General features: G+C 46.2%; 1 protein-coding gene across 1 annotated transcript; it reads right to left on the bottom strand.

Annotated features, from left to right (window-relative positions):
• Nucleotides 1-342,267: 342,267 nt before the first annotated feature.
• On the bottom strand, nucleotides 342,268-1,023,144 carry NFXL1 (nuclear transcription factor, X-box binding like 1). The gene is made up of 23 exons (XM_086962681.1): nucleotides 1,022,947-1,023,144; nucleotides 979,927-980,196; nucleotides 966,417-966,593; nucleotides 949,398-949,507; nucleotides 935,577-935,707; nucleotides 932,534-932,712; nucleotides 928,795-928,956; nucleotides 914,802-914,902; nucleotides 899,033-899,147; nucleotides 892,087-892,211; nucleotides 862,193-862,315; nucleotides 771,803-771,893; nucleotides 670,092-670,212; nucleotides 661,874-662,033; nucleotides 641,140-641,231; nucleotides 582,889-582,910; nucleotides 522,335-522,475; nucleotides 496,424-496,590; nucleotides 469,708-469,777; nucleotides 466,378-466,482; nucleotides 423,774-423,860; nucleotides 393,453-393,506; nucleotides 342,268-343,853 (listed from the first exon to the last, which is right to left on the bottom strand). The coding sequence occupies exons 2-23, from the start codon at nucleotides 980,165-980,167 to the stop codon at nucleotides 343,680-343,682; spliced, it is 2,748 nt and encodes a 915-aa protein (XP_086818807.1). The 5' UTR covers nucleotides 980,168-980,196; nucleotides 1,022,947-1,023,144; the 3' UTR covers nucleotides 342,268-343,679.
• Nucleotides 1,023,145-1,112,969: the final 89,825 nt, after the last annotated feature.

Here is a 1,112,969-nt window from a genome sequence, read left to right as displayed (position 1 = left end):
AGGTACGGAGCAGATTAGCCCTCCTAGAGAATTCTTGGAATTAGATTCCTGGTAGAAGAAACCCTAGACTTAAACTCCTCCTCTTATACTCCCTCCCTCGTACTAGACTTAGGTTAGGTACACCGGGGTAGGCGTATTTCAGAAGCACCAGTTGAGTACTTTTAGTCATCCTTTATTACTGTATGTATTTTATACATTTTATACCTTTTATGCACTTTATGGCTTAACACTCATATCATGCTTTTACAGTACTATATTATACTACTGTTCGTATTATATGCATTGCACTTCATAGTAAGCTTTACTATTGTAGCAGTTAATTTTCAATAATTGAGAAAGAAGACTGTTCAATAAATAACCTCTTTTATTGAAAACGCCCGTCTCTCTAATTTCTCAGCTGCTCTGGTGAAACGAAGCATGCACGATTGACTGAGTGAATTAGCTATCTATTGTTTCCGCGACTCTAGAGATTGCTTTCTTAATAATAGGAAACAAAGTTGTCATGTTTATGCGGTTGTCAGAAACTAATCCCTTCTTGTGAATTCGAGAAAGTTTCTAGTGATCTCTGAGCTAGCTGGCACTCACAATTAAGTCTAATATATTCGGTAAAGACCCATGCGTCTAAGCTACAGGATATATTATTCCAATGCGCAGAGCCTATTGGGAATATAGGAACTACACTACAGAATGAACAGTGCATTTTTTACAGTTATTCTGAATGGGATCTCTTATTGATTAGATGCAATATTCTTTTTCTTTACCTTAAATTCCTGGGTCTTTATTTTCCAACAACCTAGCTACTAAATGTAAGTTCCTTAATAAGAAATCATGATGACCCTATACAATGGTAGGAGAAGAAGTACACAAGTTGAGAGCTGAAAAAGACATGAACTCTCATGGAGTCCTTAAGAAACAGAAAACTTTAGTTTACTAAAAGTGAGCAGTGGAAGGATAGAGGCCAGCCAATCTACAACGGTAGGGGGAGGGGGGTACATCACACAAGGGAGAGAACTGGAAATCACATGCTTTCTCATGGAGTTGATGGAGCAAGGATTCACACAAAACACGACTTGCTTGTATTCATGAACCTCGAATAACCCTGACTATGTAATCAACATGTTTGTCTTACTAACTTGCCCATTTTTCATCATTATTGGGTATCCGAGTGAAGCTTGCTTATGTGCTTTCTAATCCTAATACGCTTGCAAATAAAATGGCTGCTGCTACGCGGGAATTTTTACTGCGCATACATCTGTCATACCCACGTGACATGACGTACTCGCAGCTTTGGAGGGAAATCTGTCGCATCTGCACACTAGTGCTAATATGGCTGCGAGAGGCTTGCACTGCTGCTTTTGCTAAGCTGTTCATTCTGCCTAATCCTAGTGCTATAGTCTATTATGAAGTAATGGGTATAGTGTAGAAATTCATGGTATACAGTGTATTCATTTATTCTGTGTTCTAAAACTGTTTCTTTTCCATTTAATGTTGCACTTTGAAACTTGGTCTGTCTGGTAACGCTGTACTCCATCTTTGTTGAAACTGAGGCTGCGCGAGATTCTCCAGTCTCAGGAACAAATGACCTTTGGACTTTAGCCAAGGAGCTGACTGACTGAGAAGATTCTCCTGGGAATCTGCCCCGATGAACTCAAAAGTTTACAATGTTTTTGTCAATAGAACATCCATTGTCATATGAAATGAAGACATCATGAGAACCTGAAATTGATGGGCGTGAACATAAATTTGAATAGGAGACGGCAAAATTCAAAATATTAGGTGGTGTGATGACACAGCCTCCTACTTTGTCCAATCGAAATTGGGGATCCTTACACTTGCAACATTTGGGGGGTGGTACACTGACCTGGAAAACAGTATAACTAGCGTAGGTTTAGCTAGAGATTTTGTCCGACTTGTCCGAATAGTTGACCTGTCACTGACCCAACGCACTCAATAGGTGATAAGAGCAGAGGGCTGTGGAGCACTCTGTCGGGAGGTTTTTTGACCCATTCGGGGTTCTGGAAAGTGGAAGTGCTGGCAAAGCACTTTGCTGGTGAAAGCTGTAACTCAATCTGGGTTTTGGCTGATTCCTTGCAGAAAGGGAGTAGCACAGGCATTGCAACCGAAACTGCGGGTGCTGGTTCTAACCTTTGATGGTCCGGTCCTGATCCAAAATTCTGGGGTTATCCTGTCCTGATTTCTGATCTGCACCTACTGGCCTACTGGTACTGAAATCTTTTGGGGTTCCTCTGTCCTTTCCAACTGACCAGTGGCCAGGGTTGGTCTTCACACCATTCTAGGTAAATATAAATCTGTGTGGGCAATTGTCAATATAAATTGTGTCCTTGGGGGAGGAGCCTAGCCAGCAGCCGAAATGGCCGCCTAGCTCTTCGGCTCCGCCGACCTTTGTGCCTTTTATCAACATCCTGCTTTCAATCCTGCACCTCCGTGCGCCACACTTACCTAGGAGACGCTCCTGTTCCCGCTGCTGCAAACCCCGGTGAAAGCGGCGCGATCCCGGTGGTGAAGAGCCTCTGTTTCTATCCCGGCCTCTCGAGTGGCCGCAGCCGGGTCCTTGAGTTACGGAGACGGCCGTCGGCGACAACAACAGCAGCGGCCGCTGCGGAGGGGGAGGAGCCGGTGGACTGTATCTGCAGACTGGCGCTGGGCTTTTTCATCGTAGCTTTCCTCGGCCCGGCTTCCCAGCGCGCCCTACCTGCAACACTGTATCGGCTCCCGCGCATTGTATCCCGGCCTTGCTGGAAGAGGGCCGGGATTGTTTCTTTGTTGCACTCCCCCGTGGCGGACGCCATTTTCCGCATCTGCAACCCAGTGCCTGCCAGAGGGGTTCCCTGCTCCGCCGGCTTCTTCTTTATTGAAGCTTCCCTGCTACCGGCTGCCTTCCTATCACTGTCCCAGCAGTGCCCTGCAGACATTTCACGGACTTATCGAGGGCGGCTGGCTGACGAGTGAAACTTGCTTTTCGTGGCGCTTTATAGCTGTGCGCACAAGATGGTGGCCAATGATGCATCCCCCATTCCGGATCCACCGCTGGGGCTTCGGGATATCCTGGATGCACTCGAGGACCTGCGTATGGCCTTTCAACACTCTGCTAACGGTTTGGGGGCCCGGCTCACTGAGGTCCTTCCAGCTGGTCACGATGGCCCCTCAGCGCTGCACACTACGCCACATCCTCCATTGTTCGACGGTGGATCATCCGCTCTGGAGTGTACGGAGGTGATGGATGAGCGCGCCTCAGTGTCTGCTGCAGTATTCTTCGGCTTTGACTTGGGGAAGTTCGGTGACACTGCTCCTTCGCGAGGGCCGGTGATTAAGGCTCAGACGCCATGTTGCCCTTCTCCTTTGTTCTCTGGAGACTTGCTTCTTTGCGTCCTTTTGGACTTGCTGTTTGTGCATCGTTTGACCGCTATGCTGGAACTCTCATCTGGTCTTGCTCCCCGTTGTGCTGTTTTCGGATTGGCAGTGAAAATTTCTTGGGCCCCCTGCTACCGACCTCCAAGCCAGTTTGCCTCGTCGCAGGCGCCTCGACTTCTGCATTGGATTCCACGGTGGCCCTTTCCGTCCATGTTAGCTGTTCTGGAACTGGACTCTGTTGTCACGCTGGTTCGAAGGGGACAGGGCTGATGATGCTTTTTCTTATGCTGCAACTTCCTACGTGCATGGCCGGGACTGTAAATGACAATTGTTGGAGGTACAGGTTGATTAGGTACTAGGTCGGGGCCTGGGGTTGGGCGGCCGTGGGTAACGTTATTGTCTGCTTTGTTAATATCCTGGGCCCTCCTCCGATCAAACGTGAATTTTTTCTTTCTCTTTCTTCTTCTTCTTCTCTCTTCTGCATTTCGGGCACTCCTTTGGGGCGACAGACACACTGCTAGGGGGGGGTAGGCCGTAGCCTCTGCATGCGTGTAGGGTGGGGGGGTAATTTTTGTCGATCGTTTTAGTTTCTATGGGCCTCTTTTTCTTCCTTTTTCTCTTTTTATCACTTTTATCCTTTATTCCTTTCCTTCCTTATTTTCTTGGGTCAGAGGGTGGATTGGGAACTGGTGGGTAGCGATTGGAGGTCACTAGGTGGCGGATTTATTTTCTATCCTGACTTACTTGCTTACAATTGATTGTTTTGTGGAAAATGCTTGCTGACTACTATGATGTTTATTGCCCACTTCGGTCCTCATCTTATTGTTCTGACTCGGATCCTTCTTGACTTTAATGCTATGGACTCATTTAAAAACTTTAAAATGAAACCTCATTATCCTGCCTCTCGGTGGCGCGATTATGTATAGCGTACTCTGGATTACTTGTGCCTGCTCTGATATGCTGCTGAGTCGCCTAATTGCATGCTGATGTGCCTTTTATTGTCGAGGCCGGCCTGAGGGTTGTAGGCCCGTATTTGTTTGCACATATTGTCCAATAAAGGTTTTCCAAAAAAAAAAATAATAAATAAATAAATTGTGTCCTTATCTTTACCTTCCCTGATTTTTCAAAGCTTTGATTGCATATGTTCCTTTTCTTTCCCTTCCCTTAGTAAATGATAAATTCATGTTCTGATGTTTATTAGCGTGTTCCATTTTCTTACCCACCTTATAGTCAAAGCTAAATGTTTTCTCTGAGATTGCATAATTGTTCGTTCCCTTTCTTTGCCCTCCCTATAAGGAGTTAAGCTTGATTAACTGAATTTCATAGTATTTTCCAATTCCAATTTTTACCTTCCCTATAGATATGACAAAGATTGGTAAGTCAATGGTATAGGAATTAGTGCAAATAAAATAAACTGGTAGTAGAGTGTGGGTTACCTGATTAAGGAAATGTGTAATTGAATTATGGGCCTAGGTGAGTAATGGTAAAATTATAGTCGGGTGACCTGCGCGCTCTAGCAGAGTCCTTAAGCAAAAAGAAAAAAAATAGCCCCTAAAAGTGAGGAGTGGAAGGATTGAAGCCAGACAGTCACAGATATGGTAAACCGATTATTTTCTAGGGGAAGGACGCATGCAAGATAGACAAAATGGGATAAGGAAAGCCATCAGATAACTTTCAAGCAAATAAATGACTAGAAAACAGCCAAGTGGTAAATAGTGGGTAGACGTTTGCAATCTGTTAGTATGTGCTGTCTGGTAGTTCTGACCTAAAACGATTCTATTAGGCAATGCTAATTAGTTTAATACTGAACTCAACAATGCTAAAAACAGACATAGTTAGGTGTTTTAAATGCCAAAAGCCATGCAATCAAGGGACAAAACAAGAAAATTGAACAGTTACATGTAATGCATTTGCCAAGTTCTTCAGCATAACATTAGTGTGATGTATGTATGTGGTATTTCATAGCGCAGCCCTGGCCAAAAGAAAGAGGAATGTTGTATAGTGTCAAAGACAAAGATACATTTAACAAGTGATTGGAGAGGTCGCACAGAACAACCATTAAGATCCCACAACTTAATTTCGCACAGGGGGGCTTAGGCTGTTCTAATTTTGAAATGTATTACCTTGCGGCTCAGATACAGGGGCTCCCTAAATAGCTTAGTGGGGGTAATGGCATGAACTGGGGCAACTAGAATCCTGGGTGACCGGGGGAAGGGTGTTTGGGACTGGTTGCTTGCCTCCTCAAACTTAAATGGAATGTCCCAGTGACAGTGCAGTCTTAATGCATGGGCACGCAGGCAGTTGCCCGGGGGCCCCACGAGCATAGGGGCCAGATGCAGACCAGAATTTCACACACATTTCCCATGAAACATTTTTATTTCTGCGAGTGGTTGTGTAGGCAGGGCCCAGTGCACATTTTGCCTGGAGGCCTATAATGCTGTTAAGACTGCCCTGCCCGGGAACACATTTTTTATTGACTGCGGCCCTTAGTGGATGGGCAAGATGTACTTGTATGGCAGCCCACTGCCCATAATACACTCCTAAAAGTTCCTGGATGGCTCAGGAATCCAGACTTCTTCTGACTTGTCCAGATGAACTGATCTTGGATTATTGACAGTGAGAGATCTGTTTATGGTCATATCCTTCCCATAGCCCTTCTGATTGATGAATGCCTCTCACCGCCGACTCGTCACCCCGGCTCAATTTTTAAAATACAGCCATCCTATTCTTTTCAACAGAAATTAGGAAAGGAGCTCACCAAACCTAACACTTATTAGGTTTTGCATTTGCCTTTTACAATGGGGAATATCCAACACTTCATATCCTGGCTTTATGAATCCCGACTGATTGTGATTTAATCCCCATTGTCACGCCTCAGAGAGAAATGGGTTCATATTTTTGATAACCCCCATTACTGACAAGGGCTCGGTAAGAGTCCTGATATATATATATGCCGCTATTTGCTCGTAACATGCGATTCAAGCATACCCAATACAACTACTTCATAGGACACTTATGACCCCAAAGTGACTCAACCTTATCTAGAGCAACAGGTGTCCGTTGCTCTTGATGTAACCATTCTGAGGTCGACTTTTTCCATATGGTGTGGTCATGTCTCTTTGATTATTCGTTTTTGATGAAAGTAACGCATTTCCTGGGGCAATTACTTAACAGGGAGCCGTTGCATGTACCTAAATTTTGTTTGTTGGGAGACTTTTTATAACCTAAACTAGAATATCTCTAAACAGATTACTTGATTTGGCAGTGGTTCTGGCTAAGAGATGCATTGCGATACATTGGAAATCCATGTCTGAGCCACCCCCTCCACCCCCCAGTAGCTAAATGATGCAGTGAGGTGTAACTTTGGGCTAAACTTGAAAGTATAGTACTTCATGCAAAAGAACAGAAACCCCGCACTAGTTATCCCTAGCTATTTTCTAGGATGGCATTTTGTTTGCATTGGTAAATCGTAATGCTGTTTTGCTCACGATGTTGCAGTGTGAGAATGAATATTGATTCTTTTCATTTTTTGTCTCTCCATATGGCATGTTTTTAAATATTGATGCATAGATGGTGTTATAATTTTGCCATAGACCATTTTTATCGGCTTTCACCAAGAGAGCTTTAGTGTTTTGCTATGGATACTTGTTTTGAGTGCAACATTCTCATCTTCAATGCATTGATAATTCTTAGTCTACTCCAGTCTCTCCTCAGAATTTGGGTATTTCTTTTAACTAACCTGTCTTTTTAAGAGCTTTGAATACGAGGTAATCTGGTCATTTCTCCAATGATACAGATATTGCATGTACCATAACAGAAATTAATTTGAATTGACATCTTTCATTGGATAACCATTTCTTTTCGTAACAAACTATTAATTGAAAAATGTGCTTAACAGATTTTTTTTTTTAAACGTGACTGCAGAGGTAGCTGGGTTGTGGAAGCAGAAGTGGAATGTTTCTGAATCTTTATTCATTGCTCTTTAAGGAAGTATTTCTTCAGTTCTTACCTAAATTGGAGCACGGTTGCAGTGATTTTGCTGTGTCTCTGAATTATAACATTGAGCTCAGTGGCTTTAATCCTATCTATATAATAAGTACTAATGCGTTAAATTAGCGAGTAGTCCAAACGCGTCTCGACTGACCGAACTTGACATTCAGCATCCCCTCTACTCGGCTGAGACCCAGTTTTACTTTCAAGTGACCACAGACTCCAAGTGAATAAAAACCTGAGCCGAATGAACTAAATGCAACAGTTCTTCTCCTCTCACTAAACCTTGACTTCATATCAGCGAAGACTGGATGATAGCAATCCAGACTGCTGGCTTTGAGCCTCAAATTCTTGAATCGCTAATGCTGTAGGAGGCACAATTGATCCCAACTTTGAAGCCCTTATTCAAAATATCTCAGTGGGGTTTTTGTACTTTAGTGCAAACCCTTTCTCCAGAGCTTTAGAAATGGCAGTGCAATCACATTCCTCTTCTGCCTTGATTAGAGCAACGCCCTTCTGAATTGTCTTCCAAAAAAGAGCTTAGCCTCTTTAACAGGTGTCCTCTATGCTGCGCATCAATTTCCTCAACTGTGATCCTATCACACCAGTCGTCTCCCCTAAAAATGGCTCGCAATCGAAGCAAGATGCATTTGTTATACTTACATTTACAATTTCCAAGGGTACCTGCATGATTAGGAGCAATGTTAAGCACTGCCTTCACACCCAGGAGCTTGAAGAAAAATCATCCCATCTCAGGCCATGCACCTAAACCATGGAACTCTTCACATGTCTCCACTAGAATGTGTGACTTCTTCATTCCATTACAAAGGTCCCAGGAACGGCTCCTGCTCTTGAAATACCTTAATAGCATGTACATCTATTTTGAAACAACCATGTCACCATGATTGCTCTCTTCAGAACAGATGCTCTCAATGGCTGTCAAAATGCAAACTTAGGAGAATGCAAAATTGCTATGCCTAATGAGAATTTTGCTGCATGTAATAACTCTGCCGGTATGGGATGCATTGATACTGCAAGCTCTTTAGTAATCTGTCAGTTGTTTTTGAGACCAGTACCTAAATCAAGGTATTTTTTCATACATTGTATTGTGAGTTGTCAACAAAATTGTAAGGTACCATGTTAACGTCACCACCGTTTACACCTGCATTAAACCTCAAGAATTATACCAAACAAAAATAAAGGTATCCACCCCATCCCCACAGTATAACATATCGGACTGGGTTGCAGATTTCTCTCCAGATTTGTTATCAGTTTAGGGTGTGTACACCCAAAGTAAAATGCCTGTGGCAATGTGTGCATGATCCACCTCTACCTCAGATTGCCAGTGGCAAGGGGCAGGAACATGGACATGGAACAAAGTGAATAGGCTGTTAGATGTGACATAGTCCAGAACAGGCATGATCTTTGGGGAGGGCTTGGTACAGAAGGGCGTGGCTAGAGAAGGCATCACATATTTATGGGGAGGGCCTAAGATTAGTAGTGTGTGTTGCCCTGTCAATTTGTGTTTGGGTTGTAAGCAAGTTATTAAGCATGTAGTTTAGCATTCTGTTACTGATATACTGCAATTTTCAGAGGTACTAGAGTTTCCAAACGTTGGGAGAAAAAATAAGTTTCAACAAACAAAAAGCAGGCTTCCTTTTCAACTACAGGGAGAAAGAAGCACTTAGAAATAAAAATGGGTTTGCCCATGTCCAAATCACTCTACAATATACAGACATTCACAGAGTCTTAACCAACCTCTGTTTTGGAGAGCGGATTGGCTTAGTATGTACACATGTGTATGAGTTAATTCGAGCCAATCCCGCACATCACCAAATATGTGAGTCTTCCTCAAAGATGGACTCAAAGGGGAGAGGGGCCAGTGAATACATAGCATGTGTCCTTTATCTCAGCCAACTTGTTTATCAAATTTTCCAAAAAGTGTTGGAGTCCCATGACAGCACACGTCAGTGGGCCAGCTAATAAGATGTCAGTGGTGCAAACAGTTCAGGCACCTGGGTTTCTATATAGTATGTGCATTGATTGTCTTATGTATTATGTCTCAGAACTCCCTGGTAGTAAATGTGCAGTAAAGGCCTCCCAAGTAACTAATATTGACACCCTCACACTGTAATGAACATTAAAGGCCTTGCCAGGAACAATTTTAACCCCTTGGCTGCTAAGCCTTTTCCTCCTTTGAATGCTAAGACCTTGTTTGGCCATTTTGGGAAATTCGTGCTTAGGCATCCATCATTTGTTTTCCACGTTAAGTATCCACACCAAATGTGCTACCTTTTTTCCCCAATATCCTGGGGAATAAAAAAGCACGCAGGGTTTGTGGCTTTTCTGGAGGGGAAAAATCGGCAAAATATAGCTATATTTTGAGTTTTTGGGGAAAAAGTGCTGTGGAAAAAAGTATGTTTTCCCCCCTAAAAATGGCATCAGCAAAAGGTTTACTGTGCTAAATAAATAATTGTTTATCAACAAGGGGTGGAACCTTGGGTGGACTATATTTAACGGGGTCCAGTGTACTCGTCCGAATGACTAGTAACACAAGAAGGGTACTGGCGCTGCAATGTCTGACGGGCACCCGTAAAGGGGCTCTTTATCGGAGATCTTTTGTTCCAGCCATATTGTGCATGCGTGTGAGTGGGCAAGTGAAAGTGTAGTCATGAAGTGGTGGTGAGTTAAAAAAGGTGGGTCAGTCCACAACGCCAGTCTGACGAGGAGCAGAACCCATATGATGAAGCAAGACACCTAGCTTGCTGGGTGTGTGAGGGTTTAAGTTCCAAAAAGGGAATTCCCCCTCCCTTTTTACTGTCCTCTACGCTACACACACACTCCTAATTTCACAGTCCCATCGGGGAACTTTGTACCCTTCTTGTGTTACAAATAAATAATTGTCCCATCTTTCTGGAACATGCAGAGCCAACTCAAAAAACAATTTTTTCGGCATTTTTCAAAGATGTAGCCCATTTTTCTTAATTTGTGTATATTAAACATCCTTCCAGTTTGTAGCGGAAACCACAGAGAAACTAATGGGTGATTCTGGAGAGCTATAGATATCTAAAAAGTAGACGGAATTCAAATTCAGCAAGGAGCCATTTGTGTAGATGCTCCAAGGTTTTCCTAAAGAAACTAACTGTTGAAATAAAAAAACATTTTCATTTGTAACTTCTTGTCACGATGGCCAATTTACAAAAGTATTATACCATTACATATGTGAGACGCTTCTGGTTGCCGTGATATACAGGGCTTGTGGATGTTTCTAGAACTCGAGGTACCCAGAGCCACTAACTGAGCTGAACCTTGCAATGGTTTTTTATTGGGTAGCCAATATAGAGCAATTTATATGGTAACATATAAAGAGTGAACAATGGGTATCTAGGAAACATATGTATTTCTGAAATAGGCACAACTTAGGGAGTTTAGAAGCAGTGATTATTTGCACACACCTGAATTTGTGGGTACCCATACTAGCATGTGAATTTGATGGCATTTCTCAAAATATCTTCTTTCTTACACACCAATACATTTAGAAGACACAAATGAAGTGAACTACAGTTGGTAATAACTACTATTCTGTGTTCCGCTAGGTCTCCTGATAAAAATGGTACCACACTTATGTGGGGAGGCCTAGTGCCCGCGATAAGAAAGGGTCCAAAACACAACATGGACACATCACATTTTTCCACTGAACATGTCCACTTTTATTATTTGTTTTGCACTTTGCTAGCTATGGGTCTTGGGCACTACCTCAGCAGGCACTTAGAGAAACCTAGTAAACCAGCACATGTTTGCAAACTGGACACCAGGGGAAATCAAGGGTGGGTTGACCTGTGTGGCTATCACCAGGTTTTCTAATCCAGAAGCCTTTGCAATCCTCAAACTTTGAGTAAAAAAACAATTTTTCCACAAATGTGTGTGATGGAAAGCTCTGGAATCTGCAGGGAGCAATGAATTTCCTACTATCTAACATTGCCCTAAGTCTATTGTTAAAAATAGAACCACAATTATATGGGTAGGGCAACTGGTTGCGACTGAAAAGGTGCCAAAACTCAAAATCAACACATCAAATTTTTCACTAAAAACGTTACCTTTTTTTCCAATGTGGCTAGCTCTGGATTTTTGGCCCTTGCCCAGCTGGGACTAGGGAAACCTAGAAAACTTTCATATTTTTACAAAATCCAAAGTCGGGTGACTTGCCTGGATCTCACCAGGTTTTCTTACCCAGAAACCCTTGCAAACCTCAAACGTTGACTGAAAAATTACGTTTTCCTCACATTTCTGTGATAGAAAGTTATGGAATCTGTATGGAGCGAAAAATGTTCTACCACCTATCATTCCCCCAAATCTTCTAATAAAAATGGTACCACACGTGTATGGGTAGGCCTAGTGCCCGAAACAGGAAGCAGCACAAAACTCAATGTGGACACATCATGTTTCCACTGAAAACGGACCCTATTTTGCAATGTGCCTAGCTTGGAGTTCGGGCCACAGCTCAGCAGGCACCAAGGGAAACCTAGCAAACCTGTAAATATTTTAAAACTAGACACCTGAGAAATCCAGGGTGGGGTGACTTGCGTGGCTCTCACTGGGTGTTCTTACCCAGAAGCCCTTGTAAAACTCACCAGGAAGCTCCACACACAAAGATTTCATTTCTAAATCACTCCCACAATAGATTACACACACAAAGCACAGATAGGGAAATAATAACACATCCAACTAAAAAGAGTACATATCTTTCAAATAGAACCAGCATATTGGTAGAATATCAAATAACACCTATGACTGCATACACAACAGGTATACCTAAGCACATCGAAGTACTGCAAATCAGTCATGGAAACAGAAAATATATAGCAGTTCGCTCAAAATACGGCCTGGGGGACGCTTGTGACCCTCCTGACCTCACATGTGGCCCCCAGATGAGCGACTGCACTGGGCTGCTGTTTGCACAGGAGAGCACTAACTTTCATAAAGATGTTAAATAAATGGGCAAGTGTTTATTTACAAGATAACTGAAGTAGACAAAAAATAAACATATAAGGTATCCTGCATCACTTAACTCTATGAACACATTCATTCTTTTAAAGATCTTGCAACAAACATGTATAAAAATGACAGTCTCTTCAAAATTCAAGAAAGTTAATTTTTGGTAACATACAGAAGCATTTCACCTCAGAGCATCAAATTATACCAGTCCATTGAGAAGTATTTTTTAAAAGTGATAGTTTAAAAAAATTAACATAGAAACAGTGCGCCCAATTCTCAGAACTAACTTAAGACAAAATCCTAAACTTACTACCATTTTGGTATTCACAGAAGGCACTTACTCATTTTGGTATTCACAGAAGGCACTTACTCATTTCGGTATTCACAGAAGTTAGGACTCCTAACTTTAGAACTCCTAAATGCCTTCTGTGAATACCGAAAGTCTTAAAATTAGGATTTTTCTCAGTTTAGGAGTACTAAAGTTAGGACTCATAACTTTAGGACTCCTAAATGCCTTCTGTGAATACCGAAAGTCTTAAAGTTAGGAGCAGAGGAAGCTGTGCAAGGAAAGGGGGCCACGACTGAGCAGAGAGTCCAAAATGGAAGATCCCCAGATTCTCCTTAGAGTTTGGGAAGAGCTCAGACTGCTACAATCTGCACCACAGGTGTATGAGATTATGTGGGAAGTCCTAAAATGAGGCACACAGGTTAATCCTGGGCCTACCAAGATGCAAACTTGGATGAAGGATTCATATCTTCCTCCAATCCTAACCACGTGCATGCCTGGCCAAAACCACCAGGGGCCTGGAGGGGCCAGGCACCCACATAATAATGATTGGACCCTCCAATTTACAACTGGCACCAGGAGTTCAAATCAAAGTTAAAACTATATCAGGAGATGATCAGCATGTAAAATAAAATCGAAGATTTGCGCTTTAAAGCAAACATCAACCATTTTCACCATTTTCAGGTGAGTGAAACAGCTTCTTCTTGATCATATCCAAAATTGGTGTCATTTTGGAGATAATCATAATGCTGCATGCATCTCTACAATGTATGCATTTGTGAAATGCATATTTTACTGTCCCTTTTTTGTAGTTTCTCTCTTTCTCATACACTGGGGCAGATTTACCTCTATTCCAAGTTACACAAAGTGGCCCTTTTCTTGGTGCACATTGCTCTATTCGCCACTTTGCATCATGGGTGTGCTACATGGGTGGTACTAGGATGTTACAGCACAAGAATCCCTGTTTTTTGATGCACTGGCCATTCAATAGGATAGCCAGATCATGCGTTGCATTAAAAAAATGACTCCTTGAAGCAGGCACAATGTTGAAGAAATGCTTTCATCTCTACAAACATTTATTTCTTTGCATGTGTGCTGCACTATTCAGTACAAATCCAAATAATGGAAATATCTAGGCATAAGGATTTTGTACTGGAAGGGTCGAGCTAGGGGATGTTTCGAAGACATTCTGTGGGTGACGTCAGTCAGAGGGAGGCTCCACTCTTGATGCAGATCTTAACGTTGGATGTAGGTGATGCAACCCACCCCCCCTTATTGTGCGAAGATCACATTATTGTAATGGTGATTGCAAGGATCTATCGGTATTGTCTTAAATTGGATTTGTCCTGATCCTCCTGAAGTGTGGCAACTGAGGACAAAATAAGTGGAATATTTCAAAGTGTATGGGGACCTTTGAATACTGCTTGTATTTATACTTCAGCTAATACATGTTTCTTAGCATTTCACGTTTATTGCTACTTACTGATACTAAGCACTATTGGCCAGACGTATAAAGCTTTAACCATTCCTAAATCAGTCACAAAATGGTTTGCGAATGAGAAAAGTTAAGTATGAAATGTATCAAAGTCATTTTTGGTTCCACTTGCAAAAATAGAGAAGCTAACCGAATCTTATTGATTTGCTATTTCAGTGACTGGAAATAGCGATTATCAATTTAAGCTGTCCTAATTGCATTTCCTAAATGGTATGTAATAACCTTTTGCAATTTGAGAATGATCGCAAAAATTGATTTTTGTAGGTGCAAATTAGAATCAGGTTGTAATCAGGTGCAAACTACAAAAGGAGAGGAAATGCCTTTTTTTCTACAAAGGCTGCTCTGTGAGGAGAATGAGGTTTTCTGCTCCTCACCAGTAGAGGAGAAGATAAAGACAGCGACGCAGTTTCAGAGTTACTTTATTCCAGCAGACTGAGAAGGAGATTTAAATATAAGAAAACACTGAACACCAATGTTATATTGGATCTCATTGCTGAAGCCGGCCCAATGTTGTTTAGGAACACACACAGTAATCTGTCTACCCCAGCACATATCCAAGTATTTTGCTGCCTTCATCTTTTAGCTCCACAGAGCTATCGGGGTGTAGTAGCCACAGCAGGAGGTGTTTCCAGAGCTCATTTTCTTAGTTTTTAAACAATCTTCTGAATGCCGTCCTGTTTAACATAAATAGACACATTACATTTCCACAGTTCTCAAGATTTGCATCAACTTAATTAGAGCACTGTCCAATAGCTCATTTCCCACAGGTTGTAGGCTGCCTGGTCGATAAACATGTTTTAATTTGTTCACCCAGTGCAACTGAGAATTTGTATAAAAATAGCAAAAAACAGCACTCTTTAAACATACAACTTGCATGCAATGCAGGCAGATAAATAACTGACCTTGTAGCAGAATTTTCGGGGGAGGTCAGTTTGAAGAAAATTAAGTTCATGGGCACAGTCCAAAAATGTCATCCTGCCAAAGGAATGAAAACACCCCACCGCTCCCCCCCCCCCCCCCAGGCTTTTGTCCCTTCTCTGGGAGCAGTTTTTACATGTCATTCAGGGCCATTCACTAGCTCTGTGGCAGTTGGGCGGCTCACGTGAATCATCCTTCAGGAGTTTTAGGCAGGGAAAGATAACTTTCTAAAGGTCACTTCTACCCAATATTTATTTTGAAAATCTGATTCACAATTGAGTTGAGCTTTTAATAAATATTAAAAAGAGTTGTTGAATCCTATTTCTAGCTGCATTATTAATAATGAATATTGTTTCCCAGTGTTTCTCTGTGGGTCAGTTAGCTGTCCTACAGTGAAAATTGCTTTTGGATGCTAGTTACTATAAGCACGGTAACATTAAATCTTTACATGTCTTACTTTTGAATATCATGCAGCATGTCAAGGCCTAAATAGAGGTGAGATATTAATATTTAAATATCAGGTTTTAACCTATCAGAAGGGGTTATTTTGACAGGCCAAACTGCAGTTTTAACACTGCTGCAGTCAGGCTACAATGGTATGCCTGATGCCAGGTTTGCAATGCTACTGTAGTGGATGGCACAATAGCTGCTGCATTCAACTAGTAGCATTTTACTTCCAGGCGTCAAGTACATTTTGTACCACATACTATTGAATTATACACAAGGTGAATATACCAATGAGCAGTATGCCAGTCAGACCGTGTTTAAAGGGGGAGCACAAACACGTTACTGCTGCTTAGCAGGGGTAAAATGCACAGAGCTCTAACGCCAGCAACCACAATTCCCAGCAAAGGGGAACATTCCATGGTGACCGTGCAGAAAAGGTGGACTTCCTACAATAATCTTGTATTCCTATTTCTTTAGTGTCCATGTACTTTTGCATCTGTATAGAGAAAAAGACGCTGACATATTTTGTGAAATGAGTATAGTTTTCTAATAAATTTGAAGTGTCTATTCATCTCAATATGCATGTTAACTTCCATGATTAGTAGACCTAGAAGACATTTTATTTGAGAGAGTACACTTGATCATTTCCTGCATCGTGTAGTAAAGCATAGCCTTGCATTTAATATTAGCAACCAGAAGTGTGATTTTAAGAAAATAGTGAAGTCAGCAGTGTATTAATTTATTGTATCTCTGCTTCAAAGACATCTCATTTTCGTCATGAGCAGATCATGTCACATGCTCATTAGATAAGATTATCTGAAAGTAACAAGTTTCTGTTATGTTTTTGCACACAATAAACTTGTATAAAACAAATGTTTATAAACAAACCAAATTTGCATGTATTTTACCATTATATTTTCCAACTGGCTATTTTGGGCTAGAGCTCTGGTCGGATGAAACAACAATTGTCTTTTGATTATTTGCAGTGCTTCTCTCTATTTTTGCATTAAAAGCATTAGGCTTTTGGCTTCCAGAGGTGTTGTGTTTTATTTCAACAAGGATAAATACTGGCCTCCTTAAACCCGTAACATGTACTTTATAAAATGTTGACCTTAATGAGAATATGTTTGCTGTAGGCCTGAATGTGCTGGCCGAGTCATTATTTTTTAATTTCTGTGAAGCATCCTTTTGCTATCACTTGAGAGGAAAAGGAGTGGAAAAAACATCAACAGGAGAAGCTGATCTTGACAGTCAGCAAGAGGTGCATAAGGTCTAGCTGACTGACCAATAAGTGTGATTGCCCAGGATCCATAAAAAGCCAACAGCCAGCTGGTCAGATCAAAGAAAAGAATCACTTGAGATCACGGTGCTGCAGCTTTTCTTTAGGGAAATACGCCCCTTATATCACTAGCTGCTAGTAACCACTTTTCACAAAACCCAAAGCAATACTGAGGTTTTTCCATGACTGTCATTGGTGGCAGTCAATCTCCCTGATTCCGAAAGGGCTTCAACAATCTCTCAAGAATGTACAGTTCGTGTTATTAATTCTTACATATGTAGCTGAACTGTGACCATAAATCACAGTTACTAGCAGAGGCTGGACTAGGCAGTAGATCAAGTGGATGCCCCAGTACAGTCTGTGCCCGGTCACAGGAAAATCATGTCAAGGAATGATCAATTCAATGATCTGGCCCCTACCGTTTAGTGTTCATGGGGAACTGCAAAATGGATGCTTCCGAGTAAAGCTCTTTTCTCCATTTCTCTTTTCAACTTAAAATTATTTGGGAGAGCTTTAGGCCCTAAATTGGTCTAAAAATGAAATGAACTCCATCCCTCTGGCTCCACTAGTACATGTTAAGAGACTAAGGGCCTGAATTTGAGTTTGGCGGTTCAGCGCCAGGTCCGCCTGGCCGCTGCATTGCCAAACCTGTGGCCGGGCCGCCTGCTAGATTACAAATGTTTTTAGTGTCTGGCGGATTTTTTTTATATATTCCCACTGCGATGCCTCTGAAAATGGGCATCGCAATTGGAATGCCAAAAACAGTTCCTGCATGGCATGGACTATGAAGTCCATGCCGTGCAGGAACTGGGGTGCATCGACACGGGGGGCACATGTTGTTCCCCTTGCATGTATCCTATGCCCCAGAGGCAACAGGGGGCCCTGGAGAGCCCCCGTTGTTTCTTCTCTGCTACGGTTTTCGTGAAGAGGAACCGCCGTGAAAACCGTGGCTGTGAGCAACTAGTAATTTGCTTGGCAGGACCATGGCAGTCCCGCCAAGCATATTGCTACCGCTGCACCACTGCACCACTGCCAGGGAACGGCAGTTCCCTGGGAGCTGTGGCAAGGCAACGGCAGTCTAACTGTCCTAATTGTACTAGGGCGGTTGGAGGGCCACCACCACCATGCCCCTGCGAGTCTGGCAGTTTCTGGATCGCCAGACTCTTAGTCGAGCCCCAAATGTTATGGGATTCGCCACAGATAAAGTCCCTCGCATGGGGATGGATATGCACCTTTGACTGAGGGCTCCAGCTTAAATGATTTCTGAATCCCTAATGTTGTTTTTTTTTGTCTCTGGCGAACATTGATCATGCATGTGTGAAATGACATTGGCCTGTCTCAGATTGCATTCTTTTTGGACCAGGATGGGTGCCCAAACTCTACTCTCACAGTGGTGAAAGGTGCTGCCTTTACCAAGTTGTGATCAGTAGGAGCAAATACATCCCTTTTACCTCTGTCACTGGAGTGAGGCCTACAGTCTCACTTATTCAAAGTTACACTGCTGTGTGCTCAACTCACCTTTGGCTTACATCAGTTTGATGTGGAATGCTGGCACTGGATGTGTGGTACATTGTGGATGGGTGGTTGTGCGCCTGTGGGTGGAATAATATGTGGAAGACTCTGCGTTCTCTTTTGGGGAAACCCAGGGTTGACTGGAGGAACATGAGAAGAGGAGGGAAAGGAACCCCACCACCTGGACAGATTTGTGGATTTCTGCATTCCTGTAGGAAGGGTGAGCAAGGCTTTTCAATACACTTCAAAGGGTCCTCTTTGATTCAGAGAGAGGTCACTGGGTAGCGGCCTCGGTACATCTCAGGAAGAAGATGGGCGGAAGAGAGAATCATAAGGAGTAGGGTTGAGACCCTGGGGTTACCTTTTAATACTCATCACTATGCCTGGCATCCAGGTGTGAACCTCTAGTCACCCTCATTGCGTGTGTCATGGTGCTATCAGATTTGAGTCACTCCTGCTGTGACAGACTGCTTTCTGGAGGAAGGGCAGATCAAAAGAGAAGGCCCTTCAAAAGAAAGCAGACCCTCAACATAAACGTTAAAGACTCTTTAAATCACATTTGGTATCTGGAAACGGACTATAAGAAAAGGAGCTCAGGGCTCTCAAAATTGTCAACTATCGAGCAGCCAGTCGGGCTGTGTGAGGAAGATAAGTACTGCAAGACTTCTGCCTGTGACCAGGACTGGGAGCCAAGGCCTGGCAGTCACATCACCCAGGGACTTCAAGATCACATGCCCTAATGCCTGGATCATCAGTTCCTGCCTGCTTGCCAGGACAAGTGACACATGTGAGGGAGAAGTGAGTGTTGGAGGATTTGAGGTCCATTATGCAATCCTGGTGATTGGATTCCTGTAATGGAAAATCGACGACTGCCATATGCCAGAGGAGGTATAGCGTGAAGTGAGCCGTGAATGTTACTGCACCGTATGGGCCATCGTCCATGTTGTAAGTCAGTGTCCCCCTGTGCCAGGTGGGGTCGCTGTGAAAACTGTGGTCATAACCCATGTTCAGAGAAAGAACGGTGAACCCCTTATGATAGGGAGGAGCAGTGAGAACAGATAAGGAACATGGTCTGGTCTAGAATGTCATCGGAGGTTGCCATGGTGACCAGAGCGACCCAAGCCACGACTGAGGACCGGCACCAGGATCATTGTCACCCCCACCTGTGCGGAGGAACCGAAAGAACTTACCAGCATTGGAGGAGCATCGAGAACTCCCTGACTGCTGCTGGACATCTAAGAATGAGTGTGTAAGTCTTACCAGAGGCAGTCACTGCAGCTTCAATGCCCACTACTTGGGTCCCAAACCACTGATGCGGAGGGGCAGTTACGCATTCCGCGTCCAGATTTTCTCTCTGTATCGGCCACTTTCTGTGGCTGCCTCCAGAGTGCTTCAACATCGACTGGGCAAATGGCCGGCAGTGTAATGTAAATGACAAAAAAGGTACAAAAAGCAAGGCAAAGAGGAGCCTCTTTTACCCTTCCCAACCTGATCCCATAAAACCAGTAACTGGATACTTCTATTACTAGAGTCATCTCTAATGTAATGGGAACTTCAAGCAACAAAATGCTAACGTTGGTGCCCCAATATGTCTCTTTAATGTAGTTTCTTTGGGCCATGTTTGGGGCTCTATTGCCAGTGACAATGTTTACTTGCTGTTACCATGGTGTTATTACTTCCTAGTATTAGTGTTGTAGCATCTTATCTCAGTGTCCCAATGCTGCTGCCCTCGTGTCAGAGTCTCAACTTTAATATTTGTGGACGTCTCAGTTCAGTATAATAAGGAGTGGTCCCAGTAATAGTACATCTAACAGTGTCAAACAAAGGATATATAATCACGTAAAAACAAAATCAAAAATAAGCGTATTTTTGCACAGTGTTATTTAATCACATATTTTACTTGAGAAGACTTTTAAAAAAAAATTATTTGAGTGCCCAGCTGGAAAAGGGAAAAGGAATAAGGAAAAGTCGATTATTTGGGTGAGAGTAGTGGGGTACGTGAAGTTATAGTCAGTGCTTTAAATGGGAAAAAATAAGTGCAGGTACTCATTAAAATGAGCTAGAGTTGTAGTGAGTGGGTGGGGCTAGGGGCGAGATAAGGGCAAGACATAATTATGCTTAACAATTTTCCATAATAGTTGCAGCACACACCAAAACACATGATAAATGTGTTTATATAAACAAAGCAGGTTAACTCATTACACACAATGAAAGAGAAATGCGATAATATGTTAACATTTCCTTTTTTTTGCAATAGTTGCACCTTCTTAATGCCATACTGTTAATTGAGGCTGTTTGGCACAATACTATATATTTTTGAGCACGTGAGTAGGAAAAAACTGAAAATACCCCCATATCAAACCGAAGCTCTTATGGCAACAAGCAAATGAAGCAAATCATCATGACCCTTCCCAGAAGATCTCTCTTGTCTCTTCCATCGATCTATCTATTCATCCTTTCATCCTACCATTTACCTGCTGATGTCCACCATTTACCCTTTACATTTTGTTGTCTATTCAATTTTTCATCCATCATTCAGTTTTTCACCATTCCGTCTGTCCACCCTTCATATCCAAACCTCTCCATCATCCATCCATCTTTAAACTTATCTATTCATCCTTTCACTCATCCATCTCTTTATCCACCATTTCACTCATCCATCAATACTTTCACTCATCTATCCATCAACCCTTTTACTCCTTTATACCATCCACCCTTTCACTCAATTCCTCCTTTCACTCATCCATCATCCACCTTTTCATCCATCCTCCTTCCCTTTCATTCATCCATCTAATCTTTCACTTACCCACCAATCATCCACCCTTTTATCCAATCGTCCACCCTCTTTCACCCATACATCCAGTCACTCATCCATCCATCCATTCACTCATCCATCCATTCACTCATCCATCCATCTATACATCCACCCTTGCTCACTCATCCATCCACTCACTGACTCACCCACCAAACCTCCCTACTACGTTATTCATGAACCTTTGTTGCCGCAGACATGTACACACAAAGTGCCACCCATTTTCTTTAAAATACCTCCTGAGAGTGTCTTGATTCTCTCTCTCTCTCTCTCTCTCTCGCTTTTTTCTTACAAAAAACAGGCATACAAATGCAGGTAGACACACAAACGTAAGCAGACACACAAAAGACTCTGGTATGTTAAAAGCCATGTTATACTCTTCACCATGGCTTTTTTAATTGCCACTGCCAGGGGACTGCCATGATTCCTGTGTTTGCGCAAATGCAGAGGATAGTGTGAATGTGGTTGATAGCACAGGGCCTGAATGGACCCCAGAGCTGCCAAGGTTTCAGATTGCTTATGTGTGACATTTTCATATTTTCATTGTAATTATGAGTGACATTTCAACGACTACGAGTGACACTTTCCTGCGAGCAAAATTAAGCAGTGAAGACGAGGTAATGATATAAATATAAGAAATACACTCATTTGAGTTTAGCTGCTAATTTTTCAGATTGCTTATGTGTGACATTTTCATAGATTCAGTGTATTTATGAGAGTCAGGCAACAACTAGATGTGCAACACTTAGAGTGGCACATTGTTGCTTCCAAAATCATGGAATGAAGTCAATGGAAATAGACAAATATCAGAAATCACAATCATTTGACCAACAAGGAAGTCAAACTCTGCAGCAGGTGCTTTTGAAGCTATTATTTAATTTTAAAAAAATCAGCACCCTCCACCAAACCTCAGATTCAGGTGCGGCCAAACCACATGAAACAAAGGAATCTCTGTAACAAAACAGCAACTCACTGAGCTATCCACATACAATACAGTACAATACAATATGCTTTTTTGAAGGAGGCATATTAACCCTCTACGCTACTTAATAGTGAGAGTGAAAACTGCCAGTAGAGAACATTCTGACCTCTCTCCAGCAGGAGCAATAATCACATGACATCTCTGACTTGGCAAGTCTAATAGTGCTGAGAAAATAAAGGGTGCTGCTTAGTAGTGTCACTGTCGAGCAGGGATGGTAAACACTTTGCACTACTAATAAATTAGCAAAATTGCTAGTTTAGACAAAACGTAGCGCATTTTCAGCACAGATGGACAATTCTAGTGTGCCCATTTGCAAGGCCCTCTGCCATGCTGAAGCCCCCTAATCATTTCTGTAACAAACATTTTAAATTTCGATCAGCAGCAGGAAATTATTAAATTAATATCTGACTTAGCTGAATCTCTTTACAGCTGTCAGAATGATCCACCAAGAGGAGCTGCTGGCACCGCTTGAATCGCTAGCCTGTCTCTTCTTCAGAGTCAGACAGCGAGCCCTGCTGCAGTGTCTCATCAGAGAAAGCCTTCTATGTACAGACCGGTCAATTGAGGCATTTGACGTTAGGAAGGTGGGTGCCTCAGTGCAGAAAGTAGTTATATTAGCGCTCAAGGAGCCTCTTCCATCGCATTGTCTGGACATTAACACTCCGATCTCGAGAAATCACGGGAAGTGTGAGAATCCGCCACCCATGCTCCCGATAAAATTTATGTTTAAAGAATTACCCTGCACTGACTTTTCACTACCTGAAGTGCAGTGCTTTAAAAATCACACGCGCACACTAGCAGGTAAAATGAATCTCCACCGTGCTCTGTCAAGCACAGCTTGACGGTGAGCACCACACATTATTCAAATGAGCCCTGCCGAATAGCTCAGTAGGGCTCAGATCGGGGCTACAGAAGTGGCGCCTTGGCTGCCAGACAGTTCCACTTATGCTCATTAGCACTCTCAGCCAGTGAGCCGACCTTTTAATGAGTACCTGTACTCTCCTCGGGCAGTAGAGAAGTGCCGGTACTCTGAGTGACAAATCCAAGAAGTGCCAGCACTCCGTACCGGTGAGTACCGGCCCATTTAAAGCATTGGTTATAGTATAGTGCGTGTCACAATTTTACTATTCACTTGGTACGTCATTTAGCCAAAAGATTTCACAATTAAAATGATTAATGCAGTGTATCACATAGCCATGTATGGGAAACAACACATCACAGTAAAGCAAGTACTGCCGATAATACTGGCAACAATGGAGTGTCGACGTTTCGACCCCTGAATGAGTGTAGGTCCTTGTAATCTTATACTAACGAGGTCTTCCTCAGGACTATAGTGGGTGTAGGCCAAGAAAGGTGGGGTGGGGCCCTCACAAGAATTAAAGATGAGACTGAACGGGCTCAGAGGCTCCAAGTAAATAGGAGCGGAAAACACTGGGTGGGTGAGTCAAGTCTTAATTATCCAATCCATGTCATTCGTATCAATCCATAACTCTAGTATTCCATTCGTATTAATCCATAGCTTGAGTATTACGAAGAGGGAACCCTGGTTGCCTCACAAGGGTTAAATCTGTCTGTACATCCAAAAAGGAATCAAACCCTTTTTCCACCACAATCGCGTTTATTGGAAAAACCATGTAAGCGATGGTAGTAGTGCAGTGCTGAATCGCTACTCGCTACGGAAGCTCCATACAATTGGAAAGGAAACCTTTGTCAGTGTCAGTGCATATGTTAAAGTGTACCTCTGTTTTCAGCTCTCAGTGCTCCAGGATCAAGGCCAGTGCCTATATTGCTCATCTACCCAGTATTAGTGCCCCTGTGTAAGTGTCCCAAATCAATGTCCTCATGTGAGTTCTTCTGTGTTATTGTCCATGCACCAATTGCAGCATTCCAATGTCAGTGTTTCTGTGTCTGTGTCCTCTTGCCCCAGTGCCATTGCATCCAAACAGTATCACTGTGGCTTTAAACGTTGGCACTCTTGCTGTGTTCGGTTTGCAGGTTAGTGTCCTAGTTTTAGTATCAATGCCTGTGTCCCTATATGAGTGTCCTTGGTTGCAGGGACCCATGTCAGTACCCCAAGTATTTTATCCATTCAGTCAGTGCCCTGTGTGAGTGTCCATGTGTCATTTCACTGTCCTGGTGCAGTGTGCAAGTGTCAATATTTTATGGTGAATCTCACAGTGTTACTGCCCGTTGCCGAGCATTGATTTTTGTGCCCCCTCTCAGTGTTCCAAAGTCACTGTTTCCATGTCAAAATCCCCTTGTCAGTGTTGTTCTCTGTGCATCAGCGTTCTAGTATATATAATAGAAGGGGGTTCCCCAGGGTTTTTTTTTATAGTGGACAGGAAAAAGGGGAATCAGTACATATAAAATAGAACAAGATTAACCCTGCCACACAGCTATAGGAGGTCCTATTACAGGATCCAATCAATAAACAAATGGGGTGAACATGAAAACCAGAGCCACAGATTTCACCGTTCCTTTTTTAGTACATGATATTTTTATTTCTTAAAAAATGATTTGTCTTTTCACAAAAGTGTTCTTAAGTAGAGATACTGTTGATACATAATACATGTTAAAATAATTACATCTGGGGGGAAGACATGTTCCGTCCAAGATATGGGGGAAATAGATATGCTACACAAAAAAGGTTCCTCACATTCCCAAACACTCAAAAGAATTTCATATATACATCATCACTCAAGATATTCATTCACTTCCTCATTCATTCAAATTCACTCATATACAAGTACATCCGTGCCTGCAACAACAGATGAAAAATGGTTGCATGGATTAAAGGTGGAAAGGGCGTGCAAAACTAGTGGGAAAAAGTTTTATAGGGACCCAGGAGTTGCTGTCCAATATATAGCGCCGACGCGCGTTTCGGTGTTGGCTCTATTAGGCAGCACCTTCTTCAGGGCGGGAGTGTACAGTCAGGGAGGGGAACAGTTAGGCTGTGAATAAAAAAATCAATTTTCAATATATCATTGATAATACATTTGATACAATCCATATAGTCGATCACATTTTGCTTTTTTTCAATTATCCTTTAGTTTAACATAGTGGTTCAGTCAAGGCTCTGTTATCAAAAAGGTCACTCCTCAAAGGTCAGACTTCCCTAAGATAGGGGAGTGAAAGGTCATTTTTTAGACCTAGGTTAAGTTGGACACATCCACATTCATTCAAGTCTGAAGTCAGTCATTCATATGGTCCATTCATTCTAACTCTTGGGGGTGGCACTCGTGAATTGTACTACAGAAGAGTATTTAAATGGGCAAAAGAGCAATCATGCCCATATAGTCTAGAGTGTTTATATGGCCATAGTGTGTGAAAAATATATGTAGAGACACAGACAAATGGCAGAGGTGCAATCATACCCATAGGGTCTAGGGTGTTTTAAAGGCCATGGGGTGAGAAAAGATAAAAATGCATAACCTAGGCACTACTTACAGGGTAAATCAAGGAGTTTCCAGTAACTTTATCATAAGATCTAAACGTTCTAACAAGCATACAATACAGTTTTTTTTAGACATGCTATTTAAAGGATTACTTGAGATGGGATCACTGTAATGTCCCTCTCGTCGTTTCACAGACTCAATGAATCCTAAGTCACATATAATCTGATGGGATAGAGGAGAGGATAATAAATGTACCCCATATACAGATTTTAGTGATTTTAGGGGTGATCGACGAAATGTTAGAAAACAGGAAATCAGTAAAAATACCTTAGGAAAAGATGAATCTGAACCTCTAATGGGGTTCTGCGGCTGGGAGGAGCTTGTTTAACGCTGCGTGGAGTCAATGAATAACAGCAGACTCGGCTTCGGTTTTTCAATCCATTAATAATGATTTTGTCTAAAAATGACAAGTGAAAAATGTATGGGGTCTATTAGGCAAATTCCGGCTAGGTGCTCATAAAACAAGCCCCAGAGAATACCAAGTTTGTAAAATAATCACCTGATTCAATGCGGTATATTAGTCAGTCAGGGAACCATCTCTATATGTCGGGTTTCCGAATGGGGTCCAGGGGTCTGGCGTTGGATTAGATGCTCCCGCGCGAGGCTCTAGGAAGTATGAGGTTTCTGTTAGTATTAGGGTTTCAATGAGCATTAGATTTCAGGGTATAGCGGATTTACGCTTTTTAGAACGCAATCGTTTTCTTTAAAAAAAACGTCTCTGCCAGGGCTTACCTCAATCTCTGTCTATATAGTTCCTTCCACGCAGCAGGGCAACGGTGCCGTCCTCGTACAGCCGGATCACGGGTGACAAAGAGGTCACGAAACAACTCCGTTTATATTGGAGAGATCCCGCCATCGGGATAGGGTTCACCTGGGTGGTGGTACATGATAGCGATAACGGACTAGATTTTAACTTTCTAAACAAGCGCCATCTTGGACAGGGACACCGGCGTTTTGAGCCATAGTTTTGCTCCTCTGAGACAAAATGTACAGGCTGTATTTTTCTCCATAAAGGAGATCGTTATAGCATAATAGCAATAACGGGCTAGATTTTATGTGTTTAAACCAGCACCGTCTTTGACAATGAAACCGGTATTTAGGACCATGGTTTAAATCCCCTGAGACGCAATTGACACACTGCATTTTACTCCATAGAGAGGGGAGTTGGTTCATATGCGAAGTATTCACAGTTCTGATAGAGGGCGGATCTCTAAGGGAGGCGTCGCCATGGGATACCAACAACAATAGTCCCTTCAGCCTTACTAAAGGGAGGGGTCCATAGCATAGCCCCATAATGCCTTTTTTATATGATAGCATTATGCCATGGGCATTCTTCATTCAAGCCCTTTGTCACAGAGTCCAGCATAAAAATCCAAAACACCTCCCATTTTTTGCGGAGGTTGACAGGATCTATACACAGTTTAGCTTGGATTTTTTCCAGAATGAACCACCTTAGGTCAGATTCACAATAGGATTGCTCGAGCCAGTGGTTCACTATAGGGGCAGATGTTATTTTTGTTTCGAATGTTGCATTTATGTTCCCCTATTCTGGTATGACATTCTCGTCCTGTTTCTCCAACATAGGGGAGGTCACAGGGACATAGAATCACATAGATTATATTAGATGATCGGCAGTTAGTCATTCTTTTGTTTCGCACTATACATATAGTGCGTTCCGTTGTTTTTATGGTCTCTCCAGTTATCGCTTGGGGGCAGGCGTGGCAAGTGCCACATCGATGGTTGCCATAGATGGGTTTAAAGTTGGTTATGGCAGTCAACGTGCTCTGTGGGTCTTCTGGCAACTTTCTTCTTACTAGGAAGTTTTTGAGGTTCTTGTTTTGTCTAAAGGCGAAAATAGGTCGATTGAGGGGGGTTCCATTTTTCTCTAGATTCAGCAAGTGCCAACTGGAGTTGATGGCTTGGCGGATTTTATGATTGAGGTTTGAATGGCGAGTGACACATACCAAGTTGTCATTTTTGTCAGTGGGTTTGGGTTGAAACATGACGTCCCTATTTAAGTATCTCGCCCTTTTGAAGGAATCCTTCACAAGTTTATAAGGATATCCTCAATGTAACAATTTCTCTTTTAGGATATCTGATTGAATCAAAAATTCCCGCATGTCCGTGCAGTTTCTTCGAATGCGGATGAATTGGCTATAAGGAATGCTTTCCTTCTGGCATCGCGGGTGGAAACTGGTATATTCCAGAAGTGTATTGCAGGCGGTAGGTTTCGTATATAGAGAAACACAGATCGTTTTGTCCTGATGTTGGATCCATATATCGAAAAATTCTATTTTGGAATTACTCGATTGGCTGGTAAATCGAATATTAGGATCAGCTGCATTGAGCCACAGTACAAATTCCTCCAGGGAGTCCTGATCCCCCTTCCATATAAAGAAAACGTTATCAATGAATATTTTCCAGTTTCTGACATTCTCATGGAAGGGGGCCATCTCATTGAAAATATTGATGCGCTCGAACTCCCCCATGTACAGACAGGCGATGCTGGGGGCACAACTTGCTCCCATGCTAACTCCCACCTTCTGTCTGTACATGTTTTGGTCGAACTCAAAGTAATTCTCATTTAAAACCACCTCAAGGCACTGGAGAATAAATTGGGTGTTATTAGCCTCGGGTCCCATGAGGAGAATTTTCCTGATGGTGTCATAGGCTCCTTTTTGGGGGATGTTGGAGTATAACGACTCCACATCCAGGGTCACCAACAATTCCCGGTCTTCATAAAATGGCAGGCCCTCCACCAGGCTGATGAAATGTCCGGTGTCTTTTACATAGGATTCTAATTTCATAACCAATGGGTTCAGGAATTTGTCTATGTATTTTGATAGGGGTTCTGTTGCAGAACCTATGGTGGAAACTATAGGTCTGAGGGGCGGGTCAGTACTGTTTTTATGTGTTTTGGGAACCCCGTATATGATGGGTACTCTCGTGGTAGTGGGGGTAAGGTATTCTGCTTCGGCCTCACAGATTGCATTCTTTTCCACAGCTTTGGTTACTAACCGGAGAATTCGTTGTTTAAGGGCATTCTCTGGATTGCGGGTAATTCGTCCATAATGTCCTGAGGATAAGAGTTCATTCATCTTATAGATGTAATTTGCTGTGTCAAAAAGGACGATGCCCCCCCCCCTTGTCACAGGGTTTGATGGTGATGTTTTTATTATCACTCATTTCCTTCATTTTCCAGTTCTGGTAGATTGTTCTTGGGTATGGGTACATATTTAATCAGTTTCTCAATCTTTCTCATTACAGCTTTCTCAAATATATTAACCTCCGGGCCCACCATATCCACGGAGGGAGTAAAACTGGAGGGAGGTTTACAGCCAGATATGTTGTTGATATCGCTGTTGGGAGGGCTGTCTAAAAAGAATTATTTTTTGAGACGGATCTTATGAAAAAACATTTGTAGTGTTTTTCTCTATACATCAGCGTTCTAATGTCCATGTCCCAGGGCAGTATCTCAGTGTCAGTGTCATCGTGTCGGTGTCTTTGGGTCAGTATATAATCGTCAAAGTCTCCCTAGTGGCAATATCCTTGTGTCCTAATGTCCTGTGTTAGTGTCCCAATAAAACTACTCCATGTCAGTGTCCCAGCATTAGTACATTTTTGCTCTATGTTGATACTCCAGTCTCTCTGTCTTCAAGACTTTATTGGTGCTCCTGTTTCAAAGACCCCTGTGCCAATGACCTAGTGTACATGGTGATTTGCATGTGTCATCTTGTTAGTGTCAGCCTTCTAATGTCATTGTACCCATGTCATGTTGGTGCTTATTTGGCAGCGAGCCATTGACATAGTTGGTGTCCCTTCTCTGGGGCCCTGTGTCATTGCAGGTACCCCTTTTGTCACTTTGAGGTCCTCCCGCGCCCCAGCCCCCACCCCGGTTTCAGTGTACCTACCAGTTGAGTCCCACATGATGTCACCGTTTGATTATAAATTGCTTCTTCCACTCAAACTAAACTTCAAAGCACAAGGGGGATTGCTGAGCACTGGTGGAGTTAAGGATACGATGCAGAGTTTTGGTGTACTGAAAAATGGACCTGGGTGATTACTATTTTGGAAGGATAGTTTGAAAAAAGTTGTCAAATAGTGGGGCATATTTACTGAATTTTAATACAACATATTGCAGCAGCCAAAGTTGCTCTGCTATGGTGCAAAAGGGGCGGAAAGCAGCGCAGAGATATGTTTTAGAAAAATGTCTTAGTGCTGCTCTCTTTGCCTGCACTAGCACACAAAAGGCAGCCTAGCGCCACACATACATTCCTGCACCATGATGCAAAGGAGTTTGTGTGATGTCCACCATAGATTTTGTACTGGAAGTGCAGTTTTTGATAAACAAAATCGTATGCATAGGCAATCTTATAACTGTCCATATTTTGTATTTAGTTTGAATAATGCAGCACACATACAATGTGAAAAAAGTTTGCAGAAATTAAAACATTTCTCCAATTTTGCTTCTGCTTCAAGGAGTAATTTTTGTATTCAAAGTGGAGTCTGGCTATCTTTCCAGATTTAGCATTGCTTCAAAAACAGGGCTGCTTGTGCTGTAATGCCCAAGTACCGCCCATGTAACACACCCTTTATACAAAGTAATACAAAGTACACTTTGCACCAATAAAGGGGCACCTTTTCAGAGCGAAATAACTTTTGCACTAGAAGTAAATCGTCTTCCCAGAATTTGTGGTGCTATGTGCTACTTTTTGTTACTTGCAGCAGTAGTAACAGTGTGTTAGTGATTGAGAGAGAGACTCTTCAAGAAAGAGATAATTAATTGTTATACTTGATCTATGTCTCTTTTCTCTGGCTGGGATTTCCCTGTGGCTTACATGGCGTGACTGCTGGAATGTTTGGTGACATTGTGGAATGTTGGATGCCTGGCCTGTGTGTGAACCGACAGATGATGGCAGGCAGGCTGAGCGACAGGGAGGTCACTCCTGGTGGGGTTTTACCTTTACATCTTAAGAACCTAACCTGCAACTCAACTTAAATATAGCTATCCTATTTATACACCTGGCTCAAGGATCTTTTGTGTATAACATTTTGGCGACGCTTGGACAAACTACAGACTACTAGAAAGAGCCTATATAGACAAGAACCTACAGCGTGCAAGAGAAAAGAAAGAAATAAGGAACCTACTAAGAGAAAAGAAACTGAAACTACGGAAAAGAACCCACAGCTGTGAAGTGAGACTGTGTTAAAGGAGCCTACTTTTATAGGAAAGAAACGCCTTGCTCAAACCCCACCAGTGTCCTATATCATTTGGACAGCCTGCTGCCCAAGGCGTTTGACCCCTACTTATTTTCGTGCCGATTGGGTGACTAAATTGAAGTAGCAACTGATTGATGTTCTGCTCGTGACTTCGTGACCTGTACCCTACAAGAGTCCACTTGGATGTGTGTCCTGTATGAGTAGAGGCACGCGTCTGTCATCAGCTGTGGGCAAGTGGATGCGCAATTTTATTTGCGGGTGGGGAGATCGGTGCCTGTGCACTGTTTATCACCACAGAGAATTGGCACTACAAGAGAGAGAGCAGGGCAGGGATAACACGTATCCCGGGTTTCATCGTACTTTCAAGAAAAGAAGTGCAGTTTTATTTTAGCCCCTGCGGGAGAAACAAGGATACTGGCGGTGGTGAACGGAGCACAACCGAGGGAGTACAGTGTCCTGCTGTGACATCGGAGGATCGTTGTCGTAGTAACTCTTGTTAGGATGAGTTTACTTTGCATTTATTTATTAAAATTTGATGGTGGACGACAGCGCATACTTTCAAAATTTAACGGGTGTGCAGACATTTAAAATTCAAAGAGTACACGCGGTACTCACTGTTTCACGCGCTACAGCCGGACAGTGACGTTCTTCATCGCTGCTGGTACACGTTTTCCTGCTACAGCGTGCGGAGAGCCACCCGGTACAGCGTCTGCTGCGTGCTGCCATTTTACTGTACTTCTACCCTGCAGTTGTCTATGTGGTGTTCAACTTCTGCCAGTAAAGTTTTCCTCAGCTTTGAAGTCCTCCGGTGGTTTCCAGTTTCGATTGACATTACCGTCTACTTTCATGCCTACTTTCGGACAGTGACATAACAGTGAGGACGGTGGGTGAGGAACCATAGTGCTTTTCTTTTGTGCCCCAGATAATGAAGTCTTCGGCAGTGAACTCAATGACCCGGCGTTTTGAGTGACATAATCTTCTAACTGTCTTCGGAAGGGAATTTGCTGTGCTGGTGCTTTGAGTGGCACAGCTTTGCTATTCATTAAAAAAAAACTCAATGTGGGAAGGACCTCAGGTGAGAGATCGCTCACCGGAACTTGTTTTTGTTCAATTTATTGTGACAAAATTGTTATGTGAGGGTGGTGGTGGGGGTTGAGATGTGTTTTTAGGAAGGAGTGTACATTTTATGTTGAAATTTTGCCCTAGTTATGTTTCTTAGGGTTATGAGTACTCTTTATCGGGAGGTGTGCCAGTGTTTTTGGTTCACAGGGTGATGTATACCTGTTACTTATAGGTTGTGGAGCGATAAGCGTTTCAATTTTGTTACACAGGGTGGTGTGTACCCTGTTACATGTTTGGAGGTGGAGCGATAGATGCTCGAATTTTGTTTCACAGGGTGATGTGTACCCTGTTACATGTTTAGAGGCGGAGCGATAAATGCTCCAATCTTGGTTCACGGGGTGGTGTGTACCCTGTTACATGTTTGGAGGCGGAGCGATGAGTACTCTGATTTTAGTTCACAGGGTGGTGTGTACCCTGTTACATGTGTGGTGATAGAGCAGAAAGTACTCCAATTTTAGTTCACGGGGTGGTGTGTACCCTGTTACATGTTTGGTGGCGGAGCAAAATGTACTCCGATTTTAGTTCACAGGGTGGTGTGTACCCTGTTACAAGTGTAATGATGGAGCAGAAAGTACTCCAATTTTTTTTTGGTTCACAGAAATGAAATGAAATGAAATGAAAAATTGCATTTGTATAGCGCATAACCGCCCTGGGGCCTCGCAGCTCTTGAAGATAAAATGGTTTTAGCGCAGGCTCGGGCCGATCAGAGAGATTTAGCAAACAAATGCGTTTTTAGGGCCTTTCTGAACGAGAGGAGGTTGCTGTTACCCCGGATGGCAAAGGGCAGGGCATTTCAGAGTCTGGTCGCCGAATGGGAAAAAGAGCGGCCACCCCAACGGGCTTTGTTAATTTTAGAGGAGGTGGCCAGCTGCAGGGTACCAGACCGAAGGGGGCGTGTTGGAACATAAGGCGTAACCAGAGGGTGCAGAATCGCTGGGCCTACACGGTGGAAGGATTTGTGCATGATGCACAGAGCTTTGAACTGCACTCTGGCAGCCATTGGGAGCCAATGAAGGTCCTTCAGAGCCTTCCTCGCTGACTGCCGACGGGACAGATTGAACAATAGGCAGGCCGCACTGTTTTGTGTGACCTGGAGCCTCTGAAGGACCGAAGCCGGTGCTCCCAGGTAGAGAGCGTTCCCGTAATCCAGGCGAGAGAGAATGAGGGCCTGGACCATGATCCTCCTCGCCTGGAAAGGGAGCAAAGGGAGCACCCGCCGGAGCATCTTCATTAGTCCGAAGCAAGTGGCAGCAGTCTTAGTAGCCTGGACAGAGAAATCAAGGGCAGTGTCAAGCCAGATCCCGAGGCTCTTTATCTGGGACTTGGGCGCAGGAGGAGCGCCAAGACATGGTGGCCAGACGGGTGCAAGAGCAGACGGGGAGGGATTTCCAAGGAGAATGATGTCTGTCTTCTCCCCGTTAAGCTTGAGACAGGAAGCTTGCATCCAACTGGCAACAGCCTCTAGACAGGGGCCTAAGGTGTTGGATGATCCATCTGCGTGGTCTAACGAGACCACCAGCTGCGTATCATCCGTGTAGGTGACTATACGCACACCAAAGGGATGGACTATCCTGTCCAGAGGTTCCATGTAGGCGTTAAAGAGGGTCGGGCTCAGGGAGGAGCCCTGAGGGACCCCACACCTGAGAGGATGTTTAGGAGAGACTGTCTCACCCTCAAAGACCCGGAAAAAGCGTTCACTCAAAAAGGAGGTGAGCCAATCCAGTGCTGCGCCCGACACGCCCATGCCCGCCAGTCGGTATACTAGCGTGGCATGGTTCACCGTGTCGAACGCGGCACTAAGGTCTAACAGGATAATGGCCACCTTTCCTCCCCGATCCAAAGTCGTTCTTGCTTCCTCTGTGACCGCCAACATGGCAGTTTCTGTGCCATGTTGAGGGCGAAAACCTGTCTGGGAGGCACGCAACAGACAGTTGGATTCCAGATAGTCTGTTAAGATATTGTTGGTGTGTACCCTGTTACATATAGGTTGTGGGGCATTCTTTGTCCCAATATTAGTCCACATGGTGGTTGTGTTGTGTTACCCAAGAAAGGGGGATGGGACTAATTATCTGAGAATGTAATGTCAATATTTTCTTTCGCAATGTAAATGCTTTATTTTCAGAAAGCATGGTGTACATTGATGTTGATGTGTACAATGATGTTGATGTTGCTCACTCTAATTTCAGATTTGTTATTTCCCTAAAGAAAGGAGATGTGTTATATTTGATCTATGTCTCTTTTCCCTGGCTGGGATTTCCCTGTGGCTTACATGGTGTGACTGTTGGAATGTTTGTTGACATCGTGGAATGTTGGATACCTGGCCTGTGTGTGAACTGACAGTTGATGGCAGGCAGGCTGAGCGACAGGGAGGTCACTCCTGGTGGGGTTTTACCTTTACATCTTAAGAACCTAACCTGCAACTCAACTTAAATAAAGCTATCCTATTTATACACCCGACTCAAGGATCTTTTGTGTATATCATTAATACATGCATTTCACTAATGAATGAAGTGTCTGATCCAACATTATGATTATCCCAAATATGGCACTCCTTTCTGTATATGGCCTTGAAGAACCAGCTTCATTTATCGTATGAAATAAAAAAATTGTTTTGAATGGTTTGAAGTGCAGGTCTTTGATTTTAGCTTGCATGTTGGACATGTTTCGAGATAAACAAAGTGTTAACCTGTGCACCCTTCCTGCTGCCAGTTGCATATTTGAGTGCCAAGCATCATTATGGGGTGGAATGGCCCCACCATGGCTACATCCCTGATACTCTATCTAACCACAGATTCCTCACCTTGTGAATTTCCCACAGACTAGATCTGGAAACTCTTACAATAGCTCCTGCAGGTCAACACGTCGTGCCATGGACCTCAGTTGCGACTCTGTCCTGCCAATAGACATGACAAAATGGAGCCAAATAAGGTGTTCATGCTAACTGAAGTCTGGTTGATCATTAGACCATTCTGCACCAAAGATCACAGAGCATATCTTACCATATTGATCTTTCACTAGCAGTGTGCAAAAGCTAACTTGGCTCTTTATTAATACCCAAAATTTCACTTCACAGAATAGGGAGCTGGGTGGTCAGTTAGAAATCTGTGGAAAGATAGTGTATTCACCAAGAAAGAACGTTGCTGTCAGCTAGTAGCGTATTCTACTGACTTATAACCACACATTTGTCACCTTGTGAATCAACAACCAAAGCAATACCCCTTCAAGAAGGTGAATCTGAATAGTACTTTTTACAAGAGGATGCCCTGCAGGACGGAGCATAGGAAAAAAACTCTATCTGCAGACTTGTGTTCTGATGTAGTAGTACCTGGTGAAACTTTGAAGAGATTCCCATGTGGCTGCCTGGCAAATGTCTAGAACAGGAACAACCTGATCTAGAGCAATAGTTGGAATTAACCCTAAGGATCTCGGTAGGATGCATTTTGATGCAGACGATTATTCATCAGGACAAAGTCCATTTCTAGACTCATTGCCTTTCTTCACCCTATCGAGCTCAATAAACCTCACCCAGTACTCCTTAGCCTTATCAATGCAAAAACTGAAGGTGTGCCATGGATCCAACCTGTGAAGCCTTTCCTCATCTTTAGATGCTTGTGGTAGAGAAAAAAAAGTAGAACGCATGATTGACTGGTCACGTGGAAAGGTGACACCCAGTGCTTTAAATGGGCCGGTACTTACCGGTACGGAGTACCGGCACTTCTTAGAATGATCACTTTGAGTACCGGCACTTCTCCACTGCCCTGGAGAGTACCGGTACTCATGAAAAGGTCGGCTCATTGGCTGTGCTGGTGAGCAGTAGATGAAGGTGTGTCTGGCAGCCAAGGCGCTGCTTCTGTAGCCCTGATCTGAGCCCCCGCTGAGCTATTCAGCGGGGCTCATTTGAATAATGTCCTGTGCTCACCCTCACGCTGTGATGTGTTTGATGGAGCAGGGTCCGTTCAGGCCCTGTGCTGTCAATCACATTGCAAAAACAAAGGTTGTGATTGCGCTCCTTTTATTATAAACAAGGGTAATGCCTGAAGTTGTTCCTGTCCTTCTGTTTAGGGTGCCTGTGGGTATTCCGTGCCATGTAATTGACACCACGTCCCGGCATTGCGACGTCTTCTATTTTAGGTGAAGCGGAGTTCACTTTATAAACTTCTGGGTTGCACCAGGTTCTCATTCACTTGGATTCTGATCTATGCCACAAGCACATTAAGTTCGGTATCACAATTAAGCAGGCACACTTTCTTTCTTACAGGGCACATTCTTGTGCCAGACACATGTTATTTATCTACAGTCACCCTTGGGGCTGCTGAGCCACTCTAATTATAAGCGTCATTTCACGTGGTCAGGATCATGAACGTATGATTGTGACATTAAGGCACCATTGTTAAGCGGTAAATAGGAACTACTAGAGCAGTACATCTTGTACTTTGTTTTTTTAATCAGTTTATACACACGTTGGTATCAATCGTTTGGATTATTACAGAGTGATCTTCTTGATTTTGGAATCGGGGCTTGAGCTAAAGCAATGTGAAGATGTATGCTAAGCAGAATGTGAAGTCAACATTAGTGCTGCATAACCAAGTTGATTTAAATGAAATTTCTAATAGAATTAAATACCAATTGGCCAAAACTGTTATTGAAAGAATTATTATTAAAAAAGCAACAGGGGAGAATGTCCTCTTTACACTGTCAATCACATTCACACTCTCCTGTGCATTTGTGCAAACACAGGAATCATGGCAGTCCCCTGGCAGTGGCAATCAGGCTACGGCCAGTCCGGCCCTGGTGGCAATTAACAAAGCCATGGTAGGTGAATAGTATTACATGGCTTTTATCATACCCGAGTCTTTTGTGTGTCTGCTTAAGTTTGTGTGTTTGCCTGCATTTCTATGCCTGAATTTGGAAGAGAAAAGTGAAAGAGAGAGAGAATCAAGACATTCTCAGGAGGTATTTTAAAGAGAATGTGTGCCACTTTGTTTGTACATGTCTGATCGGTGACAACGATTCATAAATAACGTAAAAGGGTTGGTTAATGGGTGAGTGGATGGATGGATGAGTGAGCAAGGGTGGATTTATAGATGGATGGATAGATGAATAGATGGATACATGAGTGAAAGCATACATTGGTGAAAGAGGGTGGATAATTGGATACAATGGTGGATAAGTGAAAGATTGGATGGATGAATGAAAGGTAGGGAGTATGGATGAAAGGGTGGGTGATGGATGAGTGAAAGGAGGGATTGAGTGAAAGGGTGGATGGAATAATGGAGTGAAAGGGTTGATTGCTGGTTGAGTGAAAGGGTGGGTAAAGAGATGGGTGAGTGAATGGATGAATGGATAGGTTTGGAGTTGGATGGATGGATAGGTTTAGATATGAAGGGTAAATAGACGGAATGGTGAAAAACTGAATGATTGATGAAAGACTGATTTGACGATAGAATGTAAAGGTTACATGGTGGACATCAGCAGGTAAGGGTGAAAGGATGAATGGATAGATTGATGGAAGAGACAAGAGATATCTTCTGGGGAGGGTCATGATGAGTTGTTTCACTTGCTTGGTGCCATAAGCGCCTTGGTGCGACGTGAGGGTATTTTCAGTCTCTTCCTACTCGTGTGCTCAAAAATATATAGTATGACATTAAGAAGGTGTAACTATTGCAAAAAAATGAAATGTTAACATATTATCGCATTTCTCTTTCATTTGTGTAATGAGTTAAACTGCTTTGTTTATATAAACACATTTCTCATGTGTTTTGGGATGTGCTGCAACTAATATAGAAGTTGTTAAGTTTCATCAAGTCTTGCCATTAGCCCCGCCCCTTGTCCCACCCCAGCCCCGTCCCCTCATTACACCTCTAGCTCATTTTAATGAGTACCTGCACTTATTTTTTTCCATTTAAAGCACTGGTGACACCACTATTTGGAGGCAGGATGCTCGTATCTGGAGCATCAGTCAGGAAAAAAGGCATTATATGGAGACTGAACTGATTAGGGCTGCCACATGTAGAGGAGATGGCAATGAGAAACATGATCTTCAGCCAAGAGTCTCAGAATACAACTATGAAGAGGCTTTAAAGGAGCATACATCAAGAATGTTAGGCCCACATTTAGGTCTCACAGCATAATGAAGGGATCAAGTGAAACATGTGAAAGTCCTATTAGAAAACACACCACAACTGGGGATTTGAATGATGAGAAGGAAGACTGAAAGGGCCAATAAGTAACCTTCAACAGTGCCCCAGCAAAGCCTTGAAGTGTCAATGATAACACAAGCAAAGATACATCAGAAAATCTAGCCTTTAGTGGGTCAATCTGCTTCACTTCACACTAAGCTACAAACTTGGACCAGTGGTCTGAATAACTTGATTTCGTTACTGGGCAACAAGCAGCCAAATTGAAGCCTAACCACCTTAGATATTAGAACTAAGCCCCTTAGTTTGTTCCACTCAGTTTACTCACATGAAGTTGTGGATTGTGGAGATTTGCACATAACACCCTACGTGCTTCTGGGATAGAAGAGGAAGTCAAAGTGTAGGGCAGATGCTAAGTAGTATGGAGTACCCGTCCCTGGGGCGTGGCTTGGATGCCGAGGAGTTAGGCAGCGTGAGCCCGGAGCTCCGCGCCCGGTCACGGATAAAATCCTGTTAAATTGAACGAATTCCGACAGAAAGCGATCGAACTATTGGCTGAAGGCACCGCTGAGGCATCGGCACCCTGGGTTCGCAGCTATTTGCCGTTACTCACCGCGAAAACTGACTTTGAAGAGTGCCTGCGGAACGAAACACCTAGATCTAAGATGGCGGCTCGAGACCTGACCCGGTGATGCCACGAACAAAGGAGGCCTGATGATCTTCACCTCCAAAAGCCCGGCAACAGCAGCGATGGCTGGAGGTGATGCCCAGGGTCAATAATTGAGGGGTAGCTCATGCCATCCTACTCTCCGCTTGGAGGAGACGACGACGGCCGAGTGGTGTTTTTCCTTAGGGCACACCCAAGATGGCGGCAGTCCCGAGAATCGAAAGCTGAAACCTTTGTGAACCCACCGGGGTTGCGGAGACCCCAATGACACTGCTTGGGCTGGAGAGGGCTGAACTATCCTCCTGATTACCCAGAAGAATGGTCCACGCAATGCTTTGCGCCCTGAGAGCAACCCGGAACAGCCGGTGCTGAAGCGCAGAAATTGAGAAGATCGAGAATTGGGCGCTAAGCGGAGAAGAGGTCGAGCGTGGAGAACTACCCGACGATCGAGGCCTACGGCTGCTCGCACCGTTAGCTGTTATCGAAGACGGGCCCTGCCCTTGGCTCTTGGCCCTGACCTGACGAGAACCCCCCACCCATTACCCATAGACCAAACCAAGATGGGGAAGATGAAGGGTAAGGGCGACGGGGCCGCTAGCTCTGAAACGTTGGACGGAGCAGATCAAGGCCACACCAAATGCAGGACCGCATTCTGGAAGCTATCTCAGCCGCGAAGGACGCCCTGCAGCAGGACATTGCCCAAGTAGCGCCAGGCTTGGGGCTTCTGAGAGCAGAACATGATAAGCTTAAGGATAGGGTCAAGAGCACGGAGATAACCCTGCAGGAACTGGCCCCGGCGCACAAAACTACGGAAGGGCGGTTGAATGATGCCCTGGACCGCATACAGGCGCACGAGCGGCGAGCGGAGGACGCTGAAAACTGCAGTAGACGCAACAACGTCCGTCTGGTGGGCCTTTCGGAAAAAACGGAGGTCGACGATATGGTGGGTTATCTTGATCAATGGCTGCGAACTGAAGTAGCAACGCAGGGGCTCTCCCCATTCTTTTCGCTGGAACGAGCACACAGAGTCCCGGCCCGGCCACCCGCCCCTGGCCTGCCTCCCCGTCCCGTGGTGATCAAACTTTTACATTACAAGGACCGGGACTGGCTATTGCAGAGAGCCAGGAAGGCAGGCCCCTTTCAGGTTGGCAACAACGAGGTGACCCTGTTCCCGGACTTCACGTTTGAGATACAGAAACTCAGAGCTAGCTTCCTGACGATTAAACAGGAGCTGCGTGTGGAGGGCATTAAATACTCACTCCTTCTCCCAGATAAGCTCAGAATAGTGGTGGATGATAAAACTCTTTTTTTCCCCACATCGACGGATGCCTGGGCATGTTGGGACACTTATAGGGCCGGGACTGATGGAGCCCGGTACAGGGCTGCGGAGGAACAACGGAAACAACAGACTAGGAAATCGCAGCGCCTCCGGAAGCGCCGACACAGGACTGGGAAACCAACAGCGTCGCAGACGGAGGACGAAAGGAAGGCCGCTCTTAAAGCGGTGGTGGACTTGTCAAGAACAGCACGCAGTCAGTCCGGCAAGGGCACAGACTCTGAGGAACAGGCTACTGGATCAGAAACGTACCTTTCGGAACTTGGTAGCGGTAGAGGACCAATTGTAACACCACAAACGTCGGAAGAGATACTAGAAGCCTGAGGAAAGAGACTTTGAGAAGCGGCGTGGCACATTGAACACGAGGGGCCGTGCCCGAAGGTGCCAAGTGTTAACAGGCAGAACTATGGAGACTCGTGAGTGATCATGGGGGGATTGTGGGGCGGAAGAGGCGGGAATATCCCAGTGTAACGAACACCCTTGAAATGGAGCCGTGCCCTACTGGCCCTTAAGGTCACCGCAGTGGAGACTGCGGACTTTAGTGAACATAACCAAGGGGGTTCTCCCAGTTGATAAAAGTTTGGATGGGAACTACTTTGGTTAAGATAGGACCTATCCTGGGGGGGGGGTTACCGAGAGTAGTTTGGGGGGCTCGAGGTGGGGTTGGTGGGGTTTGGGGGCTAGTTGTTGGGAGAGGGAGGGGGGCCAGAGATGTGCCAGTATATGCGCATGGATGAAGACTGTTATTGACATGTTCAAGAATGCAGGGGGCAATGGCTAATACGGGAGCTTTGAAATGTGTGACCTGGAACGTGCGGGGCCTACACACCATGGTGCGTAGGCACAAGATACATGCTTACTTGGTCCGTAGGGGGGCTCACATAGCGCTGCTCCAAGAAACACACCTTATGAAGCAGGAGGGCATAGCGCTGCAAAGGAGATGGAGAGGGCAGCTGTTCAATACGATGTACTCTGCATTTGCATTTCCAGGTGACTAAACAGGTGATAGACCCGGAGGGTAGATTTGTGGCCGTGGAGGGAAGGGTCAGAGGCCGGGTCGTATCACTGTGTAGCATGTACGCTCCAAATGTAGCTCTACCCGCCTTTCTGATGAAGCTCTCAGGCAAGCTGGCGAGCTATTTGACAGGCCCCATACTCATGGGAGGGGACTTTAATTCAGTAGCAGATATCACGTTGGATAGATCTCACCCACCACTGCCTACATCACCAGTGCATAGATTAGCAAAACGCAGATTTGAGTGGCAGGAGAGATGGCATTGCACCCCACGATGAGGGATTACTCATTTCACTCCAGTATACATGACCTACATGTCCGATTAGATGTGTTTCTGTGCTCTTCCCTCATACTCCCAGCAGTGGCGAACACGGAGTACCTGACCCGCACATTATCTGACCACAACCCCCTATTACTGTCCCTGAACTGGATGACGGATATATCACGAGTCCCGACCTGGCAACTACGACCAGATACCCTGGACGATTTACTATTCAGGGAAGCCTTGGGCGAGCAACTGATTTGCTATTTTGAGGAAAACAGTGGTACGGCGTCCTACAGGGCAACGGAGTGGGATGCCTTCAAAGTAGTGATCCGGGGTCATTGCATAGGAGCTACTGCGGGCGCCCGTAGGACGTTGTTGGATGATCTCGAACGAGCTGAAAGAGAGCTGCGGAAATTAGAACGAGAGCGCCCAAATCATCCAGAGCTTCAGGAAACTGTTGGTAGGGCTAAGGAAGCAGTGGCGGTGGAATTGGAACGGTTACGGAGCTTTGACCACAAGGTCTACTTGACTAAGGCGCATGCAGAGGGAGACAAGGAGGGACGATGCTGGCCTGGCTTGCCAATCCGAATAGGCGCAGCCACCCGATCTTGTCTATTGAGGAGGAAGGGGGTGCTGTCTATCACACCCAAACAGAGATCCTAGATAGGTTTCGGGCGTACTACGAAGGATTGTATGAGAGCGGGTTGGAGGGCAGAGAGGATGAACTTGATGTCTTTCTTGGAGGGTTGCAACCGCCACAATTGGAACAAGAAGAAGCAGATGCATTGGGCCGGAACATCACAATAGGGGAAATAGGGAGTGCGGTGAAACAGATGGCTCGGAATAAAACCCCGGGACTAGATGGTCTACCAATAGAGTTTTATAGTAAATACCTGGAGTTCCTAGCTCCGCAATTGCAAGAGGTATATAATGATGCGAAGACGAGAGGGAAATTGCCTCAATCCATGCGTGAGGCTCTAATGATCCCGTTGTTGAAGCCTGGACGGGAGAGCAGTAACCTGTCCTCATATCGCCCGCTGTCCATGGTGACGACGGATTATAAAACCCTGAGTAAAATACTAGCTAACAGGCTGCTGAGCCATATGACAGGCCTGATACATAAAGACCAATCGGGATTCATCCCCACACGGAATACTACGAACAACATCCGTAGACTAACTCGACTACTCGGAGACCAGCTGCCGAAGGCGTCGGTGCCCCTGGTGTTCTCAATTGATATTGAGAAAGCGTTTGACAGCCTGGAGTGGGAGTATCTCTACAGAGTGATGTGGCATTTTGGGCTGGGCGAAGGTTATATCGGTTGGACCAAAGTATTATACACGGCGGCCACGGCGAGAGTCCGAGTGGGCTCCTTCATTTTGAGCCAGTATCAGGTGGGCTGCGGAACTAGACAGGGTTGTTCGCTTTCCCCCCTGTTGTTTGCGTTGGCAATGGAACCCTTTGCGGCTGAGGCTCGGTCAGGGCGATATTATAAGGGCCTCATTTACAGAGCCAGACCTCAAGCCATTTCACTATACGCGGATGACCTTCTGTTGTTTTTAGCAAACGCGGAAGAGGAATTGGAGGGGGCGAAACGACTCCTCGGAATTTTCCGGAGACTGTCGGGCCTGAAGGTTAACTGGGCCAAGTCCTGCTTATTCCCGCTGCGGAAGGGGGAGGCGCAGCCTACCAACCTCCAGGCACTCAAGTGGGAGCCTTACCGTTTGCATAATTTGGGTGTATACATATACCATACGGCAACGGATATGCTGGACGGCAATGTCACCCGCTGTATTAATGCATTGAAAGGGAGCATGACCTTTTGGGCCACTCTTCCGCTCTCGATGACGGGCCGGGTGTCATTGTTAAAGATGATAGCGCTTCCAAGGCTGCTATACTACTTCCGCACGCTACCGGTGTGGATACCGAGCTCCATCTTCCAACGATTAAGGTCTATGGTGATAGCATTTCTATGGGGTGCAGGAAGACGCAGGGTAGCGCTCGACACTTTATTACGGCCCAAAGACGAAGGAGGCATGGCGGTGCCTGATTTTGAGTGCTACTACTTGGCGGCACAGTTGCAGTCCTTTACTCAAGAGACGAGGGCACTCCGCGCCATGTGCTTGCGTACATTACCCTCCCCCAAAAACTTCTCATTAGAGATTTATCCATGGAGGAGCAGACGTTTAGACTCTGTTGGAACCGAGCACGCCGAAGAGCAGGGACTCGGCGAATGTACGCACTGGAGATTCCGCTGGGGATGGTGACGGCACTTCCTCACGGCGGGGACTGGCCGAGACTGCAGGGATGGGAAGATGCAGGTCTACAGATGCTGGGTGACCTCTATGAGGACGGGGTGTTACTCCCGTTCCAGACCCTGCAGGAACGATTCGACCTGCCTAGAGGAGACTATTTGATGCACGCTGCTGTAACCGGAGCAATGCAGGAGCACTGGGGGGAGAGGTTGCAAGAACCTGCCACCTCTATGGCCTGTCAATATACGATGATGGCAGCTGGCACTTATAAGGCCGTGACCTGCCTATATTCCCTAATGCTGCGAGAAACCCTGCAGCCACTCACCGCCCTGAAAGCTAAATGGGAATTGGATCTCCAGATGGAGATCCCCGACACCACCTGGGGACAATTGCTGCGGAGGGCGAGGAAGAGCACGAGAAACGCCAGATTTCAACTGATACACTTTTACATCCTCCACAGGGCGTACCTCACCCCAGGGAAACTGAAGCAATACTTTGGAGTTGAGCAAGCGGCTTGCCCTAGATGCAATACAGTCGAGGCAGATCTGGGACATATGCTATGGGATTGTCCCCAATTGAGGGACTACTGGCAGGAGATCAGGGATGCACCGAATAATGCTACAGATAGAGAATTGCAATACACCAAAGCGGTAGGGGTACTACACTGGTTTCCTCACACGCCCAAGAATAAGACGACCAGTAAGTTCATAGACATGGGGTTGATACTTGCGAAGAGGGAAATCACTAGGAATTGGAAATCCAAGAGGGGGCCCACATATAAGCGGTGGTACAATGAATGCCTAAAATGGGCGGCGATCAAAAGCACCCTGCGATATCAACTGGCTAGACGCGCGGCAGACGAAAAGGCGTTAGAAAGGGCGACAGCATGGGAGTCACTAGTGCAGGCGCTCCGCGATGGTACTGGGGAGGAGGAGGGGGGACAAACAGACACCGATATGGAAGATCCCATTAGTGAACCGGGTGCACACTCTTAGCGAATGGTACATTCCTCCTTGCAAACACCAGAACATACGTTATCTAGTAATCCAATCATAGGCGCAGGCACGGGGGGAGGCGGAAGGGGGGGGCTTTTGGGAGTTCGGGGCGGGTTCGTTGTTAGGGAGAGGGGGAGGGGTGAAAATACAAAAGCGGACCACTGTTCTCCTGATATCCGGACTACAGGAAATTGGGGTAATTGCGAAGACTGAGTATATAACTGACGCCGCCCGGCCTTCGGGATGTGGGCTTATTGGCTGTGTAAATGATTTGCTCAGGCAGACTCTCCATTTAATTGCTGCATTGATGGCATACTGGAAACCGTACTGTATATGCAAAGATTTGGTACTGCAATAAAAACGTTTAAAAAAAAAATGGAGTACCCGTCCCTACTGATCCAATCTGGGCCACCAAAAGCATCTGTTCTCTGTTTCACCTGACTTTAATCAGACCCGCAGGGTCAGTGGAAGCCAACCAAAGGTAGCCACCCTTGAGGAGGAAACTCCGGAGCGCAACATCTGGACATGAAGTCTGGAATAAGTAATTTCAGAGTTAGCAAATAGGCCTATTGAGGGTGTGACCAACAGTGTGAAGATACCCCTGCCACTGCTGGATGCAGATCGCGTAAATAATAGACATATACTAAATAGTATATATGACCTCTGTCCAGCCGGACGGGTTTTTATTTTTCAATTATTGTACTGATTTTATATATATAACATTTATACAAAAGCGGGCACAGCCTGTGACCCACAGACAACAAGACAAAACAAGTGACAAAAACAATTATGTGAAAACGCACAAAAGCGGTCTGTATTTATTATTTGGTTTTGCAGACTGAAATTCAATCATAGCAACCCATTGTTGATCAAAATTCATGAAGTCAAACCAACATATGGTGCAGTTAAGTCGACGACGTTTCGATGCAATTGAGTAATACATGCATCATCATCAGGACAAGAAGATAATATGTCATGTTTGTCTACAGAGCCTGTTTCAATCACAGTGCCTCTATAGCGATTTACACAATATTACAACCACATTTGAAAGAGAAAATTAAAAGGAGGGAAAACATAGACAGGGTTAGACATGACTAGGCATGGGTGCATTTTAAATCACTGACTAACAGACTTTAAAATTCTGTATCCAATCTGAATTGGTGCAATTGGGCACATGCTGGTGATCAGAAAACCGGGACAAGTTTACTTAAAAAGCGGCGCAGTGAGCAGAGCAAGTGCTTATAGCCATATTCGACTGTATGTAGAAGGATTAGTGATTTCTCGCACATGCTTGTGGCCATGCTGCTCGGAGGAAATGGCGATTTGCAATATACATTGAAACTTAAAACCGGCGCAGTGAGTGGAGAGTGGGGGAGTTTTAATTCAGAAAACGTCGCGGTGTGGAGAGATTGTGATATTGACCAAACGGCGCAGTGTGTAGTTTAGGTGGAAAAACATTGCAGGTGCACATCGGCTGGGCGGGAAGTGTCGAATAAACAGAAGGAGCCTTAGTCTTGTAGTTACCTCGTTAAAAACTTATTTGTTGCTCTTTGACATATTTAAGAAATCCAACGTGGCCAAGCATCTATAGAAAATCGAAAAACGAAATTGCGCTATTGGAATAGGGACCGTGTCATTAATGCTACATGTAGCGCTTATGTGGGCAGAATTATACTCACGATAACTCCGTAGTAGAGAGGAAGAAACTGGGGAGAGATGAGATAATCAATTGGACGTTTACAGGGGGTAACAATAATACCGTGTAACAAGACAAAACTTGTTGGAGAACACCAGGCTGGACAGCAATGCAACTGTCTGTAAATGATCTGAAACCAGCAGAAATAGGTGAGCTCACCTTCAGCAGTCAGCCGCTGAGGTATGGAAATATGCGTATCTACTCAACTTGTGAACTTGTAAAGTAAACACTGACATGATCTTCATAAAAGTAGTATAATCCTATCACAAAGTTGAGGTATTTCCTTTGCGGTGGGAATGCAGGACAAGTACATGAAAGCATGCATCCTGTAGGTCTAGGGACACCAAACAGTACCCAGGGTCGTAGGCCTGCAGAACCTAAGCAAGGGTCAGGTTTGTGTGTATGTGGTATTTCTATAGAATGCAGTGGAGCGCTGTACAGCTCATCATTTTGAGCATAATTGTGTAGAAAAAAGAGTTTAACTGTCTAAAGTCTGGAATTGGTTTTAGTCCCCCCTCCTTCATGGGACCAGAATGTACTAGTAGTAGCATCCCAGTCCTCTCTCCTCTGGTACCAGTTCTGGAAAACTTTTGGCAAGCAACATTATCATTTCTATAGAGAGAATCAAGGTGTGATTCACCGACATCTGGGCGTAAACAATGGTGATTTGAGAAAGTGTGTCTAGAAACGGAAGGGCATAACCAACTTGGATAATTGGAAGGACCCACTGATCCAATGTAATGGTGTGCCAATGGGGCAGGCAATATAGATTTTGCAGCCCACTGGTCTTAATGCTAGATTAAAGAGTAAATGAGGATTAGCAATGGTGCCAAGTGAAGAGAACCAGGAGGAGTGTTGCTCTTGTTCCTTGGAACATCTCCTTCCTCTGTCACCATGAAAGCCTGTGTTTCTATATAGGCTAAGTAGTTTGTCACTAGTGATACACAAGACCCCTTGAGTATCCTCTGAATTTCCTCATTGTTGATGGAACTGGCACGTGGGGCAAAGTAAACCCAATGAGTGGGTTGGAGCTCTGCTGTTAAATTTCTCCAAGCTGTGTTAGTCTTCTCTGCAAATAATCTAGAGGGCAAAACTGTCAAATGGCATGCCCAGTAAGAAATCCTGGATGCCCAAGGAGAGTCCAGTATAATGTACCAGGTATGTAGTCTAAGGATGTCTCTGGTGCTCATTGCAAGGGCAAAGGAATTCATAGTGTCCAGTCAAGAATGTAAAACATACTCAGTGGCATCTTGGCCATCATTTACTGTCTGAGTGAAGGAGCAGCACATATACACTGAAAAGCTCAGCAACACCTCACATGCCACCTCCATCCCAAGGGTATGAGTGTAAAGATCAAGGAAAGAAATAAATCGCTCAGGGAGAATAAAGTTAAAGTGGCAGAAGAAAAGACTGTCTTGCCCATACCATCAATTCATTTTTATTTTCTAGCTGTCAAAAGTTTTAGATCACATTGTGCTGGCCTGTGAGGCTTTGCAATGGTGCAACTAGCAGCCAGTGACAAAAATGGTTGAGACCAACCATCGCAGACCATCTGAGTCAAGGAATCTTTGAAAAGTAGCAAAAATGCATAGGTTAACAGCTCGGTTTCAGAATTTCCAGGAAGAGGTTATCCTTAGTCTCTTCAGTGGGGAGCAGCAATTCCAGGACTTTCACTGCCCTTTATACTCCAACCTCAAAGGAGGCCCTTTCATCCCTATTAGCTCCCAAAGACAAAGCTAGGTTGGACTCCAGAGTGGTTTACAGGCCACTGGCATTTTGCAAACTAGATATAGGCTAACATCTGTTTAACTGGAAACAACTTATCTCTTAATCATAATTCTCATCAAGTGACTTGTTGAAGGCCTTGAACAGGGTCTGAATCTATTTACAAAATGTACTCCATCCTCCACGAGAGCTATTGTAGAGTCAGGGGAACTGGAGAAGAGCCCTCATTATTCCCAGCTGTTGATTTGGTAATTGTGTACATTAGCATTGGGTGGGCTTTAGCTGAAAATGGTTCTGGAGCGGGTACTGTTGAAATCATAGACAGGGCTGATGGAACCAGAAGCGGGTTAGCTTTGACTGGAGTCAGTAAACACAGGGGAAACTCGCCTACATTAGTCTGACTGGAGGCCCCAAAGGGCATGTGGGGTGATAAGATGGACCAGAGGAAGCCTAGATTAATATAAAGACCTGCATGATGGCCTCCTTGAAGTCTGCAACCTTCTGCAGAGTAGGTGATAGTCAGGGGAATCAGGGGCAGAGGCTCCCAATTCGGCATTGTTTTGAAGTTGTACACTGATAAACATGTTGACCATCATGGCCACCATATGCGCAACCTTCTCTTGCTTTCGGAGCACGTAGATATTGAGGACCTTCGTTTGTACATGTTGTGTGTTTTCAACGAATTGTCCTTGGACTTGTCTTTCAACTTTGCCATAGATCTACCCTATGAGGGCGACTGGGAAAGGCCTTGCTTCCTTTTTCTGCAATGTAGAGTGTGACTTCTCAGTCCCTACTGGTCTTTAGGTGCATTAAAGAAGATGTTGGGTCCGTCACCATTCTCTGTCTCCAAAACGCACACCACAGTTTGAAACCTGATATTTTTGGGGAAGCCATCCATGCACTTTGATAAAGTTTGATATTTAGGTAATTCAGTGAAAAATCGAAATAAGGAAAAGTTGAGCTTTGGCATGGGAAAAGAGGAACAGACATCAGTGCACAGGGGTGGTGCATGTATGCGGCTCCATGCCAATATGTCTGGAGGTGGGGTGGAGTCGCAGTAGAGATTAATGGCACCAAGAGTTTCCAGATTCAGGCTGGAGAAGGTCCATGGGGGAGGAATCTGAGGTTATAAGTATCCATCACATTCTAAATGGAGTGCAATAGTATTGATGGCCAGCAGTAAAAGATTATAATCACTTAGAATATTAGCCAGCATCCATTCAATTCCATGCCCAAGGATCCTTGGATAAGGAATTTCACACAGGCATAAATATGGTAATTATTAGAGCCTTGGAACTCGGGCACCTAAGAACACAATTGTTTAATAATATTGGCAGCATTTGTAGTTTGTATGCAGACATTCAAACCAGCTGTGTAGCAGAGGAATCCCACCAAATTCTGATTTGCTGCAATAGCAGGTGGTATTAAGACACAAGATACAAATATGTACAAAATGTTAGGTGTAAAAAAAGTTGAAACTCCTCCTAAAGGTGGCTCACTATATTAAAATGAGGTCTATATCCTTTTAAGGTGTATCTTATGTTCACTAGGAACCCACAAACACGATCCTAGTTAAGATAAAATGTGATAGTCATTAAAATGTCAGGCCTATTGGCTTTGACAGTGCATTTTTCAGACTAATCACATTAGGGCTACAGTTCTTAGCAATTACTGAATCTTTAAAATGCTATTTGTCTTACAGGTTTCACACAAACATATTTTTGTCGCGTGGTGGCCTCCATTAACACAAGAAGACCCACCTTGGAGGAAAACTCTGGTGACAGTTCCACCATCCCTCAAAGTGTAAGTTCATTGTCAGTACACACAATTCAAGTGTACTTGATGAGCAAGAGTTTCATACAGAACAACAGGGCACCTGAATGCATTCCTGAAACAGGCCACTGAGAAAAACAAAAAACAGATTGATGTAATGCTTGAATTAATTTCAAGAAGTGGTCATTAATCTGGACCATAATCAAGCCCTCGGTTTTGGGTGCTCCCTGCGAAACTACAGTCAGGGGCCAACAATATGCAAATCAGCCCTGACCCTGCCATGTTATGGACAGCCCAACCCCAAATGCTCGACTAAATCCCCACGGCGCGGAACACAAGTAATGTCAGAAAGAACCCTGTGGTGTCTGGGTGTCAAGCTTCGCTAAAGGAAATGGTTACACTGAAAGACCTAGGGGTATTTTTACAAAGAGCTAGTGCCGTTGCAGCGTAATTTTTCTTTTAGACAGTGGAGGTGCAATTAGTGCTCCACACTGCTTCATATTTACAAACTGATGCATTGGGCCAATGGGTCAGTTTGTAGAGGCCTGCTTCAATGAATTATACCTTCTCCAGGTATCATGTATGTAGAGTAGGCGTTCCCATGTCAAAAGCCACGTAGAACTAATGCAGTGAAATTCTCAACTTTTTCCTGCGGCACTCTACAACTTGACTGCATCAAAATCATTATTACCTTTCAAACCAGGCTTAAGGATTGAGGCAGGGCTTTTAACATGGGACTCGCCTCTGTGTTCTGGCTCATTGCTGGAGTTGCGCCAGTCTCACGACCAACTCTAGCAATTCAGCACTTTAGCGCCGAAATATGCATCAGAATTTCCGACGCATCTGTTAATCCTTGTGCCATGGAGCACTGTATTGTAAATATACCGCATTCATGGCATCGTTAGGATATTTGCGGCATTTCCGATCCAGCAAGTCTTGTAAATATGCCACCTAGTCCTTCACCTGCTCACTGGAAAAATATTCTTATTAACACAATGGTAACCCTATTTTCTAATCCAAGCTGAGAGGGAAGCAAGATAACTAAGTGGAGGGACGTGAAGCTTGCTAACAAACTAAATGGCAAGTGGAAAAACTATACAACAAACTGAAACACAGAAGCTTCCTACAGGGTTGAGGCGTTTAAATACTGGCACTACCAATGTCAACCCCATGTCCTATGTTCACAACTCTTTACACTACCAAACCTCTATGTGTGTGTGTGTGTATATATATATATATATATAAGATAAGTGCTCAAAAATACTGTTTCTTGTGGCGTTTAATAGCATCCTTCAATTTGACCCACTGAGGAACTCAAGTTGGGGACAAAATGCCTCTTTTAGCATGTGATTTTCAGGGTAGCAATGCAGAACAGTCCAAGACTTACTTGGGTAGGTAATGTGGGCTAGAAACTTAGAACTCGACAATGCAACAAATCATTGTTCAGTTTATTGTAAAAAGAAAAAGGACTTAAATATGCACACAAATATTAACCCCTTCCCTGCGGGGGTTATTTACCCGCTGTGCTGGGGGGGAGGGGGGCACGCACGGCGCCCGCATGCTCATGACGAGCTGAGCTCGTCATGAGGCACGGCGCTCCTGTGCTCATGACGAGCTCAACTCGTCATGACCACACCTGTTCCTGTGGAACGCTCAGCACAGCAGGGGAATTATCCCCGCATGCGAGCGTACCACGGCTCATGACGAGCTGAGCTCGTCATGAGCACCGGAGTGCCGTGGCTCATGACGAGCTCAGCTCGTCATGAGCATGGAAAGGGATTAAGACACAAGATACAAATATGCACAAAATGTTAGGTGTAAAAAAAGTTGAAACTCCTCCTAAAGGTGGCTCACTATATTAAAATGAGGTCTATATCCTTTTAAAGTGTATGTTATAATTACTAGGAACCCACAAACACTTTCCTAGTTAAGATAAAATGTGATAGTCTTTAAAATGTCAGGCCAATTGCCTTTGACAGTGCATTTTTCAAACCAAATCACATTAGGGCTACAGTTCTTTGCAATTACTGAATCTTTAAAATGCTATTTGTCTTACAGGTTTCACACAAAATTATTACATTGGTAAGTCATCATCAAATGCCAGATTGAGTGGCTTTGCTAACATTTGAATAAGAAATAAACTTCAATGAAAGCATATTTTTATGTTTTACACCAGGTTGCCTAGCAAGCCATCAGGACTCAATACACTTTCCGATTCCGGTCGGAGCCCTTCCAACTGCCTTGGAATGTGCTGTGAGATTCCTTTCCGACCGAGCCATTCTGACGGGCTCGGTCGGAATGGAACCAGGCATGGATTTCCGGATGGCCTACGATGGGCTCGGAGAGCCCGTCTGCCATCCGGAAATCCTTCAGTATTCCACCGGTCACCTCTTTACTTCAGTCGGAAACTGTCCCTGGGGGGCCCCAGCTGGGCCTCCATGGGTGCGAGGCCGCCAAATGGCAGCCTGGGGGCACCTATGGTACCCCTCTGTTGATCCCTGTACCCAGTGGCGGGCACCTTGGGTTACCGGCCACAGGGTGCAGGGATGAACTGCAACCTTGCCTTACACAATGCAGGCATGCAATCCACTCGGAATGCCTGCTTCCATTGTGAAGCATACGAATGCGACTGAACAGGGTTCAGTCGCATCGTACTGGCAGGGCCGTAACCAACGACAGCAGGTTGGTCTGTTACTGCTCCTGACCGATGTCGGACGGACTCTGTCCGACATCGGAATAGGCCCCAAACGATCCAACATTCCCAGGGCAACTCGCAAGTTTAGTCCAAAGAGCATCTTGCTGCAACATTCTGCCTGCTCATGGGGCGCTTGGTGGAAAGGTGCTGCTACTGCTCCTGGTGACCACCAGAATCAGTGATTTTTTTGTTTTTGTTTTACCTTATGGTCTCATGAGGCACTACTTTGTCCCAAACACCGCCCCAAAGACTTTTGCTTTAATATGGCCTCTGTAGCCAAATAATAGTTCCTTTGTGTTTTACTTTTTGGTGCGCCCACCCAGCAGTCACATCCAAGCAGGAGGTCCTGTTCTCGCGGGTATCCATTTTCCAGGGACCACATGGTGGTCCCAGGCCTCCTGATCCAGCTTGTCTTACCGCAGCCCAGAAATCTGCGGTCAGAGGTAGGAAGAGTATGCACTTCTGCTCCGCTGCACACCTCCTCCTTAGCACTGCAAGTGATGGAACAAGGTGGAAACAAACATTTTTGTATACCCCTTGTAAGATTAACTTTCCATAACAGTAATAAGTACTAAATGTGTGGTTTTGAAATTAACCAACATAGAGTAAAATGCACACACACAAATACACGTGGGATACTAATTTGCATGGATTTGCAAAGCATAATTTACTAATTTGTAGTAAATTGTGTCATAAAGAGTACGCATTTATTATAATCTATTTGAGAATTGCATGGCTGTGCTTTTGTCCATTTATTTGTGGCATATATCATGAAGATTGGTAAGTCACAGACATATGTTGCTTAAAGCTAGGTAAATACTAACCGGGTTATCATTAGAAAAGGGGGAGGTAAACAGAAAGGGCTTCATTTCGTAAATTTACATTTATTTGTGTTTGTTTTCATAATAGTTCCTAAATTGAGGCCTATGCGAGCAAATAAAGATGGACGCTGACTGAAATTCCGAGATGGCGATAGAAATGTGCAGGCGCCAGATCGGAGATGCGAACTGCCTGTGACTGAGCAGTATGGGTCACGAACAGCGTGGCCATTTTGTGGGGCCTAAGCCAAAAAACAGTGAAGTCAGTATTTGGTTCGTGGGAAAAATCTTACAAATAACAATTTAAAGGACATTTCGAAGGAAGTTAAAGTTTGGACAATAACACCACAGTTTGCCACAATGGGAAGATGACTATGCAGAAAATTATAATGAAAGACGATGAGGTGATGCTCGTCCGGATCTAAATTTACCAATCACGGACATTCTAGAACTTAAGAGTTACGAATTTAGATAGATAAGTTAGTGAAAAAGGGTATAAAAGAGGACATTTGGGACATTGAATGGAGCTCGCTTTTTGACTTGATCTTTGCACCCCGAGATGCTGTCGGTCTGCGCAATTTTCGTATGGCGCAGGGACTTTGACATTTTTCTTGACTTTAACTTTTGAATGGGTGCGAAGTCCTGAGAGAGAGAGAGAGAGAGAGAGAAAGACAGAAAGGTTTTTGTTTTGGAACTATTACATTCTATGCTGATGTCTTCGCTTTTATGTTTGGGTAATATGCCTTTTATTTTTCTTTAATGCTGTCATGCTAATAAATGAATGTTGTTGAACTTTAATTTTTCTTTCAGGATTTATTGCATAACTGAATTATTTTCATTCTAATAAAACGCAGAGGTCATGCTAGGAGACTAAATCTCTAAATAACAATTAAGTAAATGGAGAATTAAGCTGGTCTTGTTGTCCATAGTTAACTTTTACTAGCAGATCAAATAATATAAATGAATAGTGGGGTGTTTCTAAAATTTCTTCTTACAGAAACCATGGTATTAGAAATAAAACTGCAGTTGTACATAATGTATAAACTTAGTCTAGGCACTCCGCTATAGCACTGCGACTTCTTTTTGGATATTTACTGAACCCTCGGAGCAGATTAAGGGCCAGATGTAGGTAAATCTTATTTACCGATTCATAAATACCAAATTTTACCGATTCGGTATTTATGAATCGGTAAATAAGATGTAGGTAAAAATTCGGTAATTTTTACCGAATCGGTAGGATTCGTTTTTTTACCGATTCGGTAATTACCGAATCGGTATTGCCCATTGATTCCTATGGGCCTTAAAACCCATAGGAATCAATGGGCAATACCGATTCGGTATTTACCGAATTGGTAAATACCGAATCCTGCAAGGGTGCAGTGGGTGTCACTTTGACACCCTCTAGCACCCGAAGTACAGGCTTGTGTGCCATGTGGCACACATACATGCCCTAAGGGCATGTCTGTGTGTCACATGGCACAGGTGTACATGCACAGATGTGCATGTACACCTGAATTCGGTATTTTACGACCCAATAGTATTGTGTGGTAAAATACCGAATTTTGAAGGCCTGTAGCACTGTCAACAGTGCTACCTACATAGCAAATTACAGATTCGGTATTTTTAACGATCGGTAATTTTACCGAATCGGTACAATTTACAGAATCGGTAAATTTACCGATTCTGTAATTTTACCGATTTGATAAAATTACCGATTCGGTAAAATTACTGAATCTGTAAGTTTTTCTATCCCCTACATATCAATGTCCAAATACCGGTCAGAAACGGCCGAAAATCGAGATTTTCGGCCGTTTCCGACCGGTATTTGGACACCTACATCTGGCCCTAAATGTGTGAATGAATGTATGGTAAGAATGATGGGCCCAGTTGTTAGAGAATAGTGAGTAACTCTGTGAGATAAATTGATGGTTTTATGAAGAATGTTTGGATCCGCGCTGCACCAGTAATACTTGGTAGCAGAGCATTGGTCGCTATAGGTTAACTAGGATATATGATGTGTAGAATAGAATATATAGAATCGTGATGCAAAGAGTTTTTGGACTAACATCTGTTGAGTTCGTATTGTGTTATATGTAGTCTGGAAAAGGCTTCCGGATAGTGTTGGAAGCTGGTAATTCTGTCTGCAGGCAGAGGAAGTGTGGCAAGTGAAGTTGCACATCACATAGTCTGTTTCAAAGTGGTGAGATCGTCTTATGTTACAAGTTTAGGGACTTTTACGTGTAAAAGTGGTGAATGTATAGCCAGGGCAGCCTGTGAAATCTTGGGTTTTGAGTACAGGGATCATTGCGTATTCTGTCTTAAAACTCTACCTGAAATAGTAATAAAGTTTAACCTAAACTTTAGAGAAGGGTAAGGTAGAGGGAAGTGCTACTTGTTAGACCTGACATCATTGGCTTGAGTCCCTCCTCCGTTTTTTCTGTTTGCCTCCACTGTTTTTCGATGTTTTGCTGGTATATGCTTTTGGGCGCCGTGCCACTGCTGATCAGTGCCACAGCGCAAGTGCTCCCTATGTTAAATTGTTGTATCTATTGTATCCATCTTTGGCTTATTTGGTTTACTGTCAGTCCCTAGTCTAGTGCACCAGGAGTGCCAGGGCTTGTAAATACAAACGCCGCTCGTGGGCTTGCAGCACGTGTTGTGCCACCCACAAAGAGCGGCCTCGTAAAAGAATGTCTACGGGTCGGTCATTGCGAGACCCACGTGCAGCCTAGTGCTGTCACGCAGGCTGCGCAAGTATACCTACTCGCCAGCCCCTCAAACCTTCCCTTGACTTCATGTTAGTCACCCCTATGGTAGGCCCACGGGCAGGGTGCATTGTAAGTATAAGGTAGGACGCGCCTGACCAAGTTGGCATGTCCTAATAGTGAATTACAGCCATCTTCGTTCTTCACTATTGCGAGGTAGCCTGCTCTCCATTAGTTAGAATGGGCCGCCGGGATTATTAATACTATGATCCTAGTTGGCTCGGGGAGCATGGTGCAATGTCGAGTTTGGTATCCCTGAGCTCGGGGTTTAATTACGCATCCGTTGGTGTGGATGGTTTTTGGACTCTGGGTTTGAAAATAGCACTTTTAGAAAGTGTCTATTTTCTTGCCTAACCATATCTGGTTTCTGCTGGTCTTGCGTGTGTGTGACAGGAGCTGGGTGGCTCCCCAGGTCTGGATGAGTCAGTGTGGGATGAGTGGGACATTTACGTTGAGAGTAGGGGGAGAGTAGTTGTTGATAGCCTGCCCTGCCTGAGACAATGCTGGCTCCACCTCCTGCCAAGCGGCTGATGGCTCTGTGCCTACCATGGACGATCCTAGCCCCACCTCATGCCAGGAGGCCGATAGCTCTGCTCCTGCCAGTGTCAATGCTGGCTCCACCTCCTGCTGGGCGTCTGAGGGCCCAGCCCTGCGCAATGAATAGGCCAGGTGCTTCTGCCTGGCTCCACCCACAACAGACCCAGGATGTTGGGAAATTCCCCTGCATGGACAAAGGGATCAAAGCCGAAAAGGGGTTTAAGAGAAGGACCCCTGAACCAAGAATTTAGATCCCTTCTGACAAGGAACCCTGTAACCAAGGACAAGAGGCCTGCTGATCTGAGGACTTGCCTACCCCTTCTGCCAGTGTGCTGTTTGCTGGGGGGAATCCTGCAGTGCGTCTTTATTTTTGCCAAGGAACCAGGAGAGAGGAACTTTGTGTGTACTCTCACGCTTGCTAAGAAAATCTCCAAGGGCTGGAAGAGTGCCAGTCTCCTGCTGAAGTCACAGGGCTAAAAGACTTCATCTGCTTAAAGTGCTATTTGCTGGAACCTGTGAATCCGGCACCTCTGAACGAACCGAATCCAGCTCGACGTAGTGGGTAACGGCCCCAGTGTCCCGCTTCCTCGACGACCGGCCGCCGGGCCCGACCGACGCCAGCAGCAACGCCAGTGAGTGGGAGTACGGTTCTAGCTCCAGAGGACCTCGTGTCTGCACCGCTGCTGATTGCATCAACTGTGCGCCCTCTCGACGCCGTGAGCGCTGCTCACTCTGTGCAACCGCATCATCGACGACGCCTGCTGAGGCCTGATCGACACCGAAGACGCGACGCCGGATTGCTCGACACCGCTGATTGTCGTGTGCTTCATTTTCCGAAGGTACTGTGTTGTTGGGGGTCCGTGTGACTCCAGGCTCGACGTAGCGCTCCTCGCGGTCGACGCCGAACCTTTGGATTAACTTTGCCTCGACGTCGTGTAGCCCCCGTGTGGGTTACCCTGTTGCTAAAAACTGTATTTCCAAGAAGAAGATTTGCTTGATACTAAAGACTTTTTGTGCTAAAGAAGAAACTACCTTTGAACTATCCTATTTCCCTTCCCAGTGTATTTATTAAGATTGTGTACATTTTTGTCGTTATTGGGTCTTGTGCTAAGCCTTATATAAAAATACTTATTTTTATAATACTACTGTGTCGTGTCCATTTGTAGTGTATTCATGGTATTACTGTATGTGGTCATAAATGCTTAACACACAGCCTCTGAGATAAGCCTGTTCTGCTCTGCCAAGCTACCAAGGGGGTGAGCAGGGGTTCTCGAAGGGTGTGATCCCCTTGCCCTGACTGGAAAAGGTGTGTCCCTATTTGTCAGAGGTGTATACCTCTGCCAACTAGAGACAGCCGGTTCTAACATTGGATGCAGCGGTGAGGATTTGGACCTTGCATTTATGACTCATGTGCAGTGATTAGTGTACGCTACATAGTGAAAGCAGACCATAGCGCAGTCACAATCTAATTGGGAAGGATCCTATTTTTGGTTCTCCGCTTTTCTGAAACTTGATTTTTTTTAACACTGCCAGTTTTGACCATGAGTGACACCGGAGTCACTACCCCTGTTGTTGTCGTGGAGGAATTCGACAGAGCGAAGATAAACGTCTACAAACTGGAGGAGCTGAAATCCTTCTGCAAGAAATTTAAAGTTCCTACCAAGGGCCTCAAGATTAAGGAGGAATATCTCAAAGCATTGCAAGCCTGGTTAGAGGCCAGAGATCCCACTGATCCAGTGGTGGTACCGCCAGTGGAAGGGGATGAGGAGGCGCCAGCGAATGGGCCCGAGTCCTCTCCCGGAAGCAGTGTTTCCTCCAAAGGTCTTTCCCCCGAAGAACGAGAAGAAAGGGCGAAGGAGCGAGCATACAACATGGAAATGGCAAGGCTAAAGATAAATGGGCAGTTGGAGTTAGAAAATGCAAGAGGTAGAAGAGAAGCTGATTTGGAGATCAAAAAGTTAGAGTTTGAAAGAGAGAAGTTAGCTTTGGAGCGTGAAACCAAGTTGAGGGAGTTGGACATCCAAGCTAAGAAGTTAGAATTGAATCCCTCTGGTGGCAGCAACCCATCCGAGCCTGCAGGAAGTAAGTTTTACTTTCCCAAAGATGTGATAAAGGATTATCACAGAAACGAAGATATCGGTCAGTGGTTTAAAGCGTATGAGTTAGCATTGTTGGCCCACCAGGTCCCTGAGAAGAATTGGGGAGCGGGGTTGTGGGGTCGCTTTGTGAATGAGGGGAGGGATACCCTGTTAGACCTGCCTGTTGCGGATAGGATGTCGTATGCTCATATGAAGGATGCTTTAATGTTGCGGTATGGCCTAACCCCCGAGAAGTACAGACAAGCTTTTAGAGAATGTAAGAAGTTGCCTGGTACGACGTGGGTTGAATATGTGTCTTATTTTTGCAGAGCCATGGATGGTTGGGTAAAGGGCAGCAAAGTGGAAAGTTATGAAGCTCTTTATGATTTGTTTGCTTGGGAGCATTTGTCTAATAACTGTTTTCCAGAGCTGCGCCAGCACCTGATTGATAGCAAGATATCTAACCCTAGAAAACTTGCTGAGGAGGCGGACCGCTGGGTCAGTACCAGGGTCCACAAGGGTCCAGTGGGAGACTCAGCCAAAGGTGGGCAGGGTCCCCAGCAGAAGAGTGGGGGGGACAAGGGTAAACAGAAGGAGTCTCAGAAAGGGCCCCAAAGTAATCCCCAAGGGAACCAAGGGAAAGGTTCCCAGCCTCCCCCCTGAGAAGAAGCCAGGGGCCCGACGGGTAAACCTGTTCATAGGGGCCCCCTAACCTGCTACACTTGTGGGCAGGTGGGACACCAGTATTACGATCCCCAGTGTCCCATGAAGAAATCGAATGCACCGCTGAGTGCACCCCTCCGTCAGTTGGCGAGCGTAGCCCTGGGAGGGGAGGAGATGGTTGTCCATGGTGGGAGGGGTCCCGCAGAAATGTCCCTGGTCTCGCTAGGAGACATGCAAATGGTCCCTCCAACCCCTCTGCCTAGTAACACTAGTAAATATAGGCAGTGGGTGACCATTAATGGCCATAGAGTGGAAGCTCTCAGAGACACCGGAGCGAGTATGACCGCTGTCAAGTGTCACTTGGTGTCCAGAGAGCAGGTGGTTCCCCACGCATTCTACCCCGTGATAGCTGCCGACAACTCCCAGAAAGAGTGTGAGGTAGCTCAGGTTTCCTTTGAATGGGGGGGAGTTTCAGGTACTCTTCAGGTTGCTGTGAGGCCCGCCATGCCTGTCGATTACCTCCTGGGCAATGATTTAGAAGACTCCCCTTGGGCTAAGGTGGAGAGAGAGGCGCACTTGAAAATGTTGGGTGTGCCAGAGTGGGTGTGTGCAACCACTCGGTCAATGACAGCGAGTAAGGGTGTTGATGGGGTCCCGGAGCCTGGAAGTACGGCCTAGGACCCAGCTGTGAAGAGAAGAGGCAGGAGGCGCTGGAAACCGGCCCCCGTAGTTCCCGTGGTCCAGGAGGAGGTAGACCCTGAGGGGGATGCCCTGGAGCCCACAGGGGAACAAATTGCCGAACTGGGAGACCTGCCCGAGCTGACCCATTGGCAGCAGGATGGTGGTCCCTCCAGGGAGGAATTCTGTGCCGAACAGAAGGTGTGCCCTTCTCTTGTGGGCATGAGGCAGCAGGTCTCAGCCCAATCCTCAGGTGATCAGTCAGGGTCACATTTTGTGTACTGGGAGAACGACCTCCTGTATAGCGAGCCTAAGGCTGCTGAGCCTGGCTCAGCCCGTGTGCTGGTGGTACCCCAGCATTTCAGAGCCTTCCTACTGGGTTTGGCTCATGACGTTCCGTTAGCTGGACATCTGGGGCAGGACAAGACCTATGACAGGCTTGTCACCCATTTTTATTGGCCTCAGATGCGAAGGGATGTAGACATCCATTGCAAGACTTGTCACACTTGCCAGGCAAGTGGGAAAAGCAGAAGGAAGCAGAAGGCTCCCCTCCAACCTTTTCCAGTGGTCAGCACCCCCTTTGACCGGGTGGGTATTGACATTGTTGGGCCCCTGGACCCCAAGACAGCCCTGGGCAACAGGTTCATCCTGGTCTTGGTGGACCATGCCACACGGTACCCGGAAGCCATCCCTCTCAGAACAGTGACGGCCCCCGTGGTGGGACGGGCACTGATGGGTGTTTTCTCCCGGATGGGGTTCCCCAGAGAGGTGGTGTCAGACCGAGGCACCAACTTCATTTCAAACTATATGAAGTCTCTGTGGAAGGAGTGTGGGGTAACCTACAAGTTCACCACTCCTTACCACCCTCAAGGAAATGGGTTGGTTGAGAGATTCAACCGTACCCTTAAAGGCATGATCATGGGTCTTGAAGAACCAATGAGGCGGAAATGGGACGTCCTCTTGCCATGCCTGTTGTTTGCTTACCGAGAGGTGCCACAAAAGTCTCTAGGGTTCAGCCCCTTTGAGCTTTTGTACGGTCACCCGTTAAGAGGGCCTTTGAGTCTGGTCAAGGAAGGCTGGGAGCAATCTCCCAGGAAACCTCCCCAGGATGTATACAGCTACATGCTGGCCTTTCGGAACAAGACTCGGCGCTTCAGAGAACTTGCTCAGGCAAATCTGGAGGCCAGCCAGGAGGAGATGAAGCGTTGGTACGACCGGAATGCCACTCTGGTAGAGCTTCAGCCTGGTCAGGAAGTGTGGGTCATGTCCCCTGTGGAACCTTTTGCGCTCAAGGACAGGTGGACTGGACCGTTTAAGGTTGTGGAGAAGAAGTCACCTACTTGGTGGACTTGAAATCTCCCAGGAACCCCTTGCGGGTCCTGCATGTCAACCGTTTGAAGCCCCACTTAGAAAGGTCCGAAGTGGGCATGCTCCTAGCTACAGATGCTGGAATGGAGGAGGAGAGTGAGCCTCTTCCTGACCTCCTGTGTGCTAAAGAGCAAGACGGGTCAGTGGATGGTGTGGTCCTCTCTGACACACTGACCCTTGAGCAGAAACAGGATTGTCCCCACCTGTTGGGACAATGCCCGGATCTGTTTTCCTTGGTTCCGGGTGTCACTCATTGGTGTGTCCATGACGTTGACACCGGAGACAGCCCTCCTGTGAAGCACAAGGCTTACAGGGTGACTGACAAGGTTAGAGCATACATTAAGGAGGAGGTCTCCAAAATGTTTGCGTTAGGGGTGATTGAGTCCTCTAGCAGTCCTTGGGCCAGCCCAGTGGTCTTGGTCCCGAAGGCTGCAGCGCCTGGTGCTTCACCGGAACTCCGGTTCTGCGTGGATTACCGAGGACTCAATTCGGTCACGAAGACTGACGCGCACCCCAACCCCAGAGCTGATGAGCTCATCGATCGGTTGGGGGCTGCCCGGTACCTTAGTACGTTTGATCTAACGTCTGGGTACTGGCAGATCGCCTTAACTGATGGGGCAAAGGAGAGGTCCGCATTCTCCACACCAGATGGGCTGTACCAGTTCCGGGTAATGCCCTTTGGGATGAAGAATGCCCCTGCCACCTTCCAGAGGTTGGTCAACCAGGTCTTGGCTGGACTGGAGGATTTCAGTGCCGCCTACCTGGACGACATCGCAGTGTTCAGCGCCAGCTGGGAGGAACACTTGCGCCGCCTCCAGGAAGTGTTGTTGGCCCTGCGCGGAGCAGGCCTCACAATCAAAGCCAGTAAGTGCCAGATTGGGCAGGGTTCGGTGGTGTACTTGGGGCACCAAGTAGGGAGCGGCAAGGTTGCCCCCCTACAACCCAAGATTGATACCATCCTGGCTTGGGCGCCGCCCAAAACCCAAACTCAGGTGAGAGCCTTCTTAGGACTCACGGGTTCCTACAGGAGGTTTGTCAAGGATTACGGTAACATTGTGCACCCCTTGACTTCGCTGACTTCCAGGAAGCAGCCACGAAACGTGATCTGCACTGATGCCTGTCAAACGGCCTTCGACACCCTGAAAACTGCAATGTGCACAGCACCTATACTCCAGGTACCCGACTTTTCGAAAGAGTTTATTGTCCAGAAGGACGCTTCAGAGCATGGCGTGGGGGCTGTTCTAGCTCAGGTGAATGAAGAGGGCCGAGACTTGCCTGTAGCCTTCATCAGTAGGAGGTTACTTCCCAGGGAAACGAGGTGGAGTGCGATAGAGAGAGAAGCATTTGCTGTGGTCTGGGCGCTGAAGAAGCTAAGACCCTACCTGTTTGGGACTCACTTCCGGGTTCAGACAGACCACAGGCCCCTCAGATGGTTGATGCAGATGAGGGGTGAGAATCCGAAACTGTTGAGGTGGTCCATTTCCCTACAGGGGATGGACTTTACGGTGGAACATCGCCCCGGTACAGATCACGCCAATGCTGATGGTCTGTCCAGATTTTTCCGCCTTAGTGATGAGGACTCCCTAGGTCAAGGGTAGTTCTCCCCACATTTCAGCTGGAGGGGACACGTGTTAGACCTGACATCATTGGCTTGAGTCCCTCCTCCATTTTTTCTGTTTGCCTCCACTGTTTTTCGACGTTTTGCTGGTATATGCTTTTGGGCGCCGTGCCACTGCTGATCAGTGCCACAGCGCAAGTGCTCCCTATGTTAAATTGTTGTATCTATTGTATTCATGTTTGGCTTATTTGGTTTACTGTCAGTCCCTAGTCTAGTGCACCAGGAGTGCCGGGGCTTGTAAATACAAATGCCGCTCGTGGGCTTGCAGCACGTGTTGTGCCACCCACAAAGAGCGGCCTCGTAAAAGAATGTCTACGGGTCGGTCATTGCGAGACTCACGTGCAGCCTAGTGCTGTCACGCAGGCTGCGCAAGTATACCTACTTGCCAGCCCCTCAAACCTTCCCTTGACTTCATGTTAGTCACCCCTATGGTAGGCCCACGGGCAGGGTGCATTGTAAGTATAAGGTAGGACACGCCTGACCAAGTTGGCATGTCCTAATAGTGAATTACAGCCATCTTCGTTCTTCACTATTGCGAGGTAGCCTGCTCTCCATTAGTTAGAATGGGCCGCCGGGATTATTCATACTATGATCCTAGTTGGCTCGGGGAGCATGGTGCAATGTCGAGTTTGGTATCCCTGAGCTCAGGGTTTAATTACGCATCCGTTGGTGTGGATGGTTTTTGGACTCTGGGTTTGAAAATAGCACTTTTAGAAAGTGTCTATTTTCTTGCCTAACCATATCTGGTTTCTGCTGGTCTTGCGTGTGTGTGACAGGAGCTGGGTGGCTCCCCTGGTCTGGATGAGTCAGTGTGGGATGAGTGGGACATTTACGTTGAGAGTAAGGGGAGAGTAGTTGTTGATAGCCTGCCCTGCCTGAGACAATGCTGGCTCCACCTCCTGCCAAGCGGCTGATGGCTCTGTGCCTACCATGGACGATCCTAGCCCCACCTCCTGCCAGGAGGCCGATAGCTCTGCTCCTGCCAGTGTCAATGCTGGCTCCACCTCCTGCTGGGCGTCTGAGGGCCAAGCCCTTCGCAATGAATAGGCCAGGTGCTTCTGCCTGGCTCCACCCACAACAGACCCAGGATGTTGGGAAATTCCCCTGCATGGACAAAGGGATCAAAGCCGAAAAGGGGTATAAGAGAAGGACCCCTGAACCAAGAATTTAGATCCCTTCTGACAAGGAACCCTGTAACCAAGGACAAGAGGCCTGCTGATCTGAGGACTTGCCTACCCCTTCTGCCAGTGTGCTGTTTGCTGGGGGGAATCCTGCAGTGCTTCTTTATTTTTGCCAAGGAACCAGGAGAGAGGAACTTTGTGTGTACTCTCACGCTTGCTAAGAAAATCTCCAAGGGCTGGAAGAGTGCCAGTCTCCTGCTGAAGTCACAGGGCTAAAAGACTTCATCTGCTTAAAGTGCTATTTGCTGGAACCTGTGAATCCGGCACCTCTGAACGAACCAGCAATCTCGACGCCGACGGACGTCGCCGAATCCAGCTCGACATAGTGGGTAACGGCCCCAGTGTCCCGCTTCCTCGACGACCGGCCGCCGGGCCCGACCGACGCCAGCAGCAACGCCAGTGAGTGGGAGTACGGTTCTAGCTCCAGAGGACCTCGTGTCTGCACCGCTGCTGATCGCATCAACTGTGTGCCCTCTCAACGCTGTGAGCGCTGCTCACTCTGTGCAACCGCATCATCGACGACGCCTGCTGAGGCCTGATCGACACCGAAGACGCGACGCCGGATTGCTCGACGCCGCTGATCATCGTGTGCTTCATTTTCCGAAGGTACTGTGTTGTTGGGGGTCCGTGTGACTCCAGGCTCGACGTAGCGCTCCTCGCGGTCGACGCCGAACCTTTGGATTAACTTTGCCTCGACGTCCTGTAGCCCCCGTGTGGGTTACCCTGTTGCTAAGAACTGTATTTCCAAGAAGAAGATTTGCTTGATACTAAAGACTTTTTGTGCTAAAGAAGAAACTACCTTTGAACTATCCTATTTCCCTTCCCAGCGTATTTATTAAGATTGTGTACATTTTTGTCGTTATTGGGTCTTGTGCTAAGCCTTATATAAAAATACTTATTTTTATAATACTACTGTGTCGTGTCCATTTGTAGTGTATTCACTGTATTACTGTATGTGGTCATAAATGCTTAACACACAGCCTCTGAGATAAGCCTGTTCTGCTCTGCCAAGCTACCAAGGGGGTGAGCAGGGGTTATCGAAGGGTGTGATCCCCTTGCCCTGACTGGAAAAGGTGTGTCCCTATTTGTCGCAGAGGTCATGCTAGGAGACTAAATCTCTAAATAACAATTAAGTAAATGGAGATAAGCTGGTCTTGTTGTCCATAGTTAACTTTTACTAGCAGATCAAATAATATAAATGAATAGTGGGGTGTTTCTAAAATTTCTTCTTACAGAAACCATGGTATTAGAAATAAAACTGCAGTTGTACATAATGTATAAACTTAGTCTAGGCACTCCGCTATAGCACCGCGACTTCTCTTTTGGATATTTACTGAACCCTCGGAGCAGATTAAGGGCCAGATGTAGGTAAATCTTATTTACCGATTCATAAATACCAAATTTTACCGATTCGGTATTTATGAATCGGTAAATAAGATGTAGTTAAAAATTCGGTAATTTTTACCGAATCGGTAGGATTAGTTATTTACCGATTATGTTTGGGTAATATGCCTTTTATTTTTCTTTAATGCTGTCATGCTAATAAATGAATGTTGTTGAACTTTAATTTTTCTTTCAGGATTTATTGCATAACTGAATTATTTTCTTTCTAATAAAACGCAGAGGTCATGCTAGGAGACTAAATCTCTAAATAACAATTAAGTAAATGGAGAATTAAGCTGGTCTTGTTGTCCATAGTTAACTTTTACTAGCAGATCAAATAATATAATTGAATAGTGGGGTGTTTCTAAAATTTCTTCTTACAGAAACCATGGTATTAGAAATAAAACTGCAGTTGTACATAATGTATAAACTTAGTCTAGGCACTCCGCTATAGAACTGCGACTTCTCTTTTGGATATTTACTGAACCCTCGGAGCAGATTAAGGGCCAGATGTAGGTAAATCTTATTTACCGATTCATAAATACCAAATTTTACCGATTCGGTATTTATGAATCGGTAAATAAGATGTAGGTAAAAATTCGGTAATTTTTACCGAATCGGTAGGATTAGTTATTTACCGATTCGGTAATTACCGAATCGGTATTGCCCATTGATTCCTATGGGCCTTAAAACCCATAGGAATCAATGGGCAATACCGATTCGGTATTTACCGAATTGGTAAATACCGAATCCTGCAAGGGTGCAGTGGGTGTCACTTTGACACCCTCTAGCACCCGAAGTACAGGCTTGTGTGCCATGTGGCACACAGACATGCCCTAAGGGCATGTCTGTGTGTCACATGGCACAGGTGTACCTGCACAGATGTGCATGTACACCTGAATTCGGTATTTTACGACCCAATAGTATTGTGTGGTAAAATACCGAATTTTGAAGGCCTGTAGCACTGTCAACAGTGCTACCTACATAGCAAATTACAGATTCGGTATTTTTAACGATCGGTAATTTTACCGAATCGGTACAATTTACAGAATCGGTAAATTTACCGATTCTGTAATTTTACCGATTTGATAAAATTACCGATTCTGTAAAATTACTGAATCTGTAAGTTTTTCTATCCCCTACATATCAATGTCCAAATACCGGTCAGAAACGGCCGAAAATCGAGATTTTCGGCCGTTTCCGACCGGTATTTGGACACCTACATCTGGCCCTAAATGTGTGAATGAATGTATGGTAAGAATGATGGGCCCAGTTGTTAGAGAATAGTGAGTAACTCTGTGAGATAAATTGATGGTTTTATGAAGAATGTTTGGATCCGCGCTGCACCAGTAATACTTGGTAGCAGAGCATTGGTCGCTATAGGTTAACTAGGATATATGATGTGTAGAATAGAATATATAGAATCGTGATGCAAAGAGTTTTTGGACTAACATCTGTTGAGTTCGTATTGTGTTATATGTAGTCTGGAAAAGGCTTCCGGATAGTGTTGGAAGCTGGTAACTCTGTCTGCAGGCAGAGGAAGTGTGGCAAGTGAAGTCGCACATCACATAGTCTGTTTCAAAGTGGTGAGATCGTCTTATGTTACAAGTTTAGGGACTTTTACGTGTAAAAGTGGTGAATGTATAGCCAGGGCAGCCTGTGAAATCTTGTGTTTTGAGTACAGGGATCATTGCGTATTCTGTCTTAAAACTCTACCTGAAAGAGTAATAAAGTTTAACCTAAACTTTAGAGAAGGGTAAGGTAGAGGGAAGTGCTACTTTATCGACAAAAGAAAGAATTCTGTGGTAGAGAAGAGGTAAGCGCTGTCTACTGGAAATACAGAATTCTTGTATAATTGAGGAAACTATCCTTTTGGTTTTAGCGAAACAGATCAATGGAGTTGTTTTATGTGGTTACTAACTGATGTTGCTGTATAGAAGTGCAAATACAGTGTGCAATAAATTTTGTAAAGGAGGGGTCAGTCGAAGCTGCAGAAACCGGAGCAGGGCTGACGTCAAAAGTGTCGTGCTGGGATTGGCCCGCGTGATCAAGACAGAGTAAGGGCTGATTGGTGCATCAGCGAAAGCAGTGAAATAATTAGTTGAGCACTAATGAAACGTATCTTGTTCTAATTGGTGTGATTTTGTGAACTGCGCTGCGATAGGCTGGTGTTACGAAGCAGTTTACGGAAGAGAGAGCGATCTTTTGAAAAGACAGGTGAATTATAACAAAATGGAATTTTATTACGGAATGGAGAAAGAGAAACCTTCATGGTTCCAAAAATTGAAAACTGTATTAAAAAAAGACAAAGTAATTGAAACTAGAGAGGGAAAAATAATTCCTCCACCGAAAACGCCTGCATCATACATGATGACAAAATATGGCTATCATACATGTATATGGTTAGAGAATTGGGCAAGATATACCAGAAATGATGGTGCGTTAGCTTTCCCTATAGAAGGATCTTTTAGTCTTGCAATATTAAGAAACTTGAGAGACAAAATGATGAAGCTTGAACCAAGACCTAGACCAACACAGTTTGAAGCTTTGGCTGAGTGGGAAGATGAAATGCATGATTTAGAGCAAGAAAGGTTCGGAGACTACCTAGGACCAAGGAATAGAGGTCATAGATTTTGGAGAGAGACACATGAGACTAGAATGCTAAGATGGAGAGATGCTAACATGTGTGATGGGATGTATCCAGTTATATTGGTATATGAGGAAGGGGGGCGGAAATGTACAGAAAAGAGAAATAATATAGAAACAGGAAAAAGGAATTATGATGATTGTGGGTCTGAGGATGCAGTATTGGAAGAGATTCTAAATAGGAGACCACATCCATATCTAGCAAATTCTATAGGTACAACCCCAAGTGCTCCGCAGTTAGAGGATAGATTAGCAGAAAATCCTAAACGATTCTCAAATTTTAGAGATCTCCCAGAAAGAGTATAAATGAGATATGAACCAGATGTTCCATTAATTAAAACAAGATATACAGGGACACCTAAACAAGGAAACGGAATGGAAAGTATGGGAAATAGAGTAGAGCAACAAGTTGAAGCACAACAGAGTACTGCTGATTATATACGTTCAACAAAAGAATTAGCTTAAAAGATACAGGAGCTTACTAAAAATATAGAAGCTGTAACTGTTCCGGTAACAATAGGACCATTAATCCCAGTGTTTGAAAACCAGAAAATAAAAGAGCCATCTTTAACTATTCTTTTAAATCAGAATTTACTAAAAATAAAAGAAAAGGTTTATCCAGATTTGTCAGACATTAAACGTACTAACTAAATGACACCGCCAGATTTGACTTTTAATCAGAGTCTTCCGTATACATTTTCAACAGGAGCAGAGTCAGATTCGGTAACTCCTGAGAAGAATGTAGAGAAAATCGATTTAACACAAACTCCAGTAGGGCCAACAAAGCAGAAAATTAAGCGATTGGATCAAAACCTTAAAACTGAAAGAGACAGAATCAAAATTGGTAGATGTAGCTAGGTTAAAAGTTGATATGGAAGACCTAATAATTGGAACAATTGGTACAGATAGATTGAAAAATTATCAGGATGATGAGATCACGTTTATGTGTAAAAGTATTACGTGGAAAACAAAAAGCATGCATGAAAGTTTTGAAAGCCTAGCAAGTGAAATGCATGTGGATTTTACAAAATATAAAATTTTGCAAAAACCGTATAGAGTGGATTATACTGACAAAGATATAGAAAACATGAATACAGCAGGAAATAGTGTTTTTGAAAAATAAAATTCCACCAAAAGAAACAGATTGGGTAAAAATAGACAGGACAATACAGGAGGCCAAAGAGTCAGTTCATGCCAAGATGGCCGCTGAAGGGGAGCTCTAGTGAGGAGCTCCGGGGCTAGGGATCTCCAAGTATGGATTAAATCCCCGAACAACGCCTAATGCGACCCAGGACCAAGCGGAACCACTGCTAGCTGATCTGAGCAAACAGAAAGCCAAAAGGAACACAGGAGACGCAAGACGCTTGAGAGAATCCTGTACCTGGTCAGTGGACAAGGCTGCCTCCTCTCTTCGGACTCCTCGGACGACGGACCCCTCGTGATGCGAACAACCTGATGCGGAGCGGTCGTGGAGGACCCACAGCGGGCATTAAATATACGAGGGAGCCATCGGATGTCACCCTGGACTGCTCGGGTCTGGGGACTCGGAGGAATCATCGGCGGCAGCTCCGGTGCCTGTAGACACAGACTGGCCATCGCGTAAAGGCGGAGCTGAGAGACCTCGGCGACCGACGGGAAAGGTACGGTCATCCTCACCCCCGGCGCGGCCCCACCAGCTCGCAACTCCCCTGGTACAGGGAAAGGGGAAAAACGTGGGATATTGGAATGGAAGGGGGAATGAGAAGCGGCGCGCCTGTCCTTAAAATGGCGGCCGCGTAAGACGTCTACACTCACTCTATCCAAATGAATCTGCCGATCACCAACCCAGGGGCATAGACGGTGAAAGAGGACTGGCGACTCGAGAAAGGGAAGGGAGACATCCCAGACACCCCTAACCGACAAGGAAAAGTGAAAAGGGACCAACCAATTTCAGGAGTGGAAAGAGAGAAGGGGCGAGGAAAAGTGAAAAGGGACCAAACAATTTCAGGAGGGGAAAGAGAGAAAGTCCTCTCTGCCTCAGGAGATCATCAGGGACAGATTCGGCTGACATCTTGCACTGGTTAACTTATCACCAGGCAAATCTTTTCACAAATAAGGATAGTTAATTAATTAATTAATTACTGTTGATGGCACCATAATTACAAAGGATTAATTAGAATATGGTAACATAATTACAAAGGATTAATTAGAGGATACCCACTACAGAGAAACTATACCTAACACTACGAAACAGTAGTTCTGGAGTCACTTCAACCTCTTTATCTTCCACGATTAAAAAGGTATAATAAGAGTAAACCACACTACAAAGAAAACTACCTACCACCTCGAAACAGTAGTACTGGAGTTACTTAGATTTCTATATCTTCCACGATATATTAGCAGGGAACAACTCAGAACAAAATAGTCAAAAGGCTTCAGAAGACGCACAACGGGAAGCGGAAATGTATGGAACATACCGAGGGTCGACTGGTTCTAATGCAAAGAGTATAGAATATCCCTCTACTTTATCCAAAAATGCTGCCAAAAAACTCAAACATAACACCTTGAGAAAAAAAACGGACATTTTGTTCGTTGACCCATATTTCGATGGAGTTAAAGGCGTCATGATGAATGACCTGATATTCTACACAGACAAAACAGCTAAATGTCGCAATGCCTTTACAAAAATGCTGTTCACAAAAGCTATAAAAAACATTCCACATGGCACAAAAATAATGGCCTCACTAACTAAAAGATGTAATACAGAATTATGCATTACTATGTATAAAACGGGAATAGTGCTGATACAAGCAGCTAACAGAGAACTCGAGAAATTTGAGATAACTTTCCAAACCTTAAAGGAATCCATAGAAGGTCCAAGTTACCAACAACACATGACCCCACCAGATGTCACCCCTGACAACAACGACTCTATCACTAGAGACGCCAATCAAACGGACAGCCAGAACAATCAAACCTCTAACTCCGGAGATTTAACTGAAATTGCGATGGCAATACCGGAGAATGAGATAGAAAGGATAGCGAAGTCTACTAACCTTGGAAATAAAGAGAAGAATCAGGCCCCAAGGGAAGAGCCGTTGCCGCTATCACACGATGCCACTTCGCTTGAAGAGGGTACCTCAGCTCCAAGCGAGTCCCCCTATGAAGATAACCACGAAATGAACAAGGCAGAGGATATCTACCTTCCCCAACCTCCCTTGAATGCGAGACTTGAGTCCCATAGATCCCTATCCACAAATACACCCCTAACATCACAGAACATAGGAAACAATGGGGACACCTCTAATAGAGTCAGGAATGACAACCAAACGAAGGATACAAATGAAAGATCTGTGGCAATGAGAACAGATCAATCACGGAGAAGAGCAAAATGCAGAACCCAGACAGCCAGGTCTATCTCACATAAGAAATCATCCCGAACCCAGAAAGAAGTCAAGGAGCTCCAGAAATTAGTAGGCAACCTGGCACAAGACTCGATGAAAGTCTCACAGACAATTGGAAAAATCTGGGAGATGACGATAAGTACGCACACTAAGGTCTCACACATCCAGAATCTTGTACTCAGGCTCAACAGACCAAACAGGACCAATCCCTTGTCAAATGAAGAAGCCCTGGCCTTACTCCGATCTTATTAACAACCGGCCCGGGGAAGTGAGGAGAGTATAAAAATAGTACCTATTGACTCTAATAGAATGTCCAGAAAGAATGACAGGAAAGCAATCCACCACAACTTACAACATATCCAAGTAACTGCAACCGAATCTGAAAATGGAAACCTCGTTAACTCACAGAAACCCCTGAATTGCCTACTACTTAACTGTCGTTCGGCAACTAAACATGCATCAGACATAGCTGCCCTCATCATTAACAAGGAAATCGACCTGGCCATCCTCACGGAAACATGGCTCAGTGAATCATCATCTGCTACCATTGATCTCTTAGTACCACCACAATATAACATCGTCAGGTTAGACAGACCAAGGAAAGTGGAAGGAGGTATAGCTTGCATTCACCGATCAGAGATCGAGGTCAGCCAATTCCAATCCGACCCCCTAGAATCTTGTGAATACCTTGGTCTTAATATAAGATCACCAGATAATCAAAGATGCAACCTGCATGCGTTCTACCACCCACCAGGAGATAACGCAAAGTTCACAGAGCAACTAATAGAGATCATAACGGCCAACTCTAAATCGGATGCCAACAACATATTCCTAGGCGACTTTAACCTCCACTGGGACGACGGCAATGACAAACTGGTTAACTCGCTTAAAGACTTCCTCAGTGAGCTAAACCTTACACAAGCATGCACCCAACCCACTCACTCACAAGGAGCAACCTTAGACTGGATTATTTCAAGAAATAAAGAGGCATCAATCCTCGCTATAGACCCGTGTGATTGATCTGACCATCACGCCATAACATTTGCGATACCTACAATGAAAAAGGGCAGGACTGTGCAACCCCGCAAGTTCAAAAAACTGATCGAAGATACAAAAGAGGCTAATACTGAACTATTGGTTGAAAGATGTGAGGAAGACCTGAAGCCACCTAACAACAGGCAGAATGTCAATGAGTTGACGGATCACTACATAACCTCCATCGGAAATATCGTCAATGACACCATGCCACAAAAACTGAAAAGAGTCTCAGAGAAGCCAAAAAATCCTTGGTTTAATGAGTCACTGAACGAAGACAGGCGCAAACTGAGAATGGCCGAAAGGAAATGGCGACAACATCCCTCCTCTCCCGAGCTGAAAGCCCTCAGAAAAACCAGAAACCAATATAACAAAAAGATAATCAATTCCAAAAAAGAATTTATAAGAGCTGAACTGGACAATGCCATAAACAGACCACGAAAACTCTTCGAGATCCTAAAACAACAGTCAAATAAACTAGCCAAAACGGTTCAAGAGAACTCAAAAACTCCCATAAGCTGCGAGGAATTCTCCTCATTTTTCACGGAAAAAAACAAACTGCTAGAAGTTGAGCTCACAAGTGCCGCGGCTAACCTTCTGACCCTTCCTTCACCTAAAAATGAGGCCAATGTGACAACAGAGGGTTTTCAAACAAAAAATAAGGCAAATTGGGACCCATTTGAATTATACGACCAGGAAAAGATCGCCAAAACGCTAGTGGAACTTAGACCGAACAACCACTATCAAGACCCTCTACCGGCAAAGTGTGTAAGAGAAATCAGCCACACTCTAGTTACGATCTGGACCGAGATAATAAATGCTTCACTGGCACAAGGGACCCTCCCTGACTGCCTAAAAACAGGTCAGGTAGTGCCCATCATCAAAAAACCCACAGCGGATGCAACAGACCCGAATAACTATCGACCAGTGACCAACATCCCTTTACTCGCCAAACTTATTGAGAAATGCGTGCAGGGCCAACTGAGTCAACACATCGCTAAGTTCTCATTACTAGATGATTGCCAATCAGGATTCAGAACAGGGCATAGTACTGAAACTGCGATCCTGCATATTGTTGATGACGCCTTACAAGCCCTAGACCGAAATCAAGCATGCCTACTGATTCTCCTAGACATCAGCATTTGACACAGTAAATCACGAAGTACTAATGACCAGGCTACAAGACAGGATGGGTTTGTCCGGAAACGTGCTGAAATGGTTCAATTCTTTCCTACAGAACAGGACTCAACGATTCCTGGTCAACCAAGCAATCTCTTCCCCGCGCCCTAACGCAATTGGGGTCCCACAATGTTCAACGTTATCCCCAGTTCTATTCAACTTGTATGTAGAACCTCTCACGGAGATTCTTCGAAATCACAGATATCCTATCACATGTATGCAGACGACACGCAAATATACATAAAGATCGCCTCCCTTGATGACATTGACCTAATGAACGAGACACTAAAGAGAGCTTTGCAATGGTTAACCACTAATCATCTGAAACTAAATGCCCATAAAACAGAATTCCTGCTAATTTCACCGACAAGGAGCCAACCCGAGGTAAAGGAATGGACTAAATTGGTGACTGCGCTAAATTGCACCCCAACCCTAGTTAATTCAGCGAAATCACTAGGAATTACGTTAGATGAGAACCTCGACATGAAAGACCACATTAACTCAATGGCCAAGAGCGCCCGTTTCCACTTGAACTATTTAAGAAAACTGAAACCGTTTATCTCAGAGGCGGATCTAAAACTGGCTATCCAATCCCTAGTTATCTCGAGGATTGAATACGGTTGCACCACGTTAGCTGGCCTACCGAAAACATCCACAGCACCACTAAAAGCCTGTCTCAGCGCAGCAGCAAGACTCATCACGGGATCGAAGAAATTCAATCACATATCTCCTCACCTGAAAGCCCTAAACTGGCAACTTTTGAGGCCAGAATTGAAATGAAGATGGCCTGTATTACCCACAAAGCGGTTCACTACAACACGCCTAGATACCTAGCCAAGAAAATTAAGCTATCGGGAGGTAACAGACCAACTAGAAGCGCTAAGGAGTTGCTATTGCGACCAGCCTTTTTCCGTTAGAAAAAGACCTATGACCGAGCGTTCTCTGGAGCCGCCCCCAGAGTCTGGAACTCACTCCCTCCAAACATCAGGAAGATTCAAAATACTGTAACATTCAAACGGGAACTGAAGAGCCACATGATGAGTAAATACCCTACATAGAGAAGCCTACAGATCACTGGTATGAACATTTACGCCAAAAAGAAGGATGTTCTCGTCATGAATATTTTGAAGATCAATATCTGACAAATGACTGATTCCACATTCAAGCCTCACAGCCAAAACTATATAACCTCTACCTCACTTTTGTTTATCTAAATGCTCCTTGATACAAGCTAAGCCTTATTCAACTTGTAATGCTAATTGCACATGTAATTGCACTGGTAATGCTATATAACCCTACCTCACCGAGCTTGGCTATATGCCTATGACACAAGCTAAGCCTTATTCACCTCTTAATGCTAATTGCACAGGCATTAGGAATATATATATATATCTAATCACCCCCTTATAGCATATCGCCTTCTACCTCATATCTGTTTGTTGTTATAATTGCTATTATAATGTCAATCCGTAATCTACCTTCTATGTTAAGCGCTCTGATACCCACGGGTCTTGTCCGCCCTATACAAAACACTATAAATAAATAAATAAATAATACATAAAGACTGTTATTGGTATTTAAACAGTACAGTGGATATGAGGAATTGAATGAAAAAGATATGAGTCATTTTGTATATCGGTTTGTGTTTGGCTTGAGACCAGAGATAGGGGATATGATTAAACATAATTTAATGGGATAGCAGTCATGCTCTGTGGACGATGTCCTGAGACATGCTAAATATTGTAGTGATGAAATTGAGGTAAAAGAGAGAAAACTCAAAGAGAAAGCAATGTGGGCAGAACATCAAGTAGCTCAGTTAGAAAATAAGAATGCAGAAGGTAACCAAAATAGAGTGAAAGGAAATTCTAGCAAACCAAAGTTATCTGGAAATATAGAAGATTTAAAGAAGAAATATCCGTGTCATAATTGCGGTAGGATGGGACATTGGAGAAAAGAGTGTAAGTATCCGCCGAAAGTTAATCTGGAAAATACATCATTAAATCCACAGGTGCAGAATGAGATAATTCAGCAACCATCGCCACCGCAACAGGTAGTTAATCCACAGTGTCAGGTGCCACAACCTCCACTTATATCAGATTCCACATGATGCAGAATGGTATACAGTCATTGATCTATGTAATGTGTTCTTCATAGTTCCATTACACCCTGAAAGCCAGAAAATATTTGCGTTCCAATTCAAAAACTGTATTTTAGCATGGTTTCAAATTCCTCAGGGGTATACTGAAAGTCCCTCAATCTTTAATCAATTGTTAAAGAAATCATTAGAAGATCTGAGTTTACCTGGAGAATCAGTTCTAGTGCAGTGCATTGACGATCTGTTAGTGGCGTCAAAAACAAAAGAAGCATGTGCTACAGACACTGTTACCTTGTTAAATCATCTGGCAGATGAAGGACATAAAGTGTCACCGTCAAAATTACAGTTTTGTCAAAAGGAAGTACAATATTTGTGACACAAGATTGCTAAGGGAATTAGACAGGTCACCTTAGAAAGGATCAAAATGATACAGGGAATGAAACCTCCAAAAAAGCAGAGACAGGTGAGAATGTTTCTTGGAATGGTTGGATATTGTCGACAGTGGATTAGAGGATTTTCACTAATAGCCAAACCTTTGCAAAGGTTGACAAAAGCAGATGTAAAAGACCCAATAACTCTTAATAAGGCAGAACTGGAAGCTGTTGAGCAACTAAAAACAAGTCTATGTGACGCACCAGCTTTAGGAATGCCAAATTATGAAAAAGAGTTTGAGTTATATTGCAGTGAGAGGGAAGGATGTGCTTTATCAGTTTTAATACAGAGACATGGAAAGCTGAGAAAGCCAATTGCATACTTTTCTGCTGTTCTGGATCCAGTTGCAAAGGCATTGCCGGGATGTTTAAAGGCAGTAGCTGCTATAAGCAAGAGTATTGAACAAAGTGAAGCTATAGTGATGGGATTTCCGTTGAGAGTGTATGTACCTCACTCGGTGGAGATTCTCCTCACTAGAAGTAAGACACAGTGTCTTACCAATAACAAAATGACAAAATATGAGAAGAAAATTCTAGGTACAGACAATGTTACAATTTCAAGATGTGTAAATGTGAATCCATCTACTTTATTACCTGATGCCATGAATGTGGAAGTAAGATATGAAGTGGATCACAAATGTCTGGATGTACTAGAATATTGCACCAAACCAAGGTCTGACATCAAGGATGTACCTTTACCTGAATCCGGCTATGTGATGTTTGTGGATGGATCATGTTTGAGAACAGATGAGGGTGTATTGAGCGCTGCATATGCTGTTTGTACAGTTGCAGATGTCTTGGAAGCATTTTGTTTGGAAGGAATCCATTCAGCTCAAATTGCAGAATTGATTGCTTTGATTCGAGCATGTGAGTTGGGAAAATAAATCACGATCACCATAGTGACTGACAGTCAATATGGATTTGGGGGTGTCCATGACTATGGTCAACTGTGGTCCCAAAGAGCTTATATGACATTGGCAGGATCCCCCATCAGAAATGCTGAATTTGTGCAAATGTTGATTGATGCTATACAATTGCCAGATAAACTAGCAGTAGTTAAATGTGCAGCCCATAAGAAAGGAGATGATTATATAACAAGAGGTAATAAATATGTTGATTCAATTGCAAAATACTGTGCCAAAAATCAAGCATCCATTAATCGGGATAGACAAACTGAACATGTTTCAAGTCCTTTGATGCTAACAACTGTAGTGGAGATATGGCAGGAGGTAAAAAAAATGCAGGAAGAAGGTAGTGAAGAAGAAAAGGGTAACTGGTTAAAGGCAGTGTGTAGACAAAGAGAAGAGGATGAAATCTGGGTTTATAAGATGAACGACCAGTAATGCCAGATAACATGATTTCAAATATGGCCCGAATGTATCATGGTCAAGCCCATATTGGAAGAGACGCTATGATTAGGTTGTTTAGACAGACATGGTATAATCCAAAGTTTAGGATAATTGCTGAAAGCCTTTGTTAAAGATGCCTTGTATGTCAACAACTGAACCCAAGAACAAAAACTGTTGTGAGTCTGGAAACCATAGCACGGGAGGGAGGTCCATTCACTAGAAGGCAATTGGATTTCATTAAGCTTCCTCCATGTAACAGACTTAGATATGTGCTTGTGATCATGTGTCTATTCTCACGATGGGTTGAAGCATTCCCCACTAGGAGAAATGATGGAGTAACTGTTGCCAAACTCCTGTTATGTGACATAATACCACGCTACGGTTTCCCAGTAACTATTGAAACAGATCGTGGAACTCACTTCCACAATGAACTAATGCAAATGATTTGTGAAGCACGGGACATTCATCAAAAGTTGCATTGTGCTTACACACCAGAAGCTTCAGGGGTGGTTGAACAAATAAATGGAACAATAAAAAACAGAATCGCCAAAATGTGTTTGTCCACAGGACTAAAATGGCCTGATGCCCTGCCACTTGTTTTAATGAACCTGAGGAGTACTCCTGACAAAAGAAAACGATTAAGTCTACATGAGATTTTGATGGGAAGAGTAATGAGACAAGCATTTGTACCAGTTGATAAACTGTTGAGAATAAATGATGATAAAATACTGGATTACTTCAAAAATCAGTCTGACGTAGTAACTTTTGTGTTCCATCAGGTGGGAACTGAGTCACAAATGAAAGAAAAACATCCAGCTCATGATCTAGTTCCTGAAGATTGGGTACGGATAAAAGTTCACAGGAGGAGAAATTGTTTGGTACCTCGATGGCAAAGACCACGAAAAGTCATATTTGTTAGTACAACTGCAGTTAAGTGTGCTGGACTCAAAAGATGGGTGCACTCTAGTCACACTATTCGTGTACCAGAGCCTGAAAATCTGCAGGAAGAAAGTGAAAGCACCGCTGATTCAGATACTAAAGGTGAACCAGAAAGAGATCCAGATACTGAAGCTCGACAGGTCTGTCGACATCTGGAAATATCAGATACTCGCTCTGCATCCGAAGGAAAAAATGAAATTGTTGAAATACCAAATATTGAAGATCGACCTGTAAGTTGAGATTTGGTAGAGACTGATACCAGCAAGGAAAATTAGCAAAGTGGAAAGAAAGCTGGTAATTCGGAAAATACTGAAGGACAGTCTGAAAGCTCTGAAAGCAGGAACCAAAATCTGGAAACTGGTGAAAAGGAAATAACTCACGATGAGGATGAGCTTTCAGGTACCAGCTATGGAGAAGTTCCTAACAGAGTGAAAGAACTGACCAAAGACAGTTTAAATTCCGAAAAAGAATCAGATCCTATGAAATTCATTATAAATGAAACTATAGAAAGATCTGAAACAGAGACAGATGATAGTGATGATGAAACTGAATTGAGGAGAAGTTCGAGAAAACGAACTTGGAGAGTGGAACGAATCTCTACTGAACTTGAAATAAAAAGAGTAAGAAAAGAAGATAATTGGCCTAAAGAAATTGATGAGGTGAAAATTAAACTGGTTAATGAAGCAAAAGAGCAAGAGGATCAAGGAAATGAAATAACCAGTCAAAAGGAGTCGTTGGGAAAGAAAATAGAAGTTGTGCAAAGACTAAAAAGAGTGAGAAGACCAAATCAAAAACTACAAATCACCTGAGTGAACCTACATTGTGCTGCCTCCAATAAAAGAAGTAAACAGCAGCCAAGAGAACTTTTATAGCCAAGGTCTTGAAAAGGAAAGTGAGTAAACTATAACATAAAGAAAGCAAAAGGATTTTCTAAATGTAACAGTGAAAAGAAAGGGATATATATATCCAAACGAAAGCTGTAATTGAATTTGAAGGAACATTGTAAGTGAAATAAGGTTGTAAAGAAACAATTGAAAGTAAAAATATTAAAATATTTGCTGTGTAAAAAAAATGGCTACTAATGAAGTGACTAAATCTATTTGTACTGGAATATTGATGATGATATAGTTAATCCTTGCTATTTTTATTCCTTTTACTCCTGACAGTGAAAGACTGAAAACAAATGAGAGTTTGAAAGATAAAAATAATGATTTGAAAAATGAGAAATTACATGTATATAGGCCTGAAATCCATCAAGATAATTCAGTTAGCGACTTTTCTAAAAATACCTTTTCAAAATTGTTGTCTGAATATGTGAGAACTATGGATGCCAGCAGCTGTTATGTCTGTGTAAAGTTGCCTGCATCTGTGTCAGAAGGTGTTAGCTACCACCATTTGCCATTGACATATGGTGTGACCTGTAGTGATATATCAAGTCTATTTTATAGATCTGGAAAATTAGAATACTACTATTCTGATTCAGATGATGTATTTGTGAAATTGAAAATTGTAGCAGAACTAAACTAAATTAAGCCTGCTAAGGTTTTTGGTGAATATTTTTTGGAAACCCAAGAATTGACTCATTATTATGCTTTTAAACATAATTTGACTTGTAAAATGAGAAATGAACAAAAAGCTTTTTTGAACATGGTAGCGGAAAGGAGACAACAATATAAGAGACTGACTAAATCTACAAAATGGGTATTTTCAGATGATAATCCCAAATGCAAAAATAGCGCTCGCAAAGGGCCAGATTCTGGCCCTCTGCGAGCCGATTTCAGCTTGATGAATCTACCTGTATAATAATAGTGGTAATCTTAGTTTTCAGATTAAGTTATCAATGTAGACAGTGAAGAAATATCAAAAGGTCTTTGAAGAAAAAGATTGAAGAAAAACAAGACAGGGAGATGGAGCAGTATAAAGAAACGTTTTATCAAGATACAAATAAATTAGAAGAAACAGAAATGTAACAAGTACTAATTAAAAGAATTTGATACATGTTGAGTTAAAAATGTTCTAAATTTCGGGAGGTATTTGGTGATAAAATCACCAAAGGGGAAAGTTGATGGAGCAAGGTGGAAACAAACATTTTTGTATAGCCCTTGTAAGATTAACTTTCCATAACAGTAAAAAGTACTAAATGTGTGGTTTTGAAATGAACCAACATAGAGTAAAATGCACACACACAAAGACACGTGGGATACTAATTTGCATGGATTTGCAAAGATAACTCACCAATTTGTCATATATTGTGTCATAAAGAGTACGCATTTATTATAGTCTAATTGAGAATTGCATGGATGTGCTTTTGTCCGTTTATTTGAGGCATATATCATGAAGATTGGTAAGTCAAACTACGCATATATATTGCTTAAAGCTAGGTAAATACAAACCGGGTTATCATTAGAAAAGGGGGAGGTAAACAGAAAGGGCTTCATTTCGTAAATTTACATTTATTTGTGTTTGTTTTCATAATAGTTCCTAAATTGAGGCCTATGCGAGCAAATAAAGATGGACGCTGACTGAAATTCCGAGATGGCGATAGAAGTGCGCAGGCGCCAGATCGGAGATGCGAGCTGCCTGTGACTGAGCAGTATGGTTCAAGGACAGAAAAAAACAGTGAAGTCAGTATTTGGTTCGTGGGAAAAATCCTACAAATAACAATTTAAAGGACACTCGGAAGGAAGTTAAAGTTTGGACAATAACACCACAGTTTGCCGCACGGTGAAGATGACTATGCACAAACTTATAATGAAAGACGATGAGGTGATGCTCGTCCGGCTCTAAATTGACCAATCACGGACATTCTAGAACTTCAGAGTTACGAATTTAGATAGATAAGTTAGGGGAAAAGGGTATAAAAGAGGACATTTGGGACATTGAAGGGAGCTCGCTTCTTGACTTGATCTTTGCACCCTGAGATGCTGTAGGTCTGCGCAATTTTCCTATGGCGCAGGGACTTTGACATTTTTCTTCACTTTAACTTTTGAATGGGTGCGAAGTCCTGAGAGAGATAGAGAGAAAGACAGAGAGGTTTTCGTTTTGGAACTATTACATTCTATGCTGATGTCTTCGCTTCTATGTTTGGGTAATATGCCTTTTATTTTTCTTTAAAGCTGTCATGCTATTGATGGAGCAAGGTTGCACACGTAAGGTGACTTGCTTGTATTCAGCCCTCTGGAAAATAATATTAATGTACTAACTAACATGTTTTGTCATATTAATATTGCATTATACGACATTTAGATATCTAGGGGAAGCTTGTCAATGTGCTTTTACTAACTATAATCCGCTTGCATTAAAATGTCTGCTGCTACGCGGGATTTTTCTACTGCGCATGTGTCAGTCACACTCACATGTTATTTTGCTTGGTGGGAAACTTTTGCTTCTGCGCAATAGAACTAAGATGGATGTTCTGTGTCTTAACGTGCAAGAAGCTTGCATTGCTGCTTGGCTAAGCTGTTCGTTTTGCCTAACGTTTAATGCAATAGTTTAAATAAAATAATGGGAATAGAGTAGAAAGAAGTGGTATAAAGTGCATTCATTTTATTCTGTGTCTCTAAAACTGTTTCTTTTCTATTCTTGCATTTATCGTATTTGGGCCTAAATGTACCTCTGAACTCCATCTTGGAGAGACTGCGCCTGTGCGAAAGAAACCCCAAGCCACTGAAGCTGTGGCATTGAAACAGTGCCAAATCTGACATGGATTGTAAAAACTATGAGAAGAGTGAACTCCTCAACCTGCCAGAGGAAGCTGAATTGAACAAATTGTTCAAATGTCTTATTGTTACATTTACCACCAGGCGGAATAAAAGTACATGATAGGGGAACATCACTTACAACGCATTTTTTACAACGCACTACCATTACATCGCAACCATTACAACGCATACCATTACAACGCATTGCGCTGGGGGGCGCTCTAGGATAGGGAATATATTTAATTTACTATCCAACACCTTCCCTGCTATCCACGGGGACTGGAGTTGGAATAGTAAATTAAATAATTCACTATCCAGCGCCTAAAAGCATTATGCGTTGTAATGGACTGCGTGGTAAAAACCGCGTTGTAAAGGCATGCGATGTAAAAGCATGCGTTGTAGTGACACCAATCCACATGATAAGATAAAGTTATGGGAGGTAACATTTAAATACATGATTGACAAGTTACCTCATATTAATATGGTGTGATGACTACTCCTCGTCTTTTGTCCAATAAAATTGTGGGATTTCACACATTTGCAACATTTGGGGTTGGTACACTGACCTGGAAAATAGTATAACTAGGGTAGACTTAGCTAGTTAGATTTTCCGACTTGTCCGAATAGCTGACCTGTCACTGACCCAACGCACTCAATAGGTGATCGAGAGCAGAAGTGCTGGCGGAGCACTCAGTCAGATGATTCAATAACCCAATCAGGGTTCTGGAGAGGAGTTTGATTACCCAGTCGGGGTTCGGCTGTTAGCTGCAGAGAGAGTAATAACGCTAGTGTTACACTTTAGCTGTGGGTGCCTGTCTTAGCCTGTGGTGGTTCTGTCCTGATCCAATTTGGTCTGTAACCTGTCCTGATTCTGATCTGCACCTGTTCTTTCCTCCTGGCACCTGCACTTTGGGATTCTTATCCTTTGACTCAGCCCGTGGCCAGGGTTGGTCACCACACCATTCTAGGAAACTATAAAGTGTGGGCTCGTCATTGTACTGTTTCCCCTTTCTCTACCCACCCTTTGTCTAAATGCTTAATGATATTTTCCTTTCAAAAGTATTGCATATGTTGTTTTTAATCTTCATTATTCTAAAAGAATAAGAAATTATTGATTTCATGGTTTCAAACATTTAAAGATTTACTTAGATAAAAGAACTTTGTGGTTATTTATGAAATGCTAAATGTTATTATACTATCTATTTTCTTGCTAACTCCCTTGATCCTTTATGACTATAGGTATCGGTGGCTTGGATTGGTAAAACAAATGGTATAGATCCCGAATGGAAAAATAAAAATTGATTGAGTAAAGGTTTACCTGTTTAAAATATATATAGTTTATGGGCCCAGGTGAGTATGGTAAACTGAACAGGTGAGCCTGCACTCTATCACTAATAAATGAATGTTATTGAACTTTAATTTTTCTTTCAGGATTTATTGCATAACTGAATTATTTTCATTCTAATAAAACGTAGAGGTCATGCTAGAAGATTAAATCTCTAAATAGAAATTAAATAAATGGAGAATTAAGCTGGTCTTGTTGTCCATAGTTATCTTTTACTAGCAGATCAAATAAAATAAATGAATAGTAGGGTGTTTCTAAAATGTCTTCTTTCAGAAACCATGGTATTAGAAATAAAACTGCAGTTGTAAATAATGTATAAACTTAGTCTAGGCACTCCGCATTAGCACTGCGACTCCTCTTTTGGATCTTTACTGAACCCTCGGAGCAGATTAAATGTGTGAATGAATGTAAGGAAAGAATGATAGGCCCAGTTGTAAGAGAATAGTGAGTAACTCCGTGGGATAAAGTGATGGTTTTATGAAGAATTTTTGGAGCCGCGCTGCACCACAAGTAAGCAGAGGCACGTGAGGTGAGGGCCCTGCACGGTGCCTGTGAGCTCCACTCTCCACAACACAGGCCTGGAAGACCCAAAGGTGTAGATGTCACAAGTGATATTTCTCCACCTCTTTAAACCGTGCACTGCACTTTCAGCCCCCTGGGTGTTCCCAACCCTCGAGGCATTTACCAGATGATTTTCAAACTGCCTTTAAAAAGTAGTTCTAGGGGAGGAGCTTCGCAGGCAACCAAGATGGCCGCGTGAGCTCGGAGCTCCGAAGACCCTCCGATCCTCCGCATTGATCCTGCTATATATCCTGTCCCAAGGTGGTGGGAATCAGTTGCGGTGCTGTTGCTGATGCGGGGCCCGTTCTCCGATTGAAGATCCGGGCTTCCTGTGCCGAGTTACACCGTCGTGAAGTTTGGTGACGACGACGCCATAACAATCTGGCATTGAGAGGGGGACGGTGGTGCTTCTACACGGTGGCAGTCCGAGAGGGTATGAGCTGCCTTGCTCAGTGCCGGTGACCAGACTGGTCTGCCCGGAGGCCTGGCGTTCCGCTGGGACGGTGGAGGTGATTGTTGACTTCGACCGTCTGGTGGTGGTAGTGTTGGCTTGACCCCGCCTTGGGTCGCGCGATCCCCGTCGCCCATCATGGCGGGCAGAGGAGACCCGGACAAGGGGAAGCCCCCGAGAGTCAGCACGAAACCTTCCCTCTCGCAGACCACCATTTCTGAGCGCTTCTCCCTTCCTAAGGGCTCGCCTGGTGCTTCGGGCCGTACCAAGGACTCACACCAAGATGTGTCTCCGGAAGATGCTGAACCCACCCTCCGGGACGTAATGGGAGCCATTGCGGGCGTTAAGGCCGAAATGCATAAGCAGCACGAAGTGTTGTCGCACAAGGTTGATACCCTCACGATTGAACTCAACTTAATCAGAGCCGACCTCGGGAAAACGAACAACAGGGTCTAGTCGCTCGACATCAAGACGTCGAGCTTGACTACTGACATGTCTTATGTACAGTCGGAGGTTCAGGATCTGAAGGCCGCCAACTCGATGCTTGCCCGCCGGCTCGATGATTTTGAAGGACGGGCACGGCGCCAGAACGTCCGCATTATAGGTGTACCGGAGGGTGCGGAAGAGGACGCTGCCGATCTATTTGTTGAGGAACTGGTGGTGAAGCACTTGGCTCCCGGTGGCCTGAGTAAGTTCTTCTCGGTGGAGCGAGCGCATAGAATGCCTGGAGGCCAACCGAAATCGGGAGCGTCTCTGCGCCCCATCATTGCCAGACTTTTTAACTACAGAGACCGAGATGCGATCCTGCAGGCATCAAGGAGAGGCGGTCCGTTGAAATTTCAAAACGCAGATGTGAACTTCTTCCCTGACTTCACTCAAGCAGTACAGAAACGCTGACAAAGCTTCATGGGTGTTAAACGGAGACTGCGGGAGATGGGGTTGAAGTACTCCATGCTTTACCCAGCGAAGCTTCGTACAGAACATGGCGCTCGAGCGGTGTTTTTTGACTTGCCGGAGGCAGCTGGGGACTGGCTAGACACTTTGCCTCAACGTCGGACTACCCCTGAGGATCAGTCGGAAGAGGCGTCGGGTGGTCCTGGCTCTCAGGAATGAACTGTGTTTTACGGATTTCTTTCGGTGGAGGGCCCTGCGGATGCAAGCAGTCACTGACTTTTGTTTTCTTTTCTTATTTCTGCTGTTTTTCAACTTTGGAGGGTAACGGGGGGTGATAGGATGTCTCCTCTGGGGGCTTTTCGTAGGTTAGTTTATTAGGGGCGACAGGCACACTGCTAGTTGGGGGGGCTTCTTAGTCTAATGCAGGGGTGCAGGGTGGGGGGTGGTTGGTTTGTGTGTTTCTCCTTTGCTTTTCCTTTTTCTCTCTTCCTATGGCAAGGCTACTATTGTTCTGTTTGCAACGCTGCGGTCGCTGTTTTCTGGGGGTGGTGGTTGGGACGGTGCATCTTTGATGATGGGAGGTAGGACTTTAAATGTGTTGAGTTGGAACGTGAATGGGCTGGGGGATCGCATTAAACGTGGGGTTGTGTTACAAATGTTTAAACGTTGTGTACCCGATGTTATACTCTTGCAGGAGACGCATCTCATTGGCAATACTTGTCAGGCACTTAACAGAAAGGGGTTTAAGATGGTGGTTCTCTTCGGGGTCCCGAGGGGTTGGAATCATGGTGCGCATGTCTCTCCCCCTGGAGGTGGAGTCCAAAGTGATTGATGATAGGGGCCGATATGTTGCTGTGGTGGGCAGGTGGGAGGGGCGCACCCTGGTTTTGGTTTCAGTTTACGTCCCCCCGGGTTTGCAGACGACTACCTTTCAGGATCTCGGGGGCGCCATTTTGGGTGTCCCGGAGGTATTGCTTGTACTTGGTGGGGATTTTAATTCTGTGGTTTCGGGAACCCTTGACCGTTTTCCGTCCAGAGATCTTCACTGTGCGCAATCATGGCTCCCGAATTTCATGAGTACTATGGGCCTTATTGACTGTTGGCGGCTTCTACACCCTGCCCAGCGGCAGTACACCTTTCACTCGGGCGCACACGGTAGCCTTTCCAGAATTGACTACATCTTGACTCCGGCGGTTCAGGCATCGACCGTCTCTGGAGCCCGCCTTATGGCCAGAGGTATATCGGACCACTCCCCTGTCTGGGTATCCTTTGACTTTGGTACTGCGGCGACGACCAGGGTGGCGCCGGTCAACCCCTGGTACTTCCGCAACCCCAAAACTCGAGACCTCCTAGCTAAAGCCATCGACCTGTATTTCACTGAGAATACGGGTACGGTAACGTCGGCCTATCCCTCTGGGAGGCCTTTAAGACTGTCCTGAGAGGAGAAGCTTTCTCCCTGATAGCCGAGGTGCGCAGACGAAGGGATGAAGAAATGGTGCGGTTGGAGTCGGATATTGAGGGCCTGGACTCCCAGTTGGCGTTAGACCCGACGCCCGAACTGTTGCACGCTCTCTCCCTAAAGCAGTCGGAATATCGAGCCACTGCCACTGACGCTGCCAAGGCGATGGGCTGGGAACAGCAAGGGAGGATCTACGATGCGGGGGACAAGGCGGGCAAGCTCCTTGCCTGGTTGGATAGGAGGGAGTTGGCTTCCCGTGTAGTGCCTGAGATTTTGGACGAGGACGGGGTGGTTGTTACTGACCCCAGTGCTATCGCCTCAGCTTTTGCCGACTACTTCGAGACGGTTTACACCTCAGTCTCCACCTTGACTGAGTCGGACTCGGTCTCTTTTCTGGAAAGGGTTGAGCTTCCATGCCTGTCGGACACCGAGCGTGACGACATGGACCGGGGTATTACGGCAGACGAAGTGGATTAAAGCAGATACCGTCGCAGTGCCCCTGCGGCGTATGTTCTTGGAGGCCCGGGAGGTTGGCGAACTCCCACTGGACCAGCGCCTGGCCACCATCGTGGTCATTCATAAGGAGGGGAAGCCCAGAGACCTTTGTAGATCATATCGCCCGATCTCTCTGCTGAATGCCGAACCCAAGATCCTGGCTAAGTTGCTGGCTAATCGGCTTGTGGGTGTGATCGCAGACTTGGTCCATCCAGACCAGTCGGGCTTTATACCCCACTGCAATACCGCCCTTAACCTTCGGAGGCTTCACGCTGTCATGGCGCGGGCCGACTGTCCTGGCTTCACTGGACGCAACGATGGCGTTTGATTCCCTCGAATGGAACTGTCTCTGGGCGGTATTGTCCAAGTTTGGGTTTGGCCCCGACTTCATAAGTTGGGTCCGGCTTCTCTATGCCTCCCCGTTGGCCACTGTAACGGTCAATGGCCGGATGTCTACTTCCTTTGCCTTGCACAGGGGTACTAGACAGAGTTGTCCGCTATCACCGCTCCTTTTTGCCTTGGCGCTTGAGCCGCTTGCTGCCTGGATCCGCACTCGCCCTGACATCTGTGGGATCAAGTGGTCGCCTGGCTTTGAGGATCGAGTCTCGCTGTATGCGGACGATATTCTGCTCTACCTTACCTCCCCCTGTCGGTCTTTGATTGTGATGTTTGACGTACTGTGCACTTTTGGTGGGTACTCGGGCCTGGTTATCAACTGGTTCAAGTCTTACCTCTATGTGCTTAGCAGAGACACTCCACGTCTTCCCAGGGGCTGTGCGATACAGGTCTCGCAGCAGGGATTCAAGTACCTGGGTATCTACATATCAACGGATGCCCGGGCACGATACGCCAACAACTTGCTTCCCCCTCTTGCGCGCCTTAGGCGCGATGTGGAGGGCTGGAAAAGATTGCCACTGTCCCTGTTGGGCCGCGAGGCATTGTTCAAGATGATGTCCCTGCCGAGATTCTTATAGGCGCTTCAGAATACGCAGGACCCCGTCCCTTCCAAGTATTTCAGGGAAATTGAAGGTCTACAGCGGGCCCTTTTGTGGGAGGGTAGGCCGCGTATAGCCGTAGTTAAGCTGACCATTCCGACGGCGGTATTGCCTCGCCTGATGTCCGCCGGTACTACTGGGCCTCCCAATTGGCTGCTCTTAATCATGGCTTTTATGGACCGGCGGAAAGCCCGGGGTATGCCATGGATCGCTGGCTCATGAATGACGGGATGTACTACAGAGCGTTGTACTCTAGATCTCTGGACTGAAAATTGACTGGTCCCACCAAGATCGCTGTACATATATGGAGGGCCATTTCAAAGGCACTGGGGTGGAAGGGTAGGCTCACTATGGCCACTCCCCTCTATGACTCCGACTTGCTGGGTAGGTTGTGGCACTCGAAGGGGTTTGACCGGTGGGACCTCATTGGCATTTCCAAGGTAGCTGATGTTATGGCCAGAGGAGAAATTAAATCTTTTGAGACTCTGCAGACTTAATTCCAACTGGGTGCCACAGAATATTTTAGATATGCACAGTTGAGACATGCCCTTACGTCTACCCTGCCTGTTGGTGAGAAGGTCCCCGAGTTGTCCCCGCTGGAGGATAGGGTGCTGGACGGCCATATGCCGGACAGCGCCATTTCCCTGACTTATAAAAAGCTAATAAATGTTCGGACGGACCTGTTGTTGAAAGTGCGTGATCAGAGGGTGCGTGATGGGATTGAGTTGGATGATGAAGATTGGCAGTGTGTGGTGTTCTCCCCCAAGGAAGTAGCAATTTCAGCCAAGCTGCGCTTAGTTCAGCTGAAAATACTCCACAGGGTTTACGTCACTGGCCCCAGGTTTATTCACATGGGGCTTTCCCAGGATGGCCTTTGTAGGCGAGGATGCGGTGCACTGGCCACCTTTATGCATACCATTTGGGAATGCCAGGCCATTGCCTCCTATTGGGAACGGGTGCATGCGGTTATGCGTGACGTGACTGGTGTTGATTTGTCTGCAGAAGCTCGACGCTGTTTGTTGAACGTGTGGGGTCCGACTGACTACAATAATGCACAAACCCGCTGGGCCACGCTAGGGAACATGGTGGCCAAGCAAGATATTGCTAAAAAATGGGGCGCCCCGACCCCCCCCTCCGTGGGTCTCTGGAAAACTAATATGGACTGGTGCATGCTCCGTGAGAAAACTGTGTACCTAGCTAGGGGTAAGCCTAAGATGTGGGGGATGATCTGGGGGGCATGGAATGCATACAGAGGTGATATTTGTGTGCCCCCTGATGTAGGTCCGCTGGAGGTTCGTCTTTCACCCTAGCCATTCCCTCCGCCCAATGTTTCACTTAAACGTAATCCTGTTTCTTCTTCCCCCCACAACTGTATGCTCCTTTCAATATGTTTCGTTCAAAATGCTGACAGGTCCCACTCGCCCCCTGGATTTGTGCTTTACCGCTCCTATGTTCTGCCTTGCCGCCTTTTCCTTCCTCCCCCCCCCCCTTTTTCCTTCTTCTTGTTCCTTTTAGGTTTCTATCTTGTTCCTTAGGTTCATATTTATATTATAAAATTAAACCTGATTGCTCCTTGAATTGTTTTGTGCACACCTTTTCTCCGCTCTTATAATGCTGCCTAGCCTCAGGGATGTAAGGTTGAATAGCTGTGTGCTTTGTATCATCAATAAAGGTTTTCCACAAAAAAAAAAAAAAAGTAGTTCTAGTTGATCTTCGGCCTTGAGTTGGTGGTGGTCCACCCCAGCCATCAGGAGTACACTTGAGGGGCTTCTTGACGCCTAAAAGTTTAGGGTCTTCCTCTGGAGCCTTTCTTGCTACTCTTCTTCTTAGTGCTTCCCTGTGCTGGGGTTTAAAAATGAAGGTGGACTATTGTAGGACGTGGGAGTCACCAATCTAATTCAGAGATTCAACTTCACACCTCCTATCCTGAATATAGCTTCCATGGGTCGGGTACCTGGCTGCACAATCTATTGCACAGCATTCAAGGAAGAAAGAAAGTTTAAAGCACATCTCACTTGTAGCCCAAGTTGTTTCTTCCCTCCAAGATGTAGTGCAAGATGTAGTAGAAACTCACTGTTGTGACCAGAGCCAGAGTTCTGCCTATTCTCTGCTCGTCCCACAAAGCCTGCAATTACTTAACAGAGAGGTACTGTTAATCCTTTAATGACGATTTCAGTCACTCGCTTCCTCTGTCAGGGAAAATCTAATCTCCTCCGTGTAGGCTAGTGTTTCAGGGGGCTTTGATCTCCCAGCTCAGCGTCATAGTAATCGACTCTCCCTGCAGGGCAACTCAAAGCATAAATCCCGTTAAAGCTGGCTCAGGGAAATATGCCAACTTTACAAAGTACATGAATAAACTTTTGAAGAGTACAAGAGACTCTAAATGAATTTTTGACTCAGACATTAACTTAAAGGACAAGTCCATGAGCTTACAATTTAGACAGGCTTTGAAGAAAGCGCAAACCAGTTTAAACGCTACAAATGTACCCTGCAGACAGAAAGAAATGGGGCATTACTTTGTTGCATTCCCAGTTGAATAGAATGGGTTTAGCAGGCCACAATCAGTTCAATCTGTGTAAGGTTTAACTGTGTGTACATGCCTGGATGTGGCACCCAACAATCTTTGTCGCTCAGCCTGCATGTATGACACAGGTGTTCATAACAAAATATTAATTTGTGATATGTTCAGAGTCTCTTAACCCAGTTGTGCTGCAGTGAACCCCATTGAAGAAGCTGGGTACCAGGCATTACAGTTTGTGAGACTGCAATAGGGGGTCTCAAACAGCAACCAGAGGTCCAGAAGCAAGAACACTGGGGTCTTATCACAGGTATGAACCCAATTAATCACATACATACATGTCCAGACATTCTATTGAAATTTGGGACCTACTTTCTCCCACACAGCCTGAGCTTGGGTTCTTTACTGAAACCTGGCTAAACCCCCACTCCACACCTTCTCTCGCTCTAGCCATACCGGAAGGCTATAAGTTTATCAGGATGGACAGACCAACCAAGATGGGGGGAGAGATTCCCATCGCTCACAAAGACAGTATGAATGTTTCTTTATTGGATGAGTGTTGTAGTGTAAAGTTGGAACTTCTTATTTTTCTAATTGATTTTTCAAATCAAGTCAGTTAGAAGGGGGCCTTAGTCTATCGCCCGCCAGGCCCTTTAGTGGATTTTTCTCCTTCACTTACCGAATTAATAGCTTCTTATGTACTTGCAAGTAATAACATTTTACTATTAGGTGATTTTAACATCCATAGCGAATGTACCAACAATGCTGGGTCACTAGCTCTTTTGGATGACCTAGCACTCCTAATCCTAAATAAACAGAATGAAGGTACTACTCACATGGCCGGTCACACTTTGAATATTATCTTGTCTAACTCCCCTAATGTACGATGTGAGCCCCCATTACAACTAGTTTGGACAGACCATGCATTATTTGAATTTTCCATCAAGGGCCATAAGGAACATAGGGGTCAACACTTGGACACCTAAACGACTCGTAGGCAGTGGGAAAAGGTTACTCCAAAGAGTTTCCACGCCTCCTTAGAAGTACCATGTAACAATCCCTCAGATAATCTAGCACAGGCCCTAACCAAATATAACCTGGCACCAACTCAGACCATTGACCACCTTGCACCCCTGAAACGCCCCCCCCCCCCCCAATCACTCTAAACGCCCTCAGCTACGTATAAAAAAAAACTGTGCAAGAAATATGAGAGAAAATGGCGTATCACCCATGAGGAAAGTGATAAATCCAGTTCTTAGTCTCTTTGTCAAGTCAGCACAATAACATCAAGGGCCATATGTATCAAGCCTTTTTGGAATTGCAAATGCCGAAATTCGCAGAATTTCGGCCTTTGCGAATCTCAAACGGCCTTTTTGCATGTTTTGGGATGTATGAATTATTCACAAAATAAGGAATATCAAAGATTTGCGATTCCTTATTTTGCCATAGCATTTAAGGAATCGCAATTTTGCGATTCCTTAAATGCTATGTATGTAGCATTTTTGGGCTGTGAATTATGGTTAAGAATTCGCAAATTACCACCAACTTGTAGTTGATGGTAACTTGCAAATTCTTTGCAAAATGCGCAATTTGGCATTTTTGAAGGTGGCATGTGATGCACACACATGCCCATAGTGCATGTATGTGCGCCATATGCACACTCATGTACATTTCAGGGGTGCAGCAGGGTGTCTTTGAGACACCCCTGCACCCTTGAAATAATTCTCAAATTGCGATTAGCAAATTGCGAATTCGCAATTTGGGAATTATTTCGCAATCATTCCTATGGGCCTCCTGGCCCATAGGAATGCATTGGAAATTATTCCTTACTTGCAAATTCGCAAAATGTGAATTCGCAAATAAGGAAGATTAAGGAATCGCTAAAAAAAAGCGAATTTCTTCATACATACCATTTTGCGATTCCTAAATAGCGATTCCTTAAAAATCGCTATTTAGGAATTGCAAAAGGGTTTGTTGATACATATGGCCCCAAGGCTGCACGTAAAAATCACATTTCCACCCAACTTACATTGGCTGGCAATGCTCCGAAGGTTCTATACAACATTCTTCAGTCATTTATAAAACCTAAGGCCTGTGAGAATGTGGAAGCACCTTCACAAACATTATGCAATGACATTGCACAACATTTTTCGCACAAAATAGAGCAGATTTATGAAAAAATTGTTTCATCTGGAAATCAATATCAGACTTTCATGGCCACAGAAATTCCAGAACCAACTTCCCTCATGTTGCTTGAAAACTTTCCCCCATTAACTACAGCAGACGTAGCGGCTCTAATTCATAAAATGAAATCTGGTTCACCTTGCAATTTGATTCCTGCTAGAGTAGCCAGCATCAAAACAAAAATAACCAGGTTCCTAAAACTACAGAAATCTCTTCTATTGTATTTCTATTTGTAGTCCATGTAAAGCTTTGTAGTTTTCTACATAACCCTCACTCAACTTAAGTTTGTGGCAAATTTTAATTATCTTGCATAAAAACCCCTTTTAAACTTTGTTGACAGTTTTAGAGAAATTTGGGACTCCTAAAACATGTACTCATTAGAATCCTCGTTCTTTCAGTCCCACACACAACCGTTGTGAAAAAATTTGAAAAGGCAAAATGACCCCTCACGGGCGCACCACCAACAGGGTAACTGGCAGGTACTCACCAGATAAGCCCATTTTTCTCATCATTGGTGGTCATTTTGCCCAAAGAAAAAGTGTCCAAAATAAAATAAAAGTGTGTGCAGTGAAGTGACAACAAATCACACTCCACTAGAGTAGCCTGCACCCTAATCCCTCAATTACCTCCATTGATTGAACATCTTCTGAATCTGTCAATAAAGGAATGTTTTGTTCCATCGGAATGGAAAGCTGCGCAGATTATGCCGATTCATAAGAACACCAAGACACCTTTGACTGATCTGACTAATCTCCGCCCCATTTCACTCCTACCATTACAAACATCTCTCAAACCACGTCGAACTTTCAGGCTGTTTAGACTCTTCCCACTCAGGCTTTAGGCCCAAACATAGCACCGAATCAGACCTGCCAGTAGTCACCGATAACATCAGAATGAATCTAGACAAGGGCCATTCTATGATTCTGGTGCTATTGGACCTATATGCTGCGTTCGACGTGGTTTCCCATCAAATATTGCTCAGACGGTTGAAGGAAATTGGATTAAGAGACTCCGCTTTTCAGTGGATGTCAAGCTTCCTATCTGGCCAATCTCAGACGGTCAACCTAGGCCATATCGTTCGGCACCCATGGAACTGTCCAAGGGAGTACCACAGGGTTCCTGTCTGAGTCCTACTCTATTCAATATTTATGTAGCTCCTTGGCCAAAGTTCTAAGAACATACAGGTTTATTCCAATATCATATGCGACGATACACAGCTACTCTTCCCTTTCGATGAGTTCACTTCCACCGTACAAAAGACCTTCTCATTGGGTATGAGTGCCATCTCACACTGGATGAAAAATAACTTCCTCCAATGTAATGTTGTGAAAACTGAGATTTTACTTTTTGGAGACGCACCCTTACTTTGGTAACCCAACTGGTGGCCTACTAATCTTGGGATTTCCCCATATCCTAAAGCCTCAGTTTAGAACCTAGGAGTCTGTTTGGACCATGCCATCACTTTTAAGGAGCATATCGGTCAGACAGTGGGTACCTGTTTTCATACTTTGGGCCTACTTCGACAAGTCTTTCTCTTGCTCCCAGACTCTGTCCCGAGGACCCTGTCTCAGGCACTCATATTGATTCGCCTGTACTATTGTAACGGTCTGCTGCTCTCTGCCAATGAAGCCTCGATTAACAGACTTCAGGTGGTTCAGAACACAGAGGCACGACTAGTTCTGAATATGCTCCCTGCATCAGCGTCTCGCCCTCTTCTCTTGAAACTCCATTGGCTACCCATACGCCAACGGATACAATTTAAAATCTGCTAACTATCCACAAGGCACTGTTCAATCTTGGCCCCAGCTATCTCTCAGAAAAATGTATTCCTTATCAACCCTCAAGGTCCCTATGATCTAGCTCCAAACATCTGCTGAAGGTCCCTCGAAATTAGGAGAGCAAGGTTAGGAGGAAGGGCTCTCTCATATCTTGGCCCACGATATTGGAATACACTTCCTCTACACCTAAGAGTATGCTCTAATCATCTTAATTTTAGAAAGCTATTTAAAACTACCCTTTTTGCTTCTAATTTCTGTAGTTTCCTTGAATGTAAATGATACTTAGAGTCGATTCTGGCGCCATATAAAACCTAAAATAAATAAATAAATAAAATACATATTCTGCTCAGAGTGCTTAGATGGTAGAGCTAGACAAATTCACACAATCCCATATGGCAATGCTACTGTTAAATTGCACATGGATTTCATTCTCCAAGCTGTTACACTAATCTTACATGCCCACGTCTTGAACAGTAGTAGTAATGGAAAAAAAGCTTTAGCAGAACTAAAAAAGCTTTATCAATAATCAAGGCCTCCAAATAAGTTATGACCTAACAATCAAAGCAGTAAGGGCACTCTGGTGCCAAGGAATCACAATCACCAATAATATGGCTCCCAAAGTAAGCTTGAATAATCACTCAAATGTCAACTTTTCAAAAAGTCCCTTTGCCTGAAGCATCAGCTTGTCAGTTTCAGAAAATACAAGCTTCACCAAGAAATACAAAATGTATGAGTCACTGACATAATATCGATTACCAATACACAAATATCTACACAAACATATCGATAGCCAAAATATCGACATCTTATCTTTATAATGTAAATGGCTAAAATATCTGGAGAAAAAAAATTGATGTTAAAAATATCGATGTACAAAATATTGTTTTTTTCTATATATATAAAAATACACAATTAACATAATTAATGACCAATTAATTAATTAATTCATATTAATTAACAAACAACTGATAAATAATTAATAATACATTAATTCCCACAATTAACACTATAAATTATAAATTAAATAAATATGAATATATACAAATTATTAAATGTATTAACATTAAATTACTTCCCACCCTATTCCCCTATAAACCCACAACCCGATCATACAAAAATGATACAATTAACATAAATATCAATTAATTAATCATAATTAACAACTAATTAATAATTAAATAATAATAAACTTATTCCCACAGTTAATACTATAACATCTAAATTAAATACCTACTAATATATAAAAATATTAAATAATTTATTATGATTAAATTACTTCCCACCCTATTCCCTATAAACCCAAAATCCGCTCCTAAAAAACAAAAACACAATTAACATATTTAATTTATTAAAATTAACAACCAATAATAAAAAATAATAATAAATTAATTCCTAAAATTTACACTATAAAATCTAAATTAAATAAATACTGATATGTAATAAAATGTTATTATTTATTATAATTAAATTACTTCCCACCCTATCCCCCTATAACCCCACAACCCGCTCCTAAAAAAATAACACAATTAATATAATTACCAATTAGTTAATTAATAAAAATTAACCAATTAATAATTAATTAATAATACATTGATTCCCATAATTGACACTATAAAAATGGTAATTAAATAAATGCAATCTAAATAATTTATTATAACTAAATTACTTCCCACCCTATTCCCCTATAAACCCACAACCCGCTAAGAACTAAACACAAAATGTAATTAACATAAAATTAATCACTACTAAAAATGTAACAAATATTTTTTAAAAAGCAATACTTATACAAAAAATAGATCGCACACTTTCAAAATACATACTAAAATACATAACACTAATTTAATCATCGATATTTTAAACAACGATATTATTGCAAACAATATTACTGACTTCGATATTAACGATATTTCTTACCATAAAGTCTTTATTCTTTACCATGATATTCTTGCTGTCGATATTCCTGTATCATGCTATTTCCAACTCGATATTTGTGCATGTCGATATTTAAAACTCGATATTCTGACTGTGCACCTGTTAAATATATAGCGATTCTGCCTTTCATGCCCATTCCATTTATCATTATCAAATACCAGGAATGCCCATCATAAGGCAATTCATTTCACTATAATTATGCCAGAGATGACCAGTCAAGCAAGCATGGCCCCAGTAACTCAATGATGGGCTACTATCCTTGCAATGTCGGTCAGATTTTTACCAACAAATACATACCCTCAATGTAATGGATGGGTCACAATTATAAAGAAGCAGTCAGCATGATAAGAACGCCCAGAAATATGTACTCTGTAGAGCCCCATTATGTCCAGGATTACCAGCATTCTGTTAGAATATCCATAAATATGTAATTGATGGCCCACTATTTACAGGGATGGGCAGCAGGTCAAAAACACTGATGTCAGAGAAAGCCACCTTGTTGTCAAAATGCTCAGACATGTGTCCTGAAACGGCAATATATCAGTAGCTAGAATGTTGCCAAGAAAACCCATGAATATGACGCTCTGGAAACAAAATTAGAAAAGGATAATCAACATGACAACAAAAATTCTTATAATTGCCACTGATGGACCACTATTATATTAAGGATAGCCATCTTGTCTCCAATAATGCACAGACATATGTCACTTGTGCCCACCCTTATGTTGGTAGTGGCCACATGATCACTATTGTGCAAAGAAAGCCAGCGTGGCTCCAAAAATTCCAAGAATTTACAAGAATCAGTACCATACTACGCTTGACCCCATTTCATCCACCAACTGTGAAGCTGCAACCTTTGCAATCAACATTAATTGCAAACAAACTTTTAAAGGCATTTTGCTTTACCGACCTCCCGGACCTCGGAACTTCTTTCTTGGGTCCCTCTCTGAGCTAAATGACTACACTATAGGCTCCACTGATTACACAATACTGGGAGATTTCAACTTCCCTTTGGAAGAACAGGGAAATCACGACACCTCCCAACTTACTGCTGATTTCCTTACTCTAGGACTTCAGCAATTGGTAAAGGGAACTACTCACCAGGCGGGACACACACTAGACGGTGTGTTCACCAATAACTCTCTCATCACGATATTAGACACTCTACCCCTTACCTGGACTGATCATAGGGCCATTATATTTGGTATTGACACTCGCCCAGTTAACCTTCCCGCTTCCAGACCACCTAGCAGGGCAGCAATTCGTGCCTGGAAGAATGCTGACATCCCTCAGATGGCAAATATCCTGACATTATCCTCCCCTACTATAGGGTCCAACCCTGTCCCCTCAGCTTCTGACTTCCAAGACTGGATTAGGAACGCTGCTGATCAGGTCGCCCCGGAAAAGTCCATCCAACCTAACAGAAGGTCGCCATCGGCGGCATGGTACACAGAAGAGCTTAGACTTCACCGACAACATTGTCGGAATTTAGAAAGACGCTGGAGGAAATCCTATTGCCCCATAGCTAAGCAATCCTACAAAGATGCCTTAACTATATATAAAAAGGCCATCACCACTCGGAAAACGACTTTCTTTTCGACCCAAATAGACAATGCTAGGAATTAGGCCAGAGAACTGTTTTTAGTGGTCAATTCCCTATCTACACCTCCGTCGGGTTTCGGAGTAGAACCCTCCCAACTGTTCTGTAACGCACTGTCCACTTTCTTTACTTCTAAAGTGGCAGATATATATGCATCCTTTGGTGGAGATGCAGGGGCCAGATCCACTGCCAGCAGTAAGGAAACTCCCCATATTAACCATGACCCTCTCTCTTCATTTGCTGACACCTCAGAAGACCAAATTAGCAGACTTATTTCCATCACCAAGTCTGGATCCCCTTTGGACCCATGCCCCCCCTCAGTGATGGCTAATTTAAGTGAGGTGATTTCTCACCCACTTATGGAAATCTGCAACACTGCCTTTCAAACCGGCTGTTATCCAGCCCCGTGGAAGAAGGCACAGCGACGGCTCGTGGAGGGAGTTACGGTGGGGCAGGAGGGTGGGGAGGGGGAGGGGCAGGGTGGAGGTTGTAAAAACCGGCATATGGATAATTGCAGGTAGGTAAACAATTTAATTAATGAAACGAATTTCGTAGCTCGCACTGCATTGCATTTTGCGATGCAAGGCGCACTACGAAATTCGTTTTATTAATTAAATTGTTTACTTACCTGCAATTATCCATATGCCGGTTTTTAGCAACCTCTACCCTGCCCCTCCCCCTCCCCACCCTCCTGCCCCACCGTAACTCCCTCCACGAGCCATCGCTGAGAAGGCAGTGATTAAGCCTCTTTTGAAGAAGCCCTCCCTGGATCCCTCCGCCTTGGTCAGCTATAGACCCATTGCCTGTCTCCCCTTCCCGGCCAAAATTTGCGAAGCTCTGATGAATATACAGCTCTCAGAGTACGTCGATACTCACCAACTCTTAGACAAAACGCAGTTTGGCTTCAGGAAGGGACACAGGACGGAGACCGCTCTAATAAAAGCCTCTGATGAAATTAGAACCATCATGGATCAGGGAGGAGCGGCCATCCTAATTCTTCTGGATCTGTCCGCAGCATTCGACACGGTCGACCATGCTATTTTGGTCGACCGTGTCACAGCTCTGGGGATAGACGGTTCGGCTAGAGACCTCATTTCATCCTTCCTGGCCGACCGCACCCAGACAGTCAAGTTGGGTAATTTCTACTCTCCCGTCTCTGCACTACCATGTGGAGTACCACAAGGCTCCTCGCTAAGTCCCACGTTATTTAACATCTACGTAGCGGACTTAGCGAGGGTAATAAAGGCCTATGGGGTGCGATTAACTTCCTACGCAGACGATACCCAACTGGTGCTGGCGATCCACAAGAATGGCACAGCAGTGGCAGCCAATTTTCAGGAGGCCATGCTTGCTGTCAGTATGTGGATGTCCTCCAATTGCCTAAGGCTTAACTCGGATAAAACTGAGGTTATGACCTTTGGCAACCTCGCCCCAGAATGGTCCTCCATCTGGTGGCCCAACCAACTGGGCTCTCCACCCGTCCCAGTGGTAAAAGCGAGGAACTTGGGAGTCATCTTTGACAGCAAACTGACTTTCAACCTTCATGTCAACAAGGTTGTCTCCTCTGCTTTCTTCACTCTAAAGAAAATAAAGAAATTGCTGCCTTATCTCCCCACCTCTGCTGGGAAGACCCTAGTTACCACTCTGGTATTCTCCAAAATTGATTATGGAAATGCCCTCTTCCTCAACACCCAGAAACTTGTGCTGTCAAAGCTACAGTCTGTACAGAACGCGGCTGCCAGAATTCTCTTAAACATTCCTCGCCGCCAGCCTACTACCCTTGCTATTCGCCAGCTTCATTGGCTCAGAGTAGAGAGCCGTATTAAGTTCAAGGCCCTCTGCATTGCCTACAAGGCAGTGCATGGCATAGGACCTAAATTCTTGACTCAGGCACTCCAGCTGTACACCCCCAAAAGACTGCTGAGATCTGCTAACACTTGCCTTCTACCTGTACCTCGCACTAGAACGGCAACTTGGGGAGATCGTCGCTTTTTAGTGGCTGCACCAAAGCTTTGGAACCTTCTTCCACTAAATATCAAAAATGCCCCCAACCTGATGAGCTTCCGGAGGCTCGTAAAGACATGGCTGTTTGACCAGTGAACTCTATTATTGCGGTCCTGCTAGTTCACACATGCGCCGAGACACCCCTGGGTAATTGTTTGCGCAATAAAAATTTCAAAAATAAATAAATAAAGAAAGATGTCACTGGTGGGTCACTAGTATATGGATAGCCAGCATGTCACAAGAACAGCATTGATGACATCATTATATAACGGCGAGCTTACACTTCACCAAGAATGCCCACAAGGTTTCATGGAGGAGTTTCATTAGGCGCAGTGTTAGACCTGACAACCTTGAGGTGATCTTCCTCCAAATGTTTTGCCTTCTTCCTTCACTTTTCTGGTGTTGTGTTTGCTGGTATTAGGACTCTGCACAATTTGCCATTGCTAACCAGTGATAAAGTGTTTGTTCTTTTTACCCTACACATGGTAATATTGGCTCACCCCCAACTTGCATATTTAATTTACTTATAAGTCCCTAGCAAAGCGCACTACGTGTGCCCAGGGCCTGTAAATTAAATGCTACTTGTGGGCCTGCAGCACTGATTGCGCCACCCACTTAAATAGTCCCTATAACCATGCCTCAGGCCTGCTATTGCAGAGCCTGTGTGTGCAGTTTAAACGGCCATGTTGACCTGCCAAAATAAATCATTTGCCAGGCCAAAACCTTCTTTTTTTATACATATAAGTCACGCCTGAGGTAGGCCTTGGACAACCCAGAGGGCAGGGTGCAATGCATTTAAAGGGCGGGGCACGTACTTTTAAGTTTTATATGTCCTGGTAGTGAAAAACTCTTAAAGTCTTTTTTCACTATTGTAAGGCCTGTATCTCCCATAGGCTACCATTGAGGTTAACTTATTACATTTTATTAGTGTAGATACTCCATCAGCTACAGGAGGGGCGGACTCTAAGACCCACGCACCATCCTGGCAGCGCCATACGCAATCCGCCAATCCCTTTCATGCCAGGACACACAATGATAAGCCCACCAAGGCTCCCACTGTGCGGAATGCAGTCGGGCACGAGCCCGGCTGAAAACCAGGCCAATGGCTGGCCCATCTATGCCCATCCGCGGATGGATGAGGTTGTCGTGGGCCACCTCCTGATGGCTGTTGCCCGAAGATCTGCGATTGGAGCCAAGGGGGCCTGATATGGACCAGGCCAAGGATCCATAAGGTACTTTGCTTTGCCCTGCGTCACTGCCAGGCTCTACAAACCAAGCAAGCACTAGGGCAGTGTCTGGCTTTATTGCTGTGTGAGGGCGACCGAGTGGGCTGCCTTTCTGTTGTCTTTATGTTGGCTAGTACCATTCGGACACAGTGGTCACTGCTAAGCCCAAGCAAACCAGCAACAATGGAAAAACGAATTTGCAATGCAGAGACAAAAGGCAAGCAACCCCCACTCAAAACATACATCATCATTACCCCTAACCTCCATTGATAGGATGTGACAGAGGGATTTAGGTGTGGTTGCTACTGATATTGAACTTACCGAAAGACGGCTGTCTCTTACCCTTGATTAACATGTCTTCCCGATGGGCTCTGACTTCCCCGGTATCACCCTTGCCCTGTACATTAATCCTCCCATGGCTCCATTTACGGACCATGCAAAGGAGTTCAAAGTTTCTACCATGCTTCGTCGAAAAGGGGATGCCACCTTAGGCCCTGCCAACATGGGAAAACCAAGCAAGTAGTCAGGATGGGAGCCAAACGGTAAAAGCATGACGGTGGAACACCTGACAAGAGAGACCCCAGGAGGACCTGGACAGGGGATTTGCAGGCTGTGCACATGCCGCCTTGGATTACCCAGTATGGGTGACGAACATAGTGATGGATCTACAGGTCCAGTTCAGGTCCATTGTAAAGGGCGAGATTAATTCCCAGGTAGCATGGGCAAACAAGTTGAATGAACTACTTTAAGCAAGGGCAGTCAGCCCAGCTACAATCTCGGGGGTGGACTGGATGCTAGCTGCCAGGTAGACATTACATCTGCAACCTCTAGAGCAAGGCCGGAACTTCCTCATGCTCAAATTTCAACTTCTGCCACCAACTCCAACCAGGCCAAATTTGAGACAACAAACAGAGATAGGGAACTTCCTAATATGTCAACTGAGCCAAATTGGTCTAGGAGCAGGGATGGGGATTGTCCAGTATCCAGCATAGAGGCTAGGGAAGAGAGGACAGTCCTGCCCTTTATTAATCTACCTCCTGCCAATCCCTGTATGTCATTATTCTAGCAGGCGTACCCAAGCTTAAAATGGGGCAAAGGGACACTCACCTTGAACTCAGGAACAAAAGCATGTTCTGGCTGGCCAGCTAGAGGCAATTCACCTGTAGAGATGCAGGGGAGATGCTCATGACACGCAGGGTTAGCTGGGTGGGTAACAGACTGAAGATTGTCCTAGGGGACTGCATAGCGATGAACTTTAAACATCCAACGACTGTCCAAAGCCTTTTAGGCTGGAATCACTATAGGTAGGATGGGGGTATCAGCTCTCTACCATTAGGCTTCTTCTAGTCCCCAGGTCAAGTCCCAGCAAACAGAGCGCAAACTTGACAAGAACCGGGGGGGTGGAATCATAATTGCCAGTTAACCTGACTGTGGCAGGAACCCCAAGACCCTTGCTATTTAGCATACTGATAGCGAACATATTTGGGGCACTAGAGACAGTTGACTGACTCAAACTCTTGTGTCGTCAGGAAGAGAAATCGTCCTGTCAGGGGGAACCCCGGGAGTGAGCTGTCTCAACTAGGGAGCTCCATTATTTTAGTGTCTAACCCAGGTTGGGGATTGGTGGATGGAAGGCAAACCCTGACACAATGCAGGGGGAACTGACAGGGGGAAGTGTCCCAAGGTCGTAACAAAAAACCCACTCTGAAGATCCCCCCAAGGGGCAGTACGAACTAGCCACTACAGTGGTATCACATTCCACATCATCCACAGCTGAAAAAAGGGTCATTAGCATTAGATCCATGGTGAAGAGGGTACATGTCCCTCAGAGGAAAGCTAGACCACTGGAGAGAGACACCCAGACCCCAAAAGTAGGCAGACACCCGGATTCACTCAAGATGCAGGTCCTGTCTTGGAACGTGGAGGGACCTAGCTCCAAACTGGTTAATCCTGATTGGGGGGTATTTGTAGAGCAACATGACATTTACTTGTTCCAGGAAACTTGGGCCAGGAAGGACTCACACTGGCTGGGCTACCCGCCATTCAGAGTAGCTGCCACCACTAGGGGAAGGGCAGGCCCTCATGTGGGCTCTGCACAAGGGTAGGCTCTTATTTGGGTTGCATAGCCAAGCAGATGGAGTCCTCCTCAAACAATATATTGAGTATTCTCCTTACTTTTCCATCAAGGGTTAGAATTGCTTTGCTCAATGTCAACTCCTGGCTGGTAAGCAATAGTTAAGTATCATTGACCTTCGATCAATTGACAACCTTCATATCCAACATTCGTAACAATGTTTTTGTGATCATTGGTGGTGACTTCAACTGTCAGTTTGAGCCCATGAATGGAGGAACCCCCAGTGAAGAGGATTTCCACTGGGTAATCCCGAGCCAAACATCCCCCTAAACAAGGCCTGGACCCTGCTGGTGCTCCAAATTAAATCTTGTACTCCCTAAGGGCTTGTAATGGCCGCACAAAATCTGATTCACTTGGGAACCATACTTTTAATAGAACAGGGCATTCCTCCATTTTAGATTACATCTTGGTAGACAGGAGGTTCTGGCACAGGTCGTGCCCCGTGACAAATGTAAATGTAAATGTACAGGAATTTATATAGCGCAAATCACCGAACGGTTTCTAAGCGCTTGCTTAGGGAACCCGTCCTGGTATTCCCCTTTGAGATAACCCCGGCAGGGTATCCGCAAGGTGAAAGCCAGGCATCCCGCCGCGAGGGGCCGATGTGGAGATTAAGCAAGCTATTGCCCAGAGTCGCAGAGTGTGAACCCGTGAATCGAGTAGGCACCGGAGCGAGAATTGTCAAGTCCATGGACATTTTAAGACTCAAGACCCCGCCGAGCTGGGAATTGAACCCTGGTCTTGGGCTGACCTCTGCTTCCAGGTCTGCCTCCTCTAACCAGTGAGCCACACTTCTCCACAGCAATCATAATGCCCTGATCCTGGAGGCGGTGATGCCGATTTCTGAGACTGCCCGGTTTCAAAACCTATGCCTGATGACAGACTAACACTCACCAACTGTAGGAACTGGTGGGCAGCTATATCCCAATCTTGGGATGAGCTGTCCACTTTATATGAATCCATTATCCGGTTCCTAATGGATGCAGAACATTCTATTTCTAACAATGGCATATCCATCTCCATCATGCAAGTCGCTGAAACTCATGAAGCATTAACATCTACAATGGCTGATACTTTTTTCCAACCAGTAGAATAAGAAAGCATAAGAAGGCCCTACACTCCTGGCTTAGTGAGAGCTGCCGAATGGCCAAGCTTGCTCTCATCAACGCAATTAAAGTCAAGGATAGGCCATAATCAGAGAAAACAGGGCGCTATATAAAAGCACCATCACTGACACCAAGAAAACGTAGGAGATGGACAAATGGGACTCTCTGAGAAGGGCCTTATCCAACCACTACATGAAGGCTTTCTGAAATTTAGTAAACATGGGCTGCTGTGAAGGGAAACAGCCCATGGAACCCAACATTGTGGCAGATGTCTGGAAGAACCATTTCGAGGCCCTCTATTCAAGGTTGGAGGATGAGGGTGGCGTCATAGCCAATTCGATCCCCCCTCTACAGAAATCCAGCATTGAGGCCCCAGAGATAACTCTTAAAGAAATCACCTATGCCATAAGCAAAGTCGCCCTGTCCAAAGCTCCCGGGTTTGATAATACCCCGGGGGCCTCTTTCATAGTGAACCAAACGTCTGGGCCCCCTATCTGTGGACTCTGTTTAAAGCGATATTGCAGCGAATGGCAATTCTGGCAACTTGGGCTGGTTAGGAAATCCTGCTGATTTATATAAAAGCTCCCCAATTCTCCCCACAAACTATAGACCTATAAATCTAATTGACGTCAGTCAGAAAATATTTGCCCTTGTACTACTGGATTGACTCTAGACCTGGATGGATGAGCACAAAATCTTGAGCCCATTTCAAGCTGACTTAAGGGAAAAGACATTTACAATAGATCAAACCTTTAGGCGCCAACTGCTGTACTGGAAAATAGAGACTATAGAGAATGGCAGCCTCTTCCCAATCTTTGTGGACCTAAAATCCGTGTTTGATTTGGTACCAAGAGATACATTTTGAGTGGTCTTAAGAGATCTGGGGTCCCCAACCTGTCTATCCTTCCTGCTAAAGCGGCTTCTTGAAGGCAATTATGCCCAAATTGGGTTCAGCAAATACGGAGAACTCACTGCCCCAATACCCATAGACAGAGGAGTCTTAAGAAGGTTGTGTTCTAGTGCCCACCCTTTTCTACCTATTCATAAACGCACTCGTAGAGACACTGATCACCAGGAAGCACATTGATGCGCCCAAGATAGCGAAAGGTAAAGTGCCGGCGATGATGTTCACGTCGATACTCTTCTGCTTTCTAACTCACCTATGGGCATTCAGAGGTTCCTTGACAACTTTAATGCCTTTTGTAAATGCAGGGGTCTGGAGATCAACACCCAGAAGACCAAATATATGGGGGCAGATTTACAAGCCCCTTGCGCCTCTTTTACGCTGCTGTTGCGTCACTTTTATGGCGCAGCGGCAGCGCAAAAGATGCGCCATGGTGCGGGGTATTTGCAACGTGACGCATCTGGGAGATGCGTCACGTTGTAAAGCCCTGTGCCATAAGGAGGCGTTCCGGCGCAGGAACGCCTCCTAAAAGTGGCTGAGTGAAATCTACAAGATTTCACGCAGTCACTTTTAGGCCAATGCTGCGTCAACACCCTGCGCCTGCTTGAAGCAGGCGTAAGTATTGATGTAGCATTGGAAGAATAGGCCCCCCCTAGAGAATTGCTAGAGCTGCGTCGCAATTGCGACGCAACTCCAGCAATGCGCTGCTTTTACGGCACAGATGCGTGACGCATCTGTGCCGTTTTTGCTCCATGGTGCGCCGCATCGTAAATGCGGCGCACCATGGGTGGCGGAGCTGCGGCGCACAATTACTGGCGCATCCCTGCTAATTTGCAGGGATGTGCCAGTAATTGTAAATCTGACCCATGATCTTCAACACAGCTAGTTCAATACGACCAAACCCCTGTCTATAAGGCATTCCTCTGGAGAGGGTGTCTGTATTTGAGTACCTCAGGGTCACTTTAACAGAAAAAATGGACTGGGTTGCCAAATCAATAAAGCTAGCCTAAAGCTAGCTCAGACCACGGGGTCTGACTAAGTTATTTAGGAATGCCATTCACAAACCCGTTGGTCCATTCGAGGAAATATACAAAGTGCAAGCAAGGAGTGCTGCCTTGTATGGGGCAGAAATTTGGGGGCACTGTTCTCCTCGTAACATAACCAAGATCGAGAACACTTTTGTCAGGCAGCTATTTGGTCTTCCTCTCAGCTCCCCCCTTTCACCCCTCCACCTGTATCTTGGGGTAAGGGCAATTGCTGATGAAATTGCTTTAAGACCGCTTGCGTTGCCTATGGGCTACCCTGGAACAGGCTGAATTTAGGGTACAGCTGAGGGAGGTTCTGAGCCTCCAAGGTGCTGGTAAACTTCCATGGATAGTTCATGTCAGGGACACATTTTTGGGTATGGTATAACGCTGAGGTAGTTTGCCCTACAATTTCCAGGATGGAATTAGCATGGAGTTGCATGGAGTTACAGGGAGTGCAAACTCGCCTACCTGCAGGGGAGCTCACCAACTGGCTCTCTCACTACAGTGTTCCTGAGAATTAAAGATCAGTATAGCAGTGGATGATATTCAACCCGCCCCAGCTAGGAAGCGATATTTAAAATTCCGGTTTTGGGTTCCTCCTGTTGTGCACCTCTACAAATGGGCAGGTTGAATCCCTCTGGGCTGTCCGGCCTACAGCAATGCAGAGGAGTCAGAATAACATGTACTCTTTTTTTGTCCTGGCTAAAGGAAGGCTAGTCATCGCTGGTTGATTCAGCTATGCAGAAACCTGGGAACTCAGCACTGCGCAGAAGCATTTAGTTTATTAAAATATAACACCCAATTGCCCATAGTATTTGCAGTGTCACGCTTTCTATTCTCCATGTGGTGTGTACGCAGAATGCTTTTGAAAGACAACCCGCGTGACTAAGGTGACAACTCTAAAATGTTTTTACCCTATTTGTTCTATTTTTACCTATTTTTTATTATCTGCGGTTTTAAGTGCACTCACAGTGGTTGCAACATGTCACATACTATTTTTATTAATGTTTTATATTTCTTTACATCTGTCTCTTTTATGGGGTGCTGGCTCACGGAACGGCAATTTTAAACCAGGATTTTGGGCCCGAGCCCGTGCCCCTATGGATTGTTTTTAATGAAATGTTATTAAAATCCACCTGCACTTGTGTGCTCTATAGACCTAAATAAAGTTTTTTTTAAATTGAATTAGTGTAATTTCTAATTGGGAAGAGATAAACCCTTCAACTTTGGTGTCTCTAGACTCACAATTAAAATCTGGCTAAAATCGTCTAGTCCTTTGGATTTGAACTATTATCCCAAGCCGACGACATGCAGTTGGTCTTTTGCTTTTATGAGGATCTGGCCAAAGTAAAACAACAATTCTTAACTGGGATTACTGCTATTGCCATATGGATCCGCAATAACTGCCTTCAGTTGACGGCAAAAAAAAACCTAAAGTCATGTTTGGGAATAGCTGTGTCACCATATGGATGTAATAATACACACATTTGTATTACACATGTTAAAGGCCCTACTAGGCTTTGTGATAGTATTCTCATGAAGTGTCCCGTGTGAGCAAGGTCAGTGTTTCTTTGAAGTAGTCCAAGCGTCATGAATGCAAATTTGTGTCAAATGTCGATGTGGCAAAGAGAAAGTGGTAGACCCAGCTTCCTGGGCAACAGGGCACTCAGGGGTTACTGCGCTCCAATCGCTTCAAACGGAGTGCTCCCCAATGGTGTCCTGAGTCCGCGGTCCCTGGACATCACTCTCCCCGGCAGCTCCGTGGTGCTCAGCTCTGCCTTGAAACCAGGCAGCACCTCCACGCAGAGTTCAAGGCCGCCCTCGACCCGTTCTGGTAGTAGTGTTTTTGCTGTATCTGCTCAGATTTTTCTTCTCATTTCGCTCTGACCGCTGTGCTTTTCTTGTCACTGTTTTAGAGTTCTTGCCCCATTACGCTCTGACCACTGTGCTTCTTTGTATTCTCCTTTCTTTGTTACTGTACTTTTACCGTTCTTGCCCCCATTCCTGCTCCACTGTACTAGTCTATTTTCCCGCCGTTGCCACCCGACGATAACCCTCCCCTTCCGCCCCTCCTCCCAGCTGCTCCTCCCTCCCCCCTCCCCTACCAATGCAGACCGCTGCGGGGGAGCGAGAGTGAGTCCAAGACCTCGGTCCCTGGACTTCACTCTCCCGGGCAGCTCCGTGGTGCTCAGCTTCACCTTCAAGCCAGCCAGCATCTCCACGCAGGGTTCGAGGCTGCCCTCGACCCCGTTCTGGTAGTAATGTTTTTGCTGTATCTGCTCTGATTTTACTTCTCATTTCGCTCTGACCACTGTGCTTTTCTTGTCACTGTTTTACAGTTCTTGCCCCATTACGTTCTGACCACCGTGCTTTTTTGTATTCTTCTCCTTTCTATGTTACTGTACTTTTACATTCTTTTTTTAAAAAACATTTTTTTATGGAAAACCTTTATTGAAAATTCAAAGCACACAGCTATTCAGCCTTACATCCCTGAGGCTAGGCAGCAATATAAAGAGCGGAGAAAAGGTGCGCACAAAACATTTTAAGGAGCAAATCAGGTTTAGTTTATAATATAGTTAAGAACCTAAAATAACCATAGGAAAAGCGAGAAAGAAAAAACAAAGGGAATAAGGAAAAAGGGAGGTGGCAAGGTATGACATAGGAGCGGTAATGCACGATTCCAGGGGGCGAGTGGGACCTTTTAGCACTCTGCATTAACCATATCGAAAAAGCGTACAAGAGTGAGGGGGGAAAGGAACCAGGATTATGCTTAAGTGAAAAAGTTGGGCGGAAGGAAGGGCTAGGGAGAAAGACGAACCTCCAGCGGACCTGTATCGGGGTACTTTTACATTCTTGCCTCCATTCCTGCTCCGCTGTACCAGTCTATTTTCCCTCCGTTGCCACCTGACGATAACCCTCCCATTCCGCCTGCTCCCGCCTTCCAGCTGCTTCTCCCTCCCCCTCCCCTACAAATGCAGACTGCTGCGTGGTCGCGCCTAAGGCAAGCCCGTCTGCAACCGTCCGCGCCTGGACCGCGCCCACTGCTAGAAGCCCTGGCCACCGCGAACGCCACGACACCCGACTCCGCTGCGACGACAACACCCTCCACGCACTCAACACCGAACGAACGCACACCTGCTTCCTGGCTGCCCCGAAGCACACCCAAGGACCCTTCTCCTGCCGAAGATGCAGCTTCACCAGCCTCCGAGCCAACAAACGGCCCACTGTGACAGTACGCATCCACCTCAGATGCATTCTACTGAACATCCGCTCCGCACGCAAACACGCTGTCGAACTCTGGGACCTGCTCGACACATCCTGCCCAGACGTTGCCTTCCTGAGAGAGACCTGGCTGAATCCCTCCTTGGCACCCGACATCGCGATAGCCATCCCGGCGGCTACAAGATTCCCCGAAGGGACCACACCAACGGAGTAGGAGGTGGGATCGCCATCATCCACAAGAACACCCTCAGGGCCTCGACCAGCACCGACACCACCCTCAGCACCTCCGAACACCTGCCCTTCCAGATCCACACCGATCCCAACACCACCCTCAGAGGAACTCTCGTCTACAGAACCCTCCGGACCTCGGCCTCAGTTCAGCGACTCCATCACCGACTTCGTCAGCACGCACGCCCTCCATGGACTACAACCTCCTCGGAGACCTGAACTTCCATCTTGAGAACAACAACAACACCAACTCCACCACCCTGATTGACAACCTCGCCAACCTCTGACTCAGACAGCTCGTCACAACGCCCACCCACTCCGCCCACCACACGTTTGATCTCATCTTCTCCGCAAGCCCCCACGTCACCTTCAGCCACACCACCGAACTCCACTGGACCGACCATCGCGGCATCCACTTCACCTTTTGGAAACCCACCACACACCACCGCAGTCAACAGATCCCCGCCGCAGCTGGAGCAAAATCACCGAAGACCAGCTAAACACCACACTCGCCCGAAGCCCACCCGCCGACCCCACTGACGCCGACACCGCCGCCCACAACATCATACGTTGGATCGACAACTGCGCCAACACTCTTGCCCCGATCAAGAAACCGCCCAACAGACACACTAACAAGAAAGCCAGCTGGTTCACTGCAGACCTCCAGGCCTCCAAGCAAATCTGCTCTACACTAGAGAAAAATGGCACCGCAACATCTACGCAGCTCACAAGAGTGCCATCCGCAGACACCATCACCTCATCAGATCCGCCAAAAGGGACTCCTTCAAGGACCGACTCGACAACAACGCACACAACAGCAAAGAGCTCTTCAACATCCTGAAGGAACTCTCCAACCCCAGCTCCAACACCAACGACATCCCACCATCGCAAGACCTGTGCGACTCCCTCGCCACCTTCTTCAACCGCAAGATCACAGACATCCACGACAGATTCAACAACCTGACCGCCCCAACCACCACCAACACCTCAGATCCCGCGGCTACCACCCACATCGATCCCCTGCTCACCTGGACCAACATACACAACTACAACACCATCAAAATCATGAACACCATCCACTCTCCATGAGACCCATGCCCACACCACATCTTCAACAAAGCCAGCGCCACCATCTAACCCCATCTCCGCAAGGCCATCAACATCTCCTTCGAGGCTGCGACCTTCCCGGAGAGCTGGAAGCACACCGAGATCAATGCTTTACTGAAGAAACCCAAGGCGGATCTGAGGGACCTCAAGAACTTCCTGCCGATCTCCGTGCTCTCATTCCCGGCGAAGGTCATCGAGAAGACGTCACGTTCCAGGCAAGGTCATCAAGAAGACCGTCAACAGTCAGCTGAACCGCCACCTCGAGGAGACCAACATCCTGGACCCTTCCCAGTCCGGGTTCCGCAGTAACCACAGTACCGAGACTGCCCTCATCGACGACATCAGGGCCCTCTGGACAACGGCGAAACCGCTGCCCTCATCTTCTTGGACCTATCAGCCTCCTCCGACACTGTCTGCCACCGCACCCTACGCACACGCCTCCACAACGCAGGGATCCGAGGCAAGGCCCTGGAATGGACCACCTCCTTCCCCTCCGGCAGAACCCAGAGTGTCCTCCACCCCCCTTTCAGTTCTGAAACCTCCGAGATCATCTGCGGCATACCCCAAGGATCATCCCTCAGCCCGACACTGTTCAACGTATACAGGACACCACTCGCCGTCGTCGCCCGATTGCACGACCTCAACATCATCCCCTACACCGACGACACCCAGCTGATCCTCTCCCTCACTAAGGACCCCCTCACTGCCAAAACCAACCTCCAGGAAGGAATGAAAGCTGTTGCCGAGTGGATGAAGGTTTTGAGAAAAGAGGAGCTGTAGCAAATAAATTATACCTTATATGCCATATCCTATGGGGTGGATTTTTGTGTCAATATGATACATATAACAACATGAAAACAGCAATAATCATTAGATTTTGTAAAAATGTATATTCTGTTTATTTATATTTTTTAATTTCAAAATTTCATATTGTATCAAGTAGATCTGATCAACATTAAACAACATATACGCAGAAGAAACTACAAAAACAAATGACTAGTTGGTTTAAAGGACTAGAGAAGTTGGCAATGCGGTGGGTTGGAACACTACGCGTGTTTCGGTCACTGCCTTCATCAGGAGACCGTCATTTGCAACAAAAACAATGAACAACGACAACACAGTGTTTAAAGTTGCAGCAGACTGCGTGGTGCTGATGCATCAGATAAAAAAGGCACGACTTTAGAGCATACGGGAACGACCATCCAATTCTAATTTTCTTTGAATGGATATTTCTACAAAGAGTCGCAATTATTTAAACGTCTTTTAGCCTTGTATCAGGTCAATGGTTAAGGTAGGCGATAGAACAGCCCCCAGCTCACGTAAAGTACGATTATTGTATGCAAATTTCCTTGAATATTAGTTGATACTTAAAGAAGGGGATTTTTTCTCATGATTCTTTAGCGTCTGTCAGCAATGTGGGAGCCATCATGAATAATATGGCGTCCTCGTGAACTTTTTAATTATGCGAGTAATTCTAAATAGCTGGGGTTCTATAAAGTGGGCGCCGTCATCCGCTTTCCAGAGAAATAAGCCGAGTGGATGAAGAACAGCAATCTGAAGCTGAACTCGGACAAGACAGAGGTCCTCCTCCTCGGCTCCACCCCCTCATCCTTGGACGATTCCTGGTGGCAGTCTGCACTGGGAGCAGCACCGACAACCAACAACCACGCACGCAACCTGGTATTCATCCTCGTCCTCCTGCTTCAACACCTTCCGCATGCTCTGCAAGATCTCCAGGAGGATCCCCACTGAAACAAGAAGGACGGTGACCCAGGCCCTCTTCAGCAGCAGGCTGGACTACGGAAACAACCTCTACGCAGGAGCCTCTGCCAAACTCCTGAAACAACTACAACGCATATAGAATGCCTCTGCCCGCCTGATCCTCAACATCCCGTGCCACAGCCACATCACACCCCACCTGAGAGACCTGCACTGGCTCCCTGTCAACAAGAGGATCACCTTCAAGCTCCTAACACACGCACACAAGGGGCTCCACAACACCGGATCGGCATACCTCAACAGACGACTCACCTTCTATACCCCGAACCGACAACTCCGCTCCGCTCTGCCGACCTTGCCCTCGCCACCGTCCCTCACATCCAAATAGCGACCACCGGCGGCAGATCGTTCTCCCACCTCGCCGCCAAGACCTGGAACACCCTCCCCATCTTCCTATAGCAGACCCAGGACCTACTAACCTTCAGGAGGGTTCTCAAGACCTGGCTATTCGAGCAGTAGCAGCACCCCTCACCCCCACCACCCAGTGCCTTGAGACCCCCACAGGTGAGCAGTGCTCTTTACAAATGTATTGATTGATTGATTGATTAGTACTATTGAACCAAAAACTGGATAATCAAGAACTCCTCTACAGTGCTTAACTCCCTCAGGGGAGCAAGACAGAGCTGTCCATGGCTTTACTCAAGGAGTTGAGGTGGGATTAGACATTTAGAATACAGTGCACACCATACTACCCAATGATAAAATCAATGTCTAGTCAGTGATTTACTTTTTATAAAAGAAAAGTATTTTAATATACACAACACAATTATACTACACATAAAACTATGAGAAACAGTAAAACCCAGATGTCTCTATAACCCTCTGGGTCAGAGTTCTGACCCCAAACAGTATTATAGGGCCTAGAAGCTAAGCACTATAAAAACACAGTTAAAGTGAACACACACAATTAGCAATGCATCTAACAGACCATGTTGCACAGGGTTGCTCTCATTCGCTAGAGCCATGATACCAATCTTTATAATAAAAGGATATAGTTTTGGCATATGATGTAAAGTCAAAGGATCTTGATCAGCCCCATAAACTTCCACCCAAAGCAACAGAACTGCCCTCCCATCCTGAATGAGAACACTGCTCTAGTGGCGTTGGGGATCTGATCACCGGTGTCCGATGTCTTGGCACAGTTTACTGGAGCCACACTAGTCCAGTAGCCACTGGCTAGCTGTTTGAGCGTACTGGCTGGACAGTGTGCCAGTTCCCTCTTATAGCCCCAGATATCACAAAAAGAAAGGTGGGGGGGCCTGTTTCACTGGGCTCTATTCCCCAACTGCTGCTTGTAACCAGAAGTACCACACAGGCTACCACAGCACAGGGGAGGGGTCTGGGCAAAGCGATCTCACCTTCAAAGACTGGGATCAAGCTAACCCGTCTATGTCTCCCTCTCCCTTGATGTGCTGCAAGCTTCCTTTCCTTTTCTTGAGCAGCTGCCTGCAATTTCCTTGTTCAAAGTGCCAGCTCTACAAGCCTCACAGAAACAGCTGGTCATCTCCCTGATGCTGCTGATGCACTTGCTCCTCATCAAACTGGCACATTCCTTTGCAGCAGAATGTATCAGATAACGAGAAAAAATCTTCAAGTTCCAGACGCAGTGAGCAAGCTTCTTATTTTGGCTTCACACCGCAGGTCGTGGATGGCTTCCTTGGAAGGACCCGATGTGATTTGCTTCTTCAGACTCATGGACCAGCCTTGAACAACAACTGGCTGCTAAGGCCAGACTTTTAACACCTCTGATTGATAGGCTGACCCAATCAGAGGGTCTGCTACTTTTGAATCGTAGTTGCACTTCCAATCACATACCATTCATGGTGTGTTCACCATGTGTCCAAAGCATGCAAAGGCTGACATACTGTCTTCCCTTGTACCAGCCCATGCTGTTCCCTGAAGAGGAATTTTAATTAACTCCTGACCAAGAGGCACTGACTAGGAGTAGGATCCTTTTTAACAGAGTTAGTACAGCTAAAAACAGATAAGAGCTGAGTGTCTACCCCAGCCCATCATGCCTGTCGAAGGATTTGGGAGGTGCATGGGGGGAGCTGGTATGTCCAGCAGAACAGCTCGCATTACACACAATGGCTCAACTCACCATCTTTCCCTAATGCACGCACTGGTTCTCAAACACACGTCAGGTAGACAAAGGCAACAGGACAGCAGGCAAGGTGGAGACTGCACAGACTGGGAACCCACACCTCCTGCCTATAGATTTATTACTGCCACCACGGTCAGTGGACCATAGCCTGTGTAGAGAGGGCAGTAGCCACTGTCTGGAAAATAGGGGTATGCGAGGCATGCCCCCTCGACCTCTGACCTAGCTCTAGGGTCTCACTCCATGTAGACAGGTAGACCCTCAGTGGACATGCAGGATTGTCGGGTTCACTAAGGTAGGATCTAGAAAACATATAGTAACTTTTAAATGGCTTGCCTGGAGATCAAGGGAGTTTGTTCCACAAATATTTCAATGTTTTTAAGAATATTGCTATGAAGGACAATTAATGGTCCTAGTGGAGTTTAGTTCCGTCAAAAATTCATAAATGGCTGTTCGCACATAAATACATTCAACATAAAACAATGAACAAGGAAAACAATAACAAGAAGGTGTATATGCAAAATATTGGATTTTATCAAAAAGTAAGTCACAAGGGAATTAAAATACAAATATATATACAGGAATACAGGAAGAACATAAGAATCTCAGTTAGCTCCTCTGTAAAACCTGAGCACACCTATCCAATATGTAAATAGTATTAATTCTCATAGGATAAGGGTGAGGGTCGACGTTTCGGTCTCCTATGAATGTTTCTTTGAGACCATCTTCCGGACTGATCAATTAATATTTGTAAGGCCCTTAATTTCAGTTCTTTGTCACGGAAAAAAAGAACTTGAAAAGCGAGGTTAGGCAATCGTCTATCGATCTCGTATAAATCCAAACCGTTGTGTGGTGTAAACATCCACAATGCCTTAAGTCGCCAATATAAACGGGAAGCTTGAAGCCGGTGGGCTTTCGAATCATAGAATCTCGGGCTAGTACGATGCAATCTCAGTAAATGGGATGATCGTCTTATGTCGATCTGGAGTGGTGTCTCAGTCGTGCCGCAACGCAAAAACATTCAGACTGAGTGTTTGGATTTATACGAGATCGATAGACGATTGCCTAACCTCGCTTTTCAAGTTTCTTTTTTCCGTGACAAAGAACTGAAATTAAGGGCCTTACAAATATTAATTGATCAGTCCTGAAGATGGTCTCAAAAAAACATTCATAGTAGACCGAAACGTCGACCCTCACCCTTATCCTATGAGAATTAATAATATTTACATTTTGGATAGGTGTGCTCAGGTTTTACTGAGGAGCTAACTGAGATTCTTATGTTTTTCCTGTATTCCTGTATATATATTTGTATTTTAATTCACTTGTGACTTACTTCTTGATAAAATCCAATATTTTGCATATACACCTTCTTGTTATTGTTTTCCTTGTTCATTGTTTTATGTTGAATGTATTTATGTGCGAACAGCCATTTGTGAATTTTTGACTGAACTAAACTCCACTAGGACCATTAATTGTCTTTCATAGCAATATTCTTAAAAAACATTGAAATATTTGTGAAACAAACTCCCTTGGAGGCACTTCTTATCCATTTCATATCTTTACCCAAGCCCCCAAGGGTATATTGGGTTGCTCACTGTGTGTACCTTGCCTGGAGATCAGCATAAAGCAGGGGAAGTACTCTCTCCAGAGACATGCAGAAGACTTTCCGTCCCAACAAATGACCCCCCAGATCAGAATGGCCGTTACTTACTCTCCATTAGGAGAAGACATATCATCAGATTGGGTAAACCAATGGGAAATGCCATCTGCATTAATGTGCTGTAAGCCTGCTTTATGTTCCACAGTGAATTCTAGTCAGTGCAGAGATATGGCCCATGTGAGCAACTTTGCGTTCCCCCCCTTCATTGCCATGAGCCACTTGAGGGGCTTGTGATCTGTCTGTACTACAAAACTTGCGCCAAACAAGTATGACCCGAATATTCAAAGGGCCCACACTATAGCAAAGTATTCCTTTTCAACAGCAGACTAGTTATGCTTCCTGGAGAGAAGTCGGTGGCTGATAAAAGCCACTGGATGCCCCCTTCATTTCTCATTGAGATGAGCAAGAACTGCCCAAACTCTCTTGTCTGAAGCATCTGTCTACGCTATTAAGACCTGACTGTAATTTGAGTTCTTCAACACAGATGCATTGTATACTGCGGATTTTAATTCACCAAATGCCGTTTGACACTCTCCAGTCCAGATCACCTTCCTAGGCTGCTTCTTAGAGGTCAGAGCTGTCAATGGAGCAACTATGGTCCCATAGTTTTCTACAAAGTTCCAATAGTAACCAGTAAGGCCCAAAAAGGCCCTTACCTGGGTCTCAGTAGTGGGAATCTCTCAGTCCAACACCACCTGGACTTTTGCCTCCAGGGGGCGAACCTTCCCTTTACCCACCTGATGCCCAAAATAAACAACAGAGGACTGCCCAACTTGACACTTAGTTGCCTTGATGGACAGTTTGCCCCCCTGCATCCTCACCAACACCTGGTCCAGATGTCCCATGTGGTCCTCCCATGAGGTGCTGAATACAGAGATGTCATCCTGGTACGCCACAAAGAACGCTTCCAGGTCTGACAATACATGGTTGACTAGGCGCTGGAAAGTGGCGGGAGCATTCTCCAATTCAAAAGCCATAACTTTAAGTTGGTGGAGGCGCCCTGGGGTGGAAGAGGCTTTTTTCACCTTGGAATCAGGTGTCAACGCAATCTGTCAGTAACGGTTGGTTAGATCAAAAGTACGAAGGTACTTTACAGCACCCAACCTATCCACCAGCTAATCAGCTCGGGAATAGGATGGGCAACAATTTTTGTTACAGTAAGAAGACCACAATAGTACACACAGAAGTGCTGGTCAGCAACCCCTGCTTAGGAACTAACACCACTGAACTGGCCCAGGGACTACAGGAGCATTCAACAACCCCCAGGTCCAGCATCTTGGCCACTTCAGTCTTGATGCACTCTTGGACCTGGTCTAACATCCTGAGTGTCTGGCTCTTAACAGGCATGGTGTCCCCTGTGTCTATGTCATGCACATAGACAGGCATCAGCCCAGGTGAAGTGAAAGAGATGGGGAAATCTCCCCAGAAGCTTTTCACACTCCACCTGGTGTTTAGGTGTCAGTTCGAAGGCGAGCTTAACTCCCTCAACTGAACAATTCTTCTCATCACCTTGAAATAAGTCAGGGAGATACTCACTCTTCTCTTTCACCTCTTCAGCCATAGCAAGTAAAGAAACTGTGTCATCACTCTGAAGACATACCACCCTCTCCAAGGGTACGCCCACGACAGGTAGGGGTACCAAGGATGCCTTCATCTGGTCACTGGACATGCTGCTGGCCTGACAGATATGACAGGAATGGCATAACCTCTCCACATCCTGACCAACCCCTGGCCTGTCTTTTTGATGCCCAAATGACCAGCTAGCTGCGACAGGAAATTCCTATGCACCTGAGGAACCCCCAACCTTTTGCTGGCTCTTGGCCCTGGGTTAGTGGGCTCACTGTAAAGGAGTCCATCTTCCCAAGCCACCTTGTGCTTTCCGACTACTCCAGTAGAGAGCTGTTCCTGAGCAGTCTTCAGCAGGCCAACAAGTATAGGACACTCACCCTGTGCATTACAAAACTCCTCACAGGACGTTCCTCCTGCCAACACCAGTACCTACAGCTCTGGCAGGGACCCAGACTCCGAAACCTTATCTGCCTCTGGATGCTCCCACTCCTCTCCAACTGGAGAAAGAGGTGCAGACACCAGGACAGGTGCCTTAGAATATGCCCTTGGTTCTTGTTCTGGCCTGTTCCCCTCTAATCTCTCATCCACTAGAGTGGTTCCCACTTCACTAGGAGGCAGTTTTACAGTCTGTGCCCTAGTGAGCACAGCTAATGAAATCCATGCCATATAGACCTCGGGGCCTGGTACTAACCTAGGTCAACCAGATCATTTCCCAGAAAGCACCCAACACCCTGCTACTCTTACACACCCCCAATATCCTTCTTTCAATTCACCTCTACCTACACTCTAGCAAGAGGGCACTCCATGTCACCACCACTAGCTACAAGTCCATAACCCCTAGAACCAGGGAGGATCTCCGCAGGTTTGAGATATTTCCCTTCAACCATAGTCCTGTGGACACCGGTATACCTCATGGCAAGAACCTTCCTTCCATTAATACTTGCCACACTCATCTACCCCATGAGTTAGGGTGAATATGCTTAAGGGCTTCTGGGTCGAGTTCCCAGATGTCCCTGATGACTGAGTTAAATTCACTTGAGCCTCACTTCATTTCTGCCCCAATGAAAGCACACTTGCATCACAGGTACCACTAGCACCACGTCCTTCACTGGGCAGTATGGCGTTATGTGTCCCTCTCGGTGGGATGTATAGTATTTAATCACTTTGGAAGTGAAAGGACCCTTACTTCCTCTCCCCTTCTGGTGCTGACTAGAGGCCCCATTCCCCTTAGACTCCTGTCCTGGCTGAGAGCCTTGGGAACTGTTCTGGCCCTTCCCCTCTGCTTCAGGGCAAGCCTGATTGGAGTTCTTCTCAACCATGGGCTTGGAAGTGGTTTGCCTCTGCCCCCTGTTCACTCTGCTGGCAAGCCACTTATCTGTCAACTCTGCAGGTTTCTCAGGATCCCCCTCAGACAAATACTGTGAGTGGAATAGAGCACTTCTCCCAGATATACTCTGCTATCATCACCTGATTTAGGGACTGGTAATCATTTGCTTCCATCTCTCTCACCCACTCATTCCAGTCTCTCACTATGTCATGGACTCAATTCTCAAAAGGAACTCCCTCTGCCTTTTTGTTCTCACAGAATCTCTGCAAGTACGGGGCTGGGTCCAACCCAAACCGCTTAAGCATCCTTCATACACTCATTTGTCAGACTGTCTTTCTCAGGCATCCTTTCAATGACTTCAGTCCCTTCCAGAAGGAGACGCCTCAGTAAAATCACTGCTTTGGACTGACCATTAAGACGATGATCCTAAAATGCAAGATCAAAGGGATGCATCCAACTGAGAATATCAGTGCGTGGGACATACATGTCTATCAATTCCTTTGACACCTTGGCGATGTTTTTCTTGTTCTGGAACTTTGAAGTGGACTCACTATACACAGAGGTAAGCTCTCTATCAGCTGCTAACTTGAGCTTCTCTTTCTCCATGGCTATCCACTCTTTCTCCAATTCCCTATCCTTATCTTTCTCCTGCCTCTCCCTCTCCTTCTCCTTCCCCTCCCAAGCCCACTCTTCCTGTCTGACGCTTCGCATCTCCTCTTCTGCCTGATGTGCCATCTTTAGCTTCTCCCTCTCCAAATCCCTTGCTTTCTCCTCTGCTAAATCCTTAGATTTCTGGAGTTTCAGCTGAAGTTTCAGAATTTCTGCCAGCTCAGTCCCTCCTAAGGAGGTAAATCCTGGGGCAGGGGAAAAGTTAGCTAGGTGAAGGTGAAAGTCTTGGTGCAGGTCGAGGAGAAATGCTAGGGGAAAGCCTAGGGGCAGGTGTAGGGGAAGCCTGCACTGACTGACTTGGCAGGCTTGTGATAACAGTGCTCTCCACCTCCTGTACAACAGTGACCTCTTGCTCAAAGCATTTTGTCATGTGACGAATCAGTTGTTCCCTGTTCCTAGACCATGGGACCTTGCACCCCCTGTCAGCACACAATTGCTTTAATTCCTCCATGGTCAATTTCTGCAGTTTAAATTCCCCCCTATGTGAACTGCCATTTTACATATGGCTTATGGGTATCAGTTGTCCTTATCAACTGGCATTAGTGTCCACTGAGCTTGAAGTCTAGTGATCCTACCGCTGCCACCAATGTTAGACCCGGCGTCCTGGGCACGGTGGCACTCAGGGGTTACTGTGCTTCAATCGCATCGCATCAAATGGAGTGCTCCCCGCTGGTCTCCTGAGGCCTCATTACTACTGGACCGAAAGCTGAATAACCAAGTACTCATTTCTAAGTACTTGTTTATCTCAGGGGAGTGAGACAGAGCAATCCAAGGCTTTACTCAGGGAGGTGAGGTGGAGATAGACACCCAGAATACTACTGCACATAGAACTAGGATAAACAGTGAAACCCAGATGTCTCTACAACCCTCTGGGCCTTGATATCAGCATAAGGCAGGGGAAGAACTCTTTACAGAGAAAGGCAGAAGACTTCCCTTCCAAAAAGAAGGCAACTTTAGAAAAAAGGCTTGTGTAGATGTAAGAATGTCACTAATTCCTACTGGGCCAAACTCGGTCAAAAGGCAATCTGCGATGGCCAAAATGGAGTGATTATCACAAGAGTTAAATGTTCTCTCTTGAACTTGGACGGACGATCGGAGGCAAGGCAGATCCTGGTTTAAAGGTTGCAAGAAAGCTTGTGCTATAAGGGCTTATGGAACTGGCCTCCATCTGAAAAATAGTGGAAGTTGAGCAGTCAGTCTGCAGGGAAAGGAACAGATTGAAAAAGGACCCCACATTTAATGGAGCTCTTGGAAATCCTTGAGAAACTTGATGAACTAGGCTGAATTCATAGATTTATTTAGCTGGTGTCACAGGAACTTGTGAACCTAAATGATTGATGTACTTCACCGCTGTGAAAATGTCCATTCTCAGATGGAACAAAGAGAGTAATTTCTTTTTTGGGGTGAAGTCCTGAAGTAGCGTGCAAGAAGCTGTACATAGTTGATGTGCAGATTAACTCCTTCTCTGACCATGCACCCTTAGTAAAGAACTCGCTTCAGTGAGCCCCCCAATCAGATACACTGGTTTATTCGTTTAATAGAAGATCTAAGATGGAATTTGAAATGGCCATGTTGTTCAAGACTTGAAAATGCTCCAACCACCATGTTGATTCTTCTTTTTCTAGTATCGAAAAAATTGCTGCCTGAGTAATGAGACCGTTCATGAGATGTGTCCAGCATTTGAAGTGCCCTGTCATGTAAAGCGTTGGGCTGCCTGGATAGAAGAAGCCAAGAGCCACACTAACCTTGCAAGGTGACAAATTGAAATGTGGAAACAGGTTAGAAAATTAGATACTTCTGTTTGATGATGGCTAATTTGGAGTCAAGAACTTAAAGAGTGCAAGACAGCAAACCAAGAAATTCTGTAGACTAGGATGAGATCAAAAGTGATTTTGGTACATTTAACACAAAACCCAAAGTCTCTAGGAGAGAAAATGAAATCGGTAGATGTTATAATAACAGATATTTGTCCTGAGCTTTAAGAAGAATGTAATCTAATTATATCAGTCAAAAACCCTGAGATCCGAAAGGAGCCACTACCAGCTTGTGCAGTATTGATAAATCACCTAGGAGAGAGGAGAGATTGAAAGAAAGGATCTACAAGCAAGCATAAGTTGGAGATTAAAGGCCTGCTTCAAACAACTAGCTCTACTTTAATCTTCCTCACAGAAACATGGCCTACCCCCATCTCTGAACCTGATTGGGTGGCAGCATTACCTCCGGGCTATTCCCTTGCCTCAGTCCCCAGAGTGGACAAAATAGGTGGAGGAATAGGAATAATTTATAGAACAGTATACAAATTTAAATTTGATTCAATACCCTTTGCAGGTGCTGTAGCCATGTCATTTAACATCAAAATGAATAATAAAGTCAATTTTACTGGTTAGCTTCTCTATAGATAACCAGGTCCCAAACTTCCATTCTTACAAGGTCTTTTTGATTTTTATGGAGTCCTGTACAGACACCCCCTCCTTTACTGTAGTTGGAATTTCAATTTTCACCTTGAACTCCTCACGGATTCTATGACCCTGTCATCATTAAATAGATACTTTAGCGAGTGGTTGGCTCCACTCATAATGCATTACACACACTGGATGGAATTTTTACTAACTATCTCGCAATTCAAATCAATAAGATTCTGCCATTGACCTGGACAGTGGAGTGGAGAAGTGTTGCTCACTGGTTAGAAGCGGCAGACCCTGAAGCAGAAGTCGGCCCGGGACCAGGGTTCAATTCCCGACGCGGCAGGGTCTTGGGTCCTTGATAATTCTCGCCTAGGTGCCTATGCTAACCATGGGTCCCACTCTGCAACTCTGGGCAATAGCTTGCTTAATCTCCACAACGTCCCCAGCAGCGCCGGGGATGCCTGGCTTTACCTTGGGGGTGCCCTCTCACAGGGAAAGCCAGGACGGGTTCCCCAGCGGTATACAGCGCCAGGACGCCACGTAACGAGGTAACAGTGCGCTTTACAAGTATACATACATTACATTACATTACATTACATTACAGACTGTAGGGCAGTCATTTTTGATCTCCTTGTTGAAACCACTCCTCTTTCCCCGGCACAATGTCCACCTACAACTTTTGCACAGTCTTGGCGTAATTTTAATCATGAGACCCTCACTGAGAGGCTAACTAATACTGTTCCCATGCTTGCTTCTAATTCTAATGTGGATGCAGTTAATTACGACAATTGGATCAGAGATGTAATAGTCCAACTAGCTCCCTTAAGATCAGTTTCCCAACGCAGACACAAACCTACTGCCCCTTGGTATACTGCGGAGCAGAAAGATTTAAAATCAAAATGCAGGGGCATTGAACGTGAATGAAGGGTGCAATATACCAGAGAAGGCAAGCTTAGCTATAATAAGTCTCTTACAGAGTACAAAGAAGCTCTTTGTAGAGCCAAAACGGAGTTTTATACTGGCAAGATAGAGAAGGCAAAGAATTCTACCAGAGAACTCTTTAAGATCGCTTCCTCCCTATTTAAGCTCGAACAAGGAGACTTGTTTTACCCCAACAAGAATTTACGTGACCAAATGGCCGGGTTCATTCAGTCAAAAGAGCAACCAATTTACAATGAACTGGAGGGATCGGCTTCAGGCCCCTATACTCCACCCGCTCAGGTTGGTGAGGAAGGGTCAGTAAATTCTAACAATCTATCTAGTTTCTCCCTAGTTACACAGGACTCAGTAAATTATCTCCTTCTGCTGATTAAGTCTGGCTCACCAGAGGATCCCTGTCCACCAAATATAATTCATGAGTCCTCTAGACTAACAAGCTCTTTCCTGACCCCCCTCTTAAAACCCATTATAGGATCTTGATATTTCCCTACAGTTTGGAAGAAATCTTGCATTAGGCCCATTTTAAAGAAGCCCACCAGGGACCCTAGGGATGTAAGAGCTATAGACCTATCTCCTGCCTTCCTTTGGCGGCCAAGGTTTTGGAGAAAGCCATTAACCAGCAACTGAATGACTTTTTCATTTCCAATAGCACTCTGGATACCTCACAACAGGGTTTCCGTGCAGACCACTCTACAGAGTCTGCACTGGCTATGGCCATGGACGAACTTCGCATGCAAATTGACAGTGGTAGAAGGGCGGTCCTGATCCTACTTGACCTGTCGGCCTTGTTTGACATGGTGAATCATCTAATTCTAACACAACGGCTGAAGGCAAGTGGGATCAGGAACAAGGCGCTGGCTCTTTTCTCATCATTCCTGACAAACAGAGAGCATAAGGTTTGTTGGGAAAACCTTAAATCAGACATATTCCGTCTCCCTTGTGGAGTCCCACAAGGGTCGGCGCTATCACCCACCCTTTTCAATATTTATGTGACGTCACTGGCCAAACTAGTCAGAGACTTTGGCTTCTCCCTTGTGTCATATGCCAACAACACTAAAATCATAGTTCAATATCTTCAGTTAATGATGTGCAGTCTGCAAGGTTTCATAGTTGCCTTGATCGCATCATACATTGGATGCACACCAACTAATTGAACCTAAATACACAGAAGACCGAAATCATGGAGTTTGGTAATGGCCCTCCAATTTGGAACACAGCCTGGTGGCCAACGGGGGCAAGAGAGTTTCCGTCACCAGTGGACAAGATGAGAAATCTGGGTGTGGTCTGGGAAGCACAGCTTAATTTCTCTGCTCAGAATAATCAAGTTACTTCAGCCTATTATTTTACATTAAAGATCCTACGGAAGATCCTACCATTTCTTCCAATGGAGCTGAGAAAAACTGTGGTGGTCTCTCTTCTATTGTCTCGCATTGATTATTGTAATGCCTTCTGTTTAGGGGGTGACAAACGTCAGTTTACTAAGCTGCAATCCCTTCAGAATACTGCTGCTTGGACGTTACTCAACATACCTAAATACAATCATATTTCCAGGGCCATTAGGAGCCTTCATTGGCTCCCTGTTAAGCAGCATATTGAATTTAAGGCTTTTTGCCTAGTCCACAAAGCTTTGCATGGTGGCGGTCCTTTGGCGAACCGCAACTTATTGCAATGGTATTGTCCAGGGCGTTCACTATGGTCTGCCAATCAGGCCTTGGTTAAAATCCTAAAATGGAGGAAGGCCAGATGGGGTGGTATATGCCTCCCATACTTGACTCCTAAACTCTGGAATAGGCTGCCTTTGGATATCAGATCTCAACCAGCTCTTTCCAAATTCCATGGCCTATTAAAAACCTGGCTCTTCCAGGTCTAGCAGAGGATCTTGTACCTATGGACTCACCCTTCTTTCTATGTTTCTCCAGCGCCAAGACGCCTCGGCAATCGAGCGCTATATAAAACTCCTACTTACTTAGAATTGAACGTGATATCTTTGCCTTTTGATTTTGAGAAACTTTCTGTGTTTGGATCATATGATAACAGACAAATATGCATCTTTCAAAATGAAATTAACCACCCAGTCGTTTGTTCAAGACAATTCCAAAGATTAAAAAATCATCTCCATTTTGTAATGGTGGTAAATAACAAATGTGTTGAATGTCAGAGGTTTATAACTAATGGTAGTTGTTTGTTTATCTTTTTGAGCAGGAATATATTGCTTATGAATACATGAGGATGAGACAGAATCTTCAACTAGACCCTTTGGTAGGGGATCCAAAATTTCCTGATAAATAGGCAGATTGTATAGGAAATAAAAACGAGTTTAGAAACAAAGGCCCTTATTTATGAGGCCTTGCGTCAGTTTTGCTCCGCCGTTGCGTCACTTTTTGTGACGCACCAGCGGCGTACAAAATGCGCCTTGTTGCGCCATATTTAAAAAGTGACGCATCTAGGTAGATGTGTCACTTTTTAAACCCCTGCGCCACATTATACCTGCGTCAGGTATAATGTATGCAGAGGGGGCGTTCCCCCGCAAAAAGCCTCGTAATAGTGACGCAGTGAAATCTATGAGATTTCACTGAGTCACTTTTAGGATGCTGTTGCGTCAAAATCTTGCGCCTGCCTCACAGCAGGCGTAAGACTGACGGTGGCCCTTTCACATGGGGCTTTCCCCATGTGAAAGGACGCATTGCTGGAGTTGCGTCACTTTTGTGACACACTCCAGCAATGTGTCACTTTTGCGCTTACAGATGCGTCAGAAATACTGACGTATCTGTAAGTCCTTGCGACATGATGCGTCATACATTAAATATGACGCATCATTGGTGTCGCAAGGAGTGCGCAGTGAAAAGTGACGCATCGCTGTTTTCACGTAGCGATGCGTCACTTTTCATAAATGAGGCCCAAAGTTTACATGGCTTCGCCCTGTAACCCTGCATCATTTGGAGAACCCATCATATTGTATTCCAGTTTGCATGTCCTTTGCAAAATGACCTCCCAAAGAAGTACGGTCTGGGTGCGCGCTTACCATTGTAGATGCAGCCCTTGTCGGACCTCCTCTATATTGTTGATGGTAACATCTGCATCATAGTGGAAAGAAGATCAGTCTGGAGAGGTGAAAACCATAGTTTCATCCGTTTTTGGAAAATTGGGACCTATTAACCAATTGAAATTGGCTGGCAAAACGGCCCCTTTTCTGCTAGTCCTAGCAAAAACAAACAGAAAATCTTGTGCAATGATGCCTGTGCCTTTGCAAGAGGTTAAGGTGCTCATTTTTAAAAAATGTCTTTTATCCCAAAATAAGAGACCCTGTGCCACGCTATCCACTTCCGATGAAGTCAACTCCGCTAGCTTGAGAGCTATCTTAAGAAGCAGGGCTTCGCAGCATTTCAGTAAAATGGCTATGCTAGTGAACAATTTTCAATCTTCTAGACATACCAGGAAATTAAAGACAAAACCTCAGTGTGAATACTTATGGCATAAACAAAGTGAGAGAAACAGTTGGATATTAATCTTGTATATTGTTTTTTTGTCTTTTCTCTTCTTCCTCTCTTGTTGACCCAGGATGTGTAACCGGCCTGTTATGTGAACCCTATTTGATTCATTGTTTGTTTTATATTCCCATTTGACTCGTACTTAACTGTTACCTTCCTTTTCCTCAAATTGTAAAGCGCTCTGATATCCCTCGGGATCAAGTTTGCGCTATATAAAAAACTCTATAAATAAATATCTAACTGTTGGTCCAGCCGGAAAGATGAAGGTACGGCAAAGTTTGTTTTTTTATATGGACTTAATGACTACACCTGTGTATGTGATTCAGTCATTCCATCCCAGGATGTGCTTGGTTTTGTAGTTTCTCTCATTTCTAATCTACCTTTTAATGATAATATGTTGTGTTTTTCTGACTGCTATTGTATTAAATTGGCAAGAAAGTACGGGATAATATGAGCCTCTGGTCTTGACATTAAATGCCATTCTAAGCACTTAAGCTAGATTTGGGCATGCAAATAAAAATATTATTTGGAACAGTACAGCATATTGCTCTTCCTATCCTCCTCTGGCTGTCGCTCCAGCCTTACTTTCCATGCTATTTTGTATGGAGCCGGAGACAGTACGTTCTACTATCACAGTTTTCGTGTAAAACACTTTCAGATGCACAGGGATTTTGTGATGTTACAGATTAGAAATAAAAATGTCAAATTGCTTCCAGAAAAGCGCACTTAAAACATATAAATGCCTCGAAGCAAAAGATGAACTAAGCGTGGAAGTCTATCCGGAAAGAATTGCGTCTGTCTAAACTTGCTCGATGTACATAAACTTTAGGTTGCATATACTCCCCTTAAGCAATGTTATTGCTCATTGGAGCACAAAGCAGGATGATGTAAATTCAATTAACTGCAGCTGTTAAAGAGAATTAAAGGAAAACACAGTGCTTTTTTGACCTTTGTACAGAGGGCCACGAGCGAGGTGGCCACTTCCCTTTATTCATGAAGTCTGAATACAACCCCCGGGGTTATTGTGGCCTGGGTCAGCAAGCTTTGTGGAATGTTAACGGAAAGTTTGCCGTGAAAATAAAAACAAATGTACTGTCTTTTTGTAATAGGCACCACTTAAGGTAAAACTAATGGGACGACTGTTCTTTATTAGCATTGCTCTGCTGCTAGCCCAATAAAAAGAAGGGTGAGCACCAGGTAGGCTTGCTTGCTCTCTTGCCTGTGGGGAGTGCAGGCCCTTAGCCAGATGTATGGATTTTGGGGGGCCTGGCGCCACATAATGACAAGAAGTAGACTGGGTGTGAATGAATAGTTTCTATCTACAGAATCAGTTTGAAAAAAGTGTTTAATTTTGATGATATTTGAAAACAGGCAGTTTATTTGCATTTTGTTTATTTATATTTGGTATATTTGGCTACAGTATGATCCCGGGGAGTGTTTGGTGGAAATGGGTGACAAACTGTACATTTTAAAACATGCTAGTCAAAACCGAAGATAATATAAAGAGACTTTAACAGTGAGCTGGGGGTATTCCAAAAGATTGCTGAAATCATTTGGATCCAGTCTTACAACTTAAACACATTAGCTAACAATCTGTCACAAAAAGGAATAAGACTTAAAGCCAATTTTACAGGAGAATTGAGGGTCCTTCACAAGGGATCATTGTGATAGTCTGTGTGCATGCTGCATAAAACATATTGGAGCAATCGCATTAATCAAAATGGAATATAATTCAAATATGGCTTCACAGTAGATTTGGGGTCATTGCCATTACTTTTCTTTGGCAAAACTATGGCAAATGGCACATGTTTCAATAATATTCAATTTAAGCATTTTATTAAAGATAGCTTTGTAGGCAGGGTTGCTGTTGGTTCACTAAGCAATGTGATTGGCAGGAGTTATGCCAGTTAACCTCTCTGGATAGTAGAAGTAGTACAATTTAAAAGCTTGTCTGTCCAAAAGTATAAGTACACTATAACTGGATTTTAATATTAACACAATAAAATAATTGAACTTAGTAAACATAAATGGTTTCAACTGATACATAGAGGTGTCAATTCTGTGGAACCTAGTAGATATGCTTATACTCAATGGGTGTCCACCAATATTCTTCCAAAAATCCAACCATAACCAATTATTTCCAGTCCTCAAACAGCTCCAGAAATCTTTGCAAGTATGTTCAAATTACTAATATTATAAGCCTGAAAGAGATGTACCTTATCAGTAAATAAGAACCCTGCATTTACAAACACACACATCCACACACACATACCCTGACAGATGCAAAGCCTGTACGGAAATGGGCACATAATATGTAGACTGATTATTTATATGCTTTCAGAGCATTGTGTCTGTAATTTTAGCTCACTGATGCTCTTGCAGATTAGAAAGACCACTAAAAAAGTACTGCCTCCTAAACACCCTCCTATGTGCTCCCTATATATATATATTCACTGAAAAAACCATAGGTTTCAGGGGCGTTAAAATTAGCTGAACATTTCACTTGTATGAAACCATTGAAATCCTCCCGTTATAGTTAGTTCAGCTAACTATAACTCGCGCACCCGCAATGCACTGCTGATGAAGTCATATATTACAGTACTCATGACATGGTCAGTGACATCACCCACGACATCACTGATGACATCTCAAATGACATCTGCTTTTATGGCTATATTAGCCGAAATAAAGTTGAACTGACTGACTGTAAATGACATCTCTGATGACATCACTGATGACATCATCCAGTGAATGTGTGTCTTTCTGAAAATTAAATATTTTTTATATATGTATATCTCAAGGTCAATGGAAGAATAAATGGATAAAAACGTGTTTAAATGTATAGTTTTTTTGTAAAATTGATTGTATAACTGACTGAGTAAGTATATCTTAGTGAATACATGGGTTAGCGAGTAATGTTTAAATATGTAAATCTCTGTATCAGTCTCTCAATTTGTATATAAGTGGCTGAATGGGTTGGTGAGTACCTACATGAGTGGCTATATGGGTTATTAGTTGTTTTTTTGAGTATCAGTATGAGTGTCTGAGTGTCTGTATGGTTCGGTGGGGGTATTACTTAGCGCATAGATGCATGAATGAGTGACTCACTGTTTGTATGTGTTTTGAAGACAGCATGTGTGCAGGACTGTGTGGGTGGATGAGTGTGTCTGTGGGTGTGTTATTGAGTGAAGGACTGTCTCAATAGTGTATTTATGAGTAACTACATATGTTTTAAACTAGTATATGTGAGTATTGGTGTATATAAGTGAGTATATGTGAGAGTGAGAGATTGGAGAGAGTTCTTGTATAAATAAGTATGTGTTTCTATAAGTGATTGTTTACAAGAGTAAGTATGTGTACGTTTCTGTAGCAGTAAGTGTAGTGGTGAGAGTGTATAACTGTATATGCAAGTAAATGGATGTTTGATCAGCCCGAGTGACTATGTGTGTGAGTTACTCTATGAATGAGTGGCGGTGTGTAACAGGATGTATAGGTGAATGAGTACATATGATGAGTGAGTACATGTATGAGTGACTATATAGGACTGTAGGTGAATGAGTGGATGTGTTTGTAGATCTTGGAATTACTGAATAGGTTGTTGTAACTGGTATTGGTATGTCAATTTAAAAAAAAATGTAGTTTCTATTTATGAATGTGTGTATCAAATGTTATATTAGGGTGAGAGGATGTCTGCCACTCTATCACAAAGATGATGTCATCAGTGATGCCTCTTGAGATGTCATCAGTGATGTCATGAGTGATGTCAGTGACCATGTCATGACTGATGTAATATGTGACGTCATCAACAGTGCATTGCGGGCGCGGGAGTTATAGTTAGCTTAACTAACTATAACATGGGAATTTCAATGGTTTTGTACGAGTGAAATGTACAGCTAACTATAACGCCCCTGAAACCTATGTTTTTTTCAGTGAATTTCTAAGGTTTTTTAAATACTAATTTCTAACTTTAACGTACTGAAACCTTTGTTTTTTTAAGTGAATTTAAAACCTTTTTTAAATGCTAGTTTCTAACTATTCCTACAGAGGTAGGACATGAAAAAAAAGAAGAAAAAAACACAGAAAGAACAAAAAGAAATGCAGAAAGAAGCGACAGAAGTCCTCAAAGATTAAGAAAAGTGCAGGAAGAAGGAAGACGTGCAGTAAGAACAAACAGAGGAGCAGAAAGAGGCTTTGTTGCAAAATCATCCTGTACCCTCAACTTTTTCAGATGGGTACTGGTGGTAACTGACTCTGACTAACCAATCCTAGAGCCAATGCTATGCTAAAAGACACTTAGAATACAGTTAAAACACCTACATACACTAGGAAACACTATGCGTTGGGGTACCCCTGTTATTAGCATGACCTCCTCTGTAAGCCCCTAGTATATAATAGGGCAGGGGGATTCAAACGACCTCTTAAAACACGCCACAGGGCATGTTTGCACACTGGTGAAGGGAGTGGGGGCTGAGTTGGCGTGTGCAATCATGCCCTGTGTCCGTTTTAATTTGGGGATAAAGTCCCCTTGAATCCTGAGTGTCCCTTGGGTACAACTAGCCCACCAGGTATCTCCAGTTAGCACCAAAGAGCTGCGTTGCAGAGTGGTGTAAAAATGGGCACGGCCTGGACCACCTCTCTGCAACGCAGCACAGTGGCGCTTACTGTAAGCACCTGGTGGATGAGTTGGCCCCCATGGGCCCTCAGGATTGAAGGGGAATTATTTCCCTAACTTAAAACGAGCCATAGGGCGTGTTTGCACACGTCACCTCAGGCTCCGTCTCCTCCCTACCCCACTGTGTAAGCACGCCCTGTGGCCGTTTTAAGTTGGGAGATTGACTCCCCTTGAATCCTGAGGGTCTTTAGGGACAAATTGCCCACTAGGTACGTCCAGTAAGCATCATTGCAGAGAGGTTTAAAAAGGGGCACAGCCTGCACCACCTCTCTGCAATGCAGCGCAGTGGCTCTTACTGGAAGCACCTGGTGGGCTAGTTGGCCCCCATGGTCCCTCAGGATTGAAAGGGAATTATTTCACCAACGTGAAATGCGCCACAGGGCGTGTTTGCACACGTCACCTCAGGCCCCATCCCCTCCCTCCACCACTGTGTAAATGTGCCCTGTGGCCGTTCTAAATTGAGAGATTAAGTCCCCTTGAATCCTAAGGGTGCCTAGGGTCAAATTAGCCCACTAGGTACCTTCAGTAAGCACCACAGAGCTGCGCTCCAGAGAGGTGTAAAAAGGGGCGTAGCCTCTGAACACCTGTCTGCAACCCAGCTCCCTTACGCATACTGGAAATACCTGTTGGGCTAATTGGCCCTCAAGGACCCTCAGTATTAAAAGACAGTTAATCCCCCAACTTAAAACGCGCCACAGGCGCATTTGCACAGTGGTGAAGGAAGGGGGCGTGGCCTGAAGTGACATGTCTGCAAACACACCCTGTGGCACGGTTTAGGTTGGGGAATTAATTCCTCCTCAATCCTGAGGGTCCTTGGGGGCAACTAACCCACCAGGTACCTCCAGTATGCGCCAGAGAGCTGCATTGCAGAGAGATGTTCAGAGGCCATGCCCCTTTTTACAACACTCTGCAACACAGCTCCATGGTGCTTACTGGAGGTACCTGGTGGGCTAGTTGGCCCCCTCGGACCCCCAGGATTGAAGAGGAATCAATTCCCCAATGTATACCGTGCCACAGGGTGTGTTTGCACACATGTCAACTCAGGCCCGCCCCCTCCCTTCACCACTGTGCAAACGTGCCCCGTGGCACATTTTAAGTTGGGGGATTAACTCCCCTTGAATACTGAGGGTCCCTGGGCTTCAACTAGCCCACCAGGTACTTCCATTAAGCGCCACAGAGCTGCGTTGTAGAGAGGTGTAAAAAAGGGCATGGCCTCAGAACACCTCTCTGCAACCCAGCCCCCTGGCGCATACTGGAGGTTCCTGGTGGGCTAGTTGGACCCCAGGGACCCCCAGTATTCAAGGGGAATTCATTCCCCATCTGCAAATGCGCCGGGGGAGCATTTGCTGAGTGCTCAAAGGAGGGGGGGGTGGCCTCCGGCACAATGCCGGTCTTTCTTCTTTTTTTTAAGAACGGAGGCTGCCCCCAATTTTTCATTTTTTTTAAATTTTGGGAAGGGGGCTGCGTGGCCCCCCTCCCGATGCAAAAATCTGCCCCGGAGACCCCATCCGCTGGGGTCTGACCAGATTGTTTATTTATTTTTTTTGGAGGGAGGCTGCCTTGCCCCCCTCCTTCGGCCATCTATGGCCCCGGGGACCCCATCCCCTGGGGCCGGCCTTTGTTCTTTTTTTAAATTTTTTTATTTAGGGGAGGGGGCCGCGTGGCCGCCCTACAGGGCCACTTGTAGCCTCTGGGACCCCATTCCCCGGGGCTGGCCCCCTCCGTTGGGGACTGTGGCGGGGTCCCCAATCACCCCACTGTCCCGCCGGCTTCCTGCGTCCTTCGGGAGCCAGCATTGCTTTTCCACATGGGGAGCTGCTAAGATGCTGCTCCCTGTGTGGAAAAGAAATTTGATTTGAATTTTGAAAGACAGAGCAGGTTTTCCTGCTCTCTCTTTCAAAATTCAAACCAAGTTTCCTATGGCAGGGCGGGAGCCCCCCGCACATAATTGATTTATTTATTTATTTATTTTGAGATTTGTAAAGCGCCTGGTGACCCGAAGGCATCCCCGCGCTATAATACTGTAAAATCCGGGACGGGCGAGAACCAGGAACTATTTGGGGAAGAGGAGGGTTTTGAGTCTTTTGCGGAACACCGTGTGGCTAGGTTCCCAACGCAGCAGACGAGGGAGTGCGTTCCATGTGGAGGAGGCCTTGACCGAGAATCGTCGTCCACCGGTGCGCGCCTTCTTGAATCTTGGGACTGTGGCCAGATGTTCGTTGTCCGAGCGGAGATTTCTGTGGGCTTTATAAGGTGTGATCATATCTTTGAGGGTGGCAGGTCCAACCCCATTAATGAGTTTGTGCGTGATGCACAGGGCCTTAAACTCCACTCGCTGGCGGACCGGAAGCCAGTGCAGCGATTTGAGGGCTGGTGTTGTATGGGCTCTAGGGGGAAGTTTGAGAATGAGTCTCGCCGCGGCATTTTGTACGCGCTGAAGTTTGGTCAGGGTGGTTTCAGGTGCACCGAGATATGCGGCGTTCCCGTAGTCCAGGCGTGATAGTATGAGCCCTTGCACCAGAAGTTTCCTGGACAGGGGAGGCAGGAGGGGGAGGATCTTCCGAATTGAGCGGAGAAGACCAAAGCATGTGCCCGCGGTCTTGACTGCCTGGGTCTTCAAGGAAAGGTCCTGCTCCAGCCAGAAGCCCAGTGTTTTAATTTCAGTCTTGGGCGTGGGGATGTCACCGAAGGAGTCTGGCCAGGCTGAGGGAGGGACAGAAGACCATTTGTTGCCCAGCAGCATGATTTCTTTTTTTGTCCCGTTCAGTTTCAGCGCGGATTCACACATCCAGGTATGTATGTCTTGCAGACAGTTAAGTAAGATTTCCGGGTTCTTGTCTAACTGGGACAGGGAGACGACGAGTTGTGTGTCGTCGGCATAATTGACTATTTTTATCCCATAGCGGGTGACCACGTCCTCCAGCGGGGCCATGTAGACATTAAACAGGGTGGGACTGAGTGAGGACCCCTGGGGCACACCACGCGTGAGCGGGAGGGGGTCTGATCGGGAGTTACCGTCCCACACCTGAAATGAGCGTCCCGTGAGGAAGGATTTGATCCAAGCATGTGCGGCTCCCACAACTCCTGCCTTCGTCAGGCGGTGGAGCAGAACACGGTGGTCCACCGTGTCGAATGCGGCACTGAGGTCCAGGAGGATCACTGCCACTGATCCTCCTGAATCCAGGATACACCTAGCCTCCTCGATGACGGAGAGGAGAGCGGTGTCTGTGCCGTGGCCTGGCCGGAATCCGGTTTGTGACTGCCGTAGTATTTTATTCGACTCGAGGAATTGGGAGAGTCGCACATTGACCAGTTTCTCCGCCACCTTGCTGAAACAGGGAAGGAGCGAAATGGGTCTATAATTGGCCAAGTCGTCCGGGTTGAGGTTGGGTTTTTTCAGCAGGGCTTTGACGATTGCGCCCTTCCAGGAGGAGGGCACTATGCCTTGGGCCAGAGAGGTGTTTATAAGATCCCTAATGATAGGTGAGGTGCTGAGAGACACAGTTTTTAAGAATCTGACGGGTGCTGGGTCCAGGGGGGATCCACTTCTCATTTTAGCCAGCGTGTTAGTAACCTCATCGAGGGAGACTTCTCTAAAGGAGGACAGCCGCGGGCTGGTAGAGTGGGCGTCTAACTCCACCGGGATGGGGGGGCTGATTGGGGGGAGGGATTCCAAGATCCGCGTGATTTTGGAGTCAAAAAATGAGGCTAAGTCCTTACATCTGTCCGGTGGGGGGGGAGAGGCTGCGGGAGCAGAGGGGATGTTAAGTAGTTCCTTAACTATCAGGAAGGATTCCTTAGTAGAGTTGGACGCGTTTTTAATTCTATTATCGTAAAATGTGGACTTGGCTAGTTTGATGGCCGATTTATAGCGTCTTACTGCTGTGTTGTAGGTGTCTTTTTTACTATGCAGCCAGTCTTTCCTCCACGATCTTTCCGCTTTTTTACATTCCTTGCGGAGGTCACGGAGTTCAGGAGTGTACCACAGAGCATGACCTATTGGCCTGACTTTGATCTCCCGATTTTTTAGGGGAATGAGGCTATCAAGGGAGGCGTGGAGCCAGCCTCTTACTTGGGTGTCGGCCTCGGACGGGTCAGTCGAAAGGCTCGGGGTAGAAGATTCCAGCGCTGTAGCCCAGTCCCCTGTTGAGAGTTTGGCCCATGATCTGTTCGTGGAGAAGGTGGGGGCTTTATGGGGTTTCCTGATAGCTCCAGGAATGTTGAAAGTGACAACAAAATGGTCCGTCCATGGGAGAGGTTGGGAGTTGGTAAATTGGAGGGAAGGGATGTTTGAGAACACAGGGTCGAGAAGATGTCCTTTGATATGTGTAGGACCTGAGTTGGCGAGAAGAAGGTCGTGGGAAGCCAGGTCGCTGATAAGGTCGGCGGCGCCTGTGTCCAACGGGTCATCAAAGTGAATGTTGAGGTCCCCTGTTAGGAGAAAGTTTGATGAAAGGTGGGCTGAGGAGGAAACAATTTCCAGAAGGGAGGCTGCGAAGGGGGCGAAGTGGCCAGGAGGCCGGTACACCAGAAGGCCTGAGAGGGAACTGGTCGGAGTAAGCTGAAAGGTAAAGAGACAGCTCTCTGCGTCCGGGGTTGTCATTGTGTTAATACGGCCGGATAGGTGTTCCCTGAAAATGATGGCAATTCCACCTCCTCTACCTAAAGGACGAGGTTGGGACAGGATGATAAAGCCGGGGGGGAGAGCCGCTACCATATCGGCATTGGAATGGCCCGTGATCCAAGTTTCTGTCAAGAAGAGTATGTCCAGGTTTAGGTCGTCAATCAGGTGATTAATATGCAGGGCATGCTTCGGGAGCGATCTGCAATTGATTGTCGCCATTTTGATGACCGGCGGTGGGATCGGGGATTTAGGGAGGTGTAGCTTCGTCGGTTTGCAAATGGTGCAGCTGACGTAGGGGGTGTTAAGGTCTTGCTGGACGTGGCATGCGCTGGTTTTCTTGGGTCTGAGGCTGAGTAGCTCCTTGCGGGAGTAGCTCAACTTTGTGGGTGACGGGACTGGCATAGAGTCTGGCCCTAGGCCGGGTCGTGCGCGGACGGGCGCAGACGGGCTTGCCTTAGGCGCGCCTTCGGCGCGCAAACGGCGCTCCCGCTGCGCTCGTCCGCTGCACGTCCTGTGGTTGCACATTTTATGGGCGGGGAAGGGGGCGTGGCCTCAATGTGGGCGTGGCCTCACTTCCTCGCCGGGAATGGCGGTGCAATGTAGATTTTTCGAGCGTTTAGGTCGGTGCAGCGAAGGAGTCGCTGTTCAGGAGCGTCTCTACCCGCTGGAGGAGCTAGCAGCCGGGTGAGTGCACAGTTAAAATTACAGGAGGATTAAGGGTGACACACAAGTGAAAATAAAAATTTTTTAAAAAATGGGCGTCTCCCGGCTTCCGCCTCAGGAGATTAGCAGTTTCTGGCTAGTTGGCGCTGATGGCAGCGCTTAAATACTGTGGCGGGTGGGCGTGGCCTCAATGTGGGCGTGGCCTCACTTCCTCGCCGGGAATGGCGGTGCAATGTAGATTTTTCGAGCGTTTAGGTCGGTGCAGCGAAGGAGTCGCTGTTCAGGAGCGTCTCTACCCGCTGGAGGAGCTAGCAGCCGGGTGAGTGCACAGTTAAAATTACAGGAGGATTAAGGGTGACACACAAGTGAAAATACAATTTTTTTTAAAAAATGGACGTCTCCCGGCTTCCGCCTCAGGAGATTAGCAGTTTCTGGCTAGTTGGCGCTGATGGCAGCGCTTAAATACTGTGGCGGGTGGGCGTGGCCTCAATGTGGGCGTGGCCTCACTTCCTCGCCGGGAATGGCGGTGCAATGTAGATTTTTCGAGCGTTTAGGTCGGTGCAGCGAAGGAGTCGCTGTTCAGGAGCGTCTCTACCCGCTGGAGGAGCTAGCAGCCGGGTGAGTGCACAGTTAAAATTACAGGAGGATTGAGGGTGACACACAAGTGAAAATACAATTTTTTTTAAAAATGGACGTCTCCCGGCTTCCGCCTCAGGAGATTAGCAGTTTCTGGCTAGTTGGCGCTGATGGCAGCGCTTAAATACTGTGGCGGGTGGGCGTGGCCTCAATGTGGGCGTGGCCTCACTTCCTCGCCGGGAATGGCGGTGCAATGTAGATTTTTCGAGCGTTTAGGTCGGTGCAGCGAAGGAGTCGCTGTTCAGGAGCGTCTCTACCCGCTGGAGGAGCTAGCAGCCGGGTGAGTGCACAGTTAAAATTACAGGAGGATTAAGGGTGACACACAAGTGAAAATACAATTTTTTTTTAAAAATGGACGTCTCCCGGCTTCCGCCTCAGGAGATTAGCAGGGGGCTAATTACCAAGGAAGCGCGGGAGTACGCGCTTCATTTTTTATTTATCAGCAGGATCCGTGCACCCTGCTCGGATTTTGCCGATTTTTAAAAATGTAGATGTTTTTTTTTGGCCCTGCCGGTCCTTATGGGGCCCCCTAAGCAGGCCTAGGGGGTCAGGGTGTTTCTACGCTGCCCCCTTTTTGCGTTTATCACGTTATTTTTCTGCTTTCTTGTGCCTCGGTTCTACTGAGGCATAAGATGGCTGCCAACACTTCCTGGTTTGGAGTGTTGACAGCCTATTAGCATACAGCTTGTCATCGGGAGGGTGCGCGGATCCTGCACGGCCATACATATATGTGATTTTACTTTCGATTTTCTCAGGAACTACTGAATGGATTTACACCATTTAACAAAAAGGCACGAGTCTGAACCAAGGACTACATCTTGGCCAAATTTGGTGTAATTCCGTTCAGCAGTTCGGGCTGTAGCTGCGGCTAAATGTTCCCATGGAAAATTGCATGGGGAAAACACGTTTTGGGACCCCCCTTTTTTCTTTGCCCCCACTTGACGAATCACCCCGAGACTTCCAGGATAGGAGCGGACCGAAGCGGGCCATACGTTTTGAACATTTCGCGGAGATTCGTCGACTGGTGCCAAAGTTATTGTGAATAGAATGTTGCAGATTTCCTATGGAAAATAGTTCCTAATAATAACTACCTACTGGCGACCGCCAGTAGGCAATATGTATAAGGGGTTATATGTCATGAATGATGTAATATGTGACATCATCAGCAGTGGATTGCGGGCGCGCGAGTTACAGTGAGTCCAACTAACTAAAACGTGGGGATTTCAATGGTTTTGTATGAGTAAAATGTCCAGCTAACTATAACTGGTGTGAAACCTATGGTTTTTTCAGTGAATTTCAATGGTTTTTTAAATGCTAATTCCTAACTATAACGAGTGTTAAACCTATGGTTTTTTCAGTGAATTTCAAAGGTTTTTTAAAAGCGAATTCCTTACTATAACGAGTTTGTAACCTACGATTTTTAAAGTGAATTATATTTTTTTTTAAATAGTTTTTTTTATAACTATTAATTATAATATTTTTTCTAAAATTATTATTTTTAATTTTTTTCTAAAATACATTTTTCAATTTATTTTTCCTGTTTTTTTTTTTTTTTTACCATTTTACCTCGGAGCGCTCAGGGTGCGCGCACCCGTAAACGCACCCGTACACGTAGCGAGAGCGCTATTCCCGGGTGCAAAAAATATATAATTATGTATTTAAAGTAGAAAATAATGCAAGACATTCAGTGGCATACTCATAAAAGTACTAATTTTCATTTTTAATAACCGAATTTCACCTTTGAAAGCATTTCTTAAAATCTAACAAAACGTCATTCAGGCGTGCCGCGTAAGCACCCCCGGAAGCGCCTACGTACGTGCCGCGTTAGCGCCCCCGGAAGCGCTCCGGAGCGCGTAGCGTAAGCGCGTCAAGTCATGTGACCTTAAAATAACACTTTTCATTGGTTGTTAACAGTTTTTTTACAACTAATGAAAACCCCACCCATTTCCTTCACCACCTCTTTCACTTTGGAGAGAGCAAGACCTATTCCCTTCTTCTCTTCAATTCTTTGCAAAGAATGGCTGCAAGACCACCAAGCAGCAGTTATGACTGATGAGTTTCTCCAGGAGGAACCTCCTCAGCCAGAAGTGAAGCAGCACTTCATCTGGAAGTTTTTTAGCATTCCAGAAGGGGAGAAGAAGGTAAATTCTCCTAAGGTGGAATGTAAGATCTGCAACACTATTCTGTCTCGTGGTGACCCCAGAAAAAAATACAGCTTTGGGAACTTCACCATGATCAGGCATGTGCAAAGAAGGCACCCCCAGAACTATGCCCGGTAGAGTGTCAGGGACCTGGCACGGAATGCACCAAGAGATGGCTCCTCGACTTCCACTGGAGGAGCAACATCATCGGGGAGAGGAAGAGCAGTCGAGCTGATACCAAACATTCAGCCTGTTTTTACTAACATTACCATTAGGTGTAAGCAGTGTGACGAACGCTTTGTTATGGGAGCACAGTATCCTACTAATTGTTTGAAAAAGAGAACACCGCTGCCCTCCCCAGCCCTAATTTTTCCCCTTTTATTTGCTCCTGTTGAGCAGTTTGGCATTCCCTACTTTTTTTTTGTTCTGAAAAAAAAAAAAATTTAAAAACGTTCGGAAAAAGTAAAAAAAAAAAAAGTAAAAAAGAAGAAAAAAAACAGTTCTTTTTAGAACTACCTCCAATTCTCCAAAAAGAGCTATATTCTTTATATATTGTAAAGGAGTGAGTGAAGTGGAGTACAGTGAGAGAGGAAAGGAAAATGAGTGAGGGAGCAAAGAAGCAAAGAAAGGGACGAGAGTCGAAGGGAAGTGAAGTAGGGGGATTGAAAGAAGGTGAGTGTGGGAGGTGAGTGAGGGGAAGGGGAGTGAACATGGGGAATGAGGATAAGTGAGGAAAGCGGAGTAAGGGAACGGGGGTGAGGAAGGGTAAGAGAAGGGCAGTGAGGTTGAGGAAAGACTGGTGATAGAGAGTGGATAAAGGCAAGTGAGCGTGAGACAAGGGGAGTGAGGGAGTGAGGAGACAGAGGAAGTGAAGGAAAGAGTGAGAGAGTGACGGAAGAGGAGTGAGAGAAGGAGGGGATGGAGGTAGTGAAGCTAAGAGAGAGGGAGTGAGGGAAGGAGAATGAGGATATGACAGGATAGAGGTAGTGAGAAAAGAGTGAGTGAAGTGGAGTAAGGTGAGTAAGGTAAGGGGAAAGAGTGAGTGAGCAAAAGAAGGGAAGAGAGGGGAAGAGGACTGAAGCATAGGTACTGAGAGAAGGTGAGTGGGGGATGAAAGTAAAGGGAAAAGGAGAGAAAGATATGGAATGAGGGGTAGTGAGGGAACCAGACTAAGAGAACGGGAGTGAAAGAATGGCAGAGAGCATGAGTAAAGAGGGATAAAAGAGGGTGGATAAAAGTGAGTGAGGGTAAGACAAAGGGAGTGAGGAAGTGAGGGATAGAGGTACTGAAGGAAAGAGTGACAGAAAGGGACTGAGTGAGGGAGCAAAGAAAGATAAGACATAATGGGGGTAAGAGAGAGAGAGTGGGGGAAGGGAAGTGAGTAAGTAAGAGGACAGAGGGAGTGAGAGAAGGAGTTACTGAAGTGGAGTAAGGAGAGTAACAGAAGGGAAAAGAGTGAAGGAGCGAAGGAAGGGAAGAGAGAGGAAGGGAAGTAAAACAGGAGAGCTGAAAGAAAGTGAGCATGGGAGTGTGGCTGAGTTATAGGGAGTGAGCATGACAGAAGAGGAGTGAGAGACTAAGAGGACGGAGAGAATGAGGCTAACAGAGAGAGAATGACGGAAGGGGAGTGTAGAAGTAAGAGGACAGAGGGAGTAAGAGAAGGAGTTAGTGAAGTGGAGTAAGGAGAGTAAAGGAAGGGAAAAGAGTGAAGAAGCAAAAGAAGGGAAGAGAAAGGAAGGGTAGTAAAACAGGAGATATGAAAGAAAGTGAGTGTGGAAGTGTGGCTGAGTTATAGGGAGTGAGCGTGACAGAAGAGGAGTGAGATACTAAGAGGACGGACAGATGAGGTTAACAGAGAGAGAATGAGGGAAGGGGAGTGTAGAAGTAAGAGACATAATAGGGGTAAGAGAGAGAGAGTGAGGGAAGGGGAATGAGTAAGTAAGAGGACAGAGGGAATAAGAGAAGGAGTTAGTGAAGTGGAGTAAGGAGAGTAAGGGAAGTAAAAAGAGTGAAGGAGCGAAGGAAGGGAAGAGAGAAAGGGAAGTAAAACAGGAGATCTGAAAGAAAATGAGTGTGGGAGTGTGGCTGAGTTATAGGGAGTGAGCGTGACAGAAGAGGAGTGAGAGACTAAGAGGACGGAGAGAATGAGGCTAACAGAGAGAGAATGAGGGAAGGGGAGTGTAGAAGTAAGAGTAAGTAAGAGGACAGAGGGAGTGAGAGAAGGAGTGAGTAGGTACAAAAAACACCCACATAACACAACAGCTCTTTTCAGAGCTACCCTACCTCTAGGCACTCGAAATTATTATTATTGTACTATAATTTTTTACACTGTTTTTCCCCGTGGTGCGCTCAGGGTGTGCGTACCGGGAAGCGCACATGGGAACGCACCCAGCGCTTACCCCGCGATTTAAAAAAAAAAAAAGTTTTTTTGCCCTTCAGGGTCCTTCTAGTCCCCCCTCAGAAAACCTAAGGGTCAGGGGGTGTCTACCCTGCCCTTTTTTAATAATTTCCCCCTTTTTATTTTCACCTCTTGTGTCTCGATTCTACTGAGACACAAGATGGCGGACTCTCCAGACTGTTTAGAATGTTGACAGACATCCGAGAGCCAATCAGTTTTCAGCTCGCGCACTCCCGTGGCGCGCCGGGTGCGCTCCCCGGTACGCGTACCGGAGAGCGCTCGGAGCGCGCCTATAGATATATATGTGTTTTTGAAGTTAATTTTAAAAAAAAAACACGAGCAATTTTCACCAAATATAGCAATGGCACATCTGCGTACCAGTCCCTACAATTTTGCAAAATTTGGTGTAATTCCGTTCAGGGGTTCGGGCTGTAGCCTTGTCAATTCGTCCTATGGAAATTAACATGGGGGAAACACGTTTTGGGACCCCCCTTTTTTCTTGGCCCCCACTTCACGAATCCCCCCGAAACTTTCAGGGAAGGAGCAGAGTTGAGCTGCCCTAAATTTTGGAAAATTACATGCAAATTCCTCAACCGGCGCCAAAGTTATTCCCAATAGAATGTTGCGGATTTCCTATGTAGCTAGGTCCTAACTATAACTACCTACTGGCGACCGCCAGTAGGTAATATATATATATATATCCAAAGTCTACCCCTCCAACGAAGAAGCAAGAGGGCACAGTGGGGAGCTTGGCGGGAGATCTTTAATTCAACAGTTTTGTATGGCATGATACATTTCAGCTCGTGTGAGCCTTCCTCAGATGGCGGAGCTAAAACAAGGTAAAACCAACTCCCTCCCTTATATTTCATAGGCCCTCCCAATGTCGTGAGGTCAGCTGGCTCTGCTACATTGGTTGCAGCTGCAGTCTGATGGTAAAGATTACAGCTCCCAGAATCCAATTCACCGGTGAATACGGCTTGCAGAGCCACGATGATGTCCTTCAATAGTTGCTGAAATGCCAGGTAAGGGAGGGGGTTTAATTGTGAGGTCAAACCCCGTACGCTAAATTCCTGAACTCCCTTAAGTCCCCAACATTCTGCCTCAAAACGCACCGTCGAGACGGGCTGTGAAGCGGTGATACAATGATCCCTCTTCCCCGTGAAGTCACGGGCTGTAGCTCACAGCAGCCACTTGCCAGGCCTGATCCCGAGGCGGACCCCCAACATCCGACACCTCGGAGGATATGTTTGCCACAATATATATATACACATACATACATACAAACATACACACGCACACACACAAAATCAGACATCTATGGAGAATTAAATAGAACAGCAGATGTTTAAACCCAGATCAGAGCAGTGGTGTCTGATGAAAAGTGCTGAGAATTGCACTGAGCTGTACTGTAGAACTTACCATGTTATGAGTCCTGCTCTGGATGCCTCAAAGTTCTCACTTGGTTCCTGTTCCTTGCCTGTGGGAAGCCCTGTATTTGTTACAGTGTGACTGACAGTGCCAGGGCATATAAAACAGCAAGCCGCATGTGGCTTGCTTGCAAAGCATGGTAAATGGTTGTGTAACACACTCTACACTGGTAATCACACTGTAAATGTGATGCAGGACTTGTAACTGCCTTTTGATCGGTGGCATACAATGATCTACTGGAGAACTGTCTGCTGGTGAGCTGCAGAATGCATTTTCAAGTCTCTCATCACTATTAGAGGCCAACCATGTCAGCAATCTATACAACACAAATAATGCATGTGTGATAGGCTGAGCACAGGCTGCCAGCTATTCACCCATGCAGTTTGTTGGTTTCTTCTCACTCTGAGGGTCAGGTGCTGAAGCAGTTCTGCACAAATTTAGACAATTAGAGTAAAATGGGAAGAATTCTAATGATGCACTGTATGGACACCCATGAAGCAAGACATCACTTCTCTGTTTTAGAACGTGTAGGTGGAGTAATTCAACAAGGATAGTGGACATATCTGGTTTATGTTGTGTGCTCCACTTGCAAGCCTGTTTCCTGATGCTGATGACAAGTTGTACTGTTAATAAACCCTAGGGTGCTCATTTTATAGACTTGGGATAGATAAAGGCTATGCCGAGGCAAAATTTAGTTTACGACGAAGAAATCTCACATAATTTCCTGCATTTCGCGTTACACTTCTAATACAAAATGCCTAAGTTTACAAAATTACACCACGTTGTGTAATTCAGATTTAATTTATGTAAACATGCGCTTGTAGGAGCACTGGAACAATGTGAACGAATAGAACATGAGTGGCTGTTGGACCCTCACATTTAAAATGAATTTAAGGACGCATTTCATGCTAAAAATAGTACAAAATTTTGCATAAGCATTTTGCAAACTTTTGTTTAATTTCAGCAAAGAAAATTATGCGAATTTCACACTGGTCTACTGAAAGAATGAGTGGATCCACTGGAATGTGACGCTACAGCTAGACAGAGGCTCTAATCTATCAAACAATCAGGGCTTTATATTGCGTGGTTACTCACCAGTGAGGGTCTCAAGGGAGTTTGCTGATCCATCTGGGTGTTGGGGTTCAGTTGCAGAGCCAGTTTTTGAGATACTTCCTGAATTGGGTTCATTATAATAGTGGATATACTACTGCACTGAACTACCAGACTAGGATCAACTCCATGATAATACCTTTTTTACATAGTGCCTTATGCTACAGTTTATAGTTTAGAAGGCTTGGGAAAAAGAGGTGTTACTATCAACTTATTAGATAATAATCAATTAATCAACCTCAAAAAGCTGTAAGGTTGAAATGGTCCTGTAGGGTTCAACACTAGGACCTGAAGATCACAGAACAGTTGAGGTGCTCAAGAAATATTGACTCACAGAAAGGGCAATAAAGACACAGGAATGTATTCCTCAAGAAATATCTCAAATATAGCCTAGTTAATTGGAAGCTCTTGCACCAGACTCTCTATCCTTCTCCCTTTCACTTGCCTCCCCATTTCTATCGCTCTTATTCAATCCATTAGCTTCTTTTCCTCAAGTTCACATTCTTCACACAACTTCTCAAGTTCTTTGCATTTTTTTCACATGACTTACTATAGTTCACAGTCCCTCCCACTAGATTATAAATGTGCAATTTAAATCCGTGGCAGCAGGTGAAATTATCTGTCGCAGTAGGTGAAATTGGACCCATCTTAACAGAGCAAGAATACCTGTTCTACTGAATAAGAGTCCCTGCTCTTTAGTGCAAAGGAACCAAGAACCCTTAAAATATGCTAAAGGCAAAGAGGGACCCTAAAGTAAATGAAAGAAGGAGGAGAATACTAAACTAGAGCTACGACTGGAGAGGGCTGAAAGAGAACAAAAAGCAGAGGAAACATCTAAAACGGAGCTGGCAGCATGGGTGGGATTAAATTAGACGTAAAGCATGGGCAACCCTTAACCCGACCTATCAACTTCAGGAAGGTATACAGATTCTTATTCTTTATTGATTTGCAGGGAATTCAAGAGTGCCTAATGCCTGAACTCTAATTTAATAAGTGGGACTACATGGTGTATTCTCCAACAATGTATTTGAAATGCATTGTTTAAAATCAAATTGTTTTTAAGGAAGTTGTAAATTATTCTGATTACTCCTCCACTCCACATTGCAGTCACCTGCTGGCTTCTGCACCACTCAACTCAGAGCCATTTTAATGATTTTTGGTGCCCCAGGCTAGCAGTTTTGGGGACAAATTTGAATTTTGTACCCATTTCACCTAACTCAAAGCCTGATGATAGCAAAACATACTAAGAGCCTGAAAACAATGTCGAGCTGAATCACTTCCCCCTGACACCACATCGGTCATGGGACCGACCTGACTGACATTCGGTCCCCAGTCACGATAGGGCCATTGGGATGCGACCAAACACTGTTCAGTCACATTCCTCAATTTTACAATAGGAGCAACACCATAAACCATCCGGAATGCATGCTGCCATTGTAAAATGTGAGGTGCAGTTCATCCCTGCACTCGTGGCAAGATGCCTCCCACAAGGTGCAGGGATCAACAGGCCTCCAACCAGAGGCTGTGTACGAAAGGGGGTCTGGCTGGAGGCCCCAAAGTCGCTTTCCGACATGGTTTCCATGTCGGACAGACCGGCATGGAAACCATGCTGGAAACCGTCATCGTAATCTCAAGGACGGAAGGCCCGCCCTTGAGATTACTTGACGCATTCTGACTTGCGGACAGGTTCTCTGAGCCTGTCAGAAGCCAGCTGGAATAACCGTCCGGATTCTATGGCAGGACTGGAGGCTTCTGATTATGCTTTCTCATTTCTTTACTGCACAAACAGCAGCCAATGAAAGTAAAACTACAATAGTAAAAAACAACATTTCCCATGAGGCTTTGAACCACGCCTCCAATAACAGTAACCAATCACAGTAGTAACAAGCATATAAAGTATAGAGACACTAATCTGGCCTCCTCTTTCTTTGCTGCTCCGCAGCCCAGATAAGTGCTCCTTACTTTTATATGCTTGTACGATTTAAAGTTACATATTTCGCCTCTGACGTATGCTTTTCATATTCAGATCATGATTGTTTATGCATTTGCTAATACGGTGTTCCGTTTTTTGTGATGCTTCTCTTGCCTGTTTGCATTTAACGCGCTGTGGCGCCCTGTCTGTTAAATTGCTCACGCCGCTGTCGGCGTCCCTTCTCCCCGATCTCGGAGCGGTGCTGCTCTGGCCCGTTCCTCCCCCCCCCCCGATCTCGGAGCGGTGCTGGTCTGGCCCGCTCCGTGTCCCAGTCTTCCTCAGTGGAGCGCGTGTAGCACCTGTAGGCTTACCTTGTCCCTGCTCGCTGCTCGTGGCGGTTGCCGCTGTTGATGGCGGTCGCGATTTGGAGGGACTTGGCCCCCCTCGGGGAAGGAGGTGCACGCAGGAGCCCGACTGAGGCCCGGCGTGCGTCTTCAGGGACTCGCGCACGCAGTGTGCGCGTGCAGCCCTTATTGTGCCGATCTAGACGCTTTAGCCCCGGCTGAAAGGTAACAACACGCAGTTTGGCCAGGAGCCGAGGGCCGTTTTTTGATCTAAAAGAGCAGCGTTTTCACCCCATTTAGCAATCGGAGTTCTGGTACCTTAACCCCTAGCTTCCCAGTGACAGAGGAAGTAGGGAAATTTTTGGAAACCCTTTTCATTCCTGATTTGGGTTGTTTTCCCTCCATTAGTCCTAGAATTGGACTTTATGCTGTATTAACTATTGGTATTTCTGGCTCCTGCGCCTGGCATTCCCCTGATTGACGCCCTTGCTTGGGCTGGCAATTCTGCTTGCCTCTGGGGATTTGGAGTGGGATTAAACAATCCCTTGTGAATATGGCAGAAACTGAGTACTGCGAAGAGGAGGGTGCTGCGTGCGATTACCAGGGCAATGATGAGTACTACGAAGAGGAGTCTATGGAGGATATCATTGACAAGAAGCTGGACGCTAAGCTTGATAAGGCCCTGTCCTCAGCCCTGCTTCCGTTAGCCAAATAATTGGAACTGCTGGTCCCTGGTAAGCCACTCCCCCTTCCTGGACAAGATCACTCACATCCCTCTCCACCTAAGAAGGTGGCTCTTGACCCGTCCTGGCCCCACGCCCAGTCCTATGAAAAAAATTATAAATCCAAGGAGTCCTCTGCTGGCGACAAAACCTTACCGTCCTGTCCCCCCCTCCCCCCGAAAGACACCACCACTGACACTGATACGGATACAGACTCCTCAGGTGCTGCTCCTCGCACGCGCTCTAAGAAACGCAAGCATGCCTCCTCTGCTGTCAACCCCTCGCCCTTCTCCTTTGACACATCGCACATTGTGTATCCTGGGTCCTCTGATTGGCTTCCCCCCCGGCTGTGGCTGAATATCTGGAAACTCACCTCCGTAAAGGCTTTGATAAAGAGATGAGAGCCCGCCTTAAGTCTGAGTGCCCCCGTCCCGACCTGGCCCACAAGGTGGCCGTCACTCCCGACATTGATCCCTCCATGACTACTTTCCTCAAGAAATATAAAAAAGACCCTAAGAAAGGGATTGATCGTGCGCTCACAGCGTGCCAAGATAAAGTCCTTGACCTTTCAGGGCCGTTGGCCAAGATCCTAGAACTTGCCCTTCAAGCTCAAGAGACGGGTGATGCCATCCATCCTGAGGTCCTAGCGGGCTGGGCACAACGTGCCATCTGCATGCTGGGGAACGCCAACTGCGCGTTAGCCTCTGAAAGGCGAAAGTCAGTCTTGCTCCTGATTGACCCTCAGTTGGTTGAACTGGCTTCATCAAAACCGGGTCCTTTGGCGGAAGGACAGTTGTTTGGGGACAATTTTGTGAAAGACATTGCCAAATTCGTTAATACCTTTGCGTCCCTTGATAAATCGCAGGCCTCCTTAAAGAGAGTGTTGCACCAAGTCTCTAATAGGGCCGGGCATGGCAGAGGACGCTCGACCGGCCGCTATTCGAATACCAGTCCTCAGAGGGGATACGCCCCTAGACGGGGCAGAGGCTACACACAAGAACCGGACCAGGCTGGTTTCTACCCATCAAGATCACGCGGCTTCAGAGGCCGCTATAATCGAGGTGTCAACAGAGGTTACAAGAACTTCAACAATCAGTCCTCTGGTAAGTCAGGTGTGCCCTGTGGTCCCTTTAGGGGGCAGATTGCGTCATTTTGTGATGAATTGGACATGTCTCACGTCGGATGCTTGGGTCCTACAGACCGTCCAGGGTTACCAGATAGAGATGTTAGAATGCCCCCTTCAGACCTCCGCCCCTCAGCCTCTCCTTTTTTCCCTTCTAGAACAGAGTTTTATCGACTCAGAGCTGGAAGAATTGTTAGCCAAAAGGGCTATTGCCGTAGGACCCTTCATGCCCGAAGGATTCTGCAGCAATGTCTTCCTGGTACAGAAAAAAGGAGGCGGCCAACGCTTGGTTCTAAATTTGAGAGACTTCAATCCCTTTGTCACTTACCGCCACTTCAAGATGGAGGGTTGTAGTATGTATTGCATTTATTATACTTGTTCGCTTTAAGGAATGTTATATGCGAGTTCTTATTGTGTGTTCTTAGAATGCCATGTTTGCTATGTCACGACCATTACGAGCCTGTTACTCATCTTTGCTGGTCGTGGGTTGATTTACTCTTGACATTAAACCTCTTATGGTAAATCCTCAACTCGGATTTCATCTCTTATTTCTACAACAAGCGTACTACATTTATTGGCGACGATTTGAAGCTTGTTAAGATCAAACCCACCGACGTGAGCAGATCGACTTTTGAACTTTAAAGCCACTGTGTCTTAACCGATTCAGGCAATTTGGATTTTGACTTTGAAACATCGTTCTAATTTAACGAGACTACAACAAAAACTGTAAGTTATTTCGTCTTTATCAAATTACCTGAAAGCGATCTTCAAAACTTTGGCCTTGCAACACAGTTTATTCAAACGCGAGAGGCGTTCTGGTCTCGCGAACCAAGCCGACTTGTTGTTTGTTCACGCGCCGCTTGCACACGGGCAGCACGTCGATTATTAAGACGTCACTTCTGAATGCGCTCAATAGCAACCTGAATGCGCTCCATAGCAACCTGCATTGTTTACGCTTCCAGCGCGCAGAGTCACCAGGATAAGCACGTCGACGGCCATTTTCTCATGTTGACGGTGAATTCTTTTTCAGATCTACGCGACTATTGAAATTATAGTCGGTTTTTGTCTAGACAAGAAGATTGTGTGAGCAGACAATACATATAGAGGCTGACAAGTAAGAATTTTCTTAAAATTGTTATTTAATTTTATTTTCTTATGGCAACTTCAGGAAATAACAACAATGGGATTGTGGCACCTCCTTCATTTTTAATTGCTCCTGGCAAGCCTCCAACACCATGGCACAAATGGTTACGAGTATTCACAAACTATTTGGAAGCTATAGATGCTTTGGATTATCCTGCATCGAGAAAAAGAGCTATTCTCTTCAACCATTTAGGAGACGCTGGTCAACAATTATTTGACAATTTAGCAGTTGTTCAAGCTCCAACTGATGATGACACTTGGAATGTTTATACTGAGGCATTAATGCGTCTTGGCAAACAGTTTAAAGATGATCCATCAGTCATGGTTGAGAGACATATGTTCTTCAAAAGGAAACAGTTACAAGAAGAGTCTATAGAAGACTATGTGGCAACCCTACGTGTTCTTGCATCAAAATGCGAGTTTGGTACCTATTTAGAAACTGCTCTGCGTGATCAGTTAGTCTTTAATTGTTTCAACAAAAAGATCCAGGAGCGGATTTTGACATGTAAAAATCCAACATTGGATGAAGTTATTGTAATTGCGAAAAGCATTGAGTGTTCCGTTGTTTCCTCAAAAATTTTAGCTGAGCATGCCTCTTCTTCAAATGTTTGTAATGTTTCACAGGCATCTAGTGATAATTGTAATGTTAATGCTGTTTCTAACCTCAATACTGGCAAAAAAGTTTATGAACCAAAATCTAATGTATTTTGTTACAGGTGCGGTTCAAAATTTCATGTGGGAAACAACCCTAAGTGTCCAGCACAAGGTAAAAGGTGTTCAAATTGTAAACGTATAGGTCATTTTGCTGCGTCATGTCGTTTACCTAGAGATAAGACTAAAGTTAATATGGTTTATTCTGAAGAAGAAATTTGCGATGCGTTAAATGTTTCTTCCATATCCTTCATTCAGATTAATGCTCTATGTGACTTCAGTATTAAGGGTCCTATTTGTAAAATTTCAATTGGTATACAAACAATACAAGTTATGGCTGATTCAGGATCTCCCATTACCATTTTAGATGAAAGTACTTTTCAGTGTTCTTGGAATAACAAAGAATTACTTGCTACTGATGTTAATCCCAAAGCCTTTGGGGGTTTTGATATAACCATGCGTGGTTATTTTCCTGATAACATAGATTTTAAAGGGCGAGTAATTTATACCAAAATTTATGTTGCACTGAATGGCAGGGATATTTTGGGTTGGCAAGATCAAGCCAGGCTTGGTATTATTTTAAAGCCTGGTCATCCCGAACCTGTTGCCTTGGGTGATCTACCTATTCTATCCGTCTTCGATTATTGTAATGATCCTATTCTCTGCAATGTTTTAGAAAAATACAAAGTTGTATTTGAAGACAGAATTGGTTTGGTAAAACATTTTGAGCATAATATTAAATTAAAAGACAACGCTTGTCCTGTTGTCCAGAAGGTACGTCCAGTTCCTCTATCTGTTAGAGAAGATTTAAGGAAGCACATTGAATCTCTTATTGCTCAAGACATTATTTGTCCAATTGAATCTTCAGAATGGGTTTCTGCTGCCGTCGTAGCACGAAAACCTTCTGGGGAAATTCGTTTATGTGCAGACCTTCGGGTGCTCAATCGCAACATTGTCATTGATGTGCATCCTTTGCCAAAAATCCATGATATGCTGGCCAATATCGGTAGTAGCAAATATTTTTCCACTATTGATTTGCGCTCAGCGTACCATCAAATTCCATTATCTAAAGAATCTCAGCCTCTTACAACATTTGTTACACCTTTTGGTGTGTATATGTATAAAAGGCTACCATTCGGGCTTGCTTCTGCAGCCAGTATATTTCAAAGATTAATGGATACCATTTTTAATAATTGTCCGGGAATTCAAGCGTTCCAAGATGACATTTTGGTACATTCTGAATCTCTGGATCAACATTACATATTAATGGAATATGTTTTAAAGTCATTACAAAGTCATGGTCTTACCATCAACAAGAAGAAGTGCAAATTCTTAGCAAATGAAGTTGATTATTTGGGCCACAACCTCTCAAAAGATGGAATTAAACCCAAATCTTCTCTGTTGGAAGCTATTAAAAATGCGCCTTCTCCTTTAGATAAAGACTCGTTGAGAGCATTCTTGGGATTAAGTGAATATTACGCTTGTTTTGTCAGGAGCTACGCACTAGTAGTCCAACCGCTTAGAGATCTGTTAAAAAAACATGCCAAATATGTATGGTCTACAGAATCTCAAGCTGCTTTTGACTCCATCAAAAATATGATTCTCTCTGCTCCTGCCATCAAGCCTTTTTCCCATGGTGTTCAGAGCATCATTACAGTGGATGCTAGTTCCCGTGGTCTAGGTGCGGTCCTTAGTCAAATGATTAATGGTGAAGAATGCACCATTGCATTTGCTTCACGTTCTTTGACTTCGGCTGAATTCAATTACAGTACTATAGAGCGAGAAGCTTTAGCATGTTCATGGTCAGTGGAAAAATTTAGAATGTATATTTGGGGAACTAGGTTTCTTTTGTACACAGACCATAAGCCTTTAATTTATATGCTTGGTGAAAGTTCCTCCAATAGAGCTTCTTCTCGTTTAGTTAGATTATTGGCACGACTCCAAGAATTCAATTTTGAGATAAAATATTTACCTGGTGGTAAAAACATCCGTGCGGATTGTTTATCACGCATTCCTTTGTCCACATGTAAGTCAGTTAATTCTGATCTAGAGTGTGTTTATGCAGTTGATGATGCTCTTCAAGGAAGTAAGATCACTAAACAAGATTGGTTAAATGGCATGGATAATGATTCTTGCCTACTGAATGTTAAGAGATTTTTGATTAAAGGTTGGCCCAGGGATAGAAGTATGTCAATGGAGGAGAAACATTATGCACAAGTTGCATCAGAGTTGTCTGTGTCAGGTGACATTTTGTTTAGGCAAGACAAATTTGTCCCACCTGTTAGCATCAGACAATCCATTATTTCTGTGGCACATGAAACTCATCCCGGGATTACTGGTACCACAAATAAAATTAAAACCACTTATTGGTGGCCTGGTATTGATAATCAGGTAAGATTATTTGTCAACCAATGTCCACAATGTTTATGCTCAGATAAACATTGGAAGTTGTCCAATTCACCACTTGTTCCAGTAGAATGGCCTGAGGCTCCTTGGCAGAAAATTGCCATAGATTTTTCTGGCCCATTTTCTATTTTTAATGATAACCTTAAATTCTTGATTGCGGCCATTGATTACTTTTCTAAATGGATTTATTTTTCTTTTGTTAAGAATCCAAATTCTGGTGCTGTGATTTCATTTTTAAAGCGTTTATTTGTCATTGATGGTACTCCACATGAAATTGTTTCCGATAACGGTTCACACTTTGTTTCACAGGAGGTGAATATGTTTTTAGAAAATTTAGACGTCAAGCATATTTTAGTTCCTCTTTACAGTCCTGCATCAAATGGTCTTGTAGAGAGAGCAAACCGTTTGTTGAAGGAAGCTGTTCAAACAGCTTGTGCTAATAAACTTGATATTTCTGAATTTCTTTGTGAGAAAATCTGGAACTATAATTGTACCCCGCACAGTACCACAGGAGTATCTCCTTTTGTTTTACTTCGGGGTAGGATTTCTACTTCTAGATTGAATCCTTCTTGGTTGATGAAGAGTTCTCTTGTCAATGTTGATTTAGCTAAGATTCGTGAACGTGTTAAGATGAAACAGGAGAGTTACAAAGGCAATTACGACAAACGTATGCATGTTACAGATAAGCCTCTTGTTACGGGTGATTGGGCTATCATTAAGAAACCTGTAAAAATCACTAAGGGTCAATCCAAATTTTCTGCTCCTGTCAAAGTGTTAAAAGTCTCTCGATCTGCAGCTCTTTTATTTGAAAGAGGTTGGTGGAACAAGAATGCTCTCATTAAGATTTCTGATCAACAAGCAAGGATTATTTCCTCTAACAAGCAGACTTCGGATTTATCCGATGATTTGAGTACTGATTGGTTTGGTGTTGGAGAGTCTTCAATGATTCCATCTGTTCCATCTGTTCCTGTCAATCGTTCTACAAATGTTGTTCCTGATTCTTCGTTATTAGCTTATGGTGATTCAAATAATCTTACTTCTCTTCTCGCTTTACAACCTGTTTCCAATACCATTGGTGCGGGGGATGGTAGGGTGGTCGGTCGCAGAATCAGATCTGTTCCTGTGAGACTCCATGATTATGTTTTGAATTAGTGTTTCTTTTTTCTTATGTAAGTGTATTTTATCTGTAACTGTATTTTTATCTGTAATTTAGGTTTATTTATTAGGGGAAGGATGTGTAGTATGTATTGCATTTATTATACTTGTTCGCTTTAAGGAATGTTATATGCGAGTTCTTATTGTGTGTTCTTAGAATGCCATGTTTGCTATGTCACGACCATTACGAGCCTGTTACTCATCTTTGCTGGTCGTGGGTTGATTTACTCTTGACATTAAACCTCTTATGGTAAATCCTCAACTCGGATTTCATCTCTTATTTCTACAACAAGCGTACTACAAGGGTATCCATCTTTTGCGAGACCTTTTGTTGGAGAACAACTGGATGGTCCATTTAGATTTAAAAGACGCCTATCTGACGGTCCCCATCTGCCCCTCTCATCAAAAATTCTTGCAGTTTCCCTGGAAGGGGCGATGGTACCGTTACAAGGTGCTTCCCTTTGGTCTATCCTCAGCCCCTTGGGTCTTCGCCAAGCTTCTCAAACCAGTGATATCTCGCCTTCAAGAGATGGGAGTGCGCCTCATCGTCTATCTAGACGACATGCTCATTCTAGCCCAAGATCGAGCCCTGCTTCTCTACCACTTAGAGTGGACAACGTCCCTGTTGCAGAATCTGGGGTTCGTTATCAATACCAAGAAATCGGTGATGATACCGAACCAGCAGATGGAATTCCTGGGGTTCCTGATAGACTCTGTGTCAGCTCAGTTGCTCCTCCCGCTTCACAAGATCAGGTCCATCAAGAGGGAAATAGTATCCACCCTGACCAAGGAGAAGATTTCCTTGCGTCTTCTAGCGAGGATTGTGGGCCTTCTGGCTTCGTCAATCCAAGCCATCTTCCCGGGCCCCCTACATTACAGAGCCCTTCAGAGACTGAAAATCTTTTACTTACATAGGAAATTTCATTACGATCACCTTATTCCTCTTTCACCAGAAGCCCAAGAGGAGCTTCAATGGTGGCTGGACCACATGTCAGCCTGGAATGGCCGAGCCATCTTCGGCGCAGCCCCGGATGTGGTAGTCGAATCAGACGCCAGTCAATGGGGCTGGGGTGCCCGCTGTGGGGACTTTACCACAGAAGGACGTTGGTCAGCAGATGAACTCTCTCTACACATAAATTGTCTAGAGTTGTTGGCAGGGTCTTTTGCCATCAGGTCTGTCTCACCACTGCAGAGCAATTGTTGTATTCTCCTTCGAATGGACAATGTCTCAGCGGTGAGATACATCAACCGATTAGGGGGGACAAAGTCCCGAATGCTGGTCCACATTGCGAAGGAATTTTGGCACTTCTGCCTGTCGCAAGATCTCTGTGATGGCGGAATATCTTACGGGGAAATTCAATCAGGTGGCGGATTGGAATTCCCGATTTCTCCGAGACTTCAGCGATTGGAGACTTCATCCATCGCTGTTTTCTCAGATCATGACTATGCGAGGCCCCTGTCAAGTAGACCTGTTTGCCTCTCGCCTCAATGCCCATCTCCCCCAGTTTTACAGTTGGAGACCGGATCCGATGGCGATGGGAACGGATGCGTTCCTTCACCATTGGGGGCAGCGGAGGAATTATGCCTTTCCCCCGTTTGCGCTGATTCCAAGAGTGGCGGCGTTGGTGCGCCGGCAGAGGGCGACAATAGTGTTGGTGACCCCGTTCTGGTCGACTCAGTCGTGGTTTCCCACACTGTTGGAGTTATCTGTGGATCTTCCCTTTCGGCTCCCAGTCTTCCCAACGCTTCTGCAGAACCCAGTAGGAGCTTGCCACCCCTTAATCCTGCAGAACCAGTTGACCTTAGTGGTGTGGACGCTCTCCGGAGACATGAATGCCTTGCAGGTCTTTCACGAGAAACTTCCGGCTTTATGCACCAGGCGTTGGCTCCTTCCACATGGAAACGATACTCTGCATCTTGGAAGAAGTGGGTGGGTTGGTGCCTTTCAAAACAGGTGGATCCCGTGGGATCAAATGTGACTGATGTACTGAATTTTTTGTCTGAACGTGCAGCTTCAGGCCTGGCTTACAGGTCAGTTAATAATTTCAGGTCTGTAATTTCGGCTGGTTACGACCACATCGAGGGTAAGCCTGTGGGGATGCATCCCTTGGTTTGTAAGTTGCTTAAAGGTGTGCGTGTGGCCAATCCTCCTCGGCCCAGGTATTCCACAATGTGGGATGTTACAAAGGTGCTTAATTTGTTGGAATCCTGGCCCAATAATGGTGATTTGTCTTTAAAACAGCTCTCTGCCAAGCTCACTATGCTATTGTGTCTCATTTCATGTCGCAGAGTTTCAGATGTTAGAGCTTTAGATTTGTCTGGTAGGATGTTTTCTCCTCAGGGTGTCTCCTTTGTCATCACATGACAAACCAAGACCATGTCACGCTCAGTTGAGTATCCCGCATTTCCACATAACAGCAAGCTATGTGTGTTGCAGTGTCTCAGATGTTATGAGGAGCGTTCTATTGCACACAGGGTTGATCCTTTAGGCCAGTTGCTAATCTCTGTTCAAAAACCCTTCAAACCAGTCGCTGCGGCTACTTTAGCCAGATGGGTTAGATGGATCATGTCTGGCATTGATATATCTGCTTATGGTGCTCATTCAGCTAGAGGTGCGATGGCTTCCAAAGCCTATTAACTAGGTTCCCGCTTGGAGGATATCCTAAAAGCGGCTGATTGGTCTTCGGATTCCATGTTTAAGGTGTTTTATTATAAACCTATTCCTCATGTTTCTGATGCTGTGATTGATGAGCTTTGATTGATGAGCTTTGAACCAGCATAATCAGAAGCCTCCGGTCCTGCCATAGAATACAACATTTTCTAGCTATCGCGACAAGAATTTTAGATTCTATTAAGGACACGGAGGCGAGGATTTTCCCACCCGTTGGGACAGTTATATAACTGTAAAGTTGTTTGAGATTGTGTTGTTTAACAACTTTGTACCCGCCCTCTGAGAAATGTAGTTCATGGGTTTCTTTTCTCAAACCTTCTTTTTCTGTTTCAGGAAATGACTCCAACAAGAGTTAATTGCCTTCTGTGGATTGTGCTGCTGTTCCTTCCTGGTGGAAGATGATACCTCGTGGTTATGGATCTTTTCTACGTTGAGAATTCCTAAGGAACTGTTCTCTCCGTTGAGAGTCAAAGACTTTGTTCACTATTACAAGACTGTTCGCGCAAAGAAAGAGGAGGCCAGATTAGTGTCTCTATACTTTATATGCTTGTTACTACTGTGATTAGTTATTGTTATTGGAGGCGTGGTTCAAAGCCTCATGGGAAATGTTGTTTTTTACCATTGTAGTTTTACTTTCATTGGCTGCTGTTTGTGCAGTAAAGAAATGAGAAAGCATAATCCTCGCCTCCGTGTCCTTAATAGAATCTACAATTCTTGTTGCAATAGCTAGAAAATGTTGTATTCCTTTCCGACCGCCTCCATAGTGATGAGGCGGTCGGAAAAGAATCCAAGTGGCACATTACGGTGCGATTCGGGTCGGAGCCTTCCGAATCACATTGTAATCAGCCCCTAAATGATGTGTTAACTTCCAGGAAAGGAGGTATGCAAACAGACAAAATCTAAAGGTGCCAGGAGCCCATCATCTAAATATTACCAAAGCAAAGCTTTAACAAGAATTGATAAATGCATTACTATTTACGTTTGGATTACGATTTGTTTTTGTTTCGCAATTCACTATTAGACCTTCAACCTCTTCCCCTCAGTGTAGCTAGCACAGATTAAATGTTGATGTGGACAATATTTAGGGGACAAGTGAACATTGTTTAAATAAGACATGCACAAACATATGTGCTAGATATACATAATCACAATTAAATACGCATTCTCACTTGGCATACTCGCTGCAATAGAATATATCAGAGCACTGCTCTGAGTATTTTCCTTATTCCATTGAATGAAATCTGATAATTGTCGCCTTAAATCTCTTCCCTTCCTGTCCTCAGTTTCAGTGTTACTTTTTTAGTAAGACAGCAACCGCCGATTCTGGTGAGTAGAGAAATTAGGACAGAAGAAAAAGGTAGAGTTAGAAGAATTGTGTAGCAATAGGGGCAAAGTAGAGGAAGAAGAAGACAACGAAGCATAACATATAGACGTAGGAGAGGTAAAGAGAAATATAAGGTAAATAGAGAAAGGCTGGGTAGCCAGAAAGATACATACCCATACAGGTAAAAAGAGGTGGTTACAGAATATACAGAATGAGAGGTGAAGCAATAGGCATGGTTTTACAGTGAGGTAGGCAAGTAGCTAGAGGTAGAGCTAGGGAAAGGGGAAATTGGATGGCGGCAGAGGGGTGGCTTACATCAAGAGGTGACAGACAGTGACTGAAGGAAAATGCAAAGATGGGTTACACATAAAGGCAGAAATAGATAAAGGTAGATAATAGATGAGGTAGTGAGAGATGTATCACAGAGATGCAAGGGAAAGAGAACAATGAGAAAAAACGAGGGGCAAAATGTTAAGAGGACTATGGAAAGACATATCAGGTAAAGAGAGCAGCGCGAGAGTGAATGGAAGAAAGGAAAGGCGTGAAGGGTAGAAAGTTAGATGGGGTGTTGAGATAAAACAGGTAAAGTAGGGAGACATCAGAGAGGCACAGAAGTGAGGTGAGGTTTATACAGTGATAGCGAGAGAGAGATACACAGAGGGTGAGAAATAGAGAGTGTTGTGTGATGAAGAAAGAGGATGAGATAGAGATGTATGTTAGAGAAGTGTACAAAGACCATGGTAGAGAGAGTGAGGTGAGGTAGGAAGGGTGGACTGGAAAAAAAAACTGTGCAGAGAAAGATGAGGCAGTGAGGAGGTGCTGATAGAAAAAAGACAGAGAAGGAAAGGTATCAAGGAAGAGTTAAGTATAGAGGGAACAGGGCTAGGAAGAAAGAGGAGAGGTGAAGGTGGGTATCGTGAGGTTTGGTAGTGGAAGACAGTGGGAATTTATATAGTGATAGATGAGATGGTGAGAGATATGAGACATAAATTAGGTACACTAAGATGGGTGAGAAAGTAAGTGGGTTAAAAGTGAAGGCAAAAAAGCTTCATATATAAAGAGACAGAGAGTGGCAGAGGCTAGGTAAAGAGAATGTTGCAGTTGAGAGAGACTTCAAGTAAATGGAGCAGAGACCTAGGATGTGAGATGGAAACAGAACAGTAGCTACAGAGAGCTGGTCAAGATATCTAGTTGAGTAAGATAAAGTGGTAAGGAAGTAGAGATCTAGAGGTAGGGGTAGAGATTGGCAGAGAGACAGAGGTGAGGTCATGAGAGAGAGCCAGACATACGTAGGGGTGACAGGTGTATTGATACTATTTTTAGTGAGGGTGGGTAAATCTAGCTGATGTGGAAAGTTCAAATAGAGTGAGAACTGTGACAGGTACATAAAGTTGTAGAATTTGGTAGAGAGAAAAAGAGAGTGTGATGAGATAGTAGAGGTGAGGTGATGATGGAAAGAGACAGAAAATGTATTCTTTAATTGACATAAAATGCCGAGAGCATAAGGGTTAAGGTTGGGCAGGTATGTATGTGCTCTTAAGATTCTGCAAAGTGTGCATGCCAAAGTAACAAAAAAGGAATCATATTTTTATGCACAATGTTTTTATGGCAGTCCTTCTGGTTATTTTGATCACTTTTACCAGCATGCAATTGGATGTTGGGTTTTTTGGGCAATTTCCAATTATGCCCATGTTTCAAAACGGTTCTGAAACAAGTGCCAGAAATGCACTAAAGATCAGAACTGTTCAGTTAATCACACAATGACATGGAACGTTTGCATCGATCAACATCAAGGTGCAAAAGTTATGTGCTTCAAAATAACAAGAGAGGGGCCACCATTAACCAAAGGGACAGGGCACCAAATTGACAACCAGTCAAAATCAAACAATTTACCTTTGGATATGTTAAATGAAGCCCAATAGCGAATCATACACCATTCATCCCAGATTCAACCAATATCACCAAAAAATACTGAATAATTGAATAATTCAGCATGTATTTTTATTCTTTAAAAAACAGTAAAAATTATCATATATGGAAAATATACATTCCATATGACAATACATATGTGCAAAGCACGTTATTCTATATGCAAATTCAAAAAGACCACATCAGAGTTATTTTAAAATCAAATAAATCTTTACATGAACTGACAATGAAAATTCATGTTGTTAAAAAAGGGAGAATACCATAGACATAACTTTTTTGTCGTTTTACCCCTAATCAAACAAAATCATTGGTCAAACCACTATATTAAAAAAAGTCTCTTGTTCAACCAAAGACTAGTCGAATCAGTGCTTTAGTAACTCGGCATCGACGCGTGTCAGTGGGTTTGAAAGAACCAACAACTTTCTTAAGGAAGAGACTTGATGTTTCCCACAACTTCAAATATATCTTAAAAACATTTTATAGAATGCAAAACGAAAACCGATTTAAAAATTAATAAAATCTTAACATCTCTGATGCACATAACAATTATGCATTTATTGTTTGCAAAGTAGATTACGGATATATAAAGAAAAGATATTGCTTAGTTCATCCATGTTTAAATCTATGCATATAGAGACAAACTGTGTGAAAGTTTGACTCATAATTTCTGTCAAAACATTGTTTGTAATACAAATAAAACTATTTAAAAAGAGACTTGGTGATATTGGAGAAAAACAAACTTACGTGCATCAGGGAAGAATAGGATGGCGTGCAACACAAGGTTAAACAATGATATGCGGTGATGGACTGCATGGTGTTTGGCAGGATGGAAGTGTAATAAAATGTGCTTCAGTTCAGGGAAGTACAGCTCGATGTACATCGGGAGCATTGAATGTTTATGCATCTGGGAGGAAAGGGTGATATACAGCTATGGTCACAGAGTGATCACTGTGGGTTACCTGCCTGTGTGCATTAGAGTGCATAGTGTGATGTGTAGCAGTGAGCATAGGCTCATTTGCACATTCTTGAAGTTCAGGGACATCTTAAGGATTTTGGGGGCCCTGCGCCAAACATATTTTGAGGGCCTCTGTTTGGAGCAGTTTTGAATTCATGATCCAACTTCAGCTCTGTTATGCCCTTTTTGGCCAGGTCACTGACGGTGCACCGGCACACACATACAAACTCTAAATGTGTTTACATCTAATATTCATGAATAGTGATGTGTGTTTTCAATATTGTAACACAGCAGCAGCTCACTAATATTACTTCAAATAAGCCCAAGGGTCGGCGAGTAATAAACCTCCTATCTTGGAACGTTGCAGGGTTAAAAAGGAAGTTAGATCTACCAGAGTGGCACTCGTTCATTGAGAGGTTCGATGTTTGCCTATTTCAGGAAACTTGGAGCCTATTACCCCTATATAAATCGGGGTATACCACCCATTTTTTACCTGCAGTAAGTAAAGGAAAGGGTAGACCAGCGGGTGGTCTCATGGTCTGGATTAAAATAGAGCTGGACTGGGTGGTGACACGCTACAACTTGGAGTGCAGGGACATACTCCACCTCTCCTCTAGAGGGAATACGGCGATTGGCAGGCTAGACCTCTTCAATGTTTATGCCAGAGGGACACCTGGGGACACCGCCTCCTCAACTTTAACAGCTTTGGACTCTGCCCTAGCTATCTGCCCTTTATCTGCAAAAATTATCGTGGGGGGAGATTTCAATTGTACGTTTGAACCTCTCCTTGGGGACGACCCCCTGGGTATTGAAGATGAAGGTTCAAACTGGTCCATCCCAACTTTAACCCTGCCCCCCATTAGGAAATGGACAGCTAGGGCAATCCAAATTAATGCACTAACTAGGGACCACAAGTTAAGAGCCCTCAATGGCAGGACCATATCTGACCAGGCAGGTGCACTGACCTTCAATAGACTTACTGGGCCGTCCCGAATCGACTACATCCTAATGGATGTTCGTTTTTGGGTAGACCTTATTGACATGGAAGTGCTTCCAAGTCAGGATAGCGACCATAATCCGCTGTGTTGTAAGTTCAATTGGGGCATCTCTAAAGAGAGTAGGGTGAATGCCCCATTAAAACATCTAAAGAGATTATCCCATATAACAACAATCGTAGACTAAAATGGGATAAGGCTAACCTGAAGGAGGGTGACCTAGGGGCAATTAAATCCCTGGTAGAGGGCCTGTCCTCTGATCTGGAGGCCTGGGTCTGTGAAAATGAGATTAGTACGTCGCCGCACTCCTCCCTTGACTCAGCTTATAAGGCTACAATAGATCATGTCAGCCAATTTTTCATCATGAAAAGTAAAAGCCACAGGAAATCGTTTACACCTCCCACTTCAAAAAAACCTTGGTATACAGATCAGTGTAAGGGCAAAAGGAAAAATCTGACAAAAGCCCTGCTTTTTGGGGATCCTTTGCTGGTTAGAGCGGCCAGGAAGGACTACCTAAAAGCACTATCGCTGGCTAAACGCGAGTGGGAGGAACAGCATTGGCAGGACCTAGCCAACGCTGTGAGCAGTAGGAACCCAAACCTTTTTTGGGATCTGATTAATAGAACTAGGCAGAGGAATTCGCAACCATTAGCAGCTCACATAACCAGCCAGCAATGGTTTAACCACTTCTCATCCCTATATGGAGGTAACGATGAACTAATCAGCCCCGGGACAATTCGTTTTGGCGCTGGGGATATTTTAGGGGTGGATGACCCCCAATTTTCGACCACCGAGGTAGTGACGGCGATTAAACATCTAACCCCAAAGAAGGCGGCTGGGCCAGATGGGATCCCTGGGGACCTGTTGATCGCAGAGCCGCAGGCTTGGGCCAAGTTAATTGCCACAATTATGAATTTGATATCCAGGGGTCATCAGGTGCCAGACTCTTGGAAGGGGGCAGAGGTGGTAACTGTGTTCAAGAAGGGGGCAAGAGATGATCCTGCGAACTACAGACCTATCAGCTTGATAGATATAATTTAGAAAGTGGTTGGCAGGGTCATCATTTCAAGGGTAGACGATTGGATGGAGGAAGCCAGCATTCTCTCCCACCTTCAAGCAGGCTTTAGAAGGAAGGTAGGCACGATGGACCAGGTCTTTCGCTTTTTTGCCATCTATTGGAAGGCAGTTACCATCAAGAAAGGCAGTTTATACATGGCCTTCATAGATCTCAAGACGGCTTTTGACCTGGTCCCACGGGCAAAATTATGGGAGATTCTTAGGTGAGATGGGATTTCCCAGTAGACTCCTGAGTCTGATCGTAAAGCTCCACGAGGGGAATTATGCGAGGGTCAGATGGGGATCCCAGGGACAATTAACAGACAGAGTCCCTGTGAGGAGAGGAGTACGCCAGGGCTGTGTTATGGCTCCGATCCTTTTCTCCCTATTCATGAATGGAGTGGTGGACCATCTGAAGGGGAGGAGACGGATGCCCCATCCCTGACGGGGGAAAGAGTCCCGACTCTACTCTTCGCCGACGACACCTTATTGATCTCCAAATCCCCAGTGGGTTTGCAAAAACTCTTGAACCGGTTTAGTTCTTTTTGTACCAATAGAGGCTTAACCATCAATACCTCGAAAACGAAACTAATGGCACTCTCCCCCTCTAAAAGATTTAAAAATAATTTCTTGCTTAATGGTGCGCCCCTGGAGTTGGTCAACTCATTTGATTATCTTGGTGTCCGGATAAATAGTCGAATGTCTTGGAAGGACCACTTGGCCAAAATGTTACTCAGCCACCAAAAAGCATCCGGGGTGACTCTGAGAGAGCTCCGTGAGTCAAGTAGCAAACCAGTATCCCCTGCCATGGCGATTTATGAGGGCCAGATTCTCCCGGCGGCATTATATGGCTCCGAACTCTGGGGGTTCGAAAACGTCTCAGACCTATTGACAGAGGAAAACAACTTTCTAAGGAAGGTGGTGGCTCTTCCTGCTTCCACCCCGCTGATCCCCCTGAGATTAGATTTGGGCAGAAGATCACTAAAGGACTTGGTAAGGTTACGCCCATTACTCTTTTGGACTCGTTTAAGAAGAACTGAGGAGCTTGCAAAATATGCTGAAGGGTTGGACGATCTCCTTTTGCTGGACACGGGGAAAAAAATAGGATGGCTGAAGAAATTGAGAGACATGGTTCTTAACTTGGGTCTAAGGGATGCTTGGGAGTCACAAACGCCGCCACCTAAGGAAGTGATTAAAAAGTTATATTGGGATTGGGTTCAGAGCAATGCACTGAGGGTCATGGATGGGGGCTCACTCACGGACCATTTTCTGTTAACCACATGGCTGCTAGGCGTTTTCCCCTCCTGTGCTGCAAATTATTGTTTTACATTATTTCATGACGAGCTGGCCTTGTCATCCGCGCACGGCAGGTGAGCGCCATGACGAGCCCAGCTCGTCATTAGCTTCGAAGGGGTTAATTAAATGGGTAAAAAAACTGGAACCCTTCCTTGACCTGATAACCAAACCTTTAGATCGAGCACTATATCTAAAATTGAGATATGGGACGCTTCCGGTGCATGACTTTACGGCGAGATGGTCGATCACTGGGGCCGCCCAGTATTCGTGCCCTGGATGTGCAGCACCAAAGGAATCTGTGGCCCACCTATTTTTTGCCTGCCCCGCTTACAAAGTGGCGTGGAAATTTTGGCTGAAACCTGTGTGTAGGGAATTGGGGCTGAGGTGCCATAGTCAGGCACTACGTATACTCTCTACTGACTCTTCTTCCTCCACCATGATTTGCGGGGTGGCAAAATTCCTGGGTAGTGCGTGGGTGACGCGCTCCCGTCTACTGAAATTGCACACGGGGGGACCGTTGGCCTGACGCTTGAAACAGCTTGTAGCAAACTAGTGACTGCGGTGCATTTCTTCCCTTTTATCCGTACTTTTTAAAGTTTTACTGGTGAATTAAAATGTTTTGTATATGTATGCTTTTATGGTGATCAATTTGCCGAATAAAGATATTTACACACTTCAAATAAGCTCTGTAACACCCTCTCATGTATCATATCTGTCTTGTTTGGATCTAAAATGAAAAAAAAAAATTATGGAAAATGCATGAAATATAAACACAACATTTCTCTGCAAAATGTCTGCAATACAGGCACGACCCATGAGAGGCGTGCCACCGGGCAGTGGCGTGGGGCGGGGCAGGGGGAGGTGGGGGGGGGGGGTTTGTAAAATGCGGGAAACGATGATTTAAGGTAAGTACCGGAAAAAAAAACGAATTTCGTTGCTCGCACTGCATCACCAAATGTGATGCAGCGCGCGCAACATTTTTTTTTTTTGGTACTCACCTTAAATTGTCAGTTTCCTGCATTTTACAACCCCCCCTCCCTTATATCCCCCCCCACGTCACCGCCCGGTGGCACGCCCATCACGGGCCGTGCCTGCTGCAATGGACTCTCCCACATCACCCATATTAAAAATAAATTAAAAGAAAGTGGTATTTAAAATGATGTGTTTAACAATTAGTCAAGGTCATCAGGGCAAACCTCTCTGCAGAATGGAGCTGGCTCCATCAGGGGGGCCCTTGAGAGGTTGGGGCCCTGGGCCCAGAACTCACTTTACCCAGCCTTAAAACTTCTCTGCATGGAAATACAATCAGGATAGGTTGGGAGCGAAGAGAGATTACAGTTACTACAGTATTAGGAAAGAAGGCCTGCTCTCAGACTAATATCTGCTTCCTCCACATCACTGTTTACATGAACACAGATCGACAGACTCCGCTTCAAATGTTTACTGTGGCTGGCAAAGCATGTTGAGCTGAGGTCTGCCACCCTACCCACCAACCAGACTGGGACCCTACTGCAGGCCCAGGGTGCCCTGCTGTTTTATGGTAGGACAGTCAGCATTATACCAATAGAGACATAATGCCCAGCCCAAATTGTTAACCCTTACGACGCTCTTGCAGCAAAGCAAGGCTCAGGCTGAGAGTACCAGTCATTTTATTTATTTATTTTATTTTACTTAATGATTTTTATAAAGCGCGGACTTTACCCAAGGTGTCAGAACACTGTACTATAGAACCAGTTACTTTACATGAGAGAACTGTTACAGGAATGGAACAAACAAAAATAGTATGCCATAGAATCAAAGAGACGCAGGCATAAGGCACACAATCTCAAGCACAGCAAGCACAGACTGTACAAGCAAAAATATGAATATATATGACACATTTTACAATGACTAAAGAACTTCGTGGCGAGAAATAGCAGGCCATAGAATCAAAACAACTCAGGCAAAAGGAACACAATATCAAACTCAAAAGCTCAGGATGTACAAGCAAAAATATAAATATATGTGACAAATTTACAATTACTAAAGAACTTCCTGGCGGGGTCTGAGAAGGAGGGAATTAGTTCTGAAAGTGTCTTTGGAATAAAAGAGATTTAAGGTTCGCTTTGAAGATCTAGATGGAGGTGATGGCATGGAGCGAAGGAGGAAGCGAGTTCCATGTTCTCACCGCATTACCTGAGAACGATTGTGCCATCAATTTTTCCCTTCTGAAGGAGGGGGGCTCAAGAAGGAACTTTTCCGCATTCCGAGAAGGTCTTGAGCCTCCAGACAATTTCAGTTTATTTGCCAGATAACGAGGGGAGGAAGAGTGCAAAGCTTTGTGGGTGATGCACACTGTTTTATAGATAGCTCTGGCCTCGATGGGAAGCCATCGGAGAGAAGACAGGATAAGAGTGATGTGGTCACTTCGTTTGGACCCTGAAATGAAGCGAGCTGCTGAATGGAGGACGGATTTGAGGGGGGAGAGGTGAGATTTGGGAAGGCCAGTCAGAAGAGAATTACAATAATCCAGTCTAGAGAGAACTAGCGATTGGACCAAGGTTTTTAGGTCATTCTCCGGGAAGAATCGACGAATCCCCCATAAAAGGCGCAGCTGATAACGTGCACTCTTGGCCATGGAATTGATGTGTGAGATTAGGTTGAGTCTTTTGTCAAGTATGACACCTAAGGATTTAGAGAAGTCCGCAATGATGGGTTTACTGTTGAGTAGATTCAACTGATCCATCCAGGATTGAACAGGAGGCGGGGCGAGAGAGCTAGATAAGAGGAGGAATTCCGTTTCGGAGGGATTGAGAATGAGTTAGTGCACTAATATCCAGTTGTGAATAGCGTTGAGAGTAGAGCTGAGTAGTGAGAGATTATGAGGGGAAAACACCTTGAGGTAGATTTGGGTGTCATCCGCATAGAGATGGTAGAAGATTCCAGATTTGCTTAGGAGGTTCCCTAATGGTTCCAGATAGAGATTAAACAGAGTGGGAGCAAGGATAGAACCTTGAGGGACGCCTTAACCAACCACCATTGGAGACAAGAGACTGTTCGCAATCTTAATCATTTGGAATCTGTCCGAGAGGAAAGAGGCAAACCATTTGAGTACTGTGCCTTTTACGCTCATTCTCTGTTGAAGAATGTTAAGGAGGGTGTTGTGATTAACAGTGTCAAAAGCTGCAGAGAGGTCAAGAAGAATCAGAAGGCACGATTCCCCGAATCGAGAATGTGCAGCGCATCATCGATCACTTGCAGCAGGCCTGTTTCAGTGCTGCAATTTTGAATAAAGCCCAACAGGAACATGTTGGGGAGATTATTGTCCATAATGTGTTGGGAAAGTTGTTTTGCAACACATTTTTCTGTGATCTTTGAAAGAAAAGGGAGATTGGTGATGGGGCGGAAGTTATTGAGGTCATTTGCATCTGCAGAGGTTTTTTTTAGAAGGGGGGTAACCTGTCCTGTTTTGAGGACAACTGGGAGGGATCCTTGACTGAGGAAGATATTGACTAGCCTGGTCCAGTAGGAGAGAGTGTTAGCATAGAAATCAATGGCGATGCCACTGGGTATGGGGTCAGAAGAACGGTTGGAGGGTTTGGTTATGCGGATGCATTTGAGGAGATCATCCTCCGAGAGGGCGGCAAAGTTCTGCCAAGTGACTAAGGATTTTTGCTCCTCGATGGGGGTGGGGTGGGGACCTGTTCCACCAGAGATTTTACCTTTTGGTCGAAGAATATATCAAACTCAGTTGCTTTCTTTGAAACATCCTCAGGCTTGATGGTTTGGGGAGAACAATTTGGGTTTTTGATGAGGTCTGAAAGTTTTTTGGGTCAGTTTTTAGCTGAATCGAGGAGGGTTCTGAAATGTGATGTTTTTTCTTGGAAGATGTGCTTGTGGTATTTGGATCTTGCTGAACGTAAAAGAAAGAGGTTGGGGGTGGATGGAGATTGTCTCCAGTGCTTCTCCAAGATTCTAAGGTTTTTCCTTTCGTCATAGAGAGCTTTGTTGAACCAAGGAGTTGATGGGGTGGGTCTTTTCCTTTTGCTTTGGAGTGGAGCAACCTTGTCGATTTCGACTGCAAGGATTGAGAGGTAAAGGGTAGGGAGATCATTGACATCCCTATTGGGTCTAGACTGGGAAGTGAACGCATAGAAGAATCACATAGAGTCTCAAGATCAATGTTTTTTGTGTTGCGGAACCACGTAGAGGCTCTTTTAGGTTGGTCGAGAGTTAAAATGTGAGAGAGGTGAAAACAGAAGGGAATGAGAAAATGGTCAGACCAGTCAACACGGATGGGTGAAGCACTGGTAATCTGGTCTGATTTGGATATCACAAGGTCCAGAATTGAGCCCTTGGCATGTGTAAGTTCCGAGCAGTGTTGGCCAGATCGTTAGCTGAGAGAAAGGTTGCAAGCTTGTTGGCAGCCAAGTCTTCCATGGAGTCCCAGTGGAGATTGAAATCACCTAGGAAGATCTGCTTGTCGCTTTGTGAATATTGGTCACTAATGAAGTCGATGAATTCCTCCATGAAGGAAGAGCAATTACCAGGCGGGTGGTAGATGGTATGGAACCTGAAGGGAGAGCCATGATGAACTTGGAGTTCTACGGAAAGGCATTCACAGGTGCGATAGAGGGTGGTGGGAAAGGCTTTGATTTGGAGGGTGTTTCTGTAGATAATCGCAACACCTCCCCTGATCTTGCCCGTTCTGTCGTTTCTGAGGATAGAGTAGTCAGTAGGTAAGAAAAGATCAAAAGTGTGAGAGGAGTCATTAAACCAGGTCTCAATGAGAAAGAGCATGTTGAGATTGTGGTGGGTGATCTTTTCAGAGATTTCCAGTTTGTGTTTGATTGCAGATCTGCAGTTATGGAGCATACAGTGTAGCTCTGACACAACTGATTTGGTAATGTGAGTGTCTGGACCGATGAGGGAGATAGGAATTAGATTCTTGAATGAGAGTGCACCTTGAGGGGGAGGCTAGTAAGTTCTGACAGAAGAGATGGTCTGAATGGCAAATTGAGTAGAGTTGTTAGGAGAGGCGAGTGGAGGGGAATTGATATTGATGGTCTTGTAGGTAGCCAATAAGTTGGTGATGTGTGTTGAGGACAGATTGTGGTTGGTTCTATTGGCGCGCGGGAGTGAGGAACTCCTTGGGAGGTTATTCGGGGCGGGGTATATCTTAGCACATAAGAGTGAAATGGAAGTTTCAAGCTGGGAAATGGAAGAGATGAGAGAATCAAGTTTAGTTTCCAGAGAGAGGTATGCTGAGCACGGAGTGAAGGGTGGCTCTATGGTTAAGGGAGAGAGTGGCCTAGGCAAAGGAGGACAGGAGGAAGTGGGGGTCCGGGGAGAGTGTTGGGGTGTGAGGGTCGAAGGTGGGAAGGGGAAGTGAAGTAGGTGAAGGAGGACAGTGGGCTGTGGGGGACTAGGAAGAGAGATGTGGTGCAAGGGTGTGAGGGGGGAGAAGGTGATATAAAGGAGTGAATGGAGTTACTGTGATATTTTTACTGGTGTTGAGCAGAGGTGAAGAATAGAGATCATGCATAGGAGGAGAAAGTTGAGAAGTAGAAATGGATGGCTGGAGGAGGGGGAAGGAGTGGGATTATGGGAAGGCCATGGATACGGTGAGATGAGAGGAGAAGGGGCTGAACAGGTAGAGGAGGGAGGGGGGTCAAAGGGAGGCCACAGGAGTGGGGAGAAGAGATAGGGTACAGGCCAGGTACCATCGGTAATGAAAGGTGAATGTAGGGGTAAAGGCACCAGGCAGAGTGGGGGGTCGAGCAAAGTGAAAGTTGTGGGAGGAGTGAGGGACTGTGCAGTCAAAGGGAGGGAAGAGGAAAGAATTACCAAGAGGGGAAACAGGATTGTGAAGCATAGGGGGGAATGTAAGATGTGGAGAGATAGGAGGTGTAAAATCAGTGGGAGGGAAGATGATGGGATTACCAATAGGGGAGGCTGGGATGTGAGGCATGGGATTAGGGAGAGAAGGTTGAAGAAAGATGGGAGATGCAAGAACAGAATTGAGGGTACGAGGAAAGGGGAAGAGCGGAGAGGGGTGAGGAGGAGAGGGGAGGGAGGGGGAGGGTACGGCGAGTTGATCGGTAGTTCAGATTGTAAGAAAGGTGGATTAAATAGGGGGAAATGGGAAGGAATAGGGGAATTAGGGGTGGGAGAAGGCAGTGGAATAATGAGGAGATGCAGGATGTAGAGGTGAAGTGGGGTGTAAAGCAGAAGAGTTAAGGGGGAGGTCCAGTTGGGAAGGTGGCAGAATGGGAGGGGAGGAAACGAGAGAAGGGGGGGAGAAAGGGTCGACTTGTGACTCCCGGGAGAGCGGTCTGATGGAATGTGTGGGGGGGGAAAAAGGGAGAAGGTAGACAAGCTAGAAGAAGAAGAGGAAGAAACTTGAGAGATAGTAGTCGCAGGGGTGGGACGAAGGGAGTGAAAGATGTAGTCAAAGAGAGAGAGACAGGAGTCAGAAGCTTGGATCATGACAGTGCCATTGTTATAAAGTGTAATGGTGAGATAGCCATTAAAGCGAGCGGAGGGAGACATTTTTAACCGCTTGCCATGCGGGAAAGAAGAGGAGGAGGAGACGTTGAAGGAATTGGAGAAGCTGGAGGACCAGGAAGGGATGTCATTGGTGAAGAAAATAAAGTCATTTGTAATCTTCCCTAGGCGCCCATTATGGAATTGGTCAACAAAGAGGGAATCTTGAAATTGTTCAATGATGTTATGCTTGAACCGTTTAGCTTGTGCTTTGGACATATAAGGTGAATACATTACTTTGAAGCAATTGATTCCAGACTTAATTCGACTGGAAGTCATGATAAGGAGATGAGGTGAAGACGTGGTGTGGTGGACAGAAAAAGGGGCCATTAGGGTAGTGATGGCGCAAAGAGGTAAAATAAGAGGGGTGCACAAATTCTGGAAATCAATGAGAATAAAACCAATAGGAGTGAGGTCAACTCAGGACCAAAGGTAGATACCCGACAAGGCTAGAAACAGGTAGAAAGGTACAGGGGAGAAGCAGCATGGAATCATGTGTGCATACCTCTTTTGTTTCTAATAGAGGAAGAGGAAGCACCAAAAGGGGGGTTGCCCAATCCAAGCTGGTCATCAAAGATTTGAAAGCGTTCCTCTTTCTATACTAAGCACTGCCTGGTGGAAAAGGCCGCCAAGCAAGGGTTTCTGGGCAAGGGGGGCCTGGGTGGGAGGAAATAACATGGATGGTTGGGGTGTGGAAGCACCACAGAGGGCACCTCAGAAAGTATGCGAGTAATCCACAATAATTCAGTTTAAAATCCCCAATCACCCCCTCTGTGAACACATTGTCGGAAAGAGACAATAGAGCGCTAAATCTTCCCAAAGTACGCAGCCGACCCCTCAAAAAAGAATGGAAAACAGCGCATTCCCATCCAGAAAAATATTAAGGCTCCTATGGATGATGTATCCAACTATCGCCCCATTTCTCTGCTCCCCCTTTTGGAAAAATATATTAACAAACATCTATCCGATTTGTCAAAGCCTCAAATTGTCTGGATGTCTCTCAATCCGGCTCCTGAGCCAGACACAGCATTGCATCTGCCCTGGTAGGTACTGTATTCATTCTCCAGCGGCAGCGCTCCCCTACGCCAGCCCCTATTGGCCCCACCAGCCGCAAGCACCTGCGCCGCCCAGATGGTGCAGTCAGAAGGAGCATGTTCCCTGTCCTGTATAGGCCGCGCCGTGTCCTTGGCCTACGCAAAACAACAGTTGATGGACAGAATGCAGAACAATGTCATACATTCACCCCAGTACAGGGATCTGGGCCTAAATCCATCGTTTTTTGCACTCCACACCACCATGGCCATGTTCAGACATGGCCATATGCAAATCAGCCTTGACCCTGCAATACGCCGCACTTACGTCATCGTCTACGGGGTACGGCAGGTCACCGCACTACACCAGTGCAATACAGAGACCGGCCGTACCTACGTCATCGACCACGGTGTACGGTACGTCACCGCAGTATACCAGTGCAATACGCCGCACGTACGTCATCGACCACGGGGTACGGCAGGTCACCGCACTACGCCTGTGCAATACGGAGACCGGCCGTACCTACGTCATCGACCACGGGGTACGGTACGTCACCGCACTACACCAGTGCAATATGCCGCACCTACGTCATCGTCCACGGGGTACGGCAGGTCACCGCACTACACCAGTGCAATACGGAGACCGGCCGTACCTACGTCATCGACCACGGGGTACGGTACGTCACCGCACTACACCAGTGCAATACGGAGACCGGCCGTACCTACGTCATCGACCACGGTGTACGGTACATCACCGCAGTACACCAGTGCAATACGCCGCACCTACGTCATCGACCACGGGGTACGGCAGGTCACCGCACTACACCTGTGCAATACGGAGACCGGCCGTACCTACGTCATCGACCATGGGGTACGGTACGTCACCCCACTACACCAGTGCAATAGATGTGTGGCACATACGCCTGCCATGTGATTATAAGTGTAAGTGGTGAGCAGAACACCCACCAGTGCCCAGCATCAGAGTGTGTGGCTAACACCCCCCCCCCAGTGCCCACCAGTGCCCAGCATCAGAGTGTGTGGCTAACACCCCCCCACCAGTGCCCACCAGTGCCCAGCATCAGAGTGTGTGGCTAAAACCCCCCCTCCAGTGCCCACCAGTGCCCAGCATCAGAGTGTGTGGCTAACACCCCCCCACCAGTGCCCATCAGTGCCCAGCATCAGAGTGTGTGGCTAACCCCCCCCCCAGTGCCCACCATCAGAGTGTGTGGCTAACACCACCCCCCCACCAGTGCCCACCAGTGCCCAGCATCAGAGTGTGTGCCTAACACCCCCCCCACCAGTGCCCACTGGTGCCCACCAGTGCCCAGCATCAGAGTGTGTGTGGCTAACACCTCCCCCCCCCACCAGTGCCCACCAGTGCCCAGCATCAGAGTGTGTGGCTAACACCCCCCAACCAGTGCCCACCAGTGCCCAGCATCAGAGTGTGTGGCTAACACCCCCCCCAGTGCCCACCAGTGCCCAGCATCAGAGTGTGTGCCTAACACCCCCCCCAGTGCCCACCAGTGCCCAGCATCAGAGTGTGTGCCTAACACCCCCCCACCAGTGCCCAGCATCAGAGTGTGTGCCTAACACCCCCCCACCAGTGCCCACCAGTGCCCAGCATCAGAGTGTGTGCCTAACACCCCCCCAGTGCCCACCAGTGCCCACCAGTGCCCAGCACCAGAGTGTGTGCCTAACAACCCCCCACCAGTGCCCACCAGTGCCTAACACCCCCCCAGTGCCCACCAGTGCCCACCAGTGCCCAGCATCAGAGTGTGTGCCTAACACCCCTCCACCAGTGCCCACCAGTGCCCAGCATCAGAGTGTGTGTCTAACACCCCCCACCAGTGCCCACCAGTGCCCACCAGTGCCCAGCATCAGAGTGTGTGCCTAACACCCCCCCACCAGTGCCCACCAGTGCCCAGCATCAGAGTGTGTGCCTAACACCCCCCCACCAGTGCCCACCAGTGCCCAGCATCAGAGTGTGTGTGGCTAACACCCCCCCCCCACCAGTGCCCACCAGTGCCCAGCATCAGAGTGTGTGGCTAACACCCCCCCACCAGTGCCCACCAGTGCCCAGCATCAGAGTGTGTGGCTAACACCCCCCCCCCAGTGCCCACCAGTGCCATCAGTGCCCAGCATCAGAGTGTGTGCCTAACACCCCCCCCCACCAGTGCCCACCAGTGCCCACCAGTGCCCAGCATCAGAGTGAGTGGCTAACACCACCCCCCAGTGCCCACCAGTGCCCAGCATCAGAGTGTGTGTGGCTAACACCCCCCCCCCCCCCACCAGTGCCCACCAGTGCCCAGCATCAGAGTGTGTGGCTAACACCCCCCCCCCCCCACCAGTGCCCAGCATCAGAGTGTGTGTGGCTAACATCCCCCCCATGCCCAGCTGTTACACAAAAACACATACCATTGTGAACCGCATTACCATCTGGAGATTGACACATATGAACATACCTAAATTACAACTTGACACCAGCTCCCAGGCACACAGCAGTCACAGACATTATCACACAAAGGCAACTTCAGAAAATAACAAGAATTGCTTTATTCAGCTGCTCCAAAAAAGAAACGCAAATAAGAGTCCCTGCTCATTAAAGGCCAATGTCCAGTCCAAAAAAGTCTGAGCAACAGTTTGTACCTCCATGGGTGTGGGCACACCCAAACTTGCCTGCAGATGGCGTTTAATCCGCAGTGGAAACAATGTGGCCACCATCTGTGGAATCCTCCGGCACCGCATGGACAGGAGAGGGAAGGACAGGCGGAGTGGGTGCAGGTGTAGTGGATTCAGCCACACTGGCTGGTGTATTGCCAAAAGTAGCTTCGAAAACCTGGCTGCACACCTCAGCCAGTGTGGAAAAACTACCACCTGAACCCGGGGACACATTGGGGGTGGAGGTAGAGGGCTGTGAATCTGTACTCCTGGGTGTGTGAATGCGTGTGTGCGTTGTGTCCCCTCTCCCTGTGGGTGTGCCTACATCCCCTTGAGATTGGGTGCGTGGAGCTTTGAGCTTTTTCTGACGTGTGGGTGTGCTGGGTGTGTGTGACCTGTGGCGTCTGCGTGTATGTTGTGTAGATATGGGAGAGGCAGAGGCGGATGGGTCTGAAAGATGGGGGGGGAGACAGATGCTGCTGGGAGTACATTGCTGCCGTCAGTGTTGACTCTATGGCAGCCACACTCCGACGTAGATCAGACATGGCCGATGACATGCCCTCCATGAACGACACCAACTGTGTAATCAGTTGTGTATGTCCATGGAGGACAGTCAGTATGGATGTCTGACCTACTGCAATCTGCCGGAGTAGGTCCACAGTCTCAGCACTGAGGGCAGCAGGGGACACAGGGGCAGGGGCTGTGGTGCCGGGAACAAAGGAGACACAGGTGCTAGCAAGGACCCTAGGGACACTAACGACTGGGAGGGTGGAGATGGTACTGGAGGAGGGGACGCCAGCCAAAGATGATGGAGAGACCATTGCTGCATATTCCCCCTCCTCCTGAGAGTCTGACTCGGAGTCGTCGGCATGGTAAGATGTGTCAGTCACATGTCGTCCGGCCTGCAGACTCTCATCACCCTCCGTGCCACTGCCTCCCTCTGACTCCTCAAAGCAGGTGGCACTGTCGGTGTGTCCCTCTTCCTGGTCCGCGCCTGTGTCCCCTCCAGATTCAGATGATGATGCTGTGGCCAAGGAGAAGAATAAAAACATATCAGTCACCTGTACACATCAGACATGTGAGCTACAATTCATTAGGCTTCATTTCTGAACATGGCATGCATCATGAGTCACATGAGACTGAACACTGCACAATAATAAGTCTAGTTGTGGCCAATTGCGAGAGACACTACGCATAATGTATAGTAGGATACAAGCAACAGTGAAGGGAAAAATCTATCATGAGCGACACAATGATGATTGACTGCCTGACAACAGGATAGCTGATGAAGCATCACAGCTCATTTACACACCCTGCCACCCAAACCCAGACCTGCACATGTTGAATTTTCCTTACACCTTGTGCCACATGGGAAAAGTCCTTCCTGAACTGACATGTGATGCCATCCTGGGACCTGAACCAAGTGTAACATCACCTCACACTGGCGTCACAGCTGTTGACACCCCAAGCCTCATTGTGTGACTGACCATCAATAGTAATTACAAAGAACATTCGACTTATTTGGCAACTATGCACACACGCACTGCCCAGTGTGAGTATGCATAAGACCAAAATATTGCACATGTACATTGCGCACCTGTAGCCAACACATGACTATTTGAAAGAGTACCATGGACAAAGGCCACTGAGGCTGACTCGTGCAGAAGACACATGTTTAGACTCAAGATCAGTGCCTAAATAGGAAGAACGGCAGACACAGTGCACATGTGGTGCCACATGTAAGGTTCCAACAGGTGTCACAGACCCCCCTCCAACATGATGATGTGCAAAGGAAGATGCATACAGAGACATTGCACCATAGGAGTACATGTGAAAAACAAACAACATCCAAAGCGCAGGTCAAATGTGGATTAGGGCAAGGCATGTAAAGAAGCAGCTGCAGAAACTGGGACATTCTGATGCCAATGCATGGAGTGCCTGTCTGACCACAACACTCAAACTATGGGAGTGTAACCATGCATTGGAACACTGCAGGGAGCATGTGACACACATCACAACAAACAGACATAAACCTACCCACTACTTGCTGCTGTCCCTCCTGCAACTGCCTATGGAGGTCTGGGAACACCACTTCCAGGACCCGGAGCATGTTGGGGGTGAGGTGGCGGGTGCCGCCATGCCGGCGTGGAGCTTCCAGCTTTAGCTGTACTCTGGCGATGCGGCGGCTCCAGCACCGGATGTCCTGCCACCTCTTCTTGATGTTCCGGAGCCTCCTGTCAGGTCTTTCGTTGTTGCTCCTCAGGATTGGATTGATGCTATAAAGGGGGCCCACCTCTAGATCATACCAAGTCTGGCTATCAAGGTCACAGACTATTAAGGAGATCAAGCGGGGGAAAAAGATAGGTCCGGAGGGGAACAGCTGGGCAACTGGAACCGGAAACCTGTAGATATAGAAAGCATGGGATGAGTGGAATGGTAACCCTCAGCTGGTAACTTAACTATACAATACGCTACGCTATTCCTCACCTGCAATATCCTACAGGTATGCAGAAACAAAGAGTGATATAAAGGGCTGCTTCTAAATCCCCTGGTTTTCCTACTTAAAGACACAACAAAAGAAAACATAAGTAAACCGCTGTCTTTTCCCCTTTCGGTAACATTAGTCAAATGAACAGAGGAGATGTAGGTACACCTACCCAAAATGGGGATGAAGTAAACCAGAATGCCCCAGGATACAAAATAAGTAAATATCACTCCTTTCCGGTATCTTCCTACAGTGATCGTAAGGTTTCCCCCTCCGAGGATATGTATGAACAGCAAGGTCAAGGGTCAGCGCAGGAAGCGAAAGAGTCAACCCCTACGCTATTCATACAACCCCTAAACGGAGTTCACCAAGTATGTTCCTGGTAAGCAACTAGCAACAGAAAATATGCCCAGCGCAAAGCAAAAAATGCAGTAAACACAGCGTCTATGCAGATACTTCTCTGCAGGCACCGACAGGGACGAAACGTTCATATATGAACATGCGGCACCTAAGCCTAGGTGTCCGGCAGGGATAGGAGATTCACACTCCCCGTAGTTTGTTGTTGAGCAGGTAAACGTACGCAGTGTTCCCCAGGAATGCACGCAAACACAAGCAACCCCCGACCAGTGGAAAACCTGTAACAGCGTTCTCCACTCTTGATGCGGGCGCTTCCTAAGCCCCTCCACAGTAATCCACAAGACTGGTGCTGAGAACACCGGTACTCCGCTCTCGTTGTGGGCGCTTCCTAAGCCCCTCCAACGTAATCCACGGATCCAGAGAATCAATAACGTGAGCTTACCTCAGCCCACCACGACAAACGCCAACTATAACACAGGAAACACGAGCAATCAATGTTGCTCGCCAGGAAGAATAATCGGCAGCGTTTCTCTCTGAGAACGCCAAGATATTCCTTCCGGTCGCATAGCGTCATTCCAGCGCGCTGCGCTAAGGATCATGGGAAATGTAGTTTTCGAGCCCATTACAGACTCGCACTGCAGGCAGTGATCTACCAGCGGCCGGGGAATCCTGACACCTCCTGCGAGGACCCCCTCACTCCTGACAGCCCTGGCGATGTCCAGCCAGATTTCACCCTTCTCATAGGCAGATACCTGTCACAAATGTAAAGTAAAACAGCATCAGTACGCCTGGTCCATGTTCCAAACACACACATATGTGCACAAAAAACCTGATGATAACAGGGCATTGTAAGCTAAACACATTAGCATTTTTGGCCACGAGTATGTGGCCTTTGAGCAAACACCACTGCATTACATGCCATTGAAAGGCTACAGATGACATGATGGGTGCTAAACACTCTCCGAGCATGGCACTCACTGAGCAATGTATGCTACATCTGGGTGCACTGCAGCACGTGACACGCTGTCACACACCCCACTGCAACAAAGAACCCTCTAGAAACAACACTGTACACCCTGGCACTTACTCCCAACAACATTGCATCTAGACACTATACATACACAGTGGCTATAATGTCGCACACACAACAGGTGCACACTCCAAGGTATTGCACACATCACTCACCTGATCCTCTGGTCTCCCATACAGCTTGCTGTAGTTAGGCAGGAGGGCATCCAGCAGGGCCTTGTTCTCACCATCAGTGAATGCAGGTGCCCTCTCCATGCTAAGCCAATCAGGGTCCAGAGGATTCAGAGACAGCAGCTGTGGTTACCACACCAATGTTGTGCAGGCAGGTGCCCTACTACAGCCACAAGCTGCCTTATATCTGTGCTGCAGAGGGGCTGTGAGTCCAAGGAGTAGTGTTTGATAGGCCACCATAGTTAGCATCCTACGTTCCATCCAATCACTTCACACATAAGGACATGACACACATATGCATGGTTTGAAAACTGAGCCTGAGCTGAACAACAACTTTTGCAACATTGTATACTTTTGCCCAACTGAATTTTCTAGAACACCTGTAGGAGGCTCAAAAAATTCTGTATCCATGTCAACCTGGTTGCATTTTGATCAGTCCACTGTTCCCCTAGATGTTCCCTATGTATTTAATCAAATACCCACACAAGTAAGGTGACATTGCCGTTGCCAATGCAACCCATTCAATGGTGTATCGAGGCGTACATACGCACGTACCATTGTGTTACGCTTTGCTCGCGTATGGCTGAAATGCAATAGGGAAACGAGGCGTAAACACGCACGTACCATTGGGGTACGCTTTGCTCGCGTATGGCTGAAATGCAATAGGGAAACGAGGCGTACACACGCACGTACCATTGGGGTACGCTTTGCTCGCGTATGGCTGAAATGCAATAGGGAAACGAGGCGTACACACGCACGTACCATTGGGGTACGCTTTGCTCTCGTAGGGCTGAAATGCAATAGGGAAACGAGGCGTACACACGCACGTACCATTGGGGTACGCTTTGCTCGCGTATGGCTGAAATGCAATAGGGAAACGAGGCGTACACACGCACGTACCATTGGGGTACGCTTTGCTCGCGTCGGGCTGAAATGCAATAGGGAAACGAGGCGTATGTACAGTGCGTCAGACATGCTCAAGTGAACGATTGTGTAGGCTGCGTTCCTGACCTCCTTCATGTCACCATTGGGAGAGTGACTCCAGGAAATCACATAGCAGGGATGTAGTCTACCCTCATGTTGACAATGTGGATGCATACATCAGCATGGCATCCTCACATCATCATGCCCAAGGTGTGGCAGACATTGAAGAAGCACAGGGACTGTGACCTAGTGCCTCAGTTGATGTGTGAAGAGCTGGCAAGACTTGTCATTACTCCTTTAGCACATGTGCATCACATGCATACAACACTTTGCACCGGCGTAACGTCTACAACATATTGCGATGCACATCAACACTGGACTGGCACACCATTCAGTACAGGGAACTGGCACATGATGACAGCAACATGCCCACTGTGACAGAGGTGTAATAGACGCACAGCATGACCCTGAGTCACCACGTCATGTGTGTGCCATATGTGACATTGTGCCTGCTGTTTGCATATGAAATGTTCAGGACAGTATCATATTACTCACCTTAGAATATCCCCACGTGTCATCCTGGACATGGCAATTTCCGCTCAGTAGTACACTTGTGTGTCGGTAGGCATGTCCTGCGGCTCACCGTGTGTTGTTGGCGTTGTGTGTGCCGTGATGACGTTGTCTGGGTACTCATACGTGACCTCAGCGTGCTCACGTCAGGTCCTCTGTATTAACAACACCTGCGCTGGTCCCGTATAAGTGTAACCTAACTCATTTTTGAAACAAGATCATAGTACGATCACTTCTGACCATTTCACTTGGATTGTCTGACTCAGGACGGTGCCAATAGGGATGTCCATTTCAAAGCCTGTGAGGATTGCAACCCTCTCATGTTGGTGACTGACCCTCACCGTCGGTGTCTCCACAGTGTTCACGTCAAGCAAGACAAGTAGAGCTGCTCCCACTGCCGGGACCAGACATATGAATCCAGGTGTGATTGGTCACACATGCCGCTCAGATTCCAGCAGTTGTCCCTGCACCACAATGGCTCATGGTCTGGACGTAGGAGGAGTGCCTGGGCGTGGGTGTTGAGACATCATAGCCCCTGGATTTGACATCAGTCCTCCAGGGCCAACTCCACAGGTAACCCATATATGTGAAAGAGATGTCATCACACTTCCAAATCAACACAATGCACGTGCAATGCTGCACTGGATTTGGGTGACACTGCCCACGCGGCTCTGTCAGATTTGCATCCGTCGTAGCCTGCACCACGACCTGTGGTCCTCATGTCCATGATGTCCCTCACACCACCAAAGGCCTACGCGGCGCATTCTGGCCCAGCGGACCCGTCTGGGGGCACCTGCGCATCTGGTGATTTGCCCGTGACGCCATCACTCACTTTGTCCCTGACGCAGGCGGCGCATTTGTGCCAGACCCGCTGGGACAGAAAGGATCTGAATGTTGATCCTGGTCCTCGCTGGTTCACCTCACAACCTCACTGGCAACTGTCCCCCAGGTGCCAGCCTTTGCGCCGTTCTCGGGTGGTGGTGTCCCCGATACCACACCCTGTACGGCACTGGCGTGGGAACTGTGCGGCAGTATACCCCCATTAATGCTGCAGGGGGGGGTTCAACTCCTACGAGCCGGGCACAGCTCATGACAAGCCTGATTATCAGGGAATGGGTGTCAATGAGTATTGGGAGGGTCTTGAAGACCCACTGACACATGAGTGTCGGTCCCAAGGTGACAGGACAGGTGGACTGGGGCATGCAAGTGGTCTGGACACCTAGCCAGACACTGGTGATGTCTCTACTCCAAACGTGTCAATGGATGAGCGGCCAACGTACAGTGTAATGTTTATGTGGGCGGCCAGAGCCTTGCCCATTCATTTCCCCGTTGCCGTGGTGAGGACCAACCTCCTCACTGAGGTCCTTCAAGTGCAGTCACGCTCCGCTGAGCCTCTGCAGGCCTATCCTGAGGAATGTACTGTATCTATATTGTTCTGCATGTACAGGCACGCTGCATGTTTGGCTGTAGATAGGCACGTTGTCAGACGACCACACCCCTCCCCGGACTGACCATGTGCCCTGTCCTCCCACCCCACCCCAGAGAGCATGGGCATCCAGCCCGCCAAATCACAGACCACATTCCCCGTAGCTCCGCTGTAGAGGGTATCCAAGAGGTCTGAGCAGTACGGACAGATGTCATCATCCTCCCTGAGTCTGGGACTGAGGTCTTCCAACTTCACATGCCTCTTTGTCCGCTTCCCACACTGTCTGTGGGACATGGTTGTGTAACTGCTGGCAGAGTGTGCGTTGTAGGTACGGGCAATACTTGACCAAGCACTTGTAGGATGCCAGTCAGCGACACCGTATTTCATCCAGTGATGGCTCAATATCCCCGACTCACATAGATGGCATCCAGGTAGGCAAATTTGTCTGAAGATTGGTATGTATTCAAAGTCAGGGACATGCTACTTACTACTGTTCCATTATGATATTTTGTTACGAAAGGTAAGTAACCAGTTCATACATTTCAGTACATCTTCTGTAGGAGCATCCATATTGTGTCCTTGCCGTGATTACAGGGTTTCTAATGTACGCACACCATGCCACTTGTGTTAATGAAGCGCTCATATGTGTGTTTGCATCACAGACCATTTGTGACTAATCAAACATTAATGCAGTATGATGATGTTCATGTAATAGTTAGGGAAATATCACACCGCAACATGACTATGTCAGAACTGTGCAAATGATACCACATGTGGTGTGGGTGTATTGCTGTAAGCTGTCTGGATGTGCAGACAACCTCCTACTGACATTCACATGCCGTGTGTCACTGACATGATACATTGTCATGCTCAATAAGACCTTTCCATCAGATATTTTGTATGCATGTCATATCCATTCCACAGACCACAGGTCTTTTACTGTTCACGGAGGAGTGGCTGGGAGTTGGAACATGTTACAACAGTGTGTCTCCCACGCCACACTCACACTTGTCTAGATTTGTTGAAGCAGTGTTGCTTGTGCCATGTACATTGTTATTATCTTAGTCAGACAGTTGAACACATTTTCTAATGTTTGTGCATTGCAGGGCACCCCCTCTGGAATGGCCGTTACCTGACTTGGAAGCCATGAGGGAACGCAATTGCATCCGTCGTTATCGCTTCACTAGACAGATGATCAAGGACCTGACGGACAGACTGGAGGCTCACCTGCAACCACGACACAGGTATCCAACGGCGCTGACACCCAAGGTAAAGGTGATGGCAGCTCTCCATTTCTATGCCACAGGTACGTTCCAATTGACCATAGCTGATGTGGGAGGGATTTATCAGACCATGTTCGGCCGTGTATTGACAGATGTTTTGGCAGCGATGTTGCTCCACCTTGATGAATTCATCACATTCCCTACTCCAGAACAGTTGACAGATGTCAAGGGGGAATTCTATGCCCTGGGACGCATGCCACATGTAATTGGTGCAATTGATGGTACACATGTTAGTCTGGTGCCCCCACATGCTCAGGAGCAAGCGTATCGCAACAGGAAACACTACCACTCAATAAATGCCCTGGTGGAGTGTCTTGCCAACATGATTATCTCACATGTCTCTGCACGTTTTCCAGGATCGTGCCACGATGCTTTCATCATGAGGCGTAGCAGGGTACCACAGATGATGCTGCAGCTGCACAACCACCGGGCATGTCTTGTTGGTGAGTATACTCTGTCAGCTATGTATGTCAGTATGTCACACCTTCTTCATCTGAATCATATTACACACTCATTTCCATGATGTGGATTTGCAGGAGACGCTGGATATCCAAACATGCCGTGGCTAATGACTCCACTACGCAACCCCAGGACAGCTGCAGACCAGCGGTACAACAATGCTCATGGGACGACCAGGCGGGTGATTGAGCAGACATTTGGGGTCCTGAAGAGCCGGTTCAGATGCCTGGACAAGACAGGCGGAGCCCTCCAATACAGCCCACGCAAGGTGTGTGACATCTTCACTGTGTGCTGCATGCTTCACAACATGGCAGTGGAGAAGGCTGTGCCGCTCTACCTAGACCCTGATGAGCTGGAACATCCGCCCGTAGAGGATGAAGGCCTTGCCCAGGATACCAGTGATGAGGAGGTAGAAGATGATATCCGGAGTCACCTCATACGCAACTTCTTCTCATAATGGTGAGTCATAGCTGCTTTTATGTAATACATGTACTACAGAGTTGCATGGGTAGCATGATGTGTATGCAGCAGACTGTATGCAATGTCACTTGGATGTCTGTAATGCTGTGTCACACAGGTGCAGATGTAATGCAACACACATACGTGTTATGTGTGTACTTGGAATGTACAGGTGTACTACAACATCTGGATATTCAACAGGACATTGTCTGAATGACATTGTACCGAACTTGACCCCTTGTGTGCCACTCTCATCCACAGCTCACCCTGCCTGTTGTCCGTTTGGGTCATCGTGGTCACCCTGCTATTGGTCATTATGATTGCAACATCAGCCTAATCAATGGAGCATGCATGGACATGTGGAGAAGTCATTTTGGGTAAGGACTCATACGAGGCTGTTTACCGTTGGTATGTGTTGAAACGTGTGGTACATGTTCATGTGCATGTAGTGCGACCATGAATACATGCAACAACAATATGTTACTTATTACATGTATGCCCACTCCCATGACAGGATAGTCACCCCATCTGACAGTCATCTGTTGTAGTTGTATACTCTGGTGGATGCATCAATGTGTGTAGACATTGACACTGCAACATTGCATATACCATGGTTTGACATTGTGTCAGAGGTCTCAAACACGGACTCTGTGGGGGATTGCAGCATCACTGTGTGCATTTGAATGTGACTGGATCCTCACCTCCACCTTGTGGGACAGTCCAGTTTGGTTGCCATTCTACCATGTCGTGTAGGTGTGCCCACTGTATGTTCCACATGTCCTGAGAACTATCCTGTGAATCTGTGGACATGGATGCATTGCCCCTTGTTGCACTATTTCATGTCACTGTCATGTCGTTACCTCTGTGCAGGTTGAAAATACTGCTCCACCAGCCTTCACAGTGAGTAGCACTTCTGTTTAGAATCACATGATGCCATGCATGTTTTGCTTGAGACATGACAATGTTGGGATGATGCATATGTTAATTATTGTGTTGCACCAGTGGAGTGCGGTCATTCACATGATTCTCGAGTGCCGTGCAGCATTTATGTGCAATGGTAGGGTATCATTTTGTGGTTTAGTTCAACTTCACTTGCAGTTGATATTTCTTCTAACAGCATCTCATGTTTAGCTTAGTAATGCTATGTTGATAGATCAAAAGACTGGCTACAGAGTGCCTTCATTGCATGTAGGTCATTAGCTTCCTCATCATATGTGATTCTTAAAGCTGTTGTGGGTGAAGTAAATTTTGCCTACATGGCCCTTATGGGTACACATGATCAAAAACAGATATTACAGTCTGCGTAAGTAGCATTGCCAACTGTTTTCATTTGTTTGTGAGGTCCACCTTATCTGAGCCAGTGAATGATTTTTTAACAACATAGGTCTCATTGCATGGTTGCTCACTTGTGAGCGTTTCACAATACTCTAATGGATCACAGACTGTCCTAGGTTTTATGTGTCCGTGTCATAGCATCGGATCTGATGTGATAGCATGATGACTAATGTAATGTTGTCTCCAGTCATTTTACTTCACAGGTGTGACTGGTACAGTGTATCACATGAGGTTTTTGTATTAGCAGTGACATGAGAATGTACTCCTAATGGTTATTTGCCTCTGTTTCAGGTCTCCCTCCCAGCAGTTCCCATCCTCTCCTTCCGTCGCCTGATCACCCTTTTGTGTCTGTCATTTGTACTCAGACCAAGGGGCTATTTGGAGGTGGAACCCTTTGAGCATCACACCACTCTGATGAAGAAAGGTAAGGCCAGTCCTTGACAGGCTTGTACCCAATATTACTGCTGCATTACAGGTGACATCATTAATAGTGTCATTTTGAGTCCTTGCCAATGCACATGTATGTTTGACAGTGCTCCATGGGCTCACAATGTAAAAAATTCATGTTGTGCATGACGTGTGTTTTTTTTTTAGATTCTGCCGCCTTCATGTCAATGGACATGTCCTTCTAATGTGCATGTTTAGTATTTGGCATGTAGTATGCTTATGCTTGTTATGTGTTGACGTGTCCAGCGGGCACATGCATGGTGTTTGGGAAGGCTGTAATACTATATTTTGTGTAAGGTCGATGGCTTTGTAGCAGCTGTTTAGCTTTCAACACACTAGCTGTAGTCTACACCTGCTGACGCTGTGTGTCCTGTGCACCACTTGTCTGTAAGGGCCCTGATACAGTGACTGTGATCTTTGGTCATTACTGTGCCATTTTATTTGCAGTGACCCCGAGTGAGTCAGACACTCCTGCCTTCACATTCACATGTAACTCTGTGGCTTGCAAATGCCCTTGCGGTATGTGCCCATTTGGCAAGTTGTCACACCCCTCCTGCCGTCATGTCTTCACTCATTGCTGCTGCTGCATGCACAGGCACGATGCAGCACACACGATCCAGGTACACAGACACCTACAGGATCACCCTCCTTCCATCCTTTTGTAGAGCATGCTCCTGCCACCCTACACACAGACAACACCAGACAATCACCCTCCTGGTATCACAATGCTTCTGACTCAGCCACTGCAGCTTATGTGTCTGTGTGTGCAGCACATACTGGCACAACTATGCAGATTTGCATGACATTGGGTCTACGTACCACCAGGTCATGTGCCGTGTACAGCACACACACACCTTCCATAGGCACAATATTGTACATTGTTACCTTGTCAACACCACAGCAGGAAAAATCATCTTGCTAACAGTCACGTGGCAGTACACAACCTGGTCACACCACTTCGACATAGCTGTCACAGTCAGCCAAGTTGCCACAGGGGACACACACCATGACCACGTCTCTTGGGTGTGGTGTGATTTACCCAGTCTGGTGTAGGTATGTGTCAGACGTGGGTAGTTGATCTGTATGCGTTGCTCCCATAACAGGAGTCTAGTACTTGTAGCTACATAGGGGTAGGTCACCTAGTCAGGTGTGCTTGTGTAGAGTGCAACAGCCCATTGCCCACAGTCTGTCCTGCCACCCTTGTCCTTTGCGCCATTCATGACATCCACAGTACTGCATCATGTTGATGATAGTTCACATAACCCTAGGACACAATTGTAGGTACTCCCTACGTGGACAACTAGTTTTGTCACAATGATCTCTACACCTCAATGTGACTCTCCTGGGCCTGGCTGTGATAGCAGTTTGGCATCCAAACCCCCCTCCAGCATTTACTATCCCACACAGGTGTGTCTTGCCATCCATGTATGTAGTTGTTAGTGATTTCTGACCGATGTGTGTCCTCACATGGAATCTGATACAAGTGTGTGGATTGCTGCTGTTTGTTGGATACCCTTGCATTGTATACATTTGCACACACATATCATTTTGTGCTGTGGTTCAAAGATAAATCGACAAATGCGTATGTGGTTCAGTGTATTTATTTGGTGATCTTGTGCAGGAAACGTGAATAGGTGCTGTACATAAAGGGGTTGAATCCAAAGTTCAGTGGTGGAGATGAGATGCCTTACAGTTACTGTCAACATAGTCCAGGCCACAGTGCTTGGCATCATCGGGTAGACTGTGACCAGCAAGTCTATGTGGGAGAGTCGCATAGGGGATACTGTTGCACCCAGGGGCAATATGCCAGTTCCTGGGAGTTGTGCATGGCCCACTGCCCCTCAACGTCTTAGCCGTGGACGACCCACCTTCTTTGGGGGACCCTCAGGTGCAGGCCTGGACGATGCATGGGATGCTAAGTCAGAGAGTTCCTCCTCCTCCGCCTCCCCCCTCCCTGCGGCTGGTGTCACACTTTGCCGTGATGTTGCTGGCCTTGTGACACAGGGAGGGTGCTGCATGTTGGCAGCTATCTGACGTAGCGATTGGCTCATTTCCCGATGCACCGTCAAGAGCTGAGCCAGACTTTCCTCCACCCGTCCATAATGTTGTTGTTGCCTGGCTATTTGCTCTGCCTGCTGTTCTTTCACCTGGTTGAGGACCTCCGCAAGCTGGCCTACCTCCTTGGTGTCCCGCTGGTATGCCTCCAGGATGTTAGTGAGTTCAGGCATACCGGGCCCTGCAGCTGGCTGGCCAGATTCCCGCCTCCGCCTTGCACCTCTGCCACCACCCTGACCCACATGTGCATCGCCTGCGCTTGTGGGCACATCCGGTCGACGGGCCCCCCGAGTGCTGGCAGAGTGGAGGTTGTCTGCCTCCTCAGGGGCGCCCGACAAAGGGTGTCCCTCATCTTCAGACAGGCCCTCTGATGGATCATGTGCAGGGCTCTGACCTGTCTGCTGTGATGTGTTGGGAATGGTTCCGGTGGTTGGCAGAGATGTAGCTGGTACAGTTGCCGCAGGTGTTTGGGATCCAGAGGTGCCAGGTTGGTTGGGGTCATCCACAGTGGGTTGAGTGGCGTGGCTGTCGGTGGGGTCTGTGTCCGGCTGAGCCTGGGACTGGGATCCTTCTCCCCCCTGGGGGGGGGTGGGCTCCACACGTTGCCCTGTGTGTGGGCGAGAGAGACACTGTTAAGGCACTATCAAGTGACATCTTGTTTATTTATCCATTATCTGCATCACAGTTCCACATGCTTTAGATTGTTGTCATTATTCAGTTGTGCATGTAGTGGTAGTAAATTGACATGTACTCAGGGGTATTTTCATTCTTCCATTCTCTTGACAATGACTGACACAGCCATTGCTGTGTCTTGTCTTGCCGGCACAACACATGTTAAGCATTGCTCAGGTTCACGCAACATCCAGGATATGGTGAAAATCCTTATGTCTGCGTCAAGCATGCACAGAGTTTAGATGCAGCATGTTGATGTAAGACACAGGGCATCATTAATTTGTATAACATCAACTACTTTGGATGTATTTTGCTGTTCCGTGATGGCCACACAATGCCAACACCCCTGGACCTGTACACACACTTATCGATCATGGCTTTTGAACGTGTCACTTCTGTAAGACGCATCACCTTGTCAAGACCCATGTCCATGTTGTTACTTACGTGCATCCACATCAGTCATGAGATGGGGCATGTGCATTGTTTGAGAGGCACAATGGACTGGAGCTTCTGCAATGTGCATGTATTACTTGTATGCGTATTCATATGAGTGAGTGTTTAGTTGTGATACATGACAATTGTGACATTGTTGCACTCCTATGCTTTTCCCCAGGGGATGAGTTTCTGTAAGGGGGGTGTATGACAGGCCATGTTAGTAGTTTGCGTGTGATTTGCAAGCGTCCATCGTTCATTATTTGGCTGCCCCCTGATGTGGCATGCTGGCATATTTGTGATTTTGGGTTCATGCACAGGATGTGTGACCTTGTCCAGGTGTTTGTGTTTGCAGTGATCACATGAGAGACTTGTGGTGCCTACACCTGTGCCCATTGTGTACTACAGAGCATTCCCAAATGTGTGTCCTGACACAGTACATTGTCCACTGCAAATGGTGGGTGTGTTGCAGGCAATTAGTAGATGACTGCTGTCCCTGGACATTCAGCTCTATGGTGTTTTGAAGGCCTGTGCAGTGCTTGGGTGCAACTGTCTGCGTGCCCAGGGGGCTGAGGTGAGGTGACTGAGGCAGGTAGACAGAGGGATGGAGGGAGACAGAGGGAGGGAGGGAGTGCAACAGGAGGAGGGGGCGACAGGGGGCGGGGGCGACAGAGGGAGAGGGCAACAGAGGGAGTGGGCGACAGTGGGAGTGGGAGGGAGAGGGAGACAGGGATGGAGCAAGGTTGTTTGTGCGTGCTTGCTCGCTACACTGCCTTACTGTGCCACAAAATGTTGCTTCTCTGGAAGGTGTGTCCACCACATGAAATTGTTTGGCAACTGTAGTATACTATCTTGTGTGATATTTCCCTATCCCTGTGCATTGGGCATGGTGCTTGGGTGTGTCCCTGGGACATATGGGATGGGAGTAGCCTCCTACCCTCCACCTTCCACCCTTTGTGCCTCCCCCTTGCATCAATCCCCATGTTGTTTAGTCATGCTGGGACTCATGGCCACCCACCCCATGCTGCTGGGCACTGTTGTAAGTCCACCCCTGTAACATGTTTTTCTTGTACACTCACCAGGCTCAACGGCTCTTCCTATTCCGTGTACTCCCACCGGTGCCAGCAGCTCCATGACTTTCTGCTCCCAGGGATGGTATACAGGAGGTCTGCGGGGACCACCACCTCCAGTGTAGTGTGCATTGGCGTAGTCCTGGTCCATCTTGTTCTTGACCATCCTCCGCAGATCATACCACCTGTTCTGGCATTCCCCCCTGGTGCGCCTGATGGGTGCAACAGCATTGACCCGGTCTACGATCCTCTCCCACAGGCGAGTTTTTTCTGCCATAATGGTCTGTCTGACCAATGCGCCAAACAGCTGTGGCTCGACTCTGATGATTTCATCTGTAAGGATCTCCATCTCGGGGTTAGTGAACTTTGGATTCTTGTGTGTGGTCATGGTGTGGGTGTATGTGATTGAGGGGGTGATGGTGTGTATGGATGAGGGTGTGTGGTTCTGATTGTGAAGGGGGTGGTGTGGGTGTAGATGTGATAGGGTGTATGTGTGAATGTATGTTGCTGCAATTGTTGGTGTGCTCTCAGTTTCTTCGCAATAATGGGTATGTTGCAAAGGATGATGGGTTGTATGTGTGGACCCTTTTATTGGAGAAGAAGTGGGTGTGGCTTATTTGGAATTGGTTGGGTGTGTCATATATGGGGTGGGTGTCAGTGTTGACCTCTGTTTAGCTGTGACCAGTACATTCTTACTCAATGGTGTGTACACAGGAGACATGTTTGGTGTTGTTGTGCTGGGTTGGCTGTTGGCGTTGTGTGTGTGCGGTACATGTGCGTGCGATCGAGTTGTACGGGCCGTTGGTGGGTGGGGGGCTCACGTACGCTTGTTGGGAGGGTGTGCGTGCGGTACTTGGGTGTGCGATCGAGTTGTACGGGCCGTTGGCGGGGGGGGGCTCACGTACGCTTGTTGGGGGTTGTGCGTGCGGTACTTGGGCGTGCGATCGAGTTGTACGGGCCGTTGGCGGGTGGGGGGCTCGCGTACGCTTGTTGGGGGGGTGTGCGTGCGGTACTTGGGCGTGCAATCAAGTTGTACGGGCCGTTGGCGGGGGGGGGCTCGCGTACGCTTGTTGGGGGGGTGTGCGTGCGGTACTTGTGCGTGCGAGCGAGTTGCTTGGGGTGGTGCGTGCGGTACATGTGCGTGCGATCGAGTTGTACGGGCCGTTGGCGGGGGACACTCGCGTACGCTTGTTGGAGGGGTGGTGCGTGCGGTACTTGGGCGTGCGATCAAGTTGTACGGCCTGTTGGCGGGTGTGGGGCTCGCGTACGCTTGTTGGGGGGGGTGTGCGTGCGGTACTTGGGCGTGCGATCGAGTTGTACGGGCCGTTGGCGGGTGGGGGGCTCGCGTACGCTTGTTGGGGGGGGTGCGTGCGGTACTTGGGCGTGCGATAGAGTTGTACGGGCCGTTGACGGGGGGCTCGCGTACGCTTGTTGGGGGGGTGTGCGTGCGGTACTTGGGCGTGCGATCGAGTTGTACGGGCCGTTGGCGGGGGGGGGGGCTCGCGTACGCTTGTTGGGGGGGTGGTGCGTGCGGTACTTGGGCATGCGATTGAGTTGTACGGCCCGTTGGCTGGTGGGGGGCTCGCGTATGCTTGTTGGGGGGGTGTGCGTGCGGTACTTGGGCGTGCGATCGAGTTGTACCGGCCGTTGGCGGGTGGGGGGTTCGCGTACGCTTGTTGGGGGGGTGTGCGTGCGGTACTTGGGCGTGCAATCGAGTTGTACGGGCCATTGGCGGGGGGGCTCGCGTACGCTTGTTGGGGGGGTGTGCGTGCGGTACTTGGGCATGCGATCGAGTTGTACAGGCCGTTGGCAGGGGGGGGGCTCGCGTACGCTTGTTGGGGGGGGTGCGTGCGGTACTTGGGCGTGCGATCAAGTTGTACGGGCCGTTGGTGGGTGGGGGGCTAGCGTAGGCTTGCGCGAGGGGTACACGTGTGGTATGTATTGATTGCGCTTGCTGTGAGGCATGGGATCCCGTACGAATCCATCTTCATGCACGACTACTTTGGCCCGTACGAATCGCGTACTGGGTTCCCAAACTGGATCGTAGTCGTGTGGTTGTACGGCAGGTTTACAAATCATACGGTTTGATTTCCGACGCTGAGTCGTACGGGGCTTCGACTGTTGTTCGTACGGATGGCTGATATTCGTACGGGAATAGGCGCAAAAGGATCGTACTATGCAGGTCGGATATTTTTTTTCTATTCGTACGGATTCGGCTACGAATACGAATCGTACAGGGGATTTTTTTACCGGATCGGAATCGAGCCCTGTTCGCAATCTTAATTATTTGGAATCTGTCCGAGAGGAAAGAGGCAAACCATTTGAGTACTGTGCCTTTCACGCTCATTCTCTGTTGAAGAATGTTAAGGAGGGTGTTGTGATTAACAGTGTCAAAAGCTGCAGAGAGGTCGAGAAGAATCAGAAGGCACGATTCCCCGAATCGAGAATGTGCAGCGCATCATCGATCACTTGCAGCAGGCCTGTTTCAGTGCTGCAATTTTGAATAAAGCCCGACTGGAACATGTCGGGGAGATTATTGTCCATAATGTGTTGGGAAAGTTGTTTTGCAACACATTTTTCTGTGATCTTTGAAAGAAAAGGGAGATTGGTGATGGGGTGGAAGTTATTGAGGTCATTTACATCTGCAGAGGGTTTTTTTAGAAGGGGGATAACCTGTCCCGTTTTGAGGACAACTGGGAGGGATCCTTGACTGAGGAAGATATTGACTAGCCTGGTCCAGTAGGAGAGAGTGTTAGCATAGAAATCAATGGCGATGCCACTGGGTATGGGGTCAGAAGAACGGTTGGAGGGTTTGGTTTTGCGGATGCATTTGAGGAGATCATCCTCCGAGAGGGCGGCAAAGTTCTGCCAAGAGACTAAGGATTTTTGCTCCTCGATGGGGGTGGGGTGGGTGACCTGTTCCACCAGAGATTTTACCTTTTGGTCGAAGAATATATCAAACTCAGTTGCTTTCTTTGAAACATCCTCAGGCTTGATGGTTTGGGGAGAACAATTTGGGTTTTTGATGAGGTCTAAAAGTTTTTTGGGTCTGTTTTTAGCTGAATCGAGGAGGGATCTGAAATGTGATGTTTTTTCTTGGAAGATGTGCTTGTGGTATTTGGATCTTGCTGAACGTAAAAGAAAGAGGTTGGGGGTGGATGGAGATTGTCTCCAGTGCTTCTCCAAGATTCTAAGGTTTTTCCTTTCGTCATAGAGAGCTTTGTTGAACCAAGGAGTTGATGGGGTGGGTCTTTTCCTTTTGCTTTGGAGTGGAGCAACCTTGTTGATTTCGACTGCAAGGATTGAGAGGTAAAGGGTAGGGAGATCATTGACATCCCTATTGGGGTCTAGACTGGGAAGTGAACGCATAGCAGAATCACATAGAGTCTCAAGATCAATGTTTTTTGTGTTGCGGAACCACGTAGAGGCTCTTTTAGGTTGGTCGAGAGTTAAAATGTGAGAGAGGTGAAAACAGAAGGAAATGAGAAAATGGTCAGACCAGTCAACATGGATGGGAGAAGCACTGGTAATCTGGTCTGATTTGGATATCACAAGGTCCAGAATTGAGCCCTTGGCATGTGTAATTTCCGAGCAGTGTGGGCCAGATCGTTATCGGAGAGAAAGGTTGCAAGCTTGTTGGCAGCCAAGTCTTCCATGGAGTCCCAGTGGAGATTGAAATCACCTAGGAAGATCTGCTTGTCGCTTTGTGAATATTGGTCACTAATGAAGTCGATGAATTCCTCCATGAAGGAAGAGCAATTACCAGGCGGGTGGTAGATGGTATGGAACCTGAAGGGAGAGCCATGATGAACTTGGAGTTCTAGGGAAAGGCATTCACAGGTGCAATAGAGGGTGGTGGGAAAGGCTTTGATTTGGAGGGTGTTTCTGTAGATAATCGCAACACCTCCCCTGATCTTGCCTGTTCTGTCGTTTCTGAGGATAGAGTAGCCAGTAGGTAAGAAAAGATCAAATGAAGTGTGAGAGGAGTCATTAAACCAGGTCTCAATGAGAAAGAGCATGTCGAGATTGTGGTGGGTGATCGTTTCAGAGATTTCCAGTTTGTGTTTGATTGCAGATCTGCAGTTTTGGAGCATACAGTGTAGCTCTGACACAACTGATTTGGTGATGTGAGTGTCTGGACTGATGAGGGAGATAGGAATTAGATTCTTGAATGAGAGTGCCCCTTGAGGGGGAGGCTAGTAAGTTCTGACAGAAGAGATGGTCTGAATGGCAAATTGAGTAGAGTTGTGAGGAGAGGCGAGTGGAGGGGAATTGATATTGATGGTCTTGTAGGTAGCCAATAAGTTGGTGATGTCTGTTGAGGACAAATTGTGGTTGGTTCTATTGGCGCGCGGGAGTGAGGAACTCCTTGGGAGGTTATTCGGGGAGGGGTATATCTTAGCACATAGGAGTGAAATGGAAGTTTCAAGCTGGGAAATGGAAGAGATGAGAGAATCAAGTTTAGTTTCCAGAGAGAGGTGTGCTGAGCACGGAGTGAAGGGTGGCTCAATGGTTAAGGGAGAGAGTGGCCTAGGCAAAGGAGGACAGGAGGAAGTGGGGGTCCAGGGAGAGTGTTGGGGTGTGAGGGTCGAAGGTGGGAGAGGAAGTGAAGTAGGTGAAGGAGGACAGTGGGCTGTGGGGGACTGGGAAGAGAGATGTGGTGCAAGGGTGTGAGGGGGGGAGAAGGTGATATAAAGGAGTGAATGGAGTTACTGTGATATTTTTACTGGTGTTGAGCAGAGGTGAAGAATAGAGATCATGCATAGGAGGAGAAAGTTGAGAAGTAGAAATGGATGGCTGGAGGAGGGGGAAGGAGTGGGATTATGGGACGGCCATGGATACGGTGAGATGAGAGGAGAAGGGGCTCAACAGGTAGAGGAGGGAGGGGGGTCAAAGGGAGGCCACAGGAAGGGGAGAAGAGAGAGGGTGCAGGCCAGGTACCATCAGTAATGAAAGGTGAATGTAGGGGTAAAGGCACCAGGCAGAGTGGGGGGTCGAGCAAAGTGAAAGTTGTGGGAGGAGTGAGGGACTGTGCAGTCAAAGGGAGGGAAGAGGAAAGAATTACCAAGAGGGGAAACAGGATTGTGAAGCATAGGGGGGAATGTAAGATGTGGAGAGATAGGAGGTGTGAGATCAGTGGGAGGGAAGATGATGGGATTACAAATAGGGGAGGCTTGGATGTGAGGCATGGGATTAGGGAGAGAAGGTTGAAGAAAGATGGGAGATGTAAGAACAGAATTGAGGGTACGAGTAAAGGGGAAGAGCAGAGAGGGGTGAGGAGGAGAGGGGAGGGAGGGGGAGGGTAAGGCGAGTTGATCGGTAGTTCAGATTGTAAGAAAGGTGGATTAAATAGGGGGAAATGGCAAGGAATAGGGGAATTAGGGGTGGGAGAAGGCAGTGTAATAATGAGGAGATGCAGGATGTAGAGGTGAAGTGGGGTGTAAAGCAGATGAGCTAAGGGGGAGGTCCAGTTGGGAAGGTGGCAGAATGGGAGGGGAGGAAACGAGAGAAGGGGGGGATAAAGGGTCGACTTGTGACTCCCGGGAGAGCGGTCTGAAGGAATGTGTGGGGGGGGGAAAAGGGAGAAGGTAGACAAGCTAGAAGAAGAAGAGGAAGAAACTTGAGAGATAGTAGTCGCAGGGGTGGGACGAAGGGAGTGAAAGATGTGGTCAAAGAGAGAGAGACAGGAGTCAGAAGCTTGGATCATGACAGTGCCATGTTATAAAGTGTAATGGTGAGATAGCCATTAAAGCGAGCAGAGGGAGACATTTTTAACCGCTTGCCATGCGGGAAAGAAGAGGAGGAGGAGGCGTTGAAGGAATTGGAGAAGCTGGAGGACCAGGAAGGGGTGTCATTGGTGAAGAAAATAAAGTCATTTGCAATCTTCCCTAGGCGCCCATTATGGAATTGGTCAACAAAGAGGGAATCTTGAAATTGTTCAATGATGTTATGCTTGAACCGTTTAGCTTGTGCTTTGGACATATAAGGTGAATACATTACTTTGAAGCAATTGATTCCAGCCTTAATTCGACTGGAAGTCATGATAAGGAGATGAGGTGAAGACATGGTGTGGTGGACAGAAAAAGGGGCCATTAGGGTAGTGATGGCGCAAAGAGGTAAAATAAGGGGGTGCACAAATTCTGGAAATCATTGAGAATAAAACCAATAGGAGTGAGGTCAACTCAGGACCAAAGGTAGATACCCGACAAGGCTAGAAACAGGTAGAAAGGTACAGGGGAGAAGCAGCATGGAATCATGTGTGCATACCTCTTTTGTTTCTAATAGAGGAAGAGGAAGCACCAAAAGGGGGGTTGCCCAATCCAAGCTGGTCATCAAAGATTTGAAAGCGTTCCTCTTTCTGTACTAAGCACTGCCTGGTGGAAAAGGCCGCCAAGCAAGGGTTTCTGGGCAAGGGGGGCCTAGGTGGGAGGAAATAACATGGATGGTTGGGGTGTGGAAGCACCACAGAGGGCACCTCAGAAAGTATGCGAGTAATCCACAATAATTCAGTTTAAAATCCCCAATCACCCCCTCTGTGAACACATTGTCTGAAGAGACAATAGAGCGCTAAATCTTCCCAAAGTACGCAGCCGACCCCTCAAAAAAGAATGGAAAGCAGCGCATTCCCATCCAGAAAAATATTAAGGCTCCTATGGATGATGTATCCAACTATCGCCCCATTTCTCTGCTCCCCCTTTTGGAAAAATATATTAACAAACATCTATCCGATTTGTCAAAGCCTCAAATTGTCTGGATGTCTCTCAATCCGGCTCCTGAGCCAGACACAGCACTGCATCTGCCCTGGTAGGTACTGTATTCATTCTCCAGCGGCAGCGCTCCCCTACGCCAGCCCCAATTGGCCCCACCAGCCGCAGGCACCTGCGCCACCCAGATGGTGCAGTCAGAAGGAGCATGTTCCCTGTCCTGTATAAGCCGCTCCGTGTCCTTCGCCTACGCAAAATCAACAGTTGATGGACAGAATGCAGAACAATGTCATACATTCACCCCAGTACAGGGATCTGGGCCTAAATCCATCATTTTTTTGCACTCCACACCACCCCAGTTCAGACATGGCCATATGCAAATCAGCCTTGACCCTGTGCCTCATGGGAACAGTCCAGCCCGAACTGCCAAGCCATGTCTTTCCTGGACCGGAATCAAGCATCCTAGGACCGGTTTCTGGCTATCAGCCGTCTTTAGCCAGAATAGCTTGACTCCAGTGGTGTGGAGAGCATGGGACTCACGTCTGAGCATACCCATCCCAACAGTTGATGGACAGAATGCAGAACAATGTCATCCCAGTACAGAGATCTGGGCCTAAATCCATAGTTTTTTTGCCCTCCACACCACCCTAGTTCAGACAGCGTGTTCCCTGTCCTGTATAGGCCGCGCCGTGTCCTTGGCCTACGGCGCTTCAAGTTGGCAGCTCTTGGAGGGGGAGGGGTGGCAATTCTCCTTCACCACGCCGGAGGCCCCCCAGGTGTCCCACGCCACAGTCGGGGGAGCGCCTCTCCCCCAACCCCTACGTCCAGGCGCCTCACTCACAAATGGAAGGGGATGAGAGCCACTGGTACACCAGCAGAAGTATCTCAGGCCAAATCGAATATGGGCCCTGCACTCCCCCACTCTAGGCCTCACATGCGGCCCCGGCGCCTCTCTCTCAATGTACAGCCGAAACTGGGTCCTCAGGGCTGAAGCCGTGTCTCCCGAGCGGGCCTGGCACCTCAGAGGGCGTCAGCCGGATCACAACGGTGCGGGCAGTCAAGCTGTTGGACTATGGCGAGTGCTGTAGGACGGTCCAGTAGTGCCTCAGGCCATGTGAATGGACACAATGGCGGATCTCAAGGCAGGGGGGAGGGACGGCAATGCCTCCACTCCGGGTCCGGATCCAGCGGTACGCTCTGCCAGCACCTCTCCGGTCACTTTAAGAGCTCTTCACCGATCCCGCCCCATCATGACCCCAATGGACAACCTTGACAATCTGCCTGCATCCCTCCGCATCCACATTACGAGCCCGTTAGAGTTCCCCCAACAGCAAGCAGGGCTCCTCTTCCCAGTGAGGCTCTCCCCTTCACTCCACAATGACCCCTGAATGGAGGCCCCCCCCCCCCCCCGGACACAGCTTCCTGCTACCTCCGCACCCCTGACCCCCCGCGTGGCTCACCTCCAGCCCGCATAGAGTACGGCGGGGCACCGGGTAAACGGGGGCATCTCCTGACATTCTATCAACCTATCGCACATCTGGGGGCACATGGAGCGTGGCACAGCCCCACGGTCAGCACATCCAAGCTCCGGTACTTCGTTAATAATTGGCAGCTCACCTACATCCGATTATTGCTCCGGGCGCAGCACGATGCTCACTATCTTCCCCAGCTGGAGTACACATGGGGCGCCGCCATCTTGCGAAGCTCCTGCCATCGCCTCGCGCGTCTCTTTCACCCACAGTTTTTTCGGCGGCAGACATACAACTGGCGGTTTTAATCCTCACCGAATGCAGCTGAGGTGTTGCGGTGCACTGGGCTGTGTGTACTTTACATCACAGTCTCCGCAATCTGCGTCTGTTTCTCTTTCCGTGGGAGCTCGGTTCGCCACTTCTGCAAACTTCTGCAAACGAACAGCTGTTAAATAGAAAACTGGTGCTCTGGGACTGTCCCAATCAAATATAGGGTGGCCCCAGGAAGGTGTGGGCTCTGGGCATGTGTCCATTTTGCTCATGTCAGAATGCCCTACTATCCCAGTACCTCGATTGTGCACAGATAAACTTGAGTAGAGGCCTAGAAGCAGTGTGTTCACACTTTATGTCATCTTGCTGTGGTTTCCTCCTTGTTGGTAGAAGGGCTCCAGCTTGAAGCTATCCATTCCAACCACAGGCACTCATGAGTCATTAGTACTATTCAGTGCCCCCGGCACCTCAACCCAGCCCCCTTGCCTCAGCCTCTCTCTGACCCTGCCTGCAGATGATAAATGGTTCTTTCGGTTTCACAATTGGTATAGCAGGCAGGGAAGAGGCAGCAGATAACATGCACTGTTTCGGATACAAAACAAAACTATATTTTAAATAACAAAAACTCAAAGGTCCCCTCTTTCAGAGGTCAGAGTGGATATCCCCCTATTTTCTTGGGATCCTGAGCTATGTGAGCGCAAAACTCACTGTCATATTTGATCTGCGCCTTTCTTATAACATCCATATACTTGAAGAGCGCCACAGACCTCTCTGGATACTTTTCACAATACACTTTGGCATAAATTAGAAAGGCCGCTTTTCAGTTTTCTATGGTCAAGGACACTTCTGGTCTCTTGGATCATTTATATTCTTCCTCCTTCGATCCCGCTTTGGCCCTCAACTCTCTTTGCAGCAGCTTTAGCATTTCAACGTACTCTACTTGCTATATTTTTTCTTTGGTTGAGATCATAAGGTGCGCCCACATAGACTTGGACACGCTTATTTAAGGCAGCTTTTTTATCTTCAAATCCTTCTTCTTTGGGTCATTGGCCTTCCTTTTAGCTTTCACCACCCTGCATCCCCTCTAAGGAAGCTCTTATTGGCCTCCTTGCACCTCATCTTTCCCTTTCTCTCCTTGAGGTCCCCATGTATTATAAACACATATCAATTGGTTAACTTGATCAATGTGCACTGAATGTAAAAAGTGACGACAATATTGATTTTGCTTTGTACTCTAATAATGTTTTGCAACAATTATTTTCGGAAGCCCTTTGGTGATTCAGTTTTTACACAACCACAGGCAGGGGGATGTTGTGAATTAGTTTGCACCCAATAGTCTACGGTAATACATTTTGATACCACTAATAAGGAATCCTAGAAGGTATATGGTTTAGGAACCCCCCCTTGCAAACCAATGTCAATCTCCCAAATATCTTCCCAGCCAAACCAATAAGGATATCGGATATAGTTTGCAGGATGATCTCTCTCCACTTCTTCTCTATTTTTTTTTTTAAGAACAGGGAATATTTTGACCCTTGTTGGACCTGGCCCTTTTTGCAAGGCCCACACTTTTTGCCTTCGTCCTCTTAATTTTCTGACCTTCTTTTTTGCTGGCTTTAGGACTCTGTGGACGTTACCACTGATAATCGGTTCTAAAGTGCATAAGCTCTCTCCTCTGAAACGTGGTATGATTGGGTTCTCCATAATGGGCTTTTTTGATTTGCTAGTATGTCCCTTGTGTAGTGCTCCGGGTGTGCCCAGGGCCTGTAAATCAAATGCTACTAGTGGGCCACCCACATGAGTAGTTCTGTAAACATGGCTCAGGCCTGCCACTGCAGAGCCTTTGTGTGAAGTTTTAAACTGCCATTTCGACCTGGCAACCGCACCCACATGCCGGGCCCAAATCTTCCCTTTTACTACATATGTCTCCCCTAAGGTAGTCCAAGGTTGAAGAATATCACTAAATTCTATTCAGATCTTTACACATCTCAACACAAGAATCAGCCTGAAAATATGAAAACCTACTTTGATTCGATAGAGCTGCTATGGCTGAGTAAAGCACATAGAGCATATCTGGACAAACCTTTCACGTTATCAATAGTTTGCCACCTGATAAAGCTCCAGGCCTGGATAGCCCGCCAGCTTCTTTCTATAAATGCTACTCTTCTATCCTCGTTCCTCACCTCATAGCGGTATACCAGGAGTCACTTGAAAATAACAGTGACTACCCCGTTCCCTCAAGGAAGCAAGCATATCGCTATTGCTTAAGCCTGATAAAGCACCAGATCTCTGTGACTCTTACCGTCCATTATCCCTAATCAACACGGATAATAATATTTACGGCAAATTACTAGCCAATCGAGTGCAGCCACTTCTGCCACTAATTGCATGACCAGATCAATCAGGTTTTATACCTGGGAGATCAACAGCGCATAACCTGCGAACTTTTTTCACTATCCTCCATTACCTCAACCCACAATTCCCTGAGGTTATGTCACTCCTTGATGCCACCACGGCTTTTTATTCCCTGGAGTGGCCATTTCTTTTTGCTGTCCTTGGAGACTGGGAATTAGCCCACTCTTTTAAAACAGATTTGATTGTTATATTCTGATCCCAAAGCACGACTGTTCGTAAATGGCCAAATATAAGACGCATTCACTATAACACATGGGAGGAGACAAGGGTGTCCCCTTTACCCCTACTATTTGCAATAGTGATGGAACCCCTCTAAGCGCGACTTGCCCAACACCATACAGCCAGAGGCTTGGGTTTCTCTTCTAGAGGGATAATTGGATCATCACAATATGCAGACGATATTAACTTATATATAAATAATTCCCGTACGAATCTGCTTCCGGCACTCCGAGAAATTACCAAATTTGGCAGTATGTCTGGCATACAGATAAACTGGAAGAAATCTACACTGTTTCCATTGACTAACAATACCCCCGTTAAAACTTGAGTACCAGCTCAGTTGGGCGGAAGGCCAGTCAAATATTTGGGGATCTGGCTGAGCAGGGAAACCCAGGAATTGTGGAACATGAACATAGGTCGTGTAATTACCTGGCTAGAGGGGAAAATTAAAGTTTGGTTCAAACTGCCATTGTCCCTAGCAGTACGTATAGCAATTGCTAAAATGATAGTCCTCCCTAAATTTCTGTATATTTTTGTAAATGTTCCTCTCATACTTACCCAAGCATTCTTTTATACTATACGTTCAATGCTGATATCATCAGTGTGGGATGGTGCAGTGAGCTAAAAAACGGTGTTGGATCTAGCCCTGATCTCTTGACTGGGTGAGAGTATTCTGCTTAATTCAGAAACTCTGTCCATCACCACCCCTTGTTGTTAAATATTTTGTCCACCCTAAGCGTGGAAGGGTATACTCAGATGTGAGTCCCTTGCTCATTGCACCATCAGGATTCAAGCAAGCCGGGCCGACGACGGCTGAAATGCCAGAAACCGGTCCCCGGAAGCTTGTTTCCTTCCCAGTGTAAGAATTGGCTTGGTAGTTTGGTTTGCCCTGTTCCCATCATGTACTGGGACAGGAACCGACTAATTTGCATATAGCCAGGTTCTGAGCTGGGATGGTGCAGTGAGCTAAAAAACGGTGTTGTATCTAGCCCTAATCTCTTGACTGGGTGAGAGTATTCTGCTTAATTCAGAAACTCTGTCCATCACCACCCCTTGTTGTTAAATATTTTGTCCACCCTAAGTGTGGAAGGGTATACTCAGATGTGAGTCCCTTGCTCATTGCACCATCATGATTCAAGCAAGCCGGGCCGACGATGGCTGAAATGCCAGAAACCGGTCCCCGGAAGCTTGTTTCCTTCCCAGTGTAAGAATTGGCTTGGTAGTTTGGTTTGCCCTGTTCCATCATGCACTGGGACAGGAACAGACTAATTTGCATAAAGCCAGGTTCTGAGCTGGGATGGTGCAGTGAGCTAAAAAACGGTGTTGGATCTAGCCCTGATCTCTTGACTGGGTGAGAGTATTCTGCTCAATTCAGAAACTCTGTCCATCACCACCCCTTGTTGTTAAATATTTTGTCCACCCTAAGCGTGGAAGGGTATACTCAGATGTGAGTCCCTTGCTCATTGCACCATCAGGATTCAAGCAAGCCGGGCCGACGACGGCTGAAATGCCAGAAACCAGTCCCCGGAAGCTTGTTTCCTTCCCAGTGTAAGAATTGGCTTGGTAGTTTGGTTTGCCCTGTTCCCATCATGCACTGGGACAGGAACAGACTAATTTGCATATAGCCAGGTTCTGAGCTGGGATGGTGCAGTGAGCTAAAAAACGGTGTTGGATCTAGCCCTGATCTCTTGACTGGGTGAGAGTATTCTGCTTAATTCAGAAACTCTGTCCATCACCACCCCTTGTTGTTAAATATTTTGTCCACCCTAAGCGTGGAAGGGTATACTCAGATGTGAGTCCCTTGCTCATTGCACCATCAGGATTCAAGCAAGCCGGGCCGACGACGGCTGAAATGCCAGAAACCGGTCCCCGGAAGCTTGTTTCCTTCCCAGTGTAAGAATTGGCTTGGTAGTTTGGTTTGCCCTGTTCCCATCATACACTGGGACAGGAACAGACTAATTTGCATATAGCCAGGTTCTGAGCTGGGATGGTGCAGTGAGCTAAAAAACGGTGTTGGATCTAGCCCTGATCTCTTGACTGGGTGAGAGTATTCTGCTTAATTCAGAAACTCTGTCCATCACCAGCCCTTGTTGTTAAATATTTTGTCAACCCTAAGCGTGGAAGGGTATACTCAGATGTGAGTCCCTTGCTCATTGCACCATCAGGATTCAAGCAAGCCGGGCCGACGACGGCTGAAATGCCAGAAACCGGTCCCCGGAAGCTTGTTTCCTTCCCAGTGTAAGAATTGGCTTGGTAGTTTGGTTTGCCCTGTTCCCATCATGCACTGGGACAGGAACAGACTAATTTGCATATAGCCAGGTTCTGTGCTGGGATGGTGCAGTGAGCTAAAAAACGGTGTTGGATCTAGCCCTGATCTCTTGACTTGGTGAGAGTATTCTGCTTAATTCAGAAACTCTCTCCATCACCACCCCTTGTTGTTAAATGATATCATCAGTGTGGGCGGGAGGGCAGGCCAGAGTAGTCTGGGAAATATTGACACTTCCGCAGAGCCAGGGAGGACTGGGTGTGCCTGACTTTCCACTATATGCATACTGCGCAAAAGAGCAATTCCTTCATTTCCGGGTGCACCCGACCCCCTTCCAGCCTCACGTGGCAGTCAAGTTTGACATAGTTGCACCCACCCCCTTAGAGGTGGCCCTATACCAACCATACAAACGCCCCCGCCATACCATTGACATCACAGAAACACTGAGAGGGGCCTCGGATGGTCAATGGAAAAGAGCCAAATTAGGAGATATTGTTTGCCTCCTCAATGGTCTTGGCCAAAAACCCACAAATGCAAGCCCACAGGCGTGGCATTAGCAGCTACACAGATTTATACCAAAAAAATAGGTTAATGGGACTGCCAGCCTGGCAGGCACGCCACCTCCTAACTTCTCTGACACACTGTTGTACCACCACATCTGGGCGGTCTACCGACAGATACACAGCATATTTCCGGATTCCCCTCAGGTACTACAGGCCCTAGAGCTCGTACTCACTGCTCCCTCAGCGCACAAGTTGATTACCAGACTCTACTCATCCATGCAAACACATTGTCCAGTGATAATACCAAAACACAATGAACAGTTGAACGCTGAGGTGAACCCCCAGATCACAGAAGAGGAATGGCAATTTTTATGTGCGCAAGTCGAGCAACTGTCCCCAAATTACAAACTCTGGCTAATCAATGTTAAGTTTATAAATCATCTGCCAGATTCCACCTGAGCTACCTATGGAAACTGAAACCCTTCCTTGACGCTCCCGACCTAAAAATGGCAGTCCAAGCATTATCATTTCTAGAGTGGATTATGGCTGTTCCACCCTCTCTGGTTTACCCAAGATCTCCCTAGAACCCTTAAAAGCCTGCCTCATTGCGGCCGCCAGACTACTAACCGGCACTAGGAAATTTGATCACATTTCTCCACACCAGAAAGCGCTGAACTGGCTTCCTCTTGAGGCCAGAATTCATCTTTAGCTGGCCAAGAAACCTGGGGCCTGTCTTCAGCAACTGTAATGTTAACTGTACTTTGTGTCCTTCCATCCCCCTTGTACTCAGCACCCCCCACCCTCCCAATCTATGGTATGCTCTCGTGATTACATGCCTTTTGTACAAATCTATGACTATGTAAAGCGCTCTGATACCCTAACGGGTCAAGTTCGCGCTCTATAAAACACAAAAATAAATAAATAAATAAATAAATATTACAGAACACTTATACAATTGTTTCGTATGTGCATCACGCCCAATGCAGAGTGTGGGAGATGTCATACAGACCAGGCAACTTTTCTGCACCTGGCATGGGAGTGCCCCCAGATTTCAGAATATTACAAAGAGATCTTTAACAAAATAAGCAAAATACTCATGATGCACATAGAGCCAAGGGTAATAGTGGGATTATTGAGGTACATTAAGGACGCACCAGTGGAGGTCCGCAGATTACTAGCTATGCTGTTACTATTGGCTAAACACAGGGTAGCCATGAGATGGGGCAGATCAAACCCTCCTCTACTCAAAGACTGGATCCATGATGTCACAACATGGTGTCAAGAGAAACTTACTGCTTTTTGGGAACAAATGCCCATTGCGTCTTGACCCAAGGACATTTGGGGTCCATTTGTCACCTGGCTGAGAGTGTCAGAACAAAACACACCAGAAACCGGTGAATTGTCTAATGTTAGTTAGATTGTCTAATGGATAAGCAGACTTAGGGGCCGATTAGGATGGCGGACGGAAACGTGCTCCGTCCGCCGTGGAAGGTGTCAAGATACTCCGGACCTGGCCGCGGAAAAACCGCATTAGCGATTAGGATCAAATGTGACCGAAACGCCGTCCGCGGCGGACGGAGCACAACAATCCCCGTCCGCGGCGGTCGAAGTACAGCTGATTCCGCGGCATGCGGACGGAACCCACAAAACACCGACCGCCGCGTACGCACATGACCAGGAGAACAACAACCTCCCCCGCGATACCTGCGTACATTCCGTGTCCGCAATTAGGATAACTCCGCAAGTACCCCGGTAGTCACCGCGATCAACGTCCGCGGCGGTAGCAATGCAATGAGAAACGGGGCTCCACAGCGGAAGTCCAACATCCCTACAGTCATTCAAATGGCATACATACCGACAGAATCCATCACCAAACACAGCAAAATGGACGACAACCCACCTGACACAACTAAACCAAACACAAGACACAATTACCCACCCCCAAAAACTGCATAGACCACACCTGACAACACACCCGCCCATCACCTGACTGCCAATCAACATTCACACAGGGCCAACACACAGACTATAAATTGACTCCCACCCACTCCCGAAATCCTCTGCATCCCAGCATAGCTGACAGCAGGAGACAATACTTGACTTGACAAACAGCAAACTATTTGATTCAGACACATAACCCACACCCAAACACACCCTGCACACAAACACCCACCACACCACACCCAAAGACACCCTGCACACAAACACCCACCACACCACACCCAAACAGCACACACCAGCACCTCCGCACTCCACACAAACACACCCCCCGAGCACCATGGCACCCAAAAAAAATCCTAAATTCTCCGACACCGAGCTCAAGGTAATGGTGGAAGAGATCCTTCGTGTGGAACCCCACATCTTCGGGTCCCTCGTGCAGCAGACGAGCATAGCTCGGAAGAACAGCCTGTGGGACCGCATCGTGACCAGGGTCAATGCCTCCGGGAGCGTTCCGCGAACCAAGGCAGACATCCAGAGGCGGTGGCACGACCTGAAGACCCGGGTGAAGTCTATAAGAGCCAAGAACTACGTCCGGGCCAACCATACCGGCGGTGGAACCCCCCCGGAGCCCCTACCATACACCGAGTGGGAGGAGAGGGTGCTGACCATCCTGCACCCTGACACCCTCGATGGACTTCCTGATGGAGAAGAGGCTGGTAAGTACCAACCAACCACCACAAACACAACAACACGGTGTGGGCCACACAACTCTGAAGACACATCCCACATACCCCAGCCTTGCATGCAGTCCACATACTCACCAACCTCCAAAGCACTCCTACAGGCCCCCATGTCCATAGAGAGGGTGGTGGTGGTGGGTGGGGTGTGTGAGGGGTCGGAACTACAACTTCCAACAGGCCCCCATGTCCATAGAGAGGGTGGTGGTGGTGGGTGGGGTGTGTGAGGGGTCACTAGTCCTACTTCCAACAGGCCCCCATGTCCATAGAGAGGGAGGTGGTGGTGGGTGGGGTGTGTGAGGGGTCGGAACTACAACTTCCAACAGGCCCCCATGTCCATAGAGAGGGTGGTGGTGGTGGGTGGGGTGTGTGAGGGGTCACTAGTCCTACTTCCAACAGGCCCCCATGTCCATAGAGAGGGAGGTGGTGGTGGGTGGGGTGTGTGAGGGGTCACTAGTCCTACTTCCAACAGGCCCCCATGTCCATAGAGAGGGTGGTGGTGGTGGGTGGGGTGTGTGAGGGGTCACTAGTCCTACTTCCAACAGGCCCCCATGTCCATAGAGAGGGAGGTGGTGGTGGGTGGGGTGTGTGAGGGGTCACTAGTCCTACTTCCAACAGGCCCCCATGTCCATAGAGAGGGTGGTGGTGGTGGGTGGGGTGTGTGAGGGGTCACTAGTCCTACTTCCAACAGGCCCCCATGTCCATAGAGAGGGAGGTGGTGGTGGGTGGGGTGTGTGAGGGGTCGGAACTACAACTTCCAACAGGCCCCCATGTCCATAGAGAGGGTGGGGGTGGTGGGTGGGGTGTGTGAGGGGTCACTAGTCCTACTTCCAACAGGCCCCCATGTCCATAGAGAGGGAGGTGGTGGTGGGTGGGGTGTGTGAGGGGTCACTAGTCCTACTTCCAACAGGCCCCCATGTCCATAGAGAGGGTGGTGGTGGTGGGTAGGGTGTGTGAGGGGTCACTAGTCCTACTTCCAACAGGCCCCCATGTCCATAGAGAGGGAGGTGGTGGTGGGTGGGGTGTGTGAGGGGTCACTAGTCCTACTTCCAACAGGCCCCCATGTCCATAGAGAGGGTGGTGGTGGTGGGTGGGGTGTGTGAGGGGTCACTAGTCCTACTTCCAACAGGCCCCCATGTCCATAGAGAGGGTGGTGGTGGTGGGTGGGGTGTGTGAGGGGTCACTAGTCCTACTTCCAACAGGCCCCCATGTCCATAGAGAGGGAGGTGCTGGTGGGTGGGGTGTGTGAGGGGTCGGAACTACAACTTCCAACAGGCCCCCATGTCCATAGAGAGGGTGGTGGTGGTGGGTGGGGTGTGTGAGGGGTCACTAGTCCTACTTCCAACAGGCCCCCATGTCCATAGAGAGGGTGGTGGTGGTGGGTGGGGTGTGTGAGGGGTCACTAGTCCTACTTCCAACAGGCCCCCATGTCCATAGAGAGGGAGGTGGTGGTGGGTGGGGTGTGTGAGGGGTCGGAACTACAACTTCCAACAGGCCCCCATGTCCATAGAGAGGGTGGTGGTGGTGGGTGGGGTGTGTGAGGGGTCACTAGTCCTACTTCCAACAGGCCCCCATGTCCATAGAGAGGGTGGTGGTGGTGGGTGGGGTGTGTGAGGGGTCGGAACTACAACTTCCAACAGGCCCCCATGTCCATAGAGAGGGTGGTGGTGGTGGGTGGGGTGTGTGAGGGGTCACTAGTCCTACTTCCAACAGGCCCCCATGTCCATAGAGAGGGTGGTGGTGGTGGGTGGGGTGTGTGAGGGGTCGGAACTACAACTTCCAACAGGCCCCCATGTCCATAGAGAGGGTGGTGGTGGTGGGTGGGGTGTGTGAGGGGTCACTAGTCCTACTTCCAACAGGCCCCCATGTCCATAGAGAGGGAGGTGGTGGTGGGTGGGGTGTGTGAGGGGTCGGAACTACAACTTCCAACAGGCCCCCATGTCCATAGAGAGGGTGGTGGTGGTGGGTGGGGTGTGTGAGGGGTCACTAGTCCTACTTCCAACAGGCCCCCATGTCCATAGAGAGGGAGGTGGTGGTGGGTGGGGTGTGTGAGGGGTCGGAACTACAACTTCCAACAGGCCCCCATGTCCATAGAGAGGGTGGTGGTGGTGGGTGGGGTGTGTGAGGGGTCACTAGTCCTACTTCCAACAGGCCCCCATGTCCATAGAGAGGGAGGTGGTGGTGGGTGGGGTGTGTGAGGGGTCACTAGTCCTACTTCCAACAGGCCCCCATGTCCATAGAGAGGGAGGTGGTGGTGGGTGGGGTGTGTGCCAATGCCGACTGAATTTCAACCATAAATACATGTACACGTATAGGCAACATTACTCATCATCACATTATTCTTTTGCAGGGGATCCTAATCTGAGTGCCGCCATTGACACCAGGCCTCCAGCATCCCCAAACTCCGAGCACTCATGGGACGATTGTGCAGCCAACTCCGGGGCAGAGGATGGTGCCGGATCGAGCAGCCAGCCAGGGACCTCTGGCACGCAGGTCACACCTGCAACTACAACGACTACGGGCACTGGCATCACAACAACACCGGCGACTCGGACCTGCACAGCTGCCTCCAGCACCACCTCCACCACCACCACTACTACCACCACTTCTGCCCCTGCCGCCCTGCCCAACCCCGCCGCCAACGCTGGGCCAGCGCCATCCCAGCCACGCAGGGAGACAGTCAGGCAACCCACCACTGCAAGGGCAGATCCTGCAGGCAGGAGCAGGGCGGAAAGAAGGGCTGAGGACACAACACTGATTGCTGTGCAACAGTGCCATGAAGCACTAGTCCGGGTGGAGGCGGGCTATGCACGTAGCCAGGAACATGCAGACCGGGCCCACCAGGACTTTGTGGACAACACCGCCATGTTGGGGGCCATCGAGAGGCGGCTTGGCCAACTGGTCGACATTTTCAGCGCCAGGGCATCCGCCAACACCACCCCCCCCCCCCTCAAACACCGGCACCGGCCACAACACCGCCACCGCCGACTGCGCCACTGGCGGCGGATGTGTTACCGAATCAGCCTGCGCCCCTAGCTGACCCCGTGCCGGCACAAAGACGGAGGGGCCGTCCGAGGCAGGAAGTGGCCGAGAGCAGTGTTGGAGCACATGACACACGCTCCAAGAGGAGCCGACAGTGACTCTTTGGAGTACCTCAGCCTCCGATCCAACCTGGAAAGTATCCGGACCCACCTGCCACAGGCCTGCTGCACTAGGCACACACCACCCTATGTGGTGTCTGCACGCCCATCTCATCTACCATTACCTTGGACTCTCACTCCCCCACCCCTTCACTCCTTTGTAAATATGCACCTACACCTATGCACAATCTGTAAATAAATACCACTTACTCACTCAATGATGTGTTGCCTCCATGTTTATTCACATGATTGCATCAGAAACAGACGTAACCAGGTTCAGGGATCCAACAGGTACAGAATAATGCCGCAACGGAGTGACCTAGGGAAACATAGAACCCGCAAACAGACGTTAGTAAACAGCATCACACTCATCCCAACTCACTGCAGTGCAACTTACAACAAACCACACACATCACTACACGAATGGCTGACACTACACACATCATGGAGAAGTGCATGTACTCATAAATGAAGACACACACACACATGCATACATCACATAACAAAACACATAGATGATCCCCAACACAATGACACCAGAGCAGCAAACCTACACAGGGCATACACAAGCAGCACAAGAGGGGCACACTTACAGTCAAGGGAAGTAGCGTGCTATGAGCTGGCGCCTCTGGTCCACACCTTCCTCCTCATCACTATCCTCATCAGTCGACATGGGTGGGTCGGGAGGGCGAGGAACTTGCTGTTCATCTGGGTCCAAGATCAGTGCAATGTTATTTCGCACAGCCAGGTTGTGGAGCATGCAGCAGGCCATCACAATCTTGCATACTTTGCCAGGTGCGTAAGGCAGGGCCCCTCCAGTCTTATCTAGGCACCGAAACCTAGACTTAAGCAGGCCAAATGTTCGTTCCACCACTCGACGTGTCCTACCATGGGCATCGTTATATCGCATTTCTCCTGCTGTGGTGGGATTGCGAATTGGACTCAGAAGCCAAGGCCTGTTTGGGTAAGCCGAGTCGCCTGTGTATGTGGGAATTAGAGAGAGACATCAGTACCTGAACATGTGGCCACACCAAGCCACCCAAATATCACTCCAGTCACCACAGCATACTCACCAACAAGCCAGGCTTGTGCCGGACGCAGATTTGCCATCAGTCGTGGGACTATGCTGCTCCGCATGATGTGGGCGTCATGTGCAGAGCCAGGAAATCTTGCACACACATGTGAGATAATGTTGTCGGCCTGGCACACCACCTGCACGTTAAGGGAGTGGAAGTGCTTCCGATTCCGAAACACCTGCTCACGTGCCCGTGGCGGGATGATCGCAATATGCGTGCCATCAATTGAACCCACAACGTGTGGAATGCCACCCAGTGCATAAAAGTCTGCCTTGACCGCTGCCAACTCTGCCGCCTGTGGAAAATGTATGTACTCATGCTTGTACAGCATCATGGCTGTCAGTACATCCTTGAGTACCGTGCTAAACATGGCCTGTGACATTCCCCCGGCATGTCCTATAGTGTACTGGAATGTGCCTGTAGCAAAAAAATGGAGTGCCGCCATCACCTTTTGGGTGGGTGAAATTGAGCCTGGATAAGTTCTCCGCGGCTGCAGGTGAGGAGACAACTTGTTCACAAGCTCCAGCAATCGACGTCGATCAAGCCTGAATTTCCGGACCACCTCCTCGTCCACCATGTCCTCCAGCACAGTATATGGGCGATGGACATTTTGAGCCCTCCTGTGTGGGAGTAAATGGAATGGAAGTCAATTCACATACAACGCATGTGTGTGCAACTCACTCACATGTCACCGCACTCTATCCAACATGTAATAGGCAGTGTTCGATTTGCTTATGTGTGACACCTCTGATTGTCACAACAACATGGATTGACGTAGCAATGTGCACCCACCAGCTACATGATGTGTTGCAACATGTCCAATGCACTCTGTTGCACCTCAACATCACTGCCAACAAGGCATGTGACATGACCCAAAAGTGACGGTCATTAGTGGCACACCGATGGGCATGGTATGGAAACCATGGGATAGAGCATGAAGTGTGGAGTCACGCAATCACGCACACAACCCTCAGCATGCAGCTGCAGACAATTAAACATAGTGCATCGTGCATCGTCAGCTGACATGCACTCATTGACGCCGCCATGGCGGTGCACTGCTTCCGCTGTTGACGTCTGGCCATACGCGGCCCGCGTTCAACATTCCAATTGTCTGCACGTGCTAGAGACCGGGACGGATGCATCATTTGCAACAAAGTTGTAAGAGTGGCGCCACCATGGCGGGGCACGTATTCGGCGGGGGAGGTGGAGGCCAATACAGCCATAAGCTGATGTGCATGCACATGCCAGTTCATGACCCCCTTACAGTGACATTGCATCAGGCAGCCTACACCGGCCGGCCCAGCTCTACCCACTACCGCCGTGCCAGACCTAGCCCTTGACCGCCGTTGCGGCCGTGCCAACTACCGCCGCTTCAGGCCCCCTCCACTACCGCCGTGCCAGACCTAGCCCTTGACCGCCGTTGCGGCCGTGCCAACTACCGCCGCTTCAGGCCCCCTCCACTACCGCCGTGCCAGACCTAGCCCTTGACCGCCGTTGCGGCCGTGCCAACTACCGCCGCTTCAGGCCCCCTCCACTACCGCCGTGCCAGACCTAGCCCTTGACCGCCGTTGCGGCCGTGCCAACTACCGCCGCTTCAGGCCCCCTCCACTACCGCCGTGCCCTGGCGGCCCTGGCACGGCGGTCATGGGCCTAGGTCTGGCACGGCGGTAGTGGAGGGGGCCTGAAGCGGCGGTAGTTGGCACGGCCGCAACGGCGGTCAAGGGCTAGGTCTGGCACGGCGGTAGTGGGTAGAGCTGGGCCGGCCGGTGTAGGCTGCCTGATGCAATGTCACTGTAAGGGGGTCATGAACTGGCATGTGCATGCACATCAGCTTATGGCTGTATTGGCCTCCACCTCCCCCACCGAATACGTGCCCCGCCATGGTGGCGCCACTCTTACAACTTTGTTGCAAATGATGCTTCCGTCCCGGTCTCTAGCACGTGCAGTTGCCGGTGTGTGAGCGTGACGGTCTGTGCAAGTGCAGCCAATGGGAGGTGTGGACATGGGCCACGGTTGGCCAATTGCAAGTACCGTATGGTGTTCACCGCAACACCAGGGCCAATCATTGGCCAAATTCCAAACACGCTCTCACGGCGGACCAATGGCTGGCGCCGTATGCCACTGACATGGCCACTGGGCCCTATATATGTGTGATGTGCAAAAGCAAACTTTCTACGATGACCACCGACTGCTGCCTGTGACCATCACCTCCACCTGCTGCTGCGGAGCTGACCACCGACTGCTGCCTGTGACCATCACCTCCACCTGCTGCTGCGGAGCTGACCACCGACTGCTGCCTGTGACCATCACCTCCACCTGCTGCTGCGGAGCTGACCACCGACTGCTGCCTGTGACCATCACCTCCACCTGCTGCTGCGGAGCTGACCACCGACTGCTGCCTGTGACCATCAACTCCACCTGCTGCTGCGGAGCGGACCACCGACTGCCGCTCTAGTGCCATACTCCGTGACCTTGCCATGTCGAGAGTCAAAGAGGTCCGGTCTCGTCCCTTCACCGCCGCGGAGCTGGATGTCCTCGTGGACGCTGTGCTCCGCAACTACGGATGCCTGTATGGCGCACCCGGACAGGCGGTAAGTGCAGTGGGGGATAAGTTGTAGTGCATGAGGTGTCAAATGGCACCTGGGCTCTGGAAACTTGGCGGTGTGATGTGTGACCAACTAAAGAATCGATATGTGCATGGCTGCTGAGAGTAATGTGTTGCTCCTATCTGTGTGACTGGCCAACTGTCCACTGACTTCCACCCTTTTGTCTCCCATCATGGTAGGTAAAGCTGCACCTTCGCAAGGACGTGTGGAGGAGCATTGCACGTGAAGTACGAGCAGCGGGGGTGTGCAATAGACGACATACACACTGCCACAAACGCTGGGACGACATTTCCAGACTGAGCAAGAATGTAGCGGAAGTGACACTAGGGCTGATTCCACGGACGGCACGTCTGGCCCGACGCTCAATGACCCCTCTCATGCACCGTATCATAGCTGTGACGCATCCTGACCTGTCCGAGCGGTTGCGTGTGGATGAACAGCACCGTGGCGGTAAGCTTACTGTCAGTGTATGTTGCTTGTGAGTGCAATGCATGTATGGTTGCGCACACACATTAGGGTCTTCCGTCTATCGTGAGTCTATTTCCAATGGCATGTTGGTGACATTGCCACAGTTAACTTTGCACTTGCACATGCGGAATGTTGAGCCGCCACCTGCTAAGCTGTTCAGTTGTCATGCACATGCTGTAGTGCTCCGTCACCCCTTGCCAACACTTGTGTGCTGATGTAGTTCCTCATGCCCAGTGTGCATGCTGTACATGTATTACGGCCAACGCCACAGAATTCCTGTGAGGATGACTGCTTGGGGTGGGCTGTGTGCAGGTTGGGGGATCGATGGACAGTGTCATCAGTGGCTTTAGGGATTCCGCAGCAGTACTGTACGTGTGTGTGCCCATTACTTACACCCATTTCCTGTACTTTTCATCATTGGCAGAGGGCACTCAGCCACATACGGCGGAGATTACAGAAGGCAATGCATCCGGATCAGACGTCGCGCACACGCAGACTGACACCGAAGGGGCCAGCGGCGGAGAGGGGGACAGGACCGTCCCGGAGGACTCGCATGTGGAGACAACATCGTCATCATCTTCCGACAGTGTTGGTGAGTCAGCACTGTTGTCACAGACTGGGAGTGGGCAACCAACACCTTCGGTCGGGACACAGCACACAGGGCCCACCCTGCCGGCAACTGCACCATGTACTGTACGTGCACGCAGGAGTAGGGGGAGCAGAGTGGCGTTCGGTGTCGGCACCGCTGCCCCAGCCTCGGTGACCCAAAATTCTCTTTGTGCAGAGGCTGTTGATCTGCTGCGACAGCTGTGTGTGGGCCAGACAAATATGATTAATGCATTCCAAGACCACGATAGGAAGTTGGGGCAGGTGGTGGCATTCATGGAAGGTATGCATGGTGATCTGGCTGGTGTACACAGGACACTGCAGTCATTGTCTAACAGTGTGTCGTCTGCCATTGCACAGTCGCATGGACTGGGTGGTACTTCTGTTCCACCATCTACAACTCTGGATGTGTCAGGGGGGAGAGAATTTTCTGATCTGGACTCTAATACAGGTTATTGCACTAGAAGCAGCGCCAGCCAGCACGTCAAGGCACGTAGGCCTCAGACCCCATCCCCTAGGTCAGGTAACTCTGTTCACAAGGACAACGTCAGATATAGTGGAGTACACACACGTGAGGCAAAAGAGGGGTTGGGTGTAATGGCTACACATGCTGCACAGCCATCCCACACACAAGGTACTACCAGGCCAAGACTCACTCCCGCTTCCATTGACACTACCCTGTACGAGGACAGTGAGAAGACGAATACATCTCTTGAGGGCTCGCATACTCCCAGTGCCAGGGACACTAGGAAGGAAGGTGCCACTCCCAAGGGCAGGGAAAGCAGGAAGGATGTAGGCACTCCCAAGGGCAGGGACAGCAGGAAGGATGTAGGCACTCCCAAGGGCAGGGAGACTACGAAGGAAGGTGCCACTCCCAAGGCCAGGGAAAGCAGGAAGGATGTAGGCACTCCCAAGGCCAGGGAAAGCAGGAAGGATGTAGGCACTCCCAAGGCCAGGGAAAGCAGGAAGGATGTAGGCACTCCCAAGGGCAGGGAAAGCAGGAAGGATGTAGGCACTCCCAAGGGCAGGGAAAGCAGGAAGGATGTAGGCACTCCCAAGGCCAGGGAAAGCAGGAAGGATGTAGGCACTCCCAAGGCCAGGGAGACTACGAAGGAAGGAGCCACTCCCAAGGGCAGGGACAAGAATAGTCACAAGACAAACGCACCTAAGAGGAGCACGGACAGTCCCAGGGGCAGGGACACACACGGGCAGAAGGGGTGTCCAGCTGATATGCACACCACAGACGACAAGTCTGCTGCCTGCAAGAGGGCACCATCCAGGGAACAGGGCAAGTCCACAGAGTACAGTACTCCTACGGAAATGGAACATCCAAGGACTCGCCCATGAATAGTGGCGCTGTCAGGGACAGGCATACATCACCCATAGTTGCTCTGAGACAGCTGTTTTCTGGCAAACGGAATACAGAAGACTCAGCAGTGGAGTCACCCCTTACATCCACTCCCATCATGGCCCGTCAGGGACGGATGCAGGTGGACCCTGTCGTGGCATCCCCCATGACACATGTTGCAGAGGCCACAAGGCAGCCACACAGCAAACGACAAGCAGGCTCCAGCACGTCCCCAGAGACCATTCCCCCCCCAGCACATGCACCTCCCATGGTGGGTGAAATTGCTTCTCAGTCCGGTCGACTTGTGGTTCCTGTCCTGTCCAGGGTGCAGGCACATGTCCAAAAGAAGCGTAGACACACAGCATTGACACATGCCCAATCCGATATCGGCCAATTGCAACTATCCCCCGCTCCCAGAGCCACCCTGCCTCCTGGACCATACAGTCCTGTGGCTCATCATTTCAGTGGTCACAGTGGCGCTGGTGCAGTTGACTCGCATGTGTCTGTTAGTGGCAGGGTATCCGTCGAGACAAATCCTGTATCAGGTGCTGGCAGTGTATCTGGGTCTATGGGCCATGTGTCAGTAACTCGGGCTGTGTCGGTGTGTCACACTCCTGTATCAGGTGCTGGCAGTGTATCTGGGTCTATGGGCCATGTGTCAGTAACTCGGGCTGTGTCGGTGTGTCACACTCCTGTATCAGGTGCTGGCAGTGTATCTGGGTCTATAGGCCATGTGTCAGTAACTCGGGCTGTGTCGGTGTGTCACACTCCTGTATCAGGTGCTGGCAGTGTATCTGGGTCTATAGGCCATGTGTCAGTAACTCGGGCTGTGTCGGTGTGTCCCACTCCTGTATCAGGTGCTGGCAGTGTATCTGGGTCTGTGGCTCACGTGTCAGTCACTACATCTGTGGCTGTGTGTCACACTCCGGTTTCTGGTGCTGCCAGTGTGTCCGATGCGGGTACTTCACGCAATCCACCTGATAGTGTGCTGTAAGTTGCTGTACTGTGCCCTCTGATGTACCTGCTCTGGTGTCCACACTGCCCTGTCGCTGTTCTGATACTGATGTATGCCCTCTGATGTACCTGCTCTGGTGTCCACACTGCCCTGTTGCTGTTCTGATACTGCATTGTGCCCTCTGATGTACCTGCTCTGGTGTCCACACTGCCCTGTTGCTGTTCTGATACTGCATTGTGCCCTCTGATGTACCTGCTCTGGTGTCCACACTGCCCTGTCGCTGTTCTGATACTGATGTATGCCCTCTGATGTACCTGCTCTGGTGTCCACACTGCCCTGTTGCTGTTCTGATACTGCATTGTGCCCTGTGATGTACCTGCTCTGGTGTCCACACTGCCCTGTTGCTGTTCTGATACTGATGTACTGCCTCTGATGTACCTGCTCTGGTGTCCACACTGCCCTGTTGCTGTTCTGATACTGCATTGTGCCCTGTGATGTACCTGCTCTGGTGTCCACACTGCCCTGTTGCTGTTCTGATACTGATGTATGCCCTCTGATGTACCTGCTCTGGTGTCCACACTGCCCTGTTGCTGTTCTGATACTGCATTGTGCCCTCTGATGTACCTGCTCTGGTGTCCACACTGCCCTGTTGCTGTTCTGATACTGATGTATGCCCTCTGATGTACCTGCTCTGGTGTCCACACTGCCCTGTTGCTGTTCTGATACTGCATTGTGCCCTCTGATGTACCTGCTCTGGTGTCCACACTGCCCTGTTGCTGTTCTGATACTGCATTGTGCCCTCTGATGTACCTGCTCTGGTGTCCACACTGCCCTGTCGCTGTTCTGATACTGATGTATGCCCTCTGATGTACCTGCTCTGGTGTCCACACTGCCCTGTTGCTGTTCTGATACTGCATTGTGCCCTCTGATGTACCTGCTCTGGTGTCCACACTGCCCTGTTGCTGTTCTGATACTGATGTATGCCCTCTGATGTACCTGCTCTGGTGTCCACTATGGGCATGCTCCATTCTAGACTGTGACTTTGCTCCGAATCAGCGTAAATAAAATAGCGATTCATGTGTCGTGCTTTGTCAGAGTCATTCTTGCGTGTGTGATGCTGGTGTGGATTGGTATTTTCTTGGGGGCGGTGGGTTCTGCTCAGGACCCAAGTCCTGCAACAAGAAGTGGGGTGACGCAGAAATCACGACAGGAAGTGACGACACATAGGGTGGCTTCCACTCAGTAGCAGTTTATAGTTATCATGCTCCCTGTTGAATTAGTGGGGGGACGCCGTCCACCCGCGTGGTACCCCGACTTGAGCCCTGGTTGTGCTACGTGTCACTCTCCCCTACCTGGGTCACGGCCCTTGGAGGCGTTGCCGTACACAGGCATTTGTGCATTTTGGGACATGTCACTCCCCCCTCCCTACGTCACCGCCCTGGCCGGTACTCCTCTCCAGACAGCGAATGCTTAGGTGCCTACCTGCGTCGTCGTCGATGGTGGGCCAAGACGAGGACGTACTGGATCGCGTAGAGTATCGGGTAAGCCTGTAGTGCAGGGTCCATGTCGGCGTGCGGCTCGTGGTGGGTATGGTCGCTGTGGAGCATCCGCCGTGTTCAGGCAGGTTGTTTATCCGCCGCGCTTTTATGTGTGTTTTCCGCCATCTTGATTTGGAGGACGGTCCTAGTCGTCAGTCCGTACGGCGGAGTCTCTGGAAAGGTTACGTCCGCTGCGTGGTTGGGTGTGGTGGTGCGGCGGACCGTGTTCTACCGCCGCGGACGGAATTTGCCACGTATTTCGTATCCTGATTTGGCGGACGGAGTGTCCGCGACGGGCGCACGGAAAATAGGCCTGTTCCGCATACTCAGGGTATGCGGAGGCACTTCCGTCCGCCATCCTAATGACCCCCTAAGTGTTCACGTAGCGGAACTGGCTATGCCTAATACAATGGTTCCCTATGATGACCTCTTATGTGAATATTATGTGATTTTTGTAGTCAATACGTTATTCATTTATGGCTTGTATAACTGTATAAAATGCCAAATAAGCAGCGCCCTCACCGTTTGCTATGCTATCCTGCGCAGCTCCGCAACTGGGGCAGCAGCACCGCGCCTCAGCCTCGATGTCTCCAGAGGGGTTACTTCTCCAGGCTAGCCAACCCGCTGCATACACCAGGAGCTCCGCTGAGTTTGTTACTCAGCGTTCTGCACAGCAGCAGGCAGCATCAGTCGCTAGGCCCCTCTCTCACCACAGGGTCCGCTCTAGTACAGCCATCTTGTCCGGGTTCAGCGCCCGCGGCCAGCGGTCTCTTTCTTGTCACTTTTAGGGGTGATCCGCCACTTAAAATCACATCAAGTGGGAGAGGCTGGGTTTCTTGTTCATTTCGCTTCGCTTAGTACCAAGGATGTGGCATTTTGCCCAGGATATTTGGCGGATGGCGACCCATACCGGCAGAGCTACACTAAAGTGTGGCCACCTTGCCACAAGATGTCCCACCATGGATATCTTCCCTTAAGCTGATCTCGAAACGAGGACTGCCAGATGCCACTGCAAGCACGCCATTGGAACTAGGTGGCAACCCAGAGCAGTAACAAGCAGTAACAGCACAAAGGAGAAAGGAAGGTGTATGAGGCAACCGAGAGGGAAGAAAACAACAAACATGAGGTGGGAACCGATAGGAAAATGCAGAGCCAAAACAACTCCTGGCCAGTTGGTAGGCAAAAGCTCATGCCATGAATGGTCTTAAACTCTGCTTTGTCACCAATTACCTGGTAGTGTACCCAAAACCAGGAAGTGAGTAAAATGAACAGCCTTTCAGAAGTTCCAACAAGCTCTTTCTCCACGGTCTCCAACCCCCTGCCTCTTGTGCCTAATTGTGAGTTTGTGCATTGTCTGAACCCTGACCCCTTAAAGTGTGACTGTTGGGGCAGGTTTCAAATGGCCAGACTCCTTTGCCAATTGAAGAGCATGAACAACTTCTGTAGGCTCCATGACTTGCAGAGGCATCATACTTCCTTCAAGCCGCTCGGGGCAGCAGTTGGCTTTGATGGAAATGTCATTCTAGGATCCCTACCTCATACTCCAGAGATTCACCCACCAAGACTGGTGGACGTTTACTGATCACATGTAAGACGGGGACCTACTCTGGATACTTTGATTAAGGGGTGAATGTGCCAGTGTGAGGGGATTATCACTGCACGCTGAAGTACCTGCTGTCCCTGTAGCATACATTGAATTGTAACTCTGTAATGAGAACAGGGAATGGTTAGATACTTGGTGACTAACCAAACCCTTAACTCTTCTGATCTGCAGATGTTTTCCTTTGGTGTTTGTCTGCAACATGTTTATATGCCCCTTTGGCTTGCAACAGATGTTGTTGTGCAGTGCAGCCTTTTGAGCCTTGTGAAGTCTTTGCAGAAGAAGGGCATTCAAGGGAATAATAGAGATAGGTATCTTCTGTGGCCACATCTGGAGATGGAATGTAAAGAATTGTTATACAAAACTTAGCTAATGCTTTCCACTGGTGCAGACATTAGTGGTCTGTGGATGGATTTGCTGCTTATGTTTTCATTTGGTTTGTAGGTGGTAGCCGGCAGACCTGAAATGCCTGGTGCCCATTTTTCTCATGAGTTCCTTCCAGGTAAGCACTGCAAATTGAGTCCCTCCATCTGTGATGATAGTTTCTTGAAGACAACACAAGTGGAAGATGTAAATGATGAAAATGCCAGAGTTTTTGACGGGAATGAGTTGCTTTATGTTAGAGACATCACAAGGTTCCCGGAAGGGTACCTATGCGAGTAGAACGTTCCTTATTCACTAGATTGGTGTGCATAGGGTCAAAACGTCACCTGCTTATACCAAACGAACCACATTTAAAGGCTTTGATTCAAAAGAGGGCTCAATTGTAATATTATTTACTGTAATTGGTTGTTTACATGTATTAGAAACCCTGCTGCTTTTTTTTAGTTGTTATTGTGTTTTGTCACTCCTGTGTTTTGCTGGCTCCTTTCATGTGGGACGCCCCACAAGGTCTACATGTATATGGTTAAAATACAGACTCGATACTCCTTTGCCAAAACAGTGCTGTCTCTTCCCTATGGTGCTCTTCCCTTTCAGCATCCAACTACGGGTACATTTTGCAATTGTGCCTTCAATTTATAAACTATGCATCTATTGTCCATGAAAAAAGTTTTTTTTCAAAATTTTGTTTAAATGCCCCGGATCTTTTTAAGTTGGGGTTACCTTTGTTGTCGGAGTCAAATTAGGTTGAAGCATATTTTTTTCACATGACCAGTCTGTGTAGCTGTAAATAGGCAGAAAGTCTCGTAGCAAACAGCTCTCGACGTTAAAGCTGTTCCACTGATTTCTTGATTTCTTCATGCAATGATTTTTTTGTGGAGGGAATCTGAACCTCCACCTGAATTTTATTATCCATAAAACAGACCCAGAAGCACCTGAATCCACTAATGCAAAAAACTGTAATCGACCAAAACTTGCAGGAAATATGCTCCTCCTTTTATTTAGGGACGAGCAAAGCTGTTTCTCAGCAGCTGTGCAAGTACTCAGTACTCATTTTATCACTCAGTTTGTGCAGGCTCATATAAAAGGCTGCAGCCACGGGTTCAACAGCCCAGTTGTTGAGAGTGATTAATATAGCCAACGAGCTCTTGATTGTCTTGCTTTTGTTTGCATTTCCAGACTGTCAGGAGCTGACGGAGTAGTGTGCCTTTTACCAAAGATCATTGTGAACTGAGTGATAAAAATGGTTAACCATGAATTGCAACTCAGAATTAAAAGTGTTGCACATATAAGCAAATCTTAGGTTAAATAAGGAAACACAAAGTTTACTTTCAACAAAATCCTGTGGTCTGGGCAAAAACATAGCTGGCATTGCACCCAAAAACCTCTGAGTTTGGCGCTCGGAGTAGTGTCCATTGGGATGGCTGAGGACATTACCTCCCTCACGTTGATAGTAATCCGTCTGCAAGTTTTATAGATGACCGCCGCCGGTGGTCCTCAGCCATGTCTATGTTGAGGTGAAACACCATCACTGTGGAACCAAAGATTTCATGAACGATCGCTGTTGGTTTTGAGGCTATCCACCAAACAATTTTTGTTTTTCAGAAGCAAACTCCCAAAGTGGGAATATTTTCGGAAAAACAAAGACATTCAAATTTCCCACACAAACTGGAGTTTTAACCCATTGACAAGCAGCCATTAGCTTTTCATGTCTTTTAGCTATAGCGGGTGCCCCTGTTTGAATGGGGTTCTGAGACAGGTCCATGGGTGGGCCTGATACACTCTCAGGTTCTGGAGGTTTGGCCCTGCTAGGGGTTCCTATCGTCCCTGAATGCACCAGTTGGAGGGAGGAGCAAGCAAAAGAGGGAGGTAGAAATAATGCAAGGTCGAAAGGTAGGCCTAATGAGTAAACTACCATCAGGGGACTGAGAGAAAAGTAAACAACAAACACGGGGGATGGATAACCCCTGCAAACTAGCAGAACAGCGGAAAGCCACAAGATATCACAGCACCTTGCCATGCGTCAGCTGGGTGTCGAGAATGGCCTTAAATACAGCTTTGCCACTGCTGACCCGGATGTGTACCCAAAACCAGAAGGTGATTCTAAGGAAAAGTCTGCCAGTTAAAGATCTGGTTTTCCCAACCTCTTCATTTTCAACTGGCCCGTTTTTCACAGTCTCGAACCCCTGTGCACCTTATGCCTGGATGTGTGTTTGTGCAGAGCCTGAATCCTGCCACTGGGATGCAATCTGCAGCATGGCCTCTGCAAGGCCTGGGGAACTCGGGGTACATTGGCTGCATATGCAGCTCAGGCCTCTGCTCTTCCAATGTTTCAACTTTAATTTGTATCTCAAATTCGTGTTACCAGAAAACTGTGATCTGGATCAGAATCAACTCTGTTGCTTGTGTTTAGTGATGCAGAGTTTGGCTTCCAACTTTAGGGGCTTTGAGGTTCATCTGGGAGCATTTGTCACAGGACATATTTGGTGCCAAGGCACGTTGGGCAAACGTTGAGCAGGTCCAAAACTGACATCTGTTCTGGGGGCGACTACCCCGAATATTGCCAAAGCGATTTGGGAAATGGAACGGCCTTGGTAAAAAGTAATGATTTTATGACAATAAAGAATGCATCGGAATAGATAGACAAGCTGAACAGTAAGACGAAGAGAATCCTATTTTCAATCTTCCTGTTGGTATTAATCTATATAAAATAACATGTATAAATTTTGAATATCCATAGTCAATGACCAAAAAAGATATATATGTACTGAATTAAAGGTTCTGTATTTATTTCATACGTTTTTGAAAGAAATTATCTATTTTTTTATATATTCAGAAAAAACATGTACACAAAACATTTCAACAATATATATATACATCACACCATATATATACATATATTTACACCTTATACATAGACCACAAAGACCCAATAACTGTCTTGTTGCTCTCTTCGCCCTTATTTCAACACAGGATGCACTTCACTTTATCTTCCCCAATATGCAATTCCTTCTCAACTAGATCACCACCTTAGAGTCACCTACAGGTTTTATCAATTTAAACCCCTCTTTTGTGTAGGTACTACCAATTTGTTCCAGATTATTTCGATTTATTGTGGTGTCTCCAAAATTCTGTCAACACGTTTCAGCCACTATTCATAGTTGGCCTCATCAGGACTAGGGCAGTCGAGTGCAAGAACATACAATTGCTCCAGTCTTCACCCAATTACAGCAAAAGACTATCAATAATTGCGAGTCGGACATATCTTTTCTTCCATCCTCTGCAATATCCTTTTAAGCTCACGCGGAGGCTAAAAAATTATTATATCCGCTTCTCCTCTTCGAGTGATTTTCGGTCTTCTTACTCCTACGTTCTCCATAATGAAAAACCAGGCGTGCAATTGTCACGTGTAAGGTGTAAATATATGTATACTAGCAGCCCGTCCCGACGTTGTCGGGGTATGAATTGCTGCCGGACAGTAGTATATTGTTTTGTAGGATTTCGTTTTGATAGCATTTCTTATCTGTGACAGGCCTGTGAAACGCTCCGATTCACAGTGCACTGCTGATGCACTTTAGAGTGCGCGTTCAGTAGTGTGTGAACTCGAGTTTCCCTACTTTATTTTTCCTTGCAATATTATATAGCGCGAACTCGACAACATGGCATGAGCACAATTTACATTACAGAAGAACACATTAATTTGTGGTAGGCACGGGGTGACAAAGCGATTTGCCTGGAATCACAGGATGTTGAGCTGATGCCGAGATTCGAACGTAGCTCCCCAGCTCTAAAGTTCGCAGTTCTAGAACTTGTGGCGGGAGGTGTGTCTAAAAGTGTATGTCGGTGCTGGCCATCAATGAGAGAGACCTGTGCATTTTTGAAATGGGTGGTGAAAAAATATGAGTATGTTGCTGGAGATGTGGGCCGCCAGCCACCAATGTACTTATCGGGGGAGGGTAAACACCCATTATTCCGCAACTTTCTTTCCGCAAACCATCACTCCGCATACTTTCGTTACAAATATACCATGACTCCGCAATGCCATTATAACGCAAGGCATTACATTTTTTTTTCGCTTTTACGAAATTCGTTGTAAATGCATGAATGGTAAAAGCATGTTTTTTTTAAATGTTTGGATAAGGTAAGTATGGGTATAGGGGTATATGTTTTTGGGGTACTGAGGTATATGTTTTGGGGTGTTTGGGTATTTTACGGGTTCAGATATAGTTTTGGGTTATGGGGTACAGGGGTAGTTTTAGGGTTTAGAGATAGGTATGGGTTTTGGGGTACAGGGGTATTTTTAGGGTTCAGGGCTAGGTTTGGGTTTTGGGGTATAGGAGTATTTTTAGGGTTATGGGGTAGATCTGGGTTTTGGGGTACAGGGGTATTTTAAGGGTTCAGGGCTAGGTTTGGGTTTTGGGGTGCAGGGGTATTTTTAGGGTTCAGGGCTAGGTTTGGGTTTTGGGGTACAGGGGTATTTTAGGGTTCAGGGGTAGGTTAGGAAGGGATTGATTCTTGGAAGATGGGCCTGGTGATGTTGGGTTCCTTGGTGAGGGAGAGGATGAGCTGGGTGTCATCGGCATAGGACACTATGTTGAGCCCATGGTTTCTGACGATGGTTGCAAGGGGGGCCATATTGACATTGAAGAGGGTGGGGCTGAGGGAGGATCCTTGGGGTACTCCACATCTGGTCTCTGTCGGTTCTGAGAGGAAAGGCAGGAGTCTTATTCACTGTGTTCTGCCGTGAGGATTGAGAATATCCAGCCAAGGGCCTTTCGTTAGATACCAGCGTTGTTTTCAAGGGGTGGGTACCCCCGTGGAAGCCACACACCTGGAGGTTGGCTAGGGAGCTCTGAGTGTCAAAAGAAGGCTCTCATCATGTTGGGAGTGAGCAGGGTGTCGCATTCTCAGATAGCCAGATGTCAACCTTCCCAGTAAGTGATGATCAGGAGGGATGCAACCTGGTAGCGCATTGGCTACCAACCTCATCCTAGCCTGAGGGCATTTTCCGAAGATAAATAGGGCACCCTGAACTCAGATCCCGACCAACTTGGAAGAAGGATTGAATAAGGACTGTCTTGCTGCATTGAGGGACCAGCAAAGAGAGGCTGCATAGAGAAGGACTGCACCTGCTGCACCTGGTGGCTAGCATAGAGAGGGACTGTGCTTGCCATATCCTGCTTGGGCAGAAGCTGCCTTCAGAGCCCAGGCAAGACAAAAGAACTCCAAGAGCCAGCCAAAGGGCCTTCTTTTCACTCGACAGGGACACAACAGCTGAATAAGCCAGCAAGTTGGTAGCCCAAAGACTTCAAGCAATACAACTGCCACCGTGCAGCACCGAGGACCAAGACCCGATGCACAGAGTTGCACCAGAGCTCGCTGAGCCCGGAAGTGCTGTCGGAGAGTTGTGGGACCCTCAGAAGGTGAAGTATCAATCCGGAAAGGATTGTCCTGTGATTGCAACAACATGTGACTGGTAGTCCAGTGTTAACTGGACTTTGACCATACGAGAAAGGACTTCATAGTATGTCGACCCTGCACCCAGGACCCCCTCACCATCTTTGTGAACTGAGGAATCCCTGGAGGAAGGCCCCTGTCAACCGCATCGCATCCACAGCATCCTTAGACCATCTTCAGCATCTTCATCACTTATACCAGGACCACTCTATAGGAATCGATTGTAACACAGATAAAGAGCTTAAAACTACTGAAGGACTAATCGATTGTAACACAGATAAAGAGCTTAAAACTACTGAAGGACTGCTTGCCCTGTGAAGGTAAGTGTTCTTGGGGACCATGCTGGTCCCCCTGACTAGCTCCCTGCCAGAGTTGGTTTCCCCAAGTGCTTCTAAACGGACACATTGTTTTCTTTGAAAAAGTTTGCAAGTGTCAAATTTGTTGACTTTGCAGAGCCTTGTTTGCAGTTGAGTGAAATTGCTCTAATTTGTTATTGCTTGTAACAGCTCTCCTGAACCCACCAGTGGATCTTTTTTCATTCTAGTGTGCAAACACATAAAAATACAGCATTTTTTAGGATATGCGCTGTCTGCAAGACCTGTTGTACTCAACAAACCCACTTTATTTCCGCCTGCTACTTATTATTGGTTCCCTCCTCCATCGCTCTTCTTTTTAAAAAAGGTTGCTTGATGCCTGTAGTTGCTTCCACCCTCCGAAACAAATTCAGCCCTCCTACACAAATGCATGTTCGGTATCTGCTGAAAAAAAATTCTGTTCTGGGGTAAATGTATTGTTTGAGCTGTTTCCAACACCCACAAATTCACGTTATCTCAGCTTAAACAACATAACTTGGTGGCGTGTAGTGTAGTGTCAGGAAATGTTTTTGAAGATGACGCTGCAAAATTATCTGCCCTCCCACCATCCTACGACACAAATCAGACTCATCAGCCTATACTCCAGACTCACTGCGGATTCAGCCCATACCAGTGCTTTAAACGGGCCGGTACTCACCGGTACTGAGTACCTGCACTTTTAAATTTTAGGGCCCTCAGTACCGGCACTTCTCATTAGCCAAGGGAGAGTACCGGTACCCTAATAGTTGCCACTGCAGGCTCCGGTTGTTTATCTCCTCTAACACAGGTTAGATGCCGCCCTGCCTCTCAGGAGCTTGTAAGGGCGCCAAGCCTCCTCCAGTCGCTGCTGGAGATTTCAGCCGCATCCATGTGAATGGCCCCAGACTGCAGGGGTCTAAGAGGGCTTGCTGTGCGTCACGCTATGCTTAACAGTGCAGGTGTTTATCTTTCCGAGGTCGATAATTGGCTTATGTGACTAAAACCCACAGCAAAACTTAGGCTGCAGAGCCAGTACTTTGCATTACCTCCTCGTCCGTCTTCCTCGCCACAGTAATCACCATTGAGCCTCCGACTCCCACAGAAACTCCAAGTAAAATTTAACATTCTAGTCTCCCTCTCCCTCTCCCTCTCCCAATATGGCCCCCGGTGGTGACAGCCAATCCCATAAAGAGACACAGAAACAGAAAAACAACCTTTTTTTTGTTTCTGCACTACTCTGAGTGCTGTGTGCCTGCGATGCGGGTAAGTGGGGCTGGGTCCTGCGTGGGCTGGACTCTGGGTCCTTATGGGGTTTGGTGTCGGGGAATGTTAGAATTTGTGTTTAATTTGTTTAATTTCTCCTCGTCCTGCTATAGCGGACTCGGAGTTTCAGGGGTGTTGGTTCGCTTGGTGATTCGACTTCCGTTGGGGGACTAGCGAGTCTTTGACCTGTTTTAGCGGACTTTTTTGACTCGTTTTTGCTGTTTTGCAAGTCGGCATCCAGGATGTATTTCACTGCGCGTCCTGCTTAGCGGACGTTGCGCGGTTCAGATGTTTGTTTTCCCCCCGTGGCTATGCGGAGTTGCTGAGCTTCTCCGTTTGCTCACCTTGTTTTTCCTCCGCTGCATGTTGTACTTTTGCGGTGGGTCTGGTGGCTTCATTGGGAGGTCGCGCCAGACTTCCTCTGCTTTTATCGTGGTTCATGGGCGTGCAGTGGGAGGGTTTGTCGGTTGCCTGGCAACATGAGGCCTTTTTTTACCGGTCATATTTGCCATGTACTACCTGTGTGGGTTCATCTGGATTTGCTGGTCATGGAGGGTGGTTCGTCTGCAGTGGATGCTCCTGGCTTCATGGATGTTGCTTCTGGTTCTATTTTGACGATTCCTTCTTTGGATGTCTTACAGAAAATGATTAATTCTGCGGTGGCTGCTGCTTTGCAGCTTTTTTAAGGTGGCTGTTCCTCCTAATAAAAAGGCATGGGCTGATGATACTCCTGCTCTTGATTCAGAGGCAGAGGAGGATGTGGACATCAAGGGACGTTTTGTGCAGGGTGCCAAACTTAAGGTGGTTCTTGGTCACATTCGCAAGAATTTGTTTTTTCCTGATTCTGTTGTGGATTTGGAGGATGATTTATTTGCACAGTATCAGCGTCTTGAGCCTGAATGTTTGCCCCTTCATTCTTCTGTTTTGAAGGTTTTGGAGACGGAGTGGAAGGATGTGGACAAGAGTTCTTTTCCACGTTTTTTAAATAAACGTTATCCTTTGCAAGACTTTTCTGTGAAGTTTCCTTCATCGGTTAAAGTTGATTCGTTGATGGCTAGTATGTCGTCTCTTGGAACTGTTGTTTCTGACGATTCATCTCCTGCTGACCCGGTGGATCGTAATGTTGATAATGCAGTGAAGCGCAGCACTAGCCTGGTTATCATCATATCTGGATAACAGACAACAGGCAGTAACATTACCACCGTTCCGCTCTGCCATACGCCAGGTGAACCAGGGTGTCCCCCAGGGTTCGGCGATAAGTCCGATTCTTTTTAATCTGTACCTCCGCCCCCTGATACAACTTATAAGATCTTTCGGTATTCAAGTCATCAACTACGCCGATGATACCCAATTGATTTTTTCTTTTGAGGGTTCAGAGGCAGTGTCGAGGGACACCTTCCATCAGTGTATGTCGGCCACAGCAAAGTGGTTGCAAGCCAATTCACTCCAATTCAATGGCACAAAGACGGAGATATTGCACTGCTCTTCTGACCGACTCCCTCGCCCATTGCCGGAAGATTTTTGGCCTAGCTCCATTCCAGGCTCGGTGGAGGTAGCAGACTCGGCCCGCAATCTGGGAGTTATGTTCGAGTCGAACCTACAATTGGATGTCTCGGTGAACAGGACTGTTGGGACATGTATGGGCCTGCTCCGTGCTCTACGGAAGATACTGCCGCTTCTCCCGCGGGATGCCAGAGTAGAAGTAGTGCGTAGTACCATCCTCAGTAGGTTAGACTACTGTAACGCACTACTTCTAGGTGCCCCAAAGGTTTTGATCCATAAATTACAGAGGGTTCAAAACATGGCGGCTAAACTAGCCCTATCCCTACCTCGCTCGGCGTCTTCTGCGGGAGCTCTGGCAATCTTACATTGGTTGCCGGTCCAGCAGAGAATCTCCTATAAGGCGTTGTGCCTGGTTTTTGGAGCACTGCATGGTCAAGGACCAATACCATTGCAAAATCTTTTTTCGTGGTATCAGGCTGCCAGACCTCTGAGATCCGCCTCAGCGTTCCTAGTGAAAGTCCCTAGAATAAACAGAGTGAGAATGGGCGGCCGCGCCTTCAGTTTCACGGCCGCCACAATGTGGAACACTCTACCTCTAACACTGAGGAGCAGTCAAAATTTGATTATATTTAAAAAGGACCTTAAAACCTTTCTCTTCCCTAGAGCAGAATAATTTGTAGAACTGATGGTGGAACTGATCTCAGCGCCAGGATACCCGCTGGGTGACAGCTGCGCTTAATAAGCATTAAAATACATACATACATACATACTAATTTTTCCATTCGGGCGGCGGCCTATTCTTCTAACGCCATCCAATCTTTGCTTAAAGATTTTCAAACATTGTCAGTATTAATGGACCAAGGGGAAGATGTGTCTTCTACGCTGGCTATGATGGAGCAGCAGGTTAGTCTACTTTCTGACGTGTCGTTTGATTCTTTGGGGGCGGATGCTTCTGCGGCGGGGTCTTCTATCGCTGCAAGGAGGCAGTTGTGGCTCCGCTCCTGGAAGGCTTATGCTGCGCAGAAGGGTCTGTTACTGGGGTTAAGCTGTTTGGTTCCCCGTTGGATGATATGGTTAAGAAGGATGCAGAGGACCGTAGGCTGCTTGCACCTAACAGTGCTGGTCGCTGCTGTGCTTTTGGGTCCCAGACAGCTTTTGGAACTTCACAGAGGGGCCGTGCACATCAGCCCTTTCGTGGGAGGGGGCGTGGCCGGGGTGCTCCTTCCTCTGACAAGTCCAGGTTCTCCGGCGCTTCTGCCTCCTCCTCTCCCGCTACAAAATCATGTCTGGGTTGCTCCTGGAGTGGGTCCGGTTGGGGGTCGTCTGTATTTCTTCCGGGACTCTTGGAACAAGACTGTTTCGGACCAATGGGTCCTTCAAGTGATTTCCGAAGATTTTCATCTTGGGTTTACCCAGACTCCCCCAGACTGTTTCAGGTCCACTCCTTGTCCCAGAGATGCTCTGAAGAGGGTGGCGCTTTTGGAAGGCATCGCTTCCCTGGTGCAAAAGAGAGCGGTGATTACCGTGCCAGGGGATCAGTTGGGTTGGGAGTTTATTCGATTCTGTTCCTGGTGTCCAAACGCACAGGGGATCTCAGACCTGTGATGGATTTGAAATGGGTAAATACTTTCATTCCTCATCAGAAATTCAAGATGGTTTCTCTCCAGGTGATCCTTCCCCTTATTTCTCAAGGGGATTTTCTGGCCTCAATAGACCTACGGGATGCGTATCTACATGTACCTGTACACCCGACTCTCAGAAGTTTCTGTGGTTCTGCGTCCAGGGTCGGCACTATCAGTTCCAGGTATTGCCTTTTGGACTCTGCTCTTCACCCAAGGTTTTTTACTAAGGTTCTGGCTCCTCTTGTTGGCCATTTACATGAGGAGGGCATTAGTGTTTTTCCTTATCTGGACGATATTTTGATTTCTGCTTCTTCTCTTTCTAAGGCAGAGTTGTATGTCCGGAGGGTGTGCCATGTCCTGGAAAATCACGGATTCCTGGTGAATGTCCCGAAGTCCTCCCTGGTTCCTGCACAGGAATTGACTTACATTAGAGCGCTTTTCAGGACTCAGTTGGGGATGGTGTTCCTGTCCCCTGCTCGGATTATGACTCTGATCGCTGCTGTTCGATCCCTGTTGTTGGGTCCTTCTCCTCCTCTGAGCCTGTGGTTGAGGGTGCAGGGTCTAATGTCAGCATCTTTGTTAATGGTACCGTGGGCTCGCCTACACATGTATCCGGTGGTGTCCCACATTTTATTGCATTGGGATCTCTGTTCCCTAGATATGAATGTTTTGATCCCTGTGTAATTCGAGGTTCGGGTGGTCCTGAGTTGGTGGTTGGAGGAGGTTCATCTGTCTCAGGGTCGCCCCTTTCTGATTCTTCCGTCTCGGATTCTCACTACCGATGCCAGCCTGCTGGGCTGGGGTGCTATTCTAGGGGATTCGACGACGCAAGGGGTTTGGTCCCACTCTGTGATATCCTGTTCGTCCAACAACAAAGAACTGAAGGGGAGCCAAGCTCGCGACCGTGATGGCCGCGTTGTAGCTCGGCTCCTTTGACCTTCTCGCCTGTTTTATTAATCCTATGCCCTATCCTGCCCCGAGAAGACGTATTCGAGGAAATATGGAAACATGACAGATTGCTGATACTTACCATCTGCTCCGGATGCTCCTGGGTGCGGCGGATCCTGAGCTGTGCCCTTGTTCGCTTCGGAGCCTGCGAGGTGGGCGGGCCTGGACTTGCCTGCGGCTCCCGACTGGAACGAAGTTCCTGCGCCGGCCCCTGGTGGAGGAGAGGGGTCGACCGAAGAGGCCACTTTGCGGTTGGACCGGTGGCGACTGACCGGACCCGGACTGGTGGTCCGGGGACCTGGTGGGACCTGGTGGCGGGGTGCCGCATCCCACGGACGGGGGTTGACCGCATGGGAGACGCGTCTCCCCTTTATCTCCCAACCGGCCATTTTGAAATCCTCCGCCCGGACTCGGCGGGCGGCACCCATGGGCCAGAGGCGCCGACTACCTCCAATGTTTTGGTGGCCCGCTTCCCTGCACCACTGGTGCGGTTGACTGTCCCCGGCTGGCTCTCGCTGAACCCCGCTGGCCACCGGATCGGGGCTGGAGTGTACAGTGGCCTCGCCGTGCTGACAAGATGGTGGCCAGCGCCCTGTATCTCAGACCCGTCGTCGACGGGAACACTGGCCTGTCGCACGGCACGTTTGCTGAATACTGTAGGGGTGATCCTACGATTGGCGACGTCCTCGCTGCCTTGAGTTCCTGGGGTGAGGCCATGATGTTGAATGCCGCTGGGCCGGATGATGATTTTCTTGACGGGCTCGCTGAGCCGCCCCCCACGGGTGCGGACCAACCGCTGAACTGTACTGCACGGACCTTCCTCGAGGTTGATGAGATTACGGCCGTCGCTTGTCTGGAGGTTTGGATGCCCGTTGCTCTGTTGTGTCGGGAGCGCTTCCAAGGAGTGGAAATGATGGAGGGACTCCGGCGGGGGTCCGTCCGGGCCTGCCTTGCTGTGACTCCCGGCGATTGTTCGCCTTGCCCTGCTGAGCCGGGATCCGATGTCTGTCCTATCGGAGCGAGTGCCCCTTCTTGGTCAGCGGGGCGTTGCTCGTGTTGCCTGCTGTTGCTTTTTCTTGCTGGTCCGATCCGAGGCCATCATGACTGGTGCCGTGTTTCGTGGCCTGGAGTTCTTGCGTTTCACTCCTGGCCCGTCCGCTTCTGGTTCAATGTGCACTCCGTGTCTATGGCCCTGGACAGACAGGGACAGGGTTGAGATAACTTGCATCGGCGGACTACTACTTCGTGCATGGATAAATGGCGTACTTTCGATTGGACAAGTATGATCGCTTCCTCATCATGTTCCTGTATTTGACTTTGCAGTGACTTCCTCTTCTCGTAGGTTCCAATTGTGCACAGATGGGGGGTGGGAGCAGATCGTTTTGATTGCATGTCTCCTCTCCCATCAGTTCTTAGTTCTTTTTTCTCCCTTCCCCTTTCTTCTTTTTCCTTTCCTTTTTCTCTTTTCTGAGTCTATATTTCGGGACTCGGTTTTTGGGCGACAGGCACACTGCTAGGGGGGGGGGGTAGGCCGTAGCCTCTGCATGCGTGCTGGGTGGGGGGTTTGGGGGTGGGTCTTTTGTTTCTTCTTGGTTCTATGGGCCTTATTTTTCTCCTTTCTCTCTTGACTCTTCTTACTCTTTCCTTTTTCCTTTGGGTCAGTTTGGTGGTTAGGTGTAGCGCTGCTTATTGTTTCTGCTGTTGGTCTCTCCACTACCGTTAGTCAAGATGTTCCACGATCATGGGGCGGGTACTGACCAGTATGTATTGTACTGTTTGTTCTTATCCTCAAGTTCTTCTGATGATCCTCTAATTATTGCCTAGTTTGTTGCTGATTCGCTGGGATCATTGCCCGCCATGTGTTCTCGATGAAGTGACTGCGTCTGATCCTTCTTACCTATAACTTTAAAAATTGACCTCACTTATACTGTACTCAGTGGTCCCCCCTTTTCTCCAGTATGTGATGCATCGGATAATTGCTGTTCCTCGTCTCAGGGACTGCTGAGCTGTTTTGATTTTGCCTAGAGTGCTACCACTTGATTCCGCGGCCCCGTACCTGTAAGCTTTTGTTGCACAATAAAGGTTTCCAAAAATTAAAAAAAAACAAAGAACTGAAGGCGGTTTAGTTGGGCCTGTTGGCCTTCTTGGATCTACTGTTGGGTCACCATGTGCAGGTCCGGACGGACAATCAGGTGGTGATGTTGTATATATATCAACCATCAGGGGGGTTGCAGGGTTCTTTCCCTCAGTTGCCTCAGTCGTTGGATTTGTTCTTGGGCGGAGTTGCACCTGGCGTCCCTGTCTGCGATTTATCTGCCTGGTCAGGAGAACACGGTGGCAGACTGTCTAAGCCGTGTGTTTCCCTCCATGGGTGTATTGTCCCTGACGCACTTGATGTTCAGGAAGTTGAGGCGGATGTTTGGGTATCCGATTGTAGACCTCTTTGCGTCCCAGTCCAATGCCAAGGTCCACTGCTTTTGCACGATTATGCCTTGCCAGGATGCTTGGAGGGTGGATGCTCTGTCATTCCATTGGCTGCGTGGCCTCCTGTATGCCTTTCCCCCTGTTCCACTGATTCCAGCTGTCTTGGAGAAAATCAAGAGGGAGGGGTCCTTTGTCCTTCTGATTGTTCCGGGGTGGTGTTGTCACCCTTGGTATCCCCTGTTATTGGAGTTGGCTGTGACACAGAGGTGGGCATTGCCGTTTGTGCCTTTCCCTCTGTTGGGCCCTCTGCTTCCGCTTCCTGTGTTTAGGTCCCTGGGTCTGCGGGCCTGGCTCTTGAGAGGGATTCCCTGATCCGTGGTGGTTGTTCGATGACTGTTGCTGGTGTTATTCAGCAGTCCCGGCGGCCTTCTACGTTAAAATCCTATGCTAAGCATTGGGACAACTTTGCTTCTTGGTGTCTTTGTCACCATTTGTCTGTGGATTCTGTGGAACCGGCTCGCATTCTTGATTTTTTGAATGAGGGTTTTGAATTGGGTTTGGCAATTTCCACTATTCGTGCTCAATGGGCCGCCATACGGGCATTTCATGTCCTTCCTTTGGTTTCGGTAGCTCCATTGGTGGCACGGCTTTTTCGGGCTCTGTCTTTCCGGCGACCGCGTCCTATCCTATATCCTCCTCCTTGGGACCTTCCTTTGGTCTTACGTTCTTTGTAATCGGCTCCTTTCGAGCCTTTAGAGGAGGTTGATTTGAAATTTTTGACGCTTAAGGTCATATTTCTTTTGGACAATTGCGTATTGGGGAGTAGGGGGCTTTCCTCCGGCCTGCTCCTTTTTTGGTTGTTTTGGTGGATTGTGTGATCTTACGCCCTCATCCTACGTTTGTGCCGAAGGTTGATTCCTTCTTTCATCGTTCTGCGGAGGTGGTTCTTCCTGTTCTTTGCCCGGATCCTTCCTCGGATGAGGAGGCTCTGTTACATCTTTTGGATGTTCGACGTGCCTTGTTGATTTATTTATCCCGCACGTCTTCCTTCTGTAGGGTGGACAATTTGTTTGTCAATTTTGGTTTGTCCCGTCAAGGTTTGAAGCCTTCCCTTTCCACGATCAGTCGTTGGATCAAGGAGACTATTTTGTTGGCATATGACTCTGTTTCCGAGGTTCCCTCTCTTCCTATTCAGGGACGATCCACCAGGTCTGTTGCAGTCTCCTGGGCGGCGTTTAAAGGGGTCTCCATGGAGGATGTTTTCCGGGTTGCCACTTGGTCGTCACCTCATACCTTCATGTCCCATTACCGTCTTCAGGTTGGGGATGGGGGCTTGGTCTCCTTTGCCTCTTCTGTGCTGACTGCTGGTGTTCCTTGGGGGTATTTCTTTTGTTTTCTGCCTATTGTTATTAAACTTGTTGTTATATTGCCTTCCTGGTGTGGGCTGTTTTTTCTTTCATGAAGCTGATGTGCTTTGGTATCGGCTCAATGGTGATTACTGTGGCGAGGAAGACGGACAAGGAGGTGATGCCCCGGTTACTTACCGGTAATCTTAATTACTCCGAGTCCTTGTCTTCCTCGCCACTGTATAGTTTCCCTTCCCTCTCGCCCCTCTTGGTAGCTTCATGTATGCGGCTTGGATTTCAGGTTGTTTTCCTGTTTCTGTTTCCCTTTATGGGATTAGCTGTCACCACCTGGGGCCATAGTGGAAGAGGGAGAGGGAGACTAGAATGTTAAATTTTACTTGGAGTTTCTGTGGGAGCCAGAGGCTCAATGGTGATTTCTGTGGCGAGGAAGACAAGGACTCGGAGTAATGAAGATTACCGGTAAGTAACCGGGGCATTACTTTAACTGGAACTGAACATGCAATTAAGGCAGTTTGTTTTAAGATCCTGGCAATTGTTTAAAATGTATTTAAACAACTGTCTGGCGATCCATCGGGTGTGAGGGCAGTTGAACGCATTAATCGATCAGAAGGGCAGCAACCAGGGAGGGAGGTGAAAGTGTGGGAGATCATCAGAAGATTCTTCTGAGAATATGCTTTAAAGAAATATAACTTAAAACATCAAGGGGGGTTGTGCCCTATTGAGCGCTGGGTAGGACACCATACTATTGTAAGTAATAATTGAGAATCCAGTCGCTTTTTAGTTCTGCCACTTTTTTCTTTCGAGCAGATTTTTTGTACACCACCGTATTTAATCAGTAGGTGTTGTAGTTGATTTTTTTGAATATACAAGTTGCATCACTTGTGTGGATTATTCTAATTGTCTGGGGATTTGCCTTGTCATGCACAAGTGGGTATATCTCTCTAACACTGAGTCAGTGCTCTTTGGATAGTTGCACATGATTTTACCTTTTCGCAGAAGGCAGTTCGTCTGTCTGTCTGTGAAAGCGCTTCTGGCTAGTAAGTTGTTCTGCAGAGGTAAAGGGCACATCATGTATCTGTTCTGTTTATTTGAACAGTGAGTCTCTTTGCATTTTTGCTAAAATTGGTTATAAAAATGTCAGGACATCGGCCTTCTACGAAAAGGTAAAATCATGTGCAACTATCCAAAGAGCACTGACTCAGTGTTAGAGAGAGGCTCCATTCTCAAACATTCCATGTTGTTTTTACACAGGTACCCACCTAACCTACGCCCTGAAGAAGAGCCTGACGATTAAACACACAGGCTTGGAAACGCGTCGGCGTTTTTTTGGTTCACCGGAATAAATGAACTTTAATTAGCGCAAAGTTTTTTTGAACATTACACTGTAAACCATGGCGAAAAACTAACAGTCATAAACTCACCTTTGCGCTACTAGACCTCAAATATAAAAAGTAGTCATGAATAAGGTCTAGTGTTGAAATTAGTTAGTAGGGTACAGTTCACACTTTCCCCGTGTAAATGTATATTGTGAAAATTGTGTAGTTTAAATGGGTGTTGTATATTTGTAACATAAATGTTTGTTTATGCTGTTTTATGTAAGTATTGTACATAGGATATACCCACTTGTGCATGACAAGGCAACTCCCCAGACAATTAGAATAATCCACACAAGTGATGCAACTTGTATATTCAAAAAAATCAACTACAACACCTACTGATTAAATACGGTGGTGTACAAAAAATCTGCTCAAAATAAAAAAGTGGCAGAACTAAAAAGCGATTGGATTCTCAATTATTACTTACAATTAAAGAAATATAAGGCGTGACAGGGAGGGGTGAGAGATGCAATGGTGTGATAATTCTTTTTTAAACAAACAGAACTCCCAGCGCATAAGCCTCAGCCTGCTCCCCAATGCCTTTAGATCCTCTTTGCAGCAGGTTTGTGTAATCAAAGTGTGCAGGCTTTCGTAACGAATTTAATAAGAAAAGCATGCCAGCTCCAGACAAGGAACATTTCTGTAAAGTCATAAAACTGGTGCATTTCTTGACTTTAATTTTCCAGACGTCAAATTTAGGGGATGAGTACAGCATGTAGGGGAGAACAGGAGACTTGTGTGTGTGCCTGTTTTCTATGAGAGAAAAGAGAGAGAATCGGGACACTCAGTAGATTTTAGAGAGAATGTGTAGAATGCTTGTGTATGTCTGCTTGTTTCTGTGTATGTGTGCGTGTGTGTGTGTGTGTGTGCACGCACACGCTTAAGTGTATCTAGTATTGTGCCAAACACCAACAAATAACAGTATGGCATTAAGAAGCAGCAAATATTACAAACGATGGAACTGTTCACATATCATCCAATTTGGGTTTCATTTTCTGTAATGAGTTAACCTGTTTCATTTATATAAACACATTTCTCATGTGTTTTTCATAGTTGCTGCAATTAATATAGAAGTCATTATGTATCATCATATGTCGCCATAAGCCCCACCCCTATCCCCGCCCACTAGGCACGCCTCTAGCTCATATTAATGAGTACCTGAACTTATTATTTTCCATTTAAAGCACTGGCCCATACTCCAAAATCAGCCCTAGACTGCAGGATGACGGAACCAGGGAAGGCACCAGAGACCCTTCACTATTCCATTGGGATCCTGTCCATCTCTGCAGGTATGACCCATACTGGCACATACGTTATGTTTGGTGCATTCATATAGTTCTAAAATCAGATTGAGGCAGGCAAGCGCTTTGTGAATAGCGGGTCCTGGGCTCTGTTTAGATGAGGTATTGATGAATCATATACGATCAGGTTACAGAAGCCAGGAGAGCAGTGACATGCTATCTTCACAACTCAGTGCGACTAACTGTTTCAGATCTACTGGTCTTCGGAGGCAGAAGCCTCTCACAAAGTCTCAGATCCCCTATAAACAACAACACAACTTGGTGACGTGTAGTGTCGGGCAAAATTAACCGCCCTCCCATCACCCTCCGACACAAATGCAGCCCTCCCACACAAATACATGAACCGTATTTACTGAATTATTTTTTTTGTTCTGGGGTAAATATATTGTTTGAGGTGTTTTACGTAAACTTGTCGCTTAAACAACAACACAATTTGGTTGCATGATTGTCGGGGCAATGTTTTTGAAGATGAAACTGCAAAATTAAACTAATCTACTCCAAATTTGGCATGAGGATTAATAAAGCAGAAAACATTTGAGTTTAAATCAAGTTGCACGCTTTAAATTAATAAACGTTGATACGCTTAGTGTATAAAAGTGCAATAGATTCCACAGTGTCATCTTTAGAAGAAGATTTTATACGGATTTAAATTCTGTGTCAAGCTGTTGCCGGTTCCTTCCATAATATCACAGATTTTCTTCTTCTTCAATTCTCTCTGTTCTTTTCAGTCTGTTTTGCTTCCATTGAATTTTATTTTTAATGGCACGTGGCGACACTTCCCTTAAACCACTGGCCCGCGAAATTGTGTCAGTTCTGAGGAGCGTGCATCACCTTCAGGCCAGGACCTGCCTTAAACACTAGAATCTGTGCCTGAGCAATACAAATTGAGTTGAAGTTAATGAATGAGTCGGTGCAGCAGTTGGTTTCGCAAACAATGCACCCATGCCCCCTCCTTTGCTCAGTTTATTCTGGAAATATTGCTTCCATATAGTAAATGGGGTAAAAAACAAGTGGAATGAAACCGGTTAGACAGCTTCTTGTGGCGGCAAAAGCTAGTAATCAGGTGGCATGAGCGCCACCCACCAGCAATGTTCTAGTAACAAGGACAAGGGACATCCGAGAGCCTAGCAGGTACAGACTAGACTGCCAGCACACGAGCAAAGCCACACTGGGTCCAAGAGGAGAACACTCTAGCTCGGCCACACAACGTAAGGGCAGCAGATTGGACAGCTACCTAGCCGGAAGGCGCCTTAGCGAGATGTCTAGCCAAGAAGGGAAAGTAGCCAATGAAGTAAAGAAATACAAAAACAATCCTGACTCGCCCTTGAAGCTCAACAAAAATGACACAACTCTGGACACAATTCTCAGGAAAGTCAATGAAGGCAACGAGGTTGCTAGATCCACCAAACAAACAATCGACAACATGCAACTAGAGCTAGCAGCCATTAGAGCAGACCAACACCATACAAACACCAGGATTGATACAGCGGAAGTGAGAATCAGCGAGATGGAGGACGCCAACACGCAATCTAGGAGAGACCTGCAGTCAGTGTCCAAAGCCACCTACAACCTACAGAAACAGCTGGCTGAGCAAGACAACCGCACAAGAAGAGGCAAGATAAGACTTCTCGGCGTACCAGAAGGGGAAGAGGACAAACCCGGATCCTGCGCAGCCCTTCTAGAGGAGCTCATCCCGCATATCACTGGTTTCAGCTTTGACAAACACTTCGAACTAGACAAGGCCTATCGTGTACCAGCGATGAAACTCCAAAGAGCACGAGGCCCCCGTCCGATTATTTGCAGACCCCTTAGATCGTAGCAGACCGAGGCAATATTTGCAGTGGCCAGGAAGAATCAAACACTAAAGTGGAAAGATACCAAAATAATAATCACCCAAGACTTCTCGCGCCAAACTGTCGAAACAAGGAAAGGCTTCCTAGCGCTGAGAGACAGAATGAGGAAGGACAATATCACCTTCAGCTTTGCAGGCCCGGCAAGGCTGAGAATCGTGGACAAGGGGCACCCACTGATCTTCGATGACCCGGGAGAACTGAGAAGACACGCGGCCCCCCGGTGGAGAACATGGAGTCGCAATGCACAGAGACTGCAAAGACAAGAGCATCATCGGATAACACAAGTGCGACGGACCAGGCCTGCAATGGGCAATAACCATGCACACAAAAGAACTCAAGCACATGATCAACGCTTCTACCTCAAATAACACTCTACCTCATGGTATAGCCTGTATCTGGAACATGAACTCACAAAGAAGACGTTCCCCTGTCCCGGGGTGGACCCTGTCACGGACTCTGCAAACTAACACTACCTCAAGGTAGCTCGCCTACCTCAGCCACCATGGGACGAGAGGGAGCCCAATACAGCATCATCTTCCGCTCTGACCAAATGTATATCCTTTACTGATGATCCTGGGTTAAGCCCGGGGCAAATATCATAGACAACTGGTAACCCTCGGGGGAGGAGTGGGGGGAGGGAACTTTGCTGTTGCACGCCCAAGTATCAAAATGCGGGGGGGGGAGGGTGGGAGGGGGTGGGGGGTTGGGGGGCAGGGGGGTAGGCCAGTACAGACCATGTCTTCCCTTTTCTTTCTTTCTCTACTTCTTACATTCGCAAGGGACACACATTCCCAGCCATCACACATTGCAGACAGTCCAGACGGGGCACGCGGGGGGGCACCAGGAGAGGGGCGGATGGGCCAAAAAGCAGAGCAGCCAATTCCTTACAGACAGCTTCAAACAAGAGCGATAATATACACTTACCATGACAACACACAGTGACCCCCAACTTCTATCAGACCTGAAAATAACCTCACTTAATGTCAAAGGGCTCAACCACCCGATAAAGAGGAGGAAGATAATGAACTATCTAACCAAACTAAAAAGCGATGTATATGTCCTGCAGGAAACAAAACTTTCCGAAGAGGACGCATAGCGCCTAAAGGCGAACTGGGTTGGACTAACCCTGTGCTCGCCAGCCATTCACAAAAAAAGAGGAGTAGTAACGCTAATAAACAAGAAAGCCAGACTGACCCTACTCGAGCACCAGGCGGACGAGGATGGACGCCTGCTAATAACCAGCCTGAAGCGGGGGGAAGAAAAAATACACATCGCCAACATCTACGGCCCCAACAGGGAGGACGAGTCCTTCTGGGGAGAAGTGGGAGACAAACTCGGCAGTCTCCCCCAAGAGGAACTACTGATAGTAGCAGGGGACCTTAACCAGGTATTGGACCAAGCTCTAGACAGACACCCGCAAATGACCAGCCACCAAACACAGCCCGAACACACACTTAGGAAACTATGCGCCAAACTCCACCTCAGAGATCCATGGAGACTCCAGAACCCAGACGCCAGAGACTACACCTTTTACTCCCATCCCCATAACTCGTACAGCAGGATTGACTACATCTTAATATCTACCACTCACACTCACCTCATAGAACACACAGAGATTGCGCCAAGAACAGTGTCTGACCACTCCCTCATTAGCCTAACACTTAGCGGTCGCCACAACGAACAAAGTAGCTGTAGATGGAGATTCAATAGCGATGTCATTAAGGATCCAACCAATGCAGCAGCCATAGAGGAAGCCATCAAAGAATATCTAGAAATTAACGACAAGCCAAACATAGATAAGGGTGTACTCTGGGATGCTATGAAGGCCACAATAAGAGGGAAAATAATAAGCATCAAGGCCAAAATGAACAGGGACAGGAACAAAACAATAGCAGAACTAGAGAGACAAATCAAAGACCTGGAGATGCACCACAGTGTCAACCTAGCCGACAGGAACACACTAACTACCCTGACAAGGAAAAAATACGAACTAAATAGGATTCTAAGCGAGAGAGAAGGCACATGGATCAACAGGTACAAAGCCATAAATCTCTGTTCAGCAAACAAAGCACGCAAGTCCCTGGCCTCCTACCTTAAAAGTAAGCAAAGACAAGTCGCCATAGCAGCCATGACCGACACCAACAAGAAATCTCAAACAACCAACAAAGAGATTCTCAGAGTTTTCTAAGAATTCTATGAGGAAATATACAAAGAGGACAAAGACCTCAACCCCGATGGGAGGGGCAACCCTCCTGGGCAAGCTTAACCTACCTAAACTAACAGAGTCACAATGTGCATCATTAGAGTCAGAAATAACAGGGGCCGAAATAGATATGGCAGTAGCGGCCCTAAAAGATAATAAGGCACTGGGGCCGGAAGGCTACACAGCCAAATTTTACAAACACTTCCTCCCCCAAATTAGAAACACTCTGAAAGAGGTTTTCGCACACTGCATCAAAGTATGGAAAATGACAAACTCAATGGCAGAGGCCAATATCATAGTCATCCCCAAAGGAGGCAAGGACACGCAATTTTCGCAGAACTATAGACCCATCTCTCTAATTAACGTAGACTGCAAAATATACGCAAAAATACTGGCGGGTAGACTTAACGCACAACTTCCAAACCTCATACACAAAACACAAGTGGGCTACCTTAAAAACAGACTATCCCAAGACAACACAAGACTCCTCTGCCACATAATTAACTGTGCCTCCTCCAACTCTTAACCAGGGGTGATGATCGCGCTAGACGCAGAAAAGGCCTTCAACAGAGTTTCATGGCCCTTCCTTGACCAGTGTATGCAGAAGTTCTGCCTAGGCGAGAAGTATAGGTCAATGGTCATGGCACTGTACAAGGCACCCAAAGCCCGAGTTGTGGTGAATGGAGGCACATCAGAGGCCCTATTTCTGGAAAGAGGAATCAGACAAGGCTGCCCACTATCCCCGGCCCTGTTCCTACTGACCTAGAATCCCTACTGACCATGATCAGGAACAATGCTGAGATCAAGGGGGTGGAGGTCAACGGGAACACGGTCAAATTAGCAGCATATGCCGATGACATACTTATCATGACAGAGAACCCCAAGCCCTCGATAGAAGCACTAATGAACACCATCGAAGTGTATGCCAATGCAGCAGGGTACAAGCTTAACAGAAGCAAGCCACTCAACGTCCACACCACCAGGGAAGGAATAGGAAATTCCGGCCTACTCTGGCAGAAGGGGGCACTAAAATACCTAGGTATCTACTTTGACAGGGACCTCAAGTCAACACTTGAGCAGAACGAAAAATCAATACTAAACAAAATAAAAGACAGACTAGACACGTGGTCCCCCAAGTACGTTAGTTGGTGGGGCAGAGTATAAACTATTAAAATGATGTTAACCCCCATGGTCAACTACCTGCTGAGTATGCTGCCACTGATTGTTATGGAAGAATTCCACAAAAAACTGAACACAATGATAAACTCGTTCTTCTGGAGGAGTAAAAAAGCCAGGATTAGCCTCCAGAAACTCAGGCTCAGCAAGCACCTAAGGGGGCTCAACGTCACAAACTTTAAGACTTTCCAAACAGCCTGCCTCGCCAGGCAAGGCATATACTGGCTCACGCAGGAACAGGGTTACACACCAGCTTGGCTGGAACTAGAGAAAGCTCTGCTGGCCCTCCTCACGGCTAACAAACACCCGAAGCAAACAACATAATCCTCAGAAACACTAAAAAAGCCCTCCTGCAAGTAGACAAAGGAATGGGCAAGAGTATAAAAAACACAAAACACGAATCCATTTGGTTCAATACAAAAATTAAATACAAGAACAGCGTACTTAATATAACCCCCTGGCTCCAGCGAGGTATCCACACCCCACCCCATCCCAACTAGAAGAACAAGGGTCCCCTTCCACCTTCTCCAACCTACAAAAAGCTTACGACCTCTCAGACATGGAACCATATAACTTCCTCAAAATCAAAGCGGCAATCAATAGAGCAGAATTAAGCAAGGAGGTGCCAACAATACACCAATACATGTCAAATCTCAACAAACTTGGGCACCAAACATCTTACCTATACAAATTACTTAGGGCCAAAACAACCAATTTAAACAGGAAAGCCATAGATCACTGGGAAACACTAAACACAGGGCGGTTTAGCGAAAAAGAAAAAGCCCTCCTCTGGGCCTCGGCAAGCAGGAACAAAGTCACCTCCACACTAGCACAAAAAAACTCTGGTTCCTACACAGAGCGTACTGGACCCCGGCACGCCTAGCAGCGTTCGGGCTCACTGACAACGACCTATGATGGAACTTTCAGAAAAAGAGAGGTGACCTAGAACACATGATAGTCCAATGCCCTAAAGTTAAAAATTTCTGGGGGAAAGTAACAGATTTCATCCACAATGTAACTGGGTACAGTCCAAAACTAGATCTCCTCAACATAGCAAACGCATTCACGGCGCCGGAGATTCAATCTGCCAACAATAGGAGCCTCATTGACCTGCTCCTCACGGCGGCAACCAAGACAATCCTGTCTAACTGGAAAGATTCAGGGAAGGCCACTTTCAAAGTATGGTTCAACTGGGTCACCTTCCTAAGGGGAGCAGACAACATAACAAAAAATCGAACACCACAAGTTGGACGCAGCAATGAGATGTGGCTCTCCCTGGACAAATACCTTGCCTCACAAAAACCACTGTGAATGCACCACTTGGCCCTACACAGACCCCCCCTCCCCCCCTGGCGTAACCCGTCTGAAAACTCTCTCGGTCCACACAAACCTCTATTCACCGCACCTGTGTCCGTCCATTCTCTCACTTCTTCTCATCTTCGTTCTACTTACCTCTATACACGATCTCTTCCGATCGTAGGGGGGCAATGCATATGACGGGTATGTAATGACAAGGACTCAAGCAGCTTATGTATAACCAGCACACAAGCGCCGTAACAAGCCCGTATGCACTATTACCTATACGTATCTTTACATTTACCAGTGTTGCCCTCGACCGGCTTACTCTGTACTGTTTTGTAAAAACTTCTTCTAATAAAATCTTTTGAAATCAAAAAAAAAAAAGAGGTGGCAGGTTATTGCAGCCCTCTGTGCCGCCTAGTGCTGTTTCATTGCCTCAACAAGCTTTCCTTATTTTTCAGAGAACGGATCTCACCCCGGTGGTCAGAGCTGTAATGAAGCAAGTTGATGATATCACTGTGGCTGTCTTTCTGGTGGGGGGGTGGCACTATCATCCCACCACTAGAGCATCGTCCACCACTACTCTCTCCAGTTACAGTGAACCATCCTCTGCCTGTGGGAAAAGCCCCATTTCTATTTTCCAACATTATATACAGCGCCCACCTTCCTTCTACCCCAGGTACAAGGAGTCCTGCCCTCAAACCTTTGCCACAGTGTCCTGCATTTTCCTAGCATAGGAGTAGGAATGGGCCCTGCTAGTCCTACTACAGATGTAATAGCTTTCTTCTTTGGCCAGCTAGAGTCTAGTGTGTTGTCATTCCTGAGGCAGACTGTTGCTGTCCTCTTACAACAGGTGCAGTGCCCGGCATCCTCCTACCTCAGGAACAGTGCCCAGTGCTTGTCCTCAACTAGTTAAAGTGCCCACCGTTCACCCTACTATGGAAGGAATGATGCACATCATGGTACTTCTCCTGGCAAGATATCCGTAACTATCCTCGCATATGAGATAGAGTACACAATATCTTTAAATGCCAGGTGCAATGACCTCGTACATCCTTCTGGGGACTTCCCCTCGCCGTGTCTCAACTATCACCAATAGATTGTGAACTCAAAAATCTGAAAAGATGGGTGTTTAAACATCTACAGAAAACACATTTGAACCAAAGCATCCCTCAGCACCACCTCAGTATCACTCAGCACCACCACCTCAATAACACCAGTGTAGCACCACTGCACTACAAAATTCCTTTACTCTTAATACCATTTAGTTACTATTCACACAATTCAACAACACACCATGCCACATATTTCCACTACACAAGTCCACGCCCCACAATTCCACAACAAACAATTCCAATGCAAACCATATCTCCCTCACACTTCCATCAATTCTGTCATCTCTCTACAACACACCCACTGCCCCTCTCATCTCTCCCTCACACTCCCACTACCCATTTTCATCTTGCAATCCCTCTGCCCCCTCTCATCCCTCCCTCACACTCTTCCCTCTATAATACCTGCTCACACATGCTACCTTCTGGTACCTCCTAGTGCCATGCACTAGTCCACCTCTCGCCTCCTCCTCCCCGGGGACCCCTCGCCTCTCTCTATCTATCTCTCTCTCTGTTTCTCGTACCATCTCTCATCCCTCTCTCTGTCACACACTCATGCGCAAACTACCTATCCCTCTCTATCTTCCTTTCTATCTATTTTATGTATTTCTCACCCCTACCTATTCACCATTCCACAAAATTCAATTACGCAAATACACTATACACCACACAATACCGCCCCACAAATAACAATTTCAATCCAAACCACATAATTCCACTCCACAATACATACATCCACAAGACTCCAAACAAAAACACAATGCTAAAAGACATTACCATTTACAATACCAATAGCTCTAACTCTCACAAATGCGACACCAATTGTATTAGCAACTGCTTATTATAAATTGGTGTCAGATTTCTTGACTGTCGAGTTGAGTTCTTCAATTGTTTTAGTGTTGTTTAAATACTTAACACTTGCTCCTCTGCGTAAGCCTTGCTGCTCAGTGTCACAGCCATTCAGGGTTGAGCTGAAAGTTTTACAGACAAAACCTACTGGGACCTAAAGGGGTTGGTAACTGTATTACATGGTGAGGCTGCACAACCAGACCATATAATACACTGCGTTTGCTCAGACTTGAATTGAGAAAAACCTACATAAACTGTCCTAAAATGTATGTGTATTAGAATTAAACTCAACTGACCCTTTTCTAGTGAAAGCGCTTCTCAGTTGAAATGATGATTGTCTTTTAATGATTTTGCTGTGCTGCTTGTTATTTTTCATTAAAGGCAAGTCAGACTTTGGCCTTTCCTATGTGTTTTGTTTTATTTCTAACAGATGGTGCATGTGGCATCGGGAATCGCCTGAACAGAAAGAAAGCAGGGGAGCGCTGGACCGAGCACCATGTGATGATCCCAGCAACTAGAGGACAGGGAGATGTTTCTCCAAATGAACTGGGGCGGCGAGCATCCCAGCTCTGGAGCTAGTTCATTGGGTAAAAGCCCAAACTGAAGCAAAACTTTAAACAAAGTCCTGCTGTTCTTGCTGTTTCTTTGCTGCTTGCTTGCATGGTTTAAAGTGTCTTTTGGTTATTGTATTGTCTAAAAGGGTCACACAGATGTCGTCTGGACAGGAGACAATGGAGAATATACAAACATTGGTAGAGTAGGAAGGAATGGGAGGGGTCCAGAGAACAGAAAATGAGTAAGAGGGTTAGCCCGTAGTAGAGAGCAAGCAGGTTCTAAAAATTGAGGCGTATGGGTGGCGCAACGGGGAAAATAACTTTATTTCTTCTTGTTTTTTTCTTTTTCTATGTGTGCTGCAGCACACCTAAAAAGAGGAAAAACCTCTTGTGATTATTTTTGTTCAGAGAGGTTTCCCTTCCTGTACAAAAATGTTCATCCCCGCAAGGCAGGCACCCTCGCTCCATGGTTCAAAGGTGCCTGCGTTGGCACTTGGCAGCCCACTGTGCGTACATGTCCCCCCTCCTTTCACAAGATCAGCTTGAAGAAACATAACTGAAGAGAACCCTACCTATCCCATTTTCCATTTCCTTCCCTACCTCCCTCCACTGGATGTGCTACTTGGCTCAAGGCCTGCAGAACCTTTCCCTGTTACAGACTGTGAGTGAACGTTAAAGAACAGTGAAGGGTGTAAGTCTTTCCCCGACATTTTACTTTAAACACATAGATGACTTATTGCTGGCATCTGCTTCTCTAGATCAGTGCAAAAGAGCCTCAGTCTACCTGCTCACTGAATGGGCTAACAAGGGACACAAGGCTTCAAAAGGCAGATTACAGTTCTGACTTCCCAAAGTAAAATATTTTGGACACGAAATCTCTGCTGTCAAGTGCAACCTGTACTTGAGTTGAAGCCATCCGTAAGTGGCAGCCCCCTGTAACTGTCTCCCCGGTACGTGCCTTTCTAGGAATAGCTGGGTACCACAGATGGTGTGTTTTGGGCTATATCAAAATAGCAAAACCCTTGCAAGAGTGTGGACAAAAAGATACTCCTGAACGCATGCAGTGGTATAGTGAAGTTGAAAATTCATTTATGAAAATTAAACAAGCTTTGATTCCTGAACCCACATTGGGACTCCATGAATACGCCAAACCTTTACATTACCTTTCATTCTGTATTTCCATGAACATAATGGATTTGCACTTGGAGTGTTGGCATGGTGTCATGGGGATCAGAGAAATCCCATTGCTTATTACTCTGCATCTCTGGACAGGGCCGGACTGGGAACCACAACTGGCCCTGGCAAAGTGCTCGGCCGGTAGCCCCCCCCCCCCCACTCGGAGGGGTTTAAGGTGCCACCGAGCTCTTTGCGGGGGCCTGTTTTTGGCCGATTTTGGTACAGGGCCGATTTTGCAGCTATGCTGCAAAAGCGGCCCTGTAACAAAACCTGCCCCTACCCATGCGGCGCACCGGGGGATTGCCCGGTGCCCGCTATGGCCAGTCCGGCCCTGGCTCTGGACCGAGTCTAGGCTGGGCTATCGCTTTGTTTACGGTTTGTGGCAGCTGCTGCAAATATTGTTGAAGCACTTGAAAATATAATTTTTAAACCCACCACCCTTGGTGTTGTCTTCTCACAAGCCTTTACCTTCACCCCTCCTGTTTTCTGAATGTCGTTTTTGTTGGCATTACGCCTCTGCATTTTACGACTGCTAGCCAGTGCAAAAGTGCTTGTGCTCTCTCCCTAAGACATAGATAACATTTTTGGCATATTTAATTTATCTATAAGACCCTAGTGGATCACTGAAATAATATCGAGGGACAAAATATCGACTTGCCAAAATATCGTGGACAAAATATCGACAGTCAAAATATCGAGTTTGTATCTACAAACAGGTAAGTACAAAAATATCGAGTACAAAATATCGTTAACAAAAATATAGATGTAAAAAATATCGACTTTATTAAAAACAGTGTTAAATTAAATTAATATTAAATTTTAATTACTAAAATATACTTAAAACGACTTAAATTAAATTATAATAATTAAATGATAAATGAAAATAATAAAAATATTTTTTTAAAATCTTATTTGTTGACCCTGAACCCTAAAAATACCCCTTTACCCAAAAACCCAAAACTGACCCTGAACCCTAAAAATACCCCTTTACCCAAAAACCCAAAACTGACCCTGAACCCTAAAAATACCCCTTTACCCAAAAACTGAAAACTGACCCTGAACCCTAAAAATGCCCCTTTACCCAAAAACTGAAAACTGACCCTGAACCCTAAAAATACCCCTTTACCCATGAACTGAAAACTGACCCTGAACCCTAAAAATACCCCTTTACCCATGAACTGAAAACTGACCCTGAACCCTAAAAATACCCCTTTACCCATGAACTGAAAACTGACCCTGAACCCTAAAAATACCCCTTTACCCATGAACTGAAAACTGACCCTGAACCCTAAAAATACCCCTTTACCCATGAACTGAAAACTGACCCTGAACCCTAAAAATACCCCTTTACCCATGAACTGAAAACTGACCCTGAACCCTAAAAATACCCCTTTACCCATGAACTGAAAACTGACCCTGAACCCTAAAAATACCCCTTTACCCATGAACTGAAAACTGACCCTGAACCCTAAAAATGCTCCTTTACCCAAAATTTATCAATATTATTTAATTACCAATTAATTATTAATTAACAATAACAATAAAGTAAATATATTAGAACATTAGCTGTAATTATTTTAATAATTAATATTATTTTTTCCAAATTAATTACTTAAAAATAACACAAAATTATATATATTAAAAATGTACTCTAATTAATGTAATTAACTAATTACAATTAATTAATTAACAATTATTTACTATTACAAAATATGTTCAAAATTATATTAATTAATTAACTAATTAATATTAATTAATTAGCAATTAATTATTAATTAAAAATATTAACAAACATATATTAATTAATTAATTATTATTAAATTACTTCCCACCCTATTCCCCTATAAACCCACAACCCGCTACAGAATTACATTACGCAATTATTATAAAAACAAAATTCATGTAATAAAATATTTTATAACATTAATACACACTATTCACACATATTATTACATAAAAATACACTATAAAATATTATATATTATTAAAAAATCGATATTTTTGCTATCTATATTTTATACAGTCGATATTACTTCACTTACCTGAAAAACGATATTTTTGTAGTCGATATTATGTCCAGTCGATATTTTGTCCAGTCTATATTTAAAACTCGATATTATGTCCAGTCGATATTTTGGAGTCGATATTTTGTCTCTATACCGACCCTAGTATATATAACTACATTTACCCTGGGTCTGCAAATTAAATGCTAATAGTGGGCCTGCAGCACTTATTGTACCGCCCACTTACATAGCACTTTAAAACATGCCTCAGACGTTGCAGCCTGCAGTGCAATTTTAAAATTGCCACTTTAACCTGGCAAAATAATCTTTTGCCAGGCATAAACCTTCCTTTTTATTAGATCTATATCACCCTTAGGCAAGACCCTAAAGGCTTATAGGGATGGGTGCATTATATATTTTTTAAATTTTGTTTTTAAGTTTCACATGCCTTACTAGTGAAAAACTCCTAAATTCGTTTTTGTACTTCTGTAAGGCATGTCTCTCTTATTGGATAACATAGTGTTTAATAAGTACTGACTTTTGTTTGGGAGCAGGGAGGAATGTCATGTTTAGACTCAAACTGTAATTTAAAATCCTCATTAATAGTAAAGTCAGAATTTAAGTCACAATTCGGAAAATGCCACTTTTAGAAAGTTGGCATTTTTTGCCCTAACAATTTGTTGTCTGCTGCCAGCTAATGGCTCTGCTGTTGGGGTTTGTGTATACCTGTCAGACAGTGAGACAAAGAGGATTGGATGTAGGCAGAGTGGGCGATCCTGCAAGGATAGTTGAGAGTGGAGCTGTTCCCTGCCCCACTTACACTTCAAAGGGCTGGCCTCAAACATATGCAAAGGAACTTGAGATCAGCCTTTTGTCACAACAGATGTCTTGGAGCCTTGAAAGGGGAAGGGAAGAACTTTCCAGAACCAGATGTGGGGGTAGCCCCGGATGTCCCGATGCTTCAAAGGCTGTTATCAGGTGTTAATAATGGACCTTTGGAACAACTCTTCAGTACACTCCTAGACCTGTGTAAGTTTTCAGAATGACTCCCTGGACACCCAGATCATTCCACTGCTACCAGAGGACTGCCTTTCTGTTTGAGGGCCTGCCTTGCTGCTTGAAGGAGTACTGGAACATCTCCTTGTACCCTGAAGGTACTCCAAGGGCTAGTTTGCCTGACTCTTGTCTACACTACAGTGACATAATAAACTTGAGAGACCTAAAACCCTGCACCTAGCATGAGCCTTAACTCCCCAAAGTGGTGTTTGGAAGAGGTGTTCCTCCTGCCTAACCCTAAAGCTTAGGACTTAGAAACTTTTTCTCCAAAAACTTCAGTGAGATCCAACAGAAGACCATGTCACACCTGCCAGCCGATCTGCCCAACATGCATAGCCAGTCGGCATGACTTCCTTGTAGCTCCCACTACGTTCTTCTCTGCAGCAGCAAATCCTGTTCAGTGAGACCTCTAAGCAAAGTATCAGGCCTCCTGCCACCCTCATTGGGTACAGTCTGCAGCTTCATCCCGCTGGAAATTATTGACTTCCTAAAAAGCGACAAAGTTTGAGTCAAAAATCTTCACAGTGACTCCACCCAGTGGCTACCTGATGACAACACTTTCTCCTTGTAACAAGCAGCACACAGTGTTGGCACTGTGTGCTGCTTGTTACTTATATAGGTTCTAGCCCCCACCACGTAAAGGACCTAACCCCTGTTGTTCCCAAAAAACCTTCTCCTTGGGCATTGTCTGCAGCCTTGTCCTGCTGAAGTCTACCTTCGCAGGAAATTTTCTTCAAAATGTTGTCTAAGTCCAAAGGTAGCAAAAGACACACAATTGATGGACAGAATGCAGAACAAATCAAAACATTCACCCCCAGCCAAGAGATCAGGGTTAAATACATCATTCATTTGCTCACCATGCCACCCCAGTTTAGACCTGGCCTTATTCAAATCAGTCTTGACCCTGTGCCTCCTGGGAACAGTCCAGCCCAAACTGCTAAGCCAGGTCCTCCCTGGACCGGAAACAAGCATCCTAGGACCGGTTTCGGGGTTTCACTCCTCTTCAGCCAGGATAGCTTGAATCCAGTGGCACAGTGAGCCCGGGACCCATGTCTGGGGATACCCGGCGCACTTAGGGCAAGGAAGCAAAAGACACACAATTGATGGACGGAATGCAGAACAAATCAAAACATTCATCCCCAGTCAAGAGATCTGTGTTAAATTCATCATTCATTTGCTCACCATGCCACCCCTGAAGACCCAGGTGTCTGCTGTTGGGGGAAGTTGCATCGGACTGATGCGTCAACTTCGGAAATTATGGATCCTGCTGTCATCTACCACCATGCGGGCGGTGGTTACTGCTTTAATACTATCATGCCTAGACTATGGCAATGCAGTCTACATTGGCCTCCCTGGTACATTTCTGAGGAAACTCCAGGTGGTCATGAATGATGCAGCAAGGTTGATATATAAACTGCCTCGTAGAGCGCATGCTACTCCCTTGCTGCGTCAACTGCATTGGCTGCCTATTAAACAAAGGGTAAGGTTTAAGGGCCTGTGCATTGCACACAAATCCCTGTGTGGTGAAGCCCCCAAATATATCAAAGACCGCTTGAAGCCCTATGTACCGGGCTGTCATCTTCGCTCATCACAGTCTCCTTGCCTGCCCGCGTTTCAGCATGACGACATTTGGAGGTAGGGCCTTTTCGGTCATTGTTCCCCAGATGTGGAGTAAGTTACCAGATGACATGCTCAAGGAAGATAGATTGCTCCCATTTCGGAGGAGACTCAAGACGTTGCTGTTCTTAGAGGCATTTGACCAGGCCTATCAGGATCAATGTTAAGCTTAGGGGCGCAACGGAATTTGGACTGGCGTCCCAGGATGCAGTGCTTAGAGACCTTTGGTGATTAGCACTTTATAAATGAAATACAACATTATTATCAATAGTTCTTTTTGCATTTGTCACCCCGAGTGGGACGGGTATGCTCAGATGTGAGTCCCGTGAGCTCCCTGTCACTGGAATCAAGCTATCCTGGCTGAAGAGGGATGAAACCCCGAAACCGGTCCTAGGATGCTTGTTTCCAGTCCAGGGCGGACCTGGCCTGGCAGTTCGGGCTGGACTTTTCCCATTGGGCGAAGGGTCAAGACTGATTTGCATATGGCTAGATCCAAACTGGAATGGCATGGTGAGCAAAAAAACTATGGGGCAGACTTATGATGCCCTTGCGCCGCAATTGCGTCACTTTATTTGACGCAACTGCGGCGCAAACAATGCTCCCTATTTACAACGTGACGCATCTAGGAGATGCGTCACGTTGTAAAGCCCTGCGCCATAAGGAGGCGTTCCTGCGCAGGGGGGGGCGTTCCTGCGCAGGAACGCCTCCTGAAAGTAGCTGAGTGAAATCTATGAGATTTCACTCAGTCACTTTCAGGCCAATGCTGCGTCAAAACCCTGCGCCTGCTTGAAGCAGGCGTAGGTCTTGATGCAGCATTGTGTAGATGGGGCACCCCCGAGCCTTGCTGGAGCTGCGTCGTGCTTGCGACGCAACTCCAGCAATGCGCCACATTTCCGGCACAGATGCGTCACGCATCTGTGCTGTTTTTTGCATCATGGTGCGCCGCATTATAAATGCGGCGCACCATGGGTGGCGGAGCTGTGGCGCACTGTGGCGCACGTTAACTGGCGCATCCCTGGGGATGCGCCAGTTAACATAAATCTGCCCCTATGGATTTAGGCCCAGATCTCTGTACTGTGGTGAATGTATGACATTGTTCTGCATTCTGTACATCAATAGTTATTTTTGTATAAGTCCAAAGGTAAGCTTAGACTGGGACTATTCCACCTTACATATCCGACCTGGGCACAATCGCTGTCGTCCATGAATTTTGACTTTGCCCTGGTCTCACCGGACAAGATACCCCCGGTAGGGGATTTGATCTTTTAGGTGCTATTTTACACAAAAGAAATCATAACTCCAATTCTACTGAGTTGAGTTGAGTTGAGTTGAGAGGGAATTTGTAGAGCGCTACTTTGCCCAGGGGCATCAAGGCGCTAGAGATGGAATAAAGAGCTGTTTGGTGAAAGAGGGGAGGGAAGATCAGTGATATGCCTGCCTGAAGAGCCAGGTCTTCAGAGCCTTTCGGAAGAGGGGGTGGGAGGTGAGTTTCTTAATCTCAGCCGGAAGAGTATTCCAAATTTTAGGAGCACAAAAGCTAAAGGCTCTGTCGCCCCATCTGACTTTGCTGGTTTTAGGAACAAGCAAAAGGTGTGTATTGGCTGACTGAAGTGCCCTGCCGGGGACATACGGAGTTACCAGGGGTTTAATGTCTTCAGAGCCATAGGGTGAGACATAAGACCTTGAATTCTATTCTGGCCTGGATAGGAAGCCAGTGAAGGTCGTTCCTCATAAGAGTAGCTGAGGCGAGTTTCGGGGCATCAATGACAAACCGAGCTGCTGCGTTTTGAACCATTTGCAAACGCTGTATCTGGGATTTGTTAATTCCCAGGTACAGTGAATTACAATAGTCTAGCCTTGAGGAGATTAGGGCCGTCGTAACCAGTTTACGGGCATCGATGGAAAGATAATAAACTAATCTCCTCAAGGTTCTGAGAACACCACAGCAGGTAGAGGTCATTCTGCTGACTTGTTTTTGAAAGGAGAGTTTGGTATCAAAGATGACGCCTAGGTTCCGGGCGGATTGAGAGGGCAATGGACAGGTTCCTAAAGAAGAAGGCCACCAATTCATTGACCAGATCTCCTCCTTGCCTCCGAAAACCAACACCTCCTTTTTTTCCCCATTCAATTTAAGGGAATTCCTCACCATCCAGTTTGCAACCGATTCCATGCAATTCCTGATGTTTCGAGATGTAATTTCAACCGTTTGAGAAAGGGAGACCATAATCTGAGTGTCGTCAACATAGGAGAGAACTTCCAGCCCAAACGATCTTACAAGCCTGGCAAGAGGTGTAACGTAGATATTAAAGAGCGTGGGGCTCAGGGACGAACCCTGAGGCACCCCGCACTGCACAGGCTTGGCTGGGGAAAGAAATTCACCCAGCTTGACCCTCTGTGCACGGCCATCCAGGAAAGATTTTAAGAGACTGAGTACAGGTCCGTCCACTCCTATCTCCTTGAGCCGTTCAACTAAGATGGAGGGGATAGGGTGTAGAAAGCGGCAGTAAGGTCGAGCAGGACCAGAAGTGTAGCCTGGCCACTGTCGACCTTAGCACGGATGTTATTGGTGACGACAGTCAGGGCGGACTCAGTGCTGTGAGACCTGCGAAAGCCGTGCTGAGAGGGATCGAGAAGGCTGGAGTTCTCCAGGAAGGCACTCAGATGGTGATTTAAGTCGGCCTCTAGCATTTTTGCGGGTGCTGGGAGTAGTGAGATAGGCCGAAAGTTTTTAAGGATCCTAGGATCAAGTGAGACCTTTTTAATGGCCATTTTCCAGAGGGTCGGGAAAACACCTTGATGGATGGCCAGATTGATGACTTCCAGGAACACAGGGAGTAGGACATCTCTGCAGTCTTTGAAGACCTTCAGAGGGCAGGGATCAAGAGGGGAGCCTGATTTAAGCCTATCCAAGTACCCGTTGAGTTGCTCTAATGTGATCGGGCGGAAAGTAAGAGAGCTACCCTGTAGTGACTCTGTGGGGTCTTCGGTGAGATGATAGGGCGGAGGGGTAGGGGGGATCCTAATGCTTGGTTGCAAGCTTCTAAGCTGGTGTAAATATCAGCTATCTTTGTGTGAAAGAAGGTTGATATCTGGTCACATGGCTCCTGAGATTCTGTTACCGGACTGGGGGCTTGCAGAACTGACAGAGAGTCAATATTTTGAATAGTTCCCTGGAGGAGGTGAGGGAAGCGGTCAGTTTAGAGAAATGTGATTTTTTTTTTCTGCGAGCACCGCAATTTTATAATCTTTAAGTAGGAGTTTGTGTTTGATCTTTTCATCTGGGTCTAGATTGACTCTCCAGAGCCTCTCTTGCCTCCTACATCCCTGCCTCAGAGATCTGAGAGAATCGGAGTACCAAGGGGCCGAGGGACGTTTTCTAGCGGAATAGGTCTGTTTAATAGGAGCAAGTTTATCCACCGCTTTTGAAATAGCGTTATGCAGATCGGAAGCTGCAGAGTCAATGTCATTTGTAAGAGATTGGGGTTGGGTGGGCAAAAGGGGGGCTAATAGGTGACTATTTAGCGCTCTGAAGTTTCTTTTGAATTCCGACTTGCAGGTACTTGCTAGGGATATGGGGAGGTTGGGATGTATAAAACCCAGGGGGATGGCCATGTGGTCTGACCAAGACAGAGGAAGGAGGGTCCCGGGTTCTACCCTGGGGTCATTAGTGAAGACCCCATCCAGGGTATGGCCGGCTGAGTGTGTGGGGCCTTTTACGATCTGGTTAAGACCGAAGGATGCCAAAGAATCCATCAAGGAGGCGGTATCAGTGGAGTCCTCTATGTCTAAGTGAAAGTTAAAATCTCCAAGAATGGTGAAATTAGGTCTGTCTATGTAGGGTTCAAGCAGCTTGAGAAGCTTCTGAATGAAAGGAGGCTGGGGGCCATGAGGCCTATATATCAAGATCCCCGCAAAAGAGATTGATGGGGAAGGGTTGAGTACAAAATAAAGAGCCTGAAAGGAATCGGATGGCAGGGAGTGGGGCTCAGTTCTGCATCTTATAGAAGATCTATGAAAGATGCCTAATCCTCCACCAATTCGCCCGACTCTATCCATTCTGGACAGTGAGTAATTCTCCGGGATCGCATCCAGGAGTTCAGGTCCAGAATGGTCTGCAGCCCAGGTCTCCGTAATGAAGACCCAGGGAGGTCTTTTATTGGAAGTAAAGTCTCTGAAGGCGAGATTATTTTTAATGAGGGATCTGGAGTTCATAAGGAACCCTGTCTCAATAGTGGGCTGGGGAAGCTTGTGCCTTCCCGATCTCGAGTGTCTACTTCGGGGGAGATGTGGGCGGTGGCTAGCCTTATTTCCCGAGCATGAGCAGTACATGCTTCCGCAAAGCCCTCTGGAGGGACCGAATGATGACAAGGCATCTCTGAGGGTTTGAAAGACAGCAGAGTATGTAATGGATAAGTGCATCTACCAGGGATGGGGGTACAGGCTGGCCAGCGTGGCCGGCTTCCGGTGTTTCCTCAGCGCTGATGGGTGCAGACGGGCAGGACTCTGGCACAACTCCGGCACAGGTCTGGCGCGTCCGCTGGTCACGTGGAGGCATGCCCACCCCCTCATGTACGCGACTAGAGCGCGTCACAAGCACTCCAGCACACCCAATATGTCTGCCGTGCAAATCCTGGCCGGGACCACCTCAACAGCGTCAACGCTCGGCTGCGAGTGGCCCGGGCAGCAGGGAGGAAAGGAAGGGGAGAAAAGGCTTTGCAATCAAGCCTGAGCCCTTGGAAATAAATTTAAAAATGTGTTCCTCAGTTTTAAAATACGTTCGTTTTAAGATCAGATCGTGGCTAACAACATGCACAATCTCCCGGCTTCCGCCTCAGGAGGATACACACACACACAAACAGCTATCAGGTGCTTGCCTCAGGGTAGACCCTTATGTACGCGACTAGAGCGCGTCACAAGCACTCCAGCACACCCAATATGTCTGCCGTGCAAATCCTGGCCGGGACCACCTCAACAGCGTCAACGCTCGGCTGCGAGTGGCCCGGGCAGCAGGGAGGAAAGGAAGGGGAGAAAAGGCTTTGCAATCAAGCCTGAGCCCTTGGAAATAAATTAAAAAATTCGTTCCTCAGTTTTTGTTTTTTTTAGTTTTTTTTTTAAAACACCTTTATTAACATAGTTCAAATCATACACAGCTTCCCGCCTACAACCCACTCGGGCCGGCGATGCGACAATGATTGATACAGTCGAGCACCAGGTAAGACGATGTACACAGCCTGACGCCGTCAACCCAGGGGTACGGCAGCGTAATATCACTGTACAACAAACAAGCTAATCATGAGTTATCACCAGGGCCGTTGCCGTCCACCTGCCGATGTACCCCGTTGGCATAGGAGGTAGGACACGTAGGACGGGTGCTGCAAAGTCAGAAATGTAGGTGTAATTGTTTTTAATAAGACCCCCAAACTCCCAGAAAGAACTCCCAGTCCCCCCCCCACCTCTCCCCTGTCCAACCTGTCCACAAACCCACTCAATATCAACTACCCCACGTCTAGGTCGTGTCGGTGCCCCCTCTCTAGCTCCCAAATGTGTCTCCCTTAGAGCGTTTCAGGTGAAACCCATACCCATCCCCCCTTCCTAGCTCGGATTCTGCCACTCGTCACTCGCCTTGTGACAGCCGGGTATCAATACTCCACCCGGCCATCTTACCGGCCCCTCAGGCATCATCATCTCTCCCGCAATTGGAATCCCAGGGGGGTTCCCTATAGTAAAGGCTATCATTGTGTATCCACCCTTTCGTCACCCTGCGTGTCCGCTACCTCCTCTCTAGCATATCTGAAGGTGTTATATAAACCCCAGAAGTTTTTCGGTCTACTAGTGGGGGGGAGGAGCTCGCTGTAGTGTTCAGCTTGCGTGCAACAGTACACCATGTCCCTGGCCCATCGTTTTTTGGTCAGGGTCGGCCCTCTCATCCAACACTGTGCCACCGTACGTCTCGCCAACAACAATCCCATATCTGCCAAACGCCTATACGCCACTGGCAGAGGTCTCGAGTAGCCCAACAGCGCTAAAGCTGGATCGACCGGAAGTTCGTGCTCTAGTATTTCACTGAGTTCGGAGAAGACCGCAGCCCAGAATTCTTGAATCTTGCGGCAGTCCCACGCCATATGTAGGATGTCCGCCACAGGTGCGTGACAACGTTCACATTCCGGAGACTGACGGAGGCCATATCGGTGTAACCGTTCGGGAGTGTAATACACTCGCTGCAGAAATTTAAAGTGAATCAGCCTGTGCCGTCCATTCAGAGACACTTTTTTGGTGTTGCTACAGCAGTATGTCCTCATTGCATCATCGATCTCCACTACCAGGTCCCTCTGCCACGCTAACCGGGCTGTGGAGGGTTCCTGCGCCCTGTATGAAATAATGCTCTTGTACAGATGCGTTGTCAAGTGCCGTGGGGAGGCGTGGGCTATGACGTAGGCGAGTTCCGGGATGTCCGGCGGCTCTGTCATATCTGGGCCCAGGACTTCCTTCAAGGCTCCTCGAAGCCTGTGAAATTGGAATCGCTGCAGCAGAGTCGGGTGCTCCACCTCTAGGGCCACCTGGTCCCATGTTTTGGCCTTTCCGTCCGCAAACAATGCGCCCGCCGTTTCAATCCCGAGGTCATGTAGCGCACGAATAACATTCCTGTCACCGATAGGGGCTAGCCACTGCAACCATTCCACCGCCATCGCGGGGGAGTATAACAGCACTTCCTCCCTAGCCTTCAACAACTCGTTCCAAGCATGTTTTGTGGCCGTTATCGAGTCCAGGATGCCCACTCGGCGGTCCGCAGGTGTGCAGACCGTGGCCGGGAGCGGAAGAGGGTCCGCAAATAGTCGCTCCATCCGAACGTGCGGGATGTTCCTGTCCCCATGTATCCACGTATGTAAGTGAGTGGCCTGGGCCACCCTATAGTACCGCTCCAGGTCGGGTGCACCTAGTCCTCCCAGTGCGTACGGCAGTGTGAGTGTGTTCCATCGCACACGCGGCTGTTTACCTCCCCAGGCCAATCGAGTCATAAGTTTCGTCACATTCCGAAAGAAGGTTCATGAAAGTATTATGGGCAGGGTGGCAAACAAGAACAAGAATCTCGGGAGGAGCACCATTTTCATGATGGCCACGCGGTCCATCAAGGAAAGCGGGAGCTTGCACCAGCGTTCCACATCGTCCTCACACTTACTAAAGGCCACCCCATAGTTTTCATTGAAGAGCACTTCCGGGTCCGTATGGATCATCACACCCAGGTAGCGTACCGGGTCCGTGGTCCAGTTTAGCGGGTAGTCCATTTCAAAGCGTTCATCACCGGGGTCAGGGGGAACACCGCCGATTTCTCCCAGTTCACTTTCAGACCCGAGTGGGCACCAAAACGCACCACCTCCCTGAGAACTGGGGCGAGGTTTGATTCCGGGTTTCGAACGTACAGCAACGTGTCGTCTGCATATGTCGAGATGACTATTTTGTAGGACGGAAAGCTAACCCCCCGGTACCAGTGGTATTCACGCAGAGCACACGCCAGTGGTTCTGCCACCAGGGCGTACAGCAGGGGGGACAGAGGGCATCCCTGTCTCGTTCCTCTGCTAATAGGAAAGGGCTCCGAAATTCGATCCCCCAGTCTCACCCTGGCTACCGGTTTCCAATACAGTGCGCCAATCATCTGTAAGAACTGCTCCCCCAGCACCATACGACGGAGGACCCGTATCATGAATGGCCATTCGACAGAGTCGAACGCCTTCTCCATGTCCAGGAAGATGGCCACCGCTTTCGCGTCTTGACGGACATGCTGCATCGTACCGAGCACCGTTCGTATATCATAGGACAGATTCCGTCCCGGGACGAAGCCGGCCTGTTCCGGGGCCACTATCTCCGGTGCAATGAGGGATAACCGGGCGGCCAGAACTTTGGCATAAAGTTTCACATCAACGTTTAAGAGGGATATTGGCCTGTACGAGCTGCAAAGATTAGGGGCTCTACCCGGTTTCAAGATGGTAACCAACTGGGCTTCCCTCATAGTTTCCGGCATACTGCCCTCCTCACCTATCTCAACAAATAAGGACAGCAAGTGTGGAATGAGTTTATCCTTGAATGCTTTATAAAACCCCACTGTCAGGCCATTGACGCCGGGAGCGTTGTGGGCCGGCATGGAAGCCAAGGCCTCAGAGATCTCGTCCGCTTGAATGGGTGCCATGAGGAACTCCCTGTCCGACTGCGCCAGAAACGGTAATTGTATATGTTCTAGATAGTCGTCCATGTCCGTTTCCATATCCTTGGATTTGGTAGCGTACAAGTCGGAGTAGTAGTCGTGGAAAGCAGATACGATGTCCACGTCCGACGTGACTGTGGACCCTCCCGGGGTATCCAGCCCCGTCAGTCTGGGGGCGCTTTTTTCATCGCGCAGTATTCTGGCCAGGAGCGAGCTGGGGCGTTCAGCCTCCCCGTAAGTCCTCGCCGAGGCGTATTTCCCCATGAAACAGACCTCCCTGTCCGCCTCCTCATTAAATTCCGAGACCAGAGTCCGTAGGGCGTCATTAACCGTGGGATCAGGGTCTGTCAGGAGTTGCGTCTCCAAGACGGCTAGCTGAGACTCTAAGGCATGAAGCCTCTGCCGAATAGCCTTTAGAACGCTGGAGTGTTTGGTCATGACTATCCCGCGAATGAAAACCTTGAATGCCTCCCAGATTGTGTGGAAGTCTTCCACGGAGCCTAAGTTCTTCTCAAATAAGAGGTCAATCTCTTCCACCACCTCTCCCCGGAATGTGTCATCCAGCAGGGCATACGGCGGAAAGCGCCAGGTAAACGGGGGGATCCTACGCCTCGGTGCCTCTAGAGCTAACAGTATTGGCGAGTGGTCAGACAGAGTTCGCGCGAGTACGGTGCACTCCACAATTTGATTAGTGATGGAATGAGAGGCCAGCCAATAGTCGATCCTAGTGTGGATGTCATGAAAGGAAGAGTAGTGTGTGGACCCACCCCTGCCCGCATTTCTAGTCCTCCACACATCGACCATATCTAGGGTCAACAGCTCAGCTGTAAGAGCCACCGCTGCCGCAGCAGGCCTCCGCACGGGGCCCGAAGACCTATCTAATCCGGGGTTCAGCACCAGGTTAAAGTCCCCCCCCAGAGCATGGGCGTTGAGACATACTGCCTACAACTTTGGGCTAGCCGGGTATAAAAGTCCGGGGAGTCGTAATTCGGACCATACACATTAACTACAGTTAGAGCATGTCCCTTCCCCTCACATCTTGATATGAGATAACGGCCTTCAGGGTCTGCTGTAATCAGTCGCAGAACCAGCTTGGAGCGAGGGTTGACCCACGTCAGCACACCCCTAGAATGTGTAGTGTAGCCCGCCGCGGTGGAGTTACCCAATAGGCCCTTGTGCTGAAGCATCTTGCTCGTGAGAGGTAAATGTGTCTCCTGAATCAAGGCAAGGTCCACGTGGTGTCTTTGTAAGTAATGGAGTACCTTCCTCAACTTTCTGTGGTCATTAAGACCCCATACATTCCAGGTTAACACTTTTAGGGTATCAACAGAGGAGGCCGAGGCCGTTACCTGGGCATCCGCCATTGGAGTTGACATAGGACAACATAACAGTACACTTCTGCAATGTCACCAACATTTCTCAAGTTGTCTGAGTGGTGCAGCAAACATTTTATGGACAGTCCCTCCCCTTTCGTGCCTCCCCCCTCCCCCCCCCCCCAGCACTCCCAAACACTTTAACCCCCAATGCGGCAAACCCCCGTTCCTCACCCATACCAAAACACTCCAGCCCCCCACCCACAGCAGACCCACCCCAACCTGGTCCGACAGCATCACCCCCACCCCGCACCCCAACAGACCCACCCCAACTAGGGTCAACAACCAAAACAGTGTGCTTAACGCGCAGGGCAGCAGGGAGCCGAGTGACATAGTCTCCACCCACATCTCAGATCGCTCGTGTGGCCCTCCACCCGCTCCCGCCATGCACAGCACCCAAGAGTTACGCAGCCGTCATAACCATAAAGAATGTTCATTACTCGCCTCGCCCCACCAGATCCTGCACACAGTTCCCAGGTCCGGATCCATTGCCATCAAGGGACCAACAACAAGATTCCTGCACCAGGCCCTAGCGCGCACCCAGGGCAGAAGAAGCATAAGCCTCCACCAAGGTGGTCCCCCCCGCCCCGCATATCTCTTAGCAATACCACTTATCTGTGCAATCAGCAATGGTCACATGTGTCCTCGAGCGCCGCAGCTCTCCTTCAGGAAGAAGAAACAGCACGCCCCTGTCCCGGAGTCTCCACTTCGGAGACATAGAATGCAATCCTTCGGACACAGTGTTCAGTCCTGGTCGTCCAGTCGGCTGTCGGCCCCTTCGTCCTCGGGCGTCTTTTCAGAGTTCGTTTTCTGTTCCTTCGCCCACCTCTTCATCGCCTGCTGTAGTGCCTTGGGATCTGTGAAAATATGAGAGTGTCCTCCCTTATTGACGCGAAGTTTGGCTGGGTACAGTAAGGCGTAGTCCAGGCCCATCTCTCGGAGTCGCTTCTTGTGGGGGATGAACTGTTTTCGCTCCTCCCGGACTTTTGCTGTGAAGTCCGGATACAGCGAGATGGCGGACCCCTCATATTGCAGGTGTTGTTTGGCTCTATCCCTGTAGTTGAGGTGTTTCGCTATAATAGGGCGCGGCGGCGCACCAGGTTGCGGCCGCGGGGCCAACGACCTGTGAGCCCTCTCAACCGTGAACATGGCCGAGAACACTCCGTCCCCCAGCAGTTTCGTGAGGAGATCCTCCACAAAGCGTTCCATGGGTCCAGTGGAAGTGCTCTCCGGAAGGCCCGTAATGCGTAGATTGCAGCGTCGCGAGCGCGCCTCCAAATCTTCCGTCTTATCACTCAGGGCCTGCATCATTCTTTCCATTTTTTTCTGTGCCGTGTCCAGGTCCGTTTGAGCCTCCTGGACCTCCGTCATCCGTCTTTCCGCCATGTGGTGTCTCTCTGCATGCTTATCTAACCGTTCCGCCATCCGGTCCATCCTATACGACATGGCGTCAATCTTGGACCCTAGGGCCGAAATACTGGTCTGTATTCCTTGTTCCATGGACAATAACATGGTTTTTATGTCCAAGTCACCGCTCTGAGCTTCCTCCGTATGCGTCGTGGGGCCGTCCTCCGTGGCCGGGCTTTGTTGGAGCAGCTGTTTTTGAGAGAAGGGCAGCTTGCTCTGTGTCCTACCCCCCTTGCCCATTTTCTCTCAGCGATCGTCTACAGTGCGCCGCAGAGTGTGGGGGCCCTCGAGGCAGTATGTAGCGCAATAGAATGGAGGGTCTTAGCACGGGCGTCCGCCTCCGGAACCCCAAGCCGCCGTCCGGGGGAGTCAGAAAGAAGAAAGATCACCAGGTCCACTCCACCCCCGCTGCTCTTCATGGTCCAGCTCAATCCACTAATCAGCGCCACCTGATACGTGTCCCCCGCCCTCACGTGGAGTGGCCCGATGGCCCAAGCCACAGCGCGGTCCAACTGAGAAACAGGGGGGGGGGGAGGGGAAGGAGATATGAGGCCCCAAGCGATGCTCGGCTGGCCGGGAGTCCTGTGTGAGCGCTATTCCGGGGGGCCCCCCCACCACTCGAGCGTGCCGGCCCAGCAGTCTCTGATGCGTCCCAAAGCCACACTGTGCTATGCGTGGGGCGCAAGGAAATGGCGTGGCACGGTCTAGGGGGCCGATCTCCTCGTCCCACGGGTCCGCTTTGACAGCGACTCTCGATGCGGTCCCCAATACAATCCTTATCGGGGGACGCCTCGCAGCAAGTCTTTCAGGGGGCACCAGTGGCTCGCCCACGCACCTCCGCCGTCACAAAGGGGGGGGACTCCGCGTCTCTCCGTCTCCCCGTGTCGGTCAGCGGCTCGGAGGCAGTCTCCAGGGGTCCCGCCGTGGTGGGTCTAACCACCGGAGCCGTGGCAGAGGGTCGCGGACCGTCCAGTATGCTCACCCCGCATGGGCGAGGGGGAGGGGCACCGGACCGGCAACAGGCGGAGTCCGCGGCCGCACGTCGCATGACGCCAGCCGGGTGCTGAGCTCACCTGAGCCCGCTGCTTGCGGCCTGGTCCCTCGGTGATGCGGGCTCCATCTCGCCCAGCCACGCCTCTCGTTCCCCAGCGCCGCCGGAGCTACCGCCGAATCCCCACTGGTTAGGGAGCTGGCGGGGGCCTAGAATCGGTGAGATATCGCTGCACAAGAAGGATCTTCAAGGATATTAAGGGCAGTGCACGGCGGAGCTGTGGAACTAGGCAGTCATTTCGCTTGCCGGCTAGCTCCGCCCCCCTCAGTTTTAAAATACGTTCGTTTTAAGATCAGATCGTGGCTAACAACATGTACAACCTCCCGGCTTCCGCCTCAGGAGGATACACACACACACACACACAGCTATCAGGTGCTTGCCTCAGGGGGAACCCTTATGTACGCGACTAGAGCGCGTCACAAGCACTCCAGCACACCCAATATGTCTGCCGTGCAAATCCTGGCCGGGACCACCGCGACAGCGTCAACGCTCGGCTGCGAGTGGCCCGGGCAGCAGGGAGGAAAGGAAGGGGAGAAAAGGCTTTGCAATCAAGCCTGAGCCCTTGGAAATAAATTTAAAAATTTGTTCCTCAGATTTAAAATACGTTCGTTTTAAGATCAGATCGTGGCTAACAACATGCACAACCTCCCGGCTTCCGCCTCAGGAGGATACACACACACACAAACAGCTATCAGGTGCTTGCCTCAGGGGGAACCCTTATATACGTGACTAGAGCGCGTCACAAGCACTCCAGCACACCCAATATGTCTGCCGTGCAAATCCTGGCCGGGACCACCTCGACAGCGTCAACGCTCGGCTGCGAGTGGCCCGGGCAGCAGGGAGGAAATGAAGGGGAGAAAAGGCTTTGCAATCAAGCCTGAGCCCTTGGAAATAAATTTAGTTTTAAAATACGTTCGTTTTAAGATCAGATCGTGGCTAACAACATGCACAACCTCCCGGCTTCCGCCTCAGGAGGATACACACACACACAAACAGCTATCAGGTGCTTGCCTCAGGGGGAACCCTTATGTACGCGACTAGAGCGCGTCACAAGCACTCCAGCACACCCAATATGTCTGCCGTGCAAATCCTGGCCGGGACCACCTCAACAGCGTCAACGCTCGGCTGCGAGTGGCCCAGGCAGCAGGGAGGAAAGGAAGGGGAGAAAAGGCTTTTGCAATCAAGCCTGAGCCCTTGGAAATAAATTTTAAAATTCGTTCCTCAGTTTTAAAATATGTTCGTTTTAAGATCAGATCGTGGCTAACAACATGCACAACCTCCCGGCTTCCGCCTCAGGTGGATACACACACACACAAACAGCTATCAGGTGCTTGCCTCAGGGGGAACCCTTATGTACGCGACTAGAGCTCGTCACAAGCACTCCAGCACACCCAATATGTCTGCCATGCAAATCCTGGCCGGGACCACCTCGACAGCGTCAACTCTCAGCTGCGAGTGGCCTGGGCAGCAGGGAGGAAAGGAAGGGGAGAAAAGGCTTTGCAATCAAGCCTGAGCCCTTGGAAATAAATTTAAAAATTCGTTCCTCAGTTTTAAAATAAATTTTTTTTAAGATCAGATCATGGCTAACAACATGCTCAACCTCCCGGCTTCCGCCTCAGGAGGATACACCTACACACAAACAGCTGAATGGATTTAATTCCTTTTGGTATCATATTATGTATTAAAATATTCTCCATTTTTATAAATTGGCTTGGGATTTTTCTTATGTTGTGTTTTCACTTTATTACTGTTTGTGCGCTGCATAAATACTTTGCACTTTGCCTCTAAGTTAAGCTTGACTTCTTTTGTGCCAAGCTACTAGAGTGTTAAGCATGTGTTAATTTAGTGACTTTTGAAGTACACCTTGAAAAGGATTGTGGTTGTTGCTTGCGTAGGGTTTTCACCCCCATCAATCAATAACCCAATTCGAACTGAAGTTCCTGGCTGGCTGAGGTATGCACTCAGGCCAGACAGGAACCACCACTTCAGTCATGGTAAGCCAGATACACAATAAGGTAACCCTTGCTCACCCTCTGGTAGCTTGGCACAGCACAGAGAAGTCATGCTTATCTACAAAGGCAATGTGTAAAGTATTTGTGCAACATTCACACACAGTAACACAATGAATGCACCACAAAAAGTCCCAACACAGATTTAGAAAAATAGAGAATATTTATCTGGGCAAAATCAGACCAAAACAACAAAAATCCAATCAGTATAAGTCGAGATATGAATTTTTAAATAATAAATCAAAAATAGTGCTTAGAAGTCACAAGCGGTCAAAAGGTTACTTGAGGTCGCGAGGGATGGGAGCAAATACAAAGTTCAGGCGCACCACAATCGACGGCAAGCTGGTTATAGGACCCAGACAGCTTCCGCTGAAGAAATACCTCGGATGGAGCTTTGGTCGACTTCAACAGCCTACTGAGTCATCGACGAGCCGCAAAAACAGGGGACTGTATCAAGCTCTGTTGAAGTGAATGCAATGCGAAGTCACCAAAAAACCTCAGAGCATCATTCTCAAGCCGTGCAGGGTGTGGAACTACTATCGTCAGGCAGCCTCTGCCTCGGCTTCGAAGGGCAATGCAGCAGAATGTTTCATGCAGTCGATGCAATGCGTCAGTGTTTGATGAAAGCAGCTGCAGAACCTAATTCTGAGGCCCAGACCTTGAAGGGGACAAACCAGGCAAGGGTAGGACTCACAGAAGGCAGAGTACAGGAGCACAAGCAGAATTGTAGGTAGTCTTTTGTGTCACTGAGACTTCAGAAAACAGGAGCAAGAAGCCCCTTGAGATCACATGGAGGGAAGGCAGAGTCCTTCCAGCAGAGTCAGGTAGCCGCAGACAGCAGGACAACAAGCAGAAAAGCAGTCCTTCCAGAAAAGTAGTCCAGTTGAGTCCTTGAAGCAGCACAACAGTCCTTCTGAGAAAGGTTCAGCTCAAGATCCGGAAGTGTCTGGTTTGATGGGGTCAGAGACCCAATACTTATACCCAAAAGTGCCTTTGATGTAGGGGGTGACTTCAAAGGAACTCTCTAAAATGCACAAGGATCCCTTTCAACCTAGTCCTGTCATCCAGGCTAACCCTGGGGGATAAATCAGTGCTTAGTGTGTGGACAGGACACTACCTATTGTGTGTGTGTCAGCCCCCCTCTCCATTCTACCCTGCTCAGGACGACCCATCAGAATGCAGATGAGTGTTCAGAATGCAGATTAACCTCACCTTCCTGCGCTTGTGGCTGTCTAGAGGAAATGCACAAAGTGTAGCTGTCACCCAACCTATACATGTATTGGAGACAGGCTGTCAGGCACCAAAAGCAGTGAGTACAGAGAAATGTCCACTTTCTAAAAGTGGCATTTCTAAAACAGCAAAGTTAAATCCAGCTTCACCAGTAAGAAGGCTTTATCATTACCATTCCAAACATAAAAAAGCTACCCCTCTCTGATTAGGAATTACAGTTTAAAAGTATTTTAAGGAATTCCCAGTGCTGGGCTATGCGAGGGGTAGGCCTCACAGAAGTGAAAAACAAAATAGGTTGTTTGACACTACCAGGACATGAAAAACATAAAGGCACATGTCCTATCATTTACTTACTTAGAACCGTGCCCTTAGGGTTACTTATGGCCTAACTTAGGGGTGACATATATGTAATAAAAGGGGAGTTTAAGGCTCGGCAACTAGTTTTAAATGTCAAGTCGAAGTGGCAGTAAACTGCATACACAGGCACTGCAGGGGCAGGCCTGAGACAGGTTTGAAAGGCTAGTTCTGTGGGTGGAACAATCAGTGTTGCAGCCCAATAGTAGCATTTGAAGTACAGGTGGTGGGTATATGGAATACCACTTTACAAAGGACTTACCAGCACAACAAACATGCCAGTCAGGGATACACAAATTTCATCCTGTTTAGGATAGAAGCACATGCACGTTAGAACTGGTTAGCAGTGGTACAGTGCTCAGAGTCCTAAGGCCAACAAAAAGAATCATCAAAAATGGGAGGCAAAAGGAAAAAAGATGGGGGAATGAACACCCAAAGGATGACAAATCTAACACCCAACTTCTTACAATCATGTTAAGTTCCTGCTTAACTGTTGCTGTGCCCCATTCCGTGGTTGTGTTCCTCCTCACTACGAAACCCCAGTATCTCTCCACAGCCTGACTGTTCAATACAAAATATTGATGTTGTTTGTTTCCCATATTATTCTGGTCCGTTCTTCCACTTCAAACCCTGCCTCTTTAATGCCCAACTGTGAGTATGGGAATCCCCACCATTGTATCCTTGAACCTGCCCACATTATGTAACCCTGAATTGATCTGACTGATCTACCACTTAATGACTGTGAGCTAATATACTTGTTAATGGGTCAAGTCTCAGAATAATGAAGGTGTTTTGTTTTCTGTTTGCGCTTTATGCACTGTGTAGCAAATTACTCAGTGTTGTCATCTACCAACTGTGAAATCAGCTAAAATTGTTAAGCTTATTGGTCTCACCCGAGCTTCCATCATTGTCTTAGAAATGATTGTCACTATCTACATGGACTCAAAGTACCTGTTTGGAGTGATGCACAACTTTGGGCTCCTATGAATAAGGATTTCTGTGTGTTTCCTATTTTTTTGCACCAATTTCGTAGAAGAGCTTAGAGGAGGAGGCATTCTCTTTCGAGGGGAAATCCTCTTCCTTCTGAGAAGATATAAGGTCGGCCTCCTTCTCTCTCCTTCAAGATTTTAGATGGAAGTGTTTTGCAGAGGTCACATCTGGAAGTTATATACCAAGGATATAGACATTAGATGCACTACAAGTGCGGACCATTAATTTAGGTCTTTCTTTGTCTGCATTCTAAACAAGCTTTGAAGCGAGATCTCTTCTTCTGTTCTGCTTTTATGGTAGTTGAAATTCTCCCCTCTGTAAGAACAAAATATGAAGAAAATACACCTAAAACAATTCAAAGTAAATGAGTGCTACAGCTAGGGTTGGCTACAGTCGCAGGATTTTCAGGTAGCTGGCAAAAGCCCAGAACAATGACCTGTAGGTAGCAAAGAGCAGACCTCTTTCCAGAGACTCCCTCACAAACTATGTACAGTAGAAATCTGGGTTTTGGTGATCTCAGCAAATCCACGCATTGGCTAAAGTTGGGGCTGTTTAAAATGAGGAAGATGTCCTACAAACCAAATACTGTTGTTGGGCCTATGGTCATTTCAACACTGCTTATTTCCACTTTCTATTTCTATTTCTATTTAGGGGGTTTTGTAAAGCACTTGGTGACGCACAGCGGCGTGTCCCCGCGCTGAGGAGCAGATACTTACTGGAACCTACAGAAGCGGAATACCTTACTGTACGAATAGTGCAGTTTTAAGCTTGGCTCTAAAGATTAGTTCTGATGGTTCTAGTCGCAATGCCATGGGTAGTTTGTTCCATCTAGAGGCTGCAAGGTACCTTAAGGATCTTCCGCCCATCCGTGCTCTAGACACCTTGGGAATAGCCAGGAGTCCTGAGCCGGAAGATCTCAGGGAGCGGGACGGCTCGTAAGACGTCAGCAGTCCTTTCAAAGGGAGAGGAGACCTCCCATTGATGATCCGATGGCACGTGCATAGTGCTTTGAATTCTACCCTGCTTCTGATCGGGAGCCAATGCAAAGACCGGAGGGCCGCTGAGGATGCGGCTCTTCTGGGTAGTCTAAGCACTAGTCGGGCAGCGGCATTCTGTAAGACCTGTAGGCGGCTCAAATTCTTCTCCAAGGTCCCTAAATAGAGAGGATTCCCATAGTCCATCTTTGATGTAACTAGTGCATGCACCAGGGTTTAAAAGTACTGTGGATTCCTAGCCTTATGAGGGGGACAGAATGATTCAAGCATGTGAAATGTTGCAAGATTCAGTGCTGTCAAAATTGATGATTACATTACATTAAGTATTTTGCAGTACCATAAAGGTTCATAAGTAATTAACAACACTAAATAAAAATCCAACACCAAAGTATATTTTTATGTACCTTTAGACACCAAAACGAACTAAATAGCAGACATATAATCAGAGTTATGGATTTTAAATGTATAAGAAAATAAATTCATTAAAATAGTACAGACATTTAACATTGCGGACAATAGGAAAATCTTCCTGTGACAATCGGTTACTTAGTGCTCGAGTTACGTTGTACCCTCGCAGGGTAGAGGTCTTTGGGGTTCCAGAACGAGGGTTTAACAGTCAGTTCAATTTTACCTGGCCTGTGGAGTCCAGGTGCAGTGGTTGTTCTGGCTGTCAGTGGTCATCAATCATGAGTAGCACCTGTGCTGCTTTTACCATAGAAACGATGCCACCAGAAAGGGGATGCAAATACACAAGAACGGGGTCATTGCTGACATAGGTCGCCTGTGTTGTGAAGTGCCTTTTTATTGCAGGGTCGAGTTAACGGGTCAGTTACCTGACTGCTAACCAACAAGCCATGGTAGCGATAAAAGTAACAAAAAGGAACTTCAACATATTGCCGTACAGGGGATAACGTTAGCAGCTGTTTTGGTGAAAGCCAAAGTACAACTCCCAGAGTGCTCTTCACCATTTACTTCAGGGCAATCCCTCGGAGGGCCTGATGGCCAGTGATTCTTTAGATACAGAGCGTTGTTTTACCTGCACTTTGAAGAGAACTGATACCACCAATCCCGGGGAGTCTGAGGGTGCTCCTGGCTTTCACAAGGTTCCCTCACTTTGGGAGTGTCAAGTTTTAGCCCAGGATAAGGGTTATTCTCTCAGTTCCAAGTCTGTTGCCTCAGGGACACAATGTCCCTCTTTTGCTTTGTGCTCGGGGGCAAAGTCCTGTTGTCGGTTCCCCTTTTGGTTCTTCTTTGAAGTAGATGGTTCAGATCTGTAGAGCTGGTGTCAGGGGGGTCCATTAAATCCTACATTTAGAGCAGTTAGGCCAGTAGCCAATGGGCAAGTAATCCCTGCATCTAGTCTGCCCCTGAGGTGACCACATCCGTTGGTGTAGGCCACCTTTTCTACCCAGAGACCAATATTTCTGCCCTCCTAAAGATGGCAGAGATTAACTTTAGGTGCACAGATCAGGCTGCTCACATTGGAGGTGTGACCAGCCTTCCGGGAGGTGTACACCCCCTGAATACCTAATTTCCCTCCTTTCCAGAGTCCAAACATGCCTGGGGGAAGGAGAGGGCTGTGTACTCCTCAGGGGAACAGCCCCGATGCATATCACCACTCTGATGTGTCACTTCACTATCCCACTTAGGGAGGGGTGGGAGGTGTGACCTCCTTCCTGCACAAACCTTTGTTCCGACTTCTCGGAATGCTAACACCACCTGGCAGGAGGTCAGAAACCTGTCTTGGTGGCATCTGCTTTGGGAAAACCCAGGCTGGCCAACCACAGCACATCAGCTAGGGTAACCAGGTGGGCAACCACTGGGTAGCCGCCTGGGTGCATGCCAGTTTTCCCTTGGCACCAGATTTGTGGTAGGGGAGAAATGGCATGCTGTTTGACACCAAACTCAACATATTTAGGTTGCTCCATAATGCAGCTAGCAACCCGGCTATGCATCTGGGCAAGCCCCATATTATCCTATGGACGGCTATCATTCATAGTGTACTTTAATGGTAAAGCCAATATAGAGACATGTACACTTGCACTTACTTATCTACACTTTTAATATACTGCACCCTGCCTCCTGGGCACAAAAGACCTTCTGTAATGGTGACTGACATTTACTTAAGAACAGTACTGTGACCCTGTCACACATGGTAATGACAAAGTAAAAATGAAGCAGTAAACACTATTCCTGCAGTCTGCAATGGCCGGCCTGCTTTCATCTGTTTACCTGGTTGCCTCAGGGCTGCACAACCAGTGCTGCAAGCCCTGAACACCTTTTTACCACCCATGCCCTGGGTACCACCGAACCGCTTACCAAGGACTTACAAGGGGAGTAGGGTTTCTGTCAAATGTGGATGCTAATGACACATCACATTTAGGGAGAGAGCACTGGCACTGGTGCCTGGTTAACAGGCTTCATTGCACTGTCAGAGTCGAAAACCAGCACCCAGTAGTCCAAATGGGGGCAAAAAGTGGGGGACATCTGCAAAAAGAAGCTTTTGTATTTTTCCTACTTTTCTCTAATATTCTTTCGTGTGTCGTTAAATGGTGTCATGATTATTCTTTAGACTCCATATTACTCTTTGGAGCTTCTAAACAGCCCTTTAATATGGCTACAGCTGTCTCTATATTTTTACAAATCCCTTTTCAATTTTAACTACCTTAGGCAGCGGCTGCAATGCCGAACACCTGCACTCCTGTGTGCCCTTTTTTGGTTTGCTTGTCTTCAAGGAGACTTGATAAACCCTTCCCTAGGCATACTGCTCATCTCTTAGGACAAACGCTGCTGTGCTTCATGATCCTAGCAGTATTCTTGTGGGGAAGCCATTCTAAACATGATGTGGCCTTCTGTGTCCGCGTGCTTTCCGTCAACAGGTATGAGCTTGAAAAATGTTTGTGTTCCCTGTGGTCATAGTATGGGATATTATGTTGGCTTTTACATTTTTCTAGATGTCCTAATGATACAGTTACATCACAGTCAGTCCTGGAGCCCATTATGACCTGTTTTTGCCCTGACAAGTTCCCATATTTGGGAATAACATATCACAATATGGCAAGTTAAAGCCTTATATTTTCGGGAATGCAGGACAGCAAGAAAGTTACTCCAACTGCACAGTCTTAAGCCAGACGTGTTTCGGGCGTCCTATCGCCCTTGTTCACTGGCAGAAAGGGAGAAGAGCAGCGAGTGCACCACCTGCGCATTAAACTACCCCGCCCCAGTGGACGTATGCGCACAGGAATGCTGGTAGTTGTAGTGCACTTGAAATATAGCCACAGTGGGTTGCTGCCATCACCCCAAATGTCGCAAAAATGTCCCAAGTGGGAAGCTTGAAGATCACAAGCCTGCCGTCCTGCCCATACACCTTCCAGAAATCGGCCCCGCCATCCAAGCAGCGTCTCTTGTCTTTGCCGCTGCGGGCCCGCTGTGATAACGGTGGGGCTCCATCGCGGTCCAGGCTGGCCGCGTATATGAAAAAGAACGAGTTGCCTCAGGTGATGGAGCCACAACATGGCAAGTTAAAGCCTTATATTTTCGGGAATGCAGGACAGCAAGAAAGTTACTCCAAATGCACAGTCTTAAGCCAGACACGTTTCGGGCGTCCTATCGCCCTTGTTCACTGGCAGAAAGGGAGAAGAGCAGCGAGTGCACCACCTGCGCATTAAAAAAATATATACATATATATATATACATATATGTATATACATATATATCTCTCTCTCTCTCCAAGGGCACTCGTGGGCATGTGTTCGGTCACGTGAGGGTGGACTCACAGGTATAAATGCTCCAACATCCAAAGATGACCAGCACTCTTGGGGCTGGTCAATCATTCATTTATTAGAACGCGTAGAAAAGCAGACACGTTTCGGCAAGCTCCTTTATCAATGCCAGCATTTTGTGCCGTGTAGTTAATTTCAAACGGGTATGCCCAGACGTGGGTCCCTTGTTCACTTTGCCACTGGATTCTAGCTAGCTTGGCTGATGAAGAGTTTTACCCAGAAACTGGTCCCGGGATGCTTGTTTCCGGTTCAGGGAAGACCTGGCTCGGCAGTTCGGGGTGGACTGTTCCCGTGAGGCACAGGGTCAATACTGATTTGCATATAGCTGGGTCTAAGCTGAGGTGGCGAAGTGAGCTAAAGAACGATGATGGATTCAACCCTGATCAGTGACTGGGGGTGAGTGTCTGAAAAGTTTCAGCGCTCCGTCCATCATCTCCTTGTGTTTGGTTCATTTAAGTATACCATTCAAACAAACTCATTTGATGAGGCTGAAAGCTCATAATCAAAGGACTACTCTCAAGGTGAGTCTCTTACTCCTTTACTGCAGTCGCCATCTTATAACATAAAAAGACATATAGAAATTCAATTTCATTCATTGCCGTGAGTACTATAGTTGGATTTCAAGTTCATTTAAACAATAAGTATCACACTCAATATCGTAACCATGATTCAACATATATTGAAAATTGGAAAATGATGGTGTAATGAATGTGTTGGCAACAATTACGTGATAGCAAATGAAAATCATAATGCTAGTTTCTTGTGACAATCACAATGCCTCTACATGGGTCCCGAATGACTTACTGAAACATTTACCCATACTGCAGCAGGTAAAGGCAAAAGGATATTGAGCTTCTTAAATCTATATATCTTGTGTGCTACTTTATTCAAAATACTTCTTGTGCTTTAAAATAGTGGCCTTTATACTTTCTGGTTCACCACTGTATTTACCGCTTGTGTGAAGAAAGCATTTTATTTCCTCACTTCCTGCTAGATGGTTAGCGAGGACAGTAGCCTAGCTGCTTACATCTGGCAGGTTACATAAAGCCGATGCCGAAGCACTGCCAGCAGGTCCATGCAAGAGGATATTGCACTTTTTAAATCTTTTTATCCTGTGTGCTACTTTATCCAAATACTTCCAGTGCTTTTAAATTACGGCGTTTATGCTTTCATGGTCCACCATGGGGGCACATTTATGAAAAGTGACGCATCGCTGCGTGAAAACAGCGATGCGTCACTTTTCACTGCGCACTCCTTGCGACATTCCTGATGCGTCATATTTAATGTATGACGCATCATGTCGCAAGGAGTTACAGATACGTCAGTATTTCTGACGTATCTTTAAGCGCAAAAGTGACGCATTGCTGGAGTGTGTCACAAAAGTGACGCAACTCCAGCAATGCGTCCTTTCACATGGGGAAAGCCCCATGTGAAAGGGCATGCGTCAGTCTTACGCCTGCTGTGAGGCAGGCGCAAGATTTTGACGCAACAGCGTCCTAAAAGTGACGCAGTGAAATCTCATAGATTTCACTGCGTCACTATTACAAGGCTTTTTGCGGGGGAACGCCCCCTCTGCATACATTATACCTGACGCAGGTATAATGTGGCGCAGGGGTTTAAAAAGTGACGCATCTACGTAGATGCTTCACTTTTTAAATATGGCGTAACAAGGCGCATTTTTTACACCGCCGGTGCGTCACAAAAAGTGACGCACCGGCGGCGCAAAACTGACGCAAGGCCTTCATAAATAAGGCCCATGGTATTTTCCGCTTGTGTGGAGAAAGCATTTTATTTCCTCACTTCCTGCTTGATTGTTATCGAGGACAGCAGCCTAGCTGCTTATATCCGGTAGGCTACATAAAGCTGATGCTTGCGCCAAAACTCAGCCGGTGCACTGATGGCACACCAAAGACAAGTCCATCTGCGCCTGTCAGTGCCTGATCATCGCCCGGACCCCTGCCTCTTTTACTACCGAACTAAGGATTACCTACTCTTCAGAAGCTCTATTTAAAGTTTAGAACTTCCATGAAACCCATGCTTCTGCAGCTACCTACTCCAATGGTACTTGACAAGATTTTGCCCTTAAAAGTCAGTGCTACTTCTAACCATAACTCACATGCGCCCTGAAACACTACAGAAGTAAGAATAAAAAATGCTATCTGCAAAAAACTGTTGAGACTCTGGCGTTGTACTAACAAATTACCAGACAAGGAGGCCTATAGAGCTTTGTTAATGGTGTATCATCAGCTCATAAGAAAAGCCTGCAAAATGCTAATTTCCAATCAAATTGAGCAGGCTGGGAACTCGGCTTAAGAGCTATTTAAAGTGCTTAATGCTTTCACTTGCCTGCCCAAGAAGTACATGCAAATAATCAAAATGGAGGGAGAAAGAAGAAGCTGTGATCCATTCAGCTTCCTTAATCTATATCCAAAAATCAGGTAGGGCATGGATCACTTGTCCTGCATAATCTGGGCTAGCAATTCTAAGGGGCCGATTAGGATGGCGGACGGAAACGTGTTCCGTCCGCCATGGTCGCGGTAAAAATACTCCCGACCGCTCAGCGGATAATCCGCGGTAGCGATTAGGATATAACTGACAGCAAACATCCGACCGCGGCGGACGGATAACATGAAAGTCCGCCACAGGTGGACGGTACTACATAAATTCTCACCGCCGCGGACGCAAACACTGCGGAAACATAGCCAACAGCCGCACGACCTGCGGAGGGTCCGGCCGCACGATTAGGATAACCCCGCAACCCCAACAGAACTCACCAGTTCCCACAACCGCCGTGGAATGATAGGAAAATGGAGCATGACTGTGGAAGGACCAAACGACCATCACCCCTGCCGTCAAACCGATTCTAAAATGGCAGACGGGAGTAAATACACAACACACAAAACAGGACACCCACCCACCTGAAACACCCACCACCAACAACTACACGCCCCAAGGCCCACCCCCCCCCAACACAAACAAGAACATCCAAGTCACCTATTCCACAGAACACCTGACTGACAACAACCATTGGGACACAAGAACCACACAGAGTATAAAAGGAATCCCTCCCATGACCACAATCCATTGCATCATAGCACACCTTGATGAAAGAGGCAGAATACCATGAACAGCAGAGACACACACACACACACATAGAACCTGCAAACCAGCACACCCACCACACAAACCTCCACAACAACATCCCTACATACCACACACCTGCACACCCACCCCACCCACACCTTGCACAACACACACCATGGCACCCAAGAAAAACCCCAAGTTCACAGACACTGAGTTGAAGGTCATGGTCGATGAAATCATCCGGGTGGAACCACATCTATTCGGCAACCTAGTCCAGCAGACCACCTTGGCAACCAAAACCAACATGTGGGACAGGATAGTGACCAGAGTCAATGCTTCAGGGACCGTGCCACGCACCAAACACGAGATCCAGAGGCGGTGGCATGAACTCAAGACAAGGGTGAAAGGCATCAGGGCCAAGAACCACCTGCGGGCACACCACACTGGCGGCGGCACTCCCCCGGAGCCCATACCATTCACAAAATGGGAGGAGAAGGTGCTGGGCATACTGCACCCAGAGAGCCTTGAAGGAATAGAAGATGGACTTGAGACTGGTAAGTACAAACCAATGACCACTATCACACAGCACTACAACTCGGGGGGGGTGGGGATTGCTCCAGCACTACAACTCCCAACAGGCACCCATGTTCACAGGGAGGGTGGTGGAGTGTTGGGGAGGTTGGGGGGTTTGGTCCAGCACTACAACTCTCAACAGGCACCCATGTTCACAGGGAGGGTGGTGGAGTGTAGGGGAGGTTGGGGGGGGGGGGTGCTCCAGCACTACAACTCCAACAGGCACTCATGTTCACAGGGAGGGTGGTGGAGTGTAGGGAAGGTGGGGGGGGGGGTTGGACCAGTACTACAACTCCCAACAGGCACCCATGTTCACAGGGAGGGTGGTGGAGTGTGGGGGTGGGTGGGGGGGATGGTCCAGCACTACAACTCTCAACAGGCACCCATGTTCACAGGGAGGGTGGTGGAGTGTGGGGAAGGTTGGGGGGGTTGCTCCAGCACAACAACTCCCAACAGGCACCCATGTTCACAGGGAGGGTGGTGGAGTGTGGGGGAGGTTGGGGGCGGGGGGGGGGGGTTGCTCCAGCACTACAACTCCCAACAGGCACCCATGTTCACAGGGAGGTTGGTGGTGGAGTGTGGGGGCGGGGGGGGGTTGCTCCAGCACTACAACTCCCAACAGGCACCCATGTTCACAGGGAGGTTGGTGGTGGAGTGTGGGGGAGGGTAGGTGGATTGGTCCAGCACTACAACTCCCAACCTACCACCATGTACAGTCCCACAGCAAGAACGAGTCCGCATACCATGTGCAGACCACTGCATCACCCTCTGCAAACTCATATGTAGGTAGCCTTCTTCACAGGGGCACCATCCAATAGCAGGACAGGCCCACACATATCCAAGTATTGTCTACCCACCTCCTCACCACCATAATGCCCAGTACTGTGGAACACTCCAATTTCAAGACACCAACAACCATGTCCTCATGCCCTACTAAATAGAAATGTCACAACAACAAACCTGTCATGTCCACAGCATTGATTTTCATATTCTTGTCCCTCAGGTGAATGTGAACTGACTGGAGAAAGCAGCAGCCGCCAGCACCATTCGCCCACCTCACAGCATGGACTCTCAGGTGATGATCCGGTGGACACCTTGGGTGCGGAGGACGATGCCGGGCCAACTACAATCCCAGGGCCATCATGCTCACAGGCCAACCCTGCCTCCACCGCCATCAACACTGCACCAACAGCAACTACTGCCACTGTGACCTGTACAGCTACCACCACCACCACCACTCCTGCCACGGATATCTTGCCTGACCCATCGGACGATGATGGACCTTCTACATCACAGCTTAGCAGGCAGAGTGGACGGGTGAGGGCACAAGTGACGGTGCAGCTTCAAGGCGAGGCCGTGAACAACACCCAGCCCATCCTGGGACAGAGACCCTGGATGCCATTGCCAGAGTGGAAGCCTCCTACGAACGGTCTCAGGCACATGCCGATCGTGCCCACCAAGACTCCATAGACACCTGCCAGCGGTTGCGGTCAGTGGACACCCGTTTGGGACAAATAGTTGACATCTTTGGCGAGCTAACAGCTCTTTGTAGGGAGTGGTTATCCCACACCACACCACCTCCCCCTTCCCCAAGTGGGCAGCGGGATAGGGCACCAAGCCCACCTCCCCCTTCCCCAAGTGGCTAGCGGGATAGGGCACCAACACCATCCACCCTCCCCCAAGTGGCCAGCGGGACAGGCCACCAACACCACCACCACCATCACCTGAGGCCACTGACAGGGAGGTTGTCCCTCAACAACCTGCCCCCACAGCTGGCACTGCTCCGGCTCCAAGACGGAGGGGTCGTCCTAGGCAAGATACAGCTCACAGCAGTGGCAATGCACCAAACACCCGCTCAAAGAGGGGCCGCCACTGACTTCACCCTTCCTTGAGCTTGGCATGCACTCTGCAAACTATCTTGCAACACAATGCCAAGCATTGGCACACGTCTGTTGGACTATGTGTAGATCACACAATATGGTGTCCCCACGGTGTTTTCATCTGATTTGACCTTCAACTCTCACTTCCCCAACAACACCTATCTGTAAATATGCACTAACAGTAATCCACACCCTACAAATAAACACCACGTAAACACTCAATGCTGTGTGACCTCCATGTTTCATTCAAAGGTTCATTTTAGTACTTGTCATTACCAGGTGCAGGTATCAATGTACTTGACAATCATGTCTCTGTGTGAGTGACCTAGGGAAAATGAGACAACAACAAGCACAGGTAAGGAAACTGATTCACAACCATCATACCACAACATACAGCAACATCCCACAAACCACACTCACCTCAAATTAAGCGGATCACAGGACACACATCAGGGACGTACACCATCTCCCACACCCATTTGCAAACAGAACATACCAGAACAGGCACCCTCCACAGACCACATCCAGACATCACCAGCTAACATACATCACGCTTTGAACACCAGCACAAGAGGAAGTTACTCACTTTTAACTAAAGTAGGGAGCAATGAGCTGAAGCCTCTGGTCCACACCTTCTTCCTCACCACTATCCTCATCACTGGACATGGGTGATATGGGAGGCGGAGCAACCTGTTGGTTTGCAGGGTCCATGATCAGTGCAATGTTGTTGCGTAAGGCCAGGTTGTGGAGCATGGAGCAGGCAACCACGATCTTGCATACTTTTCCGGGTGAGTATGGCAGGGCCACTCCGGTTTTATCAAGGCACCGAAACCTAGACTTCAGCATACCAAACGTACGTTCCACCACCCTACGTGTCCTCCGATGGGCTTCATTGTAGCGCATTTCTCCTGGGGTAGTTGGATTCCATAGGGGGCTCAGTAGCCACGGTCAGTTTGGTTACGCAGAGTCGCCTAGGTAGGGGGATGACAGACGCATACATTACTACCAGGATTGGTGGGAACAGCATGTCACACATACAACACAGTAGTCATCACAGTACACTCACCTACAAGCCACGCACGTTCTTGATGCAAATTAGCCATCAGTTGGGGGACATTGCTGCTCCGTAGGTTGTGGGTGTCATGTGGGGACCCTGGAAACCTTGCACACACATGTGAGATGATGTTGTCAGCCAGGCACACCACTTGCACATTTATAGAGTGGTAGTGCTTCCTACTACGATAGACAGCTTCACATGCCTGTGGTGGAATAAGAGCAATATGTGTCCCATCAATGGCACCCACTACGTGTGGGATCTGGGCCAGGGCATAGAAGTCACCCTTCACTGCAGGCAGCTCTGCCGGACGTGGGAAATGGGTGTATTCATCTTTGTAAGACATTATGGCATCCAGCACATCCCGCAGTACCATGCTGAACATGGATTGGGACATCCCCCCGGCATGTCCAACTGTGTACTGGAAAGTGCCAGTTGCAAAGAAGTGAAGTGCCGCCATCACCTTTGCTATGGGTGTAATTGATCCTGGATATGTCCTGCGTGGCTGAAGATGAGGCGACAATTGGCCCACAAGGTCCTGCAACCTCCATCTGTCCAGCCTGAATTTGCGGATCACCTCCTCGTCAACCATGTCCTCCAGCACAGTGTATGGGCGATGCACATTTTGAGCCCTCCTGTGTGGGATTAGATGGGAGCAGATGTCAATTCAAAAACAACGTACATCTGGGCCACACCATCACATCTTGACCAACACAATACAAATTATACATGTATAAGACACTGATTGTATGTGTTACGTGACAAAAATATAAGGCACTACAGCTGCCTACACACACAATTTACATCCTGAAACAACATCCGTTGTGCTAAAATGTCGAAGGTCACGTGCAGACATGTTGAAAGGACTGCCAACATAACATGACAGATAGCCCAAGTGTGGAGAAGCGTCGCCACAGACACACCATGACGTGCACACACAACACGAACATGGACCACACCCTCAATGTCATCATGCACCCATTAACCCACCTACAATGCTCTGCATCCTCACATGACAGGCATGGGCATACAACAAGCGACACACATATGCATACCCAGTAAGCATGTATTCCACCATCAATGCGACTTGCACACACAAACCACACACTCACAACAGCTTCTGGATGTGGGTACACAGCCGTGATGTACTGTGTAGATGTGCACCAATAGAAACGTGTGACCCCAAAACCAAGACGTAAACACATAGCCATGCACATGTGATGCAACTTGGGCGCACATCACGGGCCTATGTACAACACTGGCTAGGTCAAGAGTATGGCCACACATGTCAACAATGGACACAACTGATACACGTGTACACGTTCCATTGGCATGACATGGCGTATACTGTCGATTTACGGACATGTCGTGACACACATGTACAACTCTGAACATGACATGTGTGTGGCGACATGCCTTGTGTGGACACACGACATCCGGGTACGCCTTCCCCCAACACATGAGTTGATACTTGAAAGTGCAATAGTGCATTACATTTGCTGAGTTTGCAAGGACCATCACAGTCACACACTGCCAACTGCATGCGCGCACTACCGCGATGGTGCATCATTTGAAATTAAGCATTCAATGGCGTCGCAATGGCGGAGCACGCATTCCGCGGGGGCGGGGCAGGATAACACATATCCGCACCCGGCACCCGGCGGTCGGTGATTGGCCAGGCCCGGCGGTGTGCGGTGGGTGCTGGTATGTGACTGTAAGGGGGGGTTCCAACTGCCATTCCCACTTGCACATTCAAATGTATGCGTTATCCTGCCTGCCCCGCGGAATGCGTGCTCCGCCATTGCAACACTATTGAGTGCTTAATTTCAAATGATGCACCATCGCGGTAGTAAGCACATGCGGTTGCCGGTGTGTGACCGTGACGGTCCTTGGACATGTAGCCAATGGAAACAGGTTACGGGGGGCACGTAAGACATTTAAAAAAATAGCGGAAGCAGTGCACCGCCACAGCAGGGCCAGTCATTGGCTCTTTTTGAAAGAGGCAGCCCGGAAAAACCAATTGCAGCAGACGTGTGCCACTGATATCAGCTCAGGGCCCTATATATGCGTGAATCTCTGCAGCACACATCCACTGCTTCCAGACTCTGCTGCCTGCACCCATCACCTCTACCTGCTGCTGCTGACCAGTCCGCCAACTGGTGCCTGAAACCATCACCTCTACCTGCTGCTGCTGACCAGCCCGCCAACTGCTGCCTGCACCCATCACCTCGACCTGCTGCTGCTGACCAGTCCGCCAACTGCTGCCTGAAACCATCACCTCTACCTGCTGCTGCTGACCAGTCCGCCAATTGCTGCCTGCACCCATCACCTCTACCTGCTGCTGCTGACCAATCCTCCAACTGCTGCTGTTGTGCCACAGTCAGGGACCCTGCCATGTCGAGAGTGCGAGAGATCCGGTCTCGTCCCTTCACCGCAGTGGAGCTCGATGTACTTGTGGACGGTGTTCTCCGCAACTATGACCGCCTCTACGGTGCCCCCGGACAGTTGGTAGGTGCAGTGGGGGACATGTTGGTGTGCATGAGGTGGTCACTGACTCCTGGCTTCTGCAATCTTGGTGGTGTGCTGTGGGACCTTCACATGTGCTGTACTGTGCATGGCTGCTGCAGGATACGTGTTGCTCCTATCTGTGTGGCTGTCCATATGTCCACTGACTTTCCCATTTTGTCTCCCATAATGGTAGGTCAAGTTGCACCTTCGCAAGGCCGTGTGGAGGACCATAGCACGTGATGTACGGACAGTGGGGGTGTGCAATAGGCGACACACACTGCCACAAGCGCTGGGACGACATCTCCAGGCTCAGCAAGAATGTGGCTGAGATGACACTGGGCCAGATTCCACGGACATCCCGGCTTACACGACGCACCATGACCCCTCTGATGCTCCGTATCATTGCAGTGACGCATCCTGAGCTGTCCGCCCGTTTGAGAGGGGATCAGAAGCAAACTAGCGGTAAGCACACTGAATGTGTGTGTGACTTGTGAGTGCATGTATGTATTGATGCCACACGCTGTAGTGACATCCGTGGTGTGTATGTTGTGCTGCAATAGCATGTTGGTGCCATTGTCGGAGTGTGCGTTGGCACCCATGTCAGCCAGATGGACACACCAGTTGCATTGTAGTGCAGGAACACAGGACATGCCCTTGAGGTCTGTGTTCTCATTGCGACACATGTGTGGTGGTCGGCATGCACTTGCCCTGCTAGCTAGAAGTACATGTTTCACAGGCACCCCCGGTTCTTTGACATGAAGTTGTATGGTAGGGGTGGTTCTTGTGCAGGATGGGGGCTAGATGTTGGTCAGCAGTCAAGGTGTTTTGTGTTTAGAAAATTTCAGTTCGTGAGTGTGTCACTTACGTATACCTCTTCTATCTCTTTCAGCTTTGGCCGAGGGCACTGACCAACAAACGACAGAGCTCAGTGGTGGCAATGCATCAGAATCCGGAAACACACACCAAATCCAATGTCCCCAGGATTCGACTCACCCGCACAGGCGGCAGAGCATTTTCGTTCATAGCTCCAAAATACTGGAACTCGCTCCCACTGACGCTGCGGGAATCCACAAATTACATGTCCTTCAGGAGACAACTAAAGACTTGGTTGTTCTAATATTCCTCACACCACTAGTTTCTTTTCCCCCTCTGAGGTCTTCCCATTCAGGTAAAGCACTGAGATGCCCCTGGGTGAGTCATGCGCGATACAAGAACCATTAACATAACAACAACCGTTAACATAACACACACGCATACTGAGACTGAAGAGAGCAGCCCCGGAGAGGGGGACAGGACTGTCCCTGAGGACTCACATGTGGAGACTCCATCGTCCTCATCTTCAGACGGTGTTGGTGAGTCAGCACTGTTGGTAGACACAGGGAGTGGGCAATCTACACCTTCAGTCGGTACACAGCACACAGGGCCAACACTGCCAACAACTGCAACAAGTACTGCTCGTGCACGCCAGAGTAAGGGGAGCAGAGTGGCCTTCGGTGCAGGCACCGCTGCCCCTGCCCCTGTGACACAAAATGCACTTTGTGCTGAGGCGGTTGATCTGCTGCGACAGCTGTGTGTAGGGCAGACCAACATGATCAATGCATTCCTAGACCACGATAGGAAGTTGGGGCAGGAGGTAGCATTCATGGAGGGAATGCATGGCGATGTTGCTGGTCTACACAGAACAGTTCAGTCGTTAACCAGCACAGTGTCTACAGCCATTCCAAATTTGCAGGCACAAGTGTCGACTACAGTTACCCCATCCACACCACTTGATGTGTCAGCGGAGAGTGACAATACTGAGCAGGGCTCATTTTCGGAATATTGCACTAGAAGCAACCACAGGCAGCAAGGCAGGGTACGGAGGGCACAGACACCATACCCTAGGACAGGGAAATCTTTCACAGACGACGATATCAGCTACCCTGGAGTTGACACACAGGATGATCAAGGGTTGTTGGGCGACAGGGATTCACATGTAACACAGGCACCCCCCTCTAAAGGTACTCCCAAAGGAAGGGCATCTCCCAAGGCCAGGTACACTCCCAAGGACAAGTACACTGCAAAGGAAAGGGCACCTCCCAAGGCCAGGGACACACCCAAGTACAAGGACACTGCAAAGAAAAGGGCACCTCCCAAGGCCAGGGACACACCCAAGAACAAGGACACTGTAAAGGAAAGGGCACCTCCCAAGGCCAGGGACACTGCCAAGCACAAGGACACTGCAAAGGAAAGGGTACCTCCCAAGGCCAGGGACACTCCCAAGGACACGGACACTGCAAAGGAAAGGGCACCTCCCAAGGCCCGGGACACTCCCAAGGACAAGGACACTGCAAAGGAAAGGGCTCCTCCCAAGGCCAGGGACACTCCCAAGGACAAGGAAACTGCAAAGGAAAGGGCACCTCCCAAGGCCAGGGACACTCCCAAGGACAAGGAAACTGCAACGGGAAGGGCACCTCCCAAGGCCAGGGACACACCCAAGGACAAGGAAACTGCAAAGGAAAGGGCACCTCCCAAGGCCAGGGACACTCCCAAGGACAAGGAAACTGCAAAGGGAAGGGCACCTCCCAAGGCCAAGGACACACCCAAGGACAAGGACACTGCAAAGGAAAGGGCACCTCCCAAGGCCAGGGACACTCCCAAGGACAAGGACACTGCAAAGGAAAGGGACACTACAATGGACCAGGACACTACTAAGGACAAGCCAACTCCTAGGGACAGGGCACCGCCCACGGTTCAGGCACATTCCAGAGACAGGACACATCCTGCAGGCAAGGCACCTCCCAGGGACAAGGGTTCTCCCGTGGACACGAGCACCATCAAGGACAGGCATACATCACCCCTGGATGCCCTGAGGCTGATTTTGGAGAAGGAATGTAAAACAAATGTGTCAGCGGTGGAGTCCCCCCATACCTCTACTCCCATCCACACCCTGCAGAAGCAGAGGAAAGTGTACACTGTTGTTGCATCCCCCATTACACATGATGCAGAGGGCAGAAGGCAGGGCCACAGCAAGCGTCAAGCAGGGTCCAGCATGTCCCCAGAGAGCAGACCCACACCAGCACATGATCCACCTTTGTTGGGTGATGTTCATGATGAGGCCACACCACTCACCAGTCCAGTCATGTCCAGGGTGCCCTTCTATATCCCAAGGAAACGGAGACACACCCCTGTGACACCTGGCCACCCCAGTGTCGCTCAAGTACAGCTGTCCCCATCTCCCAGAGCCACCCTGCCTCCTGGCCCATACAGCCCTGTGGCTTATCATTTCAGTGGTCCTAGTGTGTCAGCTGCAGTTCACTCTCATGTGTCAGATAGTGGCACTGTGTCTGTTGTTCGCTGTCATGCCTCATGTAGTAGCACTGTGTCAGTTGTGCCCTCTCCTGTTTCAGGAACTATCAATGTGTGTGTCCGCCACTCTCATGTCTCAGAAGCTGGCATGGTATTTGTTGGTCACTGTGCACGGTCATGTCCTGGCAGTGTGTCTGGGTCTATGGCTCATGCATGTGTCAGTCACTAGAGCTGTGGCTATGTCTTACACTCTTTTATCTGGTGCTGCCAGTGTGTCTGGGTCTATTGGTCATGTGTCAGTCACTACATCTGTGGCTGTGTCCCACACTCCTGTTTCTGGTGCTGGCAGTGTGTCTGGGTCTTTGGCTCATGTGTCAGTCACTAGAGCTGTGGCTGTGTCCCACACTCCTGTTTCTGGTGCTGGAAGTGTGTCTGGGTCTATGGCTCATGTGTCAGTCACTAGAGCTGTGGCTATGTCCCACACTCCTGTTTCTGGTGCTGGCAGTGTGTCTGGGTCTATGGCTCATGTGTCAGTCACTAGAGCTGTGGCTGTGTCCCACACTCCTGTTTCTGGTGCTGGCAGTGTGTCTGGGTCTATGGCTCATGTGTCAGTCATTAGAGCTGTGGCTGTGTCCCACACTCCTGTTTCTGGTGCTGGCAGTGTGTCTGGGTCTATGGCTCATGTGGATGTCACTAGTGCTGTGGCTGTGTCTCACAATTCGGTATCAGACCCTGCCACTGTGTCCGAGGCTACTAGGTCAAGCACTCCACCAGATACAGTGCTGTGATGTGTAGTTCACATCACTCGCATGACATTTTACTTGGTGTGTAGATAGTCCTTTTTAAAAACCCTTGCATTATTTATGTCCATTGGACAGGCCGCTTGGCACACTTCCTTGTGCTGCCTCAGATGTACCTGCTCTGTGGCATGGACTGTTGATGCACTTGGCCCCTCTCATGTGCTGCCTCAGATGTACCTGCTCTGTTATGAACACTGCCCTGTTGCTGTTAGGATGCTGCATTGTGCCCTCTCACATGCTGCCTCTGATGTCCCTGCTCTGTGCCATGGACTGTTGATGCTCTGTGCCCCTCTCATGTGCTGCCTCTGATGTCCCTGATCTGTGCCATGGACTGTTGATGCTCTGTGTCCCTGTCATATGCTGGATCAGATGTACCTGCTCTGTGCCATGGACTGTTGATGCACTTGGCCCCTCTCATGTGCTGCCTCAGATGTACCTGCTCTGTGCCATGGACTGTTGATGCACTTGGCCCCTCTCATGTGCTGCCTCTGATGTACCTGCTCTGTTATAAACACTGCCCTTTTGCTGTTAGGATGCTGCATTGTGCCCTCTCATGATCTGCCTCAGATGTACCTGCTCTGTGCCATGGACTGTTGATGCTCAGTGCCCCTCTCATGTGCTGCCTCAGATGTACCTCTTCTTTGCCATGGACTGTTGATGCACTTATCCCCTCTCATGTGCTGCCTCAGATGTACCTGCTCTGTTCTGTACCATGGCCTGTTGATGCTCGTTGCCCCTCTCATGTGCTGCCTCAGATGTAGCTGTTCTTTGCCATGGACTGTTGATGCACTTGGCCCCTCTCATGTGCTGCCTCTGATGTACCTGCTCTGTGCCATGGACTGTTGATGCACTTGGCCCCTCTCATGTGCTGCCTCAGATGTACCTGCTCTGTGCCATGGACTGTTGATGCACTTGGCCCCTCTCATATGCTGCCTCAGATGTACCTGCTCTGTGCCATGGACTGATGATGCACTTGGCCCCTATCATATGCTGCCTCTGATGTACCTGCTCTGTTACAAACAGTGCCCTGTTGCTGTTAGGATGCTGCATTGTGCCCTCTCATGTGCTGCCTCTGATGTACCTGCTCTGTTATGAACACTGCCCTGTTGCTGTTAGGATGCTGCATTGTGCCCTCTCATGTGCTGCCTCTGAAGTCCCTGCTCTGTGCCATGGACTGTTGATCCTCTGTGCCCCTCTCATGTGCTGCCTCAGATGTACCTGCTCTGTGCCATGGACTGTTGATGCACTTGGCCCCTCTCATGTGCTGCCTCTGATGTACCTGCTCTGTTATGAACACTGCCCTGCTGCTGTTAGGATGCTGCATTGTGCCCTCTCATGTGCTGCCTCAGATGTACCTGCTCTGTGCCATGGACTGTTGATGCACTTGGCCCCTCTCATGTGCTGCCTCAGATGTACCTGCTCTGTGCCATGGGCTGTTGATGCACTTGGCCCCTCTCATATGCTGCCTCAGATGTACCTGCTCTGTGCCATGGACTGTTGATGCACTTGGCCCCTCTCATATGCTGCCTCTTGATGTACCTGCTCTGTTACGAACAGTGCCCTGTTGCTGTTAGGATGCTGCATTGTGCCCTCTCATGTGCTGCCTCTGATGTACCTGCTCTGTTATGAACACTGCCCTGTTGCTGTTAGGATGCTGCATTGTGCCCTCTCATGTGCTGCCTCTGATGTCCCTGCTCTGTTCCATGGACTGTTGATGCACTTGGCCCCTCTCATGTGCTGCCTCAGATGTACCTGCTCTGTGCCATGGACTGTTGATGCACTTGGCCCCTCTCATATGCTGCCTCTTGATGTACCTGCTCTGTTACGAACAGTGCCCTGTTGCTGTTAGGATGCTGCATTGTGCCCTCTCATGTGCTGCCTCTGATGTACCTGCTCTGTTATGAACACTGCCCTGTTGCTGTTAGGATGCTGCATTGTGCCCTCTCATGTGCTGACTCTGATGTACCTGCTCTGTTATGAACACTGCCCTGTTGCTGTTAGGATGCTGCATTGTGCCCTCTCATGTGCTGCCTCTGATGTAGCTGCTCTGTGCCATGGACTGTTGATGCACTTGGCCCCTCTCATGTGCTGCCTCAGATGTACCTGCTCTGTGCCATGGACTGTTGATGCACTTGGCCCCTCTCATGTGCTGCCTCTGATATACCTGCTCTGTTATGAACACTGCCCTGTTGCTGTTAGGATGCTGCATTGTGCCCTCTCATGTGCTGCCCCAGATGTACCTGCTCTGTGCCATGGACTGTTGATGCACTTGGCCCCTCTCATGTGCTGCCTCAGATGTACCTGCTCTGTGCCATGGACTGTTGATGCACTTGGCCCCTCTCATGTGCTGCCTCTGATATACCTGCTCTGTTATGAACACTGCCCTGTTGCTGTTAGGATGCTGCATTGTGCCCTCTCATGTGCTGCCCCAGATGTACCTGCTCTGTGCCATGGACTGTTGATGCACTTGGCCCCTCTCGTGTGCTGCCTCAGATGTACCTGCTCTGTGCCATCGACTGTTGATGCACTTGGACCCTCTCATATGCTGCCTCTGGTGTACCTGTTCTGTTATGAACACTGCCCTGTTGCTGTTAGGATACTGCATTGTGCCCTCTCATGTGCGACCTCAGATGTCCATTTTTTGTTGTGTGCAGTTCCCATGCTCCTGCCTACTCTAGGAGGTATTTAGTAATATGTGCAATAAACAATGTAATCGTGTGTAGTGGTTTCTGTGTGTCATTCCTGGTTGTCAACTTGCATTGTTGATATATTGGTGGTATCGTAAATGCTGTTTGCCCAACATGCACCTCCCCCCTCCCCACGTCACGGCCCCGGCAGGTACTTCCCTTCCGGCATTGATTGTTGTGTTTGCGTACCTGCGGAGTCGTCTGCGACGGTCCATGACTTGTTGGTGGTGGAGCACGAAGAGGATCGGAAATGCGTTCAGAGCTGGGTCCATGACGGAGATCTGCCGGTGGTGGGTATCTCTGCAATGTCTTGGCTTTCCGCTGAGGTGAATCCTCCGTGTTCAGGCTGGTGGTTTTTCCGCTGCGATTTGCTGGGTCTTATCCGCTATCGTAATTACGTGGACGGTCAGATACGTCATTCCGTACGGCAGTGTCTCTGGTTGGTTACGTTCGCCGTGGAGTCGGGTGTATTTCCGCAGCGGTGCTTGTTCTTCCGCGGCGTACATACTTTTGACAGTGATTCCCATCCTAATGTGGCGGACGGACAGAACGTGGCTGGCGGACGGAAAAAAGGCATTTTCCGCCTACTTTATGCCGGCGGACTTCCTTCCGTCCGCCATCCTAATGACCCCCTCAGTGTTCAATGTCCCAATAAAAAACCCTCATTCACATGCAGATGGTAGAAGTAGATATTAGTCAGCTTCCTACCAGTGCTGCCTTTGGTACGTATATTCTTATTAAGCAACAACATAAAAATGGCAATTCTTTATCGTTAGGACACTTGTGGTATCTTAGGCAAAACATCTCTCTCAGTTCTTTAAACAGAGATGGTCAAAGTTTTAATTCAAGAAAGTTTTGTCGTATATAACTCCTAACTCATAGTTATATATGTGGCAAAATGTCTCTCTATGTTCAGTGGTTCATGGTTGTATGGTTTCTCAAGTATATTGGTGCTGCCACCCACCTATATCTTCATATCCCCAATCCGGAAAGTTTCCAACTCTTATGAATATTCTGTACTTCTAGGCATTGGTATTTGTAAATAGGTGTATGATGTTCAGTGTAAAACTATGTTTATAATACTATGTAAATACTACCATAGTAATAGGCGTGTCCCATTTCATTATTTGAGCCACGCGACCTTACTGTTATTATTGGCGCGTTGTTTCGAGGAGTTCAAAGCGGCATATTTTGTGTCTGATCATAATTACTTCTAGGTACTCCATGTTCACTCGCTAAATACCCTTGATTTGGAAAGATGGCTCTCAATATGGTTATCTGTTAGGTCTTACGTTTACGTTTAAACACAGCGTGACAGTGGTACGCTTCTAAAATGAAGTTGAGGGCGGGGCGTATTTACGATGCGGCGTCTTTTGTGTCTGACCATAGTTATTTCTAGGTACCCCATCTTTTTCGCTAGATGTCCTTGATTAGAAAGATGATTTTAAATGCGGTTATCCAGTTACATTCGCGCTTCTATTTAAACAAACTGCGTAACAGTGGACCGTTTCTAAGGTAAAGTTCAGGGCGGAACGTTAAGTGATGGAATGCTCGGGTGCCCTCATTAGGACGAACAAACATACAGACATACCTTTTGTGGTTCACAAAGTTACTTCAACTGGTGGCCATCGAGTCTCTTGTCCTACTGAGTAAAGGACATGGCTCTAATTACATACAGTTGGACAGAGTATACATTACCGTTTGTGTTGAGTTGGCTCCATCAGGCTGATTCTACATTAGGCTCTTCGATAACACAACTTGTGCTGACTCTTCCGTTCTGCCCTGGATGCAATGTTTGATTACCGGGTCGATGTTAAGTGGTGTGTGAACAACATGGTGAACGAGGAAAGACTATGTGTGTAATGATAGTCTGTAGTTGAAGAGGTATTTTGAGGTATTTATCGGTCTCAATTACGTTGTCCCTCAAATTCTGAACATTTGTGTTGAATAATGAGGATAGTTTTTGTTACAGTATTGAGGGTAAGTATGTTATCTGTAATTTCTAAATAGAGGTGAAAAGAGTTCTGGAATATGTTTCACCTTTATTTTCAATATATAGTTCAATATCATCGTTGGTTAACCATAAATGTGTATTGCCCGGATATTTAGGCTAATAACTGTGTCAACAGCGAGTGCTAATGGTAGACAATATTTGTTGATCTAAATGTTTTGTTTCGTGGTCAGTGGTCCTCTGAGTGCCTCATGAAAGTACTTGTAATGCTTTTGGTGTGTGAGTGGCATAGTTTTTCGATGTGTTTTTTAATATTCTCGCAGCATTTACTATGGGCATTCAATAGTTGAGACTTAGTCACGGAATGTGGTCATTTAGTCCTTGGTTGTCAGTTTTCAGTCTGTGCACCCATCTTTGTTCCTTCTCATAAAGGATTCTTTGTGAATTGTGGGTTTTAGTTGTGAGGGTCTCTCGAACTATCCATTGTAAATCTTCCACCGTGTGTTTTGCTTCGATGTAATGGTTACTCATCTTGGTTGTATTCCTTTTGCATTTAACTTTGCTCCTGTTACTCCTGTGTTCGCATATTCTTTGCTTTACTTTAGGACAATATGTAGCGCATATTGCAAGGACATGTAATCATGTAGATAACATGTGTCGTATTGCAATTTGTATGGCTTTTTATGGTCCATTTGAACTCAAGGAGGAGTTGAATGACTTTGGTGGTTCTGGTCAACTCACAGACTGAACATGAACCACATGGGTAATGGCCCATGATGGGGGCATTGTTCCACAGTCGCAGTATTTCTTCCACTTGTTTTTTTGGGGGAGGTCTGGTGTGGACCAGCATGTCTTTAAAATTGCGTGTTTTTTTGTTGGCAAATCTAGGTTTTGGACAGTTTATAGAGGCGGACGTCAGAATTCTCCAATTCTTGTTGACTATCTTTTTTATATTGTTTGAAGCTATGTTATAGGTTGTAACACAAGTCAGTAGGTCTTTCTCCTGTGGTTTCTGTGTGGTTTCCAAGAGATTTTCTCTGTGTTTTTGTTCTTGCCCTCTTCTTGCATTTGTTAATGATTCTTTGTGGGTAGTCCCTAATTTTGAGTTTATCACAGAGATTGTCTGCTTGTCTTTTGTATTCTTGGGTTTTGCTGCAATTACGTCTTAGTCTAAAAAATTGGCTGTAAGGAAGGTTTTCTCTTAGGGGCCGGGGATGAAAGCTTTGGTAAGACAGCAGGCTGTTTTTTGCCGTTGGTTTGTAAAAAGTTTTTGTTTGTAGGGTGTTGTTCTCGGCATATATTGTTATATCCAGAATGTCAAGTTTCTTTTTGTTTGCAGTGTATGTGAATTTTAACCATTTGTCTCTGGTATTCACCCATCTGTGGAAATCTTTTAGACTTTCCAAATCACCCTCCCATATGAGGATGATATCGTCTATGTAGCGCTTCCAGAATAATATCCTATGATGGAAAGGATTAGTGATGTTCTGAATGAGTATAGACCGGCCACACTTGGGGCGAATGTGCTGCGCATGGAAGTTCCGTAGCATTGTTGGTATAGAGTGTTGTCATATTCAAAATCATTTTCGGTTAGAGCCAACCTGCAGCATTCCAGAATGAAATGCCTTGGAGTTTGGAAATCCCAACATGTACCGAATAGTAATGTTTCTAAAGTATCTAGGGTTTTCTGTTGGGGTAGGCTAGTGTAGAGGCTACATCTAGCTCCACTAATAATATCCTTTCCTCTGAATAAGTCTGGTCTTTCAGTAGATTCAGCAGATCCCTTGTGTCCTTCAGATATGTTGGTGTCTTCTGTGTCATGGGTTTTAGGTATTGGTCGGCAAATTCAGAGAGGGGTTCTAAGACAGAACCTATCCCCGAGACAATTGGTCTTTCTGGAGGTGGGTTACGCACTTTGTGGATCTTCGGGAGCAAATAGAAATATGGCACCCTTTGGTGTTTTGGTCTGTAGAAATTCTGTCTCATTCTTAGAGATCCAGTTATTTGCTTCCGCTTCTTCAACCATAAGTGCAATGGTCCTCTGTAATCTTAGTGTAGGATCCGTAGTTATTCTTTTGTGGAATTTTTGATCTGAAAGTAATTCCGTACACTGTAGTTGCTATCCTACCTTACTCGGCAAGACGATTCCTCCGCCTTTGTCTGCAGGCTTGATTATGCTTTCACCATCATTTTGTAACTCATCGAGGGCGTGTTGTTCTGTTTTCGAAATGTTCTTGTTTTTTTATGTGGTCGTTCAGGTTGTCTATTTCCTTCATAGTTGCCTGTTCAAACGCAAGTATTTCGATTGGGATTTGGTTATTCAGAGGGCAGAATCTTGATTTTCTGCGTAATGTTGTATCTCCCTCTTGGGTGCTCTCTTCCTGGTTGCTGAAGAAGGCTTTCAATTTTAATTTTCTGCAGTATTTTGCCATTTCACACTTCAGTTTAAAGATGTCCAAATTTGGTGTGGGGACATATCCTAGCCATTTGTTCAGGACTTTTTCTTGTTCATATGTGAGGGTTTTTTCTGTTACGTTTACAATGAGGGAGTCAAGCTTGTCTCTGGGTTTGCCCCTGTCATGTTCCTGGTGTGGACTTGTCGTTCCTGGTCTGTCCAGGAGACCCGTTTCCGTCGTGTTCTCTGGTTCATCTGGCCTCTCCCTAAAAAAGGAAGCCTTTGTGGGTAATTTGGTCCCATTTGTTGTTGCATGTGGGTCGCCATTGCTGGTGGTCCTTGAAAGTATGGGTTCATCCAGCCATGAAAATTGGGGTTGAATGGTTGGAAGGGCATCCCTTGTGGGAGATTACTATAGTTGGCTGCATGCCACATATTTGGTCTACGGCGGTTTGCCCTTCTGTTAGAGCCTCGATTTCTTCTTGGTGTTTGGAATTCATCCCCACTCCAATCTGATCCTTCTTTGGAATAACCTGTGTTTGAATTGATATCAGAAGCGTTATCGTGTGCTATGTAATCATCCGAGCTGTATGGGTGTATGCGTTCCAACGAGATTTTTTTCAGGTCCTTACTAGTTTTTGTATCTTGTTTTGTGTTTGGTATTCTTTCGTTTCGCTCATCTCTCAATTTATTTCTTCTAGTCTTTTTTATACACTGTGATGTGGACCATATTTTTGATTTTGGTTTCAATCACTTGTATTTTAATTGTAAGTTCATCTGTAAGTCTTGTAGCCGATTTTATGATTAAAACCAAGTAGTCTCTTGTACACTTCCAAGAAATGGCCGACCAGTCTTTCCTGAAGCGTATGACTTTAAGGAAAATGCGTGGTCACCCAGAGTTCTTTGGGTGCCGCGTTGGCTTGTAAATACTCAGTCATAATGATTCCATGGACATCCGTCCTTACTTGTTCTTTCTTGATTTCTTTTAGTTCTTCCCAGTCGTTGGTTTGGGCCAGGGTTTGGGTGAGATCCTTGTCTAATAGAAGTGGTGGCCGCGACAGAATTGCATCAATTTCTTCTCTTGAGCAGCTTAGTCCTAGGGGGCATATTACCAAGCAATAGCGATAATTATCGCTATTGCTTGGTTAGAGCCAAAAATTTACCGCTGAGCTGCGGCGATTTTTACCGCAAATAAACCTTGGTATTACCAAGGTTTATCGCAATGCGATAAAAATCGCCGCAATGCATGAATATCATCATGGGGTTAGTGCTCATGCTTCCTCCAACCGGACGTGTATCCCTGGTTAGTGCAGTAGTGATCAGGGATACTGGGGTCATAGGCTAAGGTGACTTAAAAAATACTCGTACAGCCAGGTGTAGGTTTAATAGATCTGGATTCGAGATATTATTTAAAAGTTGGTTGTAGTGCGTAATGAGGTTTAGTTACGGATCTCCCGCACATAAAATATTGTTAAAAATTGGTCGACATGTTTCAGCCCTTATGGTAGCTCTGTGGGTCAGTTGGGCTTTCTTCAGGACCGGTGTGGTAAGGTGTAGTGAGACTGTAGGTGTCTCTGTGTGTAACTTCCTCAGGAATATTTAGTTCTGGAATGCTACAGGTTGGCTCTAACCAAAAATTATTTCGAATACGACAACACTCTATACCAACAATGCCACGGAAATTCCATGGGCAGCACATTCGCCCCAAGTGTGGCTGGTCTATAGGTTAGCGACTTCGAAGAAACCTACATTCAGAACATCACTAATCCTTTCTTTTAATATCTCGACTCCAGATCTATTAAACCTACACCTGGCTGTACAAGTATTTTTTAAGTCATCTTAGCCTATGACCCCAGTATCCCTGATCACTACTGCACTAACCAGGGGTACACCTCCGGGTGGAGGAAGCATCAGCACTAACCCCATGATGATGCTGTCACGTGATTAACAGTAGAGAGGAGAATCAAGATATACCGCTACTTCTACCATCACAAGCCCTATGTGACTCTTTAGTTAATTTCTTTGATGACAAAAAGTATTGATTGACTTTCCTCCCACGGCACTTCCAGTTTTGGAAAGTTTTGCTATTTCTCCCCAGAGTCGATCCAGAAAGAGCTTGCCTCAGCCAAATCTGGCTCTCCTTTCGACATCTGTACCCCTAGAATCTGTGTAGTTCTTTCCAGTCTGCTTGCCCTGGTTATCTGCTTTCTTTTCAACCTATCAGCTAACACTGGGAAAATATCTCTGCTTGGAAAGTAGCACAGGTGATACTGATTCAGAAAAAGTCCAATATGGCACCCATAAACGTAACCAATTATCGGCCTATCTCGGTGATTCCACTGCTTGGCAAGCTATTAGAGGGATAAGTAAATCAACAATCAATGGAATATCTTGTGGCGAACAAACTTCTGGATCCATGACAATCTGGGTTCTGACATTTACATAGCACAGACACTAACCTGCTTGCATTTACTGACCACATCATATTTCTCTCGATGCAAATTATTCATCCATGTTGGTGCTCTTGGACTTGTCCGAAGCATTTGATACTGTCTCTCAGCCTAAGCTGCTCCTAAGACTGCTGCAGATTTGCATATAAAGGACTGCTTTACAAAGGTTTGGTGACTTCCTTACCAACAAAACCCAAACTATTACTCTTGGTCCTTGTAAATAACACACCATGCAATTGGATAAGTAGGTACCTCAGGGCTCGTGTTTAAGCCCTACACTTTTAAATATTTATGTTGCCCCTTTCGCCAAGCTTGCCCAAGGCTTTGAAATACTATCTTATGAACAGCTACTATTTTCCTTTGATAAAAAACTAACCCAAATTGAAAAATAGCTTCCCTGTCAGAATGAAAGCTTTTGCTGCATAAATGTCAGAGAATTATCTCCAGCTAAATACTAATAAAACAGAGATTATGCTGTTTGGTAAGGTCCAACAGCTCTGGGACTCTGATTGGTGGCCCATAGAGCTAGGCATGGCCCAACTCCTAAAGAGGTAGTCAAGAACTTGGTCATTCGTCTGGATCAATCGCTCACTCTGAAAGATCTTGCCCTATCTATTACAGCCATCTCCTTACACATGATGCAGCTGCTGAGGGGAAACCCTGGTCTAAGCTCTGGTGATTAGCCAACTGGATTAAAGTAATGTCCTGCCAGTAAATGTGACATTTCTATCCAAGCTGCAAGTTGTTTAGAACACAGCAGCCCATCTCATTTGCAATCTATCTGCTGGGACAACGTTTTCTCTCTTATTACGCTCTCTGCACTGGCTACCAGTCTGGAAAAGAATTATTTTAAAATTTGTTGTCTCACTCATAAAGCTCTGATGGGGAAAGGCCCAAGTTATCTATCTGTTAAACGTATCCCTCACTGCCCAGTCAGACTCCTAAAAACTTGTGTCAAAGCACCACTCACTGTTCCGTGGGTGAGAAAATCCCACACTGGAGGTAGGTCCTTCTCGTACCTTGCCCCGTTTTACTGGAATGAGTTCCCTTTACAGGTTTGCCTGTGCACTGATCATTATAAATTTAGGAAATTACTGAGAACAGTGCTTTTTAAATTCCTAACCTTTTGATGACCTGTATCCTGCCGGGAGTCGAGATACACCTCCCAGGTTGATTTGTGTTCAGTCTAAATGAAATTAACATAACATATCTGTGAGTTCGCTAAATTACAATCCTCCTCAGATTGAGCCCTGGATGGGCAAATACAGTGACATCCAATAGTCTATAGTGCGGGATTGTACTCTATATTTTGAGGGTGACGTTATGCGTCGTAGTTGTCATTTACATTGATATGCACATTATGCCGCTAATAATTCTGGGCTTATAGTGTGATTAGCTGAAGTCATCATGCAACATAATTGAGCCCTGAATGGGCAGCTTGTTCCATATTCTAAGATGTATATACGTCATTAGGCCCCAAGCAGTAATTTTGCCACCTAGCTTTAATTACACCTGCTTAACATGTTAAAAGAGTAAATACTTATGTGTGATAATACAGTAGCAGCAAGTGACAGGGCAGAGTAGTGGGGCATGGGGTATCGATGACGAAAAAAAAAAGTTCTACGCTTCTGCTCCCCTCTGGGTACACTGCAGCACAGGCTCCTAGGCTGGCAGCATAAGAACAGCATCAGAATTGGCCTGAGAGTCCTGGATTTGTGCTCCCAGAGAGACTGGGTGCCTGTGTCTGCTGTCTCGAAACCCAAAAACGCAGCCCAGGTTGGAGACATCTCAGTATGCATGTCAATTTGGCCGTCCTGAGACGGCCGTCCAAACCGACATGCACACTGACACCAGTGCCAACCACTTCCCCCTCCGTGACTGTGATCTCATGGCCGCCCGCCCCCAAGACTCAGCCCTTAGAATTTGAAAAAAAAAATGATAATAAACCTGTTTTGTTATAGTTTTATTTTTCATGTTCTGAGGCTGCTGACAGGGTGGGCGATGCTCCTCTGCCACAGCGGAGGAGCCTCCTCTGTGATAATATAGTGCACTCACTCACAGTGAAAAAAAAGCGAGAGAAAAGAAAAGGATGAATTTATAAGAATAAATACAAATCTAATGCAGAATGCGCCCAAAATTGGGTCCGACAATTATTCTTATTTTGTTTTACCTAAGGAAAACATACATTGCTCATTATGTTATCTCAATCAAAAGCCACAAGTAATTTGAAATTGGGGGAATAATACATGGTGGGTCAGTGATCTGGCATTCGTTGAGGATCATGTTGTGCTACAGAATCCTCTGTAGTGCGTCTGATCGCTACCCTAAGTCTACTGTAGTTCTTCCTCACTATTGAGTCCTGAGGGTGGCTTCATTTGGGGGTCTATGATATACCTTAATTCAAGACATCTTATCCTCTTAACTCTGTCTCCTCTCTTTCTACATGGGGTACGTGGTCTATGCAAAGCATCCTTAATAGGGTTCTGTCGCTTCCATGATGTCATTCAAAATGCTGTACTATGGGGTATGTGGGGTCCCAGTTCATGATCACCTTTATGTGTTCTGAGATGCGTCTTTGGGTCGGTGTATCATGCTGCCAATATATTTCAACTGGCAGTAACACACAAGGCAGTAGATAGTGAAAGCAGTATATCAGTTCATAAATTTAGTAATTTTCTTCAGTGCTCTACATTCTGGAATGTCGTATGCCAATACTCTTCCTCTACCCTTACACACCTTGCACTTATTGCAAGGAAAAAAGTCAGTGATCTCTTTAAAGGTAGATTCCTTGGGGTCCTGTGATAAGTGGATATGTACAAGCTGACCCTTTATGGCTTTACCCCTTCTGAATGTTAACTATGGGAATGGCTCTTGCATCACTAGAGAAGCTAAAAATCAATCTAAACTTGCCTGTGTCATCATTACTTTTGGTATTGTCTTGTAAAAGGTCCTGTCTTGTTTTCTCTTGGACCCTTTCTTCTGCCTGTTTAAAAACTTTTTTGGGGTACCCTCAGATTTATTAATGGCTTCTTTAGCTGCAGCCTGAAAGTCAGTTTCCCTGGTGCTATTACGTTTGATGTGAAGTAACTCCCTATAGGGGATACTCCACATTAGGTTAGTGTGGTGACTGGTACTCATGTGTAACAGTGAGTTTCCTGTAGTAGGTTTCCTAAAGAGGGCGCTACAATTTTTGTTATCAGAGTAAAGACTTTCAGATCTTGGAAGTTACCTGATTCAGAACTCATTTTCCATTGAGAATTGCAGATTGACTTCATTATTACTCAGTTCTGCTATATATTCTGAAGCAGAGTCTTTACATCCTCTCCAGTTTATCAGAAGGTCATTGCTGTCCCTTTTCCAACTGACAATTCTCTCGACCCATGAATCATCCGCCTCCGACCAGGCTACCTGCTACTCCCACCAGCCCAAAGAACAAACTTGTGTAGCTGGGGGCGAAGCAGGCACCTATGGCTGTTCCATGCGTTTGTCTATAAAGTTGACCCTAGAAGATAATGATGTTGTTTACTAGATAAAATCTTACAAAATCAATTAACATACTATTGTGTTCTACAAATTTCAGTGAACGTCCTTTAAAAAAAAATACTCAATCACTTTCAATCCATTATTGTGTGAGATGCTGGTATACAGACTGGTTATATCAAGTGCAATCATCAAATAATCTGGTTCCAACACAATGTTTTCAAGGTGACTGAAAAAGTCCTTAGTGCCCCTGGTATATGAAGTGAGATCACTTACAAATTGTAAGAGAAAGTGTTCTATATAAATGGACATATGTTCTGAGAGACTAAATTGTGAGGTAATGATTGGGCGTTCAGGTTTATTTACACTGTTCTTATGCATTTTCGATAGATGACAAAACGTCAGTGTCTGAGGGTGGGAGCAATGGAGCATCTAAAAAATTGATCCTCATCCATGTCCAACATACCCCTGTTGTTCTATACGATAATGAGATCATGGTAACCCATTGATACTTTTGATGTATTCTTCTTTAGGCAACGGCAGTTAGTATTTGGTATCTGATAATTGTCTTAATGCCTCTTTACAGTAGTCCTCCTTTGTTAAAAGAAGGACATTACCTCCTTTGTCTAAGGGTTTACAAATTATTTGTGTTTCCCCAGAGCAGATTTTTGTTCCCTACTCAGGTTTTTTGTTGTTTCTTTAGACGTTTGTGATTGTAAGTTCATTAATTCTTTGTTTACTAGGTCTTGGAAGATACCAGTGGCCTCAGTTGGTAGTGGAGGCAAAAAGGTTGATGTAGGTTTAAAGTTACTCCATGTACCTGTTTGTCGATGCCTAATTGCTCCACCGTGTCTAAGTCAGTTTGCGTTGATGTAAGTTGATTATCAAGTTCATTCCCTAAATTTCCTAGGATCATGAGAGTTTCTAAGTCCGTTCCTGTTAGTATATCAGTAGCATAGCTGGTCATTCTAGTTCTGTGCTTGTTGGTATCACCTTTCAATTTGAAGAATTTCTGTAGTTTAAGTTTCTGGAGAATTTAAAGATATCTATATGAGTTTGGGTATGCTCAAATCTATTTGTAGAACAGAAGGTTCAAGTTTAAGCATTGATTCTCCCAATTTAGTGTTCTCTGGGTAAGATTGACGATTGTCAGCATTTATCGGCGTCTTTTGCCCAGTTTTATTGACCTAATCATTGCGAGCTGCCATTTTCGCTGCTTTGATCTGTCCCTTCTCATTTGTCTGTTCACCTTTGATCTGGTTTTATTTTTTTTACGTTGCCATGATTGCCTTAACAGCCGATATTTCTTGTAAAAAGGGGTCTGTCCTTGTTTCAGTACTACAGTATTTGATCTTTCTTCCCCAAATTGTTCGGTGTCTGTACTGATGTCTGATTCAGATGTTTCTCTGCTGTCAAACGTAGCCAGATTCTTATTGCTATGGAGTTTCCTCCTCTGGATATAAAATGTTCTTGCAAAGGTTAGCACTCTGCCTTGTTCGTAATCCCGGGCATCTGGATAGAATTTACCCTGTTTTCTATGTTGATTTTTTCTTCGTAGTTGATAAGTCTCATTTTTCATTGATTCCTTGAGTTCCTCCATTTCACTTTTATTTTCTTCTCTGGATAAGTTGCTTTCCAATTCAGCTATTTCTTGCAAGGCTTTGTCCCTGTTGCTCCATGCAAACCTTAAAATGAGGCAAACAACTTTACTGCTACCCCTCACTCTTGCCTCTTGTACTTGAAAAAACATGCAGTGAAAAATAGAACACATTTACCCGTGGGAACTCATAAAGGGCTTGTGGATCCTCAAATTCTCCAATCCTTGTTGTCTGGCCACTGAGTTAATTTCCAAAGTCGCTGTAGCGGTTGGTGCAAATGGCAATTCCACAGAGTTCGCTCCCAAACCACCAAGGCCACATGCACTTGCGGGCAGGTGCTCAGTCACGTGAGGTTGGAGTCACAGGTATGCTTTTACTGCCAAAGACGACCAGCACTCTCAGGGTAGGTGAATCGGTAATTTATGATAATGTGTAGAAAAGCAGACACGTCTCAGCAAGCACCTTTATTAATGTTGGCATTTTGTGCCCCTAAGTTAATGTAAGTATACAATACAAACAAATTCATTGGATGAGGTTTAGAGTTTTTAATCAAAGAAGGACTACTCTCAAGGTGAGTCACTTACTCCTTTACTGCAGTTGCCATCTTATTATCAATGAAAACCACAAGGAAAATGAAATTGGGAAAATAATACTCACAGGATAGGTCAATGTTTCAGTTGGTCTTCCCGGACCCATGCAGAGACATTGTGATTGTCACAAGAAACTAGAATTATGATTTTCATTTGCTATCATATAATTGTTGACAACATATTCGTACTCCATAATTTCGTAATTTACAATGAATGTTGAACCATGGAACCAATGTTACAATATCGAGTGTGATATTTATTGTTTAAATGAACATGAAAACCAACCATAGTATTCGCTGCAATGAATGAAATTAAATTTCTCTGTGCCTTTTTATGTTATAAGATGGCGACTCAGTAAGGGAGTAAGTGACATATAGATATATATCTATATGTCACTTACTCCCTTGTAAGGGAGTAAGTGACATATAGATATATATGGGAGTAAGTGACATATAGATATATATCTATATGTCACTTACTCCCTTACTGAGTCGCCATCTTATAACATAAAAAGGCAACGATATATCTGTAAGAGACATATATTTTATAGATTCCTTACCTTAGAATTACCTCCGGGCATCAGACTGGATCCGAAGAATTTTTTTCATAGCAGTACCTTTGGGCGTCGATTGGTGGTGTCAGTCGACTCCACGTTCGTCGTCGGCATCGTGGTCGCCAGGATGCCGTGACGCCGCCCTCGGGTGCTGATGTTAGTTCTTTACACAACATTCCACGCCTGAAGCGTAGAACCATGCAAGACACTGACCACTGGTGCACAGAAACTAGGGCCTGAAAGGAAGTCCATAACCCTAAAAGTCAGTTTGCAGAATGGGGAGGATTGGTGGGGCGTTAAGGAATCTATAACTAATATATGTCTCTTACAGATATATCACTACTGAAGGTAAGTAACTTGTTAATCTGAAAGAGACTATTAGTTTAGATTCCTTACCTTAGAATAGATACCCCAACAATACCAACCCCAGAGGTGAGTATGCGAACTAAGTTCACACCAGGAAGTCCTGGAGAACAGAACAGCCAAATAAGCCGTCTCTCCGGACTTGAGAATCCAGGCAATAGTATTTGGTCAATGTGTGCAGTGATGCCCACGTTGCTGCCTGGCAGATATCATGAAGGGGAACTCCACGTTCCAAAGCAGTAGTGGCTGCCGTCTCCCTGCTGGAATGGGCACGCAATCCTACTGGAGGCTCCTTCTTTGCCAAAGAGTAACACATTTTAATGCAAAGAGCGACCCACTGAGAGATGGTCCGTTTTTGCAGGGCCCAACCTTTTTGGCGCCCACATAGCCAACAAAGAGTTGATCATCCACCAGGAATTGTCTTGTGCAATCCAGATAGAAAGATAGCACACATTTTGGATCCAGACGGTGGAGCATCTCTTTCTCTTTTAAAGAATGCGGAGGCAGAAAGAAGATGGCCAAAGTGATGGCTTGACCAATGTGGAAAGAAGTAACCACTTTGGGAAGAAAAGAAGGTCTGGTTCTGAGGACAACCTTGCCAGAATGAACAGCAAGAAAAGAAGGCTTAGAGGACAGAGCCTGAAGCTCATTCACCCTGTGAGCAGAGGTAATGGCCACTAGGAAAGTAGTCTTTAAAGTTAAAGTCTGAGAGGAAAGTTATGTAGTGGTTCAAAAGTAGCAAACATAAGGTATGTCAGAACTAAGTTCAAGTCCCATTGAGGCATTATGAAAGGAATAGGAGGAAAGAGGGGAGTAATACATTAAAGGAATCTATTTACAATGGGGGACTTGAAAAGAGAAGGCTGATCAGGCAGCCGAAGAAAGGCTGAGAAGGCTGAAAGGTAGCACTCAAATGTGCCCTGGGCAGAGCCCTGCTGGGCCAGCAAAAGGAGGAACAACAGAACTTCAGAAATAGGGGCAGAGAGGGGATGCACAGCCTTTGCTGTACACCATGCCACAAATGTGTTCTATCTACAGATGTACACCATCTTAGTGGAGGGACGCCTGGCTGCCAAGATAACATTACAGACTTCGGGAGGAAGGTCAAAAGCCGTCAGCAGTTGCCGCTCAATCTCCATGCAAGGAGGTGGAGGCTGGACAGGTTTGGGTGGAAGGCCGTCCCTTGCTGCTGTGTCAGAAGATCCTCCCGAAGAGGTAGTCGGATCGGTGAATCGATGGCCAGATGTAACAGCTCCGGATACCAGACTCTTCATGCCCAATCTGGAGCAACAAGAATGAATTGGGTCCGGTCACGCAGGATCTTCTTCAGCACTCTGGGCAGAAGTGGTATAGGCGGAGAGGCGTATAGAAGACTGCAACTCCACTCGCGACTAAAAGTGTCGCCGAGCGAGTGCCGCCTTGGGAATTCCAATGCACAGAACTACTGACATTGCACAGTCTCTTCGGTGGCGAATAGATCGAAGCAAGGCTCTCCCCACTGCTGAAAGAGACCTTGCACCACCTCAGAGTGAAGACGACATTCATGATCCATCACGCACCTGCGGCTGAGTTTGTCCGCCCTGGCGTTCAGTGAACCTGCCAGGTGTTGAACAATCAGGGATATGCCTTGATGTTCCAGCCATGTCCAGAGGCAAAGGGCCTCTTGACATAGGGTCCATGACCCCACCCTAGCCTGTTTGTTGCAGTACCACATGACGGTGGTGTTGTCCATGAACACCTGCATTACTCTTCCCCGGACAGAGGAAAGGAATGCCTTCAGTGCAGGACGAATCGCCCAGAGCTCCAGAAGGTTGATGTGGAGCCCGGACTCTGCCGGAGACCAGAAGCCTCTGATCTCCGCCTCACCCATGTGGCCGCCCCATCCCAGACGTGATGCATCTGTCGTCACCACTGGGAACTCTGGTTGGGGAAGGGAGAGGGATCTGCCATTGACCCAATCCTTGTTTGTTAGCCAACACTGCAGTTGGTGTGCAGTGCCCTCTGAGATCTGGACGCAATCGGAAACATTCCCCTGATGCTGTGCCCACTTGACCTTCAGGTCCCACTGCAGAGCCCACATATACCACCTGGCATGATCCACCAGCAGGATGCAGGAGGCCATGAGGCCCAGCAGCCTCAGGGTCATTCTGACTGAAACCCGGGATAGAGGCTGAAAGATTGGAATCATAGCCCGAATATCCCAGTCTCGCTGCTTGGGAGGATAGGCCCGAAACTGCGTTGTGTCCAGAACAGCTCCGATGAAGAGGAGCCTCTGAGAAGGACTCAGGTGTGACTTTGGCACGTTGATAGAGAACCCCAGCGAATACAGGAGGTCTGCCATATTCTGGAAGTGGGAGATGATAGCCTGGGGTGAGCCCGCCTTCAACAACCAGTCGTCAAGATAGGGGAAGACTGGAACTCCTGATCTGCACAGATGAGCTGCGACCACCGCCATCACTTTCATGAACACCCAAGGGGCGCTGTTAAGGCCAAAGGGGAGAACAGTGAACTGAAAATGGTAGTGGGTTACCGTGAACAGTAGGTAACGCCTGTGGGCTGGCAGGACGGGATGTGGGAATAGGCGTCCTGGAAGTCCAACGCTACTATCCAGTCTCCAGGGTCGAGAGCAGACAGAACCTGAGCCAAAGTGAACATCTTGAACTTCTCCTTCCAGAGGAAGCGGTTGACGTCCCTGAGGTCCAAGATAGAACGCAGGCCCTTGTCCTTCTTGGGTACCAGAAAGTAGTGGGAATAGCAACCACAACCTACTTCTGGCACTGGGACGTGCTCGATGGCTCTCTTGGCCAAGAGAGCCGCAACTTACTGGTGGAGAAGAGCCAAGTGATCCTCCGACATGCAATGAAATTGAGGTAGCATGGATGGAGGGGTAGTCTTGAAGGGGAGGGAGTGGTCCTTTCAGACTATCTGCAAAACCCACCTGTCCGACGTGATGTTTCGGCATTGGGGGAGGTGATGGCGAATCTTGCTGCCCACTGGCGATTGATGGGCCTGAAAGGCCAGACCACAGTCGAGGCTCCCACATTGGGGTGTGGGGGCATTGCCAAGTGCGAGAAGGCAGAAAAATAGATGGTAAAAACTACCATTTTATGTTTCTGCTTGTCGCACTGCGAGAAAGCAGAAGTGCCTGGTTGGGGGTGGTACTGCTCGAGGGCAGGGGGAGTGGCTTGCCTACTGTTGTGCATACTAACTGTATGGGGCCAACCAAACAGGCCCTCGAGCTGGACCACCCATTCTCCTTTTTTCTCTATGTAGGCTGGTACATGCAGCAGCCTACATAGAGAAAATGGCCCAGCTGGGGCGCTCTCCACTGCGCCTCACCAATCACAACGCTGCCATTGCAGGATTGTGATTGGGGGAGGGGAGGGAGGGAGGCTGGCTGCAATGATGACGATGAGAGCTGCAGCCAGTTATTGGAATAAGCAAGAAGGCGGAAGTCCGGAGTGGACCCATCCAGAAGCTGAGTTGGCGCGCGGGACGGTAAGTTTTATTTTATATATATATTTTAATTAAACCCCTCTTGCCAACCCCCCCCCCGCGAGGACCCCATTTCCACCTCCCCCCACCCACCCGTCATGCCTGCCGCGTTGCAGTGAGTGATTATCAGAAGTAAGGCACAGCATGTGTGTGCAGGAGACTGATCGTTGGAGGGCATTGATAGAAGTTGCCTCTGGGCCTATGCGGCTAGTGACGGCACTGCATGCTCCTGCGCTGCGCAGCTGACCAGTGGGAGCTGTACGGTGCGCTGGCTTCACCGATGGTAACCTAAGCAGTTGCCTATTTTGGGACTGTGCAGTAATTACTAAGTCTTCGTAGTGTGGGTCTGTGCAAGGGACCGGAAGCAGTTTCTCAAGCTGGATCAGTGCACATTGCATGGATTGCTGTAGTTGGCACATCCTGTAAACCGAAGGCGAGTGGTCGTACAGGTGACTGACATCATTTATTCTTACGTTACCCGGCTTGTAAAGTTGAGTGGGAGCAGTTGCACGTCTGTGCTTTGAACGAGGGTGGTGGCAGGTGTACTTCCTAGGCCTGTGCGCTGATATGCACAATAAGTTGGTGAGGCCGGCCCTTTCTGCAGACTGGCAGCAGTTGCAATTTCTGGGCCTGTGATTCCCGCGGGAGTCGGGCTGTGAGAGGTGTCTCATGTACTGCTTGAGGCCCAGGGGCGGCTCTTGTCATTCAGGGTAGCACAGGGCCCAGAAGACCAGCTCTGCTGAGAGAGAGTCGAGCACTGAAGACTTGCAAACCCACCCACCACTGGAGTAGTTCTTCTGCGTCGCACCTCAGGGCTGAGACCGGAGAGATGGTAAGCTTTCAAACGGCACACAAATGACATATACATAAGGTATGGGTCACTCTGACTCAGAGGCGCAACTAGAGCCAAGTTTCGGGGAGGGGGGGGGGGGGGGGGGGGGTGGGGAGTAAGAAAAAAATTCGGGGGGGGGGGCTGAACCTTTAATCAGTAGGCAGAGTGGAGCTGCAGGGGCTCTGAGAAGGGGTGAAACATCTGCAAGGCCTAATTAACGTTCAAATGGTCTTTTAAAGACCTGTTAAACGGTTGCGGCTCTGTGTGTGCCCGGGACCTGTCTCATCCCGGGCTGCCACACACGAGGTGGGTGGGGGGGGGGGGGGTGGACTGAAGCCCTGTGAGTCCAATGGGTGTTGCGTGCCTGCTCTGACTGTGCCCAGTCGTGTGCGTGTTTTAACCGAGAATGGGAGAGAATGTGGCACTACATGTGAACTATATAAAATAAGCATGGAATGGAAAATAACTCCGGGTGTCCCTCCCCACTCTTTGTAATCCCAACTGCCCAAGGCTACCTCAGCCAGGAAGTTCACTGCTGTGTTTTATAATGCGTGCAGGTATGAGGCCCTGGAGTGCGGGGCAAAAGAAATAAAAATAGAACTTGCCGCGTTTATCTGCTGCCACAACAGTGCCAGATATCCACGGAAGCGGAGACAGGGGAATGAGTTGTAGTGGTCGCATTTGCAATATAATCTAAAGCTTGTTTTTTGCCAGTCTTGGAAATCTAACTATTTTTGACTGAACTCTTGGAGCCCTGTTTAACTGGGCTCCAACATTTAGATGTAGGGGAAAGACGCGCAGGAAAGCGCCTTATAAATTCCGAGGGCATAGAGCGCTATGGGCTTGGCATGCTGAATTTATTCTAGTACATGAACTTCTACTTTTACAGAAAGAACAGATGATGCCTGTGAGTCTAAAATGTTAGAAGATGGGTTATTAGGATAACACTAGAACCGTCCCGAAGTACGGGAGTACCTTAATGTAGTGCTCTATCTGAAGTGATGCACTCTCAAATGGAAGGCATATTCGTGCAAACTGCTGTTTTAAGCTTGCCGTGGAATGTGGAAGGTTTGATTGATAAGTGTGAGTAGTGTTATGTTCTATTTGGCAATCAGTGCTTGCTAGAAAGTGGTTAAGCTCGGTGTTGTCAAGTTTCACAATTTCGAGAGCAGTTTTGAGCATTTTGTTGGTTCTCACATCAGCATTTGTAAGAGGAGCAAATGCCTAGACTCTCCCACACTCTCTAGATTGTGTACCCTGGCCTATTCACTCTCCTAAACACCCTCCCTCCGTGCCTCTAGGCAGATTCTGTTGTTCTGAGGGCAGGAGGGGGGCTGTGTTTATCTTTACATGTCATATGCTAGAAGACAAATAATTTCTGACAATATGATTGTTTGTGTGCTGGCAAACAGTAGCGTAGTCCATTAAATTCAGTTTCAGGCCTCTGCCTGCAGGAGTTTATTCCAGCAGGAGCTGAGCTTTGCAGTCTGCACTCAACTCTAGAAGGGAGGAAGTGTCATCATCTGCTCACCTTTGCACAGAAAGAAAGATGTGAGCCTTAAGGCACTGCAGGTAAACTGGCCTCCCTCCCCTCAACTGGGTAGTAAAGGACAGCCATAACTGGGATATAATGCCCCCACCCATTACAATCCTGGGCCATGATCCTATTGTATATGCTACACTATTGATTGCCAATGCACTGCTCCCACTTTAACCCCATGGGTGGGTTACCCAGTTTGTTGCTGTGGTGAATTCCATGTGACATTCCTTCTTATTTTATGGTTTATTATTAATTCATATCATTCTATTCTTTTTTCAGGCATTTCTATTTTATTTTATGAGTTCTCATATTATAGCAATATTGCTACATTCCTGGACACCATGTTTGTTCTTTAATTTTGCCCACTTCGCTTGCTACATAAGTCATGCCCAAATTGTACGCCCTACCACTTTCAATTGTCACCAGCCTCCACTGCCAAACTAGGAGGGTTTGGAGGCTGCTGCAGACGGGGCGCTGGTGTACTGACCCGCCTGCATGCCCCCTGGCCCACAGCGGTGGGATCCACGTTTCCGGCCGCGCAGAGGCTGGACACCTTGTGCAGGCCTGTGGCTCTGGGAGGAATGTGGTGGGGCACCCCTTCCGTAGGCACGAAAGGGGTGAAAAGCAGACTGCACTGGGCGAGAGGTGGAAGCGTGGCCTAAGGATCTGGCTGTAGCCCTAGAATCCTTAAATCGCTCGTGCGCATTGTCTGCCTTGTCGCAAAACAGACGACGGCCATCAAAGGGCAGGCCTAAAAGCGTAGCTTGGACATCATCTGAGAAGCCAGTGGACCTCAACCAGGCATAGCGTCTTAGTGCTACTGACGTGGAAATGGTCCTTCCCAGTGAGTCGGCAGTGTCCAGCCCACACAGGATGGCGAACTTCACTGTGTCTCTCCCTTTGGCAACAGCATGGGAGAGCACGGCCCGGGCCTCCTCGGGGCACTGTGGCAGCACCTGCACAACCATGCCCCACACCGAGTGGGAGTAATTGCCCAAGGCGGTCCAGCTTCTTGGATTCCCTATCAGGAGGTGCGTTAGGGAATGCACCTTTGGACGTGGAGGTTTGGACTACCAAGTTCTCAGGGGTAGGATGAGAAGAGAGGAAAATGGGGTCGCCCAGGCCTGGGCGGTGGCATTGGGCAATCATCCTGTCCACAGGAGCCCCTGTGTCAGGCTTGGACCAAGTGCCAAAAAGGATATCCGTAAGGGCCTCATTGAACAGCAGCAGGAGCTCCAAGGAGGCTGCCCCCTGCTGAAGAACCTTGGTCAGGTGGTTAATCCTGACGGCCACCATAGTAAGCTGGAGATTTAGGGCCTCGGCTGCCATACGGAACACCACTGCGTAAGACGCACCCTCCTCCATAGCCACGGTAGGAGGAGAAAGCATGCCAAGGTATGGGGATATATCCAGACCACTGGCGTCACCCAGCTCCTCTCTCCAGTCCGGTTCCCTCTCAACCGGGACCTCGCACGGCGCGGAGTGGATTGCTGACCCTCAAGAAGCTTTCAGGACCACTCCCGCAAAGACTTCGGGTTCATGGCCCAGCAGTAGGAACATGACTTCGGGTCGTGGTCGCGCCCCAGGCACCAAAGGCACACGGGGTGCGGGACCCTGACTGTCATCAATTTGTGACAGGAGTCACAAGCATTTAAGCCGGTCCGACGTGACATCCCGCCGTGCACCAGGAGTAGATGGATACAAAAAAGGTGGCGTCAAAAGTCGCAAAAGCGGAGTAAAAAAGTTACTCGAGGTACCGCTCTCTCCGGATCTGCGCTGGCTGGCGCAAAAAAAGAAAGAACTGAGGCCAGCGCGAGAGGGCGGTGTCTAAGTAGATACTGCGATGTCATCCCGGCGACCACGACGCCGATGACGAATGCGAAGTCTACCGACGCCACCTATCTCTGCACAGGGGTACTGCTACGAAACAATTTCTCCGGATCCAGTCTGACGCCGGGGGTAATTCTAAGGTAAGGAATCTACAACTAATAGTCTCTTTCAGATAAGAAAATCAATGAAAAATGCGCTAAGCCTAGCATATTTATTGTGCTAAGCATTTGTTAAAGCCATCAGGCCTTAACCAGTGAGTCATTATCACATTGTCACGGACTACACACTGGTATTTTGTTACCCATAATCTCACAGCTTACTGTAGTGGACAAGGGCTTCAGCACTCACTGACGAACCCTGAACGTTTTCACTGAGATTATTCTTGTAAGGCCCTATTAAGAGGAGTTTTGTATAGTCTTAAAAACTGTATTTTTCTATATATTTTTACTTTTATAACTGTACATGATGGTTGCCAGTTTATGTGCACTTGAACAGGCTTGTGTTGGTTATGGTGTCAAACAAATGTATTCAATGCGAGCGGCCACACTGCCACAGATTTATTCTGCGACACTCCAGACTCATCCCGGTCCGCAAGTTGTTACTTCGTGCCGAAGATTCCCAATACGACTCATTGACTGGTTTTGGAATCACCCCGAACCATGTGCCCTCCATGACCGTGTTTCATTCCGCCGGGCTCTCCCGTCTGCCGGCATCAACCCCAGGCAACCTCTGCAATCGGATCATAGTTGCAGGCTGCAACCCCACGACTTTAATTAATTTTGAAGCGTCCAACACAGATTCTACTTGCTCACACTACAGTCCTGATGATGATCTTCAGTTAACAAGATCGAAATGTCGGCCTTACAACCTAAACTCCTCCACTGTATTTAATTAGTTTGGAGTTTTGTGGTTTGTTGTCAATGTGATGTAAAGCTTTTAATGTCAATAAGCACTTTCACTTCACGCACTTGCACTTTTTGTGTGAGCACCAGAACTATTGTCGTTAAGAATTGAATGATAATCCATTTATGCTGCTAATAAATGTGATGTCATTCCGAACCCTATGTCCCGGCATACATTGCTTATTGAGTCCCGCTTGGACTCCCTATGAAAGTGTTTCTGTAGATTAATACTGCACTCATTAAAAGTAGCCTAGGCTACATGAAGACCTTTGAGGCCTCCCTGAGACCATTGTTCTTTTCAACTATACATACCACCCCTGGTCTTACTACTGGGGTCCCCTTGTTCTTTATACATATATACATAAACAAATGGTAAAGGCTGTAGACCTTATTGGGTCACTGGAGCAAGTTGTGCCATATTCCATAGGTTTGGTTGGTGTATAATGAAATGTTATGACAAAGTTTGTAGGCCTGACTTATTTTGACAATAGTGTTTTTCAAGAATGGATTTATATTACACTGTGCCAAAGCCTGTAGGCAGGTATTTTTTTTATATGCAGTGCTTAATTTCAAATGGTGGGTACAGGTGGGGCCCACCAGCACTCATATTTGGGGTCCTGCACTTATTTTTCATCATTTTTCATACTAAGAGTGAGAGAAGAGGATGAGAAAGATGGAAATATAGTTAGAAAACAGGGAAGAACAAGAACCCACAAAAGTGAGGTAAAGGGGCCATGGAGTTTCTGGTGCTGGACTATAGGGATATGAGATGAACCAAAGACTTGGTATTCAGCACTCCAGGCATTCAATAGCATTGGTCGTGGGATTCTGAGCCAAATTCTGGGCTCTCGCCTCTATTCCATAACAAATTAAGCAGATGTTACATGGAATCTGACAGATTACCACAAAACGCAAGGGTTTTGGTGTAGGTTACCTCTACTGACAAACAATGTACATAGAAGATTTGCACTGTGCAAATCATTGTTAGACCCTCATATGGAGAAACACAATTTTGCCTTGCCAACTATAATTTTGCAAATGTAATTTAATGACAGGATACCTAAATTGGTTATGGTGACAAGCCAACAGTAGTAGCTACAGGCTTGATTGGTACTCTGGGAAAAAGTATAGGTCTGGTCTTTCAGTTTTGAAAAGTTATGAGGAAGGTATTCGGGTAGGCTTCGTTTATTTATTGTGAAATGCATTTTTTATAGACAATAGGCCTCTAACAGTGGATTATTATTAGAAGCTGTAGGCAGGTATTATTTTGTTACATGTAATCTCATAAATTGCTGTAGTAGGCAAGATTTTTGGTGTTGGTCACCCACTTTGACAAACCCTTGGTGTAGAAGATTTTTTATTTTGGATTCTGTTGCAGTGAGAGCATAAGAACCAAATAAGAGATGCAGCATTAGCAGCAGCACAGATAAAATTGCACCAGAAACTGCATTGACTCAGATGTACACCTAAGTTGTATCCACTCAATCACACTTCCCCCAACTACCCCGTGGAGCAATTAATGAGTATCGAAGCAGATGCTATATACAAGGCATGGTCCCACAGTCGACCCCTGGGTCATGGAATGTAAAAGTGATTGTTCCAGGGTCCACATATGTTGATGTGCTTATTTGGGCAGTCCTTTGATCTACTGATTACTTCCTTGGCTATTGAACAATAGTTTATTCTCCTCAGCCTGTCCTGGAAAGGGGGGGGGGGGCATTCTGGACCTTCAGTATTTGGCTATATTTCGCTTAGCTAGTACTCACCTGATGCTCATCAGAATGTATTGCCCACCTAAGGCCATCCCAGTCCAGGAATACTCCAATAGCTGCATTTTGGGGTCACACCCATGGGAATACCTATGATGTGTTCCTGCGTAGAGAGAATTTCATTCAAGTAGGTGCATGTAACCAGGCGTTCTTATATGATGGAATTTAGGTACCTCTTGGGTCACTACATCTTAGTCACTCAAAACCCTGGGCCCTCCCCATCCTCAATAGCCTAATGTGCATAAGGGCGCTCCCTGGAAGTATTTGAAATTTATCAACTTTAACCATGCAGGAATCACCAGCTGCTTGGACCATCTTGATGTCTACCCAGTCCTCCTCATCCATTTCTACTAGGTTGGATTCTCAATGGTCCTGCAAGGATGCCTTGAGTTCAGGTGTGTTGATAACCAGGATCTTTTACAATTGTGAGATACCCTTCCCCCCATTTTCTCACATCATTGAATTTGGGTTCTAGTAGGCTATAGTCAGAGAGCGGGTTTGGGTCTTTCCCTAAGTGTTTTAAAGCACGTCTCAGTTGTTAGTAAAGGAAATAGAGAGTTCGTGGAGTTCTTAATCTGTGCTTGAATGAAAACAGGACAGTGGGCCCAGACATCGTAATTCTTGGTGATGCCCAATTTATGCAATTTGTGGAACTCCTTTAGTTGCACTGTGTGCCTCAACCAGGTCCCCAGCCATACAGGTGTTTCCGGGGTGATCCTTGCATACCGTCTCATCAATCTTAGAACTTAGTGCCAGCATTGGAAGGGAATAGCTATGACTGGAGACACATGTGAAGGGATACTCATGATATAGAGTCATGACTATCGAGCGGAGTCCCAAAAGTCAGCCACCTCAAAATGGGTGGCTGGGTCATCCCTGTCCCCAAATACCCAGACATTAATTGGAAGTATTTGGGCTGCCCATTAGTATAGTTGCACATCAATGGCTCCCAGTCCCCTGTCAAGTGGTGTCTGAAAACACTTTTGGGGGGAATTCCCCACCAGACATAGGGACTGATTTAGATCTAGTAGTAACAGAACAGTGGGTGACCCAAAAGACACTTGAAGGCTTGGGCATATGAGTTATTAATAGGTAGGGATGCCTACAAGGGAATTCATTCAATAATCTCAGTCAACAGTTTTACAAATTGATTTCTTATATGTTGGGCTCCAATAGGTAGCTCACCCTTGAATAAATCTAAACATAAATGAAAGAAATTAATATATAAAAAATATTTTTTTTTAAAACACGAGTGCATCTGTTTTTCTCAAAATTACTGATTTTTTATGTTAACCAAAAATGCGTAAGGGGTACAATCAGAAACAATAAAACACCATGATTGAGGATACATGAAGGAACCTATAGATCAATGATGTAAACATCTATTCCAAAAGATCAAGATAAGAAAATGAGTCTAAAACAATAGGGAACAATTCCTCAATAGCTAAACATGCTGGGGAAGTAGATGTGGTAGTCGACGTTTCGGTCTGTTTTGGTGGTATAGTCCGTCAGGCCATCTTCCCGACACACAATAAGTTGTTTTAAAAAAAGAGACCCCTGTATAAAAATAATGTATGTAATTATTCACAAATAGTCTAAAATGACATGATTAAAAGAGGAAAGAGAAGATAACCTGTGCATAGAAAAAGAAAAAGAAGATGGCACATACATACATTGGCCATACTGTGTCGCTTGCACCTTAAGAGTTTAAGGGTAGATAGAAAATATCCATTTGTGTAGATTAAAGAGATAGGTGACACAATTACACCCAGAGTGATTCTACTCTACTTACTTAAATCGTATTCGCTGTTCAAGTCAAACCAGATTGTTCAAGCTTAGAGTGATAAGACTTTTTGACTAGACTCATATGGACAAATGGGACAATGGTATATTGACTCATAATGTACCAACATTGTCACGTTTTAATAATCGAAAGAGAGGAGGATCAAACTTATTGTCAATCAGCTTCGGTATATCTAGTCCCCCTGGTTCAATTAAGACAAAACTGGCACAGGGCAGGCATCATCATCTATTTGAGATGTCCTGCATTGTTTATTCATCCAACTATACTAATGCTAGACAAAATACCTCCGTGCCCATATATACATACCCTTCATGGTATACGACCTTAGAATCTATTTAAGATGTTGTGCATATTTTATTCATGCAACTATTCAAATATTAGGCGTATCACCTCTACCCCTCTATATACATATCCTTAATGATACAAATATATTTAGAAAACAACCGTTGCATTGGATATAGGACCTGGGAATCGATTACGCCAGAGAAAGTGTCATCTTACTGCGTTTTATTTACACCGCAATATTGTCAGTGTTTTACTGTTCTTCCATGAAGTTAATCTTAACGGCCAAATTGGCAAAAAGTACATGATTCTGGGGTTCAAGGAAAATGTTGCTTACCTAAAATAACCAGATGGTTAAATGAAAATCTTACAGCCAGGCTGTGATTTGTATCCGTGTCAATGTCACGAAGATGTGGTGAAAAACATCCACTCTTCGGGAAGGCTAACAAAGAGACAGAGGATTAACGTTATATTTAGATAATGTTGTTATCGCATCTAGGTAATTCACAATTGCCGCAGGGGAGCTTCCATCCATAATGCGCCATATACCAACAAGACGTAGCTTGTGTATACAGGGCGCTCGATATGACGCATTTAAATAGCGTTGCATAATTCTAGAATCTAGAAGAGTGAAAACAGACTATCGCTCAAAAAGTATGGCGACCATATTGAAGTTTGCTAGATCCTGAGTGTCTATTGTAAGTAATAGAATTTCTATCGATCGATAAACGTGCCTGAAGCCCTTAGTGACAACTTTATTGAAGGATTAAGTTTGTTTATGTCATAGTCGAAAAGGCATGATTTCTGGTGGTTACAGGATTAAGGTGTACTTGGATGAACGCTTTTGGATTTAATTTAGAGATAGAACGTATGATCTTTTGGTCTAATTGATAAAAGAGTGCCCAAAGGAAGTTCAAAAGTGGAGACCCAGAATGTAAACACACAACGTAGAAACTGATGTAATACATTAATTGAGGGTCCCTAACCGAGCTCAAAACAAAATCAAAATCGCACAAATACCGATTCATATCACAAATGATACAAATCTAAACAGGTTAACAAGCATACAGATGGTTCCTATACTACATAAATCTGAAAGGTGATGTACATTGCTGTTTAATTGTATATATCAAATACATAGAAAATGTCATTGTGTAGTGAGACTTTCGGAATACAGACATGCCAAATCTAACATTTAGAGTGGCACACAATGAGCATTGACACCTCAAATACAATGTTATTCTGTTGTGTACATCACATACATACATACAGGAAAAATGTTCGGTTTCAGTCTGTTATTTAGAATAATACATAGACATGTCAAATAACATGTTAGTTATGATATATAAGTAATGTTGGGTGTAAAAACAAAAAGTAAGTCAAAATCACCTAATCTCCATAATATACAGACATGTTGGAAATAGAGTTTTTTTTAACAAATGCAGGCAAGGGACTGCCATTCATTGGCAGAATTCAAACCCTTAAAGATGCTGTCAGTACGACATATCCATTGATTTTCCTTGAGGGTAAGGATCCTGTCTACATTCGTCTGTCTAATGGATGGTTTAAGCACTTCCAACACCACCCATAGCATGTCCTTTTCATAGTGTTTTGCCTGTGTGAAATGTTCAATCAGAGGTGCATTCTGAGTTTTACAGCGAATCCTTGCTTGATGCTGCAAGATTTTTCTTCACTATTTGTGTGGTCTTACCTATATAATATAGGTTACAGGGACATTGTACACAGTAGAGTACATTGCTCGTGTTGTAATTGAGAAATGTTTGATGGCTGTCTTTTTTCCATTTACTTAAAAATGTTTTGTGGTCTTCGTCGTGTTACATGCTAAGCACATGTTACATTTAAAATGTCCCACTACAGGAATCAGTTGTCTCATATGTCTATGTATTTATTTTTGTATAGCACATAACTCACCGTTCGGTCTCAGAGCGATATTGTCAATAACATGTGTATCAGGTGTATCATATGCATGTACTAGGCAATCCTTCAGGTTAGTTCCTCTTTTAAAAGAAAAGAGTGGTTTCTGAGTCAATTCTGGTAATCCCGACAACAGTTACCAATGCTTATTGACTATCGTTTTGATGTTGTTAGTGGCTGTTCCAAATGTAGTCATGCATACCAATTGCGGTTGTGTTGGTCTGCTCTTGACTTCCAGTAAGGCATCGTGGTTGTAATACCATGCATGTTTAAGTGACTTCTTGAGAAGTTTGTCTGGATAACCACGAGATCTTAGTTTCTCTTTTAGATTTTTCGCTTCAAGAAAATAGTCTTCCATACAAGAACAGTTCCTGTCCAAAAAGGGAACCATCCTTGGGAGGTTGTGGATGATGACTATTGTATTGTAAGAGAGTATTCATAGCTGTAGGTTTGGTGTAAAGAGTTTTATATAGATGATTAGTGCTATCAACTCTAATTGAGATGTCAAGAAAATTCATTTTCATACTGTCAAATTCCAGAGAGAATTTGAGATGAGGATTCCTGGAATTGATCCAGGTATGGAATTCCAATAATAGAGCTTTGTCACCTTTCCAAATAAATAGAACATTGTCTATGTATCTGAGCCAACAAGAGATATTGGACATGAAAGGATTGCAGATATCATAGACAAACTTCTTCTCGAAGTCAGAGACCATAGATATTGGCTATGTCTGGGGTATAGACAGCCCCCACTGCCACTCCCTTCAGTTGTTGGTAAAACATTTTCTCAAACAAGAAGAAATTCACACATAGAGAGATTCTGACACAGTCAATGATAAAGATGGTGGGGACATTGTGTGGTCTGGTGCAACTTTCAAGTAGCTCTTAAATGATGTTAATGGTCTCCGACTGCGGAATATTGGTATAAAGACTTTCAATGTCCATAAATACCAATAGTTCACATGTGGGATCAAATGGATGATCTTCTATCACATTAATCACAGCTGTGGTATCCCTAATATACGTGGCTGACTCCGTTGCAAAAGGACGTATAAAGAAGTCAGCATATTGGGCTAACGGCTTGAGAATTTAATTGCAGTCTGAAAAAATGAGCCTCCCCGGTGGAGTCGTGGCATTCTTGTGTACTTTCGGTAAGATGTATATAACCGGTACAGTTGCTGATTTCTTTAGTAAGAAAGAGGCTTCTTTCTCGCTAAGCCACCCACCCTCTTGTTTCTCATGACTTAGAGACTTGATGATTTCAAACAGACAGTTAGATGGATTCCCTTTTAACTTTTTATAGTGTGATTCGACAGACAGTTGTTTCAATAACTCTTCTCTGTAGGCTTCCTTATCCCACAGGACAATTCCTCCACCACCAGGTCAGTGTGGGCACTCAACCCCCAGTTGGGCCAGGGAATCCAGCTTGGGTGGCCCCAACAGCACTCCACAGTCACCTGGCACAGTGGACGTGCCCTCAGTGTGCCTCCATAGCCCCCGATAGTCCAGTGCTCATCAGCAGACTTGCTGGAGGGGGGTATCTTGATCTCCCAGCTACCTCAGTCAGGCTCTCTTCAAGCAGTGCTCCGGGTCTCTTCTTGGGGCTATAGCGACTCTGCAAGCGGTGCAGGCTGCGAAGCAGAGGTACTCCAGCTGGCGCAGCAGGAGCCACTCCCGCAGCAATATGCGCCACCCCTGCAGTGCCTTCTATGCATCCTCTGGGAGGCCTCACCCGCTCAAGTGACACTCAGGAACCTCCCAAATGGCACGGGCAGCAGCGCGGAGACTCCCCAATCCCGGTAACAGGATTCTTACACGGGATTGCACAGGATGGGGCAGGATTAGTAGAGGATGTTTGTGTGCAGTGCAGAGCTCTCCCGATCCTTGACCACCATCTTTGTGTGAGTAGATTGAAACTGTAAATGGCCCTTTTGAGAGGGATTGTATATTTTGCTAACTGTAAAATTGTTCATATTTGAAATATTTTAAATGTATACATGATTGCCAATTTATGAGCACGCCAGTAGGCCTATTTTGATTATAGTGTCAAGCCAATCGTAAAGACTATCAGCCTATTGGTTCAATGGGAAAGGTTATGTGACATACCTTAAGTGTGATCTGTTTATAATGAAAAGTTATGCTAAGCAAGTAGGCCTGACTTACTTATTGGGAAAACCATGAGTTATAGGCAATAGGTTTTTAATGGGGTATTACTTTGTGCTAATGCCTGTAGGTGGATACTTTGTTACACACAATCTCACAAATGATCATATATTAGGCAAGAGATTTGGTGTTAGTGATCCACCTGCACAAACCATGGGGATACAAGATTTGCACTATGGCAATCCTTATTATGTACATATTGCAATGTAATTACTGGATACCTAATGTATGCCTTGTTGAAAAACGTATGCCCAACACAGTAGGTTTGAATTGGCTATGGCGACAAGGCAGTGATAAAGGTTACATGCCTGATTGTTTAATATGAAAATGTATGACAAAGGTATTATGCCAGAAATTTTGATTCTAAAAAGCATATACTATGGTCAATATGTATTTAATGGTGTATTGTTATTACTCTGCATTAAGCCTACAGATTGGAATTCATTGCATGGAGTCTCACGGATTAACATAGTATGCAAAGATTCTGATGGTTGGTTATCTCCTCTGATAAACCGTGGGTGTTGAAGATTTGCACTGCGAGTATCCTTGTTAGGCCCTTTTAGGGAGATGCTCTGCCAACTGCACATTTGTATACTTTATAATTCTATCACTGTTTGCTTGATGGTTGCCTTGTGAAAAAGCGTACACCCAATATAGTAGACTTGACACGGCTAAGGTGATAAGCCATTGCTAACAGCTGAAGGCTTGATTGGTTCACTTGGAAAGGGTTTTTCAGATGCCATGGCATCAGCTATCTTATTACAAAAAAAGTAATACGAATGCAATAGGCCTGATCTATTTAATATCTAACAGATGTGTTCAAGCCAATAAGCCTGAAATGGTGGATCTGTTTTTGCACCATGTTAAAGCATGCAATTGGGTATTTTGTAACATAGAATGTCAGATTACATTTGTAGGGAAGTATTTTGGTGTTGATCACCCCATTTAACACACCATAGGGGTAGAGGATTTGCTCTGTAATCCTGCTAGGACCTCTTTGGAATTTTGGACAGGCTTAGCTGTCTGCCAAAACCTTGTAACAAATTAATATTTGTTAATACATATATCCATACTTATATATCTATGCACATACTTTAGGGCAGTCCTTTTCTGCCATAGGTCTGTCTGAGTGTCATTTACACTCAGGTTCTATCCAGGACAGTATACGGCATAGGGTAATGGTTCAGTCCACATCAGTCATTGGCTCTCTTGCCCTGTAAATTACAGCATTTTCTGACCACATGTGCACATCCACTTGAAAAGGGGTGGACTTCAGGCTCAGGGCTGGGTGGCCAGTCCTTTAGTTTTCACTCTTCTCCTTTTTGTGTTACCCTTTCTTTTCTCGCCTACTCTTCCTTTTGTTTTACTTTTTCTTTAGAGGGTACGACATCTCTCCGAGTAGTGCTAATGTGCCACTTGCTTGCCACTCATTTTGTTTGCACTGCACAGCACCTAGCATGGCTATTTCCTCAAAATGAAGCACCCATTACGGAAATCTGTTGTCCATAGCGTATCATTGGTGTACCATTCCAAAATGGACTACATATTGGTTAATTAACATGGTGGTCATGCTGAACTTTTTTTTACTTGTTTTTATTTCGAATTTGCACAGGAAGTTGCATTCCATGTTGTCAGATATGAAAACAGTACAACATTAAGAAACATGTAGAATCCTACAGTTAGCAATACAATTAGAAATGCTTTACATAGAACCTGTGCTAAAGGCCAGGAATCCCAACTTCATAGTATCATGATAGAATATACAGTTCCACGTCAACATAGTAAGCATACAGTGCATTATATCTGGGAGTGACCCACCCAAATAAAAACGTAATAACAATTAACAGTGGTGGCAGCAAAGCGTTAAGAAGTGTGATCCCATGGCATTCAGGGGTCCAGTGTCTTCAAAAGAGGTCAACCGCCTCCCCCAGATGGGGAGCAATGGGGGGGGGGGGAGGGGGGAGGGCAGAGGGCACAGGTGGCTAGGAGACATAAAGCCAAACCCGTCTGTAGATGGCTGCCACTCATCCAGAATCGAGTAGCCCTAGCAGCCATAGGAAGCCATCCTATCCCAGGTAGGTCTTTTCAGACACCCAATGGGAGCGCAGCTGTTAACACCTGTATTGCCTTTGTGGGTGACCCCTCTGCCCACATACTTCCTAAGCTTGCAGACTCTGCTATTTAACATTCAGACATTCGAGGAATCAATCTCAAGTGGTACCAGAGACGTGGCGGATTCCACAGTATGTAAGGAATACATGGCGCAACCCCCGGCTTCTCATACATCATCAGCCTTTCCAACATATCCCCCCAAAAACCTAGGCCACGTTCCACATTCTCATCAGTGCGGACCAGGCAGAGTTGTTGCTTCTCTGCTACTTCCCATTCACTAAAAGCAGCCCTCCATTTATCCAGAGGTGGGAGGGGTGGAGAGGGTGGGGCACGGGTGTCCGATGTATTCCAAAGCTGCGTTTGGCCAACACAACCCCCAGCAGGGTGAATCTATGTCCTATTCAAGATCCAGTTTTTGAGGTCGGAAGTGCGCCCAATAGACAGTGCTTAACCGAGGGCTTAACATTGGTCCCTGCAACATCCGCAGCACCTGCAATACATGTGTCCAATAATCCTGCAATCTCGCGCAAGTCCAAGTCATATGAGGGAACATTGCTGGTTCCTGACCACATCAAGGACACGCCGAAGGGATATTCGCTGATGTGTTAGATATGTGCATTGTAAATAATGGAACTGGGCGAGTTTACAGCTGGCGTTGCTGGCAACCTCTTGGAGTTTGCGCAAATGCTTCCCCCTCTGTGAGCGTCAGCTGCAGTCTGCCAACCTTCTTTCCTGGCACTTCATCTCGTCGACCTTGTGGTCTGCATTCAGAGCTTTACATATGCGCAAAATCACCCCCTAGAGGAGCGCAATCGATTCAAGCCATAATTGCAATGACTGGCTCATCCGAAAAAGTCGCCCACAATTCATGGGCGTGTGTGAAATTTTCGCATATTGCAGAAGTTGACCAGATGGCAGTTGATAGCGTTGCCTCACATCCTCGAGTGAGGAAGAATTCATTAAAAAATAAATCCCGAGACATTGAACATGCCCCAGCATACCCCTCATAAGGTCCATCTTATTCTGTACCTGATGGAGCTGTGCAACCATCAAACAAGCTGGAACTCAAAAATAACAATAGTCTGTGTACAAATCAACTGCAAGAAGGACACCCACTGCTATGTTTAGTGTTGTTATTGAAAGCATATGCCTGCCGCGTTTAGATGGCAGCACATTTTTTTTCTTTCTATTTTTATTCTTTTAATTTATCTTGCATATGTTGTTGATTTTGTGGTCGTATCAGGGATGAATGCACGAATGAGTCAGTGGATGGAAGAATGGATGCATGAGTTCAAACATGGGTGACAAAGTGCATGAATGATGACTTATTGAGTGCCTAAACCCACCATTGACACGAAAGGGACTTTCGTTCATAAGCCTGACCTACTGACATTGCCAATGCTTGTCTTTTTTAAAAATGTTTTACATTTTAAACAGAAACCTTAAGGCTTTACAGTGGCTTCTACAACACATGTACATGTTTTCACAGACAATACCGTTTCCACTTTTTTTTTTTTTTTGTTAGTTCCTGGTCTGCTGTGTACACATTCCCTTGCCAGGAGGGTAAAGGAATGCGGCAGACTATTTACGAGCACAGCCAAATCTAGTCTTGATTTCTTAGTTTTCAGAGGAGAAGAACATTTTAATTAATGTGTAAATAAATGATAGAGGAACTAGCTTGTGTAGACAACTCTCTTTGGGCCAGATTTAAAGTTTGGCAGGCAGAGGACAGTTTGTGAGGGTGACACTGGCAGACGACATTACGTCTGCCACTGGGATGCAATAATGTACACCATGATTGGAGATCACCCCTCCCACAGCAAAAATGTATGTACCTTGATAGGTACCCAGTCATTATAGCTGCTATCAGGGTACAAAATGTTTGGCTGACGTCAGTTATGATGGCTGTTCACCTAATTTCTTTTTAAGTTCAAGTTTATTGAAACCAAGTACAAAAGGGTAGTACATCAGAAATCTGTTCACCTAATTTTAACAATGTTCTTTTTAAACAAACTCCCAAAGGTTTATCTCAGTTCGTTCAGCTGACATTTGTTGCTATTATGTTTGGATATGAGGCCCCTCTCGTTAGGGGGTGGCGGACCACTGAGACCACATCTGGGGTTTGGGAGGCGGAAGGGCGGTCTCGGGAGCGGGGTGGTGGGCCCTCCAGGTGATGACTATTGGGAATCACTTATGCAAGTACGGGTGATGCAATACTTAAGTGCTGCGGTGCGGCACAATTTTTCTATGCTTGGTGAGGCAGGGAGGATGCTCTATTGATAAGAGTCGTATTAAGAATATCACACTCCAGTGTACCAATAGGATATCACATGTGTAGAAAGTTCAAAAAGAACAAGAGTCAATCATTGGAAGGAGAAAGATACACGGAGAAAGTTAAAAGTATATTCATCAAAAAAATGTTTATGTAGATTTAGTAATATAAATTACAATTCAAGATGTGGGGAGACAAAATAAAATGCAAACAAGTAATGAACAGAGGTATAAATGATCGTTCCGTTGTTTTTTCTGGGAATCAATTTTCCTTGGGTTCCATTCTTTGGACCTCTTTCAACTGGTAGGATATATATCACCAGCGTAATCTCACACGCCACAGTCTAGATCTGTTTTCGGACACCTTCTTCCATTAACGGAAACTCTCAACCGGGAATCTTCAGGGGTTTTTTTACCTGCAATGAATGGTTTGGTCCTGATGATGGTCTTCATGACGGCAGCATTACAGACCGAAACGTCGACATTTACATCATCTCCATCTACGCTGCACGGGCACAAGCACACAACCATTGTTAATTAATTTTTCTGGTTGTCCTGCTCTAACTTATTGGAGTTGATGTTACAGTTTTGAACTGATGTGTTGATGTCATTTATACCTCTGTTCATTACTCGTTTGAATTTTATTTTGTCTCCCCACATCTTGAATTGTAATTTATATTACTAAATCTACATAACATTTTTTTTGATGAATATACTTTTAACTTTCTCCGTGTATCTTTCTCCTTCCAATGATTGACTCTTGTTCTTTTTGAACTTTCTACACATGTGATATCCTATTGGTACACTGGAGTATGATATTCTTAATACGACTCCCAACTGACTTATTATTTGCTCAAAATCAAGTCCCTTGTAGCACCTTTTGACCTGAATGATCTATTGCCCAAGCCTACAAGGGTTTATTGGGTTTCCCCTGGTATAATCACTATTGATAAGAGGAGAGTTTTTGCTTAATACGAGCTACCTCCACCCTCGCGTGAATTACACTGGTGAAATGTTTTTTGTTTCTGTGGGTTGTAGGGGGGGAGGGAGGGTGGTTATTGTTGGGCAGGGGAGGATTCCGCGGCCAAGTTGGGGTTAGGCAGGCGTGGGAGGGTTGGGGGGGAAAGTTGGTGCTGGGCAGATGTGGGAGGGCTCGGGAGGGTTGGGGGAATCGACTTCATGTCACATTGGGGGGACTGTTTCTTTTATGTTTTTATTGGCATTAGGGCACTACTAAGGCACGGCCTATACCAGACACCTATACTTGCGCTACCACACCATGACACAGACACTTCCTGCTGACCCATCGGCGGTCCCTAGTCTCTCTGGTTTTGTTAACATGGGATGTACGAGTTCTTAACAACCACCGCAGGGTCCGGAAAGTCCTGCATTACCTCACGAGGCATGACATAGACATGGCGCTTCTGCAAGAGACCCATCTCCGCCCAGACAGCCCAATTTTACGTACTAGGGGTCTCTTGGGTAACGTTCATTCGGCAGGATTTAACTCACATGCTAGAGGGGTGCTGATGTGGGTGAACCCAAAAGCCTCACTGACACATCTAGAGACAGACTGGGAGGGGCGCTTCACTATTTCCAAATGTTCTGGTAAAGGCCTGGAGATCTGTATATTGAATATTTATGGCCCTAACTTTGACCACCCTGCCTTCTATACATTACTGGCGGCCAAAGCTCAGCTACACACTCATGGCTCTATCCTTTGGGGGGATTTTAATTTGACTAGACGTCCAGAGATTGACAGATCGGATGGACCTGACAGACGCCCCTCGGCCTCGGCCAGAGTGCTCGAGCCGTCGATGGCGAGACTGGACCTGTGCGATGTGTGGAGACATAGACACCCTGCTCAGGGAGGCTATACACACTATTCCGCCCCACATGATATCCATACTAGGATTGACTATTGGCTGGCCTCTAATCATTTGCTTCAACATGTTCGTGCCTGTGTAATATTGCCTCGCACTTACTCTGACCACTCGTAGCTCCTACTGACTACAGATTCACCCAAGAAGCGTATTCCCCTGTTTATATGGCGCTTTCGCCCTTATTCCCTGCTTGACGTCACCTGTAGGAAGGAACTGGCCACATCCATATAGTCGTTTTTTTAAACAAACGTGGGTTCGGTTGACTCATACCAGACCGTATGGGAAGCCTTTAAGTCATAAATCAGAGGGATCTCCATCTCTAAACAAGCTGGGGTGCTTAAATCGATACAAGATCGGTTAAAGAGGTTGGAGGCAAAGCTCACGGAGTTGGAGGCCCGGAGATTAACCGACCGGAGTGAAGTGCTAACACAGGAGCTGGCACAGACGCTGCGCGAATTCCATGAGGAAGCGGATGCCGAAATAAAAAATCTTGGGAAATATGCCACGGCTAGAACTTATGGGGAGGGGGAACGTCCGGGGACGGTATTGGCTCAGTTAGCTGGTCAATGTCGGAGCAGAGCGGTAGTTCCGGATGTGAGAACTGCGCCGACAGATCCGCCGCACTCCGAAGCTCAGGTGGCTGGGAGGTTCCGGGATTACTATGCTGCTCTGTACGCCACCCGAGGTCCCGCCCCGGAGGAACGCATCCTAGACTGACCCACATAGAGCTACTGTGGTTAACGAACCTGAACCGGAAATTCTTGGCTCGACCGATTTGAACTAGAGGAGATTGTCTGGGCCCTGTCTGGTATGAAGGATGGCAGCGCTCCGGGTAGTGACGGCCTGACTGTCGCCTTTTATAAGGCCTTTTCTGACCTGAATACTTACATTATTTGAGGACATTTGTTCCTCAGGAGTGATGCCGCCTACTATGCGCAAGGCTATATTGGTAGCTATTCTCAAACCTGGGAAGCCCCCAGGGGAATGTGCCTCATACAGGCCTTTATCACTGCTGAATGTGGATGCAAAGATACTTGCAAAACTCATAGCCAACCGTCTTAGCCCTTTGGTAACCACATTGGTTGCTCCGGAGCAGGCCGGCTTTGTGCCCAGTCGCAATCTCACCTATAACCTCAGGACGGTGTTTGCAGCCATGCAGCACACGAGTCCGGAGGTCCCGGCGGTGGCTGTATTCCTCGACATGGAGAAGGCCTTCGACTCCGTCGAGTGGCCTTTTCCACGACAGGTCCTAGGCCGAATGGGGGTTGGGACGCTTTTCCACCAACTCCTGGCGACGTTGTATTCTGCTCCCACGGCCCGCATCCGGATTGGGACTTTGATCACTGACCCTATTCCTATCTGCAGGGGCACGAGACAAGGCTGCCCCCTATCCCCAATGCTTTATGCGCTGGCGGCGACCAACTTGCTTGCGCCTTGCGCAAATACCTCAGACACAGGGGCATACATACGGTTCCCAAACTCTCGTCTCATTGTATTCACATATGCAACGACACCCTCCTGTATGTTCGGGATCCTGAGGCCCAACTCTCACCAGTACTGTGAGAAGTGGTGCTGTTCAGCTCTCTATCAGGCATTAACGTCAATTGGAATACATCTATTGTGTTTCCACTCACGCCGGCTACAGCACGTGTGAACCCGGAGTATCCATTGCAATGGACCACTGACGCGGTGCAATACCTGGGGATCCAGTTACATACGGATTCTGAGGTAGTGCCGAAGGAGAACTACGGAGTTGCAATCTCCAAACTAGAAGACGACATGGAAAGGTGGATTACCCTACCACTGTTCTTGCTGGAGAGAGTTTCCCTGATGAAAATGGTGGTATTGCTACGTCTCCTCTTTCTATTTACTAATATACCCATGGTACTGTCCAAGACATTTTTTCAGCAGCCACACTCACTGATGATCCGATTAGCTTGGGCGGGCAAGCAGCCTAGGGTGGCCTGGAAAATAATGTCCGTACGCAACAGGAGGACTGGGCGCCCCTGATCTGGAACTCTATTATAGGGCGGCTCAGAGCGCACATGCATATCACTGAATACACGGTCCAGCCGAGATTCCACACCTCCGCATTGAAACTATTTTTGCGGATCCGGTTCCCCTACTAGCACTCCTGTTTTCTCCCTGTAATCGCCGCTCAGGTATAATGGACTCATTGAACTCGGTTACACATGTGTGGCATCATATTCTGAACGTACAAGCCGGCAGCTTACTATACGCTCCGCCAGTTCCTATCCATTGGTGCTCCTGGCTCGCCCCTTGCAGGGACAAGGGGGTAATAGCAGCGCTGAGAACGCTGGGAGTGCACACTATGGGGGACCTCTTTGCTGATGGTACTGCCTGATCCTGGGATCAGGTCGCGGTGGAGGGAGAGCCATCTCCACTAATGTCGCAATTTCAGTTTCATAGGGTGCAACATGCACTTAGGGACCTCTTGGGTGAGGACCTGATGGAACCTCCGGAGGTTGAGGCATTAACCTACATCATTCAGGCTAAGTCCCCCGCCAAGTTGGTATCCCGGTTATACCGCATAGCCATCTCTGAGAGTCACGCTGACTACTGCGACTGGCTTGGCAGAGAGATCTCGATGTGGAAATGACTGATGAGAAGTGGCTGTACTGATGCTCGACGACCAAACGTATATCGCTAAACGGACGCCATAGGCTGATCCATTTTAAATTTCTTAACAGGGTGTACTATACCCCCGAAAGACTTCATAGATACGGCCTGCGTGAGAACCCACAATGTGAAAGGTGCGGAGTGATGGTTGCAGATATAATACACGTCGCATCGTCCTACCCGGGGATTGCTAACTTCTGGCGCCAGGTGTATATAGAGGTGAATCGGGTCACTGACCTCACTCTGACTCCGGATCCGCTCCTGGCTATCCTAGGATATTCTAAACCTATCCTTAAGGGCCTCAGATAACTGGTAGATATGTCCTTCCTCCTCGCCAGGAGATGTGTTGCCCTTGCCTGGATGCGGGGCCCGACGCCCACCTTAGAGCAATGGACTAGGAAAATGCAGAACGCAGACAGAATTATATAGCTAATTAATGCCCCCCCGTAACAGGCCTAAGAAATGTTGGTCCCTATTCCTGAGCAGGAGACTTACACAGGACGCAACAGATGAGGAGGATGCGGCCACAACCACAGGGGTAGACCACACAGCGGCTAACACACAATGAATCTATTGTCGAGAATTGGGCCTGCGGTTCATATACCTTTCAGGGTAGAATGTACATCGGGGACATAGAGGGAATACCACTGGCTGGGTCACGCTATCTGTAGTGAAGCAGGTGATACTAGCGTGAAACAACACCACACACTAGATTATTTTGAAGCATAGCCGCTATGCTATGGTGGACTACTTTTTTTAAAGGTGTTACTGTAAATGTGTCATTTTATAATATTTGCCTTGGATTTCATACTCTGTATGTGACTATTCCTTGCTTTGTTAATTATTGCTTTCGGAAATGTGTCCTACTCTTTGAAATGCCAATAAATAAATGAATAAAAAAAAAAAAAGAATGCCTGTATGGTAACACAAGATTTAAAGTGCACTAATGAAGTGAACATGTTCTTACTTGTGCTTCATTATATCCAATTAAAGGTCCTGGAAGTGGGGAAGGTTGCGAGGATGGATAGAATGGAGTCACAAAAAAGATTTTATTTTATTTTATTTTTTTGCATCACAAGAAGAACTGCTGCTTATAGATCAGTGCTTGCACAACAATAGTAACAATGTGTCTGCTACAGTGATAAAGAAATGGAGAAGTGCCTTTACACACCACCACAAGGAGTTAAAGCTCTGGTGGAATGACCATGGTCGCCTCTAAAAAGGGGCATCGCTCATTAAGATACTGCTGGCCTTCAGTGCAGTCTTCGGCACCGTGAATGTAACATACAACTATCCACCCTTTGACCACTACTTAAACATGTATGTCCAAGGATAAAGATCAACAAATACCAGGTTATCTTATCTCTAATGCTGGTGGCACAAAGATATAGCTGTGTATTGCAGATAACAGTCATCAGTATGTAGTCTTGTTCTGAGTCATAGATAGCTAGGTACTAGTTTTCTCAAGCTGAAAGCATCTTAGAGGAACACACTCTTTACAGAATTCGGGACATTAGCATAGACAAGGGATGACCAAAACCATATTTCAAGTTCATATTCCACCATTGGATTTTTATAAATACCAAACCAAAAGCAGCATTCATGGTGATTTTCTGCATCTCTAGAAGGAATAATAAAGAGATCCACCAAAAATGGTTGAGACTAAATCTTCAGTGGGACCCACTTTGTGCACAGGCACTATTCTCTCACCAAGTGCCACCATCTTGTCTCTACACGTTTTCCAATAGGTATGGTTGAATCAGCTGAGCTGAGGAACATTATGTCCCTGGGCCTTGCATTTGTTCAGCAACAGTTATTTACAGACTAATACATACATTGTTTATTAATGAAGAGGCAGCTAATATGGATCCTCCTTGTTTTCTTGCAACCTACAGGATGTATTTTTTAAAGTCAGATAAATATCCTAGTGAAGTGATTGATTTTGGACCCACAAAATCTTCAGAATTGCCTTTGGGGCAAAGTAAGACGATGAACCTATATTATCAGTTACCATGTAAGCAATTTCCCTTAGTGGCACCCAACTTCCTAATCCTTCCCAGTCACTTTGAAATTGAATTTTGCTTTCATGAGAACATGTGGGGTTGGAGACCATGTATACCTCATCAGAGTTCCAGCAAATAGGTTGCCTACAAATTCCTGGCCAAAAGCTTCATCTTCCAACATTATATATTTAAAGAGTAATGACTGCAAAATCAATGAAGAGTGGTGCAAGGTGTTTCCTTACAGAGCTATGAACGGCCACCGATGTTGCTTTTACTCTTGCTCAAACACCATGCAGTATTTAAGGAGCTGGGACGCAACTCATTTTAAAACATGGATTACCCACTGGCAGTGGTGAAATTCATTGTTTACTGTGGATTTCCTCCTAGTCATGAAGCAATAAGTTACTTACCTTTGGTAATGCCTTTTCTTGCAGATACTACATCTACCTGCAGATTCCACATCGTTTGAATATCCCAGGCATCAGTCTGGATCCAGAAACTTTTCAATAGCTCTCCCATGCCGACAGGAGGCACCGGCTCCTTAACAAACTTACAGTCGGCCCGTGACGTCACATGAGCCATAAAGTGCCCCCGTCGTCATGCTGATGTCATTTTCCTTTTTTGGGGTTTCAAATATTGTTTATTGACACGTTCTAATGAAATGCAACATATCAGTGCAGCAGGTATTGTACAAAATATCTCCCTTTTTACTTCTCACTCCCACAAAAACCGAATAAACGTAATTTCTCCGATTCCCCTACCCACCTCCCTGCACACACAGGGCTAAACATCATGGACGTCCGCAGAAATATTTCCGGGGGTGGCAAAATGTTAACATCATCACCATCCTCCGACATGATGTGTGCCAGGTGGGGCACAAGAAACACTGGAGCGTAGGAGGAGCCATGGGGGACAGGAAGCAGGCTGCATATGATCTCATACACCATAGGGTTGTTGTGCCACAGCCATCTCTTTCTTTAATAAAGTAAGATTTCTCTGGTGGTTAATGCAAAGATGTGTTTGTCTACACCCAGTTAAGAATCATGAAGTTTACCATGCACATTTTAAATTTGTATTTTATGCATCAAGGTAAGCGGGTTACTGCTTTTGACATCCTCTTGTTACTTGCTGTTCATAACTTGCAATAATTCTAATATATCACAGAGAGCTATGGATTGGCACCAAGGAGCTACATGCAAGTGTTAAGGCATGGGTTTAGAACCTTATTGTTATTCTCAATATCTGTCTGTTAGCAAGATTGCTAAAAGAGGTCATTCAGAAGTAAGAAAGTCTAACGGGTTTTAAATCTTGACTTTGTGTTTTTCCTGACCAGGCACTCTTGACAATTTGTAATCCTCATTGTCTTATGTAACATACTGTAGATTGATTTGAACACTTATGATTTATTGTCTTTTTTTAGCGTGTGATGTAACATACTCTGACACCCTACACTGGGATGAGAAATGCTATGAAACAATTAAATAAAAAAAAGAGAACATTGTTAAAATCAGAATTCGTGTAATTACCCAGATCTGGCATATTTAAGGTGTGTGCTCATCTCTTATACAAAGAGGTTGAACAACGTGAAAAACCAGTCTCCAAATCATATTTTCCTTGTACAGATCAAAAGATGTGGGTCTTAGTTTCCCTCAATAGCATTTAGGTGTTAGGCTCCAAGTAGTTTCCACCATGGGGGATACTCAAACAAAAAGAGTGCTGATGGCCCTTTAAATTAGGCCATTGTTTTGGGGTCCACCAGGTGATACTCGAACAAAAGGTGGGCTGATGGCCATTTAAAGTAGTCCATTATTTTGGGTCCACCTGGAAGTGAAAATAAAAAAGCCCCTTCACCGCCTGCAGATAGATGCTCAGAATAAAGAGCTGTCAGTGGCGGGTGCTGCTGAATGTGTTATGGTGTTGGCAAATTACGTCAGGCCAAAATCAGCATTATCCTGGGAGGGCACCCTGGATCCTGGACCATGCTTAATAACAGCCCCGGGATCTGGCAGGAGCACCCTCATGTTCTGCACTGTACTGAGCACATGTATTACCCCACATGAGGTCATTCTCAATATACTGTAAAGGTGTGTGGTAAATCACCCGTTTTAAAGTGCACCAATCTCTGAAGGGTGTGGGTTTACCTCAAATAAATAATAACACTCACAAGCAAGTGGTAAATGCTTTCTACCCTCTATTAACAATGTGTGCCAGGACAGGCTGCCCAACAAATACGCAATTACACAAACAGTTACATTAGTTTGGTCTGGTTCTTACGCCGAGGGTTTAAGAGGAAACATCACCTTACAGGCCTAATTCTGAGGTGGGTGGAGAGAACAAAGGCAAAAGGTTATTTTGTTTGTTCTTACTCCTGTTATGAGCCGATCATACATGCCGTTTGCTCTTGTGTTTGCTCATGCAATTGTCAAAGGATCCTACCCGGAGGATATTTGATGTATATATCTGTACGCTAGGAGTAATAACATTCAAAACTTGCCACAGGAAACGATTACTCATGTTATTCCTTATTTCAGCAAAACAAACAAGATGATGGACGGAATGTAGCACAATGGCAAAACATTCACCCCAGTCACACATCGTTATTTTGCTCACCAAGCCACCCCAGTTCAGACATGGCCATATGCAAATCAGTCTTGACCCTGTGCCTCATGGGAACAGTCCAGCCCGAACTGCCAAGCCATGTCTTCCCTGGACCGGAATCAAGCATCCTAGGAGCGGTTTCTGGCTATCAGCCGTCTTCAGCCAGGATAGCTTGACTCCAGTGGCGCAGTGAGCACGGGACCCACGTCTGGGCATACCATTCCCACACAGGGTAAATAGCAAAACAAACAGGATGATGGACGGAATGTTGCACAATGGCAAAACATTCACCCCAGTCACAGATCTGGGTTTAATCCATTGTTATTTTGCTCACCAAGCCACCCCAGTACTGACATGGCCATATGCAAATCAGTCTTGACCCTGTGCCTCATGGGAACAGTCCAGCCCGAAATGCCAAGCCATGTCTTCCCTGGACCGGAATCAAGCATCCTAGGACCGGTTTCTGGCTATCAGCCGTCTTCAGCCAGGATAGCTTGACTCCAGTGGTGCAGTGAGCACGGGACCCACGTCTAGGCATACCCTTCCCATATAGGGTGAATAGCAAAACAAACAAGATGATGGACAGAATGTTGCACAATGGTGATGGATTGAACCCAGATCAGTTGACTGGGGGTGAGTGTTTGATTTGCTCAAACGCTCCGTCCATCATCCCCTTTGGTATCACTTTGTTCGCCCTAAGTTGGCAGGGTATGCCCAGACGTGGGTCCCTTGCTCACTCTACCACTGGATTCAAGATAGCCTGGCTGATAAGGATTATGAATCCGAAACCAGTCCCAGGATGCTTGTTTCTGGTCCAGGGAAGATATGGCTTGGCAGTTTGGGCTAGACTGTTCCCATGAGGCACAGGGTCAGACTGATTTGCATATGGCCATGTCTGAACTTGGGTGGTGGAGTGAGCTAAAGAATGATGATGGATTAAACCCAGATCTGTTGACTGGGTGTGAGTGTTTGATTTGCTCAAACGCTCCGTCCATCATCATCTTTGGTATCGCTTTGTTCGTCCTAAGTTGGCATGGTATGCCCAGACGTGGGTCCCTTGCTCACTCTACCACTGGATTCCAGATAGCCTGGCTGATGAGGATTATGAATCCGAAAACGGTCCAAGGATGCTTGTTTCTGGTCCAGGGAAGACATGGCTTGGCAGTTCGGGTTGGACTGTGTTCCCATGAGGCACAGGGTCAGACTGATTAGCATATGGGCGTTTCTGAACTGGGGTGGTGGAGGTGGAGTGAGCTAAAGAATGGGGATGGATTAAACCCAGATCAGTTGACTGGCGGTGAGTGTTTGATTTCCTCAAACGCTCCATCCATCATCCCCTTTGGTATTCCTTATTTCAGGGCACATGTAATTAGGTGCAAATACATACCGCCCATTGTAGCCCCGCCCCCCCCCCCTGTGTGTCGGCCCGGCTGAGACAGCTTCCCGGTCACACACACAGCTGCACCCGAGTATTTCACACATGTCTAGTTATGCCTCTGTTTAAAGTCGAGTTAGGGTGGAGATGATTTGGCGTGAAGTTTAAAAGAGGGATGAACAAGGGATTGACGCCGCCGCGTGATGATGGTCCAGGCGTTTGCTAAACATGCTACACATGTCTATCAAATTCGGGACTGTCATTCTACCTCCGGAGCTTTCCATCAGAGACAGTCCTGCTTCTGTAGTTTCCATGACCAGTTCCTTTAATAGTTGAGATCCAGAGCTCGAAGTCTACGAGGATGCATCAAATTCCCCTTGATCCCCATCATCTGATCTATTAGGGGCTTTTATAGTCTGTGCAAATTTGTCACAGCTACCATCTATGTCATACATTCTTCGTTCCATCACCACTAAATTCAATAGTATTGTGTACTATCTGTTTAAAGTGGGAGGATCCTGTGCCTTCCAATCTGTTGCGGCAGTCGTTAATTAGCTGATCAATATTCTGGTGTTCTTATTCGAATCTGAGTGCATGTCATCTGATTCTGTTCTGTAAAGTGAAAGTCTGTCTTACATTTTGCAAATGACTTGATCTCCCCCGTATCAAAGAGACAGCTTAGTACATTACAATTCTCCTTCCTCTATCTAAGATATCTGAGCTGGTATGAGTTCCAGGTTATCATGTATGGGAATGGTGTGATAAAAAGACCTAATTTAAGGGCATATTTACTAGTAAAGTGGCAATGCGTGTTGGTAAGCCAAGAAGGCGAACAAAACGCTCCATCACCTTACAAACGCAGGGCTGCACTGTATTTACAGGATACGGTGCAGCCCTGTGTTTCCCCTCGTGCTGGTGCTAAATTTAGCTGCCTAGCGCCAACGCAGGCACCCTTGTATCATAGTGCAAGGGTGTCTGCGTTGCAGGGGAAGATTGTTTGTGTGCAGGAAGGTGTCCATTCCTGCACATATTCAATCTTTAAATAGCGATTTGTAACTTCTGTGTGCTGCTCAATGCAGCACACATAGAAGTGGCAAAACGTAATTTTTTTAAAGGATTATTTATGCGCAAGAAAGGACACCTTCTTGCACATAAACAATCATTGGCGTTTTGCTGTCTCCATGTGTGCTGTGCAGCGCACATTGAAACAGGGTAAGACCACATTCGCCAGGATAAGACCAGGTTTTCCCTGGTCTTAATTTTGATGCTGCCCTTGTAAATATGGGGCAGAGTCAAAATCAATGGGTGTTGCAGTGGAACACCCATTACCCTCCCCTTTTACGCTAAATAAAGCGTGAAAGGGTGCCTTTAAGTGGCTTAACTCTGCCTTATAAATAAGGTGAAGCCCCAATCTCCTGAAAAAAGACGTTGCAGTGGTGAGAGGCTTGGAAATATGTGCCCTAGTGTCCACTGCATCCTATGTTGTCATGATGGTTCATTGCATGTCACATTATAAGTGAGTATTAATTATTTGGTCTCGCCTGCTGTAGGAGTCAAAGAACGTCCCAGAACAATTGACCGAGAGCTGCCTTGGAACTGAACACCCACTTTTTGTCAGTTTCCCTTATTGTCCAGGCCTGAAGAATGTGCAATGGGGCAGACTGATAATATCTCCAGAGGTCGGGAATGACATTCACCCATGCCCACCGAAGCCATTAAAATCTTCTGGAGATGCGGGCTCTCTGCCTTTGGGATTGGGTATGGGATAGCCTGAAATAGATAGACCTATGGCAGTATATTCATTTTAATTGTAGAAATCTTCAGCAACCATGATATTGGCAAAGTCATTTGTCTGTCCAGTTCGCACATCGCTTCATTTCTTTGACACTCCTACTTGGCCCACATCATATTTGGCACGGAGGGGGTAAAGTCAATGGCCAGATATCTTTTTACAATATGGCCCACCTATAGTGTAATCTCACCTTTAGATTGTTCATTTCATCTTTGCATACCGTCAAGTTGCGCATCTCAGATTTGTCATTGTTCACCTTGAACCCCACCACCAGCATGCCAGATGTCGAACTGTCGCCTCAAGCGACTCCTCCAGATTAGTCAAAGAAGGATATCAACTAAGAATGGGACGGTTTGTGGGTTTCTCCACCAAAGGAGATCGCATGAATGGTCAGATCAGCTCGCAACTCCAGCCAGAAGTATCATTGCTAAAGTCAGAAGGGTCAATAATGAACACTCATACCTGATTCCAGTTTGCAGGTGCATTGCACTGGAGACATTGCCATTGACCAGTAGGTTCACCTTGGGTGCTTCATAGTTCAGCATAATTTAATTTCTCATCCGTCCACCAAACCTAAGGTTGGACAATACCTGCTCTATAAAAGGACCAACAGACTCAATCAAACTCTTTTTCTGAATCTTACATGAGCAGAAAAGTCAGTATTTTATTCTTGGTGTTTTTCTCTACCAGGTGTGCCACTGTCTTGTGTTCATGAGTCTGCCTTCCTCTGATGAACCCGGATTTGTCTGCATCAACCATCCTGGGCATATATTTATCAAGTCTGTTCTCAAATGCTTTAGTGGATATATATATATTTTTTAAAACATTTCTTATTGAAAATAATACAGGACATTCGATAATCAAAGGGTACAGACATTGGGTGCAAAAGTTGATTATTACTTCGGTGCGACAATAAATCCCATAAAAACCAGCAGCTTGGTGTACACTTCACATGATGCATTGTTCCGACCCTTCCCTCCCCTCCTTCATTCTTCAGTTTCACTTCCCACATCCATTGTAGGTGGTTTACACAAATTACCCCTTTATTTAGTCCATGCCCCCCAGACTTTCTCCCATTTCCGAGGAAACCCCCTGTGCACATAAACCATCCTTTCTGCCATCATTGCTGCGTCTAGGTCCAAGCACCAATCCCTCAGTGTCGGCAACCCCTCTGCCCCCCAACATTTCGCTATATTACGTTTGGCGTACATCATACTTAGCGTTGCCCAATCCTGAGCGGGGTGTGAGAGGTCATTTGGTTCCCATAGGTTCAGAAGACAGCATCTGGGCTCCACGAGGAGCGTCTCCTCGACCACCTGAGATATAGTTCTCATAATTTTAATCCACTACCCTGCAATCTTGGGGCATTGCCATATAGAGTGATAGAATGTTCCCACCTCACCACAGCCCCGCTGACAGATTTAGTGGATATTTTAGCATCAAGATTCAGTAAGGCGATCAGGCAATAGGATTTACAGTCTTTGGGGTCTTTACCAGGTTTAGGAATTAATACCACTGTGGCTTCCCCAATTCACAAAATCAGTTGAAATGTTTTGTAAGGCGTGGAGTTAAAGCTCCACTCTAAAATGCCATTGTGTAACAATCGGGCCCAAGTACTTCTACCCTTTGAGGGGTTGACTACTTCAGCCCGATCGATGGAGCAATCTAAGTATTCCATTTGCTCTGCTGTTAGTCAGAAGATTACATTTCCACAAGTATTTGAGCCGCCTCTTACCTGTCCTTTAGACATCTATCTTCTGGCCCCTTATAGTCCCTGAAAGAACTGCCAAATCAGATTCTGTTTCCCCTTTGCATCTTTTATCATAGCCCTTGTGGGATCCTAAGATCAGTCATGTAGGCTGTATGAGCTGTGGCCTTCAGTTGAAGGCCTAGCATTTTCCCTGTTTTGTTCCCTGTGGAGTAAAACTTTGCCTGGGACAGTAACTGACATCTTACTGCCCTACTAGTGGAAATGACTGTACGTTGCACCCTTAGCCTAGTGATCCTCCATATTCTCCTGCTGATGTCTACTACTTATTCAGGTTCTCTATCTGCCTTAGTTGTTGCTTTATTTTATACATCGCTATCAGTGTGCCCCCAAGAAGTGCCTTCAGTACATTCCATTGATTTGAGGGGGGCGGGTCGTCCTCAGCAAGGGAGGCAGTAAACCCATTTATCTCATTTTTTATTTCTTGTATATTAACCTGATCTCTTAAGAGCTACTCCTTAAATCATCAGCGCCCCAGGCACTGTTCCAGTGGGCCCAGTGTCCACTGCAAATGGACTTGCTCCTTGTTGGAGAGGACAATATCTCCCATCTTGATTGCTTTAATTCTCCAAAACATTTTAATATCTACCATGATGTAATCAATTCTGTTACACATTCGGAGCTTGGATGAGGAATAGGAAAAGTTCCTCATTTCCATTTAGGCGCCGCCACAAATCCATCAACCCATATCCTCTATGAAGTTCTTAAGCCTCCTGTTGGCTACAGCATGCATCTGTTGATGAGGCGAGTTTGCTTCAAAGTCCCATCCCAAACTAAATTCAAATCCCCTCCACTAGGACTTATCCCTTTAGTAGGTGGCTCACATCCTGCAGCAAAGACCACAGATAGGATTCCGCATTTGAGTTTGGTGCATATATATTAAGCACGGTTATGTTTGTATCCTTTTGGTCCACTTTGGTTAGCATTTGTCTACCATCGTTGTCTTAGTTATTGGGAGCCGGACCTCCAATGTATGACTCATTAATGTTGCGACACCTGCTGTTTTAGTGCTTGCAGATTCCTGAATCTGTAAAGGATTGTGTTTGTGTGTTAGTCTCTTTGAACTGGACAGCTGTAAATGTGTTTCTCGTAACATAATATCATCAGGCCTGATTCTGTTGAGGTATTGCCATAACCTTTGTCAATTTGTCGGGGAGTTTAGCCCCCTTATAATTCATCAGTAAGAGATTCACCATCATTCTCTCTTGTGGACCTCTATCAATTTCGGGATGTATGCTCCAGCGTGTGCGTGCCCTTATGGTTGGAACCATCCCATCCCTGTGAACTTGAATCAAAAGAACTTTCTATTTTCTCCCCCTGCCACAGCCTATACATGTCCCTTGTTGTCCCACTGTCGTATAAAAGAGGACATTCTAAACCCTCCTCCAGGCCCCCTTCCAGCTGTCAGTACCACTGTAATACCAAAGGGGGACTTTGTTTCTTCTATTGCCCCTCTTCGCAAAGCTAAATGTATGTTCAGAATTCTTCCCCCCTCCCCCCAAAAAATTGTTTGTTTCAGCATTCATTAATGTCTCCCATCACTGGGTGTTTCTGTCATAGCAAAGGATCTCTCCTTACTGTGCCACCCTTAATGTTCACCAGTAATGTCCAAGTCCTCAGCTCATCTTACGTGCATTAATGTGTACTGACGCAAGCCGAAGGAACAAATGATGGACGGAATGCTGAACAATGCAAACATTCACATACAGTCACAAGGATCGGGGTTTAATCCATTGTTCTTTTGCTCACTACATCACCCCAGTTTGGACCTAGCCATGTGCAAATCAGTCTTGACCCTGTGCCTCATGGGAACCGTCCAGTCTAAACTGCCAAACTAGGTCTTTCCTGGAAAGTGCTGCATTTTACCTCTCACTTTGCAGAGTCACTTTTCCTCCTAATGAAGCCCTGACTGAGCCTATCTTGGCTATTTGGAAAAAGTCGACAACATCTGTAGCTGTATTCAGGCAAATAACTTGTTGTTACAAACCTGTCCCTGGGGACATGGTCAACCCATCCAGCCCCAGAAAGGCTGGTAATACTGGCTTCATGTTCTTCAAAATCTTTAACTCCTGGAGCGTTTGCACTCACACCATCTGACGTGGAGTAAAATAAAATGGAGCAATTCGAAAAGGTCTTTTAGGCTGGAAGTATGGCTCTCAAGTCCATAAATGCCACTTTCATTATGGGAAGATATGTGCTCAGGCTATCATTTCTAACCTGTCAAACAAGTTTCAGGCCCACTTCCAAGAGCTCATAAATGTTAGTTAGGCTGCTGCAAAGCAGGCCATATAACCCGGCCTTAACCCTGCACACTCTGTAGTTAGTGCTATCCCCCAAAGAAGAAGACATATTTAGGTATGAGAATCAGGCTTCTCAGGATGTCCAGACAACACACATGAACTTACCTTTTAATTGATCTTGTCTCGTTGGTGCTAAGGCGGACTCACCATCGAAAGATTCAAAGAGCGCAAAACCAAAGCTATATCCCTTGGTCTACAAACCCATCCTAATGATTACCAACAGTTTAAGAAGTCTCAGGAGTTTAGTAGAGGTTTCTCCTTTCAAAGGTGCCAGCAATATTGTGCTCAACAACAACAGCTGGCCAACCCCCTCTGCAGACATTACAAAGATGCCCCAAAACGTATCCCAGGATGCTTGTTTTCAGTCCAGGAAGGACCTGACCTGGCAGTTCGGTCAAGACTGATTTGCATAGGACTGGCGTCAAATTGGAAAGACATGGGGAGAAAAAAGTATGGATTTAGGCCCATATCTCTGTACTGCGGTGAATGTATGACATTGTTCTGCATTCTGTCCATCAATTGTTTTTGCTTCTAACTGGCACACAGCACATTTGCTATTAAACTGCACCACATATGGAGCTTCTTTTAATTATAGAGGATCTTCATCTGCCTGTAGATATGTCAGTGGTATTCTGTGAATACTCTGTTCCTTGTTATTCATATGCTGAAGGAAGCTTCACAGGAATAGTGGACCAATTACTGTACAAACTGAGCATCTTTGGAGGCAATTTACAATATCGTCTGTCTGCACATGAAGGGCCCAGTTCTTAGTCGATTGTGGATATCAAAAGATTGTATGAGGGCGTGATGATATCCTTAGACTTTCAAGCATCATCTGCTTTCAACAGTAAAAGAAGCTAAGAAAGTTTGACATTCAGTCCAGCGTATAGAATCCAGACACCGGCCTGGTCAGGTGAGTGTTTACCGTGATAAAAGCGAGCTCCAGCTACAAGCCAAATAGAAATTGGTGACTGCAGCACAAATGCCACGTGCAAGGAATGAGTAAAAAAAATATAAGAGTAGGCAGGACACATAAGAGATACACTGAGGCAATAGGGCACAAGCATGCAGTGGGGAAACCGTGCGCTTCCTACGCATTCGTTAGAAGAGCTTCTGTACAGTTCTGGTCTATGCCACATGATGGTGAGGCTGATATTATAGACAGGAAACGGAGAAGGCCGGCCTAAGAAAACTGTGTACTTTTTGGATTTACATCACCATTATGGTGTGAGGATCATCACAGTTTTACATCTACCGCCAATGATCACTAGTGCTGACCAACAAAAACAATTCTTACTTCAGTAGTGTGTTGACTTACAATACATTTGACCATATTGCATTTACCATATGCTGTTACAAACCTCGAATCCCAACTGAAACTTGTAATCATTGTGAAAATGTCATGACAAAAATCACAATTTAATGCAGCAAATGCTCATAAAATCCAAGATCATACATCAATGCTCTACGCACTTTATTGAGAGGGTTTAACAGCAATGTCTGCATTTCACAGACTTTCGCTACTATAACTACAAACTGAAGGAGTAAAATAATGTCTTCACATTTCTTGCTATCTCATATTAGAACATCAAGTTGTCGCCAGCCCAGGTATACTGGGTTAAAACATACGGCTCACTTTCTTGGCCTAGCAGGGTTCAAATACAGGAGCTCATGTTTTTCTTTTGGACAGTTTGCAATGGAAGCATCAAGTACGAAGAAGTTGGGGGCACAATCCAGAGGAACTAGAAGTAAATTCCGAGCACTTTTCTGGAGTTTATGGCAATCAATAAATACAACATTTGAGAGTCCCAAAGGTCATTCTTTTTAATATGACTGTACAAGTGTTACTGACATTTGGAAAGCGCTGAACGATTTTACATTATCTTTTTTCTTTTTGTAATAAAGAATTATAATGGCTACAGGATACATCTAAAAAATGACAGGTTATTTTGAGATGAGTTGCGTGTCACTACCGGTAATAAGAGGCCTGATGCTATTTAAGTATGAAATAGTAAAAGATGTACAAAACCCAAACATGTTGAATAATTATATATGGTGTGGAAATAAACTGTATTATGAGATTAATAGAGAAATATGAATAAAGAGTTTTACTACTGTGTAGACTACTATTTAGATAGTGAATAAATAATCTGTTTTCATATGATGGCCAATGAAGACGTATGTGGCACCACCCAAATCCGTGAATACAGCTAGGAATATGATTGCAAGGGATCCGAAGTATAATCCCATTAGAAGACAAAAATCTTTTTTAAAAAGGTCAGAACAACAGCTGGGGTTCTTACTATTTGGGTGAATTCAAGAAAAATTACTTAGTGTGGCCAACAATACAAACACATACTTATTAAGACACCAGCCAGCCCCCACCCGTCCACAAACTTTATTTTCTTCCATTTATAGTTCAATTTCACAGCAATGCCACTTATTTTTATGTTTTTTTTTTTAACTGATGACTTACTATCTTCCTTTACATCATTAAATCAGACAAATATACAACTAGAGCTGCAATCAACCCTTTTTCTTAACATGGATTTAAAATATTAATAAATGTTTAACTTTCCATTTTGTTTCAAACATGAAATCGCTAAAGAAACAATAGCAGTTCAATGCATTTAGAATTGCCCCAACTTCTAACAAAAATCTTTCCAAAACTGGTATTCTAAATTAGAAATGTCTCAATGGTTTTGGATTTGTTCAATAAACTTATAATAAAGGCAACTCTTTTGAAAGTTAGCTATACAGAATGGAAATATTAACATAATGTCCTTTTACAGAGTGCAGCTAAAAGTGGAAATAAAATAAAAACATTACACTACTACAGAAAGAAATGTAAAAATCAACGCAGTACATTTCAAACACTGTGAATGATATAGAAGGTGGCCATGGCAAAGGCAACAACACAGAGAGGCACCAGGATGTAATTCCTATACTTTTGCCAAATTGATGGTTCAACCTCAATTTCGTCCTTCCTTCTGTTCTTCTTCCGCCGGCCTCGCATCCTGTTCTCAAAGGCCTCTAATTCAGCCTACAATAAAATACACACAAAATTAAAAGCTTTCAAATAGCGACTATTTAATAGGCTTTTTTATTTTAGTAAATGTATTTTCGTTACTTTGAGGTACTGAACATGAATCAGAGAGGATGTCACTGACTTATTGTCTGCTTCATTATATTATTTCTAATGCAGTGCAAATGTGTAATGAATTGATGCTCAGCATGCATTATCTTATGGTTCCAGATAGGTCTGATAAAACTTTAGAGACAGGAATTGACATAAACTGTAATGACTTTTAGGAAAATATAAAGTCACCTTTTTCAAACATAATATTCTCGTCCTTCCAGTTGTCTAGTAAATGTATCTTTACCAGATTACAGTTTAAAGATTCGATGTCACTCACAATGGAAGTGTGCTAGCTCCTGTGCACATCAGGACACATCTCACATGCACTCAGCCACAAAGATAGAGCTTGATTAATAACCTCCAAACTTTTGCCAGCAGCGTGGAAAGAAGTCCCAAGGAGATGTTTGGCAAATGCCATTGCCTAAAGAGACTTACAGAAGTTCATTCTTCATGTGTGATAGGTGCTTTTCAGGAAGACTGGAGATGCTTCTCCATAAGCAGTGGTATAGACCAAAAAGACTACCAATTGTCAACTAAAGCAAGGTAGAATCGAAAGACTTAATGCCCATTAAATCCAATGTCAGGTGTGAACATGAGACACGTAGAGTTGCTCTGAAGTAGGGTATAGCTTCTTTCGGCTGCCCATTAATACTTAATGATTAGAAGGATTTTCTCTTAGGCTCCAATAGCCTTATAAGACTTACATCAAAAGCCTCTACTGGAAGTCGTTGTATATCACAATCTAAAGAGGCATTGCTGGGCTTGGCAATGTGCTTTTTAGATGGATGTAAAAACAAAGTAAAGCAACAGTTGTGGCACAACAATTATTTTTCAAACAAGCTTAAAATATTTAATTAGTCAAATCCCTTTTTATAGGCATAGTTAGCACATACACAGATTAAGTTAACCCAGAATCCAGACATGACTTATTACAGAAAATGGAGAAGCTCTTTTTTAAATGAATGAATCTTCTCATTAGCGAGCTTATTAGTCTCTTATTCTATAAAGTGGAGAGGAATAGATCTTTTTTTTTATATATTTCTTTTTATTATTAAAAGGAACAAACGAAACATTAGCATCAGGTGATCAACATATAACATCATTGCAGGGTTTGAATTGTCATTCGTACAGAATCATAAATTACAATCTGGCAGATGCATCAACGAAAATACCTCCCGGTAAAACACTGAATCGGTAAAACAGGCCGATACCGAACGCAATACCAGAAAATGCTATGCATCAAACAATAAATCGGTAAAAAATAAAGAATCGCTAAAACCCCCCCCGCGGTAATTTACCGAATCGCAAAACAGACAATCGGAATTACCGAACCCCAAAGCTGACTCGGAAATACCGAATCGCTATTAACGAATCGCAATGGTATGCATGAAAAGTCGCTAATACCGAAAATCCCAAAAATCGCAATTTAGCATGAGCAAAATAAGGGGAATCACAATCAGGAGGTAAAGTAAACTGAAGGACAGAAAAAATGTTTTAAACCCCATCAGCAGGTGCTGACAATCAGTAACCCTTCATAAATGCCCTGGGAAACCCCACATGTCAACCAAAATGGCTGCCCTCTACGTGCTTGCTAGGAGGAGGAGGATCAACGCCCAGGCCCAGCGCAGGAGGATGATCCAGGACAGGATCTTCAGGGTGTGCATCAATTTGCTGGGGCAGACCGAGGAACAGGTGTACGACAAGTATAGACTCAACCGTGCCATGATAATGCGCCTAATAGCAGACCTGGAACCATTACTGCAGCACGAGCCCCGTAGGACCATCGTTAACCGGCCCATGTGCAGGTCCTATGCTGCCTGCACCTGCTTGCGTCTGGAAGCTTCCAGGGGGTATTAGCTGAGACTGGAGGCGTGTCGCAAAGTGCTTTATCCGCTTCTTCCACCGGTTCCTAGAGGCCATGCTGACATTAATAAATCTCCACATCACCTTCCCCACAACCCCCCAGCAGCTGACCCGCACCAAACGGGAATTCTACCAGGTGGCACGCATGTCCCCATCTGTCCTCCATCAGCCACCGAATATATATTCCGCAACCGGAAGTCATACCATTCGATCAATGTGCAGGTGGTGTGCAATGCCAAGTACATCATTACGGACCTTGTAGCCCAATTCCCCGGGAGCACACACGACGCCTACATATTCCGTCACTGTGGCCTCCACAGGCGCCTGATCAACGGTGAATTTGGAGAGGGACACCTACTAGGTACATATAAATGCATCATCTTACTCTCCATCCACTCCATCCCCACATGTATATTTTCATTCATGCTGATTACCATTCTTTCCCCATCCTGCAGGTGACAGCGCATATGCATTGCGTGAATCTCTCCTCACTCCCTACCGCAACCCAGCTACACCGCAAGAGCAGCGCTACAACAGAGCACACATCAGCACAAGGAATGTGGTTGAGCGTACATTCGGCATCCTCAAGAGCCGCTTCCGAATACTTCACAAGACTGGAGGTGCCTTGCAGTTCGACCCAGTGACCTGCTGCCAGATCATTGCTGTGTGTGCCATCCTGCACAACATCGCCACACGCAGGGGGATACCCATAGAGGTGGACGGAGAGGATGCACTACGTGCGCAGCAACCACCCCCCCAACACCGACAGGCGCATGTGCCCAACACAGCTGAAGGGCAACGGAGGCGGACATACATCACACGGAATCATTTCTGAGACAGGTAAGAGAGTGACTTGACAACAGGATCAGATTTGCAAGGGTTTAATGGGCATGGACACCTGACTGGTGCAGATATACGTAACACAAACATGCTGCTGCTGCAGTTGAAGTCTAACTTAAATTGTCCCTTGTCAGAACGGGTGATGCGTGCGGCACTTTAGTCTGACCATGGTTACGTCACCAAGGACAGTGTGACTTTGTCACATGTTCACTTCCGTTTGCCGCGTACCCCCAGTCTCTTGTCCTGTGTCTCCTCGGCTTCTCCACGATGGGAGTCTGTGGCAGTTGCATTGCGCCCACTGCGCCTCCTCCCGCTGGTCTCCGACAGGGAGACGCCGCTGACACTGGAGGCTGCCCCACTCCCCTCTTCCGCTCCTAGACTGCTGACACTGGGTGACCCAAGCTGCAGTTGCTCCACTGCAGTGGTCCCCCTCTCAAGGGCCTTTGCCACATCCCCACAATAATGACCTAGGTCCACTTGCAGGGACACGGACCTGCGGGACAGCACAGCCGTGCTGTTGCACAGCTTATTAATGGCCTTGTTAGTTGAATTCACAGCCAGCATGATCTGCCTGTGACGCCGGCGCTCACTTTGTTGGCCTGCGACTACGGCACGTGTCAGTTCTTGTAGGCAAAGCTTGATTTCATTGTTGCCGGCAGCTACGGCAGTGGTGTGCTCACGCACAGCGTCAGTCATGTTGCCTAGTTTGTTGCAAAGTTTGGTCATGGAAAGTTTCATGGCACCCATGTGTCTCCCCTGCAGGCGCTGGACACGCGGCATCCGGGTCTCCACAACTCCGTACCCTTCGGACAGATCGACTGGTCTTGCAGCAGCCCGACCCGGGGGCACAGCCCTCTGCCTGATGCGCTGTCGTGCTGCAGTTTGGCTGGTTGGAGTGACGACAGCCTGGCGTGGAACATTTTGGGGTGCTGAACTGTGATCCGACTCCATCACGGGCAGGGAGGGAACATCTGCTCGGCGGCTCTGCGGAGTTGCCTGCACTGGTGGTGGTGGTGGTGGTGTCTTGGAGCGCGAGGATGGTGGTGGTGGTGGTAATGTCTTGGACCGCAGGGATGGTGGAGGTGTTGTCCGCCGTGGTGGTGAAGAGGAGGACATGGCTTCAGCTCCCTGTGAGCACTCCGCATCTGACAACACTGGCGTCTCAGAGATGACGAGGAGGGCACTTTCGTCAGAATCGATGGGGGATGCATCTGTGTGTGAAACAGTGCATAGTTAATATCATGGTATAGAATGTGAAAATAGCTGTGGCATCTCACAATAAATTACTTTTTTTGACTGACAATTGGCCCTTTGCTGCTGTATTCATCTCTGGGCTCTGGCATGCACCCATTCATGTATTGACTACAACTCCCATGGTGCAACACAGTGGTGAGGGTATGTGTTTAGGGCAACGCTACATGTGCACTGGGTCTGGCATGGGGATTGGGCAGGGACTTAGTACACGCTGCATTGTTACGCTGCCATGCTTCTTACCTTGTCCTCCTTCCGCAGCACCAGAGGTGTCCAGACGTGTGACCCCCACAACAGCTTCCGGTTCTATGGTGGACTCCACTAGATCCTCCAGGGCTGTGTTAGGCGTCACATTGGATGTGCCCCTCCTGTGCCAGCAGCATCCTTGACCCTCTGCGCAATCCTCTCCTTGGCCCTCTTACGCAGGTCATACCAGCGTTTTTTTAAGTTGTCGATGCTGCGGTGGGTGACTCCGCAGGCATTTACCTTGTCCTTGATGCGCAGCCACATCTTTCGTTTTTCAGCCTCTGGCACCTTCCCAAACAGTCGGTCATTGTTGCTGGTCACACACTCTATTAGGATTTCCAGCTCCTTATCAGAAAACTTGCGTTTTCGCTTTCGGTGTGTGTCCTTTCCCTGCTGGGGGGCCTCCTTCTCCATCTTGTCCTGCTTGCCTAGTCCTGGTTGCTACTGGTTCTGTGTGGGTCCTCAGCTCCTGTGCTCAGCCTCCTCCTCTGCACTACTCCGAACACAGAATGCAGCGTGGCTGTCCTACTTCCTGGTTGTGATGTCATCGGCCTGCTTTGCGTCGTGTAATTTTCCCGTTTTCGCTATTACCGAAATCGCAAATACCGGATTCACTAATACCGATTCGGTATCTGCTAACTCGGTATTTGCTACTCTCGCTGACGTACTTTCGCTATTTAATAGCGATTTTTACCGATTCTGTAATTTTTACCGATTAGTTTGATGCATCGCGGTTTGCATGTCCTTAATAGCGATTCCTTAATTTTCGCTGTTACCGACATGTATTACCGATTGTTGATGCATATGCCCCTCTAATCTTCCATTTTGGGATCACAGGGAGTCCTGTGTTTCGACTTCCCTTTGTCTCATCGGGGGTGTACATAAATCGCTGCGATGGCTATTCCAGGACCCCCAGATCTTCCCCCACTTCTCCGGACAACCCCTAGCCACATACACTGCCCTTTCCCTAAACATACACCAGTCTAGATCCTGGGCCCACTTGGTAGTCTGGGGTGACTGGCTGGCTCCCCACAACTGAGCAATGTTACGCTTCGCCACCATATATACCGACCTCACCCACTGTTTCTGATACCCATTCAAATCCCTGGGTTCCCATAAATTCAATATACATCTCCGAGCTTCTGGTCGTATCTCCTCCCCCAGCACTTCTTTGATCACATTGTGTACGTTCATCCAGTAATTTTGTATCTCTTCACAGTGCCATGGGATGTGTATGAAAGTGCCCAGTTCTCCACAACCTCAATAACAACAATAGTTCATTGTCATGCAGGCTGTATTGTTTTTGGAGAGATTCGAAAGTCTGCACACAGCCCTTCCCCCACACATCTTTAATCTGACTAATTCCGATAAGGTCCCACTTATCGAACCCTTTAGACTTCCACAAGCTTCCGAGCCTCTCTGAGCTAAACAGGGGGGTGGCCAATGTCAGTTTCCCTTTCCGTCCCAAACTTCTGGTAGCAGCATGCCAGATATGTACGGCATGCGCCATCGGGCCCGCCAACGTGAATCTTCCGGGCTTGGCATACAAGGCTTTAATGATATCTCCACCTGGTGCCTGCCCACGGCCCGTAGCATAGCCTGGTTCCCCGGGGGGGGGCCATAAATCATAGTTTCACCGCCACAAGATGTGAGGCCCAGTAATATTTCTTCAAGTCCGGGAGGCCAATGCCCCCGTCATACCACGGCAGAGTCAGCTTGATAAAAGCTATGCGGGGCCTGCCGTCCCAGAGGAGTTGCCGCTGAAGTGTCTCGATCTCCCTGAAGTAAGTAACAGGCACTGGATCCATTGTGTTGTGGAGTATGTATAGGAACCGAGGTAAGGCCATCATCTTAAACAACACCGCCCTCCCAAGTAATGACAGGGGGAGAACCCTCCAGCGTTCCACATCTTTTTTTAACCGACTCAAGGGGGGCTCTAAATTATTAGCATACCTCGCCTTCGGGTCCAGTGTTATTTATATGCCAAGATATTTAAATCCCACTAGTTCGGTCTTTATAGGGCATGACTGTGGGACCACAGGCGGCCCACCCGATATAACAAACAATACCGACTTTGTCCAATTTACCAGGAGTATCTACCAAATATGGCATGGACATCCAAGAAATTATTTTCAATCAAAAGGGGGAGGGGGGGATCACTTGTCCTGTATAACCTGGGTACAGTTCTAACTGGGATGTCCCTTGGTAAAAGACCCTCATTTACGTGTAACAGTGGTGGTATGGGCGGTATATGTTGATTCTCCGCCTTTGTTTACACGTCCGTGCAAAATCATAGGACCAATTGGTATGCACCCTCCACCAGGAGGAGAACACCCTAGGTTAAAAACAGTAGGGATTAGTGATAGTGGGTGGTATGTGAGTGAAATTATAAAAATAATTCAATCATTCCAGGAAAACTGCACTTTATTGTCCGGGATTGAATCATGGGTTGAGAATATTCCAGAATATGTTATTAGAAATAGTTAGGATTCATACATATTCAATTCTCTAGTGTATAAAAATGGTCGACATGTTTCAGCCACGTTTCGCCTCTTAGGGTCAGTGGGGCTTTCTTCAGGACCAGGTGAATGTGGTATATAGAGTGACGTAATGTCTACTCTTTTTTTGAGGGTCAATTTTGGTCCTGTGGGTAAAACAAAGATGTAAGATCTAGGGTTAGGGTCATGGGGACGCATATGTTATACTTAGCTCGAAAATTTGTTAAAAAAATTACTTGTGAGAAGGCTTCACCTCAAGACAACATACTTAGTGGCGGGCTATCACCACATACTCATCCTGACATAACAAACACAAATGGGATTTGAGGATTCATGAGGCCAGGTATATTTCTACTTTCAATTGCAATCAGTCACATCTAGCTTTAAAATAATACAAACGACATGCTGTTTATAAATGCTTGGTGGGTCAGGAGGCATGCATTTGTGTGCCTTTCATTTATAAGGTAGTTCGATTTTATCACCATAGTGTAAGGAGAATCACTAATAGGTGGAGTCTAAGGATATTTTGTACATTCGTAACAGATATGTTGTTTGCATGCATCTTAACGACTTGCACTTAAAGGGGGACCCTGAGGTGTTAATATAATGCGGCACCTCGCTTCCTGAGATAGCATTATTAAGCAGTTTGTGCTTAAAAGAAAACTGTTATTGTGACTCATAATGGCGTGGCCCTTTAATTATAATACTGGTACTGTGGCGGGATGATTACACGTACCTTTCACGCGTTGTATGGTAACGCCTCATTCAAGCTCCAGGAAGTTTTTAGGAGGGGCGCTTCTACAAAAATAGAAGCAATCATTTAGTTACGGGAGGGGCGTGTACTTATCTGTATCTTTTCCGATGTCGTTTCGTACGTGATCACCACACCTCGTCGCTCTCGTCTCCTAGGTGCAGCTTGTGCTGTCTCTACTTCTCTTGGGCCCGGAAACGGAAATTACTGTTTCTGCCGGGTTAAATACTGGTCTCTAATATAGATACTAACAAGAGACTACGGTAATCGGAGAAGTTCCGTAAATGATTTTAAAATTGTTCAAAGTGAACAGTTACCTAGTACGGACTTTTCAGTTGTTAATGCCATAATTTAGATTTAACATCGATATTAATTTGTTATTTAGAAAGAAAGGAAAGACTATTTCAGAAGAAAGACTGCTGTGTGTATTATTACAAAAATTGCAATAATTGCATTGTGAGTTGGGAGAAGGTCAATTAGTATTTGGGACACACAGCCTAATACCTATATACCCAAATCTTAGGGGGCTAAGAGTGTTTCATATTATTGGATATAAGGATATGTTAAATGTTCCAAGTGTTTTCTTTATACAATATGGACAGTAATGATAAGGCTAGTGTCGTGGGATTCCTGATGTTATCTCGTATGGATCGAGTGGCCTCAGGATGGTGTATTATTGTGCCTTATCTACCTTGTTACGTTTCCCTTTGGCAGTACTAGGTCTCCAGTTTAAGACTATATGTCTGATTGTCATGTTGTTTTGACAGGTGTGTTGATTACAGGTTTGCTGCGGACCTATTGCGGGTTCCATGAGGATTTCTCATCTATTCAGGCTTACCCATGGGATATTATCATTCAATCCCTGTCGATCTGTTCCCAAACGGTGGACCCACCTCTGTTCCTTTTCGAACAGGATGCGTTCAGCGTTATGATCTCTTGTGGTCAGAGTTTCAAGCATGACCCATCTGAGGTCCTCCACTGTGTGTCCTTTCTCCAAAAAATGGTTGGCCATCTTCGTAGTGGCCTTCCTGCACTTCACATTACTTCTATGCTCACAAATTCTTTGTTTTATTTTGCGACATGTCATTCCAATATATCGCATGTTGCACGGACATGTGATCATGTAAATCACATGACTGGAGTTGCAGTTGGTGTGGGCTTTCATATACCATTTCATGTTCGGTAACAGTTGGATTGTCTTCGTTACTTCTGTTAGATGACAAACCGAACAGGTTTCACAAGGGAAATTACCCTGGACAGGTGGGAGATCCCAGAGTTGTGTTTGTTTTGCTCCTTGTTCAGGTGCAGGTCTGGTGTGGACTAAGATGTCTTTAAGATTTTGTGTCCGCTTGTTGGAGAATCTTGGTTTGGGCCATGTAAGGTTGGCCGAGGTTAGGATCCGCCAATGTTTGTTCACAATTTTCTTAATTTGATTGGTGGCCGGGCTGTACGTTGTTACGCAAGTCATCAAGTCTTGTTCAGGACTCTTTGGGTTGGTTTCTAATAGGCGTTCCCGATTTTGGTTCCTAGCTCTTTTTTTGCAGTTCTTGATCACTCTCTTGGGGTAATCTCTTTCTGAGAGTTTCGTACACAAATCATCCGCTTGGCGTTGGTATTCCTCAGTCTTGCTGCAGTTTCTGCGAAGACGTAAAAACGGGCTATATGGGAGATTTTCCCTGAGGGGTCGTGGGTGATGGCTGTTAAAGGACAGTAAACTGTTCTTTGCCGTTGGTTTAAAAAATGTTTTTGTCTGTAGTGTATCTTGTTCCACATATATCGTTATATCTAGGAAATCTAGGCTTTTTTTACTTGATGTATACGTGAATTTCAGCCATTGGTCTTGAGCATTTAACCATTGATGAAACTTTATGAGGCTTCCAATACTTCCTTCCCAAATGAGGAGGATGTAATCTATATAACGCTTCCAGAAATGGATTTGTTTCTGGAAGGGATTGCACTCATTGTTGACATATGTTTCCTCAAACTTGCTCACATATAGTCCATCCAAGAAATTACTCAGGGACGCCCTGGGGTTAGTGAGATATAGCAGGATATCGTCCGCGTAAAGCGATATTTTATCCTCCCACTCTGGTGTCCACCGCAGGCCACGTATCGACCGGTCCCACCGGACCCAAGCCGCCAGAGGCTCCAACGCCAGTGCGAAGAGAAGTGGGGACAATGGGCATCCCTGTCTCGTGCCCCTCCAGAGGGTAAAGTCAGCTGATTTACAATTATTTACCATCACTCTAGCCAAGGGAGCGGCATACAACAATCAAACCTACCCGATAAATTCCGAGCCAAAGCCCATATTAGTCAAAACCGCAAATAGATAAGCCCGTTCAACTCTAGAAATGCCATAGTGGCATCCAAAGACACCAAAACCGCCGGTTCCAGTATCCTTCGGAAGCCATCCAGAATCCCGTGGAGTCTCCGCAAGTTCAGGGCTGTGTTACGACGGGGCATGAAGCCAGATTGATCGGGGTGTATCAGGGTTGTAATGACCTTGACCAGCCTAGTGGCGAGCAATGGGCTGATATGAGGAAGGGGATGTTATAGTCTTGCCTGCCTTATGAATAACCACAATATTCACCGCTGGTCGTACGGAAGTTGCCCGAACAATCTACTTTCTAGTAACATGGCACGGATATGCGGAGCGATTTTATGGGCATTCAATTTATATAGTTCTATAGGCACCCCATTAGGACCCGTTGCCTTCCCAGACTTTATGCTTCTAATTGCTTGCGTGATTTCATAATCTGTAATGGAGGAGTCTAAATATTTCCTATTGTCCTTCGAGAGGCTCGGCATGCCTATATCTCTGATCATTTCGCCATTCTCGGTCTCGGTAAAACCATTCGCCGAGGTATATACTTCTTTATAATACTCAGAAAAGACGTCTGCCACTGCCTGCGGATCAGTAATTCTATCAGGTCCCGACCCTTCTAGCTCAGGCACTAAACGAGAGGCCCGCTCTCCACGTTCTAACCAAGCGATTAACTTACCGGCCTTATCTCCATGTTTGTATACTCAACTTTGTATGACATTGTTATGAGAGACTGCCCTCTCCTTGGGAAGGCCCTTGTACTCATCTTGTTTCAATTTCAACAGATGCAGGTCTCCCTGAGCAGCAGGAGGATTAGATCTTTTAATTCCAATCTTTAACTAGACATCTAAAAAGGCTCAGAAATCCTGCTTCACTACTCTATATGACTAATATACTAGCATTAGAATCCCCTTTGAAAGCACCATAAACAGAATCCCTATTGGATGCACCTCAGACAACTTTTTTCGCGTGCAAAGGAAAGTAAGGCCATAAAGCCTCTTGAAGGGGAAGAATCGGGACTTGACATTATTCAGAAACAGGAAGGAAGGCATACTTAGAGATTCTGTACAACCAGTTCTGACGAAGACTGTGTGTACTGTGTTGGGCGTGGCCTTCTCTGCAGGGTCACCCCAAAACCTTTCTCTTCACCCCTCCTGTTTTCTGAATTTACTTTTTGTTGGCCTTAGGACTCTGCACACTTCACCACTGCTAACCACTGCTAAAGTGCTTGTGATCCCACCTTCAAACATGGTAATATAAGCTTAAACCCAATCTGCACATTTACTTACAAGCCCCTCGTAAAGTGGTGCAACCTGTGCTCAGGGCCTGTAATCGAATGCTAATAGTGGGACAGTAGCTCTTTATGTGCCATCCACTTATATAGTCCCATAAAACATGTCCTAGGCCTGCCATTGCAGACTGCGTGCCATTTTCAACTGCCAATTCGACTTGGCAAAATAAACCTTTTGGCAAGCCTAAAGAAAAAGTTACTTACATTTGGTAATGCTTATCTGGTAGAGATTTTATATAACTGCAGATTCCTTACCTTAGAATATTTCCCCGGTGCCAGACTGGATCTGAAAACCTTTTCAAGTAGTAAGTCTGTGCGCCGGTAGTTTGCATCGATTGGCTCTGCATCGGCCGCACCGGAAGTGATGTGCGCAGTGCGTATAAAATCGCCACCCCAGAATGCTGATATCAGTTACTTTTTGCTACATTTCTGCGCCAGAAGCATGGAGCCATGAAGGATGCTGATATACCAGTGTGCAGACACCAAGACATCATAGGGATCACCCTATATGGAGAAATCCATTCGCAGAGTGAGGAGGATGGGAAGGTCAGTAAGGGCCTGCGATAGAGTCTCTACCAGATAAGGCGTTGCTGAAGTTAGGTAACTTGTTCAGCTGATGGAGACTTCTGGCCAAAGATTCCTTACCTTAGAATAGATACCCACGCAGTACCTCTCCGACGTGCATCTGTGAACAGATTTAGACCAGGAAATCCAGGAGGACGGAATGGGCAAAGTGTCCGTCACAACTGACTTGACTGTCCAGGCAACAGTGTTTGGTGAATGTGTGCAGAGATGCCCAAAGGGCTGCCTGACAGATGTCCAGAACCGACATTCCGTGAGCTAGCACAGTGGTCACAGCTTGGCTCTGTTGGAGTGAGACCGCAAGCTCTCATGGGGTTGCTTCCTGGCCGTAACAGACTTTAATGCAGGGTACGATCCATCTTGAGATGGTCCTTTTATGCACAGCATTTCCTTTCTTTGCTCCAGTGTAACAAAGGAAGAATTGATCGTCCACCTGGTGTTCCTTAGTACGATCAATGTAGAAAGATAATTGCTCTTTTTGGGTTTAGGCAATGGAGTCTCTTCGCCTCTTTGGAAGGGTGCGGCGGAGCAAAAAAGGTCAGCAGTGTAAATGGTCTGGCCGACGTGGAAGAGTGTTACGGCTTTCAGCCTGAAAGAGGTACATGTCCTTAGAACCAGTTTGTCTAGAATGAATGTGATGTATGGCGAGTGCACGGATAGTGCCTGCAGTTCACCGACCCTCCTGGCTGATGTGATGGCCATTACAAAGCCAGTTTTGAAGGTTAGAAGATGTAAAAGACAGTTGTGCATAAGTTTGAGGGGCAAGCTCTTCAAGAATGTCAATACCAGATTCAAGTCCCAATGGGGCCTCATCAAGGGTGTTGAAGGTCACATATGGTGTAGTCCTTTTAGGAAACAAGTGACTTCAACGGAAAGGGCTCAACTGGCAATCACAAGAACGAAAATGTAGCTAAATAAAACCCCTTTAACTGTGCTGAAGTCAAAGCCTTGCGGGCAAGTGAGGGAGCAAAACCTCGAAAAAGGTGCAGGAAGGGGGATCAACATTTTTGAAGCACACCAATCCACAAATCTGTTTCAATAGCAGGCATACACTGTCTTGGTTGAGGGACACTTGACTGCCAGAATGACGTCAAAGACTTCTGTAGGGAAGTCCAAAACTGTCAACTGCTGCTGCTCGATCTCTATGTATGAAGGCCATCTGATCTCCAGCTCAACCATGTAGCTGCCCCAATCCAGAAGTAACGCATCTAAAACTACAGTCAACTCTGGGTGAGGAAGGGAGAGAGGGCTGCCGCTGACCGTATCTTGGTTCATAGCCACCACTGCAGATCTTTTGCAGTTCCCTCCAATATCTGGACCAGGTCAGAGAGACTCTTCTGATGCTGCGCTCACTAGGACTCCACTACAGACCTGCATATGCCAGCAAGCCTGTGTTACCAGCAGGATGCAGGAGCCCTTCAGGGTCAGCAGCCTCAGAGTCAGTCTCACTGAAATCCAGGACGAAGGTGAAACATTTGAATCATTGCCTGAGTATCCTGAACTTACCACTTCAGAGAATAGGCCCGAAAATACACTCGGTCTAGAATGGCTCTGATGAATGGGAGCATCTGAGAGGGAGTCAGCTGTGACTTCGGCATGTTGATAGTGAACTCCAGCGAATGCAGGTGGCCCGCCGTAGTCTGGAGGTGGGAAACAACTGCCTGGTTTGAACCCACCTTTAACAGTCAGTCATTGAGATAAGGAACGATTGGAAGACCTCAGCAGATGTGCTGCAACCACCATCATCACTTTGGTAAAAAACCTGAGGGGTAGTGGTGAGGCCAAAAAGGAGCACAGCAAACTGAAAATGGAAGTGCACAACTGTGAACCGCGAGTAAGTAATGTCTGTGGACAGGCAGGACAGGGATGTGGAAGTAGGCATCCTGTAAGTCTAGCGCTACCATCCTGTCTCCAGGAGCCCGGGCAGACAGAAAATGAGCCAATGTGAACATCTTGAATTTCTCCTTCTTCAGGAAGAAGTTGAGAGGGTGCAGGTCCAAAATAGAGCGGAGGGCTCTGTCATTCTTCTGCACTAGAAAATAGTGGGAATAGCAACCAGACCTACTTCTGCTGCAGGCACTTTCTTGATGGCTCCTTTGGCCAAAATAGCCTGTAAATCCTGATAAAGCAGGGAGAGGTGGTCCTCCGTCAGCTGGTTTGGGGATGGTAGCATGGGTGGTGGGTTTCTAAAAAAAAAAAAGTGATCGAAAAAGCCTCGCTGAACAATTTGAAGTACCCATTTGTCCGATGTTATGGACTGCCAGCGGGGCAAGTGTTGCTGGATCCTGTCGTCCACTGGGTGCCAGGGATGGTAAGAGAGCAAACTAAAGGAGTTTTGGGACCGCTGCTGCTGGAGGGTGGGTTATTGGGTGAGCCTCTGGCTGGGTGTCCCATAAGGTTTGGGATCCGTGGCCGCAAAAGGACTGGAGAGCCTGTGGGCCTTGGTGGCTGAGCGGGATTGATGCGGCTGGTAGCCCCAACCATAGCCACTGAAAGGGCAAAAAGCAGAATGGGGGTGACGTGAAGCCATGGAGAGACCAAGAGACTGGGAAGCGGCCTGGCTGTCCTTATAAGACTCGAATGTGTCTCCAGAGTTTCGAGACGCTAGACCCCACAGGAGCCCTCCTGCACCAAGAAAGGCATGTGTCCAGCATGGCGAGACTGACCTGCAAGACAAGGGTATACAATTACGCTGATGACCTCCAGCTCATTTTTCACCTGTCACACTCCCCTACCAGTATACTCAACTTCCAGTCGGTCATGCTGTTCATCAGCGATTGGATGAACGGTAACCATTTTAAATTAAATCCGGACAAGACGGAACTTGTTGTTACTGGTAGCACCCCCAGTCCCTGGTCCCCTAGTTTCTGACCCCCTTCCCTGGGTACTTCCCCCACCCCTTCTCTTTCTGTAAAAACCCTAGGGATCTCACTCAATAAGCACCTTACCCCTCACACTCAGATCAATTCTGTTGTTTCTTCTTATTTCTTTGCCCTTCGCACTATACGTAAAATCTCCCGGTTCTTCTCTGTCCCGGCCCTTAAACTTATTCTGATGGCAATGGTTCTGTCCCGGCTGGACTACGGGAACATTGTATACAATGGAGCTCCCGCCTATGCCTTCCACCATCTCCAGCTAGTCCAGAATCAGGTTGCTCACCTGATCCATGGCTTACCCAGATTCCATCATGTTACTCCCCTTCTCCAATCCCTTCATTGGCTCCCTATTAAAGTGCGGGCCCTCTTTAAACTGGGGTGCACTACCTTTCAGGCCTTGGCGGGGACTGCCCCTGATTTCATATCCTCCGCCATTAGTGCTTATTGCCCCAACAGAGAACTTCGCTCCTCCACTACATTTTTGCTCTCTGTTCCCCGGTTTAAGAAAAAGAAATCCGGGGGCATGAAATTCAGGGTCCTTGCCCCCACTCTTTGGAATTCTCTCCCCTTCCATATCAGATCCATCCCCTTCTATTGTGATTTCCGCAGAGCACTTAAGACTTTTCTTTTCTCCCGTGCCTTTCCATCCTAGCACCTTGCTTCCCCTTTTACTCACCCCTGGCTAAGCGTCCTCCTAGCGCCATGAAACCGCATGGTATAAGCGCGCTATACAAATTGCTGTAAATCCAAATAAATTCAAAGGGTCTTCAGGACTTATGTGACCCATGACAAGAGTAGCCTTGCTGTCTTGTTTTTGTTCCCATCTTCAGGTGACCCGAGTACTGTAAGACCCTCAAACACAGGTGGCCAGCCAGCCAAACATCTCTGCACCCGGGCCCCACAGCCTGGGTTCACGATTCCTGACCGGTTTCCCTTGGCATCCTCACGACCTGTATGATGGGAACCAATATATACTTTTGATTGTACTTTATACCATTAATAACTTCCATGGAGCAATACAATGCCAGACAGATATGCACAAAGACACAAATGTTAACACTTACATACATATACACAGATGCATGCACATACATATAGATGCATATTCCCAAATTCCCAAAATTGTAGGCTAGGCTTGGTCTGGTGACAACAAACAGGAGCCTAAAATGCATCTTTGATGGTAGCATCATCCACCTAAGCAGTGAAATGGTGATCTGAGAAAAAGTATAGTTGTTCATAGACAGTCCCTTTCTTCTTGAAATAAACTGCATTTCTTAATTCCTTTGTTAACTTGGCAGCGAGGAAGCACTATAATGGTCTAAGCTCTACATCTTTAGCTCTTCCCCAAACAGTAAAAGAATGGACTTGTAGGAAATGAGAGACACTAGTTGCACTGCTCTTGGAAGATATAACAGAGAATTGTGAAACTATTTAGACAGCTTTATTGAACTTCTCCCTACTGAGAATAGGAGTGATCTGAAGAAGGGGTCTTGGGTACATTAGGAGCTACTGGTTGCTCCACTGCATCCTAGAAGCAGCTTTGAAAAGTGTCACTTAGCCAATATATCATTCAGAGACTTTGGTTATGTTAAAGAAAACAACACTGCTTACCTTAAGACCCTCGGGTGACAACCAGTCAAAACAATGGCAGGGCTTCATGCTAACACAGAATAGCACACTGTCTACCTATTGGGCCTAGAATATGGCCATTTGTCCCAACTCTTTATCTAGTAAAGTCACAAGGATATTGGCCATGTTGCAGACTCCACTGCACCAGTCGCAATGTGTGTGTAAACAATGACCCAAGGGAGAAAAATCCCAGCATTAGCAAGAGCAGGAGCCAAAGTAGAGTCACTGAAGTGTGGGTCTGCAGGAGCCAGACAGAATGTGTGTGACTTGGCTGGATGATCATCCCAGGCCCTGAGGCGAGCAGAGGTTGGATCCAAAGCTCAGGCAATGAAGCGCCTTCATTTCTTTTAGGGGGATGGGTATGGCAAGCTGATGTTTGTGTACTGTGCATGTACTAAATTCAAGAACTGACATTTTTAGATAGAAATTATGTTTCAATCAGAAGGTTTTTCTTTGGGAAATTGAATGTGTTTGCCTAAATGAAAATATGTACTTGATATAAAAAATATGAAGTGTTTTAGAAACGGATATGCAGATGAAGAAAGAATAGTTACACATTCAAAACCTACTTAAAGCGATAGTTGAAACTGAAGCTGCCTTGGCAGGGACTTTTTGCTGTGGTTATGTTCTTTGTCCCAGAGGGCAGGTGAGTCTTTGGCTGTTATTACTTTAGCCATGTGCAGACCTTTCATATTGATATTGATTTTCTAAAATTACTGTTGGTAATCCTGCCAGAAATGTCTGTGGCACTGCATGGGGTGGTCACTACTGTAATGTTAAAGTTCTATGATTCTGCGACCTTTTCCACCAGTCATTAGTTAAAATTTGATTCCAATGCAGCAATTTTTTATTCACCCTCCTGTTTATATCAAAGTCTCCAGATGTGCAAGTACCAAACTCTTGCCCTACACAGCTGAAGTGAAAGGACTGCTGCCATCATCCCGCCTTGCCATAAAAAGGGCCATGTTGGGGCAAACAGAAGCAGAAAGGAAGTGTAGCCCACCTATGCAGACCACAGTGGAGATAAAAGGTCCTATGGGGTTCTTCACAATCAATAAAGCATGATATACTTAATGTTTATGCAAACCTCAATGGGAATAAAAAACATTCTGTGATTATTTTGGGGACCAACTTTTTCACCTGAGATGGAGGTTTCTGGATCATGCAGTTATAAGTACAAGGGGATTTCATTCTCGACCTATTTCATAATTAATTTGATAATGACTGTCCCTGTGTTTAGAATCATACATTGGTAATACTCGAACCATAGCTGCCACATCAATGCAAATATCAGGTAAATGTCTATTTACTAAACACTCTCCGCGGATTAGAGATCTACGAGTGCTGAATGGTAGACTCCCAGGTGATCAACCTGCTCAACACATACATTTTTCAAACAAGTGTAAATCAGTCACTGATGTATATACTTTTGTTTCTTAAGACCTGTTTAGAGACATACACGATTATACCATTTCTGTAAAGAGATCATAGAGCCGAATAATTTATTTAAATTACCCACACCTATCTCATTGAGAGTCAAGCAAATAGCATTGCTCTGTTTATTACAACAACTAAAGAACATTAGGTGGGGCCCTCTATCTGGAAACACTCTAGAGATCTGGAAGGCTTTCTCCTGCATTGGCAACAGCAATGAGTTTGCTCAGTGTCTGTTTCTCTCATGAAATGATTCTGGTCATATATAACTAACTTCGTATTACAAGCTTACATTGAGGCTACGCTGTAGCACAAAAAACAAGCATTTGCAATGCAATTGGTCTTGCATTTGTGAAAGTTAGAGCTCTTGGCATTGAAAATGACAATGTTTTTTACTTTTGTTTTTTGTGTGCAGTGGAGTGAGCATATTTGCATAGTGCTATTGCCGATTGTATGACCTCGCTGCGCTTGAGAACCAAAAAATGGGAAATAGGTTATGAGAGAGGAGAAACAAGAGTAATATGCAGGGGCATCTTAAGGATTCTGGGGGCCCTGGGTCAAATGTATTTAGGGGCCCCTGTTTGGAACAGCTTTTAATTTATGATCCAGTTTCAGATCTTTCATGCCCTTTTTGTCAAAGTCACTGACAGTTCACAGGCGCACTCCTCCAAACTCTAAATGTGTTTGCATCTAATTTTCATGGAGAGTGGAATGTATTCAATATTATAACAGCAGCAGCTCACTAATATTACTGTAAATAATCTCTGTAACACCCCCCTATTTTGCGTGTGTGAAGTCCTGTTTTGATCTAAAAGAAACATTTTTATGGATGTTGCATGAAACCTAAACACAACATTTCTCTGCAAAATGTCTTTAAATGTCTGTAAGGTATTCTCACACATCACCACGTTAAAAATAAATTAGAGCAAAATGGTATTTAAAACAATCTGTTTAAGAATTATTCAAGGCATCAGGGCAAGACTGAGCAGAACAGAGCAGGCTACATCTGGGGGGCTCTGAAATGCTGGGGCCTGGGCCAGAGCCCACTTTGCCTATGCCTTAAAACGTCTTTAATAATATACTGGCCAAAATAAAAAGCAATAAGATCCTGGAAAAAGCAAACGCTTATAGGGAATGCAAGATTGAGTAAAGCATGAGAAATGTAAGCAAGAACAACATGGTTACCTTAACGCTTTTTCACTTATTCAGAAATCAATAAGGGTTTTTGCCTGAAAAGTTAAGGACCCGGAATGGACCCGTTTCAATGTCCAGTGCTTATATCATTCCAAAACTTGTTCTTGAACTTGAAGGTAACTTGTTCATCTGAAAGAAACACGTTAGTGATAGATTCCTTACCTTAGAATACTTACCCCAGTAATACCAACCCCGGTGGTGGGTCTGCGAACCAAGATCACACCAGAAAGTCACAGAGAATAGAACGGCCAAAGAAGCTATCTCTCCAGATTTGACTGTCAAGGAATAAAGCTTAGTAAAAGTGTGCAGCGAGGCCCACGTGACTGCCTGACAGATGTCTTGCAGGGGGACACCACCTCCCAATGCCGTAGTAGCTGCTGTTGCCCAGGTAGAATGGGCGTGCAACCCCACCAGAGGATCCTTATTAGCCAGGGAATAACAGGCATTGATACACAAGACAACCCAGCGGGAGATAGTCCTCTTGTCTACCGCCCTGCCTTTCTTGGCGCCTACGTAGCCAACAAAGAGCGGGTCATCCACCCGGAACTGTTGTGCGCGATTCAGGTAGAATGAGAGCGCATGTTTTGGGTCCAGACAGTGGAGCCTCTCTTCCTCGCTGGAAGGGTGCAGAGGCGGAAAGAAAGTGGGCAAGGTGATATTCTGCCCGATGTGGAAGGCAGTGACAACCTTGGCGAGAAGGAAGGACAAGTGCGAAGCACAACCTTGTCCAGACAAACCAATAGAAAAGGAGGTTTACAGGAAAGAGCCTTGAGCTCACTCATGTGCCTAGCGGAGATGAAGGCAACCAGGAAAGCAGTCTTCAAAGGTAATAAACAAAGAAGACAGTTGTGAAGCGGCTCAAAGGGAGCGCACATCAAATAGGTAAGAACCAGATTCAAGTCCCACTGCGGCATCAGAAACGGAATAGGAGGGAAAAGGTGAGTAATGTTATGTTATGTTATGTTACTATTTGTTTTGTAGAGCGCTCAGCTGTTCCAAAGAGCGTCCCGGCGCTAAGATCATCACACCAAATACCAGCAACTAACACACAGCCATAACGGCACCAAAATTAACCATAACAGCATTACAGGGCAAAAAGATAAGTTTTAAGTCCCTTCCTAAAAACAGAGAGATTGGTGCATGTCCGCAACGTCAGGGGCAGTGTGTTCCAGAGACGGGGTGCAAGGTAACTAAAGGAACGACCTCCACAGAGAGCACGCTTCACTGTTGGGACGATAGCCTTGGCCTGGGCAGCAGATCTCAGAGGTCTAGATGGGAGATAGAAATTGACCCTTCTCTGCAGATATTCAGCGCCGAAATTGTGAAGCCTTTGAGAAATCTATTCACGACAGGGTACTTGAAAAGAGAGGGCTGATCCGGGAGCCTGAGAAAGGCCGAAATCGCAGAAAGATAGCCCTTAATAGTGACTAGAGAAGAGCACTGTTGGGCCAGAGAACAAAGGAACAAAAGGACTTGTGAAAGAGGAGCAGAAAGGGGATCAACAGCCTTTGCTGTGCACCATACCACAAATTTGTTCCACCAGCAGGTGTAGACCGATTTAGTGGAGGGACGCCTGGCTGCCAGAATGATATCACAGACTTCACAGGCAAGTCAAAAGGAATCAACAGTCGCCGCTCAGTCTCCAGGCATGTAGGTGAAGGCTAAACCGGTTCAGGTGGAGGATCGTCTCCTGCTGCTGCAACAGAAGATCCTACCGAAGAGGCAGTCGGATCGGGGGATCCATGCTCATACGAAGTAGCTCGGGATACCAAGCTCTTCGAGCCCAGTCCGGAGCCACAAGAATGACTTGGGCCCGGTCGCGCCTGATCTTCTTCAGCACTCAGGGTGGAAGTGGTATAAGCGGAAAGGCATACAATAGACTGCAGCTCCACTCGTGACGAAAAGCGTCGCCAAGCGAGTGCTGCTTTGGAAATTCCAACGCACAGAAGTGATTACGTTGGGCGTTCTCTTCGGTGGCGAATAGATCTAACCAAGGCTGTCCCCACTGTTGAAAGAGACCATGCGCCACTTCCGAGTGAAGATGCCATTCGTGATCCATCATGCACCTGCAGCTGAGTTTGTCCGCCCTGGCGTTCAAAGAACCTGCCAAGGAAATGCCTTGACGTTCCAGCCATGTCCAGAGACGTAGTGCCTCCTGACATAGGAAACGAGGTAGACGTGCGCATCACAAGGAACTCCGAACATATCCGGTTCGGTGTAACGCAGAAACAAGACGTCATACCTTGTTTGGATAATTTTAATTCAATACAAGAAGCACAACCACTGGAACAAAGATCAGGAGAGTGCATAGAAGACATCAATGGACGAATAGAAAGCAGTACATCTCTTAGGCAAGTCGCTCAAAGGCCAATCATAGAACTGCGAGATCGAAGAGAAGAGCGTGAAAGGCCGGATATTCAAGGCTGTCTATTTGCCAATGTTGCCCTGAATAAGAAAAGGGAGATCCATCAAACAGGAAGTTAATACCCTGATAGAAATCGATAATCGATTAATGAGCAGTGAGAGGAAGGAATTAAACATTGCCACCCTTCCTCTGATAAAGGAAATGTATAAACGATGAACCCCATGATTTTTGCTGTCCTGAAGAAGGTGTTACTATATCAATGAAATAACACCGAAACGCGTCGACGCACGGATAAATAGAAAACACCAAAAATCCAACAAGATAGCAGATATACCATGATTTTGGATACTGTAATCTTTACCTTCTTTAAAATCGTATGAGGTTATTGGGTCAGGATAATATAGTAGTAGGACATTTATTACACCTACAGGTTAAAGGGGTTGTTAATTGTGATTTATTATGCACTTAGAAACTGTGGTAGATTAATGGTAACAAGTTTATACTTTTTATATGATTTTGTTTTTTAACATTGTATATTTTATGCAACACTGTGATCAATTGGTTCAAATTTGACAATATTGTGTGTGTTTTTTAACAATGTCTTTCAGAAAGTGACCTGAATTTTAAACGAAGGAGAAAAAAAAATAACTTAATAAAATACAGAGTGTAAACGTCATATTTTCGTGTTGGCTTGATACATATTGAAAACTGTGTTGTTTTAAAGATCGGAGTGTATGAAAGACAAGAGTGTGGAGAAAAGCATATGTAGTCCAGGGATTCCTTCTTGGCTTAAATTGTAGACAGTACCCTGTTCCCTGGAACTTAGTGGGGTCTTCTCTTTTGTGAAATCACCTCCTGACATAGGGTCCAGGACCCCACCCTGCCTTGCTTGTTGCAGTACCACATGGAGGTGGTGTGGTCTGTGAACACCTGCACTACTACCCCTTTGACAGAGGGAAGGAATGCTTTCAGTGCAAGGAGGATCGCCCGGAGCTCCAGAATGTTGATATGGAGCATGGACTCCCCCGGTGACCAGAGGCCTCTGATCTCCGCCTCCTCCATGTGGCCGCCCCATACCAGGACAGAAGCATCCGTCACCACTGTGTGCTCCAGTTGGGGAAAGGAGAGGGATCTGCCGCTGACCCAACGTTGGTTTGTGAGCCACCACTGCAACTGTTGTGCAGTGCCCTCTGCGATCTGGACGGACTCGGACAGGTCCCCTTGATGCTGCGCCCACTGAAACTTCAGGTCCCACTGAGAGGCCGCATATGCAATCTGGCATGATTGGCCAGCAGGATGCAGGAGGCCATGAGGCCCAGCAGCCTCGATCGACACCGGTCTGGCACCGTCCCCTCGTGGGGGTGGAAGCCGGGGACGACGTCAGGGGTGGAAGCCGGGGACGGCATCGGTCAGAAAGCCTGCCAGCGGAAGCGCCATCGACGTCGGTGGAGGTCGTACTAGGCCAACCGACAAAGGATGGGATCCATGCATGGATCCATGGGGGTCTCTCTGCATCGAGATCGGAGTCGTCGACGACGTCGGGGCCGGAGGCGATGATGTAGAAGACAGGAGACCCCAAGTCGGGTCCGCGGGGCTCACAGGCGTGCCGACGGGGCCCGACGGGCCAAAGACGCAGGCCAAGGCTGACAGGAACTCCTGCAGAAGGGCCGGCTTCGCCAATGGACCCGGAAAGGGCGGGTAGGTCATCTGCAACTGCGGAGGCAGTGCCACCCGCATCCTCAGCCGTGTCGCGCGACAGGCTAGGCGAAAAGCGACGAGCTTCGAACGATGGTGATAGCGGCTCCACGAACGGTCCCTCGACCTTCCACAGGACCTTAAACTGTGTGGAGCCGACTCCCGGGCCTCCAGCAACTTTTGGGACCGCTCCCGCCAGGTTTTCGGAGCCATGGGAGTGTCTAAGTAGCTCCAGCGACCCCTCGGCAATGCCCGTGCCAGCAACGTATGCGGAGCCGTATGACGATGTCTACTGACGCGCAGGGGTACTGCTGACGAAAACTTTCCGGATCCAGTCTGACGCCTGGGGTAGTTTTCAGGTAAGGAGTCTATCACTAACAAGTTTCTTTCAGATCAATATTTCTAGAATAACCTCCAGAGAGTCAAACAGCCCCAAGACCCAGCATGAATAGAAGAGGAAAATAGAGCTAAACAGAACATGTTTAGTAATATTGATCATTTTATGCAGTTTTATCCACCAGTTTTTTTTTTTTAGAGTTGCGAAGGGGTTTAAATAAGTGTATTACTATTATCAGTTTACTGGAACTCAATTTATCGACCGCGCAAGATGAAAGTATGAGTTGGCCTTGATGAGATTTGACCACTTGATGTTCAAGTCACAGCAACAGCACTCAACTTGCTGAGCCATCTTGCTGCCTAATATTTCTTTATTATTGTGCTATTATCAGTAGTATGATATCATAACTGAGGATGTCCACTACTATTAGCTTGAAAGTGCAGAAGAATAAGGATTCCCACAAATAGGCATGCCTTCCACACCCACGGGGCATCTGAAAACTCACAAAGGAAGAGGCACTCTGAGGCTTCAGGTAACACACTGCTCTAGATAGCACCGGATAACAATTGGCACTGGCGGCAGGCATCAGACGTGATAACAGCAAGACCACAAGGCTTCCCTCCTCGGACATCAGGAAGCTCAAAGGTTAAACATTACACCAGGCCCCTCAAATGATTTACTGAATCAACTCTCGCATTGTTGTCAAACGAGGTCCTGAGGTATGCCAGGCAACTGCATACCAACTCAGCGCTGGAAGGACAGCAGCAATGACGGAAGGGAAGTCTGTCAGGAGGCTACAGAGGGCCAGAGAAGGCCAACAAAAAAGAACAATCAGTGAATTCCGATGGGAGGGAGCCAAGCACCCAAAGGTGAGAGAACTATTCACCAACCAGAGCAAATTAATTTGGAAAGTTAGGGCAAAAAACCAACCAAAACACTAGGGGTGTTGAAAGACCATAGATTGAATACAGCATGTCTTGCAGACAGCAGATGCGCACTGCCTAGCTCGACCTTAAAGCTGTGCACAGTTTGGGTGAAGAATCCCTGGTATTCCGAGGAATGTATTTTCTTGAAAAGTAGGATGTTCAGAGCAGCAAGACACCAAAAGGGACAATTAGGTGTTTTATTCACGTTGACTTTTATATCTTTGCTATAGAAATATAAAAAAAATCATCTGGGAGTTAAAAAGAGAGAATATTGCCTCGCAATGGGTAAACCCCATGAAATCTGCTGCACAAAAGATTCAAGAAACAAGCATTGGCATAGTCAAAAGGTCTCGCCTTTGCGGCCTTATAAGTATTTAGTTATGCAACACAATATCTTTCCTGCGAAAACATCAACTGTTGCATGGCTAAACACTTATAAGATCCAAAAGGCGAGACTTATTGGCTATGCAAATGATTGTTTGCCTTAGTTGCTATGCTAAATTGTTTGCTACAATGAAAGGAGTGGCTTAAATTTCCTTACTTTTGATACTTTCTTTAAAAAATGTCTACCAACTGAATGCAACCCTTTTAAGTTTAGGTTGAACTGTGCCTCTTGCTAGAGGGCGGGATCAAAAATAGGGGACAGTAAATAAGAAGGCTAAATGGATGTCGAAAAGATGATTAAGCCCGTTAATATGAAAATCAATGATTAAGAACATGAAGATGTGGACGGTACAGTGCCAGTGGGCGAGATGAAGTGCAAGTCGGTGCGGGGCAATAAGACAGTTTAAAGTAAAATTCAAGTAAAAGTGAAATCTGTGCTGGCTGTGTTTCGGGAATAAACGCTATAGGTACAATATAAACAGTGAAGGGAAGATTGTTGAGGTAGGTCACAGTAGCCGAGGTGGCTAACGCACAGCCTCACAGAAGTGCTCCACAAAAGAGCAGTATCATCACAAAATAACCACATAATCACAAGGTCAGAAGCGAGGGGAGCACACAAGTGACATGACAATTGAACTACTGAAGTTGTAGTGTGAAGGGTTGATGGTAGTCAAACAACCCGGGGTCATTTGGGCAGGGTACTCACAACAGCAGTGGCCTTCTTGGCTGCAGGCATGGGGGAGGGGAGCGGAACAGACATGGTATTGCCACACATGCACCGGACGGGACGAGGAGTACGGGGGTCAGGTTCTGGGCGGAGGTCCCGCTCCGGCAGAGCAAGACTCTAGCAGTGATGCAGCACGTCACGCCAACAGAATACAATCTCAGGATACAGTAGTGATATTTGGTAGTCAAGTGTGCCCTCTTGGATAAGAGTGCTTGACGAATTAGAGAACTACAGTACAAGGATAAATTGATAAGTGTGAAACATCAGACAGTAAGTAACATGCTTGGTGCTTTCAACAGATTGTAAAGGTTATGGGTAAAAGAGCTATGTGCATTCAGTGCGTTAGTGGTCCCATAACCCCGCTCACATCTGCAGCAGAAATTTGACGCTGCTGGTGCGGACCATCCCCGCGTATTTCACAAGGCGTGGGTAAGCAAATGTCTTGCAAATACTGGGAAGCACAAAAAAGTTAAGTAACGCAGTCAGGGAAAGAATCTGGTAAGGAAGCGGCATAGTCTGACATAATTTAAACCTCTGGGCAGACAAGCCCTCCGTTATATTGCGGAAGCGAGAAGCAGCTTTTCAAAAGTGAAAAAAGCACTGAAACACAAGCGCGGCCCAGTTGTGGGGAAGGGGGAGGAGCGTTGAAGTTCGTGCTTGGGGGAGCAAGCGAGAGGAAAGACAGATGGAGCCTGATCGAGCGATGCGAGGAATGCGCCTTATTGTGCGCATAACCGCACACTCTAGGCCACACAAAAAGCTGTGGTCGGCTTTTTAAAGCTCACTCACTAAATGTCTCGCCAGAACAACACATGCGCTGGCTCAGACGAGACCCAAAAAATGAAATCTGATGAACAGTTTTGGAGCTAGCCCCTGGAAACTAAATGAGATTCCTGTCAGCACCCAACAATGGGTTGATAATGTCCCGCATCTGTTGAATAAATCATTGAAGTTCCAACCAGGGCCCATCCTTAACAAGTCAGCAAATATAACAAGCTCTCAATTTGTATGCACTAAAGGGGGTGGGTACGAGCGATACAAGTGTTAAAAGGGGTAACATTAGTTTGGCAGAGTGCTTCCTGACCAAGAGCTGATCACCTAACCACTCTCAGTTTTTGCAATAAAGTCTGCAATAGGCCACCTAGGCTGCACTGGAAAAACATACAACATATAGCGGGAATGATGCAGTCTCTGGCCCAAATGGTCTGCCTTATTTAACCCTTTCAAAGCTCATGATTAGCTCAGCTCGTCATGAGGCACATTGTGGAGCTGTGATCGTCATAACAGCCGTGGAACGCCCACGCGGGGCTAATTCTCCTCATGTGCGGGGCGTTCCATTGAGTGGGCGGAGTCACAGGGATCCCCTCAATTATGTAAATTTTACATAATCGAGGGGAACAGCTCATCCTATAGATATTACATACTAAATATATCAAGGATTAGCCAGGAAACACTTTCAATCCTGATGTGGGACTACATGACAAAAAATAGTGTCTGTCTTTTGTCTCTCTGTGTTCTCTTGTCTGGTAGTATATATTTGGTGCAATTGAAGTATAGAATTATTGTTTTCTTTTGTTTGATAAAAGTACAGTGATTTGTTTTGAATTTCTGTACGGATGAGATAATGTCCTATGTAGTGTTAAATGATTGTACATGTTTTTATTGATAATGAAATTGATGGTTGTATGTAGGATGCTTATAATTTCTTTTTTTTAAACTAATAAAATATTAGTATTCATTTACCTTGGAATAAATATTGTTTTAATTATGAACCTGTAAGTTCTAACACACGGGCTGCAATTTATGTGATGGCACATAGACTAATCTATGGCTTTTTTGTCCACCAAGGGATCTTTCCTTCTTACTGGTTAAAAGTACTCTAAACCCCTGGCCTGGTGAAAAGGGGTCTCTCTCGTCTATTACCTACTTACATTTTGAGAGGCCAAGCAATGCCTGATACCAAAAAAAAGACTTGGATGGTTACCTGGGAAGCCATGGTAATATGTAACAAATGAAGGCCGAAAAACACATGCTATACTAACAAAATCATGAAAACTACAGGATGAGATATAAGGATTTAATAAGGATAAATGAAGAAAAAAGAAGAGCTACTAGGTATAGAATCAAATGACATGTATAGGGAGGCGGAACCTAAAGACACTGTAGAGTACGTAGATGGAGATGTGTATCAGGGTGTATATTCCCGGCAAGCCAGGAATCAAGCACTAGGATTTAGGAGGCATTGACATCTGTTGTTACTAAATAAGATAATTGTGCATACAGGGAGATTACAAATTTGAGAGGCTAAGTTCCAAACTTTTTGGGGCATTATTAGGACTTCACAGTTGTTTAGTGGTAGCAAAATAATTGCTGAGGGAGTTCCAAATAGAGGTGTTGCGCACTATCTGCGGGGAGCTTTGCAATGCAGCATTATCTGCGCCTCTCAGGAAGGTGAACCAGTTTAGCCAGGAGCGGACAGAGGTGGCCGCTGTGTTCTTCCAATTAGCTAGAACCTTTTTACAGGCAGCAGTAAAAAGCATGTCAATTAAGAGGCTATCGATACAGGATCTGATATTTGAGTCAAGGAAACCTTTGATTAAGGTTAAGAAGTTTTGTTCTAGTTTGACCCCGCAGGCGGAGTGAATAAAGCTGAATACAGAGTCCCAGAATGGAGATACTCCGCTACAGTAATAGAGGCGGTGGGGGAGATCTTCAGTAGGATGGAGTCTCTCTGAGGGAGAGTATGTGGAGACGGGCTGGAGTCCAAAAGGTCCTGTGTAGTAGCCAGAATTTTGTCTGTAAAAGGGAAGGAGAGGTTTTATATGAGAGCACTGATTTCCATATTAGGTGCCAGGACTCTATCATAACAGTCTCACTTTGTTTGGAGTCTTGAGGACAGGATAGAAGTCTTTGGAGATGGTAGAACTTGGAGGGCTGATGACCGGATTTATTAAAGGTTGGGATGGCTTTGGAAAGAGAAGGGTCGCTAGCTGGGACTTTTAGTTTAGATAGACCTACTTTAAGATTCAGGAAATCATAGAGGTCTAGGTTCTGTAAGTGAATGTGGCTTTGTAATTCCCTAAACAATAGTGGAGATTGTAAAGGCTCTAGATTTTTCAAGACGTGAATACCCCTAGTGGCCCTGTGGGGCTAACAGGCTGTAGAGCTTTGGATTATAATTTTAGGGTTGTTTCACAGGGAAGTAATATTCGAGTTGGAGATCGGCGTTTCCAGTATTCTGTCAGTTTTCAAGAGGGCCCTTTTGGTATTGTTGAACATTTATTTACCTGAGGCCGGGGGTTTGGCATTGCTGGTTAAAAGAGGGATTGGGTGAAATTCACATAGAAACTCCCTCTTAATTAATAGCCATGTGGGGGAAATAGTCCGGAGATTGAGCGAATCAAAGGGATGCCTGTCTGTCCAGAAAGGCGGTTTGATCATTTTTAAAGTCCGCCATATTAACCTCTTTGGTGCTCATGGCAGAATGGTATCATCTTGAGCACCAGTGCTCGTGTGCTCATGACTGGAATCGAAAAACGCAGTTGATTCCCTCACAAAACAAGGTATTTCTGTTATCGATAATTTTGAAGTCTCCGGAGTACGTTTTGGGACATTTTCTGTTGCGGGTATTAGCCCTACCCACAAAAGTGAGGTACAATTTTTATTTGGAGACTTGGGGGAATGTTGGGTGGGTGGAAGTTTGTGGCACCCCACAGATTGTAAAACTTTCCATCACAGAAATGTGAGGAAAATGTGTTTCTTTTTTCAAAGTTTGAGGTTTGCAAGGGATTCTGTGTAGCAGAACCTGGTAAGAGCCACATAAGTCACCCCATCCTGGCTTCCCCTGGATGTCTTATTTGCAAAAAGGTACAGGTTTACTAGGTTTCCCTAAGTGCCGGCTGAGCTAAGGTGCAAAATCCAAAGCTAGGCACATTGCGAAAAAAAGGTCAGTTTTCAGTGGAAAAATTTAATGTAGTATGTTGCGTTTTGGGACGTTTCCTGTCGGGGCAGTAGGCCTACCCACACAAGTGAGGTACGATTTTTACTGGGAGACTTGGGGGAATACTGGGTGGGTGGAAGTTTGTGGCTTCCCGCAGACTGTAAAACTTTCACAGAAATGTGAGGAAAATGTGTTTCTTTTTTATAAAGTTTGAGGTTTGCAGGGGATTCTGGGTAACAGAACCTGGTAAGAGCAACACAAATCGCCCCATCCTGGCTTCCCCTGGGCATCTAGTTTGTAAAAAGGTACAGGTTTACTAGGTTTCCCCAGGCTAAGCTAAGGTCCAAAATCCACAGCTAGGCACATTCGAAAAAAAGGTGAGTTTTCAGTGGACAAATGTGATGTGTCCACGTTGCGTTTTGGGACATTTCCTGTAACAGGCACTAGGCCTACCTACACAAGTGAGGTACCATTTTTATAGGGAGACTTTAGGGAATGCTGGGTGGCTGGCAGTTTGTGGCACCCCGCAGATTCCAGAACTTTCCATCACAGAAATGTGTGGAAATTGTTTTTTTTTAACAAAGTTTGAAGTTTGCAAGGGATTCTGGGTAACAGACCCTAGTGAGAGTCACATAAGTCACCCCATCCTGGATTCTCCTGGGCGTCCAGTTTAAAAAAATTATAGGTCTGCTATGTTTTGTCAGGTGCCGACTGAGCTAGGGTCCAAAATTCACAGCTAGGAATATTGCAAAAAATATTGCAAAAAAGGGTCAGTTTTCACTGGAAAAATTTGATGTGTCCACGTGCCTGTTGGGCTGTTTCCTGCGACCCACAAAAGTAGGTACTATTTTTATCGGGAGACTTAGGGGAACACAGAATAGTGGAACAAGAGTTATTACCAACTGACTTTCTTTACATTCCTGCCTTCCAAATGTAAGACAATGTGTAAAAAATAAGTCATTTCGAAAAAGGTCCTCTAATTCATTTGCTTGTATGGGTACCCACAATTTCGGAGATGTGCAAATTAGCACTGCTTCTAAACTCTATATTCTGTTCCCATTTCGGAAATATATAGGTTTCCTTGGAACCTATTATTCACGTTTTATATTTTATAAAATTAATTTCTATATACCCGGTATACAATGAAAAACCATTGCAAGATGCAGCTCAGTTATTGGCTCTGGATACGACAGGTCCCTGCTGAACCTACAAGTCCTATATATCCCCGCACCCAGAATGGTCCAGCGGAGGAAACGGTATATTGCTTTAAAACATCTGCAGTACTTAGAGGAAGTTACAGGTGAAAACATTGGCAAAAAATTGCAGTTTTTTCCAACTCAATTTCAATATTTTATTATTTCAATTTTTCGTTTCTATAGCAAAATCTTTAAGGATCTACACAAATGACCCCTTGCTGAATTCAGAATTTTGTCTACTGTTCAGAAATGTATCGCTCTCCGGGATCCATTATTGCTTTCAATCCAATTCTACCACTAACTGGAAGGAGGTTGAAAGCACACAAAGAAACAGGAAAAATAGGCTATGTCCCAGTAAAATGCCAAAACTATGGAGAACATTTTGGTTTTCTGGCAAAAGTCTGCCTGTTCCTGAAAGCTGGGCAGATGGTGATTTTAGCACCACAACCCCATTGTTGATACCTTTTGCAGGGAAAATACAGATGCTTTCTTCTGCAGCACTCTTTTGCATTTTCCCTAAAAAAACAAAACCATTTGCTGTATTTTGGCAAATTTCTCGGTCCCCTCCAGGGGGATCCACAAACCCTGGGTACCTTCAGAATCCTCTAGATGTTGGAATAAAAGGACGCACATTCTGTGTGGATACCTTAATTGGACAAAAAGTTACAGGGGCCTAAGCACAAACTACCCATAATAGCCAAGAAAAGGCTTAGCGTGGGGCCGGGTGGTGGAGGCCTAGCAGCGAAGGGGTTAATGCCTCCGAGGTGAACTAGCAGATGCAGTTTTCTGATAGAGATTCTGGGTCATTTATTTTGCCAAATGAATTTATTTATTAGTCTATCGGTCTTTTGTAGGGATTCAACTGATAGAGCTAATGGCAGCATGTTCGCAAGGTAATGGATTAAGTGTGTGATCATAATTTTGATGGTTTAGATGCAACCCCACCATGTGAGGATTTAGGGTTCCAGCTCTCCAGCAGAGCTTCTACCTTCCTCATCGTTTGGGCCTCATTATGGTGTAGGGATTTTAAGATATCTGAGTGGAACTCCAATCTCTAGTATTTAACAAACTTCGGTTGCCACAATAGACCAGTGTTGGTGAAGAGGGCGATTATTCAGTGCAAGAATTTCACACTTGTCTTTGTTAAGTTTATTCTTCGAATCTTGGGCATAACCTTCTAAAGTCTGACGTAAGGCAGGGAAGGATTGGATAGCCTTTTTGGTCATAGTTAAGATATCGTCAGCATAGGCTGCGACTTTCACTGTAGAGCTATTAAAGGAGACCCCATGGATGTGGAAAGGGGACTGCCTTGTATTGTCCCTCCTTCTTGATTAACTGCTGGAGAAAGTAGTCTGCTCCAGATCTAACTTTAGCCAGTGGGCCACTCTATAGAGCCATGATCATTTTGGTGAAAGATTCCCCTAAGTTAAATTTCTGAAGAGATTCGTGTAGAATAGTTCCCAAGACCCTATTGAATGTTTTTTTGTTCAAATCTGTTTTTATTGTGAACACAGCGATAAGCCTACAACCCCTTTCCGGAGCCGGCCGCGCATAGAAGAGCCAGTAGGTAGAACTAGACAGGGGAGATGGAGTTATTAACACAGCGCCCTGCCTACAACCCCCGGAGGGGGGGGGCGGCCGCGTGGCTTAGGGGAGCATAGCAAGAGGTGGTCATAAGCTGGCAATGCGTCGTTGTGTGGGGTAGGCACGTATGTGAGGAACAGCAATGGTGTCACATTTTCAACAGGCCCAACAGGGACCTAACTGCCCCAAAGAGGGGTGGAAGCCAGAGTGGCAAGTAGGAAGGAAGTAAAGTCAGGAAAGGAGCTAGCAGTGACAAGATGAAGAGGAGGTAGAGGGGCGCACCCGTGGCCACAAACAAGGAGTGCAAAGCACAAAGCGGCGCTGGGGTTAGCGGTCAAAAGTCTAGTCTGCTGGGGTCAGCAGGGATGAGGGCGTCCTCGAACAATTGCAGAGCGCGGAGCCTGGGAGGCATGTGGCGGGCATAGCTAACCGAGCACAAGAGGCGCACTAGGGGTTCCCACACTGCCTTGAAGCGCACCCCCCTAAATTGTATCCGCGCTGTGAGTAGTTCCATAGTCAGGACCTGCCAGAGGCGCACGAACCAGGATGCTATCGGCGGCGCCTCTGTTCGCTTCCAGTACAGGGCAATGAGCTGTTTGGCAGCACCTAACATGTGAAGGGTGAGGATCCAGTCGCTGCGCGTGAGGGCCCTAAGTGTGGGGGGTCGGATGCCCAGTAGGAGTGTGCAAATCTCTTCAGGGAGGGGGAAACCCAACACCTTCTTGATGTGACTGAGGACCTCCTTCCAAAAGACAGCTAGGGCAGGGCAGGACCACCAGATGTGTACGAAGTCGCCAGTCGCAGTGCCACACCTCCAGCACAACGGCGAGGAAGCGGGGAACATTTTGCTGAGTCGCAGGGGGGTGTAGTACCATTGCGTCAGCATTTTGTATGCGTTTTCCCTTTGCGGGATGCTGCGGTAGGTTTTGGGGATGTCGTTCCAAAGCCGAGTCCATTGAGAGGGCGTGATATCAGCGCCTGTCGCCGATTGCCACTGTTTCTGATAGGGGTGTACAGGTGGGGCGGTGGGGTGTTGCAAGATGTTGTAGATCTGGGAGATGAGCCGTTTCAGCCCCCCGAGGGATCGTGCCAATTTCTCAAAGGGGGTATATGGCCTAGTAGCAGCTTGGTACATGGCCTCCCTCGAGGTCCAGTGGCGCAGCTGTGTGTATTGTAAGTGGGCGGTGGGGGGGAGCCTAAATTCCTCCCTGCAGTCTAGCCATGTTTTAGGCGATCCGCCAAGAAAAAGGTCTCCCGCAACTCTGCAGTCGCCTTGCGTCCAGCTCTCAAAAGCTCGGGTCCGGGCGGCTGGAGGGAAGTGTGGGTTACCCGCAATGGGAGTATGCGAAGAGGGAAACGTAGTGAGACCCTTGGCCACTGCCACCCTGTCCCATACCTCAAGAACCGTCCTCGTGGGGACCGCAAGATATGCACTTCTGGAGCGCGCCACTCGCGGTAACCAAGGCAGGTCCCATATGGTGCGCCCCGTGACCGATCGGTCCATGTGGAACCAGTGCTTGTCGCTTTCGCGTGCACCCCATTCGATCACGTACCGGAGGTGTGACGCCCAATAGTAGTGGAGGAGATTCGGGCAGGCAAGACCGCCCCTGTCTCTCGGTTCCATCAGGACTTTCTGCGAGAACCGGGGTTTTTTGCCCCCCCATATGAAGGACGTGAGGTCGCGTTGAAGGTTTCTGATGCAGTGGATCGGGATCGGGGTGGGAAGGCACTGGAAAACATACAGAATGCGGGGAAGGACGGACATCTTGACAGCGTTGAGCCGCCCCAGCCAGGAGACCATCAAGGGTTTCCATTTCCGCAGGTCAGCCAGGACTTCCTTGCGGCAAGAGGCCCAATTCCTCGAGGACCACGAGTCAAGATGGGGCGCGAGATCCAGGCCCAGGTATTGAATATGGCTGTCCGCCCAGCGATAGGGCGTGACCCCCTGCAGGAAAGAGATCTCCTCGTCGGGGATGGTAAGGTTAAGCGCCCAAGACTTGGCATGATTGATCTTAAGGCCGGACGCTTGTTCAAACAGGGAAAGGGCTTCGTGCACCGCTGGGAAGGAAACCCGAGGGTTCGTAAGAGTAAGAATCAGGTCGTCGGCGAAGAGCGCTACCTTATTCGAGCGCCCTCCATGGGGGACACCATGAATATCGGGGGTACGCCTAATCAGCTCCGCCAGTGGCTCAACCGCAAGGGCGAACAAGAGCGGCGACAGTGGGCACCCCTGTCTCGTACCCCTGTGGACCGAAAGCGGTGATGTCAATTGGCCATTGACCCGAATTCGGGCACGCGGTCCTAGGTAGGGGGCCATGCACCTGGAGATCATGATAGGGCCAAGACCTAGTTTCTTGAGGACCGCCCGGAGGAAGGTCCAATCAATCCGGTCGAAGGCTTTTTCTGCGTCCAACGAGAGGAGACAGGCCGGTATTTTCCAATGGTGCACCTTTCCCACCAAGTGCGCCAGCCTGCGGACATTGTCAGCTCCCTGGCGGTCTCGGATAAATCCCACCTGGTCCGGGTTCACCAGGCCCGGCATGTGTGGGTCAAGTCGTTTGGCCAAAACCTTGGTATAAATCTTAAGATCAGTGTTAAGGAGGGCGATGGGGCGGTAGGAGGCGCACAGGTCCGGGTCTTTCCCAGGTTTGGGGATCAGGGCTATTTCCGCCAGACCCATGTCAGGGGAGGGGCCGACGGTGTCAGAAAAGGAGCTGTATAGTCGCAGCAGATGCGGGCGGAGCTGGGTCAAGAACAGACGATAGAAGGCCAACGGTAGGCCGTCTGGCCCCGGGGTTTTCCCCACGGGGAGATCCTTAACAGCCTCCGTTATTTCCTCCTCCTGTAAGGGGCTCTCCAGCGAGGCCGCACACGCCGGGGACAGGGTAGACCCCCCGTAGTCTGCGAGGACGGCCTCTCGGGCCTCCGGGGAGGTGGGCTCCTCGGCATATAGGGAGGAATAGTAAGCAACAAAGGCGGCCTGCTTGGCCTTCTCGGAGGTGGCGCAAGTGCCGTCCTGCTGCTTGACGTTGGCGATGTGGGCCCTAGCGGTACGTGCCCGCAGCCTGCCGGCCAGTAGTCGGCCAACCTTGTCCCCACCCTCGTAGTACCGTTGCTTGAGTGCTAGCAGGGAGTGTTCCGCCTTGTTGGTGCGCAGGGTGCGGAGTTGCCCCCGTAGGTTAGCTAGAGCTCTCTTCGACGCCCGCGAGGGGGAAGTCCGGTCCCGGGCCTCCGCAAGCTTGATTTCGCTAGCCAGGTCGGTTTCCATCTTGGACTCCGCCCTCCTCCGTGCCGCCGCCAGGGAGGTGATGTGACCCCGAATGGTGGCCTTGAAGGCGTCCCAGACCGTCTGAAACGGCAGGTCAGGGGTGTCGTTAACGGCGAAGTACGAGTCTATGGCGTCACGGATGCTGGCGACGTCGTCAGGGTCCCGAAGGGTCCTCGGGGGGAGCGTCCATCAGCGTTCACGAATGGCTTGGGACAAGGGGTCCTGCAGTAGGAGCTCCACGTGAGCGTGGTCTGACAGGGAGATGTCGGAGATAGCAGAAGCCAAGGAGTCTCGGGCCACCTCAAGGGAGGCGAAAAGATAGTCGATTCGGGAGTAGGTCCTATGAGAGTGTGAGTAGAAGGAGTAGTCCCGGGTCCCCGGATTGTGGTAGCGCCACACATCCACAAGTCCCAGGTCCCTTAGCTGTGTTTTAAGAGTGGAAGACATTGCTCCCGCTCCATTAAAGGGGGCTCCCGCCCGATCTAGCTCGGGGTCCCAAACAAGATTGAAATCGCCGCCCAGGATCACATTACTATCGCCCGATGGGAACTGCTCCCGCAGGAGTGTCTGGAGGTATTTGTCCTGCGACTGGTTGGGAGCATAGACACACCCAAGCGTGAACTGCGCACGGCCCAGCTGCACCGTGGCTCGGAGGAAGCGCCCGTCAGCACTTTTGAAAGGTTTCACGGATCCCCGCCTAATGCCAGCCCTGCATAGAATTGCCACCCCCGCTGTCTTGGTGTCAGTGGATGCCCAGAACTGTGTAGGGTATCTAGGGTGGGCCATGCGTTTGGTGTCTCCCCTGAGAAGATGCGTCTCCTGAAGGAGGATAATGTCAGGGGCGTGGTGTAGGAGGTAGCGCCATACCTGCTGCCGCTTGTTGGGGGAGTTGAGCCCTTTGACGTTGAGAGATAGGACTTTCAAGGGTGTAGGGATGTTCGCTGTCATAGCATTAAGGGGGAGTGAAGTCGCGCATAACCCAGTGTAGCAGACCCTCCCGTAGACAATACAGCGGCAGCCGCTTCTCGCCTCCAGCACGGCAGCCCCCGCAGGGCCCACCCCTCCACCCCACCGCAGGCGCGAGAGGGGTAGTATAAAAGTGAAGTAGGAAGAGAAAGGTGAGAAAAAAGAAGAAAGGCACAAAAAAGAGATCGAACCAAAACAGGCCAACAGGGCCAGCATACAATGTCCCAGGTACCGAACATCCTCTACCCGAGGGTTTGGATGAATCCAGGAATGTCACTTCCTACAGGACAAGGGGAGGAAGTGGAGATCTGGGCAAGTAGAGTGGAATCAAATCGTCTCAGAGCCCGTCCACCCCGCTGCCCAGAGGTAGTCCGGGGGTGTGTCAGGCTACGGGGCCACTCGGTCCGTTTAGGCGCCAGTGGGGCGCAGGGGCTCTGCGGTGAAGTCCATGACCTGAGGGAGGCAAAGGGCGTCGTCTTTTCCACGAACATTGGGGACAGGCCATCATGGAGCAGGGAGACACGCTGAAGTGTCTAGAAGGCGAGCGTGTGTACGGGGTAGCTGGAGGCACAATAGCAACGCTCAGTGGGCATCCGGAGTTGAGGGGCGATCCCCACCCTCAGATCCTGAAGCAGGGGGCTGGGAGGCTCGCTCCTCGCGGTCGCCCTCGAGGGAGCGGATGTGGGCAATGATGTCCTGCTTAGTTTGCGAGGTAGAGAGTGCGTCCACCGGGGGGGACCGCCGTCTTCTGCGCACAGTGGACCATTCAGAGCGTGGAGGAGCCTTCTCCGAGGGGGGAGGACGCGTCGGACTATGATCTGGTGACTCCGGCATGTCCAGCAGTTGTGCCGCCTCTCGGTAGGATCTAAGTGATCTGCGCTTGCCTTCCCATCTGAAGATGAGTGCAAAGGGATGCCCCCACTGGTAAGAGATGTTGAGGGTCCGGAGCTTCTCTGTGATCGGGCGGAAGACTCGCCGTCTGTGAAGTGTGGTGGGGGCCAGGTCCTGGAAGATCTGAATCTTGTGGCCCTCGTATCGCAGGTCCGGGTTATCCCTAGCTGCCTTCAAGATGGCCTCCTTCTCAGTGAAGTAGTGGAGCCTGGTGACGATGTCGGGCAGGAGACCCGCTTTTCCCCCCGCTCCGAAGACACGGTGCGCGCGGTCCAGGCGCGGTGGGGGGGCGTCCTCCTCGCCCCACACCGCTTGCAGGAGTAGGGCCACATAGGCCATGGTATTAGTCCCCTCTTCTCCGAGTGGCACACCCCGTATGCGGAGGTTGTTGCGTCGTCCCCTGTTTTCCAAATCTTCCTGCTTGATCTGGAGCTGGATATGTTGTTCCTCGAGGGTCGCCACTCTCCGCCAAATCTGTTCCAGGTCCTCCGTGCGGGAGTCGACCGTCCTTTCCAGACCGTCGACGCGATCGCCAAGGTCGGTGACTTCCTTGCGCATTTCTTTGACGCAGGTGTGGACCTCCGTCCTGAGGGACCCAATTTCAGTCTTCAGGTCGGCCATAAAGGAGGTCATGAAGGCCTGCGTTACCGGTGGGGAGTCGGGTGGCGGTGGGGGCTTCCCCCCTGACGATGCCGATGGTCCGCCGGAGGGTGATGGCGAGCCCGTCTTACCCCACATAGAGGCTACTGACGCCCCTCTGGGCGTCGTGGGCGTGGGGTCTGGTTTATTCCCCTTGCCGCGGGTCATGGTCCACGTGGGCCGCACTCAAATAGGGTAGGTCCAGGCCGTGGAGGGGCCGCCGGAGCTAGGGTGGGCAGCGCACCCGAGAAGATGGGGCAGTGCGGAGGCAGGAGAGGCGGCGGAGAGGTGAGGACTGTAGAAGGGTCACAGCAGGCCGGGCCGGTGTCCGCAGGCGGGCGGTCTCTCGCAGGCTCGTGGTGTGGCTCAGTACCCCGGCGCCGCCCAGGTCAGGGCCTCCTCTCAGCGTCGTGCCCAGCCGGTCCCACCGCAGCCGGCAAGGAGTGTCCAGGAGGGTCTCTGCCTCCCAGCGGCGGGGAGTTCAGTGTCAAGGGACAACAGGCAGCAGGGATCCCTGGGGTCCCCGCGCGAGCACAGCAGGGTCACCCAGTCCGGGGTCCGCCAGGCGCGGTAGGGTCGGGTCTTGGCGGCAAGGTGGCCAGGGGTCGGTTGCTGCAAGGCTGGGGCCCACCAAGGCTCAGGGGTCGCTAATGCACCGTGGTCAGCAGCGCGCCAGGCCGCAGTCCATGTGTCCAGGGCGGCTGGGGGCGCTCAGGCTGGGGCCGTCGGCGTGTGGGGGTCGACCCACCGTCAGAGGTGGGGAGTGGCGGGAAGAGCAAGCGTCGGGCCCCCTCGGGAGATGGCTGGCAGGGGGGGCAGCGCGTGCAGCTCACCGTCTGGGCCCAGGACGGGCGATGGAGTCTCGACCAGGACTCGGGGGCCGCCGGCAGTTCCACAGATCTGGGCCAGGCTGGGTCCGTCGGCGTGTGGGGGTCGACCCACCGTCAGAGGTGGGGAGTGGCGGGAAGAGCAAGCATCGGGCCCCCTCGGGAGATGGAAGGCAGGGGGGGCAGCGCGTGCAGCTCACCGTCTGGGCCCAGGACGGGCGATGGAGTCCCGACCAGGACTCGGGGGCCGCCGGCAGTTCCACAGGTCTGAGCCAGGCTGGGTCCGTCGGCGTGTGGGGGTCGACCCACCGTCAGAGGTGGGGAGTGGCGGGAAGAGCAAGCGTCGGGCCCCCTCGGGAGATGGCAGGCAGGGGGGGCAGCGCGTGCAGCTCACCGTCTGAGCCCAGGACGGGCGATGGAGTCCCGACCAGGACTCGGGGGCCGCCGGCAGTCCCACAGGCCTGGGCCTGGTTTTCCCGCCGAGACCGGGGGCTCAGGTAGGAGCGGCGTCCGGGCCGCCGCTGCGCCTCTCGCTGGTGGCAGCCCGGCAGTCCGGCTCCAGCAGCTCCGGCGCGGCTCCGCCGGCGATAGGCTGGGTCCGCTGCTCCCGCACGGCCACAAGTGAGGCCAGGAGTGTTCCGGTGTCCCCTCCGGGCCGCAGTGTCGGTCCCCTCCCCAGGGGCTCGTCCCGACACCACAGCAGCAGCCTCAGGGCAAGATGGCGGTCTGCGACCGTTGGTGGAGGTCCCGCCGGCTGGCGGTGCGGCTGCAGGAGCTTTCGCGGCCGCGTCTCTCTGTCAACGAGGGGCACCAGCAGGGACCTTGATGTGTGGGGGTCCCCCGGAGTGATCACCCCCCGAGAACTACGCTGAAGCAGGCGAATTAAAGCAGCGGGGCGACGGAGCTCAAGTGAGACACGTCTGCTCACATCGCCGCCGTAGCCACGCCCCTATTGAATGTTTTTTCAGCATTGATGGTAACTGCTACCGTTTCGGTGGAGCCTGTCTTGTCCTTTTCAATAGCGTGACAGAGGAGACGGGCATTATCGGATAACCTATGTTTCAGGATACTCACTTGTGAACGCTCAATTAGACGAGGGAGAAGAGGTGCTGGAAAAAGATCAAAAGCGCTGGGTCAAGTATATGAGCGAAAGCTTTGAAAAAGATAGCTGTGTATCCGGGTGAACCAGGGGCATTATGGGATTTTAGGGAGCAAACTGCCATGTCGATTTCTTTAGGAGTAAATGGGGAACTTAGATCAGTTTTTTCTTGTACCAAGATGGTTAGGAGAGGTATGCCCCTGAGATAATCTGCACAGGAGGATGCAGAAACCACAGAGTCATCTGTGTATAAAGATTGGTAGAAATCTTTGAGAATTTCCAGTATTTTCTGTGGCCTAGTGTGAGTGATACTAGCTTTGTCTGTGAGGGAGTCGATTCACTTGTGCTTCTGTTTGTGTTTTAGATAAGAGGCTAGTGTTTTCCCTGACTTGTTTTTTAAGCTTTTGTATTTGTTGACCCATACTCCCGCTCTTTCACTTAGGTTTCTGTTACAGTCATACTTTTTGTAGGTGAGATTTGAGAGGGTTTGGGGATTCAAGTCAGAAATGTGGGCTGTCTCCATTTATTTAATGTCTTTTTCTAGATTTAGCAGTTCTTTATTATGTACCTTATTATTATTGGTTTGGATGTTAATAAGGGTACCCCTTAATGCAGCCTTCAGGGTGTCCCTGTGATTGGAAGTGGAGGTATCAGAAATTAAGTTGTCTTTCAGGTAGTTTAGAATAGTTTTTTCAATTGCCTCCTTTGAGGCAGCGTACCTAATTGACTCGTCGTTGAATCTCCAGATCTTACTTGGGGTAGTCGCATTAGTACCAGAGAGAGAGAGTTACAGCCGAGTGATCTGAAATTAGTCTTGCCAGTATGTCTGTTTGATCAATTCGGTGGATATGGGGCTTGGATATCATCAGGTAATCTATTCTGGAGTAGGATTTATGGGGATTGGAGAAGAAGGTGTAATACCTGGTATCTGGGTGTTGAAGTCTCCAAGAATCGCACTGACCAAATCTGGCGCATAGATTGTGTAGTGATCTGTGTGCCTCAGATGATTTGAGAGAGGACCTGGACTGCCTGTCAATGGTTACATCCATGGGGAGGTTGAAATCGCCACTCAGGATAACGAGGACGTTGTTAGATATTTCGCTCCGTGGGAGGGTTAAAGAATGCCAGAATTCAGGGTCGTACATATTCGGGGCATATACATTGAGTACATGGAAATGCCCTGAGTTTTTGTAAACTCTGATAGGTCCCACCTTACATTATTATCAATCAAGTATGATTGGGCCTGAATGAATTGCCCCTTTCCAACGACAGTTAACGGTTGTCTAACCTCATGGTCCTCAGTAACAACTATCTGGTATGAGGTTCCCCAAGCCATCTCATTGCCCCTGGGGCTCAAGCGTATGCACTAGAATGAGATGATGTTGCAATATTTCTTTCAAATGTATGCAGATTCATTGAGAATTCAGAATGCATTCAGAATGTGAAATGATGCAGAGCACAATGACAGTATTATATACCTCTTAAAGAAGGAACAATCCTCTATCCAAATGGAAGTACTGAACAGTGGCGGCTGGTGATATTTCATAAAGTGGCGGGGCAGTATAGTTGGGAATGACTTGTGTAGCAAGCAACACAAGCAAGCTTAATGCAAAACGTTGAATCCAGAGTGGGTTCTCCTCCCGAGAAAAAAGTTTAAAAAGATTGGCAAATGGTGTGTTTTAAAGCAAATGACTTTAGTGATAAAGCATGGCTTATAAAGCAGTGGGAACGTATAGTCTTGAAATATTAAACACTTTAAAACTGCTCCATATTTTACTGCATTAATATGTTAAACAGTTACTGTAATGAGCAAATTGTACAACGCAACAACTTCAGCCCTTTAAAGTGTGTGCTTGCCCAGTGTCTTGCACTGCATGCTGCATCAACTTTGGAAGAACATGTTGTAACCAGGCTTTGGGAAGCACCCACCGCAGCTGCCTGCAAACAGTCATATAGAAATATGTGCAAGCAGGTCTTTAAGTGGGATGAAAATAGTGGGGGATTTCTAAAAGGGAACATGTAAAATAAATGTTTTATTCCCATAGTGTGCCCTCCCTACCGGTATTTTGGTTTCTCTCTGAGATGTAATTGCACCCAGATATATACAATACCTGGGATACACCCAAAACCTGCCAGTACGATTGGCTTTGTCAATTGTTGTTAGTTTTTTAAGATAAATGAGTAATAACAATGATTTGTTATAAATAATTAACAATGACATTTTTTCACTTATGAAATTGTGATTCTGTGAATTAATAGTATTGAGGCCTGTGGAAGGAGTTTTGGCCTCAGTTAAGGGAAATATGCTTGTAAAATGTTAGAACGCATTCCCAAATTCTGTCCTATGGGGCAACATAGCCTTCCAATAGTGAAAAACGGAATTGCCAGTATTTCACTATCAGGACATGATACACACACCAGTACATGTGTTACCTTTCCCATACACTGCACCCTGCCCAGGGGGGTACCTTGGGACTACAATAGGGGTGCCCTATATGTAAGAAAAGGGAAGGTTAGGGCCAGGTAAGTGGGGGCACTTGCCAAGTCGACATGGCAGTTAACAAACTGTGCACAGGCACCGCAGTGGCACGCCTGAGACATCTTTTCAGGGCTACTCTTGTGGGTGGCACAATCAGTGATGCAGACCCATCAGTAACAATCAATTTACCAGCCCTGGAACACATAGTGCACTTTACTAAGGACCTACTGGTAAAACAACCTACTGGTAAAACAAATATGCCAATCAGGTAGAACCAATCACAATATCAATTTACACAGGGAGCATATGCACTTTATTGAAGAATGCAAGTATCAAACGTGCGTCAGAGCGGGCCATGCAGGACCCCATCTTGAATATTAGCATTAGCATATGCATATGTACTTTAGAGCTGATCAGCAGTGGTAGAGTGTCTAGAGTCCTTTAGCCAACAACACAGGTTAGGAAAAAATAGGAGGAAGAAGCAAAACGTTTAGGAATAACCCTGCAAAAAGGGCAATTTCTAACAGTTTCATTTATGAAATTGTGAGTCTGTGAATTAGTATTATTGAGGCCTGTGGAAGGAGTTTCGGCCTCAGTTAAGTGCTCTTTATGTTAGACAAATATGCCTTTTTCTCTGCACATCTTGTCCATCTGCACGTCTCCCCCATATGCACTTCCTTGCATCTCCTTGACCTCACCACTTCCAAACAAATACAGCACTCACTGACATTTAAGCACTTTATTTACTTTTTCTTTTTCTTAGCGGGGCAATCACAAAAGCTACTGTTCCTAATAATTCTAAAGCCCTTCATCCCAGATAGATTCAATGGGCAATGTTTTTAACTGCCGTTGATGTCGACTTTGTCTTTGACCCTTCTTTACAGACGCAAGAATTTTTGCAATGTGAACATGTTTATCCTATGCCTTCTTCAGTTCTTCTGCTTGAAGAATACAAGTGTATTTACACTGATGGTTCAGCTCAACCTGCTATAGGTTTTAAGCAACAATATTCTGCTGCATGCACAGTCGTTTCAGGCACTGTGTTAGATGGCTTTTTTCACCCTACACTTAATCGCACTTAGTCTCTAGGAGACTGTACTGAGCAGGTGGCTGAACTGAAGGCTTTGCTTCCTGCACATGAACATACAATTCTCGATTTCCCCACACTCACACTCATTCGCTTCTAAAGCGTATTGTGATTCAATTAAGTCCATGGGTGTGCATGGGCATGTTCTTCCCGTTATAGGCTCAAGGGCAATTCTGTTCTGGAGAGAATGAACAGTGACTTAAAGCAGTCCTTAACGGCAAGAGTTTTAGGTACAGGGCGTGGTTTGTTGAACCATCTCCGTGGGGTTCAATGAGCATTAAACATTTTTCCTAAAAGATCTCTGGGTGGGAGAACCCTGTATGAAATGCACTTTGGCATCAAGATGTATGTTCCAGACCTTGATGGTCCAGACGTTGTGGCAACCGCAACGACCTTTGATGTAGATAACCACTATACTGTCTTACAGGATCTACAAAAGTGCAGTGACTCCCTGGCTCGTACACATTTACTGGCAACTCTCTTGTTGAGCCTGATACTCAAATTCCTGTATCTGGTTGGCTAACCAAATTTGGGGACCTTGTTGGTAAAAAAGTGGACATCAAGAAGGAATTCAGCCCGATGTACCTTGCTCCCGTTTCATTCCTTGGCATTCAGGGTACACAAACTGTGATTTTACCGCCACTTCTAGGATATAAAGAAAATCGCTTGGTCTCAATTGAACAAATCAAACTACACCATATGGCAATTCTTCATAGTATGCCCAAGAGTGGTCCCCCACAAGACTTTTCTCTGCAGCTCGTGAGCACCACCGTTCCTGCTTCTCCTCGGCTGTCAGGGAGGCCAAAACCTCAATTGACATAGTATCTGTTTCAACTTTTCCATCTTCTAGAATAGAGGTCGTTTATACTGATCCACCGTTGGACACCCCTTCTGAGTTACATTTTTTGAATCCGGACTGCTGAATCGCAGCTTTCTCTTTTCCAGTAGGGTTCCTCCGGATACTATATGGATCAAGACCATTTTTCTTCAGTGTCTTCGGTTTTGCATCTACCTACAGCACAGATTTGTGTTTTTATTTCTTGGCGGAAACGCACTTATCTGGCCCCTCCTTGTATATATGTCTGAATCGTATTTTCCTTGATTTTTTTATTAATGTGGATTGGATATGTGACTGTTTTATTTTACTTTGATCAATGGCCATTATCTCCCAGAATGTTCTACCACAGAGCTGGCCCACCCCATTCCTCCTCACATAAAACAAAAAGAGAGTTGTTCTTTGTCAACATTTCAGCCGTTCCAGTGACTGATGGAATTGTGTGGGATAAAGTTCTCTTTGATATATTTGGTCCTACAGAGACCCTGCAGATACCATGCATGTTCAAAGTTTCCATGGGTGATGTAATAGTACCAGGGTTACAGTCAGATGATTGGGATGTTGATACTGTGAATTCAATGCTTTCTGAATTAGATTATACTGTGTTTGAATCAGAAGATGTATATCTTAATCCTGCAAATTTTGCTTAGATGTTCTGCTATCACCATTATGGATATAATTTTCTACATAGGGCTAGTGGACAGTGTCCCCATTACAATTATACACAATGGGAACATTGTCCAACTTCCGAACTAGGAAGACAGACAGGCAAGCACACACATCTTATGAGCTATGACATTTCAGACCAAAAGTCATACTATTTCAAAATGGTTCCAACCCTGCCGAAAAAATAAATGCTTACTCAAACCAAGCTGATAAATGCGGCTTCATCTGATGAGCAGTTGGCCCTTAAAGGCTATTATTTTTGGAAAGACAATACTGACCTGAAATCAATTGGGATACAAGATCCTGGCAGGTCCAGGGCACAGATACTTTTTTTCGAGCCCGACTCATCCCCACACAAATTATTTTCTTAAACAAAACAATCCAAATGGGATTGGCAAAAGTTAAATAAATGAATGCCACACCCATTCCTTCAATTGGCCGCTTTGATGATTGGCAGTCGTGCACAAACTATACTGACGCTCAGTTAAATGGTATGATACAAAACGGTACATTTAACTCATCATTGTTGAATCTTGGTGGGTGGTTATTGTGGCCAGTGGACACAAATGGTTGTAATGCTTGTTTTCTTAAATACACACCCGGGTTCAAATTAAGTAGACCTGATTCATGGTATTCACAATCAGCCCATACGAACATAATTACCACCTATTCAGTGGGAAAGCTATGCCCACAATGGTTAGAAGATTCTACGTTATCTGCAGTGCAACAAATCTCTCTCTTTTGTCCAAGCACATGAAATTATCACATTTTTTGCTGGGTCCTAAGTCCCCTCGTCCAAAAAGATTTATATATGCGTCTTATAATGAAATTTGGAAACTATCACAAATGGAAGCTGCTGTACGTCTGAGACAAACTGATCAAGTTAATTTGAAAACAATGCTTGCTGTAGAAGACAAGAGTATTAATACGTTGTCATATCGTATTTATAATTTGAATAACATTGTGTTGTTAGTTATTGATATTGTGCAGAGTGATATGCCAACATTGCATCATGGTCAAAGACAGTTCAGATATATTATGCAGTTTAGCTGGGTGCTTCAAACTCTCAAAAATGGACGCGATCCTTGGCATTACCTGAACTGTACTGCTTTGTTTTTGCCATTCAACTTAACACACAAACAATGGTCATGAAAGACATTTAGAAAAGTTAGAACAAATCCCGTTCCCTATAGCCGAAATGCCTTCAGTGGTGTGGTTAATACACTGTTATTTTATTGCCCATCAAAACTTTTCAGTTTATAGCTCGCATGAAACACTTTCCAAAAGGTAGATATGAACCCCTTGGGAGTAGCTACATATGTGAGTTATGGCCCCTGCCCTTTAACTATTCCTGTGAACGTGCTGATGGGGAAGCGGGAGAGGAGTGTTACTCTACTGTCGGACATTCACTTGTTTGTCAGCACATTAAAATTCCCAGTGCATGTAATACTTCAGAACCCAATTTGGCTTCTTATTTAAAAGGAACTCTGGTTCCCGCCATTCTCTCCTTCCTTACAGAGCTTTTAAAAGGAAGCTATCTCATACTTAATAATCAAGACTGATGTGCTATGTGGGCAGACGTCCCATATATTGTATCCATTTCCCAGTCAGTCACTGTTGCAACAACGTCTTGTTTTCCCCGCCGCATGGGATTGTAGAAAGCTCATTGTGGCCTTTCATTCCAGCTCTGAAAGAAAACTTTAAAAAGCTAAGCAGACTCAAAGCATTATTGTTTCAACAAGAAGTGGCTCTCACATCTGCCTGCGAGACCTTCGAATTGCAGGTGGCTAGAACTTCCAGTGAAATACAATCATTGTTAAATAAAAATCTTCCCCTTCATTTCGGAGAACTGACACATCAAATATTCAATGCCTCTGATACAGCTGGACTAGTCCACTTTTTCAAAATGGTAGGGTTTGGCCTTGTGACATCTTTCCAAACTATCTTTGGAGTAATTCTGGGCTTTTATACACTCCATTTTTTCCAACGTGTCCAGCGGCTTCTCGTTGCTGCCGTTTCTCATTGGCGACACTCTCATTCTGCTGCCACTGTACCGTAAAGGATGCTCTTTCTGCAGATGCCCAGGAGCTGGTATTGCTTCAACACTACCACGAGCGTATGCTTCAGAACTTTCGGATACTTCCGCTGCAGGCATTGGGTGAGGATTGGTGTTTAACATTTCGATATACTTATTTCACCAGCATGCAACCTGTGTTTCACTGCATCCGGAGCCCCTTTCAATGGGCACTGGACAGATGCCTGGTTTGCAGATGCCCGCTGCCCTGGATTTTGAACTACTGATGAGTCCCTCAGTGGCCCATTATCAGGACTGTTCCTTAGGTGTGCTACTTCTACATCATCAGAGTCTGGAGCCAATGGCCAACGAGAATTCTTGTGCAATGACACAGCGATAACTGGATCAAAGCTTCATTGAAATCAACGAAGGTTGCCTGGAGTCTGTCTCCGCTTTAGCTGAGACTGAGAATCGTGTATACTCTTTAGAACTTCTGAATTGGGCAGTAGCCCTATCCTCCTATGCGGAGTCAGACTCCGCCATAGAGTCCTTAGCCTTTGCAATGGCTGGTCACATACTGGATGCCTCAGATACGCATTGATTGGATGTTTCTTTAACAAATTGTTCGTTATATGTCCGTCTTGATCATTGGTTCTTCAGAACTGCTTTGAGTTTGTTTATCTTCTTAATTCCGTAATTTTCTGTGCTACCTTCCTGAGGGGAGGGTGGCATGTGTTCAGGCATGGCCACTTTAGTTTTCCATAGGTTAGCCTAACTGTGCACATTACAGGCCGCATTTGCTTTACGCACGTTACTATATAAACATGTCCATCTTTGTGTCACATTGTATTTTCACACAGAACTTGCAGCTGTTTTCGTGTTCTGTTATTTCCTGGGATTTAGTCTGAACACAGCAGACAAGGTCAAACAACAATGCCCCTTGTTATTTTGTTCTGGTCAGGCACTAGCACCTAGACACAGCACATGAGTGCAGCTGTTGTTTATGAGCATATACGCCTTGTCATATAGGTATGCACAGTAATGTAATCAACAGAGAGAGAGAGAGAGAGAGAGAGAGAGAGACTTTCTGAGAGGAGATCACAGCTGTACCCGAGATGTAGAACATACACCTGTGTATACTAAGGTATGGGGCCTGCCAATAATCATTCCGCATCTGTAGAAGGGGAGGGGGATAAGACTAATCTGTTTTATAGTATGATGGGCTTATCATAATATATGGTTTACTGACTATGTAGACTGTATTTTGTTTTCTAATTGTGGTCCGAATACTGCATTGTAGAGCACAATAGTTTAAATAAACATTTCAAACTGCCTTCATGTCTCTGTTATATTTTACTGTGGACGAGTATGACTGTGAGAGCAAAAGGGGGTGTCCTGTTACCACAATCCCTGAGAGGGTTGGGAGTGTAGTGTTCTGGGGTGACAATTAACTTGTCTCTCTGGATAATGTTAGGAGGGCAAGTGAGACACTATAGCTAGTCAGACTCAGGCTAATGGGTACAGAGGTGGTAGGTGACTCAGTCCCTACCTACTGACGTTATATGGTCCCAAGCATAGTTCTGTTCCTGAGCAAAATCCCTCATCACAACAGGTGTTTTAAACAATGATGCTGGTCTGGTAAACATAAATAGGCCAAAAACTCAGGTAAATGACCTTTAAGTGTGGCCACAGCAAGGCCTTGTAGGGCCATAGAAAGCACAAACAGCAACACATCTGACAAATTGACTTGCAGCTGATATGTCCGCCGAGAGGTAGACCCAGCCGTAACTTTCTGCCAACGTCCAGCATAAAAGATTTTGTGGATGGACGCATGGTTGCTAAGATAACATCTACTACCTCGGAAGGAGGTTGAAAGCAGTCTGTTGTCACTGCTCAATCTCTATGCATGAAGATGTAGGTTGAGCAGGCCTGGATCCTTCCGAAGTGGGTGTTCAGGAGACAGATGTTCATGGCCAGAAGTTCTGGATACCACACTCTTCTGGCCAATCCAGAGCCACCAAAATGACTTGGGCCCGATCATTCCTGACCTTCTCAAGAGCTTTTGGAAGGAGAGGGAATACCAAGTTTCACTCTAAATGAAATGAGTCTCTGAGAAATGAAATGCCTAATATAACTGGGGTCTCTTTGTCAACACAAAACAAATATATGGATATAGACTGCAGTAGATAGTAGATAAGCTGATTTAACAGATGAGACTATAGTATCTGTTCATCAAATGTACTATAAAATAGCTTTTATAAGCAAGCATCAGCATTTTTGAGGCGACGTCTTCATGGTGCACATTTTGAAAGATACAGTATTTCTGAATTCTGTTTAAAAAAGGACAATTCCGCCTTTCAGAGAGCTGTAGTTTGTCTCATTTCTAAAGCTTATGCTGCCTCTGTGCAGTAGAATTCTTAAAGTAAAAACACAACTGTAGCTTGTAGGAACAGACTAACATGAGTACACAAGTTTGGTTACAGTGATAGTTACAGAGTTTATTTAATTTTGAGATTTTATATAGTGTGTTATCACCCAGAAGCAATACAGGATTAGGGTACATTTTGAAGCACTGAAATGAGCTATAAAATTCACCTCAACTATGATACCATACAAAACAAGAAATTTTGTAAAAAATTTTAAAATTCTCTGCCACGCAAAAATACAAATTTTTCTCACCTGGCTATGAATTAAGCACTTTCAATTTTTGGAAAGAAAGACTCTGTTAAAGCAACGTAACACCAGTTCTTTATGGAATTTATTCTGTTAACATTTAGTATATGATCAGCATTTTCCATACCTGTTGTCGACGTTTCTCGTCTTCCAAAGCCGCTTTTTCTTCGGCTGCTTTCATCTATTGGTAGATAAATAGAATCAAATGAGTTGCGATACAGATAGGAGTGTATGATACATGAAAACACAACATGTATATATATATTATATATATATATATCCTACTGGAGGTTTGTCAGTAGGTAGTTATAGTTAGGACCTAGATTACATAGGAAAAGCATTTTTTGATTTGGCTATAACTTAGGCGTTGTTTGACCAATCTTCATGAAATTTCCCCTAAAAAGTGTCAAAGTTGGTTCTGTGCATCATAGGTGTGGGGTGTTCCCGAACCGCTGAACGGACTTACACCAAATGTGGCAGGGAGATAGATGTTGGTTTAAGGAAGTGCCTCTTGCGTATTTGGTGTAAATCCGCTCAGTAGTTCTTGAGAAATTTAAGTTTAAAATTATAGTGGTATCTCTGCTCATGAATGCACTGCTCTGATTGGCTGCCAACACTTCAACCAGGAAGTGTTAGCAGCCATATTGGGACTCGGCTTCACAGAGTTTTCCCAAACAAAAGTGAAAATAAAGAAAAGGGGGCAGGTAGGAATACCCTGACCCCCAAGATATAGTCTTGGGGTCCCCCTGGGACCCCGCCACAATACATATATATATCATTTTATTTTAAATTGCAGCTGCAAAAAAAAGCGGCCAGGTCCAGGGGGCATACAATCTATATAGGAGGGGGGCGCACGGGGCGCCACTCCTAGGGTTTATTAAAGCCCCGGCTATTATTATTATTAATGCGGGCGGGCCCACTGGACCCGCCCGCAGCCCGAGGACCATCACTTTCCCGGGGCTAATTGAAACAATATGGAGGGACCTCGCGCACCCCCCGGCCCTGGGCCCGCCACCAACCCCATGCTAATTTCAATGGTATGGGCAGCTCATGGGCCCACCTGGCCCGGGGACCGCCATCTCTCCGGGGTACATGCATATATAAAAAAAAGTCCCTATAGCTAAAATAAATAAATAATGATGCATGGGGGGTGTCTGGCCCCCCACACAGCCCCGGGGACCACTACCTCCCCGGGGCACCAATACACTTATGAAGGTGGTCTGTTGTGTACCATCGGCCCTAGGGGCCATCACCTGCCTGGTGTGGTCTATATACAAGATGGGAGGGGGACCGTGCACTCCCCTCCTGGAGCTCTACATGATCCTGGGGACCGCTACACCCCAGGGCCAGCTCCAGCAATGTCCTGGGGTTCCCACCAACAGGACTTTGCAGTTTGCTATGGGATGGCGGGAGCGGTCCATTGCAAACAGTGTGCTCCGCTTTGAGCATTATGCTCACGCTAGCTCAAACTAGAGTACACTTTGTTTTTTACCCCAGGGAGCTGCATTTTATCAGCTTCTTGGGTGTAAAAAGCAATGCCGGCTCCCGCAGATGGTGGTAGCAGGCCAGGACTGCATGACCTTCAGGCTCCCCATGGTCCCCAACGAGATGGCCCTGCCCCAATGGTTAGGGTTCCCAGGGCCACAAATAACCGGGAGGGAACCGCACGGACCCCTCCCTGTTAAGAAAAGAAAACGGTCAGGCCCCGGGGGATGGGGTTCCCGGGCTTGAAATCAGCTAAAGAATGGATGGCTGTGCGGCACCCATCTCCTTTAAAATTTAAAAATATAAAGGCCTGGGGATGGGGTCTTCGGGGTCAAAATTGCCCTCCTTTCTTCTTTTATAAAAAAAAATCAATAATGTAAAAAGAGGCAGCCCTGGGGCAGAAAATGGCCCAGGGCTAGCAGGGGGTAAGCAGCCCCCTTCTTTTAATTAAACCAAAAAAAATGAAAGCCCGTGCCCCCCTCCAGTATCTCAAAGAGTCAGGCCCTGGGGGATGGGATCTATGGGGCCCAAAATGGTTTAGGGAAGGGGGGGCCATGCAGCCCCCGTTCCTAAAAAATAGCGAAAATAAAAAAAAATAATTGCAGAGGCCCCACCACCTTTGTTCACTACTCCGCAAACGCGCCTCCTGGCGCTCTCCTGGTTGGGGGATGTAAGTGGTTGTGTGAGTGGGTGTATGAGTGCTTCTATGGGTGAGTGACTGGTTGTGTTGAGAGGCTGTTTAGGTGGGTGAGTGGGTGTGTGTCTGTAGGTAAATAGGTGGGTGTGTGATTAGCTCTATAGGTGAGTGTGTGGTTATGTGCCTGGCTGTTTGGGTGAGTAACTGGTTTTATGAGTGGTTGTATGGGTGAGTGAATGGTTGTACGAGTAAGTGGGTGAGTGAGTAATGGTATAGGTCTGTGAATGGGTATGTCAGTTGTACGGGTGTGTGAGTGGGCGTACAATAGGCTGTATGAGGGTGCGAGTAGGTGTGTGAGTGGTTGTATGGATGATATCACCAGAGATGCCATTTGAGATGTCAGCAGTGAAGGCTCTGACCATGTCATGAGTGATGTAATATGTGAGATCATAAGCAGTGCACTGCAGGGGCGTATGTTCTAGTTAGCTCAGGTAACTATAGCTGCCAAATTTCACTGGTTTTGTATGAGTGAAATCTGACACTAACTATAACGTTCCTGTAACCTTTGTTTTTTTTCAGTGAATTTTTCAGTTTTTTTAAAAATTCAATTCCCTAACTAGAACGCCCCTGTAACCTTTGTTTTTTTTCAGTGAATTTCTGAGGTTTTTTAAATGGTAATTCCCAACTATAACTTACCTGCAACCTTTGTTTTTTTCAGTGAATTTCTAAGGTTTTTTAACTAGTAATTACGTTTTCAGAGTGGTAGCGAAAGGGGGTTTAGCCTCCAACCAGCTCTAAAGAATCCCGCTGAGTAGGACTAACAGTAGGTACCAGGAGGACTTCTTGGCTCCCAAGGTCCCTCAGGAGTAAAGTGGACTTCATCCCCCAATCAGTAGTGCACCACGAGCCGCGTTTGCGGAGTAGTGGAGAAAGGGGGCGTGTCCTCCGAACACCTGATGTAAATATATAATTTACCGTCTTAATTTCTATGCAGGTAAGTACTTAATCAATAATAACTCAGATCGGAAAGAAAAAACCAGAGTCCGTGGTGTTAGAGTTCTTAGGGGTTTTATTCCTCAAAAAGGAATGGTCAAGACCAGAATATCATGTTCTTCCCACCGCAGGGGTGGAAGAAGGGATAGAGCGCTAGATTTTATTGACAGTACATAGCTTATATACTTAATTCATGTCATAGGAAACAGTACAGTAGGCGTAACAGCTGAGAGAAGACAAGATAACAGTATCCACATGTTACTAGTACGTAATCAGAAGGCGTGGACTAGGCGTGAACTGGAGGTGTGTGCTAGAAACGTCACAGGTAGGTGTCACTAGGGGGTGGCACCAAACAGAAATGTTGCAATGTCAGCAGAAATCGGAAGCTTGGATGCGCGCGCAGCTGCATGACGTGTGATGGACGTGAAACTGGAGGGTGCAGGGGACTTGACATTTACACTGACGGAAAGAGACAGAAGTCTGGCATGTCAGATCAACTTGTACTTCTATCATATCTGATATCTGATGTTTGGGAACCATATTATCTGGACGGAAAGGTCTCTGGGGCAGAAGCTATTCTATACTAACTGTGGATGCGTGTATAAGCGCCTAAGTGTCTGCATGAGAAACGTGGGGCATGGTGCCTTCCATGGGAGCATGGTAACAGAGGCTGTGAATTACTTGCACGGAGACAGGTCGGCCCTTTGGCCCTGTAGCTGAGGGGGATGTTTACTGAAGCTAGTAGGCAGGAATGTATTTTCGAGGAGCGGAACAGATAACTCGAAGGTTATAGTCAGTCTTGGCAGGCAGCAGGCTGAGCTGAGCGCGGTGGGCCGCGCTGGAAGTAAGTCAGAGTTCACGGGTAGAGAGGCAGCCTGGGCTGAGGCTTTCAGAGTCAGAAGCCAGAAAAAGAGGCTCGATGGCAGAAATTCAGGGCCTACCTTGCCAGAGCTGAAAAACATGTAAGGTACACTACAAAAAGACGTTGGCATAGCATACTTAGGAACGGACTATTTAATCCATTCAGGGTGGATCTGAAAGAGGACATGTTAACGTTGGACGCAAATGTATTTGCGTCTTCATAGCTGACACAGGAGGGAAGTTACATGCACTTTAAGCTGGTACATGGAGACGGTGGGGTACGCGCTAGGGAACACAACTTGACCATAAAATTTATATTTCCTCATTCCCTCCTTGTTCCCTACGGACCCTTCATGATATATCGATCCTCATGAATCGATCAGTTTGTTCTTGTAACATCATTTGCTCTTCTTTCTTTCTTTTACGCTTTGAGAGAAAACTGGAATGTTCAATACAAGATGTGGCACACAGTCCACAAATCGCTGGCCCGCACTGCAGGCACAGGCAGCAACTGAATACTAGGACTAGGCCAATGCCTAGGAAGGATAGGATCTTCCATCCCCAAGCGGTTAACGTTGTCCAGAACCAACCGGACCAAGTCCAGGTGCCTGGATTCTGATGTATCTGATTTGCAATTTTATGGAGACGTGTAATAGCTTGATATACAGATGGTGCGTTTTGTGGAATGAAAACACAGCAACTTGACCCGATGACCTTACAGGCTCCGCCTCTATCTGCCAAGATGACGTCAATAACAAGACGGTTCTGAAGGACAACAACCCGCATGGCGGACTGCTCTTCTGTTAAGTTACCTAGGGCGGAGGCAGTTTCATTCACTACTGCTTCAAGTGTTCTAGTTAATCTGCGTATTAGCTTACTATTTTGAACAGGTCCTAAAAAGAAAAAGAATCCTTTATTAAAATCGGTGTACTGTTCCCATGCCGTTTCTGTGTAGTCGACAAGTGGGATATCTCTTCTGGGTCTATTCTTTACTAGATTTGTATTTCTGTGGTAATCAGGAGGAGCTAGGAAAACAGGTGGCAGAAGGAATGCAATGTAACAGGTACCATCCCAATCTGGAGGTAGGCGTATGTATGCGGTGTGACCACAAACAAAATAGGAATGACGAATAGCTTTAAAGGACGATTTACCATGATCACTGAATTCGACCACAGTAGTGCATTTACTATGACCTAAGTGTACTGAACCTTTCTTCCTGATACATAATTCACCAGTGACTGGTAATACTGACATAACAGGTAGAACTGGTGCGGCTTCGGATTCGACAGTAAGAATCATAAGGCTAATTGTGTAATTACCTAATCCATATACTTCATTTTCTAGATCAGTTCCTATTCTAGTGGGGAGTCCCTCCTTATCAGGGTAACAGACGTCGAGCAGGACCAAGTTCAAGTTTCCCCAAACCCAGCCCCCGTCGAAAACAGCAATATCAGGATCTAAGGAATTAATTATTTTAAACCATGCACCACAGGAACCATTGTGAGTGAACGGGTACGGAAAGAGGGGCAGAGCTCCCTTGTAATTCTGGTAGGGAGGGAGTCGGCCACATATCCAGCAGTCTGTAGCATTGTTAGTTTGATGGGAATGGTGTAGCATACTAATGAATGTGTTGTTGCGCAGCACAAGTCTGTAGGAGAGTTCATGTGGAGGTAACTCGATAAAAGTGTGCTCAGCAGAGGCATTGTAAGCAGATTGTTCACGCTTGAAAATAGGGTAGTAGATAGGGAGAAGTATACTTGCAACTATTATCAGAAGACTTAGAAAAAACATTATTAACAATGTCACTATACAGTGACTACGCAGTGATTTACAGTATGTACGTTTCTTGAATTCTCTCTCTCTATCTCGATCTAGGGGATACATGTCAGAAACTATTTAACCGATTCACCTAGGGGAGGACTTAAACAATTAAACTGTCTGACTTGCTAGATCGGAGTTTGAGTCTGTACTCCTCTTGGGGAGTTTTTTCTCGTTCGGAAGTTTTAAAGTCACTGGGCTCGATACAGTCTTTGGAAGGGGTGGATGAGCCTGGGTCGTGGCGTGTTAGGAGACCCCCGCACATCCATTTCTTCTGGGGTTGCATGTGTCTGAATATCGATAACATCTAGTGTGGGATCCCTGACTGTCATACAATGTGTCGGTCCTATTGTCTTTGTCATGTCAGTTGTCTGAGTGTGAGTCAATGCTGTATGTTTTGCTGTCTGGTCTGCCAGGTCGTTACCCTGGGAAACAGAATCTGTGACTTTAGTATGTGCTTTACACTTCATGACGGATATTCCTGAAGGCAGATGTATTGCTTCTAACAGTGCTTGAATGAGGGGACCATGTTGGATCTTGGCACCGTGAGAGGTCAGAAAACCTCGTTCTTGCCATAACATACCGAAGTCGTGTACAACTCCGAACGCATAACGGGAATCAGTGTATATGTTGACATTTCTGTTCTTGGCTAGTATACAGGCTCGGGTCAGAGCAATAAGTTCTGCCGCTTGAGCGGACAGTGTGTCAATACGATGTGTTTCTTTAACTTCGGTTTCAGTGGTCACGGCATATGCGGCCACTAATTCTCTTGTACTTGTTCGCATACATGAACCATCCACATAAAGTGTCAGGTCTGGATTTGTCAGTGGAACATCTGTTAAGTCTCGTCGGGGCTTTGTTACTGCATTAATGATCTCTATGCAATCATGCGGGGCTGGATCTGTCATAATTGTAGGTAATAGTGTTGCGGGGTTCAGAATGCTGCAGCGTCTGATCTCTATGTGTGGCTGGAATAGCGTTAATTCGTAACCTGTCAGTCGTGCTATAGTCAAGTGTTGGGTCTGAGTTCTGTTTAAAAGAACCTCTACAGAATGTGGAACTTGTACTGTTAACTGATGGCCTAAAACAATTGAATCGCTCTGTCTTATTGCTAACGCTGTTGCTGCTACTGACTTTAAGCACGCAGGGAGTGCCTGGGCTACTGAGTCCAATGTACTAGAAAAATAAGCGCAAGGCTTATGTGAACCTGCTTGATCTTGAGTGAGGACAGACAATGCTGTACCATCACGTTCTGTAACAAAAAGGGTAAACGGTTTGCTGTAACATGGTGTCGCTAAAACTGGTGCTTGACATAATGCTTTCTTTAATTCCTCAAAGGCTTGTGTATGTTCCTGAGTCCAAGGGAGGGCAGTCGAAGTTGCTGCCTCCTGCGTTGTTAACTGGATGAGTGGTTTAGCTAGAAATGCATATTGAGGAATCCATTGTCTGCAGTACGAGGTGAGGCCTATAAAGGCCCGCACTTCCTTTTGTGTCTGGGGTTGTGGCATATTTACAATTAACTGAATGCGATCGGGAGTGAGCTGTCTCCCCACTTTGGACAGCAAGTGACCCAAGTACACAACTTGCTGAACACAGAATTGTAACTTCGAAGGAGACACCTTGTGTCCCTTGTCTGCCAGAAAATGTAAAACTGTCAGTGATGCTTGTTCACATTCGGGTTCACTTCGTGCGGTGATCAGCAGATCATCGACGTATTGCAGTAAAGCGGTGTTAACTGGCATTTGAATACAGTCTAGTTGTCTTTTCAGTGCTTGACTATAGATGCTGGGGCTTTCTGTGAATCCTTGAGGTGCGCGGGAAAATTTGAAACTTCGTCCATTTAAACTGAATCCGAAGAGATATTGGCTCTCTGGATCAATAGGTACACTGAAGAAAGCGTTCTTGAGATCAATTACAGTAAAGAACGTTGCTTCTGAATCAACAGCAGTCAATAGGGAAGAGATATCGGGGACCACAGGGTACTGTGGTACAATACATTTATTCAGTTCTCGAAGATCAATCACCAGCCGATATACTGGCGGTGCATTGGGGTCAGTACGTTTAAGAATTGGAATGATAGGTGAATTACAGATATTGGAGTCAGTCTCTACGACCACTCCTTGTGCTATGAGCTCTTCAATGATTTCCAGTAAAGCCACTACAGCATCGGGTGGTAACTTGTATTGTCTGATTCGTGGTAGTACAACTCCTGTCTTGAGTGTAACACGGTATGGTGTGATATGCATACAACCTACATCAGTTGGGCCTTTTGCCCACAGGTGATCTGGTACATTTTTCAATCTGACATCGAATTCTCGCAACACATAATGACCCTTGAAATCCCGTAGAAAGAGTCTAACTCCCTCCGGGGAACAGCAGATTATAGCTCCTAGAGCCTTCAATGTTTTAATTCCTAACAGATTTTCTGGGCATGATTTTGTAAGTAACAAGTCCGTAATTCGTGATAATGGACCCACAGCCAAGGGTACTGGTTCTGATACTTCATTTACAATGGGCTGTCCTGAAAAACCAAGGGAAACATTCTGTGAGCCTGAGAGGGGTGCCCCTGGGACTTCATTATGACTGATTGTGGTGCGGCTTGCCCCTGTGTCAATTAAAAACTTTCTGTCTTTTCCCAATACTTGACTGTGTACATAAGGACCTTCTTGATCTACAGGAATTTCAATAAGAGGCAAGCCAAATTCCCTCTCTAGGCTGTTTCATGTGTATCGTTGATACTCAGGGTAAGCAGATTGGGCATACTGGTACATCTGTTGAGAAACTTGTTGAGTCGTGGCAGTGGGCTGCGGTACCGCTACCGTCTGTGCTGTATGAGATGAAGCATGCATAGGCTGTGTATTCTGCATGGGCTGTGCATTCTGTGAAGTCTGTTGCTGAACCTGATCTTGTCTAGGTGGATGCGGTCTCTCTTTAGTTTTACCTGTTGGTATGTTATGTTTCAGAACTGGACATTCATGTACGTAGTGACCTGGCTGCTTGCAATAGTTGCACGTCCCTTTAACGGGACCTGCGACGTGACCTGTCTGGTTCGTACCCTTTCTGTTTCCGTCGGTATGGACCGACTGGGCCACCAACATTTTCATTTTCGTGTCTTTCATACGTTTCTGTTCTTGATCCTGTTCTTCTCTAATTCTATTCTGATGGTATTGTAACATTTGTAACATCTGAGATGGCGTATTTGCTTGCCATGTACTCTCAACCTTGTATACACGATTCTTGACTGCTAACAGGGAATTCTCAACTAACTTTGATACAAAAAGATGCGGGTACGATTCGCGACTTAGTTTAAGACCACTATTAATAATAAAACATTTCTCGAATCTTGAATAAAAGTCACTAGTATCTTCGTCGGGTTTCTGTTTACATGCTGAGATTGCATCCCAGTCTTCTTTTCTAGTTGCCAATAATCTTGGCAGAACCTGTACTATTAAACCTGGTAATGCTTTAGTTTTGTCCCCAAGGCCTACCCCTGGGACACGTTTATTCTCTTCGTCTTCTATTTCTGCCCATACAATCTTTTTCTCTCCCACCTCCCATTCCTTTTCCTTTAGTTTCTCGTAGATGCCCGTGGGCAGCAGTACCTTTAACATTTTCATGATATCATCATATGTGTAATCCCCCATCAATAACATGTCTTTAAGCTCTCTGTGAAAACCTGCAGGGTCTTTGTCATGGCTCGGGACTAGTTTCTTCATTTCTAACAGTTCTAACTTGGTCAGTGGCGTGTGTACATATACACGTTTCAAAAGATTGTCCGCACCCATAACTGGGTGTACTTCTCGTAAGGGGTTCTGACTTTCAATGCCACTCAGGCATTGCATGTGATACGTTTTCCTTTCTGGGGGCGGAGCGGGAACATATTCAGAGCTTATGAAAGTGTTATATCTATGTCGTTGTTCTAGAATTATTTGTATTAATTTGGTACTTAAACCTCTCCATCTATCCATGAGTAGTGCTTCTAATGTTTCGTGTAAGGGACCTGGATCAGAATGTTGGTTTCTGTATTTCGTGAGGAGGTGCTGAATCATGTATACACCTGCTAGTTTCTGTTCGTCTGGGGAGAGGTTCAGAAATGTCTGCGCTAATGTATCATCATTATACATATCCGGATTTTCAGCCCATAATATGGCTGACCGGGCTAGTTCTTGTTCATCCATCGAATTGAGTATGTGGTACCCCACTCGGTCTCGGAGTCTTTTGTCGGTCTCCTGGAACTGGTGTTCAGAAGAATTCGGGTTTGTTAAGGCAGAGAGGAAAACTCTCTTGCTTTCTGGACGGATACCTTTCCTAAGGTAAGTTCCCTTACCTACATACGCTTTAGTATCTGTAGTCTTTTCTGGTTCTTCAAGTTCTTCTTCCTCCTCGGAGGAAGCCTTTTCTTTCTCTTTTTGGTGTATATCTATTACTGCCTTTCTAATTTTCTTGTACATACTGGCTATGCAAGTTCCCCTATCGTGTTTTCCTTCAGATATATTTTGACCCCACTTGTTTAGTGCATCTAATTCACTCTGATCTGTCCCAGGCCTGTCTCGTTCTCTTATTAGGCAATTTATGAAAAAACGTAGTATCTGTGCTTGAACGTCAACTTTCTGTTTCTCCATGGCCTCCTGAATACTGTCAGGATCTTTCCCTGTCTGAACAAACTCATATATTCTATCTAGGCGCTCCTTCATTCCTACATAGCATAGCAGAAAATCAGTAGCAGATCTTAACCGCAATGATGCCATCATCATTACATTGTCTTTACCGGGTACTGGATCATATCTGCAAACTGAAAGGTTTTCCTTGAATACATCAAGGCTGGGAGACTTGAACGTAAAAGGACTCCGCACGTCCTTGAGCTGTAACCTGCGTGTCAATGGCGGGGTGTGTAGACCCCCGGTCGCACCCCCTGAGGCGGAAGCTTGGGCATCATCTCTCGGCGGAGTCTGTATCTGAACTTGAACTTGTCTTTTAGTAGGATCAGGTAGAAGTGGTTTCGGTAGATCAACTTTAAGTGCGGGAAGTGGTGGAGGTGGTGGAACAGGAGCTTTCTGTTGTGGTACTGGCGGAATTTGATCTTGGGGCGGGTTACCACCCCCGTCCCTGTCGTTAGGCAGGGCGCGGACAGGCAGATTAGTGTAAGCGGGTGCTACATCCTCTAGATAGGAATTCAGGAATATGTCTTTAGTAGTCTTATGCATTACTTTAGTTGGAACTAATGGTGGCGGTAGGTTTTTCGGTATTTCAGAAATGGCCTCAGGCGAACCCTCAGCCGCGAGATACATACCGTTCACGAGGTTATGTCGTGCGCGGTCTACTTGCTCTGTTTTTACTCGGATCCCCTCGGTGACTAACTCGTTTTCTTGGGCCTTTTCTGATTCTTTAAGTCTGTCTTCTCTACGTAGTGCTTTTTCAGCACGCCTATGCGATTCCTTACGCCAAAACTCTATGGCGTCTTTCTGAGATTGTCTGGCTTTCTTTTTCCATAGTACTTCCTCCACCTTCATGATGCACTCAGCATCCCATGTTCCGTTCTCAGGCCATCTGTGTCTTTCGTCTAGGTGCTTAGTATAGTCGGCCCATAACTCTAGATATAATATGGCGTCAATGCCATGCTTGTGGTACATGAAGTTTCCTGGAGTGTCCCTAGGGGGGATAGGAATTGCTTCCTCTAGTATCCCTTTCCTAGTTCCTATCTGCTTTAATTTGTCGAAAAACGACATCTTGTTTACTTAATACTGAATGCTCAATCCTTACTACTTAATACTGAATACAGCTAGCTATACAAGAACACAATAAGGCACATTTAAAACGGTCACATTCATACCACGACATTAATCACAGGAAAAAGACATTTTGAAACATATATGACTACCCCCTATTACTGGATGTACCGCTAAACAGTACAGATACACTGCTAAACAGTGCAGAACTTCAGAAATACTAGATATACTGCTAAACAGTACAGATACACTGTCTAAAAACAGTGCAGACCGGACTTGTGTACCCAAACCCGTCTAGATACGTCCCAGCAATGGTACTCACCGGGAAGCACGGAAACAGAAGGCCTCGGAAAATTCGACTGGACTGGACTCGACTCGGCTCGACTTCGGAAAACTTCGGAAAACTGGTGGGCCTCTTGACACCTCGGACCTTGCTTCTTTCGGCTAGGCTCTGGTCGGGATCCTCCGCACTCCTCACCGCCTCGTCTGGGTACTGATCGCAGTCTTCGTCACCTCCGTGGGCCAGAGGGAGATGCAGGAAATCCTGCCGGTACGCGTAGTTTCCGTCTAACTGATGGCAGGGGACAGAGCTTGCAACGCACCAACCGGCGCGTGAGGTGGGGGAGGGGTCCCTATTCGGGCGCCAAAATGATGTAAATATATAATTTACCGTCTTAATTTCTATGCAGGTAAGTACTTAATCAATAATAACTCAGATCGGAAAGAAAAAACCAGAGTCCGTGGTGTTAGAGTTCTTAGGGGTTTTATTCCTCAAAAAGGAATGGTCAAGACCAGAATATCATGTTCTTCCCACCGCAGGGGTGGAAGAAGGGATAGAGCGCTACATTTTATTGACAGTACATAGCTTATATACTTAATTCATGTCATAGGAAACAGTACAGTAGGCGTAACAGCTGAGAGAAGACAAGATAACAGTATCCACATGTTACTAGTACGTAATCAGAAGGCGTGGACTAGGCGTGAACTGGAGGTGTGTGCTAGAAACGTCACAGGTAGGTGTCACTAGGGGGTGGCACCAAACAGAAATGTTGCAATGTCAGCAGAAATCGGAAGCTTGGATGCGTGCGCAGCTGCATGACGTGTGATGGACGTGAAACTGGAGGGTGCAGGGGACTTGACATTTACACTGACGGAAAGAGACAGAAGTCTGGCATGTCAGATCAACTTGTACTTCTATCATATCTGATATCTGATGTTTGGGAACCATATTATCTGGACGGAAAGGTCTCTGGGGCAGAAGCTATTCTATACTAACTGTGGATGCGTGTATAAGCGCCTAAGTGTCTGCATGAGAAACGTGGGGCATGGTGCCTTCCATGGGAGCATGGTAACAGAGGCTGTGAATTACTTGCACGGAGACAGGTCGGCCCTTTGGCCCTGTAGCTGAGGGGGATGTTTACTGAAGCTAGTAGGCAGGAATGTATTTTCGAGGAGCGGAACAGATAACTCGAAGGTTATAGTCAGTCTTGGCAGGCAGCAGGCTGAGCTGAGCGCGGTGGGCCGCGCTGGAAGTAAGTCAGAGTTCACGGGTAGAGAGGCAGCCTGGGCTGAGGCTTTCAGAGTCAGAAGCCAGAAAAAGAGGCTCGATGGCAGAAATTCAGGGCCTACCTTGCCAGAGCTGAAAAACATGTAAGGTACACTACAAAAAGACGTTGGCATAGCATACTTAGGAACGGACTATTTAATCCATTCAGGGTGGATCTGAAAGAGGACATGTTAACGTTGGACGCAAATGTATTTGCGTCTTCATAGCTGACACAGGAGGGAAGTTACATGCACTTTAAGCTGGTACATGGAGACGGTGGGGTACGCGCTAGGGAACACAACTTGACCATAACATTTATATTTCCTCACACCTCTTACCAGTCCTGCTGTGTGGGACTTACTGGAGGTAACAGGAAGGGTAGTTGGCTCCCAAGGACGTCCTTGGGCCCAACTACCCCTCCTGTTACCTCCAGTAAGTCCCACACAGCAGAATTGGTGAGAGGTGTTCGGAGGACACGCCCCCTTGCTTCACAACTCTACAAACGTGCCTCCAGGCGCACTACTAGTAGGCAGATTTAGACCCCATGGCTATTGAGGGTCCTTCAGGGCCAACTACCCCTCCTGCAACCTCCAGTAAGACCCACACAACTGGATTGCTAAAAGGTTGTTGGAGGCCACCCCCCCCTTTCTCCACCACTCTGCAAACCTGTCTCTTGGCGCACTACTGGTTAGGGAAAGAAATCCACTTTAGTCCTGAGGCCTTCAGGAGGCAAGTGGACCTCATCCCCCACCGGCAGTATGGTGAGAGGCGCGTTTGCAGAGTGGTGGAAAAAGGGGGCATGGCTTCAGACTACCTCTCAGTAATCCCACTATGTGGGACTTACTGGAGATAACAGGAGGTCTTATTGGCCCCCAAGGACCTTCAGCAGCCAAGGGGACTTTAACCCCCAACCAGCAGCGCGCCAGGAAGCACGATTGCAGAGTGGTGCAGTAAGGGGGCAAGGCCTCCGGTGTCTGCTGGTAGCTTTTTCTTTTTTTATTATAAAGGAATGGGGGCTGTGTGGCCTTCTTCCTTGGGCCGATTTTGGCCCGGAGACCCATCCCCCAGGGCACGGCCACAATGTTGGGTGCCCTGGTCCCACCCAGGATGCCAAATGCAAAAAGAACAATTGAAGGACAGAATACTGAAGAATGTCAAACATTCACCCCAGTAGAGATTTGGGCCTAAATCCATAGTTTTTTTGCTCCACATGCCATTCCAGTTTTGAACAGTCCAGGCCGAACTGCCAGGCCAGTTCCTCCCTGGACCAGTTTCGGGGCATCACCCTCTCATCAGCCAGGCTAGCTTGACACAGTGGCATGGATAGCACAAGACCCACGTCTGGGCATATCTGTCCCACTCGGGGTGACAAATGCAAAAGGAACAATTGATGGACAAAATGCTGAACAATGTCAAACATTTACCCCAGTACAAAAATATCTGGGCCTAAATCCATGACATTCCAATTTAAACTCAGGCATATGCAAATCAGTCTTGACGCTGCTCCCCATGGGAATAGTCCAGCCTGAACTGCCAGGGCTGGTCCTCCCAGTACCAGAAACAAGCATCCTGGGACTGGTTTCAGGGTACCACCCTTCATCAGCCAGGCTAGCTTGACCCCCAATGGCATGGAGAGCACGGACCCACATCTGGGCATACCCGTTCCACTCGGGGCGACAAATGCAAAAGGAACAATTGATGGACTGAATGCTGAACAATGTCAAACATTTACCCCAGTACTAAAATATCTGGGCCTAAATCCATGCCATTCCAATTTATACTCAGGCATATGCAAATCAGTCTTGACCCTGCTCCCCATGGAAGCAGTCTAGCACCCAGTTTCTCACATTGGGGACTGTGGGGGGAGCCTGAAGCCACCGCCAGAGCCAACCTACACGAAGGGATGACAGACGTAGCCGAGTGGATGATAAACAGCCGCCTGAAACTGAACTCAGACAAGACGGAAGTCCTCATCCTGGGCTCTTCGCCCTCCGCCTGGGACGACTCCTGGTGGCCCCCCGCCCTGGGCAGCGCACCCAGACCAACAGACCATGCATGCAACCTGGGCTTCATCCTGGACTCCTCCCTCTCCATAACCAGACAAGTCAATGCCGTCTCCTCGTCGTGCTTCAACATCCTGCGCATGCTACGTAAGATCTTCCGGTGGATCCCCACCGAGACCAGGAAGACGGTCACCCAGGCCCTCGTCACCAGCCGACTGGACTACGGCAACTCCCTCTACGCCGGAACCACTGCCAAACTCCAGAAGAGACTCCAGCGGATCCAGAACGCCTCAGCAAGACTCATCCTTGACATCCCCCGACACAGCCACATCTCCGGACACCTGAGAGACCTGCACTGGCTTCAGGTCAACAAGAGAATCACCTTCCGTCTCCTCACCCACGCACACAAAGCCCTACACAACCAAGGCCCAAGATACCTCAACAGCCGCCTCAACTTCTACACTCCCACACGCCAGCTTCGATCGACCAGCCACACCCTCGCCGCCGTCCCCCGCATCCGAAGAGCCACCACAGGAGGAAGGTCCTTCTCCTACCTGGCCGCCAAGACTTGGAACTCCCTCCCGACCCACCTCCGCCTGACCAAAGACCACCTCGCCTTCAGGAAGCAGCTCAAGACCTGGCTGTTCGAGCAGTAGCGGACCCCCCCCTCCCCAAGCGCCTTGAGAGCCTCCGGGTGAGTAGTGCGTTATATAAATGCATTGATTGATTGATTGATTGAAGGCCCTAATCCATGCCATACCAGTTTAAACTCAGCCATATGCAATTTTAATTTTCAGCTGGATCCGCTCTGAATATATATATATATATATATATATATATATATATATATTCAACAAATGCCCTGAAGCTTTAGGAGGTCACTCGGCATAGCCTGACGCGTTTCAATGTGCTGTACATCTTCATCAGAGGCTTGCTGCACAGGATGTGTGCTCTTTTAGTTGCATTTCAGCTCACCATTCCATTGTGTGAGCTCTCGCTTAGTGTGTATATGGAAAATGCTACTTACCAATATGCATCTGTTCTTGGCATGTAGAGCTGCAGAGTTACACACTCGGCAAAGATCGCCACCTAATGTTGGGCCCGGATGTTTGCAGTTTGTTTTTGCCCTGAAAAGTCTTTGGAAGTCACGGGATAGGTGACTCCTCCTTCGGACCACATTGCGCATGGGCATCGGCTCTATCCTCAGATTGTTTTTCGCCATTAGGGAAATTATGGAGCTTTGCAATAAAAGGAAGGATGACCATGTAAGCTGTATCTAATTAAGACAATACTGGAACAGACAAGGGTAGCCGGGGAGGCAGGTGGGCGTGTGTAACTCTGCAGCTCTACATGCCAAGAACAGATGCATACTGGTAAGTAGCATTTTCCGTTCAAGGCATATGAGCTACATATTACACACTGTGCATAGATTGTATAGCAGTACCCACTCTTAGCGGCGAACAGCCTGGCCCACATTAGGTTGTTGTTTGGTTTGCACATCTACACAATAGTGTTTTGTGAATGTGTGCGGTGTAGACCATGTAGCTGCTCTGCAGATGTCATCTAGGGGAACGTTCCCTAAAAATGCCATTGAAGCCCCGATTTTCCTTGTAGAGTGGGCTTTAGGAGGAACAGATAACGTATGTTTAGCTTTGTGGTAACAAATCTGTATGCATTTGACAATCCATCTAGCTATCCCAGATTTTGAAATGGGATTATCCTTATGTGGTGGTGAGAAAGACGAATTTGGGATTAGTACGGAGAACGAACTTATTATGATGGATTTGCAAGAAGGGTTCTTGAATGGTTAGTGCTTGTAGTTCACTAACTCTCCACAGAAAAGTAATAGCTACTAAAAACTCAACCTTGAATGTTAAAAATTGTAGTTCACATTTATGTAAGGGTTCGAAGGGAGGTCCCATTTGCCTTGTGAGAACAATGTTTAAATTCCATACAGGTGAAGGTGGTACTATGGGAGGAATTATTCTCTTAAGGCCTTCCATAAAGGCTTTAATAGCAGGCACTCTGAACAAAGAAAGATGCTGTCTGTTTTGCAGATATGCTGCTACTGCAACAAGATGCAGACTAATAAACGTGTAGGCTAAGTTACATCTTTGGAGGTGCAGTAAGTATCCTATGATGTTTTGAATAGACACGTCTAGGGGATTCATATTGTTGTTGTGACAATATATTAGAAAGCGTTTCCACTTAGCTGCATAACATGCTCTAGTGGTTGGACGTCTAGCTTCTTTTATGACATTCATGCAGTCTGGAGAAAGGTTAAGATATCCAAATTCTAGGATTTCAGGAGCCAGATCGCAAGGTTGAGCTGAGCTGGGTTCGGGTGTCTCATCTCTCCACGGTTCTGTGTTAAAAGGTGTGGAGACAGGTATAATTTTTGGTGCAGTACTACAGACAGTTGTAGCAGTGTGGTGTACCACAGCTGTCTGGCCCAAGTTGGAGCAACTAGGATGAGGGTCAGAGAATGCTGCTGTAGTTTGCGTACTACTAGTGGCATGAGTGGTAGAGGTGGAAAAGCATACGCAAATTTGTTTGACCAGTTCATCCATATCGCATTGCCTTTGGGCAGTGGTTGTGGAAATCTTGCGGCGAAGCTTAGGCATTTGGCGTTTTCGTGGGTGGCAAAGAGGTCTATCAGAGGTTGTCCCCACATCTGAAAGAATGGTTGAAGAACTTGCGTATGAAGTTCCCACTCGTGGGTCTGTTGTGTCTGATGACTTAACAGATCTGCTATGGTATTTTGTACTCCTGGAACATGCTGGGCTAGAAGGAATATGTTTTGAGGTATAGCCCACCTCCACATGTCCTGTGCTAGTTGAGAGAGTTGCAGGGAGTGTGTTCCGCCCTGTTTCTGTATGTAATACATGGCTGTCATGTTGTCCGTGCGGACTAACACAGCTTTGTTTGATACTTGCTTTTGGAAAGCTTTCAGTGCTAAGAATATAGCTAATAACTCCAGGTGATTGATATGGAGTAATTTTTGTTGTGATGTCCACCTGCCTTGCATGGTGCGTTGCGGTAGGTGGGCTCCCCAGCCGGAGAGCGATGCGTCCGCTGTCAAGACTATTTGAGGAACTGGCTCTAGGAACAGTCGTCCCTTGGAAAGGTTTTTGGTGTTCCATCACTGCAGAGAGCGATGAGTCCAACCGTCTACCAACACTAGGTTTGTTAATTGACCTTGAACTTGGTTCCATTGACATGATAAGCACTTTTGAAGAGGACGCATTTAAAGTCTTGCATGGGGCACTATGAAAATGCAAGAGGCCATCATCCCTATGAGTTGCATGAACACTCGTGCTGGAAGGGAGTGTTGTGGCTAAAACTTTGTGAAAAGAGCTTGCATGCTGGCTATCCTTACTGGAGTTGGATAAGCTAGCGATGTTGAGGTGTTTATTGTGGCACCGAGGTACTGTTGTACTTTGGATGGTTGCAGATGAGACTTGGTGTGGTTTATTGTGAACCCAAGTTGTGTAGAAGTTGGATCGTGGCATGGGTGTGTTCCACACACTGGTTGTATGAGCTGGCTTTTATGAGCCAGTTGTTTAAGTACGGGAAGACGTGGATGTGTCCTCTTCGTAAATGTGCCACCACTACCGCTAGGCACTTGGTGAATACCCTTGGTGCTGTTGTGACTCCGAATGGGAGTACTTTGAATTGACAGTGCTGCCCTTCTATTACAAATCTGAGGTACTTCCTGTGAGCTTTGTGAATGGGAAAGTGGAAGTATGCGTCCTTGAGATCTAGAGTAGCAAGGAAGTTGTTTTGTAACAGGATAGATGCTCTTGTGACATTGGACGTTGTTTGGGTGGTATGTTTGGGGGGGAAGATGTTAGTTCTAGACAGTAACCTGATTGAATAATTTGTTGCATCCACCTGTCTGATGTGATGTTGGTCCAGGCAGGAAGGAATTGTTGTAGTCTTCTCCCCACAGGAGTGGAATGGTGGGGGGGAAAGGGAGTAAAGTCATTGGATAGGGGTGGAGGCAGAGCGAGAGTTGTTAGTTTTGCCCCTGCCCTTGTTGTTGTTACCCCTATAACCTCCTCTTTGACAGCCCTTAGTGAATGTGGATTGACTAGGGGTTTTATAGGAAGTGGAGGGGCTATCGGAGGCGTAGCCTCTTGTGTTGCCTCTATATAATGAGCGATAAAAAAAAGGTCTGGGAGCTTGCAATTGCAAGGCTCCCATAGATTTGGTTGTGTCGGTGTCTTTTTTAATTTTCTCTAAAGATACATCGACATTAAGGCCAAATAGGTGTTTCTCATCAAATGGCTGATTGAGGATGGAATTCTGCATCTTCAGGTTTGAAACCTGAAATACGTAGCCAGGCATGCCTACGCAGAAGGACACCAGTATCAATTGCCCTTGAGGCAGTATGTGCGGCATCTAGGGCACAACAAATAGAAGTATTGGTGATATTTTTACCTTCCTGTATGAGTTCATTGACCCGGTTTTTATATTTATCTGGTAGATGCTGCATTATGGATTCTAGTTCATCATAATGTGCCCTGTCATATCTTGCCAATAGCGCTTGAGTATTAGCAATGCGCCATATGTTAGCTGCCTGTGATGCTGTGCGCTTACCAGATGCGTCAAGGAGTTTAGATTCCTTATCTGGTGGTTAGGCCTCACCTGATGTTTGTGAATGAGCACGTTTACGTGCATTAGATACTACTAAAGAATCTAGTGGTGCTGGACCTCTAATGTAAACTGGATCTGTAGGGGAGCTTTGTATCTTTTCTCAATGCGAGGGTTGAGGACCCGAGCCCTGACAGGATCTTTAAATACTTCTGTTACGTGCTTAATGACCCCTTTAAGCATTGGCAAAATGGCAGTGGACCTTTGTGTATTATCAAAAGTGTCCAATAGGAAATCTTCCTCCACAGTATCGGTGTGCAAGTCAACCCCATGGTACTGGGCAGCTCTCTGGACTAGTAGGTTAAAACCTATAGTGTCCTCTGGTGGGGAAGGGCTGGAAGGATATACATCGTCTTGGGAGACGTAAAGCACATCAGGGGTGTTATAATCATCCCATGGATTAGGTGACTGAGGGGGACTATTGGTCCCTATTGGGTTATGTGCACCCCCACCTTTGTTATCAGAGTCTGTATCTACATCATCATCTGGATTAGTGGATGGTGTAGGCGAATGATGTGGTGGAGGAGGTGCAGGAGGAGGAATAGTATGGGGAGGTGGTGGAGAAGGGACCCTTAAAGGAGAGGTTGCAATGTCTCTCTTCTTTGGAGGAGGGGAGGTGCAGGCGCCTCTAATGGTCTCTTCTTGGAGCTAAGAGCTAGTTGGCTAGTCTTAGGATCCTTTACAAGTCTTTTCAGTAGGATCTGGAGTAAAAAGCTCTTCTGTGTAGGGCAGATCCTTCGGCCTTGAAGTTTTCAGTTCCGGAGGTTTTTTCGCACCGACTTGGTAGCTGGTCTAGGGTCTTTTGGCTTAGAAGTATGACCTTTCGAAATGTCTTTTACCGGAACGTGTTATTTCGGTTCTGGTTGTTTTTTCAGCTCCGAAGCGTGTGAGTCGGGACCTTTAGGCGTTTTTTTACTCGGCTCCGAGTGCGGTTTTGGAATCGATGAGCCGGTGCCAATCTTCGGCGCCAAGTGCTTAGGTGTCGGAGCAGCGGTCGGCGTGGTTGAGGAAGATGGCTTCTTCTTCGGTGGCGGTATGGGATTGGCAAAGGAATAGGCTGACTCGAGCCCGATACGCCTGAAGGCTTAGTAGGTCTCTTTGCCAGGCCCAAAGGCAGGGCGTGGGAAGCAGTCTCTCGGTGTGCACCCGGGCCCGAAGGTGAGGGTGTGACCAAAGCCTTTTTTGAGGGTGTCGAGGAAGGGTTGGAGTCAACGGTCTTACTTACGACCCGTTGAGCTGGAGTGATGTCCTTGACATCTGAGTCTTCGACATCAGAGGAGCTGGCACTTTCTTCGGCCCGGTGGTGTTCTGGTACATCGACGCCCTCTTCAAGGATGTCATCGGGGATCGAAGCTGACGAGTGAGCCATGGTTCTTCGAGCTCATCGGTCCCAAATCGTCTTTTTGGAGCGGAAAGAGGCACAAGTGGAACAGTCTTTGGCTTTGTGCTCTGGTGAGAGGCAAAGTTTGCACACCTCATGTAGAGCTGTGTGGGGAAACTTCAACCCACATCGAGGACTCTTCTTGAATGGCGTCCTTTCCATGAGCCAGAGAGTAAGGCCCAGGTAGGCCCGAAGGCCTTCATCGACGACCTGAATCGAAGACTTCGAAGTGGTGAAGAATCGCGTCGATGGGGAGCGCGATCGAAACTATACTGTCGAACTGGGTGAGGATTGCGTGCCAAAGGAAATTCGGTTCCAAACAGGAGCGCAGGAAACACATCTGAGCCCGATGGCAGAAAAAAACAATCTGAGGATGGAGCCGATGCCCATGAGCAATGTGGTCCAAAGGAGGAGTCACCTATCCCGTGACTTTCAAAGGCTTTTCAGGACAAACACAAACTGCAAACATCCGGGCCCAACACTAGGTGGCGATCTATGCACAGTGTGGAATCTGCAGCTCATAAGCCTCGAATATATATATATATATATATATTTATATATATATATATATATTCACTGGAAAAAAACATAGGTTTCAGGCCTTATATAGTTAGGAATTAGCATTTAAAAAACCTTTGAAATTCACTGAAAAAGCCATAGGTTTCAGGCCTTATATAGTTAGGAATTAGCTTTTAAAAAACCTTTGAAATTCACTCAAAAAACTATACGTTTTAGGGGTGTTATAGTTAGCTGGACATTTCACTCATACAAAACCATTGAAATTAATCTTATATGGTTAGTTGTACTAACTATATTTCGCGCACCCGCAATCCACTGCTGATGATGTCACATATTACATCATTCATGACATGGTCAGTGACATCACTGATGACATCTCAAATGACATCAATGATGACATCACTGATGACATCATCCAGTGTGTGTGGTTTGCTTCGTTATTTAAATATGCATTATATATATAGGAATTTGCATTGAAGTATGAGTGGATATATAAAAATAAATATTTGGATGGAGGACTTTAACAATGTATAGTGTCTCACTAAATATAGTGGATAGTGACTAAACTGTGTGAATATCTGTATCACTTTGTCAGTTGTTGTGTAAACTGGTTCTCCAGTTGGTTACTAGCTATGTGAAAGTCTATATTAGTTATTGATTAGTTAATTGAGTATTTGTATGAGAGAGTGAATGTGTGTGTGGTTCGGTGGAGGGTGTGTGACTGCCCAAAGATGTGTGAATAGTTGATTCAGTAGATATATGAAGTTAAAACTACATGTTCTAACAGTTGTTTGGGTGAGTAAAAATCTTTATGGGTGTGGTGATGAGCAAATATATTTCTCAATGGTACATGTCCAACAAACTAGAAAAATAAAAGGCAGTGTATGTGTCAGTTGTTTTATATAAATAAGTATACATAAGACTCAATGATTGTGTCAGTGACTGTATGAATAACTGTATCGTTGTAATAATGATTTTATAATATACCAAATATGACTTACTATCTAAATGAATAGATGAAGTGGTGTTTGTATAAGTATGTAGCTAAGTAAGTATGATCCATTGTTTGAATAAGGGGGTAGGATAACATCATATGTGAATAGGTTGTGTGCTGGTGTGTAATGTCGATATAGGTGTATAATTATTTTTGATCGTGTTCTATTGTTCATTGACAGCATGTATGAGTGAATCTACAGGTAAGTGATTAGATGTGTGTTTACCTCTAGGAATCAATGAGTGGGTTTTTAGATACTTGTATTGCTGTGTCAATGGATTCAAATATGATACTCTGTATTTTACAAAGAGTGATGAAAGATTTTACTAGTGTATGAAAAGGTATATGTGATTGTCACGTGGATGATGTCATCAGTGATGTCATCATTGATGTCATTTGAGATGTCATCAGTGATGTCACTGACCATGTCATGAATGATGTAATATGTGACATCATCAGCAGTGGATTGCGGGTGCGCGAAATATAGTTAGTACAACTAACTATATAGGAGAAATTTCAATGGTTTTGTATGAGTGTAATGTCCAGCTAACTATAACAACCCTAAAACTTATAGTTTTTTGAGTGAATTTCAAAGGTTTTTTAAAAGCTAATTCCTAACTATATAAGGCCTGAAATCTATGGTTTTTTCAGTGAATTTGCAAGGTTTTTAAAATGCAAATTCCTAACTATATAAGGCCTGAAACCTATGTTTTTTTTAGTGAATTTGCAAGGTTTTTTAAATGCTAATTCCTAACTATATAAGGCCTGAAACCTATGGTTTTTTAATTGAATTTGCAAGGTTTTTTAAATGACAATTTTTAAATGTATTAATTTGTTTTTTTAAATAATTATTTACTACATTTTTGAAGGCAGGTGCTCAGAGGGCACACCCCCTTTTTACAACACTCTGCAGCGCAACTCCTGGCGCGTTTGCAGAGGAGGTACTAATTCCCCTTGCATACTGGGGGTCCCTGGGGGGCAACTAGGCCACCAGGAGCCTCCAGTATAAGCCAGGGGGCTGCATTGCAGAGAGGTGTAATGAGGCCACACCCTTTTTTACACCTCTCTGCAACGCAGCCCCCGGGCGTGTTTGTAGAGGGGGAACTAATTCCCCTTGCATACTGGGGGTCCCTGGGGGTCAACTAGCCCACCTGGAACCTGCAGTATGCGCCAGGGGGCTGCATTGCAGAGAGGTGCAATGAGGCCACACCCTTTTTTACACCTCTCTGCAGCGCAACCCCTGGCGTGTTTGCAGAGTAGGAACTAATCCCCCTTGCATACTGGGGGTCAACTAGCCCATCAGGAGCCTCCAGTATGCGCCAAGGGGCTGCATTGCTTTGCCCGCGGGGTTGCCGGCCCCCGGGGAAGTGTGGGGTGGATTGTGGACCCCCCACACTTCTTTATCACTATGCCCTCGAGATTTGGTCCCACCGGGAGGTAATTTTTTAAAAAACAGACCAGGTTTAAAAAAAAAAAAAAATGGATCCTTTTTTGTCCTTGTGGGACCACCTGGGCAGGCCTAGGGTGTCAGGGTGTATCTACCGTGCCCCCTTTTTGTGTTCTTCACATTTTTTTTTTGGTTTCTTTTGCCTTTGTCTATCGAGCACAAGATGGATGTCAACACTTCCTGGTTAGAAGTGTTGACAGCCAATGAGCATGCAGCTTTCTCGGGAAGGTATGCTGATTGGCTGCCACTGTCTGACAACACTAGCACAAGATGGATGCCAACATTTCCTGGTTAGAAGTGTTGACAGCCAATGAGCATGCAGCTTTCTCGGGAAGGCATGCTGATTGGCTGCCACTGTCTGTCAACACTCCAAACCAGAAAGTGTTGGCAGTCATCTTGTGCCTCAGTAGAACCAAGGCACAAGAAAGCAGTGAAACAAAGGTGCAAACCACGCAAAGGGAAGCACCCTGACCCCCTAGGCCTGCTCAGGGGGTCCCACAAGGACCCCCCAGGCCCCCAAAAAATTATTATTTCTTTTAAATCGCGGGGTACGCGCCCCCGTAACAAATACTACTTGTAGGTACTTAATTCACCCGGATAACTTTTCAGAGCTACCCTACCTCTAAACACTCTAAATTCATTATTTAAACTACATTTTTTTCTCTGTTTTTCCCCGTGGTACACGTACCTGTACGCGCACCCGGAGCACACTCCGCGAAAATTAAAAAAAAAAATCATTTTTTTTGCCCTTCGTGGTCCTTCTAGGCCCTCCTCAGAAAACCTAGGGGGTCAGGGGGTGTCTACCCTGCTCCCTTTTAATAATTTCCCCCTTTTTTTTCACCTCTTGTGTCTCGATTCTACCGAGACACAAGATGGCGGACTCTCCGGACTGTTTGGAATGTTGACAGACACCCGAGAGCCACGCACTTCCGTGGCGCGCCGGGTGCACTCCCCGGTACGCGTACAGGTAAGCGCTCGAAGCGCGCATATAGATATATATGTAAATGTAAATGTAAATGTATAGGCATTTATATAGCGCACTACTTAACCGTAGGGTCCCAAGGCGCTTCGACCGCTGCGAAACCCTTCCTGGCTTCCCTGAGAGATGGTCCCTTAATGGGTATCTCCAGGGTGAGACCAGGCATCCCCGGCGGTCTGGTGGGGCCGTTAGTGAAGATGAGGCAAGCTAATGCCCAGAGTTGCCGAGTGTGATCGCTGATCAGAGTGGGCACTGAGGCGAGAGAATTATCGAGTCCGCTGACCCTGGTCCAGAAACCTGCCGCGCCGGGAATCGAACCCTGGTCCCGGGCCGTCCTCTGCTCTCGGGTCTGCCGCCTCTAACCAGTGAGCCACACTACTATATGTGTTTTTGAAGTTACTTTTCATAAAAACCACTGGCGCAATTTCCACCAAATATAGAAAAGGCACTTCTGCGTACCAGTCCCAACAATTTTGCAAAGTTTGGTGCAATTCCATTCAGCGGTTCGGGCTGTACCCGTGTCTGAACGTCCTATGGAAATTAACCTGGGGAAAACACGTTTTGGGACCCCCCTTTTTTTTTGGCCCCAACTTGACGAATCCCCCCAAAACTATCAGGGAAGGAGCAGAACTGAGCTGGCCAAAATTTTGGAAAATTGCACGCAATTTCCTCAATCAACGTCAAAGTTATTCCCAATAGAATGTTGCGGATTTCCTATGGCAACTCGGTCCTAACTATATATACCTACGGGCGACCGCCAGTATATATATATATATATATATATGATCAAGAGTACACGTTACTCGAAACGCGTCGCCAGAAAGGTTACAAATAAAACGCAAAATCTTGCCTGAAGCCGTGGGGTCTGTCTCCTTCTTTCGCCACGCGGTGTGGAGGTTTGAGGATATATATATATATATATATATATATATATTCTGCCTGGAAAGGAAGAAGCAGGAACCCAGGGGGACAGGTAGAAGAGACTTTAATGATGAGGATTCTGCTCCAGTGGCGGCAAATGCATTTCGGACATTTCCTTCTTCAGCGCCCTGAATCGGACCCAAGAATCACAGAGAATGTCCTGCTGCTGTTAAGAATAGTTCCAACGGGTCCGCTCCTCCCCCTTGATGATCGCATTCACCTGTTGCAGTTTTTTCACATCTTGGAACTGCAACTCCCAAAATGCCGTTTAGCAGCAAGGTGAGTCGGTGAAAATAACGGGGATGGAAGGTAAGTTCTTTCTTGCGGTTCCCAGTAGCTGGCAGGCACGAGGACACCATCTGCCGAATCCTCTCACATCTGGTCTCCCCTCGAGTCCCCTTTACTGCTGCAGCCCCCAGTTTCAAGAGTCAATAAGGCAGGGACTCAAATGCGCAATGCAAAGAGAGGTAAATTACCTGAACTGCTTGCTTACTCCTTCAATTAGGGCGGGTGCCAGGAAACTCCTTATCCGGACAAGTAGAAAAGCTGTGAGGGCCCTACGAAGTTTGTTGAACATTGATGCAAAATCCAGATTCTCACAAAAGTATATTTCGGGTGTGACAATACTTTCACTAGATACTTGCATCTATATATATATATATATCAATATCAAAGTTGACGTATTTCAAGGGTGCATCAGATTTGGAATCTTTCCTTTTTTGTACTACCCTCTGAGGCATTATTTTTTAAATAGATACTTGCACTTTGATATGTATATATATATCAATCAAAGTGCAAGTATCTAGAGAAAGTATTGTCACACCCGAAAAATACTTTTGTGAGAATCTGGATTTTGCATCAATGTTCAGCAAAGAAATGGGACGACAGGACCCACACTCCGTAGGGTCCTTCGCTGGCTTGAGTAGCAACGATATCGAGACTTCCATCTTAGTATCCGTCAAGGTGCCAGTTTCAAGAAAAGAGTTAAATAAACAAGTCAGGAGGGGAGCTAACTCCGGACAGAACAATTTGTAGAAATTGTGCTGTGAACCCGTCAGGACCCGGGGGACTTGTGTAATTGAAGGTTTGCAATTGCTGAGATTACTTCCTCAGCACGGATTGGATGATCGAGCTGTGCAGAGATTGCCTCCATCAGCCTAGTGACTGTGACTTCATGCAAGTAGGCGCGGGCGTCAGCTCGGTGTGTATCCGTCTCAGAGTACAGGGCTTGGTCAATCTTTTTGAATGCCTCGCTATCTCCCATTTGTCCTGTATCTCTTCTCCAGAGGTTTTTTTAAATTCAGTGAATCCCTGCTGCCACCATCTTCGCTCGAAGCCTCTGTGCCAGTATTCTTCCGCACAGGTTACTGCTCAGAAAGAACTTTTGGTGTAGCCGGAGGAGGTCGTATTCTGCCTTATCTCGGTCTAACCTCTCCAGGAGGAGTCTCTTTCTCTAACTCTCTCCAGATTCTAGGTGCCCCCATTCGCTTATGTAATGTTTCTAACTCAACAACTTCTCGTTCTATAGTCTGACGCTTCTTGCGGCGCATTCTGTTATCCGCCGCTGAGATTGCGATGAACTCCCCTCTCATTACTAATTTTAGTGCTTCCCAGACGCCGCTAGGGACGTGGTCCCCACATCGTTAGTACCCAGATACTCTAGAATTTGTGTGCGAATATGTTCCACAGTCCCCTTGGAGTGCAGGAGTCCTTCCCGCAGACGCCACCCCTGTAGTGAGACTGCGATCTTGGCATGATCTGAGAGGGAGCGCGGTTCAATGGAGGAGTCGCAGATGTGCGGAACCAACGCAGTTCAAGCTAAGAAGTGGTCAATCTGTGCATAAGTTTTATGTGCCGTGGAGTAATATGTGTAATCCCTTGTACCCGGATGGGGATTGCGCAAGATATCCTGGACACCATGATCCGCGAACCAGTGCAAGCACTCCTCAGAAAAAGATCCCAATTGCGCAGACGACTGCCCAAGCGATTGAGAGCGGCATCCATCACCAGGTTGAGATCTCCCTCTATCAGAATACCTGCATCCAGGGAAGCCATTATGTCTCACAGGACATTGGAAATGAAAGTTTCTCGTTTTGGGTTCGGGCGTATATATTGACTAGAGTGACGTGAGAGGCCCTCCATTGAATTCTAAATGCCAGCAACCATCCCTTGATTTCAGCTTTAGATGAAAGTTCTTAACCGCTGAATCTCGCATTCAAGTGAATAGCCACACCGTTATTTTTTGAGGTGCGATAGGACCATAACTGGTAGGGAAATTTCTGGGAGAGCATGCGGTGGGTGTCTCGCTGCAGAAAGTGTGTTTCTTGAAGTAGGCAAATGTCCCCTCTTGAGCTCTGGAGTATAGACAAAAATCGCTGAGCGCTTTAAGGGGTGATTAAGGCCTTGGACGACGAGGCTTACAATCTTCAGGGCTCTACCCATAATCTATTCAGGTGCAGGGGTGAGCACTTTGCTCCAACTAAGCAATGTGATGTGTCAAAGCTGGTTGCACTGTGGTGATTCTGTCTCTGCCTGCCCACCCCACCTATCTGCCATTGGTGCGGAGTAGAGAAACAAATGTCGAAAACATATCAAAACATGTCCCCAACAAACCCCATGAAATTAAACAAACATTCAGTGTTCAGAAGGTGACACACTCGTTAGGAAAGGAAGCCCAAGGGAGTGTGAGCTTGCTGTCGTCGGAGTGTCCTCAGTGTCTCACCTCACCAGTATCTCTCCAGCAGCCACGAGGAGAAGAACTGGCTGGTTAGCTGGATGCCTCTCCGACGCCGTCCGTTCTAGAGACTCCCAGTGCCCAAGCAGGGCAAGTCAGGGGGAGGCAGATCGAGCGGGTGAGCCGGCTAGAGAGTGGATGAGTGCATTGCACTCCTTGGCAATTGTTTCAGAGTCCGGTTTGTGACTGGCTGGGGATCCTCCTACTTTTTGCCAGCGGAGTTCTTTGAGTGGAGGGTTTCTTGCATGATTGCTAGCCTTTTTATGTGGCGGCTCGCTGAGGCAGTAGCAGGGATGTTTTTTTAAGTCCCCCTCGTCACAACACAACCACTGGCACTGGGGCGCAATCACAATGCTAGATGTTGGGCGGCACCGGAAAGACTGGATTTCACGTCTCCTCCAGCCACCATCTTGGTCACGCCCCCTCTTCTTACATTTAAAGGACGAAAAAGCTCCCGACATTAAAGAAAATGTCTAGCTTGACACTTCCACTACATTAAAGAAACATTCTCACAAATTGGTTTCAAGTAAGGAACTCTCTTTTTCAATCAGAGCTTCCTTGACTCCAAGACTGGATCTGACAATCTGAGATTGAAAACAACTATAAGCTGGAGGGATGTCTAGCAGGTCACATGTAGAGGATGTGAAGGCATAATTTGCTTGCACGTACTGCAATGCTAGGGGTGTGCAGAATGAAGTACATGTAATGAAGTATCTGACAAAGTAATAGAATACCCAAACATGCATACAATTTCAAAGATGTTCTAAAGTCCTATCATAAGATACACAAATAATGGACAGAATGAGGAACAAACCAAACATTCAATCAAGAGATCTGGGTTAAATTCATTGTGATTTGCTCAGCATTCCGTCCATCATTTGTTCTTTTTGCAGTTCTAAAGTCCTAAGCATCTGTGGTCTGTAAAAGAGGAACTACATTCAAGGTGAGTACTAAGTGCAAATTCTACCCAGAGAACAAATACTTAAATAACACAATTCATGACCTAGAGAAATGCTGAGCTTCTCTAGCACATACATTTTGAAGAAGATTAAAAATCTACAGGATGGCACCAGCATCATATTTGGATGGCTGGTTTATATGCAGGTAGCCAAACTGTAAAATGTTCAAATGAATAAATCAGCCCTTCTTAAAAATTAAGTGAAAATTTTAGAGATAGAATACCACTAAATGGACATTCACGTTACCTACATAAATACTACGTCGTTGAGATTAAGATTTCCAAAATTATGTTGAGCAATGTTTATCGCCTTTGGACAATTCACACTCTTTTTATGCTTCTATTTAACTGGTTGGTTGGTCTCATGATTATTGATTCAGCTTTTCTGATTAAAATGGTTATTTCTGCCAGAAGTTAGTTGTGATTGTCCGATAGAAAAGGTCAATATAAAACGAATTAATTTTGCTAATGCACAAACGCTATCCTCACTAGAGGGTGAACTGCCATACACTTGATGTTATGTAGCAAAAATAAAACATTATAGTTCTAGTTATATTAGGTTCTAAATTAAGAAGTAGGTGAGACCATTATGTTAGTTTGAGCAACAAATCAGCAGTTGTTGTAGGAGGATCCGCATATTATTGCATGATTTTCGAAAACAAATTTGTATCACAAGCTATTACAAGGCGAATATCATTGTGGGCCAGAATGGCGATAAACGTTTTTCTATTTATATAAAATATATTGAAATCTTAAAAACATATAATTAAACCCGGTTGATAAATTTTACCTCAGAAGCCTTCCTTTTCATTTCCTTGCACACCTGGTCACAATCCAAGGCAGCCTGTCCTTCACGAACTTTATTACACAGCAGTTCCTGAAATGGTCAAAAGAATTTGTCAATTAAGTTTTGGTTTTCCTTTAGAATAGCTGCGCTATTTTCCTTTGTAAAGGCATAGGACATTTTGGTACTAACAAAAGTCGCCAATGTACCTAATGTATGGAAGCAAATAGAGTGGCCCATAAGCCCTCAATAAAAAGATGTAAGGAGACAGGAAATTCAGAGTAGAAAGAAGAGGTACACACTGTAGTGACTGTAGGAAAGTGATCTTTTTCGTGCTTCCCAAAACCCCAATAGTTTGACTGGAGTTGGAGATATTTTTTGACCCCGGAAACTGGTATCCATATGTACTGACCCATAAACAAAGTAAATAAATCGGTAGCCTTAATTAGCATATCTGATTTTAGATTAAGACAAGAGTAAAGTGGTGCAAGAATTGCATCAGTGGCATAAAAGTCTAAAGTCACACATGGCCTCTGCATCATCACTATGACAAGCTCTAAAACACGGGGATTGTACCTATGCCTCCGGGATGTATTACTAAATCACTCAGTAAGACAATAGATAAAGCTAAATGAATTAGTTTTACCAAGACAATTTATTTTGTCAGTATCTTTAGAATCAGTTTTTTAGATGATTATTTTTTAGGCAAGAGAATCAACATTATCAACTCAACCTCTAGCGACTGAATTTTCACAAAAGACTAATGTACAAATAACATACAAAAAACATTGAATTAATCATCAATAGACCTTAACAAAAAAGGACTAATGTACATGTGACATACAAAGAACATTAAATCAACATATATCATTTCATTCCAATTATCAAAAAACAGTTAATCATGGACAGAAAGAATTTGCCAATATTAAATATGCATTCAGTTTCCACAATGTGGTGCACTATTTCTTTTCAGAACCACATGAGTCAAAGTTTAAACATTCCTTTTAAACTTGAACATTCATATTACATGTATTAACAAGAATTTTATGCGAACTAGTGCCGTAGCCGACGCGTTTCGAGTCCTGTTAAGAAAGTCACAGGGCTCTCATCAGGGCAGCATTAAATGGATTCCACGGGGAACTGTTATCAATGAAAAAAATGAAGGATCTATGTTTAGTAAGGGTTCCTCCAAATCCATTAAAAACCAACAACACTAAGCTAAAAAAGCATCCACTGGATGTGTCGTACCTGATTGAGGGCTTGAGTGCGACCTTTTATTAATAGTAGTGTGGCCGCCACTGTGTGTCTCACACTGCAACAGAGAAGGAATATATTCAAATGATTGTCCTTTAAAAAGAAGGTGCCCGCACGCACGCCGTGCTACAAAATAGGGAGTGAAATTACCTTAAGTGAAAGTCTCAAGGGTGGTCTCTTGTCAAGGCATTGTTTATTGTTCCAAGGTGACCTAAAGTGTGGATAAACGCTTTTATCAGTGTCCGCAAACCATCTACCCTGAACATTGTACGATCTATCCCCGGCCTATGGCTGACAGGAATATTCAGGATGTTCTCAGAGCAATTTACCTCAAATTCCATCTGAGCAGAATGTTTGAATGAGCCTTGTATAAGTATGATTGGTTGTGATGTATGAAATTGTTGAAGTTTGAATGCTGGAAGGATGACGGGTTGTGTATATATATAGATGTTTTTACCTTATAATCATGAAATTTTTCAAAAAAACAAGTTTGTATAATTGTGTTATGTATAAAAATATATGAACTAATCAGGAATAAAAATGATATATTTTCTATAAAAGTGCTTCTGTTTAAATTGTATACGGTTCTGAGTTATTGGTGAGCGCTAAAATGGGTGACTTTTGAAAATTCTGGACTCTAACTGAGACTATACCTGATTAAATACGGGGCAGATCTACCTTTTCCTTCATGTAATTTATTCCTTTTTTGTTAAGGTCTATTGATGATTAATTCAATGTTTTTTGTATGTTATTTGTACATTACTCTTTTGTGAAAATTCAGTCGCTAGAGGTTGAGTTGATAATGTTGATTCTCTTGCCTAAAAAATAATCATCTAAAAACTGATTCTAAAGATACTGACAAAATAAATTGTCTTGGTAAAACTAATTCATTTAGCTTTATCTATTGTCTTACTGAGTGATTTAGTAATACATCCCGGAGGCATAGGTACAATCCCCTTGTTTTATATTATTATTGTGGCCCTACCTACCCTCCGTCCCCTAAGGGCCCACCCCTTCCTTTCAATTGAAGCTCTAAAACACGGCATTAGGGTTGACCTGCATCCATGACAGGATGCAGACCAAGCTTTAGCAAGCATATTGTGAAATAAGCCCTTTTGCAAAAAAATGCTTACTGCACAAGTTACTACTTGTGTAACGATATATCTGTAAGAGACATTAGTTAGTGGTAGATTCCTTACCTTAGAATATCCCCAGGCGTCAGAGTGGATCTGGAAACTTTTGCGTAGCAGTACCCTTGCGCGTCGGTAGGCATCGTCTGCGGCTCCGCGTCTGTCGTCGGCATCGTGGGTGCCGTGATGACGTCGTCGGAGTACTTAGACGCCGCCTCCGCGTGCTGACGTCAGTTGTTAGACACAGCTTTTCCGTGCCAGAAGCGCAGAGCCATGCCAAAAACCAACACTGGTGCCATGAAACTAGGGCCCTGAAAGGGGATGACCTTAACCCTAGATATCGGTTCGCAGAACGGGGAGGATGGGTGGGTCGGTAAGGAATCTATCACTAACTAATGTCTCTTACAGATATATCGTTACACTAGTAGTAACTTGTGCATCTGAAAGAGACACGTTAGTGATAGATTCCTTACCTTAGAATAGATACCCCAGCAATACCATCCCCGTGGTGGTGGGTCTGCGAACCAATAATCACACCAGAAAGTCCTGGAGGACGGAACGGCCGAAGTAGCCGTCCCTCCGGACTTGACTGTCCAGGCAATAGTGTCTTGCAAACGTGTGCAGCAAGGCCCACGTAGCCGCCTGGCAAATGTCCTGCAAGGGCACCACTCGGCCCAAGGCAGTTGTAGTGGCTGTGGCTCGAGTGGAATGAGCCCTCAGCCCAACAGGGGGTTCCTTCTTAGCCAAGGAGTAACACGCCTGGATGCACAAGATAATCAACGAGGAGATGGTCCGCTTGTGCACCGCTTTCCCTTTCTTAGCGCCCGCGTACCCAACAAAGAGTTGATCATCCACCCAGAACTGTTGTGTGCGATTCAGATAAAATGAGAGCGCACGTTTTGGGTCCAGACGATGGAGCCGCTCCTCCTCTCTCGAGGGGTGCGGAGGCGGAAAGAAGGTGGGCAATGTGAAGGATTGCCCAATGTGGAAGGCCGTGACTACCTTGGGTAGGAAGGAGGGCCTTGTCCGTAACACAACCTTGTCCGGATGGACTGAAAGGAAAGGAGGTTTACAAGATAGAGCCTGGAGCTCACTCACTCTCCTGGCAGAGGTGATGGCTACCAGGAAGGCAGTCTTCAAAGAAAGAAGGCGGAGAGGACAGTTGTGAAGTGGTTCAAAGGGAGCGCACATCAGAAACGTAAGAACCAGGTTCAAGTCCCACTGAGGCATCACGAAGGGAACAGGAGGAAAAATATGAGTGATGCCCTTCAGGAATCAATTAACGATAGGGGACTTGAACAAAGAAGGTTGGTCAGGCAGCCTCAGAAAGGCTGAAAGAGCTGAAGGATAGCCCTTGACAGTGCCCAGAACAGAGCCCTGCTGGGCAAGAGAGAGAAGAAAGAGGAGAACCTCAGAAAGAGGGGCATTGAGGGGATCCACAGCCTTTGCTGTGCACCATGCCACAAATCTGTTCCACCTGCAGGCGTATACCGACTTTGTGGAGGGACGCCTGGCTGCCAGAATGATGTTACAGACTTCAGAAGGCAAGTCAAATGGCCTCAACTGTCGCCGCTCAATCTCCAAGCATGGAGGTGGAGACTGGACAGGTTCGGGTAGAGGACCGTCCCCTGCTGCTGCGACAGAAGGTCCTCCTGAAGAGGCAGACGAACCGGGGGATCGACTGACATACTGAGTCGCTCGGGATACCAGTACCTTCGTGCCCAGTCCGGAGCCATTAGGATAACTTGTGCCCGGTCGCACTTGATCTTCTTCAGCACTCTGGGCAGAAGTGGTATAGGCGGAAATGCGTACAACAGACCGCAGCTCCACTCGCGACGAAAAGCGTCTCCGAGCGAGTGCCGCCTTGGAAATTCCAACACGCAGAACTGATGACATTGCTCGTTCTCTTCGGTGGCGAATAGATCTAACCAAGGCTCTCCCCACTGCTGAAAGAGGCCTTGCGCCACGTCCGAGTTCAGACGCCATTCATGATCCATCGAGCTCCGTCGGCTGAGTTTGTCCGCCCTGGCGTTCAGAGAACCTGCCAGGTGTTGAACCATCAGAGTCACGCCCTGATGTTCCAGCCATTGCCAGAGGCGCAGAGCCTCCTGGCAGAGGGTCCACGACCCCACTCCGCCCTGTTTGTTGCAGTACCACATGGCGGTGGTGTTGTCCATGAACACTTGCACTACACTCCCTCGGACAGACGGGAGGAATGTCTTGAGTGCTAGACGAATTGCCCGCAGCTCCAACAGATTGATATGGAGCCGGGACCCCGCCGGAGACCAGAGGCCTCTGATCTCCGCCTCTCCCAAGTGGCCTCCCCAGCCCTGGAGGGACGCGTCCGTCACAACTACGTGCTCCGGTTGGGGAAGGGAGAGGGATCTGCCGTTGACCCAATCGCGGTCCGTGAGCCACCACTGCAGCTGTCTCGCAGTGCCCTCCGAGATCAGGACATGGTCGGACAGGTTGCCCTGATGCTGGGCCCACTGAAGCTTCAGGTCCCACTGCAGAGCCCGCATCCGCCACTGTGCGTGATGCACCAGAAGGATGCAGGAGGCCATCAGCCCCAGAAGCCGCAGCGTCAACCTGACCGAAACTCGGGATAAAGGCCGGAAGATCGGAATCAGAGCCTGTATATCCCAAACCCGCTGTTCGGGCGGGTAAACCAAAAACTGCGCCGAGTCGAGAACCACTCCGATGAAAAGGAGCTTCTGAGAGGGGCACAGGTGTGACTTCGGCACATTGATGGAAAATCCCAGCTGGTGCAGGAGATCCGCCGTAGTCTGGCTGACCACTGTCTGGGGCGAGCCCGCCTTCAACAACCAGTCGTCTAGGTAGGGGAAGACTGACACCCCTAACCTGTGCAGATGAGCTGCGACCACCGCCATCACCTTCGTGAACACCCGCGGGGCGCTGGTAAGGCCGAAGGGGAGCATGGTAAACTGAAAATGCTCGTGGCCTACCGTGAACCGCAGGTAACGCCGGTGGTCCGGCAGGAAGGGGATGTGGAAATACGCGTCCTGCAAGTCCAACGCTACCATCCAGTCTCCTGGGTCTAGGGCAGCTAAGACCTGAGCCAGAGTCAGCATTTTGAACTTCTCCTTCCGGAGGAAGCCGTTGACGTTCCTCAGATCCAAGATAGGGCGTAGGCCCCCTTTGCCCTTCTTGGGTACCAGAAAGTAGTGGGAGTAGCAACCACGTTCTACTTCCGGCCCAGGAACGCTCTTGATGGCCCGCTTGGCCAAGAGGGCCGAAACTTCCTCCTGCAGGAGCCGCAAATGATCCCCCGATACGCGGTGGTGTTGCGGTGGCATGGCTTGAGGAGTCGTCTCGAAGGGGAGGGAGTAGCCCCTCCGGACGATCTGCAGCACCCACCTGTCCGAAGTGACAGTGCGCCAGTGAGAGTGGTGATGGCGAACCCTGCCTCTCACTGGTGTCACATGGGCCGAAAAGCACGGACTAGGAGGGTTTAGAAGTGGATGCCGCGGGGGCAGGTGTGGACTGACTCCGCCTGGTTCCCCGACCGCTGCCGCCGCGGTTCCCACGTCCGCCGCCGCGCTGGACGACAGTCTGCGGCGAGTGGCTGGCGGCACGTGTGGGGACGCCCCTTCCCTGGCCACGAAAGGAGCGAAAGGCACCCATTTGCTGGCGCGGGCCGAGAGGCCCAAGGACTTGGCCGTAGCCCTGGAGTCCTTAAAGCGTTCAAGCGCGTGGTCTGCCTTGTCGCCAAAGAGGCGACGACAATCGAACGGCATGTCCATAAGGGTGTTCTGAACATCTGCCGAAAAATTGGCGGATCTCAGCCAGGCATGGCGTCTCACCACCACTGTCGTAGCCATCGCTCTGCCCAGTGAGTCAGTAGTATCCAGCCCACACCTGATGGAATACTTGGCTGCGTCCCGGCCCTTTACAAGGGCTTGGCCGAGTTTGGCCCGTACCTCCAACGGGCACTCTGGCAGCACTTCCGCACCGTCTCCCACAGAGAGTGGGTGTAGCGGCCCAAGAGGCATGCGGTGTTGGAAGACCGCAGTCCCAAACTAAGGGATGAGAATATTTTCTTTCTATAATTCTCGTACCTCTTGGATTCCCTATCCGGCGGGGCCGTCGGGAATGCGGTCTGGGATTTAGAGGCCTGGATGACCAGACTCTCGGGGGTGGGGTGGGAGGACAGGAAACATGGGTCGCCCGGAGCCGGGCGGTGGCGTCTGGCCACGTTCCTATCTATGGGCGAACCCGTAGAGGGCCTGGACCAAGTGCCCAAAAGAACGTCGGTCAAGGCCTCATTAAATGGCAGCAGAGGCTCCATGGAGCATGACTGAGGCTTAAGGACCTCTGTGAGGAGGTAAGTCCTCACGGCCATGACGGGGAGCTCAAGGTTTAATGCCTTGGCAGCCCTCGTCAACACCACACCATAGGTAGCTCCCTCCTCCGAAGCCACGGTAGGAGGAGAGACAAATCCAGTGTCTGGAGAGGTGTCCAGGCCACTGGCCTCCCCAATGTCTCCTGCCCAGTCCATATTAGACTGACACTCCTTGGTCAGAGAGTCCTCAGACCCCTCCCAATCCTCCTCATCACCCATCTTCTGAGATTCAGGGTCGTAATTGCATGAGGTCGGTTCGTAGAAGTAAAAATCTCCAAACGGCGTCGGGTGCGGCGCCGATAGGCGCCATCCTGACGTCGGAACCGAAGCAAAGGAGGTATCGGGGACAGCGCCGCCCGAGGGCGGCGCCGGAGGTGACACCACACTGACCGACGCTGGGGGGGTCGTAAGGTCCACCGGTGACGATCCAGTGCCCGAGGAAGGTCCAGCGGCGCCAGGCCCGAAGGCGCCGGTGGCGCCGGGGCCGCTGTACCCTGCGGCGCCGGGCCCGAGGGCACCGGCGGTGTCGGGATCGTGGGGCCCTGCAGCGCCGGGCCAGAAGGCGTCGGCGGGGCCGAAGCACCCAACGGCGTCGGGGTCGAAGCTCCCGACCCACTAGGGCCCCCAGACGGGTTCGCTGGGCCCGAAGGCGCAGCGGAACCCGTCGGAGGAGAAAGGGACCTCATGGCCATGAGGAAACGCTCAATCTCCTCCGGCATCGCGTTCAGCCCAGGGACCCGAGGGTATGGGGCCGGACGCGACGCCCGCGACTCCCGAGGAGCCGCGTGAGCGGTGTCACCCGAACCCCCGGGCGCATTGCGCGAGCGTCGGGGGGGAGTCAGAAGAGCGATGAAGCCTCTTCGACTTCTTATGCTTCTTACCCGACGACTTGGACCCGGAGGAGTGGCGCCGACTCCCGGAGCTGTGACGGCTCTGTCCCCGCGACCTGTCCCTCGACCTCCCGTGGGACCGGGACCTCACACGGCGCGGGGCCGACTGCCGGAGTTCGAGCCGCCTCCGGGACCGCTCCCGCCTGGCTTTCCTCGAGAGGGCCCGACAGTCGGGGGAAGGCCTCGTCGTCATGGTCGACGCCCAAACACGTCAGGCACAGGCGGTGGGGATCCGTAACCGACATGGCACGGCCGTACTCGTCGCAATGCTTGAAGCCGGGCATCCCTACGGCACCGTCGTAGTCGTACAGACTTCGAAATGGATCAAAAAGATCAACAAAAACGTAGTAAAAAATTAACTAGGGTAACTGCTCTTTCCAGATCTGCGCTGGCTGGCGCGGAAAAAAAAAAGAACTGACGTCAGCACGCGGAGGCAGCGTCTAAGTACTCCGACGACGTCATCACGGCGCCCACGACGTCAACAACGGATGCGGAGCTGCAGACGACGCCTACCGACGCGCAAGGGTACTGCTACGCAAAAGTTTCCAGATCCAGTCTGACGCCTGGGGATATTCTAAGGTAAGGAATCTATCACTAACATGTCTCTTTCAGATTCTAATATTAGACAAGTCACTGTAGTTGGTGCATTGTAGATCTAGGTGTTTAATAAGAAGCAGGTAGATATAGCAAGCAGGAGGATGGTATGACAATAGGGGGAAATTATTCACAATGTTCCTCAGAAGGACTAGATAATCCATCTTCGCAGAATTTTGTTATTTATTTAAAAAAGCTCATTATCAGGTGACCTATGCTCTTTAATATAAATACTCCAAAAGTGATTTTTATGCAAGCTGCTCATCTATGCTAGGAAATAGAAGTCCTCCAAATTGGTCTGCCTGAATGCAAGCTGCCCATCTATGCTAGCAAATAGATGGCCTCCAAATTGGTCAGCCTGGCTCCCACTCCCTAAGCGGACGGTATTTTGGCTTCCACAGTCAAGAGCAGACATACATGTGGCACTCTTCAAAGACAAAAGGCCAATTGGGGCAGCTGCCCGCTTTAAGATTCCTGTAGAAAGAGATGTCAGGAAGGTTAATTACAAGGACATCCATGACAAGATGGATTAGAACAGTGAAACTAGATGGCATACACAGAAAGGTCAGACAGCAACTCGGATTGAAGGATGTTTATAATGTTCATTCTACATTATGGTTCTGTTTGAGACTGCATCTTCTGCAAACTCGGCCCTGTAACAAAATCGGCCGAAAACTGGCCCTGGCAAAGAGCTCGGCCGCACCCCCCCGGGTGATGGGGAGGGCGCCGGCCGAGCAGTTTGTCAGTGCTGGATTTTGTTCCCAGTCCGGCCTTGTGTTTAGCAGTCACCAGGAAAAAGATATTAAGCATCCTAAGACGTTTGGACTTAAAAGATTTTTTTGACCTCTGGAGGAAGGTGCAGAGGCTACTCAACACATATGCAACTTCAGGAGAGAAGATTTTCTGGTTTGTCCCACTAGGTGTGTTTTTTGCCAGAAGAAAACTAGCTTCAGTAGGACGTTTGGAGTAGGCATTCAGCCTTGTGGAAGCCAGCCTTGCCGTAGCTCATGGCCTTGCTTGGATGGAAGATTTTTAAAAGCGAAAAATTTCAAACAAAGCAAAATGGAGCAGTAGGAAGACTTCGCAAATTATGAATTTTATGTTGTCCCACTCAGAGCTTTTGGTGCCAAATCCCAGGCTTTCGTGGCATCTTAAATCACACATACCCAGCCTCATGGTGCTCCCCTCAGCCATTGTGTCTTGAATGTCCTAGTGGAAGACAGTCAACACAATTTCCTGAGCACCAACGTGTGAAGAAAAGATATGTCCAGTTCCGATTGCATTAAAATCGATTTATTTCTTCAAATTCTTCAGTTTCAATTTCCAAATATTCTCATCTTCAAATATAGCCTTCAAATTGAGCCAACACGTGTTTCATCAGAAAACGATGTTCTTACATCTCTGACTTCATCAGGGCTTCACAAATACAATAAACTATAGTTCATCAAATAGGCATCTTATTCATCCGGTAAAGTTGTAATTCAGACCAAAATATATATACGACGGTTCAGAGTGGAGAGTACTCCATTGACGGTTTGATGTGGCGTGGTAAAAGCGTGTTGACAAAACCGGACATATCTTTTCTTTACACGTTGGTGCTCGGGAAATTGTGTTGACTTTTTTTTGGACTGGGTTTTCCCAGTTCATTATTGTGGTCATTAGTGGCAGCCCACTTCCTTGGAGCATCTCTATTTGGAACTGTTCTTTTGTACATGAGAGAATAAATAACTGGTTTGCACAAGTGACCCTGCCACCTGTCCTTGTTGCAATGTTCTAATAGAAGTCAATAGGCTCTCGAAACTAGACTAACAGACTTATTTAGAGCCAAAGTAGTTTGAGATCTCCACCTGCCTCGAGATTATCTCTCTGCCTTCAAAGTAACAGCTCATGCAATGGTTGCTCTTAAGGCACAAGAACTTGCAGCACGGAAGTCATGCTGTTTTGGTCCAGCTCGGTAATTTTTTCATTTCTCAAGAACAAACTCTGCCATCAGAAACCATCATCATAACTTCTGACCCCATTTATCAATTTGAGTTAATCTGGTTTAGCTTTAATGAATCTATTTTTTTAATTATATTGGTTTGGAAATTTTACTGTTTGAATTCTTAACTTTAATGTTGTATTCTGCTTACATACTTCACCCGCATTTTTCTTTGAGAGAAACCCCCATTGTGTGAATCATTTGAGGGATCACAACCCTTGACCTCACCTTTATTACTAACCCAGATTCTTACAGTAGCTACAATGTATTTAGTGCAAAAGTCATAAGCTATACACTGTGTACTTTTCGTTCAATGGCCAGAAGCTTTTGTAAATTTTATGTGAAGAAGGAAGACAAATATGAATTTCTGTCACTAAATGTCATGAAGCGAGATCTAGCTTTAGTCACGAAGGGCTTTATTATGATGGTGGTTGGACGCATCATTGTAAGATGGATACGAGCTGACATGTAGTCGGCGGTTTCACCCGCCAAACATGGCGTTTTTTATTGCGGCTTGTGCAGCAGCCTGGTAAAGGGCTGCAGCACAAGCCACAATATAAAATGGCATGTTTTAAACATCCATGCCTGATGTGCCAGGCACCATAAGGTGCCTGGCACAGGGTCCATGGATGTTTGGGGGGCACTAAATGTGCCCCCAATCCGCATAGCGGAGGCCAACGGGGGAAGAGGGTAACTGCTAGGGGCCCCCAAATTCTCTTTCTGTCTGCCTGCACATGGTGGTCGGACTGCCATGTACAGGTCGAGGGAAAAGGACATTGTAATCCCTACGGCGGGGCCTCTGAAGGCACCACCCTTATTGTAGGAATTACAGTCCGACTGTTGCCCTGATGGGCTCTTTGAGCCTGTCCGAAAAGCAGCGGTCTGTCCCTACGACTGATGCCTCCGACCGCCGGATCATAATCCGGTGGTCGGACCGCTGTGTTTGGATGGAGGTGGGACCACCACCGACGGGCTGTCAGTGGCAGTCTCACAGCTATTATAATGAGGCCCTAAGTGCGAAAGAAACAGCTAGCCCAGTGGAGGTATCGTGTGAGTTACAAGCAAGTACATGCACATCATGGTGCGATTCCAAGTTAAACTCTATGGAATGGGGAATTACCGTATGGGGATGGTTTTTCTAGCTATAAGTGCACACTGAATTCCCAATTTTATGAGGCTTAATGCATTCAAACACCACTTGCCCTGAGGAAGTGGAAAATGTACGCTGCAGGCTCTCTATAGGATGGGAAAGGGTAAACATTTCTCTGTTAGTTAAAAAAAGAAGCATACATTCAATTGGTTAAATCTGACTCATAATAGGACCCTTAATCTTTAAATGTCCAATCACCCAGTTGATATTTCGGGTCTATTCACCAACTGTATTTTGTAGTACACTTAGTAGTATTACATTAGTGCTAATAAAGTACAACAACATTTAATTCACAAACCTACAGTATAAATCTCCATCCCACCTCTCCAATCTTTTCTATGAGAAGATCCTCACACATGTAAGTGCACTACTTAGTAGTAAATGTGGGAAGGATTGTGGGAGGGGCTGAAAAAACGGGCATATTGACTACTTATTGGGCAACTAGGCGTGTTTAAGGAAGATTAAGGAGTTTTTGAGGGAGAGACGTGGAGGGGTTTTGGGAGGGACATGCACCCTGTTCACAAACTGTACATCTAAATTTATTACAGCTAAAATGGGACCCAAAACAGTAGTAAATTACTCAAGCTAATAGCTGAAGTAAGTCCAGCACTACACATGGCCAACCACTGGTACTACAACACCCTGCCATAGATACTAATGAGGTAAGTCCATACAATAAAACCACTAGGAAATAATGTTAAATGAAATAATTCAAAATAGAAGAAAAAATATATATATAATTTAATGTTGAGAAATTAAAAATAAAGCATTAAAAATATTTAGCAACCTTTTTAGAATTTGTTAATTATTATAAATAATCTTTATTACAATTTTATTAAAATTACTTTTGAAAACTCATCTACGTCATTTTTTGTAATTATTAATGTATAATAAAAGAACAAGTTACTTACTTTTGGTGACGATGTATCTGTAAGAGACATAGGTTAGCTATAGATTCCTTACCTTAGAATTACCCCAGGCGTCAGGAGAATTTTCTCTTAGCAGTACCCCTGCGCGTCAGTAGGTGGCATTGGTCGACTCCGCATCTGTTGTCGTGGTCGTGTTTGCCGAGAAGAAATTGCAGTGCCTACTAAGACGCTGCCCCTGCTGACGTCAGTTTTGACACGACTTTCCAAGCCAGAAGCACAGAGCCATGCAGGGCACTGCCCACTGGTGCGCTAAAACTAGGGCCCTGCAAGGGAGTCCCTCTCCATAGAGGTCAGATCTCAGAGTGGGGGGATGGGTGGGGCGGTAAGGAATCTATAACTAACCTATGTCTTTTACAGATACATCATTAACGAAGGTAAGTAACTTGTTCATCTGAAAGAGACAGTTATAGAGTCCTTACCTTAGAATAGATACCCCAGCAATACCAACTCCGGAGGAGGGTCTGAGAGCCAAGTTCACACCAGAAAGTCCTGGAGGAAAGAACCGTCAAAATAGCTGTCCCTCCGGACTTGGCTGTCCAGGCAGTAATGTCTGGTAAACGTGTGCAATGATGCCCACGTGGCTGCCTGACAGATGTCAATAAGTGAAACTCCACATGCAAGGGCAGTGATGGCTGCCGTAGCTCTAGTGGAATGAGCTCGGAGACCCACCGGAGGTTTTCCTCTTAACACTTTAAAACAAAGGACAATCCATCTAGAGATTGTACGCGTTTGAACAGCCGACCTTTCTTGGCACCTACAAAGCCCTGATGTTTCAGCCACGTCCAGAGACGAAGAGCCTCTTGACAGAGGGTCCATGCACCAACCCCACCCTGTTTGTTGCAGTACCACATGGCGGTGGTGTTGTCTGTGAACACCTGCACCACTTTTTCCTTGAGAAAGGGAAGAAATGCCTTCAGTACCAGTCAGATCGCCAAGAGCTCCAGCAGGTTGATATGGAGCCCGGACTCCACCGGAGACCAGAGACCTCTGATGTCCACCTCTCCCAGATGGCCACCCCATCCCAGGAGTGACAAATCTGTCACTACTGTGATTTCTGGTAGGGGAAGGGAGAGGGATCTGCCTCTGACCCAAGCTTAGTTCGTTAACCACCAGTGCAGTTGTTGAACAGTTCCCTCCAAGATCTGAACGTAGTCAGAAAGAGTCCCCTGATTCAGCACCCACTGGAACTTCAGGTCTCCCTGCAGAGCCCACATATGCCATCTGGCATGATCCACCAGCAGGATGCAGGAGGCCATGAGGCACAGCAGCCTCTAGGTCAGTCTCACTGAAATCCGGGATAGAGGCTGATACATCGGTATCATAGCCCGAATATCCCAGACTCGCTGCTCGGGAGGATAGGCCCGAAACCACACTGTGCCCAGAACCGCCCGATGAAAGGGAGCGTATGAGAGGGAGTCAGATGTGAGTTCGACACATTGATAGTGAACCCCAGCAAATGCGGGAGGTCCGCCATAGTCTGGAGGTGGAAGACGTCAACCTGGGGCGAGTCCACCTTCAACAGCCAGTCGTCGAGACAGGGGAAGGCTGGAACCCTGTTCTGTGCAGATGAGCTGCGACCACCGCCATCACTTTCGTCACCACCCGAGGAGCACTGGTAAGGCCAAAGGAGAGCACGGTGTACTGAAAATGCTCGTGGCCTACCATAAACCGCAGGTAGCGTCTGTGGGCTCGCAGGACGGGGTTGTAAAAATAGGCATCCTGCAAGTCCAGCACCACCATCCAGTCTCCAGGGTTGAGGGCAAACAGGACCTGAGCCAATGTTAGCATTTTGAACTTCTCCTTAATAGTAAACACAACCAACTTTTATTTATTTACTTATTTGTGTTTTATCGAGTGCGAACTTGACCCGTTTATTTATTCATTTGTAGAGCACCTGGTTACACCACCGGTGTGTCCCCGCACTAAGACAGACTCTGAGAGGGTGCGACTACAATCTGCATGTCCTACAGAGTTACACTTATTCAGTTTTAGAGAACAGCCAGGTCTTTAGCTGTTTGCAAAATCTACTTTTGCATGGTTCTGCTCTTAGGGCAATCGGTAGGGTGTTCCATGTTTTTGCTGCAAGGTACCTGAATGAGCGTGCCCCCATTCTTGCTCTAAATATTCTCTGTACCGTCACCAGTGCATTCCCCATAGATCTTAAACTCCCTCCTGGGATGTACTGGGTTAGTAGTGGTTGAAGGTACCTTAGGCAGTTCTTTAATAGAATGCGGTGACAATGGCACATTGCCTTAAACATAACTCTCTTTTTCACTGGCAGCCAAGGCAGTACTGTCAGGGCTTTCTTCGTGTCAGCTCTTCCCTGGAGGCTAAGTACCAATCGAGCCGCCGCATTCTGCACCCTCTGTAGTTTGGATAGTCCTTTTTTTGTAGCGCCAAGATATAGTACATTCCTGTAATCCAATTGGGAGGTTATTCCTGCATGTACTATGGCTTTTCTGGCACTTGGTGGTAAAAGATCAATGACTTTCCTGAGGCTTTTCATGGCCCAGTAGCATTTACGCACTACCTTCCAAATCTAACTGTCGAATGTCAACCTGGAGTCAAACCAGATTCCGAGGTTTTTCACTTCTGCTTTTGGGGTAGGTAATTGGCATAATGATTCAGGCCACCCCGGGGAACGACCATATGGTTGGCGCCTTGCCTACAACCATTACCTCTGTTTTATTCCCAATTAACTTGAGGCAATGGTTCGACATCCAGTCTGCCACCTCTTCTAAACATTTGGAGAAGCGGATTGCTGCCTGATCCTTATCTTGAGATAGCAAAACAATTAGCTGCGTGTCATCTGCATAGGAAATGATAGACACCTTATGTTTCTCCACCCGTTCAGCCAGTGGTCCCACATAAAGGCTGAATAGAGTGGGGCTCCAAATTGAACCCTGTAGAACCCCCCTGGGGCAGGGGAATACTCTCAGATAAGTGTGTCTGTTGTGTGACTGGGAATCTCCATTCGGAAAGAAACAATGTCATCCAACTCAGAGAGCTTCGCCAGATGCCACAAGCCTCTAGTCTTTCGAGAAGCAGCTTGTGTGATACAGTGTCAAACGCTGCACTGAGATCCAGCAGGATCAGTGTGGCCGTTTGTCCTTCGTCTGCATATTTTCTCAGTGTTTCTGTGGCCATGAGTAGTGCTGACTCCATGAAGTGGACCATTCTAAAACCTGACTAAGAGGGGTGCAATAGGTCAATCATATTAATGTGGTCTACCAGTTGTTTATTGGTTATTTTCTCTGCAATCTTGGCCACAAACGGTAATAGTGAGATAGGGTGTAGATTTTCTTATACTGTATACTCTAATGATGGTTTCTTTTTGAGTGGCCTAGCCAGCTTCCATTTAGTGGGGACCACACCCTGGGTGAAAGAAGTGGAATTAAAATTGTTCCACTTCCTTGTTGTGATTTTCTTTATCGGTTGCTGTAACTTCTTTCTGTGGGAAGGCACTGTAAAAGGGACTAAATAGTGATCTGACCAAGGAACTGGCCATGGTGTTCCCACCTCTGTCAAGTTTGAGAAAATTGGATCGAGAATATGACCCCCTTGGTGCGTTTGTGTCCCTACTTTATGTGCTAGATTCAATGTCAATAGGTGCATATTGTGCGAATTACTTGGTTGTGCTTATCAAAGTGTATGTTTAGATCACCTAGCACCAAAACATTTTTATATCAGAGTGCTGGGTGCACTACTTTCTCTTCAAGGCTCACCATAAATTGTGTTACTGGACATGGTGGACGGTAAATTAGAAAGCCAGCTATGGTGTTATCTTCTGCCGCTGATAGGGTAAACAAGAGAGCCTCACAGTTTTCTAGGCGGGCTTGTTTAATCTCACACATCATTGTGGATTTATAAATTATAGCAATTCCGCCGCCTATTTCGCCTTCCCGGTCCTGCCTTACTAACATATACTCACTCGGGATCGCGTCCAGAAGATCTGGGGTGGAACTCTCAAAAAGCCAGGTGTCGGTCAGGAATAGAGCGTCCAATGATCTTTCCCTTAGTATGTCCTGGACCTCATATTTGTGTTCGACCAATGACCTGCAGTTTAGTAGTGCTAAGTGCAACTTGCCCTCATTGGTATTTTGGGTTTTAAACATTAAAACCTGCATATTAATTCTTTACTATCTACATTCATCTTATGTTTGCATAATTTGTCAGTGGGCTTTGATAGTCTTAGTAGCTCGTCTGCTGAGTACTTGATCCTCTCGTGTGACCCACATAACACCAGGGGTCCTGGCCCCTGGGCCCGGTCGGTCGCGGATGGGCGCAGACAGGCTTGCCTTGGGCGCACAAGCAGCGTGTCCGCTGCGCGGTCGCATACACATCGGTCCTTTGTAGGGAAGCAAGCGGGAAATTCCTCCTCCGCCTCCCAGACCGGAAGTGTTGCACGAATGCCCTACGACATGCTCTGCCATGCCCTCCCACAACGGCACTCAGCCGGGATGGACCGGGTGCGGGCTCAATGTACAAGGTAAAGAAACTGTGCAAGCTCGCAATGTAAACAGTACAAGTTGTATTTTAAAATAGTATTTGTTAAAATCATGCTAAAATTTCCATGCGACACCCGACAATATCACCAGAGTGTCTCTGTGCAGTCGCAAACACATCAGTCTTTTGTAGTGGAGCGGGCGAGAAGTTCCTCCTCTGCTTCCCGGACCAGAAGTGATGCATGAATGCCCTGCGGCGCACTCTGCTACGCCCTCCACACAACAGCACTCCGCCGGGATGGACCGGGGCGGGCTCAATGTACAAGATAAAAAACTGTTGAAGCTCGCAATTTAAACAGTACAAGTTGTATTTTAAAATAGGATTTGTTAAAACCACAATAAAATTTCCATGCACCCACCCAGCAATCTCACCAGAGTGTGTCTGTGCGGCCGCATACACATCAGCCTTTTGTAGGGGAGCGGGCAGGAAGTTCCTCCTCCGCCTCCCAGACCAGAAGTGTTGCACGAATGCCCTGCGACACGCTCTGCCATGCCCTCCACACAACAGCACAAGTTGTATTTTAAAATAGATTTTGTTAAAACCACGCTAACATTTCCATGCGTCCAACCGGCAATCTCACCAGAGTGTCTCTCGTTAGGGTATCAGAGCGCTTTACAGGATTCATAAGATGTATACAAGATACTTCGGGGGAGTGGAGGATACATATCAGAGCGCTTTATAGAATTCACAAATTGTAAACATGAGGATTAGTGGTGGTGGGGGGGGACATTTGGTATAAACACAGGAAAATACATTTTACGCGAAACAGAGTCCAAGATCCCAGGGTGGGGTGCCCGGAGGTGCTGGGTGGATGGCAACAGGATAGACCAGATGAGAGGTAGCAGTCGACAGTAAATGGAAGCGGGACAAGGTCGCTGAGGTGATTTCAAGTCAGTATTTAGGAGAGGAATTTGCCCATTAGGAAGGCTTTAGCATCCTTTTTAAAGCGAACCAGAGATGGAGTTCTTCTGATGGCGGGCGGTAGTGAGTTCCACATTCTTGGTGCAGCCTCAGAGAAGGCCCGATGGCACATTTTTTTCCCGCAAGCATGCTGGTTGGAACAAAAGGTCTCTGGCGGAACAGGAGTTTCTGGCTCCTCCGGATATCACGAGTTTCTGGGCAAGAAATGTCGGGGAGTTTGAGTAAAGGGCCTTGTGTGTGATGCATGCCAATTTAAGTTGGATTATGACCTCAAGAGGAAGCCAGTTCAGAGCTTTCAGGTGTAGAGAAATGTGGTTGAATTTCCTTGAGCCTGTTAGTAGTCTGGCAGCCGCATTAAAGCAGGCTTTCAGAGCGGCCAGAGAGGTCTTGGGTTAATCTGAGAGGGTACTTCTGGCATAGGAAACCTCTCGATAGCTCCCTTGAGACTTCTTGGTGGAGAAGAGCCAAATGCTCCTCCAACATGCGATCGAAAGATGGTGGCATGGAGAGGGGGGTAGTCTCGAAGGGGAGGGTGTAGCCCCATCGGACTATTTGCAAAACCCACCCGTCCAACGTGAGGGTTTGCCAGTGGGGGAGGGGATGGCGATTCCTGCCACCCACTGGCCTTTGGTGGCCCTGAAAGATCAGACTAGGAAGGCTTGGAGAATGCTGTAGGGAGGGAATGGGTGGACTGGCTCACACGCTGTCTCCCAGACATGCGTTGCTGCCTCCCACATCCGCGGCCACGCAGAGGCTGTGCAGCTTGCATGGCTGGACTGGGCCAGACGTGGTTGGGTGTCACTTCCGTAGCCACGAAAGTGGCGAAAAGCAGACTGAGGGGGACAGGACGATGCATCAAGGCCCAAGGATCTGGCCGTAGCTTGAAAATCCTTAAAGAGCTCCAGTGCCAAGTCTGCTTTGTCTCCAAAAAGGCGATGGCCATCGAAGGGCAAATCCAGCAATGTTGACTGGACATCCCCCGAAAAGCCAGACATCCTCCACCAGGTGTAGCGCCTAAGGGCTATCGACGTCGCAATCATTGTGCCCAATGAGTCGGTGGTATCCAGTGCTCATCGAATCGAGAATTTTGCTGCTGGAGGCAGTGGCTGATGGACTGTTTTTTGGGACGTGCCAGTCTCTGGAGTTGCCAAAAATCTCCCTACCTCTTTCCTAATGTGAGGAACATGCTCAGAGATCTGTAGATGGAGATATTACAGAAAAGTAATTGATGTACTTACTCTCTAAGGGTTGTGTTCTGTTCCAAGGCCAAGGCAAAGAATCCAAGATATACAGAGAGTAACGTTCTCCTGTAATGAGGAGGAGCAGCGTGATTGAAAGAGACTCTGCTAGGTACGAGTTAGACTGGAAGCAACGGTACAGGATTCCCACATTAGTTTTTGAGTGCGAATGCCCATTCTCTTGGCCTGAGGCAGAGAGATGCTCGGATGTGTCTGTGGTGTCAGTTTCTGCACCACTTGCATGCATGATGGTAAGGCATCACATACGTTAGCAGTGTAGCCTCAGTACTTTTAATCATCCAATCCACAGGTTGCATCGTTTTTATCTACGAGAAGGACCCAGGAGGGGTTTGTCCAGGGATGGCTTATCTACAAGCGAACTGCAGCAGGAGCATCATGCCTATTTACTCTCTTAAAGCAGAGTGGAAATACAATTTCTGTTACAAAAATGTCACATTGAATGATATCTAAGGCCAAAATCATTTTTAGATGTGGAACACATAACAGTGTAAAAGTAATAAGATCAAAATTATTTTTACGTTTCTGTGAGATTGCACTTAGTCGTTATTTCATCAAATACTGTGTATGTTAAGTACACACATGTTGGTGAAGTATAAGCATGATCTCAGACCTCTTGCACCATGTCAAGGTTTTTTACTGTGCCACAGTTAATTCATACTTGACTTTGAACGTCATTCCTGTTCTAAACTGGAGGAGGCCCAAATATAAATAGTAACATTAGGACCGAGTAGCTACATTATGAATTTCGACATGTATTATATTTAGTTATGCTTCAAGGGTATATGCATTTGTCTATTGTATTACACTGTACGAATGATTAAATGTTCATAAATACATAATTTACTCTTTATGTATACAAGCTTGTTACCTAAAACATTTACTGCTTTGCATTCAGAAAATCAATATATACATGTGTGATGGAATTAGATATGAACACTTACAAGGCATTTATACCTAGCATATAGAGTGTATCTTAGCCATGTTGCTTCTTACCCTCCCACCCCAGCCTTGTCAGATTAGCTTCTTACCCCCTCCTGCCCCCTCTGCTCTATGCTGCTTCTTCCCCTCCCACCCCCTGACCTCCTGTTGCTTCTTCTACTCCCACTCCAGTGTTCCTGTTGCTTCTTCCCCTCCCACCCCCATGTCCCTGTTGCTTCTTCCGCTCCATCCCCATGCTCCTGTAGCTTCATCCCTCCTACTCGCACCCTCCCATTGTCTGTGTTGCCTGCCACCACTGTACTTCACAAAAAAAGCATAAGGACTTAGCTGTATCATAGTGCTTTTTTTTACCTATACCATTCCCTCCCATTCACCCTGGACAACACCCTCCCTCCAGTTGTCCATCTAGTCCACCCGCCAAAAGAAAAAATAAGTGCTATGACGTGTCATAGCTCTTTTTTACTAACTTTACTTTTAGACATGCTGCACAGCAACTCTACCGTACAACATGGCTATAAGATATTGGCAAAGTCACTAGCTCTCGCATAGATGAAACCTCCTGGCTTTGCCAATACTTTTTTATCTAAGGGAGGGTGTTGCAGTTTTAGAGGTTGGCCATATCTGGTGCTACAGTATTTAGTGGGCAGCAGAAACCTACCCCTTTTTTCAGGTGGTGGAAAAAGTGTAAGTGTACACTTTTGACGAACTTTACACTCGGAATTTATGAATAGCTAAAAGTAAGAAAGTTACTCAAAAGTATAAGAGTAAATTACATATGTAAACTACTCTCAAGTGTAAGTTACCAATGTGACTAGCCCCCTTTGTCTTTCTTTACCATAAAGTTCAGGGAGGGATGACTATCCATGCAGACATAAACTGATATGACTCTTCCACATGTTTAAGAACTACAATTAGAGGTTACGTTAAAAATCATGTTGGTAACTAAAAATAATACACCCAACAGTGATGCAAGATTAAAAGCCTGAACTATTGCCACATAATTCTAGAGATGACAAATGATCCATCTTCTAACATCTACATCAACACTAACAAGAAGTAAAAATAAAATGTGTGCAATACATATCTTTCAGACATTGATTCCTCATGGACGGGCAAAATTAGTATTTCTTTCTCAAAATAAGCCTATTAAGATTCAAAAATATGGGGTCCTTCTAATGCTTCCTATGGTGGAGATCATTATTACAAGTAAATTAAATTTGATTCTTCATTACCATATTCAAAACCAACAAAAAAGTCAATAAAATACAGTTTCCATGTTTCTTTTAATTTTGTATTTCTTTTTACTGACACAAGTCAATGCTAAGGTGAGACTATTCATTTATTCCTAAAGACTTTCAAATACATATGCAAATGTGTTTTCCAGGATTGCATCTCTCATGAGTACATTCTGGGAGGCCAAATTCCTCACTGCAACAGCACTGTGGATCCACGCTGCAAATGCCCCATGGGTCTGTATTATGTAAACACAACAGGTGATGGACCGAATGTGGGTCAATGTCACACACTCACCCCAGTCCAAAGATCTGGGCCCAAATCCATCGTTTTTTTGCACTCCACACCACCCTGGGTTAGACAATGGCGATATGCAAATCAGCTCTGACCCTGTGCCCCATGGGAACAGTCCAGTCCGAACTACAAAAGCCATGTCCTTCCCAGAACGGAATCAAGCATCCGAGGACCGGACCGGTTTCGAGGTAACACCTCTCATCAGCCCGGCTAGCTTGACTCCAGTGGTGTGGAGTGCCTGGGACCCACGTCTGGGCATCCCCAGCGCACTTAGGGCGGAATATGCAAACACAACAGGTGATGGACCGAATGTGGATCAATGTCACACACTCACCCCAGTCCAAAGATCTGGGCCCAAATCCATTGTTTTTTTGTATTATGTGGCAAAGGCTGCACTGCAGTGATCCGCTGCTGCCCATGCGGTAACTGGACTACGACACAAAGGCGTTAGGTGGGTGTAATAAGTGTGCCAGCTCCCAAGTTCTGGCCTTTGATAGGAGTTGATCGTTTTAGAGGATAAGGCTACCTGTTCGAGTTACCAGCCCAGTGTGTCCTTTATTGCACGCTTCTGTAGCTCATTCCATGTTTGACACCACACAGTTTTTACCCCCTCAGTGGGTAGGCATTGGGTAGTTTTGTTACTCCTTTCTCCATAAAAGGCAGTGCTCACTGTAAGGCTGTTCAGCGAGTTACCAGTGTAAGCTATTCTGTTGCCATTATCAACTTTAAGATCTTTGTGCTGACTAGGACGCCTTGTATTACAGACCCAGCATCAGAGAGAAATTTGTGTTTGCGTGGCATTTATTTGGCTCCACATCAGATGGTGCGACAGATCAGTAAAAAAACTGACGTCGGCGCAGAGGTGGGACAGATATAGTGGCCCTAATCCCATGTCCGGGTCTGACACAGAGCCGAATGACCCCCACCTTCTGATGCGAGAGGGAAATGCTATTAAAAGTTTCCAGATCCAGTCTGGGGCCTAGGGAAATTCACATGGGGAGGAATCTGTGGTTAGAAGAACAAGTTACTTACCTTCGGTAACGATATATCTGTAAGAAACATTAGTTAGTATTAGATTCCTTACCTTAGAATATCCCCAGGCGTCAGTCCGGATCCGGAAACTTTTGCGTAGCAGTACCCCTGCGCGTCGGTAGGCGTCGTCTGCAGGCGTCGTCTGCAGGCGTCCCCTGCGGCTCCGCGTACGTCGTCGGCGGCGTGCACCGTGATGACGTCGCTGGAGTATATAGACGCCGCCTCCGCGCGCTGACGTCAGTTCTTTGTACACAGCTTTTCCGTGCCAGAACACGCAGAGCCATGTGAGAACCAACACTGGTGCCATTTGAAAGTAGGGCCCTGAAAGGGATGTCCTTAACCCTAGGTATCAGTTCGCAGAACGGGGAGGATGGGTGGGTTCGGTAAGGAATCTAATACTAACTAATGTTTCTTACAAATATATCGTTACCGAAGGTAAGTAACTTGTTCATCTGAAAGAAACACGTTAGTATTAGATTCCTTACCTTAGAATAGATACCCCAGCAATACCAACCCCGGTGGTGGGTCTGCGAACCAATACATTCCTACACCAGAAAGTCCTGGAGGATAGAACGGCCAAAGAAGCTATCCCTCCAGATTTTACTGTACAGGCAGTAATGCCTCGCAAAGGTGTGCAGCGAGGCCCACGTAGCCGCCTGGCAAATGTCCTGCAAGGGGACTCCCCGGCCCAGGGCAGTAGTAGCCGCCGTGGCCCGAGTGGAATGGGCCCTCAGCCCAACAGGAGGCTCCTTCCGAGCCAAAGAGTAGCACGCTTTGATGCACCGAACGACCCACCGAGAGATGGTCCGTTTATGTACCGCCCGTTCCTTCTTCGCACCCACGTAGCCAACAAACAGTTGGTCATCCACCCGGAACTGGCGTGTGCGATCCATATAAAATGAAAGTGCACGTTTTGGGTCCAGACGATGGAGCCGCTCTTCATCCTTTGAAGGATGCGGAGGCGGGAAGAAGGAGGGGAGGGTGATGGACTGCCCGATGTGAAAAGCAGAAACTACTTTGGGCAGGAAAGAAGGTCTAGTCCTTAGAACCACCTTGTCAGGATGAATGGACAGGAAAGGAGGTTTGACAGAAAGAGCCTGGAGCTCACTCACTCTCCTGGCAGAGGTGATGGCAACCAGGAAAGCCGTCTTTAAAGTCAGGAGACGGAGAGGACAAGAATGAAGGGGCTCAAAGGGAGCACACATCAAAAAGGTTAGAACCAGGTTCAAGTCCCACTGAGGCATCACAAACGGAACAGGTGCATACATGTGTGTGATGCCCTTCAAGAATCTCGTTACAATTGGGGACTTGAACAAAGAAGGCTGATCAGGAAGCCTTAGAAAGGCTGAAAGGGCCGAAAGGTAGCCCTTGATAGTGCCCAGAGCAGAGCCCTGCTGGGCAAGAGAGAGAAGAAAAAGAAGAACCTCGGAAAGAGGGGCAGAAAGAGGATCCACAGCCTTTGCTGTGCACCATGCCACAAATCTGTTCCACTGACAGGCGTATACCGACTTTGTGGAGGGACGCCTGGCTGCCAGAATTACATCACAGACTTCAGGAGGCAAGTCAAATGGCCTCAACTGCCGCCGCTCAATCTCCAAGCATGGAGGTGGAGACTGGACAGGTTCGGGTGGAGGACCGTCCCCTGCTTCTGAGACAGAAGGTCCTCCTGAAGGGGCAGGCGGATCGGGGGACCGACTGACATGCTGAGTAGCTCGGGATATCAGTACCTTCGAGCCCAGTCCGGAGTCACAAGGATAACTTGGGCCCGGTCGCGCCTGATCTTCTTCAGCACTCTGGGCAGAAGTGGTATAGGCAGAAAGGCGTATAACAGACCGCAACTCCACTCGCGCGAAAGGCGTCGCCGTGCGAGTGCCATCTTGGAAACTCCAATGCGCAGAACTGATGACATTGCGCGTTCTCTTCTGTGGCGAATAGATCTAACCAAGGCTCTCCCCATTGCAGAAAGAGGCCTTGCGCCACGTCCGAGTTCAGACGCCATTCGTGATCCATCGAGCACCGACGGCTGAGTTCGTCTGCCCTGGCGTTCAGAGAACCTGCTAGGTGTTGAACCGTCAAAGTCACGCCCTGACGTTCCAGCCACTGCCAGAGGCGCAGAGCCTCCTGGCAAAGGGTCCACGACCCCACCCCGCCCTGTTTGTTGCAGAACCACATGGCGGTGGTGTTGTCCGTGAACACCTGCACTACATTCCCGTTAACAAAGGGGAGGAATGCCTTCAGTGCTAGACGAATCGCCCGTAGCTCCAACAGGTTGATATGGAGCCGGGACTCCGCCGGAGACCAGATGCCTCTGATCTCCGCCTCTCCCAAGTGGCCTCCCCAGCCCTGGAGGGACGCGTCCGTCACGACAACGTGCTCCGGTTGGGGAAGGGAGAGGGATCTGCCTCTGACCCAATCGCGGTCCGTAAGCCACCACTGCAGTTGTCTCGCAGTGCCCTCCGAGATCAAGACGTGGTTGCCCTGATGCTGGGCCCACTGAAACTTCAGGTCCCACTGCAGAGCCCGCATCCGCCACCGGGCGTGATGCACCAGAAGGATGCAGGAAGCCATCAGCCCCAGCAGCCGCAGCGTCAACCTGACCGAAACCCGGGATAGCGGCTGAAAGATGGGAATTAAAGCCTGTATATCCCGGACCCGCCGTTCCGGAGGATAAACCCGAAACTGCGCCGAGTCCAGAACCGCTCCGATGAAAAGGAGCTTTTGAGAGGGACACAGGTGTGATTTCGGCACATTGATGGAGAACCCCAGCTCGTGCAAGAGGTCTGCCGTCATCTGAAGGTGGTGGACGACTGTCTGGGGCAAGCCCGCCTTCAACAACCAGTCGTCTAGGTAGGGGAAGACTGAAACCCCTAACCTGCGCAGATGGGCTGCGACCACCGCCAACACCTTTGTGAACACCCGTGGGGCGCTGGTAAGGCCGAAGGGGAGCACGATAAACTGAAAGTGCTCCTGGCCTACCGTGAACCGCAGGTAACGCCGGTGGGCCGGCAGGACGGGGATGTGAGAATACGCATCCTGCAAGTCCAACGCTACCATCCAGTCTTGCGGGTCTAGAGCAGCCAAGACCTGAGCTAATGTCAACATCTTGAACTTCTCCTTCCGGAGGAAGCCGTTGACGTTCCGTAGATCCAAGATAGGACATAGGCCCCCTTTGTCCTTCTTGGGCACCAGAAAGTAGTGGGAATAGCAACCACGCCCTACTTCTGGCCCAGGAACGCGCTCGATGGCCCCATTGGCCAAGAGGGCCGTAACTTCCTCCTGCAGAAGTGCCAAGTGGTCCCCCGACACACGGTGGTACTGCGGTGGCATGGCTGGAGGATTGGTCTCGAAGGGGAGGGAGTAGCCCCTTCGGACGAGTTGCAGCACCCACCTGTCCAATGTGATTGTGCGCCAGTGGTGTGGTGATGGCGAACCCTGCCACCCACTGGCGTCACATGGGCCTGAAAGCACAGACTAGGAGGATTTGGAGGCTGATGCTGCGGGGGGAGGTGTGGCCTGACCCCGCCGTTGACCCCGACCGCCTCCACGGCGGTTTCCACGGCCGCCACCGCGTTGATAAGATTGTTGCGGCGCGTGGCTGGAGGCACGTGTGGGGACGCCCCTTCTTCGGCCACAAAAGGAGCGAAACGAACCCGTTTGCTGGCGCTGGGTCGAGAGACCCAAGGACTTGGCCGTGACCCTGGAGTCCTTGAAGCGCTCCAGCGCGTGGTCCGCCTTGTCACCAAACAGGCGACAGCCATCAAACGGCATGTCCATCAAGGCATTCTGGACATCTGCCGAAAAGTTGGCGGATCTCAGCCAGGCGTGGCGACGAATCGCCACCGTCGTGGACATCGCTCTGCCCAGCGAGTCGGTTGTATCAAGACCACACCGTATGGAATATTTTGCTGCGTCTCGGCCCTCAGCCACAGCCTTGCCGAGCTTCGCCCGCACCTCCAACGGGCATTCTGGCAGCAGTTCCGCGACCGTATCCCACACAGAGTGGGTGTAGCGGCCCAAGAGGCAAGCGGTGTTGCAAGACCGCAGTCCCAAACTCAGGGACGAGAAACCTTCTTGCCATACTGGTCATACCTCTTAGATTCCCGGTCGGGCGGGGCGGACGGGAATGCGGTCTGGGAAGTCGAGGCCTGGATCACCAGACTCTCAGGGGTGGGATGGGTGGACAGGAACTTGGGGTCGTCCGGGCACGGACGGTGGCGTCTGGCCACGTTCCTATCAACAGGCGAACCTGAAGAGGGCCTGGACCACGTGCCCAAAAGAACGTCTGACAAGGCTTCGTTAAACGGCAGCAGTGGCTCCTGTGGGCATGACTGCGGTTTGAAGACCTCAGTGAGGATGTTAGGCCTCACGGCCGCGACGGGGAGCTCAAGGTGTAAGGCCTTGGCAGCCCTCATCAACACCACTGAATAAGCAGCCCCCTCCTCCGATGCCACGGAAGGAGGAGAGACAAAGCCAGGGTTAGGAGAGTCGTCCAGACCACTGGCATCACCCAAATCACCTGTCCAGTCCACGTCGTACTGACACTCACGTGACAGAGGGTCCTCAGACCCCTCCCAACCCTCTCCGTACTCTACATCATCTCCATATTCGGAGTCAACAATGTAGACCGGCTCCTCGGGGTTCACAGGCCCCATCGGCGTCGAGCCCGGCGTCGAGCGACGCCGGTCCGACTCCGCGTCCGGATTCGGGGAGGTCATGGGGACGACCCCGCCCGGAGCCGGCACCGGAGAACCGGCGTCACGCGGGGACGGCATCGGGGGTAACCCCGATGGAATCGGCGCCGGAGAGGCCGGTAGACCAGCCGGCGTCGACCCCGAAGGCCCCTGCGGCGCCGGGGTCGGAGCCGTCGGCGGCACCGGGGCCGGAGCACCCGATGGCGTCGAGGCAGGAACACCCGAACCGCTAGGGCCCCCGGACGGTAGCACTGGGCCCGAAGGCGCCGTAGGCCCCGTCGGAGGAGTGAGCGCTCTCATGGCCATGAGGAACGCCTCAATCTCCTCGGGCGTCGCGCCTAGCCCAGGGACCGGAGGGTATGGAGCAGGCCGCGCCGGCGACTCTCGCGGAGCCACGGGGGTGGGGTCACCCGAACCCCCGGCCGCGTCGCGCGAGCGTCGGGGGGAGTCGGAGGTACGATGACGACGCCCCGACTTCTTGTGCTTCCTACCTGAGGAACCAGACGAATGGTGACGACTTCCGGAGCGCTCGGCACGGCTCCGCGACCGCTCCCTCGAACGCTCCCTGGACCTCCGGCCGGACCGGGACCGCTCTCGACGCGGGGCCGACACCCGGAGCTCGAGCAGCTTGCGGGACCGCTCCCGTCTAGCTTTATTAGTCAAGGCCCGGCAATCGACGCAGGCGTCCACGTCGTGGTCGGGGCCCAGGCACCGGAGGCAGAGTCGGTGATGGTCCGTGACCGACATCGTGCGGTCACAACCGTCACAATTCTTGAAACCGGGCATCCTACCGGCACCAAAAAAGTTTACAAAACTTGGTCAAAAGACCGGAGTACTGCTCTTCGGATCTGCGCTTACTGGCGCGGAAAAAAGAAGAACTGACGTCAGCGCGCGGAGGCGGCGTCTATATACTCCAGCGACGTCATCACGGTGCATGACGCCGACGACGGACGCGGAGCCGCAGGGGACGCCTGCAGACGACGCCTACCGACGCGCAGTGGTACTGCTACGCAAAAGTTTCCGGATCCAGACTGACGCCTGGGGATATTCTAAGGTAAGGAATCTAATACTAACGTGTTTCTTTCAGATGTTTCTTTCAAAAGCATAGTGCATGTACTTTTTTATTAAAAAACACCAAATCTCGCCAGAGGGCGGAGGAAACAGTATATAAGAGCAGGGGGTGTGCTAAGAAATGGGAAAAGGTGTGGATGCCGTGGAGAAGGTGTAGAGGGCTGTGGGGGGCAGAATAGTGATATGAAGAAGGGTAACATGGGGGCCTGCTTAACCCGATAAAGTACTGATGATGATTCTCTGTACATGGCATTTAACGCACTCATGACATTGTCTCTGTATGATGTGGTCTCTCCAGCTTTTGTTATTAAAAGATTCCATTTTTTTATTTTTTTTAAACCACCAAATCTCCATAGCAGCAGTGATTCAAGTACACTGTCTTCCCAGCAGCAGAGAGAGAGGCAATGTGAAGGATCAGGTGAGTAGTGTTTCATTCTCTGAGTAACTCAGAAAGATGAGTGAGTCTGGTGCCCGTGCAAAGGAGTAGTGTTTCTCCGTCCAACCTTGACTGTGCATGCGTGGCATTGCGCACCTATAAAAAGGCCAGTATTCTTGACATTGACGTTTCAAAACAAAATACAAAACTGTAGTCAGTCTCCAGGCTCATCATGCAAATTTGCTGCTTGTGGCTCTGCTCCAGCTATCTTCTACTCAGGGCTTTCCTGCACCTTTTCTGCTTGCGTTCTGCTGTCATTCCTTTTCTGTTTCCAGTCCAGAGTTCTTCCTGGTCTCCTTGATTCAGAGTTTCTTGTGCTTTATTCTGAGAACCTCTTCATCCAGTAGTGAAGGTTGCCGGCTCACATCTGTTCTAACCCGAGGCAGATATTGTGTTCTTACTAATTATAGCTTTTTCAGACTGAAACTCTCACCCACCATTAATATGTGGATTCTGAGGGTTAAGTACATCTTTGCACTTCTGCATTGTCTTGACTGAACATTGCCCAAAGACAGAGGGCTGATGGATGAGTCCTTGCAAAGAAAGACACCTAGATCCCACTCTCCCGTTAGAAACAGTGCACTGGTGTTGTACCTAATCTTAGAAGTAGCAGAGGCTCTCCCTACTAGAGTAGGGAGAGCAGCAATCTCTTTATACCCCAGCAGGTTGTTTTTGAGGAGATGTTTTCTCACTGAACTAAGGATGCATTCTATTGAATTCTCTAGATGAGCACCCCCCTCAAGAAGGAAGTATTTTTGGCTATTGTAGCAATGACAAAAGGTGTCTGTTGCACAAAGTGTTCTTCTCTGATCCACTACTGCACCAATTGTGAGAATGTTAAGCGTATAAATGAATGGAATCTAATGATTTTAATATTTCTGGGTTTTGGGCTGTTTGCTCTTACGTGCATACAGGAGGAAAAGTACTCTTGTGCACTAAGAAAGATAAAGGACATCAGCAGAACTCGTAGAATAGATGAGGCTGACTACATCCTCCTGGGGGACCTCAACTTCCACCTGGAGAACAACAACGACCGCAACACCACCACCCTGCTCGGCAACCTCGCCAACCTTGGACTCAAGCAACTGGTGAGCACCCCCACCCACCTCGCCTGACACACACTCGACGCCGTCTTCTCATCCAGCAAAGACATCGCCTTCAGCCACGCCACAGAACTCCACTGGACGGACCACAGCTGTGTCCACTTCACCTTCGATAGAACGACGATCCACCACCACCAGCAACAGGTTGCCCGTAGAAGCTGGAACAAGATCACGGCCGACCAGCTCGCCGCCTCCCTGAGCCAGCACCCTCCTGCCAGCTCAGCGAACCCCAGCCAGGCCGCCGACAACCTCGCGAAGTGGATCAGCAACTGCGCGGACGAACTCGCCCCTCTGAGGACCCCGCCCAGCAGACCCGGCAGCAAGAAAGCCCCATGGTTCACTGACGAACTCAAGAGCTCCAAGAAGAACTGCCGAGCCCTCGAGAAAGCCTGGAGAAGGGAACCAACACCGGACAACATGACCACCCTCAAGCTCGCCACCCGGAAGCACCACCAACTGATCCGCACCGCCAAGAAAACTGCATTCAAGGACCGGCTGGACAACAACGCACACAACTGCAAGGAACTCTTCAACATCGTGAAAGAGCTCTCCAATCCCAACGCAGGAAGCAACGACATCACCCCTTTGCAAGACCTCTGCAACTCCCTCGCCTCCTACTTCCACAACAAGATCGCGGACATACACAACAGCTTCAGCATTCAACCGACGCACGCCACGACCGCAGCAACGCCGCCCACCACCACCCTCCGCGCCTGGACTCCGGTCAGCACCGAAGACACCGTCCGCATGATGAACTCCGTCCACTCCGGATCTCCGATCGACCCCTGCCCTCACCACGTCTTCAACAAGGCGGACGCTGTCATCGCACCCCACCTGCGGGACATTATCAACACCTCCTTCGACACCGCCACCTGCCCTGAGAGCTGGAAGCACGCCAAACTCAGCGCTCTACTCAAGAAACCCACAGCGGACCCCACCGAACTCAAGAATTACCGCCCCATCTCGCTCCTCCCGTTTCCAGCCAAAGTCATCGAGAAGACCGTCAACAAACAGCTAGCCGCCTTCCTCGAGACGAATGGATCCCTCGACCCCTCACAGTCTGGTTTCCGAGCCAACCATAGCACCGAGACCGCCCTCATCGCCACCACCGACGACATCCGAGCCCTGATGGACAACGGAGATACAGCGGCCCTCATCCTCCTAGACCTCTCCGCGGCATTCGACACTGTCTGCCATCGCACCCTAGTGCAGCGCCTCAGCATCTCCTTCCTCGACGGAAGAACACAGAGAGTCCGTCTACCACCGTTCAAGTCAGAGGCCACCGAAGTCATCTGCGGCGTCCCTCAAGGATCCTCGCTGAGCCCCACCCTCTTCAACGTCTACATGAGCCCCCTCGCGGCCATCGCACGCCAACACAACCTCAACATAATCTCCTACGCCGACGACACCCAGCTGATCCTCTCCCTGACCAACGACCCCGCCGCCGCCAGAGCCAATCTGCACGAAGGGATGAAAGATGTAGCCGAGTGGATGACGACCAGCCGCCTGAAACTGAACTCAGACAAGACGGAGGTCCTCATCCTGGGCTCCTCACCCTCCGCCTGGGACGACTCCTGGTGGCCCCCCGCCCTGGGCACCGCACCCAAACCGACAGACCACGCAAGCAACCTGGGCTTCATCCTGGACTCCTCCCTCTCCATGACCAGGCAAGTCAACGCCGTCTCCTCGTCGTGCATCAACATCCTACGCATGCTACGGAAGATCTTCTGGTGGATCCCCACCGAGACCAGGAAGACCGTCACCAGCCGACTGGACTACGGCAACGCCCTCTACGCCGGTACCACCGCCAAGCTCCAGAAGAGACTCCAGCGGATCCAGAACGCCTCAGCCAGACTCATCCTTGAGATCCCATGAACCAGCCACATCTCCGGACATCTGAGAGACCTGCACTGGCTCCCCGTCAACAAAAGAATCACCTTCCGTCTCCTCACCCACGCACACAAAGCCCTACACGATCAAGGCCCGAGCTACCTCAACAACCGAATCAACTTCTACGCTCCCAAACGCCACCTCCGATCAGCCAACCACGCCCTCGCCGCCGTCCCCCGCATCCGAAGAGCGACAACAGGAGGAAGGTCCTTCTCCTACCTGGCCGCCAAGACCTGGAACTCCCTCCCTCCCGACCTGCGCCTGACCCAAGACCACCTCTCCTTCAGGAAGAAGCTCAAGACCTGGCTGTTCGAGCAGTAACAGCACCCCCCCCCCCCCCCCCCCCCAAGCGCCTTGAGACCCTACGGGTAAGTAGTGCGCTCTATAAATGTCTTTGATTGATTGATTGATAGGCAGAACTGTGTCTCTACTTGTTTGTTGTTTTAGGTGGTGGGTAGCTGTGATGCATATCAAATATTAGAACAAAACTCAGAAAGGCATCTAGATGTCCAGGGAGAAACCTAATCTGTAGAGGTGCAGACTCTGGATGTAGAAAATGGGCTTCGATCTGTGAAAGGTTAAACCCAGAAAAACTTCAAGAAAAAAATATATTTTAAGTTATGTAGGTTTTTTGATAGCAAAAGAATTTCCTCAGTTAAATTCATCACCACCATGATAACGTATATTATTTTGCAATTGGGTTGATTAACTGCAGGATATTTTTTATAACTCATTTATACAAGAGGGCTCAGCGCTTCTCCTAGAGAGGTTTCTCTCAAGAGTTAATTATCCTTGGTCATGTTAAAGTTGATATCTTTCAAAAAAGTGACCCTTAGCATACATTTTGCTTGCGCACCAGCATATGATAATGTACTCAGAAACTGTTTGCTTGAATATACATTCATTTGAAGGGACATTATCACCTCCTGCGCAGACTGTCCTTGTTGGTGGTTGTACGTAAGGCAACTGCTCTAGGTCAGTAGAATAGACAATCACTGCCGAATCAGAGCACAGGCATTGACCAATGGGTCCAGTTTAATATTTATACTGTCCCAAGCCTTTGTTTAGGCAGATGAGCATTTTGATTGATTGTAAACAGCAACCCATGCCTGAATTCTAGCCCAGCTGAATCCCATCATTATGTTTGGAGGGATGGCTACCCTTTCTACACCAAAGCCTGGCTGTCAGATGATACACCAACCGAGGTAAATGAGGAGTTAGAGCATTTAAGGCATTCTGGAAGGTGAGCACACCCCATGCTTTCTAGGATAGGCAGCGGTAGGTAGGAGTACGATTACATGAATTCATATAATACAATGCAAATGTATGATGGTTGAATTGTTCATTCTGTTCACCATTCTTGCAACGCTGGTGACATTGTATTGCTTCAAACTATTAATCATTGCACCACATGTAATTTACACCAGAGTCCAATTGCCTCAGTAAATATTTGAAACGCCAATTTGTGCCCTCTTTGGGCATGCCTTAGTTACTAACGACAGGGTAGGATCTGTTTCCATGATCTCCTTGGGGGAAGTAAGGTTTATTTCTTTTTTATTTTTCAAAACCTTTATTATGTTATGTTATGTTATGTTATTTTTACTTATACGCACACAGCTGCCCCAGCAAAGGGGCGTCCTGGCGCTTTGACAAGGCAGACATAACACAACACTAAAAAGGGCTCAGAAAAGTAGAACGCAAAAGAAGAACTAGATAAATAAAAAGGTCTTAATGGCCCGTCTGAACTGGAAAAGCTCGTCAATGAGCTTGATATGCATGGGGAGAGAGTTCCACCAGTTTGCTGCTAAAACTCGAAAAGAGCGGCCACCAGCCCTACTCAATCTAAAGCGCGGGACCACTGCTAAATTCTGACCCTGAGATCTAAGGGCACGTTGAGGAGTGTATGGAGTAAGCAAATTCTCCAGGATTTTAGGAGACGAGCCCTTAAGGATTTTAAAGGCCAGACAGAGGACCTTGAATTTAATCCTCTTGCGGACAGGGAGCCAATGTAGGGAGTGAAGGGATTTAGATACTGAGCAGCGCCTTGGCAGGCCTATCACCACTCGGGCTGCAGCATTTTGGACTCGCTGCAATCGAGCGAGTTCCGCTTGATTAATCCCAGCCAGTAAAGAGCTGGCATATTCCAACCTAGACAACACTGATGCTTGAACCACCAGCTGTCTAGTGGATGCATCAAAGAATTTGATGATCGGTCTAAGTCCTCTGATAATGCCATAGCATGAAGCCGCCACCTTCTTGGTATGACAAACAAAACTAAGGGATGGATCAAGCCATACCCCCAGATTTTTGATCTCTGATGCTGGGGAAGGAGTCACACCCAATTCAGAAGGCCACCAACTGTCACCCCACAATTCTACCTGCTTACCCACCACCATAATCTCAGTCTTCTTGGTGTTTAGCTGGAGACAGTTGGAATTCATCCAGTTGGCCACTGCTCGTAGGCCGTCACAGAATCTGGGAGCCTCTAAATCTGAGTCCCCACTCAGTGTGACCGCCAGCTGCGTGTCGTCTGCATAAGAGACCATCGTCAGGCCCCACTGTTTGACGACCGCTGCCAGCGGTCTCACATAAAGATTGAAAATAGTGGGACTCAACGATGATCCCTGTGGGACCCCCAGATCCAGCGAATGAAATTTCGATTTACCGGGTGGGATCGCCACCTGGAATGACCTATCAGCAAGGAAAGATCGAAACCAGCATAAGGCGGAGCCCGAGACACCCACTTCCTCCAGCCGCTGCAGCAAAATCCTGTGCGAGACCGCGTCGAACGCGGCGCTAAGATCTAACAACAGTAGCGCCGCCGTCCGACCCGCATCAAGCACAGAGCGTAGATGCTCGACCATGGAAAGGAGGGCCATCTCCGTGCTGTGGCCTGCACGAAACCCATTCTGAGTAGGGTCAAGAATGTTAGCCCTAGATAGATGGTCTGAGAGAATGGCGTTTACATGGGCCTCCGCAACTTTCGTGGCCCAAGAAAGTAAAGAGATGGGGCGGTAGTTTTCAGGCTTAAGGGGGTCAAGAGTCGCCTTCTTTAAAATCGGTGTGACTACAGCCTGCTTCCATCTGACGGGAACTACTCCGGAGGAAAGAGACAAGTTAATCAAGGAGAGTACAGGCGTACGGCAGAGCGGCGCCAGAATCTTAAGTTGGGCCGGTTTCAGCGGATCTGCCAGTGATCCTGATTTGATTTTAATGCTAAGTGAGTCAAAGGCCTCCATAGATAGGGAGGGCAAGATGGTAAGACACTCACTATATTCCAAAGTGCAGCTGACCCGTTCCAGGGCTGAAGAACCCATTGGAAAAGTTCGATAAATGGCTTGCACTTTCTCACGGAAAAAGGAGGCTAATCCCTCACAATGGGAGTCCGAACATATATCGGCCGCAGATGCCCTCTTCGCCATCAGGTCCTTTAGCACCTTAAAAATGAGTTTTGAAGGGTTCGAGTTATTCTGAAACTCATGAGCATAAAAGGCTGCTCGTGTTTTACATACCGCCCTATGGTAGATTTTAATCTTAGCAACATAGCAAGCTTTTAATTCAGGAGTAAACGATTTCCTCCAAGATCTCTCAGCCTGTCTACAAGATCTTTTGAGGGATGCTAATGAATTATCATACCATGGACTAGGCTCCTTCCGACGACACTTGGACCAGCCCAAGGGGATCAGGGAATCGAGGGCCTCAGAGATCCACTCACAGAAGGAGTCATATCCACGATCAACCTCAGTGAAAGGAGCTAGAGGAGCCTCTTCAAGCAGATGATAAAAGTCCTCCAGTCTTAGTTTGTGCCAGTGTCGCTTGAGAACCAGTCTATCCTGAGGTATGAAAAGGGAATCAGACATAGGGCAGAGTATTTTCACCAACATATGGTCTGTCCAGACCAGCTGGGTAGGACCGAGAGCTCTAACTCCCTCTAAGTTTGTAAAAAAAGGATCAAGAATATGACCGCCTCGATGTGTGGGACTAGTAATCGGCTGGGAGAGCTGTAAGGCCTCAAGATCGGCCAGAAAGCTCCTGATCGAAGGCAAAGAGCTACAATCAAGATGCAGATTCAAGTCTCCAATGACATTGAAGTTGGCACAACCTAATGCCTCTGAGCTAATAAGATCAGGGAGAGCAGCCCTAAAGGCAGAGTCACACCCCGGAGGGCGGTAAATTAGCAGTTGTAAAAGAGGTTAAGTACATCAGTGCAATAAGTACATCCAATACAATGATAGTCAATCACAGAGGCTACAACGCACCTTCCTGCACGTGCTGATGATGTTAAGCGAAGGAACAAAAAACAAATTTAAATTACAACTCCCCCCCCCCCCATACTACGCGCATCATACCAAGGTGTCTCATGTTAACGGATGTTGATGCAGTTAATAACAATACGACAGGTGTGTATACATGCGAGGCTTATGTTACACAAATCTGATAAGGTTCACACCACAATGGCGCCATCCGGCTTCCCTCCAGCCTGGTCATCTCCTCTGTCTGGTCCCTATCCCCTTGCCATATAGTGGTACTCCCGGTGCAGACACTACATGTGGGCCAGTTCCAGTCCGGAAAGATGTGCGTGAAAGCGTTGCACCATTAAGTTAGTGATCAGCATTAGTGTCCCCGTCTAGCGCTCCTCCAGTCTCCCCTGCACCCTCAGACTCAGCCTCGTGCTGTCTTAAAAGATAGGCCGTGAACGGTCCCCAGACGTCTTTTGGTCGCAATTTCAGGGGGAGCAAGTCTGCGTATGCGTGAAGTTGGTCTTGCCACGTTGCCATGGTCGAGATCCATGTCTTGAATTTAGGGTCTCGCCCATCAGCATGCCACCTGACGTTTGGCTAGGAATAGGCTCAGTGCCAAAAACTTTTTGTGTATGGTCAAAGTGGTGTGTGTGAGGCCCAATAGTGCCATCAGCGGGCACGGTGTCATCACCACTCCCAGCATGTCTGACAACCCCGCAAAGACCTCCGTCCAGTAGAGGCCAACCCCGGGGCAGGTCCATGCTAGGTGGAAGAAGTCCGCTCCCTCCCCTCCACAGCGACTACAGCTATCATTCTCTCTGAGGCGGAACTTGTACAGTTTAGCAGGAGTATAATACAGTCTGTGGAGGAATTTGAAATGGAGCAGCCGCAGCCTGGCATTGCCCGTGACTGCATTAGTTTGTGTGCAACTGACCTCCCACTGCTCATCCGTTAGCGGCTCATCGAGATCCCCATCCCAGTCTGTGCGTGCTCTCAGTGTAATGGGCATTGGTGCGTTCTGTACGTGTTTGTAGAGTAGTGATACAACGTGATGTGGGGCACCTTTTTGCAGGAGAGCGTGCAAGGGTGCTAGGGTGTCCGGTTCGTCCGGGAAGCTGGGGGTGGCGGCTCGAATGCTCTGTCGGAGTCGGGTATACAGGAAGGTATCCATGGTGGGTGTATATTCCCCAAAGAATTGGGTTACAGTGCGGAACTGCCCTTGAACATACAGGTCTCCCCAGGTGTGATATACAAGTTTGGATAGCATCTTACGACAGATCTCCTCACATGTGACCTGCAGACGGGGGTCATTCATAAGGGTAATTCGTGGTGAATACATGAATGGGCTCCCCATGGCCTTCGCAAGGCGTTTCCACGCCGCCGCCGTACAGTCGACCGTAGACTGGTCTTGATCTCTCTTTCCCCAACACATGTGAATATATATCCAGTTGTTGTCACGGGGCCCATGTATCCGTCCTCCACTGCCAGGTGTGCCATATAGGGTGGCGGATGGAACCAGTAAGCGGCGAAGTGACCTGGTGCGCAGTCCTAGTACCGCTCAAAATTGGGGACCTCTAAGCCCCTGAGATGATACAGCAGCACTAAAGTAGAGAGACTGATCCTCGCTTGCTTTCCCTCCCAAATCAGCTGCGTCAACTGGGTTCTGAGTGCGCTAAAAAAGTGTCTCCCCAGGCTATATGGAATATTGGTGAATAAATATAATAGTTTGGGCAGTAACACCATCTTGATGACAGAAATGCGCCCTGCCATTCAACATTCTTCGCATGCTCAAAAAAACATTTCGCTGGATCCCCTCCGACACAAGGAAAACAGTCACCCACGCTCTGGTCACGAGCCGACTGGACTATGGAAACACCCTCTACGCAGGTACTACCGCAAAACTCCAGAAGAAACTCCAACGAATCCAAAACGCCTCAGCCAGACTCATATTAGACATCCCACGCAACGAACACATCTCTGGCCACCTTAAAGACCTCCACTGGCTTCCCGTCAATAAGAGAATCACTTTCAGACTGCTTACCCACGCACACAAATCACTCTACGACATCGGTCCAGAATGCCTCAACTCACGACTGTCCTTCTACACCCCCTCCCGCCATCTACGTTCTTCCAACCAAGCCCTCGCCACTGTACCTCGCATCAACAAGACCACCATGGGAGGCAGATCCTTTTCATACCTGGCTGCTAGAACATGGAACTCACTCCCCGCCTACCTTCGCCTTACCCAGAACCACCTAGCATTCAGAAAGCAACTTAAAACTTGGATATTCGACAAGTAATCCCCCCCCTTCCTAAGCGCCTTGAAACCCTCTGGGTATGTAGTGCGCTATACAAATTCTTTGACTTGACTTGACTTGTAGCCATTTGGTGATGGTATCAGTGATTTTATCCAGGGCTGTCCCGTAATTGGCTCTGATCTGGATGTCCTTTTGCCTAGTTATTCGGATACTTAGGTATTTCAACTCTTCTGTTTCCCAGACCAAGGGGAAGTCCAGTTGGTGTGGTTGCGTTTTTTCCGTCAGGGGGAACATCGCAGATTTGCTCCAGTTAATTTGTATTCCAGTAATGACTCCGAACTTCGTGATTTCGTGCAGGATGGGATTGAGATTCTCTTGGTGCTTCTTGACATAGAGCGTCATATCATCCGCGTAGAGCGAGATGAGTTGCTGGCGGGCGGGATAAATCAGCGCACAGTGATTATGGTGCTGTCTAAGCTTTGCTGCCAAGGGCTCGATGGCCAGAGCAAAAAGGACGGGGGACAACGGGCATTCCAAATGTGTGCCTCTGTTAATGCTGAAAGGGGTAGATCTGAACCCACTCAGTAACACCACCGCCGTTGGCTGGCAGTATAGTAACCATACCCAGTCCAAAAAACTGAAGGGCATTCACATACGTTCCAGAGGCCTAATAGGTCAGCCCATTCGAGCGAATCGAACGCCTTTGTGGCGTCTAGGAATATAGCAGCCGCCTCACAGTTACGGTCTATGTCTTGCAGCACCGCATGTAGCGTGCAAAAATTGTGCGATATTGCCCGATTTGGAACAAATACGGCCTGACCTGGTAGAACCAGACGCTCCATCAGGAGGTTAAGGCGCTTAGCGAGAACTTTTGCCAAAATTTTAGTGTCGCAATTTAGCAGAGACAGAGGGCGGTATGAATCACAGTGTGCAGGGGGCTTGCTAGGTGTTAATAGGGAGGTGATCAGAGCTTTGGGGGAAGTAGGGTTGTCATGATCTGAGGTTGCAGACACCATCCGGTGCCCTCTCAGTTTGGGGTTCCAGATGGCAGACTGTGAGCTAGCCAGGAATTAAGTCAACATGTTCTGATGGTATGAGTGGGCTCAGTCCCCATAGTTTTGAAGCTTATGTTGCCTAAACGTGCAGTCAAACTGCAAAAGTAAGATACATATGACACCTTGAACTGGTGTAACCACACTTCTCAAACATTAATTTTTACTGCTATACTATACTGAATATAGGAGGTCCTGAAGTTAGGAGGGGTGTTGATTTGATTCTAAAATCCACTAGGCAGAGTGTAAAAATGCTTGTGAGCTGGAAGAATGGTGATGTGAACCAGGACACCCAGAAGACAATAAAATCCATGTAATACATCTTCTTGAATTATTCTGTCTTCAAATAAATGCTAAGTACCCAATGAGCTAAAATGGACAATTTTTCAATTTTATTTTTAAAGATCAAAACCCGTGTTGAATACTAACCTCTGCCAGCCACACTTCCTTCAAGACCTGTTTTGAAAAACGTGATTACTCCTACAGAACGTTCTCGAAAATATTCTATGCTCCAGTGGGGAATAGCATTTGGAAGGGAGGCTGTACACCTTTGTCACACTATCCAGGATATGCTGGTCAATGGCCAACCTCGCCTATTCCATGTCTATTGCTGAAATCTAATATCAACTCCATCAGGCCAGTACAGAGTAGAGTGAGTGAACGTTTTGCTTTAGCAACCTGGATTCAACCTCAACACCAACCTCACTCTCAAAGAACACATTGACAAGAAAACAAAGTTGTCCCTCCCAAAAACAACTATTCAAGCTCTTGTACTACAGGCAGCACCACACTTCATCTAGGGATTCAAGAAGTATACCCACACCACAGCCATTCTAACAGAACTCCATTAGTTCCACTTACTAGCCCATACCATCTACAAAACCAGTGCTTCATTTACAGAGTCATTGTGCCTGAGCACCATGAGAAAGAAGGCAAAGATACATTTTAAAAAGTAGGCCAAAAGGCTACCTCCATCTTGCATTAAGGATCTGGAACAACATCCCCGTACCCATCAGGACTGACCCAACACTGGTCCTATTTATTAAAGAGGAATGCTGTGTTCTTAGGTCTACACCAGCTAGCTGCCTTGTGGCAAGAGTGATCCGTAAAATAGTTCTGATCATGTCCAACAGGCACACAACTGAGCAGAAGACTGTAGGAATCGTTGCATGCTTTTGCCAGATGGGTTTCTGCATAACCATCTAAATGGCAGAAACTGTAAAAGATAGCAATCACTTTAGCCAAAATTTACACATCTACATCTACATTACTAGTATCTTTCAAATCAAAAGTAGCTGACACTCTCTTTCACGGGGCAACAAAAGAGACATTGTTTTCTGATGAGAAAGGGATCTGTTCTTTTAAAATCATTCTGAGGCAAATGATCTAGATCGCTAGCATCCTTTTCTGAACTGCTACTTTGCTTAAATTGCCTTCAATAATTTATTAGACTCCTAATCAAAGTATAAAGTGATTAAATTAGTTTGAGAGTTGTTTCCCATTGCGGAGCTTAAGAAAATGTCAGTTCTTTAGTACCTCAGTACGGATTGGGCTGCAGAGGATTTAGGGCACACTAACATGGAAACAATGGTATTTGGAAAGCTACGATCTAAACCAAGGTAACATGTACAAGCGGCCTAAACCGTTGCATTCTATATTTGGGGATGGTGATGCAGTATCTGAGCTCCCAGCTTTGTTCAGGATATGCAATTCGTTATTGACGCAGGGGCGTAACTTCGGGGTAGAGGGGACTGGGGGAGGTGTTACGCTCCCCCCTAATAAGGAAAATGGTACTTACCAGTATGCATCTGTTCTTGGCATGTAGAGCTGCAGAGTTGTACACTGTGTACAATCTGCAGCTCAAATGCCCCGAACATGTATTTTCTGCAAAATAGTTAGGTACAGTTGCTTTCAGTCGGTATTGTGAAATGGCAATCTGATTTCACTGGTAATTTTTACATACACACAGTAAAAACACACACACTCTCCCCTACTCTGTTTTAAAAGTCCTCAAAATTTTTTATTTTTCAAAATATTTTGTTTTCTCTCTTAGTACTCCTACTAATTCCCATTCCAGTCCCTTTCCACTGCCCCTTAGGCCCCTCTCATGTACTCTGCTTGTTGTATATTGTATTTAAACATTGTATGCTAGCCTGGTTGTCGGAAAATCTGAAGTTCCCCTTTCCCCAGTTTTACTGACCAAGCTACGCCCCTGCATTGACGTGTAGACCACTCATATGCAATGAATTCAAAATTCATTCCAATCCAATGCACCAACTATGCAGCACATAATTCTATTTTCCATTATTCATTGACCCAAAGCAAGAGTTTGTAGGGACTGACGGAGGCTGAAGATGGATGCGTTTCAGATCGCCAAAGAAATCGCTTTTGTTATTGAAGCGAGCTATATCTTGAAATGTCATTGGTGCCAATGCCTACAAACATAACAAAGGTAACAATGGAACTATAAATATAACTGGGAAGGCATTTCAAATACACTGTGACAAGGGTAATTATGCAAAAGAATGGAGCAGGACTTCATGCCCCAAGCTCTTGCCTTTGGGGAAATGCTACTGATAGAAGTTGACTTTGTTGTGATCCTCAGGTTCAATATATTTATCTCTGATTGTTAAATAGTACGATCCCAATAACGTATGTGACAGGGTCCTGTTTCAGAGACTGTGCTCAGATTGTATCACTTAGTTTGTCTAAGATCTTGTAATTAACAGCCATCTTAGCAGGCATATATCACTCTTTAAACAATCAGAGACAGTCAACTTCCAGCTATCTTTTTAGATGTTACTGGACCTGCATCTGAAAGCTACCCCCACACAGTCAACACCCACGGTGCCCTAAAGTCTAAAAGAGGCATTAGAATGAGCTGCTATGGGGTGCCATATTTAACACCTTTGTAATGAAGGCATGGGAAGTGCAGGGTCCAGCTAAGCAACGATGGGCCTGTCTAGAGTCATTCAATGCAACGCTTACTCCTATCTGATTCACAGCCATGAGGAGAGAAGATGAAGCAGATTTTGGTTTCTCTTACAACATTCACGCTGGGATCTCTGTCTTTAATACTGACTGAAACTCTGCCTTCCAGTTTAAAAAATAGCTGAGGTTACATGATTCGATTACAGCTGCACCAGCGGCTAGGAGACTTAATTTGAACGAAATCGTGATACAGCATGGCCAAATTTCTCTGAGAAGCGGTTACAAATCAAACATCTTGTCAATTCCTAAAAGAACTACCATATTTAACTACTAAAATATGTTGGAGTATCAAGGAGAGAAACACATGCATCATTTAAAAAAAATCTACCAATAAAAACAATGGCTTTACAGACATATTTATCACATGAACAATGTTACAACGTGATTTACGTTACAACTAACCTTCTTAATTCTCTTACAGGGACAACGTAGTTTCACCTTTTGGTTACAGTTTCCAGAACAATCCCCTGGATGGCAAATTTCTTTACATCGATGACCACAAGGCAACTGAAAGGGAACAAAGGTTACTAACCCACATTCTCTGTTATAACATCAGCATTACTCAAATGACACACAATTTAAACAATTAACAAGTGAACCAACGTGTAAGACTTCTTACAGTGATCTCAACTTGATAATTTGCTTCTGGTTGTTTCAACAAATTTAGGGTTTGGAATTAAGCATTCACTGTATTTATCGAGTTTGTAAAAATATATACACCATCCTACATCTCAAGGCCGGCGGGGCCTAGTATTGAGGTTAAACACAGCAACGTTGCAGGTCATAGTAAATTCCACCGCCTACAACCATTATGAAGAAGTCATGATGGGTCCCTAATAAACGAGGCAAAATAAACAACCATAGCAATCCCTACCGTCCTCTCAACAAGATGACCCACCTACTTCATTCGGCATCATTTTCAGATGGGAACCCCAACGAATTTCTATTAATGCATTGAATAATCAGTAATTAAATTAGCCTGTGCCCTGATCTAAATCTGGCCCTTGTGGGCGGGCCTGCACAGATATCCATGATAATCATGATGTCCATACCTAATAAAACCGGTCCCTTTTGCCTGACCAGCCAGCCCCATTGATATTTTTTCCATGCCAATGATCTAAGGCTAGGTGTTTCCTTTTTATTCCGCAGACCTAAAATCTTATTTTTAGCAGCACTCAACAGTAGAGTGATCCGCGACCGTTTTGAGACGTTAATGGGTAGGAGAGATGCTCCATCACCCGAAGAATTATATACGCTGGGAGTCTAATTAGATTGACCTCAAAGATCTGGTCGACATCATCTAGGATATGTTTCCTACATCTCTGAGACAATGCTGCAAAACATGAGGAAGTGACTCGGAGTTGCCACAGTTTCTCCAGCAGAAGTCCCTTCGGCTAGCATCCCAAATGGGGATATAATACCAGTGCATCGCAATTTTCGTGTCTCCCTCACTCCTGCGCTAAACGTATTTAATCAAAGTCTGAAGAAAATCTCTCCACATTCCGTAGCCGTAACTGTCCGCACTAGTTCAGACTCCCATCTCATTTGACCGGCTGTTTGAGTGGTATTACAGTTAAGAGGCTTGTAGATTTCAGATATCAGGCGTTTATCATCAGATATGAGGAAAAGCAATTGTTTCAAATCTGATCAGATGCTTAGAAGCCAATTGATTTCACCGTTCTACTTGTCACTCAATGTCTCACTTGAAAACAGAATGTTTCAGACTCGGGGAGGCCATAGTCTAGCTTGACCTAGGTTCAAATGATTTGAGGCCTAGAGCGTTTAAGAAATCTCCCATTCTCTTACAATTGATAGTCTTTTGTATCAAATATTGGGCTACATTCATACCTGGGAAAAATTTTTGGATAACTAGTAAAGGGAGAGAGGAGAGATGACATCCCTTTTCTAGACATATCTGAATCCTAAGAGGATGACACAGCCCTCGTGACAGTGGAGGAATATAAGACCCAAGAGAGGTACCTCTTGGGCATGCAGGGTATCTTCCAAAAATGTTCTCCGGCATTTATCTGGTCTACCAAACAGCAAGCTTTTTTCCCCTGCTGCCCTCCACCATTCAATCATGTTCCTCATCTGGGCAGCATGGAAATAATTTGTGACATGGGAAACTCAGTGCAGTTCCCCCTCATTTGTTGGTGCATACATCATACGTTTTGGGAGCTGTGCTTTCTCTCCCGCTGTCCCCAATATGAAGCTGTTCAATCTGTGCTGAATGTCCACTAGAATGCCCTTTGGTGTTTGCAAGGGGAGCGTTTGACCCAGGTATAAAAATAGAGGGAGGGCCATCATTGTAAAAGCAGCAGCAATGGCTCTTAAACTCAATCTAGACATTACTGCTTACAGAAAAAGTTCTTTACAACCCTCTTTTTGCAGGAACACTTTTATGGGTCTTAAAATGTCTTTCCCCAGGTACAAATACCCTTCCCTCCGTGGGAACTGAATTTTATCTTGGGTTCACATTTAAACCTATTCACCAAGCTTTCTTGCAGCATCATTCTTGGGAAGCTGCTTTGCATTTGGTTATAACATCTGCACGCAGGTCCGGGAGATACAGGCATTATGTTCTCATTAGCTTTATACAGTGTTGCATAACAACAAAGAGACCATGAGGACTCATCCACAATGTCTCCCCATGGTGATTTTGGACTTCCATGTGAATCAGATAGTTACATTAACAAAGTTCTTTCAAAATCCCACTTCCTCCATAGAGAGATCTCTCCATACATTAGATGGCAGGAGAGTTATTATGTTTTATCCCAACATAACAAAATATAATGATATTCAAACAACTATTTGTGAATTATAGTCCCTTGCACACAGGACTGGCCACTTCCAAACACCCACTGTCCAGATTAATAATTTCTTACACTCTATTATGCTACCAAAAAGCAATTTTCTGGCAAACCAAGGGCACATTCTACCAGAGGTAAAGTAGCCTTTTCAGATAAAAGGTGAGGATGAATTACATATATTCTTGGAAAACGTGCTCCGGGATCCCGCATGTGGGCAGAACTATTCAGTGCTCCTCAATACCAATGGAGATCCCAAAAGGAGAATATTGGGCCACGTTCTATCAGCGTATTAAACCTATAAACACCTTAGTAGAAATCCTTGACTGTTCACATAAACTAGCACCAAAGAGTCATGAGTACAAACAGAATACTTGGTTAGGCACCTGGAGTGTACTTGCCCGTTAAAGTGTGCAGTCCCATAAAACGGTTTAAGGAAGATCCCAATAAAATTAATGAAGATTAGTTTATCATACACAGAGCATTACATCTGGAGATATGGTGACTAATAGTTCTTGTACATTAAATTCTAATATTTAAATGATGAACGTGTGGAAGATATGCATGTGATTATCTCTGCCTTTAAAATGAGGCCCTTCCAGTACCTGGTAAGACTTTTATTTGCTGTTGCCCCTGTACTCCTAGATATGCAGCACAAACCTTAATAAATACGTGAAAATCAAGCAATGTATCTGCTTCTTGTACTTTTGTTTTGTCATTGCAGCTACCAACAATATAGCTACATAGTTTTAGCAAAATGTTTTCGGCATTATAGTCAACGAGGAACATTCCAACTTAAAACACATTCTTACAAGTTGAGTTAGTTATTGATGTTTTCTGTTATTTGGGATCTATTGTATCATAGATGGTAATTGAAGTAAGCATGACTAATAATACAGTCCCATTTAAATTAATAAAAATGTACCTCTTTTGGACACTGATTCTTACAGGAACTTAGCATATCCTTTTGTTCTCCTACGGCAGCAACCATTGTCCTAATTAAAGAAAACACACACACACAATGCACTTAATAAAAGGGCCCGTTGAATAACATTCGATTATGTTAGAAACTGAAATCATTAAGGCATTCAATACTATATAATAAATTACATTCTTACTTAAGAACTATAGATGCTAAAGAAAAGTAAAAATGCCTTTCTTCACAGCTACAAATTAATGCTCCACCATATTTCACTTATTTCCAGGACCGCAATAGCAGCAGATTACTAGAGTCTTCTGATGCTTCAGTAAAAGGAGGTTGTGAAAGTGTATTGCTACAGACCACACCAGATTACGATGCTGGTGAAAATGAACACAGGGTGCATGTAGTCTGGCTTTTGGAAATTTGTTAGAAATGGGATCTCTAGTTGGCTAAGGCTTGTGCCAAAGCCAGGCAGAGACCACCATTCTAGTCAGGGCAAGGGAGTTACACGCCAAAGATAACCCCAGCTCACCCCCTTGGTATCTTGGCACAAGCAGTCAGGCTTATCCCAGAGGCAATGTGTAAAGCGTTTGTGCAACACACTCACTCAGCAGCAACACACTAGGCACACCACAAAAGGAACTCCACACAAGGTTATATATAAAAATAGCCTTTGTATTATCATAAACACATTAGAATAGTAATCACACCATATACACTGTGCCACCTGGCACTAGGCAATATTTACCGGGGATTATTTACACCTGACAGGGCCAATTGGGCCACTGTCAGAACCGTCACAAGCACAAATAGTAAATGTAGAACTAATAGTAAATATAGAACACAACCAGTAATTACTGGCAAAATACTGTACTCTGCATCATCTCCTGCAACATAAATCATATTATACAAGCAGCATCACATTAGGCGTGAAATACATTCTGCGCCAACCTCATAAGCATGAACGCATTATGCAGTAACCTCATAGGTCTAAACGCATTAGACAATAACCTCACACATAAGCACATTATGTATAAATCACGGTGCATAAATTACAGGACATAAATCACATTTCCTGAGCACCACATAAATCACATTAGGGCCTGGCGCCCTATTAATCTCACAGTCACCCTGGCCAACTGGCCTTCTTGGGGGGCTCAAATTCCCTATGTCCACAATGTCAGGGCGGCTGCCAATGCAGCTGAGTCTCAAAGAGCACAATTGCGCAAACCTAAACGATGCAGCTGTCACTAAGTGCTGTACAGATGGAAATCAAATAATGGCACTGGCACCACTGTGCCCTCTCTTGTCCCACTCAGGGACTTTTATGCCAATCTGCCCAAAACGTTGCAGCTGCCCGCGCTGTTGCGGTGCAGCTGGGAAGAAAGTAAAGGGGCCTGGCACCACTGTGCCTCCCTGTACCACTCAGGGACTTTGTAAAACAGATTGTGCCCAGGTTGCAGCTGCCCGCTACGGCGGTGCAGCTGTGAACAAATACAGGGGCCCTAGCACGGTGCTCTGGACTGGCACTAACCCCACCGAGTGACGAGAAATGCCCCCAAGCCTCCACGGAGACTTTGTAAAATGATGTGGCCACGTTGGAGCGGCCCGCTCTCTATCAGGCCCGCTCAGTTCACCAAGACAAGCACGGGCATCTCGGTGCCCTCTGGACCCCGCGGGGGCCCTATAAACCGATGTGGCCCAAAACTTAACTTTGTACTGGCACTCATAGTGCCTGAGGCACCCCATACACTGGGCTCCCCAGTGTGCCCCCTGCAGTCCCCCACTCACCGGGCTGGTCTGGGGAGGCTTTCCTGCCACTCAAGACAACGGGGCTGCCACTGTGAACCTCAACGACAGTCAGGCGGCGGCCCCACACACAGGGCTGCTGCTTGCAGACTCTGTCTCCCCTCTTCGCGCTGCTGACACCGCAGGGCTCTCTCTTTGCACACGGGAGCTCCGCTTTGCCGTCAGCCGTTCTCCTTTTCTTGGTGACAGAGTTCAACTGATGCCACACTAAGGGTTCAGGGCCTTAGGGGCACCTCTTGGGGATCAGGATATCACCCTAGCATAGGCTAGAAGGGTTCAGGCAGGTCCAGTTGCAGGTCAGCTGGACAGATGAAGTGAGGCTTCTGGAGCATATTATGACCCAGTAGATCAGAACAGAAGGTTAGTCAGGTAACCCTTGGAGTCACTTCAGCCTGGGATGAAGGGTTCCTTCTCAGCAAGTAGGGCAGCCTTGCAGTGGAGTAGCAGGGCAGCAGGATAGCAGGATAGCAGCCTTTCCGACAGCAAAGCAGCACAGTAGTCCTTCTTCCGTAGTATCCACAGGTGTACTAAAGAGCTGGGTATGAGGGTCTAATATTAATAAATGATTGGTGCCAGCTTTGAAGTAGAAGAAGGTCCTGAAGGTCCCCCCGCCCCTCAGAGGTGTTTGGAATTTCCTGCCTTCCTGCTCTGGCCCAAGCTTGTCAGGGCGCATATAAAACTAGTGTCAAACCCTTTGTGAATGTGCTCAGGCAGAAGCTTTGTGAGGTGCAAGTGTAGTAGATGGCAGCTCCGCCCCCTATCAAGATAGAGATGACTCATCCAGCCAACGCCTATTCCCCCTTTGTCTAATTATCTTTGGAGCAATACACAAAGTCAGCTTCCAGCTACAGCTAGTTATGTGACCCAGGATACAGGCACCAGGAACCAACTGTTTAGGACAGGAAAATGCCAACTTTCTAAAAGTGACACACTAAAGTATACAAAACAAGCATTGGAAATGCAATAGGTCTCACATTAGAAAAGTTGGAGCTAATGGTCTTGTAAATGACAAATATTTTATTTATTTGTTGGTTTTAAAAATAGCTAAATTGATAGATTTGTCATTTACAATGCCAATAGTTATAACTTTCGCGAATGTGACACCTATAGCATTTGGAATGCAACATGTTTTGTATTTACGTGACTTAGATGGCAGCTCTGGTCGTTAGGCCACATCTCTAGAGAGCAGGAGAGTGCAGCAGGGGAGAGAAGCACAGCAATGAAAAAGGTCTCGCATTAGGAAAGTTTGAGCTATTGGTAATGTAAAGGACACATTTTTTATGTATGTGCTTGTTTTTAAAATAGCGAAATTAATAGCTTTGTTATTTACAATGCCAATAGTTTTATCTTTCGCAAATGTGACACCTATTGTAACACAATATGTGTTGTAGCACTGAGTGGTGTGAGGGTGAGGGGTGTGAGGGTGAGGGGTGTGAGGGTGAGGGGGGTGAGGAGTGTGAGGGTGAGGGGGTGTGAGGGTGAGGGTGAGTGGGTGTGTGTGTGAGTGAGTGTGTGAGGGTGAGGGTGAATGAGGGTGTGTGAGGGTGAGGGTGTGATGCTGAGTGAGGGTGTGATGCTGAGTGAGGGTGAGACCTCAGCGGCATGAAATGCCAGCAGTGCACATGTTTTGTATTTGATCTTGATTGTAAAAAAGAAGGTATCATCCACTACAGGACGTATTAATTAACTCGGAGGAAGGTCGCAAAAGTAGCTCTTGGAATAGTGTGACTTTTTTCAAATAATTTTAGGAAATGGCTGCTAGGAATGGTCTGACAAATGTGCGTTCGTTTTAAAGGACTTAGCGCTGGTTATTCAAATAGATAGTGAGGAGAGGGGAGAGTGAGGACAGGGGAGAGTGAGGAGAGGGTAGAGGGAGGGGAGAAAGGGGGAGAGTGAGGAGAGAGAGGGGGTAGTGATGAGAGAGGGGGAGAGGATACACAGAGGAGAGTAGAGAGAGGAGAGTGTCAGAAAGGGGAGAGAGTGAGTATAGAGAGTTGAGAGAGAGAGTGAGGGGAGTGGGAGAAAATGCGAGTGAGGATAGAGGGTAGAGGTGAGGAATGAGGGAAGAGTGTGAGGGTGTAGAGGGAGGGGATAGAGAGAGGAGAGGGGATAAAGGGGAGAGAGTGAGAAGAGAGGAAAGAGGGGATGTTGAGGGGAGAGGGAAGATGGGAGGGGGAAGAGTTATTTTCCACTTTTCAAAAAGCCTTTAAAAAATAGTTTACAGGAATCTACAAAGATATGCGTGTCAGTGAAATCATTTAATAAAGTACACTGTGAGATTATTTTAAAATTCAGGTCATATATGTATAAACAGCCACGTATATGCAGTGTACAAAAAGTAATAAAACGTTGCAAAAAAACGTAAAAAAGCAATTATAGCGCAGGCTCAAAGAAGACAATTGTCCGATGCATGGAGGAGACTAAAATCTGTTTGGAAATGCCTAAGAATATATACTGTTTGTCGAGTGGATCCGTAGAGAATCAAAGAAGGAAGAGAAGGACCATAGGTTTCATATTCTTATAAATAAGACCCAAGTATTTACATTGGGAATGGGAATTAAATGATAGAAGTATCAACTGCCAAATACCTGAACCTAACTCGCTCGCTCTCATACTGTTTTTTTCTGGATTTTGGAAATGCAACAATTAACCTGCTGACAAAATAAAAGGTAAATGTGCTGATTTAAGTAATGCTGCATGAATGCTAGTGAGTGGGAAAGCTGCTTAAAGAGTTTAGAAGGGGGAGGAATGTTCCCAGTGCCTTGTCCTTATAGTTTAAACAGCTGCTGGGAGAGGAATTGGGGATGCACAGGCACGGCTTGTGGTTTCACTGCGTCTGTCGTGGGCTCTGTATGGGGTGGATCGACAAATTATTTAAAACTGTGGTGCACTTTAGCACAACGAAAAAATGGGTGGGTGGGGGTGTTGTCGATTATAGCATGTGCTATTATTCACTTATTGTCCCTGTGCTTTTCCTTAACTATACCATGTTGTACTTGGACATTATACGTGTGTATGGCACTGGAGAGAGTTGCTTATGTGCTGCTCTCAGTGTTCAGCTGGGGCATTACAGGCAATACAAAGCTTAACTTAGACTAGCGTGTGAGCGGAAATTATTACAATTAATGTTGATGAGCTGCTCAAGGCCTCTGCAATGGAACCCATGGTGTTGGATGAAAGGGTAAGGCACAGTGCAATTTTGAAGTACATACTTTTGTGAAGAATACCGAAGAAAATGAGATCCGTCCGAAACAGAAAATTTAAACAAGTGTTCGGTTGAAAACGAGGAACGTCCAAAACAGAAAATCGGTCAGAAAATTATAGTGCATGTTCGGATGCAGGCTTCTACTAAATAAACAATATTGGATGAACGTACATTGAATGGCAGTTAAATCCATGTGGCAGTTGATTCCATTCAGGAGAGAAGAGCCCCGTGCACAGAGTGAGTGAAAGAGCAAACCCTGTGACGTAGTTACTACGAGGCAAGTAACTGGAGGTGTCTCACGCATTGTTAAACAACGTGGAGGCCAGTTCGGAAGGAAAACAAGTTAAACAAGTTCAATAAGGAGACACGAAACTGAAAGCACGGCCGGCCGGCCGTGAAAGCCTTTGATGTAGCAGGGGGTGGAGCGGCACCAAGCTGGGCAACAGATGGCTGGCGATTTGATGCTGTGCACGCGCATTTTAGGTCAATGCGCTTGCGCATTGACCTAAAAGCGCACGGGCACAGCATCAAATCGCCAGTCTAGTTAAACCTCTGTTTAAGCCCCTATAGTCTCGCTCCGCTCAATGCGCATGCGCATTGAGAGGCGAGACCTAAAAAAGTATACAAAAAAAGTGATGGATGGAATGCTTGAATTAGTCTCAGCCCCTGGTAATTACCCGGGCTGCATCCCAATCCATTGTTATTTTGCACACCATGTCATCTCAGTTTGGACCCAACTATATGCAAATCAGTCTTGGCCCTGCTCCAATCGGAACAGTCCAGCCCAAACTGCCAAGCCAGGTCCTCCTTAAATCAGAACAGAAGCAACCCAGGCCCGGTTTTGCCATGCTAATGGGCCCATCAGCTGGGTACAGCTTGGTTCCAATGACACAGTGTGGACAGGATTCACATCTGGGCATACCCGTCCCACTTAGGGAGATACACTAAAGAATACAAAAAAGTGATGGATGGATTGGTTGAATTAACCTCAGCCACTGGTAATTTTTCAGGCAGTATTCCAATCCAGTGTTATTTTGCGCACCATGTGATCTCAGTATGGACCAAGCTATATGCAATTCAGTCTTTACCCTGCTCCAATATGAACAGTCCAGTAGCATTTTCAGAACTGTGACTTAAAAACCGACTTTACCATTAAAGAGGGTTGTACATTATAACTCTTTAGACACCAAACTCAACATTCCTACTTGCTCCCAAGTGAAAGTTAGCATTTATTAAATTTAATAAGATGACCGAATGTTATCGTGTGGGAGAGGTTGGCCTTGTAATAGTGTAAAACAAATGTAAGAGTTTTTCACTACCATGACATGTAAAACATAAAGTACATGTCCAACATTTTAAATACATCACAATCTGCCCTCTGAGTTGCTTAGAGCCTACCTTAGAGGTTACTTATATGTTTTGAAAAAGAAGGCTTGGGTCTGGAAAAAGGTATATTTTGTCAGGTCCAAATGACAGTTTAACACTGCACACACTGGTTACAATTGCAGTCCTGAGACATGTTTAAAGGCACTGCTTAAGTGGGTGGCATGATAAGTGCTGCAACCCCACTAGTAACATTTAATTTACAGGCCCTGGGTACATGTGGTACCACATTACTAGTAAACTAGCAGCCCGTCCCGACCTTGTCCGGGAGCAATCAGGCTTCCTGACCCCCGCCCGCCCCGACATTGTTCAGCAGCCCGGGACTCCACCCGCCCAACATTGTCCAGCAGCCCGGGCCCCTGCCAGCCCCGTCCCCCGCTTGCCACGTCCCCCGCCTGCCCCGACCCCCGCCTGCCACGACATTGTCCGTGGGTCCCCCGGAGCCTTACCTCAGCCACCGCTCCTCCCCCGCGCTCCTCAGTTCACTGCTCCGCCGCTCCTCCCGCCTGTCCGCCGGTCCTCGCTGCCTGTCCGCCGCTCATCACCGCTCCTCCCCCACACCATGTCCGCCGCTCCTCCTCGCGCTCCTGGACGCCGCTCCTCCCCGCGCTCCTGACGTCAGCACGCAGGTCGCGGCCGGCGCTACTTCGAAGGGACTACTTTTTTTTTTAAGGTACGTTTTTTAAAAACCCAATATTTTTATAGTTTATATAGCCTATGTCCATCTGCACACCCTGACGATTACAATGATGTATCGGGTGTGTGGATTGGTGCAGTGGTTCCCGAGTTTACCCGTCTCAAAGGTTCCAAGTTCTTGCTTTATAATAGTAGCATAGATTAAATGTGCCAATTAGTTGTAAGCCAATTTCACTATGTTTAAAGGAGAAAGCACAAGCACTTTACCACTGGTTAGCAGTGATATAGTGCAGTCAGTGTTATAGTGATATAGTGTGGAGTCTCCTAAAAGCCAACACTAAAGGGTTCAGAAAACAGGAGGGTGAAGACTAAAAGTTTGGGGATGCAGAAAGGGCAATGTCCAACAGTCTTCTTTTTCTGGGTCAAACCTCTTTCCCTACATAGATGCTGGCACATCATGATTTATTAATGCATCTCATATTATCAATCGATATTACTTTTAACAAGACTGATAATTTGGTCCTTTCAATGTCTCTTCCTTGAATATGGTATTTCATTTCTTGTTGCTGTCTGCATTTTTTTATGTACATTTCTAAATAATGCTATTAGGTATTAGATGTTTACCTAATGCTGTACGTCTGCTCTGCATATTTAATTTGATATAAATTAGCATTACATTGCATAATGTAATTATGGTTCAACTTCAAATGCGTTTTGCCTATTTACTCGTGATGGTGGACTTTAAAAGCATGTCTAAAATATTATGCACGGTCTACAACAGTAAGACTCTTATGAAGTGCCTCACCTCCATTCTTAACCTTAAGAGCCTTATAAGTCCAAATGGTCCAGTATCCTCTTTAGATTCAGCTAGTGAGGCATGTTCCACCACAGTGTGGTTTTCCCTTCAATATTGACATAGGCTGCAAATCACTGCTGTTCATGTAATATCTAAGTGGTGCAATGGATTATAGATTACATCTCCCCGGCTGTCTTCATACAAGCCTCGTATATACCAGTTGACCTCCCAGAATTAAATAAAGAATAAAATATACTACTTTTTTTTATTTTTTATCTTTTTATTGCAAAACATGCTCCAGTAAGATCACATAGTGGACGGCAGTGTTAATACATTGATACATAAAAGACCTCATCATATACATTGCATGTCACCATCACGGCCAGCAGGAAAAAGCCAAACCTCTCGTATCCCTCCCAACCCTGACCAGGAATGTCTGGGGCCCACACCGGTGAGTTTTCCATGAATGAACTTCACTACGCCTTGAAGTATCCCCCCTTCCCAAACCCGACCTGCGCCCTCCCGCGCCACCCATCCAACCTCATCCCCCTCAAGAAGGGAGCGGGACTCAGGGCCCTCTGCAGCTTTTAATCGGACTCAGAGTCTGCCTAGTATGCGGAGTGATGGTATGCGGAAAGAAAGTTGCGGAATAATGGGTGTTTTCCCTCCCCCGGTAAGTACATTGGTGGCACTGCGGCCCACATCTCCAGCAACATACTCATATTTTTTCACCACCCATCTGAAAAATGCACAGGTCTCTCTCATTGATGGCCAGCACCGACATACACTTTTAGACACACCTCCCGCCACAAGTTTTAGAATTGCGAACTTTAGAGCTGGTAGCTACGTTCGAATCTCAGCATCAGCTCAACATCCTGTGATTCCAGGCAAATCGCTTTGTCTCCCCGTTCCTACCACAAATGAAGGTGTTCTTCTGTAATGTAAATTGTGCTCATGCCATGTTGTCGAGTTCGCGCTATATAATTTTGCAAGGAAAAATAAAGTAGGGAAACTCGAGTTCACACTTTACTGAACGCGCACTCTTAAGTGCAGCAGCAGTGCACTGTGAATCGGAGCGTTTCACAGACCTGTCACAGATAGGAAATGCTATCAAAACAAAATCCTACAAAACAATATACTACTGGCCGGCAGCAATTCATACCCGGACAACGTCGGGACGGGCTGCTAGTCAGCGTATAAAGAAATACTCTCTTCCCAGCCACCACCCATATCTATTCCCCACACCAGTGGGTCTGCCCGCACCCAAGTCGCCAACGGTTCCAGGGCCAATGCAAAGAGGGTCAGGGAGAGCGGGCAGCCCTGCCGTGTGCCTCGCTCTAGTCGGAACTCTCTGGACAGCGAGCCATTTACCCTAACCCTCGCCAGGGGGTCGGTGTATAAGAATCGTACCCATGCTCGGAATTTGTCCCCAAACCCCATCCTGGCCAAGACCGCATTGATATAGCGCCATTCAATACTGTCGAAGGCCATGTGGGCGTCGAGTGACAACAGGGCCGCCGGGACATCCGTTCTGGCCGATGTCATCTGTATTACCCCGTAGAGGCGTCGTAGGTTTAGCCCGGTGTTCCTATGTGGCATAAAGCCCGACTGGTCGGGGTGTATCACGGATTGTATTACTGCTCCCAGCCTGGTAGCCAGGATCTTGCCCAGGACCTTTATCTCAAAGTTAAGGAGTGAGATGGGTCTGTATGAGCTACATAGGTCTTGTGGCTTCCCAGCCTTGTGGATCACCACAATCATCGCCGAGCGCAGGTCCTTTGTCAAGCGTCCAGCCTGGTGGGCCTCATTATACATACGCAGCATGTGGGGCGCTATTTTACTAGCAACACACCGAAACGCCTCAGCCAGGAACCCATTAGGCCCCGGTGCCTTCCCAACCTGTAGCTTGTTCTATTTCCGCCGCGGTAATGTCAGAGTCCAGGATATCTCTGTCTGCCTCTTCCAAGGAAGGCATCTGTAGGGGGGCTAGGAAATCCTCTCATTCTCGTTCCGTCCGCTGCGTGTGGGACCTGTAGACCATTTCATAGTAACTAGCGAACTCTTCCGCTATGCCTGCACTCGTGGTCTGTAGCTGACCCTCCTGTGTCCTAATCCCTGGTACCAAGTTGCGTTCCCTATCTCTCCTTTCCAGCCAAGCTATCATTTTGTTGGCCTTGTCCCCTCGATCATAGAGCTGCCGCTGGGTCACTAACGCTCTAGATCGCGCCTGATCCGCCAACACATCCTGCATTTCTTTCTCTAGCATTCGTAGTCTATGACGCCGTTCTTGCTGTTCCCGAGTTTCCTCCCTGTCCTTCTCCAATTCCAGATATTGCAATTCTAGTCTATCAATCTGCGCTATCTTTTCCTTCCTTCGCTTGCCCGCCTCCGCCTGTACGAAATCCCTCACTACTGTCTTGTAGGCCTCCCAGACTATGCTGTGTGACAGCACCGAGCCGACGTTGTCAGTGAAGTACTGAACTACCCTTTTACGAAACTGTGTCTGAAACCCCTGATCCCTGAATATAAAAGTGTCCAGTCTTGTGGGAGCACTCCAATCCGTCCCAGGGCCCAGGAGCTGTACTTCCACTGGGGAGTGGTCCGAAATGCCTCTGGCCTTATGGCTCCCGCCGCGAAAGGAGTTCATGCCCCCAACTTGGGTGAACAGGTGATTCAATCTAGAACTCGACCCATGCGCCGCAGATATATGTGTATACTGACGAGTGTGGGGGTTATATGCCCTCCAGAGGTCCATCAGACCCATCGCCTGCATAAAATCTCTTAGGTGGCTCACCTTCCCCCTGGACTTCGAATCCGATGACCTGTCCATATCTTCTTTCATTACCTCATTCATGTCTCCCCCCAGGAGCAGGATGCCCGCCGGCATGTCGAGGAGCAGTTTCCCAATGTCTGGAAGGGTAGTACCATGTAGTCGTGGAAGAACATAGAGCGAACAAATGTTAAGGGTCAGGCCCTCCCAATGTCCAGTGATAGCTGCATAGCGCCCTAGGGGGTCCACCCAATGTCGTCCAATCACCAGTGGTAGGGAATTTTTAACTAGTATCCCTGCCCCTCTCGAACCTGTGGTAAAGCCGGCGTGTGCTCTCAGCGTATAGCCAAATCTATTGAGGGCCTTATAGTGGTTCCCAATTAGATGTGTTTCCTGGAGTATGACATGGCCGGGGCCATGCCTAAGTAGGTACTGTAGAACCATAGTGTGTTTAATCTTATTCTGCAAGCTGTTAACCTTCCAGGATAAAACAGTAATCGTCTGTGCCTTTGACTTATGCATCATACATGTAAAGCAGTGCAACTCGCCCGGGAAGTATCCATACTCCTCCACTTCCCGCCACCCTCCCACCCACCACCTGTGTCCCTGGAGCTAAAAGAATATTACCAGAACTAAACTTTCCTGTTGCAAATAAACACTGAAACTTCCCCCCCCCCCCCCAACAGCCGGATCCCCCCCCTCCCTGCTACCCAGCTTCGCAGGCCAAATGGGCCCGACATACCCTAATAAGCAGAGCGCCTGTCGCCCAGGCAACAAAAAACTTGGGAGCAAAAGTGGCAACCAAAAAGCCAGTCCGTGGACATTGCCCGGCCCCAGTCTATTGATATAGTCCACCTCTCCATATCTGCAAGTCCAGATGGGAACAGTCTGTAGCGCTGCCCCCCCACTTGTGTCACCTCTCCCTCCCTCTGCCCCCCCCCCCCAATACATTACCACTTGTCCGCCATGGCGCCTCAGGTTCAGCACAGGTTCATGGCAGGTCTCAGCCTGGCCGTCTCCCAGGAACTTCCAATTTCAGGTATTGGTCCCACCACCTATTGCGATGTCCAGCTACATGTCTCTTGTTAGGCTGTGCTCTATCGAATCAACCCAGGTCTGGCGAGGCCGACAAACTGCGGGTACCCACGATGTCCGGGGAACACCACGATTCTTGAGGCTCACCTCTTCCTGAAACCTGCAACGACGCCGGAGACCGGGCTCCAGTATCTCTCCATCCCCCCTCTCCATGCGGGTCCCGAGAGGGTCGCTCTGATTCTTCGAGCCATGCCATGGCGTCTTCCAGGGATGTGAAAAAGAAGGATTTACCTCTAGCCAGGACCTTGAGGAGAGTCGGGAAGAACATCATGTACTTCAGGCCCCGCGAGCGGAGTTCCTTCTTGACCCCATCAAAGAAGCGACGTTCTTGTTGGACCTTCAGAGTGAAATTAGGGAAGAACCGGATCACTGCATTCTCCAGCCGAAGGTCCCCATGTTGACGGGCCGCCTGCAGAATGGCGTCCCGGTCCCTGAAATTTAGGATCTAGGTGATGATAGTCCTCGGGGGCCCCCGGGCGAGGCGGGGAACTTGACGAAGAACTTGGACAGTCTCTTAGGTTGAAGATGTTGTAGGATGAGGTTCTCCAAGAACAGGTCCATGCTCGGCTCTTCCATTTTTTCCAGAACACCCACCACCCGAATATTGTTCCTCCGGGCCCTCCCTTCCTGGTCCTCCAGCCGTGCGGTGGTGAGTTTCTGTTGGTGGGTGAGATGTTGGACCTGCTGCTGCAACTGTTTAGTGGCCCGTTGAAGCTCCCCTTTGTCTGTGGCGTTACGGGAGGCTTTCTCTGATGTCTTGTTGAGGTCTGCTCGCTGCAGGGCCAGCTCGATGGCCACCTTATCGATTTTAGCGTTGTGCCCAGGGACTGTATCGCCAGCATGATGGCAGACAAGGATGGTTCCGACCCCTCCACTGCCTTCCCAGGGGTGGCAGCACTCCCTCTGCCCGTCGGGGCCGTATATTTGTCGACTGTATTGCCCTGGGCAGTCTCGGAGGACTTTGTTTTGGCATTCTTTTGGGCTGCAGTCCAGAAGTGGCGGGAGTATCACCCCGGGCACCCGAGCCCCCCGCCTTACCTCCTACTGTCCGGCTTCGTGCTCCCGGCCCCATCGTGTCGGGCCCTCGTCGCCAACCCGCTGCACCACTCCAGTCCCTCAAGGGGTAACCAATCACTGTGTATCTTCTTACAGACCCCGCAGTCCTCCCCGCCTCAGTCGTCCATCCGGAGGAGCTCCAGAACCCCTCCCGCCTCACCGATTGCTAGCCTCTGCCGCAGGGTCTTCGCTACTGTAGGAGGTCTCCGCACCAGGATAGAGTTTTCCGAGCCAATCGACACCTGCACCCAGAGAATGGCAGGCCCCGGGCCTGCTTGGTGCCCCCACTGGCCGTCCACACCGACCGAAGGTGCTTCAGATGGTCTCCCCCCCCCTGCGAGGTCAGCAAGGGGGGGTCTCCAGCCAGCGGTCACCTCCGGTACCCCCCAGGCCCACACTTGGCTTCGTGCCCTTCACAGCCAGGGTGGCCACAAACACTTCAGTTGTTCAGCCCCCGCTGCAACGGTGGGCCAAACGGGGACTTCCGGTACGCAGCCCTCGCGGCCCGCCGTCAATTGCGGCCACTCGCCACCGATACTCCCGCCTCCAAGCCGGCCCCGCAGGTACGCGAGGTTGGGGTCGCACTTGCCGGTCCCAGCGGCTGTAGGCCGCAGCAAGGCCCCACACGCTGGATCCGTCCGCACCAGATCGCGGGGGCAGGGAAGGACCGAAGCGGGCTCTGCCAGCACCGGAGCTCGTCCGCTATCGGGTCCCGCAGCCAGGCAGGAAAGGTAGCAGGATTTAAGGGCGGATGTTGAGACCCCCGGACGAGCCCCGGGACTACGCGGCCATTTTCGCCGCCGTCCCCATCATCTAAATTCTTTGTTACAAACTACTCTTTTTAGACGTTACTGAGACCCCCAGTCCCCAACATTATTATTCCTAATATTTCCTTGTAAGGAAAAGAGTGAAACTGTACTACAATAGATTATTATTTGTTTTTATTTATTTTTTATTTAAGACGTTTTCTATAGCGTTGGCCTGTCCCTAGGGTATCGGAGCACTTTACAGCAGATACTAGCAGATACTCATCAGATACATAGCAGATAGTCACCATATACAAAAAAGAAGGGCGACATGTTAATAGAACAACGCACAATTGTGGCACCACCTGGAATGAATTGAGCGTCCTGGGTCTACACTAAGATCCTGGCACCAGTGGTTGCTTTTCTGCACTTTCAGAAGGTCCATTGTTTCCCCTAATTGGATGACTATCATAAAGTAGCTTTATCAAGACATGTAGAAGAGCCTAGCCCACCTTAACCGTCTGGATACATGTCTGAGAATTCAGACACCTTGTATCTGGATTGTCCTTTATGTCAAGCCCTACCTTTGCCCTCTGTATAGCCTGGACAAGCTTGTGCTGGTTCACCCATGTATAGTCTCAACTACAATATGCAAAGAGCATGATCAAAACCTTCTTGTGGGATGCCTCTTGTATGGATGAAAACGTGCAAACAATTATCATGGTTGACCGATAACAGTTGTGATGGCAGTTAGAGGTGGGCATACAGAGGATTTCTCCATCAGTTATTTGAGACACTGAGATCCTTCCCTCCACATAAACATAATGAACCTGAAAGCACTTTTTAGAGCTAAAACCTTCCTTTTTAGTAGCCAAACCCTGAGAGCTGATGAGTCACACAGACAATGCCACAGCCACCAAAATGTGATAGAAATGGGGTCCTTAGAAGTCTGCAGGTGGGCAATAAAGTTGTTGGGTGGACCATCAACAAAAAGGCATATGACAGTTCCAGTGAACATGTTCCGTCTAGTTAGGTGCCTCACAGTCTACTGAGAGTGGTTCTGGCTAATTTAGTGCACAGATTCCGCAGTCTTAGCATCCTGCCATTCGCAGCACCTTTCTTCCTAGTTGCAATACTTTCGGTGAGGCACATTAGTGAACTTCAGGCCCATGCAACTCTGAAACAATATCCATGCTCAATCGGGACAAAGTGGCGCTCATAACTAATCCAACATTTGCTCTCAATGTGTCACCAGTTTCAGATGAATAAGGGGATAAGTCTTCGAACATTTGTTGCACACACCATTGGTGCATGGATAGTTCACAAACTAAATGGCAGGTAGCTCTAGTGTTTTAAGTGGATACAATCAGAGCTCTACATTCTCCAGCTCAAGTACTAGTTACTTTTAAAAGAAGTGTTGGCAACGCAGGTGTGACTAAGACCACCGATGCCAGATGGATCACATCCTGTGTCTCCTCCTATACTGTGCTTGCGACAGCCCTCCAAATCATGCCTGAGCAAGCTCCAGGAGAGCTTCCAGACAAAAATGCAGGCAAGCTAGGTGGGCTACACTAAGCGATGAACAATTTGGACAGGATGTTCAATGTAACTTTTTTTTAGGGCTAAACTGTCTTGATGATGCTTTCTCATCCTCGCTTTGACGTTTTAATCAAAGACGTGGTATGGGAATAAACCCTGATACTGGAGAAAATTAATATTACCTTTATGTGACTCAATTATTCCAAGAACGTAGGCTCAATCAGGTTATCAACATCCTCCCATGAACCCATTAGCTATGGGACAGGAACATGCTGATTGGATCATTTTACCAGAAAGGAACTGGAGAGGCTGCACATCCACATATGGCATACACACTTGTAGACCAAACAGCTACCATGGTAGTTGCAAGTCCCTCCACACTCACGTCTGAGCATACCCTGCCACACTTATGGCGGCCAAAAGCGGCACAAAAGGGGTATGCTCAGACGTGAGTGTTTGTTTGATTCAGATGCTCCGTCCATCACCACCCCCCTTTTGTACCGCTTTTGGCCGCCATAAGTGTGGCAGGGTATACTCAGACGTGAGTCCCTTGCTCACTTTGCCACTGGATTCAAGCAAGCCGGGCTGAAGACGGCTGGAATGCCAGAAACCGGTCCTCGGAAGCTTGTTTCCGGTCCAGGGAAGACATGGCTTGGCAGTTCGGGCTGGACTGTTCCCATGAGGCACAGGGTCAGACTGATTTGCATATAGCCATGTCTGAACTGGGGTGTCAGAGTGGGCTAAAGAACGGTGATGGATTAAACCCAGATCTTTTGACTGGGTGTGAGTGTTTGATTGATTCAGATGCTCCGTCCATCACCACCCCCTTTTGTACTGCTTATTTAGACGTCAGCATAGGAGAGGTATTGCTAGAAGGCTTGCAGAAGTCCTCAGTTCCACTCTATTAGGAACGCATCTCTGAGCGAGAGACACCTTGGAAACCCAACACGCAATCATGCTGACATTGTGTGTTCTCGTCAGTGGAAAAGAGAGCAAGCCAGGGTTCTTGTTATTCACAGAGAAGACCCTGCAGCACCTCCTAATTCAAATGAGATTCATGATCCATTAGGCACCAATGGCTTAATTCGCCCACACAGGCATTCAAGGAAACCGCCTGGTGATGTGTCAGCAGACAAATTCCTTGGTGGTCTAGCAACATCCAGAGATTCAAAGTCTCATACCATCGGATCCACAGCCCATCACATGGAGGGCAGGAAAGCTTTTAAAAGCAAGCTGATGACTCTTAGTTTCAGGAGGTTGGTATGGAGCCTCAGTGGGTCACCAGATGCCTCTGATCTCCACCTCTCCTGGATGGTCTCCAAAAATGAAAAGCAATGCATCAGTCACCACTGTGAGCCCAGGTAGGGTAAGTAGAGGGGTCTGTCGCTGACTCTATCGCGGACCCTTAGCCACCGCTGCAGATCTTTTACAGTCTCCTCAGAAATATAGACCAGATCATAACAGTACCCCCTGGTACTCTGCCCACTTGGATTTCAGAACCCACATATGCCATCTGGCGTGCTTGACCAGCAGCATGTAGGAGGCCATCAGATCCAGCTTCTTCAGAGTCATCCTCACAGAGATCCAGGACAGAGGTTGAAACATTAAGATCATAACCTGAGTATCCAGAGAACTCTTCTCTGGGGGGATAGGTGTGAAACTGCACCATGTCCAGAATGGCTCAGATGAAGGGGAGCGTCTGTGTAGGAGTCAGGAGTGACTTTTGCAATTTAATAATGAACCCCAACGATATTAGGAGGCTTGCCGTAGTCTGGAGGTGGAAGACAACTACCTGGGGTAAACCTGCTTTCAGCAGCAAGTCGCTGAGGTGGAGGGATGGCTAGGACATCTGAAATCTGAAGATGTGCCGCAACCACCACCTTACTCTGAGGGGCGTTGGTAAGGCCAAAGGGAAGCGCATCCTTTTCAGCACCAGGAACGAGCGGGAATAACAACCACAGCCAAATTCTGTTGCCAAGACCCTTTCTATGGTTCTTTTTGCAAAAACTACTAAAATAGGGACATATGGTCCTCAAGCTTTCTATCAGACTCTCCATCCTCACCGTATCGTGCATTCCTCAGGTCGACTGCCTTGCACTCAGACTGGAATCTCCAGCGTCACCCCTTACTTGTGTCTTAGTCTACCGCCCCCCTCAGTCCATGCCTGACTTTCCGCCTATGTTCGGAGATCTTTTATCCCAGGTAGTCATCAACAACTCTAAAATTCTAGTCCTCAGAGACTTTAACTACTGGCCCCAGGACGAGAAGGAAAGTGTCGGTTCTGCGGCCTTCTCCGACCTGCTGCGCAGCTTGAACTGCTGTCAACATGTTAACACTGCCACGCATACGAAAGGCCACACATTGGATCAGGTCTGGACCTCCAATTTAGAGATCTCGGCCCCCCTCATACTGCTGTGTGCTTGGTCCGACCACTTCCTTATTTCCTTCTCCCTCAAAACTCCTACCTGTCCCAGCAGGCCCCTGGAAGCCAATTTCTCAGCCCGATACTGGAATAAAGCTGACATCCGCCAATTCATTGACCTACTCAGTACCTCCCTCCCCCCGGAAACCGACTCAATAGACACTCATGCCTCAAACTTAAGCCACTGGCTTGAGTCCGCCAGCGACGCGGTTGCCCCCCTCAAACGAATCAAAATCAGACGCCCTCATGACGCTCAGAAATGGTTCTCCGAGGACCTTAAAGTTTTAAAACTCTGACTCAGACAAGCCGAGAGCCGCTGGCGCAAAAACTACGCCCCCGAAGCTAGGCTAGAGTTCTTATCCCTAATCAAAGGGTATAAATCCTCCATTGCGCTAGCCAAAACCACGTACTTCTCCAATAAAATTGTGGAGTCAGCTAACAAAGCTAAAAACATATTTTCAATCGTGGAGGAGTTATCCCACCCCGACAGGGTCTCCATCAAACCCCTCCCTTCCCAGAAGCTCTGCGACTCTCTCAATCACTTCTTCGTTGAGAAGATCGCAAAAATCAAAAACAGCATCTCGGTGCCACCCCTATCTGACTCCTCTGGGCCCCTAACTAACCCCCACGCTGACCCTCTTAACCCCCACTCTCTCACTCAGATCCCCCTCATTTCGGAGGCGGACTTCCCCGCTCTCCTCAGCAAAGTCACCTCAGGATCTCCCACTGATTGCTGTCCCCCCAAGATCTTACGCAAGGCCTTTACTGCCTGCCCTGCTCCCCCCTTGGCACTACTGAACAACTCCCTCACCTCCAGCCTAGTCCCTAGTACTTTCAAGACAGCCGAGGTAGTACCAATCCTAAAAAAAACGACAGCTGATCCCACGATCATGAGCAAGTTTCGCCCCATCTCCCTCCTCCCTTACCTCTGTAAGGTGCTCGAGACCCATGTCACTAACATCCTGAGCTCGTTTGTTGAGCAGTCCCATTTTCTTGACTCCCAACAGGCCGGGTTCAGACCCGCCCACTCTACAGAGATGGTCATACTCTCTGTCATGGAAGAACTGCGCAGGGGAGCTGACTCTAACACCAGTCAGGCCCTGGTACTCCTGGATCTGTCGGCCGCCTTTGACACGGTCGACCACGTCATCTTGGTCGACCGTGTCAGGCAGGCCGGGATAGGGGGTACTGCCCTTGACTTGGTCCGCTCGTTCCTTACCAGTCGCCAACAAGCGGTCCGGCTATCCCAGTTCTCTGCGGACAGGGTTGGGTTGACTTGCGGCGTGCCACAGGGATCCTCTCTGTCCCCTCTCCTTTTTAACCTATACCTCACCCCTCTGATCAGTTCTCTCCGAGATAAAAATGTCTCCGCATTTAATTACGCGGACGACATCCAGCTAGTCTTTAACATCGACTCCTCGGACCAGTCAGTCTCCGACTTTCGAGCTACCCTCTGTCACATCAGCAACTGGATGGGGGCAAACCACTTGAAACTCAACCCCGACAAGACCGAATTGGTCCTTGTCGGAGGCCCTTCCAATCCCTGGAACTCCAACTTCTGGCCCACCAGCCTGGGCCTTCCCCCTGCCCTACTGATTCGACCAAAAGTCTGGGGGTTATCATCAGCAAAGATCTTTCGATGAAACCCCAGATAAATGCCACTGTCTCTTCTTGTTTCTTCCAACTCCGCAAAATCCAGAAAATCGCGCGTTTCATCACTACCGAAGCCCTTACCTTGGCCCTTTTGGCGTTAGTCATCTCCAGAATTGACTACGCCAACTCCTTGTACGTCGGCATCCCTGACTACCAGCTTAAACGTTTGCAGCTTGTTCAGAACCAGGCGGCTCGCTTCATCTTCCATCAACCGAGGCACCACCACACCCGCCCTCTGCTAAAATCCCTGCACTGGCTCCCTGTCTCTGAACGCTGCAAATTCAAGTTAGGCTGCCTCGTCTTTAAATCTCTAGCCGGCCTAGGCCCTACGCTCATCTCCTCTCTTATTCATCCGTATGTCCCCTCCCGCAATCTGCGCTCGGCTCACTTGGCTCTTCTCAAAGTCCCCAAAGTCAAGCGCAAGAAATGGGGCGGCCTAAGATTCTCGTTTCTAGCCCCATCTCTCTGTCCCCTTGGACATAAGGTCGGCCTCGCTTTACACCCACTTCGATCCCTCCTCAAGACTCACCTATTTCGCTCGGCGTACAATTAAATCACATTTTCTTCTCTTTCCCGGTCCCCCCCACTCCTCTTCGTCTTCACTCTTACCTCTACCCTCTTCTCCCTCTCACCCCTCAGGTAGTTGCTTTCTGTCCCTTGCCTCAGCGCCAAGAAACTGTATAGTGTATGCTGTGCTTTACAAATGCCTTTCACATCACATCACATCACCTCCATCAGCTGTAAGAGTTGTGGGATAAAAGAAAAGGTAAAGCGTAAACTTTTCAAACCATTTACAGGACCCACCTGTCCGAAGTGATCACCCACCATCCTGGTAGAAAGTGTCAGATCCTACCTCAGGCAGGGTGGCTGTGTGCGGATTTGCATATAGCCAGTGTCTAACCCAGGGTGGTGTGGAGTGCAAAAAAACGATGGATTTAGGCCCAGATCCTTGTACTGGGCTGAATGTATGACATTGTTCTACATTCTGTCCATCAACTGTGTTTTTTGCAATTTTCACCCCAAATGTGCTGGGTATACTCAGACGTGAGTCCCAGGCTCTCCACATCACTGGAGTCAAGCTATCCAGGCTGAAGAAGGCTGATAGCCAGAAACCGGTCCTTGGATGCTTGATTCCGGTCTGGGAAAGACATGGCTTGGTAGTTCGGACTGGACTGTTCCCATGAGGCACAGGGTCAGAGCTGATTTGCATATAGCCAGTGTCTAACCCAGGGTGGTGTGGAGTGCAAATAAACGATGGATTTAGGCCCAGATCCTTGTACTGGGTTGAATGTATGACATTGTTCTACATTCTGTCCATCAACTGTGTTTTTTGCAATTTTCACCCCAAGTGTGCTGGGTATACTCAGACGTGAGTCCCAGGCTCTCCACACCACTGGAGTCAAGCTATCCAGGCTGAAGAAGGCTGATAGCCAGAAACCGGTCCTTGGATGCTTGATTCCGGTCTGGGAAAGACATGGCTTGGTAGTTCGGACTGGACTGTTCCCATGAGGCACAGGGTCAGAGCTGATTTGCATATAGCCAGTGTCTAACCCAGGGTGGTGTGGAGTGCCAAAAAACGATGGATTTAGGCCCAGATCCTAGTACTGGGTTGAATATATGACATTGTTCTACATTCTGTCCATCAACTGTGTTTTTTGCAATTTTCACCCCGAGTGTACTGGGTATACTCAGACGTGAGTCCCAGGCTCTCCACACCACTGGAGTCAAGCTAGCCAGGCTGAAGAAGGCTGATAGCCAGAAACCGGTCCTTGGATGCTTGATTCCGGTCTGGGAAAGACATGGCTTGGTAGTTCGGACTGGACTGTTCCCATGAGGCACAGGGTCAGAGCTGATTTGCATATAGCCAGTGTCTAACCCAGGGTGGTGTGGAGTGCAAAGAAACGATGGATTTAGGCCCAGATCCTTGTACTGGGTTGAATGTATGACATTGTTCTACATTCTGTCCATCAACTGTGTTTTTTGCAATTTTCACCCCCTGTGTGCTGACAAAGGCACGCTTAAGAAGGCTTTTAGAAGTGGCAGATGGGAGTATGGAAGATTGGGCTGCCGGCTGTCCCTGTTGCCCTTTCCAATGGGTACAGCAGCCACGACAGGGATTCTTATACCTGTGGGAGCTGCTGGTGGTATTGACAGCCCCTACGAAAGCCTCTGAAGGTTGGAAACTGCTGGTGTGGCTGGCGTCAGGGAGCAGAAATCCCCAAGGAATTCGGTGTGGTTCTGCTAGCTGTGAACACTCCAGAGCAGAGATTGGAGTGGCGACGTCTTGATGCAAGACAGTACTATGGATTGGCCATCGTCATCCGAAGTGGACTATGCTGGCATTGGTGTTGGTGGAGCATGTTCAGGGCTTGGCGCTGGATGTAGGGCTGTGGGGACGCTGCAACACCACCAAACTAAACATGGTGGAGTTCAGAAGCTGAATGAGCAATAAAGATGCCTTTAAAACTGTGTTTTTATCTTGAGACAGAGGTCAAATGTTAGACTGTCCTTTGACAAATTGCTGCTTTTTCTTTTCACATGGAGATTTGTATTTACTTTTCTTTCTCTGAGATGACTTTGTAAAGTGAACTATGTGACAATCTTACTGAAAGTGAAAGAACAAGCTGTAGAAAGCAAATTTTGTTTTCCTAACACACAGCAAAACTTAGACAGTAGAATAATTTACAGCTAGAAAAGGACAAAGTACTTTCTTTTGTAATTAGAAGTGTGATGAAAACAATTATTTTAATAGGATCAAAACAAATCAAGACACTTTAGTTGATGATTCGCAAACGATAAATATTCACTAAAACACGATTTTCACACATTAGCCTTTGGGAGCAGTATGGTTTTAGCAGTTAAACGACATGCCTGTGCAAATGTAGTGGCCATTTCAGTGTAAAATGCACCATCTTTAAATGACAATGTGCTACCACACCATAGTTTAGTAATATATTTGTGACAGTGAGCTCCAAAATGCACCTCGGGCTACATACAACACCTTTCACACTCTCCTGCTGAATGGATGTAGCTCATTGCCACACTTTTTCTTTGTGTGCTGTTTTAATTTTTCACAATGTCTATGACTTCAGTGACGTAACACTGACGGCAGCACCCTCACTCTGCAAATTGTTCCTGCATCACTGCGTTCCGGCGTGGGCTGTGTGGGAAACAATACCGTAGTCCAGAGGGCTCAAGTGGCGCCGAGGGCAAACTTGCTGGCAGAACCCCAGATGGGAGGCCTCAGAACCCCAGATGGGAGGCCTCTCGGCTCTTTGGGGCCCATAGAAGTGCCAGCATCATACCATAAATGCACAACATAGGATTGTGGAATTACTCGATTAGCTGCTGTGTTGCCAACAGACCCGGAACTTCCAGTTGCCACTAGAACAGGGGCAGAATTGACTCAAAAGCAGATCAACTTCAGGGGGCGTGACCTGGAGGCATGATGATGCCCTCACAGCTTCTTGGGGGACCGACAGTGGTGGGATGGGGCCGAGTCTCGCTTTGACTTTTTGCGCTTTTTTTAGACCTTGCTAGAGGCCTGGAGAGCAAAGAAGATCGGTCACAGGAGCAGCAATGGAAGCGGGCTTAGGACCTTTCTTTAGACCTCGATCAATTCCGGTGCTGGGTCTTGTGGTACTTTGCCACAAGGAGCTCAGCTTCCCAATCTCAAACCGCCCTGGGTGCATCTAGGAGCAATCACTGCAGGCCTTAGAAATGGGATCCAACCCTAATCACCACATGCAAATCACATGTGGGTCAGTCACAGACATCTGCCTCAGAGTTTAAAATTTGCAGACTTGGGAGGTGACATAATTCTCTTGCATATTGAAGAGAACTTCTACAATTAAAAGTGACAATTAAAATGGTCAGTGTCAATTTTAAAACTATTGTTGCTTCTGCAACCTACCTGCCTTAGGAGGCATTACTGCGCTGGGATACCTGTCTCGATTTCATCCTTCCGCGCCCTGGTTCGACGCGGTGAATAGCACCGTTGCGCGGAGGGCGAGGAGGGATGGAGACAGGCACTTCCGGTTGGCTGGGGGGAACGGGATGGTTAGCGGTATAGTCGACAGCACAGGACTCAGCTTGGAGGGATTTAAGGACAATGCTTCAGCGTTCGCGCAGCGGACGCGCACAGCGGGCGCGCCGGCGAGGAAAGGGGCCACTAGCCCTGGTCAAGATAAGAGGTATGGACAATATGATAGAGCGGAATTGCTGGCCTTGTGCCCCCCCATGGTTAGGAGATTTAAACATAGTATGGTGGCTACCCAAAACAGTGGCTGTTTACTCTGCTCATTTAGCTTGGCTTTAATCCGTGCCAGGAAGGCTGGAGAAGTCAACTGTAGATCTCTCAGTAAACATAAAATTGAAATATTAGATCTACTTTTAGACAAAGAACTGGATCTGCTGTTCTTAACGGAAACGTGGTTGGGTATCAATTCCGACCCGGATATTGTCGAGGCACTCCCTCCAGGGTATACTATAGCGACATTGGAGAGAGCAGTCGGTAGAGGAGGGGGGATCGCAGTGATTCATAGGTCTTCCATTGAATGTGTGATTGAAAACCTCATTATTATCTGATTGTGATTGTGAGGCGGGGGCTTTTTTATTAAAGCTACGTCCAAACCTTACAGTGAAAGGGCTGTTGATTTACAGACCCCCTGGTCCCTCTACTCACTTTCTGATGAATCTATCGGAGAGCCTGGCCCATTTAGCACTAAGGCATGACAAGCTGTTGGTTCTGGGTGATCTGAACTTGCATTTTGAAGACCCCCTGAATAAGGAAGCTCTACATCTGCGCCATGATCTCCAGGCATTTCAGCTACAGCTAAAATACTTTGCCCCCACCCATCGATACGGACACCTGCTTGACCCGGTGTTCGCCAATTGGGAGGATGTTGTAGTTTCTAAGCTGCTCCCAGTCCCGTGGTCAGATCATTTTCTGGTTCCGGTGGTGATTAGACTACCGGAATGTGACAACCAAAGGGCAGGGATCGGTACCCACTCATTTCGGAAGTGGAAAACTTTAGATCAGGAGAGGTTCAACAAAGAGCTGTTAGAGAGTGGCCATCCAGGTGGGTTGGATAGGGACACTGCTTGTTTGAATTTGGAGAGGCGCATTACTAAGGCGTTCGATAAGGTGGCGCCGCTTCTCCTGAAAAAAAGAGGGGGGCAGGAAACGTAAAAATGCTCCTTGGTTCACCCAGATGTTGCAGTCCATAAAAACGGAATGTAAACGCTTCGAGAGGAAATGGAGTAAGGGCTTCCATAGTCAGGACAAATTGGTGTATAGGACTCACCAACGGAAATACCAAAAGTTGTTGAGACAATCTAAAGCCACTTACTATAAAACTAAAATTGACTTGGCCGAGAGCGCTACCAAGGAATTATTTAAAATATATAAAGAAATTTCCCAGCAGAGGTGACGTAGAGGAGTGTGATCGTATTGCTACCTATTTCTCTGAGAAGGTGGCGGCGATCTACTCGTCCTTCTCAGGAACGGTAAAAGGCGGGCTGACTTTGAAATTCAGATAACTGAGTCTGTAGTAGACCCTATACTCAGTTATTTCACTGTCCCCTCCCCGGAGATTCTCAAGAGGATATGCCTCGGTGTTAAATTATGGCTCACCCAGGGATCCTGCTCCGGTCACGGTAATGGCGGATAGCCTGGATGTGCTTGAACCTTTTATCAGACATGTGATAGAGATTTCATTTAGCTTGCATACGCTGCCAGAAAATTGGAAACGCGCAATAGTCCTTCCAGTTAGAAAGAAGCCTAACGTAAGCCCAGGCAAACTTGACAACCTTAGGCCAATTTCACTTCTGCCTTTTTTGGCAAAAGTGGCGGAGAAATTGGTGAACTGCCAACTGATGACGTATATGGAAAATTCTAGCCTCCTCCACCCGGCACAGTCTGGGTTTCGTGCAGGCTATTCAACTGAAACTGCCCTACCCTGGCACAGTCTGGGTTTCGTGCAGGCTATTCAACTGAAACTGCCCTACTAAGGGCCACAGAAACCATCAGGCAGGGGGCAGATGCGGGACACACTATGGCTCTAATAATGTTAGATCTGAGCGCAGCCTTTGACACTGTAGCACACTACACCTTGCCGCAGTGTCTAAATAAAGGTGGTGTCTAGGGGACTGCTCTAAAATGGCTAAAGTCTTTTCTGACAGGTCGTAGCTTCCAGGTCAGACCGGGTGCACACCACTCTAGAGATATTGAACTGCAGCAGGGGGTGCCTCAGGGCTCTGCCCTGAGCCCCACGCTGTTTAATCTATATATGGCCCCGCTCGCAGAAATAGTGCAGAGCTTTGGAGTTGGGGTCGTCTCTTATGCGGACGACACCCAGCTGTTGATCTCCCTATCACAAGCCCCGGAACTCGCTGCATCTAATTTCAGGGCTTATATGCAGGAGCTTGATTCATGGATGAACAGGAACTGCCTTAAACTGAATGGCAGCAAAACCGAGGTTTTGGTGGTGGCGGGCAGTAGCAAGAGCTGGTCTGCGGAGTGGTGGTCTTCGAGCCTGGGCCCAACGCCCATTCCGTGTAGCGAGGCGAAAAATCTGGGGGTGTGGGTTGACCCTGCCCTTTCCTATGAAGGACATATAAGAAGGGTAACTGGCAAGTGTTTTGGGGTGTTAAAGTCCCTGCGCAAAACTTTAAATCTGCTTCCGTTACAGGCACATAAGACCATGGTTCATGCACTTATAACCTCACGCCTCGACTAGGCTAATATTCTCTATCTTGGTGCCACGGAAAAGAGTCTCGGCCGACTGTAGGTACTGCAGAATGCCGCTGCACGGCTTGTTCTTAATCAGCCTAGGAGGGCGGCTTCAAAAAAAGACCTCAACACATTGCATTGGTTACCCGTGAGGCAAAGGGTGATGTTCAAGACTCTTTGCACTTGCCATCGCATCCTCAATAACGCTAGCCCATCCTATCTGAGTGACTTGGTCATCAGTTATGTGTCACAAAGGTCTTTGAGATCTATCGGCACCGGACTTGTGGTAATCCCCAAGGTCAAGAAGGCTAGGATGGGGGGCCGTTCTTTTAGGTTCCGGGGCGCTCAGTACTGGAACAAGCTTCCTCTAAAACTTAGGCTGGAAAGCTCTGAGACCAACTTTAGAAGGATGCTGAAAACTCACCTGTTTTCTTGCAGCATGTAATGGCGTAGAGAGGAGTTCGGCCTCCTCTGTATCTCACCCTGCCCGGGGACACGCCGAGATGGCGTAACCATTGCGTTTTATAAATGCCTTATATATATATATAATGAGATAGGGGTTAGCTCCGGATCTGCGGACTGACTCAGATACGTTGGCGCAGAAAGAAAGGAACTGATGTCAGCACACATGGGTGACGCCTGTATAAGAAAGATGTTGATGCAGAGCCCCTGGCACCACCTGCTGGCACTCCAGGGTACTGCTAGAAAACTTTCCGGATCCAATCTGATGCCTGGGGAATTATTCAAAAGGTGAAGAATCTACAGTTAAATGTCTCCATCAGACAAAACTGTTAAAGACACTTAAAAATGCTGTTGAATATATTTACTAAACACGGATGCCAAAACAGGGAACTTAATGAGTTATTGCTTACGCACATGCACTCCACATAAAGAGTTGAGATCTTGCAGTGACATTTCACTCTCATCATCTGAACACATGGCGGGCATTCCCCAGAATGACATCGCAAACTGCATGGGTGAGGGCAGCCGGGTGGACGAGGTCGAGTGCATCCTTCTTCACATACAGCACACTCCTTGCTGCACTGGAAAACAAAAATATTTTGAAAAGTACATTATACATCAGTCCATCTATTCATTCATCTTCTTCATAAAAATATTTTTCAAAGTATTGCAATTCTAGAAACATTGTTCTAAGGAGAGATTCTTACAGAAATAGCTGGAAATCTTACACTGGGAAATGTCTTCAGTATAATGGCACTTGTTCAATGTCCTGCATATTTCTGTTTTTATAATCCTTAGATTGCCTCCCACTGGTAGGATAGCTGTTGCATTCTGACTCGCTCTTATAACACACACAGACACACTCCACTCTTCGGTATACAAGTGGCATGCATCGTGTTTGGTTACAACCTCAATCCTACATCAATGGCTCAATGTAAACAGTAATAGTGAGACATGGCTATGTACTTTAACATAGCTGAATCTCCTGAAATCAACAGTAAGGGTTTGATTATAAAGATGTTTGCCAGTATAAAGGGTGTAGATGTAATCTATGTAACTTACTAGACCACGCCACAAAATTGTTGGAATAAACTGCAGTAAAACAGTTCCTGTCAATGTTTTAGGTTTAAATCATTTTTATTGAAGCAGCACAAAAAAACATAACATACATTGCATATGAGGAGCGGATCTGCAATGTCCAGAAGCGTGCGTGAGGCTCGGAAGCCCTCCTGATGACATTCCAAAATTGATCCAGCCAGCAGAGTTGCACCGATATAGGCAGTGCTGCGATAAAAGAATAAACTCCCTCCGTAAACCCCCCCTGAACCCCAAACTCCCCAATCCCCCCTGCCCCCCCCTCTCCGTCCAGTGCTCAGACCTACCCTACCTCATTTCTCCCTGCCACCACCCTGGGAGGACGTCCCATTCGGAGCCCGTTTAGGAATCCCCCCCTTCAGGTGCAGTGAGCCGTAATAGGCGAAGATATCTCGGGCAGGTCATTTCCCTAAATTCAGTGGCCAGCAGGGAGTGGAATGGCTGCTAAAGTTCATCAAACTGATCTATATCTCCAGCTAAGGTAAGTGACAATTTCTCCATCCCCAGCACGTGCCACAGCCTATGTAACCACCCTGTAAGGGAAGGGACCGTAGTAGTGCGCCAGTGTGTAAGGATATTCTGCACCGCAGAGCCCAGGGCGATAGCAATCTGACGTCCCCTGCGGGAGCGCAGGGGGTATGTACTGTCAATGTTTTAAGCAACTACTTAACAGCAATAAATGTTGATGAAGAAATCTAGGTTATTACCAGGAGGTCTTTTGTATTATTATTATTCAACTTCATGGTGTTACAGTGCTTTTAATAAGCAGGCACTGTCTGGTACTGTGTACCTACACTTATTTAATTTCCAAGGGAGAGTACCAGCACTTTTCAACACTGCGGCAAATCATTTAGGGGAAGAGTATCGGCACTTCCCAGAAGTAAATATGTACTGTGGGCAGTGCGTGCCAACGTTTTGATATGGCCATGTAAAGCAATGACCTTGCGAATCATGGTACTTATCGGTCATGCTGGTAATAACGAGGAGTAAAAGAAGTGCAACTTAACTGAATTACAGGAAATTGTTTCTTCTCTGCACTGCATGTTAAGAGCAGCCACTGCAAACCGAGAGCTTCCTTGGGGTACCCTGGTTTGGTGTTTCATTCTAGCCTGTAAATGAAGGATTTGATCTGGTAAAGTGGATAGATAGGTCATAAACATACATATAAGCTGTGTGGTGCCTGATCAAGGCAGTTCTCCTACTGTCACTTACTTATAATTTCCTTTCCTCAAAGGTACATACCTTGGAGGAAGACCTATATATAAAACACCGTAAGAGGCGATTTGTTTCTAAGGCGATTCCTTCTCAGATAATACGCCACCCGCATTCAACTGGATAACAAGCGCATGCCCTTTGGGCATGCAGTGCTTGCGTGGGGCACTTTACTTGGAAGAATGAATTCACTGCGTTTTGCCCTTTGCAGTTTCTTTGGCTCACAAGTCTTAATTTTAGCTCATATCAGTGATGTGAGGGACTGCCGGACATGGGTCAATTGGAGTTTGCTTGGTCAGTAGCCTCCGCAGGCCCTGTACAGTGATGCGGCTGCCCTCACCCTCATGCAGCAATAAGTAGATATAAGGTGCCTCACATCCAGGCCTGTTCTGCTGTCTGCTTCCCTCTTCACTGGAATAGTTCATCATCATCATCACCATCTTCATAGCGCAAAGCGTGCAGCTACCTAACCAACATCCTGGTGGTTTAAAGTCGGTGGGCGTTAGTCTAACAACAAAAAGGTTTTCATGCATTTCCTATAATTCGGGTCACCGAAGGCAGAAATAATGGCAAAGTATTTCCTTCAGGTAGAAGCTCCTCTACAATCCCTGCACCGTCACAGGACCGGCCCCAAATCGGATTGGCTGGGACAGCGCCCTAGGCGTAAAGAAAATATGGTATTTGTTGTGGTGGCGGGGAGTTGTTGTGGTGTGAGGAAGATGGGAGAAGGGCAGGGGGTTGATGGGGTGCTAACAATGACACTGACGTACATTAAAGGCTGATTACAAAGTCTCTAAAGGGATCCGATTGAGACCAAGTGGAATGGATGAGCTGCTGTTTGCAGGACATTACGCCAGGCAGCTCCCTGCAGCGCCCCTCGGAATATTGGCACCCCGGGCCTGGGCCCAGCTCGCTCCTGCCTAAGGCTGGCTCTGCGTGGATACAACATCACCAAGATACTGTTTCCACTTGCTCACTGGGACAAAAATCTGACGTGCATACGTCGCATGCTGGGTTCTGCCTTTGAGCCCAGGAGACTCCGCTGAAACTCAGAGCTTCACATCTAATCAAGGTATCAAGCACCCGCTACTAGCTCTTGGGATTCAAGCCACTAACACGGATAGCTTAAGAGGCCTGCTTCAGCGCTCTATGAAATGCACCCAAGCACCCCACCACCTCCGGGCGCAATCACAAAGCTCCAGAGGGAGATGGAAATGATCTACAAATAATAAGATGTCTCGAACGACTGACAGAGATTTCCACTTTCGCCAGTTATGCGCAACAACGCGTACGGCGCCATTTAAAACACCACAACTTTTCCGTGTACGGAAAATATTCCCCTGTGGAAACGCCCCTCTCCTACAGCCCCACTGAAAAATGCGTTGCTCAGATGTCCTTCGCACCCAATTAACACACCCAACTGCTGCTAGGTGTCTGGGTAAAACCACTGCAAAGGTTAGTGAATACACACACATGTATAACTTTGCAGGTGTTAGCTGGTTTTCGTTGTCTTCCATTCAATGACCAGCTCTCGGACCTCACTGGTGACTCTGATCTTCCCTTCTCGACCCCTGAATTAACCACTGCGGAAAGCCTGCTACACCGGTGCAGCAGGCTTTCCGCAGTGGTTAATTCAGGGGTCGAGAAGGGAAGATCAGAGTCACCAGTGAGGTCCGAGAGCTGATGTTTGAATGGAAGACAACGAAAACCAGCTAACACCTGCAAAGTTATACATGTGTGTGTATTCACTAACCTTTGCAGTGGTTTTACCCAGACACCTAGCAGCAGTTGGGTGTGTTAATTGGGTGCGAAGGACATCTGAGCAACGTATTATTAGCTACTGATTTCTTGCATCAGATCTCAAAAGCTTTCCTCACCGGTGCTTTTTTCTTCGTATCCAAGTTTACGTGACATGCCCAGAATGCGTTGAGAGCGCGTCAATGTTGTGTTTAACAAAGGCCCGAATCGTAACCGAGGTTTTACGTCATGCAGAAAACAACCATGAGACTAATACACTGGCTCCAAGACAAACATGGTATTGAGTATTTTGAACAGACAAGGGGGAAGGCCAGCCTCAATCAATAACGCTGATCTGAAGATTACTGTGCGATTTCAAAGAATCCTGATTTAAGTGCAGAGATTCAACCATTAAGACCTTATGGACTTCAAGAAAAATATTAGGATTTTTGCAATCTGCAATCATCTAGAGTATAACGGGGTTTAGTGCTTGATTTCTGGAAAACTATTCTAGGTATGGACTTCCCTAATTCAGCGTGGTCCAGAAATTTTCTAAACCATCTGTCGGGTAACTCACAATCGGGATCGGACCATAGATTAGATCTGGTTCTGGTGAAAAATGAAGAGTAAGCAGACTTAAAAAATATATATATTTTTATTGATGCATTTTCTATTTTAAAAGCATATCAAATTTATTCTTGGCACAAAAAAGAGCATAACAAAATACATGTCCATCGTCTGATCACAAGCACCTTGCATATTTAGCAACGTCTCAAGAAAGAGCGAGGGGCCCTTTAAAACCAAAGGAGTAGGGCATCAAGTAGACCAAAGTCATAAACAAATCCCCTTTGGGTAACACACTCCATAAAGGCTCAAAAGAGAATTTTCTATCACCAAAACACAAACAACGTGTAGGTTACAAATTAAAAAAAAAAACTAAAATAATTTAAAAAATGGGTCAATCGATCATAGCAAATTTATTATTCATAGATTTAAAAAACAAAAATATTGTATAGAGGAATTAATTCAGCAGTTTCTAAAAACAGATATCAATATGATTGTCCACATTTTTTACAAGCCACAACAACTCATAAAAACAATTCTTAAAAACATTTATTAAACAAAGACCTAAAAACATATACTCTGGGAAAAAAGTAACAACGCCATTTCTAATCATGAAAGCACCACACCAGTCTGGTACAGATCATTTATTACACATAGAAACAACAAATTATCTTATCCTTTGTTTTAGTGTAACAGTTGTCCTCAAGGATCTAGGGTGGGCTAAATCATCAATGCGTTTCGGTGGGTACTATAATTCGACCACCACATTCATCAGGACAAAACAATATCTCCCCAAGTGCAAATCCTGGTCTGTACTTCTACGACCGTCCTAGCCAATGAACGCCTCAAAATTGGAGTATAATAATAAGGTACCAATATCTTAAGGCCCCCACTGGAAAATGAAGGGCAATATAGCTCTCAGCTCCTTCCTCCAGTACTGATCTTTGCCCACCATTTAAGTGGCGATAATGGATTGTTCCCAAAGTTTGTGGTAAATTCTAAGGGTCCAATTTCTTCAGGCCTCAACTGAATAGTACAGGGCAATGTTGATCACTATTCCTTCCTCCAGCAAAGGTATTCACTAATAGTTCAGACAAGAGTCCTTCGTTTTTATCTTAATTAAGTTGTCGTAGCATGGAGTATTTGCCTCCGTGACTAAGTATTTAGCAATGTCAACATACTTCTTTCTTGGTTCATTGAAGTTGTATCACACTGGACATACGCCTTCCCCATCCCCCCAGGTGTGTGCGTGTTCGCATCTTTCTCTCCCCAGGTTGTGTTTGGAGGCTGCAAAGGTCCCTGTGTGCTGTTAAGTTCCAGCCCAGAGTACCTGAGCCAGGGACGTCAAATTCTAAAGAATTTTTGGGGACATCCTCTCATTTTGTCTGTCACTTGCTCTGCCCCATGTACATGTGCATCTCCGATTTCCACTCTCGCAGAGTTGGGGCGTGTGGCGCATACCAGTGTTTGGCTATGTCCCTCTTGGCCACCACCATCCCCAAGTGCCAAATGAGGAGGTTGCGTTTGAGTAAGTCTATTTCTGAAGGTATGCCCAACAGTACGTACTTAGCATCCCTTGGTAACTGTGTCCCTACTATCTTGCTTATCTACCTCGTTATTTTGGCCGAGTATCATTGTATGTGTGTGCACTCCCATAAGGTGTGGATGAATGTGCCACTCTCCATCGTACAGTGGAGGCAGCCAGGGGAATCCACCCGCAGACTTGCAGTCTTGATCATAATTTACCTATGGATCTGTATCAAACATCTCTCCTTTGGCATGCTGTAACTCACCCAAACATCCTTTAGGTGTGGATGAGGCTAAGCCCCTCATTAGGAGTCACCCTGAATTGTAGTACTGCACCCAGTAATCAAGGGTACGGGACCATCATGACCAGTTTTACTGGTGTGTTTCTTCTAACACCAGTAAAAACACCTGTGACATCGGAACAAGGTTGGAGGGTGAGGGGTTTGTGGGCGATAGGTAGCCTGGCCCCACCCGATCCGCTCAATCGCAAATTGGGGACTATACAAAGAAGTCCACTGCCAGAAGAGTGATGGCGTCCTGCTAGCCTACCCACACAACACAACTCGCAGTAACCCCCCTACTTCCAATTACCACATGCTCAGAGCACAGCCTCTGTAGAAAGAAGTGTTTCCCATCTCTTCCATCATCTTTTCCTTAGACGCCCTTATGTGCTTTCCCGCTCTTAAACTTCAATCCACCAAACTGATTTACACTCAGTCTTTGCTAAAGAACCCTGGCAAAAATAATTTTTACAACTTTGTGAGAGATAATTTTGTGTCTTTGTTTTGCAAAGAATACTTGCATTGGCATCACTATTTTTATTAAAAAGGCAGAGTGCCGAGGAGTTATAATAAAACTGAAACTAAGTCAAGGACACATTTAGAACTATTTAAGAAAAAAGGAGCTTGGAAGGGAAAGTTCATGGAAACGGGGAGGTTCTTACAATAAAATTATTCTCTAAATAGGACCGCTAAGATACACTAAGCGCAATGAATGGCCCGGAAGCAGACATGGGGGCTTTGTGTTAAATCAGTGAGTCAGGCTAACAAGGACACGTAACAGCCAGTGGGTCCAGCTAACAAAGGACACGCAACAGCCAGTGGTGGATTAGGTAGACTCTCTAGGGGGAAATCAGTACTGGAGGATCCAGGTGAATCCACTGAGAGCAGAGAACAGGAATGTGGTACAAGGAGGCGCAAGGCAGAGGTTGAGGTGTGGAGTATGATGTCTAGACCTGAGATACTATGCATGGTAATAACAGACACGCCACAGTTGGTTAACAAATTTGAACAGCTGGAGGAAGGCTCAGGTAAGCCAGAGGAAAGGAAGACCCAAGTGATGGAAAGCCTTTGTTGCCCCTCGCTGACCAGCTCTCTGAGGCCATCCATAAGTAACTGAGGACAATGGCAGGGCTGCCAGGTGAAGACAAAAAACTGCTGTCAGCACTTGATAAATGCACAAAAGAGAGCACAACGGCTAGGGCATGTCTGATAAGGAAACAGACTGGAGTGCAGTAAGGACCATTTTAGGTGCCACAGGACAGCCACTTCAAGTCCAGAGGTGCTATGATCATGCCTCAAAAGAGGCATCTGCACATGTCGCGTGAGGGTGCCTAGTGAAGGTGGAACACATCCTGACAAACTGGAGGACCCCAACGAAGGAGGCAGGTAATGCTTTAGGTCCCTCTCCTGGGCTACCAGACTGGCTGTGTGACTGTTTCCAAAAGGTCACATGAAGAAGTATACTGAGGTTTTTATAACAGAGGAAGCTTTATTTAACAGGTGATCCACAGAGATGTAGCACTGTCCTTTCCAGGTAGCCAGATAAGTGCTCTTCCACTTGTGTTTCTGGTCTAGTCACGCCCTCACCTCTCCTCCCATTCCGCAATTTTCTCCCTTTCCATTTTACTCTAAGATCATCTGTTGCTCGTCACCAACACCAAGGGTCCCTCTTAAAGAACTTACTCACTCTCTTTTACCTATTGTATGATCACCGCCTTACTAGGTTACCCTCCTTCACACCAACTCTCTCTTTTTGTCCGGCATATCATGTCTGGTCTATTCTGCATTCGACCCTCCACCTTATCATTCAAGTCTGAGGAACTCCTGTTACTCCAGCAAGAATTACACACTCCTCCCTTACAGAGCAGAGTGGCGTCCCTCGAGGACTTACCCACAACGATGACCCAGACACCGGTGGATATTGAGGAATCCAGGCTGGGGTGTACATGTTGTGTTTTGTTCAGTGCTTGATTCGTAAAAAAATATGTGCCAGGGTCCTCGTCAGGATGTCAGGGCAGCTTGTACAAACCATTGCCCCAGCCAGAGCTGCCAATTGCAGTACTAACACACTTACTCACAATCACACTCTTACAAGTGCCAGTCGCACCCTGTTAAAAACTTTGTTCCTCATACAAGGGACACAAACCTGCAAAGAGGCAACACGTTTGGTTTTGAACATAGTGGAGCCATGTGACTTGGAAAAATTCGGCAAATACATCTGTTACAAGTATTACTTAAAGACACTGACCTGTCTGTTTACTGCCCTAATTAAGGTCACCAACAACAATAGAATTTTCATGTTTTTAGGATTGGATTTTAATATTTATTCGGATGGACCTTCTAAATGATTTCTAAATGCTTTCTACTAGCCATTCTCTCGGGACATGATCAGAGAACCATTCTTTTGATGGTTTCCAGACCATATGCACTTGAAGCTCTGTTTTGCACACCTAAACTATCCTGCATAGGATTGAACAGACACCATCCTCGGGGATTACCTATGTATCCCATACTGTCACGGGATTATTTAAATGTGATCTCGTCTATGCTTGTATCCAAGACAATAAGCAGTATATGTATAGTTTGCACAGCCTTGCCATTTTTGCACACCAATTATCTGGTTTTTGGTTGGCTTCGCCCTCGAACTTGAAATTTTTTAATGGAATTTATTTAATGTAGATCAGTTTGTGGCGATATTTACGAGCTTGTTTATTATGCCCGTTAATGCAACTTTAACAGTCTTCATTCTCACCAGACAAAACTTTGATTTACATTTATGCTTCTGTATATACATTGTAATGATTTTATTTAATTATGCAATGAAGGAATTTGACTGACTGACACTCTTACACGTGTGTTAATTCAGACTACTCCATGCCCCCAAAGCTATAAGGATGGCTTGGGCGGCAGGTATTAGTCTGTTTTAATTTATATTGCATTAATAAACAACTGTTGATGTGCTCAGCTTTAAATTTGACAGCCACCGCTACCATATAGCAGGCTGTCATAAGTGCTGGTGTTAACAATTAAGTGCCGGTGCACAGCACCTGAAACCGCTGGCTTACATTAAACACTGGTTTTGCTCTATTGTGAATGATTCCTTTCAAGCTGGTAAAATCCGGGAAATTGCAGTAATGAGTGAATGAAAATAAAAGAAAACAAAACACAAATTAAAAAACCACACAAAACAAAGGTCTTGTGGGGGAAGTACCCCTCCCCCTCAAGGTTACGAATTCAAGAAACTGGAAATTACAACTTGAGATAGGGAAAGAGAAACATTTGAAAGCTTTTAAAAGTGTAATGAGTTTTGGTCCAGGTTTAAACATGGTCCATGGTTAAACATACAAAATATTCTCAAAAAAATGGCTAAATTGTGTTTAAAAGACAGAGGTGGATGTTGAAGGTGCCTGCACAGATGTATTTAATTTGTTGACTATATTGCAGAGCGGTACATTATTTTTAGACAGATATCTTTTGCAGAAGTAGTATGATCTTGGGAAAGAACTTGGGAGAATATAAGAAGATTATATTTACGAACCTATTACTAGTTTCCTATGCATGACCAGGTAGAGAAATATCTAGTTTCTTCAGAAAACTGATGATTAGTAAACTATTGCCATTGAATAACTGGACTATTTAAGTGAATCTCGCTGTGGTACTTCAGATGCAATTGATATTCAATTTGGCTGGTCTGGAAAAGCATTATTGCAGAAATAAGGGCCAGACACAGACCTTTGATGACATCTGGGGTTAATTCTTGTCTCCTCTGGGGCTCTTTAAATGTTTTATAGGTAAAAACAGTCGTGTCTATGTTGATACCAAATTAAAAATGCCTTTCATAATATGTTTCTATCTATATATATATATATATCTCTATCTATATCTATGTATATATGCACACACACATATTTGGTAGATTTGTGTTCTCAAAAGGGTTAACATTGATTCATAGTACTGATAGTAAAGCATGTGCTTTTGATTGTCTTTGAAGCTAATGAAAATGTTTAAAATAAAATCCAGTCCGCAGAAGTACATAATATATTTTGTTAAACCAGAAAGGGAAAAATGACTGACATAAGAGCTTATGTAAACGAGAGCTGTTATCAAAGTGAAGGAACTCTGTGAGGTGTAAGAGAGCATGTATCACCGTAGGCCTCATATAGGTAGGTACATTATATTGATAATTTGCCATTACCCCGCGATCCTCATTTCAGCATGACCATATTTTCATATTCAGGTTCTCTTCGCCTGCTGACGGGCAATGTTTGGATATTTCCCCATCTCCCCCATCAGAAAGCATATAAAGAAACTTTAAACTATGTTTGTTTGGAAAAAACACCCCTTTAAAAAGAATTTGAGAGCCTGGCAATAGTACAGTCTCTTGCCTAAGCGAAATCTGCAGAGTTGCTTTCTTCTCCCTTATATTTCTATTCTCTCAGTAGGAACATGAATCCTTTGGTCCTTGAATTTGGTTGATCGGACTCTTAGGCAAATAGCGCTACAAGACATGCTTCTAACCACAGCAGCATCATGAGGGGCTGTGGTAGGTTTCTTATAGCATAGTGCTCTGCCTGCATCCTCCCCGTTTCACTCCACTCGCATATCAACATCATTTAGTATAAAGGGGATGCAAAGTTTTGTCCACTCGGTTTGTACCGTACAGAATTCACAGGTGTGACGTCCTAGCAGCAATCTGTGATGTGTGCTGGGGTTAGTGACTTGCAGCTACTCAATAAGGACCTTAGCCGGACCTTCCATGGTTTTCTGAAAATGGAGTGGGTTTAGGACTTCTGCAAACTGATTCTTTAGATAGTTTTCAAAAACCTCACCAAGATGTTTTTATTGGCTGGTAATAGGACCTCAAGTTGTGGTGGCAAACAAGAATTTGTTAATTAAAGCAACTTCAGTTTCCTGCAAGTTGTCGAAACGATAATGCACCTGGCAGTGGAATGCCGGGGGGAAGCTGTCCTATAGCCTTCCTTCCGGCCTTCTCAAGGAAACAGAAGTAATGTTGTTGCTGAACAATACGAGGTGAGCAGCTTAACAGCCTTACGATAATAACAGTATAATATGCGCAGTAAGAAAGCAGAATACCGCAATTCTTGCAATACTACAAGAATAGGATATACTTTTTAATTAAAGACTGTGCTCTCATAAGCATTTATCCGCTCATCAAGAATATCCGCATTCATCAATGTGCAAACAAAAAGTAATCGCTTTGACAGTTTCAACTGTCATACATAAGGATCCTGAAATCATTCTTCTGTAATCTACCAAACTGAATGCAATTACTCATTAAAAGTTAATCCACAAAAACAATCCTTCTGCTATTCTGCTATTCTGACTGACAGTACTCTCCATGGTGGACCGCCCTCAGTCCTTTAGCCATCTACTCATCCCTGGTTCTTAGTTGCTTGGCTACATCATAGATAAACACTTCATCCTGAGCGACTACATCGTCAAACGAAGGAAATCAGTATACAATCGACTCCATCTGGCCAGAAAACTAACACCTACCATCCCCCGTACAAACTTCAAATCTGGAGAACAAACCCTCAAGCTCAGCCATGTAGATGGGAGAAATGCCATCTTAGTTGGCTTCCCCAAACCTACCCTCCTATTTGAGTTCTACCACCCCCCGAGGGTGCTTGATTAGCAACATAAGCAAAGAACTCGGAACATATTGCCCCATCCAATAGTACCTTTGCTGGTTACCACTCGGAGCTAGAGTCGACTTCAAGACGGCATACATCACACATTAAGCAATCCACAATGTCCTGCTGCTAAACCTGCTCCACCAACAAGGTTGTTACCACTCAACATAATTTCCTTCATTAGACACTGAATACATGCATGAGCATATCTTTTACATCCTGGTAAAAGAGAATCTCAACATTGTCCAGAAGCTTGAACAGCTACTCAATATTCTTATAAACTTAAGTGAAAATTGACATTTTGATTTATCTCACCTGGGGCCATTGACTCCGCTGATCCAATGGGGGACAGTAACCAAGAGGGAGGACCCCAAGCCCCAACTACACCATAAATTGGGTCGAACAGAACCCACATAGGGACCTCATTTCCGTCTGATAGAAATAACGAGGCCACAACTCTAACTATGGTCTCGTACTCGAATATCCAACACCATGGTGGGACGCAAGTCACCAGCTTTACGGATAGGGTCCCTTTACGGATTCCCTGGAGAGACTCCCTGTTGTATATTTATCCTTCTTCTATTTCCTTTACTCCACCACAATTCTTACCTGTGTCACCCATTCCAGAATGTATATGGCTCTGTCTCCTTCTAGTGTTCTAGCTGGTGACAGTTTGTGCCTGGCCAGCTTGTGTTGAGGTGACTCCTTCTGTTTCCTGCAATAAACCTCAATTGCTGCTCCTGTGGTCTCCTGATTATTTACTACAATTTTGGCGACGTTACCTGCTGGCCAGTACCATTGAAGACCTCATCTTGATGCCTTTTTCAAGATTTTCAGCGGAAAGCAGGAGTTTTCCTCAACAAGAAACGAATCTACGGCGTGCAGATCTTGCCAAGGCTCTCCTCTTCAGTTTCCAGTGAAGGCGCCCATCTGTGGCAATCCTACCATTTATTTTGGTAATCCTACCATTTATTTTGGGACTGGAAAGCGGAGCGGAGCTCGAGCTCTACCAGCGCTGACGTCACCCAAACAACGGAGCTGGTGAGTCATTGCTGAGCGAGCGCAGCGCGTGTGTGAGCCACGCTCGAGACACCGTCTTCGGTTGCCGTGGAGACGCATCAGACTCGTCAGTCATTGCGCAGTGAGTACAGCGCGTGCGCGAGCAACGCTCGAGACACCGCTTCCTGTTGCCCTGGAGACGCACCAGCTGTCGTCAGAGAGGCTGAGCGCGAGTCAGCCGAGGCGAGCGCAACGTGTTTCCTTGGTGCTAATGAGAGACGCTCCCTGTGAGTTCCAAGCCTCGTTCCAGAACAGATTCAAGCCTCGTTTTCGCCGGCGGCCATCTTTCCTTCAGGCCTTTGTCCTCCAAGCCTCATTTCAGCCGAAATCCAAGCCTCGTTTTCAGCGGCGGCCATTTTTTTTGTCGTCTAGTGTTTACATTACAAGCTTCACTTCGTCTTCCAGCCGTTTTTGGTGATTTTGAATCGGAATTTACTCGTTTTGTCCTAAAACTTCTGCCTGGCTCTGTCGCAGTACTTCAATATTGTTTGGACACTTTATGAATGGTAAGAGCTGTTACTACAATCTCTTAGTTTTTTGTTGTGCAAAACTTGTGGTTATTTTGTTTTCACTCTACAATCAGTGAACATGGCACAACAATTTGTGGTAACTTTGCCTCCCCAGTTCTTACCTGAACCTGGTGTACCTGAAATACCTTGGGAAGACTGGTATATCATGTTTGACAATTACCTAGAAGCACTTGATGGACAGGAATTTTCACCCAAAAGGAAAAAAGCTATCCTTTTGAGCACTTTGGGCAAAGAAGGGCAGAGGGTCTTTAGATTCCTACCTATCACACTTGGAGCTGGTGGGCATGACATTGATGAGTTTAAGGAAGCGGTTGATCGCTTGGAGATCAGATTTGCAAAGGAAGAGAATCTGATTATGAACCGCTATAAGTTCTATACACAACGCCAAAAAGAGTCAGAAACCATAGATGATTTTGTGGCCAGACTCAGAGAGCTTTCTATAAAGTGTAAGTTCGGTTCTATGAATGACGAGCTCATAAGAGATCAATTAGTCGTCCAGTGCTCAAGTAAGAAAATCCAAGAGACGCTATGGGCAGCCAAAAATCCTACCTTGAAAGACGCAATTGATCTGGCCAAAGTAATTGAGGAGTCTAGTAAGTGCATGAAGGTCCTTGATTCGCACAAGTCTACTCCTCACCAAGAAGTTTCTGTGGTTACCGACAAAGGTAGCGTTGTGGGGTGTGAGCATTGTTCTGGAGACAGTGTTGCGGTAGTAAAAAACAGACCCAGACCCACTGTCAAGAAAACTTCAGTAAGCAAAGTCTGCAACAGGTGTGGCAGTAGCAGTCACTCTTCCGACGCCAGGTTTTGCTTTGCATCAAACAAAGAGTGTTTGAAGTGTGGGAAAGTCGGACATTTTTCCAAGATGTGCAAGGGCAAAGCTAGACAGAGAGTGAATATTGTTGATGACTACTACGCGGATGATTCTGGAGTTGAACCTGACAGGCTTTTGGTCATTGACGATGTTGATGTCATCTGTGATGATCCGAGACAAACCAGACCCAAAGCCATCTTCAAGATTGACTCCCACGAGGTGTTGTTGATGGTTGACACGGGTTCTCGACATACCATTATACCCAAGTCTACTTTCGATGCCTTTTGGGAAGGGGTGAATTTACAGCGTAGTGATATTTCACCTAAGGGTTTCAATGGCCAGAAAATTGAAATCCTGGGTTTCTTTGAATCTGAGATTGCTTTTGAGAAAAGGTCTATTTTTGGGAAAGTTTATGTTTCCATTGATGGCCCGCCTATTCTAGGGTGGGTACATCAATATGACCTCTACATCGTCATCAATCCTAGGGCAAAGAACCAAATTATGGTTGTTGACGATGACTCTATTGAATCCATTTTGTCTGAATTTGGGTCTGTGTTCAGGGAGGAGTTGGGTGAACTTCGGGGGTATGCCCATCTCATTAAGTTAAAGAAGGGTAGTCTGCCAGTGCAGCATCGGGTAAGGAGGATTCCTATCTCAATCCGGAGTGAGGTAAAACTTTTAATTGAAGAGATGCTTCAGTCTGGTGTAATTGAGCCTACAGAAGCTTCAGCATGGGTTTCGCCCGTCGTGATTTCTAAAAAATCAGACGGAAAATTGAGATTCTGTGTGGACCTCAGGTCCCTAAACAAGTGTGTCGTTGCGGACACCTTCCCTTTGCCCAACATCACGGAGATGGTTTCCACTCTTCAGGGGGCGAGATATTTCTCAAAACTCGACCTGAAGAGCGCCTACCATCAGGTTAAGCTCCATGAGTCCTCGAAGCATCTTACCGCCTTCATCACCCCAGAGGGTATCTTTCAATTTACTCGTCTTCCCTTTGGGCTGATTTCGGCGGCGAGTGTCTTTCAAAGATTGGTCAGCGAAATCTTTAAGGGGCTCAGAAATGTGGTATTCTTTCAAGATGACATCTTGGTCTTTGGAGAGTCTGTGACTGACCACAACCTTGTTCTCAGGAATGTCCTACACAGAATCTAGGACACTGGCCTTACACTACGTAGGGAGAAGTGTTCTTTTCTTGTGGAGAACATTGAGTACTTGGGACATGAGATTTCAGTCAATGGCGTCAGACCCAAGAAGAACCTTCTTGATGCAATACGCTTAGCCCCTTGCCCGTCTGACAAGGACCAGTTGCGGTCATTCATGGGTTTGATCGAATACTACTCCAAATTTGTGGAGAAATTCTCAGAGAAGACCTTGCCTCTGAGAACCTTATTGAAGAAGGGTTGCAAATTTTCATGGGGTCCTGAAATGGAAACTTGTTTCAATGAGATTAAGGAGGCTATCTGCAGTGCTAAGGTTCTGGCACCCTTTGATACTGCCAAGCCCTCCACTTTGTTGGTGGATGCCAGTGCCTGTGGCCTCGGTGCAGTTTTGCTTCAGTCCCACAAGGATGGTGACAGACCTGTTGCCTTTGCCTCACGTACCCTTTCAAAATGTGAACAGAACTATTCTGTTATCGAGAAAGAGGCTTTGGCTGCTGCGTGGGGTGCTCATCATTTTCGACCATATCTATGGGGCACCCGCTTCAACCTTAAGACTGACCATAAACCTCTCATCCGCATTCTTTCTCCTGGGGGTGGGGCATTTGGTTCTCCGAGGTTGGCAAGGTTAGCCTCTAAACTCCAGGAATACCACTTTGACATTTCTCACATCTCTGGGTGGAGGAACTTCCAGGCCGACTGTCTGTCTAGGTTGGCTGTTCCGTCTGGTTCTGATGTTGGCTTCAGTCTGGAGGGATGTGATGCGAATGTTGCTTGGATCGACGATGTGCTTCTTCTTTCTGAGAGCTCCTTTTCTCGCTCTGAGTGGGTTGATGCCATGTCTAGAGATAGTGTGTTACAGGAAGTCATCCAGCTCATCAAATTGGGTTCACGCAGAGAGAGCTGTCTCCATGTCTCTGTCCGTCCTTTTCTCAAAGTCATTGATGATTTGTCTGTTTGCAATGACAATGTCATATTGCGTGGTGACAAATTTGTGCCTCCTGCTGATTTGAGACCGAAGCTCATCTCCTTAGCACATGAGGGTCACCTTGGCCAAACCCTGACGCAACAGCGTCTCAAGCTCAACTTCTGGTGGCCCGGTGTGGACTCCATGGTCTCCTCATGGGTCGAGGATTGTCCTACCTGCAAGGTGGGTGAGAAGAGACTTAAGGTTTCAGTGGGTTCTGAAATGGGTGCGTTGCAGTTCCCGGAAATTCCGTGGCACTCCATCTGCTTAGATTTTATAGGTCCCATTGCCGAACTGCCTATTTCCCAGAGGTTTGCTGTTGTCATTGTCGACTGCCATTCTAAGTGGTTGTCTGTGGAGTTTCTCAAGGACATCACCACGGCTACTACCATTAATCACCTTAAGTCTCTGTTTTTTAGAGAAGGTTTCCCTAATGTTCTTATAACTGACAATGGCACACAGTTGGTTTCGCATGAGATGCAAGCCTTTTTGTCTGATTGCGGTATTTCCCACCATAGGACCTCCCTCTACAACCCTCAGGGTAATGGCCTCTGTGAACGCCTTAATAGATTGGTGAAAGGCACCGTTCAAATGGCCCTCTCCAGTGGTTCTTCTGTCTCTTCCCTTGTTAGTGAAATGGTTTATGCGTATTGTACCACTCTTCATGGTTCCCACTCCAGATCCCCTTTTGAGATGATGAGGGGTAGGGTTCCCAGCACCAAACTCATTCCCTCTTGGCTCAAAGATTTGGTCTGTCAGTCTCTTTTAGGTGATGGTTCCAGAGTGGTCCCCAAGCTTTCTCGTAAGGGCTCTGTGTTTCCTTCCGGTAAGGGCGCTTCTAGTTGTAGTTCTGTAGGTCTGCTTCCTAGGGTCTCCTCTCGCAAACCTCGTGAAGGTGATGGGCCCTCCACCAAGGTTGTTGCTGGTAAAATTGCGAGAGGTGACCTTGTCAAGGTAAAGTCTGGTCGTGTTTCTGGCGGGTTGTCCAAGTTCCGTGGTCCTTTTCTCGTTTAGATGGTCTATCCCCACTATGTTGTCCTCTCCAATGGGGAGAAGTGGAACTTAAGGAGGGTTGCCCTCTATCAGAAAGGTAGCGTTAGTTCTGTAGTTGGTTCTAGTTCTGTTCCTGTCCCTTCTCCTGTCCAAGATCTTCCCTCCTCAGGCTTCATGCTTGTTCCTTCTCCGGATCCGGGTCCTGTGGTTCCTGCTCCTGTTAATGTCTTGGCTAGGGGTGATGGTGGAGGGGATGCTCCTGATCCCGCTGTGTCTCTTCCCAATTCCATTACTGATCTCGTTCCCAACTCCTTTACTGATTCTAACCCCATTGCTTCTTCAAGTCCTTCTTTGCCTGCCATCAGACCTCAAAGGAGCCACAGACCTCCTGCTCATTTGAATGATTTCTGTTGTGATTAGTTCTTTTAGAGGGGTGACGTGTGTCCCTTTCAATGCTTATTAATTTTGATGTTTTCACCGCTTATAATTACTTGTGTATTAATTATATGATGTTCTCTTTGCTTATAATTATTTGTGTTTGAATGCTTATCATTCTATGATGTCTTTTGCCTTTACTTCAGGAATTCTTCTTTAGTCTTGTGCTAAGTTTCCTTTCAATGACATGTCTACTCTTTTGTGTTAAGTTTCCTTTTATTCCTTTTGTTTTATTCTATGAGAGGAGATGTGTTGTATATTTATCCTTCTTCTATTTCCTTTACTCCACCACAATTCTTACCTGTGTCACCCATTCCAGAATGTATATGGCTCTGTCTCCTTCTAGTGTTCTAGCTGGTGACAGTTTGTGCCTGGCCAGCTTGTGTTGAGGTGACTCCTTCTGTTTCCTGCAATAAACCTCAATTGCTGCTCCTGTGGTCTCCTGATTATTTACTACACTCCCCAAAGAAAACTAGTGAGGAACAGCCTGGTTTATCTCCCATGGTGGATTTCATTTGGCTATTTGATAATGAATCCACCCCGGTAGATAGAGGTTACATTCTTAGCTTATTCTCGGAACTAAAGTCATTAAAGCTGATAGCTAGCAAGGATATTTTAAATGTGATGATTAATGTACATGACACTGTTCCGTACTCTAGGGTCACCTTTTGTTCCCTGATAGTAGACAACCTGGTTTTATAGAACTGTGACTATTTCTTTAAACGAAGGCTCGATATAACTCCTGTTAATGAATATGAGGAAAATCAAATTGCGTGCCCCAAAAGCCAACATCTGAAAGTTCCTAAGGCTTCTAATTTAGTGGTGCTAGATGAATTGGGCCCGATACAGAGTATTCTGTGGGAAATCCTAAAGATATAGTGGTTTCCGTGGACTAGAGGGGGGAGTTTAATAAATGTTGTGCCCAATGTGGCAGTTGCCCCTCAGACTCCAGACATATAAGATGAATTCGCCTAGTGGATTTGGGTTGCAAGAGCCCTGAATAACACTCATGCGGAAGCAGTAAGGAGTGCTCCATTGAGGTCGCCTGAGTGGGCTACTCTTGTCTTGGAACATCGCCGGTCTGGGATCCAATAAAATAAAATTAAATTCCATAAAAGTTATGAATCCTATAATTATTTGCTTACAAGAAACGTGATCCTGTAAAGAGTTGGAATGTGATGGCTATTTTGTATACTCTTGCTATGCTAATCGATCGCAAAGGGGACATGCTGGTGGGGGGTTTCTACTTTGCTTAAAAACTCCATTAATTGGAATCAGAAGGTTTTCTCCCACCCCTCAAACCTCTGTATATGCGTGAAGTTGGCATGTCTGGGAGATTCCGACACGCCCACTTCCGTCCTTGTGGCAAACTTTTATATCCCCCCCGGGAAAAATTTTGATCATCTTTTGCCTGTATTTTTTCTTTTATTCAGGATATAGCTATCAGGGAAGATTGCCCCCTAGTGATATTAGTGGGGGACTTAAATGCTAAAATTTTGAACTCTGCCTCTGGGATTAATGCCAATACTGACAAAGAGGAAATTTGGCACATTCCCGAGATTTTATTACCAAATAAAGTAAAAACAGATAAGCAGGGATTTCTTTTGCTTGATAGCATTAGAAGTCTAGATCTTGTTATCCTAAATGGGAGAGTGCCCATTGATAAAATAGCCCATTTTACCTTTCATTCTCAACATACTCGGAGCCTTTTAGATTATGTGATTGTTTCCTACCAAATGTTTGGGGCCTGTGATAATTTTTTTTAAGCTCGTCGATATGGAGCGACCATAGTATAGTGGACAGAGGCCTTTGATCTACCCTCACTGGACTTGGGGAACGCCGGTCAGGGCACGGCCACTTTTAATAAAGCAAATGGTCGGTCCTTTTGGACGCAAAAAAACATCGCTGAAGTAGGCTCCATTGTGAAGACGGCTTATGTAGAAAAGCAGGGTATTACTCATTCCAACATTATACTCTTTGTTGAGGCTCAAATGAAGAAGATTTGGAATCTAAGCTACACATCTTCTGAACCTCGCCTGTATAAACAAGATATGTCCCATATGATATCTTTAAAAAAAGCAAATAACCCTCTTGTTCGAAAACAGCATATACATTTCCTCTTTGGCCGGCAGCAGGAAATCAATCGCCTTAAGCGTGTGAGAAGATACCTCATGCTCAGTGAAAAAAGAAGGGAACTTGATGCTAAGTGGATAGGGCTGAGGGAAGCCGCAGGGATTCAAGAAAATATTGGTACTTGATCGCTGAATATTGCGATTCAAGGCAGAGAGCTACACCCATACAGATTCCAGAAAAGGACTGGGTGGATTACATCTCCCTATTATATGGAAATAATAGTCCAGTTTTTCCCCTGACGACTGATGGGGTTAAATTCGTGTCTACTGAAATTACTGAATTTGGTCCCCTACCAGGAAAGGAGTTGGTAAAGTCTATAAAGATTGCTAGAAACTCCGGCGCACGAGGGCCGGATGGAATCCCAATTGCAGTAATCAAAAAGGAGCCAAAAGCATGGGGTGATTTTTTAGAGCCACTTTTTAAATATTGTTTCTTTATGAATAAAATCCCCCTCTCTTAGAAGGGAGGGATTATAGTTCCCCTGTATGAAAAAGGATCGAAAACAGTGCTGACTAGTTTTAGACAGATTGCTCTTCTGGATGCCTCAGGCAAACTATTTGCAAAAAGCATATTATGCCATTTACAACAATGTGTTTGTGATCAGGATATTCTTCCACCGGAACAAGCTGGCTTTAGAAAGAACCATGGCACCCTGGATAACATTGCGGTTGTTCAGACAATTGTAGAGAAATATGTTTTCTCCCTGGGGATGCCAATTTATACAGTTTTTATCGATTTCCCCACAGCATTCGACAAGGTGGACCGTCGGACACTGTGGAGAAAATTGTCTTCCTTGGCATACCTAATCATCTTTTAGGTCTGGTTATGGAATTGCACACAGACACCTGGTGCCAGGTTCTGATGGGAGGTTCGCGGGTGTTATCATGTAAAATTAGAATGCACAATGGGCTTAAGGAGGGTTGTCTATTGGCACCACTTTTACTTTCTTTGTATATCGCTGATCTCCCTAGCGCTCTGAGCTCTGTAAGGGGGGATGCCCCCAAAATTGGTACAATGTCCATTGGCTCTCTATTACATGCAGACGATGTTGCAATATTTGATCTAACGCCTATTAGCCTGCAACGTCGTCTGGATGCTTCAAGTAAATATGCAGAGGCTCACTTCTTGAAAATTAAAATTGCTAAAAGCAAGATTTTGGTTTTTCGTAAGAAGGGGCTTAGAGTAAAGAGATGTCTAAGATGGATGCTTGGTTCTGAAAAACTGGAACTGGTTGACTCGTATGTTTACTTAGGGAAAGTTTTTTCCAAAACAGGTCGAGACTTGGAGCATACAAAACATTGTGTTAGTAAAGCGGTCTCCCAGGCAAGTGCATTAAACAGATTTTATAAAAACTTGCGGGAGGCACCACTTTAGCCATGTCTCATCTGTTTTTAAGGTCAAAATCCCTCCCTCGTTAATATATGCTGCCGAATTGTTGGACATGAATTATTGGTTCTTGTTTGATAAGGCGGAAGGACGAATCAAGCGTCAAATTTGTAATTTAAACTCTTCGGCTGGCCCACTTGTACTGCGCCTTGAATTTGGATTAGTCTCGTCCTTCATTTTAGCCCAGGCAGCGGTTCTCAGATGTGGTAACTCCCTCCTTCTGGGGGAAGAGGGTACACTTAGGGCCGCCCTAAGAATGGAAATATTTGGCACACTAAAAGAACAATCAACGTTTTTTAGGTCTTTTGTATGTGCAAATGATACTTTAGGTCTTAGTTTAAATCCCGTTTCTTTTATGCCTAAATCTGTTTTGAAACAGTTCTTAAAGAAGTTTAGATCCCCTATCAGTTTGACGAGAGACGCTGCTGTAAGCCAGTCCAGGTCCAGTATTGTGGTGGTCAGTGGGAGCACTTGGGGGAATAAACCATAGCCTTATTTAACTTGGAATATCCCTCATGGGATTAGAAGGCTGATACTCATACTGAGACTCAATCTGCTGCCTCTAAGAGATGTTACTGGCTGCTGGGATAAAACACCTCGAGGGAAGAGAATTTGTGAATTAAGCCAGTTGCAAATTCAAGATCTAAATCATGTTTTATTTGTATGTTCAAAGCTGCAAAGTGCCAGGCGAGTGTTCTTAAAACCAGTTTTTATCAGATTTAATATTCACTTTGCTTAGGATGCACGATCTTTGGTCTTGTCCCATCCGAATGAAATGGTTTGTTTTAAGATATTTCCAATTTTTTTTTTTTGAAAACCCTTTATTGCAGCATTCATATAATACAAGTATGGGCCTACAACCGCAGGGGCCGGCCGCTAAACATAATTAGAACCCATTATATCGCGGTACAACACAGCTTATCAGCCGACAACCCTGATGTCCGGCAGCGATTCAGGATAGAACTTGTATTAGAACGCATAATAAGTCACAGGATGTAATAGAGGTTTTATTTTATATTATCTAAATAAACGGATCAGGTGCCATACAATCAAACAAAAGGATACGGGGACAGACCAAGAGACAGGATATGCATCTAGAAACAGCCATGTTTGGAACTCTGGCGCCAAAGCTAATGATTCGGAGTAAACAACAATACAATATACATTTTCGTGAGCGCCAGTTCTCAGGGCCTGCCCACCCGGAAGTCCGACTAACATAAGAAGCATGAGCACTAAATTCCAGAACACAGTGAAATCAGAATAAATCACAAACTATACTGATCCTAAAGGAAAGAAAGGAAAGGGAGAAAAAGGCCATAGAAAATAAAAAAGGCAAAATAAAAAACCCCCTCCAACATCCCCACCCTGCACCCCTGCCGATGGCTATAGCCTAACCCCACTAGCAGCGTGCCTGTCACCCCAAGTAACTAAAACCCTAAAAGAAGTAAAAAGAAGAATGGAGGAGGGCATATTCGTATGTGCTCCCAGCCCCTTAGTCCTCCCGCCAGAAACAGACACCCCCTGTCGCAACTAGACGGATGTAGAGCGACCCTTATAAAAGAAAGTAGGGGGCACCGTGATACACCGCCCAGCCTCTAAATCAAACAATTGCAGATCGAACGTCCATAATAGCCATTCCAAACCGTCCCGTTCTAATTGATCTTAACCTTGGCCCTTTCGAACCAGCACACGAACCCTCCCGGCGAGACCCAAAAGTACACAAACGAGTCATAGAGGAGAAGGAGGTTATCGAGAGTCAATCCGTTACCACTTGTAGCTAGAAAGTCCACGAGAAGTTCAGGCGCAGAAAGTCTCCCTCTCCTATCTGGACAGTTCCTTGCCCCGGGGTCGTAAAATCTCCAAAAGGGAGAAGACAACCACAAGATGAGAGAAGATTCTACATGGTTTTCAAAGGGAGGGAGGCGAAAGGACACTATTTACCACTCAAGGTGGTGGAAGGTCCAGTAGCAGCTCAGTGTCCGTACTAAGTACTAGAGATACCAACAAAAGGAGGGGGTGCTGCACTGTTCCTGGAAAGAGATGAGAATTTAAGGAAGGTTTTTTAAGAAAAGATTTACCTGGCGTGGCCAAGGGTGTTACAATGGTACCCTGGGGCATCCATTATGTTGGATGTAATTGCCTCACACACCCCGAAGAGTGTCATGCTTCATCATCGGCGGTTGCTCCTCGTCGGGGAGGCGGTGCAACCCCCGACGGGCTCACCTCAAAGAGGGGCTCTTTGGCGGAGATCTTTTTCCAACTGCCTTTTGGTGAAGTGGGGGTATGTGGGCAGGATGGTATATTCCTATTGAACTGATTAAAAATGTAGCAAGGGGTACCTGAATTACCTTTATTCTGGGGGTCCTCTGGCTACAATTAAAAGGTGGGGCTAGCTTCCTAGGTGTCTACTAGTTAGGGTTGTGTGACCCTAGAAAAGGCTAGAGGTGCATGTGGTCAACATGTTTCTCGCTAGGACTCAGAGCGCTGAAGCCATATTTTAAGGGCTCATCTCTGGTGTACCAGACCGCCGATCCCTCATGTGGCCTCTTATAGAAGACCATTAGGCATAGGAGGATCCACTAAGGTAACTAATACAACACATATGAGATTAGCATGTTGTTGTTTTCACTTTGGTCCTGAAGAATCGCGGTGACTATAGCCCTAGCGAGAAACATGTTGACCACATGCACCTCTAGAAAAAGATCTCCGCCAAAGAGCCCCTCTTTGAGGTGAGCCCGTCGGGGGTTGCACCGCCTCCCCGACGAGGAGCAACCGCCGATGATGAAGCATGACACTCTTCGGGGTGTGTGAGGCAATTACATCCAACATAATGGATGCCCCAGGGTACCATTGTAACACCCTTGGCCACGCCAGGTAAATCTTTTCTTAAAAAACCTTCCTTAAATTCTCATCTCTTTCCAGGAACAGTGCAGCACCCCCTCCTTTTGTTGGTATCACTAGAAGATTCTACATCACAAGTCTCCGGGGGGGGAACGCCATTCGATACCTCCAAAGTCAATAGTGATTGAATGTGCGGTGGTACACTCACGACCTCGGGGACACCATCTTCCAGGGCACCATCTGATGGTTTCAATACTTGTTCCCCCACGGGATCCTCGCACGGAGTCAAAATGGCCTCGGCTTGAATGGCTGCAGATTGCTGTTCAAACAGTGGGGCAGGGTCCGGTACCACAAGTAGCATCCCAGATAGGCTAGCATCCATTTTATTCAATAAAACATCCACTTGTGAGTGAAACGCTCAAAGTTCTGCCAATATTGACCTCAGCGATGGCTCAGACACCGTTCGATCCATAGTCTCACGCCCGATACCGATCAGAATCACCTCCCTGGCTGAATCTGGCATTTCCGGGGGGGACAAACAGGATCTTGAAAGGGCAGACGTGGACGGTGACCCGTCGTTCTCTACAGCCGCGTTCACTTGGCTTAACGCGGCAGGGAGGGGCCCGACCCGCCGAACCCCGGCGGGGACCAACACCGGGTCCGTAGGATAGGGACCCCCACCCACAGTCAGTAGCAAGCACGGTCACCTCTCCATCAATGCTGAGCAAAGAAAACAATCGCCGCCAAAGTCGGGCGCAAAAGAAGCCTCCACTACGATTGACCGGACCCTGCCCGGGTATCTCAGCCGATGTTGTTGCGCTGCAGCCTGGCCTTGCAGATACTCGAGGCCCCGGCTTTACCGCTGGAACAGGCCACAATCTTCAACTCGATGTAACTTCGTCAAACCAGCCGATAAAATTTTTCGGATTTCACCATCGGAATGAGGAATAGTTCATTCACGCAGGGGCTGGGCGTGAAATCAGGATATTGTACAGGATCTTGTGGCGGGATACGGAGATCGGCGGAGCCGGGAGCCTAAGCAGCCATCTTGTTTGCCGTCGTAGCTCCTCTCAGATATTTCAATTTTAAAACATTTTTGCCTATTTACTAGAACATTTTCCAACAGTAGCCTTCTGGTTATGGTTTAATACCAACTGGTTGGTTATTTGATTTTTTCATGTATTCATAGCATTATTTGCACATCTTATAGTATGTTTGATATAAAAAAAAAATATTGGTTGGTTATTTGTTTATGTATTTATAGCATTATCTGCACATCGCTCAGTATGTTTGATATCATATATGAGGAAGACTTTTGTATTGTATGTAAGGTTTGTCCTTTTAATTATTGGTGTGCTTTTGCGAACCTCCGTAGAAGTTCCAAAGCAAAATGAATAAATAAATTGTGAAATTGTGAATTGTGATTTATCTCACCTCTCTTGATATTACTTGACTACATACATAAATGGCTCAAAATTATACTTTAGAATCCCTGAGCATATTTAAACCCAAGAAACTGCCATTGCTGCAAATGAAGCATGAATGTACCCCTATATAAAGGAGTCAAAAATATTTTTCTTCAGTTAACTCTATATCCAGACACTAATATAGATTTTTCTCAGTTGAAAATGAATTGCTGCATATGATTTGGTTATACAGAAAATCATGCCCTCTGCGTATGCCGAAAGCTATGCCTTGAACAGTAATTGCCTTCCCTTTCACGTATACACACACAGACCTAACTAAAAGTTCAAAAGCCAACTGAAACGCATGAATTCTTTTTGAAATACCTATCCAAAATTCAGTGATATCATGAGAAAGAAAGATGTAAGAATTTGTTGACAGTTCTGGAAATAATCCATTGGTATACTACTGTTTTTTTATTTAAAATGAACAACAAAACACACAATAAGCTGTTCCGCTCAAGGCAGTCATACCTTTTTTGGCCCACTACAATCATTAACTTCAGTGACGCGGTGGCATTCCTTCATACAAGTGTGATTTTCACAATCCAGCAACCGCCCGCACCGTCTCTTACATGAGAAAGGGCCAACCCGATGACAGTATAATGGGCTCACCTGAAAAAGGAAGGTTAAAAGAAATGTTGACGTTGACAGTCAGTCACACAAAACCTTGATATAAATACATTTAACAGTTATATTTTATTTTTCCCTGAATTAACAGTGGAAATCATATTCTTGGGGGACCAGTGGAAGTAGAATATTGGGACAAGCATTTTAAAAAAATGTGTGTGTGAATTGCTTTAGATTTCCTCTGTTTAGCTACCATTCCACATCAACATAATATTCAACACAAAAATTCATAGAATGCCTCCGTTTTGACTCTCTGTCTTAATACCCCTTATTCAATGACATGCTAAATCTCCTTTCCTTTCTTCTTGTCTTTCCTTTCCATATTTCCAGGAAAGAGTGGTATCATCGGATAGCTGAAAGGAGGTGGGTCGCAACCCAGAAACAAAGCCACCAGACTGCATATTGTACCTGTATCCCTAACGATAATAACCCCCGCCTACAACTGTAATGGTGTGCACTTCCACAGTGAGCTGCAGGCATGGAAATGTTCAGCGCTGCAAACTACACATATATTCTATCTCCTTTCAGTGCATCGTTTTGACTGTTGCCCAGGATATTTTAAAGGCATCCATTCACTTACTTAAATCACAACTCTAATTAATCCACTCATTGTTTGCAATCTGATTCTCTAGTGGCTCTCTGCCCACATTCGACCATACATTTACTACTTCTGTCTTATGCATCTTGCACAACATTTTTCTACAGCTTGCATCTCCATCCTTCACCTATGTATCATCAACCTACCACCTGCCCTTGCAAGCCTCAGTGGACAAAATAAAATGTATATCACACCAATGTATAATTAACCACAAATGTTGCAGAATTCCCTTAATCTCTACTACCTTAAATTTGCTTCTTTAACATTACACTAAAGATCCTCTGCTATTCTATGTTGTCCTGCTGCTGTCTTTCATGCCTCTACCTTTCTAATGTATCTCCTCTAATCTTTTATCATGCATTCCACATCTTTATTCCTCTCCCTCTAATCCTACCTAGTCCATATCTTTGACCACCTTTTCAATGTCTGTTAATCCATTTATTTTCAAAACAGTCTCCCTTCTCACTCCTTGCTAATTCATCTCTGTTAGAAATTGGGTTACCGGTTGACTGGGGTGTGAGCCCTGGTCAAGCAGCAACCACAGTCCTATTCGGGTAAAGTCACAAGCAAACCCCCAATTAGCCTGTGCTCAACCTCTGGTAGCTTGGCACAGATCAGTCAGGCTTAACTCCAAGTCAATGTGTAAAGAATTTGTGCAACACTTCAAACAGTAAAACAGTGGAAACACCACACAAAACACTCCCACAACATGTTAGAAAAAGAGATCTCAATTTAATAAATAAAACAAGACAAGAACGACCAAAAATCCAATTAGTAGAACCAGAGATACTGAATTTCTAAATGTTTAAGTAAAATAGCACCAAAAAGCAATAGGAGCCAACTGCGGGTATCTAGTCGCACCGGACCAGGACAAAGTCACAAGTTCAGGCCCACCGTGATGGAGCACGGGTCGGCTACAGGGACCCAGTTAGAACAAAAATACTGTTATTCCTAGTTTGCAGAGTGGAGCATGGATCTGGGTCAAGGGTGTGTTGCGCAGCCAAGGCGATGAGTCGGTTCAGACATGCGAAGGGCCTGTGGCTTAGCTCCTGTTGTGTCAACGTCAGGTTTCCAATCGATGGAGCTTGCGAAGTAACCAACCGGGGGTCGAGGATGCGATGCAGAGTTGAGGCGATGCGTCGATTCTGATGAGCGGAAAAGCTGCAATGCAGAGTTTCATCTTAGTGCCTGCATTCGAAGGGTGATGCGAGGATCTGCATTGGGGAAAGAGTTGCACAGCGACAGTTCTGAAGGCGATGAGTCAGTTTCAATATGCGGGGTGCAGTGGCGATGTAAGTCTTTTGCGAAGGGTTCAATCCATGCAGTGTTTGTCAATGCGTTGGTTCTGCTTGGAGTTGCGCCTCACTGCAAAGCGGATGCATCGGTTCTGTAGGGCTTACAGAAGGGCAAAGCACCTTAAGCCCACTTTCAAGGATCCAGGCCTGGTGTTGCAATGCTTAGTAGGGAAGACTCACAGATGACAGAGTACAGGTGCAGAAGCAGGGCTGTTGAAGTCTGCTATGTCCCTGAGACTTCAGATCAGGAGGTCAGACAACTAGACTTAGAGCCAATCAGGAGATGCAGGTCCAGAAATTCTCACCCAGGCAAGAGGGCAGCAGATTAGCACAGCAGAACAGGAGTCCAGCAGAGAGCAGTGCAGCAAAGTGGCAGTCTTTCACCAGCACAGCAGTCCTTCCTCGCAGAGTACCCACAGGTACAGAAGTGTACCAAAGTGATGGTGTCTGAGGACCAGTCTTTATACCCAGTGGTGCCTTTTTAAGTAGGGGGACTTCTAAAGACATGCCTTTGAAGTGTCATAATGTTCTGCCTTCCCTGTCCTGGTTCCAGACTAACTAGAGGGGGTATGCAGCCCTTTCTGTGGGGACAGGACACAGCCTATTCAGATGTAAGTGAGGAAGGGCCCAGCTCCTTTCTACCATCCTGCCAGAGATGCCCCCTAAGCTCCCACTGTGTGTGGCTGTTTAGGAGGAAAACATAAAGCCCCACTGCCAACTATACCTGGTCATGTAACCATAGACAGGCAGCAGGCACCAAATGGCTACGGAAATAAAATGCCAACGTTCTAAAAGTAAAAGACACACAGATGATGGGCGGAATACAGAGCAAATCAAACATTCACCCCAGTCAAAAGATCTGGGTTTAATCCATTGTTCTTTTGCTCACCATGCCACCCAAGTTTAGACCCAGCCATATGCAAATCAGTCCCGACCCTGTGCCTCATGGGAACGGTCCAGCCCAAACTGCAAAGCCAGGTCCTCCCTGGACCGGAAACCAGCATCCTTGGACCGGTGGCATTTTCAAAATTGTAATTTCAAATCCAACTTCACCATAAGTTATGATTTTATAAGTAGGATTCCAGAGACACCAAATTTGAACAAGCTATACTTTCTATTTGGAATTATGTTTATAAAAATGAATAAGGTAACTCCAATGTTATCCCATGCGAGATATAGGCCTTTCTGCAGTGAAAAATGAATATAAGAGTTTTTCACTACCAGGACATGCGAAACTTAAAAGTACATGTCCTGCTTTTTAAATACAGGACACCCTGCTCCATGGGCTGTCTAGGGCCTACCCTAGTGGTGACTTATATGTGTTAAACAGGAACGGTTGGGCCTACCAAAAGGTTTATTTTGCCAGGTCAAATGGCAGTTTAGACAGCAATGCAGGCTGTAAATTGGCAGCCAGAGATATTTAAAGGGCTATTTAAGTGGGTGGCACAACCAGTACTGCAGACCCACTGGAAGCATTACATTTACTGGCCCTGGGTACACATAGTATCACTTTACTAGGATCTTATATGTAAATTAAATAATGGCAATTGCGCATAAGCCAATATTACCATGTTTAGCATTGATTAGCAGTGGTAAAGTGCTCAGAGTTTTAAGGCCAACAAAAATAAATTCATCAAACAAGCATTTGCAATGCAATAGGTCTCGCATTAGGAAAGTGTGAGCTATTGGTATTGTAAATGACCATTTTTTTAATATGTGTTGGCTTTGAAAATATATAAATTAATAGCATTGATATTTACAAAGCCAATAGCTTACACTTTCCTAATGTGAGTTCTATTGGCTATGGCAATGCTTGTTGGTAGAAAGCAAGGACAGTGCTGTTGTGGTGCTGAGTGATGCTGTTGTGGTGCTGAGTGATGATGTGGTTGGGCTGAGTGATGTGGTGGTGTCTCAGAGTGATGTGGTGGTGTCCCAGAGTGATGTGGTGGTGTCCCAGAGTGATGTGGCAGTGTCCCAGAGTGATGTGGCGGTGTCCCAGAGTGATGTGGCGGTGTCCCAGAGTGATGTGGCGGTGTCCCAGAGTGATGTGGTGGTGGTGTTCGTGAGTGAATGTGGTGGTGTTCGTGAGTGAATGTGGTGGTGTTCGTGAGTGAATGTGGTGGTGTTCGTGAGTGAATGTGGTGGTGCCTCTGAGTGATGCCCCTGAGTGATGTGGTGGTGTCCCAGAGTGATGTGGTGGTGTCCCAGAGTGATGCGGTGTCCCAGAGTGATGTGGTGGTGTCTCAGAGTAATGTGGTGGTGTTCGTGAGTGATGTGGTGGTGTTCGTGAGTGAATGTGGTGGTGTTCCTGAGAGATGTTGTGGTGTCTTTGAGTGATTTGGTGGTTCCCCCTGAGTGATGTGGTGGTGCCCCTGAGTGATGTGGTGGTACCCCTGAGAGATGTGGTGGTGTCCCAGAGTGATGTGGTGGTGTCCCAGAGTGATGTGGTGGTGTCCCAGAGTGATGTGGTGGTGTCCTAGAGTGATGTGGTGGTGTCCCAGAGTGATGTGGCGGTGTCCCAGAGTGATGTGGCGGTGTCCCAGAGTGATGTGGCGGTGTCCCAGAGTGATGTGGCGGTGTCCCAGAGTGATGTGGCGGTGGTGTTCGTGAGTGATGTGGTGGTGTTCGTGAGTGAATGTGGTGGTGTTCGTGAGTGAATGTGGTGGTGTTCGTGAGTGAATGTGGTGGTGCCTCTGAGTGATGCCCCTGAGTGATGTGGTGGTGCCCCTGAGTGATGTGGTGCTGTCCCAGAGTGATGTGGTGGTGTCCGAGAGTGAGGTGGTGGTGTCCCAGAGCGATGTGGTGGTGTCCCAGAGTGATGTGGTACTGCTTGCCTTGTTTCTTTAAGTTATTACTCCACTTAAAAAACATAACTAAAAACATTGGCATTTACAAATTTCAATAGCTCCAACTCCAACAAATGATAGACCTATTGCATAGCTTTTTTTTTTTAGTGAATTGGCCTATGGCTCGTCAAATGTGCGGTTTACAGTCATTTATGATGAAATACAGAAAGCAGACGTTTATCCTGCATTCAAAATATGATTACAAGGCAGAAAGAAAATGAATGTGGTTGACGGAATCATATCACATATGGGGTTGCAATTCATGAATGAATTCATTAATTCGAGGTGAGGTAAATTCTCAGCATTCGTATGCAATGACGGTACGTGACTGAAAATTAATGCATCTGATCTGGCTACATCAGTGACTACGATAACAGACTTTAACAACGTCCTTGTGCATCTTAGCAAATGCACGTGCATGCTCGAAGTAGCAAACGCAGGCAAGCCCACAGCGTGGCTCTCTGAGCTGAATGCTGGTCCTAACACTTGCGGCGATTAAAGGCGTCCGAATTCTGGCTGGGCCAAAGCGAGCGGAAATGAGGAGCATTATCCGTGTTGTATGTCTTTGGCTTTTGTTCCACAGCTACAGTTGCTCTCCTGTCGAGTGCAGCCTTACGATTGACCTCACGAAGAACACCTCCCGCTGTTAGGCGCTTCATAGATATTCTGCAAAATTCATGAAATGGTTTCATTTATTTTAATATTTGTGGCAGACCCCGTGCACAAGACGAGCTGTCAGCAATTTAACCTCTCCCTGTTTCAAGTAAACCGTAATCGAAAGAGCTCTTGTCGTCCCCTTTAACTGAGTCAGTCACATTTACAGTAGTTATTCCCAATAACCTGGGAAAGTAGGATGTGCTTTTAACATACTGTTTGTTGAAGAGATTGCAGCAGAAACAAAACCGCATTGCAAAAGACTGACGGCATTGTTGGCAGCTGATGATATTGCAACAAAAGCGCCCCTGTCGCCATATATGTGAAAGCGCCGCCGGGGGACTAATAAGCACAGTAAACGGGGAAGGCAGATAGAACCTATGAACCGCCCCCCACCCCGCCCCCGGCAGCGAATTCAGCTGAGAGGAGAGGCGGCCTGATGTGACAGCGGCGGCTGGGACAGTGCACGCACAGCTAGTAGCCAGAAGGAGGCGTGCTCGCGACAGGCTGGGGAGCGAGCGCACATGTTCCAGGCAGCCACAGAGGCCTGGCGTGCACCGCCTCCCTGTGCCGTGTTGCGCGTCGTGGGTCTCGTCCCTTTTTCCTCTTCCGTTTGGAAGACTCCACTCCTGCTAGTGCCCCCCGCCCTGTGTGTGCACCGCGGGGCCTGTTTCGTACGCTGGGGGCCTGCAACCGCCGCTCCCTGCGATGTTGGCGGAGGCTGGCGGGGATGCGCCCCCGGTCTGGGGGAAGCTGCCGGTTTTGCAGCCACTCTCGCCACCTTCTTCCCCAGCGGGAGATGATCCTATCGGTCCTTCCCCTGAAGCCGGGCCCGCCTTCCCACCACTACCTCCTCCACCCGGAGCCTCCGGAGCTGCAGAGGAGCCTGACTCTCTAGACGGCCGGAGTACAAGGAGGAAGAGGCGGAGATTCCGCTGACCGCTCCGGCGCCTAACCAGTATGTACCGATTCGGGAGTATGGCAGATCTCCCGGTGCATGGGCGGGGTGTGTGTGTGTGTGTGTGTGCAGGGGGGGTAGGGGGCGGCGGCGTGTGTATGCGTGCGTGTCTGTGTGTGTGCGTGTCTGTATGTGTGTGTGTGTGTGTGCAGGGGGGTGGGGGGGCGGCTGCGTGTGTATGTGTGCGTGCACCTGTGTGTCTGTGTGTGCAGGGGGGTGGGGGCTGGCTGTGTGTGTGCGCCGTTAGTGCATGCGATTCAGAAAAGGGGGTGGTGATGAACAGAGTGTCTGAATTAAGCAGACCACTCTTACCCAGTCCAAAGATCAGGGCTTGATCCATCACCGTTTTTTAGCTCACTGCACCATCCCAGCTCAGAACCTGGCTACATGCAAATTAGTCTGTTCCTGTCCCAGTGCATGATGGGAACAGGGCAAACCAAACTACCAAGCCAATTCTTATACTGGGAAGGAAACAAGCTTCGGGGGACCGGTTTCTGGCATTTCAGCCGTCGTCGGCCCGGCTTGCTTGAATCCTGATGGTGCAATGAGCAAGGGACTCACATCTGAGTATACCCTTCCACGCTTATGGTGGACAAAATGATTCAGAAAAGGGGGTGGTGATGAACAGCCCCTTTTCTGAATCGTTAGTGCATGCGAGGCAAGCAAAAGCAGGGGCTGTGTGTGCGTCTGCGCAAGCGCGTCTCAGAAGCGCGCTCCCGCGGTCAAATCTGAGAACGGAAAAGCGCGTCTGACTCGTGCCTACATTCCCAGAAACGGGTGACAATAGTTGTCGAGCAGACTAAGCAAATGCTTCGCATTTACTTGCGTCTAGGCTCGACCTAAAGACTAAGCAAATACTTCGCATTTGCTTGCGTCTAGGCTCGACCTAAAAAAGGAGGGTATTTGCAAAATGTGACCCTGCAAAAAAGGCAATTTGCAACAATCTCACATCTCAGTATGAAGTTGAACATCAGACTTGAAACAAGGTATAATAAGCTAGGAGTGCACACTGAGTGTAATGGAAGTATTTACTCCTGTGGCTGCATTGTAAGTGGATTTGAAGGAACAATGTACAGCGGCATGAGGGTTGTTTAGGCATCTGAGTCTATCTCCTACCCCTGTTTGCTCAATTATTGAGGGCACAGGGCCCTTCATCTGATTTGACTAGGCCCTGTCGGAGCGGGACAGCAGACTGACTGTAATGGTGATGCGCCAACAGGTAGGGGCAGGAGGCCGACTGTAATGGTTATGCGCCAATGGGTAGAGAACCCAACTGCACCCTGCTTTTCCACTGTGTATGCTCTGGCTCTAATTGTCAGGTGGGGGAACATTGCCTGTCGCTTGTGCAGCCACATGCCTGTGGGCAGTATTTACCACCAGAAAGTATGGGAGAGTGGGGGTACATGACTTTTAACGCATGTGAGAAGGCCTTTCTATCCTGGGTGTAACCACCAGTGCGTTTACCGGATCCTTAAAAGTGGCACAGGAGGTTTTAATCATCCCCCTAAGCATTGGGAGGAACTGGACGGAGTGCTCTGTCCTAGAGAGTGTCTCCACTAGGAAGTCGTTGTCCTCTGGCGTAGTGCGCATATCTACCTCATGGTTTGTGGCCACCCGCTGTATAATCTCATGGTATGTTGCAGTGTCTTCAGGGGAGGAAGCCCTCTCTGTGACGTGCTCTAATTCTGGATCTTCAGAAGAATCCATGTCATAGTCTTCTTTGGGCTATGGGTAAAGAGGGTACTCTGATGGACAGTAGGGACTAGGACTGCCAGTATATCAGTAGAAATGGGGTGACCAATGTGGGAATCTGTAGGAGGTGGGAATGGAGGAGGTGGCAGAGTGAGAGGCAAAGGCTGAGGAGGTAGATTATGAGGAGTAGTAGCCTATCTCTAAGCCTTTTAAGTGGCACAGGCTGAGGAGCGTCCTCTGGTACCGGCATGTCCTCAAAAGCCAGCATCCTTTTCTTGGGCACAGTCTCTGTGGTGCCTGAAGAGATATTCCCCACATGGGGATGGATGAAAATCTACCTTTGCCTATAGTCAGGCTCCTTATTGAACCCCTGGCGGATGGGTTGGTTGGAATCCTCAGAGCCAGCTGTGGAAGGAGATCTTGGTGCCATTGGTGGCTTTGGCACCAAATGAGGACCCACCACTGATGTGTCTTGTGGCCTCAAAGCATGGAGACCTGTACGCGGCAGCGACTTATGCAAGGGACGAGACGCCTGACCAACTGGAGGGTGATGCTCTGCCTTGGTGTGGGGTCTGGAGCAAGGTTTGTGTGCTTCGGTCATAGTCACGGCTCTCGTGGGCAACTTCGTGCGAGGGCCGTGGTCAAGTGAACTAGATGGAACATCTTTGTCCCCTTCTTCCTCTTTCTTGTTCAGAGGAACCTGAGTTAATCTGGGCTGGACTAATGAGCAGTGGATGCCAGATGACCTTGTATACTCCTCTTCCTCAGTTCTGAGGGGATTGGTTTCACCAAGGAAGACCAATGTCTCTTCAGTGAAACCCCCTCATCCTGATGTTGGCTCATCGTTTGTCTCTCAGTTGACGAAGGGCCTTCTATCCCCAGAAAGCCAAGCAAATGGTGCATGCGACACTGTTACGGTTGGGGAGAGACCAGGATTACAGACCTTGTGGAGGTCAGCCCTGGGGTATTTGGTGACCTGAGTGGAAGATTTGACTCTGTGGGCCAGAAGAAACTAGCGGCGAGGCATTGAGTCTGGGAGCCCTAATGGACACACCCGAACCCAATGGCTGAGAAAAACAGTCAAACAATAGAGTTGGTGTTCATGTGTATTACCAACTAAGGGAGGAGTTACATAGTGCCCGTGACTCTAAAGACTTCTTCGAACAAAAGCAAGCTACAACAGTACAAGCTCAACACTAGATGGCAGGAGTATATAAAGCATGTGTATCTACAGCCACAAATGCTACAAACATATCGTTACACTAGTCTGTTTCTGATTGTAGTTGTTTGGCACAGTATTGGCTAATAATACAATGCATTCAGGAAAAACTGACTGTTCAGAAATGTGGGTACTGATTCTTCCCTCTCTGGTCGCCATTAAGAGTCTTATACTAAAGTTTGAATAATCTGTCTGCTGAGGGCAGCGACGATACCCACGGCAAAGTGGTATGTAATCCAACCAGTCAATTCAGAGATATTGGTACCGATTTATACCCTTCTGGTCCATACTGACTACAACCTCCCCACAGGCTGGTAGTGGGCAATTAGGCAACACAAAGATGGGTTCTTCCCCTTTATGCTGTCAATAAGGCACTATTTATCCTGAAAAAGCTTGTTTTGTTTAGAAACATAACATGCATAGAATCTGCCTGGAGAGCTTGTTTGACAACTTGTTTTGATTCACTTGATATAAAATCCCTTTAGGGTCTAATTGATGTGTATGCGCCACACTACGAATATAAAGTGGGGACAATGAAGCACATACATTTTACTATTTTTAAAGAATGAATGGCTCATGTGGCCGCATAGGCCTCTTAATGAGATAGCTACAGCTACATCATGTGCATTAACAGTGAGTATTCTCACCAATTAACAAGCCATGTTTTTAAGACACTGAGTCTCACATTGACTCGTGAAGCAATAATATCCACTACCATGTACTTTTTGGCTTGATGCACAAGTTATTTACCTTCAGTAACAATATATCTGTAAGAAAAAGCAGTTAGTATTAGATTCCTTACCTTAGAATACCCCCAGGCGTCAGACTGGATCCGGAAACTTTTGAGTAGCAGTACCCTTGCGCGTCGGTAGGCGTCGTCTGCGGCTCCGCGTCCGTCGTGGGAGCCTGGATGACGTTGCCAGAGTACTTAGACGCCACCCTCGTGCGCTGACGTCATTTCTTATACAAAGCTTTTTCCGCCCCAGAATCGCAGAGCCATGATCAGAACCAACACTGGTGCCATGAAACTAGGGCCCTGAAAGGGGATGACCTTAACCCTAGATATCGGTTCGCAAAACGGGGAGGATGGGTGGGGCGGTAAGGAATCTAATACTAACTACTGTTTCCTACAGATGTATCGTTAACGAAGGTAAGTAACTTGTGCATCTGAAAGAAACAGGTTAGTATTAGATTCCTTACCTTAGAATAGATACCCCAGCAATACCAACCCCGGTGGTGGGTCTGCGAACCAATGATCACACCAGAAAGTCCTGGAGAACGGAACGGCCAAAGAAGCCATCTCTCCGGACTTGGCTGTCCAGGCAGTAGTGTCTTGTGAACGTGTGCAGCGAGGCCCACGTAGCTGCCTGACAGATGTCCTGCAAGGGTACTCCCCAGCCCAGGGCAGTAGTAGCCGCCGTGGCCTGTGTGGAATGAGCACGAAGCCCAACAGGAGGCTCCTTTCGAGCCAAAGAGTAACAAGCCTTGATGCACAAGACAACCTATCGAGAAATGGTTCGTTTGTGCACCGCCGATCCCTTCTTAGCGCCCACGTAACCAACAAAGAGTTGGTCATCCACCCGGAACTGGTGTGTGCGATCCAGAAGAAGGAGAGCACACGTTTTGGGTCCAGACGGTGGAGCCTCTCTTCCTCTTTCGAGGGATACGGAAGTGGAAAGAAGGCGGGCAAAGTGATGGACTGCCCGACGTGGAAGGCTGTGACTACCTTGGGCAGGAAAGAGGGTTGCGTCCGCAACACAACTTTGTCCGGATGGACTGAAAGGAAAGGAGGCTTAGAATAAAGGGCCGGGAGCTCACTCACTCTCCTGGCAGAGGTAATGGCAACCAGGAAAGCAGTCTTCGGAGTAAGGAGGCGAAGAGGACAGTTATGAAGTGGCTCAAAGGGAGCGCACATCAGAAAAGTTAGAACAAGGTTCAAGTCCCACTGAGGCATCACGAAAGGAACTGAAGGACACATATGAGTGATGCCCTTCAAAAACCTATTTACAACTGGGGACTTGAACAAAAAAGGCTGATCAGGGAGCCTTAAGAAGGCGGAAATTGTAGAAAGATAGCCCTTTAGAGTGCCCAGAGCAGAGCCCTGCTGGGCAAGAGAAAGAAGAAAGAGGAGAACCTCTGAAAGAAGGGCAGAAAGGGGATCCATAGCCTTTGCTGTGCACCATGCCACAAATTTGTTCCACCTGCAGGCGTATACCGATTTTGTGGAGGGTCGCCTGGCTGCCAGAATGACATTATAGACTTCAGGAGGAAAGTCAAATGGCCTCAACTGCTGCCGCTCAATCTCCACTCATGTAAGTGGAAACTGGACAGGTTCGGGTGGAGGACCGTCCCCTGCTGCTGCGACAGAAGGTCCTCCCGAAGGGGCAGACGAATCGGGGGATCGACAGAGTAGCTCAGGATACCAGAACCTCCATGCCCAGTCCGGAGCCACAAGGATGACTTGGGCCCGGTCGCGCCTGATCTTCTTCAGCACTCTGGGCAGAAGTGGTATAGGCGGAAAGGCGTACAACAGACCGCAACTCCACTCACGACGAAAAGCGTCTCCGAGCGAGTGCCACCTTGGAAATTCCAACGCGCAGAACTGATGACATTGCACGGTCTCTTCTGTGGCGAATAGATCTAACCAAGGCTCTCCCCACTGCTGAAAGAGGCCTTGCGCCACGTACGAGTTCAGATGCCATTTGTGATCCATCATGCACCGACGGCTGAGTTTGTCCGCCCTTGCATTTAGGGAACCTGCCAGGTGTTAAACCACCTGGTGTTCCAGCCACTGCCAGAGGTGCAGAGCCTCCTGGCATAGGGTCCACGACCCCACCCCGCCCTGTTTGTTGCAGTACCACATGGCGGTGGTGTTGTCCGTGAACACCTGCACTACACTCCCCTGGAAAGAGGGGAGAATTGCCTTCAGTGCAAGCCGGATCGCCCTCAGCTCCAGAAGGTTGATATGGAGCCGGGACTCTGCCGGAGACCAGAGGCCTCTGATCTCAGCCTCTCCCATGTGGCCTCCCCAGCCCTGAAGGGACGCGTCCGTCACAACTACGTGCTCCGGTTGGGGTAGGGAGACGAATCTGCCGCTGACCCAATCGCAGTCCGAGAGCCACCACTGCAACTGACTTGCAGTGCCCTCCGAGATCAAGACATGGTCGAACAAGTTGCCCTGATGCTGGGCCCACTGAAACTTCAGGTCCCACTGCAGAGCCCCCATCCGCCACCTGGCGTGATGCACCAGAAGGATGCAGGAGGCCATCAGCCCCAGCAGCCGCAGCGTCAACCTGACCGAAACTCAGGATAACGGCTGGAAGATCGGAATCAGAGCCTGAATATCCCGAACCCGCTGTTCGGGAGGATAAACCCGAAACTGCGCCGAGTCTAGAACTGCTCCGATGAAGAGGAGCTTCTGAGAGGGACACAGGTGTGACTTCGGCACATTAATGGAGAACCCCAGCAGGTGCAGGAGGTCGGCCGTAGTCTGGAGGTGGCTGACTACTGTCTGGTGCGAGCCCGCCTTTAACAAGCAGTCGTCGAGGTAGGGGAAGACTGAAACCCCTAACCTGCGCAGATGAGCTGCGACCACCGCCATCACTTTCGTGCACACCGGTGGGGCGCTGGTAAGGCCGAAGGAGAGCACGGTAAACTGAAAGTGCTTGTGGCCTACCGTGAACCGCAGGTAGCGCCGGTGGGCCGGCAGGACGGGGATGTGGAAATAAGCGTCGTGCAAGTCCAACGCTACCATCCAGTCTCCCAGGTCCAGGGCAGCTAAGACCTGAGCCAGTGTCAGCATCTTGAACCTCTCCTTCCGGAGGAAGCCGTTGACGTTCCGCAGGTCCAAGATAGGGTGTAGGCCCCCTTTGCCCTTCTTGGGACCCAGAAAGTAGTGGGAGTAACAACCACACCCTACTTCTGGCCCAGGAATGCGCTCAATGGCCCCCTTGGCCAAGAGGGCCGTAACTTCCTCTTGCAGAAGATTCAAGTGACCCCCTACACGCGGTGGTACTGCGGTGGCATGGCTGGAGGGGTCGCCTCGAAGGGGAGAGAGTAGCCCCTTCGGATGATTTGCAGCACCCACCTGTCAGATGTGATGTTGCGCCTGTGGAGGAGGTGATGGCGAACCCTTCCCCCCACTGGCGTCTCGTGGGCCTGAAAGCTCGGACTAGGAGGGCTTTGAGGCGGATGCTGCGGGGGTGGATGTGGACTGGCCTTGCCGCTGTCCCCGGGCACCGCCACGGCAGTTACCACGTATGCCACCGCGCTGGATGTTAGTCTGCGGCCTGTGGCTGGCAGGACGTGTGGGGGCGCCCCTTCCTTGGCAACGAAAGGAGCGAAAGGCAGCAGGTTGCTGGCGCGGGCCTACAGGCTCAAAGACTTGGCCGTAGCCCTGGAGTCCTTAAAGCTCTCAAGCGCACTGTCTGCCTTGTCGCCAAAAAGGCGACGGGCATCAAACGGCATGTCCATAAGGGTGTTTTGGACATCAGCCTAAAAGTTGGCGGACCTCAGCCAGGCGTGGCGACGAATCGCTACCGTTGTTGCCATCGCTCTACCTAGCGAGTCCGTTGTATCCAGCCCACATCGGATGGAATACCGTGAAGCATCTCGACCCTCCGCAAGGGTTTGGGCGAGTTTAGTCCGGGCCTCCTCCGGACATTGTGGCAGCAGGTCTGCGACCGTGTCCCACAGATAGTGGGTATAACGGCCCAAGAGGCACACTGTGTTAATGGACCGCAACCCCAAACTCAAGGAGGAGAACATCTTTTTGCCATACTGTTACTGCCTTTGATCCCACGTTAAAATCGCTGTACTTTGCCCAGCTTAAGTCCTAACACAGAGCTATTTGTCAAACCCGGGCCGCATATTATGCAGCTGAGTTCTCCAACAGCCCCAACCCCTCTAAGTTAATCTTCAAGGTACTTAAAGACCTGATGGGGAAACGGGCCACCTCGCAAGAAATCTGTACGGACTCGCACTGTGAAAGCTTGGCATCCTTTTTCGTGGAGAAAGTGCAGAAAATCTACCGAGGATTCACACCAGCTGCCCCCGGGGATGCTCTTAGCGATGTAGAGGTCTTGGTGTCCGAAACCCTGTCAACCCTACCGACCATGTCTAATGAGGTATTCGACACTCTGAGCCTCAAAATTAAATCAGGCTCCCCCTTAGACCCTCTGAAGCCGGAGCTTTTCGCCTCTCTCCCGCCTCTCTGTCGTGAGCCCATTCTGGAGTTGATCAATCTCTCCCTCAGTGAGGGCGTGGTCCCGCCATCCTGGAAGCAAGCTGTGGTCAAGCCCATTCTGAAGAAATCTAATTCTGACCCATTGCTCCCGGAGAACTATCGGCCCATCTCCCTCCTGCCTTGGACCGCCAAGGTCATGGAGGCGCACGTGAACACCATTCTGTCTGCCCACCTCTCGCGTAATAATATTCTTGACGAGAGTCAAAATGGGTTTCGTGCTCAACACAGCACTGAAACTGCTCTGCTCTTCATGATCGAGCACTTGCGGTCAGTGCTAGATGCGGGGCAGACCGCGGCGCTCCTATTGTTAGACCTGAGCGCCGCGTTTGACACGGTGTCTCATGACATTTTGCTGCGGCGTCTGGAGGAGGTGGGGATCGTAGGGAAGGCTCTTCAGTGGTTCCGCTCATTCCTCTCGGACCGGTTTTTTAAAGTAGCCATTCCACCTGGCCAGTCCTCGTACCATTCTCCGAAACTGGGAGTCCCTCAGGGCTCTGCCCTTAGCCCCACATTATTTAACTTGTATGTGAAACCGCTGGCTGCCGTCGTCAGGCAATATGGCCTTACTATGACATCGTATGCCGACGACACGCAGCTGGCGGTGACACTCAGTGGGGACCCTGAGGTGACTGCGCCCAGATTCCGGGCAGGACTTATAGCTGTGGCTAGCTGGATGCGTAACAACTGCCTACAGCTTAATGCCAAGAAAACCGAGGTCCTGATTGTAGGGAAGCAGGCGGAACTCTGGGGAGACCAGTGGTGGCCTCTCGAATTGGGGGCGATGCCCATTCCAGTGGCCGAAGTCAAAAATCTGGGGGTATGACTGGATTCCAATCTTTCTTTTACCAGCCACACAAAGAAGACAGCAGCTACCTGCTATGGTATTCTGCGAGGACTCAGACCAGTCCTCAAATGTTTCGACCCTCCCACGCGACAACTGGTGGTTCGGCCTCTATCCTTTCCCGGATAGACTACGGGAGTGCCTTGCTCCTTGGAGTCAACCAGGCTGAGGCGACTAGGCTTCAGAGGGTGCAGAACGCTGCTGCACGGGCCATTGTAGGTCTTCCGAGACGATGTTCTGTCTCTCCTGTCCTGGCCTCTCTGCACTGGCTTCCGGTCAGACAGAGAATCAAATTTAAGGCTCTCTGTCTGACATTCAAGATTCTGAAGCTTTCTTCTCCACCGGCCTTGACGGGCCTTATTTCTTCGTATGTCCCCACGCGGTCCCTCAGATCCGAAAATCAGCATCTGGCGAACAAGCCTAGGTTCAGGCTTAGCAAGATGGGAGGACGTTCCTTCCGTGTTCTGGCGGCGGATCTATGGAATTCCCTTCCTGTACACATTCGCGCCCTCAACAGCTTGACTCTCTGCAGACGGGCCATCAAAACCCACCTGTTCATCTCTGCTATTTAATGTCCCCACTTCTCAGCTCTGATCTGTTGTGTTGTACATGTGATCAGGCGCCAGGACGCCCCTTCGCTGGGGCAGCTGTTGCGCCTAATAAATGTTATTAACATAACATAACATAACTGTTCGTACCTCTTGGATTCCCGATCAGGGGGAGCCGCCGGGAATACGGTCTGGGAGTTGGAGGCCTTGATGACCAGGCTCTCGGGGTGGGGTGGGTGGACAGAAAGCAAGGGTCGCCCGGAGCTGGGCGGTGGTGTCTGGCCACGTTCCTATCTACAGGGGGACCTGTAGAGGGCCTGGACCAGGTGCCCAAAAGAACGTCAGATAAGGCATCATTAAACGGCAACAGAGGCTCCGAAGAGTTTGTTTGCGGTTTAAGGACCTCAGTGAGGAGGTAAGTCCTCACGGGCGCGACGGGGAGTTCAAGGAATAAGGCCTTGGCCGCCCGCGTCAACACCACACTATAGGCAGCTCCCTCCTCCGAAGCCATGGTAGGAGGGGAGACCAAACCAGTGTCTGGCGAGGTGTCCAGACCACTGGCGTCCCCTAGCTCACCTGCCCAGTCCTGATAAGGCTGGCACTCAGATGCCAGAGGGCCCTCAGACCCCTCCCAATTCGCCTCGCCAGCCATCTCCTGGTACTCAGGGTCAAATGATGGGGCCGGGTCATAGAAGTAGAAATCTCCCAATGGCGTCGAGAGCGGCGTCGAGCGACACCACACCGGTGCCGGACCCAGATCGAGGGGAGGACCGGGGACGACGTTGTCCTGGGACGGCATCGGGCTGGGGGCCGGCGCCGGCGAGGTCGTGAGGTCGACCGGCGACGACCCGCATCCGGAATCGGATCCGGCGGGGCCCTGTGTTGTCGGGACCGAAGTCGCCGCCGGGGCCGAAGCACCCGACGGCGCCGGGGCCAAAGCACCCGGCCCGCTTGGGCTCCCAGTCGGGGCCGCTTGGCCCGAAGGCGCTGCGGAACCAGACGGAGGAGTGAGCGACCTCATGGCCTTGAGGAACGCCTCAATCTCCTCCGGCGTCACGTGCTGCCCAGGGACCGGTGGGTATGGAGCAGGCCGCGACGCCTGCGGCTCAGGCGGAGCCGTGTCGGCGGTGTCGGCCGAACCCCCGGCCGCATCACGCGAACGTCGGGGGAAGTCGGAAGAGCGATGTCACCTCTTCGACTTCTTGTGCCTCTTACCTGAGGACTTGGAGCTCGAAGAGTGGTGACGATCCTCCGAGCCGTGATGACACCGGTCCCTCAACCTCCTTCCGTACAGGGACCTTGAACTGCGCGGGGCTGACTGTCGGAGCTCGAGGCGCTTGCGGGAACGCTCCCGTCTAGCCTTCGACGTCAAGGCCCGGCAGTCGGGGCACGACTTGTCATCGTAGTCGGGCCCGAGGCAAAGAAGACACCGGCGATGGGGGGTCGGTAACCGACATCAGTCGGTTGCAGTCGACGCCAGGTTTAAACCCGGGCATCCCTACTGTCTGAGTCGTTCAACTTCGAAAAATGATCAGAAATGATCCAAAAGGTTAAGTCAAAAAGTGACTAAGGGTACAACTGTTCCCGGATCGGCGCTTGCTGGCGCAGAAAAAATAGGAACTGATGTCAGAGCGCGAGGGCCGTGTCTAAGTACTCCGGGGACGTCATCCCGCCGCCCATGACGCCAACGATGGGCGCGCAGCCGCAGACGACGCTGTACCGACAGGATTTTTGGACCAGATGGGATCAGCTCCTGAGAGCCCCTCTAACCCGGTCGGAACGTAACCATCTCCCTCCTCAGGACCATCTATCCAGGCACCTGGGTACCTACCGGAGGATGGGGAACTCGCAATATACAAGCTCATATTATCAGAAACACCACTAAATCTATAGGGATACTAAGAATACTCACTGATTACTAAGGATATCCATGCCCTACACCACACTCATACCTTATAGTCTCGCGACCACATGGGTCCAGACTAATCTACCCTGGGGCAGGTCTGATTATCTACCATTACACAACAACCTCAGTCAGTGTTCTCATTAACGCCTCTTTCTCTAGAGACGATCTCATTACACACCAGTGTCCTCCCTGGTGTTCTCATTACACACATGGGTCTGCAGCCCCAGTGCTCTCATTTACACACGGTCCGCAATCCGGCAGACCTACACACCCCTCTGTCTTAGGTGCTCTCATTTACACACGGCCCGCAATCTGGCAGGCCTCCACGCTGGTTTCCTCCCCAGCGCTCTCATTAACGCCACTTACCAATGACGACCACTTTCCTATGAATACCTTCAGCTCTCTGTCTCTCTATGTTGGGAAGTCTCTCTCTCTATTCACTAAGGGCTCGCTACTACAATAATAGGTCAATATGTATACACTTTATCCCTTAGTTGCAGGTCTCCTATCTCCCTAATTACTCACTATTACTTACCTGATCAGGGGTAACATCTGTTCAAACAGTAATACCTGACTAGGAAAACAAGGCTACCCCCACTGTATGGGGACAAAGGATCTACACACTATGTGATTGAGTTATTCCCTGATTTAAGCGCTCCTACTCCCTTCTGATCCGTCAGTGGCTCAACAGCAACTGGTTAGAAGACAGGCTAGCTTTATCATAAAAAAAACTCATGCACACTAGTTCACTAATTAAATGGGGTCACTTTTATTTCAACAATGATAAAATACACATACACAAATCTATGGGGTCTCTATGACTAGCAGTAACTTTAACACACTGCTGAAAGAAAAGGATTAGACATACAATTTATCTGCGGGGTAACAGGAACTTTTAACACACCGCTGAAAGGAAAGGATTAGACATACAATAGCCTAGGGAATAAGAACAATATTAAGGTGTAATTGTAAAGGGGACTAGTTCAGACTACCTCACCTATTAGAAGGAAGATTTCTCTCTGACTCTGGTGGGATCAGGGCTCTCTCTGTCTCTCCCTCCGTCACCACATCACCACACCTCTGGTTCAATTGCTCCAGCTGACAGCCTTCTTTGATGCTCTCTGCACTGCTCTCTCTCTCTTCATCTTCAGCAATCATCTGCCTTCTTTCTCCATTCCAGAACTGCACTCTATTCTGCAGCTCCAGCAGACATCCTGTTCTCTCCTCTGCAAGAACCACACTGCTCTGACTCCAAGCTGAACTGACCTCCAAGCTGAACTGCACACAAGCTGGGCTGAACTCCAAGCTGGACTGAGCACAAGCTGAACTGACCACTCCTCCTCTGCTGCAGTTCGCTAATATGGAAGCTTGTCCTTTCATGGAAAGTTACGGCCAGTAACCTGCTGCCCACCAAATTCTTGTACCTCCCCGTACCAAGGACACGTTCCCAGCTGGCCAGCCTGATGTTGTGTCTTCGGAATGGAGAAAAATACAGTCTTTCGATAAGGGCCAGCCTGAGCCGGTTCTCTCCAAGCGAACAACAGCTTTAACTATAAACTTTACCTTTACCCTTGAAGCCTCTCAGCTCCATCAAGATGGAGTCCCTCTAGTTCTGGGCCTATACGCCTGAGAAGGATGAAATAACCCTTAGCTCTGTCAGAGTACCTACATAAACCATACCAATGTGTAATATACAGTCAGGACCACAGGATCCAACCTCTACTATAAGCAATAATGACAGGCCAAAGCCAATAGGCAATAGATGGCCTCTTCTAGATCTAGAAGAAAGGGCTTAAAAGGGCCAACACAAGCTAAGAATACATATCCTAGATGTGAGCAAGATCAAAGTCTATATCACTGCTAAATAGAGCCAAAAACCCTGTCAAGACAGACGCCTACCGACGCGCATGGGTACTGCTACGCAAAAGTTTCCGGATCCAGTCTGACGCCTGGGGGTATTCTAAAGTAAGGAATCTAATACTAACCTGTTTCTTTCAGATTCACAAAGTTCTTTGTCCGTATAAGTGGGACTTGCATGTGGGAAAAGAGGTGCATGGATGGAAGTTTCCCTGATTACGATTCCCAGAATCAGTTATCAGTAAGAAAGTTTTGCCTCAGGTCAGTCTTATTAATGTGGACAATGTGGCTGCAAAGCAGGTTGTCAGCAGGAGCGCTCATAATGAAAGGGAGAATAATGAGCATTCCAGTGGGAAGAGGAGAGCGGTAAATTTCAGTGGATAACCACAATGTTCATTTGTGTAGTCATTCCCAAATAGCATGCAGTTAATTTCTCATCTTGGAACTGCGTGATGCATATTTACTCATAATGCTTTCCAGGCTGAGAAAGCGGTACACATCCAGTTTTTTAGAAGGGTACAAAGGAACGTTTTTCAACAAGGAAAAATAATTTCCCCTATCTGAATAAAAACCTTAGGGAAGTAAATGCCATTTTGCACCTTGATGGATTATCCCCCATGAAGATAATGCAGTCCCAGCAACGGTGATGTGTAGAACACTCCTCTCAAAAATATATGAGCCCTGTTACTTATTTTTTATAACTTTATTTTTTTGTATATTAAGCACTGGACAGGGTCACCACACTATGAATATTTGTTAAAATTATTTTTTGATACCTGCCCTTGTTACAACAACCCTGTGGTAGCTATGGCACATAGCAGGTATCCTTAACTTAGGGCAAGGTGTAAAGTATTTATGCACTACCAAAATAGTAATTTAGTCGAAATGCAAGACAATAAAAAAACAAAACTGAATGAGAAAAATAGAGTACAAAGGAATAAATAAAATGACACAACAATCCAAAAAGGTAAACGGAAGATACAAACTTGTAAAGTTTTTAGTAGGAGTAGTGCCTGAAAGCATAAACTGTCAATAGTCATGGTGGACGCATATTGATGCGGACTGCCACGGAGTGCAGGTCAGATACATCAACTAGGTTTGTACCGGTAAAAGATTTTACCTTCTGACTTTAGTCCTTTAAGTAGCAATCCACCACAGGAGCATACTTCTAAAGCCCACCAGGAACTCATGGGAGAAACTTTGAGACTCAGAGGGTGTCAGGAAGAGGCCATACAGCATGGTACAGGACAGATCCAGTTGCACTGGTCAATTGCAGGAAAAGGCCTCTTGTGGCTCGTTGTGTCCCTGTAGCTTTAACAGGAGGTCATCCTTATGATCTGTATACTTCACTTCTTTCCATTGGGTACAAGAGAAAGAAGGTCCAGCCCTTTCATGACTCTTCTCAGTTGCAGGCAGCAGGTTCAGTCCTCTTCTGATTTCCTCAGGACAGGGGATGCACAGAAGTTGGTGCCTGGAAATGCAAGATGTATGCCTGGCACAAGCTAGTGGGTGGGCATGACTCCTGAGCACGCCCTAACTAATGGGGTAAATAGACCCGGACCCAACTCTACGCAATTTGGGCATTTTCAAGATGGCTGAAGTCTTCAACCACACTAAACATGAGATTGACGGGCTAGGGGCACAATGGTAATCCTATTGCCCTCCCACATCTAACACTAAAATCCAGTTTGGACAGTCACTATTCTCCCAATAAACACAGACACAGAAGTATGGGAGAACAAAGCAGGGGGTTGCAGCAACCATACAGTGGATACACATGAATTGCTATGGCATCCTGGTTCAATCCCTTCCAAGTGTGCCTCGAGTGTTATATGTAAAACACAGACGACCTGTCAAGTAAGGATTTTTTTTTACAATCAAATAGGAGTGGACACTGTAATGTCAAAAAGGATGCTCATAACCCCACACTGCATACTCTGTAAGAGTCATCTCTGCCCATTTTGGTCATCCTTTTGTTAGCTACTGGGAAACACCCATTCTCACCTATCTAAATGCTAAATACAGGCTGGCAGAAGTGGGACAACAAATGCAAATAGGCCTCCAGAGTCCTTAGCCTTCTAAAAGTACATTTTCCTTGATATTTATCAAAAAACAACTTCACCATTGAATTGGATTTTTAATACGTATTAAAAATAGTTCCCTAATTATTTTTTTAGCTGTTTCCTAACTGAATTAGTAGTATGAAATGTAATAATGCAACCCATGTTTTCTAAGGAAAAGCCAGCCTTATAGTGAACAAAGCTTTTGAGGCTCTCTTCCTGTAAAAACATGTTTAACATTAAATTCCTGCATGTGCAACTTTTAAATAGGGGTGGGAAGAGAACTACGCTCGGCTAGCGGAGTGTGCAGAAATTTGCCTACTCTGCGGAGTTTAGGCCAAAACTTCTACTCCCGCACCCCGGCGTCCGCCGGACGGAGGTCAAGCCCCGGGCCTGGTCCCAGCTTCCACACCCTAGGCCAGGCCGATGATAGCCTACCCGGGCTCCGATGGACCCCTCGTTCCCAAGCGCTAGGACCCTCAACCTAGTTTGCAAGACGGGTGGATCCCACACCGCAGGGCCCGCCGGACGGAGCTCAATCCCCGGGCCCGGTCCCAACTTCCAAACCCTATCCAGGCCGGGGAGAGCCTCCCCAGGCCCCGACGGGACACCCCCTCCTCCCCAACGCCCAGACCCTCTGCTGGCTTGCAGGACAGGGGGCTCCCTCACCCTGGGGCCCGCCGGACAGAGTTCTAGCCCCGGGCCCTGTCCCAGCTTCCAAACCCCAGCCAGGCCGGGGAGAGCCTCCCCGGGCCCCCCCACCCCCAACGCCCGGACCCTCTGCTGGCTTGCAGGACAGGGGACTCCCTCACCCTGGGACCCGCCGGACAGAGTTCTAGCCCCGGGCCCTGTCCCAGCTTCCAAACCCTAGCCAGGCTGGGAAGAACCTCCCCGGGCCCCAATGTAGCTCAAGCCTGGTCACAGCTTCCGAACCCTAGCCAGGCCAGGGAAAACCTCCCCAGGCCCCAATGGACCCCCGTCCCCAGCGTCTAGACCCTCGGCTGGCTTGCAGGACGGGGGGCTCCCGCCCCCCGGGGCACGGAGCTCAAGCCCCAGGCCCGGTCCCTGCTTCCAAACCCAGCCAGGCCGAGGAAAGCCTCCCCGGGCTTCAATAGACCCAGGTGCCCAGCACCCTGACCCTCAGCTGGCTTGCAGGACCGAGGGGCTCCTGCACCTCAGGGCCTGCCGGACAGGGTTTAAGCCCCGGGCGCCGCTTCCGAACCCAGCCAGGATGGTGAGAGCCTCCCAGGGCCCCGGTCGACCCCCTTGTCCCCAGCACCCGGGCCCTCGGTTGGCTTGCAGGACCAGGTGGCTCCTGCACCCCAAGCCTGCCAGAGAGAGCTCAAGCCCTGGGCCCAGTCCCTGCTTCCAAATCCAGCCAGGCAGGGGAGAGCCTTCCCGGGCCCAATTGACCCCCCTTCCCGAGCACCCTGACCCTCGGCTGGCTGGCAGGACCGCGGGCTCCCGCACCCAAAGGCCCTGCGGATGGAGCTCAAGCCCCGGGCCTGGTGCCTGGCTACTGAACCCAGCCAGACCAGGGAGAGTCTCCCCGTGCCCCAGTGGACCCCCCTGGGCAGAAATCAAATTGCGTCAACACCAGCCTCGAGCATCGCGATGCTTGTCGCCGGCTGAGAGCCCCCAGCCCGCGAGATTCTCCACTGTACCCTGTCCCTAGTAATCCGGAGGAAGGGTACCCCCTTTTCTGGTAACCTGTGCGGGCCCAGAGGTGCAGGGGAAGCCTTTCCGGGTCCGCGAGACCCCGTCCCGGGCACCCTGCCACACGGCAGGCCCAAGGATGGAGCCTGGGGTGGGGAGGCTGCCCTCTCCAGGGCCCGCTTGAACTCAGCCAAGCATGGGGAGGCTCCCGGGGCATGACAGAACCCTAGTCTTGGGCCTTTGGCAGAGCGGCAGGCCGGGGGACTGGGCCCAGGGCTGGAGCACCCGACCCAGGTCCTGGTGGGGTCCCTGGACCAAAGCCGGGGCTCCCAGAGGCGCAGGGAAAGACTCCCCAGGCGCGCAGGACCCCGTCCTGGGCACCCTGCCTTGTGGCGGGCCCGAGGACGGAGCCCGGGATGAGGAGGCCCCGTCGGGGCTACCCGGCACAGGTGAGGCCTCCCTGGGTCCACGAGCCCCCATCCCAGGGACCACGCCACATGTTGGGCCGGGGAACGGAGCCCAAGGCTGGGGGGGGGGGGGGCGTCCTGGCCCGTCCGGCTGCGGACCGCTTGGCCGAGAGGAGTTCCGGAGTACCCGATCCCTAGTAATCCAGAGGAAGGATACCCCTCTTTCTGGTAACCCGTGTGCACCGTGAGACTGGAGGGACCCAAGGCGCAAATGCGCCCGACCTCTTTGAGCACTGGATGGTATCGGGGAGGCAAACGAGCCCTCACCGGGACTTCCAGGGCAGCCCGGCCATTTGGTCGCCCCATTGGAAAGCATTGCGCACGACCAGATGGCCGAGAGGAAAGGCGAGAGCAGATGGCCAGGCCCGAAGGACGCCAATCTGCCCGCCCCAAGCCTTCTAGGGAGGGCTCCCGTCTGCCCTTTGGAGGGCTCGGGGGCTCTGCGTTCCGGGGTCTCGGAGACCCCGGCTGGGCCTCTGGCCTGGGCATGTGGATAGGGGTCCAAGATGGACCTCCGACCCGCGGTCCCCCAGGCACCTTGACAGGCGGGCGAAGCTGGAGGAATGCTTGCCCGGGCACCATGGTGGAGCAGGGGGTCACAGCCCGGTCACCTGGGCCCAGCCGGAGGTTCCGGGCCAGCACGCGCAGAGGTGATTCCCCAAGGCTTGCGTCCCAGGCGCCCTGCCATGCGGTAGGCCTGACGACGGAGCCCGGTGTGGGGAGGGCACCCTCCACCCCAGGGCCACCAAGAAGCTCCTGAATCTAAGACGAGCTGGGCTCCGGGCACATGGCGGAGTGGAGGACAGAGTCCAGTGTGGGGAGCACCTGACCAGATATCTCGGGCAGGGACACCCAAGGGAGGACGGCCTGGTCCCGATCGAGCCAGTCTGGGGCACTTTGCCACACAGTGGGTCAGAGGAGGGAGCCCCGGACATAGGGGGGGGGAAGTTTTTACCCGGCCCTAGCCTATCTGGTCGCCGGGTGAGAGCCCCCAGCCCGCAAGAGTTTCCGGTGTACCCTGTCCCTACTAATCCGGAGGAAGGGTACCCCCTTTTCTGGTAACCTGTGAGCACTGAGTGACGGAGGTGACCCAAGGCGCGGGCGCGCCTGACCTCCTGGAACCCTGCATGGGATTGGGGAGGTAAACGAGCCCTCATCAGGACTTCCAGGGAAGTTCGACCATCTGGTCACCCCATTGGAAAGCATTGTGGACGATGAGATGGCCGGGCCCGAAGGACGCCCATCAGCCCTTCTTGCGCCTTAAAGGAAGGGCTCCCAACTGCCCTTAGAGGGCTCGGTGCTATGCTTCCCGGGGGCTTATCAGAGCCCTTAGCTAGGTCTCGAGGACGGGGCTGCGTGGGGGGCACCCAACAGAACTCTGACTCAGGGCCTGCAGGCACCTTGACATGCAGGTGAAGCCTTCCCTGGCCCTATGGACCCTCGGCTAGCCGCAGGACGTGGGCTCCCACACCCCAGGGCCCGCAAGAGCCCAAGCCCCAGAACTGGTCCCTGCTTCTGAACCCAGCCATGCCGAGGAAGGGGGGAGCCTCCCCAGGCACCAGGAACCCTCGTCCCGGGCAGACGGACCCTCTGCAGGCCACAGGCTCCCGCACCCCAAGCCCTGCCCGAAGCCCAGGCCCCGGGCCCTGCTTCTCAACCCAGCCAGGCTGGGGGGATCTGGGAGCCTGCCACGAGGTACCCCTGTCCTGGGCACACGGTCCCTCGGCTGGCCGTATGAAGTGGGCTCCTGCACCCTAGTCGGAGCCCAGGCCTCGGTTCTGTGGAGGCAGGTGGCGGAGCAGAGCGGTGTTCCACAGAGTTTTTTGATAACTCTGTGAAAATCCACGTAGTGGCACTACGCCAGCTCCGCCCAGGGTTACTTTTAAATACCATGCACTCTGCCTTATGGGCAATAAGGCCTACATAGGAGTGACTTATAAATACAGGCTACAAATGGTAAGTCTGCAGTTATATTTCCACTGTCACTGTAGCATATAGCACAATGGTTGCTGCAGTCTACTGGAGACATTTAATTTACAGACCCTGAGTACACCTTGTACCATGTTCCAAGGACTTACAGGTAAGTTAAATAAATAAATCCAGGGTATGGCAATTGCATCACATTGAAAGGGGGAGCAGAGGAACTTTATCACTGTTAGCAGGAGTAATGTGCAAAGAGTTCTACTGCCAGCTTAAATATAGGACCTAGCAAAGGGTGATAAACCCAGGGTGACCCTGCAGATAAGGCACATTTCCTACAACTACTTTAAATAAAATACAGGTGTAGGAAAGTGATGGGAATGGATATCATCTGTGGATCAACTAGAAAGCAATGTATTTTGTCTGCATGACTGAGGAGCATGTGAATTCCTTAGGTAATTTGATATGTGATGTGTAAAGAGTTCCTGCAATTCCCAGATTAGAATGTTTTGTGCATATATGCTCTTCCTGAGTGAGAGCATGAGAGGGCACTGTTTTACATTCAGTAGAAGTTTTCATTATATTTTGTTCCTCCAAACTATGTACGTTACCATAGAAAATCTTTTTTTTTAAATTAATCAAAGCACTTGCATAAAACAAAAATATGCTTTATGATTTGCTTGGGACAAAATATGCAGACATTGGATGTTATCAGTTGTTAGCAACGGACATCAATTTTTCCGACATTTTTGAGGTTTGGAATAAAACTCACAGGAGGGATAACGATCTTAAGTGCAACATTAGATACCAAGTCCTGCTACATATTCATGTTCCTGAATTTTGTGAAATTTGCAGGCTTGCTTCCTCTCTTACAGGCAATCTCCGGGGTCAAAGATGTTTAACAAAGCGGTCTAGGTGCTGTAGCAGGCCAGGAATTTTGTAACAATTTAAAGTGCCATACAAAAAAATATGCTGGGCATGATATGTGGCTTGCAAGTCAATATAACCAAGGAAAGGACAAACTAAAAGACTAAATACTGGTCCTTTTGTAACCATGGCAAACCTGACTGTTAAGGGATCTTTAAAGCTCTGAAAAGCAAAGATTGTACAAAGTTCCCCAAGAAGTAATGGATAGAGGAGTATCTCTCTCACTGAAAGTTGTGTGTGGTTGAGTCAGGGAATTCAAGTAATCCCTTATCGGAACTTAGGATGCCTCACACAACTAAAAAGCCGGACGACTGTTGTCATCCTACCTGATGGTTGTTTTGTATCATCATTGGCTTCCTGCTCCAGCGACAGGCTGGCGGTGCAATGCCTGACGGGTAGCACGGGGTGCTACTCTTTAGTGGAGTTCTTTTGTTCCTGGCCAATAGATGCGTGTGTGTGAGGGGCCTGGGGGGTGAAGTAGTGAGCGTGAAGGAATGGTTAAAAAAGGTAAGTATAGTCCACTTCAGGCTACTTTATTCTTGTGGCTAACTGCCTTATTAAAATAGTGAAGGGAGGGGTACCGAAGCTCAAAAATAGGGTGGTTTGGCTTCGTTCAACCCTCGCCTATGGTGTGGTCAACATGTTTCATGCCGATTCGGCAATTCTTCAGGACCTAAGTGTGCTGTCCTGCGATCCCGTATCGCCGCCGTGGTAGGGGTCGGTGCATATCAGCTTGTGCGTCGAGCTTATCAGGTAACTACCTAACAGCTCAGGCCACACAAGGACAGTCTGTGGGGACCATCCACCAGGGATTAGGGGGCGGGAACCCACGCAGGACTCCTTCCTGCCTTGATACATCCACCACGCAGGTTGTATGTGAAACATCTTTCAATTCTGATAGATTTTTCGTACCAGTTGATGAGCACACTTAGGTCCTGAAGAATTGCCGAACCGGCATGAAACATGTTGACCACACCATAGGCGAGGGTTGAACGAAGCCAAACCACCTTATTTTTGAGCTTCGGTACCCCTCCCTTTATTATTATTATAGGAGTTTATAAAGCGCCTGGTGACGCCTCCCGGCGTGTCCCCGCGCTGTGGAGAGAGTGTTGCATGGGTGGATAGGCAGCAGGCGGTGGCTAGATAGTGAAAAGGTAAGTTTTTAGTTGTTTCCTAAAGGATGTTTCGTTTTCTTCCTGTCTGATGTTCATGGGGAGGGTGTTCCACTTCTTGGCTGCCAGAGTACGAAAAGACCTGCCTCCAAGTCTAGCCTTTTTTGGACGCGTTGTTACAAGCAGACCAGTTCACTATTTTAATAAGGCAGTTAGCCACAAGAATAAAGTAGCCTGAAGTGGACTATACTTACCTTTTTTAACCATTCCTTCACGCTCACTACTTCACCCCCCAGGCCCCTCACACACATGCATCTATTGGCCAGGAACAAAAGAACTCCACTAAAGAGTAGCACCCCGTGCTACCCGTCAGGCATTGCACCGCCAGCCTGTCGCTGGGGCAGGAAGCCAATGATGATACAAAACAACCATCAGGTAGGATGACAACAATCGTCCGGCTTTTTAGTTGTGTGAGGCATCCTAAGTTCCGATAAGGGATTACTTGAATTCCCTGACTCAACCACACACAACTTTCAGTGAGAGAGATACTCCTCTATCCATTACTTCTTGGGGAACTTTGTACAATCTTTGGTTTTCAGTTTAGTAGGACACGTACACTGGACCCCGGTAAATATTGTCCTCAACCTGTCCCTCCTTGTTGTTAAATAAATCTTTAAAGCTCTCCCATAGCAAGTCAACAAAACTCTGCTGAAGTTTTTGGGGAACAATGCGGTACAAAAGGGGGTGGTGATGGACGGAGCATCTGAACCAATCAAACACTCACACCCAGTCAACAGATCTGTGTTTAATCCATCACCGTTCTTTAGCCCACTCTGTATTTGGGGAGGCACATAGGTCAGCTGTGTGGTGGAGCTACATACTACAGCCACCAAGGCGCTCTCTCCTCGTCCATGATCCCTTGAGATAGCCACTCACTGACTTTGTGATCTAAGTGGCTAAGGCGGAAGATCAATGCTGTATCCGTATTTCAAATGCCTTCATTCTTCAATTGTGGTAGTAGCTGTATTAATGTATATTAGGGGGCCTCATTAGCAGATGGGCTGAGCAGAGAGACAGAAATTACTGGAGGTGGAATTAACTATTCAGGAGGGTAATTTCACCCTCCATAGCCCATAATGGGTTATACAGGTAGGAATGGGGGATACCCATGCAGACAAGGTTTTGTGTGTCAGATTCCGTATAATTTTCCAGATTCTCGAATCCTTAAAGACCAGCTCGGAGTAGGTGATGCATTTGAGGGGAGTTCTGTGTTGGGTTGTGGGAGCGAAGGTTGGTTTACTGTCAACAATTGGGGGACTGTGTGGTCAGCTGTTGGTGCTCCCTTTCGCTCTGAATGCATTGCCAGCCCCAGATTTCTATCTCTGGCCAGGGGCTGTGTTCCCTCTCACCTTTGGCCAGGTGTGGTCTTGCACCCATCACTGTTGGCCAGGAGGCAGAGAGGTGAGGAGGGGTAAAGGACAATCATTGGGCGGCCTGTGGTAATTGATGCTTACATGCGTGTGAGAATAGAGGAACATGGGTTGCTAGGCAGTCTTAGAAGGATTTTGAATCCAGGTTGACCGTTGTGAGGTCCCTCTGTAATGCTTACAAGGGTCAAGTGGGGGCCAGGCATGCCTCTGGCTGCAATCTCTGCCCCTGAGCACCCATACGGGTCTGGTGTTTTGAAAACATGAAATTACTGGGGGTCTGGTAATTTCGGTTTTTAAGACAATGTACCATGTAGAATCAAGTGGATCAGTATATCTGATTACCTGATTTCTTGTTTCTATGGGCCATATGTAAACATCCTGCTTTGTGATTCTCAAATAGCGATTTTTTAGAAATTGCTATTTGAGAATTGCAAATAGGGATGTATGTAAAAAAAAAAAATCGAAATTTTATTTGCAATTTCTTATTTCCTTAATTGCAATTGGCAAATTGCGAATCGCAATTAAGGAATACTTTCCCATTCATATCTATGGGCGGAAGGCCAATAGGAATGAATGGGAAGTTATGCTCAATTTGCGATTCGCAATTTGAGAATCACAAATTGAGAATAATTTCAAGGTTACAGGGGTGTCAAAAGGACACCCTGATGCACCCCTGAAATAGGTACCAAAGGGGGTACAAAAGGGGGTGGTGATGGACGGAGCATCTGAATCAATAAAACACTCACACCCAGTCAAAAGATCTGGGTTTAATCCATCACCGTTCTTTAGCCCACTCTGCCACCCCAGTTCAGACATGGCTATATGCAAATCAGTCTGACCCTGTGCCTCATGGGAACAGTCCAGCCCGAACTGCAAATAAACAATGGATTTAGGCCCAGATCTTTGTACTGGGGTGAATGTAAGACATTGTTCTGCATTCTGTCCATCAACTGTGTTTTTTGCAATTTGCACCCCTGAAATAAGCATGGGTGCACATGTGGCGCACATACATGCCCTGAGGGCATGTATGTGCTTCACATTGCACTTTGAAAAATGCACAAAAGTGCATTTTTCAAAGAAATCGCAAATTACTACCAACTTGAAGTTGGTGGTAATTTGCGATTCCTTAAGGCCAAATTGCACTTTTTTGGTGCTTCTCACATTGCATTTAAGGTATCGCAAAATTTGCGATTCCTTAAATGCAATTGCAAAATAAGGAATCGCAAATTTTGCGATTCCTTATTTTGCCTTAATACATACCATTTGGCAAAATTGTATTTGCAAACACCGAAATTCTGCGAATTTCGGCATTTTCGAATGCAATTTTGCTTGATACATATGGCCCAAAGTTCCAAGTGCCATGGATTGCTGCCTCACAATGGATCTTTGATTTAGTCCTGATGTTGACTCCACCTACACCACTCCAAGGACCAATTCCAATTGCCAAGTGTTGTTTCCTCACAAAAGGACTTTAACAAGGTTCAGATGTTGTCCCAACCTAAATTTCCCCTAGGATTGAAATGCTAGCACCAACCATTTGGATCTGTCACCTTATATCATAGAAGCTGTCACCTTAGGAATCAACTGCAATATTTTCTTGGACATTAAAGTTTTGTGAGGCACTTGTTTCATTTTCACTTGTTTTTCTTCCTCAATTCTTGCAGTTTTACAAACCTGAGAATTGTGCCATCATGATTTCTTCAGTAGTACCGGATGATGTACTAATTTTCATAATATTACATTCCTAGAATGATAATCTTTTCAAGCAGTTCTTCCTTTTGACATTGTTTTTTGGGTGTTCTCATATGTACATGCACATCTGCTTGCACTAACACTTTTGTTGGGTACAATTTAATTATCTTTCTAAGTATAATTGTTTGTTAAATGACCATGGAGGACTCATTGTTTCTTTCATAAATGTTGGACAACAGTGGCCATCTCTGCAAGTTAGTAATGAGACTACTCTGTGGGGTTTTGGTAAACTGCCATTCAGAAATTGTCAAAAGTAGAAGAATTTAGAACATCGTTCTTCCCAATCTTTTGATAACTTCACAGAGTAGAAGAAAAATATGACCTTTCCAGTCTGCGTACAAAATGTCTGCTTTAGCATTTACATACAATGTTTTTTGTACAAAGGTCAACTGATCAACACTGTATCAGGTCACTGCTGCATTTCAAGATTCCAATTTTCTACACAGCAGCAAGGAAAGGGAAATAAGAGCCTCTTTGACTGATTAGCTCCAATTATATAGCTAAGTACTATTTTATGCAAGTAAATGCTAAACGATTTTGAAAACCGAGGAGAAGGACAATTCTCCTGTAAAATCCTCCCACCACATTCTTCGCTTGCAAAACCCAATGTACTGGAGTTTTGACAAAGACTGCTCTATACTTTTACTTATGTTTAGACAAGAGATAAATAGGGTATACATTAAACAGACTCAATAACTATGATGCAAATCTTTGCTGGTAAGTGCTCTATTTAACAGATACATCTGTAGCAAGGGGAAAAACATTTACCACACATTACCATTACCACGCATATGCCTTTACCACGCATATGCCTTTTACATGCATTCTTTTACAACGAAAATATAAGTATATCGCAGGTACGTTAAACTGCTTCAGTTTTATATATATATTAGGAAATAGGGTAAGAGCATTTAAAGGGTTTATGGGCGTTAAGGATATTTTTAGGGTTTAGGGGTGGGTAAGGGTATTTTAAGGGTTATCGGTGGGTAATTGTATTGGGTGATAAGGGTGTTTTCAGGGTTTAGAGTGGGAAGGGGTATTCGGTGTTAAAAGTATATTTAGGGATGGTTGAGTTTTTGGGTCGATAAGTATATATATATATATATATATATATATATATATATATATATATATATATATATATATATACACACACACACACACACCATCAGGGAAGAGGCCTGGTGCAGCGGCCAGGGCGGCTGTCTCCGGAACACAAGGGCTCACTGTTCGATCCCCGGCACCAGGTTAGCCTAGCACCTTGTGAATCTGGACAATAGCTTGCTTAATCTTCCTGATGGCCCAGCGCCAGGACACCACCCAGGAGGTAGCTGTGCACTTCTATATCTGCACATATGTATGTCCTCTCCAAAAAGGGGTTTCACTTACCTGCGACATACATTGTAATTGTAAAGTTATGTGTGGTAAAGGCATATGCGTGGTAATGACTTGCGTGGTAAAGGCAATGCATGGTAAAAGCATTACATTGCAATTGACACGTGGTAAAGGCATAGTAATGGCATGCGTGATTCTGTCATACATCCCTGTAGAAAACCACTGAAACTTCAAGAATGCATTAGACTGTCACCATAGATTCTAAGACTGCCAACAAGGTATCCTGCCACAACTGAATGTACATGGCAACCTTAGAAACAGAGGGGAACCAAACTCAGCTTTGAGCAGATGTTATTCAACTAGTTTTTCTTTTTTCTTTTTAATTTTTGGAAGACCTTTATTGACAAAAATCGCACATACAATCCAGCAATGAGCCCGAGGGCTCGCAAATACAGTACATTGCAACAGAGAAGGCGCAAAGGATATGTTACAGAGATACTGAAGTCTAATTTTTAAAGATTTTTTCTGAAGGATAGACAGGAGCAGGATATCGAAGAACAACGAGTTGGTTCCGGCTTCGTAGGAACAGGATAGACAAATACAAAACGTAATAAAATGCCAGAATCGCTGCTTACCACACATGTAGAACGTCTAAACCCAGAAAAGAAAGAAAAATACAAAGAATAGAAGGCCCATAGAACCAAAAGGAAAAAACAAAAAACTCCCCTGTCCACCCCGCACCCCTGCAGCTGGCTACGGCCTAACCCCCCCTCGCAGTGTGCCTGTCGCCCAGTAAAAGGAGTCCCGAAATATAGAAAGTAAGAAAAGAGTCCTAATCTATAACTCTCAGCAAATAAAGAAAGGCGGGGAGGAGCCTACCACCCGTCCCCCGGCCACACCATCCCGCAAGTTCAGCAACAACGCAAAGTAAAAGCCCGGTGATATTAAGCGGTACAATCAGGATAAATTAGAGGTACAGAATCGACACACAGCGCAGTCAAAGGCAGCGACACACCACCCACATGCCCAGGTCAGCAACAGGAAACCACCAAACCATAATAATAAATGTTCACCCCTGGCCCGTTCTCTCTCCTCCACCACTGCTAACCATGGAAACCCAGATAGTCTAGGGAGATGTGCACGATAGTCCAAACAGGGAACATTGACTTGAGCACTCAACCATGTCGCGTATATACAGGGCCACTGAGAACAAGCTGGGCCAAAAGTACACCACACCTGTGGCACAGAGCGAAACCGATCCAAGGAAGAAAGTCTCAATGTCCGGCCCCTTCTGGAGCAATCTCCGGGTAGAGGGAGACACGGTGCAGGGAGAGAACTCCCGTCGTGATCGCGGTCCGTGCTTTCCACTTCGGTCAGGGCAATAACCAGCAGCAGCAAGAGGCACCCCGGGGCCTGGGGTCTCCGGGCCAGCACCGCTACGCAACGCCGCCATCTTGTCGCAGTCAGACGTGGAACAAAGAACACCGCTACAGTCCGGCGAGGCGGCCATTTTGGCGCATCCGCGAGCACTTATTATAACGTCCACCTTGTTGATCAGAGTTCTTGCAGAGTGTAGCACTTCGTAATGAAGGGAGTCAATAGCCGCCAATAGGTCTCCATAGCCCCGAGCAGTTCCACGCTCCCTTCCGGTCAAGTCCTCTTGCACCACACGTCCACGATCACTCCATGACACAGGCTCTCCAAAGCTGCCCTCCATTGTGCGCTTCGCGATCACCAGTGGAAACACCTCGAGTGATGCAGGGCTGCTGGCAATGGGCCACAGGTTTACAACTCAAGGAAAGGCGTTAAGCAGGTCCGAAGAGTGGCCGTAAGCATTGACCCTGAAACAAACCGCCCCGCTCGATATTGAGGGGGTAGAAAGTTCGGGAGCCTCCAGCCGCTAGCGGGGCTGTGTTCAAGCACTCTTCCACAGTCGCAGTGTGGGTTTCTGCACTCGTGCAATCTCTCCGAATAACTCGCCAGGCACATCCAACACAGTACCTGCAGTCCAATGGGGCGCACGTTCCAAATTCGGCCGCGTCTAATGGAAATGGTCCGACCGGGTCAAAGCAGCTGCTGACGCCCGGTGTTGTTCACCCGGCAGCCGGCCCCAGCGTCAACTCGAGGCCCCGGTCTCGGGTCCGCTGCGGGCCGCAAACTTCAGTCGGACATTACACCCGCTTGCAAGGAATCGCAAGCGTCAGGATTTCATCGCGGGCCGCCTGAGCACATCGGCTTCCGCAATGTGCCTTCTAAAAACAGGATCACCGGCAGGATAGACACAAAGAAGGAGATGGTCTCCGGAGCCGAGGGACTACACGTCCGATCAGGTCGCCATCCTGGCTCCTCCCCCATTCAACTAGTTTTTAATATATAGGTATTCGCTAGTCTGTAGGATCACCTGCTCAATTCTAATATATGCTATATTGTCAGTGTACATGTATAACTAAGTCACTGGGAACTCAGAATTCAGACCCTAATACTTTATGTGGTGCAGATGATCTATACTCAACTATTAGGTAAAGATAAATGTGCATGATGGAGAACAAACAAATAGCATCTCAAGTGATCGACCCAATCAGATTGGCAAAGAAAAATGTATTGGGTGTTCATGTAATTTAACAAAATATATATATATTTTCATTCAGGTTTCAAAGCTATGACCGGCACAAGATGGCATGCTCCTGAACCACGGATACCATAAATTCGGATGGCCTATCACGGCCTGACACCATATTGAACATCAGATATAAACTGAAACTATGGCGTTTGAACAGGAGGACTTTCAGCTATATTCCTTTTCAACTTATACTACCTCCAACATACCATTCCACTTGGCAGACAAAATATTTAGCTTTTGTGCGGTTCAACAACTCGGCAATATATATACAATGGCTATAACAGGATACCATATGACAAATAACCACTTTTGTTTGAACTATTCAGTATACAGTTAGTTCTCAGCCTTTATAAAGTCAGATGAGCCAAAATATGTCAGCTGCCCTGACTGTTTTATGTAATTAACTATTCTTCAACAACGTCAACATAAGTGTGACCTCCTACGATGAACAAAAAAATTTATTGAAATTGATGTACTAAATTACATGCAATTAATTCTATGTGTGCTCCAACCTTTTTCTCATGTTTACAGTGGCCCCTAATATTTAGGTATCCCACACACAACACCTGAGGTAGCAGGGTGTTTCGGTTTAAGAGCAGCACTGTTTTACTATTTCAGAGCTAATTGCAGTTGCTATTGTTCCAGTTCCTCTCTTTACTAATGCCACACACTTGCAATAGGAAGTGCAACATTTTGTTCGTCACTGCTACCATTGTTAATAGCAAAGGTTTCAAAACTATTTCGGATAACACTTGTACATGCACAGTTAACACTAGAGCTGGGTCCTTAACAAAATACTCCATTGTTTTCTCATACACCAGACCCACTTCAGATAACCTTATTTCATAACTCCACAGTATGACAAGAGGAAGGTTCTTTTAAAAAACAAAATTATTTTGAAAAACTGTTTCATGATATTTGCCTATCCCTTGAAGACAACCATTTGGACACAGCTTTGGATCATGTTGATAAAAGTTACTAACACTTTGGTAACACTCTTCTGGAGGATAATCTATTTAGCCGCAGATTCCTCGTCTAGTGAATATTCCCCTGGCATCAGACTGATCTTGAAATTTTAAAGTAGTAGTCTTGTATGTCCGCAGTTGGTGTCGCGCAGCAACGCACTGATGTCGTTAAGTTCTGGAAGTGACCAGAGCTGTATAAAAGCGCTGCATATGAGTGCTCACATCGACTGTTTTCTTTTTTTTTAAATAATTTTTATTGTAGTCACACCAATACAGGCCTTTGCATAGATAATCAGTCTCATAAAATTGAGCAGTTACATAATATGAATAGTTGCTTCAAACACAGCCGTCGTGCCCACAACCCGGGGGTTGGGCGGCGATGATTGTACCACTCTTCCATGCCTGATGTTAAAAATAAAGGAGTAGCAGGTGTCCGGATCATGTGCATGACTACTTTTACAATTCTGCTCAACAGCGCGCTTATCCCCAACTCCCATCCCCTGCGCTAAAACCTGAAACTCCCCCCCCCTTACCCCACCCCACCCCCCACCACCTATCTACGGCCTTTGTAATGATCATTCCTCCTTTCCTGAAGCGCTCACTTCGCACCCCCCGTATCCCTGCTGTCGCTGGGGTATTAGCTTGCTCCTCCTGCTCTGCCTGCCTCGGGGGCCTCCTCCTCCTCGTCTGCCTCGCTATCCCTGAGTGCTTGTACCATCACTTCCCATGAGGTCGCAGTGTCAGCCGCTGACTGGCTAGGGGTCCTGCGCGCAAGCTGGTATCTGTGTGTGCTGTCAGCCGTTGCCCATTTCAGAAATTCCTGCCGCCACCTCCGTGGGGTCGGACCCACCCTCGCTTTCCAGTTCCTAGTGATCTCCCTCTTAGCTGCCATCAACCCCATATCAATAAACTTGCTCGTGAGTTTGTTTTTGGGGGTGTGGGGGAACCAGTGTAAAAGACACTCCGCCGGTCCATAGTCGATGGACCTTTCAGTCACTTCGTTCAACACGTCTCCTACGTCCTGCCAATAGTCCCGGAGGGCCGGGCACGCCCACAGCATATGCACTAATTCGGCCCCCTCCTCCGGGCCCCGGGGACAGGTCGCCGTTATCGCTCCGAAATACTTCCTGATCCTTCCCGGGGTCATGTACGCCCTATGCAGTACATAGTAGTGGATCAGTTGAAATCTAGCGTTTCTCGTGCTGTTGCGAGCCCTACGGATAAGCTGTGCCCATGTCGTGTCAGGTATATCTTTACCCAGGTCCGCCTCCCATTTGGCTTTCAGAGATGTAAGAGGAGGGAGATTCGCTCTCACCATTCTATTGTAGAGGCACGTCACCGCCTTGAGTGTACCCGCTGACATCATGGTGTATTGGCACGCAGCTGCCGTCTCGGGTTCCTCGAGGCCCGTGACCCAGTGGGCCTGGACTGCCCTGGTTACCGCCGCGTGAAGTAAAAACCCCCCTCTCGGGATGTCAAAACGCTCCATTAATTCTTGGAACGGGAGTAGCGTACCAGTTTCATAAAGGTCTCCGATCACCTGCACCCCCGCCTCCTTCCACCCCTGCAGAGGCGACCAGTCTCCGCCATGCGGTAATGCTGTCAGCATGCCCAAAGGGATCTCCGGTGCATATGGGCGCCGAATCCCCGCCCTCTTCTGCGCTCGGTTCCAGCATTGACGGTACGTGCGTTGTTCCAGCGACAAGTCTCGATTATCTAACCGCTGATGGAGGGTAATATACGCCAAGACGTGCCTGGGCGTCCCCTTCAAGCTTTCGTCGTCCGGGCCCCGGAATACTCGTGCCACCTCCTGCGTGAAGACCTGTAGTTGGGCCGCTAAATAATAAAGCTCATAGTCTGGTACTGCCAGCCCTCCTTCATCTTTCGGGCGAGAAAGCGTTGCCAGCGCCACTCTGCACCGTCCCGCTCCCCAGATGAACGTCGTAATCAGAGATCTAAGCTGCCTGAAGAAGGAGCTAGGTATCCAGATTGGGAGCGTCCGAAAGTAATACAATAATCTCGGCAGGGCAACCATCTTCAGCAAGGAGATCCGGCCTGCCACCGAGAGCGGCAGCGTGGCCCAGAAGGCTATACAGCCCTTTAGTCCTCGTACGCACCGCCCCAGATTACCCTCAAGCAAGTCTTCCGGCTGGTGGTAAATATGGACCCCCAAGTACTTAATACAGGCAGGTTCCCAGGCCACCTCCGACCGGTGTTGCGGCCGAGCAGCCCCCACCAGTAGGGGAAACAAACTTGTCTTGGGCCAGTTAACCCTCAGGCCCGACATCGCGCCGAAGCGTTCTAGCAGCGCCTCTGCGCCCTGCAGGTCGTCTGCACCGTCACGGAGGAATAATAGTAGATCATCGGCATAAAGCGAGATGAACTGCTGCCCGTCTCGGGCCCGCACCCCGTGGAAGTACCACCCTGTCCGGGCCTCAGCCGCCAATGGCTCGATAGCCAGTGCAAATAGAAGGGGCGAAAGGGAACAACCCTGCCAAGTGCCTCGTTCTACCGGATAGCGGAGGGACACCGTCGATCCCACTCTCACTCTTGCTATCGCCTCCGCGTAGAGGACCTTTGTCCAATGAATATAGCCAGCTCCCAGACCAAATCGCTCCATTACAGCATAGAGGTAGTCCCACTCTAGACTGTCGAAGGCTTTTTCAATGTCTACCGAGAGAACTAGTTCAGTCCCAGCCCCCCCCTTCAACTCGTCCATGAGGCGAACAAGCCTTCTGATATTGATTGTGGTGTTACGCGTCGGTATAAAACCGTTCTGGTCTTCGTGCACCAGTTCTGTCATGTGTGGCAGGAGCCTCGCCGCCAGAATGGAGCTCAGGATCTTGTAATCCGCGGTGAGCATAGAGAGCGGCCGGTAAGATGCGGGGTCGCTACCCTCTCTGCCAGGCTTCAGTAGTGGTACTACTAATGCCTCTCGCATTGATTGCGGTAGACGGCCCGTTGCCTTGGCCTCTTTGTATATGGTCAGGAGTCTCGGCGCCAGCGAGTCTAAATGTTTACTATAGAACTCTATGGGGAGTCCATCTATCCCCGGCGATTTATTACGAGCCATACTCCGCACCGCCTTCCTGATCTCCCCCAATTCGATGTCCGATCCCAGGTCCTTCGCCTGCTCTGCCTCCAACCGTCGTAGGGGTAAGTCGCTCAAGAAGGATTCGGCCAGCTCCGCCCGATCTCCCGGGGCACTCTTGTACAGGCCCTCGTAATATTTTTGGAATCCGTCAACTATACCTAACTGAGTGTGTTGCACTACGCCCGCTATATCCCGCAGTTGAAGTATGGGAGAGCATCGCCTAGTGGGGTTCGAAAGCCACGCCAGAAGGGTGCCCGCCTTATCACCGTCCACATGGGAGCGCAACACATATCGCTTATAGTCGAAGGCTCGGAGCCTCTCCACCTGAGTGGCCACCGCTTCCCTAGCCGAGCAAAGCGACTCTTGGAGTTCTGGGTGTCCGGGCCGTTCCCTTTCCACCTCTCTCAGCTTGGCATCCGCCTTGGTCAAATCGTCCAGCAACACTTTCCGCACGCCTACATAGTCCTTGATACAGAGACCCCTCACCACCACCTTAAAAGCGTCCCATTCCGTTGCCCTAGAGGTTGCCGTCCCTTCATTTTCCGCGAAATATAATTCCATCCCCTCCGCCAGGGCCGCCCCGAATAGGGGGTCCTCCAGTGTCTCCGGCCTCAGTTTCCAGATCGGGACCCTGGGCCTCTCCGCTACCCACGCTAGTCGGATCAGGAGCGGATTATGGTCCGAAACCGTTCTCGACAGATATTCCGATCCTGTGACGTATGGCAACACCTCCCGGGAGCATAGTATCGCATCTAATCGGACATGTAAGTCATGTAGCCCGGAGAAAAAGGAATAATCCCGGTCAGTTGGGTGTTGTCCTCGCCATACATCTGTCAGTTCCCAGCTCTCCTGCCACTCCCTCCTACCTCTAGATAGTCTGTGTACCGGGGAATCGTGTAGTGGGGGGTGGGATCTATCCAATGAGGGGTCTGTAATGGAATTAAAGTCGCCCCCCAGCAGGACCGGGCCCGCCAGGGAGTGAGCCAGCGTCCCCGACAGTGTCGCAAAGAAAGCCAGCTGGTCAGTATTCGGGGCATATATACTAGCTAGCACTACATCTCTGCCTTCTAGCTTCCCCTCCACCACTACATACCTCTCTTCCTGGCCCACCCATTGGCGCGTGAGTTGGAAAGGTGTACCTGCTCTAATCCAGATTAGTACCCCCCTAGCATAGGCCGAATAGCTGGTATGGAAAATCTGTCCTCGGCACCTCCTCTGTAGCGCCGCCCCCTCCTGTTTTGTGAGATGCGTTTCCTGCAGTAATGCAATATGCACCCCCCTCCGCACTAAATAGGCATGCACTTTATGTCTACGCTGCATGGTGTGTAGGCCCGCACATTCCAGGTTATGCAGTTCAAACGATTTGCATTAGCCATTGTCCCAGTGATCCGGCTGAAACACGCTCTTCAGTTCCTGCCCTTCGATGGTGGTGGTGCCCCCCCTGAACAAAACAAAACCTCCCAACTGTCCTGCCCATGGCATACCCAGGGTCAATAACATGAAAGAGAGTAAACAATCCCCAACTGTGGAGCCCCCCCCCGCACCCAGAACAGGCCCGAATATCGAAATATCAGTCCCCATCCAAACTCCCGCGCCTGATTGACCCAGGTCTCAACTACACAGCCGTAGCTGTGGGTGCCTTAAGGGCCTACGGAGCGCGGCCTCGTCCAGAGGGGGGCTGCGCTGCCCACCTCCCCGCTTCCTCCCCAATTCCCCATGGCCTCTCTGCACTGAGCACCCCAGTGTGTGCCCCGACCCCCTTTCAGGCACAGAGTAATGGGTTCCCCTTCCGGCGCCCCAAACATTACCCATTGTTGTCTGTTGGCAGTTTTAGATATTCAGGATCTCATCCGCCGTCTGCGGCGTCACCAGCGGTCCCTCGGTCCGATGAACCCCAGAAAGATCCGATTCCGAGCCTGAGGCTGAGACATGAGTGTCCGAGTCCGTGGCGCACTTAGAGCTGGGGCCCTCAGCCCGCCCCAGCTTCCCCACTTCCAACAATGCAGCCTGCCATTCTGCTTCAGTCTGGGAGGCCGTCGGTCCCAGCTTCCCCTGCCTACGTTTCCTCAGCCTCTACGATTTCCGCAGCCGGGTTGGCGAGCGCTCCCGCTCCTTTTCCCGCTCCTCTCGTACCTTAGCACCATCAGTTCCAGCTTTGTATGTCTCCCACCAATCCCAGGCGTCCACCGACGTGCTGAAAAAGATCGCCTTGTCGTCCACCACCACTCGGAGCCTGGCTGGGAAAAGCAAGGAGTAGGCGATCCCCTCAGCTCGCAGTTCCTTTTTGATTGTAAGGAAGGAGGCCCGCTGCTTCTGCGTCTCGAAGGTAAAATCTGGGAATAATGTGACCTTGCTGTTCGCGATCTGGAATGGGCCATCCTCTCGGGCTTTCTGCAGGAGCAGATCTCTGTCCTTGTGGTGAAGCAACTTGGCTATGATCGGTCTGGGCGGGAGCCCGGGCTTGGGAGGCCCTGAGGGGACTCTGTGAGCACGCTCCAGAGTGAAGAATGGCGAAAGTCCTTCCGGTGCTACTACTGTTTTCAGCCATTCATCCATGTAAGCCACCATGTCTCTCGTCCCCTCCGTCTCCGGCACGCCCACAATCCGCACATTACTGGGTCGGCTCCTATTTTCTGCGTCCTCCGCACGCCTTTCCAGGGTGCGTATGCGGTCCAGGGCCTCCACTAGTTTACCCTCCAGCACTTTGTGAGCCGGCGCTAGGTCTTTAATCGCAGTCTCAGTGTCCTTTACTCTGTCCTTCAGTTTATCGTGGTCCGCCCGGAGTAGGCCCAGCCCCGACGCCACCTGCGCTATATCGTTGTGGAGCGCGTCTCGAGTGGCCGTTATGGCGTCCAATATCCTATCCTGCAATCGCTGCAGGTCCGTCTGCTCTATGGGGCCACCCTCCGTCACATCGGATGACGCTGCCTCCTCCGCCTTGGTCCTCGGCTTCCCCATTGCGGCCGGCCTCGTCGCTTACGTCCGTCCTGATGGCCTGCTCCCCACCTGGGTCTTTGCAGCGTGTTCAACTCGTCGCGCAGATACTGCTCTTCTGGCGCAGCATCTGTCGTGATGCACACCCCCTTGGGTCTGCTGCAGCCTGTCCTTGTCCGCCTCCGCCTGGGCTACTGCGTCTGGCCCACCGCGCCACAGGGAGCCTCGTACTACCGAGGTCTCTCCGGGATCCGATGGGGCTCCTCACTTTGCTCCCATGCGCAGGCCTCCTCGGTGGGACGCCACCGGCATCGGGGGGGGGTGAGGGGGGGTTCCTGGGGACGTAATGCACAGTGTCTTGTCCCCCCGTGGTTCCCTGCTCAGGTCTGCCCCCGCTCACCTCCGTGTATATCTAGGGCCAGGTTCAGGGCTACTGCATAACATTCCGCTTCCCGGCATCGGAGGCCGTCTGCTAGCTCCGCCTGCAAGGGCTCACCCGGGCGGACTTCTCTCCCGGCGCCCGCGGACGCCGCTCACCGCAGCCGGGGGCCAAAGAGTGACTCCCACTCTGGAGGGGGAGCGCCACCGGGAACGTCCGAGTCGGCGGTCGCGCTCCCTCCGAGCGCTTCAGCAGTGCAATCAGCTGGTGAGCCCTCGGTCTGCTATAACACCGCCGCAGCCGCCATCTTGTGCGCCGTTCCCCTTTCCTCCGTCCCGGCGGCCACTATGATCGGCGGCCGTGCTCCTCGATTCTGCTCCGCTAGCTGCTCAAGCTGTGCCCCGCCGGTCACCTCTATGTCCTCGTTCAGCGCCGGGGCACACACGGGCTCTCCGCTTCGGTAAGCCGGATTAATGAGGGGAAGAGGCACGGAGCTCTGGGCTCATGCCGCCATCACCCTTGGCGCTCAAGCCACGCCACATCGACTGTTTTCTTATGCTGTCTGCGCACTCAGATAAAGAGCCTATAGAAAAATTGGCATGACCAGGATGAAGATTTGTAAACTGGATCTGTACCTTTTTAGATGAAAAAAGAGCCAAGCTTACAGAACGGGGAGGTGGGAAGGCCAAATTGCCCCTTTCGATGGACCTGGCTGTCGAGGCAGTAGTGCTTTGTGAACATATGTACGGACGCCTACATAGCAGCTTGACAAATGTAAAGGACAGGTACTCTGATTGCTGGGGCAGATGCTTCAGGGCATAGCGAGAGATGGTCTGTTTTTACAGGGCATCATCAACCCAGTACTCTTTGGTGCGATAAACACGAAAACTTAGTATCCTCTTAGTGTCAAAGCAATGAAGTATCTTCCTCCTTAGAGGGATGAGTTGGGGCAAAGAATGCCAGCAGAGTGATAGAGCTGCCCGACATGAAATGAAGTGCCCATTGAAAGGAAATTCAGGTCTTCAACACAAACATTTATGGAAAGAAGGTCATGTAAGATGAGTTAACAGAGCCTGCAGCTCCCTCACAGGACTAGCCATTGTTATGGTGATGAGGAATACTGTTTTCAATGGCAGAAGTCTACATGGACAACTGTGCAGCAGCTCAAAAGGGGTGCACATCAAAAAAATGAGAATTAAATTCAAGTCTCAACGTGGCATCACAAAGGGTTTTGTTGGCAATAACCCTTAACAGATCAGCCATGAGAACGACAATAACTGGTCATGACAGAAAGTCTTCTTATGCTTTGAAATGTCAAGTTTGGCCTGGCAGTAATGAATGACCTTTGGCTTCATCTGAGTGCAGTCATCACAAAACCTGGATTCGTGCTCCAATCCCAGGCAATAAAGACACACTTAATGAGGGAACACCACAGACTTTTGTTTACGGCAGTCCCTACAGGTTTTGAACCGTTTTAAGGGGTGACACTTTTCCTTGCACACTAGTAAACTTTTGGCGAGAAATAGGAAAAGACGAAGAAGAAGCTCTGGATCCGCGACTGAAGGTGACCGAAAGAAAGTAGCCTATGTCAGCACACAAGGTGTTGCTTACATAAGGCTACCCATAGCAATTCTGGAGTGAAACAATACCGGCATGGAGCCATACAACACTACCTACCGGCATGCAGGAATAGTGATTTAAAGTTTCATGATCCAGTCTTATGCTTGGGAAATATTCACAAAGTGAGAAATCTGCGGTTAGAATTATCCACCGGAAACTAAGGTCTAATACAACACTCATTCTGAGATTGGAACAGACCAACTCCTTCAGAATACTAACAGCATTTAGTGCCTCATGAATTAATGTATGAAAGTATGTGGTATTTCTGTAATTCAAACCTAGCAAAAATGCAGCGGACAACTGTACAGGGGCAATGTCGAGCAAAAAGTCATTGAGTGGCAGGAAAGGTAGCTGGTTTGTGGACTCTAATGTATTCTGATGTAGTGTTCTTTAAAAAGGCAGGTCCACGACTCTTTCCAGAATTGGAAAAGCATTTGATCAGTTCTAATGGATATGGGGACGTTCCTGATCCTGGTTGCATAGAAGACAAAGGTCTGCTGGCCTCTTTCTTTCTTTATACACTTCTTAGTCTGATGTCTGATAGTCAGATGATGTGTTGGCTGCAAGTCAGCAGAGAACCACCAGAGATAGTGAGCTTTTGTGCAAGACAAGTGTGGGTACTGGATGTGATGACTTTGTAAATGATATAGCTTGTTTTAAAGATGGAGTGAGCATGCAAGGTGAGCCAATTGAGTTCAAGCCTCATTACAATTTGCCTAGAAATGCACCCGAGGCTGGATACCACTCTAGGTAACTGTAAGTGGCCCAGAGTATCTGAAAACATAATTCGGTCCAGAAACCACAGACCAGATTTCACTGGGTGAGAATCTACTTTACGGGTGCAAATTCACACTGTTTGGGCACCACAGGGGAAGCAATAATCCATCAGTATTCACCTTCACCTCCTGACTTCTTGCGATAATCACTGCTGGTAGCTCTCAAAAACCCAAGAATCTTTTGAGGAGCGCCCCAGAACTGAAATTGGTTGAAAAACAGTCATCTATTTACAACTACGGTCCCTCTGAATTAAATTTCTCTCATTAAACGCACAGAAGTGAGGGATTAAGATTAACACTCCCTCAGGGAGAGACAAGAGAACTACAGCACCCGCCGCAGGTTTAATCCAATCTCTCAGCAGCTGAAACAGACAAAAGTGTTCCTGCTTGTAAAAGCTGAACATAAGAGATGGCAGCCATTACAGCTACACCCCTTCCGACTTCAATATTAAAACAAATATGCTCATGATGATCACCTGAATAGCATTGGACCAAATCTGCATAACAGTTAATTTTTGATATATCATGTTCAAGAAAGATTTTCAATTCTTTTAAAACAAATGATCAAATGTGGGTGGAGGCAGAAAAAAAAATAATTTTTAGTTTCTTGGGTGACGAGGAGCAGGTTCCTAAATGAAGACATGACTATCAAGGCAAATTCAGTTATTAATGATTACAAAAGAAATGTACAGTTGCTTATCTGGCAGCCGTACAGAATTATAGTCTGTGAGATGTGCAAGACAGTAGTATCCTAATACGAAAAAAAATGCACAGCAAAGTCAGCTACTTGCAGCAACAGTTCTCCATCCAGCAGGTTCTCTCTAGATTCATACTCTTTCAGTAATGTGCGGTCGCCAGGCCAGGCTGGTCCTAAGAAACTCAATAACTGTTATTTCCGCCACTAATTTTTTATTTGCCCAAAACTGAAACATAAAAAAGTAATCGTTTTATGTCAGGTTCCATAAAAAGAGGACCGGTTTCTTTACATTTTTAGACGACATGGGCAAGCAACCGTGACAATGGTTGTGACAATGTCAGGAAAATCAACAGTACAATTTGGCCCCCAGACCATAAAACAGGCCCCTGTTAGAACCGGGGGTCTCTAGTTGGCACAGGTAAGTACCTTAGACCAAGTAGGGACCCTTGCTTCTAGTCAGGGTGAAGGAATAACCCTCTGAGATAACCCCCGCTCACCCTCAAGGTAGCATGGCGCGAGCAGTCTAGGCTAAACAGAGGCAACGTGGATAATACTTGCACTTAACACAACAATAATCCCCCATCCACCACAAACTGAGACCACACAGGTAAGTATCTTTTATAAAAATATATAACTTTATCTAGTTTCAGCAAGGTAAATCAAGCAGTTGCACGATAATCACTTCATTATTAAAATGATGCACTTAATCTTAATGGTGGTACTTAGTTTCAGGAAGTTCTCAAAAACAATGTCTCTAGTCTCTTCTAATCAGGTATTAAAAATAATGCCCCTGATTTCTAAATGATGCGCTCTAAAAACGAGCAGTCCAAACAATGCCAGCGTTTAAAAGATATGCCAGTGTTATTCTGTTGACCATGCTCTTCAAATGAGCCAAGGAACAATGCCAGCGTTATTAAATTATGCCCCCAATGGTCCCCTGGCTTCAGGGACCACAAGCGCTCCTAGCGCGTCTCACCCGGTATCCTCAGGGAGGGGGGACTTCTTTCCCCGTGCTCGCGGTGACGCGGGTCCCCCAGGGGCACCTCGCGGGGGAAGGCTCAGTGCTGCTCCCGCCCGGCCGGTCTCCGGACGCTCTCCGCCCGCTCTGGATCCTTCACAGAGCAGCGGGGAGCAGAGACGGCAGGCCAGGGGCTGGAGCACTTGTGGAGATCCCTCGGCGGGATCAGGTCGCTTCCTCCCGGGCCCGGCGGTGATCGCGCTGGGTCTTCGGCTTCCTCGGCTGCCTCGGCGAAGGCAGCCAATCCCCTCGCGGCTCCTCAGTCGAGCCTCCACAGCACCCGGGAGTCAGCCAATGGCAGTGCGGCTCCCGGGATAAACAACGATGACGCGCCGCTCCCTAGGCCAATCACGGCCCAGCACTGCTGATGACGCTGCGCCGCACGGGCCAATCCCGTCGCGGCGTTAGTGAGGGGGCTCGGCTCCCTCCACCAATGGGAGCGCGGCGGCTTCGTTCTTCGCCGTCTGAGCTCCGATCGGGATGGCGCTTCAGACAGAGGTTCTCTGGCCCCGGGCAGCGGCGGTGATACGGCCAGCAATTGTTTTTCAGCGCTCCTTGCGCTGCAGAGGCTCACAGGTCTCCGGTCTGCCCCACACACGTGTCGATGAACACGTCGACCTTGGCAATGCAGCAGGCTGGGTCAGCGCGGCGCTCTCAAGCAGCAGAGAGCAGCCAATGCGCTAAACAGGCAAACCACACGGTTTCACGATCTCCTCGCCACACAGCAGCTTCAGGGGGGGCACAGCAGATTCTTGTAGCCTTGGGCAACCTTTATGTTCCTGGGTTGCAGACAGGGAGCCAGCTCTTCTCAGGCCCTTGGAGATTCAAGTGGTAGACACAGCATACAGCAAAGTCTCTCTAGTTTCAAGCAGGCAGGGACACAGCCCACAGCAAAGTCCCTTTCTCCTCCTCAGCTTCCAGTGATACAGCAGAACAGGTCAGCCCTTAGAGCACACAGCAAGGCAATCTTCCTTCAGTTCTCTCGCCGTCCTCCTTCCAGCCGAGGGTCCTTCTTGATTGTAGAATTTTAGAATCTAATCTTCTGTAGTAAAGGGTCCTTCCCTTATACCCCTAAACGCCTTTGAAGTCCTTGGTGCAAGGGGGTCCTTGGCTCTGGAATGTTTCTGGCGTTCTTCTTCCTGACAGCTTCAGGGCCAGAGGTGACAGCAGGCCGGCAGGGGAGTTAGCCAGCACGGTGGTCAGGCAGGCACAGCCCAGCACTATCAGGCGCTTCTCTCTCCCCTTCCCCGGGCAACAGATGTCGCCTTTCACCCCTGGGCTGACTCCAACCCCCTCCGGGGCCCTGCAGCTCCTGTCATGCAGGCATTCCACACACACAGGCCCAAGCACACAGAAAGGTTTAACAAAAGAACAGCCACTTTCTAAAAGTGCTATTCTCAACCCCAGGATCCAAAAACAACCTTCACTAAAAGATGTGTCATTTAATTCTGAGTTCAGGGATATCTTTCATTGATGTTCCATCTTGTTCCTATAGGGAGATAGGCTGGGGTCCAATGGGACCAGACTCCCCATGTTACCCTAGGGAGCCTTACAGCCCTACAGCAGTGAGCACACAAAGTGGCTGCTGCTCTCCACCAGTGCATGTTACCTGCACTAGTACATGCTCTCCCCTATCCATACACTGCACCCTGCCCAGGGGGGTACCTGGAGCCTTCCATAGGGGTGGCTGATGTGCACAGACAGGGGAGGGTTAAGCCCAGCCAGTGGGGACACTGGCTAGGCGGACATGGCAGTCCACTGACTGCACACAGGCCCTGCGCTGGCAGGCCTGAGACACCATTTTAGAGCTACTCATGTGGGTGGCGCAATCTGCGCCGCAGGCCCACTAGTAGCATCTGTCATCACCAGCCCTGGCACACACAGTGCACTTGACTAGGGACTTCATGGTGATACAGATATGCCAATCAGGTATACCCAATCAATATGACAATTTACAGAGGGAGCACTTACCCTCTGACACTGTTCAGCAGTGGCAGAGGGTCCAAAGCATCTAAACCAGCAAAAACGAAATCCAGCACAGCATCAAAAATACATGAGTCAGAGGCAAAAAGATGGGGGAATAACCACGCCAAGGATGTCAGGTCTAACACGTGTCCCCTCCAGCTGAAAGTGGGGAGAACTACCCAACCTCTTGGGAGTCCTCATCACTAAGGCGGAAGAATCTGGACAGACCGTCAGCATTGGCGTGTTCTGTACCAGGGCGGTGCTCCACCGTGAAGTCCATCCCCTGTAGGGAAATGGACCACCTCAACAGTTTTGGATTCTCGCCCCTCATATGCATTAACCATCTGAGGGGCCTGTGGTCAGTCTGAACACGGAAGTGAGTCCCAAACAGGTAGGGCCTCAACTTCTTCAGAGCCCAGACCACAGCGAAAGCTTCCCTTTCGATTGCACTCCATCTCTGTTCCCTGGGGAGTAGCCTCCTACTAATGAAAGCCACTGGTTGGTCTTCGCCCTCCTCATTGATCTGTGAGAGTACTGCTCCCACGCCTTGCTCTGAAGCGTCAGTTTGCACAATGAACTCACTTGAAAAGTCAGGTGCCTTAAGCACCGGTGCTGTGCACATGGCAGTTTTGAGGGTGTCAAAAGCAGTTTGACAGGCCTCAGTCCAATTCACTTTTCTGGGCTGATTTCTAGATGTCAGCTCTGTCAAAGGGGCTACAATGGTGCCATAACCTTTGACAAACCGTCTGTAATACCCGGTGAGTCCTAAAAAGGCTCTCACCTCAGTCTGGGTCTTGGGGGGTTCCCAAGCCAGAATGGTCTCAATCTTCGCCTGTAGGGGCGCCACCTGGCCGCTCCCCACCTGGTGTCCCAAGTACACCACAGATCCCTGCCCTATCTGGCACTTACTGGCCTTGATAGTGAGGCCTGCCTTCTGCAGAGCCTTCAACACTGCGCAGAGGTGTTGCAAGTGTTCCTCCCATGTGGAGCTGAACACAGCAATGTCATCCAGGTATGCTGCGCTGAATTCCTCCAGCCCTGCTAATACCTGGTTGACCAGTCTCTGGAATGTGGCCGGGGCATTTTTCATCCCAAAGGGCATGACACGAAACTGGAAGTGCCCCTCGGGTGTTGAAAATGCTGATCTTTCCTTGGCCCCCTCAGTTAAGGCAATCTGCCAGTAACCTGAAGTCAAATCAAAAGTGCTCAGGTACCGGGCAGCTCCCAACCGATCCACCAGCTCATCAGCTCTGGGGATGGGGTGCGCGTCAGTCTTGGTGACCGCATTGAGCCCGCGGTAGTCCACACAGAAACGGAGTTCTGGGGGACCACCAGGTGTAGCAGCTTTCTTAGGCACTAAGACTACTGGGCTAGCCCAGGGGCTGCTGGAGGGCTCAATTACCCCTAGCGCTAACATCTTAGAAACCTCTTCTTTGATGCTAGCCCTGACCTTGTCAGCCACTCTGTAAAACTTCTGTTTCACAGGCAGGTTGTCACCGGTGTCCACATCGTGGACGCACCACTTGGTGACACCTGGGGTCAGGGAGAACAGGGGGGCGAACTGACCCAAGACTTGGCGACAGTCCTTCTGCTGCTCTGGGGTCAGGGTGGGGGAGAGAACCACACCATCCACCGACCCATCCTGCTCCTTGACTGCCAGGAGGTCAGGGAGAGGTTCACTATCCTCCTCCCCTCCAGCATCTGTAGCCATGAGCATAGTCACTTCAGTCCTCTCAAAGTGAGGTTTGAGGCGGTTCACATGTAGCACTCTCAGGGGTTGCCTGGGAGTCTTCAGGTTAACCAAATAGGTAACCTCGCTCTTGCGCTCCACCACCTCGTATGGCCCAGACCACTTGTCACGGAGCGCACAGGGCTCCACTGGCGCCATCACCCACACTTTCTGCCCAGGTTGGAACTCCACAAGAGAGGTATTCTGGTCATACCACCTCTTCATTTCCTCCTGGCTAGCCTCCAGGTTCTCTTGAGCGAGCTTCCTGAAGCGCTGGGTCTGGTTGCGAATGGCCAGCACATAGCTGAACACATCCTGAGGGGTTTTCCCACGGGATTTCTCCCACCCCTCCTTCACCAGAGTAAGAGGCCCTCTGACAGGGTGGCCATACAGCAACTCAAAGGGACTGAACCCTAAGGATTTCTGAGGCACCTCCCTGTAGGCAAACAACAGGCATGGCAACAAGACATCCCATTTCCGCCTCATGGGCTCTTCCAGGCCCATGATCATGCCCTTCAAGGTGCGGTGGAATCTCTCAACCAAACCATTTCCTTGAGGATGGTAAGGAGTGGTGAATTTGTATGTCACCCCACACTCCGCCCACAGGGACTTCATATACCTAGAAATGAAGTTTGTCCCCCTGTCTGAGACCACCTCCCTGGGAAATCCCACCCGGGAAAAGATCCCCATCAGGGCACGGCCCACCACTGGGGCTGTGACCGTCCTGAGCGGGATGGCTTCCGGATACCGTGTGGCATGGTCCACCAAGACCAGGATAAACCTGTTGCCTAGGGCTGTCTTGGGATCCAGGGGCCCCACGATGTCAATGCCCACCCGCTCAAAAGGGGTGCTCACCACGGGAAAGGGTTGGAGGGGTGCCACGCACTTCCCTCCACTCTTGCCACTGGCCTGACAAGTCTGACAAGACTTACAAAAGGCAGCGACGTGCTTCTTCATCTGGGGCCAGTAGAAATGGGTGACAAGCCTGTGATAGGTCTTGTCTTGCCCCAGATGTCCTGCGAGAGGCACGTCATGAGCCAGACCCAGTAGGAAGTTCCTGAAGCGCTCGGGCACTACCAGCACTCGTGCTGCACCGGGCTCAGCGAACTTAGGCTCACTATAAAGTAAGTCATCCTCCCAGTAGATCAAATGCTCCTTGGACCCCAGGCCTGCGGCCTGGTCGGCAGCCTGCTGCCGCACACCAACGAGAGAAGGGCACCCCTTCTGAGCCTGGCAGAATTCCTCCCTGGAGGGACCACCTTCCTGCTGCCACTGGGACAGCTCAGGCAATTCCCCTAGTTCGGCCACCTGCTCCCCTGTAGGTTCCAGGGCATCCCCCTCTGGGTCTGCCTCCTCCTGGACCGTGGGAACAGTGGGGGCCGGTTTCCCGCGCCCTCTACCCCTTCTTCTCTTGGTAGGTTCCTGGGCCTTTGTTCCAGGCTCCAGCTCTGCTAGACCGCCCTCTCTGGCTGTCATGGCCCGGGTGGACACACAGATCCACGCAGGCAAACCCAACATTTCCAAGTGAGTCCTGTGCTCTACATCTTTCCATGGAGAGCTCTCCAGGTCATTACCTAATAGACAATCTACAGGCAAGGCATCACTTACAACAACTTCCAATGTACCGGAGACTCCTCCCCACTCAAATGGAACCCGTGCCAACTTGCAGTAGCGCACTGAACTGTCAGCTGCCACCACAGGACGGAGTACATTGGGAATGATCTGCTCTTCAGACACCCATTGACACCTGACAGATGTCACACTGGCCCCGGTGTCTCTCAGAGCGTCTATCTCCTTTCCATTGATGGTCACCTTCTGCCCATATTTCTTAGTGTTTAAGGGCAGCAAGGCTTCCTGGGCCATCTCTTGGTCTCCTAAAGAGACAAGGGTCATCACTGCTAACCCCTCCTCCCCACTAGAAATCAAATCCCCTCCCAAAGCTACACTGGCCAACGCCGGTGCTGGAGCACCAGAGGGTGCTGGAGGTTTCTTTGGACATTTGGGGGCAATGTGCCCCACCTCCCCACATGTAAAGCAGGTAGGCGGGGGCCTGTTGTCCTGCTTGCCCTTACGGGGCCAGGACTTCTTAGACTTGGGGGGTTGAGACACCTTCTCCTGGGAACCAGTTTGGGGCCCTTTAGAAGACTCCTTTTGATTACCCGTGTCCCCCCCACTCTTCTGCTGGGGACCCTGTCCACCCTTGGCTGGGGTACTTACCACCCCCTTGTGGACCCTGGTGCTAGTCCACCGGTCCGCCTCTTTAGCAAGCTCACTGGGATCAGTTAACTTGCTATCCAAAAGATGCTGGCGCAGCTCTGGGACACATAAACTACTTAAGTGCTCCCTACTAATCAAGTGACACAACCCCACATAATCAGTAACCTTGCTGCCCTTCATCCAACCTTCCAGTGCACGCGTGTACATACTCACACACTCCACCCAAGTACTTGAATCAAGCTTCTTGAAGTTCCTAAACTTCAGGCGGTACTGTTCAGCAGTGAGCCCATACCTGAGGCACAAAGCCTCCTTCATGGCGGAGTAGGATAAAGCATCCTCTGCGTCTAAGGGTGCCAAAACATCCCTCCCAGAGGCCTCAAAATGCTTCCACAATCCTGCTCCCCAATTCCTCTCAGGCACTTCATTCATCTTTAAGGCAAGTTCATACGCTCTGAACCACGCATAAATATCCTCACCCCTCTGATAATTCTGTACCAGATCCTTTGGTATGTATACCTTACCCGCCTGTACTGGTTGTGCGCTGCCACCATTAGAACTGGACACCCTCTCCTTATCCTTATATTTGATGTCCAACTCCTTCATGCTCCTCTCATGAGCCAATTGGAGCTTCTTCTCCTCCAAAGCGAGAGCATGCCTTCTCTCCTGCGCCGCTCTCTCCTGCGCCTCTCTCTCAACTTCCAGGCGCAGTTTCTTCTCATCGGCGTCTGCTCTGAGTTTCAAAAGCTCAATCTCATGAGCCCTAGCTCTCTGATTATCCTCCAGCTCCTCTGGAGAAATAACCCTACTGGAATGGTTGCTGCCAACCTTAGATGCTGACCGCGCTGGCAAATCACTGAGCAAAACAACATTCTCCTGTGTGCCGTCCACTTCAGTAGCTTCTTCTGAGACAACATGTTTGGCCTCCCACCAGGCCCTCAGAGATTTCTGTAACTCTTCCTTGTTTGCGCTGCCCTTCACTGGGCATCCAAGCTGTTTGCAGAATTGTTTCAGGAGATCCTTTCTGTAGTTGTACAACTCCTGAATTGCGAATTCCACTTCCAATTCTACTCTCACGCTTGCCGCGTTCAAAGACATGATGCTTCCTAACCTTTTCCACAAAAAGGTTTCACCAAAAAGAAAAAATCTTGCGCAACCTGTGCTGCTAAACTAGACTAGTGATGTACAAGAAATCACTGCAGGTCAAGTGCAATTATTAGTTCAAAATCCGCACCGCTGTCCAACAATGTTAGAACCGGGGGTCTCTAGTTGGCACAGGTAAGTACCTTAGACCAAGTAGGGACCCTTGCTTCTAGTCAGGGTGAAGGAATAACCCTCTGAGATAACCCCCGCTCACCCTCAAGGTAGCATGGCGCGAGCAGTCTAGGCTAAACAGAGGCAACGTGGATAATACTTGCACTTAACACAACAATAATCCCCCATCCACCACAAACTGAGACCACACAGGTAAGTATCTTTTATAAAAATATATAACTTTATCTAGTTTCAGCAAGGTAAATCAAGCAGTTGCACGATAATCACTTCATTATTAAAATGATGCACTTAATCTTAATGGTGGTACTTAGTTTCAGGAAGTTCTCAAAAACAATGTCTCTAGTCTCTTCTAATCAGGTATTAAAAATAATGCCCCTGATTTCTAAATGATGCGCTCTAAAAACGAGCAGTCCAAACAATGCCAGCGTTTAAAAGATATGCCAGTGTTATTCTGTTGACCATGCTCTTCAAATGAGCCAAGGAACAATGCCAGCGTTATTAAATTATGCCCCCAATGGTCCCCTGGCTTCAGGGACCACAAGCGCTCCTAGCGCGTCTCACCCGGTATCCTCAGGGAGGGGGGACTTCTTTCCCCGTGCTCGCGGTGACGCGGGTCCCCCAGGGGCACCTCGCGGGGGAAGGCTCAGTGCTGCTCCCGCCCGGCCGGTCTCCGGACGCTCTCCGCCCGCTCTGGATCCTTCACAGAGCAGCGGGGAGCAGAGACGGCAGGCCAGGGGCTGGAGCACTTGTGGAGATCCCTCGGCGGGATCAGGTCGCTTCCTCCCGGGCCCGGCGGTGATCGCGCTGGGTCTTCGGCTTCCTCGGCTGCCTCGGCGAAGGCAGCCAATCCCCTCGCGGCTCCTCAGTCGAGCCTCCACAGCACCCGGGAGTCAGCCAATGGCAGTGCGGCTCCCGGGATAAACAACGATGACGCGCCGCTCCCTAGGCCAATCACGGCCCAGCACTGCTGATGACGCTGCGCCGCACGGGCCAATCCCGTCGCGGCGTTAGTGAGGGGGCTCGGCTCCCTCCACCAATGGGAGCGCGGCGGCTTCGTTCTTCGCCGTCTGAGCTCCGATCGGGATGGCGCTTCAGACAGAGGTTCTCTGGCCCCGGGCAGCGGCGGTGATACGGCCAGCAATTGTTTTTCAGCGCTCCTTGCGCTGCAGAGGCTCACAGGTCTCCGGTCTGCCCCACACACGTGTCGATGAACACGTCGACCTTGGCAATGCAGCAGGCTGGGTCAGCGCGGCGCTCTCAAGCAGCAGAGAGCAGCCAATGCGCTAAACAGGCAAACCACACGGTTTCACGATCTCCTCGCCACACAGCAGCTTCAGGGGGGGCACAGCAGATTCTTGTAGCCTTGGGCAACCTTTATGTTCCTGGGTTGCAGACAGGGAGCCAGCTCTTCTCAGGCCCTTGGAGATTCAAGTGGTAGACACAGCATACAGCAAAGTCTCTCTAGTTTCAAGCAGGCAGGGACACAGCCCACAGCAAAGTCCCTTTCTCCTCCTCAGCTTCCAGTGATACAGCAGAACAGGTCAGCCCTTAGAGCACACAGCAAGGCAATCTTCCTTCAGTTCTCTCGCCGTCCTCCTTCCAGCCGAGGGTCCTTCTTGATTGTAGAATTTTAGAATCTAATCTTCTGTAGTAAAGGGTCCTTCCCTTATACCCCTAAACGCCTTTGAAGTCCTTGGTGCAAGGGGGTCCTTGGCTCTGGAATGTTTCTGGCGTTCTTCTTCCTGACAGCTTCAGGGCCAGAGGTGACAGCAGGCCGGCAGGGGAGTTAGCCAGCACGGTGGTCAGGCAGGCACAGCCCAGCACTATCAGGCGCTTCTCTCTCCCCTTCCCCGGGCAACAGATGTCGCCTTTCACCCCTGGGCTGACTCCAACCCCCTCCGGGGCCCTGCAGCTCCTGTCATGCAGGCATTCCACACACACAGGCCCAAGCACACAGAAAGGTTTAACAAAAGAACAGCCACTTTCTAAAAGTGCTATTCTCAACCCCAGGATCCAAAAACAACCTTCACTAAAAGATGTGTCATTTAATTCTGAGTTCAGGGATATCTTTCATTGATGTTCCATCTTGTTCCTATAGGGAGATAGGCTGGGGTCCAATGGGACCAGACTCCCCATGTTACCCTAGGGAGCCTTACAGCCCTACAGCAGTGAGCACACAAAGTGGCTGCTGCTCTCCACCAGTGCATGTTACCTGCACTAGTACATGCTCTCCCCTATCCATACACTGCACCCTGCCCAGGGGGGTACCTGGAGCCTTCCATAGGGGTGGCTGATGTGCACAGACAGGGGAGGGTTAAGCCCAGCCAGTGGGGACACTGGCTAGGCGGACATGGCAGTCCACTGACTGCACACAGGCCCTGCGCTGGCAGGCCTGAGACACCATTTTAGAGCTACTCATGTGGGTGGCGCAATCTGCGCCGCAGGCCCACTAGTAGCATCTGTCATCACCAGCCCTGGCACACACAGTGCACTTGACTAGGGACTTCATGGTGATACAGATATGCCAATCAGGTATACCCAATCAATATGACAATTTACAGAGGGAGCACTTACCCTCTGACACTGTTCAGCAGTGGCAGAGGGTCCAAAGCATCTAAACCAGCAAAAACGAAATCCAGCACAGCATCAAAAATACATGAGTCAGAGGCAAAAAGATGGGGGAATAACCACGCCAAGGATGTCAGGTCTAACAGCCCCCAAGCAGCAAAAAACAGCCTGCACACTGACCTGTCAGACCAGCCCATCAGGCGCTGCCTGTTTGGCTTATAGGCCAGGCCAACACTGCTTTCAGATGAAAAACCCTTAGAGGCAAGTCCAGAGATCACCATCTCCATTTCAGATGCTTACTTTCTTTGTACAATTTAATTTTTAAGAACCTAACAATTATTATTAGCTTATTTTTTGCACAGATTTTGCTGTACCATAAAACTTTTAAAAAACTGGGCTAGAATTATTAGTCGTCAAATTAATGGTAAAAGCTGATGGAGTGCACTAGAGAACATTTATCTGATTAAATTTGGAATTGTAAGATATTTTCTGTAGCACATCCCACAATAAGTCTGATTGCTATACTTATTTAACAAACAGTCGATGTAATGCCAAATTAATGTGTCCAATGTGATCCTGATTTCCTACCATTGTTATAATTTTAGTAATCGGAGGGATTCAGAGACTCAAACAAGTAGCATAAAAATATATTTTCCAGAACGTGCTTTTTTTAATGAGTGATCTTGAATAAAGTCTGCTAAGAAATTATATTTTAAATGATGCCCCTCATTTTAAAGGAAGACAGACTTGCTATCCTGTTCTATCCTTTTACCCTGTCAGAGAAACATTACTTTTGATTATTCAGCTTTGCCTCGAAACAGTACATGAGAAAGTTCACGACTGTACTAATCTGACTAAGAAATGCTCTAGCAGTCACAGGCTCAGAGTTCAACTCAACATCAGGGGAAACTTGGGCTAAGTTCTATGGAAAAATGGCAGAGTAACTAGTTTAAGAGCTTGGACACTAATATACACTATTTGAATATTAAAACAAATATGCTCATGATGATCACCAGAATAGCATTGGACCAAATCTGCATTACAGTTAATTTTTGATATATCATGTTCAAGAAAGATTTTAAATTCTGTTAAAACAAATGATCAAATGTGGGAGGAGGCAGAAGGACAAAGAATTTTGAGTTTCTTGGGTGACGAGGAGCAGGTTCCTAAATGAAGACATGATTATCAAGGCAAATTCAGGTATTAATGATTACAAAAGAAATTTACAGTTGCTCATCCTGCAGCCGTACAGAATTATTGTCTGTGAGATGTGCAAGACAGTAGTATCCTAATTCGAAAAAAAAGGCACAGAAAAGTCAGCTACTTGCAGCAATAGTTCTCCATCCAGCAGGTTCTCTCTAGATTCATACTCTTTCAGTAATGTGCGGGCGCCAGGCCAGGCTGGTCCTAAGAAACTCAATAACTGTTATTTGAACCACTAATTTTCTATTTGCCAAAAGCTGAAACATAAAAAAGTAACCGTTTTATGTCAGGTTCCATAAAGAAAGGACCGGTTTCTTTACATTTTTCGATGACATGGGCAAGCAACCGTGACTGAGCCATTTAAAAGCCATTTTTTTGTAAGCATGCATCGAACTCCTTCCAGGAGGGTTTCATGTGCTTCACTTAAGTATGCACTGGGAATCGCTGGCTCTCCAGTTACGATCTAACGTAGCATCTTGAATAAATTACGTTTTTTTGTAGTTATTTTTTCCAGATTTAGTATAGAAAGGGTATGTGTGCAGGCAGAGGCTCTGTTCAGCTGAAAGTAAATTCAAAAAAGAGGAAAGGGAAGGTTGTGGGCAGATAAATATTTTTAAAAGCCCTATTTACGAACAGAATTGTTCCCCAATGCATCCTATGCGGAACAAATGAAAGACTAATCAAATATACATATCGGGCATTTTTTTTTTCTGGGAGCCAAGCTTCTCAAAAATACGAACGTGAACACGTCTTTTTAAAGTTTTTCCTGATCCTAAAAACCTTTTTCCTCGTCTTTTCTTTACAATTTTGCCTATTTAATTTTCTACGCCACGCTTACATCTTTTTCTTTTCCCTTTCCTTTCCGTTATTTTGGCTTGTTATTTAATTTCTATTTCTCTCCTCTGCTTTGGGTTTCTGAATCCTGACTTTCTTCTTTCGTTTTCTATTTCACCGTCACTCACTTTTGTGCAAATATTTTTGTTACAATTCAGTTTGACTTTGTCTAATCTCTATCTAATCACAATATGAATAACCGAACATAGATTAATTCAAAATTTCCAAACCGTGTCGGACTGGGACAGAAAAAATGGCAAGGGCACCAACATTAAAGTGGGCCCCATTAGTGAATCAAATAGCTAAAAAAGTGCTCTACATCTGCAAATCAGGCAGTTTTATACTGTGTGAGGTTTTTTTTTCAAGGTAGTTGAGACTGCGCGTGTTTGCAGGCAATGTTTGTGACAATGTCAGGGATATCAACAGTACAATTTGGCCCCCAAACAGCAAAAAATAACCCGCACAGTGACCTGTCAGACCGGCCCATCAGGCGCTACCTGTTTGGCTTATAGGCCAGGCCAACACTGCTTTCAGATGAAAAACCCTTAAAGACAAGTCCAGAGATCACCATCCCCATTTCAGATGCTTAGTTTATTTGTACAATTTAATTATTAAGAACCTAACAATTATTTTAAGCTTACTTTTGGCACAGATTTTGCTGTAACAGTACATAAAACTTTTTTAAAAACGGGGCTAGAATTATTAGTCTGTCAAATTAATGGTAACCGCTGATGGAGTGCACTAGAGAACATTTATCCAATCTAAATTTGGAAATGTAAGATATTTGCTGTAGCATATCCAACAATAATTCTGATTGCTATTCTTATTTAACAAACAGTCGGTTTAATGCCAAAATAATTTGTCCAATGTGATCCTGATTTCCTACCATTATTATAAGCAGAGCGGAGGGATTCAGAGACTCAAACAAGTAGCATAACAATATATTTTCCAGAACGTGATTTTTTTTAATGAGTGATCTTGAATAAAGACTGCTCAGAAATTACATTTTAAATGATGCCCCTCATTTTAAAGGAAGGCAGACTTGTTATCCTGTTCTATTCTGTTACCCTTTCAGAGAAACATTACTTTTGATTATTCAGCTTTGCCTCGAAACACAACACCTATAAGGTGTTTTGTACATGAGAGTTCACGACTACTAATCTGACTAAGAAATGCTCTAGCAGTCACAGGCTCAGAGTTCAAACTCAACATCAGGGGAAACTTGGGCTAAGCTCTATGGAGGAAAGGATGAGTAACTGTTAAAGATTGGACGGATTTGTTAGCATGAGCTGAAAGCCATTTTGTATTTGTTGTTGTGTTTGCCATGTGCTGCCACGTGCTCGCCATGTGCTCTGTCCTCCCTCAGTGTTGAATGCTCTTGTAATCTGCCTAGAAACTAACTATATTTAGCATCTTCCACCTTTGCATATGCTCAGAATGGCCTAGCTGGTAGAATGCATCTGCTTCTCTAGTATAACTGTCAGGCTATTTTTGCTGCTGTATGGAGAAGTAACTCTCCTCCCACTTGTTGAGCAAGTAGATCTTGCATGCCCATATTAGTCATTTTGCATGTTTACATGAGTCAGGACTGCCCCATGGTCTTATGATGACTATGTAACCCTAAGCATATATAAGGCCCCTGTTTTCTGTACTCCTTAGACTGCCTCATTCAGTTGCTAAGGCTTCTGTGTGACGTAGTCTCCCTCATTTGAGGTTAATAAAGATGTTACTTTTATATTTCAGCTTCTGTGCCAATTTCTTCTTTGTTGGTTTAAAAGGACCAAGTATCAGTGGGACCCCTGAGAAGGTTTCTATTTTCTACATAACTAGTTTTAGAGCTTGGACACTAAAATACAATATTTGAATTCATCCCGGTTTCCCCACTAGCGAAAGGTCTCCCTGTGCCTCAATTCCCTTATCTGCAAAAACTGTGAGCTAAAACACACAAGACACAAAATTAATGCTGTATGAAGAATTAAAATACACTGGAACATTCGGATTGGCCTTGAGATTACTTAGTTTGTGGTGGTTGTTTCCTCTCTTCCCAGTCACACAAGCTGGCTATATTTATACTAATCATTCTATTTTACATCCTGAAAGACCTTTTAACTTTGAATGTGTACACTTAAAAAAACGAAATTGGTGGAATGAATACACAGTTCTTTAGAAAAAAGTGGCCAACAACTCACCTCATGCTTTCCCAGACATTCCCTGTAAGAGAACAATGAGAAAAAATAGAAAAAAGGTTTACTTGTAGACTAATGACCCATAACCCTTTACAGCCATTTCTTATGCTTATGTTACAACAGTGTTACATTAGCTCTAACTACACATTAAAGCAAATATGGTGTGGGCATCCACACATGTGGGATCACACGAAATGTCTGAAATCAAACATAAGGAATTATAGTAGTTTATTTCTCTAATGTGGCTCAGCTACATATTGGTAACCTAGACTCCATTTCTAAACACAATGACACTCAATAGGAAAAATACTGCAGAAAATCTAACACCAGCAGTACACAGTATTATCTAGTTGAATCACATCTCTCCTTCTTGGTTTCCCTTTATCATCGCCATCTGACTGTGCCTGCCTCAGTCAAGCTAGTTCCCTTCTACTCCATCATGCATCCCACTGAGACACCCCGAGTCCTGCTTGGCCCAAGCACCTAACAAAACGTCAAATAGGGCCGCACTATACGGGAGGACCGGCTCTTCTCCCTTCTGTCCCGGGCAAAGGATTTCAACAAAGGGTCTGTCGACCTTAGCACTATGGGCAGTGACCAGTCTAAAACTGCAGCCACTTTCCTCAGAATGTCTGCAAAAGAAGAACTTGCCTCTGTGGCACGACTAGGGGGAGAAAGCAACCCAGAGTCTGGCGAAGAATCTAGCCCACTAGTGTCACCAAGAGCTGTAAGCCAGCTCTCCTCCACTTGAATGTCGGAAATGGGATGAAGAAGTCCTGCCCTAGCCGACACAGATGGACCTCTTAACGCCTCTTCCTGAAAAGGGGCAACAAATTATACAATCCCTTCAGTTTGCAAAGCTGAATCCGCATCAGATTCCGAAGGGGTGCCATCACGGTGGACTTAGACTGGCGCCTCAGACGTCAATGTCGGTTGATCAAAGACCAGCGTCATAGGCAAAGATCCCGAAGAACTGTGAGCCTGTGCCAAAGGGACGTCAGCCAACATCAACTGGCGTTGAGCCATCGATTCCGATGGCACAACCGTCACCGAGGCCAAATCCTCCGATGGCGCCCCACTCACCTCCTTGGGGCCTAGAGGCGCTCCTGAGGGTGATGGGGTCCCAAAGGTCGGGTGTAAGGAATCATAATATTCCCTCATCTGAGCTATCAACGCACCAGCTGCCGGAAATACGGGGAGACACGGAGCGGAGTCATGCACGGCTTCCTCAGCCATCGAGTGGGAGGAGCCAAGGGAGATGGAGTCACCACGTGGTGAAGTTCGAGAAGCCGCAACTTAACCGGCCCTTACTTTTTTACTTCCCTGGAGAATGACGTCCTCCAGGCTGGCTTCGGCTCCTAGATCGACCCAACAAATGTTCTTCCCGGGACGACAAAGACCGAGGCTGGGAAGCCTCCGAGGATCACATTACGCAAGCCATCAACTTCAAATGCCCCTCCTTCAACGATTTCGGCTTTAGCTTCTGGCAGGAACCACAATCCTTGTTGTGGTGGGGTTCACCTAAACACCACATACAAATCGTATGCGGGTCCATCACCTACATATATCAGATACAAAACCCACATGGTGTGAAACCTGTCGACATTTTAAAAGGGCACTCTGGTCCATAGACACAAGGTGTTGAAGTAGGTTGAGATAAAATGGCTCTAGGAACCACTTCTCCGGATCTGCAGTACAGAGTGGATAAGAAGAAACTGATGTCCGTCTGCCGGAAGGGACTTATATAGCTCCACTGACGTCATATCCAGAGACGACGTCATTGGGGAGCTGTATGACGCCATCCCGCCGGCGGGCAGAGGTACTGCTGAAAATGTTTCTGGATCCAGACAGTTGCCTGGAGAGAATTTAAAGTTAAGGAATCGGCTGCTAGATGACTATCAGATCATAAAACCAGTTAAAGGGTCCAGTTTAGGTGAGCAAGAGGATCACCTAGCTCCTAGTCATCATTTCCAATAATAACATTGCTAATAATGAAGTCACTCTTGCACGATAATGAGGATAATTCAAACGACAGTCCCTCTGAGGAGTCATAAAAGGAATCTAGGAGGGCCACTCTGGTGTGTGTCAGAAAGAGACATAGGGGAGATAACAAATTAGCACAATCCCTTGGCAGAGAGCATAGGCTGCAGCATTTTAGGGACATGTTTGACATTGTGTCTATTATGCACATTTGAATGTCTTCTTGCACACTACGCTCCAGTTATGCCTACGTTAGCCTCTTGACAGAGACAACATAAACCATCTACATGCTGGATGTCAATAACCTCAATAGGATTCAAAGATGCATCTGTAGTCTAGATTTGCACCAGTCTTAAATTATATTGGCACATTTTCAAAGGATCCCAAGATGGGGACAGTAAGGTCCTGGCAGACATGATAGAATAAACTGTTAGACATTTTGGGTCGGCTTGCAAAGATACAGAGTGTGGCTGAAATGGCCAAAGAAACAATATTTCGAATAAATCTGTTGGTGCTCTCTGGGTCCGCGCAAGGAGCCCTCTCATTTTTGAGTAGATCAAAAATTGAGGCATCATGCTTTCACGGAGGCTAGCAGGACATCCGAGAATGGTCTTTAGTGGACGCATTCATTAAAGAGAAAGATTTGCAAAAAAAGTATAAACTGTGAAACGGTGCAGGCCTCCATGTGCAAACTTTTTGTTCCCGTCATTTTTAGAAGTTGGAAGTGGCAGGGGTTAGTCATTCAGTTAGACAAATCATCGGCTCCGGCGGGCACAAAGAAAGGACAAAATACTACTTTGGACATTTCAACCGAGTCACTTGCCAAAGTACAGAAATCTTTACAGGTGAGCCCTTGACGTTCCCAAGTAAGAGTGAGTTGGGGAGGCAGTTTCTTTACAGGTAAACAAAGATCACAACTGATGCATGGGTGATAAAGACAGTCTGGGGTTCAAGGGTAGAGATTCCGTGCACATCTGGTACTTCTAAGGCCCATCAAGGTTTCCTAAAAAGGGCACATTTTCAAGAATAATAAGAACCTAAAGTGGGAAACCAAAGATACTATTCACCATAATTTTTATTCCAGAATGTTGTTTGAGCAATATCTTGGTGGAAAAAAAAGAAAAGATGTTCGGGCCCATAATAAACTTAATGGCGCTAAATGCATGGCTGCTTGATAGGCACTTCACAGGGTTTCTCCAGTTCCCATGGAACAGACTTTTATAGGGCTTAAGGAACCCTCGTTCAGGCTGTAATTTGTCCATTATGCTTATGGAACTTCATGAAGAAAATGATCAGCGGGGTGGTCAGAAAGAGAGCTTATTTTGATATGATTTTCATGGTCCAGGAGCAAGATGCTTTTAATACATGGGTGCAAGAGCCAGTGAAGCTCCTTAAGGCTCTGGGATTCCGATCATTTGGAAGAAATCAGATGTGATTCCCAAAAGCAATATGAAATTCCTGGGACGTTAGTTTATTTGTTATCAGCAACCTTACAGCTCCCGGGACAATTGCCACAAACACTACATCTCAGTAACTGTCTCTGGTACTTGGAGAAGAGAAGGCTATTGCAGGATGCCAGAACCAAGATTTAATGGTGACTGAACCACATGGTACCATGGTCTGTAAAGACCTTTGTGCACTATGCTAGGATGAGGCATTCTGTTTGGAAAACTATGCATTGAAAAGAAAGTGGTCAGGAGCTGAGCTTTAAGCTGCCTCCCTTGAGGCTCAGTGTCTTCTGAAGGACAGGGCCATTGCTTCACCATCTTCAGAATAGATCATGTTCAATTGTATTGGTAGCATGAATATCGTGATCTTAACATCAGAAATTGTTTCCCAGGAGTGTGTGCAAAAAACCCAAATTGTAATGGTCAGATTTCCATTGTGCAGGTTTGTATAGGATTATTCAGGCATCCCCTTATAACCGCATCACGGGCAAGAGTTTTTGCTCCTTTTATCTGGAGAAAAGATCCTTGTTAACAGCTGAGGTAAGGGGTAAGAAGTTTGGTTTCCAATTGGAACTCAAGTTTCCTGAAAGACTTCAGTGACTGGTCACTGCATTTACACAAGTACTCTGCTATTGTGGACAGGCAGGGTCGAGCATTCAAGAAGATATTTGCATCCTGGATCAAAGCTCAACTTCAGGTGTCCTAAGGTTGAAAGCCAGAACCAGAGGCTTTTCACCAGGATTTGGAGAGGGGCCCTAAACATGTCTTCCACCCACCCATCCTGATTCCGTTGCCCAGGATAGACGGCAACTGGCAAATTTGATTCTAGTGATTTGGATATGAAGGTCTCCAGCTTGGTTTTCCATCATTCTGGAACTTTCTCGTGATTTTCCACTGCTACATCCCCAGTTTCCAGAACATCCACTAATTCAGTCTACGCATGACACGTCCCAGCAGCAGCACTCTTTCTTTGCTAGGTCTGCAGAGACAATGTGAGGAAAGTAAAAGTAGATACAGGCCCTCCGAAATCAAGGGCACATTCAATTTGCTTTTAAACACATCAGGAATTACAGGAAACCATAGCCAAAATTGGCTGCCAAAACCGTAAGACCTAATTCACTACTTGTATTGAATGAAGTCTGACCAGCATATATCGAAACCTACCCACTGGAAGTGCACTCCTAAAGGAGTAAAATTTTTTCATTGTTAAAAACAATTCTTTTGTTAAAATAAAATATCCCACAGCTAGTAATTGCTGTACTGCCTAGTTGAAAGCTCTGCTGGTACTACTGTCCAGCAGCATTTCAATTATGCTTTGGTGCCAGTGATGAACAAGTTACTTACCTTCGGTAACGATGTATCTGGTAGAGACCCAGCCTAGACACAGATTCCTAAACTTAGAATATCCTCCAGGCGCCATTCTGGATCCGGAGATTTTTCACCAGTACCTCTGTGCGCCGGGGTACGGCGTTGCCTGGCTCCGCCCTGACGTCATCCACGGATATGACGTCAGTGGAGTCATATAAGACCCTCCCGGCACGTTGACATCAGTTTTCTACTGTGAAACTATTTTGAATGTTTAATGTCGAGCAGTTAATGTATTTATCCATCTTTATGTAGCAGCTCTACTATTAATCACATCATTCACAGCACCTTGAAAGCGCTAGCATTATAAGATGGCTTAGGCTGTTTCTTAAAAAAAAAAACTAGCTACCATGTGGTTTTAAACTTCTATTAATGGTTCACAATTATGCATGGAATAATTATATATTTTGGACTAACCGGACATTATTAAATTGAATATCCACTGCATTATGCATGTGAGCATTTTTCACGGTTAAAGTGCAGGCAGTCCATTATTATTATTGCTGTGATTCTAAATTTTTATTATATTTGTATTCCATGTGTATACCTTGTGTATATTATTACACATGCTGTGTTTCAACTACAGCTGTATTTCTTTGATGTTTATGACGTACATTGTTTCTATGTCTATGATTGTGACAGCATATAAGGTGCTTTTAAAATGGTGCTAAAATAGATTGATAAAGGCTGCTGGGTCAGCCGAAACGCATCTCTCTTTGCTTCCTGAGCTGAGGATGGCTTGATGAAATAAAGAAGCTTTTTACTCCGCAGCTTCGTGTGCGTACTCTCTGTCCGTATGGAGTGGGAGGTGTTCCGTTATATATATTTATATCAAAATAATTTCCTTTCAGGCATAGAGTGACGCATACATTATGCAAACAAAGAAGCAGAGAACTGTGGGTAGTTCTCAAAGGTAGACACATGGAATATTTACAGCTCGGCAAGGATAGCACTGTAATAATCCTATGCTTAAAATCTTTGCTGTAGAAATGGTAATATACTTTGTCCCTTCCTATCTCTGCATGGATGGCACTGTCCTAATCCTACGCTTAAAGACTTTGATAGAAAAGCAGACATTTGACGTGAGCTACCCAGAGTCCTCTGCTTCTTTTTTTGCATATATATATATATATATATATATATATATTCCAGGAATAATCCGATGTAGCGCAGAGCTTTCGATCAGCTGCAAAAACGGACTCGAACCCAAAGTTCAGTGCAAAGATGGTCATTTATTCAGCAAGTGGTGTTCCCATAGTCATCACGACGCGTTTCGCGCTTTACAGAGCGCTTGATCACATGACACAGGTGATCACCTGACACACGTTTAAATACAGTCTACCAATGTAAGTCAAACTACAAATGCAATACAAATGGAAGAGTTGAATCCCTAAGGACTACTCACATTGTTATTTTGATATCTGCTAATGCATTTGCCAACTATAATTTAGTGAGACATATTAAAGCATTGTAGACATAAACAAAACATGTGGAATAAACATTTGGTGATAGTGATTTAAAAGTGAGTTTAACCAAAGAAATATTCGTGAAATAGGACAAAAACAATTGAAATTAATTGTCGGTTAAAGTGCGATATTTTTAGATGTTCGAAATCTTACAATAATACCTGTATAGTACTTTAATCACAAGAACCATAATATTTAAACAAGTACACATATGGAGCCCCACATGTTCGTACATTGCCATATAATATGTGCAAACTTGAAGGTCATGGAGAGTACTATAAAGTGCTGGTGCAAAAATAACTAGATAGCTGCCAAGTTTCTGAGGACAGGTTCACCTATAGTAGAAACGATATTGCACAGTGGGTATAAAAATATAGTCTCTGTAAAATACATGATACAATCCCAGCGCTTGTCGTTCTACCAGTAATAACATTAGCAATGTGTACAGTACTAGAGAAGATATAATGTTATTCATGTAAAACCATTTGTACAATTTACCAAAAGTAACCCAGTGATTAGGAGACATAAAAATATTCATAATTCATATATAGACCTATAAACACCTTAAAATGGTTGTTTTTATAAAAGGCTAAAATAAATGAATACAAGTAATATGTCTAAAATCCTCACATAAATAGATTGTTAAAATCACAAACTAATTAATATATATGGTATAAAAAAGTACAAATGACATAAAAAATCTAAAATATTTCTCTGTGTTTAAAAGACCCATGGAGCACTTGAGTAGGTTGTATGTTAAGGGAAAATCATTTTATATATATACTTTATCATAGGCAAGTATATAAATCCTCCGTGATGTTTAGGCCTGAGGGATGCTTGGTATTGAGTTCAATGATATACTGTGTCTCAAGGCGGCGTAGTTTGTCTTCTCTGTTGCCTCCTCTCCTACTGGCCTGTACACAGTCAATAACATAATATTTGAGGTCACTGCTTCTAGAGTTATGTTTTGACTTAAAATGCCTCGCTACGGGATAAGTATTATCCTGATTCCCAATTGCTCGAAGATGTTGCAGGATCCTTTTGTGTACTGGGAGCTTGGTGCTCCCAACGTACAGCAGGTTGCAGGGACATATTAACACGTAGACAGCAAATTCTGTCTTACATGTTAATAGTTTGGTAATTTTATGTTCCCTGCTGTCAAAAGGGGAATGGTAGCTCTTTTTGTTGATGGCTTGTTGGCATGCCTTGCAGACTTTACAGTTGTAAAAGCTGTGTGAGTTTGATACCAGGCTGATGCTTCCAGTACCTCAGGACTGGTTTTGACCAGTTCATCCCTCATTGACTGCCCTCTGCTGTATGTTATACTGGGCCTCTTAGGGAGATCCCTCCCTATCACTGGGTCACTGAGGACTAGTGGCCAGTTTTTGCTAATGATTTTAGCTATCTCCTTATGTTGGGCATTGTACTGTACAATAAATCTGAATTCAGAGTTCATTATGACGGTGTCCTCAGAGTCTGTTGTTGAGGATAAGTTACCCGCCAATAAAAAAGATCTGTCTTTCTGATTAGCTTTCAAAATTGCCGCATCTACAATTTTGGGGGAATATCCCCTGGCTGAGAATCTTGCTTTGCTCTCCCTCTGTGCCAAGTCTAGATCAATCTGCCTGCTGTGTATCCTTTTAAGGCGTAACATCTCGCCATAGGGGATGCTGTTTATGAGGTGCTTAATGTGGGAACTGGTGGCGTGTAAGGTAGAGTTTCCAGCTGTTACCTTACGATGTAATCTTGTCTCTATTTTACCCTGTTCTATAAACACCTCAGTATCAAGGAAAGTAATAGACGACTTGCTCAGTGTAGCTGTGAACTGGAGGTTTAAATTATTGTTGTTGAGGTCGATGATAAAATTCTCAGCTGATAACATATCCCCCTTCCAGATCACAAAGAGATCATCAATGAAGCGTAGCCAGGTAACTACCTGGGCCCGCATAGTTGTTGAGTGTAAGACCATGAGGACCATCTCCTCCCACCAGCCCATGTGAAGACATGCGTAGCTGGGGGAGAAGCTGGCCCCCATGGCCACACCCAGCAACTGCCTGTACATAAGATTGTTAAACATAAAGACGTTGTTGTCAAGACACATTTTAACCATTTCTAGCAACATCATTCTATGATCAGGCATGTTGGGTAAGGATCTTTGCAAATAGTGGTCAAGAGCATTAAGGCCATCTAAATGTACAATGCTGGTATACAGCGAGCAGACGTCTAGAGCAATGAGTATGTAGTTTTCCTGCCATTGAATATTTTTTATTTTATTCAAAAAATCGCTCGTGTCGCTGACATATGATGGGAGGTTTTTGACCTCCCCCTGTAGGAAAAAATCTACATACTGAGACATATGTTCTAAACAGCTGTTGCTAGCTGAAATTATAGGGCGTCCAGGGGGATTTGTAGGATTTTTATGCAACTTAGGCAGAAAATATATAGTCGGTACCACAGGGTAGTCATTTCGTAGGAATTTGTGCTCCTGATTAGTGATGAGGCCCCTTGATTTCCATTTAGAGAGCATTTTGTTGCAATTTAGGTACATATTTTTAAGTTCTGTACTGGAAAATCTGGTGTAACACATTCTGTCATTCAATTGTAGAAGTGCTTCATTCACATACATTTCTCTTTGGAGCAACACAATGTTTCCACCCTTATCTGATGCTCTGATAATTACATTTCAATTGCTCTGTAGTTTAGAGATAAGGGCCCTGTAGTCCGCTGTTTCTTTATTGTATTTGTGTCTGCCCCTGTGTATTCTGATATTCAGATCTTTTAGTTGGTTGGTAACTTGTTCGTGGAATAAGTCTATGGAGTCTTTAAGCATGATTGGAGTATATGTGGACTTAGCTCTGAAACTGGTTAGGGGTTTCTTTATCTGTTGATTCACAGGTAAATTGAGACTTTCAATTCCAGTCAAAGATACAGTTTGTTCATTGTCATGGGGTATACTCGACCCCCACATTTCCGCCAGTTCTCCCATTAATGCCTCTGTTGCCTGGCTGGCGCTATTTTCTTCATTTGCTGGCAGGGGTGTATGTGCATTTTCATATTTGTTCAATGTGAAATATTTTTTGAGTTTAAGTTTTCTCGTGCTTTTGTAGATATCCAATCTCATATTGACATAGTTAAAATCTCTTTTTGGACAATAGGTTAAGCCCAGGCTTAGAATTTCTTTCTCTTTTTCACTGAGTTCAATGCCTGCGAGGTTGACAATGGTTTTATCAACATCCATGGGAGTGATTAATTTTTGTTCCACCCCCCTCTCTTTTTGTTTTTGTTTTTCCAGTTTGCGCCTGTGTTTGTTTGCTTTCCTCCGCTCTCGTCGTTTGATGTTTTTTGCATGGCGTAGTGTTGTTGTCTTGTCCGAGGGCGCAAGGTTTGTCTTCTGTCCTCGCAAAAAAGGGCCAGCTCTTCGTCTAGTGTGTTTTTAGGTCCTGCTGCCCTTGCCTGTTCATCCTTCTCCTGATCACTGTCGGGATTAGAACTATCCTCTGACACGGATGATACAGTAGCATTTTTATCAGTGTTGGTGATTGTTTTTTTAGTAGTAGTAGTGATAGCTCCTTGTTTGCTTGCTTGTTTATTTTTTCTTAGAGCCTCATATTTTCTAGAGAAGGTAAAAATTTGACCTGTTTCATAATCAGTTTTGTCTCTGAAGAATTTATATGTTTTGCGATTTTTTATGATGTCTTCCTCTTTTTTTAGTCTAATGCACAATTCCTTTCTAAGTTTGGTCGCTTCATCCACATCATTAAGGGCTTCAATTTCTTCATTAATTTTATTAATTTCCTCCAGCAATTCGGTTCTGTCCAATTCTGCATGCTTAACTAAGATTACCATGAGTCTTTTGGAGTTGTCAAGATTGCAATCAGCCCATTCGCGCATTAGGGCAGGATTCGGTTTGTCATATGTAGGCGCTAAAAGAATACCGAGCCCACGAGGCACTCTATTCACATCTAAGTACATTTTCAATGATCGCGCCTCCCACCATTTGCTCTGTTCTGCGCGGCTTTTTTTCTCCAAAAGTTTGAATTTTTCTTTAATTGAACTACTCGATTCCTTGTTTACATTTGCAGCACCACTCTCCTTTGGTGGTTCTGATTGTTTTTCATCGAACATCATTAATGCCGCACTCTCTCTCTCTTGAACTGTGTCAGATGACATGGCGGGAAATCACCAAACAATTACGCTACTGCAGTTATGGCTTTTAAATATGTACGCGACGGGTTTTCAAAAGTTCTTTTATCCCCGGTTTACGTATAAGCCTTGCACAACTTCTCACCCCCTGTGTAGGCGACCTTGCAGTTTGTAACACGTACCTCAGACGTTCAACAGAACCCTGCTGTTTATATTAATTGTTTTCACCTCCTCTGAGTTTGCCGGGACACCATGACAGCGGTGCAAAAGGGCAGGATCAGAGGTTGTCCTGCACGGTTTATATTATTTTTTGAAATGATGAGGTTTGGCCTTATGTGCAATTGGTCTTCAATCATTCACGCCAGATATTTTCTAAAGTGTGTCATTCCCCACAGAAAAAATGTGTGGCCATTGAGCGCTTTAACCCCTTCGAGGGGCACCTGCCGTGCGCGGATGACAAGGCCAGCTCGTCATAAAACAATATAAAACAATAAAACCCAGCGCAGGACGGGAAAACGCCTAGCAGCCATGGGGTTAATCAATTTATTTATTTCTCTGACCATGGACAATATATCACTTGCCTTCATTGTAAGCTACACTAAATACCAGATATCACCAGACTGATAGTAGCTGCATATATAATATGTTTACAAATGGCCACCACATTGATGTGTTGACATTTAGTCCTTTGTTTATTTTCATTCACAATGTGATGTCATGCACTTTGTTTTTGTAGTAACTTTATTTAAGGTTTTGAGTTCCATGCATTAATCACCCGTGATCAAGGCGAGGTGATCGCTGAAACGCGTTGGGTTTGTTCCATCCCTCAAGTGTATATGCTGGAATAAATTAACTTTCATTGCAACTCTACGTGGATGTTATATTTTATCGGAGCGGAGTGCAATTGCAGAAACATGCTTTTTGCAGTGAAACCTTTATATGTATGTATGTATATATATATATATATATATATATATATATATATATATATATACACTAACCATATAGAGATGTATGGAGGACAATGAGCATCTAAGGATAACATCTGGCAGGAGCCATGAGCAGATCGACCTAAGCACCTGCCTGGGAAGGTCATATGAAAAGTAAAAATGTGCACCAGCAACGTGTCCGGCATAGAACCATCTGCTGACAAGTAAAAATCCAGATAGGGTCTGAAACCTGAGGAAAGACAAAGGACAGAAGCACTTCCTAGCACCAAAGACTAAGGAATAAGCAATAACACAAGAATCAAACACAACCAAAGCTGTGGCGCAAGTTGGACCAGCAGGCCCTCCGTGCCTGTGAACATGTCCAGTGTGTTGTAACATACCGTGCCAGAACTGAAATTGGAAAATAAGCTGTGTCCGAAGTGGAAAGATCAACAATCTCATCAGAGAAAGACAATGGCTGTCAGTGAAGACGGCCATCTGAGGCAAAATGGCGGAAACACAGCAAAACGCTGAAACGACAGACAATATAGAAAGAGAAGACTGACACGAAAGACATCCCAAGCCAGAAGCTACTAGCTGTACAACGAAGTGGGCACATAAGGGGTGCTTTTCCACTGAGATAATCCTGGATTGAGTACCTAGACTGTCCTGTCCCTGCACTACAAGGGATCAGTGAGTGCTCCGGCACCAGTGTTTAAGTGTATTTATGCCCTTGTCCTGATGAAGCCCATAGAAACGAGTGGCTGAAACGCGACTGCGTCGACACTCTAAGAAGGAGTCTGCCTTAAAGTTTAAGTTGGTTTACACTCCAATATAAGCGCCTGTATAAATAATCAGTTAGAGGGTGATATACCTCTGGCGCGGTCTAGGACGTCCTAGAAGTGTATCACTTTGATGTAAGAGTGTACACGTTGATATTGTCTTACACTTGTAGAGATGAATGCCAACTAGGTTGTTTCATTGTTGTATATTTTTGTTTTGATATTTCCTTTGTGCCCCACCTTGTCTTTTGATACGTATATATGTTTTTGTGACCTGTGAATATAACTTGTTCTAAAAATCATTTTTGAAACATCAGGGTTATTGGTTGACCCCTGATTGAAAATAAATATTGAATCGATCCCTCTGTACTTTCTCTTATTTTCCAAATCTTCTGATGTATTTTGCTCATGTACAGGAGGGTCATTTGGGCATAACCCCTGTTTTTTCATAGAAAAGACAGAAAAGGCAAGAAAAGGAGTAAATGTGAGCACACTGGGATGAACCAGTTGTGGCGCTAACCCAACAATACTCTGGAGAGGTCTGCATCCTCGGGGGCAAGAGAGAACTATGGACCAATCGTAAAACATGAACATGTAAACTCCGAAGAGAGTTACGCCACCCTTGTCGGCTTGCCTAGAGGAGAAGCCTACAACAGCAGGAGAAGTGCGAAGAGGCGAAAAACATAGCACCATGAGTCTTTGGCATAAACTATAGTAAAGCTCCCCAGAGAGGAAAAGAGAACAATCCCACGAGGACCTCGCCAGATCATCAGTAAGGACTGGCACCACCCAGGAAGAACATTTCCTGGAGCTTCGCGCTCGCACCACCCAGGAAGGCACTTCCTGTGGCAAGGTAGAATGGCTATACAATAACCAACAAATACCCCACATAGGGTATGTCACATCCTTATAAAACACAAGGAAAAAGACTCGAGATTAGCTCTTAGAGAGAAAAAATGCAAATAATAACAGAAACAGCTGTGCAGCTGTGCAGTCCGTCTGGGAAATAACAGCTTGAACCCAGAGACTGATACCAGAGAAAAGCAGTGACAATACTGCAACTAATGCAAGCAAAACAAAAAGTCCGCAATAAGGGACTAGAAAGAATGCCAATCACTGAAAACCAGACATGATTTGGTGAACCGCTGAGTCAGCATGACTGTCAAAAAGATGGTCACCATCAAAGGGGAAGTCCTGAAGTCGCTCCTGAACATTTTCCGGAAAACTGCCATCATGCAGACAAGCATGGCGACCTGGCCATTGCCGGACCCACAGAATCAGCATGGCTGATCAAACTAGAAAATTTTGCCAACTCCGACCCTCCTCAACCGAGTACGTGAGGGCGAAAGTAGCCCATGGCGTCTTCAAAGCCCGGAGAGCCGAACTTGTGGACGCAAGCATTTGCCGACCACATGTGTCCAACCATCGAGACTCCCTAGTAGGTGGAAGTATCGAAGGAGAGGACAAGGCCAGCGAAGCTGAGGCTGACTGATTGTTGGGACAAACAGACGGTGCCAGCTGGAGCAAGACAGTGATGATGTGCAATAGCACGTTCCACCGGGTCCCCTGATGAGGGCCTCAACCAGGTCCCTAGAAGAATTTTGTACAAAGACTCACTAAAAGTTGCAAGGGCTCGACATCTGCATTGCCCTGGTGGAACAGATCCAACAAGTGATCCGAGGGCAGAGAGATAGAAGGAGGCTGGAACTGTAAAATGTTAGCAGCTGTACAAACAGCTGTCGCAAATGCAGCAGTAGCCTCCGTCGGCATTCTAGGGGGTGACAGCAAATCATAGTTAGGGGATGTTGCAGGCTAACACGTACACCCAAACCCAAAGGCCCACTGTCTGAGGTTGTGCATGGGCCTGCAAAGTGATCCACATCATCATGTTAGGAAGAACGCTCAAGCAACGCAGGTGGGTGGGGGGTTGAACCCCCCAGGTGCCTCATTCCTAATTTGAAAAGGGGTAGTAAAGGACGACTTCACCGTAGAACGACGTCGAGGCGGAGCCACAGCAACGCCGAGGAATGTCGAAGGAGGTTCCATCGATCGCGTCGGAACGGAGTCAACCGGACACCCACCGCGATAGGAGACTGCGGTGGGGAACGGCATTGACTCAGAGACAAGTCCCCTGCAGCGGCCGCATCCAACGTCCTTCCAGGAAGCCTCACGGGGCTGTCTCCTGACGCTGGAGGTGGAGGTGGAATGTGGCCTGATGTTTGAATGGGAGGCCCCACAAGGCCCACTCCCGACGTCGCTGCGACGCCGGAGTAAGGGTACTCAATTGGCGCAGGAGCGAACCCGCCGGCGAGCTCCCAATCTGAGTCCCTATCCCCTCTGCGGGCTCGAAGGCACACCAGGGAGATGGGTCGGCCCAAAGATGGCCTGCAAAGCCTGGTAATAGTCTTCCATCTTGGCCCTAGTCGCCCCAACACCAGGAAATGGTGGGCAGGCGGGGGTCGACTGCTGAGGGGTCATGTTCAGTAAAGACGGGGAAAAACGGCCACCCACAAAAAATCTCTGTCATCCAGATTGGCACCTGGAAGATATTTTAAGTTTAGGACTCTGTGGCTAGATATTTCTGTCAGATAGGGAAACATAGCTGGGGTAATTGCTGCTGAACAAATGCCATCCGAGTAAAATTGAACAGTGAGAGGTGATAATAAGCACTGGCTAAAAACAACATTTATTTTCATGCAAGGCAAATCTTCTGCATCACTGCCTGAGCGTTTCAATACCACACAGCCACAGCTTCCTGCTACAGAAGTAGGTTCTTGGTTTTAACCATTCTAAGCGCAGCTCAGAGCTGATCTGATTTTGGGTCAGAGGTAAACTTATTCAATTTTGAACAGTATGTTTTAGGTGTTGCTTAACAGTAAGGCGGTAGCAGAAGCTTCAATGATCAACTTAAAACAAAATAAATACCAGGAATACTAGAGAGAGGAGCTGTGGCTCCACCCACATGTTGGGTGCTATGTTTATACAATTTGATTGGGAAGAATTGCTGGTGCGCACTTAAAAAGCATGCTTGCTGCATTCCTGTTGGCTTCCTAAGGGTTTCCTTACATCCGAGATGGCAACTGTGTCAAACATAACGATGCAGTGGCATTTGAGGGGAACCCCTTCTTCATATTGCAGTGCTATTGGCCAGTAACATTTTCCCTTGTTCATGACAGTTATGCAGCACTGGAGGCAGTGGCCACCAGAGGAGACATCTGTACATTTCATGAGAGCCAGTCCCAAGGCTGAACATAAACTGGGAGTTGTCACATCATGTAAAATGGGTAAGGCGATCAAGAATTCAAGCATTATTGGCAATTCAGCCAATCCAAGTGCACTGCATAAAATTCCAAAGTGCTTATTGCTTGTGGCATTTGTGTGTGCCGCTCAAGTGGGTCTGGTGATTGCTGGGGGGGCAGGAAGGCAAATATCAAGGGAGTGGAAATGGATACACACTCTAACATAAGGTAAGTCTTAACCTGCTCAGCACTCTTCCATATGCGGGTGCTGAGCAGGTCATGTTTGCTGTCTTCCATCTCGTCTCTCTTCCCCCGCTGGGCGACTCCACTGTTCTGCTACGGAGGGCCCAGCAGGTCTGCTAATGCTCGCCCACCCCCCTCTACACTCACACCGGTCCCGATGTCTTTGTTTGCTTTTTCCGTCGGACAGCAACATCTGTGGCACTCTCCTGCCTAGGAGCCACAACATACAGAAGATCAAGTTCTGTAATGCTCTTTCTGGTGGATACACTGTCTAACTGCTTAATTCTCGCGTTTAGAATTTTTACAGGTGCCACACTAAATCTGGTAAATTTCTTAGCAGTGCTCCTATGCACTGCTAGGTGGTGCCATGTAGCTCCACACTGACTTCAGTAAGCCCCATGTAGTGACGAAGAGGAGCTGCAAATAAGAGCCACACCTGTACACTCATGCCAGTTTACAGCTTGACTCTTTCCACATTCTCGGACATGGAGCATAAAGCAATTGTATGCATCACTGTGCAGAGCTCTAATTTTGGATCTTTTCAGATGGTACAAAAGAGGCCACTCCACCGATTGGGGAAGTGGGAGGACAGTGAAGAATCTGTGGTTAGAGTATCCACAAGAAAGAGGGAGTTCTTCTGATGGAAACTTCTAACCAAAGATTCCTCACCTTTAGAATAAATACCAAAGCAGAACCTGCCAAGGTGGAGGGTTTGTTGAGTGGACTCAGGTGAAAAAACTTTGCAAGGCCAAACAGGTGAAATGCCCTTCCGTTCAGACCTGGCTGTTAAGGTAGTAGTTTTAGGAAATTGGGTTTTTGATTGGTGGGGTGAAGACCCTTCTCCAGCAACAACTGCAACCTCTTGTCAGGATGAAGCACAAAAGTCACTGAATCAATCTGTGCTTAATCCTCTGGTATCTTGCCACGAAGGCAGTCAGGCTTAACTTAGAGGTACTGTGTTAAGTATTTATGCAGCACAGAACCAGTAATAAAGTAAGAACAAAACAAAAAAAATCCCAAACCAATCAAGAAACATACAGAAAATGTTAATGAATAAAATGCCACCAAAACAAATTAAATACAATAAATGGAATCAGGGTTATGTATTTTTTAAGTGTTAAGTTAAATATAGCGCCCAGAAAATCAAAGTGCCAACTGCGGGTATCTGGTCATGTGAGACTGTCGCATAGTGAAAAGTTAATGCCAACTGCAATGGAGTACAGTTCAGCTACACGGGGTAGATTGAGACAGGTCTCGGCTTACCTTAGGATTTAGATAACATTTTGAAGTTCCTGAGAAGGTAAAGTTCAGCAGGGCAAGACAGTCCCTTGACAAAGTTGTGGTGAAGATTTTTACGTTTTATCCTTTGTCACTTTTTGGGAAGTCAAAAATCTCCAGTGGGATTAAGTTGTAGGCTGTAACTGACGTGGGCCCCATGAGAGATCCAGCTGAGCAGGATTTCTGCTGTGAAGAAGAACGCAGCAGGAGCTGTCACAAAGTCAGGCAACCGGCGATGCAACATCGGATGGATCAATGAGCAGGTAGCTCCCAGTCTCCTGTCGGTTTTCAGGCCATTTTTTGGTTAACAATTTTCCAAGTCCCAAGTTTCAGGTTTTGGCTGAAAAAGCACCTTTAGCAACACTTCCAAGGGTCCGGGCACCACTTGGGGGGTGGGAGGGGGTCAACACTCACTTCAGGCAGAGGCCAGGCGCAGGATTCAAGGCCTCTGGAGCTTGTAATTACCCTCACACAAGAGTCCAGCCAACTAGCCCTTGGAGTTACTCTGGTAGTCCTGGGATGAAGCAGCAAGGCAGGTTTCAAGCAACCGGGCAGTCCTATGGTAACAGCAGGGCAATCCTCTGAGGTACAGCGGAGGCCTCAAGCAGCAGGGCAGTCGTCTGAAGTACAAGGCAGTGCTTTAGGGGGCCCTTCGTAGGTCTAGGAATGTACCGAAGAGTTGGTCTCAGGGTCAAATAATAATACCTTGTGCGATTTTTTGAAGTAGGAGAAACATCTTGGCTATCCCCCCAACATCTGGTTCCAGACATTTTCATCCTTCTCCTGCCCAGGCTCCTAGTGCTCAAGGGTGGAAAAGCCTAGTGTAAAGTTTCTTTGTGAGGTGCAAGATGCAGCCCCTTGAAATGTAAGAGGAGCAGGGAACAGCTCCACCCCTCAAATCCTAGCAGGGCAACCCATCCTGCCAATGCCCAGTCCCCTTTTGTCTCACTGTCTGAGAGGAATACATAAAGGCCAACTGCCAACTACTCACAGGCATGTGACCCAGGACACAGGCTGCAGGCACCTACTTGTAAGAATATGCCAACTTTCCACTTATTAAATGAAATAAGGTAACCCAATGTCATCCTATGAGAGAGGTGGTCTCAAAGTAGCAAAAAAACAGATCTGGGAGGTTTTTTTTACCAGGACAAGTAAAACTTAAATACACCATTTCCTACCTGAGGGCCTACCGTAGGGGTGACATATGTGTTATAAAGGGAGGTTTTGGTCTTGCAAAAGGTTAATTTTGTTAGGTCAAATTAGCAGTTTAAAACTGCACACAGGAAGCAATGGCATTCCTGCTGAATACCCCCAGCAGTTTTCAATTGACATGCCCCGGGTCCATGTAGCACCATTTTACTTAGGACATAAAAGTCAATTAAATGTGGTAATTGCATCTAATCCAATGTTACCATGTTTAAAGGAGAGAGAACAATCAATTTAGCTCTGGTTAGCAGTGGTTAAATGCACAGAACCCTAGCGCCACCAAAAAAGAAATTCAAACAACATGAGTAGAGAAGTTGTGTAACGGCTCTCCTCCTGAGAGGCTCCACCAGCTAATTGCTGCCCCGAGCGCACTCTGGCCAATGTGTCAGGGTGTTCGAGGCCCTCCTCCACCCGCAGGCCAAATCTCAGGTGGTCCAGTGGGAGAGCTTTGTGTTCTTCTGCTGTTCTGCCCTCTGTCTTTCTAATCTTTTTTTCCTTTTTCCTTTTCTTCTTGGTGCCTTTTTTCAGTTTTTGCCTGATTTCCTATTTTTTTTTCTGTCCCCTCTTTTCTTTTTCCCCCCACGCCTCCTTTGGCCTAATCCCACCGCTGGAAGGCAGAAGCACAGCACTTTAACACTTGTTAGCAGGGGTAAAGCAAAACACAGAGTTCTATGGCCAACAAAAACGGTCAAGACAAAAATCTGGGGGAATACCACTCAAAACAATGTTCATTTCCAACAAGAACCCTTATGAGTGCCCACTCCAAGACCTTTGTGGGCCATGGACAAGCAAAACATTAAAACATCCAACAGTTTGGCTTGTAAAGGGTCTGTGTTGCAGCCCCTACACTGTTCCACAAATGTGTCCCAGTGCCCAGAGTAAATGGATTTTATCGAGGGCCACCTGGCATCAAGGAAAACATTCACATTCAGGTGGTAGATCAAATGCAGAGAGCTACCGCCGCTCAGTCTCCACGAATAGAGGTGTCGATTGCGCAGGTTTGGGCGCAGAACCATTCCCAGCTGCTGTGACAGAAGATCGTCTCAAAGCAGTAGTGGGATTGGAGGACAGATGCATTTACCACATACTCCCTGCCCAACCTGGATCTACTAGGATGACTTGAGCCCGGTTGTTCATGATATTCAGGAGAGGCAGTGGGGAAAGATGTATAGGAGTCCCATGCTCCATTCTATCTGGAGTGTGTCTTCTAGGGAGAGCTCTCTTGGGATATCCAACACAGAAATGTTCTGACATTGCACTTTCTTGACAGTTGCAAAAAGATCCTGGCAGTGTTATCACCAGCGTCGAAAGATGCCCTGTACAACCTCGAGTGCAACTCCCCTTTGTGGTCTACCAGGCACCAGCAACTGAGCTGGTTTGTCCTAGTGTTCCAAGATCCCACCAGGTGGTTCACGATCAGGGAGATGCACTTATGCTCCAGACAACTCTAGAGGCTCAGTGCTTCTTGGCACAGGGCCCATTTTCACGTTGCTTACTGCAGTATGACATGGTGGGGGTGTTGTCTGTGAAAATCTGCCTCCCCTTGATAGGCAGTGAGAAGGCCTGCAGGACCAGTCGAATGATCCATAACTCCAACAGATTGATTTGGAGCCGGATTTCTGTCGAAGACCAGGGTCCTCTGATCCTCACCTCCCCCAGATGACATCCCTACTCCAGCAGTGACTCATCAATCACCACCGGCAGCACTTGCTTGGGCAGAGGAGAGGAGTCTGCAGCTGGCCAAATTGTGTTTGAGCAGCCACCACTGCAGAACTCATGTAGTCTTCTCCGAAACCTGTATGGAATCCAAAGGTCTCCTTGGTGCTGGATGCACTGAGACTTCAGATTCCACTGCAGAGCCAACTTATGCCACCAGGAGTAGTCGACAAACAGGTGGAAGGAGGCTAAAGGGACAAAAATTCCTACAACGGCTCACAAAGAGAACTAGGACTGAGGCTGAAACATCAGGATGTCACTGACTTGGTGAGAAGGAGGGAAAGCCCTGATAGGCACCATATCTAAGAGAGCGTCCATAAAAGGAAGCCTCTGCCACAGAGTCCGGTACAACCTCAAAACATTGATGTAGAATCCTAAAAATGTCAGGAGGTTCACCATTGTATGGAGGGGGTTCCCAATTGACTGTGGCGAGCCTGCCTTCAATAGCCATTCATTGAGGTAGGGGGAGAAATGGTACCCCCAGCTCCAAAGTAGTCCGTGACCACTGTTATCACTTTCGTGAACACCTGAGGGACGCTGGCAAAGGGGAGAATGGTAAATCAAAAATCCTCCTGTCCAACCTTGAACAACAGGGAATATCTGGGGGACTGCAGGGGTGCTATACAAGAATACACATCCTGTAGATCCAAGGCCACCATCCAGTCACCAGATAACAGACAGAGTACCTGGGCTGGCCAGAGTGAGAATTATATGAATCTGTACTTCTGCATGAATGCATGCAAAGGGTGAAGATGTAAGATTAAGATAGGATGGAAGCCTCCATTCTTCTTTAGCACAAGGAGTCACCAGTTGTAACAGCCTTTCCTTAAGGTCAGTACCATCTTGATGGTTCCTTTGGAAAGAAGAGCTCACAGCCCTTACAGCAAAATGGAAAGGTGCTCCTCAGAGAGCTGCTCTAATGTGGTAGGAAGTTGCGGTTTGCTAGAAAGCACTGGAAGGGCAAAACATACTGGACGAACAGAAGGATACATTTGTTGGATGTGATGGTTCACCACCCTGGGTGACATTGTTGGATTCTTCCTCCCAAAGGGTGGGTTTGTGACACCAAGGACAAATTATAGCAACTTGGGGGCTGTTGCCACAGGGAAGAGGGACTGCATGCGTCTTCTCAATCACACTCCATGGTCACAAAAGGACTGGGGTGACTGCTGATGAGGAAGAGGGTCCTGGTATTGCCTATGTACCAAACATCTAGAGTCACCTTGGAAGAGCCAAAAGGGATGAAGAGACTATCTGGCAAGGGTCAAAAGGCTCAAAGAACATGCCATGTCCCAGTTTTCCTTGAAGCATTCTAGGGACGAATCAGCTTTCCTTCCAAACAGGAGGGATTCATGAGTAGCATATCCATAAGGAATGCTTGTTTATCTCCCGAAACCCCTGTGGATCCCCTTCACACATAGCACTGCAGCACCACACTAGTAAAGGCTGCAAACTCCAAATAAAAGGTAGTGTCCAGACCATGGTGAATAACATATTTGAATTCATTTTCCATGGTTTCACAAAAGGAGGACCTAAATTCTTCTGGGACTGCTGGCAAGATCTCTCTGGCCGTGTCCCAGAGGTCGTGTGTGTAACAACCTAGTAGGCACATTGCGTTGACCGACTTCAGGGCTAGGATGGCCAAACAAAAAATATGTTCCCCAAACACCTCAATACTTTTCAACTCCCTGCCAGAGGAGTTGTGGATGAAGAATTAGGGTTAACATTGCTGGTAGAAGTCTGAACCACTAAACTCAGAGGAGTATGATATTGTGTAAGAAAATCAGGGGTGCCCGGGGCTGGTCTGTGGCTTTTTCCCACATGCCTGTGCATTGGTGGGAAACATTCAGGCTTAGTATAAGTACGCATAAGGGCATCTGTCATGGGTTTGTTGAACAAGGGCTCAGAGGAGGCATGCACAGGTTGGAGAACCTCAGTAATGATGGTAGTTTTGACTTCAACAAAGGGCAGTTGTAGTTTTAGTACCTCTGGCACACATGTGACGACTACAGCAAAGAAAATCTTCTCTTCTGCTGCAGCCCAAGGGAGGAATTCAACCCCCTAGCAGAAGAAGCATCCAGCCCAAAGGTCCTCCTGCAAATTCATGTATCAACTGGCACTGTAGTATAGTGGGGGTAAATCAACAACATCATCGTCACTGTCATCTCTGAGAAGTGGCAAACTGTTTGAAATCAGAACTGAAAAGCTGTTGAAGCATCTGAGGGCAACTCCATGGTAGAGCAGGTGGATTGTGTAAATCAGGCTGAATGGGGATGGTAGTCGGACCCTGGTCAGGGTCGAAATGGAAATAGCTCAGGGTCAGACAATGGCATTGGTGCCGGATCTCTCTTCAGCGTGGTCATGTTGGGACTGGCATAGATAAAAGAGGGATAGGTATGGACCTTGAAGCCAGAACTGATGTCGGCACCAGAGTCGGTGGGGCATGCAAGACAGGTTCTAAGTGCTTAGATGTCACCAGTGATGGATCCCCCAGCGATAACCCGACAGAAGAATCCTGTGGATCCTTGGATATGAAGGCGCTTTAAAGGGAGCCTGAAGAGTGCTAAATATGTGCAGCCTTAACAGAATCAACCTTTTGTGGTGTCGCTGATGGCACAGGGACCTCGAGCGGATCAGGGTCAAGTGTAGAATTGGCTCCTCTAGCGGAGATCAGGAGCAAAAGCAAATGACACCTTGACACCCTTGAAACTTCTTCAGGAAGAGAGTGGTGGGATGGGATTGAGTCCTGTTTCGCTTTCTTGTTCTTCCTCTTCAGTTTGAACTTCGACTTACCAGATGACTTTGACCTTGAAGAAGGCATTTTGTGGGATCAGCCTCAAGAGCGAGAATGGGTCTGCATTCTTGACTAGGAACGGGAGAAGAATGTAAACAAGGTCTATGATTTTTTTCAATTTTCAGTGGTGTACTGCTTCACTTCATGGCCCCAGATTGCCGTCGGGTGCATAACGGCACATTCCTCACACAACTTGGAGTCATGCTCCAAGCCCAAACAACATAGGAGGGTTTATTACAGACATTTGTTTACGACAGTCAGGGAATGGTTTGAATCCTGTTGTTTTAGAAGGGAACATTGCTCCCTTGTACACTGAAATTCAGTTTGGAAAACTTGTCAACTGCCGAAAAGAGAAAGCAGTGCTGTCGATCAGTGCATGAAGGCGCGGAAAAGACGGAAATTACGTCGGCACACAGTGGTGGCGCTTATATGCATGCACTCTGTCACTTCTGGGGTGGAAATGAGTCAACGCACAGCTGCATAGCACCACCAAGTGGCTCAATAGCTAAGAAAATGTTCAGATCCAGTCTGACACCTGAGGATATTCTAAAGGAGAGGGATCTAGATATATCCATCAGAAATAAGTTTCAGCAACCAGGGTGCAAGATTTAACTGTTTTAAACACCGAATGTGCCTCAAATACATTTCTTTCTGGTATGCTTTAAGATGAGGTTGATGAATGGCTGTTTGCCTCTGACACGTTAAAAGGAGTGATTTACTTAGGAACGGATCAAACTTCATTCAAACTCAACTGGATGCTTGAAATCGAAAGCACACTTTCTAATGGTGCTCCATCCCTGAGCCCTTCACCGTACCTTGATCTTCCTAACAACCCGGCTGTTTCCTGCATCCATTTGTGTTTCCCTTTGCACCCAACCCTTCCTTCACTTTACTCTCCCTCCTTCTCTGTCCCCATCAGGGAGTTTCATTTACCTCAGTAACACCTAGACTTGGAGTCACGCACATGAAGTAAAAACGGAAGCTGAGCTTGTGCTGTTGATCCCTGGCACATGGTAACAGTTCTTTAAGGCTTGTTATTCCAATTCATCCCCAGCTCAGTCTATGCTGAGTTTGTATAAGGCTGCAACGCTTGGGCAAACCAGGACTTTACATGTACATCCAGCCGTTCCCTTGAACGCTGCTTAAGTGGTTTGGTAAATAACAAATAATGCGGTAACCCAAGACTGGTCCTCGGGGGCCTCAGTTCAGCTCAGGGGGGGCACTTGCACAATCCTTCCCAACGGGCCTCCCCTGCGGTACTGCCGCGTATGAGGGAGAGGAAATCCGGTACTCCGGAAATGCCCCCAATGCAGGTGCAACAGTCTAGCCGGCCCGACCCGAAGACAGCTCCCCGCAGCCCGCTTCCCAGTGGAACAGTTTCACCGGAGGCCTCACGCACAAGACAATGATAGGTGCGGGATCAAGTTCAGTTGCAGTCAGCGGGAAGAGCCAGGCACCCGGGCACAGCATTTCACAGTGCTTTCAGGTCCCGGCCCGGCAGCGGTAAAGCTGGTACATTCAGCGTTCTCCCCGACAGTACTTTCAGGACACCGTGCAGTTGAGCGCCCAGGCTGGCAGCGGTGATGTTGGTTGCAACAGCGCTTTTCCTCACGGCGCTACACAGCGACTTGGGTGGTGGTGGTTCGCAAACACCTCAGGGGCCGTTTACAAGGTGGAGGTTGCAGTTCCAGACAGGCAATTTCCAGGTGGGTTGTAGGCCCCCACGCACAGCCTCATACACGCTGTGTGATCACTGATTTTGCAGGCGAAGTCCACTTTAAGCAGGGCACAACCTCAGGTGGGGTAGATCTTTGCACCCAACTTTGCAGAGGTAGCTTACAAGGTCAGTAACCCGTTGTAGTTCTCTTGGGGCACAGCAGTCCCTTGCGCACAGTGTGGCAATGGCAGTCCTTGTAGCTCGTGGTGGAGACACTCTGGGGATGTTACTTCAGCTCTCCCATGCAGGGAAGGATCAGCAGGCAGTAGGGCAGCTCAGCAGGTTGTGGGGCAGCATTTCCTTGGAGCAGTCAGTCTCCTTCCCAATGGCAATCCTCTTGCGCAGAAGTCCTCACTCTAGTAGGGTGTCGTCATGGTCCAGCAGTGTAACCCTCCCTTATATATCTTTCAGTCTAGGGGCTAGAAAGTGGTAGAAGTCTCTGGAAGGGTCTGGGGACAGGGGCTTTTGGAAGAGTCCAGGGAGTTCTGGGATGTTCCCTGCCTTCCCTGACCTAGCTGTCACATTGACGAGAGACAGGCCGTTAAGGCTACAGTGGGCAGCCTATCACAGCCCATCCCAGGGAAGAAGGTGTGAATAACCACTCCCACCTCCCAACCCAGGCAGGCTATCAGTATGCAGAGGGGAGGGGGGAGTCTACAGCGCCCAAGTTAAGTGCAGGCAGGAAAGGGTCCACTTTCTAAAAGTGGGATCCCTAGCGTAGTAGTGCCCAAGCCCCATATATCATTGGAAAGGGTTTCCCGCCCGAGTCCAACAAGACCAAACATGCCAGACTTATTAGGTCCTTGTCAGAAATTATCCCATAAGGGGGGTTCCCAATGCTAGCCTATGGAGAGTTAAGTCTTACTGCAGTAGCAGGGGCTTGTGGCAGATATGTCAGCGTCACAAGGTTTTAGGGGAGAGCACCAGTACCTCAACACTTTTTAGCAGTGGTGAGACGCTCAGAGTCCTAAGTCCAACAAAAAGGTCTGTGTTCTACCCTGAAGTCCATCCCCTGTAGGGAAATGGACCACCTCAACAATTTGGGATTCTCGCCCCTCATTTGCATGAGCCACCTGAGGGGCCAGTGGTCAGTCTGAATCAGGAAGTGGCAGCCAAACAAGGATGGCCTCAACTTCTTCGCAGCCCAGACCACCGCAAAGGCTTCTCTCTCTATAGCCCTCCACCGCTGTTCCCGGGGGAGTAGCCTCCTGGAGATGAAAGCCACTGGTTGGTCCCGTCCCTCCTCATTGAGTTGCGAAAGTACTGCCCTTATGCCATGCTCTGAGGCGTCCGTTTGGACAATGAACTCTTTGGAGAAGTCAGGGTGCACATGGCCTGTTTTAGAGACAAAGGCTTTTTGGCAAGCCTCTGTCCAGATCACTTTTCTAGGGTGTTTCTTAGAGGATAGCTCCGTCAAGGGGGCCACAATAGTGCCATAACCGCTGACAAATCTGCGGTAGCATCTTGTGAGGCCCAGGAATGCTCTGACCTCAGTCTGTGTTTTTGGGGGCTCCCAGGCCAGGATGGTTTCTATCTTGGCCTGTAGGGGCTGCACCTTGCCCCCGCCCACCTTGTCTCCTAGGTAGACTACCGACCCCTGCCCTATCTGGCATTTGCTGGCTTTGATAGTCAGGCCTGCCAGCTGCAGGGCCTGAAGCACTTCCTGGAGGTGACCCAGATGGTCCTCCCAGCTGCTACTGAAGTTACTATGTCATCCAGGTAGGCAGCAGAGAAGGCCTTTAACCCAGAGAGGACCCAGTTCACCAGCCACTGGAAGGAGGCAGGAGCGTTTTTCAGGCCAAAGGGCATCACTCTAAACTGGTAGTGGCTACTGAAGCTACTATGTCATCCAGGTAGGCAGCAGAGAAGGCCTCTAACCCAGAGAGGACCCAGTTCACCAGCCACTGGAAGGAGGCAGGAGCGCTTTTCAGGCCAAAGGGCATCACTCTAAACTGGTAGTGTCTACTGAAGCTACTATGTCATCCAGGTAGGCAACAGAGAAGGCCTCTAACCCAGAGAGGACCCAGTTCACCAGCCACTGGAAGGAGGCAGGAGCGTTTTTCAGGCCAAAGGGCATCACTCTAAACTGGTAGTGGCTACTGAAGCTACTATGTCATCCAGGTAGGCAGCAGAGAAGGCCTCTAACCCAGAGAGGACCCAGTTCACCAGCCACTGGAAGGAGGCAGGAGCGTTTTTCAGGCCAAAGGGCATCACTCTAAACTGGTAGTGGCCCTCTGGGGTGGAAAAGGCAGACCTCTCTTTAGCTCAGTCTGTTAGGGCGATCTGCCAGTACCCAGACGTGAGGTCAAAAGTACTCAGGTATCGGGCAGCCCCCAGCCGGTCAATGAGCTCATCCGCCCTTTAGATGGGATGAGCATCGGACTTGGTCACAGAATTTAGTCCTCTGTAATCCACACAGAACCTAAGTTCTGGGGTGGTGCCCGGTGGGGCAGCTTTAGGTACCAGAACCACCAGACTGGACCAAGGGCTGTTGGAAGGCTTTATCACCCCCAACTCCAGCATCTTAGTGACTTCACTCTGGATGCTGGCCTTCACCTTATCTGACAGCCTGTAAGACTTGGACTTGACAGGGAGGATGTCTCCTGTGTCCACATCATGGGTACAAAGGTGGGTAATCCCAGGGATAAGGGAAAACACTGAGGAGAACTGCCCCAGGACCTGGCGGCAGTCCCTCTGTTGCTCAGGAATGAAGGATCGAGAGAGGACCACTCCCTCCACCGACCCGTCCTTCTCTTTAGACCCAAAGAGGTCAGGGAGAGGTTCACTTTCCTCTTCCTCTGCCCCGTCAGTTACCATCAGTAGGGTGAGCTCAGACCTCTCATGGTGGGGTTTGAGGCAGTTGGCGTGTAGTACCCCGTGGGGCTGCCTGTAGCACCCTGTCGGTCTTAAGGTCCACTAGGTAAGTGGCCTTGCCCTTCTTCTCAAGGATCTCATAAGGGCCTGTCCAGCGGTCCTGGAGGGCACTGAGCTCTCTGGGCTCCATGACCCACACCTTCTGTCCAGGTTCTAGCTCCACAGGGTGAGATTTCTGGTCGTACCATTCTTTCATCACCGCATGGCTGGCCTCTAAGTTGTCAGAAGCTTGCTTCCACAACTTAGCCATTTGGCTGTGGAAGGCCAGCATGTAGCTCACTACATCTTGGGGAAGCCTCCTTGGAGTCTTCTCCCATCCATCCTTCACTAAACTGAGAGGTCCCCTAACAGGGTGACTGTACAAGTGCTCGAAGGGGCTGAAACGCACCCCCTTCTGCAGTACCTCCCTGTAGGAAAACAACAAACAGGGTGTGGTATTCTTCATTCCCTTTCATGTGTCTTGTGCTGTGCCACTTGCATGTGCATGGGATTCTAATGTGGAATGTGTTTAGCTTAGAATGTTAAGCCTCAAGTTGAAGTCAGTTGTTTGCTGGACTTTGGAGAATGAGGTCTCTAGCTTAGAGTTTACAATAAAACTCTTGTTTACCTTACCTCTGCCTGCCTACTCTTCATTTTATCGACAACACTACATTTTGGCGACGAAGCTGAAGTCAGTTGTTTGCTGCACTTTGGAGAATGAGGGCTCTAGCTTAGAGTTTACAATAAAACTCTTGTTTACCTTACCTCTGCCTGCCTACTCTTCATTTTATCGACAACACTACATTTTGGCGACGATTGGACTTCACCTACGCCTAGAGCCCTCAACTCAACACATCTAATTTGGATTTTCGCTTCTTCTTATTTTGTTCCTGGACAACTCTGAACCCTGGACTTAATTTTGGCTCAAGACCAAGAACCCACCGCCTTTTGAAGGTAGAGACACGTTTTTATCTACTCTTTTGAAACTTTGTGCTATTTAGTGTGCCTCTACCGTCCCTGCTTGTCTTTCAATTGCTGATTGTTCCCAGGATCACTTTCAGCGGGCTTCTTTTGTTCGACCATACCGTTTCTGAGGCTTATTGGATGTATCTCAGTGTGTGGATTTTCAACAAAAAAAAAATGAAAGACTTTGTATTCCAAAAGTGACCTTTACCTACCGTTGCGCCAGCAGCTCGTTTGCACTGTGTTGTGCTTTAAACTGCAGCCTAGCAACCCACGGACCCTGCCATTCCCTCCTGCATCGTCATCTGATTGTTTCCAGCGCTTCTCGTTCTCCTGGCAACCATCTCCGTCATTCGGGAGGAAGAACCAGTCTTCTGTTTGTATCCAGCGTCTTTGGTTCACCTGGCAACCATTTCCTTATTGACTCTACGAGGCGCTCCCACTTCGTCAACACGGTGCGTGGTGACATCGACACGTCATCCGCTATTATGTTTATTTACCTACCCTGAACGGCGCAGCTTCAAGCCGGTCCTGCTTTCACCGATCGGCACAGTTCCTACTTTTCAATCTATTTACCTACGCTGATCGGCGCCGCTTCAAGCCGGTCCTGCCTTCGCTGATCGGCACAGCTCCTGCATTTCAATCCCGATCTACATCGAAGCGGTAAGCTGTCACTGGCCTGTCACACGAGTTCTACTCTTCTTGCTGATCTGCACAGCTCACGCCGATTTTCCAGCTTCAACTTTAATAACTGCTTTGGGGCTTGGTGACAATTGCTCCTCTTTCTTTCATTTATCGACACAACTCACGCTGATCCAAACGTTTAAATTGTTCCGGGTTGTGTTCTCTCATCCTAAATTCTTTTTAAAAAGAGAGACAAGTGTTGCGCTTTAGGTTTGCCTTTCTTACATTGTTACAGTATAATTTCATTTATTCCACTTGGTCTAGGTTCCTTACAGTGAACTTGTGAGTTACTGGTTGAGACAAACTTTGCCTTACTTATCACTTATTCACCATGCAGAATGTCACAGCTCCACCTTTTTTCCTCTCTGAGCCCAGTGATCCTCCCATTCCTTGGCTCAAATGGAAGAAAGTCTTTGCTCACTACGCCAGAGTGTGTGGTACCTCCCTGAGTGCAGAGAGAAAATCTTCCTTGTGTATGCACTGTCTAGGCTCAGAAGGGCAGGATGTTTTTGAAAATCTCCCTGATTTATCTGATGCAGATGGAAACTCACTCAATGAATATGAGATATGTATAAAAAAAATGGACCTGCATTATCTTCCCAAACTAAGTATGGTATTAGAACGTTTTCACTTTGGAAAGAGGATGCAGAGGCAGGATGAAACTGTGGAACAATATGTTACTGCTCTTCGTAAACTTGCTTCCACGTGCTCTTTTGCTGGTACCTTAGACGAGCGACTTAGAGATCAGCTTATGCTTGGTTCTTCTCTTGAAAAGGCAAAGGACAACCTATGGCAAAAGGATAATCCATCGCTTCAGGAAGTAATCACTGCGCTTAAATTACATGAGCATTCCAACACATGTTCTGGGGTTATTCGTAAAAATAGCTCTGAAGAGAAAAAGGAGTCTCCGGAGGTGAAAGAGATAAAAACCACCTCAGCTTCCACGTCTCAAAAGACAGCTCTTCCTGAGGCAGGGAACTCCAATGATAATAAGGGTTCAAGCTCGAATGCCAGATTGGCTAATGTCAAGTGTTATCGCTGAGGCAATTTAGTTCATTTGGCCAATGCTAAGGATTGTCCTGGATGGAAAACAACATGTTCTATATGTAAAAGAAAAGGTAATTTCTCGAAATGTTGCAAGTCTAATAAGGCTCAAAGAAAAGTGAGAGAAGTAGACATCTATGATCAGCCCCAAGAAGAATCTGTGGTGTGTCAAGTGAATGCTGTTGGGATGGATGGCCCCATGGAAAGGGTGTTGATTGATGATTGCCCGGTAGATATGTTATTTGATTCAGGTGCTAAGATCACTTTGATACCCAGATTCTTCTTTAAGAAGTATCTACAAAACAGAGTTAAACTGCTCAAACCAGACATAATCCCCAGAGGTTATAGTGGCCATATTATTAGCCTGTTGGGGTGTTTTGTGGGCACTATTGACTTCAAAGGGAGAGTTACTGCTGGGAAAATCTACGTATCTATGAAGGGAGATTCTCTCATCAGTTGAGCACATCAAAGAGATCTGGGTGTTTATCTTGACCCCAACCAGGTTCCATCAGTGTGTTTGAGAGATCCTCCTCCTGGTGTGGCAGTGGTGTCAGATCACTGTGTTTGGGCCAAAAAATATCCAAGTGTCCTTACTAAAGAGCTTGGGAGTCTTAAAAAGTATTTGCACCTGATAAAGTTAAAGAAGGATGCCGTCCCTAAAGTGGCCAAAGTCAGAAATGTTCCGTTCTTGGTTCGTGATAAAATGAAGGCTGAGACAGACAAACTGATGAAGAATGGAGTCATAGAAGAGGTTGAGGGCAAAGAATGGGTTTCTCCGGTGCTGATGGTCGGTAAGGCCAATGGCGAGGCAAGATTGTGTGTTGATATGAGAGAGTTAAATAAAGTGGTAGTTGTGGACCATTATCCACTGCCCAATATTACTGAAATGATGTCTTCCTTGGGTGGTGCCACACACTTCTCTACGTACCCATCTTGTCAGGATTTCACGAACTTCATCACTCCCTTCGGCACCTATAGATTCCTCAGGATGCCTTTCGGCCTGATATCGGCTGCTTCAGTCTTTCAGACAACCAAGCAGGTAGCTCTTGTTTCTAGATGTGATTGGGAGGAGGCCATCAAGAAGAAGGTTTGTGAATATAGGTTCACTGCACATTCCTCTACTGGTGTCTCACCCTTTGCTTTGTTTAAGGGAAGGTCAGCTTGCACTCCACTCAAACCATCTTGGGTTTCTATGAAGCTCTGTGATGCTGCAGGCCCCAGCAACAACACTCACAACAGTACCTGTTGGAAAGAGAAAGAGTTAGAAAGAATGGATAAAAGGAAGTGTAAGTATGATGTGAGGAAGGCTGTGAAAAGAACCGTTGTGTGTGTGGGAGATTTGGTGAGGATTAAATTGCCTGAGAGGAAGTTTGGAATTTCCAAGTTTAGTCAACTCATAAAAGTTATCAAAACTTTTAGGCAATGCTGTTAGGACACAGGACCATAAGGTTTGGAATCTTAAAAGAATTGCTGTATGTCGCTCCAATAATGTTGAGGATGATTCTTCTTCTCCCTACACTTCTTCACCTACTGGTCAGGTGAGAAGATCTGCAAAGGAGAGATCTGTTCCCTCTCGCTTAAGTGATTTTGTTTCATCGTAATTTACTTTATTTTGTGTCCTATACATTTTGTGGTTGATAAGAGGGAGGTGTTGTGGTATTCTTCATTCCCTTTCATGTGTCTTGTGCTGGGCCACTTGCATGTGCATGGGGTTCTAATGTGGAATGTGTTTAGCTTAGAATGTTAAGCTTCAAGCTGAAGTCAGTTGTTTGCTGGACTTTGGAGGATGAGGTCTCTAGCTTAGAGTTTACAATGAAACTCTTGTTTACCTTACCTCTGCCTGCCTACTCTTCATTTTATCGACAACACTACACAGGGCAATAGGATGTCCCACTTCTTCCTCAGGCCCCAGGCAGACTCCTGATCATGCCCTTTAGGGTCTTGTTAAATCTCTCCACGAGACCATTTGTCTTTGGGTGGTAAGGGGTGGAGAACTTATAAGTAACCCCACACTCCTTCCACATGGCTTGCATGTAGGCAGACATAAAATTGGTGCCCCTGTCGGACACCACCTCTTTGGGGAAACCCACTCTGGTAAAAATCCCCATCAGCGCCAAGGCCCCTGCAGGTGCAATGATGGTTCTCAGAGGAATAGCTTCTGGGGATCGGGTGGCGGGGTCCACCAGAACCTGGATAAACCATTGACCAGAAGAAGTCGGTGGATCCATAGGCCCAACAATGTTGATGCCCAACCTCTCAAAGGGGGTGCAAACGACAGGCAGTGGTTCCAGGGGAGCCTTCAGCTTAGCCCCCGTTTTTCCACTAGCTTGGCAGGTCAGACAGGTCCTGCAGAAGGTATCTGAGGAGATCCTCATCTGGGGCCAATAAAAATGTGGGACAAGCCTAGCAAAGGTCTGGTCTTGGCCCAAGTGTCCTGCCAATGGGATCTCACGAGCCAATTCCAAAAGAAAGTCCCTGTAGCACTGGGGTACCACTAAGGCCCTTGATGACCCATGCACAGGAGCCTTGGGCTCAGTGTAAAGGAGCCCATCCTCCCAGTATATATGATACTTCGCGGAGGCATTGCCTGCTGCTTGGGCTTCGGCCTATCGCCTCATGCCCTCAAGGGTGGGGCACTCCTTCTGTGCCCGACAAAACTCCTCCCTGGTGGGCCCTCCTTCCACCTGCCATTCTGCAGGGGTAGGTAGGTCCCCCAAGGGAGCAACGTTCCCCTCCAAGGACTCCGGTGCGACCTCCTTCAGTGCCCCATCCATCTCACGGGGTGACTGCCCCAGGTGAGCTTCCCTCGCCCTCGACTTCCTCCATTTCGAGCAGCTGGCTCGGCCATTTTTCCAGGCTCCGGCCTTGGTTGACCCCCTTTCCGGGCAGCCATGGACCGTGTGGTAGCACAGATCCACTCTGGTAACCCCAGCATCTCCACATGCGCTTTGAGCTCTACCTCCTTCCAGGCAGTGTGCTCAAGGTCATTCCCTAACAGACAGTCCACTGGCATGGCAGGGCTCACAGCAACTCTCAGCAGGCCTGAAACCCCTCCCCACTCAAATGGAACCTGTGCTACAGGATAGTGACCCTCCCTGTTGTCAGCCATCACAACTGGATGGAATGCATCGGGAATTATTTGCCATGGGGACACTAGCTGACTCCATACCTTAGTCATGCTGGCACCTGTGTCCCTCAGGGGCTCCATCCCCTGACCATTGAGGGTGACCTGCTGCCTATACTTAGTAGTATAGGAGGGCACGTGAACCTTAGGAACCATCTCATTGTCTCCCAGAGACACTAGGACAAGCCCTGCCAACTCACTCCCATTATCTAGGGACAGCTCCTCCCCAAGCGCTACACTAGCCACCCCAGGGTTTTTACCTCCAGTGGGCCGTGGTGCTCTCTTGCGACACTTGGGATCCCCCTTGTAGTGTCCAATTTTAACACACTCATAGCACCGGACAATTCTGGGCTGCTGACCTTTGTCAGGATAAGTGGGCTTCTGGTGGCCAGATTGGGGCTGGGACCCAAACCCTTTCCCTTGTGAATTGTTTTGGGGACCTTTGGAGAACTCTTTCTTTTTATCTTCCCCATCTTTCTTCTGGTGAGAACCCGGACCACCCCTTTGAGAGTCCCCCACCAGAACCCCTTTTGGACACCCTGGTACTGACCCAGGTGTCCGCCTCCTCCGCAAGCTTCCTAGGATTGGCCAACTTGCGGTCAAACAGGTGTTGGCGCAGTTCTGGAAAACATTTCTCTAGAAGGTGCTCTCTTAAAAACAAGTCATACAACCCTTCATAGTCATGCACATTGCTGCTCCGCACCAAGCCCTCCAAAGCTTTACTAGCGTGGTCCAGGAAATCCACCCAGTTCTGTGTGGAAAGTTTGTGGCTATTCCTAAACCTCTGCCTATACCTCTCAGGGGTAAGACCGAACCTTTTAAGCAATGCTTCCTTCATGACACAATAGTTGGTCTGGTCTTCCTTTTCTAGGCAAAGGAGTGTGTCCCTAACTTCTGGAGGTATGTACTTATACAAACCCCCCAGTAACTCTCTGGGACCCAATGGGCTCTTAGGGACACCTCATAGGCCGCTAACCACTTGTCAATCTTATACCCCACCTTAAAACTGGCCATCACATCTTTAGGCATAAAGAACTTGGACTCACGTGAAGCTTCAGTAGGTACGCTGCCACCATTCATGTTGCTGTTGGTCCCTACTTGTAGGGCTCGAATTTCCAGTTCCTTCAGGTTGAGCTCATGGGTAAGTTTCCTCTCCTCCATGGCCCAACTTTCTTTCTCACGTTCCCTTTCCAACTTGGCGAGTTCCAATTTAAACTGTCTCTCCTCTCTCCTGTCCTCCAATTCCTCTGAGGACCGGGTCCTTACTGACACACTACTGCCTGCCCTGGAAGGTACCCTTGTACCTGGTAACAAATTGCCATTTTCCACCAAGGGCAGCAGGTCAAGTTCTCCTGCGGCGCCTTGCTCCTATCCATGCCCGTCCCCTTCTCTTTCTCCTTCTGGGTGGGCCGTTACCCATGCCCTCAAGGCTTTCTGAAGCTCTGCCTTTTTAGCGCTTTGCTTGAAAGGCACCCTTTTCTCCTCGCAGAATTCTTTGAGCTGCGTCGCCGAGTAAGTTTCCAGGTTGGCCAGCTCAAATTCCATCTTGCCAGGTAGGACCTCAGACGTTTGTAGAGAAAACCAATGGGACTTGGCAAATAGGACTTTAAAAATAAAAATGCCAATTGGAGAGGGTAGACAAAAAAGGTTTCAGTGGAGTCAGGTGTAGGGTTGTGGTGTACACTGAGTCACTGCGTGGTGTTACACAAGCACAAGTCCTATCCCACCGCTCGATCATCAATGTTAGAACCGGGGTCTCTAGTTGGCCGGGGTATGCACCTTAGTCCAAGTAGGGACCACCGCTTCCGACAGAGTAGCTTGGCGCAGAGCAGGAAGGCTTAACTTCAGAGGCAATGTGTAAAGTATTTGTGCAACACACAACAACGGTGACGCAGTAAAGACACTCAAAAAAGGGACACCACACCGGTTTTTTATAAGAAAATAAAAATACCTTTATCTAAAAATTATGCAAGGTCAAAGAAAATGGTAAGACTCCAATACACACAGTTATAAGTTTCCACTGAAATGTCTCTTGGGGACACTAATAAAAATGAGCTTGGGGCTCAGGGATTCCTCAGTCCCTCCTATTGGATCAGAGCCAGTCTCTAATATTGGTATAGACTGTCTTTCCGAGGACTGACCCGGAGAGCCAACAGTCCCCCAAATGCGTGGAATTTAGACACCGTTCCCACTTTGTATAAGGCTGCAACGCTTGGGCAAACCAGGACTTTACATGTACATCCAGCTGTTCCATTGAAGGTTGCTTGAGTGGTTTGGTAAATAAGAAATAATGCGGTAACCCAAGACCGGTCCTCGGGGCCTCAGTTCAGCTAATGGAGGGCACTTGCACAATCCCTCCCAACGGCCTTCCCCGCGGTACTGCCGCGTGTGAGGGAGAGGAAATGCGGTACTCCTGAAATGCCCCCAATGCAGGCGCAACAGTCTGGCCGGTCCGCTATGCCCTGAAGACAGCTGCCCGCAGCCCGCTTCCCAGTGGAACAGTTTCCCAGGAGGCCTCCTGCCCACGACATTGATAGGCGCGGGAGGCTCTGCACACACACAGGCTTTACCTGGGAGCCGGACGGAGGCTGGCAGCAGTTCGGTTCTTCTCCAGTCTTCGGTGCAACCTTCCCTGTCCCGGCCGAAGCTGGGGAGCCCTCGATGCAGCCACCAATCCCAGCGCGGCACTCCAGTGACACGAGGGGAATCCTCATAGTCTACGGCCAATGACAGCGTGGCACAGGGGTGACGTCAATGGGGCAGGCAACGGCCTCCCGAGTCTCCCGGGCCGCCGGCGGTGCTTTCAAGGCGATTTTGGTGCACTTTCACCCAGGCCCACGGCGGTGTAGTTGGGGTCAATTTCAAATGCAGTCAGCGGAAAGAGCCAGGCACCCGCGCACAGCGTTTCACAGGGCTTTCAGGTCCCGGCCCGGTGGCGGTAAAGCTAGTACATGCAGCATTTTCCACCACAGTACTTTAAGGACACCGTGCAGTTGGGCGCACGGGCTGGCAGCGGTGATGTGGTTGCAACAGCGCTTTTCCGAACGGCACCACACAGCGACTTGGGAGGCGGTGGTTCCAAAACACCTCAGGGGCCGTTTACAAGACGGAGTTTGCAGTTCCAGACAGGCACCTTCCAGGTTGGTTGTAGGCCCCCATGCACAGCCTCATACACGGTGTGTGATCACTGATTTTTAAGGCAAAGTCCACTTTAAGCAGAGCACAACCTCAGGTGGGGTAGATCTTTGCACCCAACTTTGCAGAGGCAGCTTACAAGGACAGTAACCCGTTGTAGTTCTCTTGGGGCACAGCAGTCCCTTGTGCACAGTGTGGCAATGGCAGTCCTTTTAGCTCGTGGTGGAGACACTCTGGGGATGTTACTTCAGCTCTCCCATACAGGGCAGGATCAGCAGTCAGTAGGGCAGCTTAGCAGGTAGAGGGGTAGCAGTTCCTTGGAGCAGTCAGTCTCCTTTCCATTGGCAATCCTCTTGCGCAGCCGTCCTCACTCCAGCAGGGTGTCCTCATGGTCCAGCAGTGTAACAAAGAAGTGAGGCCAGGACCCTCCCTTATATATCTTTCATTCTAGGGGCTAGAAAGTGGTAGAAGTCTCTGGAAGGGTCTGGGGGACGGGCTTCAAGAAGAGTCCAGGGAGTTCTGGGATGTTCCCTGCCTTCCCTGACCTAGCTGTCACATTGACGAGAGACAGGCCGTTAAGGCTACAGTGGGCAGCCCTTCCTAGGGAAGAAGGTGTGAATCACCACTCCCACCTCCCAACCCAGGCAGGCTATCAATATGCAGAGGGGAGGGTGGAGTCTACAGTGCCCAGGCGAAGTGCAGGCAGGAAAGTGTCACTTTCTAAAAGTGGGATCCCTAGCATAGTAGTGCCCAAACCCCATATATCATTGGAAAGGGGTCTCCGCTTCGAGTCCAACAAGACCAAACATGACAGACTTATTAGGTCCCTGTCAGAAATTATCCCTTAAGGGTGGTTCCCAATGCTAGCCTATGGAGAGTTAAGCCTTACTGCAGTAGCAGGGTCTTGTGGTTGATATGCCAGCATCACAAGGTTTTAGGGGAGAGCACCTGCACCTCAGCACTGTTTAGCAGTGGTGAGGCTCCCAGAGTCCTAAGTCCAACAAATAGGTACAGTAAAAATGTGAGGCACAAAGGCAAAAAGGTCGGGGAAGACCACCCTAAGGCTGACAGGTCCAACAGACATCATCCTCTAATTTTGGGACCGCTGTAGCGTAATTCTCACGGAACACAATGTCCGAGCCTGTATGCAATCTAATGCAAAGGTACCTAACCGAGTCATCGGACCATTGCAGTGGGTATTCCATCTCGAAATGCGTAGTTGCCAGAGTGATGGAAAGGCTATGGATTTTGTCCAATTGACTCTTAACCCAGACAGAGCACCAAAGTGCACCACCTCTCTGAGAACCGGGGAGAGAATGTTTTCTGGGTCCCTCATGTATCATCTGTGTACTTAGAGACCACAATCTCATAGGTAGGGAACCTTACCCTTCTATGTCGGTGGTATTCTCTGAGCGCACATGCCAAGGGCTCAGTGACTAGGGCGTACAGCGTAGGTGACAGGGGGCATCCCTGCCAAGTTCCCTTGGAGATAGATATGGCCCCAGTAACAAGATTCCCCAGCCGGATACATGCTGAGGGGTCGTTGTACAACACCCCTATCATTTGTAAGAATACGGGGCAGAGTCCCATTCTGGTCAGCACATGTCGCATGAAGGGCGCCACTCCACCAAATCAAAAGCTTACTCCATATCTAGGAACACAGCAATGGCTCTCGCCTCTTGACGAACATGTTGCATTGTTCCGAATACTGTTCGGAGATTGTAGGTGAGGTTCCTATCTGGTACGAACCTCGCCTGCTCCGGGGCCATAAGTTCCAGGGTCAGCAGTGCGAGGCGGTTAGCCAGAATCTTTGCGAACAGTTTGGTGTCCACGTTCAGCAGGGAAAGTGGCCGGTAAACCCCCTCAGGGGGTTTACCTGGTTTGGGGATGGCCACTAAAATTGCTTCTCTCAGATTGTGGCATCGTACCCGTTATGCATAGATCGTCAAATAACGTTGAAATGTTGGAGAGCAGCAAATCTGTAAAAGCTTTGTAAAAGCCTACTGCGAGGCCATCCGTCCCCGGGGCACTGGCTGCTCTCATTCCCGCTAGTGCCTCCATTATCTCATCTTTTTCAATGGGGAGCATTAGAAACTCTCTGTGTGTGTGTCTGACAGGAAGGGTAGCTTGATTGTTCTAGGTAATCTAGAATTTCATCATCCATTTCCGAAGAGCATACACCCCGCGTAGTATTGTTTAAACCTATTAGCAATGTCCTCTTCCTCCGTTAGCAATTCACCGCCTTCCGATCAGATTTCAGTGATCAGTCTTTACTCCGTTTAGCCTTCAAAATGTGGGCCAGTACCGATCCCGGTCTGTCGTCCTCACCATATGCACGCGCTGTGGCATACTTGCCCAGGTGTTTCACCTCGCTGTCCGCTGGCTCCTGATATTCTGCTATTAAGTCCCGAATTGCTCCTGCAATGTCCTCACTGTCCCCTGCTGTCTGTTGAGCCTACCGGTCAGATCATTTCCGTTCCAGGGTCGACAACCCCAGTCTAATGGAGTGCAGTACCCCCGAATGCTTAGTCATGGCCACCCCCCGAATGTACACTTTGAAAGCTTCCCACACCGTCTGGAAACTGTCCACTGAACCAATATTGGTAGCAAAAAATGTTGCTATCGCCTCTGCCATCTCCTTCTTGAAGAGAGGGTCTAGTAGGGAGAAAGGAGGAACCGCCATGTAAATGGTGGAATTTTCTTCTTAGGCGTGGACAGGACCAGTAAGAGAGGCGAGTGATCCGACAAAGTACGTGGCAAGACCTGACATATACGAATCTGAGACATGAGGGGCGTTGACCCTAGCCAGTAGTCTATTCGTGTATGTAGATTATGGTATGCAGAATAATGAGTGAAACCTCCATCTAACGGGTGCATCTCCCTCTATTCATCAGACAGGTTTGTTACTGATCATAACTCTGTCTATAGTTCTGGCCGCTAGCGTCGGTCTTCTTGTCGGACCCACTGACCTGTCTAATTCAGCGTTTCGGACCAAATTGAAGTCACCGCCCCAGAGTATTTGTGTCGTCGCATAACCAGTTATCGTGTTTGCCAATGTTGCAAAGAACTCCGGGCAGTCATAGTTGGGGCCGTAGACATTGACTAGAAGTAGTTCCAACCCCCTCCCCTGGCACTTAGATATCACAAACTGCCCCTCCGTGTCCCCTGCCACCTATCGTATCGTGTAATCCGATCTAGGGTTGACCCAGGTTATTACTCCTCTGGTGTGAGTGGTGAAGACCAAGGCATTTATATTGCCCACAAGGCCCCTTTAGGGCATCATTGGGCTATGTTGTGGGAGGTGAGCTCTCTTGGAGCAAGGCAACATCTACATTATGTCTAGTGAGGTAGTTCAGCACCTTGCGTAGTTTGCGATGGTTGTTTAGGCCTCTGACATTCAACAACAGAGCTCTGAGGGTGTCAATATCTCACGGGAGGGTGGTTCCATTAGCTGTTGCTATCATGTCTGCAATTATCGTAATTTTTCCTGACTCTTGTGGGTTGTGTATGATGTATGTATCTTGTAACACTTTGGCTGACATCTCCAACAACAAAAACAACAACAACATCCCTGCCCATCCCCTCCCACCCCCCTCCCACAGCAGACCCTCTTCGGTCGCGTAGCATCCCCAGTAACGTCAACCCGATCCCCCTCCCCCCTCCCCACAACTTAAGTAACAGTTGCGGTGTTTAGCACTCACGGGCAGAGGTCGCTGTTTGCAACAATCGGTCAAATGGAGAGACTCTCTGATCCCGGCCCCCGCCAGAGTGCACTTCTCAGCTATGGCAGCTAGGGTTCACCCGCCGCAGTCCGGCCTATTTCCCTATGCCAGTGTACTGCATCCGAAAGGCCCTTCCCTGCGCCTAGCGCCGTGGCCTAGATTCACATTCAGCGCGTTTATGCAGTCCTCATCAGTCCATGAACGCGTTAATACAGATATAGGAATGACATTGGGATGTAGCGAGATCTATTTAGCATACAACGTCCCATCACAGCTCCCAGGTTGCCGGTTTGCGTAGTCTGTGGCAGGCCCGTTATTCGTAGATTACATCGTCTCGAGCGGGCTTCCAGATCCTCTGCTTTGTCTTGCAATACACGTATAACCCTTCCGAGCTGTTTGTGGTCAGAGTCAAGAGTAGTTTGCTCCTCCTCTACCTCTGTGAGCCGCCGTTCGAACATGTCGATCCGCTCCGCGTGTTTATCCAGTCTTTCCCCCATTCTGTCCATCCGGTATGAGAGGGCGTCTATCTTCGTGCCCATGGAGGTGATTCCTCCCTGCAAGCCTTTTTCCATAGACCGCAGCATGCTCCGGATGTCCGTCTCATCCTCTATGGGGGGGTGAAGCCCTGCGGGCTTCCTCCGTCGCAGTATTGTGGGATTTAGAGCATTTTTGCTCAAAAGTTAGCTTAGGCTGTGTCCTGTCCGTCCTACCCATTGTAGTCACTAGTCGTGGCCACTGTTTCGGTGCAGTCTACAGCGCCACTGTAGTTAGTGATCCAGTAACTGCCAAGCAGACATTCACCTCTTCCAAAGCAGCCCTCAGCCGTTAAGCTCATTGTCTGGGAATATGCGCCATCATCTAGGCTGATTCAGACGTGTCACCTATGGGGTACCCCACCTGTCCTTGCGTACACCCCGTTGACTCCCAGCTGTTCCACTACCAATATTCGCCTTTCCACGCAGTGCCGCCAACAGCTGCAGCCTTAGTCTCCTGAGTCACACCAGATATTGCCCACCATGGGAGCCCCCAGTGCAATCCGCTCTGCACAGCCCTGGTCTCCCACTCCTCAGTGCAATAATGTCCTGCCAGGCAGAGTGCCCGTCAGTAGATCCGCTGCAGAGGTGAACCTCCAGCCAGGTCTTGCCCCAACACGCCCGACCTGTTGCAGTGTTGCGACGTCCCCGTGGGGCTGACTGCTCTGCCTCTGAATGCCCAAATGCAGGATCACTCTGGTCCTCTGCGTGTCTCCCCTCGTGCCGTCAGACCGCAGGCTTGGGCCTCCGCTCACGCGGCAGCTGCTCCACATGGCGCTCCAGGTTATACCTAAGATGGCGGTCCGATTAGCTGATCCACGCTGCACAGGCTCGTGGCTCCGATCCTCGACCGTTACCTCACTGATGTTCTTGGTGGGTGTCTCCCTCACTTACGGCTGCCGTCCGCTCCCTCGGCCGATCACAAGAGATGCGGCTTCTGCAACCCCTGTTGCAGCTCGGGGCCTTGCGCCGGTGTCGCTACCAGGTATGCTTGCGGCTATGCGGTGCACACGGTCCAGCGCTACCGCAATAGGCTCTTCTCAGCGCTGCCAGCACCACCAATGGTCCACGCGTGCCACTGCAGAGACCGGGCCCCCGGGCTCGGGGGACCGGGCAATACCCAGAGCTCCGCACGGCACGCACAAAGACGTGACCCCGCCACTCACAATGCTCCAGCTCGGGGCTTAGCGGCCCGGGGTTCTGCTCGTTTATCGGGTCTGTTTCTGTAGGTTCCCTGGGGCTAGGGAGGTCGGGGTTGTATCGCTGGACTGCGACTTCGTTCCGATAGGTGGCAGGCTGTTGTATTATTTCAAGATAGTTAGCCGGTGTTGCAGAGCCCGAGACTCAAGCGTCCATGTTAGTCTCGAGCAAGCTCCGCCCCCAACTCCTCAAAGTTATGACCACATCCTGTATAGTGTGGCATTATTTTGTCCCAGAGTGCATCAATCTTCTAAATCCATAATGGCTGATTTCCCAGCAAGGAGATAAGAGCTGGCTAAACACAACCCCTGGGATGGCTTATCTCCATGGACTCTCCCCCTACCATCTGCACATACCTTCCTTAAGCCTAGCCCTGACTCTGGGTCAAGAGTGTTAAAGTGAAACTGAAACCCAGGGTTCCCCTCTGCCTTTGAAGAGCATGATTTACGGCTCCACCCGCTGGTCTGGAATTCTTATAGACCAGCACACTGCCCTCCCAGCAGAGTGGTTAACCCCAGGGGTTCTTTACCACCTCTTCAAAGCAGCCTGGCGAATCCACTTAACTCTGACCAATCAGGGCAGAACACTGGAAAGGCTGAATTTGGACTTATAAACAAGAAAGTCTTATAACTTCTTGTATGTACACTTTAGGAGAAATTCAACAATATAATATTGATTTTTCCTTACCATTCTAGTAAGAGTTTGAAAGGTAGCTTTATCTCCTTCCTATCGGGAGTTATTCTTTAATAACTCCCTGCCGTGTTAACCTATGGGCCATGGGATTTGCAATAGGGAAAATGACTTGGGCCAGTTTTCTAGCACCAGGGTTTATAAAAACATATTTTATAAGTATTTCCCTAATTTCTACAGGAACCCCAACCCTTGTGCAACTAGGGGAGAAGTTAGGGGCTCTGAATCTGCAGAGATATTGAAGATCCTCCTTACCCAGTGCTCCTAGCATTTAAGTCCAATTTGAGCAGCACTTTAACACAATGTGGGGAGTGAAATGTGAAATGTCACTTTATCCAGGCATACAAAACCTCATTTTATAAGGGTCTACCTTATAGATAACTGATCCCCCAACCCTGGGATACCTAGGGAAGACCCTGGGGATCCCTAATATGCCAAAACATTGTAGGTTTTCCATTTTTAAGTGCCCCTACCACCAAAGTCGAGTTTGGGCACAATTTACTGTTTAAAAGCAGTCCTTACACCCAGTGATGCTTTTAAACTGACCTCAGGCTTCAGCAGCGCACCCATGCTGATGCAGAAAAAGCTACTGGCCTCTAAACTTCCATGCCTCAGGGTACTGGGGACTTCTAGGTAGTTTCAATCCCCTGCCTTATTATATACTATGGGCCTATGGGGTAGGTCATGCCAATTACAGGGGTACCCCACCATACCATAGTGTACCCTAGTGTATGTTGGGTGTTTTAACTGTACTCTAATGTGTTCCTTTCAGCTCAGCACTTGCCCTGGTCCTGGTTAGGCAGAGCCCAGGGTCAGTCTAAATCAGTTACCAACAGCTTCAGTCAGCAAAATGTTGGGGGTGCCCACGGCATAGGATGACTTTGCAACAGGCATAAACTGTGGCGTGTTCCGCTTCAACACCCATGTTGCCTCCATCCACTATTCTTCTTAATCTGGTAATCTCCCATTGACCTCACCCCTCTTCCTACCTTCACCCAAAACTTCTTTCGCAAGCTTTCTGACTGCACATCACTTCTCTTTCTGCCTCACTCCTCTTTCAGCCTCCCCCTCGGCTCTCCGCCTCTCCTCTTCTCTCTCCCCCCTCTCTTTCCCTCATCCCTCTGCGACCCCTGTGCACTCTATCCCCTCTCCCATGCGTGTTACTGCAACCTTATGTATGCCAGTTCCTCCCCAAATGCCCTGTGAATGTCGCCACTTGAAATGTTTCAAACTGGCCCGTGCTGGTCTCCAGGCCTCACACAGCAGCATCCCTCTTCCACAGGGTTTTTAAGTGGAATGAGAAACTGGGGGGTCTCTCAAAGGGACGTGACCTAAATAATTAAGGGTGTGGCTCAAAAACACTTAAGCTAAACATCTGTGCTTAGCATAGTGTGACGCCAGACTGGTATTTTGCTGCTTCGGTCACTGCATCCAGAAGTATAATAGAACAAATAACATTGCACCTACAACAAACCAGGACTATTGGCTTTGTCAATTTTTTGTTGTTGAATAAGATAAATAAGCAACAACTATGGCTTTGTTGTATAAAATGTTGAAAATACTTCAGTTCTGAAATGGTGAGACTGTGAAAGAACTATAACAACTCTCTTTGAAGCTACATCAAAGGCAGCGAAGGGTGGCACTGCAGTGCTGCAGCCTTACGATTTGTTTTTCCACCCTGAGGGGGGAGTACAAAAATGAAGCGCCCAACAGGGACCGGTCTCAGCACCTGCTTTCAGTGGCGTAGGAAGGGGGGTGCGGTGGGTGCGGACCACCCATGGTGTCCTCACTGAGGGGGGTGACAAAATGGCAAAAATATGTGTTTTAAACAATTTTTGGGGAATTTTGTCAAGCTGGGGATGACAAGAAATTTTGCGCACCAGGTACCATCTGACCTTGCTACGCCACTGCCTGCTTTTTAGAACTGTCGGTGCTGAGCACCGGCAGGACATGGACAACTTAAAGCCCTTCTCTTCCACCATTTTCATGTCATGTGCATGCCACACCTGACAAGGTTGCCCCTGCATCCCATGGCATGCTGCCCAAGTCCGCTGCACAATTCTGGCCTCCTGCACTATTCCTGTCGCCTTTATCCTTCCACCCTGTGCGCTTTTTTCTGGTGTGTACCTGCTCCTCTGGTTGATTTTCCGCTCCTACCTGTACTCTCAGTGCACATACCAGGTTTGTGGTCTCAAGTGGCGTTCATGGCATAACCTCTGTGCCCTGGAGAAGCCAGGGTTTCCTCCCAATGCTTGCATGCTCAGCCTTTTGTATAGGCACTCCTCGTTCTAGGTGGTACACTTTGCTCTTTGAATGCAGTCCAAGCCCTGTGCTTGCTACCTTCACCGTGAAAGCTACCCTTAGTATGCAGGTGGCCCTGCTCATGTTCCCTTTACCCTCTGTGTAGTACTGTATCATATGGCCAGCTTTCATGCAGCAGATTCTGCTCTACGCATGCTCACTTTGCCCTGTGCTTGCTTCTCAGCTGGCTCTGCCTTGTGCATGATCTGTGCATGCTATTCTCCCATTTTCACAGCATCCGCTCCTATTGATACTACCCTCCACCACCTTGACTGTCGGCAATGCATTCTGGTACATTGCTGTGCCTACCTAGTGCTCTACACTACTATGTGAATTCTTGTTGTCAGGGCTTTCAGTGGGATGAAAAAACGAACGGGGGTGGTCTCTCAAAGGGGCGTGGCCAATGTAATTAAGGGTGTGGTTTAAAAAGAAGTAAACTAAAATGTTACTGTTTTTGTCATTGCATCCAGATATATGGATACAACAAGTTACATCATACCTACAACAAGTTAGGACTATTGGCTTTGTCAATGGTTGTTAGTTGCATAAAATAAATAACAACAACTATGGCTTGTATATAATATTGAAAAAGCTTCCACTTAAAGCCCTTGTGACACCACAACAATGTTGCTGCTCCTGAGTTTCAAAAAGAGAAGAGAAATCCAGAGAGAAAATGACTCTCTTTAAAGGATTTCCCCCTCCATACAACGCTCGCCTGGCATGACGTCAAGCAGTAACTTCTCCACTAGTGAGAAGTGAGCAGTGTGAGAATGCACACATCATTGTGCCTGTTGTCACTGCAGTCTGGAAAAAAACGGACCTCCTGTGCACAAAACAGAGCCCAATAGAGACCCGTTTCGAGGCCTCTTTTAAAAAACTGCCGGTGCTCAGCACCAGGAAGACCCGGCCCACTTAAAGCCAAGCCCTGCTTGTTGTATTATGTTAACTGGATTTGTAGAGTGCAGCTTATCACCCGATAGGGGATCCAGGCACTGGATCAGGAGAGCAGGTACAAGAGCCATGAGGGAGTTAGTTGAAGAGCCAGATCCTCAGCCTCTAGCAGAATTCAAAAAGCTAGGAGAATGCCCTAATATGTAGAGGGAGATTGTTCTATGTTTTGGGTGTGCTCTGGGAGAAGGCTAGGCCCCCCGTTCTGTTTTTGCGGATATGGGTGGGGGGAGAGAGAGAGTGAGAGAGAGAGCGGAGAAAGAGCGGAGAGAGAGAGAGAGAGAGAGAGAGAGAGAGAGAGAGAGAGAGAGAGAAAGAGAGAGAGAGAGAGAGAGAGAGAGAGAGAGAGAGAGAGACAGAGAGAGAGACAGAGAGAGAGGGAGAGAGAGGGAGAGAGAGCGAGAGAGAGAGAGAGAGCGAGAGAGAGAGAGACAGAGAGAGAGAGAGAGAGAGAGAGAGAGAGAGAGAGAGACTGAGTGCAGGTCTCTGGTGCGTTGGTGGAAATGATGATGGCTTTTGGAGGTATGCTAGTGTTATGTTGTGCAGTGCCCTGTAGATGTGCCTGAGGAGCTTTTGTGGATCGGTTGTGCCTCCACAGCCCGATGCATCCTGGTCTTCTAAAGTAGTCAGCTGAGATCAGCTTACTGAAAACTGCTTATTCCCGTCTCTGAAAGTACAGCAGTCCTGGTACAAAGTGTCCTAACCATCTCATTAAAAAAGTCCCCAGGAGTAAGGGGTGAAAACTATGCCTATGAGTGTGGGGTGAGCACTCATAGGCATAGTTTTTTACTGTTATGTTTTCCAGTCTTTTTCTAGGTCTGGAGCACAAAGCGCCGGGACACTCCTTTGGAGTAGCCGTTGCACTATAAAAGTCCTATATAACATAACATAACATAACATAACACTCTGCAAGTGTGAGTGGGGTAGGGTCTGTGAATGTGTTGGATGAATGTTACCTGTGTATGGGTAGGGTGAGTATTTTGCCTATGAGAGTGTGGGGTGAGCGCTTTGCCTGTGTGAGTGGGGATGAGTGCTGCGGCAGTGTGAGTGGGAGTGAGAGTTGTCCATAAGAGTGTTGCATGAGTGCTGTGCCTGTGAGAGGGTACAGTGAGTGCAGTGTGATGACAGAGTGAGCACTGCCTGAGTGTAGGTTGAGTGCTGTGTGAGTGTAGCATGTGCATTGCCTGTTGTATGTGAGTAGGTCAAGCACTCAGTCTGATGAGTGTAAGCACAGGATAAGCCCTATGCATGCATGAGTGTCCGGAGAGTGTTGCGCCTCTGAATGCTGTACCTATGTAAGAGTAGTTGCTATTGTAAGTGGTCGAAGTGGGGGAAAAAAAGTAGGGGAACTGTGGGCGGAGAATCAGAGAGTGGGAATAACCTGAGGATTGGGTCAGTGTGCGGAGTCAGAGGTGTGGTCAGAAACAGCAAAACATCCCTATTTTTAGAATTTGGCATTTCACTGACCAGTTACAGCTTAACATATCATTTAATTCAACCAATGGATACACATGATTATTTAAGGTTTAATGAGTTATTGACAATTCAGTGGAGCAGTGCCTTAATTTAAACCTGATTGTTTGCAAATATACGATAGCCCGGAAGTCACCCATCTACCTGGCTTTTATGGACCTTACCTCAGCCTTCGACTTTGTCAACAGGTCACGTTTATGGTCGGTCCATTTAAAATATGGGCTGGACGAGGCTCTAGTCCACTTTTTAGTTTACTTGCACAGGGACTTGAAGGCGGGTGAGCAACGACGGGGAGGTCTCAAGGGACATCAATATTGGCAGAGAGGTCAGGCAGGGGTGCGTACTGGACCCGCTCCTATTTATATTAATGAATTACATAATGTACTGCCAGAACTTACTAATGATGTCCCGAGAATCAATGGTAACGCAATCCCCGCCCTACTGTATGTGGATGATGCAATCCTAATGGGCCGCACTCTGAACGCACTACGCACTTTAGTTAGGGGCTTTGTAGTTTTTATGGCTGATTTAGATCTCTGCAGTCATTTGAAAAAAACTTTATTAATGACCTGCGGCCCAAAAAAACACCTTATTAACTCAATAACCTCAGGCACTGAACATTTGCTACGCACTTGCACGTTCCCATATTTGGGGATAGGATTTTCTGACAATGGCTCTTGGTCAGCCCATGCTGCCCATAGTAGAAGTACATTTTTAAAAGTCACTAATTCGATCATGAGCCTCCCGCAACTCAAACAAGCTGAGGTAGTATTATCCATAATCAAAATTTACAAAACACTGTGCATTCCCACTGGCACATATGGCGCAGACGTTTGGGGTTCTACAAATTGCAGTGGAATCCAGGGAGAAGAAAACAGATTCTGCCGGAAACTTTTAAGGGCCCCAATATCCTCCTCACACTTTGTGTGTCATAAGGAATTAAATCTGTATTATATCGAAGACTATGTCAGGTCCCGCCCCGCCATATTTTGGTCATAAGTTTGGAAAAACCCGGCAGCAACCTTTATGAGGGACATAATAGCAGACTGTCTTAAATGCGACAAGGGAGGGAGCATACCCTGGCGTGCCGCTGTCAGAAAAAGTCTGAGCAGTGTGGACCTAGAACATATTTTCCTAAATCCAACTGATCTAGAAGGAATAAATAAAAAGACGGTCAAATACACCCTATATGGATTATATAATAATGTTAGATATGCTACAGATCTCTCAAAATCATCAGTTGCTAGGTATATGTCGTTAGTGGATACTAATAGCCCTCGATCCTATATGCCATCCAAGTATCTTCTAAAGAACATAGGTCGTTGGGAGAGAAGTTTGCTCTTTCGCCTTAGGGCCGGCACCTTAAAATACTCACTTTGCTTCCCTTTGGGCTTTAACATCAATCTTGAGAAAATGTCCTGCCCTTGTGGTACTTGTAGTAATCAAACGATGTCACATTTTTTATTTTTCTGCAACTTTTATAACAAATACAAACAATATCTGATCCCCTATTTTAAGGCATTTGCCAACATCGATTATAGAACAGCCTATCTGGAAATTCTTAAGCTTGAGAGGGACGATCTGATTCTTCGCGCAAGTCCTTTCCTGAGAGTGGCAGTTCACTCATGTGATTCTATGAGCACTCCGTAACATAATGAAGTGTAACCGAGCCCACTATGTTGTTAGTCGTAAGGACTTATAAACGTTTTCATGGTATGGTGTATCGAAAGAAAGGGCTGTTCGCATGTCAGACCACATTTACAGTTTATACTAAATTGCACTTTATATTATGCTGCTAAAACGGTTTACATCTGGTTGCACTTTATCATTATGTGCTGCTATTTATTGGACATTTGATTGTACCTATTAGCACAATGTTGTTATTTGTCAGGGTCATAAACTCTACGTTTTAATGTTATTCTTGACACTTGTTTTGCACCTTATGCCTTTTTAACATATGTATGTTATTGAAATCCCCTACTGCAATTTGAAAGTCCTCATCTATTCACTGTTTTGCTTATTGTGCTTCTTTTATAATAATCTGTATTGTTGCTGGTATATGGGCCCTACCCATAAAGCAGGTCACCTATTAGATCCTTTTATCTCCAATCTAGACACTGTTTCGTGCCAGAACGCCATTCCCATTACCTGGTCGGATCATTTTTTGGAGGAATTTAAGGTTAAACACGATACAAGTCATGATAATTCCGCTACCCTACCTGCTTCCAGGAATTGGAGAAATTTGAAAAAACTGTCTGTTAACTGTTTAAATCTCCACCTTAAGAATAATATGCCAGCCACCTCTGCAATTCATATAAATGACATTGATCTGGTTTACAACTGTCTGACTTCCTCGATTGATGCATGCCTGCCATCGTCCAACAAGAAATCGGATTACCATCAGCCTCCTGCCCCTTGGTTCTCCGAAAGTTTGAAGCTAGAAAAAACTAAATGCAAAAATTTAGAAAGGCACTGGAGGATAAAACTATGAGCCAGCTGCAAAAAAGACATATAAATTAGCCCTTAAAAACTATCACGCTCTATGTAAAACTGCCAAAGCTGCGCATGCCAATCACATCATTTTATTGTCACAAAACTGCCCTAAAGTTTTGTTTAAAGTCGTGAGGGAATTGTCAGGGGATGCTTGTCACTCTGAACCTCTGGAACTTGACTCTAAACACTGCAATGACTTTGCGGAATTTTTTGTCAAAAAAATAGACATGATTTACGCTGAATTCAACAATATTACTACCATTGAAAACCAACAATCGAACAATCCCGCCCTACCTAACCAAATCACTGAAAGAAACAGCGGGTCCTCCGTGCCACACCTCACACCTGTTCCAACAGTTATTTCCGATTGCCGTGCAAACAAACCCTTTGCCAGATGAGTGGCATAACTGTGCACCAGATCAGAAAATAGATAAACAACGTTGGGGGTGCACCGCTCACAAGTCCACGGAAATGACACGCAACAACATACTGGAATTCCAGGCCCAGGACGATGGACTACGAGATGTAATGCATGCGGTGGTCTAGACTAATATTCGATAAATTATATCTTCCGGACTCACTTTTTAAAGTTACCATTACAAGTGCATCTAAAACGTGACGCAAACGCTGCTTGAAACTGCAAGTTCTCTCCCTGTATTGCACTGGAGATAGTTGCTCACGTTACCATGGTAAGTATATCTAATACGTGATGCAAACGCTACTTGTAACTGCAAGTTATCTCCCTGTATCGTACTGGATTTAGCTGCTCACGAAATAATAGGGACTTGTTCTTCTTTTGCTTCGAAGAGATGACACCCTATCTATTGTCACTGTAGTGCTGTTCCTCACCTGTGGACGTCTTTCAGTTGGAACCACAGAGTGTGGGATCGGTGAGACACCATCTTTCAACCTATCCTATCCACAGTTGTCATCAGTTTCTGGAACGGAACCTGATACGGTTTTTTCCAGGACTACTTGGATGTAACATGCTGTATTACTTTGCATCGTCATATCTACAATTGAACTAGCGGCATCTCCGTACCGGCTTACTGTTTTGGGTACTGTGATTGGACTGTTTACTATTTGTTCGCCCTGAGGAAGCTCTCAATGTGGAAGCGAAATGCGTTGGCTGCTATTGTGATCTGACTAACTTTAAATTAAGAAGTGATTTTTCCATACAACTTTGGCTACCTGGACTTTGTGAGCTGTGCACCCCAACGTATCAATCCTGCCCAACCTTTTGATGGTGCCTTGTTGATTCGGCCACAGGAGGTCCTTCATGACAAACAGGACATTCAAATTGTGGAATGGGCACCTCTTGACTTTTCCATTTTTTAAAATATTTTAACTAGCATTAAATCTGGCTCTCCTACGGATCCTGTTCCAGCTTTCATGCTGCAGAAGCTGGATCTCCCAATACTCAGTACCATTATGGAACTTCTTAATTCATCGTTGCAAGAAGCTATGGTTCCAATGGCATGGAAACATGCCATGGTCCTCCCGTTGTTAAAAAAAAGGCAAACTTGGACCCGGAGATTTTATCCAATTTTCGACCTATCTCTTTACTTTCAGTTTTCTTTAAAATTTTGTAGAAACCCATTAATAGCCAGTTGACAAAGTTTGTTGGTTTACGGAACATTTTACATCCCTCCCAATCGGGTTTTACAGCTGGCTTTTCTACAGAGTCTACGCTCTTGGGAGTGACTGAGAATATTTGTCAGCGTGTGGATAGGGGGATACTGTGGCACTCATTTTATTGGACTTGAGTGCTGCGTTCGACACAGTTTTCCATACTGCTCTTTTGCAACTTTTAAAGTCGAAGGGCATTGTCGGCTCAGCACTCAAGTGGATGTCCAGTTTCCTGTCCAACAGGACCTTCCAGGTCATGATGCCCCTTATGGAGTCCCGCAGGGTTCCATACTTAGCCCACTGCTTTTAAACATTTATGTGAGCCCTCCGGCTGCCATAGCAGAAGAAGCTAGGCTGACAATATATTCCTATGCGGATGATATCCAGCTTATATTCTCTTTATCCTCAAAAGATACTGCTCAGGCATCGACTCTTCAGTTGGGACTAAAAAAGATAGCCGATTGGATGTACGCTAACAAACTGAAATTGAATGGTGGGAAAACAAAACTCCTCATTTTTGGAGCCAACAAAACTCTCTGGGGCCCCCAACAATGGCCACCTCAAATGGGAAACCTCCCTCTATCCTCACAATCAGCTCGCAACCTTGGCGTTATCATTGACGACCAGTTGTCTATGAAGCCGCAAGTGGCCAAGGTTGCTTCTACCTGCTTCATGATCCTGAAGTGGCTTAGTAAAATTCTCTGGATGTGTCTGCCTTCTACACAAAAAAACGTCCTCCAGGCCCTGGTTGTGTCAAGACTGGATTATGGAAATGTGTTATATCTTGGCAAAAGTAAGGAAGTCCTCCGTAGGCTGCAAGTTGTCAAAAAATCGGCGGCCAGACTACTGTGCCAGCTACCTAGAATTGCCCCCACCACTGGTCCCCTCCGTGAACTCCACTGGCTGAGGATTGGAATCGTGCAAAATTTAAGGTAAGGGCCCTTTGCTATATACATCGGATAAACATGGGCTTAGCACCCCACTATCTGGGTGCTTTGGTGCAACCATATCTCCCTTCACGTCTTTTACGGTCCTCTAACCAGTTGAAGTTCCAAATTCCAAGGATCAAACAAGCTAGAATGGGTGGCCGTTCCTTTGCCTACCTGGCTCCTTCTCTGTGGAATTCATGCCCACTTCAATTAAGTCATGAAACGAGTTATCTTAAATTTCGGAAAGAGATAAAAACATGGCTTTTTAATCAGTAGAGCTTGGCCCTTCTCCGTTAATGCGTGTCCGTAGGCACCGGGAAACCTCTGGGTAGCTGTGTGCCATATATGTTTTAAAAAAATATATAATAATAATATTTTTTGACATGTGCTTTTATGGATATTTCATATCCGAATAAAGATTGAATTGAATTGACAATTTAATACATTCACAAAATGGGATACGTTTCCAATCACAGAATGTCCGTAATACACTTGAAAGTGGAATCACAAGCCATTTGTCTCCTAGCAAGGCAGTTTCTGTCATCAGCACCTACCCTCCCTTTTTCCACAAGAGTAGTTCAAACATCAATGGAAAAATATATAGAAAACATCGGCATATATGGCTCTGCTATATTGGCCACATAATACATCTGCTGTATAATCCGACAATTTTAACTAATTCATTCTTTGTGGCTCAATCAGATAAAAAGTTACAAAACAATGTGAGTTGTGTTCCTGCGAAGTGGACGGGCCTTTACAAAGGTTGACTGGTCACCTTTCTCACTGCTGAATGTGTATGTTACACTGGTACTAATAAGGCAAAATCTTTCCAGATACTGTTAGTTTGTGTAAAATTGTCAAAATAATAAAGTATCAGAAAATATACTGCATTATGCTGCAGCCTTTTAATGCTGCATAATTTAGTTAACACTGCAGCATAATGTTATCCCCCTTTGCTGCATAATTCTAGTGGCCCCAAAGCAGGCAGCACATGTTGGAAGTGCTTGTGCATGAAGCAGAGAGACTGAGAAGCTTGCGAACTTAGTTTTGTGTGCGTGCAAATCCTACATTGCCTATCCTTGGTGAGTTGCAGCTACTACTGCTGAAACAAGGCCAATGGAGGTACCAATGGGTGATGCGGACTGGCCCTAAGGGCACCCCGTGCAACAATGGTTGTTTGTTCTCCCCAATGACTACCTCCACCATGGATTCTGTCACTACCACCCTTTAACAGTGCCCCACAAGTCTCCATACCCACACTATCTCTCATATAAATTTAACTTGATTTACATTCCATTGTAGGGTGTCAGAGCACTTTACATCACACACATTACACAGAAACAATCAATTATACATGTGTAAATCACTGTATAAGAAATGTTACATAAGACAAAGGACTACAAGGTGTAGAAGTCACATGACAACCATACTATTAGGCAGTATAGTTGAATAGTGATTGATCTGGAGAAACATCTCATCATTTAAAAACGTAATACCATGGTTAGGGGTTCTCTTTAATAATCAGAATTGATTTCTATCCAAATGAACAGTTTTTACAACATTAGGATAATCAAAGGCTGGGCGGAAAGGGCTGGGGAAGAGTCACAAGAGAGCGAAGACTTCTTTGAAGAAACAGAACTTGCAAGCATCTGCGCAGGAGTATGCATAGCATGTGAATCTACCCTTTCTAATGCAGTACCCTATTTCTCACCCTATACCTTTAGCAATATATCATCGACCTCCACTTTCTCATTCATCCCAAACGCCATACCACTACTATGATCCCCAAAATAACCCCATCTAGTCTCTTCCCTCCTCTATACCTCCTTGCATCATCTCATACCTCTTTTACAATTCAAATCTCCCAAACAAGCATTTCTAAACCCTTCCCTCTGACTCTTCCCCCTCCACTTCCCCTTTACTCATCCCAAACCCCCTCCTGCTGCTATGAACTCCAAATAAAGAAAAAAAACATTCTAGACCCTTCCCTCTTCTATCCCTCCACTGTTTCTTTTCAATCCAAATAACAGACTAACATGTCCACCACTCAAATTATTTCACATTTCCCTATACTAATTCCCCATTAATCCGCTTTGGGTTCCAGAGTAACGTGCTACTCACCAAAAAGTACTTCAACACCTCATCAGGGGTAGCAAGCGCTATATAAAAACAAACCTTTTCCCTCTTCTCGTCCTCCAATACCCTTCTCACGCCAAATAACAGACTAACATACCCACCACTCAAATTACTTTCATGTTTCACTATACTAATTCACCACTAATCCTTTAGGGGTTCCAGAGCAGCATGCTACTCCTCGTCAGGGGTAGAAAGAGCTATATAAATGGAATTACAATAAATATCGCGCTACTTTAAAACTTGTAGTTTGCATGCAGCTCTTAGATGACAGTTCATAGCTCACTGTTCTATGTTAGGGTTTTAACTTATAAACTGCAAGTAACAAAAGGATCTCTCTGACAATAGCAGTAACCCACTGACCTATTTACATTATGTGCACTTTGTGATATGCATGATACATGTTCTTTGCAGCAGACACATTAACCCTCTGCACTACCTTTCCATGAGTCAAAACTTCCATTAGACAAAACTCTGATCTCTCTCTAGGAAGAACATTAATCACCGAAGTGATTGTAAAATTTTTAATGTTGTCGAAAATTGCTGGAGGAAAGGATGGCGGAAGCACGTGCTTTTAAAACCATAATATAGTTGCAAAAACACAATGCCCCCCCACCTAAAGTCCGCACCTGGTGCGGTCTCACCGGTTGCATCGCCCTAGAGCTGGCCCTTCTCAAGGGTCCTGTGACATCAGTGATAGAGTCAGTGTTGCTCTAGGGTGTGCTGCTACATAGGCCAGCCGCAAGGCTAGAGGTGAACTTCATGGATTGTGGTGGACAAGCCTTCAAGATTAACCCACCCTTGCCACCGGTAGGGTCCACCTACTGGTGCCAAGACACCAGGGCTTCTAAGGTCTTGTGGAGCCCTCTAAGGTCTAGCATGTGAATGTGCTCCCTCAGGAGAGTTGTCTGGGGGACTGATCATGAAGACTGAACTTGGTTCCCCAGTTTCAAATTCGGCAGCTCTGACCATAGTGCCACATCCTCTACCCCACTGAACACCATACTGCCCTGTGAGAAACTTGCACTACCTTCAACTACAACCCAATTGTGTGCCGCTATAGACTCCTGGATGCCACTCAATTCAAAGTGCACACTAGAAAAGTGCAATATACTGCTTAAAAAGCAACAACAACCTGGAAGAAGTAAAAACTCATAAAAGCAAGATTATATAAAGCACGTTACGGACTAGCCGTAGCTTGCACCAGACGTTTCCTTGGTGGGCCGGAAGGCTAATGGCTGTTTTTCGAATAGTGGGGGTTGTTTTTGTTACTGGGGGGCCGATTTTGAAGCAGTCCTGCAGAATCGCCCACTAGTAACAAAAGCGCAGTGGTTCCACAAGCACCCCCACAGGGGGCCGGTCGGATGTAATTGCCAGGGCCGGTTTGCTACCCCAGTCCGGCCCTGATCGTGGTCACCTTAACGCTTTTACATTCACTATTCAGAAATCAGTGAGTGCTTTCGCCTGAAAAGTTAAGGACATGGCTGATGGGCCAGGAAGGGACTAGTTTCAATCTCCATTGCTTATATCCTTACAAAACGTAGTCAGTATGGTTTAAAAAGACCACATCAGTGAACACAGAGCCCATATTGTTTTCCAATCCACCCATCAATCTGGCATTGCGGTACCTCCAGGACTGGTGCACTTCCCAACAGGGGAAAACAATGCTGTTCAAAGAAAGACAAGAAAACAAAAGTAGCACTTCACTGCAAACTATGTAAAGTGACGCTAATGTGTTTGGATGTGAATAAAATCAATCTGGCCACTTCGCTACCACTCTGTCTGGCTTTATTTAGTTATTTGTTTATTTTTCATATTTTTAACCTTTAATCCAGAGGCTGCACTTTGAAATATAAAAATGTTAGAAAAAGATGACATTTCCAGCAAAAAGTCTTTGTTTTTTTTGGATCCATTTCACAGGGGGACTAATAAACGAAAGTAGGAAAGAGAGGGTGAGAACCGTTTCTTGTGCCACGGTTTTCATTCGGTAAAGTAAGGAGGAGTTAGACAGAAAGAGAAGGAATAAGAAGAATAAAGGGGGTGGGTGGCGGCTGCCAGCGCCGCTGCAGAGCAGGAGTTGACTCTGTCCTTGTCTGATCTGGGCAAGAAGGAAAAGAGACATGTATTTTCCTTCTCTGCCTACCCGTCTGTCCCTGAACAGCCACGAACGGTGAGCCTTTTCTGTAGGCCTTGGCTACTCATGCAATCCTAGGACGCATGTTTAAAAAAAAAAAAGTAGGGGAACAGAATCTAATGAATTAAAGAAGTAGGGGCACGCTGTGTCCTGCCAATCACACCCATTTCGACACTAGGCTGGTGCAGGCTGAGCGCTCTGTGAGTGCAGCCTGAGTAGTGTTTGAATATAGGCTGAGCAAGGTAAGGGGGGCCGCTCGGCTCCCACAAACTTATGGTGGGGCCCGGCTCCCCCCTTCCCCTGTATCATCGGTGATGGGGCGTGCCCACACCCCTTTGGCGGGTCGCGGCTCGATGACGCGACCAGGGGCGCCCCATCACGGATTGGTGCTGGCCCCCGCTGTTGACCCGGATGCGGCAAAGTGCTTCCGGGTCAAGGGGGGGTCTAGAAGGTTTAAAGGCCGGGGGAGCGCGGGAGGTGCCCCCTTTCACCCGCGCTCCCCAGGCTTGCTCCTCGCAACTCTGCTGGGGGCCAAATAATTTTCCCACCCACCATCCCTTAAAACAGCAGTTCAGTTGGACGTTAGTTGTTATTATCCTGGAGTGTACTTGCACTGTAAATATGTCGCAAATGAATTCGTTAGGCCTTTTTTCCCCTTTTGGTACAGCCAATATTGGTGAATGTGAACAGTTTGGTATTTTGTAAATGTTATATTTGGTTTTCTCCATAGGCCTTTTTTTCCCTTTCACAGGCGTCATATTGTCGTATTTATTGTAATCCTTGGTCAGGCGGTAAGGTCCTGATCGGTGAGCAGCAATTTAAGTTCCTTAGGGGGCGGCACCATTCTCGAATGGGGTCGCCCAGGGGGAGGGGCCAATGGTCTCTCCTAGAACTTCAGGGGCAGGATATCCGCTTGTTCGGAAGGGTGCGGGGGAGGGAGTAAGACTTTCGTAATAGCCATCCCGCACATACACTATGACGTCATAAAGTGGCGTGAGTGAAAGGGCCCTCCTTTTTCGTTTAATGGAGTTCACGGAGCGTACTGGGTAACCAGGAGAGGGACGTACTCTCCCGGTAACCAGGCCCGGTTGCGCATGCGCACTAATACGTGAGGGCGTAGCTGGTAATAAGGATCTGACACCGGTCAACGACCTTGCCATAGGCCCAAAATTGTTAGGAAACAAAATTCATACGTAGGATGTTAGATTCGGTTAGGAACACGCTGTATTAGACATTTGTTAAGGTTAGCCCTTCATACCTGTCTACGTTGATGTAAATCTAATCTCAGAATTTTGCATATTATTGATTGTGTAAATAATGTTTATTTTAACAATTTTAATTTGTTTTCATATTTTAATAAATACGGCCGGGGGGTCTTGAGACCCCCAGCCTTCCAAAGAAACTCATCGCCTGTCTAAGTTACTTGCTGGATTGAGGTGGTGGTTGCTTGGCGGGGAGGGGGTGACCGGTAGTCCCAGACTATACTGTGCCTAAGTGAGTGTAGTGTGAGTGGTGTGCATTTTATGAATGCAGAGTAAGTGATGCAACTTACTTTGGTGCTAAGACAAGTAGGCACAAATGCTGCCTTGTCTATTCCTTTCTCTGAATGTCTCGGTACATTAAATCCAGACCTATTGGCATTGTTCCGCTACAGGGACACCAGCAGTAGTGCATTTCTTTTACACCAGCAGCACCCCAGCATGGCAGTATTTCTCCTCCCTTAACAGAAACAGCTGTAAGAAACCCCACGGGTTTGTATGATAATTAGTGCTGGGAGTAGCCCCATTTTCCTTTAATTAATGAGGACCAGTGCTAAATCTGAGCCGGTGAATTTTACAAATTAAGCACGGATAAGGGCCCTTGTTTTAGTAATAACTAAGATCACAAGCACAACAGATTTTTACGGGCGTACATTTAATACAAAAACTTCTGAGCAGATCCAGTGTTTCAATATACTTACGTTGGTATAGGAACCTTACACGGGGGACAAGGCAGTGCAGTCTGAATGAAAGCTGGCTCTGAAGGCTGTTCCCATGGACCGGCAGGCTGAGGCTGAAGCAAACAATGAGACACAAGCTGTAATGGTCTCTTCAACAAATGAAAAATAAAAATTGAAAACTCAAATGGATGAGGCAATTCAGCAGAATTTCATTTACTGAAAACAGTCTTCCTTAAAATTATTATTATTTTTTTTCGTAGTTTCATATAGCACGAACTCGACTCAAAGGTATCGGAGCGCTTTACATGGGCACCAGCTCCATTACAGACTGATATATATATATTTTTTTTTTAGGCACAGGGAGATTAAATGATTTGCCTAGAATCACAACTCGACAGACATGAACTTGGTTCCCCAGCTTCAAAGTCGGTCGCTCTAGCAGTTAAGCCACATCCTCTCCCCGTTTCCTGCCATTTGTCAAATATTTTTTTTTTCATAATAACCTTGGGATACAGCAATAAATAGGTCTGGAAGTATAAAGGTTCAGTTTTCCTTACAAAAATGCTGAAGTAGACTGGTATTGTGAAGGGGTGGAAGGTGAACCGTTCTTTCATGAGTAGTATGTGGCTGCCCAAGGTTTTATTCTTTGGAAATAACTTAGGTTTCCTTAAACTGAACTAGAGAGGGAATAACATAGCTAATTTATTGGCACGTGGAAATCAGGTTTAATTTGGGCAGGTAACACCTGCCTCTCCACTTTATGTCTGGAAGATAAAAATAGAATATTTACTGTGTGTGGAAATCATCAGGTTTAGTATGACAACTATAAAAAACAGTACCTCCTGTGCTTCACAGTTAAAAACAAAAATAAAAAGTACCTCCTGTTAAAAAAAAAAAAATTATATATATATATATATATATATATATATATATATATATATATATATATATATATATATATATATATATATATATATATATATATATATATATATAAATATATATATATATCAAAACGAATACTCCGACCACTTCCACCAAAGCCTCGGAGGCGAAGAAGGAGAAGCGAACCACTTCTTTGTAGGCAAGATGTTATTTATTCAACCTTATCACAGCAGCAATCGACAGATGACGCGTTTCGGGCTCGAGAGCCCTTGATCACATAAAGACTGTTTTGGGTTGTGGCCATTTAAATGTTATGCCCTTCCTACTCAGGTCACATGGTCAGCAAGTTCACCATAAAGCTAGTAGACAGACTAAACGACTTTCTACATGGGCTCAATTTTTCAAATGTTACAAACTTAAATAACACTTGCATTACTACCCAATTATAATGATATCAACCCTTTTGTTCATATTTCATAAAAAAGGCAAAAAATTATTATTTTCCAATATCGTAATCACAATTCGATTGCATAATTATTTACAATCCATTCCTTGTAAAGTCTTGTTTTACATATATATATATATTATTGGATGAATCCATATATGGAATGTTATGTACAAGAAAAACTCGACCTTCCTAACTGCATAAATGCATAGAAAAACTTGCTTCAATCATGACACTGGTTAAAAAGAATGTGCAACATAGAGCATAGCAGCAATACTTTTTTTCTGTGCAAGAAATAGTGCAGGATAAAATAATTTCAAAATATAAGTAAATTTTGAAATAAGGCAGAAAAAGAAGAAAGAAATAGGTTGTGACATCAGATATTAGATTCAGTTTGAAACCAAGAAACATGTCCATGGCATCTACATCTTCCCCATCTTCAGTACACAAACCACTGTACTTTTTCCTGATCATAGTGCAAATTGGCAAGGTAAATGTTAACAACTCTCCTATACTTAATGAAGGGAGCCCTAGATCTCCTTACAAAAACCAATTGTTAAAAACCTACACATTGTAGGATATTTGCAATCAGATCAATAGTTAATTTTAGAATACGTGCAATTATTATCAGATCATGCGGCAACAATTGATTAAAGACAGGTGTACATGTCTTCCGTGTTATTGAGTCCATTTAGACATTTACTATCGAAGTTGAGAATGAACTTGGTCTCTAATCTTCTGAGTAATGCCTCTCTGTTTCCTCCTCTGCGTTGTTTTGGGACGGAGGATACCACGTAATATTGTAAACAGGATAAGTTGTTTCCATGCATCTGTTTGAAGTGGCGTGCCACAGGATAATTAGCGTCACTGTGCAAAATTGCACGTAAATGCTGTAAAATTCTCACATGCACCTGTAGCTTGGTGCTTCCAATATAATTGAGGCCACAGGTACATGTGAGAACGTAGACTGCGAATTCAGTCTTACAATTATAATTCCCCATTATTTTTTGTGGTGTTGGACAGAATGGAGTCAGATATTCAGTTTTGTTCACCCCAAATCTACATGCCCGGCATGTGGAACATTTATAAAAACCTGATTTGGGTTTGAGCTTGTCTGGTTTAGTTCTTATTTCAGGACTAGTTGGATCCAATACAGATTCCATGTTCCCTGCTCTGCTAAATGTAATAGTAGGGCTGGGGGGTAAATTCATTCTTAACACGGGATCAGTTAAGACTATCGCCCAGTTCTTGTTCACAATAGATCTGATTTTCCGTTCATTTTCACTGTACGCGGTTATCAGTCTTGGGCATTGATCATATTTGTCCATCTCGGAAGTGGCTATCAGTTCAGGAGAGTCATTAGGATCAACTATTTCCTCTCTAGGTGGTGGTAACAGACTGGCTCGGGATCTGAGAGCGGTTTTAGTGAGTGCTGTTGTCAGTATTTTATCCGAATAGCCTCTTGCTCTCATTCGTTGTATGGATTCTGCAGCACAAGCATTGTATTCAATGTCAGTGCTGCATATCCTTTTGAGGCGCAAAAGCTCTCCATAAGGGATGCTGGCAACAAGGTGCCTAGGATGTGCACTGGAGGCGGCAAGTGTTACATTGCCCGCAGTGGGTTTTCTGAATAAGGCTACTTTCTACCCTTCCATCTACCACATATAAATTAACATCCAGGAACTCTATACTAGAGTTATCAATGTGGGAGGTGAAGTGGAGATTTAAATTATTCACATTGATGTTGTCTATGAACTCTACTGCCTTTTCTTTACTTCCTTGCCATACGATGAAAATATCATCAATATACCTAAGGAAGTATTTGATGTTAGTGTCAAAGATAGAGGAATAGTCCTTTTTGAGAACCTGCTCCTCCCACCAGCCAACGTGCAAGCACGCATAGCTGGGGGAGAAGCAGGCTCCCATTGCCACAACCCTCAGTTGTTTAAATAATTCCTTCCCAAAAAGAAAGAAATTATTGTTAAGGCACCAGCTCATTAAATTGATTAAAGCCTTGTTGTGCTGATGAAACTCGCACGGTCTTTGGTCCAAAAAGAATTTTACTGCTTTAAGCCCTGCCTGGTGGTCAATGCTGGTATATAAAGACTCAATGTCTAATGAGATAAGATACATTTCTCCTGACCATCGCATATTTTCCACTTTACTGAGAAAATCCCCAGTATCCTTAATGTAGCTAGGCAGGGATTTAACAAGATTCTGTAGGAAAAAATCCACATATTGACCAGCCTGTTCCGCTACACTCCCTATAGCAGAAATGATAGGTCTGCCAGGGATGGGAGAAACACCTTTATGTACTTTCGGTATTAAATAAAGAACCGGCACAATTGGATTGTCATTATACATAAATTTAAATTCATCATTAGATATTAGTCCATCTCTACGCAATTGCATCAACACTTTTTTAAGAGATTCAATGGCCGTATTATAGTTTTTGATGTTGGACAGCTCGTAGCAGTCAACATTTTTAAGTTGACGTTTCGCCTCTTTGATGTACTCCTCTCGGGGCCAGATTACTAAATTGCCGCCCTTGTCAGATTATTTGATGATGATTTCATTGTTCTCCCCCAATTTTCTCATAAGTTTGGCATAGTCTCTTTTCTTTTGCTGGATATGTTTTTTCCTTTTCATCCTTTTGGACTGTACTTGTATGTTTAATTTTTTGATATCTTCCACCACACAATCATCCAAATATGTTGGTATATCCGCCGCTTTGATACCCAAACTGTCTACATGAGTGTAGATGTCATTCTGATATTCATTATTTTTATCTTTATTATTTTTTAAGGCAAAGTATTTCCTTAATTTAAGTTTTCTGACAAACCTGAAGATGTCAACTCTCGTGGAGCTGTAATTAAATGATTGGCCGGGACAAAAATTGAGACCGAGTGACAATTTCTTTTTCCGCGCTAGACAGGGGTACATTGGACAGATTGATGATGGTTTTATCCAAATCTACTTTTTCTGTGTCTAATTGCTTTTCTTTTTGTTTTTTCCACCTTTGTTTGCACTTTTTTCGTCTTTCTTTTCTTCGTTTGTTTTTTCTTGTATTTTTTGTTGTTTGTTGTCCTTTCTCGGTATCAAAGAACGTAGTCTCTCTGCCACTAAAAAATTCAATTCCTCGCCCATATTAAGCACAGTTGCTGGTGTTTGTCTTTCCCCACTTTCAATGCTAGATTCGCTGGTAACTGAAACCGAATCAAAACTAGAGTTTTCCGCAGCTGCTCCTTCCATTGCAGCTGATTTATGTGCATTTGCCTCCTCATTGTCTTTTTCTTTTTTCTCACCAAATTTCTTTCGGTTCTCCTTATTGTATTTACGAGCGAATGTGAATGTTTGTCCGTTATTATAGTCGGACTCATCCCAGGCAAATTTATGGGCTTTCCGATGTTTTATTTTTTCCTCATGTTTACGCAGCCTCTCGTCTATAGCAATTCTTGAAGTTTTAATAAACTCGACCCTTGCAGATTTCTTCAATTCTTCCGCTATATTCTCGATTTCTTTTAGAATTTCCAAACGGTCGATAGCTGCGTATTTAATGAGGATGCGTACTGAATTCATAGAAGCTTCTAAATTATTTTGTGCCCATTCTTTTAACATTGACGGGTTATATATATATATATATATATATACACACACACTCCACGCTGAAATGCATTATGCCCTGTTGGGAGGAGGTTTGTGTGGATATATATATATATATATATATATATATATATATATATATATATATATATATATAAATACATATACACACACAAACCTTCTCCAAGTAGAAGAAGCAGAGGCCACACAGGGGAATCCATGAGAAGCTCTTTATTGGACCAACAGGGCATAATGCATTTCGGCGTGGCGTGTGCCTTCATCATACGTCCTTCTCACTTGGAAATCCCCGACACCCTCCTTTTGTGCTGCTGCGAAAGTGCTCCGATACCTCCAGGTCTGGCTAGCGATATATAAAACCCTTAAATAAATAAATAAATAAATAAATACAACAGCTCGTCGGAGAAGACTGGAGAAACTGAAACAAGCGGAATTATCTAAAATGTGGGAATCTAAATCCCGCAGCGTTATTAGGAAGTTAAACTTTCCTAGAGGCCTCCGAATTTTTGTGGCTCCCCCATACGAGGACTCCAATCGCTTCGAGAATGGGTGAACAACAACCAAGAGTCCTCGCAAAGAATGCTTGCGATCCTAATTAAATATGCCGACATTGATCGTCAAAACATTCTTGAAGAAATTGATAAAATTCTCTGAATGCTGGATAAAGAAGTAGACAAGAGACAATTATCAAGTTCAAAACAGAAATGAAGGAACGACTGTGCAAGCTCGTAGAGTCTATTAAAGAAAGGAAAGTTCAAATGTTTTTGCGCGACAAGATTAACTATGACCGAGGACAAATCTATACTTTTGCGGAAAAAAATTGAAACTCTTCATGGACAAAAAATGGATGCTGGTGGTAAATCAACATTAGATCATAATTAAGTAGTATTCAAAGCTCTGAGCTTGATACGGATGCAGAGGAGCGCCTAGTGGGCCAACAGCAGGACCTGCCCACTCTGTAATTGAAGAGTTCGGTTTTTTACAGCATGAAAGGAGGTTCAACCTCCGCCCCAGGACATTCACAAACAGCACAAAGCCTCAAAGAGGAAGAGGCAGGGGCAGAGGCAACAGAGACGCAAAGGCACAAAACAACTCAGGCAACTCAGGGAGTGCCAAGAACAAGCAGACCAAGAAGTAAATGCTGGTATTAAAGCTTGAATCATCAATCTGACGTATATTACATTAACAGAAAATGAAAAGAACATGATTTTGATTACGTAAAAACAAGAGTTGACGTCTTCAAATTTGTTCGAACTCTGAAGTTAAAAAAACACTTTGCATTTAATCAAAAACAAGCACAGATACCATCTACACGTGTGACTAATATTATCGATGTCCAATCAGGGGACCTTGTGGTGAATGACATGAATCTGATGTTGGACTTAAGGCAGCTTGAAGAAGATACTGAAATAAACACTTTGAGTACAGAGGATCGATACGCAGACCACGATTGAACAAGCAACAATTCTAGCTGAAGCACAAAGCATAGTCATTGCAAGCAATGCTCCGACAAGCTTCAGAAATATTTTGAGATTTACACCCATGTCAACTAGACTCTGTGGACATTTACAATGAGCTGGTAACTAATGAATTGAAAAGTTTATACAAAAGTACAAGCAAGAAACATAGAATAATGTCACAGAGACAGAGAGATTATACTGCCCGGTCAATAAACGTTCATCAAATAGAATGTATTATGCGTAATGCAGATAAGGGTGGGAATGTTGTATTATGGGGGAAACAACAATACCTAAGTGAAGCATATAAGCAACTAAATAACCGTTTAGATTATGTTAGGGTTGCTGAAGATGCTATGATCACCAGTCACCGCCTTTACAATGCACAATTACAGGAATGGCATATTCAATGTTTGATTACGTATGAAGAACTAATGTTTTTAAAAATCATTAATCCTGTAATACCAGTTATGTACTTGATTCCTAAGGTGCATAAAGACCCTGAAAATCCACCGGGGTGCCCTATAATTTCAGCTATGGGTAGCGCCCTGTAGAACACATTCATGTTTGTTGATTCATTCCTCTGTCCTTTGGTTCCATCATATATACAGGACACAGGGGATTTTCTAAAGCGGGTGTATGATCTCCCATGGGAATAAGATTTTTTACTGGCAACAATTGATGTAGCCACATTATACACCAGAATCAGGCATGATGATGGTCTGAATGCCGTCAAACATTTTTTAGGAGGTAGACCTTTAACATTCTCACACACAAATGGTTATTGCAATGGTATCCACATGCCTGAAAAACAACTATTTTCTTCTCAATGGTGAATTGTTTAATCAAATATGCGGCACAGTTATGGGCACCTGCTTCGCCCCAGCTATGCAAATCTGCATATGGGCTGGTGGGAGGAGCAGGTGGTCCAGATGATATACCCAGAATAGTGGCAATATAACATCATGCACTGGAGTCGATTCATCGACGATCAGTTCATTGTGTGGAAAAGCCTCAGAAAAGTCACTAAATTATTTTATTAAAAAACTCTAAATCAACAATCTAAATCCGAAATTCACTAGAACCATTAGTGCAACTAGTGTACATTGTCTTGATCTAACAGTATATACAAATGAAGGAAAATTAGAAACAATGTTGTACCACAAACCTACAGCGGGAAATACATTGCTTCGTGCAACGAGTTTCTATCCTAAGAATTTAATCAGAAGCATCCGCTATGGGGAATGCCTGCACAGTATGCGTAATTGTAGTGATCAAGAGAGGCTAAATAAAAAAATTGAAGTTTTGAAAGTACGTTTTAAATCAAGAGGCTATTCAGGAGATTGTATAAAATCAGCCATCTATAAAGCAAATAGAAAGTCAAGGGAAGAAATCCTTTTCAACAAAAGTAAAGTGCAAAAGAAGTTGGAAAGTGAAAATAAAATTCAATGCCCGATAGTCACTACATATAATACACAACATAAAAATGTGAGAGACATTCTGTCCAAGCACTGGCTTATGATACGTAACGATCCTATCTTAGGAAAACTAGTGCAGAGAAGACCTCAAATAACTTTCAGACGTGCCAAATCTTTTAAACAAATGTTAGCGAGTAAGAAAACACGTTACTTCCCTGTAACTACGGTTATCCAGTATTGGTATCTTTCATAGACATTGCCGGTAGACATTTGCCGAGCTGCGGCATGGAAGAGTGTCCATACCTTTACAAAGCATTACTGCTTGCAATCGGCATCACAAGATGATACAGCAGTGGGACAAGCGGAGCTACAGCATTTTCTTCATTAAGGTTAGACTTTTAAGGGTCTCTCATATTCTATTCATGACATACGAGTATGCATAATACACTGTAATGTTTTGCTTGTCAAATGCTGTTTAAATATAAAATATGTTATCTGAATATAATTCTTTTTAGAAGGTTTTCTGCAATTATGTATATTTACATTTCTAGTGCTCTATAACCTTCTGGATGAGTGGGAATATATAGAATTACGCTTTGTCTCCCACCTTCCGCAAACGACAGATATGAGTTTACTGCTTGCTATTCTGATTCAGGCATGTGAATCTATGAAAGATACCCCAATACTGGATAAGAAAAAAAGTTACTTACCTGTAACTACGGTTATCCAGTATTGGTATCTTTCATAGATTCACATGCACCCACCCTCCTCCCCGGCAGAACAGTTCTTTATTAGGGATACATACTTCTCACTTGTGCTGGGAAAATCTGAGGAGAACTGCTTCTGCTGGGAAGGTTCTAGACGGTGCTGGGGCAGCTGTTTGGTTGGTGACTACTTTCAGTTCTTTTCATATAATGAGGTAGATAGGCTGCTAAGTTTTGGGTCTTTTTGGGCCTATAGTCTTGTCAGCCTACTACAGATTATTCTAAGGCATTGCTTTTGTATATATAATTACCGTGGGACTCCCGCCTCGGCGACGGGGAATGATTCAGGCATGTGAATCTATGAAAGATACCCCAATACTGGATACCATGTCACCGGTATCTAAACCTAAGATGACAGTCTCCACGTGGTTGGGCAGAAGAGAAGGATTTATAAAATGCATAAAATGCAAAGCTTGTGTCCATGGCAAAAACACCACCATTTATAAATCAGGACTCTCTCACAGAGAAAAGAAAATTAAGGGGCAATACATGTGCAAGATGGATTTCGCTGTCTACATACTTCAGTGCCCTTGTGGCCTGAGGTACGTGAGCAGCAAAATCTTGCTGGTGCTCAAGCGGGTGCTCCAGCACTTCAGAACCATAAAAAAATGGGGATAGAACTTATCCCTTGGTACGACATCATGAACAACACCACTATAAAAGTGCACAAGGACTATCATATTTTCTAAACGATGCGGTCAAATCGAATATACTGGATGGTGAGCATGGGGAAAAAACCGAGACGATTGAATCATGTTACATAATAGAGCTAAATAAAAAAATCCTGGAAGGTTTGAATATGGAGGAAGGCTTATATACGCATCTGTAATCAGTGACAGTAATGAGTCAGTCTTCTTTCATTCTTTAGGTTTTTAACTGTTCATGAATGTGAATTATTTTTGTTTTTCACATATTTTTTGTTTTAGCACCATGCATTTTAGAAGACAATGACATGTTTTTAAATTACTCCTGCTATCAATGAATACCCACTTGGGCTGGATCATGAATACTGTTTTGTGGCGTTTAGATACCTGCATTTCAAATACACTATGCAGGAATGGTATATGCCCACTAAGGCTTGATTTTGGTACACTTGTAAATATTGATTACATGCAAATATCAAAAGATGTTAAAATGCAGAAAGCAACTCATAATTGGCTAGCATACATGAGGAGAAGTTAAACTGGTTTGTGTGAATAATTTGCATCAGGTTGAGCAGAGTTGTATGATATATCAACCACTGAAGGACTGGGTTCTTTAATACCCAGCGGTGCCAGGGCACAACACCTGAAACCTTCGTGGGTAACCTGCTCCGGCGTACGAAGGACAGAGACACGGGACACTTCCTTCGGCGTCAAAGATTCAAGGTTTATTTGCTGCAGGGAACACAGAAATCACAGGAAGTACATCGAGTGTAGTTCGGGGAGACTGCTTCAAATTGGTTCTGTGGATCGCTCCTTTTATACAGTTTTTACCCATAGGACAACATGACACACAAAAGTTTACAACCCGGTTCCCACCATTATCCCCCAGAGGGGTAGCTTTGGTCACTTTGATACACATGAGGTCCGGAGCATAAGTGCGGAAACATTTGGTGATTTCCCAACTGTAAAAACCCATCTTCCCACCATTAGCGAATTCCAATCAGCAGTAAAACAGATCGAAATAGGAACAAGGACAGGTGCAGAGGAAGACGGAGACAGTGGGGAGATCGGAAAGGGTGTAAAAGGGGAGGTATCGGGAAACACGAGATACAGGCATCAAAGGGACGTGCCTAATAAGATGCACGGCTGAGACAATAAGTCCGTGCGGCAAGATGAGCCTCGAGCGGCACCATCTGCTTTACAGTAGCATCCCCCTCGTCATAAAGACACTTACAAAGAACATGTGTCTTCCGCAAATATCTTGGGAGTCCCAGGGTCGCGAAGCGGACAGCGTCCGTTCGCTGGCTACTTGAGGGCAAGAGACAAAATGGATGCCGTATCTAAGATGGAACCCGTGGGTACAGATGAAAAACCCACATAACAAACGAACGGTTTAAGTTAGCACAGGGAAACTGCGCACACTTACTAAACTCGTCATTTGCGGTTCATAGATACCAGACTCGACCATATTCATGCGAGTCGAAAACACCACTTACAATTGTCACGGAACCTCAGACGCTCCTTTTGCCCTCATGTAGGCAAGCACTAGTCGGAATCATATTCGATATTCATCAGACCATCTAGATGTTGCTGTAGCATAGCTCTGTCCAACCGAGTCCCCTTGGTAACAGGTGGTTGTCTCATACACGTTGTAGCACAGAGGCCACATAAGGCAGGACCACACTGCACACAAAGGCAACACGTGAACAGGAACACCACAACGACTCCGATGATCATCAGAATCTTCCAACCCCAAGTCGACATCAGGCCCCAAAACCACCCAAGTAGCGTCCAATCCCCTACATCCACGTGTATGGATTCGGAGATCTTATGCAACCTCGAGATGGCTTGATAGACAGTTGGAGCGTTATCTGGAATGAAAATGCAGCAGCTCGAATGGATCACCTTACATACCCCACCTCGATCTGCTAAGATGACATCTAAAACCATACGGTTTTGTAACATCATAAGTCTATCCGCCTGAAGTTCAGTGGTGATATTACCAAGGGCACTGGCAGTAATATTAGCTGTCGATTCTACCACTCGAGTCAACTGTCTCAGGTTCCTACTATTAACCATAGGTCCCCAAAACGGGAGGAAACCCTTGAAAAAGTCTCCTGCCTCTTGACCGGCAGTATCCTCTTCGCTAATTACGCCTCGCACAACTCTAGTCTTATGATAATCGGCATCTACAGTGAACGTCGGAGGCAACAGATTTGCAATGAAGCATGAGCCCATGAAGTCAGCGGGCAACCATGCATATGCACGATCATAGCAGATAAAGTATGTACCCTTGGCAGCCAGAAACACAGGGGACGAGAACATCGGCAGAATGTAATTTTCAGTGCAAGCACTCGCTCCAAGTCGAGCTTGCGATCTTCGGCCACGACCCATGAGACAAAAATTACCAGTGTGGGGTACGACCCATATCGGAGGCGAGCTTTTAAGCTGCTTTTCGCTAGTGAACGCACTATATTCACCTCTACTTAGGACCCTATAGGCCTGTATCTCTTCTTCGGGAATAAGCGAGGGATCATAGATATCACTATCTAAATCCTCTATTGCTATCGACAAAGGTTTTTGATACGAGGTAGGACCAGAGTAGGGGGAACGTGGTTCTCGAATGGGGTGGAAACCCAGTGCGCTTCGAAACATTGTTTGAAATGCTCGAGCTGACCCTTGGGAACTATACGGTAACACCAGATATGGAATTCCCTTATCCGTAGTATGTGGCATCAACCCACACACCCAACAATTAGTAGTGTTAACCACTAACTGATGCTGATGAAGGAGCTGAATAAAGGAATTGTTGCGGAATTCTACACGTCTAGCCTGTTCGTGTTCCGGTAACATATGAAAGGAATGAGGAGAAACAGTGGAGGTAAGTTTAGGGTCAGGAGTAGGAGTAGGTGTAGCAGAAGGTAAGAAGTAAGACATCGTGTAATACACCCCACCCGCCAATAATGCAGAAGCAGTCAAAAACAATACAAACAGTTGGAATATAAAACATTTGGTACGACTGAGTTGCTGCAGCTTAAATCTATGAGCCTGAGCTCCTTCCAAATCATTCAGCTTCGAGAATGCCATTCCCTACGACCGTCCGCAACGTTTCTTGACGCACTTCGTTCTGTGTAGCAATAGTCAATCCCTAGGAGTTCCCAGGAACCGACGGCCTTTAACCTAGCGTCAAGACCTACTATCCAGAAGGAAGTACGCGCGCGGCCCTACGGCCTTTAATGCACAATAGGTATATATGCAAAAACAAAGTCCCTCAGCTGTAAAAGCAAAAAGTATAAGGAATGAAGCTCAATATATATATATACAGAAATATTCACAGTAATATGAATGTTCAAAACTGATCACGGAAAACGGGATAATGCAGTTGTCAATACAGCAAAGCAGGGTCTTTTATTAGTCTTTAGTGCTAGATCGTAGAAAGTATCGAGTTTTCCCAGGACGTGTCTGCTCGTCAAACAAAGGATCCGTTGAAGAGACAGCGTCCCGCTGATCAGTTGGGTGTTCTGGTCTTGAGTCTTTTGATGATAATTGTTCAACAATGTCTTTCTGCTGCGCTGAGGATTCTCCAACAAGCTGCGCGTCGCTGAAAGGTACAAACGCCGGCAATCCTTCGGTTTCAGTTGACGCAATGCCTCTCCTTACCCACGGGTCTGTCGGCAAAGGTATAGGGACCTTTTTGGTATGGGTGGCATGCACCCAATTCTTGCGTCCCTCGAGACGAACAGCAGTCCTCGTGGCAAGGAGAACCTGATAGGGTCCAGTAAACCTCGGGTCCAGGTTATTCTTGCGTGAAAAATTTCTCGTCACCACCCAATCTCCGGGCTGGAGCTGGTGGCCTGGACCCTCCGTCTGCGTCGGCAATGCGTCGTAAACCTGTTGGTGAATTAACCTCAGTTTAGCAGTCAAGTCATGAAGATAATCGATCAACATTGGGTACTCAAGATCACAGAACATTCCTGGCCTAGGAACCCCCCACACATTCGCAGGACGGCCGAACACTATTTCATAGGGACTAAGCCTAACTCGGGAGTGTACAGTCGCCCTAGTTGACAGTAATGCTAAAGGTAAAGCGTCAGGCCACGAAAGACCAGTCGTAGCCTGAATCTTCGCTAACTTTAGTTTGAGGGTGCCGTTGTACCCTTCAACCAATCCAGCTGACTGGGGATGATTGGCGCTGTGGAATTTCTGATTAATTCCAAGGCCCTTACACACACTCTTCATCACACTATCCACAAACTCACTTCCGTTATCTGACCACACGACTCTAGGCATTCCATACCGAGGAAAATATTCCTTCAGTAGGATTTTCGCAGTAGACAAAGCAGTATTGTCTTTGAGAGGATAGGCCTCGATCCATCGGGAGAATGCGCAAACCACAACTAAAACGTATTTCAGGTTATTGCATCGCTCCATATGGATGAAGTCCAATTGAATCACCTCAAAGGGGCATGAAGGGGGAGCAAAACTGCCAGGAGGAGTTGGGGTTCCTTTGCCAGGATTGTACATCATGCACACCATACAATTCTTCACCAGACGTTCAGCACATTTCGTGATACCATCATTCTTCCACACAGGAGACAACAACTTGCAAATACCTTTCGCGCTAATATGTGCTAACCCATGCGCCATTGTCACAACGGCCAGCACAAACGCATCCGGTAACATCCATCTTTTCTGATCGGACAGATCAATCCAACAACCATTCGCATCCAACTTTCCCGTACTTTCTTTCCACTTCACCTTTTCAGTCTCGGTGGCCTCATTCTGAATTTCTTTCACACTTTCGATAGTGTTTTCACACATGCTCGATTCTGTAGGCCACCTAACCGAACTCGTCACATACATTCGAGTGCTAAGGTTCCGGGCAGTCCCCTTAGCAGTCTCATCCGCAAACGCATTACCACGACCAACATCATCCGTCACCTTACGATGCGCACTACATTTAACAATCGCAACTTGCTTAGGCAACGTAAGTGCATCCAGAAGATCATTCATAAGCTGGCCATGCTGAATCTTCGTACCATGCGACGTCAAGAAACCTCTCTCTCTCCACAATCGTCCAAAACTATGTGCGACGCCAAATGCGTATTGGCTGTCGGTAAACACATTCACACGTTTCCCTTTCGCTAACACACACGCTCTAGTAAGAGCGATCAGCTCTGCAGCTTGGGCAGAATTCTGATTCAACCTTGCAGTCTCAACAACAGTATTGAACGTTACAACAGCATAAGCAGTAGTCACATCGCCATTCGGCAACTTAAAACATGACCCATCCACATACAATGTGCCATCCGGATCTTCCAATGGGGTGTTTTTAAGGTCCACTCGACCTTTTGTTTCCTCCTCTGTCCTCAAGTAGCAATCATGTTCTGCTACTTCATCTGACTCTGTGCTAATTGGTAACAAAGTTGCCGGGTTCAGAACATTACAACGTTTTATTTGAATGTGGCTTGCCAACAGCGTCAACTCGTACCCAGACAACCTCGCACTCGTCAAGTGCTGAGTTTTCGTACGATTCAAAAGAGTATCAACTGCATGCGGAACCATCACCGTAAGCATATTATCCATGACCAATCCTGCTGATTGTCGGATGGAGACCGCAGCTGCCGCAGTTGCTCTCAAACAACTCGGCAATGCTCTAGCTACTGGGTCCAAGGTCGAGGAAAAATATGCACATGGACGTTGCTTACCACCAAAAGGTTGCGTTAAGACACTCAAAGCACAACCTTCCCTCTCGTGAACATATAACGTAAACGGCTTGCTGTAGTCAGGAGTACCCAACACAGGAGCCGAACACAATGAATCACGCAGTTCAGAAAAACTTTTCTGACATTCTTCCGTCCATGGTAAAGGAGTTGAAACATCCTTGCACGTAAGAGCCACCAATGGTTTCGCTAGCAATGAAAAATTAGGAATCCATTGCCTGCAGTACGACGTGATACCTAGAAAGGCACGCACATCTCTTTGGGTTGTTGGCACAGCCATGCGCGCAATTGCTGCAATTCTCTCTGGGGTCAACCTCCTTCCCTCCTTTGACAATAAGTGACCTAGATAGGTTACTTCTTGACAACAATATTGGAGTTTAGAAGGGGACACCTTATGATTCAACTCACAGAGATGTTGCAGCAACGACACCGTAGCAAGTTTGCAAATATCCTGAGTATCAGCAGCTACCAATAAGTCGTCGACGTATTGGATTAAAGCCGCACCAGCCGGCAACCGAAACGCATCCAGTTGACCCTTCAAGGCTTGGCTGTAAATAGATGGACTTTCACAGTAGCCCTGAGGAGCGCGTTTGAACCGGAAGCTGCGTCCACCAAGAGAGAAACCGAAAAGGTCTCTGCTCTCTTCGGCAATCGGGATGCTGGAAAACGCATTTTTCAAGTCAATCACCGAAAACCACGATGCAGAAGCTGGAATCAGAGTCAGTAGCGCCGTGATGTCAGGCACAACAGGGAATTGAGGAACCACAATTTTATTCACCTCCCGTAAATCGATAACAAAGCGATAAACAGGCGGCTTTGAAGGATCAGTACGTTTAAGAATGGGCAGCACAGGGCTGTTGCACACGTTTCCCCGAGTCTCCTCAATAACATCTTTCTCGATCAAATCATAGATGATCGCTAACAGTGCTCGTTCACCATCAAGGGAGATACGATATTGGGGAATACGTGGCAATCGCACATTAGATTTCAACTGAACAACATATGGTGAGATATCAAGTAGGCCCACATCGTTCGGACCCGTTGCCCATAAAGACGCAGGAAGAGAACTCAATTCCGGTGGGAGCTTATCGAGGGACAAATACATGGGAGAGACAACCCTCTCTCCTAACGTAAGCTTTACACCCGCAGGAGAACAATACAAAGTCGCATACAAACGTTTAAGCAAATCCAGGCCCAAAAGATTTTCACCACAACCCGTAGTCAAAATCAACGGAGCTTCTAGCTCACGTGGCCCAATTTTAAGGGGCAAAGGGCGTGAAACTGGATTGCTAACAGGGGCGCCAGAGAATCCAACGGAAACATTTGTTAAGCCAGACAAAGGTGCGCCAGGGAGTTTCGAATGCTTAATGGAACTTTTCGCGGCACCAGTGTCCAACAGAAAAGGCTCAACGACGCCCGATGTAGTAACTGCGACGTAAGGCCCTCTCTGATCAACCGGAACTGATACCACTCCCTCTCCTTGTCTTTGGCTGTCCTAGTAATTACTGTCGTCAGTTCCCTGATCGACGTAATAATCGTCTACATTGTACTGCGCAGATCGTCCTTGCGACGATCCACGTTGATCGAAACAATTATCGGAATTTGATGAGTTATCTGAGCGATCATTGTGATCTCCACGACCTCTACCACGTGGTGCCTGCTGCGAACCACCACAACCTCCTCTAGATGAGTTACCACTATTACGTTCGTTTAAAACAGGACAATTGAATTTAATGTGACCCTCTTGTCTACAATAAGCACATTGATTGTATCCTAACGAAGATCTTTGGGAAGAGGAGTCATTACGAGTTTGAGATCTGTTTGATTGCTGCTGTGATCTATTTTGTTGCGAATTATTCTGATTTGAGCGCGGAGGATACGCTTGCTGAAGCAATACTTTAGTTTTCAGCTCTTTCGTCTTTTTATCAGCACGGTCATTCTCTTCTTTCTCTCTGTTCTCATAATATTGTGCCGTAGCCAATATCTGAGCTGAAGTAGAAACGGCCCATGCACTTTCCGAATTCTTTAATTTATTGCTCAAATCGGGCAATAAGTTCGAAACAAATTTATCCACAAACAATCTTTGACCACCCTCAGTGCTCATATCCTGGCCACTATGGTCGATGAATGCCTCCTCGAACCTCGTGAAGAAGTCGGAAACACTCTCGTCCTTCTTTTGCTTACAAGCTGACAATTTGTCCCAATTTACCCTCATAGCAGGCATAAGAGTTTTCATTAATGTTATAATTCTTTGAGGAAGGTCAGTAATCAGTTGCTCGGGTTTAGCACCACCAACTTGTCGAGCATCCGCCGCTACAATGGCGGCCCAAGCACCACCTAATTCGTTTGCGTGATTTTCCTGACGAATCTTAGCCCATACCGGTTGCGGTACAACATTGCCGAATAACATATCGATATCGGCTAGATTCATTACCGTAGCATCTACGAGCTGCGATAATTCTTTGTAGTACCCTGCAGGATTTTTGCGAGGGTCAGGCAAAGATTGCTTCACCTGTAACACTTCTGATCTTTTCCATGGGAGATGTATCCATACTCTCTGGAAGAATGGCGGGATCGGGGGGTTTGCCCCAGGATTACCCGGCATCCACACTGGCGGAACTTCACGCATGGGATATTGGCCAGACTCGTCTGGCTGTCTTTCGACATCCTCGACAAACAAGGCTTGAGGTATAGGAGTGGGACGAAAAGATAGCAACCGTTCAACAGCACGTCGAACATTGGTATCCACTATCAGTCCAGTCGAGAACTGAAGCTGTAGATCAGACAACGCGGTCAGCACCTCGTCAGGTGCGTCAGCCGATATCTGATCACGAAGAACCTTACACATTTCCTCAAACACAAATCTTTGGGTTGGTATATTGAACTGACAAAACGTGTCGAGCACAACACGTGGTGGATTTCTAAGGGGGTGCGTCATCCAACCCATCGCCATATTGTATAGCGAAGCACGTTCCCTATTACCAGGAAGCTGACTACGTCTCTGAGGACCATCTGAACCAGCGGACCCAAGAACAGGTCCGAGTGAATGAAAGAAGCTAGCCGCAAGAGGAGAATTACGACTACGAGTAGAGGGAGAAGTATAGGACACAGGACTAACAAGTGAAGGGGTAGAGGCAGAAACAACAACAGGGGTTAACAAAACAGGAGCAGTGGCGTGAGCAGGAGTATGTGGAAGCGGAGGAGCGGTAGGAATAGAAACAGAGGAAGGAGCAGGAACAGTCGGAAGAACGGGTGCAGGTTGAGGAACAGGCAAAGGAAGAATAGGTGCAGGAACAGGTACAGGGGGAATCACAGGGGCTGTGGTACCCTGTACGTACGGAGGTGGCGACTTCATAAGATAAGACATTAAAGGATCCTCAACTGCCTCTTCCTTCTTTTCCGACTCCGTAGGCAAAGCGGGATAACATTTATCTACGGTCATACGCTGTAATCTGTCAAACACTTCCTTTTCCCTAACCTCCTTATCATGCTGGAACTGCTCTGCTTTCTTTACAATGGTACCAGCACTATCTCGCTGATTTCGTTTAGTCTGTCTGATTTCTTTCTGTCGGGCTTCTTTACGCCACAACCGAAAGGCATCAAACATGGCCGGCCTTGACTTTTTCGCGAACAATTTAACCTCTAGATTATCCAAGATCGGTGCCTCGAAGCTACCATGTGGTGGCCAACGAAGGTCACCATCTTTCTTTGTATATTTGATCCAGTATTCATTAAAAGTAATCGGGCCTAGCCCATGTTTGCTGTATAGTTCATACGTGGGAGTTCCAACTGGAGGTATCGGACACGAGTCCTCCAGTCGGGAATCCGTACCACAAGGCCTGAAACAACTAAACAAAGTACTGCGGCCAGGCATCTTGCACACTAGCCGAGTTTCACAAACTTCAAGGGTTACGGGATTTACCAAGTCCCAGCAAAGAACAAAACCCTCGGTTTTTGGCGGCTGCAGTCGTCAAACAACACAACAAAGTACGCTAGCAAAGTGTCACCGACAAAAACACTCACACAGCGTTAACAACAAAAACACTCGCTAAAGTGTCAACAACCAAGAACTCTGGGAGCGACCCACAAATACTTAACTCAAAGATCGATGGCGTCACCAGGAAGGCCCGTCAACCGTCTCGCTATACCAAGGTCTACGCCAGGCGCCAAAACAGGTCTACAGTCAGGGCAGCAGTCCGTCGCAGCCGTCAGGAGGCGGGAATCTTCGCGGGAAAAGTCTTCGGGCCACTTGTTTCGACAACAGGATCGATGAAGCGGAGTGCACCTTCCCTCGGAGATTTCACACAAAGTTCCTCACGATCGTCGGGCTTGGACCGGTACCACTGATGCAGCCCCACGTTGGGCGCCAACTGAAGGACTGGGTTCTTTAATACCCAGCGGTGCCAGGGCACAACACCTGAAACCTTCGTGGGTAACCTGCTCCGGCGTACGAAGGACAGAGACACGGGACACTTCCTTCGGCGTCAAAGATTCAAGGTTTATTTGCTGCAGGGAACACAGAAATCACAGGAAGTACATCGAGTGTAGTTCGGGGAGACTGCTTCAAATTGGTTCTGTGGATCGCTCCTTTTATACAGTTTTTACCCATAGGACAACATGACACACAAAAGTTTACAACCCGGTTCCCACCATTATCCCCCAGAGGGGTAGCTTTGGTCACTTTGATACACATGAGGTCCGGAGCATAAGTGCGGAAACATTTGGTGATTTCCCAACTGTAAAAACCCATCTTCCCACCATTAGCGAATTCCAATCAGCAGTAAAACAGATCGAAATAGGAACAAGGACAGGTGCAGAGGAAGACGGAGACAGTGGGGAGATCGGAAAGGGTGTAAAAGGGGAGGTATCGGGAAACACGAGATACAGGCATCAAAGGGACGTGCCTAATGAGATGCACGGCTGAGACAATAAGTCCGTGCGGCAAGATGAGCCTCGAGCGGCACCATCTGCTTTACAGTAGCATCCCCCTCGTCATAAAGACACTTACAAAGAACATGTGTCTTCCGCAAATATCTTGGGAGTCCCAGGGTCGCGAAGCGGACAGCGTCCGTTCGCTGGCTACTTGAGGGCAAGAGACAAAATGGATGCCGTATCTAAGATGGAACCCGTGGGTACAGATGAAAAACCCACATAACAAACGAACGGTTTAAGTTAGCACAGGGAAACTGCGCACACTTACTAAACTCGTCATTTGCGGTTCATAGATACCAGACTCGACCATATTCGTGCGAGTCGAAAACACCACTTACAATTGTCACGGAACCTCACCACTGTGTTTTGAATTGCAAAAACTACAAGTTTGCCGTTTGCCTTCTAATACACTAATTGAGTAGTTTCACATGTGGCACCGCACACATTTGAATTTAAAGTGGTTGAAAACTTTATTGATTGTGTTGGTGAGCAAGCCTGCAGGACAGGCGAAATGCATCCCACAGCTGACTAATAAATCAATACTGGTTCAAGACAAGGCGTCGTCATCCTTTGCATACGAGGGCAGTTTGGCGATTTAAACCGGACCGTGCTTGCTTGAGTGGTCCGCAAAAGACGACGCGCCCTCTGTTCAGGAGCAGCAGCGGGAAATACACAAGTAACGAGCGTGGTAAATATATAGTATATATATATATATATATATATATATATATACACATATATGATTCATAGCCCTCCAAACTGACACTTGTTCCTGGAGTTTCCTGCATCAGATCGGGGGCTGAGACGTTTCTGCTGTTCGTAGAAGGCAGAGAACGGGACTTGAGAAATCCAAGACCATTCCTTACCAGGCTAGTTTGCTTGACAAGTGCTTCATCGTGGCAAGGGGCTGGACACAGGTGCCTGCACGCCTGTAGGACCTTCTGGCAGGACTGGCGACATGGAGGGCAAGGACCAAAGTGGCATCTGTGCCTTTCACGAACATTGTGATGGCAGGTAGGGGGATTGCTGTGGGGAAATGAACATTGTTTTACAAACACAAAAAAAGTATGGGAACAACACTGTTTAAACAGAAGAGTGGCAAAACAATAACATATTTAACATTTACATTTCTTGGCATCAATAGATATTGGCTCCAGGCTTTCAGTTCCCAAAGCTTCATACTACGATTCCCATGAGTTTCTGAATAACAGAAACAACCACTGAATCAATTCGGACTACAGTAAAAACTATATAAAACAGTGTCCCAGCATAGATCTCACGACAAACATGCCACGTGATAAATGTTTTAAAACTCCTTTACCCTTAATGTTTGGACTTGTTGCTATGTCATACATGTATTATGATTATACATTGCACTGTGTGATGCTGTGTCCTGCCACAAAACTTTCAATAAAATTGGTTATACACTTTTTTTTTTAAACCTCCTTTACGCAAAAAGGGTACTGAAAAAAGTATAGCAGCCAAAAACACCAACTTTAGTGAAAAATGAAGGGATCACAGTGTTGAATTTTCTCAAAACGTTTTGCAACACTATATTCAGATAATTCTTTTGATACCAGCATCACTTAGTTGTACCAATCAGACGCCCTATTACCAAGTTACCTTGCTGTCTTTAGTAATCATCAAAACTTGTTTTTAGACTTTTATCGCAGACAAGAGGACCAAAGACAGCTAAAAGGTTACAGGTCTCGGTCTGCTGGCATGCAGACATTTATCTAATGGTACACTGCAGGTAACTTTTCTCTTCTTTTACGGTATATATAGAAAAGCCAGATAACATCGCTAAACACTAAAAGAACAGCAAAAAAACTTAAAAATGAATCTTCAAAATCCCAAATATTTTGGTCTACTATCCAAATGAACAAGTTACCTACCTTTGGTACGATCTTTCTGGTGGATACTCCATCTAACCGCAGATTCCTCACCGCTTGAATAATCCCTAGTCATCCCACTGAATGCAAAATCTTTTAATTAGTTCTCATGTGCACCACTTGGTTGCAGTATGCAACTCCGCACTGACATCATTCCTTTCCGGAAGTGATGTGTGGAGCTGCATATAAGCACCACCCAAGCAGGCTGATGTCAGTTGCTTTCTAAGCTGTCCAGGTCCTCAGACGCAGAGCCCATCGGCATAACCAGAGTGCAGGTCTTTAAATTGGGACTTTTTAAATGAAAGAGAGACCAGTTCACACAATGGGTCAGTGTACGGGTCGGGTAGGAATCTGCACTTAGAGTATCCACCATAAAGATCATTACCAAAGGTACTTAATTTGTTCTTCTGATGAATACTTCTAATCGCAGACCTTGTGAATCAATACCATAGCAGTGTCTCTCAAGAAGGTGCATCTGTGACCATACTAAAATGTTTTGCAGCAGCGAGCAGGCAAAATACCCCTTTCAACTGACTTGATTGTCAATGCAGGAGTGCTTCATGAATGTGTGTAACGAAGACCCTTTAGCTGCCTGGCAAATGTCAAAAGCAGGTTCTACAAGCGCCAATGCAATGGTAGCGGCTTTGACTCTGGTGGAACGAGCCCGTAAGTCTTATGAGAGGCACTGGTGAAACCAAAGGGAAGCACTGTAAACTGAAAATGCCCCTGGCGTACAGTAATCCACAGGTAGTGGATGTGGCCTGCAGGACAGGGATGTAAAAAAAAGCGTCCTGCAAGTCCAATGCAGTCTCAAGGACAGACAGGAACTGGGCTAGTGTCAAGGTAGTGCTTCTCCTTCTCTGACTTGCACAGGAACAGAAGTTGCTCTCTTCTGAACTTCCTCTCAGGCACTCCCTGGAGACGATACTAAATCTTATCTCCCAAAGATTTCAGAGGAGGAAATTGGATAAAATAACAAATAAGAAGAGGCCGTCCAGGAATTCTAGCTTCCAGTTTCTTCCTCTATTCTGTTCTGCTTTCCAGCGACTGTAGTTGAGGATGACCTATGGAAACAAATTTTCCTGAACACTGAGCATCTCTCCTACTTCTGGTTTTAATTCTTTTCTCAGATATATTCTCTGTCTGTTCTGTTTTACACAGGCTGGCTACTCTAAGTTTTCCTTAGTGCTAACTTATTTTATTAACTCTCTTCTGTAGTAGTTATACAATAGTGCTGTTATTAACGGTCTTCTTATTTTCTTTCTAGGTTATCCAGGATTCTTCACTTGAGGTAAGTATAACATATATGTAAATTAACTGTATTTTACAATGTTCTCCATAGCATTCTCAATTCTTTCTAAATTAATTGTTTATCTCAACACAAGTAGCTATTTAACATTTAGAAATAACCTAGCTGAAGGTCTTCATTCCTTGACGATAGCATTTGTCAAGCGAGTTCTCTGTCTTTTCTTCTGTAACGGAATATACTGGGAAGCCTCAAGGATTCGTCAGACTGACTGGAATCTCACATGAAGCCTTCTTGTCAGGGAAATTTGAATTTCGCAGACTTGAACGTGCGGACATTTAAGCTGATACCTTAAACCCGACGGACTTCAGGATTATAGCAGAACCTGCAACGCACTACCGTCGAACTCTTGGAGAATTCACAGGAATTTAACGGAGCTCTACAAGTAAGTACCGATACCGGGAAAAACCTCAGTGAAGTCTGCAGTTCTATAGCAGCATGCGCTCACCAAGGTTCCAAGAGCTTGATAGATAACAACTAGACCGCAGAGACGATCCAAAGATTAGTGGCTATCTTGGAAATCTTATCATGCCAAAGTTGATACCAGGAGCGACTTTCCAATCGATCACCTTTTCCTTTAAGTGATTATTTGTCTAGCAAGGCACAGATATATGTCTCAGGATGATCTGGGGGTCTAACAGCTAGCGTGAGCACACTGAATTTGTCCTTTCATAGGAAGGCGCTGAGAGGGTGAAGACCTAAAACAGGACGAATGCTCCATCCTTCTTCAGCACAAGGAACTAGCAGGAGTACACATTGTTCCTACTTCCGAGGCCAGAAACGTCTCAATGGCCACTTTGGCCAAAAGGGCCTTTGCTTCCTACCATAAGACAGGTGATCCTCATCAGTTGCCCTGAAGGTGCTGGAAGGTGCAGCGAGGTATAAAGGAATGGAAAGGCATAGCCCTATGGGACAATTTGAAGGACCCACTCATCTGTCGTGATGACTTGACACCCATGGAGGAAATATCGGATCCAGCCTCAAACAGGGTAGTTGTGTGCTGGCATGGTCACACGCTTAAATGATTTAGTGGTTTTGCTTGATCGAGGAGCAGGGGTCCGAGTCATATGTGGTCCATGCTGTCTTTGAGAGCCACAGCCGCTGCCACGAACTAGCTGAAAAGGCTGTTGTGTTGGGGGTTGGGGGGGGGGGGAAATTGGGAGGGCGGAATCTGGCATTGACAGATGGGAAAGCCTCGACTGTAGTCTTGGAGAGGTTAAGAATGTTGGTGGAATTGCCAAGTGGGAGCAGAAAGACCCATGTGGCTCTGCTATCCTTAAGAGCTTTAAGGTTGCATTCACTTTATCACTAAAAAGGTGAGAGCCAGCAAATATTATGTTGATTCAAGATTCTTACATATCCCCCGAGAAGTCAACAAACCTCATCCAGGCATGACCCCTTAGGCCACAATGGTACCCATGACACGTCCGAATCAGTCGCGTCCAGCCCTGCGTGTACCACAAATCTTGACAAATCGCAACCTTTCTGAATAGCCTGCAATAAAGACACCCAAAAGCTGTCTAAACAGCCATACAAATGTGAGCCACCGTATCCCAAATGATATGGAAATAACTGCAGAGGAGTCAACTAGGATTGGCTGATTTCAGAATAATGCTTGTGGAAGTGAAAATTCTTTTACCAAAAGTGCCTATTCTTTTGCACTCACAGCCAGGAGGAGTGGTAGAGAAGGAATTGGGGTGACCCTGCGTGGGGACATGGATACCACAAGACTTTCCAGAGTGGGATGTTGGGTTAGGAAGATAGGATTCCCAGGTGTAGGACAATGGCGATAGGAAACCTGCCTATTAATAGGAGGTACCATCTTCATGTTGACAGACTTGTTATATTCTGTATTAGATATAATGCATTATCTCCCTCGTTGCTGTTACCTTCTGCTCAACCTCTGTGTGTGATGTTACAGGATGTTTATGTTTGCCTGAGGGATCAGTTAGAGAGAGCAGGCTGAGCAGCAGGAGCCTGCTCCTGGTGGGGCATCGATATGGCATGTACATTAAATCTGTAACCTGGAACAGAGACTAGTATCTTCAAATAAACTTCATCATAAAACCTATGCGGCCTGCCTACAGAGGATCGTTCTTTGATTACACCAATGGCGACGACTGGAGAACTTACCAACGTGTGAAGAGGTCAAGTCTACATGAAACAAAGTACAAAAACGATAACAAAGAGGATAAAGTCTACTAGTGAGAAAGAAGAAGAAGAGAGCTTTTAGTTTAAGAAAAAAGAAAAGAAATAACGCCCTGAAGCCCCATCAGTGTCTCTTCTCAGTATTTTGATTCTGGTACCAACAAGGTTGGATTTGAATTATACTGCGTTATAAAGCATTGTGGTGAGTAAGCCTGCAGTCAACTGAAAAGTGAGGGCGTTGAAACTTCTTATGTTTACAGATTAATGCTAATTGATGATCCTAGCAGTTTGGGAGAAAGCAGTCCTCATCATTCAAGCAGTGCTATGAATCGGAGTACAGCCTGGAGGTGTGTAAATCAAGCTCTGTCTTGTAAGGGGCTGAACTTTGCAGGAAATTATTAACGCAGACCACGGTGACCACTTTATTTATTTTGATTTATTTTCTTTTCAGATGGACTTTGGTGTCTATTTCTTATGAGAGGTGTACTTAGAAGTGTTTCGGGTGAGAGGTTGCTCACAGGTGATCTTGGGTTTTACTGAGGGCTACTGTTTTATGCATGCCACTGTATATCTACGTGCTAGTATTAATTTGATGTGAAAATGTATTTGTTCATTAAGGGTGGGTTAGGTATGCCATGGGGTACTTTTGCCAATGTGTAGATGCTTGTGCAGGCCTTGTACATATGTGTTCCTCTGACTACGGAAGGAGTAGTGAAGGGTGCGGATCCTGTCCTGATGTGAGCATCCTCACGTCCTTAGGTGTGACTGAGATTTTACATTCTTTACTTACAGAGGTCCTTATGCTGAGTTCAAGTTTATGTAGTATCCTGTTAGGGTGAGGGGGGGTGAGAGATTACCTCTGCCTAGAGAGTTCAAGTTTATGTAGTATCCTGTTTGGATGAGTAAGGGTGAGAGATTACCTCTGCCTACTGCTGTAGTGAGCATTTTGTTATGCATGATCGTTGCTTGCCCACTGTTGTCATGTGTGAGTATGGGTTGAGCGGTACCCTTTTCTTTGCTTTTCTTTGGCCACAGCATGACCTAAGCGTGGCTGAGCGTGGCTTAAGAGATACCCCTTTCTTTGCTTTTCCTTGGTCACAAGATGCCCGAGCCTGATCGGAGTGTGGGTTGCGAGTCATATTTTTGCTTTGCTTACAAGATACCCTAGGGTGGAATGGGTGCGGGTTGAAAGAGACCCACCTTCTGAGTTTTGTAGTGTCATGTTGCAAGGATGAGCTTGGGTTGTGAAATTCCTTATGCCTTCTGTATTTGCGTGTGTGGTTGAAAGAGACCAGGTTTACGAATCTAGGACTGATGCTGGCAAGCTGGGCCATAGCGATGCACTGGAAGTCTGCTGTGGGGCCACCTCATTTTCACTGGAAGGCTGAGCTTAGCAGGTGGGTGAAAGCTGGAGGTGCTGCCCTTCACGCCAAAGAACATAGGGGGCTTCACAAGCATCCCATAGGTGCTGACTGGGGCGGTTTCACCCATACCCTCGATGGCCCGCCTCTTGACACTTTGATATCCATGGGTATGTGACATTGACGGGCAACCGTCTCCCCCAGAGCAGAGTGATCGGTGTGATGATTTTGCTTGTGTGAAGGGGGAAACTGCTAAGAGGATAGGTTCCCGGGGATGGGGGCCCTCTTGCACTAGCCTATAACACTTTCATTTCTATAGTACTGCCAGGCTTTTCTTTTTTTATTTCGTTATGCTGTTTCTTCTGTTTAATGCCACAGTTTGCTCCTGACTGCCTATTGCTAATGTGGCTGTTACTCCTGCGGGGACAGAATCATACTGAGCCCTGAACTGTAATGCTTGTATAAATGTTAAATGCAAATTCTCATCTGTACTGCACCTGTTGAGGAGTAAAACTGATGAAAAATATATTAGAAAATAAAAAAATAATGGGGAAAATAATTGTCCCACGATCAGATGTCGTTTTCAGAATCGGTGCCAAAAAGATTATGTAAAGTCTGGCCCCTACCATGTGGTAAGGGCATGCTATCGGAGGGGGTGCCAAGTAGTTGTGTGCTAATTGGGGCAGGGCACTACTTCTGTTGCCTCGGATAGCTCAATTGGCTACATACCCTGACGTGACGTTGATGTGAGACTGACGCAGGAGATAGTCGGAGCCAAAGCAGGCACCAGAGTTGGTGCTAGCACGCTAAGGGTCGAAGTGCATACACATCGCCTAAGGGGGAGCCCCTGCCAGAAGTCCAACTTGGGGCAACTGCAGAGCCTTGGAGCCTGGCAAAGCATCAGAGGGAACCAGTAAAGTCACGAAAAACAGAGGCATCGCCTCTCAAAAGTCTTTTACATGCTGCAACATTGCAAAAGTACCTGTGAACTCAGGTTACGTCAGAACTCTGAAACTGCTCCGATATGGATCGGCAGACGGACTGGAAGGCACATTGATGCCCTGGCGTTCTCTCAGGAGTTCAGAAGTGGCGGGAAGGGGCCATTTTTCACTTACATTTTTTGTGTTTCTTCTTCAACTTACTCAAAGACTTTGACCACAACTATGACCTGCTGTGGGAATGACTTCAGGGGTCGGAACAGGACCTTCCTTTTGACTTCGACCAATCACTGTGCGGAGACTTCTTGTGCTCGTCAACATAGAGTTTGGCTTTGTGGTCTCATATGGCTATCGGGTTCTTCCGGGCACAATCCCCAAAGGCCATGAAGTTGTGGTCTGACCCCAGCCACCACAAACCGCACCTGTGAGGGTGCATCACAGACATCTGTCGGTGACAGTCTCTGCACGGTTTGAAACCTGTGGTTTTAGGGGGTGATATTTTCCTTGCACACTGGCTACATTTAATCTGGTTCTCATCTGAAGACGCTTAAAGAAAGTAACTGACATCAGTGCACATGGGTGGTGCTTATATGTGGCTCTGTTTGTCATTTTTGGAGTGAGTAACCTCAGCGTGGAGCTGCACGAAGCACCCTAACTGGATGCTAAAACTGCTCTTAAGGTTTCCGGATCCAGTCTGGCACCTGCAGATTATTCACAACGTGAGGAGTTTGCAATGAGAAGCATCCACCAGAAACAAACATACATCCTAGAACTACTGAGTACAAGACAGCATAGACATCCCACACTCTCCTGGGCTCAAAACTCCACAGAAGCCAGTGTGCTTACGTCACTTAAGCTGGCTGATGAACAAGCACTAACCAAAGTAAAGGAAAACAAGCAAAACAAACAAAAAAACATCAGTACACATAAAAGAATGCAAACGTCCATAACTGAATTCAACACTTTTATTTGCCAAGTAATACTTTGTACAAACAAGCTTTGGTAATCAAAAACAAACAAATGCAGGCAAACGCAGCAAACAACTGAAAACAGCAGATCTGTATGGAAAGAGCCACCACAGTTCAAAACACCAAACAAACTGTAGAAGTGCACTTACAAGTGTTCTTAATATAACCTTCCCTTCACTAAGAAAGTACTAAATATCTGGACAATACTCCAAACAGAACAACAGTAACAAGATCAGCCTCCTATAAACAGCCATATTGAAAACGAGTAGGTGCTACATACACACCTCTACTGCCAGCCGGCTAGGTTCACTCACCTAATGCTCGTCAAAGTACACAAAAACAGTCAATAAACAAATAAATGTCTCTGGCTTGAAAAATGTACACACTTAGCACAGCAGTACTGTTTGTTCATTCAGGAGTAACACAAAATAACACCTTGAAATTAGTTACAAGTGTAACATCTTCACCAACCTGCAAAACTCTTTACATTTGGGTGGTTTTGTAGTGCGTTCTCTACCACAAGGCACTGAGATTGCAGTTTTACCACAATTGCATTTTACATCCACGGTTTCAGGGCACGGGTAGCAGCTTCCTGCAATATCAATTGAACACACATGTTTAGGCTACAATATAAGAAAATGAGGCTTATCGACAATGAACAGCTTTTATTACACTCTTGTTCGTTTGTTTAGAAAAATACCATTCCTCATAAAACACACAAGCAATCATATGGCAAAATGTAATTGAAATCTTTACACACATTAAAGGATATAATATAGCAGCATTCACAGAACATCACAAAAAAGTAAGAAACATTGGCAAAGCCAATAGGTCTTGCCTATGCAAGATCTGTTGGCTTCGTTAATATTTTGTTAGCCATATTGTACAGCCGCGCTGGCTTCAGTGCAGCATGGGTGAAAGTAAAAACATTTTTAATTCCACGCTGGCTGTGTCATTCAGCCTTTTTTCTTTACTGTCAGCCATGTTGCAACATGGTTAAGAAACATCGACAAAGCCAAAAGAACTCACACAGGTGGGACCTATTGGCTTTGCAAATGCTTGTTCTAGATGGCAATTTAGTGTATCTGTGTGTTTAGAAGGGAGATAATTTCCGCTAAGGTGAATACACTTAAGTTCATGTCTGCAGCTCTAGACTTCCCTTCTCTGTCAGATTTTATTAAAGTTGAATCTCTGGAGGAGGTTGGTTTTTCACCTGATTCCATGTGAGTGGTGGTGCACATTTCTTCTTTGAGCGAGATATCATTGTTTGGTGTATAGCACCATGCGCAGTGGCAGTGGGGAATTAATTGATCACAGTGCTCTTTAACTATGTCATGAGAAGTGTTTTGCTTCTGCTTCATGCCTGCTTCCATCTGGCGTTGCTGTAACCTGTTTCTCGCTCTGCTCAAAGAATTCTGAAAAAAAGTTTGGGAGTATGCTAATGGAGCCACGTTTACTTTGTCAAACCTGTTTATAAGCAGATTACCACTGTTTCTATCACTTCTTCTTTTCTCCCACCAAGTACCCTTGTCTTCCTTTTGCCATCCTCATTTGCCTGTTGTGCCTTCCATTATGGAGCGCTACAATCAGTGTCCAGCGCCTAAAAGTTACCTCATACTCATCAAAACTCAACTGGTAGCTTACAGTGAAACCACCAATCGATTTTTACTTTCGCATTTGTTGCTCAGTCGCTCCCATATTTGCTATCATCATGGTTAAGAGGAAGCACCATGACTGCAACACTCCTTATCAAGCTTTTGTTGTATTATTAAAAATAATACTTTGTTTGTTCATGGAGCGTGCTGGGGTCTTCCAGCTTAAAGGCAGTACAAATAAAATGAATTACTGCTGCAGAGTTCACTAGTATATCCGTTTAATCAACCTCATAAGCATGAAATGCTGAGTCAGCATGTTTTGATTTGAATCCGTGATGCAGGTTGCATATAGATTTCTTTGACATATGTATTATCCCCATTTAATAGGTAGGTTTACACATGACCTCGCTTAGATTTACAAATGACTTTCCCACTTAAAGCACACGGCCATTTCACACAACAGTTTCAATTAATGTTGGCTGTAGCATGAAAAGGCTGTAGCATGAAAATGCAAACCCATAGAGAGAATGTTCTGTACAGTGCAAATAAAGCTCAAAGAATCTTTTAGAAAACTATTACAGGGTAATTTGACAAATATTAAAGAGTGAAGAATCAACGAGGACAGAAGTCACAGAGTGCAAACCCCCCCCAAAAAAACACAAGCCACTCATCTCTCCGTGCCCAATAAAAAAAAAATCTGTCCTCTGCAGGTTACATGATGCGCCATTTAAGGGTTGTGTTACAGTCTCGTAAATGGAGCATAGGAGGGGCACCAATAGGCTCAATGCGGAGACTAATCTGCATTCCTCTTTCCTATAAATGCTCTCACATTGAAGTAAGCCAAAAGCAGAGCCTTTTTGGAAGACACAGCTTGACATTTGACTTCGGCATCTGCATGCCCAGCAAATGTGACGAGATAAGAACAATATTTACAGAAAGGGAGATCTCGGAAGAATACAGGCAACTAAGGTTTTAGCATGTGAAGGAGGAGGTGAAGTTTTACAGCCTAAGTCTGAAAATGAGAAGCAAGAAAACGTGAGTTACAAACCACAAAGCTAATGGCAAGGAACAGGCAAAATGCATTTCCAGGTCAAATTTCATAAACTCCCAAGATATCGTTTGCATACCACACAGCTACGCCAACGGGTAGGCTGTAACCTAAAAACCACAGAGTTCATTGAGACCTGCTCAGAATGTAATAATTACTCACATTGCCATGCTTTAAAACAAAAAATATCATTATGAATTTGAACAGATCTATTATCAATACACGTGCACTTATTTAAAGCCTCATTCCACATTCTTAGATTCACATTTCTTAGGAATGGTTTAAATCAGCAACATCTCAGTCTGCGATATATGGGATGAGAACATTTAAAAAATGATTCAATTTTCATCCTATTCCAAGTCACAAAAACTCTGATCCCTTCCCCAAAATGAATTTATAGCAGAGGTAACCAAAAATATAAATTGCAAATGGTACTTGGGTCCACAGTCGAAAATAGTGCCAATACTTAGGGTAACCTTACTAATACATCCTGGTTCTGTTCAAAGCTCTGTCAGTCCTATTTCATTTAATGATCTACACACTAAGTCCACAACTGACATTTTTAATGCACCAAAAATCCCTAAAGATCTTGTTGCGACTTACAATGCAACACTGTCTTTGGATTCATATACAATTTGACCCTGAACATGAGAGGCTTTTAAAGCAGCTTCAATGACAACATTTTGGACCTCTAACTTCATATGTGCCAAATCAATCAATCAATCAAAGCATTTGTATAGCGCACTACTCACCCGGAGGGTCTCAAGGCGCTAGGGGAGGGGGGTCCGCTACTGCTCGAACAGCCAGGTCTTGAGCTGCTTCCTGAAGGCGAGGTGGTCCTGGGTCAGGGGGAGGTGGGTCGGGAGGGAGTTCCAAGTCTTGGCGGCGAGGTAGGAGAAGGACCTCCCCCCTGTGGTGGCTCTTCGGATGCGGGGGACGGCGGCGAGGGCATGGCCGGTCGATCGAAGCTGGCGTTTGGGAGCGTAGAAGTTGAGGCGGCTGTTGAGGTATCCTGGGCCTTGGTTGTGCAGGGCTTTGTGTGCGTGGGTGAGGAGATGGAAGGTGATTCTCTTGTTGACCGGGAGCCAGTGCAGGTCTCTCAGGTGTCCGTAGATGTGATTGCGCCGGGGGATGTCCAGGATGAGTCGTGCTGAGGGGTTCTGGATCCGCTGGAGTCTCTTCTGGAGTTTGGCGGTGGTTCCGGCGTAGAGGGAGTTGCGGTAGTCCAGTCGGCTGGTGATGAGGGCCTGGGTGACCGTCTTCCTGGTCTCGGTAGGGATCCACCGGAAGATCTTGCGTAGCATGCGTAGGATGTTGAAGCACAACGAGGAGACGGCGTTGACTTGTCTGGTCATGGAGAGGGAGGAGTCCAGGATGAAGCCCAGGTTGCGTGCGTGGTCTGTTGGTTTGGGTGCGCTGCCTAGGACGGGGGGCCACCAGGAGTCGTCCCAGGCGTAGGGTGAGGATCCCAGGATGAGGACTTCCGTCTTGTCCGAGTTCGGTTTCAGTCGGCTGTTCTTCATCCATTTGGCTACCTCTTTCATCCCTTCGTGTAGGTTGGCTCTGGCGGTGGCGGGGTAGTTGGTGAGGGAGAGGATCAGCTGGGTGTCGTCGGCGTAGGAGATGATGTTGAGGTTGTGCTGGCGTGCAATGGCTGCGAGGGGACTCATGTAGACGTTGAAGAGGGTTGGGCTGAGCGAGGAGCCTTGAGGAACCACGCAGATGACTTCGGTGGCTTCTGATCTGAACGGGGGAGGCGGACTCTCTGTGTCCTTCCGGCGAGGAAGGAGGTGATCCACTCCAGTGCCTTCTCCTGGATTCCGACGTTGCTGAGGCGCTGTACTAGGGTACGGTGGCAGACAGTGTCGAAGGCCGCGGAGAGGTCTAGGAGGATGAGGGCCGCTGTTTCTCCGTTGTCGAGCAGGGCTCGGATGTCATCGGTTGCTGCGATCAGGGCGGTCTCGGTGCTGTGGTTGGCCCGGAAGCCAGACTGCGAGAGGTCGAGCGATCCGTTCGTCTCGAGGAAGGCGGCCAGCTGCTTGTTGACGGTCTTCTCGATGACTTTTGCGGGAAACGGGAGCAACGAGATGGGTCGGTAGTTCTTGAGGTCGGTTGATGGCTTCTTTAGAAGGGCGCTGAGTTCTGCGTGCTTCCAGCTCTCCGGGAAGGTAGCGGTGTTGAAGGAGGTGTTGATGATGTCCCGCAGGTGGGGTGCGATGACAGCGTCAGCCTTGTTGAAGACGTGGTGAGGGCAAGGGTCGGTCGGAGATCCGGAGTGGATGGAGTTCATCGTGGGGATGGTGTCTTCGGTGCTGATCGGGGTCCAGGCGCGGAGGGTGGGGGTGGGGGGAGGTGGTTCGGTCGTGGCGTGCGTCGGTTGAGTGCTAAAGCTGTTGTGTATGTCCGCGATCTTGTTGTGGAAGTAGGAGGCGAGGGAGTTGCAGAGGTCTTGCGAAGGGGTGATGTCGTTGTTTACGGCGTTGGGGTTGGAGAGCTCTTTGACGATGTTGAAGAGTTCCTTGCTGTTGTGTGCGTTGTTGTCCAGTCGTTCCTTGAATGCAGTTTTCTTGGTGGCGTGGATGAGTTGGTGGTGTTTTCGGGTGGCGAGCTTGAGGGCAGTCATGTTGCCCGGTGTTGGGTCTCTGCGCCAGGCTTTCGCAAGGGCTCTGCAGTCCTTCTTGGAGCTCTTGAGTTCGTCGGTGAACCATGGGGCTTTCTTGCTGCCGGGTCTGCTAGGTGGGGTCCTCAGAGGGGCGAGGTCGTCTGCGCAGTCGCTGATCCACTTCGTGAGGTTGGTGGCCGCTTGGCTGGGGTTCGTTGCGCTGGTGGGTGGGTTCTTGCTCAGGGAAGTCGCGAGCTGGTCGGCTGTGATCTTGTTCCAGCTTCTGCGTGCAACCTGTTGCTGTTGGTGGTGGATCGTGGTCCTTTTGAAGCTGAAGTGGACGCAGCTGTGGTCCGTCCAGTGGAGTCCGGTGGCATGGCTGAAGGCGATGTCCTTGCTGGATGAGAAGAAGGGGTCGAGTGTGTGTCCGGCGTAGTGGGTGGGGGTGGTCACCAGTTGCTTGAGTCCGAGGTTAGCGAGGTTGTCGAGCAGGGTGGTGGCGTTGCGGTCGTTGTTGTTCTCCAGGTGGAAGTTGAGGTCCCCGAGGAGGATGTAGACAGCGGAGGGGAGGGCATGCGGGCTGACGAAGTCGGCGATGTCCTCGCTGAATTGTGTGCGTGGTCCCGGGGGTCTGTAGATGAGGGTGCCTCTGAGGATGGTCTTGGGATTGATGTGGATCTGGAAGTGCAGGTGCTCGGCGGGTGCGAGGGTGTCGTCGGTGTTGTTCGTGATGCGGATGGAGTTCCTGTGGATGATGGCGATGCCTCCTCCTGTCTGGTTGACGCGGTCCCTCCGGATGATCTTGTAGCCGTCCGGGATGGCGATGGCGATGTCGGGCGCTGAGGAGGCGTTCATCCAGGTTTCCGTGAAGAAGGCGACGTCTGGGGCTGTGGTGTCGAGCAGGTTCCAGAGCTCGACGGCGTGTCAGTGGACGGAGCGGGTGTTGAGCAGGATGCACTTCAGGTGGCTGCTGCTGTTGTTGCTCGTCGAGGTCTTGGGCACTGCTGGAGTGGTGTAGTTCCGGATGCAGGTGAACTTGCAGGAGTTGCAGCAGAAGGGTCCGTGGGTGCGTCTCGGGTGGCTCGGTAGCAACCCGGGAATCGGCCGGCGTTGAGTGCGTTGAGTTCGGTGGCGCTGTAGGTCCGGCGGTTGGACTGGTGTCTGCGGAGGCCAGGGGTCCTGGCACTGGGCGCGGTCCAGGCGCGGACGGGCGCGGACGGGCGCAGACGGGCTTACCTTTGGCGCGCCTTCGGCGCACAATCCGCGCTCCCGCTGTGCGTCACCGCTGCGCATGCGCACGGTCGCCATTTATGGCGAAGTGCAGGGAGGGAGGAGCAGCTGGGAGGCGGGAGCGGGGAGGGTACAGAAGAAAAAAGGGGGCGTGTCCACACTCCCGGCGGCGGGAAGCGGGGCGGGTGGGCGCACTGCAGGGGAAACTGCACAGGGGGGGAAAACAGGCCAAAACGGATCGAAAATAGAAATACAAGCAATTTACAATACAGATTATATTACAATACAATTACAAAACACAGAAAAGCAAGGAAATGCGGGCGAGCAACTAGCGACGGCGGGGGCGTGGCTAGGAGAAGGAAGGCTCAGCGAGGCTGAGAGCAGTGGCAGGCGGGGGGCACACGCGACAGCTGGTGGCCGTGCGGCGCGGGGGTGTCCTAAGATTAGGTCACACTCGCCTGTGCCGCACGGTCGCCATTTATGGCCAAGTGCAGGGAGGGAGGAGCAGCTGGGAGGCGGGAGTGGGGAGGGTACAGAAGAAAAAAGGGGGCGTGTCCACACTCTCGGCGGCGGGAAGCGGGGCGGGTGGGCGCACTGCAGGGGAAACTGCACAGGGAGGGAAAACAGGCCAAAACGGATCGAAAATAGAAATACAAGCAATTTACAATACAGATTATATTACAATACAATTACAAAACACAGAAAAGCAAGGAAATGCGGGCGAGCAACTAGCGACGGCGGGGGGCGTGGCTAGGAGGAGGAAGGCTCAGCGAGGCTGAGAGCAGTGGCAGGCGGGGGGCACACGCGACAGCTGGTGGCCGTGCGGCGCAGGGGTGTCCTAAGATTAGGTCACACTCACCTGTGCCGCACGGTCATCATTTATGGTCAAGTGCAGGGAGGGAGGAGCAGCTGGGAGGCGGGAGCGGGGAGGGCACAGAAGAAAAAAGGGGGCGTGTCCACACTCCCGGCGGCGGGAAGCGGGCGGGTGGGCGCTCTGCAGGGGAAACTGCACAGGGGGGGAAAACAGGCCAAAACGGATCGAAAATAGAAATACAAGCAATTTACAATACAGATTATATTACAATACAATTACAAAACACAGAAAAGCAAGGAAATGCGGGTGAGCAACTAGCGACGGCGGGGGCGTGGCTAGGAGGAGGAAGGCTCAGCGAGGCTGAGAGCAGTGGCAGGCGGGGGGCAAACGCGACAGCTGGTGGCCGTGCGGCGCGGGGGTGTCCTAAGATTAGGTCAAATGCGTATGGAAGTTGATTGGGAAAGACTACAAATTCAAGTCTACAATTCATTTTGAGATAACACCAAAGAATTATTCTTGTTATGGCCTCAAACGTCTACACCAAATAAAGAACCTGCCTTAGTTTTTGTTATAAATATTTCAAGCAGGGCTAAAGAGTGGACCATGTACGAGCTACATGCTAATGCCATTATGAAATAAATTGAAAGCTTTTAGACACTTGAGCTGCTGAATACCCTCTTCTGTGAAATCTTAGGCCCAGATAGTCAAACGTATCCACCACTACTTTAGTGGTCTCCCTCAGAAATGTAAACAGCCATCTTGCTTGATGATGGCCTCATCACAAGCATTTTAAATATTACAAAATTAGGTTCTACACTTTTTCTCTGACCAAATTTCTCAATTAGTGCTAAGTATTTTCTGTTCTGGCAATTAATACAGTACCATCGGCACATACCAGACAATGAACTCACATAACATTAAGTCCATTGGGAAGTCATATTGTTAACTAATACATTAAATAAGGCTGGTGCTAACATACTTGACGCACACCTTTATGGACTTTTCACATATTCCCTGAATATAAACTGCAGACTGCCTTAATCAAACCTATATCATTATTGGCCAACATGACTGACTCCCAAGAGGAGACCTCGTTCAACATTTACAAATACATCTTTCAAATCAAGAATAATCTTCCAATTTTAGCATAACATATTTCATAATCTACACAAAAAAAGAAACTCCGTTCTATGATAGTTACTCCAGATTGCAAACCCACCTGGAATGTTGAGAGAACCTAATGTCTCATATTCTATATCCAAACACTTCAGAAAAATGTTCTCACAGAACTTTCCATGACTGCCCAACAGACATAACAGCCATAAATGAAGGGGTACCATGATCCTCAATGTGGTGGCTGGAGGGCACTGAATAGGAGTGATAGTCGACATCAACTCTCGAAGATTGTTGACTACAGAGGGTGCCATCGCCCCCCAATTATGATGACATTGTAACCCTTGACTAGAGTTGTGGCAATTTTTAGTTCATTAGCCTTAGAGGTATGAAAATGTTCCTAAACTAGGACATAGACTCTAATTGTATGAGCACATGAACAGATTAAGTCAGGATCGCACTAAGCCCAGATACGTTTTTTGACCCAGTAAGGCAGTATACAGGTAAAAACATGTTGGTGCATTAAGGAATGCTCGAATTATCTTATCAAGTACCTTTCCTACAGTAATTTGGGTTACCCTTGAGGTAATTATAATATCTGAATCCCTATGGCTATCCAGTGTCACTTTATCAAGAACTTCTTCCAATAGGAGGTTGACTCCATCCTTGTAATATTATCTACCAGGACGGGATAAGGTTGATGAAGTATGTACAAAGGAGTGGGCAATAACTGCTGGATTCTCTGAGACTTTGTTAGTCCCCCACTTGATACAGGTCATTGAACCCGCTGTGTGATAGTGTTTAGGTAGGGACGTCCTGTGGTGTGTACTTGATTTCTTCTTATTTTTCCACTGGTGGAATATAGATAATTCAAGGAGGACATTCAGTTTTTCTTTTAAAAATTGAATAATCTATTATTTTTACGAGTTAGGCACCAAACATGTCAGGAGAATTTCATAAAAAAATAAAGCAAGGGATTTTAGGCTAGTGGTATGAAGGATTTGTGTGTTTGCAAATGGTGTGATTCACAAAATCAGGGAAGCTAAAAAGCTTGTTTTGTAAGTAAGAAAGACATTCACTTTGCCATCTTTGCACACCAAGTAGGTATTTTATGAGACCACCACTTCCTTATCTCACCAACGGTACGCTGCACCACTCACACCAAATTCATTTTTTCTTGGGCGGTCTCCCAAATTTATTTTCTTTTGGCTATCTGGAACCTGAAATGAGCTCTGGTAAAAAAAAAAAAAAAAAGAAACTCATCATTGTGTAAAACGCATTCTTGAGTGAGCATTCCCAGATCTGTCTAACTGAATTCTATTTTTTTTTACATGCCCATGTATAATTTTCAGACCTTTCTTGGGACTTGCTGGCACAAATTTGGCCCTCAAAGCCTTAAAAGTGAAAGCACAAATCTCAGGACACAAGGCCTGCCATTCCCTCTGCTACATATTACTCTAGAGAACATGTGTGACAGCACTTTCTCATTGTGATATTATCGAGCAGTTCCTTAATGCGACTTTTGCAATTCCCAGAAAACTGATTTTGCAATTTATTAAATCAGTAATAGGAAATGGCAAATTTAAAATGCGAATAACGCTGATTCGCTAATTGACAAAGGGTAACTATGATACATTAAGAATAGTAATTTCCAAATTGCAAATGTTTCCGAATTGCAATTGGGAAATCAGTATTCTTGATACATCATAGGCATTCATACATCTGCCCCTTTATCCATGAAACAATGTTAGAGCCTCTGTTCTCCATTTATCCCTTTTACCTGGTGTTGTTTTTTCCTTACGTTCTATTCCTATCTTGTTATTTCCTCTCCCTTCTCCCTCGCTGGAACATTCCCTCCCAGATGACAAAATATTGATGTGAGTCAGTTGTGTGTGATAAATGTACAGGCAGGACAGTATTGTAAATATAATTATTTGGAAATAAAATTGTTCTCACCTCCTCAAGTTTTGGTGTTGCCTCTTCAATGGCAATAAGGATAGTGTCAAAACTGTGCATGGGATAGCCAGATAACCCTACCGCTTCTCCTGCCTTCATGCCTCAGGGTTTGCATCCTAGCTCACTGTGGTTAGGGTGTGCAAGACGCAACATTCCATATTATTATTGGAATCCTCATCAGTGGCCTTCTGGATTTAAACATTTAGACACTTATATCCTTGCCTAGCTCCTAAGGTTTGGTTTCTCCCCGGGGTTTTCTATGCTAGGTCAATATCACGACAAAGACATAGCAACTTGTTGAGTTCTGAGGTGAGAAAGAGCATTGGCAGTGTTTATTGGCAGTGCACCTGAATTTTAATCTGATCTTCATTTTACCGCCTGTGGCTATCTAAGTCAAGGAAGGCATCTGGCAGCGAATGCTACACATACCATTCATATCAGTGTCATGATGTCTGCTGGTGTATTTGCCTTCCATCCACATGTGGGATTGTGATGAACTTGAGTAAAAAGTGCTGGCTTTAGACAACAGTTCTCCTCCAATTATCTCCTGCCTGCACCTGGAACCTTATGACAGGCAAAGGGTCAGAGTACCAAGTAATCAGCCTGGAACCAGTCTTGAATCCGGGCAGAGTGGCCCAAGTCCTTCCGACTGTGAACTCTCACCGACTATGTATTTCCAACCGTGCACTCCCAGCCGCTTGAGCAATGTAGCAGAGGGTGGGAACAATGTGGTCCATCGATTGATTTGGGAGGAGCTGCTACCATACTGCCGGCTGTTGATTGTTCACTCCCAGTGCCTGTGGAGCTGAGCGGTTGGCAGCAGTGTCTTGGGACTGTCAATGACTCTGGAGAGGGTATCATACAACTGCTTGCTTTGCAGGGTAAACCTTGCTTTTCTAGTGGAAGCGGCTTTGGTCGCATAACAATCAAGAAAACTTTGCTCCATCTTTTTAGGTCGAGCCTGAGCTAGCGCGCATGTGCTGCTCTGCGAGACTTGTGGTAGAGTAGCGAATAGAAGCACTGCCCATTCTCCGCCCATATTTGCCATTGTGTTGTAGCTTTGCACTTGGTTTCTCCCTCTCCCATTTGTTCCCCCTCCCGCATCCTTCCCACTTGGTATGGCCCGAGCTGTCACTTGAAGGCAGCAGTAGAATGTTCGGAGTTTCCGTCCTGTCAAGCTGGGAGCACCTGTGAAATATTGAACTGAATAAACGTTCTTGAATCCAACCACGTGTGGATTGTCCTTACTACAATTTTGGCGACGGAGGAAACGGAGCTGAGCCAGGGTCAGTGTGGTGTCTCTCCCCTGGAGTGAAATGAGCTTGGACAAGGAAAACATGAGGAAATCATTTGATGAAGTGACTGGGGCGCTCTAATGGAATATGAGAAATTGAAGAGAGGTAAGACCCGAGTTGTTGAAAACTGGTGAGCCAGAGCCAGTGTGGTGTTCTCCCCTGAAATGATATGAGCTGGGGCGAGGAACAAGAAAATATGATATAACGAATTGATGATTTACCTTGGACGTTCGTGTGGAAAGAAATATTAAAGAGAAATGAGACCCAGGTAGTTGAACACAAGAGAAGGCGAAAGTTAATGAAGTGACCAGATTGAGCTTAGTGAGAGGAGCTGAGCGGAGAAAGGAATGAATTTAAAATCTCGGACACTGGGTTATAAAGTTGATAAAATGAGCCTTGAATGTGTTGCATAAGAAGCGTGACAGTCAAAGAAGAGAAAAAATAATAATAATAAATTGGACTGGGGTTTATCGTGAGAAAAGCTTCAGTGATGATATGGAAACCTAGTTCATAAAGGAAGGAATTTGCGCAAAACAAAGGTGAAGAGCATCGGTCTCTGAGTTGTGAAATTAGCAAGACAGTGGTACGAAGTGTTCTCTGGTACCGCAAGTGAATTTGAGGTTATTCAGTGCAAACAGCGTTCTAAGTGAAATTCTCCACACATCAACAAAGTGCAGCCAAAATAAACGTCGTCATTCAGGAGCGGGTGAGGTGATATTTTTCTCATTTTTACAGCGCATACCCAATAGCTTACGGGATATTGCACTGCCACCTGGTGTCCATTGTAAACATAAAGCAGTATGTAAATCTCCAGGAAGAATAGGACGGCGCATGACAATTCAACGGGGTTAAGGAAAGCTGAGGCACACTTGAGGGGCGGATTCCCTCGCAGGGGAAAACGGCCGGAAGGAAAGAAGTGAGACTCACCTCGGCGCTTAGCGGAGGAGGTGTCGACTAACAGCATTAGGAAGACCCGGAGTGTATGCACACTGTACTGAGCAAGGCTTATCTGGTGAGTCTTGGTGGCCGGGAGGAGGAGAAGTGTGAGAGGCAGGGAGCGATGTATCTCTGAAACGGCATTTTTGAGTTTACATGAAGCAGGGCAGAGTGCGAGGGGGAGCAGCTCTATTGAGAAGTAAAAACCACGTAGACTGAAGTGTGCAGAAAATAAACAAGAGTAGAAGCTGCCAGGTGCGTGGACTGAGGGGTGCAGAAAATAAACAAGAGCAGAAGCTGCCAGGTGCGTGGGACCGCGCAGGGTGGTAAAGAGACTTTGAGCAGTCACATTTAAAACGCGCAGCACGAGGTCAATGCGCAAGGAGTATTTAAATTAAAATAGGTGAATATGTCATAAAACAGCTGTTTTTCTCTGAGATGTAGACTTAACAAAAGTGCGACGGGGCACATTTTGGAAAAGGATAATTAAGCCTTCGAACAAATAGCACGGCGAGAGGAAGCACCATAAAGAGACATTATAGTGCCATATTCTTAACAAAAGGAAGGAAAGGGGGAAGGTGACTCTTTAGATCCGGAATTAAGTTTCCCCAGCGTTCAGTCATTAGCAAACGTCATACTGCGTTTGCGTTTGACGGCCATTTTGAGTGAGGAAGACGCCGCGTAGGGTAGCAAATATAACGTGTGTGTCAGTCTTGAAGGGAAACCCCTTCCAAAAATGCACCAGTCTAGTGTATAAAGATTAAAAGGAGATAAATAATTGAGTAAAAGTGAACTGGAGCCTCAAGGTGAATAAAGAGTAGGAATTTCTGGAAACTAGTACACAACGGTCATACTTCAAAATTAAAAGTGAATAATACAGGAACTTAAAACTAAGTAAACAAAAGCAACTCAAATGATATCGCGCATAGCGAAACTTACCGGAGGGGTACAACAAATCGGGAATGATTGCAAAATAAACATGGGAAAAAACAGAGTGTACAATTTACCACCACTGGGGCCATTTGGTGGAAAGGATGGTACTACAACAGCTACATGGGAAGTGAGGAAGGAATATTTTCGCAATTTTTTAGCAATGAAAGGAAACAAGAAACAACCAGTACTTCCAAATGACAAGGTGGAAATATTGCGGAATAGTGTAAATGCAGGAGGGAAAGAAGTGTATATTAACATTGAAAAGACAATAGGAAATGAGGAACAACCATTACTTCCCAATGACAAGGTGGAGATATTGTTGAAAAGTTTAAGTGCAAGAGGGAAAGAAGTCTACATTAACACTGAAAAGAAGGACCAAAGGGGAGCTGGAAGGAAGGTCGGTGAAGATGTTATGGAAGATACCGGGTACCATTATATGCAAGTGAGGTCTCGTGATGTACAAGGGTACGAAAATGTCAGAGAGGACAAGGATGACAAAGCGGAAATGTACATGAGTAAAGTTATCCCTGGGTGTCCTATCAACTTTGGAGGAAGGGAAATTTATAATGGAGCTGGTTCTGTGTCACATTATTCTACGGTGAGCACGAGTTTGTGGGAAAGTAAGCTAGCGGAAGCTTTTGAATTTGAACTCAAGGAGACCAACATATCCCTTAAAACGTACATAGGTGATGACAATAACATAACAGGGGGCAAAGAGTTGGAAGTGAGAAACGAGAAAAGTAGTACAAGGAAGTCGACTTACATCACGGTAAAGGAACCCTCCGGTCTGAGAAAGGATGAACAAAAGATATTAAGATTAATGATATACCTAGGAAGCAATGAACTCAGGGGTGATCGAGTGAGAACCAACAGTACACCAATGGCCTGGTTTGAGCGGTCAAAAGAAAGGAAACCACCATATAAGAGTCAGGGGGCATGGAAAAGCACTGCTTGGAGAGTGCAATGGAGAAAAAATGTGGTCTTGGACAAACTCAAAGCTAAACAGGGTACACATAAAGGGCTTGAGAGGAGAAAGAATATAAGCAAGGAACCAGTGAAGGGAAATGGTGAAGAAGTCAGGAAAAAAGAAAATGGATCTGTTAGTAAAGGAACATGTAGGGTAACTCCCACCAAAGGTGTAAAGGAAGAAAAGTGTAATCCTGTTCGACTAAATTTTTGGAGAGAGAGGCATGAAGTTACATGCAATGAGCCCGTGTCCCGAGGTTCAGGTGCCGAGTATGGAAAGAAATTCGTAGTGGGAGGATGGTCTAGACCAGACAACGAGGTTGAAAAGGAGTATGAGGTCTGTGGGGTTACAAGGCGCAGACGCAGTGCGGTCTGGTCCAGAAAACTACCCAAGGAAAAGATCATAAAGTTATTATCACTCTCCGGGAAGGAGGTGATGACACGATGGAGAGAAGTCCGGTGCACAATAGAACCAATCTGAGGTACTGACTGGTGGATGTCTGACATAGCGGAAAAACAGGAGGTCTAGGAATCATTTACCCAGCAGCGTCCGCCTGGGAAGTCCGTGTTTCCACCTTGGATTAAGGCCAGGACTATTGGTTGGCCATCACAGATCTCGTTAGCAAGAATACCCCTGTGTAATTGGGAACAGAAGATTACTAGAAGATTGACTTTGGGGTGGCCACCACAGAACTTATAGCCTTTGCTTACAGTTATATCACATGAGACATTTTACTGAGTATAACTAGAAGTCTGAAGTGTTGGCCCCTTTTTTGGGTATGACTACGGGGTAGTGAATTCCCACCAGTGTCTACATTATTTACTTAAGCACAGACACCTGTATTATTAGGAGCTTTATGTTCCACAGTCCCTGGTTAAGTAGTTAGAGGCCCAGGGTGGACAGGATGTTGGGGTCCCCGGCCCTTGTTCTACCTTTCCCTTTCAGATGTAACCGAGACACTATGGGGAATTTTAGTCACCTTACGGTTGGTAACAATGGGGGAAGGGGGTGGAGAGTAGATGGTGTTACAGGCTACCACCCTCCCGTTACTGTATTCCTCCACCCCGCCCTTACAAAGACTGTTGATCTCGTTTGTAGTGGTCCCATGCCAGTGTTGGCAGAGGCCTTGGGTTCATCCTTCTTGTTGTCCCCAGGTTCTCACCGGGGCTCAGGTCTTCTGTGTAGGACCCTCTGCGTTTCCTGTTAGCACCTCTGCAGTTATCCCTTCTCCCCATGCTCTACTGTATTTCTCTCTCCCTCATTTTCTCTCGCTCTCTCTCTCTCTCTCTCTCTCTCTCCCTCTCTGCCTCCTCTCTCAGCTGTCCTTTGCCCGTCCCCCCTCATGTCTCCCTAGGGAGGATGATGTGTTGTAGCTTTGCACTTGGTTTCTCCCTCTCCCATTTGTTCCCCCTCCCGCATCCTTCCCACTTGGTATGGCCCGAGCTGTCACTTGAAGGCAGCAGTAGAATGTTCGGAGTTTCCGTCCTGTCAAGCTGGGAGCACCTGTGAAATATTGAACTGAATAAACGTTCTTGAATCCAACCACGTGTGGATTGCCCTTACTACACATTGGCTTGTATCATTGTCTGTCCTAAATGCTGGCTTCTGATTTGTAAATAGACTTGTTAGTCCCTCCTTAGTACCACCTCCTCTTCATTTGTCATCTCTCATGGCAACTGACCCCTTTACTCCGGTTGTTACAGGGCCCGTCTTCTCAAGTCTGTGAGCACTATTTTCTTTACTGATTTTCAGGCAGCTGGGACCATGGGGAACAATTCATTCCAATGCGATAGGTCTCACATTCAAATGTGAGACCCATTGCATTGCAAATATATATTTTTTAAAGTTTGCTTTCTGTCGACTCTGCTTCCGCCCTCCCCCCCACCCTCCCAGCTCAAATGCAGAGTTTGCCTTACTCAGACTGCAAATGAGCACAGACAAAGTAGCCTCGTTTTATGGGTGAGTCCCTTGTTTTGTAATTGTACTTATGTAGCGATTATTATCCCCGACCAAGCGTTGACGCGCTTTTTTGGCGAGTGAAGAGATCACACAGAATTAACTTAAAGGAGAAATTCGCTCAAGAGTAACTACTGTACTTGCAGCGATTTGCCCTTCATGAAATCAGGATTCACTGGCAGGCAGCTGCAATGAACGTTCCTTTTGCTTTACACCAACCATTAACTTGTGCTGGTGGTTGCAATTAGTCCGCACCAGTGCTCATTTTTGGGGACTAGAATGCTTTTCATAATCTGAGAGAGGCAGACCGAGAGTCACTAATAAATTCTACAGGTGAAGAGATGTGGCTTTAGACATGAAAAGCAGGTAACCTGGGGTCTAACCCTTGACCAAAATTGTGTGATCCTGGGCAGTTCACACCACATTCCTTGGTGTCAGCTTCCTTATCTGCCGAAAGCTTCTAAAGCCCAACATTCAGAGACGAGGGGGATCATTTAGTACAGCTGAGCTGCACAAGTACCCTCACTCGTTCTGCCCCCTCCATACACTTAGAAGGGCTCCCCCATCCCACAGGCATCACGACAGCCATGGGACACCCTCCGTACCAGGCACACTTACATATTTGACCCTCTGTGAGACAGAGGGCAGTGTAGTGCAGCGCCTAACCAACACTCGCACTACTTGTGCTCTTTCTATGAGCTTTCCTATTAAATGAGCTCGCGCCTCTGCCACCCTCAAGGCGGCACTGTCCTTGACCCTATAGCACATGTAAAAGGGAGGTTTTGGGGACAGGGAGGTGCCGGGCATGGTACTGGCACAGACTTGAACACAGGGGGAGTTAAATCCAGCACTTTTATTGCCAGAGGTCACATGCTTGAGAACTTTTTCAGCGAAGACAGGGCTTGAAAGAAGGCTGGGCCTGTTGGAGAATTTGAAAGGACAGGGGGTCCGGGCCATGGAGCACTGACGAAAGACCCATCCACTCAGCCACGAACGGCTGGCGAGCAAAGGCCCCATAAGGCAAAGGGAGAGAAGAAAATAAATATTAAATGTGAGGAAAGGCTGGTTCTGTTAGTGCAACCTTCTTGAGGCAGCGCAGAATGCCGCGGAGGACCAGGGCAAGCTGGGAGGGAGAGACTAGAGAGACTAGATGCCATGGGGGACTCTCTTCATGCAGGAACATACCTGCCTGGCAGCGACAATTATTTCTTAATAATACTCAGCATGCATTTAGCACACACCGCATATCGAGCCCTTTACAGGAGCTATATAAACAATTGTTATTCCTCCACTCACTGGCCTCGGGATTTGAACCTGCGACCACAGCCTCCTCTCGGTAGCTGGTGTATTTTACTGTTGTATATGCTGTATTGTCGTTGTCAACTGCTATGGCTTCATACATGTGTACAACCAAAGTGGTTGCTACCCTGACTTGGTCGCCAAATGACTCTGTCACTAGACATATAGAAGACGACTCCTGCGGCGGAACACAGCACATCGCCAAGATGGGACCTCGAGAAAGGCACAAAGGCAGGCGCACACAACTTGTACTTGCACCCATGAGGTGGCAACAAGAGGGGCTTCTTCCCACTCTTGGCTACCAGTGAAAGACAAGGACGGGGCTCACGCTCAACTTGTCTAGGCTATCACTGGGCAACGCCCTGGCCTCGAAAACACCCCTAAGCCGCAGTAAACATCCTGTTTTTAATAACCATTCACAACTCTCTTTAAAGTATACAGTTTTCAATGTAGCATTTATCTCCGCTGTTAATTCAGCCAAAAGGCTCTCCAGCTTTTGTTGGGTAATCCACTCGCCCCGGACAACATCTGGTCAGCGAAGTTCCCACCTCCATGTATACAGATTTACAACTTTTGCCAGGGTGGTGTCGATGTAATAAAAGAGCCACTCTTGTGATTTTGGCACCCTATGATGACCCTCAACCACCACCATTTTAACTGACTTTAGTGTGTTATTTTACCCTAGCTTTAATGTAGGATGGTCCTGAATACGCCTGCTTCTCTTCTGTCCTGTAATTTCAATAGGAGCTGTTGCGGAGTGGAACTGTCTTGCCAAGAGCAGAGCGTGCAGTTGTGCAGGAATGTGTATTGTAGTGTGCATTGGTGAGAATTATGAGTTCTTACTATTGGCTTTGACATGGTTTAATGTCATTCTGTTTTCTGACTTTACCATGCTTTATGGCAGTGCTTAGCTTTGACATGCTTTCATGTCATCTTGCTTTGGGCCTTTCTGTGTGCATGGCCTAACTAACTCCATTTTCATGACTGAAGCTATTTTCTGTACTTGCATGTAGTGGCAAAGTGGGGAGGGCATGTTTTGCTCTTCCTCCTGTTTTTCACACTTTACTGACTAGAGAAAACTGGCTCCTATCAGAGGAATGTACATGGTCCTCGCGAAGTAATAGCAAAGGCCTGATCAACCGATGCTGTGGCCTTGGAGCAGACTGGTACGGGCTCTCATGAGAACAAGGGGGCGAGGCTTGCCAGAAGCTTTGTTATTTTCGCATTTGTATTATGAACGGGAGCCTCCACTGATCTGGTGGGAGTTTGGATTCTTAGCGAGGGTAGACGTGTCTATCTCGGATTGAACCCAGATTGCTGAGCTCTGATCCCGGCAGTGTGAAGACTTCCCCTGGCCAGAAGTGGGCAGAGTATGCATCAGGTGATGTATTGAGTTTGGTGGTTATTGCCATTGTGATGTGAGCCTGTGGCTGTGATCTTTTGAGGTGTTTTCTTTGTGGTGTGGGAGGTGCACATCCAGTGTGGTGTGGTGTGGTGTGTGTGTATGTTTCTATACTCTTGCAGGACGTCCAGTGTATCTATCTTATATCAGTTATTGCTTGTTTATTAATCAGTATTATAGTTTGCTCAGTTATTGATTCATGCCTTTAGATTATAAATTTGCTACATATATTTGAATCTTATGCATTATCTGAGTTAGCCTTTGTTTAAACAGCATTGTGTAATAACCCCCAAGCTTTATTCTAGAAGAGAGAGAGTCCCTACACTTTATTTTACTTGTCCACATTTACTGATATATTTGGCCTACCATTCATTAATAAACTCTTGTGCGATATTTCAAAGCACCTTTATTTGTATTTTCCCTCCAAAGTAGGAGTGCTGTGCAAAGTGTGTGTGTGTGTCAAAGGTGCAGTGGTATATTTGCCTCCCAGGTGGGAGTCCAGGTATTGGGTGTGGCTTATTGGTGAGCAGCCACATTCAAAACATTGGAAATTCCACCCTCTTGAGGGTCGTCCACCATGGCGGTGGAGGCTTGCCCACTTACCCATTATGGGAAGAGCCACCTTGACGAAGAACTACGTCAGCAGAATATGCACCAATATCTGTCATTGCTGGTGGAATTTCCAATAACAAACATATCCACTAAAATGCATGTAAAAAGCAGGGTAAAAAGGCCAGCTTCGCAGTCTTCTTAAAGTGCGAATGGTATCCAGTGTGTTACGGGCATCATACTGAATCAACAGACAGGGTGGTAAGTTGGAGAAATGTTTACCACCCACAGGATACCCCTTAGGCAGGGACACTGGAATTATGTGATCCTGTGGCCGCAGCGCTTTCCACAAAATTATAAACCTGCCTCATTTCCCAGTCAATTTGTCATCTGATGCATAAGGGAAAGATTTCAACATAAAAAATTGTTTCTAGCTTAGTCATATCCTAAGTCACTAACTATTGGCGACACTTCCTATCTCGCAGTGAAAGGCTATTCGCAAAGGTTGACTAGTCATCTCTCAGTTGTTTATTGCTGTATTTCGATGTTCAACTGATTCCAATGAGCTGAGATATGTGTGCAGTGTTGATGCGCAATTACAAAATGTGCCACATATTTTCCCTTTTATTGCCCCAGAATTTAATTAAACCTGCTTCATATGGTGGTCTTCTATTGCCGCATAATTCCAGTGGCCCTACCTATAGGGCTGTTATACCCTCGGAGGAGCATATGCAAAGTCAGATGGTTCTTTTCTACACCAGGCACTATATATAAGCACAGTTAACTCTGTACTCACATGTATGCAGAGATCTCTGTCGGGTATTTGACCAGCGTCCTATCTACAATGTCTTTTATTTAGGTTTTGGTTTGTAAAACACATAAAAGGCATTGTCATTTGAAAAGCTAATAGCTTAAACTCTTGCCAATGCAAGACCTATTGCATTGCAAATGCTTGTTTCAGGTTACTTGTGATAGTTTCACTATAATAGAAAGAGGATGGTGTAGATAATTCTCTAGAAAAAAGAGGTGGGGGGGTCAAGAGGGGAAAGTTTAACGACCACGGTAGCTCAAACCCCTTAGTCAACTGAAGAAACAAAAAGGAGATACCTGGTCAAAATAATAATTATCTCCCTTCAGTTTTCTTATAATATTGAATACTCCTGCTAGCTTGCCACGTTGAAATGCATTCAATTCCTTGTATGCCTACTCACCATGATACCAGGATGAGTTTAGATCAATTTAAGTAAAGCCTTTAATGTCCATTAATAGAATACCTATGCTTTCATGCTAAATTAAATGGAAATTTATTTTATATATGCTTTTCACCAATCCCAAGAAGACTGGCAGTCTGTCTAGTGCAACATATTTGTCCACCTTAATTTAAGCACCCTCTCCCCTGATTTGTGCATTTTTTATGGGATATGACTGCTGCTAGTATGTGCACACACTGAGTGGTAACTGTTCCTAAGCAGAAAAAGAATAGCCTTGCTACAACTATTTGTTGAGAAAGAGTGTGCCTGAAGCTAGAGTAGATCAAAGAGATAAGGGGTAGGGGAATTCCTCCTTGTGACAATAGTGCCCTCACACACCCTTGTGGGTGTGGTGCTCCATAATCGGGCGTTGCTCCTCGTGGGGGTGGCAACCGGCAAAGGGACGTCTCAGCGTTGCTCGCCAGGAAGGAGAGTGGGAGAGGGAGCTATTGATCAACCGAAAAGCCATGTCTTCACAGCCCTTCTGAAGGATAGAAGGTTGGAGGTGCTTCTGATGAAAAGAGGCAGATAATTTCAGAGCACTGGCGCAAGAACCTTAAATGAACGCCCTCCTGATCTGGTTCTGTAGAACCTGGGAACACGAGCCAGATAGAGGTTGGCCGAGTGTAGGGCCCGCGTCGGCATGTAGGGACGGCAAAGATTACTCAGAATCGTAGGGCCTTAGCCTGCAAGAAATTTGTGCATAAAGCAAATTTCTTTAAAATTGATTCTTTGCTCCATCGGCAGCCAGTGAAGGAGACGCCGAAGGCCGGAGACCAAGCAGGGCCTAGGTAGGGCAAACAGTGTGCGCTGTAGCCCTTTATTCACAGACTGATTGGAGATGGGATGGTAGAAGGGATTCAGGGGCATCCAAAGTGGCCCTTTTGAAAAGTAATGTGCTGTGGTAATTTCTGGGAACCACTGCACAGAGAGACTGATGTAATGAAGACCCATGCTGGACAGTTCAGTACCATTGTTTTCCAGTGAACGCAGATGGTGCTCGGTGAATTGGGGAGCCCACAACAATTAGGGCTTACATAGGAAGTTTCTGTGATAGCGTTGGATAGCGACTGGGCAGCTGTGAGTATGCCTGTGAATGGCATGTAGGTAGAGAGGAAAACAGTTGTTTTAATGTCCCAGCTAACCACTGTTTTTCTATATATAGTTGTTTCTTCAGTCAACATCAACCAAACGAAATGCCAACTGGCACCCAACCTAGATTGGGTACTTCCTTTCTCTGGTTAACTAAAGCTATTTTTAAATCATCTTTAGAGATATACTGTACAGAAGGAGAAACGTCAACCCACTCCCAAGAAGCATGTCAACCAGTATAGCCACACTTCGAGGTTACAGAGTCTGATCCATACAGTGAAGAAGAATGATTTAATACCACTACGCTTTACTAATGTAACACTCTGGCTCAGTACTTGCATTGCCTAATATTTAGGAGGCCCTAGACCAAAAGACCACACAATTCATTTCAGCAATTATTACCATTACCATAGTGGAGGAGTGTGGCTCACTGATTAGAGCAGCAGACCCTGATGCAGAGGTCTGGCCCGGGACCAGGGTTCAATTCCCAACGCGGCAGGGTCCTGAGCCCAAAAATGTCCGCGGACTCGATAATTCTCGCCTCGGTGCCTAATCTAATCATGGGGTCCCACGCTGCAACTCTGGGCAATAGCTTGCTTAATCTCTACTACGGCGGGCCACCCGCTGCGGGATGCCTGGCTTTCACCTTGGGGATGCCCAGTAGGGGTTATCTCACAGGGAAAAAGCCAGGACGGGTTCCCAAGGCAAGCACATTGATGCCTTCGGGTGATACGTGCGCTATATAAGTCGCAATACATACATACCATTTGGTGAAGGCAAACTGTAGGTTTTTTCCTGTTTGATAACATGTTTGCATGAAGATCTTGCCTCTATTAGGTTATTTTCCACCATACACTGTTTTGTCGGGCTAGACATGACCAAATAAATCAAACTTTTCTTTGCTTCTTGACAAAGGGTGTCAAACCACAGTGGAGAAACAATCTTAGCATTACAGGCTGGTTTAAATAAGCAAGTTCCAACAGTTTCTATCATATCCTTAAATACTATTCGGTAATAATTGTTTTCTGAAAGAGTCACCTCCATAGTAGTCAGGTGGCAAGAAAAGGAACATTTTTGATAAATGATAAAGGGGTAGGTATACAACACATCAATTTTTCCCCACTTAATTTGATGCCTGTTATTAGAAATTCTCAGGTTTCCTGGGAGAGAAGCCTATTTAATCTTACTGTTGGAGTCCTTTAGGAGACATTTTCATTACATAAACGTCTGTATTACTGACCAGTTCTCTATTAACACAATAATAACAACAAATGGGTCTGCCTATTCTGCTCTGTGGTAAAGGTCGCTTAGATCTGCCTGCTGTAGGTCTTAAACCAGGTTTATTGAGAGTATATAGTAATTGTCCGCTTTGCTTACTTTTGGAGGCTACATTTCGAATCACGAGAGATATTAACCATAAGGCAAAAATATCATTAAGATGATTTCTTTCCTAAAATTCTGCATGATTTAGTAATAGAAGGACCACCCTGAGTTTGACAAGCAACCACTTTCAGAGAACCTTTTCTCTATGGAATTAAAGAACATTAATAATAATAAGGTAGCATTACGTTCATGGATTTATTTATTGGACAAAACCCATCTATTCTTCTATCTGTATAGAACAGGCTAGGGCTTTATTTCTGAGAAAATGTCACTTCTGTAATCCAGCATAATTTCTTACAAATGAGGACATTTCAGTGCAGGCAAAATATCATCATGCTGAGATGACTTTTCATTTAACTTCGGAAGATTCATCTGTAGTTGCTACTTCGTGACATTCATAAAAGAGGCCATTTTTAATGTCAGCATTCAGAGACGCTCGTTTATCACAAAGCCAGATAAAAGTCATGTCAGCCATGTACAGTTCTATCTTCTCAAGATAACACGATTTTAGGCCAAAACATTTCAAGAACGAAAGGTCGCCCATATTTCACTCGCCATGTTGTACAGCTGTGAAAGAAAGCAAGTGTCAGGATAACTGCCTCACGGTGTAAGTCCGAGACGGACTGCAAAACAATTACTTCTGAAATGGTTTAACATTTGAATCTGAAGGTTTAATTTGATAGACTGTTAACAATGTATGAATCATTAAAACTCTTAAGGCTATATCTGTCAGGGTGACTCAGTAAGTCAACGCTCAATGCTAATAAACTCTGATGTGCAGGATAGGAGTTTAAATCTCAGCATAAAACCTTCCATCTTCACCAGATCTATAAAGTGAGTACCATTAACGTCGGTAATAGTACCGAAGATTTCTTTTTATAGCAAATCAAAAATAATAAAAATATTTTTCAATAAATCAAATGATCAGAAACCCATTAGTTGAAAAGCAAATTAATAACAAGTATTGGCAAAGTCAATAGGTCTGGTGTTGGCCGCCAGCATTTTGGCAATCTTTATTCTGTCATGGTTTTTGTAAAACTTTATTGTTCAAGAAGCAGCTGGTCCTTCATCACAAAAAAAAACCATTAGCTAAAGGCAAAAATGTTTTTGTTTAAAAAAATAATAAAAACAGGCACTACTATAGAACTTCCTGGCACTGAAGGGAACTGCTTTGTGGGTGGATGCGCCACTTGTGAAAGGGCCGTATACCATAAGCCATAGTTAAGTCAGCCAATTGATGAAATGGGCAGGCACACTGCCCTTTGATGGTGAAATGGGTGGAAAAAAATGTGAATGATGCAACCACAGACTAATGGATGACCTCTGGCTGAAAACCCCTATTAGCAAGAATGCCATACACATTATTTTAGAAACACAAACCTAAAAAACACTTCGTCTGGAATTGGCTGCCAGCCTCTTGCAACTTGAAAGTTGAAATGATAGATCAAAAGAAAGAAAGAAAGAATGTCAGAAAGAAAGCATAAAAGAAAGAAAGAAGCAAAGAGGAAGGAAAGTAGGAAACCAAGAAAGAAAGAATAAAAGAATGAAGTAAAGAAAAAAAACACGTACAAATGAAAAAAATAAAGCAATAATAAAAACAAGAAGGAAATAAGTAATAATGAAAGAAAGAAGATAAGGAGGAAAGACGAAATGCACAGAAAGAAAAGAAAAAAAGCAAGAGAGAAGGAAGGAAAGAAATAAAGCAAGATGAAAGAAAGGAGAAGATTAAAGGAATAGAAGAAAGAAAGGACGAAAGAAAGAAATAGTAAAGGACAAAAGAAAGAAGGAAGAAAAAGAAAGTAAGATAGAAAGAAAAAAGAAAGAGAAAGAAAACAAGAAGGAAGGAAGGGAAGAAATAAAGAAGACAAGAAAGAAAACAGCAATAAAGGAAAGGAACTAGGAAAGAAAAGCAAAGAGAAAAGGAAAGCAAGAAAGAAAGAAAGCAAGAAAGAGGGAAGTAAAGAAAGCAAGAGTGAAGGCAAGAAAGAAGAAAAGAAAGCATGAAAGCAAAAAAGAAAAAAGTCAGAAAAAAGGAAAGAAAGAAGAACTATAGGAAGAAAGCAAAAATGAATGAAAAAGAAACAAAAAAAGAAGGCAAAAGAAAAAGAAAGAAGGAATTAAGGAAGGAAGAAGAAAGAAAAGGCAAAAGAGAAAGACGAAATGAAGAACAAAAGAAGACAGAAAAGAAAAATAGAAAGAAAAAAAGTCAGAAAAAAGAAAGAAAAGGTTACTAAAAGGGGCACACATAAAAAAGTGAGGAAAGGAGGAGCATGGGGAATCAAATTTACCAAGCACTGGCAAAGCCAATAGGCCTCGCCTTTGTGACCTATTGGTATTGCCAATGGTTTAGCAATACGCTGCAGAGTGGCTAAAGAAAAAGAAGAAGAAAAGGAGCTTTTGACATGGCTGTCTTTGTCATTTTGTTAGCACATGCATGCGTAATGGGTGCACCGACAAAATGACGCAAGCACTTTTTAGGTCGAGCCAGGGCAGCGCGAGGTATGTAGTTCCTAGAATATGGGCTTTAAACAACATCCATGTTTTCAATTGGCTTCTCTTACTGTCTTTTGTAAATGCCCGCTTTTGATTGGTGGATAGGTCTGAGGATTGTCACAAAGCCGTTCCATCGCTTGCTTTTAACAAGATTTCGTTTTAACTTAATCCATATTTTTCTGGGTAATTCGCAAGGCTGGAGTAGGATGTGTGAGTTAGGTCCCTGTACCTGTGACAACTTCTCGACTCAGGACACAATGCACTTTACAATGTTCTGTGACCATTACAGTGTTATCCGCAGGAGGTTTTTAGTTCCAATTTTAAAGGGAAGAGGTTTTATACAGGTCAAACCCGCTTTACTGTACCTTCAGTTGCTTAATGACCCATGGGAAATTTTTAACATCGCAAGTTTTTTAGTCGCAGCTGTGAGACTTAGGAAAATATGGCACCCTACGTTATCGTAAGAGTATCCGCTTAGTCTATGTTACTATCCTCCCAATACCTGCCTTTTTATTTTCAAATGACTTTTATAGCAGTAAGGCACTGTTTTAATCACAGCCACGATTTTTATGTAACTCAATGAATTCTGGTTTATATCCTCCCTTATCTTTTTATGCCGCCCATATTTTGGATGATTTGGTTTTGATGTTTTACTGTGTATTGTACTGTGATTTTTTTTTATTGTATTGTGATTTATATATGGTACATTTATGGTTTTTATTAACCGAATTAAGTGGTTTGATTGATTGATTGACTGATTGGTGGATAGGCTTACTAGTCCCTCCTTTTAGGCTTTCGTATCTCCCATGAGTCCTGATCCTGTTACATGTGCTTATACGATTCACGTTTATTTCCCAAACTTCAAGAGCACTCATTTTTTGGTCGCCCTGCCTCTACTCACGTTCCTGCCACAAAACCTTTGTGGTCGCTTCATTTTTTTTCAGCTTGGCCCCTCACTTAATCTTGTAATCTCCCCATGCCGCTCCCCACAACCACCTCACCCCTCCCACAACAGTGCATGCTCACCCCCACTACCCCTCCGAGGTCACGGCTGATGCCAGCAGTCAGTATCTGCCCTGTGTGCTGCTTTTATGCTGCCGATGCTCTTATACATTGAGAGCTGTCTGCTTCATTTTTTGGCGATCGCTGTGCCGATGTTAATCTCCCCGTGCCCTTCCTCACACCACCTCATTCCGCCCACAGCAGTGCATGCCCACCCCCAACACACCTCCGAGGTTACTGCTTCTTGTTTTCTTCCTTGTAGACTCTTACTCTAGCCTCCAGTTTGCTGTCTCGCCTGGGGGCATTTGTTCCCGAGCCAGATTGCATCTTTCACCTGTGTGGTTTCTGCAGGTCGTGAACTCTATCCCAATATTAATTGCTTTTCCAGTTTTTTCCTTTCTAATGTACATGCACTTAACTGATTTAGTCAAATGCTTTTAAGTCACAAACACGCTCTGATTAAGGTACATTGGGAGCTTTACATTACTGTTGGATGGATTGCGTTTTTAGTAGTCTGCATACAAACTTTTTTAAAATAACTTCAGATGTTGGTTTTAACATTTCAGGTGCTATTAATTGTTAACACGGTTTAACTATTCTTCCAATAACCGTAATGCACAACTTTCATCTTGACACTAAATAGTATGTATTCATGGCCGGCTTTAGCGCTGGTGGCTCCTGGTGCGAGAATAGTTTTTGGTGCCCCCACACCCCATGACTGCCTCCTCAGATTCTCTCACTACCACCAGGCATATGTGCCATTCATAAGCTATTGCTAAACACAGCACATCCCCATGAGGTCGCCCCCCTCCATAGGTCAGCGGCCAGTGCGGCCGCACCTGTTGCACTGCCCTAAAGCCGGCCCTCTACGTATTAATTTGTAATGTGATTTTTCTGTCTTTGTTCCCTTTTATTATCAATCATGGATTATTCAGGCAGCTCTAGAAAACAATTAAAAGTTCTTTCTATTTATAATTGCTGTTCAAAGTATACACAAACAAGTGCTGAAAATTCAGCTTTAGGTGACTGCTTATATTTATATCATCTGTGACATCAAAATAATAAGCTGGCAACCCTAATCATAAGATTGGAAGTTTGTTGAGGGATGAGCACATTATTTTCTTCCACCATCCTGATCCCTGGTTACTGCCATAATAGCAATAGTTTAACAAATTTGAAACCCTACACTGCCGTCAATAACATGCTGAGTTATTTCAAGTGTCTGGGATTGCACCTTGCATTCAGACAATTTGCTCCTCATTCTCGCCCTTCACTTCACCCTCACCCTGCACTCACACTAATCCTGATACACTCATACCATTCACCCAATTACCCTCCACTCACAGTGATCACTCTGCACTGACAGCGATCACAGTGCGCCCACACTGATCACAATGCACTCACACCATTCACCTGCTCACCCTGCACTCACACTGATCACCATGCACTCACACCATTCACCCACTTACTCTCCACTCACAGTGATCACTCTGCACTCACAATGCACTTGCGCTATTCAACCTGTACCTCACCCTGCAGTCACACGAGCACTCTACTCAACCTGCACTTGTGACACTTCACTCACCTGTCCCCCTCACTGCTTAATCTGCAATCTCACTCAAATAAGCCCACCACTAACCATACATTCATTCGTCCCACTCTGCACTAACATGTGCACCCAAATTTATATGGTCACCTCACTCACCCCTGTACACAAGTATGGGAATGTCCTGCCCCATCAAGGTTTTTGTCCTAAATTACAAAAGAAGACATCTAAATGCAATTCAATCCAGCCTTCCAGGGGCCCCTTGATAGAGACAGTTCTGTTTGCGCCCTGATGGCCTGGAATAATTCCTAAACAGATTCTTGCAAATACTGTTTTGTTTAATTTTTTTTTAATGTGATTGATGTGAGGGAGTCTAGTACTATTTGCACAGAAATGTGTTTGTTTCATGCAAAAACCATAAAAAAGTTAACTATAAAAAAGTTAGATCCAAGTGTGTCCTCACATATGAGAAATTGGAGGATATAACAGATATTATTCTTTGTAAAATTAGTGGGCTGCTGCTTTGTTAAAACAGTGAAAACACATCACTATCTCTGAATCTCTGAATAATAGATGTAAACGCTTTTAGAATTTCAACTACAGCGCGTGTGCACCGTTAGTAGCCTGGCTAAATAGGGTATGGCAGAGCTGAAAGTAAATCATATGAACTCAAAGCTGTAGTGAACAGGGGCCCCCAACATAGTTTTTGCCAAGGGCACCCAAAATCCCCAACATGTCCATGACATCACAAAGTCAGTCAGACAACATTGCTCTGAAGTAAAATAGACAACATCATTAATTTATTATTAGTTTTTTTTTTTAAACATAAGCCTGACGTGTCCTAAACCCCCATTGCTTCAGGCAAGCAACTTATCGTACCAATAAGGAATTCTCAATTAGGTGTTCGTTCAGCGCCCTCCCTGCTGACTTTCAACTGTCTAGTAAAAACAATTTGCGCACAATTTATCTTGGAAAGTGGTGTTTTGAGCTGTGTAATAAGCCTCGGTCATTTCACCACACCCACTCACAAACCTGCAGTTTACTAACCACTCTCATTGTATTGAACATTATTTGCTGGAATATGCGCTTGGGGGTCGATTCCAGACATTTCCGTCAGGTGGTGGGGCCCCAACATCTATAAATAATTCAGCTGGGGGGGCTCAGCCTACAAAAGTTTGAAGACCTCTGTTCTAGAGCAAGTAAAACGCAGCATGTTTCTTTCCTTGTGAGGTATCGGCGTAACCATGGGAGTTCCCGGAACTGCTCCATTCCTCACACCAATAGGAATGTTTGAGGAGTACAAGAAGAACACTCCCATTAACCAGACACTGCAGCCTCAAGCACAAATAGCGTTGGACTGTGCATATTTTCCTTTCTATGTCAGTTGCTTTCGGAGGTTCCTATTTTTTTATAACAAAGCTGTAGTGGCTGCAAGGTAAACTAGAAAATACATATATCTAGGTAAACTGTGGTATCTCCAGCTGCAGGCAGCTCAGAACTCTTTCTTGCTAATCTTATCATGTAGTTTCCTTGTAAGGAAAATATGCTAAGTGGTAAATGAAAGAAACTGTTTTTCCATTTACCAAGTTCTATGTTTTTTTGCCAGGAATACTGCATTATGGGATTTGTAGTTTCGTTTTCAACTTCTTGATTATGTGCTTTTCCAGTGCAAACACAGACAGCCATAATTGGCTAATGGGATGCTGCGTGCATTCAGCCACTTGACACTTGATTGACTCCTCATGCCAATGGGCTCAGTGGGTGGCTGTACTTATTTATTTTTTATTTAATATTGACCTATATCCAGCAGTAAGCACCCTGACAGCTTTACAGGGCTGTATTTACTGCAATAGAAGTGAAGTTGCTAAATAAGGTACACCTTAGAATGCCTTATATTGCATTCTGGGATTTGAAGTCTAGAGTTGTATTACCAACACTACAAGCACAAAGTGCATTGTCCGTTTCTATAGAACATATTTGAAGCTCTGCTCATTTGTTTGGTCAGTGCTGCGGATGTTAATCCATGTCTGGGCACTGTCGCCTATCCATGTAAGGGGTACACATATTACCATACTGTCCTCATAATTAATCTGAAACAAATAATCAGATCATTCTTTGTTACTATAAAGACTCCAATTCTGGTATAATTTGACTCTGGACTACAAATGCATAACTGCATTATGGAGGGTTTAATTAGCTCAGAACAGATTGTAGAATTATTCTCTTTTCAGAAAGTCAGCATTCATGCTCTTTAGCAATGCGGATGGATGCAGTCATGCACTTTTAATTATAAGTCTAATTGACTGACTGCAAGGGTGATCAGTGAGAATTAAATGTACAGATGAATGAGTGAGAGCATGGATGGAAACATCAAGGCACTGTAAGCAATATATCACTATCAAAGGAGAGAGAGAGAGAGAGAGAGAGAGAGAGAGAGAGAGGACTAGGTAGCTAGTCCGTATCCCCAGGGTTTATATGTGAAATCAATAAGGACTAGCCTATTTGTGAATTTGCATAGACTGAAGACTGTAAGACAGGGTACAAACCCTTTTGTTTGTTCATGAAGCCCTCACCCACCAACCTGGTTGGTGGCATGCTTCATCATCGGGCCCACCCAGTGACACCGAGTGTGTCCCGGGTGTGCTTCGGCGCCTGAATACAGCGGAGCAGGTATGTTTCCGAGTGTGCAGCGTAGTGACGTGAAGGTGAAAGTTTAAAAGCTATACAGGGATCCCAGTACCCGAGGGTAAGGAATATGCTACTTACCAGTATGCATCTGTTCTTGGCATAGAGGGCTGCAGAGTGGTACATTATGAATAGATCGCCATCTGGTGTTGGGCTCGGATGATTGCACTTTGTTTTTCTCTTGGAGAGTCTTTTGTATCTTGGTGACTCCTCCTTTGGTTGGTAGTGCGCATGGGCATCGGCTCCATCCTTAGATTGTTTTGCCATAGTAGGGTTAGATGGAGTAGTATGATAGAATGCAGATAGGAATGCCCATGTAAGTGTATCTAAATAAGATAATGTTGGAACAGACACAGGTTTCCGGGGAGGCTGGGAGGGCATGTACCACTCTGCAGCCCTCTATGCCAAGAACAGATGCATACTGGTAAGTAGCATATTCCGTTCGAGGCATATGGGCTGCAGATGGTACATTATGAATAGACTATACAGCAGTTCTCTCCCTAGCGGTGGTCACCCGTGTCTGTTGCAACTGTTTGAAATAAAGTCTTTAATACAGCTCGTCCCACTCTAGCTTGTTGTGTTGTGTGCACATCTACACAATAGTGCTTTGTGAAGGTGTGCGGTGTAACCCAGGTAGCTGCTTTGCATATGTCATCTAGTGGAATGTTTCCCAAGAATGCTATAGATGCTCCTAGTTTACGTGTAGAGTGAGCTCTAGGAGGAACAGTTAATGTTCTCTTTGCTTTTAAGTAGCATATTTGAATACATTTTACAATCCATCTGGCAATGCCCGCTTTAGAGATGGGATTGCCCTTATGTGTAGGAGAAAACACAACAAATAGCTGTTTTGTCTTTCTGAAAGTTTGTGTTCTTTCTATATAGTACAATATTGCCCTTCTGACATCCAATGTATGTAGGGCCCTTTCCGCTACCGTCTGTGGTTTTGGAAAGAAGACCGGTAATTCCACTGACTGATTGATGTGGAATGCAGAAATTACCTTTGGTAAGAATTTTGGGTTTGTTCTAAGAACCACTTTGTTTTGGTGTAACTGCATGAATGGTTCTTGAATCGTAAAAGCTTGTAACTCACTTACTCTTCTAAGTGACGTGATAGCTATGAGGAAGGCCACCTTCCATGTGAGGAATTGTATTTCACACCTATGCATAGGTTCAAATGGTGGTCCCATTAGTCTGGTAAGTACTATGTTGAGATTCCAGACTGGGGAAGGTGGTCGTCTTGGTGGAATGACTCTTTTGAGTCCCTCCATGAAAGCTTTAATTGCTGGTACTTTAAACAGGGAAAGATGTTGCCTGTTTTGTAGGTACGCCGCTATAGCTGCGAGATGAACCCTGATAGAGGTATATGCTAAGTTACATTGCTGCAAGTGTAGTAAATAGCAAATGATCTGTTTAGTGGATGCGTCCAGAGGGTTGATGTGCTTACTGTTACAGTGTATAGCAAACCTCTTCCATTTTGCTGCATAGCATGCTCTGGTGGTAGGACGTCTTGCTTGTTTAATGATTTCCATACATTCTGGTGGTAAATCTAAATATCCAAACTCTATGACCTCAGGAGCCAGATCGCTAGGTTCAATTGTTTGGGATCTGGGTGCATTATTTCTCCATGGTTCTGTGTAAGGTGCATGGGTAATAATCTTAGCTTTTGATGTGGCACCTGTGAGAGTTGTAGTAGCGTGGTGAACCACGGCTGTCTTGCCCACGTGGGTGCCACTAGTATCATTGTCATTGAGTGCTGCTGCAGTTTCCGAACCACTAACGGAATTAGTGGGAGAGGGGGAAAAGCGTAAGCAAATCTGTTGGACCAATTTATCCATAGTGCATTGCCCTGGGACCGGTGGTGTGGGTACCTGGATGCGATGTTTTGGCATTTTGCGTTCTGATGATTGGCAAACAGATCTATCTCTGGTTGCCCCCATCTTTGGAAGAATGGCTGCAGTATTTGGTCGTGCAGCTCCCATTCGTGTACTTGTTCTGACTGTCTGCTTAGGATGTCTGCTATCTGATTTTGAACTCCTGGTAGGTGTTCTGCTAACAGATAGATCTTTTGAGGAATGGCCCATCTCCAAATGTCCTGTGCTAGTTTGGATAGTTGAAGAGAGTGTGTCCCCCCCCTGTTTTTGAATATAATACATTGCAGTCATGTTGTCTGTTCTGATCAGGACTGCCTTGTTGGTTATTTGCATTTGGAAAGCTTTTAGTGCTAGAAATACTGCTAATAGTTCCAAGTAGTTGATGTGCAGTTTCTTTTGCTGCACACTCCACTTCCCCTGCACTGTGTATTTGTCCATATGCGCTCCCCATCCGGAGAGCGATGCGTCCGCTGTTAGTATCACTTGTGGAATCGGTTCTAGGAACGACCTTCCTTTGGAAATGTTTGTTGTGTTCCACCACTTCAGAGAGCGATGCGTACGGTCGTCTACCAACACCAGATCTGTAATCTGACCTTGAGCCTGATTCCACTGTGTCGCTAGACACTCCTGTAGTGGACGCATTTGTAGTCTGGCATGTGGTATTAGCAGTATGCAGGAGGACATCATGCCTAACAGCTGCATAAACACTCGTGCTGGTAGTGAGTGTTGTGGTTGAAATCTTTGTATTAACCCGACCATTGTTTGTATCCTGATTGGATTGGGGTATGCCATGGCTCTTTCTGTGTCTATGGTAGCCCCCAGGTATTGCTGAATTTTGTTTGGTTGCAGGTGTGATTTTTTGTAGTTCACCGTAAACCCTAGGTGGTGCAGCAATTGAATCGTCTTCTGTGTGTTGTGAAGACATTCTTCTTGTGACTTGGCCTTTATTAACCAATCGTCCAAGTAGGGGAAGACATGTATTTGTTGTCTTCTTAGGTTTGCTGCCACCACAGCTAGGCATTTTGTGAACACTCTTGGTGCCGTTGTGACCCCGAACGGAAGGACTTTGAATTGATAATGTTGTCCTTCCACTACAAACCTTAGGTATTTCCTGTGGGCTTTGTGAATTGGGATATGAAAGTAAGCGTCTTTTAGATCCAGTGTAGAAAGAAAGTCCCCTTTCTTCAGTAAAGGAAGTACCTGTTGGAGCGTGACCATGTGGAAATGTTCCGAATTTATGTATGCATTGAGAGGTCTGAGGTCTAAGATTGGTCTTAGAGACCCATCTTTTTTGGGGATTAGGAAGTATAGAGAGTATACTCCTGTCCCTTGTTGATGTTTTGGAACCTTCTCTATTGCATGCTTTTGTAGCAGTGCTAGTACTTCTTCTTTTAACAATGTCAGATGATCTTGACTCATTGGACGCTGTTTGGGGGGGATGTTTGGTGGGGTAGCTGTGAGTTCTAGGCAATAACCATGTTGGATAATTTGTCTCACCCACTTGTCTGATGTGATGTTTTCCCAGACAGGTAGGAACTGTGATAGACGTCCCCCGACCGGTGTTATGTGGTCTGGGGGAAGTTGTATTAAGTCACTGTTTTGGGGTTGAGGAGTTGCGGTTGTTATTATTTCCGCGGCCTCTACCCTTGTTGTTGTTACCTCTGTAACTACCTCTTGAATTACCTTTGGGTGACGTAGGTGTGAAAGAGGTGGATTGCTGTTTTGTTCCTGTATTTTTTGAGCCTCCTCTATAGGTGGATCTACGAAAGGAACCCCTTTGTGTTGGCTGTTGCAATGCTCCCATTGACTTAGCCGTTTCTGTATCTTTCTTCATCTTTTCTAAGGTCTCATCTGTGCTTGAGCCAAAAAGTGTTTTCTGATCAAAGGGTTGGTTCAATAAGGATGTTTGTACTTCTTGTTTGAACCCTGAGATTCTAAGCCATGCATGTCTCCTTAACATGACACTGGTGTTGATGGATCTTGCTGCAGTGTCTGCTGCGTCTAGGGCGCACTTAATGGAAGTGTTAGTTATTATCTTTCCTTCCTGTATTAACTGATCTGCCCTCTTCTGATGTTCTTTGGGGAGATGTGTGATTAGTTTTTCTAATTCATCATAATGTGCCCTGTCGTAACGTGCAAGTAGCGCCTGCGTATTGGCTATACGCCAGCTATTTGCCGCTTGTGATGCTACTCTCTTGCCTGATGCATCTATTAATTTTGACTCTTTATCAGGTGGAGGGGCCTCTCCTGTAGATAATGAGTTCGCTCTTTTACGAGCGTTTGAAACTACAAGCGAGTCCAGAGGTACCTGCCCTTTGATAAATATTGGATCCTTTGGAGCCGCCTTATATTTTTTATCAATTCTTGGGTTTAACACCCTAGCCCTCACTGGGTCTTTGAATATTTCTTCTGTGTGACTGAGAAGACCCTTCAGCATAGGTAGAGTACCTGATGTTCTTTGTGCATTAGGTAGTGTCTCTAATAGGAAGTCCTCTATTTGAGGTTCTGTATGTAGATCTACCTTATGATATTTTGCTGCCCTATTAATGAGCTGTACAAACCCTGTGTTATCATCAGGTGGTGAAGGCTTTGAGGGATATAACTCTGGGTCGTTGTCATCATCTGACCCTGCGTTATAATTTTCCCATGGGTCATCCTCATCTGGGATAGTGTCATCATCCCCTTGAGGTTCTCCCTCCCCTGTATCACTGTCTACATCAGACTGAGGTGTAGATGGTCTTGGTGTAGAAGGTGCAGGAATATTTGGCATAGTGTGAGGAATAGGAGAAGAGGGTGTGACTTTAGGTCGAGGAGAAGTAGGAGGAGTTGTATTTGTCCCCAGTGTTCTCTTTTTTGAAGGAAGAGATTTGTCTTCTATCTGTTCATTCTTCCTCTTCTTCGTCACTACCTTGCCAGTTTGTGGATCGATAAACAAAATCTTTTGTTTGGGATCTGTCTGCTGCTCCTGTGTCGGTACCGAAGCCTTCGGTTCCGAAAGGTGCCTTTGTTTTCGATCGTCAATGTTCGGTGTTTTCGGCACCGAGTGTTTGCTCGATTTCGATTTTTTCGGTGTCGAGTGAGTCTTCGAATCATGTTTCTGTTTCGACATGGAATGTTTCGATGCCGAGCTTTCCCTTGCATGGAGCTTCGGCGTCGAAGTCGATGTCGACGTCTTCTCGGATCCGACATGGTGTTTCGGTTTCAGTTTCGGTTTCGTTGCCGGGCCCGAAGGCGGGGCGTCGGAAACTTTTTTCTGCGGTTTGACCGGGCTCGAAGGCGGGGTCGTTACCACACGGGGTCGGTTTTTTGGTAAGGGGACGTCGTCACTCACGGTTTGTTGCACGTCGAGTTCTTCGACATCCGACTCGTCCCCTTCCGACCCCGACTGATCCTCATGATCCTCTTCTTCCTCAAGTTGCTGGTCTCCGAACAGCTCCGGGATCGCCTCCAACTGCATTCTGGAAACCTCGTGTCTTCGAGCTCGACGATTTCTAATCGTCGACTTGGAGGAGAATGCTGCGCAGGCTTCGCAGTCCCTGGATTCGTGTTCAGGCGATAGGCAGAGGTTGCACACCTCGTGTAGGTCCTTGTGTGGGAACTTAGCACCACACGTTGGACATTTCTTGAATGGAGTCCTTTCCATGGACTTCGGGCTTGACTACGTCGAGAAAGGCCTCCTGTTCGTCGACGTAGATCAAAGTTTTTTCTTCGATGTTGGAGTCGAAACGCGCCGGAATGGAAATGAAATCGCGTTCGATAAGAATACCGTCGAATTGGAAAGGGAATACGCGCCGATAAGTCACTTCTTTTCGAAGTCGATCTGGAGCGTCTCAATCCTCATCCGAACCCGATGGCGGAAAAAAACAATCTAAGGATGGAGCCGAAGCCCATGCGCACTACCAACCAAAGGAGGAGTCACCAAGATACAAAAGACTCTCCAAGAGAAAAACAAAGTGCAATCATCCGAGCCCAACACCAGATGGCGATCTATTCATAATGTACCATCTGCAGCCCATATGCCTCGAACATTATATTTTAATAACTGGGTCACTATTAGCATTAAAAAAAAGGCTGATGGATGTTATAGGAGTGTTAATTAGGGTCTCCTACATCCAGGTGTGGTCTACATGTTTCAGCTAGGTCTTTATGATTAAAACTGGCTTTCCTCAGGACCAAAGTGTGTAGGTGCAGATTACTTAATTTTAAGTGATTGTGTAATTTTGAAAATGTGTAGCACTCGCTAAGGTGCTTTACATGTGTGAGGGGGATTTCCTCTTAGAGCATTAGTTGGCTTGTTGCCAAATTAGCCCCATGGAGTAGTCCGCCAGAGGAGTGAACCGAAACTTTCGGTCAGTGTCTGCGTTGAACCTCTTGTTGTCTCTGCGGCCACACTGTAAGTAATATGCCACTACTGGGTTTTCCACTGCTTCACGTTACGGAACACCAGTGCTAAATGCTTGGAAACCAAAAATCTGAACAAAAAAATGTTGTAATTTACATTGCCAATAGCTCTAACTTTCACAAATGCGAGATCGATTGCATTGCAAATGTTTCTTTTTAGTTGCCGATCCGAGTTGGAGGCCATACACAAAATTGGCAAACTGGAAAACAAATAAGAAGCAGACAAATGAGTGAGACTGGAAAGCTAACCAATCGAAAGCAATGGAAAGCCTTCCAAGCTCTTGTTAAGCCACAATATGCCTTGAAACAGAGAGCTCATGCCGGTCTAGTAGGTTTGACATTAAAAAGGGGGGGATGAGGGTTCACGAAAAGTGCATCAGCGTGATAGTAAGGGTCCAAGTAAGACAATCTAATATAGGATGTTTTTGTATTTGTTTTATCTGTAAACCTTTTCTTGCATGGTTATTTTTTTCTGTTTAAGAGTTACAAGATTGTAAATGCAAACTTTGCCTATATAATATCAGGTGGTGTTTACTTTGAAGTGCCACCAAGTGCTTTTACTTTTTGGGTACACTTCATAAACATCGCTCATTCAAGACCACACCAAGAAACAACTCTGTTGTGTCCAACCGAACAGAGACCAAAGTGAGGCATGATTCTGGCAATCAAAGTAGCTGTTTACCCACAATTGCTCCTTTGAAATGATCGCCGATATTTGCAAGGAAAAAACAAAGGGGACAATTTGGAAGGGTTGCCCCGAAATGAATGTAAATTACACCAATGGAATCTGTGTCTTCTGGAAATGTTGGTTCTAACTGGGTAGAGACTCGGGTAATTATAGAATCCGCTATTCTGTTCTATGGCATGACTACAAAAAATGTGTATAAGAGCAGCACTCCACTAAAAGTCACAGGAAAACCTGTTTTGGCCTCCAACTCATGTCCGTGTTCCCGCAAAAACTGGGAAGGATTAGTTACTTACCCTGTAATCCTAGTTCTCATCCAGGGATATACTCATTAAAGTCATAATCTATAAATAATCCCGCTCTTGAGCATATAGAAAAACATATATATACATAGATATGCATATGTGAAAACATATACATGCAGCCTAAAATGTTTCCAACATGGCAAATATGCCGAAATTACATAGGTTTGCATTGTAGTACCATACCTTCCTAACTCATAAGGAAAAGAGGAAGCAGTAAACAGTTGCCATACAACAATGCTTTATTGCCATATAGAAAACTTTTAATTGCAGGCATTTGGCTGCAGCAGAGTACTAAGAAACAAAGAAAACTGACACCCTGCCTTTAAGGCATTAGAGTAGGGGTACCGTGCCTTTAAGACCTGCAGGAGACCCCTTGCTCCCATGATGCACCACATGTGGCAGTTAGGTCAGTTCTTTTTGATGGTGTATCGACACCTGAGTAGACATGCAATCAATATACAATAACTCAAAAATGCTCGTCCGGGGAGGTGGGTGAGTCGCTTATGACTTTGATGAGTATACCCCTGGATGAGAACTAGGATTACAGGTAAGTAAGTAATTCTTCTCATCCAGGGATACTCATCAATAGTCATAATCTATGAATAGAGTACCAAGCCCATATCCAAAGTCTCAAGGACGAGCAACAGAGTATACAGAACATGAAGTAACATCACATTCAAACTGCAATTATGCAAACAAATTACTTACAGAAGCCTGCCCAACCTGGGCATCGGCCTGGGCATCCGAATCTAGGCAGTAATGGCGTGTAAAGGTATGCACTGAGCGCCATGTAGCCGCCTTACATATTTCAGATAGAGGATTGTTGTGAAGGAGAGCTGTGGTAGAAGCTTTCCCTCTAGTAGAGTATGCTCTACCTTGTAAGGTCTTGTTAGCTAACTGGTAGGATAAAGCTATACAGGAGATGATCCATCTAGAAATAGATCTTTTGGAAGCAGCTAGACCGGTATTTGTAGAACCATAGTTGACAAAAAGTCAGTCAGACTTCCTAAATGGAAGGTTTTTTGCAAGGTTAAACTTCAATACCCTCCGGAGATCGAGAGAATGTAAAGATCTCTCCGGGGGAGTGGTTGGTTGAGGAAAGAAAGTCGGCAGTGTAATAATCTGATTGATGTGGAAATCCGAGACCACCTTAGGGAGGAAGCTCGGATGTGTCCGTAGCACCACTCTATTGGCATGGAAGACAGTGTAAGGCTCGTTGCAGTGATGTTCCGTGAATTCTGAACCTGGGTCATAAAGGTTGTGGTTCTGTTACGATTTTGGTAACAGCGAACCGTAAACAGTGAGTTCAGCAAGTATGAGTGTTTTCATCATGTTACACCGATGGATTCACTGTGTATTTGAAGATTTCGTTCTGAACCATGGGTTCCATTTTGTGCATGGCAGCCATTTTATAGTTGCCCTCACATAGGCTGATGACTTTAGCTGACTGCTGGATGACCTGAGTGAACTGACCCTGTTGCCTGAAGCTGACCTTGTTAGACCAGTTTCTTGCCCAGTAGCTGATCAAGATTAAGGATCAGAGCACAGGAGATTGTAAAGTTTGGTATACACATACACACCCCTTATCCTACCTCTCTTCTGTTTCTGTTCCTTCTTTTTATGACCCGTTTACGATATGGGTTGTGGTGTTCTATTATGGGTTTGTCCAGCATTGTGTAAGAAGGAATGTTGGGTTTTTTGCATGCTTGCAAAAGCTAGGACTGCCCCTTACTTTTGTGCTGAGTCATGTAACGCTAAACATATAAAAGGCCTCTGTTCTCTGTATCCCTCAGACTGCCTCATTCAGTTGCTAAGGCAGCTGGGTGACGTAGCCTCACTTATTGAAAGTTTAATAAAGATGTCTTTTCATATTTCAGCTTCTGTGCCAAGTTCTTTATTGATATTAGTAAGACCCCTGAGAATGGAGATTGTTCATTTCCTCAAATGGCGCAGCCAACGCGGGGCTCATCAGAGAAGTGACTTTCTGTGGGAGTGATCTTGTCAGGAGACTGAAATCTACTGAGGAGGACAGAACAGTATTCTACTAAGAAGGTACTCTGTGCACAGGGATTCTGGAGATTCTTTGTTTCTGCAGCCCAGTATATTTCTGATCTTCCTGATTTTGATCCTCCACATGATGTCACTTCTGACTGAGAACCTTTTTGGCGTGAGTATTATAAAAAGACCGTTAGGTCATGTAGAACTTGACAGTTAGAATTTGGATAACGTTTTGATTAGTAAAAGTAAGAGTTAAGTATAAGTGGGTCGCGCCCAGTCCTTTGTTCTTTGGTTCTGTGGTTCTTTGCTTAGTTTGTTTGGTCCTTAGTTTTATTTGAAAATTGCAATTCTCAAAAACCGAGGGTCTTGTATATTTACGAGTGTATCGATAGAGATAGCCCCTTGAAGTTTGAAGCTAGATTAGTGAGCTATAAGATGCCTGATCTTAGCAAATTTGAAGCTTTGTGTTGGCCAATTTTGTATACGTTTGGATTAGCCGGTTTCCCCTAAAGGGAATATCTAAATAGGTTAGATTTAAAAACATATTTCTTCCTTGGTGATTTTGTATCCCCAGGGAATTAAAATATGACATAATACAAAACAAGGATCCTTTGTTCTGCGCAGTTTTATGAACGAAGATATGCAGAACGATTTTGTTTGGTGTTCTGCTAGCCAAAGCTAGTGAATTGAGTGCATTTTCACTTTTTGGACATACATCAGTCTGTTGGGCTGTTTTCGCAGTCTTTTGGAACACTATTGAGAAACTTTTCTTGTAAATATGACTTACAACTAGTATTTGCAAATGGTTATTGATTTGTGGGTCAAATATGTGTTCAAATGTCTATGTGGTTTTCCCATTAGTGCAACTTCTGTAAGTGAATAGTGATGGCGCTATTCACGAAATGCATGGCGCGCCGTATTGTGTGTCCTGAGTGTTTGACCCCTTTCTGTTTATGTCTGAAATGAGCTCAAATGTGTGTTTGTCTTTCTTTTTGATGTTTTCAGTCTATTAAGCAAAATGTCTAAATGCTTAAAAACTAAAATGTAAATCCACATTCACTAGGAATAAAAAAAGTTTAAAAAAACGAAATTGGGTGTTTTGCGAAAAATAAATAAACTTACAGCATTTTTCTTAGATACATTGTATTAGATATTAACAGGCAAATACATCATCTGAATACATTGGACCTTGCTGTATTGCACACGCATTTTGAAACTTGAAATGTCTTAGTTTTAGTTTTAAATAGACAGCCACTGTGCTTACGTTACAAACATTAAGAGACAAGCTAAATAAATAGGAATATTTATTCAGCCATGACTTTGCCCTCAGTTGCACAGGTACATTTTTACATTTCAGAATGTCATTTTAAAAAGGTTCCAAAACTAAGGTTCATTATTTTGTAATACAGGAATGCATTTCAATTAAGGGTTTTCTCTCTTTAAGCATTTTTTGTAAGCATATTCGTGGGTCTGTTGCTAAATAAAATTGTCCTTTATAGAAAGACAGATAAAAAGTAGCGCAAACATTTTGTTATGTTATAAGTTAGGCTTCTGTGCTTAGGCTTATAAATGAATACGTCTAAAATGATAGGCAAGGGATGCAGCTCGCTTTTATATGTGGAATTATCAAAAATGATTGGGTTTATTAAAAATAATGAATACATTTTGAAAAATCATTATTAAAAATAAGTGCTACAAAATTAGCATTATAATTTAATTTAAGTTGTGTTACACTGCATAATGAGAACATTAGCATATGAAATTTCACTTAGTGCAGGCGTACAAAACTAATTTTTATAAGGATTTACATGGGATATGTCTAATGTCCAATATCTGCAATTTGTAGAGAACATTCTGAGGATGATTAATATGTACAACAATTATAGGATATTTATTTTTAAGTGCCCCTAACATCAAAGTCGAATTTGGGTAAAATAGACCATTTAAAACAGCATTCTTGCCATTTATAATAGGTTTAAAGTGCTTTAGGCTTCAGTAAATGCATACATGTAGGTATAATACAAATTTGCAGGTTGTCCCCATTTTGGGGTTTTCCTTTTAAATGACCCAGTGAGATCCATTTAAGGTAGATGAAATGAGTACCACTGCAACAAGCATTTGTTCTAAAAACTGGTATGTGTGTTATTAAGGTTCTGGGAAGTCACGCTGAGATGCTATCTTTAGTTTCCCTGGAAGAGGCTGTCATGTTGACATTTGTGACCTTTTAACCCCTTCGCTGCGGCGGCTATTCCGCCGCAGCGCTAAGGGGGTAGGGCGGCCGCGCGGCGGTCACGTGCTTGTGACGGAACCGCTCCGTCACGGCTCGCGGGTGAGCTGTGCTTGTGACGGAACGATTCCGTCACGAACGCGCCCGCTCAATGGAACGCGCCTACAGGCGCAAAATCAGCGCTTCGCAGGCGCGCCGAGCGGGCCGTGACGGAACTGTTCCGTCACAAGCACAGCTCACCCGAGGCTTGTGACGGAACGGTTCCGTCACAAGCATGCAAGGGGTTAAATTAGGGCCTTGTCTCTGTGGAATGCAGAATGACCTTGCTAAACAGGCCTCTGAAAGGTGGGATTTCTGGTTTCTCCACAAGAACATCAATACAATTAAAGAACTTAATTCCAAAGGGAAAATATAAAACAAGGTTTCTTTGAAAGTCCCAACATCATGTTAAATGCTCTGCAGAACTGATACATTTGTATCTCTGCTCTAAAAAAATAATGTCTGCTAGTTGCTTTTATTTGACAGAAAATGAAGGACTGCATTAAGTCTTAGACAGAAAATAAGACGAAGTCTTTTATTGAAATTTTGAAGGCTACATGCCTAAGTGAGAACGAATTGTGGCGCAAAGATAACATGGAGTGTCAGTGAAAGAATTTTACTTTTGGAAAGTTAAAATGGCTTAATGTTGCAAGCTGACTGACAAGATGGTAACAGTTAAGTAATGGAAATTTATTTTTGTATTTGTTAATGTGTATCATGTTTTGTCTTCTGATTAAAAGTTATAATTGATATTCGTTTGTTATGAGAAATGTTCCTCTTTTGTGTGTTGTGTATTTTTTTTTGGCTTCTGCCTACAGATCATTCATGGATTGTTCTGGGTGATTTAAAACTGTCAAGACATGTGAGTTTGGTTGGTTGAAAGGAGATGTGTTTTTGCATAACTCCATTGGAAAGAAATGTTCATGTGACTTTTATGTTTGTGTATTTGGTCCTATCATGAATTGTTCTTACTGGTCCTGTATGTTATAAAGTTGTATTTGACAGCAGATATCCACTAACTGGTGATCTACTGTCAAAAGGAGGGTGAAGATTTTAAACCTGACAAATTAAGAAGGCCCGAATGGCCCGAATATTGGGTTTTGGGACATGGTATTGTGCGTCACAGCTCATTTACATATGTTATTGTTTTGTCTATGCTTTTTGTGCTTGATGCTTGATATACAGCAAGTATATCTGATGGCTTGACATGTGCGTTATGCATGTTTTTGTTTTATGTTGCTGCTTTTGATACTATTACAATGTTTACCTGTGTTGTGAAGGGATATACATGACGATGTGTATCGCTACACTACAGTTGGGTTGATTTGCTAAATTTCACAAATATGATATTTTCATTTTTGTGAACACGACACAGACAACACTTCACCAGTGTATGTCAAATTTGGCTATAAATAGAATTCAAGAAAAATAAAAGATATACAGGATCAAAATGTGTCACTTGCCCCCTCTTCCCTTAAAGGAACAGGCAGCCCTAAATTTATGTATCCTGATTGGACGGAAGGATAAAATTATAGATCTGTGACTCTTGTACATGGTGACCTAATTTCTATATTACATTACTCAGTTTTTTTCTGCTTCCTAAGTAGTGTATGGCTTTGTACCATAAAGGAAACCAGGTTTCATTTTTTTCCCTGAAGAAGGAACTGGAACATTAGCTGAGGTTACCGTATATGGTGTAGCGGCCAGCGGTAGAGTTAAATTTTTAACCTATTGTGATTTTATTTGTGTATCACTCACACTCTTGGTATTGTGTCACATGCTTGACTATCACCCAAGTAATTTCTTGTTCTTCCTATAAATTTTGACCTAGTCCCATTTCTCTTTATTATTATTGATGTATTGTTCAGGTTCACACTTCCAGATTGCAGTAATGTACCAGAGACCCCCATATTATGTATAATTCCCTTTTGTATGACCAGACTGTTTTTTAAGAATTTTCTTTAGACTTAATCATGTCGCTATCTACCCTTAGATGATGGAGGATATACTCTCACACGGAAACCCAATTGAAAAACCTAGAGGCACTGTTTTGCCTACTGCCTTTTTATTTCTATTGCTTTTTGAAAATGACAGTGTATTCTAGACCAAAATTGTCCCATGGCGTGTGGCCATTCCTTTGAAGATCGCAGGCTACCTGTTTGCAGTCCCCTTGTTATACAATGAACTGTTTAAAGCATCGCACTTGCTCCATCAGACGGCATCGGACATCACAGAACCAGAATTTAAGTGCAAAAGAGCGCCTGTCATGTACTGGTAACCTCTGACAGTGTGCAGTCCCTTGAGCCCCTTGGCCTGAGTTTTGGCCACACCCCCTTTTTCCTTTGCTCCAATGGAAGTGCAGTGCACCGGCGGATCCAAGATTGGCAAAAGGCACTACATTCTGGTGCCCATGAAAGAGCAGTCTGAGCGTCCTCTGACACTGAATGATGAGTGTTGGAGCCTGAGAATGGTCCCGGGTCTGCACAAGATGATCTGTGCCCTTGATCAATGGGCCCAGATCTTTGGACTGGGGTGAGTGTGTGACATTGATCCACATTCGGTCCATCACCTGTTGTGTTTGCATATTCCGCCCTAAGTGCGCTGGGGATGCCCAGACGTGGGTCCCAGGCACTCCACACCACTGGAGTCAAGCTAGCCGGGCTGCTGAGAGGTGTTACCTCGAAACCGGTCCGGTCCTCGGATGCTTGATTCCGTTCTGGGAAGGACATGGCTTTTGTAGTTCGGACTGGACTGTTCCCATGGGGCACAGGGTCAGAGCTGATTTGCATATCGCCATTGTCTAACCCAGGGTGGTGTGGAGTGCAAAAAAACGATGGATTGGGGCCCAGATCTTTGGACTGGGGTGAGTGTGTGACATTGATCCACATTCGGTCCATCACCTGTTGTGTTTGCATATTCCGCCCTAAGTGCGCTGGGGATGCCCAGACGTGGGTCCCAGGCACTCCACACCACTGGAGTCAAGCTAGCCGGGCTGATGAGAGGTGTTACCTCGAAACCGGTCCGGTCCTCGGATGCTTGATTCCGTTCTGGGAAGGACATGGCTTTTGTAGTTCGGACTGGACTTCCCATGGGGCACAGGGTCAGAGCTGATTTGCATATCGCCATTGTCTAACCCAGGGTGGTGTGGAGTGCAAAAAAACGATGGATTTGGGCCCAGATCTTTGGACTGGGGTGAGTGTGTGACATTGATCCACATTCGGTCCATCACCTGTTGTGTTTGCATATTCCGCCCTAAGTGCGCTGGGGATGCCCAGACGTGGGTCCCAGGCACTCCACACCACTGGAGTCAAGCTAGCCGGGCTGATGAGAGGTGTTACCTCGAAACCGGTCCGGTCCTCGGATGCTTGATTCCGTTCTGGGAAGGACATGGCTTTTGTAGTTCGGACTGGACTGTTCCCATGGGGCACAGGGTCAGAGCTGATTTGCATATCGCCATTGTCTAACCCAGGGTGATGTGGAGTGCAAAAAAACGATGGATTTGGGCCCAGATCTTTGGACTGGGGTGAGTGTGTGACATTGATCCACATTCGGTCCATCACCTGTTGTGTTTGCATATTCCGCCCTAAGTGCGCTGGGGATGCCCAGACCTGGGTCCCAGGCACTCCACACCACTGGAGTCAAGCTAGCCGGACTGATGAGAGGTGTTACCTCGAAACCGGTCCGGTCCTCGGATGCTTGATTCCGTTCTGGGAAGGACATGGCTTTTGTAGTTCGGACTGGACTGTTCCCATGGAGCACAGGGTCAGAGCTGATTTGCATATCGCCATTGTCTAACCCAGGGTGGTGTGGAGTGCAAAAAAACGATGGATTTGGGCCCAGATCTTTGGACTGGGGTGAGTGTGTGACATTGATCCACATTCGGTCCATCACCTGTTGTGTTTGCATATTCCGCCCTAAGTGCGCTGGGGATGCCCAGACGTGGGTCCCAGGCACTCCACACCACTGGAGTCAAGCTAGCCGGGCTGATGAGGTGTTACCTCGAAACCGGTCCGGTCCTCGGATGCTTGATTCCGTTCTGGGAAGGACATGGCTTTTGTAGTTCGGACTGGACTGTTCCCATGGGGCACAGGGTCAGAGCTGATTTGCATATCGCCATTGTCTAACCCAGGGTGGTGTGGAGTGCAAAAAAACGATGGATTTGGGCCCAGATCTTTGGACTGGGGTGAGTGTGTGACATTGATCCACATTCGGTCCATCACCTGTTGTGTTTGCTTGATCAATGGAGAGCACACTATCTGTAGTGCCTGCCGCAAAGGAGAGATACTGGTGCACTGCCTTGAGACATTGAGACTTTTGAATGAGCTATGAGTGTTTGCCAGGAGGGCACTCCAACGGATCATGAAAGGCCTGAATGAAGAGGCCCATGCGGAAGAAAACAACAAAAGAAGATATGATGGACAATAGAAGCCTGCCAGAGAGGCTTTTTGAACGGACTCTGGGCATAGTTGGTTTCACAAGAGGTTTCCGTGTGATTGCATAGACTAGGTGTTAGGAGACTGATACTTATTGTTTGGCTGGCATTGTTTTAAAGTAGTATTCTGTTAAGTAAAAGCAGAATAAAGTCCATTCTCTGTGGAAGAGTATCCCCTTTTCACCTCAGAACATTAATGAGGGTCACCACTTTTTCACCTGAACATACAAAAATTACTGAAATGCATAGGAGCCCTAGAAATGTTGCTAGATAGTTTTGGGATTTGCTTTCTGCTTGGGGTTGTGAAAGATTATAGTTTCGTTTGTAATAGTGGTCACTACTTTCCCCTGTTGTCTATAAGTTCTTAATAACGTGTTTTCTAGTGTTTTTTTAAACATGACGTTGTCTTTTATGGGTGGGAATGTTTTTTTCTACTCAATTGACTTCTGTACCCACCTCCCAACCTGTGTCTCTTCCTACTATTACTCCTTTGCATTCTTTCCATATTTTACCTGAACATGAACTGGTTTGGAGATCAGAGTTTACCTATAATTCCTTTGTACAGCTTCTGCATCAACAACAGTTAGTAGTGAACATCACTAATTGTTGGGTGTGCGGTCTTATGCCACATACTACAGATAGAGGTATTCCCTATTTGGTCCTGCCATATGTGGCCTTTGTGCTACTACGTGTGTAAGGAGACGTGTCCCGAGAGAGTTACTAAGTAATAGGATTATGCTCCAGCAACATCTTGATGATCTGATGAATATAGACCTGGATTCAGATTGACGCGAGTTTAGGTTATTGTCTATGTAAGGGCAAAAGGAGGGTCTGAGGTTCCGTGAATTCTGAACCTGAATCATAAAGGTTGTGGTTCTGTTACGATTTTGGTAACAGCGAACCGTAAACAGTGAGTTCAGCAAGTATGAGTGTTTTCATCATGTTACACCGATGGATTCACTGTGTATTTGAAGATTTCGTTCTGAACCATGGGTTCCATTTTGTGCATGGCAGCCATTTTGCAGTTGCCCTCACATAGGCTGATGACTTTAGCTGACTGCTGGATGACCTGAGTGAACTGACCCTGTTGCCTGAAGCTGACCGTGTTAGACCAGTTTCTTGCCCAGTAGCTGATCAAGATTAAGGATCAGAGCACAGGAGATTGTAAAGTTTGGTATACACATACACACCCCTTATCCTACCTCTCATCTGTTTCTGTTCCTTCTTTTTATGACCTGTTTACGATATGGGTTGTGGTGTTCTATTATGGGTTTGTCCAGCATTGTGTAAGAAGGAATGTTGGGTTTTTTGCATGCTTGCAAAAGCTAGGACTGCCCCTTACTTTTGTGCTGAGTCATGTAACCCTAAACATATAAAAGGCCTCTGTTCTCTGTATCCCTCAGACTGCCTCATTCAGTTGCTAAGGCAGCTGGGTGACGTAGCCTCACTTATTGAAAGTTGAATAAAGATGTCTTTTCATATTTCAGCTTCTGTGCCAAGTTCTTTATTGATATTAGTAAGACCCCTGAGAATGGAGATTTTTCATTTCCTCAGCAGCACAGCGCCTGAATCTCACTCATCCTGCGAGCTGAAGTGATGGCTACTAAGAACGCAGCCTTCCAGGTCAGATGCTGCAAAGACGCCTTATGAATAGGCTCGAAAGGAGTACTCATCAACTTGGTGAGGACAATATTAAGCTCCCAGGGCGGAGAGGGGGACCTCACTGGCTGAAAAACTTTCTTGAGCCACTCTAAAAAAATCTTTGACCACTGGCATTTGAAAGAATGAGGTCTGGGTAGAAGACTTTCTATGGGCTGTGATAGCAGCTAGATGGACCCTGATGAAGGGGTACTTCAGGCCTGACCTCGCCAAGTGCAGTAAGTATGGGAGGATTGCTTGCTCCTGAACTTGGGTCGGATCAAGACCGTTGTCCTTACACCATAGGTAAAATCTCTTCCACTTGAAAGCATAAGACTTTCTGGTGGAGGGTCTCTTTGCTTCTCTAAGGATGTTCGTACAGTAAGCAGATAGGTCTAGATGTCCGTACTGGATAACTTCAGGAGCCATGTAGTCAATCATAGAGAAGGGAGGTTGGGATGAAATCCTCTTCCCTTGTTCTTCGTCAGCAAGTCTGGGCGGCAGGGCAGCCTCCGGTGTGGAACCTCTGACAGCTGTAGGAGATCCTGGTACCACCACTGGCGAGGCAACTCTGGTGCCATCAGGATCATTCTGGTGTTGGTCCTGTAAAACTTCTGTATGACTGCCGGGATCAGCAGAGGGAGTGGAGGAAAAGCGTACAGCAATGTCTGCGACCAGCTGATCAAAAGTGCATTCCCCTTTGATCCCTGCTGAGGGAATCTGGACGTGAAGACAGGGCATTTTGTGTTTGCTGCGTCTGCGAACAGATCGATGTCTGGCACTCCCCATTGGCGAAAGACGTCCTGAGCGACGTCGTCGTTGAGCACCCAGTCGTGCGCTTCTACGAAGTCTCTGCTGAGCCCTTCTGCCTGCACGTTCAGGGTCCCTGGTAGGTGACCTGCTACGATAGTGAGACCCCTCGATAGCAGCCACTTCCATATGGGCTGGGCTTCCAAAGACAGGACTCGTGATTTGGTGCCCCCTTGTGTGTTCAGATAGAACATTGTTGTTGTGTTGTCCGTCTGAATCTGAAGGTAGCTGGATTGAAGGGACGGGTACAAGGACTTGAGCGCAAGATGGATCGCCCGTAGCTCCAAGAAGTTGATGTGATAACTTCTTTCTGACTCGGACCAGAGACCTTGTACTTGAAGCTGGCCCATATGAGCTCCCCAGCCCTGCATTGAGGCATCTGTAACTACTGTCTGGGTCGGAGGTATCTGATGAAAAGGGACCCCTTGCAGAAGGTGAGAACGTTTCATCCACCATTTGATGAAGTCCCTGGCAGCTTGATGAAGAGAGACCCGATCTTCCCAACGGCCTGACCTCTGTGACCATTGATTTTCGAGGGACTGTTGTAGAGGCCACATGTGAAGCATTGCATTGGGTACAATGTATATGCATGAGGCCACTGATCCCAGCAGTGAAGACACTTGCCTGGTTGTGGGACGTGCAGAGTCGAGAAGAGTGTGGCACTTGAGAAGCATTCATGACAACCTCTCCTCCGAAGGACCCGCGATTGCCTTTAGGGAGTCCAGGGAGGCGCCCAGATAGTGTATCCGTTGCGCAGGGTTGAGGACTGACTTTTTGTAGTTGACTTGCAACCCCAAGGAATGCAGCAGGTTGAGGCGGTAAGCGATGGCTCTAGAGTAGTGCAGGTGTGGAACTTTTCAGGAGCCAGTCGTCTAGGTAGGGATAGACTAAAATCTTCCGCCTGCGGAGGAAGGCAGCCACCACCGCCATGCACTTGGAGAATGTCCGAGGGGCGGATTTGAGCCCAAAAGGAAGCACCAGGTACTGATAGTGCTGGCGAGAAACCTGAAACCTGAGAAACTTGCGATGTTTCACTGAAACAGGAATGTGAAAATAAGTGTCCTGCAGGTCAATGGCACACATCCAGTCTCCCTGGTGAAGGTGCGGAAAGATTTGATGCAGGGCTAGCATTCAAAATTTCTCCTTACTTATAAACCTGTTCAGCAGACGCAGGTCGAGGTTAGGTCTGTACTCTTTGGCTACTCCTCGTTTTTGGAATAGGATGTACCAAGAGTATACCCCCTGGTTTCTCTGGAGAGGTGGGACCTCCTCTATGGCCCTCTTGGAGAGGAGGATAGATACTTCGTCCTGTAACAGCCGACTTTGGTGTTGAGGAAGGAGCTTCAATTGAGGGGGCACTTGCGGAGGGGGAGACTTGAACTTCAGCAAGAACCCATGCTGCACAATATTCAGCACCCATTTGTCTTTTGTTATGGTTTCCCACTCTTCCAGGTGAAAAACGATACTCCCTCCTATCGGAGTGGCGAACGGGTGCGGAGGAAGTAATGCCTCACTGCTTGGGAGGCTGCTTATAGGTGGACTGTTGCTTCTTGTTATTCCCCCTTCCTCTTCCAGGGTGCCTTTGCTGGAATTGGGACCTCTACTGGCTCTGGGAGGACCATTGAGGGGTTTCTGTTGAAATGGACGTTTGTCGCACTGTCGAAAGCGTTTTCGGTACTCCTTCCGTTTCTCCAGACCAACAGCCTTGACAGTCTCCAGCTCTGCCTTCATCTTATTCATCTCCTCATCGGCATGAGCCCCGAATAAGGAGGATCTATTAAATGGAAAGTTTAGGATCTTTTTCTGTGCCTCTGGTTTGAGGTCTGTGAGGCGCAGCCAGGCTGAGCGCCGTGAACAGAAGCCATGGGAGTAGCCATGAGCGTCGAGGTTTGAGGGGTCCGCCGCCGCGCTTATGACCTTATTGGCTTCTAGCCCACCTTCTTGCAGAATCAAGGGTAAAGTCCTGCCGATCTTCTTTGGGGAGCTTTTCGGTAAACCTCGCCAGGGAGACCCAAAGAGATCCGTCATACCGCCCGAGAAGGGCTGAGGCACTTGCAATCTTCATGGATGACTTGGAAGTATTGCACATTTTTCTGACGTGGAAGTATTGCACATTTTTCTGCCATAGGAGTCCATCTGTTTACTGTCCTTCTCCGGGGGGACAGAAGAGGATGAGGATGCTGAATGTGACCTCATGGCTGCTGCCACAATGACGGAGTCCTCTGGTGGATCAGCTCTAAGAAATAAGGGATCCTCGGCTGGGGCCTTATACTTTTTGGCAATCCTGGATGGGATGGACCCCACCGTAGCAGGAGTGAGGAATGTGGCCATAGCTGGCCCAAGAATCCCGGTACCAAAGGAAGCAGCGGTCTAGGAGCTGTACGATGGCGTAAAGTGTCAAATATGATGGACGTGGGAACTACAGGGGTATGCAAAGTGTTGTTTAACTTCTGTGCTCCCCTACCAAGAATTTCTGAGAAAGTTGCGATGTCATCAACGGGAGACACCCGTGATGGAGGAGTCGATGAGAATGTCGGAGAATAGTCCCGGACAGATGACCTCGTGGAGGAAGACCATGTGGGTGATCTCCTGCGCCTTCTCTTATGGGGACATTCATCATGAGAGCTGTGACGACCCCTGGACCGTGATCGGTGTGTGGAAGGCAATCTTGGTCTTCTGGGAGGAGACTTATAGGGTCTGAAAAACAAAGGTTGAGGAGGGTCAAGGGGACTACATTTATAGACCATCCAAACTCGATACCCCTAATCAAACTGCAACGAACAAAAAGAGTTGGAGGGTCTGTTGACTAGCATAGCTGAGTCTAAGAGGTCCTATTAAAGTGACCCTTTTGGATTGCACTAGACCAGACCAGGTGGTCAAACCATCCTACCGTATCTTCCTGACCAGTAGTTATTGGAGGAAGAAATCCCACCTAAGCCGAAGGGGAGGCCTCCCCTTCGGCTTAGGTGTCAGCCGTGAGGTACCGACGGAGAGAGCGGGGCCTCAATCTCCGAGCCGTTGCCGGGTGAGGTGAGGCTCGACTCCCACACATTGCTGGGATTTCTTCCTCCAATAACTACTGGTCAGGAAGATACGGTAGGATGGTCTACAAGACCACTCCAGTAGTCTGGACAGCTCTTTATTAATTTGGTCTGTCCTTTTCATTTTTTTTCACTTTGCACAATAAGTTTGAGTGTACCTTTGCAGTAGCAACATCTCTTTGTATCTGGCCCTGAAGAATGCTGGTGTAGTTTCACCTTTGGCAGAAACATGTTGGCCTAATTCACAATATAGCAAAGCATCACAGTGATTTTTTCACACTGTTTTACACTTCTTTTTAACCTGACGTCCTGGTGAATATCTTTAATAAAAATATTTTTCTTTGCCTCGACCGTCATTTTAGCTTCACTTATTTTCACTCCCTGTTTTGCACTGCATTTTTTCAGCACCACTCTGTGGCATGGACACTGTAACAATATAAACCAGTAGTGAGTGTTGTCTGGCCAATTCATCTGGGCTTGGACTCACCACCCTGGTTAGACGTCCTACATGACGAGGCTCCGCCAAATGGGTGGGCTGATAGGATATCTACTATTTACCCGTGTCATTTGACCACCTGGTCTGGTCTAGTGCAATCCAAAAGGGTCACTTTAATAGGACCTCTTAGACTCAGCTATGCTAGTCAACAGACCCTCCAACTCTTTTTGTTCGTTGCAGACTTATAGGGTCTAGCAGGAGCATTTCTATCAGGAGAGGTCCTGGATGTCGAGTATGTGCGAGAGTAGTCCGAGCCCGGACTTCTGCAGTCACCTGTCCCGACACACAGCAGCCATCGAGGTGAAAGACCATAGGCCCTCTTCTCTGTAGTTCTGGGAGATTTTTATGGTGAAATCTGCACAATATGCAGCCCTGGTGATGATGACTGAGCTCCAGATGACGATCGGGATCTTGATATTGACTTACGCCGGGTCTCCGCTGTGGCTGCTGCAATTTTTTCCCTCGACGTCGAAGTCTGCGTAACCATAGACGTAGATCGTGGTGATCCTGCTCCTGATGGTAGTCTCGACTTCAATCGCCTACGGCGATGCGAAGACCTTGTCGTCGATCTTCGATGTCGACGAGGGGACCTCTATGTCGATTTCTCATGACGTCGTATAGGCGTTGACCTTCTCGACGTTGAGTGATGGGACCTCGACGACGCTCTCGACGTTGACAAGCCCACTTGCGGCGTGATGTTCGCCGTCGTGACTCTCGACGTTGACCCCCTCGAGGGTGGTGGAGAGTGTCTTGAGGTAGACGGAAGCTGAGACATCGACGTCGTTTTTTCAGGTCTCTCTGGACCCACAGACTTTAAGCCCGAAGTGCTGTTCCTTGATGCCGACGTACTGGCATGCGGGGGAGAATCTCGACGTCAAGATGGTGATCTGTCCCTCGATGCTGACGAGTGTCGAGGCCTCTTCGACGGCGACTTCAACTGTGAATCACCAGTCACCTTCATCTTTCTGGACTCAGGAGAGGTGGAATGTTGCCGTTTTCAGAGCTGCTTACTTGAAGAAGGTGTTCTGAAGTCGCCATGGTCACCTCCATGATGGCTTCTGTCCTTCTCCAGCTGGGCATGCAGCTTAATGCGTTCCCTGTTGTGCAGAGTCCGCCTGGAAAACTTCTGGCAATGGTAACACTGGTCAGTATTGTGTGAGGATGGAAGACACACAATACACACAGAGTGTGGGTCTGCTAGTGCCATCTCCTTGCCACAGGAAGGACATTTTCTAAATAAGGCTGGTATTCTGACTAGAAAAACTTTGGTAAAACCAAAAAACCAGTAGAATAAGCCTTTAGGTGTCAGAAAATGTCGAGTTTTGTGAGAAAAATCTCAAAGAAATAATTTTCAGTGAAAAAACTGAAGAGCTCAAGCTCAAGGATCTTCACAGAAGGAGCAGGAAAAAAGAAAGGACCTAGCTGCCACCTGTGGTGCATCATGGGAGCAAGGGGTCTCCTGCAGGTCATAAAGGCACGGTACCCCTACTCTAATGCCTTAAAGGCAAGGTGTCCATTTTCTTTGTTTCTTAGTACTCTGCTGCAGCCTACAGGCAAATGCCTGCAATTAAACGTTTTCTATATGGCAATAAAGCATTGTTGTATGGCAACTGTTTAGTGCTTCCTCTATTCCTTATGGTTTAGGAAGGTATGGGTACTACAATGCAAACCTATGTAATTTCGGCATTTTTGCCATGTTGGAAACATTTTAGGCTGCATGTATATATTTTCACATATGCATATATATATATATATATATATATATATATATATATATATATATATATATATATATGTATATTGTTTGACCTGGCACCATTGGCGTGGGTTTTCATTCCATTTTTGCTGTTGCCTCATGTGTTTTTGCTGGTGTTAGATGCTTTGGGCACTGTGCCACTGCTATTCAGTGCCACAGTGTAAGTGCTCCCTATTGTAAATTGATGTATGGATTAGTGATTCCATGTTTGGCTATGTTGGTTTACTTATCAGACCGTAGTCTAGTGCACTGAGTGTGCCAGGGCGGGTAATCCAAATGCTGCTGGTGTGCCTGCAGCACTGGTTGTGTCACCCACAGAAACAGCCTTGTAAAATGTGTCTAAGGTCTGCCATTGCAGAGCCTGTGTGCAGTCTGGTACTCTCATGCTGACTGGGCAAGTGCACCCACTTGCCAGTCCCTAAACTATTATTATTATTATTAGATTTTTATAAAGCGCGTATTCACCCGTAAGTATCCCAGCGCTAAGATCCAAACATCAGAGGGTAACCGGGGGGACGAGGGGAAAGGCAGATCAGGGGAAAAGGTGCGTTTTCAGCCGCTTCCTGAATCGGAGATAGTCTGGTTCCGTCCTAAGGTCACGGGGGAGGGAATTCCAAAGGCGGGCTGTGTTAACAGAAAAGCGCCGTCCACCCGTGCGCACCTTCTTCACTCTGGGGATGGTGATAAGGTATTCCTGATCAGATCGGAGGGATCTTGAGGCTTTGTAGGGCCTGATGAACTTTCTTAGAATGGGAGGGCCTTTATCCTGTAGGAGTCTGTGAGACAGACAGAGAGCTTTGAACTTCACTCGCTCTCTCACTGGAAGCCAGTGGAGGAGTTTCAGGGCTGGTTTGGCCGAAAATCTGGCCGGGGTATTGGTAAGGATCCGAGCCGCGGCGTTCTGGATCCTTTGTAATTTGTTAAGGGTTGCTTCAGGAGCGCCTAGGTAGATGGTGTTGCTGTAATCCAGCCTTGATAAGATAAGGCCTTGGATTAACAGTTTCTGGGAGGCAGGGGGAAGTAGGGGCAAAATCTTCCTGATCGATTTGAGGAGCCCAAAACAAGTCCCCGCGATTTTTTTGGCTTGCGTCTTGAAAGACAGGTCTTTTTCAAGCCAAATTCCCAGGCTCTTGATCTCAGACTTAGGAGCAGGGGGTTTACCCAAACAGGGGGGCCAGATGTTCTGAGAGAGGGAAAGCCCCTTCTGGCCAAGGAGGAGAATATCTGTCTTTGAGCCATTAAGTTTCAATGACTAGCTATTCATCCATCCTTGTATTTCTGCCAGACAGTTGTATAGATCCGATGGTTCTTGGTTTGGGTGAGATAAGGACACCACTAATTGAGTGTCATCAGCGTAGCTGATGATATTCACTCCGAACGGGTTGACAACCTCCTCCAATGGGGACATGTAGACATTGAATAATGTCGGGCTTAGGGATGAGCCCTGGGGCACGCCGCATTGGAGGGGGGTTTCGGGGGAACGGGTGTCATTCTCCCAGACCTGAAAGGAGCGCTGGCCAAGGAAGGATGTGAACCAGGTCAGCGCAGTGCCCTCCACACCGATGTTCTTGAGTCGTTGGATTAGGACCCGATGGTTAACGGTGTCGAAGGCCGCACGGAGGTCCAGGAGGATCACTGCCACTGATCCTCCCGCATCCAAAAGTGCTCTGGCCTCCTCCACCGCTGCGAGTAGGGCGATGTCAGTGCCCTGCCCTGGGCGGAATCCGGTCTGCGAGCATCTGAGCAGATTGTTGGTTTCGAAATACTGCAAAAGTTTTTTGTTCACTAGCTTTTCAGAAATTTTACTGGTTCCGGGGAGGAGAGAGATTGGCCTGTAATTGGCCAAATCCGAGGGGTCCAGAGAAGGTTTTTTTAGTAGCGCCTTGACGACGGCCGCCTTCCAACTGGAGGGAACTTTACCCTGTAGCAGTGAAGCATTTATGAGATGGGTGAGTGGGGGGACGATGGTAGGGGCTACTTTCTTAAGGATGCGTAGCGGGACAGGGTACCTTCCTTTTCTTCATATCAGTCACCCCTATGGTAAGCCCAAGGGCAGGGTGCATTGTAAGTATAAGGTGGGACAAGCCCTGATGTGTGTGGCATGTCCTAATAGTGAATTAAAACCATTTTCGTTTTTCACTATTGCAAGGCTACCTGTTCTCCATGGGCCAGAATGGGCTGTTAGAATTGTTACACTTTATAATCCTAACAGGCTCAGAGAACATGGTAGACATTCGAATTTAGTATGCCTGAACTCAGAATAATAAAATACATATTTTAGTAAAGTTTATTTTAATATTCTGTGTTTGCAAATACCACTTTTAGAAAGTAGGTATTTGCTTGTCTAACCATTCAAACCTGCCTCTGCTAGTTTGTGTATTCCTATGTCTGGTTTCTGTGAGTGACAGGGCTGGGGAATTTCAGGAGGCAGGCTGAGTCACACAGTGGTGAATAGAGAGATCTGCTTCTTGATGGGAGGGAGGAGTGCACCTGAACTCTGAATAGGGCTGTGCCTGCCTTCCACAATGCTGGCGCCACCCCCTGGGGAGCGGCTGAAGTCTCTGCCCTGCACACTGAAAAAAGAGAAGGAGTCCTGTCAACAAAGTGCTCCAGGAATGTACTTGCCTTCCACAATGCTGGCTCCACCTCCTGTGGGGCGTCTGATGTGCATGCCCTGCACTGTGAAAGGAAAGGAGAAGTCTGGTAAACAGAGTGCTTCAGAACTGTTTTGGACTGGGCAAAGGCCCCTCTCCCCTCAGAGAACAAAGGATTTCTGGGTATAAATATTGGGACCCTGATCCCAAATTAGATCACTTTTGGACTACAAGAAGAAACCTTTACTGAGGAGAGTAACCTGAAGAAACTGAGGAGAGACTATTCCCAAGCTGAAGTGCTGCTTGGGGGATTGGCCTGCAGTGGTTGCCTTACTGCCAAAGGAAGGAGAAAGAAACCTTGTGTACTTTGCTTTCAACTTGTGAAGGATCTCCAAGGGCTTGGAAAAGAGCTTGCCTCCTGCTGAAGTCTCAGGGACAACATACTTCACCCCCCAGCTCCCCAGAGTGCTTTTGGAAGTGCCTGCTGCTGCTTTGGGCCTTCTGAGGAAATGCGTGTTGCAAGGAGCTGGAAGCGCGACTCAATGAGAAGAAGCGTGCCGCCGTCGCTGTGCCTGCCATCGCAACTCCGGAGAAAGGAGGGTGTCCCCGCTGGAACTGTTGCATTGCATCGCATCGGAGAGAAGCGTGTCGCCGTCGCTGCTGTTGCGTCGCAACTCCGAAGAATGAGGGTGTCGCTGCTGTGGTTGTCGCACTGCACCGCATCAGGAGAAGAATCTCGCAACGAGGTCGGAGCGCGTCGCCGTCGCTGTGCCTGCCGTTGCAACTCCGGAGAAGGAGGGTGTTGCCGCTGGAACTGCCGCACTGCAGTGCATCGATCAAGAGCACCTCGTATCCCCGAGAAGCACACCGCCGTCGGAGCTGCTGCCATCGCATCTTGGATGTCGCCGCTATAGTTGTCGCATCGAGCGGAAGCTTCACGCATCGTGGGAGAAGAGCGTCGCCATTGGAGATGCTGCTGTCTCATCTTGGATGTCGCCGCTGTAGTCCAAGCATCGAACAGAGAACTTCTTGCATCCCCGAGAAGCGTCTTTATTTCTTTGCACCTGAACTTTGCCGCATTTCCCATCGCAGCGACATTGCTTGTCGTGGAAGCGCAACGCAACCTAAGGTACATTGATGCAGAGTGTCGCATCTAAGAACTGAACTGAACTAAGCTTAAATCTACCATCTTAAAGTAATCATAGTGTGTATTTTTGTTGTTTATGGTCTTGTGGTAACCCTATATAAAGTCGACTTATTTTTTATATAAAACCTGTGTGGTGTCCATTTGTAAAAAAAAACAGCATACCCTATGCACACACTTGACAAGTAGAAAACGGATACAATGTCCAGATGTAAAAGTTCGATAATGCAGAGAAACAACAGTAATGTGCAGCTAAATGTGAATAAATGAATAAGTGTCAATAAAGAAGTCTTGGTCTCCTTGCTTTATTCCAACACAGCATGTGAACAACCAGCCGACACGTGTTTCATCGCATCTTGCGAATCTTCAGGGCTCCATTGGTTGTGTTTGGACTATATGGTCGCTCTTCCGGTGATACTTCCGACCCGGAAGGGCCCAAGACCATCCAATCTCTATTGAGAAGTAAGGTACAATAGCTTGCAAGCGTAATGCGCTTGTTGTGGGTCGCCCGGGGGAAGGTGTGGTTCTCAGTCACTTTGTATCTGAAATTTCGATGTGTCTCGATAAATAGGGGTTACTCCGTAGCCTGTTCCGGACTTGGTGTCTGTAGGCGTCTTGTCACTTCCCTCTTCTCCCGGGTCTCCTCGTTCGAAATGCGAACCCATTTGTAGTGTTGTCACTGGGTTACTGTATGTGGTCACAACTGCTTAACTTACAATGCCTCTGAAATAAGCCTTGACTGCTCGCGCCACGCAACCTAGAGGGTGAGCAGGGGTTATTTTAGGTGTGTAATCCCCTTTCCCTGTCTAGAGGAGAGGGTCCCTATTTTTCACAAGTACCTACCTGTGCCAACTAGAGACCCCCAAATCTAACATATATATATATATATATATATATATATATATATGTTTTTTCTATATGCTCCTGGATCCCGCACATGGGCGGGGATTATTCATAGATTATGATTATTGATGAGTATCCCCTGGATGAGAAGCATATTTACTTGGCTTTCATAGAGTAGGTGTATGTCAGCTATCAGCCACTTCAAAGGACGAAACCACATTAGAATCACACGAAAATACAATAAATGGATAAAAGACTTCACAACCAGCAAGTGAGAGCAGCTACAGTGTATGGACCCTTGGGGTTCTACAGTGCCCTGCAGATATAGACACAAAAATAATTCAGAAAAGGTCACAAAACTCATTCAGACTTCCCATTTCTCTTTACCGGCAAGTAATAAGGCTACTTGGTCTCCATAACAGTTCCTCAACTCCTACTGCATTTTGGGAGTTGTGGGATTCACATTCGGGTCCTAATCCAACCTGCTTGCACTTTGACACGAACAGACACAGCCCAAGCAAAACCTTGTGTCCAAAACAAACAGTAAACACCCAAACTAACCCAGAGCTACATCCAGCAGTGTAGATAATGTAGTGGCATCAGGGCATGACCCCCCGTCCAGACTCGCATCAAGACGCTCATACGGAGTGCAGACTTTCAAATCTTGCAAGGAAAAGGCAAACTTGCTCTCGAGTTTATAATATAAATGTCCATAGCTTTAAATTGGAGACCCTATAAAAAGTGTGCACACCACAAAACTTTCTGAGAAGCTACACACTGCAAATAATGCAATTTGGATAAAAAGAAGGAACAGCTTGGTAGCTTGGCATGGCGCGAGATGAACTTGCATGTCTTGGTCTCTTGGAAATGGGGCTAAAGGTGCTCTGCCAGCCCAGCTGTAGTCTTGCGATGCAGTCCTGAAGCAAGCCTGCATCGCAGTGCTCTCAATTCATCAGAACAGCTGCTGCATGACTGTAGGAAAGTGCCCTTTCTGCATGGTTGCCTCCTTACTTTTTGCCAGATTCCCAATGCAATTTGACTGAGTGTGCCCTGCATCCCTGCCAATCAGGTTCCCAGGGCATGTGTTCTTCCCTAACCTGTACCATTGTTTCCACAATTAGCACAACTCTGACCTACCTGTAAGCCCCTTGTAATGTACCAAGGTTCTTGTAGCAAGGGAAAGGCCTCGGAGGGCTGCAGCAAGTATTATGCCATCCTCTCACTACAAACATGCACCACTGCCATTGCATCCTGCGTGTTTTGGTGCAACTAAAAGTGAGTCGACATGGCACACATCCCTGTGTGCCATGCCTGCCAAGCACTGCATGAGGCCTAGGTAAGAGACCCTTAGAGCAGGGTGCACTATAGCTTATGTAAGGACCTATCTGCCTGAGCAGGCAGGTCTCTATAATATATAAGGCCATTCGTATGGTACCATAAGTGCCCAGTAAAGCCATCCTGGGCATATGGTGTAGAAACTGCTCATTACAAGTTTCCCAGCACCATAATGGCTTTACTGAATCCTGGGATGTTTGGTATCAAACATCTCAGAATAATACACCTGCACTGATTCCAGTGTCTGAATTATTATTCCATGCACTCTCAGGAGACCCCTGACCCAAACCAACCACTGGTGGATGGATGGATGGATGGATAGGTTTTTATATAGCGCAATATCACCGCCAGGTCTCAAAGCGCTTTGCATTGGGAACCCGTCCTGGTTTTTCCCTGTGAGATAGCCCCAGGGTGAAAGCCAGGCATCCCGCCGCGGGGGCCATAGTGGAGATTAAGCAAGCTATTGCCCAGAGATGCAGAGTGTGAACCTGTGATTCGAGTAGGCACCGAAGCAAGAATTACTGAGTCCGTAGACATTTTGGGCTCAAGAGCCTGCCGCGTCGGGAAATGAACCCTGGTCCCGGGTCTGATCTCAGCGTCCGGGTCTGCCTCCTCTAACCAGTGAGCCACACTTCTCCCTGGCTGGCAAACACCAGCCTGCCACCACAAGACACGTTTCTGGAGCCCAGGGGAGGGAGGTTTCACTCCCTGGGCCCAGAAACAAAGCCCTTCCTGGGCTGAGATGTTCACACATCCCCCAGGTCAGGAAGCGCCAACTGTGGCAGGGGAGCTTCAAAGGCCTTGCCGCCTTTGCAACGCAACCCCCAGCCTCTTCTGCTATCAGGAGCAGGCCCCCTTCCTGTCTCAACCCCTTTTCGACAGGAAGACAAGTGGGAAAAATCAGACCACAAGGAGTGCCCACCTCTGCAAACCCACTCCTCAGGTGGGGGAGGTGAGGTGAAGACCACTCTTCAGTGCCCACCATCTTGGAGGGAGGTTGTTGGGGGGAGGAACACTGCAGCTGCTTTTGTTACAGGGGATTGATATTGCAGCTATGCTGCCATACCGCCTCCTAGTGACAAAAACGGTCCATTAAGGGTCCAAAACCGGCGCCAACACTGGCGGCCCACCAGTGAAACGCCCGGTGCCAGCTACGGCCAGCCCAGCCCTGTAGCAGCTTCGTCACGACAACCCTCTCGACCGCGAAGTTCCCAGTAAGGAAAAACCCAACGTCCAAAGACAACCCTGCATCCTCTAGCCCTGCGTCCAGGTGACAATATCCAACGTTACTGCAACGTCGCCTGGCATCTCAACTTCCTTCCCTGGCTGTTGGTATCACTGAAGAAACCTCCTGGTCTGAGTCTGCTGCCTGAAACCGGAAACAACGCTCTCCATTGGCGAACATTGGCCACCTGAAGCTGTGTGAGCACCCTGCACTTGGCGGCCCCTGTGCTGCTGGTGGTGTGGTTTTGTTGCTGCTTTGGGCCCCCCTTTGTACTTACCTTATGTCCTGAAGATTGTTCTCCAAGGATGCTTTACTTTCCTGTGAGCAGCCTTCAACAGATGTGCCCCTAGTCTCCATAGACTATCATTGGCACCTTTGCACTCTGCTGCTGGTGGTGCAACTCAAGTGCTGAATTGAACCTTACAACTCATTTTTCTCTACTGCAAAGTAATTTGTATGCTTCTACAAAACCAGTGCACCCTGAATATTGATAAGTATTATTATTTTGACAGCATCGCTTACCTGCTACTGAGTAAATCTTGGTTCTAGTAATAAAAATAACAAAGTAACAACTTTTTGTTTTACAAACAATTGGTCTGGATTCAGTCTGTTGAGTGTGTGACATTATTTCTTGCCTGAGTGTGTACAAAAAATGCTTAACACTACCCTCTGATAAGCCTGACTGCTCAACCACACTACCGCAATGGAGAGAAAGGCATTATCTAATTTAGCCTCTGCTATAGCTATGGGGATCCACTAGACTCTGTGAAAACTATACCTTACTTTAATACAGTATTTACAGACCCAGCTTCCTACATTAAGACACATCCTCAACACAGACTTCCGTATCAGAACCGACGCAGCACAATGGAGCCTCAAAGCAAGTCTGCATTGCAGCCCTCACAGCTCATCAGCACCGCTGCTACATGATGCATCTTTAATGTGGACCTCACATTTCTCCTTAGGACTGCGGCTGTTCGGCTCAACACTCCACATCCAGAATTTCAGGTACATTTTTCAGCAGGACAAACTTGGTCCCTGTATCCGGCCTGGGGCTCCATCATGGTCAGCCTGAACTTGTGACTTCATCCCGGTCTGGTTCGACCAGATAACCACAGTTGATGCTTTGTGCTTTTAAGCACTATTTTTACGTGAAATGTTAAAATTGCATATCTTGGGTTCTGCTGATTGGATTTTTGTCATTTTGGTTTCCATTTATTTATTTAAAGAGTTTTATACAGCGCTGGCTAGACCCGAAGGTATCAGAGCGCTTTACATAAGGTTACACATAGTTGCAAAGTTACATCCGTTACAAGTTACCAATGATACCAGTGAAAACATTTAAGGAGCACAGAAGAAAAGGAAAAGGGAGTGAGAAGGGTAAGGGGGTAGGGGAAAAAGGGGTATGGTATAGATTTGATGGAGAGTCTGCCCAAGGTCCGGCTGGGTAGGTGATGGCCGAGTGGAAATCCGCAGCCCATCTCCTCTTCAGCTAACATGTAGCTCCACCGGGTATTGGTCAAATAGCTAGGTCTCAACAGAAAAATATTAAAAGGATAGAAGGGAAGAAGAAGGGAGCATAGAGGGGGAAGGGGATAGGGTGACGGGGTAGGAGGGAGATACGACAGGGAGATGAAGGAACGTCTGCCTAATATCTGGCTGGGTAGGTGACAGCCGAGGGAGGATCCACAGCTCGTCTCCTCTTCAGCTTGCAGGTAGCTCCACCAGGAATCGGTCAAATGGCAGGGTCTCCACGGTTGAGGGAAAGTTCGAAGAGTACATGTCCTTTTCAATCCTGCAACACGTAGTGTGCTGCGCCACACATCCTCTCTGAGTTTCAGGGTGGGCAGCATGTATTCAAGTTTTCTCTGTGATTGGCAGAGCTCAGCCTGTGTGCATTACCTGCACAGTGCGCAGGGTCACTGATCCCTCGCACAGCTCAGGGAGGCAGCCTCCATTGATAGTGTGGATGTAGGCATGCAGTGGTGGCAGCCAGTTAGTGAGGTTCTCGTCCCTACAGCTGAACACTTCTAGTTGATTGCTACCGCCTTTACAAGACATCGTATGGTAGGGGCTGAGGAGGGCCATGCTGCGCCACCACAACTGCTGCTGTCCTGCTCACCACTGTCACAAAAGCTGGGCCTCTATTAATGATCCCGTCCGCTGGCAGCAAAAGTGGAACCCGTGTCGCAGCAAATGCGATCGGTATGGCGCCGGCATCAGGCACATGGAGTTATATGCTCAGCTAGTGTGGTACAGCGATGAAAGTCGATCCAGCGGTATCTGGCGCTCGCCGCTCAGGAGATCAATGTCATTATTGTTGCAGGCATCTAGAAAATTGACAAATGTTTGTTGTACCTGTGAGATTAGTCGCCCAGTATGTGTTGCTGAATTTGGCAACCCATTTTGAAAGTCATATCGTCAGCCCATTGCAGGCAGATGGTCTTGGGGGTAAAGGCATGGGTCACTAGGGCGAGCGGTAGGTTTCATTTGCATCTGGGCCTCTCGACTCGATGCTCCGTGGGTCTGCTCACCATAAGAGCAGAGTCGTGTTGCGCATGGTTTTTGCCTCCGCCGTTGGAACCGCAGTGTTCAGTTGAGCGCCATTTTATGTGCCTGAGTGAGGGACCTTTTCAGATACGTGCTCCGTTGTAGTCGGGGTTGATTTGAAAACCACTAATGTGGGGGAGGGAGGGTGATGCATCCATCGGCTCACATCACTCTGCAGGGGCACCCTGGCAGGTTCGGTGCAAATCGCAATCTCCCCGCACCTAACCTCAGGATCGCACGGAGTCAGACCGCCATCTTGTAAATGTAAATGTAAATGTACAGGAATTTATATAGCGCAAATCACCAACTGGTCTCTAAGCGCTTGCTTAGGGAACCCTTCCTGGTATTCCCCTGTGAGATAACCCCGGCAGGGTATCCGCAAGGTGAAAGCCAGGCATCCCGCCGCAAGGGGCCGTTGTGGAGATTAAGCAAGCTTTTGCCCAGAGTCGCAGAGTGTGAACCCGTGTATCGAGTAGGCACCGGAGCGAGAATTGTCGAGTCCATGGACATTTTAGGACTCAAGACCCCGCCGAGCCGGGAATTGAACCCTGGTCCCGGGCTGACCTCTGCTTCCAGGTCTGCCTCCTCTAACCAGTGAGCCACACTTCTCCACATCTTGCCCCCATCAGCAGGTCAGAGCCTCCGGGCTTATTTTCTCTGCAATGCGGGCGTGTTGGAAGGTTCCGAAAGCATCTGCCTGTTACTCCCTGCTTTTGATTGCCAAATCTGCGGTAAAGGTGCTACGGTGCTTGGAATTTCCACTAATATGCGTATCCATTGTCACTCCGGCCAACAGAGCAGCGCTAGTGCGCGGACATCTTGCCTTCAGTTCCATTAATTTAACTTTATTTTTCTAAATTGTTATGGGATTTTCCCTGTGTTGTTTTTTTACTTTATTATTGTTTAAGTGATAGCACTTATATTCTACACATTACCTCTACGTTAACCCTGAATGCTGTTGTGCCAAGTTACCAGAGGGTTAAAAAGAGGAAAATATGGATTGGCTTGTATTTCACCCTGACAAAAATTGTGGTTTCTGCTTGAGTAGGGTTTCACCCCCCTCAATCAGTAACCCAATTTCCTACAATAAAGTTAAATCAGAACAAAACAAATCAAGCCACAGGGTTAAAAAAAAAATTAGGACATTTCAGAAACAATTCATTCTATTATTTATATAGCATTTGTCTGGCTTCTGGTCACATTACTTATGTAGCACTCCATACCCCATGTGATGTTGTGAAGAACTTAATTTTCCTTCAGGTTCCGGAGCATCCTTCATAGTGTTTGGATGAAAAGGTCTTGTTTATGGCTAAAACCAAAGGGTATGATGGACGGAGTGTTGAACAATGCAAGCACTACAGTGCTACAGTGTGCAACAGCGCATACAGGGTATGCAGAGTGATGTTCACAAGCTTTGATGGTGTGGTGGGCACACAGCGCATTGAGTGTCTTTGCGTTTATGCAGCTATGGTGAGCATTATCATTTGGAGAAACCATTGTTGATGTGCATCAGGAGTATTGAATGGGGTCTACCTATGAGCAGCAGAATAAGTAAACATTGGAGGTACTGTTAAACCATAAGGAGTCATCAAGTAAATTTCAAACCAAGGAGTGGGAGGTGAACAATCCATTGAAATCACTGTTAAAACTATCAAGGATTATTAAAAAAAAAAAAAAAAACAAGAATACAGATTGTTAATCTGCACTAACCTACTGTTTTTAGACAGCATCAAGACAGCTATTTTGGACTTTAACATGTATAACAAGTACAACCAGTACAACAATTTTTCCTAGAGAGGGACATCAGCAATGTTGTGAGAATTTTAAACCCAAAACACATGGTTAATTTAGTTCCAAACCATTCTAATGTGTGGGAACATGTTACCCCTAGAATTATGTGTTAACACATATCTTAGTATGCTGTAACTTCGAGGTAAGATCCTTCTCCCATTGAGTATAGCGCGCTGACCTGCCTCTGTTACATAGCCAACTATAAACAACTGTTAGAAACCAAAAGAGAGCTTCCAGCTTCGTGTTCGCACAACAGTACACTGAGAGACAAAGCTTACTAATCGCAGACAGTCATTTGACCTAAAGATTTGAAGATGTGTGTTCATAATCAGCTTTCTAAAAGGTCAGCGTTTAGGTTTTAATGCCGGGTCCTTTTGCACAGAAGTATACATTGTATGGTCTTCAGTGTCATCTAGAAATTTCTTGAGAGCATGACACTCTGAGAAGAGATGCAGGGTGCCTTGTACTACTACTCGATATCTTGCAGGTCCCGCAAAGGAGAATTGGTATCCCAATGACCTCAGTCTCGGAAGGACGGCAAAAATGCCTTTCCTTGTATCCACTGATGCCTTGGAGTAGTCTTGTGCTAGGAAGATGTGATTGCCCCAAAGAACATGTTGGTGCTTTCCCATAAGGGACAGGATAAGCTTGATGTGCTGGTATCTCAATTGTTTGCATACAATGGGTCTAGGGTAAGTGTGATTCTGCAGCCTCCTGGCGGTGACCCTGTGGGCTCTATCGAATTCCAGTTGTTTGTCAAAGCACAGCTTGGTAACTTGTGGCAGCCATTTTTCAAGGAAGGTAATACATGGTCCCGCCTCGTCTTCACTTTCCTCTGGCATACCAAAAATATGTAGATTCCCTCTTCTGTTCTTGTCCTCCAATTCTGTTTGGAGAGCACGTGTGTAGTATATTAAAGTTTTGCTACTGTCTTTGTCGATTTGGACACCACATTTTCTAGTTGACTTATTCTGTTTTCTGCCTCTGCAATTCTATTGTTGGTCTCTCTGATGTCATTTGCATGATCATCACTGTAGTGGGGCTTCATCTCGCCCCAAACAATCGCACTGCTGAATGTGCCAATTACGCAATTGTTTGTTTATTTGTTCACCATAATCAATGTTCATCCATGTACTCCATAGTATTCCAAACTTATTTTAACTTGTTCTCCAACTTTAATTCGAGTCCACACGCTGAGTGTATATGCCATTTCCGATTTTTTACTGTTCAAACTATGTCTATCCGGACCTTTTGAATGAACAGGACTGAAGCATTAATTCATGTCAGGCAGCGTTTATTCCATAAAAAATACCCAATGCATTTCGGGCTCAACGCCCTTCTTCGGGGGTCACTGTGAATGAATAATAAATAACCACAATCACAAATTGTGTTCATCACTTCGGTTTGACATTTCCCAACGCTAACCCAATTATGAATATATTGCGCGTTTACCAAAAACATTTTTGTCACTTTAAAAAGCTTTGCACAATAAATGAATGTGTTACGAAAATACCTACATACCAAACAGCCTAACTCATACATTCCTCCCTGTTTTTATATTTTCCATACTTGTCACATTCCAATTTTTTAAAAATTGAAACCAACGCCTCACCCTATTCCATACATGTTAATTTCTCATACAACCTTCCTACCTCCCTGCAACCTGACAGTATATCGATTGTGTTTCCCTTGCACCCTTTTCATATTCCCATCAATCTACAATCACCCTTTCCCAAATAGTGAGCAGTGTAAAGACTGCCGTAACTTGTCTCTCATGTTTACATCCCCACCTCCGTTCTCAAAACCACCATTGCTTGATATCTTCACCTCTCTCTATTCCCACCCTTTCGCCTTTGGTAAATTGTACACTAAACCATGCCCTTTCAATACACTCCACTTGACACGTACCTGCCATATGATGTTAAAACCCATTCGTCCTTACTCCGTCTTCCATCCCATCAATCTCCCTCCCATAATCCCTCTCTTATTTAACCCCTGGTTCTAACGTCCCAATTAGGCTCTTTGATTAAATCTCCCGCCCTCTCGGCGTCACACGTTAGATATTCTTCGTAAATAACTGCATTTCCCATAATTCAGTTCGACTCAGCTAAACCAACCGATGCAGCACACAGTAATGCAAAAAAGTATAAAACAATGGTAAATCACACAGTACAAACACATAATGAATGTGAGTATATTAAATGTCATTTTCGTGATCGTTTAAAAGTAAACTCCTTGAGCGTCTCTAACACTGTCATTAATGAACCACGTTGTTAATCCTAGCGTGCAGACTCGTGTTTTGTGCAACAGTTTAATCAATTTTCTCCATCTTCATCCTTGGGTGCTATCCTGGTGTAGGGCATCTGTTTACAAACTGCGCTGTGGGGGCAGGATGCACACCTCGTATTCCTAACTTCTTAAACTTGTCTTCTTATGTCTGAAAGGCGCGTGCTGATTGAGTCAAGTGCCATGCCCTATTGGCACTGGAGTTATAAACATCACTTTAATTCGTGTCCACACGCTGAGTGTATATGCCATTTCCGATTTTTTACTGTTCAAACTATGTCTATCCGGACCTTTTGCACAATAAATTCACAGTGACCCCCGAAGAAGGGCGTTGAGCCCGAAATGCATTGGGTATTTTTTATGGAATAAACGCTGCCTGACATGAATTAATGCTTCAGTCCTGTTCATTCAAAAGGTCCGGATAGACATAGTTTGAACAGTAAAAAATCGGAAATGGCATATACACTCAGCGTGTGGACTCGAATTAAAGTTGGAGAACAAGTTAAAATAAGTTTGGAATACTATGGAGTACATGGATGAACATTGATTATGGTGAACAAATAAACAAACAATTGCGTAATTGGCACATTCAGCAGTGCGATTGTTTGGGGCGAGATGAAGCCCCACTACAGTGATGTTTATAACTCCAGTGCCAATAGGGCATGGCACTTGACTCAATCAGCACGCACCTTTCAGACATAAGAAGACAAGTTTGAGAAGTTAGGAATACGAGGTGTGCATCCTGCCCCCACAGCGTCATTTGCATGATACCAGTGTTCTCCTTGGTGGATTTTGCCAAGTCGTGAACTTCTGCTTATTTCTTTAAAACGGTTTCCGTCGTGGTGCTGATATTTTATTTATTTTTAACCGGAGAGTCTGGATTTGTTGGATCGGCTTTCACTCTATTAAGGTTTGTTTTATTCTCTTTCTCAGCCATCTTTGTATATTTGTGTTTTCCTGAATGGCCGGTTCGGATGTATCTGGATAGAACTTGTTGTGAGAGACTTATAGGTCTGCTAGATGCTCCTTATGAGTATCATAGGAGATCAGCATCAGGCCGAGATCTATTCAGTATCTCTGACTCACCAGGATTAGTCTAGTTACTCAATACACCTCACTGAATCCGTTTCTTATCATGCGTTGGTCACCCTGTGTAGGCTCACATTTTAAGTAGAACTCAAAGTTGTTAAAACTGTCAGTAGGTTTGTTGTGGGGTGTGTCCTACTTCTCTGTTAACCTGACTCAGGATTGTTGGATAATGAAACTCTTGAACCATTCTTGACTCTTGACCCATTCTGATATAATCGGTGTAAGCAGAGCTTAATGGTAAGAGTATTGGTACATTGGATCTTACAAGCGCCTTATCCCAGTTGAAACCGCTTATGTGTCATCTTAGCAAAACAAACAAGATGATGGACGGAATATTGCTCAATGGCAAAATATTCACCCCCAGTCACAGATCTGGGTTTAATCCATTGTTATTTTGCTCACCAAGCCACCCCAGTTCAGACATGGACATATGCAAATCAGTCTTGACCCTGTGCCTCATGGGAACAGTCCAGCCCGAACTGCCAAGCCATGTCTTTCCTGGACCGGAATCAAGCATCCTAGGACCGGTTTCTGGCTATCAGCCGTCTTCAGCCAGGATAGCTTGACTCCAGTGGCCTAGTGAGCACGGGACCCACGTCTGGGCATACCCTTCCCACATAGGGTGAACAGGAAAACAAACAGGATGATGGACGGAATGTTGCACAATGGCAAAACATTCACCCCCAGTCACAGATCTGGGTTTAATCCATCGTTATTTTGCTCACCAAGCCACCCCAGTTCAGACATGGCCATATGCAAATCAGTCTTGGCCCTGTGTTTCATGGGAACAGTCCAGCCCGAACTGCCAAGCCAGGTCTTCCCTGGACCGGAATCAAGCATCCTAGGACCGGTTTCTGGCTATCAGCCGCCTTCAGCCAGGATAGCTTGACTCCAGTGGCCTAGTGAGCACGGGACCCACGTCTGGGCATACCCTTCCCACATAGGGTGAACAGCAAAACAAACAAGATGATGGACGGACTGTTGCACAATGGCAAAATATTCACAGCCATCTTTGTATATTTGTGTTTTCCTGAATGGCCGGTTCGCATGAATCTGGATAGAACTTGTTGTGAGAGACTTATTTGTCTGCTAGATGCTCCTTATGCGTATCATATGAGATCAGTATCAGGCCGAGATCTATTCAGTATCTCTGACTCACCAGGATTAGTTTAGTTACTCAATACACCTCACTGAATCAGATTCTTATCATGCGTTGGTCACCCTGTGTAGGCTCACACTTTAGGTAGAACTCTTAAAGTTGTTAAAACGGTCAGTAGGATTGTTGTGGGGTGTGTCATACTTCTCTGGTAACCTGACTCAGGACTGTTGGATAATGAAACTCTTGAACCACTCTTGACTCTTGACCCATTCTGATATAATCGGTGTAAGCAGAGCTTAATGGCAAGAGTACATTGGATCTTACAAGCGCCTTATCCCAATTGAAACCGCTTATGTGTCATCTTAAGCATCCATTACAGAGTCAGGCAGACATGTCGTTATATCAATCACTTGTCGATCGTTACTCAGACCTATATTGTTACATCCATAAAGAAACCTTATAAACAGTTCCGTTCTTGGTGTCCGCTATTGTTTTAAGCACAAACCAGTTATGGCACCTGTAGGCGTACATCCCGGCAGGTTGAAATTGCGTAAATTATTTGAAATTAGCTGCCATATTGGGGTCAGGCACACCATGCGGTAGCAGCCTTCAGAAATGTTATTGGCTTCTTATCGACTCCAAATGACGGAAAGAGGTAAGATTCTTACTTGTTTCTGTCGCGTAGCCTTGCCTCTTTCGATTTCGCGATTCAAGAATTTGCTCAAGTCTTAGGCTATACACTCAATAAAGACAAGACAGAAGTCACGCTGCTTAACTTTATGGGTGGTAGAGACATTTTGCGGGACACCTAACTACCTTATTAGTATGCTTCCTATGATATTGTCGGACGACTTACTGAAGAAAATTGACAAGACTCTTAACAGTTTTTTATGGCAAGGGGAGAAATCAAGAATATCCCCTGTGAAGCTCAAACAGGCCAAAACCGGAGAAGGAGTTGGACTACCGAATTTTAGGAATTACCAAACGGCCTTCCTCTGTTAAAAAAAGGGGCCGATTGGTTTCTAGAAAGCCAAGACTATCGCCCCCTGTGTCTGGAAGTAGAAGGAAACCTAATTAATGGTATTCCCCCTTCCTGCCATTAAGACTATGCACACTTCTTTCTTACCACACTCTAAATATATTATCCAGAACACAAAACAAGCGCCCTTACGCCTAGAAATACACTCCAATATTAATCTAGGCAACCCTAATATGGCTGCAATCTGGAACAACCCAAAACTAAGAATAGATGGCAATCTTATTTTTTGGCAGGATTGGTCACAGAAAGGTATTAACTTGATCAAAGACTTGTACAATGATACCTCTCCGACCTACGAGAAGGATTTGGCTGACATAGACCTGTATAACTTTTTAAAGCTTAAAGTCCAGATTTCTAAAAAAACTATAAAGCCGGTCTGTCCCTCATTACCCTGTCAATTGCCCCAATTATTCAAAGTGGGTCGTATGGTGTCAAGTATAAATAAACTACTCCTGTCTAAACCATGTAAGTCTACTGGTTGCACACCTGTTCCATCACAGGTGTGTCACCCTAGGCACAAGTGTCGAATGCTGGTTCCCAGCTCTAATAAACAATGTTGTTCATATTGTAGTTTAATTTCACTCTTAGTCTTTAATTCTTATTTTCGACAGTTCATTCACAATAGATTCCAATTAGGTCATGTTAGGCGTAAACAAAAATCATTCCAATGCATTTCGGTGCAATTAACACCTTCATCAGGGAACGCCTTAATCTTAACAGGGTCAATCCCAGTTACGCGGAGCCCCTCCGCTCCGTGTAGCTGCAACGTTGCGAGTGAAATTAAACTACAGTATGAACGACATTGTTTATTAGAGCTGGGAACCAGCATTCGACACTTGTGCCTAGGGTGACACACCTGTGATGGAACATGTGTGCAACCAGTAGAGTATCTGAACACACCTTGGAGGGAGGTGATATCCCAGAGCACAGTTTAAGTAACGCACAACTATCCAGGAGCGGTGCACAACCCATCAACTTGAAGTTAAACCGTGTAAGTACCATACGGTAAAGGAGAGGAAATGGGAGGCAGAACCCAAAACTAAATCTATCAAGTTCGATTGGGAGCGCATACATATGACAACCTTTAGGAATACAACCTTACCCAATCTCTCGCAAACAAAATGTATGATTATAAATAGACCTACTGGACACCAGCCAGACTCCCTAAACGTAGCCTCGTTCAATCACCCCAATGTTGGAACTACAACTCACATGTGGGAAACTTACCACACATGCTATTTCATTAAACAATTTTGCAATCGTTCTGGGATAGGTTCTACGAGTATATAACATAAAATATACATATTAGCCTAGCCAGAGAATTCTCGTATATTAGGTTAGGATAATTGGACCCACAAATACAAAATGACAATGAGTGGGATTAACTTGATTTAATGATTACCCTGCTGTGCAAAATAGTTATGGGTAACTGGAAGAACTTCAAATTAATTTCATTCAAAATATGGGAAGAATGACTAATAGTTTTGAGAGGTGCCGATAACATAACACAACAACTTTCTCCTTGGCGCCAACCCCATAGAAAAATGTGGGACTCTATGGAATCCTCCTCCTTTGTCTTTAAACCCACCCTGACAAAATAAAATACACACCTTACGAAGCGGTTCTTAACTATGTCAACCCGGATATAAACCGGGATGAATCATATGCATTACTGGCCTCAAAGCCCATCACAGATTCCCCTTAAGTGCTCTTTCTGGTCGACACTGTGAGCCCTTGGTTTTCGCCTTACTTTCCTTTAGTGCAGGTTTTTTCTTAAGTTTCTTTTGCATGCCATACATATACTGCAATACAAAGATGTAATGTATTAAGACAAAGTTAAACTGGTAGCTGTGTTAATGTACACGTTATTCATTCATTCACTGATTTAATTGATAGTCGGTCTGCCAGTTCATACATGGCATGTTTTCTTTGATACCGTATCTATAGAGTGATAGATGTGATTACCAACCTACCTGTATTTTTCTGTTCACCTTTTTCTTCCTTTTGTTTTGTATTTCCTCTACTATTCTCAATAAAGGTTATTCGAAATTAAAAAATAAACTATCAAGGATGAATTAAGTTGAGTCTACCCAACATGGTAATGGGTATTCAAAGTTGTTCTTTATTCTACACCTCTCAGCTTCTAATGTCTAAACATTATTAAGCTGTGACTGGCTTCAATTTGTGACAAACTACAATTGAAGTTCGGAGAAAGAACTGGTGAGGCCAGTGACCAATTCAACAAGGGCCTTCCGTGAGCAGTTATTTTGAAAAGGAGGGCTTCAGGGCATAAAAGGAGAAACAATTCCCAGGGGCTTCCTGTATGACTCCTTTTGGGATCAACAAGATGGACTGAGTCACAACGTAGCACAGACATTCCGACAGGAATGTAAAAGGTGAAAACAGAATCATAAGGATATAAGTATCTCCTTTGGTAAAACTTGATAAGAAAATACAAGTATTTGTTACCTTTAAGGTGAAGAGTGAATACCTCCAGCATCAATAGCATAGAAATACAATCTGCGCTCACCACAGTGACACTGCCCTCTTGAACAACTTTAACAAAACAAGATCACCACATTTCCTCACAGAGGACCTACATATAAAAAATATGAATATTTACACCAGTGGGGTTGTACCTGTATTTAAAGTACGTTTCTGACATTTTAGGAATATACACAAGAACTGCAGTAGTTCTCTTGGAGAAAGCAACTACCCAGGATCCCCCGGAGCAATTTTGGATTCTTTGTGAATTCCAAGTTATGTGCAGAAGGAGGCACACATCAATGTAGGAAGTGTGCATTTGAACGTTAAATGTGTGACCCATGTGCGTTTGGGCTTGCTATAATCTATTTTCCTTTTCTACACAGGGAAAGTAGTGCCATGGAGAAACGCTTTTAGCACACCGCCACCAATTTTGCGCGCGGTTCTACCCAATTACTCCCTACGATTTACTGGTTACCTTGATAGCAGTGAATATCAAACAATATCTACAGTGCTACGTTGACCGTAAGCCGTTTGTGAATCGTTGAATTGACACTTGCAAAAAAAGGCACTGAACACTAAGTGCAACCTACAGTTACAAACTGCTTTGTGAAGTGGGTCCCTAGTGCTTTGAAGTGTTATGACCCACGACTACAAATGCATTTTTCCATGGTATCTGTGGGAGAAACAAAACCAAAACTAGTTTCAATACTCTGAACATCTGCATATGTTTGTGGTGCTTTAAAGCCTTTAGTCAAAGGTTACAACCATGATTTTCTAACTGAGTCCCACAGCCCCGCAGGAACTTAACAGTAACCATCTGGATTTGATAGTCAGGTAATATGAACACTTTTATGCTAACAGGCCACTGACTTATGTCCATGGGTGTAAGTAAGTAAGTAAATTCTTTATTGCTTGATTAATAAAAATCTTTGCAATTGTTCATAAAAATACTTAATGAGCACCATTCAAAGTACATTAAAGCTAGATATAAAAATTGGACATTTCATACAATCACATTAGTATAAAAACATTTCTTAATTTGCAATATTAATAAATATGAAATAGAATCAGTGTGTGCAAAAGTGCATCTTGTGCTGGCCTTAAACGAGAAAAAGTTAGAAACCCAATGAAACCATGTCCATGGGTGTAGATCTTCAGACTCTCCACAAATACCATGGTTCAGTCAGTCATTTGGCTCCAAAGTTTTGCCCACTGTGTACACAGAAGCCACCGTGACTACATCCTTAATCTTTCTTATGGTACCAAAAAAATGAAAACGATAATTTGTCCCAGAATAGTCCCTGTTAGCAGTGTCTGTTCTGACTGCAAAAGCAAGCTAATATGGTCATGTTATCTTGCTCTGCCAGTAGTCTCAGCTCTAACAGAAATGCTGTCACAAGATACAAAAACCTAAGAGTATTTCTTGGTGGAAGCTGTGATAGAAACGATGTAAACCCCGAATGGGTTTTCTTCTGGAGATGTGAGCCTTTAACACAAACGGGGATTTGATTTGATGCAGTTAGAACTGGAAAGCCTATCCAAAATAAGCAGACAGCCATGGCGGAGTCATACAGACAGATGCAAATAGCACAGAGGCTTAAACTGAAGCAGATTTACTACAATATTGAAAGAAATAAAACAAATAAAGAGGGAATTAGTTGTCACAGTGGTTATTGTATGCACTACTGTGATCCTAATGCAGCAACTAGCGAGGAAAGGGACTAGGAGTAACAGATATATAGAGTGAAAGACAGTAAAGCTAACAATAATGTGAAAGATCTGGAAAATCTGTGGAAGCAGTCAATGCTCAGGGGGAAGCTAGATCTGCTAACCCTAAAGATCAGGAAGGCTGAGCCAAGAGTAGCAACATATGCATATTAGACATGCTGGTGAAGTCTCAAATTTACCAACACAGTCACATATTGAGGACTTCAATCAAACATCCTCCCTGACGCTCAGATCTGAGTAGATCACAAAGATAACTGTTTACTTGGTACCAAATCATTAGGATCAGAATACTATTTTAGATTATGCCAATGAGAAGGGAGAAATCCAATATGGGAAAAAGAAAATACATTTGCAGTCATACCTTTCCTTGGCAGTACATTATGGCATAAGCAATTTGGAGCAGTACATTTAAGGTGTCAGTCTTTGATTGAAACATCAAGAATTCAATAATACCATTAACGTTAAAGGTGAACATAAGATGCAGGGTACAGCTTACTTCTTTATCGATTCACAGGTTCTAATAACGTATATGGAGCAACATATTCCAAAACGACAGAATACAACAAAAACAAGAGGCCAAGTCAGGCACAGCGCACAAGCACAAAACAAAACAAAGCAAGAAGGGGAAATTAAAGATTAAACTGGCCAAACAGAGCAGAACAAGAAATGAAACACCTCATGTCAGGATTAATCCTAGTCCATGCACAGTTATATAGCTGCGATTGTCAGGATATAGTCAAGTGAAATATATGTGCAATATCTTATGTCTGCTTCTCCTATTGGACTGAAGTGGAGGCAGCTGTATGTATATACCATGCCCCACCTATGAGTAAATGTAAAATGTCAACACAAAGTGCTTAAAAGAGTATAACTGTAGCAACAAAATCATTGATGAAACAAGCCCTCATTGTTGAGACTATAAATTGATGTGTATTCTAATCGCTGTTGTTTAATGGCACTACAATATTAGGCCTTATAAACATGCTAAATGGCATGTTCATAAGAATGCAGTTTAAAATAGCACTGACTGCAAACAAGTAGTAGGAAACCCAGATACTGTAGAGTTAAAATATATACCACTAATCCTATAATTCTCCATGCAATAAACCAAGCACCTCTTGATCTGTTCACCCAACCCAATTACATTAATTTTATGTATTTATTTATTTTGAAAGTTTTATATAGCGCGAACAAGATCTTTGCAGATATCAGAGCGCTTCACAAAGCGGGGAATACAAACAGGAGAGTGAATAACAGGCCATTAGGTATAGCGTAGTTGTAGGTAATAAGTGGGGTGGGGGAGGTACATGAGGGAGCATAGTAAAACAGGTACATCAATAATGCAAATAATACAAATAGGTGTGAGCATAGACAGTCAGGTAAGTCAATAATACAAGTAATACGAATCATCGAAGGGATCGAACAGATAATACAGATCGGTGCAGAGACTTTAAGAATCCACGTTAATAGATCAAGTGTATTTAGCTATGAAGATAGCTTTTACTTCTTTCTTAAAAAGTGCGAAGTAGGAGATGAGTCTGGTTTCAGGAGGGAGTGAGTTCCAGATCCTGGGTGCCATTCCTGAGAAGGAGCGTTTATAAGTTTTTTCCTTCCGGAATCTTCAAGGTTTTAGCAGAAGATTGTTTGTGCCTCTAGTGTTTCTAGAACCGCCAGAGATTGTCAGCTTCTGGGTGAGGTATCCGGGTGAGCTCAAGTGTACAGCCTTGTGAGTCATGCAAGCGATTTTCAGATGTATTCTGGCTTCAAAAGGCAGCCAGTTCAGAGATTTCAAGTTAGGGGTGATATGCGAGTGTTTTTTTGACCCAGTGATGAGTCTCGCTGCAGCGTTTAGAGAAGCTCTTAGGGGTGCAGTGGTAGTTAGAGGGAGCCCGCAGAGGGCGATGCTGCCGTATTCTATTCGAGGGAGGACTAGTGCTTGTACTGCAGTTTGGAAGTCTTTGGCTGGGAGGAAGGGTTTAAGTTTCCGCAGGGTATTGATTTGGTAGTTCGCTCCTTTAGTTGCCTTGCTCATGTGTTGCTGCATGTTGAGGTTGGTGTCGAGTGTTATGCCTAAAGATTTTGCTGAGTCCACGATGGTGGGGTGGACATTGAGTGCAGTTAGGTGTTTAAGCCAAATTTGAGTGGTAGAGATCTTCGCGGGAGGTGAGATCAGAAGGAACTCTGTTTTCAGAGCATTGAGTTTGAGATGATTATCGGCAAGCCAGGATTGGGTGCTTCTGATCGTTGAGTTCAGGAGTACAATGTCTTTGGGGGATTGTAATTTGAGATATAGTTGGGTGTCATCGGCGTACATGTGAAAGAGTACATTGGATGCTTGTAGCAAGGTGGTGAGAGGTTCCATAACTTGGTTGAACAAAGTTGGGGATAGGGAGGATCCTTGGGGGACGCCTAACGATACAGGTATTGGCGAGGACATCAGGTTGCTGTTCTTGAATTTCTGCGTCCTGTTGTGCAGAAAGGAAGTGAACCACTTGAGAACAGTCCCAGATAGACCCATTCTTGTGTGTAAAAGTTCGAGTAAATTCTCATGTTTAACGGTGTCGAATGCTGAGGAGAGATCAAGAAGGATGAGGAGGCAGGTATCATTTTGATCTAGGATTTGAAGGGCATCGTCAATTATGTGAGTCATAGCAGTTTCTGTACTGTGTCCTGCTCGGAAGCCTGATTGATGAGGGTTGAGGAGATCAAACTGATCAATGTGTTTAGTCAATTGTAGTTGTGCGCATTTTTCCAGGAGTTTTGCTAGAGTGGGAATATTGGTAATGGGACGGTAATTGTTTAGATCAGATGGGTCGGCTGTAGGTTTCTTTAGTAAAGGTGTGACTTGTCCAACTTTGAGGGAGTCAGGGATGGTTCCTTGTTGAAGTGAGCTGTTGATAATTTTAGTCCAGAGTGGAAGGAGCACCGGGGTGAAGTCTTTGACAGCGTTAGCAGGGAGGGGGTCCGTGAGGTGGTTGGATGGTTTCAAGGTGCTGAGCAATTTGCCAATTTCTTCTTCAGAATAGGTGTCAAGGGATGACCATGTAGCATTGTTTTTTGGTTCAGTGGGTGCTATGCAGTGAGGTTTGGAGTAGAGGCTTGCGTCAATGAGGAGATCACTCTTTATGTTGTCAGTTTTTTGGATAAAGAAAGCAGCGAAGTCTTCACAGGAGGGTGATTTGCGCACAGTGCTGAGTGGTTGGGGTTGTTCCTTAGATTGTGTTCTGATTAGCTCAAACAGTTTTCTCGGACGGTTTTTTGCTTGGTCGAGCTGGAGGCTGAAGAAGGCTGATTTTGAGCTCTTTATTTTCCTGAAGTAGGCGTTTCTCTTTTCCTTCAGGGTTTTTAGGTGCAGTGCAGAGGGAGCTGATCTCCAGGTGCGCTCTGCCATTCGCATGGCTCGTCTATCCTCATTGAGACTCCCGTCGTACCATGGATTGGAGATTTTAGCGGAGACTCTTTTTAACTGCATGGGTGCAGCCTCATTAATTATTGAGGTCATGGCGTTGAGATAGTGGTCAGTCAAGGATTGGACGTCCGTAGTGCCGGTAGGAGGTCGCAGCTGTTCGTGGTAGGGATTTTGGGTTGAGTTTTTTCAGGTCTCTTTTCCATACTTTAGGCTTGGAGGATTGAACCGTGTTGAATTTGACTTTTTCATTGATGAAGAATGTGGCAATATGATGATCTGACCAGTCACAAGGTTGAATAGACTCAAGTTGGATAGCGTCCTCTTTGGAGATGATAAGGTCGAGGATAGAGCCTTTCTCGTGGGTCGGGCTGTTGCATAATTGTGTGAGGTCAAGGGCGTTGAGGACATTTTTAAGACTATTTACCACCGCATCATTGTGATCGTTCCAGTGGAGGTTGAAGTCACCAAGGTATATTTGGGTCAGTTGTCGTCCGGAATTGGTAGAGATCATATCCATGATTTGTTGGGTGAAGGTGAGATTGTCCTTGGGTGGGTGGTAGATGCCGTGAAGAGAGCAAATCGGTTTGCCCTCACTGATGATATCGAGGCAGATGTATTCACAGGAAGTTGGGGAGGGTAGGGAAGGTGCGGTGACTTTCAGAACAGAAAGGTTGTTCCTGTATATGCATGCGATTCCACCACCTATCTTGCCAGACCTGTCAAGTCTAATGATGTGGTAGTTGGGGGGAACCAGAATGTCCAATATAGGTGTAGAAGATTCGGTTAGCCAGGTTTCAGTCATGATGATTAGGTCAAGGTCCAATGTTAAGATGAGATCAGCGATGGCGGAGAAGTGTCTAGAGGCCGATCTGCAGTTGAGGAGAGTGCATTTGAGACAGGGTGTGTCAGGGGAGGTAGAGGGTTCTAGAGTGAGAGGGACTTTTCTAAGGTTGTTAGGGACGGAGATTCTGTTGTTTAGTGTGGGGGGTCTACGGGGATTTGAGTGTATCGTGGGAATGGAGAGGTGAGTGGCGGTTGTGTGGTTTAGGGGAACAGGGTCGTATGAGCGGAGGAGGGTGAGTGTGTCGAGGTCCGAAAGAGGGTTGCATGGGCGACGGGGGCGGTTGTTGGGATTGTGGACAGGGATCGCGGTCCAGTGTGGGGGGTGTAGAGTGGGAGAGTCATCCGGAAAGGTGGGGGGCAAGTTGGGAGGGGGGGTGGTGGTGAGTGAGGGGTGTCTGGGATGTGTGAGGAGCAGTTCTTTGATGGTGTGAATGTCTTCTTTGATGGTGTGCATGTCTTCTTTGAGCTGGAGGAGGGTGAACGTAATCTTGTCCAGCGTGGGATAAGTGTTGGAGTTGGGGATGGAAATCATGGGTGAGTGACTGACCTGAGAATTAGCGTGCGGGTGAGGGGGTGGGTTGGTGTTCGTGCAGGGCTCCGTGGCATTGGTGTACAGGTTGGTGTTAGAGAGGAGAGAGGGGTTGGGAGGGATGGGTGTGGATGAGGTGGGGAGGATGTTAGTGGTGTAGATGAGGGCATTGGTGACAGGCGGAGGGAGTCGGGTGCAGGGCTCCGTGGCGTCGGTGTACGGGTTGGTGTTAGAGAGGAGAGAGGGGTTGGGAGGGATGGGTGTGGATGAGGTGGGGAGGATGTTAGTGGTGTAGATGAGGGCATTGGTGACAGGCGGAGGGAGCCGGGTGGAGGTTGAGTGTATGTTAGTGGTGATGGGGGAGCAGGTAGGGTAGTGGGGGCTGAGAGTGGGGGGGGAAATGGGATTGGAGATGGTCCTATTGTGGGGAGGGGGAGTTAAATTAATGGATGTGGTGTGCTCTGCGTGGTTAGTTAGAGGGTGGTAGTGGGGACTGAGAATGGGGGGATAAAGGGTGGGATTTGTCGTTATGCGTGTCGTTCTTGTGCTGAACTAGGTTAGAGGGGTTGTGGGTGGGAGGTGTGATGTCAGGGGAGAGAGGAATGGGAGAGGTATGAGTGGGGGTCCAAGGGTTGGTGGTAGGGGAGCGGCCGGTGTATGAAAGGGAGAGATTTGTGTCTGTGATTGAGGAGTGTGGGGTGGTTACGGCAGGTGGGTGATTGACAAGGGTGCTGGGGGTAGAAGTGAGATGCGTGTCGTTCTGGTGCTGAGCTGGGTTAGAAGGGTTGTGGGTGGGGGCTGTGAAGTCAGGGGTGATAGTACTGGAGGAGATATGTGTGGAGGTCCGAGGATTGGAGAGGTGCTCTTTGAAAGTGGGGAACAGGTTGTCCAGTAGTTCCAGGTTCCTGTCTGTGGATTGAATTAGGACAATCCCGTTATTGTAGATAGTAATGGTGGCTCTGCCTGGGAAGAGTTGGGATGGTGTGATGGAGAAAGTTAGGCCATGAGCGGATTTCCTGGTGGTGGAGACGGTGAGTAAGGTGAGGAACGCTTTTCTCCATTGAGCTCTGCGTGTGGTGTGGAAGATGATGTCGATGTTCAGGGATCCATTGACCGGTGAGAAGTAGGTGTCGGCAAAGGGGGTTTCAGGGTGGGACCTTAGGAAGTTGTGTTTAAAGCGTTTAGCGGCTTTTTTGGTGAGTGTGGAAGGGTAGTTGATTTTATATGTGTGCTTGCCGATGGGATCCATGTTGGGATGGCGGTATAGGTGGGTATGGGAGGGTGAACGATAGTGATACACATGTGCAAACAAATGCAAACAGTAAGTTACATGGAACAAAAGTGACACTAGTGAGTAGCCAAAATAACCAAAATATAAGAGGTAGCAATCCGCGCGATGCTCCGGCCTGGAGCCCAGCGTCCCTGGGAAGCCCTCCGCGATGCACACGCTTCCTAACTGAAGCGGAAGGTGTGGGGCACCTCCGGGGCTGCCCAGATTGCTGCTGGTGCCTGCGGAGCGACGTTGGTGGTTTGCTCCCGATCCCTGCCCGTTACCAGCCCGGGCTAAACAACAAGGACGAGGAGCGGAGCCGGCGGCGTCCTGCCGGGGGGCGAGTTTGACAGGCGTGATCACCCGAGCGGTACGTAGAGCTCTTACCGCGTCCCCCGCTGCCACCCGCCGAGACTCTGCGGTCATTCCAGGGGCTCACCAGCAAAGGGCCGGTGATTGATGGCGGCGCCCTCTGCTGACGACGGCGCCGCCTCGAGACCATCCGCACATACCTGCTCCTGGGGCCATTCCTCCGTTCTCCGCCACAGACGGGCCTGGGCCCGAGAGCAGAGATGTGCCCCCCCCCTTGCTGACCACGCTGTTTCGCGCCAACGGTGCCTGACTCCAAGATGGCGCCTTTGGGGACACGCTTCCTACAACCGGCGGACACAGGCTCCAGGGACACGAACGCATACCAGGGCGGATGAACCCACACGCAACTCTCCGGGAGCCAGCGCGACCGCATCCATAGCGCCAACACGGTCTTCCCCCCACACGCTCAAAGCCACCACCCACGTTGTGCTTAACTGGGCTCTGGTCTCCCGAACTGATCCACCACCTTCTGCTGCCTGTGGCTGTGCCCGGTACGCTGTGAGGATAGTGCCTCTGGTGAACTCTGATGGTCGCAAGCTCTCCAAGATGGCGATGCGCCTGCAGCTGGCCTCCATCTCACTCCTGGGCTCCCACCCTCTCTCCTGGACTTCTCGACTTGCGTGCTATCCTGAATGACACTTTGCTGCTGCTGTCGGACAGTTTTCGTTGGACTTTAGCCCTTCCCTCCATACCTTGCATCCCACCCACCCTTCCTCTATGCTGTGAATGCTGCTGTTTTCGGACAGTTTTCGTTGGACTCTAGCCCTTCCCTCCATACCTTGCATCCCACCCACCCTCTATGCTGTGACTGCATCTTTGACCGATTGCAATAATGCTAAGCTTTGGTAGTCGTTGAAGTCCTTACACCATATACCACCCCTATGCGTCTCTTAGAGTTTAACCAGTCATATCCCTTCCTATGTGTATGTAGTTGACTCTTATCATTAGTGTTTGTAGTGTACCTTTGTACTCTCTACCACCCCTATGTGACCCTTAGAGTGTTTCCAGTCATATTTGTACTCTCTACCACCCCTATGTGACCCTTAGAGTGTTTCCAGTCATATGATAGTAGATAACTCTAATGACTAGTATCCTATGTGATTTTTAAATTGTATCCATGTGTATCTCCTCCCTGTGTTTAGAGTTATAGCTTTAACGACTAGTCGCCTGTGTGACTGTTGGAGTATAGCCAGGTGTATCCCTTCCCTCGTGTGAAGAGATAACCCTATTCACTAGAACAAAAAGAAATGTGTTCCTGAAATGTGTAACGTAACTGATTCTATGTAAAGTGCTTTGATAACATGTAACGGAACTGGAGCTATGTAAAGCGCTCTGATAACCTAATCGGTTCAAGTTCGCGCTATATAAAACTCTAAAAATAAAATAAATAAATATGAGGTAGCAATCAGTGCATTACCGGCATAAAAGTGAAATGGGTGCAGCTTACAGAAATGTACAGTATACAAGTAGAAGTATAAAACTGATGATATACTGGAACAAAATACAAGTGGAAACAAAAAGCTACACGAGTCAAAAATGATACTAGTGAGCAACCAGAAATATATGAGGTAGCGGCGATCGGTGCATTACAGGTGAAGAAAAAGTGAAATGGGTGCAGGTTACAAAAAAATGAACAAAATACAAGTAGAAGTATAATACTGCAATAAAAGGCAGACACTTAATCACCCGAGTGTTTAGCTACAGAACTATGTAAGTGTGCGGTAGTTGAGATTAGTTTAAAAAGGCCAGTTCTTAGGGTCTGGTCAGATAGTGAGAATGACTAGTCCATGATGGCCGCCAAAGAGAGAGAGAGACCAGTCCAAAATGGCCGCCAAATAGGGGAGATAGAGACGATAGTCCTCTGTTAGTTGTTGTTGCTTTAAGAACAGGGAAGGGCAGTTTCAGTTTCTATTTGAGCAAGCCCAGTTCCTAGCTTGCTGGGAGGGAGTCTTATCTCTATTTTGGTGGTCTTGTGTGGAGGAGTTAAGTTGAGGAGCCTCGTGGGCAGCAGAGGTACCGGAGGGGATTTATTGCTACAGTTTTATGGCCCCAGCCATTTTGAACAAAGGAGGTGGTTTAAAAATGTGAACCAGCGAGTGGGGTGGGGTGAAATAAATACCTTTTGTAATTTCTGCTCCAAAGCATATTGATTTTGCCAGCAGAGTTTTGCAGTTGTCAATGGTCTGGCCAGAATGTGCACAGCTGCGGTTGTTCATCGGCTTCTGGCAGGTTGAAGTCTGTTCTGTGTTATATATTTGCCGGAGGATCGGGCTCTTATCCCTTCTGGTGGGTCCTCGACCTCCCAGGCACAGCACACGTCCCGAAGCACAGGCTCACCGACTGCAAGAATGCCCTCGTGTGGACAGCATTGTCAGCACTGCACACCACGGGAGTCTCTCAGTTACGTCCCAGCAGCCAGCCTCAGGGATCCAGCCTCAGGGATCGGACATCGGATATCCGGAGCCAGGGCTTGCTGTTCCCGGAGAGCACCTCACGGCAGGGGGGTCTTGCCGTTTTGTTCTGCAGGGCGTCGGGGCAGCTCCGAGACCAAGCCTCTGCCCTCCTTTGTATTGCGCAGTGAGCAGTCGGTCCCCGCGGACGTACGGGCTCCGGCCCTCCGTTTAGTTCATGCAGTGTCTCACAGCAGCCCGGCGGGGCTCCGAGACCAAGCCTCTGCCCTCCTTTGCACTGCGCAGTGAGCGGTCGGTCCCCGAGGACGTACGGGCTCCGGACCTCCGTCTAGTTCATGCAGTGTCTCACAGCAGCCCGGCGGGGCTCGGAGCCTCCGCTGCAACAGGGTGGCTCCCAGTGCTTGCTCCCAGCGCAGCTCCGCATTCACGCCTCTGCCCTCCTCCGTCTTGAGCCGTGTGCAGTGCCCGACATCGAGTGGGCTCCGGACCTCCGTCCCAGGTCCTGTAGTGACCCGCTGCAGCCCGGCGAGGCGGGGCAGACTCCAGCCACAGCCGCCCAGGCGTGTGTGGAACCCTCAGCAGGCTCAGCCGGCTCCAGCAGACTCCTACCTTCCGTCTCGTCTCACCAAGGTCTCGTCTGTCCCGGAGCTCCAGCCGCTCAGTCCCGGCAAAGCGATGGGGGTGCCTGAAGGAGAGTGTCCAGGAGCAGTCCGACAAAGATGAGGGGTGATCGCAGGGCTTTGCAGGCTCCAGACCTCCGTCAATCAGGTAAGCGTGCAATCCAGTCACTTTTGGTAGTTCAGTTCCTTAGGACTGGTGGGTGCTAACAGGGATAAAGCCCGAAGTGGGATCCCAAGCACTGGGAGCTCTTAACAGGAGCTCCTACCAGGCGGCCATCTTGACCAAGGTCAATGCAGTGTACAAAGAAGTATTGTTGGCCAACTACATTTATTCAGTCTACAAAGAGCAGATGTTGGCCAGTCTATTGAAGTAGAACTGGCAATGGAAGGTAGATACCACAGTAGAGGATGCAACCACACAGCAGTCAACATTTGAGCTAGTTGCCAAGGAAAAATTGAGAAAGAATTGACCATTCGGATCTCAAGAGGGAATTCTGCTCAAGATTCACTTAAATGATTGGCAAGGGAATGATTCAATGTTGAACAGATCTTTGATTCAACTCTGCTTCTTTTTTGTGGTGCATGCTGGTAACGCACCAAAGCTAGATATGCTGACTTCATGCTTCAACTAGTCTCTTCCAAGGACATTCAGGTTTTGGATCAATGGCCTAATTTGGTGTATTCCATGTGTCTCAAAGTACTTACTGCATGTTCACCAGATAATAGTTGCAGTACAGTACAGGTGTCTTACTTGTTAGAACCTCCTATGTTGCTAACATTCAAGGCACCCAACGTAGGTCAAGAAAATAGACATATCGAACAGAAACTACATCTAGCACCATTTCTAACTCAAGTATGGGCCTGAGAGCAGCAGGAGCTGGTCGCCTTGTATGGCCACCAACTCTAGCAGGACATAGTAGGCCTCCAGGTCTTCCTCTGGTTTTTACCATTATAACAAGTGGATGCTCATAAAGGAAAGTGGACTCATGTCTCTCCATTGGAGTTATACCGGCAGCAGGCCAAGTTTAGTACTTAGGACTGGACAAGCTACTGGGCCTTTCTATCTACGAGGACAGTTTAACTCTAAAACAAGTCTTGACACTTGTTTGAGAGTTAGTACTTGCTGCGCTCTAGCCTACAATTCTGCAGAGTTGGTAGATATATTTAGAGGTTAGCATATGACAAAATAAAAAGCAAGCCTTTGTGCATTTCTTAAGCCTCTTCAGGCACTACATTTCACTTCTGGCAGGAGACCTGCCATGGAAGAAAAATACTAAATTAACTAGATTTTGAAAGGATTTATTCCAGCTCAAACTTTCATTCTGATCTTGGATCAAATACTATTAAGGGGATCTGACTGCAGACACCCTAAGTCTCCGTTTTGCTCAGCTTGAAGGACTTAAGTGAAGTGGATTCCCTCAGAAGGATAAGAAAGTCTCTCTCTCCTCCGACCCCGGTCTGCTTTCCTCCTCCATTCTAAGGATACAGAAGGTAACTGCAGTACCTACAGTGTTGCAAAAAAAATATTATTACTGCGGTTCTTAACCTGTAGTCTGTGGGACCCCTGGGGATTTGCGACACCTACTCAGGGGGACCACGACTGCTGAGAAAATTAAATGATATTAACAGATTTATAAAATGCACATAAAGAAGAAAAATGTAAACTTATTTTAAAACAGATTGGTTTTTGGGAGCAGTGCAAGTGTGCATGAAACAGAATATAGTATGGTCAAATGAATGGCCTCAACTGAATTTAGAACAGCTTCAACCTTTCCACTAAAATTAAAATGTAGATTTTTTCTTTATATTTGTTTGCGAATTAAACATAATATTTCATAATTTGTGCATTTGATTATTAACTACTGGTTTCCGTATTTTTAAGTATTGTCAATTAAAAATAACTTTATTTGGCCACATTAATATGACCACAAAAGTCAAAATTCTTATAATAAAGTAAAAATAAAATAGAGATGGAACGCAGATCGCAAAATATGTCAAAAAATGTTTTAAAGGCCTAGCTACAATCTTTTGTAACTCTGAAACAAATCACAGAGGTGATAAGTCACATGTTACATTTTGCAGTAGAATCGCAGCTAGTCCTTAGAAACCTACTTCATATTTAAGCTACAATTGCAATTAGCACAAAGCATCACAACAATAATGCAGATACATCTATATAACAGAAAAGCTGAAGATGGAAGTGCAACTGAAGCCGAAGCATAAAGTGCTGCCAAAGCAATTTCTTAGCCTTAAGCACAGGCTTCTAGTAAGAGAAAATGCTAAACACAAGAGATTGAAAAAAGTGCAGTGCTTCTGTGCAATGGCGCAGAGAATACTTTTTTTTTTTTTTTTTTTTTTTTGCGCAAGACCTTTATTGAAAATCAAGCATTTGACACAGCATGAGCCTACAACCCGGAGGCCGGCCCGCTACGTTTATTCCATTAACCATCATTGTGATCCAATGTTACACAAGTTCCAGAATATTGCAGGGTATCTCACTTATGGTTAATAGCTGACATTCGAACTGAGTCTCACTTTTTTCACATTTTATAACAAGAACATTAAACAACATACCCCAATTCGGCCTCATCGTGTAATCCTAATGTACTACCCAGCAGTCGTGTAGATACACCTAAAGTCCCTCTCCTCCCGCCGTCACCTCACACCTGTCCCGTCAGTACTCATGCAGCCATGCAACCCATTCAGTCCATGTGTGGAAGTTCCTCAGCATCCTGTAGTGATGTCAGGTAATCCTCCAGATAAATCCACACGTTTTTTGGACGTGACTTAGCTGGCAGCAATTCTTCGTAAGTTTGTAACCTGTCACGACAAGTGGACATGTCGTGCAACCACGTTTTTAATTTCGGCACTTTGCGACTATGCCAGCATTGCGCCACCTGTCTTTTAGCCAACAAGAGTGCTATCGCACAGAACTTCTTCTTCAAGGCTCTAAACTGCGGCACTATCCCCAGTAAACAGACTTTGGGTGTGCAGTGTACCTCTCCCTCCAACATGATAGATAAAGCATTAGTCACCTGTCCCCAGTATTCCTCCACCTTGGCGCAGTCCCATGCCAAATGTGCAAAACCCGCACCCTCCTTGTTACACCTTTTACATCTGTCCTCCTCTTGAAGCCCAAATTTAAACAGTTTCTCTGGTGTGTAATATACTTGATGGAGGAATTTAAAGTGAATCAGCCTCAGATTGCCATTCGGCGTGAGTATTTGTGTCAGTGCGCATGTGCTAGCCCACTCCTCAGCAGATAATGGTGTGTCCAGTAGTGCATCCCACCGCTCTTTCGCTTTCAGCACTTGTCCGTCCAGTTCCAATTGTGCGGCCGAATACAGCCTGGACACCAGGTGTGATAAATCAGTAGTCGTGATTAACAGCTGCAGTGGCGCAAGGCATTGCGGCTCTGAAGGGAACGTGGGGTAGTGCTCTCTCAGGGCTCTAGTGAGTCTGTAATATGTAAAACGGAACATAGATGTTTGGTTACTAACATGACTTAGATTGTCTAAGCCCACGAATTCCCCATCTTGGAACACGTCTCCCATCCTATCGATACCGGCTTTGGCCAGTAGAGACATTCCGACGCTCTCCCCAGTTACCGAGAGCTCCTGGTGGTGGTGTAGCATCATGGCTGGTGCATATAGCGGGGTCTTGTGTGCCAGTTGCCCTAATTTATGCCAGGCTTTGACCGTGGCATCTACCGTGTTGATATCCCTAGCATGTAATGGGGGGCGGGTGTGTGAGATGATAGCCGTGAGTGGAATAGGGTGTGCGTCGCTCTCCTCTATAGCGGTGTGGGCGAGGTATGGAACTGCGTGATACCAATACGCCGCATATTGTGCCTGTGCGCATAAGTAATACAGGAGAAAGTCCGGTACCCCAAAGCCACCCCTTGCAAGCGGGAGGTGCAGAGTCTGTAGATCCACACGTGCCTGCTTACCCGCCCAAATCAGGGTCCGCACCAAGGAGTTTATATGTCGGAAGATAGCCTGTGGTGGAGTGATCGGTATGTTGTTAAACAGGTATAGCAGCTTTGGCAGTATGTTCATTTTGACAATCGCTATCCTGTCCGCTAATGAAAGGGGCAGGTGTATCCAACGTTTTACACTGTCTTCCAGTTTCGCCAGTACCACTCCGTAATTTGCTCTGAGCACCTCATCCGGGTCCCTGTGGTACATGACCCCTAGGTACCGTATCGGGTCCTGTTGCCAACCCAGTGGAAAATCCACCACAAACTCAGAAGTGGTGTCCGTGAGTGGAATTATAGATGATTTGGACCAATTTATGGCTAGACCCGAATGCCCCCCAAACCTGATGTATTCTCTGAGTATGGCGTTCAAATGAGCCTCCGGGTCCCGGACGTATAGTAACATGTCATCTGCATATAAGGAGATGTGAAGTGGCCTGGCAATGAAGTGCAGTGCCGATTCCCTGTAGTTCTGTCGTATCAGACACGCCAAAGGTTCTAGTGCTAATGCAAATAATAGCGGCGAGAGTGGGCAGCCTTGCCGCGTCCCTCGCTCAATCGCAAATCGGTCCGAAATGTACCCATTAATTCTGACCCTGGCATTTGGTTTCGTATAAAGTAGGGTGACCCATTGCACAAAACGTTTAGGGAACCCCATTCTATTGAGGACAGTGAGCATATACCTCCATTCGATAGAGTCAAATGCCTTCGCCGCGTCTAGCATGACCGCTACCGCTTTGACTGAAGGTTGTAGATAATGCGATAGCGCAAATAGAGTCCGGGTGTTATGTGCTGTTGACCTGGTGGGCACAAAGCCAGACTGATCCGGCAGTACCAGACTAGTCATCAGTGGCGATAGTCTCTTGGCTATAAGCTTAGCAAGAATTTTAGAATCTACGTTGATTAAAGATAACGGTCGGTACGAATCACACTCCTCCGGATCTTTAGATGGTTTCAGGAGAGCTATAATCATGGCTTCGCGTAACGTGGGGGGAAGTATGCCTTTCTCATAGGAGGTGCCATACATATCTACCAAGTGTGGTGCCAGCACATCTGCATATTGTTTGTAAAATTCGGGGGTGAACCCATCCGGGCCAGGTGCCTTGCCATTTGGAAGTGAGCCTATTATCTCTTTAACCTCATCTGTCGTGATAGGCCTTGCTAGGTACTCCCTGTGTGCATCTGACAGCCACCCTATCGCTACATCGTGCAGGTATGCGTATGTGTCCTCCGCCGGAGCAGTGGGTTGGGATTTGTATAGGGACCCAAATGATTTTACAAAGCAGTTCAGTATGTCAGTAGCATGGGTTTGCGCGTCTCCCTCCTCGTTCTTTACCCTAAGTATCGTAGTTTGGCCTCGACCAGTGCAGATCTTCCTAGCCAATACCGCACCCGGCCGACCACCTTCCCCAAACGCTCTAGCCACATGCGTGCGATTTAAATATTTCAATTCAGAGTCTAAAAAGGCCTCGTGTTCTGTGTGTATTTCGCGAAGCCGGGCCAGGTGTGTGATATCCTGAGTGGACTCATATAGGGATTCCAGGTCCCTCATTTGCTGTTCGCTTCTGCGCAATTGGGTTCTAATATCCTTCAGAACCCCTATTGTGGTGCTTATACAGACCCCTCTTATCGTGGCCTTGAATGCTTCCCAGAGAATGCCAGGATCAGCCGTCGATGGGGCATTGAGGTCAAAGTAATCTCTAATTGCCCTCTGAATCGTTTCTGCATAAACGGCATCAGTTAGAGCTCGCGCGTTAAAGCGCCATTGAAAGGGAGGGGGGGTGTATCGTGGAACGTCCAGCTGTAGCAAGATAGGATTGTGATCAGACAGCGTTCTAGGAAGCACTTGCAAGTGTCTAACCCATAGTGCCAGTTCAGAGGAGCCTAGCCAGTAATCCAACCTGGACCAGCTGTTATGGGAAGCATTAATGTGCGTGGCCCCAGATGTGTCAGCGTATCTCAACCTCCATAGATCCACCATACCCAAATCCTTCATCATGTGTCCCACCATCGTGCGTGATTGCTTGTGCTGTTCCACCGAATTAGCAGAACGGTCTAAACCGTCACGGAGTGTCACGTTCCAATCCCCCCCACATAATACATGTGCGCTCTTGTGTTTCTGTAGGTGCCCCCATAACACCCTGAAGAAATCAGGGGCATCTGTGTTGGGACCGTATACATTTAGTAAAGTAATTTTCTGCCCTCTCAGTGTACCTGAAACCATTAAGAACCTGCCCTCCGGGTCCCGTGTGACTTCGTGACTCACAAATCCCACCCCCCGTTTCACCAGAATGATCACCCCTCTAGAGTAAGAAGAGTATGAGGCCCTGAAAACCTCCTCCGCCCATCTTGCCCCCAGGTGTGCTTGTGAATTCGGGGCCAGGTGAGATTCCTGTAGGAATGCTATGTCCACATTCCACCTCGTCAGGCTTGCAAAAATCTGTCGTATTTTGCGTGGCTGTGAGAAACCTCTAATGTTCCAGGTTAGTATGTGTAAACTGCTTCTACCCCCCTCCCTCGTCCCCATCAATTTCCAATGACAATATGCATAAGTGTTCAATACTAATCAATTGCATAAGGACCTTGAACATCTCCCTAGTAGGAGCTCCAAACATGCCAGTAGTAGCGGTGATCAATTCGGAACCAGTACAAAAAGACATTACACATTCTGTCGGCCTAACAGTACAAACATACATCCCGCCCCCCCAGAACCCACCCACTCCAGCAACCCCAACCTGCCGAAGCCATTCCCGTTCAGTGCACCAATTCAGAACTTCCCCAACCAGTAACATAGTGCTAGAACCAAACTCTTATTGGGTAATACCCTCGTGGAGGTCCGCCAGGGGCACAGCTCACCACCTGGTGTACAGGTGTGGGCGATGCTAAAGAAGCTGTATTAAGCGCAGTTCAGGTGTATACCCGCCGCCCCCCCCCGCCCCCCCAACCCCCCGAACAACCAACAACCAAGCCACCGGCTGAGCGACAATTCCGGCCAGGTGAGTAATCATTGCAGTTTCGATAGTCCGTCATAAAGGCACATTACTTCTCACTGCACACCCTTACTGCTCGCCGCGCAGAGTGCATTAGGGCTCTCCCCCAGTCAGTGACAGACGCCCCCCACAGTTCCATCATATCGAGAGAGCATAGTAGACAAAGGGCCAGCATCTCGCTATTTGCGCAGTTGCCTGCAGTGAGTAAACGCCTCCTGATGACAGTGTTATTCCATTGCCTATTCCAACACTGCCCCATGTGGTGTGCATGAGTTGCAATGCATTCCCAGTGCAAAGTTAGTAGTGAGTCGCATCTCCGATCAGAGGCCCCTTAGTCCCAACTGGATCACTCCACCCAGGCACTCTGCGTATGTTAAGTCAACCCCACCACCGGGCAAACTAGTAAGCTAGTGTGCAGCAGTCCAGGCAAGTGCGGAAAGTAAGGGTCATGCTAAAACGCATGATATAGTAACTGATTTGTACACTCACCAGTGGCATGCCATGTAACAACCCTTCATTGTTAGTCCGAGTCTTGTCGTTGATCATTTTGCGCATTGTCCCTGATCTCTCGTTGGACCCTTTTGACGAATTCTTGTGCTGCTTTCGGAGTCGGTAGTATCGTCGCCTTCTCCTTCCACACCACTCTGAGGCGAGCCGGATACATCATGGAGTAGACAATGTTCAACTCACGCAATTTGGTCTTTACTGCAGTATATTCTTTTCGGGCCTGCTGGACTGCAACTGTGTGGTCTGGATAGAATTCCAAGGAGTTCCCTTGATGCTGGATCTTCCCTTTCTCTCTTGCTAGCCGTAGGATCGTGTCCCTGTCTCGATAATTGAGGATACGCGCAACAACCGGTCTCGGCGTGGCACCGGGCGGTGGTCTCGGGGCCAGCGATCTATGTGCACGCTCCACAATAAAGAGGGGTGACAGGGCCTCAGCTCCGAACAGATCCCTGCATAACGTTTCCACATAGGTTTCCATGCGGCCTGTGTTGGTGGATTCCGGCAGGCCCGTGATTCGCACGTTGTTGCGCCTCGAGCGCGCTTCTAAATCCTCCTCCTTCGCCTTAATAACCTCCAGTAGTCTTTCCATATCTGTGCATTTTGAGGTGGAGGCCCGCGCCTCATCTTCGACTGCGGAGATCCGTGTTTCGGCCTCGTCCAGCCTCTCCCCATGCTTTTCTTGTCGCGCTGCCATGGTGTCCATCCTACAAGTTAAGTTGTCCAACTTGCCATTGATGTCCTGCAGGTTTGATTGTATCGCTAGCAGGATCTTTTCGATGTTGTTGTTGGGCGCCTGACCTGTCTCCTCCTCCGGCACCCCGTCAGTGGATTTCTGCGTTTTCTTCGTTTCAAAAGGCAGCTTCTGTTGATGCTTGTCCGGTTTGCCCATGCTTGCGGGTGAGGAGGTTGCCTTCCTGCACGTGGACCCAGAAGCCCTCGTCTGCCTGGTCGCCGACGCCGTGTTGAACCCCAGCCTTGGGGCGAGTGCCGCCTAGTAAACCCCCTCCACGTGGCGTACTACTGGCCTCCCAGCTGTGCAGAGAGATTGCCTCAGCGCGGCAGCCCGCAGCGCAGGTTTCACCACAGGGCTCCCTGCTCCCACAGGCGGTGTGTCGTTGGTCTGTGGTCAGCACACTCACCCCACACTCAGTGATTAGTGTAGGCAATCAGCCACGCTGGTGCGACTCTTCAGCAAGCACAACGTATGCCAGTCGTTGACTCTCCGTGTGTCCCTCGCCGGTTTGCCTGCTGGGGGTCTGCCAGCGTCCCACCAAGAGGGGCCGCCTCACACGTGGTCGCTTGGGGGGACACGCTATGCTCAGCAGTCACATGAATATGCAGCGACCCGATCACTTAGGCTGATGAGGTTTGGTAGTGGCAGCCACAGGTCTTCACATGTAAGGGCGATCCCATGCAGATAGAAGGTCTCACTGCCCACCGTAGATCGCGCGTTCCTCCCAGCGCTCATCGCCAGTAGCCAGCACCACTCACCCTGCAGGAGCGCTGATATGTCCCCCCCTGTGTTATCTCTTCGCGCCGTTCACCACTCAGGGCACCCCTCCGTTAGACGATCACTTTTCTGCTGCATCCAGCCAACGCTAGTGTCTTCCCTCTGCTACCAGAGTCGGGAAGTGCTCGACAATGCCCGCGTTTTTCGCGTTGCCGCCGCCATGTTGTCAGGCATTACCTCCAGTGCCCAGACGTGTCAGTTAGGGGCTTTGCAGCGTCACAGTGTCGTATGTAGCGGTAGCGGGGAGGATAGCCCCCAGATTCCTACCTCCGCCATGCGTTCCCGCTCCTGGACATTAGCGTGGCGATTTTTCTTCGCTCGTCTGTTGCAAGTATGTCACAACACGGCGGCCATCTTGTCAGGCGCCCGGACCCCTCTCCTCGGACAATCGCGGATTATAGGGTTGTCTTGGTCCGCCGGTGGCTGATTGTCATCACGCTATGTGCTCCACCGTTTCCGACATCCCGCTAGTCTGCCGGGGGGTCAGTTGCCCGGGCGGGAGCGGCGAAAACCACCACAATTGGCGATCGCCCGACGGAGCTGCTTCTCAGGCAGCCATGTCGCCGTGCGCCCCCTAGCGCCTCCTCTGGCGCAGAGAATACTTGCTTTCTAAAGGCTTTAAAACAGAAAACCTATAGTTAGAATAACAGTTGAAAAAATAAATCACATGTAAAGTGCTCTGTGCTCATTTCTGATCACATGGGCAGGGTGGGATAACTTGAGAACAAATGCTGCACCAGGGAAAGGTGACTAGTCTATGAAATTGGCAGAGTCAAATCTCAGTGCAGTAAAGTGCTGGTAGTGCGTTCATGCAGCAAGAATGGTTGTATGTTCCCGAGTGGCATGACCTGCATATATATGAGCCAACCTTGGAGGGTTCTTATACCCTTGCCCACCACAAGTAAGCATATGACATAACCCTGAGATTTTTTTTATCCACTGTAAGCCGAGTTTGAGAATGATCTTCAAACAAATCCTGCCTCTCAAGGCAGTGGCCATATCGCTAATCCCCCTCAGTCAGGAAATCTCAAAGCCCCTGGACAGGGTCAAACAGTTCTCGTTTACCCACCTATTTATGGAAAGGGTTTTGTTATCCCAAACCCTTTGCCACAATATTAGTAGTCATGTCCTTAAGATATCATCGAGGTGCGAAAGCCCTAACTCCTTGTGACAGATGAAAGAGGCGGTGGACAGTGGAAGTGTCGGTAAGTGGTGGATAAACTTTCTTTCTGTAACCTGTAAAGGTGATGCTGTCTGTGTGCCCCAGACCCTTCCCCCGTATGTTGCAGTGCTGACACACTTTGTGCTGTAAATGCCAACATGTGAGCAACTGATCTTTTGCCTAGTTTAGCCGTAATGGAGAAGACAGCATTGATGCTCCTTGCTAATTGGTTGTTAGTAATTTCTACCTGTGGTAGCCAGGAACCTCTGCAACTGAAAGTTACCCAACAGTTAACTGAATGTATCCATGTGTTTTACAGGGTTGGCATGTAGCTTAAAGGTTGCTTTCATGTCCCTCCTGTAGCCACAAAACATTACAAAGGACTTGTTGGTATTGATCCTCGTATCGAACCCAAGGTATCCAAGAGTCACTGTAGTCCGACAGGAGTGGGTCCCATAATGACAGCATTGTCAGGATATAGTAAAGCTGGTATAGGATGGTTGCCAATCTGGGCCATGTCCCTGCACCTTAGTACTAACTCCCTTTCCAGATGGTTAATATAAAGTGAGAATAGGAAAGGCGCAAAGACACACCTTTGCCTAATACCGCTGCGCAGCCTGAACGAATCAGTGCACTCTACCCCCAGCCCAAACGTGACTTTATAATTTGAGTCACAATTGTTTTTCTCTGATGGTATTACTAATTAATCTTTCAGAACCCAGATCTTCCATTATGCCCCACAATGTAGCGTGGGACATGCAATCAAAGGCACTGGACAGATCCATAAAACCTAAGTACCTAGCGTCACACTTGGCAACTGTATGTTTCCCCAAGAGAAGACAAAGTTTGAGGCATTGATTTTCTGTCCCCAGCCCTCTCCTCAACCAGTACTGGATACCTGTAAAGGTACCTCTCTCCTCTGCCCATGCCTCAAGGGTGGAGAGTAGTATAGGACACAGGACCTTCACCGTAGTGTCCAGGAGAGAGACTGGGTGATAACAGCTAGGGTCCTCTTGGTTTCCTTTATTAAGGATCAGGACGATTAACAAGTCGGACCATGATGGAATCTTGCTGCAGGAGCTGGCTGCTTTGAGGATGTTAGCTAACAATGGAAAAAACGCAAAAACCACAGTTGATGGACAGAATGCAGAACAATGTCATACATTCACCCCAGTACAGAGATCTGGGCCTAAATCCATTTTTTTTGCACTCCACACCACCCCAGTTCAGACATGGCCATAAGCAAATCAGTCTGACCCTGTGCCTCATGGGAACAGTCCAGCCCGAACTGCCAAGCCATGCCTTCCCTGGACCGGAAACAAACTTCCGAGGACCGGTTTCTGGCATTCCAGCCGTCTTCAGCCCGGCTTGCTTGAATCCAGTGGCTAACAATGGGGCCCACAGGTCTAGCTAGCTCCTGAAAAGGTCCAGAGGCACCCCAATCCGGGCCATTGGCTTTTCCACTGGGCTGGATCCAATGGCTGTAATCACATCTTCCAGTGAGGGACAATGGTTAGGAAGAAAACAGGCCTGTGCTGCAGTGGAAGAAGCACTTTCACTATCCTTTTCCATCAATGATGAAGTAAACGTCCCCCAAAAAGGTAGCCAATTTATGGCCAGATATCACAGATTCAATCAAAAGTTTCTCATCGCTTTTAAGAAACGGTTGATTTATGACAGCCCAAAAAGCCTTCTGATCATTCTGGCAGGAGGCTTCCTGAAGATCTTTTTAGGCCTTCTATTTGAGGATATTATTCCTTTCTAGGATTGTGCTTTTGTTGGCCTTTCTGCAACAAGCAACTCAGGGGCAGACCTAGGCTGCTTGCTAAGAGCAGTCATTACCTCTTTGTGAGCACTGGAGCATGCTATGCCAAACCATTCCCTTCTCTTCCCAGGTCTCTTGTTTGCTACCCTACATAAATCTCCTGATTGGGTGATAAACGCTCTTTTTATATTAGCCTCCTCAGCCTCAGCATAGAGACAGATATCAAAGAAATTGCAGTTACCCTTAACCAATTGTGCTGTGAAAGTTTCACCATGAACAAAATCCCACTTAATGCGGGTACCCTTTTTCTTTTAAGCAGAGATGGTGGTGACTCACCTGGTAGAACAAAACAACACCTGCCAGTTAAAAATGTCCACAACTAGACTTTGGGGAAGATGATCACTCATCGCAAAATTGTGTAAAAGCGATTCCCTCACCTTATTAGCTAGATTGGCAGATAGTAAAATGAAGTCAATTCCAGAGCCTAGCCCTTGCCCACAAAAGTGTTAGAGAAAGAGCCATTGATAGTGCTGTATTCATTGGCAAAAGACATGCTAAATGTCATCAATAAGTAGTTAATACTGTTACCAGGGAAACATGGCATATGGGATGCCATGCGTGGTCCATTAGGCCACAAGCATCTTTAACACTGTTGGGCAAAAATGGATATTAAATTTACCCCCCCCACCAACCCCACCCCCCCACACACATCGTTACCACCTCTTGGATTGAGGAGGTCCAAATTAAGATCCAGTTTGGAGAAATCACAACCCATGTCTGCTATTATAATGTTGTTGTAATATTTAATGATACCAAATAGGAAACCAGACACTAATTCGAGCCCAGGGACCTGATAGAATGGCGTAGAGGAAAAGTTTGGCATTGACCATGGCAAGAACGCCTGTCCACTCCAGGGGAGCCGCATGAAGACAGAATGGCTGGTAAATTAAACGTTTTATAGCCGTTAATGTGGAAAGGCTGCACAGTCCATGTTTCCTGAAGACACAGTATCATGAAGGTACACATAAAATCGGGGCATGTCTGATTCTCAATTTTCCCTTTAATATTGTCTACATTCCAGACCAAGAAGGAAAATGTGGGGGCGTTGCGATGGTATTGACATTTTCTGATGTTGCCTCGCATCCACTCAAAAATTGAGTTGGTGCAGTGTTGTACTTTATTCATGCCGGTCTTGTGTCAGATTCCTGCAACCCCTGGATGTGTTAAGTGCCCAGGGCATGCTGAGGGGAAGATCTGGTAAGAATTCTGCATTTAGTTCCTAGTGCTTGAGCTGTAACTGAGCGCAAGGGTGGACAAGGACCAGATGGTGCAGATCGCTTTCCTGCAGCGTTAGTAGAGGAGAGGGAGTTACCCACAGAAGAGAACACTTTGTAATTCTCACCTAGACTTCATGTGCGAACAGGCTGTTGGTGGACTCTCATCCCTGTTACATCATTCTCGGACCGATGTGCTTGGGAAATAACTTCTCAAGGTGGCCATCTGTGCGTATACAAATGGTTGTCAGAGGTGGGGTAGATGCATACAAAAGTAGGAACCAATGGCTCCTCTCAGAATACCCCCCATCTGGTGTTTTGAGGTTGCTGGAACTTGGTGACAAGGGGCTGAGATAACATGGTGGAAACACTTGCAACAACTCGATTCTCCATAGGAAAAAAATTGTCCTTGAGCTCTTAAACAAGGTTGGCTATGTCAGCGGAAGACCAAGTGGCGATAGTAAGGTCTCTCCCTCTCAAGTTTAGATTTTCCTTAAATTCTACTGACTCCAAATGTGTGGTGTTGATCTGCCTGTGCTCAGCATGGTCCCAAGCAACTTCAGAATTGTGCTCCTACTTAATATGTCATGTCTGACTCTAGAGATTTAGTGGGAAATGAACTTGAGCTTGTTGGTGGGAGGATTGGAAGTATATGTAAAATTCAGTTTTAATGCTTCTACTACCTTACTGTTATTTACCAGGTTTCTCTGCAGGTCTGTGATGGTCCTGCTAAAAGAAGGGTGGACCGTTGACGCGTTGGGAGATCAGTGCGAAAATGAAATGCTGCAGAGTCAGCTTTAGCCATAAGTGGCTGATGAGCATATACTAATATTCTCATTGTCTCCGTTGGCAGGTTTGTTGGTAGTAGTGAACGGAGAGGTATAGGGTCTACATTTGAGGTTGATGGCCATTAGGATTATGACCACAGCCTTGGATAAGTGGGATTTGTTTGAAGATTCTTCTCAAACTCTGCCTACGGTGGCCAAAAATCTGTTCAGGGCTATGTGCTATGCTTACTGGGAGGATGAGAGGTGGGCATGGGTATCACATTTGCTTCATATATGCAGCTCACGCCATTCAGGAACATACACGCATTCTTGCTGCATGATGTAGAGCACTACTAGCACTTTGATTTATTCAGGTTCCAACTCACCCTATTTCATTGACCAATCACCTTCCCCCAGTGCAATGATTGGTCACAAGTTCGCCCACCGTGTCCATGTGATCAGAAATCAGCACAGAGCATGTTACATGTGATGTTTTTGCACCTTTTACTCTAACTATAGGTCTTCTGTTTTAAAGCCTTTACTGATTAAGTATTCTCAGCATCATTGCACAGAAGCACTGCATTTTTCACAATCCCTGGCCTCAGAAGAGATTGTGTTTATCACATTCACTTACCTGAAGCTGGTGCTTAAGACTCGGAAATTGCTTGGGTAGCACTTTCTGCTTTGGCATCCGACGCACTTCCATCTTCAGCTTTCCTATTAGATAGGCATCTGTGCAATATTTTTATGACGCATTGTATTAATTGCAACTTTAGCTTAAAGATGAAATAGGTGTTTAAGGACTAGATGCATTTTACTGCAAGATGTAGCATGTGACTTATGGTCACCTCTTTGTGGTTTGCTTCAGTGTTACAGAAGACTGTAGCTAGACACTTAAAACTGTTTGTTTTTTACGTATTTTTTGATCTGCGTCTCATCTCTATTTTATTCTTACTTTTTCTTAAGGATTATAATATGAAATTGGGCTTTTTTAGTGTATTTTTGCAAGCTTTTCTGTGTATGATTGCATTTTATTTTTGCGGTCATATTAAGGTGACTGAATACAGTTATTTTGCAATGAACTGAATGAGTTGTAGTTCAAATTATCTCAATTGCTTAGGCTGGAGCTCTGGATTCCAATAATGGCTCAGATGGGAGTCACTGAATTCCAATAATGATTCAGTCGGGGGTCCCAAAATCCAGTAATGATTAAGTTGTGGGTCCAAGGAAGTCAAAAGCATGAGAACCGCTGCTCTACAAGGAATATGGAATTGTCTTCATCTCGGCTAGTGAGTAGAGTAGTATCTAGAAGCAAGGAAGGTGCCTGCATCCTTTTAAAAGGGGGAGATGGCATTGCAAGGGTCAAACATCCTTTGCCTAAATTCTCGATTATTGCACTTTCTGTAGGATGTTGTATTTAACAGGCGAGGTCATAAAAGGCCATAACCTAAGTACTTGCCCTTTGCATATCATCTTCAGAAGGTGGAAGGCTGAAGTTCCGTTCCACCTGGGTCAATACAAGACCCTGTCAGCTGCAGCAGGAGCATTCACCCATTAAGGGAGTTATGGGTGAAATGGTTTGGGAAACTATCAAACACACAACTTTACCGTCTGATTTGGGTGCTTCTCCGTTTAAACCCCCATGCCAATTGCGATTGTGTGTTGAGGCGATAATCTTTTACTACTTGTGTAATTAGGCGGCTGTTAAAAAGCAGCTCCTGGTATAGTTAGCTCGTTTCCATGGCAAGGCAAACAAGGTGGAGAGCACACCTAAATTAGCCTGGAAGGAAACAAACTCTATACGATGTGTACATTCCAAAACCAGATGGAAAAAGCAACGTGCTTAACTGGACTGGAGAAGAAAAAACCATTAAGTGAAGCAAAGTACTTTAAAATCTGCTGTCATATAATTGCGGACGGCGAGGGTTATTTTTACTGGATGCCAGGAGTGTTTATTTAGATGTCTGGGTGACACCGTGTAAACTGAGCTAGACCTCCGCTGCCGCTTACAAGTGGACATGCCATTAACTCACCACCTTTGTGTGTCTCAAGCGTCGATCCAACAATGCTGTGATGCATACTCCGAGCTCAGAAGATGTCGTAACTCCTTCCCTGAATAATCCATTTCAAGCCCACGACCAAGAACAAAAATTGTAACAGCAAGAAACCAACTGACCCCTCATTTAGAGTCAGGCAGATGATGTAAAGTATATGCAGAAATAAGTTGCCAGTGCATTTAATATGATTTTCGTATTTACAAAAAGGTGCTATTGCTACCTCCAAAAATGTGGCAATGCCACTTCTCTGCATGGGAGCACTGGTGCTAATTTTGCACCAATAACGGAGGGCAAACGTGGGGAAACACTGTTTCTACAAGTTATTCCCCATTTGCTCCTACATATGTGGTCATTTTTACAATCACTGGTTGTAGTAATGCCTTTAGAGGAAACATGAAATTACTGCTACTCTACAAACTTTAAATGGGAGCCGGTGTGTATAACAAGATGTCTCACTATGAAAACTTACTGGTACAATCATATTATTCGATATTGGGGATATTATTGATGTGTAAAGCGCAAGTACCATAACTGCGTGTCCTTATGTATGAAAACGTAATACCTGAATATGGTTGCGCAGGAGCCTGTTTACTGAGAGTTGACTTAGAACCAAAATATTGACGCTAAAATGCACGTTCAAGTTTTGAATCACTGGGCCTTTTTACCTCTGTGGCAAACGGACGGGCATTTGTGGTTTCTGCAGCCTAATGTTCTTCCGCACATCTGATCACACGCTGGGCAGTTTCCAGGGCAGCACTGAAAATACAGAAAACAGAAATGGAGTCAAGCCATTTATAAATGCGATGTGTGGTCCTCATTCCAGGTACCGCATACCACGTCCTTTGGTTAAAACGTAAAAAGGTTTACCAACATTAAGTACATAGTTACCATGACACTAAGCCACCGTTCTTCAGGATCAGTGGGCTGCCAATGGTAAATAGCTAACAAAGAAAGCCTTAAGTTGGTTTCTAAAGCAACAAGTTAAACCCTCTACTTCTAATATGAGAGTTAGCAGATGCAAAGTCATAATGAGAACAGTGCCACTGATAACATAACTTTACCTGCAACCTATGCATACTTCAAACATGAGAGTTAGCAGGGTAACTCGTAATGAGAACAGTGCCACTGATAACGTAACTTTACCTGGAACCTACGCATACTTCAAACATGAGAGTTAGCAGGGTAACTCGTAATGAGAACAGTGCCACTGATAACCTAACTTTACCAGCAACCTATGCATACTTCAAACATGAGAGTTAGCAGGGATACTCGTAATGAGAACAGTGCCACTGATAACATAACTTTACCAGGAGTCTATGCACTCTTCAAACATGAGAGTTTGCAGGGTAACTCGTAATGAGAACAGTGCCACTGATAACCTAACCTTATAACCTAACCTTACCTGGAACCTACGCACACTTCAAACATGAGAGTTAAGAGGGTAAGTCGTAATGAGAACAGTGCCACTGATAACCTAACTTTACCAGGAGCCTATGCATGCTTCAAACATGAGAGTTAGCAGGGCAAGTCGAAATGAGAACAGTACCACTGATAACCTAGCTTTACCTGGAACCTACGCATACTTCAAACATGAGAGTTAGCAGGGCAAGTCAAAATGAGAACAGTGCCACTGATAACCTAACTTTACCAGGAGTCTATGCACTCTTCAAACATGAAAGTTTGCGAGGTAAGTCATAATGAGAACAGTGCCACTGATGACCTAACTTTACCTGGAACCTACGCACACTTCAAACATGAGAGTTAGCAGGGTAAGTCGTAATGAGAACAGTGCCTGATAACCTAACTTTACCTGGAACCTACTCATACTTCAAACATGAGAGTAAGCACGGCAACTCGTAATGAGAACAGTGCCACTGATAACCTAACCTGATAACCTAACCTTACCTGGAACCTACGCATACTTCAAACATGAGAGTTAGCAGGGCAAGTCGTAATGAGAACAGTGCCACTGATAACCTAACTTTACCAGGAGCCTATGCATGCTTCAAACATGAGAGTTAGCAGGGCAAGTCGAAATGAGAACAGTGCCACTGATAACCTAACTTTACCAGGAGTCTATGCACTCTTCAAACATGAAAGTTTGCGAGGTAAGTCATAATGAGAACAGTGCCACTGATAACCTAACTTTACCTGGAACCTACGCACACTTCAAACATGAGAGTTAGCAGGGTAAGTCGTAATGAGAACAGTGCCTGATAACCTAACTTTACCTGGAACCTACTCATACTTCAAACATGAGAGTAAGCACGGCAAGTCGTAATGAGAACAGTGCCACTGATAACCTAACTTTACCAGGAGTCTATGCACTCTTCAAACATGAAAGTTCGCAGGGAAAGTCGTAATGAGAACAGTGCCACTGATAACCTAACTTTACCTGGAACTTATGCACACTTCAAATGTGAGAGTTAGCAGGGTAAGTCGTAATGAGAACAGTGCCACTGATAACCTACCCTTACCTGGAACCTATAGTGGTATTGTCTACTTAAAGTGAAGGTATGTTTATCCACCACCCTCCTGTTCCTTTGTCCGCCTTGGAACGTGCCGTGGTGACATCATGTAGAATGTCACGGCTGGGAGCGTTCCAAGGCGAGCGCCCGTGTGTAGCTGTCATCGGAGTGGTGACAGCCTGTCAGCTGTGGCTGGGGTCGATATTCATGTACTTGCTAACCTTTCCAATAAACCTAGTTTGGACTATCTCACCAGCGTCTTACTCTTCCTTAATGGGACACTACACTGGCGACGAGGATCAATGGGACTAAAGATAGACGGATTCGGCCCCAACACGCAACAAAAGAATATAAGAACAGAGTGGAAACCAGATAATATGCAGGCACACCCTAAAAATATAAAAGAGAAAAGAAAGGAAAATAACCAACCGGGAGTGACAAACAGTGAGACGCAGTATTCGCCAGTGACGAGGGTGTAGGAGAAGATTCACCCGCTCCGCCTGTGGTCCCGCGGACTGTCATGGAGGCCAGAATTGTCATCCCCTCCAGCAACCAACGTAAAAGTACGTAGGAATAACTGGGCATATGTTGGACTATACCCGGTGAGTGGAATCGTGGGCTGAACGGGATGCGCACCCTCCAGCGCAGCGTAGTAGCATAGCAGACTGAAGGGGAAACGGTCGGTTTGGCGTGCACAAACTCAGCTAAGTACCGTTTGATGAGCGCACAGCGTATGAAGTGCTGGCAAAGCTATTGCGTCAATGGAGAGGTGAGGCAGCAGGATCTGGCGACGATCGAGTGCAGGAGTAAGTGAAGAGCAGCTGGCGAGGGGCGACACCGCACGACGTATAGTGCTGACAGAGAGTGTGCGACCCCCGCAAAACCACACTAAGGTCTTTGCGGGTCGTAGATCCTGACGAGAGACTGGGAACAAACGGTTGCTGCGTGAGAAAGTGCAGTTGCCAAGCAGAAGGAGACGCATTGAGAACTCGTACACCATATATTGGAGAAGGTAGCCCGAGGTGACTGGAGGTGTGCCTTCACTGTTTCCCTGGCAGTTCCTGTCACACAAAGGGAAATTGAACTGTAATAAAGGACAGGGACCTTGCCTATTGTGAGAAAGACCTTGTCAGGAAGTATTCACAGTGTGGGACAGCGCCATCCAGTGGGCTCCAGGGTGTACTAACCTTCATCTGCCAACCTGTAGAAGAAACCGTCATTCTGAGGAAGAGAGAACTTTTCCCAACTCCTTGCGGATATAGCACAGTGTTATTGTTGCTTTTCTTTCTTTCTTTGTTTGTTTTGTTATTCCCACCCATACATGTACTGGGGTGATTATTGCAAATTTAAAGTGGATGTGTTAGCAAGGCAGTTTATCTAGGCAAACATGCAGAATGTAACGCCCCCCCTTTCTTATTAGCAAGCCCAGTGGAGCCTACTATTAAGTGGAACAAATGGAAGGTCTTCATGAACTATGATGTTGTCTGTGGACCGAATTTGGGGCTGGAAAGAAAAGTAGCATTGCTATCGTACTATTTGGGGGCGAAGGGAGAAGAAGTGTTGGAGCAGCTCCCAGAACTCAGTGCACATGAAGCTAGGGGTTTGAATGAATTCGAAATTAGTCTTAAAAAATTGGACTTACATTACCTTCCCAAAACTAGCACTATTATGGAAAGATACCACTTAGGTAAAAGAGGGCAGAAGAAGGGGAAATCAATTGAAGACTTCATCTCAGATCTACGCAAACTGGCTGCCACATGCAAGTTTGGGGGTGCGTGAGGAAAGAATCAGAGACCAGTTTGTGATAGCGTGCAGGACTGAGCGTGTGCGTGAAGAGTTGTGGCTAAAAGATGACCTACCACTTAGAGAGGTGCTCATAGTCGCCAAGCAAGTAGAACACATGATGCTGTGTGTATGTGAAATCAAACAAGACAGTGAAAGTAAGGTCAGCGAGAGCAAGGTTAAGGTGAGTGAAGTGGTGGCAGAAGGCGACGGAGTGTTGGTACTTAAAGAGCAGAAGAGTGTGCAGAAAGAACAAAAGGAGAGCAAAGTGGGATGGTCTTTCAAAGGCAACTGCTATAGGTGTGGCAAGCAAGGACATATTTATTTATTTATTTTGAAAGTTTTATATAGCGCAAACAAGATCTTTGCAGATATCAGAGCGCTTTACAAAGCCGGGAATACCAACAAGAGAGTGAAATTAAACGTAATAAGTGAGATGGGTAGGTACGTGAGGGAGCAAAGTAGAACAAGTACATCAATAATGCAAATATTACAGATAAATGTGTGCATAGATAGTCGGTTAAGTCAATAATACAGGTGTAACACATAGTCGTAGAGTTCGAGCAGAATAATACAGATCGGTGTAGAGTCTTTACAGATCCACGTTAATAGGTCAAGTGTATTTGGCCATGAGAATAGCTTTTACTTCTTTCTTGAAAAGTGTGATGGAGGAGATGAGCCTGGTTTCAGGAGGGAGTGAGTTCCAGATCCTGGGTGCCATTCCTGAGAAAGAGCGTTTATACGTTTTTTCCTTCCGGAATCTTCGAGGTTTTAGCAGAAGATTGTTTGTGCCTCTAGTGTTTCTAGAGCCGCCAGAGATTGACAGCTTCTGAGTGAGGTATCCGGGAGAGCTCAGGTGTAAAGCCTTGTGTGTCATGCAGGCGATTTTCAGATGTATTCTGGCTTCAAAAGGCAGCCAGTTCAAGGATTTCAAGTCAGGGGAGATATGAGAGTTGCGAGTGACAAAGATTGTCGTGCGTTGAAATACACATGTAGTAAGTGTGGCAGGAAGGGTCACTTCAGACAGTACTGCAGGAGTGATCAGGGATATAAGAAGCAAGGAAAGGGTAACACTACAAGGGTGTGTGATGAAATAGTCCTGCAGGTGCAGAATGGACAAGTCAGCAATCCTAAGGACACTATAAAGGTTGAAGAGACAGGGGTGGAGGCTATGTTTGACTCGTGTTCCAAGATAACGATCATTAATGCCAAAGAATTTGAAAGGGTGACTAAAGAAAAATTCAAATTGAGTAAAATGGATGTAAGGCCGGGGGGCTACGGTGGACAACCCATCTGCATGAAGGGTTATTTCTGGGGCACAGTAGGCTACAAGGATAGACTGAGGGTATCTAAGATCTATGTATCCTCAGTGGGGGACAACATACTGGGGTTGCAAGCCCAAAAAGAACTAAGAACTAGGTGTATACCTCAACCCTAACAAAACCCCACAGATTTTAGTGCAGGAGGTAGGTGAATCTTGGTGAAGCATCGAAGAAGAGTTCAAGGAGGTGTTCAGTGGGGAACTAGGGTGCTTAAAGAACTACTCCCACAAGATAAAACTGTAGCAAGAGTAAGGAACCTCCCCATGGCAATCCAGGAGGCAGTTAGAGCTGAACTAGAAAAATTGTGCAATCTAGGGGTCATAGAACCTGTGGAGGCAACAGAGTGGCTGGCGCCGATCATCGCAGCAAGGAAAAAGGTTGGATCGGTTCGCCTATGCATTGATCTCAGGGCACTGAACAAAGAGGTTGTGGTCGACAAGTTCCCACTGCCCAATATCACAAAAATGATGAACATGTTGGAAGGAGCGAAAGTATATTTTCAACATTAGACCTGACCTCGGCCTACTTTCAAATCAGGCTTCATGAAGATTCGCAGGAACTTACGGCGTTTGTTACACCAATGGGAGCGTTCAAATTCAAGAGAATGCCTTTCGGTCTAGTCTCGGCCGCGGCTGTGATCCAAAGAATCATGGCAGTATTCTTGGAGGCATCCCGGTGTCTTGTGTTATCAAGACGACGTGCTGGTCTTTGGCACAGATAACAAGCAACACAACCCAAGATTGAGACAGGTGCTGGCGAGATTCAAGATGCAGGGCCTTACGGTAAAGAGAGAAAAGTGCAGGATCGGCGGTAAAGAGCTAGACTTCTTGGGACACAAGGTAACACCAGGTGGAATTCGTCCTAAAGCAGAACTCCAGAACACCATAATCAACTTGACGCCACCGAAAAACAAAGAAGAAATAAAATCGTTTATGGGTATGCTGGAGTTCTACAGCAAATTCATGCGGAACTTCGCAGGCAGGACCTATGCCATACGCCAGTTGCTCAAGAAAGATGTGGGTTTCAGTTGGAATGAGGAGTGCCAGAAGGAATTTGAAGATGTGAGGAAAGCACTTGCAGAGGCGCCTAGCCTCAAAGCATTCATACCGAATAGGAAGACGGTGGTGACAACCGACGCAAGTTCAAAAGGACTCGGTGCAGTCCTCACACAAGTGGAGGTGTGTGGTGAGGAGACCATAGCTTTTGCATCGAGATCCCTACGGAAGTCCGAGGACAACTACTAGGTAATAGAGAAGGAGGCCTTGGCGGTACACTGGGCCATGAACAAGTTCCGGGGCAATTTATCTGGGGAACTAAGTTCAACCTGTGAACTGACCACAAGCCCCTAGTCGAAGTATTCAACAAAAAGGGACTCGACGCGATCTCGAGTAGAATCAGGCGTTGGGTTGTAAATCTCCAGGAGTATACATTCAGCGTTGAATATGTGCCTGGGACAAGGAATCTAGCAGCTGACTGCCTCTCGCGCCTAGTGGGAGAAACGGAGGAAGATGAGGATGGCGACAAGAACGGAGAAGAGAAGGACGAGTCTCAACAGAAAAAGTGTGTGTGATTACCCAAGGGGCTGTTGAAGGACTGTTGGAAAGAAGCCCTTAGAGCAGATGACCAGTTATTGGAAGTGTGCGGGAGGGTAAAAGGAAATGGGAAACACAAAGACAAGCAAGACGAGACCCTACACCCGTTCTGGATGGTCAGGGATGAACTGTCCGTCGCTGACGAATGTCTGTTCCGTGGCACAAGGTTGATCCCGCCCAAAACTTTGAGGGAGTACCTAGTAGATTTAGCCCATGAAGGACACCTGGGTATCACCAAGGCCAAACAAAGGATGCGGGAAGACTACTGGTGGCCGAGCATGGACAACGTGATTGAGAGGAAAGTGAGAGACTGCATACCATGCACGGTCAGTGACAAAGTCTTGAAACAGCATACGCCTCCCATGCAGTGCAGGCCACCCCCATCGGGCCATGGGAAGAAGTGGCATTGGACATAATAGGTCCACTGACGGGGGAGATACGCACTCCTTATATCTTAGTGCTTATGGATCTATACTCTAGGTGGCCAGAGGTGAAAATCATATCTGAGATCACCACGAAAGCAGTCATCGAGTTCCTACAAGAACTATTCCTCAGGGAAGGCTTACCCAGCAGTCTGTTGACGGACAATGGAGTGCAACTATGCTCAAAAGAAATGAGACTTTCTCGAGAAGAATGGGATTGAACACAAACGCTGCGCATTATACCACCCTGAGACCAATGGGATGGTCGAGCGGTTTAACAAAACTCTCAAGGAGAGCATCCAGTTAGCGAAAACTAATGGACTAAACTGAAGAGATTGAGAAACGTCTTGAAGCCTACTGCTTGACTCCTCACCAGACGACAGGGGTCACCCCTTTTGAACTGCTCCGAGCGAGAAAGCCTAATACAAAACTTTCACCGGGATGGATGGGGTGGCACAAAGGATGGACAGATCACTCTAGAGAGTCTAAAGGGTTGGACAGACAGCGCAAAGCAACGATAGAGAGAAAAGACAGGTTTGATAAATTACACTCCGGAAAAGAGGTAGGGTTCAAAGTTGGAGATGCAATAAAAATCAAAGCACCTACAAGCAGAGCGAGTTGGTCTGAGTTTACCAAACCCACAAGGATTGTCAAACTGTTTAAAAATGCTGTGAAAACTCAGGAGGGGAAGATCTGGAATCTGGGAAGAGTAGTGAGATACCACCCTCCCCATGAAGACAAAAACCTTGAGGTCAGGAGGGAAGACAAACCCCAGATGCAGGGCGAACTGCCTGTTAGGGAGCGTTTTGGGGTATCCCACACTGCCTGCAGAACTAGCCAAAGGGTGGTTAGTCGTCCCAGATACCTGGAGCAATATGTTACCATGTAGTGCGACTATTGTTCATATGCTGTTCCCATATGTTATTTTCTTGTGTTCTGTACGGAAGGGGGATGTGTGGTATCGTCCACTTAAAGTGAAGGCATGTTTATCCACCACCCTCCTGTTCCTTTGTCCGCCTTGGAACGTGCTGTGGTGACATCATGTAGAATGTCACGGCTGGGAGCATTCCAAGGCGAGCGCCCGTGTGTAGTTGTCATCGGAGTGGTGACAGCCTGTCAGCTGTGGCTGGGGTCGATATTCATGTACTTGCTAACCTTTCCAATAAACCTAGTTTGGACTATCTCACCAGCGTCTTACTCTTCCTTAATGGGACGCTACACCTATGCACACTTCAAACGTGAGAGTTAGCAGGGTAAGTCGTATTGAGAACAGTGCCACTGATAACGTAACTTTTCCAGGAACATGCGTGCAAGCAGAGCTGTTTATTCGAGGATAGTGTCGGCTAAGATTATCAGATCCGGAACGGATGCTGAGTGATGTCCCTACACACAAAAGCCTCCTCACATCTGTTGCCAATTTTTATAGATTACCAGAGATAGTTTACCAGCACCCGCAAGCCACAGGAGGAAGTATAACACGATCAAGCACGCAGCAGCTAAAAGTTGTGGAAAAATGCATGGGGTGCAACTTGCAGTGGTGCGAATGATACCAGTCATCACCAACTCAGAGAGGCACTAGAGAACACGGATAAGGGAACATTCAGCAGCAAAAAGGGAAATAAGTTAAGCAGAGGCCTAACACAGCCCTCTGCAGCACAGCGGACCCCCAACAATTCAGGGAACCCCATAACCTATCAGGCTCCCCCATTCCACCGAAAGCCAAGGAATATCTGTAAGACATAGCAGATTAAGGGATTCCTTTTCACATTCTGTAGGGAGGCCCCGTTATTTTGTTTCATCCCACTGAAAACGAGTTGTGCAAAGTCTTATTTTTAATAGATGAATGACAGGGGTATTCCTTGTTCTTCTAGAACTCATCACAACATGTCCATTGTTGCCACAGCCCACGGTTATCAGATGGGGAAAACAATGGGGATGATTTTACTAGGTGTAAATCTAACCACCCCTGATCCTATCCTGACCCATGAACTGTACTGTCCCAAATGAGACCAAGATGGCCACCAAATTGGGGATAACCATGCAGAAAGGAATCCGGTAAATCACAGGTCTGCATGGTTAGTATTTATTCCATGAACTGAACCCTACCAACCCTGTGCAAGGGTGCAATACATGCCTGAATCTGGTGCTTCGGGCCCCTTTAGGTTCAGCACCTCAACAACTCCAAATCACCCCTTTAGTCTACGCTAAAAGGGTACAAAATAAACTGTAAGGACCCACAAGTTAGTATTCTTAAATATTTACAAGAGTCTTCTCTTCGCACCATTGAAAAATCCTACATGTGCTGTGGCTCATACAACAAAAAATCTACCCAAAAGCCATACTTGAGTCAGGAGTCTTAGGTGCACTATCTTATTGTCTCTATATTATGCCATACTTTATGTAAGACAGATATTTGCATGTTAAGGGGAGCCAAACTGACTTCCCTTCATATATCTGTCTGCCAAGAGCTAGGTTAGAAACCTAGGGTTTGCGATGGGTGTAACCATGACTCCTTTAACAGCTGTGGTTAGCAACAATTGTTTAAATGCTTAAAAAACGAGCAATGACAATATGTTTTGCTTTTTGGAACAAGCATTGCCAAAGCCAGTAAGACTGCTTGTATGTGAAAATGCAAACCAGACTTATTGGCTTTGCTAAAGCTTGCTTACAGAGCAGACTCAGTCCTACTAATTATTGTTTTCTTTTTTTTTTTTTAAAAATTTTGGAAGACCTTTATTGATAATGCATTGTACATACAGCCAAAACAAGCGCCCGAAGGCTCCCAAAGGTATCACATAACAATAAGGCAATGCTTGAAGGATCTAGAACAAAGGCACTGAGGTCTAATTTTCAAAAATAAGTTCTGAAGGATAAACAGTGGCAGGATGTCATAAAGCAGCACAATGGTCCCAGCATAGAGGATCAGGAGATGCATACATACATTGCACTAAAATACCAGAACCAGCACTTTCCCATTGAAGAAAAACGTTTAAACCCAGAAGGAAAAAGGAGAAAGAATAGAAGGCCCATAGAACAAAAAAGTAAACAAAAACCCCACCTCCCACCCCCCACCCTGCACCCCTGCAGCTGGCTACGGCCTACCCCCCCCCTAGCAGTGTGCCTGTCGCCCACTAAAAAGGAGTCCCAAAATATAGAAAGTAAGATAAGGGTTCCAACCTATAACTATAATAAATGAAGAGAAGCGGAGGAGGAGCCCACCATCAGTCCCCCGGCATCCCCCTTCCCATAGTTCAATATTAACTCAGGATGTATTGTCCGGTGAAAAACAGCATTACTAGCATACAATATAAAAGTCACAGAGTCGGCACACTGCGGTATCTAAGAAATCAACACGCCCCACATCCAATCCGGTCTGCAACAAGGAAAACCATAAGACAGCGATAAGAAGCGTTCACCCTTGTCCAGTCTTCACTCTCCCCCCACCGCTAACAGAAATAACCCAAAAAGGCGCGAACAGTAGTCCGAAAGGGGCACTTTGCTTCAAACACACAAGCAAATCAAGAACACTGGAGTACAACGTTCCCTTGCTGAGCCAGGAATACACAACCCTCGAAGCATAAAGCGAATCCGAACCAAAGGAAAAAGTCTTGATGTCCAGCCCCTTCTGGAGCGATCCCCGGGTATCAGGGGGCAAGACGTGGGGAAAAGATTCCCGTCGTGATCGCAATCCGTGGGTCGTACCTCGGTCCAGGCAGACATCGTCCGCTGCAAAAACAGCCTCAGAACCTGGAGTCCCATAGCCATCACTATTGCGCGAGGCCGCCATCTTGTATGAGACAGACGCAGGGCGAGAAGTATCGCTGTGGTCCGGCAGGTCCGCCATTTTAGAGCACCACTGTGCAAACATTATTTCGTCAACCTTGCTGATCAGGGTTTGCGCAGAGTAAACCATTTTGTGGTGAAGGGAGACGATAGCCGCCAATAAATCGCCGTAGCCCTGAACACATCCACGCTCCCCGCCACTCGTGTCCCTCTGCACCACACATCCGTGACCACTCCATGGCCCCAGCTCCTCAAGGTTATGCGCCATTATGCACTTCGCGGTTTCAAATGGAAGCCTCCCAGGTCGGGGCAGGTGGTATAAGGCCCCGGAAGCGGCCGTAGGCAGTGTCTCAAAACCAGCCGTCCCGTTTGAAATCAGTGGGGTGGATAGTTCGGGAACCTCCCGCTGGTAGCGGGCCAGCACTCAGGCAGTCACTCGGCAATCCACAGTAAGGGTTCCCGCAGCCACAAAAGAACTCCAAATACATGCGCCAGGCACAATCAGCTCTGTACCTGTAGTCAAGTGAGGCGGGCGGTTCAAATTCGGCCGCACCTTCCATAGATGGTCCGACCGGTTCAGTACAGCTGCTGACGCCCGATGTTGTTCGCTCCGCAGCCGGCTCCGGTGTCCACTCGAGGCCCCGGTCTCATGGCCGTTGCGGGCCTCAAACTTCAGTCGAACATTTCTCCAGGTTGCAAGGAGGCATGAGCTTCAGGATTTCCCCGCAGGCCGTCGGAGCATAACAGCTACCGCAATGTGCCCTCTGAACGCAGGATCGCCGGCAGGATAGTCGCGAAGAAGGAGATGGTCCTCGGAGCCGAGGAACTACACGTCCGACCCGGTCGCCATCTTGGCTCCTCCCCCCCAATTATTGTTTTCTTATTCTTCACCTGCCACAGCTGAACAAGTTACATACCTACCTTTGTTGAATTTTCTTTATTTATTTTTTTATCCTCATCTTACCAATAAACATCTGCAATTCTCAAAGAGAAGCCGTAAATTCGTACCTAAGCGCCCTATGGCTGCTGCATATGCTTGGGCCAAACCAGGCCCACCCCTTCATTGGAGACATGGTGTAATCATAGGACCAGATTGTTCCGAGACAGAACTATACCAAAGGCAGCTCCCTACCTCAAAAAGAGTAAGGCCTGCAAGATGTTCACACTAATCTCAGTCTCTCCCTCCTGGCCCAAGCGTGCTGTGACATCACACGACGGGGGCAGCAGATTTTTCCACTTCTTACAAATTTCTCTTCGAGCTGTTAATATCAAATATAACAAAAGGCCTCTATATACCTGCCGGAGATTCTTCTCATACATTCCGTCATCCCTAAATATTACCAATGAGAGATTGACTTTGATATTGAGTTTAAAGATATTGCTTAAAACATCCTCCACACCCCTCCAGAAAGATCTGAGATCAGGACATTACTAAAAAATGTGAATGTCATTAGCGTTGAGAAAATTACACCTCCGGCATTTGGGGGGAGATAATGGTGCAAAATCTTTGCAGCGGTATAGTAAAGCCTATTAACTTTCTTTCCGGTGGATATTCTACCTAAGCAGATTAGTCATCTTCAGTGCAATGTGTCGCTCCGGGCTGCCTTTGTACATCCCCAGAAATGATAGACATATAATCACCACCACTGTGCTTCAAGGCCAGTTTCTTGCTGGACTCTTACAGTGCCCTCATATGCGGAGCATAAAATCATTTTCTGTACTAATGTTCAGCTTCAAGATGGTAAAAAAAAAAGGCCTCTCCACAGAATGGTTTGAGTATCAGTAATCTTTGGATGGACACTCCTAAGCACAAATTCCTCACCTTTAGAATATATACCTAAGCAATACTTCCCAAAGCTGAAGGGTCTGTGAAGTGGACTCAAGATTAAAAAGTCTTGCAGGACAGAATGGGCAAAATTCCCTTCCCACTGGACTGAGCTGTCAAGGCAGCAGTGTCGCAGAAAACAAGCATTGGCATAGCCAATAGGTCTCGCCTTTGGGACCTTATAAGTGTTTAGCCATGCAACAGTTGATGTTGTTGCACGAAGGATATTGTGCTGGATAACTAAACACTTATAAGGTCCCAAAGCCAATGCTTGTTAGTGCCCTTATTTGTGACATTTCAGTGCATTATATCTGACACTTTTTACAAGCAGAACAAAACAGGGATGTTAAAAATCACCCATTTATTTATGTTTTGCTATGTAACGGTCTTAAAACAGCTAAAACACCACCGTCGAGTTTTGCAAAGTGGTTTTAGTTTAAAAAATCAATGTGTTAATTATATGACGAGCTAGCAGTTACGCTTTGGATACACGACTACCCTAAAGATGTGGGTATCATCAGGACAGGACAATGAAGGACATCTGACATCTGAATTTTATCATGTGTTCACCCATGCACGGTGAAGAAATTGAAAGATTTACTCACTAACAAGTGACCCAGCCGGGCACACTTGTAGTGGTCAAAGAATTTCAATAAGCAATGTGTGATCGAAGACACTGGTAATGTAGTATCAAGGTGACTGCTGTTGCACCTGCAGTTAGATTGTAATTGGCACAGATAGCCCAATCAGTATCCGGTTCTAGAATCCAATGACTGCCGTATTATTCAAAACGAGGAAAATGCCTCGCTGCTGTGGAGCCCGATCGCGTCTCACAGCTCTCTCCTTCCGTTTCATTTCTTCACCGTGCATGGGTGAACACATGATCAAATTCAGATGTCCTTCATTGTCCTGTCCTGATGAGACCCACATCTTTAAGGGTCGAAACGCCATCGACGCCACAAGGAATAGAACCTTAAATAAAGTGTCGACGATTGTGTAGAATCACTTTTAATAATTACATTATCTTTCTTTGGTCTTTTTCCTTTTCATATATCCATTTAGAAACCACTGTGCCTTGAGAGAATTTAAGTTTTGTGTATTGTTAGTTTGGTTTTATTGATACACTTGGGACACACCGCACTTCTATGTATTGTCTATGTTTTTGTTTATGTATGTAATGTACTGTATGACATATTTCAACAAAATTCATACTATGAAGTAAAAAAACGAGAGAAATCTACACAATTGTACGTACATTTCTTTTTGCCATCCTTGTCAATCCTCAGTATTAATGTTCATTGCCATTGAGCTATTTAATTAATTTATATCATTTTGATTACACCACTGGAACCATTGTTTTTGATATAACTGATGGAAAAAGAGCAAAAGAGAAAAAAACAGATGGCCTCTGAACGCGCCGCTGATCGAAAAATAACAAAAGTGAAAGCTCATTGAAAAAAAACAGATGGCCCCTGCGCGCGACGCTGCTCACTACCACGAGGTGGATGTCGCCACATGTACTAGTGTGTGGAAACGAGCTGACCAATTTTTAAAGGTCATCTCCTAGAGCAGCGCATGTGCGCTGCACTAAGCTCAAGTTAAAAAGGACATCTTGCATGCCAGAGCAGTCATGGCAGCCTTAGGCATGGTGGAATGTGTTCTTAGCACTTCTGGAAACCGCTTTTTGGTCAGTGAGTAGCAGATCCTAATGCAGAGGACTATCTACTCAGAGTTGTTTTCTGCACAGCCTTTCCTTTCTTCCCGCAGAGGACCCCCAAAAAACTGATCATACATTAGCTGGTCATTGGCACAATCAATGTAAAAACTTTAAGTCATTTTGAGGTCCAACAGATGGAGATTCTTGAGGGGTGAGACAGTGCAAAGAAGGCTGGCAGTGTGATGGATTGCCTAACATGGAAAGGAGTTACAACCTTTGTCAAGGAGGCCGCCCAAGTCCTCAGCACGTTTGTCCGGAAAAAAGGTGGTGTAAAGTGAACGCACTGATAGCGCCTGAAGTTTACTCATGTGCAAGTTGAGGTGATCACAATGAGGACAGTGTTTAGACTCAGAAGATGCAAAAAGCAGCTGCACGTCGGCTTGAAGGGTATACACTTGAGAAATGTCAAGACCAAATTAAGGTCCCAATGTGGCATCACAAAGGGTTTAGTAGGAAACAAGTGTGTCAAACCATTAAGAAATCACACAACAACAGTCGATTTAAACAAGGATGGTTGGTTCAGTAACATAAAAAGGTGAGAGAGCTGACAACCCTTAATGGTGTATACTAATCAAAAGGGGAAGGATCACTAGTCCTGCACAACCTTAGGTATGCAGGAGAAACGTGGGGTATCCCAGTTAAAAAGACCCTCATTAAACGTGATGGGTATGGTGGTAACTTAGCGGTATATCTTGGTTCTCAGCTATCTAATCACGTGTGTGCATAATCATCAGGTCGGTTAGGTTATGCAGCCTCCACCAGGAGGTTCTTACCCAAGGTTGATACAGTAGTGAGCCAGTGAGGAAAGGGATATTTAAAAAGCCCGGAGAACCAGATAGAATTTTTTTTATTAAGTCTGGGTTCGGGTCTGGTAAACTCTTGAGTAGTGCATATTGTGGACTTATTAAGAGTAACAGATGCACTCAGAGTATAGGAATCAAAAATAGTGAGGGGGTTTAAAATTGGTCGACATGTTTCTGCCTCAATTGCCTGAATTAGGACTTATGGGCGTTCATCAGGACCACTAGGTGCATAATGTGAAGAAAATTATAAATATAAAGTGCTCTAAAAACAGTGGTGAGAAATAGGGAAATGATCAACCTGTTTCTTTGCAATGGAGGTCTCAATGTACCTATGGGAAGAATAAACACAAATGTTTTTCAACATACAAGGGGTGGGGGTACGGTGGGACACATACTTAGCAGAAATCTGCTAGACATCGTCTATTCAATGATAGACTACATAACAACTAAAAAATGGCAATACTTCATAGACCAACAGAAGTATATGGCAATGTCAACTCTCTCTTTGTCTCTCTCAAATCATGCAGAGGGCTATAGCATGCTTAGAATTGGTGATGCATGCATGTTTTACATGTGTAAGAATGTCGTACAAACATATCTCAAGGCGTGAAATAGTCCAGAGGTTCGTGTTTATCTATTCAACATTCGGAGAAAGTGCGTGATGTCGTTTTTTAGTATCATCCTGTGCTCACTAACCATCAGAACAAACGTATGGTAACATGTGCAAATTTACGGTAAATGCATTCGATTGGTTTGAGCCGAATTAGACTCAAATAATGTTCTTTTATATTCATTATCTAAAAACCAGTCGGGCTGTTGGTCATATGTATAAGTGATTACTTGTGGCCCGTTCGTGACAAAATAGGAAAACTTATTTTACCTCGCGCGTGTAACTAACGCGCCTCAATCGGGTGGCCGAGCTCCAGGCTGACTATAGGGAGAAAGAGCTTTTGGTCAAATCAATGCGCAGCATGATACTTGCGATTATGATGGTCTCGCTTCTCCGGCATCGCTACCTTCCGTGTCTGTTGCTGGCGTCCTGTGTGTACGTGCTGTTCGTGCCGACCCGGAAACGAAGAATTGCGTTTCCGGCTTTTTAAATATCCCTTTCCTCACTGGCACACTACTGTATCAACCTTGGGTAAGAACCTCCTGGTGGAGGCTGCATAATCTAACCGACCTGATGATTATGCACACACGTGATTAGATAGCGGAGAACCAAGATATACCGCTAAGTTACCACCATACCCATCACATGCATGAGGGTCTTTTTAACTGGGACACCCCACGTTTCTCCTGCATACCTAAGGTTGTGCAGGACTAGTGATCCTTCCCCTTTTGATTAGTATATTTACTCAGGAAACTGAATGGATCAGTTTTTCACCTCCCCCCTTTGATCAGAGAATATTGAGCAGCGAACAGCTGTGGGAGCCTTTACGGATACTCTGACGAGAACAATCCAGTGGTCAGAAGACTGCCTTGAAGACCCTAACATGGCAGAAAATTTGGGATTAAGCTATTCCATAGAAGAGATTGACGCCATACTTGCCAGACCGGCACTATTTATGAACAGTGACCTCACTCAGACCCTCTCCAACTCTACAGAATGGGATGAACTCACAGAAATCAAGAAGGAGCAAGTTAGAACAGCCGTTCACGGCATCATTATGACAGAGTACTTAAGAGTAAATGCAGCACCCAGAGGACTCTGGGTTACCAACGCGCCCAGGATTTTCCTGAAAGATTTGGCCTTTAGAAAAGACTGGTCCGCAATCTTATGGAAATGTACTAGGGATTATTTGGTCCTGATTATCAAAACAGCCACGAGATTGACAGATGAACTCACAGTAAAGATCGAAATCCTAGAGACCAAGCTGAACAACACCGCGAACATCACCATATACAAAAAAAGACTAGAAGAAATCAATAAGGAGATGAGTGATACTCACGAGTACCTCACCCAGACCAAATAGCAAAAATTAGCAAAAGAACTCAAGAAATTTTCTCTTGAGAAAGTGCATCCTTACAGTAGCAAAGACTACAAGACAGACGACAACGCTTCTAATTATGGTACTAACAGCGGCGCATCGAGTACAGGTTCTGACCAAAGTGGAGATGAATCCACCAACTCCAACAGAAATCACTATCAGAACAAAAGAGGAAATCGACGAGGACGCAACTCATGGCGCCCACCGTTCTTCCAGATGGGCAATCAAGGAATACCCTTCCAACCCTTTAATCCCCATTTCCAAGGGTGGATGAACCCTTACTTTCAAGGGCCTCCGATCATGAACCACCAGATGCAACACCAACAAGGCCAGAACTATCAACAATGGGTTCCTTTTTTAGGGAACAGCCAAACAATACCAAAGGACACGGAGGAGAGGAGTAACTTGGTCCGACCAAACCAGGCAAGTACAGACAAGGAGCGTAACCAAGGCCAAGACCGGGGCAAATACGAATCCCTCATCGTGAACCTAACAGACAAGATTCTAACCAAAGATGAAGAAAGTGTCCTCAATAAGGGTCTGGGATATGTTCCAACTCCCAAACCAGATCTGTTCAAAACAAAATGTGAGCTGGCAGAATTCTGTCGAAAGCTAAAATTAAAAGCATTTTTCAAGGGAGACCAACCTCCCACAAGAGAAGCAGATACCACTTTGAGAAACAAATCATCCTTCTGCCCACTTAACTCCCAAGTCCCTATTGAAATCCAGACTTTTGAGCAGGCTATATTCAAAGGAGTTGACAAACTTGCAGAAAATTCCCAAAAACCCTTCCAGAACATCACCAGAGCTGAACAACGAGCACTGGATGCCCTAAAAGAAGATCGAAATATGGTCATCAAACCCGCTGATAAAGGCGGTGGGGTGGTCCTCCTTACGGCTGAAGGGTATGATAAACAATGCATGGACTTACTCTCTGATGACAAATTTTACAAGGTCTTAACAGCAGACCCTACACCGTGACTGCAGAGAACTATCGCCATGATGATTGAAGAAGGAGAAACAAACAACTGGATCTCTAAAAAAGAGGCTGAGTATCTAGGAACCACAGCACCCAGGATTCCTTACTTTTACTCCCTACCAAAGACACACAAAGGGCGAGTACCACCGCCTGGACGCCCGATTGTTTCAGGCATTGGATCAATCCTGGAACCCCTCTCCCAGTACGCTGACCAATATCTTAGACCTTTTGTCCAAAAAACCCCACATATCTAAAGGACACCAGAGACCTTCTCGCCAGTTACAGAACATCGAGTACTCGCCAGCCACCATGCTCCTGGTTGGATTTGACGTGGAAAGCTTATATACCAGCTTACCGCAGGGGAAGACAATGGACACCCTTGAGACCATACTTTTCAATTCTGTATGGTCCTACAAGACCCCGAGATACTTTGTACTTGAATGCTGCCGCATGGCACTGATGTAAAAATGTTTCCAGTACAAAGACACCCTGTACCTGCAATGCCACGGAACATCTAACAAGACCAACCAAAGAACTACAGTTATTACCAGATTTCAAATGGACCCTGAGGACCCACACAAATTGCAATACCAGCCACGTGGTCTACATGATCACCTGCCCATGCAGTCTGAGATATATCGGCATGACGTGCAGGAAGATTAAACAAAGAGTGTGTGAGCACCGTAGCAATGTTAAGGGCAAAAGGAGCACTACGAAAATGGCGAACCATTACCTAGAGACGGGCCACACAGTAGAAGAACTACACTGGGTCATACTTGAGACATTACCTAACAAAGACAGAAACGCTGAGAAGATTCTCTTTGAAAAACTGCAAAGGTGGGTGCATAGGTTGAGAACGGACAATGAAGGCCTAAATGAAAATATCCCATGGCTCAGTCTTGCGAGACAATGATTAAACAACACCTGACTAAAGTAACCTATGAACTATTAAGAGGCACCAGAACTGAATCTAAAAATCGAATACCAGAGTTGCTACACGGCACAAGAGGATATCAGAAAGAATGCCCTTCCATAGAGTATGCCTACACTACACTACTATTCACATTATGTATTGTTAGGGACCCCTTAAATTATAACTGGGGGCTCTTACACACAGTACCCAAGATACCATCTGTACAAATCCAACTGAAAAACATGTTGCGTTCCACGTTTTCACATTCAGTCTCACAACAGGAGATAGACGAATAAACACTCTGATTATGAAAACAATAATAATTATGTAAACTATGCCCCTCGATTTCTACAGTGTGCTGTTCCGTTTTCAATAGAACTGTGTACAGCTGTCACACCGTAGATGTTACAGTCCAAACATAGGACTAAAGACGAAAGAGCACGAGCCCATCACTATACATAATAATGTTCGTTACATCACCCAACGCTAAGCACAGTGGCAACCACTGGACCTAGCAATTCATATCTATCAAACAAGCACTAACCAATTAACATAGAGGTATCCAACTAGCCCGCAACGTTCTTGCATGATAAAACGCTATTGTAGATACTTTGGGTTCCCATGGAAACACACGTGAGGGCCACAACCAATAGGATCACTTTAAAATAAGATCACCCTCCCTTTAATAATGACCCGGAAACGCAATTCTTCGTTTCCGGGTCGGCACGAACAGCGCGTACACACAGGACGCAAGCAACGGACACAGAAGGTAGCGATGCCAGAGAAGCGAGAACAGCATAATCGCAAGTATCATGCTGCGCATTGATTTGACCAAAAGCTCTTTCTCCCTATAGTCCGCCTGGAGCTCGGCCACCCGATTGAAGCGAGTTAGTTACACGCGCGAGGTAAAATAAGTTTTCCTATTTTGTCACGAACGGACCACGAGTAATCACTTATACATATGACCAACAGCCCGGCTGGTTTTTAGATAATAAATATAAAAACATTATTTGAGTCTAATTCGGCTCAAACCAATCAAATGTATTTACCGTAAATTTGCACATGTTACCATACGTTTGTTCTGATGGTTAGTGAGCACAGAATGATACTAAAAAACGACATCACGCACTTTCTCCGAATGTTGAATAGATAAACACGAACCTCTGGGCTATTTCACGCCTTGAGATATGTTTGTACGACATTCTTACACATGTAAAACATGCATGCATCACCAATTCTAAGCATGCTACAGCCCTCTGCATGATTTGAGAGAGACAAAGAGAGAGTTGACATTGCCATATACTTCTGTTGGTCAATGAAGTATTGCCATTTTTTAGTTGGTATGTAGTCTATCATTGAATAGACGATGTCAAGCAGATTTCTGCTAAGAATGGGTCCCACCGTACCCCCACCCCTTGTATGTTGAAAAACATTTGTGTTTATTTTTCCCATAGGTACCTTGAGACCTCCATTGCAAAGAAACAGGTTGATAATTTCCCTATTTCTCACCACTGTTTTTAGAGCACTTTATATTTATAATTTTCTTCACATTATTCACCTAGTGGTCCTGATGAACGCCCTTAAGTCCTAATTCAGGCAATTGAGGCAGAAACATGTCGACCAATTTTAAACCCCCTCACTATTTTTGATTCCCATACTCTGAGTGCATTTGTTACTCTTAATAAGTCCACGATATGCACTACTCAAGAGTTTACCAGACCCGAACCCAGACTTAATAAAAAAAATTCTATCTGGTTCTCCGGGCTTTATAAAATATCCCTTTCCTCACTGGCTCACTACTGTATCAACCTTGGGTAAGAACCTCCTGGTGGAGGCTGCATAGCCTAACCGACCTGATGATTATGCACACACGTAATTAGATAGCGGAGAACCAAGATATACCGCTAAGTTACCACCATACCCATCACATGCATGAGGGTCTTTTCAACTGGGACACCCCACGTTTCTCCTGCATACCTAAGGTTGTGCAGGACTAGTGATCCTTCCCCTTTTGATTAGTATATTTACTCAGGAAACTGAATGGATCAGTTTTTCACCTCCCCCCTTTGATCAGAGAACCCTTAATGGTGGCCATAGCAAGACTTTGTTTGGCCAATGATAAAACAAACAACAAAATATCTGATAGTTTGGCTTGAAAAAATCTTTTTGTGCGTACTCCACACCATGTCACAAATGTGTCCCAACACAAATAGACTTCATAGAGGATGCCTGGGATCAAGGATGACATCCACAGCCCAGGTGCTGTTGTTCTATCTCCTTGCTTTGAGGTTGAAATTGCCTGCTCCAGCTTCGTTAGTGGGTAGAAGACGAAGACAGCATTCTAGGCTGTGTCAAAGTCCCAACTTGACCGACGGTTAGTGTTCTGGATGTTGTGTTTTGACAATCGTGCCTAACGACTCTTAGAAGTTGCAGTCCTCCCCCCACCAGCTGATCATCAATTTAGTTGTTGCAGCACTGTATGGGTTCTGCACAAGTTTGGTCGTTGTATCCCCCGAATGGGTGGATGAATTGTTGGCAGATGTAGCCCTAGAGAGACCTGCAACCCTTCCACAAGTTGTGTAGTTGTAGTCACGCACAGGTAAATCATAGCTGGGGTAGATGAAGCCATGCACAGGCCTATCACAGCTTAGGCAGTAGTGGCCACAGACAGGCCGATCATAACTTGGGGAGAAGCAGCAACGCACATGTGAATCTCAACTTAACCAGTTGTGGAAATCTAGGCCGAACACAGCACACCATCACACAATGACTGGGTGCTGTAAATTGATGCAGTAGAGTAGCAGTTGCCGCCAAGAACCATTTTGGAGACTCTGAGGGACCTCTGATGCTCTCTCCAGCAGTCCTTTTTCTTGGGCAGCCTGCAGATTTTGCTTTGATTTGAGGGGCAATTTAGAGAGCACATCAAATGACCAAAGGTGTCAAAGCGCTTTAGTCGCAGTGATAATTGTGCACCAACGAGCAGTGTAACACACTATCTAGCAAAAGATAGCCCATAGCATAAAAAGCCAGGCTGTTAATGCCTATCTAAAGTGTGAATGAGATCTGATACCGGTCAAGTGACTTGCCACGACTCAAAAGGCTCTACCTCCCCATTTCTTCTAAAATCTGAGCACTGTCACCAGATGAGGATGCCCTGAGCGAAGATTTCTACCAGGGGTGTAGCTATAAAACATAGCCCTAAGCCCTGCTGGACAGATCTGAAAGAGGGCATTGAGCATACTAGCATTCGGCCTTAAATAGAATACGTTTTCGAATAAGGAGCCAGTGACGGTCATGTAGTCCCTTGGTCATGAACTGCTGTTTAGGAAAGTCCAAAGTGAGCCTGGCCAGTGCGTTCTGCACTAGCTGTAATTTAGCTTTGGTGCTCTTGTTGGTCTCCAAATATAGGGCATTAGAGTAATCGATTCAAGGCATAAGTAGTGCCAGAGCCATTTGTTTACGTGCTGTAAGGGGAATGAAAGGCAACATTTCCTTTACATTCTGATCAGGCAGAAACACGTTGATACCACATGATTGGCCTGGAGGTCCAGGGAGAGTCTACCAGGACCAACAGGTATTAGCATTCTAAGTAGATATAGGTATAGTACCTAGTGTCTTAGGCCACCAGCTGTGATTCCAAATGGAGGTTTGAGTTCCAAAAAGCAACACCTCAGACTTTTCCCCTTTCAGCTTCAAGTAATTCGTCCCCAGCTGCAGCGGTAATGCAGTGGTTGAAACGGACTGCAGTACCTACTGTGTCTTTCATAATTGACATAAACTGGGTGCCATCAGCGTAGAAAATCACCTCAAGCCCAAATGAAAAAATAATCCTGCCATCAGACACAAGGGATGCAATGCACTGCACCACACTCCATCCTGGACAGTCTCTCTTCCTGGAGGGTGGCAAGGCTCTTTCTCTCAGTCTCAGCAGACAGGCAGGTTTCTATGCCTGTCTCAAGGTGAAGCATAAAGAACTGTAATGTGCTGACTCTTGTACCAGAGGGTTCTTCCAATGGATTTTTTGAGTCTGCTTGTATGGTCCAAAAAGCAAGTTAAGCGATGCTAATCTCCAGCTACTTGTGGCTTGTAGGTGGAAAGCTTTGGTAGGGTCCATTAGAAGCCTAGGAGTGATTTGTGAACTATGCTGAGGCCTACCATGTGCACGGTCCTTGACCAGAAGTCAAAGTAAATACTTTAGAGCAGGTGTAATATAGTTATGTCGTTATAGCCCCAAATAAGAGTCAGCTGTATGGCTTAGGACCCTCTGTGGTTTGTCTAGGGTCTTCCCTGGGAGACCAGTGTTCAAGTTATTATAACCGCTCAGCAGAAAGTCAGCACTGCAAGTATCAACGTATTTTTGGGGCAAGTAGCAGATGGGTAAATATGCAATTTAGCAGACATAGATCAAAGGTATTATTTGAAATAGAAATTACGCGGTGGCTGCATGGAGAGATGTTTGTCAAACAAGACTCCCAGACTGAGGACCTAGAAGTGAGGAAGGCATGCAGAAACAGGGTAGTATTTTTTAGGTCGAGGACCGTCGTACTGCGTAGCAGTGGGCGGAGTCCGAAGATTTTATGTTTTTTAGTTAGGGGGCTGGAACCTGCCCCTCTTCTCCATTGGCTGGCTTCCTAAACGGAGGCCAGCCATTGGAGGAGAGGGGCATCACTCCTTTTAAGCCCCGTCTCTTTCAGATTCGGGGCGTGTTTTTTAGCTTCTTTCTACCGGTGACGTCATCCATCATTCAAACCTAAAAACACGCCCCTGAATCCTAAAATGACCGTGTGTTTCTCCGAGGCATTTCTGCCTCACCTCGGAGAAAGATGGTCGTGCTGCTTGTTATAACATGTGCGCCTTACGTTCAAGAAACCATGCAAGCGTCTTCAAGACTGTCAAAAACAGACATGTGGATGTTCGCATAACTGCTTCGCTCTCATTCATAAAACAAGAGAAAACAAAAGGACACACCTCGTTGTAGTAAGGATATCTTACTCGCGGCACGCCTTCCCACGCTACCTCAGAAACACTCATCTGCTGAAGCAATCGGCTCCTTGGCGGCAAGCCAGCTGGATGGCAAACGGGGCTTTTCCTTCCCTGCCGTCTCGTTACCTCCCTGTGCCTTTCTTGGCGTCTCCGCCCATGTTCCCTGCTTGCAGCCATTTTTTTTTTAAATACTTGTTTTGTTAACCCCCTCCTTCCCCTTGTTGCTGTTGCATGCGTGATCTCCCCCCTCCCCCCTCATTGCTGTTGCTTGCGTGATCTCCCCACTCTCCCCCCCTCGATGCTGTTGCGTGCGTGAGCTCCTCACCCCCTCCCCCTCCCCCTCCTTGGTGCGTGAGCTCCTCGCCCCCCTCCTCCCTTGTTGCATGTATGTGCATGAGCTCCTCACCCCCCTCCCCCCTCGTTGCTTCTGCATGCGTGAGCTCCTCACCTCCCTCGTTGCATGTGCGTGCGTAAGCTCCTCACTCCCCTCCCCCTTGTTGTATGTGCATCCGTGAGCTCCTCACCCCCTCCCCCCTCGGTGCGTGAGCTCCTCACCCCCTCCCGCCCTCGTATGTGTGTGCGTGAGCTCCTCACCCCCCTTGCTGCATGTGCGTGCGTGAGCTCCTCACCCCCTCCCCCCTCGATGCTTGTGCGTGCGTGAGCTCCTCACCCCACTCCCCCCTCGTTGCTTCTGCGTGCGTGAGCTCCTCACCCCCTCCCCCCTCGTTGCATGTGCATGCGTGAGCTCCTCACCCCCTCCCCCCCTCGTTGCATGTGCGTGAGCTCCTCACCCCCCTCCCCCCTCGTTGTATGTGCATGCGTGAGCTCCTCACCCCCTCGTTGGAGCGTGAGCTCCTCCCACACCTCGTATGTGCGTGAGCTCCTCACTCCCCTCGTTGCATGTGCATGCGTGACCTCCTCACCCCCCTCCCCCCTTGTTGCTTGTGCATGAGTGAGCTCCTCACCCCCTCCCCCCTCGTTGCTTCTGCGTGCGTGAGCTCCTCACCATCCTCCCCCCTCGTTGCATGTGCATGTGTGAGCTCCTCACCGCCCTCCTCCCCTTGTTGTATGTGCGTGCGTGAGCTCCTCACCCCCTGTCCTCCCCTCGTTGGTGCGTAAGCTCCTCACCCCCTCCCCCTTCGTTGCATGTGCGTGCGTGAGCTCCTCACCCCCTCCCCCCTCGTTATATGTCCGTGAGCTCCTCACCCCCCTCCCCCACTCGTATGTGCGTGCGTGAGCTCCTCACCCCCCTCCGCCCTCGTTGCATGTGCGTGCGTCAGCTCCTCACCCCACTCCCCCCCTTGTCGCTTGTGCATGAGCTCCTCACCCCCCTCCCCCCCTCGTTGCCACATTTGGTGCCAGTCAGATGGAGACCCTTTGCAAAGGTTAACTGGTCACCTTTAAGTGGCCAATTGCTGTGCTCAGTTATGAAATTGGTAACAAAGGTGAAACGTTTGCTCAGATGTTAATAATGTGTTAATATGACAGCAGTGAAATAATACGGCAGCGGGACGTGCTGTAATATGCCACAAAATATATGTTTCTTGCCACATAGTTTAATCTCGCCTGCCACATAAATTGGTCTTCAACTGCCACATATTTCCAGTGGCTCTGGTTATAGTAAGTGGATTTTAGAGGGGGGCAAGTTGATGGACAGCAAAAGCTTAGAGATATGGCTACGTAAATACACAGAGGCGAGTATTGCCGTTAGAAACTACGCAGCCTTCAGTTCCATCTTTGCTTAGTTACATTACATACATCTTGAAGCACCTCAGTGATAAATGAAAAGGTGTATAACACACTAGTGCATCTTGAAAAGAGAAGTAGCTCTTAACCTTCGATGCTCATGACGAGCTCAGCTCGTCATGCAGTACCCTGCTTGTGTGCTCATGACGAGCTGAGCTTGTCATGAACAATGGGAAAAAATGAGAGTCAGCACTGGAGGGGGAATTGCTGCAGCACTGATGAGGTTAAAATCCAGGGGCTCTCAGACTTACCATGGTGAGTTGGTTTCAGACACACAGGCTGTATCATGAGAAATACGTACAGCTAAGAAAATGAGGGTCGGAATTTGTGGCATCCTCACCATGGTGAAACTAATCCCATGTACACTGTTTCATGTAAACTATGTGTGAAGAAGGCCTATGAAAAAATTGTCTTATCCAACCGAAACCTGGTGGCAATAATAGTGCTTGTTGTACATGTTAACTATTCACAAAAGACGAGCGAGAATTAATGTCAGGTTAATTTTCTGAACCGTCTGTAGGTTCAACCGGGTGTTTATTGTTTCAATTAATCCAATTATTGCCTATACCTCTATGTACTATCAAGTTTATGTGAACTAATAGATAATACCACCAGCCAATGATGAAGTGGCTGCATGAATTGGAACAATTTGTAAATTGAATAGTTGATAAATGTATGATTAGGTTATGTATGATGGGTAAATGTTTTTCTATTTAATTATGTTATGTATACAGGGCCGCCGGAATTATGCAAAATTTGAGTTTCAATTAATAGATTTATCGTCTTGATTTTTATCTTTTTAGAACATGCCAATCTTTTAGAAAAATATCTGAAAACAAAAAAGAGGCGTAGAGTAATTTAATTCTATAGCAGTCTTTGCAGGTCAACTTTGTGAGTTCAATTACAGAAAATGCTACAGCTACAGTCTTGTAATTTCCCAAAATGTCCTGGGTTCAGCTTCCTGTTCTATGTAGCCACGATTTTATTAACAAACACATGGTTCTAACTTTCCCACTGTGAAAAAGTTTTGAAGATGTAACTGAGTGTTTCCTTCTTTTTGTCTTCTTTCTTTCTCTTTCCTTCTTTTTTTCTTTCTCGCTTTCTTTCTTTATAGGAAGGGATGGCTTCAAAGCAAGCCTAATTGCTGAACATTTTACAAAAGGTTACCATTTACATTAAAGCATTAAAAGGTCTTAAGCATTTACAAAATAAATAAATATTGCCCATACCAGTATTACACTATAATTGCGAAGTGGCCAATTTCTTTTTTTTTTTTTAAAACCATAGCCCAGGATTATATCCTTTTTATTTCCACCGGGGATGGACATACAATAGAATATGGCTCATAATGTATGGGTCTTAATTACAGAGTTTACAAATCTGGCCTTCATTTAGAACTTAAACTTTCCTGTAGGTACCGACATTCAAATGAATGTGAAGCCTCCCCCCAAGCCTACAGTGTATTTACCTCCACATCTCTGGGTGCATATTAGCTAAAAGGTAAAATTCCATTTCACTTAGTCCAGTCAAGGTCACTGGTAGTAAACGCCGACTCGGGCTGCAGTACATATAGTCTTGAAACTCTCCTTATAGATAACTTATTTGGAATATCTTATAAGTAATGATTTAGTCAAATACTTATTCAGCTGCACCAAATTGTCATATAGCACTTTTGGAAAGCAAAAAATGGCCTGTACTGTTATTCAACTGTTTAAATTATTGATATAGTAAATGTCTTGCCGAGGAAACTTGCCGATATTTTAATATCTAGTTTATCATTTACTTTTCATTTCCCGTACTCCTAAATCTATTTATTGTTCAGAAATAGGTCTGGCTTCGTCAATCTGTAAATTGTGTTATTTGCATACTTTGTTACCTTCCAAAGATGCCAAAGCTAATGTATGACAGTCGGTGTTGTAAAAGGGGGCGGAAGGAAACTGCGTGGCTCTGTCTGTGTGTGTGCCTGGCTCTGTGTGTGTGTGTGTGTGTGTGCGTGGCTCTGTCTGTGTGTGTGTGAGTGGCTCTGTCTGTGTGTGTGTGTGCGTGGCTCTGTCTGTGTGTGTGTGCGTGGCTCTGTCTGTGTGTGTGTGGCTCGGTCTGTCTGTGTCTGTGTGTGCACGGCTCGGTCTGTGTGTGTGTGCACGGCTCGGTCTGTGTGTGTGTGGCTCTGTGTCCGTGAATACTCTCTACTACTCTCTAATGCTCACCTATTGCCATTGTAAATGACAATACCATTTATTTATGTTTAAAAAAAAAAATGTCATGAGCAATGCCAATAGCTCTACCTTTAATAATGCCGAGACCATTGCATTGTAAATGCTTGTTTTTAACTGATGTACTATTTGTCAGGGAACTGCACTGATATTTCGGCATTTTTGTTGTGCAAGGAGATTGGGCCCGGAGGTGTCTACTTAAGTGTCTGATTGTGTATGGAGATGTCTGTAGAGACGGGCTGGGTGGCCTTCTCATACGAATTGTCATCCTGACGTCAATATAATGATTAATTTGTTTTGCTTTGCTGTTGCCTGAATATCAGAGACAGGAAACATTGTTCACATGATTTCTGCAGGTCTTATGCCACATATTATGTGGCCCAGCCCAGTAACAAATGAACAGTGAATTCAGTTCAGAGCGACCTGCGGTCAAGTATTCTGTTGCACAGTTACTAGTACACAAGTGAAGACATTGTAGTGTTGGATTGTGTTAAAAGTGAAATTACAGAATATTTATACATTCTCATCTTTGCTTTTTGCCATATTCCAAACACTAGCAAATAGCATGAATACACGGTTCTTTCATAAGCATTTGGTTCTTCTTTCTGTGTCACAGGTATTTGAGGGGCACATTTTATTAGTAATTCCAGATTCTGTGACTGGATAGAAGCTGCTTCAATTTTTGTCTGGGATTTATGTTCCAATGGTCGATAACTTTGCTACAGGACTTTTTCCTCCTGTTGCACACATTTTCTGTGTCCAGAAGTGACGTGTAATGTTTTTACACATGACGAATGAAGAATGCTTAAAACTGTAATTTTTTTCTTTGTTCCTGAAGAGTGATGTTTTGTGTACAGAGGCTACGAATTGAAGTACCGGACAATTTTATGAGCCTTTAATCTCAACAGTATGCAAACTTAAGACATTTAAGCCAATATCAATCGTTTAAAATGCACACTTTAGAAAACTGAAAACCTGGGAAGATGGGAAAAGAGGGGTGCCTGGGAGTTCTCTACATCTATTTTCCTGCAGTAGCTGGTTCAACTACATATTTGCTCATCACTCATTTGTGCTTTCGGGCAAGAAAGATGTGCACATAAATATTCCCCTTCCACACACGGGGAAGAATAATTAGAGGGAACATCGGATGTGGCTCATTCACATGGCATGGCCAGTCTCAGTATTTTGGCTGTAGGCAGAGTGCGTTTGGTTGCATTTATATATGGATATGCTTCAGCCAGCTGGCTGCTTGAACCAATACGTTTTTTCCTCCAACGTGACATGCCAATAAGACTGTGACATCTAATATCTGACATTGTGGCTGGCCTTGAGGAAGGAAAGGGAACCATGTAGCCATTGAACAGTCTCAGTGAGAGGGTGAGTCCGGAGGTAAAGGTGGTATAAGTGGAAATGAAGATGCCTGGTAATATCAGGTGAGAGCGATTTTATAGGAAAGATCAAAACTAGGGGGCCGATTCACAGAACTAATCTCAGATAAAATCCGAAACTTACTACTTTTGGTATTCACAGAAGACATTTAGTAGTAGTGTGTTATAATCTACTGCTGCATTTCCCTTCTCTATGGTTCCCTTCTCTACTGCTCAGCCAGTGTGAATGTCGGTGTGCCTGAAGATGTTTAGAATGTTGGTTGTATGATGATATCGTGGAATGCTGGGTGCTTGGTGAGCTGTGGAGTGTCAGTTGGTGTGTGCAGGCTGAGCAGGGCAGAGGCTGCTCCTGGTGGGGCATCATATGGACTTACCATCTTCATATGGATATTGATGTTATTATCTTATCAATAAATCTAAGAATATATCTACTCATCATCTGGTCTCGAGGACTACCTTATTTACAATACTGGCGACGAGGTAAAAAGAACTACGTGTTGGTGAAGGATTACCCTACATTACCCTGGATTACCCTGGATTACCTACAACTAAGGACTTGATTAATTACTGAAACTTATGAACTACACCTTCAAAGAAGAACATTACAAGGAACTACGCTCTGGTAAGTCCCACCAGTGTCCTTAGTCAACAGGACAGCCTGCAGACCAGAGCGTTTGAAGTTTGTTGGTTTTCAATTGTCATCCGAATTAAGGGTCTGCCTGTGTGTGATTTGCTGGAAATTGGATGCTGTTTCAGACTTTTCCATTATCTGTGGCTATTTGGACACCCTATTGCCAAAGCGTTTCACCTTCGTGACGTCTGCGCAGATAAATTGCAGCTGTTTGATGTAGCCCTCGTGTGTTGTGACCTTAGCCTGTGGGAGTCTGCGTCTGCGTCGGATATCGGCTGTGGACAAATGGTGGCACTATTTTTCAGCAAGCATGGTCAATAGTGAACAAGCGAAGGAGCACAGTTTGTGTCATACTGGTCTGCTCACGATTTGTGGTGCCGCTCTGTTGTTACATTGAGGGACTTCAGTGTTTTCTGCGCACTTGCAGCGTGTTTTGGCTATAGCTGAACTGTAATTCCTTACGAGTAGGACATTTCTCTTCGTAAACTCACCGTTCGTGGAGTCGGTGACGGTTGGCCAGCGGAGCTCTTCTCTCTTCCCCTGCTGGTGTCCAATTGATGACGTTGTTCGAATTCTCCAGCGTGTTGGTGAGGGTGACCCCTGTGACGTCGGATGTCTGAAGTGTTTACCTGCGTCACGTTAAACGTGTAAACGTGGGCAATTTCCTTTGAAAAACGACGCTAACGACGCGTGGCGGCCATCTTGGCACATTGGGAATATTCTCTTTGTTTTACTGAGGATCGCGACGTTCAACATTACAGTTTGAGGATCACGAGGTTTAACATTACAGTTCGAGGGATATCAAGTCACTTGGTATTCCAACTCTGTTCTTGAGGTCTATCTGTTCGCTCTGTCATTCGGATTTGTCTACAGATACTGCGTTTCTCTTTGTTGTTTGACTGTGGATTTATCCTGTCCTGTTAGCTCGTCCCGTGATCCTGGACTTTGTGGGCTTTCACCGTGTGGGCTGATAGGAGCCACTGTTAAGAACTTTATGATGGGAGATCTCGAGTTCATCCATGGAATGTCATTGGAAGTCACCCATACGATGGATGTTTATTGCAATGTTGCTCTCAAGATTTGGACTGTGGTACTGCTGGCACAATTACGTGGATACACTGCATCTAACCTGCACTACATGGACTTTGGGTGAGAAGCTACATGGATTTTCGGGTGAGAAATCGCTCACCAATCGTAGACTATGGTGACCACGTTTATTGTTTTAGTTTGTTATGTTACTGTTACTTTGTCCTATTCACATCTGGGCGTTTACAATATTGTATTGGGGGCGTATTGCAGTTGTAGGAGGGTCCTTTCTGTTTGTTTTCTTGTATTTATAAAGGAAGAGAGGAGGAGAGTGTGCATTTATCTTTGCTTGTTGTGGATTCACATTTTGTGTGTTCCTTTGGTTTATCAACCACTTATTTGTGGTTATGGTTTCACATTGTCTGTGTTACTTAAAAGTCATTAAAGTACTTTTAGTTTACCAATCTACTCCACTTTTAGTTTGGGTGGAAGTATGTTTTGTGCTTGGGCCTGCGTATGAGATAACACTTTCACATGAAGTTCTCTACGTTTACACTCACTGTTTGTTGTGGGTGAATGGTTTTCCTATTGGTTATTGTGGTTTGGTCTGCGTAGAGTAAGTACTTCCACGTGAAGTTTTCTGCGTGTACGCTCACTGTTTGTTATGGGTGAATGGTTTTCCTATTGGTTATTGTGGTTTGGTCAGCGTAGAGTAAATACTTCCACGTGAAGTTTTCTGCGTGTACGCTCACTGTTTGGTTGGTGGGTGAATGGTTTTTCCTGCACTTTCTTTAAGTGTTATCCTAGTTAGGATTGTGTTGTTTATGACACTTTTCTTGTGAGTTTTCTCTGTTTCTCATTTATTATATGTTGGTGTTGAAGCAATTTTGGGCTTTACCTGGTTATAAGTCTTTTTGAGGTTTTCTGGTTTTACTTACGTATGTTGGATTGATTATTTTAATACTGTCTAGTTTTATGCTTTCCGGGAACTCTTTTATTGTGATTCTAGGTGTGTGATTACATTGGCATTTTGAATTGTCATGCATTTTCATCTTTGTTATATGTACTTTATTAATTTGCTCAGTGTATCTTCATGCATCTTTTATTATCCTTCTTTGTGTTTGGTTTCCTTAGGGAGGGGGATGTGTTATAATCTACTGCTGCATTTCCCTTCTCTATGGTTCCCTTCTCTACTGCTCAGCCAGTGTGAATGTCGGTGTGCCTGAAGATGTTTAGAATGTTGGTTGTATGATGATGTCGTGGAATGCTGGGTGCTTGGTGAGCTGTGGAGTGTGCTGTGGAGTGTCAGTTGGTGTGTGCAGGCTGAGCAGGGCAGAGGCTGCTCCTGGTGGGGCATCATATGGACTTACCATCTTCATATGGATATTGATGTTATTATCTTATCAATAAATCTAAGAATATATCTACTCATCATCTGGTCTCAAGGACTACCTTATTTACAATATAGTACAGTTAGGACTCCTAACTTAACTACTACTAAATGCCTTCTGTAAATACCAAAAGTAGTAAGTTTAGGATTTTATCTCAGATTAGTTCTGTAAATCGGCCCCTTGGTTAGAAAATAACACCCAATGCAGAAAGATAGGTAAGGTCTTTAAGTAGAGTTTTATGATCGATGCTATCAATAGTTCCAACTGTAGAAGAACCAAAGTTGAAATTTGTCCCAGACCATGAGAAGCGGTTCACTGGTTTTTAGTAAAATAGACCCATTGCCATGGCCAGGTCAGAAGCAAGACTGGAAATCATTCATTATATGTATATGTATATGTGGGTGTACTTGTAAAGCGCACTGTGACTCCATGGAGTATCCTGGCGCTGAAGACCGCTGGGGAACCCGTCCTGGTTTTCCCTGTGAGATGGTCCCTTTCTGGGTATCTCCAAGGTGAAACCAGGCATCCCCGGCGTCTGTGGGGGGCCGTTGTAGAGATGAGGCTAGCTTAATGCCCAGAGTTGCCGAGTGTGTTCCCTGGTTAGAGTAGGCACCGAGGCGAGAATTATTGAGTCCGTTTTGACCCTGGTCCACGACCCTGCCGCGTCGGGAATTGAACCCTGGCGCCGGGCCGTTCTCTGCTTACGGGTCTGCCGCCTCTAACCAGTGAGCCACACCACTCCACATTATAAAGATTCTCTCTAGGTGAGTGGACAGTTGTTTGGGGAATGTTGCTGTCAACAGTTTGGCAATGCAGAGAAAGCCTAAGGCAAGTCTTAAATTCAAAAGGATTTTGGATCAGCACCTGATAACGAGTTTTAGGGACAATTTGTAGGATCAAACAACTGTTGATGAGGTTTTGATTTGAGTTGAATGGAAACTATCCAAAAAAAAGTGGGAGGTTTATGTTTTGATCTGCAGTTAATGAAGGTGGGAGGACTTGGATACTCTGTGCAGATTTTGAACAAATAGGTTTTGCTCTTTAGGAATTCCATGAGGGTTTCTTATAGCATTTTGAAGAGAGATAGATACGTATTCACTAATCTTTTGAACACCAGGGCAGTTTTCGGTAGAGCATTCTGGTGTCAGTGATCTTTGCTTCAACAGAGGTGATCTTGGATCTTAAAAAAGAGATCTGCATAGCGAATGGAGTGTATCACGCATGCAATCTGTCTAAAGTTTCTGGGCCCTGATCCTCAACAATTCAGTCCAAGCATACAACAGGGGAGTGTAGGAAGGTGGATATCTGACTATGGTTGCCCCCAACTTTTTGCCTGGTGTTTTGCTGGTTTTTCGACTTAGTTGACCTGGGGCCCTGCTATTCAGGACCCCAGGCCCACTGCTCTCTCTGTAAAATGGATTCCATGTACTCTAGGTACATATCTAATTGGATACTGAGTCACCTTATCAGTCCCTGTACAGTGTACCTTAGGTACCCAGGGCATAGGTGCACCCAGGGCCTACCAGGGGCTGCAGCATGTATTATGCCACCCCTGGCTGGCCATCCAAATCTGACACAACTGGCTGATCAATCAGCTGGGGCAAGGTGGTGTAATCACCCTTTGCTTTAGATATAGTATCCCTATATCTAACCCTAAAATGGACACATATCCTCCTATCAGTCACTCCTATGGCAGGCCTTATCAATCTTGAAGGCAGAGTGCTTGGAATTATGTGAGATGGTGCTCTAGCATGAGCTGAGCCTGTCTGCAGCTTTCGGAACCAAGTTCTTTAGCTGTTTCCATGATAACGCTATACCATATACTCTTAAGTGCATTATAATCCTCGCGGTTATTGCCAACTTTGGAATAGCATTATCAAACCATGTCGAGTAAGGTGTCATATGAATTGGAATACTACCCCCTCGCCAATTCTGGCGACGGGGGTAGCATTCCACCCTTCTAGAGGGACACGACATGTATGTAACTGTGAACCCCGGTTAAAGTTAACTCGAGCCTCAGCATCACAAAACGGATGCTGCCACCACAGACACAAGTCTGACCTGCTGCTGCTGGGAGTCCTTCCAACGAGGGAGGCTTGGACAAAGGGTTTCCTGCCTTGGAAGGTGCTAGCACCACCGCAGACAGGATTTTGTGTATTAGGTAGGACAAGGCTGAAAGGAATGAGACATGCCTGGGGCACACAAGGTGTCCCTGTGCATACACCGGTGTAAACCAGTTCCTGGGGCACTCCAGCCCCAGCTCTGGCGCAAGACCGGACAAAGGATAGGGGGTGTAACCACCCCCCTTCCTGGTCCCACCCAGAGGAGGGAGCTAGTCGTAGTACAGCCCCCTTTAGCCGGATAAAGGTAGGAGCTGGTCCCATTCCAAATCAGATTATCCTGAACAACTTTACAAGAAGAAACTCTGGACTTCGACGTTCTGCTCCACAGAAGACTGAAGAAATCTCCCTTGTGGGCAAGGAGTGTCTACCCTGCACAAGCAGGCACCATCAGCGTCCAGCGGCTTCCCTTTGTCATCTTCCTCCAAGGATCCAGACTTCAGAGCCCGACGAGACCCGGATTCCCAGACCTCTCCGACCTCTACCTACATCTGCAGCTCAGCTGAGATCCGTGGGTACGACGAGACACGTGGGACCGGCCATCTTGAAAGAAGCAGCACTTCGCTCCAGCACAACTTCTGAGGTATCCTCGTCCAAGTGCTTTGGGGACTGAGAAGCCCCGACCCCGAGCAGCTCCTGCACCGAAGACCAGCCCTCCAGCATCCACGAGATCTGCGTGGGGCCCTTCTGCCTGGTTGCTGCTCGACGCGTTGTCTGGTCACTTGCCGGCTGGCTAGTGACCTCCTAGACGTCGAACTCCGAAATCTTCACTGCTGGTCTGGTTGCTCCAGACTGGCCCTTGCTCCCTTCCAAAAGAGGAGCACCCCGGACCCTCCTGGTCCACTCCAGACGCCGTTTCCACTCACCACGTGGGTTGCCTTTGCCAAGGCCTGTTGACTCCGAATCCGAAGCCGACACCGCCGACAGCGAGAGCCTGCGTGGGACAGCTCGTGCCTCCATCCTGGTCGTCGAAGACACCACCTGGTCCACGTGGCTGCAGAGACCAGCTTCCACCTTCACCTGATCGCGAGGACGACATCTGGTTCCACTCCTGGTTCCACTCCAGTCACTGGCTAGTGACTTTGAACATTGTCCCCTCTGCTTTCAGGTTCTTCTCTTCACTGATCCACCCTTGGATCACACCGGACATCTTCCTCCTAACCGCCTGCAGCATCTTTTCCTCCAGGCTCCATAGACTTCAACGCCGGAACCCGACACAACTTGGCACCTATGCACCCGCAGCCTGTGGGTGAGGTAACACGAGCATTTCGGTGCTCAAGGGTAGCTTGACTCTCCTAGTGTCCAGATCCACAGTCGTTTTAGTTCCACCTAGTCAGGATTGTCCGTACTCACCTTTTTCTTGAACTGTACTGTCCATAGACACTGTTACGCATCTAGCGTGTGAGTTCACACTCTGCACACGCGTTCCGTGGGCCTCCTATTACTTACCTAGAGTTAGTGTAGTGTGGTCCCAGCGATCCTACAGCCTCTGGACAGCTCCATTCCTTTTATCGACTTTCACATTCCACTTACTTAGTATATGGTTTGTCGTGCCCCTAGGGCACCATTGTAATTTGTGCAACTTAAACGTATTTTTCCTAAGAGATAGTCATGTGCTTAGCCCTCTGATCTCATAAAGAGTTCAGAGGTGTATGTTAGTTAATAAATACTTGTTTATTTTCATAACAACCTGTGTGGTGTCCTTTCACTTGGTATTCAAGGGGTTATATGTGGTAAAACAGCTGGCTTCACATGCCAAAAGAGTTTAGCCTAAGACTGCTTTGTCCATGCTACCATTAGGATAGCTGGTCTATAAGGTTGACTTACAACCAATAACCATAAGGGTTGTTTGGACTGATACAAGGTGATCACTAGAACTAGTGAACATCATATATCAGGCCAACTTCTCACAGGGAGGCATGTTAATCAGTGTCACACAAACACAAACAGAGAAGGTCACAATAGCCAGGGTTCTCCGGTTTCAGATACTAATCACGCTGGCTGCTCGAGGAAACAAAGCATTTAATCAGTTAACAAAGACATAATTCAGCAGAAACCAATTATCTTAATTTTGACTGAATGAAACCCTATTCAAGGCTAATGTTTGCCATACTTCCAGATTTCGACAATCGAGACACCTACAAAGGGCCAGGAAAAGAAGGGGCCCGTTTTCTCCCACCAAAGAAGCCACAAGAGTAGTTCATGAAACTACCAAACTACCACATCCCTAAAGGGATGAAAAAAAGTCCTACTGCTCAGGTAAACAGCCCGAATTTCTATAAAGCTACAACACAATAAAAACCTGTAAGAAGGCAATTGAAATAGAATATGTGCTATGTAAAAATAATGTGTACAGTTGTTGCCAATACTGGCATGTGTACATACAGGCGGTGAAGGAATCTGTGCAAGGCCATTTCTACATTAACACAAACAGTTTGATAATTAATTAATTTGCGTTTCTTTAGAGCTTTACCCTATAGTTCGACTGTGCTGAAGCAACTTGAGCAACAGGTGTTAGTGACACTGATTTCCAAAGTAATCCGTTAATTAGCCTCAAACCCACAAAAGGGTGATTTGTTTTGCAAGTATGCAACCTCGCAACATACGTGGTTACTTGGCACACTGAACCCTCTCACTATTTGGACCACAAGATAACTTCTCAAAGTGAAAAGGTGAGCTATAAGGGAGGCCATGAAAAATATAACTCCTTTGAAATTCATTGTTGGCGTTCCCTTTTACAATCTAGGTCGGAGTGATGTGTTCTTTTGTTTTCAATCAATCAGAGTGTTCTATCATCCAGGATTATTCAGATATCCAACAGGATCAGAATCCTGCACTAACTTGTGCTGGATTAGGGTAACCGCTTCTCAAAATCTAGATTTCTCTTCCAATATGTGATCTGTTGAATGATCCAGACACTCACAGGACAATGAATGCTTCATTATCAATTATATGTCACGTGTCAGGGGGTAAGATCCCCCCCCCGCCCAGTATGGAAGGGAAGGGTCAGTCTAGGAGGAGGGATGGAGAGGAAGATAGATAGAGGAACAGAAAGAATACGAGGAAGAGCGATGGAGAGTAAGAGAAGAAACGAGAGACCCTGCGGTAATGACGTGTTTTTCTTTTAATGCCTTGTGGAGGAGGAAAGGCACCTACAGGACAGGGCAACTTGCCCTCCTAACAGTGGAGGCTGGCACGGATTGGGGGTAGCGGAGGTAGAAAAAAAAAATGCACTTACCTCTTCACCGCTTCACTCCTCCGTCATCTCCCCACGGCTCTTCTCGACGAGTCCAGCGGGAACGGAAGCAGGAAGCCCACTGGCTCCCCGACGCCAATCACAATGCTACTGTCAACAGCGTTGTGATTGGTCGGGGTACCGTGGTTCAGCACTCAGACAGGGACTTAGAGCCTGTGCATGTTCTCCACTCAGGCTGTGCAATACAGTCTGGTGAAGAAAATTCCAAGTGCGCGTGATTAGCCGGTCCAAGAGTCATGCACACTTGCAGAGTACCCACCACTTCTCCCCCTGCTCTCTGAGCAAAAAAGCCGCCCAGGGCTGCAAAACTGCCTGAGCAGGGAAAAATGAAATGCTAATAACATCATGTTATTTTTCCTTTTTAACGCTGCTGAAAAGCAGTAGGGTGAAGCTTCTCCGCCTTAACGGAGGAGCCGCCACTGTCTCTCAAAAGTAATGGTCTGTCAAAACAGACCATTAGGACTTCAGCAGATCTGATTTAGTTATAATAGTCTTTCTATTAAGTGTATTAAGTTAGATACGTAGGGCAAGGTATTCACTCTTTTTGGACATAAAATAAACCATTCTGCGTATAGGAGATTCCACTATATGCATAATGACCTGGATCTGCAAAATTCCAAAGGGTGCAATGTTAATTAGTATATTAAATGTGGTTTACAGCTGCCAAATCAGTTAGTCAGTACTTTATTCGATTTAAAAAAAAATTAATTATAAAAGTTTGTTACAATAGAATTTTAATTTCATAATCATATTATACATTTAAAAAAGTCCTTAAATTAATTGCAGTAAATAACAACAGTAGTGTAACCCACAGACTAGGCTGAGATCTGGGTAAGTGCGAGAAAACTAGCAACAATGTCCCAACCGGATTCAATAAAAAAGGCAAATACACATGTATGTGCACAACATTACACAAAGGGAAAAAAGGGAAGACTCCTAGTAGTTTGTTCAAATGTGCTCATGACATCATATATTTGAAAAGCAGTTTTTACATAACAGTTATTTCAGCACTGTGAGCATAAAATGCAGAGGCAACCCTAAGAAACATGTTGCACTTTGTGCTCGTGACATAAAAGTGACGGCGCAAGTGACAAGTGAAAAAACACAGTGCGATGGCGCAGGGTGATAAAGTGATAAAGAATATATGTACAAAATAATTGGTTCAACACAAAAGGTTATTTCCAGTGATTGATCAAGGTTTAAAGCAGTTTTGTGAACCAAAGATAAATATGCGCAGTGAGTTGCGCTGGTAAATTGGTCGACGACGTTTTGATCCTATTTATTCAGGATCATCTTCAGGACCGGGTTGCCAATTATGGGGTGCTGGGGGTCAAGAAGTGCATTGGACAGAGGATTGTCCAGAGGTTGGTCAAGGAACCAGCGTCATGGATGGGGTCCTTGCGCGTGGCGCAGCGTATGTTAGCGTCTGGCCAAAACGGCATGGGTTTTCCAAAGGTCTCTCAGTAAGGTATTGGAAAAAAGCGAGAAGCAGGGTCGGGTCCCAGATCCACTGCATTGGTCACAAAAAATTGGAACCGGGATTTGGAACGGTTCGCGGAGTAGATTTAATCCATGTGGACGAAGTGGTACCAGTAGCTCCGGGCCGCCACAGACGTGTGAAGTGTCCTCCGGTGTCTCCACAAAAAAACCATTAGGTCTTCAGCAGACCTCATTTAGTTCTAATAGTATTTCTATTAATTTAGATACGTGGGGCAAGGTATTCACTCTTTTAGGACATAAAATAAACCATTATGGTATAGGAGATTCCACTATAAGCATAATGACCTAGATCTGCAAAATTCCAATGAGTTAGTATTTTAAATTTGGTTCAAAGCTGACAAATCAGTTAGTCAGTCTAAACTTTATTCGATTTAAAAAAAATGTAATTATAAAAGGACAATGTTACATAATAATTTTAACTTCATAATCATATTATACATTAAAAAAGTCCTTACATTAATTGCTGCATATAAAAAGCTTCTTCCTAATGTATATATAGCTTGTCTGATGTAAGACACACTCAGGCAGATTTCCTCTGAATGTAGCTTTTGTAAGAAAATCAGAGGCGCCCCACAGTGTCTTAAATAAAACATTTTAGCACCAGTTTGAATAACATGGATCTAGCGGCTTATGTCTTTCTGGAACCCATACTAAGCGTCTGGCAGGATGTATTCTTCTTCTGCCCAATTTTCCAATTAACTAAGCAACATTCTTCCCTATTACCTTAACTAAAGTGTCCAGGAGGGAGACTGGACGATAACAAGTCGGATCATTCTCATTACCTTTTTTAAAAATAGGTATTATCACAGATTCAGAATGAGTGGACAGTTTGCGCCTGACTTACATGTAACATTCAGCAAATTTGGCAGCAGTGGACCCCAAAATTCAATGTTGGGCTGAAAGTGGTTCAACAGGACCCCGCCAGGCCATGGTGCTTTAGCATTCAGGCAATTCCTTATAGAGGAGGCCACTTCTTGTAGTGCGAGGACAAACTGAGCCATCTATCCCTGGTATGAGATAACAGAGTCTTAGTGTACTGAACCGTATCCAGGAGCTTCACTCATCCCCTGTAGATTTTGAATAGATACAACTAAAGCGTGCTATCCACTCAGAGGCAGAAATAGCCCCTCCATGGCCTGCACATTCTCTTCTATGAAATATAGGTGATTAATCACTCTCCAGAATGCTATGTTTCCCTTACTAGACAGGACAAATGCAGCCCACAATTCCCCCTTGACAATTTGTTCTCTGGCTAAGTGCTATTTCAAAATTCTGTCTACGAGCTGCTATCTCAGGCTGAGATCTCTTCAGGCTTTTCAGAGCTGCCCACAGTGGGCCTTTGTACAATTATGATCAATCCGACCCTGTGGTTTCGAGGCCCTCTCCACAGGCGGCTTTGCTAACTCTGCTCTTACATATTGTGAAATTCCAGAGAAGGCATGTGTAAGATCTAATTCTGGAGCATTCTCATCCAGGCAGATGTCGCCAAGGGATCTGTTTTCAAGTATTAGCTTGGAGAGAAACCCCTCAGGATTAACCCTGTCCCACTTCATACGGGGTCCATTATTGCGATTTACCTTATTCCCATTTACCACAGTGAATTATTTACACTTAACTCCCCATATGGTAGGACGTACTCAGCACTTGGAGGGAAGTGATCAAATAAAGTTAATGGGTCTCAAAATTCTGCACAAAAGAAGACAAATTGAATGACACTAACATTTAATCTATAGGACTCCCACCACCTCGACCCCAAAAGTAATGACCAAAGGGGGCAGACGATCTACTTGCTTCACTAGCAATGCAAGATTTTTTTTAAAACTTTCTTTATTGGGTTTTATAATTCAGAACAAAACATAAAATCTCATTTGCATTTAGACGATGAGTACATTCATGTGCATCACTAGTATCTCATTCATTTTGCTCCTTCGCCAAATCCATCCTCCCACCCATTTTCTCTGTCAGCATTCTCTACTGTATGGGGCCTGATGCGAGTGGATGGTCTATCAAGTATGTTCGCAAGGGGTCCCATATATCCCGTGGCCGGGAGGTAGGTGGCATTAATTTGGCGTAAGTGAGCAATTGCTCGTGACAGAATATGAGGTCTTGTAGCCATTCCTTAAACTTGGAGGGCCTGTAATCTTCCCCCATCTGCAGGCCACCCTAAGCTTGGCCAGCAACAGACCTAACAAGACATATTTTCTAACGGAGAGGCCCACCCCTTCTGTGTTTCCTTTCTGTGTATTCTAACAATGCCATGAGTGGGGTGGCAGGAATCGTCGATCCGGTCATCTGTCCCAAAGCTTTAAGAACCCTATGTCAGTATCTTCTAATGGGGTCACAGCGCCATGATAAATGTAGTAAGTCAGCTCCTGCTCTGCCGCACTGCTCACAGCAATCGTCTGCTCATAACTGAAACCTGTGAAGCCGGGTAAGATATAATATAATCGATGTAGGCATTTAAAATGTATGATGCGCAGTCTGGTACGTGCCAATATTTCCTGGTTTGCTGGCAGCAATACTTCCACTGCTCATCACTAAGGGGGGTCTCCAGTTTCCTATCCCAATGTGCTTTGTGCTTGCAAATTCTGTCTCAGCTCAGGGCTTGCTGCTTGGATAGTGTGATAAAGCATGGAAACCACATGTGTAGGTGAAGTGCTTTGGACTAGTGTGTGCAGTGGGGCCAGAGGTGGAGGTTCATAGGGGAATTCAGGAGTGGCAGTTTTAACATCTTGTCATAGCCTCGACATATAGGAACATCCCCAATAGGGTTGGCTGCTGACTACAGAAGAAAGACTAGCAATTACTGAAAGTTCTGTGATCATATAGATCCCCCAGGTCATTGCACCAATTTTCCAGAGCATTTAGCGGCAGCCTGTTTCGTGCGTAACTGGGAGATCTGGATGATGAGTACCCAGCAGCAGGGAGTACAACATGGTCATCTGTAGGCGCTTAGCTATATCATGCCAGGCCGCGTTTGTGCAGTAGACCTTCGTAGGGTCGGTGTGTCTGGGACGCGCTGGAGTTCCAATGAATGCCATAACCGGAATGGGAGACATGTGTCCCTGTTCTACAGCTAGGTGCGGTATATATGTTGGGGGTTGGACCTAATATGCTGCAAAGTGCACCTGGGCACAAGAAATAGAGTTCCATTTCGGGAGCCTCAAAACCTCCCTTCAAGAAAGGTTGAGTCAGGAGCTCCCATTTCAGTCTGGGATGTTTCCCTTCCCCGATGAACATCCTCCTACAGGGAAAGGACGAACTCACAAAGCATTCTGTAATGGCAATGATGCACGTTGGGGATGTAAATCAAGTAAACGTGAATCCCATTAAATTTAAACTTCAATTAGAAGATTTATTCTTCGATTCGTAGTACTCGATCCTCATATGATAATTCTCATACTTCAAAAATTCATAGTCATTACACTTTAAACTTGTGTAACAGAATGTCAAGTAGCATAGACTCCCGATGCATTTCGGGTCTAGCCCTTCGTCAGGGGAAATTTCCTAGAGAAAACAAAATGAATGAGCTGTAATCCAAGAGCTCATGAATGCAGCACCAATAGGATGTAACCAAATGTGTGACTTGTATAGTAGTTGTAATCAGTGTGTAAAATAGTGAGCTGTCATCATAACATCATATGCTTTTAGCAACGGTGAAAGGAGAAAGCAGAAACCAAGATGAAAAGGAAAGTAAATGGCACTGTGTACTCGATGGACTTCGCGTGTATAGGAACAAACCACCCGGTGAATAGTTCGAAGTGCCGAAACGGAAACTGCCAGAGGCGTGGTTTAACAAAACCGATGAAAACAATCGGCATACTCCAAAATAATTATCGTGAACAGACTAGTACATTCGTGAAAGTGTCAAAACAGACATACCATCAAGCATGTATTCATGCGGAATAGGCAATAAACTATACGCGTGTTATCATGCCAATGTGAGATGGCCGCATACTTGCCGAAAGACATCATATGCGGGCAAGTAAAAATTAATAACACCAGACTGCGTACCTGCTACAGTGAACATCCATCAAAATAAAGCGTGAAGAATCTCGCGTCCATTACCCCAGAAGTGAAATAACAAAGAGTCCGGAAGTGAACCGGCTCAAAGTATAGCCACTGAAGAGATACTCGAACAACGTGTGTTTAATACAATGCAAAGGTGCATAAAAACAAGAAAGTAACCGAGAAATCAGAAATAAAGAAATGCAAGATAGAGAATAAAAAATTAAAAATGGTAAAAGAAGTGGAGAAAAAATAACCAGAGTGAAAAAAACGGAGTGGAAAAAAAATAATAAATAAAGGAAGTGAAACAATTAAAACAGTAACAATAGTGGCCCAAGTAAAAAAAAAAACAGAGTACTGCAGTGCGGTACTGCCTTGACATCACTTACATGTAAAGCTAGACAAATGGTCACATGCTCAATGCAGTCAAATTAGTTATAAATAGCAACTAAATTCTAGGTGTTCATTTAACCCCTTTGGGTATACAGAATCAAGTTTGTTAATCCAAAATAGTTCATGTTGTAAAAGAACATTTTCCATAGTCTCTTCCTTCCCTTTCTATTATTTGTTCCAACACCATGAATCTCAATTGACTGATATTATGGTTTGACTCTAAAAAATGTGCCGCCACTGTAAACATAGTGTTCTTTGAACGTATGTTACTTTTATGTTCCGTGAGTCGGATCTTGATTTTACATTCTGTTTTCCCAACGTATGGTAATCCACACGGACATTTCAATAAGTACACCACGTTGCTGGAATCACAAGTGGCAGTAACACATAATTTAATCGGTGTGCCTTTGGAAGGATGTATGATACTAGTGCCCTTTATGATGTTGTTGCAGCTGCCACAATTGTAGCAAGGGACAGTACCCCTGTACTTCTGTTCTTGTTGTGGGGTGCTCTTGTTTAGTAATTGTTGGTTCTTTGATAAGCAAAAATTTGAGGTAGGTGGAAAATTTCTTTAAAATCCGGTTCTGTTTGTATAAGAGGCCAATATTTCCTGATGATTTTTTTGATTTTGACTCTTTGGGATGAATATTTAGACACAAACACCATTCTTGAGTTTTTGGAGTCATTTGGAGTTTTGGGTTTGAGAAGCTCAGTTCTGCTTATCAATTTCGCATGGTCAATGGCCTCATGTAAAATAGGAACAGGGTATGCTCTTTGTTTGAATTTCTTCACCAGTTTGAGGCTGTTTTCATGGTAAATTTCTTCAGTGTTATGATTTAGGTGAACATGTGATTACATAGATAGAATTCTTGAAGTATAGTCCAAAGGAAACTCTTTTTAATACAGTGAATTTTGTGCCTGTCCAGATTAGCTAAAACATGCTTTTGGATACAGCGATTGCCTAGCCACGTACATTCCACGCTATAAGATTGTATCCAGGTGGTTCGGTACTAGTTGCCATTTATATGAGACTTTAGGTAGGCGGGGGCGTCCCGTGGACTCCAAATTACTAACAGTAAACAGCACCAGACCATGAACAGTATTTGTTAGCAACATGAAAGTCGTTAAAGGTTGCCCTTTCCCATCCTCCACCCACAACAGCAGCCCAAACCTGCTGGAGAAAGTATTCCCTCCCTTCTTAACCGTCAAGAGTGAACCAACGATAGTGTAACAAACATTAGTGACTGTAATGAGTGAGGAAACTAGTGAGCTTTGGTTAGAGCTCCCATAGCGATTGCGGTTTCCGGCATACATCAGGCACCTAGGAGAAGACTAAATAGGAGAGGATAGAACAGGGTATTTGCGAAGTGAGCAGATTAAGATAAGCACAGTACAGCAAGAAACGTAGAGAACAGTAGGGCTCGGCCCTTCAAGCAAAAACAGTTTGCATTAGGGATGTCCTTTTTGTCTGTTGCAGGAGGGCGCAGCAGTTCCACCTCGAGGGTACGAGGGTGCCAAGGACGTATTCTCTATCACCCTGTGTGTCTGATATGGTAGTCTTTCAAGTAAGAGTGCTGCAGGACCAACATTGGTATATATTTCTCCTCTCTCTGTCACTAGAGGGGCAGCCGGGTCACAGTTCAATATTAACATGTTCAGTTTGGAGTGTCAAGCAAAGGCCTGATTCATGCCACCAGCACCCCAATCTGGGATGCTTCAAAGCCGGTGTCATCAGTCTCTATCTGCCCTGCTCCGACATCAGCGAGGGAGGGCGGGAGGGAGCCTGGGTCATCTTCGTCAAGGGAGAACCTCTGTAAATGCTTTTCAGGAAGTCCGCTACATGTTGCCGGTTTGAGAAAAAATGTTGCTTCCCCATTGTGTAATTCGGAAGCATGTGTGATATAGCACAGTGTATGTGATGTTTGCCTGTTTGAGTTTCTTCCTCACCAGCAAAAACGTCCTTAGTACCTCCTGCACCACCATGGCGAAGCCTGGATGTATGCGAATGTCTGAGCCCTCAAAAATACGTTTTTGCTGCTCCCTGGCCAGCCGGAGGGCGCTGTCTCCATTGTGGTAAATTAATAACCTGGGGATAATTGGCCTTAAAGGGGCTCCAGGAGGCGGTCGGCCGGTAAGTGATCAGTGAACTCTTTCTACTATAAGTAGCGCAGAAAAGGCCCACACTCCAAATACAGCTGTAAGTAGGCGTTTGACGTATTCTTCCATCCTCCCAGTAATCATGGATTCCGCTACGCCTAGGATGCGTATGTTGTTGCGACGCGATCTTGATTCTAGGTCTTCGTTCTTGGCGGCTATCACCTTCAGCAGGCGTTCCATATTAAGTAGTTGCTCCTTCCTGCCTGTAGATGTGTCTTCTAGTTCAGAAATTCGGTGCTCAGCCTCAGTAATGCCCCTATCGTGTTCCTCCAGTTCGTGGGCTAGAGTGGCCATGCGAGCGCTAATATTATCCATTATATTTTCTATGGAGGTGAGCCTGTGCTTCATAGTGAGGAGCAGTTACTTCAGGTCATCTGGTGGAGTTTGCTGCCAGTATGCGGGCCCTCCACCATACTTTGGTCCAGTTTGCAATGCTGTGTTCCCATCACTCTTCGCTTTCTCGAAGTCCCTCTGCATCAGGCGCCAGCATTTGGAGCACGTATTTACAGCGGCCACTCGGCTGCCATTTGTTGAGAGCCCTCCGATGTCTGGTCAGCAGCTCCGCACCACTCGCTGCTGACCTCTATTCCGTAGGGCTTTAGGGGCAACGCCTCTCCCAGGAAAGGGCTGCTCTTTGTGCCGTGGGCTTTTCTTTCTGCCTCGGGCTAAGTTTATTCCATTGGTAAGCACTGTTCCGGGAGTTTTCGTTGGCCACTTGCTTCTGCCTTCACTCCGCCACCTCCAGCAAAAGAGTAGGTGATCCAGGGTCACAGTAGGTTTCATGTACTTGAGCTTCAGGTTTCGCCCCAATGTTCAGGTCTCAGGCGGCAAGAGGGCTCACGCTAATGTAGCCATCTTCCTTGCGCGCCCTAGAGCCCCCCCAGCAATGCAAGATTATATATAGCAAGCAGGTGATTAATATTGCTGCTATACGCATCATGTACAAAAAGCATTGACTCATTACGAAATAACATTATAAAATCCACATATTTCCCTGGCAGGCAGCTGATGCAAACATATTAAAATTGGAGCTCATTTCCATCCTTATGATTCAGTCTGTTCATATCTTGATCAAGTCTATTTAGAACCTCTATTTTCTCTGGCGTAAAATTATTCTAAAAATTTACCAATGCCAGATGAGCTCACCTTGGTCTCACTAACCCTAAAATTTGATAAAAGGGATTTACAGCTATACAAAAACATGAATGGACAAACCTCCTTTAGCTCTTACTGACTTTGAACCTATAGAGGACAAGTGGAAGGTTGTAAAACTTTTAATATATAGGGTTGGTAGCCCACACCTCTAGAAAGCATAAGAGTGAGCAATTCAATGCAAATTGTCCCCATTCTTCAATTACCATTTTGCTTTTTAGACCTACCACGCTCCAATAAAGGAGCCCCACCTGGGTCCATGTTGAAACAAGAGAGGCACCCAGTTCTGGTTTGCCCATTCAGGCCACAGTTCGATAGGGATTGGCCACGCCTAGTGCGGAATTAGAAATGTATTGTTGGTACCCCCTCCACCCCCAATACAGGTAGTCGGAGGGGACTCCAAAGCCAGGTGCATAACAGGTGCTATAACTACAGGGTGCTCCCTACTTGTGACTAATTCCCCTTCTATGTCAACTAAGGCAGGTAATATTGCAAGTCATTCTGGGCAATTGAACACGCTCATACACTCAAAACAATTTACTGGTGAAAAATTAAACTGTGCTTGTATAGAGTTTAATGGGGGTATTCGGTTCGATATGCTTCCACTGGGGATGTATGTTGTGTGGTTTATTAAAAAAACAATGTAACCGCTATGATCAGAAAAGAAGTAACAACAGGGACTCCAAATATAACATTCATGCTACTAAGTTGCACGATCTAGAATTGATCCCCTGGACAAGCTTTTTTACTTTTCCCCACCCAGTGCACTTGTCTCCCCAAGGTGATATTATTAAACAAATTAATTGTCTGGCCTATTTTCTTCCCCACCCAGTCCAGCCTTATTTTTGAGCTCAGGCCAACTTTCAGGTTGTCCTTGTACAACAGGTGGAGCATTCAACAGTACAAAACAAAAGGTGTAGGCTCTGGAGGAAGGTCTAATGGATTCCGAGGACCAGGGTCTGCGTTCCTCTTATGGCCTAGAATAGGAAAGTGTAAATATGAGGAGGGGATTGGGGGGATGGGGGTGAATAGTATTGAGGTCTTCTCTTCAGTATAGTACCTGATTATCCTGGGCAACTCTCCTACTGCGAAATATCTTCTGGAAATCCAGCTGTGTGTGATAAAGTCAATGGCGCAGTCCTTGGAGAAGTTCCTGGAATAGAGTTCGGCTGTAGCTTGTTCTCTGCCTTCACACGTGTTGCTACAGCAGATTCGACCTCCTTCCAATGGATGATGAAATTAACTGGTCTTTCATCCTTAGTTGAGGCGACTCAAATAAAGTATGGATTTGTTCAATAATCCATTTTTGTAGCGCGTGTACGTCTAAATTACATTTCTTTCCACCTCCCAACCTTCACACATTAGAAAGACTTTGCAGATGGTGAGGCTTCATCATATTGTGCCCTCACAACTGCAGCGCTCTTCTTACATGGGAGGAATTGTCGGATGATACAGGTGAAGGGCAGAGGCAAGAGTGGGGTATTTAAGAGAGAGCCTCCGATACACAAATTTCCCCTTTCGCTTCTTTGGCCCGTGACTGCATTTAACCCCCCTACCCCACTGTGATCAGGGGCAGGAATCAGTGTCAGAGTTACTTCCATAGTCGCAATTGGTACATGTACATTGGCAATCCGATGTCTTGCCTTCGTTATCACTTCTGTATTAGTAACTTCTTTATTTATTGCCCCTATTACTCCAAAAAAAAAGTGTGCAATGGTGTTACTCTGCGTACCTGCTTTTCCCACAGCAGGGGTTGCAAACTCTTCCCCATTTTCAAATGCATAATTGGGCGAGAAATCAAAAAACAAGAACGGGCACAGTTTATTCTGGGCTCTAACAGGTGAAGATGGACCAGCTTTTGGCCCGTGTGACCCAGAGCGCTGCAGACTCCTTGTCGTGCTCCTCAGAGCTGCTTGGCGGTCCCTCGCCGTTGCCACAAGGAATTCTGGCCACTGAAGTCTAGGGCCCTGCACTGCTTAATTTTAGCCAGTGGGTTCCGATGTTCGGTAACGGCACTAAATTGTCAAAACTAGCACATAGGACAACTGCCACATGGTGACACTGTTTTTGTGTAATATAAAGATGAGCAAAAGAAAAATTTTGTATTAATCGAAGAGACCTCAAAACTACTAATACCCAACTCCCAAGCCATTCTTATAGCTTTGGGGGATCTCGAACAGTCTGAATGGTCACACTTTTCACAGTGTAATGGATAGTATTTGTGTATGTATTGTCATTGGCAGCGCTGGCAGTGACAATGGGTGGTGCAAACTTGGGTGGCCTTCTGACGAGCGCCCTGGCACTTATTTTTTTACTAATTAAGCAGAGGGGCCAGCAAGGCCAAACAAGATGTTCTGGTGTAAAATGTTGTCAAATATGTACCTGGAATGGATGGAAGAAGAGCTTCAGCAGGTCTCACATTCTCTCAAGCAAGGAGCAGAATTTCGCCCCTACAGCTCTCGCTTGAGCAGCTCCTCGGTGATGTCCGGGCCCCTGTATAACAGGCTTCGCCAACGAGTAGCTGGTGAGCTATTAGTAGGTCTCCAGCTACCTATACGTAGCACTCCTGTGTGCAGCCAACCCTACTAAATTTAAAAGCTTTTGTTTGGTTGAATTAATGTACGTATACCAAAACTAAGTGTGTGTATTAGAGATGATAATGAGTTTATTTTCAGAACTCATGAACTGATATTTGAAGGAACATGGCTGAATTTCCAAAATATATTTAAAGCGGATATTTGAGTGATAAATCATGTGGTATTGAGGTGACTTTTTACAAATGTTATTACACAGGTACCAGCGGCATTGCTGCTATGGCTGTTCTGTATTATCCATGCATAGGCATTCCATATTGACAAAGCTTTTTTTAACTACATGTCTGCTGGCAATCACGCCTGATTCACTGAGGTGATCGCTGGTCGTAACCTTGAAAATGGTGGCCACTGATGTAACATTGTCTGATGTCACTGTTGCAATACTAGTCATGTTGGCAGCTCCCAATGAGTGTCGGTGAACATAAGTAGTTTGCATTACAGAAAAGGTTGGAGACCCCTGCTGTAGAATGTGCACTTGGCGATACCGATCAACAGCGCGCTCAGGGAATTACTGCTCTCCCAAGTCTGAGCTCTGTGGATAGGTTAACAATGATTGAGTTGCCTTTTACCACCCTTGTAAACGTATACCGTATGCAAGTTGATGTGAGTGGTAAGACAAATCAAGAAATGTGCTGGGCCAAAGATCCCCATCTCAAGGATAACATTTGATGAGTAGTAATACATCAATTAAGTGCACCCTCGACCAAGAATAGGTAGATATGTCACTCTTTAGTGAATGTGCAGGCCCAAAGAGAAGGCCGAAAGGCCTACGTTAGAGGAGCCAGCAAAGCACATAAAATACAGACATCTGTGCACGTTTGTACCACACTTACACATCTTTCTGCTCCTCCGCTCCCCTCTGTCCTAACTCTGTAACTAAAGCCAAAGAAAGTAAGTTGACGTTACAAATATATACACTAACAAGACCAAAAGCTTATCTTCGAAAGCAGGGTGAATGAAAGTGCCCCAAAATCTGAGCTGCGGACCTGGATAGCAGGTTACTGGATCACGAGAAACACCCGCTGCGGCCTGATTAAAAACATGTCGGGGCGCGCAGGCGCAATAAGAAGAACAGCAGGCACACATTTGTACTTAAAATAGCATAGCTATAATATAAAGCTAGAGGGCTCGCGCCACATGTCTACCCTGCTCTGGACTGTTTCACACTGTGAAGTTTAATAAAGGGATTAGTAAGGAATGTATTGGGGGATGTTTTTTGCTATGTTTCTGCTTTCAGCCGAATACCTCGCTGCAAGAGTACACCAATAAAAGATGCAGGCCATGTTTACAAGCTTACAACTTAATACTACCAACAAACAGACAAACTGGATTAAATGGTCTTTGTGCAGTATTTTAATTAAAAACATAGCAATACAATCTTTGTGTGGCATTGGAGCGCCAAGCTTGAGCACAGGTATGAACATAAAATGACCGCAAGACAAAATGGCTCTGAACATGTAAAAAGTAAAGAGCAATGATGCAAATGATGACATCCGACAGCAGCAAACAATGGAAGGAAGCCATCAGATTGGGTCCAGGGACAGCTTGGGCTGTCGCACCAGCCTCATATAACAATAAAATACGACATGTACATATGTATGCAGACACACATAAGAGGTGATTTGGGCCAGCCCTCTTCATCCATTGGTCTGCATAACTTTCATTCACATTTTACTTTTGTCCACCACAGCTTACAGCAATGAGCCTGCTTAAGTCAGCCCTTCTATTGCACTGTGACTGATGGCATTTGGCCAGGTGACGTGCACAACCATCCAACAAGCATTTACAATGCAACGGTTTCGCCTTTGGAAAAGTTAGAGCTATTGGCATTGTAAATGACAACATTTTTATTTATGTGTTGGCTTTGAAAACATAAATAAATGGCATTGTCATTTACAAAGCCAATAGCCTAATCTCTCTCAAATGCTACACCTATTGCATTTGACCCACACACACACACAAAACTGGATCACAAGAAGGGAACAGAGGCACACACAAAACCGGGTCACAAGCAGGCAACAAGGGCACACACAAAACCGGGTCACAAGCAGGCAACAGAGGCACACACAAAACCGGGTCACAAGCAGGCAACAGAGGCACACACAAAACCGGGTCACAAGCAGGCAACAGAGGCACACACTAAAGCACAAGTTACTACTTGTGTAACGATATATCTGTAAGAGACATTAGTTAGTGATAGATTCCTTACCTTAGAATATCCCCAGGCGTCAGACTGGATCCGGAAACTTTTGCGTAGCAATACCCCTGCGCGCCGGTAGGCGTCGTCTGCGGCTCCGCGTCCGTCGTCGGCGTCGTGAGCGCCGGGATGACGTCGGAGTACTTAGACGGCGCCCATGCGCGCTGACGTCAGTTCTGATAACACAGCTTTTCCGCGCCAGATACGCAGAGCCATGATAGAACTAACACTGGTGCCATGAAACTAGGGCCCTGAAAGGGGATGACCTTAACCCTAGATATCGGTTCGCAGAACGGGGAGGATGGGTGGGTCGGTAAGGAATCTATCACTAACTAATGTCTCTTACAGATATATCGTTACACAAGTAGTAACTTGTGCATCTGAAAGAGACACGTTAGTGATAGATTCCTTACCTTAGAATAGATACCCCAGCAATACCAACCCCGGTGGTGGGTCTGCGAACCAATATCACACCAGAAAGTCCTGGAGGACGGAACGGCCAAAGAAGCCATCCCTCCGGACTTGACTGTCCAGGCAGTAGTGTCTTGCGAACGTGTGCAGCGAGGCCCACGTAGCTGCCTGGCAAATGTCCTGCAGGGGGACACCGCGGCCCAGGGCAGTAGTCGCTGCCGTGGCCCGAGTGGAGTGAGCCCGCAATCCAGCTGGGGGCCCCTTCCTCGCCATGGAGTAACATGCTTGGATACACAAGATGATCCACCTAGAGATGGTCCTCTTGTGCACAGCCTTACCCTTCTTCGCGCCCACGTACCCAACGAAGAGTTGGTCATCCACCCGGAATTGGCGTGTGCGATCTAGGTAGTAGGAGAGCGCACGTTTTGGATCCAGACGGTGGAGCCTCTCCTCCTCTTTCGAGGGATGCGGAGGCGGAAAGAAGGTGGGCAAAGTGATGGACTGCCCGATGTGGAAGGCCGTGACAACCTTGGGCAGAAAGGAAGGTCGTGTACGTAACACCACCTTATCAGGATGAACAGACAGGAAAGGTGGAGAAGAAGAAAGAGCCTGGAGCTCACTCACCCTCCTGGCAGAGGTGATGGCAACCAGGAAGGCCGTCTTTAGAGTAAGGAGACGAAGAGGGCAGTTATGAAGCGGCTCAAAGGGAGCACACATCAGATAGGTGAGAACCAGATTCAAGTCCCACTGGGGCATCACGAAGGGAACAGGAGGGAACATGTGCGTGATGCCCTTCAGAAACCTACTCACAATAGGGGACTTGAATAAAGAAGGCTGATCTGGTAGCCTCAAGAAAGCTGATAGAGCAGAAAGGTACCCTTTAAGAGTGCCCAGAGCAGAGCCCTGCTGGGCAAGGGAAAGAAGAAAGAGCAGCACTTCCGAAAGGGGTGCAGAGAGAGGATCCACAGCCTTTGCTGTGCACCATGCCACAAATCTGTTCCACCGGCAGGCGTATACCGACTTTGTGGAGGGACGCCTGGCTGCCAGAATGATATCACAGACTTCGGGAGGCAAGTCAAATGGCCTCAACTGCCGCCGCTCAATCTCCAAGCTTGTAGGTGGAGACTGGACAGGTTCGGGTGCAGGACCGTCCCCTGCTGCTGCGACAGAAGGTCCTCCCGAAGAGGCAGACGAATCGGGGGATCGACTGACATGCTGAGTAGCTCGGGATACCAGTATCTTCGTGCCCAGTCCGGAGCCACAAGGATAACTTGGGCCCGGTCGCGCCTGATCTTCTTCAGCACTCTGGGCAGAAGTGGTATAGGCGGAAAGGCGTACAACAGACCGCAGCTCCACTCGCGACGAAAAGCGTCTCCGAGCGAGTGCCGCCTTGGAAATTCCAACGCGCAGAACTGCTGACATTGCGCGTTCTCTTCGGTGGCGAATAGATCTAACCAAGGCTCTCCCCACTGTCGAAAGAGACCTTGCGCCACGTCCGAGTTCAGACGCCATTCGTGATCCATCATGCACCGGCGGCTGAGTTCGTCCGCCCTGGCATTCAGAGAGCCTGCCAGGTGTTGAACCACCAGGGACACGCCCTGATGTTCCAGCCACTGCCAGAGGCGCAGAGCCTCTTGGCAGAGGGTCCACGACCCCACACCGCCCTGTTTGTTGCAGTACCACATGGCGGTGGTGTTGTCGGTGAACACTTGCACTACGCTCCCCCTGACAGAGGGGAGGAATGCCTTCAGTGCAAGACGAATCGCCCTCAGCCCCAGAAGGTTGATGTGGAGCCGGGACTCCGCCGGAGACCAGAGGCCTCTGATCTCCGCCTCTCCCATGTGGCCTCCCCAGCCCTGGAGGGACGCGTCCGTCACAACTACGTGCTCCGGCTGGGGTAGGGAGAGGGGTCTGCCACTGACCCAGTCGCGGTCCGTGAGCCACCACTGCAGCTGCTTCGCAGTGCCCTCCGAGATCAGGACATGATCGGACAGGTTGCCCTGATGCTGGGCCCACTGAAACTTCAGGTCCCACTGCAGAGCCCGCATCCGCCACCTGGCGTGACGCACCAGAAGGATGCAGGAGGCCATCAGCCCCAGAAGCCGCAGCGTCAACCTGACCGAGACCCGGGATAACGGTCTGAAGACAGGAATCAGAGCCTGAATATCCCGAACCCGCTGTTCGGGTGGGTAAACCCGAAACCGCGCCGAGTCGAGAACCGCTCCGATGAAGAGGAGCTTTTGAGAGGGACACAGGTGTGACTTCGGCACATTGATGGAGAACCCCAGCAAGTGCAGGAGGTCGGCCGTAGTCTGGAGGTGGCTGACGACTGTCTGGGGCGAGCCCGCCTTCAACAACCAGTCGTCGAGGTAGGGGAAGACTGATACCCCCTGCCTGCGCAGATGGGCTGCGACCACCGCCATCACCTTTGTGAACACCCGTGGGGCGCTGGCAAGGCCGAAGGGGAGCACGGTAAACTGAAAGTGCTCTTGACCCACCATGAACCGTAGGTAACGCCGGTGGGCCGGCAGGACGGGGATGTGGAAATAGGCGTCCTGCAAGTCCAACGCTACCATCCAGTCTCCTGGGTCCAGGGCAGCCAGGACCTGAGCCAAAGTGAGCATCTTGAACTTCTCCGTCCGGAGGAAGCCGTTGACGTTCCGCAGATCCAAGATAGGGCGTAGGCCCCCTTTGCCCTTCTTGGGTACCAGAAAGTAGTGGGAGTAACAACCACGTCCTACTTCTGGCCCAGGAACGCGCTCGATGGCCCTCTTGGCCAAGAGGGCCGAAACCTCCTCTTGCAGAAGTTGCAAGTGATCCCCCGACACACGGTGGTATTGAGGTGGCATGGATGGAGGGGATGACTCGAAGGGGAGGGAGAAGCCCCTTCGGACAATCTGCAGCACCCACCTGTCCGAAGTGACTGTATGCCAGTGGGAGAGGTGATGGCGAACCCTGCCTCCCACAGGCGTCACATGGGCCTGAAAACTCGGACTAGGAAGGTTTTGAGGCAGGGGCTGCTGAGGGAGGTGTGGACTGGCCTCGCCGCTGGCCCCAACCACCGCCACGGCGGTTCCCACGTCCGCCACCGCGTTGCTGAACATTCTGCGGCGCGTGGCTGACGGTACGTGGTGGGGCGCCCCTTCCGTGGCCACGAAAGGAGCGAAAGTCACCCGATTGCTGGCGTGGGGCCGTAAGGCCCAAGGACTTGGCCGTGGCCCTGGAGTCCTTGAAACGTTCCAGCGCATGGTCTGCCTTGTCGCCGAAGAGGCGACGGCCATCAAACGGCATGTCCAGGAGGGTGGCCTGGACATCGGCCGAGAAGTTGGCGGACCTCAACCAGGCGTGGCGTCGAACCGCCACCGTCGTTGCCATCGCCCTGCCCAGTGAGTCCGTTGTATCCAGCCCACACCGGATAGAAAAGCGTGCCGCATCTCGGCCGTCCGCAAGGGTTTGGCTGAGTTTAGCCCTGACCTCCTCAGGGCATTGTGGCAGCACCTCCGCAACCGTGTCCCACAGAGTGTGGGTGTAGCGGCCCAAGAGACAGTTGGTGTTCACAGACCGTAGCCCTAGGCTCACAGACGAGAAGACCTTCTTCCCGAACTGTTCATATCTCTTGGATTCCCTGTCGGGCGGGGCCGACGGGAATGCGGTTGGGAGTTAGAGGCCTGGATGACCAGGCTCTCGGGGGTGGGATGGGTGGACAAAAAGCATGGGTCGCCCGGTGCCGGGCGGTAGCGTCTGGCCACGTTCCTGTCCACAGGGGGGCCTGTGGCGGGCTTGGACCAAGTGCCCAGAAGAACGTCACACAAGGCCTCATTGAACGGCAGGAGGGGCTCCGCGGAGCCGGACTGCGGTTTGAGGACCTCGGTGAGGAGATTAGTCCTCACGGCCGCGACGGGGAGCTGAAGGCTCAGGGCCTTAGCTGCCTTTGTCAACACTACGCTGTAAGCAGAACCCGCCTCCGAAGCCACAGTCGGGGGCGACGTAAATCCAGTGTCTGGCGAGGTGTCAATACCACTGGCCTCCCCAAGCTCATATGTCCAGTCCTGGTTTGACTGGCAATCACGTGCCAGAGGGTCCTCGGACCCCTCCCACTGCTCCTCGTCACCTGGCTCCTGGAGACCAGGATCAACAGCCAGGGCCTCCTCGTGGAGATAGAACTCTCCAAAGGCCGTCGGAATCGGCGCCCAGCGGCGCCCTTCCGACTCCTGAGTAGGACCGTAGGAAACATTGGGGGCGGCAACCACATCGGCTGCCGGGGACGACACCTGAAGGGACGGCGCCGGTGAGGTCGTAAGGTCGACCGGCGAGGTCCCGGATCCGGAGCCGGATCCAGCGAGGTCGCGCGGCGCCGGGACCGAAGTCGCCAGCGGCGCCGGGACCGAAGTCGCCGACGTCGTCGGGGCCGAAGCGCCCGACCCGGAAGGACCTCCAGACGGAGCCGATCGGCCCGAAGGCGCCACGGGAACCGACTGAGGAGGGAGGGCCCTCATGGCCATGAGGTACCTCTAGACCTCCTCCTGCGACGCGCCGTGCCCAGGGACCCGAAGGTGTGGGGCAGGCGGCGACGCTTGCGACTCCCGCCGAGCCGCGTGGGCGGTGTCGCCCGAGTCCCCGGCCGCATCGTGCGAGCGTCGGGGCGGGTCGGAGGATCGATGGTGTCGCTCCGACCTCTCATGCCTCTTACCTGAGGACTTGGAACCAGACGATCGGTGTCCACTCCCGGAACGTCGATGACTCCGACCTCGCGACCTGTCCCTCGACCTCCCGTGGGACCGGGACCGGGACCTGGAGCGGCGCGGGGCCGACTGCCTCAGCTCGAGACGCTTGCGGGACCGCTCCCGCCTAGCCTTCGACGTCAGGGCCCGGCAGTCGGAGCAGGATCGATCGTCGTGGTCGAGGCCTAAGCACTTCAGGCACCGGCGATGGGGGTCCGTGACCGACATGAGTCGGCCGCACTTCGAACAAGGCTTGAACCCGGGCATCCCTGGCACCGATAGTCGAGAGTCGACTAAAGAGAAGATCAAAAGATCAAAAAAGTTTTCAGTCAAAAAGTGACTGGGGGTAGAGCTTCTTCCGGATCTGCGCTAGCTGGCGCGGAAAAAAGAAGAACTGACGTCAGCGCGCATGGGCGCCGTCTAAGTACTCCGACGACGTCATCCCGGCGCTCACGACGCCGACGACGGACGCGGAGCCGCAGACGACGCCTACCGGCGCGCAGGGGTATTGCTACGCAAAAGTTTCCGGATCCAGTCTGACGCCTGGGGATATTCTAAGGTAAGGAATCTATCACTAACGTGTCTCTTTCAGATCCGGGTCGCAAGTAGGCAACAGAGGCTCACATTTTACTAGCAAGCTCGCCTTGGAAGAAAAGTTATTCACACAGCTTGGAAATGTGCAAGGTGGGGGCCCCAGTTCATACCACGCGCCCCCTTCCAACTTTGAATAAACTCTCTACAGATCCTCAGTTTATCTCACATTTTTGGGAACTGTGTTTTAACTCTGTCCTACTGCATGTACTTCCTTTCATCATCTCTACGTCACCTCCCCCACACGAACCTCCCATTCACCTGTAACCACTTCATTTGCTTATACTTTTCCACCGTCAATATTTCAACAGCTGTACACCTCCTTCGCACCTTTTCCCAATTGGCACATATTGGACGATCCAGATGTGTGTTCTGCAGAGGGGCCACGGTTTGGATGTGCACGTGATGTGACCTGAACACACTTACGACCCACTAACAATAACTGTAACCCACTAGGGCTGCCTTCAGCCTCAACTTCAGAGCTCTCAGTCATGCTCTGTCATATACACCCGTCCGCAACTTTAACTCACTCAAAAACTTAGAGGTGAATCGGTTCACAGTATGCACTACAAAAGAGTCATATAATGTAGGAATAAATACGGAAACACAACATCTGGGGAAAGCAAATTCTCTTAGGGAATGCATGATGAAGTAAAACGTGAAATGTAAAAATGGACTGCATGGCCGACATGGATTACCATAAGTATTTGTGCAGTTATCGCTCAGGAGGAGTAGATCAGTGTGTTTCCCTGTAAAGTTATGGACACACCTAAGGGGACTGGTAGTGACCCGTTTCAAAGTCCGTTTTTAATTACCCCCAGGTATGAGCCCCGGCAGGACTCGCTCCACTTAAAGCCTCATCCACTCTATCAAACGCCACTGACAGATCAAGAAGGTTGTTTATGGATGCAGTTTTGAAGTGCAGACGGGTAGTGTAATGGCTGGCAAGAAAAATGGTAGTCACAGTTCGGTGAGCATAGGAAGTTGAGATTGAACCCAGTGCGGATACAAGGTCCAGGCAACTATCTCAATGTGACATTTTGTTGCCCGGTGCCTCTACAACCACAGCAACAGTTTGCTAACTTTTCGTGAGCACACATACATATCCTGTCTACAGCCAAACGCCTCTCATACATGTTTAATATTGCTATAGACACCAAATCTACGCCTGTACTTCACTGTTCGAAAGGCACCATAGCTTTGTGAATAAAGGGCTTGTTGCTGTCACTGGCATCCTCAGCCTTTCATCCTTCTGAGGATGATAACTGGAATATCTAGCACAGACAGCTGTGACACCTATTGAATGCAACGCTATTAAAAGCCTAACTTTGATAGAAAATGCCACATAAACATTGTACCACGCGCACACAAACACCAGTGCCTGCATACAACACACAGAGCCAGGAAATATGAGACACATAGATAGACCTACAGAAGAAATGATTTGCACTTCAGCATTTGAGTGCCCTCCTTCCTCGAGTAGGTAAGGTTTGCTCAATGTATATAATGTAATCATGGTGTGAGGGCAAAGACAGCGCTGAAGGCCTTACGTGGACTGCCGTGTTGCAACAAGCATGCAATTTGGCAGACCGGCAATGGCTTCCGGCTCTTATCTGTCAACAACATTTGAGTAACTATGTAAACAAGGCAGGGCGCCCATGCGGTAGCTGCACACTGTCCTCCCATGCCGCATAGTCTGAGAAACCCTAGAATTGGGATTCCTCCTGTCAGAGGGTGTCGGCACCCCCCGTCCAGTCACGTGGGCATGAGGCACTGTGGCGCACTTTTAAAAGCGGCGTCAGCACCCCACCCTGACCGTACGATTACACTGGGCAGCAAAGTTTATATTGTTTCACACTGATTGTGAGTAGAGCGCTTAGAGGCGCATTAATGGACACCGTGAGCTACTCTAGCAAAATGTTAACGCGAATTACAGAAAGATGAACATGGCGCTTTGGCAGCTCTTCACATACAAGACGCATATTCCAGTCAGCGCACAGCGCTGCGAGGCCATACCAATATATGTGCTTTACAAATACGAGCAAAAAGACAACATCGCATCACAAACCGATGCAGTAAGCAACTGAGAAGTTTCTTTCATTGACAAACCTATAAATTCATAAATTTCAGATGGTGGCAGAGTCAGGACGCTATTTTAGCACAATCGACTTTTAAAAATAGGCCTGAAAGAGGATGACTTATTTATCACGATTTTAGGTACCCGGGACAAAATCAGTTGTTGGACTTGGATTGCTTTCATTCATTAATATAGAGACATTCTCTATCTGCTGCTCGGTTAATAATAATTGCTTTTCATGAAGTTGCAGTGCTCTCGGAGATCGGAGCCGCCGCGTTCCCATTGGCTGAAGGAGCCGAGCCCCCTTGCTAACGCCGCGACGGGATTGGCCCGTACGCCGCGGCGTCATCATTGTTGCCGTGCTGTGGTTGGCCGAGGACTGAAGCGTCATCGCCGATCTGTCCCGGGAGCCGCACTGCCATAGGCTGACTCCCGGGTGTGGAGAGAGGCTCGGCCCGAACGCCGCGACAGGATTGGTGCCCGTCCTCGGGACCTCTGGGAGTGCTGCGCATCACCGCCGGACCCGGGGAAGAGTGACCCGACCTCGCCGTGGGAGTTTGCGAGGTGCCCCAGCCCCCGGCCTGCCTGTCTCTGCTCGGAGCGCCGAGCTAGCTCCCCGCCGCTCCCCAAGGAACCGAGAGCGGGCGGAGAGCTGCTGAGACTGGCCGGGGCTGAGACGAGTGCGCTCTGATCAGCGCGGTGCGCCTAAAGTAATCGGGGGTGCAAGGCTGTGCGAAGCGGCCCGAAGAGGAGTCCCCAGCATTCTGGTGAGGCGCATTTGCAGCGCTAGGGCCCCTGGCTTTGTGGGCTGATTCTGTTGGGCTAATTTACCGGCTGGCATTGCTTGATTTACCTCATTTGAAGAGCTTAATAGTAGAGATAATCGGTGGTACACGGGGGGGGGGCGGGAGAGGAAAGGACGGCGGGAGGGGGGCTGGAGAGGACACAGGGGGCGGGAGAGGACACGAACGGCGGGAGGGAGGCGGGAAACGTGGGGACGGCGGGAGGAGGGACACAAGGCAGGACAGCAGCAAGCACGGCCCGGCCGGACCAGACTCGGGGGCGTTCCCGGCGTCGCGTGACGTCGGCAAAAGCCAAAGAATCTCGGGAACGCCCCCGTGTCTGGTCCGGCATTGATGGACAGGCCCCTCGTCCAATGGCTAGGCTCCATTTATGGAGCTAGCCAATGGGACGGGGGGGGCGTGTTCCATAGTGCTTACTGTACTCAATAGATTTCTCTGGAGGAGGAGCCTAACGGCTCCTTTCTCCAGCGAAACCTAAAAAGAAATGCACTTCAGTGCCAGGGCGGCTGGGCCAACACTTTACTCTGCCACCGCTTTTTGCTGTCCGTTCTTTCTGCTTTTTAAATCCTCCTAGTGTGTTTAAACTAGGCCTTCAAGTTACAGTAGTAAAACGTCAAGTTTACTGTAGTACAAAGTAAAGTATACTTTTCTTTGTTGCAATAAGAGTCGTGTTTCCTGTGATGTGCACTAAAACGTTTTTAAAATAAATAAATAAATAAATAAATAAAGGTTTCGACATATGTATACCTGCCCACCAAAAAGCTCCTGTACTGTTATATTAAAATGGTACAGGACGGTCATTTTTTTTTAAGTAAACCTTTTTATTGCACAATGTATGCTATCCACGTTTGGGTAAAAGAACGTTTTTAAATGTTTTTTCTTTTACGGCCTATGCTTGAAACAAAAAATACGTGCCCAAACCACGCTGTTACCAAGGCCAAGACTTTGGTACCAGCCAAACAGAGATGAACCACCAAACTGGTGCATCAATTTTAAGGTCTGAAAAGGCACACTGAAGTTTTCTGTATATTTTTTTTAATTAAATACATTTATCTGTGGAAAAAATCGTTTCTACTGTACCTAGTAACAGAGGTACCGAAGACACTAGGCAGCAGAATTCTTAAACAGAGGCGGGTGTGATCAGGGATCAGAGTGGCAATGCAAAGGCAGTACATTATATACGATTTATATTTGCCATATTCTTGTTTGCTTTTACAATACATATATTCTCAATTTGGGAACAGGGAGTTTTAGTAATTTGGAAAGAACTTCACAATGTTAGGCAAGGCCTTGTTCCAAAGTCAGCAATGTAGCTACTGTAGGACATCTCGGAGCCAAATTATTAGGAACAGAAAATTCCTGTTAACCTACCTGAAGCAGGTGAACAGGTTAGCGAGATAGCTTTCCCCTTTCTGTGCCAGCAGCAGAAACTTGTGTTTTTCCTGCACACACCATAAGCAGGTACAGTGCATTCCTACAGAATAACAGCCCGGCTATTTTCTTGATTGCTTACTCCTATTGAAGAAGCCTGCATTGGGCCGGCAGCAGTACCTACCGCTTCCAAAATCCACAGCAATGCCAACTGAGTGCGAGGTAGTGGGCACAGAAAACCACTCCTAAAATACCAACCCATACCAGTCAATGGCATCTCCCATCTCTGAATGGAATCGAGGTGTGGATTTCAGCTTATAAAAATGAACATGCACTTTGCACGTAAATCGTTGTTTGTTGGTGACGTGTCTCAAATGCGGTATTTACAATTGCTTTTCTAAGGTGCAGAGTAAAATAAAGCATTTTTTCAGCATTTTATATATTTAGACAAGCGGTTCTTATCCTGCGGACTGTGGACCCCCAGGTGTCTGCAGCGCCTGCTCTGGGGGTCCGTAAAGCCTGCTCAAGGGGTTTACGACTGTTTCGAATATGAAATAATTTGAGCAGATTTATAAACTGCATCTAAAGAAGCAAAATGTGCAATTAAATATTCTGTAAATGAGAAGGAATTTTAAATTGTAAGCTAAAAACTAAGTTGGTATCTATCCTTAGCTTGCTTTGTGGGAGCAGTCCTAGTTCAGCAAACAGAATACAGTATCAGGCTTCGCAAAATCAGAAAAATGTTACCAGACCTGCAGCTCTACTGACGTGAATAATATACTAGATCTAACTGTAATGGGCTTGACCCATAAACTAGTCTCAAATTGTGGCATTCTAGGTAATTTTTTCTTCTCACCCAGTCGCCTGTTTTTCCATTACCACATAGGAGATCCCCTTCACATAAGTGAGTTCAGCGTGTGTGCTGGACAAAAAATTATTTTGTTTGATTTAATAGACTACAAGTTTTCTCCATGTATAATTAATATCTAGACCACATAAAGGGTACACATGATCTCGGACCTGCCTCTGATCACTAATAGCATTGTCAATGGGAGGGGGGGAATGAGGGGGGGCAGGAATGATTCACAGTTCATATTTTAAAACTATCACATTTTATGAAATGTATTATTAAAGCATGATGTAGCAGCACACAGTCATTTACAGACAAACCTTTTCAATTGAAACGGCCACAAGCTTTTCCACTGATATGCAACGTTATTGATACAACTATATAGTGAAATCATGGTTCAGTAAATATTTCTAATTTCCACATCACCAAGTAAAGAATTCCGATTCGCTGTGATCCTATTTAAATCTTTGTTTCCATCTCACTTCAGATTTACTAAAATAGTGCTTACCTAACTAATAAATTACATTTTGAAGTATTTGTACAGTTCATTTACAAGCGAGTTAAATGATGTGAGCCCAGCACTAATGTCAAGACAGTTCACTTTACATCCTCTAACTTTACAGTCTGAGAAAGAAAAGTCAACACCAATACACTGGACAGAATAAACAACAGTTTATAAGACAACGTAAGTTGGCATTTGACCTCTATCTTTGAATGTACAGCTATTGTGACAAGATAAAAACAAGATTTAAAGACATCTTTACAGCTTATTCGTTTTCTGCATGAACAGAACACATGTTTAGAGCTCTCTGCCAGACTGGCATAGGCCCTAAAAACAGTTCGCCCTAATAAAATCATATGAGCCAGTAGATTTCTCAAACCTGAATATGGCAAATAGGTGAACTCAATTAAAGCACCAACAAATAGAAAGCATGAATTAAGAGCACAAAAAGACAAAGTGATATGCTAGAGTCGAGTGCACTGCTTCGTATTTAATAATTAAAAACAACATTTACAAAAGTTATAACGTTCCCATTAAAATGTCGGTAGTCCTATATTTGTGAATTAAATATTTCACAACGTGTGTATCTTTATGCTGTATACTTGTTTCAGTGTTTTTTTATTGTTTTGAGATTCAAGTGGTAGAACTTGCTTAGGATCGAATCTCTGGCTTTAAGTAATGAGTCAGTGGGGGTTCCCAAATCCCAGTAATGATTTAGTTGGGGTTCCCGCAATCCAGTAAGGATTCAGTGGTGGTCCACAGTAATCAAAAGCCTCTAAAAGCACAAAGTGCTACTTGCGGTCATCTGGTCTTACAAGACCAAGGAAAAATCACAATTTCAGGAAACCCCCGTGATGGAGCAAGGTACAAGGTTAGTCCCGCTGAAAAGGGTAGCTTCTCAAAGTATGGCGCAAAGAGTTCGGTTCAAGGTGGAGGAGGCCGCAAGGAGCAGGGACAGAATCACTGTAGTGGTAAGAGCAGGCCTGGCAGTGCAGGCTGACGTTGCTGTAGTGCGAGGAGCTGATCGGGCATCACAGACAGTTGTTGCTAGTGCTTCGCATGGGCTGTCATCGCTAGCTATCATAGCTGCAGCTCAAAGTGCAGATCTTGTGTTGCTGGCGACGCTTGCGGTCGATGCAGCGCGAAAAGTAAGGTTCAAGGGAGCTTCAAGTTCGACATTTGTTCTTAGGAGCTAAACTGATGCCGGCCAAGGGACCAGGACCTGGTGAGGCACCTATTGGAGATCCGGAACTCGTTCCAGCAGAGGCCAGCAGGGCTCAGGCAGTCCATTTGCATGCCGGGTAGTGCAGTGGGGCAGTTACAGAGAGGCCTCTGGAGCTTGCTGTGTCCCTGTAGCTCAGACAAAAGGTCAGCCAACTGATACTTGGAGTCACTTATGTTAAAACAACAATTGTTGTCAGCCAGTGATGAAGGGAGCAGGTCCTGCCTTCCTTCTCAGAGAGCAAGGCAGTTCTCTGGTGGCAGTAGGGCAGAGCTTCTTCTGTAATGCCCACAGGTCCGGGAGTGATTGATACATGGGTGTCGGCCTTTGAAGTGGGGGTGGGGGGGGGGGGGATTCCCTATACTAGCCCTACATTTTGGTATGGAAAGATCTTCCTGTCCCCTGTCAAGGCTGCAGGCAGTCAGGGAGGGTGACAAAATACTAGTGTAGGGATCCTTTGTGTTTACTGGAGGCAAGCCCTTTGAAGTGTATGTGTGGCAAAGCAGAGCTCTGCCCCCAGCATTTTTGTCAGGATGGCCCATCCTGCCCACACTCAGTCCTCTTTGTATCACTATCTTGAAAGAATATACACACCCCAACAACAGAGCCGTTCATAGTCATGTGACCCAGGACACTGGCAGAAGGCACAAATGGTTAGGACAAGAAAATGACAACTTTCTAAAAGTGGCATTTTCAGAATTGTAACTTATGATCCACCTTCACCATTATAGAGGATTTCAAATTGAAATTCATTTGAATCTAAACAGCATATCCCTATCTGCTCCCAAACCAAAGTTACCACTTATTAAACATAATAAGGTATTCCAGAGATAGGCTGTACAGCAGTGAAAAAAACAACTTTAGGATCTTTTCACTTCCAGGTCATGTACAACTTAAACACACATGTCCTACCTTTTAAATACAATGCACCCTGCCAATCGACCCTTTTGGGCCTATCTTAGTGGTAACACATGAGCATTAAAAAGGAAGGTTTAGGGCCAGCAAAAGGTTTATTTTGCCTGGCCGAAATGGCAGTTTAAAATTACACTATAGGCTACCAGGGCAGGCCGGACACAGGTTGCACAAAGAGTGATGCAGACCCACTAGTAATATTTAATTTATAGGCACTGGGTACATGTAGTACCATTTACTATGGACTTACAAGTAAACAAAATGTGCCAATTGGGTGTCAGTCAATTTTATCATGTTTGAAGGAGAGGGAGAGCACAAGCACTTTAGCACTGGTCAGCAGTGTAAAGTGTACAATATTTTAAAGCCAACAAAAACACATTCAGCATACAGGAGGTGTGAAGGCAAAAAGTCATGGGGAATACCACACCAAGCACGTCAGGTCTAGCAGGCACATTCGACATTTCTATTTGTTTATCAATAGCTGGAGTACATTAACTTTACACAATTCAGAGGCTTTACAAAATGCAGTGGAAAAGTTATAATCAGATTGAGTATGAGGGAGGAACCCATCCAACCCATTCCATGATAAGGTAGATCAGCCACAGTCAGCTGAGTAGTGAGGGGAGGCCGAGTCCCTCGCATATATATGCAGGATAGTCAGAGATCTGAGCTGCATTAGGACTTGCGTGGGTTCAGTGAGAAGGTGACAGTCATGCTAGAAGGTATTGCTGGTATTCTAGCAGTTTGATCTCACTCTTTAAGGCTGATTAGGAAGGGTATGTTCTGATCACAGCTGTGATAGAATTGAACAACTTGTGTTTACTTACTGAGAAGTATTACTTGAGGACTTTTCTCTCCGTTATCCGATATCCTAGCATTAAGGTAGCTGCAGTATGACGGTGTAGTCGTCCACCTGAGATAACCCGTTGTTTAGATGTGGTTCAAGCTGTCAAAGTGAAGAGATCTGTGTATAATGCAGGCCAACTTCGGAGTCCTTTCCACTTCAGTCCGGACGCACTTCAAGGATATCCAGACATGTGAGATAAGGTCAAACCTCTTGGTGTCAGAGACTAGTCTTGTTTCTGAGTGAAGAGCAGTTTTCAGGGGATCAAGATCAGAGGCGCAACTAGAGCCAAATTTGCGGGGGGCTGATAATAAATTTCGGGGGGGGGGGGGGGGGGAGGGGTACTTCTTCCAGAAAGAGCTCTAAGAAAGGGGTGAAAACACCACAAAGCCTCGTTAGCAAGTAAATGGTCTTTTAAAGACCTGTGATGTACTCGGGTACGGCCGCAATAAGACGGTCACCAGCCCGGGAAACTGTCTCAGACGACGGGGTGGAGGGGCTGAAGCCCTTTGAGCCCAATAGGCGTTGCGCGCCTGATCAAGATGCTGCCCCGTTATACTGCCTCGGGGTTCTGAGTGGCCCCAGACAAGTCGAACTTCACTCCGATTGTCTATTTGATGTCACTAAGAACCCTTCTGTGAAAAGCGTCCCTCCCCGTTATTCCCAGTTGCCCATCTTTAATTCCAAGTCTTTTTTGTGTAGGACTTGGATGGCAAACAGCTTCAGGAGGGCAGACACACAAACAATACATATACAAATCCACCTAAAAGACAGTATAAGAGAATAGTTGCTACAAGAGGTCAGCCAAAATAGACTCTTCAACGCCTAAAGGCCAAATTTCCTAATTTTCCTAGGTTCAAAAGCAGATTTCCAGAACACACAAGGCACAAACAGGTATGTATGGAGCGTACTTTGGTCAACTGAGATTGATTTCGGCCACAGAATGATTTACGACTAAAATCAGTTTCACACTGCGCCAATTTCCAGTGCCAACCAGTGAGTGCATTTTCCTCATAACAGCAGATACGCGTTAACATTTCCTTAGCTTACATAACCGCCAAAATCTGCCCATAAGCTATGCAGGTAGAGTCAAATACAAAAAAACCCTTCTGTAATCGACGTCTGGAAAGTAAAAACATTCTTTCAACACTGTGCCTATTCATCGTGTTAGCGAGACACGTTCCCACCACATAATAAAAATCCGAATCGAGCATTTCACACTTCCAAATGAATTTATTAAAGTATGGCGGTCCACTGCTGCCTCAGACTATGCAATGTACTCTGTGTAAATGATTCAACTTCAGAAAAAGTTGTATAACAAGCTCAAATGACTAAAACATGACCGCCGCTGCCACCTAGTGGCAATTTAAAGGAATCGGCTATTTCACAACAAAATACAATTAGCATTTTAGCAAGGATCTCATTCTAAATGAAACAAGTACATTTACAGTGACTAACTGAATGAAATGTGGTAAATAGTTGAAAATACGGGGTATGTACAGGGAAAGAGTGAAAAAAAATAGAAATTTCATTTTCTGAGGAGGAGTTCAATATATCACAATAAAAACCGGAACTGAAACTGCTCAAGATGGTGGCAAAGATTGACGCTTGGATGAAAGCTCCAGAGGTTGGGGATTCAGAATCTTAATATATCCCTGAATACCCAAGTCATCTGTCAACAAGAAAAGAGTGCCCTATGGTTTATTTTTGGACCACATTTATGGAGCAAAAGAGAAAGTATAACAAACAGCCTGATTTAGGGTGTTTTTGAAGAAAGCCCTCACTCACCACCTGGTGATGACATGCTTCATCATTGGGCTCCACCAAAGAGACCGAATGTCTCTTTGGTGTGCTACAACGCCAGATCTACTGCGGAGCCGGTAGGTGGGAGTTCAGGCGTGTTTTGGTGCAAAACTAAGCTAGTGAGTGATGAGGGAATAAAAAGGTCTGTAGTGTATCAACCAGAACTTTATTCTATGATCACTAGAGACAGTATTTAAAAACAATGTCTATGGAAGCAGTCCACATTTAGTTGAGTGGTAGTTTCCTAGGTATCAGTCGACATGTTTCTTGCCATGAAACTGGTGTAAATTTACCGGGCAATTCTTCAGGACTAGAAAGGTGTATTTAAACCCTGGTGGTATGGGCGCGCTAAGGCCCACCCTTGCCTAGGGACGTGAAAGTGAAAATAAAGATAAAAAATGTGAAAAAGTGCAAAAAGTAGAAAGAGAAGTCAGTCTTCTACATAACTCCAACTTTTGGAGGCTTCGACTTTGCGGTTTCTGCACCTGAAAGTGAAGGGACAAAGACATACATGTATAACAAAACAAATATTTCAGTAGTTGTTCTGATGATAACCGTAAGTCTATAGTGCTTCAGAAGTGGTTCAGAGACAATAGTGGTGCAACATAGCCATATCGTTAACACCACCTTAGCCCCTGGGTTTTACCTAATAATTAGAAGGAAATGCTACGTGCTATTTAGTGGTACAAGCTAGATGTGTTGGTTGGTAAAAAAATCGGAAAATTCCAATTGGCGATCAAATTAATGGTACAGGTTGATCGCATCAATAAAAACATGGTTAAAAAAGTCTTACTTTTCGGTGTTTCAGATGGACACCTTGGGTCACAGGAGGGGGGTGGGAACGTAATTGGCAGAAAAGGTAAGGAAAACATAGAGTCAGTCAGTGGCAGTTAGTTCGATACTTAGCTCTGTGTTGAGGTTGTCGTTGAATCGGAGGTTCTACTCACGCCCTCGACGCTCGGCACCCTCAGTGTACCTGCATCACCCTCTACTGGACCCCGACGATGTGGAGACGGGGATTCTGTGCCGTATATGTATCAACGGCAGCGAGGTGAGGATCATTTCCGGGGTGGGAGTGGTCAAGGGTGGGGCTCGAGGTGGCGCCATAATTTGAGCCAATAGCCGTCATGCGACGGTTTCGCTACGTGAATAGCATCTGGTTGCTGGGCAACCTACAGCGTCTAGGTGGTTGTTATGCTTAAGGTGTGTTACCGACGCAAAGGTTGGGAGGTAGAGGGTTAAGGGGTAAAAAACGATTAACAGTTGTTTGCTCCCCGAGTTTTTGTTTAGTTGAGTATTTGAGAGATTGGTGAATGATTTGCACCTTTTTTTTTAAACTTTTATGCAGTAATGGCCATTTCATGTGGGGGCTGCTTTAGTACCGTGTTTGCTGAACAGCTTGTTAGGCTCACACAATGTCTACTTCATCACAGCATTCCAAGGGATATCATCATTAAGACCGATAAGATGGGTCCCAAGCCTGTAGACCCACCTCTGTTCCTTTTCGAAGAGGCGACTATTTATGTTGTTGCCACTGTTTACATGTTCAATTACAGTCCAATGTAAATCATTGGTTGTATGGTTCTTTTCTAGGAAGTGTCTGCTCATTTTAGTTGTTAGTTTCTTGCATCTGATGTTTGAACGATGTTCACAGATTCTCTGCTTCACTTTTCGGCTCGTCATGCCTACGTAACGTAGGTCGCAAGGACATGTTATCAGGTAGATCACATTTTGTGTGGTCTCTCTGTGTCCATATTTTTCCAGGCTCAAGGTCGAGCGTTTTGGAATGTCCAGTGAGGTGGCAAACACTGCAATTAGAGCAGGGAAAATGACCAGTGATTTTTGGTAGATTCCAGGTATCCGTTACTGACCTCACTGTATCCGAGACAGTGATTTTAGGTCGCGTGTGGACGAGTGCATCCCTTAGGCTGCGTCCTTTTTTGAAAGAAAACAAAGGTTTTTCCCAAGTTTTGTTCGTGCCGGATAGGATTCTCCAATTTTTGTTAATGGACTTCTTCATATAGTTAGATAGAGTACTATATGTCGTCACACATGTTAGTGGTATTTCTTTGGGATTATCGACCTTGTCCTCCAAGAGAGCTTCACGTGGCTGATTACGTGCTCTTTTGTAGCCCTTATTTATTGTTGTCATTGGGTAGCCTCGAGATTTGAGTTTATCTGTCAAGTCGACAGACAGGGTTTTGAAGTCTTGTAGGTTAGAGCAGTTGCGTCTTAATCGTAAATACTGACCGTATGGTAGATTTTCATTCAGTGGGCGAGGATGAAAACTCGTGAATTCTAAGAGGTTATTAGGAGCAGTTGGTTTGTGAAAAGTCTTTGTGGTGAGTCTGGTTCCCGTGACGTTGATTGTGACATCGAGAAATGTAGCTTCAGTCTTGCTGGTTGCAAAAGTACATTTGAGGTTTTGATCCAGAGTATTAATCCAGGTTAGGAACAGCTACAGGCTTTCCTAACCTGGATTAATACTCTGGATCACAAAACCTCAAATTTACTTTTGCAACCAGCAAGACTGAAGCTACTGAAGCTACATTTCTCGATGTCACAATCAATGTCACGGGAACCAGACTCACCACAAAGACTTTTCACAAACCAACTGCTCGGAATGACCTCTTAGAATTCACGAGCTTTCATCCTCGCCCACTGAAAGAAAATCTACCATACAGTCAGTATTTACGGTTAAGACGCAACTGCTCTAACCTACAAGACTTCAAAACCCAGTCTGTCGACTTGACAGATAAACTCAAATCTCGAGGCTACCCAATGACAACATTAAATAAGGGCTACAAAAGAGCACGTGAAGCTCTCTTGGAGGACAAGGTCGATAATCCCAAAGAAATACCACTAACATGTGTGACGACATATAGTACTCTATCTAACTATATGAAGAAGTCCATTAACAAAAATTGGAGAATCCTATCCGGCACGAACAAAACTTGGGAAAAACCTTTGTTTTCTTTCAAAAAAGGACGCAGCTTTCCCTGTTGCCCTGTTCCCATGATGCACTGGGCCAGGGACAGACTAATTTGCATGTAGCCAGGTTCCGAGCTGGGATGGTGCAGTGAGCTAAAAAACGGTGATGGATCAAGCCCTGATCTGTTGACTGGGTATGAGTGTTCTGTTTAATTCAGATACTCTGACCATCACCACCCCCTTTTCTGAATCGACCTATTGTTTCTGGCATAGGCTCCTTACTCGAGCCTCTATCACGCTTCTGTGATTATTACCTGAAGCCAATAGTCCAGAGCACCCCAGCCTACCTTAAAGATACAAAGAATCTTCTACAGGTACTCCAAGACCTTGACCTCACAGGATATACAGTCACGTTGGTCACACTCGATATCGAGAGCTTGTATACTAGCATTCCCCAGGACGACACCATCAAGGTAATGCAGTCTGCTCTCAACTCCATTACCTGGGAATATCAAGCTTCAAAGGATTTCATTCTAAATTGCGCCACACTTGCACTAAAAGAGAACTTTTTCTCCTACAAAGGCAAACTCTTCCTACAATGCACTGGTACTTCAATGGGCAGCACATTTGCCCCCAGTGTAGCTGGCCTCTACGTTGCCGATTTTGAGGCCAAACATATCTTGCATCCAGACTGCCCCTTCGCCACGTCCCTGAAGATCTGGAGACGTTATATCGACGATGTCCTGGTAATATGGACCGGCAATGACGAACAGCTACAGGCTTTCCTAACCTCGATTAATACTCTGGATCAAAACCTCAAATTTACTTTTGCAACCAGCAAGACTGAAGCTACATTTCTCGATGTCACAATCAAGGTCACGGGAACCAGACTCACCACAAAGACTTTTCACAAACCAACTGCTCGGAATAACCTCTTAGAATTCACGAGCTTTCATCCTCTCCCACTGAAAGAAAATCTACCATACGGTCAGTATTTACGGTTAAGACGCAACTGCTCTAACCTACAAGACTTCAAAACCCAGTCTGTCGACTTGACAGATAAACTCAAATCTCGAGGCTACCCAATGACAACATTAAATAAGGGCTACAAAAGAGCACGTAATCAGCCACGTGAAGCTCTCTTGGAGGACAAGGTCGATAATCCCAAAGAAATACCACTAACATGTGTGACGACATATAGTACTCTATCTAACTATATGAAGAAGTCCATTAACAAAAATTGGAGAATCCTATCCGGCACGAACAAAACTTGGGAAAAACCTTTGTTTTCTTTCAAAAAAGGACGCAGCCTAAGGGATGCACTCGTCCACACGCGACCTAAAATGACTGTCTCGGATACAGTGAGGTCAGTAACGGATACCTGGAATCTACCAAAAATCACTGGCCATTTTCCCTGCTCTAATTGCAGTGTTTGCCACCTCACTGAAAATTCCAAAACGCTCGACCTTGAGCCTGGAAAAATATGGACACAGAGAGACCACACAAATTGCAACTCACAAAATGTGATCTACCTGATAACATGTCCTTGCGACCTACGTTACGTAGGCATGACGAGCCGAAAAGTGAAGCAGAGAATCTGTGAACATCGTTCAAACATCAGATGCAAGAAACTAACAACTAAAATGAGCAGACACTTCCTGGAAAAGAACCATACAACCAATGATTTACATTGGACTGTAATTGAACATGTAAACAGTGGCAACAACATAAATAGTCGCCTCTTCGAAAAGGAACAGAGGTGGGTCTACAGGCTTGGGACCCATCTTATCGGTCTTAATGATGATATCCCTTGGAATGCTGTGATGAAGTAGACATTGTGTGAGCCTAACAAGCTGTTCAGCAAACACAGTACTAAAGCAGCCCCCACATGAAATGGCCATTACTGCATAAAAGTTAAAAAGGTGCAAATCATTCACCAATCTCTCAAATACTTAACTAAACAAAAACTCGGGGAGCAAACAACTGTTAATTGGTTTTTACCCCTTAACCCTCTACCTCACAACCTTTGCGTCGGTAACGCACCTTAAGCATAACAACCACCTAGACGCTGTAGGTTGCCCAGCAACCAGATGCTATTCACGTAGCGAAACCGTCGCATGACGGCTATTGGCTCAAATTATGGCGCCACCCCGAGCCCCACCCTTGACCACTCCCACCCCGGAAATGATCCTCACCTCGCTGTCGTTGATACATATACGGCACAGAATCCCCGTCTCCACATCGTCGGGGTCCAGTAGCGGGTAATGCAGGTACACTGAGGGTGCCGAGCGTCGAGGGCGTGAGTAGAACCTCCGATTCAACGAAAACCTCAACACAGAGCTAAGTATCGAACTAACTGCCACTGACTGACTCTATGTTTTCCTTCCCTTTTCTGACAAACACGTAGGGTGTGCCAATTACGTTCCCACCCCCCTCCTGTGACCCAAGGTGTCCATCTGAAACACCGAAAAGGAAGACTTTTTTAACCATGTTTTTATTGATGCGATCAACCTGTACCATTAATTTGATCGCCAATCGGAATTTTCCGATTTTTTACCAACCAACACATCTAGCTCGTACCACTAAATAGCACATAGCACTTCCTTCTAATTAGCAGGTAAAACCCAGGGGCTAAGGTGGTGTTAACGATATGGCTATGTCGCACCATTATTGTCTCTGAACCACTTCTGGAGCACTATAGACTTACGGTTATCATCAGAACAACTACTAAAATATTTGTTTTGTTATACATGTATGTCTTTGTCCCTTCACTTTCAGGTGCAGAAACCGCAAAGTCGAAGCCTCCAAAACCTGGAGTTATGTAGAAGACTGACTTGTCTTTCTACTTTTTGCACTTTTTCACATTTCTTATCTTTATTTTCACTTTCACGTCCGTAGGCAAGGGTGGGCCTTAGCGCCCATACCACCTGGGTTTAAATACACCTTTCTAGTCCTGAAGAATTGCCCGGTAAATTTACACCAATTTCATGGCAAGAAACATGTCGACTGATACCTAGGAAACTACCACTCAACTAAATGTGGACTGCTTCCATACACATTGTTTTTAAATACGGTCTCTAGTGATCATAGAATAAAGTTCCGGTTGATACACTACAGACCTTTTTATTCCCTCATCACTCACTAGCTTAGTTTTGCACCAAAACACGCCTGAACTCCCACCTACCGGCTCCGCAGTAGATCTGGCGTTGTAGCACACCAAAGAGACATTCGGTCTCTTTGGTGGAGCCCAATGATGAAGCATGTCATCACCAGGTGGTGAGTGAGGGCTTTCTTCAAAAACACCCTAAATCAGGCTGTTTGTTATACTTTCTCTTTTGCTCCATAAATGTGGTCCAAAAATAAACCATAGGGCACTCTTTTCTTGTTGACTGATCATAACCGGGGAATAAGAGTGTCACATCGACTCTCCCTACCTCTCTTTTTGTTTAAGGATACCCAAGTCATTCAGCATTATTAGAAACAATCTACGACTAACTGCACAAAGCTCTGCTCTTACCGATCTTTATATGGCCTTCACCCTGCAGTTCGAGGTCCCCCCACTTGTGCAGATCCGGTAGAGGAGGAAACAAAGCGAGCCCCATGTATGCTAAAAGGTTCCAAGGAATCTCACGACTGCTGTAAAGTCCAGTGAATGTGTGGTCTGTGGCATGTGGCACACATGATGGCAGGGCTAGCTTCTGGCGTGGCTGAGCCTGGGCCCTGCCCCAGGGCGGCAATTTTCAGAGGGGAGCACTGAGCTGTCTCCATTCAAGTCCCGCGGACAGCAGATCTAGGTGAAGGGGAATACTCCATCAGAAACGTGACGACTATCCCGTCTGCCATATTACAATCCCATACAATCCTATGGAGATCGCAATACAGTGGACGGGATATCAGTCCTGCTTCTAAGGAGTATTCCATCCGCCGAGATCTAAATCGCGCCCTCAGACTGAACTGCTTTTAATCCTTTTTACTTGCTGCAAGTACCGTTTTACACCCCATTAACCACCTTTCTTTCCCTCCCATCTCACTCTCACCCCCTTGCCGGCACACACCTACACCCACCATGCTGTGAGTGATTCAAAATATTGGTGGGGGTGCCAAGAAGTTTGTGTTCAGAGGTCAGTTACTGCTTTGATGTGTGAATGACCTGTAAACACAAAATTGGAACCATTGCTACCTTATTTTATTCACCAGTCGCAGGAAGGGTGCCACATTTCTTTCCACTCAGGGACCAGGGTGCTATCTGAGCAAAGGCTGGCGCTGCCTAGTGGCATCACCGTTGGCCGACACGTTGCAGGATCAGATGTGGTGGGCTTCGTGGCATCAATTGTGGCATAAGGTCCATCCAGTGAGGAGCTAATCTACTTTGAAGGGAAGTCTGTGAGAGGATCTGTCTGAGTGCATTGGGCCTCCAGGAGAATTCCCAGCCCAATCACTGATGCTTTGGGGAGCTCAGAGACCAAGCCTCCCTGCACAAGCAGATTCTCTGATGGCCAGGTGGCCCATGAGCTTTTTCATTACAGCTTTTGCTGGATTGTGATGGCCAAACCTGCTGCCATTCTAGTCCCAACCTGGCCTCAATCGGAGGTCGGGGATGCCCATTGTGTGCCTCACTAGATCTTGACCTCTTCCAATTTACAAAGCCCAGGTTAGTCATCTCTGTGTCTCTCTCTACGTGTCTCAAGGCCGGTTCTGGCGCTGTGCTTGTGGGGTTCTGCAGCAAGTGGTGCTACTTATAGATCTTGTAATCGTTGACTCATCCAGTTCCTGCTCCACTTATAGACTGGTCATGCGAATGCGTGGTTATCTACCACTGTTAGACCTGGCATCTTTGGCGTGGTTTCCCCTGTCTTTTTGGCCTCTACCTACTGTATTTTTGATGCTGTGCTGGATTTCGTTTTTGATGGTTTAGATGCTTTGGACACTCTGCCACTGCTGATCAGCGCCAGAGTGTAAGTGCTCCCTGTGTAAAGTGTTATGATGATTGGATATAAATGATTGGCATATTTGTATCACCAAGAAGTCCCTAGTAAAGTGCACTAGGTGTACCAGGGCTGGTGATGACAAACGCTACTAGTGGGCCTGCAGCACTGATTGTGCCACCCGGATGAGTAGCCCCAAAACGGTTTTCTCAGGCCTGCCACCGCAGTGCCTGGTGCAGTCTGTGAACTGCCATGTCCTCCTGGTCAGTATGCCCACTGACCAGGCCTAACCCTTCCCTTTTTGTGCACATTGGTCACCCCTATGGAAGGCCCAAGGTACCCCCCTGGGCAGGGTGCAGTGTATGTGAAAGGTAGAGCATGTACTGGTGCAGGTGACATGCTCTGGTAGTGAATTACAGCCATTGTCGTTTTTCACTATTGTAAGGCTATCTTGCGCAATAGGTTAACATGGGGGATGCTGGCTACAGTGGCTACCAGCATATCTTCCCATAGGAACAAGATAGGACATAAGAGTCTAGTATCCCTGAACTCAGAATTTAATAACACATCTTTTAGGAAAGGTTGTTTTTAAATCCTGTGTTTGAGAACAGCACTTTTAGAAAGTTGCTGTTCTCTTGTCTGACCTTCCTGTGTGCCTTGGCCTGTTTGTGTATTGACTGTCTGGTTTGAGAGTGACAGGGGCTGGGGATTCCCCCGGAGGCTGGCTGAGTCAGCCCTAGGCTGAATGACTGCATTTGCAACTTGAGTGGTGGGAGGAGATAGCACCTGGGCCTGAATAGGGCTGTGCCTGCCTTCCACAATGCTGGCTCCACCTACTGCTGGGCGGCTGACGACCCTGCCCCTCACTCTGAAAGGAAAGGAGAAGCCAGGAAAACAAAGTGCTCAAGAAACACCCAGAACTGGTTCAGACCGGGCTCAGGGCCCACTTGCACAAAGAGAACAAAGACTTTTAGGGGTATAAGTACAGGACCCCTGACAATAGAAAATTAGATCATCCTGGAATCAAGAAGGGACCTCTGCCAAGGAGAAAGCTGAAACTGAAGAAGGAAGATTGTCCAGCTGATGCTCTGCTGGATTGCCCTGCTGTTACTTTGCTGCCAAGGAGAGGGGGAAGGACTTTGCTTTGTGCTGTGCCCCCTTTCTTGAAGGAATCTCCAAGGGCCTGAGAAGAGCTGGCTACCTGTTTTGAAGTCCCAGGAACAAAAGGACTTCACCCCCAGCTTCCCCTGAGCTCTAGTGAGAGAGTTCTGTCCTTCCTGTAGTGCGTGGCCCATGTGTGGTGCCTCTGGAAGTTGTACCTGTGCTGGGAAGCTGAAAACCAAGTTTTAAGGACTTTGCTGCAGAAAAGTTATCGCATCGCTCGCTGCGGAGCGCATCCCCGACAGTGCGAGGAAATTCCCGCCGCTACGAAGGCCAATATAGTCGCAGCGCCTGTTGCTGCTGCCAGAGCAGTCACATCCTTCGTTTGCGGGACGCACCAGACCGGTGCGGGAAGACTACCATTGCTGCGAGTGTCGTCGCAGAGACTGTCGTCGCTGGGTGAGATTGCCGCACCGCTTGCTTGCGCACAGCATCACGTCACTGCGAGCCTCGTCACAGAACCATCGCATCGAGGAGCTGCGAGAGAGAGATCGCCGCTGGATCGTGCATCGTCGCCCTGGAGATCGTCGCAGCCCCTACGAGATCGTCGCATCGTGCCTTTGCGAGAAACAAACTTCTTACGGAACCTACGCACCGGAATCCATACAAGTGGCCTTCCTCCCCATACAGACCGGATTCGTCTCAACACGCCCGCTGCTGCAGCGGGGCTGTCGCATCACCTTCCCAAGGTCTCAGGAGCAACGCATCGCTTGTTTTCCACCGCACCAGCTTCTGCTTTTGGAACTTTGTCGCAACTAAAGGTACTGTGAGCTAAACGTGACACAACTGTGAACTTTTCACGCAACTGTGGATTATTTTATCGCAACCTAAAGAACTTCATCGCAACCATATTCTTGAACTGTGTATGTTGGATATTTGTTGTTTTGGTCTTGTGTAGTTTAGATTAAATACCTTTATTTTTCTAAACTGTTGTGGAGTCAGTTTGTGGTGTTTTCACTGTATTACTGTGAGTGTTGGTACAAATACTTTACACATTGCCTTCTGATTAGCCTTGACTGCTCGTGCAAAGCTACCTAGAGGGGGAGTAGGGGTTATCACAGAGGGTTTCCTCCTTAACCTGACTAGAATCAAGGGTCCCTATTTGGAAAGTTGTACCTACTTCTGCCAACTAGAGACCCCCAGTTCTAACAACCACCTTGCTGCTGTACTCTCTATTTGGAGTCTGTTGCTCTCCATCTTGTCCCCACGACTTAACAGCTTGGCTGCTAGGGCTTTCCCAACTGGATTAAGCACCTTTTGGGATGTTAGTGATAGCTTTTGTTTAAACGTTCATATTTTTCTTTCAATAAAAAATATCCATGCCAAATGTGTGTCTTTGTTTCCCAACATACCTAGGATTCTAGGTGTACCCATAGTTTTTAGGTTAGCATTGGGGGCAATCGAGAAAAATTCCAAAATATAGCCAAATTCTGGGTTTTTGTGGGAAAACTGGGGGGAAAGTGCTGTGCAAGAAAAAGTATTTTTTTCTAAAAACTGCATCAATGAAAGGCTTGCTGTGCTAGGATCACCACCTTTCAAGGTTTCAGGAACAAGGAGAATTGTATAAAAATCATTTTTTTGCTGCGTTTTTGTATTTTTCACAGAGGTAGTCTGTTTTTCCTAATTTTTGTGACTCGGCCTACTTGCAGTTTGTGATGGTACCAGATGTGAAATCCATGTCTGTTCCTGAAAAGCTATAGATTTCTGAAAAGTAGACTAAATTCTAAATTCAGCACCAGGTAATTTGTGTAGCTTCCTCAAAAATTTCCCAAAGAAACTAACTGTTGAAATTAAAACAATAATGAAGATGAGTAGGAAAACGAACATTTGTGACACTTATCTGTAACTTCTTGTCGTGATGGCCAGTTTACAAAAGCAATACACTGTTAAATCCAATTACCATTCTGGTTGAGCGGATATGTAGTGTTTGAAGGTCCTCCACAAACATGTGCAACCCAGAGGGAATGATTTTTTCATTTTGTACAGACTGTGCAGAAATTCAAATAGATTTGCCTAAACAGAGACCTCTGATCTCCAGTTCCTCCATATGAGCACTCCATACTAGAGTGGAGGCATCAGTCACCACTGTGGTCACAACTAGGTGGTCTAAAATGACATTCTGAAATCTAGATGCTTCTCCATGTCCTACCAAATCAGATTAGCTTCAAGTGCCAGTATGCATATGAGACCAGAAGGATGAAAGAAGCCAGCAGACCTAGAAAGGCACCTGACCAACAGAACTGGAATCTGAGCCAATTCCTGAAGCAAAGGAATCAAATATTAGATGAGACTCAAATCCTCGTTGGAGGCAAAAAGGCTTGTTTGAATTTCATATTCAGCACTGCCTCTATAAACAGGCGAAACAGAGAAGTTTTCAGGTGAGATTTGGACACATAGATCGAATATCCCAGGTTAAACAGCAGTGATGCAGTAGACTGCAAATAGTGAAACACCATCTCTAGCGACCTCGTTTTCAGAAGCCGGTCATCCAGGTGTGGGAATACTGCCATTTCTGATAATCTGAGATGTGCCACTACTACTGTCATCATTTTAGTAAATACTCTGGTTGCAGAAATCAGTCTGAAAGGGTCAACAGCACACAGGTAGTGGGTGTGTCCCACCATAAACCACAGGTACCTCCCGTGTGCCTGCAGGATCCGAATATGGGAATATGCATCATGCAAGCCTGAGACCATCCAGTCTTTCACTTACAGTGCCCAAAGAAGCCGAGCCAGGGTTGGCATCTTGAACTTCTCTTTGTGGAAAAAGAGATTCAAGACCCTGGGAACCTAGAATGAGATGAAGACTGCTATCCTTCTTGGGCACTAGGAAGTACCAAGAATAACACCCCTGCCCAGTCTCCTGCTCCAGCACCAACTCCATTTCTCCCTTCAGCACCAGGGTTGCCACTTCCTGCTCGAGGATGCAGAGATGGTCTTCTGTCTGATAAGAACAAGGAGGAGCTTGTGGAAGGGTAGGTATATCCTCTTTCCACAATTTGAAGGACCCAACGGTCGAAAGTAATGGACTTCCAAGCATGTAGAAAGAAGAACACCCAGCCTCCCGCCGGTCTCAAATGAGTTGAAATGGCAAACTAAAGCTGCTTCCCGGGAGGGGTGGGAGGATGATGAGGCGGAGGAGTAGTAGGAGTAGTAGGAGGCTGGCACTTGCATGACATGGCCCTGACATTTTCCATGACAGCTATTCTGACAGAGCAGAGGGTTCTGGAACTGCTGTTGAAGGTTTGAGATTGCAATAGCAAAAACTAAATCCTCACAGGGACCCCTGAAGATTGGAAAACTACCTATAATCAAGTTGAGGGGGCTGCAATCCAAGGGTGCGCGCAGTAGCACAGCATTAATCTCTACAAGACATAGTTGGCCTTCTCTCCAAAACTTTGGACCCATCGAAGGGCAATGCCACAAGGGTGGTCTGCACATCTGAGGTGAAGCCAGAAGTTCTGAGCCAAGTATAATGCCTGACCATTACTGAACTGAGGATCCCATTCGTCTGACCACAGAGTGTGCTGAATTAAAGCCAGAATGAATAATCTGCCAGGAAGCCACTTGCCACCCTTTTTCATCTCAGAAAAGTTCCAGTGTAACTGTTTTAGCAAGTTGTTGGTAACTAGGATTCCCATGTCTCAGAAGGCATGAGTGTAACGTCCCAAAAGGCAGGTGGAGTAGAGGGATTTGAGTGATAAATTTCTAGCAATTAATGCTTTACTTGCCTACAACTTTAAATTTATTGGCCTCCCCATCTGCACGGTCTACAGGAAAGTCACCTGGGAAGTACTTAATCGAACAAGAGGCTTGAACTACCGAAGTCTCCAGTGAAGGGTGGACTGAGAGAACGGTAGGGTCTCGTGAGTCAGGCCGGTATCAACTGGCTATGCTCCTGTACACCACAGGGGATTCAGCGAGCCTCCCCCAAGTCATTTAACTAGCTCCAAATGAGCAACATTGAATGGTAGAAGGGGTTTAGATGTTTGAACAGAAGACTGAAGAAACTCTATTAAGATGTTAGCTTTTGATTCAAGGAAGAGGGAGTTCCAAAATATCCGCTGTCATCCTGCCCACTGTAATAGCAAGCCTCTTCTGAGGGCGAAGGACCCATAGGATGGAACATTTCCAAATCAGGGTAGCAGTCCATGCCACTGGCATAAGCCAAGTCTGGTAGGCATTCGAAAGGTACTGTAAAGGATCAGCCTCACTGTCTGTTCTCTGAATGTATAGAGTGTCAGAGTTAGCCCCAAAAAGTCATTATTGGTTTATTTGTAGGAATGGGGGTAGTGTTCCTGATCATGTTGTTCCTCAAGGAGACATTGGGCCCCTCTCCTATGCTGATGAAGAACTTGTCACCAGATGTCGTAAGCAATTGTAAGCAGGGCCACTAGCGGCACCAACAGTGGTAATAGAGTGATGGTTGGTGGCGTTGGAGGAAGAAGCGCCGGTAGAGCTATTGGTGGATGGCAGCATCTGGACTGAAGGTGTGGGTGCCAAAAGGACCTGGGGCACCAAGGAGGTGAACAGCACAGGAGAAAGAACTGTCGTAATATCTGAAATAAAGGAAGTTTGCCATTGACTCTCGAAGTGCTGCGCGCCTTTGTTTATGATTGAACACACCCACACATACACGCACACACACACACCCACACACACACACACACACACGCATACACGTGTTACCATTCTTGTGGGGACTATGTGTGAATACCTGCCTTGTGGGGACTGACCTTTCCCAATGTTTTTAAAACACACTAATTACAGAAAAATGTTAAGAAAAAATTCAGGATACAGGATCCTGCTTTAAATTTAAAAATATATTGTTGTTTCATCGTGCGCACAGCACTATCCTTGTGGGAACTTGAACACTTGCTACCACCCTTGTGGGGACCTAGTCCGTAACACTATTTGTGATTGAATACAGTCGAAGGCACATGGCTAAATGTTTATTTTATCAACAATATACACAAACAACATTATAATCGATCCATATATGAATTTCTGCATATATACTAGGTGTGTACATTACTGACAGATTATGTTAATGTGCCAGAAAATGTCATTTCATGCTTAAAGAAAGACACTTAAAGCTGTATTTCACCTATTTATTAGCGTTTAAAATCATCTTAGGAGATAAGGGAACTAACGCATAAAGAAATTAACATATGGATTCAAGGAATATGGTCAAGAGGAACCCGAAACTTGATTAGCTGGTTACATTTTTGCCAAAATAGACGTTTAAGTCCCCACAGGTAAATATCATTGTATGTAAATCTCCATAGAAATAGTGTGTAGAGAAATGGGCAGATGGTACACTAGGCTGAATTAAGCCGCATGCTGGCAAAAACTATTTTTTTTTCTTTTCTTCTAATTACATTGGAATTCTAGGTAGTAATTTTTTATTAGGAAATGTTTGCTGTTCTCCCTTCTTTCTTTTCTTTTCTTTTTCTTTTTTGGCTATTTTTATTTCTTCTTCCGATTGTCTTCTTTCCCTCAGATCCTATTTTATTATCTTTTCAGTCTATTGTCTGTAAACTTGAAAGGGAACTAGTGCTAGTGCTGCGAGAAGGTGCCGGGGGGGGGGGGGGGGGGGGGTCCCGACAGAAATGGAGCAAAAGTATAATCTGTATAATGTTCATCAATTAAAAAAAAAAAAAAAAAAAAAAAAAAGAAATAGTGTGTGCATTCAAAGCTGAACTCCCATTATAAAGAGTGTGAAGCTAATGATGTTCAAGTCCACACAGAGGTTGTGTGTAATTATAGGAATGCTCAAGTCCCCACAGAGATGGTATATTATTATAGCAATGATGAAGTCCCCACAGAGATAGTGTGTTATCATAGAGATGTTCAAGTCCCCACAAAGATAGTGTGTTATTACAGTGTTTTTTCAAATCCCCACAAAGATAGTGTGTTATTACAGTGTTTTTCAAGTCCCCACAAAGATAGTGTGTTATTACAGTGTTTTTCAAGTCCCCACAAAGATAGTGTGTTATTACAGTGTTTTTCAAGTCCCCACAAAGATAGTGTGTTATTATAGTGGTGTTTAAGTCTCCAGAGATAGTGCATGAAGGTGATTGTGTTTAAGTCCTCATTAAAAAAGGGCCTGATGCATAAATGTAAACTCAGACAAAAAGTCTAACTTTACTACTTTTCAATATTCACAAAGCCCCATACAGATAATGTAAAGCTGATAATGTTCAAGTCAAAGCAAACACAAGGAGATGATGGACGGAGTGCTGAAACATTTCAGTCACTCACACCTAGTCACAGATCTGGTTTGAATCCACCATCGTTCTTTAGCTGACTTTGCCACCACAGTTCAGACCCAGCTATATTAAAATCAGTCTTGACCCTGTGCCTCATGGGAACAGTCCAGCCCAAACTTCCAAACGAGGTATTCCCTGTACCGGAAACAAGCGTCCTGGGACTGGTTTTGGGGTAACACCCCCTAATCAGCCAGGCTAGCCTGAATCCAGTGGCAAAGTGAGCAAGGGACCAACGTCTGTGCATACCCTGCCAACTTAGTGCAAACAAAGCTTTAGAAAGGAGATGATGGGCGGAGTGCTGAAACTTTTCAGTCACTCACCCCCAGTCACAGATCTGGGTTTAATCCATCATCGTTCTTTAGCTCACTTCCCCACCCCTATGACCTATTAGCAGCACAAGCATCTTGTAAATATTTACACTCATTAGCAGGAAAGAGGCTGTACAAAATTAGGTAGAGAAGTTGGATGAAACCTACCCGTCACTATGTGAAGTCTAAAACAAACCAACATACTCTTTGGATGACGTCATTAACGATGTCCTTGAATATGTCATGAGTGATGTAATATTTGAGGTAATAAGCAGTGCCTGGTGGGTGCCCAAGTTATAGTTGGCCCTGCTTTATATAATGCTGAATTTCTGTGATTTTTAAGTTCAAAAAGTTACGTTGGCACAGAAATTGCCACCTAACTATAACATCTCTTAACCGCATCGCTGCAGCGGTTATTTTTCCCCTACGCGGCTTTTTTCTAAAAGCCGCGTAAGATGACGAGCTCAGCTCGTCATCCGCACACGCCCCCCGTGGCTGATGACGAGCTGAGCTCGTCATCAGCATCGAAGGGGTTAAACATTTGGGAGGGAGATATGTGTTACTTGAGCTAATTATAACTTGCACCACAGCAATGCACTGCTTATGACCTCACATATTACATCACTAATTACTTCACTGATAACACCTCCCTAGGGCCAAACAGATTCTTTAAAGTAAAAATGGGGTCCTGCGCCCCCTCACTGGACACATACAGCCCCAGAGCCCGGCCTTAACTCAATGGGGAGCAACGGGTCCCCCCCCCTCCCTAGGCCGTTATCAGCCCGCGTACCCCTTCGTCCGGGGCCAGGCCGTGTTTCCTGGTTGTCCCCCAGGGCACCCAGTGTGCAGCAAGGAGACCACGAGGGAGCTTCAAGGCTCTCGCGGTCCCAGCCGGCTCACCGCCTCCTGTGGGAGCCGGCACTGTTCTCAGGCAGGGGGCTGCTAAACATGCAGCTCGCTGTGCGTGAGAGCGATCATTTCATCAGTTTCCCTGCCTGCATGACAGCGGGCAGGCAAACAGATGAAAACTCAGCTTCCAGCAAGTGGGAGCGGTTTCACAGTTCTCGCTTGCTGTGAGCAGTGTTAGTGTTTGCTCTGACTTGGCGGGTGCTGTCAAATCTCTCATCAAGTCAGAGCAAACAGCTATGTACAGAGGGTAGACACCCCGGGTCATAGCAGGAACCATGCTTGAGGAGTGGCGGTCCGCAGGGCCATATATGGCCCGGTAGGGTGGCAGAGCAGACACCCTCCCAGTATTTATTGTGTACACCCCGGGAGGTCGAGGTCCCCAGGGCCAGTGCGGCCCCCCACAAATGGATGCATATATTGGCGCAGGGAGGTGATAGTCCCTGGGGCTTGTAATAAGCCCAGGATCAGGGTCCGCGTGGCTCTCCTTCCATAATTAAAATGAAAGCCCCGGGAAGGTGTTAGTCCTTGGGGCTCCGAGCAAGCCCGGGGAGAGGGGGTCCGCTCGGCCCACTTCCATTATGAAAATAAATTCCTGGGGAGGTGTTGGTCCCCGGCCAATGCGCCCCCCACAAATGGATGAATATATTGGCGCAGGGAGGTGGTAGTACCTGGGGCTTGTAATAAGCCCAGGATCAGGGTCCGTGTGGCTCTCCTTCCATAATTAAAATAAAAGCCCCGGGAAGGTGTTAGTCCTTGGGGCTCCGAGCAAGCCTGGGGAGAGGGGGTCCGCTCTGCCCAGCTTCGTAGCTGCCAGTCGACCGGTGCATGCGCTTTGTGCACTTCAGGAATCGAGCTGCTGCTCGTTTTTAAGATAACCTTGTCTAATATTTTATTTCAGCTTAGGTTAATTTTTCCCTTGTTTTTAATAGCGCTGACAGCGCCTGGCCCTTACTTGCACTCTAACTTGAGGGAAACTCACCGCTGTTTGGCGGGTCCGCTTCCCGGCGCAGTTCCGCTTTGTAGCGCCATTTTGGGTGTGGATGGTGCCGATTCTTAGCGCTGATTGGTAGGCATAGCGCTCTAGTCGCCAGTAGGACGCTAGGCGTGTATTTAAGTGAGGTAAACTGCTCGTTCTTCCTTCGTAGCTGCCAGTCGGCCGGTGCATGCGCTTTGTGCACTTCAGGAATCGAGCTGCTGCTCGTTTTTAAGATAACCTTGTCTAATATTTTATTTCAGCTTAGGTTAATTTTTCCCTTGTTTTTAATAGCGCTGACAGCGCCTGGCCCTTACTTGCACTCTAACTTGAGGGAAACTCACCGCTGTTTGGCGGGTCCGCTTCCCGGCGCAGTTCCGCTTTGTAGCGCCATTTTGGGTGTGGATGGTGCCGATTCTTAGCGCTGATTGGTAGGCATAGCGCTCTAGTCGCCAGTAGGACGCTAGGCGTGTATTTAAGTGAGGTAAACTGCTCGTTCTTCCTTCGTAGCTGCCAGTCGACCGGTGCATGCGCTTTGTGCACTTCAGGAATCGAGCTGCTGCTCGTTTTTAAGATAACCTTGTCTAATATTTTATTTCAGCTTAGGTTAATTTTTCCCTTGTTTTTAATAGCGCTGACAGCGCCTGGCCCTTACTTGCACTCTAACTTGAGGGAAACTCACCGCTGTTTGGCGGGTCCGCTTCCCGGCGCAGTTCCGCTTTGTAGCGCCATTTTGGGTGTGGATGGTGCCGATTCTTAGCGCTGATTGGTAGGCATAGCGCTCTAGTCGCCAGTAGGACTCTAGGCGTGTATTTAAGTGAGTCATGCTGACGCGCAGCGGATACGCGCTGCGGGGACGCCAGACTGACGCCGGAGTTACGCCAGAGTTCAGCCCGTCTGCGCCCGTCCGCGCTGAGGACGGGCTGCAGGACGGGCTGGACCCTGGGACTCCCGATTTGTCCTTTTCCTCCATCCGGGATGATTTGTTTCGCAACCTGCTGTCTCTGAGACCCCCTGCGCACTTTTGTCATCATCGGCTCAGACCTGAGGTACTGCTTCAGGCGCGTTCGTGTCCTTCCTGTAAACTATCTTTTAATTTTTCAAGTCAGGCCTGTAGGCATTCTGCTCCTCCTGCGTCTGTTAGTCACATCTCCCAACCCAAACAGGGCTTTTTGATCAACGCACGTTCTTTGATCAGACACGGGATCGAATTTCATGACTTTGTTAGCACGAGGCATCCGGACTGGGTCTTTGTTACCGAGACTTGGGCCTCTGACTCCTCTGGTCATGACCTTCTTTTGGCCATTCCTGAAGGTTACACCTTCCTGAGGTTAGATAGAGAACGTTGCAGAGGTGGTGGAATAGCTATTCTTTTTAAATCCACACTCTCTTGCACCATAAAACCCCTATCGGTTCCTACCGACCCCTTCGAGGCCCTATATTTCTGTATTGTGCATGCTCCATCGAGCTCCTTTTCTGGTATTCTACTTTATAGGCCTCCTGGTTCCAGAGTTAACTTCTGCCCAGAACTCTTTAGAATTTTGGAACCCTACTTTGGTAGACCACATCTAACCATTTTGGGGGATATCAATTTCCATTTAGAGGATATGGCCTCGAAAGATACCTCCTCCTTGCTTAATTCATTGGAGGCGTGCGACTTTGTCCAAAGAGTTCTCCACCCGACCCATAAGGCGGGGCATACCCTTGATGGGATTTTTTCTAACGACTCCAGATTAACTGTTGGAACGCCGGTACCGATTACTTGGTCCGACCATCTAGCAGTCCCACTGTCCCTAGACATCCCCTGCTCTGATGCTGATTTGGGCACCGGCAAAAAATACTCCAAAAGGAGCTTCAGAAATTTCACAAATGAGGCTCTTGCCCCTTTCATTCTTAATACTAATATCACATCTCAGTGGATGGTGGATGAGTCGGCTCAAGAACTCACCGATGCTATCATCAGAGCCGCAGATGAACTAGCCCCCCCCTCTCTGAAATCTGTAGCTCGACAGAAGCCAACTGCCCCTTGGTTTTCAACTGACCTGAGGCTTCTTAGACAAAAATGCAGACAGAAGGAACGAGGATGGCGTAAATCCTGGGATCCCAAAGATCGAGAAGTCTATAACAGCCTGTTACGAGAGTACAAAAATAGAGTGATCAAGGAAAAACAGGACTATTTTACCAACTTAACCTGTTCTTTAACATCTTCTAAAGAGCTCTTTAAAATTGTGGACTCACTGTGCTCTCTCCAGGTACCAGATCCTGTGGTTGCTTCACAGGAGCTATGCAACAACATATCAGACTTCTTCTATAAAAAAATAGATGATATCTACATAGCTCTACAATCACAGAGGAAATCTCTGAGTTCTGAGGACTCTTCTCGAATTAAACTGCTGGAATCTTGGAGCATAGATACCCCCCAGTCCCTCGAACATTTCCCTGCTCTTTCTTTGGAGGGACTTAATAGCCTGCTGGACAAAACGAAATTGTCTTCCCCATTGGACCCAGTTCCTTTGAAACAACTAAAGAACTGTAGGGATATCATTCTTCCTCCGATGCTGGAAGTAATGAATGGAGCCTTGGAACAAGGCATTTTTCCATCACTTTGGAAGAAAGCCATTCTAAAGCCGCTGCTGAAAAAGACCACCTTAGACCCCAGAGTATTGAAGAACTTCAGACCCATCTCCCTTCTGCCGGCCCCTGCCAAGATGTTGGAGACCCATTTGAACTTTCACCTTTCTAACTTCCTTGATGCTTCAGGTTTCTTGGATGGGTCCCAACATGGCTTTAGAAAGCTGCATAGCACGGAGTCTGCCTTGACTAAGGTCATGGATAACATCCGCAGGAAAGTTGATCTGGGTCAAACCACCGTGCTGGTGCTGCTGGACCTTACAGCAGCATTCGACACCCTGTCTCCCCTTACTTTAACATCCAGGTTAAGGGAGGCAGGGGTAGAAGGACCGGCCCTCAGTCTCCTGAGCTCCTTCTTACATCAACGAGAGCAGCGTGTCATGCTAGGAGAGTACCTCTCCCCTGCTAAGTCTTTGCAATGTGGGGTGCCACAGGGGTCGTCATTGAGCCCAACCCTGTTCAACATCTACGTGGCCCCCCTTGCAAGACTAGTAAGATCTCAGGGGATGGAGGTAGTGTCGTATGCCGACGACACGCAGATTATGGTATCCCTGACCCACTCTGTGAATGTAGCCGCGTCAAACTTTAGGTCCTGCATGCAACTTGTTGCAGAGTGGATGATTTCCAACTCCCTAAAGTTGAACCGGGACAAGACAGAGGTCCTGGTCTTTGGCAAAGACCAGGGCATGTGGTCAGGTGAGTGGTGGCCTCCTTCTTTAGGCATTTGCCCCACACCCACACAATCTGCCAGGAACCTTGGTGTCATCTTTGACACCCAGCTCTCTATGGAGCTTCAGGTCAACAGAACGGTGGCTACCTGTTGGGGCGTCATCAGGACTCTGAAAAGGATTGTCCACTATCTTTCCCCACAGGCACGGAAACAGGTGGTGATCGCCCTTGTTGGCTCAAGGCTCGATTACTGTAATTCACTTTACGCCGGGGCCAACAAGGGCCTTCTGCAGCGCTTGCAGGTCATACAAAATGCGGCAGCGCGTTTTGCCCTTGCCCTGCCTTGGTTGTCATCTATGACCTTGGCGAGGAAGAATCTCCATTGGCTCCCTATTCCCTCAAGGATCATGTTCAAACTTCTCTGTCTAACATATAAGGCTTTAATTGCAGGTCCGGCTGATGCCCTTGGATCCCTACTTACTAGGTATGTCCTGAACAGATGCCTACGCTCCAGTGAGCTCAACCAACTGGTAATCCCTCGAGCCAAGAAGGCTAGTTGGGGGAGCAAAGCTTTTTCCATTCTGGCACCCCAGATGTGGAATACACTCCCCCTTGAGATCAAGTCACTGCCTTCTTTTGACCTTTTCAGGAAGTCATTGAAAACTTGGCTTTTTATTAAAGCATACCAGTAAGCTCTGATTCTGACTGCTGACAGCTAGTTATTTGATTTAGGCGCCTTGACGCCCATTGGGCATAGCTGCGCATTACAAATGCCATTTCATTCATTTATTCATTCAAAATAAAGCCTGGGGAGGTGTTGGCCCCTGGTGCTCTAAGAGCCTTAGGAGGTGGTGCCGTGCACCCACCTCCTTTTAAAAAAGAAAAATGCCCCAGACACCTGACCCACCCAGGGCATCATTTCAAAACAAGCATGGGAGATCCGCTGCGATTTTCGGCAAAAATGCAAAAGAAATAAACAACTTCTGTATTCCTACCCTGCCCCCTTTTCTTTTTTAAAAAAGTTTTTTTTAATAGTTTTTTCCCTAGGATGGCTGCAGCACTTTCTGCTTGTAGTGTTGGCAGTCAATCAGATCTCAGCATGCGACCTGCAGTTCACAGAGCCTTTGCGGTCCTAGATATTATCAAAAAGGCTGCTTTATGGACAAACAGCTACCTTTCTGCCAAATTTGGTGTAATTCCATTCAGCGGTTGGGGCTGTATTCATGTGTGAAATCCCTATAGGAATTTGCATGATGAAACCGTGTTTCTGGATACTCCCCCCTTTTTCTCGGCCGCCACTTGATGGATCACACCGAAACTTTCAAGACAGCAGCTAAAGTGAGTGTCGTACTAATTTTTAAAAAAATTGCGAGGATGTGTAAGACGGCGACAAAGTTATTGGCAAAACAAAACAACTTTTCCTATGGAAACAAGGTCCTAACTATTACTACCTACTGGCAACACTGGCGCGCAGGCCACAATCAAGGAAAATGCGCCATATGTATAACATGACCCCTGGATGTTAACAAACTCCAAGATACTTAAAACACAACACTTATTATGCCAAGGGTCTTTGATCAAGCCTTTGCTGCTTCACCTCAGAAAGGAACTGAAAACCCATCTCTGTGAGGAAAATCACATTAGATGTTAACAAAACAATCTTGATCCCTGTTTGCATATATAAAAAACAATCTCAATCCCCGTTCACGAATGTCGAAAAAAGACCCTAGCAACCTGTTCCTGTACAAACACACATACTGAGGGGACAATGCGCCCTTAAAAGCACACAAGCTTAGCTAGCATAATGTGCTTTACACTTACCTTCCTCTTGCACTGGTGTCGCTGGCAGTCACGAGTCTTCGGGCATTTTGTTTCACACTGATAAGGCTTATGACATGGCATGCGTTTCGTATGTTTTCCACAGCGACACTGTTTTTCAACTTCCTAAACAAGTAAAAAAAAAAAAATCTATAATTTAAGCTGCTGGAACATAGTATGTTTATGGAAAACAAATCAGTTGCTGGTCTACAAGCCCACTAGAATGACTGCTTCTTTGGGACCTTTCACACGTTCATCTCAGGCAGATGCAGGCAACTGCCACTTGCATTGGAATTGGACAACAGGAAGAAAGTTACAGCTCTTGTTTTGCATTTGAGATAAAGTACAGTACAAGGATATTGCAACTCATCAAGGAGTTCCTATAAAAAGGACATGGAACTCTAAGGTGATTTGCAATATCCTTTTAATAAACAGCAGAAGGTATTTGGTTTATCCTAATACAAGGTCATACTGACCAGCTTCACGCAAAAAAAGCGTAAATCCTTTAAATATTAGGATTGCAGAAATTAATAATAAAAAGAATCTTTAGTATGAAATGAAACACATCAAAAAGTATTAATTACTTTAAAAAACACTGGAATCAGATTAATGTAAATCAGAGTAAGAAAGGGCTGTAACTCAGAATGAGTAGTAATGTAAAAAGGCATTGTTTCTTTCCTGTAGTTACCTATGTGATAACATGTTGCCATAATGTCTCCTTTCAGCGGTTCACTTTCAAATTTAGAAAAACAAAACAAATATAAAGAAAAGCCAGTTCTCCTTTTGTTGTTTAGGCAGCAACTGCCTTTCACCTTGGCTGCTGGATGTCACACCTCGACTTTAGTAATATATTACAGTTCAGCAGTTACTTCATTTTCTTATTACAGATCACTAGAAATGTAACAACTTGACTGTCATATATGGGATGAAGTATCCCCCGTGCACTAAAAAGATACAAGTCACCAAAACGTGCCATGACTATACAGAGGAACGAGGCCGAAGGCAAAGTTTCTTTATAAGGTGATGGTAGTACGATGTGACTTGCAACCTCCTTTTAACACACTGAAGAGGGCATTATATTCCTTATAAGATATGGTCATACGAATGATCACTCTTCCCCCAAACCACTTAATCCCCTTGGCATCTTGGTCTTTCATATGCAAAGTAACGTAAGGTTGCAGAAATGAAGATTAAAATACCCGTAGTGGGAAATTAAACACACCAAAAAGCATTTTGTAATTTCTTGCAAATTTTTTTTTGAATTGATTAATTGTAAATAAGATTAAAATGCATTCGCTCAGAATATGTAGAAACATGCAAACAGGGAGAGGTGTGGCACAGCGACCAGAGCGTCTGACTTCGGACAGCAGGGATCACGGTTTGATCCTCGGCGGCAGCTCAGCATCATGTGACCTGGGCAAGAGCTTACTTAATCTCCCTGATGACCCCCCCAGCGCCTTGAAACCTTAATGGGTGATATGTTCATGCTTTACAAATGAGGATTATTAGGATATTAGTGTGAAAAAATAAACATGCTGCTAGAAATATTACCTTAATGGTGAAGACTTTTCCTTTTATAAAAACAGATCATAAGAACGAAAAGCTAGTTCTCCTTTTCCTTGTATTAAACTGCAGCCATGTGACCTGCATTTCACTTTTGCTGCTGGCGCTGGCAGGAGGCATTGTCTTGTCAGAAATCGACTGTAATACCTTATTACAGTTGAGAAGCTATGTACTTTCATTATTACAGATGACCAGAGATGTCAGGTGACTATAAACGTCACAACTCGCCTGTAATAGGGAAATTAGAGGCAGGTTTTTACAAAGGATTGCAGGCTCATACGTATTATATGGAAATTAGTGACCTAGGGACATTATTGCTCCTGAGGCGGAAGCCGGGAGCCAGTTTATGAGTTGCTGAATTTTAAAATTGTATTGCCTTACTTTTAAAACTTTACACATTTTTATTGTTAATTTGCACCAGACATCAGACCCCTTCTCGAGTGTGTCTGTGATTGACCTACCTCGCGCCTCGCTATTTCAGGGACTTCTCAGCTCCTATTGAGCCGAGTTGGGCATTGTGTTCCCGGGACCCACAGGGGCCGATTCACTACAGCGGCCATCTTGAGGGAGGACGAGGTTGCCGCGCTAGTTGTTGCGAGGCAGGGCTGGTCACGCTGCGCTGAAGCGCATATATTGAGTGGAATAGTGCAGCCGGGTAAGACCTAGGGACATTATTGCTCCTGAGGCGGAAGCCGGGAGCCAGTTTATGAGTTGCTGAATTTTAAAATTGTATTGCCTTAATTTTAAAACTTTACACATTTTTATTGTTAATTTGCACCAGACATCAGACCCCTTCTCGAGTGTGTCTGTGATTGACCTACCTCGCGCCTCGCTTTTTCAGGGACTTCTCAGCTCCTATTGAGCCGAGTTGGGCATTGTGTTCCCGGGACCCACAGGGGCCGATTCACTACAGCGGCCATCTTGAGGGAGGACGAGGTTGCCGCGCTAGTTGTTGCGAGGCAGGGCTGGTCACGCTGCGCTGAAGCGCATATATTGAAACGGTCTCTCTACGCGCTAGCGTACGTGTTTGCGGACGCGCCGTACCGCGCCAAATGAGCGCCTAAGGAGAGCCCGTCTGTGCCCGTCCGTGCCAGGACAGGCTAGGACGTGGCTAGGGGCTAGATTCATGGATCCTGTACCTCATAACAGCGTCTGTTACAGTGGAGAAATGCTAAGGGCATTCAGAGGAAGGGCTAGGGGTATCTGCCCTATGGAGACACTTCCAGAGGAGGTTGCGGTTCTTTGTCCCTGTTGCAAGCCTCTAAAACCCAGGAGCGGCAATACAGATAGCTTTTCACTTGCCTTGATTAATTGTCGATCTCTTCCGAGGCATGCGACAGAAATCCACTTGCTCCTAGAGGAACGAGATTTCGACGTACTTTTCTTAACTGAGACTTGGCTGACTGATGGCTCAGACCCCCACATAGTGCAGGCGCTACCATCTAACTACTCCATTGCAAGACAGGATCGCCTGTCGGGACGAGGAGGAGGTGTGGCGATTATTCATAAGAACAATTTTAGGTGTAGAACCTCGGAGAGTCCACTTATGGAGTGTGAGAGTCTTGGTTTCTCTATATCCTTTTCGCCCACTTGCACCTTTTCAGGGATCCTGGTTTACAGACCCCCAGGCGATTATCATGATTTTTGTAACAATCTTCTAGATAAGATCTCTCTTTCCATCAGCAGTGCCCCTAATTTTTCCATCTTGGGCGACCTTAATATTCACCTGGATGAAGTCGGGTGCTGTGTCATCGCAATGTCTGTTGGATACCCTGAGAGTGGTGCACTTGGAACAAATCGTGGCCAGCCCCACTCATATAGGTGGGCACCTATTAGACCACTTCTTCACTAACCTTGGAAATATTGTGTGCGGTCAGCCTAGTTTCGTACCATGGTCAGACCATGCACTACTCTCCTTTATGTGGTCCCCAGTAACACAGACCCACAGGGCTTCCATTTTAAAGAAAGTTAGTCGAGTATGGTCTAGATTACCAGCTGAAAACTGGGAGGCAGCCCTGAAGAGTTGCCCGCCCGTCCCCCACGAGGACCCGGTTGTAGCTAATGCAGCCTTTGACCAGTGGATTAATTCCACTCTAGACCCCATCCTGCCAAAAAAAGAGCTACGGCATAGAGAGGGTCCTAATAAACAACCACGGTACTCCGGGGAACTTAAGGAGCATAAACAACTGTGTAAACGTGCGGAAAGGAAGTGGAGAAAGAACTATGCAGCTGCTGCGAAAAACGAATATAGGTCATCCCTGAGATCGTACAAAAAATTACTAAAAACCACACAAGCCGCATACTATCAGAGTAAAATTGCGGAAGCAGCTAACGCCCCCAGAGAAATTTTTAAAATCTTTCAATCTCTGGTTACCACCCCCAGGACTATTAGTCCTGCTCTGAACCCACAGAAACACTGCGAGGAGTTAGCTGTCTTTTTCGCGTCCAAGGTGTCCAACATCTATTCCAGCTTTACGCCAGTGGCATATACTCCAGACAATAGGGAGAGTGGAAAAGAGGGGGCCATGGAAGCAGACCCTAATCCATCTGGAGGTCTCAAAGTCTTCCCGCCATTGGATCTGGCTGGAGTGGATAGTCTCCTTGGCAATCTTAAATCGGGCTCCCCGTTAGATGCTGCTCCCCCGGCAGTCCTTAAACAGGTATCAGGGACAGTATGCCCAGTGATGATGAAGGTCATTAACGCGTCTCTGGCCTCGGGTGTAGTGCCCCCCAACTGGAAGAAGGCTATGGTCAGAGCCCTGCTGAAAAAACCCAGTTTGGACCCTGAAGACCTGGCCAATTATAGGCCTATTTCATTATTACCAGCCATCAGCAAAATAGCTGAAAAACATGTGAAACAGGCTCTTTCTTCCTTTATTGAATCTACTGATGGATTACACTCCACCCAGACAGGGTTCAGAGCAAAACAAGGAACAGAGACAGCTCTGGTGGCGGTAGTGGAGGCAGTTAGGGGTATCGTGGATGCAGGAGGCTGTGCTGCGGTGGTCCTGTTGGACCTCAGCGCAGCCTTCGATACTGTGAACCACTCTCTCTTGTTGCACCGGCTGCATCTCACAGGGGTCTCCGGACTGGCCATCAAATGGCTCCATTCTTTTTTATCAGACAGAAGCTTCTCCGTCTTTGAGGGAGAGGTGTCATCCAGCCAGCTGCAATTGAATCACGGCGTTCCCCAGGGATCATCCCTCAGCCCTACCTTGTTTATTATTTACATGAGACCTTTGGCTGAGGTGGTTCTTCCCTGGGGAATCCAACTTGTTACCTACACCGATGACACGCAGCTGGTTGTGTCTTTGGTGAGGGACGATGCTTTAGATCAGGGGATCAATAATCTGACCCCGTGTCTCACCAAGGTCCTGGAATGGATGACCTCCTCCTTTTTAAAGTTAAATGGGGCCAAAACGGACATTATGCTTCTGAGCTACAAAGCCCCAATTAACCTGGACCCTTGGTGGCCGTACTGCCTAGGACCCCCTCCGGTACCCAAGACCCAAATAAAAAGCCTGGGGATCTGGTTAGACTCCTCGCTAGGATTTCATTACCAGGCTAAGAAGGTGGCCGCGACCTGCTATGGACTGCTGAGTCTTAAAAAAAGTTTTAGATCTCCTGCCATTTGAAGCTAGACGAATGCTGGTCCAGTCGCTGATCTTGTTGCGGCTGGATTATGCAAATGCCGTCTATATGGGGGCCCCAGTCGGCACCATAAAAATTCTGCAATCTGTACAGAATTGTGCAGCTCGGCTGCTCATGAAAGTCCCCAAAAGATGCTCAGCTAAGGCCGCACTTCAATCTCTCCATTGGCTACCCATCCAGGGAAGGATTATATTTAAAACCCTGTGCTTGGCGCATAAGTCCATCCATAATGCTGGTCCGTCCATTCTTGATCCCCTGTTTCGTCGCCATCAATCAGCGAGATCTCTAAGATCCAACCAGCGGAACTTGCTGGTAGCCCCCAGGGTGAAGCTGGCTCTGATGGGTGGCCGTCGGCTTTCTGTTCACGCAGCCAAAGAATGGAACAAACTCCCAGACAACATCAGGCATGAGTCTAACCATCTTGCTTTCAGGAAGCGATTAAAGACACTCTTGTTCTAATAGTGTCTTTCTATGTCCTCTGGTCTTACAGCGCTGGGATGCTCGAGAGTAGCCATGCGCTATACAAGAGGGTATTCATTCATTCATTCATTTAGTACTGGGACAGTAGAAGTTCATGTATTATATGCATATAGATGAAGCATAATTTGAGCAGCTGTTTGTCGAACATCTGTACATACTTTTGTGTTGAAGCACTTAAGTGTGACAAAAAGAACCCATGGGTAAAAAAGTGTTTGTGTATTAGTGACCCCTACAATGGTGGGGAGCACTTAGTGTTCTTTAAATACCCCTCACACACCAAACGGACCCTTGGTGTCATGCTTCATCATTGGGGTCTTCGCACTCCTCTACGGAATGGGGCGTGCTACTACACTGCGACTACGTGGGAGCACTTACATTTTTTGACTATGTGTGGTGTGTGTGAGGTATTTGTATTGTTTATGTGAGTGGTGTGGTCTGAAAAAGTGAAGTTATTTAAAAAGTACCTGGCGCGTAGGTTTGACAAAAAACTTCAATGTGTCCTCGTGCTGGTACTGTTAAAAGAGTGATGAGGTATACGTATGTCAATGTACAATACCTCTTGTGTGCGGTGTCGACATGTTTCGAAGCTAGGCTTCTTCTTCAAGACAGGTTTGCACAGTTACCCACCTTGCTCACGTCCTTCGAAAAATAATTTTCAGTAGGTAATCTAAAAAGTGATATTTTACAGAGAAAGCCTAATATGGGCCTACTTCTCTATTTTAGTCATATCTACAATGAGAGACTAGTTGTAGAGGGTCTGTTTTGCATCATGAGCCTTCAGGGCGATGGGGTACTAGTGTTAATTACACCGACTACAGGACACTGCCATCGTCTTCCTCCCCCGTCCGAGCCTTTTTATGTAAAATATCACTTTTTAGATTACCTACTGAAAATTATATCCTCCGCCTCCGCTGACTCTGGTGGTAAGGGAAGGAATTCCGCTCTAGGACAACACAAAACCAGCCAATCCTGCAGCTCCAGGTAACTCAGCGCTCACTTTGAGGCTGGGGGTCTGTGGCTGCAATCCCTCGGCTGTTTCTCAGATTTGGGATAGCAGGCTCTGCTGTACGCTATGACAGGGGGCTGCATTACTAGTGCAATTGCACTGATTAGCTCCCCCCGCCCCCTGTAACAGCGCGAGCCTTGGGCACATTAATAAAAGGGTCTTTATTACCATTTTATTAATGTGTGTGCCTGCTGCACTTGCAGCAGGCGAGGCAACGCTCCACCGCCATAAGTGGCACAAATGCTGCAATTCCAGCGACCCAGGCAGCACAGCAGCAGTCATTCATAACATAAGGTCAAAACTGAAGTGCATTGCCAAAGCAGCACTGGGCACGTTCTTCATGCTGGTTGCACTACAGGCCAGACGTGAAGGGCACAGGCAGAGCAATCTTCACCGTACTGGAAAGGCAACACCGCTTATCAGGATCAAGGACCATTGACAGAGCACAGAACATCCCCAGCATGCGAAGCGCTGCACGTCAGGCACGAGGTACACCGTCGGAGGGGTCAGTTCTCTCTACTGGAGTAGCTGGAGGCACATTGCCAGAGCTGTGCACGTCCTGCGTGCGCTGCTGCAGGTGAGATGGAGGCGAGTTAGCTGAGCAGCCTAGGGTGTTCATGCTGATGTACCTATATGTGCTGCAGATTGACAAACAGACTGTCTTTTGGCCAGAGGAATCCCCAGGATTAGTCTGCCAGCCGTAAGGAGTCTCTGGTGATCTACACCTCATGCACAAGAGACTGACGACCACACCAGCGTACCTTTAGCACAGGTGGGATCTGTATTACACAGGATGCCACACATTCATCTGTAGCCCTTTCTGTAACATCAAAGCACCCTGGCAGTGTAAATGTCTATTGTGTACTCGGGCACTTTGGATAATACAGCCCCAAGTGTTCTTTTTCTGCCACGCTCCCTGAGAGAGGCAGAGAAGACGCCTTTGAAAGTGGTCAATGTTCTAAATGGCAGGAGACTGTAATTCTGAACAAGGCATAACCCTTTATTGGACCCTGGCTTCCCAGCAGTGCCCAGACCTTTGACAGATACTGCAGGCATGTTTTATAGTCACTTTGAGTTCGAAAGAGGACACTGCAGCCCAACTAGGGGAAAATGACGTTCTACATGGGAGGCAGATGGAGAACAACAGATGTGTCCATGCAGTACATGCACACGCAAGCGACTGCCCGAACTGTAGTGTGAGTGGCCCTAACTCAGAAGGTCTGCAGCAGTCTGTGCCTTGAATCTGGTTCCTGCCCAATACACAGCGAGACTGAGAAGCCAGGCTATGCGAAGCAATGCTGGTGTCCAAGATGAAGAAGACCAATGTAACCATAGGAATCTGAAAGAATGAGAAACAGTCCTGGGACTCAGAGCGAAGGGTGGAAGAGGTGAATGGCAGGTGTCAAGCAGAACCACCCAGACAGGATGAGGTAGACCATGCAGGTAAACAAGTGCTGGGAATGACCCATGTTGGCTGGATCAACTAGTAAGAAGCCAGACCTGAGCAGGGACCGTCTACAAAGGTGCTTTAGAGGAAAAACATCAGGTTAAAACATCCATTTTGAAGTTTACCTCCAGCCTCAAATGGTCTTAGGACTTTGAAACATATGGTTTGCTTTGACCAGCTTTCCCCTAAATTATAATTATTTACACATTCAAGCCTGTGGCTTGTTCTGCTGTTAAAGATCCTGAACATGTTAGTTATATATACCTGCAAAGACATATTTTGAAGAAGAATGAAGAAAACATGCCTCTACCCTGGCCATGCTTGTACTGGTCATTACATTAACCCTGGCTCAATACCGCTGAGCCTGGGAGAACTGTTAGCTTAATATCCCGCTCAATCATCACAAATCTACCATTACATCCTTATAAGCACTGATCTATATAAAACTCATTGCAATTAAAGCAGGATGCAAAAGCACCACAAAAGGATTACACTACTCTCCCATAGATTCTGCCAAAACCATTTTTCAGGGGCACCTAATTTCTCCTTTAGGAGGTCACAACAGCCTTAGGCCAATAACCATCAATGGCAACTTGGAGCAAGCTAAGTCTCAACAGGTCAGGAAAGGAGAGTTGTTGAAGGGCCAGATGGTAGCAATGGGAGTCTGACATGGATAAAGGAGCGTGTCAAAAAACACAAGAGGGAGGTAGAGCAGAGGGTTGGATTCTTGCTCCACAACGATACTTAAATAAACATAGAGAATCCAACTCAAGGGAAGGAAGGGGGAGGAGTGATCAACGAATGTTGAAGCACTCAGTGTTCTGTAAAATACCCCTCACACACCAAAAGGCCCCTTGGTGTCATGCTTCATCATCGGGGTCCTCGCACCCCTCTATCGGGATGCGGCGTGCTGCGACCTGCGGCTACGCGGGAGCACTTATAGAATTGACTATGTGTGGTGTGCGGTGTGTGGGGTATGTTGTTATAAGTGAGTGGTGGGATGTGGTGAGAGATTAAAAAGTACCTGGCACATGAGTGTAAAAGAAAAAATGTTATTCCGAACTCTGGCTGGTACTGTTAAAAGAAGTGCAGTGTGAGGTTGAACCTGTTGATTTATGGAACAGGACCTCTGGTGTGCGTTGTCGACATGTTTCGGAGACAAGCTCCTTCTTCAGGACGGGGGCACAACCTCCCCACCTTACTCACGTCTAGTTTTAATAAAAAATGTGTATTTACAAAAAAGTGAAAATTATAGGCTAAGTGTGCCTACAGCGGTCTGCTACAAGTACAATGACCTGTAGAAAGACAAAAAAGAACAACTAATGGTTACCCATGTAGCGGGTAGTTCAAGCAGGTGCAGTCACCTGGAACCTCACCATATGCTTGTATTAAGCCTGTAAAAGGAAAAGTACTCACAACACAAACAACATAAAACACAAAAGATACTAGGAGTTACACTCAGTTGTGGTCATACTTGTGAAGCTTGCTTGCGGGCTTCATGAGCAGAAAATGGACGTCAGGGGTGTTGCTTGATGTGCAATCTGTAGCGAGGAATGATGCAGGTTTTAGTAAATCATTCTCACTTACTTAGGTGGGAGAAATCAGATGGTCGTTTTTCTGTGGTTTTTTGCATGATACTCACATTACCAGGACGCAATGATCACCGTCTTACCCCTAGCGCTGCTCCGCTGGTGTGAGGAGGTAGTATGGTTTATGCTATTTATACCCTGTGTGACAATTGGGCGGAGGCATCCCTATGACCTTGTAGGGGTGTTCCGGCGTTAAGTATGTGCCCATGTATGGAGCATCCGCTCATTAGCCATACATAATCCTCATATGTCAAAAGCGGGTTTACACGGGATTAGTGTAGGTTCAGATGAGTGTTGCGCATGCGAGTAGAAATCTGTCCTTCTTTCGCGCATGCGTTTTAGGCACGGGACCATATCGTGTGACGCTAGTGTGTAGCGCACGCTTGTTAGTTCCATCTATGTCTTGTGAATGCAACCTGGGGATGGAATACTTCATACTGCGAAGGAATTATTTACACCAACCACAGATATATTTCAACAGAGGATGGTTATTAAAGTGCAAATAGTCAGTGAATCAGATGTTTTTGGGCTTAGAGGCAATGTGTCTTGAGTATGTAATGGTCCCCTTTCAGTTGGACAGTTGGCTCCAGGGCACATCATCATTAAGCCCTGTTAGGTGGGTCCCAAGTCTGAACACCCATCTTTGTTCCTTTGGAAAAAGGCCGGCGTCTGAAGGTAGTTGCTCTATAATGGTCCACTTGAGATCATTCACGCAATGTTGTGCAGTCAGAAAATGTGTGGCCATTTTAGTTGTGCTTTTTTTACAGCGCACATTGCTCTTGTGTTCATTCATTCTCGTTTTCATTGCTCTTGTGGTCATACCTACATACTCAAGGTTGCAGGGGCATTTTATAAGGTAGACCACGTTTTTAGAGTTGCAATTAGTGAATCTCCTTTGATCCCAGGTGGTTCCATTGCGGAAGGTAAGTTGTGTGCTTTTTTCTGTCAAGTGGCAGCTGCAGCAATTTCCGCAAGGGAAGTGACCCTGAATGCCTATAGATGGTTGAGGGGCAATAGTGGTCGCTTTCGGTCTGGTGTGTACCAGCATGTCTCTGAGGTTCCGTCCCCTGCGGTGAGCAAACAATGGTTTTTCAAAGTTCAGTTTGCCACATGTTAGTATCCTCCAATGTTTGTTAACGATTTTGGATACCTCGTTTGACATGGTGTTAAATGTCGTCACACATATTGGTCGTTGGTTCTCCTTTGGTTCCTTACTTCGCTCCTCCAGTAATGCCTCTCTGTTATTGTTTTTAGCCCTCTTCATTACTTTATCAATGATTCTGATGGGGTATTCTCGCTGTTTCAATTTTTCTCTCAGGTCATTTGCTTGCTGTTTGAAATTGGACACATCTGTGCAGTTGCGTCTGAGACGTAAAAATTGTCCATACGGCAGATTTTCTCGAAGGTGCCTGGGGTGAAAACTGTCGTATCTTAACAAGCAGTTTCTGGACGTTGGTTTAAAATGGGTAGTGGTTTTCAAAACTCCTTCATCAGCATAGATATTTAAATCCAGAAACACCAACGTGTTGTCAGAAATTGTACTAGTGAAGTTCAAAAAGGCGTTTTGGTTATTCAACCATGTTTGGAAGTTCTCCGCGGATTGTCGGTCTCCTTCCCAAATGACCAGGACGTCATCTATGTACCTCCTCCAGCATTTTATATTTGATCTGTATGGATTTTGCTCATGGAGAATCTTTGTAGTCTCGAGATGGTGTACATAGAGCCCAGCCAGGCTCGGAGCAAAAGTACTGCCCATGCTGGTCCCATGGCACTGTTGGTAAATTGTGGTTTTGTACTGGAAATTTTTTTTTTGTAAGGCCAGAGAGATGCATTCCAGAACTAGCCCACGTGGTGTCTGATATTTCCATTGTGTGGAGAATAGGACTTCCTCGATGATCACGAGTGTTTCGTCGTGCGGGAGGCTGGTATAAAGACTTTCTACGTCTAGACTGATGAGAAGTTGGGTTTTAGGGTCAAAAGTTGTTTCTTGCAGGAGTTGTAAGACAGCTTTTGTGTCTTTTAGGTACGTGTTTGTTGACTGTACCAGTGGTCGCAGGAAGGCATCTGCGAATTTAGACAAGGGTTCTAAAATTGAGCCAATACCTGATACTATCGGTCTCCCTGGTGGGTTGGTGAGGTTTTTATGGATCTTAGGGATGCAATAGAAGTAGGGGATGCAAGTTTTTTTCTGTTCTAAAAATTCCCCTTCCTTCTTGCTCAACCAATCATGTGCCAGGCCTTCTTCGATCAAACCCCCGATTTTTATCCTGAGGCTTTCTGTAGGGTCCTGCTGTAGGATCATGTAGTTGCGTCCATCCGACAATAGTCTCATACATTCATTGTCGTAAGCATCAATCGTTTGCAAGACGATTGCTCCCCCCTTGTCTGCCGGTTTTATGATGGTATTGGTATCTTCGGATAGGGCTTTCAAGGCTTGTTGTTCTTCCCTTGTCGTATTATGAAATACTCGTGTGGAGGACATATCCAGTTTGTTAACTTCCGTCATGAGAGCTTTTTCAAAAGCTAGTAGCTCTATTGGGAGCAAGGCGTCTGGTGGGGTGAAGGTAGACTTTGGTCTAAGGCCTGTGTCTGTTGTTGGTGTCGTTGATGGTTTGTCCAAGAAGTAGGCCTGTAGTTTCAATTTGCGTATGAATTCTTGCATTTCAATGTTTACTTTAAAGATGTCAGGTCTCTGTGTGGGCACAAAGCCAAGGCCTTTGTTTAGCACTTGTTGTTGTATCTTCGTCAGTGGTTTATGAGTTAGATTCACCACTAGGTCCCTCTCTGGTTGCTGGTTGATGGTTGGTTGGGCAGGGAGCCTGTCATGCTCCTGGTTTGTCGTGGGTTCCCTTGGTCTTTCTCCTCCCACGTGACGTTGTTGCCCTTCCGGTTCTTTCCCCGTGTCCCAGGGCGGGTACCTAAAAAAGGTTGTGGACCATAGAAACCACCGTCAAAGTCCTGGTTCCATTGTGTGTATCCTTGAGCATTTGTCGGATGGTTAAACTGGAATGGTGGGAATGGTGTTGGTCCCATGTACTGTGGAAATTGTGGTGGATACCCTCTCCACCCACGTTGTCTCGGAAATTGTTGTTTTCTTTGTCGCCAACCGCCTCTATTTGGGCGGTACCTTCGGCTGTTGCTAGAGTTTGAGCTAGATGAACTGTTATCTGACCCATCACTGTCCATATCACTGTTCCGATTAGGGGGCACATAATCCGCTTTCGTATATGGGTATGCTCCTTCCGGTGTGAATTTGTCTTTATCCTTGCTCAATTTATTTAGTTTACTTTGTTTTAGACTAAATTCAAATTCCGTCATCTGTTGGTTGAGCTCATCTAGTCTGATCTTGAGGTCGGCTGTTGAAATGTAGCTACTCAATTGTACCTCAATCTTTTGAATTTCAACTTTCAGTTCTTGTGTGATTCTGGTTGCTGTTTTTACAATCAGGACTAGCCAGTCCCTGGTGCAATGCCAAGATATCAGCGACCACTCTTTTTTGAACTGTGTGTCTGACTGGAAAATAAATGGTTCGTTTTTGACGATCAAACCTGGTGGTCCCATTTTGTTCCTAAGGTATTCCGTCATTATCAGGCTACGTAGTGCTGCTTTTATTTGGTTGCATCTCAGGTTGACTAATTTGTTCCAATCATTAATGTTTGGACCAGTTTCTGGGTTGCTAAGACCTTCGAAAGGGTTGACTGCAGTAAGAATTTTGTCGATTTCATCCTCACCAAACGTAAGGCCATGTTCGTCCTCCATTTTCTTTGAGACCGCTGAGGTCTATAACTACCTAGTGTTAGTGGATATGTGTTGTGGTGAGAGTATAAACTCCCGCAGCTGCACGCTGCCTAGATTATGTCAAAAAACACAAGAGGGAGGTAGAGCAGAGGGTTGGATTCTTGCTCCACAACGATACTTAAATAAACATAGAGAATCCAACTCAAGGGAAGGAAGGGGGAGGAGTGATCAACGAATGTTGAAGCACTCAGTGTTCTGTAAAATACCCCTCACACACCAAAAGGCCCCTTGGTGTCATGCTTCATCATCGGGGTCCTCGCACCCCTCTATCGGGATGCGGCGTGCTGCGACCTGCGGCTACGCGGGAGCACTTATAGAATTGACTATGTGTGGTGTGCGGTGTGTGGGGTATGTTGTTATAAGTGAGTGGTGGGATGTGGTGAGATTAAAAAGTACCTGGCACATGAGTGTAAAAGAAAACATTTTATTCCGAACTCTGGCTGGTACTGTTAAAAGAAGTGCAGTGTGAGGTCGAACCTGTTGATTTATGGAACAGGACCTCTGGTGTGCGTTGTCGACATGTTTCGGAGACAAGCTCCTTCTTCAGGACGGGGTCACAACCTCCCCACCTTACTCACGTCTAGTTTTAATAAAAAATGTGTATTTACAAAAAAGTGAAAATTATAGGCTAAGTGTGCCTACAGCGGTCTGCTACAAGTACAATGACCTGTAGAAAGACAAAAAAGAACAACTAATGGTTACCCATGTAGCGGGTAGTTCAAGCAGGTGAAATATCAGACACCACGTGGGCTAGTTCTGGAATGCATCTCTCTGGCCTTACAAAAAAAAAATTTCCAGTACAAAACCACAATTTACCAACAGTGCCATGGGACCAGCATGGGCAGTACTTTTGCTCCGAGCCTGGCTGGGCTCTATGTACACCATCTCGAGACTACAAAGATTCTCCATGAGCAAAATCCATACAGATCAAATATAAAATGCTGGAGGAGGTACATAGATGACGTCCTGGTCATTTGGGAAGGAGACCGACAATCCGCGGAGAACTTCCAAACATGGTTGAATAACCAAAACGCCTTTTTTTAGGCATTCAGGGTCACTTCCCTTGCGGAAATTGCAGCAGCTGCCACTTGACAGAAAAAAGCACACAACTTACCTTCCGCAATGGAACCACCTGGGATCAAAGGAGATTCACTAATTGCAACTCTAAAAACGTGGTCTACCTTATAAAATGCCCCTGCAACCTTGAGTATGTAGGTATGACCACAAGAGCAATGAAAATGAGAATGAATGAACACAAGAGCAATGTGCGCTGTAAAAAAAGCACAACTAAAATGGCCACACATTTTCTGACTGCACAACATTGCGTGAATGATCTCAAGTGGACCATTATAGAGCAACTACCTTCAGACGCCGGCCTTTTTCAAAAGGAACAAAGATGGGTGTTCAGACTTGGGACCCACCTAACAGGGCTTAATGAGGATGTGCCCTGGAGCCAACTGTCCAACTGAAAGGGGACCATTACATACTCAAGACACATTGCCTCTAAGCCCAAAAACATCTGATTCACTGACTATTTGCACTTTAATAACCATCCTCTGTTGAAATATATCTGTGGTTGGTGTAAATAATTCCTTCGCAGTATGAAGTATTCCATCCCCAGGTTGCATTCACAAGGCATAGATGGAACTAACAAGCGTGCGCTACACACTAGCGTCACACGATATGGTCCCGTGCCTAAAACGCATGCGCGAAAGAAGGACAGATTTCTACACGCATGCGCAACACTCATCTGAACCTACGCTAATCCCGTGTAAACCCGCTTTTGACATATGAGGATTATGTATGGCTAATGAGCGGATGCTCCATACATGGGCACATACTTAACGCCGGAACACCCCTACAAGGTCATAGGGATGACTCCGCCCAATTGTCACACAGGGTATAAATAGCATAAACCATACTACCTCCTCACACCAGCGGAGCAGCGCTAGGGGTAAGACGGTGATCATTGCGTCCTGGTAATGTGAGTATCATGCAAAAAAACACAGAAAAACGACCATCTGATTTCTCCCACCTAAGTAAGTGAGAATGATTTACTAAAACCTGCATCATTCCTCGCTACAGATTGCACATCAAGCAACACCCCTGACGTCCATTTTCTGCTCATGAAGCCCGCACGCAAGCTTCACAAGTATGACCACAACTGAGTGTAACTCCTAGTATCTTTTGTGTTTTATGTTGTTTGTGTTGTGAGTACTTTTCCTTTTACAGGCTTAATACAAGCATATGGTGAGGTTCCAGGTGACTGCACCTGCTTGAACTACCCGCTACATGGGTAACCATTAGTTGTTCTTTTTTGTCTTTCTACAGGACATTGTACTTGTAGCAGACCGCTGTAGGCACACTTAGCCTATCATTTTCACTTTTTTGTAAATACACATCTTTTATTAAAACTAGACGTGAGTAAGGTGGGGAGGTTGTGCCCCCGTCCTGAAGAAGGAGCTTGTCTCCGAAACATGTTGACAACGCACACCAGAGGTCCTGTTCCATAAATCAACAGGTTCGACCTCACACTGCACTTCTTTTAACAGTACCAGCCAGAGTTCGGACTAAAAATGTTTCTTTTACACTCATGTGCCAGGTACTTTTTAATCTCTCACCACATCCCACCACTCACTTATAACAACATACCCCACACACCGCACACCACACATAGTCAATTCTATAAGTGCTCCCGCGTAGCTGCAGGTCGCAGCACGCCGCATCCCGATAGAGGGGTGCGAGGACCCCGATGATGAAGCATGACACCAAGGGGCCTTTTGGTGTGTGAGGGGTATTTTACAGAACACTGAGTGCTTCAACATTCGTTGATCACTCCTCCCCCTTCCTTCCCTTGAGTTGGATTCTCTATGTTTATTTATGGATAAAGGAGCAGCAGGAGAAAGAGTGTCACCCTAATTGGACAGAAGAAAGACAGGGAAGAACCTAGTACTGCTCATATTTTTGCTGATAATTTTGAAAGAACAAATATATTCCAAGACGGAGGAAGGAGGATATTACACGAGGAGAGAGCCCCAATTGGGTGCCAGAGCTCAATTGTATAACCAAGCACCTCGTTATCACACCAAAGAAACAAGATGGGGAGGGGGTGCTCCATGAGTAAGGTGGCCTGAAATTAAGCCAGTAGTACCATACATATCATGAACTACTATCCCCTTTAGAGCTTGATTTGCTCGAAATAGCAAGACTGCAGGAAAAGCTATTAATAAAGAAGAACAGGAAACAAAGAAGGGCAATTCACCTTGTGCTACTCGGACCACACTTGCTAAATCCCATGCTGAAGAGAAACACTTAAACATAAGTACCAACACTTTTAATGGCTCTCCTTTCGTCAAGCTTCATTAGGCCCACATATGGCCATCCACACACTAAGTGCTGAAAGGACAGGGATATCCCTAAAACACATCAATTCCCAATTAATGACAGCTTACAGCAAATAAGCAATTCCTATTGGATCAATGCTATCATGGAGGCAAATGTAAATGCAGATCCTAACTGACTAAATATTACCAAGAATATTGCTAAGGTGACGAAAATGAAAACTACAAAGTTGGTCCACAACCATCTGACCTGGCACAGGGACAGGTCAGAGCCAGTTGTAATATGGGTTTAGAATGTAAAATTACAGAAAAGAGTACACATTGCTGAGTGTGACACTGAAAAGCTATTGGATATCAAAAGGCAAACATGCTCTAAACCGTCTGGATTCCCAAAGAACTGAACATGTATCTTTCCACTTTTAAGATAGCCCTGTACCACATCAGCAGAAGAGAAACAATGGTGTCCAATGCTCCCCAAAGTCGTCCTGCTTCAGCCCTGCATTTAAAATATCTCAGCAATGCTCACCATTAAAAGGCACAGATCAATTTCATTATCATGTACTTTTGCTTCACTTAGACTTACTGCCTGCAAAATGTTTCTTTTCATCGTGTATAATGTGATATACCTGCACGGCATGTTCCTGGGGTGCCAGTCATATAAGACTGGACCTTGTAGGATAACAAAGCACTACCACCACAAAAGGTGGGTTTGTTTTTCTTTCAATACAACCAAGAGTTTCAATGTATACACGGTATAGATTTTTTAGCCTACTGGTTAATGTTTTCCTTTTACAATCATTTGCACAGTCTGGTGCTTGTCAGTGTAATTGTATGCATCTTTGTTTGTCATGGGGTAGCAAGCAGAAGCAAGCTTGAATACAAGTCTTGAAGCTTAAGCAAAGTTTGTCGCTCTTCAAACTCAGAGCACATGGGTGTATCCGGCAAACAGACTTAACCAATGGGCACCTACCTCCTATGCATAATCTAAGTTGCCCAAATAACAAGAGGAGATCAAGATCATATCAAAAGTCCACGCAATCTGATCATTCTGGACTGTGATGCTGACACAAAGAATACCAAGCAAGGAAAACCACGGGGAAAAGCGGTCTGACTGTGCAACACAACTGAAAACAAAGACAAGAGACCCCTCAAGGGACATGAGGCAGAAGGATGTGCAGGTGAACAATCTTGCTTCATGAGGTTAGTGCTTAATATTATTATGCTGCAGCGGTTAAACGTGATAAGATCCGAACATCACAAGAGAAAAAACTCTTTTAAAATGCCTCTGTAGTCTCTCTAGTGTAGAGAAACAGTGTGGGGTGTTCCTATTTGTTTAAAAAGACACTGAACCCACTAGTATATAACTTCACAAGTTAAACGTAGATGTAGTTGGAGTTGCAATGAGCTCCTGCATTATAAAGATCTATGTTTCAGCCATAAATGATAGCCAGTTAGGTCAGATGGCTTTCTTCAGGATCAGTATATTATGAGGATCCCTAGTTGAATTATGCATGGGACTGAACACTTCTTGTGCAGTCAAATAGTTTATGTGTGTGCATTGTTTCTGGGTTTTGCTGTGCAGGTCTTATGGCTCAAATCAATAATAAGGAACTTCCTCAGGGGTACATCTGAAAAAAATCAAAAGGACTAATGGCCACATGCATCATCCCAAATGCAAAAATCGCAATTTAAGGAATCGCAAAATTTGTGATTACTTAAATTGTGATTGCATTTAAGGAATTGCAAATTGCAATTCCTTAAATGCAATGCTAAAGCAAAAAAAAATAGCGATTTCGCAACTATGAAACGCAAATTACCGTCAATCTAAAGTTGATGGTAATTTGTGATTTCTTTGAAAAATAGACCAAAGTGCATTTTTCAAAGTCCCATGTTACACACATGCCCTTGTGGCATGTGTGTGCGCAACATGTGGATAAATTGTAATTTCAGGGGTGCAACAGGGTGTCCTTATGGCACCCTTGCACCTCGCAAATTGCGCATGCAATTCCCATTCATTCCTAGGGGCCTGTAGACCCCTAGGAATGAATGGGACTCAATTCCTAAATTGCGACTCGCAATTTGCGAGTCGCAATTAAGGATTGTGTGGGAATCGCAAAAATGTTTGTGATTCTTACATGCATAGCAATTGCGATTCTTTAATTGCGATTTCTTAATAATCGCAATTGGCTTTTTTGAAGCATGTGCACCTAAATTACTAATCATTACGTAATACAACATATGCTTGTGGTCATTTGTGATAAGCACTGCACTCATCTCTCTAAGTGAAAACCACATACAATTTCTTATTTAATAGTATTTCTAACTTTCTCATGAAAAACGGGGCCTCTAAAGTGCCCTCGTGTTCGAGTGAAAACAAACTGCAGTGAATAAAACATGCTTGCATGCATCTGTCAACTGTCCAACAGTGCTTTACTGTTGGGACTCTACTGCCTCATAGAATTTTAGAGGTGGGCGGACCCATCTGCCACACTCTGGAGGGGAGGAAATACAAAGAATCAAAGTTGAAGTGACTGTCATTCTCTGGACCCAAAGTCCTTGGGGTCATTTTCCACGTGATATTTAGAAAAAGGTCTAAATGTTGGCTTTTTGTTGAGTCTGAATCTCATAATATGAATGTAAAAAATCTATGCAGTTGTTAATCATTATGTATCATTTGTTTCACATGATCAAAATGGAGTAGTGGGTTATTACCATTGGCCAAAATAGTATTACTGACGGGGTGTACTTCCCTACTGTGCTAAGCACTATTATGATGGAATAAGATGATGTTATTAAGCATAGCTGCCCTACATTATTACTGACAGCCCACCTAAAATTCACTAGTTGTTGTAAATATTGCCCCAAGGGTATTATCATTTAAACCGTCTTGGTAGGTTGATAGCCAATGGATCCATCGTTGTTCTTTCCAAATATCACTCTTTCAGGATTTTTTTACACTGCTATCCAGTTGTTCAATTACTAACCATTTCAACTCATTCAAAGCGATGCTCAGAAGCCTGCAGCCAGTGCACTTAAATGCCAGTGCGCCAAATATCAAAGCTGTGTAGTGTTCAATTCACCTCATGCCTCTTTAATCGAGTGCCATGCACACCCTCCCCCTTTACCTCACTCTTGTAGGTTTCTGATTTTTCCATTTGAGAAACTTTTTCCATCTTTTTCTTCCTTTGTCTTTCCGTTTTTCCCTCAGTAAATGTCTGGTGCAAAAAAATAAGTAATGGTCCCCAAAAATAAGTGCCGGTGGCCTCTACAACAACTAACTGGCTCAAATTAAGCACTGAACTCATTTGCGGTCTGTCCCTCTGTTAAATAATGATGTGGCACTTTTGTAGTTGTCCTTTTGCATTGTATATTGCTACGTTGTTCGCATATCCATGTCTTCACCTTCCTTCCAGTCATTCTAATATAACGAAGGTCACAAGGGCAGGTGATCATGTAAATGACCTGCATGGAATGAACAATTGGGGGGTTTCCGGATAGTCCACGTGGTGGGAAGCTGTAAAAAACAGTGTTTTAGCAGCAGTCGTAGGGTGACAAATGCTACAGTGGTCGCACATTTAATGACCAGTTATGACGGGAAGACCACACTGACTGAGAACAGTGTCCAGCACATTGTTGGTTCTTCTTGGCCTTGTATGGACGAGGGCACAGTTCAAACTCCTGGCTCATTTACAGGAAAATATGGGGGGTTTCCCGTTTGAGGGTTCAAGTGTTTAAGATGCGCCAGTTCTAGTTGATGATCTTCTCAACATTTGATGCTATACTGAAGATAGTGACACAGGTTAGCCTAATCTCGTCATCATCTTTCGAGGTGGTTTCTAATAGTGCTTCCCTGCTTTGAATCCTGGAACTCTTCCGTCTTTTGCATCGGTCTTTCTTTTAAAGGTCTAGAATGAAAGCGGTCATAATTCAGCAGATTGTTCTTTTTCTGCTGATTTATGGTAGTAACTTTATGTAGCGCATTTACCTCCGTGAATATTCTGACGTTTAGCAATGGAAGGGACTCTGCATATTATGTGTGAATTTCAGGTTTGTATCAAAACTATTAGCCTGCAAATAAAGGGAAGGTTAGAATCAACACCCCCAGTCCTTACAACTAGGACATTATCTATAAATCAATTCCATGTTAATACGCTGCCTCTGAAAGTTTTGGAGGGGTTCAAGATGAATTTCTTCTCAAAGTCATAGATGTATAGTTCGGACACACTCAGGGCAAATGTCCTTCCCAGGAAGTCCCATGCATTTGCAAGTATAAGGTACTATACGTTTATGTTTTTAATCTTGCCAAAAGTTCCTGCAATAAAATTCTAAAGAGAAGGGATACCAGCAGAAAATTTTAAACACAAGCCTTTGCAATGCAATAGGTCTCACATTTACGAGAGTTTAAGCTATTGGCATTATAAATGACAATGCCAATAGCTTAAACTCGCGTAAATGTGAGATCTATTGGATTGCAAATGTTAGTTTAACTTTAAAACTGAGCGCAGCGCCGCTTCAAGGACACCGTGCTTAGTTTCTTTTTTTTTTACTTGAACACTACGCGCGGTGTCGTTGAAGTGGGCGCACGCTGAGTGTTAAAGTAAAAAAATATATATAAAGAAACCGAGCACGGTGTCCTACAAGCGGTGCCGCGCTCAGATTTAAAGTAAAAAAAATAAAATAAACAGAGAGCGGTGTCACAGAAGTGGATGCCGCGCTCAACATGAAAAATTAATAAAATAAAAATTTTGAATAATCGCGGTGTCACTAAAGCGGGAGCCACGATCATTATGCAAATTCATGAAAAACCAGCCAACATTGTCCCCATCAGTGCCAATAACAAAAATAGGGCTCACCCCCTAGGTAAAGGTCGCCGTGTAGCTGCCAAGTGAAAGGTCCAGTCGTTATGGGCCGTAACAAATGGAGACAAGGCGGTACCAAGGTGGGAAGAACAATCCCATTTACGAATCAGAAGCCACCCCTTAAGAAGGACAATGACACAAAGCCAATGACAAATATGGGCGGAGAGTGGGAGACACTTCATCAACATACACTAATACAGCATGCCTCGCAGAGCGAGCAGCGCATGAGTGCTGCCACCAGGCTCGACCTAACAAGATCCTTCAATAATACTAGCAAAGAGCTCTGCTATTATTCAGCGTAGATCCCCCCTAGATACAAACGGTATCTTGGGTGAGGACCCAAGGATAAAGTATGCCACAAGCGATACTAGTGTGTGCAGGTCCTTTTAAACAAACAGACACATCCACCACTGTTTCTTTGCACTAGAAAGGCATTTTATAGCAAGTTTGCTCTCTTGTGATGATTGGATTTGATATAATTGGAAGTGAAGAGAACCTGTATACGTATCACTCTCGTTTGGTTTGATTACGGTTGCAAGTGATGATAAACACCACTTGTAGGACAGAAAAAACCTTCATCAAACATCGCTAGACTACTAAAAAGTGTAATTTTCCATGGCATGTGCCTAACATCTGATTTATGCATGGGCTCAAATGGAGGCATATACATTTAGTCAGTACAAGATGGAGTAGCAGGTCTCCTGATATGAGTTTTACCTTTATGAAAGAAGTGATAAACAAACAGAAGAGTTCTTTCTGGGTCATGTCCTGTGTGTCTGAATTTGAGGTAAAATGTTCCCAACACCAGGCATATCTTAAAGAATGGCATCTCTGCTTCCTTCAATCTGAAGGCAGGCTAAGATTGCAGTGCTGAAGAGTTTTGGATGCCAGGGAGCCAACCTCAGGAACATCAGGCTGGAAAGCAGGCCACGTCAACAAAGCAGCAACCACCATGGTCATGTCTATAAAGCAGCATCTAATGTGGTGAAAGACAGAGTACCAGCCCAAGTGAGACCAGATAGGGTAAATTGCAGGTATCCTGGTCAACTAGAGAAAATAATAGAAAAAGTGCAAAGGAATTTTCCTGATTAGTTAACCACAAGAATTTTCCTCACATACGTTTATTGTGGAAACCTAAAGTAAAGAGTCCTTGTCTCAAGATCTACATTTAACTTAAATCAATCAGGAGTTTGTATAGCTGGGCTACTCACCGTGGGGTCTCAAGGCACGGAGGTGGGGTGGTGGGCTGCTGATCAGTCTGGGTGTGGAGGTTCAGTCGAGGAGCCAGGTCTTGAGGTCCTTCCTGAATTGGGTCAAAGATGCGGAATGCTGGAGATGGAGGGGCAGTGTGTTTCAGATCTTGGTGGCGAGGTAGGAGAAGAATCTTCCTCCGGCTCTGGTCTTATGAATCAGTGGGACGAAAGCCAGGGCGAGTTGGGCAGAGCGGAGTTGTCTGGGAGGTGTGCGGAATGTGATTTGGTGGTTCAGATATTCTGGTCCTGGGTCGTGTAGAGCTTTGTAGGCATGTGTGAGGAGCTTGAAGGTGATTCTCTTGTTGATTGGGAGCCGGTGGAGCTGTCGGAGGTGTTGTGTTATGTGGCTGCAGCGGGGGATGTTGAGGACCAGCCTGGGTGCAGAATTTTGGACATTCTATAGTTTCCTGAGCTGTTCCTGGGTGGCGCCGGAGTGGAGTGTGTTGCTATAGTCAAATCTGCTGGTGATGAGTGCGTGGGAGACCGTCTTCATAACAGTGGATAAACTCTTGTTACTCTCTGCTTCCTGGTGTGAAAGATTGTTGTTTTGCACGTTTGAAGTACAACTGAATTTTAACAAATAAGGAATGCTAGTCTCTCATGCAACAAAAACCCTATGACTATAAGTGATATTGTTGTGTGAATGTGAAGGGTTAAGAAGTGGCCCTATAATGGCAGTTGGAACAATTTAGCCCAAAACATTTTAATATCTAATTAATAGCAGCTTTATTTTTTAACAGGCCTTCATTCCATATTGGTCACCTGCTCCTGAATTGGCTTTCCTCCCTATGTATGATTTCACGGGAAGCTCACATGGGCTGGTAAAACAGTCTCAAAAAGACACATAATTGCACTGAATTTAGGCAACTTTAACTAGCTATACTCTGCCACACTTCATCAATGAAAACAAAAAAACATTTTACAAAAATACAGGGATGCAATTAGCATATACTTTGGCATTTAAAAATTTCTCCCTATGCTATGTAAATTGGAGTGGAGTGAAGTAGAGTGGGGTGGAATAGGGTGCACTGGGTTGGAGTGGGTTGAGGTACAGGGGTGGATTGGACTGGAGTAGATTGGGAAGGATTGGATTGGGTAGCGAGGTTTGGATTGAGTAGGGTGGGGTGGACTGGAGTGGGTGGACTGGATGGGGTGGACTGGATTGGCATGCTGTAGACTGAAATGGGGTGAGTTGAATTGGATTAGGGTGGATTGGAGGGGATTGGTTTGAGGTGGAGTAGATTAGAGTAGAGTGGTTTGGAGTGAGTTGAATTAGAGTGGAGTGGAAGGGGATGGATCGGGGTGGATTAGATTGAGGTGGATTAGATTGAGGTGGATTGGAGTGGGTGGATTGGAGTGTGGTGGGCAAGGTCAATTGCATTGGAGTGAGGTGTAATGGATGGGGTGGATTAGATTGGAGTGGAATGAAATGGGATGTGGTGGATTTGTTTGATTGGGGTAGGGTGAGATGGACTGGAGTGAGGTAGATTGGATTTGGCGGGATTGGGTTGGCATAGGGTGGATTGGGTTGGCGTAGGGTGGAATCGATTGGAGTGGGGTAGATTGGATTGGAATGTGGCGAGTTGGATTGGATTGGATTGAGGTGAGGTGAGGTGCATTGGACTGGAGTGGGGTGAACTACAGTGGGGCAGATTATTTTGGATTTGGGTGGGGCTAATTGTTTTGGATTTGAGTACAGCAGATTGTTTTGGGTTGGAGTAGGGCGGATTGTTTTGGATAGAAGTGGGGCAGCTTGTTTTGGATTGGTGTGGAGCAGATTTGTTAGGATTAGAGTAAAATGGGTTGTAGTGTACTGGGAGTGTATTGGGGAGGGAGTGGGGTGGATTGGGAGAGGTGGATAGGATTGGAGTGGGGTAGATTGGATTGCATTGGACTGGACTGGATTAGAGTAGATTCGTTTGGAGCGGGGTGAATTGGGATAGTGCGGGGTGAATTGGGATAGTGTGGGGTGAATTGGGAAAGAGTTGGGTGAATTGGGAAAGAGTGGGGTGAATTGGGATAGAGTGGGGTGCGTTGGGATAGAGTGGGGTGCGTTGGGATAGAGTGGGGTGCTTTGGGATAGAGTGGGGTGCGTTGGGATAGAGTGGGGTGCGTTGGGATAGAGTGGGGTGCGTTCGGATAGAGTGGGGTGCGTTGGGATAGAGTGGGGTGCGTTGGGATAGAGTGGGGTGCGTTGGGATAGAGTGGGGTGCGTTGGGATAGAGTGGGGTGCGTTGGGATAGAGTGGGGTGCGTTGGGATAGAGTGGGATCCGTTGGGATAGAGTGGGATCTGTTGGGATAGAGTGGGACCTGTTGGGATAGAGGGGGATCCGTTGGGATAGAGTGGGTTGAGTTGGGATAGAGTGGGATCCATTGGGAAAGAGTGGGATCCATTGGGATAGAGTGGGATCCGTTGGGATAGAGTGGGATCCGTAGGGATAGAGTGGGATCCGTAGGGATAGAGTGAGATCCGTAGGGATAGAGTGGGATCCGTTGGAATAGAGTGGGATCCGTTGGAATAGAGTGGGGTGAGTTGGAATAGAGTGGGTTGAGTTGGGATGTAGAGTGTGAATTCGGGTGAGGTGAATTGAGGCAGATAGGAGTGGGGCAGATTGGAATGGGGCAGATTGGATTGGAGTGGATTGGAGTGGCTGATTGGAGTGGGCAGATTATTGTGGAGTGTGGCAGACTGGGGTGGGGCAGATTGTTTTGGACTGGAGTGGGGCAGATTGTTTTGGACTGGAGCAGTGTGGACTGCATTGGGCAGATTGTTTTGGATTGGATTGGATTGTGGCAGATTGGAGTGGAGCACATTGTTTTGGATTGTAGTCAGGCAGGTTGTTTTGAACTGGAGTGGGGCAGATTGTTTTAAACTGGATTGGGGCAGATTGTTTTAAACTGGATTGGGGCTGATTGTTATGGATTAGAGTGGGCAGGTTGTTTTGGATTGGTGTGTGGCAGATTGTTTTGAATTGGAATGGGGCAGATAGGAATGGGTAAGATTGTTTTCGATTGGAATGGGTGAGATTGTTTTGGATTGGAGTGGGGCAGATTGTTCTGGAATGGAGTGGGGCAGATTGCTTAGAGTGTAGTGATTGTTTTGGATTGGAGTAGGGCACATTGGAGTACAGATGTTTGGAGTAGGGCAAAGTGTTTTGTATTTGAGTGGGGCAGATTGTTTCGAATTGGAGTGGGGTACATTGGAATGAGGTAGGCTGGCAGGATTGGAGTGTGGTAGATTGGAGTAGATTCGATTGGGGTGAGTGGTTTGGATTGAAGTGGGGTGGATTGGTGTGTTGTGAGGTAGGGTGGATTGGAGTGGACTGGAGTGGGGCAGATTGGAGTGAGGTGGACTGGGTGTACTGCATGATTATGTGTTAAAGCACCATTTCAGAAAATATAAGAACATAAGAAAGAAACAATGCCACTTTGCAGTAACATAATCCACATTGTTTGACACCAGCACCCACAGTCAAAAGCAAAAGAAAACATGAGTGCAAAGTGAGTAAAGAAGATTCAGCAAAATTAAAGAAAGTTAACAACAGACAATACATCTTTGCAATTTTATTAGTCTGGCTGGGCAGGTTTTTGCAGTCACATGCCTTCTGTTTGCATAGCACTAAAAGTTAAAAAGAACAAAATAGTACCTCAATCACTTCGGAAGCAGCGGACGGGCCCTGATTAAGTTGAATCAAACAGTGCTATGTACCTGCTCCACAGAGAGGAACGGAAATTACCTTAGGCCTGCCTTGACGTATTACAAGGGTGTAAAGAAATGGTAAGCAATGGGGGTGCTACAAGCCCTTTCTGCATATAAGAGTGTCTCTTACTAGGCTTGACCCTAAAAAAGCTGTGACAGAATGATGAATGGAGGACTCTGAGAAAGCTGCACCGACTATATTATCAAAACAAATAAGAAGAAGAAAAATAGAAGAGAAGATGACAGAAGGAAAAGCAATGTTTCCTGATGTGGGGACTTGGATCAGGTAGTGTTTGTTAAGCAGAACTACTGTAGTTCTTCTTTCGTGCAAAAGAACCATTTTGATTATCTGACCAGGTGCTGATATTAAATTTGTGGTGCTAATAATATCAATAACAACGACGCTGAAGGCAATACAAGCATTTTATACTGCAACTTGGATGAAAATAAAGGAGGGCGCCAATCCTGTATATAAGCAAACATCTGCAAATATCGGGAGTCCAAAACAGGTGAATATTTTAGGATGCTTGTTATGCAACCACCAACTAACTGCGATGTACATGCGTTGTCTAATCAGTGAACAAAAGCGTGCCGGTGCCCGAAGCTCTGCTAAGAAGTCATTGGCTGGTTGAATTAAATGTTGGTGAGCTGAATACCAAGGCTGGCATTCTTTAATCCACTACCATACACTCCCTGACCCTATTTCTCACTTTTGCAGGTTTGTGCTTTCTCCCTTTGTGGTAGTGTTGCGGTCTTTCTCTTCCGTCATCTTTCCTATGTGTGTGTTTTTCCCTCTCCTGCCATCGGTAAATATGTGATGCAGGCAAAAATAAGTGCCATTGGTCCCTTCCGACAGCCACAAGCTCAAATTAAACACTGTGTACAGGAACCTGGCAAAACTCGGTTTAGTGCATAAAAGTTCCTGTCAAAGCCTGCAGCCAGCAAGAGGCAGCACTGCAATATGGTGGTGCTGCAGTTCTTCTAGAAAAGACAAGTGTTGGCTTTCAGCAGATGCTGACAGACTAGGGCAACTACAACTTCAAACCAAGGATTGGCAAAGCTAATAGGTCTCACCTATGAGAGCTATTAGCTTTGCTAATGTTTTTTTAGCCGTGTGCATGGCTAAAAGTTAGGGAAAAAGGGCTTCGACGCAGCCAGTGATGGCTGCATCACACACCCTTTTTTATTGTGGCGTAGGAGGGACAGTGGGTGGGGAAAAGCAACAAAACAGGGTGCGTAGGCAAGCAACAACCAATGGGGATCGGGGTCAAGCAATAAAATGGGCATGCAACAAACAAAGCAAAATAAAGGGCAAGCAACAGTGTGGGATCTGAGGGCGAGCAACAAACAAGGCCGGACAGGGGCAAGCAACAAACTAGGCAGGCCGGGGGCAAGCAACAAACAATAAGTGATGGGGGTTGGGGGGGGGGCAAGCAACAGCAAACACGGAGCAAGCAAACAACATCAAGGGATGGGATTTAGCAACAAAATGCAGCATAGGGGCTAGCAACAACACAGGACTGGACAAACAGCAAATCGCAGAAGGAGGAGCAAGCAACAAAATGCAGGATGTGAGTTGTCAAGCAACGAACAATGCAGGATAAGGACAAGCAACAAACAACGTGCAACGGGGTAAGCAATAATGTGGGCTGGGGCAAGTAACAAAACGTGCAAAAGTGCATGCAACACAGAGCACAATAGAGGGCAGGAAGGTATGCAACATGACTGAGCACAATGTAGTGTGGGTTGGGTTGCAAGCAACAACACTTAGCAACAGATGAAGAAACAACATGTAGCATAATGGAGGGAGAGTGTGGGGCACAGACCATAATGGAGGGGGCAAGCAACAACACAGAAGGCGAAAGGGGACAAGCAACAACACAGAAAACAGGTGGGGGAAAGCAATAAAACTGAGGGGAACAATAGCATATGGCTAAAAGAACGGCAAAAGGGGGCAGGGGGAAAGCAAGAAGTTCTTCAAATAAAAGAAAAAGTAGCTTCCACTGAAATCGCAAGCAATGGAAGGAACTAAGTGCCCAGGCCACATTTCAGGTGAGAGACAAATGCGTGAAGAAGAGGTGAAGCCGGTGAGTGCTGACCCAAGGAAAGCAAGGACATGAGCGTGACAATGAATCCAATCAACGGTAAGCCCTCTGTTGGCTAACAAAATGTCTTGCAAGCAACAGCACATTTACAGTCTCAGGCAAGACCTAAATAAGCTGGCTCGGATGTAGATAAAACTAAAATAATAGCGTACAGGTGTAAAATAAAGAAACTAGGGAGTTGGTATTTAGAGAGATATGCAATAGAATGAGCAGCAGTACATAAATATTTAGGATGCGGTTACAAAAAAGGAGTTGATACCAGCAATACCTTTCTTCCCTAAAATCTAAAGGTACATCTCTGTCTGCAATATCCTTTGATTCAATTGGTCAAAGAACTCACTGGGACTTTCATGAGTACCAAAAAAACATAATGGATGTGAAATTGAGGAACACTTTACAGGAATAATGCCTATTCAGGCAAGCTTTCCACTTGGTATGATATAGCAATCATTAGGCCTAATAAAAATAAAGCTGAACAATGTGAGATAATTCTTAGCCACCTGTTTCCGCATAAACGTACCATTCAGTGGTACGCTAACATATATTTGGTATGGAAGGAGATTACATCATCAAGGCCCCTTTGATCCATCTCTGGGTTAAATATTTGAAGAAGGCCTTGACAAATCTTTGCCTCAAACATACTAAAGCAGTTGAGAGAGATTTCTAGGCCTTTCTAGGAAATGACAGGCCTGGCTGTATTTAAATTCTAAAATTCTAGCTATACCCAACCCTATGTCAATTTCCCTGCAACAATGGTGATGAAATTGAACCTAATCATGTTAAGTTTTCAAGTTCCGTTAGACCCGCTTATAATGAGATAAATAAGACTATCATACAATTCCTCACGGGCATTGATTAGGAAGCAATAGATAGTTCAGCACAGGTCTAAAACATGGTTTTATATTGGGTTATGTCACATCTGGCTAGCACATCAACATTCTTATTCCATGCTTGACAAGAACACTTTGAAATGGCACGTGAACACTCCATCTGAAGTATAATTACTTGAAAAAAACATCTTTAAACCCTCAAGACAATATCAAATGTATCCAGCTTAGAATCAAACAACATGGTAAAGTTACATAAATGTGATTTTTGCCTTACCTGTCTGCATATTTCGCATGGTCCTCTATGACAACGCTGTGAGCATCTGTGAAGTCCACACTCCAGCAACTTGTCACAACTATCACCGCAAGTCGGTACATCTTCCGTACACGGCAGTGAGTATTCTGAAACCAGACAATAGATTGGAGAAATGTAAAAGGGAATATATCTAAGACCTCAAACACTGGAAGAAATCTTTTCCACACTGTTTCTGCTGCTCTTCAGAAGGAAAAGTAGGTTATTCACAATACAAACAATGGTACTGTACTCTTAGTCTTTCAGCCGTCTCTTCTGTCATACACAAGAAGTATCCACGATTGTTGCATTGTATGAGTGCTGGTGCACACAATCAATTTGCATCCAGCACATTGTTCCCTTTTCCCAACATGTCGGATGACATTTCATGAGAGGGAACAGCCAAAAGGAACAAATGGCTGTTTAAAACAGGAGGATGGCTTAAAGAAGAAAGCTGGGTTTAAAAACTGTGCGGTTAATGGCCACATTTGAAACATGGTGGAAATTTTAGTTCAGTGCCCTATGCAAAAGTGGGGATGGTCAACCACAAACTTGGTATGCTAGTGCGTCCGCCTCACTACAGTAGCTTGGTGAAGACTCTGGGTATGTACAATGGAACTGAAGCTATAAAAGGGAAGCATGGTTAGCGATACCAACTTGCTGAATTCCCAGGGTGGGAACATGTTATAGGTAATCAGACACATCTGGTGGAATTGGAGTCCCAGGCTTAATCATCTAAAATCTCCGCCAAGCTGTACTGGGCTCCTATGTACAGGAGGTGCCCAACATCTCAGATAATAGAGTAGACCTCAAGGGACTAGTGACCCTTAAAGGGCCCTACATGTACATTTTGAAACTCGTGTACTGGCAGACAAGGAGCTGGTTCAAAGCAGAGCTGCAAGAACATGGAAATACAACTGTATACATTGAAATGCTCTTTGAAAGGCAAAGTCCTGGGCAAGCATGACCACTCAGTCAAAGACAGCACTGTATAAGAATCTGAAAGACGACTAAACTGGCATGTCGGGATCCTCTGTGAGAAACAAAGATCAGGATGGAGAAGAGGCCACAAAGGACTTCAGAGTTGCGTTTTTCAAAAGACTCAATGATGAATTGTTCTCCCTACCAGTAGATCTTTAAAGGTAGTTAGAAGAGGCCAGAAGAGGTAGACAAAATAGAAGAACACATTCACTGCTTTGAAGATTTAGAAGATAATTGTTCACAGGAATACTCGCGGCAACAACTGGTGAGGTTTGAAGAACTGAACATTATTCTCCAATAGAAGGTCAAAAAAAGGAAGAGCAGAAGTAAGAGGGAGAATAGGAGGGGGGAAGGACTCCTCGATTATCTATGTATTTGATCATTTTATCCAAACATGTCCTACTGTACCTTATGACACTACTGCTATTGCACCAGTGCAAAATCATAACATTGTTGTGGAGTTCGCTTTAAGGAGACTTAAAATTGTTTATGTCAGAAATGGACTCAATTCCCTTAGCAAACCCCTGTTGTGACAAATGTAGGCAAAATGGAAGGACCTTGAGCAACATTTCACTTTGCATCACAAATATTAGGCATTTTCTGTGTTTTAGATCGACTAGGGCATGGGAGTAGTAATCACCCTGCAAATCTATGTCACACATTCAATCTCCAAATGGAGTACATACTTTTAATCACACAGCAAAACTAAATACAACACAATGCAATTTGATTACTGAAAACAGGGTAGTACCCCTCGGTGCTACACCCCTCCCCCTCTCTAGCATTCAATTTCACCGTGGTGACACTATCCATTATAGTCTCCAGTTATCTGTGGATGAATTAGGCCCAGGATTACTTTAATCTGACCTAGAGGCATCACCGATGCACAATCAATTTCCTCCTTCTTACCCCCATTATTTATGTGGACAGAAAAGTCTGAAGTCTTCATGCTTGAGGCTGCAGCGCATGGTACAATATTTCCGTTCCGACCACATGGAGAGTCCAGCTTTCCCTGCTGGTTAGTTCGGCAGTGGCCATGGGGGAAAGTAGGGTGCAACCCTTGTCTTGGGAATGTGAGGTGCCTTTCTTTTGCCAGAAGAATCAAGCATGGTGGGGCCTGTTGCAGCAGTCAGAGTCTTCAGAAATTGTGGCTCTCCACTCGATAAATGTAGATGTGTTTTTCAGCAAGGCAGTTTCAGCCCTCACTGGGAAGATTGGTCAGCGAGGAAGTGTCCCTGGCTAGTACAACTTCCACTGGATAAATGTCTTACAGCAAGGCAGTTTCAGCCTTAACTGGGCAGATTGGTCAGCGAGGATGTGTCGCTGGATGTTGTCGTTTCCCAGGCCAACCAGCTCTACCTCAGCAGCAACACAGCTTCTCCCTCAATCAGAGGAGGCATCACCAGATTGTGCCCAGCAGAAGCTCTCAGATGGATACAGTGGGCATTCTTTCGGTTCAGTTCTTAGCAGGAGCTAGTGAGAGACAGGGAGACCCCTCACAGCCTAGGTTGCTCCTCGCTTTGCTCTCTCTCTCTCTCTCTCTCTCTCTCAATCTCGCTCACTCTCTTAGTCCGCTTTCTTTGAGTGTATGCCAGGAAATGCTGAGCTTCTGCTTCATGACAGTCTCTCCTACTGAGAGTCCAGGCAGACTTCTTCACCTTCTCAGCAGGCAGACAGGTAGGCTTGTAGGCACCTGGCAGACCCTCAATTCCTCCAGCAGAAACTTCAGACTTTAGGTGAGGTCCCCTCACTTATGGAAGAAAGGCTGTTGGGCAGACAAGTCCTGGTTACGCAGCAGTCCATAGTGTACACTGCGGAGCTCACCCTTTCTTGGCCATGAAGAACTCAGAACTGGAACAAAGTGGGTTGATTTGGATCCCACTTTCATACATATATCCACATAGGGAATATGGATTCACTGTCTCATGACTGAGAACCGATTTTGGTTGGTTCCATTTCAGATGTTATTTCCAGGCTGACCTCAAGATATAGCCTTTGTGTAAAGTGATGCTTCTCACAACAGATGGGAATGGGTCCAAGCAAGGAATGCCAAAAACGCGGGCACAATGAAATGCGAACAGCAGAAACTGTAGTTCCACTGTGCACCCCTGCCATCAACTAAACAGCAGTGCTCAGAAACTAATCAGCAACCCCTTGATAACAAAGTCTTAATAGAATTTCTCTCTGTCTCCATCCTTTTCACCCTCCAGCCACAGAAATGCAAGCAATACACTTACACAGTCTAAAAAAAATGCCCTCATCTTCTATACGGTGCAGTGACAAACCACCAGGGGCTTCCAAGATGAATCCCAGTGGCTTCAGTACTCATATCCCTCAACCCACCCAAACACACAAACATGCACGTGCACAGTGCTATACCATAAAGGTTATACACACTAACTGTACACATACATACGGGGTGCCCACGGTATGTCGGCGCAGGGTTATGGATTTCTCCTAATAGCAGAAATGTACATATCAGGGGGTCAGTATACTATGCACTCAATGACACAGAGAAAAAGGTCTGGTGAAATTATAAATTACAAACTATGGTATGCTGCACTACTACCTTATGTGATACATCCACTGTCGTTCAGGAAGCCTCGCTTGGTAGGCCCCAGCATGCCTAGGTCCCGGGCCTTGCACTGCCATAGGCCTCTGCACACACTCTATATTAGCATGGCGCCAAGACCACTAAAAAAGTCAGGAAACCAGTTTCACGTGCAGTTGGACAGAAAGAGCAAGGTACATGTCTGTTCATCTCATGTTCATCAAGGCTTCATATCAACCTTTGTGATGGCCTTATAGGGGCTGTAATCTATAATGCATATGATACTTACTCCTTTTTCCTCTCCAGGACTTCTGCATCAGATTTTATTTGAAGCATTCTTTGATTGACATGGGTACTAACAGCAATGCACCAAAAATTGCATGTTTAAGATTTACTGATGTTTATAAGGCATGCGCCCTGTAAAATACAATCTGATGCCCTTGTCATGTCTTTACTGGGCTACCAAATCTGTGATGTTTTAGTAGCCTGTTTAAACACCTGTACAACATTAATTAAACCTCCGGAAAGTTGTGGGATATCACAGAGTATCACTGAGAAACCCATTTCCTGTCCCCCATAAGGTACAGTCATAATACCCAAGAAATGCATCAGAAGTTGCAGATTTCAGAGTTGTGGACAAAGGGCTACAGATCTAGAAACCCACAGATTCAAACTTGCTACTCACGTTGCAATTCAATGTTTGTTTGCACTCAGTAATTACAGTATATCACATTTCAATGTGAATGGAGCCACTTACTGTATGACATGACTCCATTCACACGTAGGTATCAGGCTGGGAGGTCATTCAATTAAAAAAAAAGTTTGGATTCATTACGCCAAAATGTCATTAAGATAAGATCCATTCAACAATTTAATATACATATACAGCAAGCTCCAACAACCTTAGATGCAAAAAGGACCAGAGGCTTGGAACTATCTCTGTTCTACGGTTGTGAAAAGTAATGGAATGCCTGGCTTGTGGAACCTCAAATGGGACAATTAACTTTGTGACATCTCTTACTATGACCTCATGAAAGGAGATAATGTCATTTAAACAGGGGCACCGTAACTGTAGATCAGGCTGGAGGAGAGGGGGGTCTACATACCACAGGACAATTCCAAGGCAGAATCATGTTTGGTAGCCAGATTTCCGAGGAGGTGTCCATCAGGTGGATGGTGCTGTACTGTGATAGTCTTTCATTTGTTGCTGCTCGAGGAGGTCAAGTGATTGTGTGTTTTGCTTTTGTCAACACAGCAAATGTGCTCTGTTCCTGAGTGGGTGTTCTTCGATCAGAATTCTCTTAGATGGTAACAGAAAATAAACCTCTTCTCTTTAGGGCATGCTGCAGAATGTTTAGACCTGTCCAACATCAAAGATCTTGCAACTGCATCCCTTGGCATTGAGAATCTCGGCGTCCTGTAACTCAACAGCATGTGTCTCGAAGTAAAATGCTTTGATGGGAAGCATGACTTCACCTCAAACATCAATGTTGTTAACATGGAGTGCTTGAAGTATCTTGATAGAGGCTGAGAGTGCTGGCAATGGCATAATCAGCATGTCTGTTTCTCGATTACCTCCAGCGAAGGGTACAAGATGGCTTCCAATAGTACTGAAATGGAAGGTATAGCTCTCCCAGGCTTGTGTTTGCTCGGCAATCAACCTGTAGCTGACTGATGAAGCTCTGCCTCCAAGATGTTCGCAAACAAACTTTAACAAACTCATGGATATTTGTTTTTAAATTTAAAGAACTCTCTGAAAATGTCTGAGCAAATGAAATGTTAAGCAGAATCGTTCTGGCTAGAATTTTTTTTTAATGTTTTTAATTGGCGGAAAAGCAATCTATCTGTATGGAGCAAAGCAAATTAAGCCTAAGAGCTGTTCACCCTATGATAGCATGGTGAGCCTGAAGTCTTAAAGGTAGAGTTGTTTATTCTCACCGCATAGAGTATACTACTTATCTGTGCATGCTCTTTTTCATTTTGGTCCATACAAATGATGCAACAACTAAAACTGAAATCTTAAGTTCCTATTTTTAACATTTCTTAAATTGTCTACCAATTAGAAAAGAAACAAAACATGTTTTCTTGAAACAGTGATCAAGGATCTACCTTGGCTCGAGATGCACATCTTTCAGAAATATCAGTAAAGATCACATAATGGACGATCAAGATGTATCCAAAGTTCCTGGCGGATAAAGAGATAAGCATCAGAGTGTCTAAGGAGTTTACTGATAAGTCACACTAATTAAATATTTGCCAGGCTAACAATTGTTTGTTAAAACTCACTTTATCTACTTTAGCATACTGTTTAGTGAGACCAGGACCGAAACCTCAAAAAAGTTAACAATGAGACACACAACAGCATACAACAACGAATGAATAAATGAATGGAAATATGCTGCTGAAAGAAATAAGAAAAGTTTTTAATATTGATAATACTTCAGAAGTGTTGTCCTTCATTTTTGTGTGGGAAAGTTCTCCATATACCTAAAATTAAATAGCGATTTTATTACTATCTGGAACTAATAAAATAGAACTTGTTGACTTTTGATTCCTCCAATGCAGAGTAGGGTTTTCCCAAATACAACAAATGGAGGTGGACTACAGATTGCAATGAAGTTTACAATTCACAACAAAGCAAAGTCTGCAATATGACACAAGACAAGTGGTGGTAACTATGGCCCCTCGAGAAGGATCCCCGTACAAGAGAAACATTGGTCAGTGCAGTGTGAGAAATCATAGGTTTATAAATTATTACTATTGGAAAATCTAATTTGGGAGAGAAGATAAATAGACTCTGTAGCATGACCTGTGCCTATGTCAATGAGCTGAGTTTCACCCCTGCCTTTCCGTAGCCCTAAAGATTGTTAATTGACTCAATGTAAATGCATCAATGAAAATAGAGCAAAGGAGTTACTCTAAAATTGTATCTTTCAATAATTCCCAAGACCAGCTCTTGGACATTGGTCAGGAACAAACCTTTATTGAAAAGCAACAAATTCAAATCAGAAGAGAGGGAGTGGCCAAGACTCCTCCATCTCATTGGCTGAGAAACAAAAGGCCTGAAAGAAGTGGATAGGCTCTTGTACTAAATGCCATCTTTATCTATGATGTGTGAAAGTACCAATGATTCCTATCTTGATGACGGGGGCAATATTCAAAGTATGTGAGCCTATAAATGATACCAACATAGAAGAACTCAATGTTACAGGTATGTATGCATCTACAAAGAAGACATGCAGGAGTGCAGTGTGGAAGCCAGTTACTGCACTGTAGTGTCAAAGGAAGTTCCGAGAGAACCTGATGACCTTCATCTGCACTTTAATGGGACTATCAAAGAAGCAGGCAACATTTCCTTGTTCTTTATAGACAATTTCCCCTCATGAACAATTTCCTTACTTGATTTCTCACATGGGCAACTCCTTTTGCCAGATCGAGGACATTCACCACAGGGGCCAGAGTGGCAAACTTGCTCACAAGTGTGACTGGCACAAGGCAAGGTTTTCCCGCAAACCTGTAAAAAAAAAAAAAAAAAAAAGAAAAACCAGATTTAGGAGTTACTGAATGTGCACCATCCTGGCTAAATATAAAAGCAACAATCAAAGAAAAATATGCCTAACTAACTTTGCTAATGTTTTTTTAATAGATCCTTTGTCCTCCTGTTGATGGCTAATCTGTAGAAATGTCACTACGTGTACAACTGCATTGGAAACATTTCAGCTCTGCTCTCAGAGTAAAAAGTGGCACAGACTCTAAAAGCAAAACTTTTACGATAACAGCACTGCAACTGGAGCTCCAGCTGTATAAAGGCATTAGCTGCATCCATGGATAAGTTCTGCCTTAATACCCTGCACCAAGGAGATTAATGACAAGGACAGGGGCTGAATATTGCAAAGCTCCCAGATGGTCACATCTGTGTTAGGACCCAGAATGGTTCCGGCTTTGGGACTGCACTACAACAACAAATGCAGGTGGGGGTAGTAGATTGGTAGGAGCAGTGTACCAAATTGCAAGATTGGTAAACCGCACTCTCATTTGAAGAGCCACTGCTAGCCGAGCCGATTTCTTGGCGCACAAGAGGGCAGCAGCCATGGTAGGTGCTCCAGTTGGACTCGCCCGTTAGACTGCAACAATCAAAGGAACTATACTGACACCAGTGATCTGTATGAGCCCATATGGTTAGGATGACATTCTGGATGCAGCTTTGGTCTACAGAAGTAAATGTGGATACGAGGTATAGTGGGAAGTGACGACTGAAGGAAGACGGAGAAGGGGCCCTTCACTTCTGCTTCCAGGTTGCAACTGACTCAAGAATGGAATTTTAAATAAACATGTGTATACCATATAGGACAGCAAGTAGTGCCTGATGGAGAGGAAAGGAGACTTCTTCCCCTCAGAACCCCAACATCTCAAGAACACCTGAGGAGGAGTCCCTGACCAATAAGACTATATTGGAATTACCATCACAGGGAAACCCTGATAAAGGGCACAGTAAAGGACTTGCAGAGGCCTCAAAACACATAGAGAATTAAACAGCTGCACTGGAGGCAGGAATTAAAAACTGTGGCGTGACAATATAGCATGATACTGGAGCCGTAAAACACCAAGTAACAGCATTCAAAAGAACAGTGCTAGATCATGAAGATTAATGATATTACTAACATACTATTATTTAATAGTACACTTTGAAAATGAAAATAATTTACTTGATTTTTTTCTCTAAGTTTCAAATCCACCTTAAAGCCAGAAATGGTAGCATTGTAGCAATACTGGAGGAGTAACTCACAGAAGTCGCAGAGAATCAAAGAATATGCATAGGCGCCTCTCTCTAATTTTGAATCCAAAGTGGAAGTTTCAGAGAATGAGTTGAATGCCAACAAGATTTAGTTTCTGAGAGTTTCTGTCCGGGAATTCAGTAACTTGAGAACTCCATCAAAAAGTGGTCTTTGAGGGAGATACCAGATTTTGGTATATCGCCATAACTTACAAATAACTTCATGGGTAAGAAGGTAGAGGTGGAAACTATGCTTTTAGTGCTAGGTGACAGCAGGCAACACACATTGTCAAATAGGCGGTCGCCAGTAGGTATATATAGTTAGGATTTTTTCTCTATGGGATTTTTGAAAATTCTATGTCTAATAACTTTGGCGTTTGTGGACGGAATTGGCTGAAATTTTCTGGAAAATGGAACATTTTGTTTCTGAGCAGCCCCTGACAATTTGGGGGGTTTCATCAAGGGGGGGGCCGAGAAAAAAGGGGGGTCCCAAAACGCGTTTTTCCCATGTTAATTTCCATAGGGCGGTTGGCCTCACTTTTAGCTCGAACGGCTGAATGGATTTGCACGAAACTTGGCAAAATTGTAGGGACTGTTAGCCCGATGTGCCTTTGCTAGGTCTCAATATATGTGCTCCAGTGGATTTTGAGTAATTTAGGTTCAAAAAAAGATATATATCTGGGCGGAGCCTAACCACACATCTGATCTGATTGGCTGTCAGCACTTCATCCAAGAAGTGTTAGCAGCCATCTTGGGACCAATATACATGATAGCACCTCATTAAAAAGCATTGTAGTTAATAGAGGGTTTTAGGACTTTAGTTACATTATAAATCATTTGTTGATGGTACCATACTCGTTTTAGGAATTGTGGTGGGTTCTAAGGTGATTTTACCATGTGAAAAAACCTTCTGCTGTGATATCATGAATATTGTTTGAAAGAAAACTAATATCTCATGATTTTCCCACAGTGGTTTGGAAGGGGATCTATAAGCTAAACTGAAAGCATATTTTCTGTAAATTGACATTATCTTTCTCAGTCATGTGAAAATGAAGTCTGACATTCTCAGTAAAACATGTACATCCAACAAGGACAGAGACTGTCAGTTGATTCCTTTGTGTTCTACTGCAGCCTCCTAGAGTGTTCTAAAGAACAACTAGAGCGCTAACAGTCCTACTTATTACAAAGGTATGGCACACCTGAAGCCATCTGGATTGGAATAAAGTGGTAACTCTTAAAACATTTAATTTAAAAAGAAACAACATGAGGGGGTATATTTTGCCATAGAAAGTATGATTAGTGCTGCAGAATGAAAAATTAGGGCACATTTTGAGTGACTTCTCAAATCCTTTTCTATTTCATTAAAACATTCTGACATGCAGTCTCCCAAAATGGCCACCAGAGACAAAAGAGCCCAAATGTAGCCCAAATATCACCCAGATGTAGCCCAAGTATAGCCCAATGACAGAATGTCCCAGAGTGTTCTAAAGAACAACTAGAGCGCTAACAGTCCTACTTATTACAAAGGTATGGCACACCTGAAGCCATCTTGATTGGAATAAAGTGATAACTCTTAAAACATTTAATTTAAAAAGAAACAACATGAGGGGGTATATTTTGCCATAGAAAGTATGATTAGTGCTGCAGAATGAAAAATTAGGGCACATTTTGAGTGACTTCTCAAATCCTTTTCTATTTCATTAAAACATTCTGACATGCAGTCTCCCAAAATGGCCACCAGAGACAAAAGAGCCCAAATGTAGCCCAAATATCACCCAGATGTAGCCCAAGTATAGCCCAATGACAGAATGTCCCAGAGTGTTCTAAAGAACAACTAGAGCGCTAACAGTCCTACTTATTACAAAGGTATAGCACACCTGGAGCCATCGTGATGGGAATAAAGTGGTAACTCTTAAAACATTTAATTTAAAAAGGAACAAAATGAGGGGGTATATTATGCAATAGAAGGTATTATTAGTGCTGCAGAAAGAAAAATTAGGGCACATTTTGAGTGACTTTTCAAATCCTCTTCTATTTCATTAAAAAATTCTGACATGCAGTCTCCCAAAATGGCCACCAGAGACAAAAGAGCCCAAATGTAGCCCAAATATCACCCAGATGTAGCCCAAATATAGCCCAATGACAGAATGTCCCAGAGTGTTCTAAAGAACAACTAGAGCGCTAACAGTCCTACTTATTACAAAGGTATGGCACACCTGAAGCCATCTTGATTGGAATAAAGTGGTAACTCTTAAAACATTTAATTTAAAAAGGAACAAAATGAGGGGGTATATTTTGCCATATGAATTATGATTAGTGCTGCAGAAAGAAAAATTAGGGCACATTTTGAGTGACTTCTCAAACCCTCTTCAATTTCATTAAAAAATTCTGACATACAGTCTCCCAATATGGCCACCAGAGACAAAAGAGCCTAAATGTAGCCCAAATATCACCCAGATGTACCCCAAGTATAGCCCAATGACAGAATGTCCCAGAGTGTTCTAAAGAACAACTAGAGCGCTAACAGTCTTACTTATGACAAAAGTATGGCACACCAGAAGCCATCTTGATTGGAATGAAGTGGTAAGTCTGAAAACACTCAATTTAAAAAGGAACAACATGAGGGGGTTAATTTTGCCATAGAAAGTATGATTAGTGCTTCAGAAAGAAAAATTAGGGATCATTTTGAGTGACTTCTCAAATCCTCTTCTATTTCATTAAAAAAATTCTGACATGCAGACTGAAACATGCACTTTGAATACCAGCAGCAGACGTCCCTGGTGAGCAGTAGCTTTACTACAGTGATCTAATGTGCAACTAGAGTGCTAACATTCAGAATTTATGGCAAATGTGTGACACATCTGAATGCCTTCTTGATGGAACCAAAGTAAACAAGCATTGAAAATGCAATAGATCTCGCCCTCGTTTAAGTTAAAGCCATTCTGTTTGTAATGAGGTGGCTTTTTAGCTTTGCTTTTATTAGTGTTTTTTCAACTTTCATGTAAATAACATGCATCTGTATGCATATAAGTATATGTATGCATGCATTTATGTTTGTATTTATATAGATATACAGATGATATATGTTTATATATGTATGTATATATATATATATATATTCACTGAAAAAACCATAGGCTATAGACCATATATAGTTAGGAATTAGCATTTACAAAACCTTGAAAATTCACTGAAGAAACCATAGGTTATAGACCATATATAGTTAGGAATTAGCATTTACAAAACCTTGAAAATTCACTGAAAAAACCATAGGTTATAGACCATATATAGTTAGGAATTCGCATTTACAAAACCTTATTTTACTCACACAAAACCATTGAAATTCCATATATAGTTAGTTGCACTAACTATATATCGCGCACCCGCAATCCACTGCTGATGATGTCACATATTACATCATTCATGACATGGTCAGTGACATCACTGATGACATCACTGATGACATCTCAAATGACATTACTGATGACATCACTGATGACAACATCCAGTGACTGTATGTTTCTGTAAAGTTAAAATATGTCTTACATATTGAAGAATGAGTGGATGTATAAGTGTCTGGATGAAGGATTTAGTAGGTGCATGACTGACTGTATGAGTGAGTGATTAAATGTGTCTCACTGAGTGCATGGGTTAGTGACTAAACTGTCTTAATTTGTGCATCATTATGTCTGTTGTTCTGTAAACTGTTGCATGTGTTGATAAGTAGCTATATGAGTAACTATATGGGTTATTGATTGGTTGCCCAAGTATTTGTATGGGAGACTGAGTGTGTGTGTGGGTGGCTGGGAGGTGTATGAGTCTGTGCATAGATGTGTGAGCAGTTGATTCACTAGATGTATGGTTTCAAAAGTGCATGTGGAAACAGCTGTATGGGCGGTTGACTGTGTGCATGAGTGTATTGGTGAGTGAATGGATATCTCAGTGCTACATGTCAAAGTAAGTACATATGTAAAACACAGTACATGTGAGAGTTGACATATATAAATAACTGTGCATAAGAGCCAGTGAATGTGTGAGTGGCTGTATGGATCATTGTGAACTTGTATCAGGGATTGTATAAGAGAGTAAATATGTGTTAGTATATGTTTGAATAAGTAAAGTTTGTATAACTGTATAGTTGAGGAAATGGAGGTGTGATTGATTCTTTGCATGACTGACTAGGTGTGTGAGTAACTCCATGGATGAGTGACAGTCTGTGAGTGTCTGTTTACACTGATTGTATCTAAGGTTATATTAGAGTCTGAAGAGGTTCATCGTATTATCACATGAATGATATCATCAGTGATGTGATCAGTAATGTCAAATGAGATGTCATTAGTGATGTCATCAGTGATGTCATTTGAGATGTCATCAGTGATGTCATTTGAGATGTCATCAGTGATGTCATCAGTGATGTCACTGACCATGTCATGAATGATGTAATATGTGACATCATCAGCAGTGGATTGCGGGTGCGCGATATATAGTTAGTGCAACTAACTATATATGGAATTTCAATGGTTTTGTGTGAGTAAAATAAGGTTTTGTAAATGCGAATTCCTAACTATATATGGTCTATAACCTATGGTTTTTTCAGTGAATTTTCAAGGTTTTGTAAATGCTAATTCCTAACTATATATGGTCTATAACCTATGGTTTCTTCAGTGAATTTTCAAGGTTTTGTAAATGCTAATTCCTAACTATATATGGTCTATAGCCTATGGTTTTTTCAGTGAATATATATATATATATACATACATATATAAACATATATCATCTGTATATCTATATAAATACAAACATAAATGCATGCATACATATACTTATATGCATACAGATGCATGTTATTTACATGAAAGTTCAAAAAGAGGTTAATCATTTAAAGGGTTCCAGGATATATGTTTGCCTAGACTTCAGCCTTAAAACTGCGAAACATCGACAGCAACTGCAGGTCATCAAGGAGAAGCTCGCTGCTCTTGGTAGAGGTCTCCCTGTGGTTTGGGGTAGGCTGAAGGTTGGAGATGGAGAGAATTTATTTATGCTCTCCAACCCAGAGGGTGTTCGAGAATATCATGAAAAGGGGAAAAGGTCATTGTAAGGAGAAACCAAACAACCTCAGTGTCCCGACAAAAGCATTATAGTTATGTTTCTGTTCAAGGACTGATATGAATTAATTTCCCCACTTGAAGGCCAAAGGACACAGAAAGAAAAGGATTACTGGCTGGTTTGGTGTGAAAGGATTAGTGCATTTACCAACACAGCACACTGACTGGTTTTCATGTTGATTTACTTTTTAATTTGTTCGTCACCCCTAAGATAGGCTGTAAATGGCCACAGGGTGGGGGGCATGTTTTTAAAATGCAGGACGTGTATATTTTTTACATGTCTTAAAAGTGAAAATTTCCTACGTTGTTTTCCACTGTGACACGGTTGCCTCTCACAAATGGAACCACTGGATTAGTGTGGGAATGCTGGTTGGTAGGAACATTGTGGATACCAACAAATTTGGGAACTTTCCATCACAGAAATGTGCAGAAAATGTGTGACTTTAGTCAAACTTTTTTTTCAGTAAGGTCAACGCAAGTCACACCACCCTGTACTCCTCTGGTGTCTAGTTTTCAGACATCTATGGGTTCAGTAGACTTTCCTTGTTTTAGATGAACCACATTGTATAATCGTGACTTTGCTCAGTCCTCTGGACCCCCCTAATTATAACGACCAGCGCTGTCTTTCTATCAACCCAGTCCTGATGAAGATCCCGAGTTAAAAGGATCGAAACGCCGTCGACCACGCAGCGCAAACGAAGGCACGATTATACAATGTGGTTCATCTAAAACAAATTAGACCACAATTCAGCTGGAACCATATTGTTGCCTTTAATCACTGTACATATTTTTGCACTAGTCACCTTGCGCCGTCCAAGCTGTGCACATTGTCACTTGTGACGCCACAATGCACATCACTTGCACCTTTAGAGCACCAAGTACAATTTGGGTTGTTCTTATTTATTTATTTACAGTGCTGCTACAACTGTAACTTTGAGTTTTGTTTTGGATAAATGATGCCATGTGCACATTCGTAACTACGTATGAGTCTCCTTTTTCCTCTCTGATAATGTTTTCAACATATCTATTGTAGTTGCCTTGAAAAAATACCAGTTGGGATACCATATGTTTTCAATATACCAAAAGGAATAAGGGGATCTTTCTTGTCACTGCCAAAAGAGGCTATTACGGGCCAGATGTAGGTAATCCCAGATTACCGATTCTTAAATACCGAATCATACCGGTATTTAAGAATAGGCAAATGGGATGTAGGTCATTTTTCTTTAAAAATTACCGAATCGGTAAGTTTCGGTAATTACCGAATCAGTAGATTTGGTAATTGGGGGAAACATTGAAGGGTGGCAGGGTGTCACTTTGACACCCTGTTGCACCCCTCAATTGAGTATGGGTGCACGTGTTGCAGACATACATGCCCTAAGGGGTTAGGCTGAAACATGGCACTGTTGGAAAAGCAAAAAAAATGCTTTTTCAAGGGTTTTCATTATTTACCACCAACTTTTAGTTGGTGGTAAATAACGAATCCTTAACTGGTGAATGCACTAACTTGAGTGCTTCCTACATCCTGAATTCGGTAATTTACCGAATCGGTATGTTAAGAATTCGGTATTTTACAGAATCCTTCAATTACAGATTCGGTAAAATACTGAATCCTTAAAAAATGCCACCTACATCTCAAAAACCCAATACCGGTCGGTAACGGACGAAATTCAGTAATTTCGGCCGTTTCCGACCGGTATTGGGCGACCTACATCTGGCCCTACATGCATTAGTACATCCTACGCGAGGAATAATCCAGCCTTTTGAGCCCTCTAATCTAGGAGTGAAACCAAAATGCAAAGAAGCTTCATCTTTACAGAAGATGCCTGTGCCACCAAACCTTCATGTATTGGGTAGGATCTTTAAGGCACTTTGGTTAAATAGGACTATACTTTTAGGCCACTCTCTTGCTTACACTAAAATAGGAACATAGCTATAGCCAGTGTCAGCCCTCTGATAAAAAGAGATTGTACACTTATTTAACGACTACAATATCTCCAACTGCCTGTTAGATTTGGAATATGTATTTGTATATTGAGTGTTCAAAGTCTCCATGATTTCTCCCACCTCAGTGAAGAATCTTAAAGAATCAATGGAGACCTATGGAAATGGCATAAGATGGCCAACTCTGGGGAGGTGTCAAGTCTCCCATGCATTTTGCAAATCTAAGACAAAACTTGTGGAGGGGGGAGTAGATGCCTCTCCTTGTTTGGTGTGAGGTTCATTACCATGGTCATGGAAGGTAGGCCCTCAGATTTAGCCTCAAATGTAGAACTGAATTTAAAAAATAGATATAGGTCTGTTTCATGTTGGTTGCCTCATCAGAGAGACCAGATCTGCGTTTTTAATCTAAAAGAGAATAAAGGCACTATATGATGCACGAATAGCAGAACTGAAAATTGTGTAGATCCAGCCTAATGCTCAGGGGATATTTCTACAATGAATTATTTGAAAAAGTATGCATTAAAATAATTGTACTGTACACACAAACCAAACTTGTTTTTATTTCATAACTATTAGACAGAATTCGATGCACTACATATCATGTCTTTATTTTTTTTTTATGAGCCTAACCACAAGATATTTATGATTGCAGGATGAATCGAAATTTGCCTAGCTTGCGTAACGGTAAGTTTCAATTCTATTAAGGACACGGAGGCGAGGATTATGCTTTTCTTCCTTCGCTTTATTACAAATACACAAAACACAGCAGCCTTAGAAAAGCTCCAATCCATGTTTTAAACTGCAGGAAAACTTGGAAACGATTTCTTAAAAGTCTGCAAATCCAACGAACTACAGCTCCCATGAGCCTTTCAACATTAGTCCTTTCACTATGTCCAGTCCCGGTATGATAGCCAGTCCCTTCTCGATCTTCCTCCTCTTTCTTCGCGCTGGTTACGCACATTCCGCATTAGTCCTGTTTGAAACCGTCATTTCCTATCAGAAAAAACGACAGCGTAAGAGAAGCATCGACAACTCCATTGATCGCATGCAAACTGAGGACATCATCAAGAACTGGCATTAGAGCATGTACAACGCATAGATGGAAAACAGTTTACTTACTGAGATACGGGTGGGTTCGCAACTCCGAACTCCAGGGTGGGATAATCCTCGCCTCCGTGTCCTTAATAGAATTGAAACTTACCGTTACGTAAGCTAGGCAAATTTCGATTCTATGTCAGGACCGGAGACTTCGGATTATGCTAGTTCAAAGCTTACTTACCACCAATTGAGCCAAATCCACCACCGGTTTAAAATAAAACCTCTCAAACGTGGAATCCGAGGACCAATCTGCTGCTCGCATTAAATCCTCCAAACGAGCCCCCACCGAAAACGCCTTAGAAGCCATGGCTCCCCTGGCAGAGTGAGCTCCAAAACGCTTGGTATCAATGCCTGCCTCCTGCATGACCCAATGCACCCACCTTGCAATGGTGGGGGAAGAGACTGCTCTGTGTGGTTTACGCAAGGCAATTAGTAATTGTTGTTCGCCCGGAGGGCGAATATCCAGCGTCATGTCCTCATAAGCCTTCAAACATTGCACGACGCACAACTTGGGAGTGTCCACAAAGGCTGGGTACGAGATTGTGCGTGACGCAGACTTTGTGCGACGTCCCACTGTAAAAGTGACCCAGTCCGGGGGAAAAACTTGCGCCGATACATCCAAGGCATGGACATCCGACACACGTCGGCAAGAAACCAAACATAGCAGCATAGCTAATTTAGCTGAAAGCTCCTTCAAAGACAAATAAGCGTTAGCCTGCCAGGACAGGAATAGGTTCAGGACCACATTTACGTCCCAAAGGACCGAATATCGGGGGTAAGGAGAGACGAACTCCCCGCAAGAGCCTGCAAACAAAAGGATGTTCCCCCACTGGGGAGCCCTCCACAGGCTGATGACCCGCTGAGATCGCGGAACGCATTGCGTTAATCGTCCTATAGGCGAGGCCCTTAGTTGCCAATTCGGCCAGAAAATTCAAGATCGGAACGAGTCCTGCGACCACGGGATCCAGGTCCCTTCGAAGACACCAACGCATCCACTTAAGCCAAGCGGATTTGTAGCGCTTCGCCGTGCTATCAGCCCAGGCTTTGGAGAGCAGGCCCTTAGCCGATCCCGAAAGGCCCGGGAGTGACCAACGTTTCCGGACAGCCTCCATGCCATGAGGTGGAGAGAGCCCCGCATGATGAGAGGGTGAGTTTCCCGATCTGGATTCAGCAAGAGGTGAGGAAACTGGGGGAGTAGGATTGGAAAATCCCAAGAAAGTTCCAGAAGAACTGGAAACCAGACTTGAGACCTCCAGAGTGGCGTAACCAACACCATCTCCACCTCCTGACGGCGCACCTGGGCCGCCGTCCGTACTATCATCGAGAACGGAGGAAACGCGCAAGGCCTCTCCTGGCTCCAATCTTGGAGGAACGCGTCCCTGGCCTCCGCGAGCGGATCCGGCCGCCAACTGAAAAATCTCGGAAGCTGGTGGTCCAGTCGGGACGCAAACAGATCCACCGAAAACGGACCCCAACGGGCGTTCAGCCACTGGAAAACCGGGATGTCCAACATCCACTGACTGGCATCCTTCAGGTGCCTTGAGTGCTAGTCCGCCACCTGATTGGCCTGACCCGGTAAGTATTCCGCCGTCACTGAGATGTGATGCGAAAGGCAATAGTCCCAGAACTCTTTCGCCAAGTCTGCTAGAGCTCTGGAGCGGGGGCCTCCTATGTGGTTGATGTATCGAACCGCCGAGACATTGTCCATCTTCAAAAGAACGCAGGATTTCACGGAATCCTTGGTCCAACAGCGGACCGCGAAGGGCCCTGCTAGAAGCTCCAAACAGTTTATATGCAACTGTTCGTCGGATGACCAAGCGCCGCCGGTGGAGAACCCCCCGCAACGGGCACCCCATCCGGACCTGCTGGCATCGGACTCTATCACAAGATCCGGGACCGACCCGAAGATCGCCCCACCATTCCAGGCCTCCATGTGTGAGAGCCACCAGGACATCTCCTCCTTCACGTCCTCCGAGAGGGGTACCATCTGGTCGTAGGACATGCCCCGTCGGAGGTGTTGGGCCTTGAGGCGCTGGAGCGCTCTGTAGTGCAACGGTCCCGGGAAAATTGCCTGAATGGAGGATGACAGAAGTCCCACAACTCTGGCTACCTGTCGCAGAGAAGTCCGGTCTTTGGAAATCGTCTGCCGTAACGTATGCCTGATCTTGGCTATCTTCTTCGAGGGAAGACTGAGGGAGGCTCCGACGGAGTCTATGACAAAACCTAGAAAGGTAATTTTCTGACATGGAACCAGAACCGACTTGGATTCGTTGATGACGAAACCCAGCCTTTGGAGAAGCTGGACCGCCTGCTGGAGCTGACCATTTAAGGTTACCGGGCACTGGCCCATCAAAAGAATATCGTCCAGGTAGACGATCATCCGAATACCCTGTCCCCGCAGGAACTCCACCACCGGGTGCAGCACCTTCGTGAAGCACCAAGGGGCCGAGGAAAGACCGAAGGGAAGGGCGGTGAATTCGAACACTCTGTCCTTCCAGCAGAATTGAAGGAAACGTCGATGGGGAGGATGGATGGGTACCACCAAATAAGCGTCTTCCAGATCCAACCTCACCATCCACATCCCGAAGGAGGTGAATCCCCTCCATTTTGAAGTGACGGTAGACCAACCAACTGTTGAACTCCTTGAGGTTGATCACCGGACGTTTGCCCCCATCCGTCTTGTCTACCAGGAAGACATTGCTGAGGAAACCAGCGGGATGCCGCGTTGATAGGCGAATGGCCCCTTTCTGGAGTAACTCCGAGACCTCTTCGTCTATCAAGCGCGCGTCGGACTCGGAGAAAATGATCGGCCGCGGGGGCACACTTGAAATGGCCGGTCGTAGAAGTCTATGTGGAACCCCCGCACGGTTTGCAAAACCCAGGCGTCTGCAGTGAGCGATGCCCACTCCTCGTAAAAGGCCGCCAACCTGCCCCCCATGAGGACCGGGTCCGAAGACCGTACACTTACAGTTGGAAGTATTGGGTCCAGGGTTCTTGCGGTAGCCTCGACCGCCGAAGCGTTGCCCTCTCGTGGGGTAAAAGCTATTGAAGTTCGCTGAGGTCTGATATTGGCCTCTGCCGGAGCCTTGCCCTCTACCGTTGGCTTGCTGCCCTGCACGGCCGGTCGGGTGGCCCCTGCCCCGACCGGCCCCTTGGGAAAAACGTTGTTGGAACACACGCTTAATGCTGGACTGCGCTTTGTCCAGCGAAGTGAACGTGGACACAAATTTGCCGAGCTCTTTAATAAAAGGCTTGCCAAAGAGGCCGCCCTGGGCGACCGCCCCCGCTTCCGAAGAAGCCAAATCGCCTAACTTCAGGTCCAGCTTGATAAGCAGGGATCTCCGACGTTCGGTGGACAGGGCGCAGTTGGCGTTCCCCCAAAAAATATTACCCTCTGCGCCTAATTGGACAAGACCTCAGGGGAAATAACTGTGCCATTGGCTTTCGACTCCTCCGCCATGTCGAGGATCTTTGTGGCGGGACCCACAGCGTCCAACAATTTATCCTGGCATGACCGCCAGGAACGGTCGATGCCCTTGCGTGGATCCTTCATAAATTTGGCGAGGAAGGTGGCCATCTTTGCGTCTAACTTGGGCGTCAGGGCCACCTTACCCTCAAATGTGGGCCTCGGACACTCCCCTCGTAGGCAACCCCTTGCGTCTTTTTCCAAAGGCTTACGCAGGCGACCTGCCACGAACTTTGCCACTGTGTCCCCCGGCGTCCAGGCAGCGGACCGCGGATGCATAATCTCATCCGGGTCCAACATGCCGGAACTGTCCCAGGGCAACTCAGTGGCCGAGCCCGAGGGACGCCAAGAGCGGACCGATTCTCCGTCGTCATCAGTATCAGGGGAGTCCAGCCCCGGAGACGGAGGCGCGGTCTCCAAAACCACAGAAGGTTCAGGGTCCGAAAGTGGTGCGGGGGGGCCAGCAGTCGCCTTGGCCAAGAAAGCGTCCCTGAGACGCTCAAAGGCGCCTCTGTCCACCCCTGCCCCCCTTCCGGAGCTCCTTCCCTGCAGGGTTTCTTTGGCGCGGAGGGGCCCTCACCGGAGGGGCCTGGGAGGCCAGTAGGCGCTCCCAAATGGGCCTGCGCCAGTTTGGCGCATTCTTCTACAATGCGCGCAGACAACCGGTCCTCCATGGGACCCACCACCTCAGTCACACAGCGATAGATAGAGCGGTCGACTGCTTGGTAAAACTCCTCATCCTGTAAGTAGGAGCGGGGTTCCTCAAAATAATCCCCCTGCTCCATGGCTGTTAAGCTAAATAACTATCAACTGTGGCAAAGCTGCACTAAGCACCAGACCCTCCCACACAGAGGGCGTCAGGGAACCAGCTATGGGCAGACAACTTTGAACTGCAATGACTTTTTGGGCCAGGGGCACACTGGCAAGGTAGGCCACACGTTAGAGCCCCCAAACGCGCTGACCCTCCACACTGGGACCGGGTCGAACCACCCCTTATTGCGCGTTGAACCACACAGAAAACGTTTCCCAAATGTGCATGTGCCAGTCGGCGATTTACGCGGTCTCCGCCGCCAATACAGACCCCGCAGGGCGTCAACACACAAATTCCCGGGCCAGATACAGACCCGGAGCACCGGGCGTCAAGAGGTGGAGAGGGCAAAGCTCCGTGGCAGGCCGGCTCCTCCGCGCGTCTCCTCAGAGTGAAGGGAGCGCACCAAGGAGCAGGCGAGACGTACGGGCGCCCCCTGGCGGGCGCTATCAACACCGCACCGCTGTCAGGACAAACGCCGCAAAAGGAGCGAGGACGCTCCCGCGGCTGGGGCTCTGCAGGGAAAAAGTACAGAAACAGTAACAGAGCCCAAATAAACACCCCGGTCCGATCCCCAGACGGGCAAATACATTTAATAAACAAGAGAGAAAATGCCACTTAACTGACTGCTGCGTGAGCAGCGAAGAAAGAGGAGGAAGATCGAGAAGGGACTGGCTATCATACCGGGACTGGACATAGTGAAAGGACTAATGTTGAAAGGCTCATGGGAGCTGTAGTTCGTTGGATTTGCAGACTTTTAAGAAATCGTTTCCAAGTTTTCCTGCAGTTTAAAACATGGATTGGAGCTTTTCTAAGGCTGCTGTATTTTGTGTATTTGTAATAAAGCGAAGGAAGAAAAGCATAATCCGAAGCCTCCGGTCCTGACATAGAATCCAATAGATTTAGTTTTTTAGTAAATTATTAAACCGTACCACAAATCTTTCTTTCAGTGTAAAAATTGTAAAGATGCCTGACTGCCCAAAAACATTTCTTCAAATACGTGGTATAAAACTTATTATACAAGACTTTGTTCTGTTTCACACGGAGATGTTTAAAACACTGAATGATTAAGGCAAGAAAAACAGCACAGCCATCATAAAATATAAAATGAACTCTATTATTTAAGGATCACAGTTTATAAAAACAAAAATATTCTATATTATGACACGCACACACGTGCACATACACACACAGTAAAAGGCAACGGAAAAGACGTAAAAATTAAAGAATGGTATCAAATGGCATACTAGATCAAACTGATCTCTTATGTAAGGCTGTCAGATGCTTGTGCTAACTAGAAACAATTCACTCACACTAGCATCAGCAAAAAATGAAAATTGGCATCTGCACCAACTAAGGGTTGCAGAAATACTCCAATGTTTGCTTCTTTTATGCCCCTCTACTAGCAGCAAATAAAAAAATCATTTATATTTGATGAGGGAAATGGGTATAAAAACAATGGATAAAATGTGTCTATTCCTACTGAGTGACAAATAAAAGAACATTTTTATGAAGGTGCTCAGGTTTCGAAGTTTTGTTTAGTTATTGCAACTCCACCAGAGAACAAACAGCCAAAGCAAGATTCCTCTAACTCGCAGCCAACAAGTAATTTTCACATTCCCTCATGACCAAATGTTCCATACACTCTAGAGAATTTTGTGGTTTGCCTTTCTTAACACCACTGAAGATTCAGATGTTTGTGACAGACTCTTTGTTTGGTTGTTGTTTATTTTGATATGCCTCTTAGAGTTGACTTATCCTCTAAAACCACTAAAAGGCTGCACGTTTTACAAGTTTTGAAACATAAGGAAAAAAAAACAAAAGTACAAGAATAAAGATAGAACTCTCTAAAGCACTTATGTGCAAATGCCAAAGAGTAATGCAAACTGTTCAACAACGTAATTAAAAAGCACACACATTGAATATAAATACTCAAATTTGAAAAAAAGCTGTGACCTTGTTTATCTGATGCTTACCTGGTTGCATTGCCACCGTGGGCTAGCGCACAATCTTTCTGCAATTTGTCTACCACACAGGCACCTCTGCTTGCTCACTCTCGGGCAGGGCTGACAGTCTCCTAAAAAGTGGAAATGTTCAGTTTTGATCCCATGTTGATGTCATTCATAATAAAAGGAAAAGGAAATAAACACAACAGCACAAGATTATTAAAGAATAATTTTCAAGTTGGCTTACACCCGAAATAGAAAACAAAGGAACTTCAACCTAGATTTGAGGATCAAACCTCTACATAACCCAGTCTCATGTAAAAATTTAAAAAATATATTTTTTATTTCAGAACTTGACACTAGAGCATCAGGCCAAGAGCACTAGAGAATAGAATTACATGAAGGATTACAATGATATGTCTGTCTTACATCTATACGACTTCAAACAGAAAAACATAAGCATACAACTATCAATCTAAATATTCTGTTTCAACACGAAGGATCAATCGAAACATATTGTTGGTGTTCAGACCTTCAGTGTAGATGAGAAAAATGTATAAAGTAAATGGGATAAGAAAAATAATACTGACTTCCATAATGCCTTTGAAACAAACTGGTATTAGTATTTTTATAGCGCAAATGGAGCTAGTGAGCAACATACTGCTCTGGAGAATATTGGAGCTAGGGGATGATTCAAGCGATTGTCCATGAGAGGTGCAGGAGGTCCTAAGGTGAGGGAAGCACCGAGGTACATTATCAGTAACAGATGGTGCTCCTTGAGGTTGTTTGTTTTCACCTCCTTGATGAAATAGAACAGGAGTGAGGTTCCTACCAGACAAGCTGAAAACACTAAACCAAGAGGAGAGATTTGCTTAGTAGAGGGAAATTGTTCCAGATCGTTCATGCTTCGACTGAGGTTTGACTTCTTGTCTTTTTATTTTTTGCACATATTTATTCTAAGGCTGGCTCTGTTGAGGCTAGAGGTGGGCAAAATTAGGTTATTTATTTATTTTAAATCTGTGGTAAAACGTCAGGCAATTCTGCTGGTATCGCAGCTGAGCCCCACATTTGTGTTGCTGAGACACAGGCAGAGTGCCATGCAGCACAAGTTCCTTTTTCCATGCAGCGAGGAATGCAAGGGATGAAGAATTCTTCTACCATCCACCACTGTCAGAGGCCAGACACTGCAATTACTTTGATAATCATTAAATTGGGATAATTGCACCCTGACAATCCATCGAAGAAGGGAAAGTTACTTTAATGCAAGTATCATTAAGCTTAATACATTGCTCAGTCCCTCACAGTGCTCCTAAAAACAACTGAGCTGCTCGTGTTCTTTTCTGCCTGGGGAGCAGCAGAAAAACCTTGATTCCACTATCAAGGCAGAAAAAACTTGTGTATTTAAATTCCCTATCCCTAGTTGCTATTAGTGGCTACTTTTTCTGCTAGGTAAAATATTACGCTTTCTTTTAGGTGAAGGAGCAGCTGTTTAACAGGTGGTCTTGAAGACTCAAGACAGCGCCAGTACAGCAGCACAGGAGTGATGTATGTTGTACCTCTTTAGACCTTTCATGAATCGGGCAGTGTTGATCAAAACACTCTTCAGTAGAGTAATTGTTAGGTCAAGACGTCGGTGACTAGTGCACTGCTACCATTGAGATGGAAGATCAGTGCCTGGATGGTCATTCGGCAATCATGATCTGAAAGGAAGAGCTATTACCACTAGCTGAGTTTTCAAGAAAATATGGAATTCAATCAATCAATCATAGCACTTGTATAGCGCGCTACTCACCCGGAAGGGTCTCAAGGCGCTTGGGGGAGGGGGTCGCTACTGCTCGAACAGCCAGGTCTTGAGTTGTCTCCTGAAGGCGAGGTGGTCCTGGGTCAGCCGAAGGTGGATGGGGAGGGAGTTCCATGTCTTGGCTGCCAGGTAGGAGAAGGATCTGCCTCCGGCAGTGGCTCTTCGGATGCGTGGAACGGCGGCGAGGCTAGCTGAACGTAGCTGGCGGGTGGGCGCGTGGAAGGTCAGGCGGTCGTTGAGGTACTTGGGGCCCAGGTTGTGGAGAGACTTGTGGGTGAGGAGCCTGAACGTGATCCTCTTGTTGACGGGGAGCCAGTGCAGGTTCCTCAGGTGGCCGGAGATGTGGCTGCGTCGAGGGATGTCCAGGATGAGTCGGGCGGAGGCGTTCTGGATGCGTTGTAGTCTTTTCTGTAGCTTGGCTGTGATTCAGGCGTAGAGGGTGTTTCCGTAGTCCAGCCGGCTGGTGACGAGGGCCTGGGTGACCGTCTTCCTGGTTTCGATCGGTATCCATTGGAAGATCTTGCGGAGCATGCCGAGGGTGTGGAAGCATGAAGAGGAGACGGCGTTGACTTGTCTGGTCATGGAGAGGGAGGAGTCCAGGATGAAGCCCAGGTTGCGTGCGTGGTCTGTCGGCTTGGGGGCGGTGCCCAGGGCAGGGGGCCACCAGGAGTCGTCCCAGGCGGATGGTGAGGGTCCCAGGATGAGGACTTCCGTCTTGTCTGAGTTCAGTTTCAGGCGGCTGTTCTTCATCCACTCGGCGACGTCTTTCATCCCTTCGCTGAGGCAGGTTCTGACGGTGTCGGGGTCTCTGGTGAGGGAGAGGATCAGCTGGGTGTCGTCGACGTAGGAGATGATGTTGAGGTTGTGTTGGCGAGCGATGGCTGCGAGGGGTCCCATGTAGACGTTGAAGAGGGTGGGGCTGAGTGAGGATCCTTGCGGGACGCCGCAGATGACTTCGGTGGCCTCGGAACGAAACGGGGGGAGGCGGACTCTCTGTGTTCTTCCAGCTAGGAACGAGGCGATCCACTTCAGTGCCCTCTCTTGGATGCCGGTGTTGCTGAGGCGTTGGACTAGGGTGCGGTGGCAGACAGTGTCGAACGCGGCGGAGAGGTCCAGGAGGATGAGTGCCGCTGTTTCCCCGTTGTCGAGAAGGGCTCGGATGTTGTCGGTGGCAGCTATGAGGCGGTCTCGGTGCTGTGGTAGGCTCTGAAGCCGGAATGCGAGGGGTCGAGGGATCCATTCGTCTTGAGGAAGGCGGCAAGCTGTCTGTTGGCGATCTTCTCGATGACTTTGGCAGGAAAAGGGAGGAGCGAGATGGGGCGGAAGTTCTTGAGGTCGGTGGGGTCCGCTGTTGGTTTCTTCAGTAGGGCGCTGAGCTCGGCATGCTTCCAGCTCTCCGGGAAGGTGGCGGTGGCGAAGGAGGTGTTGATGATGTCTCGGAGTTGGGGTGCGATGGTGGAGTCGGCCTTGTTGAAGATGTGGTGGGGGCAGGGGTCGGTTGGAGATACGGAGTGGATGGTGTTCATCGTGCGGGCTGTGTCTTCGGTGGTCACTGCAGTCCAGGTGCGGAGGGTGGCAGTGGGGTGTGTTGGTTCGACGGTAGGGTGCGAGGATGGTGTGTCGAAGCTGTTGTGGATGTCGGCGATCTTGCGGTGGAAGAACGAGGCAAGGGAGTCGCAGAGATCTTGTGAAGGGGTGATGTCGTTGTTGCCGGTGCTGGGGTTGGAGAACTCCTTGACGATGCTGAAGAGTTCCTTGCTGTCGTGGGCGTTGTTGTCCAGTCGGTCCTTCAGTGATTTCTTCTTGGTGGTGCGGATGAGCTGGTGGTGCTTGCGGTCGCGTGTTTGAGGGCGGTCATGTTGTCCGTGGTCCGGTCGAGGAGCCAGGCTTTCTCGAGGGTGCGGCAGGTCTTCTTGGAGTCCTTGAGTTCTTCGGTGAACCAGGGGGCCTTCTTGCTTCTGGGTTTGCTGGGGGGGTTCTTCAGTGGCGCGAGGTCGTCGGCGCAGGCGGTCAGCCATTGCGTGAAGTTGCGGGCTGCTTCGTTGGGGTCCGGTGTGCTGGCAGGTGGGTTCTGGCTGAGGGAGGCGGTGAGCTGGTCGGCGGTGATCTTGCTCCAGCTCCTGTGAGGAACCTGTTGCGGGTGGTGGTGGGTGGTGGATTTCCTGAAGCTGAAGTGGACGCAGCTGTGGTCGGTCCAGTGAAGTCCGGTGGAGTGGCTGAAGGAGATGTGCTTGCTGGATGAGAAGACGGGATCAAGCGTGTGGTCGGCGTAGTGAGTGGGGGTGGTGGCCAGTTGCTTGAGTCCAAGGTTGTCGAGGTTGTCCAGCAGGGTGACTATGTTGCGGTCCTTATTGTTCTCCAGGTGGAAGTTGAGGTCCCCTAGGAGGATGTAGTCGACGGAGCGGAGGGCGTGAGGGCTGATGAAGTCCGTGATGTCTTCGCTGAATTGTGTGCGTGGTCCCGGGGGTCTGTAGATGAGGGTTCCTCTGAGGGTCGTCTTTGGGTCGGTGAGGATCTGGAAATGGAGGTGTTCGGCGGTGGTGTAGGTGTCGTTGGCGTCGGTCGTGATGCGGATGGTGTTCTTGTGGACGATGACGATGCCTCCTCCGGTCTGGTTGACGCGGTCCTTCCTGATGATCTTGTATCCATCTGGGATGGCGATGGCGATGTCGGGTGCTGAGGAGGCGTTCATCCAGGTTTCAGTGAGGAAGGCGACGTCTGGTGATGTTGTGTCAAGGAGGTTCCAGAGTTCGACGGCGTGTCTGTGGACGGAGCGGGTGTTGAGCAGGATGCACTTGAGGTCGCTGCTGGGCTTTGGCTTAGCGGGCGCGGTCCATGTTCGGAGGCAGGTGAACTTGCAGGTAGTGCAGGTGAAGGGTCCGTGGAAGCGTTTCGGTGCGGCCCGGCAGCAGGCGGGGTTCCGGCCGGCGTTGAGGGCGGCGGCGTCGTAGGTCTGTCGGTAACCTACTTTCCAGAAAAGTAAAGTGCAGGTCAACCATAGCTGAGGGCAAGTTCTAACTTGACTGTTATCAATCCCACTTGGCATGGCTGGAATTCTGACTAGTGCCCTCTATACACCGATATATGCGAGGTATCATTTAAATTGGAAAGAACCTGAGGATATAGTATGGTATTACAGTTGTATTTATACACGAATTTCTATTGCTTTAATTTGGGCAGAGAAATGCAGATTCTTTCTATTTTACACAGCTTTCATGGCATTGCAGGTAGAAGATCCTTCGTCCATGACTACTTGAGTACCCAGTCTGCCAGCTCCTCTACTTCTTTGGTTCGTTCAGGTATAGCTTCCTCATTTGAATAGTTTAATATGTATTTTCTTTCAATTATTTAGCTAATCACCATTCAGGTTTTGGGGCCAACACTATCAGTATGAAGTACTTGATAATTACAACCATGTCACTACCTTTAAACAGAGATGATAAGACTTAAGAAGATATTCACCAGACTCAAAGTCAGTTCAGCTGCTTGCGAATAAGCATAAGCTTTCCTTTTGCATTTGTCTGTGGACATGGAATAATCTTTTGACAGAGAAATATTTCCATTAACCAACAAAGCAAACTATTTTGAGTAACTGAGGAACTTCTTAGCGCCACAGTTTCTAAAGTCATGATTGCTGGCTCCGATGAGTTACTTGACAACATCTCTGAAGATATTAATGCTAAAGTTGTGTCTGTCTGGCAAGACACTGGGAAAGAACAATTGTTGCACCTCATTAACTTGCTGCTTTTCCAAGATAAAAAACAATTGGTCTTTGCTTCATATGTGGGCCTTTAACTGGCCATAAATATACTAATCCTGTGGCCACATGCAAATCCAGCAAGCATTCTAAAAAATAAGACCTTTTTACCACTATGGCATTGTGTCACTTTGTGAATCCCTTTTATTATTTTTTTATAAGTTAATAATGTAACAGTAGGATATTGCATTTATGTACATCTTATCTTATAAGAGGTTATCTATCAGAAGATTCAACATTGCTAATGTGCTTTCAAATTAACACTTGCTTTAACTTGGCTGAATAAAATGCTTATCGGAACATTAGAGTGAATAATTTATAAAAGTTTATTTATCCCACACTGATTTTTTTTCTTAATCAACCATTTTTTTCAGTATAAGTTACACTTTCCATGGTTGCCAATTTAATCTGTGATTCTATACGGAGTGAAAATACTGATGCAGTAATTCAGCAGCCGAATTTTGGGATGTGGACATACTGCAGTATACCAAATTGTGACCAATGAATTGGGGAACAAACATTAGAAATCGGTGTCTCTGCAAAGATTCCCGGATGCGATTCCCCATTTTCCAGTGACAAACTCACCAGGACTGAGGCATAAGTCTCCAGAAAAATCTAATATAATACCACAGGCACTTTCATTAAAACAACCAGTAAATGCAATATTGAATATACTGCCATGGATTGGTTGCTTTGGGTTTTATGATGCAGTAAAGTACATGTCGAATATATTTCCCTTTTTGGGAATGCAGTTAGGGCTGATCCGTTTCCCCCCACTCTTTTTAGTTTTCACTCAAGACTGCTTGGCAAACTTCTTTCTGCATTTAAAGTTTATAACTTCATGAATGCAAATGACACACAAAGAATCACGTGTCTTGAAAAAAGAGAAAGAGCATCACTTTCTTACTTCTAGATAATTCTGTAGTTCACCAAAAGGTGATACATGTCTCATCATTTCATAAAACGTACTCTGTAAACCAAGAGATGTTGCTTGATAAAAGGGCAAACCCCATTTAGGATCGAGCCTCAATGGAGCAGTATTCTATCACCATCTCAATGATGAGAAGTGTGGGAAAATTGGTGGGCACCACAAACACTAATGCTGAAAATTCTGACATGTTTAACTGCTGCAATTCCATAGTAGGCAATTCAGGTAAACCTCTACCTGTGCTTTCTTTCAAATATGTATATGTAGCAAAAGTTATACTGTATCCAGATATCAATGTGTGCAGAATTCTGTTGCCAGACCTTGACCAAAATAAAGGAAAACTGATCATTTATCGCCAGCTCTGAACCAATGGTATTTGTTTTCAGTCCACAAAAGAACAGAGTTTTAAATTATTTTGCACATAGAGAATTTGATGATAAGGGACCTATCTTACTGAGAAATAAACTCATAAAATGCTTCCCTTACAGAAATGTAAATTCCTCTGCCACACCTTTCCTCAAAATACCAACCTTCCATATAACCTGCCTCACTATTCCCTCAATCAGACTTCAAGCTTCAGTTATGGAATACTCCACCCTTCAGCATTGCAACATGCGTGAGCATTTACAGTTCCATAAAGCCCAGAAACATGGATTTACATTCAGTAATTTGCTGTCAATCATTTTCTTGAACTGTAATGTACACATCACTGTGATGGTTTATTGCTCTGTATCTGTCCTTAATAATGAACCCATTAACGCACAAGTTACTTACCTTTGGTAACGATATATTTGTAAGAAACATTAGCAGTGATAGATTCCTTACCTTAGAATTACCCCCAGGCGTCAGACTGGATCCGGAATGTTTTTCGTCAGCAGTATCCCTGCGCGTCGGTAGGCGTCGTCGTGCGGCTCCGCGTTCATCGTTGGCGGCGTGATGAAGTCGTCAGAGCTACTTAGACGCGCACACGCACGCGGACGTCAATTCTGTACACGACTTTCTGCGCCGGGAACAAAGATCCATGCAAGTTACTGACCACTGGTGCCATGATACTAGGGCCCTGAAAGGGATGACCTTAACCCTAGAAATCAGTTTGCAGAACGGGGAGGATGGGTGGGGCAGTAAGGAATCTATCACTGCTAATGTTTCTTACAGATATATGGTTACCAAAGCTAAGTAACTTGTGCATCTGAAAGAAACACGTAGTGATAAATTCCTTACCTTAGAATAGAGACCCCAGCAATACCAACCCCGTTGGTGAGTCTGCGAACCAAGATCACACCAGAAAGTCCTGGAGAACAGAACGGCCAAAAAAGCAGTCTCTCCGGACTTGGTTATCCAGGCAGTAGTGCTTGGTAAACGTGTGCAGAGAGGCAAACGGTAGCTGCCTGGCAAATGTCCTGCAAGGGAACACCGTGTCCAAGAGCAGTAGTGGCCGCCGCCGCCCTGGTAGAATGGGCACGCAGTCCCACCTGAGGCTCTTTGTTAGCCAACGAATAACAAGCCTTTATGCACAGACCAACCCATCGAGAAATGGTCAGTTTGTGCACGGCCCGACCTTTCTTAGCGCCCACGTAGCCAACAAAGAGTTGGTCATCCACCCGGAACTGTTGTGTGCGGCTCCGGTAGAAAGAGAGCGCACGTTTTGGATCCAGGAGATGGACCCTCTCTCCTCTATAGAAGGATGCGGAGGCAGAAAGAAGGAGGGCAAAGTGATGGTCTGCCCGATGTGAAAGGCAGTGACAACCTTTGGCAAAAAGGAAGGACGAGCTCTCAGAACAACTTTGTCCAGATGGACAAATAGAAAAGGAGGTTTAGAAGAAAGAGCATGGAGCTCACTCACTCTTCTGGCAGAGGTGATGGCAACCAGGAAAGCAGTATCTAGAGTTAGAAGACGAAGAGGGCAATTATGAAGTAGCTCAAAGGGAAAGCACATCAGAAAGGTAAGAACTAGATTCAAGACCCACTGAGGCATCATGAACGGAACAGGAGGAAACATGTGCGTGATGCCTTTCAAGAATATATTTACCACAGGGGACTTGAAAAGGGAATGCTGATCTGGGAGCCTCAGGAAGGCGGAAACGGCCGAGAGATAGCCCTTGGTAGTGCCCAGAGCAGAGCCCTGCTGGGCCAAAGAAAGAAGAAAAGGAAGGACCTCTGATAGAGGGTCATAAAGGGGATCCACAGCCTTTGCTGTGCACCATGCCACAAACCTATTCCCCCTACAGGCGTATACCGTTTTTGTGGAGGGACACCTGGCAGCCAGGATAACATTGCAGACTTCAGGAGGCAGGTCGAAAGACGTCAACTGCTGCCGCTCAATCTCCACACAAGGAGGTGGAGACTGGACAGGTTCAGGTGGAGGACAGTCCCCTGCTGCTGCAACAGAAGGTCCTCCCGAAGAGGCAGACTGATCGGGGGATCGATGCTCATACTGAGTAGCTCGAGATACCATACCCTTCTAGCCCAGTCAGGAGCCACAAGGATGACTTGGGCCCGGTCGCACCTGATCTTCTTCAGCACTCTGGGCATAAGTGGTATAGGCGGAAAAGGGTACTCGGGATCCAACATGCACTGACGGTTGAGTTCGTCCGCCCTGGCGTTCAGAGAACCTGTCAGGTGTTGAACTACCAGGGACATGCCCTGATGTTCCAGCCAAGCCCAGAGACGCAGAGCCTCTTGGCATAGGGTCCACGAACCCACCCGCCCTGTTTGTTGCAGTACCACATGGTGGTGGTGTTGTCCGTGAACACCTGCACTACACTTCCCCGGACAGATGGAAGGAATGCCTTCAGTGCCAGTCGGATCGCCCGAAGCTCCAACAGGTTGATGTGGAGCTGGGCCTCCGACGGAGACCAGAGGACTCTGATCTCCGCTTCTCCAATGTTGCCGCCCCATCCCAGAAGGGACACGTTTGTCACAACTGTATGCTCTGGTTGGGGAAGAGAGAGGGATCTGCCATTGACCCAATCGCGATTCATGAGCCACAACTGCAGTTGCCTTGCACTGCCCTCCGAGATCTGGACATGATCGGACAGGTTGCCCTGATGTTGTGCCCACAGGAACTTCAGGTCCCACTGCAGAGCCCGCATAACCCATCTGGCATGATCCACAAGCAGGATGCCATCAAGCCCAGCAGCCGAAGGGTCATCCTGACCGAAACCTGGGACAGAGGCTGAAAGATCAGAATCATAGCCTGAATGTCCCGGACCCGCTGTTCCGGAGGATAAACCCAAAACCGCGCAGAGTCCAGAACCGCTCCAATGAAAAGGAGTTTCTGCGAGGGAATCAGATGAGACTTCGGCACATTGATGGAGAACCCCAGCAAATGCAGGAGGTCGGCCGTCGTCTGGGGATGGGAAACAACTGACTGGGGCGAGCCCGCCTTCAACAACCAGTCGTTGAGATAGGGGAAGACTGAAACCCTTGATCTGCGCAGATGGACTGCGACTACCGCCATCACATTCGTGAACACCCGAGGGGCGCTGGTAAGGCCAAAGGGGAGCACAGTGAAATGAAAATGCTCGTGGCCTACCGTGAATCGCAGGCAGCGTCTGTGGGCAGGCAGGACAGGGACATGAAAATAGGCCTCCTGCAAGTCAAACGCCAACATCCAGTCTTGCGGGTCTATGGCAGACAAGACCTGAGCCAGCGTGAGCATCTTGAACTTCTCCTTCCGGAGGAAGCAATTGACGTTCTGAAGATCTAAGATAGACCCCCTTTGTCCTTCTTTGGAACCAGAATGTAGTGGGAATAACAACCACAACCTACTTCTGGAGTCGAAACGCGCTCGATGGCCCCCTTGGCCAAGAGGGCCGCAACTTCCTGTTGGAGAATCTCCAAGTGATCCGCCGACATACAGTAGTATTGAGGTGGCATGGCTGGAGAGATTGCCTCTTAGGGGAGGGAGTAGCCCCTTCGGACAAATTTGCAACACCCACTTGTCCGAGGTGATGGTGCGCCAGTGGTGGAGATGATGGCATATTCCTCCACACACTGGCGTCAGATGGGCCTGAAAGGTCGGACTCGGAGGGCTTTGAAGTAGATGCTGCAGGGGTGGAAGTGGACTGACCCGCCCACTGGCCCCCTGAACCGCCACGACGGTTCCCACGTCCGCAGTCACACTGAGGTTGTTGCTGCTGTGGCCTGTGGCTTTGCCAACGCTGCGGGCGCCTCTTCCATGGCCACGAAACGAGCGAAAGGCAGAAGGCGGAGGAGGCAGACAGGTCAAAGGATTTGGCCGTAGCCCAGGAGTCCTTGAAGCGCTGCAACGCACTGTCTGCCTTGTTGCCTTGTTGCGAATGCCATCAAAGGGCATGTCCATCAAGGTGTTCTGGACATCCCCTGAAAAGCCAGTTGTCCTCAACTACGAGGGGCGCCGAAGCACCACCATCGTGGAAATCGACCTGCCCAGTGAGTCAGCAGTATCCAGCCCACAACGTATGGTGAACTGCGCTGCATCTCTCCCAGCCGCAATCGCTTGGGCAAGAACTGCCTGGGCCTCCTCCGGGCAGTTGGGCAGCTGGGCAGCACCTGTGCAACAGCGTCCCACAGAGCGTGGGTATGACGGCCCAAGAGGCAAGTGGTGTTCAGCGACCGCAGCCCTTAGCTGGCAGATGAAAACAGTTTCTTGCCAAACAGTTCCAGCTTCTTGGATTCCCTATCCAGAGGTGCAGTAGGGAACTCGCTTTGGGAAGCTGAGGCTTGGACCACCAAGCTCTGGGGTGGGGTGTTGGGTGAGGAAGAGGGGGTCGCCCGGAGTCGGGCCACGTTCCTATCCACAGGAGCCCATGTGTTGGGTTTGGACCAGGTGCCCAAAAGAACGTCTGTCAGTGCTTGATTGAACGGCAGCAAGGGCTTCGAGGAGGTAGCCGCTGGCTGGAGCACTTCTGTCAGTAGGTTATTCCTGATGGCCACAGTAGGGAGTTCAAGGTGGAGAGCCTTGGCTGCCCTACGCAACACCACTGCGTAACTGGCTCCCTCCTCCGTAGCCACGGTAGGAGGAGACAGCATGCCAGGGTCAGGTGAGGTATCAAGACCACTAGCTTCCCCCAAATCCTCTGCCCAGTCCGAATCATAAGCACAATCCTGTGCCAGATGGTCCTCAGACCCCTCCCAGTCCTCCCCTTCCTCCGAAGTCTGTGGGACAGGCTCAAAATAAGGAGAATGGACATAGAGCATAAAAGGGTCCATCGGCGTCTGAATCTGCATCGAGCGACGCGATCTGGCACAGTGTCCGGGCTGAAACTGGGGACGACGACGTCCCGAGGAGGAGGCGATGTCCGAAGAGGTGCATGGGAGGCCAGCGGAGGTGTTACAAGGTCAACCGGAGTCGATTGGGGTCCGGCCCGGACCCCTGGGGTGGCCTGTCGCGCCAGGGTCAGAGCCGGCGGCGACACTGGGGCCGGAGCCGGAGATGGTAAGGCAGGACCCTCCGTCGGGCCCGCGGGGCCCGTAGGCACACCAGTGGGGCCAGACGGCCCAAAGAGTCGGGCCATGGCAGCAAGAAATTCTTGCACCTGATGAGCAGGTGTCGCCTCCGTACCCGGGAAGGGGAGGTAGACTGGGGGCGACGTCGCAGGCTCGGCCGGAGCAGCGGGGGTGGCCCCGCCCACACCCTCAGCCGCGTCGTGCAACAAGCGTTGGGAAGTCGAAGAGCGACGATGCTTCTTCGACTTCTTCTTGGAATGCTTCGACTTACCTGACCCCGAGTGCGAAGATCTAGATCCAGAAGAGTGGTGATGATGACTCCGTGACCGGTCCCTCGACCTCCCACGGGCCCGGGACCTTGAGCGGCACGGAGTAAACTGCCGGACTTCAAGCAACTTTCAGGACCGCACCCGCAAAGTCTTCGCTGCCATGGCTTGGCAGTCGTGGCACGACTTGGGGTCGTGGTCGCGCCCCAGGCAGTAGAGATACACGCAGTGGGGATCCGTCACTGACATCATGCGATGACAGTCCACACAGTTCTTGAAACCGGGCATCCGTACGACACCAGGAGTCGATCAACTCAAAAAGATGAGGTAAAAGGCCTCGAAAAAGTCAGTCAAAAAATTACTGGGGGTATTTGCTCTTCCCGGATCTGCGCTTGCTAGCACGGAAAAAGACAGAACCGACATCAGCGCGCGTGGGAGTGTCTAAGTAGCTCCGACGCCGTCATCACGGCGCCAGCGACGCACGCGGAGCCGCACAACAACGCCTACAGTCGCGCAGGGGTACTGCTGACGAAAAACATTCCGGAGCCAGTCGGACGCCTGGGGGTAATTCTAAGGTAAGGAATCTATCACTACGTGTTTCTTTCAGATCAACATGACACTGTGCAAACAAGGCAAGTCAGAACTTATTAGATTTCTCTAGCAGTCTCTTTTAACAAGTGTATTTCGTAAGAAGACATTCTGCATTTTTGGCTCCTGTGATACCACCAAGGGAAATTTCCAGTTCCTAAAATTATTTAAACTACACACATGGTAATCTAAGCATGTGTAATGTAAGTGGATTGGGAAAGCATTTATTTTCCACAAAATTGACAACATTATCCATGATGCAGCAGTCATATGAGGCTGCAACATTATGGCTTTATGACCCTACAAATGAATTGGCTTCCAAACTAGTCTTTAGGGCCAGTGCTGAAAATAAACCCAAAAGAGCTATGCTCATACATAGGGCATTATTTTCCCCTTCTGATACCATGAACAAGTCCCTAAAGGGCTTGCTCAATATTTCACGATCCCTCTGAGGTTAAAAGAGTACTTAATTCAGAGACAGACATATGGGATTCATCCATGACTTCAAAGAGAGAATAATTAGGTCAGGTGGAGGTCCTCGTTTTCGAAAAGGGTTTCCTTGGCACCGAGAGGAGCTTCGCTGCATTAAAATGTTCTCCCTGACTTTCTGATGGTGTTCTCGACATGCAGTGTGTCCTAAATGTGGATAGAGTGACAGATCTTGAGCCATGATCAAGGATCCTCACACTTGATAGAAAACGGTGTGAGTACCCTGTAGAAGGTAAATACTTTGAGTGAATATATATTTTCACAAAAGAAATGCATATGAGGAAATAAAACAAATGAAATAGCAAAGCCTTGTCTTTCTGGATCTCAAGCATAGAGTCAGAAACATAACTGAGCGGAAACTTGTCAGAGTACTGTGTACTGGGACTGAGGAAGTCTGCGTCAGCCTTAAATAGCAGTGTATGTTTTCCTCTATGCAAACCTCAATGAGAATGGTAACAAAACAAATTTAAATAAAACATTGATTCCCTTACATATGTAATGCTTTTTGTCTAAGTTGGTTAGACTGTTCACTCTCATCTCTAACAGTGTGCCAGGATCCTGAGTGTGAAAGGAGATATTCAGCGGTCATGAATTATATGCATTTATTTTCATGCAGTGTGACTGCCAACAGGCAGTAGTATTGTACAGGACAGCATGACAGTGTTTATTTTGAAAAGTATACTCTGTTGCTTGTGATTTTACACTAGCAAGCTAAAATGTGTAGCTGAATATAATGCTTTACACTTAAGATAAGACATATGTACCTTTGTGACAAGGCTGCTCACATTTGTGCTGCTCGCATTGCAATTTCCTCCCACATGGTAGCTGGCAAGACCACTCCTTGGCACTGCAGCGCCGTGGCACCGGCTTTGCTTTTTTACAGTAGCATGTTATGGTGACCATTTTTGGACACGGAGGACATGGGCCTAAACAACAAGGAAAATGCAAGATTATTAAAACATAAAAACAAGTTTCAATATAGATTTCTGACAAGTTTACTACCAAATACTCAATAGGTAATAATTACCTCTTTATAAATATTGCTAAATTCCACAAAGTAAACACATTTATTCACTGAGGCCAATACTATAGAGTGCAGCTTACTGAGCAAACGCACAAAGTCAGATGGGTTATATATTAGTTGCAAGAAAACGATGACAAAAAGCAAAACTCCACCAATAAGGGAACAGATATAATTTCCCATGTTATGCTTTGCAAATGTTTTGTTTATCAGGTGCTTGGGAAATTGATGAAAACAAATAAAATGGTGTAAGCAAAATATGTTTCCATGCCGCCTGTAATGGTATTTAATACAGAAAATGTTGATTACTGGTCATAACAAGACACATTAAAAAAAAGTGTGTTATTTAGTGTTTTGGATGTGGGAGATAGACCAAAAATGGGTGGATATCCTGCCCAGGCTCTTTAGAGTGCATACCCACGCAAGTCAAGTCAAGTCATAAAATTTGTATAGCGCACTACATACCCAGAGGGTTTCAAGGCGCTTAGGAAGGGGAGGAGGATTATTTGTCAAATATCCACGTTTTAAGCTGCTTTCTGAACGCTAGGTGATTCTGGGTGAGGCGAAGGTAAGCGGGGAGTGAGTTCCATGTTTTGGCAGCCAGGTATGAAAAGGATCTGCCTCCCATGGTGGTCTTGTTGATGCGAGGTACAGTGGCGAAGGCTTGGTTGGAGGAGCGAAGTTGGCGGGAGGGGGTGTAGAAGGACAGTCGAGAGTTGAGGCAATCTGGTCCGATGTCGTAGAGTGATTTGTGTGCGTGGGTAAGCAGTCGGAAAGTGATCCTCTTATTGACGGGTAGCCAGTGGAGGTCTTTAAGGTGACCAGAGATGTGTTCATTGCGTGGGATGTCTAGTATGAGCCTGGCTGAGGCATTTTGGATTCGTTGTAGTTTCTTCTGGAGTTTAGCGGTGGTGCCTGCGTAGAGGGTGTTTCCGTAGTCCAGTCGGCTCGTGACTAGAGCGTGGGTGACTGTTTTCCTTGTTTCGGAGGGGATCCAGCGAAATGTTTTTCTGAGCATGCGAAGAATGTTAAAGCAGGAAGAGGATACGGCGTTGACTTGTCTGTTCATGGAGAGTGAAGAATCCAGGATGACGCCAAGGTTCCGTGCATGGTCTGTCGGGATGGGTGCTTTTCCGAGGGCTTCCGGCCACCAGGAGTCGTCCCATGCAGAGGGGGATGTACCTAAGATGAGGACTTCTGTTTTGTCTGAATTCAGTTTCAGACGGCTTTGTTTCATCCATTCGGCGACTTCTTTCATTCCTTCGTGTAGGTTAGTTTTGGCGGTGTTGGGGTCCTTGGTGAGAGAAAGGATCAGTTGAGTGTCGTCCGCGTAAGAGATGATGTTGAGGTTGTGTTGGCGTGCGATGGCCGCGAGGGGGCTCATGTATACGTTGAAGAGGGTGGGACTGAGTGAGGATCCTTGAGGTACGCCGCACACACTCTAAATAAGGCAATGGCAACATGTTCCAATTGTTGGTGGATATCTGCACTCACCAATCTTTAAAGAACGCTCAAAGTCCGACTGAACAAATTCATCTTATTATTGTACTTGTTTACAGACCTAAGAGGATGTGTTCTCAGCAGACTGGTGTCAATATGAGACTTGTGTAACATGTAAACTTGAGATATCCAACTGGGTAACTCCAGGTTATATGTTGGACCTTCATACTAGCACACATTTATTAAACTTAATTTATCTTACAGTACAATATTGAAATTAAAATAAAAAACAGAAAGGCATACACCTTATAATACATATAACACAGAGGTATTTCATGTCCACAATAACATTTAAGCCATCAATGGTCCAAATATGTTTTAAACATAGATTTGTCAACTATTCTCCCTCAACACATCTAGTATGCCAGTATTACATGCTAATAAACTCTTTTCACATAGTGACGCCTAGTTCAATCACCAGCACCCAACATGTTTAGGCATATCTTCTCAACCTCGGAATTGGTGTACAATATTTTAAACCAATTTTAGGTCAAACCTACCAGAGAGCACAAGCTGCCTGGTTGTAAAAGACCGATTGTGGGCTTACCAAGTACGTACAGGAGCATACCTCCGCTGTTGGTTGGCTTTATTGTCACTCTCAATTGCTTGCTTTTTTATTCAATTACTTTCCTTGTCCCAGAATATCCATTTTGTGTTTGTCTCTCCCCTGGACTATAGTTTCTTTAGGATCTCTCGGATTGGCTGACCTCCCATCTTTTTACTGCTCACTTTAAGGGAACTATTTTTTTCTCTTTGCTTAAGCACTTAATGAGAGTGCATATGTCTTCTAGCTTTCTCCCTAAAGAACTTCTCCACCACCAAATACCCGCCTTCCAGGAGTTCAGTATAGCTGTCTCCCTCGTGCTGAAATGTCTTATGTGCCTCCGAACCCTTGTGTAGCTCTCCTTTTTGTGCTGCTTTTCCCCTCTCCCACCCACTCCCTACTGCTCCTTACACTCACGCCTCCACTGTACCCCACTATCTATTTAAAAAATATATATATTTGGACAACCAGCAAGCAAATTGCTGTCTGCCCTACTGCATATGCCTTAAAAAGCACTTTCATGTTACTTCATTTACTTTTTTGCTGACTGATGTATCATGGAACAGTAAATACAAAATATCTATATATGTCGCCCAGGGCATTTTATAGGCACACAAGCGTATTAACTAAACAGCATCCCCAAAAGATGTTGAAAAAGCCTATAGGCCCATAAGGCGAGACCTGTTGGATTTGCTATTGGGGTTCATGCAAAAAATAATCATCAGCATTCTGACACATACATTCCACCAAACTCAAATGTTCCAGTAGTCATCAGCCAGACCTACCGCAAAACCACAGAAGGAAGTTTTTTTTTTTACTGCTAGCAAGGTCAAATATCATCTGACTGGCTTACGTTGTAGAAGTCAATTAATATTACATTTATGGTGATGTACAGACTTTTGGATTTATTTTATTAGCAACTCTACATCTATGCCCGGTGTCACTTTACACCTCTTAAAGTTCATAAAGGCAGAACTGCACACGATGCACACCAGCATGATGGATGGATGAGAGGTTGGATGCAATGTGATGTGCTGTGTCCGTAATTCCAGTCAAGAAAAGCTGTGAACGGAGCGCTTTGGTGATGAGTTCTACTTCTGCCTGTACGTGGCAGGGTATCCACAGTTGGGAGTAACAGAGACCCAGGATTCAGGAATAAGTATAATACAATAGATCAACTAGAAATAAATGTGACTGCAGATTTGAGAAGTTCGAGACAGGAGCATCAGTCCAGTCAGACAAGGCCAGACAGAGTACTATCCCTGGTCAGAGAAAATTAAACATGAAATTCAGATCCAATTCTTACCTCACATTCATTTTTTCCTTACTTACATACTGCCGTAAAGTGCACATTTATATGTGGGATCTGCATTTTTTTAACTGGCAGTTTGATCCAGTTGATACCACCATTTGTATTTCTGTACATGCAGATAATTACCTGGGTGGCATAGCAATAGGCACTTATGTCCACATGAAGGTTTAAATTCTTTTTCACACACTTGACCGCAGGAGTGCGGTACAAGCCATGGGTCCACCGGTGGGTCTTCCACTTTTCCACAGTAGCAGTAGTACCTACTGGGGGTTTCAACACGCTGGTACTCGAAACGACACTTGGGACTAGGAACAGAGAGAAAGAACAAATGTAATATTTACAGAAAATGAACATATAGTTCTGACCACCTATGTGCTAAAAAAGCCAAATCACTGCTTTAAAATGCTACATTACAGTAGAACTAAGACAAAAGAATGCTATAATTCCAATTACAGATTACAGCAGAATGAAGACAAATGAATGCTATAATTACAATTATAGAATAAGAATAGCGAACTAGCACTATAATAGCCTTGAATGACGGACTGTGCGATTTGTAATGCTCTTTTCAGCACGGTTTAATCAAAGGTATGCAAAAGTAAAGCCATGGTATTTCACAAACCAGACCATAAGACCGAGACGTGGATACTCAAAAACTACTTAACAGATGCAGTCCAGCATTAGAAAAATTGTGCGACAATCTGAAAAATATGTGTTTTAATTTCTTCTGGAAAAAATGCAAAAACGTCCAAAATAACCTAGGAAATCTGCACAAACAGCAGACACAAGTTACATTGATATGCATGAAACAAAGGGCCATATGCATCATTCCAAATTGCGATCGCAATTGGGCTTAGTGGTAGGTATTAAAGAAAACGGACTCTCAAAATAAGGAATCGCAAAATTTGCGATTACCCTATTTTGCAATTGCATATAAGGAATCGCAAAGCGTGATTCCTTAAATGCAATGTAAGAAGCACAGAAAAAGTGCAATTTGGCCTTAAGGAATCGCAAATTACCACCAACTTCAAGTTGGTGGTAATTTGCGATTTCTTTGAAAAATGCACTTTTTTGCATTTTTCAAAGAGCCATGTGGTGCACATACATGCCCTTGGGGCATGTATGTGCACCACATGTGCTCACATGCACATTGCAGGGGTGCAACAGGGTGTCCTTTTGACACCCTTGAAATTGCATTATCAATTTGCGATTCTCTAATTGAGAATCGCAAATTGAGAATGTCTTCCCTTTCATTGGTATTCCTTAATTGCAGATCGCAATTTGCAATTCGCAATTAAGGAATATGTAGGATTCGCAAAATTATTTGCAAATCCTGCATACATACAGCCTGATTCATCATAGTGCCATTTTGCGAGTTTGAAATAGCGAATCATAAGGAATCGCTATTTCAGACTCGCAAAACGGCATTCATGTAGGAATCGCAAAAACAAAAGCGATTCCTACATATTCCTTATTTGCGATTAGCAAATTGCTAATCGCAAATAAGGAATAACTCCCCATTCATTCCAATGGGCCAAAAGGCCCATAGGAATGAATGGGGAGTATTCCTTATTTGCGATTAGCAATTTGCTAATCGCAAATAAGATTGCGATTTAAAGGGTGCCAGGGGTGTCCTTAAAAGTAAATACGAACAGGTGTTGCGCACACACATGTCCGAAGGACATGTGTGTGTGCAACATGCAACTTAGAAAAATGCTTTTTCTAAGTTTTCGCTATTTACCACGAGGTTTGACCTCGCGGTAAATAGCGGGCCGAAATTGCGAATTCGCAATTTTAAAATGGATGATGAATTGCATTTAAGGAATCTCAAATAGAGATTCCTTAAATGTAATTCATCGCAAAATAGCAAAATCGCTATTACCGATTTTTGCATTTGGGATGATGAATCCCAAATGCAAAAATAGAGCTCGCAAAGGGCCAGATTCTCAGAATCTGGCCCTTTGCGAGCCCATTTCGGCTTCATGAATCAGGCGGATAGCGTTTTGCGATTCTCAAATAGCGATTCACAAAAAATCGCTATTTGAGAATCGCAAAAAAACATTGTGATACATATGGTCCATAGAGAGTTACTGTCCTTTGAGAGCGTGCAGCCCTAACAAGACACATGCATTTCACATGCACTAATAGGGGAGAGCAGAGGGCAGGCTATGGAATGACTCTTGTAATGGAACCTTGGCTGTGGGTTAGGCTAAGCAGTTGCCATGCACTCAGAGTGCCTTGAAACTGAATTTGACCAAAACTCTACTCACGTACTTATTCACCGACTACTGAAAATCCTCAAAAGAGCCAATATAATAAATTCAAACCAAAGTCAGTGCCAGCAGTTTTGCTGCTGGGGCCGCTGCATCTCTATGGCCTCGTCACTTCACCATTTCCTTTGGATGTTTCTGCATGATGTTACTTTGCCTAAAAATTCTGTCCCTGGAGAGGCATGGGATACTAAATCTAGACTACACTGACCTGTCTGCACACCGGAGAACAGCAAGGTTACCATTGTCTCCCAGGTCCTCCTACTGGCATACAGAAATCCCTTTCCCTAAAGGTGGCAGCTGTAGCTGCAGCCTGTGAGAGAGACTGCTACTGTGCAGTACTGTAATAACCTAAGGTGCTTCCAGACATCAGGTCATGTTGAGCACGCACTAACAAACAAGATACTGAGTTTCCAAAAACAAACCAAAAATCTACTTGAAAATCAGAATCACTAAATTTGGATCTGGTTACCTTAATTTGACTCAACTGAGAGTATTTCACACATAACGGCATATATATTGAGGGTGTTAAAAACAAGATAGGTTGTCACATTTAAACAGTTGTTACAGAACAAAATACCAAAACTATATTTAAAAAAATCAGAGACTGGAAAAGTGATGCTTATTTGTAATGCAACAAGAAAGCAGAATCCAACATATTTCTTGATGCACAAAGGCATTCGTGATTCAACATCACGTTTGCAAACATACCCTACACAATATTATCTGAAGGAAATAAAAAGTACATTTCTAAAATATCAAAAAGACCGAGAAATCTTTTGGATCTACATAGCCCTCTATCCGCTTTACATGGGTCAACCTTTGGGTTCTAACTATCGCTCCACCTGGTTCTGTTGAACGCTAAAGAAAACGTTTTTAAAAAATTGCAGATATCTTACCAATGCCATGGATAATCTTTCTTTCCAAAATCATCATCTGTTATAGAGGAGACAAGAAAAACGCTGTCCTTGGCCCACTTCTGGATGCAGGGCATATGGAAGAGACAGAAACATCCAGAACAACTCCACACCTAGGAAGAAGCTATTGGTTAAGGGTGGGCAGACTCATAGCAATAGGCATATTCTCTAACAAAGAAATCAGTGTCTTGTATCCGACTACCCCCACTTCACCTCAACGGTCACTGTATCTGAAAGCGGCGCTGGCATTGAAAAATGTGCGACATTCAAACAAGGGCTGAACGTATAAAAACTTTACAGGATGTGCCATTGTGTTTTCAATACTGTTAGAGTACACTGCTTTTCCCTTGCTGCTAATATCCCCTGAATTCTGCACTTCATGGGCATAACACTAAACATCTGCCATTGGGTAAAAATACGTTTTGAAGCAATATATGTATTATACATCACCAGACATGCATAAATAATCTCTACTAATCAGCAACAAAATAGAGATAAATAAACCTTGAACGCAATAAAAAAATCCACACTCTACAACAAGACAATATGAGAAAAAATGCACAATGCATAAACTGATACCTAATGCTCGGTCCTCCATTCACATGAACAATTCATTAACCTATAACAGCATTAAGGGTTTTTCATTATCCCCCACTTCTCAAACATAATATTGTGGGCTGACAGTTCACTTAATCTTTGGAATCAATCGTCGCACGCTGGCTTCAGATGAAATTTCCATACAGATGGAATATTTTTCACTGTCCTAAAGCATGATGTATCCATTTAAGAAGAGGCCAAATCAGAGCCATTGAGGTTGGAAAGAGCAACAAAACCAGTATAATAGTGTCACAGGAAGAGTACAGCCTGATATAAATTGAATCCTTGAAATCATCCTGAGTAAACTATTTTACTCTTTCAGAAAACCACTGTATGTGCTCAATGAACCAGCACTGATGAGATTCCAAAGGTTTACAGAAACATTTTCAAGGGTGAACAATTCATTCAGAACTAAAATGGTTGTATACGTCTCAAGACCAATTCTGGCTCACTCGTAACCACATCGGAAGATATCTTTTCCCACTGTTTCACAGATAGTTCGAAGACAAACTCCTCACTCTATTACTCTCTTCGTATCACTCGGTCGGCAGAAGCATCGGTTAATGTACCATATAACCCTTAAGAACTTAAATAATGTACTTTCACTAACTGAAACAAAATTGCTGGATCGCAGCTGTAAACCTGTGTCAATAATGTGGCCTTGTTCTGCTTCTGGTCTGTCTGAGGAATTTCGAAGCAGGAGGGGATAGGTCCTTGTGTCACGTTTGAGGTGTATGGAATGCCACTCCTGTATGCTTGATGAGCAGGGAAGTGCTCCCAACGTGGCGAAGTCGCAAAGCATGTCGTGATTTTAACGAGGAATATTCTCCACACATGCAAGCATGGAATGAGAAATGGTACTCAATTCTTTTTACATATATGCAGACAGTAAGCCCCTTAGTCTGGCTGGTTGTACTATACACTGCAATCCTCACAGCAGATCCCTTATTAAAGCGTGAAACTTCAATTCTTAAATTCATTTTTAATGTGACCTTTGATAGTGTTTGAGACAACCAACTGCACTGATCAAGCAAAGAAAGTGAGCCCGAAATCCTTGTATATTTTCTTTTTTTAGATTGATTCGTGTAACAGGGGTGGTTTTGGGGTGGGGAGGGGTTTGAGAGGTTGCATGCAAAGTTTCACAAGCTTGTTTTGTGTAGTGAAAAAAATGTATGGCTCCTCACCTTCCAACGACTGCCAATCAATGAACCAGAGTGACCTAACCTCTTTTTCAAGATTCAACAGTTACAATTACAAACACGAGGCACCCTCATATCAGCATGAGCACTCGCATCACACAATCTTGTGAAGCCAAATCATGTTGACATACCAGCATTTCTATTTCACATACACAAATGGAACACTTAACATGTTTCTCTGAGAAGCCTTTGAATAAAAGGGACCGACATTGTATATTTTAGAGTGCTTGTTTCACAGGAATCAGATAAAACTACGACCATCACATGTGGTATTGTTGGCTCGCTCGTTAATGAAAAATGTTACAGAGTTGTGACAAACAGCACTTTTTCAGCACAATTTCCCTTAAAATTAGTTAATCAGTTTATGTATGCATTTGACATGACCCATTCTAACTGAAGAAGGCATCTTTTGTCACCTGTATATTAAATTTGTTTTATTTCTCAATCCGCTCTCTTTCAATTAAATTCCCAGTCATTTTTAAGATGGAGAATCTACAAGGTTTGGTTAAGGTGGAAAAATTAAATCTTATACAAATCTAACGGCTTAGGCTGTAGACAGAAGGTGAAGACACTCCCAAAGCATGCTTAAAGCAGTGCAAATGTAAAGGCTACAAAGAACTCAAAATGTTACACCAATCTTACACACTTAGACCTTAAATAACAGTATTGTTAAGTTCATAAAAGCTCTGTACACTAAAATGTCTAGGCAAGATATGAGAAATAGCATTCATGGAGCAGAGCAGGATAGATAGCATCTGCCAATAAAATTAGAAGTCAGCATGAATGCTCACTGAAATATCATCATTATATACAATTTGAAAGAGCAAGTATCAGCTTTACATATTTGCCACCAAAAATATAGTTTTCATTTTGAATCAATAAATAAAATGTTCTGAATAATAGCTTGTCATTTTCATGAAAAGATGTATTTTTGTCTAGAGACAAATGCCTAACATTTTTTGTAAATAAATGCTTGGTCCCAAACATTCATTCAGTCTATCATTTAGATCAGCATGCCTTGTGTCGCTGCCATGAAATCCACAACAAAATACTCATAAACATGGCAACATGCTAACAAAATACCATTCTCGAGGACCATAATGCCAGGTTGACCATCAGCACGCCAACAATAACAAGCAGTATGTCAAAGCCTGCATTATGCCAGGGAAAAACTTCAGAAGGCCAAATGATGACCATAATGTGTCAGGAATTGCTACTATTATGCCAGGGAGGTGAACTATATTACAACAGGTAACCGTAACAATCCATCATTATTCCAAGAGGGAAAACACACGCAAAGGACGTGCACAAATGCCAAGAATGACTACTGTTATGCCAGTTGCAGGCCTCACAGTTTTGCCCACAATATGCCTAGGAAGTCCGCCTTAATTTCAGGGATGATCAACAACATGGCAAGGATGCCCCTCCTTATAATGACAACAAGCATTTACAATGCAACGGTTTCGCCTTTGCAAAAGTTAGAGCTATTGGCATTTTAAATGACAACATTTTTATTTATGTGTTGGTTTTGAAAACAGATAAATAAATGGCATTGTCATTTACAATGCCAATAGCTTAATCTCTCGCAAATGCCACACACACACACACACACACAGAGCCCCCCACAAACACACAGAGCCCCCCACACCCACACAGAGCCCCCCACACACCCACACAGAGCCCCCAACACACCCACACAGAGCCCCCCACACACCCACACAGAGTCCCCCCCACACAGAGTCCCCCCCACACACCCACACAGAGCCCCTCCCCCCCCAACATTGGGTGCTCACCAGCATACATGTGTAGTATAATGCGAATATTTAGAAGAGGGTGTATTGTAGTGTTTGCCCTCTTAATTTTCTAAAACACGTCAGGCGTCGAAGTATGTGTGCAGGTTTATCAGTTAAATAAATGTGGAAACAATTTTACAACCACATTTATCCCCAAAATATACAGTAAATATGGATAAATAATTATAAAAATGGCCCAAACATAATTAAGGATAAATACAGACGGAAATGTTAAAAAGCAAATGCCATAAACCCAGAGCCTTAATTATACTCCAAAAAACTAAAGCACATTTCAGTTACAGTACATAACTCACCAACCCCAGTACAGACATATCCCTCACAATCCCGAGTACATACACTGGCACAATTGCACGCACACACACTCAAATCACAGCCCTCCGTAAACTAAAATCACAACACTATAATAATATTATTCCAATAATAAAACCACACACCCCTTCCACATCTCTCATGATTCCTATAAATATACCCTATGTGATGTGACCGGCAGCTACAGCCCCAGTAGAAGTGCCACAGTCGCGTGTTCAGCCTCATCCCTTCACAGACCCCTCCAGTGAACCACAGTCCCCAGTACATGCGTCAGAGTGGGAAGTACACACCTCTCGTACGTCAGTAATCCCATCACAGGCCTCATCCATCACAACCCCCAGTATGTCCCAGAGTCCTGAGTACCTCCACATGTATCTCAACACAGACCCCCTCAGCCCATCACAGCCCTCTTCCCCCATAAAAGCAAGAGTTTCCAAGTGCATGTTCTATCACAGCTCTGCATTACATCACCAACAACTTCAGCTCACCAGAGCCCCAGTACATGTTACGTCATACCGGTGTATCCCATCACAGACCACTTCAGCCTACGATGGCCCCCAGAGCAAACGTCAGTCTAAAACGCACATCCCTCTCATTGTACATCATGTATCCTACCACAGACCCCTCGTGTGCACCACCGACCCCTGCAAAGGCAGCGGAGTTCCAAGCACACGCGCCAGCACACCATCAGACACCTTCACTACGGTTACCAGGTGAGTCCATGCCATTATTAACACAGTTTCCTACTCCTAGGATTTTCTTAACCCCCTTAATGCATTTTGGCAAAGGGAAGTACTGTCTCGTTTCCCCTCAAGCGACTGGACTATCACGCCTGAAAACAGTGATTAGTAAAAGGAAAGTCCTGAACTGGAGCACTGTCCCGGACCACATGGAGTAATTTGGTAACCAGTGAGTGCCCTTCAGTATTTCCCGCACCAGAGCCCGAGTGTACCCTACCCGACCCAGCCCCCTACAGTTCGAGTACCTGCGACTGCAGCCCCTGCTTGTGGGTTCACCAGAGCCCCCTCCGTTGGGATTTTCAACTTCCAGCCCCATTGTAGGTCTGCACCGCAGACGGGGTGCTCTTCTCGCTGCCTGGCGGGGGCGCCTCGAATCTCCGCGTCCAGTCCAAGGCGCTACAATTCTGTCGGGCTGGGGGTCTCGTTCTGACAGACCCACCGAGTCTCTTGACCCGCGCTGCAGGTCTGTGCTCCCTGAAGGTCTCGCGGTGGGCGCCTCGTCTCTGCTGGCGTTGTGCGTGCAGCGCTGCGCTGCCTCCGCTGGGGGCTGGTTCACGTGTGCCGCCTCCCTCCAGTAATCAGCGCTTCCCGCTCGCAGGTGTGCGTGCCTCTTGCCTCCAAAGCGGCTCTTTTCCCTGCCAGTGGCTCTGCGGAGGCCGCCCGCTGGTGTCGCCCATTACCCCCACCCTCTGCCACTCTCCCAGTGCCAGTTGCGCCCCTCCCCTGCTTGCTTCCAGCAGCCACGCTGCAAACACCAGACCGCAGGTCACAGCAGCAAACACGAGGCGAGGCAAACTGCCACCCGCTTAATTTATTAATTTATTTATTTACATCTCCGTGCCATGGCCCTTCTACTCACCTTTTTGAATTGAGAATGAATGGCGGGAACAAATGGATCGCTGACGGCGGGAGGAGGGCGGGAAAACATCCTTGGCGAGAGGAGTGGGCGGGAGGGAGGAGGCACGGATAGTGGGCGGGAGGGAGAAGGCACGGACAACAGGAGAGAGGGCGGGGGATAAACAAATGGCTCGCTGACGGCGGGATAACTCCTCGGCGAGAGGGAGGGGGGCGGGACTTAAAAAAAGAGTCAGAAACGCCCACGATTCGCGTTCTGAACGGGAAACAGTGATGGACAACCATGTCTTCCAATGGCTAGCCTCCATTTATGGAGCTAGCCAATGGAAGACCGAGGCGGGACGAAGCCCCATAATGGAGATCATAACATTTCGCCCTGGGCGTAGCACCTGCTTCGCAGGTGCTACGGCCAGGGCGAAACCTAAAAACGGCTGTCATTATACCATGGAGGCCACCTTTATACCACGGATGTCGAAAAAAGGCCCAGGATGAGCATTTTATTATAGAGGAATGTGAAATCTTCTCAAGTGCTTGGTCCACAAAATGCCAGGAACGACTACTACAATACCTGGGTCCGTATCATTTCAGCAAGCTTAAAATATGCTCACCAGCCCCAATAAATGAATGTCCAGCTAGATACTTGCTTTTATGAAACAAGCATTGGCAAACCGGAAAGGAATTGCCTCTGGAACCTATTGGCTTTTTCAATAATTCCAGTAATTTTGAACAGCATCCTGGATCAGCAGAGTAATGCAAAATAAAGATCCGACGCTAAATGTGATGAGGAGCCCGGTCTCCCATATCGCACAGATTTTTATTGGTCTTGTGTTGAATGGGGCCTCTTGAAGGCGCCTCAGGGGCCTGTGTTATGCCCCTGCTCCAATGCTGTGCAGCACAGATGATGGACGGAATGCTGAGCAAATCAAACATTCACACCCCCCAGGCACAGATGTGGGTTAAATCAATAGTTTTTTTGCTTGCCATGCCATTCCAGTTTGGACCCCACCATATGCAAATCAGTCTTGACCCCACTATCCATGAGAACAGTCCAGCCTTAACTGCCAAGCCAGGTCCTCCCTGGACCAGAAACAAGCATCCTGAGACCGGTTTCGGGGTATCACCATTCATAAGCCAGGCTAGCTTGAATCCAGTGGCACAGCAAGCACCGGACCTTTGTCTGGGCATTGAGACAGGTTTGAAAGGGTACTTGTGTGGGTGGCACACACAGTGCTGCAGACCCACTAGTACCATTTAGAGTACAGGCCTTGGGTATATAGTAGATCACTTTATAAGGGACTTATACGTAAACTAAATATGCCAATCATGTATACACCAATGTCACCAGGTTTAGTGAAGAAGCACATGCACTTTAACACTGGTTTGCAGTGGTAAAGTGCTCAGAGTCCTAAGGCTAGCACAAAGACACAGCAAACTGTGGAAGCAAGCAGGCAAAACCTTTGGGGAAAGACCACCCTACAGATGGCAGGTCTAACACTGAGTGAGCTGTAACATTTGCAAAGACGCTTTTAACGTCAGTTTCAGAAATGCTGCAGTGCCGTTAGTAATTGGCATCACACAGAGTACAGAGATCTTCCATGAGTGATAAGTCCGTGCTTCTCCATGAAGAACTGTGGCTGTCACCTGAACATTTACAAGATCACACTTTCTGAGTGGAGACAGATTAATATTTGGCAGCTACCTCATGGGATAGGAGGTTGGGGTAAGGCAACACACAGGAAGGAAAAAGCAAGTTGAGGGGCAACAAAGTGAAGGGAATTCAAAAGAAGGGGCGGCAGTGGTGGGGGTTAGCAACAGGAGGGGCTCACAGGTTGGAGGAAGCAAAACGAGAGGGAGAGAATGAGAATGAACGAGAGTGTAGTGTCTGCATTTATTATGACATATTATTATAAATCTTATGGATGTTTGTACTATGATTATCTTAATTTCATTCCCCTCTCGGTTTCCTTCTATGTACGTGCATGAACCCCAAGTGCTGTGACCTTCACCAACATTCCACGTCTGTTTAAGAGTTCAACTGCTTGTGCTTCTTTGCACAATAAACATGGTTTTAGTCCTACTTGCTTCTTTTCTACAGAGGGCGCAATGTGGGGGTGGGGGTAAAAAAATCAACGCATGCAAGCGAGAACAGCGTTCGAGGACAGGGGGAAGCAAACAGGCAATAAACGCAACACAGGGGGAGAGGTACTCAAGGGAGACAGAAGAAAAAGACATTCTCTTAGAGTGCTTGAACTAAAAGAAAAAAGTAGTTCCTGAAATCGGAGCAGTGGAAGGACACAGGTAATGTGTATATGCTCCTGAGGAGAGGCAAACCCACATCCGCTACTGAATTAGAACCAAGCAAATGAAAGTGGCATTGAATCCAAACAATGGTAAGTAGTGGGTGGCTCTAAAACCACAGTAAGATAATAGAATGGCTCGCAGTAGGCGGAGGGGAGAGCTAAAAATGCTGTACTTGTTCTCTCCTGAATCTTCGAGGTACACAGAACAATTCACATAAATTAACAAAAGGGTCAGACATCCAGCCAATACAATGATTCTTGTATGTGAAGTACGTTTTACTTAATCACCTACCTCATATCAATGCTTTTAAATAAATCAATAATATTTTCATAGATACTTAAAGAAATACAAAATGTAATTCCGATTTGACCCCACTTTTAGTCCCTGAATATTAAATCCCTTCAAATAGTCTTCTAATCAGAAGGAGTATACTTTGTGAACGCATATATGAGGGTGGAGGGAAGGAGTGTGGCTGGCGAACGCACTCTAAAGAGGCTCCGCAGAACTAACCCCATTATCCACCTTTTAGCCTTTATTTTACCAGCCATTTGCCATTAAAACTTGCCGCATAATGACCCTGATACTACCCTGCACATGCTTGTGTCAGTTCAACAACTATTAAAGCTCTAAAACGCAATGCCGGAATATCCGCCCGATTTCGGCCTACTGCTGAGTGGCAGTGGGGGGAGGTTGGGCACTGGTAGCGTGCCTTGCAGGACTTTGCTTCCTCCTCCATCCGACTGCACTGGTGTGACGATGGACCTGCTTGGTGCCCCTTACCCAACCATCAAGACTGGGTGACTGTGGTGTCCTAGCGGCGTACCTCCTGTGTGCTGGGGCAGCACCCGCTCCGGTGAATTTGTCAGTAGGAAACATGCTGGGAGTACCTGTGGTGCTGCCTGCTCTGACACCACAATCTGTGTCAATGGATTGCCCCAAGCGAGTGGAGGCACAGTTGACCTACCACACTGCCCCCCTGCGCTACACCTGGAGAGGCCTGGAGACCGAGTTCAGACCTGGTCCTGCCAGCTGACGTCGGCTTGCGGCCAAGGGCGAATCCCCGCTGAGCACTTGGAGGCCCCCACCCTGTGCTATATATTTGCTGCTCCCGTTTGTCTATGGCTTGGTTAACCCACCGTTCTGCACACTGTGCTGTGCATGTGGAAGCCCGGGGGTTGCATCGGACCCGGGGCTGTTGGAAGACGTTGGCCTGTGACTGGAGGAGGAGCCCTGCTGTAGCCCCCATCCTGCGCTGTGGGTTTGCTGCTTTTGTTACCCTCCGGTTGGAATATGTTGCGGGGTGACTGGAATGAAGCAGATCATTGGAGCCGCCCAGCGGCACCTCCGATGCATTTGATACACCAGCAGTCATCTGAGTGACAAAGAAAAAAAGTCCCCCTAAACGAAATTTATTCTAGGTCTGCGAAAAGTGGAAAGCAAAATACCATGCGTCTCCAACTAGATAGGGACATCACAGGCATTGAAGGTAGGTTTATGCACCTCTTAAATGATATGGTGTGCGCTCCGTATAATAGGCCCCACATCGTAGAGGACCAGCATGAACGCCTGACACTCCTGGAGAGGTTGCATAGTCTTAACTATACTACCCATGCAGTTAAGTCCCATGCAGCGGCTGACAGAGCTGGCTCTCTCCTTGCATAGCTCTCACCTTGCATGGCTCATACGACAAGACCAACAAAGATGCCCCACTGTGGTGCTATGCTCCGCTGATAGCATCCTACTCCACACGCAACGCGAGATCCATGGCAAATTGATAATCCTCTATACATTGCTATATCAATCTGTGTCTGACACCACCCAGGTAGACGTTGACACCTTTCTAACCACCATGTCTCTCCCCTCCATCACAAAAAAACAAAGAGCGGAGTTAGTTGATTCCCTCGCCACTGGCAGGACCCCCTGCCCGATGATTTACCTGCAGAATTTTATAAAAGCTATGCTTCGATCATGGGACCCCCACCTACACACTCTGTACGAGGAAGTTCTGGCGTCCTCGCTTCTTCCAGACTCTCTCTGTGAGGCGCTCCTGGTTTTGCTACCTAAACCAGATAGAGACCCCAAGGCCCTGGGCACATATAGGCCACTACCGCTACTTAACACTGATAACAAAATCCTGGCAAAAATTCTTGCAAGTCGATTGCCGCCTCTAGGCTCAGCATTGGTCCACCCGGACTGAAACGGGTTTGTTTCAGCTTGTACCACCTCCTTTAACCTACAACGTTTTTTCCGAAACCTTGAGTACGCCCAGGATCTCTGGCCCATGCAGGCTGCCCGGTCTGAGACCTAGCCAAGGCCTTCGACTCCCTGGAGAGGACCTTTCTTTTCGCAGTATAACTGCACTATGGCCTGGGTGACCAATTCAGAAGATTGGTGCTCCTCCTGTACAACCTACTGTTGGCCACAGTAAAGACTGGCTACCTCATATGTGATCCCATTTGTATATGCAGGGGCAAGTGCCAGGGCTGCCTCCTCTACTCATTGCTTTTTCTCCTTAGCTATTGAGCCCCTGGCAGCGAATCTAAGTGCCCAGGGTTGCGCAAGGGGAATACCCCTGGGAGATGGTGTCCACTTTGTTTCCCTTCATGCAGATGACTTGCTCATCTATCTTCGTGATGTCTCTATTTATTTATTTATTTATTTCACTTGTATTGCACAACAGCTACCCAACAAAGGGTTTCCCGGCGCTTCTGATTCAGTGGTTTGTCTCTGGAAGTGTAATTGTTTCAGATGTTGAACAGCCAAGTCTTTAAGGCTTTCCTGAACTTAAAATAGCAAGTCTCATTTCGCACAGAGAGTGGCATCGCATTCCACAAAGTGGGTCTGAGAAATGAAAAAGATTTTCCACCTATTCTTGACAATTTAATTTTGGGAACACAGGAAGGGTAGTAAGGGTGTACTAGGGTTTGCAAATATTTTGGGGCAATTTTAGTGGAGTGCAGCTTTTTTTGTTTTGATTTAAATTAAATTTTTCATTTCCAAATTTAGGTTTAATAGGAGTGGTATAGACAGGGCTGGTCCCTGTGTGGTCCTGATGAAGAGCTAGGGGTAGGCTCGAAACATGTTGATCTTACACTGAATTCCTAACCCATTATCAGTTCATTTTCTCGGTGTAACACCCCCTTTTAGACATACCAACCTAGGAGCGATAATAAAGTATTTTAGCCCACTAACAAGGTATTTTTAATCACTTTAATCCACTCCACCACATTGTGCACTACACATAGTCTTCCACTTAAAGTGCTCCTACGTAGTCCGCAAGTCGCAGCACGCCCCAGTTCGTAGAGAACTGGGATGGCCCCAATGATGGAGCATGTCACCGTGGGGAAACCCTGGTGAGTGAGGGGACTCAAGAAATACATTTTTCTTTCCTGAAGGTAATCCCTGATCAAATTGATCGGATTCCACATCCTTACCCTATGACTAGGCCCTCAAACCCGAGAATCCCGCCACAATCGACAAGACTCTCAACCAAAACACTGGCCTATCAGAATTGAAGGTCAATTGGACCAATTCTTGTCTTTTCCCTAAGACAACGACCACCCCTAACCCTGGTCTCATCCTTGCTGATAACCCGCTCATCTGACAGCCTGACACATTTAGTTATTTGGGCATCCATGTATTCCATACCTCCGCAGAGCTCTGCAGCCTAAATAGTAGTATTAATACACAAACACAAAGTGAAATACAGCACACCACAAATAATAAACACAGTACTCTTAAGGCTGGCACTTTAGCATTGTCAGGTTCAGATCCTAAGTCTCAAAATTTCCACAGTGACTTTTTGCTCAGTGCGGTTGCGCTACAGAAGCTATGCAGCCTGGTAATCAGTCTTACTTTTTATCATTACGGTTGCGATACAGAAGACCCAGATGTGTCTACGGCCTGGCGATGAGCGGTAACCGGAATGATGCCAGTGATGCAGAAGGCTTCTGCACTGCTCCTCCAGTTGTGCAGTAAGTCTTCTTTATTCTGACTTCAGGTCTTGGCTTGCTTGTGGTGGTTGAGTCATTTTATTTGCTTACATACGTCACAACCCGCTACGCTTCACTTTCCCATGCTGTTCAAGGATGATGGCCCTATCTATTCACCATGGACCCCTTCTAGTATACAGGTTCGCTAACAGCAACACACAGGGATATGGCCCCTCCAGGTCACAGCACTGCACAGGGTGGTAGGCCTTTTCGGTTGCAGCGATGCAGCAGAAAGATAGCCATTAAACTTCACAGCAGCCCTTACCTGGCAAACAGCCAGAAGTTGGTACTCCAGGCTGCAAGGAAAGTGGTCTTGATTCTCCTGCAAGAGGTCCCCTCTCTCAGCAGAGAGACTAGCCGACATTGACCCTCAGTCATAGTAACAACAGGCAGAAGTCATAGTGAGCTTCGCCACGATCAAATACAGCCACAGTTGACTGTCTGGTGCTTGACAATTTTGGGACTCTCAAGCATCCCTTTTTATGATGTTTCAAGAAACTTAAGGGTTTTAGTGTGCTAGTCTTTGAAGTTCGTGATGTGGGTGTTGCTCACTTTGGAGTGCCCACTCCTTTGTCTTGTCCTTTATCCAGGAAGCAGTTTATCATAGTCTATCATACTACACCAACTCCAAGCTACTTTACCCTGCACACAGGCCATGATGGGAGTGTCAGGATCACTCACATATGCCTACAAAAAAGTTACAAAGACCCCAGCCCTACTCTTTAGGAGTCCCTGTCTGCAGAGTTTCTCTTATCAGTCTGCAGAGTTTCCATTATAAGCCCCAATGACTAGGCCCCACTGACTAGTGATCTTTCCAGAACCAAAGATCCATTTTGAAAAGCACAAGAAAGCCTGTCTCTCCCTTCCTTCAGTATATGTGTCCTATCCAGCTCTCAGGAATGCAGGCAATACACAAATCTGGGATGGGTCCTCCAACTACACATGCCTTTCCAAGGCCCTGTGCTTCCAATACACAACCCACAGGCCTCCATATAGTGTACCACTCACAGTCACACATAAATTACAGCACAAGCTGCACAGCGCTAGATACTAACAAGATTTCGGCCAAGGCCTCATTAAGTATACAGCAGTGTAAGTTTACATGAGTGCGCTGGTGGGCCTCACTCCAGGATCACAGGTTTTAAGGTCTGTTCACTCTACTGAACATAATAAAAATGATATGCTGCTCAACCGCTCTTCTTTACTTTTGGTAAGGGCAGTAGCGCTTTACCCCTACAAGGGTAATGCTTTGTGCACCCCTCCTGGTCTGACAAGACCGCAATCAATGAGACATGCCTAGGTCATGGCTCACACGCTTGATTCATGTTGTACCATGATAAAAAAAATTGCCACAAAGGATCCAGGTATCATTGCAGCTGAACACTCAGGGCAGGGGTGCATGTCTGTCACCAAGCAGAAGATCCTTCCGTTCTAACAGAACTGTATTATATTATGTAAACATTAATATGAGAATGCATTATTATTAGCGCTGCAAGATATTCCTAACCTACCTGCACAGCATACAGCCGTTGACTATCTATGAAACTCTATATACACTTTATTTTTGACAGCTTATTTGTAAACATTGATAAAAACATGTTTTTAAAAAATGGCACTCCAGGGCATTTTTCGTGCAAACATGCAACTTCAATAAATATGGAGTTCTAAACTTTCATAGATATGAATACTGTGAAAGACAAAAGCACTTCTTAATCCACCAACCAAAAATGTGCAATAATCCTCCAACTTCTGAGGAGGTCATCTCACCGCCGACCATTTAGATACCATTTTATTTCTCATACAAGCAAGCAATATTGCTCTGTAGGTCTGAAGCTGAATTGCATTCATGAAGTGTAAACTCCCAATGTTTATGTCAGTCCAAGGAGTCCATCTGTCTACTGATCTATAACTGATGGCAATACAACCACAATGTCCAGTTTCTGTCTATTAGATATGCTTAACAATGCACACTTAGATAAAAGAAAAACATACTTACAGCTTGGTTCCTCTTGACAGAAGCAATACATATTAAGCAGGTCATAGCACCGGCCTGGAAGGCATCATTTACGTATTGTCGTGTTCGCTGCAGTTCAGTCGAATCTCCATCTTAAAATAATATGCAAAAAGAAAATCTTCTTCAGCTTGGTTCTTTAGAACTATATGTTTGTTAATTCTATTATTCTAAATCAATTTATATGAGTAACAAGCAATCGATAAAGGATATAAGATAAGGTGAAGACTGCAATCATTTAGTGTGAATATAGGTAATTTAGGTCATTAAACTGCATTAAAAATGGTTTGCAAAATTATGAAGTAATACTATCACAAAATGTGCTGCAATAACATTACATAAGGATTATGCTACTTTCTAAGTACGCATCTACTCTTGGAAAGTAGAGCTGTGGATTCACATGCTTTGCATACTCCTGCCATCTAGTGTTGGGCCCGGATGTTTGCAAGTTGTTTTTCTTCGAAGAAGTCTTTCCTAGTCACGAGGTAAGGTGATTCCTCCTTTCAGTGCTAGTGCGAATGGGCATCGACTCCATTGTTAGATTGTTTTCTTTCCGCCATCAGGTTCGACGTGAATTGCTGTGCTCTGGTTCGAAACGGTCCTTCGTGTTACCCGCGGTGCGCAATCCACTCTACCTTCGTCGGTATTGTTATTGTAAACGTTTCCCTCTCTATGTATCCATTCAATCCGAAAGTCTCATCTTCGGTCAAAAGCATCATGGGCGGCCTTTGGGCCTAGCCGCGTCGATCCACCCCTCTGCCGATGGAAGGGACTTCATTTCAAATCTGTCTTCGGTGCTACTCCAAGTACCCTCGCACCGATCTACACCAGGTCTGCAACTTGTGCTGTTCAAGTCGAAAAAGAGTCTTCGAGATCGTTGGGCTGGACGACGAGAAATGCAGAGCCAAGGCACTTAACAGACATCTTCGGAGAAGAATCTGGACAGGAAGAAAGGCAGCTGCAGAAGAAGAACTCCGACCTCGGGCTCAAGTTGGAGTCTGAAGACATTCCAGTAGGACAGGGTGTCGAAAGTACTAAAACCCCATACCGCATAAACTAGCTTCCATCCTACATAAGGCTTTGGCACCACCTCAGACTTCGGGCCTTAGTCGGCATAGAGACAATGTTTCTGACGCCCCGGCCTGTCCTCGGGCCCCTGCACCAAAACAAGTGGTCAAGCCTTCCGGCTCTGGATCGAGCTGTGACACATTGTCTTCAGACCCAAAATATTTGTCTCTGAAAGACAAATTTAATTTAGAGACGAAATCCTCTGCTTCGAAACAAAAGTCCAGCTCGGAGCCGAAACCTTCTGCTGCCCAGGACAAAAAGGACAAGTCCAGTTCGTCACTGAAAATCCAGACACTGGACATATTTTAGCCAACACTCCCTCCAAGAGGAAAATCAGTTCAGGACACTGGATACAAGATCCCTCTTAAGAAGGAGGACATTGCTACAAGTCTCATTCATCCTTCTTGGCCATTCTCTCCATCACCTCAATCATCTTCACCTTAACCAATACTGATCCAGACCTATACCTGCAAAACCTTCACCTCCAGGCGATAATGTATCCTATCTAGAGCTAATTTCCAGAGCATCAGCATATCATGTGGTTACACTGCATAAAGAGGCCTTAGATGATGACTTTTTATTTGAAATACTAGGGTCCTCACACAGTTAGTCAGAGTCTCCCTATGTTAAAATGAATGATGAAACGTGCAGATGAGATTTTTAAGGACCCTGTTTGTGCATGTATTTTAACACCCAGGGCTGATAACAAATATAAACCATCACCCTCTGGTCCTGTTTTTATTAAAGGACAGCTCCCTTTAGATTCCCTAGTAGTTTCCAGCGCTCGTCAAAGAGCAAACTCTCAGACCTCTGGGGATGCACCTCTCCCAAATAAGGAATCTAGGCTTATTGACACATCTGGTAAAAGGGTAGCGTTTCAATCCGCTAATCATTGGCGCATTGCCAACACGCTGGGCCTACCAGCTAAGTATGACAGGGCACACTGGGATGAGATGGAAAGCCTACTTCAGTACCTCCCAGAAGAGCACAAGAAAAAGGCACAAGAGCTAGTTCAAGAAGGGAAACTAATTTCTAACTCTTTTATTAGATGTGCTCTTGATGCTGTGGACACTGAAGCGAGAGAAGTTAATACCAGCATTCTCTTACGTCGACGTGCCTGGCTTAAAATTTCTGTGTTTAAACCAGAAGTCCAGCAGTCTATTTTAAATGCTCCTTTTGATAAGCAACATTTTCGGACCTCAGGTTGATGAGGCTTTAGAAAAGATTAAAAAAAAGACACTGATGTGGCGAAATCCATGGAAACACTTCAGACTCCTTCAAGCAGAGGCTCCTTTTGCCACTCATTCTATAGAGCAGGGTCTAAAAGTACATCTTCAGACCCTAACAATTCCTCATAAAAGTCATATGTGCAGCCCTCTTCCGGTAGAGGCTTCTGTAGAGGAGGGTACAGAGGAAACCATTTTAACGGTAGGGGTAAGAGCAGGCCAACACGTAACTTCCCTTCCCCCAATAAGCAGTGCCTTGCTTACACTTCCCCCGATCATTTAACACTTGTCGGGGGATGACTTCAACAATTTCTCCCAATTTGGCAATCCATAACATCAGACACATGGGTGTTAGACATTATCCGACATGCCTGGAGCTCACCAGCAATCCTCACAATATTCCACCTCGCACTCACAAACTCTCGTCACCAACTCTCACCTGCAGCTCCTCTAACAAGAGGTACAAGCACGTTTAACAAAAGGGGCTATAGAACCAGTTCCATTACAGCACCAAGGTTCAGGGGTGTACTCGCTGTATTTTTAAGTCCCCAAGAAAGACGGCTCCTTAAGACCCATTTTGGATCTAAGGACGTTAAATCTGTACATACTTTCAGAACATTTCCACATGGTCACGCTTCAACAGGTCCTTCCACTGCTACAACAAAGCGCTTTTATGTCCACACTAAACTAAAAAGACGCATACTTTCATATTACGGTTCTCCCGGCTCATCGCAAATACCTCAGATTTGTGATAGCAGGAAAAAACTATCAATTCAAAGCACTCACATTTGGAGTAACTGCTGCTCCCAGTGTTCATAAAATGTCTAGCAGTAGTGGCAGCATATCTCAGAAGACAACAGATTCAGGTCTTCCCATATCAGATGGCTGTTCATCAAGGCTACCACACAAGAAAAGTGTCTACACCACACTCAAACTACATTAGACCTACTCCATCAATTGGGTTTCACGGTCTCACCTTCAGCCTTCACAAATGCAGTCCTTTCTGGGAGCGACTCTAAACACTTGCACAGCTCTAGCCTCTCCCAATGCAGCCAGAATTCAACATATTCAATCTCTGCTAATACAGTTTCAGGCCAATCACTACTTAATAGTCTGGACTTTCATGCAACTGCTAGGGATGATGGCATCATGCATTACGATAGTGTCTCATGCAAGATTGCACACGAGTCCTCTACAAGAGTGCTTAGCATGTCAGTGGAATCAGTCTCAGGGTCGCATAACAGATCTAGTGTTGGTAGACAGCTGCATCCATTGCTCTCTGCAGTGGTGGAACACACAAAACTTATCAAAAGGGCGGCCCTTCATCGATTCTGTTCCACAGATCGTGCTAACAGCAGATGCATCTCTAACAGGCTGTGGTGCCCACTAAAAATGTTTCTTTTAAACTGCAGATCGCTTTCAAAACATTCAACAGAATTGTCGATATTATTGCAAGATTTAAAACCTGATGCACTGTTTTTGACGGAAAGGTGGCTCCACAATGATTCCGACCCTACTCTTATCCAAACTCTTCCTCCTGGCTATCTGATACACAGGGTAGATCGTAAAAGTGGTAGAGGTGGAGAAATAGCTGTTATTGTCAATAATAAAGTCAACCACCGTATCACAGCAGACCCTTTGCTGGACTGCGAAAGTCTCATCTTTGCGATTGACGCTTCCCCGACTAGCACCTTTTCGGGCCTCCTAATCTACCGCTGTCCAGGCGCTCCTAGACATTTCCTTGATGCCCTCCCTACCACCGTCGCTAATCTAGCCTATGATCCTTCCAATTTCACGGTGCTTGGATACCTTAATCTCCATCTAGATGATCCATCTAATAAAACGGCCAATGAACTGTCCGAGAACGTCCTTGCACTTCAGTTTAGTGAGAAAGTGAGAAAACCCACTCATTCTAAAGGCCATTTATTGGATCCTGTTTTCAGCAACTGTAATGAACCCAGCGAAGGAATTCCTGTCCCACTCCCGAGATCCGATCATTTTTTTGATCCCATTAATCTGGGAAATGACCGGACTGTCTCCCCCCTAGTACAATCTCTGTTCAGGAACGGAACTGGCCCAAACTTCCCACGGATCAGTGGAAACATGTCCTGGAATTCACTAGACCAACCAATGACCCAAATCTCCACCAGGCCATCGAGAACTTTAACCACTGGATTCAGGGCTCATTCTTCTAAAAAGGCCTAAAATAAATTAAGCAGGCAGAATGTCGCACCATGGTTCTCCCCTAAGTTCAGAGATATGAACCAATCCTGCAGAAGGCTTGAAAGGAAATGGAGAAGAGACTATTCAGACCTCGCTATATCAGAATACAGGGAGGCAATCAGATCCTATAAACTTGAAATTAAAATTTCCAAAGCTGTCTTTTATGAAGGAAAGATTAACCTAGCCGCTAACCCTCCCAAAGAAATTTTCCGTATTGCCAAAACCCTCACCAAAATGCCCCATAAACAGCCCTCACTGGATAGTGCTCTTTTACGTTGTAATAGCCTAGCTGAATTATTTTCTCAGAAAGTCCAAAACATTTTCTGTATCATTTCCAACCTCACAGAACCCTCCTGCTGTGCTATCTATGCCAGATCCACAACCTGGAACCCAAATTTCTCTTGAACAATTCCCTCCCCTTGATCTTGCACTACTGCGTCCAATTATGACCAAACTCAAATCTGGCTCCCTGACAGACCCTGCCCCCCGCAGATCCTTACTTTAATTTGTCCGGTTATCCTTGACCTTGTGAACTCCTCCATCTCATCGGGCACAGTTCCCCCAGCTTGGAAATGTGCCATGGTCTAAGCCCTCCCAAAGAAACCTAATTTAAATCAGGACGATCTTTCCAACTACCGGCCCATTTCTCTTCTCCCCTTGGTGAGCAAGATTTCGAGAAACACATTAATACTACCTTGGTGGACTTCCTTGAATTAAACTCCATTCCTCCCAGACTGGTTTTCGCCCCCGATTTGGGACTGAAAACGCCCTTCTTGCAGCAACTGAGGAGGCCAGGAGGATCTTGGATGGTGGAGGTAATGCTGCGATTATCCTCCTGGACCTCATGCCGCTTTTGACACTTTTAACACCCTCATCCTCTGACTCAAAAACCTGGGAGTATCCGGTACTGCTCTAACCTGGGTACAATCCTTTTTGAACAAGGGAACATTTAAGGTCTTCGAAGGTGATGTTGTCTCCAATCAATGGCCCCTTAGTTGTGGGGTGCCTCGGGCCTCCATGAGCCCAACCTGTATATGAGGCCCCTGGCAGAGATTGTCCATCCATTTGGCATAAAAATCATCACTTATGCAGATGACACTCAGCTCGTGGTGGCGCTAAACCACCACGAGCAGTCAGCTAGCACCCTAGGCTGCTCCCTAGAGGAGGTTGCCAGAGAGATGGAGCTCTCTTGCCTTAAACTTAATGGGGACAAGACGGAGTTCCCACTCCTGGGCCATTCCCCCTCATTCAACTCTGCCTTGCTTTGGCCCAACTGCCTTGGGCCCGCACCAGCCCCAAAAGACCAGATTAAGAGTCTGGGCATATGGCTTGACTGTTCCCTTACATTCAACTATCAGTCAGCGAAACTTTCAGCCACATGCTTTGGCCTACTTAGGATGCTGCAAAAGATACTTCCCCTCCTCCCTTTTCAAGCCAGAAGAATCATGGTCCAGGCTCTCATCGTTACCCGCCTGGACTATGGAAATGCTCTCTATCTGGGTGCCCCACAATATACCATCAGGAAACTCCAGAGTATCCAAAATTGTGCCTCCCGTCTACTCTTGCAGATCCCCCGCCAACAGTCTGCAAAACCATCCTTGGAGACACTGCACTGGCTGCCGATTAGGTAAAGGATCCAGTTTAAAGCCATGTGTCTGGCCCACAAAGCTTTCTGGAAGAACGGCCCTGCTGTCATCCAATCCCTGATCACCCATTACCAACCTAGGAGGAACCTCCGCTCAACTACTGCCTATCTCCTCCTACCACCTAAAAAAAGAAGAACCAGATGCAGCGGACGATCTTTCACCTATAACTTGGCCACCCTCTGCAACATTCTCCCACTTTCGCTTCGCCAGGAGCCCAACCTGTTGGCTTTCCGAAGACTTCTGAAAACATGGCTCTTTAGGAACCGCATCTATTTCCTCTTGCTGACCACCGTTTTTTGCAGTTTGTAGCTCTGGGAGGCCTCAGGGTAGCCATCGCGCTTTACAAATTTCATTTCATTCATTTCATCTTCACAACTTCACAATTCAAGGTCTATGGGACAAAAAGTACAAAGCTCTGCACATCAACTTTCTAGAGCTTCTAGCTATATATCTAGCACTGAAAGCTTTTCAGTCTCACCTCATAGGGAAAGTTGTCCTAGTCTGCACGGACAATATGACAGCAATGCAATATGTACAAAAACGAGGGGGGGGGGGGGAGATTTCTCTGCAACGGTCACGACTCTCTCAGACCATTTGGCATTGGGCAATTCATCAGAGTGCCTCTTCTGGTAGAGCACCTACCAGGAGTGGACAATCAGATTGCCGGCCTCCTAAGCAGAAGGTGGCAACAAATACACAAGTGGGAACTTCATCTCCAGGTTTTCCTTCCATACTTTCAACAATAGTGAAGCCCACAAATAGATTGGTTTCCCACAGTGGACAACTCAAAATGCCCAAGCTTCGCCTTCAAGTTCCCACACCCTCTAACCAAAGGCAATGCCCTATCGATGAATTGGTCAGAGATATTTGCCTACGCTTTTCTGCCTCGCCCTCTCCTTCCATTTCTGGTATGGAAGCTCAGACAAACATCCCGCACACCGATTCTAGTAGCTCCCAATTGGGCTCGTCAACGGCGGCTCACGATACTTTTAGAACTGTCAGTAGTTCCACATCAAAAGCTGCATCCCAATTCCAGTCTTCTGATGCAGAACCATGGAGAAGTCAGACACCCAAACCCAAAGAGCTCAATCTAGCAATTTGGCTCCTGAAGTAATAGAGATTGGCTATAAAAGATTGCCACCAGAATGTATGAACATTCTTAAAGAAGCAAGAAAGCCTACTACCAGAGCATGCTATGCAGCAAAATGGAAAAGATTTGTTATATATTGTACAAATAACAATATTGATCCATTAGATGTACTCATAACATCATTTGTTACCTTCTGCATTTACAGCGCGACTAGGAAAGACTTCTTCGAAGAAAAACTACTTGCAAACATCCGGACCCAACACTAGATGGCAGGAGTAGGCAAAGCATTTGTATCTACAGCACACATGCCTTGAACTTTGCCTTTTTGCAGCGTAATTTAGTCTATCCTGCTGTACAATTTGATCCTTCCCTGCCCCATAATTCCAGTGGCCCTGCACATAACCCACAAATATTAGAGACCTTGGTTTGGCAAAGTTGCTGCAGGCTCGGGCAGGGAGACTTCCTGAAGTCAACCACCGACTGGCGAGGTAAGTTGGGTTCTTGGGAGATGCCTGGACATCATCGGTTGGGCCACCCAATGCTGTGGGGCGTCAGGTGCAGGGGTGTCTTTTGGTGTTGGATTTCCTTACCAGCTCCTGTTGCGGTAGGGGGGACCCTTCAAGTTGAGGGTGCAGGTGGCGTCTTGAAGCTTGAGGAAGGTCGGGATTACAAGAATTCAGGACAGGATCAATAGGGAGACATCCTTGTGGTGTTGGGCCACTCGAACTCAGGCCGTGGGAGTCGGGTGCAAAGTGGTGCAGAATTGTCAGAATCCAGATTCTGTGGGTGAATCTTTGCTTGAGCAAACCCAGTGCTCACAGGAGACAGAGTCTGTAAAGTGAGTGCAGGGCAGGTCCCCCGGGCTCTGGGGGGGGCTGCTGGACACCCCAGTTTCTTCACCTTTAGGCAGGTCCGAGGCTGACAGCCCAATAGGGGTGGGGCCATAGCAGTAGGTGTCCACTTCTTCCTTGGTCAGCACGGCTCTTCAGTCCGACTTCTTTCTTCCTCAAATCTGAGGAGGCAAGGTTCAGGGTTGCCCCAAATACTAGGTTTAGGGGTGTTAAAAGGGCTGTGCAGGTCAAGACCAATGGTCCCTTCCTTGGGGTGGGTACACCCACTCATATGCCACCCTCCAGTGGGAGGGGGCATAAACCTCTTCCTGATTGGTTGGATCCCCTCATCTTCAAGATGGAGGTGACTGAGATGTGTACTTCACCTTGTCTACCCCACCTGAGGGGTGGGGTCGGCAAAGGTGGGCACACCTCTCCTCCTAGCTTGGTTTTCCTGCCGATTCTCCCACCCAAAGTGGCGACAGAACCGGTGGCAGTCAGTTACTAGGGGTAGCAAAAGGCAGGGACAGCTCACAAAGGCGGCATGCCTTTGAAGCTTTCCCTTCGTGGACCCAGCCCATCCTGGGGAAGGAGGCACACCTCTGCCCACCTGGATGGGCTTTGTTTCTGGACCCAGAGAGCAGAAGATCTCTACCCAAGGGTCCAGAAACTTGCCAGGTGGTGGCAAATGGTGGACAGAAATTCTGGAACCACACCAGGGCTATTAGTTTTTCAGGGGCCATCTTTTAGATGCCCTCCGAGTGCATTTTACATTAAATCCCACAATGGCATCAGTGTGGGTTTAATGTGCTGAGAAGTTTGCTATCAAACTCCCCAGTTTTTGGTAAAGCTATTATGGAGCTGTAGAGTGCGTAATGACCAACTCCCAGATCATATACTCTGCATGGCTTTACTACACTGAGACTTAAACACTGTAGGGGTACAGGACTCATATCACTGCACCCTCACCTGAGGACTAGTGCACCCTGCTAGAGGAGCAGCTTTCCTAGGCCTAGGCCTAGGCCTCAGGCAGTTGGGATTTGTGCCCTATCGACCCTTGACTTTTCTCTGCACCAAAACACGCAGCCTGCAATGGCAGTGTGTGGGTGTTAAGGTACAGGGCCTCTAATGGTGGCGAAATAGGTGCTGCAGCCCTTAGAGGTCTTCCCCGGTCACAGTGCCCTTGGTACCCATGGTACCTTCTACAAGGGGTGTTTACCTGTGGCCAGGGATGTGCCGATTGGGGAGTACAAAAGTACAGCTTTGAGAAAGAACACAGGCTCTGGGAATCTGATTGTCAGGGACCCAGAGCACTCCAAGTCAAGAGTGTATCATAGGTCAGGCAAAAAGTGGGGCCTTTCCTACATGTGGTTAAACAAAGTGGAGATTGCTGATATCCTAGTATCACAAGACCCAAATTGGGTTTTTGTCACAGAATGATGGACCAACAAAACCTCTGGCCCAGACCTGGTTGAGGTTATTCACCTGAACGTCTTTATCCTTAGATTAGATAAATCAGTTAGACCATGGGGTGGGTCTGGCAGTGGTTTTTAAAGCTATCAGTGCCACCTGGATTCTGATCTTAGCACTAACTCTTGTGAAGCCTTTTATTTTAAGCTTAAAGTGTAGTGTAGTTCCTATTTTCCCAATAGGCTCTGCGCATTGGAATAACATAAACAGCAGTGTAGACGTAGGACTGAGGTCTTCTAGGTCTCTACTGACTATGTTAGACTTAATATAGGTTTGCGCCAGCTAGCTCAGAGGTCACTGGAAACTTTCTTGACTGAATAGGAAGGGATCAGCTTCCCTGGCTCAGACAAGAAGGGATTCAGCTTCCGACAACCGCATAAACATGACAACTTTGCTCCCTCAGAATAAGAGTAAATCTCTACAGTCGTGTGAAAACAATAGACAGCTATTTCACTCAGTCAGATGTGCATTCTTAGTTTCACCAGAGTGCAGAGAATAGAGAGACGGGCGTTTTCAATAAAAGGTATTATTTATTGAGCAGTCTTCCTTCTCATGCAAGAGAAATGAATTGCCACAATCGCAATACTTAATATAAAGTAAAGTACGTACAGTAAAAGGAGTATTATGAAATAATACTGTAAAAGCATTGATATGGTTTCTTAGCCATAAGACACTTTAAAATGGATAAAATATATATACATATATACATAGGCTAACGTGCTCAACTGGTGCTTCTAAAATACGCCTACCTGACCTAAGCCTAATACGTGGGAAGGAGTAAGTAAGTAGCAGTTGGAGTTAAGTAGGTTTTGCCAAGAATCTGACTCAAGAATTCTCTCTAAGGGTTTAGTCAGCACTGTACCTTGGGAATAGAATGTAGGAGGTCTGGTATCTCTCTCTCAGGACTCGATATCCCAGTCACCCGCAAGGGTAGGCTGGAAACGCCGGAGCTGGATTTTCTCGGCAGGAAAAAAGACAGCGTCTTTCTCAGCGCGTCAAAGAGGAGGGGCAGCGTCTGTGGGCTCGCAGCGTCTGCTGAGCTCTTGGCAAGTAGATTAGCTGCTCTGCTCCAAAACCACCACCGTGTGTTTGCTTAAGGCAATGTTGGTATATTTATACCTGAAAGGTGCAGAGTTTGACGTAAGGTTTGGACATAAAAAGTCAATAAAGATGTCACTAAGAACTGGCCGTTCTTACAGTGCTCGCAGGAGTTCTATTACAAATCAAAACAAAGCAAGCGGGGATTTCCCAGGTTGCTGGAGGTTTGGTGTGTTGAAAGAACTCGTTGTGCTTTCTAGGAATCTAAGGAAGTAGCTTTTGCCGTGCCTTGGGCTGCAAGGGCGATTTACTGAAATATGGATCTGATTCTTATGCCATTATAGGGATATTTATTGATTATAGCTGTGTAAGGGCATAAAATGGTAATATTGATTCAGGTTCCTAGATAAAAACACAATAAAAGTATCTGAAACTAGCTCATTTCCTGGGATGTTGGTTTATAGGCCTCCTGGTTCTAGATCGACCTTTTCCAAATGAGATTGCGAATCTCATAGGACCCTATTTGGTAAAGAGTGGGATGACTATCTGTGGCTCTGAAGGAGACCCTTAGTGGTATGGTGCTGTCCCAGTTGGTTACAGCACCCACCCATGAGGCAGGACATATCTTAGACAGTACATTTACAAATGATCCTATAGTAACATTCCAGTTCATGTCCCCGCTTAGTTGGTCAAACCATAAAGCGTTGCTATTGTCATTTACACTGCTGCATTCGCTTTTGAAACATCTTTAGGCCAATGCCAAGGTAGGTAGGAGAAACTGGAAGGGGGTTTCTGAAGAAGTTTTGTTTAATTCCTAATATAATTTGCCCTTGGAGACACAATGTAGATAAGGGTGCAGAGGCCTTTGCAAATTGGCTGAAAACGCTACCGATAGGGTAGCCCCCATTCGGGAGATTAAGTTAAGGACGAATTTGCCCATGGCCCCATGGATTAACGAAAGGCTGAGTGCTCCTGGACAGGCCTATTGCCATCAGGAGGAAGACGTATGATGAGCAAGAGAAAGTTGCTCATAGGAGTAGGATTAGGGAATTCAAAACAGCTCTTAAAGAGGAAAAAAATCTATATTTTCTACCAACACAATTAATTCAGCAACATCATCTAAAGAGCTCTTTCATGTAGTGCAACAGTTCTCCTTCACCTCGTCGGTTGGAGGGGTAGAAGGATCGCAGGACTTCTGCAATCAGCTGGCTGGTTACTTTCAGTCTAAAATTACCAACATTTATGATGAACTTGATCCATCAAAAAGAGCAAATGACAAGTTGCGATCTCTTGGTAGTGAGCATCAGATGGAACCTTGGAACATCCCGCTGTCTATCAACCAAGAGATTAATTTGCTCAGTGCCTTTCAGCCGTTTAACTCTGAATTGGTGGAACAGCATCTGGTGAACACTAAATTGGGTTCGCCTTTGGAGGTGTGTAGACCTGCAATACTGCACTAGGTGGCTGGCGCTGTGGTACACCCTCTTATTTCATTAATAAATTAGGTGATTTCCTCTGGCTGCTATCCACAGCTATGGAATTAGGCGGTGGTCAGATTGCTTCTAAAAAAGCCCAACCTTGATAGTGAAAATTGCAAAAAGTATCACACAATCTCGCTCCTTTCTTTGCTTCCCAAGATTCTGGAGAGACAATTAAACATCCGTTTGATGAAATTTGTGGAAGATCAGTGATGGTTAGACAGGTCGCAGTTTGGTTTCCGACAATACCACAGAACTGAACCTGCATTAGTGTCAGCCACAGACTGAATTTGGCGGCTAGTAGACGAAGGGCAAGGTGTGGCCCTGATCCTACTGGATCTCTCAGTGGCCTTTGATACCATCTGCCCTTCTCTACTAATCTAACACCTACAAGCGAGGGGTATTGTAGGCAGGGCCTTGGCACTGCTGTCCTCATTCCTTAAAGATCACTCTCAATGAGTCATGGTGTATCAATACCATTCTGATGTTTTCTTGCTGCCTTGTGGTGTACGGCAGGTTTAATCCTGGAGACCTATGTTATTTAATTTGTATGTTTCTACACTCCCCATCACTATCCGTTCACATGGGCAGCATGCAAAATTAATAAATTGACGATACTCAAATCATTGTGTTGATACCTAAGAATTCCGCAGGCACAGCAGTTAATTTCTCACATTGTATGTCTGCGGTTGCAGAATGGATGGGGAGACATTTCCTTAAACTCAATGGTGAGAAAACCGAGGTGTTGCATTTTGTTTGGACCGCGTACCTCGATCTGGAATAATGCTTGGTGGCCGAACTCCCTTGGTACCCTGTCTGTCCCAGCTGATAAAGCAAAAAATCTCAGACTGATTCTTGATACTGAGCTCTGTCTTATTGGAGAGCCCAATCACAGAGTAACAACGTGCTTTTGGCTTAAAAGAATCTTTAAAAAAAAAAATTCTCTTCATTTCCAGCTCAGCGTGGAATAACGTTTCTCTGGCGTTGGTTAAGTCTAGCGTCAACTACTGCAACACTCTCTATTTGGACTAACATCAGTACTCAAAATTGCTGGTAGTACAGAAAGCTCTTGCAAGGGCTATTCATGACATTCCCAAGCACCAATACGCTTCTGCAGGGCGGCGTGAGCATCCCTGGCTCCCCATCAGAAAGCGTATCAAATTCAAGGCTATTAGTATGGTTCATAAGGCTCTTTACCAAGTAAGCCCAGCTGAGATATGGTACATGTTCCAGTGTTATACTCCAGGTAGAGATCTGCAATCAGCCCATCGCAAGTTGGTCACTTTGCCAACTGTCCGCAAGACCAAGTGGGGGGAGGGGAGGGGTAGAGCTTTCTCAGTTGCTGCTGGTTAGACTCTGGAGTGCGCTCCCCCAGACTTTGACTTCAATCATGCGGCATTTGCAAATTATTACGTCCTCTCAACTGAAGTTTTTAGAGGACTATGTACACACATTTACACATGCAAATGTGAATTTGATCAGGATGCTTCTGGTTATGTTTCATGCACACATATGTATTGCCACAGGCATAGTGGATGCCTTGATTCACCCATAACAATCTATCTGCAAGGCAGCAGACAAAAAAAAAACAGAAAGAAGAGGTATGGACAGGTTTTATGAGCAGACACCTGTAGGATGGTCGAAGAGAAAATCATAAAAGAGGAAAAGACAGTGGCATGACAATAACTTATAACTAAATAAAGGGAAGAGAAATGACGATGATGGTGATAACAGTAAACTGTGACTCTGAAGCACAATACATGAAACGAATGCATTAAGGCAAATTACCCTCTTCAATTTTCAACTGCTCCTATTTTCAGAGTGCGAAAACCTGGTTGAAAGGTGATGATGGACTCAATCAAAGATTTTCCCAACTACTTTTCACCTTTCAAACTGTGAAAGGCCATAATTTACTAAAAGGAGAACCCTTCCGTTTCATATTGCTTTTTGATATCACTAACTTCTGCCCATTAAGACTTTACAACAGCGAATATTGCACAACGATGTCCAATATGATGTGGTTCCTCTGAAAAAGAAACAATGCTGCCTTGTACCAACAGTGCTGTGCAGCATAAACTGATGCTGTTGTAAACTAGATGTGACTGCTCAAAATTACAATGCTGTTTGGTATTATACAGTTCCGCCCAACATGATGTAGTACTACATAATATGAAAGTAATGCTCACTGTTGATCCTATCTAATAAACACACAGCACTTCTGGTTATCACCCAGTGCTGCCAGTATCACTTGTGTGCCAGAATGTGTTCTAGGCGTCACCATGCTTTCACTGGGTAGTGAGCTTTAGCCTTCATTGTGCCAGTGAATTTAAAGCGGTTTTGTTTGCATTTCCGCATCTGTGATACTATCCCCTTACCCGTGAATGGAACATATTCACTTTTTCTGAATATACACAATAGTGCTCACTATGCAAGTTTACATGACAGCATTCACTCTGGCTAACGGTATTCCTATTATTATGTAATGTATTCGTGTGTACAAGCCTGCACATAAGCTGCATTCCAGGTCTTTAATCAAAAAAAGGAACGGTGTGTTTACAAAAAAAGGTTTTCTATTTAGAAGTCTTCTTGTTATTTGTTCACACCAAGCCACACAACCATTAAGAGGCAAACTTATAGTCATAGGTTGATGCCTAATCCCTCGCTACAGCATGCTTTAGATGGACCAAAACATCATTAGGTATTCAAACCCCTATTTGCCCGCAGATGATTTTGCTAAGAATATTGAAGGTTATGTCATATAAAAACATATAAAAATAGCATAATACATTTGCACACCTAATGAGCAAATAAAACGATCCCCAACCCTCGGAGGCTCATCATGGCCATGCTGTTTAAGTGAATCCCGGTTTCCTCCTATGAACTACTGCCTTTTCATACCCTGCATTCTCAGATCCCTGTGGGTCCCTCCCTTGATCCATTACTACCCCTCCTCCCTGATTCACTGTCATTATGTCCTGGCTCCCGGTTTATGACCAATAATGGCAGACTTGCATTGCAACCCGAGAGCCCTCTTCCTCACTATCTCACTATCTCTTGCTCTGCATTTCCTTTTAGCAAGTAACACCAGTCTCTCTCTGATACTTGGTTCCTGGCATGCTTTCGCGGTTTTTATTTTTCGGTTGAGCTGGGCAGCGCATGCACTGCTCTGTGAGGAATGCTGTATTCAGGTATGGACTTGAAGCTCCGCCTACTCTCCGTCCATAAGTTTCATTGGCTTGTGTCATTGTCCTTTGTAAACAGTGGCTTTTCATTGGTCTATAGCTTAGTAGTCCCTCCTTAGATCTTCCTTGTCTCATCTTGTAACCTCCCATAAGGACCGGCCCTCATACTAGTGTTGTTACTCGGCAGGCTTTAATTCCAGCCTCCGAGCACTATTTCTTTAAATGGTTTTTACCTGCCTGCAAGACATGTTCTCTCCTAACACCCCATCTTTAATTTATTAGCACTGCAACTTTTTTTTGTATTGTGTAGTAGCACCCCATTCCGCGCTTTCCAGTTAATGGAGGCCGCGCCCCTTTCTTTAGACGGGCCGTGTCTAAACAAAGGAGCGCAGCCTTCATTAATGTGAAAGTGCGGCGTATGTTGCTTTTACAAAAAAAGTATTTACAATGCAATGTAAGAGTTTAAGCTATTGTCATTTACAATGCCAATAGCACACATTCTCGTAAATGCGCGATCTATTGGATTGCAATTGCTAGTTCTAGATGCCTCACGGACCAGGACACAGTTGTCTAAAACATGGTTCCAGGCACATTCAGAGATGGTAAAAACGCATCAGATAATGTCAGACTGGTGTATAGTGGAAGGAAGCATGTCCTGGGAATATGGGTTAATGGTACTGTAGTTAAGGTTACAGGGGTTAAATGTACAGGGGTTAGAGGTATACGTTTATTAGTAACTAGTTTATGTGATAAGATTAAAGGTTACTGGTTTGGGGTGTATGATTAAGGTTTCGAGGAATAGAGGGTCAGGCTTAGGGTTTAGAGGTTAGGTATACAGAGTTAATGTTTTAGGGGTTACGGGTATGGTGTTATGGATTTGGTGGTAGGAGTAAAACTATAGGGTTCAATGTACAGAGTGAAGGGCCTAGGGTATAAAATTAGGAAATTATGAGTGTTAAAAACAAACCGAAGCTTTTTCTCAGTTAAATATTTAAATTAACATGGATCAACCACCCTGACAAGCAAATAATCTTAAGACTTTAAGAATCAAAAAACTCTTTCTCATCTGGTTCAACAATCGCCTCTGTTTTTCTCCTTGGGTGGTTGGGTACCCTACAGGGTTAATTAAGGACCCTATAAGAAAACCTCAAGATTATACTTTAAAGAAGTGCCTACTATACATATTTATCCAAGAACATGACTGGCAGCTGGAGTTTTACCAGATGGAATTATCAACCTGTTTCAAATGATTTTCAGGGTTTGCTACATATATATTCACTTGCAGTTTCATACTGTCTTAGTGCAATATACTATTTTTAACAAAAGCTGAAGAAAAATTAAAATGATCAGAAAAAGTTTTTTAAAACTTTTTTTTTTAGAGTAGATGCAAGTGATCTTTTGAGTCAACGTTTGGAGGGTAGACAGCACCATGCTCTGTGACTTGGGGGAAAGTGAGGTATGTATTGCATGGCATAAGTCATTCTGTTCTCTAGCTGTAATAACATTGCCTCACTGACAATATTTCTTCCAGTCAATCATCTGTTGGCTTGCAGCACCTACCCCTTGAGGACCTACATAGCTGCTCTACGCACGCCTCTTATGGACGCTTGATTGATGGGCCTTTTAGACCTCCTTTTCCACAGGTTTAACTATGTCTCTGCAATCAGACTTATGAACAGTGCAGGCAAATGCGCAGGCAGGCACACAGACATTCCCCCCACTCCCCCCACCCCCTCTGGTTCTTATATGCAACCTGTTTGGTTGGTGTAGGTTGTAAACGTGCGATCCAGTATCTTTCCATGCTTTCCTTCAGTTTCTTCATCGCCTTCATCTTCGGACGAAGAGCTGTAATGATCTCCCGCAAACTTTTTGACTGCGGCTTGATTCGCCTTTCGGATTTCATCAAACTTTTTCTGAGATGTCATCTCATCTGATGAAATAAAACAATGCATTAATCACGACTTGCAGTAGATGACACACACCAAAATATATTCTTTTTTCCACAATCTGTAAACTTTGTTGCCAAAGGGTGTTCTATTTCCAAATAAAAGGCAACTGAAATGCAAACTATAATTGTACCGTGCCTAGTTTTCAGAACTATATTTGTAGCCAGAATACACGCCGATATAAAACATTCTTAAGCGCACAACTTCTCAAGAGCATACAGCACTCTCTTTGGGCTAGCTTGATTTTACACGAGCACTGTAAACTAATAATATATCAAAATGTCAGGTTCATAAAGAAAGAACAAGTACAGAGAAACATGAAGGTGGTCATAATATATGTACTTTGCCAAGGGGATCCTGTCTACCACGAAAGGATTAGGTCTCTTAAATTTGTGAATAGAATAGAATGTCTATCAAGTTTAGACAACTTATACCGAGAAATGTACCAGCATTTTAATAGAAACACTTAATGCGGTCCAGAGACAGTCCGTGCTATTTAAGCATAGCGGAGCGCATAGTGTTGTTTTCCACTAGTGTCCAGAGTGGCATTAGAACTTAAGGTGCTGCAGCACCCTACGAAGATCCAATAGGGGTCAGCTGGAAAACTGAAGAGGCAACTAGTGTTCTTCCTTTTTTCGTATTTGATGTGAGTTTAAACATAGACTGACAAATAGCACCTACCCTCTTATACTGCTGCAATTTTTGTCATCATTGTCTTTGTCCTGCGTGCTACAAAGCAATGGTATCTTGTAAAATCAAGCAGGTCACTGGTTACCCAGCTTCAGGGGATTACAAAAGGAGGTGTATAAATCCCATCATTAGGCGTATGCATATGCTATCACCAGAATTACACATAAGGGATGATGCCCTCTATTCATTTTATGTGTTTATACTAAGAATACCGTATGCAGTTAAAACTCTTACATCACTTAGAAACAAAAGTGCCCACGAAGTTGCATTTATCAAGGGCATGTATAAGCTTAATTGTTTTAATGTATTACACAAATTTCCCATTAAGAAGAATAGCTTGGCCAGGAAAACGGCAGAGCCAATTGTTTCGGAAGCGGGCAAGGAGAACGGCGGCGCCTTTTCATGCTGCCTATAGTCTGCATTCAAGGAGGAGGAGTCGCCGGAGGATTGCAGACGGCAATAGTCATTCTGACCCCGAAGGCAGGGAAACCCCACCATCAGTACTAATACTACCAGCCGATCTCTCTACCTAATACCGATGTTAAAATCCTGGCAAAGGTTCTTACAGTAAGGCCAAGGGGAGTGACGGTGCATTTAGTACACCCAGACCAAGCATGCTAGGACGAGTCACCAGGCTGAACCTGAGCAGGCTTCAGGAGTGGAATCCCTGAACGAGGAACGCTAATAGGCCTTTGACTTTGTGGAATGGCCGTAACTCTTTGAAGTCCTGGCCAGGGTGGGCTTTGGACCAAAGTACATCAAGTGGCTTAGACTGCTATATGATAGACCAAAAGATAGGGTAAAAGTGAAGGGACACACATGCAGGGAATTTCGAGTGTAGAGAGGCACGAGGCAGGGATGCCCACTATTGGCAGCGATGCCCACTATCGGCGATGCTAGTTGCATTGGTGACAGAAACCCTGGCTGCATGGGTGCGGACTGATGCACAAGTCTGGGGGTGGCCAGGTGGCACACGATGGGCTATTCTGCTGTATTTAAAGACTGGAACACACACTGGCAAGACTGTGGGACATCTTTTTTATTTTTGGTAGACATACCGGTTTCGTCCCTGCTGTTCCTGTTAGGTTACTAGACCCAGGATGGGAAATTACCCCTACATCTCAGAACAGATATTTAAATACCTAGGAATTTGGATAAGGCGCACTATGAAGGGATTCCGACGCCCATGCTCCAGGGCCTAGCATGGGATGTCAAACATTGGCATAGGTTTCCCCTATTGTTGATAGTAAGCGCTGCACTGTTCAAGATGGTGGTCCTTCCCAGACTGCTGTACACCCTCCTGAACGGCCCTTATAGGATCCCGGATGCACGGCTGTGAAAACAGATGCCCTAGTACGCGCACTCCTTTGGGTGGGGAGATAACCCAGCATTGCTTTAAAGGTTCTCCAAAGGTCCAAATATGAGGGAGGCATTGCCTTACCATGTATCCGGAAATATTATGAGGTAGCACAGGTAGGAGTGGTCAATGACTGGGCCTACGTGGATTGGGAAGATCCCACATTTCATTAGGACAGAATAGGAATAGGTAGAAAGAGTTACTTGCAAACATTGTACGGGGGTGCTTTGGCCTCCAAGGTGGACCTGCAACTAAGATAGTAGTAGACATTTCGAAGACGTTGACTAGGGAAATGGGCTGGGACACTAGACTAACAACGAAAACGTCACTGTGGGAGGGGACTAGACTGCGGGCAGTAGCAACATTGACAGGATTTCAGGGACGGGGTAACATTGGACTCTCCACATTGGCAGACGTCTGGGAAGCCAATGGAATGGTGTCTTTCGACTATTTGAGGACGGAATATCAGATGCCAGAGCCGCAATGGCTACATTACTGCCAATTGCGAAATGCCCTCAGGGAATGTGTCTCACTAGAGGAGGAGACACAGAAAGACTCCTCATTGGAGGAGAGACTGCTAGCTGGGAAAGTGAACAGCAAACGTATTTTGTTGACATATGGCACCATAATGCAGAAAGTGGCAAGAGCTGGTGGGGGATAGAGGACGAAGATTGGCAGACAGCATTGAGCTTCCCTGCAGAGGTGGCAATAAAGAAAAGTTTCCGCCTGATCCAATAAAAAATTTTACACCGCACATATTACATGAGATCCCTCCCGCACAAAATTGGCAAGGCGGAGAGTGAGCACTGTCTCAGAGATGGAAGACACTGCTGCACACACTATGGGACTGTCCATGTCTGCATGTCTTTAGGGAGTGGGTACGAAACTCGTAGGAGGAGGCCACTGGGCTGGCAATACTCGGCATATGGGGGCCGACAGAGAGGTCACAAAATCAGAAACTTCTAGTAAATCTGGACTAAGTTGTAGCAAAGAGGGAAATCTCTCAGAAATGGGGTAGTGGGATTCACCCCCCAAGCACCAAGACTGGGACGTAGGAATGCACCACTGCAAGATTGTGGAACAGGAGGTGTATAAGAGGAGAGGATGCCGATGGAGATTTGAAAAAATCTGGGGAAATTAGGGCCACTGACCCATGTGAATGGCACAGACAGCGCCACCAGACATGACACAATTAGATGGGGGGGATGCCGTGGAGTGGCTGTAAGAAACACAGCTGGAATGTACATATGGTTATGTTTCGCTAATACAGGAACTTTATTGAATGCCCCTGCTCAAGGGTCTGGGGACCAACGATCAGTGGCCTGCATACATCCCAGATAGATGGACCTGTTTTCTCCATCAATAGCAATCATGACCTGGCCTCACTTTGATCTGTAACCCCTTCAGATCCTCTCATGGAATGTCAATGGGCTCTTAGACCATGTGAAGCATACTGCAGTCCTGAGGTATTCACAGAGATCCCTCCTTAACGTCCTGATGCTGCAGGAAACTCACCTCCTAGGTTATCACTGTCCATTCCTAGCACACCAAGGGTATGATCGGCTATTTCATGCTGGATTCACTTGCGGTTCACAAGATGTTGCGAATCTCCTGCGCCGCTCCTTACTTTTTGAGGTTACCCCAGACATCAGGCACCCCCAGGGACGTATTTTGGGCTCTTGTTGGTGGAACCATGCGGGGGGAGGGGGGGACATACCCTAAATTTTGTCTAGGTCTATGTACTTTTGACAGCCCTTGAATCCTCTCTCCGAGGTCTCGCAGACTTGCTGTTGTCTCTCCATCAGGCATTGACAGTGATCGGGAAGACTTCAATGCAGTCCTAAACCCTGCCTGTGATGCTGTTGGGGCCCCATCCCCTCATCGGCGCACAAGTACTAAGTGCCTTTCACAGTGGTCCTCCATGTTTAGCTTATGCGATGTATGGAGAACATGGAATCCCCGATTGTGCCAGTACACCCACACCACCGCTGCACATCACACCCACTCCCACAATGACTTGATCTCTATGCACGCCCCGCAATGTTGCACGTTCACTAGTGTTCAAATACTCCCCAGGGGAATCTCTGATCACGTGTGTCTCCGCATGGAAAGCCCTGTGGACGCGCTTTTACCCATATGGCGGCTCAATGCCTGGTTTCTTCAGGATAGGTCTATAAACAGACAGTGGGTGAGAAGCTTAAGCGTTACTTCCAGTGCAATGACAGTACAGTCTTATTAATAATTCCCCTACCACACTAGAAGACCGGCAGACACATTAGGAAAGATGGCTGGATCCCCTGGAAAATGAAGATTGGCGGGGCTCCCTTATGGCTCCCCGAGTGATAACTTTCGCAGCCAAATTGCGACTGATCCAAATGTATTATCTCCACTGCGCCTATCTCACTCCAACCAGACTGCCCTGGGTGGGATACCTCCAGTCTTCAAATTGGCCATGGACTGCGGAAACACCCAAAGACTTTTACCATATGAGTTGGTACTGCACTGCTCTAATGAAATACTGGATGGATGTAGTGGGTGAACTGCCTGCGGTCCTGGGATGGGAGGTCCCACTCACTCCCCTGGTCCTCCTCCTGGGGGTTCTGGAAGGTTTGGGAGGCTCTCGGGCCGAAAAATCATTTCTGGATACGGCCACCATGGTGGCCAAACGGGACATAGCGGCCAAGCAAAAAGCCTCTGCCCCCCCTCCCTCCACGGTGGCATGCGGGCGCAGAGAGGTGGATTGGTGTGCCTCACAGGAAAAGTCTGTGTATTAGGTGAGAGGAGGTCCGGCCAAATACGAAAGAGTATGGGGCAAATGGCTGGGCCTACTGGGCTAAAGGAAATATGGACATGTATTGGTTCCCACTTTATTTGTGACTCTGGTCTACAATCTGTCAGACTGTACTGCAAAGGCAGATGTTAGCTGACTCTCAAATAATGTTTATGAAATGTACTGTATGCTATACATATTTCCTTAAATAGTAAAAACCTATCTTTTGTATATTTACTATTGTTTAACACTGCACATCACAAGAGTGACTCAAATGAGAACTAATATTACATACATAATGTGGGAAAACAGAAACAGCCAAGAGGTTCAGGTCGAAAATGTATAGTATATTGACAGCTTGGCATGCTACAAGTTTTGTTATGTGCAATGCTACATTTCTGTGACTGGTCGGACTCCTTGAGCCGCATTTAGTGGGCTATATACCAGCACTTACCTTTACCGTACCAGCCCATAAAAAATCCTGTGCACACCTTTAATGGGTAGAAAGATATCTACCACTGACACTTTTTCACACCTAGGTGTTAATGTTGATCGCTGGATTAACTGGAGTTTAGGAGGTTAGAAAACTCTACTTAAAAAAATATCACTGTTGTGTTCAGTTTTGCAAATAGGCTGGGTATGAAACCCCTCAAAGGGATGACAAAGATATTCCTAACAAGTGGCGTCTCAGTAGCCTTCTTTGGGGCAGTCATATGGGCCAATGCAAGTGTTAAGATATCACAGACAATAGAAAATCCTTGTCTAAAGAGAATGTTAGCAGTCCCACTCAGCTGCGCCAATGCAATCTGCCATCAACAGCTGGCTATACCATATATAGCAGACTGTATTAAACGTTCTCCTCTAGTTCTAAGGTAATCAATTTGGTTGAAGCCGGCAGCTGCCTTAAAACAGAAAAATTGTGCTGGATTGCCTACACTGGATACAGCTGAGCAAATTCTCTCGCTATCTTATGTTAAGGGTATGTATTATAATGTTATGTTATCGGATTTGTAGAGCGCATGGCTGCCCCAGCAACGGGTCATCCCGGGGCTAGATCCGCAGGTACAAACCGAGGAGCAGGGGCAAGCCAGAATAATAATCAGGGGAAGAGCCAGGTCTCAACTGCCCTCCTGAAAACCTCATGGTCCTGTATATTCCTGATAGTGCTAAGGAGAGCATTCCAGAGAGAAGAAGGTAAAACTCAGAATGACCAGCCTCAGCCCGGGCTCTTGAAGGAGCGGTGGGTGCGTTCTGGTACATAGGGGACAAGAAGATTGGCTAGATTGAAAGGGGCTTGGGCGTTGAAAATTCTGTGAGCGATTTGCACCCTCTGCAGTTGATTAATGCCTGCCTTATTAGCACCCAGGTACAGGGAGATACAGTAGTTCAGTCTTGAAAGGATAGTGAACAGGATAATGGTCTGGCGTGTTTGAGTGTCAAAGAACCCGAGCAGCGCCTTCAGACCGTGTAAGAGTCCAAAATAGCGGCCAGCCACTGATTTTGTCAGTGCCTGAAAAGTAAGTGCGCAGTCTAACCAAACGTCCAGGTTTAAGGAGGACATTATCAGCTTTTATGATGAGACAGATACTTTGCACGGTATCAGTAAACAGGATTTTAGAACACTTCTCATGAAGTATTGTCTAAATATGAGGGAATCAAATGATTCATGAAATGTAAATGGTGAGAGACCCTGTTCTACTACATAAGGGTGTTATTCAACCTTACCTCATAAAGGTTACCAATATTCAACACGGATTTGTTTTAACCAGGTTTCATGTTAATACTTTCCATTTGTTGGTTTCGTTCCCTTTGAAAGGCAGTTTTGAGGAGAATCCATCCCCAGGTCCCTGTGATGCAGTCTCCAAACAAAGAACTTTACATTTGAAACTCGTTTGGCGTTTTTATTGCGAGCTGAGGAAACGTTAGATCATACCGCTTTTAAAAACCATGAATTTTACTGAACATAAATCTGCTTTTTGTATTTGCAACTTCATTCATACTGAATTTGCATATGATTTGCCAAGTCATAAAATACAGATCTAAAATAGAGATGCATTAGAAATTAGATCTTAACTTTTTAGATATTGCTTTTTGCAAGTATAATTTGACTGCCTTTTTAGGTTTTGCCTCGCCAAAAAGATGCGCTCTGCGCATCTTTTTTCCGCAGCAAAACCTAATGAGAACTGTAGTGTGGCTTTGGTTCGGCCCTCGTCATTGATTGGCTGGCTCCGTAAACGGAGCCTTGCCATTGGACGAGGGGCCTGTCCGTCAATGCCGGACCAGACACGGGGGCGTTCCCGAGATTCTTTGGCTTTTACCGACGTCACGCGACGCCGGGAACGCCCCCGTGTCTGGTCCGGCATTGCCGGCACTTCTGCGTCTCTCCTGCCCCGTGACTGGCCGGCCGGCCAATCCTAGCGCGGCCGGCCGGAAGTGCCCGCCCCCCGCAGCCCGGGGGAAGAAGGAGAGGAAGACGGCAAGCAGTATGGCGGCGCCCGCGGGGCTCCCGTGGCCTGGAGGGAACCCCGGGAGATGCGGAGGACGTTGCCTCAAAGGATCCCTGGAGGTAGTGTGTGGCTGCCTTCAATTGAAATCCCTGTTTCCTAAACCGGTTTTACCAGGAAAGCTGCCTGGTTAGCGGCAAACCAAAACAAATGAGGGATCCAGCAGGGCTGCGCAGTGTCACCATGCGAGTGTCCGGGCAGGGCGCTTTGCTGTCCACCGCCTCGCAGCATAGATGCGCCGGAGATTTCATGGAGAGTGGCAGAGCGCTGACTATGGCCTTCATCACCGCAGAAATGTGCTCACGGGCGCAAAACTCAAACAGTACCCAGCCTAAAGGAAAACAACTTGAGAGGTAAGGGGTTTGCAGAGGAATGGCCAAGGTGGACAAACTGTCCCTTTGGGAGAGAGGGGGCAGGTGCTTTCCTGTCCCAGAGCGTTTGTCCGCGGTTCGACTATTTGCAAGAATTCCTCCCATTACACTGGGTTTAAGCTGCCAATTTAACCACTGGAGCACGTCAAGATAAAATGCTGTTGAGTCTATTTCTTGACATTACAGATAAATGAACTGTGTTTCGGTGAGAATCGCCCCTCCTGCTACATCCTGCTGTTTCTCAGCTCTCACTGAAAAACTCGTGCTGTGCACTGCTTTGCACGTAAATTTCGTGCAGCGCTGCTCGCCGATTTATCTGAGGCGCCTCGCCTTATATAAATCGGTGTGCACAAGATCACACGCTTTCTCTTTGCCTTCTGGGGAAGCCGGGATAATTAACCGCAAGCCCACTTCTAAAATTAGGCTGGGCTTTTCGGGGTTGGTATGTGCGTGTGGGCCACCGATACTCAGCCCACTCGGCTTCGGGTGCTTTCACTTTCGCCGGTGCTAGCTGCGGCGCCTCCGAGGGGGCGGCATTTCCCGTCTGAGGCCGTGGGAAGAGGAGTCGGATCCCCGGGCGCGGGGACGGTGCCAGGACCCGGGATGGACGCGCGCGCGCTGACCGACGACCTGCTGGCGGTGGGCAGTCTGTCCAGCCGGGCAGCTCAGCTCAGGTGGTACTCGGAGTAGGAGGGCGCAGCGCAGAGACTGCCACCGGGTAAGCAGGGCGGGAAGGAGGGAGGTACCATGCCCCCTGCACTCACACTGAAGCCCCCACCCGGGCCTGGGGAGTTCTCCAAGCAATGGAACCACCTTTGCATTCTGGTGCTTGTGGGTTTAGTTTTCTTGAGGGGCGTCACAAGAAAAATGGATGCTCCCCACTTGGAACGGATCCGAAGAAACACTGAACCAGCGGGTGGGGTCGACACTAGCCCGGGGAGCAGGGTGCGGGACCGTCTTTCTTTAGTCCTTCCAGTTCTCGATTATTGTCTTTTTCCATCCATCCTTCCATTTTTCTTTCTCTCATCTTTTTCTCAGTCCTCTTCCACCAATTCATCCTTCTTTCCTTCTATTATTTTGTGCCTGTCTTTTCCCCTCCTTCCTTCCATCCATAATTCATCCATCCTTCTTTTCTCCATCCGCCCGTCTCTCCACCCTTCTTTCCTTCCCTCCATCATCTGACCTGCTCCCCTTCCTTCTCCATATCCACCCTTCTCTCAGGCATCCCTCACTTCTCCATTGATACATCTGTCCCTCTCTCCTCCCACCCAGCCATCCCTAGCTCCATCCACCCACTCATCTGTGTCTGTCCCTCTGTCCACCCTTCTCTCATCCACCCCTTCAATCTAAACTCTTTCCATTTGTCCCCTGTCCGTCGATCCATCCTTCTCTCCATCCACCTACCCCCCTCACCTCTTATCACCCTCTCCGTCCATGCTTCCCTCCATCCACCTACCTACCCCTCTACCTCTTATCATCCTCTCCATCCATGCTTCCCTTCATCCACCTACCCCTCTGCTTCTCATCCTCCTCTTCGTCCATGCTTCCCTCCTCCACCTACCCCTCTACCTCTCATCCTCCTCCCCGTTCATGCTTCCCTCTATCCACCTACCCTTCTATCTCTTAGCCTCCTCGTCGGCCATGCTTCCCTTCATCCACCTACCCCTCTGCTTCTCATCCTCCTCTTCGTCCATGCTTCCCTCCTCCACCTACCCCTCTACCTCTCATCCTCCTCTCCATCCATGCTTCCCTCTATCCACCTACCCTTCTACCTCTCATCCTCCTCTCCGTTCATGCTTCCCTCTATCCACCTACCCCTCTACTTCTTATCATGATCTCCATCCATGCTTCCCTCCATCCACCTACCCCTCTACTCCTTATCATGATCTCCATCCATGCTTCCCTCCATCCACCTACCCTTCTACCTCTTATCATCCTCTCTATCCATGCTTCCCTCCATCCACCTACCCTTCTATCTCTTAGCCTCCTCTTCGGCCATGCTTCCCTTCATCTACCTACCCCTCTGCTTCTCATCCTCTTCTTCGTCCATGCTTCCCTCCATCCATCTACCCCTCTACCTCTCCTCCTCCTCTTCATCCATGCTTCCCTCTATCCACCTACCCTTCTACCTCTCATCCTCCTCTATGTCTATGCTTCCCTCATTCACCTACCCTTCTATCTCTCATACTCCTCTCCGTCCATGCTTCCCTGCATCCACATACTCTTCTGTCTCTTATCCTCCTCCGTGTCCATGCTTCCCTTCATTTAACTGAGAATCCCTAAACCAGTTCACCTGCCAGTGCTCGAGCACAGCTTGCTACTTTGCGGCGACGCCTTTGACCCACCTCAGCGTGGACTTCCACTCTCATGTTAGATATCTATGTAAACTCTGTAAAGCAGGCAGATATCTGAATAAGCCTGCCCTTTATTCTTGGCCTCTGTTTTGCAGTTACCACCTTCCACATAATGAAGGCCTGAAGGTCACCACAAAGTCTAAATGTGAACAGATCAGCTGGCTGCAAGGGCCCATTTATATTGTGGTTTCAGATGGGCTGAGAGGATCTGGAGTGCCTGGCGAGTATTTGGGTTAAGGATCTTCTTCGATAGTGTACTGAGCGCAGCCGTTAAACAGGTAAATCATATTTATGTATAGCTCAGGGTAAATGGCATTCAAATGGATGAAAATAATTTCAAATCAGAGCTCGAAAATTAAAATAGGAGTTGTACGTACCCATTGTGACTAATGGGTTATAAAGAGTCCAGCTCAACGTAAATTAAATTCAGCAATATCTAGTGGCATTTGACAGTCACTGGATGGCTATGAAGAAAGCCGATTTGGGTACAGGTTATTCTTGAAATGACAAGAGCATGTGGACAGGTCAGCTGACTGCGTCAATAGCTGTAATGTAAGTTGCTTCCAATATCTTCCCCAACTGGACTTTGAACACCTCATCCGCGCAGAGTTTTTTTCCCCATCTGGATGGCGGTAACAGTCTCACCGCCTGAATCAGTTCCTCTTCTCGGGGTGCACCGAAAAGCACCCTGCGTGCTTTAGCAGACTGTAGAAGTACTACAACAACACCCCCACCTCAAAAGTGAAAGGGCCCCCTGCAAAGTACACCCCCTCCCCAGACCCAGTCAGGAGCTCTGGGGCTAGGCCTCCCTTGGAGCTCAGCTCTCCCCCTCCCCTTCCTCCCATCCCCCCGCACTGTGGTGCCTAATGTTACGTTACGTCACTAAAACCAAGTACCCACGACTAGCCAGCGCATCACCTTTAAGACCACCTAACATCCGGGAGATTAGCAACCAACAAGCTAAGGTACCTGTGGGAAAACTCCACCAGCGTGATGTTTTTTATTATATCTCAAAGATATATTGCAAGTACAAAGTGATGACATCACCTGTCTTGAAACCAAGAAGCCAGAAAAGTGAACACATTCCCACGCGATGCAAGGCAGCCGCGGCCTGAACAAGGCCATAGCGCATAACCGCCCTGTGCATTCCCCCCTTCCCTTCAGAGAGACCCTGAACACACAACCAGGAAAAGCGCGGCTCTTTCAGCCGTCGTTCGTTTACAATCATCCCCGCTGGCCCACAATGTGCGCAGCGCCTTGCTTGCTTTTTGGTTTCATTCTATGCAAGCTCGAAGATACGCAAATACTAATCTGTGCTGCAGGGTTAAAGGTCAGCACTCACAACATACACAAGGGGAATCAGATACAAAGGATCATCCATGGTTTTAGTTATCAGTACAGCAAACAGGCCGGGTTTATAAACGTGACGCTCATGAATCTGAGGCGCTGGCCAGTTGAACCGTTGTTCTTTGTTAGCTGGCTACTGTGTCCCGTTAACATATCAACATGGTGTTGGTGTTAGATGCGCCCACAGTTAATTCTTAACAGGACAACGTGGCAACTCCAAGTATGGCGTCTTAAAGAGTGCAGAGTGCAGAGTGCAGATTCTGTGGTTGACTATGTGTGTGTGGGTGGCTTTGCGTGTGTGGCTCTGTGTGGGTGTAAAATGCAATAGGTCATGTATTTGCGAGCGATTAAGCTATTGGCATTGTAAATGACAAGGCCATTTATTTAACGATTACGGTATTGGCAATGTAAATGACAATGCCATTTATTTATGATTTTAAAAAAAAAACACCCCCAAAAAAATGTCATGAGCAATGCCAATAGCTCTACCTTTAATATTGCCGAGACCATTGCATTGTAAATGCTTGTTTACACTGTCACCCTGCCTCGGAGACACACATTTCTCAGTCAGTCCCTTCAACGCTCAGTTGGAAGTTGCCAAAACCCATTTTTGAACTTTAGACACGCAAATATCCGGTTGTATATTATTAGATATGTTGAGTAGCCCATCGAGTCTGTTTGTATTTTTCCTTTTGCTTTTCATGTTAAAAATGCGAACTCGAGCAGCGGAAAACCCAGAAAAAACGTGAACAGGCGGACTACTCGCTTGTAAAAAGCTTTCTGAACTTCCTAGTCAACTGCTATTAAACGCGTAAAGTGTATACATGTTGTATGTGGTCGTTTTTAGGGTGTGCAGGCAAAAATGGGGGTAAAATTGGGGTCTGCAGTGCTACACGGTGAGCTCTCCTAGATATCAAGTGTGTGTGTTACTGTTTTAAACACATTTTTGGTCTGGCAATAATTGTCAGTATGGAACTAATTAAGTTCTATCAAGCCCTGTGTGTGTTGAGGAGGGCCCCTCAGTGTTACACATGCTTTTACGGAGGTTTAGGGACCTTGTTGCTTCACTGCTGATTGGGCTCTGAGACGGCCATCCTGCCTAGTTGCCTGTTGTGAATGGGTATAAACAATAAACGTCCGATTATGGTGCCGGTTGGACCTATCCCCCCTCAAGAACACAAAGAACCTACTGATATTTTCTACCTGAAATAGACCATCTAATTTGGAAAGACCACCCTGTGTCCTTCCTGATTTTATTTTCACCTAGTCACTAATCTCAAACTTATACTTTTTTCTCTCCATGCTCACATTTGTCCCCTTGCCTCCTACACCATTTCAACCTTTCAGCCATGCAGGGACCAATTTAGTACCAGGTAAGCATCACACATCTATTGAAATGGGGGTCGCAGTGTGTAGGGCTTGCAGTGCGTGGGGGGGGTCGCAGTGTGTGGGGGGGCTCTGTGTGGGTGTGTGTGGAGGGCTTTGTGTGGCTGTGTGTGTGGGGGGCTTTGTGTGGCTGTGTGTGTGGGGGGCTCTGTGTGTGTGTGGGGGCTCTGTGTGTCTGTGTGTGTGTGTGGGGGGGCTCTGTGTGTGTGGGGGGGCTCTCTGTGGGTGTTTGCGTGTGTCATTTGCGAGAGATAAAGCTAGTTGCATTGTAAATGACAATGCCATTTATTTATGTTTTTAAAAAAACACATAAATAAAAATAATGTCAAGAGCAATGCCAATAGCTCTAACTTTAACAAAGGCAAAACCATTGCATTGTAAATGCTTGTTATACTATGTAATTTTTAATGTAATTTTAATACTTTCCTTTTCTCTTTTTAATCAATTATATGTCTGTAATCTTTAACATGTATGTTATGGCTCTGATGTCTGAATCAAATAAAGAGATAGATTGATTGCTTGATTTACCAGTACTTACCTTTTGGAGACGTACTGGAATTGCCGGCTACCACCCGGCTGCTGACTGAAGCATAAGAAGTGCTTCCCCTTCCAGTACTGATGGGACTTAAGTTAGCAGCAGAAGCTGGGGCACCTTTTGGATGAGAGGAATTTCTCTCAGATCCTGGTCTGGGCCCAGGAGCCATCAGCGATCCATCATTTGCACTGGCACTGCGCCCTCTGCCCCTACCTCGGCCAGCTTGACGCCAAGCACTCTCCATCCTCTAGAATTCAAATATTGCAAGGGAACCTGAAATAGAAGACCACAAACATCAGTAAATACAAAAACCTAAATGTATTTTGCAAGTCAAAATTAATCAAAGTAGCCATACAATTTACTAGAAACTGAAACCACAACCTCTCCAAAATATTTGAATCTGTGCAACACGCCCTAGAGAGCGGACACGTATACTTTTTAATTTGTGGATAATTAATAATATGAAAATGAACATTAATTCCTGCGCCTTTTGCAGCGATTTGAACAGGCCTGAAGGCAACATGACTGACGCCGAACAAATTAGCCACATTGCCTGCCAGTCATTAACCGCCATGAGGTTAGTAAATTAGTTGGCTTCACAAAGTAAATGGCATTATCCTACATCCACAGTCCTCGTCCAAGTGATTTCTTTTGAGGTGAGCTCCACCTCAACAAGGAAGGGAAAAGAAACCACCTTTTTACCCACGTCACTTCCTGTTTTTTCTCCGGCCTGACCAAGACGTATTGCGTATTTCGCCCCTGAGGCGGAAGTCGGGGGTTCTACCTCTACTTCTCTTGCACCCTGCACGTTTTAAGCATTGTTTTAAGAATTGTGTATATTTTAATAATAGCCTGTTTTAATTTAAAAAGAGATCGGACATTCTTGTGCTTAGAAAATATCGCACCTTAGAGCTCCTTGCATCCGATCCCTGATCCCCGGCGCAGCCGATTAGGTGCCGACGCCGTGGGACAAAGGGTTGTAGCCGCCATATTACTGGGAGGAAAGGGTTGTGGTCCAGCTGCAGGACGCCTCCCGCCCTCCTCCATATTCCATAAGAGGGCCATGCCTTTCCGTCCGCACAGCGGTCGGGCGCGCCAAAGGCAAGCCCGTCTGCGCCCGTCCGTGCCGAGATCGGGTCCGGGGCCACAACCCCTGGTCCAGATGGCGTAGAACACAGGATCTCCTACTCTAAAACAACACTGGACGATTTACGTCCACCTCCAGCAAGTAATTGTATAAGGCACGATCCAGAGTATGTCTTAAATCTAACAACGCTGACATGTCCTCACTGTAAGTCCATTATACCTTTTGTTAACAACATGGCCAATCCCAGTAAAAAGAACAACCGGAAAATTATAAACACCACCATAGCGCTTATCAATACTCACTCATTAGGAAGGCATAGACAGGACATAGCGGATCTCATCAATGACAGGAAAATAGACATACTTTTCATTACTGAGACTTGGATGGACAGCACGTCCGACCCAGATCAAGTAATTGCTGTCCCTTATGGATTTAAGGTCTACCGTAAGGACAGACAGGTCAAAAGAGAGGGCGGGCTAGCTATAATTGCTCGCGACACCTTTAGGGTGAGGACTTCCCTGATCCCCTCACCCACGTGTGAAGCCATGCAATTTGCTATCAATTTGGCCCCCTCGTATAATTTCAAAGGTGTGCTCCTTTACAGACACCAGGAGCATGCTCTGGATTCCTTTCCAACTTAGGTACTATTCTAGAATGACTAGCAATCGAAGAGTCACTAACGGTCCTAGGTGATCTGAATTTTAATTTAGAGAAATTAGAAGATAAGGAAATGCATTCTTTATTATCAGACATGGAAACCCTAGGGCTCCCTCAATTGGTTACTTCTTCCACCCACAATGTCAGTCATATCTTGGAAGGCATCTTTTCCTACCTAGAGGGTATTCATATAAAAGATATCCTCCCGCTCCCATTGTCTGACCACCATGCAATTCTTTGTATAATTACAACCAAGGAGGCCCCTACTATCAGTGTGTCGATTTCCAGTCGTGAACCTTTTAAGGCTTGGAAAGATATAAATAACGCCAACCTAAAAGCCTTACTGGACAGTACCCGGCCCACCATATCCACAGACCCTAACATAGCTACTAATCAATACCAGGATTCGTTAGGTCATGCCACAAATTTATTGGTACCACTTAAAACAGTAACCAGAAATAGGATGGCGCCTTCGGCACCGTGGTTTACTGAATAACTTAGGAAACAGAAACAACTTTGTAGGAATAGGGAGAGGCACTGGCGGAAATTCTACAACGCAGAAAGTAAATCTCGCTGTAAGGAGATGCTTGCTATATATAAAACAATGATCATAGAGGCTAAGAAGAAGTACTTTAGCGAACAAATAGAGAAAGCTAAGAACTCTAATAAACAACTCTATGATATTACAAAGCATCTAGCAGGGAACACCCCTGACTTAGCCCCTCCTCCCTCTCAATCCCTTTGTGCAGCGCTGACAAACTTCTTTTTCACAAAAGTTAATGACATCTACTCAGCCTTCTCCTCCAAGACCAACGCTACCACTCACTCCACAAGCATCACTCCTCCAGATTTTTCATTAACCCACTTTAACGAAATTACGGAGTCTCAAACAGCGGATATTATTACATCCATTAAAACTGGATCAGCCCTGGACCCTTGCCCTTTTAAAATTCTCCCTCCGGTCATGGACTCCTTGATAACGGTTATCACACAAGTCTGCAATACTATGTTTAGATCAGGGATCTATCCAGACATACTTAAAAACACTCTCCTAAAACCACTTTTAAAAAAACCGCATCTAGATAAGGACGACTTAAAAAACTATCGACTGATAGCCAGCCTTCCATTCCTGTCAAAAGTGGCAGAGAAAGCGATGAGTCACCAGTTGTCAGAATTCATCGAGGAACATCGCCAATTGGATAATACCCAATTTGGGTTCTGCAAGTTCCACAGCACAGAAACTGCCTTGATCAAAGCCGCTGATGGCATTAGAGTCATTCGAGATCAGGGAGGGACAGCAGTGCTAGTGTTACTGGATCTATCTGCGGCTTTCGACACGGTCGACCATTCGATCTTGGTCAATCGTGTCGAAAAAATGAACATTCGACAGGCAGCAAAAGATCTACTGGCCTCCTTTTTGTCCGAAAGAACACCGGCTGTTACCTTGGGACCGTTTCAGTCAGCTAATCTGTCTCTGCCTTGTGGGGTTCCTGAAGGCTCATCCCAGAGTCCGACAATTTTTAATATCTATGTGTCGGACCTATGCAGATGACACTCAGTTAGTGCTGGCCATCAATAATGATGGAGAAAGGGTGGCTGAACGTTTCCAAGGAGGTATGCTAGCAATTGGAGACTGGATGGCCTCTAATTGTCTTAAGCTCAACTCCGAGAAGACAGAGGTCTTCATTTTTGGACAACTTGTACCAGGTTGGTCGCCCGCTTGGTAGCCCTGATCTTTTGGAGCTTTGCCCAAACCGGTTCCCAGGGTTAGGAACCTGGGAGTTGTTTTTGATGAAAACCTCAACTTCGTTGCCCATGCCAACCAAATAGCGGCAACGGCTTTTCACAAGCTGCGACTGGTAAGGAAAATCATCCCCTTCCTACCAGATGGTGCTGGAAAAACCCTGATAAGTTCCCTGGTGTTATCCTCACTAGACTATTGTAATCGCTTATTTGCCAATGCTCAGATCCGTGGGGTTAACAAAATGCAGACTATACAAAATGCAGCAGCAAGACTGCTCTCCAGAACCCCCAAACATAAATCTATTGCCGAAAAAATTAGTCATTATCACTGGCTTACGATTAGAAACCGGATCAAATTTAAGACATTATGCATCATATATAAAGCGTTGCACAAGCAAGGATCTCAGTTCTTCAAAGACCAGTTGACACCCTACTGTCCCCCTAGACAACTTCGATCCTCAACCTTGAATAAGCTAGTGGTGCCACGCACCAAGACAGTCTCCTGGGGAGACCGCCGGTTCAGGTCATGGCACCCACTGTGGAATACTTTGCCACCGTCAATCAGGACGAGTCACTCTCTTTTGTTATTCTGCAAAAGGTTAAAAACTTGGCTGTTTAATCAGTAACCCTCATATGAACCAGTAATGGAGAATCCCGCAATAAGTCTTAGCGCCGAGATGCCCATGGGCATTTGATCGCGCTTAATAAATATCATAAATAAATAAATAAATAAGACAGGAAAAGGGACGTGGGACCCTGTCAGGCTTGGATCTTCCTTATGGGATACCAGTGTTCCCCTTATGCCAGGCACAGGGGGATTAGGGCACTACAATGAAAGATGAGGGGGACAGAAGGTGGAATTTGTCCTTACCCCCTACTAAAATTGAGTCTTCTGACTGGATCGGATTGCTGATAAACAATGTCATAGTCATGCGACTACTTTTAAAAAAAGTGGGCTTTGAGGTGTTTCCTTAATTTACAGTAGCTTGGGTAAGAACATACGTGAAGAGGGTGCTTGTTCCAGTACACGGGGGCCAGGTAGGAAAAAGCCTTTCCACGACTGTGTGTTAGACGGATCCGAGGGACGTACAGCAGTCTTTTGAGCCAGATCTTAGATTACGGCATGGGGCATACATTTTTATTCTTTTCTGAAAGTAAAGTGGGCCTTTGCCCTTTAGGGCATTATATGCGAGACAGCACATTTTAAAATAAGAGCATTTCTTCACAGGCAACTAGTGTCGTTTTTTCAGCAGAGGCGCCAAAGAGGTGCCAGAAGGGCAGTTGAGCACAAGCCTTGCTGCCGTATTTTGAACAACCTGAAGTATAGAGATCAGTGTTTCACTGACATTTGCCAACAGGGTGTTGACATAGTCCCGTCTGCTTATTACTATGGCCTGAACCAACGTTCTCCGGGCAGAGATAGGGAGGTAAGGGAAGGCAATAGGCATAGGCAATGGTAGCATGAGCCAGTGGTGGCCAGAATGTGCTCTCTCATAGTTAAGGCCTGGTCCAATTTTATCCCCAGATTCTTTACTGCTTGATTGGGCACAGGGGAGGCTCCCAGTTGCTGTGGCCACTAAACATCAGCCCAGATGGCAATCAAGCAAGTATTTGTAGTGCGCACTACTCACCCGTGAGGGTGAAAAGGTGCTAAGAGGGATGGGGGAGAGGGGGGGGGGGGGAGATGGCACTGTTCGAACAGCCAGGTCTTGAGAAGTCTCCTGAAGGTTGGCAGGTCCTGGGTCTGTCGCAGGTGAATGGGGAGGGTGTTCCAAGCCTTGGCGGCGAGGAGGGAGAGGCTTTACCAAACAGCATGATCTCGGTCTTATCTGTATTCAGCTGGAGATAGTTCTCATTCATCCAGTCTGAGAATGCTGGCATGCCTGAGGAAAACCGTTCTTTTTCTCCACCCAAATCATGGCCTGGCATAAACATCAGCAGGGTATCATCAGCGTATGAGATCATATCAAAGCCAAAGCGCTCTGTGATCCTGCCAAAGGTACCATACAGATATGAGATAGAGACCATGACCTCTGTTAATATTCCTCAAGTTTGTAAACCCTTGAATGATGACCAGTCCTCCTATTTCCAATTCTGGAGTGGGAGAATGTTGCTGTCTTTCCTACGGACTTAAAAGGCAAATATATTGATAAAGAGAAGCTGTTGTAGATTCTGCCCCGAGTAAACCAAAATATGGGATTTCCCGTGAAAGACTTACCATGTACCTCTTCTGAACCTGCTCATAGGCAGTTCCAGCAGCATAAAGCATTGGGTCTAGACTTTATGCGTTAGAAGAGGTTGAGAGATCCTTGCCTGAATCTGTGATTGTGGATTCGTTGGTTGTCAATCTGGTTGGCAGAGCATCTATAGTGGAAAATAGTATTTTATATGACCATACTGATATGAATATGGATTCAGCTTTGTAAAATTCCTACGCAGGGGCGAATTTAGCGATGAGAGCCGGCATTTACGAAGCTTACTCTTCTCAATCCCTTAGCTCGGATAACAAGAACTTATTTAAGTTGTTTTTGCAGAATATGGATGGTCCTGAACAGATGGAGATTTATCTGCTATCTCCTTCAACATTCTTGAAGGAAATAGCAGGGTGTGCCACCGTCTCGGCTTGAAGAATCTACATCTGAAGGAGTGGCACACAGATGCGGCACAGAAGGCAGTGGCCGTAAAAGTGCCTTTTGAGGGTAATAATTATTTTGGTTCTGACCTTGAGCAGAAGTTACATAGAATATCCAAGGAGAACAAACATTTGCAGTCTTTTTGGCAGATTGGTGGTACTTCACGATCAGGTTCTCGTATATTTTCCAAATTCTGATATCGCCAGCCTTCAAGGTGAGCTGGACAACAGCAACAATAGCAGTAGTCCTTTTATAAAAGACATGAGGGTAAAGGAAGTAGGAATCAAGGTGAGCAAAAGAGAAATTTGAGATCACCAGTCAGAAACCAACACTCCTGGCTATGCCGGGAAGATGCATTTTTAGTGTGGAAGATTACGATTTTTTTTCTTGCAACCAGGGAGAAATCTACTTGCAACGCATGGGTCCTTCAGGTGGTGAAGAAGGATATCAGACAGAGTTTCTGGAAACTCCATTGGATTCTGGGAACACGCCCACGCCAGAGCCCCAGGATGCAATTCGGAAGTCAGTAATGGAAGCAGCAATTCTCATTCTGGTAAAGAAGGTGGCAGTGATTCCGGTTCCAGATGCAGAGCAGGGAAGAGGTATGTATTCAAGACTTTTCTTAGTCCCAAACCCTTGGGTCAGTACAGACTGATTATAGACCTAAGAGGGGTGAACAAATAGAGAAGGAATATTCCATTCAATATGGAGAAAGTTCAAAGAATCATTCCAGACAGATATTTTATGATCGCCATGAACCATATGGATACCTTTTTATACATCCCCCCCAAACTGTGTCGCATCAGAAATATCTCAGGTTTTTTGCTCTAAAAAGACATTATTAGTTCCAGGTATTGCCTTTTGGCATCTTGTCTGCCCCAAGGGTCTTTACAAAATAGATGGCGCCATTGGTCGCTCTTCATCTTCAGGGGTGGAGTGTGTTTCTATATCTCAGCGAATGGCTGTTCCATGCTCCTAAAGAATAGAAGGTGTTGGGATGAGATGAACACTTAACTTCATTGACATGATGTTCTTATACATATGGAAAATGCTAGCTGGTTTTATATGGGAAATCTGCAGGCTCACCAAGTGAAGTACTGGAAACCATATTCCATGAACTTGAAGAAGAGTATAGGTGAGCTGGGGATCTTCTCGTTAGTCTCCACTAACAATGATCATAACAGTGGATGCTAGGCCTTTGGGTTGCAGTGCAACGTTGAAGAAGGAGTGGTGTGTTATTTTCTTAGCATTATTACAGTTCAGGAGGGACATTCTGAATTAGCATGTGATGATCAGGACGGACAACACAGCAGCAGTATGGTATGTGAACAGACAAGGGGGAACAAAATCTGCCTCACTCAATCCGGTTGCATTGAGAAGCATCTTCTTTCCCTGACAGCAGCTCACATCACAGGAGACGATAATAAAGTAGCAGACAGAGGAAGCAGAATGTTCATCTCATCTGAAACACTCTCTCTCTCTCACACACTTTTAGTGTTATTCCAAATATGCCAAAGGTTCAGGAAGCCTTTTTTAGAACCGTTTGCTTCCAGAGAGAACACTCAAATTTCGAGGTTCGTCTATCTGTATCAGGATTCAGTTGCCTCAAGGGTAGATGCGCTGTCTTCATCTTGGCCTCCTCAGCTGCTCTATTCATTCCCTCCTATTCCACTCATTCACAGTCGTTGTAGAAGAGAGACTCAAGATTGCATTGGTCAGAACGGGACAATCAGTATCACCTCTGCTCTCTTCCGCTGTATTTTCATCAAAGTTCTTGAGATTAGAAGAAATGGAGGGAAAGTACAGAGATCATCCGTGCCCATGCCCCCTCCTCTTGGAAGCTTGAACAAAACCTCCTCGAGCCTCTGAAGCAAACAGATCTAGAAACAGATGGCCGAACTTCCTGTAGATCCGGAGGAAGATCCTGGAGACAAAGACAGATTGATTGACAAAATAAATAACCTGCTCAAATAATCTGCCAGAGTGTTGCGTACACCCTAATATGAGAAGCTGTTAAACTAAGAAGATTGGATTCCACCAAGAGACCAATTGATGTCGCCACATGACTTACAGTGCAAAATCTGTCCGGGACATTGGCTGCTATGAACCTGATCTCCTGGGAGGGCATTAGCTAACATTTGCGTAGGAGGAGAAGGTCCAGTCTGTTCATTACTCCCTTTGTGCCCTCCAAAAAGTTCAAGATCTCCTGAAGGAAGGAGCGTGAAGAAGCCATTCGTCAAGGTAGGGTAAACTGAAATCCCCCGTAAAGGAAGATTAGCAACTACTGGAGCCATCATTTTTTTGATTACCGTATGAGTTAATTTTATGTCAAAAGGGAAGAACATAAACTGAAAATCTGAGGAATTTCCAATCCTTCTTTAAACCGGAATATGTAGATAGGTATCAATTAAATATAGTGTGATTATCCAACTCTGAAACAGACTTAATGGGGAAATCCTCTGAAGGGTCTCCATCTTGAATTGGACATCCGCAATATAGACATTCAATTCAAGTCTGCCAGGCAATATCACATAGAGGATTTCATTTCCGGGTAGAACATTTAAATAAACCCCTTGTCCTCTCTACTTTGTAGGTACTGGACAAATCACTTTCTTTATAAGAGAGGCCACTCCCTCCATCAGGACTTGACGTTTGATGGCGTTCCGGTGAACAGGGGTGCGTATCGTTACTTACTTGGCCGAAGAGTCTAAAATGCTATTGATTATTGAACTACATTCATAGGAAAAACTCCCTTATCCATCTGCTGACCTGTAAGGGTGCCTAACATAGTCTCAGCATTTTAAATCCAGAGGATGATTTTTATTTCCTGAAATAACTAAATGAAGATGCCGGTTTTCCCTGGAGCTTGGAAGAAAAATCGGAGGTGTGCCTCCCGGAAAGGCTGCCTGAAAGACTTCCATCTAGAAGACCTGGAAGACTTGGACACCTCTTGCCTAAAAGAGGAGGAGCGTTTCCTCTCCATGAAGAGACAATGGAGTTTATCCTCCAATCCTGCTCCAAACAATTTCTGGCCATCAAAAGGCATTTTAAGGGTGGTTACTTTCTGTGCCACATCTGTATTAAAGTCTTTTAAATACAGATTCTGTCTGGCCGAAACAGAGGCTACACTCCCCAGAGCGGAGGATCTAACCACATCAAAAGATTTGTCTGAAGAAACTCAATATGCCATTCCAAGGATACTAGAAGAGTAAGACAATCCTTCCCCTCTTTAACATTTTAAATAACAACTTAAAGTCTGTAATCAAAGATTGAGTTGTACTCCTTGCCTGCTGTCTCTACCCACTGTGGTGCTCTGGGGGGAGACTGCTGGAAGCGACCCTTACATCTGGCCCGGACACTGGTCCCTCATCTGCTCCATAGCCAGCGGGCCCCACATTTAGCACTAATCAGGCAGATACCATTGCAGTAACTAGGTGCTTGTGGAAGAGAAAGGAGGGGGCAGGGGGTGCCGACTTTGCGCAGCCGGGTCTTTTTCATTTCATCCCCCTTCTCTCATTGAATACTACTTGGGCTCATTTGCAAATCATACATCTACTCCCTTCACCCGAAGGGCAGCCTGTGCACGGTTCAGTGCGGCTGAGCCCTGCTACACGCCTCCAGGGGAGACTCAAGGGGGGCTGCCCACAGTTTGCTCCTGACCCCTTGGGCAGCCTCACCCTCTCACTTACCCCTCCTTACTGGACTAGTGCCTATTAATAACTGGAATTGGTGCCCACTGCTTTTCCTGCTGCCACTGGCCCCCACGGAGGTAGATCACACAGAACGTCAATTTTCTCAGGGGTCGAGGGGATGGGCTGCGGGGCTCGAGCAGCGGGGCTCTATATTGCCCCCCCCCCTTTGTAGGCCTTTGGTGGGCCCCCCATGAAGATCTGGCCCTCCCGTCTGCATCTGAGGGGTAAACCTAGCGAGGAGTGGAAGGGGCCTGCTCCTGAGATAATAGGATTCATTTACACCTGAATACAGCCAACATCGACCTGGGTGCACAATCTTTTCCTGTGGGTAGCAACACACCTCACAGGGCTTTGGAGCTGGGCGTGCAACCTCGGCCCCTGTGCACCTCAACACACTCATTCTAACCTCTAACTCCTGAGCTGGGGGTCTCGCCAGCGGGGTTCATCCAGTGACTTTATTCACTTTCCTTCTCCTCTCTCGTCAGCCTTAGAAGCCCTTCCTTAGAAGCCCTTCCTCTGAACTACTCCTAGAGCTCGATCTCGCTACGACTGCGAGAGGGCCTTGGATAGACTACGTTGTCCTAGGGCTCTCACCGGTACACATAGGGTTTTGATCCACAACTGCCCAGTCACAGCGAGAACATAACGATTACAACGTGGACTCCCTACGACAGCGCCAGCAATTTTTCCTTTGAATCCCTGAATCTCTCGAATTAACTACTGCATCGAGGGAAATCCAATCCTCACCACACCACACACTAAATTGGTCAAATATCCCATAACTACCTCAGCCAAAGACAACCCTATTGCCTCCCTACGGCTGAAATCCAACCCTCAGCCGAAGCCTACCACTGAGGCTCCAAGAGTTCTGTAATTGGCGATTCGGCGACCGCACCAATTACACATACTTTTATGACCTATTTTCTACTGGAAATTAAAAATGGATGTCACGGAAATTGGGGACGGATGGACGACCTTGAGCGTACAATGGATACACGTGCAGAGGATCACGAGAGCCTTTGGCGTAGAATGGCTGAACTGGAGGACCAACATATTAGTCTGCAGGTGAAGCAAGAAGATTTAGAAAATAGAAGCCGGCGTAATAACATCCGCATCAGGGGAGTCCCACGAGGAGCGGAGGGCCAAGATATTATGCCTTTTTTAAGCTGACCTTCTGCATACAATCAGGGCTGATGAGAATGCTTCTCCGCCAGCTTTTGATAGAGCACATTGAGTTATTGGGCCATGGGGTCGCCCGGACTTCGTCCCAGATATCTTCACTCGAATTCACTTCTTTGTAGAAACAGAAGCCATTCTCCAGAAGGTACGAGGAGAAACGAACCTAACGTAAAGTCACCCTATTCAAGTCTTTCAGGACATTGCCTCCGTCGCTCTCCGCCAACACAAAGAATTTAAACCGGCCACAGACAAACTACGGGATCTTAAAATGAAATACCAAAGGGGCCATACTTTTGCAGTGATTTTGTCCTGGAGAAGGCAAACGTCATGCCCTCCGCTCCTCGAAAGATCTGAAGCTACTGCTTCAAATCCCAGCAGAACTGGTCAACAATGCTCCCTCTTCACCGCGGACCCCCCGAAGGGAGGCGACACGGCCAGAGTGGTGCACCGTTCCTACCCCCCCCCAAACACAGATCTCGAGCAAAGGAACAGATTTCCTCGCAAACAAAGCAGGACATCATCAACCACCTCCGCACCACGAGCACTCCTCACTCACCAGCCCGTAACTCGGAGACCTCGGTTTGAAGCATTCATAACTATGCACCAACTCTGTCCTGCACTATCCATAAAATCTCTTTCAATGACGAATCCCTGTGGACCTTACTACAAACATGACATTCCAACCAGTTTAATTTTAATCTGTGCTAAATATTCTGAAAGCCTTCTCTGGCTCCCCACTCCTTGAGGAGACCCTTGTTCTCTTCTGCATCTCAGATTTCACTCCTGCCCCGCCTCTGATGGGCACTCAGACGCCTTGATATCTGGCATACTCTCCCATGTCTTAAGAAAACTACAATTGGCCATAGAGGCCACTCACCTGATTCAATTGATACCCCATTAATCCTTCTCTCTGGTGGATGAAAGGTTGGCATATTCTACCGCCTTCCTGACCCTTGCTGCAGTTCACGGAGCCTGACTTACCCACACTTGCCCTTACTACGCCCCACCCCACACACGTAGTGCCCTTCGGAGGAGTGAAATCCTCAGTATGGCTCTTGTCTCGACTTCCGAGCTATTCCAAGAATAGCAGTACACCCTACAGGCCCTGTTGGCCACACCCTGATACTTTCCCCCCTTTTCCTTTCTATCCCTACACGGGGTGGGCGATCTCAACAACAATCTTCTCACAATTTAATATGCATAGTTTATACACTGGAGGTATCCGCCACTTGCTCCACAAGCTCTATTTCCCCCTCCACAGGGAACATAAATCTCCCACACACGGCTAAAACAACGCCCTCGACTACTCCCCATAATAATTTGACCACTTATCAAACTCCTCCCCCTTAATGTCAAAGGGCTTAACTCTCCTAACAAGAGGCAACAGATATGGCAATACCTACTCCTCCAAGACCCCAACATTATCTTCCTCCAGGAAACTCACTTGCTCTCTACAGATACACATTTTATGACACACCCGAAATACCCCTATCAATACTGGGCGTCAGCCACCTCCAAAACAGCAGGGGTTGCCATATTAACTAAATCCAAATTGGGGAGGGCATCTCCTCGGGTGATGCAGGATGTTCAGGGCCGGTACTGAAAACTCCAAACCCAATTGGGTGCATATCCTTTAACCCATATTAATATCTACGCGCCTAATCAGGCACAGGATGCCTTCCTCAGATCCTTGTTGAAAGACCACTTGCACTCCCCGGAGGGCTCAGTGATTCTTGGGGGTGACTTTACCATGGTCTGGGATCCCGATTTGGATTGTAGTGCGCCACTTATCAGAATACAGCGGTAATGTCAGCTGCCTTGATGAGGGACCTTACAGATTCAGGCCTGGAGGACGCCTGGAGATATCATTCCCTGGACGTACTCGACTACAGCTTCTTCTAACATGTTCACCGCTCTTTGATGAAATTCCCTGGTATTGGCCGATATCTCAGACATATCGATATCAGGTCACTCCCATGTGGCAGTGACTTTCCCAGGTAGATGACACGATGCCCCCTACAGATGGCGCCTTCCTCCCCATGTCTTACGGGACCCAGTAGATCTGGCTGAGATTCGTCAGGAGATCTCGGCTTTCTTTGACGCGAACACCCTCCCCGGAGCCACCTGCCGCCGCGCAATAGGATGCTTTTAAAAGCAACCATCCGTAGTTTCATATTTTCTATCGCTATTGCCCACTCCAGAGATGTTCGCCTGGTTGAAAACAATTTAACTAATCAAGGCCCTAGAACGCAGAGCCCACGCAACACCCTCAAAAGAACACAAGAAGTGCCTCGCCATGCTACGGGGCCAACTGAGACATCATCGCACTAATGAGGCAGAACGAACACTTCTGTCACTTAAGCAGAAATTCTTCAAGGTGGGATATACGGTGGAGGCAATCTTAGCATGTCGCCTTCGGGCTCGAATTACTAAAGCACATATTTCTAAAATCAAACATGTAGACAACACCTGGGCCTCTTCTGAACAAGACAAAGGACACACCTTTGCCACATTTTACACTATACGCTGCCTACACCCACTCACCCGAAGAGACTTTCTCTTTTCTTAGTACATGCCCCTGGGAACCCATTGACCCTCAACATGCGAAATTGCTACAGGACCCAATCACCTTAGACGAATTATGCAGAGCACTAAAACAGCTTCTGTTGAATAAAACTCCGGGACCAGACAGCCTCCCAGTTATCTTTTACAGCGCTTTCCTCCCCCAACTTCAGGACCACTTACTCTACCTCTTGAATATGTTCTCTGACACAACGGGATTTACCCCCACGATGTCGGAAGCTGAGGTGGTTCTCATACCTAAATCGGAAAAGGATCCATCTTTATGCACTTCTTACCAACCTATTGCCTTACTTAACTCAGATTCTAAAATCTATACTAAGATACTAGCGAACTGGCTCGAACCTTGCCTCCCGGGAATGACCAACCCAGACCAGGTGGGGTTCATCCGCCATCGCCAGGGGGCTGACAGCATTCGACGTATTGCCCACTTTATTGAAAAGATCTAAAGGCAGACACCCCGCCTGTCTGGTATCTCTCGACGCTGAGAAGGCCATCAACCGAGTCGAATGGCAGTTTCTGCGTGCAGTGCGCCATAAAATAGGCCTAGGACAAACTATGATTTCCAAATTAATGGCGCCTTACACTTCCCCCACAGCGCGGTTCCGAATTAACGGTCAACTTACACCTCCAATCTCGATACACAGGGGCACCAGACAGGGTTGCCCACTCTCCCCTCTCCTTTTAGCTTTAGCAGTGGAACCCTAGCTATCAGTATCTGCCAATCGCCAGATATACTGGGCGTACCCTTTGGAGACCGCAATCATAAAGTATCCCTGTTCGCAGACCACCTAATACTCTCTCTTACTACCCCGGCCAGTTCTATTCTGGCACTAACTTCGCTTCTCCACTCTTTTGAATTAGTTTCAGGCTTTAAGATTAACATGACCAAGTCTAACGCTCTGAATCATACCATTCCCCGTCCATCTCATCCTGGACCCAGGCCAATTGGCCAACTTGTCAAAGAGAAGCCCGAGAAGAACTGCAACGCTGGAAAAAGCTTCCCATCTCCTGGTTGGGTCACCTTAATGCGGTAAAAATTACACTTCTACCTAAAATACTTTACCTGTTTCAAACCCTGCCTACACCGATTCCTCAGGTAGACATCCAAAGCCTTCAACGTGACCTAAGCTTCTTCATTTGGGGCAAGGATTATCCACGCGTCTCAAACAAAGTGCTTATGCTGCCTCAGGATCGCGGCAGTTTCGCCTGTCATAATCTTCTGGAATATTATTGGGCATCCCATCTTCGATACATATCTGAATGGGTGGTTTGTGAGAGTGGAAAACACCTGTTCCACATGGACCGGGCAGTCGCTTGTAGGCCCCTGTGGGACCTAGCCTGGCTCTCCAGAAGGGTGGGACACCGCAGCACATACATAGCAACCCCCACGAAAACAGTCCTTGAGATATGGGACAGGATCGCGATCTCTAGAGGCCTGACAACCTTCACCTCACTTAATACACCCATCACTTGAAATCCCATGTTCCCTCTGGCTTTACAACCATAGGAATTTCCATCCTGGAATCAGGGGGAGTGCTGAGTTATCCAGGACCTCTTCGAGGGCAATACGTTTAAAACCTTTGAACAACGCAAGCAATCTTTCCATATTTCTGAAGCCAACAGACTTCAATACTACCAACTTCGCCACTGGTTGCTTACTCTCAAATATGGTCTGGAAGCCACTAGACCGCTCACCCCCTATAAGTCCCTAGTCCGAACCTTTGAAGGCACCCGCGGTCCAATATCTTGCAAACATCAGGTGCTACAACATTCACAACCCAACTGTCTCCTTAAAACATACCAAAAGCAATGGATACCGGACACAGGTGAAGAGTTCTACCCACAAAACTGGGAACAACTATGGCGTGACATCTCTAGAATTTGTAGTAGCACCATCCAACGTGAATCAGCATATAAACTAATGACTCGCTGGTACTACAAAATGCTTCCTACTCTCTCCCCCCTATGCTGGAGATGCCAATCAGCAACAGTGGACTTTATTCATATCTTGTGGGCATTTCCGTTCTTGGGGGTGTGCTGGAAAGAGTTCATAAGCCACACCATGGACACAGTGGGGTTCCCTATACCAAACTCCTCCCCGGTAACCTTATTGGGTTATGAGACCAACGCAACTCAAAACCATGACACACTCAGATTATCGCCTTATCATGCAGATGCTGGGAGCTGCAAAACAATCTATAGCTCTCCAATGGAAGACAATGTCTTCCCCCCCAATCTCTGCATGGTTCTTGCACCCATGGCATGTCATGGCAATGGACAGCCCGCCTCACCCATACAGATACTAAATTCAAACACACCTGACCATCTCTCCCAAACTACGTCTCCCCAAGCTACGACCCCCCAAGGCTGCGAGCGCTCCCACTTTTTGAGGACTCTCTCCTACCATACTCTAGAGATACCACGCGAGAGGACCCCAACCCCTCCCCCCCCCCCCACCCCCCCGGCGCGGGAGACTGATAGTAGCCTCCCTTCTCCATAAAAGCTATACACAAGCGAAAACAATTGCCTTAGGGCCCCCACCAAAATTGGTGCGACCCCCCTCTCCAAGCCCTATAAACTCCTGGTTCTCCCTGGTTTTTCTGCTTTCTTCCTAAGTGTTTCTATGTTTAATCCTCATATGTTTTACATCTATTGGAGGCTACTGAATATAAAACCTTGTTTTAATTTCACTTGGATTCTATATAAGATATTTTCCTACCTTTCATATCACTGAGAATTTCTTATAGTTGTATATTTGCTTAAGTATATTCAAGGTTTACGATCCTGTATGCTTCTATGTTCATTTAAGCTAACTAGACTGTATTTGAGGGAACATATTTTCTTCAACGAAATGTATAAGTATTTCTCCCAATGAGACCCTCTTCTATCAGCTGTACTATTTTATGGTTGATTCCTAAATGTTGCATGTACTGCATATACCGTGCGATGCCCTGAATACTTACGTTGCCTTCCTATTAGTTTATACGTCATGTGATGATGTATGTACGATTCCTATTTATAAAAGCAAAACATCATTTTTTTCAATAAACCGAGTTGAAACAAAGATTGAGTTGTATGTGTCCCATAAACTCCAGCTCTGAGCGCAACCTAAGATGCAGAGAAAACTTTATTTAAAGAAGAGTCTGCTTTCTTTTCCGTAGGGTCTTTAACCCCTTCCATGCTCATGACGAGCTCAGCTCGTCATGCAGTACAGTGCTCCTGTGCTCATGACGAGCTAAGCTCATCATGACCACACCCGTTTTTATTGCTGTCCAGCACAGCAGAGGAATCTCTCAAGCAGCGATGTGGCTAAGTATATTCTCCTCTGCCATGGATGAACGATCCTCCAAATTGGCCACAATGGGACTCCACCTGGACAAAATCCGGCAAATTATTATTATTATTGATATTTTGTAGAGCGTGCAGCTACCCACAGTGGGTTTCCCGGAACCAGTCCTTCAAAAGGTACATTCTCAGTGTGATGGGATAATTTACTCAAACAGACATGTTTTCAGTTGTTTTCGAAAGTTGGAGAGATACTGACAGGATCTAAGTGGCTGGGGCATTGCTTTCCACAGTCTGGGTCCTAGGTAGGAGAACGCATGGTCTTCTTGATGTGTTCTTTCAATTCTAGGAACAGAAGAAAGGTTGCAGTTGCTAGATCGGAGGGAGAGGTGTGGTTTAAAGGGTGAGAACAGGTGTCTGAGCTACTTAGGGCCAGTGTTTGATCGTACTTTGTGCATGTTGCACAATGTTATAAAATTAATTCTTCTTTCCACAGGCAGCTAGAGGACCTCATGCAATAGCTGAGCTGTGGAGGTTAAGTTTGTCAGCTTTAGAAGCAGTCTAGCTGCAGCATTTTGGACTAACTGGCAAAACATTCTCCAAGACTTCCAAAGAATAAAGTTTGTCATGAACCATGGAAGCGATATCTTCTTAGGATCTTTCCACTCACTTCTAATAACACCTAAAATGAGAGGTTTGCAAAACCACAGCATCAAATTGTCCTGAAAAGAGGAAGGACTCCACCACTGGAAACACCATGTTTTCCCGAACATGAGAAAGAATGTTCGGCAACACCTACTTGGAGATATTTTTCTCTTTGAGATCTGCAGAAGGCAGAGAACCCTTGCTGTCTGAAAACACATATGATGCCGAAAGGAAATCTCCAATGGACCTCTGAACATTTGCTTTAGAGTTGTCCTTACTCGAATCATCTTTAAAAGCCTTCAAAGTCTCCAGTACTATGTATGAATCCTCTGCTCCTCATCCTCCACTCTCCCCGCTTATGTCTCTTATGGGAGGGAGAAGAGATCTGGGGGCAGATGTATGACCGTTATTTGCCATCTGAAAGGGGATTTTGGCCCCTTTGCGACCGCAAAATAGGTCAGCCCAATGTACTAACCCTATTTTGCAAGTCGCTAATCTATTAGCGACTCGTAAAATAGGGTTAGTGGCTCGCTATTAGGAAGGGGCATGCCAAGGGTGTCCCTTTCTAATAGCAAGTCCTTACCCAATGTATGATTGTTTTGCAACTGCAATTGCAGTCGCAAAACACTAGCAGTTTAGCACCCTTCTCAGAAGGGTGGTAAAGCACTTGCAAATGGGAAGGGGTCCCCAGGGAACCCCTTCCCCTTTGTGAGTGTGTTAGAAAATATTTTTAAGAGCAGGCTGTGGTCCCAGGGACCACTGCCTGCCCTTAAAAAAATGAAACTGAAAAGTTTAATTTTTCTTTTTTAAATGCATCCCATTTTCCTTTAATGAAAGCGGACTGCATTAAAAAAAATAAACTGATTTATTGACAAAGCAATCCCAGATATGGTGATCTGCTGACCCCAGCAAGCAACTGTCCCTGGGAGGACCAGCCATTTCCATTGGGGTCACAAATTGCGAAAGCCTCATTTTTATTCATGAGACATGCAATTTGCCACCCCATTGGGAATCGCAAACAGTGTATGAGACACTGCTGTTCGAAGTTGGAATTTGTGATTCGCAAAATTCAATGGTCATACATCTGGCCACAAGCATTTTCAATGCAATAGGTCTTGCATTAGTGAAAGTGTGAGCTACTGAGGTTGCAAATTGGTAAAGCTATTAAGACCGGCACTAACAAGCTTGCCATTTTTAAACATGCTTTTTCTGCAAGCATATGAAATTTATATTAACAGTGTTAACATAATAATCTGATTGCCAACTAAAAGTGCTGTGCATGTTCGTACAAAAAAAACAGCATGTACAAAATCAACCACAGCAAAAACAAATGAAAGCAGAAATGAGGCAACTAGCTCTCAGATGTGGAAGAGCAATTTGCTGTCACTCTTAGTGAAGAGAGCTATTGGATGGAGTGAGCTGTAAGCCAACCCACTGCCCCATGCTATTGCGAGGAGAAATAAAATGTGAATAGGAATTGAACAGACCAATGGATGGAGAGGGATAGCATAATCTAGGACAAAGTGAAGGCTTAAAATGGGGAAACAGTTGGCTGTTGGGAGGTAAGAGTAGACCGAAATTGTGCAGAACAATTTGGATAACAAGCATTTGCAATGCAATAAGTCTCGTATTAGGAAAGTTTGAGCTATTGGTATTGTAAATGACAAATATTTTATTTATGTGTTGGTTTTGAAAATAGCAAAATTAATAGCTTTGTCAATGCCAATAGTTTTAACTTTCGCAAATGTGACACCTATAGCATTTGTAATGCAATATGTGTTGTATTTACGTAACTTAGATGTATTGATATTACAAATAACAATGGCTTTTAATTTTTTTAATAAGGAATACTTAAATTAAAGTTATTGTAATTTATAATGGAAATAGCTTTAACTTTTGTAAATAACTTTTGTGAAGATTATGTTCAGTGTATTTTATTGTGACGAAAATCCAAGAACAGAAGTGAAACATTAACATCTTTTTGTGACATTTGTAATAAAGCTTAAAACATTGATGGAACATATTTGAACCAGTTGTTGTTAAATGGTTGCACAGATTTATGCTGTGGTGGTGCTGAGTGATGTTGTGGTGGCGACGAGTGATGCTGTGGAGACCCTGAGTGATGGTGTGGTGCCCCTGAGTGATTCTGTGGTGGTGCTGTGTGATGCTGTGGTGATGTGATAGATAGAGTGAGGGCGATAGCTAGATAGAGGGAGGGCGATAGATAGAGGGAGGGCAATAGATAGATGGATGGATAGATAGATAGATAGATAGATAGATAGATAGATAGATAGATAGAGGGCGATAGATAGATAGAGTGATGCACTAATTATGACCTTTAATAGCAAAGTGCTCTGCATGTCATTCGGTCCCATAAGTGCGTCAACCATTTGTGCTGCATTATATGCAGAATCCTTATGGTGACTAACTTTTAGATAACCACTTGGGTCAAGTTTGGACATTTTTCTTTGTGTATAAACGAGTGAGACGGAAGTTTACAATGGTGTTCACATAAGTTGCTTTCGTATTCCCGTAATTTGTATCATTTGTGTGCAACTAAAGCGCAGAAGTTTCCTTCACTTCTAAAACTGCGTGCAAAAGTATCATTTTGAACAGTTAAATTATAGTGGGCTCACTGCTTGCAGTCAATACGTGTAATACATGGGCAAGTTTTATTTAGAAAATGCAGTCGGGGTGCGAAGGAAAGCCGTGTGTGTCAAATGTGGCATGCAAGGTAGTACACACATGATTACATTTCTGAAATCACCAATGTGTGCTGATAAAAACAAATATTAATATTTATTTGTAAGCCAACTTGCTCCTACCGGAACATGCTAAACTTGCTTTTTTGAATAAAATGTTTCTCTTCCCCGATAAATTACACAACATTGGAAGACATGCGACAATATGCTTTGGCAGGAATGTATGACGTTACAACACATACATTCACAACGCATACCATCACAACGCAACTTTTACAAAGCAGGGTCCATTACAACGCATGCCATTACAATGCAGATGCTATTACAACGCATGCCATTACAACGTAAGTATAGGTAAGTATATAATTTTATTAATATTTAATTTAATTTTAATTTAATTACAATTTTTTTTAATAATTTATTTAAATTAATTTTTATTTTTATTTAATAAAATTTAATTTACTATTCTAACTCCAGGGGGGTGTAATAGTAGGGTAAGTGTTGGATAGTGTAGGGGTTAAAATTACTATTCTAACTCCAGGGGGGTGTAATAGTAGGGTAAGTGTTGAATAGTGTAGGGGTAAACATTATTATTCTAACTCCAGGGGGGTGTAATAGTAGGGTAAGTGCTGGATAGTGTAGGGGTAAAAATTACTATTCTAACTCCAGGGGGTTTAATTAACATAAATTTAATTTTAATTATTTAATTTAAATAAAATTAAATTAAAATATTCAAATTATAATAAATTAGAATTATTTTAAGAAAATTAATTACAAAATAAATTAATATTAGTTTAATTAAATACTTACCCATACTTACGTTGTAATGGCATGCGTTGTAATAGCATCTGCTTTGTAATGGCATGCCTTGTAATGGATCTTGCGTTGTAAAAGTTGTGTTGTGATGGTAGTGCATTGTAAAAGTTGTGTTGTGATGGTTGTTTCCCCTTTGGCGGTAGTGTGCAGCAACAAACAAAAGGCAGGGGGGCAAGATTTCTGGGTCTCTAATGTGCCAATGCAATTTTATTCCTAATACAATAGAATGCGCTGAATGTGTTTGATTTTGAAAAGGAAATTGGGGAGATAGCTGAATGTGTTTTATTTATTTATAAATAACTTTGCCCAGAGCAGTAAGGCTTAATTACAAGGTAATATGTGAAGTACATCGCTCTCAACCTGTAAAAGTTGCGACAGTTCCCCGGACAGTGAAATGCTTAGCCAATTCAAATGTAAAATTAACATGTGACGGCCGGCGCCATCAACATTCAGGAAGTTGTTTATTTAGTGAAGCCAGGACCTCAAGCGAGGGTCGCCCGAGTGCTGTGAGAGTGAAGTGTCTGTCGATCCCACCTTTCCCCCTGATAAGGCCCTGATTCTGAGTACGGAGCAAAATACCAGACATATAAAAGTTGTGCAGCAAACACCGCACTCCCTATATTTACTTCAGGTGCGTTTAAGCAGCTCAAACCTGATGACATTCACAGAATAAGAAAGCTTGGTATATTCAAATACGTGTGGGATTTGAAGAGGGACGCATACATTCAGCATGTGATGTACTTGGAATAAGAGTTGTTTACTGCACCTGGTAAAAATAAACTCCACTCGGCCTAATAATAGGTTTCACCATGTGGGGCAACTAACCAACTCTCTCATGGTCCACACCTTATTGGGACCTAATTGAGTTTGTGGCTAGACAGAACGTCAGGACTGGCTGAAGATATTACCCGTGACGTCATTTACCAGGCGTAATACAACCGACTCACCTCATTTATAAGGTTATCAGATGACTCCAAGTCACCAAGGATGCAGAGCTAACATCTTGTACTTTCTAGTTATTGGGCCAAGTCGTGTCCGTTTAGTTAGATAAACTGAAGCGAACTAAGACTACTACTCCCAGAATGCATCACGAGGAGAGTACAGTTCCCTTGGCAACATGCTCTCCCAGACCGCTGCTCTAAGCGGAAACCAGAGGCCCAGGTGGGCACGTGCCAGATTAGCAGTGGGCAGAGGATGAATATAGAAATCGAAGTTGGGAAGTAAAAAGATAAATAAATATGAGCGAAAAATAACAGAAAGCAGGAGAGATGAAAGAGAGTGAGCAAAGGGGTGAAAAAGAGGAGACGTAATTACAATTAGGGCAAAAAGGATTGATTGCGAGGAAGAGAAAGAGGACGATATTGAAAAGGAAGATGGAGCAAATTGCTTAGCAGGGGAGCATAATGAAGAGGAGCAGCAATATATATTAGAGAATGAAAACCAAAGGGGGAGGGAGTGGATGGAGGAGTGGGGAGAGAATCAGCAATTACAGTTCCACTGACAGATAGTTTGGTAGTCTGGACAGACTGTCATGATGCATGTGCGTCAGTGACAAATGTAAGCATGGTGGCTGTGAGGTGAACGCAGTGCTAATCTTAAACAAAAAGTAACAAGCGGGCAACTGTATACACATTTTTTTAAACCATGCATAGAACAGTGGAGTAGATTAAAAAAAGGTTTCCAGCTTCCTTGTTACGATTTCGCCTAGAGGAGGGATCGGGAGTTTAGTGTGGTGACACTGAACATGCAGCAAAGACACGAGCAGTAAACAATGATTAATAATAAAAAAAAAATTATATTCATTCAAACGCTAGCCAAGAAAACTGCAAAAAAACACGCTGCGAGGGGCATGAAGTGGTGTTGGGGGTACGGCTCGGGGAGAGTAGGTGACGTGGTGGCAGCGCTGCATCAGCGGCAGTAATACCCACCTATGGATCTTTAAAATACTGACCTGTCATTTTTTACCTACCAGAATTACTTGTTCAAGACAGATATATAATTTCGGAAATCAGAAAAGGGAAATACCTAAAGAATTGGTGCAGCCACATGAGAGAATATAGGGCAGATGATACAAGAAAAGAGAGAGAGTGAGAGATGGATTGGGAGAGTAAATTCATGAGCCACTAGGTGTCGCTGCCCTCTGCAGTTGGTCTTTATTCTGAAAAAGTTTGGGTCGTGAAAGTCAGTTTGCCAAAGTGAGCGAAACAGTTGTATTTTAATTTATTGAGTTTGAACCTGTTTTCTTCTGAGAGAAAACGGACTCACGGCAAACACTAAACAAGCTCTCGGCATTGCTGTGGCGGGGGTGGGCGGGGGAGCGGCAGCCTTTGTAGTCTGATGCGAGGCACAGACAAATGGTGGTGCGCGATGTGGGGGGGCGTGGGAGCGGCAGCCTTTGAAGTCTGATGCGGGGCACAGACAAATGGTGGTGTTACGTGGCTGGCGATGGCGTGCACGTGCATACTCACATGAACTGTACGCGATCCGCAAGTTTGGTAGTGTTTTTGAACTGCATACTATAATCTCGCCTATCTATCCCTGCGGGATATAATAGTCGAGACCTAAAAACGGCCAAAATAAAGTCACTACAGTTTTAGTAAAGAGATAGAGTATAAGGGTAGTTATGTAAACCCTGACAACAGGTACGATAATGAAGGGGAAAAAAACACAAAGCAAGGGGAGTGGCCTGCCTGCAAAGACAGTGTCACAGCTTCTGTTGCAGTGGGTTTGGCCAAGATTAGAACTTAGTGCTGCCCCTGCTTGATTGCTTGATAGCTGTCATACCAAGGAACTTATGAACCTACTCATCCTGGGCTTTACCAGTGAGTTCCACGTCACAGAAATTGATTGATGCAGCCTTGGCCACTTCTTCAGCACCTCTTTGATTCAAGGGAATTCTGTCACCCCCAAATAATAGTAACCAACCCCTCAAAATGTGTACTTCAGTAATGTATGCATTTCTGTCTGTGACCCTATCATCTGACTGTACGTCCATGCCTTTGCCTAACTAGGCCAAGCAGCATATACACAACCTACGTTTCTCTGCTCCTGTATAATATTTCTGGAAACACCCTCCCCTCTCAGGAAATTAGAGTAGATAGAATCAAGCTATTACCAGCTCGATGACAAGATACATGCCCTCTGAATCCTCTGCTGCAGCCTTGCACTTGTATTTCTAGCAATTCCCTTCATGGTTTCACCCCCTCTTCATGCCTGCTAGTCTCACCCCTCGACTTTACACCTCCAACTCCCCTTTGTTTTGTGCTCAGCAGGGGCCTTGCACATCAGCGTGGAGAGCGTTTAATACAGGTTTGGTTATGTGATTCCTATGAATCCCTATCCTAGATTTAAACACTGCAAAAATGAACCAAAGTACAACATCAATAATTGGCTGGTGTTTTAAGAAGACATGTGGGTGACTGGTCAGATTTCAGGGGGTAACAGTCACAAAGTCCCTTACACTTGGGGCCAAATCCTGAGAATTCCCAGACATAACAACTGTGATGGGATTTCATACTCTTATCCTTATGGAATAAAAGAAAGTATTTAATATTAGGTACTGCAGCTTTATGCGCATATAGAACGGTAAGCCAATATAAAGGTGGTGCTGTGGTGGCTTTTCAGGTACGTTGTAGCCGATTAATCAGAAACTGCAAAAGCATTCTATCAAGTGAATGGCTACTGGTTCTGTTGCTAGTGTGGCACCAGCAGCAGAAAATCGGTCTGGGCATTAATGGAGCTGGCAGGCTCGATGATCCCGGTTGTGGAAGATCAGAAGAGAGCTCTTGTTACACATCAGTTAAAGTCCATAAAAGATATGCCCATCACCGTGCTTGTGTCAGAAGACGATATGCTGTACACAACGCTCCCTTTTATTTAAACTGCAACATTAGTACAAAGGCACTGTAGGTTAGTTTGATTCTGAAGTGAAATCCCCCGACATCTGGAATCTATGCCGTGATCAGACGAATGCATCCTGCCACCTCATTATGGGAAAGATTGCATAAGTGCCGAGTCCCCCACTCATTGGGGGATGAGAACTCAATGCGAAGCGGAAGGGGGAAAGCAAAGAGAGCCTCAAGGAACATGACGTGCCGTGCAAAACAAAAGAAAGGCGGCGCTCGTTCATGCCCGGGTGATACCGCCAAGCATTCGCAATCCACACCCAAGATCCACCGATCACAAACACACACAAACAGAAGGTCACAAGCTTTATTCTCATATGTAGAGAGGCATTGGAGGAACCCTCAACAGCAGACAAGTCCTAAGGTCATGGAGGGCACGCACCCGACCCCAGCAAATGTGAGGGCAAAGGAAATTGTGCAAGCTGACCTAAAAGAAAAATAAAGTGTATCCGCCATTGTAGATGATTAGGAGCTGCATTTCTTGGTCCTTTATCAAAGCGGGCGCTTACTAAAATATGAAGCGTGGTGCCCATGTTGTTAGCAGGGCGACCAGGTGATGTGCTGAAATCTAAAGAACGGAGCCCAGGCGATGAGGAGCAGACTGTCAGCAGAGAGGAGCAAAGCCGCCCCCCTTGCAGGGAAGCATGATGTGTGTCCAATAGCAGAATGTAATTTAAGAAAACCTTTGCTGACAAATGTAGATAATTTTAGGACATGAACCACACTTTTTCCCTTGCAGCCTTGGAATGGAGTAGTCGGCATCGTTCCCTGAGAGCCGCTTGCGACTGAAAGTTAATTTACCCTCTCTATCCTGGCATGCTGAATGCTGCGCGGAGAGGGAATAAGAAGGCTGGTGTAGGCACAGCATTGCTAATGAAGCAGGAAAATTGTTTTTTAACTACCGTTCATGGCGCCCAGGTCCCTTACGATCCGGGCGAGGGGGCAGAACAAAGGGAAAGTGCACTTCTACTAGATGAAGTCACAACAGTGAATAGCTGGAATCCGATCAGGCTATTCAAAGTAAAGGCTTCCAGCTGAAGCCATATCTAATTCAAAGCACCAACTAGATTCCAAGTCCTAAACTGAAATAATGGCAAACCAGAGTCCAGAGCGCAGCAGACCATCTGTGCGGTAAAGAGCTAGCTCGTGACTTGGCTCCTCCATCGGGTCAAGAGCGGGCGTCACGGATCACTATAACCCCCGCCAAAATCAATACAAATGTTTCAATTGTTCTGCCTCACCCAAGATCACAATATTGTGGTCGAGCGGGGACGCCGTAATTTGAACTCAGGTGAGGTCTCCCGTTACCACTCCAATTCACTATAGCCCAGCGTTACATGAGATGAGCATGTGCACACGATCACACACAGCACACAGGCTTACCCTTCACTGGGACTGGAGCAGTGACTTACCCTATGATTCCAAACGCAGCAGCGCCGTCAGCGAGAGTCTCCAAGTCACAAACTGTGCAGCGTGCATCCTTGTCTGTGCCGCAGCAGCAGGAAGGCAGCAAAAATACATCAACAAATATAAATAAACAGCGGCCGTGAAATGGGAGCCGCAAGCGTGCCAGTGGTAGCGAACAGAGGAGCTAGGGGAGGGTAAAACCTCCATAAGCAAGTATAAGCAAACGGTGGCCGTGAAAGGGTCAGCAGAATGTAACAAGCAGCATGCGCTTCCCGCCCTTCACGCACACCGGCTTCTGCCGCAGCCTTGCGCATGCGCCGCTGCCATGTTTACGTCAGGCAGAGATGCGCAACACAAAAAAAAGTGCGATCTGCCGGACCAAAACTGTAGTTACTGGCCGCTGCTTCCGGACTACACGGAACTCAGTTTAACATCATCAGCCATTAAAAAGCAAGCTAACAGGAGTCACGCCAACATTCAGCAAATGGCAAGCGGCAGGAGAAACTACCGCTGTTTGACAACACATACAGATTACTTTACGTCTTGCAGAGACAGCGCATGCGCTGCTAAGGCGAGACCTAAAAACAAGAAAGAGAGGCATGACGCCTCTTGGAAATATGCTTCCCCACAGCACGCTTTAATGATAACCCGCTCCGGCAGCAGTCAGGCACTTAAAGCAGCAAAAATGTGCTCTAAAAGGTGTTTTAAATAGGACTCCCCAAAAATCTTAGCAAAACAACAATTCTCTGCCTCCGGAGGCGCTGTTAAATAATATCCAAGATGCATCCTGGCCCCAAAAATTGGAAGAGAAAGGAAGTGCATTCTCAGACATCTCACACTCCGATCACGTGCGCCTCCTGCTGCTTTGGCAAATGCGGCAGCTTACCTGCATCCTGAAACTTATGTCAGGAACATGAGAAGAAAGAGCAGAGAGACAAATACTCTCCCACCACCGATGTGGCCACTAATCTCCTTAGTCATGTAACTGAGATCAAGGGCTGGAGGTAAAAAGGGTAGAGAGACGATGCAGGCCCCCACCTCAACACGGCCTGAATCGAACTCGGCTCCCCAGCCCAGGTTAAGAGCCCACAGCAGGACCTGGACTGCCGCCCCGCACAGTAGGTCCCTAATAAATCCTGCACTGCAGAGGAGCGTGACTCCCAAGCCCAGCCAAGTGCCACTTCCTCCAAATACCACTTGTTCTGTGTTCCTCGTCTCAGAAAACAGCAAGCCTTACCCACCCTCTCATGAGAGTGGGTAAGGCTTGCTAAAATTCTCCAGTGTTTTTCTGTCCAGAGGGTGGAGCCACTCTCTTGGTGCAATGATTGGGTCAAGGACGAGGGATGTAGAGGTAATTAAACTTACTGGTAACAGGAATGTGGAATCCTATAGCCCGAGGCCCAGGACAAATTGTTTGGGGTTAAGAGCAACAAGTTTAAACGTTTATTTTGTCCTTGGGACATGTAAGTCCAATCCCCTGCAGTCCAAACCCTTTGGCTGCTAGTTTGCAGTACCACATTTTGGATCAGGAAAGGGCACTGTCTGCAGTTAAGGTAATTTTTTTGCCCCTGTGTTAATGCTGTTCAAACTTGTATTTATGGTTCTAAGTATATGTTGTAAGCTCTGATTGCACTACTCACAGTGGTTCCAGTATAAAAATGTGTACACACATTTTCAAAGTTTAGCAATACAAGGCTATGTATAATGTTCCCAGAATTCTCTCTGATTTGATGCAAATATATGAAGAAGCTTGAAAGCAAGATTAGTGATTCTTTGCTTTCAAAATAAAATGTTCATTAAAAAAATGAAAGCAGGAAAAAAAACCTTTTGCTAAACTACTGTAAAATTTCAGGTACCATTTCTTTGAGCATCATTTAGTAACAGGTGTTGATGCATGTTAGTATTTCCCAAACATATTCATAATGGAAAATCAGTGTAACCAGTTTCAATAAGATTATGGGAAACTAAAATAACCAGCATTGGCAAAGCGAGTAGGTCTGAAATTAATAGTCAGTTTTTTAGTTTTCTCAAGGTGTGAATTGTTTTGGCATGGTTTTTGTAAAACCTTATTGGCGTGGGAGCTGCCGGGTCCTCACCATTATAACAAACATTGGCAAAAGCAAAAATTGTTATTGGTCTGAAAAAGCGCACAGTAGTTACTGGCACTGAACAAAACTACTTTGTGTGCTGATATGCTCCTTGTGAAAGAGCAGAATGATGTCACTCACAGTAAAGTCAGCCGATACAGAGAGAGAGAGACAGAATTTTAATAAACGCAAAATGTAAGTCAATTCCCAGACCAAATTAGGGGCACAATTATTAAAGAAAGACTCAAAAGTGGGCACATGGTATATGTCCTTGCATTAAGTGCAGCTATACGGCTTTCATGAATTCCTAAGAATTTACCGAAGTAGAAAAAGAAATAGTACTCCTAAAAAATATTTGTGAACTGCATTTTAGCACGAGAAAATATGCACGTGTAGATTTGCTCATACGAAAATCTGAGTGTTTGCAAGTTCACTTTCCCTCCAACCATTTTTTCCCCCAACTATAGAAGAAGGTTTAAGTTTGCCGTTGTCAAGAGGAAATTTCCAACATTTCTCAGTATGGGAAAAGATTAGAGAAGTGTTGTTGAAAACCCTTAAAACATGCAAGTTAATAGATTTGCACAGACTCAAAAGGGTATTCTGACCCCGGAACTATTGCTTACCACTACCTTCAGCCCCAGTATGTAGATCCGTGCAAACATGGCAACATAAGGGGAATGCAACTATTCAAACACTACTATGGTATGAGCCCTGGCATAATCGGAGAGGCTATATCGGAGCTCTTATATCATGAGATTACTGGCATAATGTGTCGCTGAACTACATGGCACCAAAGGGACAAGTGTATTTTGTTACAGGACAAGTAGATTTATGTAGTTACCTGCATAATGAACAAGTAGATATTATATTAAATTCAACACCCCTGTGGTAAGTAGCCGGGCAATTGCTGCTTATCTTAATATAAAGATTTTAACAGGCTGAGCATAAAAAACTAAAGATTCTTTTAGAGCTAGACCTTGTGGTTGAAAATGGATCCTACTCTAATTAAAACTTGGCGGAGGACCTCATTTACGGTCACAGAGCACTGCACTTAACAGCTACATTTCAAAATTCAAACACTGTGCCCATAATGAAGATGTCACCACAACGAAGTGAAGAACATCCCCATTGATGAGCTTGTGACCAAACAAGGATGTAACAAGCCATGAACACGTAATGCTCGATCCGAGGTACGGGTAAAACTTGGGCAGAAAGCAGGGCTTATATTATATCTTGTAGACAACGAGTGAATCTTATTCTCGAATTGGTGTTTATGGAGCTCTTTCTGATTTGTCAGCTACCCCTGAAGAAGAATTATTAAAATTCGAAATGCATTGTTTTTTTTTACCTTATCAGCTCGAAGGATGGTTGACAGCACGTGCCTGTGTAAACGCTACAAGGATACGATTGTAACTGAAAGCTTGAGGTGTCGTACTCGCATATTTTTGACGGAGGAAACAGATTGTAGTAGAAGCTAGCCGGCATATACGTAAAAGCGCTGTGGAAGCTCTGCCGGCCAAGAGGACAAATATAAGGTCAGGACTATAACACAAAAGGGATGGAGAAATGAATGAGATATCTTATTACTTGAATCTAAATGGATTGAGATAACGTTGTATTGCCCTGAGGAAGTCTTAGGTCAAAACTGACCAGACGAAACACGTGTTGGCTGCGTCGGAACATTATGAAGAATTGTGAACAGAACTCCTCAATGAAGAGAATAAATTGAGAGATTCTACCATCTTAAGACTTTAATTTATGAACTTTAAGTGCTTGGAAGCAAATTGTATATGCCTGTGTAAAAAGCCTGGATTGGCAGCACAAGGCATTTGAAAATGCGGAATAAAGATGTCTTGCTCAACTTAGCTGTCTCCGGAGTGATTTTACAAACCTTGAACATATGGATTACTCAATATTTGAACATCGTTTGGTATACTATGGATTAATGTGGTGTACTTTGAAAAATGTGGTGTACTTCAAGAGGAAAGTTTGTCCTCATTTTCGCAGTGCAGCAGCTAGGTGTGCAAGCGTTGTACCTTTTGGAAGTGTCATTGACAAGCTGTGGAGCGACTAAACACAGCGCTGTATTTGCACGCATTCATTTAGCAGTCTAAGCGAATGTTCATGATTAATTAAGGGAAGGAGTGCACCCGCTATCCTTAACTCTTACTTTTAGAAAGCTGGCATTTTCTTACTTTATCCATTCCGTGCCTTTGCCTGACTCTGAATACACGTCTGGGTTAGGATGACAGTTGGGCTGTTTGTGCACTCACTCTAGACAGTCACAGAAAGGGAGCTCAGGTGTGCTCTGCATATTCTGATGCCCATCATCAGGCCGACAGGTCAAGCTAGAGTGTTTCGTATTTATTTATTTATGATCAATTACTTAAAATATTTACATGTAGACACCTTGAAAACACATTTAGCAATGTATCATTGTAAAACTCTTAAAAGGAATAAACTATTTAAAAACAATAAGGGTTGACTTTAGTTTTAATACTGATGCCGGGTTAATATGGTACTTTGCTGTCCATCACAGCTTTGCCGTTCCGGGCTTTGTGGCCTGCTAGTTGCTTTTAATGATTTTGATTGTTTGTGGCAGGGAAGCCTGGATTGATTGAGTGAGTAAATTTCCCTAGTTTAGCCAGGGTTTGCGTTGTGTTGGCATAAAAACACAGATCTGACACTTCTATGCAGTGTCTGAGGTCATAGGACCTGCAAAGTGGAGTTATCAGGCAATGTCGCCCATTGCCATCTTTGGACAGCAGCACAGCAGGTGAAGCCAGGATTTGCATTTGTAGCTGCATAGGAACAAGCAACTGAGTTGTCCTGCCTGGCCCAGGATGGATTAAAGTCCACGATAGGCAGTGCTAGCAATCTCATGTAGGCGAGTTTCTTTCATGCCTGGCTGTCAGTGGTAGCTCGAAATATGGCTGAGCTTTGCCAAAGATATAGGAGGCATCCAATGCGGACCTGTGAGTTCATTGTTTTTTTCCAAGCTGTCACTGGGATGTCCCCGTTATGCAGAATGCGATTTCAATTTCGAGAAGGCTTGTGGACACTTCCAGCTGTGCCTGCAAGGGGGAGCCTGCCTCTTCAAAGACAGTTTTGATTTTGATTTGTGCTTTCAGTGAGGACGCTGTGGTATGCAAGGTGGTGATGTAATATTTTATTAGGTCTCCTGAGCATATGATGTCCAGCCAGCGAGTCCCAGCTCCAGCCTCACCATGGCTCTCCTGGCCCACCAGGGAAGTGTTATAACTTTGTTAGAAGCAGAGATTTTGAAATTGGTGAGGTACTTGTTCAGTGCACCGGGGAAAACCAGGTGACTGTGGTTGAGGGAAGGGATAGTTTGGCTCTATAAACCTTTACAATGGGTTACGCGGTTGGACTGTGTAGCTGCCGATTTAAACGTTTCAAACTATGGATGATGCCGGCTCCCTTGCTTCTAAGTTGTTTTAGGTGGGCCCCTGGTTTTGCCCCATCTGATAGCCTGAAGCCAAGATAATTATAACTTGTGCATGTTTTAATTTGCAGGTCGCCTAGTTGTCATTGAGCTGTTTTCTTTAGTGGATATTTACCAAAGATGACTATCTTGGTCTTCCCCTGGTTCACCAAATGTTTTTTGTTTGATTGTACCTGTGGAGTGCGTTGAGGGCTCTCTGTAAGTCAGTCCACGTGTGATCGATTATAACATCATCAGAATACTGGAGGATTTGAAAACGCACTTTCCCCATCCTTGGTGTTAATAAGCTAGCACCTTCCAAAGCTTTGCCCAGATCTGTTGTATAGAGATTGAAAAGAAGAGGGGCGAGGACACAGCCTTGTTTAAGGCCGTTGTTAGTTGGCACTTTTGCTGTTGCAGTAGTTTGGCTGGTTTTAGATCAGACCCACGTCCCCTGGTACAGTGCAGTTATCGCCTTTAGTAACTGTCGGATGATTCCCCAGGTCATTGGTTTCTCTCACAATTTCCGTCGGTCCACCCGGTCATATGCTGCACTATAATCTACAAAACAGCAAAAAAAGAGATGGGTGCTTCAGCTGTGTAGCTCAATATGACAGTTGACCCAGTGCTAGAATATTATCTTTGATGACATTTTGGGCGTGATGCTGGATTGGAAAAAAGGGGAGAATGTTGTCTGTTGCCAAAGCTTCTAGTTCTTTCATTAATATTCTGGCGTAAGCCTTTGCTTCTAGGTCTAGTAAAGCAATGAGCTGGTAATTTTCCAGTTTCATACGGTCCCCTTTTTTGTGGATCAGGAAGAGGATTGATCCTTTCCATGACGATGGAATTATAGGGGTAGCGACCCTGAAGAGTAGCATGAGCTGTCTTGACCAGTATGCCTGTGAAGATTTGATCACTAATGCAGGAACTCCTTTGGGTCATGGGGCTCCGTCAATCATCATGTTTTTTGATTGAATCAGTTACTGTGGCCTCTCAGATACTGGTTGTTTGGGGGACCCAACCTGGTCCTAAGGGAGATTGATGAGGGTGTGTATATGGTATACTCTGATGGTTGAAGTACAACTGTTTGACGTAATTGATCCACTCATGGGCTGCCACTGCATTCTCCTTTGTCTGTGTCAGTGTCCCTATTGCTGTGGGGTTTGCCTCTTTGGATGTTATCCATTCCTTAAGTTTTGGGCTGCGTTTTTCAGACCATTTTATTCTGTTCAAGGCCTTGTGGCGCTCTTCCCCAGTAGGGTCAACTAATGTTTGCAGTTGTGGGACATCTTTTGCATCTAGTTGGAGAATTGGCCTCAGCAGTTGATATCATCCCTGATATCAACTTCGGGCGCTGAGATGTGGCATCAGTTTGCCTGAGATCAAAATGTAGAAGATAGTGGATTTGTTCCTGAACGAGGGAAGTGGGAACCATTGGGGATCCTGGGCCTCTTTGATGCCATGCACGGAGACCAGCCTATGACTGTCAAGAAGTTGCTGCAGAGGGCTGCCACTGCTGGGGATCGGGATGACTTTGCAGGTTCTCCAACTTCCAAATATTAAGGTTTCCAGCAATTATTGGAAAGTATGAGACATATTTGCTGAAAAGATAGTCAATTCTTGTTACCAATGATTTTAAAGCTGGCTTTTTTAGGTGGGAAGCAGGGTTGACATAGCAGATGATTAGCAATAGACAGATTGGGTAATTGTTGCTTTTTAGCCCACTGATGAGTTCTGCTTGCAGGTCTGTCGTGGTCTCTATTCTGCGAGCATGATTAATGTAGATCGAGAGACCGCCGGAGAGGCTTGTGGTTTCAGTGGCCCAGGTCTCCTGTAAGCAAAGAATGTCACTATTATGGAGGTAATTGATTGCTGAATTGATCCAGAGGCGTTTTTGAGGCCTGTCACGTTCCAGGATATGATTGACAGTTGAAGAAAAATCCTAGGCACACACAATAGTAGTCAAACAGTATGTAAGTTATTACAGGAACTACAACATAGTAGCACAATTATGAAAGAAATGTCTTCTGATTTGTTTTTCAGTCTTTATTTTTCTTTTGCATAGAGCCAACGAACAGAGGGTAATCAGCCGACGCGTGGTTCGTCGCGTGTGGAAAATAATTACGCGACTAGTAGTGTTTTGGTCTCTTGTTCCTTTGCTTCTATTGGGGTTGTTTTTTTTTAGGTGGGCTTTATAGCAAAAATCGGATAAGTCTGAATGTTGTCATCTTTGGCTTGTGCTTGATAGCAGGGATGCAACTCTTTTAGAGGTTTTGGCCTTTTTATGCTGTTTCCTTGATTTTTTCTTAGCCCTCCTAGAGAGCGACACATCTTGCTGTTTCTGAGTGGAAGAGCTGTCCTTGATTTTGTCTTCTGTATATGAGATTCTGGTGCTGGGGCTTTGCCCCGGTGAGACAATAGGAAGATTGGTGCTCGGGATTAAAACTTGTTTGCCGGGCTGCGTTGTAGGGCTGGCAATATTGTTTGTGTTCGGGTTGATTTGGGAGCCGGCAAACATTATTGTTGGCTTAGGGCTGCTGCTTTGGACACCATCTCCCATGGCACACTAGTCGCCAGACTACACAACGCAGGCATACAAGGAACAGCCCTGGACTGGATCCGATCATTCCTCCCCGGAAGAAGCCAAAGGATCAGACTCCCACCCTTCCTCTCTGACCCTACGAAAATCACAGAGCCCCACCCTCTTCAACATCTACATGGCCCCTCTCGCAGATATCATCCGACAACAGGGCCTCAACATCGTATCCTACGCCGATGACACCCAGCTCATCCTCTCCCTCACCAAAGACCCTACCACTGCCAAGCTTAACTTCCAGAAAGGAATGTAAGACGTCGCAGTCTGGATGACCAACCGCTGCCTGAAGCTCAACGCAGAGAAGACAGACGTCCTTGGTACCACCCCTTCTGCATGGGACAACACCTGGTGGCCGACCCAACTCTGAAGCCCACCTACCTCCTGAGACCATGCCAAGAACCTCGGCGCCGTACTCGACTCATCACTCACCATGAACCGACAGGCCAACTCTGTCACCTCCAGCTGCTTCAATACACTCCACAAGAGCTTCATGTTGATCTCCACTGAGTCAAGGAAGACAGTCACCCATGCACTCATCACCAGCAGATTGGACTATGGAAACGCACTCTACGCCAGCATCAACAAGTTCCTACGCCGCAAACTCCAGACAATACAGAACACCGCCACCAGACTCGTCCTCTGCATCCCCTGAGATGAATACATCAGCCAACACCTACGAAGTCTCCACTGGCTTCCCTTGGAGAAAAGAGTCACTTTCAAAATCCTCACTCACGCCTACAAAACAGCGGACCCAAATACTTCAACAACAGAATCAACTTCCACGTACCCAAAAGAAACCTCTGATCTTCCAACCTCGCACTGGCCAAAACCTCGCACATCGCGAGAGCAGGCGGAAGATCCTTCTCTCACATTGCAGCCAAGGCCTGGAATGAGCTACCGGCAGACATCAGACACACCCCCTCCCTGAACACCTTCAGGAAGACCCTCAAGACCTGGCTCTTCGACTAAACAGATCTGTGGAACCCCCACCCCCCTTCAGCGACTTGAGACCCTTATGGGTGAGAAGCGAGCTTACAATTCCCTGATTGATTGATCGACGGATTGTTGGCACTGGAGCTCCCATTTGTCCCCTTGAGCGTGGCTACCAGGTTTGTTAGAACTTTGGGGAGGGTTACCCATTTGTCTATAATTGCTGCACACTAGCAGGTACAGGACCAGGTTTCTTGGTTTCGGCTGAGTTTGTTCTCTAGGAGGTCAACCATGGTGCTCAGATCCACTAGGCATTGTGCAATTGAGAGTAGGAGGTCAATTTGTAGCTCCATTTTAGTAGATTGCCAAAGTAGTACTCTTGCCATAATGAGATTTTCTTCGTTGGTGAAGGTTGGTTGCAGGTCATTGATTGAGTCAATATTTTGATTGCATTGGCTGAATGGGGGAGATTGCCTAATTATGACCGCCTTTCTGAACAGCTGTGGAGGGAGGTCCAGTGTTCTTTGTCTTTTTGTCTCTAAATTTTGTAAAACTGTTGTTGATAGGTTCCCCAGTTCTTGTTTACACTCTGGTGCTTCTTTCTTACTTGAGCTAGTGCCTAAGGGCTCGGGGAAGCGGAGCTGGGTGGGAGTCTGCGGGGAAAGTTGTTGTTGATGGTATATTTAGGCTGCGACCACCTACTCCCAACTTTCTTGGATAGGGGCGTAGTGGGCGGAGTGCGGATCCCATAGGGTTGTACGTTCATTTCCGGGGGGCGGGGAGGCATGCCGCCTTGGACAGGATTGAGACCTACGTCTCCCTATGTGTCTTCATGGGTCATGCACAGCGGGGGTTTTGCAGATGGAGAGACTGTCTGAAAGGGGCTTCTTCTCGTTACTGGCTGTGGCATGTGCTGGTGAAGCTGTTTGTGCAAGATGTTTGCCTCCGTTGAGCGTCGCTTTTCAAGAAGTGTGTTATAAGTCCTGCTGTAGGAGACTTTTGAGGCGTCTTCGGGCAGAGGCTGCCTAGGCTGCATTCTGTGAACTTCTTAATTTTTTGGATGTCTCCGAGGTCAGGGAGGTTTCCCCCTCAGAGACAGGTTTGAGATGAGAGGGGGTATCTTTTTAGTCATCCTGCGATGGGGGGGGTGGCCTGATTACTGGCTTCAAGACACAGCAGCAGGAGTTTCCTGCCTCCTTAAATTTGCTGTGTACTGGGACGATGCCCTGGGCACTATTAAGGGATGGGCCTCTGGGTGTAGCGGTGTCAGATGGATTTCCAATTCCCGCCAAAAGACATGAGGAGATCTTTTTAGCTTTCAGCTTTAGAGGCCCTCCTCCCACCTTCCCTCACCGGTAGAGCCTAGAGACTCTTTTAGCCATGTGGCTGGGTCTCTTGCCTTCTTTTCTTCCTGGAGTCTCCACCGGCCTCCTCAGGCCTCTGTTCGCCGGGGTGATGCGCTGGGAACTGATGGCCTTTGGGTCTTGTGCTATGGCTTTTGTCCCCACTGCTGCGTAGTGGTGTGGGCTGGGCCGGCTGCCACCTCGCTAGCACACTCCGCCCTTCTGCCTCACTGGAGGCGCTGGCCGGAAAGCTCAAGCTGCCAAGTAGCGTTTGGGGTTTTGGCTTCCTAGAACCAATCGTTCTGCTCTGGGTGAGAACCAGGATGGTTTGCAGGTCAGACTACTGTCATGACTGTCACACAGCCCAGAGTTGCTACTGGAAGAGTCGCTCTACTTTGCGGTTTCCTTCAGCCTTGGGGCTGCTGCTGGCCAGTATCACCGCTTTGGTGGATAGGGTTTCATGGGCACCGGTGAAGTTATGGGGATGTAGCCACTCCTAAGGCGAGCTAGAGGCATGGGCGCGTCCTTCTGATTGGGACCCCGCAAACTGCACCCGGCACTAGCTGGGCAGCTTCCGCAGGGGACTCTGGGCTCGCGCTCCCACAGCCCGCAATGGCTACGGCGTCAGTGGTTGGTTTTGATGCTTTTGAGAGTCTCCAGTGGTGCTCTGTGCCTGGAGGAGGGATGTCGCAGCCCTCAGCTCATGGCCTATCATTGACCACGAGGGGGGCTTCAGGCTCCCCGACGAGACTGCCCCCAGCCTCCGGCACCATCCGACTGCCTCAGAAGCGGGAGTGGGGACAGAGGATTGACGCTGGAAACTGTTTCTGCACTTCCAACAGAACGCCATGGACCACTGCAGACCTCAAGCATGGTACCGGCTTCCTGCTCCAGGACACACGGCGTCGGCGTCTCGTCAGTCACCCAGAAGCAGAATACGTTTCAGGCAATGTGACTACGAGGAACCTTCAAGTGGCATTTGCTATTTCTCCAGCAGAAGCAAAATGGGTGCAGTGCCCTTTGTTACATCAGCAAGGAGAGACTCCCCAGCCTGCACCTTCAGAGGGGGGGGGGGCTGCTCTCTACCACCGTTCAGCCGTAAGCTAGAGTGGTGGGAAGAATTGACACCGACACCTGAATAGAGCTGTGCCTATCCTCACACAAAGAGGTCTCACCCCCTGTAATGTGTCTAGAGCCAGGGCAGGGAAAGGCAGGGTCTTGTGCAATACAAAGACTATGCCTGTCCTCACACAAAGAGGTCTCAAACCCTGTAGTGTGTCTGGAGCCAGGACAGGGAAAGGCAGGGTTGTGTGCTATACAAAGACTATTCTTTCAAGTTTGCCTACTTCAAGGCTGAAATGGGTATAAGTACAGGACCTCTGACACCATATGTTCAGAACACTTCTGGGTTGAGGACATTCTGTCAGGAAGGAGGGCTGGATAGCTGTCAGGAGGGACTGCCACTTTGCTCTTTGCTTTTCTAGGTTGGCCTGCTGGTTGCCGCTTCTGTCCTGGGAGGGAAAGTACCAGCTTTTGCTTTCTACATCCTGCTTCCAATGTTCCCCAAGGGCTTGAGTTGTGCTTACCTCTTGTTAAGAAGTCTCAGGGCCATCAAATACTTCACCTGTAACCCCTGGGCCCCTCTGCTGAAAAGCCCTACTTGCCAGGTAGTGCCAATTCCAGTCCCTGGCCCTGTAAGTGAGTTTGGGGTGCTCCTAAGAAGAAACCAAGGCATTGACGCCGATCAACTTCGGAACCGGCACCTGTCTGTGACGTGCACCACAGGCTCCAATGCAACATTGCGTGCGCCGGAGCATTAGTGCTGCTCAACACACCAGCCATGAGTTGTATCGTAGGCCCCGAGGACACTACAGCGCCTTGGGAGTTCCACCACTACACAAGTCCAAAGCAGCGCACCACCAAAGTCCATTGGGCACTGCTCTGACTCGGACGCCTGTGGCCTGGTTTGGCATTCAAGCCACGGAAACGAAGCCTCGCGGCTTCACTTTCGATACCACTCCACACTAAGGAACAGAGGTGCCAATTCCAGTCCCTGGCCCTTGTACGTGAGTTTGGGGTGCTCCTAAGAAGAAACCAAGGCATTGACGCCGATCAACTTCGGAACCGGCACCTGTCTGCATCTATGATACTGTGCTGCTGCCTGCACCAGAGCTGTGGTCCTGCTTGAATGCACCGACTGTGACTTGCACCACAGGCTCCAATGCACCATTGTGTGCGCCGGAGCATTAGTGCTGCTCAACACACCAACCACGAGTTGAATCGCAGGCCCCGAGAACACTACAGCGCATTGGGAGTTCCACCACTACACAAGTCCAAAGCAGCGCACCACCAAAGTCCATTGGGCACTGCTCTGACTCGGACGCCTGTGGCCTGGTTTGGCATTCAAGCCACGGAAACGAAGCCTCGCGGCTTGACTTTCGACACCACTCCACACTAAGGAACCGAGGTATCGCACTTGCCAGCACAGCATCATCTCCACTCCAGCAGTAAGGAACCGACGCATCACCTCCGCTGCCCGGAAGTAAGGAACAGCCGCCTCACCCCCTTGCAACAATAAGGAACTGACATCGCACTGGCCTCTGCCACGAATCACCTCCCCTGTGTTTTGCATCGTTTTTGTTTTTCACAACGCCTCTAAGGTACCGTACTGGGGTCTGCCCAACTCCGTAACCGGCCCTCGCTCCATCGAGGTCGGGGTGACTGTCTGGGGTCTTCGACCACGACCAAATAGCCCCGGTTGGAGCTATTTTTGATTTCTAAAAGCTATTCTTGATTTAATCCTTCAAAAGTGATACCTTGATTTGTGTATGTTGGATTTTTGTTGTTTTGGCCCTGTTTTATTCAGATAAATATTGGTTATTTTTTTTTTAATGGTGTGGAGTACTTTTGTGATGTTTTCACTATGTTTGTGTGTGCATGTACAAATACTTGACACATTGCCTCTGGGATAAGCCGGACTGCTCTTTCCAAACCATCAAGGGGGTGAGCACGGGTTATCTTTGGTGTGTAACTTACTTGCCCTGACTAGAGTGGTGTGTTCAGCCTGGCTTAGGTGCATACCCAAGCCAACCAAAAAACCCATTTCTAACAATGAGCAAGGCCCTGCTGATCATGAAGCAGATCACTCACACCATGGAGAGGAGTGCAATGGTCTGTTTGGATGCGCATAAAGCATTTGACATGGTTAACTGGGCCTACATGAAGCAGGCGCACCAATGCTTTGACCTAGAGGAGTTGTTCTTACAATGGGTCTTCTTCTTTTACCAGGAAAGCACAGCACAGGTAAGATTGGCAGAAGGCTATCAGGCAGCTGACAGATCCTGAGGAGAACCTAACAGTGGTGCCCTCTACACTGATTTTTGCGTAAACGATTTAACAACTAGCACAACTGGTGTAGCAGAGACATTTGGGAGACAGTGTTTCCCTTGGGAGTTGGCGTATCATAATCATGCTTTCAGCTAACGATATCTTATTGATGTTATGTGTACCTCTGGAAAAATGGCCCAATATAGATGACACATCGAAGGAGATGGGTCATGGTTCAGGTTAGGCACGTCTGAATCCATTTTATACCCACTGAATGTGGTGGAGAGGAATTTCACATCAGCTTAGCCCTTACAGATGGACACAGTATAATTTCAATAGCTGGGAATCATGCTCAAAAGGGATCAGAGGGAGATCCATTAACATCATGTATGAACGTTACTACGTAAGCTGGAGGACAATATAAATATTTGGCTGTGATTCCCGATGTTCTTGATAGGATGGATAGCTTTGAGCAAGATGATAATCCTCCTCGGGAGTTCTGTGTGTTGAACCACATACCCATGCTGAAGACGAGCAGTGTTTCTGTAAACTAGATGATCTATTGAGATTATTATACTGGGGACCCGGTAAGGCATGGATTGAGCTAGATACACTCAAATTGTCATAGCGGGGTTGGGGGGAGAGGATGATGGTGCTAAATTTCAGAGTATATTACCATGCGGCTTACTTACAAAGTATAGTTGTCTGGCTACCTGTGGGGACGCGGGCCTGGTATGTGACACACTAGACACATTGATAACACCTAGGAACTTATTGGCTACCCAATTTATGTCAAAGATAGCGCTCAAGACATTGAGGGGATTGGCGGCGGATGGAAACTTATTTCCACCATATAAAGAGTACTCCTCCCACAGGAGGATTAAAGAATGGAACGCCTCAAGACTCTGAAGCATGGGGACATGGAGGAGGATCTACAAAAGACACTGTGGTGCCAAATTCTGGAAAATTGCGAATCTGTTACACGAAATCTGTGACTTAAACGTATACATTATAAGAAATACATTGCCTAGTGCTGCTACAAAGAATGAACCCATAATAAAATCAGACATGCCCCAAAAGCAGAGCGACAACAGGCTTGAATATACATATGTGGTATGGTTTTGCAGCAACTGAGCAGTTTTGGCACAATGTAAACACAAAGCTGGGGATCTGACAAATATGCCTGTTTGATAAGATTTACAAACATGTTTACTAACACTTCCAATCATGACTAAACGACCAAACAGTATGTTAAGATAATAAAGCCTGGGGCTGACGATTAAGAAAAAATGTATTGAAGTGAAATGAAAGTGGGCTGTGCCTCCACTGTGAAATAATGACAAAAAGAATTTCTGAAGTGGATCACAGCAGAGAGTGGGATCCACAAGAAGATCCAAAGTAGAATGGACAATCAGGGAGGCACGTCATAACAGGATCTAGTGGCAATCGAGCTAGAAGAAGCTGAATGATATGGGATCAATGCAGAGAGTAATGACGAGTTGATGGAATGAAACTAGTGCAGCACGTGATGCGGTATGAATAACACATTGGAGGGGGAGCGTGGTGAAAGAAAGACTGTGAATAACAGTTATACAACCAATTTGAAGTTAACTGGACAATTGAGTGGGGAAGGGGGAGGCAGGTTGGGGAATGTTTGTTATTAGTCACTGTTTGGACTATGTGTTATTGCTTAAATCCCAATAAAACAAATATAAAAAAAGACAGGCTTAGGCTGTTTCTGCTATGAATTCTTATTTACTCGTAAGTGTCATCGGGAAGATATGCAGAGAAACTGCCTCATTGTAAATATAAAAAAGTTAGCGGAAGTATGCAGATGAAATTGGTTAATCCATAGAATACAACGCAAGCAGTGGGCCCTGTAAGAGGGCGGCCCCCCCTTAGTGCCGCATTAGGTGCATCCGCGCGGACTAGCTGCCTGGACCCCTTACCCACGGGAATCCCGCCCTGTCCGGCACCGCTGCGGCGTCATTTATGGTGGGTAGTCGGGGACGGGTATTAATAGCTTTATGCCTTATGCCTATCCCCAGGAATCTTTACGGCAGAACCCTGTATGAAAACATAGGCACCTGCTAGTCCTTTGGGCGGTTGTAAGCCTGAGCAACCGGGGGCTAGCCTTGCAACGCTCCGCCCCTAATAGGCGTGGGTAAAGTTATGGACTGCTAGTCGATGGTATGTAAGGGGAATAATCCCCACATAAATGGATCCACCGATTGGGTTGGCCACGGTGCAGTTTGGCTCATCAAGCGAGCAGGGCAGATTAGGTTAGTCACCGCTGCCTGGCCTTGGATCGCACATAAGTTAACCCACCACTTGGCACACTTCTTGTATGAAATATATCTGCAGCAAAACTGTTTTCCAACACAATTTGTGTGGACTGATTATTTTTGCAGCGTGACTATTTATTGCTAAGCAGGGGGGGTTGCCGATATTGGCACTAAGCCACTCCAACACTAAATCACGTACCTCTAAGATCAATTCCATTATCACTCAACTCAGAACCCAGAATCATAAGTTTATAGCTACATTGACACCAAAACCTCAAACTTATATTGGCACCAGAGCCACCAAACCATCAGAATCAACAACTGCTCAATGACAGAAACAAAAGCACCACCCACCCGTTGCTGTACCTTGAGACAGCCACCGCAATACGGGTTAGTTTTAAGATGCTGTAACAAGACAAACCAGAGCATGATCATAAAGAACCATCAATAAAGCAAGATACAAAGATCCGACACACCAAAGATTCAACAACACCACCTGGAGAGTAATGAGTTAGTCTCAGCACTAAAGCAGAACCCAGATTACCCATGTGCCTAAACCATCAATGCCCATGACAGCCCACAGTACCCTAACCACAGAGCAATGTATGAAACATTCACATATACTGCGCCTAACAAACGCCCAGCACGAACCAATTAAATTTAAATGGACACTTACTAGTCTAAATCACCTCATGACCGGCGTTGCCGCTGTTTCAGCACCACGAGTCAACATCCCTGGAACCACTACCAACATCAAAGACATCAGAGAACTCAGAAGTGAATAGTTAGTATTAGAGGAATAACCCCAAGAAACGCCGATAAATCACGTGGTATAAACGTCAGCCCCAGTTGAGTGAGGCTGTGAAGTGACGCTATCCAACAGCGGCACCCGGGAGTCTTATGGGAAGTGACAATAGACAAGGGACGCTAATCAACGACGTGGCATTAAGTGCAACTCACAGTTCGCAGAGACGCGGGACTATCAAGAACAACATTAGGTCAGGAACTACGGAGAAGGAAGGGGCCATATTGAAATGCAACGTCTACCCTTGTAATTAAGAATGCCATGCAGGAAAAAGTGTGAAGTAGTAACATTTGTGTTTTGGTCGAATTATTTCTTAAGTGTGTTCAAATAAACACACAAGACTTGCCAAATCAGGAAATATTTAAATAGAAAGATGAACGCATAGGATGAATGCTTCTTTTGATTTTAATGACCGTTATTTGACATTTTTACAGCTGTTCTGTGAATAAAACATCAGTATTATCTGTCAATTTTCTAGCCGATTGCTTACTCTTTATGGTTGGGCCTGTTTTGGGCTTCTTTCGGCAGAGCGTGCTCATGTTTGGCAAATTTCAATGAGGGCTGTGCTTCTTCTATTTTAACTCTCGGTGTTCCACGTAGTGCTCGTTCGTTTGTCAGTGCTCTTTAGTTTCTGGGGCGCTTGGGAAAGCTTTTCATCTTGCTTTCTGACGTACTCTATTCGTTTACCAAAGTACAACAAGGCTTACACTTTTACTATAGATTTTAGCACTGCACAGAGGCTTTATTTTCATTTTACAAATTCGGGCACATTTATTTACCTTCCTGCTGCTGTAGGTCGACAGTGTGACCAGACAGCAGGGCGTTTGGTACTTAGTTGATACTGATATATGGCAGGGTTGGATTGGGATCAAAAATTGGCCCGGCCACGCTAATAACAAACATTGTCAAAGCTAATAGGTCTCGCCTGTGGGACCTTATAAGTGTTTAGCCACGCAGCAGTTGGTGTTATTGATGTTGTTGCACCAAGGATATTCTGCTGCATAACTAAATCATACATGCCAACATTTCAGGACAGCAAAGTGGGAGATTAAAAATAAATCGGGAGAAACGGGCTTTGAATCAGGTTACTGGCATGTATGGGTTTTGGAAGTGTGCTGCTGTAGGATCGGACATTTAAAACGCGAATGCAAGTTTTTTTCTTACCTTTCAGAAGCATGGAGCATAATAGCAGGCAGAGAGGGTGATGCAAGTGTTGGGCACTGGCCTGGCAGGTTGTTGGAAGTGCATGCACCCCCCACCCCATTGTGGCAGCCCGGGCTGAAACAGCCCCCCCCACCCCAGTACTTCGCAGGTCTTTAAAAGACTATTCCCTTGTTAATGACGCTTTGTTGGTTTTTCACCCCTTCGAGAGCCCCTGCATCGCCACTCTTTGCTGGAAGAATTAGCACTTTACACAATACCAAGCCTTGTCAGCTGAAACTCCAGAGGAATCCGGTTTTTGCTTGTAGGAATCGGGAGACGGGAGACTAGCCTTCAAATCGGTCTCACGCCTGAATCGGGGGGGTTGGCATGTCTGCTAAATACTTATAAGGTCCCAAAAGCGGGACCTTTTGGCTATGCCAATGCTTGTTTTTGTTTCTATGCCAATTTGTGTTTTGAGCATGGTAAATGCAGTGCTTTCAATGGGAAAAAATAAGTGCAGGTACTCATTAATATGAGCTAGAGGTGGTGCAAGTGGGCGGGGCTATACATTGCCAGTGAGCCTACCTTTAATGAGTATTGGTACTCTACGCAGCAGTAGAGAAGTGCCGGTACTAACAGGGATAAAAATAATAAGAAGTGCTGGTACTGATCCAGCGCTCCTACCAAAATTCTGCATAAATAATGTCACCATCTACCACCATACTTACCATTCAATACCAGGCCCATTAAAAATAACAGAGCACCTGAATCATGAGGCGAATGAATCTAATATGTTGTTTAAACTATCTACAATAAACAAGACCAGCTTGTCATTTAGTAAGTTTATTCAAACATATTCATGAAAACTTAGGCTTTGGAACTTTATTAAACAATTATTAGAAAATGTAATTAAAGAAAAGTTTATTCAGCATTTATAAAGAGAGCTTGATTCAAGAAATATTAATCATTAACAGAAATAAGTGAGAAAGAACTTTTCCAAACCCTAGCTAACTCCCTGTCACTACCCTCATCGCCTGAAAACAAAGTCTTTTAAAAGTCTCCTTTCCTTACGTGCGTTCGGTCAGCAGAACACGACCCTCTGGAATCAAGAAGCGTAGGCCAAAAGTCTGCTCCTTGAGCCAATTCTTATACCCTAAAACTAAGGCTAAACTAACTAATTTCACATTCCAACAGCTGAATTCTAGCTCCCCATTGGCTGAACCACCTCATGCCACAGTAAATTGTGATATCTTCCACCTCAGGTCCGGGCTTTTTCACTAACCCATTGTTCATGCACAGAGTCCTGGCGGCACTTCCCTAGGCTGCTACATTGTGTAGCAAAGATGTTCATGAAATGCACAAAAGTACCCCGACTCACATCCTGGCCTTGAGCCTGTCCGTTCTGAGCTTCCCCTAGCACAATAGCAAACCTCTCCACTTTGGCAGTTCTTTTCAAAGCTTTTCACAATAAAAGTTTATAGGCTTCTCATCTTTTTCAAAATAAGTTTTCTCGTGTGGCTTTACATCAGCAGGCCTCTTTTCAGAAAGCGTCAATTTTTCTGCGCCACTTTAGCTTGCGTCACTTTTTCAGAATGCATTATTTTTCTGCAGCCAACTCTATGCTTCTTTCAGTAAACTATTATTTAAACAAACATAAAACATCAATTAATTAAAGAATTGACATTTGTTCTGTTACCCACCCCCTTTGCTAAAAGTTAACCCATTAATTATGTTACCTAGCAAAGCACATTTAAGCAGCATATATTACCTTTGATATACCAATCCGATCTGGAACTGCATTTGTCACAGAAAAGACAAGACAAAAGCACATTTAAAAAGCACATGCTATTATTTTTGACAGCAGCAGTTAGTATATGACAAAGACAATAGACAATAATTATTGTATTATTTTCTTTAGCATTTTGCACAAATAAGCATAATGTTAGTCCCATGTGTTGATGTTGCACAGTTTATTCTAGGTTGATTTAATAACATGCAGCAAACATATTAGTTTTATTAAACATCATGAAAGTCTGACTTCACAAGCCTGAACAAAATATTGTTCATTAACCCGCTCCATCAACTCCCTCATCTGGTGATTTAAAAATCACCAAACAAAATCCCAAGATTTTACTTAAAATTGTATCTATTGAACATGTTTCAGGCTTACTCAGGATTAATATTTAAACTCTAATTTCATCTATATTTCTGCAACTCTCATATTGAGTCCTACATCCTTCTAATTCTTTATCCTTATCCCTTTCTTTATTCAGCTAAGTTGGATCCTTTCCACCTCTGAATCCCCAACCCCTAATGAATTTATAGGTAACTACATTTTGAACTGCACCAACAAAACAAATATCAATCTGAGTATTATAAAACAAAACAAAAACAAAAATAACATTTTTGAAAAATTAATATATAGTATATACCCCCTCTTTTTTTTTTTTAAATTCTAAAACATGTTTTCTTCGACCTTGCGTCTTACATAAAAGTGTTTCCAGCTAACACAATTTCTTCGACCTTGTGTCACCTAACACAATTTCTTCAGCCTTATGCCAAAAACAAACCTCAACTCCAAAAGTAACTAAACTTCAATCATTGTCACTATTTTCTTCCAAATCTTCTTGACTACTACTGCTAACCTCAACTATTGGTATGATTATTATGTAGGCCCACTCTGGAGACTTATACTTCTGATTTGGTTTTAACGGCCTTTTGCTTTTCCTGTTAATAACATCAATTTTCTTTCCAATTTGTCCTTGTTTGCCTGATTCACCCTTTTGACTAGAAATTTCATTGACCTGTTCTTTCGATCTGTTAACTAATTTGAATTTTAAGTCTTCTTTTGGCCAAACATCACCTTTTCTCAAGAGTTTCTTTTTAGGTTCAATTTCATTACAACCAGCTTTCCAAGCTCTCTTTCTGAATTTTCTTATTTCAGATTCTTCATCACTGTCATCCGAATCAGTTTCAGAGATTTCAATACTGTATCTAGGAACTTCTTTACTCGGCAGCTTCACTCCGTTAGGAACAACGTCTCTGTAGCTGGTACTTGGCAATTCGTCTTCTTCTTCCGGAATTACTTCTAATTTCCCAGTTCCAGAATTTCCGTTCCTGCTTTCAGAGCTTACAATCTGCTTTTCAATGTTCTCCTGATCTCGAATCTCTTCAGTCTCGGACTCTTTTTCTGCTTCTTTTTCCAGCAGATCTTCATCATTTTCTGAATCTAGAATCACAATCTCTAGATCTTTTTCATTCAATGTTTCATTCACATTGACATCATCATCCAGATGTCAACCACCTTGTCGATCTTCAAGATCTGGATTTTCTTCAGAACTTTCTTCTTCAGAGTCTGAATCATCAGTGGTATCTTCTTCATTTGGATTTTCTGGCTGTGGTACACGCAAAGTATGACTGATATGTATCCACCTTTTCATACCTTTGCACTTTACAGTATCTTTTGTGACTAGTATCACCTGTCTTGCTTTTTGCCTCCTTGGTACTAAACAGTTCTTCCTCCGATGAACCTTTGTTCTGACGCAGACTCCTGGCAATAAATCATGAGCCTGCTCCTTTTCTTTTGAAATCACATCTGTTCCTAACTGATGGAATACAAAAATTGTATCATTCTTTCTTGTTGGAAAAGCTTCTACCCATTTTGAAAATAAACAAGTGATGACTAGGACATATCTCAGTTTGTTATGTTGGGGCATTTCAATGAAATCTATTTGAATCTTTGTAAATGGACCACCCTCCCGGCCTATGGTTCCCAAACTCTCAATTGTCTTTTGACCTGGATTGTATTTCTGGCATGTCAGACATCTTTGACAAAGTGACTCCGCAACTAATCTGAACTTTGAATTGTACCATGTTTCCCTCAACAGTTGAATCATTGTGTCTCTTCCTAAATGACTTGGACCATGGTACATCCGTGCCATGTCAGCAATAATGCAATTGGGCATAACAGGTCTGTCATCTTTGTAATCCCAAATTTCATCTTCCTCTCGCTGCCTGCAACCTTCTTTGAGCCATGTGTTTTTCTCCTCATCATTTGCCTCATATTGTAATTGTTTTAATTTTTGCCATGTCTGAATTACAAAGATTAATATGAGAATGCTTGAAACATGTTTGATTACAACCCTCTCCTGAGCACAAAACTTAGCAATGGTACCTGCATACGCATTGCCTTTTGAGACATCATTATTTTTCTCTCCATTTGCAGCATATTTTATCATTGCTATTTGGTCAGGAAGCTGAATTCCATCTATCAACCTATCTGTTTTGTCAAACTTTGCAATGGCTTCGCAAATACTGAGAAAACACTAATCCATTGACAACAGTATCCAACCATGCCTAGCAGCATTCTTACCTGTTTTTGTGTCTTTGGGGAGTCCATTGCCTGAATCATTTTATTTCTCTCAATAGTTACCTGTCTGGTTCCTTTTGCAATTCTATGTCCAAGGTATTTAACCCCTTTTTTTACAAAACTGCAATTTTGCAGGTGACATTTTGTGTCCCTCATCTGCCAATCGATTCAAAAGTGTAATAGTGTCTGTTACACAATTGTCTCTTGTTTTTGCTGCTACAGGCAAATTATCTATACATTGGGACAATGTTGATTTACCAAGTAATTCTAAATCTTCCCTGGTCTTTTTCAGCAATTCATTTAAAATAGAAGGACTCTCAGTGAACTCTTGAGGAAGGCAACACCATGCTAAAATTCTCTCTTGGAACCTGAAAGCAAAAATTGTTTGACTCTCTGGGTGCATTGGGACCGAATACCACTCAGCATCATGTGATATCTGACAAAAGATCTCTGCTGGTTTGGGCACAATAGAACAACAAGGGATAACTATCTCGTTAACCTTTTTCAGGTCCTGTACCATTCTGTATGTTTCATCTGGAAATGGCGACAGAGGTATCTCAGTCTGCTGAATCACCACCTGTCGCTGTATTTGTAGCTGTTGATTCAGTAGCTGTTGCTGCTGATTTATCTCATTCTTCATCTGTGAATTTTTACACTCTCTTACAAAAGCTAAATACGCTTTTTCCTTCTCCTTTTTCTTCGTCCATTTTGTTTTCCATTTATTCTGATTACCCCATTTTCTCAAAGCCCAAATTAAATCTTTTACATAGGCAATTCTACCTGTATTGTCCAAGCTTTCAATCTGCCTTTCAGTGAAATCCATTCTGTAATTTTTCTGAAACAGTTTTTGTTTTCTCAAATCAATTTCTAAATCAAAAGCCATTTCTTCAACAGCATCATATTTATTTTTTGTTTTCCAAGTAATTCTTTCGCAAAGAAACGACATTTCATCAACCTGATATATTTTTAATTTGTCTGTACTGATTGTACCGTTTATTATTTCTTCTAAAACAACCTCTAATTTTGCAACATCCAGTAATTTGTACTCATCGGGCTGTGTCAGGTCAATCAGGTCAACATCAGAGTCCTCACTAGCTGAAGCTAGAGTCATCACTCTCTCATGCTGAGTTGGAATCATTACTAGCTGACTTTCAGATACATTAGAATAAAGTTTTTCAGCAAACTTTTGAATTCTACAATTTAATGGGACCGTTAAAGCCATGAGACTAGTTTCATCTTTTCTAAGCACTGGGAGAACAGGTCCAATTGTCACAGGAACTGTCACTGCTTCAATGTTTCTGGTTAACTGCTCAATAAAATCATTTATTGAATTTACATAACCAGGAATATTAATTCCAGAAGTACTAGACATTTCATTCTACCTTTCTGTTGTGACACCTTGAGAAGGGGTTTGGGGCGGGAACTCTATTAATCTGAACTGGGACTCTTGGCGTTACATTAATCTGTTCTTGGAGTCTGCTTGAATTTCTGTCCCGATCTGTATTTACAACATTATTTCTACACTGATCAATAAACTCTACTCTGACAGGTTTATTATTTAGATTTGCCAATTTGGGAATCAAATTTTCTTTAAAAACTATTTCTTTTGGGGGAGGTGCCGTTCTTTCAAAATATATGTCTTTTAAAACTGCATCTTTATTTTCAGTATCTTCATTATGCTTATTAGTTACTTCATTATTTGCTTGTTTATTCATTAATTTGCTCTCACATATAGCAACAACCTTTTCAACATGTTTAAACAAATTTTTCATTTCCTGATACCAGAAAAACATTTCCTCTTTCTTTAGATAATAATTATCCATGTTTTAAAATAATCACCTTATTAAAATTGACCACAACAAATAAACAGAACTTCCTACTTACATTAATATATCTTGTAATTTACCTGCATTCACGTTTTAATTGAGGCAGGAAAATGTGCTTTGCGAAAAGCAGCGATGAAAAATACTTAGACTGACAGGAGTGGAAACACCTGAAATTGACTGAGTGTTCAAAAATGCTTATTTACACACACACAAAATATCAGCTGTGGCTGGGGTCAAAGCTATGGCTGTTGCTATTGTTCCTGTTCTAATAGAAACTACTGCTGCTGTGGCTGTATTTGCAGCTCTGGCGGCAGCTGCTAATGCCTTGCTGCTACCTAATATTGTGACAGCTGATATCACTGCTGTCCCTGCTCTAGTTACTTCTGTTGCGTTTTGTCTTTACCACGGTGGCTGCTGTAGTAACCACTAATGCACCAAATCGTCCCCAATAACCATGGACCAGTTCCCAGTGCTCCCTTTTCCCCCTTGGTGAGTGTTCTATAAACCATCTGCTGGCTTGAAATTATGTTTTCGGACCAATTCTGGGCACTCGTGCTAAAGAAAATTGAAGCCTAAACACTCTCGGCAGAAGTAAACAATGCCTCGGCCAATCACAGCGTCACAAATGCCTCGGCCAATCACAGCTCGGCCGCAAATGCCTCGGCCAATCACAGCACATCTACCTCGACGCTCAGCCAATCACAGCGCAGCTTTGCTGTGATGTATACTGCTGCTGCAGTCTCTCTTTCTCCCCTCGCGCTCCAGACAGCCCCTCCTTTACAAAATGTGATTACAATACAGCGCGCAACGCTCGTCACATGCATCAGCTGTGATACGCTTCTTTTTAAAACAACAGCACGGTTGTAGCGAGGGAAACCAAAGCGGGGGCTTAGTTCTATGTTCGAGTGTGTTCTCGTTATGTACTGGGGATCAGTTCATGCAGACAGCTGATCTACTAGAACGTGCTCTTCATTATGGAATAAACTTGGGGACACTTGCAAAATATAAATATCTCGGCAGGCAATGGTGACGCGCATCAGCCAATCACGCGCAACCACTCCAAAGCACTGAAACGCTTTTCAGCAAATCACAGCGCTGCTTTGCTATGACGCTACGGATGCCTCAGCTAATCAGAGCGCGGCGGCTCTGACGTACACAGCCGCTGCGCCTGTTCCACGCATCTAAATGGTCTATCCACCATTGAAGTTCGGTGTGGGACTCGGGGTCTAGGGCAGCGCGATCTGCGTAGGCAAGGCCCTGGCGAAGATGCCTGATTTTTAGGCGCTGAAGAGCGCGGTAGTGGAGAGGGCCTGGAAATATGGCCTGAATGGAGGAATTGAGAAGGCCAACGATCCTGGCCAGGGACCTGAGGGACAGAAGGGACGACTGGAGGACTGAATCAATCTCCGCTTTGATTCTGGAAACTTTGGAGAGGGGCAGGCGGAGGGAAGCGGCCACCGAGTCCACAAGGATCCCCAGGAACTCCATGTTCTGAGACGGAGTCAAGGAAGACTTCTCTGTGTTGACAAGAAAACCCAAATCCAGAAGAAGAGACTGAGTCGTCCGAAGATCGGACAGAAGAGAGAGTCTGTTGGAATTCAGGATCAGAATATCGTCCAAGTAGATGATAAGTCTAATTCCGAGAGAGCGGAGAAAGGCAACCACTGGCTTCAAGAGTTTTGTGAAGCACCATGGAGTGGAAGAAAGACCAAAGGAGAGAGAGGTGAAACAATAGGTCACTCCTGACCACTGAAACTGAAGAAACTTCCAATAGGACTGACGAATGGGAACCGTGAGATAGGCATCCTGAAGGTCCAAACGAACCATCCAATCTTTGGGCAAAGGGTGTCCCGTAAATGGAGAATCGTCTCCATTTTGAAGTGACGATATATCACAAACTGGTTGAACCACTTTAGGTTGACGACAGGACGCAGTTTCTTGTTTTCCTTGTGGACTAGAAAAATGGAGCTTAGAAAGCCGGAAGAGTCGAAGGGAAAAATCTGAATGGCCTATTTTTGAAGCAGCGTATGAATCTCGTTTGAGATTAGAGTGGCCATATGGGAGGAGAAGACTAGAGGGGGCGGGAAAGAGGTTTGGAGAGGAGGAGAAGAGAACTCTATGAGGTAGCCCTGAACAGTGTTGTGAACCCAGGGGTCTGAACTTATGGTGTGCCATTTTGACAGAAACAATTTTAGACGGCCCCCTACAGGAGGGGAAGAAGAAGGGCTTACCTTGCTGGTTGGAGTTGGAATTGCGTTAGGTTTTTTGTCCTCTACCTCGGAAGCCACGGCCTCGTTGCGGGTAAAATTGGGGCTTGTAGTCTTGAGTGGTGTTGTAGGAACCTCTGTAGCCTTTATTATAGCAACGGCCAGAAGAGCGACCCCTGCCTCGTCCGGCCCGTCCAAAAACACGAGGGGCAAAGACTTTTTTAATAGACTGTTGCGCCTTGTCAAGAGAGGCAAAGGTAGAAACGAACCTGCTGAGGTCTCGGACCAAGTTATCGCCAAAGAGAAGACCATTGGCTTTGGGACCAGGATCCATGGGAGCGAGATTGGCGAGTTTGGGATCCAGCTTGATCAGAAGCCCCTTACGTCGTTCGTGGGTAATGGCAGAGTTGGTGTTGCCTAAGAGACAGAAAGCCCATTGGGCCCACATAGAAATGTCCTCCGCAGAGAGGTCAGAACCTTCCAGGCGGGCGGATTCCGCCATGTCCAAAATACGGGCCAGTGGACCCACCACATCCAACACCTTGTCCTGACAGGAGGACCATGCCTTGTCTACCCCTTTACGGGGGTCCTTGCCAAATTTGAAGAAGAAAGTGAGGAGGGGCTGATCAATAGAGGGGACTTGTGTGATTTTTTCAGGCAAGGAGGGTTTGGGGCATTCAGATTTGAGTCTAGACCGCACCGCAGTCTCCAGAGGAAGGCGCAAACGGGCCGAAATATATTCGCCCACGTGATGAGAGGAAAGCCATTCAGTTGAATTAGGGTGACGGATGGAGGAAGGGTCGAACATGGGGAGACCCTCAGAGTCATAAACTGGCTCAAACGCAAAAGAGTCTGACTTGGGAAGTTTGGGAGGGGGAGAAGGGGGGTCAGCCACATCAAAAACATCAAATAAATCGTCAGCATCAGCCATACCATCGTCTGTGTCCAAGACGATGGGAATAACCAATTTTTTAATTGGTGACTCTGCGTGCTTGGTCTTTTGCTTTTTCTTGCCCTCGGAACCAACAAACCCCTCCTTAATAGGAGGCCTGGGAGGCACTACGTCCTCCGTCATATGCGAGAAGGACTCGCCCATCAAAAGTGACGACTTTTTAGAAACATGCACAGGAGCAGAGTGGTCCACCTTACGTTTTCTGCTATCCCCCGCAGAATGGGCCAAAGCCTTGGACATCAGGCTGAGCATAGAATTTTCCATGGTCTTTGACATGCGTTTCATTGATAATTCCACAGCATGTTCCACAGAATTAATAATAAATTTGCTTAAATCCTGTTTAAAAGACCCACTTTCCTCCTTGGAGGAAAGTTCTTCTGAGGAACTATCACGTTCCATGAGAGCCAAGGCAGTAGACAGAAAAAGTGGCAGGAAAGGGTTAAAAGAGCAGGGAAAGCACTGTGGGCGTGTGCGGGGCGGGCTTAAGCAATGCAAAGGCTGAGAGACAGAACTGGCAGTAGAGGAGCACGAAGCCGGGCTGTGGGAGGGGCTCCGACAAGCGCCATGGAAAAAAAAACAGAAACGAGGGTGAGAAGAGGCGCTAGCAGCGCAAGGGAGCAGCTCCGGGCGAAACCACCGGCAGAGGTAAGGGGGGGGGGGGGGGACAGCTGACAGACCGTGCGCTGTCAAATGGAAATGGAAAGCGTGTGAAGCGCGAAAGTCAAGCCGCCGCATCGCAATGTAGAGACGCCGAAGGGCAATAAGAGCAAGGACAATAATAAGAAAATAACAGTGTAATAACCACAATAACATAACACTGGGAGCAAAGATAAGAGAACACTTATCTGACTGCGAGCAGCAAGAAAAGAGGAAGCTGCGCAGTCAGTGTGGTCTCTTATCTGTTTACTTGGTGCTGATTGGCTACTGTACTATCGTTTTTTCTTGTTCCCATGGCCCAGTTGTCGCCTGGCCCTCTGGGAACTGTGGTTCTTCACTTATTTGGCTGCTGTTATAATAAATGCAAGATTAGAATGCATAATAGGAGCCTCCGGTCTTGCCATAAAATTATACACCCTTAATTATGTACAAACCTTTTGACTGAATTAATAAAAAGCAGATTTTTTATATGTCATTAGTTTTTTCTTCCTCTCTATTATTAGATTTGACAAGCAAATAATAAATTGCCTTGGCTAGAGAGATAAGCTTACAGGCTGGGCAAAGATGAGAGGCGAATGGAGAGGACATGTCAATATAAAGACATGGAACCAGGAAGAACCTGGTCGTAGGGAAAAGGGCAGTGGCATTGTTTTAAATGGGCTGGTACTCACAGGTACTGTGTACCAGCACTTCTTATTATTTTTATCCCTGTTAGTACCGGCACTTCTCTACTGCTGAGGAGAGTACCAATACTCATTAAACGCCCACCTGGGCTTAGTTGCGCGATAAAAATTGTTTTTCATTTCATTTTCATTCATTTTCATTTCATTTCATTCATTTCATAAAGGTAGGCTCACTGGCAATGTATAGCCCCGCCCACTTGCCACACCTCTAGCTCATATTAATGAGTACCTGCACTTATTTTTTCCCATTTAAAGCACTGCATTTACCATGCTCAAAACACAAATTGGCATAGAAACAAAAACAAGCAATGGCATAGCCAAAAGGTCCCGCTTTTGGGATAATTATACATCCTTAATTATACACCCCAAGTGATGATAACCTTAAAGGACAATATTAAATAAATGTACATTTATATACAATGAATTTATCTTTACAGAAATTCTTCTCCTTATCAAACAGAAAGTGGAAACCAAGGTATTTTACGTGGTTCGCATTTCGTGATTTAGTAAGTACTCTCATCAATGAACAAAATATATCAAATCTTTTAGTAGTAGAATTGCTTCATATGTCTATAAGCTTTATATACTCAGGAATCTATATAGAAGAACCATTGAAAAATGCCTTAAAATTTCATAAATTGGGAAATCCATAATAAGAAGGTATTATCATGACTTTGTTAAAATGTGATATTAGTATTTATGTTTTGGCCTTTTAAATAAGAATATGAGTTATTTATGTTGGGAATACCTCAATGTATATATTCTACATGCTTCTTTTTAATCCAACATAAATGATTAACTTCGAGAATAGGAGCAATAAAATAAGTAGATTTACGAGATTAGATATCACTGTTTAGTTTTTTGCTGCTTGTCAAAAAATGAGAGGTTTATAATTGCTGATGTTTTTATAGAATGTTGAAAGTTCGGCATGAAGGTTGTACATAATTGTTTATGTATTTTATCTAGTGTGGCGTTTGTGTAATGTACTAAAAAGTATCTATTATGTATATTCTTTTGTATTTTATAGGTAATACGTGGCTACTCCTGAAGAAGGCGTTGGTCGCCGAAACGCGCGTCGATAATATTATTGTGCCACTGTGTTGTTGTTTTTTATTGAAAAAAAGCTTTCTTCTTTTTAACAAAATTTGGAAAGAAAGTGGGAAAAAGGGTTTTAAGCACGATTGCACCTATCCTGTATATTGCCTAGTTTTTTATATGGTGCCACGGATCGGAGATTCTTTTCCCTAGACCTCCCAGAACAAGAAACTTGTTCTAACATACAATTTTTACAACAAATGATCCAGCACACAAATCAATGTATTGAGAATATATATAGTAATAGTCACTATGCACAAGTCAAAAATGAAAAAAAAAGTTCTGTAGCAGAGTCTTTGGATGTTTTTTGGAAGTTTTAGTCTTTATTTGATTCTTCACTCATGTAGCCAACGCGTTTCGTCCTCCACGGACTTCTTCAGGGCAAATGGGGTGAACTCTTCTAATATCAAGTAGATTTACGTTCTTCCATCCAGAAAAAGGAAATGTTTTTTAAGATTTATTCGTTTATTGGGTGAAAGACACTTCAATTTCATTGGATAAGATGACTCGGGTCAGATAGCCCAATGTAACAGGAATTTGCAGAGGTAGATCAAGCTGGCTCCATCGCGTGGCGTCTTCTCTTGTGATGTCAGACATCACAAGAGAAGACCTATCTGACCCGAGTCATCTTATCCAATGAAATTGAAGTGTCTTTCACCCAATAAACGAATAAATCTTAAAAAACATTGCCTTTTTTGTGTGCCAGTGTGTGTGTGTGTGTGTGTTTGTCATTGTGTGTCTGTCTGTGTTGCAAAGTCATCCTGTGCCCTGGGCACCCCCCAAACCTTTGCTTACTGGAACTGGTGGTAACTGACCCTGACTGGCCCTGGGCTCTGTTTAACCAGGCCCAGGGCCAGTGCCAAGCTAAAAGGAACACATTAGAACACAGTTAAGACACCCAAAATACACTAGGGTACACTATAGTATGGTGGGGTACCCCTGTAGTTGGCATGACCTACCACCTAAGTCCCTAGTATGTAATAGGGCAGGGGATTGAAACTACCTAGAAGTCTCCAGTATCCTGGGGCATGGCAGTTTAGAGGTCAGCAGATTCTCTGTACCAGCATGTGTGCAGTGCTGAAGCCTGAGGTTAGGTTAAAAGCTGCACTGGTAGCCAGGACACCTTTTAAACCTTAAATTGTGCCCAAACTCGATTTTGGGGGTAGGGGCCCTTAAAAAGTAAAGACCTACCATGTTTTTGCATATTAGGGACCCCCAGGGTCACCCCTAGGTATCACAGGGGTGGGGGGTCAGTTATCTATAAGGAGAGCCCTTATAAAATGAGTTTTTAGAGGCCTGGGTAAAGTGAAATTTTACATTTCACTCCCCACATGGTATTAAAGAGGTGCTCAAATTCGACTTTGATGCTGGAAGAATTGGGTAAGGATGATCTGCAATATTTCTGCAGATTCAGAACCCCTGAAGTCTCCCCTAGTTGCACAGGGGGTGGGGGTCTGGTAGAAATTAGGGAAATACTTATAAAATATGGTTTTATAAGCCCTGGTGCTACAAAAGTGGTGCAAGTCATTTTCCCCATTGCAAACCCCATGGCCCATAGGTTAACATGGTAGGACGTGATTGATTAATAAATATTGATAGGAGAGGACTAGCCGGACCATTCAAAGACTTCCCAGAATGGTCGTAGTAAATCCAACAGTATTATATTGTTGAATTTCTCCTAAAGTGTACATACAATAAGTTATGAGACTTTCTTGTTTGTAAGTCCAAATTCAGCCTTTCAGTGGTCTGTCCTGATTGGTCAGAGTTAAGTGGATTAGCCAGGCTGCTGGGAGGGCAGTGATCTGTTCTATAGGGATGCCAGGCCAGGAGGTGGCGTCATAAACTACGTTCTTCAAAGGCAGAAAGGAGGCCTTGGTTTCAGTCCACTAAGACAGTCATGACCCAGGGTCAGGGCTAGGTTTAAGAAAGGTATGTGCAGATGTTAGGGGGTGTGTTTAGCCAGCTCTTACCTCCTTGCTGGAAAATCAGCCATTATGAATTTGGAAGAATGATGCACTCTGGGACAAACTAATGCTACACTCCATAGGATGTGGTCATAACCATGAGGAGTCCCTGCTCTCATTGGTCAGCAGTGACCTGGTGCTTGACCAAGAGAATTTTGAATAAGTATCTGAGAGGGGCAGAGCCCTCCAGGTCTGCTGCTTGAAACTGAATGAAGCAAGAAGTGCCACGCTGATGATTTTGCTGTGTGCAAGGAACTCTAAGGCCTGACCTATGAAGACTGCACAATCTGAAACTACAGCCATGTGGATTACCTTGAGTGGAAACTCCCTGCAAGCTACAGGTTAACAGAGCTCACCTGGACAGCTCCATAAAGAATTCAACGCCTGGAGTACCAGTGGATCTGTAAGGGGTTTGTTCAAGTGGATTGCGGAATTGAAGTTTCACACTTTCAAGGACCCTCTTGGAGATTCCAGAACCTTGGATTGCGTGTTGGATACTTTGGGACTCTCAAGCAGAACCCCAGGAAGGTGTTCTAACTGGACCACGCTTGCTGAAGAAGGCAGCCCACTACAGTGGTGGGAATTTTTCAGAACAATTTATAAAGGTGTGTCCTTGACAGAGAAAACGAAATGACTTAAAGGGGCACTGCTGGTTTCTAAGCACTAGAAAGTGACTAATCTTTAAAAATTAATATCTCTGGTTCCCTACAGTGGATTTTTTTTGTTTTGGTGTCATTTAAAAGATAAAAATATTACCTATTTCTATAAATTGGTGTTGGATTTTTATTTTGTGTTGTGTCTTAATTATTTACTGAAATGGTGTTTTTGAATGCTTTACATACCTGTCTTTGAAGTTAAGTCTGTCTGCTCGCAGCCATGTCACCAAGGGTTGAGCAAAGGAATAATTTTCTAAGACCTATGCTGAGTCCTATCATGTGTTGGTGGCCTTATTGCCAGTGGCAGAGCTACATTTGCCCCTACCAATAACCCACTTTCCAACATTTGGTGTTCAGCGGTGTGGATGAGGACTTGTGTTTAAAAAGTACACCTTTCAGTGAATAATTTAAGATTATAAAAATCCACTAAATTGCCTTAGAACAAAACTTTTGAGTTTGATTTTTCAAATTTGGACTAAACTGTTTTTAATCCATTGTTTTGATTTTTCCAGATTGTTCTAAGTCTATTGTGCCTAGTTTTTTGTGACCCAAAACTAGGGAACCACGGACCTGGACCTGGCTAAACTGTCCCAGTTTAAAATGGCGGATCTTAGAGAATAGTGTAGGCTTAGGGGGCTGCATCCTGCCAAGAAGATGTGGAAGGAAGGGTTGCTTGAGTCCCTAAAGGCCTGGGCCAGGGCAGCGGAGGAGAACCCAAGGGGGTGGGAAGATGTTCCCCCCAACCTCACCCGAGAGGTGGGTGAGGATGAGACCGTTCCCATTGTGACTAGTGTTAGCCAGGTGAATCAAGGTGGTGGTGGGCGTGGGCAAGGGTCCCTTACTCAGGTACCACTACTGTCCCTTGCAGAGAGACAGCTTCAGGCTCAATTAGAGGTGATTTCCTTGGAGAAGGAGAAATTCAAATTGGCTAAGAGAAAGTGGGAGAGGGAGGAAGAGAAAAGGAATGGTGGCAGCGAAAGTGAAGAAGATGCTGAGATGTCCAGGGGTGGTAGATTTGAACCTAAACTTCCCAAGGGTATAGTACCTAAGTACACTGAGGGGGATGACATTGACAAGTGGCTAGCAGCTTTTGAGAGGGCCCTTAAAATGAGTAGGGTTCACTCTAGGTAGTGGGGTGTACTCCTGTGGGAGTTGATTCCAGTAGCTGGGAGGGATAGGCTCCTGACCCTGAATGGAGAGGATGCAGAATCGTACCAGCAGATGAAGGCATGCTTAGTCAAGAGATTTGGTATGACTCCAGAACAGACAAAGTGAAGTTTAGAGGCACGCAGAAATTGAGTTCAAAGTCTTGGGTAGACTTTGTGGCCGTTTCAGTAAAGGCACTGCAAGGCTGGATTGTTGGTAACAAAGTTGACACATATGAGGGATTGTATAATTTGTTTTTGAAGGAACACATTTTGACTCATTGTGCAGAAGAGAAGTTACGCTAGTATCTAGTAGACTCTAAACTGACAGACCCCAGAGAGCTGGGGGAATCAGCTGATGAGTGGGTGAGAACCCGGGTTTCCATTCAGCATCAGGGGGATGACCAGAAGTAAGGAGGACAGCCCCCTCCCCAGGGCAAAGCCCAGGGAAATGAAGGTCAAAATCCTAAGGAGTCCTCCAAAGACCCACAAAAACCTGCACAAGGAGGGGGGCCCCAGAGCCAACCCAAATTCAAAGGGAGGGGGTTTCAGGGAAAGCCTGGTAGGTTCTTTGATCCCTCAAAGGTGGGTAAGTGCTTTGACTGTAACCAGCCAGGGAACAAGCAGGGAGATGCTGTCTGCACCAAGAAGCTCCCCCCTAAGGGGCCATCCACAGGGATTGCCAGTGTCAGTGTAGGGGGGGAGGGTGGTGTACAGAACAGGCAGGTGGTGGAAGCAACCTTAGTGTCCCTGGGTGGGGTGAGTATTGCCACCCTTTCGGCCTTACCTCCAAACATGGACAAGTACAGGCAGAGGCCTAAAGTGAATGGGACCGAGGTTGAGGCTTTCAGAGACACTGGGGCTAGTGTAACTATGGTCCTAGATGAACTGGTGCTGCCAGAGAGGTTGTTACCTGGTGAATTTCACCAGGTGACATATGCAGGCAGCACTACCAAACTCCATCCCATGGCTGTGGTGGATTTAGAATGGGGAGGTGTGACAGGCCCTTGAAGGTAGCTGTGTCAAAGGTGCTCCCGGTCCAGTATTTACTGGGCAATGATCTTGAAGCCTCTGCGTGGTCAGAGGTGGCGAGAGGACTCCATATGAAAATATTGGAGCTCCCTGAGTGGGTATGTGCTGGGACTAGGTCACAGACAAGCCAGAAGGGAGGGGCTGGACACTTGGACCCTGGAACAAAGGGCCAAGCATCCAAGGACAAGGGCACTGGGTCTGGTGAGCCAGCCCAGGGAACTCCAGAGGTGCAGGAAGAATCTAACCCTGATGGGGAGGATTTGGGCTCTGAGAGAGTGACTCCATCCCTGCCAGAGCTGTCAGATTTGGCAGAACTGACAGGAGCAGGTGGACCCTCCAGAGAGGAGTTCATTCAGGGACAGCGTGACTGCAACACCCTTGAGAGCTTGAGGCAGATTACTTCTAAGCAAGAGGAGGGGGATGACAGTAGGTTTCACAAACTCTACTGGGAAGATGGACTGCTTTATACTGAGGCCACAAACCTCAAGGAGGGGGCCACCAGGAGATTGGTGGTGCCCCAGAAGTACAGAGAGTTCACCCTGACTTTGAGTCACAATATCCCCTTGGCAGGACATTTGGGACGGACAAAGACATGGAACCGATTGGTGAACCATTTCTACTGGCCCCTTATGTCTGAAAAGGTAAAGAAGTTTTGCAGCTCCTGTGTCACTTGTCAGGCCAGTGGCAAGGCAGGGGGCAATATAGAGGCTCCCCTAATACCACTGCCAGTGGTTGGGGTTCCTTTTGAAAGGGTGGGGATGGACATTGTTGGTCCCCTAGACCCACCTACTGCATCAGGGAATAGGTATATCTTAGTGGTAGTTGACCATGCTACTAGATACCCTGAAGCCATACCTCTTAGAACCATTGATGCACCTGCGGTGGCTAGAGCACTGCTTGGTGTGTTCACCAGAGTGGGTTTTCCAAAAGAGGTGGTGTCAGATAGGGGCACAAACTTCTTGTCCAGCTATCTGACTGCTATGTGGGATTAGTATGGTGTCAACTACAAGTTCACCACCTCCTATCACCCACAAGGAAATGGTCTTGTTGAGCGATTCAACAAAACCCTGAAGGGCATGATAAATGGGTTGTCTGTGAAACTCAGGAGAAGATGGGATGTTCTCCTCCCATGCTTACTGTTTGCCAACAGGGAGGTGCCACAGAAAGGGGTTGGTTTCAGTCCTTTTGAGTTGGTGTTTGGACACCCTGTGAGGGGGCCATTGAGCCTGCTAAGAGAGTCTTTAGAGAAGCCTCTTAAAGAAGCTAAGGACAATGTGCTTGATTATGTGCTAGGCTTGAGATCTAGAATGGCAGAGTACATGTACAAGGCAAACAGGAAACTGGAGGCCAACCAGGAGCTCATGAAACACTGATATGATCAAAAGGCTAATATGCCTGAGTATACTCCAGGACAGTTGGTGTGGGTGTTGGAGCCTGTGGCTCCCAGGGCCCTCCATGACAATTGGAGTGGGCCCTATCCAATCTTAGAAAAGAAGGGTGAGGTTACCTATTTGGTTGACCTTGGCACCCTCAATAAGCCTCACAGGGTCCTGCATGTGAATAGATTGAAACCCCACCATGACAGGGCAGACATGACCATGTTACTGGCCACTGATGAGGGTGTGGAGGAGGAAACTGAGCCTGTGCCCAACCTCCTCTCCACTACTGTGCAAGATGGGTCAGTGGAGGGAGTTGTGCTCTCTCCCAAGTTGACAGACCAGCAGCACAGAGACTGTAAGCAGGTGCTGGAGCAGTTTGCTGGCCTGTTCTCTCTGACCCCAGGCATCACTGAGTGGTGTGTGCACCACATTGACACTGGTGACAGCCGACCTGTCAAAAATAAACTGTACAGGTCGTCTGACCATGTCAGAGCCAGCATTAAAGCTGAGTTTGCTAAGATGCTGGAGCTGAGGGTAATTGAACCGTCTGAGAGTCCATGGGCCAGTCCAGTGGCACTGGTACCTAAACCTAATCCTCAGGGGGGACCCAAGGATTTAAGGTTCTGTGTGGACTACAGAGGTTTGAATGCAGTCACCAAGATGGACGCTCACCCTATACCTAGAGCTGATGAGCTCATTGATAGGTTAGGGGCTGCTAAGTACCTGAGTACTTTTGATTGGACTTCAGGTTACTGGCACATTGCCCTCACTGATGGAGCAAAGGAGAGGCCAGCATTCTCCACACCAGAGGGACATTATCAGTTCAAGGTAATGCCCTTTGGATTAAAGAATGCACCTGCCACCTTCCAAAGGTTGGTGAACAGGGTCTTGTCTGGGTTGGAACAGTTCAGTGCAGCTTACCTGGATGATATATCTGTATACAGTTCTACCTGGGGGGATCACCTAAACCACCTAAGGGAAGTGCTTCAGGTCATGCAGCAGGCAGGCCTGACTATTAAGGCAAGCAAGTGCCAAATAGGGCAGAGTTCTGTGGTGTACCTGGGCAACCTGGTAGGTGGGGCCCATGTACAACCTCTCCAAGCTAAAATCCAAACTATTTTGGATTGGACAGCTCCTGTTACCCAGACTCAGGTCAGGGCATTCCTTGGACTGACAGGGTACTGTAGAAGGTTTGTTCAAAATTATGGGACCATTGTGGGGCCCCTAACAGGACTGACTTCTAAAAAGAGGCCAAAAAAGGTGATTTGGACCCCAGAGTGTCAGAAGGCTTTTGACACACTGAAAGCTGCTATGTGTTCAGCACCAGTGTTACTGGCCCCCGACTACACAAAATAATTTGTAGTTCAGACTGATGCTTCAGAGCAAGGGATTGGTGCAGTTTTGTCACAGATGAATGATGAAGGGAACCTTGACCAGCCAGTTGCCTTTATTAGCAGGAGGCTTCTTCCCAGAGAGCAGAGGTGGAGTGCCATTGAGAGAGAGGCTTTTGCTGTGGTGTGGTCACTGAAAAAGCTGAGACCATATTTGTTTGGGACTCACTTTCGTGTTCAAACTGACCACAGGCCTCTCAGGTGGCTCATGCAGATGAGAGGAGAGAATCCCAAGCTGGTAATGTGGTCCATTTCCCTACAGGGAATGGACTTTACACTGGAACTCAGACCTGGGGTTGCCTATGACGATGCAGATGAACTTTCCAGGTTTTTCCACTTAGCCGATGAGGACTACCAGGGTGTAGGTTAGTAACCCATCACCTTTCGTTTGAGGGGGGGCTATGTTGCAAAGTCATCCTGTGCCCTGGGCACCCCCCAACATTTTGCTGACTGGAACTGGTGGTAACTGACTCTGACTGACCCTGGGCTCTGTTTAACCAGGCCCAGGGCCAGTGCCAAGCTAAAAGGAACACATTAGAACACAGTTAAGACACCCAACAAAAAACTAGGGTACACTATAGTATGGTGGGGTACCCCTGTTTTTGGCATGACCTACCACCTAAGCCCCTAGTAAGTAATAGGGCAGGGGATTGAAACTACCTAGAAGTCTCCAGTATCCTGGGGCATGGCAGTTTAGAGGCCAGCAGATTCTCTGCACCAGCATGTGTGCAGTGCTGAAGCCTGAGGTCAGTTTAAAAGCTGCACTGGTGGCCAGGACAGCTTTTAAACCTTAAATTGTGCCCAAACTCGACTATTAGGGTAGGGGCCCTTAAAAATTAAAAACCTACCATGTTTTTGCATATTAGGGACTCCCAGGGTCACCCCTAGGTTTCCCAGGGGTGGGGGGTCAGTTATCTATAAGGAGCACCCTTATAAAATGAGTTTTTAGAGGCCTGGGTAAAGTGAAATTTAACATTTCACTCCCCACATTGTATTAAAGAGGTGCTCAAATTCAACGTTGATGCTGGAAGGATTGGGTAAGGATGATCTGCAATATTTCTGCAGATTCAGAACCCCTGAAGTCTCCCCTAGTTGCACAGGGGGTGGGGGTCCGGTAGAAATTAGGGAAATACTTATAAAATATGGTTTTATAAGCCCTAGTGCTACAAAAGTGGCGCAAGTCATTTTCCCCATTGCAAACCCCATGGCCCCATGGCCCATAGGTTAACATTGTAGGAAGTGATTGATTAATAAATATTGATAGGAGAGGACTAGCCGGACCATTCAAAGACTTCCCAGAATGGTCGTAGTAAATCCAACAGTATTATATTGTTGAATTTCTCCTAAAGTGTACATACAATAAGTTATGAGACTTTCTTGTTTGTAAGTCCAAATTCAGCCTTTCAGTGGTCTGTCCTGATTGGTCAGAGTTAAGTGGATTAGCCAGGCTGCTGGGAGGGCAGTAATCTGTTCTATAGGAATGCCAAGCCAGGAGGTGGCGTCGTAATCTACGTTCTTCAAAGGCAAAAGGGAGGCCTGGGTTTCAGACCCCTAAGACAGTCGTGACCCAGAGTCAGGGCTAGGCTCAAGAAAGGTATGTGCAGAAGTTAGGGGGTGTGTTTATAATATTATTTCTAACAGAAGAGGGAGGGAGAGGAAAGTGGATTCAGTCTCCCCGGGTATAGTACAAAAACAAAGTAGAATCCATTTGGACAGTTTCTGATGGTCCCTACTGTGGTGGGGAACACTCAGTGTTGTTTAAATACCCCTCACACACCAACAGGCCCCTTGGTGTCATGCTTCATCATAGGGGTCTTCGCACCCTTCTCCAGGATGCGGCGTGCTGCGACCAACGATTACGTGGGAGCACTTTCTATTGGACTATGTGTGAATGCGTGTGGGGTAAAAGGACGTATGTGAGTGGTGAGTTTAAAGTGAGTGAAAGTTAAAAAATACCTTTTATATATACGTTTCTGCTATTGCAGTTGGTGAAGGCTCGTTGTTCCCATTTGCTCCCATTTTTAAATGTGAGATTATGACTTTTCTTCGTCAGGTGGCAGCTACCACAGTTCCCACAGGGATGATGTCCTTGTAACCCCTGTAGCCTAGTTTGTTGGTTTGGTGTAGTTTTCGGTCTAGTGTGGACCAGGACATCTTTCAAATTCTTTCCACGTCTGTGGGCAAATAGATGTTTCTCTAGATCCAGTGTGCCACTGGCTAGGATCCTCCAGTGCTTGTTGATCATTTTTGACACCTGGTTTGAATGTGAACTATACGTAGTGACACACACTGGTCTCTCTTGGCTACTCTGTGAGGGTACCTTGTCCTCCAGGAGGGGATCGCGGTTATTGTTCCGTGCCTTTTCAATTGCCGAGTTAATCACTCTGTCAGGGTAATGTCTCTGTTTGAGTTTATCTTTAAGTTCCAAGGCCTGAGCTTTGTACTTATCAATGTCACTGCAGTTGCGTCGTAGACGTAAGAACTGCCCATAGGGTAGGTTCTCTCTCAGGTGACGAGGATGAAAACTATCAAACCGTAGCAGACAGTTTCTGGCTGTTGGCTTGAAATGCGTTTCTGTTTTTAGGGAATCCGCCTCGTGATATATATTAAGGTCCAGGAAAACCATGGAGCTGTTAGACATGGTGTGAGTGAACTTGAGATAAGGGTTTTGATTGTTGAGCCATGTCAAGAAGTCTGTCACTGACTGGCTGTCTCCGTTCCAGAGGACCAGCACGTCATCGATATATCGTTTCCATGTTTGGATGTTCTCTCTGTGGGGGTTGTCTAGATGAAGGATTTTTGTTGCCTCCAAATGGTGGACATATAGTCCCGCCAGACTCGGCGCAAAAGTGCTGCCCATACTTGTGCCATGGCATTGGAGGTACAGGGTGCCTTCATATTCAAAGAAATTTCTGGTTAATGCGGTGGATATACATTCCATCACCACACCACGGGGGTTTTGTACTGCCAAGTAGTTGAGTGCAGTACCTCCTCAATGATGAGGAGAGTCTCGTCATGCGGTAAGCTGGTGTAGAGACTCTCCACATCTAGACTCAGTAGCATCTGAGTGACTGGATTAAAGGGGAGGTCCTTCAGCAGCTGTAGGACTGCCTTTGTGTCCTTCAGATAAGTATCTGTTGCCTGAACCACAGGTCGGAGGAATGCGTCTGCGAACCTGGACGGGGGTTCCAAGATTGAAGTGATACGTTGAAGAAAGACTAAGTTAATGAGCTTGTGACTAGGTACATTACACCTATAGTTCACTTTTTTCTTTTATTTTTGTATAATACACTTTGATACATATACACATGTGAGTAAGGTGGGTCTGTGTGCAATTCCCGTCCTGAAGAAGGAGGCTTTGAACTCCGAAACATGTCCATGTAGACGCACAAATGAGGTTGGTGTACTTAACTTTACACTCACAACCTCTCACTGCACCCCTTTTAACAATACCAGCCGGGGGCTTAATAAAAATTAATTTTTCTACCCCACGAGCCAGGTATTTTTTAACTTTCACTCACTTTAAACTCACCACTCGCATACGTCCTTTTACCCCACACGCATTCACACATAGTCCAGTAGAAAGTGCTCCCATGTAGTCGTCGGTCGCAGCACGCCGCATCCCGGAGAGGGGTGCGAAGACCCCTATGATGAAGCATGACACCAAGGGGCCTGTTGGTGTGTGAGGGGTATTTAAATAACACTGAGTGTTCCCCACCACAGTAGGGAACATCTCAAACTGTCCAAGTGGATTCCACTTTGTTTTTGTACTAGGGGGTGTGTTTAGCCAGCTCTTACCTCCTTGCTGGAAAATCAGCCATTATGGATTTGGAAGAATGATGCACTCTGGGACAAACTAATGCCACACTCCATAGGATGTGGTCATAACCATGAGGAGTTGCCCTGCTCTCATTGGTCAGCAGTGACCTGGTGCTTGACCCAGAGAATTTTGAATAAGTATCTGAGAGGGGAAGAGCCCTCCAGATCTGTTGCTTGAAACTGAATGATTGCAAAAAACACAGTTGATGGACAGAATGCAGAACAATGTCTTATATTCACCCCAGTACAAAGATCTGGGCCTAAATCCTTTGTTTTTTCCAGGCTGAAGAAGGCTGATAGCCAGAAACCGGTCCTTGGATGCTTGATTCTGGTCTAGGAAAGACATGGCTTGGTAGTTCGGGCTGGACTGTTCTCATGAGGCACAGGGTCAAGGCTGATTTGCATATAGCCAGTGTCTGACCTAGGGTGGTGTGGAGTGCAAAAAAATGATGGATTTAGGCCCAGATATTTGTACTGGGGTGAATGTAAGACATTGTTCTGCATTCTGTCCATCAACTGTGTTTTTTGCAATTTTCACCCTGAGTGGGCTGGGTATTGTCAGACGTGAGTCCCAGGCTCTCCACATCACTGGAGTCAAGCTATCCAGGCTGAAGAAAGTTGATAGCCAGAAACCGGTCCTTGGATGCTTGATTCCGGTCTAGGAAAGACATGGCTTGGTAGTTCGGGCTGAACTGTTCCCATGAGGCACAGGGTCAAGGCTGATTGGCATATAGCCAGTGTCTGACCTAGGGTGGTGTGGAGTGCAAAGAAATGATGGGTTTAGGCCCAGATCTTTGTACTGGGGTGAATGTAAGACATTGTTCTGCATTCTGTCCATCAACTGTGTTTTTTGAAACTGAATGAAGCAAGAGGTGCCCTGCTGATGATTTTGCTGTGTGCAAGGAACTCTAAGGCCTGACCTATGAAGACTGCACAATCTGAAACTACAGCCCTGTGGATTACCTTGCTGCCAAAAGACTCAAGAGTGAAACTCCCTGCAAGCTACAGGTTAACAGAGCTCACCTGGACAGTCCCACAAAGAATTCAAAGCCTGGAGTACCAGTAAATTTGTAAGGGTTTTGTTCGAGTGGATTGTGGAATTGGATGATTCACACTTTCAAGGACCCTCTTGGAGATTCCAGAACCTTGGATTGTGTGTTGGATACTTTTTGGACCCGCAAGCAGAACGCCAGGAAAGTGTTCTAACTGGACCCCACTTGCTGAAGAAGGCGGCCCACTACAGTGGTGAGAATTCTTCAGAACAATTTGTAAAGGTGTGTCCCTGACAGAGAAAACGAAATGACTTAAAGGGGCACTGCTGGTTTCTAAGCACTAGAAAGTGACTAATCTTTAAAAATTCATATCTCTGGTTCCCTACAGTGGATTATTTTCGTTTTGGTGTAATTTAAAAGATAAAAATATTACCATTTTTAAAAATTGTTGTTGGATTTTTATTTTGTGTGGTGTCTTAATTATTTACTGAAATGGTGTTTTTGAATGCTTTACATACCTGTCTTTGAAGTTAAGCCTGTCTGCTCGCAGCCACGTTACAAAGGGTTGAGCAAAGGAACAATTTTCTAAGACCTATGCTGAGTCCTATCATGTGTTAGTGGCCTTATTGCCAGTGGCAGACCTACATTTGCCCCTACCAATAACCCACTTTCCAACAGTCTGTATCTGTGTCAGTGTGTGTGTGTCTGTATGTGTGTCAGTGTGTGCATGTGTCAGTGTGTGGGTGTTTGTATGTGTGTCAGTGTGTATGTGTGTCAGTTTGTGTGTTTGTCTGTATGTATGTCAGTATGTGTGTGTGTGTCAGTGTGAGGGTGTGTGAATTATAAGAAATGCACCAGAGTTATGACTTTTCAGAAATGTGTGTTTAAAAAAAATAAAATTTCTGAGACGATTCATGAATACAGAACTCAACAAATATCTGGTATTTTTATCAGAAAATAGGTGGCAATCCTAACTTCACCTGTCACCTCACTTCTTTACATTCATCCCACCTCTTTCCTGCTATGTTCACCTCATCTTTATCCCCAACCAAAGCCATTGCCAGTTGTCATGTAGCTCATTTCTAGAGTGCTGCTGCATTTCTTGCTATTCATTGCCCTATAGGCAGGGCTACCTTCACACCCATAGAGCAGGTACTCAGGTCAGTCACTGGTATCTTGTAAATGCAGTGAGTAATGTTGGAGGGGCTCACAAAGAGGAGCAGCTCCTGTCCTGAACAAAAAGATGCAAACAAAATCGGCTTTGGCGAAGGCAGAGGATTTTGTTGGGCTGCCACTCGCTTTAGTACCGTCAGTGCCATCAATATCCTAAATACAACTGGATTACTGACTATCTTTCTTAACCCATTTACACACCTGATTGAGAGGGGCGGGGTGAGGATAAAGCACTTTCAGCTGAATAGTCGTTGCGTTTGTGATTGACAGGGAAGGGTCTGTCTAGACCCTGTCCTGTTACTCACAGCGTGACGCAAAGCAAGCCCTCTTAGACCCCTGCGGTCTTAGGCCATTCACATGGCCGCGGCTGGATTCTCCAGCAGGGAGATGCTTGGCATGCTTACAAGCTTCTGTAAAGCAGAGCTGCATCTACCTTGTGCATGGGAGAGACCTAACCGGAGCCTGCAGTCCCGTTTATTAGGGTACCGGTACTCACTCTGGCTAATGAGAAGTGCCTGTACTGAGGGTCTGAAAATTCAGAAGTGCCGGTACTCAGTACCTTTGAGTACCGGCCCATTTAAAGCACTGGTTTTATGGTGTATGTTGTGTGCATTGCTTAAGAAAACTAGAGTATTTCAGTGATTTTGCGCCAGACAATAACTCACTTTTCAAATGTTTTTTTTAACTTAATTTTCAACCTTCACAATGCAAGGCCTTCAGTTGTGCAACAGCGGGGTTGGCTACTCACAGCCATTGGCCAAGCACAGTAGTGGTTGGCCCCTGTGGGCAGCAAGCCCCTGCTGCTTAATTTCAAACACCCGCTAGGCAACACCTTCGGCGGTGGCCAATCCACACTATTTGCCAAGACAGGACGCATGTCATTCAGCTCTGTGCAGCAAGCTTTTTCCCTATTTTTTATGGGAAAGTTATTTTCTTTTTTTTGTGAACATTTGCAATTTTCAGCACACAATAGTGACTTTATTGCTGTAAGATCGCAATTTTCATTGAAATCCTTCACATCTTTTGTGGTTTTACAACGTTTTGTTTATTGTTCTAAACATTCAAAAGCCTGTGGCTACCAGCAATTTCTTCAAATGTGATATTCTGCCACCTGTTATGCTGTTTTCTTTAATAGGAGACACTGACGGACCGGGTATTTGTTATCTTAGTGGAGAAGCGTGGCTCAGTGGTTAGAGGCGGCAGACCCGGAAGCTGAGATCGGCCGTGGACCAGGGTTCGATTCCCCGCCTCGGCGGGTCTCGGGCACAAAAATTCCACGGAGTCGCCAATTCTCGCTCCGGTGCCTACTCGACTCACGGGGTCACACTCTGCGACTCTGGGCAATAGCTTGCTTAATCTCCACTACGGCCCCTCGCGGCGGGATGCCTGGCTTTCACCTTGTGGATACCCGGCCGGGATATCTCACAGGGGAATACCAGGACGGGTTCCCTAAGCAAGCGCCTTGGGACCCCTGGGTTAAAGTGCGCTATATAAATCGAAACAAATTTACATTTACACGTTTACATCTCTCAGCCCAATTTAGCCACACAAATATGATGAAATCAAAGTAATAAGCAAATAAAAATTGAACTGAGGGCTTATCCTGTGAATATGCCTTTGATGCCAATGCATCCAGGAATGGTGCACTTCCCCACCTGGGGACAACAATGCTGTTCAAAGAAAGACGAGAAAAGAAAAGTAGCGCTTTACTGCAAATTCCAGCTTCCATCTCAAACCCAGCGTACCGTGGTCCAGGCCCTGGTGACCACTAGGCTGGACTACTAGAATATTCTTTATCTGGGCGTTAACAAAGAAATAAAACGCAAATTGCAGCGAGTACAAAACTCTGCCGCGAGACTACTCTGCCGAGTTCCCAAATCTCTTTCTACATCCAGGTCTTTGACCGATCTCCACTGGCTTTCAGTGGAGAATCAAGTCAAATTCAAGGCCCTCACTTACATGTTCCGCATTAAGCATGCAATGGCCCCAGACTATGTACAACGGTTGGCCACACCCTATGTCCCCCCCCCCCGCACCCTCAGATCCTCTACTCAAGAGACATTCAGAATCCCGAGAGTTAGAATGGCTCGTATGGGAGGGCGTTCTTTCTCTTATCTTGGTCCCACTTTGTGGAATGCACTTCCATTGTCCCTCCGCGTTCAATCAGATCGTCTGTCTTTCCGCAGATCCCTTAAAACTTGGCTTTTTAGCCGATAGGCCCTATCTTCCCTCTGTTGTTCACTGTTGGCGCCGGGAAACCCCTCGGGGTAGCTGCACGCTGTTATATAAATTTAAATAAGTAAATTGAGGCTGATGTGTTTGGATGTGAATAAAACCAATCTGGCCACCTTGCAACCACTCTGTATTGCTTTATTTAGTTATGTATTTATTTTTCATATTTAAAACCTTTTATTTCTCTCAATCCCGAGGCTGCACTTTGGAATAGAAAAATGTCAGAAAAAGGGCATTTCCCGCAAGAGTGTTTTTCTTTTTTGGATCCATTTCACAGGGAAGCAACTAAATGAAAGAAGGAAAGAGATGTTGTGAACTGTTTCTTTAAGTCACGATTTTTAGTAAGTGAGGAGCAAGACAGAAAGAGAGGGAATAATAGGAAGAGGGGGGTCAACTGCTAGCACAGAAAGGAAGAGGACACTGTCCTTGTCTTCTCTGGGCAGTAAGGAGGGGACAGAATCCTTTTCCTTTGCTGCCCGTCCCGCTCGTCGGCAAAATAAACCATGCTCAGACATGATGCCCCCTGCCCCCCTTCAGAAGTATTGTCGAGCCTCATTGCGTTACAGCCTTAAGAAAAGAGGAGGAAGGAGAGGCATAGTGAGCATTGGAGAGGCGGAGCGAGGCGCGTAATCGCAAGCTCTAGGCCCCCATAAGCAAATGCGTGTGGTAGCATTTTATGGAGCCACACACTAAATGTCTCACAGAGCAGGGCAATGCTAACTTTTTCCCTCAGGGCCTACATATGATTTCATTTAGACATTGTTCATATTCATTTGAACAAACATCAGAATGCAACAGTGGCACATGTGATCATCTTATTATTATTGTTTATTTTATCAAAACTTGTTAAAAACACATATTTTTTCTTCTTTTTAGATGATTATTTTCAAAAACATTTTGTACATCGACATTTCTTATTTTTCAATAGTTATAAATCCATCTTCAGTGATAAGAATTTAGATCAGAAAAATGTTTGTTTCATAAATACACAAAACAATATACCAGAAAAAATACTTTAGTAGAAAAAAGAAACATATACAATCTCCCTGGTTAGAATTCAATAAAATGAGTCAAAGGAAAATCCCTGGACTATGTGCTATTTACTCCACAACCACTGTCTCATACACATCAATCATTCAAATATCACAGTTGTTATTCTATGTCAAGCCAACACAAAAATATGACGTTTACAGTATTTATGTTTTATTAAAATCTTTGTATCCAAGGTTAAAAATCAGATCATTGTCTGCAGTAAATAAAAAAAGTTATACACTTTTATCAACTCTAATACAGAAGTACATATAAATATACAGTTTTACAAATAAAAAGTACAATGATGAGAGAAAAAGGGCAAAAGAAATTCACAAAGGTTACACAAATTGCAGTCGGTTAAGTTCCACAGTTTAAAAAAAAAACATAATAGCTCACAAAAACAACCCCTATCCACCATAGGTAAGACGTGTTCCCTATTCTTGTTTTCTCATGACCCAGTATCCTCTTGCAAATATAAGACACAAAATGAAAATGGTATTCAAGATCACAGTATCCAAAATCCAGGTATATCTGTTCTCTAGTTGGGATCTGGCTGGGTTCTATTATATTGTGCGTCAACGCGTTTCGGTGTTCTCACTGATGTGTATACACCTTCTTCAGGACCGCAATATTCGTGGGGTTCGTCAATAGTGCATATCCTTTTCTGTGTATGCAAAACAATAGGATACAATTAGAAGGGGGCTTTCTTTTCTTTGCTATACCCTGTCGTTCTGGCCCTAGCACCCATTGCACTAACCGTTCTGACCCTAATATCCTTTATATGACCAATCTTATTTTCCCACGGCATCTATGTTTCCCGTTTGGCCACTACCTGTTTGACTCAGGGAAACATTTTTCTAATGTAAGTTGGTGATATTGTGACTAAAAATCAGCATAATTGCGACAGTACATCACATTTAAGAAAAGGCTACAGGGTATCCCTCCATTATATTTCAGTGTTGGACTCATTTTATTTCACACATCCATCCATTCCTTCACATTCAATCGCACACTTTACTCACATTGAAGGGAAGGGTAGGAATGTTAACTTCCTTCCAGAGAAATATATGTCCTTTTCTTAGTCAGTCTCCCCCGTTTTGATGAGACAGGTAGAGCTTCCTGTAGGGTCAAATTGCACTTTCTAAGATAAGTGACTTTCTAGATCCCTGACGTTACATTTGTACGTGCTGGATTTTGTTGTTACCTTTTGCTGTTCAGGGTGTTATATAAATCCCGTTTCAGAACAGGGGTGAGAGTCCTAATATGCTCCTCTCTCAGGTATAATATACTTCTGATGCTTTTTTGCTGGAGATATAGGAGAAAAGGATTGAAGGGGAATTGCATCTTTCCTTAGACCTTTACTCTCATTTTATGTCATTGGGTGCATTTGTTATTTATTTACCTTTTCTTATTTCTGGGAGTACCTTGTAATCTTCTTATTGAAACTCCATTCGTGCAATATCCTAATCTTGGTGCCGGTTAAAATTATTTCTGTGGATGATGGGGGAAAGTGTGTTACTAACGTATCCCTCTGTTATTTTTACATTATTAATGTTTTTTCATAGAATGACTCCTACCTTGTTTTGATTAAAAACCATTGCATCGAGGTATAGCGTTTTTCCTTCTGCGTGGCAGCGAACCGGATATGTTCTGTAGAGGAATAACAATAATGTCCTCCGTTATTTTATCTACCTTTCTGCATTACTGTGGCTTTACATTTATAGCCCATCATTGTGCATTCTATGGGCGCTTGCTATTCTTAATCTGGGCTATTGGGGACCCCGTGAGCGATATTTACGTCACTCTTGGCCCTCTAGGAGTTCCAAATGTATAATCAGATAAATATGATGCAAAATAAGCCCACATTGAGTACCGCTCGCAGCTGTGTTAGAGTTCGTGACTTGACGTGGGATTCTTCCTGTCTGCCAGCCGCTGCTGAAAAGTGCGAGGAGAAGGAGTATTAGACCTTTAAAACACCGGAAAGGCTGCTGTTACAGGGGACGGGACTGCGAGACCCAGGGTTCCGCGCAGGAGCATCGGAGCGCACCTGGAGTCTCTTCCCGCCCCCTGCTCCTCCCTGATTGCCTGGATTGTTTAAAACAGCTCGCGGCCCCCGCTTCGCGGGAGCCGCTCGCAGCTGTGTTAGAGTTCGTGACTTGACGTGGGATTCTTCCTGTCTGCCAGCCGCTGCTGAAAAGTGCGAGGAGAAGGAGTATTAGACCTTTAAAACACCGGAAAGGCTGCTGTTACAGGGGACGGGACTGCGAGACCCAGGGTTCCGCGCAGGAGCATCGGAGCGCACCTGGAGTCTCTTCCCGCCCCCTGCTCCTCCCTGATTGCCTGGATTGTTTAAAACAGCTCGCGGCCCCCGCTTCGCGGGAGCCGCTCGCAGCTGTGTTAGAGTTCGTGACTTGACGTGGGATTCTTCCTGTCTGCCAGCCGCTGCTGAAAAGTGCGAGGAGAAGGAGTATTAGACCTTTAAAACACCGGAAAGGCTGCTGTTACAGGGGACGGGACTGCGAGACCCAGGGTTCCGCGCAGGAGCATCAGAGCGCACCTGGAGTCTCTTCCCGCCCCCTACTCCTCCTACATAAACGTGCAACAGACGCACAGCGGGACGCGTGTGCGGGACGCCGGACGAAGCCCGGACAAAGGGCGGACAGTCTTAGACAGTCCGAGACAGGCTGAGACTGGACTGGACACGTTACTCTGCCCCTGTTGAACCAGACCTACATGGTTGCAGTAAGACTAATAATCCTTGATATTGTCGTTCTATCCTAAACATTTTGTATCGTATTATTGTGTGCCCTCTCGGTTCACCAGTCCGCTAAAGTCTAGGATTTAATACTAGTTTAAATAAGAATGCCAAAAAAGAATTTAGTGGTGGGGGTAATACCATAGAAAACTATTTGGTACAAGTTGTATCAAAGATTAATAACGATAGGAGACAATCCTTAGGTTTTAGTCATTCCCCCAATTTATCCCCCTTAAGCCCATCACCGGAATCACCGTGGATTGATATCCCTTCTCAGGCTGAGGGAAGTGTAATCTTAGATCCTGATACACTTGATAACGGTCCCTCAAACATGAGTATCAATATAGCACAGGGACAAGACACAGCCACGGTTAACGATTCGGACTCTCAGATAGTTGATCTTGAAGAAGATCACACTGTACAAGAGAGTGAGCAGACAAATATTGATGCTGACCCTCCTGGTCAAGCCCCAGCTCCTCGAGCTATTAGAAAGTGTAGAAAAACACAACTACATCGTGGTGGAGTTTGCTCTGGGAGGAAGAGGGCCGCGTCACCATTGAGAAGTAGGGAAAAAGGTAGGAGGAAAGTAGAAGACGATGAGAAGTCAAATGTGGATGAAGAACTTATATCTAGGATAGCAGACTTAATTGACACCAAATTCAAAGCTTTAATTAAACCAGTAGTGACTAAACTGGATAAGCTATCTGCAGATGTAAAAAAGCTAGGTGCAGATCAGAAGAAGATAATGGAAGAGGTGTCAATTATATCAGGAACAGTTAAAAATTTGGTTTTACCTGTAAAAGAGGCCTTTGGACTTCGATCAGATGAAGTTACAACTCCCAACACCATACAGGTAAATCATTTAGAACAGACCCCAACTATTGCGTCCAATCACTCTCTGCCAAGGGAGATCCACCCCCCACATCCTCCTGAAATAACCCTACCAAGTGTAGAAGAAGATACACTACACTTTATTGAAGATGCGGCACCTTTAGTGCTGGTATTAGCAAATGCTCCCCCACTAGCACCAGATCAATCTGAGTCCCCCACGGCGCTAACAAGTAAAGCCCTGCATTGGCTATCGGGTAATATGCGGTTGGCCCCATGGGGGAAACAACAGCTAGCTAGAGATATCAAATCAGCCAGAAGGGTCTCATGGATAGGACAAAATCCAAAAAAATTTAAAGGTGACTGCATAATTATAAATTTTGTAAACTCTGCAGTCCTACCAAATATCCTTCCCAATATTCTACCGCCGCAACGAAGGAGAGGCACCATCATTCCTCTTACTTTGGAATTCTTTGGCAAAAAACAACGGAGCATGACGTATCCTAAGCCTATTCACACCTACTCTAGGCCAATATGGCCAGAAACAACAAACGGTTGGGGTTTTGACGTACCAACTAACAACTGGGGCAATAGTAGGGACAGATATGATCAACCATTACGACCATACCACACAGATCACCAATACCTTAATCACCTTAATAACTGCTTTAATATTCCCACTTCCAATAGGTATGATGTCTTCTCTGCTGAGGGTGGGTTGGACGGGGTAGAATGACTACTTGACACATTATGCAACACTGCCCCAAATGATCGCCTACCAGAAGACACAGGCTTAGGGAACGTTAACCAAGTCTTAAAATCGTTAGGTGGTAATGTTGCGGTATTGGGTGCTGAGAACCATCTAAATGATAATCCTGGTCCACATAATGATATAAACTCAGCTCTTCTCCCAGCTCATACCATGGATAATCCTGGGTCAGTTCAAGAATGTTACAGTACTGTTATTCCCACTAGCCCACTTGCATGTGAGAAAATGGATATAATACAAGGTGGACCTCAAAAATGTAAGGAGGGGTTAATATTGTTATCATGGAACATAGCTGGACTCCTTGACAAACTGAAAGACAAAGATTGGTTGTACTTTGTTAAAAAATATCCCATAATATGTCTCCAAGAAACTTGGGTAGTAGGGAGAAATTTACACATTGAAGGATATCAGAGCTTTATAATTCCGGCAGTTCCATCTGCTAGTGGAAGAGCTAAAGGGGGTTTGGCTATCTTTGTTAACTTGTCGCTCATATGTCATAAAACTGAACACTACTCTGGTAACAATAATATCCAGATCCTAGAACTTAAGAGGGGTAAAACTAATTTTGTATTGTTTAATTTTTACAATGCTGTGAACCAGTCTGGAGATTGTAACATAGAATCCTTACGTGATTTCCTAAGGGCAAATGATAGTTCTCTGCCACGCCTTAAGATTCTAGTGGGTGACTTTAATACACATTTATGTGGGAACCCTAGCGTGAGACCTGTTGGACAAATGGGTTGCAATAGTATGGAAGGAATACACTTTGAACACTCGCGGAGGGGTACAGGTTTAAACGATTTAATGAATGAAAACAACCTATTCACAGCAATGTCGACAGTACCTGATCAAACTGTATTTTTAATCCCTACCTTTAAAGGCCATGCTACAGGATCTTATATAGATCATATTCTTTTTTCGGCTGACTTTGTTAATATCATTGAGGACTTCTTGATCCTTATGAGCATTTACAGCGACCATAACCCTTTATGCATTACTATGGTCATGAGTTTACTTGAAAAGCGCAACTCTCAAGAGGATCGTGGCCTTATAAAATGCATAAATGGCAAGCGTCGCCTAAAATGGTCAATGGTGGATTGCGATCAATTTTATACCTCTATTAATGTAGTATGTAATCACGAATTGACGGTATGCACATTTCCTGTATCTGCACCTTTGCAAATCTTGACATCTTTCAAGGAGATTGCCAAGAAGGTGGAGTCATTTTTAACGATACCTATTAAGGGGAAAATCAATTCAAATAGTAACCCGAAATGGTTTGACAGTGATTGTTCGAAGGCTAGCCGCGAGCTTAAGAAAGCCTTAAAAACAAAACCAAGAGATCCACTGTTCATCAGGGGCTTGCGGGCTGAATATAAGAAGTCACTTGCCGCCCGCAAGCGAGCAGTCAAAAAAAGTGTATGGGAGTCACTGTTAGACCCTGAGACACTAAAAAATAGCTCGAAGTTCTGGGAGATTATCAATAAACCAATATTTGACTGTCCTAGTACTTCAATTGTGGGCACAAATATCCCAGAGGAAGAATGGATAAACCACTTCAGCTCTATTTTTAAAAACAATGAGTCACAGGCAGAACACAGCTCAAATAAAAGTAGAGAAATTTCATTATGCTTCTCAAATGATGAAATAATAAAGGGAATCAAGGGTCTATCAAATAACAAGGCCCCAGGACCTGACGGACTTCCGCCTGACCTCTTTAAATCATGTATAGCACTATGGGCGCCGGTCCTTACAGCAGTACTTAATGCTGCTGTGTTATGTGGATGCCCACAATCATGGGGGGTAACTACAATTGTGCCTATTTTCAAGAAAGGAGACCGTAGCAGCCCCGCCTGCTACAGACCAATATCATTAATAAACTCCGTGGCAAAAGTTGTTGGAGGAGTCATTTTAAATAGATTGGTCAGATGGTCAGAGGAAAATAATATAATATCTCCAATCCAGTATGGTTTCAGGCCTGGACATTCCACTATTTCTCAATGTCTAAATTTGTACCTTATCATTGGGAAGTATACCAAGGCTCGAAGAGGAATGATTCACATGGCGTTCATGGACCTCTCCTCGGCTTTCGATTGCGTGAGTCGGGAGAAGCTCTGGGGCGCCATGGAAAAAATGGGCGTGGATAAAAACCTAGTAAATTTTTTAGAAGATATGCACTCTGATACTAAAGCGAATGTCAGATACACCCAGGACCTAAAAGTGACTAAAGACTTTGGAGTGTATCGGGGCGTCCGACAAGGGTGCATTTTGGCCCCGTTCCTTTTTAACCTCTACATTAATGACTTGGAAGAGCACCTTTTAAGCACTAACACAGATTATCCTTATATTGGTCGAAAAGGACTGCCGGTTCTACTATATGCGGACAACGCAGTCCTTTTATCCAGAACGGCCAACGGACTTCAAATTCTATTAGATTCCTTCTACTCTTTCATGAAGGCAAGAGAATTAAGTATTAACAACACCAAATCCTACATAATGAAGGTTGGTCAAGGCTTTAAAAAATCAAATCGCTTAAATGTAGCTGGAGTAGAAATCCCTGTAACTCACACATTCTCCTACCTCGGGGTCCTCTTTGATAGTCAACTAAACTGGGGACCCGTGATCCAAAAAAAGAAGGGAGATGTTACTAGGGTTAATGCGGCCATATTGGATTTCTCCAGAAAAATGGGAAATAGCCCAGTTGCCGCTCTACTCCAACTTTACAAGGCCAAAAGTGTTACCACAGCATGTTATGGCAGTGAAATATGGGGAATATGTTCCTCTGGATGCACTACAGATAGTTGAAAATAATTTTTTAAAACAGATTTTAAGGGTCCCCAGGGGTACAGCAAATTTTTCTGTGCATGAAGAATTGGGGGTTCCGTACGTATGTGACAAAATAGCAGCGAATCCTTTGTTATGCTGGATGAATTGTTGGTTAAATGACAATATCCCACTTACCAAGCTTATTCTAAGAGAAGCACTTACATGGGATAACAGGAAGGAGGTTCCCTGGCTTAAGTACTTATATAAGTGCTTTACTGATCTAGGCCGCTCTGAACTTTTCTTATTTCCGGAATCCATTACCAAAATGGATCTTATTACGGTCAAGAATGCTTTTATTGATTCTAGACAACAGGAAAGGGAATCATGTGAACTAAAAAAAGAAAGTGTACGTAATCATATATTAATTAAAAGCACTTTGCTCACGGAACCCTACCTGACATGGCAAATGTCTAGTTATGACCGTTTCCTATTGACAAGGTTCAGGTTCAACCTGTTTCATTTTTTGTTGGCTGTTCCTAGGGCTTCTCATCGAGGTCAAGTGTTGCCGGCTTGCGGCTGCGACGATAAGTCTCCGCAAGACCTGGCACACTTTCTGTTCTTTTGTTCTTTTTATGTCATACCAAGGAAGCTATTCTTGAAACCCTGTTTGAAAAAATTGAACTTTGTACAATTTCGCCCTGCACAACATTTTCTCCAGCTGTTAAACTGTGAATACACTTTGTTTATATGTAGTTTTTTAAAATTGGCAGTTAAATTCAGAAACAGTATGGAAGGATAATAACACTGATATATGAATTGTTATTTATACTTTTCGTTAAAGGAATTCTATTTTTAAACGCTTTTCAATGTCTGATATAGTCTAGTGCTCTTACTCTTGTGATTTTAATTACAATTGAACTCTCTCCTTTTAATGAATATGTGTTCTATTAATTGTAATGTAAATACTTTTATGGTTGTCAATACGAACAACCGAATAAAGTTTATTGACTTGACTTGACTTGAGTACTATTCATGTCTCAACTCGAGACCTTGATACGTCTCCCTTATTGTTAAGCCCCCCCTAGTCCACGCTACCTCGTAGGTCAGTGGGGCGAATTTTTAGTCTATTTGAGCTCTTTATTTTGAAAAACATTTGTTTCCTTTCCCTATTTTACGAGTCCCGTGGACATCGAGAATACCTTGGAAAGAAACAGCCTGACAATATCATTCAAAGCTCTGCTGTTTCACCATTTACCCTAGAAACGGCTCGGGTTTTTTCTAAAATTATCCTTCCCCATAAACATGAATCCTACTAAGCCTTGAGCATTTCTGGGTCAGTCACCGGAGTATCGGATGATCCACGCGTCTACCTCGTCTTTCCACTGTGGTATCAGGCAGTTTTTCTCGCTCTATTTGTAGCGCGCCCGGACCTCCCATATTATTTCCAGGTGTGTGTGGTTTTTGCACGCATGCGCACTTCCCAAATATTTGTTGATTTTTTAAGAGCCGCCATCTTGGAAAGTGTCGACGTTCTATAAGGTCGCTATTAAAAGGCGATTTTACACTATTACCTTTCCATATTATGTAGAAAAGATATAATCATTTCAAGTGGGGGTTTTCTTGTTTGAGTTATTTATTTATATATTATTGATTGTATGATGGTATTACTTTTTTTCGGGGGGTATTTTAAGTTACACACATCCCGAATATATGTTAGTTTTGGACGCCGCCATCTTAGAACGTAAGAAGGTCGCTATTCAAGGGCGATTTTACACTGTTACCTTTCCATTTTCTGTAGGAAAGATATAATCATTTCAAATGTGGGTTTTCTTGTTAGAGTTATTTAATTATATATTATTGGTTTGTCTCATAGTATTACTTTTTTCGGGGGGTATTTTAAGTTACACGCATCCCGAATATATGTTAGTTTTGAACGCCGCCATCTTAGAACGTATGGATCTTCTTTAAGGTCACTATTTAAAGGCCGTTTTATGTTGTTTCCTTTCCATATTATGTAGGAAAAGTATAATCATTCAAAATGTGGGTTTTTCTTATTTAAGTTATTTAATTATATGTTGTTGGTTTCTCTGATTGTGTTACTTTTTCCGGGGACTATTTTAATTGCCTACCACCTTTAGTCTTTTCTTAAAAAACTTCAGCCATCCTGCTATTATTTCCGTGAGTTATATCCATAAATAAGAGTTTCCCAATCCTCTTTGGAGTTCAGGCCAAGTTTTATGGTATTAAACTTAACGATATACCATTGTTCTTGCAGTTTATGCCTCCTTTTGCTATCTCCCATCCTAGTTTGTTCTATTATTTTCTCCAGAATGACCCACTGTATATCCTCAATTTTGTGTCCTTTCTGCTTCCAGTGGTTTACTAGGGGTGCATTTTCCTTGTTAGTTCTTATTGCTGATTTATGTTCTCCAATTCTCAGTCTTAATTCGCTGCCTGTTTCACCAATATATCCACAGCCACAGGGGCATAGGATCAAATACACTATATTTTTGCTTCTGCAGTTGTTCAGGGTGGTAATTTTATGTCTGGCCGAATTTAAGGCAACTTCTTTGGTTTCTAGGCAGAGATCACATATGCTAAATGAGCCGCACTTGTAGTTACCTAGCAAGTTTCTTTGAGCCTCCACCTTATCCTCCCTGTATGTGTGGACAAGACTCGAACTGAGGTTTTTATTTTTTCTGTAGGCATACATAGGGCGTGGTATACTGGTTTCTTTGCCGTCATTTAAAATTTTCCAGTTACGGTTAATGATGTTTTTTACCTGATTGGCAATGCTAGAGAACTGGCTAACCATCACTATCTTTTCCAGATTCCTATCTTTGGCCTTTTCTTTTGCCAACAGGCAGTCTCTGTCATAATAGCGGGCTCTTTTTAGGGAATGACTAATCAATTTCTTAGGGTAACCCCTCTCCAGGAATTTTTGTTTCATTTCTTCTGCATGTTTGTAGTAGTCTTGTATTGTCGTACAATTCCTTCTTAGTCGAAGGAATTCCCCGAACGGGATGCTGTCCTTTTGACTTTTTGGGTGGTAGCTGTTATAGTGTAGGACCGTATTACGGTCCGACTCCTTTTTGTACAGCTCCACCATAAGTTGATCATCTTCCACCTTGATGCAGATATCTAGGAAATTCACTCTGCAGTTACTATAAGATGCAGTGAATTTAAGGTTTGCATCACCCAGATTGATCCAGGTTAGGAAGTCCCTCAGATCATTCTCTGTGCCCGTCCAAATGAAGAAAACATCATCAATAATTCTAGTCCAATTTCTGATGTTCTCGTAGTATGGACTAACTTCATTGTAGATGTGTTTTTCTTCAAACATGCTTACGTAGATGCATGCCAGACTGGGCGCACAGGTTGCGCCCATGCTGGTGCACTTCCGTTGAAGATATAGTTCTTTTTTAAACAGGAAAATGTTATTTAACAGAACCAGGGATGCACACTGTAGTATGAATTCCTTGTTTGCCCCTCTAATTTCTGTGGCCTCTAACACTGTTCTTATTACTTCGATGGTGTCATGCTGAGGTATATTCGTGTAGAGGGATTCTACATCTAAGGTCACCATGAATTCCCTCTCACTAAAGAAACGTAAGCCTTCTGTTTTGCCTATCATGTCTGCTGTGTCCTTTATGTAGGATTTCTGTGCCTGTACTATTGGTTTTAAAAAGGTGTCCGCGTACTTACTCAGAGGTTCCAGTAGTGAATCGATAGATGCAACTATCGGTCTCAGCGGGGGATCTTCCTTGTCCTTATGGACTTTTGGAAGCCCATATATTGCAGGGGTTTTGGGATTGTTATTATTTAAAAATTTATATTCCTCCTCACTGATATCCCCATTCATTTTAGCTGTTAATAAGCAGGCTTCCACCTCTGTTTTAAGAATTTTTAATCTAGATTGTGTGACTCTGACATAATGTTTCTCATTTGATAAGAGGAGCATTACCCTTCTATTGTAGTCTTCTGTATCGAACACTACCACCCCCCTCCCTTATCGGCAGGTTTTATGGTAATTTGGGTGTCATTGGCTAGGGATTCTATAGCTTCTCTGTGTGCTTTTGAAATGTTGTGGGATTGGTGTTGTTTTTTCTCCACCAGTTTGCCTATCTCTATTTTAACTACAGACTCAAAGACTTCGATATTTTTATCTATCATACCTGCTCCTGGAGTGAAGGTAGATCTAGCTCTAAGTCCTGAATCACTGGGGGCTTCTCTTTCAGGTCTGAATTCAATAAATACAAACATACTACCAATCATTCAGATTCATCCACTTTCACACCAACCACAAACATGCAATACCTGTACACGGTTGAGTCTAATGTGTGGCCAGGAGAATTCCACTATGACTTGTACATGTATAGGGGTAATGTAAATGCAACCTTGAAACAGTTTACATTTGATTAATAAGTCTTAGCTATAAGCAGATCTCTTTCCTCCTATTGGCAACATGTGGGTTCATATTGGGTCCAATGACATTAGAATTATGGAAAGTCAATACGTTTGTTTATTTAAGAATTGTGTGGTTCAGTATAGATACAACTGTGTCCTTTTTATGTATTTATAGAGTCCCTGGTCTAATGAAAGTTTGGAGCAGCTATCTGGATAGGTCTTGAGGAAGGTGGTATCAACACCTTAACTCCACCGAAACACGAGTCGACCTTGCGTGGAACCCTGTACTGGGCACTGTGGTTCCAGTTGTGGTAGGAATTCTCCTGGCCACACATTAGACTCAACCATGTACAGATATTGTATGTTTGTGGTTGGTGTGTGATGATGCGAGTTTTGGAAATAAAATGTGTTTTCACTTGCAGAGTTAAACTCCCATAATGAATTAATAATATTAATGAGTTTATGCATGATTTGTACTAATTCAACCTAGTTTATTATGCATTTATATGAACATATGGGGATTAACATTTTGTGCTTTTTCTTGCATTTGCGTGTACATTGAAATATAAAACTAACTTTGTCTATTTGTTTTGTCAACATTAATTGCGGCCATTTAAATAATGGCATGTGCTTATTTTAAATGTGCTTTTGTCAATGTTGTGTCTTTTATGTGGCAGAGACTCGTGGAGAATCCTGAGGCCCATGTGAAGAAGGTCTTTATAATTGCTGCATAATCGTGCTTAAAGCTAGATAACATAAACTAATGGGTTAACATTAGTAAAGGGGGTGGGTAACAGAACGACTTTCATTACTCAAATTAATTAATGTTTTGTGTTTCTTTGCATACTAGTTCTTCGAGAAAGAGGCTTGAGGCCTAGCTTATAAATGGGTGTTTGGAATCTTGTCATGATGAGCCGAGCACAGCAAAAGAATGAAAAAAGAGTTTGTCACATTCATAATCGTCAGTAAACAAAATATGTGGAACTGTGCAGAGTGTGCTCGTGTTGTATAAATTCCAAGGACAGGCGGCAGAAAAGCCAAGATGAGGAAGCAGCGAACTGTTATTTAATAAGTTGTTGCAAATACCTCGGAAGCCAATGCCGTTTGTGGACAATATGTAACAAAAGAAGAGAGGTTAGTATGAGTCTCTAAAGCCACAGAGACGGAGCAAGTTTGCCAATCCAATTTGGATGGATAAGAAAGCCCTCACACACCGACCTGGTCAGTGTCATGCTTCATCATAGGGCCCCACCTCGGAGGCCGAGTGCCTCCTCGGTGTGATACGACGCCAGGAGACTGCGGAGCTGGTTGTGTGATAGGGCGTGCAGTGAGGAATATCAAATAAAACGTGTCTAAAGGGTATCTTGAAAAAATATTTATTAATAGATCCCTAAGGCACAATTAAAAGGTTGTATGTGTCTGAATTTACAGCCAAAGATAATGATTGGATTCAGATTATTAGTCAGTCAACATGTTTCAGCCTTGTAAGTGGTTTAAGTTTACCTAGGCATTCATCAGGACTAGTGTAACCCCGGCGGTATGGACTCTCTAATCGTCCACCCTAACCTGAGGACGTGAAAGTGAAAAAACAATTTAAGTGAAAAAAGTGCAAAAAAGATGAAGGAAGGGGAGGCACAAAATTGGTCAAACCCAACACTCCTGATTTAGGATGTTATCTGCACCTGTAGAGGAAAGAAACACAGACAAACAAAACAAACACACAAGATAGACAGATAGTCAATGACAATCGTGGATCCAATTGTTTGTCCAATGTGCTCCAAACTGTGGCAAAAAATGTTGTTCAATTGTTAATTACTAACATTAACACCATCTATATAACCCTGTAAGGGTGATACCACTAGCTCTAGGAAGTGGAGTGAAAAGGGTGCTAAAATATGCCAAATAGCAAAAAAGGGAGGGAATTTAAAAACAATGTGAAAGTACTCCGTAGGAGGGATCAATGGACCAAAGGTCAGTGACCTTCCCACAACTAGATCGTAAGCTTAGTTAGAAATCTCACTTTAAAATTTGGCGCTAACTGCACCATGGGCCTCGGGAGGGGGGTGGAAGTGTACCTGGCACATCCAGCGGGAAAAGAAGCAGATGTTTGGATACAATTACTTGTAATACTACTTAGCTCTGTGTTGACGATGGCGTGATGTGTAGCGAACTCACGCCCTCAACGCTAGCCACCCGATTCAGCACCTAGCTTCTCCTCAGAACCGGACCCCGACGATGAAGGGCCGGGTCAGTCAGGGTGTTTTAAAGAGGATGTCGGTGGACCTCCGGGTGGGCGTGGTGAAAGCCAGTGTGAGGCTCGGAACGCATGTGTCACACCGCCGATGGGCGTAGGACGTATTGACAACGAGGCTTGGATAGAGTAACCAATGGGGATAAAGAGTCGGATGTTGCCGGGGGAACCGGAGTTATCGACCTGCAGAACAAGATTGTTCAAACCGACTGAATCATTAATATCTCAACACTGAATTCCATGGGATATCATCGTTCAGTCCCACTTTATGTTATGTTATGTTATGTTATGTTATGTTATAGACATTTATTCGGTGCACAGCTGCCCCAGCAAAGGGGCGTCCTGGCGCCTGACAAGGTAGTCAACACAACACAACTAAAAAGGCAGCAAACTAAGAAGAACAGGTTTCAAGGGAATAAAAAAGTCTTGATGGCCCTACGAAACAGAAAAAGATTGTCAGATGCGCGTATATCTAAAGGAAGAGAATTCCATAGGGCAGCAGCCCGAACTCTGAATGAGCGGCCTCCAGCTCGACTGAGCTTGAACCGAGGGACAACTGCGAGCTCCTGGCCTAAAGATCTCAAAGAGCGGCCAGGGACATAGGGCGTCAGAAGATTCATAAGGATCGTCGCCGAAGGTCCCTTAAGGATTTTATAGGACAAACAAAGTACTTTAAACTCAATCCTCTGCTTGACAGGAAGCCAATGCAGAGACTTCAGAGTACTAGCGGCGGAGCAAAACCTGGGCAAACCAACCACTGCCCTGGCTGCCGCGTTTTGCACCTGTTGCAGACGTGTGATTTCAGCTTGATTCGCCCCAATCAAGAGAGAACTGGCATAATCCAGCCGAGAGATCACCGTCGCCTGCAGCACCAGTTGCCTGGTGGGGGCATCAAAGAATTTCAGGACTGGTCTTAATCCTCGCAAAATGCCAAAGCAACTGGCGGATGTTCTTTTAGTATGAGAGACAAAACTAAGGGCGGGATCTAGCCATACTCCAAGATTTTTTGTCTCCATTACCGGAGTCGGGGTAGGTCCCAATTCCGGAGGCCACCAGATGTCACCCCATAGTTCTGATTTCTTGCTGATAACCATGATCTCAGTTTTATTAGCGTTCAGCTGGAGATGGTTGGAATTCATCCAGCTGCCAAGCGCCCTCAGCCCGTTCTGGAACCTAGGGGCGTCCACGTCAGATTCCCCGCTGAGCGTGACCGCAAGCTGGGTGTCGTCAGCGTATGAGACCATAGTCAGGCCCCACTGTCTGACAACATCCGCCAGTGGCCTCACATACAGGTTGAAAAGCGTGGGGCTCAGCGAGGACCCCTGGGGGACCCCCTGGGCCAGCGGATGGAATTTGGACTGATGGGGAGGAATGGCTACGCAAAAAGTACGATCGGCAAGAAAGGACCGAAACCACTGGAGGGCGGTCCCTGAGATGCCAGCTTCTTCCAGGCGCTGGAGAAGGATATTGATATTGACAGTGTCAAAGGCGGCGCTAAGATCTAATAAAACAAGCGCCGCTGTATGACCCGAATCTAGCACCATACGCAGATGTTCCACCATATAAAGAAGAGCTGTCTCCATGCTGTGATCAGCACGGAAGCCGTTCTGCGTGGGGTCTAAGATGTTTGCCCGCAAAAGGTGGTCAGAGAGAACCCTGTTCACATGTGCCTCCATAACTTTCGCCGGCCATGGGAGAAGCGATTTCGGGCGGTGGTTTTCTGGCTTAAGTGGATCTAAGCCCGGCTTCTTCAAAATGGGCGTAACCACGGCATGCTTCCAGCTCCCAGGGACCATACCGGTGGAGAGCGAAAGATTAATCAAGGAGCGCACTGGCAGAACATCCATAGACAGCAGGTCCCTAAAAAGAACTGGTCTCAACGGATCAGCCGGAGACCCAGACTTAATATTTTTGGCCAATAGCTTAAAACTCTCAAGTGGTAGACAGGGGAGAGTATGCAAGACCATGTATTCCTCGGGCCTAAGGGAAGGTCCGACATCCAATGAAGAAGTAGAGAAGGTACAACGAATGGCTAGGACCTTTGCCACAAAGAAATTTGCCAAGGCCTCACACTGTGCGATTGAACCCACATCATTAATAGGGGCTTTTTTTGCCGTCAAATCTTTGAGAGCCTTAAAGATCACTTTGGAAGGGTTAAGGCTATTGCGGAACTCAGAAGAGTAGAAAGCCGCACGCGCTCTACAGACCGCTCGGTGGTAAGCTTTAATAGTGGCAAGATATGACACTTTTTTACCAGTGTCATAAGCTTTACGCCACTCTCTTTCAGCGCGTCTGCACACACTCTTTAACGTACGTAGAGAGTCATCGTACCAGGGACTAGGGTCCCTTGAGCTGCATTTGCTCAGGGTCACAGGAATGATGGAATCCAAGGCACGAGTGATCCATTCACAGAAAATGTTGTAGCCCATTTCCACGTTATCGAACGGGCCAAGTGGGTCCATCGCTGTTCCTTTTCAAACAGTCTATTCGTGATGTTATTGGTACCGGAGATTGTTTCTATGACTGTCCATCTCATGTCATTTGTCGTGTGGTTGTTTGAAAGAAAATGCCTGCTTAGTTTGGTAGTAGTTTTCTTGCACCTAATGTTGCTCCGATGCTCGCAGATGCGTTGTTTTACTTTGCGAGTAGTCATGCCTATATACCGTAAGGCACACGGACACGTGATTAAGTAAACAACATTAGTTGAGTTGCAGTTTGTATGTGAGACCTGCGTCCAAATCTTTCCTTGTTCCATGTTGAGAGTTTTTGTTATTTAGTCAAATGGCACACACTGCAATCTGTGCAGGGGTAATGGCCAATGACTTGAGGTAAGCCCCATGTTTCTGTCACAGAGGGAGTCCTTGGGATTCTCTCTTTGGGGCGGGTATGGACCAGAGCGTCCTTGAGGCTCCGACCTTTTTTGAATGAAAAAAGGGTTTGTCCCAATCAGCTTTAGCAGATTTTATGATTTTCCAGTGCTTGTTGATAGTTTTTGTTCATGATCGTAGAGAGGCTGTTGAAAGTAGTCATACATGTGAGTGATATAGCATCTTGAGTAGCAGGTTTGTCCTCCAGCAGTGCACATCTAGGTTGATTTTGTGCTCTTTTAAACCCCTTATTAAGAATCGTGGTTGGATAACCTCTATCCTTAAGTTTGACAGTTAATTCAGATGCTTGATCCTTGAAATCTTCCAGGGTGCTACAATTGCGTCTAAGTCTCAGGTATTGTCCGTATGGAAGATTTTCCTTGAGAGGTCGGGGGTGGAAGCTGGTAAACTCCAGAAGATTGTTTTTGGCTATTGGTTTGCAATGAGTTTTTGTGACTAGCCTAGTACCTGACACATAGATGACAACATCCAAAAAGACGATTTCAGAATTGCTAGTGGTATGTGTGAACCTGAGGTTCTGGTCAAGGGTGTTTATCCAAACTAAGAAAGCTCGGAGGTCTCTGCCATTACCTATCCATAGTAGCAAAATGTCATCAATGTAGCGCTTCCATAATAATATGGAAGCAGCAAAATCGGTGGATACAGGTAAGATGTACTTGGACTCGAAATCAGCCACATACAGTCCAGCTACACTCAGGGTAAAAGTACTGCCCATCGAAGTGCCCGAGCATTGCAGAAACAGTTGGTTCTTGAAGGAGAAATAGTTCTCCTTAAGTGCTATGGTTGCGCACTGAATTATGAACGATTTTGGTGTTTGGTAATTCCAATCAATGGTGTTGAGTGACTCTTCCAGGAACTTGATAGTATCGTCCTGGGGAATGCTCGTATAGAGACTTTCAACATCTAACGTTACCAGAGTGACGGAATTCTCTGCAAAGGTGATATCAAGTAAGAGTTGTAACAGGCTTTTAGTGTCTTTTAGATAAGTTGGAGTCGATTGGACAATAGGTTTTAGAAATTGGTCACAAAACCTGGACAAAGGTTCCAAGAGAGAACCTATTCCCGATACAATTGGACGACCAGGTGGTGGGAGTTTGTTTTTATGCATCTTAGGCAGTGTGTAAAAATAGGGAATTACATCACTGCTACTGTTCAGAAAATCTGCCTCATTCTTAGAGATGTGGCCGTTTTCCTCTGCCCGTCTCACTAGGGTGGTGATCTTCTTGGTTAGGTTCGGGGTTGGATCCATAGTTAGTGGGGTGTAGTTCCTGTTGTCTCGCAGTAGATCTTCACAGGTTTTGTCATAATCTGTGGTGTTCTGTAGTAAAATGCCTCCGCCCTTGTCAGCTGGTTTTATGGTGATGGGTGTGTCATTCTGCAATTGCTGTAAGGCTTGGTATTCTGCACTGGTGAAGTTACCAAAAGTTTTGGGGTTTTGACAGGATTCCAGGTCTTTAAATACCGCCTCTTCAAATGCGGTGATTGCCGCCGGCACTGTGTGTGGAGGGGGTATGAAGGTGGAATTCAGTCTTAGGTCAGTGTCACCTTTTCTAAGAGATTCATTAGGATCTGTCTTTCCTTCAAAGAAGGCTTTAAGCTTCAATTTACGGAAGAAGGCTGCAAGTTCACTATGCGATTTGAATTTGTCAGGTCTGGATGTGGGGACAAAACCCAGGCCTTTTTCCAGTACCTGTGTCTCAATAGGTGTCAATACCTTATCAGATAGGTTGGTCACTAGGCTTATATTCCGCTCGTTCCTGGTTGTGGGTTGTTGCTGCGGGTGTAATTCGCTACAGGATCTTCCTCTTCACATGAGACCTGATTGTTGCCGATCCGTCTTCCTCTTCCCCTCCGGCCGCTCTCTAAAAAACGCGGTCGGTACTGGTTTTGGAAGTTCCTGGGGGGCATGAAACCAGGGTTCCAACCCATAAATGGGTATAATAGTTGTTGAAAAGGGTATGAATGGGGATTCATCCCCATTTGAGGTGGTGCCTGCCACTGCTGATGTTGGTTATGATAGCCTGATCTACCCCTGTTGGCCCTGTTGCCACGATTCCCTCTCCTTTTTCTTGAGTTGGATGAGTCATTGCTCGATCCGCTACTGTTTGAAGAGCCATCCTCCGAGTAGTCGGATTTGCTCGCATTTTTTGTTGGAGCAGTATAGGATGCTGCGGAGTAGGGATACACCTTCTCAAACTCAAATTTCTTTTGATCTTTTTGTAGTTTAGTGGTCTTTGATTGCATGAGGTTGTCTTTGTATTAATTGAGTTCTTTGTTTAATTCGTCCAACCTCTTCTTATATCCTGTTATTGTTGCCTTAAACTGTGATTCTGTTTCTCTGATCTCAATCATCAATGTTTCGGAGAGTCTGAGCGCTGTTTTTATAATTAGGACGAGCCAATCTCGCGTGCAATGCCACCCGATCATGGCCCAGTCCTTTCTGAATGTGGCATCGTTCAGAAAGACCCGGGGGGCATTGGTAACGAGCAAGCCCTTCGGTGCTGTGTTAGAAATAAGGTACTGTTTTAGGATGGTGCCATGTAGAATGGTACGGATGTGTTCCCGTTTTTTCTCTGAGAGAGTCTCCCATTCAGTGGTATTCGCTATAGCTTAAGATATGTGTGGGTCTGCGAATAAGGATGTATCGGACATAAGTGCTTCTACTTCCGATTCAGAATACGTCAGGCCCAAGTTTGCCATGGTTGCGGCTGTATTAGTGAGAAAAAGGAGTACGTTGATAAAACAGGCAGTGGTGATGGGAGTTTGCACCACGCCAGAGAATTCAGAATGAACTCTCACAGCTGTGCGCTGCTGAATACAAGGAAACAAAGGGAGAGACAGGGAGATTAAAGAACACTCTCTTAGTCCCCGGTATTTCGATATGTAACAAAAGAAGAGAGGTTAGTATGAGTCTCTAAAGCCACAGAGACGGAGAAAGTTTGCCAATCCAATTTGGATGGATGAGAAAGCCCTCACACACCGACCTGGTCAGTGTCATGCTTCATCAGAGGGCCCCACCTTGGAGGCCGAGTGCCTCCTCGGTGTGCTACGACGCCAGGAGACTACGGTGTCGTAATTTGACAATGGCCGAGTTAGCGCTTAGCTGTGCTACACGTTTCCCCCCTTAACTTGACTATACTTGGAAACGCCATTTTGTGAATTGCGGCGGCCACTTTAGAGAATGAGCGGCCTCGTGGTCAGCATGCCCTTTAGTCCGTTGTCCGTGCAACTGACCACTCGACTCTGCCCAGCAACAGGCTATTTTTAGCCACGGTCAAGCCCGCTCATGCGCAGTTCCAACCCAGTCACCCCTCAGGAATGTGCCGCCAAACTGACCAGTGGGGTTGTAACCCCTCCCATGAGTTGGCTGTGTTCCAAAAATGACCATATATGTACATAAAGCTCTGTAACTTTGTACCGCCTATCTTTTTATTACCTGTAAATCGTATAAAAGACCGGATCACACCAACGTTCGGTGTGATACTTCTTGCATTGCCGAAGGGTGCTGTAGGAATGTACCACCACCCCATGGGGTCTTAATAAACTTGTTCTTTGTACTTTTCAGTTTCCGTGCCAACAGTTCTTTCAGAGTAAGTGGGTTATCTACGGAGCATGTAGGCCTTGGGAACCCGATACTACAAATTGGCGACCACGAAGGGACTCATCGGCGACTCGGATGCCCGAAGGAGAGGTCGTGACGAAGGATTGGACATTCGCCATGGACGCGTACGCTGCCACCGAGTGACCCGAGTCTTGGCACCCACGGTGTTTCTTCCTTTCCTTCCGATCTGACCTTCCAGGTGGCGCCGGTCTCCGACTGAGTTCTTGATCATCTGCGTTGCTGGATAAGTGCCGTTTGGCTGATTCGATTAAAGACCTTGGCAGTTGGAATCTGGACTTTTGAGATTTGGGTAAGATTTGTGATCGGTAAGGTAGTCTACGGACGCTTACTGAAGTTCTATTATTTGCGATCGGTAAGGTAGTCTTCGGACGCTTGCCGAAGTTCTATGATTTGTGTCTATGATTTGAGTTAGCTAACATTTGTGATCTTGTGAACTTTGAATTTATATGTGTAGTGCACTTCACATAGGCAGGCATGTAGAGATATTTCTCTAATCTTGTTTTCTACTTTGAGCGGCACATTTGTGTGAAGTACTGTAAGTGCCATTTTATACGGTATCACGCTTTCGTGATACTTTTTGAACATGCCTGTTTTCAGCACACTCCGAGGGATGTGCTGTCTTGGAAATGGTACCACAATTAGGTTAGCGGAATCACAGCCGGCTCCCCCAGAAGGAACTCCAAACCGTGAAATGTACATCAAATTCGGCCTTCCCCCTATAATGTACAGTAAATTATGGCATAAATATACTAAAACAGATCCTGAATTGCAATGGCCACTACATGGGTCGTTCGATTTGCGAAAGGTTCAGTTTGTGGAGCAGTGTTTGTTTCAACGTAGGTCTCGACAGAACATGTTTGATTGTGTACGAATGTGGGAGAAAGCGGTGCGTGAACGAATGAAACGTGAGGTTGCCTTGGCGGACAAAGAGCAGCGCAAGGCTGCTCGAGATAAGGCTTTACAGCTTGAGGAAAAGGAAGCTCAGGAAAAGAGAGAGAGGGAGGAACGGGAACGTAAATTGCAAACGACTGGTCAATTCCCTATTCGTCGACCGCTTTATCCTGTCCTTACTAATGAAATTGATGATTTTTCATTACTAGATCGATCGCCGCCTCCGTACGTTCCACCTACGGCTCCGACTATGGACTCGGACGATGACGACCAGGATCAGTCGGGAAAAGGGAGCAAGTCGAGTGTCAGGTTATCTGCGGAAAGGGCTGCGGATTTGCGTAGTTGGGCCCGTAAATTGAATACAAATTTTGTAACTGTGGCTGAAGTTATTACCGAGAGGGGTAATTGGACGGAACAAGAATTGATGTGTTTTTTGTCTACTTTGGCTGATGAAGTTGTTGCCGCATTTCGTAAATATTCGGATACATTAGAACCTAAGGCTGTATCGGTCCATCATGAGAATTTGGGTAAAGGTCTATTTGTTCTTGCAGATGTTGATGCATTTTTCAAGCAACTGATCCAGCTGCGGGATGAGACTTCCAGATTGCGGGACGAGCGGAAAAAGAATAAGGAGTCCGGGCCGGAGTCTACTGGGCTGTCTAAGGAGTGTTCTCTCCGGGGTTCAGATAAGAGTTCTAAAGTGCATGTTATGCCTATGCGTGAAGCCGCACCTCTGTATGTTCCCCCTAAGGGGGAGGGTACAGACGAAGATAAGATGTCGAAGGATGCGAAGGGGTATTTTATATACAATTGGGTGTATACGCCTTGGAATAGAGCAGATGTTATGGCACTTAAAAATTCTTTGCCTGATCTACGGAAAAATCCAGCAGCCTTTTATGAGGGGGTGGAAGGGGCTATTTCGTCCTGTGTTATGACTCTGGTTGATATAGATTTGTTTTTTGGGTAATTCTCCCGCCTGACATGTGGAGATTAATTCGTAAAAATAATGATGAAACAATACTTGGGGGAACGTGGAAAGAAATAAATGAAGCAGACTTAAACAGGGAGCCTGCATGTAAGCCATGTGATTTGATTTTAGACCTTCCAGTGGCTATTTTAACTAAACTGAAAACGCTTGTTCCTTCTAAAAAGATAGATTGGACCATGTTAGCTTTGTGCAAACAAAAGTCAGATGAAACGGTTTCAGATTTCTTTACACGCTTCGAAGAGGCTTTTCATGACTACAGTGGTCAATCGTTAACGGACGACACGGGTAGGCATTTGTTTGTAGATAAGTATGTGGCTAATCTCCTACCGGAGATTGCAAAACGATTAAAATCGAGTGAAAGTTCCTGGGCCACGGCGACCCCTGCGTCTTTGTTAACTATGGCTCAGTATTATGAGCGGCAGGAATTGGAGGCTAAAGAAAGTATTGATAAGAAAGCGAAGGAGTTGAAAACGAAGGTGATGTTGGCACAGGTTCGTGGAATGCAATCTAGAGGGAATGATAGAGGAAGACGAGGAGGGGGTAATACGTCGTACGGGCGTACGGATATAGCGGAGGATCAATGTGCTTATTGTAAGGAGTTTGGGCATTGGGCTGATGATTGCCCGGTACTTCGTGAGCAGCGTAGTCAGCGTGGTCGTGGAGGTGGACGGTCGAGGGGAAGTTATTCGGGGGCGAGAGGCAGCGGGAGTGATCGTAGCAGATTTGAGGAGAGGGGCCGTGGCCAGGAAGAGCGTAATACTTTTGATATACGGAACCAGTATCAGATATCGGAGGGCGAGACTGTGGAGCATCAGGATTATGTGCATGCATAGGATTGCGTAGGATGGGGTACGGAATCAGTTGAAGTGCCGGTAGATCAGAGTGGTCCATATGTATCAGCGGGCATCTTGGGTTCTACTGATCAGTTTCTAGTCGACACAGGAGCTACTCGTAGCGCTTTGTCAAAAAACTTGGTTCCGAGGGCTCCCCTGTCTGGCGAAATGATAACATGTGTAGGGTTTGATGGCACACCCTCCCCTAGCCCATTGTCGAAACCCCTTGCACTTTGTCTTGATAAATTTTTCAGTTTTGGTCAATTTTTGCTATCGCCCCATACACCAGATAACATCTTGGGCATTGATTTGCTTAAATATTTTCGAGCAACGATACGTTGCGCTCCCGAGGGAGTGCAGGTTATTCTGAATGAGAATTACCCTGAATTGGACAGGTTTTGCACTATACAAGACACTGCAGCTTTGGCCTCTCTCCTGCACACGTTATGGGCGACCTCAGACACGGATGTGGGAGAGATGCGTATTCCACCTATTCGAATTACTGTAAAGGAGGGAGTACCTTTGCCGCGTGTGCCACAGTATAAGATTTCCAGAGAAGGTGAAATTGCTCTGACACACATTGTCCAGGATTTGATAACCGCAGGAGTGGTGGAGGAGGTTCCTTACAATGTTTGCAACAGCCCTATTCTTCTGATCCTTAAGAAAGATACTGACGACAAAGTCTATCGCTTTATTATTGATTTACGAGAAATTAACAAAATTGTCATTCCCCAATACCCGGTGGTGTCAGACATCACAACATTGCTTACACTGGTGCCACCAACGGCAACAACATTTAGTGTTATTGACTTGAAAAATGCGTTCTTTTCTATCCCTGTCCACCCTGATAGCAGATATTTGTTTGGCTTCACGTTAAATAATAAATCGTATAGATTTTGTCGTGTTCCTCAAGGTTACACTGAGAGCCCCAGTATCTACAGCCAGGCTTTAAAAAGACAGCTTGATTCTTTTGAATTACAGTCTGGGGTTGTCCTTATCCAGTACGTCGATGACCTTTTGCTAGCTGCAGACTCTTATGCGCAATGTAAAGAAAGTACTATTGCTTTGCTTTTCTTTTTGGCACAGAACAATCATAAGGTTTCGAAGAAAAAGCTTCAATACTGTAGACCCAAGGTGACCTACCTCGGTTATCTTTTGTCTAAGGAGGGGCGTGCATTAACATCAGATCGAATTCAGGTGATTTTAGATACACCAGTCCCCCGCACACAGAGAGATGTACGTGCCTTCATAGGATTAACGTCCTTTTGTAGACAGTGGATCATGGGGTTTTCACATATTATCAAACCGTTGTTGGCGTTGCTGTCCAAAACTACACCTATGCCCCTTGAATGGACAGATGAATGTCAAAATGCTTTCGAACAATTGAGGCAGGCCCTTTGCTCTGCACCTGTGTTAGGTACACCAGACTATTCAAAGATTTTCACATTGTACGTACACGAGAAAGATGGGTGCGCGTTATCAGTGTTAGTGCAAGCACACGGGGACAAACAAAGGCCATGCGCATACTTTTCGGCGGTTCTTGACCCTGTAGCACGAGGGTTACCTGGGTGTTTTCGAGCAGTTGCAGCAACAGCGGTAGCTATACGACAGAGTGAGGGAATAGTTTTATCGCACAAATTGTTGGTGTTAGTTCCCCATGCAGTTGATGCCCTGTTGAATCAGACGAAAACCCAGTATCTCACGAGTGCACGTCTGACAGGATATGAGCTTACACTTCTGGCGCCACATATCACACTGAAAAGATGCGCTACACTGAACCCTGCCACTTTATTGCCCTATCCGGTTGAGGAGGGTCAGGAAGAAAAACATCATGACTGTGTTTTCCTGACCGAGGAACAGACAAAGGGTCGTGTCGACTTACAGGATATGCCACTTCCAGATGTGGATGGGGAGCTGTGGGTTGATGGATCGTGTTTGAGGCTGCCAGATAGCACGACTTCCGCAGCATATGCGATCACGACCCTTATGACAGTGGTAGAAACAGCACGAATACCACAAAAATCGGCTCAGGCAGCAGAGCTGATAGCTTTGACGAGAGCCTGCGAATTGAGTGCTGGCCTATGTGTGAACATATACACAGACAGCCGGTACGCCTTCGGAGTAGCACATGACTTCGGGCTACTCTGGAGAGAACGTGGGTTTTTAACTTCTCATGGAGTACACATTATGCACGGAGAATTGGTGCGTGATCTCCTAAACGCGTTGCTTTGTCCAAAGAAAGTAGCGATTATTAAATGTAGTGCTCATAAAAAGATCACTGATAAAGTGGGTCAAGGGAATGCTTTTGCAGACAGCATAGCGAGACAAACAGCTATGTTCCGAACTGACTCCCCCATGTATGTAACAAAATCACAAGCTGAGCGATGGTACGATGCTAGAGCGGAGATACTAGATATCCAAAAATCAGCGACCGAAGCAGAACTTGCGGCATGGGCAGTAGATGGGGTACTGGATGATGAGGGCTGTTGGAGAAGCAAAGACATGGAGAAATGGAAATTGCCTGCAGCTTACTTGCAAGCGATGGTTCAGATGACACACGGATTAGCACATGTGGGAGCTCTTGTGATCACTCGATTGTTATCACGAGTTTGGGAGCATCCCGAGATCGCCAATACAGCCAAGAGAGTAGTGCAGACCTGTCTGATATGTTTACAGCACAATCCTGCGAAAGGGACCCATACTCCGAAAGGAGGGTTCGTTCCACCATCTGCACCATTTGAGGTACTCCAAATGGATTACATCCAGCTTGAGCGCTGCAATAACCTTAAGTATGTCCTAGTGGTGGTGTGCGCTTTTAGCAAATGGGTTGAGGCCTTCCCCACGAAAGATAATACAGCTTTAACAACAGCTAAGGTGTTGCTCAAGGAGTACTTTCCTCGCTTTGGAGTTTGCAAATTTTTGTGGAGCGATAATGGGCCTCATTTTGTTGGGAAAATTGTGGAGTATGTGCTGAAGGGGTTGGGGATCCAGCAGAAGTTTCATGCTGTGTTCCACCCTCAGTCAGCAGGTCTTGTCGAACGGTACAATGCCACGTTGAAACTAAAACTGGCTAAGATTGTAGCATCTACGTCATTGAAGTGGCCGGATGCTTTACCGTTAGCATTGCTCTCTCTCAGGTCAGTGCCCCACTCTCGAACTGGCCTCACACCGTATGAAGTGGTGTTTGGAAGGCCTATGACTATATGGGGAGTGCCTAAGCCGCGATTGATACATGATGTGCCTTGTATAATGATGAACGATTATTTGGCACGATTAACAAATGATTTGCTTTCTATTCATCAACAGGTTCGAGAAGCGCTCCCTGACAACTCTACTGGAGAGGCTCACAATCTTCGACCTGGTGACTTTGTCATGGTGAGGTCGTTTGAGAGGGCGAACAGCTTGGAACCGAGGTGGCGTGGCCCCGAGCAGGTCCTTTTGGCTACTCGAACTGCTGTACGAGTGACCAACAGAAAGCGGTGGATACACTCAACGCACTGCCGGCGTGTCTCTCCGGACCTGGTAAATCCTGCCGTGCTGACTGACTACAAGGAGATTCTGGATAAAGAAAAGAGCCCAGCTGTGACATCGGCCGAAGTTGAGGGAGCCTTCCCGGACCACACTGTTTCTGGACGACAGCGTTACAATCTGCAGCCACGATAAGAAGATTTTTTGGTTTTTGAGACTGGTTGGTTACCGCTCTGGGGTTTGTGAAACGGAAACCGGGAATCTCAAGGGGGGGGATCAGTTCTGCCAAGAGTAGCGACACCCGTCTCGACCCTGGAGAAGAAAACAACGGCTACCTCGGAGCTCAGCACCGTATTTTTCTTTTTTAGGTATATATATATATATATATATGACTTTGTGAACTTTTTGAACTATTTGAGACATTGGGAACTCTTTGAACTATGGCGTCTTCTGCATCACGAGACAAAAGAATACTTGGTGCCATCCTTTTTGTCTTGACAATTGTGGTAATAGCAGTGATAGCTTGGGTAGTTGAACTCGTGGTGCCTGCACGTGAACATCTGCTGCCGACTACCCCGGCTCTATCTGAACATTTTCACTTCACCTTGCCCTATCATGAAGAACGGCACCGGCAGACCTATTTGAACAATAGCTTTATTCAGATCCTGCATCATACTCATAACATGACAAATACTTCCAATTGTTGGGTGTGTGGGATGTTGCCTGGTCATCAGAAGAAAGGGGGCACTCCACTCATTCCACTCCAGTTTTCACATAATGGGTCCTGCAATGCCTGGTACACTCTTCTATTCACTTTGCGATGGCCAACGAAAGGGGGGGTGCTTTTCCGTTTGAATAAGATTTGCTACCATGACCGGGATGGGTACCCACGAGCTGAGGGTACTCGATTTGAATGGGAAGAATACCGCCCCGACAATGCATCTGCACCCCGTATTTACAGCAACCAAAGGAACATTAATGTATCCAGTTCGCATGTTATTAATGTTATTGCAACTAAAGCTGATTTGTGCATACGTAATAAAGGTACAATCCCGGTTGGAAAAAGTGAATGCAACACTACACTTACGTTTGACAGCCCGAATGGCATATCGTTTGTGGCATCTTATTTTATTTGTGGAACTAAGGGCTATCATCAGCTTCCGTTGGGATGGTTAGGCACTTGCTATGTATCCTTTGTATTGCCCCCTGTATTCATTGCCCCACCAATGTATCATAATGACTATGTACTGTATCACGATTTCGTGTTAAACCGTGTTAAACGTACTGTTGTCCTGGACGATATCGACCAGACTGATACTGCACTGCAACAATATGTGGACTTTAATTTGGGACTGTTCTCCTTTGTGGGGGCTGCTTTGAATAGTCGGAAAATACGACGATTGACCCGTGTTGTTGAGGCTGTGGCCAATGATACTGCTATTGCATTGGGGAACATAACAGAAGAACTCCAAATTTCTAGGATTGTTACGCTTCAGAACCGTATGGTTCTAGATGTGGTTCTAGCTGACCGTGGGGGGGCATGTAGAATCATCGGAAGTAGCTGCTGTGTATACGTACCAGATAATTCACCCTCTGTTTATGATGCCATTTCTAAATTGCACAAAATAGCAGCTGAGATACACCCGGACAATGGAACTTGGACTCTTTCAGGGTGGTTCTGGTCTATGCTTACCGCCTGGGGTTGGAAACTGTTGATGATTTTATGTATCATTGTTGGGATGCTGTTCTCTGTATGTTTATGTATACAATGTGGCCCAGCCTTATGTTCCATGTGTTTATCGGCCTGCATACCATCAAGACGAGCTCTCGCTCAAAACAAAATGATGCTTCATAAAGAAGTAGCTCAAATAATGCTAATTGATATTGAAGATGAACATCCTGATTATGTCCACTATGAGGTAGCTTCAGCTAAACGCTAAAAGGGTCGTCTGTCGTAATTTGACAATGGCCGAGTTAGCGCTTAGCTGTGCTACACGTTTCCCCCCTTAACTTGACTATACTTGGAAACGCCATTTTGTGAATTGCGGCGGCCACTTTAGAGAATGAGCGGCCTCGTGGTCAGCATGCCCTTTAGTCCGTTGTCCGTGCAACTGACCACTCGACTCTGCCCAGCAACAGGCTATTTTTAGCCACGGTCAAGCCCGCTCATGCGCAGTTCCAACTGACCAGTCACCCCTCAGGAATGTGCCGCCAAACTGACCAGTGGGGTTGTAACCCCTCCCATGAGTTGGCTGTGTTCCAATAATGACCATATATGTACATAAAGCTCTGTAACTTTGTACCGCCTATCTTTTTATTACCTGTAAATCGTATAAAAGACCGGATCACACCAACGTTCGGTGTGATACTTCTTGCATTGCCGAAGGGTGCTGTAGGAATGTACCACCACCCCATGGGGTCTTAATAAACTTGTTCTTTGTACTTTTCAGTTTCCGTGCCAACAGTTCTTTCAGAGTAAGTGGGTTATCTACGGAGCATGTAGGCCTTGGGAACCCGATACTACAGCGGAGCTGGTTGTGTGATAGGGCGTGCAGTGAGGAAAATCAAATAAAACGTGTCTAAAGGGTATCTTGAAAAAATATTTATTAATAGATCACTAAGGCACAATTAAAAGGTTGTATGTGTCTGAATTTACAGCCAAAGATAATGATTGGATTCAGATTATTAGTCAGTCAACATGTTTCAGCCTTGTAAGTGGTTTAAGTTTACCTAGGCATTCATCAGGACTAGTGTAACCCCGGCGGTATGGACTCTCTAATCGTCCACCCTAACCTGAGGACGTGAAAGTGAAAAAACAATTTAAGTGAAAAAAGTGCAAAAAGATAAACGAAGGGGAGGCCCAAAATTGGCCAAACCCAACACTCCTGATTTAGGATGTTATCTGCACCTGTAGAGGAAAGAAACACAGACAAACAAAACAAACACACAAGATAGACAGATAGTCAATGACAATCGTGGATCCAATTGTTTGTCCAATGTGCTCCAAACTGTGGCAAAAAATGGTGTTCAATTCTTAATTACTAACATTAACACCATCCATATAACCCTGTAAGGGTGATACCACTAGCTCTAAGAAGTGGAGTGAAAAGGGTGCTAAAATATGCCAAATAGCAAAAAAGGGAGGGAATTTAAAAACAATGTGAAAGTACTCCGTAGGAGGGATCAATGGACCAAAGGTCAGTGACCTTCCCACAACTAGATCGTAAACTTAGTTAGAAATCTCACTTTAAAATTTGGCACTAACTGCACCATGGGTCTCGGGAGGGGGGTGGAAGCGTACCTGGCACATCCTGCAGGAACAGAAGCAGATGTTTGGATACAATTACTTGTAACACTACTTAGCTCTGTGTTGACGATGGCGTGATGTGTAGCGAACTCACGCCCTCAACGCTAGCCACCCGATTCAGCACCTAGCTTCTCCTCAGAACCGGACCCCGACGATGAAGGGCCGGGTCAGTCAGGGTGTTTTAAAGAGGATGTCGGTGGACTTCCGGGAGGGCGTGGTGAAAGCCAGTGTGAGGCTCGGAACGCATGTGTCACACCGCCGATGGGCGTAGGACGTATTGACAACGAGGCTTGGATAGAGTAACCAATGGGGATAAAGAGTCGGATGTTGCCGGGGGAACCGGAGTTATCGACCTGCAGAACAAGATTGTTAAAACCGACTGAATCATTAATATCTCAACACTGAATTCCAAGGGATATCATCGTTCAGTCCCACTTTATCTGTGCCTAAACGATGAATCCATTGCTGTTCCTTTTCAAACAGTCTATTCGTGATGTTATTGGTACCGGAGATTGTTTCTATGACTCTCCATCTCATGTCATTTGTCGTGTGGTTGTTTGAAAGAAAATGCCTGCTTAGTTTGGTAGTAGTTTTCTTGCACCTAATGTTGCTCCGATGCTCGCAGATGCGTTGTTTTACTTTGCGAGTAGTCATGCCTATATACCGTATGGCACACGGACACGTGATTAAGTTAACAACATTAGTTGAGTTGCAGTTTGTATGTGAGACCTGCGTCCAAATCTTTCCTTGTTCCAGGTTGAGAGTTTTTGTTATTCCCGTCAAATGGCACACACTGCAATCTGTGCAGGGGTAATGGCCAATGACTTGAGGTAAGCCCCATGTTTCTCTCACAGAGGGAGTCCTTGGGATTCTCTCTTTGGGGCGGGTATGGACCAGAGCGTCCTTGAGCCTCCGACCTTTTTTGAATGAAAAAAGGGTTTGTCCCAATCAGCTTTAGCAGATTTTATGATTTTCCAGTGCTTGTTGATAGTTTTTTTCATGATCGTAGAGAGGCTGTTGAAAGTAGTCATACATGTGAGTGGTATAGCATCTTGAGTAGCAGGTTTGTCCTCCAGCAGTGCACATCTAGGTTGATTTTGTGCTCTTTTAAACCCCTTATCAAGAATCGTGGTTGGATAACCTCTATCCTTAAGTTTGACAGTTAATTCAGATGCTTGATCCTTGAAATCTTCCAGGGTGCTACAATTGCGTCTAAGTCTCAGGTATTGTCCGTATGGAAGATTCTCCTTGAGAGGTCGGGGGTGGAAGCTGGTAAACTCCAGAAGATTGTTTTTGGCTATTGGTTTGCAATGAGTTTTTGTGACTAGCCTAGTACCTGACACATAGATGACGACATCGAAAAAGACGATTTCAGATTTGCTCGTGGTATGTGTGAACCTGAGGTTCTGGTCAAGGGTGTTTATCCAAACTAAGAAAGCTCGGCGGTCTCTGTCATTACCTGTCCATAGTAGCAAAATGTCATCAATGTAGCGCTTCCATAATAATATGGAAGCAGCAAAATCGGTGGATACAGGTAAGATGTACTTGGACTCGAAATCAGCCACATACAGTCCAGCTACACTCGGGGCAAAAGTACTGCCCATCGAAGTGCCCGAGCATTGCAGAAACAGTTGGTTCTTGAAGGAGAAATAGTTCTCCTTAAGTGCTATGGTTGCGCACTGAATTATGAACGATTTCGGTGTTTGGTAATTCCAATCAATGGTGTTGAGTGACTCTTCCAGGACCTTGATGGTATAGTCCTGGGGAATGCTCGTATAGAGACTTTCAACATCTAACGTTACCAGAGTGACGGTATTCTCTGCAAAGGTGATATCAAGTAAGAGTTGTAACAGGGTTTTAGTGTCTTTTAGATAAGTTGGAGTCGATTGGACAATAGGTTTTAGAAATTGGTCACAAAACCTGGACAAAGGTTCTGAGAGAGAACCTATTCCCGATACAATTGGACGACCAGGTGGTGGGAGTTTGTTTTTATGCATCTTAGGCAGTGTGTAAAAATAGGGAATTACATCACTGCTACTGTTCAGAAAATCTGCCTCATTCTTAGAGATGTGGCCGTTTTCCTCTGCCCGTCTCACTAGGGTGGTGATCTTCTTGGTTAGGTTCGGGGTTGGATCCATAGTTAGTGGGGTGTAGTTCCTGTTGTCTCGCAGTAGATCTTCACAGGTTTTGTCATAATCTGTGGTGTTCTGTAGTACAATGCCTCCGCCCTTGTCAGCTGGTTTTATGGTGATGGTTGTGTCATACTGCAATTTCTGTGGTATTCTGCACTGGTGAAGTTACCAAAAGTTTTGGGGTTTTGACAGGACTCCAGGTCTTTAAATACCGCCTCTTCAAATGCGGTGATTGCCGCCGGCACTGTGTGTGGAGGGGGTATGAAGGTGGAATTCAGTCTTAGGTCAGTGTCACCTTTTCTAAGAGATTCATTAGGATCTGTCTCTCCTTCAAAGAAGGCTTTAAGCTTCAATTTACGGAAGAAGGCTGCAAGTTCACTATGCAATTTGAATTTGTCAGGTCTGGATGTGGGGACAAAACCCAGGCCTTTTTCCAGTACCTGTGTCTCAATAGGTGTCAATACCTTATCAGATAGGTTGGTCACTAGGCTTATATTCCGCTCGTTCCTGGTTCTTCCTCTTCCCATGAGACCTGATTGTTGCCTCTCCGTCTTCCTCTTCCCCTCCGGCCGCTCTCTAAAAAACGCGGTCGGTACTGGTTTTGGAAGTTCATGGGGGGCATGAAACCAGGGTTCCAACCCATAAATGGGTATAATGGTTGTTGAAAAGGGTATGAATGGGGATTCATCCCCATTTGAGGTGGTGCCTGCCACTGCTGATGTTGGTTATGATAGCCTGATCTACCCCTGTTGGCTCTGTTGCCACGATTCCCTCTCCTTTTTCTTGAGTTGGATGAGTCATTGCTCAATCCGCTACTGTTTCAGATACATACAACCTTTTAATTGTCCCGTAGGGATCTATTAATAAATATTTTTTCAAGATACCCTTTAGACACGTTTTATTTGATATTCCTCACTGCACGCCCTATCACACAACCAGCTCCGCAGTCTCCTGGCGTCGTAGCACACCGAGGAGGCACTCGGCCTCCGAGGTGGGGCCCTATGATGAAGCATGACACTGACCAGGTCGGTGTGTGAGGGCTTTCTTATCCATTTAAATTGGATTGGCAAACTTGCTCCGTCTCTGTGGCTTTAGAGACTCATACTAACCTCTCTTCTTTTGTTACATATCGAAATACTGGGGACTAAGAGAGTGTTCTTTAATCTCCCTGTCTCTCCCTTTGTTTCCTTGTTTGTGGACAATAGACAAGGACGTTAAAGAAAGGCACGATTTTGGAATGAGAAAAGGATGATCTAATGTGGTCAGCCAATGAAAGCGCTGGATGTCTTTTAGAAAGTATTCTTTTAGTTATCTTTAGATAGATAAAAGGTATCAAACTTGGCCCCTTGGGAGGAGCTTTGCTGGCTTGTTCCTGAAACCTGAAGGGCGTGAGATGCTGACGGAATTTTGACTCACGTAAGGGAAACCTGAACTAATGTCTTTCCTTTTAGGTTCTGATAAGTTTAGTTAGGGAAATAGGGTTTAGGGAATGAGATTCTTTCTGCTTAAATACTTCTCATGGTGATTCGTTTTGAACTGACAGTCTAATGTGCCTTTTTTTTAATAAAATGATGCTTATTAAATGCTAATAAAAAGATTTATTAATTTAAATTACTCTTTAATTGAAAATAAAGTTAATAAAATAGATTTTGAAATGACAAGCTGGTCTTGATTATTTGAGTCTAGTTACTATCAGTTAATCCATTGCCTAGGTGACTTAATTTAATGTCTTTAGTCTATAAACATGATAATGATAAACTGCAGTTGTATATAAAGTGTAAATAGTTTTGTGAATAGTTCCGATTAATTAGGTCACATGATTCAGTTGACTAATTCTTGTCTCAGTCATTTGTGGGCCTTGCGAGAGTTTATTAATGGTGAGAATCATGGTGTAGGGTTGTGCTTTTGAGACAGAATTTCTTTAAGCCCGCTGGATCAATTCTCTGGTAGCAGAGTTATGGTTACTATGGTAACTGACATGCTACATGTAGATACATAGGATACAGGATACATGTTTAACACATGTTAAGTTTGTCTAGTTGTTATATGTAGTCGAAAGGTTTTTTCCAGCAGTGTGAAAATTCCTGGTTTGGTTGCCGGCAGAATAGTGTAACAGGTGAAGTTACGCAGTTCATTTGTTCTGTTTCAAATTAGTGATATTGACATATCACTAGTGTTGTGGACGTACAGCACAAGTTTTGGGATTTTAGGTATGACAGGTTGAATGTATAGTGAAGATTGCCTATGAAATCGTAGCTTTGAGTATAGGGACTAGGAGCCTGTTTTAAAACTCCCTGTGAAAAGAGTAGTAGGATTTTTCCAAGCTTGAGTGAAGGGTAAGGAAGCGTTGTCTATTCTTTCTGGCGATTGAGGATTTCTATTGGTAGGTTAATGTCCTGCTGAAGATTTCATGCATACATGGTCAGGGTTTTCCGTTTGAATGCGTATAAATGATTTTGTGAAAATAGCATCGTCTATTTCATGAAAGTGAGTACTCGAATGATTGATAAGATCTATCACTTTATTTAGCGAAACAGACAAATGGTTTGTTTTTCTGTAGTTACTAATTGAATTTCATTAAAAAGAATTGTTTTAAAATGGAGCTGTGAAAATATTTTGTAAAGGAGGGGTGAGTTTGCGAAACGGAGACAGCGAAAGTATACGTCACAGGGTTCGCGCTGCGATTGGTTGGCATACGTCACAGCAAGCGCACTGATTCTTGCACGTGACCGAAACGAGCTGTTAGCTGATTGGTCGTTTCTGAAAACAGTACATCTATTGGTTGAGCAAGGTAGTGACGTGGCTTAACCTGATTGGCTTGTTGGTGAGTTTCGCGCACGGATTGGCTAGAGTAGCGGAACAACAAAGAAATACTTACGATCTTTTCCAAATTAAACGGAATAGTTTTAAAACATGAGTTATTGGTACAGAAAGGAGGAAAAGAAGCCTTCATGGTTTCAGAAATTGAAAAATTTATTTAGCCCCGATAAGAAAATTGAAATGCGAGGTGGAAAATTACTTCATAAGTACAAAACACCCGCAGCATATATGGAAGGTGAATATGGTTATCATACTGTCCTTTGGTTTGAAATTGGATGCAATATACCAAAGATGATGGTGTATTAGCGTGGCCGGAAGATGGATCATTTAATGTTAAAGTTTTGAAAAACCTGAGAGAAAAAATGGTGGCTCTTATGCTAAAGCCTAGACCTACTCAATTTGAAGCTTTAGTTGAATGGGAGGTTGAAATGATGGAACTTGAGCGAGAAAACAGAGGAATATCAAGAGGCCCAAAATTAGACATAAATAGGGAAACTCATCAGGATAGAGTGCGTCGTTGGAGAAAGGCAGACATGTATGATGGTTTATACCCAGTAAGAGAAATGGTTATTGAAACACCAGGACAAAAGAATACCAGAAAGAGAGGTCATCTTGATGAAGAATTAGATGATGCGGTTTTAGAAGAAATGTTTATTAATCCACCACCCTATCATCCAAGTTGTTCACAGTCTACCCTGAGAGTTTCTTTAGGAACCTCTCCTAGTGCATCTCCTAGCGAGTCTGATGAAAATTCACACAGATTTTTAAGATTACCTGAAAGAGTAAGATCAAGAAGTAAATCTAATACTCCAAGAGAAAACAGAAATTATCCAGAAATTCCAGAGCAGAGAAATTAATTCCCGAGAAATGATAAGAGAGCAGAAGGATTTGAAAACATACCAAATATTTCAGAGTATTTAAGAGCAAAAGAAGAATTAATACAGCAATTAACGAAAGGGATGGAAGCAGTAACAGTACCAGTAGCAATTGGTCCTGTTGTACCAGTTTTTGAACAAGGAGAAAATAGGCACTCAGCTCTGACTGTTCAATTAAATGCGGAAATTCAGAAAGTGGCAGATTTTTTTTGTTCAGAATTATCAGAAATACATCGAGAAAAAACATTGCAGAATTTAACTTTTAATCAAAGTTTGTCAAATGGTCAGATACCATCTGTTGCAGGATCTGATTCTGGATCTGCAGAAAAGAGCATGAATACAACAGATGTAATACAGAATCCATTAACCCCCCAAGTTCCTGAATCTAAACAACTTGATGTCGCAAAATTAAAAGCAGATTTAGAAGAATTAATTATTTGCACAATTGGAACTGACTGTTTAAAGCAATATCAGGATGATGAATTGTTATTTATCTGTAAGAGCATACAATGGAAAACAAAAAACGAATATGATCAATTTGAAGAAGTGGCTGCTGAATTAGACATAGATTTGAGTAGACAGAAACAATTGCAAAAACATTACAGAGTGGATTTTTCTGAAAAAGACATTGAAAACCTAAACACCACAGGTAGAATAACTCATGTAAAAGAATTACTTGTCTTTCTAAAAATATTAGGTGAATTAAGTAAATGGAGTGTGAAATGGACAAAGAAAAGAGAAGAAGAAAAAAGAGAAAGAGGGGAAGTTGTTGCAACTGAGTTTCCTATGAGGGAAATAGCTGGCGGAGGTTATGTTCATGTCCCATGGACAAGGCAGGACATTTTGCTTTTTACAAAAGATTTTCCTCGGCTGAGAGAAAAGCCAGTAGAATGGCATCGCCAGGTAGACAGATTCATTAAAGTTTCAAAAGTTCTGTGGATTGATCTTGATGGATTCTTTGACATTGTTGTCCCATCAGATCTTTGGACCTAATGTAAAATTTCTGTAGGTTGGCCCTAAGAAGAACCAGCTCGAAATAAAATAACAGGTGCTCTTTCAGCTGATGTCATGGATTTCTATGACAAAGTAATTGTGTGGCTGAAAAACAAGATTCCTCCAAAAGAAGTAGATTGGGTTAAAATTGACAGAACAAATCAAGAACCAAAAGAGTCAGTACATTCATTTTATGAAAGATTACTGCTGGTATTTAAATAATACAGTGGTTACGAAAAATTAAGTGAAAAGGATATGAGCCATTTCATATACAGATTTGTTTATGGGTTGAGACCTGAAATTGGTGAGATGATTAGGAACGGAATTGTTGGCTGGCAATCACTTACAGTTGATGACATCCTGAGAAAATGGAAAGGGGAGACCACTCGGTCACCCCGAACGTATGGATGGGTGCCCCGATCCCCCGGGAAACCATTGCGGGCGGGGGGCGTGTCCTGGCCGGTAGGCCCAAAGCGGCGTGGCCGGAGCACGCCCCTACCGCCTAAAAAGGGTTGTCCTAAACACCCGCCCGGAAGTCCGTGTACTGATGGGCGTGCTGGGGGCTCCCTCCCGCTGCTGGATAAAAGGCGCGGGAATCCAATGAAGCGTCCTCTTGTTCCTGCGCTCTGAAGGCTGCACCACTCGTCAATCGTGAGCCCTCAAGGGAACGAGCTGCATTTTTTTGGACTTGTAATCTTTGTTTTTCTGTTTCAGGCATCAAGGCGTAGCTGGAGTTAGAGTCACTTCCGAAGGACAGGCCGAGCTAACATTGAACGCGGACATGCCTGGCAAGAAGCCTGGAAAGAGCTCTGAGATGGAACTAAAACTGCGTACATTGGTGAACCAGGTTGCGGCGATGGACCGAAAGTTCGGTAAAGTAGACCGGCTGGATCGCGGCTTGGCGGCCCTCAGAAAACAGGTGGAGGCTCAAGCTGCCCCCTCAGGGCGACCTAAGAGAGTCATAGGGCCGGCTTTGCCAAACGTTACCCCAGGGGATAAGGGGAAAAAGAGGAGGGTGAAAGCGGGTCCTAGCGAGGCCCCAGTCCCGGAGGAGATACCACCAATCCCAGTAGCGCCAGCGGCCAGCCCGGTACCCATACCCGACGGGGGGTTGCCTATCCCTGTGGTCATCACACCGCTGGAGAAAAATCAGATGCCTCCGGAATTAGCGCTTCAGTTAGCGGCTGTGCTACCATGGTTGAAAAAGGGAGCGGGGGATCCGCGGCTGCGGGAGACCCGGCCGAAGAAGCTAGACTAATTATTGAACAGTTATGGCAGACAAGGGATGCTGGGGCAGCGAAGGTGCCTTCTATTTCCCCAAGGGTGGCGAAGGTGGTCCCGGCAGACAACCAAGATAAAGCGACGGACACGGCTGGAAGTGCGGCGGAAACCGGTAAGAGATCGTTACTGATGATGGGGGAGGGCGCGGTACCCTCAAGGCGGGAAAGCTTGGCGCAACATGTTCCCATGGTTACTAAAGAAATGGTGTGGGCCAATAAGTATATTAATATGTTTTCATTGTTGACTGACCATCGAGAGCTAGAATATGCAAAGACCGAGAAGGATTTATGGCACCCCAGTGTATGGCGGACAAAGATGGCTGAATTCAGGTTCGAGGAGTCAATGATGAACTGGATCAGGGCCTTTTCTATCTTTGTGGCTATTATCGTTGAACGTATACCAGAACTGTGGAGTGACTTGGCTTGTTAGCAGAGCAGGATCACGAACTTCCATGAGAAGTATGGAGGTGAGGAGTGGAAAGGGTATGATGTGGCTTTTAGAAAAGCGAAAGAGTTTAACGAGGCTTTGACCTGGGATTGTCTGGATACGGTATCATGGCATGCGCAGCTCTTGCCAGGATCAGCGGGTGGTTCGGGGTCGAGCACGAATGGCTCCAGGGCATTTCCACAGAGGCAGTCACAGCCCTTTCGTCCGAGCTATGGGGGGGAGTCTCAGCCTAGATCGGGCGGGAACGGAAGTAAGCGAGGGGTGTGTTGGGGTTTCAATAAGGGAACGTGTAACAGGCCGCAGGGAACATGTAGGTTCCGGCACGCGTGCTCTGGCTGTGGTAACACCTCACACCCTGAAACTGGCTGCCGATCCAGGGCCAATGGCACAGGAGGCAAAGGGGGTACCAAGCAGAATTGATACGGTGCCCCGGAAGCACATATCTTTGCCCGTAGATATCTGGCTTTGACCCCTTGGCTGAACAGATACCCTGATCATGCGTCAGCCGGGATTCTGCGAGATGGCTTCTCATATGGATTCAGGATCCCGGCGGGCAATTTTCGTGAGACCACTTCTTGTAAGAACCAATTGTCTGTTCTGCACAACCCGACAGTTGCCGCCAAAAAGATCGCCAAGGAGGTTAGCTTGGGGCGAGTGGCAGGACCTTTTGGTGACCCACCAATGGGTGATTTTGTGTGTCACATCGTTTTCACCCTATTTGGCGTTTCCACGGATATTAACAGTCCAGCTTTCCCCTGAGGAAGGGCTTGTCATCTGCCCGAAATTCCCCTGAGGAAGGGCTTGTTATCTGCCCAAAATGCATTGGGAGGATTAATTGCTGGATGGCCTATCATGTTGGATCGTGTATATGTTGCCTCAGAGCATTGATGAACTTTTCTAATGATGTGAATTAAACAATCATGGAACCTCTTTGAACTTTGGATTTAACTTTTGGATTTAACCGTTTGAACTGCCTATAAGACACTTCGTGTCTCTTTGCGCTGTGCGCCAAGGAGTCTTCTTCCTAATGGGGGGAGCTGTGTATTAGTATTACTGATTTTGTGTGCTCCCCATTAGGGGTGGTGCCAAAAAGGGACCCGGGGGAGTACAGGCTCATTCACAATTTGTCGGCACCAAAGGGGGCTTCTGTCAATGAGGCGATCGACCCTGAGGTTTTCAGTGTAAAGTATGCATCTTTCGATGACGCAGTGGTGCTGTTGAATCGCCTGGGTCCCGGTGCATTTTTAGCAAAATCAGACATTGAATCTGCATTCAGGTTGCTTCCGGTGCATCCTCAAGATCAGCGCTTGTTGGGTTTTACGTTTCAGGGGAAATACTACATGGATATGTGCATGCCAATGGGTTGTTCAATTTCGTGTGCCTATTTTGAAATGTTTAGCTCATTTCTGGAGTGGGTGTTCACAAAGGCCACAGGGCACCAACATGTGATGCATTATCTTGATGATTTCCTCTTTCTCGGCCCAGCGGGCACTCGCGACTGTGCACGGGCATTGCAGGACTTCTGCGTGCTCATGCGGGGTTTCGGGGTTCCATTGGCGCCGGGTAAGACAGTGGGGCCGACTACCTCCCTGGAGTTTCTGGGCATAGAACTAGACTCCGTGGAGGGGTGCTTCCGCTTGCCGGCGGAAAAGATCGCCAAATTTAGGGCTTCCCTATTGCAGTGTCTCCAGGCTGAGAAGGTGACATTGCACCAATTACAGCAGACAGTGGGTCAGCTTAATTTTGCATTAAGAGTGATACCGATGGCTCGCCCTTTCTCTCGATCCATTGCCCAGTACATGGTAGGCCTCAGGGAAGGGCACCAACGCACAAGACTGTCGGCGGAGGTTCGCCAGGACATGCTCATTTGGCTGGCATTCCTGGCGGACTTCAACGTCCGAGTGGTCTGGAGCAAACCCCCAGCTTCGTCGGCGGAACTCGGCTTATGGACCGACTCGGCGGGCAGCGTGGGGTTTGGTGCGATCCTCGGAAACCGCTGGTCGGCACAAAGATGGCCGGCGTGGTGGCAAACAAACGGCCTGACGAGTAACATTGGTTTTCTAGAACTCTTCCCCATCTGGGTGGCTCTGTTGGCATGGCCGGAGGATTTCAGAGCCCGCTCAGTGGTATTTTGGTCCGATAACATGACTGTGGTTGAGCGCATTAATCAGCAGGCAGCACGCTGCAAATGGATCTTACGATTGTTGAAAGAGATTGTGTTGCGATGCATGAGATTAAACGTACAGTTCAGGGCAAAACATGTGCCGGGTGTACTGAATAATGTAGCTGATGCGCTCTCTCGTTTCAAAATGCAGGCTTTCAGGGATTGTTTACCCTCAGCGGAGCTAGTGGCGGCACCATTTCCTGAAGCACTATGGCAAATCGGTGCCCCGGACTACAAAACCTTGTGGCAGCCAGTTTAGCGCCCAGGACAAGGAAAGCTTATGAAGGGGCGTTCCACTCGTACTGCGCCTTTTTGGGGCCGGCAGGGGAGCATAGATGGGGACAGGAGGAGTCCTTTGTCCAATTTTTAGTGGCACTTCATAAGGAAGGCCGGTCGGCGGCAACCGCAATTCGGTATAAGGCCGCCATATCATTTATGGCACAGCTCGATAGGATGAGGGACCCGACGGACTCCTTTCTAGTCGGGAAGGCTCCGCGCGGCTGGCGGCGCTTAGAGGGTTGCAGAAAGGATAACAGGCACCCGATAGGTTTTGATAAGTTGACCACCTTGCTGGCTAAACTAGAAGAGACATGCTCTTCGCCTAGCGAGGTAATACTATTCCGAGCAGCGTTCACATTGGCGTTCTATGGGGCCCTGCGGGTGAGCGAACTAGTGGCGGCAAATAAGAAAGATACGGAAGGAGGTCTGCGCAGGGATCACATCCAAGTAAGGGGGGATTCTCTGCTGATCTCGATAGCCAGGTCAAAAATGGACCAGGAGGCCCAGGGGAATAGTGTTGTTTTGCAGCGCGCGCGAGGTAGTCCCAGTTGTCCAGTGAGGCATGTTGAGGCCTACCTAAAACAAAGGTTGACACGTGGGGGGGGGGCCTGCTGCGACATACGGACGGCACCCCGTTGACAAGATTTTAGTTTCAGAGGTGCTGGCAATTACGATTGCAGCAGCAGGCTTGAACCCGAGTGATTTTGGGACTCATTCATTCAGAATAGGGGCCGCTACAGAAGCTACGGCTCTAGGTCTGCAGGCAGACGAGATGAAACAGTTAGGCAGTTGGTCTTCGAATTGTTTCAAGAGGTATGCGTGACTGCACATGTTGTAAATGACTGATGAAGTGCACTCACGCTTGTTGTATTTTGTTTGGATTACAGTTTCACGAGCCTGTGACGCAGGGCGGAAATTGGGATCGGCCCAGTATCAGCGAACCACTGCAACAGGATTACGGAATGGAAATCGAGTGGTCTGGGTCGTGGGCCACTCATACGTGAGGCGTGCCGAGGACATATTCAAGACAGGTGATGCGATCCACACATCTGAGAAATATGGGTTCAGGGTGTCCTTCCATGGGAAGGGCGGCCTCTGTATTGACCGACTGCAAAGTTTTGTGGAGGAACTATTAGGGCGGCACAGGTCACCGCCATCTGTAGTCATAGTGCACATAGGGGGCAATGACTTGGTAAGACTGGGCAGACGGGCTTTAGTTGAGCACATACTTTCTGTAGTTAGCTGGTTAGCAAAAAGGCTCCCGGGATGTACAATTGCCTGGTCTCACATGATTCCCAGGAGGGTATGGCGGGGTGGCTTGTCTACGACAGCCTTGAACTATTCGGTAAAGAGGGTCAATATTTAAAATGGAGAAATTGTTTCGCTCTGCTCATCGCCAAAGCATTTCTCATGGGTGCATCTGGGGCGATCACTGTTATTCTGATGATGGGGTACACCTGTCCAGGGTGGGTAATGACTTACTGATAGGAGACATGTTATCTTGGCTAGTGGGTTTGAGGAGACATGACCTATAGAAGGTGTGGGGGGCCAGTTAGTCGGTCAACTATCTGGCCTGTGGCGGTAAGGTCATGATCGGTGAGCAGTGATTTCAAGGTCCCTTTGGGGGGGCGCCACCCATTATGGATGGGAGCGCCCGAGGGAGGCGGCCATTGGCCCCTCCCACGGGGGAGCGGCACCCACTACGGATGGGTCGCCCAGGGGGAGACGGCCATAGGCCCCTCCCAGGGGGAGACGGCTATATGCCCCTTCCCAGAATATCCCGGGGGCCGGATATCTGCTCCGGCGGAAGAGAGTGCGGGGAAAGGGGGGGAGTCCACGCTGTCCTTCTTACGGATACCTCGCACGGGAACTCGGACGGCCTTAAGATGGCGTCGAGTGAAAGGGGGCCCCCACGACAAGGGAAGTTACAGTTGGCTGCGAGGGTAAAGTCCTCTGTGCATGCGCCACTCACACGTGAGGGCGGGAAGTTGGTGATAGGGATCTGACACCGGTTAAGACCTTGCCGTTGGCCCTTAATGTTTGGTTGTACAAATTTGAATGTAATGCATTTGTCATGATGTTAGACTCGGCTAGGAAATCATTGTATTAGAGATTTGTTAAGGTTAGCCTGAATACCTGTCTTCATCAAAATGTAATTGAAGTTGAATTTGTACATGATACATGAAACGTTTTAATTTAAAGTTTTACATTTTGTTTCATATTTTAATAAATACGGCCGAGGGGGTCGTGAGGCCCCCCCGCCTTCCAAAAGTTCAAAGCTGTGTCTGTCTCCTCCCATGGGGATTGGTGGTGGAAGGGGTGGCGGGCATCCCGGCGCATATGGAAAGGGGAGACCACTCGGTCACCCCGAATGTATGGATGGGTGCCCCGATCCCCCGGGAAACCATTGTGGGCGGGGTGCATGTCCCGGCCGGTATGCCCAAAGCGGCGTGGCCGGAGCACGCCCCTACCGCCCAAAAAGGGTTGTCCTAAACACCCGCCCGGAAGTCCGTGTACTGATGGGCGTGCTGGGGGCGCGGCCCCGACCTCCCACTGCTGGATAAAAGGCGCGGGAATCCAAGGAAGCGTCCTCTTGTTCCTGCGCTCCGAAGGCTGCACCACTCGTCGCTCGTGAGCCCTCATGGGAACAAGATGTAGTTTTTTGACCCACCCACCAGCCCCTGTTGCAAAATATTTTGAAATGAATAAAGTCGTATGTTGCTATTGGATTGTAATAAAACATGTATCGGAATCGTTGCTTTCATCATGAATTGATGACAAAAGTATGCGCGTAATTGAATACTTGCTTATAGGCCTTTTTCTCCTTTGTAGAAATGTGAAGTAATGGATGCAATAAAGATTGTGCTGTGCTTTAGGACCTTTTTTCCTTTGTAGCAATGTTGAAATCAGTGGATTTATCAAGCTGTTACAAGAGTAAGCATAGTTTTTCTTTCCCATAGTAGGTAACTAATTGTCGTATTTATTTAGTCTTCGTTTGGGCGGTAAGGTCATGATCGGTGAGCAGTGATTTCAAGGTCCCTAGGGTGGGCGCCACCCATAATGGATGGGAGCGCCCGGGGGGAGGCAGCCATTGGCCCCTCCCACGGGGGGGCGGCACCAACTACAGATGAGTCGCCCAGGGGGAGACGGCCATAGGCCCCTCCCAGGGGGAGACGGCTATATGCCCCTCCCCAGAATTTCCCGAGGGCCAGATATCCGCTCCTGTGGAAGAGAGTGCGGGGAAAGGGGGGGAGTCCACGCTGTCCTTCTTACGATACCTCGCACGGGAACTCGGACGACCTTAAGATGGCGTCGAGTAAAAGGGGGCCCCCATGACAAGGGAAGTTACAGTTGGCTGCAAGGGTAAAGTCCTCTGCGCATGCGCCACTCACACGTGAGGGCGGGAAGTTGGTGATAGGGATCTGACACCGGTTATGACCTTGCCGTTGGCCCTTAATGTTAGGTTGTACAAATTTGAATGTAATGCATTTGTCATGATGTTAGACTCGGCTAGGAAATCTTTGTATTAGAGATTTGTTAAGGTTAGCCTGAATACCTGTCTTCATCAAAATGTAATTGAAGTTCAATTTGTACATGATACATGAAACGTTTTACTTTAAAGTTTTAAATTTTGTTTCATATTTGAATAAATACGGCCGGGGGGGTCGTGAGGCCCCCCCGCCTTCCAAAAGTTCAAAGCTGTGTCTGTCTCCTCCCATGGGGATTGGTGGTGGAAGGGGTGGCGGGCATCCCGGCCCATATCCAAATACTGCAGTGATGAGATAGATGCAAAGCAGAAAAAGCTTAAGGAAAAAGCAATGTGGGCACAAGTGAAGGTAGCTGAACAGCAAATAGCAACCTTAGAAAATAAAAATGTTCAGCAGAATCAAGGCAAGTTTAAAGGGAATTTCACCAAACCAAAATGTAATGTAAATATTGAAGAGCTTAAGCAGAAGCTCCCATGTTTTGGTTTAATTGCGGTGAGAATGGACACTGGAAGCGTGAGTGTAAGAATCCGCCCAGAAATTTTAAAAATTCATCATTAAATCCACAGATGCAGAATGAGATAAATCAGCAGCAACAGCTACAGCGACAGTTAAATGAAATAAGTCAGCAGCAACAGCTACAGCGACAGTTCGTGAATCAGCAGAGCCAATTGAATCAGCAGTGCCAAATCCCACGCCCACCACTTCAAAATTGTGTGAATGCTCAAAGGTTCAGTCCTGAGACAGGATTCTGCGGAGTGACTAGGTAAACAGATCACAAAGAGTGAATGTGCCAAATGTTTCTCAACAATTTTGGTTAAAGGAAAATGAAGGCAGTGACTCAGAGGATTACTCATGATGGTGCTTGAGAGAGGAAGAATAGTGTGTGCTTGGAGCCACTCTTGAGGTAGATCAGTCAGGTCCATTTGTAAATGGTAAAGTGAATGATGTAAAACTCACTTTTCTTGTGGACACTGGTGCTACCTGTTCTACTGTTAGATCAGTGGAAATTGAAAACCTTCCTCTCTCTGGCGAGTCCATCCAAGTAGTAGGTGTAGCAAATCAGCAGATTAAAACAGATTTAACAGAACCAGTTAACATTGAAATTGGAAATTATAAAGATAAACACAGATTTGTGGTCTGTAATAGCAGTCCAGTTAGCCTGTTAGGGAGGGACATTTTGTGTAAGATGAACTGCAAAATATATTGCTCACCGGATGGTATTGAGCTTAAACTTTAGAAGAAGATGGTTTATACAAATTAACAATGTTAATGGTTGAAGAAGAAAATAAACTGTTTCCTGCTTTTGATAAAAACAATTTACCTGAGGAACTGAAAGAAGCAGTTAATCAAAAAATTTGGGATTTAACTGGAGATGAAATGGGTTTAATGAAACATGTGGACCCAGTAAAAAAAACTGTAAAACAAGGAATAGATTTTCCAAACATTCCTCAGTACAAAATGAAAGCTGAAACTATTGAGGGTGTCATTCCTGTGATTGAGAAATTCAAGGTGTTTTAAAAGAAATCGAGAGCAGTCCATGTAATTCACCGATTATGGGAATCAAAAAGCCAAACGGAACTTACAGAATAGTTCAGGACCTGAGAAAGGTTAATCAAATAGTTGTTCCTTGTTGCCCAGTTGTACCAAACCCAGCGGTAATTATATATCAGATTCCGCATGATGCAGAATAGACCTGTGTAATGCCTTCTTTACAGTTCCACTGCATCCAGAGAGCCAACAAATTTTTGCGTTCAGATTCCAAGATCGTATCTTAGCATGGTGTTGTATTTCTCAAGGGTATACAGAGAGTCCAGCTATCTTTAATCAATTGTTAAAGAAATCTTTGGAAGATCTAGACTTGCCTGGTAAATCAACATTGGTCCAGTACATTGATGATCTCCTAGTGGCTGCAAAAACACGAGAAAATTGTGTAACAGACACCATTACACTTTTGAATCATTTGGCAGATGAGGGGCATAAAGTGTCACCTGCAAAATTACAGTTTTGCAAATAAGTAAAATATCTTGGTCACAGAATTGCAAAGGGAATCAGACAAGTGACAGTTGGGAGAGTAAAAATGATTCGAGCAATACAACCTCCAACAACACAGAGACAAGTCAGAATGTTTCTAGGAATGGTAGGTTATTGTCGTCAATGGATTAATGGGTGTTCAGTAATTGCAAAACCACTGCAGAGACTGACAAAAGCAGATATAAAAGACCCGATTACGTTGACAAAAACTGAGTTAGAGGCTTATGAGCAGCTAAAGAAAAGTCTGTGCAAAGCTCCAGCATTAGGAATGCCAGACTACGGCAAAGAATTTGAACTGTACTGCAGTGAAAGGGAAGGTTGTGCATTATCAGTTCTGATTCAGAGACATGGAAAACTGAGAAAGCCACTAGCTTACTTTTCAGCTGTTCTTGATCCTGTTGCAAAAGCATTGCCAGGTTGCTTAAAGGCAGTGGCTGCAACAAGTGTAAGCCTTGAGCAAAGTGATGGAATCATAATGGGGTTTCCTGTAAAAGTGTATGTACCTCATTCAGTTGAAAATCTTCTTACTAGAAGCAAGACACAACACTTATCGAGTAACAGGTTGACCAAATATGAAAAGGATATTCTGGGATCAGATAATGTCTCGATTACAAGATGTGTGAATTTAAACCCTTCCACATTGTTGCCTGATGGTGGTATTACTGAAATCAAAAATGAAACTGATGTTGATCGTGGGTGTTTGGATGTTTTGGAATACTGTACCAAACCTAGAAAAGACATAAAAGATGTGCCCTTGCCAGAGTCAGACATTGTTTACTTTGTTGATGGCTCCTGCCTAAGAACAGATGAGGGCATTCCGAGAGCAGCATATTCAGTTTGCACAGTTGCAGAAGTAGTTGAAGGTTCAACTCTTGAAGGAATTCATTCAGCTCAAGTGGCAGAATTAATTGCTTTGATTCGTGCATGTGAAAGAGCAAAAGGAAAAAAGGTTACCATAGTGACTGATAGTCAGTATGGATATGGCGTAGTCCATGACTATGGCCAGCTCTGGTCTCAAAGAGGTTATTTAACTTCTGCGGGAACACCGATCATGAATGGAAAATTGATCAAAAGATTGATTGATGGCATTCAGTTACCAGACAAAAATTCCTGTTGTGAAATGTGCAGCTCATAAAAATGATGAAGACTATATTACTAAAGGTAATTCTTTTGCTGACGAAATTGCACGTTACTGTGCGAAAAACAATTTTTCAATTAATCGGGAAAAAGACAATGAACATATTTCTCTCATGCTAATATCTGTAGTTGAAACATGGCAGGGAGTAAAAGATCTACAAGATGAGGCAGATGATGAGGAGAAAAATACATGGCTGAAAGATGGTTGCAGACAGAGGGAGGAAGATGAAGTTTGGGTTTACAAGGATGACAGACCTGTGATGCCAAATTGCATGATTGCTGACATGGCACGGATGTACCATGGTCCAGGGCATTTAGGAAGAGACTCTATGATAAGGATGTTCAGGCAGACATGGTATAATCCAAAATGTAGGATTATTGCAGAATCACTTTGCCAGAGATGCTTGATCTGCCAACAGATCCATCCAAACAGAAAAACAGTTGTGAGCATGGGAACCATAGAACGGGAGGGTGGTCCTTTTACCAGGTTGCAAATGGATTTCATTGACATGCCACCTCATAATAAACTAAGGTATGTTCTTGGGATTGTCTGTCTGTTTTCAAGATGGGTGGAAGCGTTCCCAACTCGTCACAATGACTCAGTTACTGTGGCAAAATTGCTCTTAAAGGAGATCATACCGAGATATGGATTTCCAGTCACTGTTGAAAGTGATCGCGGAACACACTTTGAAAACAGATTGTTACAATTGATTTGTGAAGCCCTGAACATTAAACAAAAGCTACACTGTGCATACAGACCAGAAGCATCAGGTGTTTTTGAACAAATTAACTGGGCAATTAAAAATAGAATAGCGAAAATGTGCCTAGCTACAGGAATGAAGTGGACAGATGCACTTCCACTTGTCTTAATGTCTTTGAGAAGCACACCAGATAAAAAGACAGTCTAAGTCCCCATGACATACTTATGGGGAGAGTAATGAGGCAAGCATTTATACCAGTTGGAAAAGTTCTAAGTATCAATGAAAGTGCAATTATGGAATACTGTAAGAATTTATCTGATGTGGTAACTTCTGTATTCCATCAGGTGGGAACTGATATGATTTCAAAAGAAAAGGAGCAAGCTTATGATCTGTTACCAGGTGACTGGGTGAAGACAAAAGTTCACCGAAGAAGAAACTGTTTAGTACCCAGGTGGCAAAAAGTAAGATAGGTGATACTAGTCACAACAGATGCAGTTAAATGCAAAGGTTTGAAAAGGTGGGTGCATGCAAGTCACACCATTCGTGTACCACTTCCTGATAATCCTGACGAAGATAGTGACACAACAACCGATTCAGACTCTGAAGAAGAACCTGAAAAGAATCCAGATTCTGAAGATCGACAAGAAGGCCGACATCTGGAAGATTCAGATGCGGATCAGGCACTGAATAAAAAAAGATCTAGAGATTGTGATTCTAGATTCAGAAAATGATGAAAATGTTCTAGAAAAAGAAGCAGAAAAAGAATCTGAGTCAGAAAAGATTCAAGATCAGGAGAGTATTGAAAAGAAGATTAAAAACTCTGAAAGCAGAAACAAGAATTCTGAAACTGGGAAGTTAGAAGTAATTCCAGAAGAAGAAGAAGACGAATTACCGAGTCCCAGCTACAAGGATGAAGTTCCTAACGGAGTGAAGCTGCCGAGTAAAGAAGATCCTAGACATAAATTTGAAATCTCCGAAACAGATTCGGATGAGAGTGATGAAGACTCTGAAATAAGAACATTCTGAAAAAGGGCTTGGAAAGCTAAATGTAACGAAACTGAGCCTAAGAAGAAACTCATAAGGAAAGGAGAAAATTCAAAACTGGTGAACAAGTCAAAGGAACAGATTAATGAGATATCAAGTCAAAAAGGTGACTCTGAAAAGAAAAGTCAAGCAGGAAAGAAACTTGAAGTGATTAGCAGTAGGGGCAAAAGACCATTAAGGGCAAATCAAAAGTACAAGTCCCCTGAATGGACCTATATTATAATCCCACCAGTAGTGGAAATCAGTAGTAGTAGTCAGGAAGATTTGGAAGCAACCAGTGACTTTGATTAGAGTAGTTTACATTTTGGTTGAGATTTATTTTTGGCATAAGGCTGAAGAAATTGTGTTGGGTGACACAAGGTCGAAGAAATTGTGTTAGTTGGAAAAACACATTGATGTAAGACCCAAGGTTGAAGAAAAGCTGTTAGAGGGTTACTAAAAAAAAATTAAAAAGGGGAGGTGTATATAAGTTATAAGTACTATTTTAAAATTTTTGTTTTTGAATTTGATTTTAGTAAAAACTTTGTGAGAAAAAAAAAAGATGCCTAACACTGACAATTCAAGGTGTGCTATTTTTGCTATTTTTAGAAGATGCTGTAAAATGTCTTCTATTTGTGTGATTCTAACTATCTTGGTTTGGTTAATTTTGGCAGTCATCTTTCCCTTTGGCATAGATAAAGAGAATTACAAAGCTAACATGTCAAGTAAAGCTGAATCTAAACAAGCTGGTCATGATGATGCAGGCAAAACGAATAGAGTTATTGAGCACAAACCAGAGATCCATCAAGATAGATCTGTTGGTGATTTTTCTACTAATTCTTTTTCAAGACTCTTGTCTGAATATGTAAAAGTCATGGATGTGAAGGATTGCTACGTCTGTGTGAAGCTTCCTGCTTCAGTTTCTGAGGGGGTTAAGTGTAACATGCTTCCTCTTACTTATGGCATTATATGCAGTGTTATAGCTAGCTTGTTCTATCAAACAGGTCGACTGGAGTACTATTACTCAGATTACGACAAAATGTTTGCTAACCTGAAAGTTGTAAATAGCTTGAACAAAGTTAAACCTGCCAAACAGATGAGGGAATTCTTTTTAGTGACAAATGAACTTACCTATGAGTATGCTTTTAAGAACAATTTAACCTGCAAAATGAGAGCTGAAGAAAAATCTTTCCTAAATTTGGTTGAGGGGAGAAGGGCGATTTATAAGAAAAATGAGATGCTGAAACAGACTAAATCCAAATTTTGGCAGCTCGAGGATGAGATGCTCAATGGTGGAAATAGTAATGCTGCTATTCACATAGATGATCCTGTTAGTGGAAAATTCTGTATTAGAAGAGACAACACATTGTACGATAATTATTTTGTGGGAGCTAGTCAATGCGAGGATACTTATCGTATCATAGGGGGATGGGGATTTAAAGGTGGCAAAGATCCAATTTTCCCTGGAATTTATTTTGTTTGTGGGAACAAAGCTTACTTTAGCCTCCCAGACCATTGGTATGGGACGTGCTACCTTGGTTTAGTTTTTCCCAAAATTTTTCATGTGGACAGAAATACAGAAGGTTCATTCGAAATTGACAAACTGCTGAGACAGGGGTTTAGAAATAATAACACAGAGAGTGATCAAAATATGTTGTCTTCAAAAGTTAAAATTTTGGTAAAATTTTTGGGTATTGTTTGGTGATTTTGAAATCACCAGATGAGGGAGTTGATGAAGCGAGTTTTGGAAATAAAATGTGTTTTCACTTGCAGAATTAAACTCCCATAATGAATTAATAATATTAATGAGCTTATGCATGATTTGTACTAATTCAACCTAGTTTAATATTCATTTACATGAACATATGGGGATTAACATTATGTGCTTTTTCTTGCATTTGCGTGTACGTTGAAATAATAAACTAACTTTGTCTATTTGTTTTGTCAACATTAATTGCGGCAGTTTAAATAATGGCATGTGCTTATTTTAAATGTGCTTTTGTCAATGTCGTGTCTTTTATGTGGCAGAGACTCGTGGAAAATCCTGAGGCCCATGTGAAGAAGGTCTTTATAATTGCTGCATAATCGTGCTTAAAGCTAGATAACATAAACTAATGGGTTAACATTAGTAAAGGGGGTGGTTAACAGAACGACTTTCATTGCTCAAATTAATTAATGTTTTGTGTTTCTTTGCATACTAGTTCTTCGAGAAAGAGGCTTGAGGCCTAGCTTATAAATGGGTGTTTGGAATCCTGTCATGATGCACAGCCAAAGAATGAAAAAAGAGTTTGTCACATTCATAATCGTCAGTAAACAAAATATGTGGAACTGTGAAGGATGTGCTCCGTGTTGTATAAATTCCAAGGACAGGATGCGGCAGAAAAGCCAAGCTGAGGAAGCAGCGAACTGTTATTTAATACGTTGTTGCAAATACCTCGGAAGCCAATGTCGTTTGTGGACAATAGACAGGGACGTTTAAGAAAGGCACAATTTTGGAATGAGAAAAGGATGATCTAATGTGGACTGACGGCTGTCAGCCAATGAAAGCGCTGGATGTCTTTTAAAAAGTATTCTTTTAGTTAGTTTTAGATAGAGAAAAGGTATAAAACTTGGCCCCTTGGGAGGAGCTTTGCTGGCTTGTTCTGAAACCTGAAGGGCGTGAGGTGCTGACGGACTTTTGACTCACGTAAGGGAAACCTGAACTAATGTCTTTCCTTTTAGGTTCTAATAAGTTTAGTTAGGGAAATAGGGTTTAGGGAATGAGATTCTTTCTGCTTAAATACTTCTCATGCTGATTCGTTTTGAACTGACAGTCTAATGTGCCTTTTCTTAATAAAATGATGCTTATTAAATGCTAATAAAAAGATTTATTAATTTAAATTACTCTTTAATTGAAAATAAAGTTAATAAAATAGATTTTGAAATGACAAGCTGGTCTTGATTATTTTGAGTCTAGTTACCATCAGTTAATCCATTGCCTAGGTGACTTAATTTAATGTCTTTATTCTATAAACATGATAATGATAAACTGCAGTTGTATATAAAGTGTAAATAGTTTTGTGAATAGTTCCGATTAACTAGGTCACATGATTCAGTTGGCTAATTCTTGTCTCAGTCATTTATGGGCCTTGTGAAGAATTTATGATTAATGGTGAGAATCATGGTGTAGGGTTGTGCTTTTGAGACAGAATTTCTTTAGGCCCGCTGGATCATGTGAAAGTGGTTGAATCTGAATGATTGATAGTATGTTTGTATTTATTAAATTCTAACCAGGGAGATTGTATATGTTTCTTTTTTCTACTAAAGTATTTTTTCTGGTATATTGTTTTGTGTATTTATGAAAAAAACCTTTTTCTTATCTAAATTCTTATCAATGAAGATGGATTTATAACTATTTTTAATTAAGAATTGTCTATGTACAAAATGTTTTTGAAAAGAATCATCTAAAAACAAGAAAAAATATCTGTTTTTAAAAAAAAGAGAAACAAGTTTCGATAAAATAAACAATAATAATGAGATGATCACATGTGTCACTGTTGCATTCTGATGTTTGTTCAAATGAATATGAACAATGTCTAAATTAAATCATATGTAGGCCCTGAGGGAAATAATTAGCATTGTATAGATTGTAACTCCCCTCTTTTCCCTGGCCTTAAGTATTGTTAGAGGGGGTCCCCCTTTTTTTTGCTATCACAGAGCAGGGCATGCGCTGGCTCAGCGAGACCTAAAAAGTGGCCTACATTTAAAAACACTGCTAGAGGGAAGTTTTATGGAATGAATAGGGGATGTCTCCTACAGAGACATGTTTTGATAAATTCCCTTAGTTAAAAAAAAGGCACAGGTTAGTTCACACTTGTGAACTACACTTGAATAGAAGTGATGCCACTTCAGCTCAGGCCCCCTACCCCCGCTCAATCTGCATACATTAATGGGCCTCTCTAGCGAGAGAAAGGGAGTGACACCTCTGCCTGTTTGTAAAAGGGAGGTAATAAAGGTCCATCTGCCTCCAGAGAGCTCACTCGATCACCCACTGGGCCGCTGGCTTCATCCAAACCGCACTGATGCCACCCAAATCAGCCCCAGTCTGCCCAAAAAAGAAGCCCACATCTGGAACTCAAATACCCGCCCGTCGGCCATTGCCCGAGTGCTCGCCTTACCAATCTGACCCCGATTTATGGCCAATACATGGTGTATGTGGGGGGAGGAGGCTCATGGTGGTGAGCAGAAAGGTTTGTTTTTTGCAAAGCACGTATTTTTTTAGAGTATTGTGAATGTTTGACATTAGTACCTTATATTGTGATATCTGCAGGTGAAATGCAATCTCTGACCTTTAACAATTACTTTAATAAACCTTTGGCTTCAAGAAAGTAGGTCAAAATTCATTAACTGTAAACTGTGTTTTATAGGGCCAGCCTGGACAGCGCTACTCTGCAAGGCATGCTTTATTAGAGTATGCACTTGAAGCTCCACCCATATTTTTCATTGGCTTGTGTCTTTGTCCCTTATAAATGCTGACTTCTGATTTGGTAATCGGCTTGTTGTCCCTCCTTAGTACCGCTTTGTGTTCATTTAAAACCTCCCATGAGGACTGGCCTTTTCCTTTTGGTTTTACACCGTCTGTGTTATTTAGACTGTAAGCACTATTTCTTTAGTGAGTTTTGTCTTACTGCACGCACGACGTGCTTTGCAGCACCATTCAGTGCGCACTTTCACTTTCCAAGCAGTTGGTTCAATGACGGCCGCTTCTTCAGAATGCCATATCTCTCGCATTTAGGAGAGTTTGAGATGTTGGCATTGTAAATGACAATAGCTTAAACTCTCGCAAAGGCAACACCTATTGCTTTACACATTTTTTTTTTGTGGGTTGTGTCCAAGTGCCCCATGCCACGCTTGCACTCAATAGAGACCACACCCCTTTCCTTAGATGCAGCTCGTCTAAAGAAAGGGGTGTGGCCTCTATTATGTGCAAGCGCAGCATGGGGCGCTTGGAAACAAACAATATTTGCAATTCAATAGGTCTCGCATTTGCGAGAATTTAAGCTATTGACATTTACAATGCCAGTAGCTCAAAGTCTCGTAAATGCGAGACCTATGTTTTACTTGTTTACCAATTGGCCTAATATCACATATGACGGATTCATCCACTCCTGGCTTTTCAGACTCCAGCATGCTGCAATACAGGGCTTCTAGTTTGTTGAATTTATTGTTGTTTACCCCTTATTTTCCCCTTGGCCTATCTTTTTTTTTGCATATTTTATATAGCGCGAACTCGACCCGCAGGTATTGGAGCGCTTTACATGAGCACCGTATGTACATTACACATTCAGGCACAGGGAGATTAAGTGATTTGCCCAGAATCACAGGATTTTATAGAGGCATAAGGTTGGTACCTGGCAACCCATAGGTGGCAATTAGAGCCATTAGGCGGACAGTTTTGTTCATATTGAAAAAGTCGTTGTCCACAATTATATATGTGTTCATGAACACAAAATCACATTGATGGAGCAAGGATTCAAGGAAATGAAACTTGCTCGGACGAATCTCTCATTAACAACTACTAATCACTAGAAATAGTAAAGAAGACGAAAATAACATGCGTATGACATTCACATATGGGGATAAGAGCTTTATACAAGCTTAAATAACAAAGAATAATTTGCAGCGCAACCAAACCTCACTTTAAACCGAAAACCGCTTTTGCGCATGTGCAAACCAGAACTACGTAGATAACCACGTGACTAACCTGTTTGAGAGGGAATACTCTCAAGCATGCGTAAGAGTTACTGACATTAGGTCCTGAGGCACCGCATGCCTGGCATATGCATGCCTGTACTTAAAGAGAGCTGTTGCTGCTAATGTTTTTGCTTAAAGAAAAATAAATTAACATGGGATTGAGTAGAAGTGGGTGGTGAACAGTGACAATCACATATTTGAGAAATGAACATTGTTTATGATTCCTTTATTAATAGTGTACTTTTGGGCCTAATGGGACATGCAAAGAAAAAAAGATGGTGGTGAAGATGGAAGCGAGCTAGACAAGTGCAATGTGATAATTATGTGACCCACTGACCGTGTCGCTGACAGGCTGCCAAGAGCCAAGGACAAGTCACTGTGTAAAGGCTTTCTTCAACTGTGGAACATTATTGTAATATGTTTTATTTTGAAACATTAAATATCAATATCAATATCAATATATTTGTAGAGCGCGCTACTCACCCGCTAGGGTCTCAAGGCGCTGGGAGGTGAGGGATCCGCTACTGCTCGAATAGCCAGGTCTTGAGTAGTTTCCTGAAGGAGAGATGGTCCTGGGTCAGTCGTAGGTGGATGGGGAGGGAGTTCCATTTCTTGGCCGCCAGGTAGGAGAAGGATCTTCCTCCGGCGGTGGCTCTGCGGATAATGTGGGACGGTGGCAAGGGCGAGGCTGGTCGAGCGGAGCTGGCGGGTGGGTGTGTAGAATGTTAGGCGGTTGTTGAGGTACTTGGGGCCCAGGTCGTGGAGAGCCTTGTGTACGTGGGTGAGGAGTCTGAACGTGGTTCTCTTGTTGACGGGGAGGCAGTGCAGGTCTCTCAGGTGGGCAGAGATGTGGTTGTGGCGGGGGATGTCCAGGATGAGTCGTGTGGAGGCGTTCTGTATGCGCTGGAGTCTTTTCTATAGTTTGGCTGTGGTTTCTGCGTAGAGGGTGTTCCCGTAGTCCAGTCGGCTGGTGACGAGGGCCTGGGCGACCGTCTTCCTGGTTTCGGTGGGGATCCATCAGAAGATCTTTCTGAGCATGCGCAGGGTGTTGAAGCAGGATGACCAGACAGCGTTGACTTGTTTGGTCCTCGTGAGGGAGGAGTCCAGGATGAAACCCAGGTTGCGTGCGTGGTTCTTTGGCTTGGGGGCGATGCCCAGGGCAGGGGGCCACCAGGAGTCGTCCCAGGCGGAGGGGTATGATCCCAGGATGAGGACTTCCGTTTTGTCTGAGTTCAGTTCCAGGGGGCTGGTCTTCATCCATTCTGCAACGTCTTTCATTCCTTCCTGGAGGCTGGCTCTGGCGGTGGCGGGGTCGTTGGTGAGGGAGAGGATCAGCTGGGTGTCGTCAGCGTAGGAAATGATGTTTAGGTTGTGTTTGCGTGCAATGGCTGCAAGGGGGCTCATGTAGACATTGAAGAGGGTGGGGCTGAGCGAGGATCCTTGAGGTACGCCGCATATGACTTTGGCTGGCTGCAGATCGGAACGGGGGGAGGCGGACTCTCTGGGTTCTTCCGGAGAGGAACAAGATGATCCACTCCAGTGCCTTCCCTTGGATTCCGGAGTTGCTGAGGCGCTGTATAAGTGTGCAGTGGCATATTGTGTCGAACGCTGCTGAGAGATCCAGGAGGATGAGGGCAGATGTTTCCCCGTTGTCAAGCAGGGATCTGATGTCGTCGGTGGCTGCGATGAGGGCGGACTCGGTGCTGTGGTTAGCTCGGAAACCAGACTGTGAGGGGTCGAGGGATCCGTTTGTCTTGTGGAAGGCGAAATGAAATGAAAGCTGAAACTATTGAGGGTGTCATTCCTGTGATTGAGAAATTCAAGGTGTTTTAAAAGAAATCGAGAGCAGTCCATGTAATTCACCGATTATGGGAATCAAAAAGCCAAACGGAACTTACAGAATAGTTCAGGACCTGAGAAAGGTTAATCAAATAGTTGTTCCTTGTTGCCCAGTTGTACCAAACCCAGCGGTAATTATATATCAGATTCCGCATGATGCAGAATAGACCTGTGTAATGCCTTCTTTACAGTTCCACTGCATCCAGAGAGCCAACAAATTTTTGCGTTCAGATTCCAAGATCGTATCTTAGCATGGTGTTGTAATTCTCAAGGGTATACAGAGAGTCCAGCTATCTTTAATCAATTGTTAAAGAAATCTTTGGAAGATCTAGACTTGCCTGGTAAATCAACATTGGTCCAGTACATTGATGATCTCCTAGTGGCTGCAAAAACACGAGAAAATTGTGTAACAGACACCATTACACTTTTGAATCATTTGGCAGATGAGGGGCATAAAGTGTCACCTGCAAAATTACAGTTTTGCAAATAAGTAAAATATCTTGGTCACAGAATTGCAAAGGGAATCAGACAAGTGACAGTTGGGAGAGTAAAAATGATTCGAGCAATACAACCTCCAACAACACAGAGACAAGTCAGAATGTTTCTAGGAATGGTAGGTTATTGTCGTCAATGGATTAATGGGTGTTCAGTAATTGCAAAACCACTGCAGAGACTGACAAAAGCAGATATAAAAGACCCGATTACGTTGACAAAAACTGAGTTAGAGGCTTATGAGCAGCTAAAGAAAAGTCTGTGCAAAGCTCCAGCATTAGGAATGCCAGACTACGGCAAAGAATTTGAACTGTACTGCAGTGAAAGGGAAGGTTGTGCATTATCAGTTCTGATTCAGAGACATGGAAAACTGAGAAAGCCACTAGCTTACTTTTCAGCTGTTCTTGATCCTGTTGCAAAAGCATTGCCAGGTTGCTTAAAGGCAGTGGCTGCAACAAGTGTAAGCCTTGAGCAAAGTGATGGAATCATAATGGGGTTTCCTGTAAAAGTGTATGTACCTCATTCAGTTGAAAATCTTCTTACTAGAAGCAAGACACAACACTTATCGAGTAACAGGTTGACCAAATATGAAAAGGATATTCTGGGATCAGATAATGTCTCGATTACAAGATGTGTGAATTTAAACCCTTCCACATTGTTGCCTGATGGTGGTATTACTGAAATCAAAAATGAAACTGATGTTGATCGTGGGTGTTTGGATGTTTTGGAATACTGTACCAAACCTAGAAAAGACATAAAAGATGTGCCCTTGCCAGAGTCAGACATTGTTTACTTTGTTGATGGCTCCTGCCTAAGAACAGATGAGGGCATTCCGAGAGCAGCATATTCAGTTTGCACAGTTGCAGAAGTAGTTGAAGGTTCAACTCTTGAAGGAATTCATTCAGCTCAAGTGGCAGAATTAATTGCTTTGATTCGTGCATGTGAAAGAGCAAAAGGAAAAAAGGTTACCATAGTGACTGATAGTCAGTATGGATATGGCGTAGTCCATGACTATGGCCAGCTCTGGTCTCAAAGAGGTTATTTAACTTCTGCGGGAACACCGATCATGAATGGAAAATTGATCAAAAGATTGATTGATGGCATTCAGTTACCAGACAAAAATTCCTGTTGTGAAATGTGCAGCTCATAAAAATGATGAAGACTATATTACTAAAGGTAATTCTTTTGCTGACGAAATTGCACGTTACTGTGCGAAAAACAATTTTTCAATTAATCGGGAAAAAGACAATGAACATATTTCTCTCATGCTAATATCTGTAGTTGAAACATGGCAGGGAGTAAAAGATCTACAAGATGAGGCAGATGATGAGGAGAAAAATACATGGCTGAAAGATGGTTGCAGACAGAGGGAGGAAGATGAAGTTTGGGTTTACAAGGATGACAGACCTGTGATGCCAAATTGCATGATTGCTGACATGGCACGGATGTACCATGGTCCAGGGCATTTAGGAAGAGACTCTATGATAAGGATGTTCAGGCAGACATGGTATAATCCAAAATGTAGGATTATTGCAGAATCACTTTGCCAGAGATGCTTGATCTGCCAACAGATCCATCCAAACAGAAAAACAGTTGTGAGCATGGGAACCATAGAACGGGAGGGTGGTCCTTTTACCAGGTTGCAAATGGATTTCATTGACATGCCACCTCATAATAAACTAAGGTATGTTCTTGGGATTGTCTGTCTGTTTTCAAGATGGGTGGAAGCGTTCCCAACTCGTCACAATGACTCAGTTACTGTGGCAAAATTGCTCTTAAAGGAGATCATACCGAGATATGGATTTCCAGTCACTGTTGAAAGTGATCGCGGAACACACTTTGAAAACAGATTGTTACAATTGATTTGTGAAGCCCTGAACATTAAACAAAAGCTACACTGTGCATACAGACCAGAAGCATCAGGTGTTTTTGAACAAATTAACTGGGCAATTAAAAATAGAATAGCGAAAATGTGCCTAGCTACAGGAATGAAGTGGACAGATGCACTTCCACTTGTCTTAATGTCTTTGAGAAGCACACCAGATAAAAAGACAGTCTAAGTCCCCATGACATACTTATGGGGAGAGTAATGAGGCAAGCATTTATACCAGTTGGAAAAGTTCTAAGTATCAATGAAAGTGCAATTATGGAATACTGTAAGAATTTATCTGATGTGGTAACTTCTGTATTCCATCAGGTGGGAACTGATATGATTTCAAAAGAAAAGGAGCAAGCTCATGATCTGTTACCAGGTGACTGGGTGAAGACAAAAGTTCACCGAAGAAGAAACTGTTTAGTACCCAGGTGGCAAAAAGTAAGATAGGTGATACTAGTCACAACAGATGCAGTTAAATGCAAAGGTTTGAAAAGGTGGGTGCATGCAAGTCACACCATTCGTGTACCACTTCCTGATAATCCTGACGAAGATAGTGACACAACAACCGATTCAGACTCTGAAGAAGAACCTGAAAAGAATCCAGATTCTGAAGATCGACAAGAAGGCCGACATCTGGAAGATTCAGATGCGGATCAGGCACTGAATAAAAAAAGATCTAGAGATTGTGATTCTAGATTCAGAAAATGATGAAAATGTTCTAGAAAAAGAAGCAGAAAAAGAATCTGAGTCAGAAAAGATTCAAGATCAGGAGAGTATTGAAAAGAAGATTAAAAACTCTGAAAGCAGAAACAAGAATTCTGAAACTGGGAAGTTAGAAGTAATTCCAGAAGAAGAAGAAGACGAATTACCGAGTCCCAGCTACAAGGATGAAGTTCCTAACGGAGTGAAGCTGCCGAGTAAAGAAGATCCTAGACATAAATTTGAAATCTCCGAAACAGATTCGGATGAGAGTGATGAAGACTCTGAAATAAGAACATTCTGAAAAAGGGCTTGGAAAGCTAAATGTAACGAAACTGAGCCTAAGAAGAAACTCATAAGGAAA

The sequence above is a fragment of the Lissotriton vulgaris genome, chromosome 3_1 (genome assembly GCF_964263255.1).
Source record: "Lissotriton vulgaris chromosome 3_1, aLisVul1.2, whole genome shotgun sequence".
Classification (NCBI taxonomy): Eukaryota; Metazoa; Chordata; class Amphibia; order Caudata; family Salamandridae; genus Lissotriton; species Lissotriton vulgaris.
The sequence above is the reverse complement of the archived record's forward strand: the minus strand, read 5'-3'. Positions and strand labels throughout refer to the sequence as shown.

Bases quoted from the DNA above. Each gene is read 5' to 3' on its own strand.
- NFXL1 (XM_086962681.1), bottom strand. From the start codon at position 980,167: ATGGAGAGTGCTTGGCGTCAAGCTGGCCGAGGTAGGGGCAGAGGGCGC. The intron at 966,594-979,926 runs GTAAGTACTGGT...TTATTTCATCAG, and splicing joins TTCCAGTACGTCTCCAAAAG to ATGAGATGACATCTCAGAAA. The intron at 932,713-935,576 runs GTAAGATATCTG...CTCTGTTCCTAG, and splicing joins AAAGATTATCCATGGCATTG to TCCCAAGTGTCGTTTCGAGT.